The sequence below is a fragment of the Giraffa tippelskirchi genome, chromosome 2, assembly GCF_054371585.1.
Source record: "Giraffa tippelskirchi isolate mGirTip1 chromosome 2, T2T-mGirTip1v1.2.pri, whole genome shotgun sequence".
Lineage (NCBI taxonomy): Eukaryota > Metazoa > Chordata > Mammalia > Artiodactyla > Giraffidae > Giraffa > Giraffa tippelskirchi.
This window is the reverse complement of record NC_137276.1, coordinates 72,294,453-73,447,885: the sequence shown is the minus strand read 5'-3', so window position 1 is coordinate 73,447,885 and position 1,153,433 is coordinate 72,294,453. Positions and strand designations below refer to the sequence as shown.

The 1,153,433-nt window shown below is 39.3% G+C and overlaps 8 protein-coding genes, 7 long non-coding RNA genes and 3 pseudogenes across 50 annotated transcripts in view; 9 read left to right on the top strand and 9 right to left on the bottom strand.

The window, feature by feature from the left end:
* Positions 1 to 395,234, bottom strand: part of LOC145537959 (uncharacterized) — a 475,282-nt gene extending 80,048 nt beyond the window's left edge. The window contains exons 1-7 of one of the 8 annotated variants that reach the window (XM_081569007.1): positions 395,091 to 395,234; positions 379,445 to 379,568; positions 342,871 to 342,977; positions 242,448 to 242,565; positions 234,287 to 234,408; positions 227,870 to 227,927; positions 168,606 to 168,679 (exon numbers count right to left, since the gene is read on the bottom strand). In XM_081569007.1, coding sequence (XP_081425133.1) covers positions 168,665 to 168,679; positions 227,870 to 227,927; positions 234,287 to 234,408; positions 242,448 to 242,555 — 303 coding nt within the window. In that variant the 5' untranslated portion in view covers positions 242,556 to 242,565; positions 342,871 to 342,977; positions 379,445 to 379,568; positions 395,091 to 395,234 and the 3' untranslated portion in view covers positions 168,606 to 168,664. Of the gene's footprint in view, positions 1 to 168,605; positions 168,680 to 227,869; positions 227,928 to 234,286; positions 234,409 to 242,447; positions 242,566 to 276,061; positions 276,161 to 342,870; positions 342,978 to 352,311; positions 352,355 to 379,444; positions 379,569 to 395,090 lie in introns of all 8 variants that reach the window. The other 7 variants (XM_081569005.1, XM_081569009.1, XM_081569006.1 and 4 more) reach the window with 7 other exon arrangements.
* LOC145537962 (uncharacterized) lies at positions 91,383 to 92,350 on the bottom strand. Its single transcript, XR_014076536.1, has 2 exons — positions 92,158 to 92,350; positions 91,383 to 91,852 (listed from the first exon to the last, which is right to left on the bottom strand). It is a non-coding gene; the product is annotated as an uncharacterized LOC145537962 (long non-coding RNA).
* Positions 395,051 to 399,616, top strand: ADO (2-aminoethanethiol dioxygenase). Its single transcript, XM_081569003.1, has one exon. It carries the CDS (start codon positions 395,599 to 395,601, stop codon positions 396,409 to 396,411), a length of 813 nt encoding a protein of 270 aa, XP_081425129.1. The 5' UTR covers positions 395,051 to 395,598; the 3' UTR covers positions 396,412 to 399,616.
* A 2,747-nt stretch (positions 399,617 to 402,363) lies between these two features.
* Positions 402,364 to 409,027, bottom strand: EGR2 (early growth response 2). 2 transcript variants are annotated; one of them, XM_081569000.1, is made up of 3 exons: positions 408,769 to 409,027; positions 406,168 to 406,276; positions 402,364 to 404,854 (listed from the first exon to the last, which is right to left on the bottom strand). In XM_081569000.1, the coding sequence occupies exons 1-3, from the start codon at positions 408,865 to 408,867 to the stop codon at positions 403,605 to 403,607; spliced, it is 1,458 nt and encodes a 485-aa protein (XP_081425126.1). In that variant the 5' UTR covers positions 408,868 to 409,027; the 3' UTR covers positions 402,364 to 403,604. The 2 variants fall into 2 exon arrangements, with proteins under 2 accessions (XP_081425126.1, XP_081425127.1); XM_081569001.1 differs by having other exon boundaries at positions 406,168 to 406,376; positions 408,769 to 408,980.
* A 76,281-nt stretch (positions 409,028 to 485,308) lies between these two features.
* Positions 485,309 to 495,522, bottom strand: LOC145537949 (uncharacterized). 2 transcript variants are annotated; one of them, XR_014076525.1, is made up of 6 exons: positions 494,545 to 495,522; positions 490,355 to 490,463; positions 489,140 to 489,208; positions 488,178 to 488,221; positions 486,905 to 486,954; positions 485,309 to 485,567 (listed from the first exon to the last, which is right to left on the bottom strand). It is a non-coding gene; the product is annotated as an uncharacterized LOC145537949 (long non-coding RNA). The 2 variants fall into 2 exon arrangements; XR_014076526.1 differs by lacking the exon at positions 489,140 to 489,208 and having other exon boundaries at positions 490,361 to 490,463.
* Positions 495,523 to 495,574: 52 nt separating this feature from the next.
* NRBF2 (nuclear receptor binding factor 2) lies at positions 495,575 to 744,227 on the top strand. 13 transcript variants are annotated; one of them, XM_081568978.1, is made up of 14 exons: positions 495,575 to 495,669; positions 597,870 to 597,929; positions 636,437 to 636,522; positions 637,381 to 637,433; positions 637,774 to 637,815; positions 673,748 to 673,775; positions 676,099 to 676,176; positions 679,644 to 679,720; positions 698,977 to 699,060; positions 699,836 to 700,082; positions 701,391 to 701,563; positions 726,434 to 726,518; positions 731,922 to 731,962; positions 733,306 to 737,047. In XM_081568978.1, exons 13-14 carry the CDS (start codon positions 731,939 to 731,941, stop codon positions 734,014 to 734,016), a joined length of 735 nt encoding a protein of 244 aa, XP_081425104.1. In that variant the 5' UTR covers positions 495,575 to 495,669; positions 597,870 to 597,929; positions 636,437 to 636,522; positions 637,381 to 637,433; positions 637,774 to 637,815; positions 673,748 to 673,775; positions 676,099 to 676,176; positions 679,644 to 679,720; positions 698,977 to 699,060; positions 699,836 to 700,082; positions 701,391 to 701,563; positions 726,434 to 726,518; positions 731,922 to 731,938; the 3' UTR covers positions 734,017 to 737,047. The 13 variants fall into 13 exon arrangements, 11 of the variants coding, with proteins under 11 accessions (XP_081425104.1, XP_081425107.1, XP_081425105.1 ...); XM_081568981.1 differs by having other exon boundaries at positions 699,836 to 700,093; positions 701,395 to 701,563; XM_081568979.1 differs by lacking the exons at positions 673,748 to 673,775; positions 676,099 to 676,176; positions 679,644 to 679,720.
* Positions 541,325 to 610,468, bottom strand: LOC145539546 (nicotinamide/nicotinic acid mononucleotide adenylyltransferase 1-like; annotated as a pseudogene).
* On the top strand, positions 609,658 to 613,922 carry LOC145537941 (serine/arginine repetitive matrix protein 1-like). The gene is given in 2 exon segments (XM_081568972.1): positions 609,658 to 612,466; positions 612,602 to 613,922. Coding segments are annotated over 2 exon segments (2,571 nt in total). The 5' UTR covers positions 609,658 to 610,505; the 3' UTR covers positions 613,212 to 613,922.
* LOC145537946 (tubulin alpha-1A chain-like) lies at positions 652,275 to 653,646 on the top strand. The gene has a single exon (XM_081568989.1). The coding sequence runs from the start codon at positions 652,372 to 652,374 to the stop codon at positions 653,620 to 653,622; it is 1,251 nt and encodes a 416-aa protein (XP_081425115.1). The 5' UTR covers positions 652,275 to 652,371; the 3' UTR covers positions 653,623 to 653,646.
* Positions 744,031 to 1,040,077, bottom strand: JMJD1C (jumonji domain containing 1C). Of its 12 annotated transcripts, XM_081568966.1 has the most exons (27): positions 1,039,904 to 1,040,077; positions 926,158 to 926,322; positions 863,719 to 863,775; positions 825,228 to 825,341; positions 791,678 to 791,783; positions 789,315 to 789,439; positions 787,861 to 788,004; positions 787,581 to 787,767; positions 785,782 to 787,463; positions 782,762 to 782,934; positions 780,307 to 782,504; positions 775,167 to 775,368; positions 772,706 to 772,920; positions 771,717 to 771,869; positions 769,380 to 769,469; positions 768,632 to 768,759; positions 768,227 to 768,440; positions 767,254 to 767,468; positions 766,290 to 766,568; positions 763,388 to 763,556; positions 762,553 to 762,643; positions 761,937 to 762,067; positions 761,436 to 761,558; positions 757,251 to 757,390; positions 753,971 to 754,147; positions 745,181 to 745,312; positions 744,031 to 744,932 (listed from the first exon to the last, which is right to left on the bottom strand). In XM_081568966.1, the coding sequence occupies exons 5-27, from the start codon at positions 791,682 to 791,684 to the stop codon at positions 744,843 to 744,845; spliced, it is 7,065 nt and encodes a 2,354-aa protein (XP_081425092.1). In that variant the 5' UTR covers positions 791,685 to 791,783; positions 825,228 to 825,341; positions 863,719 to 863,775; positions 926,158 to 926,322; positions 1,039,904 to 1,040,077; the 3' UTR covers positions 744,031 to 744,842. The 12 variants fall into 12 exon arrangements, with proteins under 12 accessions (XP_081425092.1, XP_081425089.1, XP_081425095.1 ...); XM_081568963.1 differs by lacking the exon at positions 863,719 to 863,775; XM_081568969.1 differs by lacking the exon at positions 863,719 to 863,775 and having other exon boundaries at positions 787,861 to 787,925.
* LOC145537951 (uncharacterized) lies at positions 759,245 to 760,933 on the bottom strand. The gene is made up of 2 exons (XR_014076528.1): positions 759,890 to 760,933; positions 759,245 to 759,742 (listed from the first exon to the last, which is right to left on the bottom strand). It is a non-coding gene; the product is annotated as an uncharacterized LOC145537951 (long non-coding RNA).
* LOC145537952 (uncharacterized) lies at positions 791,966 to 795,806 on the top strand. The gene is made up of 2 exons (XR_014076529.1): positions 791,966 to 793,002; positions 793,483 to 795,806. It is a non-coding gene; the product is annotated as an uncharacterized LOC145537952 (long non-coding RNA).
* On the bottom strand, positions 805,155 to 809,469 carry LOC145537953 (uncharacterized). Its single transcript, XR_014076530.1, has 2 exons — positions 807,867 to 809,469; positions 805,155 to 806,661 (listed from the first exon to the last, which is right to left on the bottom strand). It is a non-coding gene; the product is annotated as an uncharacterized LOC145537953 (long non-coding RNA).
* Positions 997,253 to 1,000,745, top strand: LOC145537948 (uncharacterized). The gene is made up of 2 exons (XR_014076524.1): positions 997,253 to 997,474; positions 1,000,436 to 1,000,745. It is a non-coding gene; the product is annotated as an uncharacterized LOC145537948 (long non-coding RNA).
* LOC145537947 (large ribosomal subunit protein uL11 pseudogene) lies at positions 1,005,922 to 1,017,082 on the top strand (annotated as a pseudogene). Its single transcript, XR_014076523.1, has 2 exons — positions 1,005,922 to 1,013,804; positions 1,015,848 to 1,017,082. The product of XR_014076523.1 is annotated as a large ribosomal subunit protein uL11 pseudogene (transcript).
* Positions 1,039,568 to 1,141,434, top strand: REEP3 (receptor accessory protein 3). Of its 3 annotated transcripts, none has more exons than XM_081568986.1 (8): positions 1,039,568 to 1,039,745; positions 1,088,243 to 1,088,315; positions 1,115,274 to 1,115,350; positions 1,119,098 to 1,119,218; positions 1,119,398 to 1,119,505; positions 1,126,873 to 1,127,020; positions 1,137,147 to 1,137,292; positions 1,137,995 to 1,141,434. In XM_081568986.1, the coding sequence occupies exons 1-8, from the start codon at positions 1,039,714 to 1,039,716 to the stop codon at positions 1,138,049 to 1,138,051; spliced, it is 762 nt and encodes a 253-aa protein (XP_081425112.1). In that variant the 5' UTR covers positions 1,039,568 to 1,039,713; the 3' UTR covers positions 1,138,052 to 1,141,434. The 3 variants fall into 3 exon arrangements, with proteins under 3 accessions (XP_081425112.1, XP_081425111.1, XP_081425114.1); XM_081568985.1 differs by having other exon boundaries at positions 1,119,398 to 1,119,511; XM_081568988.1 differs by lacking the exon at positions 1,039,568 to 1,039,745 and adding an exon at positions 1,068,396 to 1,068,503 and having other exon boundaries at positions 1,119,398 to 1,119,511.
* LOC145537950 (uncharacterized) lies at positions 1,041,060 to 1,044,939 on the bottom strand. The gene is made up of 2 exons (XR_014076527.1): positions 1,043,552 to 1,044,939; positions 1,041,060 to 1,043,223 (listed from the first exon to the last, which is right to left on the bottom strand). It is a non-coding gene; the product is annotated as an uncharacterized LOC145537950 (long non-coding RNA).
* A 7,532-nt stretch (positions 1,141,435 to 1,148,966) lies between the features above and the next one.
* The window catches only part of LOC145539545 (small ubiquitin-related modifier 2 pseudogene), an 8,428-nt pseudogene continuing 3,961 nt past the window's right edge, over positions 1,148,967 to 1,153,433 (top strand).

Sequence of the window (1,153,433 nt, the reverse complement as noted above, 5' to 3'; positions counted from 1 at the left end):
CTGTGCAAGCTGTTCTGCTGTGAGTCTTACAACCCAGCAAAGCCAGAAGCTAGAGAGGCTGTAGTGAGCTCTGAGATATGCTATAGAAGAATCAGAGCACGGATCCTCAAGATTTGAGAGCCAAGCCATGCCCTCTTCTGAATATAGTCATTCTCCATTTATGAAATAATGCTTAGCTTTCTACTAGGAAGAAGAGACTAAGGCTTCCCAGGTGGTGCTAGTAGTAAAGAACCTGCCTGCCAAAGCAGGAGATATAAGAGACGCAGGTTTGATCCCTGGGTCAGGAAGATCCCTCAGAGAAGGGAATGGCAACCCACTCCAGTATTCTTGCCTGGAGAATCCCATGGACAGAAGTTCATGGGCTAGAGTTCATAGGGTCACAAAGAGTCAGACATTACTGAAGCGACTTAGCACACACAGAAGAGACTGAAGGCTGAAACAAACCACAATGTAAGCATGCAACCTAAGTAGTCCCTTATGACTTTGTTAATACCTCATCCACCAAACCATAAAACTGGATGTTCACAGAACACTCCGTGATCCCAGGAAAGAGAAAGCGCTATCTCTGAGACTGAAGGTCAGCAGATGTTGAGGACTATACTGAGTTATGGGAGCAGCTGGCTCAAGTGCCCAGGGCACCTGTTCCTGCTGTTGTCATCTCTGGCTCAGCTTACACCTTTGGTCTTTTAAAGAGTTCCCCATGACTAGCTGTCTGAAGAAGGAGTTCCCTGTGACTAGTTATCTAGGCCTGGCTCTTGGGTGGTCTCATATAATATATTAGCTAGGAAGAGACTTATTATAATGTTAAATGCCCTTACTGTGAGAACTAACATATATAGTAGAGCTTCCCTCATAGCTCAGTGGGTAAAGAATTTGCCTGCAATGCATGAGTACGGGGTTGAATTCCTGGGTTGGGAAGATCCTCTGGAGAAAGAAATGGCAATGCACTCCAGTATTCTCACCTGGAGAATCCCATGGACAGAGGAGCCTGGCAGGCTACAGTCCATGGGATCACAAGAGTCAGACATGACTTAGCAACTAAATCACCACCAACATATATAGTAGATGTTACATAAAATGTTAGTCCAGCTCAGCAATTTCCAAACTATGTTCTGTAGGACGTCACTAAATAAGATACTCTAAAAGAATTTCTGGTCTACCAAGTTGGAAGATTTTTGAATAGAAACTTTAAAAAAATGCAGGCATGCTCAAGGAGATAAGATACCAAGATATACTTTGCATTTCAGCATTTCCTAAACTTACTTGACCCTAAAACCCCCTCTTTGCAAAGTGTTTCACAGGAATAGTGCTTTCCAAAATCTACCTTGAGTTTTAATAATTTAGACTTTGACAGAATATTAGTTTTGATAGCCAGGAATGGCAGTGTTAAATTTTAATACTAGCTCACTAGAATGTAACATATGCTTATCCTGGTTATTCTAAAGGACTAGAATTCATAGTTCAGAAAGAAATTTTAATTGAAAATCCTTGCCATGAGGGTAATATAGGTGACATTACCCAAAAGGAGCATGTAAATCAAATTTAGTGATGATTTTTCCATTTTGTAATAGGGACTAGGGTTATAAGGAGATCACAGCTCTGTGAATTCAATTAGGATATAACGAAACGCACTCTTTGGGCTTTTTCATACCAATTGATTTAGAAAGAGAAAAATATGATAATAAGCATGATATTTGGCATTATGATTACACATCAGGTTATTTGGATTATTAAAATAATTCTTAATGTCAAAACTAAATGTACCTAACTTTGCATTGAAGTTCATTGAGTCAGCAGTTTATTATACTTTCTTTTGAGACACTGGTGGGAGGAAAGAATTGTAAACAAGATAAGGACATGTTATGATAAAAAAATGAGATCTATTTACAAATGACTTTTCTTTATTAATGAGATTTTATAACAGGCCATATCAACATTATTATGTGTAGATTAAAAAGCAGAGACAACAGTTTGCTGACAAAAGTCCATTGAGTCAAAGCTATGGTTTTTCTACTAGTCATGTATAGATGTGAGAATTGGACCATAAAGAAGGATGAGCACTAAAGAATTGATGCTTTCAAAATGTGCTGGAGAAGATTCTTGAGAGTCCTTTGGACAGCAAGGAGATCAAGCCAGTCAATCCTAAAGGAAATCAACCTTGAATATTCATTGGAAGGACTGATGCCTAAGCTGAAACTCCAATACTTTGGCCACCTGATGCGAAGAGCCAACTCACTGGAAAAGACCCAGATGCTGGGAAAAATTGAGGGCATGAGGAGAAGGGGGCAACAGAGGATAAGATGGTTTGATGGCATCACTGACTCAATGGACATGAGTTTGGGCAAGGACGGGGAAGCCTGGCGTGCTGCAGTCCATGGGGCTGCAAAGAGTTGGACATGACTGAGCAACTGAATAAGAACAAAAAAAACAATTATCAGACCAATTTCTGAGAACTCTATTAATCTGAGAAGCCCAGGAATGAGTGTGCCTATCCAATCGAATTTAGTTTAATTTTGATCCCATCCTTATTATCAAATTCAACATTGAATGTTCTGTTTGTAAGGAATATGAGATGCAAAGGTAGTAAAGTGTAAGGCGATAGGGTTTGTTTATTTGTTTGTTTTGGAAGCACTGTATTTAGCTCTGTTGCAGCTATTACCCAACATTGTAGACCAGCTCTCCTCAACCTGGATTTTGGTAGAAAATTAAACTATAATGCCCTCAGGAATCCATTGTGCACAATGAATTAACTTCCCTCCTATGCATCAAGAGCATCAAGAACACAGGTAGCTATGTCCCATCCTTGGAAACACAGAAAATTGTCATTCAAATAATATTCTTTAGTGCTAATTCTATAGTGGAACGGAGAAGGCAATGGCACCCCACTCCAGTACTCTTGCCTGGAAAATCCCATGGATGGAGGAGCCTGGTAGGCTACAGTCCATGAGGTTGCTAAGAGTCGGACACGACTGAGTGACTTCACTTTCACTTTTCCCTTTCATGCACTGGAGAAGGAAATGGCAACCCACTCCAGTATTCTTGCCTGGAGAATCCCAGGGACGGCGGAGCCTGGTGGGCTGCCATCTTTGGGGTCGCACAGAGTCAGACACGACTGAAGTGACTTAGCAGCAGCAGCAGCTATAGTGGAAACTTGTTTGATTAGGGCTGCTCTGGACAGCTGATTCTAGAAATTAAAAAAAGAAACTTTAATTAATTAATTTTATTTTCGGCTGTGCTGGGCCTTCATTGCTGCATGGGCTTTTTCTAGTTTCATTGAGTGGGGTCTACTCTCTAGTTGCAGTGCATGGGCTTCTCATTGCAGTGGCTTCTCTTGTTGCAGAGCATGAGCTCAAAGTCACAGGGGCTTCAGTAGTTGTGGTATATGGGATCTTCCCAAACCAGGGATCGAACCTGTGTCTCCTGCATTGGCAGGCAGATTCTTTACCACAGAGCCACCAGGGGAGCCCTGGACTACTGATTCTAAAACACCAGTAAATGAAAGCTTAAAAAATTCCTACATATTCTGATTCAGTCGGGCAGGAATGAGATTCAATAGTACGTGTTATAAATATTTCTCTAGGTATTTCTAATGTAACCAAGTCTGGGAACCACTGCTGCAGATACAAATATTGGTTACCCAGATTCTTTATGAAACAAGGGTTCCATACCCAAAGTGATCCTGTTCACAGTTAAAAAAAATTATTCCTAGTTTATCACACTTATTTTAACATGGGAAGCTTTTTTGCTGGATACCTATGGTCATCTTGTGGAACTAAAGTGCCACTAAAACACTTTGGGAAGTGAGATACTAGAGAATGACTGGAGATATCTGTGAAGGCTGACTTTAGTAGAATCTTTTCCAATTAATTTCAACCCAAACTGCTTGCTGTAGTACATTTCAAAATTCATCTTTGGTTCTTGGAAGTTTTCCAATTTCAAGTCCTTTGTTTTTTAAACAGTAAGCCCCACCTTACTTATTATAGGTTTCAGACATATCAAAGTTCTAAATGTTTTTTAATTCATAAAATTAAATGAAGAAAAAAAGAATAATTTAAAAAATTTGGGGGCTGGAGATAGCCTTCCTAACTAAGACACAAAACATAAGCAATAAAGGGTTGATAAATTTATTACATAAAATTTAATACTTCTGTGCAGCAGTTGTGTCTAAATATGACACACTCATATATGTATATATATGGCTATATACTCATAACACAAATGAAGAAGATATTTGTAATATATATGCTGTATGTGCTCAGTCGTGTTCTACTCTTTGAGGCCCCATGCACTGTAGCTGACCAGATTTCTTTGCCAATGGAATTTTCCAGGCAAGAATACTGGAGTGGGGTGCCATTTCCCACTCCAGGGGATCTTCTTGACCCAGGGATCAAACACTCATCTTTTGAGTCTCCTGCATTGGCAGGTGAATTGTTGACCACTAGCGCCACCTGAGAAGTTAATATATATGCTGGGCAAGGGTTAACTTCTTTAACATGCAAAAAGCCTCTTACAATTCAGTAAGAAAAAGACAGGCAACCCAAAAGAAAATATGCATATGAACAGACAGTGCAGAGTACTAACTACAAATTCTTTATATTTGAAAAGGGGTGAGCTAAATACAGTCCAGCCAAAGGTCTTTATGCTTATTGTTCCATCTGCCTAAATTGTTCTTTCCCCAGGTATCCTTTACACTCACACCCTTACCTATGAAGCTTTTGCTCAAATATCACTTTCTTATGAGGCAACCCCTATTCAAAATTGCATCCCTGACCCCAGCACTTCCTATTCCTCTTCCCCACCTTGGAAGAGGCTTGAAAGAAGCTTCCCTGGTAGCTCAGAAGATAAAGAATCTGCCTGCCATGCGGGAAACCATTTGGTTATTATTCCTTTCTAATGTAGGTCAAAACAGCCAGATATTCACTTTGACTCTAATAATAGTGAGCTGTCAACAGTCAAAATATACGAATCCCTCCCTTGATGCTAAAGCCTATTCAGGGGTTTTATTCTTATAATTCAAGAAGCAAACTCTTCATATTGTCTCCAATCCTGCTTATGTAGTTCACTCTCTTTACTAATGATGTCACTGATGTCTAGTTCCTGACCTCTCCTTCTCTCTCTCTCAGTGTCTTGATGCATGCTCATCTGGGTGATTCCGACTATTTTCGGTTTCCCATCTCCAGCCTCATCCAGTGTCGCACTAACCACACAGCTCTGCACTTGCTGTTTCCTTGTTCAGATGCCTCTGTGGTCTGTTACTCATTACAGAAGTCCAGGTCTTCCATGAGCTAGTCAGTTGCCCTTCAGCCTCCCCTCCTAAACATGCACAGCCCAAGTCCCAGTCTCCTGAACATACCTAGAACTTTCTTCCCTTGCTGTTGTTCAGGGCTCTTTTATGAGATGGTAAGTCAGGTGTGGCCACAGAGGGGCACAGGAGAAGCTCAGGAAAAGAAAGTGTGTTATAATGACTGAGCCTAGAGACAGAAGGCATGCCATGCCAGGTAGAGCCATATGAGGAACACCAGGTTTTGGTCAACTGGCAGAAGACAGGAGCCAGAAGAAAGTCAGAACTAGAGGCTTTGAGGGGTTTCCGTGGGAAAGGCCAGGCAGGGCAGGAGAAATAGTTTAGGACTGGCTGCTTTGAATAATTTTGGCAGGCTCTAGGTCTTCATGGCCCCTAGTTGCCTGGCATCTGGCCCTGGGATGACTAAGGCAGAAGAATGCTATCTTCTGGGGTGTAGGGGCCAGAAAAGGGAGGCAGTGCTCTGGACTGGTAAATCTGCATGTCAAAGGCCTGCTCCCAGTTGGGTCTTTTGCTGTCTTCACAGGTTTGCCCCAAGAGGGGCAGTCTCTACACAGCCAGAAAGATATTTGTAAGATGTCAAATCATAATATATAGAAAATGAATAACAGGAACAATATAATACTTCTGCCTATGTTGTTTTTACAATCTACAATACCTTTTGCCAAACCTTCCCTTTTCTCTGTTATCTGTTACTGAATATCTATTTAGCCTTTAAGCCCTAGTTCAAATATTAGTTTCCCTGGGAAGTCTTCTGATTTCTCCCAGCAGGAAACACTATTCCCCCCCTCCCCCGCCCCGTGCTCCCACAACACTTTGTAATTTTTCTTTTACATCCTGCCTTGGTAATGTGTGTACTTGAGTTATTTCACTTGACAGTGTTACCCCAATGGGAATGCTGACTTCTGTTAATCACCCTGCATTTACTTGTGTTCGGTCTATCAAATGAGGAGGAAATAGCCCTTGTACCACACTGTTAATGAACATTCTATAGATGCTAGAAGGCAGCTTCTCAGCTCTGTTGCTGTGGTAGGTGCCAGGGCTATAGATCAGAGCCTCCTCGTTGCAGAACAGTCTTCACAGTTGCTGAAAAATCAATCATGGATGACTTAATCTTATGAAAAATTTCTGCATTTACTTTACTTGAATATCACAGAGGTCAGTATGATGAAAGAGCAAGGGTGGTACAGGAACTCTATAGCTTCAACCACAGCTTAAGGCAGGAACCAGTTTTTATACTGTCAGGTAAGGACTTACAGGTAAGGACTTACACTTACAGGTGAGGACCTGGATTGCTCTGTGATTGATCCTATGTGATTAATTCCCTTGGTCCTTCTGGAGACAGGATCTAGCAGGAGACATGTCAGGACCTGGATACAATAATATTCACCTTATGTGGCCTCTTCTGCCCCACCTCTTTAGTGAGAACACTGATAGTACTATTGTGAGACTGGAAATACGAGATTTTAAAAAGATCCGTGGGATGAAGGCATAGACTCAAGATACATGCTAGGTGTTGTGCCCTTCCCTTCCAGCCCAACATTAGAAGGTAGGGGTGAGGAAGGCCCTCATTTATAGCAATTGCCATTTTCCGTGGTGTAAATGCTCACACCATGGCCAATTCCATGACTAAGACTCTGTCTGCAATGTGGGAGACCCAGATTCGATATCTGAGCTGGGAAGATCCCCTGGAGAAGAGAATGACAACCCACTCCAGTATTCCTGCCTGGGGAATTCCATCAGAAGGGCCTGGCAGGCTACTGTCCATAGCGTTGCAAAGAGTTAGATAGGACTGAGCGACTAACACTTTCATTTTCACTTTTCAAAATGTGCAGTCCCTGAATGAGGAGTTGGGAAGAGAGACCCACACTGGGCTCTCTTTAACTGACAGGAACTGGCTGCAGCACATTTCTGCATTCTCTGTCTCTCTGTGCAACTGGTTCTGTCTCCAACCAGAAATGCCTCTGTGTGTTGGCACTGGTTATGGACACTGAGCTCTCTCAGGATGCTCCCCAGTGGGTGCACAGAGTGAGAAGCGGGAGTACTTGTCTTCATTGCTGCCTGTCGTGCACGTCCAGCAGTGTATGCCCCAATCTCAGCCTCGACCCACTGGAGAAATACTGTCTCACACATTGCTAGTGTTGATCAAATACTGATGGCTATTAAATATTGATCTTCAAACATCTAACCTTGAGAATCTCAAAGTGGCTTTTGTTAGAAACCAAGTTACTATAGGCATATTTTCCATTTAAAGAAATTGTTTAAAATAAACTTCCTTATGGATTTCTGAGTCCTTCTGACGTCCTTTTACAAAATGCTTAAAGGAGGATATACTCTAAACAAGGAGAAGTAGCTTTGACATTTTTAATAAACTAGAAGATGAAAAAAGTTATCTGTTAATAACAAGTTAGGAATCAATTTTTCATTCAAACTGTCTGTGTGTGACTCCCTGAATATCCATATCTTAGTTTTCCACAGCTCAATTTACTTGGGACATTGTAACATCAAACATGCCATTCTTCTAAGCACTCTGGAAGTTTCAATATCTGGCTTATAACATCAGGGGGAGAAATAAGCTTCCTCTCTATTGATAGGTTTGGGGTTATTGTCTCTCTTGCCTATCAGAAACTAAGACTGTTTGAAGCTGGATGTTTTGCCTACCACCAAGAGTCATAATTGGAGGCTTATTCATATACTAGTTTAGAATGAGGTGATGCTAAGGTTATGGTGAGTGTGGGCCAACTCCTAGGTGAGGGCTGACTGGAGTTGATCACCAATTCTCAAAGGGCAGGTAGTAATTACTGAGCAAACTCTCATGAATAGCAGTGACATATTTACTTTTTTTTTTCTGATAATGAAAGCAATAGTCACTGTAGGAAACTTACAATTATAAGAAAGCATGAAATCATCCCAAATCTCAGAAAGAGCAATAGTCAACATTATAAATAATAAAATTAGATTGATATGGTATGTGCATAGTTTATACGAATCTTGTTAATATTCTTAATGATACTATATCATTCTATCATATGAATTAGTATCAGTTCAGTTGCTTAGTCGTGTCGGACTCTCTGTGACCTCATGGACTGCAGCACACCAGGCTTCCCTGTCCATCACCAACTCCTGGAGTTTACCCAAACTCATGTCCATTGAGTCAATGATGCCATCCAACCATCTCATCCTCTGTTGTCCCCTTCTCCTCCTGCCTTCAATCTTTCCCAGCATCAGGGACTTTTCCATTGAGTTAGTTCTTCGCATCAGGTGCCCAAAGTATTGGAGTTTCAGCTTCAACATCAGTCCTTGCAATGAAAACTCAGGACTCATCTCCTTTAGGATGGACTGGTTGGATCTCCTTGCAGTCCAAGGGACTCTCAAGAGTCTTCTCCAACACCACAGTTCAAACGCAACAATTCTTCAGGGCTCAGCTTTCTTTATAGTCCAACTCTCACATCCATACATGACTACTGGAAAAACCATAGCCTTGACGAGACTGACATTTGTTGACAAAGTAATGTCTCTGCTTTTTAATATGCTGTCTAGTAGGTTGAACATAACTTCCCTTCCAAGGAGTAAGCGTCTTTTAATTTCATGGCTGCAGTCATCATCTGCAGTGATTTTGGAGCCCCCAAAAACAGAGTCAGCCACCTTTTCCACTGTTTCTCCATCTATTTGCCATGAAGTGATGGGACTGGATGCCATGATCTTACTTTTCTGAATGTTGAGTTTTAAGAGTTTTTCACTCTCCTCTTTCATGAAGAGGCTCTTTAGTTCTTCTTCACTTTCTACCATAAGGATGGTGTCATCTGCATATCTGAGGTTATTGATATTTCTCCTGGCAATCTTGATTCCAGCTTGTGCTTCATCCAGCCCAGCGTTTCTCATGATGTACTCTGCATATAAGTTAAATAAGCACGGTGACAATATACAGCCTTGACGTACTCCTTCTCCTATTTGGAACCAGTCTGTTGTTCCATGTCCATTTCTAACTGTTGCCGCATGACCTGCATACAGATTTCTCAAGAGGCAGCTCAGGTGGTCTGTATTCCCATTTCTCTCAGAATTTTCCAGTTTATTGTGATCCACACAGCCAAAGACTTTGGCATAGTCAATAAAGCAGAAACAGATGTTTTTCTGTAGCTCTCTTGCTTTTTCGATGATCCAGCGGATGTTGGCAATTTGATCTCTGGTTCCTCTGCCTTTTCTAAAACCAGCTTGAACATCTGGACGTTCATGGTTCACGTATTGCTGAAGCCTGGCTTGGAGAATTTTGAGCATTACTTTACTAGCATGTGAGATGAGTGCGATGTGCTGTAGTTTGACAATTAGTATAGCTGATTTAAATCTTACTGTTCAACATAAAAATGATTTCACTGTGACAATAATAAGTTGAAGAACATCCTTGTATCTAAATCTTGTCTGTCTCTTGGATGATTTGAATAAGATGGAATTACAGATGTAAAATTGTTAGATAAAAGAGTAAAGACACTGTTAATGTTCTTGTTCTACAGACCTGAAATTGCTCTCGAAAAAGGTTTTAAAAGACTGTATTTTCATATTCCTAATAAAAGAAGGGTGAAAGTTCTCCTCAATTTAAGATATATAATAACATAATATAAATAGAATGGAATGGACACATGTGAATTTTGTCCCTTAAGCTTTATGTGTCAAAAGCTAAAGCTCTGGAGAGAACAGGAAGTGTTAATTTGGTGATATAAACACTCACTCATCACCAACGTGCAAACAGCCAAAATAGGAAGGAAAAAGTGAACTTGACAAAGTTTCTCAGTTCAGTTCAGTCACTCAGTCATGTCCAACACTTTGTCACCCCATGGACTGCAGCACGCCAGGCCTCCCTGTCCATCACCAACTCCCAGAGTTCACTCAAACTCATGTCCATTGAGTTGGTCATGCCATCCAACCATCTCATCCTCTGTCATCCCCTTCTCCTCTTGCCTTCAATCTTTCCCAGCATCAGGGTCTTTACAAATGAGTCAGTTCTTAACATCAGGTGGCCAAAGTATTGGAGTTTCAGCTTCAGCATCAGTTCTTTCCATGAATATTCAGGACTGATTTCCTTTAGGATGGACTGGTTGGATGTCCTTGCTGTCCAAGGGACTCTCAAGGGTCTTCTCCAAACCACAGTTGAAAAGCATCAATTCTTCGGCACTCATCTTTCTTTATAGTCCAACTCTCACATCCATACATGACTACTGGAAAAACCATAACTTTGACTAGACAGATCTTTTTTTGGTAAAGTAATGTCTCTGCTTTTTAATGTGCTGTCTAGGTTGGCCATAACTTTTCTTCCAAGGAGCAAGCATCTTTTAATTTCATGGTTGCAGTCATCATCTGCAGTGATTTTGATTTTGGACCCAAAAAGGTAAAGTCTCTCACTGTTTCCACTGTGTCCCCACCTATCTGCCATGAAGTGATGGGACTGGATGCCATGATCTTAAAATTTTCTGAATGTTGAGTTTTAAGCCAACTTTTTCACTCTACTCTTTCATCAAGAAGCTCTTTAGTTCTTCTTCACTTTCTGCCATAAGGGTGGTATCATCTGCATATCTGAGGTTATTGACATTTCTCCTGTAAAACTTGATTCCAGCTTGTGCTTCATCCAGTCTGGCATTTCTCATGATGTACTCCGCATATAAATTAAATAAGCAGGGTAACAACATACAGCCTTGATGTACTCCTTTCCCAATTAGGAACCTGACTGTTGTTCTATGTCCGGTTCTAACTGTTGCTTCTTGACCTCCATACAGATTTCTCAGGAGGCATTTCAGGTGGTCTGTTATGCCCATCTCTTTAAGAATTTTCCACATAGTCAAAGACTTTGGCATAGTTAGTAAAGCAGAAGTAGCTGTTTTTTTGGAACTCTCTTGTTTTTTCGATGATCAGGCAGACATCGGCAATTTGATCTCTGGTTCCTCTGCCTTTTCTAAATCCACTGGAACATCTGGAAGTTCACAGTTCACATAGTATTGAAGCCTGGCATGAAGAATTTTGAGCGTTACTTTGCTAGCATGTGAGATGAGTGCAATTGTGTGGTAGTTTGAGCATTCTTTGGCATTGCCTTTCTTTGGGATTGGAATGAAAACTGACCTTTTCCAGTCCTATGGCCACTGCTGAGTTTTCCAGATTTGCTGGCATATTGAGTGCAGCACTTTCACAGCATCATCTTTTAGGATTTGAAATAGCTCAACTGGAATCCCATCATCTCCACTAGCTTTGTTCATAGTGATGCCTCCTAAGGCCCACTTGAGTTTGCATTCCAGGATATCTGGCTCTAGGTGAGTGATCACACCACTGTGATTATCTGGGTCGTGAAGATCTTTTTTGTGTAGTTCTTCTGTGTATTCTTGCCACTTCTTCTTAATATCTTCTGCTTCTGTTAGGCCCATACCATTTCTGTCCTTTATTGTGCCCATCTTTGCATGAAATGTTCCCTTGGTATCTCTAATTTTCTTGAAGACGTCTCTAGTCTTTCCCATTCTATTATTTTCTTCTATTTCTTTGCACTCATCACTGAGGAAGGCTTTCTTATCTCTCCTTGCTATTCTTTGGAACTCTGCATTCAAATGGGTGTAACTTTCCTTTTCTCCTTTGCCTTTCGCTTCTCTCCTTTTCATACCTGTTTGTAAGGCCTCCTCAGACAGCCATTTTGCCTTTTTGCACTTCTTTTTCTTGGGGATGGTCTTGATCCGTGTCTCCTGTACAATGTCACAAACCTCCGTCCATAGTTTATCAGGCACTCTGTCTATCGGATCTAATCCCTTGAACCTATTTGTCACTTCCACTGTATAATCATAAGGGATTTGATTTTGGTCATACCTGAATGGTCTAGTGGTTTTCTCCACTTTCTTCAATTTAACTCTGAATTTGGCAATAAGCACTTCATGATCTGAGCCACAGTCAGGTCCCAGTCTTGTTTTTGCTGTCTGTATATAGCTTCTCCATCTTTGGCTGCAAAGACTATAATCAATCTGATTTCAGTATTGACCATCTGGTGTGTCCATGTGTAGAGTCTTGTCTTGTGTTGTTGGAAGAGGGTGTTTGCTATTACCAGGGCATTCTCTTGGCAAAACTCTGTTAGCCTTTGACCTGCTTCATTCTGTAGGTCAAGGCCAAATTTGCCTGTTAGTCCAGGTATTTCTTGACTTCCTACTTTTGATTCCAGTCCCCTATAATGAAAAGGATATCTTTTTTGAGTGTTAGTTCTAGAAGGTCTTGAAGGTCTTCATAGAACCATTCAACTTCAGCTTCTTCAGCATCACTGGTTGGGGTATAGACTTGGATTACTGTGATATTGAATGGCTTGCCCTGGAAACGAACAGAGATTATTCTATTGTTTTTGAGATTGCATCCAAGTATTGCATTTCGGACTCTTTTGTTGACTATGATGGCTAGTCCATTTCCTCTAAGGGATTCTTGCTCACAGTAGTAGATATAATGGTCATCTGAGTTAAATTACCCCATTCCAGTCCATTTTAATTCGCTGATTCCTAAAATGTCGATGTTCACCCTTGCCATCTGCTGTTTGATCACTTCCAATTTGCCTTGATTCATGGATGTAACATTTCAGGTTCCTATGCAATATTGCTCTTTATAACATTGGACTTTACTTCCATCACCAGTCCCATCCACAACTGGGTGTTGTTTTTGCTTTGGCTCTGTCTCTTCATTCTTTCTGCAGTTATTTCTCCACTGATCTCCAATAGCATATTGGGCACCTACCAACCTGGGGAGTTCATCTTTCAGTGTCCTATCTTTTTGCCTTTTCATACTGTTCATAAGATTCTCAAAGCAAGAATACTGAAGTGGTTTGCCATTCCCTTCTCCAGTGGACAAAGTTTCTGGGGCTATGCAAATGCTCAGCTAACCTGGATAGCTTGTTGGGTGGAATTTCTTTGGATATTTTCCTGTCTGTTGTAACACCAGGCATAAGGTATCTGACAAACAAGATGTAATATGACAAATAAGGTGTGGCCTCAGGTGTATTCCTGAATGAGTGGCTGTCACACCCATTTTCTAAGAAGGTGATAATAAGGATTAAGAGTCTAATCATATCATTCTGCCATTGTTTATTTATCATATAGGCTGTAATTATAGTGTTTCCTTTTTTAATGGCTCTTAACGTGTTTGGCCAAAAGGAAAATCCAAGCAGTTGGTAAAAGTCAAATGTTTCACCATCTGTCTCTATCAAGTTCCCTGGTTACAGTTTCAGCCTGGGAGGACTAACTGTTTACAAATAGGTCAACAAATCTATTGATTTAAGCCAGCATCTCCAGATTTTGAAAAACACAATGGCCTTCCCCCACCTGCTCTTTTCTACTACTTATGACATTATTATCAAGTAATAATGCTAGTGGTATTATTAATAGAAAATACTACTGCTCTTAGGCATCCTCCCAGAATATTTATGCAAAAACAAAGATATACGTATTTATATGAACACTTAAAAACAAACCCACATGGAGCCAGACCTACATAACTGCATATTGTTTTTAGTTCACTTTATAATATGTCCTGAACCTCTTTTTTTTCTTTACTTTTCTTTTTAATAGCAACATAGTCTATGTATAACTCTAATGTGATTTTCTAAACCAGTCCCCTATTGATGGATATATCCTGTTTTTGATGGTTTGAATCAATGCTACATTGTAGATCCCGGGATAGTCTTTGGAGTATACATTTATGATGAAGAGTATGTGTCACAAAATAATCTGTCAATGATAAAGACAAGGTATAAAAGAGCTTCTAGATATAAGAGTAAAGTAATAATGAGTAATATTTTAAGGAGGGTTTTACAAAAAGAACCATCTGATAAACTTTCCATTCTGCCATTAGAGTTGGAGAGGCTTAAGTACATTTGTTCTTTTTTTGTTGTTGCTTTTTTTCCTTAGTATCCTGTGCAAACAGAGACTCCAGAAGTGGCATTGAGATCTAAAAATTACACTTAAAAAAGATTTGATGTAGAGGAAAGAAGAGGAGACCCAAGGTCTTGCTATAGTTGGTCAAAAACTATTATATATCATGATCTTGGATGAATTATCTTTCGATAGCTCAACTTTTCTGTCTGTAAAAACAAAGTGTTGGAATACCTTTAAACTGTCTTTTAGAATGTTTATATGTCATTTGGTGCCATTTAGGCTTCCAGTAGTATTGTTCATGAGCAGATGCTGGTCAAATCTGGAAGTCAGGCCCTTTGAACATGGGCTCTGTTGGCAAGGAGGTGAGCCTTTGCCCAAATTAGCATTGCTGGATGCTGAGGCAAATGTAAGATATTTTAGGAGAACATTTTTCATATTTTCCATATTGCCTTTGTGATTTGGCCCCAGACATATGTTTATCAGCTCTGGGAGTAATTTGAGCCAATAATCTACTTGACCTAACTCTCAGAATCTTCCATAGTTAGAAGCAATCTTAAGAATGATAGAATATCAGTGTTGTTCCTGTATCTTGAATAGCTTTGGTCTTTCCCATCTTGGAATCTGATATTCATAAAGTATTTCACAGAATGGGTGCCTTGGTGTTTACAAATCTAGCATCGAAAGACTGACCATTGACATTTTCTGGATTCTCTTTCTAAATCCCTCACTTAAACATATAATTAATAGTTTAAAATTTCTTAAAAGACCACTGACTTTTTAGACCAATGAGAGTAAATTAGTACTTCCGTATTTTCAATTTACTGCAATGCTGGGTAAAAAGTAATGCTCAAAAAACAATATTAACTATTACTATTATAATGACAGAAGCTGAGCAACTTTGCAATAGCAAATCAGGATAAGGTTCAAGTCTGAAAGATTTTTCAAATGTATAAGTAAGACCAAAGAGAATCTAAATAGAAAACATAACTCATTTGTCTCAAAAGGTATTTTAAAAAAATCAGTTCCCAGAATATTTTACAAGTTCTAAAATGCACATCAAGCCCTCTCTCAGTACACTTAAACTAGGCATTTATTTCTACTAACTCTTCATTCACCATGTAGTTTAGAAAATCTAAGGATCTGTCCCCAGCAAAACCACTCCACACTTCGGGTTTCCCCTGACCCCAAATCACCAGGGGAATCAAACCAAAGGGAAGTACAAGTTCACCCTAGATGTGGGATGTTCCTTACAGGACCTAGTGTTTGGCATCATAAATTCAGCTTGGATTTCTCTGAGGAGGGATAAAAACTGAGGGTGAAAGAAAAGGCTAGGATTATTCACACAGAACCAATGAGTTACTAATGAATTTAATTACCATTTAGAGTTCCCTGGAATTAGGGTTCCTGAAATGAATTCCCTCAGATAGTAGACAGATGACTCACCAACTTTGGCCATGGAAGCAGGCTGAGTCATCTAAAGTCGGCTGAGTCACCTGCTTTCAACTTTCTTTTATAAGAACTGGGACTGGTTGGTTATTTCTCTCTTTGATTGTGAATATTAGGCATTTAAATATATGGAGAATATGATGTCCTTCTTAAGAAAAAGCACATAAGCTTCTCATGCACAGATGGACTGAATTAGTAAAAGCAGATTAGTAGTTGTTTTTAGTTCCTACTCAGAACACCTACCTTGCTGGATTCTTTACTCACAAGATAAACCAAGTGATAGTTGATTCGAAACCAGATAAGGATCTAAGAAACTGATGACTGACTTCACAGAGCCATAAAACCTGTTCAGAGAACATCTTAAGATGTCACTTGCAGGATTTGCTTTTAAAGTATGAATGTTAATCTGGACCCCACGTACAGTATGAGTGGAGCATCTTTGGGAAAAAAAAAAGATGCTTCACAATGGGGGAATGTTGAAGGAAGTCAGCTAGTATTCTCTCTCAAAACACTAAGGTGAGGGTGGGACGTTCTGGGAGAATAGCATTGAAACATGTATATTATCATATGTGAAACAGAACACCATTCCATGTTCGATGCATGAGACAAAGGCTCAGGGCCGGGGCCATGGGATGACCCAGAGGGATGGGATGGGGAGGGAGGTGGGTGGGGGGTCCAGGAGGGGGAACACATGTAAACCCATGGCTGATTCATGTCAATGTATGGCAAAAACTATTACAATATTGTAAAGTAATTAGCCCCCAACTAAAATAAATAAATTTATTAAAAAATTAAAAAATAAAGAAAAAACACTAAGGAAGCATTTTCAAGTGCTCAGTTCTCCTGTTGCACGAGTTTTAAGAGTTGTTTACCCCACCCCCCTCCCCCCACCCCTGGCCAAGGAGCATGTGATTTAGTGGAGGCAGGTTTGGCATAAAAGAAAGAATCTAGGTCAAAGAACATGAAGATTCTTGAGCCATGTAACCCAGGTGAACATCCAGGCCTTTCTAAGCCTCACTGTCTTTCTGACAAATGAAAGGGTATTTTAGGTTGGTATTTCCCAAACTTGCTTGAACATAAGAATCCCCTGGGGCATTTTTTAAAACTACAGATATTCCCTCACCCCACCCAAGACTATTGAATCCAAATCAGCTGGGCGAGGCCTGAGAACTAGCATTTTAACTTGCCTCTTGGGTGATTCTTACATTTAGACAAGTCTGGGAAACACTGTATTAGATGATTGGTAAGATATCTTTCAGCTCTGAGATTGCTCAAAGGATCTTTTGAGATGCCAAATTTTTTTTTCTCCTTCCTCAAATTGGGGAGGTAAGAATCAAATGTAAAACAAATCAAGGTAGGTCATAGGTAGAGAGGTATTGGTGAGGCTGGTCTGCCACTAAACTATGAGGCAAAGGAAGATGCTTTGGGTACTCAACATTAGGTGCTCGTGGACTGTGTGTTGTTCCTGCTCTAAATTAATGTCTTCTCAGGAAGAGCCTGATCAATTCATTCACCCTGGAGTTTTAAAGAGCTCAAGAGTTTCCTTGAGTTTTATGATATATTAATAAGACCTGAAGCCAGTGGAATGAAGGCATTAAGAATATTAGGAGACAGGGCAAGCACTAAGATCATGCACTGACCCCACCTGCTCAGGAAACTATACTGAACTGTTTCCACATGAAGCAGGAGAGTCTGCATCAGTTCAAGTATGGTGGAATGGGACATTAGTGACCCAAGCTAGGAAATATACTAGAAATCAGAACAAAATTAGCATCTCCGTCGCAGAGCACAAACTCTGGAGAGCCTCTTTGAGCAGTTTTAACCTTTTCATAAACCTATCTGCTAATAAGAGACATTGGAACAAACTTGTTTAGAAGAGCAAAAGGTCATAAATCATACATTCATCCCTTCATGTACTCAGCATTATTTATTGAGGAAATTCACTTATTCATGTATTCCACATTACTTATTGAGTCTTCTCATGCACCAGGCACTGTTCTAGGTCTCCCAGTATAGCAGAGAACAAGATGGGTGGGTTCCTGAGTAATCTAGATGTTCCAAGACTTGTATTCTAGAAGGTGAAGGGGATCAGAATATGCTACCCCAAAATATGTCACTTTGACATAAAGATGATTTTGTGCTGAATTAAGAAAGCAGATGTAGGTAAAAGCTCTTTATCCTTCCCCATCTGTCTAAAGGCAAAGTATAAATTCCCTTTGTGAAGATGTTCCCTTCCCCTTTTCTTGTACCAGGAGAAGTAAAATAGCCTTAATCACCTGAGATGGAGACAGTGCCAAGATGAACCTGCACAAACTAACCTCACTGAAATAGTTCTTATCTTCCATTAGCTTCTCCCATATATCTCACAATTTGCTGCTCCTAAACACCTAAACCCCCTTTCCTTTGTTTTATCACTGTTCTACAAATTCACTGTTCTGTTAAAATGGTATTTAAAGCCCCTGGATCTAACTGCTTCTTTGGGATTTTTACTTCATTTCTTGAGGTCCTCCCATATGCATATGAAATAAACCTTTTTCTCTTGTTAATCATTTCATCAGTTTAATTTCTAGGACCCAAGCATGAACCTAAGAGGGTAGAGGAAGAATTTCTTTCCCCCTCCTGAAAAGAGGACAGAGACAATAAGTAAGTGAACAAACAAATAAGACCATTTCAGAGGATGAGATGGTTGGATGGCATCACTGATTCAGTGGACATGAACTTGGGCAAACCCCGGGAGACGGTGGGGGACAGGAAGGCTTAGTGCGCTGCAGTCCATGGACTCGCAGAGTCAGACACGACTTAGTGACTGAACAACAACAGCAAGAGGATGATAAGCGTTATGATGGAAACACAGACAAATGGTCTTCAAGAGAGATTGTAGGGGTAAAGTATGGAGTCCACCCTATAGGCCTTGCTAAGGAGATTTGGGAAGGACTATCAGACATGACTTTAACCCACTCCCAGATGAGTTTATGTCTCTGTGTCTGGCAGGTGAAATAACTAAGGTCCAGGGAGGACAGAGGAGTTACTCATGGAATGGTGAGACTAGAGCCCAGGTTTCCTAGTATTTGGAGGCAACTTTATTCTAACAAACTTAATTTTCTGACTAATACCCCAATGAAGAGGTTTTACTTTTGCCTCACAAGTGTCTTAGATATATTTCTCTGAGTCCCTTTATTTTTATTGTTTGCTGTGGCTTAAGTACTGAAATAGGTTTAGAGATCTGGAGCAGTGTAAGGCTCTCCATCCTAAGCACTGAGGAGTCTCAGCCCATTTTTAAAAGATGAAGGGACAACAGCAAGCCACTAATACTGAGCCATTGTAGACTTTTAACCTCACCTGACAAAGACTATCAGAAAATGGTTTGTTTCCAATCAAAGAAGATCTGGAATAGTTTAATCATCAAAAATGAAAGCAGTCCCAATTCTCATCCAGTCAGTTAACTAATATGAATGTTATTATTATTATTATTATTTTTTTACCATATATCTTTACAGTCACATTTCTATCCAGACTCCTGACAATGCTTGAATCCTTCCACAACAAAACAAAGAAACTCATTTCTTTTCAAACATATTGACTCAGTCTACTCTATCCTGTTTCCCATAAGCCAAGTGGATGAATGATATGCTCAAATATGATGCTGTTTCCGAAATATTTACCAGAATCATTGAAAGTGAAACAGAAAGTCGCTCAGTCGTGTCTGACTCTTTGCGACCCCATGGTCTATACAGTCTATGGAATTCTCCAGGCCAGAATACTGGAGTGGGTAGCCTTTCCCTTCTCCAAGGAATCATTCCAACTGGAATGATTAGTTGTATTGAAAATGATTTTGGGTGGGGTGGGGGGTGCTTCCCTAGTGATTCAGAGGTAAAGAATTTGCCTTGCAATGCAAGGGGCCGGTTGGATCCCTGATCCAGCAAGATCCTACATGCTGCAGAGCAACTAAGCCCGTGCACCACAACTACTGAGCCTGTGCCCAAGCGCCCAGAGCCGCAGCTATGCAAGCCTGTGAGCACAAGAGCCCCTGCTCCATGACAAGAGAAGCCACCGCGGTGAGAAGCCCACGCACTGCAGCTAGAGAGTAGCCCCTGCTGTCTGCAACTAGACAAAAGCCCTCATAGCAACAAAGACCCAGCACAGCCAAAAATAAAGATAAATTTTTTTTTAAAGTGATTTTTCAGACTTAGTACAAGACAAGCTACCCAATTTTAACAATCCAATGGCATCTTGTGCTCCTTTTTCCTTGATGCTTAGAAGGTGAGATTTTACATCTGAGGCTCGTGGAAACTATTATTTCTTTGTTGTTTGGTTTTGTATAGTGTAATAATTTAAGACTAACTTTCCTTTTCTTGCCAGCCTAACTAGTGCACTAGTCTGAACATCTTTGAGGCTCACTTACACACATATAAAGGAACCATCGCCATCTTGTGCATCAGAGATGATACTACAATTAGCATGTTCCTGTCAATTCTACCAGGCAAGCAGCCAATTTTTCAGACCTTGGGAATTTTCTTCTAGATAGATGGGAAAGTTCCAATGGCCACATGAATTCAGTAGAATAAAATCCTGTTAATTGATACTAAAGTAAAATACTTAATTAAATTATCATTCTTCTGGTGATTGAAAAGAAGCCACAGGGTGCAATACTTTGTATTGGGTTGGGGGGAGGAGGAAGCAAATGGCAACAAAGTAACTAATAATTGAGATTTGGTTAAATGAGAAAATTCTAGAAGGTATCAGGTTATCAATGATAGCCCATAAAATGTAACATTAAGAATAATTTTTATGCCCTACAAGATTTTAGACATTAATTAGTTTCACTGCTTCTTAGAACAGAATGATTTTCATCAGTCAGCTTTTAGTCATTAGGAAATAAATATTTCCTGAAGCCTTTTGAATTCTGCTAGCACCCTTGACGACCAACACCACTGTACTTACTCAGCTCCCACCTGCTGAGTAGTACCAATTAACTGAAAAAAGTCATTGATCCCACAGTTGGTCACCTTGTGCCAGGAATTTAACATATCTGAATAGGTAAGCTGACTTGTAAAATGGTGGTAACAGTAGTGTCTATTATATAGGTTGGTTTGTAAGGTTATGTGCCAAATTCAATGAATGGTATGTAATTGATGCTAAAAAAAACGTTGATAGTACACATGCACACACACACATCCCCCAAGCATTTCAAACAAGTCCTATGAGCAGATGATTTTCTCATTTCAAATTCACTTTTAAACTCTCTAGCTAAGAGGGAAAGTCAAATGTCAAACTGAAATGTATGGATGAAAAATGTGTTCTCTGCTCTCTTAGTGCTTTCAGAATTAGAGAGCATTTTGGATGCTTTATTTTGTAAAAGCCTTCCTCAGTCTATACCCATACATACAAATATAGGTGTTTGTGGTTGTTTGGAGGACTAGGATTGGATGGAGGCAGGGAAATGTTGAATTCAGTTAAGCAACTTGCTGTTTTGAAACTAATGATTTTTAAGTAGTGGTTTGGCTTGAATTTAACTGTTTTTTTTTTTTTTAAATATAGTTTTCTAAAATTTATCTTAAAAAGTTGATCTATATCAAGCTTTAGAGTAACTTGGTCATGGTTTCTTGCTTTCTAGAAGACCTATTCATGTCATAGAGTAAATGTCAAATTTTAAATGGGAAATCAATATTTCAATTTAAGAGGCTTTGCAAATAAACAGTTATTTTAAATCTTTCTTAGGAAAGTGTTTCGAAAGAAAGTGAAATTATAGAAGCAGACACAGTTCAAAGGGAATTTTAAGCAAGTTATTTCCATCTTTAGCTATGTTTTCCAGTAAGTTAGTTCAATTCAGTTCAGTTGCTCAGTCGTGCCCGACTCTTTGCGACCCCATGAATCGCAGCACTCCAGGCCTCCCTGTCCATCACCAACTCCCAGAGTTTACCCAAACCCATGTCCATCCAGTTGGTGATGCCATCCAACTATCTCATCCTCTGTTGTCCCCTTCTCCTCCTGCCCCCAATCCTTCCCAGCATTAGGGTCTTTCCCAATGAGTCAACTCTTTGCATGAGGTGGCCAAAGTATTGGAGTTTCAGCTTCAACATCAGTCCTTCCAATGAACAACCCCAGGACTGATCTCCTTTAGGATGGACTGGTTGGATCTCCTTGCAGTCCAAGGGACTCTCAAGAGTCTTCTCCAACACCACAGTTCAAAAGTATCAATTCTTCGGCGTTCAGCTTTCTTCACCGTCCGACTCTCACGTCCATACATGACCACTGGGAAAACCATAGCCTTGACTAGACAGACCTTTGTTGGCAAAGTAATGTCTCTGCTTTTAAATATGCTGTCTAGGTTGGTCATAACCTTCCTTCCAAGGAGTAAGCGTCTTTTAATTTCATGGCTGCAATCACCATCAGCAGTGATTTTGGAGCCCAAAAAATAAAGTCTGACACTGTTTCTACTGTTTCCCCGTCTACTTCCCATGAAGTGATGGGACCAGATGCCATGATCTTAGTTTTCTGAACGTTGAGCTTTAAGCCAACTTTTTCACTCTCCTCTTTCACTTTCATCAAGAGGCTCTTTAGTTCTTCTTCACTTTCTGCCATAAGGGTGGTGTCATCTGCGTATCTGAGGTTATTGATATTTCTCCCGTAAGTTAACAAACAGCCAAATTAAGGCAAGGTGCAATTCACAAATCTTTTTCATTCTAAATTTATATGTATATATGTGTGTGTGTGTGATACGTAATTCAAAGGTTGTGAGATGGATAGCAAAAGCCTTCTTCCACAAAAGGCCTCTGGCTTCTTTCTTCTGACATTAACCAGTAACGTGGAGCCCTGACAAGCCTATTCTTTACCACTAGGGGGTGATAGCTGACAATGAATCAGCTTTTCTTCATGCGTGACAAACGATTGGCTTGGTTCTGTAGGTGGTCAAGTTGATGTTTCTTCTTTGACTGCCTGGTGATGTTTGATGTATTTTTTTTTTTTTTCTGCTGAACATGCTCCACAGCCAGTATCAAACCTTTTATCGTACACAACATGGGTCTGATGGAAGGACAACTGGTGCTGCTCTGTAGATTTCAAGTAAATGTCTGGAAAATTAGTTAACAAATAGGAACACTTATTCATTCATGCATTCATTTGCTAAATATTGAGAGTTCACAGGCCCTGTGACAGGCACTGCGTGAACGAGAATACAATTTCTGTCCTCATGGAGGTTTATTATAGGGGGAAAGATGACAAAAACCAGGTAAACAAACACATCCATAAGATAACTGTGAGCTGTAACAACACAGATAAAGGAAAGAAATGTGAGGCTGAGATGCAGACTAACCAGAATTAGAGGAGAGATGTGACATTAGGTCAAGTATTACTTTAGCTGCGGCTTTGCTATTCTCCACATAACCAGCAGATTTCAGACATGCATCCATGCCCTACTTTAGTTTTCTCCACTTGCATAGATTCTGGCAAAATTCTCATAACTCATCATTTTGGTGCCTTGGAAGCTTGGACTATCACTGATGGTTGATCTCTGACACTTATCAGTACATCTTTCCCAGATACTTGGAAAGCCTCACTAGGAAAGTCCCTCAATGGAAAGAATATGCTTGTCTCTCTCTATTATGCATTACAGAATGGAAACTTGTGTAACTGACTAGCTTGCATGCATTCTGTCTAAACAGTTGGAATACTTCTTGAGAAATTTCACACACACACACACACACACACACACACACACACACACATTTCAAACAAAATATACTGTTAGTGTAAAGTTGTTCATTTAGCATGGAAAATGAGAAAATTCTAATGTTGATATAAACATTGGTAAGACTGTCATCTTAATGCAATTAATACTGTACATATTCTAGTCATTACAGACCATTTAATGTCATCTCCTATTTTAAAATTTCTCTCCTTACTCGAAAGGCCTTCCCCCTTTATCAATTTAAGTCTGTCTCATCTTTCACCTTCTAATGAGTCTGTCTCTGTCTCTCTTTAAATATCTTGACATACCATATGTATTCCTTCCTTTTCTTTATTCCAGAAGCACTAATTGTATTTGAGCAATTGGTTAAGTAACATATACTTAGGATTATTATAATCATTTCATCTATGTTGGAAAAAAATGTTGATTCTTTCCTTTCCCAGCCTTCTTTGCAGCTGAGAATGAGACATGTGACTAGTTCTAGCCAATGTGATAAAAGGGGAAATATACTGGTATCATATATATATTCACATATGTATAAACATATATTCTCCATGTCAAAAGAGAAAAGGTACATGTGGAGGTTCTCTTATGGCCTTGGCTCTTCTGTTGTGCTTCCTTTGGTTGAGGTTATGAAGGATATAATGTTTGGATTTTTTGAACAAAATAGGAAACCCAAGAGACTCTTGGAGTTACCAACCCAGAGCTTTTAACATGTGGAGCTGCTGAACTGGTTCTGGAATGACCATCCCCCAGCTTCTTACCCGATAATTTAATGCCTTTATTATTCACCATTAGTTTGGTATACTGTTCCTGAGAGCCAAAGGGACTCTAACCAACACAGTATAAATATTAAAATCCCTCAGAAATATCATCTCACTTTCAATTTTTATACTCCTGAGAACTTGGTCCGGTGCTTTACCCAAAGAAGTAGCCAAATACATATGTGCAATCTAGATGTTTTTTCTTTGTCCTCTTTTCACTTTTTTCCCTCACTAAAGAACTTTTGAGGATCAATCCCAGATTCTTATTTAAAAGACTGAAGGAACTTTTCCTATAACTTGGAAAAACTTTTCCTATAACTTCTATAACATGGGTCTGTTAATAGAAGATGTATATATGCCATGGTGTAGCTTATTTTCACTTTGCCACGGCCAAATTCTTTTAGAGGACTGAGGTCTTCCTTTTTCATCTCTCTATATACTGATGCCAGCCCTGCACCTTGCAGAGAGTACACAGACAACAGGTGAGTAGGTGTGGGAAGAGGGGAGGGAAGGAAACTAGAGGCAGGAAAATTCATTTGGCTATTTGAAGAGTATGAGGTACATAAACTGTAGATTTACTGAAGCAGAAATTTTGCCTTATTCATCTACGCTAGTATTTCTAAAAGTATAGTCTGATCATTCAGAACCAACTGGAGCTTTGCTAGAGTTGACATTCCTGGGCCCCACTCCAGAACTCCGGAGAGAAAAACCTCTGAAAGTAGATCCAGGAATCCATGATTTTACTCACTTGCAAATCATTGCTCTAGTGCCTAGCAAGGCATTTTGTATACGTTAGATATTCAGTAAATAACAGAATGAATAAATGAATGATGTAAAGATAGAACAATCTCTCAATCTCAGATACAGTCTCTAAAGTCATCCTTTTAAGATTATTTGATGAGGCAGAATATTTCATTTGAAAAGTAGAAAAGTCCCCCCTTCAAGCAGGCAAAATATTTTTTGACAACCAACAAGACAAATTATTAAATGATTCACTTGGTCTCAAATATAAATAAATTGAAAGCAAGAATCAGGTTTCTTTTCAAATACTTGGACAAGTAAGAATGAAGACAAAACACTCTGGGCCCCCAACTTCTTAAATATTCCTGTCTACTTCTCTATGAAATGCTCCCCCATGTACTCCTCCTCAGAATCTGGGTGTAACTTGATTTGGCACAAGTTCATCGAAGAGTGAGCTCACTCTCTAGACAGGGACAGAGCACATCTACAGAGAAACATGGTAAGCACAGATTCCTCTTCAAAGTGGTAATCTGGCTGTTCCCAGCTCTTCAACACAAGTGGAAGGCTGAATCATTTCCATGACAGATACAGCCCTGATTCTTTCAAAGCTATGGTTTGTGCTTTCCTGCTTTGCTGAAATAGGGTTATGCTACATATGATCTATCCTGGCATAAGCAGATCAGCTGTATAAAGAGCCACCATCTGGATTCTCTCTGTGCAGGAAGTGGAGTAAGCTCTTGCTTGAAAAGCTGATGTTGGGGAGTCTGTTTTAATAGTGTATGGTTTCAAAAGAGTGAGAAAGCATCTGTTTGACTGGAGGGAGTGCAGAGGTCTTCTTTAGCCAAGTAGTTTGCACAACAAATTGGATGATCTAACTCCGCCCTAGCTATCCAGACTTATCTCTCTTCTCTTAACAGAGCCAAGCCAGTTTTCTTCTCTTGGCCTAATATCCCATGTTCCTTACAGCCCCTGTGGTCTTGCCCAAGATCTTTTGCCCCAGCTGGAATGCCTTACTTTCTTACCCTCTTATCTCCAGCAATAATAAGGAGGATAAAGCTCCTATTAATCACTGAGTGGTAATTACATTGAGTGCTTTACATACATTGTCTCCTTTAATCCTCACATCTCCAAGAAGCAGGTATATAATTTGTTGTTAGTTGATCATTCACTAAGTCGTGTCCAACTCTTTGCGACTCCATGAACTGCAGCACACCAGTCCTCGCCTGTCTTCCACTCTCTCCTGGAGTTTGCTCAAATTCATGTCCATTAAGTCGGTGATGCTATCTACCCATCTCATTCACTGCTGCCCCCTTCTCCTCTTGCCCTCAGTCTTTCCCAGCATCAGGGTCTTTTGCAATGAGTCAGCTCTTCACATCAGGTGGCCCAAGTATTGGAGCTTCAGCTTTAGCATCAGTCCTTCCAATGAATATTCAAAACTGATTTCCTTTAGGACTGACTGGTTTGATCTCCTTGTAAGGTATATAATTGTCTTTATTTTATAGGTAAGTAATAGATAAAACAAAGAGGTTAACTCACTTGGCTAAGGTCATCCAGTCAGTATGTTATAGAATTGAGACTCATATGCAAGGATGTCTGATTCTAAAGTCCATGCTTGGAACCATAATGCACTCATTGAAATTGTTTTTGTGCCTCTGAGTCCGTTTTCCTCCCATGGAGCCCTCTTTTTTAAATTGATTATTTTTAAACCCTATATGTTGGTATTTTAAATAACAAAATCATAGATTGTCAGAGAAAGAAGGACTTCAAAGGCTATCTCTATCATTTCTCTTCTTATACAGACGAGAAAACAGACTCACAAAGAGGCGGTTCCTGTCAGAGGTCTTAGAGAACTCAGTCAGCACACAGAGCAGAACCTTGCTGGTTCTGGGGCCCCTTTCTAGAGTTTCTGATTCAATAGGTCAAGTGCAAGGGCCTAGGAATATGTGTTTTAAAAACAGTTCTATGATTGAATCCAATCATTAGGCAAAGCTGGGGATCACTAATATTCTCTGTCACTTGGTGTTTTACGTGTGTGTAATGCTTCATCTATTTCATCTGTTCATCTTATTTCTCAAACATAACACTTTGGAGACCTTGTTATATACTTCAGTATCCCTTACAGTGTCTAGCCAGGAAGGAGCTAGATATAGTTTAAGTTCCTGGCAAATGCTTGTGAATCAAAATGAAGAAAGTTTTAGACACTGAGTATTTGACTAGGAAGTGGCAGGGAAATGGATTATGGCAATTAGGTACAAGGCCACGTAGAGCAAATGTTCCATGTGGGAGGCAAAATAGGTGATAATTATAAGATTTGAGTTTTTTCATTTGCTTCAGCTCATAATGACTTGGGAGTCAGGTTGGACAAAGATTTCAGGTGGCAGAATACTGATTTCTGATTTTGTTCTGTCTTCCTGAGCTGGGTAGACGTGCTGAATAAAGGTGATCTCCAGATGCTCAGGACATGTCTTGTTCTGCTGTGAGGACATGGAACAAAGCCCCAGTGACACTTTTGCCTTGGAGTGGCAGAGCCTTATATGGAAGCAGAGTGTACTTTTCACTTTACTGGGGGATCTTTAAATAGCAGAGAACAGCAACTCAAAGCTTTTCAAAGAGCTACTTAAAGTTATTTTTCTCCATGACAACAGTCTGCCAATAAGGATACAATTTAAAGAGCTAGGACCTCAAGAAGAAAGAGAAAAGGAAAATTTCCCTGCCAAAATGAATGCTCAGAGATGAACCACAGCCGGAGTGTAAATTCTATACATTGACTCACAACTAGAGAATAGAGGAGATGAGCAATCAGATTGCATTCTTTAATTATCTGTGTGAAAAATCAGGAGGATATTTAAAGGTGTTCACTTAGTGGTAGATGGGGTGGAGGGAGATACTCAGATATGCCATGATTGCTCGTGCTGAAATGATGGATTCATTTTTTGCTTGTTACTCTTAAAGATTCAGAGGATTGATTTTGTCTTGGTTCTTAAAGACCAAGTTCTAAATAATCCTTTTGGTCTTCCTGTGCCTTAACCTTGCAAAAATAGCATTTTCTCTGCCTAGTGAAATTTTATTGAAAGGAGAGGCTATAGTGGACTCAACTCCTAATTCCCTCTTTTCCATCAAATGAAAATGTTCAGATGTTTTCTCAGGGAGCCCCCACACTGTTGTTGTTGTTTAAAATTAACACTTTCTTTTTTGAAAAAGCAGATTTAAGTTCACAAAATAAGGGAAAGATACAGAGATTTCCCATATTTCTCCGGTCCCTACACATGCCTCCTCATTATCAAAATTTTCCAGCAGAGTGGTATATTTATTACAGTTGGTGAGCCTACACTGACACATCATAATCACCCAAGGTCCATAGTTTACACTATGTATGGTTCACTCTTGGTGTTGTACACACTATAAGGTTGGACCAATGTATAATGGCATGCACACATCATTATTGTATCATACAAAGTATTTTCACTGCCCCCCAAATCCTCTGTGTTCCATCTATTCATCCCTTCCCCAATCTCTCAACTCCTGGAAACCAGTGATCTTTTTACTATCTTCACAGTTTTGCCTTTTCCAGAAAGTCACATAGTTGAAATCACACAGTATGTGATTGGTTTCTATCAGTAATATGTATTTAAGAGTCCTCCATGTCTTTTCATGGCTTGACAGCTTATTTATCTTTTAGTGTTGAATAATATTCCATTGTCTAGGTGTACCACAGTTTATTTATCCATTCACCTACTGAAGGACATCTTGATTGCTTTCAGCTTTTGCAACTATGAATAAAGCTGCTATAAACATCCATGTGCATCCATACGTGGACATAGGTTTTCAACTCCTTTGGGTAAATACCAAAGAGACGACTGCTGGATCAGTTGGATCATATAGAAGAGTATGTTTAGTTTTGTAAGAAATTTCAAACTGTCTTTCAAAGTGGCTGCACTATTCTGCACTGCCATTAGCAATGAATGAGGGTTCCTATTGCTCCACATCATCACAAGCATTTGGTGTTGTCAGTGTTTTGGATTTTGGCCACTGTAATCGGTGTGTAGGGGTATCTCATTGTTGTTTTAATCTTCATTTTCCTGATGACACATGAGGTGGAGCATCTTTTCATATGCTTGCTTGCATCTGTATACCTTTTGTTGGTGAGGTGTCTGTTAAGGTCTTCGGTCCATTTTTTAATCGGGTTATTTGTTTTCTTATGGTTGAGTCACATTGAGATTTTATTTCTCTGTTCTCAGAGGACACTTAATCCTCCAGGTTGGAGGGATTTATAAGATTTATCTTCTATTCCTAATTGTCCCCAAGAATAGGATACACTTGCCCTCAGAACCTCTTACTCTTCATCCCCAAACAAGTCCTAGATGAACTCAGCAGCATTAGCTTTAGAACTGATCAGTCCCAGAAAAGAACAGGTTCATTTTCTATCTGATACAGGGATACCCTCTCCAGTGTTTCCTTCAAAATGTTTATCTGGATTTTACTCAGTTGCAGGACTCCCTTTAGCTTGACAGTGGCAAGTTTCACCACTGGTTTGTGCCAGGGATTGCCATTCATTAAAAAATATTATTGGGTGTATTTTATGTGTCAAGCTCTGAGCTAGTGAACAGTTAAATAGTGAACAGTTAAATAATCAGACAGCTATCAACTTCTTCCTTAAGGGGTAAAAGTGGTTTTCCTATAACAACCAGCTTTAATTCTGCCCATTGAAACTAAATAATTAGCCATTCTATTCCTTTGGAAATTTAAAGACAACCAAATTCCTCAAAGCCCATTTACATTTCTAGTCCCTGCCCTGTAACCCCCTGCCCCCTGCTTTCTTTGTAATGTGCTCCCATTGGTCAATGACCCTTTCAAAGGCTACTGCTCACATTTCACCTTACTTCTTGGGCTCTTATGCCTGTGTTAGATGCTCAAGGCTTCTTACAGTTGCCTAAATCTGTGGAGTTACATTGCATGTTTCTAGACTCTAGAGGTGCAGGCTTGCATATGTATGTGTCCCTTGGGGAGAAGGAGTTAAAAACATTAACTTCAATCTGGGGAGTTGTTTTTCTTCTCCTGCTCTTTAACCAGAAAAATAGATGTGATTGTAGCTTTGAAAACCGAAATGCTAGCTTTTAAACAACTTACAAATAATAGAGTTCAAGATTTCAAGGGGAAAACAGGCTCCATGAAAATTCTGTGATAGGAACCCCTACATTGTCCTTTTAGTTGGTAAATTAAGAATAAATGGTAACCAGGATGTAATTGCCTCTAACTGCAGTTCACTGAGAACTAATGTCCTTCTGACCAGGAAATGTTAACAAAAAAATTAAGCCAGGTTTCTCCACGAAGACAATTTAAATAGGCAACGATTATAGTCCTTGAACTTTTGCTCCCCCTGCCCCCAGGTCCAGCTTGACTCTGAGGGAATGTGGGACAGGAATCTGGGGCCAGGCTGTCACACCAAAGCACACTGCTGCCACCCCTGACAAGGGCTTGCAGCTGGTATAACCAAGGATCAGGTAATCCCTCTGCTCTTAGTCTTGGCTTCTTTAGGGCCGAAAGCATCAGACTAACTCTAGGAAGAGTTGACCATTTCTCTCTCTCTCTTTTTTAAATTTGTAATTGGAGGATAATTGCTTCACAATTTTGTGTTAGTTTCTGCTGTACAACAACGTGAATCAGCTCTAAGTATACAAATACCTCCCTCTGGAGCCTTGCTCCCTTCCCCCACCCCCACCCAAGACCATTTCTCTAATTTCAGAGTCTGGACGGAATGATTTGTTCTCCTGGCTGATTGTTCTCTGTTCCCATTTCCCACCTTGTTCTGCTCACGGGATATATTCTCTGACTTCATCTGCCCTGCTCTTGACCCAGGAGGCTGGCCTCTGCAGGTTCATCTCCTGGCTTGCCAGCTGGCTTCTAGCTCCACTTGCCCAATGAGAGGGCCCAGGTGAGAGAGTAGGAAGGGAAGAAGGTCAGTGTATATCCTCCAAGCCCTGTGCTTCTGCAGTATGTCTTGGAACCCAATTACTTCAAACTATGGCTACTATGGCTTCTGCCAAGCAGCCCTTCATCTGGGGTCCAGCTCTAGTTAGGCTCTAGGACTCTGGGCCTTGTTGGTAATGGCCTCCTCTCATTAAACCACTGGGTGCCTCAGCCACTCTAGATTTTCCTGAACCCTGCCTTTATCTCTGTCATATCATTACATCCTTTTCATTAAGATCATCTGAAATAAATTCTTTCCCACCAGGGCCCGGATAGATAAACCTCTGGATGTTCAAGTCTCTTGTGTAGTCATGGAGCGTTGTGCCGTGAGCACCAGGGAAGCCTTCTTATCTCTTCAGGCAGGTACAGTCCCCAGTCACATGACCACAGGTTAGGCAGTCTCAACCTGGCAGCTCCTCAGAATCACCAGGAGATTTCTGAACCCAAATTATTACATGAAACTCTTCTGGGGTGGGGTCCTACAATTTCCACTTTTAAAAAAGATCCATGGGACGAGAATGGCAAGATAGTGGTAATTGTTCAGCTTGGGTGATCAGTACCTGGGGTTCATTATGCCATTTTCTCTACTTCTGTGTATGTTTGAAAATTTTCACTATAAAAAAGATTTAGGTATGTAAGCTTCTTCACTGAGAATCTCTGATTCAAAGCAGGGATTGGAAATTTGTTTTGCTAGTCTCATCATTCCCTATACCCCCATTACCCCATGATAGGGTCTCCATCTCTGTAAATAACTGAGATGAGACAAAGAGATCCAGCATCTTTCATTTACTGTAGTCCTAGGTACCAGAGACACCGGACCCCAGTCCCTACCCCTACAGGATTCCTTTATAGATTGGAGTTGAGCAGATTTGGCCAAACATCTTGGTCCTTCTCAAACATTTCCCACTCAAATAGACATAATTGATGACTTTAAGTCAAATTCTATAAGTGCAGTTAGACAACCCAAGTCACTACACTCTGGTGTGGCTCTCTCCTCTGTCCCTTCTTCTGATAAATTCCTCAGAAGCCCCACAGTTCTATTTGACTCCTACCAGAAAAGGACCCAGAATTTTGAGGAAAAACATTCAGGTTTTTCAGTCTCTGCTCCTGTGTGATCTTGGGCAAGACACTTATCTTTTCCATTTCTTTGACTTCACAGCATAGTATTTAAAAGCTCGTCTCTGGGCTTGAATCACAGTTCTGCCACTTCCTGGCCATGCAACTTGGGGCAAGTTTTTTTACTTCAGTATGCCTCAAATTCTTTTCATCTTTAGGATGAAAATATTGATAGAAACCACATCATTGGGTTGTTGGGGAGATAAAATGAGCTATCACATGTAAAAGGAGTAAGCAGCATGGTGCCTGGTATGTAACGAGTTCTAAGTAGGTGTTAGCTGATGCTGTATCATTATTGCTAATTACATTTTTTATATTTATAACTTTGGAGGACTAGGCAGAAGGAAACATAGCAACAGTTTCAGATACAGAGTACCCAGAAGTGTTAAAAATCGCAATAAAATTTGAGAGTTACTGCAGTAGATCTTTTAAACATTAATGGCTACTAAATCTAGAGTTAAAAACGATCCATTCAAACAAGCCAGTGTGGCTGACTCCCTAGCTCCTAGTCATTTTGTATAGTTCTGGGCATCAGCTTCAGCCTGGATTGAAGGTCTGGAATTGTTCTTACCCTGCTCTGGCCTGGACTGACACAGCAGCCTAAGTTATGGGGTTTGATGTGTGGGAGGTGGTAGTGAAGGGAAGAGCAGAGGATCATGGAGAATGCTTCTAAATCAAATAGAAAAGCCAAAACGCCTAGTTGGCCTTGGTTCCTGTATGTCCATTCTCAGCCAACTTGAGGACACACGGCTTCATTTAGTAAATCTGACCTCATGTTCATGTCAATTAAAAACTATGCAAATGTGTTTTGAATTTTCTAGGCAAGGGTGTACTACCTCCTATGCTGACTTTTAAAATTCCTGATAAAATCCAATCTCCAAAAGTTGGACAACAAGAGAAAGAGAGAGAGTCAGAGAGAAAACAAAAACTAGCCCTTTTAATAATTTAGCACAAAAAAATATAGTACTGCATAATTATACCGTAAAAGAACAACTCCTTAAAGTCCTCCCTTGACTAGGAGGAGAAGGCTAGCTGGCCCCTCTTTTCCTCCCCTCCCCTCATGCCACGTGCTGTCATGTCCAACTCTTTGTGACCCCATGGACTGTAACCTGCCAGGCTCCTCAGTCCATGGAGTTCTCCAGGCAAGAGTACTGGGGTGGGTAGCCAACACCTCTAGTCTCCAGTTTAAGACCCCTTGTTTCAAACCCTCTTTTTTTTTTTAATAAGAGCCAGGTACTGAATGACATAAACTGATTCATTCTAACATCAGTGTCTGGCAAGTGGTTGAAAGCTAGCCTTTCCTTAGACAAGTATGTCTTTACTCTGAAACACTGGTCGCTTAAGCTCTTTGGCATATTCTGTTAATTGTCCCCACTTCTTGTGGCATGTGTTTAAAAGTCATTAGCTAAGAAAAGTCAGATATTCTATGGCTAGTTTTGATTTGTGAATGGCAAGGAGAGATACAGTAATAGTGCAAGAACTCAATTATAACCCACCACCAGCTCCATTGTCCTGAAGACTGCTGGCGAGTCAAATTGGGGTGACTGCCTACATTGTGATGAATTCCAATAGCCAGGTCTGTGACATCCCCTTTCTTTGGGGGGAATGCCTTTTCCTGCCAAATTCTCATCTCTCCACTCCCTGCTCTAGCATATGTTCGGGACAGAAGCTGTGTGATAAATCCTTGCTGGCTACTATGGATGGTTTAATGGTAGGCAACTGAGCTAAACTAATCAGTTAGTGCCTCATACCTCACTTTGGGTCAGAGCTGGGAGGGGACCCAAGCTGGTCTCACCAGAGTCCTTCCTCAGGACTTACTCTCCCTGCTCCCAACATTTTATTATGAAAATTGTCAAACATAAACAAGGCTAAAAGAATTTTATAATGAATACTCACCACCTAAAGTCTACCATTAGCCATTAACACTTTAGTATATCTGATTTATCATCTATCTATCTATCTATCCATCCATCCATCCATCCATCCGTCTACCCCTGTATCCAGCTATTAACTCAAATTATTTTTGGTGTGTTTCAAAGTAGGTTGTAGATATCAGTACACTTCTCTATAAGTATTTCAGAATGTATTTATTAAGTAGGGCTCAAAGTTTGTTTATAGTTTTTTGGGTATAAAAATCATGTACATATCTTGTACATTTGCAGAGTTTTGACAAATGTATACACTCGAGATTTATTTCCATCACAAGTAGAGAGAAAGCTTCTTTCCTCTTTGGAGAATGAGGCTCAAAGATGTGAGCCTAGAGTGAGGTCAGTTATGACTCTGGCTTTGGATTCTGAAAGCCAGCTGGGGAAAGCTGACATACCAATATGGAGGCAGAGCTAAGAGATAAAAATAACTGTGAAAGTATTGTAATCATTTCTGCCTTTTTTTGCAGCTTGGTTATGTGAGCCCATAAATTCTTACATTTGCCCAAACTATTTTGAGTTGTTTTTGTTTTACTTGCATCTAGTTCTGATAAATATATGTAAACTGTCTCCTTCAATTTTAAATAAGACTTCATGGATCTACTGTAAGTATCAGGATTAAGTTGGGGAGAGATTAAGAAAGTATAAGGTTTATTAAAAATTCTAAGAAGCTGTGGATCTAATAAACTGAATATTGGCCTTAGCTAGGTTCTAGTTGTGGATCCACTGTATGTGGGAACAAAAGACAATTTTGCTCAGGCACTAGGGTCTTTATTCAAAGCAGAATCATTAACAAATAAAAATAAAAGCAAAAGCATGACATATGATAACCTTGATATTAAAAGTATAGTTAGTGATATTAGGAGCGGGCCCCTAGTGGACTTGCTAAATATTCTTTCTAACTTTGAACATTACCCACTATTTGTGGCTTTAGCTAAATAATTACAGAAACAGAAACAGTGTGTTTTCACTGTTAGAGGTGGAATAGATTGCAAAATGCCAAAATGGGTCCAATCTGGAAAATGTTGAGTCCATGTGTGAGAGAAAGGAAAAAAGAGGAAGACTCTCAATCATCCAAGGGGGAGTAAAGGAAGTATTTTATTGCCCAAGAGAAATTTCTTTTCTGTTTTTTTTTTTTTTTGGTCCTTACATGTGATACTATTTATCAGTTGTTATTTTAGTATTTTACGGTCAGAAATGATTTCTTTTTCTCTATTTGTCTCAAATCACAGTACAAAGTTTTTCCTTGGTGATTTCTATAAATGTCAGAATAGTGGTTACTTTGGAGAAAGGGAAACACTTGTGAAAAGAAAGAGACCCGTGGGGTGTTCCCAGAAGAGGTGTTCAAGTTCTGTTCAAGTAGCTTTGCCTTTTCCAGAACATCACATAGTTGGACTCACACAGTAGATAGCCTTTTCAGATTGGTTTCTACCACTTAGTAATATGCAATTAAGGTTCCTCCACGTCTTTTCACAGCTTTATAGCTTATTTCTTTCTTAGTGTTCAATAATATTCTATTGCCGCCTGCTGCTGCTGCTAAGTCGCTTAAGTCATGTCCGACCCTGTGCGACCCCACAGACAGCAGCCCACCAGGCTCCTCTGTTCCTGGGATTCTCCAGGCAAGAATACTGGAGTGGATTGCCATTTCCATCTCCAATACACGAGAGTGAATACTGAAAGTGAAGTTGCTCAGTCGTGTCCGACTCTTTGCGACCCCATGGACTGTAGCCTACCAGGCTCCTTCATCCTTGGGATTTTCCAGGCAAGAGTACCGGAGTGGGTTGTCATTTCCTTCTCCATCTATTGCCTGGGTGTACCACAGTTTATTCATCCATTCACCTACTGAAAAATACCCTGGTTGTTTCCAAGTTTTGGCAACTATGAATAAAGCTGATAGAAATACCTGTGTGCAAATTTTTGTGTGTTAGCTTTCAAGGTGAAGGTAAGATGATGATGATGATGATGATCTTGCAACTCCTTTGGTTAAGGAGTTTCAGTTGCTGAGTCTGCTAAATGATATGGTAAGAGTATGCTCAGTTTTGTAAGAAATAGCCAAACTGTCTTCCACAGTGGTTGTACTATTCTGCTTTGCCATCAGCAATGAAGGATTTCCCATTGCTCCACATCCTTATATTTAGTGTTGTGGTTCTGGATTCTGGCCATTGTAATAGGTATGTAGTGGTATCTTATTTTTTTTTTTTTTTCTTTTCCATTATGATCTGTTACAGGATATTGAATATAGTTCCCTGTGCTAAACAATAGGACTTTGTTGTTTATCCTTATTGTCATTTAAACTCAATGAAGTTCTTAAGAGCATTCTGATATAAGCAGGTAATTGGTGATAGCAACAGTTAATAATGTTTAAACATTGACCTGTAGGCAGGTCAGGAAGCAACAGTTAGCACTGGACATGGAACAACAGACTGGTTCCAAACAGGAAAAGGAGTACGTCAAGGCTGTATATTATCACCCTGCTTATTTAACTTATATGCAAAGTACATCATGAGAAATGCTGGGCTGGAGGAAGCACAAGCTGGAATCAAGATGGCCGGGAGAAATATCAATAACCTCAGATATGCAGATGACACCACCCTTATGGCAGAAAGTGAAGAAGAACTAAAAAGCCTCTTAATGAAAGTTAGAGAGGAGAGTGAAAAAGTTGGCTTAAAGCTCAACATTCAGAAAACTAAGATAATGGCATCTGGTCCCAGCACTTCATGGGAAATAGATGGGGAAACAGTGGAAACAGTGCCAGACTTTATTTTTTTGGGCTCCAAAATCACTGCAGATGGTGATTGCAGCCATGAAATTAAAAGACACTTACTCCTTGGAAGGAAGGTTATGACCAACCTAGATAGCATATTAAAAAGCAGAGACATTACTTTGCCAACAAAGATCCATCTAGTCAAGGCTATGGTTTTTCCAGTAGTCATGTATGGATGTGAGAGTTGGATTGTGAAGAAAGCTGAGCACCAAAGAATTGATGCTTTTGAACTGTGGTGTTGGAGAATACTCTTGAGAGTCCCTTGGACTGCAAGAAGATCCAACCAGTCCATCCTAAAGGAGATCAGTCCTGGGTGTTCACTGGAAGGAATGATGTTGAAGCTGAAACTTCAATACTTTGGCCACCTCATGCGAAGAGTTGACTCATTGGAAAACACCCTGATGCTGGGAAGGACTGAGGGCAGGAGGAGAAGGGGACGGCAGAGGATGAGATGGCTGGATGGCATCACTGACTCGATGGACATGAGTTTGGGTGGGCTCCAGGAGTTGGTGATGGACAGGGAGGCCTGGAGTGCTGTGATTCATGGGGTCACAAAGAGTCAGACGTGACTGAGCAACTGAACTGAACTGAACTGAAACATTTGATTTGTGGCAAGCATGTGCAAAGCACTTTACAATATCATCTGATTTAATCATTCCACAACTCTGTGAAATAAGCACTATTATTGTTTCTAATTTAAAACATAGAAGAAGACTGGGGCTTGTGAGGGCTCAGTATGGAACAGCAGGGCTGACTTCATGGACATATGATCTGGACAGTCAGTCACACAGGGCCCTGTGATCAACTTTATATTTGGTTTAATGCTCTGAAGGTGCTGTCTTAAAATTCTTAGTAATTTCACACAAGGGGACCTACATTTTCACTTTGTACTGGGCCTGGAAAATTACACCCTGTGGGGTAGAGTTGGGTGTTTGACCCCAGAATCTTGGCGATTAAGCACTATTCTATTCTGCTGCTTATCCCTCTTTAAATGAAGGTAGGAGAAGGAAAACCAAAGAAATAAAACAAGCAAAACACCCCAAGTGAAGAAACAAACAAACAAATTAAAAAAGGAAGTAACAGATGACACGCTGACATGGCATATGCATATAACTAAAGACAGTAAGAAACCAATCTGGGGAGAGTAATTTTAAAAATGTGTGGCTTGTACGTAAATGAACATTTCCTGGATATTGCTCTTGGTGAATGACATTAATATTTGAGACTTGTTCTACCTTAGGAAATGCACACACTCCCGTGACATTTACATTTTTTTATGTTCTTCATGTGTCTCAAGGCAAACGGTATTTTTATGAAACAAACTGTTATGTGGGGGAACAAGATGGGTGAGGTTGGAGAAAAATCTGTGAATTTGCTCATTGTTTTTCCCAACTGGAGGACAGCTTCTCATTGTCCAACTTTTAGGCTTATACTCATTGACCCTTGCACCAGATGAAGCTTAGGTACAGAAAGCACCTAAAAAATGGTGGGTACAGATTGGGGAAAGCTACACGGTGTCTTCATCCATGTAAGATATTGGGAGGGGTTTAGGTCACTTCTTTTTCCTGTGCCCCTTTATTTCCTGTTTTGGGCTTAGAAGCTCCCTTTTCCTCTGATTGCTGTGGCAGCTATGTTTTCCACCTTACTGCGATTTTTGCCCTTGTTTTGCTTGTGATCTTCGTCTGTGCTTGTCTCTTGGCTGGAGTATTGCTCAATTTGAGTTGCTAGTTAATAGCTTGTCTAATTTAGCCTTAAGGGTCCTCATCCCTTGGCAGTGAGATGAAGCTTGGCTCCTACTTCTCCCTGGTATGACTTGTTCAGTGGAGGACAAGGGTGAGGTCTAGTGGCAGCAAAAAGGTGGAAGCTGGTCCAGAGGCTCCAGCCTTTCTTCCCCATGACCTGCCAAGACATTTACTGACTGCCTCTGGACAGCTCTGAGGGTTAGATGCCTCAGGAATTTTAAATTTTACAGCTTAGTGTTACTTCTTAATCAGAAAATGGAATCACAGGAGAAAGAGCTTTTCTTACCGCATGGGGGCTTGGCTAGGGTTCATTTATCCTTACTGACATTCCCCTTCTTGCCCCACCCAGTTCAACAATGCCCATCATTGTTTCCAAAAGGGTTTCACCTGTGTCTGGCGAGCACTTGTACAGACAGGTCTGAAACAGTATCCAGCTACAGGTTCAGTCTTCCCAACGACCAACATTCCAAACTGAAGGACTGTCATGATTTAACTAATTTTTTCTTCATTCTGGATTACGGATAGATTTTTAAATAATAAAAATAATACCTACTCCCGGCCCCAAGGTTTGTTTATATATTCCTCACCACACACCTGTTAGGTAACAGGATAACAACCACTATTATTCCTATTTTGTCAGTGCAGAAACCGAGTTTCAGGGAAGTTGGGATTTGCCCAAGATCTAAGATGTCAGCATAGATATCTCTATGCCAAGATCAGCATTTCTCCATTACTGCATCACATCACTTCTATCATGAAACAAATTCAGAGCAGAAAGAAGGAAGTTACTTGAGAAAGCTGGGTGTAGCTTCCAGGGTGAAGGTAGGATGATGATTTGCGATTTCAGCATGTGGACCTAAATTGTCATCCTATTCAGGGGTGGTCAGGTATGGTCTGGGCTGACTGGAGGGTCATCTATGTACTAGGGACCAAGGAACTTGACAGAAAGGAAAATGCTGACCCCCCTCAGGAAAAGTAATCACTCTCAGAATAATGACCTGAAATTCTATGGTTAACTAAAGAGTAAATCCTGTTCTCTAGACTCTTACACTGATCAAGATTGAAAGAATCTTGAAAAGAATTTCTTGCTTCTCAAAGTTGAGTACATGGCAGTATGTCAGGGTCCTTGAAGCTACATATTAAATTATGGTACATCTTGCAAGAGCACCACCAGCTGTCTTTGAGAAGAAACAGTGAACAGAAAGAGCAAACAAACAAAATATATTTATCAATTAAAAATACCAACATCTTAAGGAGAAGAAGGAATTTTTGGCTTAAGCATTAAAGAACAGAAAAAACTGTACAACTGCATTCAGTCTCTTTGGGTTTATTCACCCCAGGTACTAACCTTAGGGAGAAATTTTCATTCTCTTGTAGCTTTGGGCAATTTCTGTGAAAAGTCTGAAAAGCACTGCCCATTTTCATAGACACATTGAAACTAAGAAAAGTTAAATGATTCTCCTATGGTCACAGCAGGCCTGCATTCAAAGTCTTCTGAATCTCTGTCTACCATTTTCTCCATTATTCCACAAGTCCATTCTTTATTGAGGAAGTGTTTATAAAACAAGAGTATATTTCCTGCTTTAGGGAGGCTAGTAAGTGGAAATAATGGCATATTGGAGAATGGAGACTATGTTATAATGAGAATCATTCTCATTGTCAAAGCAATGTGGGACATAGGTTGAGGAGTCGCTTGGGTTGAATGTGAATGTAACCTAGTAAAGGTCCAGCAAGGGGATATTCCAGTCATGTTTCAGTTGTCATCTTGCTGCTAAGGTTTTTGTCTCTTTCTTCCAGAGTAAAAAATAAATTCTGGTTATTAAGATATCTATGCTCAACCTTGGTCACTTACCTAGAGCCAGACATCCTGGAGTATGAAATCAAGTGGCCTTAGGAAGCATTACTATGAACAAAGCTAATGGAGGTGATGGAATTCCAGATGAGCTATTTCAAATCCTAAAAGATGATACTGTTAAAGTGCTGTACTCAACATGCCAGCAAATTTGGAAAACGCAGCAGTGGCCACAGGACTGGAAAAGGTTAGTTTTCATTCTAATCCCAAAGAAAAGCAGTGCCAAAGAATGTTCAAACTACTGTACAATTGTGCTCATTTCACATGCTAGCGAGGTAACACTCAAAATCCTTCAAGTTGGCCCCAGCAGTACATGAACCAAGAATTTCCAGACATACCAGCTGAATTTAAAAAGGCAGAGGAACTAGAAATCAAATTGCCAACATCCGTTGATTCCTAGAAAAAGCAAGGAATTCCCCCCAAACATCAACTTCTACTTCATTGACTATGCTAAAGCCTTTGACTGTATGAATCACAAGAAGCTGGAAAATTCTTAGAGATGGGACTACCAGGCCACCTTACCTGGCTCCTGAGAAACCTTTTTGCAGGACAAGAAGCAACAGTTGGAACTGGACATGGAACAGTGGACTGGTTCCAAATTGGGAAAGGAGTATGTCAAGGCTGCATATTGTCTCTGGGCTTATTAACTTATGGGCTTCCCTGGTGGCTCAGATGGTAAAGAATCCACCTGCAGTTCAGGCGACTTGGGTTCGATCCCTGTGTTGGGAAAATCCTCTGGAGAAGGGAACAGCTACCCACTCCAATATTCTGGCCTGAAGAATTCCATGGACAGAGGAGCCTGGTGAGCTACAGTCCACACGGCCGCAAAGAGTCAGATATGACTGAGAGATTTTCACTTCACTTTATTAACTTATACGCAGAGCACATCATGTGAAATGCTGGGCTGGATGAAACACAAGCTGGAATCAAGATTGCCAGGAGAAATAACAACAACCTCAGATATGCAAAAAATACCACTCTAATGGCAGAAAACAAAGAGGAACTAAAGAGCCTCTTGATGAAGGTGAAAGAGGAGAGTGGAAAAGCTGGTTGAAAACTCAACACTCCAAAAACAAAGACCATGGCATCTGTCCCATCACTTCATGGTAAATAGATGGGGAAAAAGTGGAAACAGTGACAGATTTTATTTTCTTGGGCTCCAAAATCACTGTGGATGCTGACTGCAGCCATGAAATCAAAAGACGCTTGCTCCTTGGAAGAAAAACAATGACAAATCTAGACAGCACATTAAAAAGCAGAGACATAACTTTGTTGACAAAGATCTGTATAGTCAAAGCTATGGTTTTTCCAGTAGTCATGTATGGATGTGAGAGTTGGGCCATAAACAAAGCTGAGCACTGAAGTATTGATGCTTTTGGACTGTGGTGTTGAAGAAGACTCTTGAGAGTCCCTTGGACAGCAAGGAAATCAAACCAGTCAATCCTAAAGGAAATCAACCCTGAATATCCATTGGAAGAACTGATGCTGAAGCTGAAACTCCAATACTTTGGCCACCTAATGCAAAGAACTGACTCACTGGAAAAGACCCTGATGCTGAGAAAGATTGAGGTCAGGAAGAGAAGGAGATGACAGAAGATGAGATGGTTGAATGGCATCACCTACTCGATGGACATGAGTTTGAATAAGCTCCAGGAGTCGTGATGGACAGGGAAGCCTGGTGTGCTGCAGTCCATGGGATTGCAAAGAGTAGACACGATTGAGCACTTGAACTGAACTGAACTAAGATAAGCAGCTGTCAAGAATGGAAGTTGATTTTTACTAATTACTAACTAGAAATTATAGGTTAACAAAATGGTTTGTAAGTATAATGATATAATTTCTTTTAAAAGGTTCTTTTAGAAAGTTTAGACCAGTGGCTCCCAAACTGTGCGAAGGCATCCTGCAGTGAACTCACAAGAGCCCCCCAGTATATTTTAAAATTTCAAGAGAAACACAGCAACACCTCCTGGACACTGTGTGAACTACTACTACTAGGTGGTTTGGACCTAATTACAAAAAAAACATAATTTATATTGGTTAAAAGTACCAGAAAGAAATGACTGAAACACTGAGGGTGCCATGAATGAAGAAAGTTTGAAACTTTTAAAGTAGCCTGTGGAATTTACTAAGATGTTAAGTGTTACTGACAAATGGGATTTGTGTGCTTTACGTTTTCTGCTTTTAATTTATCTGAACTTTCTAATTCCACTGTGAACCCTTACAGTTTTAGTAAAACAAAAAGTTATTGTAAAAATAAGTTCTTCCTGATTTTGTGCAAGAACAATTTATTGACCATTATCGGGGTCAATTTCTGGGCTTGACAGAGGAAGGCAAAGATGCCGCACCCTCTAAAAGAGCACATAGTTGAGGGTGAGTGGAGAATGTAAACAAATTATTGCTTTGCGGTAGGACAGGCTCTGAGTCAGAGGTTGGATTGGGAGCTCTGAACTCTGCTTTGGAGATTAGAAAACCTTCTAATTTAGAAGGCAGGTGTTAGGTAAGTCTTGCAGAATAAATGAGACTTCCCTAGATGGAAAAGTTGTAGAAGAGAGTTCCCCCTTTCAGCCTGTGGGTAGCAATTTGGTTGGCTATGGTGGTGATCGTGGAGGGGGCTGGTGGTAGTAGGAAACTGGAAAGGTAGGCCAGAATGGAATGGGAAGGTTTTGATGGGTCATGCTCTTGACTGGATACTCAACTTGTAAAGGATAGGAAAACGCTGACAGGTTTTAAGAACAGGAGTGTTATATGTTTTGTGCTATGGAAGGATAACTCTGGCAGCACTATGGACTAGACGGGGAGGCTGGACCAGAGCTGGACAGGGGAGGGGACCAGCCAGGAGGATTTTGTAATAGTCTAGGAAGAGGTCACAAAGCCCCGGTTGACTAATGATGAAGATTATATAATGGACCTCTGTGGACCAACTCAGCAAAAGCAGACTATCCAGATGTAGCACATCATTCATCTCACATATTTTGGTGTCTTTAAGAATAAAAACTTGTTTTTTTCTGATGATAAAGACAATACATGATTGATGTAGAAATTTGGAAGATGTAGAAATGTATAAAGAAGAAAATGAAAGCATTTATACCCTATGAACTGGAGCTGGGATATATATGCATTTATATATCACATATGAAATATTAAACATGACATTATATATAAATACTGATATAAGTCTCAAATATATATACTTACAGTTAATCTAAAACATGCACACTTGGTGTAAAATCTAACTTACTGAAGGATAGAAAGTAAAAAATATTAATTACTGCATGGTTACCAAATGCTGGGCATACTAGGAAACACAAAATAGATAAGAATTTATCCTATATATTAGCTTATTTAATCCTTATAACAACCTTGTGAGATAGGTCTGTGGTGGTTTTTTTTTTTCATTTCTAGGTAAGAGTTGAAGTATAGAAAGTTCAGTAACTTGCTCTATGTTCTAAAATGTGTACGTGTCAGAATTGGGATTTGAACCCAAGCACTTTATGTCCATGGTCTGTATCCTTAAACCCCTATGGTACAATTTTGAGTGATATATTTAACTTCTGTTTTTAATTAATTGACTTCACACAGTGACTCTCCCCTTCATGGATCACAGCCTTGTCATGGTGAAGGGGCTTGCGTAACTCAATGAACTTATGAGCCATGCTGTGCAGGGATACCATGGCAAATAGAAAGGGAAAAAGTGAAAGCAGTGACACATTTTATTTTGGGACTCCAAAATCACTGCAGACGTGACTGCCACCATGAAATTAAAAGATGCTTGCTCCTTGGAAGGAAAGTTATGACAAACCTAGACAGTGTATTAAAAAGCAGAGACATCACTTTGCCAACAAAGGTCCATATAGTCAAAGCTATGGTTTTTCCAGTAGTCAGGTATGGATGTGAGAGCTCGACCATAAAGAAGGCTGAGTGCTGAAGAATTGATGCTTTTGAATTGTGGTGCTGGAGAAGACTCTTGAGTCCCTTGGACTGCAAGGAGATCAAACCAGTCAATCCTAAAGGAAATCAAGCCTGAATGTTCATTGGAAGGACGGATGCTGATGCTGAAGCTGAAGCTTCAATATTTTGGCTACCTGACATGAAGAGCCAACTCAATGGAAAAGACCTTGATGCAAGGAAAGATACAAGGCAAAAGAAGGGGGCGGAGAGGATGAGATGGTTAGATAGCAACACTGACTCAGTGGACACGAATTTGAGCAAACTCCAGGAGACAATGGAGCACAGAGGAGCTTGGCATGCTGCAGTCCATGGGGTCACAAAGAGTCGGACATGACTTAGTGACTGAACAACAACAACACAGTGACTCTGACATTCTACCACTGCAATGTTGTACAACTGAACTTTCTGCAATGATGGAAATATTTTGCATCTGCACTGTCCAGCATGGTAGTTACTAGCTACATGTAGCTACTGAGCACTAGAAATGCTGCATGAGGAACTGCATTTGAAATTTTATGTATTAATAATTTTAATTAATTTAAATTTGATTAGCCACTTGTGGCTAACAACTGTGCTTTGGACAGCACAGATGTACAGACGATTTAAAAAATGAGAACTTAATCCTTTTGTCATACTCTCGGTCCACTAATCACAGTAACTTCAGTCCTTTCCCATATTCATCTCTATTAAGTCCAGAAAATATGCCTATATTTCTTGATTTAGCAACTTTAAACATTGTATTGACTATGCCATGACAATGTCAAGGTGAGGAATTAATTTTTGTTATTAATTAAGATTCTTCAGATTGCAAGTGGAAGAAAAGTCAAAATCAATCAGATTTAAGCAATAAAAAGGGAATTTATGGACCCTTATTGGCAAGAACATCAAAGGCATCAAGAAGGCTGAATTCAGAGCTCAAACAATGTGAGCAGGATTCGATTTCAACTCAGCTCTGTGCAGTCTGTAAGCTTCGTCCTTAAATTCTGGTGCTACAGCTGCAGGAGCTATAGCTTCATATTGTCTCAGATTGCAGACTAGCAAGAAGGAAAGCATGTGTCTCTATTGTGTGGTATTTAACTGTGGCCACAATAATGTTGCATTAAAACACACACACAATCTCAGTGGTGTAAAACAATAAGTATTTATTTAACTTTTACATCTGTGGATTGGCGGAAGTTAGCTGATCTAGGTTGGGCTTGGCTGGGTGGCTCTGCTGATCTTGGTTGGGACTACTTGTAACCATGGGCTGGGACAGTTCAATAGGGTTCCATGTGTCTCGCACCTTCCTCTGGGGATAGTGACCTACCCCAAACACATTCTCATGGTGATGATGCACTGTGAGGTGCAAGAGCATAAGACAAGCTGTACAAGCATAGCCCATTAGTCAAAGAATATCACTTGACTGCACTCCAAATCAATAAGATGTAGAATTATACTTTTCCCATGCAAGTGAGAGAGTGGGAAGGAGTATTTCCAAGCAGATGAGCTTGGCTTGCTCATTTCAAAACCAGTGATTGTGGCCCAGAGCATGGATCTCATACTCTGGCTTTGGCCTAGGTCTTATATTCCATCCTGGAGACAGAGGTTTCACTCAGATTCATCCAAAGCACATAGACTAAGAGTAGAAGAGGAATGGTTACCCCACGCTAAGATAAGAGTTCTGTTTTCCACATGAAGAAGAAATGGATATGAGATGGCAAACCACTATGACTTTAAACAATGCACAAGTTTCCCCCACTATTTGAAAGGACAGTATTCTTAAGAAAACTTTTGTATGTTGAAATGGTATAAAATTAGAGAAACCTTAGGATGTATCTTGCTAATGGATATACAGAATAAATTGAGTTAAAGCACTGATGCTTCCAGACACAGTTCAAAGCTCTGGGGCTCGATGCTGAGATGCAGAGTATAGTTCCCAGTGAGGGGCGGGAGGTTGGTGGGGCCACTCTCACTGCTCAGGGTGCACTGCCTCTACCGTGGCTCACTGCAAAGCTAATGCTGAATGCCACTCTATTTTTGCTGTTCATCTTTTTTTGCAAAAGCAAAATTCTCTTCAGATTTCTGTTGGTTAATGAAAACAGGTATTAATGTAGGTTTTTCACAACAGTGAAGGGATGTAAAGCAAACTTCTGAAAAGCAAAGTTTACCTGTACGTAAATTTCTGTTTCTTGAGACTTTGGTTTTAGACAGTATCCTTTAACATCATATTCATGAATTCTCTTTCACCCCCACATTTCCCACTTCTATTGGCTTGATCATTCAAACTGTTTATTTATATTTATAAAGGAAGGACTGGGTAATTAATAAAGGTGGCTGGGTATGGGTGGTGCAGTCTGTTCTCTGCTACTGGATAGGTATGCTTCCTTAGAAGGCATTTCTCTCTGAAGACAAATACTGGGTGTACATATATAGGTAGGACATGTTCACTGACAAACTTCCTTAGGGTGCAAGCATACGCAGTCATGCAAATGCTATTCTTTTCACCACAAAACACGCAGATCAGAGGGCTTCACTGTAGAATCCCATACAAAGAGCCTTAGGCAGCAATCTTATCTTCTTATGGAGCAGATCTTGGGGAGGAGGTGAAGGTTTCTGAATCTTCACTTGCTGGCCCATCTGCATGTATGAGAAGGGTACAAAAGGATGAGAAAGACCAAATGGTAGAGTCCTTTCTGGATAACGTTGATTTGGGCTCCTCTTCCAGTCCTGAGCTCTGAATATGTGGATGCCCAATGTGGAGATTCTCCAAGCCTCCTTCAGAAAGAACATTTCCACCCTTTCCACAGCCTTCTCCTGAGAAAATCTTGGATCTTTGCTCTGCTTCACCCATCAGTCCTGTTCACTTCCTTTCCACTTTTCAGAAAATTATCAGAATCCCTGTTGATAGTTCTCTTTTTTGTCTTCAGCATGTTTATCAATTTATTCTCTTTACTGACTCTTCAGCAGAATTTTGAAAGGGAATGCAGATAAATGCATGCATTCTGTCCTGAACATATATGTTTATATTTAAATAAGTTTAGATGCTGTGAATTACATGTTTTAACCACAGGATTAATTGAATACTATCCTTTTAAAAAACTTTATTTATTTATTTACTTATGGCTGCACTGGGTCTTCATTACTGTGCGCTGGCTTTCTCTAGTTGTCAGCGACTCACTTGTTGCACAGCATGGGCTGTGAGTGGGGGCCACTCACTTGTTGCACAGCATGGGCTCTAGGGCAAGAGGGCTGAGTTGCTCTGTGGCATGTGGGATCTTTCTGGACCAGGGATCAAACTTGTGGTCCCTGTATTGGTAGGTAAATTCTTAACCACTGGACCACTAGGGAAGCCCATGAATACCACTCTCGAAGAATTGGAAAAGTTATTTCTCAAAGTCACTCTGGGAACAACCCATAAAGGAAATGACTATCTTATGTTGGATCCAAAACCTAACAAATTTTTATTTGTTATTGCTAGTACTATGTATATATTTACTGTATGCCAATAGTATTCAGAGCATATCAGTTCACTGAGGATGGCTAAAACACACAAAGCTTGAGGGAGGGCTTCTCTCTCCTGGCCTTCAATATAAAGAGATCACAGCACTGAGATAGACACTTTTCAGGAGAAAATGATGACTCACACAGGGATGACTTAAAGGCATCTGGTTTCCATCTTCTTTGTTTCTTCTCTTGGACTCCATTCACAGGCACTTCCTCCCAGCTGGAGCTTTTAATGGCATAATGTGAAGGCAAGATCCACAGAAGTGGGTTTAGAGGAGGGACTTGAAGGAGAAAATGCAGATCATCAGGGGAGACCATGGAAAATTACACCCAGATGGGAGGTAACAGTAAAAGTACATACATCCAGACTAAAATGTACCAATTGAAATATTTAGGGAAAGGCAGAGAAGGGCATGATTTTTAATATGGGGAAACAAAAATTTGAACTGAATAAAAAGTCAAAGTGATACAGTCATGATTGTAATTAACAGCACATTAATGCAATTTCTGTTTCTAGTCTGGGAAAATTATGTCGTCGTCTCTCCTTATTTAAATGAATGTAGCATAGCAGTACTTGTGGTTTTGTTGTGTCATTCTCCTAGCTCCATTCATGAGAGTGATATACTTCTTCGCATTTCATAGCTGAAAACACACTAACTTCCCTGATGTTCCAAAGTGATCTGGGATGGTGGTAGATTGGTGGATTCAGCTTTACTGTTAAAATACCATCAGAACCCATAAGAGACTTGAAGGAATGAAACAAGCAGTTGGTTTCTGTAAGTAAACACTCATTGCTCATGTTCCCCTCTTCCCAATCCATCAGTATCATGAAGGAAGCTCATTTCCTTTTTAAAAATGAGAGTCTGTTATATTCTGTTCCTTTCTTTTCACACATTGTATTTCACTTAACCAAACATCACCTGATCTGAGTGATCTGCCCTTGGTCTTATTCTACTCACTACACCCAAACAGCTCTTGTGGGCAGGAGTAGGGGTGGGTGGGGTGGCGTGGGATATTAATGGACATAGGCAGTAGTGGCGTTGGAGGCTGTGACAACGGTTATGTTCTTCTGGATATCAAAGTGGGCAGAGTCAACCCAAGATGAGAACAAGTCAAAGAATAATTATTTGGCATTTCATGAAGATAATGGCATTGTCCAAGTCTCTGCAGAGATATGGTATAAGGAGTAATAGGTATATATATACAAAATGGTAATATGAGGCAGATAGTATTACACTGCAAGAGAGGAACAAATACAGCTGAGATTAATTCTGAAGGTGGGAGTGACAGAAAGAGAGGTACAAATATAGCTGAGATTAATTCTGAAGGTGGGAGTGACAGAAAGGAGTACAAATCAGAGAAGATCAAATGATCAAAGGAGAATATGGAATGTGTGGGGAGGATTCTTTGCCTCATTGATTTGGATAAACCGAAAGACAGGGCTGGCTTAACATGTAGGCCAAGGTTCCATGAACTCAAATGCAGTTATAAATGTGTGAATCCAGCTAAGTATAAAGCTGTTGGGAGTGGTAGAATTTGTGACAAACTGAGGGCCATGTCTTTTCCAGTAGTCATGTATGGATGTGAGAGTTGGACTATAAAGAAAGGTGAGCACAGAAGAATTGATGCTTTTGAACTGTGGTGTTGGAGAAGACTCTTGAGAGTCCCTTGGACTGCAAGGAGATCAAACCAGTCCATCCTAAAGGAAATCAGTCCTGAATATTCATTGGAAGGACTGATGCTGAAGCTGAAACTCCAATACTTTGGCCACGTGATTTGAAGAGCTGACTCATTTGAAAAGACCCTGATGCTGGGAAAGATTGAAGGCAGGAGGAGAAGGGGACAACAGAGGATGAGATGGTTGGATGGCATCATCGACTCAATGGACATGGGTTTGGGTGGACACTGGGAGTTGGTGATGGACAGGGAGACCTGGCGTGCTGCAGTCCATGGGGTCGCAAAGAGTCGGACACGATTGAGCGACTGAATTGAATTGAGGGCCATGTCCCACTGAAATCAGCTTTCAGTTTCATAGTAAAAGTTCAAAGTCAGATAATTCAAGTCATTGTCTGCACACTGTCTCTGTCATCAAAAGATCCCCCTACGTCTCTAACTTCATACTCTACTATCTCCTTCACCCCAGAGAGAAACCCACACTTTTCTCCACGGACACAGTCCTGACTGCATAACTATTGGTGACAGAATCTTCTAGAGCTGACTCTCCCAGAACTGTGATACAGAGTAGGCTTCAAAACAAATAAACTCTTCTACTTGGAAGATGGAATTCTTTAGAAGTCAGTTTAATTAGCCTCTGCAGGGCATTCTAGCACATGTGGGCCACAAACCCAGCAGTGGAAGAGCTGGCTGAGCCTCTCAGCATCCCTGGGTGCTACTGGAATTCCAGGGCCACGCCCAGGCAGGGAGGCAGGAGGAGCGCTACATCAGCCGGGCGGCTGCTTCATGTGCTGGGCTCCTGAGTAAGATCTTTTCTGAAGAGAGAGTGACTTCTGAACATTGTTTTGATGCAGGTGAGCAAAGGCCATCCTACTTTTTTAGAGAAGGACTTGGGTGTGACGCCCAGCCTCTGCTCTCCTTAAAATCATCCTGCTAGGAAAAACTCCTCTGTTTCTCCTTTATTCACTATGCTCAGACTCTAAACACCTCAATTCTAGTCACCAAATATGTGGATGTTTTCCCCACACTAAATGATTCTCTAATTCTTAGCCGAGACTGACTAGGCTGTCCTACAAATTTAACTGAGCTCTGACACCGCCATCTTGGAGATAGCATCAGATCCCACAGGTGAACAGCTCAGATCCACAAGAACGCCTCCAACTTTACATGCCAACTGCAAGTCCAGGTTGTCACCTGTATTTCTGACTGAATGATTATAAGTCAGGGTCCACATGACCCCCTCCTCTGTTTTGATCACTTGCTAGAATAGCGCAAGAACTCAGGGAAGCATTTCCTGATTTATTATAAAATAACACAGCTCAGGAATAACCAGATGGAACCCATGAATAGGACAAGGTATGGAGGGATGGGCATGGAGCATCCATGCCCTCTCTCTATGTGCAACCCTTCTAGTACCTCCACATATTCACCAGCCTGGGAGCTCTTCAAATCTCCTTGTTCAGGAGTTTTTATAGAGTTGAACCTCCAGCCCTCCAATCCCTTGGTCTTTCTGTGACCAATTCCATCCTGAGGCTGTCTAGGGGCCTATCCTGAGGCTGTGTAGGGGCTCTACCTTAAGTCACCTCATTTGCATAAACTCAGGTGTGCTGAAAAGGGCTTGTGTGATATTATCCAGACACTCCCATCACTTAGGAAATGCACCAGGAACCAGAGACAAAGACCAAATATATTTCTTATCATTATGCCATAGTCCTACTCGGAGCTTCCCTGTTTGGTACACAAGGGTTTAGTCACCCCGACCCCATTCCATTCCAGTAAATACAGGGCCTCAGATGTAACTGCTCAATAAGAATAACTCACTGAAACATAGTAAAATCACATTAGCTCTGATTAAATTAGCAGCCAAATTTTCTAGAATTGAAGACGATCCTAAGTACCAAATAGGATTAAAAGGAAAATAATAAATTCATATATAGCAAAACTATAGGGCAGAAAAGGAGAAAAAACTTAACAAAAAAAAAAACTGAATTAGAATCTAGCCCTTGTGCAAAATATCTAAATTGCCTCTAATCCTTTCAATAATAAGCAAAGCTGTCAATGTATTTTAAGGTACATTAAATCAAAAGAGTATGATTCTGTAAGCAAACAGGAATATTTTAGTATTCTCCACCCATCTTCTTTTTAGGATTTTAGACATTTGTAAATAGACCTCTTATTCTTTCCTTTGGTTTCACTCAGTGAAATTCTCAAACTCCAATGTGCAGAGAAATATTTTATACAGGGTTGGACCCCCACCAACAACCAATATACAAAGGGAACTGTGTAAATGAGATCCTCAATTGATACCCAGTTAGATATAGCCCCTACTCCTCTTCCTGTGTGCATGCGTGTGTGCGCGTACACACACACACACACACACACACACACACACACACTCACGAGACGCTGACTCTGGGGAATTCAACTGTATTTGCTTTCCATATGTTTCACACTTTCTCTTCATCTCACACAGGTATCCAGGCTTGTTATTTCTTGCTTAAGGCAAGGAAGGAGACAACCTGTTTTTGAAAGGATGAGGAGAAAAAAGTTGCTTTCCCGGGCTTCTGTGAGCAGGAAGGCTCTGTGTATCTCTCTATAACTGCGACCAGTGGAGGAGAAAGCTGTGTGTGTACCACAGTAGGCTGGACCCCAGGTGCAGGTCAGTTCACTCTGCCAGAGATTCCCAACTCACACACGGCCTGGAAGCAGCAGAGGTGAAACCTGAGTGGCCCATGGAGACAGGGACAGCCGAAATCTCAGTGCTAACCAGTATAAGAGATGACAAAATACTGAAGGAGTCTTCCCAATACCTCTACACCACACAAAACCTTGTACTCCGTTAGATCCACACTTCTTAGAGTCCTGGTGTGTGAGGCATGCAAGCATCCCAAGCACGACTGGGTTAAATATCCTGCTAACCTGGTGGGCTGGTTACTTGAAATGTAAGGGAATCTAAAAAGTTCATGTTTCTTGAACACATAACTTCTAGATGGAGATTTACACCGATTTTGGATATTTGTTGAGTGCCTGGCTTTTTTTTTTTTCAGTTCACTCTAAGATTATTTTTATCATTCTTCTTTACATTTTTTTAAAAATTTTAATTGGAGGCTAATTACTTTACAATATTGTGGTGGTTTTTGCAACACATGTACACCCATGGCTGATTCATGTGAGTGCCTTGCTTTTGAGAAGGATTCATTCCCTGACAGCCACTAGGGATCTATCCTTGTCAGCCCGGGGCGGGGTCAAAGGGGCAGTGAGGTGCCCGAAAGGCAGCAGGAGGAGATGAATGGTACCAGTTTCTTAGTCTTTCTGAGGCCTTGCTGTGGATAGTTTAGCCAGTGCCCTAATCAAGCGCTGCCAATGTTTTGGGAGGAAAAAATTAAAAAGTACATATTCAAAAGCAAACCAGCAAACAACTTCACTCTAGCAAATCATTTTATTAGGCTCAAGATGAGTTCCTGCCTGCAAAGCTCTCAAATGCCAGCAAGTGTGGGCTGGGCTGCCACCTACTTCCCATCCCAATCCTGCTGCTTAGGGCTCACTTCAATGGCTAATTGACGGTCACCTCACTTTCTTGTCAAAGCCAAAAGATTATACTTAATGCACAATTTAAGCTGTCCCCTGGACTTCACTTGTTTGGACTGGCAATCATGTTTTCTGTTCCCTTCCACACTTACCTTAAGTTTTAGCAATTGCCCTCTGGGTTCAAAAGAGCGTCCCACTAGGCCATTGAAATGTTGAAAAGCCCCCTGACAAGGGGAAATGTTTATCTGCTCTCAGAGAGAGAAAGAACTGGGAAAAATATATGCAGCTTTGGTATATGACAGGATGCTGGTTTCTTGTGAGCAATTTCTTAACTTTCAGTTTAATAATAACTATAATCAACTTGGTACATTAAGAGTTGGTTAGAAGTGTTGTTAGTCAGTAACCAGAAACTTTAAAGGTGGTACACAAGTCATAATGGTGATCTTTTACACAATGTAGACACAATGTCCTGTGTTCCTTTGGGCTTTGTAAGGTGCAGGAAGGCTTTCTCAGTCTATCTTTGGGGACCAAGGAAGATAAAGGCCTTTCACTAGCTCTTCACCAATCCTTCCTCCTGTGGATTCCCAGCAGATGAACTTGCTCAGCGTGGACAAACCTTTCAAGGATGCGTCTGGATGATCTACTACCAACAGGTCTCTTTCCGGCAGATGGGGGACTCAACTGTGTGATTTAGGGGTCACTTCAAAATCCTGATTCCAGTAAGATGTAGATGGAGTCATCAAGTCATCAAAGAGGAACCAGGCAGGCATGCTTTATCAGGAAAAATAAAAGTCTCTGAACTCAAATAGTCCAAAATATTAAACCTCACCCTCCAGTTGCTACCAATGAGATAATCAGGTAACTTAAAACACAAATATACATCCAAGCCCAGCCTGTAGGGTAAAAACTACGATTGGACTCACCAAGTTCTTTTCTGCTTTGGGTCCAATGAGCCTGTGTAACCAACTTTTATTCATGTTTGTCATGTATGGATGTGAGAGTTGGACCATAAGAAAGCTGAGTGCCAAAGAACTGATGCTTTTGAACTGTGGTATTGGTGAAGACTCTTGAGAGTCCCTTGGACTGCAAGGAGATCAAACCAGTCCATCCTAAAGGAAATCAGCCCTGAATATTCATTGGAAGGACTGATGCTGAAGCTGAAACTCAATACTTTGGCCACCCGATGCGAAGAACTGACTTACTGGAAAAGACCCTGATGCTGGGAAAGACTGAAAGTAGGAGGAAAAGCGGACTACAGAGGACGAGATGGTTGGATGGCATTACCAACTCGATGGACATGAGTTTGAGCAAGCTCTGGGAGTTGGTGATAGACAGAGAAGCCTGGCGTGCTGCAGTCCGTGGGGTCACAAAGAGTCGGACACAACTGATCAACTGAACTGAACTGAATTATCTCACTGTAAATATAACTTTCTTTAAAAAAAAAAAAGCTTTCCTGACATGATCCCCATATTTTGTAAGGCCCCAATTACATGGTCACCAACTTAAAGCACCCTGTCCTACTTCTTCACAACACATAAGAGGAACATAATGAAGTCACTTTCTTTGTAATCTGTCTCCATTGCTGGAATATAAGCTCCATGGGGGTAAGGGATGTTTTTCTTATTTATTGTGGCATCCCAAACTCTTTGTACACAGCCTAACTCATAGCAGATGTTCACTGAATAGTTGTTGAGTGAATGGCTGATTGATCTGTCTCCTGATGTTGATGGGAGGACTGAGGTAATGCTTCTAACCAAGTCTGCACATAGAACCAGTCAAATCTATTCATTTTATCTTTATTCCTCCCTTTTCTATTTTACTGGTGTTTGACAGATGTATTCATTTTCCTGCTTTATTCTACAAACTCTAGATTGTTCATATCCTAGTGAAAAATCATGATTTTAGAGCTGGGTGTAGGAAGCCGTTATGTCAGAGATAACACAGCTGCAATCAGAAGACCAGTCATTAATTGCCAGGGTCACATAATCAATTTGGTGGCAATTTGGTGACATGTTTAGCACATGGTCTGATCTTCTGCTTCTTCATTGTAGCTCTAGCCTCCTCATTGCACTTGGTATATCCTGCAGGGTTTTTTTGTTTTGTTTTTTTTACTTTCTTTCTTAATCTTCAACTTTTTCTCAAAAGTTACCTGACTGGCTAACCTGACAGTGACAATGGCCTGGCCTGGCTGAGACTTCTCACAAGAAAAAGGATTTTCTTACCAAACTGAGCATACTTTAGCAGTTTACTCCAAGTATATGTGTGTGTTTGTGTGTGCTCTTAGTCGCTCAGTCATGTCTGACTCTTTGAGACCCTATGGACTGTAGCCTGCCAGGCTCCTCTGTCCATGGGGATTCTTCAGGCAAGAATACTGAAGTAGGCTGCCATGCCCTCCTCCAGGGGATCTTCCCAACCCAGGGATTAAACCCAGGTCTCCTGCATTGCAGGTGGATTCTTTACAGTCTGAGCCACCAGGGAAGCCCTTTAAATAAGCTAAAAACTTTGCTCCACACTTGGTTAAAAAAAGTGGAATTCATTTGCCATATATAGGGCCCATATAATGAAAAAAGAAATATGTTTTTATAGTTTTTTTTTAATCCATAGGTGTTTTCTTCTTTCATTGTATTGTTCATCAGAATTCAGACCTTAACAGTTTTAAAAAAATTCATTGTGTGATTCAATGCTGTCAGTGATCAAAACTGTGGATTTTCTTTGCTCTAATGTCCTTAACATTTGTCATTTTTGGGATTTTCTGGAAGATGTAGAAGTCGACTGAGAAGACTACATTATTTTAACCATTTAGATGACTGAGTAGCAGAAAGTTGCTGAAAGTATTTACCAAATTTAGATCACGGACTTCTAGGAATTAATGAGTATTTTGGGGAAACCAATCTTTAGTCCCCAAAGAGAAGTTGGACTTATTTTCTGCTGTGACCTGGCCTGAATTTAATGGAATCAGAATTCTGAAAAAGTGCAGAACTATCTGAAAAAATGAAATCACACTTTCAGAAGCAATTCCCTCATTCTGGTGCTATGAATCATGCTGTAAGCTTCTCTGTATGCTTTTGATGCTTAAACATGGAAGGTTCCTAAATGACCAAGTATCTGTCATATCAGTTCTCTTAGTTTCTAAAGCTACTTGTGCTCAACTTTTGGGTAATGTTTGTGTTTGCATGGCTCTGTGACAATGCATTCTATTTCACTGACACTGAGACCCATCACTAACAATATAAATCTAGTGTCAGAATTGCAATGGTCAATGATTGAATGTACCCAATAGCTCTCAAGAAGATCAAACTGGCTGAATAAAAGTATTCTCTCTGATTTCATCAACAAGGATTGACTACCCTTAGGCCAAAAACTTTATGTTTTTATGTGAAGACATTTGGCTAACGTATATTTTTTCAGTCACTTTAAAAATTATTCATTAAATAACTAATAGTAACTTTTATCATATGAGTATAAAAGTAATAATCATAAAAATTAGGAAAAATAGAAAAGCACACAGAAAAATATATAACATCTTAGTACACAGACATGTACAGTTAACTTTTTTGGCAAATATTTCCCATTTTTCCTATGCTTCTATAAACGTATATGTGAGAATTTTTTATATTCTTACAAACTTGTTTTTTAAACTTTATATTTAACACTAATAATGATAATGATGATTGTTACTACTATGTGCCAGAAACCAGGCTAAGCACTTTACAGAAACTGTCTCATTTAATCTTCACTGTAACCTTCTCATTTACATGTGAGGAAACAGACAGTTAAGGAGATTTAGTAACTGCTGAAAGCCTCATAATTGGTAGAGTTGGAACTTGAAATGACATTTCCTTCCAGAACCTGTTATCTTATATTATACTACACTGCTTTCCTTCTCAAGACATTAAATATTCTTCTATCATATTTTTATTAGGACTACTTTTTAGAGCCGTTTAAAGGTTCAGAGAAACATTCGGGAAAAGGTACAGAGATTTCCCATATACTTCCTGTGGCCGTACATGCATAGCCTCCCCAGTTACGATCATCCACCACCAAGCCTGTTACACCTGATGAACCTACACTGACACCTCACCATCACCCAAAGCCCACAGTTTCCCTTAGAATTCACTCTTGCACATTCTATAGGTTTGGACAAGTGTTTAATGACATACCATCATTACAGTATCATGCAGAGAATTTTCATGGCCTTAAAAATCCTCTATGTTCTGTCTATTTATCCCACCCAGTCTCCTTCCTATTATAGTTTAATGGCAAGTACTGTAGCATATTGCTGATGATCCTGTATTATCTTTAACTTATGGTATTTCCAGTTTTCCAGTGGTATAAATGACACTGCGATGAGCATTGAGAAATGTTTGATAAATCTTTGGTTTGGGACTTCCAGATGCTGATCTGGAAATAAGGAATTGAGCATCACTGGCTTATTTGGGAGTGATCCAGGAAACATCAGAAAGGGAAGTGAGAAAGGGAAAGGAAGACAGTCAATACAGGGTGTAGTAATGAGAAACTATTCATGGGCAACTGTGGGCTCAATTCCATTGTGACCTTTGGAAGTCTGTATTGAACTCAACAATAGTTGTCCCCATTGAGAGTCCATCATTGGTTGAGGACTACTCCCAGAGGTGTTAACTCCTTGGAACTTGTAGCCAGCCTCATGTGTGACCTGGCATCCTTCCTTACCCAGAAAAGATCCCAGGCAGAGTTGCCAGTACTGGCAGTGAGAAACCAGGCTGTATGCACAGAGGGATATGGATGGGCACTGGTAACATTTGCCACAGCACATATCCATGATGATTTCCTTCTGGATAAACATAGGATAAATAAAATTCTATGATATAATAAATTCTGACTGCCAGATTCACCCACAGAAATGTTGTGCCAATTTATACACACCTTCTGTGCTGTAACCAACATTAAGTTTACCACTCTTAGTAAGTCATTACGTATAAAAGATACCCTATTTTCATTTTCTTGATCACTGTTGCAGTTTTTTAAATTTATTTTTCATTATAACTAGTATTTCCTTTTTGTCTGTGCATTGCTCTTTATTTACTTTGACCATCTTTTTACTGCAGTGTTCGGATTTTAAAATTCACTATTTTCTTGTGTGTTGCTGAAATTTTATCTGGTTTGTTCTTTGCCTTTTAAGTTTTATAATTCATTTATATGGAAAAGTTTTAAATTTTTATATATTTTTATCTGTAGATCAGTTTCCTTAAAGGATTCAGATTTTTCATGCATATATATATATATATGCATATATATTTTACTTAAACCTTTCCATTAATATATCTGTTATTGATTTTGATGTATAGTTTGAGGTAGGGATCAAATGTGCTTGTGCTTATTCGCTTAGTCATGTCTGACTCTTTGCAACCCCATGGACTGTAGCCTGCCAGGCTCCTCTGTCCATGGGGATTCTCCAGGCAAGAATACTGGAGTGGGTGGCCATGTCCTCCCCCAGGGAATCTTCCCAACCCAGGGACTGAATCCAGGTCTCCCACACCACAGGCAGATTCTTTACCGTCTGAGCCACCAGGGAAGATAATGTATTTTTCCCATGCTGATTTGATATGCTAAATTTAGTAAATTCATCCTTGGTGGCTCAGATGATAAAGAATCCACTTGCAATGTGGCAGACCTGGGTTCGATCCCTCGATTGGGAATACCCCCTGAAGAAGGGAAGGGCAACCCACTTCAGTATTCTGGCCTGGAGAATTCCATGGACAGAGGAGCCTGGCAGGGTACAGTCCATGGGATCTCAAAGAGTCAGACACAGCTGAGCGACTAACACTTCCACTTGCATGTAACATCAATTTATTAAAAACAAAGACTAATGGATTTCTAGATTGATTGATTTGTATTTTCTAATTTCAACTAGTATCCATGTTCACAAAACTTACTAATTTTAATTAACATAATCTATTGATTTTAATTTATATACTTAATTTTAGTTTACTTATTAATTTTAATGATAATTCACAATACTTACTAATTTTAAGAATTCAGACTGCCTATGTTCATATTAATTTCTGATCATAAGCTTACTATTGCAATATCTTGCCTACCCATTTTATATCTCCATTGCCTGTGGACATACAACAATCCTCCTGCTCCTTCTCTAGCTTCTTGCAGTCTTTGGCATTCCGACCTACAAGTTGAACTCTTGATGTCAACCAGAAAGAAAACATTACTTTATCTTGAATTTTTATTGTAAACATAACTTGAACATGATTTTTAAATTACCTTGTCTCTGCACGAGGCAACACTCTCTTCAGCGGGATACATTATTTGGTTATAAAGTAAAATTCTAAAAATTGGTACATGTTGAATCAGCCTCCAGGGACTCCTTATGTTTCCACAAATGCAATATCAGTAGCATAAGAATGGAAATTGCCTCTAAGTGTTCAAGCTTCAACAATATGTCTTTTCTGATTTCACAGTTGCATGGGGGATGTGAGCCAGAGCTTTGGTATACAACATTACAAGCAGCCAGTTGCTTAGATACTACGCTCCCTGATTCAACTTGTGCCTGTTGTGCATTACATTTACCATTTTCAGGTTGTGCCCTTCCAAACTGAGTCCATGTGGCCTCATCCCACTGTATTAAAATATCAAGGGATTGTTTTATTATTTTATTACAACAACATGAAAAAATTTTAAGAGAAGAAACATCAAAATGTCTCCAGTCAGTTCTACATGAAAAGAAAGGACCTATTCCAGAAAGCATTCCTATACCTTTCTGTTATGGGTTGAATTGTGCCCTCCAATCTCCAAATTCATAAGCTGAAATCATTACACTCAGTATCACAAAAGTGAAGTGAAAGTTGCTTAGTCATGTCTGACTTTTTGCGACCCCATGGACTGTAGCCTGCCCGGCTCCTCTGTCCATAGAATTTTCCAGGCAAGAATACTGGAGTGGGTAGCTGTTCCCTTCTCCAGGGGATATTCCCAACCCAGGGATTAAACCCCAGTCTCCCGCACGGCAGTGACCTTATGTGGAGATAGGGACTTTACAGAGGTAATCAAGTTAAAATGAGCTCATAAGAATGGGTCCTAATCCAATATGATGGGTGTCCTTGTAAGAAGGGGAAATTCAGACACAGAGACAAACACACCTAGATTAGGAAGATGATATGAAGAGACACACAGAGATGATGGCTATCTGTAAGACAAAGAATGCCAAGGACACCGCAATCTAGGAGAGATGTCTGGAACGGATCCTTGCCTAGTTTTCAGAGGGAACATGCCCTTGCTGACTTCTTGATCTTAGACTTTGACCTCTAGAACAGTGCGACAGTAAATTTCTGCTATTTAAGCCACTAATTTTGTGATACTTTGTTACAGCAGCCCTAGAAAATGAATACATTTTCCCTCCCTTTCTGCTTCCTTGCTCTCTCCCCAAGTAGACTTCCTATACCTATAGAAGAGATATATCACATTTTGTGGGGTTTTAAACTTTTCTCATTGGTCTTGAAGAGGTAGTACATAGATATGGGAAAAGAATTCTTGGTGTATTGTTGTTGTCGTTCAGCTGATAAGTTGTGTCTGACTCTATAATCCCATGGACCACAGCATGTCAGGCTTCCCTGTGCTTCACTATCTCTCAGAGATTGCTCAAACTCATGTTCATTGTGTCGATGATGCCATCCAACCATCTCACCCTCTGTCATCCCCTTTTCCTATCCTTAATATTTCCCAGCATCGGGGTCTTTTCCAATGAATCAGCTCTTCACCTCAGGTGGTCAAAGAAATGGAGCTTCAGCTTCAGCATCAGTCCTTCCAATGAATATTCAGGGTTGATTTCCTTTAGGATTGACTGGTTTGATCTCCTTGCAGTCCAAGGGACTCTCACGAGTCATCTCCAGCATCACAATTCAAAAGCATCAATTCTTTGACACTCAGCCTTTGTATGGTCTCACATCCAAACATGACTATTGGAAAAACCATAGCTTTGACAATACACTCCTTTGTCAGCACAGTTATAACTCTGCTTTTTAACATGTGATCTAGGTTTGCCATAGTTTTTCTTCCAAGGAGCAGTTCAGTTCAGTTCAGTCGATCAGTTGTGTCTGACTCTTTGCGACCACATGGATTACAGCACGCCAGGCTTCCCTGTCCATCACCAGCTCCCAGAGTTTACTCAAACTCATGTCCATCAAGTCGGTGATGCCATCCAACCATCTCATCCTCTGTCGTCCCCTTTTCCTCCCATCTTCAATCGTTCCTAGCATCAGGGTCTTTTCCAGTGAGTCAGTTCTTCACATCAGGTGGCCAAAGTACTGGAGTTTCGGCTTCAGCATCAGTCCTTCCAGTGAATATTCAGGACTGATTTCCTTTAGGATTGACTGATTTGATCTCCTTGCAGTCCAAGGGACTCTCGAGTCTTCTCCAATACCACTGTTCAAAAGCAACAATTCTTTGGCGCTCAGCTTTGTTTATAGTCCAACTCTCACATCCATACATGACTACTGGAGAAACCATAGCTATGACTAGATGGACACTTGTTGGCAAAGTAATGTCTCTGCTTTTTAATATACTGTCTAGGTTGGTCATAGCTTTTCTTCCAAGGAGCAAATGTCTTTTAATTTCATGGCTGCAGTCACCATCTGCAGTGATTTTGGAGCCCAAATAAATAAAGTCTCTCACTGTTTCCACTGTTTACCCATCTATTTACCATGAAATGATGGGGCTGGATGCCATGATTTTGGTTTTTTGAATGTTGAGTTTTAAGCCAAGTTTTTGACTCTCTTCTTTCACTTTCATCAAGAGGCTCTTTAGTTCTTCTTTGATTTCTGCCGTAAGGGTGGTGTCATCCACATATCTGAGATTATTGATATTTCTCCCAGCAAACTTGATTCCAGCTTGTGCTTCATCCAGCCCAGCATTTCGCATGATGTATTCTGCATGTAAGTTAAATAAACAGGGTGACAGTATACAGCCTTGATGTACTCCTTTCCCTATTTGGAACCAGTCTATTGTTCCATGTCCAGTTCTAACTGTTGCTTTCTGACCTACATACAGATTTCTCAGGAGGCAGGTCAGGTGGTCTGATATTCCCATCTCTTTCAGAATTTTCCACAGTTTGTTGTGATCCACACAGTCAAAGGCTCTGGCATAAGTCAATAAGGCAGAAATAGATGTTTTTCTGGAACTCTCTTGCTTTTTCAATGATCCAACGGATGTTGGCAATTTGATCTCTGGTTCCTCTGCCTTTTCTAAATCCAGCTTGAATATCTGGAAGTTCACAGTTCACACACAGTTGAAGCCTAGCTTGGAGAATTTTGAGCATTATTTTGCTAGTGTGTGAGATGAGTGCAACTGTGCAGCAATTTGAACATTCTTTGGCATTGACTTTCTTTGGGATTGGAATGAAAGCTGACCTTTTCCAGTCCCGTGGCCACTGCTGATTTTTCCAAATATGCTGGCATATTGAGTTCAGCACTTTCACAGCATCGTCTTCTAGGATTTGAAATTGCTCATCTGGAATTCCATCACCTCCACTAGCTTTGTTCGAAGTAATGCTTCCTAAGGTCCACTTGACTACACATTCCAGGATGTCAGGCTCTAGGTGACATCCTGGATGTCAGGATGTCATCCTGGATGTCAATTTGGCCTTGGAGTACAGAATGAAGCAGGGCAAAGGCTAACAGAATTTTGCCAAGAGAACATGCTGTCATAGCAAACACCCTCTTCCGACAATATAAGAGAAGATTCTACACATGGACATCACCAGATGGTCAATAGAAAATCAGATTGATTATATTCTTTGCAGCCAAAGATGGAGAAACTCTATACAGTCAGCAAAAACAAGATGTGGAGCTGACTGTGGCTCAGATCATGAACTCCTTATTGCATAATTCAGACTTAAAATTGAAGAAAGTAGGGAAAAACACTAGACCATTCAGGCATGATCTAAATCAAATTCCTTAACGATTATACAGTGAAAGTGACAAATACATTCAAAAGATTAGATCTGATAGACAGAGTGCTCGAAGAACTATGGATGGAGGTTCATGACATTGTACAGGTGGCAATGATCAAGACTATCCCCATGAAAAAGAAATGCAAAAGGGCAAAATGGTTGTCTGAGAAGGCCTTACAAATAGCTGAGAAAAGAAGAGAAGCGAAAGGCAAAGGAGAAAAGGAAAGATATATCTATTTGAATGCAGAGTTCCAAAGAATAGCAAGGAGAGATAAGAAAGCCTTCCTCAGCGATCAATGCAAAGAAATAGAGGAAAACAATAGAATGGGAAAGACTAGAGGTCTCTTCAAGAAAATTAGAGATACCAAGGGAACATTTCATGCAAAGATAGGCTCAATAAAGGACAGAAATGGTAGGGACCTAACAGAAGCAGAAGATATTAAGAAGAGATGGCAAGCATTCACAGAAGAACCATACAAAAAAAAAAGATCCAAGGAGCAAGCCTCTTTTAATTTCATGGCTACAGTCACCATCCACAGTGATTTTGGAAAGTAAATCTGCCACTATTTCCACTTTTCTCCCATCTATTTTCCATGAAGTGATGGGCAGGTGCCATGATTTTCATTTTCTGAATGTTGAGCTTCAAGCTAGCTTTTCACTCTCTTCTTTCACCTTCATCATGAGGCTGTTTAGTTCCTCTTCACTTTCTGCCATTAGAGTGGTATCATCTTCATATCTGAGGTTGTTGATATTTCTCCTGGCAATCTTGATTTCAGGTTGTGATTCATCCAGCCAGGTATTTCACAGGATGTACTCTGCAAAGAAGTTAAATAAGCAGGGTGATAATGTACAGCCTTGGTGTACTCCTTTCCCAATTTTGATCCAATCTGCTGTTCCACATCTTGTTCTGACTGTTTCTTCTTGACCTGCATACAGGTTTTTCAGGACACTGTTAAGGTGATTTGGTATTCCCATCTTTTTAAGAATTTTCCACAGTTTGTTGTGATTATACAGTCAAAGGCTTTCCCATAGTCAATGAAGCAGAAGTTGATGTTTTCCTGGAACTCCCTTGTTTTTTCTATGATCCAGTGGATGTTGGCAATTTGATCTCTGGCTTCTCTGCTTTTTCTAAATCCAGCTTATACATCTGGAAGTTTTCCGTTCACATACTGTTGAAGTCTAACTTTAAGGATTTTCAGCATTATCTTGCTAACCTGTGACATGAGTGCAAGTTTATGGTAGTTTGAACATTCTTTGGCATTGCCCTTCTTTGGGATTGGAATGGCAACTGACCTTTTCCAGTCCCGTGGCCACTGCTGAGTTTTCCAAATTTGTTGGCATATTGAGTGCACCACTTTAACAGTGTAATCTTTTAGGATTTTAAATAAATCAGCTGGAATTCCATCATCCCTAATAGCTTTGTTAGTATTAGTGCTTTCTAAGGCCCACTTGACTTCACACTCCAGGATGTCTGGCTCTAGGTGAGTGACCACACCTTCATGGTTATCCAGGTCGTTTCAACCACTTTTGTATAGTTTTTCTGTGTATTCTTGCCACCTCTTCTTAATCTTTTCTGCCTCTGTTAGGTCCCTGCCTTTTCTGTCTTTTACTGTGCCCATCTTTTCATGAAATGTTCGCTTGGTATCTCCAATTTTTCTTGAAGAGATCTCTAGTCTCTCCCATTCTATTGTTTTCCTCTATTTATTTGCATTACTTACTTAAGAAGCCTTTCTTATGGACTGCATAAAGCAGACTTTTGAGTGGACGCCAAGTCCTCCTCAGCTGGCTCCCTACTGTACCCTATCTCTCATTCCCTCCAAGTCACAACTACCATTATCTGTAGCTTAAATTCTAAGTTTTATGATCAACCCTTCTTCAGTTCCCTGTTTCCTCTCATTGACCATAGGCCCTTGGGGGAAGAAATATTGCTTTCTTCTACGTAATTTCAGCTCTAAATAAATCTGAGTTTAATGAATTGTTCACAGGCTAAGTTCAGGCAGACTAAATTCAAGTTGGTTTAAGGCTCTGATTGCCGTTAATATCCAAACAGTCCTGTTAGTTAGCCATTTACACTTCTAGGGTGAAACACGATCTCAGTGAAGATTTTGCCTGGGAGGTGGAGTTGGGAGATAGTGAGGAACCTGGGTGATGTTGGAGAGAGTTAGTAGAAAGAATCTCTCTAAAGAGAAAGTGATTGTTGGGTCTGACTTTTTGCTCTTCTTAATGGTTCCCAGTAATTGATTTTGAATAGGAGTAACCCAGCTCCTATTTGTTAATCTGACAGGCAGTCTTACATTCTGGTTAAAAGCTTGGGGGCCAAACTGCCTATCTCTGTAGTACTAGTTCTACCACTTGTTAATTGTGTGACACTGAATAAGTGATTCAATTTCTCTGTAACCAAGTTCCTCATCCAGAAAATGAAGAAAACTATAGTATCTCCTTTTTATAGTTGCTGTTAAGGATTAAATGAGCTAAAGCTCTTAGAACCATGCCAGGCAAATAGTAAGAGCTGTATTGTTTATTAAGTCACCCATAAGTGGCTTGGTTAATGTATCAGCTAGGATGCTTTCAAAATGCAAGTAGCAGAATACCAAACAAAAAGGAGCTTAAACAATGAAGACATTTATCAACTCCTGTAACAGCAAGTTTTGAAGGAGGTTTTTAAGGTTGGTAATTCAGTAGTTTGTTGATAGCACCAAGAGTCACGTTTCTTCCTATCTTTGGAATTCCAATGTTTGATGGATAGGCATCCTCAGCATGTTAGCTTTTGCCCTCAGCCCAGTATTCTCAGGCTCACAAAATGTCTATCACTATCCCAAGAGTCACACACAAACATGACAATATTGAGAGGCAGTCAAAAAAGGGAGCCTCCCCCCACCCCCCACAACATGTCTCTTGTCAAGAACAAGCAAAAAGCTTTCCCAGAAGTTCCCAGAAGCCTTCTCATGTATCATTGGCCAGAATTATGTCACATGTCCATGCTTAATCAGTCATTAGGGTGAAGGATATGACTACTCAGACACGTAATCCAAGTACTGCCTGGAAAAAAGGTAGTCAACTGATAATAAATGTCTTCATTGCAGTTAGCTTGCCTCAATTTTTGGATGGAATTGCTGAAATTTCAGTTTGTTCATTTATTTATTCCCCTATTTTTTTCTACAACCTTAGTTAATGTGTCATGAAAAGTCTTACTATTTGCCATTTTCTCTGTGTGTATGTGTGTTTGTGTGGTGTAACAGGAATTTTTGAGAGGGAGGGAGAGAGGGAGAGAGGGGAAGAGAGGGAATTCAACTTCTTTTTTTTGTTTTGTTTTGTTTTCTTAAGTGTATTTTTGATTGAAGGATAATTGCTTTACAATATTGTGTTGATTTCTGCCATATATCAACACGAATCAGCCATAGCTATATGTATGGCCCCTCCCTCTTGAACCTTCCTCCCACCTCCCATGAAATTCAACTTCTTGATGGCAGTCTTTATTTGGCTATCCTACAGGAATCTTAGACAATTTAAAGAAGTGAACATATTTCCCCTAAACTGACATAACCATCAAGGAATAAGAGGAATCAGCCCTGCCCCATAGAGATTACAGTGCAATAGCTCCAGTTTACTCATTGACTTTTCTATTTCAACCCTCCTTTATCTGCTTTCTCAACCTCAAGGAATCAGTGTCACTTTGGACAATGCCTGTCAGTCTACACCCTGATGAGAACACACTTCAGCACAGTCAGAGCTCCATGGCTGGCTCTCTGCCCATCATAGAGCCCTTATGGCCTCTCTGGCAAGATGTGGCTATGCTCTGGACCATGGCCAGCTCCTTTCTTCTATTTCAGTCATGAAAGGCAAAAAGTTTGTCAACTTGAAACTCTTCAAAATGGACAAATGGTCAATCAAATGGAATAGGGGGCTACAGGCTTTGGTATTGGGATGACTCGAATCCAATAAAAAGACATTTTAAAATGTCTGTAATTGTCATTTTTCACTAATTCAGTTTGCCCTACTATGAACTGATATTAAAGAAAGCCATCCTTACCTCATGCAACCTTAAAAAGCTAATTATATGCGAGACAGAATAAGAGACACAGATGCATGGAACAATTTTATGGACTCTGAGGGAGAAGGTGAGGGTGGGACATTCTGGGAGAATAGCATTGAATCATGTATATTATCATATGTGAAACAGAACACCATTCCATGTTCGATGCATGAGACAAAGGCTCAGGGCCGGGGCAATGGGATGACCCAGAGGGATGGGATGGGGAGGGAGGTGGGTGGGGGGTCCAGGAAGGGGAACACATGTAAACCCATGGCTGATTCATGTCAGTGTATGGCAAAAACTATTACAATACTGTAAAGTAATTAGCCCCCAACTAAAATAAATAAATTTATAAAATTAAAAAAAAAAAAAGCTAATTATATAAAACTAATTATATAAAAGAGAGAGATGAGAAGACTCAGAGTAGAAGGGAGGGAATGTTGCACTCTCCTCGCAAGCCCACCAAGCTTAGGCCAGATCCCTGGCATGGAGCCCATCTAGGAAATGCCCCAAGTTCTTCAATTGCACAAGTGGGAGTCACATTTCCTTCCAGTAAGTTCACTGGCCCTGAGGGCACCATGGCAGGATGGAATCTTGCATCTAGAAGGAGCTGGCCTTCCTGTGACAGGCCCAATTAAGCCACCAGCTGTGAACAATTATCCAGAAGGCCAATCAGGTGCAGGCAGCTGGGTAGTGTGGGAGCTGGACTGGAATCTTCCAGAAAGCTAGAGACTCTTGGCTGCCTAAAACTTCAATTCAATTTGTATTTATGGAGCCCCTCTTAAAACTCAGATGGATCTTATTGAAGCTCCTGCATCTGAGGGGTATTAGGATAATATATGGAGGTGGCCAAGATCAGGGATTGTCTTCTGAGAAGTTGTGCAGAGGCACATTGAAGAACCTTCAGTCTACCTGTCTCACACCTGTTTTTTGTAGGTGGTGGGTGTAAAGAATCATAGAGACTCTATGTCCTACAGACCAGTTGTCTGTTGTGCTTTCTCTGCACTCAGGAGAAATTTTTTTTTCTTAGGAAAGGACTTCAAATTCCTCTGCCTTGATGAGTCACTGACTGGTGACATACTTTATTTTTATGAAAATATCTCTAGGGAGATAGAGCCTTGATTTTTGCAGTGGTTTTCAAACTATGTTCCTCAGAACCATCTAAGTTCCACAGAGTTTCCACAAAGCCTGATTTAAGAGGAAAAGTATGCCACAAATTGGCTTCTATATAGTTATTATATTCCATGTATTACAAAAATGCTTGCTTTTTAAAATTCTAAGCTAAAGAACTGAAGGCTTAATTTGGGATATCAGCCAAAATTGGATAGATATTTTGCAGTGATGAGAAACATTCTCAAAGACCTGAAATTCATTTTTTTGTTACTCACTCAATAAGGCCCCAACTAAGATCACAGTTCAGGTTAGATCAAGAAAAAGGCATTGTTCTGACAACTAATGTCAAAGAAGCCATTAAAATCAACTAAGATTTTGTGCTAGGAAGTCTGAATACAGATTCTTCTAGTTCCTCCTCTACCAAAGCTCTGGAGAAAAGCAAGGATGCAAAAGTATAATAGTTAAGGACATAAAATCAGAGGGAGGTGGGAGGGGGGTTCAGGATGGGGAACACATGTAAACCCAGGGCTGATTCATGTCAATGTATGGCAAAAACCACTACAATATTGTAAAGTAATTAGCCCCCAACTAAAATAAATAAATTTATTTTAAAAAAAAAAGGACATAAAATCAGATGTCAAATTGTGCTAAGAGCTGGATCTGAACCATTTCTATAATTGAATCCCCATTGTTCTAGGTTATGAATGCTGTCTCTTAGCTTGATCTGGATTTCAGGAAGCAGAGAAATACCCTACACTGATTTCTGCTGTTAGGGCATTTGTTCACTGGAACCCATTCATCTTTCCTGTTCTATCTTTAAGATATTGGTTGACAATGCCCATCATTCATTACTGAAAAGTGAAGACAGTTGTCTATTAAAAATCCAATTTTCCATTTGTAATTACTTTTGTCACCAGGAAGAATATGGGAAGTGAAAACCTGACCATCTTGCTATTTAGTTTATTCTCTGCTCATTTATCATGCTGGGTGAGAGAGTGAGAGTGGAGCAAGACTCAGTCCTTGTACCCAAGCAGCTTACAGTCTAACAGAAGAAAAAGAACCTAATGTCATTCTAAAAAAACTGCAAGGGGGTACCCAAGGTGGTAAGAGCTAAATAATGAATGAATGCCTGGCACAGTTTTTTTAAGAGGAGGCAGTCAAGAAAAAGGGACCATATTCAGAAAAAGAACATTAAGCAAAACAAATGAAAAGAGACTCACAGCTTATAAATATTCTGGTGAAATTTCAGAGTACAAGGATAAAACAAAGATCTCCAAATTTTCCAGAGCAAAAATATAAAAGCAACTAGAAAGTCCAGGAAAAAATAAATGCTACTAATATATAAAAAAGTAAGAGTAGCAAAATTTTGTGCCACTGAATGATGAAAGCTTTCTCCTTCAGGTATGTGAAATTTTATCTTTTTGTTTATAGGTCCAGTCCCAAGGTTGGAACCATAGTAAATGATTTTTATATAATCATAGTATTGTTAGGATATTTTATTGCTGTGGCAGTCAGAATGAGTGAGGTGATACTGCAAGTGGCCTCAAGTTGCAGATGCTTCCAACAATAAAGAGACAAAATTATTTCTTGCTTACATTAAACATTCATCATAGTTCAGGTGAGGTTCAGATATATGTCATCTTCATTTTGGAACCCAGACTCTCTCTGGAACATTATCAATATCATGGCAGAGAGAAAAGAGACATGTGATCCACATCTCATGACACTATGCTTAGGAATGACACTCATCACTTTCACCCACATTTAATTGCCCAGAGTCACTCTTGAGTTCAATATAAGGGGTCTGTATCACCTTCCCACATGGAAAAGCACCACAGGAATGGAAACAAAAATATTTGGAGAACCCAAACTCTCACAGGCCACCTTTCTGGTATTCCACTATATAGTACAGAATTTTCCTTTTCCCATATGTTGAACACACTCACCCCTTCTCTAAAAGAGGCAACTAGAAGTCCCAAACAGTAACTTGGTCTTCACCTTTACTTCCAAGGTAAAGGCTGGTATCTGCAGGTGATATGAGATAGTCTCTGCCTTGGGTCTGGATATAGCTCCTTTTGACCCAAAGCTGCAGGAATAAAAGGAGAACCTATCATAACCAGTATGCAATGGTGGAGCAGGGACAGGGAATCCATAATAAACACTCCTATTTGGAAAGGTGAAGAATGGGAGACACAAAGATGTCACCAGGTTCTACATATTCTAAAGTTCCCTTGGACAGGTGTTATCTGGGAGAAAGACGTATTTCTTGATTAGGCCTTGAATCCACCCCATAGGAATAGTTCCTAGACATTTTCTTCCTTAGCCCCTGGACTTTATTTTGGGGGCAGACTGTCTTTTCCACTATTCTCTTTGGCTACATCTCAAGAAAGAATTGTAGAACATGACATCCTGAAGGCTGAAAACTTTCTCCCCCTTCTTTCAGCTCAAGCAGGAAGGATGAGGGAACAGCAAGGGTTGTTGAAAGTTTTGAACAGAATCTTTCAATCTAGGCTAGTCATTCTCTTGGTGGTATAGCACTTTTAACTTCTTATCTATTTAATTCCTGTCAAAGAATTCCTATCCTGTTTTGAAATAGGTCTCTATAGACCTTACATCTACCATATTTCCCTAGGAGACCCAGGTCCCTAATCTCTTACTCTTGAGTCTTTTTGTCTGATTCAAAGGATTTACTGGATGCCATCTCAATAGATTAAAAAGTTTCAACAAATGACATGCACCAACCCCTTGATTTGGTCCTTGACATGAAACTAAGTTTTAGTCGTTTTGTGGTTCAAAGATATTCTTTTCTATGTTTTACTGAAATGTAAATGAGAATTGGTTGTATCTTCCAAACCATGAAAATTCCCTAAGTTTCTGATGCTATCTTTTTTCCTTGCTTCTAAACTGATCAGTTCTTTTTGAGCTCATCCCTTTCTTATTGGATGCATACAACAAGAGCCAACTGAAGCTGCTAACATACTGTTTGCTCACATCTTCTCCTAAAACTTGTACAAGTTTATTAAGGAGATGGATCATTATCCTTCCACCTCCAATAACAATATCCTTATTTCCACTAATGAGCTCTGGAGTCAGCAAAACTTACTTTTGCTGCAGTTGTTGTTGTTATAACAGGACCTAGTGTCCATTAATTGTGTGTAATCTACCTCTTAACCAGAAGTCCTGCCTCAGATTTCTGGTTCAGCAGGCTTTATCCTGTACTCAAGGTGATTATATAATTTATCATGTGAACTGGCACATCCTTGAGAGTGAAAGTTGGTGCTGTTAATAATTACATCAAGAAACCAGGATGTTTTCCCTACCTGAGCTATCTGCTCAGCTCAAGGTCCCAACTACAGACTTTGCTGGAACAGTATGAATTCTCAGCTGGAGAAAAACAAGCTCTACGTGTCAGTTGTAGGTTGGCAGCACATAAGTGAGGAGTTGCTAGTACAAGGGTTTGCCAAGATACTAGGTTGAATCTGCTTTTTTGACTATTGTTGTTGGCACCTAGATACCATTGTCAACTGTTCTACCTTTCTTTTGGTTCTCATGACTAGGAAGTAGCAATTGTGGAAGAATACACTTCACATGGTGTGCATTTGTATGAGGACTTGGATAAAGAGAATCACATGTCTATTGTGTTAGAGAAGCTTTCATTTGCTCATCAGTATTTATTAAGCATGTTTTACATAACGCTTGGGCTATGACGGGGTCCTTACTCATTCAGAGTGTGTTCAGACTCTGTGCATAAGCTCCAGGTAATTTTTGCATGTCAGTGTCTTTTCTCTCTGATGACACTATAAACTTAAGGGCATAGCCCATCCCTCATTGTTTGTATTGTATTTCTCACAGAATCTGTTACAGTGGAAAAAACTTCAGCATATTTGTTCCTATGAGATAGGATCATATTCTATTAATATTTCATTTGGGACATTGTAGGTACTTGATTTTTGTTAAATTAATGGATATTTATTGTGTAACTTATTTCTTCGGTTCAGTTTTCTTGGTAAAACAACATCTAGTTCCCCAACCAAAGAGAAATACTCAAATGCTAAAGGAAGTCCAGCTTAGTTTGTTTCAGAAGTATTTTTTATCAGAAAAGTTGGGGGTTAAATTGAATTCCTCTCATGGAGCAACATTATTTTGCTCTTCATCTCAAAATCAGTAACCTTATAACAGAGGCTAAGGGGAAAGTGTTTTCTCTATGACATATTTAACACAGCCTTATTGGAAATGAAGTGTATTATGGAATTTTCTTTCATTCCTCTGAGATGTTAGTCAGGAATCCATCATGACTGAGTTGTGCAGTATTTATAAAATTGTCAGCTCAAGGATCACAATTGCTCATTTTTTTCCACTCTGAAATTACTTCACTTAACAGAGGGGCTGAATTTGGCTGTTCTGTTATGATTTAAATGGGCTGCACCTCATTAGTGTTGCCAGCATTTATTTAATAAAATCAAATCAGAATAGCATTTAATTTAGTTTTAATAGGATAGTTAATGTATGTTAACTAAATATCAATTGATTATTAAAGTGAAGAGTGCTGAGGTGTAACAAATATGTGAGATATAAATCTTGTTGCTATGCCATTAACTCAGAATTACATAAGCAATAAATGTCTAATTAGACTTGTAGTAGTGATGAGTTGTAAGCATTTATAGAGATTCAATAAGATCGATGTTACAGACTTGTGCTAAGGACCACAGCTTAATTAACTCCTTCATTCCTATTTTCATCAGTCTCTGCCATCTTTTATTTTTTTATTTTATTTTATTTTTTTTTTTAGCGGAACTACTTTATTTTTCTCTCTTTTTTTTTTACTTTACAATATTGTAGTAGTTTTTGCCTTATAGGGTGCTGAACTGGAGGAGTGGTGGTGGAGGGAGGGAGGTGACCCAAGTACAGTACCTTAGGTAATCTCGGACTCATCAATAACAAGAATATGCGTGTGTGCACGTGAAGTCACTTCAGTTGTGTCTGACTCTTTGTGACCCTATGGACTGTAGCCCTCCAGGCTCCTCTGTCCATGGGATTCTCCAGGCAAGAATACTGGACTGGGTTGCCATGCCCTACTCGAGGGAATCTTCCCAACCCAGGGATTGAACCCACATCTCATATGTCTCCTGCATTGGCAAGTAGGTTCTTTTCCACTAGTGCCACCTGGGAAGCCCAACAAGAATATAGGGATGACTGTTTTCTGATGGGGTTGGATTTTAGGACTTTGGGTAACAGAATCATTGATTTCTAAGGTCCTTTTCTTGAAGATAAGTTTGGAGACTCAGCATGATTGGCAATATAGTCAGACCACTGGAGTGGCATAAGGTGAAAAATGAGCCCAGAATCAATCCTATGTTAGTTAGGGAAAGAAGAAAGGATCACTTACATACTGTGATTCTAGTCATCATTACTATAAAAAAAAAAAATCTATCCTACTTCTCCCTCACAACAAAAATCAGTATGTAGTTATTCCTTTGGGTTTAAAGTAGTATTACTCTTTGAATCCTGGATCATATGCTGCTGCTGTTGCTGCTGCTAAGTTGCTTCAGTCGTGTCCAACTCTGTGCGACCCCATAGACTGCAGACCACCAGGCTCCCCAATCCCTGGGATTCTCCAGGCAAGAACACTGGAGTGGGTTGCCATTTCCATCTCCAATGCACGAAAGTGAAAAGTGAAAGTGAAGTCGCTCAGTCGTGTCCAACTCTTAGCGACCCCATGGACTGCAGCCTACCCGGCTCCTCCATCCGTGGGATTCTCCAGGCAAGAGTACTGGAGTGGGGTGCCATTGCCTTCTCCGGGATTATATGAGATGGCCAAAAAGCTGGAAACATAGGTAATCACACAAGATAAATGGATAATTATTACAAAAAGACAGAATATGTTCAATGACACTACATAATGTGCTCACTGTGTTGTCCCTTGTTAAAGAGCCAGATCTCAATGCATAGTGCAAAACTGCAAGAAACAATTTATTAATGCAGCATGTCCATTTCTGTACATTCATATATATATGATACACTGCCTTCTTTATGTCTCTAATTTGCACTGAATTAATCTGTTTCTCTATTGTGCCCTGGAAGAAGTAGCCAAGTGGGTTCAATCTGTAAAAAAAGTAATTTATCTGTATCAAAGATTTTATGGTCACTCTGTATTTTAAGCCAGTAATATATATAACTCTTCAACACTGTGTGGAAAATTAATCAAATTATTTATGTGGCCATAATGCCATGGAGAGACACTAACTTTAGAATGAGACACACCTGAATTAGAGGTCTGTTTTACATTCCTAGTTATATAAGCTTCTTCAAGTTATTTAACCTTTCTGGGTATAATAATATTGACCTCATAGTGTTACTGGGGTGGGGGGTGAAGGCAATGTATAAAAAGTGCCCAGCACAAAGTTTCCTACATTGTTGAAGATAGATGTTACTCTCCTTTTTTCTTCCCTTTTCTCTCCTACCCCTTTTCCTACCTCCCATGCTATTTCACTGCTTTTAAGGCACTAACATTATCTCCACTTCTTTCTTTTTGAGGGGGAGGCACAGAGTTCTAATTTTCACATGGGTGTAGGGTTTAGTTCTGTAGAAGCCAGAGGTGGGAAATGGAGGAAAGGCACAAAATCATAGAATAAGAAGGGGACAGAATACTGGGAACATAATTACTGTTCACATTTTTACCCTGGGCAAATCATGGCCTAACACAGCCTCCCAAGGGACTCCAGCTGTGAAGGTTGCAGGCAACAGGTTGCTCTGTTGACAGAGGTTAAGTATAGGTCAGAACAGCTGCTTTCTCTACTGTACTCCTCTGGGGCAAAACCACTGCCTACAATTGTGCATTCTTGCATTAGGCAGCACCGAGGAGACAGCAGAACCCTCATGGGGTAAGCATTGGTCTCTGGGTTTTATTGCTTGTGCATCATTAATTTATGCATTCATTCAGTCATCCATCTGCAACGTCCCCTTGAAGCTTCCCTCATTTCAGTATCTTTGCTAATCTCTATGGGTAGAGAGGTGATACAGAGAGGCTCACAGCTCCATATGTCTGCACTGCCTTCTCTTTGTAATCAAGAAAGCCGTGCCTGTTACAATATTTTCCAAAAATAGCAAAGTTCAATATACAATTGGTTTGATTTTTGAAATAAATCATTCAAATTCTCACCTGCAAAGTCAAACTTAATGAATAAAAAATTTGACTTTTTCCTAGAAAATTTAGTATCAGAAGCTATGGCCTGTATTTGATCTCCTTTTATTTCTTTCCTTGTTAGTGACACTTGGGTACAGGAACCCAACTATGGAAAAAGGTCTAATTATCCAGGCTCTTTTCTTTTCTCTAGTTTAATTGTTTCCTCCACCAGCTATAATCTCCACCAAAAGTTGATCAAGAGAAGAATTAGGTAAATTTCATTTTATTCCTTCCATCAACAAGCAACTATTTTCTAAGTCTCTCCAACTATGGACTCAATGTTCTTCAAGCTCTATAGGGGATATAAAGAGACACAGGAAATATTCCCTGCCTTCATGAGATTTTTCTCAGTCCAGAATGAGTTCCTCAGAGAGAAATAAAATTCACTTGGATGTAAAGATAGAGACTGATAGTGTACTAAGCTTTGTGGTTCTAACTAATTTGAGATCAGAGGGCTTTTTTTTTTTTTTTCCAGAGTTAAAGACAAATGTTTAATGAACCATGTTCAAACATAAGCAAGTAAAGAAGCGCAGGGCACTGGGTTCTTCAGGTAAAACACTGAAGAAATGAAAAGGAAGAAATAACTAAGTTCAAGGAATATCACACTTTTTAAAAATCAATCATTGAAACAAATCTCTGAGACTGGCATTATCCTCATTTAATCTATGTAAAAACAAAGACACAGAGAAGAGGTAGACGTATTTCTTAATCTCTCTGTAATCACACAGGAATTGAGTACTGAAGTGTGGTTTTAGAGCTTTTGCCCATACAAAATACGTGTGTGAGATTTAGTCGTGTCTGACTCTTTGTGACCCGATGGACTCTACCCCGCCAGGCTCCTCTGTCCATGGGATTCTCCAGGCAAGAATACTGTAGTGAGGTGTCACGCCCTACTCCAGGGGATCTTCCTCACCCAGGGATCGAGCCCGTGTCTCCCATATTTCCTGCATTGCAGGTGGATTCTTTACTACTGAGCCATGGGGAAAGCCCAAAGAGACACTAAATGGGACCTGCACGAGGTCTTGACAGATGGGGACCACTTGCCGTGGTGTACAGGAGGAGGGCAAACATTTCAAGAAGCACTAGCCATTTGGAGGACAGTGAGGAGTCTGGTGAGACCAATATAGACTGGGGATAATAGAAGAGAATATTTTATTTAAAGTTAGCTGTATTCCCTGGCATTTTTTTCAGGAGAATTACTTATCTTCTTTATATAGTATACTTTTTTATGGGATACTTAAATACATTTCTATTTCTACTCCACTTGGAGCATGCTACACAGAATGACCCAAGTGAGAAGTAGGTCAATGGTACTGACACGTGCAGTTTGGAGTATTTTGTGATTTATGTACCTCAAGAACAAACGAATACTTTCTGGGAACTGTGGATCTTTGAAAGTGAAGGGGAAATTTAACAATCAACCAAGAAGATATATAAATCATAAGCTTACTATTCCTAATGACCTAGTCTCAAAACACATAAAACAAACTTTAAGAGAATTACAAAGAGAAAGATTAATCCGAAGTCATAGTGGGAGATTCTAATATATTTCTCTCAGAAACTGATAGATCAAAAAGACAAAAGAAAGTTAGTAAAAATGTAGAAGATTTGCAAGGCATAAATTAAATTTTCGATCTCATAGTAAATATGGAATCTTGTTCCCAACAGACCAAGAATGCATTATTTTAAAGATCCTATTGAATATTTATAAAAATTGATAACATGCTAGGTCATGAGAAGAGTCTCAACAAATTCCAGAGAATCTATTCATATGGTCCATATTATCTTATCACATATAAATAATTAAATTAGAAAAAACAATAAAAAGACAGTTGAAAGCAACAACAGCTGTCCTACTTTTAGAGGAGAAATATATTTATGAAAAACTTAAGTGTGAAGGAGGACAAATATAAAAACTAAAAGTTAATATTGAATAAAAAATAGTACTACATTTCAAAATGTGACTAAAAGCAGTACATTGTAGAAAACTTGTCGTCTATAAATACATTTCTGTGTCAACAAAATGTGAATTAGATTTTTCATGAAACTTTAAAAGTTCTATTTTCATGAGATAAAAAACAATCAAGAATAGTCAATAGCTAAAACTGTTCTCAAATAAAAACAAAGGGTACACACTTATGCTACCTAACATCCAAATTAGTTATAAATCTACAGTAACTAAGGTAAGGTACGACAAATAGATCATCAGAACAGAATTGAGAGCTGAGGAGTGAAACAAGCATGTATGGGCCCCAGGTATATAATGGAGGAGAAAAAAATCAGATAAATCAGAGAGATGGGATAACCTTAATAAATAACCATTGCATTGGAAAAACTCATTTCATGTTAAAAAAAGTAAAATTAGATCACTACCTCACATTATATGTGAATATAATCTCCCATAGGATTAAAACTATAATCTGAAAAAACATTACAAAATTAGAAGAAAATATCAGAGAATGTGTTATGATCTCAGAATAGGGAATAATTCCTCAAACAAGACAGCAAAGACCTAAGTTGAAACAAAAAAAGTATTAAGTTTGACTATTCAAGTTTTAGAAAGTCACAGTAAAATTAAAATATAAGTGAGAAAGTAGAAGGAACAAAGGTACTGTATTTTAACACATGTGACAGATAAAAGAGTATTATCTAGAATAATCTATATTACATATAAAAAGGAAAAAAGACAAAATATTACAAGAAAATCATCAAAGAATATTAGTAGTAAATTTTCTCTAAAGAGGAAAATTGGTAAAAATTAAGAATCGTGATCATAACCAGCATTGGCAAGGAAGTGATTATTTAGAGAAAAGGGAATTCTAGTATTTTGTTTGTGGGAGTGTAATTTGGAGAGCAATTTTGCAATAGTTCTTAAAATTGAAAGTGTGCATACTCAACAAATTCACTTGTAGGTGTATATCCTGGATATATTATTTTACATATGCCCAAGGGAACATGTGGAAGGATGTTATTGCAGTTGGTAATAATAAAAGGTTGAAAACAACTCAAATGTTTATGACTAGAAGGACAGAAAAGTAAACTGCGGAATACTAGACAACTATTAAAATGAATGGACTAGATCTTTATGTATCAATGTGGATAGCTCTTCAAAGCATAATTTTGATTGAGAAATCAAACTTCAGAGTGTTACATACACTGTGAAACCATTCACTGTAAGTTTAAAACACACAGAACAATATTCTATATTTTTATAAAATCATATGTAACAAGATATTAAAATAAAAGTCTTCTGTTTCCCAGTTTAGAAAAGGCAAAAGGCAGACATGCTCTCACATTTTAAAAAGAGGCACTGATGCCAGTGGCACAGGATTTGCAAAGAAGCCATCTGAAGCCCAGATATGTGCTCCTTAATTGCTCGCAAGTCTAGTCCTTAAAAAAGGATGGAAATGTCAGGAGAGAAAATGGAGATTAGAGAAAAGTTTGCTTCCTAATGAGTGCCAGTGAGAGTCTCCCCTGCCTCTATCATTTTGAGGAGGGTGAGGTACACACACTTCCATCTTAAGTCAGGTGAGAGGGACTTCATTGGGACCACTTGGAGGTTGATGGTCTCCGTAGCTGTTTGTTGAACACAGTGGGTTGATATGAGGTGGAGTCTCAGCAATCAAAAGTTAAGTGGATGTGGTCCACCAAGGAAAGAGGCTGTCCTGGGAATGACCTGGACCACTGGCATCAAGAACGCATCACTGCTTCCCTTGGACAAAATAAGGGCCAAGAAGAAGAGTCTACCATTAATCGATCGATTCACACAACAAATACTTGTGCTCGTGTCCTCAGTCATTCAGTTGTGTTTGACTATTTGCAACCCCATGGACTGTAGCCCGACAGGCTCCTCTGTCCATGGGATTTTCCAGGCAAGAATACCAGTGTGGGTTGCCACTTCCTCCTCCAGGGGATCTTCCCAACCCAGGGAACAAAGCCACATTTCCTGCATCTTCTGCATTGGCAGATGGATCCTTTACCACTGAGCCACATGGCAAGCCCCAACAAATACTTAACTTCAGTTCAGTTCAGTCGCTCAGTCATGTCCGACTCTTTGCGACACCATGAACCTCAGCACGACAGGCCTCTCTATCCATTACCAACTCCCGGACTCCACCCAAACCCATGTCTATTGAGTCGATGATGCCATCCAGCCATCTCATCCTCTGTCGTCCCCTTCTCCTCCTGCCTTCAATCTTTCCCAGCATCAGGGTCTTTTCCAATGAGTCAGTTCTTCGCATCAGTGGCCAAAGTATTGGAGTTTCAGTTTCAACATCAGTCCTTCCAATGAACACCCAGGATTGATCTCCTTTAGGATGGACTGGGTGGATCTCCTTGCAGTCCAAGGAACTTTCAAGAGTCTACTCCAACACCACAGTTCAAAAGCATCAATTCTTCAGTGCTCAGCTTTCTTCATCGTCCAACTCTCACATCCATACATGACCACTGGTAAAACCATAGCCTTGACTAGATGGACCTTTGTTGGCAAAGTAATGTCTCTGCTTTTTAGTATGCCATCTAGGTTGGTCATAACTTTCCTTCCAAGGAGTAAGTGTCTTTTAATTTCACAGCTGCAATCACCATCTTCAGTGATTTTCGAGCCCAGAAACATAAAGTCAGCCACTGTTTCCACTGTTTCCCCATCTATCTGCCATTACTAGGTGCCTGTTAAATGCCAAGAACTATTCCAAATATTTGATGATCCTTGTGATATAGTGTAATGATGTTGTAGTATTTAACGATATAGTGTAATAGAATGTTGTATATGCTACATGAGCAGAGTAAGGGCAATAAAACTTCTAATGTAAGGTGGGTAAATAGGGTGAACTTTTAAACCCGGGTGTCAGAATAGGCTTTACTGAGAATATAAGATCTGTGCAGACTAGGAGGAGGTAAGAGAATCTGCCATCTATATTTTGAGTAAAACCTATCCTAGGCAGAACAGTCAGTAAGAATACCCTAGAAGGGACCATGCATGGCATGTTCAAAGTGCAGCAAGGGGCCACAGTGGCTAGAGTAGAGTGAGCATGAGGTGAGAAATAGGAAATAAAGCCTGAGGTCGGAGAGGTAATGGGCCAAAGAGGTGGAAGAATGGGTGGCCAGTTTATAAAGGGTACACAGGCCCTTATGAGTTCTTTGGTTTTTACTCTGAGTGAAAACTGGACCTCTCTGGGGCTTTGAGCAGAGATGCTGATATGATCTATTTGTGTTCTGATGGGTCTCTTTAGCTGCTGTATTGAGAATGGACTGTTGAGTGGCTATGAGTGGAAGAAGGGAGATCAGCTGATAAGATTAAATGAAGTAATCCAGGGGAGAGATGACGGTGGTTCAGATGAGGGCAGTAGGAGTGGATATGGTGAGAAGAGGTCAGATTCTGGGGACAAATTCACTCACAAAAATGTGTAAACTTGGACTTTCCTGGTGTTACAGTGGATAAGAATCTGCCTGCCAATGCAGGGGACACACGTTTGATTGCTGATTTGGGAAGATTACTCATGCCATGGAGCAACTAAACCCATGTGCCACTGCTACTGAGCCTGTGCTCAAGAGCTTGTGAGCTGCAACTACTGAAGCCTGTATACCTAGAGCCTGTGCTCCTCAACAAATGAAGCCATTGCAATGAGAAGCCCACGTACCACAATGAAGAGTAGCCCCCACTGGCCCCAGCTAGAGAAAGCTTGTGCACAGCAACAAAGACCCAGTGCAGCCAAAAATAAATTAATTAATTTAAAAAAGTGTAAACTTACATGAAGTCAACTTTAAAGCACTATTGAAGAACACAAAAGAATCATTTAGCAAATGGAAAACACAACATATCCCAGGATAGGAAGACTCAACATTATACAGATAATTCTCCATTAATTAATTTAGAAATATAACATAATCCTAAAGATATTTGAATTAGAGAGATTGATTCTAATCTCCAGTGGAAAGACTGATGTATTTGACAATAAAGTAAAAAGAAATGTCTTCTTGGAAAAGCATATCATAAATGAAGAGGAAAGACAGATGACAAATTTGGAAAAAAATTCCAACTGATAGCACTACAGTAATTTTGTTAATATATAAAGAGCTCCAACAAATAAATAAGCAAGGCAACAATTCAATAGAAAAATAGATAAAATGGATGAACAGTTAAAAGAAAATACAGATGGATTTTAAACATATGAAGTGACTCTCAACCTGCTCTAAAACTTTTTTAAAAAATTGTAAAACTATAACGTGACACCATTTTTCACCTCTTATGTCCTTTGATCTAGAAATCCAACTTTCAGGACTTATTCTATAGATAGACATACCTTTATCAGACTGAAGTAATAGAAGTACAAGAGAACTCATTGTGGTATTGTTTTGAATTATCAAGAAATTAAAAGCTGGTTATATACTGTACATTACACCATGCAACATTACATCATAGAACATTATATATCTGTCTAAAACAATGAGGTAGGGATATATACTTAGATGGAAAACTCTCCAATATGTTAAGGAACAGAAAAAAAAGTTAAAAGCAAATCAGTGTATAAAACACACTAAAGTTTCTTAAAGGTATACATGTGTGTGTACATTTCTGGAATAAGGTAAATGGCAGTTACCTCTCACAATAGGAATGGGACAACTGGAGAAGAGAGACTTACTTTCATCTTTTAAATTTTTGTGATGTGCCTGATTACTGATCCAAAAATATAAGTGATTTTTAAAAAGTCAAAGTAGATGTGAGAAAAGCACAGGCAAATTGTTTAGAAAAGATCAAGAAAATTAAGGTTTTAGAGGTGTGATTAATGATTCTCTGAGGCGAGCTTGAAAATGAAACAAGTCAACACTTAAATGGAATTACTTTGAATTCTGCAAATTCACTTGAAATCCACCAGATGGCACAAGAAAATACAGTGTGAACAAAATTGGAGACGTTGGTGGAGGTAATAAACCAGGGTTGGTGAGAAACCAGACTAACCAGAACGGAGGTTCACTTCAGATTGAGTCTTGATGCATTCAAATTCCAGACTAGCCATAGTCCTCAGGATCATGATATTGTCAAATGCCAGTTAGGTGATGCTAGGGAATCACCAAGCAGTGTTGTTGATTAGAAACAAGAATTATCTATTTATCACAGCCTCTGCATGAATGGCTTATTAAGCCTTCACTTCTCCAGTGTAGAATTCTTTTCTTTCTCTTTTCTCCCCCCTCCTTAATCCATACTTAATGCCTTATGAAAAGAGGTATTTGTTTCTTGGTAAGCCATGTTTCTTTAATTAAAGGAGGAGGGTTGGGAGAGGTCTGCTGGAAAAGGAGAAACCTCTGGTTTCACAATATGCACTATTTATGAGGGTGCTTTGCTGTTGAAACCTATTAGAGGCCAGCCTCTTGCCCTCCCAGGAGACAATTACTGTCCTGCATAACAATTTGAAGCAAATATCGGATGTGGTCGAAAGAACAGTTGTGGCCCTCTCTCCGGCAACCGTTTCTGCTTAGATTTCTTAATTGTTTCCACCACTTCCTTTCCTCGGCTTGTGGCCTTCTGGGTTCTGCAGGATCCTAAGCTTTAATAAAAGCCTCCCTTCCCTCTGGAATTCACATGTGCTAGCAGACACTTCCAGGACCCCAGAGATGCTCACAGCACCTTAGAGCAGTCCTTTCAGCCAACATGTTCATCCATTGTATGTGCACCTGGAAATCTTCGTGATGCCATGCCTTATTCTCAGCCAGTGGGAAGAAAGTGCAGTGGGTACTTTCCTTTCTTCCATGCCCAGAGTGCTGGTTTGTTCTTAGTCCCTGGTGGGAGGGTCTTTGCCAATTGCTTTCTCCTCTCACCTTCTTTCAATTTTTGTCTCCAGTGCCGCCTTCACAATAATTCACTGGGTAAAACTGGACATCAAAGAAAGGGACAGGACAGGATGAATTTGAAGGGTGCAGTTGTTAGCCCTGAAATACCCAGGTACAGAGATATTTGCGGGACACCTAGAGTTACCACACTATCCAGGATTTTAGTCCACTATTTTTTTCCACTAAAATCAGAGACCAGCCCTGCTATCCATACTGCCTTTGACCTGCTGACAAGATGCTGGAATTGAAGGTGTTGGGGCAGCCTGGACCAGGCGTTAGAGTGCGGGACCAGGAATCAAAGCATCTAATGTCAGCCTTGTGACCTCAGTTTAGGAATATACTTACTAACCTGGGATGATAAGGTCCTCACCTCTGCAATGATAGTATCAGTCAAGCCCACCTCAAAGAACTTGTGAAGAAGAATAAATTTAATTTATTTAAAAGAATCTCAAGGTTTTAAATGTTATGCATATATGGGATATCAAAACAGCAATTACAGCCACAGTGGAACTCTCTCATGTTTGAGAGGTATGTTGATAAGTTCTGGCTCTGATGGGAGCTATGAAATACTGATATGGTGAATTTGGCAAGACGTGAGGCCAACAGAGGCTGAATATCTGGACACAGTTAAGGTCATCTGCTGGGCAAAAGGAAATCACTGTTGCTCCCTCTGACCTGGGCTCAGTGCAGGGGAAGCTCCTTCTGCCAGAGGTAGAGAGCTGGCTGCCTTTTAGGTCACTGAAATTTTTCAGTTAAAATATCAGGCAAAGTGTTGACAGAGGTATTGCCTCAGTATTTCTTGCCAAAGAATGACAAACCAGAATCAAATACTTCTATTTCCCTAATTGTGTTTTAAACAGTTCTGAGCATCTGGCAGTTGTGTATCCTGATTCTTCGTTTTCCGATGGATTTGCAAGGTAGTTGTTAACAAGTCTGGAATTGCACACGTATTTCTCTCCAAACTGCTTCTTTCTGCCAGTTTGTGTGTTCAGCCATTCAGTTGTGTCCAATTCTTTGCAACCCTTTGAAGTATAGCCCACCAGGCTCCTTTGTCCATGGAATTCTCCAGGCAAGAATACTGGAGTGGGTTGCCATTTCCTTCTCCAGGGGATCTTCCCGACCCAGGGACTGAAACTGAATCTCCCATGTCTCTTGCAATTGCAGGTGGATTCTTCAGAATCACCACCTCTGCAAACTACCTCCCTATACTCTTCCACAGTCCATGGCAGGATTTTGTTTCTTTCAAAAAGTACCCTCACCGTTAGTGCTACAGTCATATGTTACCTTACATATTTACATATTTACCTACCTACTGTCTGTAGAGTACAAAGAACTTTCATAGATAGTTTCCACTAACCCACACAAAGCACTCTGAAATATAGATATTACCTCTCTTTTTTTCCAATGAAGAAACAGACTCAAAGGGAATTGTTGAACTGAAAAAAGTTGTAGTTTGTAAACTCAAGCCAAAATTAGGACTCAGCCCTATATTCCATTCTTCCTTTAGCAACCCCATATAATACATGCCAACAATCCTAGAAACATAGTCATTTCATCCTGCTGAATGGGAGAGATGACACATGATATCTGTCATGTGGCATTTAGTCACGATGCATTTACTGCTCTATACTAGCTTTTCCAAAATGTGTTGGAACGGGTAGCTTCTAAGACTGCAGAAAAAAAATCTTCCCTGTTCAAATATGGAATTGGAATTGGAAAATGCTGCATATTATATACCCTGTTATCCTGCTATGGGCACATGAGTGTTTTAAAGGCTTTTGGGAAGTCTGTTTCACCTTGTTTGAACCTGGTATTTCTTAAGGCTATTATTTGGGCATAGACTTCCTTATATAACATGTATTAAAATCCTGAAGAATTAGTGTGCTATGCATGGAATACACTTTTAGAGACATGTGTGTGTAAGATAAGACATAAAAAATGATTTGAGGGAATTTGAGACAGTCAGAGAAGGTAATAAGATGGGATATAAATTAGTCAAGAAAAAGTAAGAGAAAAAAAGGGGTAGCTTGGTTGAAGGATTCAGGTAGGAGTCTGTGGGCTTGGAGCCGCACGTCTGTGTGACCTGCCTCTTCTAGCTGCTCATACAGGTAGTTACCCTGTACCTCAATTTCCCCACCTTTGAGTTGAAGGGGTTTGCCTGGGAGATCTCTAAAGTCGTTTCTCAACATAATGATTAGTCACTTTCCCCCAGAGATATTGAGACTAACTCAATGAACATTTTTATTTCTAACTTTTTACTTAAGGTACCTTGAAACCTACAGAAAAGTTGTAAAAATAGTACAGAAGGAATTTCCATATAATCTTTCCCCAGATTCATCCATTGTTTTCATTCTCCCCCATTTGTTTTATTGTTCTCTCTCTCTCACTCTTTCTCTCATATTCTTCTTTCTGAACCATTTGAGAGTAAGTTGGAGATAACATGCCCCTCTACCCTTAAAAACTCCAGAGTACATTCTCTTATACATGTACAGTACAGTTATCAAAGTCAGGTACTTAACATTGATACAATACAGTTATGTACTTCATAGTCAATAATCAAATTTCATCAGCTCTCCCAACATGAGCTTTACACCTGTTCTTTTGTCCCTGGGCTCAGCTACCTTATTATAGTGGGCAAGGTTAAGTTTACACTGAAATCATTTATCCACATAAGAAGAAATAAATGGATTATCTCACTTCCCTTTTTCTCTTGTTACAAAACTAGATAAAGGGTGGAAGAGACAGAAGAGTGAAAACTGAAAAGTGTTAAGAAATAAACTTTGCAAGGCAAAAATAGACAAATGGTACCTAATTAAATTTAAAAACTTTTGCACAGCAAAGGAAATCATCAACAAAATGAAAAGACAACCTATAGAAATGGGAGAAAATATTTGCAAATGATGCAACCAATAAGGGGTTAATATCCAAAATATACTAACAGCTCATATAGCTCAATATTGAAAAAACAAACAACCCAATTAAAAAATGCGCAGAAAACCTAATAAGCATTTTTCCAAAGAATACATACAGATGGCCAACAGGCAAACAAAAAGCTGCTCAACATTACTAATTATTAGAGAAATGCAAATCAAAACCACAATAAGGTATCGCCTCACACTGTCAGAATGGCCATCATCAAGAAGTCTACAAATAATAAATGCTGGAGAAGGTGTGGAAAAAAGGGAACTCTTATGCACTGTTGGTGGGAATGTAAATTGGTGCAGCCACTACGTAAAGCAGTATGGAGGTTTCTTAAAAAACTAAAAATAGAGCTATCATTTGATCTAGCAATCCCACTCCAGGGTATATTCAGAAAAAATGAAAACTCTAATTCAAAAAGGCACATGCACTTCAATGTTCATAGCACCACTATGTACAACAGCCAAGACATGGAAACAACCCAAGTGCCCATCAACAGACAATTGGCTTAAGAAGACATGGTATACACACACACAGTCACACTCGCACATGTGCATACACACATACACACACACAGGACTATTATTCAGCCATAGAAAAGAATGAAATATTGCCATTTGCAGCAACATAAATGGACCTAGACAATATTTACTAAGTGAAATCAAACAGAGAAAGACAAATACTATACAATATCATTCACATGTATAATCTAGAAAATAATACAAGTGAATCTATGCACAAAACAGAAAAAGACTCCTAGACATAGAAAACAAACTTATGGGTTACCAAAGGTGAGAGGGAGGGGGAAGGAACAAATTAGGAGCATGGGATAAACAGATACAAACTATTATACATAAAATAGGAAATAAGAATTTACTGCGTAGCACAGGGAATTATTAATATGTTTTAATAACTTATAATGGAATATTATCAGAAAAAAATGACTGAATCACTATGCTGTACATCTGAAACTTACACAATATTCTAAATCAACTATTGCTTTTTGTTGTTGTTTAGTCACTCAGTCGTGGTGAGATGGGAACTCCGACTCTTCTGTGACCCCATGGACTGTAGATCACCAGGTCCTCTGTCCATAGAATTTTCCAGGCAAGAACACTGGAGTGGGTTGCCATTTGCTGCACCAGGGGATCTTCCCAACCCAGGGATCAAACCCGCGTCTCCTGTGTCTCCTGTACTGGCAGGTGGATTCTTTACCACTGAGCTACCTGGGAAGCCCCATTAAGAAATATAGGCTTGATATATGCTTTAAATATTTAAACATTTTACTTAGGATTTTATTTTTCCCTAGAGAGAAAGATTACATCATAATCTTCCAGCACTGTAGGGTAGTTGAAAGAGCAGAGACTTTGAAGTCCTAGGAATCAAATTTCAGTTCAACTACTTATTAGCTGAGTATGTCCTTTAACCCTTCTGGACCTGATTTATAAAATGCAGATGTTAATAACACAGACTCAGATATGGGATTCAGTAAGCTGACATATACAGTGATGGTCCTGTCTCTACCCACCTCTGCATCTTCTGTATCCTCAATTCCTCTCCTATATTGAATGCTAAAAGTCTCGTATCAATTCACAATGATTTGCTGGTCACCTGAGACCTGCAACTTAGGGAAAAGTAGTTACAGGAATAGGAATATCAGAATCCTATAGAACACCTCAATAATGGCAGTTTTGACATGTCAGCTTGGAATTTTATTGGGATTTATTTCTCTCTTTGGATCCCAGTAAAAAGTGAGGAGGGCAGTTGTTATTGTTGTTCTCAACTGCATGGACTGTAGCCTGCCAGGCTCCTCTGTCCATGGGATTTCATAGGACTGGAAAAGGTCAGTTTTCATTCCAATCCCAAAGAAGAGCAATGTCATAGAATGTTCAAACTACCACACAACTGCACTTATTTCACATGCTAGCAAGCTAATGCTCAATACCCTTCAAGCTAGGCTTCAACAGTACATGAACTGAGAACTTTCAGATATTCAAGCTGGATTTAGAAAAGGCAGAGGAAGCTTAAATGCAACAATCTGAGTTTCACAATAAAGGGTTTGACTACAGGCGCTAAGGCAGTGGATCCAAGAGTCTCTGGAGAGAAAGTCTGGGTCTGCTGCTAAGACGAAGTTGGTTGAAAAAAACTGTGTATATGTGTATGTGTGCACACAATTTAGAAACCTCCCTTTTCCTGGGGAAAAATTTACTCTCTTCAGAGGTCAATTGAGGAATTTTGGCTAAGTCAAGTGTCTGTGGGAAACCATTCTTATCTGGAGCCTGAACTGAGACTGGAGGCCAAAGGGAAGCACCGTTTCAGGAATCATCAAATGTTCTGTGCCTTTGACTTTGGAAAATTAATATGAAAAGGCCTGAATGGCCACCATTCTCATCCTTCTTTTATTTTATTAAAAAAATATATATTTTTTAGCCATGCTGGGGGCTTGTGGGATCTTAGTTCCCTGACCAGGGTTTGAACCTATGCCCCCTGCAATGGAAGCAAGGAGTCCTCACACATTGGACTGCCAGGAATTCCCCTCATTCTTCTTTTAAAAAGCAGACTGTGGATACATAGCCAGCAATAGCAACAAATGCCAAATACATCTTAGTCCATCATCTCTAGGCACAATTTGTTGATGTAGAGAGAAGCCAGCAGCCCTTGAACCATTCTTTTGGCTACAGTGGGTGGCAAAATAATAAGGGGACGAGGGTAGGAACAAGATGAAACAAAAATGATGAATGGGGACTATTTTCTTCTAAGGGGAGTTGGAGGGAAGCAGTGGTTCCCCCGCACCACACTCCTTCCCCAACCAGTACAGACTTGCTTGACACAGTGACTGGCATTTCCGTTCTCAGGTAGGAATATTCCAAGTAAGAAACTTGCTCATGCAACTGTGTTTTTATGGACTTGTGTGATATGTCCAATGAATTGAGTTAATTCATTCTTTAACTTAACTGGCAAGATTTAATGGTTCACATTGAAAGCATGAATAACCATTTTGTTCCTTGAATGACTCTAATTTAATGCTCCTGATGTCAGTGTATTTTGCCCAGGGTAAAACATGCTATATGAATTATTCACTGCTTGATGGGATGAATGGGGCCATGTTTGCCCTCAGAATGTTAGCTGTGGTTATCTGACACGATGGGGCACAGTGGATGCCTACAAAGAACAATGGATAATTTAGAATGTGGTTCCAGGGCTCAGCCATTGCAGTTAAGATCTTTATAGACAGCATAGCACCTTTTTTGTCTTGTGCCACACATCACGATGGCCCCCATGAGCCAAGAAAGTCTTGGCCTTAAAAAAAAAAAAGAGCTAAGTATGGTTCTGCATCAAGCACTTTTGTCTTTGGTTAAATCTTGTTTAGTGGAATGCAAAAGGCAGTAAGGGATAGAAATGCATTTAAGAAGACTTTAAAATAAATAAGGAAACTGGTAATTTTCATTATGGTGATTTCACCAGTGTGAAATCAAACATTTTTGATGAAGGAGGAACAATGTATGACTGATAATAAGAAATCTTAACTTTGATTTCAGAGTGAAGGTGATACATACCTCTCTGCCTTAAGAGCATTTAGGGTGAGTTATCTCCCTGGCTAAGTGGAAAGTGCCCGACTTTGTATTGAATTGCATTCTGTTTAATGAAAATGATTTATAATCTGGAAAGACAGTTAATGCAATTTAGTGGGAGCTGATAAATGAACCACTGAGTTTACTTATACATGTAAGTGGGGCATTAATCTTGACTTTGAATTTCCCCATTGGGCTCTCATTATAAACATTTGTGACAATGTGAGCGACAGAAAGAAATGATTGACAAGTTTTAATGACTGGCAAAACTTTTCTAAATGTCTTTATACTTAACAAACACGATAAATAAGGTTTGAGATTGAAACACAGATTAAGCTGGCTTTTATCCTTTCACTGTTTACAGCTTAATAGTAGGCAACTTGTTAAATTAGCACACATATTCAAAAGCCACAGTGAGACAACGTTAAAATCCCAGCTGGGCTTTGGGTCTCTCTGCAGCTGAGTCAGGTAACTCCAGAAGAATCTTCTTGGCCTCTGTTTCCTAATTATAAATCCACTGGAGACAGTGTCCATTCATGGTTCAGATAGCTCTGGCCAAGAGGTACAGTACATGGGGCTGCAGGGTTCTATCCCTGTTGTGAATGAAGAGGTAATTCACAGAGAAAGAAAAACAAGAGCTGGAAAGACACCTATGGTAGGATGAATAATGGCTCCCCAAAGACATCTGTAGGCTTCCCAGGTGGCTCAGTGGCAAAGAACCTGCCTGCCAATGCAGGAGACACAGGAGACGAGGGTTGGATCCCTTGGTCCGAAAGATCCCCTGGAGAAGGAAATGGCAACCCATTCCAGCATGCTTGCCTGGGAAATTCCATGGACAGAGGAGCCTGGGGGGCTACACTCCATGGGGTCGCAAAAGAGTCAGACATGACTGAGAGACTAAACCATTGCTACGAAAGACATCTGCAGCTAGTTCTCAGAAGTTGTGACTACTGTATGGCCAAAAGGCCTTACAGATACGATGGGGTTAAGGATCTTGAGATGAAGAGATTATTTTGCATTATCTGGATGGGTCCTAAATGTAATCACAGGGGTCCTTGTGTGTGGGAGCCAAGAGGTCAAAGGAGGAAGTAGGAGAGATGGTAACAAAAGCAAAAGGTTGTCGTGATGAGAGGAAGCAGTCATGAGTCAAGGAATGCAGGCATCCTCCAGAAGCTGGAAAAGGCACAGAAACAGATTTCCCCCCTGAGCCTCCAGAAGGAACCATTCCTGTCCACACTCTGACTGTAGCTCAGCAAAATGATTCTGGACTCATAGTCTCCACGACTGTAAGAGAAGAAATTCGTGTCTTTTTATGACATGGAGTTTTTGATAATTTTGTAGTAGTAGTAATGGGAAATGAGTCCAATACCCAACGGGTTCTGACGTCCTTAATCTCATTGTTATCTTCCTGCTCCTCAGCCCCCACATCAGCTTTAAAGCCCAATTTCATGGTGTCATCCTACACAGTCTTTGTTAGTTCACTGTTAAGGAACTGTTGAAATACAGACCATCATGTCACTTCCTCTGAATCAGAAGACTCTGTGTTTTTGGAAACACTATACTCTGTATGGAGGTCTGCTTCCAAAAGGAAGTGGAGCTTTTCACTTTATATATTGTAATGCTCAAGTAATTGTTGATGCAAGGATAAATAAATGAACACAGAAAAAAAAAAGCCACTGAAAATTGACAAGTAACTCAACTGTTTCTGTGTGTATGTGCTAAGTCACTTCAGCAACTGTTTCTTCTCAGTTTTAAATGACTTTCTGTGCTAAACCCCATTGTAAGAAATAACAAATGGGAAAATCAATCATTGGGTTCTAAATTAGTCTTGTTTTCATTTGTGTCTAATAAAAAAATTCTCAAGGTGAACCTAATTTTTTCTCCAAAATAACTCTTTGAGCTTTTGGGGCTATGTCTGTAAAAGATAGGTTTTCTTTTTACTTATTTCCCCCTGCATTAGTATCAGTTAGAACACACACCACTACAAAAACTCACTTTATAGAAGGAAGCATGTCAGGTTCATTATGATTTGATCCTCTTGGTCCTGTAGTGAGGTGCAATGTTGGGTTTTTGATTCTCAGCTATTCTGCCCATTTCTTAATGTGGGGAGGGAGAGTGAGAGAGTTATTTAAAAAGGTAAAGTCTCTTGAACTTCAGTTGACAAATTCCAGGCCTTTTCTAGTCTTCATTCTCCTTCAATAGTATCTCTAGCATCTGACACAGCTGATCACCCTTCCCATCGGGAAACTTTCTCTTCTTTTTCATTCCTGCACCTTTGCTCTTCCCTGATTTCAGTCCTACCTGTCCAGCTGTTCATGCAGTAGCTCTTCTTCCCAGCTTTCTCTTTAATTGTAGGCATTTCCCTAGTCTCTGTTCTTACTTCATGCCCTCTTTCTTCTCAGTGGTTACTTCTGCTTTGATGACAACTCAAGGTTCTTCTTTTATCCTGATCTCTAATCCAGTATCTAAAACCAACCACCAGACAATGTTATTTGGGTAGTTTCTTACCTCGAATAAATCTACAACTTTCAACATGTACCAGGATCTCTTCTGTTCCAGGACCCACGCACATGCTTTGCCCTCTGACTAACATTTTTTCCTTCTTTTTTCCCTGTCTATCAAACTCCTATAGATCACAATTTAAATGTCCCTTCTTTATGGAAGCATGCCCTGACCACCCAGACTAGATCAAATCCCCATTTAGGCTCTCTTAGACTCAGCCGGAAAAAAAGAAATATCTCTTTGAGAAATAAAAATATGGAAAAAAAACCTGGTTCTTTGAGAAGGAAATCAGCTTCAGTTAAAGGAAAATTATGAAGCACATCAACTGGAAACAAATTTTTTGTTTCTCAGAAACCATGTTGTAAAATGTTCATAGGGAAGGTGAATTTACAACATAGCTAAATCAAGAGGTTTGCTTAGGTATCTTAGTGACTAAGCAAAGGTCCTTGTTGCTATTGTTCAATCGCCCAGTTGTGTCCCACTCTTTGTGACCTCATGGACTGCAGCACACCAGGCCTCCCTGTCCCTCACTATCTCCCAAAGTTTGCCCAAATTCATGTCCATTGCATCGGTGATGCCATCCAGCCATCTCACTCTCTGACACCCTCTTCTCCTTCTGCCCTCAATCTTTCCCAGCATCAGGGACTTTTCCAATGAGTCAGCTCTTTGCATCAGCTGACCAAAATACTGGAGCTTCAGTTTCAGCATTAGTCCTTCCAATGAGGATTCAGTGTTGATTTCCTGTAAGATTGACTGGTTTGATCTCCTCACTATTCAAGGGACTCTCAGGAATCTTCTCCAGCACCACAGTTTGAAGGCATCAATTCTTTGGTGGTCTGCCTTCTTACACTCCAGCTCTCACAAATGTATGTGACCACTGGGAAGACCATAGCTTTGCCTATACGGACTTTTGTCGGCAGAGTGATGTCTCTGCTTTTCAACACACTGTCTAGGTTTGTCATAGTTTCCTGCCAAGAAGCAATCGTCTTCTAATTTCATGGCTGCAGTCATCATCCACAGTGATTTTAGAGCGCAAGAAGAGGAAATCTGTCACTCTTTGCACCTTTTCCTCTTCTATTTGCTGTGAAGTAATGAGGCCAGATGCCATGATCTTAGTTTTTTTAACATTTAGTTTCAAGCCGGCTTTTTCAGTCTCCTCCTTCACCCTCATCAAGAGGTTCTTTAGTTCCTTTTTGCTTTCTGCCATGAAAGTGGTATTGTCTGCATATCTGAGGATGTTGATGTTTCTCCTGCCTATCTTGATTCCAGCTTGTAACTCATCCAGCCCAGCATTTTTCATGATGTGCTCAGTGTATAAGTTAAACAAACAGGGTGCAACAGATAGCCCTGTCGTACTCCTTTCTCAATCCTGAACCAGTTATTCCATACAGGGTTTGCTTCTTGACCCACATACAGATTTGGGTATTGACCACTTGGTGATGTGCATATGTAAAGTCATCTCTTGTGTTAAGTCATCTCTTGTGTTGTTGAAAAAGGGTGTTTGCTACAACCAGAGCGTTCTCTTGAAAGAATTCAGTTAGCCTTTGCCCTGCTTCATTTTTTACTCCAAGGCAAAACTTCCCTGCTACTCCAGGTATCTCTTGACTTCCTACTTTTGCATTCCAATCCTCAATGATGAATGGAATATCTTTTTTAGGTGTTAGTTCTAGGAGGTCTTCTAGGTCTTCAAAGAACCGATCAACTTCAGCTTCTTCAGCATCGTTGGTAGGGGCATAGACTTGAATTACTGTGATGTTGATTGGCTTGCCTTGGAAATGAACCAAGATCATTCTGTCATTTTTGAGGCTGCACCCAAGTGCTACATTTTGGACTCCTAAGTATGGCTGGATGTGATGTGCTCTGCTCTCCAGCATCCAAAGTTGTTACATAGTTTTAAGTCAGAGCTTGTCTTTACCCATCTGACATTTGAAACTCAATGTTTAGATAATTGTGGAAAATCATAAATCATGGCTAGTATAAAAGATAATGGCTGTTTATGAATTGTACCTATTTTTAACCACTTTCAATATGACTGAACTGAAAAGAACTCCTGGGTTTTTAATGAAAAGTTTTCTCTCCTATCACTGACCTCTCTATTCTGCCACACAATGTAATTAAAAAACTCAATTGTATTGTGATATAATCCACATACTATACAATTCATCCATTTGAAGTATAAAAGTCAATGGCTTTGAGTATATTCAGAGTTGTGCATCCATCTCCATAATCAATTTTAGTACATTTTCATCACCCTGACAAGAAATCCTACGTCTTTTAGCTGTCACTCCTCAATCCTCCCAACCCCCAGCCCCAGGCAACCACTAATTGGGTTTCCGTCTTGATGGATTTGCCTATTCTGAACATTTCATGTAAGTGGAATCATACAATATATGATGCTTTGTGAATTGACTTCTTTCACTTAGCATAATGTTTTCAAAGTTCATCCATGCTGTAACATCATTACTAAGTACTTCATGTGTGCTGTGCTGTGCTTAGCTGTTCTTGTGTCCAACTTTTTGTGACCCCATGGATTGTAGCCCACCAGGCTCCTCTGTCCATGGGGCTTCTCCAGGGAAGAGTACTGGAGTGAGTTGCTACGCCCTCCTTCAGGTGATCTTCCCAACCCAGGGATCAAACCCAGGTCTCCTGCATTGTAGGAAGATTCTTTACAATCCGAACCACCTGGGAAGCCGTAAGCACCTCACACCTTTTTATAAGTGAATAATATTCCACTGTATGGATACTCCATATTTTATTTACCCACTCATTAGCTGATGGACACCTGTGTGTTGCTTCCACTTTTTGGCTGTTGCGAGTAAAGCTGCGAGTACAGGCTGATTTCTGAGCCCTAAGAGCTGTTGGAGAAGGCAATGGCACCCCAATCCAGTGTCCTTGCCTGGAAAATCTCATGGACAGAGGAGCCTGGTGGGCTGCAGCCCATGGGGTCACAAAGAGTTGGGCACGACTGAGCAACTAACACACACAAGAGCTGTTTGCTCCTTTTCCTCCTCTCCGTAGTCATTGAAAAATAAAAAGTGGCTTGGATGTTTCTAAATCTGAAACTACCACACAGAATGTAGGTTATTCCTCCTACAGAATTTATTACCCCTATTATATTACATATAAACTATAAATCATTTATGTAATTCTGGTCTTTTCCCCCATCTGTGAGCTTGGTGAGAACAAGAGGCAGGTTGATGTTGCTTGCCCCTGTATCCCTGGCACCTTGCCCAGTAACTGGCATGTATTAAGTATTTCTTGACTAATTTTGCCTAACCCCAACCTCATATTGGCCTCTCATCTCAAGTTCCCCATTTCTATAAATGGCATTGCTGTTACCTCAGTAACTTAAGATCCAAATCAGAGTTGTATTTGACTCTTCCTCTTTTTACTTCTTCCTCTACTTCTGATCAGTCAGCAATTTGGGGGAAACTTTTTCAAAGCAATTCTCAGCATATTTGTGTGTCCATTCCTTTCTCTTACACTGCCCAATCTAGACCCTGTTACTTGGCCTTCCTACCTTCTTTCTCTGCTACTTCTAAGCTATTTTGTAGAGAGTTTTCAAAGTAGTCTTCACAAAAACCAATTGTATCACCTCACTTCCCTCCTCAGGAACTAACAGTGCTTTCCCATTGGCCACAGATTAGAGGCCCTCAACCCTAAGTTGGAAGATTTCCATAACATGATTCTTTACATCATAGGCAAGTAGCTGCTTCAGTTTTTTTTTTGTTTGTTTTTTTTTTAAGCACTCCCTGCACCTATTTATTAGAACACAGACTCTTTTGGATCTGCTTAACATTGTCTAGGAAAGCAAATACTAGAAATTCGGAACATTTTTATGACCAGGTCTGATCGACCAACACAAAAATCTATTTGATTCACTAATGTCAAATCAGTATATTCCAAACCAAAGATATTTACCTTGATTTTTCCATATTCTTTCCTAAAGCTGAGTTGCTTACAACATTCTATAAGAAATTCCCTATATACAGGAACTCCCTGCTTTTCCTGTCATATGATCCATAAATGGATCACAGTAAATCTCCAACATACTGCATTTTATAGAAGCTCATATCTTCCATGACACTTGCTATGGTGCCAGGCATATTGTAAAAGCAAAGACATGGACATAATTCAATCTTATTTTCATCAGTAGAGAATTTCTCTCCCCATCGCCTAAACCAGAAATGTTGGTTTTTGTCAGGTGAATAATCAGATAAGCCATTTGGGTTGGGGATGATGTCCTCACCCCAACAGGCATGTTGGCTTGACCATAGAAAGTTGCTTAATGGATTTCCAGAGAGCTTTGGTCTGATTAATTATACCAGCTTTTGCTTTGTCTTGGAGTGCACATCCCTTTAGAATTAGAGCTGGATTGTTTGGGACAATAACAGAGATTTGGAGAATGGGTTCTGAAGGGAAATGGAGACCCAGTAACTGGTAGTTAAACAAAGCTATGGAAGAAAATTTTAAAAGTTTGAAAAGAAGTTCTTTGAGGTTGTTTTCCACATGGTATACAGTTATAACCCTCTTCCTTGTGTGTCCACAAAAGTTTCAGTAAAATCTACATTGCTTGCTAATGCTTAGTGAGGTGGATTTTCTATATGGGGCTAAACTTACATTGAGTTAGACCTCAAAGGTTTGTACAAGACAGTAACAGAGTTTTCCCCTGGGAGAAGAGCCATGTAGAGTTTGCATATGTAAATTAAATAAATATGCTTTAAATTAATGTGTTTATCTTGTCTTTCCATGTAGATAATATTCCCTATTACCTCTAGATGATTCATAGAGAAGGTTTTCAACGATAACTTGCTGACTAAAGAGGAATGTGCTATAATTTTAACTTGTTTTTAAAGGAGGAAGGAGAGAAAATTTCTTAAGCACCTGCTAGAATCTGTAGCAGATTTTCACATTTAATCTCATTTAATCCTTGCAATCTTGTGATATAAATACCTTTAGTATTATTTGAATGAATTGCCTTCATTTTCTAAATGAAAAAAAACAAAGGCTCAATGAACTTAAGTAACCTGCCCAGGTGCATGTCACTAGGAAGTGACAAATACAGGATTCTAACCCAGATCTGTACGATCCCAAAGGTTTCTTTGAACTAGTTCATGAATTACCATGAGAGAGGGAGAGAGAGATCATATTATACAAGGACAAGCTCCTTAATGTTTTTATTCCTCTACTATTCATTTTTCTATTGTGTATTAATCATGTACCAATGACTGGAGAATCCTGGGATTGCTGGATTTTTTTTTTTGCAGAATATTATGAATTATAGTTATTAAATATATCTTTTAATTCAAAGAACCATGCCCTAAACCCTCTGTAGTTTATATGCCATAGGTAGGTTAATAGTCCAAACTTTTCTTTGTTGTCACAAAAATAGAACTCTTTACCAATTCCTGACTATTTCATTTCCATAAGTAGAGAGTTAGGGATGAAACTCTTGCCCATTTACTTTAACAATCAACTATCTTCAGATTTACAGATCTACCTAAAAAGTTAGAGCTTGCAATAACTGTGCATATTGAATATGTTATGTCATTGGGTACTAAATTGTTGAGGTATCTTTTAATATGCCCTCTTGAAACAGAAACATGAAAAACTGAGTTTTTATTTCAACTCTCAATGATAACAATAGCTTTCTTTTTCCAAGATGGTTTACTGATTAACAAGTTACAAGCATGTGAATTGTGCACTTCTGGTTACAAGAGCAAGTCATTGTCTAGTGCTGACCATTCAAGAATGCAACCACAAGTCAAGGTTATTAAAAGACCAAGCTGCCATTATTGTTCCTCAGTAACATCTAGTCCAGTAAAAATGCTGTTTTCAGAAGCCAGTTACCACCAAAGCAGTGGTGGATTTTGTGGTTGGTTTATTCAGAAATTGTTCTTAGGATCTTGAGAAAAGAATCTAACTTCTTCAGTAGTTAGTGTGTTACTACTGATTTAAGCCAGATTTAGTTTTCTTCTGAATGTACAATGTACTGGAATTATGTATGAATATCCACGTTGGCTGAAAGAGAAAGTTATCTCTCAACAAAAATCGGTTAAAAAAAAGCAAGTCACTGTGTATAGATATGACTTGTCTAAGTGAAGATCCTTGTTTTACTGATTTTGAGTGGCCCATTCTTGCTTAGTTACTGTTTAACAGTTCTTGTGTAGGCCTACACGTGAGCACAGACTCATCTCTAGAATTGTGCCAAACTCCCTTAGCTTTGCTCAACTGGTTTTTCAATTTTATTTAATAGGTACCTATGATATGGTAAGCACTGCTTGGGTAAAAATTGAATGCACTATTGTTTTAGGAATGTAAGGTTCAGAGAGACTTGTCTTGTAGCTAAGAATGAGAGGCCTTTTCTTTTCAGCCACACCCACATGCAGATTTGTGAATCAATCACCTTCAAGTGGTCTGGGTTCTCTTGAGATCTCTGCATTCCAGAAGTCAGCTAGAGCCCCTCCAACCACAGGCCTCTCAAGATTTGTGCACCTTCCCCAGGGCTTCAATTTCATCTTCATTTCTGGCTTCGTTTCTCTTTCAGTGCATCCCTGAACTCCACTCTAGTCTCTTCCATATTTCCCTTCTCTCAGCTAAGCCAGGCTCTAAACTATCCAGAGGTAAAATGTAGCCTCCTTTCCTTGATTGTCTCAAAAAAACCCCACTCACTCAGGGCATAAGGGTATTAGCGACCAGATAAGTAAAAAATTGATTGCTTGACATGGAAGTAAAAGTAGCACATTCTAAATAATTTCAAGCTATGTAAAGATATTTGAACATTGTCTTATAAGCAATTTGTGACAAGCAGCTTCCATAATTCTGTAGTGACTCCATTAGCCAGACTGTAAGTTTCATGAAGAGTTTAACTACATGGTATCTCATAGAGGCACTCACATTTTTCCCAGTTGACAAATAAAATCTTAGTGGAGTAATTACAGGGCCAAATAAAAAATTTCTCAGTATGAATTACTTCTAGACCATGTATGATCAAGGCTAATAACATGCTATTCTATTAAATAGTATGCAATGGAAAATACAACTAATGAAGTTGTGGGTAGCATTTTATCCACATTTTAAAAGAATTTGCTTTTATACCTTTCTGTTTTTCATATATTCCAAAAAGAGCCATTTTGATTTAATTGAAAGCAACTGTGAAAATCAAGTCACTTTATTATCAGTTATAAACTTGATCTTTTGGAATAGAACAGGTGATTTAAGGAATATGCAGTTTATTTCCTTTTTTTAGATCACTAAAACAAACTCATTTTAATTTGCATGTATTAAATTATAACTGAAGATTAAGCAGTGAATTGAGATTACTAGGGAGTGAAAAGAAAACTCTTCTGTGGTCAAAGGACTTTCTTCCAGAGCTGTTTGGCTGAAATGTTGTGTACATAAAGGCCTAATGCATTTTGGCAACTCTAGCACTGAGATTTACATTTTTTGCTATTTTACTTTAAAATTAAAATATTAAAAAATTCCTCTTATCTGCCTTTTCAATCAGTTAGTTTCATTCTCTACAATATGCCCTAGACATGGTGAACTTGATTGCCTACAGAATGAATAAATGAATCTTTTATGTCAATGGAAGTTTATTAACAACACTTGTGACATTCTCAAATCAATCCTTCTATGTTCTCCAATTACAGCCTCATTGTGGTTAGGCACCATCCCAGGGGGAAAACAAAGGGAGAGAGGGGAATCAACATACTCACAACTGACTTCAGAAAAGCAAATTAATAAGGGGAAGTGTGTCTAAATTATGTTTTCTGCTGTTGTTTGTTACATTAAATGCAGAATGCAAATGCATGTCCTTTAAGTGTTTTGGCTGTTGTTCAAAAATGTGAATTATTCTACCAGAAGGCAAAAGCATTTCCCTTCAACCTCAAAGTCCATAGTTAATTCAGTTGTTCAACATAGGGGCATTTCTAAACTCTAAAGTAAATATTATTTACACAGCAAACATACTAACAATGAACTATCTGAAAACATCATGGTGATGAAAATATAAAACGGTTTTGGATGAAGTTTATTTGGATCACCCTGTACCCTGTTTTCATACTTTTAAAATAAGCCTAAAATGTGTATAATCATATACACATCATATATATTATACAAATATATAATTTCCTGATCCTTTAACTCTGCTGATCAAAACTAAACCCTCAATGTTAATTAGACATTAAATCCTGGCAGTAGCTTCTGGGTGACCTTGAACCAGACACTAACTTCTGCGTCTCTATCTGTATTAAAAGAAGGAGGTTGAACTAGATGCTCCAACGTGCTTTGAGTTGACAATTTATTATTGAAGCCATCAAAGAGACATTCTGATAATTTGGGGTTGAATCTTTTTTTAGAAACATTTTGTTTCCTCCTCAACCCCTCGTTCCCTCACTATACCTGTGGTTCCTAATAAATATGTCAGGACACATTGACATACCATGACTCTTTAATAGGAGTGCCACCAAATTTTCATTGTTCTATAAAATTTATTTTTGCTTCAACTGAAGATATGTATTATGTTCTGTGATAGGTTAGATGAAACACTGTCAGAAGTTCTTGCAATGAGGTTAAGGTACAGTTTGCAAAAATAAGAAGTTAAAGGAATATCATTATGTCAAACTGGTGACAGTTTAGATATGTACTAGACAGTTTAGATATGGCAATCATTAGTCACATGTGGTTACTGAGCTCTTGACATGTGGCTAGTCCAAACTGAGATGTGCTGTAAGTGAACGATACTCATCAAATTTTAAAGGCTTAGTGGAAAAAAAAAGAAAATATCTCATTTAATATTTTTTATGTTGATTACATGTTGAAATGTTAATATTTTGGATAGATCATGTTAAACACAATATGTTGCCTTAAAATGTGGTACTAGAAAAATTTTAATTCCTTATGTGACTCCCATTATATCTCTCTTGGACAGTGCTGGTCTGGAGTCAAATGTTTATTGGAACATGAAAGACCTGCCTTAGTAACTATATAAACAAACATGGTCAGGTCAATAAAGTTCTCCCACAGTTACATGGTTCTAAAGGATGCTTGAATAGAAATATTGTTATATTGTAGCCATGATTATCTTAAAAGCATTCATGAGTCATACTGTGTCCATGGGTTGGAATAATTAATACTGCCAAAATGACCACATGATTCAAGGCTATCTACAGATTCAGTGCAATCCCTATCAAAATACCAATGTCATTTTTCATAGAACTAGAACAAATAATTTTAATATTTGTATGGAAAAACAAAAGACCTTGAATAATTAAAACAATCTTGGGGAAGAAGAACAAAACTGAAAGTATCATGCTTCCTGATTTCAAACTATAGTACAAAGCTGCATTAATCAAAACAGTGTGGTACTGGTACAAACACATATAGATCAATGGAACAAAATAGAGAGCTCAGAAATGAACCCAAACTTACATGGGCAATTAATCTATCATAAAGGAAGCAAGAATATACAATGAGGAAAAAACAGCCTCTTCAATAAATGGTGCTGGCAAAACCGGACATGGAGAAGAATCAAACTGGACTACTCTCTCATATCATGCACAAAAATGAATTCCAAATTGACTAAAGACTTAAATGAAGGCCTAAAACCATAAAATTTTTAGAAGAAAACACAGGCAGTAAGCTCTTTGACATTGGCCTTAGATTTTTTTTTTTTGGATATGTCTCCTCAGGCAAGGGAAACAAAACCAAAAATAAACAAAAGAGACTGCCTCAAACTAAAACCATTTTGCACAGTGAAAGATGCTATCAACAAAGTTAAAAGGCCACCTACTGGCTGGGAAAAGATATTTGAAAATGATATATCTGATAAGGGGTTAATATTCAAAATATACAAAGAACTCATATAACTCAACATAAAAAAAAAACACACCATCCAATTTTTTAAAAATAGGCAGAGGAACTGAATGGATATTTTTCTCAAGAAGACATATAGATGGTTGACAGGCACATGAAAAGATGCCCAACATCACTAATTATCAGGGAAATGCAAATCATAACCACAATGAGATATCACCTCATATCTGTCAGAATGGCTATTATTAAAAAGGTAGCAAGTAATTGTTGGCAAGGAGTGAGGAAAAGCAAACCCTAATATACTTTTGATAGGAATATAAATTTAGTGCAGCCACTATGAAGAACAGTATGGAGATCCTTCAAAATATTTAAAATAGAACTATTATATGATCCCACTATTATATGATCCCACTCCTGGGTATTTATCCAAAGAAAACAAAGACCCTAATTCAAAAATATATATACACCCCTATGTTCATTGTAGCATCATTTACAATAGCCAAGATATGGAAGCAACCTAAGTGTCCACCAACAGATGAGTGGATAAAGGAGATGTGGTGTATATATGTGTGCGTGTATGTGTTCTTTTTCTAATTAAACTTTAAAAAAAAATTTTGACAGATTTTTGGTCAAGTTGTTTCCATTAAAAATTATTGACTTTGAAAACTAGTGATTTAAAACTGCCACACATAAAAACAAATTTTATATATATATATCTCATATATATGTTATGTACATATATATGATATATATACATGTATATACACATATACATTCATACATCTGTATGTATACATATATATACATTCAGTGGGATATTACTGTCATAAAAAATGATGAAATATTGCCATTTGCAACAACAAAGATGGATCCATTTATGACTTGTTTAGTCCAGTTCTGAGCTTTCAAAACCCTTCACTCTGTGCCCTCCTACACCGCATACAGGGGGTCAAGCATAGGCAGTGCCTCCTTTGGCTGCAGGTTAACATTGCAGCTTTGTGTGTTGTTCCTTTTCTTTTCTTCAGTGACACCTTGGTAGGTGACTTTCACAACTTTACTCCAACACACATGCTTAACTCCCAGATTAGGTAATAGAAAGGAGCATGGAACTTCAGCTACTTTTCCTATGAATAAATTTGGTTCTCCACCCTGGCTCATGAGTTGTGTTTGTTATTTCAGGGGGCAATACTGGTTCTGCTTAGCTCTTCCCTCCTTCCCCCACCCAGAATTATTTTCTTATTAAAGGAGACTTGCCTTTGGCTTGGTGTTTTCCACAGGTGTGCCTTTTTTTGGAGAATCCCATGGACAGGGAGCCTGGCAGGCTACAGTCCATAGGGTTGCAGAGTTGGACACAACTGAGAGACTGAACATGCATGCATACCTTTTTCATCTGGAGTTGGCTACTAAGCACAACTCTCCCTGCACTTGGGCATGGATAAATAAGGGAGTTTGAAGGGACAGAATTTGGAAGTGGAAGATGAAGAACCTATGCATGTCAAAATGCACATTAACTCTTTGAGGGTTAGTGTTGGTGACATTCTCACTGTGCTCCAGTTCTTGGTCTTGCTTCTCCTCTCTCATTTGTTCCATTCTGGAAAATTTCAAGCAAAACATCTGTTTTGAAGTGCTATGCTCCTTTCTGGACAACAATTGGTCTTTTCTTTTTTTTAATTCCAGAGTTTGCTTATGTTCTCCTTATCATCTCCAGATGTTTTGTCCCCTGCCTTTTTTCTTTTTCTTATTTTAATAATTGTGCAAGCCCCGGAAGAACTGCTGGCAGATTTTTTTCCCCCTTTAGATCACCCTGCACAACTCCCACCAAGAATTCCACCTTTACTCTTTGCCCACTTTTCAGTGGACTCAGGTCAAAGTCCATGAAGGATATGGGGAGTGGGGAGTGGGAAGAAGGTAAGTAGTACTTTTTATTTTTAAATGGATATGAGTCTCCTTGGAACCACAGCATCTACACACAGGTGGAGCTATGAAAGGAGGAAACAGGCTTCAAAACCCAAGAGGAAAGTTTTTGGCGTCATTGTGTCTGCTGCTGCTAAGTCGCTTCAGTCGTGTCCAACTCTGTGCGACCCCATAGACGGCAGCCCACCAGGCTCCCCCGTCCCTGGGATTCTCCAGGCAAGAATACTGGAGTGGGTTGCCATTTCCTCCTCCAGTGCGTGAAAGGGAAAAGTGAAAGTGAAGTTGCTCAGTCGTGTCCGACTCTTAGCGACCCCATGGACTGTACCATTGTGTCTAATACCAAAAAATAAAGCGGGAAGCATAAAAATTTGGCTTTTTAATAATTAAATTTTGTCGTTTCTACTTTTAAGGACATAAGATAGCACATAAACTATCCATAACATTGAAAGAAAGTGAAAGTCACTCAGTCGTGTCCGACTCTTTGCGACCCCATGGACTATAAGTCCGTGGAATTCTCTAGGTCAGAATACTGGAGTGGGTAGCCTTTCCCATCTCCAGGGGATCTTTCCAACCCAGGGATAGAACCCAGATCTCCCACATTGCAGGTGAATTGTCTACCAGCTGAGCCATTACAGGACAAGAACTCACAACAATCTTTATATGATTATAAACATAATAATAAAAATAATAAAAAAAAATAATAACATATCAAACCCAGCACATTATCATCTTCCCAGTGTTTTCACCTACATCCTGGAGCAGTGAAAGGAGATAAGAGTCTAGGACCTTCAGAACAGTTGAAGCTGGGAGTTTAGGTTGAAAGAGACTCTGAAAAAAACTGTAGAAATCTGGACAAATAATTTTCTTTTTATAACCTCCTTTGCTTCATTTAAGCCTGACTTTGTGTCATTTTGATTTTCACAGAAATCCTATGTCTTAGTGGGAAAATTATATTTGTGCCCATTTCACAGAATAAACAGACCCAGAGTCTGTTTGTCCAAGGTCATACTGCTGGTTGGTGAGAGATTGGGGGTTGGAATTTGAGTCCCCTCCTGAGGTCTAGCAGGAGCTTTGACCAGAGGTCAGACACAGGGGCTACTGATCCCCAAGGATGACCCCCAGGCAGTGTCTGTTCTTTGCTCTTCAACTTCATGGGAAACTCTGCCTAGAATTGTTAACTATTTCTCTTGCCTATTTCTTGTGATCCGCCCCCATGCTCCAGGCTGTGCTATATTGAGAAAAACAGTCCATGTATCTATGAATAAGGAGACAGAACCAGGCTTCTGGAGTTGAGAATCCAGACTATAAAACTGACTTGACCTCCTCTTAGAAAGGAGCTGTGCCCAGAGGTGGGGCACAGTTCTGTTTTCTGGAAGAGAGAGTCTAGGAAAGGGCCTGTCATCTTCCAGTGTATGTTTCCTGAATGCTGAATTTGGGTGGGGGTGGGGGTGGGGAGTACATAAAAGAAAGCAGAAAATATATATTATAGAGATTTAATAGATAAATTTCTAGATTTAGAATCCAAGCCCTCTGTGTGAAAAGTTGGCCAACAATGAGGGAATGATTTGACTCTTGCTGAGAAAGTAAGTAGCAAGAGTGTAGATATAACTGATGATATGATTAGGGTAGTCACTCTTTTTCATTCAAGAAAATTTTGTTAAATGCTCACTACAGGCAGGCCATTTGTACAGTGGGCAGTCTTGCTCAGGGGGTGATCTATTGGAAGTGGGAAGTGTTAACTAAAAGAAAAACAGAGTTAAATGCATAGAAAGAGAAAGAGGGAGGAAAAGGTGAGATAACAGGCAAATCTATGAAATGATTTATACTTTTAATCACGGAAATGAGGGGAGCCAAGAACTTGGTTAGGATACTGACCAAATGAGATAATGATTTCAGTTGAGGTGCTGTGCAAACTCCATTACTGGTTTCCCTGGCTAAGACTCCAACTTATGGCAAAAGCAGTATAATCAGAAAAACCACATGCAAATTAGGTAAAAGCAGTAATGAGAGGCAGGGCTCCACGTGGTCTGGTTTTCTCCACTGTGGAGGAAGGCCTGGGGACAGGTTTCTGAGGGTTTGTGCCATAAAGAGTGATGCCATGAAGGAAAATACTAAAAGGTTAATTAGAGTCTGCCCACTTGAGAGAGTCTTCATTTGCTAACAGGGGTCCCCATCCAGTTGCTTTCTAACCTCTTCACTGTTCCCGTCAGCCCGGTGGCCTTCAAGGTATCAACTGATAATCTGATTTATTCCTGAGCTCCTTCCTTTGGCCCTTCCTGCCATGCTCCTTGTGTCCTGCTCTTGCTTCCTTACTCACAGGGCTAACCGACTCACTAGGTGCCAAGACATGATTCATCATGCCCTCAGGATGGTTTCTTCCCTGGACTATGTTGCAGGGGTCAGAGCTTCTTCAGAACATGACCAAAAAACATCATCATTCTTTTTTTAATCAGGGAGAGGACAAGAGGGCCAGTTTGGCACAATGGTTCTGAAATAGATCCTTTGGACATGAAACCAAAACACATTTAAATCTCTCTGCAGGCAATTTATGCCTCTTAGTTCTGAGAGGTCTGTAATAGTTGTTTAATTGTGGGAATGAGTTACTAGGGAAGGACATGTGTCCATTCTTGGACATCTTAACAAAGAGGTTAATCTACTGTCTGTTTTGGATGAGTTTTGTTTGCCTAAGTATCTCCTTCCAGTTGTACTCCATGGCTTTCTTTTGTGCCAAAAGAGATGATTCTTAAGTTTCCAGTTTTTTGTAGTTTGCTGCTAAACTGTGATGTTGCTAAAACTTCTGACCCATTATACATGATCTTAATCAAAGATGAAAAAACAGTCTCAAATGTGTTGTTTGAAAGGGAGGAGCCCCTAAACTTTCATCTGCTGAGATTCTGGGGACAATTTAAGAAGCTGAGGAATTTATAGAAGAGGGGAAAACGTGGTGACTCTTTTGAAACCATGGACAGAGAAAGGAATGAATATATCAGCAGTACACGAAAGTGTGCCCTGGTTAGTTATGCTACAGCTGACATAAAATATTAACTGTTCTTTCTTTGTCCATCTGATTCATATTTTTTTTATACTTCATGTTCCCTATTAATTTTATTTTACGTTCACTGAAATATGAGCAATGAGTCACCATTTTAACTGATAGTTCTTGCAGGCAGAATTAAAATTGTATTGATCCTGCTGTTAAGTCGCTTCAGTCGTGTCCGACTCTGTGACCCCATAGACAGCAGTCCACCAGGCTCCCCCGTCCCTGGGATTCTCCAGGCAAGAACACTGGAGTGGGTTGCCATTTCCTTCTCCAATGCATGAAAGTGAAAAGTGAAAGTGAAGTCGCTCAGTCGTCCGACTCTTAGCGACCCCATGGACTGCAGCCTACCAAGCACCCCCGTCCATGGGATTTTCCAGGCAAGAGTACTGGAGTGGGTTGCCATTGCCTTCTCCGTGTATTGATCCTAGAGGTATTTCATCAACAGTTAGTGAGGCCCTCCCAGGTGAAGTGAGAGTTCAGGGATACACATGGGTTTATTTTGCAACATGTTGAACCTTCAGATGGAGTTGGAAATGCAGATCTAGATGTCTAGGGAGCTGGAACTAGAAATAGAGATGTAAAAGGGAGGTAATCATTTAAGTTGTGGGTGTGGATGAGATCAAGGGAAGCAGGCACAGCAAACAGGAGCGGAGAACAGAGCAAGGCTCTTGGAGAACACCCATTTGAGTGCCAGGTTAGCACAGGAGGTGGGAGAGGATAGGAGGAAAGAGCATCAGCAAGAGGTCACTGTGCTGTAACCCACAAGGTAGCAGGGATTTTCAACAAGGTAATCGACCACAGAGTCAAATGAGCAGAGATGTTTGGCAAAAGAACTACAAAGAAGCCACCAGATGGTAGGTGATTATGAAGACTTAGCTGGGTTCTGAGAAAATATTTGCTGTAGTGTCTTGAAAGAGAAACCTGACTGCAAGGTGTTCAGGTGTCTATAAGAGACGCGTGTACCCCAATGTTCATCGCAGCACTGTTTACAATAGCCAGGACATGGAAGCAACCTAGATGTCCATCAGCAGACGAATGGATAAGGAAGCTGTGGTACATATACACAATGGAATATTACTCAGCCATTAAAAAAAATACATTTGAATCGGTTCTACTGAGATGGATGAAACTGGAGCCCATTATACAGAGTGAAGTAAGCCAGAAAGAAAAACAACAATACAGTATACTAATGCATATATATGGAATTTGAAAGATGGTAACGATAACCCTATATGCGAGACAGAATAAGAGACACAGATGCATGGAACAATTTTATGGACTCTGAGGGAGAAGGTGAGGGTGGGACGTTCTGGGAGAATAGCATTGAAACATGTATATTATGATATGTGAAACAGAACACCATTCCATGTTCGATGCATGTGACAAGGGCTCAGGGCCGGGGCAATGGGATGATCCAGAAGGATGGGATGGGGAGGGAGGTGGGTGGGGGGTCCAGGAAGGGGAACACATGTAAACCCATGGCTGATTCATGTCAATGCATGGCAAAAACTATTACAATATTGTAAAGTAATTAGCCCCCAACTAAAATAAATAAATTTATAAAAAAAAAAAAAAACATATGGAGGAAGAATTCTCAAAAAAAAAAAAAAAAAAGAAATAGTGCAGATGAATGTTCCAAGAAGTTTGGTGGTGAAGAGAGGGGAGAGAGCACCTTAGTAATTTTGCTTTTTAAGAATGGAACTCATCTGAGCATATATGCATGGGGAAGGAACCTCTGAAAGAGGGGCTGAGGAAGCAGATGAGGGGATTATTGAACGAGCTGGAAAGAACTGGCTTAATATCAAATGAGGAGAATCTAGCCTTGAAAGAAAATAGCTATCAGTAAAGATAAGGAGAACCCTAAATACATACACATTCTCATTTATAAAATTCAATCAGTACGACAGCATGGTGGCCAAGGCCATGTTCTTGGAATTGGACAGCCAGTGTTTGAATGGTGACTTTGACCCTAACTAGTCTGTGTGACCTTAGATATGTTACTTGACCCTCCGTGTATCAGTTTCTCTATTTTAAAATGAGGAACAAAATAGTACCTACACTGTATGAAAATACATAGATATAAATAAAATACTTAGAACAATGTCTGGCACAGAGTGTTAGTTGCTCAGTCACGTCTGATTTTTTGTGACCCTCATGGACTGTAGCTCACCAGGCTCCTCTGTCCATGGAATTCTCCAGGCAAGAATACTAGAATGGGTTGCTATTCCCTTTTCCAGGGGACCTTCACAACCCAGGGATTGAACCTGGGTCTCCTGCACTGTAGGCAGATTCTTTACTGTCTGAGCCACCAGGGAAGTCCCCTGGCCTGGAGTGAGGACTATAATAATTAACATAAAATGAAGAGAGAGAATGGGAAGAAATCTGGAGTCGTAGAAGTCCCTGAAGTTTGAGGGAAGTATCAAGTACTTAGCTGAGTCAGTCTCATTTAAGTAATCTTCTTGGGGCTAGTACACGTGGTACTTTTGGTGTTTTGGTTTTTGCCCTATGAACCTGTTGTCCAGTGTAGGAAACCAAACCACAGTATCTGGTGCCCTTGCAGTGGCACTAAATGTTTCTCCTCCCTTTCAGTGGTGAACCCCAGCTGATGTCCTGTCAGACACCATCTAGTTATGCACGTGTTCTGGCCAGGAAGAAAATGTGCTTGACGAGGTTGGGTATAAAAAACTCTCCAACTCCTAAGAAAACTGTTTTAATACTGAAAACTCAGAGATTTCAAATATGAGTAATAGGAACTCTTTGAGACAGTAAGAGTGCAATTTTATTTATAGAAGTAATAAAAGGAACATACCACACAAATATTTTACACACAAAACACCTTGGACACAAAGAGATGGAAGTGAAGTTTTAGTTTATTCACATTGAGTCTAGGATACTAGGTGACCTACTGTCATCTTTAAAAAACAGACTCTTGTCACATCCCTTGGATACAATTAAACAGCTCAGACTGAGGAGGTTGAGGTCACACAGAACCTAGAACTCACTCTAGTCTGTGTCTTTACCCTAACTCTTGAAGCTGCTACACTCATGACAAAAGAATTCAGTGGGCGGTGAGTCAGACAAAACAAACACCAAACAGACCCTCCTTCACAGCATGGCAGGTGTGAGGGAAAGATAAAACTTGCAACAAAGTTGTATTTATATCACAACATTCCCCTGCCTGCCTGCCCCGAGAGAAGCACTCCCCCCGCCCCCCGCTCCCCATACACAGATACTTCCTAACACACAGTTTTTCTACTGCTCAAGAACCTTCAATGGCTCCCCAGTGCCTATGAACTCATGATGGCAAGGTATTAAGGCTGGACTTTTCTTGCTTGTGACTAGCCTGAGGCTTAGCTGAAACTAAGATTTTATTGGAATTCAGTGTTAAGTATGCAGTGGGAGAGAGAGACTGACAGCTTCCTAACAATTTGGGCACTGAAAATCCAAATATTTTAACATTCAACTTCCCTCTATTGTTCAGTCATCAAATCGTGTCTGACTCTTGACTCTTCAGACCCCATGGACTGCAGCATGCCAGGCTTCCCTGTCCCCCACCATCTCCTGGATTTTGCCCAATTTCACATCCATTGAATCGGTGGTGCCATCCAACCATCTTATCCTGGCATCACCGATTTCCTGGCATCAATTTAGTACCCAAGCTTCACTTCTCTGCCTTTACTCAAATGGTCTGTCTTCATTGTCTTCTAAACTCATCTGGGCAGTCCCAGCACTTGGTCATTGTTTCTGCTGTGATCCCAGCTAATAATGTATTTGGCACTGGCTAAAGGGAACTCTCTTTTCTTTATGTTGCTACATTTATTACTAGTTATTGGTTTTTCTCCTGGTACTCTCATTATATTTAGTTTTTAATCCATTCTCATTCTGTAAAATTCAAAGAGCATAATAAACTCTCCTAATCCCCAAATACACTCCTAAATAATTCCTATTACTAGTTTGATGTGTCTTTCCATGCACTGTTTTATGCATTCACACACTTGTGAATATGTAAATGCTGTTTTCTTTATTAATTATTTTTTAAAGTTCTGTACCTGACCTCTTAATAGACTGTAAATTCCTTGAGGGCAGGAATGACGATTCATGCATCTTTTATCCCTCACAGCTCATAGTACAGTCACTGAAAAACAAGCAGCTTCCTAAGAGTTGCATCAGGGGAGGAAGAGACCTGATACATGCAGAAGTGGTGGCAAGAAGCTAGGCTCCTTGGATTTAACTGTTGGCACTAAAGATAGTTTTATTTGAGTTCAAATATTAATGGTAATAATCTGCAATCACTGAGCACTCGTTTCGTACAACAACCATGAGAGGTAGGTTTTCTTATTTTACAGATGGGGATTTTGAGACTTAAAGTGATTAAATCATTTTCCCAAGGTCACACAGGTAATATATATATAGCCCAGCCAAAATTTGAACCAGATCTTGATGGCTCTAAAGTCCTTATTCTTCCCATTAGATGATGCCATCTGGGAGACTGAAAAGCATGACCATAATCAAGGTGAGAAGGACCTTGAAGATGCTGAATTTATTTATTCACCCAACTCTCTCATGGCTAGAAAAAAGACAGGTAGATGCAGATCCTTTTCAATCTCCCAGTTCCTGAACAGGACCCAGATTAAAAGACTTTTAGTTCAGTTCAGTCACTCAGTTGTGTCCGATTCTTTGTGATCCCATGGACTGCAGTATGCCAGGCTTCCCTGTCCATCCTATTGTAAATAGTGCTGCAGTGAACATTGTGGGTACTTGTGTCTTTTTCAATTTTGGTTTCCTCAAGGTATATGCCTAGTAGTGGAATTGCTGGGTCGTATGGTGGTTTTATTCCTAGTTTTTTAAGGAAGTTCCAGACCATCTTCGATAGTGGTTGTATCAAATTACATTCCCACTAACAGTGCAAGAGCATTCCCTTTTCTCCATACCCCCTCCAGCATTTATTGTTTGTAGACTTATGATGATGGCCATTCTGACCAGTGTGAGGTGATATCTCATTGTAGTTTGATTTGCATTTCTCTAATAATGAGCAATGTTGAGCATCTTTTCATGTGTTTGTTAGCTATCTGTATGTCTTCTTTGGAAAAATATCTATTTAGGTCTTTTTCCCATTTTTTGATTGGGTTGTTTGTTTTTTGGTATTGAGTTGTATGAGCTGTTTGTATATTTTGGAAATTAATCCTTTGTCAGTTGTTCATTTGCTATTATTTTCTCCCATTCTGAGGGTTGTCTTTTCACCTTGTTTTACAGTTTCCTTTGCAGCACTATTGACAATAGCTAAAATATGGAAGAAACCTAGATGTCCATAGACAGATGAATGGATAAAGAAGTTGTGGTCCGTATATACAATGGAATATTACATAGTCATAAAAATGAATGCATTTGAGTCAGTTCTAATGAGGTGGATGAACCTAGGGCCTATTATACACAGTGAAGTAAGTCAGAAAGAGAAAGAGAAATATTGTATACTAACACATATATATGGAATCTAAAAAGATGGTACCGATAAATTTATTTGCAGGGAAGCAATGGACAAACAGACATAGAGAACAGACATTATGGACTTGGGGAGAGGGGAGGAGAGGATGAGATGCATGGAGAGAGTAAATAGAAACTTACATTACCAAATGTAAAATAGATAGCCAATGGGAATTTGCTGTATGTCTCAGGGAACTCAAACAGGGGCTCTGTATCAACCTAGAGGGGTGGGATGGGGAGGCAGATGGAAGGGAGCTTCAAGAGGGAGAGGATATATGTATACCCATGGCTGATTCATGTTAATGTTTGACAGAAAACAACAAAATTCTGTAAAGCAATCATCCTTCAATCAAAAAACAAATTAATTAAAGAAAAAGACTTTAGCCTTACAAAGTTCATAAATCTTGCCACCTGTCTTGTGTTTACCGGCATCTTCATTTTGCCTGTTCTTGAGTTCTGAATTTCACTGCCCACTGGAATTAAGAGTTCCTTTTTTTTGTTTGTTCTCCTGTTTTTCACCCCATCCTACTCCTAAAGCTGTAGTACACAACCACTAATTTATGAACTAGAAGACTGAAAGCAAAATCCAACTGATAAAAAGTAAACAGGGAGATGTCTAGGGTCATTTCCCAGAAATGGTATTGTTTGTAGATTCTTCTGCTTATGCAAAATAAAGCATAGGGAGGAGAATGGGTAAACTACCTTCTATCTACTTCTATAGTGTTGGATTTCACCCTTCCTTTTTCATTTATCAGCTGTTTCTTCTTTCGTTCAATGAATTCAATATTCTCTTCCTGGACAAGCTCAACCATGCCCATAGATGCTGCTAAAATTCTTATAGTGTATCAGTGACCCTCAAAGCTCTAGCATCTATAATGATTTTCTTCTAACTTGACACCTATATTTCTAACAGCAACATGTATCTCCATCTGCGTGTTTTACCTAGGCGTCATAACCCCAACATGCTTCCTCTTCCTCCTCTTGGACACAATCCTCATTTTCTATGGCCTGTCTTGATGACTAATATCTCTGTCCTTCAAGTTCTCCAGATCAGAAATCCAGGAGTCACCCTAAATACCTTACTCCCATGCTTGCCATTCAGTATGCCACAGATCATTATTGATTTGACATTCCTAATAGCTTTTAAATCCATCTTCTCTTTTTATTGCCATTGCTGCACCTTCAGATCAGGCCACTTAATTCTTTACAGGACAGTTTATGTCATTGGCTTTTTAATTGTCCTTCTGCCTCAGAAGTAATCTAGTGTAGAAATATGCTTAAAAACCTTCAAAGGAACTCCAGTTCTCAGACAACAAAGAGCAAAGCTGTTCTAGAGATGAGCCCTGATACGTTTTTGATCTTCTCCTCTTTACCATGCCTCTGTGTGCTCAACCTAAAAATGAACAACCTTATTTCACCAAATCTAATGTACCATTGGTTGTAAGCTACACTGTTATTTTATGTTTCACTAAGTGCTTCCCTGGTGGCTGAGTGGTAAAGAACCTGCCTGCCAATGCAGGAGATGCAAGTTCAATCCCTGGGTGGGGAAGATCCCCTGGAGAAGGAAATGGCAACCCACTCCAGTATTCTTCCTTGGAAGATCCCATGGACAGAGGAGCCTGGCAAGCTAGAGTCCATGGGGGTCACAAAAGATTCGGAGACAACTTAGTGACTAAGCAACAAGAAAGGGGGAGGGGAATGCTGTCAACTAAACTATGACTTGTCATCAACTGTAAGATATATCCCATCTTAAGATATTAAAATGTGAAAAACTATGTGGCCTAGAAGTGATGAAATCCAGTACTTGCCATTTCCCTCCAGCCCCGTTGGTCTCTTGCACAGGTTATTCTCTTTAGCTGAATGCTTTTACTTCACTCGAACCCCTTGAGCACCAGGCAGACTCCTCCTCATCCTGCAGGTTCCCACTTAATTGTCTCTTTTTTTCAGGAAGGACTCCCCGCTCTATCCTGGCATTCCGAACTCCCCGCACTGCATTATCTCTGTTACGGTAGTTAGCACATGGACATCATTATTTGTTCCCAGCCTTGGAAAGCAGAGACTGTGTTCACTCATCTTTGTTCCCCTGGTGTTCAGCATGATGTTGGGAGATAGTAGGTACTTAATTAGTGTCTTAGTCAGCTGGGGCTGCCATAATAGAATGTCATAGACTAAATGGTTTAAACAACAGAAATGTGTTTCTCACAGTTCTTCAAGGTGGGAAGTTCAAGATCAAGGTGGGTTTCACTCTGACGCCTCTTTTCTTGGCTTGTCAGTGGTTAGCATCTCACTATGTGCTCATATGACTTTTTCTTTTGTGGTCACAGAGAGAAGGAGCAAGCTCTTTGATCTCTTCTTAAACCTCATCGTAAAGGTCCCGTTCTCATGAGCTCATTTAAATCTAACTACCTCTCAAAGGATCCATCCCCAAATACCATCACATTAGAGTTTGGGCCTTCAACATATGAATCTGGGGTAGGACACAATGCAGTACAGAAACTGTGCATGCTCAGTTGCTCAGTTGTATCTGATTCTTTGCAACCCCCATGGACTGTAATCTGCCAGGCTCCTCTGTCCATGGGATCTTCCAGGCAAGAATACTGCAGTGGGTTGCCATTTCCTTCTCCAAGGGATCTTCCCAATCCAGGGACTGAATCTGCATTCTCTGCATCTCCTGCATTAGCAGGCAAATTCTTCACCCCTGAGCCACCTAAGAAGCCTGAAATTAGTGTTTGGTAAATAAAGTAACAGGACCTTCCCTGGTGGCTCAGTGGTAAAGAATCCACCTATCAATGAAGGAGATGTGGGTTCAATCCCTGGGTCAGGAAGATGGCTCGGAGAAAGAAATGGCAACCTACTCCAGTACTCTTGCCTGGGAAATTCCATGGATAGAAGGAGCCTGGTGGGCTACAGTCCATGAGGTCACAAAAGATTCAGACATGACTTAGTGACTAAACAACAACAACAAATAAAGTAATGAATGCTACTCTGTCTCACACCCTCAGTTTACTCTGACCTTGCTTCCTGGATGTACCATGGCTTAGATTGACCTGTCTGGTGACCCTTGACCTATGCTTGGCCAATCTGCAAGAAGATCCAACCAGTCCATCCTAAAGGAGGTCAGTCCTGATTGTTCATTGGAAGGACTGATATTGAAGCTGAAACTCCAATACTTTGGCCACCTCATGCGAAGAGTTGACTCATTGGAAAAGACCCTAATGCTGGGAAGGATTGGGGGCAGGAGGAAAAGGGGACGACAGAGGATGAGATGGTTGGATGGCATCACCGACTTGATGGACATAGGTTTGGGTAAGCTCCGGGAGTTGGTGACGGACAGGGAGGCCTGGCGTGCTGCGATTCATGAGGTCGCAAGGAGTAGGACACGACTGAGCAACTGAACTGAACTGAACTGAACCGTACTCAACTAACACAGATGAGATATTAAGGTTCATCACTGATCCAGCCAACTAAATCTTCCTAACCTCCTTGAATTATAAATGTCTTGCGTTCCCTACAGCATATAGCACAGGATTCCGCATGTACAGGAGGCTCAATCATTCCTTTTTTGATTGTTCCCCCAGCCCTTAGGAATTGGGGCAGAAAGTGCAAGATGCTGAGAAACAGCCTGAGTCTTAGATTTAGGATTTTAGTTGCCATAGGATCTATTTTTCACAGAAATGCTTTTGTTATCACTGGAACATTATTTGTTCAAATTACAGAACTGATTACTCTTTAAGCCTCTATCTCCAGTGATTAATTTGTATTCTTTGTCCTAGTATAAAATCAGTGATTAGAACATCTAGTTTAGTTAGCAAGAGCATTGTATGGAGCACACTATCAGGTTCATTTTAATAACTGTTAATATTTTTAGCCAATGGCTTGAAAAATCTTTCACTCTCAGGCCTCATATGCCTTTTTCCTACCACAAGTAAACCCTATTTAATCCTATTTTAGTCAAAGTTAGTCTGTTATTTTATTTCATTGTGAATGTTCTTATAGAGGTAATTTATGATATGTTTAGATTAGTGGATTGTTGTAAGCATAATAGGTATTTTTTGTATTTTCATCATAGATGTTGATTTAGCTAATCATAAAGTATTACTACAGTCTGTAAAAAGGATCAGGAATCAAAATGAACAAAATGATGGTTAGCTATTTTTCTCTTCAACTGATTTGTAGGAAGGGAAAGTCTGATCAAGAAGTGTCTATAGGTGCAAGTCATTTTATGAGTACCTATTAACGTCTTGATGTAAGCTCATTAGAATCTGAGGTTCTTACAATGGATATGATTGCACAGTATTCATAATCAAAAGTAAATCCAATTTATGACTTTATCTAAGATTCGATTCGCTGGACATTGTCAAGTGGTCATATTAAATGTGGTAGAAACCCATTTTTCATGGTTAATAACATCTAATAGGAAGATTAGAGTATATTTGAGATGGGCAGGTACTGTCTCAAGTATGATTGGAGTATGATTGGAGTCAATGACTATGTTCAAGTGCATATTGAGTTCTAATGGTAAAATGGAAGAATTTTTGGTTATCAAAAGAAGTGGCCAGACCAAACAGAACAGTATATTACAGGTGGTTCAGGTTGTGAGCCAAGTTCTTTTAAATTGGTTTTAGGCAAGTGAAAATCTATGAAAACAGATGTTCCCACTGCAAGGCTCAACCTCTTATCTTTGTTGCCAGCAAATTTTGCAACAGTTTTGTTGCTTTGATACCTCCAGTTGAAATGCTCGTATTGGTTAAAGTCATAAGCCATGGACAAAACTGTGAAGCAAGTGAAATTTGTCTTTGAATCTCCACCATGTAACTCCTTCTGAACCTTGACTATTTGGATTCTTTATTATTCCTTCTTGATCCAAATCAAGATTTGGATTCCTTCCTCTTGCCTTAAAGTCCCAAGTACCCCAAGTTCCCTCTACTATGCCTGAACAGTTCTATTCTGTTATTCAATATCCTCTAATCTACTCATTTTATTGTAACTAGTCTTATTCTAAATGGGTATTAGGAAAGCAAATAAGCCAATGAAGTATTTTCACACTGAGGTCTAGACTCAGTTTTCTGTATCACAACTTGAGGGATACTGTCAAACTGGAGCAGAACTGAAGGACAGGAGGGTGGAGTACACAGTTTCATGTCATGGTTATCTGAAGGCACTGGGACTGGGGAGGGGAATTTAACCTGGCAATTAAAAAATGAGAGAGCTGTCTTCATATTTGTGAAACTGTGTTATAGTTGTCATCATGTTCATAATTATCATCATAACCACCCATGAAGCTCCTTGGAATGCTGAATATTTTACAGACATTGTCTCCAGTCCTCACAGCAAGCCTACAAGAGTGGAATTAATGGGGAGAAGCCAGACTTGAATCTTAAGAGTTAAAGGGGACTTTAGAGATCATGAAATTTAACATTTCTCTCAGTTCAGAATCAACAAAAACTAATTCCATGTGCATTCAAATAATGGGGCTGTAACCATGGATGCCAGTTACAAGGAAGATAATTTTTGGTTAACCTAAAGTAAAAATTCCTAACAATTAGAGTTGTTTTAAAATAGCATGACTTTCGATAGGAGATGCGCAATTCCAGTCACTGGAGGTGTGCAAATAAGGCTGGATGACCACTTCACAAAAGTACTGTGGAGGAAATTCAAGCCTCAGAAACAGAGATGAGATGAAATACCTTTGGTAATCCCATTAAACTTCTAACTCTGAATCTAAGTCGTGAATGACATGTAACTATTAACAATACCTGCCTCCTGATGCTCATAGCCTCCATGATTTTTAAATTTCTAGAAAAAAAAATGCCATGTGTAGTATGTGGATAGTGGACTGGCTCATATCTGTTTGTATGTACAGAACACCAAACCCCAAATCAGTGTAAAAGCACAATGCCTCACAATGCATAAGCTCTGGAGCTCAGATCTTCAACTTAGTTCAAATCTTGGTTCTGCTCTTTCTAGTTATATTAGTTTCCTATTACTGTTGTTACAAATTACCACATTGCAGTGGTCTTAAACAACACAAATTAGTATCTTACATTATTGGAGGTTAGAAGTATAAAACGGGTCTTAGTGGGTTGAAATTAGGTGTCAGCAGGGGCTGCATTCCTCCTGGACATTCTAAGAAAGTATCTATTTTCTTGCCTTTGCCAATTCCTAGGGATCTGTTTAATATTTGGACCATGGCCTCTTCCTTCATCTTCAAAGCTAGCAACGCAGCATCTTTAAATCTCTCTCTGCTTCTGCTTCTGCAATTACATCTCCTTCTCTGACTCGGACCTTCCTACCTTCCTATTATAAGAGCTCATGTGATTACACTGGACCTATTGGATAATCCAGGGTAATATTTCCATCTCAAGATCTATGACTTAATTATATCTGCAAAGTTCCTTTGTAAGGTAATATATTCACGGCTTGCAGGATTAGAATGTGGATAACTTCAAGGGACCATTATTCTGCCTACTATACTAGTCATGCAGAGAAGGCAATGGCACCCCACTCCAGTACTCTTGCCTGGAAAATCCCATGGATGGAGGAGCCTGGTAGGCTGTAGATGATGGGGTCGCTAAGAGTTAGAAACCACTGAGCGACTTGACTTTCACTTTTCATTTTCATGCATTGGAGAAGAAAATGGCAACCCACTCTAGTACTCTTGCCTGGAGAATCCCAGGGACAGAGGAGCCTGGTGGGCTGCCGTCTATGGGGTTGCACAGAGTTGGACACGGCTGAAGCGACTTAGCAGCAGCAGCAGCATACTAGTCATGTAAACTCATGCAAATTATTGTAGCTTCAAGCTTTGTTTTTTCATTTGCAAAATGATAATGATGATAATGGGTTTCTCAAATATTGTGAAAATATGATGAGGTAATGCACCTAGAGTACTTGGCACAGGGCCTCATACTTAACTACTTTAAGAAACTTAGGGATGGAAGGACAGAATAAATCAATTCTCAGGCAAAAATGGCTGTCACTGACAGGCTGCTTCCACAAATCTATTTGAACAAACAAAGATGGAGGAGACAAACCTAGTATGGGGTGGGGGGGATACCAAAACTTGACTATTATCAAAAGCATCATCTTTCACAAGTTTCTTGTCATTGTTCTCCCTAACACTGCTGCTGCTGCTGCTGCTAAGTCGCTTCAGTCGTGTCCGACTCTGTGCGACCCCATAGACGGAAGCCCACCAGGCTCCGCCATCCCTGGGATTCTCTAGGCAAGAACACTGGAGTGGGTTGCCATTTCCTTCTCCAATGCGTGAAAGTGAAAAGTGAAAATGAAGTCACTCAGTCGTGTCCGACTCTTCGCGACCCCATGGACTGCAGCCTACCAGGCTCCTCCGTCCATGGGATTTTCCAGGCAAGAGTACTGGAGTGGGGTGTCATTGCCTTCTCCGCCCTAACACTGAACCCTGAGCATAATTAGTACCCATTAAATGGAGTGCTGTGCTATGCTGATGACAGTTCTTAAACCTGGAAGGAACACGCAGTCATCTCACTAGACATCTCCAGCAGCCAACACTCTCCCATGCTTGAAACTACCGTTCCATTTTTAGACAGATGTAATAATTATAAAATTCCATCCTGGTATTAAGACACACTGACCGCTTCTAATGGCTTTCCTTTAGTTCTTTTTGTGCTGCTGCTTCTTTATCATGCATTTAGTGTTTCTTCTGAGACAGTATTTCTTCAGTTACTTAAAGACAATGCTACTGTCCTTAGTCCCCTTCTGCCCCACCCTTAAGCTTTCTCTTTTCTGAAGTAAACAAACCCAGTTCCTCATACTAAAATTTAACATAGATCAAGGTTGGTTTTGAGGCAACAGGAGAAAAAGTACTGAAACAGTAGTTCTTTTTTTTTCCTTTGTTCTGACCACATCCTCTTGTTCATCTTGAATATCAGAGTGGATAGATTATAAACTGGGATGGAAGAAAGCCAAGAGGCTCTTCATATTGACACTACTACGACTCTGGGCTGAGCTACCATTGTTTCTTTCCAGGACTGCTGCAATAGCTTTCTAACTAATTACTACTTGCTACCTCTGACCTAGAAATTAAATAGAAATGAAAGTTGCTCAGTCGTGTCTGACTCTGCAACCACATGGGCTGTAGCCTGCCAGGCTCATCTGTCCATGGAATTCTCCAGGCCAGAATACTAGAGTGGGTAGCCGTTCCCTTCCCAAGCCAGGGACCAAACCCAGGTCTCCTGCATTTCAGGCCGATTCTTTATCATCTGAACCATCAGGGAAGCCCACCAGGGAATACTGAAGTGGGAAGCCTATCCCTTCTCCAGGGATCTTCCCGATCCAGGAATCGAACCAGGGTCTCTTGCATTACAGGCAGATTCTTTACCAGCTGAACTACCAGGGAAGCCTCTGATTTAACTTAAAAATAAGAGCACTGATACAGAGAGTCTAAATAAGTAACTTATCTAAGGTCATACCATAAGTGGAAGAATTAACACCAAGACTATTTTTCATTCACAGCCTATGAGAAAATGAAGGGCGGCTATTGAATTGGTCACGAATTCACTCTCGATGAAGTAAAGATAAAAGCATATCTGAAAACTAATTTAAAGACTTAGGGTTCTAAAAAAGTGGAATAAGCACACCCTACTCCATCTCTTTGAATGAATGCAACTGTAAAATCTGCACTGATTGCATGAAATAGCTATGTGAAGTCTCTAAAAAATAAATGGCAGCATGCAGATTGGAGTATAAGACCTTGAATTTGAAGTTTTACCAAAATGGTGGTGAATTTGACAAACTGGTAGTTTTTTCCTCCAGTATCACCCAGCCTGGACTCAAAAGGCAGCCCAAAATCTGAAACGTGTACTGGCTGCTGCCTTAAAAGTATCCAAAAGAAGCTCTAGATATCTGCTTCAACAGGCAGGGAAAGGGAGACACTATGGGTTACAGATGTTAGGGAATGCTCTAGTTTCTGCCACCATTTTCTCAGACCTAAAACCTCAGGCAATAAAGGAACAGCAGTGCTTTTTCCCTGTCCCTCTATTGCTTGGCCCTAGTCATGAGATGTGTCTAGCAGAGTGGAAAAAATAAAGATTCAATTATCTGGCTGGAAGCCCCAGGGAGTTTGAAACATATGGGTGAAATTGTGGAAAAGTGGGAAATCAAATGAGTAATCCCGTTAACATTGTACGTGAATGCTGGGCCTACCTTTGATGTGCATATATATGGATCTGAGCACATATAGGATTAGAGAATCCAGTGACAGGATAGAACACCTCCCATGCACAAGATTGGCCAGAGTAGTACATCTGTGGGACTAATCTGAATAACACTGAAAACATCTTGAAACTGAACTGTTATTGGAGAAACTGATATTGGATTGGCCCATAGAAGATAAGTCAGAGTCTGTGGCTTGAATGTAACCTGGAAAATTGCCCGCTAGAACAAAAAAGAAAGTAATTTTCTTTAGGGTTTAAACAAGAGTGAGAATCTCATAACACAATATTCTAAATGTCTAGCTAGCATTCAATACAGAGTTGTTTAGTATACAGACAACCAAAACTAAAAGAAAGGGACAATCACAAAACCCAGGGAAATCTTGACTATGAAGGAAAACACAATGGCAACTCTAAGATGATACAGATGTTGGACTAATTTACAGGAAGGAAGAGAAAATGCTCTTGAAACAAATGGAAAGGTAGAATATCTCAGCAAAGAAATGGAAGATATGAAAGGAGAACCAAGTTGTTATTTTTTTTTAATTCAAGTATAACTGACATATTAGTTTCAGGTATATAGCATACTGTGATGACAAATTTACCCTCTTGACAACTTTCAAATATGCACTACAGTATTACTGAGTATAGTCAGCATGTTGTACACTGCACCCCCATGACATTTTATAACTAGAAGTTTGTACCTTTCGGCCTTCTTCACCCATTTTGCTCATCTGTCTACCCCTCTGGCAACCACCATTCTGTTCTCTATATCTATGAATTTTGTTTTGCTTGTCTTTCATTTTGTTTTTTAGATTCCACATATAAATGAAATCATATTGCATTTCTCTTTCTCTGTCTTATTTATTTCACTTGGCGTAAAAGCCTCTAAATTCATTCATGTTGTCACCAATGGCAGGATTTCATTCTTTTCTATGACTGAGTAGTAGATGTCTTCAAGAAAACTGGAGATATCAAGGAAATATTTCATGTAAGGATGGGCACAATAAAGGACAGAAATGGTAAGGACCTAAAAGAAGCAGAAGAGATTAAGAAGAGGTGGCAAGAATACACAGAAGGTCTTAGTGACCTGGATAATCACGATGGTGTGGTCACTCACCCAAAGCCAGACACCTTGGAGTATGAAGTCAAGTAGGCCTTAGGAAGCATTAGTACAAACAAAGCTAGCGGAAGTGATGAAATTCCAGCTGAGCTATTTCAAATCCTAAAAGATGATGCTGTGAAAATGATGCACTCAATTATTCAGCAAATTTGGAAAACTCAGCAGTGGCCACAGGACTGAAAAAGGTTAGTTTTTATTCCAATCCCAAAGAAGGGAAATGCCACAGAATGTTCAAACTACTGAAAAGATGTGCTCATTTCACATGATAGTAAGGTCATGCCCCAAATCCTTCGGAGATGGTAAAGAATCTGCCTGCAATGCAGGAGAACTGCGTTTGATCCTTGGGTTGGGAAGATACCCTGGAGGAAGGCATGGAAACCCACTCCAGTATTCTTGCCTGGAAAATCTCCATGGACAGAGGAGCCTTGTGGGCTACAGTACACCAGGTCACACAAAGTCTAACATGATTCAAGCAACTAAGCAGCAGAAGCAGTCTTTAGCAGCATGTGAACTGAGAACTTCTAGAGGTACAAGCTGGGTTTAGAAAAGGCAGAGGAACAAGAGAGCAAATTGCCAACATTCAAGAAAAAGCAAGAAATAGGGAGAAAGCAAGGGAATTCCAGAAAAACATCTACTTCTGCTTCATTGACTATGCTAAAGCCTTTGACTTTGTGGATCACAACAAACTGTGGAAAATTCTTTAACATATGGGAATACCAGACCACCTTACCTATCTCCAGAGAAACCTTATGTGGGTCAAGAAGCAAAAATTAGAACCAGACATGGAACAATGGGCTGGTTCAAAGTTGGGAAAGGAGTACGACAAGGCTGTATATTGTCACCCTGCTTATTTAACTTCTTGGTGGCTCAGCTGGTAAAGAATTCGCCTGCAATGTGGGAGACCTGGGTTTGCTCCCTGGGTTGGGAAGATGCCCTGGAGAAGGGAACAGCTACCCACTCCAGTATTCTTGCCTGGAGAATTTCATGGACTGTATAGTAGATGGAGGTCACAAAGAGTTGGACATGACTGAACAACTTTCACTCACCTCACTCACATGCAGAGTACATCATCCAAAACACTGGGCTGGATGAATCACAAGCTGGAATCAAGATTGCTGGGAGAAATAGCAACAACCTCAGACATGCAGAAGATACAAACTAAAGAGCCTCTGATGAAGATGAAAAAGGAGAGTGAAAAAGTTGACTTAAACTCAACATTCAAAAAACTAAGATTATGGCATGTCGTTTCATCACTGCATGGCAAATAGAAGGGGAAGAAGTGAAAGCAGTAACAGATTTTATTTTCTTAGCCTGCAAAATCACTGCAGATGGTGACTGCAGCCATGAAATTAAAAGGCACTTGCTCTTTGGAAGGAAAGTTATGACAAACCTCTACAGCGTATTAAAAGCAGAGATATCACTTTGCTGACAAATGTCCATATTGTCAAAGCTATGGTTTTTCCAGTATTCATGTATGGATGTGAGAGTTGGACCATAAAGAAGGCTGAGCACCAAAGAATTGATGCTTTCAAATTGTGGTGCTGGAGAAGACTCTTGAGAGTCCCCTGGACGGCAAGGAGATCAAACCAGTTAATCCTAAAGGAAATCAGCCCTGAATATTCATTGGAAGGACAGATGCTGAGCTGAAGCTCCAATACTTTGACCACCTGATGCAAAGAGCAGACTCATTGGAAAAGACCCTGATGCTGGGGAAGATTGAGAGCAAGAGGGGAAGTGGGGAGCAGAGGATGAGATGGTTAGATAGCATCACTGAATCAATGAATGTGAGCAAACTCCAGGAGATAGTTTAGGACAGGAAAGCTTGGTGTGCTACAATCCATGGGGTCACAAAGAAACAGACATGACTTAGTGACTGAACAACAACCACCACCACACTATTGCATTGTGTCAGTATGTGTGTGTGTATCAGTTCAGTTCAGGCACTCAGTTGTGTCCTGCTCTTTGCGACCCCATGGACTGCAGCATGCCAGGATTCCCTCTCCATCACCAACTCCTGGAGCATGCTCAAACTCAAGTCCATCAAGTCAGTGATGCCATCCAGCCATCTCATTCTCTGTCCTCCCCTTCTCCTCCTGCATTCAATCTTTCTCAGCATCAGGGTCTTTTCCAATGAGTCAGTTCTTTGCATCAGGCAGCCAAAGTATTAGAACTTCAGCTTTAGCATCAGTCGTTCCAATGAATATTCAGGACTTATTTCCTTTAGGTTTGACTGGTTTGATCTCCTTGCAGTCCAAGGGACTCTCAAGAGTCTTCTCCAACACCATAGTTCAAAAGCATCAATTCTTTTGTGCTCAGCTTTCTTTATAGTCCAACTCTTACCTCCACACACGACTATTGGAAAAACAATAGCTTTGACTAGATGGATCTTTGTTGGCAAAGTAATGTCTCTGCTTTTTAATATGCTGTCTAGGTTGGTCACAGCTTTTCTTCCAAGGAGCAAGCATCTTTTAATTTCATGGCTGCAGTCACCATTGGCGTGATTTTGGAGCACAAGAAAATAAAGTTGTCACTGTTTCCATTGTTTCCCCATCTATTTGCCATGAAGTGATGCGACCAGATGCCATGCTCTTCATTTTTTGAATGTTGAGTTTTAAGCCAGCTTTTTCATTCTCCTCTTTCACTTTCATCAAGAGGCTCTTTAGTTCCTCTTCACTTTCTTCCATGAGGGTGTTGTCATCTGCTTATCTGATGTTATTGATATTTTTCCTGGCAATTTTGATTCCAGCTTTTGCTTCATCCAGCCCAGCATTTCGCATGATGTACTCTACATCTACGTTAAATAAGCAGGGTGACAATATACGGCCTTGACATAATCCTTTCCCAATTTGGAACCAGTTGGATGTTTCATGTCCCATTCTATCTGTTGCTTCTTGACCTGCATACAGATTTCTCAGGAGGCAGGTAAAGTGCTCTGGTATTCCCACGTCTTTAAGAATTTTCCACAGTTTGGTGTGATCCACACAGTCAAAGGCTGTAGTATAGTCAATGAAGCAGATGTTTTTCTGGAATTCTCTTACTTTTTTTTATGATTCAACAGATGTTGGCAATTTGATCTCTGGTTCCTCTGCCCATTCTAAATCCAGCTTGAGCATCTGGAAGTTCACGGTTCACATACTATTGCAGCCTGGCTTGGAGAATTTTGAGCATTACTTTGCTAGTGTGTGAGATGAGTGCAACTGCAGGGTAGTTTGAACATTCTTTGGTATTGCCTTTCTTTGGGATTGGAATGAAAACTGACCTTTTCCAGTCCTGTGGCCACTGCTGAATTTTCCAAATTTGCTGCCATATTGAGTTCAGCACTTTCACAGCATCATCTTTTAGGATTTAGAATAGCTCAGCTGGAATTCCATCACCTCCACTAGCTTTGCTCATAGTGATGCTTCCCAAGGCCCATCTGACCTTGCACTCCAGAATGCCTGATTCCAGATAAGTGATCACACTATCATAGCTATCTTGGTCATGAAGATCTTTTTTGTATAGTTCTGCTGTGTATTCTTGCCACCTCTTCTTAATATCTTCTGCTTCTGTTAGGTCCATACCATTTCTGTCCTTTACTATGCCCATCTTTGCATGAAATGTTCCCTTGGTATCTCTAATTTTCTTGAAGAGATCTCTAGTCTTCCCCATTCTATTGTTTTCCTCTATTTTTTTCACTAATCACTGAGGAAGGCTTTCTTATCTCTCCTTGCTATTCTGTGGAACTCTGCATTCAGATGGATATATCTTTCGTTTTCTCCTTTGCCTTTCACTTCTCATCTTTTCTCAGCTATTTGTAAGGCCTCCTCAGACAACCATTGTGTCTTTTTGCATTTCTTTTTCTTGGGGATGGTTTTGATTATCGCCTCCTGTACAATATTACGAACCTCCATCCATAGTCTTTCAGGCACTCTGTATCAGATTTAATCTCTTGAATCTATTTGTCACTTCCACTGTATAATTGTAAGTGTATGTATACATCCATACATATATTCTTCTTTTTCATTCATCCATCAATGGACACTGAGGTTATTTGTAAAATAAAATATACAAACAAAAAGTGACTGAAAGTGAAAGCGTTATTTGTGTGCAACTCTTTGCCACCCCATGGAGTGTAGCCTACTAGTCTCCTCTGTCCATGGTATTCTCAAGGCAAGAATACTGGAGTGGGTTGCCATTTCCTTTTCCAGGGACTGAACCTGCAAGAATCTGCTGCAGGGGATTCTTTACCACTCAGTCACAAGGGAAGCCCAGATACCCATAAGCAAAAACAAAAACAAAAACAAAGTAACCGTGACATAAGTGTTATGGCACAGTACAAATAAAAATATCCAAAATGTATTATAGATAAGCTTCAGTGTGAAATATAAAACTATAAAATTTTAAAAGAACACACAAAAGATGTTCATGATCTGAAGTTAGGAAAAACATTCTTAGATATGACACAAAAAGTATGACTCATAAAAGAAAAAAAAAGGAGAAGCCAGACTTCATTAGGTGAAAAAATTTTGCTCTGTAAAACACACTGTTAAGAGAATGAAAAGCCAAGCTATATGCTGGGGGAAACATTTGCAAGTCACATATTTGACAAAGGACTTGTGCCCAGACTATATAAACAACTCTCAAAGTTCAACAGTTATAAACTTCCCAATTAAAGAATATGTGAAGGACCTGAACTATAGCTCACCTAAGAAGATATACAGATGGCATATAAGGACAGGAAAAAGATACTCTATACCATAAACTGTTATGGAAATGGAAGTGAATACCACGATGAGGTAACACCACACCTATTAGTGTAACTAAACTAAGAAATGCTGACAATACCAAGTGCTGATAAGAATGCAGAACAACTGGAACTGTCATATATTGCTGGTAGTAATGATAAAAATGGTACACTAGCTATGAAAGATAGCTTAGTAGTTTCTTTTAATGTTAAACATACACTTAACTTATAGTCCAGCAGTTGCATTCCTAAAGAAACAAAAATTATGTTCACATAAAAATTTATACATGAATATTAATAAAAGTTTTTGTTGCCAAAAACTGGAAACAAGCCAAATATCCTTCAACATGTCAATGGAAAAACAAATTGTGTTACAATGAAATACCACCCAGTAATAAAAAGGAATGAATTAGTGATACATTCAACAACATGGACGAACATTAAAGACATTACACTGAGTGAAAGAAAATACTCTCAAACTAGTCATACTTACTGTATGATTCCTATTATATGATATTCTAGAAAAGAAACAACAAAGATGACAGAAAAATGATTGATGTTGGCCAGAGGATAGGTTCAGGAGGAGGCTGTGATTTAAAAGGAGGCAGCACAGGGAATTTTGACGGTGATGGACCTACTTCATAACCGTTTGTGGTGAAGGTTTTAGGAATCCATATGTGTGTTAAAATGCATAGAATACATACATCAAAAAAGTCAATTTCACTGGATGTGAATATAAAAAATAGAGAAAATTGAACAAAAATTTATTCTTGGCATTTTAGATACAAATGAAATAATACCCATAAAAAGAAAAATATGAAACTCAAAGGCACACAGAACAATATCACATGAGTATAAAACAATTTTTTGGAAGAGAGTAAGTAACTTGACAAAAGGTGACATGTTTAATAAAAGAAACAACAATGGGATTTGAAGACAGATGGGTCAACTTGAACTACAGAAGGACTTTACAACTGCACTACAAAGTATTTAATACCTGGGTTTAGCGGTTAAGAGCATTTGGATGTGGACTCAACATGCCTGCATTTAAATTTTGGCTCCACCCTTCAAAATCTGTTTGCTTACCTCTAGCATGAGATTAATAGCAAGATTTACTGATAAATCACCTGGCACATAGTAGGTGCTAGAGAAATGATAGCTATTAACCACTAGAAAACTTGTTTTCTCCACTGGTAATAGAAATTACATTTGCAGTGTGAAGAGTTTGAAACAGTATATGACAAGAATGTCCTTTGGGCAGTCAGTTAGTACTTCCAAAAAGAACACAAGTCCGTCGGGTTCATATTTGGTTAAAGAAATAAATAAAGAAAGTAGAATTTAGTTCTGTTTTATACAAAATCCAGTGTTCCTTCTACTACAAACCCCACCCCCATCTTCTTTCTCACTTTTGTTGCATAAAGATCAATTCCTGAGTACATGTCCATGAATATTTTAAATCTCTATCAAGATTTTTAAATCAATATTTTATATATACAATTAAAGATAAGAAATAATAGTCAAGATCAGAAGCAACAAGTAGAGACAGACAGGAGCAGAGAAAAACTCTCCTGTAATAATCTTTCTGAGCACAGCAACTCTGGTTAGCTCACTGCATTCACGCATTTGTGAAGCAGGAGCAGAAAGTACAAGCACTTCGGCTATTATTACACATATAGATCACCTCGATTATTTTAAGTGATGTTGCTTAATACAATGGACAGCAGCTTTTTAAAACAGGCAGAGCTCTTTTCCAAGTATTGACGTCAGCGGGGCTTGCAATTGTTCCTCTCAATGGCTCAACTGCCACTCCAGTCACAGATGTCCCCTGCACGATGGGGACTGCTGCTCTGCACGCTGCAGCACAGACACACGGAAGCCACCCTCTACCCGGGGTTGGCGGAGGTTTGGTAGTGACCTCTGCCTCTAGCTTATTACTTGTGTGCATCATTTCCCGTCGGAGGTGTAGGATGGCTGGGGGACGTGGTTCAGGGTGTGCTTAGGTAGGGAATCTTTTATCTCTTTTGTCATTTTGGTGTAAGAAATTCAGTGCTAGAAAGGGAGAGATTGGAAGCCCTCAATCCACCTCAATTCAGCACTGGTACTGCCCCTATTCATAGTCAGAGGGCTGCCTTCCTAAATAGTTTGGTTTTTATTAACAGGTAAGAATCAAAAAGCCCTTTCCCACCTCCTCCAATTCATTTTCCCACAAGGCCTCACATGCTGCTAGAAATATTAAGGTTATTAAATCTGGATCAATATTTCGACTAGATTTAATCTTTTGGTTCTTTAGCAAAGAGCAAGATCTAAAGGGGAGGGACTCGGGGAAGATAAATTTTGATGAGAACTCTAAAGGAGAGATAGAAAAAGGGATTAGAAGCAGCAAAGAATCTGTGAGCCAAGGATAGAGGCGGGATTGGGCTGGGAGTTCAGGGCAGAGATGGGGGAACACAGAGAAAGAAGTAGACCACAAATAAAGATGAAGTTACTAAAAACAATTTTTCCTACTCTGTCAGAAGAGGTTTACCTGGTCCTTCTAAAGTTCAGTAATAAGCAAATGACTCAATAATTAGTTATTCTCTGTGAACAACCTCATTATCACACTTTGAGTAATCTCTGTTGAACAGCAGGAAATCCTAAAGATGTTGGGTCCTAAAGATGTCGGGTTTCACTGATAAAGCGAAATGTATCAACACTTTCAAGTTGGTTGTCTTAATTTTGCCTTTATTTGCTACAGCAAGACTTGGAAAACTACAAAACTTTCTGTTCCCCCCGCCCCCGGTCATGTTCCCATGTCCATAATAATGCTTCCGGAAAGACCAGACTTGAGTCGTGTCCCGGATGTGACCAAGACCGGAGTATTATCTAGTATCTGTATAAAACTCTCATTTTCTAAGAGATTGCTTATTAAAATAGCTCTTGAAACTCCAGAAAGTCTGATTGGTTTTTTCGCTGCATTTGAAGACCTTTGTGCCCTGACTGAGATCTGTACATGCTCCGCCTTTGTGATAAATGGCCATGCCCTAGGGTCGGGATAAGGGGGAGGATGACTGTACACACAGGACAGAAAAACCAGAAATGACATCTTCATTTCCTGAAAAAAGCTTTTTGTATAAACTGTGTGAACTTTGCTGAGTTTAAATAAGTACTTTGAAGTCTGAGATGACTGGATTTCTCTCTGCACTATCTAGAGTAATTTCCAGAAATGTCAATTTCTCAGGTGGTGGACAAGAGCCACAAGCTACCTTAAGAAAAAAGGAGAAGGAGAATTCCTTTTCTACTTCACATAAGGGTCTAATATGGATGCAGATAATGAACCATGTAATAAAGTCCCTTGTTTTGCCTCAAGTTCTGTTTATAACCTGGTTAACAGTGTGGGCCCTGGAGTCAAAGAGAACTGGGTTTAAATCCCCTGAGTCTTGACAAGTTATTCACTTACTCTGTCTTGGTTTCTCTCATCTGTAGGATGGAGCTAATAATACTACATAAAGCACTGCAACAAGTTCCCGGGACATAGTAAGGGCTACCTAAATGGTAGATATTATTATTATCATTATTGTTGCTCTTGATGTTTGTTATCACTGACACAAGTATTATTCCTTCAATGGGTATCTCTTTTTGATGTGTTCCACAGAATTGGAGCCACTCCACTAACAGACTGGGCAGAGAACTAAAACAGCACTCTAAACCACCTAGGGCCAAGACAGCAATTGGGTTTTCAGCTCAATGTACTGATTAGTTCATTTTTGCTTCTTGGAAGGCTGTGTGGACAAGATTTCTAAGGTTGCTGATGAGATCGGCAGAGTGCCATGATGGGTTACCAGTGTCTTCCATAAGCAGGAGAGGGAGAAAGGCAATACTTTGCTTATTTGCCAACCCTGTCCTAGGTGCTGTGGGTCATGGCTCAGATTCTTTCAGCTCCTCTGAAATACTGCAGAAAAATACAAACATTCTCCTTCATGGTTACTACAGTTCTAACACTCTTTATGTTAAAAAGAGATTCTCATTGGTAACAAACTATAACCCAATTCAAGACCAAACACTGAATCTTTTTTTTTTTTTTTAATTTTGTTTTGAGTTTCATTGCTTCTTTCTGGGAAAACTATTTGGCTATTACACATCATAACCCAAGTAACATGGTGGTCTCCTCTTCCCCAATAATGATGCTAATAGCTTATATTTTCAGAGCATTTAATTTGTAAAATGCTCTTACATCCATTAGGAAATTTTATATTCAACTATTTGGCATGTGGCAAGCACAAAAGGAAGTGAAGGCAAACTGGTGTGGTTATTTCTTAAGTCTCATTTCGAGTTCATTGATGATTGCAGCACATATGTTTTGTTTCCAAAGTGCTGGCGTTTCACTTCCAGGGTAATGGTATCTGCCTCTTGCTGTGAAGCCTCCCTCTGGTTTCTTGACTCCTTAATTTATTTTCCTTTCATTTATGATTCTTCCCCATGTAATACATGTTTGTCTGTTGTTAAAATATTACCCTCATGTTGTGCAGCATGCCCAAGTATTTCCTCAGTGAGTCACTTATGGATCACAGGGCCAATTCTGTTCTCCAGACAAAATGCCAAGGCTAAGATTAGTTCCAGTTTTGTATTAATGACTGTAGATTCTTAAGGCTCGGAAACCTCCAGTTGCTGCAGATACCAAAATGGTCAAATGGCGGCCTGTGTGGAAAGCAGGCTGTCAATCCTTTTCTGCACTAAAGGGTTGTTTTCCTGTCCTCCTAGATAGCTTCTACTTCAGAAGCATAATACATTCTCTCCCACTCATCCAGTCTCAAGAGATTTGAAACTATTCTGCAATAAAAGATGTGTAAGGTTGACCCTCCCTGCCCACGCTGCTCTCTGCTCAAATGGGTTGAGTCAGTATTTCCTTTCTAATTCAGCAATTGACCAGCTGGTTTTGTCTGATAGACTAAAAACCAACTAAATGACCTTCTCCAAACTTCATATAACCAAGAAAAAGGCAGAGTGAAGTAATGATTTAATTAATGGAATCAAAGAAGACTAGTAAAGTAGATAAATTCAGACCCTAAACCCTCTTTCTTCCCTGGCAATATTCTGGGAAGTTTCCATAGTACAGTGATTTGTTTCTATTATGAAACTTAAAATTATATATAGGGGAACTATGTTTTGTCCTCCATTCATTGTATGGCAACCTAGATGGGTCAAAATTCCTTATAAGAAGAAATAAAAAATATTATGTATTGTTTATATGACTTCAAAGCTCAACAACAACAAAGTATAAATACCCATGGCCCTATATCTGTTATACAATTGTTTTCACTGAATTATGATTTGGCATTTCAGCCTCAGTAGACATTAAAGGGGGATTCCCTGGTGGCTCTAGTGGTAAAGAATCTGCCTGCCAATGTAGGAAGTGCAAGAGATGCAGGTTCAATCCCAAGGTTGGTAAGATCCCCTGAAGTAGGAAATAGCACTCCACTCCAATATTCTTAGGGCTTCCCTGGTGGCTCAGACAGTAAAGAATCTGCCTGCAATACAGGAAACCTGGGTTCGATCCCTCGGTCGGAAAGATTCCCTGGAGAAGGGAATGGCAACCCACTCCAGTATTCTTGCCTGGAGAATCCCATGGACAGAGGAGACTGCCAGATTGCAATCCATGTGGTCGCAGAGTCGAACATGACTGAGTGACTAACACTTTCAACCATCTCAACCATATTGAAATCTAATTTTCTGTTCAATGTGGGGATACAATTTGAATATATTTTTCACCATAATTCAGTGTGTGTCTTAGGAAGTTCAAAGAAAGATGTGTGCTTCAACTTCATATTAAACAGTAATATATAGCCTAAGTTAAAAATAGTGTAAACAATACAGACATGTAATATCTCATTAATAAGAAGACTAGAGGGAGATGGCTACTGGTATTGAAGCAGCTATTCATTGATGTCATCAAAGACAGAATTTTTCTATTTTTTTGCCCTACCATATTTGGCTGTTCCTTCCAATCTATTGTTTTGTGCCTCTTGTCACATGATGGCAGCTAAAGGACCAGGCCATATGTCCATATTCAGGTCAGGAAGAAAGAGAAGGAATGAGTAAGTAAGTTCTTTTCCCCCTACCCATCCAAAAATGAAACAAAAGCTTTGTCAGACCTAATCTACTTACATCTCATTGTCATTTCTGGATCACATGACCACCCAACAAAATCAGAGTAATGTTAGCCAATTATCATAGCTATAACAATATATTATCCCTGGCTCATTTTAAAATAAGTACACTTATAGGCAACCATGGGCTTCCTGAGTAGCTCAGCTGATAAAGAATCTGCCTACAATGCAGGAGACCTGGGTTTGATCCCTGGGTTGGGAAGATCCCATTCTTCCCAAACCATTCCAGTATTCCTGCCTAGAGAATCCCTATGGACAGAGGAGCCTTGTGGGCTACAGTCCATGGTGCCGCAAAGAGTTGGACACGACTAAGTGACTAAGCACAGCACATAGGTAACCTTAAATCTAAGGAACTGGAGAAAAATTTAAGATATAGCCTCTGCTTTCTTTCTATAAGCTTAGCCTCTAGTTGAGAGACAATTCATATATGAAAAAATGAATAATAATGAGACAATAATAGGTACAATAACAGGTACATATCTGACTCGATGGACATGGGTTTGGGTGGACTCTGGGACTTGGTGATGGACAGGGAGGCCTGGCATGCTGCGGTTCATGGGGTCGCAAAGAGTCAGACACAACTGAGCGACTGAACTGAACTGAACTGAATAGGTACATAAGGCATTCATCATGAAATACAAGTAAAAGGCATAGATAGTAAACGTTGAAGGATCTCACTATGGTTTGGGATGAAAAGGATAGGCTTTAAACAGTAGGAAGGGTTTAATGTAAATCTTACAAAGGAATTTAAGATAAAATTAAATGTCTTCTTTTGCTACTAAGTTCCAGAACTATATGTGTCCTGACATAATTTGTATTATCTACAAATCTTCTTCCCATCTTCTTAATAGGGAGTCAATTTTGGACTTTAGAAATCTTTTGAAGACTCATGGCCCATCAGCTACCTGAAAATCAGAGTCTTGTGATAAGGTAAAATAGCATGAACAGGAAAAGTTGGTAGCTGATGTAATGAACAGATGAATACGAATATGTTTATCTACAGGACACGGGAACTGAAAGATCTTAGTGGAGGGAAAAGAATAGGGAATTTGAATACCGAGGGCGGGAATTTGAATACCGAGGGCAGGGATTCCAGTTCCAGCTGACATTTCCTAGCTGTAACCTCTTAAGCTTTGTACTTTCTCATTTGTAAAATAGTGATGGTAATTCCCTTCACATTGACTTGCAGAGATTATATAAGCTAATATCCTAGAAAATGCTGTGTAAGCTTAATTCTGGGGGTAGTAAGCATACAGGGCCACTGAATTAGAAGGCAAAAATCAGGCACTCTGGTTTCCCTAGAAGTGACTGATTCCTTTCCAAGGCCTGTCAGACTAGAGCAAATTCTCAGATGTCAGAATCAGTGGGATTCATTCCAAGCATATACATAATATTAATATGAGCTCAGGTAGAGTTCATGCTCATGCTAAAAGTGGGTTTATAATGGGGCAAGAACTTCCCTTCACATTTTGAGAAATCCTGACATCACACACGTGAAAATGGTATGAATCTCTGGAGAAAGGTTTTAGGATACAGATAGCATGATGATGTTCAACAGTGGTTCAACCTTGATTTGCTAGATTTTTTCATGGAAAACTTGAAATAATTTTGGAAAAAGTAATGTGCACCCTGTAGCTCTCACACCACTAGCCTCCTGAAATAACTATCTGAAATTAGAAAATAGCCCAGTCATATATAATGAAGAAACCATCACGTGGAACACTAAATACTAGATAGAATACAGTGATTTTCTTCTAATTCTAAAGCTACAAATGTGCAATAAAAGGAAGAATAACATACAGTGAGTTTAGAATAGAACTGAGAATGTCCCATTCATTCTATTTTAGGGAAATTCAAGGAAGCACACAATGAGTTTCCAAAATTGTTGTAATGAATGTTACATGGAAACTCATGGGTGCCCAGGTTATTGGACCCATCCCATTGGACCAAGGGGAAATGTTAATATTGCTGACCATCAGAGGCTGTATCCAAGTATATGCCTAGCACATATAACAACTTGCCTGGTTGTCATAGTCTTAGGGTTCAGTGTCAAATTCCAGACATGATACTCCTCATTATTGTCTGTTGATCTGATATTTAGCTGGAATAAAAGACTTCAAATAAGTAGTCTAGATGGGAGACTGACACTTACAATGTAGTAGAATAATAAGTTCAATAAATCTTAAGTGCATTTAAACCACTGGTTTCTTGGACATCTTAAAATATACAATTCTGTTTCTGAAAAATAAAATTCTATGTTTATTGCATTGTTCTGTGACACTCTTCATGGATTAGTAATTCTCCAGTGACCTTGGGGAAGTAAGATTAACATATTCTTAGGTACTTCCTAGGTGCCCAGATCTTACAATAGTATTTGATTTAACCCTCATAGCCAGTCCAAAGGTAGTCATTATTGTTATTTTTCCATAGATAAAGTGAAACCTGGGTAGGTTAACCAATTGACTTTAAACCACTAAGAGATAGAGTTCGAATTCTAAGTTTAACTCACCAATTACACGGTCCCCTCTCTTCAGTGATTTTAAAAATTGTTCTTTTCCCACTGCTTAGTATATGTCTCTGGAGAGATTATTAATAATCCTTAAATGTATATACTGTTGCCATCCTATGACTGCAATGCCCAGGAAATTGGATTAGAAGGAATTTGGCCAACTGGATTTTCTAATTAACTGAAGGTTAATGTTTTATTTAAAAATCTTGTTGGTATACTGTATTGGTGTTTTTCTTCAATGTATGGCAAAAACCACTACAATATTGTAAAGTAATTAGCCTCCAACTAAAATAAATAAATTAAAAAAAATATATTGTTGGTATTACTCCTGAAATGGCCCATCCTCTTCCTTGGCTTAGCAGAATATGGTGACTAAGCAACCTTCTCTCTGATCATGTCATAGTCTAGACCAAATCTCTGCTCAAATGTCACCTAATCAGAGAGCCCACCTATGACCATCCTTGATAAAAATAATTTCACATTATCCCCTTACTCTATCACCTTTGCATTTACTTTTTTCATCATAGCACTTATCACTAATTGATATGCTACATATTTGTTTATTTCTAGAATGTATTTGTTTACTTTTTAAATGTAGAACGTTTATCTTAGAATATAAATTTCATTAAAGAAAGATCTTTATTAAATCCAGAATTTTTTCTCCAGTGCCTGAAGTGTAGTAGGTACTCAAATAATGCTTATTGAATGAATAAGTGAATGTATGAATTAATTGCATATCAGTTTTAACCATTTAACCTTGTTGCCACAAGCTTTGATTGGACTGAATCTGTGTGTGTGTGTGTGTGTGTGTGTGTGTGTGTGTGTGTGTGTGTATGTGAGAGAGAGAGAGAAATACCCTGTTACCCATTATTTAGCACCAAGGAATGAGGTTATTTACAATAAGGTTGTTGCCACATTATCTGACTCTTCCTCATACAAATAGAAACAGGGCAGCAATTTAAGTAAATTAAAGCTCTGGTTAGTTGTAATTGATCCATCAAAGTTGTCCTATAATTTGAAGAAAAGGATTGGTATCTTATGTGCTCTGTGTTTTATACTATGCAGTCTTTTTTGCTGAACATGCACCATGTAAACACATTCACTCCTTAACAAAAGACATAAATGTTGAAGATTATTTTAAAGAAATCAAGTTCAAATTTTCTTACTGTTCTCTATAGAGAAGATCCCTGAAAGCAGAGTATCCTTGTGTGCCTAGTCGCTCAGTTGTGTCTGACTCTTTGCAACCAAATGGACTGTAGCTCTCTAGGCTCCTCTGTCCATGAAGTTCTCCAGGAAAGGATACTGGAGAGGGTTGCCATTCCCTTCTTCAGGGGATCTTCCTGACCCAGGGATCAAACCCATATCTCTTGCATATCCTGCATTGGCAAGTGGATTCTTTACCACTGGCACCACCTGAGTATCCTGAGAAAAGGCAACCATTTGCATATTATTTTCTCGCATCCTTTCTGAAATGCTGTTGCCAGCACAATCACTACCTTTCTATATATGACCCTGGTTAAATGTTTTTTTCTCCCTCTTGCTTAAAAGGTCTACAACTGTGGAAAACAAAAAGGTAATCTTAAAAAAGGTAATCTGTATGTTGCTTGTGGATGATAGAGAGAAGATGACTGAATATTAGGGGATGGAGAAAGACCTATTTTGTGTAGTACTACAGATATTTGATGGGCTTCCCTGGTGGCTCAGACAGTAGAGAATCTGCCTGAAATGCAGGAGACACAGGTTTAACCCCTGGGTCCGGAAGGAACCATTTCCCCGGTGGAGGAAATGGCAACCCACTCTGGTATTCTTGCCTGAAGAATTCTATGGACAAAGGAGCCTGGTGGGCTATAGTCCATGGGGTTGCAAAGAGTCAGACACGACTAAGTGACTAACACTACTACACTACAGATATTTTGCAGCTGAAACAAAGATGTTCTTTTCAGTGATGAATTAAATGAATGGAGTTGTCACCGCAAAGATGTATATGTCTTTTTGGTATGAAAAAGGCTTCAACTGCTATGTTTTTTTTTTATCATTGTCTTCAGGGTGCAAGTCCAGTGTATTTGGAAGCACTGATGAACCTTTAGACTGTCTGGAAACTTTCATGAAACCTTACCATGAGAACAAGCATCATGACAGGGAGTCAAGTGGTGGTTAAGAGCTTGAGTTCTGGCACCAGACTGCCTTGTGCTCCAATCCTGGGTCTGCCACTAATTGGCTCAGTGATGTTGGCCAACCTTCATCGTACAACAAAAGTTGGGTCATGGCACTCTCCCACTAACCCCCTCTAAAGGCTCCCCAAGTCTGTATGGCTATGTCCTGCTTCCCTCTTGAATCTCCTTGTGGGCCACTGCTTCTTTTGTTTGTTGTGCTTCAGCCTCAGGAATCTCCTTACTGAGCCCATCTCAGGGCTTCCGTACTTGCTAGCCCTTAACTTAGCAGGCTCCTCCCCATATACGCTAAAGGCTGCTCTCTTACTTCCATAGAGCTTTTGCTCAACTCTTACCTCCTCAGAGATGCTTTGTTAGAACAGCTTTCAAAATACCACTTCCCTTTCATTCTCTGCTTCCTACCTATATTTATTCTTATTCATAAGACTTATCATCCTTGAACTTATTTTATAAAATTAACTCTTTATTGTCTGTGCTCCAACCCTAAATGTAAGTATATGAGGTTATGAATGTTGTCTTATTCACTGTGAAACTCCAAGGTCTTGAATAGTGCCTAGCATAGAGTAAGCACTCAGTAAATGTTTGCTGAATGCAGGAATCTATAAGTGATGTAAATTTTATCCATGAGAGTCTCTTTCTCTTTGATTTGGAATTGGACCCAAAGAGACTATGTCAGCAGCAGGTGCTACAACTATAAACTCTTACAGTATGAACAGCGGAGACTCAAATATCAGGAAAGCAATTACAGGTCACTCTGTAAAGAAAAGAATAGGCTCAGGAGGAGAGAGAGGGATTTTGGATCCTCCCATTCCCAAGATTCTAACCTTACTAATTCTCTTTGCTTAGGAGACTTGAGTGCCTTTCTGTTTCCTGCAACCAAATGATCCCTGATGAACACAAGGGTGAAATAAGTTGACTCTTCTTAAGAGTTTTTGGGGCCCCAGAGGGCAGAGGAAGTCTTGGTGTGCCTTTTTATACTTGAATCTCCAGAGCCTACTACGATTATTTCTAGTATACATATGATGAATTATTAACAAATAAAAAATTTTTCGATTTGGAACTTAATTCCAATAAGGCAGATGCAAGGATCCCTAGTTTACTCTCCTAAGACTGCATTTCTCTTTTCTACTTCCATTGGATGCCTTCCTATTATCCAGGTCCTCTCAGGCTCTCACTGAATATTCTCCTCAGCATCCTTGTATGGGATACCTAAAAAGTTATTCAAAAACAAAATCCTCTCCACTCCAGGCACATGCTAATCTGGTGAAGCTTCTGGATATTCTATGTCAAAACATTGAGTGTCTGTTGCCTCCAAAGGGCCAGTTTCATCATCTTAATAGTCTGGTAGGTTCTGTGAATTTATACATGCAAAAAGTTGACTTTATTTTGTGGTTGCTGACATCTTTATGCTAAAACCAGAAACATAGTTTTAGCAAAAATCATGAACTGAAAATTCTGCTCTGAAGTAGTAAAAAAAAAAAAAAAAACACAACACAGTTTTTAGGAGATAGCAAGCACTTGCAGTGAAGCATTTAATTGTAACCATCACAAATATTGTCCTACTCAGTAGACTAATCCATATTTGAACCTACAATTCCACCCCATCATCTCGTCTTCCTTTATCAGAGTCCATTCCAAGATAGAATTTTATTTTGATGAGTTTTTGGCTTCATCAGGTATCCTATGATGCATCCTGTCCTGCTTCCCACTAAAGACCCCTTCTGCTGATAATCCTCTTGGTTTTCCTTTAGTTATTTTCCATCATCCTGTTGGCTTAATGGTATTATCTTTTCGACCCAAAATGGAATCTCTTTAATCTTTGCATTAGTATTTTTTCAATTATTGTGTAAGCTGCCATTTAAATATCATAGTTTATTATTTTTAGATAAAGTAACTATTCACAATGATTGTGAAATTAGTTACCTATACTTTGGGTTTTTTATGCATCATTCCTTAATTGACATTCTTTCTTCTCACCATCACCCCTTCTTCTGGGTTCACTGCAATTACTGACTGAGAAATTTTTTTCTGAATAGGATGAAAAGGAGAAAATTGATATTATCTTAGAGTCTTTTATACCCTGACAAATCATAGTCACAATTTGGAGTGCTATCTTAGATTGATTTTCAGGGCCAGTTACCTACACTAGAATAAAACTAGGACAAGAACACACTAATTCAACCATTTGGAGACTGAATCCATTGTTTCCACTTGTCACTTTCAAGAGCTATTTGACCCAAGTTGGACTTAATTTGGTTGCAAAAGTGATCAGACTTACAGTGTGAGGGAAAGGGATTTCAACTTCTCAGGCAAAGGAAAAAAAGCTCAAATTAGAGTTGTGCTACGTGCAGTCTATAATTTTGAAACCCTGAAACATGACTAAGGTATGGACATAACAGCCACAAGAAGGCCTAGATTTTCTGGTCTCAACTGCAACCCTTGTAACCTCTGAACAGAGATGTCCCCTTCTCACCACCCTAGGAACCTGAGAACCACTTTCTTCGGTGCTCCTCTGGTGGAAAAAGTCCAGGTTGAAACACTTCTACCTTCTTAGCCCAATGAACATGCCGTATTATGATCCTGCACAACTCTGGATCAACATCCTTATGTTTAGAACTATCTTGCTATCCCATATGAATAAGGGTGTGAACCTTCAGCAGCTGATCTGTAGGCATATAGACAATTTTGGTTTCCCCTGGTAAAGCGACCCATCCTTGTTGATTCTAGGAGGTTGGGGATCTAGAGGAGGTTTAGGAGAGAACTCCAAAGTGAAGTAGGAATCCTGGTTTGAGAAATTGGCTGGTGTGAGGTCTCACTGGCAGTTAAAGTGCTGATTCAAAAATGTCAAATTTTAGGGACACCTGAAGCATTAATAGCACAACATCTATGGGCATCTGGCTTTGGTAAAGCCAATCAGTCTGTCTGTGGAATTCTAAAAAATCAGAGCTGAGGGAAGGAGGCCAGCCTCTCTCAGGTGGCAGAGCTATAAGAAAAGGGATTTGGATGATTATCCCAAGTCAAGCTTCTGACTGCAAAGGAAAAGCTGGTTCACTGTGAGAAAAAGTGAAACTGATCCAGAGAGAGACCAGAGACAAGGATGATGCATTCTAACCCTTGGTTCCACTGTCCCTCATGCCCAGGGGCACCTCTCCCACTTCCACAGCTTGTTGTTCAACTATTTCTTTGATTATATAAAATATCCCCAGAAACCTTCCAATAAATGCCCTCCTGGATTAAGTTAGTTCCAAGCTGGGATTTTGCTTATTTGTACTCCAGAGTACAAAATATACCTCTACATCTCAATGTCCTAGAATTCAACAGGAATGGTTCACTTTACCAGGGAAAACCAAAATTGTCTGTATATGCCTACAGATCAGCTGTATTCATACGGGATAGCAAGACAGTTCTAAACACAAGGATGTTGATCCAGAGTTGAGCAGGATCATAATACTACATGTTCATACACTTGAGAGTTTAAAATCAGACATCAGTCCATTCCAATAGCATCTGCGACTAGGGGTGGTTTGCAATTAATCCAGTTGTAAATTTTTTCCAATTTGTTAACCATAATTACGAGTGGTTTAGGCAGGAATCACAGTTTTTCTGGTTCTTTGTTAAGGGATAGGGTGCAATTTTCAATAGAAAGTTTCCACATTACCTCCTGTACACTCTGATCACCTTTCCATCAAGAGATTCTCATGGACTGTCTTCTACTGACTGAAAACAAACAGCCACTGGAGAGAGGGGAGTGAGTAAACCCAAACCTTGAGTGTTCCTCTAAATATTTCAACCTTTTCTCCTTTCTTGCCCATGAGACTATATTTTAAATATGGCTTTAGCTTTCAAATGTAAGAAATACACTCCTTAGACTCTTTAGAATATAAGCCTCCTAATTTTATAAATTTAAATCCCATTGATGGCTGGTGATGTTAAACCATTTCAGTTTCTACTCACATATTTCTGGTGAATTCCATAGACCAGAATATTTTCATCTCTTTACATACCCATTTCTATTCCTTCTAATTTTCCAACTTGCCTGGCACAATACTTGATGCAGTCAGCTCTTACAGGTTGATTGTTGAATGAATAAGCAAACCTCCAAGTGTGCGGAAGAAAGGTCTTGAGTTGACTAACCCTTCTCTTCCACTAGGTGGTGCTGGTTGATATGTCGTCTGCCTTGAAATGTTCTAAAGGCCTCAATCTGTCACTCTTTGGTTGGAGGTAGGGCTTGAAGGGAGGCAGTGAGTTTATTTGTCCAAGCCAGGAATTTCAGAGTCTTCACTGGGCCTTTTCTTCTAACTAGATGTGTGGGCTACTTAATTTCCTTATTCTTAAGTAGGGCGAATGGCCCTTTATCTAGCTATGTCAGAGGTTGTGGGAGATGTCCCGCTCTACCTTGACACTTCTCAGAGGCCCATTTTCCTGGAGTTTGGGGACACTACTTAAGATGATCTAAATAGGAAAGGGGTTGTTTGGCTGAGAGAGTAAAGACACAGGCTTGAGTGACCAGTACTGGACACCTCACTATTATCTTGACCACTAGCCATTAGCATTTGGTCCCAGGACTACTGTTGACCCCAAGGATCTCTGTTCTTGCCCATGACACTGCATTTTAGATGTGACTGTCACTTTCAAAATGTAAGAAATACTCTCCTAGGATTGTTTAGAATATTCTTACAAAGGAACCTTTTAAAGAACTCATATTTGGGCAGGACAATGTCTAATGTGGTAGTGTTCTGCTTATCAGGTGTCATCATAAAAAGAGGTGTTGCATATAAACAAATTTTCCGGATATTCAAATCTTATTCCTTTCCAGCTAGATCTTGTGACAGTTTTGCAGGGCTGGAGTAGATACAAATAGTTCTAAAATATATTGTGCATGCTGTGCTTTCTTAAGCAAAATATGCTAAATTTAATTTACTCAATAACTCACTTATCTCATATATGTATGTATGTACATATGTTTTAGGAGCTGTTTTGGTAGTCTAGTATTTCTACCCTGAAAAATTAGCTTAATGCTTCTATCATTTTTCCTTCCTTCCTAAGCAGATTCTATTCTTTTATTTTTCAGATGTGCAATCAATGACATATCCTAAGCTGGATACCAGATTGGCAGGCTGCTCAGTGTGGGTTAACACAGGTGCTAAACTCCTCAACTGAAGTTTTGCAAAATATCCCTAATCCCTTCCTGCCTTCCAAAGGGTCCTCTGGAAGGACACCTCAAACTCTAGGAACATTTTCCCAGACAATTCTCCAACAAGGAGACTTCATTCTGGGCACAGTCACTCTCCTGAATACCTCCTTCCTATCCAAAATCCAAAAGGGAAAACGGATCTGTTAAAGACACCAAGGAAATAACTTTAACATAATAAAATAGAGAAGGGAGTATGGAAATCTACGGAAGTCAAAGACATAGTGGTAGGTTCTTACCAAAAAATTAAACGCAAGAAAAGAGAAATAGCACACAGGACTTTTTTATTCATAAGAAGAGAAATCCAATTCAAACTGGCTTAAGCTCAAATGTTCACCAACAGAAAAGGGTCTGGAGAACAAAGTAGCTACAGGGGTTCAACCAGCTTCTAAGACCTGATTGCTCCTACATCTCTGCCATCCTTGCCTCTGTTTTGGCTCCATGCTCATACCTGTCTTCTCCATTCATGGCCCCTAAGCAGATCTTTGACTTCCAGGCAAATGGAAAGAGATTATCTTTCCAATAATTCCTACAAGCATCCCAGAATTGAATCTCATTGTCTAGGCTTAGGTATCATGGCTCCTGAAAGTCAATGATTGTGACTGAAAGCCTGCAATATACAGACTGGCCAGGTCTATCTCTAGAGATTACAGGGATAGATCTGATGACCATAACCACATGGACCCAGAATTTAGAGTTTGAGTGCAGTTAATTCCCAAAGGAAAAACCATGGTATTGTTACCAGGATAGGTATGAGTGGATGCTGGGAAGATAAAACCAAAAGATTTGTGCTAAAGAGGCTAATGGAGATGAACAAGTAAAGCCTGGAGGCCAATTACCAACTCCTATTTTGATTCAGAGAAATTCTACCACATACCAGTCATATCCTCCCATTGGAGTGCCTACCTACTATACAGTCTTCATCTTTAAGGTTCTCATCTCACTTTCATCTGCTTCCAGGCAAAATTAGGAAAAGAAGAAGGTTGCTGTTGAAATCTCCATTAGCCAAACATCTCTGATTTCTCCAGGATCTTTTATCCTATCGGTCAGATCTTCAATTACTTCAACTGATTTTTCTTTCTTTTGACGGGTCTTAAATAGGCCCAATATCCTATAACTATTTTTCCTTCAGTTGTGTCTGACTCTTTGCAACCCTATGGACTATAGCCCTCCAGGCTCCTGTGTACATGGGATTCTCCAGGCAATAATATTGGAGAGGGTTGCCATGCCCTCCTCCAGGGGATCTTCTTCACCCAGGAATCGAACCTGTGTCTCTACATCTCCTGCATTGGCAGGCAGGTTCTTTACCGCTAGCTCCACCTGGGAAGCCCCATTTTTCCAAAGGACATGGATATTGTAGAAAACAATCAAATATAGATCAATGGCTAGCCCCATGTTACTCTAATGGTTGACCATTCTATCATACTAGAGGACCTCCTGTGATGTAAATCTAGATTATCCTTCTTACCTAGTTCCCCACTACTGAATTAAAAATGTTGAAATGTTCTAAGAGATCCCATGGATATCTCCTTTCTTTTTCTCCTTTCTTTCTTCATTACACAAAAATGAACTGAGATCCTACTATGTACCAATCACTGAGGATACAACCATGAAGACAGAGTCAAAGTCTGCCCCTGCAGGGTGCACTAACAGTGGCACAGACAAGGAAAGAGACAATCATAATATAGAGTGATCAGCATGATATACAGTGGCATGAGCGTAAAGATAAGGGCCCTTAAGTCCTACTAGAAGAGCCCGATAATTGACTGGATGTACTCCCATTATCGGAGAAGGCAATGGCAACCCACTCCAGTACTCTTGCCTGGAAAATCCCATGGACAGAGGAGCCTGGCAGGCTACAGTCCATGGGGTCGCTAAGAGTCGGACACGACTGAGCAACGTCGCTTTCACTTTTCTCTTTCATGCACTGGGGAAGGAAATGGCAACCCACTTCAGTATTCTTGCCTGGAGAATCCCAGGGATGGCGGAGCCTGGTGGGCTACCGTCTATGGGGTCGCACAGAGTCGGACACGACTGAAGCAACTTAGCAGCAGCAGCAGCAGCACTCCCATTATTGCAATGCCCTCAGGACATACTTGGAGAAGGCAATGGCACCCCACTCCAGTACTCTTGCCTGGAAAATCCCACGGATGGAGGAGCCTGGTAGGCTGTAGACCACGGGGTCGCTAAGATCGGAAACGACTGAGCAACTTCACTTTCCCTTTTCACTTTCATACATTGGAGAAGGAAATGGCAATCCACTCCAGTGTTCTTGCCTGGAGAATCCCAGGGACAGGGGAGCCTGGTGGGCTGCCATCTATGGGGTCGCACAGAGTCGGACACGACTGAAGCGATTTAGCAGCAGCAGCAGCATTCCCATTATTGCAATGCCCTCAAGACATACTTGCCTTCTTCTGATCCCCACAGAGTACCCCAAATGTTAAATGGGACACGAAGAAAAAAACTCCAACACATGCTTTAGACATTAAAGAGCTGAGATTCCTAACTTGGGTCCATGAGCACTAGTTTTAGGGGGTAAGGCTGTATGCAAAATTCCCCATGTTTTTGCACTTTTCCTCAGAGAGGATTCATAACTTTCACAAGAGCCTCAAAGAGACCATGATCAAAAGGGTTTGAAAGTCACTGTCCCAGAGAGAGACCAAGAGGGAGAAAGAGAGAGAAATGGAAAGACAGAGACAGAGATGCAATAACTGATGAAAGATTTCTATTGTTTGATGGGGAGCCAAGGAATGAGGGTGATTTCAGCTGAGCTGGACTTGCATCATCTCACTTCCCCTGAAACAATTTCCAGCTAAGATTGAGATTCTAGAAAGTATACTAATGGATGCTTTTTTTTCCCTTGTCTTTCTTTTTCTGTTAATGGTGAAGGAGCCTATTGCATGTTAATTATGCTAAGTTAGCCACTGCCTGTCCCCCACCCCCATGCCTTCCCCAGGGGACATTGAGCAATATCCTGATCAGGCTGTCTGTGGAGCTGGGCTGTGTCTAGTCTTTTTGTGAAGTAGGCAAGGATTGGCTTCAGGGCTCCCCTCTTCAGTTGTCACTCCTGAACCCCCATCCTCTAAACATGTGCTTTTCCCCTCAGGACCTATGTTGTGGCCCATTCTTCTGGTTCAGCTTCATCCTTACCAAAGGTAAAGTGTTGGCTGATAAAGGAAGGAATTCATGACTGCATTTCAAGTGAAGATTACCCAATAGATTTGGAAAGTTCTTCAGGATTCAAAGGGATGAAGCTTTGGTGGTTGAATGACTATCAGTGGAACTGATATTTCAACCACTACAGATTCCCAAATCAAATTGCAAAGGTGCCTGCTGATTCAGAAGGCAAGTGTGTACTCAGAGGTAGAGAGCACAACAATGGGCAATGCCTTTCTGAAAGTCATTGGACCTCCCTCCTTATTAACTTTTTTCTCTGTCAAATAAGAGGACTGGACTAGATTTTCTCCAGTGTGCCTCTAGCTTCAAAATATCAGAAAACTGAATGAGAATTAAAAAGCTACTGAGCAATAGACTTGGGTTTAATGTACAAACAAACTCCCAATAAGCAGAAATGTCCAAACACAGAATGATCGGTAGTATGCTTCTGTTGATGCAGAAGCTGGGCAACTTCTTACGAAGGATATTATAGAAAGGAGTTGCTGTTTTTGTTGTGTGTGTGTGCGCGCGTGCTCATTCGTTCATTCAGCAAATACTGAAAAAGCCCAATATGTCAACCTGGCGTGTGCAGCCCATGGGATTGTGGAGTCGGACATAACTGGGTGACTGAACAACAACTGGCTAGGCACTGACGAGTCAGCATTCAAACATAACATTGACAATCTCTGCCTTAGTAAGTCTATATTGTAGACACAGGACCAGGCAGGTAACACATGTCCACAGTGGTTAGTTCAGTTCAGTTTAGTCACTCAGTCGTGTCTGACTATTTGCAACCCCATGAACCGCAGCACGCCAGACCTCCCTGTCCATCACCAACTCCCGGAGTCCACCCAAACCCATGTCTATTGAGTCGGTGAGGCCATCCAACCATCTCATCCTCTATTGTCCCCTTCTCCTCCTGCCCTCAATCTTTCCCAGCATCAGGGTCTTTTCCAATGAGTCAACTCTTCGCATCAGGTGGCCAAAGTATTGGAGTTTCAGCTTCAGCATCAGTCCTTCCAATGAATATTCAGGACTGATTTCTTTTAGGATGGACTGGTTGGATGTCCTTGCTGTCCAAGGGACTCTCAAGAGTCTTTTCCAACACCACAGTTCAAAAGCATCAATTCTTCAGTGCTCAGCTTTATAGTCCAACTCTCACATCTGTACATGACCACTGGAAAAACTATAGCCTTGACTAGACGGACCTTTGTTGACAAAGTAATGTCTCCGCTTTTCAATTGGCTGTCTAGATTGGTCATAACTTTCCTCCAAGGAGTAAGTGTCTTTTAATTTCATGGCTGCAATCACCATCTGCAGTGATTTCGGAGCCCAGAAAAATGAAGTCAGCCACTGTTTCCACTGTTTCCCTTCTATTTCCCATGAAGTGATGGGACTGGATGCCATGATCATAGTTTTCTGAATGTTGAGCTTTAAGCCAACTTTTTCACTCTCCTCTTTCACTTTCATCAAGAGGCTCTTTAGTTCTTCTTCACTTTCTGTCATAAGGGTGGTGTCATCCGCATATCTGAGGTTATTGATATTTCTCCCGGCAATCTTGATTCCAGCTTGGGCTTCCTCCAGCCCAGCGTTTCTCATGATGTACTCTGCATATAAGTTAAATAAGCAGGGTGACAATATACAGCCTTAACATACTCCTTTTCCTATTTGGAACCAGTCTGTTATTCCATGTCCAGTTCTAACTGTTGCTTCCTGACCTGCATACAGGTTTCTCAAGAGGCAGCTCAGGTGGTCTGGTATTCCCATCTATTTCAGAATTTTCCACAGTTTATTGTGATCCACACAGTCAATGGCTTTGGCATAGTCAAAAAAGCAGAAATAGATGTTTTTCTGGAACTCTCTTTCTTTTTTGATGATCCAGCGGATGTTGGCAATTTGATCTCTGGTTCCTCTGCCTTTTCTAAAACCAGCTTGAACATCTGGAAGTTCACAGTTCATGTATTGCTGAAGTCTGGCTTGGAGAATTTTGAGCATTACTTTACTAGCGTGTGAGATGAGTGCAATTGTGCAGTAGTTCAAGCATTCTTTGGCATTGCCTTTCTTTGGGATTGGAATGAAAACTGACCTTTTCCAGTCTTGTGGCCACTGCTGATTTTTCCAAATTTGCTGGCATATTGAGTTCAGCACTTTCACAGCATCATCTTTTAGGATTTGCAAGAGCTCAACTGGAATTCCATCACCTCCACTAGCTTTGTTCGTAGTGATGCTTCCTAAGGCCCATTTTACTTCACATTCCATGATGTCTGGCTCTAGGTGAGTGATCACACCATCGTGATTATTTGGGTCGCGAAGATCTCCTAGTGTAACAGTTAGTCCTACAGATGTTAATAAGATTACAAGAAAACAGTAGCTTCATGAACTAGGAATTTCTGAATTTAGAGAGTTAATCTAGGTTTGTCATCTCAAGACTGGTCAAATCCTTTACTGTACTGTGCCCTGGGAATCCTTTTTGCATGGAGCATCTCTTAGGCTAGGAAAGTTCTGCAAAACAGATTTGGAAACCCTGGCCTAACCTTCCTAATTTTCACACATGTGGAACTGAGGCACTTAGAAAAGATATGAGAAAAAGAAATGAGCTATCTAAAGTCTCACAGTTGATAAATAAAAGCTTGATGTAATAATAGTACTAAAAAATGCCATTGGATTTTTATAATCATGATATCCTAGAACTGAAGGAAATGTTAAAGTGTATCTAATTTAAGTGATTCGTTTTGTTTGAAGAGGAAATACAGTTCCAAAGAGAGTAAGTTACTTGCCCAAAGTTGTACAGGCAGAGTCTGGACCACAATCCAGGCTTTCTGCCTTCTCTTTAGAAAGGAACAAAGTGAAATGAATTCAATTATATTAACCAGAAATGATTGTTAACCAAGATTTTCCATGTACTGTGTAAGAGCTTTCTGCTAAATGTTATAGGACCTTTACAAGACAGACACTGTGAGGCTGCTGTAGCCTCAGGAAGGAAGCAATTGAGAGGTGGCTGGTGACTTCACTTTAGAATCACATGAGGAGCTTTAAAAATAATTCTGATTATCCTTGTCTGGCTACACTCTAAAAGCTCTAGATGATCTAAATCTAGAATTTGGAGGTGGGATGGGGCCCTGGTACCTATACTTTATAAAGTACCCCAGATGATTTTACTGCAGCCAGGGTGGAGAACCACTGCCCTAGAGATCTGGAATTGGGGAGAAGAAAAAGGGGGGAGATGGTAAGAGAGGCCTCAGGCCAGAGGGTGCCCAAGTCATCAGCAGAAAGGAGGTTGTAGTGTTTTTTGCTTATATACACACACACGCACACACACACAATACTATTAATTGCCCAGAAGAGGAGAACCAACTTAATAGGAATAAGACAATGATAAGAAAAGACAAATAAAAGGATCACTGCCCAGCCTTTGGCCTACCTGGGTCTTGATGGCATGGATCTGTAGGAAATCCTATCAGCACGGCCCTGTGTCTTTCTTCTGAAACACTCCATTCTCTGTGCATAGACACAGAAAGGGCAGGCCAAGTTGCTACTTAGACGTTTAGGTAGACAGGATGGGCACAGGGGCTTCTCACGAGTCACAGAATTAAAAGGCGACAGTAGGCTGTTGATAGATTCCATGAAGCTTGTCCTTGTGTCTCAAATACAATGAACTAGTGATGACTCCAATAACTAGACCCCACTGCAAATGGGTACATGGTATCCTACTGCCCCCAAAATACCCCTGGGAGTGAATTACTCGCCCAGAATAGTGGTAGCCCACTATGCTCCTATCTGTGTTCTACAGATTCCTTTCAAAACTTTCTTGCCATCTTTTGGAGATTATTTTTTCATTTCAGATAAACTTTAGACCTATAGCCATCACTCCAATTATTTCTGGATAATGACTTTCTTGTACCTTGTGGGACTGTCAAATCCAGCCACTTCATAGCTGATTATGAATCTGTGACTCAGTGGCCAACATTTTAAGACAACATTTAGCCAGTTCCAATAAGGAGGCAGCAGCCAGCATCTTCTATCAATTACTGCAATTTATATATTAAGAAACAAAATAGCAATGCTCAGATTTCTTTAATAGATTCTTGACTAACCACAGGAGGATGGAGCCTGATTTGTAGGGGAACTGGCTTCTTTTCCTTCACCTCTCATTAGAGTGAGTCTCAGAATGAAGTGCTATCTGAGATTACATTGTGGCTTTCTTCTCTTATCCTTCCTTCCTTCCTTTTTATTTAACTGTTCTCTGCTCCAGCCAGAACTCAAAAGGAGCATGTACAGTGTGTCTTCCAAATGAACTGCCTGATCGTTTATGACTCAGCTGTCCGGAGAGCCATAGCTGCCTTGGTGTTGATTTTAAAAGACTTTCTCTCTCTCTCTGTCTCTCTGTCTCTCTCTCTCTTTAGTTATGCACTGTGAATCAATAGTCAGTTCCTTCCACTTGGCTGTGAGCCCTGAGGAACACAGAGGGAAACTCCTAGTTCTTTGGCTACAGGCTTGGGCTTGGGAAGCAGCTTATAAGGTCAGTGTCCCAAACCAAAGCAGACAGCAGTACAAATAAACAGCCATGGGGAGACAGACACGGAGTCAGGAAAATCCCCTACATGACTAGACTATCAGTTTCAGCAGTGCTGCGGCTGGGAATGTAAGGTTCAAGCCCATGACACTGAGGCCAAAGAGTCTGCCTTGGAATAAGTGGTGTTCTTAAGTCCATTTCTCCTTAGTCAGTGACCATATTTTGTTAAAGAAAAAAAGAATCATGTGTGGGATGGGTGGGAGTCAGTTCCAGATAATTATAAAAATGATGCATTTCCAGGATTTGAATGAATTGAGGTGGAAGGAACATCTATATAAGTAAAGAACCTGAATTGTAGTTTTCAAAAGATAAGTGCCAGTGGGAAGGGGTCCTACTGGGTGGTGTTCTAGAAAAAGAATGAGTGTTTGAGACACGAGATGTCCATGTAAATCCTGGTTACAACTGCAGTTTGCTGTGATAAATGTTATCAAAGGTAGTCTTGTCATGAAGCTAATGAAGCTTTTATTTCAGAATTCCTCTCTTAGAGGGAAAGCGAGGAGGCACTAACAATGTGTTTACATGCTCATATGCTGTAAAATTTGCAAAAGTAAGCTGTTTTGGTATCCTTTTTCTTAAACAGGGATTCCCAACTTGTATAAGCTTCAGACCCCTTAACCTGAATTTACCCTTGTTGGGAAAGAGGCTTGGGACAGGGGTGGTGATGAAGGTGATGGCTTTTGGAGTTCACTCTTGTTTCTGTTGATTCAGGATGAGAGGAGGAAGTACTCTGCTGGGGGCAGGGGTTGAGTTTTTCATTTTCACTGGTGACACAGGGCTCCCATTTCTTCTTCCAAGCCAAGCTCCCATTGCCCCTCAGAACAATTCAGTGTGTCCCTGCAGACATGTCTTGTAACCGTGATCCTTATCGTAAAGGTAAATGAGAAAATGCATGTTCCTGGCACAACGAAAGCAATCAATAAATGCTAGCAGTGATGGACTAGCTCAGAAATGTACCTCCTTTCTTAGGAACCTCATATCTTTGGTAGGCATAGAGCTCAAGTCAGACCTTTCAGAGTCCTTTCCTGGGTTATTTCAGTGGAAGCAGAATGAAGATGACCTCTTTTCTCTCTTCCCAAGGCTGCAAAAGACAGGAATCCATGGCTGGTGGCGGATGGGACACCTGCCTGGAGTTTGGTCTGACAACGAATGGAGAGAGAAAGCCAAGAGTCCTCCAGACCCTGTTTTCAGAGTCCCATCCCATGTTCCTATGGGTTTATGAGCCAATACATTTCCCCTTTCTTCTCTAGAGGTTACTGTCTCTTGCAACCCAAGTCACTTTGACTTTCTAGAGGTTACTGTCTCTTGCAACCCAAGTCACCTTGACTAACACGTATTTTATCTGAAATCACACCACCATGGAAAAAATTCATTCATCTCTCTGTTTGCCTTTTATTAGACCAAGGCTTCCTCTTGGTATACTCTCTGTGGAATCATCCCCTAAAATGAAAGTTTAATCACTTTTATCAACACACCTGACATGAGTGAATTACTACACATCTTTGACATTTTCAATTAAACTACCGTATACTGAACACTTATTAGGTCTATGGCAACTGGTTCCCATCTGGACTAGGTGAACTACCTGGAACTAGCTGTGATCATCTGTGTGTGTGTGTGTGTGTGTGTGTGTGTGTGTGTGTGTGTAACTACCTGGAACTAGCTGTGATCATCTGTGTGTGTGTGTGTGTGTGTGTGTGTGTGTGTGTGTGTGTGTGTGTGTGTGTGTGTGTGTGTGTGTGTGTGTGTGTGTGTGCCACTCAGTCATGTCAGTCAAACTCCTTGCGACCTCATGAACTATAGCCTACCAGGCTCCACTGTCCATGGGATTCTCCAGGCAAGAATACTGGAGTGGGTTGCCATTTCCTACTCCAGGGTATCTTCCTGACCCAGGAATTGAACCCGAGTCTCTTGTGTTTCCTGCACTGGCAGGTGAATTCTTTACCACTGTGCTAAAATGCAAAACAAACAAGACATAACTCCCCAGTGCTCTCCTGCTGCAAAGGAGGAGAAATCATTGATGGCTACCCAAGGAACCATCAAATGATATCTGTTACTTCTGGAATATCTTGAGTACCATGTTCACACAGGATTTAAGACTGTCTGAAAACTTGAAGGATATTTTGACCATCACAATAGTTAAAACACAGAACTAGATACATTTGGTGTAACTGATTTTGGTCTCACTGAAATTATTCAGCAGGAGGCAACTGTTTCTATTAAGGACATCTTTGGAGTGGTGATCCCCTGTATTGTAGGACTGTAGATGGCCTCAGTTTTTACTAAATATACCTAAGTGTATTGTTGTTGTTGTTTATATTCTAAGTCATGTCAGACTCTTGCAACTGGACTGTAGCCCATCAGGCTTGCAAATGTCAGACTCTTGCAAATGGACTGTAGCCCATCAGGCTTCTCTGTCCGTGGGATTTCCCAGGCAAGAATACTGGAGTAGTTTACCATTTCCTTCTCCAGAGGAATCTCCCCAACTCAAGGATCAAACCCACATCTCCTGCTTTGGCAAGTGGATTTTTTATTGCTGAGCCACCAGGGAAGCCCACCTAAGTGTATACCTCAATTTGAACTGATTTAGTCAATATTTAAATTACTGTTGCTAAGAATGGAACTTTGCAAGTAAGCAGTTAAGAATGCCTTATATGGATTACATTTGTGGCTGACATATTAAATGAGACTATTGAAGAGCTTGAAAAAAGTTTTTTTCATAAGTTGGTTGCATATATTTAATTTGAAACCGATTGTCACAGAAAGTGGGAAAAAATACATTTCAGCCCTGTCCACTACACAAGTTTTCACAAATTATATACTAGACACACCCAAATTATAGAATGAATGATATATACCAAATTACCCTGAATAGAGTGTTGGGTGGGAATTCAGAAATTCTAAGTTCTTGTCTTAGCTCTTGTCCCTAAATAACTGCAATTACTCTGAGCCTCAGTTTCTTCATCTATAAAATGATAGGGTTTAACTACATAACAACTGCCATTTATTGAGTTATTACTATCTGCTAGATATTATACTAGGAGCTTCATGTACATTATTATATCATCATTTATTTCTCCTACTAATTCTTTTAATAGGTAATAATTTTTAATCTCTTATCTATACAGATAAGGAAAATAAGGTTCAAAGAGATGAAGAAAGTTTCCCAAGACCACTCAGGCAGTAGGTGGTAAAGATTCAAAGTGGATTAGACTAGGTCCAGAGCCTATGCACATAACTACCATTTGATACTGTTATTTTTGAAAGATCTCAAAGATTCTTTCATCTTTAAAGAGCTTTTTTTCTATTGCTATGTAATAATCTATTTCAGGATTAACAAGGTTTTCTTAAAACATTTGGACAAGATTGCGGCAGTTAATTTCCAGTTAATTCAATTGTAATCAAAATGTGATGGCAGACCTATTTATTCAGTTATAACTAGCTCAGAACTAATTTTCAGCAAAATCAAGACATGCTAATCAAGAAAGCACTGATGGCCATTGGATTCTATAAAAGTCACCAGCTCATTCTGACCACATTGTGTTTTTTAAGCATGAACCCTGTTTAGAAGATTAATTTTGTCCCAAAAGGGGAGATTAAGCACTCTTGGCTCTTTCTCAGTTAATAAAATCCTAAAACAAACACTAATTTTTTTCCTAGTCTCCAATCCCTTTACTCCACCCCAGTTGCCACAAACACTGTCTGACCATGTGGTCTGACCTGTTGGTGGTGGTGGTGGCAATTTTAATTCTACTCCACCTTCCCTAAAAGGGAGTTTGGGCTTCCAAGTGAGTCTATTAACAAGTTTATGTTTAGTTCACAGAGTCTAACTCTATGTGAGGAACTGAGGGATGGAGATGTAAAGAAATGTATCACCCAGCCCAAAGCCTTGCAGGTGCTTCAAACAGTAAGGGCACAAATGAGGCAGATAGAAATAGAGAACAGTGTAAAATAAAGGGTAAATGATATTAGGAACTGTCATGGTAGAAATAAAGGGGGAAAATGATGCTCAAGGGGTTGGGTGGGAAAGAGAAAGACATTGAGCCAAGGCATAGGCAAGACTTGGATCTGTTGGAGAGAAGGGCTTTTCACATATTACAACTTTGACAAAGGTGACAGATGTTAATGAAACTTATTGTGGTAATCATTTCTCAGTATATATGTATGCCAAGGCATTATGCTGTATACCTTTAAGTCACACAGTGTTATATCTCAATTATATCTCATTAAAACTAGAAGGAAAAAGTAAATTAAGAAGAAAACCATAGTGAGGCACAAAGTGGGGAATGGACATGATAGGCTATAGACTGTGAAGAGACTTTCTGTGGTGAGCAGACTTCTAATCAAAACCTCTAGTTAAAAACTGGAAAAGTCCATCAGAAAGGCTCCCTCCACTCTAGAAGTAAGTCAGAGTCATTCACAATATTTCACAGAATTTGAAAATGGAAGAGAAATTAGAAAGTGCAATTCTATGGCTATTATCAAAAAGACAACAGATTACAAGTGTTGGTGAAGATGTGGAGAAAAGGGAACACTTGTGCACTGCTGGTGGGATATAAATTGGTACAGCCACTATGGAAAACAGTGTGGAGGTTCCTCCAAAAATTAAAAATAGAATGACCATACAATCTAGCAATTCCACTTCTAGATATTTTTCCAAAGAAAACAAAAACACTAATTCAAAAACATCTATGCACCATTATGTTCATCTCAGCATTATTTATAATAGCCAAGATTTGGAAGCAACCTAAGTATCCATCAATAGATGAATGGATAAAGAAGATACACATACACTCATGCAATGGAATATTACTCAGCCATAAAAAAAGAATGAAAACTTGCCACTTGTGACAACATGGATGGACCTAGAGAGAGTTATGCTAAGTGAAGAAAGAAAGACAAATGCCATATAACTTCACTTATATATGGAATTGAAAAAATGAAACAGAAACAGACTCACAGATACAGAGAACAAACAGGTGGTTGGCAGAAGGGAGAGGACAGGAAAGTGGGCAAAAGAGGTGAAGGGGATTGATAGGTACAAACTTCCAGTTACACAATAAATGAGTCATGGGGATGAAACGTACAGCATGGGGAATATAGTCAATAACACTGTAATAAATTTGTATAGTAACAGAAGGTAACTAGACTCACTGTGGTAAGTATAGATCATTCGGAAATGTATAGAAATATTAAGCCACCATGCTGTGCACCAAAAACAAACGCTGTGAAAGTGAAAGTTGCTCAGTCCTGTCCGACTCTTTGCAACCCAGGCCAGAATATTGGAGTGGGTAGCCTTTCCCTTCTCCAGGGAATCTTTGCAACCCAGGAATCAAACCCAGGTCTCCCGCACTGCAGGCAGATTTTTTACCAGCTGAGCCACAAGGGAAGCCAAAAACACTGGAGTGGGTAGCCTACCCCTTCTCCAATGGATCTTTCAGATCCAGGAATTGAACCAGGGCCTCCTGCATTACAGGCAGATTATTTACTAACTAAGCTATCAGGGAAGCTTTAGTTCAATCATATATCGAACAAATAAAAATAAACATATAAATAAAAGGCAAATGCAATTCTAAACTCTGCATTGAAACTGAGGTGTAAGGAAGTTAAGAGATCGCCCCCAGCCACACACGAGTAACTAGCAGACCTATGATAATAAACCACATCTATTTCCCACTATGCTTTCCACCATATCTCATTGCCTAGGTCAGATAATCAGGAGTGTCAAGGCATTTCATGACTAAATCCACATCACCTTTCTAGTCACAGGCATCTCCCTAGCAAGTTCCCAGGTGATTGCTAATGCAAATACTTCTAAGTGTGTTAGTCACTCACTGTGTCCAACTCTTTGCAACCCCATGGACTGTAGCCCGCCAGGCTCTTCAGCCCATGGAATTCTCCAAGTGAGAATACTGGAGTGGGTTGCCATGCCCTCCACCAGGGAATCTTCCCAACCCAGGGATCGAACCTGGGTATCCCACAATGAGGGCTGATTCTTTACCATCTGAGCCACCAGTAAAACCACAATTCTACTCTAATAAATTATCTTTAGTTTTTAAACACTTTAAGAAGAGGACACACAGTATCAATATAATAAAAAGCTGATCTGTGACCTGAAACAAAAACTAGTTACTGAAATGTTATACCTTAAATTTAAATACCATTGTTATTTGCATTTCTTCCCAGGTTTGCCTTCCTAACATATCAGTGATTCTAGTATTTTTATATTTCATCTGACCAAAGAATAAGGACCAGCCTCAGAACCAGTTCTGCTTATGGTATTAGGTACTCAAAGAATTGACATATATGATCTGTTGCAGTATTTAAAAGGTAGCTCTTGCTCTCTGGTATTCAGTCAAGTTCCTTTAAAAAAAAAACTATTTATTTTGTATTGGGGTATAGCTGATTAACAGTGTTGTGATAGTTTCAGGTGAATAGTGCAGGGACTCAGCCATATATATACATAGATCCATCTTCCCCAAACTCCCTTCTCCCATCCAGGCTGCCACGTAACATTGGGCAGAATTCCCCGTGCTATACAGTAGGTCCTTGTTGGTTATCCATTTTCAGTATAGCAGTGTATGTATACATGTCCATCCCAAACTACCACTTCCCCTTACCTGTTCCCCTCAACAACCATAAGTTCTTTCTCCAAGTCTGTGAGTCTGTTTGGTTTTGTGAGTTCATTTCTATCATTTCTTTTTAGATCCAAGTACCTTTTAATAGCTGTATTTTATTTGTTACGTCATTGGAGTTTTAATTTTATGTTTTTCATCCAGATTTAAGATTTTTCAAACCTAGTGTTTTTCTGAAAATGATTTATTTTTTAATTGGGCATGGATGGTAGTACCTAATACATTGTCTTGCCATTTTGTATACTGATTCGGTCTATTAGCATTACTGAAAGCTAATATAAACCCTACTTGTATTTTATTTAACACATGCCTTATTGGTATTTTATTATACTTCTGAGGGTCATCTAGAGCAGAACTTTGTAACCAGTACACTGTGCCAATCCCTATTGCTACACATGAATCACAGAGGTGCTGGGACAGTGATCCCCTGTCACCTGAGCCCCTGGGAGCCTCAGTGTTCAGGAGGGAGGGGAGGGGAGGGCAGAGAGGGAACACCAAACACAGCCTTTGTGTGCCATGAGTTAGCGTGTCATTAGATAAATGCTATCACTCTCGACATGTATCACAAAATGAAAAATTTGGGAAGCACTGGTCTGGACAATCATCTCCACAGAGGGAAGGGACTGAGCCTGTGTAGTCGACACTCTTTTCTAGCACAGGCGGCTAATTCATCTTTTTGTGACACACTGTGACACACCCCTTCCACTTGGTTATTGTGTGTGTCCACTGGTGCTGATGAACTGTGGGACTCTGCATTGCTAGTTTTGATTGGCCTTATTTTGCTTAAAAGCACCTACTTTCCTTGGAATTACCCTCAATTTTCATTGTTTATTCTTTCCTGCTAACATAGAAAATAGAGGGGACTTAGCTATAAAGTATAGATTTTTTTCAGAGAAGAAAACAAAATGTTCACTTATAATTACATTCCCTTAATTTACAAAATCAATAAGAAATGAAATATGACCTAGTATATTAATCTTCCTTGCATTACAATTATGTTTTCATACACTTTATATTAACTTTCCCTTTTTTGAATCATTAAGAACAGTACTTTTTCCTAGACAGTTGCAACATTATTATTTATTTTATCTATTTTATGGTGTTCAGCTTGGCTAAGGGAAGCCCATTTAAGTGGTTCTTTTGTCCTTTGAACATTGCCTCTGGTATTTTGTGAAAGTATGCACACTGTCTGCTGTCTGGCAGCACAGGCTGTCCCAGACCCATCCTGACTTTTCCCTGACCCCGCAGACATAGAATCAGCTACCTCCCAGAGGATCTAGGGGTCCTTTAGCGGAGAAAAGTAGGGGAGCCCCAAGTCTGAGCATTAACAACGCACAGTGAGAACTAGTGGTGGGAGACTGACTAGCAGAACTGGAAAACACAAGTGCATTTTTAAAGAAGGCTATGAGTTTACACAGAACTTTGTACTTTGGTGTAGTGTTTCCATATGCTTTTTTTCCTATGGTATGTGGTTTTATCAGCCACTAATACTTCCTATAACACTGGCAACAACATTCTATGATGCCATTATCACCCCACCATCACCACCAAAACTTAATATCATATTGTAGGCTGCGTGGGGCTTTTATTTTTTTTCCTTTAACAAGTCATTTAGTATTTTCATCATTAAAAAAAGATTCTCCTATCCTCCTAGTAGTTGAAAGGGTTAAACACAATGTTGTCAAAGGTCATGAAAATGAAAACTATTTGTGTTACCTACTCTTACCAAATTATACTCATTCACGATCTTCCCTGGGCTCCTAGAACCCATCTATATTTTCTCAATTCTTTATCTTTGCTCACATTTTGCCCTCTTGCTAAAATGCCCTTTCTCCATTTCTCTGGACTCAGTTTAAATGGTGCCTTATCTGGGACCATTCCAAAGCTACTAGGCAGGATGAATTCTTTCTCTTCCGTGCTTCAGGAGCACCTCAATAGTTCTGTTTTTTTTTAAAAAAAAATCATTGGATTTTGTGATTTGTGAAAACGTTCAGCTCCTCTAAAAAGATGAGTCTATGGAGGTCAGAGATTGTATTTTATATACCCAGAGCCTTGGGTAAAGTAAAGAGGTGTTTGGTGAACTGAATTGAATGTAGGTTGGGTTAAATAGTTAAATCATTCACTGATTTTCTATTCCTGTGCAATTACACAAACCCAAAGAGTTACTGATGAGCAGAATTAATAATTATCTAAAACACTACTTATTCTGATAATATTACAGTCTCCTAAATTGAAGAGGTGTGGGCCTCTTAAGCTGTGGAACAGAATCACCTAGGAGACTTGCTAAACATGCAAATATTCAGGCTCTACCCAAGACCTAGTGATGGAATCTGATGATGGAGCCAGGTAATCTGCATTTCTGGCATATGCTCAGTTGGTTGTTATGCACATCAGTGTTTGAAAATCACTGTCTTGAAGAAATTCAGGCCCTCATCTCATCCAAGGCAAGAATCCTACTCAGGAGCTCTTGCTAACTCTCTTGGCCTCATTCATGTACTTCTAGTAGCAGTTTTTAAGGGTCTTAAAACATAGTGCTTCTGATGCTACAGTAGTTTCATCTCCCAGGAAGGGAATCAAGGTAAGTGTGACGAAGTGAGGAAGAGGATCCTTTTGCATTTGTAATATTATCTCATACTGACTACTGAGATTTTAGAATAAGCCCCCAGGGGAGCAGCAGTTCTCTCCATGTGACTGAGGTGTAAATGGATGGGGGATTTTGCACCAGAATAGATAGATTTAAAAAAAAATCATTGGAGGATACTTGATTTACAATATTGTGTTAGTTACTGCTGTACAGCAAAGTGAATCAGTTATACATATACATATACTCAATCTTTTTTAGATTCTTTTCCCATATAGATCATTTACAGAGTATTGAGTAGAGTTCCCTGTGCTAATAGTCCTTATCAGTCATCTATTTTATACAGAATAAGTAGATTTGACTCTCAGCATTACTGCTATGTGAACAACAGCAGGTTAATATGGCTGTCTGAGTTTTTGTTTTGTTTTCTATAAAATGGAGATGTGATAGCCTCTTTCACTCTAAAGAAAGTGATGAGGACTCTGTGAGGGGCAATCTCATGACATATGTAAAAATGTTTTATTAAAGCTCAAACTGGTCTTTGTTTATTGTTATGTTCAATTCATGGGTCGATTTAAAAGGTTTACTTCCAGAGCATTTATTTGACTTCTCCCAACCATCTTGGCTGGCAAGGTGGATCCTGAGGATAGCCTCACTATAGACACAAATGACTTCCATGGTGCACATGTTGATCTAATCCAATACTCGGTTCAGTTCAGTTCAGTTGCTCAGTCGTGTCCGACTCTTTGTGACCCCATGGACTGCAGCACGCCAGGCTTCCCTGTTCATCACCAACTCCCAGAGGTTATTCAAACTCACGTCCATTGAGTTGGTGATGCCATCCAAGCGTCTCATCCTCTGTCGTCCCCTTCTCCTCCTGCCTTCAATCTTTCCCAGCATCAAGGTCTTTTCAAATGAGTCAGTTCATCACATCAGGTGGCCAAAGGATTGGAGTTTCAACTTCAGCATCAGTCCTTCCAAAGAATATTCAAGACTGATCTCCTTTAGGATGGACTGGTTGGATCTCCTTGCAGTCCAGGGGACTCTCAAGAGTCTTCTCCAACACCACAGTTCAAAAGCATCAATTCTTCGGTGCTCAGCTTTCTTTATAGTCCAACTCTCATATCCATAATGACTATGGAAAAACAATAGCTTTGTTTTGACTAGATGGACCTTTGTTGGCAAAGTAATGTCTCTGCTTTTTAATATGCTGTCCAGGTTGGTCATAACTGTTCCTCCAAGGGGTAAGCATCTTTTAATTTCATGGCTGCAATCACCATCTGCAGTGATTTCGGAGGCCCAAAAATAGTCTGTCACTGTTTCCACTGTTTCCCCATCTATTTCCCATGAAGTGGTGGAACCAGATGCCATGATCTTAGTTTTCTGAATGTTGAGCTTTAAGCCAGCTTTTTTACTCTCCTCTTTCACTTTCATCAAGAGGCTCTTTAGTTGTTTGCTTTCTGCCATAAGGGTGGCATCATCTGCATATCTGAGGTTATTGATATTTCTCCTGGCAATCTTGATTCCAGCTTGTGCTTCCTCCAGCCCAGCATTTCTCATGATGTACTCTGCATAGAAGTTAAATAAGCAGAGTGACAATATACAGCCTTGACGTACTCCTTTCCCAATTTGGAACCAGTCTGCTGTTCCATGTCCAGTTCTAACTGTTGCTTCCTGACCTGCATACAGATTTCTCAAGAGGCAGGTCAGGTGGTCAGGTATTCCCATCTCTTGAAGAATTTTCCACAGTTTGTGGTGATCCACACAGTCAAAGACTTTGGCATAGTCAATAAAGCAGAAGTAGATGTTTTTCTGGAACTCTCCTGCTTTTTCAATGATCCAATAGATGTTGGCAATTTGATCTCTGGTTCCTCTGCCTTTTCTAAAACCCAGCTTGAACATCTGGAAGTTCACAGTCCACATACTGTTGAAGCCTGGCTTGGAGAATTTTGAGCAAGATGAGTGCAATTGTGCAGTTGTTTGGGCATTCTTTGGCATTGCCTTTCTTTGGGATTGAAATGAAAACTGACCTTTCCCAGTCCTGTGGCCATTGCTGATTTTTCCAAGTTTGCTGGCATATTGAGTTCAGCACTTTCACAGCATCATCTTTTAGGATTTGCAAGAGCTCAACTGGAATTCCATCACCTCCACTAGCTTTGTTCATAGTGATGCTTCCTAAGGCCCACTTGACTTCGCATTCCAGGATGTCTGGCTCTAAGTGAGTGATCACACCATCATGATTATCTGGATCGTGAAGATCTTTTTTTGTATAGTTCTTCTGTGTATTCTTGCCAGCTCTTCTTAATATCTTCTGCTTCTATTAGGTCCATACCATTTCTGTCCTTTATTGTACACATCTTTGCATGAAACATTCCCTGGGTATCTCTAAGTTTCTTGAAGAGATCTCTAGTCTTTCCCATTCTATTGTTTTCCTCTATCCTTTGCACTGATCACTGAGGATATTAGTGATGTCAATGTATATTAGGAGTAACTACTTGGTCCCTCTGGTTTTCAGCCATATAATGGAAATTAAGTTACCCATTTACACAGATGAAAATGCTTTTCACAACCCTTGCCACGGATTATGTTCCTACTGTTTGCTAACATTGCTTTGAAGGGTGTTAAGCTCTGCTTTTTTTTTCAAATATCTTGCCTAATGCTCAGTTAGATTTAGAAGTTGATTCGGGGCTGGACCATACAGTTCACAACAAGCACTTTAGAAATTAGAGTAAAGGAGGTCATGTCATCTGTGGTATTAGAATAGCCCTTTGTGATGGCTTAGCTCCTCTCTCTGCTGCAGGAAGCGGTTTTTTTCCCACATACCTGTCAGTCACCTTAGTTACTGCCTTCTGTAAGCCCAGAGCCCCCAAATGCCTTGCACAGTTACTCAGTATTTCTTGAATTAAATAGATACCTTTTATTCAGAGATAGATCTTAGTATAAGACATGTTGCATGGATGAATGTGATGGTTATCCACTTAATACTTTGTAGAATTCAAACTTCTATATACAGCTTAGGTAGAATCTCTTGTTTGGAAGGGTCCTTGACAATCCAACATTTTCCAAAATATGTTCCATGTAGCACTAATCCTGTGAGATACTCTTTGAAGAGGGTGGAGCAGGATTCCATTGTTAACTAACTTGAAGACTCACTGCCCACCCCTTCTTGGGAGGTCTGAATGCATGAGGGCATACTGAACGCTGAGAAGTCCTGTAGTGGTCCCATCTTTTGTTTTGTTGTTTGATCATATGCAACAGGATTTGGTAAATTTTGCTCTCTTATTACCTCAGCTTCCTATGCCCTTAGTGGTGTGACATGGGCTGTATGTTCACTAAAGGGAAACATCTTTTTTTAGTCTTTTAACTGCCACTCACTGCCCGTGAAAATTTGTCTCTAGACTACTCCAACTCTTAACTCGTTAATCTTGTGATGATACTGCAGCCTCTGATTACCTTCAAGGTAAAAGTTAAGAGCATTTGCCTTCTTCAATGTTATTTTTGAGTAGTCAATAAGCTCTCACACTACAAACATCAAAAAGTAAGAAAAGGTGCTCAGTGAGAATTCTCCTTCGTACCCTATCGCCATTAGCTCAGCTGCCATTTTCCATCACCAGCACCACCAGAGGTAACTGCTGCTTTTAATTTCTTATTTACCCTTCCAGACAATTAATGTTTAAGCATATCAATGCCAATTCAAATATATGTCTGAACCTCTTTTTTAGAAATAGTAACTTATTTAACACATTTTTCAAAGAGCAAAAATTGTTTATCATCATCCTAAAGAGCATAAAAATCACAAAACTGGATTCTGCTTGATTTGAAGCCTCCATTTGCTCATGTGAAAAAGAGGCAAGAAATTTTTATGCTTACGGAGAAATCTTGGGGCTGGTAAACCAGAGATTTCTACATGGCAGGAGGCCTCATTCAGTGTGTGTCAAGTTCACAAGCAAACCAGAGTGCAAAGGGTCCTTCCAACTTTGCCATGCCGAGATCCCTCCTTGGATGTTTCATTGCTGACATGAAACATGCATCATGAAAATACGAACAAAAAGGTAAAATAGAAAAGGAGATTTGCCAAATGAAAAATTTAAGTATCATTTGGAGACTAGCAATTAGGCCAGGGGGAGGAAAAAAGTAGCCATAGATGACACACTGAAATATTCAGTAGTAATGGCAAGTTCTTTTTCAGTTTTGAAACACTGAGATGGGGTTTGTCCAATTATCCAGGCAGTATAACAGAATGGCTAAGGGGATTTAAAGTTAATCAGGACTGTTTTCACGTCCAGCTCTGCTACTTTTTTTCTGTGTGATGGTGGACAAGTTACCTAACTTCTCTGTGTCTTCATCTCATTATCTGTAAAATGGGCCAGGAAGAGTATCTACCTCTCAGGACTACTGTGAAGGTCGTGGGAGATGGTACCTATAAAGAACTTAACCAAGAGCTTGACTCAGATGTATTAGTATTTGCTGAACAGAGGTGATTTGTAAGGGTCTTTATTAGTCAATGAACTATTTAGGCTGCATCTTTCCCCATCCAAGTAACGATCTATTCACTAAAAAGTTCAGACCAAGAGCAAGTTGTTGCTAGGTTCAATCTGAAAACTCTGATTTGTTGTCATCAGTGATGCTTGTGCTTTCTCTCTGCTACTGCCTTAGAAAGTTCTAATGGATACAACAGATTTGGAGTTAATTGGGTGTATTAACCAGTGAAAGATAATTTCAGTTCCAATGAAAAACAAAGCCAGATTCTTACACTTTATCTTAGTCCCTGGAAATGAGTTAGTGGACCAGAGATATTTCACTAATTTGCAGGAATGACCGAGAGAAAGATTCATTCCAAATCCTCTCCATTAATTCAACTGTACTGAATCCATGTTCTTTACATAAAGTAGAAATGATACTCGGAAAGGATCACAGTCTGAAACCCAGCTGTAAAATAAGAACCATGTTGCTGATGTCAGCAACAAGGAAGCTGCAGCTTGTTGAAAGCCTTTGGGACTCTAGCATCCACTCATATTTGTAATATTTTTGCTTTTTTTACCCTTGAAATGACACATCATCTTACAATTTCAAAGAGAGTTTCAAATCAGAGAGGGCTGAGCCTGTTTTCGAGCTGATGGGAGAATCATGGCAGGAAAGTAGCTGTCACTCAACAAATGAGGAATAGAGTCACTTCAGAAACTACAAATCCACAAATTTCTTTAGAACTAAGATCTCCAGACAGTTCTCAGACACTGGAGGAAGTCTTAGTCTTGGAATCCACCACAATATAAGTGAAGGAGCATAATTAACGTATAGCAGGTGAAATAATGGCTAGCCGCCCTTGACAAAATATCTAAACATTTCCAGGAAATATGTAAGCTATGGATCACCAGCTTATTAAATGTAGGTGTACATGTCTCACTGGGGCCCTCAAGATAAATAGTATGAAAAATAGTACTTAATATTGCTCAGTGATTTTGCTCTAGAATCAGCTAAAAAATTGACAGGAAAATTGTTATCTGTTATGGATGAGAATAATAAACTCACAAAGTAATTTTTTTCCTGAATTCAGATACCGGCTGCTTCTCCCTCCCCCCACTTTCCACATGCTGTAATGGGATAAATGATGTTTTCAACCAGGGAGGGATGGGAGAAATTAAGAGGCTTTAGGAAAAGTGTATCCTGAATTTCCAAAAAGCTGTCTAGGTCAGTCCAGAGTCTAGTCAGAAAGTGTATTCATCCTGCCTGGATATTTCCATTGACAGCGGAAGCAAGGCAGGGACAGCTGAAAAGGATTACACTTGTGACCCTTTCCCAGGGAGATCCCAAAGTTGAAGCTACTTGGAGCCTCACAGCTTGTTGCCATTTTGCCTTAATTTCTCTGGGTAAGCAGTCATGCTGAATGAATTTGTGATTCACTTAATAAACACTTGGGAGAATGATTTTTTGCTTCCTTGAGCCATGTTTTTTAATCTGGTCTACACCACCCTCCAAAATATGAAAGCAAAAAGAAAAAGAAAAAGAAAGCCTTAGAAAACCAAATGACTGGCTTTTCTCAACATGGGTGAAGAATGTTTCCATCCTGTTTGTGTTATTACGGAAAAGAGTGTGCAGCAGTGGGATGGGCACTAAATTAGGTGTCAGTCCTACCTGGGGTGACAGAGAATTACTACATTTCAAGTGGCTCAGAAAGTGTAATAATGTCTAGAACTATAAAGTCATATTATTATTTTCTGTTTGGTGAGCCTATCAGACTTCAAAATGCTACCTGACTAGTATCCCCAGAACATCACTGTATAGTTAAGAAAATATTTGACAAGGCTATCTAAAGTGTTCACCTTAGATATGTATTTTTTTTTCCCTCATTCAAAAATTGTTACACACATCCATGTGGTCTAACCACTGCATAGTCTCTTTTAAAAAAAACAAAACAAACAGAAAATATCTATTCTATTTATAATGAACTGAAGGATTTGCTTGGCCCAGTCAGCTGACTTGTTATACTTAGATGGACCTCAGCCAACTTGATCTGGCTCCTTTTCAGGTGAAATATCCAGATGGCCCAAATAACCAGCTTCTGCAATTGTTCAGTTGTTCTGCATGGAGAGGCTTAGTTTTAGGCAAATCATATAGCATGTTAATTTTAACACTTTATTAATGTTCAACAGGAAAATAGACTTCTCTAACAGGAGCTCCAAAACAGCTCTTCCATTTCTCGCTGGAGACCTGACTTCTCTTACAAGAACATGTTTTAGTTTATAAAGAAGGGCCATGTGCAAAGTCTTTTCAATGCTCTGTGCAGCGCAACTTTATAATAGAGATCATTCTGTTGACAGAGCATATTGTATACAAAATGGAGATAGGTTCAAGTTCAGGGCTGCTGCCTTCACGATATCATTCTCTGTATGTTTATGTATTGGTACATATCACTAATCCTGTAGTAAACCGGTTGTTCAAGGATACTATAGCATTGCCAAATAGCCAAACAATGTTTCACTCTAAGTTATAGCCCCTGAACTTGATTACAGAAATTCATTATACATTTCTCATACCTATTTCACTTAAAACAGTAGGAAAGAAAAATTAGAATGTTTCTCATGTCATGAGATTCCTATGTGAAAAATTTATCTCTATATATGCAATAAGGTGTTGTGGACATGGCCTTTCTGTACAAGGAATGTTGTTGGCCTGCTTCATATATATTTGCATTGGTTCTGAAACCACAGACGTATGGTGCTGAGAGCACATAACGTGCGTGCTTTGTATGGCTGCTGAAGCATTATTTAAACAACCACAGTGAGGTGGTTTCAGTTTGACAGCTACAAAATGTATTACACATTATTATTAGATCACTTTTGTTTTTGAAAGATGCTTAAACAATCCCCGAGAATTCACCAATTCAGACTCTGCTTTAACTTTGCCTTTCATCTACTGCTAAGAGCTCTTTCATTTTATTTCCTCCTGTGTAAGATCCTTTTTCTCCCATCGTAGCCTTTTTATGATTTTCACTTTTCTCTGCCTGTCAACCCAGTTGTTCACTGAACATTCTTCCAAATTTTTTGCACTAATTGTACAGTGTAGTTGTAGTGGGGAAAGGGAAGTACTAGTAGTAAATAATATATGTTAAATTGTAATAATAGAACAATAGCAGCTATAGTGGAAATACTTTATTTTTTGCCTTCTTAGTATCCATTCTTCCTTCTGAAAACAGCTCCTCCATTTCTTGCTGGAGACCTGACTTCTCTTATGCTCAGCCTACATGGACAGAGGAGCTAGGCCTGGCCAGCTGGAGCAGTACACCCTGTGGCCCCAGTGACTAACTCACTGCTGGACATGTGATCCAACCAGGCCAAAGAAACACCATTCCAGGGATTTCAGGAGACTCTTGGAATCTCTTCTTCCTGTGGTTGCTGAGCCAGGAGGATGTCTCAGCATCCACCCTGCCATCTCATGGGGGACAGTCTGAGGCTGAGATCAATCAGAGGAATAGAGAGCCCAGTGACTCAGAGAAAACCAAGAGTGAGGACCTCGGATAAACTCTGAGATCCAGATTGGGCTTCTGTCACTTAAACTAGAAGAATCCTGACTGGTACAGGATATAGTACTTATTGAGCACTGCTTGTGTGTCAGGCACAAAGATAAATGCTTTACCAGCTGTCCTCTCATTTAAGCCACAACAATAGGTCTGTGTTTGTTCTTATTGTACAGACAAGAAAACAGAGATTTAAAGAGGTTAAGAAACTTGTCTGAGGTCATACAGATGTTTAGGAACACCAAAACCTCTGAACTGATAATATTCATAAGGCTGATTTTAGCAAGATAGCCCTGTGACATCGACTCAGAGAAATACCCAGATTGGAGGGCTGCTGTTCCCTAGACAATGGAAGCACTAAATTGAAAGCATCAATCTACACATATTGGGGCTTAGTCTGTACTGAGCTGGTCTTGTCAGAACTGACCATAGATGAAATGAAAGCCAGACAAAATTCTACTCACTTGACCGTGGGGCTTGTTAGAATTCTCCACAGCGATCAGGAGTAAGGAAGTGAGGACAGTCAGTTCCAAGGCCTCTGTGAAGAGACAGTATGAACGTCAGGCTATGTGTGTTAGTTACTTAACGCCCAGAAGAACTAAGTTGCTTCCAGAAAAGGGTCTTAGGATAGCCCCAAATGGGGTTAAGTGGCTGGTGAGAGGATGAGGTAGTGGTTGACCCCAGAGTCCATTCCAGCCAGCATCTGTGGCTGCAACTGATTTGTCATGGTCTGGCCCAGGACAAGGTGAAGTCATTGTGGTTGAAGGTAAAAAATGATCCAAGCATGTTCCAGGCTGTGGCCTGTTTGCCCCCTGATCCTTCCCTTGCCCTTCCCTGCTTCTCAAGGGGACTGGCCCCTGCAGGTTACCTTTCCCAGGTCTGTGTGTTAGTTGGCATTGCCTGGGTATAGGCAGTAGTAGGCACTGATGGGGTATTGGTGGGGGGGAGGGGGAACAAGGGTTAATGAGGGCATTTCTTTCCCTCATTCTCTGTCTCAGACTCATTCTCTGGCAACAGCTGGGTCTCCTTCATGGCTCCAGCCCCAAGACAGACCCATCATGTTCCACTTGTGTTTATCAACCTCTGGAAAGGCTGCATTAGTCCCTTCAGCCTGGGGGCTGGTAGAGGCTTCTGCTAGCACTGTCCTCTGCTGCTGTCTTAGCTCCTCCATCACCTGTAACCAGTTCCCTGCTGTAAATGCCTGTAGTGCTTCCTGTTTCTCTGGTGAGCCAAATGTCTAAAATACAACTGTTCCTGAGGGCAGTGACCTTGCATTTGTGTACCCTCATGTTCAGTTCAGTTCAGTTCAGTCGCTCAGTCGTGTCTGACTCTTTGCGACCCCGTGGACTGCAACATGCCAGGCTTCCCTGTCCATCACCAACTCCTGAAGCTTGTTCAAACTCATGTCCATTGAGTTGGTGATGCCATCCAACCATCTCATCCTCTGTCTACACCCTCATGTAGTATGTGCTTAAAAATAAGTTGGTTACTTAATTAGTTTGTTTGGACTCCCTTGCCAGCCCAACCCATCATTTGTACCTTCTGCTTTCACAGGACTGCTTTGCAGAATCAGAGATCTCACTTCGAGGCCTCATTGTAATGGGCTGGCTGGTCCCGTTGAGTTCCTACTTACTCCTTTGCAGGCTGCTGGGAGCTAAGTAACAGGCGGCTTTCCTGAAAACCTTTTCCATCTTCTCAGTAATCATATTAAATATCTGATTTTGCGTGGGCTAGTCAGAGAAAACATACTTCCCTTTTCACTAAAGACAAGCGTCTCAGTGTGACTCGCTGCAAATTTTTTTTCCCCTAATTTAAGAGACAAGTTTGATTTCCCTTGAAAACAGTGGTTAATGGACTTAGAATACTAATTCCCATTTAATGCAGCAAACTTCAAGAGTAGGCTTTCATCTGAGCACAGGTAAATCACAGAATTCTTACATCATGGTACTGAAAAACTCCCATAATTAAATAAAAAAAACATTTTTTTAAGCCATTTCTTCAAAGTAAAGTCAGCTTGAATTCCTTGCTTGTACCTGAGTCTGGAAATTTATCTTCAGCTGCAACTTATAAAAGTCTACCCTCACCTCAGAATGCCTTGTTTCTGATACAAACCTTTCTTGACCAACAACCCCTGCCTCAGAAGAAACCTAGGAGGTCCTGCCTGGGCAAGTGTGGTCAGCGGCACAGCTGACTGGAGCTGACTGAGCCAATGATGCTGCTTTGGTACAGTGCTTTGTTGGCTGTATCATCTGCATTGGGGTTGGCCAGAGTGGGAGGACTTTGGGAGTATCCACAGGAAGTAGATATTTCCTGACCAGCTCATCCCTTTCTTACTCTCCAGCATTTTCTTGTCTACAACTAAAATGTTTTGCCTTGTATTTTCCTGCCTAAGGCCTCTTGAGACAGTGGGTGTTTTTTTTTTTTTCTTTCATTTCTCAACTTGCACCAAATGTGTCAGGAGTGAAGTCCATAATGCATAGATCTTGGCCCCAGATCTTTTAAGGATGTGGCCTCTTTGTTTCTGGCTTCACAGTAACCGAATGTATCTGCAAGTATAACCCTTTAAGAAATTCTGGCTCAGAGCTTCTGTAGAAATGAGAACCCTATTAAGAGGAGACTGAGAAGACAAACCTGACAAACGGCCCCCTTTCGATGAACCAAGTAAGAATAGAAGAGAGTGAAAGCCATCGAGAGTGGCTGTCCAAGGAGAGGACTAAGATGAAGCATCCTCAGTCTCTTCCTTAGTAACCAGACCTAGCTCTCATTTCACCTCAGAACTAGGTCTTCTGGGCAGGGCCACCACATCTAGTCAAGAGATCAACTCCACGAAGCACCATCCTCATAAATTCTAAAATTACACAGCATGCAGTCTGCCCCCAACTGTACATGATGCCCTACTGGGGAGTAAGGCTTCCTAGGTTTCTCTTGCTACACCTAGACCGAAACCTACAAGGTCTGCTCTCTTTTAGGCCCAGCTGTCTCTCTCTGTATAAACTATTCCTGTTAGGCCTCAGTTTCTTTGCCTTAAAAAAGAAGGGGTGATTCCTACCTCAGAAAGCTTTTATGAGACCAAATGAGCTGGCAAAAACAGGGACTTACATTACTTCAGGAAAGTATTTCCTAAAGACAATGTAGTATTATTTTCAAGTTGGCACTAACAAAATTAATCTTTGGGAACGAAAATTTTACTCATATGAGCTAAACTAACTTATTCCATGTGCTGGGACAACCACGGAAATTAGCAAGGGCTAATGTGTTCAGGGTCCCCAAGAAATGAGGTAGACTTCAAATCATCCCTGCTTTAGAAAATTATGGATATTATGGGTCATAAATGGCCTTGAATTATTATTACCCCTCTGTACTAATACAATCCTTGAGTTGACTGAAACTTTCATTATTGTTAGAGTCAGCTTCATTAGGAAATGCTGTCAGCTACAAGAGAAGGTTGTTTTCAAGTACCAGATGGGTTCAGAGAGAAGAGATGGGGAAATAACGCAAAGGAAAAGATGCTCATGGAACCAATGTGTTTCTTGGGAAGGAGCAACTGGGTTGGCTCTGAAGGAAGATTCTGGGAACTTAGAAGCAGACAAGACAGACGTGAGAAGATGCATGGCAGAGAAAAAAGTTTGGTATGTTAGTGGAATATTGGAATGGGGATCATGCATTTGGGGAGTGAAAGATACTGGTTAGTGGGGTGGAGTCATCACAGACCACAGATGGCTAGGAAAGCACCATGGGGCCTGCTTGGCATTCAGACACCACTAAATGTGTACTTTCCATGGTCATCAAACCAAGCATGTGGGGAAGAGCCTGTTCCTTCGCCTAGGTCAGAACCTTAGAGAATCTTAATTTTTTTTTTTTTTTTTCTGCACGGTCTGGTGCTTCTCTCTTTATATAATTTCTCATGTGGGGACACAAACTGCTTTGTCAAATAAACAGTCCCTTCCTCAAGGGGTGTTCAGACTGGAACTTATTTTCAAAAATGTGTTTGTCTCCCAGCAAAAAAACACAAATTGACCATCCTCAAACTGGCTTAGAAAACAACTTAGAAAACAAAGCAAGTTGCTGCAAAGTATCTGTCACTGATAATTCACACTGACACCAAAGTTCGGTTTCTTTAAAAACTTAAGCCCTTAAACCCTCTTTTCAAGTGGCACTGAACATTTAGTCAGAACAGAGACCTCCCTGAAATGAGAGCACTAATTTTCTGATGCAGCATCTGTCTCAGGAACATACCACTGCAAGCTCCACAGCATGGACTTCCTAGTGACCTTGGTCCAGTCCTCAAGGGTGAGACCACTGAGTCTTTCCAAAGTTCTCTTCTCAGGGTAGGTAATGTATGGGGTATGAGTTTCAGCCAAAACTTTGCTGGTTGCAAGAAGAGGAGACTCAACCAAGTATACATAAATGTTATAAAGATATTGAGATGCCATTAAACAAATTTCAGCCAGTCCTCAATGGAACTCAGCTTGAAACTGGGAGCCATCAGGGAGAAGGCCGCTTCTCTGTCTCTCTGGAGCTGCACAATCCTTCACCTGTTTTCCTCTGTGTTTGCTCCATTCTTTACCCCTCGACATACTTTGATTCTCATTGCTCACAGTGGTTAGGTTCTCTAAAATTGACACAAACATCAAATTAGCAAACAGGGAGCCATGATTCCCAAGGGAAATACAGGACTAGGTTCCTGTGAGCCTCTGGTAACAACACTTCTGCCAACCAATCAGTCTATAACCGTGCTTTATGTGTATTTCTGGTTTAAGGCACCTTATCACTGATTTATTAACATTGAATTCACAACCAACAGCACTATAACCTGAACAGAAGCTTATCTAATACATGTATTTTTTCTGGAAGGAGCATCACAGCCTTCTTGAGCTTAGGAACACAAGACAGTGCTTCAGGACTACACTACACTTGGGATTCATTTTAAATAGTGACATCACCAATAAAAAGCACAAAAATGGGAAAAACGTGGCACTAAAGAAACTGTGGAAAGGACACTTTCTTATAGCAGGAGAGCTGAAACAAGAAGGTAGAGCATCTCCTCGTTCAAACTCAGCTGGGAATGCTGCGTTGGGTGATTCAGATTTTTCACCACTTTGCTTATGTCTGCAAATAACTGCAAAAGCACTGCAGGCACTGATTTGGGGGGTTACAAATAAATTTTAGCAAGTAAGCAAACGCACAAATAGGGAACACGTGGATAATAACGATCGCCGGACTGCAGCTTCTTCTCTTGGCTCAAAGCTTCCTCTTCCCCATACCTTCTGCTTTCTCTGTGGCTTTCACGTCCCCAGCTCCAGCTTCAACCTGGACCCACAAGGTCTTTCCACTATTACTATGGCTAAATGTCTCAGTTGCTTCAGGTCTCTTTGTCAACATCCACCCGCCCCCCCGCCCCCCCCGCCCCCCCCGCCCCCCCCCAAAAGAATCTGTGTGGCCTAGCCTGGCCTTTGAATTAGTTTAATTTGGATTCATTGGTGTCATCTGTGGTCCAATCAACTACAGGCAGGTACAGTAGGTGTGTGCTGTTTAAACTCTGTGACTCTTTGCAATCCCATGGCCTGCATCCCCCCGCCAGGCTCCTCTGTCCATAGGATTCCCAGACAAGAATATTGGAGTGGATTACCATTTTCTCCTTCAGGGGATCTTCCCGACCTAGGGATTGAACCTGCATATCCTGCATTAGTAGGCAGATTCTTTACCCCTGAGCCACTAGGGAAGCCCAGTGGGCATGTGTTAGGGAAGTCATACAGTACATAGACTCCTTCAGGCCCCAGTGTGGGGCTTATTGAACTGTCACTGGCAAAGTCCACTGAGGTTCCTGGAGTGGGGGATGAGGGAGTAAGGCGGTGGGAGGGTATGATGTGGGGGTGGTAAAGGGAATAAGATGGAATCTATGTGATAAGAGAAAGTCTAACCTCTTCTTTCGTGCTTCGTCTAGTTTCACTTGCCTATATGGTGTCTTGTGCAGAAGCCTTGCTCCTGATGTTTCAGACCAGAGTATGTCCAGAGTTCCCAGTGTTGCGAAAGGGCCACGCTGACACCTCACCTCCGCAGGCAGGTGCACGGAGAAGTGCTGCCATGCCTGGCACTCAGTTCAAGGTGGCAGCAGCAGTGGGCGGTGCACAGACTCACTGCGACCCGCACGTAGGTCTGTAGTGCTGTGGGCAGCGCATGCGCTGCGAGAACTCCGAGAACTCCGAGAACTCCGTCCCCTCCCTGCTGAGGAGATCCCTATAAAGCAGCTCCGCCCCCGGCCTGTGGGGAGGGCGTGGATTCTAGAGCTCCAGCTTGCAGCTCTCCACCCTTGACCAAAGAATGAAACTTTGTTTCTGCATAGAACTTGGTCTCTTTCTGTTGGCATGAGTGACACGGGGCAGGAGGACCCTTCTTGGGGCCTGATTGACTCAAAAGGTGAAGTCGCTCAGTCATGTCTGACTCTTTGCGACCCCATGGACTGTAGCCTAGCAGGCTCCTCCATCCATGGGATTTTCCAGGCAAGAGTACTGGAGTGGGTTGCCATTTCCTTCTCCAAAAGGGTCAGTAACAAAATCAAAAGCAGAAGATGGAGATAAAGTGGCTACTTTTCTGATATATTCTAATCTCAGGAGTACCAGGAAATAACCTCTTCTCACTTTCACTCCGAATTTTCCCCAGATGCTTAAAATTTCCTTCACAGGGACAAGGACTCTTCGTGGTTGCAGATGGGTCTTAAAATGCAAAAATATATTGAAAGTGTTAAGAAAAATAAGGTTGATTCTCACAAAGGTATAAACGGCTAATGATAAGTCATTTTTTCTGAAATCAGGAATTGCAGAAGATATGAAAGGAAGATGCACTTCGGAACAGAAAGCAGCACATAAAGAGTAACTAGAGAGCTCTCAGGGGAAATGGCATCTGAATCCTAATTTTACCTGGGCTGGAGTTTGCTTGTGTGTTTCGTTTTTGTCTTCTTGCCCAAACACCCCCCCCCCACCCCCGTCCCCCAGATTGTCTCAGTGAAGGGGAAAAGCTGGTGCAGGATTTAGTGGTCCATTACTGTGCCTGTGGGACACTTTGAATGAAACCTCAGAGCAATCAGGTCTGAACTTTTCTAAACAGCACCAACTATCTCAGCAAAAACTCCAAACTCACATATCCAGCGATCATGGAGCTGGACAGAAATTCAGTTAACAGGACTCTGCCTCTTTAAATGCCATTTAACAATTGTCATTCTCCTTTCATTTGAGCTTTCTCTTATAATCTTATTCCAACTCCAGTGTATCACAGTATTTCTTCTAAACAAACACAAACACAGATAAACCTAATAACAGCTCTCGTCCAAAGATGCCAAAATTTTCTGCATCTCATGACCCCAGAAAGGGTGGATGAGAGAACAGCAAGACAGAAAAATCACCCTCATGGAGGCAAGGAGATAGGAATTTAAAGATACACAGATGTAAATGGCACATGGATGGTCTGGGGTGGAAGAGAGGGCTGCCCACCAGGAAGGGAGGCGACTGGAATTCAGGGGAGGTGGTTTTGAGGCAAAAGAATGGAAGCCGTAGAAGCAGGTGAATGATTTCTATTCTATTGGGTAGATAAAACTACTGCAGCTTTTGAAATGAAGAATGATACAGGAGAACCAGTGTCTAAGAAAATTTGTTCCTAGAGAAGTGGGGTGGTTAAGGCTATGATCTCAAGAACTGGAGAAATTTGGAAGCCACTACAACTGGGAATTAACCAAGGGCTTAAATCCAGTGTCTGACAACAGGCCTGGCTCATAACATTATCCAAAGGTCTCATAGATTTTAAAGCTAGAACAACATAGTGAAAAAAAACTGTTTCCTGGTATGTCACTGTTTGGTATTGCTTTACCCAATGTAAGTGATGGGATATTAATGTCACAAAAGCATATGCCTTCTTCCTATAACACATCATGCCTCCCCACCAAAAGCTTTTCTCCCCTCTTTTCCCCTATTTTCCTGATGTCATATTCTGGCACCCTAAAAGGGTGGCAGGAGATTATATAACAGTCTGAAGTATTACAGAACATAAGACAATAAATAAGCTATGTAAATTGTGAAACATGAGTCATAACTCTCTTTGTTCTACATCTTTATAATTACATTTAAAAAATTACATGTTTTCCCTTCATGATAGAAATCTAAAACAAAACAGAATTGACAAAAACCTCTAAGTGTCCTCACAGAAAAACCTGTTTTATCACATCATATTATGCCTTGACGACTGCTTTGGAAATAATAGGCAACATTTTTGAGAGTCTATTGTGTGTCAGGCACTCAAAACCATCTACTTCTACACCTGTTTAGAGATGCACGCGTGGGTGCTTAGTCTTGTCCAACTCTGCTGTCCCATGGACTGTAGCCCGCCAGGCTCCTCTGTCCATGGGATTTCCAGGCAAGAATATTGGACTGGGTTATCATTTCCTTCTCCAGGGGATCTTCCCAACCCAGGGATTGAACCTGTGTGTCCAGCATCTCCTGCACGGCAGGCAGATACTTTACTGCTGAGCCACGGGGGAAACCCATTTTAGAGATGCGAAAGAAAGTGAAGTCGCTCAGTTGTGTCCAACTCTTTTGACCCCATGGAATGTAGCCTACCAGGCTCCTCGAACCATGGAATTTTCCAGGCAAGAATACTGGAGTGGGTTGCCATTTCCTCCTCCAGGGGATCTTCCCAACCCAAGGGTCGAACCCAGGTCTCCTGCATTGCAGGCAGATGCTTTACCGTCTGAGCTACCAGGGAAGCTTTTAGACATAAGGAAACTGAAAATAGAAGGTTAAGTGACTTATCCATGGTCACCCAATTACCAAGTGTCAGAGCCAAGACTTGAATTTAAGGGCTACTTCTGTCCAAAGTCCATGCTCTTACCCATTATACCATACATCTCCTGTCTCCTGTGAGAGCAGGATCCTCAAGAGACCAACAAAAACCAGCCTAGGGTTGGCCATCTGCCTTGCAACAGGCTGCTATCCTGGATGCCCCTTTTATGTTGCAAATGGAAACTTCCTGCTACAAATCTCCAGGCGTTACCAGTATCTTTCTTCTGCTCACATCCTGATCTTTGAAGAATAGACTTTGAAGCTCCTAGGCGAAAGCCACAATCTACTCTTGATAAGGAAAGAGAGATATTAAAATATAAAATAGTAGCAGGTCTTGTGGGAGAGTATTTGTCCTCAAATTAACTCTATAAAAAAACATCTAAGAACAGGTTTGGAGCAAAAAGAATGAAACCAAAACTTGATAGAGATATAGATGACTAAAGGGGCTGAAGCTAATCTTGAAACTAAGGATTTAAAAGTCTTACAGGAGAAAAGATCTTATGAGGCTCCAGATAAGAGTTAAGTTTTAGGGACAAATATTCTGTTTAAATCAGACTGGGCTAGGTGATGAGATATAGTGACAAAAAGACAAAGTCTCTGCCTTTTAGGAGTTTACAGATTGATTATAGAAGGAACACAAGAATATAAAAGGTCAGTTCTGAAGCTTGATTGAAAATAAATATTCCTGGTTAAAAGATATAATATAATGATTTCAATAGATTCAGAAAAAAATTCAAAAAATATATTATTCATTATTAGAAACAAAAGAAATAACTCTCGGGAAACAGGAATAAAAAGAAACTTCATTTGAAAAAGGATATCTATTAAACCCATCCAAAATCGTATTTAATTCTGAAGTTTTATAAACATCTTTATTTAGTTTAGTAATAAAACAAGTAGTCATGTATGGATATGAGAGTTGGACTATAAAGCAAGCTGAGCACTGAAGAATTGATGCTTTTGAACTGTGGTGTTGGAGAAGACTCTTGAGAGTCCCTTGGACAGCAAAGAGATCAAACCAGTCAATCCTAAAGGAAATCAGTCCTGAATATTCATTGGAAGGACTGATGCTGAACCTCAAACTCCAATACTTTGGCCACCTGATGCGAAGAGTTGACTCATTGGAAAAGACCCTGATGCTGGGAAAGATTGAAGGCGGGAGGAGAAGGGGATGACAGAGGACGAGATGGTTGGATGGCATCACCAACTCAGTGGACATGAGTTTGAGTAAACCCCGGGAATTGGTGATGGACAGGGAGGCCTGGTGTGCTGCAGTCCATGGCGTCGTAAAGAGTTGGACACAACTGAGCAACTGAACTGAACTGAATAAAACAAGAATGTCTTCTACCACAACTACTGTTCTACATTGACTTATCAGTCTTAACCAATTGACTGTAGCATACCAGGCTCCTTGGTCCATGGCATTTTCCAGGCAAGAGTATTGGAGTGGGTTGCCATTTCCTTCTCCAGGGGATCTTCCTGACCCAGGGATTGAACCCAGGTCTCCCACATTACAGACAGATTCTTTACCAGCTGAATCACCAAGGAAGCCCAAGAATACTGGAGTGGGTAGCCTATATCTTTTCTCCAGGGGATCTTCCTGTCCCAGGACTTGAAGCAGGGGTCTCCTGCATTGCAGGCGCATTCTTTACCGCTGAACCACCAGGGAAGCCCCACAAGTATTATGGGAATAAGTGGCCAAATTGAAAGTTCAATGAATTATCCTAGAAGTATTCCAAGAATCACGGTCATAACTTGGATTGGAACTGAAAATTCCTCGTTCTGAGCCTAATGACAAATCACCAGAGCTGGGAACATCAGCTCTGGGGCTGACAAATCCTTCCATGATGCAATCACTGAGGAAATGAGCTCCAACATTACACTCTTTTGATGCCTTTGGATTGCTATCTTACTCAGAAAAGAAAAGGTAGGTTAATATTATCTTCATTTTCAGCTAGAGAATGATAGCAAAAGGCAAATAGAGCAATAGTGGTATGTGCGGCTAGGGAGAGGCAGTGGGTAGAATGAAGGCCCACATTCCTCTAGAGAAACATAATGTATCACAAAAATCAGGTAGATAGAACAGAAAAGAGCAAACTCTTCCATTAAAAAATTAAACCCTGGGTGAGGGCAGAATTGGGAAGCTTATTAAAAATGGCTGTTCCAATTTCAAATGACCTTATATTTCATCAATGAGAAAGCATGAGTTCAAAAATGTTTGGAAGAGCAGGGTTTACTGAGAAAGGATTTCTGAATAGACATACACTTGGAAGAGTACAGACTTTCTAAAGTTATATACACCTTGTAAGGTACTTCATAGTTAACATTCTATTATTACTAAAAGTGGTATGGTTTGCCATGTGAAAAAAAATTTTCAAATGAAGAGGAATTAGAACCATCATGTTGACACATCCAGGAAAGGAAATGAGAACTATACAGTCAACTTTATGGGTGTTACTATTGGGATGATTCATATGGAAATTCTTTTGTAGTTTAAAAATGACTAAAAATCAGTAATTTTTATATCAGTTCAGTTTAGTTCAGCCGCTCAGTCATGTCCGACTCTTTTTGACTCCATGGACTGCAGCACGCCAGTCCTTCCTGTCCATCACCAACTCCCGGAGCTTGCTCAAACTCATGTCCATCGAGTCAGTGATGACATCCTACCATCTCATCATCTGTTGTCCCCTTCTCCTCCTGCATTAAATCTTTTCCAGCATCAGGGTCCTTTCCAATGAGTCAGTTCTTCACATTAGGTGGCCAAAGTATGAAATTTCAGCTTCAGCATCAGTCCTTCCAATGAATATTCAGGATTGATTTCCTTTAAGATAGACTAGTTGGATCTCCTTACAGTCTAAGGTCCATCTTTTTCCCATGAAGTGATGGGACTGGATGCCATGATCTTAGTTTTCTGAATGTTGAGTTTTAAGCCAACTTTTTCACTTTCCTCTTTTACTTTCATCAAGAGATTCTTTAGTTCTTTGCTTTCTGCCATTAAGGTGGTGTCATCTGCATATCTGAGGTTATTGATATTTCTCCTGGCAATCTTGATTCCAGCTTGTGCTTCATCCAGCCCAGCATTTCTCATGATGTACTCTGCATAGAAGTTAAATAAGCAGGGTGACAATATACTACCTTGACGTACTCCTTTCCCTATTTGGAACCAGTCTGTTGTTCCACGTCTAGTTCTAACTGTTGCTTCTTGACCTACATACAGATTTCTCAGGAGGCAGGTAAGGTGATCTGGTATTCCCATCTCTTTCAGAATTTTCCACAGTTTATTGTGATCCACACAAAGGCTTTGGTATAGTCAATAAAGCAGAAATAGATGTTTTTCTGAAACTCTCCTGCTTTTTCGATGATCCAAAGGATGTTGGCAATTTGATCTCTGGTTCCTCTGCCTTTTCTAAACCCAGCTTGAACATCTGGAAGTTCACAGTTCACGTACTATTGAAGCCTGGCTTGGAGAATTTTGAGCATTACTTTACTAGCATGTGAGATGAGTGCAATTGTGTGGTAGTCTGAACATTCTTTGGCATTGCCTTTCTTTGGGATTGGAATGAAAACTGACCTTTCCCAGTCCTGTGGCCACTGCTGAGTTTTCCAAATTTGTTGGCATAGTGAGTGCAGCACTTTCACAGCATCATTTTTTAGGATTTGAAATAGCTCAACTGGAATTCCATCACCTCCACTAGCTTTGTTTGTAGTGATGCTTCCTAAGGCCCACTTGACTTCGCATTCCAGGATGTCTGGCTCTAGGTGAATAATCACACCATCACGGTTATCTGGGTCATGGAGATCTTTTTGTATAGTTCTTTTGTATAGTTCTTCTGTGAACTGACCCATAGTCAGTTTCTCCATCCAGGAAGCTTCCATAAGCCTCTTATTCTTATCTATCAGAGGGCAGACAGGATGAAAACCACAGTCACAGAAAACTAAACAAACCAATTGCATGGACCACAGCCTTGTCTAACTCAATGAAACTATAAGCCATGCTGTGTAGGATCACCCAAGATGGACAGATCGTGGTGGAGAGTTGTGACAAAACGTGGTCCACTGAAGAAGGCAATGGCAAACCACCTCAGTATTCTTTCCTTGAGAACCCCATGAGCAGTATGAAAAGTCAAAAGGTTGTGACTCTGAAAGATGAACTCCCCAGGTTGATAGGTGTCCAATACGCTACTGGAGAAGAATGGAGAAATAACACAAGAAAGAATGAAGAGATGGAGCCAAAGCAAAAACAACGCCCAGTTGTGGATGTGACTGGTGATGGAAGTAAAGTCGATGCTGTAAAGAACAATATTGCATACAAACCTGGAATGTTAGTTCCATGAATCAAGGCAAATTGGAAGTGGACAAACAGGAGATGGCAAGAGTGAACATTGACATTTTAGGAAGCGGTGAACTAAAATGGACTGGAATGGGTGAATTTAACTCAGATGACCATCATATCTACTACTGTGGGCAAGAATCCCTTAGAAGAAATAGCCATCATAGTCAATAAAAGAGTCCGAAATGAAGTACTTGGGTGCAATTCAGTTCAGTTCAGTTCAGTTCAGTCACTCAGTCGTGTCCGACTCTTTGCGACCCCATGAATTGCAGCACGCCAGGCCTCCCTGTCCATCACCAACTCCCGGAGTCTACCCAAACCCATGTCCATCGAGTCAGTGATGCCATCCAACCATCTCATCCTCTGTCGTCCTCTTCTCCTCCCGCCCCCAATTCTACCCAGCATTAGGGTCTTTTCCAATGAGTCAACTCTTCGCACGAGGTGGCCAAAGTATTGGAGTTTCAGCTTCAACATCAGACCTTCCAATGAACACCCAGGACTGGTCTCCTTTAGGATGGACTGGTTGGATCTCCTTGCAGTCCGAGGGACTCTCAAGAGTCTTCTCCAACACCACAGTTCAAAAGCATCAATTCTTCAGCTCTCAGCTTTCTTCACTGTCCAACTCTCACATCCATACATGACCACTGGAAAAACCATAGCCTTGACTAGACGGACTTTTGTTGGCAAAGTAATGTCTCTGCTTTTAAATATGCTATCTAGGTTGGCCATAACCCTCCTTCCAAGGAGTAAGCGTCTTTTAATTTCATTGCTTTGCTTAAAAATAATTAATTCAAATTAATTTCATTGCTTAGCAAAAAATAAAGTCTGACACTGTTTCCACTGTTTCCCCATCTATTTCCCATGAAGTGATGGGACCAGATGCCATGAACTTAGTTTTCTCAAAACTGACCAAATGATCTCGATTCGTTTCCAAGGCAATCCATTCAATATCATAGTAATCCAAGCCTATGCACCAAAGTAATGTTGAAGAAGCTGAAGTTGAACGGTTCTGTGAAGACCTACAAGACTTTCTAGAACTAACACTCAAAAAAGATATCCTTTTCATTATCAGGGACTGGAATGCAAAAGTAGGAAGAGATACATGTAGTAATAGGCAAATATGGCCTTGGAGTACAAAAGGAAGCAGGGCAAAGGCTAACAGAGTTTTGCCAAGAGAATGCACTGGTCATAGCAATTTTATATGGCTCAACTTAATTCTGAACCACAGTTCAATTCCAATGATCCATATTCTAGCTATAGTATATTTTTAGCTGCTATTCATTTTCCTGACTGAAGCACTTCCTGGGCCCAATCACAGGGCCCAGGGTCCACCACATGATCCACGGACAACTTGAGGCTTCCTTCCTGCCAGCCCAGTTGAGAGACTACACAGCACCTTCCCCTCTCAACCACCATCACCATCTACATCAAATCGTGACTGCAAAAATATAACCATGATGGCATGTGGAATTAGCACCTCGTTTAAGCTGAGATTTTTGGAAATATTCAATTGTATTGCTTCTTTTGCTCTAAAAAGACCGAGATGTCATGATGGAGCTGCCAAACGTTTTCAGTTTATTAAATAAGACATTTCCTATGGGGCCTCCAAAGAATAGAGACCTCAAAATGCATATGTGTCCTTTTATATAAGCAGAGCCCTATCTGTTGCCTTTGACTCATGTAACAGAGAATTGAGCAACTGTCACATGCTCAGCACTGTCAGGTACACTGTGCAGATTCCAAAGCTGCTGAATTCCCATGTGGGTAAACAGACAAGATATATATCTAATGGGCTAAATCACATGAGTTGAAACTTGTTGTTGTGGGTTGTTTTTTTTTTTTTTTGGCAGTGCTATGCAGCTTGCAGGATCTCACCTGGGCTGACCAGGGATCAAACCTGGGCCCTTGACAGTGAAAGCGCAGAATCCTAATCACTAGACGGTCAGGTAATTCCCCTTTTTATCCCTCATGGGTTGAAATTTCAGTAGCAAAGCAATGCATTTGGGAATTCGTGGTGTAATAAAGGCACACATGCCAAGAGAATCCTAAGTTCAAAACAAGCAGATAGTGTTTTGAACTTAGGAGAAGAAGGATGCCTCTGTAGTTAGGGAAGTCTAGAGGTAAAATTTTAGCAGCATTTGAAGAAACAATAACATTTAGATAGGAGGAGACAATAGAGAAAAGACAATCTAGATAGAGGCTACAAGATTTTTAAAAAGCGTGGTACCAGGATAGCTTATGGGGATGATGAATGACGGTATCCATTATTTATTATGTGGGCAGCCAGGTGTCATCTACTACAGAGCAGTCACGTACAAATGATGGGTACCCTTATCATTTATTAGTCGGAAATCCACAATTTCAGAAAAAGGGCAAAGTTTCCTTTGTTCTTTTTCCACCACCCCTGATCTCATCTGACTCTCCCTTGGAGCTGAATCTGGGTGATTAGTATTGAATGGAGTTGGGAACTCCTCAATATTTTTGGCAGTGATTCCAGAAGAAAAAGCAGAAGTCACAACTAATTTTCCTGCTTTTATTATCTTTTTAAAGTACTAGATTTTAAGCATTAAAAATGTTGCATTCATGACTGATAACTTCTCTGGTGAATTAAACTGTCAAAATAAGTGCAAACTACTAAACAGTTTCAGAGAAGATTACAGAAGCCTAAGTTGGTCATTGCTTTCCTGTTCAACTCAGAAGCCATACCCATAGGTGGTTAGTGACTTCATGGGGAATGCTCCCTAGGGTATTTTTTTTAATATTTATTTATTGGCTGTGCTGTGTCCTAGCTCTGGCATGCAGGATATTTTAGCTGCTTCGTGTGGGATCCAATTCCCTAACCAGGGAAGGAACCCGGCCCCCCTGCATTGGGAGTAGCCACTTGGCTACTGGGGAAATCCCTCCCCTAGGGTATTTTTACTTTAAGAGAAGTCAAAGAGAAGAGGACAATGCTTATCAAAAAGAATGAACTTCTCATGACAGAATTTTAGGTCCTGGAGCACCTAAGTGGAAAGATAGTTTAGGACAGGAAATCTTTCAAATACCACTATATTCCAAAAACGACTTGAAGGGAGGTTAGCCCTCTTATGCCTTCTCACATGTAAAGGACTAGTCCTAGAACCTCCATTTGACCCATTTGACTTTCAAATACCACTATATTCCAAAAACGACTTGAAGGGAGGTTAGCCCTCTTATGCCTTCTCACATGTAAAGGACTAGTCCTAGAACCTCCATTTGACCCTGGACAAGTCTGGGGGGCCTATTGAGAGAGAATTCTGAGCCCCAGATTCCTCCAAGAGAAAATAATAATTTTGGCAGGTGAGCAAGTTATAGTCACAATGTAAGCATTGCTTGACAACAGCTAGCATCCGTGAGAAGAGGCTGGGTCGACTTGGAGAGGCAAGGTGGCCCAAGCCTAATTTTAGTGAGCTGCTGTCCCAGCCTCCCTCACACTGACATGGATTCACCTGGACATGGAGCATGCTTGCTTGTGCCAGGCCAAGAGTGGCTGGACTGCCATAATCAGACAATAGGATATTGAGCAGGACTTTTCGTGTTGTCCCAGAATTATCCCAAATAGCAGGCGCTCAGTACCCTTCCTTCTAGTGGACAAAATTGGAGTTACACATCCCCCACCAACTTACTAAACGTCTGTAGAAACAGCCCTGTCATCATCAGTGATAGATATTCCCCCCATAACACCCATCCTGCAGTCCACTCCTTATAGGCAGACTCCCCCCGGACAACACCCCACCCTGCAGTCTGCTACTCACAGGCAGATGCCTTGCAGAGGAGAAGGTATCAACAAGGGCCTCTGTCGGCCCTGGGAGAATCCAAGGGGCTTGCCTCATAGCCTTGTAGGAATGGTGTGTGTGTGAAGCTATTCCAGTGACCCCTTGGGATTCACCTAAGATGTCATTAAAGGTCAGAAAGTGTAACTGAAGGAAGTGCAGTTAATTGCAGCGACTGGGGGAAATACTGTTGTTCCATGTTAATACGTTATAGGATTTAGATGGTTCAATAAACTGGTTATAGTCATAAATCTACCACTGCACACTTTATTACATCCATATCACATACCACCTAAATAACATGTCTGAAACAACTCAAATGCAATTTCTCCTCAGGGCAGAATGCAGTAACCTCTTTAACAATAATCATTTAGGGCTCTCCTGATCTCTTTCCCCTTAACAAAACTACCTTGGGTTCCTTCATTTATACTACAGTATAAAAGACTTTAAAAGTTAATATTAATGCTTTGAGCAATCATGAGGGTGGGGAGGTAATTACTAGAGCCTTCTAGTTGTCTTTGAATTCCTAATTACAGTCTCTCACTGACATCCTGGTGGTCATTCTCAACCTTGAGGGCAGTCAGCAAGTCTAAGTAATGCCTGTCAGAGCCACTGGGTGGCACTGGCAGGCCTGATATGTGGGCAAGAGAAAGGAAGAAAGAAAGGAAGAGGCAAGGAGAGAGTCAAGATGGAAGGGTGGGGGTAGAGTGGGGAATGAGAGAGGCACAGAGATGAGAGAGAGAAAAGAGAAAGATAGAAAGAAAAGAAAAACTAGGCCACAGGGCAGCAACTGCCTTGTGTGTTTCTGTAAGCATACCTGACACAGAGCAATGAGTTGAGCCCGTTTTAGTCATCTTTACCTTCCCGGGACCTAGCTTGGTCCTTGGGACTCAGCTGATGTTCTGGGTGTGTCGACTGGTGGAATGAATACTGCTGCACCGAGGACAAGGTCCTCAAATGGAGAGGTTGAGGCAGTGTGTGTCTGAAGGCTCCGCTTATTGTTCCAGGATACCTCAGTTGAAAATTTGAGGAGTGGTGCCTCAGTTGGGTTCTCAATCAATGGTAAATCTTTGCTTGCAAAGAGACAAAACAAGGATATGGACACACAAGCACAGAGGTAAGATGATCAGGGGTTGACATTCTGTAAAGGGCTGGAAATAAGTATTTCAGCCTTTACAAGCTGTGCAGTGTCTGTCATAGCTACTCAGCTATGCCACTGTAGCAGGAAAAAAAAAAACACACAGCCATTGACCAAACATAAATGAATGGGTGTGGCTGTATGCCAATAAAACTTTATTCATAAAAACAGGCAGTGGGTCAGATTTGGCCCCTGTTTTGCCAACACTTCAGTGCTCTGGGTTCTAAGATAATCTTTCTGATTTCTCCAACCTTGCTCTCACATCCTATTTGATCCAAGACCACTTTCGGTACACAACTGTTCACTGGTTTCTCTTTGAATCTGTGTTGGCTTGTATGATTTTAGATGGTATACACTTTGGGGAAACCTAAGACCCCATAAATATGGCTTTGATGCACCATTAAGTATTCCTGTCTTCTTGTGTAATCACACTCAAGGGCTGTCTCAGGAAATATTCATACAAAAGACTCTTAGCTTTGAAATTCTCATGACATGCAGCTTTTGAATATTCTACAGAGGCATAGATGAAGCAATGTGATTAAAAGTTGCAGAATAGAAGTCTTGGGGAATTATATTGCTTCGGCTACAGTGAATCAGATTCAAACCAGCTTGAGAAAGGTCATTCTCAGCTCAAACTGTGAAGTAAGTAGAGTTTGTCTTTGGAAATTTATAGCCACATATTCTCTACCCCCTCCTTTTCCAGTATTCAGTGCCCTAATTCATTTCCTTCCTCACTCTCACTTCCATTGAGAAATTGATCCTTCACTTTACTAAACAGATTAATGACAGATTAACTTCCTTCCCATTGAGGGATGTTCATGTTTTCAAATGGTTAAGAGTACTACAACTGAGGGACACAGTACTAATGTGCGTGCTGGTTAAGTTCAGATATCCTTAGAATAACTGCTCCCCAATAGCCCCTCTTCTTTTTTAAGTTGGTCTAAGCCTGTCTTAGCTTTCTTACAAGCAGAAAAACCTAGAGGACCCGGTGCCCCAAACCCTTACCTTCTCCCCTCAAGATCCTGTTTCTTCCCAAGCCAGTAATAACCAATGATCTCTAATAGGTATCATCGCTCCACAGACAGGGACTCTCTGCGGTAGGGCCTTATCTCAGAGGGCTGACACTAAGGCGTTAGGGACAGGCAGGCCAGCAAGGGAAAGATTTGGGGGGTGCGAGGACAGTTGCAATGCCCCTTGGATGACCTTGCAGAAGCAGCTGCTCAGAGATTGCCTATGTGTCGCTCCAGGTCTGTGGTAAGAATTCAGTCCTGGAGAAAATGACAGGGATCTCATCACATCTGGCAGTTCCTCCACTCTGGAATGTACATTCCACAAAAGGCTGAGCTTGTGGCTGCTCAGCAGTCCCGCCAGTGACTAACACCCATGGTATAGGGAGTCTACATCCTGAACTTTCTGGGATTGTTCAGATTCAAGTATGCTGTCCTAGGGTTGCTGTAAATCATTGATCTATCCCAGAAGCTCCAATGTTTCGTAAATAGTTTCAAAATAATTCAAACCAGTGGGCATTCCAATAAGCACGCATATGGACTCAAAAGATGGGATTCATATCATCTGAAGAAATGTTAATTATTCATGGAGACACAGACATACTATGTGTCTAAAGCTATCTAATACAAAGTCTCACTTTAATATCATTTGAGATATATTCAAAGTCACTGAAAACATTATAGAATTTTATTTTACTGTCAAACTGTATACAAAGAAAAAGAGGAAAAATACACTTTTAAAGAGATCCTGCTATAGGAATATCCCTTTTGGAAGAAATGTGACAATTCAAAAGTAACATTTTGTCCCAATACACTATATTTCATCGATTTTAAGATGCATATTTATTTAGAATTTTACATCTCTACAATGATTATACATTTTTAAATTGGTGTTACTGTATATTTTAAATGAAAGCATTTTTTTCTTAGTATATGTAAAACAATGGTGCATTTTCTAATTAATGGCATCTCAGATTCAATAATATACAGTGTTGGTGATGTAAATGTCATTCAAAGTGGAAAATTTGATAATACTTCTTATATTATATTAGATAAACACAAGCTGTCAGTCCTATAGCTTCCAGTGTTATATTGAATAAATTTATTACAAACATATCTTTGAAAATGCAGTTTACTGCAAATCACATGTCATTCTGTAAGACACATTCATGGCTCCAGATATTTAGATTGCACCTCTAATTTCTGCCTTGCTAAAACCAAATTTTTTATCAATATGAACGATAAAAATGACACTATGTTTCCACGAGTTCAGGGTATTGAGCAAAACACTGTGTCTCACAATTATGATACATATAGCATACCATTGGTATTAAAAAGTTGTCCCTATCATAGTAAGTTATGTCTTGAAAGTTAATACTAGAATACTGGCAGAAGGATAGGCATATAGATCAATGGAAAAGAACTGAGAATTCAGAAACACTTCCTTACATTTTTGTTGAAATGATTTTAAACAAAACTACCAAGGCAATTAAATGAGGAAAGAACGATCTTTTCAATAAATGGTGCTGGGATGACCAGATATCCACATCAACAAAGATGAATTTGAACTCTAATTTAATGCCATACAAAAATTAACTCAAAATGGAAAATATACCTAAATGATAAAAATTTTATGAGAAAATATAGGAGAAAATCTTTGTGATCTTGAGTTAGGCAGAGGGTTTTAAAATACGAACCAAAAGCATAATCTATAAAAGAAAAAGCTAGTAAACTGGGGCTTCATCAAAATTAAAATTCTTTGTGCTTCAAAAGGCACCATTAAGAAAATGGAAAAGACTCTGCAAATTATATGTCTGATAAGGAACTTGTACCCAGAATATATAAATATTTCTTACAACTCAATAATAAGACAAACAACCCAGATAAAAAATAGACAAAAGATTTGAATAGACATTTCTCCAAAGAAAAGACACATATAATAAAGAAGCAAATGAAAAGATGCTCACATATTCAGTCATTTGGGAAATGAAATTTAAAACCACAATGAGATAGTACTACATACCTATTAAACTAGTTTTTTAAAAGTCCCTGAAAATATGAAGTGCTTCTAAGGATGTCAAACAACTGGAACTCTTATACATTTCTAGTACAGCCTATTTGGAAAACAATTTGGCCATTTTTTGTATAAAGTTAAACATATGCTTACCATTCAGCACAACAAACCTACTTTAATGTGTTTACCCCAAAGAAATGAACACTTATGTTCACACAAAAACCCGTACACAAAGATTTACAGTGGCTCTGTTCATAATAAACAAAACCAGAAAAAAACCCAAATGCTCTTCAACTGATGAATGAAGAAGCAAATTCTGATGCATCATATAATGAAATACTACTCAGCAACAAAAAGGAAATACTATTACATACTACAGCATGGATGAATCACCAAAACTTTATGCTAACAAATTTATAAATACAGAAAGTAGATTGGTGGTTGCCTAAGGCTGGGGGTAAGAATGGAGGCTGATGGCAAACAAAAATGAAGAATAATTTGGGGGTGATAGAAATGTTCTAAAATTGGATAATGGAGATGGTTGAACAACTCTGCAAATTTACTAAAAATCATTTACACTTTAGTGGTGTACACTTATGATGGATGAATTTGTGGATATTTCATATAAATGGAATTATACAATTATACTTTAATGAAGCTTTTTTAAAAAGCTACCACTGGAGTTAATATGGAAGCTTTTGACCTTGACATTCTGCCAAATTAGACTAATGCTTTGCTTTTGTCTTCTATTATTAGTCATACAACACTTCAAGATAAGATTATTGGTATAGTCATGTACCAGTGTAATACCAATTTTGGAGGCGCAAAACATGTAAATCTTATCTAAGGATTTTTTTTGAAAATTATCAAACAACTGTAGCATAACATTGGTGAGAATAGATGCCAATAGCATAAGCTTGAAAGAACTACATGAATAACACATCTGAAGTTCTTCTAGTTGATGTGGAAGTTGATATGATAAAATATTAAAATGTTTTATTTATACACTATAACTAGATACACTGAACCATTTTGTGATTTTATCCAACTGCCTTGCAAATAAACTCAATTATTTTTGAATATAAGATTTTCAAGACTAATGCCTATCCTTGAAGGATTTGTTGTTCAGTCACTCAGTCGTGTCCGGCTCTTTGCAACCACATGGACTATAGCATGCCAGGCTTCCCTGTCCTTCACCATCTCCCAGAGTTTGCTCAAACTCATGTCCATTGAGTCAGTGATGCCATCCAACCCTCTCGTCCTCTGTCATCCCCTTCTCCTCCTGCCTTCACTCTTTCCCAGCACCAGGGTCTTTTCTAATGAGTCAGCTCTTTGCATCAGGTGGCCGAAGTATTGGAGTTTCAGCTTCAGCATCAGACCCTCTAGTGAATATTCAGGATTGATTTCCTTTAGGATTGACTGGTTTGATCTCCTTGCAGTCCAAAGGACTGTCAAGACTCTTCTCCAACACCACAGCTCAAAAGCATCAATTCTTTGGCATTCAGCCTTCTTTATGGTCCAGCTCTCACACCCATACATGACTACTGGAAAAACCATAGCTTTGACTATATGGACCTTTGTCCTTGAAAGATAGCAATATTTCAACTTCTTTAAGGTTAACTTTATCAGTTAAAAATAATGAATGGGTCTTAAGAAAATTTTCAGAAATCCTGAGTCATAATTTTTGGATTTGTTGCATTGATTAGATCAAACTAAGTGTTGTAACAATCTCCAAATCTCAATGGCTAAAGACAACAAAGGGGCTTCCTAGGTGGTACAGTGGTAAAGAATCCGCTGGTCATTGCAGGAGATGAAAGAGACACGGGTTTGATCCATGGGTGGGGAAGATCCCTGGAGTAGGAAATGGCAACCCACTCTAGTATTCTTGCCTGGAAAATCCCATGGGTGGAAGAGCAGGCTACAGTCCAGGGGGTTGCTAAGAGATGGACATGACTGAGCACACACACACAAAGATAATAAAAGTTTCTCACTCATGTCATGGTTCAGGGGAGGTCACTTCTTTGAGATAAAATTAACATTTCATGAAATTTATCCTTTTAGAGTGTACAATTCAGTGTTTTTTGTTTTTAGTGTATCCACAAAGTTATACAATCATCATCACTATCTAATTTCAAAGCCCCCAAGAAACCCCATATCCATTGCCCCTCAGCCCCTGGCAACCACTAATGTATTCTCTGTTTCTACAGATTTGACTATTTTGGATGTTTCATATAAATTATACAATATATAGCTTTTTATAACTGACTTCTTTCACTTATTATCATGTTTTTTAAGTTCATCCATGTTGTAGCTGTAATATGTGTACTTGTAATATATCATTTCTTTATTATTTTGTTGCAAAATAATATTCTACTATATGGATATACCACATTTTGTTTATCCAGTCCTCAGTTTACGGACATTTGGATTGTTTTTACTTTTCAACCATTATTAATTACATTGCTATGGATGTTCTTGTACTTTTCAACTATTATTAATTACATTGTTATGGATGTTCTTGTACAAGCTTTTGAGTGAACATTTGTTTTCAAGTCTCTTGCATATATATCAAAAAATGGAATTGCTGGGTCATATGGTAACTCTCTTTTCACAGTTTGAGAAGAAACTGCAAATTGTTTTCCAAAGTGGTTGCACCATTTTACAATCACACCTGCAATGTATGAGGATTCTAAAACTTCCATATCCATACCAACATTTATTATGTTTTTTTAATTTCAGCCACTCTAGTGGGTGTGAGTGGTATCTTGTTGTGGTATTGATTTACATTTCACTGATGCTAATGATGTCGAGAGTCATTTCATGCACTAATTCTTCACTTGTTCATCTTCTTTGGAAAAAATGGCTATTCAAATCTTTTGGCTACTTTTGAATTGGGTTATTTTTCTTTGTATTGTTGACTTGTAAGATTTTGCATATTCTGGAAATAAGTTACTTACCAACTTCTTTGACTGGTAGATATTTTCTTCCATTCTGTAATGGTCTTTTCACTTTCTTGATGGTGTCTTTTTTAAAAGTTTATTTTATTTATTTATTTTAATTGGAGTATAATTGCTTTACAATGTTATGTTAGTTTCTGCTATACAACAATGTGAATCAGCTATATGTACTCATATATCACCTCCCTCTTGAGCCTCTCTCCCATCTCCCCTCATCCCACTCCTCTAGGTCATCATAGAGCACTGAGCTGAGCTCCCTGTGCTGTACAGCTAGCCTGTACGGCTGAGCTTCCCACTAGCTATTTTATACATGGTAGTGTATATATATATCAATGCTACTCTCTCAATTTGTCCCACCCTCTGCTTCCCCCTACCTTGTCCACAAGTCCATTCTCTACATCTGTATCTCTATTCCTGTCCTAATTGGTTTCTCAGTACCAATTTTCTGGATTCCATACATATGTGTTAACATACGATATTTGTTTTTCTCTTTTTGACATACTTCATTCTATATGACAGACTCTAGGTTCATCCACATCACTACAAATGACCCAATTTTATTCCCTTTTATGGCTGAGTAATATCCCATTATTTACATATATATATATATATGTATGTCTCCGTTGTATATCTTCATTATCTATTCATCTGTTGATGGACATTTAGGTTGCTTCCATGTCCTGGCTATTGTACATAGTGCTGCAATGAACATTGGGGTACATGTGTCTTTTTGAATTATGGTTTTCTCAGAGTATATGTCCAGTAGTGGGATGGCTGGGTCATACGGTAGTTTTACTTTTAATGTTTTAAGGAACCTCCATACTATTCTCCATTGTGATTGTATCAATTTACATTCCCTCAACAGTGCAGATGACACCAGCTTTATGGCAGAAAGTGAAGAACTAAAGAGCCTCTTGATGAAAGTGAAAGAGGAGAGTGAAAAAGTTGGCTTAAAACTCAACATTCGGAAAATTAAGATCATGGCATCCGGTCCCATCACTTCATGGCAAATAGATGGAGAAACAGTGGAAACAGTGGCTGACTTTATTTTTCTGTGCTCCAAAATCACTGCAGATGGTGATTGCAGCAATGAAATTAAAAGACGCTTACTCCTTGGAAGGAAAGTTATGACCAACCTAGACAGCATATTAAAAAGCAGAGACATTACTTTGTCAACAAAGGTCTGTCTAGTCAAGGCTATGGTTTTTCTAGTAGTCATGTATAGATGTGAGAGTTGGACTATAGAGAAAGCTGAGCGCCGAAAAATTGATGCTTTTGAACTGTGGTGTTGGAGAAGACTCTTGAGAGTCCCTTGGACTGCAAGGAGATCCAACCAGTCCATCCTAAAGGAGACCAGTCCTAAGTGTTCATTGGAAGGTCTGATGTTGAAGCTGAAACTCCAATACTTTGGCCACCTCATGCAAAGAGCTGACTCATTGGAAAAGACCCTGATGCTGGGAAGGATTGGGGGCAGGAGGAGAAGGGGACGACAGAGGATGAGATGGCTGGATGGCATCACCGACTTGATGGACATGGGTTTCGGTAAACTCTAGGAGTTGGTGATGGACAGGGAGGCCTGGCGTGCTGCGGTTCATGGGGTCGCAAAGAGTCAGACACGACTGAGCGACTGAACTGAACTGAACTGAACAGTACAAGAAGTTTCCTTTTTCTCCACATTCTCTCCAGCATTTATGGTTTGTAGATGGTGTCTTCTGAAGGACAAAAATTCTAATTTTATTGAAGTGCAATTTATTTATTTTTGCCCTTTGTGCTTTTAAAAACCATTGCCTAAATCCAAAGTCACAAATATTAACTATTGTGTTTTTTGCTAGGAATTTTATAGTTTTAGCTCTTATGTTTAGGCGTATGATCCACTTTGAGTTAATTTTCATATAAGCATGAGGTAGAAGTCCAACTTAATTATTTTGCATGTGGTTATTCCAGCATTATTTACTGAAAAGGCTATTCTTTTTCCGTTAAATTTTCATGGTGTTCTTGTCAAAAATCATGTGGTCATAAATGTAAGTGTTTATTTGTAGACCCTCAGTTCCATTCTATTGGTCTCTGTGTCTGTATCTATATCAGTACCACACTATCTTAATTATTAAAGTTTTATTGTAGGTTTTGAAACTGGGAAATGTGAGTCCTCCAAGTTTGTACTTTTTTAACATTGTTTTGATGAGTCTACACCTTTACCATTTATTTTTACAGTTCAATTTAAAAGTTAAAGAGGGAAAAGAGCAGTAAGGCAATGTTCAGATGGAAAATAGAAAATGTTGACACTGGAAGCCAAATATGAGCATGTATGCTGGTATAAGAATTTTGAAGAGAGAAGCTTATTTTTGTTTTACAAAGTAAAAATTCTCTAAGAAAATTGGTTTTTTTTAATTTTCAAAAACATTTTAATTAGTACATAGTATGAGCTGTAATGTATATGAGGTGATAGAAATACAAAGATGAATTGTGAAAAGGTAATTAATACACAGCTCCTTAAATATGTCACTCTGTTTCTTTGATGTCTTTACTTGGAATGTTCTCCCCCATAATAATCCATCCTCATTTCAAGTGCTTCCTCCTCTGAGAAGCTTTCTTTAACAGCAGGACCTAGTCAGATGGAGTTTATTTTTTAATTATATAAATATATATATATATGTGTGTGTGTGTGTATGTATTTAATTGGAGGATAATTACTTTACAATGTTGTATTAGTTTCTGTAAATATCCTTGAAAAGAGCTGTAAAATTCCAGATTTCATGGTGATTACTCTCAATAACAACCTCCTCAAGAGAGAGGGGATATATGTATACTTAAGAAAATTGTTATTGATAATAACCACCATGATCTGGAATTTTACAGCTCTTTTCAAAGATATTTTATATTAATAGTTTTAATTATGAAGACCTTGAGGCCATAAAACTTACTAGTCTTGATCAATTATCCTTGGTTTATTTGGATGCAAAAAGCCCTGAATGGAACAATCTAAAGGAAAAAAAATTTTTTTTCTTGCAAATCTTAAACTGCTTTATTGTAAAAATCCTACTGTTAAAAGACTTTGTGTCCTTAACGTAAGACAATATGGTAGCCAATTCGTACAAGATAACATTATCAACAGAACAGAAGGTATTAGCACCTAAAATACTGGCATTCCAGTATTCCTGAATGCTAAATCAGGTACTGTACACACTTGTTGCTTCAGTTCTGAATAGAGAGTTAGATAACTCCCTGGTGACCTTTGAAGTGATAAGATACCACTTTGCTTTTCCTAATGATTACTCAGAGATGTGACCAAAGGTGATTGCAAAGAACTATGAGCAAATAATATTGGGCAAGTGGAGAGGTTGCACCTAGGGAAAATACAGATGGGCTTTAGGATTAGACAGCTGTGGATTTCAAGTGTGAACTTCTTACTGGCTCTATGAACTTTAGAAAGATATTAAGCTTTGATTTTGCTCTCTTTAAAAACTGATAAATAGCTCTTGCAGGATTGCTCTGAAGATTAAACGATTAAGTGAAGCAAGAGATGAAAATGAATGTGCCCAGAAAAATACCTGTCACAGGACAGGCCCTCAATCTTAGTTTCTTTTTTTCAAATACAAACAAGTGGATGAAAGATGAAAAAGATCATACAAATAATATGCTAACTGAATGATTACAATAAATTTTTAATTTCTCCCTGTGAAATATTATTCTTTTAAATTAAAAAAAAAATCTGTCAAGTAAGATTCACAAAACATGATACTATTTTTATATATTTCAGAAGAATTTTCCTATAAATAAACAAGTTATTTTTAAAAAGCTTCTTTTGTCAGCTTAATTGCCCTAATTCCTGACTAGGAAAATTACATTCCTTTAACACTTTGGGAGTCTTTGGACACCATATATTTAACAATTAGGCTTCAAGTTCTTACAAGGAAATGAGACTACCAAGAACGGGAAGTTAAATGTGTATAAAAGTATACATCTCAGTTGCCCGTCTGAAGATGAAGATATGGTCTCTGTGTCCAAGGCCAAGTCTATGGTGGAAGGTCAAATGCCCCTGATATTAAATTATAGCTTATACAGCAAGGAAATCTGTTTTATTTGTTATTTGTTAATTTTTGGCCATGACACATGGCTTATGGGATCTTAGTTCCTCAATCAAGGATGGAACTCGGGGCCCAGCAGTGAGAACACCAGATCCTAACCATTGGACCTCCAAAGAATTCCCAGGAAATGTTTTCCCTTTTCTGCACCACTGTTTCCTTGACAACAGTACCTGGCACATAGCAAATGGTCAACAAATATTGTTGATGATATAGCCAGTATCATCTGGTCCAGTAGTTTTTAAACATGTTTTTAGCTGTGGGCTCTTTGTTCAAACAAAATATTCAGTGGACACTCAATATGATACACATATGTAAGAGAAGCCTCACTGGTCCATGAGACAGACCGAGGGGACCTCATCCCAAGATCCTCTCGATTCTGCAAGGCATTCCTGAGAACCCCTAATCTTGTCAAACTTCTCATTTCAGAAATGGAAAGAGTGAGACTATAGAGGAGCAGGATTTTCCCAGTGCTACACAGCGGAGCCCCAAAGTTCACCCTCAACTTCAGGAATCCCTGTGCTGTGGGGAAAAAGGCACATTCCACTGAGATTCAGACTTACAGGAAGGGCATGTGGACATCCTTAGGCCATCCAGGTAGCCTCAAGATAGAAGCTAGTACTGGTTGCATATTCAATTTTTGGAAGTATGACTCATTATATGGTGCAATCAAGGGCTTCAAGCTGTATCACTTGAGGGCCCTTTGACAGTAAAACTCGGCTTTTTGGCTATAACTGTATAACCTCCCAGCTCTCCACATAGGAAGGAAAGTAGTCCCCAATACATACATACTAAAGTTATTGCTACAACAAAGAGAATATGAATTATTTGGAGACTGCTTGGTCTCAGATGAGTGGATGAGAATTTGGGAGCTGAACTAGGAACTGGATTTGGTAACTCCAGACTCCTTCCTCATAAGAGATTTCATGCACATTCAGCCAGTGATATTAATTAAAGTGTGAATGAGATATCTCACCCTGTGCTTTTCCCCTTGGGTCTCATATTTGCTCAGGTCATGCCATATTTGCTCCTCCACCCTCTCACCCCTCCCCTTCCAGTCCTGTTCCTTATGTGCAGCAGAGGGTCTGCCCTACAGAGATCCCACACCCAACCACTTCTCTTCTTTCTCTGTTTGGTCAGCAACGGGCCAACCTGCCCCAGTCTGCTCCTTCCCTTTAGCCTGACACTGACTGCCTTCCTCTACAATCATCTCCCGCTCCTGCTTCTGATTTTCCATTACCATGGAGAAAGAGAAAAAGAGAGGCAATCTTATTCCCTCACATGTGGGCATTACAATGTCACTGAGCTGATATTAACGTGTGACTCAATCCTAGCCAGCAAAGTCATTTTTCGATTGCACAGTCCTGAATAATATGTGACCTTTTAATGGACACACAACACCACCTTAAGTCAAGCTGTTGGAAGATGTCCACAAGGTACCTGGGAGAGTTTTATCACACCGGCTGTAGTTGGAGCTTGGGGGTTATGCTCCCTGCTGTTCCTCCTGTTGGCCTAAAGGGGGAGCTGTTTCCTTAGAATGCCTGAGGCAGAGGCTTGGCCAGCCCGCCTGGGGGTTTACAGGACCAAAGCAGCGGGGGCCATTCCTAAACTTCCTATGTCACCAAACAAACTCCATCTGAGGTTTTCCCACCTTTTTCTTAAAAAAAAAAAAAAAAATGTGTCCACTAAACTGACAGGAGTTCTAGTAAATCTAGCAGATTGCTAAGAGTCAGGAGACACGGATCAGAAGATCTGGAGTCTTGTCCCAGTGGTACTAAGCAGCTGTCTTTGGGCAGGTTCTGATACACTCGGGCTCAGTGTCCTCCTTTGTGAAGCAGGAACGTGGGAACAAGCCCAGCCTATTTTACTGAGTAATTAAGAGGACTGATTGTGCTTAGAAAGGGTGTCATGTTTTAATGAAGAGGGCAAGCACTGGAGGCTGAAAGATCAATCTTGAAGCAACTACTAGCCGCTTGGCTTTGGCTTGTTTTCTAGCATTTTCACCTCAGGTTTTGCATTTGTAAATCTAACTTGCACTAAACTCTCAGGATTGTTTCATAAGGAATAGAGGAAAAAATGCATGTGACAGGTTAATAGAGCTGGTACTTAGTAACCACTTGATAAATGGTAACTTTTTTTTTTTCAAAAGGAAAAAATTCTTCATACATCAGTGATAAAAACAGGTGAATTATACCTCTGCTTGCTTTAGCTCTTATGTTTTTTTAAAAACTTTATTTATTTTTAATTGGAGGATAATTGCTTTACAATATTGTGTTGGTTTCTGCCATATATACACCTGAATCAGCCATAGGTGGAAGGGAGTTTCAAGAGGGAGGGGACATATATGTACCAATAAATGGTAACTTTAAAAATACACAACATTGGAGCAAAAATGTTTTCTAATCCTGTTAACTAATGCACAGATGAGGTACAGTTTCTACTCCCTGATTTGGTTCTCCCACAAAATCTCAGAAGGAAAGAGCTATTTGCTATCCAAATGGAAACATACTACTTGGACATATCTCTTCAGGGTCTTTCACTGAAGGAACGTCACCTGGGCCACTTGTGTGTGAAAGGGGGAAACTGATATTCTAGTCTCTACATCTTGAAGAGAGTCACTATCAATGTGTTTTCTCTACCAGCACTGATCTTTTCTCTAATTTATAACAAAGTATTAATTTATTCATTCAATAAACATCCATGGAGCAATGACCAAACGTACACTATTAGAGTCTGTAGAAATAGAAAGTTGAATAAAGCTCACTATTTGCCCTCAAAAATTTAGTCTACCTGAGGAAGATGAAAAAGCAAATAAAAATAGTCATAATACAGAGAGATAATAAACATGGGGTGCTGTGAGGACACACAGAAGGGGCCCCTGGGCTTTATAGAAGGGGTGTCCCAATCCTTACTGGAAGAGATGATGAGCTGAATTTTAATAGGGAAAACCTAAATTTGCTATTTGAAGTGGGAAGGGAAGGTGTTTAAGATTCGAGTCCTCCAATTTCCTCATCTATAAAATGGAGTTCAACTAGATGGTTTCTAAGATGGTTCCCTGGAGAAGGGGTAGTGGGAAATGGTGAACAAGGAGTCTCCCTGCAATAAATCCTGCTTATGGAATCCTCATGATTCACGAGGACATGAAGGAACATTAACACTTCAGCGAGCTGCTGGGTTATAAGAACAGGTTTAAAAACAAAGATGAAACTGGACTGTGATGTGGTCATAAGTATTTCTGGGCTTCCCAGGTGGCTCAGTGGTAAAGAATCCACCTGCCAAGCAGGAGACACAGAAGATACAGTTTTGATCCCTGGGTTGAGAAGATCCCCTAAAGAAGGGAATGGCAACCCACTCCAGTATTCTTCCCTGGGAATTCCCATGGACAGAGGAGCCTGGCAGGCTGCAGTCCCTGGAGTCACAAAGACTCGGACCTGACTTAGCAACTAAACAATGACAACAACATAGGCATTTAGAAAAATCAATCTGGGGTGGCATGGAGCATGGGTTGAGGGATAGAAGAAAAGAAATGGGTGGCAAAGCAGTCGATTGAGGGGAATGATGAGGACATGACAAAGACAGGATCAGAGGCAGATGAAAAGGTGATTTAGAAGAGGAGGCTGACTGCAAAGGTATTTAGAAGGTCAAACACATTTGCAGTCAAACCCCTTGACAGGATTTGGTAACCTGATGGAGAACAATAGAGAGATGTCAAGAATAACCCCCAGGATCATAGCTAGGTCCACAGAACCATCTCAGAGTTCCCTCATCAAGCATTTAATGAATGCTTCCTTTATGCACACAGAATCTGTGTTTCCTGTCCTTTCCAGAGTGAAACTTAAAATTAAGTAGGGGAACCAAGACACATTCGTATTAGATGGCCTCTATCTTTGTTTCCAGTTGGGAGTTGTTCTGCTGTTGTTCTGGAAGGAAGGACAGGCTAGGCCCTTGGAATGACTGGTTCACAACTGAAACCTTCAGAAGGAGAGAGCATGTACCACTGGAAAGATGGTAGGTTTTTCTGTTTGTGACTGATGGAAGCATAGAGCAACATGCCTTTCTGACAGACAACACTTACTGGAAACCTTAAGAATGAGCATAGCCTTTCACCCAGCATTTCTACTTTTTGGAATTTAGACTAAGGAAATAATAATTAAGATGCAAAGTATGAACCCAAAGATTTATTTCAACGAGGTTCATTGCAAAGTTATTCATAATTACGGAAAGCTTGATAGCACAAGCATGACATACCGGAATAGCGTGTGTGTGCTATGTCACTTCAGTAGTGTCTGACTCTTTGCCAGGCTCCTCTGTCCATTGGATTCTCCAGGCAAGAATACTGGAGTGGGTTGCCAATTTCCTCCTCCAGGGGGTCTTCCCAACCCAGGGATCGAACCCACATGTCTTACCTCTACCTGCATTGGTAGGCAGTTCTTTACCACTAGCGCCACCTGGGAAGCCCACAGAAATAGTGCCTGGCCTTAAAGGAAGCAAGACTGGGTCTAGCCTTGTGGCTGAGGATTCTCAACTGGAAAAGGTGATAGAGATGTCCCAGGAACCTGGTGATACTTTTGAAGCATAGCGACTAACGTGCTTTTTTTGAGTTGGGAATAGGGGTCCCAAGGACAACGTACATGCCAAGAAGGACCTTTGTATCCCTTCCTCCTAGCTCTGAGGCATTGCTAAGCTGAGAGTTGCCAGCTGAGCAGTAAGTATCTGTCTGAGACCCCTCCAGTCACTTCTCCCTCTGTCATTCCTTTGCACACCCAGGAAGCTTTGCTTCATGTCTGAAAGGTCAAAGATGTGCTAAGTCATACTGGGAAAACAGCATTGGTTTGAGGGGTCAGAAAACTTCCTTTCTTTCTTAGACTTTTATTTACTGAGTATCTACTGTGAGCCATGCCCTATGCTAAGCCCCAGAGAGAATGCTAAGTGAAACATAATCTCTGCATATGGTTAAACAATGATACTTGTCTACTCAATATTAATTCTCCCCCTTCTGCCTTACTAACCAAAACCCAATTATATTGTAAGTTTCAATATGTCCAATTAAACAAATATGTCTCCCATTCTTTTTTGCCACTATGAGTTATCCTTAAAATATCATTCTGACCAAGGAGATAAAAGAGTCACTAAGTGGGGCTTCTAGAAATGCTCTGTAAAACGAGCAGACTTGATTAGTGAATACATCATTATCCATTACCTCTACTTTTTGTCCAGCCTGGAATATAGACACAGTGAAATAGCAGCCATTTTGTGACCACTGAGTGACAAGCATGAGGGAAAAAAGCCACAGTAAAGATAGGAAAACTGGGTCCCTAGTGGTATCATGGAGTTCTCATGGCAAAAATATTATAATAATAATTCTCTAATTTGTCTAAGCTATGAATTAACTGGGCTTTTTGTTACTTGCAGCTGAACATAGCCCTTACTGATGCTTGACTCCATGGCCTAGGAAAGCAAATAACAGACTTGTAACAAATGACGTAATCCCAGGCACTGGCAGTGATGGGAGTACAGCGCAAGTAGCACAGAGAACAAAGTGAACAGCTCTGCTCTGATGAGGAAGGGGGCGTGCTGAGGTGTGACAACTGGTCAGGAACCCTTTGTGAAAGGACAGGACGCTTGAGCTGGACCTTGTAGAGTAAGTTGTCCACTACCCTGGAGGAGCAGAAACAGCATTTCATGGCAAGAGGACACACGTGCAAAGGCAAGAGAAGTGAAGTAACATCGTGCACTCAAGGAGCTATTGTGACTTAATTTGACTGGGAAAGAGGATACATGTGGGACGAGGTGGGGGATAAGTTAGGAGAGGGTAGGAGCCCAGGTCATGAAAAAGTTTGTGAGACCATGTGCAAGTCACTGAACCAGCTCACCCTCGATTTCCTCAGCTATAAAGAGAGGGATTTACCTAAGAGATGGGGTAACTGTGAACACGGAGCCGTCTGTCAACCATTCTTTGTCAAACCCTGGCTGAGGCTCTGGCTCCCTTGTAGGACATGGAAGTTTCCACGGGAAGTGCCATCCCACCCAGTCCCACCTCCTCTGGTTTCACACTGCATGGTGTATTCCAAGGACTGCACTGGCATTTCAGTTTGAACACTAATGGTGACTCAGAACGAACAGAAGTGTGGACAACTGTTTACTAAGAAGGCAGCCTTTGGTGTGACAAATCAGAGTGGGCTGCTGGATTGTGCAGTACTCATGAGCTAGGCAGCTTAGAAATAGCACATACCATTTCACTGGGCAATTGATTCATTTCTTGTCCTGTCTTGCCAGGCAGGGTGTCACATGCCAAGCCAGTCAGAGCCATAGTCCATCCAGGCCAGGGAAAATGTTTGTCCTTCTGGACAGTACCCCCAAATACCCTGGAATGTTCCCCCAGCATCCCTTGAAGCTTATAACTCTATCATGCAGGAATATAACACTTCCTTGAGATTATTCATCCTTTGAGTTTACTTAATCTCTCGGAGCCAAGAGACTGCAGTCTGTAGAGAATACCATAACGTTTTACAGTCAGAAAATGAGCTGATCAAAAAATGAGCAGATCAAAAGCCGCAATACTGTTCTTTAAATAGAATGTTAAAAAAAACCAACAAATGTATTGCTGTCTGTTGGGGACAAAGAAGCAAAAGGTTAGATTCTGTTAAAGACACAGATAAGTAAGACATCCTTCCTGTCTAAAATATTAGAATTCATAGAAACAGAGAGTGGAATGGTGGTTGCCAGGAGCTGAGGGCAGGAGGAAATGTGGAAATTTTGGTCAAGGGTACACAATTTCAGTTATGCAAGATGAATAAGTTCTGGAGATCTAATGGCATGGTGACTACAGATAACAGTACTGTATTGTATACTTGAAATTTGCTTAGAGGGTAGATCTTAAGTGTTCTTACCACAAAAAAGGAGAAAAAAAAAGAAAATTGTAACTATGTGAAGTGATGGATCTGTTAACTAGCTTGATTGTGCTGATCATTGCCCCATGCATACATATATAAAACCATCAAGTTGCATACTATATATATATATATATATATATATATATATATATATATGATTGCTAGTTGTCAATATACCCCAAGAAAGCCAAAAATAAAACAAGAGAAATAAAAGATAGCAAAACCTTAAAAAAGTGTGATTCCTGGCCTTGGGTTGAGTGTAACCTTAAGAGCATAGCCTAAGCTTTGCTGGAGGCTAGGAGGCCAGCAAAGCCACATGGCAGACACATCAGGATTCAATTTGTGTTTTTGACAAAAGAAGTATCCCAAACGGCAGTGCAAGATAATTGCTGAATTCATGGTTTAAAGTGTCAGGGACTTCCATGCCTACATACTTTTCCTGTGGTCCTCAGAACAAACCTGGGAGGAATATTTCCATTTGCAGACAAGAAAACTGAGAGTGGAAAGAGACTGAGTGACTTGGAAACGTGATAAAAGGCAGAGCCAAGATTTCATTCTGTGTGCTTTCCATAGTGCAAAAGCCTCCTGCCAGGTCACTAAGGGCTTCAGTCCAGAGGAGAAATCATGAAGCTGAGCTGGGCTGGAAGGCTTCAGAGGGCAAGCCCATCATTGGGTCCACCCATAATTATTAAGCACCCACTCTTTGCAAAGTACTATTCTGAGCAAGACAGAGAAGATCCCTGTCCAGGTGGGGCTTGTGGAGGAAGATTTAAAGAAACAGGGGGAGAGGAGGAAGGGAAAGGATACTGCAGGGGTAGAACTTGTTCTCTTAACTGATCCTGGCTCATCCTCATGTACCTGCCTGAAACGCCATCACCTCTCTGTCTCCTGTCTCGTCTGGGACAGCTTTCCATTTGCTATTCCACCACTCCTTGCTGGGCTATCCTAGTTTCCGGACTCCCACTTTCCACCCTACCCTAGGGCACTTTCTTCTCAGCCTCTCAGACAGTCATCTCACTTGGCTCTGCTGTGCGCCTCCTGATCACATTCTGTCACCACACCTGCAAGTAAGAGTCCCTGGGACAGTGCACTCCCTAAGAGCCTCGTGGGAATCACACCTCACCCCCACCCTGCTGCCAGCTAAGCTGGCTCCACTCACTCGCCATCTCACAGGGGAAGCGCAGTTAGATGAAGAAAATGCCAGAAGGATTTGTTGAGAATGACTGAACTTACATGCTGGAGTGAGAATGACAGAGTGACCTGTTAATTTACACACACACGCACCCAAATCATCAATCACCAAATATGTGTGTGCACGTGTGTGTATCACATAAAACTTTATTTTCCCCTATTAGAATGGAAGCCCTAAGAGCAGAGATTTTTATCTGTTTTGTTTTCCAGAAGAGGGTCCTAGCACACGGAAGGCCCCCAACAAGCATGCTCTGAATGATGGAATCTGTGCAGCCTGAGGAAGCCTTTCACAGGGAGAGCTGCCTGCACTGAGACCTGCTTTGATGAACTTACTATGGAGCAGAAGAGAGCCTTCTGGGCTGGGCACCAGGCTGATGCCCCAACTCCATGAAGTAGTGGGGGGCCGCTCTTCAAAATAAGGGGAGGGGAGGATTTGGATGTTACAGGAAAAAAAAAAATTATCCAGGAGAGAAGGGAGGAGGTACGAGTTGGGCCGAGAACTGCTTTGGGGAAGAACCACAGGAAAAGAAGGGCTCATCGAGGGCCCTGAAGGAAAGGGGTTAGGAGGAGAAGACATTTGTCTAACACATTTTATGAAGCAGATTTCTAGTATTGTGTGGTGTAAACCTCTTCTTGTGACTCCCTTGGACCACCAGGTACGCCTTACTCTGCTTCCTGCTCTTGTGCAGGTGGAGTTGTCATCAGTGGAGAGTGGAGAAGAGCTCAGAGCAGAAGGCGTGACAGCTGACAGTGGGGTCCCATCATCGCTGTGGGTTCTGCTGTAAACTCACAGGTGCTCCCCCCAGGGCCTGGCAGGGACCACAAGTCAGCGTTTACAGAGCAGCCTCTGTCAGGGCCCAGCTTGATCCTCTTCTTCCACAGTCTTCTCTGTGTTCCATACTGTTCTTGTTCAGTGCTGTGAGACTGGAGTGGATATTGTTCTTGTGTTAGGACCCTTATTAATATTTAAATTCATTAATTCAGTCCCTGTTAATGTGGTTGGGGCTTCCCTGGTGGCTCAGTGGTAAAGAATCTGCCTGCTAATGCAGGAGACAAGGGTTCGATCCCTGGGTTGGCAAGATCCCCTGGAGAAGGAAATGGCAACGCTCTCCAATATTCTTGCCTGGGGAATCCCACGGACAGAGAAACCTGGCAGGATACAATCCACAGGGTCGCAAAAGAGTCAGACATGACTTAGCAACTAAAGGACAACAACAATGTGGTTACTCTCAGGAACCAAGTGTTTATCAATTGGATTTGAAGCTTAGATGGTTCTTCAAATATATTCTGAAAGACACTGGCTAGTGGTCTGTTATATAACCCAGGAATGGTTTCTTTCTCTAAGAGGACTTCCCTGTGTCTTTTCATTGCCTGCCATCTTGCAATGGTTAGAGAGAAGATACTGTCTTCTTTTGGCAGAAAGAGTCCTTTCCGGATCAGAGTCCAGTGGAACCTGGACCTCCATGATACAGCACTATAACTCTTCCTGCTTAAGCTCAGAAATGTATTGGGTTGGCCAAAAGATTCATTGAAAGGTTTGGAAAAATCCGAACGAACCTTTTGACTAACCCAGGATGTCCCCAGAGCAGAAGCGGAGGGGAGTTATCCTAACCATTGCAGGCTCAATAAGGAGTGGGGCCTTCAGAAGCTGCTTCAAAGAATACCTGAAGATTTACCACTTTACTGTGGTACACTTCTGGGACTGAACACCAAATGATAACTGAGTAGGCCAACTCAAGTTATAAACTTAAGTTTTAAAAAGGAGTAAATGTTGAATTAATAGGTAACTTGGATTAGAAGTTCTACTGTTCTTGCACTGGCCTTTGTTTTTCCCGTGAGCATGGGGTGTCATGGTCTGAGATGTTACTGAATAGGTGTCCCACATCACTAGTCTCTGGATCTAGACCCGAGCCAGCATGCCTAACTGCCAAGCAAAGTCTTCTCAGAATTCATACTCCAGTCTCTTCAACATGATTAAAACCCTGCAGTAAGAAAAATGAAACCCCAGAGGAAGTCCGTTGACTTTCCAAGTGTGGCTAAGGCAAGTTCCAGGCCAGAAAAAATGGGGTGTCTTCCACAGAAAGATAATGGATGAGGTGTCTGCATTTATCCTTCTGTGTTCTAACTTGTAGAAATTCCTCTTTTTTTCTTCCTTCTGGGAGTTACTTAAATGAACTTCATTTTCCAAGTAGGCAGAGTCTGGCTGCCTCTTTTATTAGGCCAGATTATTTCATTGCCAGAACTCTGAATAGCCAGGGCAAAAGGTTAGCTTTCGCCTTCAGAGGCTTAGTAATGTACTGGCAGCTGGTAGAGATGCTTCAAATACATGGGGATCTCAAAGCGTCATCTTGCGATGAATTCAGACCGTGGGTTAGTCTTCATTCCGGAGTGGCTGGAGCCTCCTTGCCTTACAAAGCTTCAGATACATTGTCCATTATAGCTAGTGGCATTCAGCTGAAGTCTACCTAATCCCCAGGGAGTCTGTGTGTGTGAGGAGCATTTAAAAAGCTCCCAGTAAGCTCCCTTAACTGCTATGGAAACCTGGACTCTCATTAGACTGGCTTCTGACTATTCTGTCTGAAGAAACCAATCAGACCAACTCTTCTCTGCTGTTGAGAAACAGCTCTTGGTTTTGGGTCCTTTAGGTCCATCCTTTCTCCTCCCTTGTCTTAGGTTAGGTAACATTTTCATTTATGAGGACTTGAGGACCACAGTTTATGATGGCAATACTGAATCATTACAAGACGACCACTGTCATGGGTAGACAGCCCTTCCAAAGAACCCAGGAACACTTTCACAATAATAATAACTAACATGCATTGAGCACTTACTATATGTCAGGTATAAATGCTCTATTGGAGTTATTTCATTTAATTCTCACAAGTCATACAAGTTGAGCTGTTGCCTGAGACCAAGAAAGATTGAGTAGCATTCCCACAATCACAATGCTAGTCACTGGAACTCCAACACCCAATTTCTTTTATTCTAGATTCTGCATTCTTTTTTTAAAAAAACTTTTTATTTTGTATTGGGGTAAAGCCAATTAACAAACAAGTTAATTGTGATACAACTAAGAGTTGTGATAGTTTCAGGTGAACAATGAAGAGATTTAGGCATACATATGCATGTATCCCGGAGAAGGCAATGGCACCCCACTCCAGTACTCTTGCCTGGAAAATCCCATGGAGGGAGGAGCCTGGTAGGCTACAGTCCATGGGGTCGCTAAGAGTCGGACACGACTGAGCGACTTCACTTTCACTTTTCCCTTTCATGCACTGGAGAAGGAAATGGCAACCCACTCCAGTATTCTTGCCTGGAAAATCCTAGGGATGGCGGAGTCTGGTGGGCTGCCGTCTATGGGGTTGCACAGAGTCGGACACGACTGAAGCGACTTAGCAGCAGCAGCAGCATGCATGTATCCATTCTTCCCCCAAACTCCCCTCTCATCCAGGCTTCCACATAACATTGAGCAGAGTCCCAGGTGCTATACGGTAGGTTCTTGTTGGTTATCCATTTTAAATATAGCAGTGTGTACATGTCAATCCCAAGCTCCCTAACTATCCCTTCCCCCATCCTTCCTGCCCTGGGCAACCATAAGTTGGTTCTCTAAGTTTGTGAGGCTCTTTTTGTTTTGTAAGTAAGTTTATTTGTATCATTTCTTTTCATATTCCACATATAAGGGATGTCATATGATATTTCTCCTTCTCTGTCTGACTTACTTCACTCAGGGTGACAATCTCTAGGTCCATCCATGTTGCTGCAAATGGCATTATTTAATGGCTGAGCAATATTCCATTGTCTATATGTACCACATCTTCTTTATCTATTCCTCTGTTGATGGTTATTTAGGTTGCTTCTATGTCTTGGCTATTGTAAACAGTGCTTCAGTGAACATTGAGGGTGTATGTATCCCTTTGGATTATGTTTTTCTTTAGCTGTATGCCCAGGAGTGAGATTGTACAGTCATATGGTAGCTCTAATTTTAGTTTTGGTTTTTTTTTGTTTTTTTTTAAGGAACTTCTACACTGTTCTCTGCTTCTCTGACTGCTCAGTTGTTAAAGAATCCGCCTGCAATGCAGGAGACCCTGGTTCGATTCCTGGGTCAGGAAGATCCACTGGAGAAGGGATAGGCTACCTATTCCATATTCTTGGGCTTCCCTTGTGGCTCAGCTGGTAACAAATCTGCCTGCAATGTGGGAGACCTGTATTTGATCCCTGGGATGAGAAGATCCCCTGGAGAAGGGAAAGGCTACCCACTCCAGTGTTCTGGCCTGGATAATTCCATGGACCGTATAGTCCATGGGGTCACAAAGAGTCAGACACAAGTGAGCAACTTTCACTTTCATACTGTTCTCCATAGTGGCTGTACCAATTTACACTCCCACCAACAGTGGAGGAGGGTTCCCTTCTTTCCACATCTCACCAGCATTTACTTTTTGTGGATTTTCTTATTATGGCCATTCTGGGTTATGTGAGGTGATAGCTCACTGTGGTTTGCATTTATCTAATAATTAGCGATGTTAAACATCTTTTCATGTGCCTCTTGGCCATCTGTATGTCTTTTTTCTGAGAAACAAATTGGACCTACTTAAACTCAAAAGTTTTTTGTACACCAAAGTAAACAATAAACAAAATGAAAAGACAACCCACACGTTAGGAGAAAATATTTGCAAATGATATGATTGACAAGGGATTAGTATCCAAAATTTACAAAGAATTCATGATGCTTAACAGCATCAAAACAAACAACACAGTTAAAAAAATGGGCAGAAGACCTATATAGATCCTGTATTCTTGCTCTCATTTCTGGGAGATGGGCTGCTGCCACCACCAAATCTCTTTTACAGATAAGGGAACTCGGGGTAAATGACCAGGCTGATAGATAAGGTCAACCAGGTTCCCAATCTTGGTTGCTCATTAGAATCAACTGGAGAGTTAAAAACACAGCAACAACAAAATGTCCAGGCTGCATTCTTAATAAATCAGATTTTCATCTGGGAAGGGGCTTCAATATTAGTATTTTTAGAAAGTTTCCCATGGCAGTATAAATAATGCAGTCAGGTTTGAGAATCTCTGACAGATCTACCAACTCTCAGTGCAGAGTTAACCAACCAAAAAGCTTCACTGATTTCACACCCCCACCAGTCCAGCTGGAATATGCTTAGGGGGTGCAGTTAGGTCACCCTGACATACCTCTGAGAGAGCTCAGAGCATTTACTGCTCAGTGAACAACAGTGGGGTGGAGACAGTTGTAGCTGTCTTAGGGTCAGTAGTTTCTGAGCCTAGTCCAGATCTCACAGCCCAGGGACAGAAAGAACCCCATCAGCCACAGGCACTTGGAACAAGTGTCATCACTTCTGTCAAACACTAACTGCTTCAAGTCAGTCCTGGAGACACACACACATACTCTCACATCCCAGCATCTTCACACCTACGTATGTGTCCAGGAAGTGGCCCCCTCAGCAACGTTCTGTGTGGATAAGCCATGATGACAGATAAGTGAGGCATCCTGGGGTTATCAGTGCAATTATCGCAATTTGCACTGTAGGTCTGAGTGTGCAGAGGTCCATGGCAGAACCTCCCAATACAGAGGAAACACAGAGAGGAATCTCTTACTACCCGCTTGCCTAATCATTTCCACTTAACACACAGTGAAAGCAGAACTTTGTGACACACTTGCTCTGTCTGGGTGAAGGTTCTGCTTTTTCTGGAAGATCTTGGAAAAATAAAAAGCCCCAAAAACTTGGCCATGAGGGAGGGAGAGATCCTCAACCTTTCATCCACTCAACTAGTACCCATGGTCAGTTTCCTCTCCTGTATGCCATTTGTCTGTGTGCCTGGCACTGTCCTTGGGACCAAGACCCAGGCACAAGTTAGAGATGTCACTGCCCTGGAGTTACCAATGGTTCTGGTGAGAAAACAGGTGAAGAGGCAACACCAAGGCTAGCAATTAGGGTCCCTTTTTCTGGATACCAAAAAACTTTCCATTTTGTCAATGAGCACCCTGTTTCAGGAACCTTGTGGCAATGTTGATATTCAGCCAGTATGCTTACTGAACTATATTTGAAATACTTCTGAGTCAGTTAACTATTGTCCTGACCACTTCCACAGCCCACCCGCTGCCATCCCCTTGAGAGTGCAACGCTGAAAGGGTTAACTCCTGACACAAGAGGTCTCCAGGACATTGCTCCAGCTCCGCCCCCACCAAGCCTCTTTATTGGTTACTGTCTGTGGTGCTCCTCCCCCACCAAGCCTCTTTATTGGTTACTGTCTATGGTGCAGGTGTTGTTCTATATTCAGAGCTTGACTCCTGCCTCTTGGTACATGGCAGCTCTAGAGTTCGTATACAGTTCTTAAGGGCTGTAATTTACTTGCAAGTTAGAGATTAGGGACCTGTTTTGAAGCTGCACATGCACAGCAAGTTCAAGGATTTGATTGTATGTTTATTTGGGATATCTTAGGGTTGCTGATGGCTATTTTAAGGGACTAAAGTCCTTATCTCTACAAACCACTTCTGGGGAATGCTTTCATTCTAAATTAAAATTTTTAGGATGCCGATATAGTTCAGGAAGAGCCCCCCCCCGCCCCCCACCTCCAAAGACAGAGAAAACTAACTCAATGTATGGATATCCAAACAAATATATTAAGAAAATGTTTGCCATTTAGAAAGATTGGTAATGGGTTTCTATTAAATATGAACCATTCTCTGACTGGAAAACTGATCAGGAATTAGCAAACTATGACACAGCCACCCTAGTTTGCACATGAGAGGCAGCTCTGATGGCTGCTTCCAAAGGTTACTATGTCCTACCCGGACAGTACCATTGCCCAGGGGAGTGCCCAAGAAATGACTGTTTAATGATGGATGGTGTGGTCCCCAGGTGTGAACTCTCAGGCCCACTCCTTACTCTCTGCTCTGTGTCACATCCCCTCTCCCTACAGTGTCTCCTGGCTCCCTACTGGGCCTAACCCATGGGAAGTCAACTGAAGGTACTTAAGAGAGCAGAGTTAGAGATAAGCCAAAGTATTTCTCTCCTTCCCTCTGCCTCAGGCAATACCACAGGCTACAATCTATAACAGGGGAGGTACCAGCTCCCACAGGACAAAGCTGCCACTTTCTACCAGGAGAACGGTCCCAAGGTTCTTGCAGTTCTACGTCCCCTGCCTTGTCCTCTCTGGCTTTCTGCTGTTGGTAATCTTGGGGTGCCTCACTGGTTGGCTCCTGCTGACTTTTCTGCATACCCATCATATGTCTAGTCAATCCCCTGAATAAAATTCCCTCTATTTCCTGCTGTGTGGTTTCTCTTCCCAGCTGGACTCTGACTGATACATTGACTAGCTGGGCTCTTCAGTGTTCCTTCCTCCCCCCTTGTCCTCAGTTTCTTTGTTTGTAAATGAGACTGGAGGAAATACTTAGCAAGCTTTATTTCAGCGCCCTGGTTTCTAGCAATGTGGGGCCCTGAAACACTGGGGGACCTCCAAGACTGAAATAAATGTCCTTTGCAGTTTAGAATGGTCTAGAAACAGGTACCTCATTTTGTTTTTCCTTAAATAGTTTTCATTTTGAACTGCAGCTTTAAATCTTTTCTCTGGAAACAGGGTGAAAATACTAAAGAACATATTTGGAATTACACCATTTTAAAAGCAATAGATTCATTGTCTCTTTCTTATGCATTTGTCATTTGGTATTTCTTATCTTTTCTTTAAGTCCTGAAGGTTTAAATGGTTTTCCTCTAGTCTTAATACTCTGTCATTTGGTGATGTGATATGTTGTGGTTATGCTTCCAAATTTTCTTTTTGCTTAAAAATGTTTTTGTAGAATTTTAGATTTTGGCCATATAAGTTATCATCTTTCTGGATTAAGAGATTCTCATCATTTAGTTTTGCCTCAAGTCCTCTTTTGTGTCCTGGATCATTTTAACTGTCTTTCTCTACATCTTTGAAAATTCTTAGATGTCTTCTAAGGCTGCTGTACAGGTGAACACTCAGAAGATACGCATGGCCATGTGGTTTAGGTGGAGAGTGCTTCTTCTGGTTTCCCATCTTCCTTCTCTAAACACTATGTTCTATGCAGCCCCTCACCTCTACATGGACCCCATTCCTCATGCAAGGTCCCAATAAGCCTGGAATGGAACAGCCCCTGTGGTCCTTGTTGGACCCTCTTGAGCAATCTTGGTGGCAAGGCCTGTGGACTTCCTCAGCTGCCTTCCAAGTTTCTGGAGAGGCAAGACTGAAGCAACCAGAGAGTAAGAAGCACATGTTGTTCATAGCAGATCCCTATTGGGAGTGATTCAGCAGGCCGTGACGCATCAGCTTCTTAGAACTGTATTCTGAGAGGAAGGTTGGAGGGCTGTGCATGGGGCCTCATAGAAGCATCCCAAGGGTTTTGGAATCAAATATGGTTCCACTGAATACTCTATGTGAAAACTTCTGCAGTGATAATGGTTTATAGTATTCATTAAGCTCTGACTATGTGATAAGCACTGTGTAGAGTTTTCCTGCATCCGTTATCTTATTTAATTTGAATGGTCATTGGCATTGATTTTATAGATGAGGAAATAGGCTGAGAACAATTAAGCAACTTGACCAATATCATACAACTAGAAAGTGATGAGGCAGGAAATCCCCAAAGTCTATCTGCTTTGGCTGTCTCTCTGCCACACTGCAAGTGAATTACATTTTCCAAGCATCACCTTGTTATCTTATCTTTCATATTAGGATATTAATATGACTATCTTACAGTATTATTTTACATTCCCCCCCACTTCCTCTCCCCTTTCACATTTATTGAGTTTCTATTTTACCTATGTACCAAGTTACATCTGGGTGACAAGAAGACTCACTAGCCAAAAAATTGAAAAACAAAGAAAATCAGTATAGCTTCAAATAATTCAATAAGAGTGCAAAATTTCCCAGCTGAGTGGAAACTGTTTTGGAAGTCTGTCTTAGGTGGTATATGGGCCTGGACTCAAATAGGTCCTCAAAATACACATAAAGAATTCAAAACAGGTTCACATGGTAGGTCTATTGTTAGTTTTTTAAGGAACCTCCATACTGTTCTCCATAGTGGCTGTACTAATTTACATTCCCACCAACAGTGTAGGAGGGTTCCCTTTTCTCCTCATCTTCTCCAGCATGTATTTTTTGCAGTATTCTTGATGATGGCCATTCTGATCAGTGTGAGATGATACCTCAGTATAGTTTTAATTTGCATTTCTCTAATAATTAATGATGTTGAGCATCTTTTCATGTGCTTTTTGGCCATCTGTATTTCTTCTTTGGAGAAACGTCTATTTAGATCTTCCACCCATTTTTTGATTGGGTTGTTTTTCTTTCATTTTGAGTTGTATGAGCTATTTGTATATTTTTGAGATTAATTTCTTGTCAGTCACTTCATTTGCAAATATTTTCACCCATTCTGAAGGCTGTCTTTTTGTTTAGGTGATGGTTTCCTGTGCTGTGCAAAAGCTTTTAAGTTTACATAGGTCCCATTTGCTTACATTTGTTTTTATTTTCATTACTCTAGGAGGAAGATCAAAAAAGATCTTGCTTCAATTTATGTCAGAGAGTTATGCCTATGTTTTCTTCTTCACTTGTGCCTCTTGTATATATCTACCTCTAAGTGGTACATATATACAATGGAATATTACTTAGCCATAAAAAAACAAAATAATGTCATTTGCAGCAACATGGATGGCCCTAGAGATTGTCATATTGAATGAAGTAAGTCAGACAGAGAAAGACAAATATCATATGATAGCACTTATACGTGGAATCTAAAAAAACGGTACTAATGAACTTATTTACAAAACAGAAATAGAGTCATAGATGTAGAAAACCAACTTATGATTACCAGCAGGGGAAGCTGGGGTGAGTGGAAGGGATAAACTGGGAGACTGGAATTGATATATACATACTACTATATATAAAATAAACTAGTAAAATCTACTATATAGCACAGGGAACACTTCTTAATACTCTGTAATGATCTGTATGGGAAAAGAATCTAAAAGAGTTGATATATGGATACGTATGACTGATATACTTTGCTGTACAGGAGAAACTAATGTAACATTGTACATCAACTGTAATTAAAAAAATTAAAGAATTCAAAACACTGTAAAACAATAGAGGTGGACTGTCCCCTTCTCAGACACACATTGTTTGCACCCGTGGAATAAAAGAGCAGCTTCAGGAAGGGGTCCTGGTCAGCAACTCACAGCAACTCACAAGTGAAGGCATCTTGTCTGTGTCTTATTCAATCCAAAGCTTGATGGAGAAATAGTTAGGACCAGGTCCTGAGGCAGCAGGCTGGCACCAGTAAGTTATTGGAGGTGGTTGGGACCAGGCCGACTGTAGCAAGACAATCCTCCCTTTCCAGTTGAGGATTTATCACTCAAGATCTTGAGAGTTCAGGGGCATGCTGAGGGGTCTTGAGGGAGAGAGGGATGGGAGGCTGGGCCGAGTTTGTTAGCAGTATTTTCAAGGCCATCATTTGACTCACTGTCACTTGAACATAAGTGCATCTCCTGGTTGTCTATGCAGAGGAAACATTTAGATATGTAAAACCAAACTTGCTTATTAGTGAGGGAAAAGCCACTGAAGAAAGAGATATCCTTAATGAGGGAACTTGAAACAGAAGTTGACAAAGGGGATTAATGGATCCAGTGGGAGATGAGCCTGGCAGTGACTAGGGCTACAGCAGAGCCCAATGAAACATTTCTGTACTCAACTCTCTAGGCTTTGCTGCCTTATCTGATTATCTGGGTGATGTTCCACTATTCTGCAGGAGAATGAGGGACATCTAGTTGCTTTCAGGATAGATGCATCCCAGTGGGAGATCACAGCTCTAGAACACAGACTGTAAATCCCTCTAGAGCCCAAACCAGAGAAAAAGTATATTCAGTCTTTCTCTTCTCTGATCTTTGGAGATGGAAGTCTTCAAAGGGAAAGGGTAATCAATTCACAACTTTGGGAGCACAGTCAATGATATACTAACGTGATGGTTTGACATTCATCTTATGGTGAACAGCATCACCATTTGGATTTCTTAAGCATTTTGTCTTATTTGCTTTGCATACAGCTCATTGAATACAGAAACTGGAAGGAGCCGGCCTTCAAAAACAACCAGGACCACCACCACAGCAAAAACTGAATAGGCTCTAGAAAGAATAGAAGCTAGGGAAAACAACATTTTAGGCAGGCTTTAACAATGTTTAGGCTATTGTCCACCAGTCTTCAAAGTAAACCCACCTTTCCTCAACAGATAATGGGAGTCTTTGGGAGAGGAGGGGGGCTGAGAAAAGTGGGGATTCATAGAAGCAGAAAATGAGAAGCATTATTTAGGGAAATATTCCTAGATTAGCAAACACATTCATATTCAAACTAGCTCCTCTAAATGCCTCCTTCTCTGAGGAAACTTCCTGGAGTCTCTGGGGTCACTATTGCTTTCTTTAAAGGCCCTTAGCCCTCTCTCCAGTCCTCTATTCTCTACTGAATTGAAACAACTAATTCCAACTTCTGTCCTCATCTTTAGAGTCTGAACTTACCAAGAACAGAGAAACACATCTTCCACGTGCCTGTGCCCATCACTGTGCCTGACACTAAGAAGGGCTCCCAGGTTGACTGCTGGGTGTGCTCTTGCCGTGTGCGAATGACAAGACTGTAATGTGTCAGTATGGAACAGGAAGGGCCACTGTTCTAGCAAACTGAATACTCTCACCCGGTGAGATCTTTTATTTTCCCTGGAGTTCTTATCTTTGTGGCTTTAACACAAGCTACAGGTGTCCAACATCATTTTTACATTTTAAGGATCAATACAAAGGTATTAGAAAGTGTGCTCAAAGCCTGAGGGCTGTTTTCATCCTAACACTATGCAAAACATAAAGGCAGACCCCCACTTTGTATCCACAGAAGCATCATGTGTACATACTCACACCTGCTGAAAACTCCCAAAATTAAACCAGTTTATGCGTTAGGAGAGATCAGTTGCAGTTTTTCTCTTTAGGAAAAATTGCCTTTATGATGTTTAATTTGTTTGTACCAAGTTAAATGAATAAGTATACATAGAAATATAAAATAGATCAGGAGAGAGGGGAAAACAAAAATCTCACTTAAATGTCCAAACTTCTGTTGCTGAAAGAGCAAGCAATGTTCTCCTAGTTGCACAGAAAAAAATGGATTGTTTAGAACAACACGGTGCTTGGGTGTGAGAGGTTTTAAGAGAAAGCATCTGAAATTCATGCTACCCCACCCATTGGGGTTGTGAACTAGGGCTTGTTCTTGCCCTTCTAGTGCTTTGACTACACTGGTCAACTCGGTATCAAGGAAAGGGCAAGAATTTTTTGTCCATATCTTGTTGATGATGTACCCATTAGTCATCTCCTCTCTCTACATCTACTCAGAAACAGCAAATGTGCTGTGTCGCACAAGGTCCCTGGGAACCTTGGCAGGACAACCGTTCACTGTTAGCTGGCCTGGGTCAGGGTGTGAATCCTGGATGAACTCCATGAAACTCCGTGGTTGCTAAGAGACATAGTATCTTTAAATGTCGATTACAGTTTCTCTCAACAGAGCTCAAATATCATCTGTTGTTTGAGCTTTAAAAGTTGCATTATATGCTAGATTTAACACGATGTGGATGAAAATCTTGACTTCATCATTTACCAGCTGGGTAATGATGCTAAGTTACTTCTCTCAGTTTCATTTTTCTTTCTCTGCTAACAAGAAGTGGTGATAGAAAACAATTTCATAAACTACAAAACACTCTACCTGTATTAATTTGAACTACTTAATTCACATCAGATGTGAGAACATATGTGAAAGAGACTGAACACAAAAAAGACATCAGAATATAAATGATTATCACAGGAGTTCCTGTGCCTCTTTGATTGTATATTATTTTTACTATGTTTGAAGTAGATACTAAAATCTATGTGAAGTGAATGTGAGGTGATCTAACAATCAAAATTCATATTTAACTCTTAAAAATTAATTTGGGGATGGTTTCTCAGTAATTATTTACTTTGTAAAATTATTAACAATGGTTTATTATTATAATATCATGTAATATTATAATAAATATTATTAAAGACCCAGATATCCTACTTCATTTTAAGTGTGATTTAATCTACAAAATGTTCTGAGTCCAATTTGTTAAGGTAAAGTATTGCACATCATGTGTATGCTAAACTTTCTGGTGAGGACTGGCAATTGAGACTTAAAACTTCAAATAAGAAGGAATTGGCCAATACTTTGGCCACCTGATGCGAAGAACTGACTCATTGGAAAAGATCTTGATGCTGAGAAAGATTGAAGGCAGGAGAAGGGGATGACAGAGGATGAGATGGTCGGATGGCATCATCGATTCAATGGACATGAGTTCGAGCAAACTCTGGGAGTTGATGAGGGACAGGGAAGCCTGGCGTGCTGCAGTCCATGGTGTTGCAAAGAGTCAGACACGACTGAGCAACTGAACAAAAACAACAAAGAAGGAATTGCAATTGACCCCTCCATGGTCTGTAAATGGATGCTTCCAGTATGTATATGTTGACAGTAACAGTGGAGCCTGGCCATGGCTGTGTGTAACTATATGCTGTGGGTAAGTAGAAAAACCCCTTCCTTTAGGGTTCCTTCCTCACTGAGCCCTCACTGGATTCATCCTCCGGGCTCTGCCCCTCACACCTAGTGGTCCTTGGCTCTGCCCCTGGGTACTTTTGTTTTGGTTCCTGCTGGGCATGGTAATGACACACTCTTTGAATCCATGCTTTAGTGAATTCTTGCAGTATTCCTGTTTTTCTTGTCTGAGCCTTCCTGACTTTAAATAACCAAACAGCAGCTGCTTGGAATCCAAGTGCTTGGATTTTGGGATTAGACAAGCATGGCTGAGATCCTGACACTGACAATGGCCAATTATTCACCCTGGGACACTGGGCAAGATTACTTCAACATTCAATGACCTGATTTTGCTCATCTGTAAATGAGGATAATAACATCAAACATGTAATTCTTTACATTAAAAAGATAAGAGCTTTTAGCATGGTGCATAAGAGAAATCTCTCAGAAAGTTATAGTGTCATTGGTGCTTCTGAAGTTTGATGGGCCATCATAAAGAGGAAAGAGTTTGTTCTTTTTTGTTCCCAAGGGATAAACTGAACCAATAAATGAGAGTAAGAGAGAGAGCTAGTTGGGTTCAACAGAAGGAAGAAATTCGGAACCATTTCCGTGGCCCCCAGAACAGGATAGATTGCTTCTGGGTCCCGGAGTCTTGAAGGGCTCAAGTAGGAGACAAGTGCCAACATCTCAGGGATGCTGGAGACAATATTTTGTTGGTGAGGTGGCAATGGTGGGGGGGAGTTGGGGGAGACTGGTAGCAGTGAGCTCTCTGATACTCTGTAAGATTTAATGAAATTTTACCAAGATATAGAATTCCTATGTTTTGTTTTCCTGAACATTAAAACATATATAATGTCATTTGCTAATCTCATCAAATGGACTGCTCCTTATTAAAGTGTGCAAAAAGATGGAATTTTCAACTATGCTATACAAATAAATATTATCTTTGAATATTGCAAATATATGAATATAGAGCAAATATTATTTTCAACTTTCTGAAATAGCTTTGTAGGAGCTATGTAGAAGAAGAATCTCTAAAAATATTCTACAATTCTTTAAAGTTTTTTTTTTTTAATAATATGGCCATCTCAGAAACATGAGAGAATTACCAATTGTGAGTTATATGGGACAAATCCTTCAGAAATCCTGATTTATAATAGTACATTAGGAACAATGAAAAAAACTCCCATTTGAGGGATCTATATGCCATATGTGATTCTAACATCTCCCTATGAGGTAGATACTTTTAGTACTCCCATTTTACAGAGGAGAAAACTGAGGTTTGGAGAGATCTAGAAATTTGTTCAAGGACACCCAGCTAAACGTGGAACAGTCTGACTCCCAGCCCCTGCTTTTTCCACTGTGTCATACTTCTTCTCGACCACTTCCTGTCTTGCCTGAACAAACACAGTTTGAACAAACACAGTTTAGGTCAAACGTCCAAACAACGATGACGTGCCCCAGTCACGCCTTCCAATTAAACCCTATAATTTCCAAGTCTGAGTTGGAAATCCTTTGGCTCTGTGTTCTTGTCTGGCCTGCCCAGGAAAATGTTTATTTTGAGATATGCCTCTCTCAGAATGGCTGGATGTTTTTGATGGTCATTCATACATGGACAGTGTTGAACTGGAGGTACAAGAGTTGCTACTTTCTCTCACAACTGAGACCGCCCATTTGTCCCCTGCTCCTAATTTGGGTTATGTTTCAAAGAGGGTGTTAAGGTTATTAGTGGGTCCATAGAGACTATAAATAGAACCCTGGGCTTTAGCCAACTCATCGTGTTTATGGGTTGCGTTGCAACCGTTGTTGGTAATTATAGACGCGTGGGTGAGGATGGGTACTGATGAATAGTTCCTCCTCTTAGTTTCCTCTTTGCACAAGCCCAACACTGAGGGTGTCCAAACTCACAATCTCATCATAAGGTCCCTCGTGTCTAGCCACTGCTGTATTTCCTGGCTAACTGAAGTAACCAGGGAGGATGAAAGATTTTAAGGTATTCCATATTACCAGCCAAGCTACAATCTGTGTAATCGATGCCTTCTTTAAAACAAATAATGTGACTTCAAGCTCAGGTAATAAAGAATCTGCCTGCAATGCAGGAGACCTGGGTTCGATCCCTGGGTTGGGAAGATCCCCTGAAGAAGGGAATGCCAACCCACTCCAGTATTCTTGCCTAGAGAATTCCATGGACAGATCATGGGGTTGCAGAGTCAGACATGACTGAGCGAATAACACTTTAACTTTCAAAGGAAAGTTGCTTCTCATCCTACCTGTAGACATCCTACCTGCAAGAAAGATTTCCTCCTCTTTGTGATGACAGAGCATTTCCCACAGTCTTTGCAGATAAATGTGTAAAGAGGATTCATGGATCTAATTGAAATGAAGATACCCAGGAGAACTCAGTGAAACAAGACATACGCTGCATCCAGTAAATTGTTGTAGTCTGTAATATAAGCTCTTTCAATACTCCACATATAAAAGAGGGCAGTAAAGGGAGGTGGGGAGCAGTCACCTTTTCCAGCTTTTCTCTTTATTCTCTCATGTGTCAAGGGGAAGTGTTGGTCACAGACCAAGGATGCTCCCTGAGCTGACCATGCAGCTACCAGAACAGTCAGGCACATCAGATTATAACCAGTCGACTGAACTTAGACTGTGTGAAAGAATAGCTGAGAGAAATAAAAGAAAAACTGCTGTCATCTTCAAGGTAGAAGACATTCTTTCCCACTTACCAATCTCAGTCCATGCCTTTGGGTACCAGCAGCAGAAAATCAACTAGTGGGAAAGAGAAAATGAGGCCATCTAGGGGGACCCATCCAATTCCCTGTTATACGCCCTCACCATGTCCTACCTTTGCCTCAGCTTGTCTAATTCATGTACTCTGATGAAGGCTAAGTAGGTAGTTTTCAAGCTGCCTAGAGGATCTGGCCAGGGTTGGTATAACATGGTGCATGAAGGCAAGAGGAATACCCACTTAGTATCCAGGGACAAGATCCTGAGCTCATATAAGTATGTGACAGTTCATTTAAGCAAAAGGTAAGGAATAAAAGAAGCCATTCACAAAGGATGACATATTGTGTAATTCCATTTATACAAAATGTCTAGAATAGGCAAATCTATAGAGACAGAAACAGCAACCCACTCCAGTACTCTTGCCTGGAAAATTCCGTGGACGGAGGAGCCTGGTAGGCTACAGTCCATGGGATCGCAAAGAGTCGGACACGACTAAGCAACTTTACTCACTTGATAGAGACAGAAGGGGCTTCTCTGGTGAGTCAGACAGTAAAGAATCTGCCTGCAATGCAGGAGACCCAAGTTCAGTCCCTAGGTCAGGAAGATCCCCCGGAGAAGGAAATGGCAAATCACTCCAGTATTCTTGCCTGGAGAATCCCAAGGACAGAGAAGCCTGGTGGGCTACAGTCCATGGGTCACAAAGAGTCAGACATGACTGAGCAATTAACACTGTCCTTCTATAGAGACAGAAAGTAGTGGTGCCTAGGGCTGAGGGACATGGGAGGTTGGAGGGTGATGGCTAAGGAGTAAGGCATTTCTTTTTTCAAGTGGTTAAAATGTTCTAAAATTGATTGTGGTGATGAATGTACAACTCTGTAAATAAGCTAAAAGTCACTGAAGAGCATTCATTAATTGGGTAAATTGTTTGATATGAGAATTATATCTCAACGAAGGTGTTAAGGGGAGCTAAGCTGTGGAATACCACACTGAGTAAGGAATAGTGGGGTGGAGAATGCTAACCAGAGATGGTCTGCTGGGTGGTCCTAGGAGGGAGGTCAGAGGTATTACACAGTTCCAGCTACAGCTCAAGCATTAATATTTTGAAAAGGGCGGTGATGGCTTCTCTCCTCATGTAAAAGACCACTGGAGATCATGACATGATTATTATAATCTACTTCTCCCATTCCAGTGGGATGAATCCGTCTAAAGTTGACCCTGGTGAATCTTGGTCCTTGGTTTATAGCTACGGAGAAATCGACTTTTCATTTCTCAAAGCCTAGTTAGAAAGTTAGTTTGTGCACTATGATCCTTGGAGATTAACTGCTCTTCCAGGTGTCAGTATTTTTCTATGGTTGCATTTTTTTTTTTCAGGGCTCACTCAAAGAGTTCCAGAATTGGCCAGTCATTGGAGTAGGAAGGGGGTTTTAGTTATCTTTTACTCCAGTGTGTCTATAACAAATAATGAATGAGGAGCCACTTGTACAAGGTCCAGTCCTCGATACAGTGATATGAGACAGTTAGTCTAGTATTTAGATGCCCTGATCCTTCTACAGCTCTCCAACCTCATTTCCCACTGTCTGTCTTAGAGAGATTCAGAACTGTGCCTGCATTTTTGCTCATGCTAATCCTACTATCCAAAATATCCTTTTTCCTTTTCCGTATTTGGCTGCTTCTGACCTGGTCTTCAGGACTCTTCCAGGAAGACGTCCATAAATTCTCAGAATGATCTGGGAGTCCTTTCTACAGTCCCATAGCACCCTGTTTATACTTCATCAACACATTTGCTACATTTTAATGGGATTATCTATTCATCTGTGTCCCTACTGGTCTGGAGTCTACTTAAGCTCATCAGTATATCTCTTTGTCCTCAGCTTGGCTAGTTTCCAGCACCTAATACATTCTTAATAAATGTGTGCTGAACCCCTTTGTTTCAAAGAGGCTAGGCAGCAGTCACGTAGGAAGTTTGACCAAAGAGATTTGGCACCATTCCTCTTAACCCCAAATATCATTCTAATAATCAGGTCCATTCAAAAGATCACAGAGTGGCAGGTCATTCTTAGAGTTCGCTAAACCTAGCACATGGCCAAGCGTACATACTAGGCACTCCTTAAATGTCTGCTAAACTGATGAATATTTACAGTCATATTGACATCATATGCTAACCATCTTACTGACCACACTTTCCATACCTTAGACAATCCTAAATTATTTACTCACATGCTAAGTTCATATGTTCATTCATTATTTGACAAAAGAACACTATGAGTTTCCCACAATGGAGCTGAACAACTCTTCACTTTTGACAATAGCACCATCTTGGTAATGGAAGATTCATGTAATTGTCTGAATATTCAAATATTAATTTATAAAAGTGAATGGGAAACAGAAAAAGAAAAGTGCTGATATTAGTAAAAATATGCAGAGAGTTCTCATTAACTAAATAAAATTAAGACAAAAATAGAAATAATTAGATGTGCTAAAAGTGGCCAGTCTTCAGCCGTGATTGGATGCTCAATGGAAAAGATGTTGATTGTATGTTCAATTACGAATAAAAAGAACAAATTAAAGAGCATGGGTAAAATTCTGGGACTGTAGTATCAAACATAGTGTCCAAAAGACAAAGAGTAGTTAGCATATTTATAAATTATTTTTTAAATCTCTGGAAGTCCTCTTATCTCTTAACCAAACCAAATAGTGTCTATGTCTTTTGCTTGATATCTATACCTTTGATTTTCGTGTTTTTCATGAATACATTACATATCAAGGCAGGAAGTGACATGTCATATTGGAGATTCTTGAAGCCTTTTCCAGTCCCAAAAATCTTTGGGAGGAGTAATACTTTAAAAGGAAATAATAGCCAACTGAGGACAAAATTCAAAGATTATATCCTAGCTGTAGCTTTATTGCTAAGTTATTAAAAGCACAGACATAAGAGTCAGATACAACTAAATCACCTAGCAGTGTGTCTCTATCAAATTACTTAATCCTTCAAACTTCAGTTTCTTTATCCAAAATGAGGATGATAATAGTACTCAGGCTGTAGGGTAGCTGCAATATTCAAATGAAAATATTCAGTGTGCTTAGTCCAGTGGTGGGTACCTACTCTGAGCTTCTAACATAAAAGTCGCTGCCTAGGAGGGAAGAAGGATGCTGGAAGAAGTGATAGGATGGGCTAAGCTTGGCCTACTTCACAAATTGTCTAAGACCCCATTGGATCTTCCTATTGAAAACTCAACACAGAAACATTACAACTTCTATGTCTACTCCTGATCTACCCACTGGGCCATTCTGGTTTCTGCTGGAGTGAGTGGGAGAGTGCTATTTCTTTACCTAATGACTCCTTCCAAATTAGAGAAGCTGGAAACCCTGACAGTTTGTTCCACCCATTACTTTTTTTGTTTCACTACCTCTGCACTCAGGAAGGTGTGTCTCTGATACTGTTGTCACATCTGCATTTTGATTTTTCAGTTGTCTGAGGCTCCCAGCTCTTTGAAACAGGTAAAGATTACAACTCTACAACTATGCAATCAAAAGTGGCTCAGTTTAGGACATGCTGTTAAAAACAACACAGCGGCAGGCTAACCCTGTGTGATGGATACTGGGTACCACAACCTCCTGAGACTCATGATCACCACCCAGGGCCTCTGTGCTTGCTCCTCTGACAGGGCTGGGACTGTAACCTCACTTCCATTTGGACAGCATTCTTGCCTACATTCTTCTTTAACAGTTTACAAGGGGTTAATGACATTATTTATTGCTGTTTAACATTTATTATTTATTATTTTTAGCCTTGCATATTAAAATATTTTGAGAAAGTCTCGTACTTCTAATATTGTACCAAGAACTCAAACACCTTTAAGGAGCAAGCCTAGGTACAGTAGAGAGAGAATCAGAAGTTGGGGGTGGGTGGTAGCAAAAAACACAGAGGAAAGGGAAGAATGAGATAAAAGAAAAACCAAGACTATCATGTCAAAGTACCCAACCCAAGGCCTAGAACGTAGTGGGAAGTGTTCCGTAGTTGAAGAGTCTGCAACCTTTCCTGTATAACTACACTGCCCTAGCATTTTGCTTGTGAAATGACTTCCAGACAAAATCAGTAGTCATATCAAAATTACTAGTCCTAAATACTGACATTTTGCTGAAGCTCTCATCTTTCACAGGTAATCCTTCTGAATGCACTGTCAACATGCACAGCATCCATTTCCTTACACCCGTGTTCTCCTCGCCTCCTCTAACCTGACTTCACACCCTCACTCCTCTGTAGCCCCACAGTCACTGCTCCCCTTCAGGGTCAATGGGTGCCTTTATTCTGTGGGTGAGTCTGGGCCTCACTGGCCTTCCTGAAGTATGTGACACAGTCAACTAGGATGATCTAGGAGTCCTTCCTATGGTCCACAGCAGCCTGTTTGTGTGTGCGTACTAAGTTACCTCAGTCCTGTATAACTCTTTGTGACACTGTGGACTGTAGCCCGCCAGGCTCCTCTGTCCATGGGATTCTCCAGGCAAGAATACCAGAGTGGGTTGCCATGCCCTCCTCCAGGGGAATCTTCCCGACCTAGGGACCAATCTTGCACCTCTTATTGTTTCCTGCATTAGCAGGCTGCTTCTTTACCACTAGCACCACCTGAGAAGCCCCATAGCTCGTGGTCTCATAGCACCCTGTTTATACTCTTTCAACACATTTACTAGGTTGTAATGGGATTATCTATTTATCTGGGTCCATACTGGTCTGGAGGCTCCCTAGGGCCCATAGCTATAGCTCTTTGTCCTCAGCTGGGGTAGTTCCTAGCACCAAATCTAGTCTTAATAAATGTGTGCTGAACCCCTTTGTTCAAAGAGGCTAGACAGCAGTCACCTAGGAAGTTCAGCCAAAGAGATTTTGGCACCGTTTCATCTTGAAACCCTCTTCCCTGCCCTTCTTGCCACAGTTTCCCTTTCTTCTCCTTCAGTTTTCCTTTCTGGCTCCTCCTTCTTTGCTCGCTTCTTTTGGTTGACAAGTTGAAGGAACTATCCTTGGTTTTCTGTCCTCACAGGACATAGCTATCCCTTGCCATGATTTTAACTACCACCAACATGCAAACAACTTTTACATTTTTCTGGTCATCTCTGACCTGTCTTTTGAGCCTCAAGCCCACATAACCAACTGCACAATGGGCATCTCCACTTGGATATCCCACAGGCATCTCAAATTCAACACGCATACAACTGAATTCATTCTCTCTCACACCCCCTGCTCTCCACATCATCTATAGTCACTCAAACTAGAACTCTGGGTGTCATCTCAGATTTCTCATTTTCCTTTAACTGCCACTTCCTTCCCTGCTACATGTCCACCGAGTCTTGGAAATTATATCTTTCAAAACCTCTAATCCACATACCCACTACCTTAAGTTGTAATTCTCACATCTTTCTTGAATTCTTTTTACAGCCTCTCAATGAGTTTTCCTGCCTCCTGTCTTGCCATCTTCAGACCCATTCTCCCCACAAATACCCAAGTGATCTTTCCAAAATGAAACTCTGGTAAGTCCCTACCTTCCTTAAAGCCTAGCCATCAACTTCCCATTGCTTATACGGTGGAATAAAAACCCATTTTCAGAGCCTACCAGGGGTTCTTTGATTTGACTACTGTATTTTATTACTACTATTCTCCCTCCCTCTCTCCAACTTACATCTTCGGCATCGAACTTCTAGAAATTCTCCCAAAGCACCATGCTGTTCCATACGTTTCCATATATTTTTGTAAATGCAAAAGAATTTTTTTCACTTGTCTTTGCATCTCATTCTCACCTAGACAAGTGTCTATTTATTAACAAAGGGCTGGTCCAAGCGTTATCTCTTTAGCCTTCTCTAACTTCCCCTCTCCCTCTCCTTAGGGAGCTGACTACTTTCTCTGATCTGCCACAGGATATCTGTCTGGTATCTACCATGCTTATTTACATGTCTGTCTCTCTGCTAGAAAAAGTTCAGGGTGAGGAATGACATCTTATTAGTCTTTACTCTCACTCCTGCGCGCAGGGCGTAAAACAGGCACTGATCCCGTGTTTGATTAGTAAGAGAAGACAGCACCTCATCATGCTTCATATCAACCGGAATTGAAAATCCAAGAAGCCACCTTTGAGAGCGTCAGTCAGTTTCAGTCTCAGTTGCTCAGTCTGAGCAGCTTCGAGCAGCTTCCTGAGCCCTCCACCAGTACAGAAAGCATCCAACCTGCCAAGAGGTGTGCGCTGCATTCACTGATCCTGCTGACTGGATGGCCCTTTCTTCCCTTTGCCCCAGTCTCACACCCCACAAACTGTGCATCTTAAAGGTCATGGTCATAAACAGTCCTTATCAATCAAAGCATCAGTAGAGAAAAAAATCCCACTCTAGGATATGGTGAGACACTTGGTTTCAAAACATTGCTGATCGTTAAATGAGTAATGTTAATGTGATCTCAGAATAGTAAACACACCCCCACATGGATAATGATATTACTTGCATTATCTGGAAAGGAAAAAAAAAAGCAACATTTGGCTGCAAGGACCATGGAAGAGAAGTCTGTATGGGTAATTCAAGTTTTATCAGGGCAGGTAAACTGCAGTTTTCTAACTGCCTCCCCACAAAGGGTGGGCACACACATTCCCAAATCAAATCTTCCTTCTAGGGTAGGGTGTGTGACGTGGGGGAAGTTCAGGGAAGCGGGGAGACACACATAGAGGAAGAAAACAAAGGCCTTCATTTTCTAAAACTGTCACTCACTCTGGTTGAGAAAGAGTTTCTCAAGAATTGTGAATGTCCTGTTCAGGAAGTAACACTTCATCACACGGCTAATAATCAGCCATGTGCTTGTCAGGGATTGGTTTTTCCCTTCTACGGTGAGAGAATGGCCTAAGGCAAGCTTGGACACCTTCCCCAGTGACCTGATAGTCATTTGAACACATTCAACATCCATCTTCCAACATGTTTGAGTGTATTACTTTAACTCACCTGGGAGATGCACAATGGTGGGGCGGAGTGGGAGAAGGTTTCTTCTGAAGTTTCAAAAGATTTGTATGGAACCAGGCCAACACCCCGTGCCAAATAGCCTTTTCTATGGGAAAGCAGATTATGGGGGGCCTGTGCATGTGTCAAGTCAAACCGAAAGTACTTTCTTTTCCCCCTCCAGCTCACTTGCCTTTGCTTCTTCTCTCTGAGTTCTTCCCCAGAATTCAGTATCTTGAGGGCCTCTTATCCTTAAAGAAAACAACCTAATCAGCTTATTCTCTCTGAGGTGTTGGCAATTCAATACAACCAGTGTTTACATTTAGCAGAGATGAGTACTTTACCCAAAGGAATGACTCTCTAATGGTGAAGTTTCTGGTCCTATCACGGGAGCTGATGGGACTTTCCAGTGCACCTCAAGCCCTACAATACTGGTGACTCCTGATGATGAGGGCACGGAAGCATGATCCTCATGCTTCCTTCCCTCACAAGAGGCTGATAGCTTTCTTCACGGTTATCAACTTTGCTTTTATGCAATAGTTCTGTTTCAGCTTTTTTTTCAGAAACACTAAGCAGAAGTAGTTAAATCCCAAAGGTCTTTGCCTCTTCTCCAGTGATCCTTAGCACACTGGCACTCTATCCAGGACTTCTTCAGCAGAAAAGATAGCCCGAAGAGGGACAGGGAAGCTGGCATCTCGTGACCCCTTAGGTTGTATCCCTTTTTAAGACCCAAGTCATTTGGTGATCTTACAGCAGATACATGAAGGTACTCATCCATTCATTTATTCAAAAATTACTTATTAAGCTCCCCCTGCATGCACTAAAGAACAAAACTGACCAAGCCCCTGCGCTGGCCAAGCTTTAAGTTGGAAATTGGTTTAAACTATTTCTATCTGTCTCCAGAAAGCAGAACTGGGACAAATGGCTCAGGGAAGCAGGTTTCTGTTTCACATAACAGACAACCAAATATGGAATAGTAATGAGCTCCTGGTTACTAGAGGGGTCTAAGAAGATGCATGACTGCTTGCTGCAGAGATTCATGCATGCAGCTGGACTAGATCCTCTGTCTTCAGCTGTTTCTTTTAGCAGCAGGTGTCTTTTCTCAAACAAAATTTTAACCTGCATCTCCAATATATTAAAAAGCAGAGTTGCTGTGGTTGAAGTGGTAAATATGGATCTAGAGGATCCCCTAAAGGCCACTCTGTCCAGTAAACCCTAGATATCCACAAGCCACTGGATGAGATGGTCATGAAGCTCTCAGCCTACTCTGGAGTCATGGGGGTCTGTGAATCTAAGTAGGATGGCATATGTTTCTCACCAGTCTTCCTCTCCCTCTTCCCCATTTCCACCTCTTCCTAGGAGAGAATCTGGTGAAGCCACAGAAAAGAGGCAGAGGCTCCAGGATCTGAGAGTCCATGTGTATTCTTTGTCTTTTAACACAAGATTTACTTCCTAGCAATGGACTCCCTCGTCACACCAGCTCAGATGTAACAGGTGTGACTAAGGGATTGCACACTATTCTGCAATCTGGAGCAGGAAGCTGGACATTCAGTCTCCCTTCAGATCACTGCCAGGAAAGTCCCATTCCCATTGGGCACACTGTGCTTAGAAAGGAAAACCTTCAGCAGGTCAAAGACTCTGGGCACTCACTGGCTTGGGGCTGATGATGGGATATAGGACAGGAATCTGGCAACTTGAAAGAGAGTTTGAAGTCTTTCAAAGGATACAGCTACCACACAGAGCCTCATACTTACCCAATCATAACCTTATCATCCACCCAGCTAGAATTGTCCTGATAGTCCCTAAAAAGTTCATCCAAACTGGACTCACATCATCTTAGCTTCAGAGTCTACAAAGTCCAATGCTGGTCCAATGGTTGAGAATCTGTCATCCAATGTAGGGGACAGGGTTTGATCAGAGAACTAAGATCCCACATGCTGCAAGGCAAATAAGCCAGTGCCACAACTACTGAGCTCTAGAGCCTGTGAGCCACAACCAGAGAAGCCCATTTGTCGCAATAAAGACCCAGTGTAGTCACACACACAAAAAACAATAATAACAAAATTAAAAATAAAAAGTGTTAATTTGATAAGTTAAAACTGCCATACTGTTTTCATTTTTTATTACCAGTGAATTTGAATGTTTATATATACTAATTTACCACCAATATTTTATTCTCCTATGACCTGTCTACACATAACACACCCATTTTTCTCTGTGGCCTTAATATTTTTCTCATTGATTTGTATGAACTCTGTTAAGGTTATTGAATGTCATATTTGTGACAAATAATTTTCACAGCTTGTTATTTATCTCTTAATTTGACATTGTTTTAAATATGTAAACATTAGTATCTATTTATATTAAAATATGACTCCCTTTCTGTTTCATTTCTTTCTTTGTTTTCATGCTTAGAAAATGCTTCTCATTCAGAAATCAGATGAATACTCATTAGATTTCTGCTGGGTATCTTATAGCTTCATTTTGTAAAATCCTCTTTTAAAAAATGTGGTGTGCTGCTTGTTTTTAAAACTGAATAAAACATTTTCTTAATGACTCAGGCAGAGTTATATTTATGAACAGTGTTTAAAGTTTTGTGTCATAAGACAAAATACTCCCAGGCACCACTGAAATGGTAGAGAGAATTTTCCCCATTCTCTGAAACCTCAGACTCTGTGATTTTCTAGTTCTGTGGCTGATTTTCAATTTTGATCTGTTCTCTGACATTAGGCTTTTAGCTTTCCTCCCCTATGGTAGATGCAACTGTGTCTACTGTCCGCCACTCACAGTGTTCCCTACTTTAAAAGCTCATACATAAAATAACTGTAATTGTATTACCATGAACTAAAGATATGTATAGTTGAGCCTGGGTGTGGAAGGCAGAATAATGGCCTCACAAAGGTGTCCATGGGCTTCCCAGCTGGCGCTAGTGGTAAAGAACCTGCCTGCCAATGTAGGACACTTAACAGAATTGGGTTCAATCCCTGGGTCAGGGAATATCCCCTGGAAGAGGGCACTGCAACCCACCCCAGTATTTTTGCCTGGAGAATTCCCTGGGCAGAAGAGCCTGGTGGGCTACAGTCCATAGGGTCGCAAAGAGTCAGACACGACTGAAGTGACAACACAAAGGTGTTCATGTCCTAATTCCTAGAGACAGTATATTCAATATACTGTGCTAAACAGCAAGGGAAAATTAAGATTTCTGATCAGCTGACCCGGCGAAGTGGAGATTATTCTGAATTACTGGTTGGGCTCAGTGTAATCACAGGGATACTCGGAAGTGAAACATGGAGGTAGAAGAGTCAGTGTCAGAATGATTTGATAAGAGAAAGACTCGACCAGTCATTGCTGGCTTTGATGATGGAAGGGAGCCACAAACCAAGGAATTCAGGCAGCTAGAAGTGAGATGGTGGAAAAGGCAAGCAAGTGGCTTCTCCCTGAGAACCTCCAGAAAAGAATGCAGTGCTCCTGACAGCTTGATTCTAGCCTAATGAGACCCATTTCAAACTTCTGACCCCCAAAATTACAAGACAATAAATTTGTGTTGTTTTAAGCCATAAAATTTTGTGTGATTTGTTACAACAGCAATAAGAAAATAACATGGGGCCTAGAAGTCTATTAAACAGAAAAAAATCTCATGGGCTTCAGTGCATGACCTTGACGTCTGCTATTTTGGCTGCTCTGAGGTTTTATTTCCACCACTCTCCCTCCCAATTATTTCCATGGTTGCTGGAAATCCAACCTACATCTAGATCAGAGGCTAAGTAGGGCATTTTTATTTTACAAGAATTAGCCTCTACAAATTAAGTTGCAAACATTGGGTCAAAGAGTGAAGTAGAAGGAAGCTGCAGAGACACAGTATTTTTGAAGTTTTTCAGAGAAATCACAAGGCTGGACTGTCTGCCCAGTTTGGAAGAAAGACCATCCAAGCGAAGGTCATGACCTCTGGACTGGGTGAGAGCATCATGGTTTAATTAGCATCTGCACTGAGTCAGATAACCATCTCTGTCTTTAGGTAAAATCCCCTCTGTCTCTAAAATGCTGGGTACTTCAAAAGCATGCAATGCAAGGAATCCACATAGCAGAGTCTTCTGGCAGTAGGGCTGGGAGATTAAATGGATTCTGTGCCACCAAGAGCGCTGGATCCAGACTGAATGACAGATCACAAACTAAGTCAATAAAAACTCAGGTGCTCCTCAAGAATAGTTCACAAATAAGAATAAGGGAGGATCAGGGAAGAAGGACCTGCATTGGGCAGAGGGAACTTGCCTCTAAAATGCATCAAGATATTTCCCCAGTGGTGTAAGTAAAGACTGCACTTAGGTAATTTGTTGTAATAAATGTTGAATGAAAATCTGGAGTGTGTTATTTATCTCTGTATTCCTAATGTCTACCACAGTGTCCTACATGTAGTAAATATTCAATAAATTCTTGTTATAAGAATGAACAAACGTATGAATTTAGTAATCCTCTGCCATCTTTAAATCCCACTCCAGGGATAGTAACAAAGACCTAATAAAAGTTTTCAATCTTAACATAAAAGACTAATGTTTACATGCAGCCCTACTCAAGTTAACTTAGGATGTAAAAAAAGTACTTTATTAATATATTGGAATTCTTTTTATTCCAAGGGAGGGAAAAAACTGACTTTCTCTGAGCTATAAGCTTTGGGGTGACAGTTGAGAAAGAAAAGCAAAATGGTTAAAGGTAGAGAATAATAATTATAGAATAGTGTCATAATTTAAAATGTAGTTTTAATAACTTAATGCATGTATGACATTTAGAGATTAGTGTCTGATGTAAATGCCTTCAATAGATTATGACTATGATTTTACTCTTTAACATTTTTACATGCTCTCCAATGATTAAAAGGCAATGTTCAGAAAAAATAACCCAAAACCATTATTAAATAAGGTCAAAGAATATATGGGTTTGTTAATTTATTAGAAAGAAAAGTAACTAATGGATGATGATAAGACTATCTTTATATGTATACAATGACATATACAATATGGACAGTTACAAAAATGAGAGTATTGATTTAAATATATTTTCTTGGCTGTGTTCATTACTTAAGGGGTCACACAGTGAATCTACTACTAAAGTAAAGAATACTTCTTCAAGGTGGTATTAATACTGTAAGTTTTGAACATGTTGGGTTTTTTTTATATAAATAGGACACTTTAGGATAAATAAACCAAAGAAGAGGCTTAACTCAGGTCAAGAAACATGAGCACCAAGATGAAAGGTAACATACAGATCAGATATATAAGGCAATGCTGATTAAGCCATATCCTTAAGGCAATACAATTCACTTTCAAAGTACTTATTGGGGCATTTGAAGACTCATAAGGAACTGACAGCCACCCTAGACCCAAAAGTCAGAAAAGATCAATCTTTCAAAAAAATAAAATAAAACAAAAAACATAAACCAATTAAAAAAAGAAACCTCCCTCCCAATTAGGAGCTTTGATTCCATGTTTGTTGTGATGGAGGAGGAGAGCTGTCAGATTCATTTGCTCTCATCAAGGAAGTAACAGGATGGGTATGGACCCAAAGGTGTCAGTGTAGACTAACTAAATGATCTACATTGAATATGAATGACTGTGTAGCTGTCTCTTCTCTTGATTATCAAAGAAAGGTGGTAAATGAACAACTTTGAGACCACTGGGTTAGAGTTATTCCAGTACTTTCTTCTCTCCAAAGTCCCTGGACATGCCAATAACCTGAGCCCTTATTCTTGACAGAAATGTTAATACCGAGACCTAAATGATGCCATTTGGGGCCCAAATTGACTTTACAATTAACTGATGTGAACACCATTTTCCAGCTCACATTTGTGGAAACTTACAAAGAAAAGAGTAGGTTTTTTTGTTTCTCAAAAAAAAAAAAAACTTTTGAGCCCTTGGAAAAGAAGTTGCTGATATGGCAGCTAGTATGGGTTCACTGATAAAGAGTTATGCCAACCAACTCTACTTTGCTTGGTTGGGGCTTCTAGAGTGTTTAGTGAAAGGAGCAGCACAGACACTGTGTACCTTGATTTCAGCAATGTTTGACAAGGTCTCTCATAATGTGCTTATATTAACAGAAGATGTGACCTGGAGAGTAGAACAACTGATGGACTGTTCTTTCAATGGCCAAGGAATGTTGAGTAGTGAGCTCACCAAGAGGGAGTCTCTCCTCTTAATGCTTCAAGGGAATATCATCTTAATATTTTTATAAAATATTCAGATGAAGCCTGGATTAGATTCCCTACCATGCTTACTACCATTGGGAAGAGTTATCCATTCATGATCGTGGTGGCAACCAGGCAAAGAGAAAAGAGGAGTCCCAAGGCGCATTATTATTAATAATTTGGGCCCTTGGGAGGTGTTTTCCAAATCTGCCTGCATATCAGAAACACCTGGGACCGTATTGAAAAATATGAACACTCAAAGCCTTGCTTCAGACCTATTTAACTAGAATTTCAAGTGATAAAGTCCTGGCATTTGTATTAAAAAAAAAGACTACTGAGGAGATTCAGAGGCAATCAGTCCAGCTTCCAACTTTCAGAACCACTGCATCAATGGTATTTAGTAAAAGTTTTCCCAGGGTCATAAATGGTCCCTACCTGGTAGTCCAGAGATCTTCATGGGCTTTTGAATTATGAGAAAATCCCTCCCTACACTCCAGCTCCATCCATCCTTGACTCTTCCTCATGGGACAGGGCAGGGGAAAGGAGGAGCACAGCACCTGGTAAAGAAAGCACAGGCTGATGTCAGCCAGATTTGGAGTCAAGCTTTGCTTCTGTGACCTACTGCCTGTGCAAGGGGTTCTGTGCCTCCATCACCTCATCTTAAATTGCAAGGATTTAGTGAGACACACTGGAGAAGGCGATGGCACCCCACTCCAATACACTTGCCTAGAAAATCCCATGGACGGAGGAGCCTGGTAGGCAGCAGTCCATGGGGTCGCGAAGAGTCGGACACAACTGAGCGACTTCACTTTCACTTTTCACTTTCATGCATTAGAGAAGGAAATGGAAACCCACTCCAGTGTTCTTGCCTGGAGAATCCCAGGGATGGCAGAGCCTGGTCTATGGGGTCGCACAGAGTCGGACACGACTGAAGCAACTTAGCAGCAGCAGCAGCAGCAGTGAGACACACAAGTAAATTTCTGCCTGGTACATAGGTTGTCAGTTAACACCAGCTATTATTATTAATAGATTGTTTGGCAAAGTCCTCAGTTCTGTGGATCTGAAGTCTGCACTTTTAGAAAAACTTGTCTTTTTTAATATTTATTTTTATTTGTTTATTTGGCTGTGCCAGGTCTTGGTTGCGTCATGTGAGATCTTTGATTTTCATTGCAGCATGTCGGGTCTTTAGTTGCAGCATGTGAATGCTTAGTTGCAGCATGTGAACTCTTAGTTGCAGCATGTGAGATCTAGTTTCCCCAAACAGGGATCAAACCTGGGTTCCCTGCATTGGGAGCTTGGTCCAGCCACTGGACCACAAGGGAAGTCCCAGAATATGCCTTTTCTGCAGCCTTGTCCAGAGAAGGAAAGCAGCCACCATATATTGACCATCAACTGTGTGCTGGGCACAAGGTCTATCTCAGATCTAATCTGATTTCCTTCTTTGTCACCAAAACCCTCATTTTCACACATGAGGAACTTGAGGCTCAGAGAGGTTAAATGACTTCCCCCAAGTCACCCAGCTAGAAAGGGTCAGACACCAATAATTTGGCTAATAAACTTGCACTGACGATCTCAATGGCACTTTTTAAATGGTTAATGTAAGGAATGGAGAAAGCGTTGCCCTTTAAAAAATCTAAAGAGAGACATTTTGAAACTGCGAGGGAGGGGGGAAGTCACACCACCTACATTCTCCATTATCTGAACACTCAGCAATTAGCCAGAGGAAAAGCCCTACAAACAGGTGGTTATTGCTCACTGGCTTTCCCTCTTTTTCACACACACTCACACCACAAAGATCCCTGGCCACTTTATTTAAAATTACAATATCTCCCCCATACCACTCTTATTCCTTCCTTTGCTTTATTTTTCTTCTTATCCCTTAACCACTATCTCACATATTGTCATTTTGGTTATTTATGTTCTTTATTGGGACATTTCCCTCCTAGAGGGTTAGCTCCTTGAGGGAAGGAATTTTTGTCTATTTTGTTTATTCCAACATACACATGCCTAGAACAGGGAGGCACACATGACACTCAATAAATGTCTGTGGCATGAATGAATGAATGGATGGATGAATGAATGAATAAAAAGTCTTAAATGAAGTATCAATCATAAGAGTTGAAAGTAATTATAATCTTTTTAAGTAGCTGCATTGTTCTGATTTTTCTGTTATAAACATGTATTATTTGTATAATAATAGTTTTAAAAAATGTCACCTCAATTGTCCAGGTTATTAATGATTTAAGCTGAAGTGAGAACAAAGATAGGACTGGGGTTATTTTCTAGAGGCCAGATGTGATGGATATTTTCCACAGGCCCCTCAAAGCCACCCTGCATCCTTCCTCACTGCTCTATGTCCTGGGATGTTGACCTCTTTGAACTGAATCAACAGGCTCTCTGGACCTCTGGTTTCCAGCTGGGGAAAGAATGAGGCTGGGCTATTTGTCACCAGGCTCTCTGGTTGCTGCAGATGGACTGTGTCCCTCTACTGAGGCCCCAGTACATCAGACACCTTCTTTTTACCCCTAATCTCTCTGGGTTCTATCACTGCTTCCACTCTTGTCTCCCTCAGGCCAAGGAATGTAAGAGCTCTCCATTTTGCATGACCTGGAGTGCTTCGCTTCCTTTGCTGGGTCATCTCAACTCTGCCCACACCTTTTATATAGTGCCTTTATTAAATTTTCCTCAATCACCCAGTTAGGTATGCCACCAGTTCCTTATTGGATTTCTGACTGATAGAAAGAAATGGGGATTGTGCTTACAGTTAGAAGAGCTGAATCCTAATACCAGTTTCACTACTGGTTTGCTCAAGGCTAACCAACCACTGTTCTATACTCAGTTCCTTCATCTGAAAACTAAAAAAATTTGGCAAGACAACAATCACATGCTGTGATCCTTAAGCCCTTTGCATAGAGAACCAAGTAGTTACTTACCCACTGATTAGAAAGTGTTAACTTGATCCAGATTCTGAAAAGGACCAGTCTTCCAGGAACTTATTCACAAGGGTTGTAGCTATACTGCTCATGATAAAGCTGAGCGTGGCAATTACAAAGCCAGAAAAATCCAGGCCCATCTTTGCCCTCACTGCAGCTTAAAATCAGTAATTTCCTGGAAAATTGAGGCTACAATTTTTAAACTATTATTATACAAATAACACATATTTATAGTAGAAAAACAAGAATTTGCAGCTATATAAGAGGATATCAAGCCAGTCAATCCTAAAGAAAATCAATCCTGAATATTCATTGGAAGGACTAATGCTGAAGCTGAAGGTCCAATACTTTGGCCGCCTGATGCGAAGAGTTAACTCATTGGAAAAGACCCTGATGCTGGGAAAGACTGATGGCAAAAGGAGAAGTGGATGGCAAAGGCTGAGATGGTTAGGTAGCATCACTGACTCAATGGACATGAGTTTGATCAAACTCTGGGAGATAGTGGAGGACAAAGGAGCTTGGTGTGCTGCAGTCCATGGGGTCACAAAGAGATACAATTTAGCAGCTGAACAACAACAAAGAGATGATAATTACTTTCAACATTTACAATTGACACCTTTCGAGATTTTTTCCTATTCAATTGGTTATTCCACTAATATTTACTGAATGGCAGTATATGCCTGGAGGAAGCACAAGCTGGAATCAAGATTGCCAGGAGAAATATCAATAACCTCAGATATGCAAATGACACCACCCTTATGGCAGAAAGTGAAGAATTAAAGAGCCTCTTGATGAAAGTGAAAGAGGAGAGTGAAAAATTTGGCTTAAAGTGCAACATTCAGAAAACTAAGATCATGGCATCCGGTCCCATTACCTCATGGCAAATAGATGGGGGAACAGTGGAAACAGTGTCAGACTTTATTTTTCTGTGCTCCAAAATCACTGCAGATGGTGATTGCAGCCATGAAATGAAAAGACGCTTACTCCTTGGAAGGAAACTTATGACCAACCTAGATAGCATATTAAAAAGCAGAGACATTACTTTGTCAACAAAGGTCTGTCTAATCAAGGCTATGGTTTTTCCAGTGGTCATGTATGGATGTGACAATTGGACTATAAAGAAAGCTGAGCGCTGAAGAATTGATACTTTTGAACTGTGTGTTGGAGAAGACCCAGGAGAGTCCCTTGGACTGCAAGGAGATCCAACCAGTCCATCCTAAAGGAGATCAGTCCTGGGTGTTCATTGGAAGGACTGATGTTGAAGCTGAAACTCCAATACTTTGGCCACCTCATGCAAAGAGCTGACTCATTGAAAAAGACCCTGATGCTGGGGAAGATTGAGGGCAGGAGGAGAAGGGGACGACAGAGGATGAGATGGTTGGATGGCATCACAGACTCAATGGACATGGGTTTGGGTGGACTCCGGGAGTTGGTGATGGACAGGGAGGCCTGGCGTGCTGTGGTTCATGGGGTCGCAAAGAGTCAGACACAACTGAGCGACTTAACTGAGTATATGCCTGGCTTCTAGGCATGTGCATAGTGTTGCATTATTGTGAAGTAGTGGTATAGCCAAACCAGAGTTCTGGATGCTACTTCAGTTCTCCACTTTGCCTAAGTATAATATCTGAAGAATTATGTAATTCCTGCTCTTTGGGCAGTGGGTACACATGACACTTAAGTTCCCAGAAGGGTGAATTTCCTTTTGCTTTTGGTCTGGTAGGACCAAGTTGAACCTTTCTGCCATTTGACTTAGCTTCCTTGCCTTAGACACAGCTTTTGCCAGAAAGCTTTCTCTATCATCAAACCAAAATTGTCAACAATAAAAACAAATGAGGAATAAAAAGACCCTCCCAGGAAGTGGGAATTATTTATCCAAATAATACTGGAGGTTTTGGAGTAGTATCTTTGAAAGTCAGAGTAGGTTCAAGGCAGTGAACGCCTTCATCTGGTGTGACTGGAAAAGTAGACCTGCCCAAGCTGGAGTAGCTGCACATGATACTAGCTATGGACAGCAGTAAGATAGGGCTCTCAGACTCTTATCTTCACTTCATCTCATCTTCACCAGTGAAGGACAGTTTTGTTTTATTTTGAAAAACACTACACCAACATTATACTCTGAGAAGCAATAAGATTAGCAAAAAGTGCATTTGTCTATCTTACTGACATTCTATTAATATTTTGAAGACTATCAAAGACCTAGGCTTACTTCAATGAGAGCAGAAAAGAGCTAGCATGGTCCCACAAGGATGAAATCGGGAATGATCATCACCTCGTTTGGGACCATTCAAGGCTTCTCAGAAGGCATATATACTCACTGCTGGAAAGGTGTCTGTCACATAATAATGGTTCATGAAATTTTGTTAATAAATTAATGAGTGAATAAATTACTCTTAGTTCAGTTCAGTTCAGTCGCTCAGTCATGCCTGAACTTTGCAATCCCATGAACCACAGCATGCCAGGCCTCCCTGTCCATCACCAACTCCCGGAGTTTACACAAACTCATGTCCATTGAGTCGGTGATGCCATCCAACCATCTCATCCTCTGTCATCCCCTTCTCCTCCTGCCCTCAATCTTTCCCAGGCATCAGGGTCTTTTCAAATGAATCAGCTCTTTGCATCAGGTGGCCAAAGTATTGGAGTTTCAGCTTCAACATCAGTCCTTCCAATGAACACCCAGGACTGATCTCCTTTAGGATGGACTGGTTGGATCTCCTTGCAGTCCAAGGGACTCTCAAGAGTCTTCTCCAACACCACAGTTCAAAAGCATCAATTCTTCGGCACTCAGCTTTCTTTATACTCCAACTCTCACATCCATACATGACCACTGGAAAAATCATTGCCTTGACTAGACAGACCTTTGTTGACAAAGTAATGTCTTTGCTTTTTAACATGCTGTCTAGGTTGGTCATAACTTTCCTCCCAAGGAGTAAGCGTCTTTTAATTCCATGGCTGCAATCACTATCTGCAGTGATTTTGGAGCCCCCAAAAATAAAGTCTGTCACTGTTTCCCCATCTATTTCCCATGAAGTGATGGGACCAGATGCCATGATCGTAGTTTTCTGAATGTTGAGCTTTAAGCCAACTTTTTCACTCTCCTCTCTCACTTTCACCAAGAAGCTCTTTAGTTCTTCTTCACTTTCTGCCATAAAGGTGATGTCATCTGCATATCTGAGGTTATTGATAGTTCCCCTGGCAATCTTGATTCCAGCTTGTGCTTCTTCCAGCCCAGCGTTTCTCATGATGTACTCTGCATAGAAGTTAAATAAGCAGGGGGACAATACACAGCCTTGACGTACGCCTTTTTCTATTTGGAATCAGTCTGTTGCTCCATGTTCAGTTCTAACTGTTGCTTCCTGACCTGCATACAGATTTCTCAAGAGGCAGGTCAGGTGGTCTGGTATTCCCATCTCTTTAAGAATTTTCCATAGTTTGTTGTGATCTACACAGTCAAAGGCTTTGGCATAGTCAATAAAGCAGAAATAGATGTTTTTCTGGAACTCTCTTGCATTTTGGATGATCCAGTGGATGTTGGAAATTCATTTCTTGTTCCTCTGCCTTTTCTAAAACCAGCTTGAACATCTGGAAGTTCACAGTTTACGTACTGTTGAAGCCTGGCTTGGAGAAATTTGAGCATTACTTTACTAGCATGTGAGATGAGTGCAATTGCGAGGTAGTTTGAGCATTCTTTGGCAGTGCCTTTTTTTGGGACTGGAATGAAAACTGACCTTTTCCAGTCCTGTGGCCACTGCTGAGTTTTCCAAATTTGCTGACATAGTGAGTGCAGCATGTACAGCATCATCTTTTAGGATTTGAAATAGCTCAACTGGAATTCCATCACCTCCACTAGCTTTGTTCATAGTGATGCTTCCTAAGGCCCACTGGACTTCACATTCCAGGATGTCTGGCTCCGGGTGAGTGATCACACCATCATGATTATCTGGGTCATGAAGATCTTTTTTGTGTATTTCTTCTGTGTATTCTTGCCACCTCTTCTTAATATCTTCTCCTTCTGTTAAGTCCATACCATTTCTGTCCTTTATTGAGCCCATCTTTGCATGAAATGTTCCCTTGGTATCTCTAATTTTCTTGAAGAGATCTCTAGTCTTTCCCATTCTATTGTTTTCCTCTATTTCTTTACATTGATCGCTGATAAGGCTTTCTTATCTCTCCTTGCTATTGTTTGGAATTCGGAATTCAAATGGGTATATCTTTCCTTTTCTCCTTTGCTTTTCGCTTCTCTTCTTTTCCCAGCTATTTGTAAGGGCTCCTCAGACAGCCATTTTGCTCTTTTGCATTTCTTTTTCTTGGGGATAGTCTTGCTCCTTTCTCCTATACAATGTCACGAAGCTCCGTCCATAGTTCATCAGGCACTCTGTCTATCAGATCTAGTCCCTTAAATCTATTTGTCACTTCCACTGTATAATCATAAGGGATATGATTTAGGTCACACCTGAATGGGCTACTGGTCTTCCCCACTTTCTTCAATTTAAGTCCAAATTTTGCAATAAGGAGTTCATGATCAGAGCCACAGTTAGCTCCCGGTCTTGTTTTTGCTGCCTGTATAGAGCTTCTCCATCTTTGGCTGCAAAGAGCATAATCAGTCTGATTTTGGTGTTGACCATCTGGTGATGTCCACGTGTAGAGTCTTGTCTTGTGTTGTTGGAAGAGGGTGTTTGCTATGACCAGTGCGTTCTCTTGGCAAAACATTATTAGCCTTTGCCCTGCTTCATTCATTTGCTTTAACACAAATTTGCCTGTTACTCCAGGTGTTTCTTGACTTCCTGCTTTTGCATTCCAGTTCCCTGTAATGAAAAGGACATCTTTTTGGGGTGTTAGTTCTAAAAGGTCTTGTATGTCTTCACTGAACCATTCAACTTCAGCTTCTTCAGCATTCCTGGTCAGGGCATGGACTTGGATTACTGTGATATTGAATGGTTTCCCTTGGAAACGAACAGAGATCATTCTGTTGTTTTTGAGATTGCACCCAAGTACTGCATTTCGGACTCTTTTGTTGACCATGATGGCTACTCCATTTCTTCTAAGGGATTCCTGCCCACAGTAGTAGATATAATGGTCATCTGAGTTAAATTCGTCCATTCCAGTCCATCTTAGTTCGCTGATTCCTAGAATGTCAACGTTCATTCTTGCCATCTCCTGTTTGACCACTTCCAATTTGCCTTAATTCATGGACTAACATTCCAGGTTCCTATGCAATATTGCTCTTTACAGCATTGGACCTTGCTTCTATCACCAGTCACATCCACACCTGGGTGTTGTTTTTGCTTTGGCTCCATCCCTTCATTCTTTCTGGAGTTATTTCTCCACTGATCTCCAGTATTATATTGGGCACCTACCGACCTGGAAAGTTCATCTTTCAGAGTCCTATCTTTTATCCTTTTCACACTGTTCATGGGGTTCTCAAGGCAAGAATACTGAAGTAGTTTGCCATTCCCTTCTCCAGTGGATCACACTGTGTCAGACCTCTCCAGCATGACCAGTCCGTCTTGGGTGGCCCCACATGGCATGGCTTAGTTTCACTGAGTTAGACAAGGCTGTGGTCCGTGTGATCAGATTGGCTGTTCATTGTCTGTGACTGTGGTTTCATTCTGTCTTCCCTCTGATGCCCTCTCTCAGCGCCTACCTCTTACTTGAGTTTCTCTTACCTTGGCCGTGGGGTATCTCCTCACGGCTGCTCCAGCAAAGCGCAGCCACTGCTCCTGACCTTGGACGTGGGGTAGCTCCTCTTGGCAGATCCTGTGCCACGTAGCCATATTTTAACATCTAGTATTTAACAATATTTGACATTTATCAACAATGTTTTGAATTTATGAGGTACAAACAGAATGGGAAGGAAAAAGAGGAAGGTGAAGGAGAAGGGGAGTCCTGGACTATAAGTCAGACTTCACAGACCACATAAAAACTTGCTCTATCTTGTGCCAGACTCACCTATAAAATGGGATAACGGTAACTTTCCCGCACGTCTGTTGTGAGTTTTATTTATTTACTTATTTTGGCTGTGCTGGGCCTTTATTGCAACATGCAAGACATTTAGTTGCAGCCTGTGAGATCTAGTTTGCTGAAAAGGGATCGAACCAGGGCCCCCTGTATTGGGAGCATGAAGTCTTAGCCACTGGACTACAAGGTAAGTCTCTGTTGTGAGTTTTAAATGAGTTAATTATGTAAAATGCTTATAACAGGACCTGGCACATGGTAAATTATCAATAAACATTAGCTATTACCTGCCACTCCTCCCCCTTCTCCACCTCCTTCTCTCCATACACTCAAGGAAATTTACTGATCTGTCCCCTTGAAATTTTGTCCTCCTGCTGGTAATCTACTGTGTCTGTGGACTCTTCTACATATTACCGGATATACTGATGGTGTTCCACAGTATCTACATTACAGACGTTTGAAAATTTTAAATAAACTTGATACTGAAATTAGCTTCACTTGACAATGATACCATCTCAGACATTCCTCTTAAGCCAAATATTGTCACTGAGCAAAGAGAACAGTGAAGCACCATGGCCACAGTCAGTCTGGTGACTGAAAAGGTTTGGGTCCATACTCTCGTTCATTCAACAAATATTTATTAAATGGCAGGAACACCAGAAAGGAACTAGACATTGATCTTGTCTTAATATAAGCTTCCATCAGAGGGTGGTAAAAAATCAGACAGAGATTTTCAACATGGGTAGAAAAAGATTTAGGCTACAGAGAAGCACAGCTAGAGTGCTATGGACCTCTAGTGTCAGGAGAGACTGGTTTCTGTTGGGGACTCAAGAAAAGAGAGTGCCATTCACATAGATGCATGTCACCAATGCCTGCATGGGTAGTGACTCAACTCATCTTAAAATAGTTACCTTAAGCATAAGGATCTGATCTTTGCCTAGGGGGTTTTGCTCTCTAGAATTGTAATGCAGGCCAAGTATGTCATACCATATAACTTTATACCAGCCATCCCTACCACCACCACCACAACTCTCCCAGACACTGCAGCAATGCATCCAGACCTGGATCTTGAATGTTCCCATTTATGCCCCTTGTTCTTCAGGGTCCATGGGTGGCAGTAGGCCAATCCTCAAAGGAGAGCTCACCAACACCATGGGCATCACAAATTTGACACAAGGGACCTCTGAAGTCATGAATGTGTTCTGCCTGTGTTTAAAACTGTCTCCCTTGGCATTGTGTATACTCAGTCAATGGCAATAACCAGTCAGTGGGTTTAACCAGCTCAATTAAAACAAAACCTCAATAATTGACTAGGCAACTGCAGAGGTTAATGAAGCCTCAGTTTGGTCAACACACTGAAACTTCTATGAATGGAATCAGCTAGAATTGTGCTGAGTGTAATCTGTTCACCAAAACTTGGAGGGCCTGACTAAGAAAGCCACAGGGCTTTAACAGCTTGACTTATCAGGCAAAAGAACAAACATTTTTAGATAAAACATATTGCAAAAAAATAATGAAATTTGTTTCAGGTTTTAAGCATGCCAATTGCAAAGATGTATATATGTGGTTTTGTAGATGTCTTTCCAAGTTGCATCTTTGTCAATATAATATCATCTTACATTGGTAAATAATTGTGTGATTTGGGTAACACTTTAGTCTCTTACAAGATGATATTCTGGAAAGGTCAGCACTGTGCCAACCCACTCACAACCTCTTCTGAGGTGATCCACCCTGCCCACACTTCCTGCCAAAGGGGCAGGCCCAGGAAGCCATGTTTAATACTCAGAGCCCTACCTCCTCTGTTCACAAATGATTGGCTGTAGCCCAGGCACCAATACACAGTCCATAGACTGGTCAGGGAGTTCTAGTTTGCCCTTGAAGATGAACTGGACCAATCAGTTTCTCTCTTAGGGCCCTGAGCATGAAGAAAAATAGCCATCATTTAGTGCTAGGACCAGATGAAGTGGACATATAGCATGTCACTTAATCATAGAAATCAAAGATCCATGAACTCCTGCGGCTGAAGGCCTGGGAGCCTTCTTTAATCTAGAGTCACCTTTGAGCTCCAGGCTCTTTGAGGCCAACATTTAATACGGTTCCTGGTTCTTGGATTTCCACATTCCTTCATCATTTAAAAATACAGTGACGTAATACAATATGCTAAAGCCCTTCATCTTGAGCTGGCTTAAATGGCTATTTGTCCTTGCAAGTAAAACAGCCAAATCAAAACCAATGGGAAATTAAAACTGGGTCCCAAATGAATGCTCAGGCCACAAGGCCTTCTAGAGAAATCTCAAGAAGAAAGGCAAACTGACAATGTCTTAGCCATTACTGGGAAGGCAATATAAACCAAAAAAAGAAAAAAGGGAACTGAAAGCCTTTAAAGACGATTTGGAAAGTTTGTGTGTGTATGCGCCCTAATGGGTATGCAGTGACTTGTAGAACCAGCACCATGAATGGAGAAGACATAGTCTTACTGAGTTCTCTCTCATGAGCGAAACCAACCAAACTTAAAATAGACTATGAATGACTGCTGGTTATGAGATATGCTAAATGCACAGGAATCACAAATGATTGAAGCCAATTCACAAGAAAAACAGGATAATAATATTTGACGCAACCTCAAAAGCAGGTGCTTGGTTTAGGGTGTGTCTATATGGCCCTGGTTTTTGTTTCCACTCAACTTTGGAAACTAAATGACACTGCTTTCTATTTTAAAATGGAAATGTATTGGTTCATATAGACTGTGTCTAAATAAAATGCAGTTTCCACATAGCTCCTCAGTGGTACCATTTCTTGTCCAAAGATATTTCATGGTTTGGGGTTTAATATAATTTAGCCACTGACTAAATATTCCAATTGATTTAGAAAGTGAATTATTATCATTTTTTATCTACAAAGACATTCTACTAGTTAAAAAAAATAAACTATTTGTGAACTGAAATTTTCACTACTTGAATGTGCTTTTCTATACCTGTATTAAATAAATTGTGTCTTCTTTCCTGGGGGAAGCAATGTGGGGAAGTAGCTAACTGATGGACTTTGGAAACAGATCAGCCTGAGTTCAAATCCAGGTTCAGTGATTTTTTTTTCTAGTCTTGCGACCTTGGGCAAGTTAGTCCTGCAGTTTCTTTATTTGTCAGAAGCATGATGATGATAATAATAGTACATACCTTACAGGATGTACAAATTAAATGAATTAAGGTAGATAAAGTGCTTAAAACCATGCCTGGTAGTTTATTTTCTATAAATAATCTAAAAATGTTTACTACTATTATGTGTACTACTTTCATCAAACTCACAAAATAAATCATTGAGTGAATGCAAATATTGTCCTAGGAATGTACTTCTGTAATCTTGTTTAAAATTCACAATTTGAGGGTAGAAATTACCATCCCAATTTTATAGAAGTAAAATAAACCTCACTAACTGATTTGCTAAAGGTTGCCTGGTAATATATGGTAGAGCCAGTATCTGTGAATCTACTCGTTAATCCATTTCACATGTTTCTTTATTGAGTACTGATTACACACTGGGGACTTCCTAGGTGGCGCTAGTGGTAAAGAACCTGCTTGCCAATGCAGGAGACAGAAGAGACCTGGGTTCAATTCCTAGGTTGGGAAGATCTCCTGGAGGAGGAAATGGCAACCCACTCCAGTATTCTTGCCTGGAGAATCCCACGGACAGAGGAGCCTGGCTGGGCTATAGTCCATAGGGTCACAAAGAATTGGGACATGACTGAAGCAACTTAGCACAATCGCACAGCTAACCCCTTGCCTGGGTGCTGAAATATAGACAGGCATCAAGCAGACATAAATCCTTGCCTTCATGGAGCTAACCTTCAGTTAGAGGAGACAATCAAAAATGGGAAGAGGAGAGGAAGCAGGACTGTGTGTTGCAGGATGGATGCAGTTCAGAATGCAGCTGTGGCTATAACAGATAACTAGGGAAGGTCTCACTGAAGAGAGGATGTTTGAGGAAAGGCCTGAGAGAAGAAAGGAAGCCATGGAGTAGCTAAAGGGGAAGCTCCTGGGCAGGATAAAGAGCATGTGCAAAGGCTCTGAGGCAGGAGCATGCCTGATATGTTCCAGGAACAGCAAAAGGTGACTGAAAGAGGGAAAAGAGGGGAAACAATAGGCAATATGACTCAGTGGTAAAGAATCAGCTTGCTAGCGCAGGAGATGCAGGGGACATGGGTTTTATCCCTACGTTAGGAAGATCCCCTGGAGAAGGGAATAGTAACCCACTCCAGTATTATTGCCTGGAAAACCCCATGGACAGAGGAGCCTGGCAGGCCATAGTCCAGGGGCCCACAAAGAGTTGGACATGACTGAGAGCAAAAGCAACGATAGGGGATGAGGTAGAAGAGGGGAGGGCTTGGCTGATATTGACATTTGCTTAAGAGACCCCCTCATCTCAACCATGTTTATGTTAACTAGGGCTTTGCCTCCACAAAGGCAGCATATCTTAAGAGGCCACTGATGGAAGAGTCTCTCCTTTGGAAAGGACATCTCCATCCTGTAGAGAGGAAAACCCAGGCCTTGTGCTGGTAGTCATGTAGTTCGTCAGAACTGAAACTACATAACCAGCATGCCCCCGCCCCATCCCTCCACTGGCTGGAAGCAACCATGACGATGGTGCTCAGAGCCCTTGCAGAGGTGTGCTGTGGTCTCTCTGAGCTCATCACAGCACCTTCCTATGCAAGAGTTTCAATTCAAGGTCATTTTTGGTTCCTTTTCAGTAGCAGACTCAGAACCAGATCTATTCATGTATAGGAACAGTGCAAACACATTAATAGCCAGACCCCAGTGGGAGTTTTATTTTCCATTTCCTCCTCCCCCATATTTATTTGTCTCTTCATGTCCTCTGTGCAGTAAAGGTGACTTTGAATGACATTTTCAGATGAAACTTAAAAAGGTAAGGGGAGAATGGGAGGATATTACCCTGTGTTGGAACTACCTCTTCCCCAAACCCTTTCAGGCTTGGGAGTTGAGCTGCCTGGGTTCATATCTCTATATCACCACTCTGCAAGCTTAGCCAAAATATTCAACCTCAAAGAACCTTAGTTTCCCTATATTTAAATTGGGGATGATGATGATAGCTGCTTAGTTAGGCTAATAGTGGGAATTAAATAAAATCATTTAATGCTATTTTAGAATTTAGTTAAAATAGGAGGCTTGCCTCCCATTCCTGAAATGTTTTTCATTGCAATGAGAAGGATGTTTCAGGACACTAAGAGGCAGGTGTCCAAATGGATGTGGTTGTCTCTGCATTTTCTCTCAAAGCGTGATTCACATATTTGCCACATGCTTCCATCTCTCTGATGAAAGTACTATTCTTCCCCAACTGGGTGGTTCCAGCCCCTCTAAGCTGATAAGCCTCTTAAGTTCTTAGAAGCAGACAGAGGTAGGCATAGCCCTTTCTGTGGTCTAGGTGAGTAACTGGTCCACTGCCTCCAATGGGCAAGGTGGTCTAACTGTACTTATTACCTCCCCTGGGGCCAACTCTGAGTTTTCCTTACCTCATACAGGGTACTAAGGGAAATTTTTGCAAATTCTCCCATAGAAAATCAAACAACACACAAGAGTCCTTCAAGGGGAACAAGAAGGTTTTGGCAGGAAAATCTTCAGGGATAAAGTTCTTCCTCCTACAGTATAACTTATCTTTTGGGAAAAAGGAACACAGAATTTGATGGATATTATTTAATGGTCACAGCTTATTAGCCCTATGTGTTCCTACAGAAAGGAAAAAATAACTACCTAGTTATGTCAGAAAATCTTCCACACCTATGTTATAGCAAACAGTCAGTATTACTACTGGAATTTAGTATAAATCAGAGGCTAAATGACCTGTTAGCTACAGTGCTTTATAGGGATGGCCAAAGCAATCATCTTAGGATCACTATAATTGAAAAAAAAAATGTGTCCTGGAATGATTCTGTAGCTCAATGATTTAAACAAAGAGAATAACATCTTCTTATTGGCTTAGATGACCATTTTTGAATAAACTTAATATGGTTCCTGACTAAGCTTCAAAAGACAGAGTCCCTTTAGAGAACAATTTTAAGTTGCTTGGTACTATCATCCCACCGGCTTAGTACTAAATTGTTAAATGATATTGACACAAATTCCTGAATGCAATTAATAAAAAGCCATAGAAAGGATTTCACACAAGTAAGAAGCTTGGAGCTACATGGATAATCACCCCTAATTTATCTCAGTTTTAAATTCAGAGTGAGATGTGCCAGAATTTTTTGAAGAATACACCACAGGCCAAAAGAGCCAGTTTAAAGATAGAAACCCACCAGTTCTACTCTTCATTCTATCCCCAAAAACGTGTCCACCAAAAGATGAACCTGGAGGAATCAGTCTCCCTGACTTAAGACTATACTACAAAGCTACAGTCATCAAAACAGTATGATACTGGCACAAATATAGAAATTAGATCAATGGAACAGGATAGAAAACCCAGAAATAAGCCCATACACCTATGGTCAATTAATCTATGACAAAGGAGGAAACACTACTCAATATTGGAAAGACACTCTCTTCAACAAATGATGCTGGGAAAACTGAACAGTCTAATATCATCATTAGATCATTCTTTAACTCCACACGTAAAAATACACTCAAAATGGATTAAAGACCTAAATGTGAGACCAGACACTGTAAAACTCCTAGAGGAAAACATAGGCAAAACACTCTCTGGCATAAATCACAGCAATACATTTCTTGATCCATCTCCCAAAATAAAGGGCATAAAAACACAAACAAACAAATTGGACCAACTTAAACTCAAAAGCTTTTGCACAGCAAAGGAAACAATAAACAAAATGAAAAGACAATTCACAGATTAGGAGAAAATATTTGTAAATAATGTGACCAATAAGAGATTAGTCTCCAAAATTTACAAAGAGCTTATGATGTTTAACAGCTCAAAACAAATAGCCCACTCAAAAAATGGGCAGAAGACCTAAATAGACATTTCTCCAAAGAGACAAACAGATAGCCAATAAGCATATGAAACAATGTTCAACATTGCTAATTACTAGAGAAATGCAAACCAAAACTACAATGTGATATCCCCTCACACCAGCCAGAATGGCTATCACCGAAAAATTCACGAACAATAAATGCTGGCAAGGTGTGGAGAGATTGTAATTGTAAACTGTAAATTTACACTGTAAATTGGTACAGCCATTATGTAAAACAGTATGGAGTTTCCTTAAAAACTAAAAATAGAGCTACTGTATGACCCTGCAATCCCACTCCTGGGCATATATCCAGAGAAAAACATTATCTGAAAGGATACATGGATCCCAATGTTCATTGCAGCACAGTTTATAATAGCCAAGACATGGAAGCAACCAAATGTCCATCAGCAGAGGAATGGATAAAGAAGATGTGATACAGATATACAATGGAATATTACCCAATCATTAAAAAGAATGAAATAATGCCACTTGCAACAATATGGATAGACCTAGAGAGTGTTGAGTACTCTTGCCTGGAGAATCCCAGAGACGGGGGAGCCTGGTGGGCGGCCGTCTCTGGGGTCTCACAGAGTCAGGCACGACTGAAGCGACTTAGCAGCAGCAGCAGCAGAGAGTGTCGAACTGAGTGAAGTAAGTCAGAGAAGAAGAAATATCATATGACATCCCTTATATGTGGAACCTAAGAAGAAATGATACAATTGAACTTACTTACAAAACAGACAGACTCACAGGCTTAGAGAACAAACTTATGGTTGCCAGGGGAAAGGACAGTTAGGGAGTTTGGGATAGACGTGTACATACTGATATACTTAAAATGGATAACCAACAAGGACCTACTATGTAGCACATGGAACTCTGCTCAATGTTATGTGGCAGCCTGGAGGACAGAGGGGTTTGAGGGGAGAATGGATCTACGTGTATGTATGGCTGAGTCCCTTCACTGTTCACCAGAAATTATCAAAATGTTGTTAATAGGCTATACTCCAGTAAAAATAAAAAGTTCAATAAAATAAAATATTGAAAAAAAGAATGCACCACAGATCAAAGGAGCCTGGTTTAAAGACAGAAACCCACCAGTTCCACTCCTTGTTCCATCCCCAAAGACATGTCCACCAAAAGACATGTGCATGAATGTTCATAGCAGCTTTATTGATAAAAGTCTAAAGTTGAAAACAACTGAATATCAGACAATAGTAGAATGGATCAATTGTAACATATATACATACACATATATATACAATATGTGTGTATTTATATACACACACACATATATGTATTCAATGAAATACTACTCAACAGTTAAACATATAATATATTTTTAAATATTTTATTTATTTATTTGACTGTACCAGGTCTTAGTTGTGGCATGTAGGATCTAACTCAAAGACCAGGGATCAAACCCAGGCCCCATGCAATGGACCACAGTCTTAGCCACTGGACCACCAAGGAAGTCACAACAGATAAATTTAAAAAAAAATAGAATTATGTGTATAGTTTATTTCTGAGTGTTGTCTCCTCTTACAGAGTGGGAGCACAGTAACATGACTGAATACCAAAACATGTTGAGAAAAAGAAGCCAGACAAAAACATACCAACTGTATGATTTCCCTGACATAAAATTTTGAAGCAGACAAAACTAATCTTTGGTGATATAAACTAGAAGAGTGATTAACCAGACCAAGTTGGGGAAGGGGAAGAAGGGGGATTATAGAATCAGAAGGGTACAAAGGAGCCTACTGGATGCTGGGATATTCTGGATCTTCATCTGAGTGGTGGTTCCATGAGTGTATACTTATAGAAATCTCACCATCTGCACATGTAGTATTTGTGCAGTTTACTCTGTGTAAGTTATGTCTCAGTTTAAAAAAGAAAAAGGAAACAAAATTAAAAAGAGCTAAACAGGATCTGTATTATCTTGGTGGCTTTTGTAAGATTCTGAGATCACAAGCTCAAGACCGTGACCTTGTGGAAGAGAACATGTGAATCACATGCAGATAGATTTATCCCAGTATACTACTTTATATTCATTCATCATTAACCAGCACTGAGACCTCTGCACTAGGGGCAGTGTGCTAGTTGCTGGTAATGAAGCAGGGAACAAGACTGCCGTGCTCCCACTGTGTAAGAGGAGACAACACTCAGAAAGAAACTATACACATAATTCTATAATTTTGAAATGTGACACAGACTATAAGAAGAAAACCATAGAAGAGCTCTTCTATGAGAAAGATAAGAAGTGAGCCTGATTTTGTTGCATTGGGAAAGTTTCCTAGAGGAAATTACATATGAACAAACATGTGAAAGTTGAGTAGAAGTCAGACAGAAGAATAGGAGTGAGGGGAGGAGAGATGAGGGAAAGATGAACAAAGGCCTTAAATTGAGGGATCCAAAATTCTGGGAGAGTTCTAGTGTGGCTAAAGTGTAATGAGTTGGGGGGAGAAGAGGGAAATTAAGTTGATGGGGGAGGGGTAGACTGGGGCCAGGATGTGGAGTGCTTTCCAGGCTAAGATTAGGATTTAGATCAAATGACAAGTATAATTTGAAGAATCAATGAGTTTTAAGGATTTAAAATAAATTTCGATTTGTACTTTAATCACTGGTTTATTTTTTTTTTCTTTTTTTTTCCTCTTCCAGAGCCCCCCTCTCACCTCCCTCCCCATCCCATCCCTCTAGGTCATCCCGGTACACCAGCCCCGAGCACCCTGTATTATGCATCAAACCTGGACTGGTGATTCGTTTCACATATGATAATTTACATGCTTCAATGCCATTCTCCCATAGAGTCCATAATACTGTTCTATTTATCTGTGTCTCTTTGGATGTCTCACATACAGGGTTATCTTTACCAATTAACTAAATACCATATATATGTGTTAGTATACTGTATTGGTGTTTTTCTTTCTGGCTTACTTCGCTCTGTATAATAGGCTCCAGTTTCATCCACCTCATTAGAACTGATTCGAATGTATTCTTTTTAATGGCTGAGTAATATTCCATTGTGTATATGTACCACAGCTTCCTTATCCATTCGTCTGCTGATGGGCATCTAGGCTGCTTCCATGTCCTGGCTATTATAAACATGATCACTGGTTTCTAAGAAGAGTATAAACTAAAAAGAAATAAGAATAGAGTCAAAATAACCAGGTAAAACTATTGAAATAATCTAGGAAATTAAGGACAACTTGAATTGGAACAGTGGCAATGGAAGTAGAAAGAGGTATTAATAGATGAGAATGAACCAGTTTTTCCAAACTTACTTATCTCATCTTCTGGTCTTCTGGTGACCTTTCTCTTTGCTAAAACACATACACACACACATATATGCACTCATAGTAGACTCTTAACACTCACCCACTAGATCCGGACTGTGATGGTACTGCAATAATGATGATGAAGACCCAGTACCCAGAACTTGAGAATTCCAATGTACAACTCACCTCAAGAAAAGGAAATCAGGAGTAAATGCTAACGTTTCCTCAGTATCACCTATGTGCCAGGCATTGTGCTATGTACTTTCATATATGTTGGCTTATATACTGCCATGGATGGAATATTTGTGTTCCCTCAAAATTCATAATCTCCAATGTGATGGTATTATGTGATGGGGCCTCTGGGAGGTGATCAGGTCATGAAAGTGGAGTTATGAATGGGATTAGTTCCCTTATAAAAGAGGCCCTCCACCATGTGAGAACACAGCAAAAAGATGGCTGTCTATGAACCAGGAAGCAGATTCTCAACCAGCCTACAGGACTGTGCACATAAATTTATGTTGTTTATAAGCCACTCACTCAGTCTAAGATACTTTTGTTACAGCAGCCTGAACAGACTAAGGTATAGCCTGAACTGGGTATTATTATTATTCCTATTTTAATAGGCAAGAAAACTGCAGTGTGAAGAAGTTAAATGACTATCTTATTGCAGTCTCACAGCTGTTTTAAACGGCAGAGATGATAGGATTTGAGTTCAGAGCTACATTATTCCAGAAACCATGTTATTTCCACTACACTCTGCAGATGATCCTTTTATCAAAAGTGTATGTCATTTTAATGACATCAGGAAAACTAATCCAAAGAAATGACTCCCTAATGGTGAAATTTTGGACTTTAAAACACCCGGATGAAGACATCAGTCTTCAGAGTCTCTGGGAACATAGCACTTACTATAGGCAACCCCTTCTAGTCTGACTGTGACGAGCCACAAGCCCAGCTCTCTGCACAAGATCATATGCACCAGTGACATCTGAGAGCAACCACAAAGGGGTGGAGGTGGCCCACAGCCTCCAAAAGCAGTGACAGCAAAGCTCAGTTCAGCTCAACTTTGCATGGGCAGATACAGCCTTGAATAACTCCAAGATATCTTGCACTGAGTTTCACTACAAGTCAGCTCTGATTTAGCTCCTGCCTCCAGAAACAACACTGATTGTGGCAAGGGAAAGAGAAAGGGTGTGAGAGGCTCACCAATCCTGCTTTGACAGTGACTTTGCCCAATCACCAAGAACAAATTTCTTTGGGGCAGTCATGTGATCAAAGATACTGTATCCAGAGAGCCTGGGGGAAAGGGCTGTAGGAGCTTGGGTTTGATCAGAGGAGCACAGCCGCTGTGAGTGACGCAGAAATAAAGATTTGTTATAAAGACTACACCTTGCACAGCTGTGGGAGCTGGTGGACTCAGTGGCAGGCTGTAGCCTCTGCATCCGGTGGGGACCTGAAGTCGCTGTGAGTCAGCAGCTCTGATAATCAGGAAGGAATGCAGCACCTAAAGTGGGGCAAGCAACATAAACTGGAAGCGTGGGAAACACTAGAACCAGTGAGCATGGGCCAGAAACCATGGTTGTCTCTCATTACCTCCAAATTAGACAACGCAGGGGAACTGCAAAAGCTGGCACCTTCTCCATGGAACTGCAAATACAGCAAGCTTGCTGCTCAGAGAATCTGAAGGAGGAAACTGTGTGGGAGCTGAAGGAACTGCAGGCCCAGGTGCTGCTCCATGCCAACAGGATGAGCCATTAGATCAACATGAGCTAAGGTGGCCTGCCTGGCACCCTACACCAGAGGGGCGGCTACTTCACTTCTGGCTTTCCCATCTCAAGAAAATTCCTCTATGCCCAGCCCTGACCTGGTTCCATACAGGGAAGAGGATTCTGGGAAATACTACCATTTTAGCTAAGTCAACACAGTTCAAAGCCCCATCAAGAGGAGAGCACTAGAGACAAGTAATTAGATAAACTAAAGGTTTTATGATATGTGTGGAATGGAAAAATAATTCCTGTGCAAACCCATGGTGCAATCCTGGCCAGGTCCTTCCACAAGACACACTTGAAATTCAGACTTGGGATGGGTTAGAATCAATTTAAAAACTATTAATGAGTGCTGCTGATGTGCAAGGCAGTGTCCTTAGTATCACCATTTACTCTTGTTTTATACATTCATATATGTTTGCCACTTTAAGAAGTATTTCAAATATACCTGAATGTATAAAGTAAGAGTGAATGCCCTACATGGTTTGATGCTGCAATATATATAAAACTGTGTGCATATATTAAAAAAAATAATACCTCGTGTTGATTATAAGCATAAAAAGAGATCATGTATGTGAGGCACTAGCACAGAACAAGTACTCAATGAATGGAAATGGTAGTCATTTTTATTTTATCACCTTCATCATAATCCTCATCATCAACATCACTGTTTGTTTTTAGACCCAGAGCCTATCTGAGTAAGCATGTGATGTTAGCACCACAGACCCATTAATAGTCAAAATACATGTGAGTGCCCAACCCTTTAATGAATCAGCATGAAAGATGGTAACGATAACCCTATATGCGAGACAGAATAAGAGACACAGATGCATAGAACAATTTTATGGACTCTGAGGGAGAAGGTGAGGGTGGGACGTTCTGGGAGAATAGCATTGAAACATGTATATTATCATATGTGAAACAGAACACCATTTCATGTTCGATGCATGAGACAAGGGCTCAGGGCCGGGGCAATGGGATGACCCAGAGGGATGGGATGGGGAGGGAGGTGGGTGGGGGGTCCAGGAAGGGAAACACATGTAAACCCATGGCTGATTCATGTCAATGTATGGCAAAAACTATTACAATATTGTAAAGTAATTAGCCCCCAACTAAAATAAATAAATTTATAAAAAAAAAAAAAAGAAAAAGCTAACTTACTCCAGGTACTTATTTGTTCATTCAATAAATAGTGAATCTTAACCCTACCATGCAAGACACATGTAACCCAAACATGATATATCATTCTTAAATGATAAGTGTGAACAGTGCCCTCAGGAGTTGAAATTCAGATTAGCAAATATGTCCTGGGACTTCACAGAGGGTTTGACAGGAGAGAAATACCACTGTGGTTCACGGTGGTCAAGGTGTCATAGAGCAAGCAGCATCAGGGTTCATCGTGACAAATAGGTGGTGTTCACACAATTAGGCAGGAGAGCTCGCTCCTGGAGCTGGGTCCGAGGTGAGCATTGGATTGGAGGCTGCAAAACCCCTGGTATGGTTAGAAGACAGTGAAGAGATAAAAGAGGGTTTATCAGGGAATAAATAGGTCAAGAGGCAGATTGTGCATTGCTTTGAGTGCGGTGATCAGGAGTTCAGATTCTGTCTGGAAGGCAGCAGAGAGTTAGCGAAGCTCATACAGAGAAGGGGGACAACCAAAGCCAAGTTTCAGGAAAACTAGCACAGTGAGTCTGTGGACTGTACTAAATTGAGAGAGACTGTAGAAAGGAAGGCCAATTGGAAATCTTGGGACAGAAATTCAGGAAGTACAGAGAGGTCTGAACTGAGACAATGAGAGTACAAAAAGGAATGAAAGAAGTATTCAGAAGAAAGAAGGTGCCTGCTTGCACATAAGGAGCAAACAGAGATGCTAAGGATGAGTCAAGGTTCCAAGCCTGGGCAGCATGAAGAAAAACAGGAAAGTTGGGGGCAAGGAGCAAAAAAGAGAAGAGGCTGTGATCCACGTGGCGATTCACCAAACGAGACACAGGTCTAGGAGGTGAGGCTAGAGGTAAAGGTCTTGGATAAGCTCCCTGTGGGCTGGTTGAGAACAGAGTGGATGAACATGAGAGAAGGACTGACTGAACTCAAGGAACACCTAAACTCAGGGAGGGACAAGGAGCACCAGAGAAAGATTAGTCAGGAACCTAGCCTCCTAAATCTAAAGAAAGCATCCATTTCCCATTTGCTGATGGGAAATAGCAAAGACCTCCAAATCTCAATAATCCTTCAAGATACAAAGATGCTCATTTCTATAAGAGAAGAATCATTTTGCAGACCTGCCCAATGGCTGAAGACAAGAGACAACGTAGTCCATCTGAGAGAACAGAAACAGTCATTCACTCAGAAAAAGGAGATAGTGTCCACATTTGGTCAGGATAGCTACAGTCAAGCGCCCTCAGGAAGATGGCACATTCAAAAGGCCAAAAAGTAGTAATGAAGAGACCGTTTATAGAGACAAGGCATTAGGATCAGTTACAGTGGTGACTGTTATCCTCCTCAACCTAGAGAGGAAGAGAGGTGTTACCTGGAGTCCAGTGAGGGCTAAAGGAGTGGAAGAGGTATCCAGTCAGAGCTGTGGCTGTAGGGGAACAGAGCTACTACCGAACATCTGATGGCCAAGGAGAGAGCAAGAGGCGTAAATAACCCCAATCCTTCTCCCCTCCTACCTTCTCATTTCTGACTCCTCATTGGTCAAACTCAACCTGAAGCCACAAGATAAGGAAGGTCTAGTTAATGCAACCTGTAGCATTCAATCTCCCAGAACACAGAGCAGAGCAGAAAAGGGTGGAAGACAGCTCTTGGGGAGAAAAGGGAGAATCATTAGAACATTTTTGCCCATTATAGTTGCTTAATTAAATATCATCCTCTGAGTAGAAGTAGAAATAATTACTTTTATCATTAATAATACACATTTGTACATTTTCTGCTTCATAAAATGTCTTCACATAGGTTATCCCTTTTGAGTTACACAGTATCCCTGTGAAGTAGATAAGACCATGTTCTTCAGGTCTATTTAACTCTGAAGCCCAGAGAAATTAGATGATTTATTCAAAGTTACAGTCACAGAGCGAGTGAACTGTGAAGTTCCTATCAGAAATAAAGCCCTCTGAATCCTAATCCAGTGGTCCTCCCAAGGTGTGAAATTAATTTACCTGGGAAGATGCTCCTGCCATGGAAGGCATCAGGACATAGCTGTCCCCAGTGTGGCATGCCTTGCGGCCCTGGCCTGGTTGCATATCAGGGCCTTCTGGAGTTGTTTTCAATAAGCAAATATTCCTGACACTTCAATTATCCCAATCCAAACAATGAACACACTGTGCAAAAAGCTTCATAAATTTCATTCAGTTGGATGCAATGAGAATAATATAAGTCAAAGCTTTGTGTGTATTCCCTCAAAAAAAAATGACCTAACAAAACAGAGATTGTTGTAATGGAAACATCTAGGCCAGAAAAAAAAATAAAGGCAACACAGACTCTGTGTTTCAGGAACCTGGCTCTGATTCTTTCAACTCATCACCATGTCTCAGCCAAGAAACATGTCTTCTGTCAAGAACCCTGTGCTTTCCACTTTCCTACAAGTTAAAGTAAGGCCTTCTTACATATGAATGACTCCAAAATTGTGTTTGATAAATTGTTTTTGTTAATTTTCCTATGTTTGATGTCTTGTCATTTTCATGTATACCCTCTCCCACAACTCCCTCTGCCCACACTGTTATAGAATAACTTGGGTCCCCTAATAAAGATATGTTGAAGTCCTAATGCCCAGTGCTTCAGAATGTGACCTCATTTAGAAATCAGGTCCATACAGAGTCAATCAAGTTTATAATGAGGTCATTGGAATGGGCCTTAATCCAATATGGCCAGTGTCCTTTTAAAGTGGGAAATTTGGACACAACGACAAATACCCAGAGAGAGAAAATGATATGAAAAGACAGGGAGAAAATGGCTATCCACAAGTCAAGGAATTTCTGAGGCCACCAGAAACTAGGAGAGAGGCTGGGGGCAAAGCCTTCCTTAGTACTATCAGAATGTGTACACAGTTTTACACCCAAGATGGAGCCAGGAAAATGGTAGCTATTTTCTTGGAAAAACTCAAGGTTTTATAGAAATATATCCAAAGAAAATGTTAGGAAATTTTGTATAGATTAAATATTGCTTCTCTCTTCCACCTCTGGAGAAGAGTTCTAGTGACATTAGTCACTAGACTAATAGATTAGTTCTAGTTACAAAGTCTGATATGTTGATACCTAAATTAATTAGGACAGTTTTGGTTATAAGTAAGAGAAAAATCCATGGCCTCCCTGGTGGCTCAGTGGTAAAGAATCTGCCTGAAATGCAGGAGACCACCTGCAATGCAGGAAACTCAGGTTCAATACTTGGGTCAGGAAGATACCCTGAAGAAAGAAATGGCAACCCACTCCAGTATTCTTGCTTGGGAAATACCATGGACAGAGGAATCTGGCAGGGTATATTCCGTAGGGTCACAATTGTCAGACACTAGTGACTAAAGCAGCATCAAGAGAAAATCCATACCAAAGTGGTTTAAACAATAAAGACAACTTCTTGGCTCCCATACCTGAAAACGCAGCTGTAGTCTGGGCTTTAGGCATGGTTTGACCAAGGCTCTAGACTATGTGATTCTTTCAGTCTTGCCTCTTTTGTGTACTTATTCCATCCTCAGGATGGTTTTCTTCATGCTAGCAAAATGATTGCAATGGTTTGCAATATAAACCCAATACTCTCCAGAAGAAGAATGCTTCTATGTCCAAGAATCCCCAGCAAAAGTACTGCACGTACTGTTGATGATACCATCCCTAACCAATTCTAGGGGAAAGCCAAGTGTTGACTATCTTATGCTTGACTTATGTGGTCCAATCATTGGCAAGAGGCCTGGGATTTCCTGAAGGCTTAGATCATTATAGCTTACTTCTCAAGTCGGAGGTGAATGATCAAACAACCAAGCTGCTCCTAGATGGTATATAAGAAAAGTGGGTACTGAGGAATCACCACAATGTCCAGCCCAGGACTAAACCTAACCTTTGCACATATCGACTTTAACATAAAACCTTACCATATCAACATTGTGAAAATCTGACTTTTGGAAAAACATGAACTTGTGCTAAAACCATCTGTTACAATCTGATATCCAGAATATGAAGGTTTCCTTTCATATCTTAGGAGGAATTGTGAGTAGAAGAGGTGAGGTTGTATTTGTTTATCAATCACTGTTCTAGTTACTATGGCTACATAAAATTTATCTCAAATTTTAGTGTCTTAAAATAACAATGACTGTTTATTTCCTCTCATGGTTTCTGTGGATTAGAAATTCAGGTCCAGTCTAATTGGGCACATCTGGCTCAGAGTCTCTCCTGTGACTGTGGCTGTAAGACAACTGTGGCTGAGATCATCTCAAAGCCTTCTTTGCTCACCCAAAAGGCACCTGATCTGGAACAACTCCAATAGCTGAGGTTCCTTGGCTATTTCTCTCTGTTCCTATGTTGTCTCTTAATGTGATCTCTCCAGAGTGGTAGCTTCAGAGTGAGGCTCCCAAGGTCTGTGTGTGTGTACATATTCATATACAAAGAGAGACAGACAGAGACAGTGTAACAGGCAGACCCATATGACCTAGTCTTGGAAACCAGAAGCTTCACTTCTGCAGCACTGCATTCATCAAGACAGTCATAAAATCCTCCCTTCATTTCTGCAGCATTGCATTCATCAAGGCAGTCATAAAGTCCAAGGGAAGGGGAAGTAGACTCCAGCCCTTAACAGGGAATGGCAGGGTTCTTGAAGAGCATATGGGACCAGAAAATTTCTGTGTCTGTGTATGGAAAATACAATCTGCTACATCCAGAGCATTTGTATACCATCCAGTGTTCCAAGTACATCACAAATATCAACTCATCTAATGAACTGGGTATTCGGGTATTTGTCTTTCTTTTCCAGATGGCAGACACTGTCTGTGTCCCACCCATGTCTCCTTGGTCCTCACTATTCCAGCATCTACCAATTCAACTACCAAATGCCAAAATTTGGCCTGAGAGCTTCCGCTGGCCTCTAGAGTTTGCTGTGTTCTGGCATGCCAGATGAGTTGGGGAATAAATATCCACGAGGAGCAGCCATCAGCTAGTACCTGGCAGGAGCTGGTGTATAAATTCTCTGAGGCTCCCTCAGTAGCAGGGTGGCGATTTAATTCTGAGGCATGTGTTCTACCCTGATCCCCAGAGTTCTGCAAGAGGATTAACTCCAGTGGCCCACAGAGGCAACCTGCTTGATAACACAAACCGAACAACTGTCTTCCTTTCTCTGTTGTCCTCCCACCACCACATAGGTGTTTCCTGCGCCTCCCAAATAAACTACTTAGATCTGAAGCTTTCTTTGGGGACCCAAACTTATACTTTAACTGGCCCAAAATCACTCAGCTAGGATTTTGAACTCAAATTACAACTTCAGGTAGCTTTGGGAAGCCATTTCTTAGTACCTTATACTATGTGACATTGGGGAAAATGCAGTGTTGAAGAGAATAATGAGCCCTGGGACAAGAGTTAGCTACTTGATCTTACACATGGGATGCTTCAAGGTTACATCCATCAAATATTTGTTGAGCTTCTACTGTGACTAAGCATTGGGCTAAATCCTAGGGAACCTCACTTCTCTGATTCTGGGATGCACATAAAAATTCCTGGCCAGATTCCCCTGCATGGCTGTGATGGAAATCGTAGTGAGAATTTCAGATGAGACTCTTTTTGGTAGCACTTTTTTGGGACTTCAGTATGAACCGTTAGGAAAGGGACTAGAGTGGTTATATTAGTCAGTTGGGCTACCACAACAAAATGCCACAATCTGGGTCACTTAAACATCAGAAACTGTTTTTCTCTTAGAGTTCTGAAAGGTGGAAGATACAGTATCAATGTGCCAGCCAATTCAGTTTCTGGTAAAGGATATCTTCCTGGCTTGTTGGTAGTTGGCTTATTGCTGTGTCCCTACTGTTGAGGATGAAGGAAGCAGAAGGGGAAGAGAGACAGAGATAGAGAGGGAGAAAGAAAGAGGCAGAGACACAAAGAGAAAGAGAGAGGCAGACAGAGACAGAGAGCACCAGCAGTTGTCTGTTCTTTTAAGGACACTAATCTATCAGATCAGGGCCCCTCTCTTATGGCCTCATTTAACCTTAGTTACTTCCTTATAGAGGGCTTCCCAAGGGGCTCAGTGGTAAAGAATCTGCCTGCCAATGCAGGAGACACAGGCTTGATCCCTGAGTTGGGAAGACCCCTGGAGAAGGACATGGCAACCCACTCCAGTATTATTCCATGGACAGAGGAGCCTGGTGGGCTATAGTCCTTGGGTTGCAAAGAGTTGGATATGACTAAGCAACTGATCATGCACGCATGCACGCGCACGCGCGCACACACACACACACACACATTTCGTTTAGGACTTATCTCCAAACACAGTCACATTAGAGTTCAGCATATAAATTTTGTAGGGACATAATTCAGTTCATAGCAATGAGATTCTGGTACAGGTTACTACAGGGGTGCACACCTTTAAAGCATTTTTATTTTGTTTAGTTGGCACTTATTATCCAAGCAAGTTGAAAGAGGAGGTGCTTTTTACTTCAAAGGATAGTTTTAAAATATAAAAGGTATACATATTTTGTGATCAGATGACCCAGGTCTCCATCTCAAAGATGCCCTTTCAGAGGCCTCGCAGGACCATTCATCCTGCTCCATTTGCAGGACAGTGCAGTCTCTAAGTGCCTTCATTAAACCATCCCCCATCTTTTCTTTGAGCCCAGAGTTGTTTTCATGGGAGCGTGCTGTCTGGTTTTCTGGACTTCTGAGTGGTATCTGTGTGATGAAAATGATCTAGATTAGCATGCTGCTCTGGCCAAATAGCTGGATTTCACAGGAGGTAATTCAATCAGCACAATCTTGGGCTTTAAACAAGAAACTGCAAATGATGAATCTAATTGTCCTCCCTTTTCTCTCTTCACAGGCTAATCAACAATAATTGACTTTATACTGACTGAATATTTTTTAGGTCTTAGGCATTGTGCATAAGCTTTTCCTGGGACTCTGCCTTCAAGCAGCTTACAGAAATTAGAAGAAAAGCACTAAGAAAGCAGCATGACCAGGCCATTGGAGCAGACCTGTGGATGCTCAGTCTATCTTCACCTGGCTTCACCTGGGAGAGACCCTTTATCACATTCTGTCAACTTCTCATTCAGGTGTTTGTATTGCACTTATTTTCTGCCTGAGGTTTTGCTCTGGCACCCTTGGGGGCAGCCATCAGTCAACAGGGGTGAGAGTGGGTGGATCAATGCCCAGGCTCCCACACTCCAGGGGAGGGTGCTGAAGCAGACAACACAATTTTCTGGAGAGTCCTCAGAAGTAGCATACTCCAGTGGTAACCCACATTTTCCTTCTCTCCCTCTTTGTCTCATCTTCTGCATTGTGTCATCTGTGGTTTTAGGATTCATTTCCCAAACAAACTCCCTGCACCCAAACCTTTGTCTCAGCATCTTCTTCTGGGGAACTCAAATTAAGATAGTCATTTATTATGGCCAGCAAATATCCAGCACATGGGCCACTATTTCCACTCCAGAGTTCTTGACAGACATGCATATCAATCACGGCTTCTTCCCACTGGATCTGGAAAATGTCTTAGATTTCTTCTCTGAGAAGCCACTGGGAATTGACCAGTAGTGGAATGTGGGATAAAATCCACTTCCCATCCCGGGCATAAAAAATAAATGATTTTTTTTAAAAAAAGCAGTAGGCAATAAATGCTTTAGGAATTTAGATGCAGGAGAGGTAGATTTTGGTGGGCTGGAGATGGGAGAAAATAGTCACAGAAGTAAGACTTGTACTGGGCCTGGAAGGACTGTCACCATCTTGGTAGAGCTTCCTGGATAGTGAGTAACAGCGCAGAGAGGGGAATGTGCCAGGGATGTTCAGAGAGGGCAGCATTTACATTGGCTCTGGCAGGTAGATTATGTTGAAGGATCTCAAGGATTTTTTTCCTTGTGACAAAACAAGTGTAGGTTTTAGTTTCTTGACCTAACTCTGGTGACTCTGACCTTCACTCAACTTCATCCATTCATCACCCTGTATCAACTTTGAAGCTGCTCTCTCCACAATTTTTAACTCTGAATGTTGTTTTTCATTTTTTCCTCTATCTGCTCTCCTTCACAGCTCTCATCTCCTATCTACACCTACAACGATGGACACAAACCATGAAGATGGTTCAGTAATTTCTGCTATCCCTCATTTTCAACTGACTGTCTTAACAGCATCTCAAAGTCAACACGCCCAAAGTCAAAATCATCTTTACCAACAAAATAAGCTGGTGTTCTGCTTCCCTGGTTTTCTGAAGGACACCACCATTCCTACATCAACCCCACTCTCAAAATCCTGGAGAGGAGGAAAGAAAACTAATCCAAATAGGATGGCAGGCACCACACTGGGTATTTTCTTTCACACCTCGCCTCATTTAATCCTCACAATAGGCAAGGAGGTTCAGTTTAGTTCAGTTCAGTCGCTAAGTCGTGTCTGACACTTGTGACCCCGTGGACTGTAGCACACCAGGCCTCCCTGTCCATCACCAGCTCCCAGAGTTTACTCAAACTCATGTCCATTGAGTTGGTGAGGCCATCCAACCATCTCATCCTCTGCCGTCCCCTTTTCCTCCCGCCTTCAATCTTTCCCAGCATCAGGATCTTTTCAAATGAGTCAGTTCTTTGCATCAGGTGGTCAGATTATTGGAGTTTCAGCTTCAACATCAATCCTTCCAATGAATATTCACTAATGATTTCCTTTAGTATGGACTGGTTGGATCTCCTTGCAGTCAAGAGTCTTCTCCAACACCACAGTTCAAAAGCATCAGTTCTCCGGTGCTCAGCTTTCTTTATAGTCCAACTCTCACATCCGTACATGGCTACTGGAAAAACCATAGCTTTGACTAGACAGACCTTTGTTGACAAAGTAATGTCTCTGCTTTTTAATATGCTGTCTAGATTGGTCATAACTTTTCTTCCAAGGAGCAAGCGTCTTTTAATTTCATGGCTGCAGTCATCATCTGCAGTGATTTTGATTTTGAAGCCCCCCCCCCAAAATTAAGTCTGTCACTGTTTCCACTGTTTCCCCATCTATTTGCCACGAAGTGATGGGATCAGATGCCATGATCTTAGTTTTCTGAATGTTGAGTTTTAAGCCAACTTTTTCACTTGCCTCTTTCACCTTCATCAAGAGGCTTTTTAGTTCTTCTTCGCTTTCTGCCATAAGGGTAGTGTCATCTGCATATCTGAGGTTATTGATATTTCTCCCGGCAATCTTGATTCCAGCTTGTGCTTCATCCAGCCTGGCATTTCACATGACGTACTGTGCATATAAGTTAAATAAGCAAGGTGACAATATACAGCCTTGATGTATTCCTTTCCCGATTTGGAACCAGTCTGTTGTTCTATGTCCAGTTCTAACTGTTGCTTCCTGACCTGCATACAGGTATCTCAAGAGGCAGGTCAGGTGGTCTGGTGTTCCCATCTCTTTCAGAATTTTCCACAGTTTGTTGTGATCCACACAGTCAAAGGCTTTGGAATAGTCAATAAAGCAGAAGTAGATGTTTTTCTGGAACTCTCTTGCTTTTTTGATGATCCAATGGATGTTAGTAATTTGATCTCTGGTTCCTCTGCCTTTTCTAAAACCAGCTTGAACATCTCTGGAAGTTCACGATTCACGTACTGTTGAAGCCTGGCTTGGAAAATTTTGAGCATTACTTTGCTAGCGTGTGAGATGAGTGCAATTGTGAGGTAGTTTGAGCATTCTTTGGCAGTGCCTTTCTTTGGGACTGGAATGAAAACTGACCTTTTCCAGTCCTGTGGCCACTGCTGAATTTTCCAAATTTGCTGGCATATTGAGTGCTGCACTTCCACAGCGTCATCTTTTAGGATTTGCAAGAGCTCAGCTGGAATTCGATCACCTCCGCTAGTTTTGTTCGTAGCGATACTTCCTAAGGCCCACTTGAATTCACACTCCAGGATGTCTGGCTCTAGGTGAGTGATCATACCATCATGATTATCTGTGTCATGAATATCTTTTTTGTATAGTTCTTCTGTGTACTCTTGCCACCTCTTCTTAAGTAAGATCTTCCACTTCTGTTAGGTCCATATCATTTCTGTCCTTCATTGTGCCAGGCTTTGCATGAAATGTTCCATTGGTAAATAACAGGGAGGAAACACAACTCCATCCATCAACAGAAAATTGGATTAAAGATTTACTGAGCATGGCCCTGCCCATCAAGACAAGACCCAGTTTCTCCCTCAGTCAGTCTATCCCATCAGGAAGCTTCCATAAACCTCTTATCCTTCTCCATCAGAGGGCAGACAGACTGAAAACCACAATCACAGAAAACTAACCAATCTGATCACATGGACCACAGCCTTGTCTAACTCAGTGAAACTATGAGCCATCCCGTGTAGGGCCACCCAAGATGGGCAAGTCATGGTGGAGAGATATGACAAAATGTGGTCCACTGGAGAAAGGAATGGCAAACCACTTCAGTACTCTTGCCTTGAGAACCCCATGAACAGCATGAAAAGGCAAAAAGATAGGACACTGAAAGATGAACTCCCCAGGTTGGTAGGTGCCCGATATGCTACTGGAGAAGAGTGGAGAAATAACCCAAGGAAGAATGAAGAGACAGAGCCAAAGCAAAAACAACGCCTAGCTGTGCATGGGACTGTTAATGGAAGTAAAGCCCAGTGCTGTAAAGAGAAATACTGCATAGGAACCTGGAATGTTAGATCCATGAATCAAAGCAAATTGGAAGTGGTCAAACAGGAGATGGTGAGAGTGAATGTCAACATTTTAGGAATCAGCGAACTAAACTGTACTGGAATGGATGAATTTAACTCAGATGACCATTATATCTACTACTGTGGGCAAGAACCCCTTAGAAGAAATGGAGCAGCCATCATAGTCAACAAAAGAGTCCGAAATGCAGTACTTGGATGCAATCTCAAAAACGACAGAATGATCTCTGTTCGTTTCCAAGGCAAACCATTCAATATCACAGTAATCCAAGTCTATACCCCGACCAGTAATTCTGAAGAAGCTGAAGTTAAATGGCTCTATGAAGACCTACAAGACCTTTTAGAATTAACACCCAAAAAAGATGTCCTTTTTGTTATAGGGGACTGGAATGCAAAAGTAGGAAGTCAAGAAATACCTGAAGTAACAGGCAAATTTGGCCTTGAAGTACAGAATGAAGCAAGGCAAAGGCTAATAGAGTTTTGCCAAGAGAACTCACTGGTAATAGCAAACACCCTCTTCCAACAACACAAGACAAGACTCTACACGTGGACATCACCAGATGGTCAACACCAAAATCAGATTGATTATACTCTTTGCAGCCAAAGATGGAGAAGCTCTATACAGTCAGCAAAAACAAGACCGGGAGCTGACTGTGGCTCTGATCATGAACTCCTTATTGCCAAATTCCGACTTAAATTGAAGAAAGCAAGGAAAGCCGCTAGACCATTCAGGTATGACCTAAATCAAATCCCTTATGATTATACAGTGGAAATGACAAATAGATTCAAGGGATTAGATCTGATAGAGTGCCTGAAGAACTATGGACGGAGGTTCGTGACATTGTACAGGAGACAGGGATCAAGCCCATCCCCAAGAAACAGAAATGCAAAAAGGCAAAATGGTTGTCTGAGGAGGCCTTACAAATAGCTGTGAAATTAAGAGAAGCGAAAGGCAAAGGAGAAAAGGAAATATATACCCATTTGAATGCAGAGTTCCAAAGAATAGCAAGGAGAGATACGAAAGCCTTCCTTAGTGATCAATGCAAAGAAATAGAGGAAAACAATAGAATGGGAAAGACTAGAGATCTCTTCAAGAAAATTAGAGACACCAAGGAACCATTTCATGCAAAGATGGGCACAATAAAGGATAGGCAAGGAGGTAGGCAATACTACCTCCATTTTTAAATGAGGAAAGAAAGAAAGGCTTAGAGGGGTTAAAGAATTTGCCTGAAATTAGAGCTAAAAGTAAACAAAAATTTTTTAAACAAAAGTAATGTAGAACTGGGATTCACTCAGGTCTGTTTGACTCCAAAGTTTGTGCTCTCTCCGTCCTTTGCTGATCTTTTATTTTCCCTGATATATCTCTTGCATCTGTCTATTCCCCACCACCACTACCACTTCTATTTAATATCACACTCAGTGGAGGGCCTCTCTAACAAGTCACCCAGCTTATAACAGACAAGGGGGAAGTAGCTGTTTACAACACAGCAGTAGGTACTGGTTGTGAGGAGCTGACATTCAACCTGTACAAGGGCCCCAAAGAATTTACAGTTCAGCAGAGATAATAGGAAAGAGGTGGTGGGAGAAAAGTGAGAGGAAAGGGTAGGAGGTAGAGAGAGGGGAGGAGAGCAATTGGGGGTGGGCTGTGGAGGGAATCTGCCAGTCTCATGGTTTTCCATGGAAACCTTCTGTTGGCTCCACCCACTCTGTTTCTGGGTGCTCTCCCTCACCTCTCCCTGCTTTATCCAAGCAGGTACAACGTGAGCAATCACGATTATAGATTGTGACCCTCTTCTCCTCACACTGTCCTAAATGTAAAACCAAGCGTCCTTAAGAAGCTCTTCTGGGAGTGAATGTTTGTAGATGTTGGTTGTATATCTTTTCAATACTACCAGCTAACATTGTTGAGCTTTTACTAATGGACTAGACTCTGTATTAAGCACTTTCTCAGCCTTACGATATTTAATGCTCATAAGAATCACAGTGTACTCTGCAGAGAAGCAAGTTTGGCTCACAGAAATATACCAGAGGTCCAAGTATTGAGGTGGGTGGAGCCACAACCGAGTGACATTTCTGGAGGTCCCTACACTTCACTACTATATTAAACTGCCAACCTAGTATAACCTTTAAAAAACAATGTTTCTTGTTAAAAAGTAACAGTCATACTGTGTGTTTGTGTGGTCACTGTAAAGTATGAACAAAAGAGAAGAAAATGAAAAATCCTATTATACCACCATCCAGAGACAACTACTGTTAACAGGTTGGCAAACGGTCTCCCACATTTCTCTATGCCCATGCATACTATCTTTCTTCAGTAAAAACAGGATTGTACAGTGCTTTTGTTGTTTAGTTGCTAAGTCATGTCTGACTCTTTTGCACAGGGACAGTAGCTCACCAGGCTCCTCTGTCCATGAGATTTCCCAGGCAAGAATACTGGAATGAGTTGCCATTTCCTCCTCCAGGGGATATTCCCAACCCAGGGATGGAACCCAAGTCTCCTGCGTTGGCAGGCAGATTCTTTACCACTGAGCTACCAGGGAAGCCCGTTACAGTTGTGTAAATTTTATTCATGATACAATATATCACACATTTCTTCTATGCCACAGGGGGCTATGTACAGCTATTTTATTGCTTTGAATAGTTGCACCATGACTTATTTAATTAGTTCTTTATTGTTAGACATTTAGTGTTTTGTTTTTGTTTTTCAGTTATTTATTCTTATAAATAATTGCATGATGGACATATGTGTGGTTGAAGCTTTCCAACCAGGCTCCTCTCACTCTCCTCCAAATCCTTTGCCACATGGCAGTTGGAGGGATCACAGCCTTGTCATATGATTCTTCATCTGCCTGAAGTGCTCCTTCAAGCATGCTGTCTCTCAGATATCAGCCAAAATGTACCTTCATCCAGGAAGCTTTCCTAGACTACCCAGGCTGGATCAGGCCTCTTGGTTGTTTGTTGGTACAGTCCCTACACAGTTCTGCCATTACATTTAACATAGTTATGGTTAATTAATTTGTTATGTAATTTTTTGTCTCACAGTGATCTTCCCTTCTAGATTATTAATTTCATGAAAGTTGTGCTGTGACTCCATTTTCCTCTATGCTACCTCCAGAGCCTAGTATGGACATATAGTAGGCAGTTAATAAATATTTTTGGGGTAAATAAAATAAATGAATCTTTGTGGACATCCTTGACTGTTTACTTAAGTAAAGCTAAAGCATGGATCAAATAGCATACACATTCTTAAGATTTTTCATATATTGCTCAATTTTTCTCTAGAAAAGTAGTAAAAATTCTCTAGTGTGTAGAAGGCAGTTCTCCCTTTTGTTTGTCTTCAGTCAAATGATGGCTTACTTTTAAAAAGCCTGTTTGTTAAATGATTGGCCAAATTGTATCAATTGGTATTATAGCTTCCCCCCAAAATCAAGTTGTATATAGACAGGACAGTAAATTTCTATTTTAGAAAGATACCCTGAATCCACAGAGCAGATCTTTCAGCTTTTGTATTTATTATTACTGTATAATATACATTCCACTCTCAGATTCTAGGTTTCCTAATTATTAAAATGATGACTATCATTTGGTGGGAATCTACTGTGTCAATACACCATGCTCATACTTTTCCTGCATTGTCTCATGTAATCCATGCACAGCACTAATGAGATGAATATAATTATTCTCAATTATAGGCGGGTGATTGAGCCACAGAAAGAATAGGTCACTTGCCCGAGGTCACAAAGCTATCCAGTGATGGAGCTGATATTTGAATGCATAGTCTTGATTCTAGAGCCTGAGCTCTTAACTAAACATTACATAACTTCCAGTTTCAACAAACAGTCCTGCCTTTCCAAATCTCACTTTCAAGCTAACCTGAGTTAGAAAAAGAAGTCTTGGATCCAACACTATTTCAAAATCACTCTTCTAGGGACAGATAATTTAACTACCTACTACATGCCATATGGCTTATATTAACTCATTTGCAGTATTTTTATGTCAGTGTTACTTTATTGCCATTTTACAGATGACAAACTGAGGCTTGTATAACTTGCCCACACAGCTAGGAAGTGGTAGAACCAAAGTGTCTGAATCCACAACCTATAATCACTCTCTACTTCTCCAGCTGACTCTTGATTTATTCATATGTTGCTTATTCATCTAGTAGTTTTTTTAGCTAAGACTTTTATGGAACAAACTCATCTGCTAGAAGACGTACTTGACTAGGAGATAGAAGATATTAGTTCCAATGTTGCCAGTAACTAATTTTGTGATATTGGGCACAGAGAAATTATAAACTCTAATGTCCCTTCCAACTCTATGCATTGGGAGGTGGAAAAAGAATAAACTTTGATAATATCAGAAAGATCTGTTTTCAAAATGTGACTTTGCCATATTCTGTCTTACGAATCTTGCTCAGGACAGTTCAACTTTCTGAACTCTAATTTTCTCATCATTGAAATTGGGATAATATCTTCCTTGCTCTATGATTATGAGAAGGAGAGCGGACACGTCAGGCAATTCCTGGCATGTAAGTGGCATCAATAAAGAGAGTGATGCAGGTGCTGGAACTCACGGGTATACTGGTGGTATGACGGTGACTTCCTGCATTGCCCGTGTAAGCCTCAGTCTCCCTGTAGAACTCTACACACACATTCATCTCCGAGTAACACCTAAAACCTGCTTATACCCTTGAATTTTCCTGTGACTATGATAGAAGAATCTCAATTTATTTGAAGGTGACCTTCACTTGCATGGAAATTCAGAAAACGTACAGTCAAAGTTGCATAACTGTGAGGCTGGCCTACAAAGGAAGCAGCTCTTCTCTTTCTCCTTCAAATATATATATATATATATTTTCAGCAACTTGAGGCATTCCCCTTGTGGGCGTGTGATCTCCCCAACAGTAGCAATAGCTCAGGCAGCCACAACCACAGCCCGCAGCCACCGCTGCGAGTGAGTACACAGAGCACCCGGCCTAGCACAGGCCCAGAGCCGAGCAGTCCCACCTGGCGGCTGCCTGAAAAAAGGCTGGCCCAGCTCAAAAGGCCTAGTGGCTTGCCCAGAGCAGTGAACACACAGGAGTTGGCTGCCCCTCCCCAGGGAAACATAGACCATGGGAGAACCTCGGGTCAAATTCTGACAGCTCAGGACCCCAAAGACACGGGGAGAACCAAGACACTCATATTCCCTGCTCAAAACGCGCCCCTGTCTGTGATCCAGGTAGGAAATAATGTTACCATGTCAGTGCAGGGTCGTGTTATCGGGACAGCAGACCATCTCAGAAACAGAACAGGAGCTGCAGAAATGGGCCCCCTTCTGCCCGATGGCCCTCAGCCCTAATCACTTGTCAATAACAATGGGAGAGAAAAATGGACAAATGATGTAGGCAAATATGACAGTTAATTCTTACATCAAACTCAGTATACTCATTATACATTAGGTGTGTCTAAGCACTTGAGTGCGTGTGGGCTAAGTCACTTCAGTAGCATCTGACTCTTTGAGATCCTTTGGACATGTAGCTGCCAGGCTCCTCTGTCCATGGGGTTCTCCAGGGAAGAATACTGGAGTGGGTTGCCATGCCCTTCTCCAGAGGTTTAAGCACTTACCAATCTCCAAAACCCCAAAGGGTAGATAGCCTCATTTCCCCAATTCACAAATGAGGAATGGGGGGAAATAACTTATCTAGGGTCACACAGCAGAAAAACAGCAAAGACAGGGTCTGAATTCACAAAGCAGTCTTGGCTTCCAACACCAGCTCTAAACCACTATGTTTCACAGCAGAAAAATTACAAAGGACTGATCAACATATGGAAACATGCTTAACCTCACCAGAGACCGAGGAGAAAGACGGTATGGTGAAATGGACAAACTCAAATACTTGAGAGCCTTTTTGGAGTGTATATTGGCCTTTTTAGAAAGCAGATTTGTCTATCAGAATGTGAACTGTGAATTCCCCTTGGCACAGGATTCCACTTCCATTAATCTATGCTACTGGAATACACAGAGAGCTTTCTGTACAAAAATGCTCACATATGGCTCTATCTGTGAGGAATCTCTAACTATCTTTATCCATGACTCGCAGTTAAGCACCTAGCACTTGTTAGGAGTGTCAGACCTACTAGCAGGAACATATAAACAGTAAATATCTATTTAGCTAAATAATGATATGCCTATACAAGCACTTCAATATTGCCACTAGTAATTCAATAGTACAAGTGTGATGAGATCCAAATTCTGCAAAACTAAAATAAATCAAAAAGAGGCTCCTCTCTTCCCAGCTCTGTGTACTTGAAAGGATGGCCACTACCCACTGTGAGTCCTGGCTACCCTGCTCTGAGGCTCCTGATGAGGGTAAGTCAATGGAAACACCAGCAGGTCAGAAGGAAGGAGTTAGGGGCTGGTGTCTGTACTCTCCCATTTGCCCCTTCTGCCCTCCTCCCTCCACACTAGGCTGTGTGGCTGAAATTCCTTATAGCCCCAGCCCAGCCCTGCTCTTTTGTGATTCTGACTCACTGGGCTTAGTAACACCTTTCCCCTCCCTCAGGTTGAGAAGAGAAGAGGAGATGTTTCCACTGTTGCTAGTATCTCGTTGCGTCACCATTCCCAGCGCTTCCACTCACTGGCCCTCACCTCTGTAACAGACCCTCCACCAAACAGATTGTGAAGCCCTTGAGGCTTCATCTATTTTTGCCAGGACCCTAAGTGATTCTATCTCAGATTTTCATCCAATGAACACTTGTTGAGCACCTACTATATTCCAGGAAGCCAATTCTTACTGAGTGTACCAGCATGGTGAAGTCAGTCCCTTCTACCCACTAGCTTGGGGAAGTAGCTGTAGCATTGGTTTCCCATGAACCTTTGGGGGATCTTTTCCTCCAGATTTATGTAGGGTCTGGCTCTTTTCTGGATGAAAATGAATTAGGATGGTGTACACTCTATTAAATTCGTTCTTGTCCAGGTATCAGTATCAGATAAAGCTGAATCCAGTCAAAACATCTATGTCTTTAGAAGGCTCCTAACAGTGTTATCTAACAGGGCAAATGCAGTTAGTTCAAGGAGGCCAGGGAGGAGCTAAGTGGAAGCAAACCTACTTCTCCTGGAGTGTTCCCATTTCAGAGAAGGGTACCATCAACACCTGCCCCAAATCTAGAGCCCTGAATCTCCAACTCCATCTCTGTAAACCTCTCCTATCCATTCTCACTTCTACGGCCGTGGTCCAGATCCTTTTCTTTCCTTGTCTGATTTATGGGGGTTGTGAGGAGTGGATTGTGTATTCATCGCTGAGTTCCCAGCCTGCTGGAGTGTTGACCATTGAGTGAGCCCTCAATAAAGGTTAACTGCATGACTAAAAGTCTATCGATATAGGTTCCTACCTTTCTTCTCCAACAACTCTCTCCTCCATCCTACTCCATAAGATCTTTCTCCAGCAGAGATTATGTTTATACTATTACTTAAAGCCCTTCAGTGTTTCTACCATGACTTTTAGCCAGGGGTCACCCACCAAACTTTCTCTGCAAAGAAAGAATAAGCATTTGAGGTTTTATAGGCCATATGTAGTTTGTATTGTAACTACTCAACTCTGCTGTTGTAGTGTAAAAAGCAGCCATATATGATACATCATGAATGAGTTTGGCTGTATTCCATTAAAATTTCATTTTTCAAAAACAAGCAGTAGACTGGATTGAGCCCATGGGCTGCAGTTTGCCAGTCCTGCAGATATGTCCAAGCTGACTGGCGTGGCCTATGGGGCCATTTCTGATCTGGCTTCCATTTCGCTTCATCTCCCGACACTCCTGCTTCACACTTAACTCTCCATCAATGCCACACTTCTTAACAATCCCTCCAATGTGCTGTGTATTTCAAGTATCTGTGACTTCACAGTTACTGTTCTCTCCTTGTAGAATCCCTGCCCCCATCTATATGTCTATGAAATATTGGTCTTTCAAAACTCCTTGATTGAAACCCTTCCTATCCACTCCCCTAGTCACTGCCCCAGATGGTAACCTCACCCTCCTTTTGTGGTCTCTGCTCTTGTTCATCATCACACTTAACACCCTATCATGTTATTTACTTGTGGACATGTCTGTGCCCAATTACAGAAGGGAACAATGACTGGTGCAAAGGTGCTTACGAAATGTTGTTAAATTTAATTGAGACCAAGGTAGCTTTCGGTATAGTGATTCCAGCTTTCAGTATAGTGACAATTTAAGTTTTTGCCTGTGGCCCCAACATATTTATAATTTACTGCCCCTTTTTACTCTCAGAAATGACCCCATGTCACTTAATAACAAATAAGTGACACCATGTCACTTAATAACTGTTTAATAATAAAGAGTTGCCCTGCCATTCTGCATTCTTCAAACCTGCTCAGCCTATCTGTGGGGCCAACAATGGAAGGATCTCCCTACCCGGTGTTGGCCAGCAGATCAGCATCCCTGGCTTCCCTGGACCTGGGCCTGAACAACTGTTCAGTGGCCAGGGCAGTGAGACTGCCAATGCAGGTTGAGCTGTCTGTGTCCATGCAGCCCAGTGAGCTATGGGGCAGTCAAGGAGCACAGTAATGCTGGTGAAGAGGGTACAATCCCATGGTGACCAGTTATCTCTGCCATATCTATGACCCAGAACAACTCTGACCAAAGCCAGGGCAGTGGGGAGAGAGCAATAGGACTTCATTCCCAGAGTAGGAAATCCTTCAAACTCAGGTCCCCACCTAGGGACAGGCCATTTGTGGTGTCTTTAAGCACAAAGGGGAGGATTTCATTATAGTGACCATCCCTCATCAAGGATCACAGAAATGGCTCCTGGACAAGGTACTCAGGGGAAAAAAAAAAGATAAATGGTGAATAGCTGACCCTCAAACACCCTCCCCCTGCTCCCCACCTCCTCCACTTGTTTGACAAGCAGTCTGATTACCCTGGACTCTTTCCTGAACTTCCTCCCTCCTCCCCCGCATCTCAGACACTTCCATCTCTGTTCCCTGGGCCCCTCACAAGAATACGAAATGGCCACCCGGAAGTGGGGCTGCATAAGGAGCCCTTGGTTCTTTGAAAGCCATCTCAAATTCGGGAGCAGCGTTTTCCCACAGCTCTCGCAGCTCTGAAATCGGAGCAAAAGGCAACTGAATGCATTTACCAAAAATGTGTCCCTCTGCACTGAATCCTGAGGTGTTATCTATACAGCCATCTCCACAAAGCTGCCCTCTTAAAAGGTCAGCCTTATTATTTCCAATGGAACCAAGCTCCTTCTGACCTCAAGGCTCTAGCTCATGACCTTGAATCTATGCTCCTGACTTTTTGTTTAATAAGTCATTTGAGTAGTTTTTGAATAATTCCCACCCAAACTCTGGCTGCATTAAAATTTCCAAAGAGACAGGCCTCCCTCATTGTGTATTGGGCAATGCCCTGTTCTTAAAAAAGAATATGCCAATATACAAAACTTCAAACTTAGAAAACAAAGTGATCATTAGCAGACCTTCAGGAGTCTTTGCATGATGAATACTCACTGCAGTTTCTTTATGAATTGAAAGTGCTCTTGAATTCAAGTGTAACTCCTTAAAGCAAAAACTTCAGGAACCACCGTCAAACTCAGATCATCTCTCAAACTATAACAGAAGGAATCCAGGAACCAATTTATGCCAGTCTTTTTAGAAATACTTCTTCCTCCTTGTCAACCTTCCCCTCATTTACATTACATAGAACACAGGCATATGCTTGATATGTTGTTGTTGTGCTAAGTCGCTTCAGTTGTGTTTGACTCTGTGACCTTATGGACTGAAGCCCTCCAGGCTCCTCTGTCCGAGGGATTCCCCAGGCAAGAATACTGGAGTGGGTTGCCATGCCCTCCTCTGGGGATCGTCCAAACCCAGGGATCAAACCTGCGTCTCTTATGCCTCCTGCGTTGGTAGGCGGGTTCTCCACCACTAGCACCCACTTGGGAAGCCCATATACTTGTTATATAACCAATCAAATAAAATCCACCAAAGAATAAAGCAAAACAATCTGGTGAAAAACGTGTGAATTCTGAGAGTTTTCAGCAAATTGGTGATTTATTACCCACCACAAGCCTGGAACAGATGATCATAGCTGAACAAGGAATGCTCCTTGCTCTCAGTGAGCTACCCATTCAGAGGAGAGAAAAGAGGATATACAAGTAATTTATATAAGACGGAAAATGAGCTCCATGATATTGAACAATTTATGTCACCTTACGAAGTCAGCTTTCTCATCTGTAAAACAGAAAATTCATATCTCAAATGAATTTATGAGGATTAAATGAGATGATGTGAATAAAGAGCATAGTATACATTGTCACAGGACAGAATAGGCCATCATAAGCGCCAGCTGTCCTACTCTTGCAGCTCTCATCCTTATCCATCTGTGCCTTACACAGGCATTTCAGAAAGCAGAAGAAGAGATCATTCAATTCAGATAAACAATAAAGGGTGGACAGAAGAGGTGGAAGTTGAGTTGAATCTTAGGCACTGGGTTGGATTTCAGGGAGAGGAGATGGGGCTGGGAAAGACGAGTTCATGATAAGAAGGTATGCCAGCTTTAGCTGGAGGAAAGACAGATTCATCAGCAGTACAGGCGTGGCTGGCATGAAGGATACCTAACAGGGAGAAACAGGAGGTAAGGCTGGGAAACTATCTGAGATCAAATTTTGAAGGAAGCTGTATCTTCCCAGCTGAGATATTTGAATGTTACCCTATAGGCAACTGGGAGCCACCAATAGTTCTTGAGGAGAGGAGTAATATTCTCTGAGTTATATTTGAGACACATTTTTCCAAGAGCAGTGTACCAAATGGACAACAACAGAGAGCCCAATCAGAAGGCTATTTTAATAGCCTGAGCAAGAAATAGTGAGGGCCTAAACAAAACTCACCCACTGTAGGAAACAAATGTAGGGGACAGATGGGAGAAACACTTTGGAGGAAGATCAGCAGACCTAATTTAAGGGAGGAGATGGTGGAGTCATCTTTCAGTGACTCAAAGATTTTGAACTTGGGTAGAGAGGCCACTTAAAAAGTTAGGAAACAAGGAAAGAGAAATTAGTTCAGGGCCTAGGTGATACGATATCTATAACTAAGAGTGCCTGATTCTAAGGCTTCTACCAGCAAGAGGCCTTGGATGAAAGTCAACCTTTCAGTTTCCACATCTGTGAAATGGGGATATTTGGGTATAGTCTATAACTTCACACAAATAGCTTTGCTGATTTCTAAGTTTGGGCTTCTCAGGGGCTGGAGTCTCTCTAGTCATGATTCATTGTAATTTGGGGAGTAAATGAATGAATCACCCCCTCAGAGCTTATTTATATCTATTACTATTTAGCCAGGAAGCCTTAAATAGACTGGCAAAGTCAACTATGGACCCAGCATTCTAAAAGCATCAACTTGGAAACCAGAAGACGAATTTCATCTGTTTGCTAAATGTCAGTTACTTTGGTGTATAAAATTTCAATAGCAGTTATTAAGACCCTACAATTTCTTGGCAACTTCATTGAAAATTAAAGTGCTGTATCAGTCAGGGTCAGTGAGGAATATAAATCATATTGAGTATTTTAACAAAGAAAATATAATGCAGGGCTTTGGTTAAATAGGTGTTAGAGGAAAGCAAAATGAAAATATTAAGCTAATGCCAAGGAATAACTGCAGGCACTGACACTACCACTAAGGAGAACAAAGGGAAGTAAACATGGTTATTAAAACTGCAAGCTTGGAAGAAGGTCTCACAGAGCTGGAGCTGAGACCTCCATGGAGAGAGTACTGCCCACCTAGTGCTGCTCTCTGATGGGTACATTGAGGCTGGCTCTGGAAGTTCTGGGAGAAGCTGGACCAGAATCAACTGCCAATGCTGGGTTGATGCTAACACGAACAGATAGGAAGCAGCAAGAGAATAAACTGCTGCTCTTTAATAAACATCAGCTCTCCCCTCCTCCCGCCCCTGATATAACAAGAAGCCAGGGTGGACTGGAGCTAAGAACTAATAGCTGAATAATTAACATGAGGACTTTTACACAACACATGACTTGAGAAATATCAGATTGCTATGCTTATAACCACAAAATATAAAAACTGATTTAGATAATGAAGCACAGGCTAGAAATAAGCTACTTTCCTGCAAGCCTCAAAAAAGGCTTTTGTGGAGTAAAAGTGCTCATGATAGTGGAATGGATTATGTAGAGACTGAGGCAAACCCTCCTAACCAAAAGTTGCCTCCATTGGCATATGCCCTTGTATAATCCCATCCCTCTGAGTGTGGCGAGACCTAGGAATTGCTTTAAACAAATAGAAATATAACAAAGGTGATGAGGTGTCACTCACTTGATTACATTATGTTATGTGAAATCTGTCTCAGCCAACTAGAGTGACAGAGATTCTCCTAAAAGCCTTGAAAAAGCAAACATCCATTGTATGAGTTGCTGGTGGCCTCTAGCCTCGAGGGTAGCTTCCAGCCAATAGCCAGCAAGAAGCAAGGACGACCTCCCCTCTGCTCCCATAGCTGCCAATACAACCATAAGAAAATGAATTCTTTCAACAGCCCCCAGGTGAGACCATAGCCCACTGTCAACACCCGACTGCAGCCTGCTGAGACCCTGAGTATAGGACTCCACTAGGGTATGCCCAGACTCCTGATCCACGGAAACATGGTAAATGCAAGTTGTTTTAAGCCACTAAGTTTGAGGTAATTTATTACATAGCTTGTGGTAATTTATTTACACAGCAATATAAAACCTATACAGGGATGATCCTTATTTCTCTATTTTCCACCTACATTCAACACTGATGCAATATTTATGAAGCATCTAACACAGGCCAGGTATCTTCAGTCTTCAAGAAGCCAGTTTAGTAGAAAGACAAGTAACCAGGCCATTCCGGCTTAGTGTGATATGTTCCAGATGTAAGTGTGCCTGAGGGGCCGCAGAGCCGGGAGAAGGGGAGCCTGGCCAGAAGAGGGGCACAGGAAGCCTTCAGAGGAGGAAGTTCTAGTTAAATGAAGATTAACTAGTTAACTAGGAGGGGAGCTTTAGGCAGAAGTCCAAAAAATTACATTGTTCTAGATTGTTAATCAAATGAATTTCTTCAACTTCATACATATAGCAGACATCAGAAACAGTTCTTCCTTAAACTGTTTTTCTTCCATCAAATTTATACTCATATTACAGCATTCAATTGAAAATCAAAAATCCAGAAGAGTCAAAAAGCAAAAAAAAAAAAAAAAATGTGTGCTTGAACTTAAATATGTCTCCTGATAGAGATTAGATTAGCAATTGTTTGTCTTAATAACCGGCACTTCCTCTTGAAACTGTGCCCAAACCAACCTTGAAAAGCTCCGATTTCATGAAACGTGTCACTTCCTCTCCACTCACAGCCCCCTTTTTCCTTCCTTCCCTTGGTCTCACTTTTTTTTTTAATGCAAGGCTTTAGCATTTGAAATAATACTCCTCTTTGGCAGCCTGATATGATATAACTCCCATTTTTTCTGGGGAGAGTTTAGAGCTCAGCCGAGGTCACAGAGAGGGTTAGAAATAAGAGCCGGGATTCAATTCCTCACCTCAGGAACCTCTAGATGAGCCCCATAGCAGTTTTCTTGTCATCGTCTGAACTTGGAACAGCCTCCCACCCACACCAATCTTCTCAGGCGCTTTCTTCCCTTCCCATAACTTCAGAGACAGTTCTTCAGGACCCACATACATGACTAGCTCAGACACGTTATTCATTTTCAAGCTACTCAGAGGAACTTTGGGGCAGAACCTCGATGGTGGGACAAGCCCTCTCAGCTCAGTTAGGACCTGATTGCTTTGAACAGAGGAGCAGAGGAGAGAGCAAATGAAAGAACAAAAGAAAATGGACAAGGTGAACACAGCTGGCTTTCAGCAGCACGAGTGACTGTCATTTGATGGATTTCTTGAGTGTTCTGGCAAGGACACACGTCCCCAAGCCTACTCCAGTCTATGTCACATCAGGCCCCCAATCATCTGCGGATCAAGTCATCACCTTATCTGTCTCAAGTCATTGTGGAAGCTGTTTTGGGAGGAACTCTGTCTTTCATGGGTTCCCTGAAGCGCCATGTACTCCTCCCACAAGTGCAGTATAATTAGTAACACAGAAACACTGCAGGACTACCATCTCCTTTAAGGTGGGCTATTAACTTTTCAGAGGGCGTAGAAGAGCTACCACTGTATTTTAAATAAAACTAATGCCAAGTAACCCACATTTAAAGTTCTAAAACAGCAGCTACTCACCCACCACCACCCACAGATCTAACGATTGAGATTTTTTTTTCAGCTTGGCCTATTATTTATTTAGAATCAGAACTGATTCCTATCTGGATGATGCAGTCATTCAAGCTGACATCTCAAAATCTCTAATTGTCTCTCTCCCTTAAAAATGTAACAGTGACCTCCATACATGTGGGCATATCTGTCCCAAATACAAAGGCTCATGGGCCGACCTGAATCACCTGCTTCTCCCTACCTTGCTGAGACCCTGCTCATACCAAAGACATCTCAACTGAAAGTCTCAAACTAGAAGCAGAAGCAGCAATACCATCCCAGACAGTGAGAGATTATTTCTGTTGAAGCCCTGACCTTGGACATGTTAGTCACCATTGGCAGTGCCTTTGAAGTCAAAATGATGACTTAACACTTGGTTCAGTTTTCCTCTTAATTTCTTACATGGAAATATTGGGGAAGGAGGTTAAGGGGAGTAAGATGAATGAGTAGAGGGAAAAAATAGTCTCCCTTAAAAAAAAATACAATTAACTTAAAAATTAAAATATTAAATTTAAAAAAGCAGGCACTGAAAGAAAAGTTTCCTTAAAGAACATCTTTGCTGTGTGTCAATTAGTGAGCCTGTTCTTTGCTGTACATTTTCTCTGCCGCCTCAGAGCCAAATCTTCAGCCTCCCACACAGATCTGTGAAATCAATTGTCTTCCCCAAACATGCGGTAACCACAGAGAAGTGAAATTAATAAAACTGCTCCAAAAGATGATTTCTAAAGATGACATTCCTACTCTAGTTTTAGGCTTTCTTTCCTTCAGTTAGGGACCAGGAGGGGGAGTAGGAGTGATTAGGAAAAGATACGGGGCCTTGTGTTTTTTTTTTTTTTTCCTAACTTCAGCGTTCTTAGTTTAACTTAGTTGTTTTTTATTGGAGGTAGGGGCATGGAGAAGAGTTAAGGGTGGAGACCAAAAATCCCAAAAGCTTGCACTTATGAACAGATCAAATGAGGCCTGTCATTCCTGACAAACAGACATGTCAGAGCTAAGGGGAAGTGTTGAGGCCTGCACTCAATGCCACACAAATCCCCTCTGTTTGTTTCTCCCACCACCCCCACCTTGGTTGAAGGCTACCACTGTGGGCAGCATGGATGCCATACCCAACATGCCACAAAGTGAAGAAGGCCCGGCTCAGCCCCAACCCTAACAAAGCCGGGAAGACAAGCAGAGGCCATCAGTCTCCATTACGAAGACAGTATTTTCCTCCCATATTATTCTGTCTGTCATGTCTTCCTTGGACTCCAAAAGCATTGCTGTCTCATACATCATCATCCTTTTCTCCCCACAAAGGTGGAGAGCCCCAGGGAGGGGTCCTTTTTACTAAACATCTTGCCCTGGATGGCCAAGACCCTTCCCCTGGTGACAGAAGCAAAGCTTGGCTACCAGGGGAGACATTTGCATCCCAATTAGGCCCCAGCTTTGAAGAGTCTAGGAGGAGGGCACTGACAGCCAGTTTGTAAATCAGAAGTTTAAATAAACTTCCAGGATCTCTGGAGGCCTGGACTGAGAGAGGAGGGAGAGGAAAAAACCCCAAATCTTGAGCTGAAGAATGTGGATATACTTATTCTTGACAGAGCAAAGGCATGCTGTCACTGAAAACTGGAATGTTATTAATAGTAGTTCAGTTTAATTAAGCATTGGGTGTACTATTTTACTGAATCCTCACAACAGTTTCATTTTACATTTATAGGACATTTTTCTGGGGACAAAATTGAGGATTTTGTCAGCCAAAATTAGAAGAAACCTATTTGTCTGATTCTAGATCTTGATACTGACTACTACAGAGTATTAATTGGTCATCTATGGGTCACTCTAGAACTTTGTATATTTCCTAAAATGAAAAGTCAAAGTGTTAGTTCTTCAGTTGCATCTGATTCTTTGTAATCCCATGGACTGTAGCCCGCCAGGCTTCTCTGTTCATGGAATTCTCCAGGCAAGAATACTGGAGGGGGTTGCCATTCCCTTCTCCAGGAGATCTTTTCAACCGAGGAATCAAACCTGGGTCTCCTGCCAGGCAGACAGATTCTTTATTGTCTGAACCACAAGGGAAGCCCATATTTCCTAAATAATAATATTAATAGTTACTATTCCTTGAGGTATACTACATGTCAAACTCTGTTCTAAATATTTTATGTATACATTTTCATTTAAATACACATAGGTAATACCACTCAGAGAGACAAATACTACTATTATCTACATTTTATGGCTGGGGAGACTAGGATATAGAGAAATTAAGTAACTCTCAAGCCTCCCACTAGTGGCTGTGGGTGTTAGGATTCAGACTCAGACTGCAGTGTGTATTATAGCCTATATAAATACTGACTTTCTGTCCAGAAGTCTAGACAATTGTAGTATATAGAAGGAACAGCCATGGAGCATAGGAATGAGGCATTCATCATTGGGTTCCTTACCAATGATAACCTGGATGAAAGTTGGAACTGAACCTCATGGCCAAATCTCAAAGAAGAAAACATGTCACCAAAGCGGGGTGAGGAAGACCCATCTCCTTTCTTGGTTTTGAGAGGGAAAGCTTATCAGCTCTTGGAGGGTGTGAGTTCAGTTCTTTCTCAACATCAGTTTGTGGGGCCACTGCTTGCTCTCCAGCAGGCACTGCTACTGGGCAGAGCAAGAAGCACCAGGAAACTGCTGGTCAACAACCAGCATGAAGGGCTCCAGCTCCTGGGCCTACCAGTTCAGTGGGATAACCCACCCTGCCTGCCCTGTCTCAGCTTGAAGGAGGCACTAGCTCATCCTGACCCCCTAGAAATCCAACTGGGTAATCCTGCAGCATGGAATTTGACTCATTTGCTTAGGGAAGGGCTTCTATCATGGTCAGTGGTAAGGCAACAACAACAGAAACTCGGCCCATCTCAAAATGGTTTTAAGAGATCCTGCTGGTTTCCTAATGACCTATCAGTCATTCCCCCTTCTTTCTGTTAATGGAACCCTGATTTTGTTCAGCTAAAATCCTCCTCACAGTTCAGTGTTTCACTATGCCCCTAATGCCCCATTTCCCTTGCCAGTGAGTGGCTAAGGAATAGACAAGTTACATTATTCTGGCCAATCGGTTGTGAGGGATGTATGCAGAGGGTCTTTGGAAAGGTTTCTACACTGGATTCGGAGTAGGCAATGGCACCCCACTCCAGTACTCTTGCCTGGAAAATCCCGTGGACAGAGGAGCCTGGTAGGCTGAGTCAGACACGACTGAGCGATTTCACTTTCACTTTTCCCTTTCTTGCACTGGAGAAGGAAATGGCAACCCACTCCACTATTCTTGCCTGGAGAATCCCAGGGACGGGGGAGCCTGGTGGGCTGCCGTCTATGGGGTCGCACAGAGTCAGGCACGACTGAAGCGACTTAGCAGCAGCAGCAGTAGCAGCTACACTGGATTTAAAAAAAAAGACACACAGAGAGAAAGTAATGATCTTCTCCCTTTCACTAGAAATTGTCGTGACAGGATGCGATGGCAGGAACTTCAGCAGCCATGATGATAGCTACATCAGGCTATCTCCCCTGAGGACCAATCTAACCACCTGAGAAGGGCAGCCTGGAATGATATGATGGAAAGAACTTGAGTCACTCAGGACACTGTTTTTACACCAAATTAACCAGCCCTAGAGCTGTCCTACCTTGGAGCTTTGATTATGTTATGATATATATTTTCCTTGTGTAGCAACAGAGTTCAGTGCAGAAAATACTGGTTACATGAAAATAAAGATAATCCACACTAAAGCTTTCAGCAGTGCCTGCCATATAGAAAACTTTAACTATTATGATAGCCATCATATGTGTATAAAGCTCCAAGTTCTGTGTCTTCTTCCCTGTACCTAGAATAAAAAGGCTAATCATGAAGGCAGTTGGTCTAAGCAATTCATTTCAGGTCCTGGAGAGGTCTCAGAAATGTTCAACCTCAAAACATATTAGCTGAACTCTGGCAACAGTCTGAATGGAATCTACATAAAGCAAAGAAGTTCGGAGATTTGAGCTAAGACTAACTACCTGATCTCACATGACTACAGAATCACAAAAACCCACAATAAAGGACATAGTTTAGAGGCTTGTGAATTTCCTGGCCTTGCTCATTAACTGAATCAAAACTGAAAGTAATATCTCTCCTCTTCCTTATAAACTGTACACTTTAGGAAGAAAAAGCAATAGTATTTCTGGCCATCATGTGCATGTTATATAATAAATACATGTTATAGATTCCTTGAAAAGGGTGTGATTTATGGTTGGATTCTGGCAGCTGCTTTGAAGCATACGATTTTTCGCTCAAGCCTAATTAAGAGGATTCCCAATTAGCAAATCTTCCCAGCCAACAGATTAGACAATGAAGATTTTTCACAACCACTGTAATATTTAGTTCTCTTTTTCTCATTTTAACAAAACAATGTAGAAAGACATCATTTCTAAAAACCTCTATTCAAAGCTCACAAACCTTACAACCAGGAAAGGGTTGACTGTGGATAGGATGAATGTGGAAAGGGAGAACTGAGCTATGTGCCCTGTCCTTCAACCCTTGACTCCGACTTGCTTTGTGATCTGGAGCAAGTCAAGTCCTTTCTGATTTCAATTTTTTCATTTATGAAATGGGGAGGTTAAATGAGATCGGATTTTCTCAACCTCACCACTATTGACATTTTGGATCAAGCAATTCTTTAGATGTTAAGCAGCATCCTTGGCATTTATTCTGGGGGAGGGAGTAAGGTGCAAAATCACCTCAGCTGAGAATCACTGAAGTAGCTCTGGAATTATAAATGCCAACAGGGATCAGCTGTTATGCAAACGAGAGACATCAGATGAAAGAAAGGCAAATTTAAAAGCCTGTGTCTTATCGAAAAATGATGCTCCTCATCTCCAGTGGATCCTCATCATATGTTACAATTGTTCAAGAAAGGGCATGAATACCATGATTATGTAAAAATTTCTTGACTTCTTCCTTTTTTAAAATGTTGGTAACTCATTCTTTGTAGCAGATAGGAAAGTGGACTCTGGAACTAGATTGCCTGAATTCAAATCCCAGGTTTACCTCTCAAACTAACTTAAATATTGGGCAAGTTCTTTAACATATCTAGGTCTTGGTTTTCTCATCTAAAATAAAAACAATAATAATACTCACCTCATAAGGTCAAGATCATCAGAATTAAATGACACAACATAGCAACTATTATCCCTAGGTATAAAAATACATACATTAAGCCAACCTAAACATATCTATAGGGCAGATTCAGCCTAGAGGCTAGATTTACAACTCTGAACTACAGGATTTTAAATGCATCTTCAGATTTTCTAAGGTTTTATAATTCCATTCTGTGGAAGCAAGAATACTAATTAGCCTCTAATTAACTTTATAGAATCTAGCAGAGAAGACAGAGCCCTGACACTGGCAAAAATCAGGTTATCAGAATAGAATTCTAATCAAATACCAGTGTATGTGTTCTCAGAGGTCAACAGAGAGGGTGAAGAGCATTCTATGCTTGACATTTAAGAAAAGATGGGTTTTTGTTTCTCTTTTTAAAAAAACATACATGAAAGAGAATAACATCAAATCTGGACCCTGCCATCCTCAAGAGTATCCTCATAACAGACACCATGACAATACGATGAGTTATTGTTTACTTTCTAGCTAAAATAAATCGACAATTATAAGTTGTATCATTAGCCCAACTGCTTTCCAGGGAGCTACCTGATAGAGGCATAATAAATTGGCTACTCCATCTTTATCCTCCCACTGGAAAGCAACATATCCACTCATGATCAATACCTTGATCTGCGTTACTTTGACACTGTCAGAAATGAGTGTCTGCTTTCCTCCAGGGTGGAGAAATGAGATAGTTTCAGAAAATTCAGGTCACACATTAAATTATCTTAGGTGAGCTGTTATTCTAGTCTAAATTCACATAACCAAATCAGCACTACAGAGGATTGCCAGAAACTAAGGGACTTATGTGAATAAGACCCACTGCCTTTATTAAAACCATGTCATGGAGGCATGGAGAAGAATGCGGTCATGGTAGCTCACACGTGTGAATACCTTTCAGGGAATTGTCTTGGGAACATGTTTTAAAAGCTTTAAAATAAAACTTTACACCATTTGACCCATAATTCTTTCCCAGGAATCTACCATAATGAAATGTTCAAAAGTTGGAGTCAAAATGTATGCATAGAGATATTCTATGCAATGCTATTTAATTAAATAGAAAAAGTGGAAACCAACTCAAATGACCCATATTAGAAGACTGTAAATAAACTAAGAAATAGTCCTATGATAGACTATTATGTGGTCAATTATAAATGAGTTATCAAAGAGTATTTCACTACCTAGGAACATATCTAATATATCAGTTCAGTTCAGTCACTCAGTCACATCCGACTCTTTGTGACCCCATGAACTGCAGCACGCCAGACCTCCCTGCCCATTACCAACTCCCGGAGTCCACCCAAACCCATGTCCATTGAGTCAATGATGCCATCCAACCATTTCATCCTCTGTTGTCCCCTTCTCCTCCTGCCCTCAATCTTTCCCAGCATCAGGGTCTTTTCCAATGAGTCAGCTCTTCGCATGAGGTGGCCAAAGTATTGGAGTTTCAGCTTCAACATCAGTCCTTCCAATGAACACCCAGGACTGATCTCCTTTAGGATGGACTGGTTGGATCTTCTTGCAGTCCAAGGGACTCTCAAAAGTCTTCTCCAACACCACAGTTCAAAAGCATCAATTCTTTGGCGCTCAGCTTTCTTCACTGTCCAACTCTCATATCCATACATGACCACTGGAAAAACCATAGCTTTGACTAGACGGACTTTTGTTGACAAAGTAATGTCTCTGCTTTTTAATATGCTATCTAGATTGGTCATAACTTTCCTTCCAAAGAGTAAGCGTCTTTTAATTTCATGGCTGCAATCACCATCTGCAGTGATTTTGGAGGCCCCCAAAATAAAGTCAGCCACTGTTTCCACTGTTTCCCCATCTATTTCCCATGAAGTGATGGGACCAGATGCCATGATCTTAGTTTTCTGAATGTTGAGCTTTAAGCCAACTTTTTCACTCTCCTCTTTCACTTTCATCAAGAGACTCTTTAGTTCTTCTCCACTCTCTGCCATAAGGGTGGTGTCATCTGCATATCTGAGGTTATTGATATTTCTCCTGGCAATCTTGATTTCAGCTTGTGCTTCCTCCAGCCTAGCGTTTCTCATGATGTACTCTGCATATAGGTTAAATAAGCAGGGTGACAATATACAGCCTTGACGTATTCCTTTTCCTATTTGGAACCAGTCTGTTGTTCCATGTCCAGTTCTAACTATAATGCTATGCAAAAAAGTTGATATGTAATGTGATACCAATTGCATGTGTGTGTATGTGTATGAAAATATTGTAAATCAAAATGTGAACTCTGGTTATTTTGGGGTGGGATTATGAGTAATCTTCATTTCCATTTATAAACCTCTCTGCATTTTCTAAATCCTTACATGGACCTCAGGATTGCCACATGCAGTTTATGGGATGCATCCTGTGGAAGAGGGCCAAGCACATGGGGCACTCCAAGTTATGTACTCATGCAGTACATCTATTCAGAGAAGGTGTCATTTTAAATGCATACAATGACACCATGCGAGATACTGGTGCCCTGTTGTATTTTTATAGCCAGAAAATAAACCATAATATAAATATTATTTTTGATATTATAATATTAAAAAATAATTGTCTGTATCAGGGGTGGATAAGAATCTATGAGGCTTATACAGTTTAGGGAGCCCTCTTTGTGAAAAGAATACAAACTTTTCATTATTAAGTTAGTGACACCTATGAATTTCAATGTAGAATGAGAAAATAAATCACATAGACACACAAACACTGGAGATTTAGAGATTAGATCCTTTCTCCTGAGGTATTTTACCAGAAATGCTTAAATGAAAAGCATTCTGATTATTACCTGGCTCTTCTTCCCATCAGAACACTCTAAAACTCCCAGCAACTCTTAGCTGTCTTGAGGATGCAGGTAAGGGACACTAGGGCTTCAATTTCATTAGTGCTATAGTAAATCTGGCCCTGATCTTTGCATAAAGGAAGAACTGGATAATTTGGAGCCAGGTTCTATTTTCATAGGTAAATTTATCTAAATAACATGGTTCCAAATCAAATAGTCCAGAAAGCAACTAAGGTACCTAGCACTCTAAAGGAATCATTTTATTTCAGTTTAGCAAGAGCAGTCAATAAATGCTCATTAATATCCCTGGCAGTTCAGATGGTAAAGAATCTGCCTGTAATGTGGGAGACCTGGTTCAATCCCTAGATTGGGAAGATCCTCTGGAGAAGGGAATGGCTACCCACTCCAGTATTCTTGCCTGAAGAATCCCATGAACAGAAGGGCTACACTCCGTGGTGTCACAAAGAGTCAGACACCACTAAGCGACTAACTTAACTTAAATATGTTTATTAAAATTGGGGATGTTTTCTGCTTTAAAAAAAAAAATTAGTTGTTTGGCTGCAATGTGTCTTAGTTGCGTTATGTGGGATCTTTCGTTGCGGTGAGCAGACTCTCTAACAGTGGTATTTCAGCTCAGTAGTTATGACACATGGGCTTTCTAGTTGTGGCTTGGGTTCAGTTTCTCCTTGGCACATGAGATCTTCGTTCACTGACCAGGGATTGAACCCACATCCCCTGCACTGCAAGGTAGATTCTTAACCACCAGACTACCAAGGAAGTCCTACGTTTTCTGCTTTATCCAGGGATACAGCCACCTTCTGCTAAATATTAACTCGATTTTTTAAAGTTCTATAATCTAAAAAATGTTAATCTCAAGAGACCTTTGCCATACCTAGAGTTCTTCACTCAGTTCAGTTCAGTTCAGTCGCTCAGTCATGTCTGACTCTTTGCGAGCCCATGAATTGCAGCACGCCAGGCCTCCCTGTCCATCACCAACTCCCGGAGTTTACCCAAACCCATGTCCATCAAGTCGGTGATGCCATCCAACCATCTCAGCCTCTGTCGTCCCCTTCTCCTCCTGCCCCCAGTACCTCCCAGCATTAGGGTCTTTTCCAATGAGTCAACTCTTCGCATGAGGTGCCCAAAGTATTGGAGCTTCAGCTTCAACATCAGTCCTTCCAATGAACACCCAGGACTGATCTCCTTTAGGATGGACTGGTTGGATCTCCTTGCAGTCCAAGGGACTCTCAAGAGTCTTCTCCAACACCACAGTTCAAAAGCATCAATTCTTTGGCGCTCAGCTTTCTTCACCATCCAACTCTCACATCCATACGTGACTACCAGAAAAACCATAGCCTTGACTAGACAGACCTTTGTTGGCAAAGTAATGTCTCTGCTTTTAAATATGCTATCTAGGTTGGCCATAACGTTCCTTCCAAGGAGTAAGCGTCTTTTAATTTCATGGCTGCAATCACCATCTGCAGTGATTTTGGAGGCCCCCAAAATAAAGTCAGCCACTGTTTCCACTGTTTCTCCATCTATTTCTCATGAAGTGATGGGACCAGATGCCATGATCATAGTTTTCTGAACGTTGAGCTTTAAGCCAACTTTTTCACTTTCCTCTTTCACTTTCATCAAGAGGCTCTTTAGTTCTTCTTCACTCTCTGCCATAAGGGTGGTATCATCTGCATATCTGAGGTTATTGATATTTCTCCCGGCAATCTTGATTCCAGCTTGTGCTTCCTCCAGCCCAGCATTTCTCATGATGTACTCTGCATAGAAGTTAAATAAGCAGGGTGACAATATACAGCCTTGATGTATTCCTTTTCCTATTTGGAACCAGTCTGTTGTTCCATGTCCAGTTCTAACTGTTGCTTCCTGACCTGCATACAGGTTTCTCAAGAGACAGGTCAGATGATCTGGTAGTCCCATGTCTTTCAGAATTTTCCACAGTTTATTGTGATCCACACAGTCAAAGGCTTTGGCATAGTCAATAAAGCAGAAATAGATGTCTTTCTGGAACTCTCTTGCTTTTTCGATGATCCAGGGGATATTGGCAATTTGACCTCTGGTTCCTCTGCCTTTTCTAAAACCAGCTTGAACATCTGGAAGTGCACAGTTCACGTATTGTTGAAGCCTGGCTTGGAGAATTTTGAGCATTACTTTACTAGCATGTGAGATGAGTGCAAATGTGCGGTAGTTTGAGCATTCTTTGGCACTGCCTTTCTTTGGGATTGGAATGAAAATTGACCTTTTCCAGCCCTGTGGCCACTGCTGAGTTTTCCAGTTCTTCACTAGGTCAGGGAATTTTAAGAAAACCTTCCTCAAGAGTCCACGACAGCTTCTTGGAGCAGAGAAATAGCCTAGGATTGAGAGCAGATGGGTCTGTAGTAAGCCACTGGGATACAGAACTAGGTTCCTATCACAGAGAAGAAGCAGCAAAAGTGTGCTCCTTCAATTAAAACAAAAGTCTAAATAATGATCAAAACAGATTTTCATATAAATACTGATACTATCAGTCAGAACCCAACCCCAAAAGCATCATCTCAGCTCAGTTCAGTTCAGTTGCTCAGTCATGTCCGACTCTTTGTGGACCCAAGGACTGCAGCACGCCAGGCTTCCCTGTCCATCACCAACTCCTGGAGCTTGCTCAAACTCATGTCCATCAAGTCAGTGATGCCATCCAACCATCTCATCCTCTGTCATCCTCTTCTCCTCCTGTCTTCAGTCTTTCCCAGCATCAGGATCTTTCCAATGAGTCAGTTCTTTGCATCATGTGGGCCAAAGTACTGGAGATTCAGCTTCAGCATCAGTCCTTCCAGTGAATATTCAGGACTGATTTCCTTTAGGATTGACTGGCTTAATCTCCTTGCAGTCCAAAGAACTCTCAAGAGTCTTCTCCAACACCACAGTTCAAAAGCATCAGTTCTTCAGCACTCAGCTTTCTTTATGGTCCAACTCTCACATCCATACATGACCACTGGAAAAACCATAGCTTTGACTAGATGGACCTTTGTTGGCAAAGTAATGTCTCTTCTTTTTAATAGGCTGTCTAGGTTGGTCATAGCTTTTCTTCCAAGGAGCAAGTGTCTTTTAATTTCATGGCTGCAGTCACCATCTGCAGTGATTTTGGAGCACAAGAAAATAAAGTCTGTTACTGTTTCCATTGTTTCCCCATCTATTTGCCATGAAGAGATGGGACTGGTTGCCATGATTTAGTTTTTTGAATGTTGAATTTCAACATTTTCAGTCTCCAACTTTTTCACTCTCCTTGTTCACTTTCATCAAGAGGTTCTTCAGTTCCTCTTCATTTTCTGCCATAAGGGTGGTGTCATCTGCATAGCTGAGGTTATTGACATTTCTCCCAGCAATCTTGATTCTAGCTTGTATCATCTAGCCCAATGACTTTTCAACAATTTTAGAAAGATATTTTTGTTTTGTTTGGAAGAAAGTCTTACACTTAGCTCCAATAAATAAATGAATAAGCATTTTCAATATTACCAAAAATGTTAAAGATACCCAGAATTAAAACTGCCTTCAATATGTCACTACAACATGGCAGGTTATGTGTTCATGCCTCAACTGACTATATTAAACTATTTAAAAGTTGACAGTGGCATATATATGCTACCCAATTTTATCTGTTGGACATTCATAACCCTGAAGTTTTTTAAAAGTCCAGTAAAGATTTATAGTATTCTTATTCAGTGATATCTATATTCAAATCTGTGCACAGAATGAAAAATGACACCATGAATAAGATCAAAAGACAAGTGATATAATCTGGAGGGAAATATTCAGAACACAAACAAGACACATGCACACACAATTGGGATTTCGGAAGAGAAGGGACAAAGCAATAGAAGAAATTTTTAAAAAGATAATGGCTGAAACTTTTCCCAAAGTGTTGAAAGGCATCAACTCACAGATACAAGATCAGCAAACTCCAAACGAGCTGAAAACAGAGAAATCTACACTTAGACATGTTATAGTAAAATTGCTGAAAACAAATAAAAGCAGAAAATCTTGAAAGCAAATGAGGCTTCAAAAGGGTGGGTGAGAGGATGTATTTCAAATAAGGAAATAATAATAAAAACTAGCCTCTCATCAGAAATAGTGGCCAAAAGATATTGGCATGACATCGTTAAGTGCTGAAAGAAAAAAAATTCCCTGCCAACTCCAAATTCTATATCCAGTGTATAAATCTTTCAAAAGTAAAATACATTGTTGGACTGACAAAAGCTGAAAGAATTTGTTTCCAGCAGATCTGCACTATGTGAAAAGGAAAGAGAAGTTCTGTAGGCTGAATAAAAGTTGCTTCAGAAGAAAATCTGGTTCTGTAGGAAGGAGTGAAGAACCCCAGAAAGAGAAAACATGTCAGTATATCAAACATTATTTAAAAACTTTTTCATATATGTGCAAATATGTATAGATTTCTTTAAAATACTTTTAATCATTTAAAGAAAGTAATGACAATGCATTGTGGAGTGTATAGAATAGGTAGTGAAAGTCGCTCAGTCGTGTCCAACTCTTTGCGACTCCATGGACTTCACAGTCCATGGAATTCTCCAGGCCAGAATACTGGAGTGGGTAGCCTTTCCCTTCTCCAGGGGATCTTCCCACCCCAGGGATCAAATCCAGGAGGTAAAAGTACTATAAATGACAACAAGAGCATACAGGGTTAAGGGATAGTAACTGGAAGCTTACTATTCTAAGAAGAGAACAGAGAGAATAGAAGGAAGGCAATGTTTGTAGAAATTATCTCCCGGAACCAAAGAAACATAAACAACCTCAGACTGAATAAGTGCCACCACCACAACCACAAAATACCCAAGTATCCAATAGGATATTTTAAAAACTCGATCTATAGACATCATAGTGAAATTTTAGAACCTCAAGAGCACAAAGAAAACACACACAAAAAAACCCCCAAAACTCTACTTTTTAAGAGCAAAAAAAAGTTGTTTCAATCTTCAGACATTCACGCCTCAGAAAATTTAGCACTCACAGATGATCTTCTAAAGAAATACTACAGAATGTACTCCAAACAAGGGACAAGTGAACACAGACGAAAGGACTGGGATGTAAGAAAACTTTATAAGAATACAGTAAGCAAATTAATTCTAAATAAGTATTCATTTTTTAGAAAAGCTGTCAGAGCAATTAAGAAGTAACCTTCTGGATTAGATGAACACTGCAAGTGGAGTTAGTTCAAGGAGAAATAAAGATTATTATCTTCATCAGAAGAGGAATATAGACTGATTAACTCTTGTCTTTATTAGAAAAATATATGTTCATGTGTATGTTATAAAAACTGAACTGTAAAGAATAAAAGAATAGAATTGGAGTCTATAACTTTAAACCAATAGAAGAAACAATAAAACATAGAGCACTGACTAATTTTATTTGTTTTTAAAGCACAGAAAATTATATATTAAATAGAAGTCTAATACTAGACTTACCCCTGTGTCTATGTGTATGTGTCTGTGTAAACAGTATGTGTGTCTGTGCATATGTGTTTGGTATGCATATGTGTGTATACATTTGTTATATGTCTGGGTACAAATATTGCTATGTAGCTTTTTTTTTTCTTCACATAAATAGAATCATACTGTACTATTTTGCTTTTTCTGTGCCATAAATGTTATAGTCAACCTAAGCGTCAAACAATCTTGAGGAGCACAAAGTCAGGAAGCTTGATCATCCTGGGACCCCCAGCTCACCACCAATGGTCCTGGGAGAAACAATGCAAGTGGGAAAGCTGTCTCATTTACCCTGAGGAGCAACACTGTAGACAAGCTGCCAACACTGGGCTTGAATCTTGAGCTGAAACATCACTAGCTCCAGTCCTTTCACAGGAAGCTGAGGTCTTAAAGGAAAAGAGGGTGGTTCGGGTTCTCAGAGCTTGATCAGCTAGGCAGTACAGTCCAATGATTCACGAGCATTCTCCCCAGAGACAGACGGCACCATCTGTTGGGGTCAAGTACCAACTCTATCACCTCCTAGCCTGTGACTTTTGGGCACATCATTTAATCTTTCTGTGGCTCTGTTCCTCATCTGTAAGATGATGATAATATTGGGTTGTCCCTAATAGGGGTGTAATGTGGATTAAATACATAAATCACTCAAATAGTGCCTAGCTCTTAAACAGTCTTCAGTAATAAACTTGATGCCTAGGACTCAGGTGAAGCACACAGACAGAGGTGTGAATGAAACAGGACTAGATATGTATTGATGTTTGTTGGAGCTGAGTGATGGGCAAACAGGGCTCTACTTTTAGGGTTTGCTCAAATTCTGTATAATAAAAGTTCTCTGTAAAAAACAGTCTATAAATATTAACTGTTTTGGTAGGGAATGCTAAGGAAAAAGCACGGCTTCACTGCAGTCACAATTTTGTTAGAATGACAAAGATAAGGCATCAGTCCACAAAGCAGCTGTTAGACAATGATACAAATGTCATCTATTCTTGCTATGGTGTGATCTTAGAGGCTTCGTCTAACTGTTGACCCTCCTGCCCCTCCCTTACATTCTAAAACTCTGTCTCTCAAACAGCCTCATGGATGCCTGAAATATTTTCACTGAAACCTTAGCTTAAATTTTTATAACCCAGTCAAAAAGCAGGAGTGGGCAGGTGCGGGAGGGGAATAGGAGGGAGAACTAAATAGTTAAAGCAAAGCTGCTATCATTGTCCTTACAAAGCACACTTAGATGTTGATTCTTTTCAAAGGCTAAAATTTGATGGGAAGGAAAGGGACACAAGAAGAAGAGGCAAAAAAGAGAGGGAGACCCAAAGTGGGTAGCAGACGTCTTTGTCTAAATGGGCTTTATATCAGCACTGAAAGAAGCATAAGAAATTGCTACAGGAAAGAGGAAAAGAGCCTTCTTAGTCTTGGTATTCAAAGTATGGTGCATGAACCAGCAGTTCCAGAATCCCCTGGGAACTTGTAGGACACACAGAAACTCAGCCCCACCCCAGACCTACTGAGCCAGACCACGTGTCCCAACAAGGTCCCAGGTAATTCTCAAGCACGTTAAAGTGTGAGAACTTCACTGCCTAACCTAGGACCCAGACATGACTGGCCCTTAGTAAATGTCTTAATTAGATAGCTACTGAACAGATGGAGGGGAAAAAATGATTTAATTCAGCAATACTACATTCATTCTGCATATGTAGGGTGTATAGCATTGTGTAAGATTGTGGTTCTTTGGTTCCCAGCCTTGGATGTAAGTTAGAATCACCCAAGGTGCTATTAACAACAGCTGCTAATTAATATGCTATTAACAACAGATTCTTTTGCAGAATCTCCAGAGATTCTGATTCAATTGGTCTAGAAGGGACTTAATCTAAGATAACTTTTGTTTTTGCAAGACACTGTACCAAGTAATAGGACTCTCCGGTGAAAAATCAGGGATGAGCCACTGAGTCCGCTCTCACTGAAGACAAAGGCAACCAAGATGTCAGGAGGCAATACCTAGAGGAGAACATTTATTCCCAATGTGTATTGTCTTTTTTTCCTGCAGATGCCCCAGAATATATGAAAATACAGCTGGTTAGTGTGGGTGGTTGGAGGGGAAGGAAGTTGAGGTGTCTGTGATTGGTATTATACTGTTTGACCATTCTCCAAATGTATTAACCTGTTGCCTGAGTCATGACCCCCTTAGGGATATGTTTCCTCTAGACTCTTTGTCTCCCCCTACACTGTGACGCCAACAGACACACATAGATGGGGGTCAAAAACCTGGATAGCCTCAACTCTAAGTGAGTCTCCTTACTTTGGCTTTCTTGAGCTCTTGCCTGGAAAATCCCACGGACGGAGGAGCCTGGTAGGCTGCAGTCCATGGGGGTGCAAAGAGTCAGACACGACTGAGCGACTTCACTTTCACTTTTCACTTTCATGTATTGGAGAAGGAAATGGCAACCCACTCCAGTGTTCTTGCCTGGAGAATCCCAGGGACAGCAGAGCCTGGTGGGCTGCCATCTATGGGGAAGCACAGAGTCGGACACGACTGAAGCGACTTAGCAGCAGTAGCAGCAGAGCTCAGGGAGGTTAAGCAGAGCAAAACTGCCGACCGGCCTTGAAGCTGTTCCTTATGTGGCTGTCCCTGAACCAATCTTCAATGTGTGGATTTTAGTCAATCCCTTTCTGGTTGAGAATTACTTCTGAACCAACTCCACCAGTAAAAAGGTGACCTTTCGCATAATTGGTCCAATCACACCTCTTAGCATTTACCACCAGAAAATTTAATAATTACGTACCCCCCCCCAACCTGACTTAATTAAAATTATGCCCATTTCAGGATAAACACAATGGGTAGGTGACACTTGGGCCATGGCCTGACAGTGAATTGTTTTCTCATTAAAAACCTTTAGTGAAAAGCTCAAATGTCTTCACAGTAATTCAGAATTGAGGCAATTCAGACAACTCAATCCTTTGTCTTTATGGGTCTCATTCCAGGAGAAGAAAAAGGGGGAAATGAATGATGAGTGAATAATCAAATCTAAAGCCAAATTTAAAAGAAGTAAATTAATACACAAAACGTACAACTCATGTTGAAGGTACATGTGTAGGTGAAATTACCTCTGACTTGCAAACACTGTGATCAGTTTGGACATTTGAAAACTTCTAAGGGCATGAAATGCCTGCACTGAGGTGGCATCACCGAAGGAAAAGATGTGATTAAGCTCCAGGCTGCCTGTCAAAGATGTTCCAGCTTCTCCTCACTTGTGATACTTGTATGAAGTTTTCACAGGAGCAGCCTGTCACGTTCAGGAAGAGACAGCACCCTTGTGCTAGCTCCTCCTCCCTTTGATGCCTGTAGAACTTGGCCATTAAAATCTGCCGTGGGCTAAAACTCAGCAGGCAAGTTTCCAGTCCAGGAACAGCTTTGACAAAATTTTCACAAAATTAGAACCAGATTGGCATTGAGGGATTTGAGTTAGAGAAAAGTTTATCTTATATGTAGATAGACAGATGAGGACAGCCAAACTCTCACTGTGGAATCAATGTTATACAGCAATAACTCTTGGCCTGCTGGCATTTTGTACACAACTACTAGTGTCCTTGATCTGTGAATAAGGTAAGAGATTGTGAGTTTTCTTAGGCATTGTTAAAGCATTTAACAAGTCCTATGTTTGGGTGAATAGTGTTAACTTCAGTATTGTTTTGTACCAGCTTCCTAAAGAGGGTTCAAAGCATTATAAAGAGCAAAAGATATTTCAAGTCTTTTTTTTTTAAAGTGAGGCATTTGATTGCTTTCTTTTAAATTAACAGAATAATTGCACTGTTTGAAAATGCAAAGGTATTTTCTTTTGAAAACTAAATTGTGTAATATTTAACCTTTCTACATGATTCTTGCCACCTTAAACAAGGACTGGCTTACTTCTGAATATGGGAGGTACACATACCTCTATGCCTACTATTAGAAATGTGATGGTGCTTGTTGCACTTCATTCAAAAGCACAGGAAAAAAGATCAGAAAACCTCAAAATGTTTAACCTAATCATTCAATTCCTTTTGCCACTCTCCTTCCACATGCCTATACCAGGTAGGGAACTGAAGGTTGTAGTCCTGCCCCTTATAATTTAACAGGGATATTTTCATCACTTTGAGCTCTGTCCTACATACTCAATACATTACCAACACCTTATAGAGAAGCACTGGAAGCTTTCTCTCTAACTTAACCTTACCTAAAAGGTTAATAAACAGTGAAGCAACAACTTGACACCTACAATAAGAACCCTCCAAGTGACTATTTCAAGTATGTCTTATAGATGTATTATGCCAAAAAAGACTGAAAGATCCCCACAAAAATGCTTCATTTATGTTCTGTTCGCCTTGGCTCAGTTGTTCATTTCATGAAAGTCAAAGAAAGAACATGTTCTAAGAATGCTATGCAAATTGTCTAAAATTAGTATAAGCCTATTTTTACTCTGCCAACCCCTATTCTACTAATACTAAAAAAAAAAAATACAAATCAGAGACTATAAGCAGACTGGCTCCCATGGATACCTGCAGCCTAGTACCAATTAAGAAATATATATGTTAAATACTCTTCTTTTCATAACTAGAACCACACAATTACTAGTTGATCCTTTGGGGATTCAAACTGGCATAATAATGTTAAAGTGGGTTTTGTTTTAAATGCACAAAGGAGCCAACTCTATTGTCTTGGTTTAATCTATGTTTTCTTCTTGCACTAACTAACAGATTGATTTTGTGTATTTATGTATTTTCATCCCATTTTTCCTGATGTCATAGATTCAGGGAGTGTGCTTCATCTCTGACATGCTTTACAATGCCAGAGCTAAACAGCAGTGAAACCCTTCCAAGACAAGCTCTGCTAAAAGCACATCCTCACGTTTTAGGTCAGCTGTTCTTCTTAAAAGTGTGTATTGACTTCTAACAGAAAATGTTTGTTTAATGTCTCCTGGTTTTTGACTCCAGGAGATCATTTTGCATGAATGCTGTAACTACTTTGGTCAAGGTCAGGAAAATCCTTGCTATGAGTCTTTTGTGTATGTTCAGGTTCTTGGATAAATTTTGAGAGCAGACTGTTTGGCTTGACAAAAGTCTATCAGTTAGTGGCTTTTTTTCCACTGCATTTAGGACCAGAACCCTCAAGATCTCATGTGCCCACTAGTACCTGCCCAGGGCCAAAGGTCAGATGACTTCCCATGGAACCAAACTGGGAGAAAACAAAACAAAACAAAACACAACTCACTGAGCCCTACAGCAGAGGAAGAAAAGGGATGTTCCACTTTCAGAGCAACTTAAACTAGATTGTGTTCCCACAACACAGTAAGAACCCTTTCCACAACACAGTAAGAATCTTTCCTACATCATGCACATGTTCAAAAATCTATGGCAGGTGGTCTTCTGGAATCAGTATGCTTAGCTTATGGCCTATAGTAGATGAGACGTGATCCCTGATCTTACACTGCCGTCAATCTAGTTAAGGAAATAAGCTACAGACATATTAAATAACTAGCAAACTGCTGGCAAACAGGAGCTAAGATGTATGATGTCTGAGGTCTAGCTAATAAACACACGAAATATATTTTTTTAAAAACCCCTCAGTTTCTAATGATTCATCATGCAGTTATCTACCATAAACACAGCATCCCTGGTAATAGCCCTTGTCTTCAATTTTAATTCAACAAGCCTAATCATTGCTAATTTCTCATAAACCTTGTGAAAAGTGAAAGAAAGTGAAAGTGAAGTCACTCAGTCGTGTCCGACTCTTTGTGACACTATGGACTATAGCCCATCAGGCTCCTCCGTCCATGGGATTTTCCAGGCAAGAATACTGGAGTGGGTTGCCATTTTCTTCTCCAGGGGATCTTCCCAACCCAGGGATTGAACTCAGGTCTTTCACATTGCAGGCAGACTCTTTACCCTCTGAGCCAGGAGGGAATCCCCATTATCCTTGTAGTCAATAAGATTCTGTTATAGACTGACTGAATGATTTTTTAAAGATAGAATGGTGGGATGCCAGAAAGATACTATGCATTGTCATTATACTGTCTTCTGGCTATTTTGGCCTAGAGATGACTATTATGACTCAATAAATCTATTATTGGAATCAAAACGTTTTTTAAAAACAAATGATTTACTGTTGTAACCGAGCAACACCCACAAATCCAGAAAGTCATGTGGCCATGGTATCACATGAGATGGTGAAATGTCAGTCATAGATATTCACTAAAAAACACTTGCACAATCAAAACAAACTTTTATGAAGCACTTTTACTATTGAAAGACTAAAGTGTACAAAGATAAATGAAAATAAATGATTAAGAAATATACAAAGGAACAAATCATTAAATACAGTGTGATAATTACTATCAGGAAAAAAGTCTGGAAAGTATTATGGGAACACTGATAGAAAAGAAAAACTCTTTTAGAAGGCATCAGGAAAGGCACCACAGAGAAGGTAATTTTTGATGGGTCTTGAGTTATGAGTCTAAGTAGCAGGCATAGCACATATACCTAAACAACTATATTCACCATTTTGAACAAAATGAAGTTTAGAGGTATGAATATACATTTCCAAGTGAGTGGTGTGGCATAGCTGGAAAGGAGAGCATAGGGGAGGCCCAGGGGCCAAGGTTGGGAAAACATGATTAGAAGGAAGATTGTGAAGGTTTTATATAAAGATCAAGATCAAGGAAGAGAACTACTAAATGCTTTTAAGGATAAAAACATGATTAGTAAGTATAGGATATATAGGAGGAATGATATGAGGTAGATTAGGATGGCCAATATTACAGCCAGGGACATAGATCGGACGTGAACTATTTTAATGTTTGTTTCCTACCTTGTTCCAGAGAAAATTGAAACTAGCATTCAAGGATATACAAAACATAAAGTGGCATAAAATAAATGTGGAGCCAAAGAAGAATGGAATGGAAAAAAAAAAGGCCAAAAGCTCCATTTGAGGTGGAGTCACAAACCAAGAGTTAAAAATAACTGCTCTATATATTTGTCACAGATTTCCCAAGAGAAGTACAACTCACTCTTCTTGGTATTAACACGAGACAGGAACGTCTCTTGAGGGAAGGAAGACTCTGTGAAGTCATGAACAGCACCCTTGATAATCTAGCTCTCTGCAGATCTGGTTTGATAGAGGGTTAGATTTGATCTGGAGGAGCCCTCAAGTCATTCTTCCTTCTTATTACTTTTCTGGGTCAAGCTCTTGATACAAACTGGGTGGTTCAAAGCTAGAAAGGGCCTCCACTAACAAGAGTCTCAAGCTACTCTGTGCTGCTTTTGATCACAGGCCTTTTTGTCTTAGCAGATTACCAAGGTGGAGAAAGGACTAGTCTGTCTTATAAAAGTTAAGGATGGCTCTTCAGATAAAGGAACCTAAAGAGAAAAACTTTCTCCATGGGAAGTGAGCCAAAGAAGCACACACAAATAGGGAAGGTCCTGAAAAAGAAACATGACTGGGCTTCCCTGGTGGCTCAGACAGAAAAGAATCTGCCTGCAGTGTGGGAGACCTGTGTTCAATCCCTGGGTTGGGAAGATTCCCTGGGGGAGGGCTTGGCAACCTGATTCAGTATTCTTGCCTGAAAAATCCCATGGACAGAAACGCCTGGCGGTCTACAATCCATGGGGTCGCAGAGTCAGACACAGCGTGAGCATGCACACGCTGAACAGAGGCAGAGGTGATGAGGATGAAGAAGAGGAGAAGTTTGAGAAATATTTCCAAGGCACAATTAATATGGCTGTTCACCAATCAGATGTGAAAAAATGAGAGAAAGAGAAAGGAGAGTTGAAGCTGCTTTCAAAGTTTCTTGCTTGGGTACTTGGATGAACAGTGGTGATAAAAAGAAACAAGATAGGAAAGAAAGGGTAGGATTTCTGGAAAAGGTGATTAAATCCAGTTTTGGTAATATCTGAAGTTAGGTGTTCTGAAAGCAGTTAGAAATAGCAATCTAAAGCTCTAGGGAGGGGTAAGGAATAAAATTATAAATTTATAAATTATTAAACTCTTGAGAGCAGATAGACATAGTTTGTATATGAAATCATCCTGGGAAAACCTAGAGTGAAAGAAGAAGAAAGAAAGAAACAGAGAGAGGCAGATGACAAAGAGCTATGAAGGGATCAAAAAAATAATTCAGAAGCTGAGAATTTCTACTAGGAAAAAAAAATGGTACTACAGAAGCCCATGAATAGCCAACTGATACATCCCTATAAAGGTTTCAAGAGGGATAAGGACCAAAAAGGATGCCATGAGGTCATCAATAATCTTAGTTATGACAGTACTTGTGAAAGTTATCTAGATATCAACTCTGGTAGCCTGGTACATGGTGGAAGGTGAAGGAGCAGAGAAAGCATGAGTGGGATACTCGTAAAAGAAATCTGACAGCGAAGTAAGGCAGTAACTTGAAGAGGAAGAGTCAAGCAAACATTTTTCGTTGGCAGTTATATCAAAATAGTTATTTACAAATAAGTCTGTGACAATTCCCTCTTAAATCCAACTGACCAGCATTTTTATCTTCACAAGAAAGTAGCTTTACGAGTTATGGGAGCAGCAAGTTACAAATAAGAGAAATCAAAATTGATATGCTGACTTCAAGGAAGAGGGATTTATTGATCTCACATGACAAGAACATGTGACAAGGACAATTTCCAGATGTAGAAGTTGAGAGCTGGGGCAGTGGCTCAACAATGGCATTGGGGGCCCAGACTCTGCCTATTTTCTGTTCTCCCACCTTCTGTGTGGGGGCACACTTGGTGCTTCATACTATCACTTAAGATTGCAAGATGGTTGCTGCACCTTGAGGCTGACCATCTGCTTTGCAAAAAAGGAAAAGAACCAGGAAGGGCAAGGGGTAAAAGGGAAATGATTGCTGAGTCTGTCTCTTTTTCTCAGGAAAGGAAAAACTTTCTCAGAAACCTCACTCAATTACTTCTGCTTAGATTTCATTGGCTAGAATAGTGTCACATAGTAGCACCATTAGAAGGTGATTATGCAAAAGGCTGTTAGGGATGAAAGTTAGGTCAAACCTCACTATCACTCGAAAAGTGTCTTTCACCCTAATGAACAATGAAAAAGTAGACAAACCATAAAAATTAAGGCAAAAAATGCAAAATCTGCCTGAAAGAAAAAGACAAAATTCATTATATACTTGCTCTATCTACCCACTTGATGAAGAAATCTCCCAGAGACATAGCTGAGCAGAGTTAGTGCTAAAAAAGACCATTGTCACTGCCTTGGCAGGCAAAAGATCCTATCCCAGCCCCAGCTGTAAATATTATACCCTTAGACTATACTTAATAATCTTTTACTTGCTGCAGGTATCTAAAGATCGATGGTTACTGCCACTCCTACTCTGCGAAGATTTGATTTCCAGGATCAATTACTACCATTGTCAACTTTACTCGGGTCTATACCCAAAGACTTGACTATAACAAGACAAAAATATAACATTATGAATACATCCATTTTAAATGTTTGAAATGAATCCCAAGAGGGCCCTGAATGCTACCTGACAATTCCATTGCATTCTGTATTCCACTCAGTTTTCCACAGGTCTAGACAACCATCCAACTCCTTTTCCTCTCTTCTCAAACCTCCATCCTCTTCTCCCCATCCATTATTACTCTTAGTTGACTCTCATGCCTCTTATTTCTCTTGAGAAAATAGTGGCAATCAGAAAAGAAATTCCACAAGTTTCTTTATCAACTCTACCCCCAATACTCTGCCCATATACTCTGACTTCCCACTTATTACCATGGGTTCTTCAGGTGCTATTTAAGGTCAGCCTCTCTGCTCTTCCACTAGCTGCTATCCGTCTCTTATCACCTAAGACACTGCTTCAAAAACGATGCTTGAATCATTTGTGTGGTCTTTTTTTTAAATTATTTCTGTCATCATTCAAATAGGCTGAAATGTCTCCCATCTTAAAATAACGATTTGATGCTCATATTCCTGTCCAGCTATCATCTGCATTTTCTGTTTCCTTTTGAGGGAAATTTCTGAAATGGGTTTCCTGTTCCCATTGTCTCCAATTCCTCTGTCCTTATTTTTTCCTGAACCTGTATTAACAGGACTTTGGTCCCAGCCCTTGGCCAAACTATCTTTCAAGTTGCTACATCCACAACCAATTGTCTCCTCATCTGACTTGACCTATCAGAAGCTTGTAGCAGTTAACCACTCCTCCTTGAAACCTTTTCTTCTCTAGGGTTCAGGGGACATCAGACTCTCCTAATTTCCTCCTAAACCACTGGCCACTCTGCCTGGCTGATTCCTTCTCCTCCTCACAAATCCTACATATTTATGTTGCCCCAGGTCACAGCCATCAAAATTCATCTCTTTTTCACGTGTCCCATTTCCCACAATGACAATCTCCTCCAGTTACACAGGAATAAACTGATGGTTCTCAACTTTGCATTTCCAGGCTGGACTGCTCCCAGTAATTCCAGCTTTATATCTCCAGCTTGCCTAGTGACATTTTCACAAGGATATATAATAATCATGTCAAACATAAGATGTCCAAAAGCTAAACCTGATTTTTCTCTATCCCACTTCCCTGACTCCCCTGCATAGTTCCCTACCTCAAAGGAAAGCAAACTCATCCTTCCAGTTGTTCAGGCCAAAAATCCCATGGTCACCCTTGATTTCTTTTCTTTCTCAGCTCCAATCCAATCCATCAGGAAATCCCATTTAAAATCTCTCTAAGATTTGACCTCCTCCCACTACCTACTACTACTACTTTGGTTCAAGCCACCATCACATCTTTCCTGAGTTATTGTCATAACTTCCTAAATGGTCTCCATGTTCCTACCCTTGTCTCTCTTTAGTCTATGCTCAACATAGCAGCCAGAATGTCTATTTATTATCTCACTCAGAGCAAAAGCTGAAGTTCTGCAATCACTTCAAGGCCTTATATCAAGAATTTGTAAACTTCTGTGTGATGTGAATCTTTTTGGCAGATGGTTGAAGTCTACATATTCCTTCTTAAAATAACATTTTAAAATGCATAAAATACATAGGATTAAAAAAGAAACCAGCCATGAAATACAGTGAACAAAAATTAATAAGTCCAAACTTATGATTAGTAAGAATTCCTGTATTACATTAAATAACAATATTTAGCAGACCCCAAATAAGAGACAGTCCAATCTGGTCCCCACTACCTCACTGACCTCTGACTACTCTCTCTCTAATCATTTGGTGTGCACCAACCTGGCTTCTAGGAAGGTCCACCATGCTTGCTTTTACACTAAGAGCTTGGCATTTTGCTATCCCCACAAATACCTGCGTGGGTTATCCTGCACTTCCTTTAGGGCTCTGATCAAATGTCAACTTGACAGTGATGCCTTCTCTGGCTGCTCTGTTTAAAAAGGCAACTTTCTTCCCCTTCACATACCCTGGCACAACCTTTCCTGCTTTATTGTCCTCCATAATATTTATTACTATTTAAAAAATAGAGGAATAACAGATAGTGTCCTTGTTGACATTTTCATTGTTTGTCTACACACACACAAATACAATTTCCCTGAGGGAAAACATTTTTATCAAATGCTGTGTTGATCGTATCTGGCCTATTCACTTCAGTTCAGTCGCTCAGTTGTGTCCAACTCTTTGCAACCCAATGAATAGCAGCACACCAGGCCTCCCTGTCCAACACCAACTCCTGGAGTTTACCCAAACCCATGTCCATCGAGTCGGTGACGCCATCCAACCATCTCAGCCTCTGTCGTCCCCTTCTCCTCCTGCCCCCAATCCTTCCCAGCATTAGGGTCTTTTCCAATGAGTCAACTCTTCGCATGAGGTGGCCAAAGTATTGGAGTTTCAGCTTCAACATCAGTCCTTCCAATGAACACCCAGGACTGATCTCCTTTAGGATGGACTGGTTGGATCTCCTTGCAGTCCAATGGGCTCTCAAGAGTCTTCTCCAACACCACAGTTCAAAAGCATCAATTCTTTGGCGCTCAGCTTTCTTCACCGTCCAACTCTCACATCCATACATGACCACTGGAAAAACCATAGCCTTGACTAGACAGACCTTTGTTGGCAAAGTAATGTCTCTGCTTTTAAATATGCTATCTAGGTTGGCCATAACCTTCCTTCCAAGGAGTAAGCGTCTTTTAATTTCATGGCTGCAATCACCATCAGCAGTGATTTTGGAGCCCCAAAAAATAAAGTCTGACACTGTTTCCACTGTTTCCCCATCTACTTCCCTTGAAGTGATGGGACCAGATGCCATGATCGTAGTTTTCTGAACGTTGAGCCTTAAGCCAACTTTTTCACTCTCCTCTTTTACTTTCATCAAGAGGCTCTTTAGTTCTTCTTCACTTTCTGCCACAAGGGTGGTGTCATCTGCATATCTGAGGTTATTGATATTTCTCCTGGCAATCTTGATTCCAGCTTGTGCTTCTTCCAGCCCAGCGTTTTTCATGATGTGCTCTGCATATAAGTTAAATAAGCATGGTGACAATATACAGCCTTGAGGTACTCCTTTTCCTATTTGGAACCAGTCTGTTGTTCCATGTCCAGTTCTAACTGTTGCTTCCTGACCTGCATACAGGTTTCTCAAGAAACAGATCAGATGGTCTGGTATTTCCATCTCTTTCAGAATTTTCCACAGTTTATTGTGATCCACACAGTCAAAGGCTTTGGCATAGTCAATAAAGCAGAAATAGATGTCTTTCTGGAACTCTCTTGCTTTTTCGATGATCAAGCGGATGTTGGCAATTTGATCTCTGGTTCCTCTGCCTTTTCTAAAACCAGCTTGAACATCCGGAAGTTCATGGTTCACGTATTGCTGAAGCCTGGCTTGGAGAATTTTGAGCATTACTTTACTAGCGTGTGAGATGAGTGCAGTTGTGCGGTAGTTTGAGCATTCTTTGGCATTGCCTTTCTTTGGGATTGGAATGAAAACTGACCTCTTCCAGCCCTGTGGCCACTGCTGAGTTTTCCAGATTTGCTGGCATATCGAGTGCAGCACTTTCACAGCATCATCTTTCAGGATTTGAAATAGCTCAATTGGAATTCCATCACCTCCACTAGCTTTGTTCATAGTGATGCTTTCTAAGGCCCACTTGACTTCACATTCCAGAATGTCTGGCTCTAGGTGAGTGATCACACCATCCTGATTATCTGGGTCATGAAGATCTTTTTTGTACAGTTCTGTGTATTCTTGCCACCTCTTCTTAATATCTTCTGCTTCTGTTAGGTCCATACCATTTCTGTCCTTTATCAAGCCCATCTTTGCATGAAATGTTCCCTTGGTATCTCTGATTTTCTTGAAGAGGTCTCTAGTCTTTCCCATTCTGTTGTTTTCCTCTATTTCTTTGCATTGATCGCTGAGGAAGGCTTTCTTATCTCTCCTTGCTATTCTTTGGAACTTTGCATTCAGATGGGAATATCTTTCCTTTTCTCCTTTGCTTTTCACATCTCTTCTTTTCCCAGCTATTTGTAAGGCCTCCTCAGACAGACATTTTGCTTTTTTGCATTTCTTTTCCATAGGGATGGTCTTGATCCCTGTCTCCTGTACAATGTCACGAACCTCTGTCCATAGAACCTCTGGCCTATTACTGGCACTTAAAAATATTTATTGAAAGATAAATGAATAAAATGAATTCTTCCCTCCCAGAAGAGTGACTCCAAGGACTTTCTTCTTCTGAATCAGGCATCAGGCAGTGATCATGCTCAGGGACATGACTGCCAACTTTGTCCAAGATTTTGTAAGATCAAAATCCTTACTATCACATAGGCTCCCAATTGAGACTGATTACTTTGGAAGCCATACCGTGCAGGGGCAGGCACTAGACTAAGTCCTTGACTTGGGTGTTTGGCTACTTGGTCACTTTCCTTCATGCCCAAGGAGAATGGCTTAGCCATGGCCATTCTTTCTCATGTCAGGGCCTTTTAAATAAAGTTCCACTCCAGAGATCAAACATTAAAGGAGAGGAAAGAAAACCTGGTGATAGATAAGATACTACAAGAGACTGTCAGAATCTTCAGAACAGAATAAAATAATGCTCGGGGTACTGTCAATGAACACAATCATGAAAGAGCATACTATTTTCTTAACTGGGGAGCCATCCAATCTATAAACAGAGGCACAACATATTTCTCCTCCAAAGATGCCAATTTCTAACTATGACTATTGATCTCTATCTAACCATGAAAATTAATAATCCCAAAGAGAAAAAGTGACATTGAATCATTGGAGAATTTCAGACAATAAAAATAAAACTAAAGGGGTTGTGGTAAGGCCTGGACATGATAAGTTTGAGTGTCACAGTTTTAATCCACTGTGTCTAGCATAACATATAGAGTTAAAACTAATGGGATTTGTTTCTTTTAGTTTAGTGGGGATTTGTTTTTGTTTTACCCAAATGACTTCATTTTAAGGTTCCACGGAGCCACTCTGGTTTTCAATGAACCTGTTAGTGATTAAGCCATGGGGAGATATCGGGGTTGGGCAAGAAATGAAAAAACAGTGAATGACTCTCTATTGTTGTTGTTGTTCAGTCACTCAGTCATGCCCGACTCTTGGCAACCCCATGGACTGCAGCACACCAGGCTTTCCTGTCCTTCACCATTTCCCAGAGCTTGCTCAAACTCATGTCCATTGAGTCAGTGATTCCATCCAACCATATCATCCTCTGTCCTCCCCTTCTCCTCCTGCCTTCAATCTTTCCCAGCATTAGAGTCTTTCCTAATGAGTTGGCTCTTGACATCAGGTGGCCAAAGTATTGGAGCTTCAGCTTCAGCATCAGTCCTTCCAATGAATGCTCATGATTTAGGACTGACTAGTTTGCTCTCCTTGCAGTCCAAGGGACTCTCAATAGTCTTCTCCAACATTACAGTTCAAAAGCACCAATACTTCAGCGCTCAGCCTTCATTATGGCCCAACTCTCACATCTATACATGACTACTGGAAAAACCATAGCTTTGACTAGATGGACATTTGTTGGCAAAATAATGTCTCTACTTTTTAATACTCTGCCTAGATTTGCCATAGCTTTTCTTCCAAGGGGCAGGAATCTTTTAATTTCATGGCTGCAGTCACCATCTGCAGTGATTTTTGAGCCCAAGAAAATAAAGTCTGTTACTGTTTCCATTGTTTCCCCATCTATTTGCCATGAAGTATGGATCACAATAAACTGTGGAAAATTCTGAAAGAGATGGGAATACCAGACCATCTGACCTGTCTCTTGAGAAACCTGTATGCAGGTCAGGAAGCAACAGTTAGAACTGGACATGGAACAACAGACTGGTTCCAAATAGGAAAAGGAGTACCTCAAGGCTGTATATTGTCACCATGCTTATTTAACTTATATGCAGAGTACATCATGAGAAACTCTGGGCTGGAAGAAACACAAGCTGGAATTAAGATTGCCGGGGGAAATATCAATAACCTCAGATATGCAGATGACACCACCCTTGTGGCAGAAAGTGAAGAAGAACTAAAGAGCCTCTTGATGAAAGTAAAAGAGGAGAGTGAAAAAGTTGGCTTAAGGCTCAACGTTCAGAAAACTACGATCATGGCATCTGGTCCCATCACTTCAAGGGAAGTAGATGGGGAAACAGTGGAAACAGTGTCAGACTTTATTTTTTGGGGCTCCAAAATCACTGCTGATGGTGATTGCAGCCATGAAATTAAAAGACGCTTACTCCTTGGAAGGAAGGTTATGGCCAACCTAGATAGCATATTTAAAAGCAGAGACATTACTTTGCCAACAAAGGTCTGTCTAGTCAAGGCTATGGTTTTTCCAGTGGTCATGTATGGATGTGAGAGTTGGACAGTGAAGAAAGCTGAGCGCCGAAGAATTGATGCTTTTGAACTGTGGTGTTGGAGAAGACTCTTGAGAGTCCCTTGGACTGCAAGGAGATCCAACCAGTCCATCCTAAAGGAGATCAGTCCTGGGTGTTCATTGGAAGGACTGATGTTGAAGCTGAAACTCCAATACTTTGGCCACCTCAAGTGAAGAGTTGACTCATTGGAAAAGACCCTAATGCTGGGAAGGATTGGAGGCAGGAGGAGAAGGGGACGACAGAGGCTGAGATGGTTGGATGGCATCACCGACTCAATGGATATGGGTTTGGGTAAACTCTGGGAGTTGGTGATGGACAGGGAGGCCTGGCGTGCTGCGATTCATGGGGTCACAGGGAGTCAGACACGACTGAGCGACTCAACTGAACTGAATGGGACCGAATGCCATGATCTTAGTTTTTTGAATATTGAGTTTTAAGCCAGTTTTTTCACTCTCCTCTTTCACCTTCATCAAGCGGCTGTTTAGTTCCTCTTCGCCTTCTGCCATAAGGGTGGTGTAATCTGTGTATCTGAGGTTATTGATATTTCTCCTGGCACTCTTGATTCCAGCTTGTGCTTCATCCAGCCTGGCATTTCGCATGATGTATTCTGCATATAAGTTAAATAAGCAGGGTGACAACATACAGCCTTGACATACTCCTTTCCCAATTTTCAACCAGTCTCTCGTTCCATGTCTGATTCTAACTGTTGCTTCTTGACCTGCATACAACTCTCGCAAGTTTCATAACGTGGTCTGGTGTTCCCATCTCTTTAAAAATTTTCCAGTTTTTTGTGATCCACACAGTCAAAGGTTTTAGTGCATTCAATGAAACAGAAGTAGACGTTTTTCTGGAACTCTCTTGCTTTTTCTATGATCTAACGGATGTTGGCAATTTGATTTCTGGTTCCTCTGCCTTTTCTAAATACAGCTTGTACATGTGGAAGTTCTCAGTTCATGTACTGTTGAAGCCTGGCGTGGAGAATGTTGAGCATTACTTTGCTAGGATATGAAATGAATGCAATTGTACAGTAGTTTGAACATTCTTTGGCATTGCCTTTCTTTGGGATTGAACTTTTCCAATCCTGTGGCCACTGTTGAGTTTTCCAAATTTGCTGGCATATAGAATGCAGCACTTTAACAGCATTATCTTTTAGGATCTGAAATAGCTCAGCTGGAATTCCTTCATCTCCACTAGCTTTTTTCATAAGGCCCACTTGACTTCACACTCCAGGATGTCTGGCTCTAGATGAGTGATCACACCATCATGGTTATCTGGGTCATTAAGATCTTTTTTGTATAGTTCCTCTGTGTATTCTTGCTACCTCTTCTTAATATCTTCTGGTCCTAATGTCTTAGGTCCATTTTTGAGTACAGTTTAGTCTCAGGGAAGCATATGTTAGCATGATGGGGGTGCAGGTCACTGGGAAAGGAGGTTAACTTCTACCAGATGGTATTAGAAATATCTAGGAATACAGTATCAATGAGAAAAGATCTTTCTTCTCTTTTCTCTGAAATTCATATTCCTGTAAGGCTGAAAGTTTTCCTGCCCCTATAAGATTTCATTTAGCATTCATTAACTTAATCCAACACACTAGTAAGATAGCTTTCTAGGAATACTTTAATACTTTAGGTTCTGGGCAGGTCTTACATAGGTACATGTATAGCATAAGGCATAAAATATTCTTTGAGGCTCCTTCTTGCTCCCTCGGGTTATATGACCAGTCTGTTAGCCCCTCATTCACTGGTCAAGCAGAAGTTATAGGAGTTACTGAAGACAGAGGTCTCAGAGTCATATCCACCTAATCCCCATCAAGGTGTGACCAAGGTAGAACTGAGTTGGTGGCTGTTCCACCTGGAAACTAAAAGTACCCAGGAAAGGAGAGTGACTTAAAGGAGGACACAGAGGAGCTTCCTGCATCTTGACCTTCCCCCCAGCAAACCTTGTGGTGGCATGGGAAACTGCAGTTCCTGGACATTTCTCCCCTAATTTAGGTGATTTTCAAAGTATTAGAGCTGGAACCAGTTACTCATCTGAGGTTTCCTGGGTGACAGGATCTGCCAACCTGCCCGGGCACAGCAGCATAGTGAGAATTGGCAAAGATCACCCGTGCATTTTCTATAGAGCCAAGTTGTGTGTGGAGGGGTTCCTAACATTCCCATTGATCCAAGCCAGCCTAGGCCTATATATAAAGAAAAACAAGGCACTTGAGTATTTATTACAAAAGAAATTAAGAAGGGAATTGGTTATACAGGTGATGAAGGAGTCAAAAGTCAAACAGACAAATTAGAAATTAGCAAAATAGACACGAAAACTAGCTCTAGGATGGAGAGACAAAGGATCGAGGTCGTTTTCTTGGCGTGCAGGGTCTGGGGACCACGGAGCACCCTTCCAATGGTTTTGGAGTCACAGAGGACAATCCAGGGTTGCCAGTGATGCCACAAGCAACCTTCAATCTCCTGTCAACACTCCCATTTGCTGACCTAGGAGCCTGGGCAATAGGTTGCCCAGAGGTTCAGCCCCTTGTGATAACAGAGGGCAGCAGGAGAAGGATGAGAAATGAACCCAAAATAAAATGCCTGAGACTGGCACAGGGTGACAAAGCAGCAGAAGCCAGCTAGCTATGTCCCAGAGACTTCCACTGTTGGAAGAAGAAGAGTGGTGGGATCCCTGGAGACTACTCTCCAAGACTGAGGAAAGAGAAGTGGCACTATCCAATGATGCCCTGACACTTTCCAGCTAGAGTGTACCTTCATGTATGTGTACACATCATGTACACTTCAGTCAAGCAACTGATGGCCATCCAACATGCTCAATGAGAAAGCACCAGCAGGTATCATCCGGGTTAAGAGAGCCACCTGTCAGAACAGCAGGCATCACCAGCATCTGAGATCAGACCAGCAAGAAACCAACGGCTGAGCCCTGCTGAGAAATTTGACTCCACCCCAGCTGATCAGTTTCCTTTCCACTCATGTACCCTCACCTGCAGGAGCACTTCCTGCAATGGAAGTGCACAGGCAAGCCCAAGATCCCAGAAGGGAGAAAGGAAAAACTTTGAGAAAAGGACAGAAACCAGGAAACTGATGTTTTAAATGGGACAGTGGCTAATTATAACAACACTTGATTTGAATTTAATATTTATCTGAAAGAGGCTATTCTAAACCATAAATGACTCAAAATGTTTAGGATCAGACCTAATTTCATTGTTTGGATGAAATTTAGTGAAACATTAGTGCTTTCATAAAGATAATTAAGCAGCTTGCACATAGCTGAGAGGTGACTATAGGCACACTTCAGAGATATTTTGGATTCTATTCCACCACAATAGAGTGAATATCAAAATATCACAATAAATAAAATGAGTCACACAATTTTTTTGGTTTCCTACAACATATGAAGTTATATTTACACTATCCTTGTAGTCCATTAAGTTTGCAATAGCATTATGTCTAAAAACCAATGTACATGCCTTTATTGAAGAGTAATTTATTGCCAAAAAACTCTAGCCATCATCTGACCCTTCAGTGAGTTGTAATCTTTTTTGCTGGTAGAGGGTCTTGCCTCAATATTAATGGCTGCTGACTGATCAAGGGTGGCTTGCTGAAGTTTGGGATGGCTGTGGCAGTGTCTTAAAATAAGACAAGAATGAAGGCTGCATTGATGAACTCTTCCTTTCACGACGATTTCTCTGCAGCATGCAGTGCTGTTTGATAGTATTTTACCCACAGCAGGACTTCTTTCAAAATTGGAGTCAGTCTTTTCAAATGCTGCCACTGTTTTATCAACTAAGTTTATGTAATATGCTGAATCTTTTGTTGTCATTTTGACAGTCTTCACAACATCTTCACCAGGAATAGCTTGCATCTCAAGAAATCATTTTCATTGATCATCCATAAGAAGCAACATTTCATCCCTTAAGTTTTATCACGAGATTGCAGAAATCCAATCACATTATCAGGCTCCACTTCTAATTCTAGTTTTCTTGCTATTTTCATTACATCTGCACCAGTCTTGAACCCTTCAATGTCATCCATAAGGCCTGGAATCAACGTCTTACAAACTCCTGTTAATGTTGATATTTAATATCTGTTATTAATAACAATAACCTCCTCCTTCTCCCATGAATCACAAGAATTCTTAATGGCATCTATAATGGTGACTCCCTTCCAGAGGATTTTTTATTTACTTTGCCCAGATCCATCAGAGGAATCACTATCTATGGCAGCTATTTATGAAATGTATTTCTTCAATAATAAAACTTGAAAGTTGAAATTACTCCTTGATCTATGGGCTATAAAGTGGATGCTGTGTTATTGGGTATAAAAACAACACTAATTTCATTGTATCTCTTCATCAGAGTTCTTAGGTGACCAGATGTATTGTCAATGAGCAGTAATATTTTGAAAGAAATCTTTTTTCTGATCAATAGGTCTTAATAAAAGGCTTAAAATACTCAGTAAAACATGTTGTAAACAGATGTGCTGTCATCCAGGCTTTGCTGTTCCATTTATAGAGCACAGGTAGAGTCAATTTAGCATATTTTTAAGGGCCCTAGGATTTTCAGAATAGTAAATGAACACTGGACTCAACTTAAAGTCACCATCTGCATTAGTGCCTAGCAGAGAGTCAGCCTGTCCTTTGAAGCTTTGAAGCTAGGCATTGACATCTCCTCTCTAGGTTGAAAGTCCTGGCATTTTCTTCCAATATAAGACTCTTTCATCTACATTGAAAATCTGTTGTTTAGTGTAGCCACTTTCATTAATTATCTTAGCTAGATCTTCTATGTAACTTGCTGCCACTTCTGTATCAGCACTTGCTACTTAGCTTTGCATTTTTATGATGTGCAGATGATTCTTTCCTTAAACATCATGAACCAACCTCTGCTGGCTTCAAACTTTTCTTCTCAGCCTTCACAGAATTGAAGAAAGTTAGGTCTTTAAAAAAAAAAAAAAAAAAAAGCTTATTTATTTATTTACATATTTGGCTGTGTCAGGTCTTAGTTGTGGTCATGCAGGATCTTTCACTGCAGCACACACTCTCTAGTTGTGGCACATAGGCTCTCTGCTAGAGTTGCTCAGGCTCTGGAGCTTGTGGGCTCAGTAGTTGTGGCATGGGGGGCTCAGTTGCCCCATGGCATGTGGGATTCTAGTTCCCTGACCAGGAACTGAACCCACGTCTTTCGCATTGCAAGGCAGACTCTTAACCACTGAACCACCAGAGAAGTCCCAAAAGTTAGGTCTTGCTCTGGGTTAGGCTTTGGCTAAAGGCAATGTTGTGACTGGTTTGATCTTCTATCTTGACCGTTAAAATTTCCTCCATATCAACAGTAAGGCCCGTTATCATTCATGTTTTCACTGGAATAACACTTTTAATTTCCTCCAAGAATTTTTCCTTCACATTCACAACTTGGGTAACTGGTACAGAGGCCTAAGCTTTCAACCTATCTCAGGTTTTGACATGCCTTCCTCACTAAGTTTAATAATCATTTATATCTTTTGATTTAAAGAGTAATTCTTCCTTTCCTAAAGAGAGACACGTGACTCTTCCTTTCACTTAGAGGCCATTACAGGATTATTAATTGGCCTAATAGCAATATTGTTGTGTCTCAGGAAATAGGGAGGCCTGAGAAGAGGGAGAGAGACAGGGAACAGCCACTCAGCGGAGTAGTCAGAACACACACATTTATTAATTAAGTTTGCCATGTTGTATGGGTGAAGTTTGTGGTGCCCTAAAACAATTATAGTAGTGACATCAGAAACCACTGATCACAGAAAAGTTAAAGTGAAGTCACTCAGTCGTGTCTGACTCTTTGCAATCCCATGGACTATAGCCCCCAGGCTCCTCTGTCCATGGAATTTTCCAGGCAAGAATACTGGAGTGGGGTGCCATTTCCTTCTCCAGAGGATCTTCCCAACCCAGGGGTTGCACTCGGGTCTCCCACATTGCAGGCAGACTCTACTGTTCGAGCCACCAGGGATCATAACAAATACAATGACAATGAAAAAGTTTGAAATATTGTGAGAATTACCAAAATGTGACACAGAGACACAAAGTGAGCAAATGCTGTGGGAAAATGGCACCAATAAACTTAATAAACTTGCTTGATGCAAGGTTGTCAAAAACTTTCAATTTGGTAAAAACAATACAAAGCAAAACAAACAAAACAACAACAAAAACTGCAGTAGCTGTGAAGCACAATGAAGTGCAGTAAATCAAGGCAAGCCGGTATTCAATCATTCTGACAATAATAAATATACATATACCCTTCACCACAAAGGAAACACAACTGTAAAGTAAGAATTTCATCACTGTAAACAGTGGTAGGTAACGCTAAAGAGCAATGCATGCAAGACAATGCTCAAGGTCAAGCTTCCTTTTTCCTCCTGTCAAGAAAGATGTCATGAAAAAAATGTATATTTAGGATTTTTTTATGGGTTAGGAATAATGACTTGACAGGTTTAGAGAATGAAAATTCTGAACAAATGATGCTTCTTGGAGAAAAGTTCAGAGATTGCAGCGAAAGGGAATGGGTAATGGGCTGTCAGAGGCATGTATTTATTAAATTCTTATTTGTTGGTGCAATCTATTCTTCTGTGCTTTGCTTTGCTCAGATCTGGAAAACCATATTTCACCTTTGCCAGCTGAAGTCTTTAAGGTGTGGCTTATGAGGGCAGAAGAAGGAGACTAGAGGGAAAGGGAGAAGCAATTTTTCTTTCCTGTTTTGTTTTTAATTTCTGTGTCTAGTCTATGGCATTTATCCTAGCAATAGCTCCTAGTTCCATCCCCAGAGTTTCTTCTACCCTCTCAGAACTCCCTCAGAGGTACCTGCCTCAACTGGCCACTGCCCTTCCTCAGTGGCCTTGGTCTTCACTCCTCTTCACTAAGCTTCTAAGTTCCCAATCATTCCAACCTCTCCTCTTTGTTCTCTTAGCTACTTCCTGTGAGCAAGACTTCTGTGATACTTCGGTATTCCCCTTTGTATATTTTCAGTCTTCTAATACATGTTTAATTCTTTATCAAGGTCTATTTAAAGAATTGGTATAATTTTTGTTTTCCTGACTGGATGCTGATACTGTCATATGGAAGACAGGAGAAGGGGGCAAACCAAGATTTAACTAAGATTTAAATCAAAGCAAAAGAAGTGAGTATTAAAGTACCAAGGTGATTCAATGTATAACCGAGATAAACACAGTCATTTCATCACAATCAAACAACTGGGACACTGGTAGATTCTTAGAGCAAAAGTAAGGGAAGATATACTGTGCCTGCCTTAAATTGATGGCAAAACTCTGTACGACGTGTGCCCTTACTAAGTTGTGTCTGATTTTGCAACGCTATGGACTGTAGCCCACCAGGCTCCTCTGTCCATGGAATTCTCCAGGCAAGAATACTGGAGTGGGTGTCATTTCCTTCTCTAGGGGATCTTCTCAACCCAAGGATCAAACCCACATCTCCTGCATTGGCAGGCAGTTTCTTTACCACTGAGCCACAGGGTAGCCCAAAAATCTATATAGCAAAGTTCAAAATATAAGCATAGTTCTATAGCACATCTACAGTTGGGCAAAGGGTTATAAATAGATATGTGTGTCAAGCACACTTTTTGAACAACCTTTATGCAGAATCAAGTCATTCACAAAATTCTTAAGATTTCCCATTGAACCTATCTCAAGGAATTCCTGCATACTGAACACACTGGGACAAGTGGGATCGCTCAGGGTCCTGCTTTGTCATTAACACAGTCATCAACCTCAGTTAGAACCCTTAGGAGCTTCTACCAATTATGAGAATTATCTTAGAAATGTCCTAAAAGAGAAGACAGTCCAGCAGTGATGCTATGGCTTGCTGAAAAGGATGCTGCATACATGCTAAGTTGCTTCAGTAGTGTCCAACTCTTTGCGACTCTGTGGACTGTGACCCAACAGTCTCCTCTGCCCATGGGACTCTCCAGGCAAGAATACTGGAGTGGGTTGCCATGCCCTCTTCCAGGGGATCTCCCCACACTGAGCTTCAAGAAGTGGTCAGATCAGGCACCTTAGAGATCAGAAAGAGGCACCAAGAACTTCTGAGTAGCTTTAGGAGTTGGAGGATCTTTGATGATCTTAGTAAATGTGATCTCTGTGGGGCGGGGGTGGCAGAGGCTGGTGTGGACAGACTTCAGGAGTGACTCAGGGCAGCTTTTTGATGCATCATTTCATTAGAACTTGGGAGTTGCTGCAAGGCAGGTGGGGAGCCAGGTGGTGCTTGTCAATGCTGATCTCTAACTCTCATTGGCACTGACTGCTGTTATGTACAACTTGGTGCACAAACTGGCTCTAATAAGAGGGCTTGAAAATCACTCAAAACTCATTTTCAAATAGACTACCCTGCATTTTTCCCTTTACTCCTGGTGGTTCTAATCCAGCTGATGTTCCAGAAATGTTGGTGCTATTCTCTCTTTCCTACTGCAAAAGGTGTAAAAATGCATCCTAACACTACAGAGAGACAATTCCTCATCCAGGTTGTTTTCTGATGAAAGGCAGATGGATTTTCTCAGCATATATAATCTTAAAGAGAATGTAGCTTGGTGGTTAATGCCTGAAGCTCTGAGGCTGAACAGAGTGGGGTTTAAATCCTTGCCGGGCCCAGAAAATTACTTACGGTCCCTGACCTGCAATTTCTTCATCTTGATTGTAAAGGAGATGACACTATCTTCCCCAGTGGGCTGATCTGTTGTGAGAAATAATTAACCAAGCATCTAGCACCAAGCCTGGCACAGATTAGGCTTTTGGTCAATGAGAGTTCTTGTTATTTATTTTCAGGAGCCAGTGTAAAAATTATTAGATTGCATAATTCTACACTCCAAAATTCCTTCAGAAAAAAATAACTATTGAACTCATTTTCATATACTCTGGGAAGATTTGCAAGCAATCGGGAGATTTCTTTCATAACAAACCTGCTGATTACGTGCTAGTTTATCCCTCTCACACCCTCACAACAGGGTTATGGCTCTCCATGCACGTCTGTGTTTAAAAGAATCTAAGTTTTTGGGGTTAGCTGGAACAGATTAAGGCAATACCTCAGGGCAAAAGACTCATGGCCTCTATTATCCTTGGGATCTTCAGATTATACTTCGAGGTGCCTCAGACTGGTCTATGGGGTCGCACAGTGTCGGACACGACTGAAGCGACTTAGCAGCAGCAGCAGCAGACTGTAAAGAGGTACAATGGGCATTTGAAAATTTCCTCTCCAGCAACTATTTCCCTTTCTTTCTACAATAACACTGATTTCTTAGGACCGTTTGTTTGCTGATCTGTTTTTGGTGACCATCCTCCCTGACTTTCACCCCCACAAGGTGCAAGATTCCACCCTTACCTTGTACGTAAGCCAGTGAGATCATAGCCCTTCCTGGTCATAGTGATTCTTATAAGGGTTGGTGGGCATGTGACCTAAGTTGATCCAATATGGTGAATTTTACAGAGGACAGGAATTTTGAGGTCAGAATGTTTGCTCTCCTCTAATGGGTTTGGCCTTGTGATGGGATAAACCTGGAGTTTCTAGGGGTATGAGATGGAAATGAATCTAACACAGGAGAGGGCAGAGTCACCAAGAGAGAAACTTGAACTCTGAATCAAGTCAAAGCAAAATTAGCATCTTGAGTTTTCAATAACCAGTACGTTCTCCATTAGGCTTAAATCAGTTCAAACCTGTAAACTGTCACTGGCAAGAGTTGTGACTGATACTGGAAACAACTTGGGAGTATTTGAGCCAGTATTCACCATGAGAGAGAAAATTCTGATTCTCCCAAAGCTACCACAGAATTTGTGATTGATTGCTTTCTTTCAGATACTACATTCTATAAATCTGTGGGGGGAAATCCTCCATTGGCTGCCTCTAACAGGCAAATGCAAAAGAAAGCAAAAATTTAAGTGAAAAGAATTCACATAAATTCATAAGGCACTTCCCTGCAAACTAAACTGCCATGATGTTTCTGCAGGGAAACTCTGAGAACAGCAATAAACACAATAATAAAAATAATAATAAAGTTTTATAACCACCAATAGCATCTCAAGAGAACTCAAGTAGTTTCAGTTAGATGCCACAACTATGAAGAGGGGAATCCTCTCCACATTCCTACATTGAGCAAAGCCTTTTTCTTCATGAACTGGAGGCTCCGGCTTTCTCAGAGCACCAAGTGATACTGCTCTGCAGCCTAGAAAGGGTTTCCTTGGTGGTGGTCCAGATGCTAATTGCCTTGAAGAGTAAATGAGTCATAATTTGTATCAGAAATGTTGCTGTAATTACAATACAATGAAAAAGCCAGAGTTTTTCATTGTTACCACTTCAACGATAGACCTTGGATTTACAGGCTAGAGACTAAGAAGCTAAGTCAGCTACAGACTCAAAATCTGACATCCTCACCATCTGTGTTTCTGCCCTGAGGGCCAGTCAGGTAAATGTTAATGCAGAGTGGTCCCTGGTGGATTCCTATTGGGTTCTGTGTGAAGGCACATCAAACAGCTTCTTTCCCCTGAATGCTATTTGTAACAGCTATTCTATGGAAGACAGAGGCCAGTCAGTGGCAGAGGTTTAAATGATACCAATGGGATTCTGCCTGCAAACCCAGTCATTCCCAGGAATGTACCTTCCTATCACATGTCTATCTGGGAAGATGCCTGATCACATCATAATTGATAGAGCAATCAATCTTTCTTTTTCTCTCTCTCTTCTCTTTTCTTTCTCCCCTCCCTCCCTCCCTTCCTTCTTTTCTTTTTTTCCTTCCTTCTCTTCTCTCTTTCTTACCTCTTACCTCTGAAGAGTTTAGAAGTTTCTTAGAAGCAGTTGTGGAATATAAAGAGTAAACTTTCTAAATTTCTATTTATAGCTTCCACCATTGATTTTTTTCTTGTATAAGTTAGCGTTTTGTAGTTTCAAGCTACAGCTACTGATTCTGGATAACAAGCAAAAAAGATTTTATTGGAAGAATGTGAGATAATTCATAGATCTGAAGGGAAAAACTATAGAACCAGACAGAAAAGTTGAGAACCAGACCAGGTCTGAGGCCCATTCAGTAGCTATGAACAATATTTTCAGGGACCTGCAACAACCATTTTCCTTCTTTGCAATAATTGGGCTAAAGAATCAAATTTCTGGGCAAGAGAGTTCCACAGCCCTAGGTTGGCTCAGCTGCCTCAAACTTAGATTTCAGGACACTAGTAGTTCCACCAAGACTGTTTCACAAACAGGTGAAGGAATTCCCCACAGAGTTTTATCCAGGAAAAGAAAAAGGGCATCTGGGTGGACAAAAAAGCCAAAAGATTCCATTCATAGCACCTTTGATTAGGCTGCTTCCTCTACTGAAATGCCTTTCCTTCCTGCAGGCCCTACTCAGCCTTTTGAATCCAGCTCAGAAATCATCTCCTCCAAGAAGTCTTCCCTGACTCATGCACATACCCTCACCAGCTGCTGAGTTAAGAATCTCAGTCTCCTGCCTTCCTTTCTCTTGTTGCCTTTAAAACATTGGAGTATAATTTATCTGACTGTCTGACTTCCTTGAGAGAAGAAAAAAAATTATTATTCAGTCTTCTAAAGTACCTAATACACAGTAGGGATTCAATGAATGCTTCTTGGATGACTGGTTGGAAGGAAAATTAGACCAGTGAATGAATCTGACTCTTTATTAAATCTGGACTGTACCAAATTTAAGTTACAGCTTTTATGTTCCATAAAATGTTATGGAAAGAACTGAATCTTTTGGCCAACCCAATAAATATGTTTGCACTCAACAGCTCATTGTTCATCTCGTCTCTTGCTGTTCCTACATATGAAGAGTGAAGATTATCATCGTCATTCTTCCAAGCCAGGGAATGAAAATGGAGGTGTGCTATGTCTGTAAGTGCTGTTAATTAATTAGCTTTGTGAAGATTATTTTACAATCTGTCTTATGTAATATCTAATCCAAAGCAGATGCTAAATAAACATACTGGATAAAATTGTCAGAACAATTCACCTCAAATAGCTGTTATCCAGCACCTACATCTGCTTTCCCAGCCAAGAACTAATTCATCATTCATCAACTATGCTTTCCCATTCAAGGTCATCAGAAAATGCTCACGAATTTTTTTTAAAAATTTGCTAGGTGGTCTTCACTTGAGTTCTTCTGGGTTAGAAGGGGGAAGGTGAGTAGGACCTGGTTTGCTCCCATGGGCTGCAGATTTAAGGAATGTTGAGGAATGTTAACTGAAGTACAGACTAGTAAACAAGTTGGATCCTCCTCCATCCTTTCTGGCTGTCTCAGGCAGAGTAAGCATGCTTTTGATGCCACTATCTTAGTTAATACCTACCCCAGCAGGGGTAGGAAACCCTAGGAGTGGCCTTAATATCCTAAGTCAAGTCTGCTTTTACTCTAGGATGCTTTTGTACAAATAGAAAAAGGTACTACCTACTACACAATCAAATTAAAAAATTGGCTCCTCCACAGGCATCAAGCACTCTGGTTGGATGTGGCCAGACAAGGGATGCAGCCCTGTGCCAGGGGGTGTAGCCTGGGAGTACAACACAGACTGTATTTCAGACCCTTTTACCTCTCAGCCAGCACCTCTGTGAAGGGATGCGACACCCATACATGACATCCCTTACGTAGATAAACCCAGTCTTCAGCAAAGAAGAGAATATGACAAAGAGTCAAACTTCATATTGCAGATCCACAAGGTACTGTTGGAAACAAATTGACCCCCACACTTATTACCAATACGGAAAGCTAATTGGAAAAGCTGTAGGGAAGGTCAGTCTCAGCATCAAGAAAGGAAGACAGTTCTTTTCCATTTGTTCTTAAATTTTAAAACATCAAACATAAGGAAATGTATACACATTTGTGTATATACTATCAACCACCTAGATTTAACAATAACATTTTATCATATTGGTGAAATCTTTAAGCCTTCCAACACCAAACCAGTGCCTACTCTTTTCTTTCCTCCAACTCCAAATTGCCCCTAGTCGATATTTGCCCTGTCTGGGCCTGTTTTTGGTACTTTCACTAGGTGTTTTTACAAAGAAATAGAGGAAAACAATAGAATGGGAAAGACTAGAGCTCTCTTCAAGAAAATTAGAGATACCAAGGGAACATTTCATGCAAAGATGGGCACCATAAAGGACAGAAGTGGTAAGGACCTCACAGAAGTAGAAGAAATTAAGAATAGGTGGCAAGAATACACAGAGGAACTGTACAAAAAAGGCCTTAATGACCCAGATAACCATGATGGTGTGGTCATTCAGCTAGAGCCAGACATCCTGGAGCGTGAATTCAAGTGAGCCTTAGGAAGCATTACTATGAATAAAGCTAGTGGTGGTGATGTAATTCCAGCTGAGCTATTTCAAATCCTAAAAGATGCTGCTTTTAAAGTGCTGCACTCAATATACCAGCAAATTTGGAAAACTCAGCAGTGACCACAGGACAGGAAAAGGTCAGTTTTCATTTCAATCCCAAAGGAAGGCAATGCTAAAGAATGATCAAATTACTGTACAATTGTACTTATTTCACACGCTAGCAAGGTAATGCTCAAAATCCTTCGAGTTAGCTTCAATAGTACATGAATTGAGAATTTCCAGATGTTCAAGCTGGATTTCGTAAAGGCAGAGGAACCAGAGATTAAATTGCCAACACATGTTGGCTCATAGAAAAAGCAAGAGAACTCCAAAAAAATATCTACTTCTGCTTCATTGACTATGCTAAAGCCTTTGACCCTGTGGATCACAACAAACTATGGAAAATTCTTAAAGAGATGGGAATACCAGACCATCTTACCTGTCTCCTGAAAATTATCACCGGGCTTCCCTGGTGGCTCAGAGGATAAAGCATCTACCTGCAATGTAGGAGACCAGGGTTCCATCCCTGGGTTGGGAAGATGCCCTGGAGAAGGAAATGGCAACCCACTCCAGTATTCTTGCCTGGAGAATCCCCATGGGAAGAGGAGCCTGGTAGGCTACAGTCCATGGGTCACAAAGAGTCAGACACGACTGACTGACTTCACTTCACTTGCCCTGTCTCCTGAGAAACCTGTAGGCAGGTCTAGAAGCAACAGTTAGAATCTGATGTGGAACAACAGACTGGTTCAAAATTGGGAAAAGAGTATTTCAAGGTTGTACATTGTCACTCTGCTTATTTAACTTATATGCAGAGTATATCATGCGAAATGCCAGGGAATCAAGATTGCCAGGAGAAATATCAATAATCTCAGATATGCAGATGACACCACCTTAATGGCAGAAAGTGAAGAAGAACTAAAGAGCCTCTTGATGAAAGTGAAAGAGGAGAGTGAAAAAGCTGGCTTAAAACTCAACATTCAAAAAATTAAGGTCATGGCATCTGGTCCCATCACTTCATGGCAAATAGATGGGGAAACAATGGAAACAGTGATGGACTTTATTTTCTTGGGCTCCAAAATCACAGCAGATGGTGGCTGCAGCCATGAAATTAAAAGATGCTTGCTTCTTGGGAAAAAAAGCTATGACAAACCTAAACTGTATTAAAAAGCAGAGACATCACTTTGTTGACAAATGTCCATATAGTCAAAGCTATGGCTTTTCCAGTTGTCATATTCAAATATGAGAGTTAAGCCATATAAAAGGCTGAGTGCTGAAGAAGTTATGCCTTCAAATTGTGATGCTGGAGAAAACTCTTGAGAGTCCCTTGGACAGCAGGGAGATCAAACCAGTCAATCCTAAAGGAAATAATCCTGAATATTCATTGGAAGGACTGATGCTGAAGCTCAAGCTCAAGCTCCAATACTTTGGCCACCTACTGGGAAAAGTTGACTCATTGGAAACGACCCTGATGCTGGGAAAGACTGAGCGGATGAGGAGAAGGGGGCAACAGAGGATGAGAAGGTTGGATGGCATCACCAACTCAATGGACATGAGTTTGAGCAAACTCCGGGAAATGGTGAAGAAGGACAGGGAAGTCTGGCGTGCTGCAGTCCATGGGGTTGCAAAGAGTTAGACATTACTTAGCGACTGAACAACAACAAGAGGAGTGTAAAATGGTGTCACACTATTTTACTTTGAATTTCCCTTATCATTAATGAGATTGAGCTCTTTCTTTTTCTGCAACTGTCCAATTCATATTATTTGTCCATTTTTCTTGGATTATCTTTTTTATTGACTTGTAGGAATCAAAAATACAAATTTTTATAAAGAATTATTTGTTACATACAGGAATTATAAATATCTTCTTTCAGTTTGCAGCTCATATTTTAACTTTGTTTATTGTTTCTTTGTTGGTACAGAAGTGTAATATTTCAACATAGTCATATTTTAAAACCTCTTCTTTTTGGTATATACCCTTTGAGACATAGTTCTCTATGCTTAAATGGTCTCTGTTTTCTCCTCAAAATTTTAAACTTTCCTTTTAATATGGAGGCCTTAATTCTATCTGAAATTTTCTTGTGTATGTAGTATGAGGTAGGGATAATTTTTTTTTTCACAGCCAATTATCCCAGCACTTAAATAGTTCTTTCTATCTCTGCAGATTTGTATTGTCATCTCTGTTATGATCCAAGTTTCCATGTATTCATGAGTCAATTTCTCGGACCAGCCTGTCAATCTGTCCCTACTTACATAAATATCGAACTCTTTCATTACTTCCATAAAAAGCAATTTTTTCTGATACCTGAAATAACATCATTCTTTGGGAGAGATGTGAACATCTCCAAGAAGGATAATGCTCTAAATCAATGGCAATATTACATGTATATCTTGCTTGGATTCCTTCCAATCTGTTAATCTGTTAAGAGAAGCTCAGTAGATTGAGCTTCTCTATTACTCTAATTTTTTCCAGGAGTGGGCCTGAACATTTGCCCTGTATTTCAGTGGGCCTGAAATACACTTGCCTAGAAATATGGCATTTCAATATAAAAATGTGCCACAACATTCTCTACTCTTATCATAAAATAATAACTCAAATCATAACTTATACTTATTGACACATAAGCTAACCACTTAATGTTAATTACTTTATTAAATCCCACAATATGAGTAATTTCCTTGAAATACAGATGAGAAATACAGATGAGAAAACTGAAATTCACAGAAGGGAAGGGACTTGTCCAAGGTCATACAGACAGTAACAAAACTCAGCTTGTTAAGTTCTTAGCTACTAGATTATACTGCCTTCCATGTTGTAGAATGTACCACACTACAGTGGGATTAAGTACTTTTGAGGGGAGAGAGTGAATCTTATTTTACCATTACGTCCTCAACCCAAGCACTGTGTTAGTCACACACAATAGACTCTCAATCAATATTTGTAGACCAGAATGAATAGATGCATGTTGGCTGTGGGGTCTGTGGTTTCTGAGTCATGAAAGGCCTAAGCAGTTTACTTACTAGGTTGGTGGAGAAGAATCTTCACCTTACTTCCTCTGAAAGCCACGCCAAGTCTCTTTTCTGCTTACCCTCAGATGTTGAGCTAGGTTATGAACACACAACAGTGTACTTTCTGTATAGAATATTAGGAATCAACAAATAGAATTGGGGATGGGGACACACAAAAGCCAGTGCCTGCTACACTTCCAGCTTGGGCATTTTCCAGAGGGCATTTCCAACCTCTAGAAATAATCTTCCCATTTCCCAGATATTTCAGCATCATTTGCTTTGGGTCACATCAGAGACAATACAACTTTGCCTTCTCATGAGGTTGTGTGCTAAATCTGAAAAGCAGTTTGCAACTCACCCCACAGAGACGGCTGCAATGGGGATTCCCGGCCAGCACAGAGGCCCCTGCTGCTGAGTGGAGTTCCCCAACATGAGAAGTGAGTGGGCCACAGAACTCACTGGTCTCTGGGGGACTATCAGCACCATGACATCTCCCCTAAAAATTGTGGGGTTTTTTTTTTGGAGGGGGGTGTCTGCAAGGTGGGGGGTTATAGTATGTCAGGAGATGGTTTTGGAAGGCTTGAGTCTCTCCCTAGACTCCGCAGAATTAAATGGATTGATCACTGATGGTTTCATAGCAGGTAGGCTTCTATCTCTTCTCTCCTTGGATGAATCAGTTTACCATCTCTAAATTGAGCTCAAGCTCAACTTCAGAATCTACTCAGGCCCTACGCTATGGCCCTGTTTCAACTATAAGCATTTAGGAAGCTTTCCATCTGAAATAGAAAGTGCCTCAGTGTTAACCTCTTTGTGTGAGGAACTCATAGCTGCTGTTGTGTTCATTCACTTAGATTCTGGCATCAATTCACAATCCCCTGGAAGCTCTGTGCTTTCTCATGGCCTGGCTGCCTTAGAGCTCCTGCATCAGCCCATCAGTCTGGACCTGGCCAACCAGGTGCCACACTCCTTTGCCAAGGATTGCTGCCTCATCTCCCCAAGCGCCACTGTCTTGAGCATCCACATGACTTGATATGTAATCCCACAGCCTAAAGAAGATCCCTTACTTTTAAAAATCCATTCATCCTTTTGACAAATATTTCCTGTATACTTACTATGTTCTAGACATTCTTCTAGGCATTGGGATATAACATTAAACAAATAAAAATCCCTGTCCTCAAAGATTTACATTCCAGAAAAAAAAGAGAGAAAATATTCACATAAACAAAAAACAACTTAATATAATAGCCAGTAGTAGTGAACAACAACAAAAATATAGAGTTAGAAAATGAGGAGTAACATAGGGAGGGGGGTGTTACTTCAGATAAAGGGGCCAAGTAAGAAAGCAACATTTGAAGGAGACCTAGATGAATGAGAGAGAAAGCCACATGAAGATCTATGGGGAGAACATACCTGGCAAAGGGGCCACTGTGGAAATGAGCTTGATAAGACAGAAGAACAGAAAGTAAGCCAGGGTGACTTGAAGAGCAGGAGAGGGGAAGAGAGAAGCAGGAAATAAGGCCAAAGAGACAGGCAGGAGCCAGAGCATAGACTGTGGATAGCTGAGGCCATGGTAAAGCATTCTGATCTTACTCCAAGTGTGTTGCAAAACCACTGAGGGTTTTAAGCAGGTGAGTGATATTTTTTATGTTTTTAAAATCTGCATAGAGAACAGACTGAAGGGAGAAAGAGAGAGCAAGAAGCCGGATGGGACTCTATGACAGCAGACAAGATAAGAGACCGCAGAGGGTAGACTGGAGTGGTGACAGTGCGAGTGATAAAAAGTGGTCATATCAACACATACTCTGTCAGATCTTACTGACAGGTTGCACGGGGAGAGGAGTCAAGGATGGCTCCAAGGGCTTCACTCAGACTTGACCTAGTTTGGAATTATGAAATGAGAAAACAAGCATATGAAGATATGCCCCTTATCAGCCACTCTTTTTGAAGACAAAGTCCCTTGGGCCATTAGACCTCAGCTGAAATCCTCAAACTATCCACTGGCATCTAACCCAAATTACAGACATAAATATAGGAATAAATGAAAAGCTTCATGCAAATATACCTTCCATGCATAAACTAATCCAGTGACAGTAAACTCCCAGGAGGCAAATACTAGGGATTCTGAAGCCAGTCTAAGGCCCCTGAACATCCAGAAATTAGACTTTTATTATGGATTAAAGAGGGGAAAGACCCTTGCTAGGCCCAGAAAATGAGCAGCACAGACATTACCTCCCCCTACCAAGCCCACAAGCCCATTGCTAAAACAGTACCATCCTTATTCATTAAGACTGGATGCCACCTCACACTCCTTATCAACACGACATTTCACGCAGCCACTATCAATTAATTCATTAGCCTGACAGATGATTGCCATTCTGGCTTCTGATTTATCATACCAGTTTAGCTCTTTAAGATCAGACACATCTTTACGTATCCTTTGACAATCTGGGACATCTGGGACAGTTTTCAGCCACATTATGAATGAAGGAGGAAAGGAAATATATTTATTAAGCTTTGACCTAAACATTTTACATAGACTGTGTTGTCATGTTTCAGTAGAGTTCATCCTTTGATAACAGTGTTAACTACACCCAGCACACTCAGGCATCCAGAACTCCCTAGTCATCTAACTTACCTCTGTGCTGTCCATAGCAGGTCTGCCATTCCTGAGTGATCCTGTATGCCTCACACCTTAGCTTACCTCCTTCCCAACCAGGACTTCCATTACCCCATTCTCCCTGCACATGATACTAGATGGAAACAGATTAAACTATATACATTTAACCATGACAAGATGTCATCCCATTTCCCACAAAATGATGCCTTAACCCAGCAAAATGGAGCACTCCGTAATACCTTTAAGGTTTCTGGAATTGTGACAGAACTTCTGGGTAGAAAGGTATTTCAGGATGTGAGGGACATGAGGGGGGAAAGCGGTTTTAGCACTTTTACCAGCATGATACTGGAAAGGCAGAAGTCCACGTGAGTCCCCAGTCTATCATCCCATGCCATAAAAACTCAGTCTAAAATAAAGGAAGGGAATTCTGCTGAGAACCATTTTTAACAATCTTTGGGGCAGAAGAAAAATTAATATGCTATCCTGATTCTACCAAAACTCTTCTACTAATTCTGCACTCAAATTCTAGGTATTATTTGGAATTGATTTCGTCCACACCAAACTACAGGATAAAGAAGCACAGAAGGGAAATTTCTTAACCGTATACAGTACTGTGACCACATCCTGCCCAGAAAGGAGGGGCTGAGTTGTGGGTCACTGTCCAAGGCATCTAAATGCACAGGCCTTCTTGGTTGTTTATTTTATTTGGGGCCTCTGCACTTGGACTTTTGAGAAAATTCTGTCACCATTATCAAGATAATCTTTCTTACACTTTAGAGAGTTTAACTAACCCCACCCACACAAATAGAATGACTCATCCCAGAGGGGTCTGAGTTGGTGTCTGGTATGGAAGTGAGATTAAACAACTGCTTTAAAGAGCAATGTCCTAAATTATCCCTGTAGCAATTGTCTCTAAGAAGAAAGGCCCAGAGAGAGGGCATCCAGATACTATTTCACAGATACATGAGACAAAGTCCCAGCAAAAAATAATGGCACACTTAAATTGTGTAATATGAGGAGAGTTTATGATAAAGAGACTCTTTTCAGAGGAGCAGTCAAAGTATGGGGAAACAAGGAATAGAGTAACCTCTGGGGCTAGCAATGGCTGGACTCCCCTGACTCTCCCTAGGCCTGAAGAGGCAATGGGAAGGAGCTGTTTCCAAGAAGAGAGATAATTGTGAAGAGAGGGTCCTTAACAGGAGGCAAAGGCTATGATTCATAGTATGGGGACCCAGATATCCACACTGTCCCAACAGGAAGGCAGTTAGGGGAATAAATACTCCAATATCACTCTTATCTGATTGCCAGATCTCCTACTGGTGCCTCCAACTGGCCCATTACAACAGGAAGCCCAGAACAGGAAGCCCAGGGCAAGAAAGCAGTCCACAGATCAGCTTCCCAGGGAACAGAGCTAGGAGGAGAAGGCTGAATCCTGAACCTAAAAGGGAGTAATCAGAAGATATGCAGCAGATATGCTACATGTATAACTCAAATTCAAGTAACTCAAATCCAAGAAAAATATATTTCTTTAAGCCTTCTCTAGCTCTAAAAGTCTGTAGCTCTAAATATATTTCTCATTTTATTACATAACTTTTTTTTTTTCTTTCCAGATTACCCAAGTATTTCCTTAAAAGAATGTGTCTAAATCCAGGGTGAGAAATGGTTTTTATTTCATATGTCATTTCCAATCAATGGGTCATACCTTCCTTCACTGTCTAGTTGAGGATTGGAAGGTCCCACTGGGTTCAGCAGGACTAAATGTTGTGTTGGTGAGTAATGTCTACCAGGGACACTGGAAGGGCAAGGCGCAGAGAAGTCTTCATATTAATATGAGCCAAACTAAAAGAGGACTTCCCTGGTGGCTCAGATGGTAAAGAATCTGCCTGCAATGCAGGAGACCTGGGTTCAATCCCTGGTTGGGGAAGATCCCCTGGAGAAGGAAATGGCTACCCACTCCAGTATTCTTGCCTGGAGAATTCCATGGACAGAGGAGCCTGGAGGGCTATAGTCCATGGAGTTTCAAAGAGTCAGACATGACTCACACACACACACACACACATACACAAAGTAAAATGAGAAATTGAGATAATTATCCAGATAATCTGGTTTAAAATAAATTTATCCAAAATATTCCCTGTAAGTGTATGTTTATGTATTTATGTATATAAATTCAATCTATCTGCTTTCTCCAGTCAAAAAATATTTTTATGAGTATTGCATACACTATATCATGTCAGCTTCTAAAACCATGAACAGTTGATAATTCTGATTTTATTCTGTTTTCATGGCTTTTATGTTGACATGTTCAAATGGCATCAGTGATCTTACAAAATGACTTGCTCCTTTTAAGTTTACTCTCTAGATGTACACAGTAAAATATGGTAGCCATAAGCCATGTATAGCCACTTAAATTTAATTAAAATTTTTAAAACAGTTTTAAAACAAATTTTAAAACAAAAATTCAGCTCCTTAGTCATATTTGCTACATTTAATCTACTTAATAAGCACATACTGGACAGCACAAATACAAACTTGTTCTATCACTACAGAAAGTTTTATTGGAAGGTACTGATTCAAATCGCAAGGCTAATTTTTGGACACAATGAAAATGATGGATCTATGAGTAGTACTTAGGCATTTCAATAATCCCATTATATTGGGCAACAAGCTAAATGCTTTAAAAACATTACCTCATTTAATTGCTTTTGTTTGTTCATCTTTTGCTGTGAGACCACTTAAGATTTGCTCTCAGGAAATTTCAAGTATACAATATGATGTTATTATCTATAGTCACCATTCTGTACATTAGATGTATTTAGATCCTTAGAACTTCATCTTATAACTGAAAGTTCACACCTTTGAACTACAACTCTCTAGTTTCCCCTCTAATAGCCCCTGGCAGCACCATTCTATTCTCTGTTTCTATGAGATTGGTTTTTTCTTCTTCTTTTTTCTAGATTCCACATATAAGTGATACCATACAGTACTTGTCGTTATCTGGTTTGTTTCACTTAACAGAATGCTCTCCAGATTTATCCATATTGTTGTAAATGGCGGGATTTCCTTCTTTTATGGCCAAGTAATATTCCATTATATATATTAGAATATCAGTTCAGTTCAGTCGCTCAGTTGTGTCCAACTCCTTGTGACCCCATGAATTGCAGCACGCCAGGCCTTCCTGTCCATCATCAACTCCCAGATTCTACCCAAACCCATGTCCACTGAGTCGGTGATGCCATCCAACCATCTCATCCTCTGTCGTCCCCTTCTCCTCCTGCCCCCAATCCTACCCAGCATTAGGGTCTTTTCCAATGAGTCAACCCTTCGCATGAGGTGGCCAAAGTATTGGAGTTTCAGCTTCAACATCAGACCTTCCAATGAACACCCAGGACTGATGTCCTTTAGGATGGACTGGTTGGATCTCCTTGCCGTCCAAGGGACTCTCAAGAGTCTTCTCCAACACCACAGTTCAAAAGCATCAATTCTTCGGCGCTCAGCTTTCTTCACTGTCCAACTCTCACATCCATACATGACCACTGGAAGAATATATATATCCAATAATATCCATTATATATATGTGTGTATATATATGACATCTTCTCTATCCATTCATCTGTTGAATTCATAGATTGTTTCCATATCTTGGCTACTGTGAATAATAGTGCAATGAATGTGGAAGTCCCTGATCCCTTCAGATAAAATACAGGATGTCCAGTTAAATTTGAATTTCAGATAAGCAACAGACAACTTTAATATAACTTTCAAAATGTACCTCATGCAAATAGATTCAAATATTATATGGGACATCATATACTAAAAAAGCATTTCTTAATCTAAAATTCAAATTTAACTGGATATTATGTATTTAACTTGTTAAAGCTGAAAACCCTTTGTCCAAAGGACTCATCCTCTAGTTGATAATATAAGATGTGACCACATGGGCCATTAGTGCTACCAGGAAGAGCATACTAAGAATACAAGAGTGGTACAGTTTAGGGAGTTCTAGGGGAGACGCTGGTGACACAGGCCTGGAAAAACTCTCCCCCTTGGCTTCTCTCTGGCTACCCCAATTTACACAAGCATGGTGTAACTGAAAGCACCCTGGATTTGAAAGAGAAGATCTGGACTTACACCACTGACCAGCTATGTGACTTCCAGGAAGTCACTAAGCTTCTCTGAGTACCATTTTCCTTTCCCATAACTGAAAAACTCAGAATCAACTTAAAAAAATAAAAATAAAAAAAAGGAGGAGGAGTCCTTATGTACTTGGGGATGCATATGAAACACACTCTGAGAAAAACTGGAATCTTCCCGTAGAAGATTCATCTACTGTCCCACCCTTCTCTGCTTCCCATTGCTGACAGACACTGGCCTCTAGGCATGAGTCAAAAATTAATATGCCTCATCCCTCAGAATCTTCTATATCCAGGGTCAGCAAGCTTCTTCTGTAAAGGGCCCTACAATAAATATTTTAGGCTTAGCAGGCCATCTACTTTACAAATTATAAACTATTTTAGGCTTTTCAAGTTTCTGTTGTAACCACTCAACTCTTCCATTATAGCCTAAAAGCAGCCAAGGATGAGAGATAAACAAACAAGTGTGACTGTGTTCCAAGGCAACTGTACCATGGACACAAAAGTAGAATTTCATATAACTTTCATGTGCTATGAAATACTATTTTACTTCTGATTTTAAAAAATCTTATAAAATGCAAATAACCACTTTTAGCTCTCCGGTCAGGCCACAAGAAAACAGAGAGTGGGCCAGATCTGACTCTTGTCTGGGGTTTGCCCAGCCCAGTTCTATGTAACTGAATTATTAATCCTGATAAACATTTCACCCTGGAGGCGTGGTCCATCTTCTACTATTTGTGCCCTAGAGCTGAGCTGGGAAAGAGTGGGTCTGAGATCTTATCCAGCTCCAGTCTCTGCTGTTAACTTGCAGTGTGAATCCAGAGAAATTATGTCACTACTTCCTATCTTATCCTTCATATTTTTTTCAAAAAAAAAAAAACAACAACAACCAAAAGTAGGGTGAGGGAGCATTATATTTAGCAAGCTTCTAAATAAAGTCGTTGGGAAATACAACTGAGGTAAAAAGGACAGACACTTAACAGGCTTGGTCCAACGGTTGAGTGATATTGAAAATATATGGCAAGGGAAATAGAGAAATCAAATTGCTTTCCTTTTAAATTTTCCACCACGATGTTTTTACTTCATGGAAAGCAGAGTAAGGTGTGAGATCATTTTTCCCTTGCACACAATTCACTTTCATGGAGTTTATAAAAAAAAGGAGAAGTTTCTCTCAATAGAGAAGCCTCCATGTCTGACTGAGCCAGAAGAAAGCATTTTCTCATGAAAGCCATTTCTCTCCCTCCCTTGCTATTCCCCTCTCTCCCCACACTTCTGCCCACCCCATCCCAGCTACTCTGAGCATATCCCACTTTTCTGAGTTACAGCGAGTCCCCACCCTGAGTCTTTTCTCCTGCAGGACTGTGGCTAACAAATAACAAGTATATGGCAAAGCCAGGAATCCAACACAAACACATTATTTAGAAATCAATGTTGTTGGATAAAATGAGATCAGAAAGAGAAAAAAAAATTTTTAATTCTTTAAGTACAAAGTGCCAGGTAAGCAGTGATACAGGAAGCCCAAGTATAGAGAAGAAAGTGCTTGTTTCAATAACCTGGGAATTTTTTGCTGGTAAGACAAGGCAATCAACTTTAAGTGACAATCCTAGGAAGTTTAGAAAAAAGGGCCCTCCAGGTGACATGAGGGGAAAAGATTAGGATTTTATAGAAGTAGAAAGCATCCACCAGAATGGAATGATAATTAGAGATAATTATAGTCAAGTATAAGGGTGCCAGAATCCGAGTATCTACACAGCAAATATAGTCAAACCTCACTTTTAATCACTTCAAACATGCCATTTTTATTTCTTGGCTGGTGAATCTTTCACAGACAAAAGACAATCGCAGTGTATCTACAGAGCATTGCAGTTCAACAAAGGTCAAGGAAAGTAAGAGGTGCATCTGCTTTAGAGCCTCCCATTCCTTCTCAGATCCTTAAGTTAGTGGCTTAAGAAGAGCAATGCAGAGCACAAAAGGGATCACCAGGCCTCAGGACCTGTTCTTGCCCCTTTTAAGCCAAGTAAATGTCAGGACATGAACTTGTTTGACCCTCAGTTCCTTTATGTGTAGAAAGGGGACCATGCTCTGTTCTACCTAACACACAGCTCAAACAGCATGACACATAAAAAGGGCTTTGAAAATTATAAAAATTAAAGTGCTTTCTATGATTATTATCATTATTAAAGATGGAATAGTTTGGGTCAATTGCTAAGCTATTGAACAGCTGCTTCAGTTAATTGAACAGATGATTTTAAGGGTTAATAAGCACATGTTTTGGTCATCACTTAGGCCTAATGAGTCAGCACTCAAGAGCACGAGGTCCAGATCATGGGCTGCATGGGACCAGCTCATCTGACTTGAACAGAAAGAGCTTCCAAGTTAAAGAAATCTGGAATTGAATCCCTTTTCTACCCCTGAATTCACTAGGCAAGTCCCTTATCTTATCCAAGTTCACGTTCTCCAACCCTAAAATTGGGAATTTAATACTATCTTGAAGTGTTGTTGTGAAACTCAGACATAACATAAATAATCTCTGGTACATAATAGGTTTTTCATAAATAGTTATAATTACTTTTTCATAAATAGTTATAAGTACTATAGGGACTTCTCTGGTGGTCCAGTGGTTAAGACTTCCCACTCCCAACGCAGGGGGCTCAGGTTTGATCCCTCGTCAGGGAACTAGATCCTACATGCTGCAACATAAATAGGGATAAGTACTATAAAGGGAAGAGACAATAGCTTTAACTCTTTCCAGCTATTTGACAAATGCATGTGGAGTTTGCATATGTGAAGAGTATGCTCAAATCTATCCTATTTCTTGAAGAAAAAAAAAAGTCAAAAAGGAATGGCCCATTGATGATGGTGAAGTGAAGTGAAGTGAAAGTCACTCAGTCGTGTCTGACTCTTTGTGACCCCATAGACTGCATAGTCCATAGAATTCTCCAGGCCTGAATACTGGAGTGGGTAGCCTTGCTCTTCTCCAGGGGATATTCCCAACCCAGGAATCGAACTGGGGTCTCCTGCATTGCAGGCAGATTCTTTACCAACTGAGCTATGAGAGATGGTATTTGTACCTAAAGTGAGCACATTATAAACTGACTTCTTTCAGTTACATTTCTTATTATAATATAGTCCCTGAGATACACCAAAAAAAAATTTGATAATTTGACCTAAACTGGCAATAAGGCTGCCCCATGCTCAGAAATGCCAATCCTTCCCAGGCCCCAATCCTGCCCCTTGTCAACCATAGTGAATCCTCTCCAAACTGCTGCCTCACTTTGCCCAATATGCAACCCAACACACTAGCCAAACTGGACATCTCATTACTTCCCAAAGTCACCCTCTGCCTGGAAAGCCTAACACTGTACTAAATCAGATATCCCAGAAACAATGAGACACTGAGCTTTGTGTGCAGGTGACATTTGGGGAGCTCTCAGGAAGACTGAGAAGGTGAGGGGTGCAGGACTGAGCAAAGGGAGAAGTTAAATCATGATGAAGTTCCACAGCTGAGGTCTCAAATGATCTCACGTGACACTCTAGAGTGCCGATGGCCCTTCAGGGATGTCGTAATTGTGTCCAGGAGCTGTGCGCTCTATCCCACATTGACCAGTCACTGCAGGTGTGATTCCTTCCGGGAGGGGGCATAACCCTTAGCAAAGGGCAGTTCTCAGAGAGGGACACTGAGATATGTCAGCAGTCAACCTCTCCTGGAGCTGGACAATGCGGGTATTCTGCTGGAAGGGCTTCTGGGCAGCCCTCCCTACATCCACTACCCCAATTTCCAAACTATTGCCCAGTCTTCAAGGCCCATACTCACCACTGGCCCACCATGAAGTCCATGGTGGACTGACCCTATATTCTCTCTTTTCATACTTGAGATACAGCCACCACAGCTACAAGATACTTCCAGGTGTCTCCTCCATTACTACTGAGTTCAAAGGTCACAAAGATCAAAATATACTTGGTATTACTCAAAATTTCAGTGGATGTAGAGAATAAGAAAGTTATACCCCTTAAACATATGCAGTGATGTGTGTTCTTCTTATAGTTAAATTTCCAAGATCTCAGCACATTTAAGCATACTTAATTCTTCCTAGTCTGGTTCCTCATTTTGTTTATAGGAAAAAATATTTCATTGGTAATGATACAATTCTATTCTTACACAATATCCATTGGGGTTTTCATTTCCTTTATTTGCTGAATAATTTTTCTTTATAAAGTATTCTCTTGAAAATATAACAAGAAGTACTATATACTGAAAGGAGACAGACTAGACGAGCTTGGTGAAATTAATAAGAAATCTTCCAAATTACACAAAATTACACAAAAGCATCAGCCATAAAGAAAATATGACTGCAAAGAAAACTCAGTATTCACTGTAAGTATACCTATCCGGCTCCCTTTAGAAGTGAAGAAATGAAGATTGGTGCCATATTAATACCATCAGTTCACATATTGAAATGATTTATTATATTAAAAACATGAAAATGGTTGTTTTGCAATAAATAGGTTACATGAATGAATAAAAATGAATAAGTGAGGCCAAATTCTTCTACCAAATGAAAGAGATATATGTGTGAAAGACATAAGTATGTTTATGTTTATTGTCATTGTTGCTTAGTTGCTAAGTCGCTAAGTCGTGTCCAACTCTTTTGCCACCCCATGAACTGTAGCCCGCCAGGCTCTTCTGTCCATGGGAATTCTTAAGCAAGAATATTAGACTGGGTTACCATTTCCTTCTGCATAGGATCTTCTTGACCCAGGGACTGAACCCGTGTCTCCTGCATTGGCAAGCAGATTCTTTACTGCTGAGTCACCAGGGAAGCCCAATTATGTACATACACATTTATATATATAATAAACATTATATATACATATGTAATAAAATATGCATTTATATTCAGTTCAGTTCAGTTGCTCAGTAGTGTCTGACTTTTTATGACCCCATGGACTGCAGCATGTCAGGCTTTCCTGTCCATTACCAACTCCTGGAGCTTACTCAAACTCATTTCCATTGAGTTGGTAATGCCATCCAACCATCTCATCCTCTATCATCTCCTCCTCCCGCCCTCAATCTTTTCCAGCATCAGGGTCTTTTCAAATGAGTCAGTTCTTCACATCAGGTAGCTAAAGTATAGGAGCTTCAGCTTCAGCATCAGTCCTTCCAATGAATATTCAGGACTGATTTCCTTTACGATTGACTGGTGTGATCTCCTTTCAGTCCAAGGGTTCAAAAGCATCAATTCTTTGGCACTCAGCTTTCTTTACAGTCCAACTCTCACATCCATACATGACTACTAGAAAAACCGTAGCTTTGACTAGATGGACCTTTGTTGGCAAAGTAATGTTTCTTCTTTTTAATAGGCTGTCTAGGTTGGTCATAGCTTTTCTTCCAAGGAACAAGTGTCTTTTAATTTCATGGCTGCAGTCACCATCCGCAGTGATTTTGGAGCCCCCAAAAATAAAGTCTGTCACTGTTTCCATTGCTTCCCCATCTATTTGCTGTGAAGTGATGGTACCAGATGCCATGATCTTAGTTTTTGGAATGTTGAGCTTTAAGCCAACTTTTTCACTCTCCTCTTTCACTTTCATCAAGAGGCTCTCCAGTTCTTCTTCACTTTCTGCCATAACGGTGGTGTCATCTGCATATCTGAGGTTACTGATATTTCTCCCGGCAATCTTGATTCCAGCTTGTGCTTCTTCCAGCCCAGCGTTTCTCATGATGTACTCTGCATAGAAGTTAAATAAGCAGGGTGACAATATACAGCCTTGACGTACTCCTTTCCTGATTTGGAACCAGTCCGTTGTTCCATGTCCAGTTCTCACTATTGCTTCTTGATCTGCGTACAGATTTCTCAGGAGGCAGGTCAGGTAGTCTGGTATTCCCATCTCTATCAGAATTTTACACAGTTTGTTGTGATCCACACAGTCAGAGGCTTTGGTGTAGTCAATAAAGCAGAAGTAGATGTTTTTCTGGAACTCTCTTGTTTTTTTGATGATCCAACAGATGTTAGCAATTTGATCTCTGGTTCCTCTGCCTTTTCTAAATCCAGCTTGAACATCTGGAAGTTCATGGTTTATGTACTATTGAAGCCTAACTTGAAGAATTTTGAGCATTACTTTGCTAGCATGTGAGATGAGTGCAACCATGCAGTAGTTTTAATATTCTTTGGCATTGCCTTTCTTTGGGATTGGAATGAAAACTGACCTTTTCCATTCCTGTGGCCACTGCTGAGTTTTCCAAATATGCTGGCATATTGAGTGCATTTATATTACTTTACATGTATTTATATATGGCTTCTCTGGTGGCTCAGCAGTAAAGAATTTGCCTGCAGTGCAGGAGACACAGGTTTGATTCTTGGGTTGAGAAGATCCCCTGGAGGAGGGCATGGTAACCTACACCAGTATTCTTGCCTGGAGAATCCCATGGACAGAGGAGCCTGGTAGGCTCAGTCCACAGGGTTGCAAAGAGTCAGACACGACTGAAGTGACTAAGCACTGATAGACATACATATGTATCCACATATACAAATGTGTATGTGTACACATGTGCATTAAGGGAATTCACACATACACATGCTTCCCTAAAAAATTATATATTGCTGTTGTCTTTTGGGTAATTATACCACTTCACTCTGACAGTCCAATGCAAAGGGAAGGGCTGAAATATCTCCAGCTCTAAGTCAACAGTATGATGGTCTATACATGATCTCTCCAGTGTTCCCCAATTTACAACACTCTACATAGCATCACTGTTAGACCCAGGCAAGCGGCCCAGCCCCATAAGACCTGGCTCCTAGACTGGTGTTGGCTTACTGATTTTCAATGATTTGCTCACCTTGGACATAGGATCATTCAGGGCTGAGAATAACTATCTACTTTGGGGCTTGACTCTGGCATTTGTGGGTCTGTCAGTGATACCACTACAGTGCTGCCTCCAGTTTACAGAACCCCAGTTTGGGGGAGCAGGGTAGTATGCATCCTTTACCCTGTGTCCACCCTCGTTGCTGGCCCAAGAGTGATTACCCTACTCCCACATGTTCCTTGCCACAGGTCAGCAAGTCTTCAGGAGTGGCCTCACTCACTTCTCCAAGGTTTTTGGAGACTCACTCTACAAATAGAGTAAAATGACCACACACCCTTGCAACAGATCATAGCACATCATATTTTCCAAGGTTGGCCTTTTTGTGGGAATGTGACCACTGTTATCACTGAGCCCACAGAATCAACATTGAAAGAGATGGCTAGGAATACAGCCTAAAGCAATCAAGAGAAGACATGGTTGAAAAATCTGTTATTCTACATTTATACTATAAAATTGCAAACAGTAAATTTTACATGACCAAAAAATGAATTATTGTTCCCATTTTTCTGTATATTCTGGGTAAAACTGACATTTGTGGTCATCAGCAAAAGAGGATAGTAACAATCCTTAAGGATCCTCGGAGGCCAATATTTATAGGCAGCATGATGGAGGATGAAGTGCCATGAATAATGATACGACCAGCACTAAATAAATGATTATTAGAAACCGATCCATATTGCTTCAATATTAACAGGCTCCAAAGAGCAATGGTATTGTGAATAATAACGTATTTCTTAACTTTTCCCCATCATGGGAGATATGAAGTTAGATAGGAATTGTGTATTTTACAAAAGAGGAAACAGAGAGGTAGTTTCTAAACCTCAATGGGAAGATGTGGTGCCTAGACACCATTAAGAATTTCACATGCACTGAATGGACAGCAAACAAATATGTAAGTACCACTTCTTTACACATTATTCTAAATCTTCATTGATAAATGCCTATGCCTCAAATGGCTCCATTAATTTTATGTTTTTAAATCAAATTATTTAAATAGACAGGGCCCCTGCAAAAAAATATTTTCTCAAGTATCACCTCAATATGACTCTGATCCCATATAAATTTAAAAAAATCACCCCGAAACCTAGAGATACTGAATAACCAATAACTTATACAAGCCCTTTTTTAACTGCAGCAAATTCTCTGAACACCCCAGATTGTGATGAATAGCATTATCAGAGTCAAATAAAGATATTTTGTATCAATCTAATAAAATACCTTCCAATGGAATTTTCAAAAACTATGACCCTTAAAATCAAATGTTGAAACCAACGAGACCATTTCCCTTGCTCCATATGTTAGTCATATTCTCCCATGCTCTCCATTTTTACCCATTTTTGTCATCCAATACTTAAAGTAAAAATTCTGCAATTGTTTTAAATTTCAAATATAGGTAGTTCTTATTTAAAGACAACCTAGTATAGCACCGACCCAGAATGCTCATTACATCTGACTTAGTTGCTTCATTTCTTCTTTTGTCCCTACCACCTTCAAGTAATCTAAATAAACAAATGAAAATGTTTCCCGATTTTTATAACTTCCTGAAGAAAGATCCTATCACTCTGTCCAATCACTCATTCCAATGTCTAACAATGTTCACTCTGCTTTCATAGGAGGCACTCATCCTTGATCTGATGAATGTATCTCTGAATTGGTTGTTCATGTCTCAAAAGCCCTAACCAGTGACATCCCATGACCCCAACCTAGTCTATCTAGGCAAATAAAACATTTTTTAAGGAATGAGCATCTTTTTTCACAAAGATCATGCCTTAAATTTCCCTGAATTTATCTGCTATTTTCAAGCATAGTTTCAAAATACATATAGTACTTCTTAATATTCTTAAAAATTCATTCCCAAACATGCTGATAAATCCCTTCCCCAGAAGACTATTTAAGCCCTTTTGGTTAACTCTGTGGTAAGCTATGAACATAAGTCCATTTCCTTTCTATTATTTTTGTTTTGGTTTTTATTCTTCTTCCACTTGCTGTTTTTCCTATTTGAAATTGAGGTTTCCTGATTTTAACCCATGTGAAAGAAACATATTATTCAGCCTCTTATCTGTTATGGGGCTTGGTTGACAGAAATTCTCAATCTCTACAATGTAGGAAGGTAAGCTGACTTACACCAGCTTGTAAGTCAAACTCCACTGTTTGACTCACCACTGAGTCCTCCCTAAGGCCCACTCCCTAAAATTACAGAAGGACAGTGTCCCCTCCTTGACTCTCCCCAAGCTAATGCCTGATGGCTTTAGAGACTCTGGGGCACATTCAACATCTAGATATGAGAAGTGAAAGCCAGAACACAGTGATTCACATTTGCAGCAGTTATGAATTTCACATGGTAAAAAAAAAAAAACAAGTTCCCTTTATTCACTGTAAATGTACTTAAATCAGTTCACTGACAAAGGAAAACTTAAGCCTAACAATCAAGGTATATTTAGTCACTAGTTTATTCCAGAGTCCTTGAAAGGGGATCACCAGTCATTTCAGGATGCTCCCTTCCCTTTCTTTTTTCCTTATCCCTATGGGGTGATCCAAACTCCTGGAGACAGTGAAGGACAGGGAAGTCTGGTGTGCTGCAGTCCAAACGGTCGCAGAGTAAGACACTACTTAGCGACTGAACAACAACAACAATGGGGTGATCCAAGCTGGGAGAGGGGATTTTTGAAACTTCCCACCACATGGCCAAGGTTATTAATAGATGTGATACTCAAAATGTTTAAAAAGCAATAGGGTACAAGCATCAAGACACAAAATGTCACAACTGATAGGGCCTTGGTAGTGTGTACCAGGTGATGTCAACCCTGCTCATGAGCATTGATCCACAGTGACTTCTAGGGAGCTTGTTCTATGACCCTTGGGACCTACCGCTATGGCATCCATGGTTGAAACACCAGCATCCTGCTCTGTTTCCAGGCTGATGAGTCCTCCAAGGTCACTCAGAGGACTAGAGAGACTTCTGGGTCATCTGACATCTAAACACAAGAAAGAAAAATGAGACTGCAAAGATTCACATTTGTAGCAATTATGAATTTTACATATTAAAAAATAGTAAATACAAAAGACCATTCCTACAAACTATCTCAAAGGGATGAAAAAATGTTGACTATCTAGTATTTCCTGGGGTTGTAAGGCATTTCAGGGTGCTGCTTTAGGCTTTCTCTGCTTAGACTTTTCTGCTGCCTTTTATTGTACTTTGCTGCTATAGAACCATGATAGAATGGGAGATTTACCTACAAGAATTGCTTTATTTCTCTTGAGCTTCATTAGGAAGCAAGTTCAGTTCAGTTCAGTCACTCAGTCATGTCTGACTCTTTGTGACACCATGGACTGCAGCACACAAAGCCTCCCTGTCCATCACCAACTCCAGGAAACTTGTTCAAACTCACGTCCATCGAGTCGGTGATGCCATCCAACCATCTCATCCTCTGCCATCCCCTTCTCCTCCTGCCTTCAATCTTTCCCAGCATGAGGATCTTTTCCAATGAGTCAGTTCTTTGCATCAGGTATTAGAGCTTCAGCATTCGACTTTCCAATGAATATTCAGGACTGATTTCCTTTAGGATTGACTCGTTTGATTTTTCTGCAGACCGAGGGACTCTCAAGAGTCTTCTCCAACACCACAGTTCAAAGGCATCAATTCCTCAGTGCTCAGTTTTCTTTATAGTCCAACTCTCACCTCCATACATGACTACTGGAAAACCCATAGCTTTGACTAGATGGACCTTTGTTGGCAAAGTAATGTCTCTGCTTTTTAATATGCTAAGTTGGTCATAGCTTTTCTTCCAAGCAGCAAGCGTCTTTTAATTTCATGGCTGCAGTCACCATCTGCAGGGATTTTGGAGCCCCAAAAAATAAAGTCTGTCACTGTTTCCATTGTTTCCCCATCTATTTGCCATGAAGTAATGGGAACAAATGCCATGATCTTAGCTTTCTGAATGTTGAGTTTTAAGCCAACTTTTTCACTCCCTTCTTTCACTTGCATCAAGTGGCTCTTCAGTTCCTCTTCACTTTCTGCCATAAAGGTGGTGTCATCTGCATATCTGAGGTTATTGATATTTCTCCGGGCAATCTTGATTCCAGCCTGTGCTTCTTCCAGCCCAGCGTTTCTCATGATGTACTCAGCATAGAAGTTAAATAAGCAGGGTGACAATATACAGCCTTGACATACTCCTATCCCAATTTGGAACCAGTCTGTTGTTCCACGTACAGTTCTAACTGTTGCTTCCTGACCTGCATATAGATTTCTCAGGAGGCAGGTCATGTAGTCTGGTATTCCCATCTCTTGAAGAATTTTACACAGTTTGTTGTAATCTACACAGTCAAAGGCTTTGGTAAAGTCAGTAAAGCAGAAATAGATGTTTTTCTGGAACTCTCTTGTTTTTCAATGATCCAGTGGATGTTGGCAATTTGATCTCTGGTTCCTCTGCCTTTTCTAAAACCAGCTTGAGCATCTGGAAATTCATGGTTCATGTATTTTGAAGCCTCGCTTGGAGAATTTTGAGCATTACTTTGCTAGCATGTGAGATGAGTACAGTTGTGCAGTAGTTTGAACGTTCTTTGGCATTGCCTTTCTTTGGGAATGGATTGAAAACTGACCTTTTCCAGTCTTGTGGCTACAGCTGAGTTTTCCAAATTTGCTGGCATATTGAATACAGCACTTTCACAGCATCATCTTGTAGGATTTGAAATAGCTCAACTGGAATTCCATCACCTCCACTAGCTTTATTCGTAGTGATGCTTTCTAAGGCCCACTTGACTTTGGACTCCAGAATGTCTGGCTCTAGGTGACTGCTCACACCATTGTGGGTATCTGGGTCATTAAGATCTTTTCTGTATAGTTCTTCTGTGTATTCTTGCCATCTTTTCTTAATATCTTCTGCTTATTTTAGGTCCATACTATTTCCGTCCTTTATTGTGCCCATCTTTGAATGAAATGTTCCCTTAGTATCTCTAATTTTCTTGAAGAGATTTCTAGTCTTTCCCATTCTGTTGTTTTCTTCTATTTCTTTGCATTGATCACTGAGGAAGGCTTTCTTATCTCTCCTTGCTATTCTTTGGAACTCTGCCTTCAGATGGGTGTATCTTTCCTTTTCTCCTTTGCCTTTCTCTTCCCTGCTCTTCTCAGCTATTTGTAAGGCTTCCTCAGACAGTCATTTTGCCTTTTTGCATTTCTTTTTCTTGGGGATAGTCTTGATCACTGCCTCCTGTACAATGTTATGAACCTCCATCCATAGTTCTTCAGGCACTCTATCAGATCTAATCACTCGAATCTATTTCTCACTTCCTCTGTATAATCGTAAGGGATTTGATTTAGATCATACCTGAATGGACTAGTGGTTTTCCCTACTTGCTTCTATTTAAGTCTGAATTTTGCAATAAGGAGTTCATGATCTGAGCCACAGTCAGCTCCCAGTCTTGTTTTTGCTGACTGTATAGAGCTTCTCCATCTTCAGCTGCAAAGAATATCATCAATCTGATTTCGGTGTTGACCAGCTGGTTAAGCAAGTTACTTGTTCCCAAATTCATCCCCTCCTAACCTATCCAACGTATCCTTAGGTTCTCCAATGTCTCAGGAGGAGGAAAACAGGGCACTAAGCACTTGGTCCAGCTCCTCACCAGCCTCTAACCTCTATTATCCTCCTGAATGACTCCTGCTCAAACCTGCTATTTCTTGGGTGGGAAAACACTCATGAGCCATTCCTTCCCACTCTGTGCTTTGGAATAAACTGTATGCATTGAAACCTCCAGACTGAAGCTTTTGAAGCTTAGGCTCTTGGAGTAAAAGTCTCAGCTTTCAAGAGTACTGTAACTGTGAAGACTTTAAAAAATAAATCCATAAACTCAACTCACTTTTGGGGATCAGCTAATTTAGCCTTCTCCTCAAGTAATAAATTCCACTGATACAACAGGTAGGGGGATGCAAAGAAGGAAATTGTGAAAAAGAAAACACACACACACAAACTCCTCATTATCTCTACAAATTGTATATTTTGTACACATTTTGGAAGTTCTTTAAATAAACAAGATAGAGGCCCAAAGGCCTATAAAATAATTTACACTGGTAAAAACCAATTAATCCCTTATGACTTGTTGAAATTAATATATACGTATTGACAGTTAATCATTTGTGACAAAGATATTTAAAATATAAATATCTTCATTAAGAAAATTCTACTCCATTTAAGTATACTACTTGTTCAGTAACATCAACTCAAGGAAAATTCTAGATAGTACATCTATCCTCTACTGTTTTTCTCCCCAAGAAAATATTTCAAGAGACCATACTCCATACATGTATCACCTGGTTCTAAAAGTCTTCCTTCTGTAGAAGGAAGGAGGTGAGTTTAACGACATTTAAGATTTTTCACATTGAATTTTAGGAGCTGAGGCATAAGTCAACACTTGGGGATGCTAACAATTTCCTTCTTTGTTTTTAACACTGGTTTAAAAGGAATACATTTCATCTTGGGCCCCTCCCCAGCAAATCCAGGAACTAAAATACATTTTTATATATAAAATAAATGTTCAGTGTCTGAAGGAAGACTGAAAATAATGCTTAGTCTTCCAGTAATGTAGGCATGAGCATCTTTCTTGGTCCTCCTTATAGTCAGGAGATGTAACATGGTAAAAGTGGAATATGGACCAAAGAGGAGGGGGAGGAGAAAGGGGGTCACTTATTTTTGAACAGCACTTCATAGAATACAATAAACTCTTCCTTTGACCTCAGGTGACCTTGAAAACAACCTATGCAGTAGGTAAACCAGTATTAGTATCATCACCATTTTATAGTTAATGAAATTGATTTATATGAAAAGTATGTTCATGCAAAGTTACAGAGTTAATAAGTGATGAGCTATGAAAAACACAAAACCAGGTATTCTGATTTCAAATCCCATACTCTTTTCACCAAAGTACAATGGCATTCCCAATGAAATACACATAGATGTGGGAGCTGTGACAATTCCCCTGAGAAACCATTCTGCTCTGTTAAAAAATTCTTTTTTTATGTATCTATTGAAGCTTATTCTTTGCAGCCAAAGATGGAGAAGCTCTATACAGTCAGCAAAAACAAGACCGGGAGCAGCCTGTGGCTCAGATCATGAACTCCTTATCGCCAAATTCAGACTTAAATTGAAGAAAGTAGGGAAAACGACTAGTCCATTCAGGTATGACCTAGATCAAATCCCTTATGAGTATACAGTGGAAGTGACAAATAGATTTAAGGGACTAGACCTGATAGACAGAGTGCCTGATGAACTATGGACAGAGGTTCATGACATTGTACAGGAGACAGGGATCAAGACCATCCCCATGGAAAAGAAATGCAAAAAAGCAAAATGGCTATCTGAGGAGGCCTTACAGACAGCTGGGAAGAGAAGAGAAGTGAAAGGCAAAGGAGAAAAGGAAAGATGTTCCCATCTGAATGCAGAGTTCTAAAGAATAGCAAGGAGAGATAAGAAAGCCTTCCTCAGCGATCAACGCAAAGAAATAGAGGAAAACAGCAGATTGGGAAAGACTAGAGATCTCTTCAAGAAAATTAGAGATACCAAAGGAACATTTCATGCAAAGATAGGCTCGATAAAGGACAGAAATGGTATGGACCTAACAGAAGCAGAAGCTATTAAGAAGAGGTGGCAAGAATACACAGAAGAACTGTACAAAAAAGATCTTCATGACCCAGATAATCATGATGGTGTGATCACTCACCTAGAGCCAGACATCCTGGAATGTGAAGTCAAGTGGGCCTTAGAAAGCATCACTATGAACAAAGCTAGTGGAGGTGATGGAATTCCAGTTGAGCTATTTCAAATGCTCAAAGATGATGCTGTGAAAGGGCTGCACTCGATATGCCAGCAAATCTGGAAAACTCAGCAGTGGCCACAGGACTGGAAAAGGTCAGTTTTCGTTCCAATCCCAAAGAAAGGCAATGCCAACGAATGCTCAAACTACCGCACAATTGCACTCATCTCACATGTTAGTAAAGTAATGCTCAAAATTCTCCAAGCCAGCCTTCAGCAATACGTGAACCGTGAACTTCCAGATGTTCAAGCTGGTTTTAGAAAAGGCAGAGGAACCAGAGATCAAATTGCCAATATCCGCTTGATCATCGAAAAAGCAAGAGAGTTCCAGAAAAACATCTATTTCTGCTTTATTGACTATGCCAAAGACTTTGACTGTGTGGATCACAATAAACTGTGGAAAATTCTGAAAGAGATGGGAATACAAGACCATTTGACCTATCTCTTGAGAAACCTGTATGCAGATCAGGAAGCAACAGTTAAACTGGACATGGAACAACAGACTGGTTCCAAATAGGAAAAGGAGTATGTCAAGGCTGTATATTGTCACCATGCTTATTTAACTTATATGCAGAGTACATCATGAGAAACGCTGGGCTGGAAGAAACACAAGCTGGAATCAAGATTGCCGGGAGAAATATCAATAACCTCAGATATGCAGATGACACCACCCTTATGGCAGAAAGTGAAGAAGAACTAAAGAGCCTCTTGACGAAAGTAAAAGAGGAGAGTGAAAATGTTGGCTTAAAGCTCAACGTTCAGAAAACTAAGATCATGGCATCTGGTCCCCTCACTTCATGGGAAATAGATGGGGAAACAGTGGAAACAGTGTCAGACTTTATTTTGGGGGGCTCCAAAATCACTGCTGATGGTGATTGCAGCCATAAAATTAAAAGACGCTTACTCCTTGGAAGGAAGGTTATGGCCAACCTAGATAGCATATTTAAAAGCAGAGACATTACTTTGCCTGTCTGTTTAGTCAAGGCTATGGTTTTTCCAGTGGTCATGTATGGATGTGAGAGTTGGACAGTGAAGAAAGCTGAGCACCAAAAAATTGATGCTTTTGAACTGTGGTGTTGGAGAAGACTCTTGAGAGTCCCTTGGACTGCAAGGAGATCCAATCAATCCATCCTAAAGGATATCAATCCTGAGTGTTCATTGGAAGGACTGATGTTGAAGCTGAAACTCCAATACTTTGGCCACCTCATGCGAAGAGTTGACTCATTGGAAAAGACCCTAATGCTGGGTAGGATTGGGGGCAGGAGGAGAAGGGGACGACAGAGGATGAGATGGTTGGATGACATCACTGACTCTATGGACATGGGTTTGGGTAGACTCCGGGAGTTAGTGATGGACAGAGAGGCCTGGCGTGCTGCAATTCACGGCATCGCAAAAAGTCGGACACGACTGAGCAACTGAACTGAACTGAACTGATTGAAGCTTATTGTTGAGAACACTTATACTCACCTAAATGCATGCTTCTCCTTTTCCTTTAGAAAAGGAGACATATTAGAAATTTCTCACCCTCTTTAGGTGAAGCTATATTACTGAGTTATGGCAAACGTACTGTGGACAAAAATGACACTGCCACTTTTAGGCCTAGTCTCTTGTGATCACTCTCACAATTAGTCATGTTCTTTTTCTTACCGCAATGGTTACCCAGATGCAACAAAATCAGTGGAGAAAACTAGATGGAAGAAGTGAGAGTCACTGAATGGCTACATGGAGCAGCAATGGCCTGTGACATTAATGAAAAATAAGCCTTTAATGTGAAGACCACTGACATGTAAGGGCTCTTTGTTAAAGCACCAGTGATTTATCCTGACTAATACAAAGAACAAAGCAAATATCATATTTTAGTGCTTAGGATATAGTGACACTGAATATTTTAAATGATAAAGAGAAGATGGGGGTAACTGTCTTCAATTTTTAGTGTTCTCCTATTTGACAATGAAAAATCTTAACAACTACTCCAGGATTGGTGAGTTTTATACACACACACACACACACACACACACACACATCTTGCTTTGTATTTTATCAAATCATTCTTGGATAGAGTAAATTCAGGCTTTGAAAGGACAGAAACTAATATAAGTGGGGGAAGGGTCTTCTTAAAGAACATAAACTACAAATAAAATTAGGTACAAAAGTAAATATCTATTGAGAATTAGAAAATAAATTACAATCAACTGAAAAAATTTTAAGCTGACAAATATCATAAGCATCACAAAATCCAAAAAACATAATATTTTTATTAACTGCCTGATATGCCTATATGATATTCACAGTTAGGTTGCATACTCTTTGATTACCCCCTTCCTATGACAATGATTTTCTATGTTTTTAATAGAGCGAACAGAAAGATAAGTGTCTTTCTCCTAAAATAGTTAGTCAAAATTTGTTTTTATTATTGATGGTAATATAATGTACACATTTAGGATGATTGTAAACTTTGGGAAAATCTCTATCAGATTTCTGCTATGTACAAGTGTAAGGTTTAAAAGAATTATCCACTGACGGGCTTCTAACTCTGTATATTTCAACTCTTGTTTCTCTTCATCAGTCCACATGCTTCCAGTGCTCGGACCATCAGACACATTAATATCAAGACAGAATGTCTACCCTGCATATCTGTGTTATGATGTCAGGTGAGTTGGCACGATGAGCAACAAAAATTTTCCTGGAAGATGTACATATACCAGGATAACAAGCTATAATACGGAAGTGACTGAAAACCATGTAAATATATCCCACTAAATCCACAGTAAATGTATCCCTAATCGTACTTTTCTAGGCCAGATTTTAAAAGTATATAAAAACCATGACTTAACCCATATCACTTTGACGTGAGGAAAAGTGTAACATGAGAAGCAAGGAAATTGGAGAGTAAAGAGTGAACTCAATTGTTTCTAATTAAAATATCTAGAAATTTTCTAGATAGGGGCTAATATTTTAATAAATTTCAGGCTGATGTCCAAAGTTAGCATGAACCATGGCTTTGGGAGTTAAATGCTCCAAAACCCCAAACTGCAGATGTGATTCAGGAAATCCTAAGTCAGCTTCCTGACCATATTCATTGAAAACTAAACTTGTTTTAAATGCATCAGGTAAGATAAAATATTCTTTTCAAAGTTATCCCAATCGTGTCCCAGGTATCTCTCCCTCTCTCATTGTAACAAAGATAGTCCAGCAGTTACACTGAATTTTGTGACAACTCAAAGAAAGCAAGACCATGCACCAAGCTGCCTAAGATATATTACAGACTCTACTTAGGGGCACATAAATGTTCTGAGGCAGTCATAATAGCTAAGATATAGACCTTTGAATTTTTAAATTCCTTAAATGAACTGAAATGGAAGATGGGTTGAGATTATCCATGTGGGTTAGAAGTTGAGTGGAATTAACCTAGGGAAGCTCCTGGGGTGGGGGGTGTGACTTGGGGCAGTATTAGGACAGTGTCTAAGCTCCATGAGGGCATGGACATAGCTGTGTCACTGCCATCTCCAGTACCCACAGTACTATATAGCACATACTAAGTGCTCAAATAATATTTTTTACTTGGATGGAAGGATGGAAAGAAGGAAGGAAGGGAGAAGGCCTACTATCAGTGTGTCTCAGGTTCCTCACTTTTAAAATTAAGATAAAAATAGTCCTTCCCTCGTAAAGTCATTGTGAGGATTAAATGAGCTAATAAGCATAAAACACTTATAAGAGGACCTTCATTACTACCGTGAATATTTGAACTTCACTTAGTTCCTTGGAGCTATCATATCATTCAAGGTCTTCAATAGAAGAAAGTGTGACTGATTGGAGCAGAGAGAAGGGAGCTTGAATTAGAAGAATAATTAATGTCAAGGGGTCTGAAATCTCTATTCTGAAAATTCAAAATTTCACGGGAGAGTCCAAAAAACCTGGGATTTCATTCTCAGGCAAGAATGAAAAAAAGACCATGTCCTGTGATGTGACAAAAAAACACATCTTAAGCCCCAGTTGGGTAAATGTAATCAATAACATCCTGTCAGGAACATTTTGTGGTCTCATGTAAATATAAGCTACCTGAATAAAAGATAAAAACTGTCATTTCCTCTCTCGTGTTGTAGCATGATGATTTATCTATTCCTTTGAAATAACCAAACCAAATCTAACAATTGTTTTAACTTTTCTGGTGTATTTGTATCCATTATTTTTTTTTTTAATAAATTTATTTATTTTAGTTGGGGGCTAATTACTTTACAATATTGTAGTGGTTTTTGTCATACATTGACATGAATCAGCCATGGGTTTACATGTGTTCCCCATCCTGAACCCCCCTCCCACCTCCCTCCCCATCCCATCCCTCTGGGTCATCCCATTGCCCCAGCAATATATAATGTATCCATTATTAAATATAAGTAAAAATAGTGCAAGATGCTAGGATATTTTTAGGACATTTGCAGAGAGGGATGTATGCTAGGATATTTTTAGGACATTTGCAGAGAGGGATGTTAGAGTGAGGAATAATTACCTCAATCCAATGTGCAAGTCATCATAATTACTCCTAAGACAACCTATGTGGGAAAAAAGAGTCATGGGCTGTTTAATCAATCCTAAACTGTGGGGGTGGCTAGTTATAACTTAGGTATTTTCCAATAGCTAATACAAAACAGTAATAAATAGCCAGCTGCATTCTTAACCCAATGCTTCCATATACTTGATGAGAATTATTGCAGAGCTCTTTTAAAACTCTGAATTTGACATGGGATGTTCACTAAAATTTTCATTTCTCAAAATTATGATTGACTATTTGTTTATCAAACCCATGATCTTAAATGAAATTTAGGCTCACAAAAGCAATACAAAATATCACTGAGGCAGGAAGCAGGAGCTATTTTAACATATAGGCCAGCCACTGCAAAAAAGGAATCCTCCAAAATGGGGACAAAGTTGAGGTCCAGGCATAAAAGAGCAATTCACAACAGGTCTCTCACCATGTAAAATCTCCTCTTGCTCTGAAGGGCAGGAAGCGTCAGATTCAACACTATCCACAGGGAAAGTTGCATAAGATGTATGGCAGGGAACTTGGTGTTTCAGATGACCCCATGCAGAGGACATTCTGGTCAGGCAGTTCATGGAGTAGCAATTGTTCCCCAGTTTGGGCTTAGAGTGCAGGTTCATCTCACCCTACTCAGCAAGGTGAAAACAAAGGTCAACACTGTCTAGCTCAGACCTTCAGATCTAAGTCCTCCAGAACACACACATAATCTTATTGTGATCAAGTTTAAGGGTGGGATGAACACTGTTTCCCCTAGGCTTCAACCTAATTTCTGAAAAATACACACTTCAGCTCATTTGTATAATCACTGCAGATTATTTTCAAAGACATCTTTCTGAAGTATTAACTGGATACTATTTTAGAAGAATCTTTACTTGTTTTTCCCATGGCCCACTATTCATTAAAGTAAAATCATATTCACTTCAAATCCCAATAAGTAATGAGCAAAAGGCGTGGAGAAAAGAGCTTGACAAACCTAGAGTAAGATCTCAACTCATTAGAAAGAGGACCTGGAATAAGTTACTTGACCAGAATGAGCCTGAGTTTCTTCAACTATAAATGGAATTGAGAAGCTTCACCTTATAAGGTAGCTTTAAGAAATAGTAGGGGCTCAACAAATACTCTCTCATTATTATCAGCAACATGAAGATTTCATGGAAATTCAACAAAGAGAAAGTAGATCTAAGTTCCACTCCTTAAGGTCTCAAATATTATTGAGGCAAATCGATGAAGCTGTTTCCTCATTCTTAAATGAAAATAACAGTTTCAATCCTTGTAGAGTATATAATTTTAATGGTGAGAACCTAAAATGCAAAAATCTTTAAAAATTAAAATTACTATGTAAAGTAATGTTAATATAATCGCTAGTACTGTTAGAAAGGCCAAATACTCTTCGTGTTTTTGTTTTTGCTGCCTTCCCTGTCCTGCTTCCAGTCAGACGCAAAAGAATTCTATGCTCATCTAGTTTGATTCTGCCAGTGTGGCAAGGGCAGCACCTTTGCTCTCTATCTGGTTAAAATATGACATTTTTCCAAACTAAAATTTGGCAATTCTAGGTAGGATGTGATGGGTGCTGCTGAGTAAAAAGTCTGAAGCAACTTCTCTTCCTGGGGATGTGCAGAAGGAATCCTCCTCTACTGAGTAGAGTTTTTGTTTATTTGTTTGTTTTATTTGGCTACACCAGGTCTTAATAGTGGCAGAGTCTTAGTTGCAGCACGCGGGATTTTCAATCTTCTTGCAGTGTGTAAACTCATAGTTGCAGCATGTGGGATCTAGTTCCCCAACCACGGATCTAACTCAGGCCCCCTGCATTGGGAGGGCAGGGTCTTAGTCAGAGGACCAACAGAGAAGTCCCTGAGTAGGGTTTTAATTGTCTGAGACACCTTCCCTTCCCAGCTGCCCCCGAGTTCCCCCACTACCCTTTTGACTGTTTCTGACCCTTTCTGAATATGTCTTGTCTCCCTAACAATGAAATGCTCTTTATGAGGGCAGGACCTGTATTGTAATTATCTTTGAACCTTCCATGTCACTTCTCATGCTTCTTTTCACATGTGCTAAATCGCTTCAGTCTTGTTAGATCCTTTGCGACACTATGGACCAAAGGCTGCCAGGCTCCTCTGTCCATGGGATTCTCCAGGCATGAACACTGAAATAGGTAACCATTCCCTTCTTCAGGGGATCTTCCCGACCCAGGGATCAAACCTGGGTTTCCTGTATTGTAGGTAGATTCTTTACTGTCTGAGCCACCAGGAAAGCCCTCTTTTCACATGCTATTGATTAATTCTAATCTCGGATAAATCCTTCTTTTTAACTACTTATTATAATACCTCTCTGAGTTGAGCAAAATAATTGTCCAGCAAAATTATAAAGAAGTCTGAGTTCTTCCATCTGATGAACATGATAACAACACTTTATGATATAATAATAATAGTAATTATGATAACTAACATATCAGTAATTTATAATATTCCAGGCATTATACTAAGTGCTTTATGAACATGACTTCATTCCATCCTCCCAGTAGCCTGATGAGGTAGCCATCATTATGTCTCACTTATAGAGATGGAATTAAGACATAGAAAAATAAAGTAACTTGCTCAAGGAGTATAGTAGCTTACCTAAGTGTGTGGGTAGCAAAATCAAGATCCTACCATCTAAATATATATAACATTTTGGCTTTTTCCCCCAAACCAAAGTTTCAAAATTTACTCAAAATGTTAATCAGCCTATTGCTAATAGTGAGACCTCGACTTCTAGATTTGTATACACATTTAGTTCACCTGTCCCATTTTATGAACCAAACCCATTTAGAACCGGCATTGTGATCTAAAGTAATGAAACTGCACTAATTCATAAATATTCAGTTTTCTCAAATTGTACCAAGGAAGAGTCTGCTTCCTCTTGACAGGGTGGCTTTGTCCATTAGGTACAGCAGGCACAGTGCCTATAACCCACAAAACATTTAGGGACCCACGAAAATCTTTTAATATCCTTTCATACAAGAAGAAAAAAATAAACTTTCAGGTAGAAAGAAATGTTGTGATCTATAACATTCATATATTCATCTTCATGTCAACATGGTTATGAAATACAGTTATTCACTTATACATATCAGTTTTATGGAGGAAAGGGCCCACTATAGCAAAAATGTCTAAGGCCCCTTGGAAGACCCCCTAAGGCCCTGTCTGTTGATTGAGCAAGGTTTTGGGGGCACTTTCTGTGTCACCGTTTCTCATGGTACCCTCCCTCATCACCCCCAAGGGCAGCTGCTGCTGCTTTGTGACTTCTGGCTCTTCCCTGTGCTTATCAAGTATGACAGAGAGGTCTGGCTTATAAAAAGAATGATAGCTGCTCTATAGCATAAACAGCACTTACTAAGGAGCCCAATGCGAAGTGTTAGAAAGTTGGTTTCCTTTTCCCTTTCAGCATGATGAGCGGCTATATTTGATGTCTATATCACTCAACAGATGAGAGTTTCCTGGCCACAAATTGTCTAGCCACAAGAAAACAGTTCATAGCCAAAGGATATAACAAATAGGAAATTTTAAATGTCAGGAAAAACCATCCTAACTGCTTACTGGGGAGCATTCTTAAATCTGGGGTTCTAAGAAATGTTCCTATAAAACTGATAATAACAATGACAACTCTGGGTCATCTGGGGGCCAAGGCCCTAGAAGGGAAGACTTAACCCAACTTAAGCCTGCTTTGGGTCAGTTCTCCACCCTACCCACTCCATGCACATATTCTTGAACTTTTTTTGGAAGCTCAGATTCCAAACATCTGTCTGAAATACAAAGCTTAAGCAAACCTCAGGTTAAGACAAGGACCCTAGTGAAAGCACGAATGTCATTTTGATCCTAGCTGAGCTAGAGACCCACTGAGATCTGTGATTCTTAACTTTTGTTCCATTTGACTGTTCATAATGACCTTTATCCTCAAGTCTGGCTTGTGAGTAATGAATATGAAGTCCTTCTCTCAGCCTCTTAGTTTAAAGAAAGAGGAAGGAAACAGTCCATTGTTTTTCTAAACTTGCAGTTTCCTAGAATAAGATGGAAAATTGAGGATGGCAAGTGAAAGCAGCAGGCATCTCTATAGAAGGATATCCGGTGAGGCTGGCCTGCTCTTGAGGGGGTACACGTTGACTGTGGGGCAGTGGGGGACAGACATAAAAACCAATTGAAACACTCTGACTACACTGTATGTGTGTATATATATATACATATTATATACAAATATATATCTGAATATTTGTTGCAACCAATTCTACTTTGAAACTGAGTATATAGTCTGTCCATTCTGTATCTGAAACCCAGAGAAAGAAAACCTCTTCACGTATACACAAAGTGGGAAAATGCATCAGAATAGCAATTTTCTTCAGTTTTGAGAGAGATTTTTGTTGTACTCAGAACTGAAAGGGGTGACCAAAAAAAAAAAAAAAAGTTGTGTGTATGTGTGTATGTCTGCGTTTAATATTCTGTTCTGTTCATCCACTAACCTGGTCGAAAATAGCTCTCAAGTTTGTTCAGCACAATTTGACCTTCATAATTATGCAGGTGATTATGGGGCCCCATTAGAGTTTTCAAAGCACTTTGTACATAAGGGGCCTTTAGACATTCTACTATAACAAAAACAAGCTCATAAAAATCCCACACACTTCATCAGGCCTTTGATAACCCATCACACAATAATGACCTTGAGTAACTAACAGCCTGTACTACATTCAAACCAGTAGCTTAGAGGAAAGTTTTTGTATCTTATTATGTCTGACTAGAGTTACCTAGGGACTCAAAAGAAAAAAAAATTCACACACACTTGCTTTTGCCCTTAGATGAGCATATCCATCAGTCATCAGAAATAACCCCTGACTCCCCCTCACACCCCGCTTTCATCTCTGGTCACCTTCTTCTCCCAGGTAGGTTTTGTCAAAATAGACAGTCTAGATCAGCCTTCATGTGAGGGGGGCTTCAAGTCCAGTCCTGCCCATCTATGGGATCCTCGGTTCCCCCTTCTCTCTGGGCCTCAGCCTCTCTTCTGTAAGATGAGAAGGTTACTCTAGAATCAGTGGAATTCTTTGCATGGACTCTAGGGCTCTTGGGTTGGGGAAAGCTGAACTTGGAGGTGTAGCTACCTCTTCTAAGTCTGAATACCATAAGTCTAGATGATCTCTAAGGTGGTTAGGAAGAAAATACATTTCACTTGCCAGACATGTGGGGAAAAGGTCAGAGGAGATTGAGAGGATGGTAAGGCCTTGCCTGAGGACAGGCTTCAGTGGGACAGCTCAGCAGACAGTGATGGACACCCAAGAACCCCAGAGTGGGGTCCCACTGGGAAACACCCAGAGCCACAGATGACCAGTGTCTTTTACACATGCCATCTGATTCAGTCTTTACAAGGGAGTAATAATATCCCCTTGATGCTGTGAAATGATGCTGTGAAAGTGCTGAACTCAATATGCCAGCAAATTTGGAAAAATCAGCAATGGCCACAGGGCTGGAAGAGGTCAGTTTTCATTCCAATCCCAAAAAAAGAAAATGCCAAAGAATGCTCAAACTACCGCACAATTGCACTGATCTCACACGCTAGTAAAGTAATGCTCAAAATTATCCAAGCCAGGCTTCAGCAATACGTGAACCGTGAACTTCCAGATTTTCAAACTGGTTTTAGAAAAGGCAGAGGAACCAGAAATCAAATTGCCAACATCCACTGGATCATAGAAAAAGCAAGAGAACTCCATAGAAACATCTATTTCTGCTTTATTGACTATGCCAAAGCCTTTGACTGTGTGGATCACAATAAACTGTGGAAAATTCTGAAAGAGATGGGAATACCAGACCACCTGACCAGCCTCTTGAGAAATCTGTATGCAGGTCAGGAAGCAACAGTTAGAACTGGACATGGAACAACAGACTGGTTCCAAATAGGAAAAGGAGTACATCAAGGCTGTATACTGTCACCCTGTTTATTTAACTTCTATGCAGAGTACATCATGAGAAACGCTGGGCTGGAAGAAGCACAAGATGGAATCAAGATTGCCAGGAGAAATGTCAATAACCTCAGATATGCAGACGACACCACCCTTATGGCAGAAAGTGAAGAGGAACTAAAGGGTCTCTTGATGAAAGTGAAAGAGGAGAGTGGAAAAGTTGGCTTAAAGCTCAACATTCAGAAAACTAAGATCATGGCATCAGATCCCATCACTTCATGGCAAATAGATGGAGAAACATTGGAAACAGTGGCTGACCTTATTTTGGGGGGCTCCAAAATCCCTGCAGACTGCAGCCATGAAATTAAAAGACGCTTACTCCTTGGAAGGAAGTTATGATCAACCTAGACAGCATATTAAAAAGCAGAGACATTACTTTGTCAACAAAGATCTGTCTAGTGAAGGCTATGGTTTTTCCAGTGGTCATGTATGGATGTGAGAGTAGGACTATAAAGAAAGCTGAGCGCCGAAGAATGGATGCTTTTGAACTATGGTGTTGGAGAAGACTCTTGAGAGTCCCTTGGACTGCAAGGAGATCCAACCAGTCCATCCTCAAGGAGATCAGTCCTGAATATTCATTGGAAGGACTGATGTTGAAGCTGAAACTCCAATACTTTGGCCACCTGATGCGAAGAGCTGACTCATTTGAGAAAACCCTGATGCTGGGAAAGATTGAAGGCAGGAGGAGAAGGGGATGACAGAGGATGAGATAGTTGGATGGCATCACCGACTCAATGGACATGAGTTTGGGTAAGCTCTAGGAGTTGGTGATGGACAGGGAGGCCTGGCGTGCTGCGGTCCATGGGATCACAAAGAGTTGGACACGACTGAGCGACTGAACTTAATAATATCCCCATTTTCCAGCTGTAGGAACTGAGGTTTAGAGTCACTAAATGATTGTTCAGGATCATCCAAATAATCAATTTCAGAGACAGGATCCCAGCTCAAGGGGAGGAGAGATGCACTAGATGGGGTGGGAAGAGGAGATCAAGTTTTCTGGCCCTCTCTCCCAATCTGTCCCTATCACAAGCTAAGCTCTAATGTCTACCTAACCTGTATCACCTTTCTATTGGAGGCTGGGGTCAGGAGAAAGGTAAAGAGGAACATCACTGTTTTTACATTCAAGAAGTTTATGCCTAGTAAGACACGTGCCGGAGACAGCGATGGCACCCCACTCCAGTACTCTTGCCTGGAAAATCCTATGGACGGAGGTGCCTGGTAGGCTGCAGTCCATGGGGTCGCTAAGAGTCGGACACGACTGAGCGACTTCACTTTCACTTTTCACTTTCATGCATTAGAGAAGGAAATGGCAACCCACTCCAGTGTTCTTGCCTGGAGAATCCCAGGGATGGGGGAGCCTGGTGGGCTGCCGTCTATGGGGTCACACAGAGTCGGACATGACTGAAGCGACTTAGCAGCAGCAGTAGCAGCAGCAGCAAGACACGTGTAAATGTAGTGTTGTTAGAGTAGTTCTAGCCAAAAACAGAGTAGGACTGTACTTTTACAGTTTCTGCTTCCTAACAGTGGAGTGTGTCCATGCTTCTGCCAGTGACACTGGAGCTGAAGGGGTGGATGCCACTTCCAATTGGACACTTCAAAAGCCTGGGCTGTTTCCATGGGCCATAACTGGCAACATGTCCCATGGTGGCTGCTCCATCAGCCAAGGTCCCCAGGGAGGCTAATTTGGAGCAGGGCCCCAGACAAACTGATAAGGGCATGTCTCATAAGGAAGACAGAAATCTTGCTGTTTAAATCACTTAGTTTGGCAGTTGTTTGTTACCTCAGCATTATCTGTCCTATGCTGACTAATGCAGTAAATATCCAACATGGCAGAAGTTTTATGAAGCCAGAGGTTTTGTCAGTCATTATCCACATTAGTTAACCTATAGCAACAATTCTTTTAAAGAGAGTTAGTAGTTAGTAATTCATTTCACTTGCCTACTATACTGTGGCCAGCAGGTTTCTATATAATTGAAGAGTATCAATGTTAATAATTTCCACTGATGTAATCTATTATTAATTAAAATTTCTCTAAAGTTCCTACACTGTAGATTTATAAACATAGAGAGAAACTTTTGGCATATTTAAATACCCATAATAAACGCTGAGGGAGATGTGGACATGTAAGGGGAGGGCATTGGAAAGCAGGAATATGTAGAAGGCACTTCCAGTTTTTCCTTTGCAGAGCTACTGCTTGTTTCTTTGATCTCATCAATGGCCATACAATATTTTAAACCAGTTCTCAATTTCAGTTTTACCTTTCAGTGATATTCAAAATACTATTATATTACTCATTACAAATTACATTTCTCTGTTCTGATGTTTATCCCTTCCATCACGACATTCTATATATCCTAATTCCCCTCTAGACTCATGAAGCATTATTAAGAGTTAGCAGTACGCCACCATTTATAGCCAATGGGCCAGGCTCTTTGCTTTGTGTGAATTTAGTCACCGACCCTCACAACAGTCCTGTGATGTAGGCATTCTTGTTACAGATCTTACAAATGAGAAGACTGAGGATCTTTTTATGGGCGAGGAACTTAGCAAAGTCCCACAGCCAGGTAGAACCAGACAGTCTGTCCTCAGAACCCACACACTTTGCCCCCACACTTTCCGGGCCTCCTGGTTATCTCACTTCTGAGGAACACTCCCTACAAAATGGCTCAGGCATCTTCCGCCTCAGTCGCCCATTCATACCACCACACAGCTCAGGAGCAGTGAGGGGGCCAGCAGTACAGGGCCAGACAGAAGACCAGCCAGAGCACAGAAGCCATATGCCCCTGAGAACAGACTGTGCAGATTAAGGCAGCCAGCGAGAGCTCATTGTCCCGGGGCCCTTCTGAAAGAAGGTCTTAAAATAGCACTTGATGATGTGGAGACACACAGGTATCTCATGTGACTGATTTCAGGAACTCCACAGATATTACAGAAAATGAAGGTAGATGGAAGGTCCAGGTCCAGGTCTGGCTCTGGCATTAACTAGCTCTGTGACTTTAGCTAACAATAGTAAACAATACTTTGGGAAGGAATGCTAACCCCGGTGCCAAATGCTATGCTCAGCACTTCATGTTCATGCCCTCATTTCATTTATTTTTCCCAAAGACTACAAAAAGTAGACACTGTTATTATCCTGCATTTCAGAGGTGACAAGTAAGTGCCCAAGAATACACAGTAAGTGTCATGTCCAGAGTCAGGATTTATTCCAGCCATTATGCATCTATACAATAAAAACATTGGGTGTGATGAACGCAAAAATCTGTTTTAGCTCTAATATCTGGTCTCTTTCACAAATATCCAGGGAAAGTTACTATTCAATCTATTCCACATTGAACTTGCAGGAAACCATTTGTACTGCTCTCCCCTCTACCCAACTTTGTGAGAATTGGGAAAAATGGGCCAAACTCCAATCAATACAGCCCGTCTTTTCTGCAGTTCCTAAATATTATTAGAGAACACTTAGCAAATCCACTACAAAGTTAATTCCAATGACAGAAGTTATAATGAGAAAAAGACCAATGTTTAAACATAATCCTTTTTCTTGTAATAAAATGATGCAGTCCTTTCTTTATCTTCACAGGGCTCATAACATGGGGAAGCAGTTTGAAATCAAGGCTAACTTTTTTAAACAGTGCTGACAGAGGCTAACACTGCCCTGGGGTTAGTCTGCTCGTCCAAGTTCTAAATGTATTTGTCATTTAAAATAACAAACCAACTAATAATAAACTCCAAATAATGAACTTTCTCTAGGGTCTTAGTGTTTTGTTGATTCTAAGCATCATCCCAGATGTCCTCAAACTAGGGTGCAGAATTACCTGGGAAATTATAAATAGGCCAAGTTCTGGGCCTATCCACTGAGAATGATTTTGAGGTATGGAAATGAAGGCCCAGACTGTGCATTCTTACTTCCCCTACTACCTCCAGGCGAGTTTGATGCCCATAGATTGTGGACCACACTTTGAGAAACAGGGCCTAGTCCTTGTACTGGATTCATATACTTCATTTACCCCAAGAGAGATACGGACTGTCCTTGCCATTCTGGCCAGACACAAACCAATGAGGTCAGTTCAGATGACCAATTCAATTGTGGCTTGTTTGGTTTGTTGGGGAGGTTTTGTTGTTTATTATTGTCAATTTGGATTTTTAATTGTGGCATATAATTGCTGTCCAATAAACGTTTGTCTATGTTGAACAAAATCACTATTTTTTTTTTTTTTTTTTTGCTGTACAATAAATGGACAAGTTTTTCACTGAATAACCTCACTCTACTATTTGTTTTGGGCCATTAGTCACTGCCTTAGCACCATTTCACAAGGTTATTCAATAGTGTTTCACCCCATTCCCTTGAAAAAGTCCAATTTGAAAAAGTACCACCTTAAGGTGACCATGTAATTTATTGTCCAAAATAAGGCTTTGTTGATAATTGCCCTGGGACAACAGGCATAAACCAAGACTACCTGAGAGAAGTGGGACACATGATGCCTCCCACTTTCACCACTTAGAAAAGAGATAACTGGGAGGCTACCTATTTGCCCAAAACACCAAAGTGACCGTACCCCTCTATGAAGGGCTATAGTACTGGATCAGACACTGCCTTGGGTTGCTTTTATCTCTCCATGGGACTTATAGCTGCCTAGCCACCAAAATGCTTTATCACTGCCGAAAATCAGGGGGCATGTCTCTCTTCACCTCCTTCACAGCTCCTGGCCCAGGTGCTTAGCAAGTGTGCCATCTGATGGAGAGGTGAGCGAGGTAGCAGAATTCATTGTTTATATGATACCATGGGAAATTTCATCCAGCCTAGGGAGGCTTCACCTGACTGAAGAAATCTTTTGAAGAACAGAGCTAGAAAAACTGGGTTTGCTTTCTATTTGTGTGACCTTATACAAATCACTTAACCTCTCTTAGCCTCTGTCTCCATAAATATGGTTGATAATATTAACCTCATAACATTATTAGGAAGATTGAGACAATATATGTGAATCACCTAATAGGGCCTTCTAACCAATGATAATTCCCTCTCTATAAAACTGAACCTGCTGAACAGAGAAAGATGAACTAGAAAAGGCCATCACTGCTTACTGTTCTAGTTACTACCACAGCACAACAAATTATCTCAAACCTAGGGCAACGGCACCCCACTCCAGTACTCTTGCCTGGAAAATCCCATGGACGGAGGAGCCTAGTAGGCTACAGTCCATGGGGTCGCTAAGAGTCGGACACGACTGAGCGACTTCACTTTCACTTTTCCCTTTCATGCACTGGAGAAGGAAATGGCAAACCACTCCAGTGTTCTTGCCTGGAGAATCCCAGGGACGGCGGAGCCTGGTGGGCTGCCGTCTATGGGGTCACACAGAGTCGGACATGACTGAAGCGATTTAGTAGCAGCAGCTGCTGCATAAAATAACCACTTTATTATGCTGAGTCTGTGTGCCAGGAATTTGGAAAGGACACATGGAGGTGATCTGGTCTACTCGGTAACATCTGGGACCTCAGCAGGAAGGACCTGAAGATTCAACCTCTGTGGCCAAGAATTATCTGGGACATTGTTCTTTCATATTTCTGAGAATTGATACCAGCTCTCATCCAGAAGGCCTACAGATGTGGCCTAGGCTTCCTCACAGAATGGAGACCCCTGAATCCCTACACAGGGGTTCAACATTCCAAGGAAACTAGAAGGAAGCTGCATGGCCTTTTATGACCTAGCCTCAGAAGTCATATGGTGTCAGTTTCACTATCATCTCAAGCAGTCTAAGGAGGAGAACACAAATCCCACCCCTCAACAGGAGGAAAGTCAAGGTCACTGTATAATAAGATTCTATGGAAAGGGAAAACTTGATTTGGTCATTTATGGAAAATATAATCTGGCACAATTACCCTGTAAATGATCACGTGATAAAGACATAAATTTAAAAAAAGAAAAAATAAACCACCACATACAACATCTTAAAATCTCAAAGTGTTTAAGGATCTCCTAAACCTCACAGATAGTTTAAGCTTTGGTTAAGCTGGCCAAGCCCCTGCCTTTAAGACATTAAGAGATGTGTGTGTGCCTTAAAGATGCCCCTACTTTTAGAAAAAGTTTGCTTATAAAAGAAATCAATCTCTCAAGCAGAAATTTTAGGAGACAGACGTTCATATTTGGTGAGTTGTGTGAGGAGTTTATTTGTATGTTAAATAAAACCTTATCTAGAATTCATGGTCTCTTATAACCTGGCCTGTACCTACTGTACCCATTTTATCTCCAGCTACACTGAATCACACATCATTTCTGGAATAATAGGTTTTTATAGTATTTGCTGTTTTGGGGTTGTTGTTTTCTTGCCATGATACCTTTGGGCTGTGTACTTCCCCTTGGAAGGCTCTTCTATTCGTACCTATCAAAATTCAATTCATCCTTCCACGCCCAGTTTCAATGTCACCTCCTCTCTGAAGACTTTCCTGGTTGCCCATAAAGGTAATCTCTCCTCTAGAACTTCTGTAGGACTTTATTTATAGCCTTCCTTTTATAGCACATTTCACCTCACATAAATTTTTCCATTTTCCAAGGCCCACATCAAAATTTCACCTCATTCTTTCCCTCTGTCCTGACCCCTACCCTTAAGTGATGCTAAAAAGAAAACAAGATTAAAAAATTTCTCATACCCCAATGTTCATCGCAGCACTGTTTACAATAGCCAGGACATGGAAGCAACCTAGATGTCCATTGGCAGATGAATGGATAAGAAAACTGTGGTACCTATACACAATGGAATATTACTCAGCCATTAAAAAGAATGCATTTGAATCAGTTCTAATGAGGTGGATGAAACTGGAGCCTATTATACAGAGTGAAGTAAGTCAGAAAGAAAAACACCAGTTTACTAACACCAGTAAAAAACCAGAAAACCAGTAAAAAAAAAACACCATTTAAAAACACCAGTTTACACTGGTTTACAGTGTACTAACACATATATATATGGAATTTAGAAAGATGGTAATGACGACCCTATATGCAAGACAGCAAAAGAGACACAGATGTATAGAACAGTCTTTTGGACTCTGTGGGAGAAGGTGAGGGTGGGATGATTTGAGAGAATAGCATTGAAACATGTATATTATCATATGTGAAACAGATCGCCAGTCCAGGTTCAATGCATGAGACAGGGCGCTCAGGGCTGGTGCACTGGGATGACCCTGAGGGATGGGATGGGGAATGGAGTGGGAGGGGGGGTTCAGGATGGGGAACACATGTACACCCATGGCAGATCCATGTCAATGTATGGCAAAAACCACTACAATATTGTAAAGTAATTAGCCTTCAATTAAAATAAATAAATTAAAAAAAAATACATAAAAAATAAATCTAAAAAAAAAAAACTTGTCCTATTTTGGAAGTAACTGGGTTCTCACCTGGGTAGAAAGCATAGGCACTGAGAGGTGGTAAGGAGTCGAGGTGCTAATGGGGAAGAAGAGATAAGGCAAGTATGATTACCTCTACCCAACGGATCTCCATCCTCTGTCTCTCAAGATTTCTTCTTATCTGATTACTCTGTGTTATGTGACACATATACACACACACGCATGCATGTGCACAAACATACTCACATACATATCAGCCACTTAAAAGCATTATGAGGGATTTTCCTGGTACTTCAGTGGTTGAGAATCTGCCTGCCAATGCAGGAGACATGAGTTTGATCCCTGGTCTGGGAAGATCCCACATGCCGCAGGGGAACTAAGCCCATGTGCCACAACTACTGAAGCCCACGTGCTCTAAAGTTTGGCTCCGCAACAAGAGAAGCCACGTCAATGACAGGCCATGCACCACAACAAAGAGTAGCCTCCACCTCGCTGCAACTACAGTAAGCCTGAGAACAGAAACAAAGACTCAGCGAAGCAAAAAGTAAAAAAAATAATTTTTTTTAAAAGATATTATGAATCTCCATGGGGAATGCCATATTTTTTTTTCAGTCACTTAAATTATCATTTATTTCAGAAATGTGGTGATCATCTCTTAATGAGGAAATTTGTCTACTTATTGATTCTTTCCTATTTAACAAGAATCTCTCAATCCCTGGATTCTTATTCTTTCTTTAGAACACATTCATCTAACTTGCCATGGACACTCTCATACACACATAATTATATTTTAAATTACATTGATTCAGACTTTGAGTTACATTGTGCTTTTTTCTACTGGGCCAAATAATAAATTTGAGCAACTATTCTCCTGTTAAATATAGCCATCAAGGAGAGAAAAACTCCTTCTTATAACTTTAATCTGAGGAAGAAAACTCATGAATTCAAGCACAAAAGCTCTATTGCACTATTTATCCTGACCTTCCGAGCAGAATAATGACTCTCCTTCATATCCCATTTCTTTTTTCCCCTAACCTTCATTGTACTCATGACTTCAAATTTTACATCTTATATCTCAGCTAGTACTTACTTAAGTTCCTAAAGCAGATTAATTAATTGCTGTTAAACATTCATGATTCATGATTTCCCAGGTGGCCTAGTGGTAAAGAATCAGCTTGCCAATGCAGGAAACATAAAAGATGTGGGTTCACTCCATGGGTCAGGAAGAGCCCCTGGAGGAGGGCATGGCACTCCAGTATCCTTGCCTGGAAAATCCATTGGATGAGACGTCTGGTGGGGTCACAGAGAGTCAGACATGGCTGAAGCAACTTAGCACGCATGCATTTGTGATTCAGGCTACAGATTCACTCTATGGGAAGAGTACCCTCCAGAGTGAAGAAGAACTGGGAGTCTCTCCTGTCCCAATTTACCTTATCAGCTAAATGGTCTCATCCTTTATGCAAGTTCTCTTTTAAAATTCCAGCAACTAATAATAGCTGAAAACAAGCACCACTTTACCAAACACAACAGCACTATTTTAATATACTAAATGCCATCAAAGAAAGTACCACCACTTAGACAGTCTACTCTGTTGAATAATCAAGCATGGTACAATCCACTAATTTACCACATTTATATGAACTTCAACTTATCTTAGCATTATCCTTCGAGAAGATATCGAAGTGAGGTAAACAAGTAGTGGACAACTCAACCCTTAGCTTTATGTGATACGATTCATATCTCATTTAATCATTCATTCAATATAACTATAAATATTCCTGAGTACCTATTTTATCCAATCAAGTATACTATAATCCAATAGTTCCCAGTATTTAGATTTTACAGACTAGTAAAATTCCCAATATATTTGATAGACTAACAAATGCTTCCAACATTTTATTCTGCTGAGGAACATCAAGTTGTGAAAATCAGTGGGTCTCCCAGTGAAAGACTAGAACACAACTTGCTGACGGTACAGGAGTGGCAGGTAAAGGTAACTGAATATAAATGGACAAAACCTCAAGATGAGAAAAGTATAAAAGGTAAAGAACATCCTCTGATCTCAAAGTCAATGTGTTGAGAAGATTTTAAAATGGTAATTAATGCACATCCTTGGCCAAAAAAACTAAAGCTTTGAGGAGGGATAACACCAGAGTTGCAATAACTAGGCAGATTCTTTGCCCAGCTCCCTCCTCCCTACCAGATTCCCACAGACAGGTCCACACTGCCCTGCCTAAGGTCTTAGCCCCTACTAGGGCCAGAAGCCAACTACCTCACAGACAGGAAAATCTTGCTGGGTAATCCTGAGCCCACCCAAGTCAGCTCTAGCCCTAGTTCTGGTTACTGAACTTTCTTGGCGACCAGCCTTTACTTTCTAGCCCAGTTTCAATTGCTCTTCTCTCCTATGATTCTTGATGCTCTCTCTTGGCTTTTCATAGTTCAAGAGTCTCCAGCTGGGCATTATACCACTAAATCTCAGTACCCATGCCAAGGGTCCAACACCTACAGCTAGTTATTCCCAGCACCAGCTCCCACCTCAATTAAACATGTTTCTTCACTTGATCCTCATCCTACAGCTGAGAAACTCCTGCTAGGCTCTCTCTGAACTTGCTGCCAGCCACCCTCTCTGCCTGAACCTAAAGGTATCACCTATTACCAGACTTTACTGATGCCAAATTCTGCCTACATAAGAAGACTGGCTCCAGGAAAGCTGGTAACCCCAGAAATCATGTGTAACATTTTGCTTGCATATATACATGTGTGTGCTTCTCAAGCAAGAACACTTAGAACTTAGATTCCAAGAGTTATATGATTCTGAGAAGATAAAAAACAAAACTACTGCTCTAGGGCCATCTTCTTGACTGATCAACCTGAGTCACAGATTCCAGGCTGGCACTTACTCTTATTTTATAACAAAATCAAGCTTTATGAGAGGAAAGTATACCAAGAACTCTCAGTGTCTGGAGAAACCTGAATTTAAATCTAGTTTTCCTATTTCTTTTCCAGTTCACTTCTGGCCTATGCACTATCTTCCATCAGACTACTTTTACATTTCACTCTGCTGGTCATGCTACCAGCTGTCATCTCTGTTTTTAAATAATACAATGCTTGGCACATCATAAGTACTCAATAAAAATGTCAGCTCTTGATCTTATTTCTCAATCAAGTATGGCCACTTAGTATAGGAAAGTGAAAATTCAATGTTTTCAAGGCTGTTCTCCCTGGAAAATACTGATTTAATTCCTAGGCAAGTCACTTTTCCCAAGAAAAGTAAACTCTTCCAGATGTCTCCTTAGATTCCACAAGCCTATGAGAGGCATAGGAAAACAGCAAGTTGCAGACTGGCCTCGAAGATGATGCTTGTGAACCTATGCCATCAGTATGAAGAAGTGAGAGGATGATGGCCAATGCCTATCTGGGTAAAGCTGTGCGGTGGTGTGGAAAGTTTGTGGGGGGCACTCCAACCACTCTAGGAGTTTTCCTTCATGCTTTCCTGTTGTCTCCCTTTGTCTTTATCACCCTGATGGCTAACTGCTGAAGCATTAGCTAGTAAATGAGGAGCTGACAAAGTGAGATATGAGAATTCATTAGCACTTCCAAAGGGAGCCTCTCAAGGTCTATGTTGAGGTTTTCTCAGATCATCAAGCTGACTCAACAGTCTACATGGCCTATGAAGAAGCAGCCTATTGTCACTTGTCCAGAATGCTGGGTGTCCTGGGTCTAGGACTTGATCTCAGGATCAAATCTCAACTTCACCTCTGGAAACTGATTTCCACTAGGTGGGCTTTCCCTGTGTAGTGCCACCTGTGTACTCTGGCTTCTCATTGCCAAGGTAAGCCTTGGCATACTTCATCAGAAAGATCTAAGACCTTAGATCTTAATCCTTCAGCAAAGACCTTTGATCCATGGTCATTCAAAATGTGTATAATTTGATGTTATAGCTCTGCAGAAGGAGCTCCTCTCACAATTTGATTTTTTTCTGATTTTCACTCTATTTTTTCCTTTATTTATACAGATTCTCCAAGATATCTCACCCACTCCAACCTTGAATTAAGTCTGTCTGTTAATTCTTTAAAGAAACAGTAAAACTGACAAGGTACAGAGAGAGATGATGCAGGTAGTCCTTCTTGAATGCAAAAATTCAATGTCAACTTGGAAATCTTAAAAAATTTACTAAGTTACTGTCATGAGAATTCTAATCATAGAGCAATTCCTACTATTTCTGGCAATTTTTTTAACCCCATGATGCAGTAATACATCTAACTTATTAAGCTTTTTGTATTTGATAACAGCTGTGGTATTTAATCTTTGCCATCATTTAAAATGGAAGCTGTCCTTATTTCAATACAATCAAGTGAACCTAATTTAAATAACAGAGCCTTTTAGAAAACAGAGACTCACCTCTCAATGCAAAGAACAAATATTTGCATTACCTATTTATATTAAAATATGCAGAAATTTCCCAAGCATTCAGCCAAGTTATAAATTTTTATAACTTCTTTGAATTGTTAACATTTTTTTAACACACTGCATTATTTCAGCTTTGTGAAGGGCTCAATAACAATCTTTCTGGTCAGGAAAAAGGAAAGGACATTAGAATAAAGAATGCAGAATAAATAAAAACAAAACAGTACAGCCCGTACATCCACTCATACAAAGACAACCTTCATGGTGAGCTATAAGCAATTATAATAACACAATGTCCTTCATGTTGATTTCAGCAGTGAAAAGAATTTCTCTAGTTATTGAAGACTTTCCTGGCCAAGTTTCAGAAGAAAAAAAATCTGATTCTATCCCAATCTGACTTCTGTGCAATGCAAGTCATGCACATTTTAATCGCTGATATATAATGCTGCCATTCTTCTACGAACTGTTAACAGCTGTAGAAACTATTATAGCCGGCTTCAAAACATGTCTGTGTAGTCAGTGCTCTCCAGACACTTAGCAATCCCAAAGCTATTCCTGGACTCACTCAGATTGCAGTGTGAACACAAAGTTTTGATTTATGTTCCTAATGAAACAACAAACTTCTGATCTTTCCTCTAAATGGCCATTCAGATTACATGAACAGCATGTGCTTCAGGGGAAAGTAGAGGGCAGAATTTACAGAAACAAAAAGGAAGCAAGAAGATAAATGGAGGGGCCACCCACAGTTACCTTAAGGAAAACCCACAGTCATCAGCATAAAGCACTGTATTGGAGTTACATCTTGTGGCCACAAAAGGCACTTGTGCTCATAGAGAAAGAAATAGCAGCAGAGGCTTTGGATGAGGAGAACAACCCAGTGAAAGCATGTGCCCTAAGCAGCGACATGGGCAAAACTTGGTGATGGACATTAACACACCCAAGGTGCTACCCTGACTATGAGCAAAGATGCAAAAAGGCCATGAGATTCTCATTTTAACTGAAAGTTCCACTTCACTGAATCATGACCAAAATCCCCTGAAACTGACAAACTCATGCAAGGGAATTTTTTAGCTGTAGCAATCCAACCGCCCTCAAAAACACAATGTCCACTGGAGATCCTCCTTAAGCTACAAAGTTCCCTTACTCCACATTTGCCAGATACAACTCAAATACATGGGGGTGCTTCCCTAAAACTGCTTTGTTTCAAGCTAGTCATTAAAGGATATCAACATATCATATATCTAAATTGTTCATAAAGAAGGGAAATATTGATATGCAACCAAAATTCAAATAACATCCAATTGTGATGATTAGTGAAAGAAATCTCCCTAGGATGTTCCCTATCTTCTGTTTTCCAATTTAGAGAAGGTATTAAGTTTGTATCTTCTTAAAATAAGTCATTTACTTACTTCCCTCCCTGCTGGCTGAGATAAAGAAGAGAAGCCATAGTAGTCATTAACTTCCCCATCATTGAGAACCCTGTCTATGCTGGGTACAGGAATGCACACTAAAATAGCAAGAGAGTCAGCCTCTGTCCAGGAGATGATTCAAATATAGTTGGGAAAGAAAACATAAATAGGTATAAAAATAAGTAGAGAATAAAAAGTGTTAAGGGTGTATAAGAATGGAGTAATTCTGAGTGAGATGGTGTTGAAGGGCTATATAGCTATGGGCAAGTTATTCAGGTTCTCTGAACTCAGAGTCAAAGCATAAATGCTGGAGGAAGACAGGTGACAGGAAAGCTGTAGTATCTACATGAGATATTGTTCATTGCTCATGTACCAGTTAGAATATATTAAGTAGGTACATATTAAGTAATGGAATACACAACTAGAGTCATTTAAATAACGAAGCCATTAAGTCATCTCACATAACCAGAAATTTGAAAATAGGTAGTTCAAGTCTTGGTCTTGTGACTCAGGATCTTTTTATCTTTCTCTTCTACCATTTGCAAATGCGAATGTTTTTTCCCCATGACTGCTATCCACGTTGCAAAGAGAGTTGCTGTAGCACCGGCTGACATCACACTTACATTCACGGGAGGAAGAAGAGGGAAGGGAAGGTCCCAGTAAACTCTCTTCTAACACTTGTCCCTTTAAACAAGAAAATGAAAACTTTCCCAGAAGCCTCATCCCCAGAGGATTTCTACTTATTGACCAGAATTGTATCATTTGGCTACCACTAACAGCAAGGAAAGCTGGAAATGTGTGTATCTAGTAATGAAACTACTATAATAAGCTTGGATAATCATGATTCAGCCCCACCCTTCAGTACAGTACTGCCAAAAGAAATCAAGTTACATCAGCAAGGAAGAAAGAGTAAAGAGGGTGAAAATGACAGCTAGGTACTCAGTGAATAGTGTCTTCGTGTTCCCTTGTTTTTGTTTTCTATCTTAATGAAATATGACTTCTACTTTTACGTAGAAGACTTTTACTTTATGTCCATTTTGTTTCTAATGATAATTTGGTATAAAACAAATTACCTTTTCTATTTCAGTGCCAGAAAACTATCTTATGAAATGAGATAGGAGGTGTGCTGCTCAAGCATAAAGTACTTGTAACAGATAGTGTTGGTTGTCCACCCTACAAATATTTGCTCCAGTTCTTCTTTGCTAATTGAACCCTGATCTTTATCACCCTCCACGGGGCCACATGTTCAGTGAAAATATTTCTGTTTCATTTCATATTTATCTACCTATCTAAACTATTCCAATTATAATAATTTCATTTCTCAAATCAGTAATTTATTTAGGAATGAGCATGAAACATGACTCATTCTGTCTAATGATTTGTGAGGGGACATCCACTAATGATCTAGGAAAAGTTTTCCTCTTTTGAAAGAGACTAAGTGAGAAATCATCCTTTTCTTCATCTCAGTGAATTGAGGATATGATACCTAGAGCATCAGCAGCCATTCTGCAACAATAAGAGGATAAACCTAGGAAAAGACCAACATGTTGATAACAGTAAAACAGAAACTGGGGTCCCGGTGTCATTGTTGAGCCACTGAATTAACCAATCCCAAAACTGTCCTACCTCTAGGGTTTTTATTATGTGAGATAATAAATTCTTCTTTATTTAAAAGACTTACTGTTTATTTCCTTTGAAGCCAAGGAATCCTCTATGACATGATGCTATTTCTATTAGCATATATACTAGGTTCTAAATTTTCATTAATAAGCTTATTTCACCAGCAGAAGCATCAAGCTTTTATCAGTTCCCAGTTATCAGTAGGATACTGTGTGACTCTTTGATAAGGTCAAGCTGATTTATCATCATACTCCATGCTGCTACATCAGCCTTAGTGTAGAACTAGACATATGAAGTCCACGTGGTCAGAAAATCCAACCTCAGTCACAGTGAAAAAAGGCTTTGAGGCTCTTCAGGTTCACCACTTAAAGATTCTCTATTTCCCCTCAGCCACCCACAACCCGTCTACAGTGAGGTGCCTCATTAATTATAAAAGGAGCCCCATACACTGCTACTAAAGTCACAGGAAAAGGGGCACCAGAAGCTTAAAGAAGAGTTACAGAAATCATGAAATAGTTTGACTGAAAAGTAAAAGAGCTTTGTCTATTTAAAAAAAAAACTGACTATAATTTTGGGCTTCTATTCTTATAAACTAAGATACGTCACCTACTTAAATTATATGGAGGGATTTTAAAAAGATACAAATGTATATAAATTGGAAAAACAGTATTTAGTCCTGGTTTATTTACTATGGTTCATCATAAATGCTCATAAAAATCTTTCTATAGAAAAGATTTTAAATGGTTAAATGTCTAAAATGTCAACTGACACACATGTATTTTTTCTAGAAGTTGTCAGGCACAGCTGAAAGTGAAAGTGAAGTCGCTCAGTCGTGTCCGACTCTTCGCGACCCCATGGACTGCAGCCTACCAGGCTCCTCCGTCCATGGGATTTTCCAGGCAAGAGTACTGGAGTGGGTTGCCATTGTCTTCTCCCAACTGTATAATGCTGCTGCTGCTGCTAAGTCGCTTCAGTTGTGTCCGACTCTGTGCGACCCCATAGACGGCAGCCCACCAGGCTCCACCATCCCTGGGATTCTCCAGGCAAGAATACTGGAGTGGGTTTCCATTTCCATCTCCAATGTATGAAAGGGAAAAGTGAAAGTGAAGTAGCTCGGTGGTGTCCGACTCTTAGCGACCCCATGGACTGTAGCCTACCAGGCTCCTCCATCCATGAGAGTGTTAGTTATATAAAATCTTGCCAAAGAAAATCATATATTATTCCTTTTTTTAAGTTTTAAAAGAAGCTTTATTTATATACTATTCATAAGTGTATAGTTGACCCATTTAATGCATTTAAAGTATGTAATTCAATGATTTTTAGTATATTCACAGGTACATCCAACAATCGCCAAAGTCAATCTTAGAATATTTTGACCATCTCAAAAAGAAATTACATATTCTTTAACTATCACTCCCATCTCCCCTTTCTTTCTTCCATGTATCATTCTTATTACCCAGGACTCCAAGAACTAATGTTTCTCTCCTGATGGTCAGTGAGATTTGCTTCTCTGAACCCCATTTCAGGGTTCCCTTTAAAATGCCCTTTCACTTACTCCTTCTTGTATGAGGGCAGTACCTTAAAAGGGCCTAAATAAACTTCTACCTTGGCAAGGGAAAAAGCACATGGCAAATTTTTGTCCCAAGCTTCATATGCCTACAGAGCCTTAGCAGGACTTAGCATAAGAAGGTCTTAGGCCAGACTCCCAACTAGCTGGGGCAAATCACTTTGCTTATATCTTTATAACATAATTTTCCATACACTTCTAAAATCTGAGCTTGAGGATATCTTAATAGAAATTTCTCAAAAGCAAAAAGAACAAATACTGAAAACAAACAGTATATCCAAGGGCTTCCCAATTGGTGCCAGTTGTAAAGAACCCTCCTGACAATGCAGGAGATATAAGAGACATGAGCTCGATCCCTGGGCCAGGAAGATCCCCTGGAGTAGGAAATGGCAACACACTCCAGTATTCTTGCCTGGAGAATCCCATGGACAGAGGAGCCTGGCAGGCTACAGTCCATGGGGTTACACAGAGTCAGACATGACTAAAGCAACTTAGCACACATGCAAGGGCTATGGAACAACTGGGAAGGTATAACATACATGTGATGAGAATACCAGAAGTAAAAGAAAGAAAGAGAAAACAGCATTTGAAACAATGACAAAATCTCAAATTAGTGTCATACAGCAAACCACAGACTCAGGAAGCTCAGGGGACACCAAGAAGGCTAAATATCAAAAAACAAACAAAAACTGCACACATAAGTATATCATTTTCAAACTACAGAATATCAAAGATAAAGAAAAAATCCTGAAAGAAGCCAGAGGGAAAAGATACCTTACCTACAGAGGAACAATCAACTTCTTATCAGAAACCATGCAAAGAGTGAAGTGAAATATTTAAAGTGTTGAGAGAATAATACAGCCAACCTAGAATCCAGTATCCTAAGAAATTATTCCTCAAAAATGAAAGAAAAAACAAAGACTTTCTCAGACAAACAGAAATTGGGGGGAATTTGTTGCCATACACCTGCCTTGCAAGAAATGTTAAATGATATTCTTCAGAAAGAATGAAAGTATATAGGTCAGAAAGTGACTTAGCATGTACACACACACATGCTTATATACAAGTGAAATGAATGACAGCAATAATACGAGGGATGAGAGGGAGAAAATAGGATTATTTTATTATAAGGTAGTCATACTACCCATGAATGTTATAGTGTTATTTGAAAGTGGACTTGGATTAGCTGTAAATGTATACTGCAAACTCTAAGGTAATCACTAAAAAAAAAGAAGTATCACTGATAGGCTAAGAAAGGAGATAAAATGGAATCACATAAAAATACTCAATTAAAACCACACAAGGCAGAAAAAGAGTGAAAAATAAAAATAGGAACAAAGAACACGGGCAATAAATAAACAGTAACAAATATGTAGATATTAATCCTATTATATCGATAATCACATTGAATGTCAATGGTCTAAATCACCAATTAGAAGACAGAGATTGTTAGAATAGTTCAAAAACAAGACCAACTAAATGTTGTTAAAAAGAAACCCTAAAAAGAAACCCACCTTAAACATAAAGATGCATACAAATTAAAAGTAAATGGATGAAAAAAAATACACCAGGTTAACACTAATGAAAAGAAAGCACTAAAAAGATTGCACTAATGAAAAAGAGCTTCCCTTCTGGCTCAGCTGGTAAAGAATCCAGCTGCAATGTGGGAGACCTGGGTTCGATGCCTGGGTTGGCAAGATCCCCTAGAGAAGGGAAAGGCTATCCACTCCAGTATTCTGGCTTGGAGAATTCCATGGACTGTATAGTTCACAGGGTCACAAAGAGTCAGACACGACTGAGTGACTTACACTTTCTCAGCTACATTAACTTCAGGCAGAGAAGACTTCAAAGCAAGGAAAGTAAGCAGAGATAAACAAGAGCATTGCATGTGATAAAGGGATCAATTCTCCAAGAAGACATAACAATCTTTATCATGTATGTACCTAACAATGCAGTGTCAAAGTATAAGAACCAAGAATTGAACAAGAAGAACAGAAAAACCCACATCACTATTGGAAACTTCAACCATTCCCTATCAGAAATGGACAGGTCCAACAGGCAGAAAACCATAGTTGAATTCAAGAACACCATCAATCACCTGGATGTGACAGATATATACAAACTACTTCATCCAATAACAGCAAGATATACATTCTTCTCGAGCTCATATGGAACATTCACCAAGACAGGTCACATTATGCACCATGAAAAGGCAAACAGTCTTAACCTAGAGTGAGTGACCCTATCCAGAGGATTAAGTTTTATTTCCAGCCCGGAGTTTCATAAAGGACCCCCACATAGTCCAGAAAAAGACTGACAGTGACTAGAACAGTGAGACAAACGTTAAGAAGACATGAATTATCTGATATGCTTAGCATGAAGAAGAGAAAACACAGAAGTCATACTCTTCAAATATTTTTAGAATGGATCATGAAAAAAGGAGAGAAAACATGTTCTATGTCAAAGGAAGAATCCTGGCTGCAGATGAGAGGAATACAGTTTCATCTTGACATGAAGAATTTTCTTACCAACTTCATCTTCTAGCCAATGGATGATGATCTCATGCACATACCACCAACAATGGGCACTCCAGCACCACAAGGGCTAGATGGAAGTCAAGTGGCCATCAGGGAAACCAACAGCTCCTCAGGGAGCCCCTGAGAAACATTTCTACAGCTGGAGCCAGAGAAAACCCAGCTGATTTCCAAGAGCCCCTTTCACAATTAGAGTTGGGTTTTGTTCCCAAGTGGTACAGCCATAAATTTTGAGACTGATTTTCTCTCACAGATCATATACCATCGCCTTGGGTTACTTAAGGTAAATGACTTTATAGTCTCCCCAAAATTGTTACTCATACAAGTTCCTTCCACATATGTGAACTAACATCTTTCCCCAACTTTCACACTGCCTCATTCACTGATCCCCCTGCCTCTAAGATGTCTTGTTTGTTTTTCTTTTTTTTCAGTTATACATGTAATTATTCTTTTTCAAATTCTTTTCCCACTTAGGTTGTCACATAATGTTGAGCAGAGTTCCCTGTGCTATATATCAGGTCCTTGTTGGTTATCTATTTTAAATATAGCAGTGTATAATATCAATCCCAAACTCCCTAACTATCCCTCTCCCCCAACCTTCCCCCTGGTAAATATAAGTTTGCTCTCTTAATCTGTAAGTCTATTTTCTTTCTAAGATATTAAGATAATTGTTAACTTGGTCAGAGTGCCAGCTTTAGGCATTATTTCCCTATATGTCTCCTTTCTATAATTGTCTCTCTGTGGTTCCTTAGATTCTGAATCTTTTAATAAGCTGGTCTAAATTGGCTCTTTGCCCAGTGTGGGGTTTCCCCAGCCTAGATGTGTGAAAAGACACATCACAACCTGTGGCACTGGGGAAGTCCCAAGGCCCCCAAAGGTCTGAACTATTTTATGTTGAATATTAAATGTAGGAGAAGCTTTAATAGTGGGTATGAAAGAGAGGGGGATTTTTCAGTTGTGAAATAGTGACTAGATACTATTTTCATAATAAAAGATCATTTATCTTCATTGACTCACTCATACACACCTCCTTGACTGATTTGTTCTTTTATCAACTGTCCAATATTCTAGCAGCACCATCAAGAGAGTCAGGTCCAAGGGTACAAGCAGTACAACTGGATATTAGCATCTGAACCAAGTGGAAAACCTGGGGTTGCTTTTCTAAAATATTGAAGAAATCTTAGTAGTGGCCAATGCCTAAATGTTTACCACAAAACAAAGACCTTGGACAAAGTTCTGAATAACTTTCATCCACTAACAGTCAATGGAAAATGCCAGTGAATTTTGGGGAAAAAGTTTGCTTACTTTCTATGGATTAAAATGTGATACTCAAGTCATCCAGGTTCTATTAAAATGTTTTCATAGTAACAGCCCCCTTTAATAGACCAGAGGAGAAGAAAAATCTAGGAGAGAGTCTCTTTCTAGTCATGTTACATCTACCCAAGTGTATGATATAATGAAACAAGCAGTTTGCATGGGTCTACTCATCTTAACTGTTAACAGCTTAGAACAAAGAACCAGAACGAGTTCACCTTGGCATGTGGAGATGGAGGAGACAGGAGGTGGAAGATGTTAATCCTAAGCATCTGGATCCACATCTGGGTGCTAAACTTTAAAATCCAGGCAAGGAGAAAGAAGTAGGGTCCATAGAAGTCAACACTCTTTGAGCCCACAACCTCCTCTTTGCTGCCCAATCCCTATTTGCAAAGTGTATGTAAGCTGATAAATTTGCCTGTCTGCTTTGGTCCTTCCTAGGATATACCATCACAAAAGGGACAGAGAGTTCTCTGGGGATGATCTACTGAGACAGTTAACAGAAAAGAGAATAACACCAGGAAAAGAGAGGATGCAAAGGATAGGAGGTATGAATTATTAATAAAAATTATCTTTAATATACACTAAAGGTTAGCATGCACCAAAACTAGTTTACTCAAGCTGCCAAGTTTATTCCTGTCTTAGAACCTCTGCCTGGAATGTTTACCCAGATCTTATCTGGATGTGGATCCCTCTTGTCTTTTAGGTCCAGCTCAAATGCTACATTCACCAAGCAGACTTCTGTTTCCAGACTAAAGTAATCACCCAGTTACATTCACTATGTTATTTTTATGCTAGTACTTCGGCCATTTTGAATTATCTTGTTCCTTTGTTTCCTTTCTATTGTTTATTCCCCCGTTTTAGAGTAAGTTCCACGCAAATAGCAATCTTGCCTGTCTTGTCACTATTATATCATTATTATATAACTCACCCACAGACATGTACCTAATGCATGGAGAGGGTGTTTCAGTCAGTCGGTTCAGTCACTCAGTTGTGTCTGACTCTGCATCCCCATGGACAGCAGCATGCCAGGCTTCCTTGTCCATCACCAACTCCTGGAGTCATGGAGAGGGTATTTAATACACATTTAGTGAATGAATAAATGACCAAGTCAGTGGTGGAAAGTTCTGAGTTTCCAGTAACTCAGAACAGATAATTTTGCTTTTAATGGATTTTCTAACAAATTTTCTTATAGAACTCCATTCCCCAGTAACATTGATACCAGGTAAATGAAGCATGTAAATGAGAAATCCTGTTGTCACTGAGACTATCTAAGCAATTTAAAGAATAAAATTTCTCTAAGTACAAGCTATTATTAGAGAGTATGAACTATCAGACTATGAATCACAATCATAAAATAGAATTCTCTATTACTTACTGTTTCTGACAAATACACCATTACTTCATCTTTCTTCTGACCCCCAGGGAACTGCTATACACAAGGACTGCCTCTTTATTTCAAAAGCAACTTGGTAAGAGTAAAATCAGTAACTTTAAAAGTCTACCAGGCACTTTTCTCCACACCCTCAGCATTTCTTTCACTACTTTCATTGCGTGAAATGATTCCTCTTTAACCTCTCCCCTCACGCTCGCTAAAATCTAAGCACAGTCCCAAATCCTATATCCAGAAGTATGAAGAAGACCAGTGCTATATAAATCTATTATCTCCACCAACAGCATTTCTTGCTATATGAAAGCAATTTTAACACGCTAAAAACAGTCACCTGCTAAAATGTGAAAATTCTCCAACCAGTATGAGATACAAAAAATATTTTTCTTCTCAGACAAAAATAAACACTGTAATATGAAGTGTACTTTGTAAATCAAATAACTAGAAGCCAGATGCCAAAGGGCCAAGATAAAAATAGTTGCATCTACCAGGTTTCCTACATTCTTCATGATAGACTGTCTTATGGGACAATGGCTACATGGAAAATTTATTTTCATTAATGCTGTTCATTTAGGAATTAAATTCTCTTTGTTTTAGCTTTAGAACAACAACAACAAAAAAAAAAACACAAAACATTGTACTATTATCTAAAGTCCGGTTTGCACATTTAAAAATAAAATGTGTCAACTAGGGATTTGCAGACTGTCCTTGGCTTTCAGCTGCAGTACGTAGCTGTGGGCTTTCCCAAGCAGAACAAATGTGTGCGTGGGAGAGAACACACACTGTTGACTGTATCAGGGGAGAGGCCATAAAAGAGGAGATGCTCTGGTGGGAAAGTTCAGGCAGGATTACCAGGAGGTTGGAGAGAATTCCATTAAGTAAGCCAGACGCTCTGCCTCTTTGGGCTACAGAATGCACACAAGGCCAAAACAGAAAAAAAATGTGTAACTGTTCTGTAGAAGCACAAGTGCGAGAACAGGAGCGGAGTCTTTGCATCACATTTTTCCACTGGAGTCCTCTGCTCTCTCCTTTCTATCAAGTTTTCCCAGTTCTTTAGTGGGGGTCAAGTTGCATAGCATCAGAAAAGCTTTTGCTAACACATCTTGCCTAGGGTTGGCCTCCATGTATTTTGTGAGCCTCTATTTGTCTTTACTAATATGTAATAATGCTATACAAACCCCCATAAACTGTTTCTGTTCTCTTTCTAGCCTCTGTGTGTTCTGTTTCTAGGTAGATTATAATCTCCCCATCAGAGATTATACACCCCCTACTTTCTCTCCACAGAGTTTAGTATAATTCTTTCAAAAAACAGTTACTTAATAAAAGCTGGAAGAATGACTGAGCAAATTATATTCTAATAAAGATTCACTTCAAAAATCAGGGGGTTCCATGGAGTTTAGGGAACTGAAATGTGATCAGAGAACAGATTAAGCACATAAGGTTAAACAGAAAGAAGTAAAGAACAACTGACATTGTCCTAGGAGAGGGCAAGAAAAGGACCTCTGATCCAAATAGCACCATTTAAGGGCTAAGCAAAGGAGAGGAGGTATGAAGGGGATCCAGAAAGAGCAGAGACTCAAGGTCAGGAGCGAATTGCGGTACCAAAACCAAAACAAGAGGGTTTCCAGAAGAAATGTGCCAAAATCTGAGCCGAGAGTGAGATACAGTGAGCATCTCTGGGTGTGTGTAAGGAGGGTACTGCGCAGATGGAAGGTGAAAAGAGGTGGGAGGGTACAGACCACAGTGGCAGCACAACCAAGTTCATCTGCAGGATACTGAAGAATTGTTAGGCAGTTTTCCCCCAAACTGCTTTCTTGCAACAAATGCAGTCCCAGGGTGCTATCTTCCCAAACCACACCTATCTCTGAAGATGTGTGATAACTGAAACCTGAGAGTTTCTGAGGTCTCCACAGTGATTAATGTGCTCGTTTCCATGGTGATCCTTTTTGGCACTTCACCTAACTCTCTTTTAAAGGTAGAATAAGGACTAAGTAGATAATTCCCTCTAGTTAAAATCTCTCGGGAAATCAAAGTTGTCATGCCTGGGCTCTATTCCCCCAGCATCCACTGCTGGCCATTGCAGAGCAGCCTTCCCAGATCACCTGATTAATCAGAAGAGGGGCCCAGGAAAGCTCCTAGCTTCTCTGCGTAATCCAAAGGACCAGCAGAAGATATGAGGCAGTGCTGCTGCTGCTAAGTCGCTTCAGTCGTGTCCGACTCTGTGCGACCCCATAGATGGCAGCCTACCAGGCTCCGCCATCCCTGGGATTATCCAGGCAAGAATACTGGAGTGGGTTGCCATTTCCTTCTCCAGTGCATGAAAGGGAAAAGTGAAAGTGAAGTTGCTCAGTCGTGTCCGACTCTTAGCGACCCCATGGATGGTAGCCTACCAGGCTCCTCCATCCATGGGATTTTCCAGGCAAGAGTACTGGAGTGGGGTGCCATTGCCTTCTCCGTGAGGCAGTGCAGTCTCCTCCTAAGGCCCTTTCCAGGCCTCAGGTAAAGCTCAGCCCCCAGGCAGTAACTCACGTGGGGCAAGAGTGCTCTCTTCTTACTCATGTCTACAGCCAAGGTCAGATTGCTTCTCCACGCAAACCCCTTACCAGAGAAAGGAGAGGAGGGCAGTGACAGTGCCATCAGACTGTTTATCTTACCCCCACGTCAGTCAACAGTGTCTGACGCTTTGCAACCCCCCGGACTGTAGCCTACCAGGCTCCTCTGTCCAAGGGATTTTTCAGGCAAGAATACTAGAGTGGGTTGCCATTTTCCATCTCCAGGGGATCTTCCCGGCCCAGGAACCTAACCCATGTCACCTACATCTCCTGCGTTGCAGGCAGATTTTCTACCTGCTGAGCCATCAGGAAAACCCCTTATCTTCCCTTGACCCCTTTTTTTAATAGAGAAAAAGGGAAAGCCATTCAGAATCCATTCTTCCATCACCTGGGCAAATTATACATTAAATCAGTGTCTCTGCACCAGATTTTCTCTCTCCCTGCAGTGCTGTCCTCACTTTCCCAGAACATTCCCCAATTACCATCTATCTCTTCCATGATTATTGTCTAGAATGTGCTTGCTTGAAAGGATGCAAAAGGAATAAGCCCCTCAGACACTAACACATGTTAAGATTTCATGGCATTATTCTGGGTTCTGCTAAAAACATGTTAATTAGATATAGTTTTTGTCCTCAAGAAATGTATAATTCAGTAAATGAATTCCCTCTCCCATTCCTGCCCACAATGGTGGGTACCATCTTGTATCCCCACAGTCTGCCTGAGCTCAGAGGATGTCTGTCACTTTACCTCTTCTAAGTTTGGTGAGCATATTCTTTGATCCCAGTAAGATCCATAGCCCAAAGCAGGAGTTTTTCAAGGAACTAAATTGTGCGGGTTCCTTTTTGGAAAATTTTAAAATTTTATATTCTCTAGTGTTGCCTTCTAATATGTTCATAGGAAATTTTTTGGTCAATAATTTATTAAGTAAAATACTTTCTATCAGTAATATACTTAGAGAATTGCTGCAAAATTTATGGAGTTTCAAGATAGTTAAGAGACCACTTGTTCTGGTTTATGGCATTTCATGATTGTTCTGTTGATACCATCAGATAATTTCTACAATACATACTGTGTATGTTTAGACAAATATAACCTAAAAACCATATAGCATGATTCTGACTGTCCTGGACATGGCCAAGATGGGTTTACTTAGTTTAGATCAGCAGCTTTCATATTCAGTCTCTGATTTCTATTCCCCTTTTTTTAAAAAAATTGGTAGTTACTTACCAATGTCTGTAATAAATAGGGCTGAATAAATAAGGGCTGGGTAGCTAACAAAAAGGAATAAAAGGTAAGTAAAGGTAATGTGAATTCAAAATCATTAAAGTTTTTTCCTGCTTACTATTTCTTTGAAACAATCTAAACTTCTATTCAATGTTTTTACCTTATCTGTGATTATCACTCTGTGAAATCATGACTATCTATTGGAATTGTAAATGCATATATTTGTCTGATACTGTTAAAACAATAACAACCTTAAGGGGAACAAGGAAACTCAATATTTGAAAGCAGGACTGGGATCATTTTCATAGGTTCCTATATTTTTAAGAAGAAAAAAAGGCTAAAGAAAATTATTAAAAGGTGAATACATATGGCCATCAGTATTAGTGTACTATTATTACTATTATCAACAATAAAACACTCTTTATGTGAAAGTTTGTGGGAAAATCTGAGTTGAGAGAATAAAGGTAAAAACATAATACTAAATTGGAAAAATTATGCTGAAAGGGTTAAGAATGAAATTTGTCAATCACGTATAATATTAAGACAACTGCTTACATAATATGCATAAGTCAAAACTAAAAAAGAGGAACCATTTGGTCCAGCTTGAGGCAAAGAACCTAAAAAGAAAAAAAAAAAAAGTGAGGTCAATGTAAAATAGTAAACTATAGTCAAGTACCGGTGAAACAAACAAGAAAAAATATTTGATTTTACTTTCAAGTTCAACTGGACTTTTGAAAACAGGTTGGGTTAACCACTAGAAGGTAAAAGATCATTAACTAGTCAAGGCATCCGTAACTTTACATAGTGAGCAGAGAAATGGTCATAAATGAATCAGGGTTTGAAAGTCCCTGCAAAGGAGATGCCTGTTGTCTAAATTAAGCTGTGACCTGTGATGTATTTTGGCTCCCTCACTTTAGGAAGAAATCAGGCAGATGACACTGGATGAAAAAAAGAAAAATAAACAGAACCTATACTTAAAGGTTTGGTCTTTGGCTGAGTGCCAAGATATAGTAACTTCGTCTAAAAAAAAAAAAAACAGATAAAAATCCATCCTGAATAATTGAAATCCTCTAGCTACATTGAAGCTCAGTGTGGAAGTTACTAAGGCACTTAACGAAAATATCCTGGAACAGGCCTCAGCATGTTAGCCATCAGATTTCCATCTCTCTTACGTTTTAGAAAGTTCCTTTTAATGAAGCATTATTTTAATCTTTAGAAAGTTTTTTTTTTTAATATTTATTTATTTGGCTGTGCCAGGTCTTAGTTGCAACACTCAGGAGCTTTGATCTTCGTTGCAGCATGTGGGATCTTTAGTTGTGGCATTCAAACTCTTAGTTACAATATACAAGTCTTAGCCATTGGACCACCAGGGAAGTTCCTAGAAAGTTTATGTTTTTAAATTTAATATCAGCCTGAACAACTACTTATGAGATGTTGAGTTCCACAAACAGGGCCATCCCTTATGGTACCCGCTAAGTGATGCTAGATGATCCAGCCCTCTTATAGGCCTGAAATTGTCAGTCACTGATTGGCAACAATGCCAGAGAACAATGCGGGAAAATCAACCTTGACATCATTCATATCTCTTCCATCACTGTGGATGATAGGTTTAAATGTCAGGTAATCTAATCAGTGCTTCTTTAGACTTTTAGGTTTACTCATGACTTTTTAAAAATTAAAAATCAACTTAGGATACCCAACACAGAGTGGCAAAGAATGCACACTAAAATTAAAAACAAAACCAAACAAAGTAACCAACTACTAGTCGTCTTCTAAAAAAAAAAGAAAAAGAATGGAATCTAAACATACAGGGAATAGTAGGAAAAAAACAAACACTGAAACATGGCAAGAGCAACTCAGCCTGACCCACTAAAAATGTGGTCTAGAGGCTCTTTTTTTAGTGTTCTCCGTCTCCCTTTAATCACTCCTTTTCCCACATATGGTGTTTGCTTCCCATTCACCCACCAACTCTCAGTTCCCAAGGTAGTTTTCTTCTGGGTCCTCTTCCTGAAAGATCTTGCCATAAGTTAAAAAAGTAGGTATACATTTAATAACATGCTGGTATTTAGCTGAAAACTAAACTTTTGGTTTTAGTGTAAAGGGATTCTCCTCTTAGGAATGTTTGCATCTTGATGGAAAGAATAAATTTCTAAAAATTCAAACTTCCAATCCTACAGCAAGCCATTAGGGAAACTCAATTGGCATTTGGGAACAGGAGTATTCTTCCAGTGCCCCCTCAAACCACTCCAAACTGGAGGTCAGCAGAGGTCTGATTCATTTGTTCTATCTCTATTAAGACTTCACTGACTAAAGATTATCTAGACATCCAAATTCAACACACTTAATTTTTTCAACATTGGAATACTTCTAAAGAAAGAAACTTTCACAGTCTTATTCTATATTATTATCAACCGAGGGCAATTCTGCCCCTCAACAAAATATTTATGGTTATCACAGTGAGATGAGGTAGGAGGCAATTGGAAATACTTATGGCTATTACACTGGTGTGAGGTAGAGGGCAACTGGTGCTACTGTTATCTAGAAGGTAGAGGCCAGGGATATTGCTAACCATTTTACAATGCACAGAATGGCCCCCACAAAGAATTATCAATCCAAAACATCAATGATGCAGAAGTTGAGAAACTCTGCTTTCACATGAGCTAACTGTTAAAGTTGATATTTGAATGATAAAAACATTAATACCAGTGAAATTACTGTGCCCATGGTAAGAGTAAAAATGACCATAATTGGAAGGATTTGCACTATTTTTCTAAGCATTTCTGGAACATCTTAATTCTGGCTCTGAATTATTTAAATTACTTTTTCAAAACAGTCAATTTTATAAAACGAAGAGGCTTTATATAGTTCACAAAAAATTTTCTATTCTGGAAATGAGTTTTGATTAAAATTGGCATTTCTGAAACTTTAATTGCTAGTTATTGCTAGGTAAAAAAATATTTCTAAGACCAGCCAGATGGGATGCCTCAAGATAAGAAATTATAAGCCAATGTTCATACTCCAATCAGAAGAAAAATTCTGTTTATACATTCCTAATTCTGCTTAAATAGTAAGCAATATATTCCTTCAATTAATTCCCAAACTAACTAATTTCCTGGCTAGCTAATTTCCTAACATTGGTTTATTTCCCCCAAATATTACTAGATTATTAACAAGCAGAACACCAACTTTGTAAGAACACTTTGTATATCAGACTCTGTAAATTCTAATGGGATTAGACTAATTACTGATAAGGCTAATTAAATCTCTTTGTAGATATACAGTCTTCCCATAGAAACTTAAAATGTTCATTTTTCAAAACCCATTTCTGATTGAAATATAATGTAGTATTTCAGTTCACATATCCAGAACCAGAACAACACAAATGCCTTCTTGACATTAACACTTAGCAACATTAAGTCTTAGGAACATGACCTCCACCTCTTTGGTAACTTAACTCTCCCACAAAGAATTAGTCAATCCAAAATGTCACTGATGAAAGCTTCCTCTCCTCTTTTTGTCACTCCCCTCTCTTCTTCCTTTTCCTTTCTGCCATTTTGGATTGGAAAGACTTACAGTGGAGGAATGTGAGGAAAACCATAATGATTCCTTCTGTCATCCATGAGACTAAAAACTGTCCCCAAACAGGAAAAGATAGCCAAGTGAGGGCTTTCATTTTCTGAATTCTATCTCAAGCCCTTCCAAACATAAGACTCTTCAAGCCACAAAAGAAAAAAAAAAAAGTTTTTTGAGGGTCTTGCTTTTGGTAGATTTATGGAACTGTTTCCTTTTATTACAGTTTGCTGAAAGTCATTGAGAAAGAACTCCAAATTGAGGTACATCTCTTACTAGTTGCTTGGGTTTGACAAATAAAGCAATCATCAAAATCAAGGAGTGTGCACTTCTTTTAAAAGTTCTATTTGTGTAACATAATATAACAGCAGGATGGGTAGGCAAATAAATGGCATTACTTAACATAATCATTTAATGTTGTATAACCAACCTCAGGTCTCACTGCTTTATGGCTTGCAAAGAGTTTGATGATAACGTTGATTGTTAGTGTGAAGATATAAATTGTTCAGTAGCTAGAGTTGTTAATGAAAGCAAAAGAACACAAAAAAGAAAAATAGGTTTTAGCAGCCCAAATTCATTGCTGATTGCTTGTGCATTCATTATAGGCTGACCAGGGCTAATTACCTAATTAAACTAAAGCTCTGCTGCCTTACAGGAATTTCTAGAGCTATGATGTTAGTTGTCAATTACCTCAGCAGGTCCTGTTGAAATGAGTAGTTAACTCAAGGCCTGTTTTGCTTTTCCCAATAGCAATACATGGCACTCTTGTTGCATAATTTATGCTTAGAATGAAAAAAAAAGTTTTCCTTAAAAAATTCTATGGAAGCTTAACAGTAACAATAACATTAAACAAGAGCTCATGCTCATTTTATTCAATAATTTATACTAAGGAAATTTCAAGATAATCTCCTTTAGAAAGACAACAGAGACACAAAGGAGAAATCAGATACCACTGTATACAAGTTACTAAAGGTTCTCTTCACATGTGGTTTTTAAAAATACATTTTAAATGTGTCTTTTGCAATGTTCTGCAGTATATTATTTAATTTCATATAATATTTTAAATTTATAGGTTTTTTTAAGCTGGAAGAAAGGTAGTAAATCATCTAAATTATTCATTTTACAAATTAGGGAACTAAGGTTCCAAGAAGTGAAATGACCTACCCACAGTCACCCACTGGGTTGCTAGAACCAGAAGTAGAACTGGTATCCTGTGAGTCTATTTTCTTTCTTCCTTGATTCCTGCTTTCCACTTTCAAATAATACTGTCATTTCTCAGGCTTTTTCTAAATGCTGTCCATCTAATTGGATAAGATTTTTTGTTTGTTTGCTTATTTTCAAAAGGCTTTGATTAGTAGCATTTTACTCCTCCAAAGCAACACATATAGACAGTGTCCCTATATAAAGTCAGTCAAATGTCCCAGGAGGTATTCTCAGGTGAACACTCGAGGGAGTACATTTTTTTAAAAAAACTTATTGTTTACCTTGCCCAACTGAAAATATGATAAACTTATGGTAGATTTTATTAATCAGAGCTAATCCAAGCAGCTGAATTGCATCCTGATATTTTTTCCCTATGGTACATGATCCTAAATCAATGGATCATAAGTCATTAAGCAATAATGACTAATTGAGAAAGTCATTTCCCAGGAAAGCACAACTTCATTCAGAAGGGTTTTTCCATACTCACTCCCCTTGATTCTGGGCTATAGCATCTGTTCCCTGCAAGAACACACAACTCTGGAGCACTCCTCTGACCCTTTCACAGTCATTTTTCAGGTAGGCACCAGCAATGAACATCCAGTTTAACTTCTTTTCTGCCAAGTTAAAGAGGATGATTTTCCCTTTCACTGCCTCTTGGAGATGAACATCAACTGTTTCACTACTTGCGATTCAAATCCATTAATTAAAATAAATATAAAGTTTAAAAAAATATTTCTTTCAGCCAAGAGGAAAAGGACAGATGGGGAAGCGGAGGAGGTGGAGATAGCTGATGTCTTCTTAAAGGGAAAGAAAAACAAGAAGCATGAAATTGGGGGAAAAATTAATTAAGAGAGGTAAAGGGTGCTTAGGTTTAATTTACAGTTCAGAACTATTTTGGGTCTTACAATAATTGAACTACTTAAAGGAAGAGGAAAACCTTCCTAATATTAAATTGGTAGAGTGGCTGTCATAATTTTAAGTCACCTCCAAAAACAGGTGATACCTGGCCTTTACCAAGGGCCTCCCTGATAGCTCAGTTGGTAAAGAATCCGCCTGCAATGCAGGAGACCCTGGTTTGATTTCTAGGTTGGGAAGATCTCCTGGAGAAGGGATAGGCTACCCATTCCATTATTCTTTGGCCTTTGGCAGTGCTTCAGACTGAGCGTAGCAAAAATGTTCCATTATTGACTTCCAAAAGACACATCTGTTTTTTCCTTCCTCCTCAACCTCCCTCTCCATGCTCTCAATTTTGAATTTCTTTCTCCCTAGCCTCCCATTGACTGTATGGCAAAGAAGAGAAAAAGGAATCAGTTTAAATCCTTTTCCATCCCAACCCTACATACATCAGTGTGTACAATCATATGGTTAGAAAACAAAGTTACATCACACAACACAACCTCTATAATTTTTTAGTGCAACACCTAAAGTGTGACCTGAATACTACAAATTCCTGGGCTTAGCATATTTAAATAAAGAGCCCATGCAACAAAGTGATCTGATTTCAGATAACCACACAACGTTAAATCAGAGTAGAATGAAGCGGAGTTACTTTATAAGACTTCAGCGGAGATGGATGGAGGAGCCTGGTAGGCTGTAGTTCATGGGGTCGCTAGGAGTTTGAGACGACTGAGCAACTTGACTTTCACTTTTCACTTTTCTGCATTGGAGAAGGAAATGGCAACCCACTCCAGTATTCTTGCCTGGAGAATCCCAGGGACGGGGGAGCCTGGTGGGCTGCCGTCTATGGGGTCTCACAGAGTCAGACACAACTGAATCGACTTAGCAGCAGCAGCAGCAGCAGACATGGACAGAATTAAGAGAGTTATGTTGTTATAATTTTAGATAAATGAAATGAAAAAGAGTATATATGTTTGCCATGCCGAGAACCAGTTCTTCTGCCTTCACAATTTATTTTTTCTTACAACTTGACATTCATTCATGATAATGGATGAAAAATATATGCTAAATTTCTTAAAAATTGAAAGCTACACTAGAAACCCCAAATATTTCAAATATAATTGAGTTCAAAAGTAGAAATTTTTTGTCAATTTATGTATCATGTTCTGTACTAAATTAAAAGACAGATATAGGAGTAAGCTGGCAAGAACTACGGGGAATAAAAGGAAATCTTCTTGCCCACTTAAAAAAAAACAAACAAATGAACTAATATAAGCTAGGAACTCAAGAGCATTTGAGAATGTAAGTATTTTAGTATTCTTTTGACTGGGTCTGAGTGCGATAAAGAGAGATGAACAAAATTTCTGAAAAATGATTTGAGAAAAAGTCAGAAGGTGATCTATCTGTGAATTAAGTAAAATTAGTCCTCATAAAGAAGCGGACCAGAGAAAGAACGATGAAAGATAAAAATACTAACCAAGTTCCTAAAAAATGAAGAGATCTTATAACTAAGCAAGTAGAATTAAGATGCTGTGCGTGTTTGTGTGTGTGTGTCTGTGTGTGTGTGTCTGTATGCTGGGGGTTCTTCCAATTCTTCTTGCTTCATGATTAATTAAGCAACTGTTAAAAAAAATCAGCTTTCCTCATGCTTCTGTGTGCTTCCTTCATTCCTAAATTTAATAGTTAGATGTGGGCTGAAGGTGAGATTTAAGCTTTATCAACCTTACCTACTACCACGAAACTGCCAACTCATGAAAAAGAATATATGGAGAGAATATACTTTAAGAAAGAGATTGCCAAAGCAACAGCTCATCAGCAAGCCCTGTCAGCTCTACCTCCAAAGTAGATTCCTAATCTTTACATTAGTTTTCTTTTCTCTAGATTACTGCCTTCAATTGGGGTTTCCATACTGTTACATTCCACCCACCATCAATCTCTTTTCCAGAGAGAATAGAACAGATCAAGTAATTCTCCTACCCAATGCTCTCTGAAAGCTTCTCACTACACTTTTAATAAAATCTAACTTACTACCATGGCCCTCAACTCCCTATAACCCCGTAACCAGGGCCTACGAGGCTTGTGTAATATGGTCCTTGCTTGCCTCCCCAACTTCATCTCTCCCCAGTAACTCTGAATGTCACCATATAATCTAACCCCACCAGCCTTCATTTGTTTCCAATTCACAAAGCTTGTTTCCACCTGGTCAAAGTCACGGTCTCCAATACTCTGTTTAATATCCTTTAGAGCTATGTTTTCTTAGTCTTGAATGCTCTGACAACCAGATTTTTCCACGGCTGACTCCTTAATACTCAGGAGCAGCGCAAATGTTATCTTCTGGTCACTTCTGACAACTCAGTAACACACAACACACACACATACACACACAAATGTATCATACTGCCACCTTATTTGTCTTCATAAACTCATCTCTGTCTGAAATTATGTTGCTCATTTATTTGTATTATGTAACAACCTCCATACCCAAGATACACACACACACACACACACACACACACACACACACACACTTGTAGGTAAATTCCTTTTAGGGAATTCAGATATTCCTTGTCAAATCCCCAAAGCCTAGAACAATGCTGGTACCCAATAAATACTATTTATCAAATGATAGATTCCATCAATCCCAAATTTTTCCCAAATCTTGTTTCTGTCTTGTATTTCTAGCACTTGTTCACTATCACTTCTCTTTTATCTGCTCTCTTTTCTGAATGTCTCTCGGTCTTCATTTTTTTCGTCATTCATCTATACTGCCACACAAAGGAAAACAGAACAAGGACCATAAAAAGAAGGACGTTAATGGTAATAGAAACTCAGTCAGCCTACGCTACTGACAGTGGGGCAGAAGGCCAAATAAAATGCTTCTTAAGGGCAGAAGCACTTAGGATGAAGTCCATCCATTAGAGAGGTCCTTAAAGACAGTTTCAAAAAGGCATTATGAAAGTAGCCTGTTTGTGGTCTTTAAAAAAGTACCATATGCCTTAAGGACACTTAGCAGTTCTTAAAAACTTTAACGTGCAAAAGGTTCAGATGCAGATTTTGAGATGATCTGAGAATCTGTACGATCAACAAATAACCTCCAGGTGATCCTGGTAAAGGCAGTCTTAGGAAACTTTGAATTCTTTGGCCAGACAAAAAACTGCAAGGACCTGAGGGATGGTATTACCAGGTGAATGGTTAACCAGTAAACATCATCTTTTTCTAAAGATAAATTTTTAAAAATTAGTTTATTTGGCTGCACTGGGTATTAGTTGCGGCATACAAACTCTCAGTTGCAGCACGTGAAATCTAGTGCCCTGAGCACTAGATCAAACTCAGGGGATCAAACTCGGATCCCCTGCATTGGGAGTGTGGAGTCTTAGCCACTGGGCCATCAGGAAAGTCTCAATAATCTTTTTTTCAAATCTCTACACCTTGAAGCTAATTCTAAAGACAAGCAAATTCCATTTTAATATTCGCTGAATATTACTTAAATTCATTGGCCTTTACCATTTTTAGTAACTTTCAAATTATAATAGCTACTACTATGAGAGAGTTACTATGCTCTAAATGCTATCATTGATGTTTTACATATGTATCTTAATATTCCATTTTATAGATGAGCTTCAGCTAAATAAGTACAGACAACTACTAATAAGTAACAGATTTGGAAATCAAATACACCTGTATGTTACTAAAGTCTGTGATCTGTGGAGTCATGTGTTGTGTTGTACAAGTCACTTCAGGTGTGTTTGCCTCTTGGCAACCCTATGGACCATAGCCCATGAGGCTCCTCTGTCCATGAGATTCTCCAAGCAAGAATACTGGAGTGGGTTGCCATGCCCTCCTCCAGCCCCACCCAGGGATCGAACCCAGGGATAGTGCCACCTGGGAAGCCCATGGAGTCTATACCTCCCACTAATTATACCTTAATAGAAATAAAATCAATAAATAAAATCTTTATTTTAGATTTTTAAATGGATAGAGGGCATCTTTCTCTTAAATATTCCTTGCTTTGGAAAAAGACTGCATGGAATTTCATTACATGGTGAATTTTGACAGTATATTTAAGTACCTTAACAATGACAGGGATTCTCTGATGGCTCAAGCAGTAAAGAGTCTGCCTGCAACTCAGGAGACACAGAAGACACAGGTTCAATCCCTGGGTCAGGAAGATTCCCCTGGAGGAGGAAATGGCAACCCATTCCAGTATTCTTGCCTAGAAAATCCCATGGACAGAGGAGCCTGGTGGGCTACAGTCCATGAGGTCTCCAAGAGTCGGAAACAACTGAGCAGCCCCAGTGCATAGTGATTTGTGTTCTTCCAAAGGACCACTGTGCATCACCAGATATAATTAACAATGACGTGGCAACCCTGAAAACAAGTAAACCTTAAAATTGCTTTTCTGAAACAATCACTGTCTTCAATCAAAATCACTAAATATTAAGAACTGATTCACTATTTACAGATCAGTGCTTCTCAAATTGGGTTGATAACTAAGAATCACTTAAGGAGCATCTTAAAAATAAAAATTCTGGGCTTCACAGCAGTTCTTCTGAATCGGGGTTTGACCTCCAAATCTTTATTTTTATAAAGCTTCGCAGGGTTTTCTGATGAGTAAGGAGAATTCAGAATGTCTGTTACTCTGATTCCAGATTCTACAAGTGACTACATTGAGGACATAAAAGAGTAAAGTCTGCTAAAGACAGGCAACTTGTAAGTAGCACAGTAGGCTGGAAAAACAATATCCTAATTCTGCGTTTAACGCTTTCAACACCAACTCAAAATGCTGGTTTCGATAAAACTGTACTTATCTCTGCGCTGCTGCTTAGGCCCTGGCAATAATTCACTATCCTCTTGCAACTTATTCTCTCATCTGCAAACTGGGATTAATAATAATACCTATCTCTTAAGAGTTGCTGTGAGGATTAGTTTAATATTCATTAGGTGATGCTCCTAACACAACGCCTGGCATATACTGAGTGCTCATCAGACAGGTTACATAGCCCACTAAAAGAGCATGCCTTTTTTTAATTAGGGAGAATTTACTAAACCACTCCAATTTCAAAATGAGTAAGAAACCCATGTTTAGGTTCGGAAATCCAAAAGGACTTCAGACTCGGGGTAAGTTAAGATCAAGAGCTTGCCTGATTCTCTCACAACAGTTTCTCATAGGAGCCTCAGAATCATCTAGTGAACCAATCTCTGGACGAAGACCAGGACTCCGTATTTTTAGAATAACTCCCCTCCTCCCCTAACCAGGTGTTTCTTATGCAAACTCAGGTTTGATAGCCGTTAGTATACAGAATCAGTGACCAAATGTCCTCTCAAGCTCCTGCAAAAAAACTACTGCGCTCTGTAACCAGAAGAGCAGTGTCATCAGACCCTGATGCAAACAACAGCTGGGGACGGCTGTGGGGAGTAACTGTGGTGACCCTCTCATCTCCTCAGAAACAGAAAATTACGAAAGCGCGGTCCAGCAAACAGTGCTGCCTGTGCGGCCACAAGGAGCTAAAGTTAACTCAACAGCCTCCTTCCCAGGGCTAAGGCCACAGGAAAACGACCTTGGAGGGCGTACTAAGCCGGAGTGGCGCCACAAGGTTAACGACCCTCTTGCCCGGTTCCGGTGACGGCCAGGAGCCTACACTATACCACAAGCCAGACGATGGAAGTGCGTCACCCCACCATGCAGAGGAATGCCGGGAGTAGTAGTTAATTGGCTGTTTCCCTTGTGTGCCCCAATTCACCTTTTTTCTAAGAAGCAAACACCTTGGAACTGTAATGCAGGTCGATTTATGACCCACAAATCTCATCCTTCCCTTTTCCAGAAGACAAAGGGAACTCTCTCAGAGCGCATGCGGAATACCGGACCACAAGTCCCATCATGCTCTGCAGGGCGCCGGGAACGCCTGATCACCGTCGTAGGTGCGGGCCGCGTGAATGGAGCTTCTGGCGTAAAGCAAAGCCCGCCACCGTCCGCGCGGCCGGTACCTGCTCCCCGAGCGTGAGTGCGGGTTGTGGGCTGTGCGCGTGCGCGCTCAAAGGGGGCGCAAGGTGGGCACGCCCGGCCGTTGCCGGCGCGTGGCTGCTGAGGTTGGCAGCTGTAGTGCCGCGCGCCCGACTGACCGGTAGTTGCGGGGCCTCCAGCCTCGCTGGGGGCTGCTGGCAGCCGTGGCGGCCACCGGTGACCGCAAAGGGCGGAGGAAAACTGGGGGCGGGGGGGGGCGGCCTCGGCACGCGGAGGAACTGCAGGGCATGCCCCGAGACAACATGGCCTCCCTGATCCAACGGATCGCCCGCCAGGCGTGCCTCACCTTCCGGGGCAGCGGGGGCGGCCGCAGTTCTTCCGACCGCGGCGAGGCGCCAGGCCTGGAGGCGCCGGTGCCGCAGGGCTTCCCGGAGAACCTCAGCAAGCTGAAGAGCCTGCTGACCCAGGTCCGCGCGGAGGACCTGAACATCTCCCCGCGTAAGGCCACGCTGCAGCCGCTGCGGCCCAACCTGCCGCCCGTCACCTATATGCACATCTGCGAGACCGACGGCTTCAGCCTCGGCGTGTTCCTGCTCAAGAGCGGCACCTCCATCCCGCTGCACGACCACCCGGGCATGCACGGCATCCTCAAGGTGCTCTACGGGACTGTGCGCATCAGCTGCATGGACAAGCTGGAGGTGGGCAGCGGGCAGCGGCCGCGGGCCCCGCCACCAGAGCAGCAGTTCGAGCCGCCTCTGCAGCCCCGGGAGCGGGACGCGGTACAGCCGGGCGTGCTGCGCTCTCGAGCAGAGTACACGGAGGCCAGCGGCCCGTGCTTCCTCACGCCCCACCGGGACAACCTGCACCAGATCGACGCTGTGGACGGGCCCGCCGCCTTCCTGGACATCCTGGCCCCGCCCTACGACCCCGACGACGGCCGGGACTGCCACTATTACCGAGTGCTGGAGCCTGTCAGGGCCAAGGAGGCCTCCGGCTCGGCCTGTGACCTGCCCCGAGAAGTGTGGCTCCTGGAGACCCCGCAGGCCGATGACTTCTGGTGCGAGGGGGAGCCTTATCCAGGTCCCAAGGTCTTCCCTTGAAGCCGCCGGCGCCCGAAAGCGGTGGGCCGAACACTTGCCCTACTCAGATCTAGGCTTGGCTGGCCGCTACCCCATCACAAGGGCTTTCTTCCTTCCCCCAGTCTGGGCGTTGGATCTACTGGAATGGCAGTAGCCGCTTCCTCGGGAGTCTTGGGAAGCGCGGGCGACTGGATTGCAACCATCGGGCACGGTTTTGGGGGCGGAGTAGGCGGGGAAGCTAGGTTGTTTCCTGGCTCTGTCACTGCCACTGGGGTTTGGATTGGGGGGAGGGGGCAGGGGACTTATCTGAAGTGCTTCCATCTTAAAGCCATAATGAAAATTTTCTTTCCTCTGTTCCCATCCTATTCAAAATACACAAAGTGGTTTTCTCCGCTCTCCTCTGGGTAAATAGGGTTTGTTTTCCACTTGTGTCCTTATGTCCTTTTACTGCTTATTATTATAGTTCTAACTTATTGACTTTGCATGATGTAGTGGTTTGAATAGTTTTTAGTTCAAGTCATTGGTAAAAACTAGGTTTAAAGAGCTGAGCTATTTAAAGTGAGCTGTCCGGCCTAATTAAGTTTTGTGAAAATGAAATCCATTTTTTCAGAGTTGAGGGATTACACTCAAACTAACTATGCATGTAGAGGACAAGATTTCTTTTCTTTCCTCCCCTTGCCCAGTAACCATATCTCGGTTATGCTGGCAGCAAACACTAAGCAACTCAAGCACCTGTATATCTCAGTGATCTCAAATGATCAGTTAGGGCTTCCCCACTGAGTCTCCAGATCTAGAGTTGAGCAGATGTTTTTATTGTAGGTTCGTCTTCAATGCAAAAACTGTATTATCCTGAAGTGACTTTTATGTCTTAGTGTACTTTAGAAAGTAATAAAGTAATTCTGTATTTTCTAACCAGAGCTGAATCAGTATGCTTCCAAACAACTGAATGTAAAACACTGGTAGCCAGCTGTTGAATTGTGTGTGCCCCTATTTACTTTCAGTATTTTCCTGCAAAAGTAGAGGAAAACATTGATGACTGTTTCAAATTCTCTCAGGAGCTCTAATATTCCAGGGGTTGGTGGTTCCAGCTGTGTTGTTGCTGGCAATGTTCTTAGAACTGTCACCCTCAAATAGGAGAGAGTCAGTGCTTCCTTCGTCTGGGGTGGGTTTTCTGCAGGAAGAGAGGCACAGATAACCAGCGCTAGAGGATTGAGAATTGACTATGCTGCTAGCCACTTTAGGGCACCCAAACTTGGGACAAAACACTTCCCACTTTGAACCTCTTGAACAGTTGTGCTATCTGTGACTAGTTTTATCTTTGTCCTTTTAATAGTCTGAGCAGCTTTACCTTGTTTACAAATGTATTGACACCATTTGCTTCAGGCCAAGGAACACTCCGGTTTCCCCCTTTTTACTATTTATAGGATTCCTTTTTTCACAAAACTTTTAATAAAAACAAACTGTAGAAATAAACACATTAAAATTTGCCCAGCTGTTGTCTAAGCCCTCTTGATTGACTTACCCAGGTGGTAATTGAGTTCTAATATCTAATAAAGAGGGATTTGCTATTGGTGGAAAGTGATGACCCGGTAGGGAAGCAGTATGTGCCTTTGCCTCTTTGCACACTGAGTTACAGAGGCCCAGAGTGAAGGAAGGTTTGTTGCCAAACTTAGAATGGAAAAGCAAATTCTTAATGATTTTTCTTAAAAAACAAAAAAGATGGTACTCAACATGATATACCACTGTGCTGTAAAACCTCACAGAGGCATAACGCATTTCTTACAGGTTGCTAAGTTGTTTTATGACAGTGTCCCATTCTGGTGTGATTTATTATACCTTAGGGGGAGTTTGAAGCACTTCTTCATGCTGTTTTGTTTGAAATTAAGTTCTAGATATGCAAATGATGACTTCCTTTAAAATTGTTCACAGGGGTTTTTTTTCATAACAGTGATGAATGTGTGTGATTATCAATTACATACCTACCTGTTTTGAATTACATTGTAGCAAAAAGTTGACCAACTTAGAACAGTTGTTGATGATGATGTTTTAAGGTATAATACAACCTGGAGTACATTAAACTAATCTACAAAAACTCATTCTGGCAATAGGACAGTAATAAAGGAGGAATTGTTTTTCCAAACTTCATTATGAAAATTTTTAAAGTTTTCAAGTACAAACAAGTTGAATGAAAAGACTAAGGTGCTTTTCAAAAGAGTAACTGAAATTATCGCAAGCCAAACAGCAATATATATCTAATTTAGTTCAGTAAGAACAGTGGCACTTTTGGTTCACTAATAAATTCTGAGTAAATTAATGGTGAAAACAAAATTAACTTGTTTTAGTGAGCCACTGAGGAAAGAATACCCTTAACACAAAGACAAAATATGCAGAAAAGCCTTGCACCTTTCTGCATAAACTCTTAGATATGATCATGTGCTGCTGTTGTGTTTCCTTATACTCCTGTAATATGGGTAACAACTGTGGAAAAAAGTTGTCTTCTCCTACAAAGACTAATGAGCACAATGATACTAATCATTTAACTTTTCTGTTGAATAACAAATGCAATAACTGCCTCTCATCGATGAAAGTTTGTCTAATACTTCTAAAGCTTTTTAATTCTCTGGTTATATCAATTTAGAGTATTATATATCTACCTACTACTTTATGGGAATTGTTTTTTTTTTAATAAGTCTGAATTGCATGGATGGAATTTACACTAACTGCTGTTTACCAGTGAAACTGATGAACCATTTTTTAAACTAATGTATGTTGGTCAACAGGAGTGGGTTATCTGACCTTTCAACACTAACAGCCTTTAACTTTTCCCCAAAACAACACCTTTTATTCCTTCTGCATTATCCCCTTCTAGGTGCATTAGTCTAGGCATCTCAGGAGGATTCTTGTCACTGATATATTCCAGATGGTAGAATCTTGTGCTCTAGTTCTGCTCACTGAAGAAGCAATAGTGTGTCTTTAATTCAGGACTCTGCCAATTACTATTCAACTCTAACCTGAAGGCAGGGCCACTCTTGTAACTCTCCTGTTCGGAATTCAGAACTTCACATCACACACAGAAGCTGACCATTGATTCTTACAGTGCAATGAGTGTCAAAGGAGGAAATCATTTGTTAAGCCCCATATAGATAACGAATCTTCTGATCTGGGGTGTTTACATTTCTGGATTAAAATCTGTACTTATGGAAAATAAAGGCATTTTGAAATTGTTTAGAGGTAATCTCATTTGATTATTGCAAAATGGAGAAGGAATATATTACTTGCTATGATGTCTATATTTGAATTACTGTAAAAGGTTCACAGTCTGTATGGTAAGAGTATGTTGTACTAAAAAACTGAGGGTCTTCTGGAGATTCTAAAGTCCAAGTAATAATATAAACTTAATAGTTTATTTCCCTGTGTGTGATCTTTGAAACAGCCTGATTGAAAACACATCTGAAATTATCTAACATGAAACCACACTATTTTGCTGCAACAAAAATACTGCTTTTATATTTAACCTAAGGAAAATAAGCTAGTGGAGAAAAAAGAAAAACAACTTTCATTCTTGGAGGAAGGAATCTTTGGACTTAAATATTTTCTTGTCTTTGCTTTTTCTGTAAAACTTGTTTAACTACTTTGGATTGGCAGCATTGTAGGCACTTGTGGTGAGGTGATTATGACCTTTCCTTCCCACCACCGCCCCCAAAGTTGTATTGAACTGTTAAAATGTCACTACAACCATTTTTAATATATACCAAACAATTTGCCTTAGTTTCATTAGCAGTTAGGATATTGAAATTAAATAGCCTGGTTTACAAATAGTTGGAAACCTAACCTAAAATTAGTAGACCTATTTTTAATGTGTGCTGAACCATCTCAACTGCATTATGATCTTTAAGGAATTAGTCTCTGGATATTTATTTTTAATAAGAATTCCCAGTAACAGCTGAAACATCTATATTATTTAATAAAGCATATTGACAAAAAGAGAGCAGACATATTAGCTTTATATGCTTTATTTCTTGGGCAGAGTGAAAAAAATGAGACGCCTGTGAAAAGTATCCTGAATGTTTCAAGCTGAGTAAAATACAATAAAGATTGACCTAACATGTTGGAATCAAGGAGTAAAACCCAGAAAGTTGGCTCTGAAAAAACACCAAGGTGTATTTCTTATGGTATGGTAATGCCAGGTCACTGAACCCACATCAAGGCAAAAGTGACTGTGTAATCAATTTGACTATCAAAATGTCTTTCATCTTATTAAAAAAAAGACTTGAGTCTGTTGCTTTGTAAATGATTGTTTACCTTGTCTTGATTGAAGGTGCTCTAAAATTAAAACTTGGCAAGACAATTATAAATCACAGAAAACTTAAGTGTATTTATGGCTTCCCTGGTGGCTCAGGTTGTAAAGAATCTGCCTGCAACGTGGGAGACCTGGGTTCGATCCCTGGATCAGAAAAGTCCCCTGGAATGGCACCCCACTCCGGTATTGTTGCTTTGAGAATCTCATGGACAGGAGCCTGGCGGGCTACGGTCTATGTGATGGCAAAGAGTCCGACCTGTCTGAGCAACTAACATTTCATTTTCATTTAGGTTTATTTTAATTTAATGATGTTTTAGCAGAGTATTATTAAAAACAATTATCAAAATGTGGCATTGTTGTATACGTAACTTCTTTAACAAAATTGGCCAAGCAAGGATGATACTCTGCCAACAAGCTAGGAAATAATGAATCTAATGGGATGACACCAGTCACTAGAACGATCTGACACCGGAGTTTAGAAAGTTCCATTTAGTAGTTATGAGAGGTATTGTGCATCTTTGAAATAAGGACAGGGAAGAGATAAGGGTTAATTATCCCCGCAAATCAGATTTCAAATTCTAGTGCTGTTAAGGGCCAAAAAAGAGTTTCTCTGAGTAGCAGCCACTGTCTGCTACTCTAAAATACAAGTGATCTATTATCAGCCATGTCTTAGTGACAAAGGAGAGACGACACAGTTTTCAGATGATGTATCTAGACAGTGGGCATTCCAATGTGTTACACTTGTGTAAGGATCCAGAGGCAGAGAGTGAAGATAAATATTATTCAGGTCCAGTTTTAGAGTAAAAAAGATAACTTCACAAAGACAATGTATTGTATTATAGATAGATATTGGGGGGGGGCAGTTAATTTATATTTTAAAATCACTACAAAAGGCTTGTACTAAAATGACCCCTAGAGTATTGTTTTGCAAAGCATTATCCAACGAAGGGCCATATTTGCCTATTTGATTCATATTGTCTTGAGATTTTAAGGCTGGTGTACACCTTTATCATCTAAAAAGCTGAGTATTTGTCTCTGGACCCACTAGACCTATGGTAGAGAATGATCCTTCCAAATGGGTGTAATCGGGGAGATAGCTGGAGAGAAATGAGTCCTGGGGTAATTCCTTTGGTAGCCCATTAATGCTGTCATCAGCAGTGTCTGAGTGCATTTTTGATCAGAAGAGGCGATAGCGCTTTTCAAAAAGTTTTCTGTGGTCATGAGACTAATCCTGGAATCTGAAAGTCATTTCCAGCTTGACCACGCCACCACACTTTCCACAAAGCCACATCTCGTCTGAGTTCCAGGCTCTGGTCAGGGTTCTGAAAGCAGTTGCAAATATGTAGTCTCCGAGTGGGCACTTGTTTGTAAGTATTTATTTTCCGGAGCCCACTCAGGAGCAGTGAGAAGCTATAGGCTGATACAGAGGACGGAACAATGAGTCAAAACAACGCCTCCCCACTTTTACACTAATGCATGGGGGAAATCCCCGAAGGCTAGCGAATGCTCTGAGTTTGATTATGAATGGAGATTGCTTTGCCGCAAGAGGGCTAGTGTGGAAAGACGAGCAAAGAAAACTTGGAGATCATGGCTTGGTCAAAGTACTAAAACCCACTGGGTACTGTTGAAGTCACACCCAATAAATTTTGCATAAATAATTTCTGCAGCAAAAATATTGTTGAAAAGTATTTATTTACACTATAGTCATAAACCATTCATTATCTGAACTTTAGTTAGTGGTTTTGTGTTAGAATAAATCATTTGTATTTCCACAACTATTAAGAGCTAATAACCAAACAAGTCAGCTCCAGTAACATTATTTACATTCCTATCTGCAATTTGACTACAAAGGTAACACTTTTAAGTCACAAAACAGAGCATACAAAAATATACTTTCTAAAAAAAATTCCAAATATTAATAGGCAGAAATATACAGCCATACTAAACCCAGGGAGTGATTTTTTTTTCTCCATAGTAAGGCAACCCATTTACATGCAGACCCTGTAACATTGTCTACATCACACAAGGCACCAAGGACACGTCCAACACAATTGCATGCATCCTAGTTTCAGAGAATATATGTACACCCCCCTTTAAATAAGTTAACCTCTGACTCATTGCGAGAGATCATAAATGTTTTTCTTTTCCCAAAGGTTCAGAACTTGGAGAACAGTGCACATCAAAAATACACAAAATCTGAATGGATATACACTGAAAAAATAGTCTTTACGTTTCTCAAACCACTCAAAAAGGAGCAGGTATTGCTATGTCCCTCCCATCACATTGCACTTCTGTTCTCTAAGTTTATAATACATATTGCTTAAAGGGTTGAGATGACTAGATAAGCTTTGATTCACTTCTAGGGCAACAGAATGCAGCGTAAAGGCCATGCTTCACCCACTGTACAGCATTCCTCAAATCAGTCCCAGGCCATTAAAGTGCACATCAGCTTTGCTTCTGCCTTTTTGCTGTCCCCATCTGAAGGGATCAGCATCTCCCAAACTACTGTAGAAAAAGTCTCAAATCAGTTCTGACATCCAGAGTCAAAAAACTGTAACCAGTCAAAATAAGAGAGGGGCAACAAAACCTAGTCAAACAACCCTTTAAAGTAGGGCCAGGCATCAGCCCTCTAGGCCAGAGGCCCCCCACCCAACTCCTTTCGGAGCCTCCCCATTACTTTGGGGTGACAGTCAACTCACCTAGGCCAGACTAAGGTGGGCTAAGTTTTAGGAAGGACCTGCTTCTAAGTGGAAAGGAGGGGGCGGGGTGGGGGGCAGTGCTAGGCTCCTTCAAGGCCCTTTGCCCAACGAAATGAGGGAAGGGCAGGAATGGGTGGTAGTGTTTGTCGTGCAGATCCAATGGACGAAGGGCCTCTGGGGCCTCAAAGAGCTGGTGTGTCAACCTGAGTCCCATCTCAGGGCGTCCGGGTCCGAGACGAGCAAGGGCCGAGGGACCCTCCACCAATAGTGCTGCTGTTGCTGCTGCACAGGGTCCCCCCGGCCTGCGCGCCCCCGCTGCACGAGGCGCTGGAGGCGGCCGGCACCGCCGAGGACGGGGCGCTGCTCTTGCGCTCCTTCTGTCTCAGGTGGATCTTGGTGTGGCGCTTCCTCTCATCACTGCGGGCAAACTTGCGGCCGCAGTAATCACAGGCAAAGGGCTTCTCGCCAGTGTGGGTGCGGATGTGGGTAGTGAGGTGGTCGCTGCGGCTGAAGTTGCGCATGCAGATCCGACACTGGAAGGGCTTGTGCCCCGTGTGGATTCGGATGTGCCTGGTTAGCTCGTCCGAGCGGGAGAAGCGCCGGTCACAGCCTTCCGCTGGGCACGGGTAGGGCCTCTCGTGCACTGGGGTCTTGCTTGGCCTGTTGGGGTACTTTCGAGGCCTCAGAATGGGCCGCAGTGGCAGATGGTGTGGGTTGTAGGCGGCCGCGGCAGCCGCTGCCGAGCCGGTGCCAGGTAGCCGGGGTCCCTCGCTGCCTGCGCCGGCCCCTGGCCCTGTGGCCCCAGCACTGGGCCCTCCCAGGGTAAAGTTGCGGATGGTGGAGAGCGGAGTGAGTGGAGGGGGGACTCTCAGGGAGTCCAGGGGGCAGGGAAAGGGCTTGCGGTCTGGGCCAGCTGTACCGTGTAGGTCTCTCTGGCATTGTGAGGGGAAAAATCCAGGGTAGTCTGGAATCATGGGGAAGAGACTTGGGTCCGTGGCTGGCTTGGGGGACGGATAGGAAGGAGGTGGTGGGTAGGCCAGAGAGGAGGAAGTGGAGGTGGTGGCTGCTGATAGGAACACAGAGGGGTCCTGGTAGAGGTCTCCTCCACAGCCTGCATAAGGAGGCGGTGGCGGCGGAGTGTAGAGGTGGTCCAGGTCAGGCTGGGTCTGGGACATGGTGCACACACCCAAGGGTCCAGTGGCCAGTGGGTTGGGGGAGGCAGAGGTGACGCTGGAAGAGGCTGTGGTAGAAGCTGGAGAGGTGACCCCCTGCAGAATGCCTGCACTCACAATGTTGATGATACCTTCTGGGTAGCAGCCGGCACCAGGGTACTGGGGGTCAATGGAGAACTTGCCCATGTAAGTGAAGGTCTGGTTTCTGGGTGCAGAGACCGGAGCAAAGCTGCTGGGATACGGAAGATCCAAGGACCTCTTCTCTCCAGTCATGTCAATGTTGATCATGCCATCTGGGGAGGGGAAAAGAAGAATGGAGGTGAAGCATCGAGAATGCAGCCAAGAATCCCTTCTCACCCTTCTGTCTCACATGAGTCCCACCCCAAGGACCCCAGCACTGTAAAGCCGGGGCAGAATTCAACAGGTGGGGAAATTGTGGCCCAAAGACAGTAAGAAGAGGCTAGCCCAGGATCCTACTGTGGCAGCCAGCCACAGTCTAGGATTCAAACTACTTCCAGGAAAGCAGGATGAGCTACTCCCAATCCCCCACATAGAGCCATCTGTGGCTCCAGTCCCCAATGAAAACACCCAATAATAGCAGCAGCAGTATTAAAAATTCCCCATCTGCCTGGAACTTCTCTCTCTCCTTTGCCTGAGGTCCCACGGCTAGGGCAGACACTACCCAGGAGACTGACCCCAGCCAGTGCAGCGAAGGTGTCAGCCTGAGAGGTGAGCCAAAGAAGGGGGTCATTGATTTCCCGGCTGCTCCCCACCCCAGGTTCCTTCCTTCCCTCCTTCTCCCGCTGCTGGAGGGAATCGGGCTCTGCCATGGAAGGAGCCTACAGGTTTCCTTTCCCATTCTTTTTAGCCTTGTCCCACACCTGCGCGGCCTCACCTCGGCCCAAAGATAGTGGCAGGGCTTCGGGGAAGGTGCGCAGGCTTCGGGAGACCAGTTGCCACCACCAAGGAAACTCGCGGCGCCGGTGCCCTACGGGCCTCCCTCGGCAGCCACGGGGCTGCTTCCCGCCGTTACCCGCCCTCCATCTCCTCCTCCTCGCCGGGCCAACCCCCTCAACTTCGTGGGCAGCGCGCAGGTGGGGGCGCTCCTTCAGACCTCAGAGGGAGCGCGCTCCGAGATTTTCTCCCGGTCTCCTCTATCGAGGAGGAAGCGGCGGACGCTTTCCTCGGGCATCCCCGCCGCTCCGCTCTCCAGAAGCTCAGCTTTCCCCCTGAGCCCCTAACTTCCCCATCACTTTGCCCCTACCCCAGGATCGGGGAGGTTGGGGTGCCGCCGGCAGAAAGGCTCACATAAGCCCCGCAGCCTGGTGGGGCACCACCTCCTACTCTTATCCCTGAGCCCGCCCGGGGCTGGGCGCGCCGCGGCGCACGCACGCCGGTTCGCTGGCAACCTGGTGCATCTGACCGCGCGCCCAGCTCCAACGCCCGGGTCCCCGCTCCCGCTTTCCTCCTGTATCCCCTTCTATTCTTCAAATCCAGTTCAATCAACACCTTCCACCTCTCCTCCAAGTCCCGCACACGCACGAAAACCCACCCACCACCTCCGAGCTGCGTGGGTCCCGGTTCGCGAAGGGGGCACGCGGCTTACCTCCGGCCACTCCGTTCATCTGGTCAAAGGGGCCTCCCAGTTCGGCATTGGGGAAAATGGTCACCGACGTGGGGGCGAGGTCCTCCACCGGGTAGATGTTGTCAGACAGCTGGTGCACAAAACCACTGAGAGTTACTGGGATTTTGTCTACGGCCTTGGCGGTCATCATTTGCTCCTCGCACAACCTGGAGACCCAACTCCCTCGCTACCTGGAGTGTCAGAGAAGCCGTTTTGGAGAGGGATTGGACTGAGCCTAGGTTGGTATCTCCTTGTGCCCTCCACACTTAAAAGCAACTACCCCCCTCAAAAAAAAAAATCTAACAGATCTAAAACTAGCAAACAAGTTGCTGGTTTTTTAAGAAGAAAGATGGCTATTTGCCACTGACTCTCTCCTGGGTTCCGGCTGGGAAGCCAGGAGTCGCTGGTGTAGTGTTATTATAACAGTCAGTGTGTCCCCTCGCCGAGCTATTAATCAATTGCTGCTCTCTCGGTTAGACGGAAAGTGTTGCTCTAAGTATTTATGGACAGGTCCTCAATGCCCGTGACGTCACTGCCCATATATGGACTGAGGAACAGGGCTGGGCCTGGCGGCTTTTGCCGTCACATGGCCTATTTGCATAGGGGCTCGGCTGCGCGGGCTCCTCCGGGCTAGCGACTCCCAGCTTGCAGCCCGCGGGGGTCTGGGGCAGGCGGCCCGAGCCGCAGCCCGGGTCCAGGGCTCAGAGCCCGGCAGGGATGGGGTGCGCCACCGGTCCGGCTTAGGCCACTGTGGGAGAGCGATCGGGTCCCAGCGGCAGCGCGGCCTCCCGGGCGGGGAGGAATTCCGGTTCTCCCGGACTTTCCAAAAAAGGCGAAGATCCGGTGCCGGCAGCTCCGCCTCCCCAGCCCTTGTTTGGGAGCCATTCCGGAAAATTAAACTTCGGAAAGAAACCGAACGGAGCCGACACACTACAGTCAAACCCCTACTCACTTTCTTGGCAGCTCAACCGCAAGCAAAAGAAGGCAGAAAAAAAAGAAAAAGCGGCATGCATTCACGGAAGCTGACTGCTTTTTTCTGAATTACTTGGTGGAAAGAAGTGGCTGGTGATAAGAGTGAATGCGGTATTGCTTTTTTGGAAAGTCTGTTCTATTTATACAGGAGCGAAAACGGAACAGGTTTGGGGTTGTTTGTTTGTTTAAGTATTTTGGGCACCTTGAGGGGAGGGTAGACCCTCGGAGGAGCAGATAACTGCGGGGAGCTTCGAGAGAAATCCTCAGCTGGAGACACCCCCCTTCCTCTGCCCGCGCGCTCCCCGCCCCCCTTCAGCTGCTGCGCTTAGCGGGCGCCCTTCCCGGCGCGTCTGGGCGGTCGGCTGTGTGGGGGCGTCCAGATGGAGGTTTGGACACTAACCCGGCCCCGCCACACACGCACACACACTCTTACACTCACACGCGCTCCACTTCCGCTACACACACTCCAGCCCCCGCCGCCTTCTTCACACACCCACTCGCACACCTTACGCTACACACCTCCCTGTTGACAGCGCGCCCGTGCGTCCGCCTCGCCAACAGAGTGACTGGTCGACAAGAGCGGGTGCTGGGTTTGCTCGACAGGGTGCTCTGCGAAAACACCCATCCTCATCTTCACACTGCCTGGACCGGCCGCCACCGCAGTCCCCCACCCCCAAAACCCTCCGGAGAGGCGCTCTGCCCGCACCCGAGCCCTACTCCAAAACACACATTAAGAGGAATATTCTTTCCTTCCCTGGCCAAGAGCCACCTCGGAGAGCCCAGCGAGGTCCAGAGTGATAGCAAACGGTGACGCTAACGCCAGTTTCGAGTCGCCATCACCGTACACACTTTTACCTTTGAGAGTTAAAAAAACAAAACAAAAAACTGGCCCCGATAAGAACCTTTATGCTTAGTTCTCAAAACAATTTTTAAACTTTTCAGAGGTCCAGACTCTGGTCGGCTATTGTGACCTCTTCTATCTCCTGGCGCGCCCTGGCCCGCCTTGGGAGCGCTCCGAGCCTGGCCGGGGCCTCGTAGGAGGCTGGTCTCAGTTGCTCAAGCCTGGAGAGCGGCCGCCTGCCACCCCTCTCCCTCCCCCAAAGCAGCCGAGGCCTGGGGCCGTGCGCGAGACTGACTCTAGGGCCCGGCCGTGCCCTAGCCCGCGGCTAGCCAGGACAGTCTCAGCCTCGCGGGGGCGCGGGCGACCGAGAGCCACGGCGCCACGCCGTGGAGGCAGCGCGGCGCTGCAGGCGGCTCTCCCGCCGCTCACCTGCCGCGGCGAGCCCGCTCCCTCCCGGCCCCGCGCGCGCGGCGGTCAGGGCCGCGGGGCGGCGGTGAGCGGCCTCCGCTCCTCTTCCCGCGCTCCGCTTCTCCCTCTGCCCGCCTCGAAATTGGCCGGCCATCTTCCTGACTTCAAACACCCAGAGAAATTTTAGGAAAGTTTCTTGCTGGCGCTGCGCGCTCTTTTCCAATTGGAGATAAAAATAAAAGGGGAAAGGCAGGAAGTCGCGGCAAGATTAGCACCCTTGTAGGTTACCCCCATCCTCGGCTAAAACGTGAAAAGTTCCCGTTTCTTTAAAAAGGAAGAATAAAAGAAAGCTGCACTCTTACCACGTGCGCCAGCCCGCTCCGCCTGCACTCCGGCCAGTCCTGCGGCCCCCGCGCTGACCACCGGCAAGACGACGCCTCGGAGGGGAGCCCGACTCGCATCTCCAGCCCTGAGTCCGAAAGAGTTGGGGGGGGACCGAATTATGCAAATATGGGTCGTGGCAGCGGGGCTCGGGTTACGTCCCCCGCCGGCCTCCGAGGTGAGGCACCCACCGGCCGCAAGAGCGGGCGCCGCGACTGGTTGCGCTTCGCTCCTCTCCACGCACGTGGGCGGGCGGGCGAGTCACCGGGGCCGCCCCGCGGTGGGCGCAGCTGCCAACCTCGCGGGCGGCCACCGCGCGCCGCCCCGAGGGGGAGCTCCTGGACGTCCGAGTGCGAGTGCCGGGCGAGCTGGGCGCAGAGGGCAGGACACAGGCCAGGGGCTGCCCGGGAAGGGGTGAGCCGCGCAGTCTGCAGCGGCTACCCTTACCGAAGGAGGAGGCTGAGTGGGGGTCAGATGGGGGATGGGACCCCAACGAGGAGAGGCAGGCTTACCCGGCCCGTCAGAGAAGCTCATTAGAGTAAATGGGAGTGACCGACACTGGAATTATTCGCAGTTTTCCAACAACTCACACCTCCTTATGAGCTGCGCCACGTCAAGCCAGCCTTGCGCCAGGGGTGGGTTGGGGGCAGGGGCAAACAACAGCGGCAAGTAGGCTTTGCACGCTCCGGGGAAAGGTGCCTGGGGCCAGTCCTGGGAGGCCTTCCCTGAACCTCCGCTGGAAACGGGTCAGTAGATTCTCTCTCCCCTTTCCTCTCTCCCTCTGTCCTCTTCCTCTCTCTCCCTCTGCCTCCCTCAGCCCCTTATAAGAGTAATAATAAAGTCCATGCATACTCATCTCAAGGCAGCCATCCTGAGGATGGGTAATAAATTCGGAAAGCTGAAGTAACTTGCCTAGGTCGCGCAGCTGATAAGTGGCGGTGTCCAAACTTGCAACCGGCTCTTCCGACTCCAAGTACAATGCTCTGGATACTACATTATTCGTATGCTGCTGCTGCTGCTAAGTCGCTTCAGTCGTGTCCGACTCTGTGCGACCCCATGGACTGTAGCCTACCAGGCTCCTCCGTCCGTGGGATTTTCCAGGCAAGAGTACTGGAGTGGGGTGATTATTCGTATGGGAAAACCCAATTCCAGAAAGAGAACGGCTCTTCGAGGGCTGGGAGCCTGGTTCAGCCCGTTAGGAAAGGAAACAGGTCACCTTCGACAGCTTCATCTTTTTCCTTTGGCATTTCTGAGGAAAAGAGGAAAGCTGAAGTCAGGGATTTCAAGAAGATGGGACAAGGTACTGTCATGGACATACCCCTCTCCCCAGATTGAAGGAAGAATTTGAGTTCTTTGTCTTTCCTAGGCCGTGTTATGGATGGAGTGACCAGGTTCCCACAAAGCTAGCATACTAATAGGCCCAGTAATAAGAGAAGCCAATCCCACAGTATCCTTCCTGGAGTGAAGAAGTGAGAGAGAGGGGAAAAAAAAAACAAAGGTAGAGACAAATAAAAATCCTAAAGGTGTTTACAGAGTAAGATACTGTGCCTGGGAGGCGAAGAAGGGGGAAGGTGGCAGTTGAACACAGAGATGTACCGTGGTTTCTACTTTTAGGCAGTTGAGTCTATTCTGATCAAAAGCTGAACAAATACTTTTCTTTATAATTGTTAAAATGCTCAAGCAAATGGAATGCTCCAAGATGGATCAGTGTTATTAAAAAAGAGTAGCAGATTGATGCCAGATTCTGATTTGCTTTGTCCTGATTCCAGACCCAGAGAGTACAAGAGGAAGGAAGCAGAGGAGCCCCTTAGGCCTGCCCTGTGATGGGGGTGAGGAGGAAAGGAGGCAGCCTGAGGGTCTTGGCTGGCCCTCGAGGTCTACGCACTGAGTGGTTTTCAGCTTTTTTCCACAGTGTGGACTTGAGAATCACTCAGTCAGCCAGGAGGCATGTCACAAGTAACTTGTTAACATTTGTATTTTGATTTATTAAGAAATATTTTTAAACATTTTTATAGACTATCCCTATTGTCATTTTCACTCACTTCCATTCTAACACTGACACTAGAGTGAAAAAGAAGTGTCAGAATTGCCTTTAACTATGGACACACACAAGGGTGTGAATCCTGAACTCAAAAAGCATAGCTCTGTGAACCTCAGTGATGAACAGACTAATTGCCGACTCTGCCATTCAGCCAAACCTTTCTTAAAGGTGCCCCTCTGTGCTGAGAAAACTGGTAAGTGCCTTCCTGCATTCAGCATCTCACTATGAATCTGGTAATCTCAGGGACTGGAAACCAAACCGAGATTATGCCAAAGTTGTTGTGAAGCCTGAGAGAATCATTGCTTCACACCAGTCCAACGTGTAGCCAAATTCATGTGTCATTGCTACAAACAATCTGGATGGGGAAGTAAGACCCCTGTGATCTTATTTTGTAATAGCAGCAGCACTGGCCTAAGCAGAGGTTCCTTTAAGGTGAACTTTAGACTGAAGCAACTTAGTACACACGCACGCACACGTCGTAAGTCAACAGATATTTCTCTAGACTCTACTATGTATCAGGTGCTATGCCAAAGGCTACAGATCCCTAAAACTAAGCCTAGTTCCCAGGCCCTTGGAGCTTGCAGTCAATCACACAAATATACAATTGTAAACAATGACAACGTTTGACCCCAGTGAAGAAAAAAGGATCCGATTGAATCTAGATCGGCTTTTCTAAGCAGAGATCTGAAGAATATGTGAGGCTTAGGGGAAGGTCTGTGGATAGAGTATTTCAGGGAGAAAGAGTCAGTATGAAAAAGACCCAGAAGTGCAGGGAAGCAAAGTGCATTTGTGGAATAAAGAAAGCTCAACGTGGGTGGAAACCTCCAGGCTGCCTTCCTTGCCTAGCACACTGGAGTGGAGGGTGGCCAATCCAGCCAGGCTCCTTGAAAGCCCCTACCCTTCTCCCACCCTGCAAAACACTTGAACTTCTATGACTCTCCTTTTTCTCTGCCATTATCTTTTCCGGATGATGACAATAGCATTATAATTTTTACATTTGAGATTTTTTTTTTTTTTTTTACCACTCAGCTTCTGCAGCATGCCAACAAGATTTCATCAAGAAGAGAGAACATATACAGAAATACTTATTGGCATCAGCATTCTATTTCAGTGACAGTCTTAATGAAATAACGTTCCTTAGTTGTCTATTTCTCCATACTGAAATGACAGACAATGTGAATTTTGTCCCATTTAAAATGAATAGAGTGGAGAAGTGCAGTCTTTCTAGTAGAAACACATCATGTCAAATCTACAGATCACTTTACCATTGCTGGCAAAAAATAAAAAGTAAATCAGTGCATTATTTATCACCATTATGACAAGCTGCATATCAATCTAGGGTCCAGGTTAATAAGTGATAGTCTGTCAATCTGGTCATTAAGGCTCAAAGCAAAATCTCCATTCCAAGTCACACTTTTTTATGCCTTTAAGTTTAAAATCTTTCAGCTTATATATCTAATTGTACAAAAAATGAAGTTCACTATAGGAAATTCCTGGAATTTTTAAAGAGAAATTTATATTTAATCTTCACCTATAATTTCTGACTCACAGCTTCTAAAACCCTTGGAAGGGAAATTCCTGGATTTTTTTAAGCACATATAACTAGACTGCTTACATTACCAGGTTACAGGAAGCAATTTTTGTTTTTCCAAATGATGCCAGATGTACTATGGAAGCTTTCTTTCTGCATTGAGAGAGGAAAGGACAGAGCAAATCAGTGCATCTAGTTGTCAGAGCAGTTTTCTCAGTATGTAAATAAAAAAGAAGGACTTCCCTGGTGGTCCAGTGGCTAAGACTCTGTGCTCCCAAAGCAGGGAGCCAAGATTCGATCTGGCCAGGGAACTAGGTCTTACATGCTGCAGCTAAGAGTTCACAGGCTGCAATTAAAGATTCTACATGCTGCACTAAAGACCTGGAGCAATCAAATAAATTTATTTTTAATTCCTAAAGGGAAAAAAAGAGAGAAGCCCCAAACTTTTCATATTTCAACTGAATAATCTTGATAAGAATGGTCACCATTTCTTGTGGTTGATATTACGAGCTCTGGAGACCCATCTGGTCTGGGTTCAAATCATAGATCCTGGGCTCAAAGTCTAACTCTGACAGTACCCGGCTGTTTGTTCTTAACTAAGTTATATAATTTCTCTGTGCCTCAGTTTCCTCAACTATAAAGTGGACAAAATGATTACGTATATATACATATATAAAACATCTATATATATCATGGGTATGTGTGCGTGCTGTGTGCTAAGTCACTTCAGTCGTGTCTGACTCTGTGAGACCCTATGGACTATAGCCCCCCCAGATTCCTCTGTCCATGGGGATTCTCTAGGCAAGAATCCTGGAGTGGGTTGCCTTGCCCTCCTCCAGGGGATCTTCCCAACCCCAGGATCAAACCCATGTCTCTATGTCTCCTGCACTGGCAGGTGGGTTCTTTGCTACTGGTGCCACCTCATGAGTGTACTAAGGATTAAATACAGTGATATACACAAAGCACAGAGCATACTGTTAGCTATTAAATTATTACTATTATGGAACACCCATTTGGCAGACAGACACTATACTATGTTTTTCTCAGTTCACTGCTTTATTCCTCACAACCACCTTGAAAATTAAGGCTATTTATTCCTGTTTTACAGAAGAGGGAACTAAGGCTCAGAGGATATACCCAAATTCACCAAGTAAGGAAGTGGCAGAGCCAGAATATGAACTCTGTTCTCTACATTGCCAGAGCCCACATCTTTCAAGTATTGATACATCATGTGGTGGAGAGCAGCCTACAGATGACTAAGATAAAGCTGATAAAGCATACGAATAGCTATACTACAAATATTGATATGTGAGGTATTGGTAATATTTATTCTTAAATTCTGAGTTTCCACTTCCAAGAATAATGATGCTGGTGTTACTGAGGAGATCCAGGTGTGGGTTGTCAAGAGAAAAGCTAACCCAGAAAGCAGCACGGATTTGCATGGAACTCGTAACAACCTCTGCTACTGCTACTGCTAAGTCGCTTCAGTCGTGTCCGACTCTGTGTGACCCCATAGACGGCAGCCCACCAGGCTCCTCCGTCCCCAGGATTCTCCAGGCAAGAATACTGGAGTGGGTTGCCATTTCCTTCTCCAATGCATGAAAGCGAAAAGTGAAAGTGAAGTCGCTCAGTCGTGTCCGACTCTTAGCGACCCCATGGACTGTAGCCTACCAGGCTCCTCCATCCATGGGATTTTCTAGGCAAGAGTACTGCAGTGGGGTGCCATTGCCTTCTCTGTAACAACCTCTACCCTTCTGGAAAATGCCATCTAAACTTGGAAAGCCAAGTTCCACATTCCAATAATTGAATTGACACAACACCCCCTTTTTCCCCAGAAAGATCAAAACACATGACAGTAACAGTGTTGCTTTTTCAAGGAAGGTTGGAAATGTGAAATAGAAATTTTAGTTTTTGGAAGAGTGGGTTAGTGAATGACCTCCAAAATCCGGAGATAGGGCTCAAAAAGAGACATTCTTAACCTTGGTGTCACCCGTGTAGGGGACCTGCCTCATTCTGTTGTCTCACTTATTTTCTATGCTGTTACTTTTTCAAATCCTTTATAACCTGAAGGCAGAGACCTTGAATGGTGTTCTCCCTGTCTGTGCTCCAGTAAGCAGAGTTCTGGAGAGAAACCCAAAATACACCTTCCCAGCAGGGAAAGGGAATGAAACCTGGCCTTCTGAGATTTTCATATGCTGTCTTGTCCGAGAACTCCTAAGTAACTATTTCTACCCAGTCCACAGATGTTTTCCCCAGAAGATGTTGGATTGCAGAATAAAGATATGGACCCCAGAAAACACCCTCTGAAGGGTTTGTCATCAGGTATGCTCTTTGTTGGAGATTTAAATCATACAGTTCTGAGCACCACGCTGTAATGTAAGCTTAGGGGGAGCTACTGATGTGGTGGCAGCTGGCCAGCAGTGAGAACAACTTCAGAGACATCTACCCTGAGCCCTATTCAAGGCCTCCGGCCCTCCTTCCTGACTCTTCCCTTCCTCATACAACTGGTCACAGATGCAAGGTGACACAAGTGACAGATGCTGGTGAATGGAAAGGACTCAGGGCAAGGAACCCCAAGACTCCCATACCAGTTCTGCCCTTGCCACTTGACTGATGGTTGGTGGTTAATGCTGGGAGAAACCAGCTGTGTGTGCGCCACTCTACCGCTCAAGCCTCTGGTGGCAGCCTTTCCCCATATCTGATGATATGTCTTAACTATGTGCCACAAAGATGTTGAACCATCAGGTCCCCTCATTCCTGCCCAGAATCTTAAACAACAGTCAAAAAAGTCCACAATGTTTAAAAAGAGTTTACGTTTTCACTGTTTTGAGTGAGAAAAGCGGTAGGGGTGGAGGGAAAGCATTGGTTAAAGGGGAATGCCAGCAGCTGTGCTGAATACAGCACTGTTAGTGGGAAAAGCACCAGACTAGGGTGGGCTCAATGATGTCTCTCCAAAATAATAATGTTCTCAATAGTAAATATTTATTGAGCATTTGGTCACTCAGATGGTAAAGAATCTGTCTGCAATGAAGGAGACACGAGTTTGATCCCTGAATTGGGAAGATTCCCTGGAGAAGGGAATGGCTACCCACTCCAGTATTCTTGCCTGGGAAATCCCTTGGACAGAGGATCCTCTGGGCTACAGTCCATGGGGTGATAAAGAGTCAGACATGACTGGGTGACTAACACTCTCACTTTTCACTTTTAAGGGTACTCAGCACTCTGCTGACTATGTTCCCTTATCTATTAGTCTACCAACCACCCCATGAAGCAGATATCATTACTCTCTTCACTTTGCAAATGAGGAAACTCAGTCACCAAAGCCCACACCACAGAGCTAATTAAGTAAAAGTGCTAAGACGTGACGGAGAAGGCAATGGCACCCCACTCCAGTACTCTTGCCTGGAAAATCCCATGGACAGAGGAGCCTGGTAGGCTGCAGTCCATGAGGCCGTGAAGAGTTGGACACGACTGAGCGACTTCACTTTCGTGCATTGGAGAAGGAAATGGCAACCCACTCCAGTATTCTTGCCTGGAGAATCCCAGGGACGGGGGAGCCTGGTGGGCTGCCGTCTATGGGGTCGCACAGAGTCGGACACAACTGAAGCAACTTAGCAGCAGCAGCTAAGACGTGACCCCAAGCAATCTAACACTTGGACTCCTAGTACCTACCTTAGCCCATGAACTAGGCAAGCCATTTAACTTCTCTCCACCTCTTTACATGGGACTGGACATGTCTACCTCAACTGCCCTCAGCCAGAGAATTGTGGTGAATCAAAGGAAAAGGACTAAAGATGTGTTCTCAAAAGCGGGACATCCACTTCACATCTAATTGTTGTCTCCCAGGGTGATAGTTGGGATGCTCGAGCTTCAGTTGTCAGAGGTGAATGTAGATCAGGATGTGATAGAAGGTGATGTTTGTGATTCCAGGTATTGAACTGAATTTCTAACCTGTTTGCTTGCTGACCAGTCCTAAAGCCCTTCAAAGAGGTCTCTTTATCCCTCCTCACATTGAAGGGTGGTCCAGACATGTGTTCCCCTTTTCATCTGGAGATGGAGTTGGAGAAGGTGTCTACTGGCGCATTGAGGCCTTTGGAAAAAGTCCTTGCTTGGGAGTTCTGCTTCTGCTTCTCCTGATGCTAATAACAGGCCTAGACCCAGGGTGGCACTCCTTCCTGGATCCTAATAATTAACTAGAAAGCATGTTTCTGCTCAAGAGCTGTTGTGCCTGAGAGAATATTGTGGTCACAATGCATTCTCCACTGGGTAGCAGAACAATTGCAATCAATGGCCTTGTAAGCACACAATCAAAGCCTCCCCAGAGACCCGGCAACTCCCAGCCTTTTCAAATTTGAAAGATTGCTTTTTTAAAATATGATTATTTAATCAACAGCCCATGGAAACTTCAAAAAGAGGAAAATGAAAACAATTGAGATCCTTTCTTCGCTCTGTTTGGCTTTTATGACACAAACGACACCAAAGACATGACCAGGGTGACCACTTTAGTCCCTTCATCTGTTACTCAGATATCTCGGGAATGGAACCTGCTTTAAAAGGAGGCCTATTTCCTTGCTTTTCCTGCATTTCAGGCTTGCCATCAAAAACTCTCTCCTCTAATGGCAACTTGGATGGAATGTTACCCTTGAAATGAAAAACAGTATCTGGAATCCCAATATGTAGATATCCTACGTAAAAGCTGGGTGGTTCCAGTTGAGCCAGAGTGGGATTGACTTCATCCATTCTGTGCAAAATCCCTGGGGTTGGAAGCCACTGCTATGATGTATACAGCCAGCCCACAATGTTCTGGGGCTGGGGCTGATTTAGACAGGTGAAGCAGAGAGCAAATGAATGTATAGGGATGGGCCTGTCTTGCTTTCAAATATCGGGACTAGTTCATGGTGTTTTGTTAATCCATTCAGTGAATATTTATTAAGTACTTAGTATATACCAGATACTATGCTAGGTGCTTGGGATGTATCAGTGAACAGAATTCCCTGTCTTTATGTAGCTTACAGCCTGAAAATTCCTGTGAATTTAATTCCATGAACTAAAAAAAAAAAAAAAGGAAAGGAAACCTCTGTAGTTTCTTCCCTGTCTTTAGCCAGAAACATGTTTAGGGGCCACCCATACTCAGGTACAAATCTCTCCTAAGGTCACTAACGAAAATACCAAACATGCTTTAGTAACACATTCTGGTGTTTAATATCCTTGAAAGACATTTTTCAGAGATAGAAAAACACCCTCTTTTAATTATGTATTTTATTTTATTTTCTCCTCTGGAGGCATGAAAGAAATTAGTCATGATAGTCTGAGCAAAAACCAGTCACAGGCTGAACTATAGCTCTCAACCTTTCCTGTTTCACATGGAAAAAATCTCCATTTCTATAGCCTATCCTTAGAATTTTTGCCTTTTGATCCTTTCACCATCCACCTCAACTCTGATAAATTTCCTAATTCCTCAAACTTTCCAGTGATCATAAAGCCTAAAAAGACATTTTATTTGATACTCTACCCTTTCCAGGTCCTTTTCATAAATGTTACTTCCTTTGGGCCTTGAAATACAACCCCATGATGTTGGGAAGGCTACGTTCTCTTTTCTATTATCCACAGAAGCCAAGTGAGACCCAGACAGGCTAAGTGACTTACCTAAGGTCACACAGGTAATAAGGAAGCAGAGCCAGCATTCCTAGCCAAGTCTCCTGGTGCTGATGTTGGGAGCTCTGTCTGTCTATTGCAAGCCTCAACTCCTGGTTGGAAAGGCCCAGGCATGTGAACACTTGTGAAATCCCCGAGACACTTTTATGGCTGGTGGCCAGGTAACATTTAGGTCATATCTCTGTTCCCCGGGTGTGTACTGACCCTGTTCTGTTCCTCCATGCCATTTTATCCCCAGTGGGTGAAGCCTGGTAGCATGAAGTTCAACATCAACAACCAGATCCTAGGCTTCCAGGTCACAGAAGGCAATTTTGGGTCCAGCCCCTGTAGTCCTCACCTGTCTCATTTCTGTGACATTGGCAACTGACTCACTGATTACCACCCTCTGGATTATCAGCCTGTGGTGCAATCAGAAGAGATTCTCATCTCTATGGGATGGCTAAGTGTGGTTGGGTATGTCTTACTGGGGTGACCAGCCTGACCAGGGGAGGAGACAAATTTACCAGCTTCATCAACAGAAGGCTTTGATGGTTTTGTTTTTTTTCCAAACTTAGCTAACCTGTGTCACAGTCTGCTCAGAGATGATTGCAATAGTATTTTTAGGTAAAATCTTTTGTGTTTGTGGCTAAAATTCGGCCCATTTTAACTTGTTTGTCCAATGGATGACACTGCTTTCCCCTCTCATTTCTTGCCCTAAAGAGTTGCAAGGGAGTCATTAATACATTGGAAGGAGCTGAGTTGAAGATCCAGAAACTGGCCAGTAACTGTGCTAGTCCATCTTTGGATCTGACTCATCAGAATCCTAGTTCCAAGAATCTGCACTAAAACAATAACAACAAAGAAAATGCCCTTTCAAAAAGCTAAATTTGATAAGAATATGATTGCCTGTTACAATTTTTAAAAATCCATACTCCTTCAGTTCAGTCGCTCAGTCGTGTCTGACTCTTTGCAACCCCATGAATCGCAGCACACAAGGCATCCCTGTCCATCACCTACTCCCGGAGTTTACCCAAACCCATGTCCATCAAGTCAGTGATGCCATCCAACCATCTGATCCTCTGTCGTCCCCTTCTCTTCCTGCCCCCAATCCTTTCCAGCATTAGGGTCTTTTCCAATGAGTCAACTCTTCGCAGTTCAGTTCAGTTCAGTTCAGTTCAGTCGCTCAGTCATGTCCAACTCTTTGCGACCCCATGAATCGCAGCACACCAGGCCTCTCTGTCCATCACCAACTCCCGGAGTCTACCCAAACTCATGTCCATCAAGTCAGTGATGCCATCCAACCATCTCATCCCCTGTCGTCCCCTTCTCCTCCTGCCCCCAATCCTACCCAGCATTAGAGTCTTTTCCAATGAGTCAACTCTTTGCATGAGGTGGCCAAAGTATTGGAGTTTCAGCTTCAACATCAGTCCTTCCAATGAACACCCAGGACTGATCTCCTTTAGAATGGACTGGTTGGATCTCCTTGCAGTCCAAGGGACTCTCAAGAGTCTTCTCCAATGCCACACTTCAAAAGCACCAATTCTTCGGCGCTCACCTTTCTTCACCGTCCAACTCTCACATCCATACATGACCACTGGAAAAACCATAGCCTTGACTAGACGGACCTTTGTTGGCAAAGTAATGTCTCTGTTTTTAAATATACTATCTAGGTTGGTCATAACCTTCCTTCCAAGGAGTAAGTGTCTTTTAATTTCATGGCTGCAATCATGCTGTGAAAGTGCTGCACTCGATATGCCAGCAAATCTGGAAAACTCAGCAGTGGCCACAGGACTGGAAAAGGTCAGTTTTCATTCCAATCCCAAAGAAAGACAATGCCAAAGAATGCTCAAACTACCGCACAATTGCACTCATCTCACACACTAGTAAAGTAATGCTCAAAATTCTCCAAGCCAGCCTTCAGCAATACGTGAACCGTGAACTTCCAGATGTTCAAGCTGGTTTTAGAAAAGGCAGAGGAACCAGAGATCAAATTGCCAACATCCAATGAATCATCAAAAAAGCAAGAGAGTTCCAGAAAAGCATCGATTTCTGCTTTATTGACTATGCCAAAGCCTTTGACTGTGTGGATCACAATAAACCATGGAAAATTCTGAAAGAGATGGGAATACCAGACCACCTGACCAGCCTCTTGAGAAATCTGTATGCAGGTCAGGAAGCAACAGTTAGCACTGGACATGGAACAACAGACTGGTTCCAAATAGGAAAAGGAGTACGTCAAGGCTGTATATTGTCACTCTGCTTATTTAACTTATATGCAGAGTACATCATGAGAAACGCTGGGCTGGAAGAAGCACAAATTGGAATCAAGATTGCCAGGAGAAATATCAATAACCTCAGATATGCAGATGACACCACCCTTATGGCAGAAAGTGAAGAAGAACTAAAGAGCCTCTTGATGAAAGTGAAAGGGAAGAGTGAAAAAGTTGGCTTAAAGCTCAACATTCAGAAAACTAAGATCATGGCATCTGGTCCCATCACTTCATGGGAAGTAGATGGGGAAACAGTGGAAACAGTGTCAGACTTTATTTTTTTGGGCTCCAAAATCACTGCTGATGGTGATTGCAGCCATACTCCTTACCACCCGCTATATGCCCTTACATGACTTTGCCTTGTCCTCCCCTTTAATCACAGCTCCTTCCTCTTTCCCCAGGCTCACTAAATTCAGTCCCCTCTTCAGCAGCTTAGGCTCCTTCCCATCTCAAGAACCTGTGTGCTCCTCTCTTCATCTAGAATGGTTCCTGCCCTGACCTTTTGATTACCCCACGTCTAGTTCTTCTGCTATAAACTAAATTTTTGTGTCCCCCCCATCCAAATTCAGATGTTGAAACTAAATACTCAAAGTGATGGTATTAAGAGGCGGGGGCTTTGAGTGGGGCTTAGGTCATGAAGGCAGAGTCCTCATGAATGGAATTAGTGTTCTTGTAAAAGAAACCTCAGAGAGCGCTCTTGCCCCACTTCCACCTTGCAGGGACACAGTGAAAAGATAAACCGTCTGTAAGCCAGAAAGTGGGCTCTTGGGGTGGGACTAATTGGGAAATTGGAATTGACATATACACAGTACTATGTATAAAAGATAAATAATAAGGGCCTACAGTTTAGCACAGGGAACCCTGTTCGATGATCTGTGGGGACCTAAATGGGCAGGAAATCTAAAAAACAGTGGATATGTGTTTACATGTAACTGACTCATTTCGCTGTACAGCAGAAACTAACACAACATTTCAAAGCAACTATATTCCAATAAAAATTAATAGTAATAATCACAGAAAGTGGGCTTTTACCAGAGACTGAATGTGTTGGCACCTTGATCATGCATTTCCTAGCCTCTAGTACTGTGAGAAAAAAATTTCTGTTGTTTATCAACTACACAGTTTATGGTATTCTGTTAAGGTGCCCAAAAGGCATCTTATTCAGATCTCAGCACAAGCCTTCCCTTCCTGGCCTTCCCCACCCTTCCCCAGTCATCCTGTCCATTACTGTGCACTGTTCTCGATGCTGAACACACATGAGGGTAAGGACCATTTTTTGACCATCGCTGTGTGCCCAGAACCAAGAACAGTGCTAGCATAGAGGAATGCGAAATAAGCACTTACTGAATGAATGGCATGAATAAGCAGCGATCGGTAAGGTTTGGGATCCACTGCCTAGAATGGTCGCTTTCCCTCCCTGAGAGCCAATTGCCTCATTTGTAAAAAAGAGGGTATTAGCTTATGTGACGTCTAAGGCCCCATGCAGCTTTGGCTATATGGGGAGCCCGAGGGCTGCAGCCTCAACATCACTCCATACTGGACTGTGGTTTTCTAGATAAGGCAGCATCTCAAGTCATGATAGAGCAAAGCAGATTAGGCCCATAGAAGAGGTCTCCCTCTTTCTACAGAGAAAAATATCAGGCTTTGCTCTTCCTAGGTAAAGGTCAGATAATTCTGATAGGAATTGTTTTCCATGAAACCTGTTTTCTTGTTTGTTTTTCTGGTCATGCTACTTGGCTTGTGGGCTCTTAGTTCCCCAACCAGGGATGGAACCCTGCATGCCCCCAGCACTGAAAGCTCAGAGTCCTAACAGTCCTAACCACTGGACTGCCAGGGATTTTCCTCTATAAAATCTTCTTGATTGAATCATATTGCCTTGCTCATGCCAAGCCATTTGCAAATGGATGGAACAAATCATTTTTCAGATACATACATGAGATATGCTTAGAAGTAGGCTTAACTGAGTTGCAACTACTGGGATCTTTTTTTACTTTTGTAAATAACAGTGATTTATCTTTTTGCAGTCTTCAGGTAAAACCTTAGGATTCCATGAACTCTTTCAAATGGCTGTCCTGCTTAAAATGATATAGAATAAAATGGAAAGGAGACAGTTAATAAGAGGAAAAGAAATTATTTTCTACCCAATTAGAGTCCAGAAACTTAAAGCTACTTGTGTTCTTTGGTCTAAGGTATTTAGGGCTGCGTGTTGTTTTTGAATGAATACTGCTAAATTTCAGTAAGTAAATACCATTATTATCAACATTTGGCTTTGAATTCACTAATGGCACTCTTGTTGGATTACTTTCATTTCAATGACGTATTTTAATTTGGGCTATAGAAATGAAACTACAGTTTACATACTTTTCTTTAAAATCAAGAATAAGTCAATCAAGAATAGGTTGGCCTAATTGGGGCCTGGTTATTTAAACACACCACAAATTTTTTAAAATGAATGTACAAAGAAGTCAATTTTTTTTTTATCGTCATGTTCCAAAAGATTTAGAAATGTTAGAAATGAACAATACCAGACAGTTTTACAAATGTCATCTGTTAGAATTGGGGAGCCAGGGACTTCCATGAAAGTCCAATGGTTAAGACTTTGCTTCCTGGTGCAGGGGGTGCTGGTTTTATCCCTGAGCAGGGAGCTAAAAATCCCGCATGCCCCTGGGGCCAAAACATACAGCAGAAGAAACATTGTAACGAATTCAACAAAGACTTAAAAAAAAAAAAATCCATATCAAAAAGTCTTACAGAAAAAAAAAAGAATTGGGGGAGAAAGAAAAGTGAAAAAAAAGAACTGGGGGGGCAACGCTGGCAAAATAATCCACTAAATATTTTTGAGACCTAATGGGTGCTCAACCCTGTACCAGAGGTTACAGAGAATGGAATATGATTTAGATGGTATCCTATCTCTTGAAACCGCTAGTCCAAGAAAAGAGGTAAGGCAAGTGCACAAAGAAAAAGGATGCAAGGTGGTCAGGGTAGGTATTATCAAACAAATGTTCTAAATGTTGAAAAATGTTGCTCTGGGGTCCCAAGAAGAGGAAGGACAGTCATGGGTGTGGTACTGGGGATCAGACTTGAAGATCACTCATTTTCCAGACTTAATCCTGTCTTTCATAGCTTGGTACACCTTTCTACCCTACACCTAGCACTATGTCATGGCTGTGAGGAATGACTAATAAACACTGACAGATCGATCAATTGATTGATACTCAGTGAAAAACAAAGGAAACATTCCAAACATTTGCTTTAACAGTCAATTGGTAGAGTTAGTGGGTCCTGGAGACTTACTCAAGATGAATAAAATATTTGGCTACTGTAGTTGTAGACTTATAAACAGAAGTTCTGTACATATTTATCATCTTCAATTTTGTGAGCAAAGATGATTGAACCAAATCAAGGAAGGAAAAAAATGTGCATTTGTGCAGTCTACTAAAGATGAAGGAGGTTGCATTTAGGAGCAGCTAAATTTTCTTTTCCATCAGAATACACAGAATTACTTCACATATACTTCATCAAAAAGTGGTTATGTGGCTCTGTGAGGGGAGAAGGTGGGTCCTGAATTGTGCTGGCTTGGTTTTATGAAGTGGATGTGAAAGTGAAAGTTGCTCAGTTGTATCCGACTCTTTGCGACCCCATGGACTATACAGTTCATGGAATTCTCCAAGCCACAATACTGGAGTGGGTAGCCTTTCCCTTCTTCACGGGATCTTCCCAACCCAGGGATCAAACCCAGGTCTCCCGCATTGCAGGCAGATTCTTTATCAGCTGAGCCACAAGGGAAGCCCTTATAAAGTGGATAGATAGAAGTAAAAGTTGAGCTTCATGAACAGGGCTGGCAGTCTAGAAGATCCTTCCCCCAAAGGATATGCCAGGCCCCTAAAGACAGGGTTTCCCCACCCACCCCAAGCCCTGGTCCCTGGACTCTCCACAGTTTCTCCACCATCAGCTGGTCAGTTTTGATCTGCACACACTGTGCAGACAGCTCCCCTGGGATCCAGATGCCCTGTTAGAAAGGAACCATGAGAAATCTTCAACATGTGCATTCTAGTTTGTCACCTCTGCTTGCATCTCCACAGGGCTCCTGGTTGGGATAGGAAACTAGAAATCACTTGAGCTACAGTTGCTGAGTTTGGAGAGCCAGAAGAAACCCCATTTTGTGACAGGTGGTCCTTGGCATGAGGCTGAGGGACCAGAAATCAGAAACTTAGGGGACACAGTGACTTGGCCTCTACCATACCCTGCCTTTTACTCTGCCTCAGTGAGAACTAGGGGATGTTTAGCAATGAGAGTCTCATGGTAAGGCAGTTGACAGGAAAGAAAAAAAACAGAGGTCGTGGATCTCAAAGTTTCCATTTGGAGTAAATTTTCAGAATGGAAAATTGATTATTTATATATCAATTAATTTTTTTAAAAAGCAGGGACTTTTGTTGGTTCTCTCAGTGATTTCAATTAACTTTCAGAAGTCTATAGCAATAAAAGTTACCCATGATGCTATTATAGATAAAAATGTTATGGGCATAGATAAATTTAAATGTTAATTGGCGTAATTACCCAGTTAATATTTTAAGATTTGTTATCTACATTTCTTTGCTTTTGCTTTATTTTACATTGTAGTTCAATATGAAGATTAAGAAAAAGAACTTTCTCTTCATCTGCACTGAGTTATTTTTCACTTTGAGTTTGCTAGTTATTAGTCAGAGATGATAATAATAATTTTTCTTAAAGTGCAGGCTGCAGCCGAGAATTTCCAAATTGCTATGAGTCACCTCTGGAGCAGACAAGTCATTTATCCCCAAACCTCAGACTCAGACGTTGTGCCAGGAAGGGGATCCAGGATTCCCCACCTTTAAAACCATGACCCCTCACCGTGTGGGATGGCTCTCCTTGGCTAGTCAGCGTGAGTGGCTGGGTCCCTTCAAGCAAGCCTCTGAGAAGTTTCTAATTTTCATGTTCCTTAAACCAATAACTTTCGTGTTCACTACCTCAGCATCACTAGACACATGATGCCCCAAACCTATGTCCTACTGCCAAACAGTGACAGACATTCATCAGCTGCACAGGAAAATCTGTATAGGTTACTGTGCCAAAAATACCCAGTCTAAGTGCTTGGAGCATTAGGAGATCCTACTTGCAGGAGTCTGGGCCAGTAGCATTTAAGTCATGGAATCTCAGTGTAGCTCAGTGCTAGGTCACTCAAACTTCAGTCATTTTTATTTTATTCTGCAGTATTATTTACTTTTACTTTTTGTTAAATGATTTACTTTAATAAATAAATATATTGTTAAAGGAAAACCTTATATTACTATTGCAAAACAGAAACTTGTATTATTTAGTATAAATTTTTTTAGAAATCATAAGAATAAATATATTGGGGTTTCCAGCCAACACAGTGAAGTGGCTTTTGAAGTTCGGCTTCTGGGAGTATAAAGGATTAAATATGGGAAACAGGAACTGGCTCTCTGCTTAAAACCCAGGGCTGAGAACGGCTCTTCACTACCATTTTATATAATGTGTATCTTAAAAAAATTGCTGACCCGCTGTCTGACCCACATACTTAAGTATGTAAAGATAGATACAGCCTAAGAAATAGGACTTTAATGAAGCCACCAGCCAATTAGTGAATGAAATACAATAGGAAGCTGCTACTGCTAAGTCGCTTCAGTCGTGTCCGACTCTGTGCGACCCCATAGACGGCAGCCCACCAGGCTCCCCCGTCCCTGGGATTCTCCAGGCAAGAATACTGGAGTGGGTTGCCATTTCCTTCTCCAATGCACAAAAGTGAAAAGTGAAAGTGAAGTTGCTCAGTCGTGTTCGACTCTTCGCGACCCCATGGACTGCAGCCTACCAGGCTCCTCCATCCATGGGATTTTCCAGGCAAGAGTACTGGAGTGGGGTGCCATTGCCTTCTTTGACAATAGGAAGAGAGAAAAAAAATAACTGATCAGAAGTCTTAGAAATGAAAAATATGCTAGTGAAAGTTATAAAACAACTTAATAAAATAAAAATCAGGGCTAGAGATCATCACAGAGAGTATTATTAAAAGGGAACATATTGGGTTGGCCACAAAGTTCATTTGGGTTTTTCATAACACCTTACGGAAAATCCTGAACTAACTTTCTGGCTAACCCAATGCTACTGAAGAATTCAGCAGAACACAGTACAGATAAAAAAGATGAAGAAGATACAGAAAAAGAGAGGACAAAACAAAAGAAAAAAGGAAGCTCACATGAAGGATAGATTGAGACTCTGAAACAAACTGTTCATAAGTCCCATTAGAAAAGAATGAAAAGAATAATGGAGAAGCATTATATGAAGAGATAATATTAACAAATTTTAGCAAGACAACATAAGATTAAAAGTGTATTGCAGAGTACCCATAACACCCAGATCTTGGTTTCTGTTACCATTCTCCAATAAAAGGAACCAGGGCTCCTTAATGAAATTGCTGATTCCAAGACTGCAGGAGGAAAGATACAAGATAAGCATGGAGTATCTTGTAGTTTGAGAAAGTAAGAAAATAATAAAAACAACAGCAACAAAAATATATTGATGGAGGTATATCAAAGGGATACACAGGGAGCCAACTGAAAGAGCCACTTCCAAGGCCAAAGCTGGAACAGTTCAAAGAACAAAATAAATAATTGATTTATAATGCAAAGGTTAAAAATACATGTGAGTTGAATAAATTATTCAATAAATAAACAGATGAGGGAGAATAGACAAATCTCACATGCAGAAGAATTCCAAATACTTTAGGTGGATACTTCACCCCAGGAGGTGGAACGTAACTCATTACTTAAAGTGTGGGCTGCACATAGTGGCTTCCTTCCACAGAGAACAGTGTGGAAAGGAAGGAGAAAGAAAGAGTAACCTTACAATGGAGAAACTTGCAAACACTTCCTCAAGTCAGGTGATCAAGGTTACTATATCAACAGTGATAAGTCATGTTGATGGTATGTACCTTTGATATGGTATGATGAGAATAGCACTTTATCTGTGTGACCTTCTTCCAAAAAAATACATTACTCCAGGTAATTATGAAGAAAACATCAGATTAATCCCTTTTGAGGTCCACTCTACAAAAGACTTGACAAGTAATCTTCAGAACTGTCAAAGTTATCAAAAATGAGACAAATCTGAGATTGTCACCACCAAAAGAAATCTAAGGAGACAGTTGACTAAATGTAATGTGGTATCCTGGAACAGAGAAAAAAGGATATTAGGGGAAATTTGAGAAAATCTGAATAAAGTATGGATTTTAGATAATACTGATAATATGCCAATACTGGTTTATTGCTGGGGACAAATGAACCCTAACAATGTAAAATATTCATAATAGGTTATACTGGATATGGGGTATATGGAAACTATATTATCTTCTCAATAACTCTGTAAATAAAAAACTGTTTTAAAATTAAAAAAAAAAATTTTAAGTAATAGTGGCCAAGTACAAGGATAAGTTCCCATGAAATAAAACTTGTAGACCATCAAGGATAATGAGACCATCCCAACAGCAACCAAAGTAAAAAGATTACCTATACCTGTAAGTGAGTTACAATGAAACTTACTTTAATCAACAGTAACAGAAGCAACACAACCATGGAGATAAATCTTTAAAGTGCTGATGGAAAACAAAATAACAGTCAACTTAAAATTTTATACCCATATAAGTCATTATCAGAGAATGGGAAAAATTAAGCCATTTTCAACACAGTATTTACTATTTACATACTTTAATTAAAATAACAATAAAAGATGCATTCCATAAAATAAAATTTTGAAGAAAAATTTACTTTGAGAACCTGAACTTCCAGATGGCAAGATTTATTATATTAATAAAACTGCACTATGTTAAAAAAAAAAAAAAGGAAAAACAGTGGTATTGGTAGAAAGATAGTCAAACAGACCAATGGAACAGAATAGGATCTAAAAACAGATTCACATATGACTAAGGCATCACTGCAATATGAGAAAATGATAGTCTTCAATCAGTGGTGCTAGATCAATTAGTTATCATATGTCAAAAAGGAACTGTGGCTCTATTTCACACCATATATAAAGGTCAATTCAAAATGGATATTTAGAACTAAATGTGAAGGGTAAAACAACAAAGGTAACAAGCAATTTTCTAATGAACTTGGGATGGGCACAGAATTCTTATAAAATCCATAAAAACACTAAGCTCAAAGGAAAAATACTGATTATTTTGACTCTGTTAAAATGATGGTATTCCCATCTCTTTGAGAATTTTCCATCGTTTATTGTGATACACACAGTCAAAGGCTTTGGCATAGTCAAAAAAACTTGTGTTTATCAAGGACACTTAAAAGAATGAAAAGATGGGGCCACAAAGTTGGAGAAGATATCTGTCATACATATATCTAACAAAAGACTTGCATTTATCTTGTAAAAAACCACGTTATTTTCTAGTGGAAAATAGACATCAAACCACTCATCACAATAAAGTTTAATGAGTACTAAGACACAGGAAGTTCCAGGGTACTTTGGGAATCAGTAACCTAATAAATTCCTGGCATGGCAAATCCCTTCTAAATCCTCTTGTGTTTATATGTTAAGAGTAGGGCAGAGTTTGGATGATCAATGAGCATTCCACATATCCACCTCATGAGAGAAACTATCTCTAGTTGATTTTTATTCAATGATTGTCTTAACCAGATAGCCTGGCAACAAACTGGACGAGGACCTTCCAAAAGTATCTGTCTTATGCAGTGATTGTCATGTCCTTGGTACCCTGAGAGAGAAAAAGAGAGGGAAATGGAGCTGAGGATTCAAATTGAAATACTCTAGAAAAAAAGACTTAAAGGAAATCCACCAAAACGCCACCTCCAGGTAACTTGATTTCTTAAATTCAGATAGAGATAGGTGATGTTATTTTATTTTTGAGTTTTTATATTTTCCACATTTTCCACAGTGGATAATGTGTTACATTTGCAATTTATAAATTTTCTGCACTTGCTACTGTTTTGCATATAATAGGTTTTGAAATTCCAGACCAATTGTATAATGACAGCAACTTGTAGAAAAGATAAACTAATCAGTTAAAGAGATTTAGAATCTTTCTGACTACAGAAACCAAGATACTACATCCAGTTATTTCTTAAAAATTGTGGTGTGTGTGTGTGAAGTCACATTAGTCATGTCTGACTCTTTGTGACCTTTTGGACCACAGCTCTCCAAGCTCCTCTGTCCATGGGATCCTCCAGGCAAGAACACTGGAGTGGGTTGCCATTTCCTTCTCCAATGCATGAAAGTGAAAAGTGAAAGTGAAGTCGCTCGTCATGTCCGACTCTTAGTGACCCCATGGACTGCAGTCTACCAGGCTCCTCCGTCCATGGGATTTTCCAGGCAAGAGTATTGTAGTGGGTTGCCATTGCCTTCTCCCCAAAATTGTGGTAAATACATGTAACATAAAATGTACCATCTTAATCATGTGTAAGTGTACAGTTCAGTGGCATTATGTATAAAAATTCACATTGTTGTGCAACTATCACCACTTCCATCTCTTCCAAAACACTTCTCATCTCCCCAAACCAAAACTCTGTACCAATATATTTCCCATTCCCCTTTATGAAGCCTCTGGCACCCATTATTCTATTTTCTGTCTCTGAATTTTACTAATCTATGTACCTCATGCAAGTGGTACTTCATACAGTATTCATTCTTTTGTGACTGGCTTATTTCAATTAGCATGCCTTTAATCTTTATCCACATTGTAGCATGTGTCTAAATTTCCTTCCTTTTTAAAGCTGAATAATATTCCCTTGGATGCATACACTACATTCTGTTTATCCATTCACGATCCAGTGAACAGTTAGGTTGCTTCCATCTCTTGCCTATTGTGAATAACGCTGTTATGAACATAGGTGTACAAATACCTCTCTGAGTTTCTGCTTTCAGGTCTTTTGGATATATACCCAGGAGTGGAACTGCTGGTGGTGATGGTGGTGGTTTAGTTGCTAAGTTGTGTCTGACTCTTGCGACCCCACAGACTCTGGCCTGCCAGGCTCTTCTGTCCATGGGATTCTCCAGGCAAGAACACCGGGGTGGGTTGCAATTTCCTTCTCCAGGGGATCTTCCCAACCCAGGGATCAAACCTGGGTCTCCCGCATTGCAGGCAGATTCTTTACCAACTGAGTTACAGACCTGCTGGGCCATATCATAATTCTATATTTAATTTTTTCAGAAACTGCCATACCATTTTCCACATCCTCACCAACACTTGTTATTTTTTGTTTTTTGATAATAGCCACCATGATGGGTGTGAGACAATATCTCCTTGTGGTTTTGATTTGCATTTCTCTGATGATTAGTGATGTTGAACATCCTTTCATGTGCTTATGGGCCATTTGTACACCTTCTTTGGAGAAATGTTTGTTCAAGTTCTTTGCCAATTATTTTTTATGTGTCTGTTTAGTTATATAGTTTTTTTATATATTCTGGATATGAATCTATTATCAGATATATTATTTGCAAATATTTTCTCCCATTTGATGGATTGCCTTTTCATTCTGTTGATTGTGTTATATCCCATTTTTAATTACATAATTTCATGAGGGCTAGGGGTATGAAGGGAACTGGAATTTTTTTTCCAGGCCAGCAATTTTCACTGTCCCACTGGAGCTATGCTTCCCTCATAGCTCAGTTGGTAAAGAATCCTCCTACAATGCGGAAGACTCCGATTCAGTTCCTGGGTTGGGAAGATCTGCTGGAAAAGGGATAGGCTGCCCACTCCAGTATTCTTGGGCTTCCCTTGTGGTTCAGCTGGTCAAGAATCCACCTGCAACGCAGGAGATCTGGGTTCGATCCTGGGGTTGGGAAGATCCCCTGGAGTAGGGAAAGGCTACCCACTCCAGTATTCTGGCCTAGAGAATTCCGTGGACTGTATAGTCCATGGGGTTGCAAATAGTTGGACGTGACTGAGTGACTTTCACTTTCGCTGAAACAAGGATGGCCTCAGTGTGTGTGACCAAGCATTCAGAGGGCTAAATCTGGTGTTTAAGGTTTTTGCTATGAATGAAGATAACAGAAGTAAGAAACTCACAGACTAGTCTTCGGCACATCTCTGTCTTGACCCCACAACCAAATGGCATGCCAAGCCCTCTCTATTCTTCTTTCTCCAGTATGATTGAATTCACCCTTTCTTTCCATTGTTCCACTGCCACCCTCATTTAGACATCTACAATTCTACTGTAGATTTCCAAAGGGCTTGCTGTTGTTCAGAATGCCCCTGTGAAAAATACAGGCTGCAAATTAAATATTTCATGTTCCAACAAATTTGAGAAATGCTGGATTAACAAACACAGGACTTCCCAGGTGTTCCTGTGGTTAAGACTCTGTGCTTCCAATGCAGGGGGGGCAAGTTCGATCCCTGGTTGGGGAACTAAGATCCCACATTCAGTGCAGCCAAAAAAACAAAACAAAAACTCTATGCCTGTGGTGATAGTCACACAACTCTGTAAATATACAAAATATTGCATTTTGTAAGGAAAGCTAGTGAATTGTATAATATGTAAATTATAACTAGAATAAAAAATTTTTTAAAATACTGAAACATAGTTTTTTCTTGCAGGACTTCTCAAAGCATATACTATGCAACTTCAGTTCAATAAAGTTCAGTTGCTCAGTTGTGTCCAACTCTTTGCAACCCCATGGACTACAGCACACCAGGCCTCCTTGTTCATCATCAACTCCCAGAGTTTACTCAAACTAATGCCTATTGAGTCAGCGATGCCATCCAACCATCTCATCCTCTGTCATCCCTTTCTCCAACCGCCTTCAATCTTTCCCAGCATCAGGGGCTTTTCAAATGAGTCAGCTCTTCGCACGAGGTGGCCAAAGTATTGGAGTTTCAGCTTCAACATCAGTCCTTCCGATGAATATTCAGGACTGATCTCCTTTAGGATGGACTGGTTGGATCTCCTTGCAGTCCAAGGGACTCTCAAGAGTCTTCTCCAACACCACAGTTCAAAAGCATCAATTCTTTGGCACTCAGCTTTCTTTACAGTCCTCAATCCATACATGACTACTGGAAAAACTATAGCCTTGACTAGACGGACCTTTATTGGCAAAGTAATGTCTCTGCTTTTTAATGTGTTGTCTAGATTGGACATAACCTTCCTTCCAAAGAGTAAGCGTCTTTTAATTTCATGGCTGCAATCACCATCAGCAGTGATTTTGAAGCCCCCCAAAATAAAGTCTGTCACTGTTCCCACTGTTTCTCCATCTATTTGCCATGAAGTGATGGGACTGGATGCCATGATCTTAGTTTTCTGAATGTTGAGCTTTAAGCCAACTTTTTCACTCTTCCCTTTCACTTTCATCAAGAGGCTCTTTAGTTCTTCTTCACTTTCTGCCATAAGGGTGGTGTCATCTGCATATCTGAGGTTATTGATATTTCTCCTGGCAATCTTGATTCCAGCTTGTGCTTCTTCCAGCCCAGCGTTTCTCATGATGTACTCTGCATATAAGTTAAATAAGCAGGGTGACAATATACAGCCTTGATGTACTCCTTTTCCCATTTGGAACCAGTCTGTTGTTCCATGTTCAGTTCTAACTGTTGCTTCCTGACCTGCATACAGGTTTCTCAGGAGGCACGTCAGGTAGCCCGGTATTCCCATCTCTTTCAGAATTTTCCACAGTTTATTGTGATCCACACAAAGTCTTTGGCATAGTCAATAAAGCAGAAATAGATGTTTTTCTGGAACTCTCTTGCTTTTTCGATGATTCAGCGGATATTGGCAATTTGATCTCTGGTTCCTCTGCCTTTTCTAAAACCAGCTTGAACATCTGGAAGTTCACGGTTCACGTATTGCTGAAGGCTGGCTTGGAGAATTTTGAGCATTACTTTACTAGCGTGAGAGATGAGTGCAATTGTTCAGTAGTTCGAGCATTCTTTGGCATTGTCTTTCTTTGGGATTGGAATGAAAACTGACCTTTTCCAGTCCTGTGGCCACTGCTGAGTTTTCCAAATTTGCTGGCATATTGAGTGCAGCACTTTCACAGCATCATCTTTTAGAATTTGAAATAGCTCAACTGGAATTCCATCACCTCCACTAGCTTTGTTCATAATGATGCTTTCTAAAGGTCCGTTTGACTTCACATTCCAGGATGTCTGGCTCTAGGTGAGTGATCACACCATCATGATTATCTGGGTCATGAGATCTTTTTTGTACAGTTCTTCTGTGTATTCTTGCCACCTCTTCTTAATAACTTCTGCTTCTGTTAGGTCCATACCATTTCTGTCCTTTATCGAGCCTATCTTTGCATGAAATGTTCCCTTGGTATCTCTAATTTTCTTGAAAAGATCTCTAGTCTTTCCCATTCTATTGTTTTCCTCTATTTCTTGGCAATCATCACTGAGGAAGGCTTTCTTATCTCTCCTTGCTATTCTTTGGAACTCTGCATTCAAATGGGTATATCTTTCCTTTTCTCCTTTGCTTTTTGCTTCTCTTCTTTTCACAGCTATTTTTAAGGCCTCCTCAGATAGCCATTTTGCTTTTTTGCATTTATTTTTCTTGGGGATAGTCTTGCTCCCTGTCTCCTGTACAATGTCACAAACCTCCATCCATAGTTCATCAGGCACTCTATCTATTAGATCTAGTCCCTTAAATCTATTGCTCATTTCCACTGTATAATCATTAGGGCTTTGATTTAGGTCATACCTGAATGGTCTAGTGGTTTTCCCTACTTTCTTCAATTTAAGTCTGAATTTGGCAATAAGGAGTTGCAAATAGTACTGCAAATCTTCAAAAAGAGATTTAGCATGCAGGTATTCCAAGATTATTTAGCTGCTGAACACATTTACAAATTTTCAGGGGAAGTGCAGACGAAGCACTATGAACCTTGAACAGGACCTAGAAAAATGCTAATATATGACAATCACTCAACCTTCTGATCCCATCACAGTTGAATTAATCGACCTGAAGTGTCACTCGGAGGTATTTCCTCTAAGCTACCAAAAGAAAGGCATTAGAGTTTTAGGCTCAACTTATCTTTCTAGACTTTTTACTTCCTGTGCCTCACACAGACCTTACACTTTCAACAAACTGGACTGAATGTTCCACCCAAAGTTGGTGCAGCCTCTCCCACCTTTTCATAAAACCCCCTCATGCCATACCCTGTCAAAACCCTGTCATCCACTGTGGTCTACCTTTTGACCTTCTCTCCTCTCTCCAGGCAAAAGGAATCTCTCCTTCACTTTCCATGGCATCAGACTATCATTTTCTATATGCTGCATTATCCCTCCTATTGAATTTTATTTTGTGAGAAGGAAACAGTGCCTTCTCCATCTTTGAATTCTTTGTCTTTTCTAATATTTGCTTAGGGTTTGTTTCCTCTGTCTTCTAGAAAACTTTTCAAAATCACAGAAATAAAAAAATGAATACATGCTTGTAAAAATTCAGATACTACCTATATATGTGGGTGGAGAAGGAAATGGCAACACACTCCAGTGTTCTTGCCTGGGAAATCCCCTGGACAGAGAAGCCTGGTGGGCTACAGGGCATGGGGCCAAGAAAGAGTTAGACATGATTGAGCCACACACACTTTCACTTTCAATATATGTGTGGGGGGGAAACATAATCCATTCTCTGTTCTTTTCCTTCCTTTCTAACTCTTCTAACAGGAAGCTTCCATTAACAGTTGACAGTGTGTGTTTCAAACCCATATTTACCTTTTAATGTATATTTGAATACAAATACTTTTTGAATGTAATTTACTCTATTAGAACACAAATGAGATTATAGTATACCCACTCTGCTATGACTTGCACTTTTTACTTTACAATAGATCTTGGAGATCTTCCTGTGTCATTATGGATGGATCTAACTCATAATATTAATAACTTCACAACATTTCATTTAAGGAGGTACTGTACTATACTAATGATTCCTTTTGGAAATTCAGTTTGCTTATTTTTCAAAATTAAAATTAATGCTGTAATCAATGTCCTTATGCATATATCTGTGTTAATTACATGAGTGATCTGATCTGTGAAATAAGAGTAAAATATTGGACAAAGGCTAAGAACGTATAAAATTTTGATGCTGACAAATTGTCCCCTAAAAATCCAGTAGTAACAATAAGCATGTGTTGAATAAATAAGTTTTAAATTATAATTCTCTAAAGGAATTATCTCTCTGGTCCAGTGCCCAGCACAAGATCATACCAAACAGGTAGTCAACACACATTCCTGTTTAGCAACTATGGTAGCCAGTTTTATAAATTCCTATCAGCTGAATACAGGATGGGTAGTAGCTTATGTGAAAACAATCCAAGGGTCTTAGCTGATTACAAGCTTATTACAAGGCAAGATGAAGCAGCATCTTAGAGACAACAACTCTGGTTACATAAACAGAAAGGTAATTAATTTCATTCAACAAACATCCTTTCCATAGACTTGTACAAGTCAGACTACACATATTTCTGTTTAGAGCAGTGGTTATAAGACAGTCATTGACAACCTGGGGGTCACTCAGGATCATAAAAGCTGTAGTGCTAGTCACTTGAGGCAGAGTCAAAAAACTGAGATATTTTAGCCTAGAAAAGAGAACACTCAGGAGGCCCATGATAGCCATCTTAAACAACTTGAAAGGCTAACATGGGGGAAGAGGAAGCAGACATGCTCTGTGAACCAGCACTAATGGGTGGACTTGTCAAGCAGAGAGATTTCAACTTAGTGTGAGCTGATCACTTTCTAACCACTTAGGTCATTCAACAATGAAATGAGCTGTCTCATGAGGTAATGAGGTTCCCATCACCGAATAGGTTACAGAAGAGGGGTGTGGACTTCCAAGGATCTTGCAAAGACTATCTTGAAAAGTGAGGCATCTCCAGATATCCTATAAGCATGGACAGAAACCAGCTTCGTCAGGGCAAAGGAAAGAGCTCTTGGTCTGCTTTCCAGTTATTCCAGCACCTCAGTCTATAGTATCCTGAACAGTTCTCTCCTAAAATTCTTTTCTGTGGGAAAAGACCCAGAATGACAGCATTCAAGGATAATGGAAGCTATGAGAAACTGAAGGGGAAGTTTCAAAACAGATAAAACAAATAATACTAATAACAAACATTGCCTTCACCCAGTTCTCTTATCTCCCTCTTTTCTTCCTCTTCCCAGTTTTTATGATCCCCCATAACTCCCTCTTCCATCCTCTCCCAGGACTTTCCTATCCAAAAGGAAAACATCTGATAATTCACGCTAAACTAGGGGTGATAAACAGGATCAATTAATAATTCCAATCAATTGGTAGTGCCTGCCTAAAGCCCTGAATTGAGAGAGATTCTGGGTTCAACAGAAAGGAGCACAGCAATCAATTGGTAGTGTCTGCTCTGAACTCAGTGGAGTGAGTAATGGAGCACATGCCATAGAGATGATAAGCTTGCAGTAAGATGCACTAAGAAGTTAGTAGTTGCAAATCTCTGGGAAGGAATGAGATATTATTTTTACAAAAGATCTGTGGGAAGAGGGCAATACTTAATACAAAAAAGAGGGGCCCACAGAAGAGGAGATTACAAGCACTGTGGCATTTTAGTGGAGGCTACATCTGAGGGCAAAGAAGTAACTCTTAGTACTTCCATAATCCTATCACAAAGGTGACTCCAGCTTTGCTCCTCTTGCACAGACTCTAAAAACCAGAGTGGGGAGGCAGACATCAACATCTGTTGCATCAAGTGTTTAAAACATAAGGTTGAAGCATAAGCATGAGAGGATTTTTTCCCAGAGATGACCACACTCGTCTTTCCCTTCCCTCTTCTACTCCAAGGTCGAAACCAAGGAACCAAGTGGAGAAATTATTTCCCAAATTCTACACGTTTTCCTCCTGCCTTCAGGTCCACAGCCGCCTATCCTCGATCTTGTGAGTGTCCTTTCAAGTGTCGCTGTTGTCCCTGGGCCACACTCATACCCTCCATCCCTTCACCAGGTAACTCTGCCCACTACCTGTGGTTCCCACCCACATCTCAGAGGCCTGTTCCAAGTATTACGGTGATGTCAGTAGTTTCTGGCTACCTGCCTGCAGCCCCCGCTTTCCTCTACAACAAAAATGCTTTAATTCTTCTGCCCTCTTGGCCTTTCAAGTTGTTGGTCCCCAGAGGGCCACAGATGGCCACAAAGGGCTCTGTTCTCCTACTGGTGTCTCCTCAACATGGACTCAGGACTACCCCAGGGCCAGGGTTGAGGCTGGTGGGGGTCAGGTGACGAGACACTCAGAGCCTCTACATACACTTTTCATTGCATGTTGAGGAAACTGAGGCCCAGAGAGGACAGGAGATTCACTCAAGGTGACAGAGTCGGTGGAGGAGGTGCAAAGTGGAAGCCAAGTTTCCTTACATGACATCTGGTCTTTTCACCTCATGAGCCTCTATGTGACAGCTCAGACTAGGATACTTGAGGTGGTTTACACTTTACACCTTTGAATACAAAGCTCCCTCTCATCCTCTTCCTGTCTCTCCTTCTTGTCCCTATTTCTGGTTGTCCCCACTTTTCTCTGTGTCTCATCCCTCTCTCTCTTTCTGTTCTGTCTGCCTTAGTCTCCTCTTCTCTTCTCATCCTTTCCCTCCTTCCCTCCCTCCTTTCTCTCTCTCTTCCTCTTCTTCCCTCCTCCCACCCCCTCCCCCCACAAAGGACAGAGAACTATTTTCTCATACAAGCTGTGTGTCCTCCATAGATTGGGGAGGGGTCAGTGAACAGCACCAGAGGAAGAGGCCTGAGGTATCTGCCCCTTGCCCACCTTGGTTAACTGTGTCACATTCCTTCAGACTCCATTCTCTGACCCTCTTCCTGAATCCGGAAAGTCTGCCCATCTTCTTTTAAGGGGTGCGATTTTATTTTCCTTCATCTTTCCTTGACTGGATATAGGAGCAGTCATATCAAGTAAAGGAGGAGTGATCTAATTAAAGTGTCTCCCCCTGTTGAACGTTTTGGGGGTTGAGGAGAGGGGTCACGGAGAGAGAGGGTGGAAGTCACCTGGAAAGAGAGTACTGGCTGAAATGCCGATGTTATCTGATGAAGCAGGTCGGTGTGTTCTGTCTCAAACGTAGTTAACAATGAGAGAAGAGTAGGAGTGCATGTTTTGCAACCAGATACCTGGATAATGTGTAATAAATAAGGAACACAGATGAGATGGCCTTTTATTATTTTTCTAATCTATGCTGTCAAGTTTCACTTATGAAACGGAGGAGAGACAAAGCAGACCTCTTTCTCCATAGGGTCCCCAGCTTGTCTTTTCGGGGGCCTGGGGTTGCTCCCTCTAAGACTCACCATGGAAAATAGGCTGGGCCACTGTGGGGCTGACAAAGAATCTTTCCCAAACCTACAAGTGTTGGTATCCTGGAGAAAACACCAGACAAAGGGTTAGGAGTTGGGGGTTCCTCTCCCCAGCCCAGCTCACTTGTTCTGTGATCCCAAGTAAATCACTTTACTTTCCAATGCCTGGATTTTCTCGGGTCTGAACTGAAGGAATTGGACTAGATAAGTGGTTTTCAATGATATGCAGAGCATCCCCAAGACTCACTACAAATGTGTTTCGGAGCTTCTCTATACAGAAAAATAGTGCCCAGCAAAAAAGATTGAGATTTTCAGACAAATCTGTCCATTGCTTTTATTTTTTTAATGTATTGGGGTTTCAGCTAAGATTTACTTTGAGAAAAGTGTTCTCCTAAACTATGAAAATCACCAAAATAGAAAATTTCTTGGTTGTCCAGTTGTTAGGACTGAGCACTGTCACTGCTGTAGGCCAGGTTCAATCCCTGGTCAAGGAACTAAGATCCCACAAATTGCATGACATGGCCAAAAAAGAAAGAAAGAAAGAAATCACTAAAATAGATTGTTCTTTTCCTTATATAGGGGCTATAGAGAGGTGTATACATCTGGGTGTATAAGACTGTCCTCTGGGAGTGAAAGTATAAGCCAGCCTAAGATGGTTCAGGGCAGATTTACCCAGTCATGTCAAATACACTGGATTGTTCTAAGACCTGCAGAACTTAACTCTGACTTGACTGGACATATCCACAGAAAGGATGTGCTACTCAGAAGAAAGTTCTATCACATATGGAACCCCTGAAAAAGGATGCTGTTGGTTGCCAACTAAGCACTGCCCAGGTTACCTTAGCCCCCAGTCCTAATGATATGTATGTGTGTGTGCATATGCACGCATGTCTGTGTGTCTAAGAATATATGAGATATCTTTGTCTGATGTTTTCACAGTAAGGATGGCTCAAATAGAGCACACATGTCACTTCTAATCCTGTGCCCATGGCAGACATTGCTAATCAACTGTTGCTTTTTGAAGTCTAAATGTGTACTTATACTCCTTCCCAACACTCCAAACAGTCGTTAACAATCAATGAGTTCTGTGAAATGAAATTCATTTTTCACCGCAACATTTAAACATTTGAATCATATAAGTAACACCTTTTGTCTAGATCTCTGACTCACCAAACAACCTTCTGAGTATAACATAGTTTCCCATGGAAGTTACAGAAACCCAAATGGGCTTTTTGGAAGACAGGAGTGTCTAGCCCTCTTGAAAGTTCTGTTTTTCATTAGATTTATAATAAGCTTCATTAATTCAGTTATTGAAAATACTGTCTCTAAAACAAATTCTCTTTCTTCGAGCAAAGTATCTTTCTAATCAGTATACAGTACAGGAGGGTCTTCCCTAGTGGTTCAACAGTAAAGAATCTGCCTGCAATGCAGAAGACAGGGGTTTGATCCCTGGGTCAGGAAGATCCCCTGGAGAAGAGGATGGCTACCCACTCGTATTCTTGCCTGGGAAATCCTATGGACAGAGGAACTTGGTGGGCTACTGTCCATGGGATCACAAAGAGTCAAACATGACTAAATGACTAACACTTTCACTTTCACACACATCTTGATATCTTAAGGTCTGAAGACCAGACTCTGGAAGATCCACCAAGATTATGTCCCACTAGTCTTCTCCAGATAACTTCCTCATCATCTCTGTACAATATAATAACATACATCTTTGTTCCTTTCAAATTTCCATGATGAGCCCTAAAGCAACTTCAGACTGAGGGTTCTATGACTTGAGATATTTGCCATTGCAGAATAAATTGAGCTTAGAGAACAGCAGAGTGTTTGCTTAGTCTTCATTAGAACATGTCTGGCCAGCTTAACGGAAAAGAGGTGATGCTGTGGAATGCTAGAAACAAACCCATTTCCCTTTTGCAACCCTTGTCTATCAGACCATGCTCAAACTCTAAATCAAAATTTCTACCTACTAGCAACCACAGGGCATCTGGCCATGAGTGCCTTCTTTCCTTGCCTGGTTTCTGAGATCATCTCAGAGTCATCATTAGAAAATAGGAACTAAATGCTTACCCAGTAGGGCTCTTTCTGAACGTACCATACATTGGCCAGACAACCACTTGCCCTTCAATCACAGTTTTCCCACTTGGCTTTGTTTGTTTTGAGTCAGCTAGTTAGAAAAACCACACTAAGGCCAAGGTTGGCTCAGTCTTCAGTGTAAACGAATTCTATAGTCTGCACCCAAGGGACTTAAATGAAAGGAGACACAAAGCTATTCCTTTTCTTGGAAAACTCAGACCTGGGTCCTGCCTACAGCAGAAAATTTGCACAGATTTTGCATAGCTACAATCAGCTACAGAGCATATAACCTTCCCTTGTGGAAATGCCTAGAGATTCCAGTTTTACTACCTGGACAATGAAACTCTTCCATCTGTTATGGGCTGAATTTCCTCCCCCATCCCCAAGCATACATTGAAGTCCTCACCCACAGCACCTCAGAATGTGACTGTACTTAGAGAAAAGGGTGATTAAGCTTAAAAGAGGCCATGGGAGTGGGCTGTACTACAAACTGACTTGTGTCTTTATGAGAAGGGAGAATTTGGACACACAGACAGACATCAGGATACATGTCCTTAGAGGAAAGGCCATGTGAAGGTTCAGGGAGAAAATGCCATGGAGAGAAACCCAGGAGAAATCAAGCCTGCCAACACCTTCATTTTGGAATTCTAGCCTCCAGAACTGTGAGAAAACTAATTTTTTTTGTTAAAACTACCTTCTCTGCAGTTATGGAAGCCCTAGAAAGCTAATATACTATCTGCTTCTCCTTCTTGTTAAAGTGGGTTATAGAATCCCTACAAAAATGCTTACCTCTCCAGGTCCCCAACTATGCCCATCAATGCTCTGAGCATCACATATCCTGCTTGAGTTTGACTTTGCTCTTTGGGACTAGAAATAATGGATTGAGAATCTTAAATTTTTTATTCATATGCCACCATCCTCTATCCTCTCTCCTTCCTATATCCCTCTTGGAGGATGATAAGTTGAGAACACAGCACTTTATAGAAATGACAATTTAGAGTTCATCTACTCATCACAGAGTGACTGGGATAAACTGAACTCAACTCTAAGCAAGGGTCATGCTACCTCCAATTCAGCTTCATTCGAGCTTTTACAAAGATTTCAACTCCAAAATAATTGGATATCTTGAGAAAAGAAGTGAGCACCTGACACACATCAAAGAGATCTATCATCTTGAGATCAAGGATCTAAATTTTGGAGGGGAGAACTAGAGGAGAGGATAGAAACTGCATCTCATCCACCTTTGTCTTGACTGCATCTTGTCCACTCTCTTGCTCTGTAACTAGAGAAGAACATTTTATTTTAATGTAGTGGATGAAAGGGACAACTACAAGAAAGTCTAGAGGAATGGCGGCGGCTGTAACAAATGTGGATAGGATGGCTATTTCAATCAAGCTGCATGGCAGCACACCCATAGTGACATTCTAGGAAGTAGAATCCAAATGCCTGTTTTGAATGTGGTATCTTGTGATTCTCCTTGGAGGAATGTCCTTTATTGGGTTTCAGATCAAATTTACTCATGCAGCTCAGGTTTGTCTGTAGCATTGTCCATTTGCAACACTGAGATCAAAGTAACCCTTTAAAAACATATGCAAAATGGTGCCATATCATTGTGTAAAACCCAATGATGGTTCCCCATATCATTCAGAGCAAAACCTTTCTAAAATCCCTTGATCTTCTTCTTCCTGCCTCTTATTCTCTCCCCAGCTCATTCTGCTCCAGCTACACTGGCCACCTTGTTATTCCTCGGACAAGACTAGCACATTCCCACCTGAGGATTTTTGCGCTGGCTGTTCCCTCTTCCCAGAATGCTCTTCTCCTAGACATCTGCTTGGCTAAACTCCCCAACCTCTTTTAAGTCTTTGCTTAAATATCACTATTTCAATGAGATCTTATCATAAGCACTCACTGTCACCTGTCTACTTCCTGTCCTTTCAATACCCAATCCCCTTTACCCTGATTTATTTTTCTTTTTCTCCTCTACAGTACCTGTCATCTTGTAATATATTAGATCATCTACTTATTTACTGTGTGCATTGTTTACTGCCTATTCTCTCCCACATGGAATGTAAGCTCCATGAAGACAGAGATCTCTATCTGCATCAGTGAGGTACCCGCCGGCACCTAGGACAGGGCATGGCATATAGTTGATACTTAACATATTTTTGTTCAAATGAGTTTTGTTTTGCACAAACTAGATGTTGATATTTTCCAAGGCTAGGTTAGAATGACTAAACTCAAGTTTTCCCATCAGTGATCAAAAGCACAGTCACATTTGTCATGGTTTTATTCTTATGCTGTATGGAAATCTAGATGAAGTGACTGACTTCTAGGTCTAGATCCTTTGCTGAGATTCTATCAGAACCGTTCATGGTAAACAGTCCTCTAGTGCAGGGATGGGGCAAATGCACTCACGTTGTCAGCAGTGACCCCAGTGTTAATCAAAACCATCAACCAGTTCAATCACACTAGGGAAAAGTTTAGAAAATAGGTTGTTTATTGTCATAAAGTCAAAACAAATATGGAGCTGACAACATTTCCCACTTTCTGACAGTAGATGGTCTATGGAAACTCTACCTTATCCACCAAGAATCACCGGAACTTCTAAAAGTTTTTGAGATCCTTATAGATTACATGGACCAATAACTATTTAACACTTAAGTTGGGACACCTGTTGACCACAAGACTAGTTGGAGATAGACTTTCAGCAGAGATAATATCCTAATTTTCCTGGCTATACCACTTGCTGGTTAATCCCATGGCATCTAATATTCAGACTGAATTGTTCTTTTCAAAACAAAGGTGATTGATTATGCCTAGGCTGAGGTTTCAGACAAATCTCTTGTCCCAGAGAAGAAGCAATTCTAAATGCAGGGAATTGTTTATGCCTTTATTCTCTAGGGAACTGTTGACACTGTTTCTTTCAGAACAGAAGACCATCTCTCTTAGGTATCTGATGAAGTTAAGGTCATTGCTTCTTTTTCCCCAGAATCTCTACCTCTCTTAATAAATAACTTTGGACACCCAGAGATGAGCCATGGAGGAGTCAGATCTCAAAGAACAAGGAAAAACAAACCATTCAGTAGTACCTGACTGCAGTTGATTTCTTCTTACTTCACTGTCAGAGATGCTCACACATTTTCTATGCACTATGTCATTGACTCAGAATAGGCGTAAGGAGAGAGCATTACACGCCCTTGACAAACAGAAGATGTTTCTCTCCTTCCCTCCCTTGGCCCCTTCCTCCCTACTTTCTATCTATCTACCTTTCTTAAGAAATTCTCACTAAGCAGTTACTATTCTAGGTAGGGATACACAAGAACCAGAACTCTGAGCTCCAGGATCTCCTTCAGCAGATGCAAACAATTCCTCTACAAGACAATGGATGCCAGGAGAAGAGATGGATGTGCAGGACCTGAGAAGCACAGAGGAGGAAGAGGACATGAATTAATTCTGCCCAAGGAAGGACTGTCATCAACACATGCTTCCCGGTGGAGGTGTTATTCAAGTGATGCTTTCAAGCTATGAGGCAAAGTTTACCAAGGAGTAAAGAAATTAAAGGCACTGGATTTAAGTGGCCTTTGTAGAAGGCAACTGTTGAAATAGAGTTTTCCATAAACTGAATTCACGTGGCATCTTAACAACTGGGTAATGACCCAGGACAGATCAAAAAGGAAAAGTGTTGCACTGATTTCTTTTCACACATATTGACAGTTGGAGTCAAGTAGAATGGAAGCATGATCTGGATAATCCAGCCAAACTCAGAATGACTCTCTCGGCCCTCCCGACAGTACAACCAAACAGTGGAACATTCCACCTCTTGCCTTTCATTTCCTATATGACACATCTCCAGAGAGACAGTGGCAGAAGGAAGATGAGCTCCAAGAAAGTGTGGTCTCAAGCTGACATCAGTTGTAGAAATCCAGGAAGGTTGGAGGTACTGGGATTTTACTTCTTTCTCCATGAGACAGATTCCAAGATTCAGGATGAAGGGGCCTTGCGTGCATGAACTGTTTTGTTAAACAGAGAGAAAGCTCAAGATAGAAGATGCTATCATTTAGTCTAGTTCTTAAAAGAATCATAGAATCTGAAAAGTGGAAGTGACCCTCCAGCTTCACTCTAACCAGTGTTTTCATTTTACTCTGAGGAACCTGAGTCTCAGAGATGTGAATGAAGTCACACAAAATCAGTGACAGAGTCAAGACTAGAACAAAGTTATTTTTACATCTAAGGAACAGCTCCATTCCCTCTATGTTCTACTTTATAGCTTTACTCATACCCCATTTCCACGGGGGAAAAGAAGGAAGTGGGAGTGAATGAAGATGAAATACTAATATGTAAAGAAGATATTTCAGTGGAGTCAGAATGCAAGGTAAAAATTGCCTTGGTTAACTTTATCCTTGAAAATGTCTTAGAGAGAACCCCCCCCAATCCGGGGGGGGAGGGGAGCCAGCAGACTCCCTCTCAATAAGTCCAACCCAGCTAGTTTTTCTACCTAATGTTAGAAAGATGTGCTGCTTTCTCAATTGAGCACAGAAAAATTATTGAGCTGGTGTCTAAGGGTTGTGCTAGATGAAAAATACCTATCTTGTCAAATTGCACCCAGGCAGGGGTGACTTCAGCTGTTGCAGGACTAAAAGCTGCAACCCCAGTTCTCCTAACCACACAGGAACCACATTGCCCTCCTCCTTCTCAAGGCAGTTCCACTGTTTGCCTCAGTCAATTTCACCTTTGCAAGATTTCCTGCAGAACCTCTGTAGACTCAGCCTTTCCCCTTTCTGTGGTCCTCATTACTCATACTTTTAGATTCTGATTCTAGTACTTCTTCATTGAAGTATTTAAAAATATTTCCATATAATCTGAGCACATAGAGTCATATGTATTTCCAAAGTAGTGTATGCATTTGAGACTATAAAGGAAAGAGCACTGGACTGGAGTTAGAAGACCTGGATTCCAGTGTGTGTGGCCAGAGTCTGGGGTAAGAAACCCATAATGTATATTCATTGACTATTAAAGAAAAAAGAACTATGTGGCAAAGACATAGGCAAGGTTAAGGAGAGACATAGAAGTTTGCTGAAGCATTCTGAGGCTAGCAACACCTAGAAGCCTAATCTGAAGGGGTAAGCTCCGGGTCTGAAGGCACAAGCAGAGGAAATAGTTACTAGAATTGGAGAGAAGGCAGCCAGCAAAAGGCTTCTGTTAAAGAATGTAAGGCCAGCCACACAGTCCAATAGGGAGGTTTTGAAGAAATAATGCCACCACCTTGCCTCCTCTCATCCTCTAATCTTTTTTTTTTTTTTTTGCCTCAAAGATATTTATTTATCCCTTTCTAGTTCAATAGATCTTAGTTTTGTTTTTTGTTTTCTAATGAAAGGGAAAGTAAACAGCTTCAATCCCATCCTGGGGCACCTGACGAGTTTTCATTCTTTATTTCTTTTTAATATTTGTGGCTACATTGGGTCTTAGTTGTAGCATGTGGGCTTTTCATTGTGGTGCACAGGCTTCTCTATAGTTGTAGCACAGACTTAGTTGCCTCAGAGCATGTGGGATCTTAGTTCCCCAACAAGGGATCAAACCCGCATCCCCTGCATTGAAAGGCTGATTCTTAACCACTGGACCACCAGGGAAGTTTCTCATCCTCTACTCTCTTGCCTCTGCCTCTTACCCTGTGAACCAGAAGGCAGGAAAGCGTTAACAGAGCAGGGTAGAAAATGTGGGACAATGAAATTTGAGGGGCAAATGGAGATATCCAGCATAGGACTCAAGTTCAGTCCCTTTAGATGAATCTCCATACTCTCAGATCCTTATCATCTTTACTAGTAAAAATGAATGGGTTAATTATGAGACAGTCTCTGTGTTCCCTCTCTGTATAACACCCAATGATGCTATGACTCTAGATAAAATAATACTCACTTATTTATAGAATTCCAAAGTCTTAATAGACCAGGATACAGCAGTTGCTATCAAATACTCCTTGAAGCAGTTTGTGGAGTTAGAAATCCATGCCTTTGTAACATAATTCAATGCTTAATAAATTTCTAAGAAAAACAAGCTATTACTATTCATCATTTCTTAGTTTTAAAAAATCTTACCTTAGGTAGCCCTGTTTATGTAACATACTGACGTACGCCCTGGGAAATTATTCAGTTCTCTTTAATGGTGAGGCCTCTGTTTGGCTCTTGGTCTCTAAAAGACTTCAGTTACCTTATCTGACCTCTGTGGGGCTTCTTTTAATCATGTATAAAAAGATATCATTTACCTGAAGCATTGTGTTTTGCTATGGGAGTCACGAGGCAACGCTTCCCAAAAAATGTTAGTACCCAGAGGTGGTAGAACTTTGAGAGAGATCCTAAGAAACCTTGGCATCTTCCAAATAAGGGTTTTTCATAGGTGGCTTAGTTCTGAAGATGGGAAATGACCATGAAGCTTGTCAGGTTCATTTCTCTCTTTCAATCAGTCTGTACTGAGTTTCTGCCAGCACTGTACTAGGCATCCAGGAACAGCCGTGAACAAAACAAAGCCCCTGCTTCTAAAGGGAGAAAAATCATGTTCCAAAAACACATACATCTTAATACAAAACATATAGATATGTAAGACACATTTATATAATGATAAGTGCAAGGAAGAACATACTTTAGGATAATGGGATAGAACGATGAGGGTGAAGGTGGGGGGGGAGGCACTTGAGCCAGGATACTGAGGCTTGGGAGGAGGTAGACTTTTGATAAAAACTTTTTTTAAATTAATTTTTATTGGAGTATAGTTGGTTCACCCGGGCTTCCTGAGTGGCTCAGACAGTAAAGAATCTGCCTGCAATGCAGGAGACACGAGTTTAATCCCTGGGTCGGCAAGATCCCCTGGAGGAGGGTATGGCAACCCACTCCAGTATTCTTGCCAGGAGAATTCCATGGGTAGAGGAGCCTGGTGGGCTACAGTCCATGGGGTCAAAGAGTCGGACATGACTGAGCAACTAACACACGCATAGTTGCTTTACAGTATTGTGTTAGTTCCTGCTGTACAGCAAAGTGAATTAGCTATATGTATACATATATTCCCTATTTTTTGGGTTTCCTTCCCATTTAGGTCACCACAGAGTACTGAGTAGAGTTCCCTGCACTATACAATAGGTTCTCATTAGTTATCTATTTTATACATAGTGACTTTTGATAAAAACTTTTAACTATTTCATTCCTTTTTTTTTTGCATAAATATGAAAGTGTCTCTGGGACTTCCCTGGTAGGAAGTCCAGTGGCCAAGAATTTGCACTCCCAGTGCTGGGCGACTGGGTTCAAGCCCTGGTTGGGGAACTAGATCCCATAAGAAGCGACTAAGAGTTCAAGGGCCGCAACTGAAGAGTCCACACGTCGCAAATAAAGATCTCAGATACAACAACTAAAGATCTTGCATGCCACAACTAAGACCTGGCAGCCAAATAAATAAATTAAATAAATATTTTAAAGTGTTTCAAAATTTCCAAGATCTTAGAAGATGGTGACTGAAAGACTCAATGAGCGATGTACATTTTAAAGGATTAAGAAAAAGTCCAAGAACTACAAAAGATGAAGCAGCCTAAGCTGAATGATTTACTACAATTGTTTGTAAAGATTTGTATAAAGTCTCATAAGCGTTTGTTGTTGGGTCTAAGGGACCCAGGGGTGAAAGGTGGGGGAAGGAAAGCAAGGGCCTGGACACCTCCAAGGAAAAGAAAAACAACATTAGGAAGTTGAGGGGGAAAGAGGAGCAAAGAGTGAGAAACTGGCTCCCTTGAGACTGAGGCAGGTATTGGTCTGACTGTGCTTAGTTGCTCAGTTGTGTCTGACTCTTTGCTACCCTGTGGACTACAGCCTGCCAGGCTCCTCTGTCCACGGGGATTCTCCAGGCAAGAATACAGAAGTGGCTTGCAATGCCCTCCTCCAAGGGATCTTCCCAACCCAGGGATTGAACCCACGTCTCCTGCATTTCAGGCTGATTCTTTACTGTCTGAGTCACCAGGCAAGCAAGCTAGGCACATATTTTAAATGCAGAGTAGTTACAGAGTCGGGCACGACTGAAGCGACTTAGCAGCAGCAGCAGTTACCAGGAAAAGTAGATTCTTGTGATATGGGATGATAATTACAGTGGCTATTTCTGCTGTTGCCTATAATTCAGAGATATTTGAGATGTGCTTAAAATTATTTTATCAGTTTAATTTTAGTATCAGAAAGTGAAAGAAAGTGAAGTCGCTGAGTCATGTCCAACTCTTTGTGACCCCATGGACTGTAGCCTACCAGGCTCCTCCATCCATGGGATTTTCCAGGCAAGAATACTGGAGTGGGTTGCCATTTTCTTCTCGAGGAGATCTTCCCAACCCAGGGATTGAACCCGGGTCTCCCACATTGTAGGCAGATGCTTTACCATCTGAGCCACCAGGGAAGTCTATTTTAGTATCAAAATGATTGTAAAGGTGGAGGTCAAGAAGGAAGAAAAAAACATTTAATGAGGCTTGCAAAAGGAAAGCTCTTGTATAAAAAAAGGTGTCAATCCACACATAGAATTTTGTTTCTTATGTGGTAGTGAGATAAATGTTGAGGCCAAATCTGCTATCTTCTTCCACTTTCAATTTAAGGAAACAGCCCTTATCTGTGAGATCTGGAGCTCCCATGATTCAGTGACAAATAGCTCAGAAAAGAAGCAGTAATTCCATAGAACGCCACAGAACACAATCATGGCTACTGATCTTTAAACTGCTCCTCTGAGCTCAGTTCCATGGTATTTGACTTAAATTTCCATTAGCACAAACCAAAAGTATAATGTAAAAGAAAAACAATTTGCTCCAGTATCTCAAAAGATTCAGCAATAAGAACTGGGTAAAACCTCTATGTCTCAGCAATATGACAGCTTCAGCTAACCACAAAAATCAAAAAGTTGTCCCTATATTAGTAAGTTATTTTAATGAAATTCCTGGAGATAATGTAAAAGTTCTTGAACTTGATGTCCTGCCAGGTGCAGGACAAGTGACCAATTAAATAGTCATACTTTCTCTGCTAGGAGTGTGGTACACTGGTTGATAACATGATTAGCATGTGAACTGATAACATTAACTTCAGAGATGGAAAATCCTACCAGTTCAAAGACTTTTCTTGTAGAAACTGATGACTAACTTCATCAAAACATTGATGAGGATTGATTCTGACAGTACACTCATATCAAGTCTGTGAATAATAACACATCTGATGATTTTCCAGTTTTTGAGGAAAGTTGTTCTTGTAAAAATATTTTATATTCATATGATATGAATAGTCACTATAATAACTTGATGATTAAGTCAAAGTGCAGTGCTAATAGCATTGTATTAAACCCAAGATAACTGAGATGTATGCCTTCTCTTGAAAGAAGACTAAAAGTGTTCCAAGTAGTTCATGGATCCAAGAAAAGCAAAAATGTTAAAGATTCTAATTCAGAACTTTGGTTCTAGTTTTAAGTAAACTGTTTCCACTATTTTATGTGATGCTCTTTCTAAAAAAAAGAGGGGCAAAATATATCATCACTGAAGACTATGTGTTTTTCTAGCAGTATGCAAAAGCCATAAATAATTCTAACTTTTTACTTGCATTTAGAAACTAAGAAAATTGTAAAAGAACATCACCGGCCATGGCTTTCACTCTGGTTTAGATTTCATCTGCTGGTAACAGATGAGTTATATACAAACTGCTTAATCATAAAACTTGGGTGTAGGATTGATCATTAATACTAGATTCAGCTGGGGGGAATTAGAAATAAAATCACCCAGAGGAGCCGTAAGTCCCTTTCAAAGTGCAGTTCCTTCTTTATCAAACAATGATCTTTTTAATGAACACCATGTCCTTAAATCATAGTATAATGAGAACTTACTAGCCTAATGGGCAACGAGAAAGTATCTACAGATGAGAAACAACTGAATACAGTGGACGGGTTTTTTTTTTTCCTGTGTACATTAGTATTTCAATCTTATTTTAAAAGTGCACATTCATCCTCTCTACTGCATACACCATGATGGAAGATGCAAACTTCAGCAAAAAAAAAATTTTGGAGATCGTGAAACATCATCAGTGATGTTGATGCAGATTCTCTCTTAGTAATTCTAATTAGAACTCAGACACTTAGAGATATTTGAGAAAATTAAACAAAATACACAATTAGTGAACAAGCTGAGGTCTTCAAAAATGCAAGGAAAATAATTTGTTATTAGCATTATTATTAGTTAGATGATTAAACTGAGAAAGCAATTATTATATTAAATTATAAAGTATAAGTTTTAACTTTCCAAACAAATTATGATTTATTGAAAAAATGTTCTCTGTGCTTTTTCTTTTAACACAGCAGTCAAGTTTTTTTTTTATTCTTTTTTAAATGATAGCTTTTACGTTTTTAGAGTGGCTTTAGATTTATAGAAAATTGGACAGTACACAGGGCCCCAGTATAGGCCCCTTCCTCCCAATTCATAGTTTCCTCTGTTACTAACACCTTGCACTAGGGCAGTACATTTGTTATAAATGATTAGTCAATATTGATGGGTTATTATTAACTAAAATTTATGCTTTAGGGTTTATTTCTTGTGTTGTATAGTTCTATGGGTTTTGTCATAGATACTTTTTACCAAATTTTGTATTTATCTAATTTTATTCTTTCAAAAAAGAACAAAGACTGATAAATATAAATAGTGAAATACAATATAATGTCTATACATTGTAACACTTTTCATATAAATAAATTCCAGAGGAAAAAAGTCCTGGATTCCTAGTTTTGGTTTGGAATAGGAAGACACTACAGATAGAGGCCATAAAAAGAACCTGAGTCATTTTGGGAAAAGAGACTCCAGGATGTGAAGACAGAAACTACTCTGGCCTCAGCCTTGAGCACCATAGTGTAAAGCATCCTTAAGTCTTTGCAGTTAGGTACATATCTGATCCTTTAAGTGCACCTCTGATACCAGACAGCCCAGCCAGAGGAACCTCTGATTGCCAGCCTCAGCCACCCACAGCCAGTCAACCTTGCCAGCTCCCCATCCAAAGCAAGAGGCCTCTCCCACTTTGCTCCAGGCACCACCCTCAGCTTTGCCTTGTTCCTCTCTCTGCCTGTTGCAAGCAGGTGCCCACCTTTACCCTGTGGAACCTAGACCTTATTATCCAGGGTGAAGGGAAGGGCTACCTAGGGGGACAGGAGGTGCATCAGAAGCACCTTTAAGGCAGGGCACCAAGTGAAGCATGCCTCAGGAGCAGTTGTTAATAGACATGCCTTTGTCCGCCTGTGTATCCCTAACACCTGAATGATGCCTGGCCTATTACATACATTTGGTAAGGATTTGTGGAGTAAATGAGCAACCCTTGACTTCTATAGCCTTACATGGCTTGTGGTCTCTGCCTCACACTCGGCCTTTGGCATCTTTCACTTAAAGACTGATTCAAGGCTGACTTCCCAACATTTGGGATCTGACATTTGGTTTTTCCTTTGCCACAGTGGTTCACGAATGGGCTTCCCAGGCGGTGCAGTGGTAAAGAATCTGCCTGCTATTACAGGAAATGCAAAAGTTGTGGGTTCGATCCCTGAGTTGGGAAGATCCCCAAAAGTAAGAAATGGCAACTCTTTCCAGTATTCTTGCCTGGAAAATTCCATGGACAGAGGAGTGTGGTGGGTTACAGTCCATGAAGTCACAAAGAGTCAGACACGATTGAGTGACTGAGCACATAATACACAGTGGTTCACGAATACCTGTTTTCAGGGTTTTTGTTTTTTTTTTTTAATGCTCTGTATTTTTCTAGGCAAATAAAAAGAGCTAGAGAGAACAAGTCATTTGGCTTCTGGTTCTGGTTCTGACAGTGGGTTAATCTTGTAATCTTATAATTCATGAGTTAATCAAGAACATGAGTTGGGTGATTCAAGCTTGGGAAATGGGTATAATGTCTCCTATTTGGTCTAGAGGAATGTTACACGGTCTGGGGAGTCTTGCGGTAAATAAAACTTGCTCAATATTGTTTAAATGTAGTATTTTTCAACATTATTTTGATTAAAGACCCTCTCCATGGACGGAGGAGCCTGTTGGACTGTAGTTCATGGGGTCACAAAGAGTGAACGTGACTGAGCGCAGAACCAAGCTGCCAAGTGTCTTTATTCCCCACATGATGTGCTGCTCTGTGCTTAGTTGCTCAGTCATGTCTGACTATTGTGTCCCCACACGATATCTATTGACATATATGGATTAGGATTCCAGGGGATAGACACACTTGGGGAATTGCTAGAGTAGAGACTCTAGAATCTTTTTGAGGACTGATGTTATCTGATTAAATTCATTTGCATTAAGGGAAAGGGAAAGGGCATCTCATTGCCAAGCAAATGGTATAAAATTAAGAGAATGACAGGTCCAAGAGCATTCTCCAAAAGGTCCCTCTTTGTCAACTTCCTTTTGTCTGTCCTGTTTTATGTGCCTGCCATTTATTACCAGTTAATGAGACCGACCGGAGTCAAAGTTTCCACCTTCCTTATAGTGGGGATCTGAGTTGATTTGGGGTGGGGGTGGGGGAACCAGCTGCAGCTTTTTATCTTTGGTGACAACAAGCAGTTGTGTTCCTTCTTGGGTAGTCACCGGGTTCATGAATAGTGCCACAGTCTTTTAAAGCCAGGACTACTCTTTTGATGTACAAGTTCATATGACTCCACCATGGGCAAGACCTTCTGTCCCATTCCACCCCTCCCCCTTCCTGTGTTTGTCTTTGCCCTTGCAAGGGTTTTGGCTCCCAGCCAAAATGAAACCAGTGAGTTGCTCAATTCAGAGAAATAAAGGAAAACAACTCCCCTCCCCAATTTGATGGTCAATAGAAGTGGGGGAGACATAATAAACCTCTTCATTAAAAGTAAATGCAGCTTTTAAGATAAGCAAAGAATTATACCTCCAAAGCTATTCTTCAGAACTTGTGACGGTTGCACATCATCAGAGTCTGCCTGCCGCCAGGGAGATGGAATTCAATCACAGAATTTGAAGGACTTTAGCTTGCATAGTTTTCTTCTTCCCAGCCTCACCTTGCAGTTTCATACATTTTGAAAAATTTCAACTATAAACACAACTTCTAATGTAAAGAGTTAAACCAAGAGAATGGATCCCTTTGGGGAATAATTTATGCTTTTTTTTTTTTTTTTTTAAAGAATCTACCCATTTCGAGTAATACTGATAAGTATCAACTTTTCCAAGACTGCTAAGAAGAGCCGGGCCTCCTGCTAGCCACAACAGTACAAGGAAGGAGGGCAGAGGGAACTCCACCACTGGTGTTGCCTTTACCAAATGGAACAAAAGCTTTGGTGTTTTCTGACCAAAAACCTTTCTTCCTTCCTGTGCCCAGACACTGACTTAATTCTTTGCAGAGCAAGCCTCACCCATAAATAAAAGACAGCCAAGTATATCTCCTTCCCAATGACTAAAATTCCCATGTTTAGGGTCACCCTACATGATTAAGGCATCATCTCCAGAAGATTCCAACTAAGATATAGTGACCGACAGAGCACGGGCTGCCGTTTCAAACTCGGCTATTCATTACTTCCCACATCCCCCTCATTCTGCTCCATCCCCCTAGCCTCCTTGCCACTGTTTCAATACTTCAGCGTTGTATCTAACTCAGGGGTTTTGCATTTGCTGTCTCTCCTCCCCACCCCTGAACTAGAATATTCTCTCCTGGATACACACATGGCTCACCTCTCTTCTCCTATTCAAATGTCATTTTGTCAGTAAGGCTGTCCTAACCACCCTATTTGAGACAGCAGCTTCCCCACTCAATTTCTAGCCTCCCTTGTTGCTTTCTCTCTCTCCATAGGACTTACCGTTGTCTAACAAACCTTTCGCTTATTTATTTTATTCATGATTGCTTCCCCTACTAAAACACTGGTCCATAAGAGCAAGGATGTTGTCTGTTTTATTGTTGCTACAATCTTAACAGTAAAATGTCTAGAACAAATCCTGGCCGTGGAAGATATTCAGTGACTATTCCTTGAATGCATGAATGAATTCCAAGCTAACTGTCACCTAACAGAGATCAAGGCCCTGAGACAAGGGGCAATAGGACTGGTCAGTTTTGACCACAGCCTTGATAAACACCTCCAGGAGTAGAATCTGTAATTAGAGGGCTCTGGACACTGAGCTGGCAAGCATGGGGGTAAAAGTCTTGAAGATACTCATTTCTCAAGTCACAAGAATGATGCCATGTGGTGTTTTAAGTACTTTCAAGTTGTCCTGCCCACTGTCTATGAGTTTCTTTTTTCTTTTTTTTTATACTTATTTATTTGGTTGCCCTGAGAGTTGCAGCATGCGAGATCTTTAGTTGTAGTATGTGGGATCTAGTTCCCTGACCAAGAATCGAACCCAGGTCCCTTGCATTGGGAGCTTGGAGTTTTAGCCACTGGACCACCAGGAAAGTCCCTTCCACAAGTGTCCTCTCATCACCAGAAAATTACAATCATGTCTTCTGTTAACTGTTAGCACTCTTGTTCCTCCAGGCACAGCCAGAGATGAATGGTTCCATCAGTAACAGGACCTGTTTTGCTTAAACTCATGCATAGATGACTGTGTGGATCACAACAAACTGTGGAAAATTCTTAAAGAGATGGGAACACCGGAACACCTTATATGCCTCCTGAGAAACCTGTATGCAGGTCAGGAAGCATATGGTTAGAATCAGACATGGAACAATGGACTGGTTCAAAATCGGGAAAGGAGTATGTCAAGACTGTATATTGTCACCCTGCTTATTTAACTTTTTTGCAGAGTACATCATGTGAAATGCTGAGCTGGATGAAGCACAAGCTAGAATCAAGGTTGCTGGGAGAAATATCAATAACCTCAGATATGCAGATGATACCACTCTAATGGCAGAAGCAAAGAGGAACTAAGAGCCTCTTGATGAGGGTGAAAGAGAAGAGTGAAAAAGTTGTCAGCATTCAAAAAACTAAGATCATGGTATCTGGTCCCATCATTCATGGCAAATAAACAGGCAAAAAGTAGAAAAACAGTGACAGATTTTCTTTTCTTGGGCTCCAAAATCACTGTGGATGGTGACTGCAGCACAAAATTAAAAGATGTTTGCTCCTTGGAAGGAAAGCTATGACAAACCTAGACAGCATATTAAAAAAGTAGAGACATGTACTTTGTCAACAAAGGTCCATATAGTCAAAGCTATGGTTTTTCCAGTAGTCATGTATGGATGTGAGAGGAAGACCATAAAGAAGGCTGAGTGCTGAAGAATTGATGCCTTCAAACTGCGGGGCTGGAGAAGACTCTTGAGAGTCCCTTGGACAACAAGGATATCCAACCAGTCAATCCTAAAGGAAATCAGTCCTGAATATTCATTGGAAGAACTGAGGCTGAAGCTGAAGCTCCAATACTTGGGCTACCTGATGAGAAGAGCTGACTCATTGGAAAAGACCCTGATGCTGGGAAAGATTGAGGGCAGGAGGAGAAGGGGGCAACAGAGGATGAGATGGTTGGATGGCATCACCAACTCAAGGGACATGAGTTTGAGCAAACTCAGGGAAATAGTGAAGGGTAGGGAAACCTGGCATGCTACAGTCCATGGCGTCACAAAAAGTCAGACATGACTTAGTGACTGAACAATAACAACAATGCCTAGACAAAGGAGACTCCCAAACATTCCCCAGAAGCCAGAAATTCCACTTCAGTTAGTGGCATCTCTACTCTCCTCTAGTCTCTGCATTAAGCCCATCTTCAATTCTCTCTTTGACCCTGTAGATCAATCAGTTCCCAGAATGTGGCAATTTTATTTCCTAAACACCTCTTGCAACCTTTGCCTCTCTCTCAGTCTCATCACCACAACCCTCATCTGGCCCTCATTAGCTCTCAACTGGCTATAACAATAGCTGCTGAACTGGTTTCCTATCTCTAGTTTCCTCCTCTCCCAACCCTGCTCAGAACAGCTGCCACAATAATATTCCCAAAAAACAAATGTAATGTCGCTCTCACTATCCCTACAAAATGTCAGTGGCTCCCCATCACCCTTGAAATAGGTCCTTTAATCTACCTTCCAGGGTTTCCAGCCACAAGTCCCTTAACTTCCACCATAGCCTGGTCTACTCATGTGCCTAAGCACTTCTTGTCTCCCAAATAAGTCATGTGCTTTCCATTCTTTACATCTTGGTTTATTCCCTGTCCCCCCACCCCATCTACTCCCTTCTAATCATATGTCCTCATTTTCTGTCTGTGGCTATTCAAATCCTACCCAAAGATTCCCCAAGGACCATCTGTTGATTCATTCAGTCAGTCAGAACAGAGATTGGAAAAACTCAAACCTCTATTCTCCCCAAGATCTCCTATATCAGAAGTGATCTTTCTTCTGTGTACGTCCTATGCATTTATCACATGATCCCTTGATTGGTGCTATGATATAAATTTATGTGTGTGTGTGTGTGTGTATATAATTATTCTCCAGCTAGCCTCTTTTTCTGGTCCTTGAGGGCAGAGAATTTTGTGCCACTATTTCATTCCCAGAACACCACATGACAGCTTGCTCATAGCAGGTGCCCACACCTTTTCAGGGATGCTGCTAGCAACCCATCACACTGGTTCTCTAAAGGTCACTATAATCCTTCCAAGGTTGTGCTATAAATTACAACTAGTGAACCATCACCCAGAAATATTTCCCCTTCCCCCATCCCCACAGCCAACAGGGCTCACAGTCCTCAAGGTGGCCAGTTGTTATTCAAAGCTGAGTGAAAAATAAATGTTACACAATTCCTTCAAGATGAATATTAAACAGGAAATTATCAGGGTGAGAAGAACAGAGACTTGACTGAGCAGTTGAGGCTGTTGTACCAGGTGCATAAGCATACTTTATTTCTCAAATGCCCTGTGGCACACACCTGGATACCCCAGGTGCCTTGCTTATTGGGCAGGCAATCTGGTGACATGTGAAACAAATCTGGACTTGGAGGGGCAGTCTGAGAGGATGAGGGTAAGAGGGAAAAAATTGGAAGGAGAGAAAGAAGGAAGGAAGAATTTAGTTTCATCTTGCTGGGCAAGAACATTGTGAAAGGAAACAAGCAGAAAGATATCTGTAATATGCCAACATGTAGCCTCTGCTGTTGGTCTCATTCTGCGTGTGTGTGTTTGTTCACTAAGTTATGTCCAACTCTTTGTGACCCCATGGGCTGCAGCCCACCAGGCTGCTTTGTCCATGGGATATTCCAGGCTAGAATACTGGGGTGGGTTGCCACTTCCTTCTCCATGGTCTCATTCTAACTCATCATCAAAGTCTATCATTTTCTGCTTGTTCTGTGCATACCCTGTCTTCCCACCAGTAAAGACTTCCCACGTTTACCTGTTTACATGTCTTCTTTTGCCTTGACTGTGAACTCTTAGAAGATGAAGCTCATTCCTTTATCTTTGTATCCTTGATCCCAAGCACAACATCTAGTATTTAATGGACACTCTGTATCTGTTCCAATGGTGGTGATAGAAAGCTGTGTTTCCACAACTTTAATTACTAGCATGCCAACCTTGTGCTTTTTGTGCTAACCAAGTACCATCATCTGTACAATTATTCACTTCCTTCAATTTCTTCTTGCTTTTTAAAAAAAAAAAAACTCTGTGCCTTTCTTTAAAATCATATCTGTGAAATCACACAGATTGATGAGTGGTTTATATATTTCCTAATACATTTTAAAATAAGTAGACAACGATTAAACAGTATTCATTCAGGTATCACCTAAATCAGTACATCTGTGGTAGGCAGATCACTTCTGGGAAACACTGATTAGTCTTTGTTCTCTAAAATTGTGACATAATTAAGTATATCAATTCTATATTTTAGGCCTTTCAGTAGTAATCCTGCACACAATGTTGTCTTTCTTTAGAAGAAAGTTAATACTCTGAGTTTGAATTTTTCAATGTACCAGTTGTTTAATGGCTGCAGCACAATTTGTATCTAAGGAAAGAGTGGTTATTTTTTCATCTTCCAAGTTATTGTGCTTAGGTTGATGTCTAATATTTAAAAGGTATTTGGCCATTTCAGCAGTCAGTGGAGATTTTCTCAAATCCTGGTTTTCTTCTCTGCTTCAACCGCTCACCCCAATGTCTTCCCCAAATCTGGAAAGTCTGCCTTGGAAACGGCTCTTAAAAACTCTCCAGAAGATAAATATGCGGAGTGCACAACAATTCACAAAAGAGGAAATGTAACTCATCAACAAGGACATGGGAAAATATGCAACCCTACTAGTAATCAAATGAATGCAGATTAAAATTACATGTAATATATCATTTAAACACTTTAAATAAGAGGGATTTAAAAAAATAATGCTTAATGCAAAGAGGGTGGGCTGAAATTGATAATCTCATAGTCTGCATGGGCTATATGAGGCATAGAGGGTATGCGAACTGAAAAGCATTTCCAACTTGATATTTGGCAAAATATGAATCAAGGGCTCACAATTGCAATAAGGCTTTTGATCTGGTGGCAATTCTGTTTCTAGAAATCTACTCTATGGGAATAACTCTATGTATGGAAAAGATTATATGTGTGAAAATACTTGTTGGTATATATACTAGTGAAAACTGAGGAAAGACAGAAATACCAACAATGAAGATAGTAAAACTGGTGATCTATATCCATTCAGTGGATGATCACACACCCATTAAAAAATCAGGTTTATGAAACATTTTATGACATGGCAGAATACTTTGGGTATAATAAGATAGAAAAAGTTACACATAATGATGATAAATATGTAAAAGTATATGGGCCTAAGAAGAGACTGAGAAAATGGCCTTGTTCCTGGCAGGGCAGTGTGTCTAATTGTTACGTGCATGAACTCTGGCATCAGATTGGCTGTGTTTGCAGCTTGGCTTTGCTGCTTATTAGCTTTGTGACATTGGGTGAGTTGCTTAAGTTCTTTAAGACTAAATTTTTCTCCTCTGTAAAATATAATAGCTATCTCACTGTGCTGTCCTGAGGATTAAGTAAGATAATTTATTAATATGTAAAACATCGAGCAGAAAGCTGACTCACAATGGAACTGACTAAACTGTTATTCATCCTGCAAATATTTGTCATCATTGACTATGTGCAAGACACCTAATATGCTGGCAAATCATGGGATAATATCATCTTTCTTCTGTTTTCTGCAACACACTTGTATTATCTTTAAAAGGAAATGTTCCACTGGGCTTGCTTTGGTTGGTCACTTTATTAGCAGGCTACCATAAGAGTATGCTATCACGCTTCCCGGCCTTTCTGCTCTTCATATTTTACAGAGGGGAAACTTTACATTACTAGTAAATGGCAAAACTGAATTCACACCCAGCTCTAGAGTTTTAAGTTTTACCACATCGCTTCCCTGTTGCTCCTAATTATGTCTCTTGTAAACTTTTGAGTGGTATTTCGTAGCCTAGAGATTAATAGCAAATAATTATCCAAGGCCAGTTTCCAGTTCTAGTTTTGCAGCCTCCAAAGCCTGTGAGGAAGAAATGCCTCAGATGACCCCCTGTTGAAGTTCTAACCCCCAGTACCTCGGAATGTGACCTTATTGGAAATAGGATCATTGCAGATGCAGTTAGTCAAGACAAAATCATACTGGAGGAAGGTGGTCCCCTAGTTCAATATGACTGTTGTCCTTAGAAGAAGAGGAGAAGAAATACTGAACGTGTGAGGCACTAAAGCGCTGAAGAGCAAGCCAAGGAACTAGAAAACACAAGGATTGACAGCCACCCCCAGAAGCCGGGAGGGAAGGAAGGATTCTCCCTGACCGGTTTCAGAGGGTGCATGGATCTGATGACACTTTGATTTTGGACTTCTAGCCTCCAGAAAGCTGTGAGACAACAAGTTTCTGTTGTTTGAAGCCACCCAGTTTGTGGCACTTTGTTATAGCAGCCCTAAGAATCGCATACAGTCAAGAGTTGGTGGGGTGGTGGGCAGCATTCTCTCCCACCCATGGAAATAAACAGATAACGTCCTTCTGTGGGTTTCTACACTTCAGCCCCGCAAGAGCTGGGCTGTCTGCTGTCACTGTGATGATATAATGGCAACCATGACAATGATATAATGGCGACATTGTGGGTTTCTCCCCAATAGCCATCCTTTCCCACTTTTGCTAACAGATTCCTATTTTACTCAGCTATTGGCCCCACATCCTTTGTGGGGCCTTTTAGTTCTATAACCACATAGACTTTATGCATTTGAAAGCATGCTCTGATTGGGCCCATATCAAACTGAATTAACTTCCTTTTAAAAAAATTTTTATTGGAGTATAGTTGATTTACAATGTTGTCTTAGTTTCAGATATATGGTTGAATGGATCAGTTACATACACACATATCTACTCTTTTTTGGATTCTTTTCCCATATAGGTCATTACAGAATATTGAGTAGAGTTGTGTGTGCTATAAATTGTATAAATAGGTCCTTATCAGTTACCTATTTTACGTAAAGCAGTGTGTGGATGTGTGTATGTCAATCTCAGTCTCCTGATTTATTCCCGCCCCTTCGCACCCTGCCTAATCAGCTTCTTGCAGCCTGTTGTCTGAATGACACTAGCTCAGAGCTCAGGAATCTGCCAGGTTTTACCACCCACATGCTAAGACCAAATGGGCTTCTGCAGGCTGCATTTTCAGACTGAAAGGATGAAGTGAATGATTCACCCACCAACCTGAAAAATCAATATGTTTGGTGGCTTGTGTGGCATAATTACCAGCACTTACAGACCTCAACAAGAGTATCACCGGCAAACTTAAGGGCATATAAGTAGTCATGTCTTGTGCTTCTTCTCCCTCCCCTGCCTCAAAACAAACTGATGGATCAGCTTCTAATTCATATTAAATCTTCTAATTCATATTGAATCTTCTAATTCATATTAAATCTGATAATTTTAATTTTTAACATCTTTTCTTTTACATACTGCATGATGTGCCCACATGCTAAGTCACTTTAGTCATGCCCAACTCCTTGTGACCCCATGAACTCTGTCCATGGGATTCTCTAGGCAAGAACAGTGGAGTGGGTTGCCATGTCCTCCTCCAGGGGATCTTCCCAACCCAGGGATCGAACTCATGTCTCTTATATCTCCTGCATTGGCAGGCAGGTTCTTTACCACTAGCACCATCTGGGAAGTGCATATTGTATGATATCATTGATATAAAGTTCAGAAAAGGCAAACAAACATATTCTGTTAGAAGTGAGGAAAGAGAGGTTAGGGTCACACCAGTATTTTTCAGGAGCCCTGGTACTGTTGTCTTTCTTCAGATGTGTGCTCATCATACATGTGTGTTCACTTTGTAACATTTGTGATTTGTGCATTTTTCTGCATTTATGTTGTGTTTTGCTTCAATAATTTTTATCAAAGATATTATTTGGGGGGAATTTCCTGGTGGTCCAGTGATTAGGACTCAGTGCTTTCACTGCCATGAGCCTGGGTTCAATCTTTGGTCAGGGAACTAATATCCTGCAAGCCATACAGCATGACCAAAAAGATATCTTATTTTGGCTCCCACTAATTCTGAGTGTAAGTCGCTCAGTCACATCTGACTCTTTGTGATCCAAGGGACTATACAGTCCTTGGAATTCTCCAGGCCAGAATACTGGAGTGGGTAGCCTTTCCCTTCTCCAGAGGATCTTCCCAACCGAGGGATTGAACCCAGGTCTCCCGCATTGCAGGCAGATTCTTTACCAGATGAGCCACAAATCCTTTTTTCCATAGTATTGTCTCCACTCATATGCATCCTAAAACAACACCTCCTGAGAGGCTGACTTAATAAAAGATCCCAGATTAAGTCATATCAGAGTGGTAACCTGGACCCCAACTCCTAGATGTTGTTGCTAATCAGGTCTGCCTCCTCTGCTCCCACTAAGTCACCACTTTGTGGTGGTTAGCTAAGTAGCATTAACCACTACTTCCTGATTCACTTTTTTTTTTAATTTTTCTTTCTAGAGAACACTCTTCCTACAGAGGTCTTCCTGGTTCACAGGAGATGATTTAAGTTCTATTCTACCTCATTCTTTGAATATGCAGTTTGTATATTACATAATATTCCCCCTAGGCCTCCCCCCACCCTGCCAAATTACATCTTTATTGCCTGTAGTTGAATTTATTAAACTGATCATTTACGTGAGCAAGGGCATCTCTTTCAAAACCAAGCAGTAAGCAAGTGACTAATGCTCACCCATCTGCTCACATGCTGCACTGGCTTTCAGGGGTGTTTACCTAATACATCTAAAGCAGTTGTGAATAAACAAAATGCAGTTTTCAGAGGAACTGCTCATCATGTATTTCATCACATGACACTTCATCTTTGTTCAAGAAAGAAACTGAAACAAAATCCCATGTCTTCAGACAAATTCTGCTTATTCTGAATGTCATTTTGCTCACCATGGTGGTCAACATATATAAAATACTGACAGAATAAATTTTCAAAATTTCATCTAATGCATTCATTTTTTTATTCATTAAACTACAGTTGATTTACAATACTGTGTTAGGTTCAGGTGCATAGGTCCAGATTCTTTTCCATTATAGGTCACTATAAGACACTGAATATAGTTCCATGTGCTATACAGTAAATACTTGTTATTTTATATATAATGATGTGTATATGTCAATCCCACATTCCTAATTTATCCTTTCCCCTCCTCTTTCCCACTGGGTATTCATAAGTTTGTTTTCTGTCAGTGAGTCTGTTTCTGTTTGGTAAATAAATTGATTGACTTTTTTTAGATTCTACATGTAAGTGATATTATAAAATATTTGTCTGTCTCTGCCTGATTTATTTCACTTAGTATGATAATTTCTAGGTCCATCCATGTTGCTGCAAATGGCATTGTTTTGTTCTTTTTTATGGTTGAGTAATGTCTGTGTGTGTGTGTGTGTGTGTGTGTGTGTGTGTGTGTGTGTGTACACGCACCATATCTTCTTTATCTGTTCTTCTGTTGGTGGATATTAAGTGCTTGCAATTTCTTCTGAGATTTTTGGGAAGAGCAAAATAAACCAAATGTTTCTCAGTTTTACCACTGAGGACCTCTGTTGTGAAGAATGCTTCATTCATTTGACAAACATTTACTTATTATGTACTATAGGCTAAACTCTGTGGCTGGTTTTAAATAGATATAGATACATAGATCATTCAGTGGGTTTAAAATTTTTCTTGAAAAGACAATAATGTGAAAGAATTCCTACAAAGTAGATAGTAAAGAGTACTGGAAAAGAGGAACTGAGATCAGAGCCCTGAGGAAGGTAACACAGACTCTTGAAGAACATATGGGATTTTAAGGGTAGAGTTAGGGAGAAAGGAAGGCCATTCCAGGCAAAGGGAGCAACTTTAGGAAATGCCAAAAAGTGAAGGAAGATAGAGCAGGGAAATATTGGAACACAACAACTATGTGGCCAGAGTTCCCGGTGGGAAAGGGTATTAGGAGTTAATACAGTCCTGAGAAGAAGGGTGGAAGCCAAATTTTGAAGAGTTTGAATTGAATTGCAGGCTTAAAAATATCTCTCAGACAAATGGGAGTGAAGGAGTATTGTTGCCAGGCTATGTATGTGTGTGCGTGTGTGTGTTAAAATATGCATAGCATGAAATTTACCATGTTAACTATTTTTAAGTGTGCATTCAGTTCAGTGATATTAAGTAACATTCACACTGTTGTAAACCCACCACCAGCCGCCTTCAGAACTTTCTCACCTTCCCCAACTGAAACTCTGTACTCTTTAAACACTAACTCTCTTCTCCACCCTCTCCCCAGCTCCTGGCAATCAACAATCTCCTTTCTGTCTCTTTGATTTTCGCTACTCTAGGTACTGTATATAAGTGGAATGACATGGTAGTTGTCCTTTTGTGATTTGTTTAGTATTATGTTTTCAGGGTTTATTCCTGTTGTGGATTGTGTCAGAATTTCCTTCTTTTGTAATGCTGAATGATATTTTGTTTATCCATTTACACTTAGGTTTCTTCCATTTCTTGGCTATTGTGAATAACACTGCTATGAACATGGGTGTCTGTATATCTCTTCAAGACCTTGCTTTCAACTCTCTCTTGTTTATACCCAGAAGCAGAATTGCTGGATCATATGGTAATTCAGTTTAATTTTTTGAGGAATATCCACACTCTTTTCTATAGAAGTTGTACAACTTTACATTCTCATGAGCAATCTACAGGGTTCCACTGTCTCTACAGCTTTACCAACACTTGTTATTTTGTGGGACTTTTTGAATAAGAGCATCCTAAAAAATGTGAAGCAATATATTATTGATTTGATTTGTATTTTCCTAATTATTAGTGATATTGAACATCCTTTTGTGTACTTATTGTATATCTTTTTGGAGAAATGTCTACTTCAGTCTTTTGTTGTTTAATTGGGTTATCTGTTTTAATGTTGTTGAGGTGTAATAGTTGTTTATATAATCTGGATATTAATCCCCTATCCTATGTGGGAATTGTAAATATTTTCTCTCATTTTCTGGGTTGCCTTTTACCTGGCTTTTAGTGTTCTTTCTTCTTTGCTGTAGCCATCTAAAGCTTCCACTCAGAGATCTGCCCTCTTAGACAAGAAGGTTATGATTTTGAAGTCTAGCCTAATTTTGTTGCTGTTCAGTCACTAAGTCATGTCCCACTCTTTGCAACCCCATGAACTGTAGCATGCCAGCCTCCCCTGTCCTTCACTATCTCCCAGAGTTTGTTCAAATTCATGACCTTTGAGTCGGTGATGCTATCTAACCATCTCATTCTCTGCTGCCCCCTTCTCCTTAGAGTGAAATTCATCATTTTAAAGTGCACACTTTGATGAGTTTTGAGAGTGTTTACAGCTATTTAATCTACAGGGCCAGGCTTTGAAGAGTAGACTTGATGGCAGCTTTGTCCATCTCACATGGAGAATGTGGGTTTGTTGTTCAGGAGTTTCTCAAAAGTCAAACATAAAATTCCCATATGACCCAGCAATTCCACTTCTAAGTATAGATCCAAAAATTAGAAATGGGAACTCAAACAGATACTTGTACACCAATGTCACAGTAGCATTAGTCAGAATAGCCAAAATGAGGAAATAACTCAAATGTCTATAAATAGATGAATGAATAAACAAAATGTGGTATATACATACAATAGAATATTTTTTACCATAAAATGAAATAAAACTCTGACAAATGCTACAATCTGGATGAGCCTTCATAACATTATGCTAAGTGAAATGTCAGATACAAAAGGACAAATATTGCATGGTTTTATTTACATGAGGTACCTAGAATAATCAAATTCATAGAGACAGAAAGTAGAATGTAAGGTTAAGAAAAAGACAAACTATATGATCTGTATGATCTCAACTATATGTATAATCTAAAAAAATTGAACCCATAGAAATAGCCGATTGGCAGTTGCCAGGGTTTGTGGGTGGGTTGAGGGGAAAAAGGGTGTGGGGGGAAATTAATAAAGGTGGTCAAAAGGTACAAATTTTCAGTTATAAGACAAATAAGTCCTGGGGATACAGTGTACAGTGGTGACTACAGTTAACAAAACTGCATAGTATATTTGATATTCACTATCTGCTGAGAGAGTAATCTTAAAAGTTCTCACCACAAAAAAATTAAAAGGTAACTATGTGAGGTGATGAATTTGTTAACTAAAATTACTCTGGTAAACCTTTCACAATATATACATAAATCATTACATTGTATACTTTAAATTTATACAGTGTTACATGTCAATTATATTTCAAATAAAGCTGGCAGGGGTTGCGGGGGAAGGAAGTTACCATGGGCTGGGAGGAGTGGGTAATGGGGAGTTATTGCTTCATAGCCAGAGTTTCTCTTTCCAATGATGAATCTTTTTGGAAATAGATAGTGTTGAGGATTCCACGACATTGTGAATGTACTTAATGCCACTGAATTGTACACTTAAAAACGGTAAACTTCATGCTATGTATATCTTACCCATTTTAATATTTTATTTTTTAAAAAGTGGGTTTGCTTCACCTCCAAGGGACACGGGTGACTCCAAGTCCTCTGGCTAAACACATGACACACATAAAACCATAGGAATAAGTAAAAATATGAAACAAATAAAAACTGATCAAAGAACACTGCAAGTTGGGAGAAGTTGGGAAAAGAGAGAGAAAACTGAAGGCAGGGCCACCAGACAGGAGGCTGCCGCAATGGCACTGGCCTGGCCTGAGTGAGAATGTGAGCATAGGGGAAGGACACACGAGAGGCAGACAGAACTCCAGGGCTGAGTGGACACACGCAGCACGAGGCAGGAGGAAAGGTGGGAACTACCAGGCCAGGGCCACATTGTGACTTTTGTGAGCCGTAGGCGCTTTTCTCAGAGGGAAGCTTCCTCCACAAAAATATAAAAAATAAGTAACACTTTACTGTTGCATTGATAAAAGGGGGTGTGTATATATATATATATCAGTTCAGTTCAGTCGCTCAGTCATGTCCTACTCTTTGCAACCCCATGAACCACAGCACGCCAGGCCTCCCTGTTCATCAGCAACTCCTGGAGTTCACTTAAACTTATGTCCATTGAGTTGGTGATGCCATCCAACCATCTCATCCTCTGTTGTTTCCTCCTCCCACCCTCAATCTTTCCCAGCATCAGGATCTTTTCAAAAGAGTGAGTTCTTCGCATCAGGTGGCCAAAGTATTGGAGTTCCAGCTTCAGCATCAGTCCTTCCAACGAACACTCAGGACTGATTTCCTTTAGGATGGACTGGCTGGCTGTCCTTGCAGTCCAAGGGACTCTCAAGAGTCTTCTTCAACACCACAATTCAAAAGCATCAGTTCTTTGGCACTCAACATTCTTAATAGTCCAACTCTTACATTTATACATGACTACTGGAAAAACCATAGCTTTGACTAGATGGACCTTTGTTGACAAAGTAATGTCTCTGCTTCTTAATATGCTGTCTAGGTTGGTCATAAGTTTTCTTGCAAGGAGTAAATGTCTTTTAATTTCATGCTGCAGTCACCATCTGCAGTGATTTTGGAGCCCAAGAAAATAAAGTTTGTCACTGTTTCCATTGCTTCCCCATCCATTTGCCATGAAGTGATGGGACCAGGTGCCATGATCTTAGTTTTCTGAATGGTTGAGCTTTAAGCCAACTTTTTCACTCTCCTCTTTCACTTTCATCAAGAGGCTCTTTAGTTCTTCTTCACTTTCTGCCATAAGGGTGGTGTCATCTGCATATCTGAGGTTATTGACATTTCTCCCGGCAATCTTGGTTCCAGCTTGTGCTTCATCCAGCTCAGCGTTTCCCATGATGTACTCTGCATATAAATTAAATAAGCAGAGTGACAATATACAGCCTTGACGTACTCCTTTTCCTATTTGGAACCAGTCTGTTGTTCCATGTTCAGTTCTAACTGTTGCTTCCTGACCTGCATACAGGTTTCTCAGGAGGCAGGTCAGGTGGTCTGGTATTCCCGTCTCTTTCAGAATTTTCCACAGTTTATTGTGATCCACACAGTCAAAGGCTTTAGCACAGTCAATAAAGCAGAAGTAGATGTTTTTCTGGAACTCTCTTGCTTTTTTTGATGATGGAGCAGATGTTGGCAATTTGATCTCTGGTTCCTCTGCCTTTTCTAAATGCAGCTTGAACATCTGGAAGTTCATGGTTCATGTATTGTTGAAGCCTGGTTTGGAGAATTTGGAGCATTAATTTGCTAGCATGTGAGATGAGTGCAATTGTGCAGTAGTTTGAGCATTCTTTGGCATTGCCTTTCTTTGGGATTGGAATGAAAACTGACCTTTTCCAGTCCTGTGGCCACTGATGAGTTTTCCAAATTTGCTGATATATTGAGTGCAGCACTTTCACAGCATCATCTTGTAGGATTTGAAATACCTCAACTGGAATTCCATCACTTCCACTAGCTTTGTTCATAGTGATGCTTCCTAAGGCTCACTTGACTTTGCATTCCAGGATATCTGGCTCTAGGTGAGTAATCACACCATTGTGATTATCTGGGTCATGTAGATCTTTTTTGTATAGTTCTTCTGTATATTCTTGCCACCTCTTCTTAGTCTCTTCTGCTTCTGTTGGCCCATACCATTTCTGTCCTTTATTGTGCCCATCTTTGCATGAAATCTTCCCTTGGTATCTCTGATTTTCTTGAAGAGATCTCTAGTCTTTCCCATTCTATTATTTTCCTCTATTTCTTTGCATTGATCACTGAGGAAGGCTTTCTTATCTCTCCTAGCTATTCTTTGGAACTCTGCATTTTAATGGGTATATCTTTCCTTTTCTCCTTTGCCTTTTGCTTTAACCCCTCCCTTTCCTGAACTCCCACAGCACCTGCATCTCCATGCTTAACATATTACCTTGTTTGATAATCGTTTGTTTACATATCTTTCCCCAGCTGGAAGATGTGTTCCAAAAAGGGAGGGGCTGCTGGATTCTAATTCACAGGCTCCCTCCACCACCAGGTTCCCACTCCAATCACTGCCCCACCTCCTGCACACCTTGGCAGTCTGTGAAAGAGGGAAGGAAAGTTTCTTCATTGTTTATTAGGTTTAGGAATCTCTTCTCACACCTGTTCCAACACTGGTTGGTTCCAACACTGATGGTTTATGCAGCAAATTAAAGATTCAACCCTTAGCAAAGCCACAATAAGGCGTCCAGTAGCAAGAAACTATGCGCTTCCCAGGTGGCTCAGTGGTAAAGAATCTGACGCAGTTTTGATCCCTAAGATGGGAAGATCCCCTGAAGAAGGAAATGTCAATTTGCCCCTAGTATTATTCTTACCTGGAAAACTCCATGGACAGAGGAGCCTGGTGGGCTATGGCCCATGGGGCCACAAGAAACTAGTAGAACTGTTTCCAAGTTGGGACAATATCAGGAGTATTATGTGTACGATTACACCTGGGTCTCCAGGTGGCCATTGCTAAGGGAACAGGAGTAGAGGGAGTTGATGGTACCTCCAAAGACTTGGGATTCATCTTTCTAATCAGTACCCAGTGGGTAAGAGGGTGAAAAGAGCACAGCTGCTTCTCACATAAGTCTCCTGCTTCTTGTACATTTCTCAGCAAATCCCCCTTTCTCCCTAGGTGGCACCTGGCCTCTTCTCCTCCAAGGCCATACCCCTAACTCCTCCAATTTCTCCTTGACCCTCAGTTCATCCAGATGAAAACCCTCAGATTGGGGAACATTTGTCTCTAGTTCCTAGGAACAGCTCTAGAACTCTTTCCTGTAGGGGAAGCAGGCTACACTTTGGCATCAAGCACTGGGCTACACACACAGGGCAGACACCAACGCTCCTAATTCATTCTGGAATCCTATTTTATCCCCATCTGACTCCATCACCTGGGGCCTGGAGCAGTGGCATTTTGCCAGAAACCCCTGGCCAAGAGCCACAGGAGGGTTGGGGGGTCCTTATTCTCAACACAGCTATGGCGACTGATGAGTGAAGAGTGGCTTCCAAAGTGTGATTCTAAGAAAAGAGGCTGCTGTGGGCCCGCAGCCCCAAACCCTGCTTCTTCCAGGGCACCTGCAGAGCCTTTTCTGAATCCAGTCAGCTTGGAGGCATCCTGCTCGGATGCAGCCCTGGGGCAAGATGGAGCTCTGGAAGGTGTGCACCCACCACAGACAGCCAGCTTCACCCCCTTAGTTCCTGAGGAACTAGCCATTCCTCCTGTCTTCAGCATCTGTTGCCTCCTTTTCATTCTCAAGGCCACCGCCCTGGCTCAAAGCCCTCATTTCACATCTCACCTGGGATCTTGTAATAATCTAGCTTCTCCTCACTTAAACTTTTCTCTGCAGTGCTGATGAAGAAACTCCCTAAAGCATGGACTCTCTATGAGTCCATTTCCATAAAGTGTAAGAACAGACAAAACTAACCTAGGTGTTGAAAGTCCAAAACAGTGGTTACTTGTGTGTGTGGATAGGGAATTCAGAATCGTCTAGGAGGAAGCATGAGGGGACCTCTGGGATGTTCGGAATGCTCTGTGTTTTGATCTATGTGCTCACTGCATATGCAAAAATTCACAGAAGGGACTTCCTTGGTGGTCCAGTGGTTAAGACTCTATATTCCCAATGCAGGAGTTACAGATTCAATCCCTGGTCAGAGAACTAAGATTCCACAGGCTGCTCAGCCAAGAAAGAAAAAAAGCATCGAGTGTTACACTTAAGATCCTTGCCTTTGTATATGTTAAGGCTTAACCAGGAAGTAAAAAAATAAAGTGGACTAAATCTGCCTTCATTTAATAAGTATTTTTCAAGTGCCCACAGTTAGGTAGAGATTCAGGGGTGAAACACACAACCCCCGCAACCCACTCCTTCCCACACTTGCCTTTCAGACTTCTATTCTTCTGAATAAACACAACTAGACTATTAGCTGATGTGCCAAACACATCCCTTTACCATCGCAGCTCCCTCCAAAACCTTACACGGGCCTCGCTCCCATCACTACGTCTTTCTACTCCCAGCCCCACTTGGGAAATTCTTTTGTGAGGCTCAAAAATAAGATTAGCTTCTGAATGGAGCCTTCTCGGGGCTTCCCAGGTGGCTCAGTGGGTAAAGAATCTGCCTACAATGCAGGAGAGGTGGGTACAATCCCTGGGTTGGGAAGATCTCCTGGAGGAGAGCATGACAACCCACCTAGTATTTTTGCCTGGAGAATGCCTTGGACAGAGAAGCCTGGCAAGCTATAGTGTGGCAAGCTATAGCCTGGCAAGTCCATAGTGTGGCAAAGAGTTGGACATGACTCAGCATGCATGCACTGAGCCATCTCATCTGGAGAGACGGTGCTCCACACTGCAACCCTGTGTGCACCTTTTGGGGCCTCCTGTTTTGGGAGTTCTGTGCCTCCTGCCTGACCTTTCCTCATAAACACAAGACTCATCTCTGATTCACCTCTGCTCCATGAACACCTGCTGAATTGAAAGACCAAGGAAAGAAAAGGGGGAAACACCTTAAAAGCTTCCTGGGCTGCCCAGCTTGGTCTCTGCCTGCTTCATTGTTTAGGAGCCCACAGAAGAAGCAAAAACCCCATAACCATTACACTACCAACCCCCCTCCTCTGAGATCGCGCCTCTGGTTTGTGTGAGGGATCAGGAAGATCCCCTGGAGAAAGGAATGGCAACCTACTCCAGCATTCTTGCCTGGGAAATCCCATGGATTTCCCTCCTCCCAGGAGGAGCGTGGAAGGGTCCAGTCCATGGGGTCACAAAGAGCTGGACATGACCGAGTGACTAACACTTCTCACTTTCACTTTGAATGCAAAGGTTTGTTAAGGCCTTTAGTGCTCCAAGCATATCTCCGGAGATCTCAAAAGAAAAATAAAGGGGACGTGGGGGAGGAAGAGGACAGGGAAGTGAGCAAATACTCCTGCTCAGGCAGGTGGTCCCTCTTGGGGTCTAATCTTTTTCCTTTTCCCTAAGGTCTCTGTGGGGGTCACTTCTACATCCAGGAGACAGGCCCTTACCATGTATGTTTCAAATGTGAGAGCAGACCCAATTTCAAGGCATCAACCCTGATACCCAAAAAGCTGTCAACTCTGGGTTTGCACTTCCATTTCAGAGCACCACTTCAAAACACGACTTTTTTTGTTTGCTTACAAATTCATATGTGGCATGAAGTATGTATGAATAAATATATTTAAATATATTGATTGTTTACCATAGGTAGGGGATTCCCTGGTAGCTCAGATGGTAAAGAATCTGCCTACAATGCAGGAGACCCTGGTCCAATTTCTGGGTTGGGAAGATCCCCTGGAGGAGGGCGTGGTGGCCCACTCCAGTATTCTTGCCTGAAGAAGCCCCATGGAGAGAGGAGCCTGGAGGGCTACAGTCCATGTGGTCACAAAGAGCCAGACACAATTGAGTGACTAAGCACAGCACAGTATAGCACCATAGGTAGGACCACGTGCTGAGGGGCACAGAAGATTCAAAAGCTAGAGCTCACCATTTCTGCCTCCCAAAAGGTTTAAAAGCAGTTTGTCAGCATGTATGGGAAGTTCACTGAAGCGTTGTTCAAAACAAGAAAAAAAAATAGGAACAATCTGAATATCCATCATGAGAAGGACCAATAAAATGTAGTGTGCTGGTTTCCTAGAATACAATAGAGTACTTTAATGGAACTAACTAGGGATTGTATGTCAACACGAATAGATCTTGAAAATACAGAGAGCGAAAAAGACAGATTGTAGAATGATGCATATCATAGAATATCATTCATGCAAGAACAAACATAATGAAAATAATACTCTACATATTCTATGAATGCATTAGAATCTGCATGGAAAAGTGTGTTTTTTTTTAATGGTACAGAGGGACATATACTTTCTCTCAGGGAGAGGGGAAGAAACAGAGACAGACCTAGATGAAAGGGGGCTTTTGTTTTTTCTATAATTACTCTCATTTTTTTAAGTAATTAGGAAAGTACTGCCTAAATACATGAGAAGCTAAGTAATGAGTTCATCGATAACCGCAACAACAATCAAAGTGACATCACAGAGCAGAATGGATTTACTGTCCGGGGGTTAGCATCTGCACTAATGGCTGGGAGCTTAGAAATGGAAGAACTCGGGGCTGGGGAGCTCTGAGGAGGAGCTAAGGTATTAGTACTTCCTGGGAAGTCTTTTGGAAAGGGAATGCTGTGACAGAGGTGGAGTTGCATGAAGATTCCTCTGGCCACAAGTGTGCAATATAAAAATTTGCATTATGAGTGTATGTGGGATATTTTTTTCCTCATTCTTGTCAGGCTCTGGAATTGAAGAACACAGTATTGCACAAACTAAGCTCTGAGAGGAAATCAGGTTAGGAAAATGAGGGAGGCTTTGCTGTAACCTTTGAGCCAAATGAGCTAGGGATCAAGGACTCTTGGGGCACCTGGGGGTCAGCAATGTTGACTTGGTTTCCTTCACTGGACTGTCAGCTCCTTGGGCTGGGGCTGTGATGTCTTCCTTCCCGGAGCCCCAATGTACAGAACAGTGCATGATGTCAGATCGCAGACATTCAGTGAACATTTGTTGAATGAATGAGTGGGTGAACGAATGAATGGATGGATGGATGGACATCACAGAAAGGTCAGAGAATAAAGACTACAAAGAGGCATGTGGCTTGAATGGCTAACTCTCTAGTTCTGAGGCACTTCTGCCCCTTCTCCTTTCTCCTGGATGGTGCTGTCCCTCGGAGGATGGAGGGTGGCCTCCCCCATAATTTCCCCTCCACGACTCCACCCCTAAACCCTGGGGTCCTTCTTAGGATGGGGATAGGAGTGACTATCAACTCACAGAGAGGTCGGAAGAAGATAAAATAAAAAACCATTTGGAGAACTGAGCTGGGAAGATCCTCACAGAAGTTGTATTGAGGTGGAGCAATGTACATGAGGGGTGGGGTGGGCGTGGAACTCTAAACTAAGGCAGAGGGAAAATGAGCCTATAGGAAGAGAGGAGCAGGCAGGTGGAAAGACTGGGGCCAGATATCATAAAACTGGCAGAGGAACCAGTTTATACAGATGGTTTCAAACCTGGAGCTCAGATCCCAGGATTTCACAGACAACCTCCAGGGGTTTCCCAAACAATGAGATGTTTTCTGCCAAGGAGAGCTTAAAATTTCCAGAGGGATCTGTTCATCTATTATCTGTCCTACATCCTAGGGTTCTGAGTAAGACCTCATTTGAAGGCAAGAGACAAGGGTGTGTGTGTATGTGTGTGTGTGTGTAGAGGTGGGGAGTGGATGGCAGGGAAGAGAGGAGGGGAGGGGAGGGGAGAAGAGGGAAGATCATTCAGCTAAAACATTTGAAAGAACACAGAGTACATAGTCTCTCTCTCTCTTGAAATGAGGTCATATATAAAAAGTATTCTGAGTGGAAAAGCCTCTCAATGAGTGTTTGTATTGGACCAGACACAGGAAAATTATTCAATCAAAAGACAGATTCACTTGAAATTACCAAAAATTGCCTAGCCCACCCCATTCACAGGATTGGCATTATCCCCAAAAGATCAAAACTGGGAGACACAAAGCCCAGAGTAAGGGAAACAGGGAGGTATAGATGATTGGTGTTGAGTTCTCATTAATAATCATTAACACTCTACTGAGCACTTTTCAGGAGCTCTGCTTAACTCTCACATGCATAATCTCATGAATTCTCACAATAGGCTAGGAAGTAGGCTCTATGACCATCCCTACACCAAGGCTTAGAGAGGTGTAGCAACTTTCCCAGTATCACACCAAATTACAGGCAGCAAAGCTGGGCTTTGAATCCAGGCAGCCTGACTGCAGAGTCTCTGAGCACAAGATGCAATCATGTCTCCCAAAGACTATGGCCAGAGCAGGTGTGGTTGAAGTAAGGTGAAGGCTGCTGCTGCTGCTGCTGCTAAGTCGCTTCAGTCGTGTCCGACTCTGTGCGACCCCATCGACGGCAGCCCACCAGGCTCCCCCGTCCCTGGGATTATCAAGGCAAGAATACTGGAGTGGGTTGCCATTACCTTCTCCAATGCATGAAAGTGAAAAGTGAAAACGAAGTCTCTCAGTCGTGTCCGACTCCTAGCGACCCCACAGACTGCAGCCTACCAGGCTCCTCCGTCCGTGGGATTTTCCAGGCAAGAGTACTGGAGTGGGGTGCCATTGCCTTCTCCAAGGTGAAGGCACCTGTAGCCAAAGGTCCTGAGGAAGAAAGGACAACCCCTTCATTTCTGGGAGGGTCCAAGTGACACAGTCCTTCATAGAAAATCCCAGAAACTCTGTCTCTGTTGGAACAGTTGCCTCCCGGGGCCCTGGGGTGGACTGAACACACCTGGAAGGTTCATTCCCTTCTCGATGCCACATCTTCTGAGAGCTTAAAGGTACCTCACCTTGAGCCCGTGAATAGGAGGATGAAGGACCTGGATAACTAGAAAGGAAGATGAGGACATTTAAGGTAAAGAAGAGAAAATTAGAAGGGGAAAGCTATCCCAAACATTCATCTCTCTCAAAGAAGAGTGATCAAGTTTGTTCTGTGCAGCTCTGGGTGGCAGATCTAGGATCAGTGAGTGGGAAAGTAAGAGGGAGACAAAGGTAATCAACATCATGTATGATTTTCCTTAGATCTCTCTGAAAATGAAGTTGGCCTCACTGAAGATAGTGAAGATAGTGAGCACACTGTCAGAGGAAGCAATCAAGCAAAACCACTCAGGAATCGTGTGTCCTGAGAGGGAACTCATGTGTTGGGTAGAAGATTAAATGACTACTAAAGGCTCTTCTGACTTGAAGATTCTGCAAATTTATAATTATGAGGTTTCTTCTCCTTTTCAAAATTTCTCACTGAGCCAAATTTCAGTCAAAGAATGAACCCAGGGCTTCCCTGATGGCTCAGTGGTAAAGAATCCATCTGACAACCCAGGAGACAAGGGTTCAATTCCTGTTCCAAGAAGATCCCATATGGTGTGGAGCAACTAAGCCCGTGTGCCACAACTACCAGGCCTGTGCTCTAGAGCCCAGGAGCCACAGCTACTGAAGCCTGTGTGCCCTAGAGCCTGTGCTCCACACGAGAAGCCACTGTAATGAAAAGCCTGTGCACCACACCTAGAGAGTAGCCCCTGCTTGCCACAACTAGAGAAAAACCTGCACAGCAACGAAGACCCAGCACAGCCAAAATATATATATAAAGAATGAATCCAATGGTCATTCCAGCCACTGAAATCATAAGGCCTTATAAATTCTTATATTCTGCATGTCTGCAAAGGGACCCCCACCTGTGACACAGGCCTATCTGTCTGTCAGCAGGGGCAGCATTTTTCACACTAATAGTACAAGTCAGAATAAATACCATTTCCATTTGGAAGACAGTCTTTGACAGAAGAGAATTGGCCTGCTTGATTAGGAGTATATGTCAGGCGCTGATAATAGGGAAATCCTTTTCAGCTGAGCCCTAGAATCTGAACAGTCATAATGAGACCGATTTAATGAGCCTCCTGTTCTACAACAATATTAATTACAACCCTGTCACAGAAGGCAGCCAACTCAAGATAAAATAGGTAAAATGCACAGGAATTGGATTGCATTCAGCATCTTTCTCCCAGATACAAATAGGCTCATATAGTCATGTACATATGTCTCTAGTGAGCGACTGGATTTAACGCCTTCTTTAAGCTGTTTGGAAGAAATACTCATGGAGTGGGTCTAAACAGCAGAAATGCTTCTCAACTTTGGGCTTCTCCTCAGAATGCATCTACCCCAAGTCTGTCTGATTGAACCTGATCAATCCCAGGTTGTGGCTCCCTTGGAAAGAGAAGAAAAAGATGCAGCAGAGGCCCTTCTTGTTGAGCAGGTAGGCACACCTCCAATGCTTTATTTTGGCCAGGTCTCACAAACCTCTCCCCTTAAAGAAATGGAATTTCTTTCAGGTAAAATTTAAACTTGGAATTGTCATCAATCCAGCTGAATAAATCATCACAAGGGGCCTAGTTATGCTAATACATACTGAGTTCTACCAGGCACTCTGGTAACACAAAACACCTTGCAATCAGTACTGACAGTGTGCTCTTTACAGGAAGCCCAGAGATGTTAGGCGCTTCATTCAAGGGCATACGTGCAGGTCGGTGGAGCCAGAGTTCAAAATTAGGCTGACCAATTTCAGAGCCAGGGTGCTTAACCACAGGGCCATGCTGTGCATGGTGTTCGCAGGCAGCTTATTCACTCAGCAAGTGTTAACTGAGCACCTCCTATGTGCCAGGCACTGTGCTGGGTGCTGAGCAGAAATGAAAGACACAAACCTGTCCAGAGCCATTCCAGCAGACTGTAACAAACTGTCCCATTCCCTGGGCATCAGCAAGGGCTCCAGGAAATGATGAAGTGTAATCAGAGACCTTAAAGATAAGAATTAGGCAGTGAGTGGAGAGGGACCCGGAGAAGGAGGTTACTGAAGGATGGCAGAAACGCAGCATTGTGAGATCTGGAGGAATCACACGACACAGAGGAGAGCGCTTTCGGACAGGAAGGACTTGGGTGGAGGCAAAACTTGAGCTAGATCCTTAAAAATAGACATGCTAAAAAAGATGGGCAGTGTATATGTTGTATTCTTTAAAATCTGCTGAAATTCTCTCATGTTTACATAACCTTTTCACTCCAACTCAGAACCAGGGAAGTTTGTCATGTGGACAAGACTCCAAGGGGTTAATCACCTGCCAATCAAAAGAGGCCACAGTGGTTCCACTCTCACTTCTTACTAAATCCACGTTGGTGAGATTTTGAGGATTCAAAGATTGTGGGCAGCTAATGAAGGAAATGGCAACCCACTCCAATATTCTTGCCTGGAGAATCCCAGAGACGAAGGAGCCTGGTGGGCTGCCATCTATGGGGTCGCACAGAGTCGGACACGACTGAAGCGACTTGGCAGCAGTAGCAGCAATGAAGGCAGCATGGGAGAGGACAGACAAGGAATCCTGAGCCTCAACTCAGGCAGACTGCAGTAACCCCGAATCTGACACAGAGCAGCAGAAATTGCTGGAAGCAAAGCAAGAGTTCCATAGGCCTAAAAACTCACACCAAGCTCTGGCTCTGACCCCAGAACCCACTGACTTATGAACCCATGAAATGGTCCACATCCACCCCTGCTCCCCATCATTAAAGTGCAGGTGGCCTTGCCTGAATCATTTGGCTCTTCTCCTCTCGATGCTGCCTGCATCTGCAGCGGTTCTCCTATTTTAGTGCATATCGGTACCACCTGCAAGTCTGATGGAACAACAGAATTTATAGACCTCACCTTCAGAGTTCCCTATTCCAGTAGGTCTGCAGTAGTGCCAAGAGTTTGCATTTCTAACAAGTTACCAGGAGATGCTGATGGTGGTCCCACACTTTGGGAACCACTGCTTTATGACACAAGACAAGTGTGGGACAACTCCAGTTCCACTGGCTTCTTTTCCCAGTCTTACTACACATTTAAGGTAAAGCCACTGCCTCAAGGAGGAGCCAGACAGGCAATGGAAAATGAAGGAATTGGATGAGCTCAGATGTATACGCATTGTGTGGGAGATGGGAACAGTGGTGAACCTGGAAAATTCAGGCCCTGATAAAAGGGGGAAACTCACTCAGCTCTAGCCAGTTTTTGATGGACATCATTGCAAATCCAGAATTGCCAGGTGTTCTTGTTTTCAAGAGAAGGCAAACATAATGATTTCTCTGTAAGATGTCCCAGTTTCTCAAAGTTGGTTCAAGATTTTTAAAGACAATATCAGGGTCAGTCAGGGGATCTCCTAGGCCTCCTGCAGCTTTAGTACTTGGTGGTTTGGGCTTATAGTAAAGGATTCTGATGATGTGTTCTGGCCTACCACAGGCAGGAAAATTAGAAACACTTCTATGAGGGCCACTCACCCCAGTCATATTCTTTCCAAAAATCCTTAACCCAAGTCTGTTCATGAGGAAAACAGCAGAAACCCAGATGGAGGGGCATTTCACAGGAGACCTGACTAGCACTCCTCAAGACTGTCAAGGTCATGAAAAGCAAGGAAAGACTGAGAGACTGTCATAGACCAAAGGAGACTGGGGTGAGCTGACAACTAAATGCAACATGGTAGCCTGACTGGGTCCTGAAATAAAGGGAGGACATTAATGTTAAAAAACTGATAAAATCCAAGCAAAGTCTGGAGTTTACTTAACAGCACTCTTAACGTCTACTTTGGCAGGCTGGTTCTTTACCACTAGCACCACCTGGGAAGTCCAGTAGGAATGTACCAGTATTCATTTCCTAGTTTTAACAGATGTTCTAATGTAATGTAAAATGGGGAAAACTGGGTGAGGGTTATGTAAGAACTGTCTGTTCTAGCTTTGTAACTTTTCATAAATCTAAAATTATTCTTTTGGGGACTTCCCTGGTGGTTCAGTGGTTAAGACACTGAGCTTCCACTGCAGGAAGTGCAGGTTTGATCCCTGGTTGGGGAAGTAAGATCCCATATGCCACATGGCAGGGCCAAATATAAAAATTTAAAAATAAAGAAAAAAATGAAAATGTCAGTCTAAAAAATAAATAAAAGTCTTTTGTATATTGGTGTCTATTTAACATTCCCTTCCTTTGTTACGCTTTCTGAGGAATTATTTTTTTTTCTTTATAATGAAAACAAACACCACCTTCATCACTTTAAAAGTTATTCTAACATTTAAATTTTATTTAAAAATAATGAAATCAGTAAACTATAGCTTTTTTCTTAAAAACTAAAAAAAAAATATTCATGGGCAAATCTGGTCCATGGGTCACCAGTTTCCAGCTTTTGATTTAAAAACAAATTAAAAAAAACACCTCTTACAGTTCTTAGAATCCTAACTCTAGACGTGTTCTTTGGTATCCCTGTCTTTGAAATTTTTTCAGAAAAAGCTGGAGTTCCAAAAAGTTCAAATCACTTCTCCAGAAAATCAGCTCCACTTCTCCTGCCCTGTCCTTTTTTCACCACACCCTACTTCCTCCTGTCCTTTGTTTACTTCAGATACGAAGCACCTTATTTCCTGCATCAGACTAGAAGCAATTTGAGGGCATGCTTCATGCATTACTAATATTGGTAACTCAGCATCTCTCACATAACAGGTATCTAATAAAAACTCCTATTTTTATTGTTACATTGAAGAGGAATGCTCTTTGGTATCTCCCTCACTGTATTCAGGAAACAGCTGTCAAATGATTAACTGGGTAAGTCTCTCTCTTATTTTTTTTTAATTAATTTTTATTTGGAGTATAGTTGTTCTATAATGTTGCATTAGTTTCTACTGTACAGCAAAGTAAATCAGCTATAACTATACATATATTCACTCTGTTTTGGATTTCTTTCCCATTTAGGTCACCTCGGGTGGCACTGGTGGTAAAGAACCCGCCTGCCAGTGCAGGAGACACAAGAGACTTGGGTTCAATCCCTGCGTCAGGAAGATCCCCTGGAGGACGAAATGGCAACCCATTCCAGTATTCTTGCCTGGAAAATTCCAAGGGCAGAGGAGCTTGGTGGGCTACAGTCCATGGGGTCACAAAGAGTTGGCTGCGACGGAGAGTGACAGCAACATAGGTCGCCACAGAGCACTGAGTAGAGTTCCCTGAGCTGTACAGTAGGTTCTCATTTAATACGTAGTATCAATAGTGCATATGTGTCCATTGCAACCTCCCAGGTCATCCCTCACCCTCCCCAGCTGAAGTCTCTTAGCCCAAGGAAGACTTTCTTAGGTTCCTCATCTGTATAACAAGAGAGTTGGACCTGCTTCTTCTGCCAAGTATGATCCCTGGACCAGTAGCACTGATACCACTTGGAAGGCTGTTTGGACTGTGAAATTCCAGGCCCCGGCCACACCTACTGAATCAGAGCCCGCTTTTTAACAAGATTTCCTGAGGTGATTTGTATGCCTGTTAAAGTCTGAGAAGCACTGGACTACTTCTCAAAGTTTAGTGTGCATAAACATCTCCTGGAGTGCTTAAAAATGCTGATATCCTCTTATACGTGGAATTTAGAAAAAAAATAGATACAAATGAACTTATATACAAAACAGAAACAGACTCACAGACTTTGAGAATGAACATACGGTTACCAAGAGGCAAGGGGGAGGGGGAGGGATAGGTTGGGAGTTTGGGACTGACCTGTATATACTGCTATATTTTAAAAAGATGACCAACAAAGAACTACTGTTAAAAAAAATTTTTTTAATTTTTTAAAATGCAGGTAGTTAGGCCCCAGCACAGATCAATTGACAGAAATCTCTGGGCAGGGAGGCTGGGACTCAGCATCTTTTAACATTAATTTTTATTAGAGTTTTATTACTTTACAATGCTGTGTTAGTTTCTAATGTACAGCAAAATGAATCAGCCATACATATGCATATATCCCTTCCCTTTTGGATTGTCTTCCCATTGAGGTCACCACAGTGCATTAAGTAGAGTTGCCTGTGCTATACAGTATGCTCTCACTGGGACTCAGCATTTTTTAATGTGCTCCCCAGGGCCTCACTTTGAGAAACACCGCGTGGCCTGTGCCATCTCACCCCATACCCCACTGAACATTCTGTTTCACCTCACCTTACAGCCTCTCCCTGGCCCCAGAGCCCCAAGCAGCGTGTATCTTTCAGGTCAGGAGTCCCAGGCTTGTGTTCCCGCAAATCCACTCTCAGGGAGAGGAAGGGAGACCTATGATTTATAGCAGTTGCCTTGTGAAAATACTTCCATCACAGTGGATTTCAAGCACCCCCTGAGATGTATCTGAACACAGAACTGGGGACAGATGGGCACACTCAGTTCTTTACTAGGCGTGGGCTGCAGCACACCTGATTTCGTGGCCCTTGTTGTACCTGCAGATTCTCAGTGAGCCAAGCCTGCCTTTGATCCTGATTGATATGCCAGTCATGCCCTGAACACTCTACTAAAGGTTAGCGAGGACAGCAAAGGGGCACAAAAGATTAGGCAACAGGGTAGAGTGATTAAGCATTCAAGCCTTAAGACAGGCCTGGTTTCAACTCTAGATCTGCCTCTTATAACTGAGTAACCTTGGTCAAATTGCTTAACCTCTTTAAGCAATTTATTATATACTAAAGTATATGTATGTACATATACTATGTATATATATATATTACATAAATATAACATATGTATATAGAGAGAGACACACACATGATAGTGCCAAATACTAAATATACATATATATATATATGATTATATACATGTGTAAAGACATATTATATACTATATACACACGACCTCATGGAGTTTTTGGTCTAGCCCTTATAAGGAAATATTAACATGTTCTAATTTAAAACCTGAATGGTAGATACATGGGTATTCATTTTTTGTCTTTAATTATAAATATATGGCATATACTCTTTTGAATGTATTATTTATTTCCCAATAAAAATGGCAATACAAGCCCAAATGAAGTTAATCACTAAAATGTGTCATCTGATTATGACAGCTCATCCATGTCATTATCTTGCTCATCCATGTCATTGTCTTGAAAAGTGGGGTCCTGACCCACTGGGAACCTGGCTGAGAACTTGGCTCTATTGGGATGTCAGCTGGATGCTTGATGAAAGTGTTAGTCACTCAGTCATGCCTAACCCTTTGTGACCCCATGGACTGTAGCCTGCCAGGCTCCTCTGTCCATGGAATTCTTCAGGCAAGAATACAGGAGTGGGGTGCCATGCCCTCCTCCAGGGGATCTTCCCGACCCAGGGATCAAACCCAAGTCTCCTGCATTGCAGGCAGATTCTTTACCATCTGAGACACCAGGGAAGCCCCAGATGCTTGATGCTGCTGCTGCTGCTAAGTCGCTTCAGTCGTGTCCGACTCTGTGCGACCCCATAGATGGCAGCCCACCAGGCTCCTCTGTCCCTGGGATTCTCCAGGCAAGAACACTGGAGTGGGTTGCCATTTCCTTCTCCAGTGCATGAAAGGGAAAAGTGAAAGTGAAGTCGCTCAGTCGTGTCCGACTCTTTACGACCCCATGGACTGCAGCCTATCAGGCTCCTCCTTCCATGGGATTTTCCAGGCAAGAGTAGTGGAGTGGGGTGCCATCGCCTTCTCTGCAGATGCTTGACGAAGGACATCTAATTCTCTTTAAAGCTTGTGGGTACAAACTTGAGGAGACACGAGGGAACGCCATTCAACTAAGAGGAACTTTATTTATGCTTTGTGGGGACCTGAGTCAGAAATTCTACCACTGCCACCACCAGATGCAACTGAACTATAAACCAATAGGCAGGCTCAGAAACGGGGCAGGAGAGGAACAGTGTGACTCAGGAAGGCATAGTCCTTTTCCTCTTTTCACTGAACCACTCCTCGGTGGGAAGTCTTTCTAACAACTGGAATAAGTCCTTCCTATTCCTTTCTAGGATCCATTAAATGTCTCGGTCACCTCCCCCTTTGTCAGGTGATGTCTTGTTTTAAGGTGTTGAGTGATGAGAGTGGCCACGGCCAGGGTACTGACAGACAGCAGGCACTTGAACCTGACCATTAAGATTGTGGGTCCTTCTCTAGGCCTCAGGCTCTTTCTTAAGCCAGCAAGATGGGTCAGGTGACCTCTCAAGCCTCTGATAATTCTAATACCCCATGGTTTGGGCCATAGTAGATTATTTTAGTGATGTGTCAGGCCGATTAAGGGGATGATGAATTGACACTTTCAAATCACATCACTCCCTTGATTTCTTAAGCTTTTCCTGCTTTGTTTCTTATATTTTTATGTAGGAAATAAATAGGGGATATAATACATTGCATTTAGCCAAGTAAATAAAGAAAAAAGTGGGAGTGGGGCGGTGCTTCCTGGGTGGCACTGATGGTAAAGAATCCGCCTGCAATGCAGGAGACCCAAATTTGACCCCTGGGTCAGGAAGATCCCCTGGAGGAGGACATGACAACCCATTCTAATATTCTTGCCTGGAGAATCCCATGGACAGAGGAGCCTGATGGGCTATGGTCCATGGGGTCACAATGAGTTGGATATGACTGAAGCGACTTAGCATACATGCATAATAAAAATAGCTAACACTTAAATAATGTGCCAGGGCACCACTCTAAATGCTTTACAATATACTGATTCGACTGAGGAATATACTACTGTTATCATTATCCCCAGTTTACACAGGGGTAAACTGAGGCTCAGGGCAATTAAGTGGTTTATTCCAGGTCATACAACCTGTACACGTCAGAGCCAGGATTATGAACCCAGCTTGGCTCTGGAATCCATGCTTTCATCACTGTGCTGTATTGCTTTTAAGTTGTGTTATCCAAACTGTTCCTGATAGAGCAGCCTTTCTTCGAGGAGGTAAAGCTGCTGCTGCTGCTGCTAAGTCATGTCAGTCATTTCTGACTCTGTGCGACCCCATAGACGGCAGCCCACCAGGCTGCCCCGTCCCTGGGATTCTCCAGGCAAGAACACTGGGGTGGGTTGCCATTTCCTCCTCCAATGCATGAAAGTGAAAAGTGAAAGTGAAGTCGCTCAGTCGTGTCTGACTCTTCGCAACCCCATGGACTGCAGCCTACCAGGCTCCTCTGTCCATGGGATTTTCCAGGCAAGAGTACTGGAGTGGGGTGCCATCACCTTCTCCAGGAGGTAAAGCTAGGAGAGCCCATTTTATCAAACTGGGAAACTACTCAGAATCCAGAAGCTTGAAGTCTCTATTTAGAAATGTTGCTGTCTCAGATTCTAGAAACAATTCTCTGCTTTAGCCTGAAAAGATATCCAAAAGATGTGCCTTCACATTTCCTTAACCATCACTTTGTCGCACATCAAAAGTGGGATGGTTTTAAACACAGGGGAAGTCAAGCTGGTGGAGAACCTAGTTAAGAGAGGCGTGGGCTTCCCTGGGGGTCCAGTGGTTAGGACTCCGTGCTCCCAGTGCAGGGGGCCTGGGTTCAATCCCCGGTCAGGGAACTAGATCCCATATGCTGCAACTAAGACCTGGCACAGCCAAATTTAAAAGAGAGAGAGAGGAAAGCAGAATGTCAATCATCCAGCTTCTAGCCCAAGAAGCTGTGCGCCTGGAGGGAGGTGCTTCACCTCTCTGGACCTCAGAAGTCTCACTTGGAAGGTAAAGAAGTGAAAACAGATGACTTCTAAGGTCCCTCACCTCTCTGAAAGAGATTTTCCCCTCAGCTACACCAGTTGTTGGCGAGGAAGTGATAAGGCAAATGACAAGCAAGTTTTGACGGTGCTCTGAAAGCAGACACCAGACATGTAAATTCAGATCCCAGGAATGTGAGAGAAAGCTCTGGCATGGGCTTCCTATTTCAACAAACAACTAATCAATGCAGAAACAGCCAAGTAGTTAAAAACCATTTTTTATTTTCATTTTCAGACTTTGTTCATAATAGACCCATCCTTCAAATAACCTATTTTTTCTCACAGTTCATCCCAGACCCAGGAAACAGAGATAAGGAGGGACTGTTCCCCCTCCACAATCTTTCTTCACATTCCACTTTTCACATTTGGTGATAAAAATAAAACCTTTAAAATACTCAACACAAAACGTTTGAGACTTCCAAAGTTTGTGAATCGTAACGTATCATCGATCTGTTCAAAACCTGACAAATAGACGATAAGTTCCTTCATTATACCTCAACATCTGATGAAGATGCACTCAATAAATATTTGTTGATTAGTAACAAATGTGTTGATGGAAAGTTCTAATCATTACCAGCAAAGAATCAGGCTCATGTATGTGCTGATTAAACCTCTGATCGCTTCTCCTGGGTTCATCACAAACTCCATTCATCCTCCAACCAGGCAGTGAGACTCCCTTAACTTTTAGCTCAGACATATTTTACCAGAACATCTGATGCTTAGACTGCCTTACCACACATTTCACTGAGGAACAGGTGAGAAGGATCCAGCACACAGACACCAATACCTAAATCCTTAAGACTTGATGAGGGTTTGGTGGATTATTCCCCAGCCCTCTTACCCATTTAGTTTTGTAACCACTAAGAGGTCAGAGCCAAAAGGATTGAAAAGTAAATGAAAGTGCCTGAGGGGAGGAGAGGAAGGCCAGGATCATTAGCAAATTTAGGAAGTCACAGTACAGAGGCCAAAGCTGACCTCTCTGAAGAACCCAATGTTCTTGCTTTGAGGGACACTGGATCTCAATGAGATTGCCACCTGGCTTGGGAAAAGCCTGCCTTGTGCAAGCCAGGAGACTAGAATCCATTATCTTAGTCTGTGTGTTTGTAATCATGACACTGGGGCAGAGTAGCCCAAGGGTCTTTTCTGCATGACTGACAAACATCCAAATCAGGCTTGAACCATGAGTTAACTTGAGAGTGAGGTCTGATGGGATCTATGTTCAATTCAAGAGGAAGATTATTGGTTAGGCTAAAGAAAACCTTTGCTTTAAAATCATCATTTTCACTACCTGAAGGTAGTAAGTGACCCTGGACCCCATTAGGATCTAGGGAAGATGATCTGTGGGAACGAAACTCCCTTTGGGAATTTAAGCACATCTCAATTACTCAAAGCAACTGTTAGCCTTACAAAGAAGGTGGGGTTCCTCACTTGAGACCTAGCCTAGGCTAGGAGGGTCGAACCCTGAATTGTAGTTCTGATGAGTAGAGAAAGCACACGGCCACTGGCTAAGCTTTCACCCTCAGTTGAGCATTCTTCTCTTAGAAATAATCACAATAGCTGTCATAATTCCATCTGTAATTGTATCAGTGTATCTATGTATATATAAGTATATATACAGGTGTATCTTCTCAACTTCTAAAACAACTTCCCAAACAGTATCTCATTTTTATCAACCCATTCCACCTCTCCTTATGTTAACATGGCATTCTGTTCTCTTTTTCTTTCTTTGTGTTCAGCCAGTTCTGAAATCCTACTCAGCTTTCAATTGTGGCGCACTCCATGGCCTCCTCTAACCTACCTGGCTTAAGAGAACAAAGGATCAGGAACAGTTCTGTCCTGAGGAACTTTCTGCAAAGATGGAAATATTCTGTTATCTTCACAGTCCGATAGAGTAACTGATACCACCATATAGCTACTGAATACTTAAAATGAGACTAATGTGACTAAGGAACAAAATATTAAATTTTACTTCATTTTAACAAATTTGAATGAAAATAGCTACACAGGACTAGTGATGCCTGGATGGGACAGTGCAATTCTAAGGACTTTTCACAGCACAGGAAAGCAAAGATTAAACTGTCAGTCATCATTCCTGTCAACCCTCATGCTACTGATTTCCACACATGGAAATTAAAAGTTTTTTTTTCAAACTTTAAATCCAACTTGTATAGTCCACATGGCTTAATAGCTGGGGTTGTATGCTTTTTCCTCAAATGCAAATATGGCTCAACACAATGTGCGGCAGTAGCAACTTTATTCTTTGGCAGGGTCTAGGGACCTTCACATCCCTGCTGGGAGGGCCCCATGCTCTCAGGCTTATGAATTCTACACCCTGCACCCACACAGCTCAAGACTTCTAAAGAGTGCCCTTTGTCTCCTTGGCTTGTGTGTCAAGGAGGCAAAGGGTTCTGCTGCACGGCAATTAATCAAATGGTCCACTTCTACCTTTGATCTGGGAGAAAATAGTCAAGATAACATTCAGGAGGAGAAAGTGAGAGACACTGACAGAGACACGGAGAGGGGAGGGAGAGGAGAAACTGTGATAGAAAGAGAAGAGGAAAAGGTAAGGTGGAAAGAGAGATAGATGACAGGAAGGAAGGGCATGAGTATTTCAAAGAGTCCAGCTGTCATTCTCTGATCCGTCTTCTTTTAAAAACCAGGATGTCTCATGCTACCATGGCAAGTCCGTTTCCTACTGCTGGCTAAATTCAAGCCCCCAGCTATCTTAACTCAGAAGAAAGGCCTCATAAAGGCTTACTGGAAATAATAGGTTTGGACATACCTATTAACTTCCTACTCCAACACCCATATGTCTAGTTCTCACTCAGGTCAACAACGGGTATACTTAAAGGTGGCACTCAGAAACGTCCTGACCAGGAGAGAGCACTCCGAGGAAAATATGGTAACCCTGCTGGTCTCCGAGAGCTCCTGGAGACATTTAAACTTTCTTTATCCTGATTTAAAAACCAGAAATCCATGTTTAACTGCAGAGAAGGCAGGAACTAGTAATCATTTATGATTAACTACAATAGTATAGTAGCAAAATTTTCTCAAGGCTTTGCGGGGTTTACCTTTAAATGAACTTCTTTACACAATGGTTGGGTGGAGGGTAGCCCTAAAAGAGAGAATTGAAAAAGAAATGGAGTTATTTTGTTCAACTGAAGAGAAATGAAGTATTCAAAAACAAGGATTATATTGGCATTTGTTTTGCTTTCCTCAAAAAAAAAAAAAAGAAGAGCTATAATATGTGTTCCTTTTGTATATCTTAAAAACATGTTAGGGACACACTGAGCTGATAGATATGAAAAATTATGAATATTCCACTCAATAATTAAGCATGTCTTCTTTTCTTGGCCTTTTTTGTGACAGCATTTCCTGCACAATCCATTTTAATCCAATTCTTTGATATTTAAAAAAAATGGAGATTCCTCTAATTGGTTCACAGAGAAACTTTATTTATCCAGAGGAACTGAGAAAAGTTAGGCTTGGAGATATGAGCTGTTTTTTTTTTTAATGAGGCTGAGAGTTGGCCTTATAGGGGAAATGACTTAGAGATGCAGCAAATTGATCTGCAGTTTTTCTAGAGAACAAACTTGATGATTTCACTAGATGGCATAAACACACAGACCCAAACGCACTTACCCTCTTGACAGTTGTGAGGTCGGCTCAATCTGGGGCCAGACTAATGTTATAAACTTTCTAAATGAGGATCCCAAGCATTGTGGGTTCTGTAAAACATGTCCAGTTTTCCCAGACCAGACATTGGAGTCTGGTTATATCTGTCACAGATGAATGAGTTTGTTCTTGGCCTGGCCTATCCAACTCAAACCCCATAGGAACCTCTTTGAAAACCACAGAACATAATTCCATGCTTGATTTTGCACTAAGATCTTTCAATGGATTGAAACATACAGCACGTAAGAGCAGGTGTTCCCAGCTTGTGGCCCAGCTCCACGCCTGAGGAGGCCGCGGAGGGCATGCTATTCTCATTAACAATGCGTCATCTCCACATCTCTTCCTGAAACAGGCTCACCTTGTTTCAGACAGGAGGATAGGGACTGAGGTGGGCAATGTCTTGACCACTCCATCTCCCAGAAGAATGCTTACATAAGAGGAAAGACACAAATAAACATTAATGCATGGCTGCTTACTAGAAACCTTCAGAAAGCCCCCAAAATGTCTTGAGGGCAAATCTTAGCCTTAGCCCTGATCTATTCATACCTGCACTGATCCAAACGTGCGGGAAAATCTAGTGGGTATCTCCAGTGACCCTGGATTACCAAACGGAATTTTATATATCATGGTGTATGATGGATGGCTGGGACAGTAGGGAAGATTTCCAAATTCAAAGGGCTCAGGGACTCATTCTACTTTTCCAATTTACAAATGAAGTGCAAATTTTGGTCCACTGGTAACTTACACAAGCTGACAAAATAACATCCCTTTCGGAACATCAGCTGCTGCATCAGCTTTGGACAGTTGCTAATCTAAAGCGCTAAGTAACAATGAAACGTTGCAAAATCACAAAGACTCACGCTGTCCATTTGCCCGGGATGTCACGTACAGCACTGAGAAAGAATGCCTCCTGTCACCGGTCCACCCACAGCCTTCACTGCAGACTTGGGGGTGGGGTGACTTCGCAGGCATGGAGCCCTGTACCCAGCTCGCTCACACCGCAAGTCTTTCTTCACATCACCCTGGCTAGCTGACTCCAGGCCTCCAAAAATGGGAGGAAAAAAAGTATCACTTTAATCAAAAGAATTCATAGTGCTGCTTCCAGATACTTTATTCCCTTTGCACTTCACAGTTGCTGTAACAGGAAAAAGGTTGGGGGTGGGGGGCTGCTCCACAAAGTATGAGAGAAAATGACAAGACCACATGCGGGCAAGAAATTAGAAGGCACGAGAGTCTTTGTGATGAAAACAATTTGTTCTAGAAAAATAATAACACTTATCAAATGCATACTATGCACCAGCCACTGGGCATACATTATTTCATTTACTTCAAATACATATTGCTCTGAGATGTAGGCATTTGATCTCCCTTTTATAGCTGAGGAAAGCCAACCTTTTGCTCAAAGTCATGAAGATAGTAACTGAGAAAGGCAGGGTTTGCATCTAGGTAATCTGACTCCCAGGCCACTCTGCTGTAACAGCCAGACAGTGCCCCATGAGGGCTCCTTTTAACCCAGCTGACATCTTCTGAGCAAGAGAAAATCTTTTCTATGTCATATTTCACAATTACCCACCATTACATTTTACGAGGTCAGTCTTCTAAGAGGCGTTCTCCTGGCTCTCTCCCTAGGGACCAACTCAGGGGGAGTCGTGTGGATGAGAAATCAGACATCACTTGCATGGCTGCAAAATCAAAATTCCCGCATTTGGCAATGAAGATCGAAGATCCTGTATGCTGCAACTAACACTTGATGCAGCCAAATAAATAAATAAATATTTTTTAAAAAATCAGACATCAGTCACAGGCGACTGGCACAGGTTCACAGGGGCCAAGTTAGGCCAGATGAAGGTCAACACATTTTCATTTTAATTAAGGTTATTAGTCTGCTCAATCAGGGAACGTGGTGTGTCTGACTTTCAGCTAAATATTTGGCCAAATCTCTCAGGATATTTTGGTAGACAGGATGGAAAATGAGGTGATTAGAGTTGTGGGAAACTATCTTCCCTAAAGAAGATCAATTAATGGATTGGTGTCAGACACCAGTAGTGTCAGACACTACTGACCAACATTTTTATCAACCACCTAGACACTCGCAAATCCCACAGCTGCTTCCACCACCCGTCTCCTGGTACCTGTCTCTGCCAGTCCCATCTACGTGTACCCCCCACCGCACCCCAAGCTTTACTTTCTTTCATCTTTGGTCTTCGACTCATGTGATTTCCCAGGCTGGAACACCTTTTTTTTTTTTTTTTTTTAAATATTTTTAAAAATTGTATTGGAGTATAGTTGATTTACAGTATATGTTTGTTAGTTTTATTGACAGGCGGGTTCTTTACCACTAGCACCACATGGGAAGCCCCATAAAGTAAAACACGTGGGTATAAAAAAACAAACTATGTGAGGACACATGATTTTAACAGCACATGTAAAAAAACATGGGATTTTTTAAAATAACTATGAGTTGGATGTGACTGGGCCACTCAAAAAGATATGTATTTTCAGTCCTTATGCTTGTGTGGTTGCTACCTTGCTTCAGTCATGTCCGACGCTTTGTGACCCTACAGACTGTAGCCCACCAGACTCTTCTGTCCATGGGATTCTCCAGGTAAGAACACTGGAGTGGGTTGCCACGTCCTCCTCCAGGGGATCTTCCCAACCCAGGGACCAAACTCACATCTCTTGCGTCTCCTGAATTGACAGGCAGGTTCCTTACTAATAGTGCCACCTAGGAAGCCCACAGTCCTTGTAGTTAAGAGAAAAGTATCTAGAAGTAATGAGTTCTGAGTTGGTCAAACCACACTGAGTACTATGACTATTTCAGGTGTCATTTTTTAATACAAAAAATTGACCAAACAGACTTCACTTAGAAGAAAAGAATTAGAATGAAGAAAATTGAAAGTCAAATTACACAAAGAATGGCAAAGTACCTTGGGTTGTTCAGGCTAAACAAGAACAGTTTAGATAGAGAGCATGATTGCTGTCATGTGGAAGGCAAACTGGACTTGTTCTGAATCTCTCTTGAAAACAGAATCAGGGACTTCCTTGGCGGTCCAGTGGCTAATACTCCGTGGTCCCAATGAGGGGGGGCTAGAGTTCGATCCCTGATCAGGGAACTAGACCCACATGCCACAACAAAGAGTTTGCAGGTCTCAACGAAAAGATCCCTTGTGCCACAACTAAGACCCAGTACAGCCAAATAAATAAATAAAAATAAGTAGGTTCAAGAAGGAGGGGGCACATGTATACCTATGGCTGATTCATGTTGATGTATGGCAGAAACCAACATAATATTGTAAAGCAATTATCCTTCGATTAAAAATTAAAAAAATAACAAATATTGAAAAGAAAGAAAGTAGGACTAGCCTCGGCAATAGAAGCTTAAGGCGAGGAGGAGAGATTTCCAGCTCAATACAAAAGTAATCATAATGGGAAATAAGCTGTTAGAAAGTGGACAGGGAGAGGGGCTCAGGGTGGTGGGGGCATATTTATCCCTAGAAATCTTCAAACAAATCTTCAACCAAATGGATGCCCACTTGGCACTGGGGATTTTAAGAACTGAATGCAAGTTTAGACTTGATAACCTACACAAAGAACTTTCCAGATAATTAAGGAAAGAATCAATAGTTCTCATATTTCTGCATTTTAGTAACATCCTCAATTACATGTTTGAGGCAGCCACATGGCTCAATCCCATAAACCCTAAGTTATTTTATTTCTATGTTGTTGTGTCTCACCTTATGCCTCATAGCCTCATAAACTAAAAGGTAGGAGAACCCAGTTTCTAGTCCCAGATTTGTTGCCAGTTAGCTGTGGGTTTATCATCTCATTTAATCTCAATTTCTTCATTTGAAAAATAAGGAAGTTTGGACTCATTAAACTATTTAGTTCTTTTTGCATTAAAATTCTAAAGCATTAATGAGTCTCAGAGTTTGTCGTCAGACCATAAACATTAAAATCAGCAAAGAAGGATGTTTAACATGGAGGTACTTGGGCCCCATCATATTAATAGAATCCGAGGGAAACTCAAGAGCATGAATTCTTAGTAAAGCGCCATAAATTGTTAACATGCACGTTGAAGATCCAGAAACAGTCCCAAAGAGGCTGTGTGCCCTTGAGATTGGAACCACAGACAAGCAAAATTCAGGCACAGGAAGGTTCATTCAGTTGCCCACCATCTCAAAGTAAAACCAGAGTTGTTCCCAGAAGAAAATAAACGGATCATTTCCTATGGTCTTAAAGGACCTGAAGACTTAAAGTGAGGAGGTAGGCGGAGAACTAGAATAGTCTCCAAGGTGTGTGTCTAGTAGGGCTGGAAAAGCCCCAAACCCTGTGGTGAGGAAGGAGTCCGAGCTTTGTAACAAGAAGCAGCCTTACGTCCTGCAAGCCTCCGAAGTAGACATGGCCTCCAAACTGCAGGAAAAAGCAAAATGCGCAGGGTTGGTCTGCAGGGTTGGACTGATACACGTCAGGGTTTGAAAAGCTGGGAAAATAGAAAAGCAAGTAGTGCTCTTAACTAAAAATGATCCTCAGCCAGGCCCAGATCAGCAAGCCTCTGACTCTATCATAGGAATGTTCATTATTCAGAAGTAGCCCTGCAAAGTATTTTTATTTTCCTCCCCAGTTCCAAGGCCCCAGAGGGCTGTTTTCCAAAATTGCCACAATAGGGACTTTCCCTGGTGGACCAGTGGCTAAGACTCTGAACTCCCAGTGCAGGGCTCCTGGGTTAGATTCCTTGTCAGGTAACTAGGTCCCCTACACTGCAACTAAAGATCCAACGTGCCACATCTAAGACCCAGTACAGCCAAATAAATCAATGCTTTTTTAAAACATAAAATAAAAAAAAAATTCCCATGACACATTCTTGACTTGAAGACCTACTGAAATTAGTAGAGTTCTTTATTTGAATTGGGAAAGAGGAGTTGGTTCTTGAAAGCCCGTTTGGCTGCAGACCCCATATAGATGTAAGGCTGTTATCACTAACAAGTCCACTTTCTTATATATATTGTCACTGAGATTTTCTTATAAACATATTTTCACTGAGAATCATCAGTATAACTTTTTCTTAATCTCCATTTAAAATGCAAATGACATTACTGATTTTGAAAATTCTGTTTCTGTCCTATAGCTTATTATCCAGGCAAGCACTCTAAAATAACAAATAGTTTCACTAAGTCAGTGGCTTGCATAAGGCTCTCTGTCTGATATTTAAGCTGAAAAAGCCCAGATATTGGCACATCCATTATTTATACATTTAGCAACCACCTCAAAGCCTTCCCCCACCCACTCCTCAAAAGCAAATTTATGAATGCTTATCATAAACGTAACTATTGTCTAGTACAGGGTTTCCAACTGTTCAGATGAGGCACCCTGAAACAGTCGAGACCCTAGATATGCTCACAAACACGTCACATATGTGGGTCTTGTGCAAACCCAAAAAAACTTCTGGTGCTCTTCTCCCCATAAAATTACAGAAAGGCTTTACTTATAAGTTGTGGGGACCAGTCAGTCACTAAGTCATTATCACATTGAAATCTCTGGCAGCAATTCCTTAAATGACACCATCTACCTCTCAGCTCTAAAAGTAGCTTAAGTGTCTCTATCAAATTATCTATAAGGCAAATAAACTCTAGGAAGATATCTAACACAAATACTCCCAAGGCTGAGAAAAATAACAAGAAAAGCTTGCTTATAAAGAAAGCTAATTTCATATTCCTATCAGAGAGCCATCAGTAATACTGCTGGAAAAAACAAAAAGTACCTTACCCAGAAACAGTTGAATTAAGCAGATGGATTTTGACAGGACCTGAATAATTAAATTTTCTACTGCAGCTTTAGAAACTCCTGTTCTGAAGCCCATTTTGTCAGCCAATGCTAAAGAATGTTTTTTTGGCTCAGGAACATACAATCCAAATAGTCCCAGAGGAGAAGATGCTTCTTGGTCTCGACACCTTCAGACACTGCCCTTCAAAGAACAACTCTTTCCCCCCGGAAAAGAATCTGCCATCGACATTGTCATGTTAATTGGCCAAATTCAAACACAAGTCATCTCTAGAAACTGTGATAGGAAAACCTTTGGGTAGACCGTTTCAAAACTTTTTCGTAAAGGATAAGAGACATGCTAATAAAAAGTCAACCTTGGCATATCAGACTCTTAACAATTAAGAACCCAAAACCAAAACGCTTTCTGTTGGCTGCTGCTGGCCAAGATTTCTTCTCTCTGCTCTTTATTGCGCAGCACGAAAAGTCACCCAGTCCTCAAAACTCTGTATGATAATAAATATTTGGAGGTGGTATGGATAAGTTTCCAACCACATATAATCCAAACCTTTGTACCAACCAGCAGTTTTGCTTTTCTTGTGAAGCAAATTTCGTTCCAGATCTGTTCACAAGGAGCAGAAATCTATATTTAAAGGTGAGCCACCGAAGGTCCCATGGACCCTGGCTCCTGTGTCCTGGCTCCTATAGAAGGCAACCAGTGGAGGGGATGGAGGGACAAAAACAGAGGACAAAGCCCTCCTTGAGGGGTAAGGGTAGTCCACTCAAGGTGCCAGTTCTCTTGCTCTCTGTACATCCCCTGCTTGACCAGCGCCTGCTTCACCTACACCTCCTCACGTAACTGACATGCTTTCCCCCAGCTCCAACTATTGATTGTTCTAATCTCTAGAGCAGAGCATCTCCACCTGTTACTGTCAAAGCAGTGATGAGGGGCATGCCCCTCCGCTAGTTTCCCTGGTAACCACTGAGTCAACCTGAGGTTGGTTCCCCGTATAACTTGTATCCGCCCCCTCCCACTGGGAGCAAAGATGGCTGCCGTGCCCCACCCATCATGACATGCCCGCAGGCTACAGCATACTGTGGGATGTCCCTTTAGGACCTTGCTTCAGACAGGTAAGCTACCCCCACCCATTAAGCCACTGATGTCTCTGTCGCTAACACCGACATCTTTTTAGTCCAGAGGCTGAGCAAGTCCGGAGCTTGCAGACCTGCAGGGAGCAGCCAGGAGGCTGAGGAAACTCCCATGAGTGCCGAGAAGCTGGGAAGTAAGGACGGGAGTGGGAAGTTGTGGAGCCTTCACTAGCATGTGGGACTCAAAAGTTTCAGGGGATAATCCCCCAAGTCACAGGGGAAATCCGAGGGTGGCTGCCATTAATCTGTGGGGCCCCACGATGGCTGTCCTTGAAGAATGGGGGCTGGCGAGAGTACGGAGAACTCATCGATGGCCCTGAGGCTGTGGTGGAGATTCTGGCCACCATTACCGTGGGAAAAAGAGGTTAGACCATAAGGCAGTGGCCACAGCACTGGGCTGGCCCCTGCTTTTATATTAAGAGAGGCCACAGACACGAAGCTAACAGTGGAGATGGAGGTTAGGTGCCCAGGCATGGGGAAGACGTTATGTTAACTGGCCAAGAAGTATCAAAGACAGCCTCTGTGACCAGCCACCCAGCCCTCTAGCAGCACTTATGTGGGGCCATCTATGAGGGCAGGCTTCTTTCCCTGCTCTCTTGGTTAGTAGCCACCTGCGTGCCAAGGAAGGGGATGCGATCAGTCCTCATTAGCAAACCATGGAAGATGTATAAGAGAGCAAGGCCCCCTAATGCTTCTGATACTGTATCAAAGTGAGCCTTTTGGAAAATGGTTGGGATTTTATCTTGGGTGTGCCTCTGAGTGTCTCAGTACCTGAGACCAAATCCTGTGTTCTCTTCCTGGTTTTAACCCTCTTTAGGGTGTCCTAGTAACTTGAATGGTGATTCATGTTCCTCAGAAGGTGAGGCATGTGAATGATACATATTATTATCTATTACTGTTATTCATTTAAACAGAATTGGCTGTTTATAAACTGAAGAAATTCCTGAAAGTGTCCAGGATTGGACTCGATGTTTTAAAACTGGTGTTTGCGCATGCGGTTAGAGGAAGCTAGCTTTCTATTAATAGAAGGAATTGGTATTTCTCTTCTAATGCCTTTGAGATACAAATGATCTACCTGGGCTTTCTGGAACTTTAATCACCTGTGATCCCTGAGAGTGAAGGGAAAAAAGCCTTTTTAAATTTTAGTAGGAAAACTGTGAGATCTGGGTCTATGTATGTACATATGTTCATGTGTACTTTATAAATGTGAGGTGTCTCTCCTTCCAAATGACTTTGCCAAAATTGGTTTGTGGATGAGTTCTGTTTAATTGGCTTAAAAAATTAAGCACTCAAATAAATTCTCAGAAATATAAAAGAAACTCCAGAATGAAATTCAGGTTCATGTGATCTGGGAAATATTAGAATTAAATCCATATCTGGTATTGAAACTAGCTTAAGCTTGTTAGTTTGATTAATATAAACATGTCTTTAGTCATCAGTGTTAAATATATCTATTGTACCTAGGCTTATTTGGGACCAAATATGACCTTATTATATCTGTTGCAAATTTGTCAGCAACGAAAATAACTTGATAAGATGAAACTTTAAGTAAATGTAAATAAGAGCCTTTAAGTAAACTCTATAGGAATAATGACATTTTGGGAATGTCTATCAAAAGTGGTCCATGACCTGCCCACTGTCTGTCGCACACAGTAGGATGTTACTCCAGTACCTTGTTTCAGACGTGTAAGATCCCCCTTGCCATTAAACCACTGACGTCTCTGTTGCTGTCTGGGTTCTTTGGTCTCAAAGTTGGGCAAGTACAGGGCTTGCACGCCTGCGGGGTACAGCCCAACAGATGGATAAAAGGTGCCATTCCCCCCCATAGCTACTCTCCCTGCCTACAAAAACAAAGCAAAGTGAACAACATTCTTGAGATGAGATTTAGATTTCTGGGCCTGAAGGTAAGACATGTGCTACCGAAACCAGCACATTTCTGAGTCATTCCTTTCCTGGCTCTGGAAATGACCCTGGCAGAGCCTGGAGAAGGATGAATTAGTTTCTGGGGCTCCATAGTTGGGAACCTCTGTAGCTTAAACCCTATCTCATCATCTACCGGACGATAAGTTATTTTTGACAGACTTTATCTGCCTGGTTCAGATCTACTGAGGACATAGCTTTTTAAATCGTTAAAAGAAATAAATGATAGCTGGAAAGAAAAACGTGAAAGATCTCCTCCATTTGGAAAGAGTAGGTTTTAAATACCTGAAAACATATCAACTTTGGCTACAATACAGTTTGTGTAAAACTCCTCCCATTATTTGAAACCCCCAAGCATTTGCTCGGAGGAGTCACTCAGAGAGACTCTTACTCAACTAGCTGTGAGGACCTGGTCTTGGCAAGTGCACAACATGTCTCTTTTGTTTAGAAATCATGCTGTGTTAGGTCACTAGTATTGTGAAATAGTCTTGTGTCTTAGGAACAGTACTGAAGACTCAATCTGTGTGTGCCTGAAAACTGGAAAAGTTCAGGAAATTGATTCTCTAGCCCAGAAATGAGCAAAGAGGAAGAGTAAGGTCTGATTCAGTGACCTCCAAGCCAGCGCTGTCTTATGTTGGAGAAGCTCCCTGTACCAGTTCCAGGAGGCCAGGCTCTTTGAACATTCCTGGAGGACACTTAGGCCTCTTAGGGATGGACACATTGTGACATTGCCTCCCAGGTAGAATTGGGGGTCAAGAAAGAAGGAGCAGAAAAGGGTCCTTAGGGTTTAGGAAGACTATAAAAGTTGCTTGATCCAAAAGCGTATACAGTGGAGGAATATACACTTTATTTTGGGTTGAGTTCCATATAACTGATGAAAAAACAAAAATATGAATATAGAACTGTACCTTAGCACTGTTTTTTTTTTTTAGGAAAATACTTCTTTATTAGCATTTTTCCCAAAGCAGAGACAGTGATAACATCCTAACAAAAAAAATAAAAGGTGATCTGATATGGATTGACTATTTAGGAATACAAAACATTTTCACCAACAGTTTGGTCATACATTCAAACTTAACAACCAAGCCCTAACAGATACTGCCATCATCCTGATCATCCAAGTCTAGGAACTATTTTGTGAAATTGTGTGGGATACTGAGAAAGAGATTTTCAGTCAAGCAAATCTAGCAATAAGATCCAGCAGACTAAACTGTCAGTATTGGTTTAAGCAGAGCTGGAAGAAACCAGTAGTTCCCAAAGGCTGATCCAGTTTTCAAAACTACTGTCCCCTATCTTATCACGCAGTGCTCATACACACATACACAGGCACACACACACACATATACATTTTGTACACGTGAAATCAGGTTGAAGAATGATAGGTACAGTCAGAGAACACCGAATCTTACCTGCTGAAGTAACCAAAGAGAAAATTGAGGTTAGAGACTTCTGTGACTTACCTAAGATGGAGGCAAGACTACAGCCCAGCCACCCAATCTCCTAACCTAGTACTCTTCCTGCTGCACAAGCTGAAATGTCAGACAAAGGCTTTACCCACAGTAATAATAGCCATTCTCCCACTCTCTCCACTTATAGCACCTGTGATCATAGCCCGACGTTTCAATGGCCTGAACTCTCCCTCAACATGACTCCCACCCCTCATCCCTGACACTTCACCCTTTCCACACCCTTACCTCCAGTCTGCAGTCTGTCAGCTGAGAAACCAAGGGTCTCTCAGCTCATTTCAGCAAAGCCACAAAAACACAAATGTGAGCAGGCCAGGAATGGTGATCACAGAGTTGAGTGGGGCTGGAGTACAGTGTGTTTATGGAAGGAGGTAATGGGACTGTTGGAGAGGAAAAATATTTTGAGGATATATTGCAATGGGTCTTTTTTTTTTAACCTTTTGGCCATGTTGCACGTGGTATATGGGATCTTAATTCCCCTAGAAGGGATCCAACCCAAGTTCCACAGAGTCTTAACCACTGGACTGCCAGGGAAGTCCCTGTGGTGAGTCTTGAATGTCCTGCTGAGAGGTAGAGAATAAAAAAAGGCCAGGAACTTTTCTAATACATGGGTCTGTCTACTTAAAAGAAGACATCTGATCCACCATGACAATTGTTATTAGTTTCTTTCTCTGTTTAATATGTTCGATCTCACTAGAGTAGATGCCCCATGAAGGCAGGGAAAATGCCTATCACTCAACACCATAGCCTAGGTGAGTAACAGAGTGCCTGGTTTACACAGGTCCTGCAAATGTAAGTTACTGATGGATGTGAACACAACAAATACAGACATGCAGCTCCCCTTACACTTGTCAAATGCAAGCTCTCAGAGTCACTGGCCAACATTTATATTTTGGGAAGTAAGAATAGCTTACCTGGCATTCTCCCCTCCACCATCCACACCCGTATAGTTTTCCCCTACCAGTTACAAGAATAGTGAGTAGAGTTCTACATTCATATTTCTGTTTCTGCATCAGTTACATGGAACTTAACCCAGAATACAATGTATTCTCTCCATTTTAAACCTTTCTGGATCAAGCAATTTCTATAGCCTTCTGAAACCCTAAAGACAATCTCAAGAGGGTAGAACAATGGCCTAGGAATATTTTCCTGGTGGTTCAGTCTCTGACTCACACCTGACCAAGAGCAAATCATTTAACCTCAGCTTGGCTTGTTTTTACTGTATGCAAAATAGAGCCTATAACAATATAAGCCTCCTCCCTCCCTCCAAGGGCTATTCTGAGAATTGAGGAGATGCTATCTTGGAATGATTAGAGCTCCTAAGAACTGGGCTCTCAATACAGAAGTGGTGTTGTTCTCAGGTTGTGCTACAGCTGCTGTTTTCCAGCATGAAAGGTTGAGTTGTGAGGCCTTATTGGCAAGGAAAGCAAGTTGTTGCTGTGTTGTCACAGTGATACAACAAGCAGGAGGGCAGGTACCTCAAAGGTTTAATGGATCTGATTTCATTCATTGATTTCCTTCTTTACCTCAAACCTCCATTTCCATTATTCTTCATGGATAGATGTTATTTTTTATTTTCCAAGTTTCCCCAGCTGCCAGAGCATCTAGAGAAAAACAAAGCTCATGTAAGACATATAGTTTTCCTGACTGAATCATAGAACCCCAGAGGGTGGTGGAGGTGGGGGACATTACTTCTTAAGGCATCATTTAGTTAATTCAGTTTAACAATAGAGAATTTCTGAATGTTTTCTATAACAGGTATATAAAGAGGAATAAAAGTTGAGACTATGTTTTCTGAACAGATGTATGGTCAGATAGCCATGAAAATACTTAGGAGTGCATGTGTGTGTGCTCAGTTACTCACTCATGTCCAACTTTTTGTGACTATAGCCCTCCAGGCTCCTCTGTCTATGGAATTTTCCAGGCAAGGATACTGGAGTGGGTTGCCATTTCCTCCTCCAGGTGATCTTCCTGACCCAGGGATTGAACCAACGTCTCTTGCATTGGCAGGCAAATTCTTTACCATTGAGACACTTAGGGGAACCCCAATACTTAGAGGAACAAGTGCAAAGACCTCTGTAAACATCATCACAATCTTTCTAACCTGAACATAATAGTGATGTGAGTCTTTACACCAAATTTTAAATGTCTCAGTAATAAACTTGTTCATTTACATCTTCATTTATTCATTCTGCACATGGTTTGACTACTTGTCATGATTATATGTTCCTCAAATGAATGAATTCATTTCAACATTCAGCTAAGTTTGTTGTGCACCTACTGTATACTAAGCCCTGGGCTAGGCTTTAGAGAAACTGAGGTAAACACTGATTTCATGAATCATACAGCCTAATAGGGGAAATATATATTAAAGAAACACTTTAACATTTTAACACTTTAATTGCCGTTCTGCTATGAAGGAGTAGAATAGGCACCATAAAAGCAATCAGACTTAGTCTCATCGACCCCCATCGATCCCTATAGACTTGAAGGATGGGAGGAGTTTGCCTAGCAAAAACTGGGGGTAAGAGTCTTTCAGGCAGAACCAATAGCTAGCTACATGAAGACCTGAGATTGGTCTTCTGGCATGAAAGAGATCAGAAAGAACAGTGTGGCCAGAACCTAGTGAGCAAGGAAGAGACTAGCAGGAGGTGAGTATGGAGACTCAGAGGTGAGCCTTCTCCGTTTCCTATAATTATTGCCCTAGCATCTAGCAGAGCAAAGTTCTGGAACAAATGAACCAATACAACTTGGAGCACTAGAGGTGTCCTGGCCTGTTGGCAAAAGGATGTCCCCCCAGGGTGGGATCCATCTTTACCTAATGGTATGAGGTTGGACAAAAGGCTTTCTTAGCTTTGCTTATGCCAAGAACAGCCCTGTAAAATAGAAAACTGCAGGAATGAAAGTATGATCTGTCTTACCCACTTTATTATTTATCTGTCTTATGACAGTAAAACTAGTGTTGGGGTTGCTATCGTGGTGAAGACACGCAAAACCTCTGTAACTCCAAGTGTGGCTTAAAAATTTGGTTTCAAGGTATTGAGTTGCAATGATACAGTATCTCTTAAACAACTTTATTCTACTGAAGAGTAGAAGAAAGTAGGATCAAACTCTGAATGACAACTCAACTTTTCTCAAAGCGTGATTGCCCAGTAAGTATATACATAGAAAAAGAGAAGGGTGGACATGCCGGACTTCCCCAGTCCTTTTTGCAATAAATTTTTTAAACAAAAAACAGAGTTCACCCCATGATAATTCACAAGAAGAGACTTGCATGACAGAAGTATATACAGAGTTGAGGGCAGGGTTAAGGGAAAGGATAAACAAGAAATGTTGAAACTGCCAGGGAGTAGAAAGAATGGAGGCAGTTCTGCTGGCACTAGGCTTTAGGGGATGAGAAGGAGCAACGCTTCTGGTACCCAGGACAGAAGCAGCAGTTGTGGAGGAAAGAAGTTACAAAGGAGCAGGAAAGATATATCCTGAGACCTCTCTCTCCAGCTCTCCAGGGTCCCTGTAGTGCCTCCTATTGCTGAACCCAATGCAAGCTGCTCAGCAAAGGGGCTTAGATAACATGGTCCAGAGTCAGGTCAGCCTCCAGGGTACTGAGCATGGCAGGAAAAGAAAATGGATCCAAAAATGGAAATAGAGCACATAAAGAATCACCAGCACTAATAATAATAAGGCTCTAAGTATGAAGAGGAAAATATGATATAGCTATAATAGGAAAGGGACAGAAAATTGCTGGTTATATAATATATACATATATATATATATATGGGCTTCATATATATACATGGGTTTCATTATATATATATACATGTATACATATATATATAGACTTCCCTGGTGGCTGGTGGCTCAGTGATAAAGAACCCACCTACCAGTGCAGGAGATGTGGGTTTGATCCCTGGGTCAGGAAGATCCCCTGGAGAAGGAAATGACATCCCACTCCAGTATTCTTACCTGGATTATCCGTGGACAGAAGAGCCTGGTGGGCTGTAGTCCATGGAGTCGCAAAAGAGTCAGACATGACTTAGAGACTAAACAACAAGAAACAACATATGTGTGGGTATATATACACAAACATACACACTGTAAATAGTAACATATAGTATATAATGTGATATACAATGTAAATATAATATGTGATAAATTCACAAGTATATTATGTACTTTTATGTCTATGTCAGCTGTTATAGGGCTTCCCTGGTGGCTCAGACGGTAAAGAATCTGCCTACAATGCAGTAGACCTGGGTTCAATCCCTGCGTTGGGAAGATCCCCTGGAGGAGCGCATGGCAACCCACTCCAGTATTCTTGCCTGGAAAATCCCCATGGACAGAGGAGCCTGGCAGGCTACAATCCATGGGGGTGGCAAAGAGTCAGACACAACTGAGCAACTAAGCACAGCACACAGCTGTTATATACATATATCTTGTGTGTACATTGTGCAAATGTATAGTGTATACATGTTTTCATCTGTAGTTAGGCTGAAGATAGGCTTGCATGGGCAGGATGTTCTGGCTACATGAATGGCTGATGCTGAAAATGAGAGGGGAACTACCTGCTATGTCCGTGTGTCTGGCATAATCACACATTGGTTTCCAAAGGAAAGAGTTGTAAGTGAGTGAAGTCGCTCAGTCGTGTCTGACTCTTTGCGACCCCATGGCCTGTAGCCTACCAGGCTCCTCCGTCCATGGGATTCTCCAGGCAAGAATACTGGAGTGCGCTGCCATTTCCTTCTCCATGGGATCTTCCCGACCCAGGGATCGAACCCGGGTCTCCCACATTGCAGGCAGACGCTTTAACCTCTGAGCCACCAGGGAAGCCCTCATAGAGTTATAACCTGACTCTAAAGTCAGTTCTGTATAAGGTAAATGCAATAAATACTTTCTGAGGTTCACTGAGTCCCCTCTCTCTGGAGGAGGGGAGGGGAAAGGAAACTCCCCTTTCCCCTTTGAGAAGTGATTCTCAAAAGCCATGTTGGCAAACACATTTCTCTTAGGGCAAATGCCCTTCTCCATTCCTATGCATTCCACCTTTCCTTTTGCTTCAGATCTCACTTCAAATGTCATCTTTCCAGCTCTCCAGAGTCGTGTTCTTTATATCTTTCTCATATTCTTTATGTGACATCTTATAATGATCTGTCTGCTCAGGGAGCAAAGACATGTCTTGGATTCATTTGTTTCCTCCTAATATTTGGCATAAATGAAAACGAATGAGGGGAACTTGTTTAAAATATACATGAGTGGATGAATCGCTTTGTGAATACCACAATGCTTGACTCACAGAGGGGCGGGGAGGTATTCTTAATCATTTGGAGCCTTTCTCTGATGATTTTGGGTCAGAATCTATACCACATTTATAGTCTTTTTTTCCCTTTCTAGAGAGAGAATGGTAGAAGAGGATAAGGTGGGAAAGAGACTTCTAAGCTCTTAAAGCATGCAACTCTGGTATCTAGATCAAATGAAACTAGGACTTTGGTGAAAGACACAGATGAATCCAAACAAGCACAGAAGTATCAAAGGATATTATGCCACTCTTTCCACCAACCAGTGACACAGCAGCTAGCTCAGGACTGAACTCAGGGCAGAGAACTTCTCAGCCATGGATACACTTCCTTACCTGGTAGCTAGAGAAGGAGATGCCAGCTGCTCTAATGTCATTTAGGCCAGCAATCCATAGGGAGGTCTCTAATCTATAGAGGGGCCATAACAAAATGCAATCCTAGCAAGCTGATGTCAAAAAGGACTCTTAATCTGTCTTTTCCCATGCATAAGTAACTGTACACTGCACGTCAATGAGTTTTCCCTAAGCAGCCAAGTCACTGAAAACCATTTATGTGATGCTGGGTATGTATTCTAATGGTTTTAGTCTAAAGGTCAAGCAATGCACAGAAAAGCAGCCAGGAAGCAGGCCAACAGCTCGGGCAGGTAATTGAGCGTGCAAAAGCACTTGGCCACGGTAGTGACTAGTCATCTTTTTGTTTATTTCTCTACTGCGTGGTGTGGAAGTTGGTGTTCTTTTATTTTCTCTTCTCTATTTATGTTAGAAATCAGCCATCGAGATAAGGGTTTCTAGAAATAATATTGCTATTGGTGATAATATATCAGCAGAAGTTGGGCTTTCACTTGAGAAAAGAGAGTCAGGGAGACTCGGGTATCAGTTCTTAAACTAAACTTCAGAATCCCAGTGAATATTGGAACAAAACAAAACTGAATATTGGAACAAAAACATTAAAAATATGGAAATCCCCAACTTCCAGTTTGGAGACCTGGTTGGGGAAATACTTTTATAATTCATTGCAGTGAATTCTCCTGGCCAGAATACTGGAGAGGGTAGCTGTTCACTTCTCCAGGGGATCTTCCCAACCCAGGGACTGAACCCAGGTCTCCTGCAATGCAGGTGGATTCTTTACCAGCTGAGCAACCAGGGAAGCCCAGAAGGGCTCTCTACATGTGAACAAAACAGAAAAGCTGGGCAATAAACAGCCAAGACAAGGAAAACATGTCATTGAAGAACTGTTGTATGTGAACAATTCTCCTCAGACTCAGAGGTCAGACGAGCTTGTCTTCATTAAATTGTATCAGAGCACGCACACTGAAGAAGTATCAGCCCAGCCTGAAAAGGCCTACTAACTGTTGAATGGTCCAGGGAGAGAAACAGAGAGGTACTCATTGTCCTGTGGATCCATATTTTGGAAGAATCTCTGCTGGGGAGATTCCCTGTCCCTCTTTCTCATTCCCTCCCTTCATGGCACGTTGGTGGCCAGGACCCAGGCTGCATTTCACTCCAGTCCCTAAAGCTTTGTCCCAAGGCCTCCTCCACTGGCTTGCACAGTGACTGGATATGCAACACCCAGAAACTGATAAGGATATTCCTGGAGGTGCCCACTGTTTTGCTCTGGTCCCACTGCTCTGTTCAGGTGCTGCCAGAACCAGCCTCAAAAAAGATGAGAAAGATAGAAGAGTCTGCCTAACTAGCCAGGACATCTCGCCTCTTCTGCTACCCCCAACCCCTATACATTCACTCCCTCTTGCAGGATACAGGCCTCTGGCAGGCTGACTGTTCTGCTGGGACCCTTTGCCCTACTTCCTTCATTTACTCTGCTACAGAGCCACAAAACAAGCAAGAAATGCTTGTCAAACTGGGACAGATGAGAACACTAAGTCCTAATTCCCTCAAATTTCCATGTGCAGGTAAGGAAAACACAGGATGACACACCAGAGCCAGAGGAATGCCCCTAGGTAAGGCCTGAGCCCCAACAGTAGTTTGGTGCCTAAACTCTTGGTACTTCTCTGAGATAAAAGTGAATGCCATTAAGAAATGGTGGCAAAGACAGAGGAAGAAGTGTGGACTTTTATTAGTTACTGCTGAACATTTGCATTCTATGTATCACTGATTGTTGGCTACGAAAAAACCAGGTAAAGACATTTGGCCACCTGAGTGTCTGGGGCTTTCGATCAATAACAAGCAAGCCTATCAGAGGGCCCCATTTCTGACTGCTCATTCTGAGACAAAGGTCCTTTGTAAACGTAATGCCCCAGAGCGCAGGCTTAGAGCTGTGTTGGTGCAAGCCAAAGGAACAGGGAGAGAGAAAAGGAAAAGAAAATCTTTTGCTTTTCTCAGTAGAAACTTAATACTGAGAGCAGAGACTCTGTGAAGGAAAAGGCTGTTGGAGAATGATGAGGATCAAGATATGCTAACATCTTTTACAGATTTCCTCCCTGGATTGATAATACAGTTTTTTAATAAAGCTCTATAAGGTACAGAGCTGGATATGAATTACCAAGTATGCCAGTTTGATATACCTTTGCTGCTGTCTTCTCTCAGATCTGGAGAGGTTACCGACCTTTCTTTTTCCTTTTAATGTTCTGGAGGGGAACCGAGTAGAGGGGAAGAAAGAAGCCAGATGGGGGCATGTTCAAAATAAACCCAGGACTCCAAAGATCGTTTTTAGTCTGAAGAGAGAAGAATAATTCTTTTGTATAATAATTAATTTTCACTTACATAGATTTCCCTGATTTGGGGATTCCCCAAAGTGTAAATCACTTGCTGGTGACACTTAATTGTGCCGTTCAGGGTCTACTTTTATCTCTGACTGAATGGGTTGTCCGGAATAAAAATGGAGCAGTCAAGTTCAGGCCAAACAATTAGGAGCAAATGCGAGAATTTAGGAACTATAGTCTCTAACCATGAGTGTAAGAGCTAAGTTGGATTCAGCTTCATTCTCTCATCACTTTTATTCAGTTCAGTTGCTCAGTCGTGTCTGACTTTTTGCAACCCCATGGACTGCAGCATGCCAGGTTTCCCTGTCCATCGCCAACTCCTGGAGCTTGCTCAAACCATCAAGTCGGTGATGCCATCCAATCATCTCATCCTCTGTTGCCCCCTTCTCCTCCTGCCTTCAATCTTTCCCAGCATCAGGGTCTTTTCCAATGACTCAGTTCTTCGCATCAGGTGGCCAAAGTATTGGAGTTTCAGCTTCAGCATTAGTCCTTCTGGTGAATATACAGGACTGATTTCCTTTAGGATTCACTGGGTTGATCTCCTTGCAGTCCAAGGGACTCTCAAGAGTCTTCTCCAATACCACAGTTCAAAAGCGTCAACTCTTTGGTGCTCAGCTTTCTTTATGGTCCAACTCTCACATCCCTACATGACTACTGGAAAAACTGTATTTTTGGCTAGATAGACCTTTGTTGGAAAAGTAATGTCTCTGCTTTTTAATATGCTGTCTAGGTTGGTCATAGCTTTTCTTCCAAGAAGGAAGTGTCTCTTAATTTCATGGCTGCAGTCACCATCTGCAGTGATTTTGGAGTCCCCCAAAATAAAGTCTGTCACTGTTTCCATTGTTTCCCCATCTATTTGCCATTAAGTGATGGGGCCAGATGTCATGATCTTCGTTTTTTGAATGTTGAGTGTTAAGCCAGTTTTTTCACTCTCCTCTTTCACTTTCATCAAGAGGCTCTTCAGTTCCTTTTCGCTTTCTGCCATAAGGGTGGTGTCATCTGCATATCTGAGGTTATTGATATTTCTCCCAGCAATCTTGATTCCAGCTTGTGCTTCATGCAGCCCAGCATGTCACATGATGTACTCTGCATAGAAGTTAAATAAGCGAGGTGACAATATACAGCCTTGACGTACTCCTTTCCCAATTTTGAACCAGTCCATTGTTCCATGTCTGATTCTAACTGTTTGTTTCTTGACCTGCATAGAGATTTCTCAGGAGGCAGGCAAGGTGGTCTGGTATTCCCATCTCTTTAAGAATTTTCCACAGTATTTTGTGATCCACACAAAGGCTTTGGTGTAGTCAATACAGCAGAATTAGATGTTTTTCTGGAATTCTTTTGCTTTCTCTATGATCCAATGGATGTTGGCAATTTGATCTCTGGTTCTTCTGCCTTTTCCAAATCCAGCTTGAACATCTGGAAGTTCTCGGTTCATGTACTGTTGAAGCCTCGCTTGGAGAATTTTCAGCATTACTTTGCTAGCATGTGCTGCTGCTGCTGCTAAGTCGCATCAGTCGTGTCTGACTCTGTGCGACCCCCTAGACGGCAGCCCACCAGGCTGCCCCGTCCCTGGGATTCTCCAGGCAAGAACACTGGAGTGGGTTGCCATTTCCTTCTCCAATGCAGGAAAGTGAAAAGTGAAAGTGAAATCGCTCAGTCGTGTCCAACTCTTCTCGATGAGTGCAATTGTGCAGTAGTTTGAACTTACTTTGGCATTGCCTTTCTTTGGGGTTGGAATGAAAGCTGACCTTTTCCAGTCCTGTAGCCACTGCTAAGTTTTCCAAATTTGCTGGCAAGTTGAGTGCAGCACTTTCACAGCATGATCTTTTAGGATCGTTTTTATTAACCCTATGCTATAGTGAAGGAGGAAGCCTGGTGTACTGCAGTCCATGGGGTTGCAAAGAGTCGGACACAACTGAGTGACTGAACAACAACATTTCCTGGGAATAATCTGCAATGAGAAGAAATGGGAGGTTTCAGAGCTTCTATTCTCAGGGTCATCAGTGGAGCTGGAAACACTGCTTCCATGTGACACTGGACCGAGTGGAGGGAAGAATCCCAAAGGAAAGGCTCAAGTAGTGTTAACCAGGAAAGGATCACAAGTAGGTGGATTTGGGGGCCACAGGAAGGTGGAAAAGAAGCCCACCTGCGAAGCTACCCTGGAGTCTCCAACAATGGCAGCAACATGGATTCAAGTCTCCTTGTATTAATTAGTCACTCAAATCATCACCCACTGGACTGTTGCCCAGAATGAGTACCAGGCATTTCTTTTACTCAAAAACTCTAACCCTAGTATAGCTTTTAAATTCACATAGTATAATTAAAATTAGCCATCCTCTGCCCCACTTCAACTCCTGGAGGCTTCTTTCTCCCCAGAGGTGACCACCCTTACTCATTCAGCTCCTGCCTCTCCTAGACACCCCTGTATTTGAGTAATATAGAGTAATTACACAAAGTAACATGCTTATCTTGCTATTTCTTATTTATTCATTTTAAGCATTATTTATTGGATTCCTGAAAAGAAGATGGGAACATTGCTATTTTACATACACACACATATCCACTTTCTTTCTCCCCTCACCCCCAAATAGCAATATTATAATATTGTTTCATTAACAGTCAGTAGTCAGTGTTCCCTTTTGACAGTGCAAACATGGCTCATCATTGATCCAAACAGTACCTTGAGCTAATGCCAGTGTGCACCCTTCATATCTCCCAAATGACTGCCTTTGGGAACTCTGCTAAATTCCTGGAGAGGAGGTGTCCAGTTTAGTCTCTCCATTAACTCATAAACATGACTGTCTACTCCCAGCATGCTGCCTTAATTTGCACTGGTCTGCTGCCTCTCTCCATCCTTTCAACTCCCAACCATAATGACACCTCATGGACCATTTTCTCTAAGAAGCTTGAATCCCACTCCCCACCATTAATTTCTGTTGCTTCTAAACAGCCTGGACTAAACACAATTCTAAACACAATCTGGACTACACAAAGGGGAACACAGATGCCCCAGGTAAGAGGGAGCCCATGTCCGTCTGTGGCTGTGGGGGCTGGAGCCGAGCCGCAGAATGAGGCCCCCAGGTCTTCCTTGGTATCTGGACTACACGATTAAGCTGTTAATTACATTTGTTCTTATAGTATCTGATGCCATTTTTTGTGCTATTCTTGCCTCCCCAACTGTAAGTCCTCTGAAAGTAGGCCTTCTTTTGGCTTGTACCGCCTCTGTATCCATCCCCCTCGGGAAAGTCCTTTCACAGCATAGTCCTCAGTACTTTCTCTAAGGCTACTTCTCAGACATCACTGAGTTCTTTCTTTGGGGATCATTATTTTTGCAAGCATGAGCTCTTGACAAAGGCTTCATGGCAATCAGTTTTCTTTTAAGCACTCCTCCCTAAATAGAAATGGTTTGATCACAACCCAGGGGGAATTACGACCAAGGTAAAAATCCTCAGATGTGACCTGACAGTGTCTTCTGCCTTACCTACTCCACATCTAATCAGTTATGGTTTTAGTGCTGTAGTGCCTTTTCATTTTGTTCCTACTGCCTCTCTTCTTGTCCCACCCCCATCTCCCACCCCTCAATTCTGGCTTTCATTTCCTGTTGTCTGCACTGTTGTATTAGCTTCCTGAATCACCTCCTCCTTCCTGTCTTTCACCTCTAAACCCATCTGCCAGATAAATTCTTCTACAACGTGGTTCATCTCTGCAGTGGTTCCTCATTGCTGTCCTGTCCTACAGTCTAGCCTCCCTGCCTGGCATATAAAACCTTTCATTCAGCCTAAGCTCTTGTTCCTCTCATCTCATTCTCTACACTGCTTCTAACTAGAGGATTTACCGTTTTGTAAACATAATTCCATGCTTTTTGGCCTTTGTATATGCTGTTCACCATCGGAATTACTTATCTTCACCATTCCTGCTGTCACCTCCACCATGAAGCCTTCTCTTTTCTCTTCAACTCAGCAAGATCCTGCTCAACTCTAGATTCCTATAACTTTTTATTCCTATCTTTCTAGAGGAGGCTGTTACATTCCACTTTTTAAAAATTGAAGTACAGTTGATTAACAATGTTGTGTTAATTACTGTTCTACAGCAAAGTGATTCAGTATATATATATATACACACACACACACACACATTCTTTTTTAAAATATTCTTTTCCATTATGGCTTAGCATGGAATATTGAATATAGTTCTCTGTGCTGTACAGTAAGATTTTGTTGTGTCTCTATTCTGTTTACATCTTCTAACCCCAAACTCCAACTCCATCCTTCCCCTAACCCCCTCCTACTTGGCAACCACTAATCTGTTCTCTATGTCCATGATTCTGTTTCTGTTGCATAGATGGGTTCATTTGTGTCATATTTTAGATTCCACATACAGGTGACATCATATATTTGTCTTTCTCTTTCTGACCTATTTCACTTAGTATGATGATACCTAGTTGCAACATTCCATTTTTTTATTGTCGTTATTTGTGGATCTGCTGATTTCCATGACAAGTATGAAAGATCATGGAGGGCCTCGAGTTGATCACTTAATGTTCTGTTTCTCCACAAACATGGCAAATTGCACAGATTAGGAGACACTGGGGTTGAATAAATGTTTCTTAAGTAAGTGAATAAATGAAGTAAAACCACATTCTTCTCTCTTGAACCTATAGATGCTTCAAAAGATCATTCTAGTACTCTTTACTCTCCCTCTGGTGAGTGGCAGAGATATTTCAGTACCCCACTTCCAGTGAGTGGAAGGGTCTAGCTAAATACAGTGCTTGCCAAAAAATAATGTCCTAGTGTTAAGTCAAGTGCCTTCTACTCTATGCGTGGCCCAGGAGGTCATGCTATTTCCCAACCCAGAGACCCTCTTGGGTATGGGGTTTAAATTCAGGGAGACTATAACTCAGAGCTGTCAACACTCACCCCACTTGCCTCAACCTCACAACTCAGCCCTAACTACAAAGCAGCGCTCTCCCCATCTGTAAGTGGAAAAGGAAGTTTCTGTCTATTTTTATAGGATTGAGGGGGAGGCAAGAGGAAGCATTTCATTTAATTTCTATTTCTTCTCTTGGCCTCTAACTCTCTGGCCAGGGTTTTCTATTTCCAAAGCTTTGTATTATGTAAACATAGGAGGGCCCTTCTCAAAAACAGAAGCAAGCTCTGCTAGTTTCCAGTCTCCTTTCTGGCATTCTCAGGAGTTCTTCTGAGCATCTTGATCCCCAGCAAATATGTCTTTGGCTTCAAGTCACTTGTAATGGCCAATTGTGGGTCAAGAGATTCAATTGACTCTATGTACCCATGATATTTGCAGTACTCTCTTGGTTGAAAACTTTCCTAGAGAAAAAATGATACTGTCCATGACTCTTCTCTTAGGCTACTTCACACAAAGCCAAACATGCTTCCATTTGTTCCTTTGAACAAAACCTGCCAAAGCCAAGAATAATTCTTAAGGAAGCTGCTTGTAACCCATTCCAAAATTACATCAATAATTCAAGCAAAATGTGACTTGAGAACTACATTATCCATGTCTTGATGCTGTATAGAGTATGTAGCCTGAACCCGTTCAATCCCTACCCACCTCCCATATGAAGGAGAAATGGCTGAGGGTAGAAAAACACACAGGTGCAAACTCCAATGAGGACTATGTCATTTTTAAAATGTTCCAACACAAACATGCCTTTGAGGTTGCTACCAAAGCTGGACAATCTTCATAGCTCTGTGTCGAGCACAGAGTACTGGGCCAATGCCCAAAAGAGGTGAGATATAAGATTAGGGAGCTCACCTTGATGCAGCAATGAACTAGATGAAATTATAAGAAAACAAGAATGATTTTTATTTTCCCTACCTTTATCCCACATCACTCTTTTACCCTCAGGGAAAGAATTTCTGGAACCAGGATACTAATAATGCTGATGAGGTACATTAGATGGCTTGGAACTATTCTAGACTCTTCATCTTCCAGTCTGCAAAGGGTGGTAGCAGATGGCACAGGACGCAGCCTGTTTTCAGACGTTGCATTTGTAAGTGGAAACAGGCACTTTGGACAGATTCCAGCTGGTAGAGTCAATGAAAAATAACATAAGCCTCAGATTCCCCGCTGGTAAAACAAAGGAGGTTGGGTGAGGTATTCTCTCCAGGCCCTTCCAGCTCTAATATCTTATGATTCTCAGTGGTAAAAATGCAAGGATTTGGAATGACCAGTCTCATTTCTCCCATTAAGCTCTGGGTGAACTGAGGGCCAGTATTACATTGCATCATCTCGTGTACAGTAATATGTGAATGACATTACACAATGCCTGCTTTTATTAATGGGAACACTCTTCCAGCAATAATGCAATACCCTTGAGCTCATTCTGGCCTTCTTTGTTAGTACCCAACCCAGCTGCATTGTCAGGAGCTACAAGAACATGACATAGACGCTGGAAGTAGGAACACTTGAAGAAGGCAGGCATATCAGGGAATGACACAAACTAACAGCCCATAGCTCACAGTGGATTCTCAGTGAATGCCTGGTGACTAAGAGTGAGTAATGTAGAAACACTAGTAGATTTGTTAACTGCCCAGAGTCAACACCTAAGCACCTTGCTAGTTTCCTGGGGCTGAGTCTTGCTGGGGGTGAAAGGAAGGGAATTCACATTTGGGAGTACTTTTAGAGTTCCCCTATGTAGGGCACTCTCATTCATGGATGTTCCATCTCCTAATTATATAGGATGGGATCTCATTAGACAGACATGCCGTTCCTAAAAGGCTTGGCACAGGCACATGTTGAGTGAAATCTACACACTTCATTCCTGACTTGGGCACTGTCCTAAGCCTCTGACACAGGGTACACTGGAATGAAAATCAGAGATAAAGTATCTCATTGTGTCCCTTTCTGGAATGAGTCTAAATAGCTCTCCTTGCTTTCTTCCCTTGAAAGCCCTCTGGTCCCATAAATCTCTCAACACCCCTAGCAAAGGGCAAAAACCTGTAGCCTCTGAAATTAAAGAAGGAACAGTCAACATGCTAAGACAGTATAATCCTCCTTCTTCTCTTTACAAATGTCTTACCTGCCTGACCCTGACCTTGATAAGGTGTTCAGCTCAGCATTGTCCTTAAATAGTCCTGTTATCCTGTTATGCCATTTGGCTTTGGGAAACATGGGTAGTCAACACCTGTCCTATGAATGATACTTTTCTCAAAGAAAGATGAATCCTCTATAGACCCATTTTCACAAGATCTTTCTTTGAGCTCTTTACTGAATTTAATCCATTATTATTTCCTGGAACCATCCATTTTCTCTCTTTTGGTCCCTGAGTGCCAGAGAACAGGATAACGTTAAGAACAAGGTCAGGGGCTGTAGGGCCAAATAAAACAATTGGCCACATAGAAATTATGTAAGTTTATTTGCTATATGGAATAAGAAGAATGTTAGGCTAGACTAAGTTTTCAGTCCATTTTGCCCTACTGTCTCTCCAAATCTTATCACATTCATAATGTCAGAGGAAGAGCTAGTTAACATTTATAAAGTGTGACTACTCAGCACAGCTCCTTCTTCTGAGGTTCTGACTGATTTCTCTCTGTGCTCAATCCTTCTTTGTGGGTGTTCTTCTCCTCTTGTCAACTTATATTTTACTGTTTTCCCTTTAAATATGTTGAACAGGTTGATATTCCTCATGCTGTAAAGGTGTGGGGTGCATTTGGCCTTGGACAAGCTTGGAGGACTTTTCCTTTATAGGGAACTTAAAGTTGACACCTTCCATCGAGCCAGCCATTCTTTCAGGAAACCTTTCACATCTCTTGCAATTGTAAAGATGTTAACACTGAAGTCTGCTTAGAAGTCCTTACAGATTGCCTCATTAAGAGAGATTTGAATTCCTACATGGCTAGAAATTTAAATAATTTCCAAGAAGTAGAAATATAAAACCTAGAATGGCCACTTGGGTGATGGGGCCGATATGAAAGCACCCAGATGAGAATTTTTATAATTTTAAAGGTTATACAAATTCTTAGAAATTCCACAGAAGTATTGAGGACATGGACCTTGATAGATCCTGTAGTTAATATCTAAGGCATATGTTATGATTATCTTTCAGACTTCTGGGCCATGTGGAGAGAGCTGGGTTGGGGTTACTGGTATTCTCCAGGAGATCTGGAGGTCTTGTTACCATCTTTGGACATTTGGTCTGTTTTACCCACAAACAGTTTTTAGAATCATCTTCAGGAAATGTCAAGTGTGCGTGAACATCCAGGCCCCTAGATGTGACTATGAGGTGAGGTACCAGGACCTAACCATGTTATGAGGAAGGTGGTTCAGCCAGCTTGTGCTTAAAGTCATGTAACATGTCTGATAGAGCTGTTTTTTATTTTTGGACTAAAGAGTTCTTCATTTTTATATGACTCAAAAACAAACTATTGAACTTTTTGGTGTTTCTTTTTACCAAGGAAGATGTGCTACACACCTCCTCATCCCATTCCTCAGGCTCGCCACTTCCCTGAACCTTACCCCATCATTGTCCCTCACGTCCTTCCTGTATCCCTAGATAAGGCTTGAGTGTGGTGAGACTCTGACAAAATAGGACCAGTGACAGTGTGTAACATAAGGCTATGGAGGGAATGCTATTTTTATTTGGTAACAAAATATAGAGATGTCTGTTGCAAAAATAACTTGCTAATAGAAAGCAACACTTTTTCATTTTTGCTACAGCCAAAAGAGCACCATTAAGATGCTCTGCTTCATGCGACACAACTTGAACACAACACTGCTTAGATAAAAGCAGTGTTCAGAATCAGCACTTTGTGAGACAACAAAAGACAATGTCCAGGCAACAGTCCCTTCCCCACATCACCTGCCTGCAGGAAAGTTAGCAAGACAATCAAAAACCCTTCTTCTCTTCCCGGATTGTGAATGGATGCAAGTATATTGACACTGAAGTCTATTTTGTAATGGATGAAAGCTAGTCTGGGGGTTGTGAATTAACTGTACAGCCACAGTGGTTTTTAAATTTATACCTGAGTGAATCAGACTTACCCACCCAGGCACTGGTGGAGCTGGACAGCCTCAAGCTTATAGCCCCAGACAGACTCAGGTGCAGAGTAGAAAACAAGCTTGACCTGAGGACAGGCTTCTCTGAGAATTTGAGGGAAAAGATACACCATCCTCACAGTACACAAAAGAAAGCTGAAGTGGCTATATTTGTATAAAACAAAACTGGTATCGAGTTAAGGAATATTTCCAGGGATAAAGAAGGTCTTTCATAACTATAAAATGGTCGATTCATCAGAGGATATAGCAATCCTAAATTTATATACCTAATCAGTTCAGTTCATTTCAATGCTCGGTCGTGTCCGACTCTTTTTGACACCATGGACTGCAGCACACCAGGCCTCCCTGTCCATCACCAACCCCTGGAGCTTACCCAGACTCATGTCCATTGAGTCAGTGATGCCATCCAACCATCTCATCCTCCGTTGTCCCTTTCTCCTCCCACCCTCAATCGTTCCCAGCATCAGGGTCTTTTCAAATGAGTCAGTTCTTCGCATTAGGTGGCCAAAGTATTGGAGTTTCAGCTTCAACATCAGTCCTTCCAATGAATACCCAGGACTGATCTCCTTTAGGATGGACTGGTTGGATCTCCTTGCAGTCCAAGGGACGCTCAAGAGTCTTCTCCAACACCACAGTTCAAAAGCATCAATTCTTCGGTGCTCAGCTTTCTTTATAGTCCAACTCTCACATCCATACATGACTACTGGAAAAATCATAGCCTTGACTAGACGGACCTCTAGAGTTTCAAATTTACATGAAGTGAAAACTGACAGAATTGAAAGGAGATAGACAAATCTACAATTATAGTTGGGTATTACAACATTGATCTCTCAATAATTGATAGAACATGTAGACTGAAAATCAGTAAGGATATAAAGCAGGGGTCAGTACACTCTAAACTTTGCTCCAAATTAAGCTCATGGTGCACCAAATACAGTCATATCTGTTGAAGCTCTGACTCAATGGAACTTCAAATTTGAGTAATTGTGACAAGGAATGTATGGTCCACAAAACTGGAAATATTTACTATCTGGCTCTTTACAGAAAAAGTTTATAAACCTCTAGATCTTTGCTGTACAAGATAATATTATCAACCAACTTGTCATAATTGAATTTTTGTAGAACACTCCATGGTACAGAAGAACATACATTCTTTTCAAGTACACATGGGACCCAAACAAGATACACCATATTTGAGCCGTAAAACAAATCTCAGTAAGTTTTAAAGGATTCAAGTATGCAAAGTATATTGGAAGTAAATTACAAATCAATGACAGAAAGATCTCTGGGAAATTCCCAAATATTTGAAAACTAAAGAACTCACTTCAAATATTTCATGAGTCAAGGAATCAAAAGGAAGTTTAGAACATATTTTGAGTTAAATATGCAAATTAAATACATGCAAAAAACACAAACAATGGTAGGCTACTGCTAACACAATACTTAGGAGAATATATATTGCACAAAAAAGAATATTAAATTGATTCTAAATCAAATGGAAAGAAAGATTGGGGCAGAAAGAAATAAAATGCAAAATCAAAAAATAATTTTTATAAAATGAAAACGTTCTTTGAGGAAATCAATAAAGTTTATATATTTCTAGCCCAACTTATAAGAAAAAAAAAAGAAGACACCAATTACTAGTTTTAGGAATGAGAGGAGTGACATCACTACGGATTTTACATGTATTAAGAAGATAGTAAGGGAGTATTCTAAACAACTTTATACTTATCATTTTAATAACTTAAAGTGCAAAAATCCCTTGTAAGGCACAAAATCCACAACTGACTCAAGAAGTTGAATAATAATCTATAATCTAAATAATCAATAATCTAAATATCCCTAAATCTATTAGAAAATTTAATTTTAGTTTAAAACTTTACCACAAAGAAAACCAGGCTCAATTGACTTCACTAGTGGATTCTATCAAATATTTAAGGAAGAAATAATACCAATTCTATATAAGCTCTTCCAGAAAACTGAACTAACTTCCTAATTCATTCTACAAGACTAGTCTTACCGTGACACCAAAGCAGGCAAAAATGTTACAAGGAAAACAACAACATCTACAGACCAATATCCTTCATGAATGTAATTACAAAAATTCTAAACAGAAGTTTAACAAATTCAATACAGTGATATATAAAAAGAACAATATATTTGAACTAGTGAAGTTTATCCCAGAAAGGCAAGATTGATTTAACATTCAAAAATCAATCCATAGTTCACCTTATTAATGAACTAAAAAAGTAAAATGATATTATCATCTCAATAGATGTAGAAAAAGCATTTGACAGGATTCAATATAAATTTCTATTGTAAAATTCTTAACAAACTAGAAGTAGAAGGGAAATTCTCCAGTCTTATAAAGGGAATTTATGACAATCTACAGCTAACATCATACTGAACATCATGCTGAAATCAGGAATAAGTTAAAGATATCCACTTTACTTCTTTATGACATTGTATTGGAGATGCTAACCAGATCAATAAGGCAAGAGAAAGAAAGAAAGCATCTAGATAGCAAAAGAAGTAAAACTGTGTTAATTCATAGATGTCATAATCATGTATAGAAAATTGTATGGAATCTGTAAAAGAACTCCTGAAACCAGTAAGTTTTGCAAGGTGATGGAAGGCAAGATGAATACACAAAATCAGTTGTAGTTCTATGAACTGGAAACAATCAATCAGAAATTGTATTTAATAAAATAATATTATTTACAACAGCATTAAAAATATGAAAGTCTCATAAAAGATGTATAAGCTCTGAACATCAAAAACTATAGGGAGGTGGGAAGGAGGTTCAAGAGGGAGGGGACATACCTATACCTATGGCTGAGTCATGTTGATATATGGCAGAAACCAACACAATGTAGTAAAGCAATTATCCTCCAATTAAAAATAAATAAAAATATATCACTGAGGGAAATTAAAGAAGACAAATAAATGGAGGAATATACTTTGTTCATAGGCACAAGTCCTAATATTGTTGAAATAAATTTTTCTATAATTGATCTATAAATTAAATGCAAACACAGTAAGAAAAAAAAACACGCACAAAAGAAACCCAGCAGGCTTCTTTTATCTTTCTTTTTAGAAATTGACCAGGTGATTCTTATTTTTCTAAATTAATTTTTTGTTGGAGTATAGTTGATTTACAATGTTGTGTTATCTATACACACACACATATCTACTCTTTTGAAAATTCTATTCCCATATAGGTCATTTCAGAGTATTGAAAAGAGTTCCCTGTGCTATTTAATAGATTCTTGTCAGTTGTCTATTCTGTGTATGGTGGTGTGTATACGTCAATCCCAATTTATCCCCGCCCCCCTTTCCATTCTAGTAACCACAAATTTGTTTCCTATATCTGTGACTCAACTTCTATTTTGTAAACAGGTTCATTTGTACCATTTCTTTAGGTTTCACATATAAGTGATATATATTTGTCTTTCTCTGACTTACTTCACTCAATATGGCAATCTCTAAATCCATCCATGTCACTCTAAATGGCATTATTTCATTCTTTTTTATGGCTTAGTAATATTTCACTGGGCTTCCCAGGTGGTGCTAGTGGTAAAGAATCTGCTTGCCAATGCAGGATACATAAGAGATGCGAGTTTGATCCCTGGGCTGGGAATATCCCCTGAAGGAGGGCATGGAAATCCATTCTGGTATTCTTGCCTGAAAATTCTCATGGACAGAGAAGCCTGGTAGGCTATAGTCCTAGGGTCATGAAGAGCCAGATATGACTGAAATGACTTAGCACGCTTGCACGCACAGTATTTCATTGTGTATATACCACATCTTCTTTATCCATTCCTCTGTTGATTGATATGTAGGTTGCATCCATGTTTTGGCTATTGTAAATAGGGCTGCAGTGAACATTAGGGTGCATATATCCTTTCAAATTATGGTTTCCTCTGGATATATGCCCAGAGGTAGGATTGCTGGACAATAAGGTAGTTCTATTTTCAGTTTTTTTCAGCAATCTCCATACTACCCTCCATAGTGACTATACCAATTCACATTCTCACCAACAGTGTAGGAGTGTTCCCTTTTTTCCACACTCTCTCCAGCATTGGTTTTTTGTAGTTTTTTTTTTTTTTATGATGACCATTCTAAGTGCTGTGAGGTGATATCTCATAGTTTTGATTTGCATTTCTCTAATAATTAGTGATGCTGAGCATATTTTCATGTGCTTTTTTGGCCATCTGTATGTCTTCTTTGCAGAAATGTCTATTTAGATCTTCTGCCTATTTTTTGATTGGGTTGTTTGGTTTTTTATTTTTTGACAGCTGTGTGTGCTGTTTGCATATTTTGGAGTTTAATCCCCTGTTGGTTTGGTTGATTTGTTTGCAAGTATTTCCTGTTGGTTTTCTATTTTGTTGACTGTTTCCTTTGCTGTGCAAAATCACTAGCTGACTCTAAAGTCCATATGGAATTCAAAAAATCTAGAATAGCCAAAATGATTTTTGAAAAAAGACGAAGTTGAACAACTGACACTACCTGATTTCAAGACTTGCTATAGATGTATACTAATCAAAACAGAGTGGTATCGACATAATGATAGGCATCTAGGGTCAGTGGATTTGGACTAAAAGTGTAGAAGCACATCCATACATCATTTTCAGCAAAGATGAAAAGACAGTTCAATGGAGAAAGGATAGTGCTTTCAACAAATAGTATTTCTTCAACAAATAGTATTGTCTATCACATTTAATCTTCCTAAGAAGTCTGTGAGGTCAGAGATATTATTATTCCCATTTTCAGATGAGGAAACTGAGGTCAAGCTAACTTGCCCAATATTTCAAGCAAGTAAGTGGTGGAACTGGGGTATGAACTCTATTTGACTCCATAGTCCATGCTCTTAATCACTCCACCATATGTCATAATGTGCTCTCTAGCAAAACAAAACACCAGATGCCCACAAAGCCATTTTTAAGACATCTGATTATTTACTAAGTAATTTAATATTTTTAAATTATAGAGATGAAGATTTTAAAGTAACTTTCAACATGCTAGAAGCACCTACATATTTCAGTCATTTATTCATGAAATATTTATTGAGTGTAAAGGACAAGATGATGCTTTTTTATGCACTAGTAACTGCTTACATACCAACAATTGATATGTGACCATCAGATCACTGAGATCCTCACTTAGAAACAAAACTTCTAAATTTGGCATAAGCTATTTCATGCACTTTGAATTAATAAAATGGCATTTCTTTGTTTTTAAAAAATCCATTTCTTTTATAACCTCAAATTGGCTTTCTCCCATTCTTGCAATTACTTTCCAGCTTTGATGTACAAGATTGCATAAGATGCAGTCTTAATATAATAAAACATAATTCTGGCTAAGTCACAGGGAAGAACTCTTTCTGCCCAACTCATTGGCCATTATCACAGCTTTGTGCTTGTTTAAAAATATATAGAATTTAGTATGTCAGAAACAGAGCTTGAGGCATTGAAGGGTAATATATTTCACAGAGTAATAGTAACTTTAAATTTCTAAAACCCTACTATATATATAGAGTAATATGCAATAGAAGGTATTTTAACCAACCTCTGCTTAACCACCTCACCAAACTAACTCATGATCTCTACAAAACACACTGATTGATGACCCACACTGACTGCATACTTAAACTATAGACAACTCTGGAGTAAGCACTTCTAATTAAGTTGTCTGCACTTAAACTCAATTATATTTTTCCCCAAATCTATTTACACTGGTTCTATTTGTACCTTGTTATGTAATTTAATTAAGTAGTTTAGAAATCCTTATGAGTACAAGAAGAGAATTGTTTTTATAAAAACTTAGTTCAATGAATTACTTTTAAGTCAAGTGGGTAAGCTACATGGAAAATTTTAGTTTTTCATAAAATTATAGATTCTAAAAGAATTCTGTACTTATCAGACAGTTTTGGAAATATCTAAATTCCTTAAATTCCAGTTGAGCTATTTCAAATCCTGAAAGATGATGCTGTGAAAGTGTTGCAGTCAATATGCCAGCAAATCTGGAAAACTCAGCAGTGGCCACAGGACTGGAAAAGGTCAGTTTTCATTCCAATCCCAAAGAAAGGCAATGCCAAAGAATGCTCAAACTACCGCACAATTGCACTCATCTCACATGCTAGTAAAGTAATGCTGAAAATTCTCCAAGCCAGGCTTCAGCAATGCGTGAACCATGAACTTCCAGATGTTCAAGCTGGTTTTAGAAAAGGCAGAGGAACCAGAGATCAAATTGCCAATATCCACTGAATCATCGAAAAAGCAAGAGAGTTCCAGAAAAACATCTATTTCTGCTTTATTGACTATGCCAAAGCCTTTGACTGCATGGATCACAATAAACTGTGGAAAATTCTGAAAGAGATGAGAATACCAGACCACCTGACCTGTCTCTTGAGAAACCTGTATGCAGGTCAGGAAGCAACAGTTAGAACTGGACATGGAACAACAGACTGGTTCCAGATAGGAAAAGAAGTATGTCAAGGCTGTATATTGTCATCCTGCTTATTTAACTTATATGCAGAGTACATCATGAGAAACGCTGGGCTGGAAGAAACACAAGCTGGAATCAAGATTGCTGGGAGAAATATCAATAACCTCAGATATGCAGATGACACCACCCTTATGGCAGAAAGTGAAGAAGAACTAAAGAGCCTCTTGATGAAAGTCAAAGAGGAGAGTGAAAAAGTTGGCTTAAAGCTCAACGTTCAGAAAACTAAGATCATGACATCTGGTCCCATCACTTCATGGGAAATAGTTGGGGAAACAGTGTCAGACTTTATTTTTTGGGGCTCCAAAATCACTGCTGATGGTGATTGCAGCCATGAAATTAAAAGACGCTTACTCCTTGGAAGGAAGGTTATGGCCAACCTAGATAGCATATTTAAAAGCCAGAGACATTACTTTGCCAACAAAAGTCCGTCTAGTCAAGACTATGGTTTTTCCAGTGGTCACGTATGTATGTGAGAGTTGGATGGTGAAGAAAGCTGAGCACTGAAGAATTGATACTTTTGAACTGTGGTGTTGGAGAAGACTCTTGAGAGTCCCTTGGACTGCAAGGAAATCCAACCAGTCCATCCTAAAGGAGATCAATTCTGGGTATTCATTGGAAGGACTGATGTTGAAGCTGAAACTCCAATACTTTGGCCACCTCACACGAAGAGTTGACTCATTGGAAAAGACCCTGATGCTGGGTAGGATTGGAGGCAGGAGGAGAAGGGGACGACAGAGGATGAGATGGTTGGATGGCATCACCAACTCGATGGACATGGGTTCGGGTAGACTCCGGGAGTTGGTGATGGACAGAGAGGCCTGGCGTGCTGCAGTTCATGGGGTCGCAAAGAGTCGTACACAACTGAGCGACTGAACTGAACTGAACTGAAATTCCTTAAAGAACCCACTTTAAAGTTAATGAAACTTGAAAAGTAGACAAAGTATTATAAGTGTGGTTTTTGCAAGAAAGATGACAGGAAACTCACATAAGCAAAGGTGGAGAGTCCAAGAGGAGGCCATGACTGCATAAAAGATTGACTAAACAGTGCATGTTTATACATCTGAAGTTTAAATAAAATAGTGAAACTTTCTACACGTATTGTTATTATTCCTTACTCACTTTTAAATTTCACCCACAAATCACTAGTTTTAAGAGCATAGAAAAAGAACACTTCTACTTAACAGATTCTCCCTGGGCCAGTTCTAAATCAAATTGTAAATTAGAATTTTTCCGTTCCTCTTAGAATCATACTTCATCTAACCTGCCTGCTTCTCTCCCCAGCCCTGCACCCATTGGCAATCAGTACAATGGCGTCTAACTTAGTGGTGTTAAAACTAGATTGAGAATCAGAATTATCTGGGGAGCTTTAGAAATAAAGATTTCTCCAGAAGCCAGTCTGCAAAGGTATGCTTTTAGATGGAAGATAAGGTCCAGAGATCTGCTATTTATAAAGCTTTCTAGATGATTCTCAATACCAGCCAGGTATGGGGGAAGCTGCCCAATTGCACTGAAGAATAAATGACAACAAATTGAGTCAAGTAAATCAGACAGAGAAAGAGAGTATCATATGATATTCCACTTATATACAAAATCTAAAAAGAATTGATACAAATGAACTTATTTACAAAGAACTTATTTACAGAAACACATTTACAGACTTAGAGAATGAATTTACGGTTACCAGGGAGGGAAGTAGGGGGGATAGGATAGTTGGGGAGTGTGGGACTGATATACACACACTGCTTTATTTAAAATGAATAGCCAACAAGGACCTATTGAATAGCACAGGGAACTCTGCTCAATATTATGTAACAACCTAAATGGGGAAAGAATTTGAAAAAAGAATAGGTACATGTATTTGTATAACTCAGTCTCTCTGCTGCATCTCTGAAACTATCACAACATTCTTAATCAACTACATTCCAATATAAAATAAAAAATTAAAAAAAAAGAATAAATGACAAAGAGTAGCTTTAAAAGTTACCTGGTGGGAAAAAATGGCAGAAGAACTGCAGATGTATGTGATTGACATTTCATCATAAAATATTAGTGCTTTAAAAAAAAAAAAAACTGCATAGAGAGGGGGAAAAAGAGCCTGGAAGGAAAAAATAAGCCTCTTAACCTCACATTTTAAGATGGTGCTCAACAAAAGTTAAAGTGCATTTTCTTTAATGCAAATAGGTTCTTTAAAGAATTTAGACATTTGCAAAGCCGTCTAATGAGTACAGAATTTTTAGAACCTATAATTTTATGAAAAACTAAAATTTTCCACTTCGCTTATCCATTTGACTTTAAGGCAATTCAAACATTCAAACAAATTTTAATAAAAACAATTCCCTTTTTATACTCAGTGGTGGTTGTTGTGTTTTTAATTCTAAATTATTTAAAAAAATTTTCATTTTATATTGGACTATAGTTGATCTCTATACCACTTCTCCTGTATCTCTGGGTGTCTGTCACATTCATATGCCCAGAGAATCTTATTGTGTTGCTCAGTCAGCATTCAGTATGGTGTGTCTTTTGGGGCAAGCTCTTGTGTCAAGTTATCTTATGGATTACAGGTCAAGTGTAAATTATAGATAAATGAGTATCTTTGAGTCATTTGCCACTCCCTAGAATATTTTGTTAATGGTGCCAGGGTAATGAGGTCATGTGATATAAAGTGCAGTGACATATTCATAGGGAATCACTTTAAATTGCTTTTTTCAGATCTGGATTATGCATGGCGGATCCTCAGGTTATTGTGATAGTACATTGGAATATCAAAATCATCAATAAATACAAATTTAAGCTGAGATATATAAAAATAATTATAATACAGTTGCGTGTATAAACTTATCTGAGTTTATACTAATAACATGACCAAATTTGAGTGAAAGGATAAAATGGGAGGAAAAGCATAGATGTATAATTGTAAGTTTTTGAATGGATAGAGATTCCTCCCTTTAAGTCATCATCGCAACATGAATAGCTTTTAAAATATGTACTCACTTAAAAGGAGTCTCTCTCCATTTATTTCTACTCTTTCTTACATTAGTAAATCCAACTATTTTTGAAATGAAGCAAAAAATTTGCAAGCACACATTATGAAATATAAACAATCCTGGGACTAACTGACCGCTTCAGTGATTATGAAGACTGTAAACTATTTTAAAAAGCAGATTTTTCACTGTTCTTCATTAAGGTCTGATTACCTCGCCCATTAGCATTTGGCTCTTTTATTATTATGATTGTGAAATACTGTAGATGTTACCACTAATGGGTAAAGAAAGTTGACATGGTGATCTTGATTAACTCATCAATAATCATTTGGAATAATTTTTCTTCATTCAGTGAATGGATCATTCGCGTGCCCTGTAATAATTGTGTACATTGAGGTGCAGGAAATTAGCATAAAATTATCTACCCTGGAGAGCTAGTTTCCACTTCTAATACCACTAAAATTTGGTTCAGACTAACATTTGAAAGCTTTATCAAATGAGTGAAATAAAGAAATGATTCCTTGGCCATTTTTCTCATAAGGCTGTTATTAGTACAGGCCTTTCATTTTTAGGGTTCCACACTAATTAAGAGCAAGATTAGAAATGTAACAGAACTCCTAAATCTTCTTTCTTGCTACTTTGTTTTTGATAAGGGGAAAGTATCTAGAGGTCTTATGAAACAATATAATAGGGACTCTCTATAAATAAAAAAATCAAATAAAATCATTCCACTATTCTTCCACTGATTAAGAAAGAAAATGGTGGCTTTTCAATTCCAATTTTTAGAATGGAATTGAGATTCTTAAGTGAGTTTAACGTAGTTTAGCCTTCATGTCTCAGCTACTACCAGAATAACTTAGAAATGCAAACTTGGTTCTACAAGTGTCTTAACAATCACCTGATCTAATCCAGAACAGAAAACTGAGAGACTGATTTACCCAAAGTCATTTATTCAGTATACAGCAAGATGGAACCCCTTACCCAGATCTTCTAAGACGTCATTGCCATGAACACCTTGAATCTGGCATGAACCCAGACATGAAGATAATATGGAAAGTTGGCTAGGCGACACAGGGAGAGATGTCCACATTGTTTTCCCCTCCATAGCAATCTCTCCTTAATCAGCTCAGGAATGTATTGATTCTGGCTTGTCTGTTCTTTTTCAGGAACTTAAACAATGACTTCAGCTGTTATCTTATCTCATTAAGATCTTGGCACTATAAATCCATTTGTTTTCAGGTACAGGTGAGCGTATAGATACTGACTGACATAATCTACAGGATTGGATTTCTGGTTATCCTTCCAGTTCAAGCAAATTATAACCAGTCTGGGGTCACTGGTGCCATTCCTCTACAACAGGCTATATTTTGTTTCATGGCCACAGACTGGACTTCGAACTCTCACCAGTCATCTCACAAACAGATGGCCTACTTTACAATGTGGGGAGGGTGTGAGGGGATCAGTGACTTACAAACAACTTGATGTTCATTACATGACAATTGGCATTGATTCAAGAGCTGCCATATATAACTAGATACTGATACCCTTTGGCATTTTGGCAAAATGCATATTGCCAGGACTTTGGGACAAGTGATGGGCAACAGAAATACAGTGCAGGCAACACATAATTTAAAATGTGTTAGTTGCCACATTAAAAAAAATAGTTTTTACTATTTTTACAGGAAATAGATGTATTGATATTAATAATAAATTTTATTTAACCCATTATGTCCAAAATGTTATAATTTCAACATGTAATCACCATAAAAATTACTGAGATATTCTTATATTCATACTGTCTTCAAAATCTAGTATAGATTTTATATTTACAGAACATCATCTCAATGTATACATAATATTTACAGTTAAAGATTCCTGTACCCAAGCTGTTCCAAATGTACTTAAAAGCTTTCCAACAACTTAATCAATTATCTAAAAATCATTTCCTTTAATATTTTGCATCTACATTGACAAAACTGTTTTTTAAGAAGATTTAATTTGACTTTGAAGCAAAAGCATATCAGTTTCAAAGCTACATCTGTCCAAGATAAATAAATTGACTCCCTCCTGTATCCTTTCAGGATTATTAACATCCTATTCAAAAAAGTATTTAATAAATTGAAATACAACTTTAAATTTATCATGTGTTTAAATTTTTTTTTTACTTTTGGCAGCCAATTTTCATGAAAATACTCTATATATTGATTCATGTTATTAAAAATCATTAATTTGTATTATGAAAAGTTTTCATGTCAATGTAAATTGTTCTGTCTAGCTAGAATTTTCCTTTTTCTTGGAGTTTCAGATTTAGCTCATTCATATGCACTGTAATAACAGAGAGAAAATGTAAATCCCACTGGCCATTTTTTTCTTTGATTATTGAATACTTGGAAAGCATTCCTTTTTTCCAAGACAGTCAGAGTTAATACAGTAAATGTGTAAAGCTCATCCACAGCTCAACCAGTGAGGATTGGCAAAGAACATAAGATCATTAAACTCATTGTCTTCTATTTCTTTCAACAGTTCCATAAACCTCTGATGATTCATAGCATTTGCACGTATATTAAAAGATTTTAACAACTGTATCCGTAACAGTCATAGAGTCTGCCTCAGTAAACCGAGTGCATGAATTTTCAATAGATATCTTACATGTTGTGTAAGGAAAATTTTAGTCACTTGTTTTAAAATTCCAATAATTTTGAATTTTTTACCTAATGCAATTGGAGCACCATCCACTATGATTAAAATGTAATTTTTTTTCCTAAATCTAGCTGAAACTCCTCTTTGACAGATATAGAATACTCAAAGATGTACATTATGAGTTTGATTTTAGGTCACAAACTGACAACATTTCCTTAAGAAAAACATAACTGCAGAATTAACTGGGCACTATCTCTCATGTAGCATGGTATTTTAAGTTAAAGAAAAACATTTGCAGTTTTTCAAAGTTTGAATCAAATGATCTTATTGTTAGAATGGTCACATTTGGGCATCTGTTTGGCATCATAATTACAGATCTCTCACCTTTTGTAAAATATCTTTTTTAGTCTTTTCCTTATAGTTTTCTGTCAAAAGCCCCATAACTGAAATAATAATTTCTTTTACTATTGATCTATTGTATGTGTGTGTGCGCACGTGCGTTTGAATGTGTTCAAGAATCTAAGCAGTTTTACAGCTGGCCAAAGTTAAAACTCTGCTGCTAAGTCGCTTCAATCGTGTCCGACTCTGTGTGACCCCATAGACGGCAGCCCACCAGGCTCGCCCGTCCCTGGGATTCTCCAGGCAAGAACACTGGAGTGGGTTGCCATTTCCTTCTCCAATGCATGAAAGTGCAAAGTGAAAGTGAAGTCGCTCAGTCGTGTCCGACCCTTAGCGACCCCGTGGACTGCAGCCTACCAGGCTCCTCCGTCCATGGGATTTTCCAGGCAAGAGTACTGGAGTGGGGTGCCATTGCCTTCTCCGAGCTCAGGTCCTCTTAAAAATCATTTTAAAAACTTTATCAGGCATAAAGTTGTATCAGGCAACTCATTTCATCAAGCTATTTGACTGTTAAGAGGAAACTTTTTATCAATTTCACTACAATTTGCTAAAAATATCTGTGAATACTGTCCATTTTATTATCTTAAAAAGTAATTTTTTACACAAACAACAGCTTTTTCACTTTGCTTTGCCACAGCAAATAGCAAATGCCTTTCACTGTGAAAATATGTAACATCCCTTCTTCCAGTCTTTTTTTTTCCTTCACTGTTGTACTGCTCCTGCATCTCCACTCAGTTCCCCAGTACTATGCCTTAATTTTAAAGTTCATCCACATTTATTAATTGTTGTTGTTCAGTTGCTCAGTTGTATAGGACTCTTTGCAACCCTGTGGACTGCAGCACACCAGGTTTACCTGTCCTTCACCATCTCCCGGAGTTTGCTTAAACTCATGTCCATTGAGTCAGTGATCCTATCCAACCTTCTCATCCTCAGTTTCCCCCTTCTCCTCCAGCCCTCAATATTTCCCAGCATCAGGGTCTTTTCCAGTCAGTCAAGTGTTCTCATCAGATGGCCAAAGTATTGGAGCTTCAGCTTCAGCATCAGTCCTTCCAATGAATACTTGGGGGTGATTTCCTTTAGGATTGACTGGTTTGATCTCCTTGCTGTCCAAGGGACTCTGAAGAGTCTTCTCCAGCACCACAGTTCAAAAGCATCAATTCTTTGGCATTCAGCCTTCTTTATGGTCCAACTCTCACATCCATACATGACTACTGGAAAAACCATAGCTGTGACTAGATGGCTGTTTGTCGGCAAAGTAATGTCTCTGGTTTTTAACATGCTGTCTAGGTTTATTACAGCTTTTCTTCCAAGGAGCAAACATCTTTTGATTTCATGGCTGTGGTCACCATCCACAGTGATTTTGGAGCCCAGGAAAAGGAAGTCTGTCACTGTTATCATTGTTTACCCATCTATTTGATCTATTTGCCATGAAGTGATGGGACCAGATGCCATGATTTTCTTTTTTTCAATGTTGAGTTGTAAGCCAGCTTTTTTACTCTCCTCTTTCACCTTCATCAAGAGGCTCTTTAATTCCTCTTCACTTTCTGCCATAAGCATGGTGTCATCTGCATATCTGAAGTTGTTGATACTTTCACCTAGAAAGTTTAGTTATATTACAGTTAAAATAGTAAGCATTTCAGTTTGTATCCCTGTAATGTGCAATCTGAATACAATAATCAAAGAAATGTGTTATTGTGTTACATTGATGCATAGAAAAAATAATTTTAATCAATCCTTTGGTTATGCATTTATGTATAACACTAGGAAGGACACATGTGCTCAACACACCCACTATAACACAGTGTAATACATGATACAGAAAGTAGAATATAGTCCTACAAAAACAAAATGTATTTTACACTGCTTCATTTTTAAAATTAAAGCTAATTAAAACTAAACAATCACTTAAACATTCACTTCCTAAGTCATCCTAGCCACATGTGACTAGTGGTTACCATAATGGACAGCATAATTGTGGAACTTTGTGGACTGTATCCAGTTTGTGAATTTACCCATGTTTGTTGTTTTTGTTTGTCTTTATTATTTCAAACTTCAGGTTACATTTTAGAGGTCCTAAACTCTTTCCTACTGACCTTGCTTGCTTCTCTAGAAACGGTTGCTTGTTGAGGGTTAGGAAGTAATGAGATAATAGACATGGCATTCAGGCTTTCACAGGAGAAATGGAAAGGAATGAGAAAACATTTACATCCTTACCTGTACTTTCAATTTTTAAGAACATTCAGAATTGGTTATATTTTCTTTAAATCCTGTGGGGATAAAAATCGAAAAACATTTTTTTAATGTAAGGATACTTTTTTTGTTAAATTAGTAAAAACCTTTTTATTTTTCTATAATTTCCATTCTTGCCTATTTCTAATTCATTCATAGTCCTTCATTGCAAGTAAATAATTTAACCATTTTTATACCTGGGTCCATTTAAGGAGTCATGCCTTCACCATTTCTGGCATTTTGAAATCATCAGATAGACACAGGTCAAAAAATATTTAGGTGGGTTTTTCCATAGTATTTTAACATCTCTGTTCTGTGTACATAGTGAGATACTGAGAACTACAAGTATAACATGTCATTTCCCAATACTTGATGCTTCTTATGAGCCTAGATTGGACAGTCAGAGCAAAGAAGAATCTTTTAAAATGACCAAGTCCCCAGAGTTGCATGTGGGTTCCTAACTTCCCAGAAGCCCAATGTGATATCCGCATTGAAGAAAATCCTCTCTGCTGTGGATCAACTCTTATCAAGCACCTCAGTTCTTAGCCTCTGTTGTCTGCCTCCTTCTCTCTACTCCAGGAGAGGTTCTCTACTTTTCTCTCAGCTCTCTCCATACAGAATAGACTGGTATCTTCTTCTCCTTTATGAGATTCATCTCATGACTGAAAGAAGTTTCTCAGCCAAAGGACCCTGCTATGCCACTTTAATCAAGGCCTCAGAAATTAGCGACTTCACTTTCACTTTTCCCTTTCATGCACTGGAGAAGGAAATGGCAACCCACTCCAGTGTTCTTGCCTGGAGAACCCCAGGGACAGCGGAGCCTGATGGGCTGCCGTCTATGGGGTTGCACAGAGTCGGACACGACTGAAGCGACTTAGCAGCAGCAGCAGCAGAAATTAGTTAATGAGGACATGAGTAGATAATAAAGATATCACGTCATTTGACAACAGGATGCCAGCCCTCAAGGAGGTCACAGGCCAATTAAGAAAGACAAAGGACACACTTGTGACATATCAACAAATGCAAAGTAGGGTGTAGAATGGACTAAATTTTCAAAACGGGGAGGGAGACAAGATAAAGGTGGTACAGGCTCAATACCAAAAAACTTTAACTGGGGACATTGAAACTGGCCTTATGCACAGATGTTTTTTCCATAGAACAGTTTCAGGGAAACATGTTTACTCCATGTCCCTCTCCTCTGGATACTTTTTTTTTAAATACAATTTTTAAAGATTATGCTCCATTTATAGTTATTACAAAATATTGTCAATGTTTCCTATGTTGTACAATCCATCCTTGTAGCCTATCTTACACCCAATAGTTTATATTCCCTTACTTCCCCACTCCTCTACTGCCATTTCCCCGCACTAGTAACCACTACTTTGCTCTCTATTTCTGTGAGTCTGCTTCCTTGTTTGTTATATTCACTAATTTATTGTATTTTTAACTTTATTTTTAAATATCTATTTATTTATTTACTGCACTGGGTCTTAGCTGCAGTACACAGGATCTTTGATCTTCATTGGGGCATGCAGATCCTTTTTTTTTTTTTGCAGCATGTGGAATCTTTTAGTTGGGGCATTCGAACTCTTTAGTTGCTGCATGTTAACTCTTAGTTACTGCATATAGGATCTAGTTACCTGAGCAATGATCAAACCCAGGCCACCTGCGTTGGGAGCACAGTCTTAGCCACTGGACCACCAGGAAGTCCTTGCTGTATTTTTTAGATTCTACATATAGAATACAGTGTTTGTCTACTTCTGACTTATTTCACTTAGTGAGCATACTGCCTGCCCAACTTTCCCAGATAAATAATTCCTCTAAGTTGAAGTACTGAAGGGTGCTATTTAATTAGAAATGTTAATAGACAAGATTAACATGTTAAGTTGTTTTGTTACCACCAATGATATAATTGGATTATGAGATTAGTTGACCAGTCAGCTGGTTCTGAGGGAATGGGACCCAAAGGGAAGCATTTTGAATGGTGACAGGAGAGTGAGGTGAGACTATGGAACACTAGTCTGCAGAGTGCTCAGGATGAAAGAGTAGAGAGGCAGAAAGACAGCTCAGGACTCAGAGCTGAGGGAGAAGCCAAAAGACCTATAGTGCTACAAAGCAAGGCCATCAACTGGTGGGCAAGGAAGGGAGGAACGGAAAAGCATGTCCCAGCCTGCTAGAGGCCTTTGGAGTTCACAGGGCCACTCATTCGCCACCCCAATTAAAGATGCTCTGCTCCCTGCCTGGCCTTGCTGTGGTTTTCCCAAACAAAAGCGGCTTTGTTATTGGGTGAGCACCGGGGCCTGGAAGCAGCTGTGAGTGTGTGGACTTCCTGGTTGCAGCCTTTCTCCTCTGAATGCCTAGCTGGGACCTCTTGGTCCCAAGCCTTTTATCTCCCGTGTTTCATCTGATTCTCATTGGGTATATTCTGTAATTTGCTTTGTCAACTGCCTCTCCCAAGGAATTATTCCCTCTTGATCTTTCACTCTACAATCCCTTTTTTTGTTTGGTTCAAAATGTAGTTTTTAATTAATCTTTTAGCTTAAACACTTACCAAAAGTCAAAGAATCTAAAATGTTTGTCGCTAGAAAGAGCAGTTCCTTGCCTTTCCCACTTCACCCACATGCAATTATATCTTGTAGCAATTTTTTCCCTCTAATTTACCCCCAAATTGTTACATAACATAAATATACTGTTACTTAATTATTCAATTATGGACATTGTCTATTGTCTTCTTCTTATAGTACAGGAAGTCTTAGCTCTCTTTTATATCCTTCTTCCTCCCTCATCCTCCCCATTAGTTACATGATGTTTGGGTATTAATACATTTGAGTATTTTAGCTATTATGATTAAGCAAATACTGCTTACTGATAAGCCACACAATATATGCTGATTAATTACATTCCTGATGTAATTTTTTTATCTCTCCTGGAGTTAATAATTACTTCATTTTTTTAAATTTGCTTAGTTTAAAAATATGACCTGTTTCATGAATTTGCACGTCCCTTTGGGCAAGGACTACGTTGAGCTGCTTTTTCTCTTTTCAGTTGTGTGATACACATGCTTCCAAAGTAAATGCTTTCATGCTGCTTTGAGTCTTGATGGCTGTTTCTCTTTTATGAGGGAATGGGACCCAAAGGGAAGCATTTTGAATGGTGACATAAAACCATATGTCCTTCTTGATGACAAAAGTTACCCCAGCTCACAGGCCAAAACCAAGCTGTACACACAACTGATGCTACATAAATACATAAATATTCCCATTTTGTTTGTTGTCCATGATTTTGTCTATATTCAGCTCCTGCCAACACCTTTGCATATTGTAGCAAACCAAGTTTTACTTATCAGTGTTGCACACAATGAGGCAAAAGTCACACACATCCTGCAAAGTGAGACCAGCCCTTTACACTGACTCTCATAGTCCTCAAGATGCACTATAACTCTAGCAACTAGAGATAAGACTTGTGGAAACCTCATCCTTTTGGAAGATAATCTTAAATTTAGGAACAAACAGGTAGCATCTTGGAACCTGCAGAGGAGAACAGTTTATCCCAAAGAGTGGGCCCTCACTCAGAGCTTATTGGATCTCATTTGGCACACAATTCTAGGAGACATGGTTATTTCATAGTCTTAAGTAAGTTGGAAGTAGCAACAAACTAAAAAGAGGTGTTAATGGAGGTAGATACAAGAGCAGCAGGAGAAAGAAAGTTGCTTGACCTTAAAGAAAGAATAACAAAGAAAACAAAACAAAGAAGAACAAAAAAGTGGAAATCAGAATTGCGTTTAGTTAGTATCAAAGCAGATGTTTGTAATTATGACTTCTGTATCATTCAAAAGGCATTCTACAAATATTTCTCAAATATGAAGTCCTGGTACTTGCTACAGTGCACATATATTATCTAGAAATACGTGTAATATTTCACCCTTTGTGATGTCAGACAAACAAGTTCCATTTGACCTTAATTCAGTGGCAATACCAATGGCAAACTTCTATGGCCTGGAAAAGACCTTATTTCTTATAGAATATAGTTCTCAGAAACTTTACCTAGAGGGTTATAAGAAATTTGAGTAAAACCAAAGGGATTTGTTTTACTCTTTGTCAACAGAACTTGCAATAAAAATTTTGTTTGATAGTGGCATCCTCTCCTGAGCTTTCATATAATGAATAAAAATGTCTAATATCTTAGCAGTTTGTGAAGTAATCAGAACAGACCTTCAGTTACAGAAGGCTGATGGCTATATATTATATCCCTCTTTCCAACCAAAAAATCAGAACCTGTCAGTAGAGGAGGAAGTGGCTACAGGTTAGAAATGGAGAGTCACAGTCTTATGGTCACACTTGGCCACCAATACTGGGTTGGAAATACTCCACATTAAAAAATCTATCTAGAGTGAAGTTCAGAGAAAAACTTTGCTTTCCCTAAGGAATATACATTTTCTTTCTTGTCCAAACTGAAAAACACATGTGTGATTATTTATGTTTTTCCTCCCTCTTGACTATCAGTTTCATGGTACAGAGAATGTATCTGCTCATTATATCCTTGGAACTTAGTACAGTGCTTGATACCTGCTAACTGCTAAGTCACTTCAGTCGTGTCCGACTCTGTGCGACCCCATAGATGGCAGCCCACCAGGCTCCGCCATCCCTGGGATTCTCCAGGCAAGAATACTGGAGTGGGTTGCCATTGCCTTCTCCAGTGCATCAACAGGAAAAGTGAAAGTGAAGTCGCTCAGTTGTGTCCGACTCTTAGTGACCCCATGGACTGCAGCATACCAGGCTCCTCCGTCCATGGGATTTTCCAGGCAAGAGTACTGGAGTGAGGTGCCATTGCCTTCTCCGGCTTGATACCTAATAGACACTTAATAAGCTGCTACTGAATTAATGCTATTGAATGATATTTCTTTTTCATGTGGTCACCAGGAAACTCTGGGCTAAATGTATAACTTACCACTACTGTGTTACTAGGTTGAATGGTGTTCAGTTCTCTATTTGTCTCACTGTCCTTACTTGCTATTTTAATATTAATTTCTCCTGACATATGTTTTTATCTTTGATTATTTTATTGCATGTTTTCAGCTACAGGCCACCTTAAATCAAGTGTTGAAAATAATTTTTATCATTAAAAATGAGTTATTTGCTACTACCAACAGAAACATTCTAGTAAGTCTGATAAGAATTGCCTAATTCTAAAAAGACTAATTACTAATTACTGTCACCTAATTTTTCCTAGATTAAAATACTGAGAAGGACTTGAGATTTTCCTTGGAACTTATACCCACTTATCCTAATGGTAGCCAACAGTTACTAAATACTAGTCTCTATGCCAGACATCTCACTTGTACTAACTCATTTAATATTCACAACTCCTCTCAGGCACTAAGAATGTGTCTCAAACAAGGGAAGACAGTGTTACTAAAATTGGATGATTATCTGATTTATCAATAAGGAATTTATCAGTCCATAACACAGTACAACAAAAGTCCATTACAATAGCAGACTGAATAAGTAAAGGCTTATTTTTCTTTGGCAAAAAAAAAAAAATTCAACTGGAAGGTATTGCAAAGTTGGCAAAGAAAATCTACAATGCTATCAGACTCTTATCTTTCCATTCAGCATCTTTTGTACATCATCATGCCCTTTGCTTCATGGTCCAAGATGGCAGCACTATCTCTATTCTTACATCTGCAGTCTGGTAGGAAGAAAGGGAAAGGCAAGAAGCAAAAAATGTTTGCTAGCTGAGCGTGTTTCCTTTAACACAAGAACAATAGCTTTTCCTAGATGCCTCACCAGATGACTTGCACTTATCTCATTGGCCAGAATGAGGTCACATCACTATTCCTTTTGCTTATAAGAGAAGTTGGGAAATCTGGTTTGCAACAGAGGTAAAGAATTCACTGCCAGTGTTGGAGACATGGGTTTGATCCCTGGATCGGGAAGATCACCTGGAATAGGAAATGGCAACCCACTCAGTATTCTTGCCTTGAGAATCCTCTGGACAGAGGAGCCTGGTGGGCTACAGTCCATGGGGTCATAAAGAGTCAGACAAGACTGAGTGACTGAGCACGCACGGGAAATGTGTTTCTAGGCAAGGCATATTGCTATCCCAAGTAGAATCAAAGTCCTAAGTCTCCCCTCTCCCTCTCCCCTTTCTCTCCCCTCTCCTCCCTCCTCTCTCCCTTCCCTTTCCTGCCCTTGCTATTTTCAACCTCCTAACATGAATCTCTGGAGAACTCCTCTCTCCCCTTTTCTCTCTCCCCTCTCCCCCTCTATCAATGGTATCTCTAATGTTCTCAAATATGAGTAAGAAATAGTAATATATAATGGAAATTAAAAGAAGATCAGACTGTATAGAAATAATAGAGTTGGGTCTATTTTTATTCTAGTGTTACTTAAGCATAAGAAAAAATTTTGGTTTTCACTGTGCTAAAGGTCTATAACCAATGTCTTACATATGATGATATATGTTATAATGTCTCTTTGTGCATTGAGATATCAGCAGATATTCTGTACTAAGAAAATTTCTGATATGCCTTGAAGATATCCTCGTCCAAAAAGGTTTAAAATTCACCAATGTATTTAAATCTTCATGTACACACAAAGACCAAAAAAAAAAAAAAGTAATGTTAAGCAGTCAGGACTCAAGTAAGTAAAGAACATTTAGTGATAATCAGAATTAATTTTGAGGAAGATTGGGGTTTTATAAAGAATAAAAAACAGATATAATGAAATATCTGCAGCATTTTTTTTTCCATTTATGTGGAGGGAGTATTTCCCAACAGGATGTGATATCTTGTTATGTAAATATTAAATATAATTCTTATAATGACAATGGGGAAGAAAACTTCAGACACTTGATGATTTAAGTTAATTTTATCTCCTTCATCCAAATCCCTCTTTAGCTAGATAGGAGAATTATAATTCCTACAAATTCTAAAAGATTGGAATCTAAGAATGGGTTGAAGAAGTTTTTTTGAATGACATCGTGATGCAATAGAAATGCTCAGTAGTATTCTCTACAGAAAAAAAACTTAATAAAAATATACAAATATTAACATAACTTTTAAATGGTCAGAACTAGATAGCTGAAATGAAGGCAATGGGTCTCTTAGAAGATGTTAATTGCATTCTACTTTTCATTTTATCTTCTTTGGGTTTGATTGGTTTTTACAGGAGCATGGTTTGAGGGAGAATTCAAGGTATTTGGTTGCTGTGAGGCCAGCAGTTCTGTGCTTTTATCATGTCCCAATCAGGATGCCTTCTCTCCCTTCTCTCCCCTGTTGAAAACCTGTCTTCTTCAAGCCTGCACCTTCAGAATCTTCCCTGATACCCTCTGTCTACCCCTCTTTCCTTCCCTATAATCTAGTTGAGTTCATCATGGTGTTGTCTGTATCATGATCTTATAATTTATCATACAAACTAAGACTATTAAATATTATGCTAGCTCAACAGAAGTCAATCAGGAGTAACCCAGACAACCCAGGTGTGTGGTCACCCTACTTATTTGGTCCAGACACCTCTGACATCCATAAGGGAAACATTCCCGTAACTGTCAAGAGGTCAAAATCATGAAAGTAGGTTCAGATTCCTTCTGGAAAGTTCCTTCTCAGTCGTGTCTGACTTTTTGTGACCCATGGACTGTAGCCCACCAGTCCCCTCTATCCATGGGATTTCCAAGGCAAGAATACTGGAATGGATTGCCATTTCCTTCTCCAGGGGATCTTCCCAATCCGGAGACTGAACCCAGGTCTCCTGCATTGTAGGTGGTTTCTTTACCCACTGAGCCGCAAGAGTTGTGTCCTAAATCCTGTTTGCATTTAGACACATACCTGTCTGGACATCACCTGTACACTAAGAAAACTTGCTTTTTGAGTTTTGTCTCTCGTTTGATGGCCATATCTTCACCAAAAAACAAAACAAAACAAAACACCTTTAAAGACTTCACGTGACAGGGGATGGGAGAGGTTTCTGATGTGTCTGCTGGGTTCACAAACCAGCTAAGAGATGGACCCCCACTTAGCAGCCTCACCAGGCACACAGTTAAAATTCCCACCTCAGCAAAGTGCCAAATTGATGTCATGATCCTCCTTGTCATTTCTCACAAGGTAAATCATGAATCTTGAATGTATAGTAATTATATAGTGCCTGGATTCTTTGAGATTCAAAATGTCATGGTTTCAGTGAAGTCCTTGTTCAAGCATTTGGGCTGCTGTCATGCTAGTTCTTAGAGAAAAGCTGTAGACTAGTCCACAGGAATCCCAGTGGCCAATTTCCTCAAAGAGGTAGAGTGTCTTTTTTCTATCTATGTGTTAATATTTAAGACTATTTATAGCCAGAACTCCAACTTTCTCCTCACCACCAAATTTCTGGGAGACTTGTCTACACTCTTGCTGTACATTTCTCACTCAACAATCTTCTGGCTCCCTCACCCTCTGTACCATGAAAACTGTTCTGACAAGGGCCAGCAGTGCTTGGGAAAGTCACTGGAAACTTTTTCAGGTTTTATTTTATATGAACTCTTCCCACTGACCAATTCCTCTGATGTTTTCTTCCTTTGGCTTCTGGCATGTCCCTCTCTTCTGGTTTTTGGTCGTATCTACTGACCTTCTACCTTCAGCCACCTCTTGAGTATCAGTGTTCTTCAGGTTCTGTTTTGGGCTATCTTTTCTCCCCACCCTCACATTCTTCCTTGGCAAATACAGTGATTCCTACAGCTTCAACCACTACTACAAAACTAGTGATCATGAGTTGTAGATTTTCTAAACAGCACAAAATTAATCCAATTAACTTCTATTGTAAAAATTTCTCTCATTATACAATTAAATGGGATTTGATTTTTAGAATTTCATGGAATTTCTCCCGTAAATATTCAGATCCTGCTGTCTGCGTAACCTGTCACATTATCCTTTGTGTATGAATTTTTGGTTAGGTAATTTATCTGAGTTGAAATCTCAACTCTACCACTTACTAGTATGACCTTGGACAGTAAATTATGTAACCTCTCTGTGCCTCAAAATGAATTTTGTAACCTCTCTGTGCCTCTCTGGTTTCCTTGTCCTGTAAAATGAGGTTAATAATAGGAAATCCTACCTCATGTAGTTATAGGGAAGATTACAAGAGCTAAACTATATGCAAAGTATTTGGAACATGCCTAGCACTTGAAGTCCTGTTAGTTGTTGTTATTTTATGTGGTCACCTTACCTATACAGTCAAGACTCCTATGATTTTCTGTGAGATCTATCATCTTTCATGAGTATTAAATGACCTGTTCACATGGAGATCCCATAGATACCTCAATTGCAACATGTCCAACACTGAATTTGTCCTTTTATCCCAATTGGCCCCCTCTTCTTTTCCTTGTTTGCATGAATGGTATCAGTTATCACTCTCCACCCAGCCATGAAATATCAGTTTTACTCTTAACTACTTGCTTTCATTCATCTAATTGGTCATGTTGCTTCTGCCTTCCAAATGCCATAGACTGGACCCATTTCTCCATTGTCGCTCATCTTCTCCCTTCCTTTTCTAATTCAACCTACTTCAGGTCAGTAGTCTGGTCACATTGTTGTTGTTGTTCAGTCACTAAGTCATGGCTAACTCTTTGCAACTCCATGAACTGCAGCACTCCAAGCTTCCCTATCCTTCACTGTCTCCTGGAGTTTGCTCAAACTCCTGTCCATTGAGTTGGTGATGCCATCCAACCATCTCATTCTCTGTCACCCCCTTTTCCTCCTGCCCTCAGGCTTTCTCAGTGTCAGGGTCTTTTCCAATGAGTCAGGTCTTTGCATCAGGTGGCCAAAGTATTGGAGCATCAGCTTTAGCATCAATCCTTCCAATGAATATTCAGGGTTGATTTCCTTTAAGATTGACTGGTTTGATCTCCTTGCAGTCCAAGGTCACATTACTCCACTGTTCAACAGTCTTTCAAGGCACTCCACTGTCTGTAACAGTGTTATGCAATATAATTTTCTGCAGTGATGTTAATATGTGCTCTCCAGTATGGTTGCCACTAGACGCATGTGGCTACTGAGTACTTGAAATGTGGTTCACAGAATGGAGGAAATGAATTTTTAATTATGTTTAATTTTAATTAGTTTAAACACAAGTAACCTCCAAAACTGTGGCTAATAAATCGGACAGCAGAGCTCTAGAGGATAGAGTTTGCCCAACCTGGCTTGGAAAACCTATATTCCCCATCCCCATCCCCTATACCCTACCCCAACAGTCTGCTTATTTTGTACTTTTATACATCTGTGTTTTTGTGTATGTTGTGCCCTTTGCCTACTAGGTCTTTCTTACCTTCTAAATCTGATGAACTTTTTTTTGACAGACAAATCTGATGTTAATTTGCTAATGATTTTTACCAAACTTTTAGTTTATGAGACAGGATCATAATTACTTTCCTCCATTACTAATACCATGATTATTTCAAATTCCAAAAACGGAAGTCCAAATTATCATGCTGTAGAGTTTCTTAGCAGTTAGCTTCTGAAGTGTTTTTCTGCAAAGGAGCCAGAATAATCACTAAATGCCTCTCTTCATTCATCAGTTCAGTTCAGTCGTTCAGTCATGTCCAACTCTTTGCGACCCCATGAATTCCAGCACACCAGGCCTCTCTGTCCATCACCAACTCCCGGAGTCTACCCAAACCCATGTCCATCGAGTCAGTGATGCCATCCAACCATCTCATCCTCTGTCATCCCCTTCTCCTCCTGCCCGCAATCCTTCCCAGCATTAGGGTCTTTTCCAATGAGTCAACTCTTCGCATGAGATGGCCAAAGTATTGGAGTTTCAGCTTCAACATCAGTCCTTCCAATGAACACCCAGGACTGATCTCCTTTAGGATGGACTGGTTGGATCTCCTTGCAGTCCAAGGGACTCTCAAGAGTCTTCTCCAACACCGCACTTCAAAAGCATCAATTCTTCGGTGCTCAGCTTTCTTCACCATCCAACTCTCACATCCATACATGACCACTGGAAAAACCATAGCCTTGACTAGACGGACTTTTGTTGGCAAAGTAATGTCTCTGCTTTTAAATATGCTATCTAGGTTGGCCATAACCTTCCTTCCAAGGAATAAGCATCTTTTAATTTCATGGTTGCAATCACCATCAGCAGTGATTTTGGAGCCCCCAAAAATAAAGTCTGACACTGTTTCCCCATCTATTTCCCATGAAGTGATGGGACCAGATGCCATGATCTTAGTTTTCTGAACATTGAGCTTTAAGCCAACTTTTTCACTCTCCTCTTTCACTTTCATCAAGAGGCTCTTTAGTTCTTCTTCACTTTCTGCCATCAGGGTGGTGTCATCTGCATATCTGAGGTTATTGATATTTCTCCCGGCAATCTTGATTCCATCTTGTGTTTCTTCCAGCCCAGCGTTTCTCATGATGTACTCTGCATATAAGTGAAATAAGCAGGGTGACAATATACAGCCTTGAGGTACTCCTTTTCCTATTTGGAACCAGTCTGTTGTTCCATGTCCAGTTCTAACTGTCTTCATTCATAGAGCCATACAAATTATATATTTCACTATATTTTTGGACAAGATCTGGTACCAACTGGTGAATGCTCTGACCCCTTCTGAGGGCTGCTGTGTCTTTGTGGATGAGATGTTACTGGTGATCTGCTCATTCACCAGCTGAATGTTTTTCTGGTGTTTCCACAGCACATCAGATTGATAGTTGAATTTCTGAGCATCATTTCTAGCCCTAGTACTACATATGAGCTCATAGCTTCCCACAGTTTGTGTGAAATCCTCATTCTTCCACAGATTGAGAACACCAAAGGACTCTGATATATCTGCCCCACACAGCAACATTACCATTGGAACACCTTTTGTTTTTGGCCCCAGGGATTTCTTTTGACTAAAATCTTGACTTTGTTAAGCTCACTTCCTCTTCCATTCAGGTCTTTCTAGCATAGATGAACTTTACTGGTGATCATAGCTACTAGCCTCCAGTTTTTCTTGATGGAGTCTGAGCACCTTAGCCGTCTCTAGTCACTCCTTCTGAAGACTTTTCTGTGTATCTACTTCCACTCACTTTAAATTCTTAGTAGCAAGTGATCTGATGAACTCTTATTCAGCTTTGCAACCTAGATAAAATGTCACTTTCTCTCAGAAGCCTTTTCTGACATCAAATACAGAGGCACACAGATTTACTTTTTCTTCTGTGTTCCCTTGCACTTTACATTTATCACTATTATAATAGTTTTACCAATAGTTTTACCACATTATGTTTTAGCTATTTGTCTTCTCCTGAAAAATTGTTGACCCTTGTAAAACAGTCCCTAACTCAGAATCTCAGACTTATTAAACATGCAAATGTGCTGCTGTTTAATCACTAAGTTGTGTCTGATTCTTTGCCAATGCATGGACTGCAGCCTGCCAGGCTCTTCTGTCCATGGGATTTCCCAGGCAAGAATACTGGAGTGGGTTGCCATTTCCTTCTCCAGGGGATCATCCCAACACAGAGATTGAACCCATGTCTCCTGCTTGGCAGGTGGATTCTTTACCACTGAGGCACCTGGGAAGCCCTATTACACATGTGTTGAATGCATAGATAAATGAAACATTGAAAACTAGTTTTGATCAATAACTGGATACCTAAACTTTGGGTTCCTGGTCATTAGCAATCTCGTATTTTTCTCATCTTTAATCTCCTTCAGTCATTGGTACAGTGCCTGTCAAAATACCAATCAAAACAACTGATTTTGAAATGGGTTGGCCAGCACCCCAGTGTTCACAACAGCACTATTTACAAAAGCCAAGACATGGAAGAAACCTAAGTGTCTATCAACAGATGATGAATAAGGAAGATGTGGTATATATACACAATAGAATATTTACTCAGCCAAAAACAATAATGAAATAATGCCATTTACAGCAACATGGATGGACTTAGAGATTATAATACTAAGTGAAGTAAGTTAGACAGAGAAAGACAAATATCATATGATACCACTTATGTGTGGAATCTAAAAATATGATACAAATGAGCTTATCTACAAAGCAGAAATAGACTTAGAGATATAGAAAATAAGTTTATGGTTGCCACAGGGCTGGGGGGGGAAGTAAGGAGAGAATGATAAACTGGAAGATTGGGATTAAAATGTACACACTACTATGTATAAAATAGATAACAAAGACCTACCGCATAGCACAGGAAACTATTCTCAATATCTTGTGTATATGTATGATGTGTGTGTGTGTGTTTAACTGAATCATTTTGCTGTACAACTGAAACTAACACAACATTGAAAATCAATTATATTTCAATAAAAAAATTTTTAAATGAATTGGTGAAAGATTTAGGAGTAATTCTGACTCTAGATTCTGAAGGCTCTACTACTTTACTAAATCAGATCATCAGAAAGGCATGTATCTAACTTCTTCAGAAATATTAATACTAAGGACTACAATGTAATACTATGCCTTCATCTTTGTTGTTGTTACAGTAAGAAATGATCATGCTGATATAAACTGTTGTTGTTGTTCAGTCACTAAGTTGTGTCCAACTCTTTGTGACCTCATGAACTGCAGCATGCCAGGCTTCCCTGTCCCTCACTATCTCCCAGAGTTTGCTCAAACTTATATCCATTGAGTCGGTGATGCCACCCAACCATCATCCTCTATCGCCCCTTTCTCCTCTTGACCTCAATCTTCCCCGGCATCAGGGTCTTTTCTAATAAGTCAGTTCTTTGCATCACATGGCCAAAATCTTGGAGCTTCAGCATCAATCCTTCCAACGAATATTCAGGGTTGATTTCCTTTAGGATTGACTGGTTTCACCTCCTTGCTGTCCAAGGAACTCTCAAGAGTCTTCTCCAACACCACAGTTCAAAAGCATCAATTATTCAGCACTCAGCCTTCTTTATAGTCCAACTCTCACATCCATACATGACTACTGGAAAAACCATAGCTTTGACTATATGGACGTTTGTTGGCAAAGTGATGCCTCTGCTTTTTAATATGCTATCTGGTTTTGTCATAGCTTTTCTTCCAAGGAGCAAGCATCTTTTAATTTCATGGTTTCAACCACCGTCTGCAGTGATTTTGGAGACCAAAAAAATAAAGTCTGTCACTGTTTCCATTTTTTTCCCCATCTATTTGCCATGAAGTGACGGGACCGAATGCCATAATCTTTGTTTTTTTGATGTTGAGTTTTAAGCTAACTTTTTCACTCTCCTTTTTCACCTTCATCAAGAGGCTCTTTAGTTCCTCTTCACTTTCTTCCATTAAAGTGGTATCATCTGCTTATCTGAGGTTGTTATTTCTCCTGGCAATCTTGATTCCAGCTTGTGCTTCATCCAGCCCAGCGTTTCTCATGATGTACTCTGCATATAAGTTAAATAAGCAGGATGACAATATACAGCCTTGACATACTCCTTTCCCAATTTTGAACCAGTTGGTTGTTCCATGTCCAGTTCTAACTGTGCTTCTTGTCCTGTATACAGGTTTCTCAGGTGGCAAGTAAGGTGATCTGGTATACCCATCTCCTTAAGAACCTTCCAGTTTGTTGTGATCCACACAGTCAAAGGCTTTAGTGTAGTCAATGAAGCAGAAGTAGATGTTTTTCTGGAATTTCCTTGCTTTCTCCATGATCCGGTGGATGTTGATGATTTGATCTCTCACTCCCTTGCCTTTTCTAAATCCAGCTTGAACATCTGAAAGTTCTTGGTGCACATACTGCTGAAGCCTAGCTTGAAGCATTTTAAGCATAATCTTGCTAGCATGTGAAATGAGTGCATTTGTATGGCAGCTTGAGCATTCTTTGACATTACCTTTCTTTGGGATTGGAATAAAAACTGACATTTTCTAGTCCTGTGGCCACTGTTGAGTTTTCCAAATTTGCTGACATATTGAGTTCAGCACTTTTAACAGCATCATCTTTTAGGATTTGAAATAGCTCAGCTGGAATTCCATCACTTCCACTAGTTTCATTCGTAGTAATGTTTCCACTTGAGTTTGGACTCCAGGATGTCTGGCTCTAAGTGAGTGATCACAGCATCATGATTATCTGGGTCATTAAGACCTTTTTTGTACAGGTAAAAACTACTATATATAAAATAAACAGCAAATTCCTACTGAATAGCACAGGGAACTATATTTAATATCCTATAATAAACCATAATTGAAAATAATATGGAAAAGAATATGTATAACTGAATCAGTTTGCTGTATACCGGAAACTAATGCAACACTGTGTATCAACTGTGCTTCAATTAAAAAAAAAAAGAAAAATCATAATGCAAAGACAGGATTTCCAAGAAAATTCTGTTGAAGACTTTGTTTTATGGTTCAAGACTTCTTAGAGAAACATACGTGTGAGAATTCTTCTGCTAGGATAATACTGGAAAGATTTGATCCTTTGTAACATACTTGTACACATTTCATTAGTTAATAACAGCTACATGGCACTTCACATTTCATTCTGGATGCCAAAAAGCTCAGAATTAAGTCATATGTATCATAAATAGTAATCTTGATTTTTTTAGTTTAAGCTCAAAGTAAATTCCATTCTTCAGTCTCTATCTTAGTGGGTTTTGGACCTGTGCTATTTGTTGTTAGTAGTCTCAGATCCTTTTGTATTATTAATATTCTTTTACGTATTCTAAATATTAAACAAAACATACAAGGTTTCCAACTTTAAATGATCTGTTTGTATGTATCTGAATTTTCTCTCCAGCTGGTCATTTTCTTAGAGATAGGAACTCACATTTTCTCCTCTGCTGTATCCTCTCTGTAGCTGTCACAGTACTGCAGGCAGTCAGGGCTCAATAAATAATTCTTGATTAATGGTATCAAAGCTAATTAATTCAGCCAAAACAGGAGTGTTGTGATCTAATTCTAATACTAAAAAAACTACTTGTAAAGCTGAGTTACTATATTAATAAATCTTAAGACTGAAAACAAACACATGAAATTACGTTCAACCTCATTAACAATCAAAGAAATACAAATCAAAATACTGAACTACTGTTCTTGGACAATCTTACTAGCAAAAAAAATTTAATGATAAGTTACTGGCAAGCATCCTGAGAAATAAATGGAATTCTAATCACTAGAGGTGACAATGAATAACCTTTCTAGAAGGAAATATGGCAAAATGGGTGAAATCTTCAAACATGCTTATATTTTTGATACTGCAATTGTATTTACCCTATAAAAACAATAGGTATGAAAAAATCATGTTTGAGAATCTTTTTATAGTATAAGTTACAATAGTAACAAAACTGAAATAACTGTCAGACAATAGAAAAGTGAAAATTGGTACAAATGTTATAATATGGTAAAGTTTATAGATACTGTCTATCTAGAAATCATTTTTCTATGAATTTACCCAAAAAGAATATGTGAAATGACGTCTATGAAAGGATATTTATTTCAGCATTATTAAAAATTTCCAGCTCTATGGAATTGGATAAGTAAAGCATGGAACCTCTGTGACGGAAGACTAGGCATCTTTCAACTTGATGTTGTCAAAGGAAAGTTATTGACATAGGAAAATGAACACAGTAAATTGAGATACAAATGTATCTCAAAACAGCATTTATAGGGTGTAATCATTTTTTAAAATAAAGCTATGTTAACATTTAGGTATGCCATTGTGCTTTTATATATTTTTCAAATTGTCTACAATGAACAAATAGTACTTATTTAAAATTGAAAAACCTAGTGAAGGCAAGTGTGCGTTTATGATTTTAAAAAATTCAGTTGGAAGCAGCTCACAATAACATGGCACACCCTTCTGAAGAAAGCTGTTCTCCAGCTGTAGGTCAGACACTCGACATTGTCTGGACTTAGGCACATTAATAGCAGCTTGATTAGGGCTTTCTGAAGTGCACTGCCTAATCATTTGAACCATGTTAGGAAGCTGGGGTTACTGAGGCAGAAGGCTTCCATCACCTCAAAGCCTGGACACCAACCAGATGCTGCTCTCCTAATCACTGTGGGATCCAGCATACTATATATGGTTTCTCCACTGTAGAAGCTCATAGCTAGAAGTCTCTCTCCAAAAAAGAGCCTGGCCTCTAGGACTAAGGCAGGAGGATGCAAGAGAAAATGGCCTAATCACACTTCCTGTTTGGTTGCTGCATCCCAGTAAGTGGGCCTCCACCCTACCAAAAAAAAAACCTGTAAAACATAGTGTTTTGCTTTCTAGCCAATTTTGTAAATTAATGTTTTGATGTACAAGGTAGTACTAAGAGATCTGAAAAGAGTTAATATTGCCAGTAAATTCCCAAATCTAATCCCTTTTTAAAAATTTATTTTTATTTATTTATTTGACTGTGCTGGGTCTTAGTTGCAGCATGCAAACTCTCAGTTGTGGCATGTGGGATCTAGTTCCCCACCCAGCGACTGAACCAGAGCCCCTGCATTGGGTCCAGTCTTAGCCACTGGACCACCAGGGAAGTCCCCCAGATCTAATCTCTTGTTCATTTTAATTCAGTTTGGAAAATGTTATTGAGCACCTTAACAGTTCATGGACCCATACTAAATGATGTAGAGAATACAAAAGGCAAACTCCCATTCAGTGAGCACCTACCTTGAAGTTAGGGGCCAAACTTGGCCTTCATATTCTTGACCTCTTGCATAGTCCCAATCACACTGAAAGGGAAAGTCAAGTGAACGTCAGGTTGCTCAGTCATGTCCAATTCTTTGCAACCCCATGGACTATACAGTCCTTGGAATTCTCTAGGCCAGAATACTGGAGCAGGTAGCCTTTCCCGTCTCCAGGGGATCTTCCTGACACAGGGATAGAACCCAGGTCTCCAGCATTGCAGGCAGATTCTTTATCGACTGAGCCACCAGGGAAGCCCAAGAATACTGAAGTGGGTAACCTATCCCTTCTCCAGCAGATCTTCCCAACCCAGGAATCGAACCAAGGTCTGCTGCATTGCAGGTGCATTCTTTACCAGCTGAGCTATCAGGGAAACCCCCCTGATAATCACCCCTCTGGGGGTCATTAATTTGATCCTCATTTAACAGGTGACATAAAGGAACAGAGCAGATACAGAATTTGCCCAAGCCAGATACTAGCTGGTGAAGCTAAAATCTGAGCTCAGATCAGGCTGATCCCAAAGCCCACATTTCCCCCACTATTTATCAATATATCAGCATCTACTTTAGAGATTTACAAGTCATGCACACAAATATCTTTTAAAAAGTGGTTAGGCAGGAGGCAGCAATGTCCTATAAACTCATTTCAAACATCTAAAGTAAGACAAAGGAAAGAGAGCACCTCTTCAGGGATACTGAAGGAATGAACATCTTCACAAAAGGGAACAGCAGCATATAAACCAGGCAGTGGAGTTTCCTTAAGATTCTGGCAGGATGGTATCGAAATGTCTCAGCAGCTCACAACAGCAAGAGCACAGGCATGGAGATGGGGCCTAGGAGCTCTGCCTGAGAAATGGTGTCTGTGGGGTACGTGGAGGCCACAGGTGGAGACATAGCTGGCAAGGCAGTTCTGAGCCAAGCCTTAGAGAGGCCTGAATTTATCCTATGGACAGATTTTGAGCAGAGGAACAGCATACTCAGAACTGTACTTCAGAATGTTTACTTAGAAGTATTTGGTCCAGTTGATGTTTTTCCCCTTTTTAATTTCATAAGGCAATTCTGATTGTTGGAGAGCAAATAATGGCCATCTTGAAAGATTGAGCTTTTTTTGTTTGGTCCTTTTCTACTTTTTAGTATGTAGATTTCCTTAGGTAAGTTCTTAACAACAGTGTAAATTTGACCATTTAAGAACTCACTGTCTGAACCTCACATATTAATCTTTCATTATAGACCAATGTTATTTTCCCATTCACCAAATTACTTCAATACAGCAAGTGTGGATTGGTTGCCGGGATATTTCAATCAGCTCCTCTTGGTTAATAAAGACTATGAATGCTGATAGATAAGTGAGTCCATCAGTGTCCCCTCTAGAGGCTGTGTCATTATAACCTTACCTCTCATTGAAATCAGCTCAAGTAGATCCACGTTTTAGGATGGGAAGCCAAGTTAACTGGCCAAAACCAATAGAGACTTAATTTGGTAGCAGGAAAAAAAGAATTCTACATGGACATAAAAAGCTAGAGATGAATGTGGTCCTCTTTCTTGTTGTAACTCTTCAGTGAGTGCTACCTGACAATCTATTCAATTTAATATAACCCTCTGGGAAGCCCACTTTCTTCCTAAGCAGGAAACCGTAAAATGTCAGAAATACATAAAAGGCAGCTTATATCTGGAAGAGGAAAGGCAGGTACACTTCTAGAAGAAACACCTATGAGATGAACCCTGAAAATTAGGCAGTTAGCACTGTTCATCTATTAACTTTTCTTTATTCCCAGCACAAGGACTGCAGCTTAGGGATCTGTTGAAAACTCCTCACTCAATATTCCAAAGGATATTATGAGCACCACTGGTAGAAATGAAAATCAAGGAGCAGAAGAAGGTATAATGATCAGTTCTGATAAACACATGGGAAGTAGGACAAGTAACTGTTTCCTCTCTGTTCCCTCTGCTTCTCCCTCCATCCCAGGCTGAGATGCACCACCTCACACCTGAATTCTTTCACAATCGCTGCTTTCTCACCATCCCTGACTGTGACAGCCCTCTACTTTGCAATGCTCTGGATTTTCAAGCAGCTTCCTAAAGGAAAACCTAAGTACTGTGGACAAGCCTCAAGGGTAGGGAAAGGGGCATGGCATTTAACAGGTGGGTCCCAGACCCACTCCTCCACTTCAGCCAGAACTAATAATTTTCATCTATTTTGTTCACTGAGCTTCCACTTAAGATTTCTTAATAAGAAAATGGTTTCACTCTGTGCTTTCACTGTCAGGGGCACTGGTTTGATCCCTGGTCAGGAAACTAAGATCCTGCAAGCCATGTGGTGCAGCCAAAAGTAAATAAGTAAAAAAATAAAATAAAATTTGGAACTTCCCTGGTGGTCCAGCAGTTAAGACTCTGTGGTCCCAATGCAGGGGGCCCTGGTTCAATCCCTGGTTAGGGAACTAGATCCCATAAGCCGCAACTAAGACCTGGTGCAGCCTACTAATTAATTAATTAAAATAAATTTTAAAATGCTTTAAAAAAACAAAACAAAACCTAATGTTCTAATGGGCTCCCAAATAACTGCAGATAGTGACTGCAGCCATGAAATTAAAAGATGCTTACTCCTTGGAAGGAAAGTTATGACCAACCTAGACAGCATATTAAAAAGCAGAGACATTACTTTGTCAACAAAGGTCCATCTAGTCGAGGCTATGGTTTTTCCAGTAGTCATGTATCGATGTGAGAGTTGGACTGTGAAGAAAGCTGAGCGCCGAAGAATTGATGCTTTTGAACTGTGGTGTTGGAGAAGACTTTTGAGAGTCCCTTGGACTGCAAGGAGATCCAACCAGTCCATCCTAAAGGAGATCAGTCCTGAGTGTTCATTGGAAAGATTGATGTTAAAGCTGAAACTCCAATACTTTGGCCACCTGATGCAAAGAACTGACTTATTTGAAAAGGCCCTGATGCTGGGAAAGATTGAAGGTGGGAGGAGAAGGGGACAACAGAGGATGAGATGGTTGGATGGCATCACCAACTCAATGGACATGACTTTGGGTAAACTCTGGGAGTTGGTGATGGACAGGGAGGCCTGGCGTGCTGCAGTCCATGGGGTTGCAAAGAGTCAGACACAACTGAGCGACTGAACTGAACTGAATGTTCTAATGCTTAAAAGAAAGAAGGAAGGAAAATGCTTTCATTACCAAAAGAACTTTAAGAACAATGGTTGTATATCACTGCAAGCCTGGGTTCACACTTTTCATCATCTGACCCACTGGCTGTACCAGTCTTGTTTTGAAACCATTCTCCTGCCCGTCATTTCTCAGTACATTCATTCTCTTCCAAACTCCCTCCAAGTCATAAATAACTCTCAAGACATTTCTTTGACTTCTGGCCGTGTCTTGCCTTGCATCCATCTCAGAAGCATTTTCATCTCTATGTGTCTCATCTACCCAATGGACCAGAGGCTTGGGGTCAGGTGGGGCCCCATCTACAGAGACATTGAGCACTCACACATGGATCCTCACTCTTGGCTCCTTCCTACCTCCCTGCTCTTGCTGAAACCCTCCTTCACCTCAGTTCAGCTACCCATTCCAGAGACTGAGCCCTCCTTTCTTGAAGCTCACCTCTTGTCTCTTTCATTTCTAGGTTCCAGTCTGTTCTGACCTCTTCTTCTCAGATCAAATGCCCATCTAGTCAGCACCCCATGATTTAGCTAGCAATCATTACCTGCCTTGAATTATTCTCTGGTTGTTTCAGGTATTATATTTGTGTCCCTCGACCTAGCTACAGGCTCAATGAGGCAATGGATTGGCCCTTAACACTTCTTGATATGGGCAAATATCATGTTTTGCTTTTAGCAAATGACACTCAAAGGTCAGTGGATGAGTCGACTTTTCCTTAATTCCAATAGAAAGAAATTTTCTCTGTCTGTTTTAAAAGGCCAATCCCGCTTTCATATTTAATGCTGCAATCACTGCTATAAAAGTCATGACCGTGTATAAAATTTTCTAAAAGGAGAACCATAGCACTTTTAACCTGATTTCCATCCTGATCAGGCTTTTGTAGTTACAAATAACAGAAGTGTAGTCACACCAGGCAAACATGTAGCAGAGTGTTTGTAAGGATTCAGGGAAGCACACAGAATCCACAAACAACAGGTGAAGTGACATCTGGACCTCCCCTCCCCCGCAGAACCAGAACTGTGAAGTAGAAATTGACTCCCCTACCCACTCCTTGCATCCTCGCAGAGATAGAAGAGTTGGCTTTTCAAGCCAGGGCAGCTTCTTTGTTTCCTCAAGGCTTCTCAGCTCCCTTATGACTCCACAACATTATATAGACACATACCTCTTCCCACAGCCCCGAATGCTGAGAAACCTTTCAGTTAAGCATCTGCAACTCTCTTTCCCAGGTCCCTCTGTTCTCATCTTAAGAGAGAAAATCTGATTGACTCAGCCCAGGTGTGGGCTGGGATTCCTCATCTGTTAGGTGTCCAATAGGGAAGAAGGAGGCATGTTGTACAAAAATAAACAATGTAAATGAACAATCTAGGGAATCTGGGGTAAAGAAATATTATTGAAGAGGAATGACTGAGAGACAAGAACTGACCTTTAGGGACGTTTATCATTACTTGTAACACATTAAAATGTGCCACTGGCTCCCTCTGATTTTACCTCTTATGTTTTTCAAATATGCTTGTCTCTTGAAAAGTGTCCTTAATTTCAAAGTACACGAACAGAAGGAAATCAGCAACCTGGAACCTACCTGGGTTAGCCTGAGTGTGCCTGATCAGTCAAAATGAAAACTAGCAGGGTCTGTCTCAAAGAAGCCTCTTGTGTCAACCCTCTTTAAAAATCCTCTAAATTTAAACAGACTCAATTTTGTATCCAAATTGGAACACTCTCTTGTGCTAAAAGATTGCATTCTATTATTTGTATTTGAGTCCATTAAAAATGGTCTTCCCTGATGGCTCAGATGGTAAAGAAGCCACCTGCAGTTCAGGATACCTGGGTTCTATCCTTGTGTCAGGAAGATCCCCTGGAGAAGGGAATGGTTATCCACTCCAGTATTCTTGCCTGGAGAATTCCATGGACAGAGGAGCCTGGTGAGCTACAGCCCATGGGATTGCAAAGCGTGAGACAAAACTGAGTGAGTAACACATACTTTCATTAAAAATGAAATTTCCTCTGGTTCTCTCAAAAAATATTTTTATGTATATGTGTTCCATGAGCTTTCCCCAGTGAATGTCATTATATTGTGGGATTTTTGACTGCTGAACAGCATAGTGTTTGTTGTTCAACAAAGAATACTTTAACATAAGCTTAGTGTCTGAAAATCAGCACTTTTTTTTTTTTTTTCAGATGAAGACTTTCAGGAAGCATTTTTTAAAAAATTTTGTCAGGTTTTGAGGTTACCAATATTGTTTTCACTTTAAAAATAAGATCAAAAACTTGTTGCCGTATAATAGTATTATCAGTCTATGGTTCTCCACTCTGCAATTTTTAACATAGAAAATTTTCCCATAAGACCAAAAATAAATGAGAATTCCCACCAGACCTCCAACAAAAACAAAGTCAAGTAGTAAACTTCAGAAACAAGAAACTTAATTAATTCTCCAGGAGAGAATTATGGAGACACAGCTAGCATTTTACGGACTAAAGGTATATAACACCAAAACAAAACTAAACATTTTTGAGACTACTTTTACCTTCAGTGATAACAAATTATTGAATTTTCTGCCAAAGGAAAGACTTATAGAACCTGCAAGACTCAGATTTAACAGAAAACAAATCAGTATTATTGGACATTAATGATTTTTGAGTCTTTGAGATGGATTTTATAGTCAACAACAATGGTTCTGTCTTACTCACATTGAATCATGTAGGAAGAAGGAATTTTGAAATTGGCATTTCCCACACGATTTATTGCCTACAACTAAAGGCAAACACTGGTTTCTGCTGGTATCTCTCAACTTCACCATCACTATTTCTGCATAAGAGCAGAACTCCTTTAACAAGGTTTGTGGGTGAAATCAGAACTCTGCTGTAGGGAAGAAGCGCTTCAGATCCTTCCCACTACCACTTTCTTCCTGAGCCTGTAGACATGCTCTGATGGATACAATATTGTCTTTGTTGATATTCTCCCTAATAATCTACTTGATGCAATATACGCGTGACAGTATTGTTATTTTTAGCATACGGGAGGATCCTTTTTTCTGATTCTGAATTAGAAATAACACATTATCTAAGAATTAATTGCTCCCTCCTCTGTGCTGCCATAGCCAAGGATATTTCTGTTCTAACATAAGTAATGTAACCTGTGTGTGTTAGTCACCCAATCGTGTCTGACTCTTTGCGACCCCATGGACTGTAGCCCACCAGGCTCCTCTGTTCATGGCATTTTCCAGGCAAGTGTACTGGAGTGGGTTGCCACGCCCTCCTTCAGGTTGGGATCTTCCCAACCCAGGGATGAAACCCAGGGCTCCTGCATTGTAGGCAAATTCTTCACTGTCTGAGCCACCAGGGAAGCCCGAGTAATGTAAGTTGCACTATATATGAGTAGCTCAGTCAAACCACAAATGTCCCCTTAATTGTATTCCTTGAGGGAAAAAAGTGTCTCCATCATCATCGTATCTCCCAAGGTCCTTGGTATAGTACTTGGTGGAACCAAGGGACAGCTTGTGGATGTGCATTGTCCCATTCTCAGCCATCTCAAATAAACACATTATTCAAGGGAAGTTGCACTGAACAAATGTATTAAGACAATTTCTCTAGCCCACTCCTCTTCCTCCTCCAACCTGATTGTATAACATAAGCATCCTTCCTAAATAGAACTTGAGCTGCCTGTCACTTAGGAGAAAGGAGTAGGAAAGAGGGGAGGAAGATCAGGAGATAGAGAGAGGAGAAAGAAGAAGAGAGACGTTAACACTTTTTGAACCCCATCTGCCTGGAATCACGTTGAATACTTCACCTTATCTCATTTAATCCTAACAGCCCTGGAAGGGGAATATTATTATTACGCTATTTTTCAACCTGGAAAATTAAAAAGGTTAAACAACTGCCCAGAGTCACCAGTAAAGAAGCAAAGCCAAGTACTCAAAAATTGTTAGAGGATTGAGTAAATGATCTTATCACTGAGCATCACCTTCCCCCTGACGCTTCAATGGGAGCAGTTGAAAACTGGAGTAAGATAAAAGCAGCCCATCGTTTCACTCCATAGCATTTCAGGAACACACGTGTCCACCTGCCTATCAGATTGGATAAAGTATGTGGTGTACTTAGGCAAGGATGCAAACAATTGTTGGAAGAATGGAGGCCACAGAGACAGGCGCAGGTCAAGCTTAGCTCCAGTGTATCTTCTTATGGTTCTTAGAACGTCCAACAGGATCCAGCCAGGTGTTGGTGAAAGAGCATCTACAGAAAGTAAGATCTAATATAACCTGGAAAGCCCAGTTTTTGCTACGCTATAGACTTCTGTACTCAGAATTCCAGACAAACTGTGTGCCTGCAAGCTGTGTGCGTGCGTTCAGGGAATGTTTACAAATACTGAGTTCCTCTGGCTCTTTTTTTTTTAGTTGGAGTATAGTTGCTTTACAATGTTGTGTTAGTTTCTGGTGTATAATGCAGTGAATCAGCTACATGTGTACATAAATCCCCTCCCTCTTGTACCTCCCTCTGACTTCCCCCAACCCCACCACACTAGGTCATCACAGAGCACCAAGCTGAGCTCCCTGTGCTATACAGCAAGTTCCCACTAGTTATCAATTTTACACATGGTGGTTATATATGTCAATCTTAATCTCCCAATTCATCCCACCCTCCCTTTCAAATTTAGCTTTAGCGAGGCCACACATTTCTCCAGAAAGAGAAAACAGTTAAAGAAACCAGAAACAAACACCATGCTTAAGTGCCCTGAACAATCTCTTGGCTTCCAGCTTCCCCAGCTGGGGCAGCCAGGTCCCTGCACCCTCAATAAACCTCAAAAAAAAAAAAAAAAAAAAAAAGAATTGTAGTTCTTCTATTTTGAGAAGTGTGCCCCAGTGTAAACCATCACAATATTGTAAAGTAATTATCCTCCAATTAAAATAAATTAATTAATTTTTAAAAATTTCTTGGTACATTTGTTGGAAAAGCTCATGCCTCACCCACCATGGACCTACTGAATCAGAATATTTAGGACTGGAAAAGAAATCAGCGTTGTTAACAAGCTCTCAAGGAAAGTCTCATTTATGTGAGAATAACCTTCCATTTAAAACATTCAAAACCCATTAGTGTGGCAAACTTTTCATTCCAGTGCCTGGCTTTGTAGAAGAAGCAGGGGGCCTCAAGTTTCAAGCTTTCTTGAAATTATACTCATTAAACTGCGTGTTAATCATGGATCAGGGATTGCACATAATAAAACCCATTAAGCTTTTGTGTGTTCCTGGAAGACTGCATTTTGTGTAAAAATACAAATGATCCAGTGGTTAAAGTCACTGGCTATAAGCAAAAGCAAAATTAATTATGAATGACCACATTGCTTACCCAGTTGACCTAAATCATTAGCAAATGTAATGGATAGCATAAAAGTAAGACATATTTGGCTTTTATAAGCACTTTAAAGTGCTCCACAAGTATCTACTATAGTCCCCAGATCTTGTTGCCAGCTTGGAGGATATTTATAGGAGACTGTGTATGTGAGGTCAGTGATGGTCCTCTAGAGAAAATTCACTATGAATTCATGATAAGACATAATCTATTATGATAACCTGGATTTATCATAGAGCAGGAAGGAAACTGTTCCCTTTTTTCAGTGAAATTAACTCTTTTGTACCAAGACCACCAAGATGTCTTCTCATTTAGCTAAATGAGCATTTCCACCAGTGTGTTCCATGGAACACCAACCCTAAGAGATGTTGGCAGGGAGATGGGAAGGGGTGTGGAGATGGATCTTCTGGAGCAAACACTTTTGGAAAATGCCACACTCTTGAATGCCTTTTGGAGAATCACAATGCAAACTAGAATTTTAAGGTTCTGAGAGTCCAGCAGTAAAGAAACTCACATAAGTTCTGCATTACTCAATGACCTGGGCTCCAGGAAGTAGGATGGACTCTGCTTATCATAAGTAGAAAAGGGAGTCAGAGAGAAGATATGAAGTAGCCTCTAGAATATATATAAGGCTGGAAAACTAAGGATGTTAAGTACAGAAAAACACTTGAAAAATCCGTCTCAGGCACTGCCATGGCCACCATGAATCATCTCATTTATTCCTTTGACTTTGTGTCATTCCCCAGATGAACCATCTTAAGAGGAAGCATCTATACAGACAAGCCAGAGGCAGAGAAAATTATTATCTATCCTGTCAGATTCCTTGCAGAGGATAATAAAGGCCCTCACTTCAGGATTTATGTATAGACAGTTCCCTCTTCCAGACTGACATATCTAGTAATACTTGTCTAGCTTAACTTTGCTTAACCCAGCATTTTCCCAAATTATTCTATACCATTTCTTCACATAGCACCTATTAATATTAGAACACACTCCTTGGAAATGGAGGTAAATAGTAGTAAATAGAATGTTATTTGGGGTATGTGATTAATATGTATCATACATATTATCTCATCATTTATCTCACCTAAGGGCTTCCCAGGTGGCACTAATGGTAAAAAACATGCCTGCCAATGCAGGGAGCACAAGAGATGTGGGTTCAATCCCTGGGTCAGAGAGATCCCCTTTAGTAGGAAATGGTACCCACAACAGTATTCTTGCCTGGAAAATCCCATGGACAGAGGAGTCAGGTGGGCTACAGTCTTTGGGGTCACAAAGAGTAGGACACAACTGAGCACACATCAAGAGCAACTGAGCACACATCATTAGCATAGTTAATTTTGAAGATACACTGATCTGTCATTTATGTTTGCAATAGGACTCTGAACAGGTCACCCCTGGAAAGGAGTAGGTTCTGATGCAAGTCATTCTAAATGTTTCATTCCCCCCATTTTTGTTAATCTACATGAACTTTGGTTAAAGTAAACCCCAAGAGCAGCCTAGATGGAAAGAAATTAACAAAAGGGCAACTTGCTGTCTCTGGGCGGGTTGAAGGGGGTCAGTACCTCATCATCTCAGTAACAGTGGTGAATAGAGTGATTTTGTTGTTTTTCTCTCCATTAATAACAATAATCTGCGGGGCACTTTGTATTTCACAGCATGCTTCCACCCACCTTACCCCTTTGATAATAAAAGCTCAAAGCTGATAGTTCTCCTATGAGCCCAGGATCCTCTGAACTCCAGCAAACAGAGCTTCCTTCTCCTTACTCAGCAGCAGGCTCCCTCCCAGAGTCACTGTCTAGAAGTGTCTCTGACTATGAAGTCACTGCAACAAGACCACATTCCAGGTCTTATATGATACTAAGCAAGGGCAAGACACTACTCTCTGCCTCTGGGCACTGAGGCTTCACTTGTTTGTGTCTCCAGTTTTCCCACACTTTGGAGTCCAGAATATTCAGTCAGATTGATCCCCTGGGAGTAAATGAGCTCAATACAGGGAAAATGAGGACCAGTAAGGATGCAGCTGGCCCACATATGACAGAGGAGCAAAGCTGGGTCTCACAAGTGTGGATCTTAGAGAGTCATCCAGCTGCTTTCAACCCTAGAGAAGAGAGACGTCCTGCATATTGTTCTGCCTTAATGGTGTCTTAAAGAGGCATGGGTTAGGTCGACTCTGCCTGCTTCTGCCTGTGCCCAGCCTATGTCAGACACTAAAGGCCTGACCCTTGCAGACTCAGCTGTGCCAAAGCCATGAGTACCTGCTCTGGAAGCATACTAGCTGCTCCTCCCCACCAGTGATCAGGGTTCATACATTGACCTGGAACTAACTCCATTAGTGACCCTGACTGGTCAGCCAGGTGTTGGCCAGGAAGCTGACACTTCCACTCTAGTTTCCCAGCCAGATGAGACACAAGCCCCATGTCCCAGGCCTCTGGGTTTGACCCATTTTCCCTGTACCTTCTCAGTAACTCTAATGCACTGCTTTATCAGATAGGATTAGATTTGACTGCACCTAATAGAAGACCCAGAATGCGTGCATGCTAAGTCTCTCAGTTGCATCCAACTCTTTACAACCCTATGCACTACAGGCCACCAGGCTCCTCTGTCCATGGGGTTTCCCAGGCAAGAATACTGGAGTGGGTTACCATTTCCTTCTCCAGGGAATCATACTGCCCAGAGATCAGACTTGAGTCTCTTATGTATCCTACGTTGACAGGCAGGTTCTTTACTATTAGTGCCAAATGGGAACCAAAATAAAGTGACTTAAACGCAGAAAATTTGTTTCTCTGGGTAAAAGAAGTCCAAACATAAGTGGTCCAGTACTGGTAAATTGGCTTCACAAAGTCATCATGGAACCTTGGAAAAGACAGAGGAACACTCATCTTTCTGTTCCTCAGAGACTCTCATGCTCTGGAAGAGCCCCGGCAGCTCCATCCATCACTTCCATATTTCAAACAGCAGGAAGTGAAAAGGAAGGGATACTCAAGGGCCTTTCTCCAGCTGTCTATGTTTCTTTCAGTGAAACTTCAGAATTCATTCATAATCTTGACTGTATTTCAGTGGCTAGAACTTAGACATATTGCCATATACAGCTTCAAGGGAGGCTAGAAAACATAGCTTTATTACTGAATGCATTGCCACACACAGTAATATAGGGGGGTTGTTAATATATTAGTGTATTAAGTTTACATTAATGTAAGCAGTTCAAGATTGGTTTCGTGGCTGCACAATTACCAGGATCTCAGGTTCCTTTTACCTTTTGGTTTTACCATCTTCAACATGGGATTTCTATGTTGTCTTAATCAGTTTGGGCTGCTATAACAGAATACCATGGATTTGGTGCTTAACCAACTGACATTTATTTCTCAAAATTCTGGAGGCTGGGAAGCAAGATCAGTGTGCTAGCAGATTTGGTTCTTGGTGACTGCCCTCTTCCTGACTTGCAGGTGGTCACCATCTTGCAGTGCACTCACATGATCTTCTGTGTGTATACAGAAAGAGCGAGCTCTGATCTCTTTTCCTTTTATTATAAGGACACTAATCCCAGGATGGGGGCTCCACCCTCAAGACCTTATCTAAAACTTACCAAAGTCATCTCTTCTAATCCCATCACAGTGGAGTTAGGGCTTCAACATATGAATTTTAGGGGATGCAAACATCCAGTCCATAGCACACTATGGATGCCCCTGTTTCAGCATTCATATCTTTAGTGCAACTAGCTAGAAGAAAGAGAAGCTGGAGACCTTAAGGACACATTGTAACAGTTCCATGTATCACTCTACTTACATACCATTAACTAGATCTTAGTCAATGGGACTGGTGATAGAAGCAAGGTTCAATGCTGTAAAGAGAAATATTGCATAGGAACATGGAATGTTAGGTCCATGAATCAAGGCAAATTGGAAGTGGTAAAACAGGAGACGACAAGAATGAACATCGACATTCTAGGAATCAGTGAACTAAGATGGACTGGAATGGGTGAATTTAACTCAGATGACCATTATATCTACTACTGTGGGCAGGAATCCCTTAGAAGAAATGAAGTAGCCATCATAGTCAACAAAGAGTCCGAAATGCAGTACCCGGATGCAATCTCAAAAACGACAGAATGATCTCTGTTCGTTTCCAAGGCAAACCATTCAGTGTCACGGTAATCCAAGTCTATGCTACAACCAGTAATGCTGAAGAAGCTGAACTTGAGCAGTTCTATGAAGACCTACAAGACCTTTTAGAACTAATACCCAAAAAGATGGCCTTTTCATTATAGGGGACTGGAATGCAAAAGTAGGAAGGCAAGAAACACCTGGAGTGACAGGCAAATGTGGCCTTGGAGTACAGAATGAAGCAGGACAAAGGCTAATAGAGTTCTGCCAAGAGAACACACTGGTCATAGCAAACACCCTCTTCCAACAACACAAGAGAAGACTCTACACATGGACATCACCAGATGGTCAACACTGAAATCAGACTGATTATATTCTTTGCAGCCAAAGATGGAGATGCTCTATACAGTCAGCAAAAACAAGACTGGGAGCAGACTGTGGCTCAGATCATGAACTCCTTATTGCCAAATTCAGACTGAAATTGAAGAAAGTGTAGAAAACCACTAGACCATTCAGGTCTGACCTAAATCAAATACCTTATGATTATACAGTGGAAGTGAGAAATAGATTTAAGGGACTAGATCTGATAGACAGAGTGCCTGAGGAACTATGGATGGAGGTTTGTGACATTGTACAGGAGACAGGAATCAAGACCATCCCCATGGAAAATAAATGCAAAAAAGCAAAATGGCTGTCTGAGGAGGACTTACAAACAGCTGGGAAAAGGAGAGAAGCATAAAGCAAAGGAGAAAAGGAAAGATATTCCCATCTGAATGCAGAGTTCCAAAGAATAGCAAGGAGAGATGAGAAAGCCTTCCTCGGTGATCAATGCAAAGAAATAGAGGAAAACAACAGAATGAGAAAGACTAGAGATCTCTTCAAGAAAATTAGAGATACCAAGGGAACATTTCATGCAAAGATGGGCTCGATAAAGGAAAGAAATGCTATGGACCTAACAGAAGCAGAAGCTATTAAGAAGAGGTGGCAAGAATACACAGAAAAAGTGTACAAAAAAGATCTTCATGACCCAGATTCACCTAGAGCCAGACACCTGGAATGTGAAGTCAAATGGGCCTTAGAAAGCATCACTACGAATAAAGCTAGTGGAGGTGATGGAATTCCAGTTGAGCTATTTCAAATCCTCAAAGATGATGCTGTGAAAGTGCTGCACTCGATATGCCAGCAAATCTGGAAAACTCAGCAGTGGCCGCAGGACTGGAAAAGGTCAGTTTTCATTCCAATACCAAAGAAAGGCAATGCCAAAGAATGCTCAAACTACTGCACAATTGCACTCATCTCACACGCTAGAAAAGTAACGCTGAAAATTCTCCAAGCCAGGCTTCAGCAATACATGAACCGTGAATTTCCAGATGTTCAAGCTGGTTTTAGAAAAGGCAGAGGAATCAGAGATCAAATTGCAACATCTGCTGGATCATCGAAAAAGCAAGAGAGTTCCAGAAAAACATCTATTTCTGCTTTATTGACTATGCCAAACTTTTGACTGTGTGGATCACCATAAACTGTGGAAAATTCTGAAAGAGATGGGAATACCAGACCACCTGACCTGCCTCTTGAGAAACCTATATGCAGATCAGGAAGCAACAGTTAGAACTGGACATGGAACAACAGACTGGTTCCAAATAGGAAAAGGAGTACGTCAAGGCTGTATATTGTCACCCTGCTTATTTAACTTATATGCAGAGTACACCATGAGAAATGCTGGACTGGAGGAAGCACAAGCTGGAATCAAGATTGCCGGGAGAAATATCAATAACCTCAGATATGCAGATGACACCACTCTTATGGCATAAGGTGAAGAAGAACTAAAGAGCCTCTTGATGAAAGTGAAAGAGAAGAGTGAAAATGTTGGCTTAAAGCTCAACGTTCAGAAAACTAAGATCATGGCATCTGGTCCCATCACTTCATAGGAAGTAGATGGGGAAACAGTGGAAACAGTATCAGACTTTGGGGGCTCCAAAATCACTGTTGATGGTGATTGCAGCCATGAAATTAAAAGATGCTTACTCCTTGGAAGGAAGGTTATGACCAACCTAGATAGCATATTTAAAAGCAGAGACATTACTTTGCCAACTAATGTCCATCTAGTCAGGGCTATGGTTTTTCCAGTGGTCATGTATGGATGTGAAAGTTGGACGGTGAAGAAAGCTGAGCGCCTGGCTATTATAAACTGTGCTGCAATGAACATTGGGGTACACGTGTCCCTTTGAAGTCTGGTTTCCTCAGTGTGTATGACCAGCAGTGGGATTGCTGGGTCATATGGCTGTTCTATTTCCAGTTTTTTTGAGGAATCTCCACACTGTTCTCCATAGTGGCTGTACTAGTTTTCATTCCCACCAACAGTGTGAGAGGGTTCCCTTTTCTCCACACCCTCTCCAGCATTTATGGCTTGTAGTCTTTTTTATAGCAGCAGCCTAGATTCCCATCAGCAGACGAATGGATAAGGAAGCTGTGGTACATATACACAATGGAATATTACTCAGCCATTAAAAAGAATACATTCGAATCAGTTCTAATGAGGTGGATGAAACTGGAGCCTATTATACAGAGTGAAGTAAGCCAGAAAGAAAAACACCAATACAGTATCCTAACAAGTATATATGGTATTTAGTCAATCGGTAAAGATAACCCTGTATGCAAGACATCAAAAGAGACACAGATAAATAGAACAGTATTATGGACTCTATGGGAGAGGGCGAGAGCGGGATGATATGGGAGAATGGCATGGAAGCATGTAAATTATCATATGTGAACGAATAGCCACTCCAGGTTCAATGCATGATACAGGGTGCTTGGGGCTGGTGTACCGGGATGACCTGGAGGGATGGGATGGGGAGGGAGGTTGAAGGGGGGTTCTGGAAGAGGAAAACATGTACACCCATGGTAGATTCATGTCAATGTATGGCAAAACAAATATAATATTGTTAAGTTAAAAAATAGAAAATAAACTAATTAGAAAAAAAAAAAAGAAAGCTGAGCGCCGAAGAATTGATGCTTTTGAACTGTGGTGTTGGAGAAGACTCTTGAGAGTCCCTTGGACAGCAAAGAGATCCAACCAGTCCATCCTAAAGGAGATCAGTCCTGGGTGTTCATTGGAAGGACTGATGTTGAAGCTGAAACTCCAATACTTTGGCCACCTCATGCGAAGAGTTGACTCATTGGAAAAGACCCTGATGCTGGGAAGTATTGGGGGCAGGAGGAGAAGGGGACGACAGAGGATGAGATGGTTGGATGGCATCACTGACTCGATGGACATGGGTTTGGGTAAACTCTGGGAGTTGGTGATGGACAGAGAGGCCTGGCGTGCTGCAATTCATGGGGCTGCAAAGAGTCGGACACGACTGAGCGACTGAACTGAACTGAACTGAACTGAAGAAGCTAACACAGAAGATGGTCAGTAAATGTACTCTGAATCTGAATTTATGTAGAGAAAAATTTCAGTGCTGTTAATTAAATATTGTGCACATCACTTTTTTTAAGTGGACTTAAATCTCATTCTAAATTTCTCATTTTTGAAAAACAAACTGAATAGTTTCAAAGCTCTGTTTTAGTATAGTATTTAGTACAATGAGCTAGTCAATTATTTTTCATTAAAAAATATAAAAGCTTGTATTGTAAATTATACCCATAAAGTCCATTTAGTTTTACAACTTAATTATATGTAGTAAAAATTTACTGCCACATTTAACAGGTATTAACCTAATTCTTTTCAAGCAAAAGCAATATTTGACTGGAAGTGAACCCTAAGGTGAGGGAGGAAAGGGACTCCTTTAAATATTTCCTTAATATTTATTTTTCAGGAAAGGTCAACTCACCTAATGCATGAGTTTGCTTAATGTCTTATTTGTGTTATCTCAATATTTTTAGTAAAACAAATTTGTTACCATGGCTTTGAATTTTAGCATTACTGTGAAATAGGCCAATATCAGGAGGGCAAAACCAACTGTCAGTTTTGCAATAACAAATTTTAGTCAGCTGAGTTTATACCTTGGTTAAAACAATTTTTAAAACTCGGGGAATATCTGGGAAAGACGAGTCTTTCAGATTAATCTCTTTCTGTATTCTGGAGAATTTGTCTCTTTCTTTTATAATAAAAACAAAAAAGAAAATGAATCTGCCCAAGTGCACATTATTTTTTATCTTAATATACTTCAGAGTGAAATCTTACCAGAATTTCCATCTTATTTAATGCATTCCTGTATAAAATAAAATATTCTTTAATGTTGTCAATAAAAATCCATGACACCATAAGTGTTCTATATGAAACACCAATATGTTTCATATAGAATATTTACATCTCATAGCTTCAGAAGGTGTCAGCATTCATATGCATAAGTAATAATACAGACTTCTTGGGTGATTATCTGAAATTCAATTTGATTCTACAACTATTCATTGACTAGTATATAATCAGAGTTAAGTTTATATAGTGAATGAGATTCATACTTCATATCAGCATCATCAACTATCGCTTGTGAAGCTCCTTACAGATATTTAGCCATGTGGTAGTTTCTACAGATACAAAGATATGTAAAAATACAGCCCCAAGAAGTATATATTTATTATATATTATTGTATTACTCTTAATGTTGATAGTGCCAGCATATTACATCTGTATAGTGCTTTTAAAATTATCAAATATAGTTATATCCATTATTTCACTTAACACCCTCAATATCCTTGCAAGGTAGTTGTGGAGCAGGTAAAATCATTTCCATTTCATAGATTAAGTGAGCCTCAGCAATTAGGCAACCTGCCGAAGGCCACAAAGCTAGACTGAATGCAGAAGTAACATTAGAACCACATTTACATCTAAGGACTTTTCCACTTAATTAACTTCTTCAAAACATTTATTTAGGAAGCCCAGACATATTTATAAGATTTATAAAACACCTAGGTGGTATGATTCATGGCAAATAGATGGGGAAAAATTGAATTCAGTGACAGATTTTATTTTCCTGTGCTCCAAAATCACTGCAGATGGTGACTGTAGCCATGAAATTAAAAGATGCACACTTCTTGGAAGAAAATCTATGACCAACCTAGACAGCATATTTAAAAGCAGAGACATCACTTTGCTGACAAAGGTCCATACAGTCAAATCTATGGTTTTTCCAGTAGTCATGTATGGATGTGAGAGTTGGACCATAAAAGAAGGCTGAGAGCCAAAGAATTTATACTTTTGAACTGTGGTGTTGGAGAAGACTCTTGAGAGTCCCTTGAACTGCACAGAGATCAAACCAGTCAATCTTAAAGGAAATCAACCCTAAATATTTATTGGAAGGACTGATGTTGAAGCTGAAGCTCTAATACTTTGGCTACCTGATGCAAAGAACTGACTTGATGGAAAGACCCTGATGCTGGGAAAGATTGAAGTTGGGAGAGAAGGGGATGACAGAGGATGAGATGGTTGGATGGCATCATTGACTCAATGGACATGAGTTTGAGCAAACTCCAGGAGATAGTGAAGGACAGGGAAGCCTGGCATGCTGCAGTCCATGGGGTTGCAAAGAGTCAGACACAACTGAGCAACTGAACAACAATAGCTAGGATCTAGTGAGATGAGACCAGGGGTACTGCTAAACATACTGAAATGCACAGGAATGCATTTGAAGAAGAAACCCCAATAAGAAAGAATTATCCCTTCTAAAATTTCAGTAGTACTGCGGTTGAGAAATTTTGTTTTATAAATGCTAGTAAAGATTTTGGTTTAGTGATGGAGATGTTTCAATTTCTAAACAGATTATTATGGATAATAAATAATAATTATAAATGGGTATATACTGTGGAAAAAATTGCAAAATATCATGAAAAAATTATTGGGAAATTCTAGATACCTATTGTTTCTGAGCAGGAAGAGATAATGGTCATTTTCAGAGGACAGCATTCTGGAAAATCTCAGGCAAACTAATTAGAAACCCAAACACATCAGAAACCCGAAGATAAATTGGGTACCTTTCTGAGAAAACAATTTCAATGCCTAAGGCAATTGTGCTATTTTCCCTCTGAAATGTGGTATCATCATGTCCAACAACACTGTCACCATAAAGAAATTAAAAATAAATAGGATAGTGTTTAAGACTCAGATTCTCATGTTCTTTAAAATACGAATTTTTAAAAATAGAGAATTATTTGGGTTTAAAAAGAGGTATCTTTCTGGGCTACCTTTCTTGGAGTCAGCCCTTCTCCATTTCTTCAGATTCTGGGAGACTGATAATTAAGGAGTCTCTTGTCTCCTCCACTGGAGTGGTCACAGGACACAAGCTGAACCATTCAGATTCTTTTGGGAACTCAGAGCGAGGACAATGAAGCAAGTTCATTTGGTGTCTCACCCTGAAGAACTTGTCTATGCATTCCTGCAAATGTCATTCACAGGGCTACCGTGACACTTGTTTTCCATAGCCCTTGTTATTAATCTGTCTTTGGCTCCTTGGAGGAACTCCAGCATTTTCCACATAACTCGCTTTCTTTTTCTTTAGACCTTTTGAGTCAAAACCCTGGCTTCACCACTTACATCATGAATAACCTTACAAAATCACTTAACATCTCTGTGCCTTAGTTTTCTCACTTGAGAAACATGGATAAAAAAAGAACCCATCTCTCAAAGTTGTGGGGAGTAAATGAAACAGTATAGGTAGAACTCTTAAAACAGTCCCTGAAAGAGAGTAAATGTCATCTTTGCTTGAACCAACAAACCCCAGGTGATATAATTTGGTGTTTTGTTTTAGGAATGGTTAGTGGCTCAGAGAGGGAAGTAGGAAGAACAAGAGCCTTCTTTTTTCTAATCACTCATCCATCCTTCCAACTTCAGCAGCATCACACTTGCCCTTCACTGACCATTTGCATGTAGGCTCAGTCTCAGTGGATACTGTTGCCTGAAAATATTTAACATGCATTGTCTTTGATGGCTAGTGTCTTTTCCTAGTCTCTATGGCCCTATGAAGGCAGAACCACACTTGGTATTTCTTCCTATCTGTCACACTGACAGTATTCAATTAGGAATTGTTAAATGAATATCTGTAGAAATCAGTCTCCAAGATGCCACCAATTCTCACCTCTTGGTGTTCATGTCCTTGTATAGTCCTCTCCCACACTGAACAGGGCTAACTTGTATGTAAAATAGGATATTGAGTAAATGAAGCATTATGACTTGTTTTAATTGAAATGCAGTTTATTTACAGTGTTGTGCCAATCTTTGCTGTACAGCAAAGTGACACAGCTACACACATAGATATTCTTTTTTTATATTCTTTCCCTTATGGTTTATTCCAGGAGTTGAGATATACTTCTCTGTACCTTGTTTATTCATTCTAAATGTAATAGTTTGCATCTACCAACCCTAAATGTCTAGTCCATCTCTCTCCCTCCACCCCTCCCCCTTGGCTAACACTAGTCTGATCTCTGTGTCTGTGAGCCTGTCTCTATTTTGTAAATAGGTTCTTTTGTGCCTATTCTACATATAAGTGATATCATATGGTATTTGTCTTCCTCATTCTGACTTACTTCACTTAATATGATTATCTCAAAAAAAATATATGATTATCTCTAGTTGCATTCATTCTGCTGCAAATAGCATTATTTTATCCTTTTTAATGGCCAAGTAGTATTCCTAACGGCCGAGTAGTATTCTATTGTGTATATATACCACATCTTCTTTATCTGTTCATCAGTCAGTGGACATTTAGGTTGTTTCCATGTCTTGGCTATTGTGAATACTGCTGCTACGAACATAAGGGTGCATGTATCCTTTTGAATTATAGTTTTGTCTGAGTATATGCCCAGGAGTGGGATTGCTGAATCATATGGTAGTTCTATTTTTAGTTTTCTGGGTAACTGAAGGTTTATGACTTCTGAGGCTAGATCCATAAAAGATGTTTGAGTTCCTGTCTTATTCTCTCTTAGATCACTGTATCTGGGAGAAGCCAGTGACAGTGTCATATGAACACTTTAGTAGCCTTGTAGAGAGGTCCCTATGTTAAGAAGTTAAGTCTCTTGCCTACAGCTAGCACTTACTTGCCATTCTGAACCATCTTGGAATTGAATCCTCCAACCCCAGTCAAGGCTTCACATGACTGGTACCCTAGACAACATCTAACTCTAACCTCATGAGAAATCCTGAGCCGGAACCATCTCAATAAGCCACTTCCAAAATTTCTGACCCACAGAAACAGTGAGATAATAAATGTTTGTTGTTGTTTTAAGCCACTAAGTTTTGGGATAATTTAATACAGAGCAAAATATAACTAAAACAATAATTGATTCTATCCTGGGAGAAATGCAAACTCCACATTTATTTGAACTATAAAAATTAAAGAAGGGGTGACAAATTTATTTGTTTCCTTGATGAAACAGTTCCTACAAACAAAATCACTTTAATGTATGGTGACTCAGTTCCACTTGGAGCCTGAAGGCAAAACCGAAAACAACTTTCATGTTGTACCAACTGTAATTCTTTTTTTTTTTGTGAATGATAATAAACAGTTATTGTTTTATTTTATTTATTTATTTTTTAATAAATTTATTTATTTTAGTTGGGGGCTAATTACTTTACAATATTGTAGTGGTTTTTGCCATACATTGACATGAATCAGCCATGGGTTTACATGTGTTCCCCATCCTGAACCCCCCTCCCACCTCCCTCCCCATCCCATCCCTCTGGGTCATCCCATTGCCCCAGCCCTGAGCATTTGTCTCATGCATCGAACATGGAATGGTGTTCTGTTTCACATATGATAATATACATGTTTCAAAGCTATTGTCCCAGAACGTCCCACCCTCACCTTCTCCCTCAGAGTCCATAAGACTGTTCTATGCATCTGTGTCTCTTATTCTGTCTCGCATATAGGGTTATCGTTACTATCTTTCAAATTCCATATATATGCATTAGTATACTGTATTGTTGTTTTTCTTTCTGGCTTACTTCACTCTGTATAATGGGCTCCAGTTTCATCCATCTCAATAGAACTGATTCAAATGTATTTTTTTTTAATGGCTGAGTAATATTCCATTGTGTATATGTACCACAGCTTCCTTATCCATTCGTCTGCTGATGGACATCTAGGTTGCTTCCATGTCCTGGCTGTTGTAAACAGTGCTGCGATGAACATTGGGGTACACATGTCTCTTTCAATTCTGGTTTCCTTGGTGTGTCTGCCCAGCAGTGGGATTGCTGGGTCATATGGCAGTTCTCTTCCCAGTTTTTTAAGGAATCTCCACACTGTTCTCCATAGTGGCTGTACTAGTTTGCATTCCCACCAACAGTGTAAGAGGGTTCTCTTTTCTCCACACCCTCTCCAGCATTTATTGCTTGTAGACTTTTGGATAGCAGCCATTCTGACTGGTGTGAAATGGTACCTCATTGTGGTTTTGATTTGCATTTCTCTAATAATGAGTGATGTTGAGCATCTTTTCATGTGTTTGTTCCAACTGTAATTCTTAACATGTCAAATACTTAATAATACTACCTTTTTAGGTACTTAGCTACTAAGAGATGAACAGAGTGGATTACTCAGACAGAAAACTCTTCTTCAAAAGATGCTGGAGGAAAAAAGATTAAAAGTATAGTCACCAGGTTTTCTGAACCCCAAAGTAGAAAATATAGTTGGTTTTTATGAAAACAAGGAACTAGTGAAACCAAGATAGTCTTAGAAAATTCGAGAGATATGATCTCACCACTGAACCTGCACTGGATGCTTAAATTGTGCTAAAGACTGAACTTAAACCATGGAATTAGACAGCTACTATTTAAAGATTTATTCACAATATTTTGATTTGCCTGTGAGAAGAATAGCAGCTTTGAAAAGACCTTGTACCATCCTGAGAAGGCTAATTGTGATTTTAAAAAGTAATACTGACTAGGGAAAAGCTAGTTAGGTAATGAAGAAAATAAGTGAGTCATAAGCACTTAGAAAATCAAGGTATAGTATTTCTTCTCAGAGTCAAGATTTTAATAAACCAGAGACCTGAATGTTAAGTCTCAATAACTATATTTTCTTGTTTCTTTTTGACAAATTATAGAATATAAATTTGAATCTATCTAGCAAGTTGCCCACAATTTAATCTTTATGTAGAGATATTACAGGTTTTTAGCTTATATGTATGTGTATATATGTACATACGAGCATGTGTGCTCAGTCACTTGGTCGTGTTCTAGTCTTTGTGACCACATGGACTGTAGCCCGCCAGGCTCCTCTCTCCATGGAACTTTCCAGGCAAGAATACTGGAGTGGGTTGCCATTTCCTAATCCAGGGGATCTTCCCAACCCAGGGATCAAACTTGTGTCTCTTTCATCTCCTTCGTTGGCAGGTGGATTCTTTACCACTGTGGCACCTGGGAAACCCCGTATATATACATACATACACATATATGTGGTGTGTATTTCCATAACTGGAATACTTCTATACACAGTGCATCTAGAATAAGATTCCAAGCTTTGGACATGCCACAGTGCCTACCACTCACAACTGTTTAATGCAAGCCTGCCTCTCTCATTTACTTTATTGACCTCAACTCTGTAGACATTCAAGTTTAAGACTCCTAGTTAAACCCATCACTAAGATACCTTTTTCCTCTAAATTAGATGAATCTGTATGCCTTCAGTGATAAAATCCCATGAGTTAAGTTTCCAAAGATAATATTAAGGAGCCAGAATAACAATTGTTTCTCCTAAGTTTCACTAAAACTTTTGGAACAGTGAATGTATATGATGTACACAACACTTGGAAAGAGGTGGATCAGGGCTTCCAAAGCAGCGTGACAGCCTTTACCCCAGATCTTTGTTCCTTATCACTACAAGGTCCAAAGCTAGCACACGTGTTCTCGGGATTTAAAACAAAACGATGGAGTGGCACATCATTAGACCACAATGTTCAAGGCTAATTCTGTGAGCTTCTGCATTAACAGGGTGATATTCTGTTTGGCTTTATTCTATTAATATTTATAGAGTATTCATTGCCATAGCAACTAAGTGCTTTCCACAGAGGACTGATCAAATTATTAAGAAGAGGTGAACAGGAGAGGCAAGGACCACTGCAGGAGTTGAAAAGAAGCTTCTCATCTCCCTCTAAATCTTCTGAGCTCCCTTTTTCTGTGACCTACCTGACAAAGTGAGTTCTCATAGAGAATGTGTTTCATGCATTCCCTCTCAGAATCCCAGAAATGTCCAATCTTGATTCCCTGCAAAACTGCTACATGATGTGTTGGGCTCATCTCTGGCAAAAATGACAAAATAGAAGTAGTTCATTTTCAACCCTATCCTGTCTCTCTGTGCCCCTTTTCCACTTACAGGGATGCAGTAAAGTACAGTGTTTCAGAGCCAGGCTTTGAAATTGAATTGTCTGTGTGTTTTTGATTTTTTTAACCTATTCATTTATTTTTGTCTGTGCTGAGTCTTCATTGGTGTACAGGCTTTTCGTTGCTGCACTCAGCCTTTCCCTAGTTGTGGTGAGCAGGGCCTACTCTCTAGCTGTGGTGTGTGGGCTTCTCATTGCAGTGGCTTCTTTTGTTACAGAGCACATGCTCTAGGGCGTGTGGGCTTCAGTAGTTGCAGCACGTGTGTTCACTCAGTAGTTGCAGCACGTGTGTTCACTCAGTAGTTGCAGTGCACAGGCTTAGTTGCCCTTTGGCATGCAGGATCTTCCTGGACCAGGGATCAAACCAAACCCATGTCCCCTGCATTGGCAGACAGATTCCTGACAACAGGGGAAGCCCCAAATTGTCTAAGTTTGAATTCTCGCCTTTCCACTCACTAACTAGGTTTCCTTTGGCAAGTTATTTAATGGTTCTGCACTTTGAATTTCTCATCTACAAAATGGGAATAGAAAGAATAACTTCATAAGGTTACAATGAGAATCAAAGAAACTAGTAAATATTAAGCACACTAAAGAGTTCCTGGTACATAGTAAATGCTCAATAAATGTTAGCTTCATTTCAACATAACGTCATCTTTTATTCCCAGTCACCAGAGCACCCATGCTGTCCTGCTCTTCCTGGTTTTCAGTAACTGAACAAAAGTTTATTCTAAGATGAGGTTCCTCCCAGACATTACATAGAGGAATGGAGGAGGAAAGTCTCCCCTGTTTGGCCAGATCAATTGGGCAGATCAGAAATGCTTAGACTTCTACCACTGAAGACTGATGTCTCTGGGTCAAGCAATTCCTTTACAAGTTTGTTCTCCTGCTAGATTTAACTTTCATGAAAGAAAGGAGCATGCTTCAGTCATTTGCCTCCAAATATAGAGCCACATCCCTCCTCACATCCCATTCATACTCAGGTACAAATGAATAATTTGCTATCCTTCTCTGAAAACATGTACACAAGTATGCATAAAGAGTCATAGCAAATCTACTAGTTCAGGCTCTACAACAGGGAGTAGGGGCTAACAAAAAATGATGGATGCATGCTCCTTGGTTTCAGGAAAGTTAGATCCAGCAGGAGAAAATGCTTGCACAGGACACGTTTTAGCCAAAAAATAATGAGTGTCCACAGTGGAATTTGAGGCACTGATTCAGGAGGAATGTAGTAGGGTCTTTGTGACCACATGATGGAGAAGTCCACCAAGTCTAGTAGACGTAAGCCCAGCGCCAGTGTGAAGTCAGATGGCATTCCTCTCCTTGGCGGTTTTCCTGCCTGGTGAGGCGTGGCAGCGCTGATCAATGCTACTGACTCATCTTTACACAATCACAGAGAAACTATCTCAGACAAAGTCGGAAGCATCAACACCCAAACCCAAGAGTTAAGATTTCAGATAAGCACCCTTGAAACTTGGAAGAGGTCATTGTAGGACAAATAAAGGGATACATTCCTTTACACTGTGGGTAGTAAATGTATTGCCTCATCTGCAACTTGTTACTGCAAGAGCCTATATAAACCATAAAATTAGGTTCAGGAAGGTTGAGATAAATGCATAAATGAAGAGTTACAAAGAGACTCTTGAGATGGAATGAAGGAGGTTTCAGTTCCATAGGAATCTACTAAGGATCTACTGCTATGTACTAACACTACTTTGGACACATACCTGATTTTCTGAAGGTTCCACTCTCTGTCATCAAATAATCCTTGGTGTCGGTCCTGAAGCAGGGGTCTGAAGTGGAAACAGCTTGGGAACCATGGGGAATTTCCTATATCCTAATACTCTTTATTAGCACCATTTGCTTACCAGGTCTTAACCAATACAAGTCCCCTTTCTCCCTAATTCACACCTTGGATAATTGCTCACAAAGGACAATGGTTCAACTCCAGAAGAACGATTAGAAATTCTAGTCTGAGCGCTAGAAAAAACAAAGGGAAACCACATCTGCTCAAGTTTTCAACAGTTTGCTTGTCTGAAGTTGAAATACTCTGACTAATTAAAGTTCTGGGCTCCTTAGTACCCTTTTGCCTCAACTCATTGACAAATGCACCCCAATACTAGTGGATCATAGCTTGGTCTCTTTAGGTCAGTGATTCTTGAACTGTATCATACATCAGAAATACCTGGAGGGCTTGTTATAATAGATTGCCAGGTCCCATCTCTCAGAGTTTCTGCTTCAGTAGGTTCGTGTTAGGGCCCTAAAACTGCATTTCTAATGATTCCCAAGTGATGCCAAGGGACCACACTTTGGGAATCATCGCTCCGGTTCATGATGTCCAGTCAAAAGCAATCTCTACCTGAGACAGATCACACTCAAGCTGTCATCAGCCTCATACATACAAGGGTGGAGAATGTCTCCAAGAGGGGGTAGATCAGGGAAGAGGGATTAGAAGGTCAGGAGGGAATACAGAGGCTTGTGTTCAGTACTTTGCTGTTTTCCCAGAAGAGGAATCTGGGCTGCTCCTTGAACTTACCCCTGCCCCATACACACGTGGCTACTCTTGACCCATTTTCTTCAAGAACCCATCCTCCACCACAGGACTCTCAGCCACCACCTCCCAGACTGGCAGCTCAGCATGGCTGTCACTCTTGTCTATTTCCCTGTCAGGCAACATCTGCTCCCAGTCCTCAGAACCAGCCTGTCAAGAATTGAGTAGCTGAGGCTGTGAATTGCAAATTGCCCCAGTACTGGCCCAAGTTCCATGCCCAAGAAGCAGCTGTATCCTGGAGGAGGGACCCCGTCCCCATTTTATAGACACATGAGCATACAACACACACAACAAAGAAACTCCTTCCCCACTTCACACACACAAACACACACACACACCATGCGCACCAGCAGGCCACTGTTTACTCCACCTACACAGAAATCCTTCAGATATTGCTCCTGGGCTCCAAATACCAAGCTCAGCCTCAGACCAAGAGAGCATAGATCGAAGGGAAAATTTCAGTCACCATCAAAATGTGGCAAAGGGGAGGGAGGGTGCGAAAAAGATCCTTTATTACTCAAAGTAAGTAATTATTTGGTTCTAGAATCTCAACATGTTTAGTCTCCTCTATCCAGACATATCAGTTGAGAGAAACTCCACTTTAGGAGAGGATGAAAACGAGGAATAAATCCACAGAGCAGAATCCGGGATCTCTGAATAATTTGCCCACAGGAGTAAGAGTGAAATGAGTAATTCTCTGTGAGTCCACTTATCCTTCTTCTCATACTGATCAGCTGAGAAGTGAAAAAAAAAAAGGTTCACACACACTCAGACTCTTTTTCACTCTCCACTGAAGGACTTATTCCCCTGGTTCTGGAAACCCTGCCTGCTCGCTGAGAAATCACATGTATAATAATTGGCGGGGAGGTTAGTGGGGCTGGAAGCAGGCTGAAGGACACTTCACCCTCCTCCCCACCCTCCCTGGGTCTCTTACTTCCCTCCACCAGTCAAAAGTGTGCTGACTTCCTCACTGCTTGCATTCCGCCACCACAAAAAAGACACCCTTGCTTTCTACAGAGTCCAAGCCTCTTTGGAAAATTTTCTAGCATGTCCATCCTTTTCAACACGTTTTTTTTAATGGAAGCAGTCATCTTTAAACCATACAGCTGAAATCTTTGTTGTCAGAGATATTTTTTCCTAAATAAATAACATAAAGGTGTAATACTGCACCAAGTTAAATACCAACATTATCCATCTTGTGGCTGTCAAAAATATTAAATATATTACTTCAGTGAGAAGTGATTGCTGATACACCATTAGATAGCTCATCTTCCACAGAGTTATTTTTAGGCATTTAAGTTGGCATGAATGTGCATCTTAATACCTTAAATTTAATAATAATGGTAAGACTGTAAGCAAGTTGTGATTCTAAAGGTGCTTTAGCTGAAAACAGTGTCTCAAGGGGACAGTTTTAAAAGACTCATCCAAATGTTCTTTGTGCAATTAATTTTATTTCCCAGGTTTATAAAATTCAATTACATTTCTGCAAAGGAAAAAGAATTCACTGTCTTCCCTTCCTTATGACAAAACCCCAGCAGCAAGTCATTATCATTTCTGACTAATCAGAGAGAAACCACCTGCAGGAATACTCCCCTTTCTGTTGACTCCCAGCAGAACCTTCCAAATGATGATTAATCACTGAATAAACGGCGGAATTGACAACAGCATAATGACAAAGAGAAAGCAGAGACGGGGCCTGAACGGTGGGTGCATGTGGTCCAGCCCCAGTGGGTGGAAGGGCCGAAGAAGATGGATGACCCTGTAAGCGCTTGACACTTGAGTATCTTGTCTTTTACAAGGGGATCACTTCTGCCAAATTCAACAAATAAGGCAACAGCCATCAAGTGGACATGCTTCCTATGACTGTCAGAAAGCAAGGAGGAACACCTTAAAAATTAAACTAATGATCTTAAATTGACATCCTAAGCTCAGATGATAACAGAAATAAGAGATACTACAAATGACAGCCTAATCCATTATTGTGGAAGGCATTTGGAAGGTTTTACTGATTACAGACTCAGATTACCCTAACCATGTCCCTACTAATTTGAAAAATGATGAATCACTAAGTTCAAACAGGGCTCAGAAGAGTCAATTATACTAAGTTATACTAAGCAGTGATATCAAAAGCTCATATTTTCTACACTAAGGAATAAAACATATTATGCCTAATAATAAACAGAAATGAAGTCTATTACCCACTCTCAGTTGACCAAGTCATTAGCAATAAGAATGTTTCTCTAATTTTTCAATATTCTTTTCAGGATATATACTCCCTGCCCCAAGGAATCCTACTAGCCAAAGTTTATTAACATGAAAAATATTTGTAGTAAATGAAATATTGGTTTGCAACCAGCTTAATGTCCTTCAGATACTGTCAGTTTTCAGGCTCTCCGTGCTCAAAAGAAAAGAACAGTTACTGGCCAGACTCATTATTTCCCAGGCATCCTCAATATCATCATCCATTTCATCAGAATTATCTTCATCTTTATCAGTTTTTCTTTCTGTAAAATACAGAGAATTTAAGTTCACAAAAGAGTGTCATTTACATCTTTCCATTGGTTCTTACTTAAACAGCTACCCCTGGTCAGTGCCCTATTCCACCTACATGACACTATTTGACACTTATCAATTCTGTCCTATCTCATGGACCACCTTCCATATTAATTCATAGCAACAGAAAATATCTTGTTGTATGGCTGTGATATCATGTGTCAAGATTTCCCTGTGTGTCTAGTTACACTTTTTTCTGCATATGTCTTGTTCTCAACCATGTCTAGAACAAAACTTCGCACATTGTAGATGCTCAGCAAATATCTGTTAAGTGACTATCTTCTGATTCTTTTTTCCATTCTCAACCAATATGATACCCTTTATGTGAGATCTTTGAAATCCTTTCCAAGGGGAGTTCTCAAGCATGTAAGTTTCATTCAGACCTGAGTAAACCAGTCTCATTGAAACAGCAGAGGAATCTAGGAATAGATGATTATAGATGGACTTTGAAATAGTCAGTGAACAACCCCATTTCTCACTACTTATAATATGGCTGCATTGAGAATTTATTTTTCCCATCAAAATCCAATCCTACCATCCTCCAATGGCTGGAGAGTTTAATCTCATATTCAAAATTTGACTTCAGATTCAAACTCTTTGGTCTGGTTTTCAAGCCTTTATCGAAGTTCACCACAGTGCCTGCTTAGCTAAGTTCCCCCACCACCTCCATACTTACCTGTCACAGCACACACACACACGTTCACACTCACACATGACTCACCAAGTTCAGTCCTGCCTTTGCCTAGCCCCTTCAACAGACACGCTCTCCCTTTCCTCTACTATTCACACTTTCCACTTTCTCATTCTTCTTGCACTTCACTACCCTTCTCTGGACCACTTCTAAAATATTACAGTCTTGCCTTAGATTCTTTGGGAGGCTATAGCCAGTACTGCCAGCATGGAATTTGGGGTCATCAAGCCATTCCAAGTTCTCTATTTACTCACTACCTGACCTCAGGCAAGTTGCTTAAATTTTCAAAGACCATTCTTACATCTCCGAAATAGGGATAAAGATATACACCTTAGCGCATTATTGAAAAAAATTAAATGAAATAGTATTTGACAATGCCTGGCCCAAATACTGCAAGACTGTGTCATTCATTTCTGAATCCTCAGTATAAAGCTTTGAGCCTGACATAGTAAATTTTATTCAATATTGAATGAAAGATGAGTGAGCAGACACAAAGAGGGATAAAATACATACACACAAGATTCAAAGTTTTTAATTTAATAAAATGTGACATGTTTGTTTTTCTCATTTTATCTTTCATATTTAAATCATTTTATCTTTGTTCTTTTAATCCTCTATTTCTCATATCTACTCAATAGACAAGTTAAATATTAGATACCATTCATTAATGAGCACCAGAAACCAAGTGTTTAAATTTTTATTCTAGTGTGGAGTTCCAGTTTCTCTTCTCTACTCCTCCCACAGCTCCAAAGGGACACCAGGGAGCAGGGAGCCAGGGAGCTCTTATATACATGACAAGTGTGAATTTGCTGAAGGCCAGGAAGCACTGAGACTCTCCCCACTATCTCCTCTCTGCTGGGGGGATGAGAGGCTTAAAATCAAAAAGGACACAGAGGTCCCCCTGAAGGCAACTAAAGGGAATAGGTACTTAAGGTCAAATATTAGGGAAAAATGCCACAGAAATTACTAAGTCATTAGACAAGTAATAAGTAGAAGAAAACTAAATATGGAATAAAGGAAAATAAAAGAATAAGATGAGGTAGGTTTAGTTTGATAGATTTAAGAAATTCTCAGGGATTTTTTGGTTTGTTTTTTGTGTATATGTACGTTTTTGTTATTTTTTCCCCCAACAATCATATTTTTTATCCACAGCAATCTGTTACAGTTAGTGAATAACTACAAAAAAGAATTAAGTATAAGTTCTTAGAGTAAAATAACAAAATAAATCAGAAAAAGATACTTGTTTCTAAAGACTTTCCTGGGAAAACTTCTTTGTCCTACATCTTTCTAGATTTTTCACTTTGGATTTAATCTCCAGGAACACACAAAAAATGACCATTTTATCAGTTCAGTTCAGTTCAGTAACTCAGTCGTGTCTGACTCTTTGCGACCCCATGAATTGCAGCACACCGTGCCTCCCTGTCCATCACCAACTCCCGGAGTCCACCCAAACCCATGTCCATCGAGTCAGTGATGCCATCCAACCATCTCATCCTCTGTCGTCCCCTTCTCCTCCTGCCCCCAATCCTACCCAGCATCAGGGTCTTTTCCAATGAGTCAACCCTTTGCACGAGGTGGCCAAAGTATTGGAGTTTCAGCTTCAACATCAGACCTTCCAATGAACACCCAGGATCTCTTTTAGGATGGATTGATTGGATCTCCTTGCAGTCCAAGGGACTCTCAAGAGTCTTCTCCAACACCACAGTTCAAAAGCATCAATTCTTCGGCACTCAGCTTTCTTCACCGTCCAACTCTCACATCCATACATGACCACTGGAAAAACCATAGCCTTGACTAGACGGACTTTTGTTGGCAAAGTAATGTCTCTGCTTTTAAATATGCTATCTAGGTTGGCCATAACCTTCCTTCCAAGGAGTAAGCGTCTTTTAATTTCATGGCTGCAGTCACCATCAGCAGTGATTCTGGAGCCCAAAAAAATAAAGTCTGACACTGTTTCCACTGTTTCCCCATCTATTTCCCATGAAGTGATGGGACCAGATGCCATGATCTTAGTTTTCTGAACATTGAGCTTTAAGCCAACTTTTTCACTCTCCACTTTCACCTTCATCAAGAGGCTCTTTAGTTCTTCTTCACTTTCTGCCATAAGGATGGTGTCATCCGCATATCTGAGGTTATTGATATTTCTCCCAGCAATCTTGATTCCAGCTTGTGTTTCTTCCAGCCCAGCGTTTCTCATGATGTACTCTGCATAGAAGTTAAATAAGCAGGGTGACAATATACAGCCTTGACGTACTCCATTTCCTATCTGGAACCAGTCTGTTGTTCCATGTCCAGTTCTAACTGTTGCTTCCTGACCTGCATACAGGTTTCTCAAGAGACAGGTCAGATGGTCTGGTATTCCCATCTCTTTCAGAATTTCCCACACTTTATAAACAAAACCAAATTGCGCAAAATGCATCTTTTGTTCCTAAACCAAGTAAGTTCAGATTTATAAATGGTGCTTTTAGCGACTGTAACATCAGTAACTATATTCTACAATTCTCAACTCTTTCTCTTCTCTGCTTGTCTTCAAGAAAATAGATTTTTCCCCCACTTTTATTTATTATTTTATTGAAAGTTCACATCTTAGGAGAAGAAGGGTTGTCATGTAAAGTTTTGCACCACCTGTTAGATATTTGAATTTGGTCCTGCACATAGTATGTCAATAAAATTTATTTCATTATTCTCAAGTGTCCAATGGAAGAGAGAAGAATATTTCTCTTGACTTCTTACTATTGCATTTTACTGTCCAACGCTCCAGACAAAGCAGAGCCCTAACTGCAGGCTGCCTGCATGCAATCTAGGAACAGTCTGGGAGTGGACTAGGCCTTCTCCCTAAGGGCCCACGCCTCCAGAATGTTCTTCCCTTCCTGATCGGACACAGGCTGAAATCTATGAAGTTATCTGCTTGGTCAGGCACTTTCCTGAAGCCTGTGGGTGGACTGGGATCAGAGATTAAAGTGGTTCAAGTCTTTATTTATTATTACTACAGAGCAGTCTGCCCAAGCCGTCCATTTATAGGGACGGGAGATGCTCTTATAACTGCAAAGAACATCATTAGTGTTTTATTTCCTCTCCCAACTACCTGGCTATGGTTGTTATGCTCACTTTGACCCAATCAGGGCCCAGAAACAGTTTCCTGGCCTCGGGGATAAAGTGTGAGGTCGCTCATCTCCCAGGCGAGGCTGGACACACTGAGACAGCATGGTCCGGTGACCCGAGCAATGGGCTGGAAATTCCAGACTAATTATGCCCCGTCCTGCATCAGACTTGCTGTGTGGTGCCAGGTGAAACACCTGCCTTCTCTGGACCTCTACCTGAGTTTGTTTGATACATGATGGGAATGGCTGCTATGAGATAACATGCAGCTAACAGTCTCTGAGCCTGGGCTGCTTCATCTATAAGACAGGAATGACTAGCTAGTGACTTCCTTACCTCACAGGGTCAGTGTAAGGTGAAAACGCATATTAAAACTTCCAGTAATTTGTACAGTGCTGAACAAATTGGTTCTTCCTAGTGCCATTATTTAGCAACAGGGCAAGTCTCAGACTTAAACCCAGGTTGCTCATTCTTATTCCAGAATCCAGCATAATCTACATGGACTAAACCCCCTTTTCTCTCAGTGAACATCAAACAAATATTAGACCCAATGGACTATGATTTCATGACACAAATGTCCACTATTGGAGCAGGTTCCAATAGTGGCTAAATTGAGAAATGTTTTGATGCCGGCAACCTCTTGGAAGTGTTATGGCAGCTGTTAGGTTGAAACCAAGAAAAATGTGGTGCAACAATTTTATTTAAAGCAGATGTCAAAGTGAGCCACACTTCTAAGTTCTCAAATGTATAGAAAGTTTTCACTTGAGGATAGAAACAGGATGGCAAGGCTGCTTCCCTCTGGGCTGAATCACACTTGGCCCTCCTTCATTATATCCCTAGTAATTCTTCAGTAATTGGGGAGCTATGGTCTTTGCAAATGTCACAGTTTTACCACAGTGTATTTACTTCTGGGTGGATTAGCATGAATGTGTCGATTGTCTTGGATTGCCAATTTTGTGGGAGTGATTTGAAAGCCTGCAGAATAAACTGTTATTTAACTTGGGGAAATGGGAGGGAGAAAAATGGAAGTGCTTTATGTTTTGCTCCCTTCGGTTCATATTTGCGAGAAATCCTCGTAACCCAAGGCAGCTGGACTCCCAGGGATAATGATAACATTGGTAGTGAGAGACTTGGACCTGGCTGGAAGGTGGGGCTTGTGTAGGAGGCAAATTTTCCACGCAGATGTAAAGCATAAGAAATATTTATTTATAAAGATTACATATGAGGATCAGAAAAATGGACTTGTTTCTGAGGAACCTTGTTCACAGTATAAGCTGAAAGTATTCAGCTAGCTTGGTCTCCTTGTAAAGATGGTCCCTATCAGATCCACCTGCAAACATTTGTCATTCTGTAGGGCATTTGCTTGTCACTCTTTATCGAGAAGAAACTCTTGTTTGGAGTACCAAGGCAATTAGATTATTTATAAAAATCAGTTAACTCCAAGTTGACAGAAATAAGTCTCTCTTTTTTCTGAAATCACCCGAATTAAGGGTGGGATAATTAGTGAAACCAATATAAAGAGACTGTTGAGTTTTCACACACAGACCCTGCTAACTATGGATGAGCATCCTGTGTACTTCTGTCTCTGGATAAACAAGACGAGGGCGTTACTCTTCTTCTCCTTGGCTCACATGTATCCTTTCTGCCTTGCTCCTCTGTCCTGTTTAGTTTCTTGAACAAGTTAATAATGATCTCTATTATGACATAATGTTCACTGGCAAGCAGAGACACACAAACACCAAAACGGTGGCCACCCCACCTTACTGCTGCAGATGAAATTTGGCCACAGCCTATTGGTGAAGCCTGGATTCTAATAGATTGCCCCCCACCCCTGCCCCCCGGAGAAGAGGACATCACTGCTGGATTGGCCAGGGGGTTTATGTGAGCTTGGTTAAGCAGAATCTAAATTACAAGAATGACCAATGATTATTGTTGTTTGTCTCCTTTTTTGTTTTTCAAGGAGAAAAGAGAAAAACATGATGAAAGTGTACTATAGTAAAAGAAGTACTTTTGGGCTAAGAGACTAGAAACTTGGTCAATAGTCCCAAGGCTGCTTCTGTAAGTTCAGAATTTGAGCATGTCACTTATCTCTGTGGGCCTTAGTTTTCCAATCTTAAAGTGAGTGGATTGAACTAGACATATAAACTTTTTCCGCTTTTAACCTCAATGATTCTGTTTTACCAATGTTCATTTATTAGTAAGTATATGTCCACTGTGTAGTTATAACAAATAAGTATGCTAAGTTGCTTTAGTCATGCCCGAATCTTTGCAACCCTGTGAACTGTAGCCTACCAGGCTCCTTTGTCCACGGGATTCTCCTTGCAAGAATACTGGAGTGGGTTGCCATGCCCTCCTCTAGGAGATCTTCCTGACCCAGGGATTGAGCCTGCATATCTTAAGTCTCCTGCATTGGCCGGTAGGTTCTTTGCCACTGTCGCCACCTGGGGAGCCAATTAAAATCATCTGCTATCTTACTACTCTGAGATAACTGGATTTGCAAATATATTGTAATGAACCTATACCAAATATAGGGAAATATATTAAACATTGAAAATATATTAAAACAAGCAGATACCAAAGATTTTTCCCCCAAAAGTTAACACTAAGTTTCTTTCTTATTCCTGGAGCATACTTGGACCCATTCTCTTTCACTTCTTCAGTCTGATGCTGCAGTCCTGAATATGAGCTCATATTGGGATGATGATGTCCCTGGCCATCAGAAAGAAAGCATAGACCTACAAAAGAGCACTCAAAGGAATCATAAAAATTATTTGGAACTACCCCTTCATTTTACAGGGGCAATAGTTGAGACAGAAAGAGCCTAAGTTATTTGTCAAACATCATAGCATTCACTGGATGCAGAGGCAGGGCTAGAACAAAGATCTCCTATCCCCAGTTTTAAAACTGTTTGCAAAGGGAGGGAATATACATATAATTATGGCAGATTTGAAGTGTTATATGGTAGAAACCAACACAATATTGTAAAGCAATTTTCTTCTAATTAAAAAATAAATAAAATGCTTGTACTGCTTTATTATTCTTGTTTTGGGCTTCTCACGTGGTGCAGTGGTAAAGAATTTACCTGCCAATCCAGGAGACACAAGAGATCCAGGTTCCATCCCTGGGTGGGAAGATTCCCTGGAGAAGAAATGGCAACTCACTCCAGTATTCTTGCCTGGAAAATTCCATGGACAGAGGAGCTTGGTGGGCTACAGTTCATGGGGTCACAAAGAGTCAGACACAACTGAGCACACATACTACATTATTCTTATTTCAGGTTTTGTGTTTTTTTTAAATTTAAACAGCACAGTCAAAACCTTTTTTTCCTGATTGGACTTTGTTTAATAACAAAACTTAATCTAACCAATTTTCCTGGTTAATTGAGGTCTCCCATTACCACAACCTGTCCTCATAGCTGGTCACAGACAGGCTGCAAGAACTGCCTGGAAGGGCAGGAATGTGTCATGATGAGAATTGTGCTTAGTAGAAAAAAAAAATACTGAGCCCATATCCCTACTACCCCTCCCAGTGATATGAGACAAGCAGCAGAACCTTAATTTTCCTTTAACTTGTTGAGTTTTCCTTGGACTAAATAAAAGGACCATCCCTACACATACCTTTAAAAAAAACAATGTCAGATACTTAATAAATATTTGTTTACTGATGGAGCTTGCTCCAATCAAAGGCACTGGCTTTCCTGGTGTTCTTGTTCTACGATGAGATGGGGAAATAGCACCCACCCACGCCTATCTCACGGAGAAGCCAAGAGAGTGAAAGAGACAATGGAGATCGGATCCTTGAAAGAAAAGTACTGTGTTTATTCAGATCTTGTTTCTCTTAACCATCCAGCCAAAGCATTTGGTCCCTGGGAGGCTACTTCTCCAGCAATGAGTCTATAGGGCTTATTTTCAGTCTACAAATGGCCTTATTCCCCAGATCATTCCACCTAACCTTTAAAACTCTTCATTCACAATTCTCCACCCAATTTGCTTTCCTAGACCATAACTGGTCCTGGCCAAAGTCAGTTGACAGACTTCAAGTCCAGCTGTCTTTTCTTTTCTTTCTCTCTTCCCCCCTTTCCCTCTCTCCCTTGTTGTTCTCTCAACCCCAGCTCATGGAAAGGATGTAATACTTCTCTAAAGACAAAGTGGGGGAGACATTTCCTTGTTTTGAATAAAACTTTCTAGATGATTTTGATATGCCCACCACCTCCTAATTCCTGGATGAATCTCTGATTCTGGTTCAGCTAAAGAAACCATGACCCAGAGACTGAAGATGGTATTTTCAGGGTTTCATCACTGGTTGGAGGAAGCAGAGGGGTGATCTCTTTCTGATTTTAACTTTTGATGATCCTTTTTTTCACTAGGCTCCTGTGTTATCAATCATGACATTTCATTTTATTTCAGAGTATATATCTTGTTGCCTCCCTACACAATCAAGCAAAGTGATTTTTATATTCATTTTTATTAATTAGTTCATTTTTGACTGGGTCTTCATTCCCGCATGAGGTCTTTCTCTAGTTTGGCGAGCAGGGGCTACTCTCGAGTTGGGATGCTTGGGGTTCTCATTGCAGTGGCTTCTTTTGCTGCAGAGCACTGGCTCAGGGCGCATGGGCTTCTGTAGTAGCAGCACATAGGCTCACTAGCTGCAGTTCCTGGCTCTAGAGCACAGGCTCAGGAGTTGTGCACACAGACTTAGTTGCTCTGCAGCTTATGGGATCATCCCAGACCAGGAATCAAACCCATGTCCCCTGCATTGGCAGGCTGATTCTTAACCTCTGGACTACCAGGCAAGTCCTGTAGTAGATTTTGAATAAATACATGAAGGAATTAATTAATCCCAAACTCATTTTTCTCTTGCTAGTCTTTATTCAGTTTTTAGTACTTATCTGGACAAGAGTCTCTTTAGTGGGTATCAAATGTAAGCATGCATCAGAATCGCTTGGTGAGTTTGCTAAACAGATTGCTGGGCCCCATGCTCAGTTGTTTTCTGGGTTTTTTTTTTTTTTTTTTAACAGGACAGGTATAGCCTGATAACTTACATTTCTAACAAGTTCCCAGGTGATGCTAACGCTGCTGGCCCAAGAACTGCCCTTTGAGGACCACTGATCTATCTTATTCAAGGACTGCCTTCTCTAAAAAGATTGGTTTTCAGCTACTTAAGTGTTCCATTCATATTTCCCGCTATGCTTGAGCATATTCCTAATCAGTGGTCTGATTTGCTTATCAAGGATTTCCCTGGTGGTCCAGTGGTTAAGATTCCATGCTTCCAATGCAGGGTTCGATTCCTGGTCAGGGAACTATGTTCTCACATGCTTAAGTTGATTTGCTTATCAGTTTTCTTAAGTAACACCATCAGTGGTAATCTGAAATACTATTAAATACATGTATACACACACTTATATTAATCTTTCTGTCAGAAATTTAGTCTGCAATATTTTTTTTCTTTTCTGTTATTATCTTGTCCTATACATATAAATGATGTTCATTATCAGTGGCGCATGTCTTCATCCTCACCTACAAGAAATTAGTTCTAGCACAGTATTTTGACTACTACTTGTAATAATATTTTGGGGCTTCCAAAGTAGCTCAGGGAGTAAAGAATCTGCCTGCAATGCATGAGACTTGGGTTCAATCTCTGGGTCAGGAAGATACCCTGTAGAAGGGAATGGCTACCCATTCCAGTTTTCTTGCCTGGAGAATTCCATGGACAGAGAAGCATGGGGGGCTACAGTCCATGGGGTCACAAAGAGTTGGACATGACCGAGTGACTAGCACTTTAATAATATTTGTTATAGGTGATCATCAAATTTAGAACTGGAATAGGATACAAATTCAAGTACCAATCAATTTAATAGCTGAAAAAACTGAAACCCATAAAGTGAGTTTTCCCAGATTTCACAGTTACATTGTAACACAGCCAAGACTAGACTCTAGCTCTCCTTTCTTCTATTTCTTTTTTTTTTTTAAGCCTACTAGGATGCCTCTTTGACATTGTATGTCAAGCTATAATTGTGTGCAAGGCTAAACTGCCTAATTCTGTATTTTTTTTCAAACCTCTATCAATGGAAGTCTTCCAATAGTTAATAATAATTCCTCCAGTGATCTAGATTTTTTACAAATAAGCTTGCAAAAAAAGATATTCTCTATTTCCAGAAATATCTCATTGTTCTCAGATATCGTGCTAAGTACTTTATATGAAATACTCCATTTAATCCTAGAATGAATTCTAGGGTTATGTACAATCCCAGTTTTCTGACGTAAAAATTCATATTCAGATGTAAAAAAGACACAAGAGGTTCCTTGCCCATACTACTGGGATTAGAGTTTATTACTGCCATTTTCTCTATCCTCACTAGGCAATGAGCTTCATACAGACAAAGACTATATGTGTTTAATTACTATTTCCAACCCAGTGCAGAGATCATAGAAAGAGTTCAATAAATGTTGAGTGAATGAATAAATGAAAATCTCTTTTACTATTTTTGGTCTTACCTGCTGCTTCTGCACTCCTTGTTCTACCATGGGGTGCATTTAATAATAAAAGCTTACAGGGACTTCACTGGCAGTCCAGTGGTTAGGACCCTGTGCTTCTACTGCAGGGGGCCCAGGTTCAGTCCCTGGTCAGGGAACTAAGATCCCACATTCTGAGTGGAATGGCAAAGTAAATAAATAAAAGCTCACAGTTATCCTGGAATGATAGAAGAATGTATTTCCTTGTATAGTAAAATCTACAGTTTATTATTACTGCCTTGAAATGTGTACAGTACCGATTTTTTTCCAACTGTTTTAGCAAAATTGGGCTCGCCTGAAAGCTCTTGTTTGCAAAGGGCTTTTTAGTTATTCACAATTAATAGTCTCAATGGTAAATGTGACTCACCATCTCATCATTCCCATTGAACAGAGGGAAACACATAATCAAGTCACAGCCAAGGTCAAAATCAAATGAATGGAGGAGTCATGATGAAACCAGTGACCCTGGCCCTGAATCTAGTTAGTTATGCCTCTGGCTCCTGGTTTCTTCCAAGATTTCTACACAGTTCCAACCTCTCCTCACTTGCCAGATGTTTACTGCATCTTTCAAGTGGAAGCAAGTCCTTTCAATTAGGCTCACCAGGGGAAACCCACTGTATTTCTCTGAAAGAGGAACGGCAGAACCAGTTCGTCTAAAATAAGAACTGACGTGATTCTTTGTCTGAATTCTGAAGCTGTTCGGACAGCATTTTCTTGTTGGCTAAGTTCCCACCAGTAATGAACTGGAATAAAAAAACAAAGACTGTTCTCATGTCATTTCCCAACCAAAGAGGGCTAAGCACTGGGTGAATATTGTAGTGTCGGCATGTTTATCTGAGTCTTGAGCTTGACTTTTTCCTACCTAAATATTCCATCAAATTCCCACCAGGATGTGCTCACACAAAAATTGTGTTTCCGTGTCTTTAAAAGAGTCCCAGAAAACAAGCCAATTTCTACAGTCATTTAACAGTTTCATCCCTGATATCTCCAGGTTTTGTTTTCTCTTGAGGGAATAAGGGAGCAACTGAAAATAAAATCAATAAAAATTTCACTTTAAGTTAAATTTAAATGCTATGACTTGTCTTTAGTCCCAATTTCATAATCTAACTTCATGCCTATACTAGCATTTTAAGGATGCCACATGTGTGTAGTTCCTTTGAAATTTTCACAATCTCATTAATTAAAGAACTGCAGAACATAAAAGGTGAGAGAAATAAGGTCACACAAGAACAAGAGCATAGCTCAAGACTTGGATATTTAATTAGATTCACTATTAAGCTGTTCTTTCTGGAGTGATCAGCTACTGTGGATCTAGTCTAAGAAGTAACTAATAAAAGTTCCTTGCAGCAGTCTTTCTAAGTTTTCCCAAGGCCTTCAGAATTTGAGACAGCAAACCTCAAACCCCAAAGTATTTCTCTGGAGAGATTTCCAGGTTAAAGTGGGAACCACAAATAATTAGAGCAGGCTGAATTGTGGACAGTAGCTGCTCTGGCAGATTTACCACAAGGGCATTCCTTGGCATCCTTAGTGAGCTGGCTCCCAGGCAAGAGAGGCCAGAGGAAGAGTCTCCACTCCCATATCAGTGCCTTGCTTGCCTCCTCCCTGTACTTTCTTCCCCAGCTCCCACCTACAAAATACGGAAGATCTTCAAAAATCTAGCCCTGACTGCTTCAAACTGGTTAAGGAATCACAATCCAATCAAACATATATTTCAATGGGGAAGAGGATTTCAACTAATATTCCACACTCTGTGCTTCTCTAGTTCAGCCGGATTTTTTTTTTCCTTCTTTGCTGCTTATTTCAAAGACAGAGCTTAAGTTAGAACAAGGCTTGAAAACTCAGTTATTTGCAGGAGAGAGGCATATAACATAAGGTGTAAAGCAGAGAGGGTATAAGAAGCACACGTCCCACCTAACCTAGATTTATTATTATTTTTTACTGTGCTGGGTCTTTGTTGCTGCACACGGGCTTTCTCTGCACAGGGGCTGCTTTCAAGTTGTGGTGCGCAGGCTTCTCATTGTGGTGACTTCTCTTGTTGTGGAACACAGGCTCTAGAGCATGTGGGCTTCAGAGTTGCAGCTCTTGGGCTCTAGAACACAGGTTCAATAGTTGTGGTGCACAGGTTTAGTTGGCCCAGGGCGTGTGGGATCTTCCTGGTCCATGTCCCCTGAATTGGCAGGCAGATTCTTAACCACTGGACCACCAGGGAAGTCCTGTATTCTTTAAATGAAAACATGGATATAAGGAATAGATGTTTTTTTTAACTTTACTATCTGAAAATAACATTCCAAGAAATGTGGTAAATGGGGACTGTGGAAAATAGGAACACAACAAGCCCATAGGAAAGTGGTAGACATCGCACACCTCCAGCAACTTGCTGACGTGCGTCACTTCAGGGTTGCCAAACTGATGTTTCAGGAGAAACCAGATATCTGTACTTTTCCCAAGTTGGCAACTTAGTCTGGATTTTTTTGTTGCTGTTGTTGTTGTTGTTGTTTGTTTTACTTTTCTTAAGAAACACTGTTCCAAGTAATACCGTGTGGTCCAAAAAATCCCAAGCAAACAACAAAACAAAAAAACCTGTGTGCACCCTGTGTGTTCAGGTCCTGAGATCACAGTGAGGTTGGCTCCATAGTTTTTACTACCTGTGTCTCTCCATGTCACCCACTCAGCCCTCATCCGTCGTGCACAGCCCTCACTTTTGACTAAATCTAAATTTGGTACACAACTTTGGGATCAGCAAAGATAGCATTTGCTTACTTCTGCTTTCTAAATGAGGTTAACGGTGAATAAGACAAACATTTTGAGATTTTTCTTTCAATCGTAGCAACTGGTGTGCCTTTATCTATGTGCAATCTCTGCCTTGAGTAGCACTTTGTATTTAAAGAAAATCTGTTTTTGTGAGGAGTCACATCCATGGACATGAAATGTAACAGTGCCAATTGGCCCTCATTGAGTTGAACCCCAAATACCCAGGAACAAGTCAATTAAACAAGGACAGCAAAAAATATGTCATAGCAGTAATACTGAAACTGTTAAAATCAGAGGATCATTCAGATGTGGAAATAGCCTTAACCATAAGCTCACTTCAATCCATTCATTTTACACCAGAAAGAACAGAGACCCAGAGAGATTCAATATTTAACGGTGGCCAGAAACCTAGCTACCTGGTCAAGAAACTGGATCTAGGACCCAGGTCTCCAGTTTCCACATTCAGTGTGATTTTTGTTACTATCTATTAGCAATTCTAACAATACTATGTATGATTGGAAATTTTATTGACCAAGTTGAAAATGAGCAAAAATGTAGCGTACCTTTTGTCAGTCACACTCATAGATTTAGGGATCCACTTTTGGATGCATGTCATATAGCTCTTTAGCTCCAGAGGGGGGGGAAATGATCATATTATTTTATTTTTAATTTCTTTTCAGTTAGCAGTAAATCAAGGTTTCCTATTCAACCACTTTGCTCCTCTTTCTGTGATTAGCAGGGTCCACTGTGCTACACAGAAGAGCAGTTTACAAATGAACTCAGCACATTATGATTCAGCTCTGAATATGTTTTTTTCCCTGAAATTACTCAATCAGAAGATGACAGTACCTCACTCTCATAAATACACAATTAAATAGTTTCTACAGGCAGACTGTAAGTGGAAGGTTGGAGTGGTCCCTTGAAGTCGTTGTTTCTAGCCCTCGAGATTCCAGGGTAGATGTGGACCCAAGTATCTCAGCTTGTGAAAAGAGGTTGTACCCCAAGATTCCTATAGCATGAAAGCATAGTATTGTAGAAAAAGCAGGAGGCCCCAGGAGTAAAGAGTATTGGCAGTAAGTATGTCCACTCTGGAATTCAGTTTTCTCATTCCTTAAAGTGACAGGATTGAACAAGATGATTCCACAGGTCTCCCAAGTTTCAACATATGCTGCTTTTACCACAGCAAGTAGAGACTCATTTGAGGTTTTCTGATGGAAACACATACACACAACACACACATATTTGGCACCTTTGGGGCTGATATATTGTATAGTGGTATTTGCTTCAGTGGTCAAGCATATAGCCCAACCTGATACAAAATATTTTGACTTTTTGTTGGGTTTCTGCTTCTACTGCTGCATATTTGAGTATTTTTTATATTATCTTTATATTTCAGATACGTGTTTATAAACTTTCTAGAGTTTCTGTCTTCATAATTTGGCAATTTGTTAAACACACACACAAAATTAAGATTTTTGTTTAAACCTTAATGTTTTAGGAGACACAGAAGCAAGAGGGAAGGAAACACTTGCAATTTGTTGACTTTTGTCTCAAGAGGGAAACCTTTTTCATTTTTAAAAAGCCTTTGATTTTTTTTCAGAACTAACATCACAGGAAAGAGAGGAAATCGTAGCAGAGACACTAAAAAGTCCATACACTGCATTTCCATCCATCCTTTCAACATTTCTACATCTTGTGGTGCTTCTTTAACAATTAGTTGAAGATTGATGCTTTTCAAGATAATGAAGCATGGAACTACCTTAAAGACATACAGTTCCTTTTCAGCTTCTTCTCTGCATGGGCCAGGATATTGGAGAAAATCAGCAGATTTCCGACTGTTAATGTTCAACCAGGTACAGTAATGGGTATAAAGCACAGAAGGCAAGACAGATTCATTTGACAGATCCACCACTCCAGTCTATTGAAGTTGGCATGTACTAGCCTTGTACCTTGCCTTGTCTAATTAGCTGCTGAGCTGGGCCCTGGCTCCTCACTCCTGATGGAAACTTAGTGGGAAAACTCCTGTCACCAGGCATGATGAAGTGGTGCTTGATTGTGCTACAAGATGTCCTGTGGCTGCAGTCCAGACGGTTTTGACTAATCATCAACTTTGCAGATTCCAACACCAGGGCTTGTCTACCAGGGCAGGAGCTTTGCAAAGTCAGCCTGAATGATCTGTAGCTACAGAAAGAACATAAGGAATTGCTTTGTTTTATATTTTTTTAAAGGACCGACTGCAATAGGCAGCACCATGAGTGTACCTGAGAAACTGGGGGTCCACTTTCATGTCAAGACTCCTCACAACTTAATAAGAAGGGAACAGCACCAGCACTTGCCATCTGCTAATGGCCACATCTATCACCGCCTTCAAGTCATTTTATAACTATGTAACTATTCAGTTAACTCCTCACTTTCTCCCCCTGAATAGGAGTTTACATTCCCTTTGCATAACATAGTTGCAGCTCTGTGCCTTTGAACAAATTACTTATCCTTTCTGGGTCTCAGTTTCCCAATCTTAAAGTGATTAGAACAGTGCCTGACACATGGTGGGAGGTCATTAATGTTAGCTGCTTATATTATTATTTTTGTGATATTTGAACCCATCATTCTAAAAGTAAATGTGATAAAACAACATCTGTTGATAAGCATCATCTCTACGTTGTAGATTCTAAAATTAACTATGGTTTTCAAATGATAGTTAAGAGTTTAACTAGAATCATCTTTAGAGGATTTCAATAACATGTTATAATAATAAGATTTCCAATGCAGCTTTCCTAGCTGGCTACAAAAAGAGCAGGCTGTCTGTTTCTCTCCCTGTTGGTTAGCATTATCACACCTTGGTGATGACAAAGGTCATCCCAAGCAGTATATTCAAGGACAGAAGCATATGCCCACTATGGGTAAAAATAGACCTGAATGTTCATACTTAACATTTTGAATGTCTGTCACTAGCACACAATTATAACTAATCCCAGAAGAATTACCCCCTGTCAAAATGTAGCTTTTAAAAGCTCTGGAAACAAAGATAGCGGATATAAAATTTGGACAGGGACAGGACCAAATCAGGCCCAATCCACCCAAACTCCCATTTTTCAAATGGGAAACCTGACACCCAGAGAAGTGACCTTCTCATTCATGTCAGAGCCAGATTCCTACATGATCTGGGCAGAATCAGGAGCTCAGGTTGTTTCTGAGCATGGGATGAGTTTCCTCTTCAGATATGGTCAGAAGGGTCAGCCCAAGTCAGACATTCAACTAGCTGAGCCTCAAATTGAGGTTTTCCTCCAGGGTATCTACTGTGTCTGAAGGAGACTTCCTGATATACAGCCTAGTATGAAAGAGCAAACCCTATTTCACAGAGAGATATAATAGTTAAAAATAGGCATGTCCAGTTTTTTAAAAGAAGATTCATATGTATATGCGTGGAAAGACACTCAAAACATATTTTTAAGTGAAAAAGTAAGTTGCAAAACATTCTATAGAATATCTGTAACAATCCATTGAGGGTGTGTGTGTGTGTGTGTGTACACATACTTGTAATAAATGCATTAAAAAAAAAAGCCTGGAAAGATATACACCAAATTGTTAGCAATCCTCTGAAGAAAGGAAAGGGATTGAGGAAACCAAAATAAGTAGAAGGTAGAAGGACTCTTTATTCTACCTACTTCCACATTGTTGAACTGTTATTACAGCAGTAATTTTTTTACAATAAGTACAGCTTGTATAAATGAGCTTCCCTGGTGGCTCAGATGGTAAAGAATCCACCTACAGTGCAGGAGACCTGGGTTCGATCCCTGGTTGGGAGGATCCCCTGGAGAAGGGAATGGCAACCCACTCCAGTATTCTTGCCTGGAGAATCCCAAGGACAGAGGAGCCTGGCAGGCTACAGTCCACAGAGTCGGACATGACTGGGGCGACTAAGCACAGCACAGCTTGTATAAATATAAACTTGTTTAATGTGTTCAGTGTATTAGCCATGGTCTATCAACAGCTAAAGCATCCCCAAAGCTTTTGCAAAACCTATTATAAGAAAAGGAAACATCTGGCAATTGAAGTTATTTAATTTGCTTCTGTTCTCAAACTAAGGCATGCTGTAGTGAAAGTGCATCTCTGCTGTGGTCTGGTAATAATATACCAATCTTAATTTGGTTATTAGTGGTGCCAGTAATATAAATACTATCTTAGAATATTGATTAAGTTTCTATAGCATTTTAGAGACTTCATAAAAATATAAATCCATCAGTACACTGATTTTTTAAGGTTTGCACATAAACACACGTAAAAATCTCCTCTCCTATTTGTGCAGATAAATTTTGTTATTTTAAGAATTAACCATAAACCATGCTTTCTTCACTTAGAAATTCCATCAGAGAAGAATTTTAATTGATGACAACTTTACTCCCCCAATTCCATGGTTAGTCCAATCATTAGCAGCAAACTAAAAATCAAGCTACACTAACCTTTCCCAGCAAAATTATCTCTAATCATACTTTTACTTTTCTCTAGGAAATACTAAATTATTTCACATTAAGGAATTTTCTTCACATTAAGAAAATTTTATATAATAGTGCTTATATATGACTGTCAATTGAAATTTTAAAGTTCTTAAATTTTAGGTCAAATTTTCCCATAAAACAGTAATAAAAGATCCAAACTGTTTAGTTGCTTATGTAGGGAAATCATCAGAGAACACGACTGAAACTTCTGCTTGCACTAATAATGACTAGGTAGCCGTCATTTTTAAAAACAGTGTCACAAAAGCTATTTCGATGCTGTCATGTTTAAGAATAATTAGTTTCCATCAAAGCAACAGATTATCTGTTCATGTTGTCCACTGGGTCATTACAATGAACAACCAATACAGATAAATGATATCTAATCTTTTCTGCTCTTCTATTGGGCTGATGGATGGTTATAACATCTCCAATATTATAAGGCAGAAAAATTATGCTGACATTTAGAAGCAAAAGCACGGAAAGATAAAACTAAGTACAAAGCACGCCCAACAGTGTTGGGGAAAAGAAGAAATATCTAAAGACAGATAGAACTGAAAGCAGAATGGCAATTAGGCCAAAGGAGAATTATGGGAGGGAATGACTATACCTTGTGGGTGGCAGGCAGCTCAATTAATTATATAACAAGAAGGGGGAACCCAGGCATTTCCGTTAAGACACATTATTAAAAGGAATATTGACTTAAGTGTCTTTTAAATTTTATGCCCTAAAAGAAGACAAAAGGGTTTCCCTAGTATTGATCTGCCCCTGAATCAGGTTGACTTTAAGGGATCATATAGTGAGAAATAGTTGGGCAGCAAATGAGACTAAGAAAGAACTGCAATTACTTACAACTCACATTTACTGAGTTCAATAGATTACAGCTTTTCCATGTCGCTTTGTGTCCATGTTGTATTTGTCAAGTAGATGGAAAAAAGCTATTAAGCGTGCCCTAAATATGAAACAGCAGTTTAGGACTGTACCTTTGGTCCACTCCATTAGCATTTATTAAAAAACTATGAAATGATGGCTTAGACTGAGAATCAAGACAAAAGCCGTCTTTGGACTATTTATTTTTCAGAGATTTAAAAACTACGTACCATTACAGCTATTTTTGCCTTGGAGAGTGTCAATTCCACTTTCTATTTTAAGCAGAAATAAGGGAACTTTTTAGCTCAGTGAGTGTTAATCCAGATAAACACCCTACTTAGAAAACGGAGGAGGAAATGGCTACTCGCTCCAGTATTCTTGTCTGAAGAATCCCATAGATAGAGGAGCCTGGTGGGTTACTGTCTGTAGGGTCACAAAGTCAGACACTACTGAGCAACTGAATACAAGCATGTAGAAAATTATGCTCACTGTCATCATCTGAGAATCAGCAGTTTCCAGGAATAAATTCTATTCTTTCCATGAAAATCAAACGAAAAAGCAAACTACACTCTGTTTAAATCAATGACTGATCTCGGATTGGACCCTGGAGCAGGAAACAAAGGTTTATGGGAAAACTACCATGATTATATAAGATGTCAATATAAGACAAAATTGGGAGGAATGTGTACAGGAACATTCTGTACCATCTTTGTGACTCCTCTTTCAATCTAAAATTATTTCAAAGGAAAAAGTGCTTCCCAGAGACCAATCCCCTACCCCTATCACACTTCAGAATTAACAGTAAACAGGCAAGTGAGCGGATGCTTGTTAGACTTACATACAATGGCATCATTGTGATCCATTGGCAAGAATTCATAGCAAGATAGAAGAGTTATTTTAAAAAAAATCCTAAACTTTGTGAATGTTCTTTCTTAACAGGCACACACACACATGCATGCATACATACTAAAATAAAATAATAAAATACCAGGTATGATGTTTTCTTTAAACAATCAGTTCTCAACTGTGGGTGATTTTGCTCCCTCAGGGGACATTTAACAACTGGGAAGCATCTGGCGGGTAGAGGCCAGGGATCATGCTAAATATCCCACAACAAAAATCATCTTGCCCTTTTGCCAGTAGTGCTCAGACTGAGAAACTCTGCTTTAAGCAATTAACATTCAAAAGCAAAATGGATGAGAAGAAATCAGACTTAAGCTGCACCAGACCCTCACTTTAAAGGAATACAATAAAGGTGGGAGAGGTCCCAGTAAGGAGTGAGTAATCAGAGTAGCCACACAGGTGACGGTACCACCATTTCTCCAAGCAAGACATCACACTGGCAGTGTCTCTCTTCCTGGAATCTCTACACTTCTTCTTGGGTCTCATCCAAATCCACTCTCCTTCTTTAGCAAGTTAGCTCAAGTCTGACCTTAGGAGTCCTTTATAACCTCACTGACTTGAGTCATTAATTTCTCCAGTGGTTTTTCCATTTTCCAAATTCATAGAATTGCTCCTAAGGATTATGTTTGATAATGCTTTATAAGCATCCATTCAATCCTTTACCTGGTCCATGGTAAATATTGTTTTAAATGTTGCATATCACCACTTACTACCATATTTCATTGAATCTGAGACACCATCAGTTATGAGATACACCATTATTTTATATGCCACTAAAAATGAAAAGATATTGTCAATGATTAAGTAAGTCACTACTGATTATTAGGAAATCCCAATAATATAGACATAGAATGTGAAAAGTTCTTAGGAGCAATGTCATATAGTTTTATCACCCCTTTAGTATTCTGTATAATTTATTACTGTGTATTTTCAATATTATTGCATGGAAACATATCTCCTTAAGCAGTTGTAAATTCCCATTTTTCTTATATTTCTATGTTCATCCTTAGCACCAAGATCAATACCTATAGCAGTGGAATCAGTACTAGAAAAACAGAAATAATAATACCACATTACATCCCACACACTCATGCTACACTGTACATTCTTTTTTTTTTTTAGAAATTTCACACATTGTATTTATCAGAAGACACACAAGCAGAGCACGTGGCAATCTTAAAGGTAAGACTAGCTCATCTCTTCCAGGAGTGGAAAGTGGAGTTTTCAGGCCTTCAGGTAAGTAAGGCTCTACACGGCCAAATAAGCCCACAGTTCCGGTTGTACATTAGTCCCCTGTCTTCTCATCCCCAACTCTCATGGGGATCCCTGTCTGCTGAGACCCATAAAAATATTAGTCCTGTTTCCACAGCAGTTATATTGCTGCAAGGAGTAGGGAGGGTAGCCAGTAAAGTCCTATAGACATGAAGTTGCAAGAAATGTCCATCCATAAATGTTTTCTCCTTTGTTTTTTTCCCTTTTTTTAGCTGGGCTATATGGGATCTTAGTGCTCTGATTAGGGATCGAACCTGGGCCCCCTGCAGTGGAAGCACAGAGTCTCAACCACTGGACCGCCAGAAAAGTTCCTTACCCTTCTTAATTACACAAAACATTCTAGAGCACTTACATGAATTCTTATAATGAATGATATAGATAAAATTAAGATCTTATAACATGGTCAACTAGTATTTGTTAAGGGAGCCAAGAACATATAATGGGGAAAGGATTGTCTCCTCAACAAATGGTGTTAGGAAAACTGAATACAGCAGAAAAATGAAATGAACACCTTATCTTATACCACACACAAAAAACAACTCAAAGTGGATCAGACTTAAACATGAGAGCTGAAACTGTCAAACTCCTAGAAGAAAATATAAGGAGGAAGTCTCTCAACACTGCTCTTGGCAATGATTTTAGGATAATGACACCTAAAGCACAAGCAAAATAAAAAAATCAACATGTGGGGCTACATCAAGTTTAAAAGTTTCTGCATGGCAAAAGGAACAATCAACAAAACAAAAAGGCAACCTACAGAATGAGAGAAATATCTGTACAACCATGGACAGATCTCCCCCACTTTTTGAAGATTTGCTTTATGTGGTTTTAAGCCACTTTGCTTTTACAAAAGGCCTACATTAGTACCTGATTTTCCTAACTGAAAGGAATCAAGGTTTCCACTTTTATGGAAAAAGATAAAAAGCAGAGACAGCTTTCAGTGTTTGTTTTGCAGCAAGACATCCTAGGGGCAGGGTCACCTCAAGAGCAAGACTGGAGTCACCAGGCCCCTCCCCCGGGAGCTACACCCTAGCACCCCGGCACCCCCACTGTATGGTTCACACTGTCTCTGAGCATCTGTGCTTTATCCCCATCAATCTGGATATTTATGAGCAACATCTGTCCTAAGGTAACTGCTTCTTCACTTTGCTCCATTTTGGCTTTCAGAAGGTTTCATAGGAAAGTTCTGCTTTCAGAGAGTGGGGGAAACCTGTATCAGATAAGGGGTTAACACCCCAAAACAGATAAAAGAACTGACATAATTCAATAAAGAAAAAACGAACAGTCCAATTTTAAAATAGGCAGAGAAACGAAATAGACATTTTTCCAATGAAGATTTTCAAATGGCCAACAGGTACATGAGAAGTGCTCGACATCACTAATCGTTGTTGTTTTTTGTTGTCTAGTCGCCAAGTTGTGTCGGACTCTTTTGCGACCCCATGGACTGTAGTCCGCCTCTGTTCTCCTTCCATGGGATTTCCTAGGCAAGGATACTGGGAGTGGGTTGCTATTTCCTTCTCCATACATTCTTTTTAAGTGTTTTATCATTCAAAGAATGCTCTGAAGTAGTACTGTTATTATCCACATGTAGTAGATGAAGAAAGCAAGGTGATGAGTGTGCCCAAGGTCACCTAGTTAGTATGCAGCAGAATCTCAGAATATCCAGCTTTTTGCATTGCAAAGCTAAGGTTCCCAACTCCAATTCCTCTCTGCCCTCATGAAACTTACAAATCACTATGAGCTACAAAGGGCAAGTTTAGGGTGAGCAGGACTGACCATAATGCTTTTAGGTCAACACTCCTCATGAACGGTAATTTTACAATAAATGTCATTGTCTTCAAAAACAGAAACATTAGCAACAGTTACCAAAAAATTAAACCAAAATTGTCTATTTCCAACTTTAAGCCACTAGAGGGCAAGTATTAATAGCCTTCAGTCATAAACAAAAGAACATCTAACAACATGGTGATAGTTTTGTTGGTCCCATGGGAAATTCTTTTCAAATTTGCCTTAGGATGAAATCTTGTGGCACTCTTTGGGTTAAAGACCTGTAAGGGTTTAATTTTAATGTCACTGACAAGATATCACATTAAGAAATATTTCAGTAAAAGAGTAGCACAATAAATTCTATCTCCCTAATCTCCTCCAAATTCTAATGTCATAGTTCCATTCCCATAAGCTTGTTTATTTTATATGCTTTTGTACATGGATCAATTCATACCCTACTCTTTCACATGATATATTGTAAGCATCTTTCTATACCAACCTTATCAGCTAGCACGTTAATTCAGGATAATATCTCTACAAATGTGTGTGTGCTTAGTCGCTTCAGTCATGTCTGACTCTTTGCAACTGCATGGCCTGTAGCCCACCAGGCTCCTCTGTCCATGGTATTATCCCAGCAAGAATACTGGAGTGGGTTGGCATTTCCTCCTCCAGGGGATTTTCCTGACCCAGGCATCAAACCTGCATCTCCTGCATTGACAGGTGGATTCTTTACCCCTGAACCACCTGGGGAGCCCATTTTTAAATATATTTGGTTAATAAAGGCATTTCCCTAATATTAAATATTTAGATTGTTTCCACTTTCTTATTTTAGTTGAGTTTCCTCCAACTAGCTAACTAAAATAATACCATAATAACTGAAACGGGGAGAGAGATTTCTTTTTACTTTTGCAGAATTATTGATTTAGGATTCATCTCTGAGTTTGGGATTATTGAATCAAAGGATTGAATATCATTATGATATGATTTATCGATGGTTCAATAGTATAAAATAGATATCTCCACATTGAACTGTTTCATTGCTCTGAAAAAAGAGAAAGTAAAAAATAGAATAATTATAGTCAGCGTTAACAAAATGCCATATACTTTTCAAGGTGCCTTCTTTTTTAATTTTTCTTTTATATTGGAGTATAGCTGATTAATGATTGTGTTAGTTTCAAACGAATAGCAAAGTGATTCAGTTATACATATAATACATGTATCTATACTTTTTCAAATTCTTTTATTTAGGTTATTACAGAGTATTGAGCAGAGTTCCCTGTGCTATACAGTAGATCTTTGTTGGATATCTATTTTAAATATAGCATTGTGTATATTTCAGTCCCAAACTCTCAATCTATCCCTCCCTCCCCAACACTCCCCCCCTGGATCAAAGTGTTTTCACAAATGAAACAAAATACTCTCCAAGCTATGAGGGCCTGACTGCCTCAGGAATGCCATCTCTGATGGAGTTCACCAATAAATGTAGTGTATTTGAGAGAGAATATTACAAGATAAACTAATGTTTGTTACATTAAGAGACAAAATAAAGTCTGCCAAGGAGGAAAACAGCTACCTTTAGATTCTTCAAGTGAAATATTGATCTTGTTGATCATAGACATGCTAAAGGCAAAATTACATCTATCATGTAAACCTCACTTAGTTCATAAAGTATTGAACAGGAATAATCATTGTTTTCCTGTTAATGAGGCTGTAGACTCTGCTTTCAGAGTTACTTGTTTATTATTTGGTTTATTTCTAAATAAAGGGTGGCTCATCAGCATTCAGCTAAATTGGACAGATTACCACCACCCCTGCCAATCTCCAAAGCTGGGCTCCTGTCCAAATGTGCAATGAAACAGTCACCAGAAACCAAAACCACATAATTATTTGAGTCATAAGAAGGCCAAACTGTACTCAAATGCACAAGTTACTGTTTCCCTTGACTTGATTTTTATAACATAATCCATAACTTAAAGTCATCCTAATAGAAGGGCTTTTAAGTAGGATTATAAAATTAACCAGATAACCCTGTATGTGAGACATCAAGAGAGACACAGATAAATAGAACAGTATTATGGTCTCTATGGGAGAGGGCGAGGGTGGGAGGATATGGGAAAATGGCATTGAAACATGTAAATTATCATATGTGAAATGAATCGCCATTCTAGGTTTGATGCATGATACAGGGTGCTCGGGGCTGGTGCACCAGGGTGACCCAGAGGGATGGGATGGGGAGGGAGGTGGGAGGGGGGTTCTGGAAGGGGAAAACATGTACACCCATGGTGGATTCATGTCAATGTATGGCAAAACCAATACAATATTGTAAAGTTAAAAATAGATAAACTAATTTAAAAAAATTAACCAGATAAATTAGTGAATCATAAGTCAGATATTACATATCTATTTCTAGGCAAGACATACAAGGTGACACATTATAATGATAGAAGTGTCACCAGAGTAATAGGATCCACACTGTGGTTTTGGAATGAGCCTCTAGAATGAAGGATGACTCGGCTCTGTCAGCATCCACACACCACTCTATGTGCCACTTATAGGTTTCCAAAGGACCTTGCTCTCATTGCTTTGTGCCTTTGCAAGTTCTAGTCTATCTTATTAAAATACCTATTGCTGCCAAACTTGGAAACAACCAAGATGTTCATTAGGTGAATGGATAAATAAGTTGTGGCATATTCAGATAATAAAATATTATTGAGTGCCAAAAAGAAATGAGTTATGAGGCTTTGAAACACCCAGAGGAACTTTAAATGCATATTACTAAGTGAAAGAAGTCATTCTGAGCACTACATATTGCATGATTCCAACTATATATGACATCCTGGAAAAGGCAAAACTGTGAAAGTGATGAAAGGATCACTGGCTTCCAGGTGCTGGATATAGGGGCAGAGGGAAGGGATGAACAGGCAAAGCACAGGGGATTTTTAGGGCAGTGAAAGATGTCCTTTTCATTATAGGGGACTGGAATGCAAGAGTAGGAAGTCAAGCAACACCTGGCGTAACAGGCAAATTTGGCCTTGCAGTACAGAATGAAGGAGGGCAAAGACTAGCAGAGTTTTGCCAAGAGAACACACTGATCATAGCAAACACCCTCTTCCAACAACATAAGAGAAGACTCTACACATGGACATCACCAGATGGTCAACACCAAAATCAGATTGATTATATTCTTTGCAGCCAAAGATGGAGAAGCTCTATACAGTCAGCAAAAACAAGACTGGGAGCTGACTGTGGCTCAGATCATGAACTCCTTATTGCCAAATTCAGACTGAAATTGAAGAAAGTAGGGAAAACCACTAGACCATTCAGGTATGACCTAAATTAAATCCCTTATGATTATACAGTGGAAGTGAGAAATAGATTTAAGGGACTAGATCTGATAGAGTGCCTGATGAACTATGGACAGCGGTTCATGACATTGTACAGGAGACTGGGATCAAGACCATCCCCATGGAAAAGAAATGCAAAAAAGCAAAATGGCTGCCTGAGGAGGCCTTACAATAGCTGTGAAAAGAAGAGAAGAGTAAAGCAAAGGAGAAAAGGAAAGATATTCCCATTTGAATGCAGAATTCCAAAGAATAGCAAGGAGAGATAAGAAAGCCTTCCTCAGTGATCAGTGCAAAGAAATACAGGAAAACAACAGATTGAGAAAGACTAGAGATCTCTTCAAGAAAATTAGAGATACCAAGGGAACATTTCATGCAAAGATGGGCACAATAAAGGACAGAAATGGTATGGACCTAACAGAAGCAGAAGCTATTAAGAAGAGGTGGCAAGAATACATAGAAGAACTATACAAAAAAGATCTTCACAACCCAGATAATCACGATGGTGATTATCCTTGAATGTGAAGTCCAGTGGGCCTTAGAAAGCATCACTACAAACAAAGCTAGTGGAGGTGATAGAATTCCAGTTGAGCCATTTCAAATCCTGAAAGATGATGCTGTGAAAGTGCTGCACTCAATATGCCAGCAAATTTTGAAAACTCAGCAGTAGCCACAGGACTGAAAAAGGTCAGTTTTCATCCCAATCCCAAAGAAAGGCAATGCCATAAAATGCTCAAACTACCACATAATTGCACTCATCTCACATGCTAGTAAAGTAATGCTCAAAATTCCCCAAGCCAGGCTTCAGCAATACATGAACTGTGAAATTCCGGATGTCCAAGCTGGTTTTAGAAAAGGCAGAGGAACCAGAGATCAAATTGCAAACATCCACTGGATCATTGAAAAAGCAAAAGAGTTCCAGAAAAACATCTATTTCTGCTTTATTGACTATGCCAAAGCCTTTGACTGTGTAAATCACATCAGACTTTGGAGAATTCTTCAAGAAATGGGAATACCAGACCACCTGACCTGCCTCTTGAGAAACCTGTATGCAGGTCAGGAAGCAACAGTTAGAACTGGACATGGAACAACAAGCTGGTTGCAAATATGAAAAGGAGTACGTCAAGGCTGTATATTGTCACCTTGCTTATTTGCAGAGTACATCATGAGAAATGCTGGGCTGGAAGAAGCACAAGCTGAAATCAAGATTGCTGGGAGAAAGACCAATAACCTCAGATATGCAGATGACACCACCCTTATGGCAGAAAGTGAAGAATAACTAAAGAGCCTCTTGATGAAAGTGAAAGAGGAGAGTGAAAAAGTTGGCTTAAAGCTCAACATTCGGAAAACTAATCATGGCATCTGGTCCCATCAATTCATGGGAAATAGATGGGGATATAGTGGAAACAGTGTCTGACTTTATTTTTGGTGTCTCCAAAATCACTGCAGATGATGACTACAGCCATGAAATTAAAAGATGCTTACTCCTTGGAAGGAAAGTTATGACCAACCTAGATAGCATATTAAAAAGCAGACACATTACTTTGCCAACAAAGGTCTGTCTAGTCAAGACTATGGTTTTTCCAGTAGTCATGTATGGATGTGAGAGTTAGAATATAAAGAAATCTGAGCGCTGAAGAATTGATGCTTTTGAACTGTGGTGTTGGAGAAGACTCTTGAGAGTCCCTTGGACTGCAAGGAGATCCACCCAGTCCACCCTAAAGGAGATCAGTCCTGGGTGTTCATTGGAAGGACTGATGTGGAAGCTGAAACTCCAATACTTTGGCCACCTCATGCAAAGAATTGACTCATTGGAAAAGACCCTGATGCTAGGAAGGATTGAGGGCAGGAGGAGAAGGGGACGACAGAGGATGAGATGGCTGGATGGCATCACCGACTCCATGGACATGAGTTTGGGTGGACTCCGGGAGTTGGTGATGGACAGGAAGCCTGGCGTGCTGCGATTCATGGGGTCGCAAAGAGTCGGACACGCCTGAGCGACTGAACTGAACTGAACACTATAATGATGAATGCATGTCATTATACATTCATCTAACCCCATAGATTATAAAACAGCAAGTGTGAACCCTAAAATAAACTATGGACATTGGTTGATAATGATGTGTCAGTGTAGGTTCATGTTGGCGTTGTTCAGTCGCTAAGTCACATCCAGCTCTTTGTGACCACATGGACTGCACACACCAGGTTTCCCTCCGTATCTCCTGGAGTTTGCCCAAGTTCATGTCCATTCAATAGGTGATGCTATCCAACCATCTCATTCTCTGTTGCCTGCTTCTCCTCCTACCCTCCTCAATCTTTGCCACGATCAGGGTGTTTTCCAAAGAGTTGAATCTTCACATCAGGTGGCCAAAGTATTGGAGCTTCACCTTCAGCATCAGTCCTTCCAATAAATATTCAGGGTTGATTTCCTTGAGGATTTACTGGTTTGATCTCTTTGCTGTCCAAGGGACTCTCAAGAGTCTTCTCCACCACCACAGTTTAAAAGCATTAATGTAGGTTCAAGGATTGTAACAGATGCACTAGTCTGGTGGGAAATATTGATAACAGGGAAGGTTTATGTATGTGGGGACAGGAGGCATGTTGGAAATCTCTGTATGTTATACTCATTTTGCTGTGAACTGAAAACTGCTCTAAACAATAAAGTCTAAGGACTTCCCTGATGGTCCAGTGGTTAAGACTTTGCATTCCAATGGAGGATGTGTAGGTTTGATTTCTGGTCAGGGACCTAAGATCCCACATGCCTTGCAGCCAAAAAAGTAAAAAACATAAAGTAGAAAATAGAAACAATATTGTAACAAATTCAATAAAAGACTTTAAAAATGGAAGTCTTTTTTTAAAAAAACAAAAAAACCCCACCCTACCCACTCTTTTTCACCTAGTACTACCTGTCCTTCAAGATGCAGCATGCCACCTGAGAGCCCTATTGCACATGTGCACTTCGGCATACCTCCCCTTGACTTCCAGCCACTGAAGAACAAGGACTTTGTCTTTGCACAGCACACAGCAGAAGTGCCGGAGAAGGCAATGGCAACCCACTCCAGTACTCTTGCCTGGAAAATCCCATGGATGGAGGAGCCTGGTAGGCTGCAGTCCATGGGGTCGTGAAGAGTCGGACACGACTGAGCGACTTTACTTTCACTTTTCACTTTCATGCATTGGAGAAGGAAATGGCAACCCACTCCAGTGTTCTTGCCTGGAGAATCCCAGGGACGGGGGAGCCTGGTGGGCTGCCGTCTATGGGGTCACACAGAGTCGGACACGACTGAAGTGACTTAGCAGCAGTAGAAGTGCAATAAGTGCTGGTTGAATGAATGTGTTAGAGGAGAAACTTTTTCCAACCAGCTCCAGTTTTTCAAAGAAAATATCTTGGTTCCCTTTTATAATTAGCCAACATGCAGAGGTGCATTAGAAAAGAACAGAAAATCTGCCTAAGCTAAAAGACCACCCAGAATTCTGCCATCTTCCAGAAGTGCTGTGGGGTCATTTCAGCCATAATTTTAAGTGTTAAAATCCAAGCATCTTATTACAGTTTTTTTTTTTTAATAAAACAACTCTTTGAATTCTGTTTTCACTTCAAGCCTCAAAAGGATTAAAAGAAAGGGGAAATCAAAGCTCTTGTTTAAACCAGGTGAAAAGTGTATTTAAGAGTTCCCTCTGCCCTGTTTTCTGCCCACACAGCACCGAAATGTGTCAAGTGCCGGATTGTGGAGAATGTCTCACTGTGGTTCCAGCCACAGAGAAAAAAGAAACTCTCTGGGCTCTGATTTACACAGTCGCAAAACAAAACACAACTTTACAAGCATAAGGGGCATATACATGGAGGAGAATAAGAGCCTGAGAAGGCAGTTGGCAAAGCAGCGTCTGCCTAATGCAGGGTTAGAAGTGAATAATTTACAGTGAAGAGGTGGCACTCTCATGGAGGCCCCCAGCTATAGCTTTCCTCCTGCTCCTCCAGATAATAATTTTTTAAATGCCTCTAGTTCAGAGCAGTCTAGCATACATAGAGGCAAACAATCGGTTCCTGAAAAAGAGCTTTCTAGTTTCTTCCGGATGCCGAGCTAGTGAGAATTGCTTGGTTGTATATAGACAACAGGGGATTAATTTCTCATCAGTGCTTTCCTCTATTATTTATTATCCTTTCTGTCCAAAACATCCATCACACCACCCCTCAAAGGACATTATTGCTGAGAGGAGTTTAGGGTAGACTTAGCAGTCATCCTTTCATTCTCTAACTATGGCACCCTTTTTGCAGGTTGTTGTAAGTATTCAAAGTAATGTTGTAAAGTGTAGGAGAGAGAGCCTGGCACATAGAAGGTGCACGTTGCAGGTGTGTAAGATGAAAGACAACCCCTGGGGGTGCAGTGGGTGATGGCAGTTAGACTATGGGCCCAGGTCTCGCATTCACTAAAGACCTCCAATTTAGACTTCTGAAGTTATCTCCAAATAGGAGTATACATACAAATTACAAAAGCAAATCAAGAGATGGAAATTCCTTTACTAACTTTCAAATTGTCCTCTATAACTGGACCACATTACCCTAATTCCTCTCCTTTTTATAGACCTTATAATTGTATTATAGCTGGTACAGTACATTACATTGCAATGTGTGTGTGTGGTTAGTCACTCAGTCGTGTCCAACTCTTTGTGACCCCATGGACTGCAGCCCACTAGGCTCCTCTGACCATGGGGATTCTCCAGGCAAGAATACTGGAGTGGGTTGCCATGCCCTCCTTGAGAGGATCTTCCCAACCCAGGGATCGAATCCAGGTCTACCGCATTGCAAGCAGATTCTTTACCATATGAACCACCAGGGAAGCCCACATTGCAATGTATTTTATGTTAAAAGCAAAAGAGTCCTCCTGCCAATGCAGGAGTCTTGGGTTTGATCTCTGAATTGGGAAGCTCCCCTGAAGAAAGGAATGGCAACCCACTCCAGTATTCTTGCCTGGGAAATCCCACTGACAGAGGAGCCTGGAGGGCTACAAAGTCACAAGGAAAATATAAAACCATTTGTGTAACCCTACTTTTGGCATTTCTCATTTTTTAAAATTTACTAAGAAGTTCAAAAAAAATGGAAGCTGCTTGGGTCACCTTTGATCTCTGAGATCCAGACTGGAGAAGTCCATATTTGGGATCTTTCTTGGGAAGAATTAGCAAAATGCACAGTCAGCAACCTGTCTGGTCAGCAGTGTCCCATAGACATATAACCCAAGCTGTAAATAGGAGCTACACATGTGATCTGATTTGCTTTTGCTTTTTAATATTTATTTATTTATTTGGTTGTACAGGGTCTTTGTTGCATCATACAGAATCCTTTAGTTGCAGCGTGTAAGATCTAGTTCCTTGACTAGGAATCAAACCTAAGCCCCCTGTATTGGAAGTGCTTTAGCCACTGGACCACCAGGGAAGTCCCTATACCTGTGATTTTAAATTGCCTCATAGTCATACCTTAAAGCCAGAAATTAATTTTAATAATATACTTTAATTCAATAGCATTAAGATAGCATTTCAATTGATATAAAAATTGGCTTGGGTTTTTTTTTTTTTCTTTTTTGGCTGTGCCACGTGGCATGCAGTATGCAGGATCTTAGTTCCTCAACCAGTGATGGAACCCATGCCCCCTGCATTCAAAGTGCAGAATCTTAACCATTGGGCCACCAGGGAAGTCCCAATTAATATAAAAATTGTTAAGGAGATATTTTTACATTCTTTTTTTTTTTACCGAGTCTACTAAATCAGTTGTGTACCTTATACTTTAAGCACATCCTTAATTAATTTGTTTTTAATTGGAGGATAATTGCTTTACAATATTGTGTTGGTTTCTGCCACACATCAACATGAATCAGCCATCAGTATACATATGCCCACTCCCTCTTGAGCTTCCCTCCCACCTCCCATCCCACCCCGCCCCTCTAGGCTGTCATAGAGTACCAGATTGAGCTCCCTGCGTCATACAGCAAATTCCCACTGGCTATCTGTTTTACACATGATAGTGCATATGTTTGCATGCTACTCTCTCAATTTGTCCCACCTTCCCTTTCCCCTATCTTAATTTAAACTTGCTGCTTTTCAAGTGCTCAGTGGTAGCCTCACTTGGCTGATGATCACTACTTTGGACAGCACAGCTCTAGAAGCCACATCTTCAAGAGGCTTCCCTTTAGGTTTGTTTGGATAGAGTGATATCTGGACAGTTGCCATTTTAATGGTTAACAGTGATATTTATAAGAAGCAGGTTTAAAAAGATGCAAGAGATGGCAACTGACACCTAGTGGACCTAAATTGAACATTTTTAGCAAGAAAATCAATTAATAAAGTAAGTAATCCCTAATTTAACAAAAATTTGAGGACTAGAAATCATTTAGCATTTCTGATAATTTTCCCGGGCAATGTCTTCCTCCTTTGGAAATGCCCCATGAACATGCCTGCAAAAAGAAACCTACTTTGAAAAATCACAGAGTTTCTAAAGGAATTGCAACTGAAATACAAAGGATAAATACAATTCTATGAGCAAATTAGAGTGTCCTTCATCAGAGGGAGCCATGGACTTGGGTTTCTCACCATGATTTCATGAAAGCAATCCACTTCTTTCTGTCTCAAATGTAAAGTTCCTGCATAAAAGTTTGAAGAAAAAATGTTCTTAGTGGAGGTGAAAAGAGATTGAAATTCATTGATAAAAATTATCTCTTGGTTAAATGAAAGAAGTCAGACTTGAAAACTATATACTATATATTTGCATTTATAGAACATTCTGACACAGGGAAAACTATAGTAGTCATGTACAGATGTGAGAGTTGGACCATAAAGAAAGATGACCAGCAAAGAACTGATGCTTTCGAACTGTGGTGCTGGAGAAGACTCTTGAGAGTCCCTTGGACAGCAAAGAGATCAAACCAGTCAATCGTAAAGGAAATCAACCCTGAATATTCATTGGAAGAACTGATGCTGATGCAAAGAGCTGACTCATTGGAAAAGACCCTGAGGCAGGGAAAGATTGAGGGCAGAAGGAGAAGGGGGTGACAGAGGATGAGATGGTTGGATGGCATCATCGACTCAATGGACATGAGTTTGAGCAAACTCTGGGAGAGAGTGAAGGACAGGGAAGCCTAGTATGCTGCAGTCCATGGGGTCTCAATGAGTCAGACACAACTGAGCGACTGAACAGCAACAACAATAGGGACAGAAATTAAACCAGTGGGCGCCCACCACACTGAGCAAGCGCAGCCTCGTGTCGGCTGGAGGGGCGGGTGGAGAGGCGCGCGCTGGGAGCGGGGCTCGGCTTTCCCTGCCGGTCCCGCCCTCCGTCGCGGCGGCGCGGTGCATCTTGGGATAGGGAGCGATCTCCGAGCGAGGCAGCAAGATGGACGCGGGATTCTTCCGCGGAACGAGTGCAGAACAGGATAATCGGTTCAGCAACAAACAGAAGAAGCTACTGAAGCAGCTGAAATTTGCAGAATGCCTTGAAAAAAAGGTGGACATGAGCAAAGTAAATTTGGAGGTTATAAAGCCTTGGATAACAAAACGAGTAACGGAAATCCTTGGGTTTGAAGATGATGTTGTGATTGAGTTTATATTCAACCAGCTGGAAGTGAAGAATCCAGATTCGAAAATGATGCAAATCAACCTGACCGGGTTTTTGAATGGAAAAAATGCTAGAGAATTTATGGGAGAACTGTGGCCCCTACTCTTAAGTGCACAAGAAAACATCGCTGGAATCCCTTCTGCTTTCCTAGAACTGAAGAAGGAAGAAATAAAACAGAGACAGATTGAACAAGAAAAGTTGGCATCTATGAAAAAGCAAGATGAAGACAAGGATAAGAGGGATAAAGAAGAAAAAGAAAGCAGCAGAGAAAAAAGGGAGCGGTCTCGAAGCCCAAGAAGACGCAAATCCAGATCTCCTTCCCCTAGAAGACGATCTTCCCCTGTCAGGAGAGAGAGAAAGCGCAGTCACTCCCGATCTCCCCGTCACAGAACCAAAAGCCGGAGTCCTTCCCCTGCGCCAGAGAAGAAGGAAAAAACTCCAGAGCTCCCAGAGCCATCAGTGAAAGTAAAAGAACCTTCAGTACAAGAGGCCACTTCTACTAGTGACATCCTGAAAGTTCCCAAGACTGAACCAGTACTAGAGCCTAAAGAACCTTCTCCAGAGAAAAACTCCAAAAAGGAGAAGGAAAAGGAGAAGACCCGACCAAGATCTCGGTCACGTTCCAAGTCAAGGTCCCGGACACGTTCTCGCTCTCCTTCTCATACTAGACCGAGAAGGCGCCATAGATCTTGATCAAGATCATACTCACCTAGAAGGCGGCCAAGCCCAAGAAGACGGCCATCTCCTCGAAGAAGATCCCCACCAAGACGAATGCCTCCTCCACCAAGGCATAGAAGGAGTAGATCTCCAGTGAGACGAAGAAGGCGTTCATCGGCATCCTTGTCTGGGAGTAGCTCATCATCTTCTTCATCTCGTTCCCGGTCACCGCCAAAGAAGCCTCCAAAGAGGACATCCAGCCCTCCTCGAAAAACTCGTAGGTTATCTCCTTCCGCAAGTCCTCCGAGGCGAAGGCATAGGGCATCACCTCCAGCTACTCCACCGCCAAAAACTCGTCATTCCCCAACACCCCAGCAGTCAAACCGTACCCGGAAAAGTCGTGTTTCTGTCTCTCCAGGGAGAACTTCAGTGACAAAACATAAAGGTACTGAGAAACGAGAATCCCCTTCACCAGCACCGAAGCCTCGGAAAGTAGAGTTATCTGAATCGGAAGAAGATAAAGGTGGCAAAATGGCGGCAGCAGATTCTGTGCAGCAGAGACGCCAATATAGACGACAGAACCAGCAGTCTTCATCTGATTCTGGCTCCTCCTCTTCCTCAGAAGATGAACGACCCAAAAGGTCCCATGTGAAGAATGGTGAGGTAGGCAGGCGACGGAGACATTCCCCTTCCCGGAGTGCCTCTCCATCACCTCGAAAGCGCCAGAAAGAGGCTTCCCCTCGTGGTAGACGGAGGAGAAGTCCCTCCCCACCGCCCGCCAGAAGGCGACGTTCTCCTTCTCCTGCTCCTCCGCCTCGTCGACGCAGGTCTCCCACACCACCACCACGACGAAGGACTCCGTCTCCTCCTCCACGTCGTCGCTCGCCTTCCCCAAGAAGATACTCTCCTCCGATACAGAGGAGATACTCTCCTTCTCCACCTCCAAAGAGAAGAACGGCTTCACCCCCTCCCCCTCCTAAACGAAGGGCATCACCATCTCCACCACCAAAGCGTCGGGTCTCCCATTCACCACCTCCCAAACAAAGAAGCTCCCCAGTCACCAAGAGACGTTCGCCTTCATTGTCATCAAAGCATAGGAAAGGGTCTTCCCCAAGCCGATCTGCCCGGGAGGCCAGGTCACCACAACCAAACAAACGGCATTCGCCCTCACCACGGCCTCGTGCTCCTCAGACCTCAAGTCCTCCACCTGTTCGAAGAGGAGCATCATCGTCACCCCAAAGAAGGCAGTCCCCATCTCCAAGTTCTAGGCCCATTAGGAGAGTCTCCAGGACTCCGGAACCCAAAAAGATAAAAAAAGCTGCCTCACCAAGCCCTCAGTCGATAAGGAGGGTCTCATCTTCCCGATCTGTCTCGGGATCTCCTGAGCCAGCAGCTAAAAAGCCCCCAGCACCTCCGTCACCTGTCCAGTCTCAGTCACCCTCCACTAACTGGTCACCAGTGGTACCGGTTAAAAAGGCTAAAAGCCCAACACCAAGCCCATCACCCGCAAGGAATTCAGACCCAGAGGGAGGTGGAAAGAAAAAGAAGAAAAAGAAGGACAAGAAACACAAAAAGGATAAGAAGCACAAGAAGCACAAAAAACACAAGAAGGAGAAGGCTGTAGCTGCCGCTGCTGCAGCTGCCCTAACCCCTGCAGCCGCAGCTGCTCCCACAACCACATCAGCACAGGAAGAACCGGAGGCAGAGCCAGAGCCTAAGAAGGAGACTGAAAGTGAGGCTGAAGATAACCTTGATGACTTAGAAAAGCACCTGCGTGAAAAGGCCCTGAGATCAATGCGGAAGGCTCTAGTATCCCCACAGTCCTAGGTGGAAATGTTTGTTATGATGTAAATTTTATTTGGTTTGTACGCAATTCAATTTCAAAATTGCTAAAATGTGTTTGAGCTTTAGACTATAACATTTGTTGTAATAATTGCTAGGTTGAAGTTCACCATGTAAAAAAAAAAGGGCATGGATTTACATTGCAAAAGGTGTCCACAGTGTATTAGTGACATTCTTTCATTGACAGCTGACATAAATTCGTTTAGAGTGAAATATTTTAAGCCAAAAAAGAAAAATCCCCTTTTTAAAAAAGGGGGTTTAAATATTGTTGGCATTCTTATGGTTCCTTTAAATACCCCTGGCTATTCCCAGAGGTTTTTCTTTCTACTTTTTCTTTCCTTTTTCTCATTTGAGTCTTAGCACCCATTTAAGTTATGATGCTTTCAACCTTGATGGTTTGCAAGCTTGCCCAGAAATAAGACCACTGTTGAACTACCACAAAAGTATAAACGAATATTTTAATGCCACAATCTTTGCTGTTGCCTGTGGAGTCTCTGCTGAAATGAATCAGGATTCGAGCTCTAAGATGAGACAGAAAATGAAAGCATGTTGTTTGCCAGGACACTGTGGGTTTATATAGATGTGTAACAAGTTGATTTGGAACACTGGAATTTCATTCTTTTCTCTTTTTTTGTAAAGGCAATTAACTAGCCCCAGGAAGGATCCTTCAGTTACATAAAATTTTGTTTTATGAAATGTCATGGCTCCATTCATAATTTTGTCTTGTTCCAGTCAGTATATACAACTTTCAGAGCTCTTGTATTTGGAAAGCTGGAAGGGCCCAGACTTTGAAATAGTGTCTTGTTTTCACTGTTTTTGTTTTGTTTTTGTTTCTGTTTTTTTTTTTTAAACTAAAGCTATATAAAGCTTGTGGATTAAACAGAATAAATTTCTAAATTTAAAAAAAAAAAAAAAAAAAAATTAAACCAGTGGTTGCCAAGGGTTGGGGTTGGAGCTAGGGATGAGGAAAGGGACATTATGGAAATTTTTGAAACAAAGGAAATATTTTGTATTTTTTTTCTTTTTTTGTATATTTTTAAAATTGGAGTTTTTAATTTCCTTTTTTTTTTTTGGTCTTGAGATCTTTTATATCTTGCTAACAGTGTTCTATACTTTAAAAAGGTGAGTTTACTGTATGTAAATTACACTACAGTATACCTTGTATCTTAAAATACCTCTCTTAAGTCTTTTTTGGGACTACTCTGGTGGTTCAGCAGTAGAGAATCTGCCTGCAATGCAGGAGACATGGGTTTGATCCCTGGATCAGGAAGATCCCCTGGGGAAGGAAATGACTACCCACTCCAATATTCTTACCTGGGAAATCCCATGGACAGAGGAGCCTGGCTACAGAGGGGTATAGTTCATGGGGTCACAAGAGTCAGACACAACTAAGAGACTAAACCACCACCACTAAGTTTCCTTTGTCTGACTGTTATAGTTCATGGTTCTCAGGAAGAATGTGTGAAAAGTAATTTGGATATTCAAACTATCATTCCTTACTTTTTAAACTCTGTAGACTTTCCCTTTGGCTCAGTGGTAAAGAATCCACCTGCCAAGCAGAAGATGCAGGAGACACAGATTCGATCCCTGGGTCAGGAAGATTCCCTGAAGAAGGAAATGGCAACCCACTCCAGTATTCTTGCCTGGGAAATCCCATGGACAGAGGAGCCTGGCAGGCTACAGTCCATGGGGTCTCAGAAGGGTCGAACATGACTTAGCAACTAAACAACGATGTGAAAGGGAAGAGCAATATCTTTATAAGAAATATGAGTTGGTTTCTGTCATCTAGGTCTCCAAAGTAGCCCTGGCTTGTCATTTTTATTATGTTTCCTAGCCTACTCTTTAATTTCTGTACAGAATCTGCAAAATGGCTCATCCAAGATTATCTTTAAGCCACCTGGCATATCTGCTTGTACTATAGATGCTGGAAATTAAGGCATCATTTCCCAGATGCATTTGCATACTAGAGTTCTATGTGCTATGACCCAGCATGCCCTCTTCTAGATATGTCCCCAAGAGAAATGAGAGCACTCACCTACCCAAAGACATGGACAGAAATGTTTGTGGCAACTTATCATAATAGCAAAAAATTAGATAAAGCCAGAATATCTACTAACAGTAGAACAGATAAACAAATGTCCTGTATTTGATATATTCATATAATGGAACATTATATAACAATAACAAAAATAAATTATTGCTATACTCAGCGGTGCTGGAGTGGCGACTGCATGGCACTGGAGCAGCTGTGAGGAGCTACCCCACGTTCAAGGGCAAAGGAGAAGCCCCAGCAAGACAGTAGGAGGGGCGAAATTGCATTTAGAATCAAACCCCGTACCCGCCAGAGATGCTCAGAGGGTTCAAACAAACCTTGTGTGCACCAGGATGAAGAGACCACACAGAGACTGAGACAGAACTGTGTTTGGGTGTCTCCTGAGGAGGTACGGGTCAGCAGTGGACTGCTGCGGGGGCAGGGGCTCTGGGTGCAGTAGACCTGGGTATGGCATAAGCCTTCTTGGAGGAGGTTACGATTAACCCACCATAGAGCCACCAGAACTTACAGAGGACTGGGGAAACAGACTCTTGGAGGGCACAAACAGAACCTGGTGTGTACCAGGACCCAGAAGAAAGGAGCAGTGACCCCAGAAGAAACTGACCCAGACTTGCCCATGAGTGTCCAGGAATCTCTAGTGGAGGTGTGCGTCGGCAGTGGCCTGCTGAAGGGTTAGGGGCACTGAGTGTAGCAGTGCATGCTTGGAACATTTTTAAGGAGGTCGCTATTATCTTCATTACTTCCACCATAGTTTGGCCTCAGGTCAAAAAACGGGGAAAGAACACAGCCCCACCCTTCAACAGAAAATTGGATTAAAGATTTATTGAGCATGGCCCCACCCATCAGATCAAGACCCAGTTTCCCCCTCAGTCAGTCTCTTCCATCAGGAAGCTTCCATAAGCCTCTTATTCTTCTCTCTCAGAGGGCAGACAGACTGAAAACCACAGTCACAGAAAACTAACCAATCTGATCATATTGACCACAGCCTTGTCTAACTCAATGAAACTATGAGCAATGCCATGTAGGGCCACCCAAGATGGACAGGTCATGGTGGAGAGTGCTGACAAAACGTGGTCCACTGGAGAAGGGAATGGCAAACCACTTAGTATTTTGCCTTGAGAACCCCATGAACAGTATGAAAAGACAAAAAGATAGGACACTGAAAGATGAACTCTCCAGGTCAATAGGTGCCCAATATGCTACTGGAGATCAGTGGAGAAACAATTCCAGAAAGAATGAAGGGACAGAGCCAAAGCAAAAATAACACCCAGTTGTGGATGTGACTGGTGACGGAAGTAAAGTCCGATGCTGTAAAGAATGATATTGCATAGGAACCTGGAATGTTAGGTCCATGAATCAATGCAAATTGGAAGTGGTCAAACAGGAGATGGCAAGAGTGAACATTGACATTTTAGGAATCAGTGAACTAAAATAGACTGGAATGGGTGAATTTAACTCAGATGACCATTATATCTACTACTGTGGGCAAGAATCCCTTAGAAGAAATGGAGAAGCCATCATAGTCAACAAAAGAGTCTGAAATGCAGTACTTGGATGCAATCTCAAAAATGACAGAATGATCTCTCTTCAATTCCCGAGGTAAATCATTCAATATCACAGTAATCCAAGCCTATGCCCCAACCACTAATGCTGAAGAAGCTGAAGTTGAATGATTCTATGAAGAACTACACGACCTTCTAGTACTAACACCCAAAAAAGATGTCCTTTTCATTATAGGGAACTGGAATGCAGAAGTGGGAATCAAGAAATACCTGGAGTAACAAGCAAGTTTGGCCTTGGAGTACAGAATGAAGCAGGGCAAAGGCTAACAGAGTTTTGCCAAGAGAACGCACTGGTCATAGCAAACATCCTCTTCCAACAACACAAGAGATGACTCTACACATGGACATCACCAAACGGTCAACACCAAAATCAGGTTGATTATATTATCTGCAGCCAAAGATGGAGAAGTTCTATAGAGTCAGCAAAGCAAGACTGGGAGCAGACTATGGCTGAGACCATGAACTCCTTATTGCCAAATTCAGACTTAAATTGAAGAAAGTAGGGAAAACCACTAGAACAGTCAGGTATGAACGAAATCAAATCCCTTATGATTATACAATGAAGGTGACAAATAGGTTCAAGGGATTAGATCTGATAGACAGAGTGCCTGAAGAACTATGGACAGAGGTTCATGACATTGTACAGGAGACAGGGATCAAGCCCATCCCCAAGAAAAAGAATTGCAAAAAGGCAAAATGGTTGTCTGAGGAGGCCTTACAAACAGCTATGAAAAGAAGAGAAGTGAAAGGCAAAGGAGAAAAAGAAAGATATACCCATTTGAATGCAGAGTTCTGAAGAATAGCAAGGAAAGATAAGAAAGCCTTCCTCAGTGATCAATGCAAAGAAATAGAGGAAAACAATAAAATGGGAAAGACTAGAGATCTCTTCAAGAAAATCAGAGATACCAAGGGAACATTTCATGCAAAGATGGGCACAATAAAGGACAGAAATGGTATGGACCTAACAGAAGCAGAAGATATTAAGAAGAGGTGGCAAGAATACACAGAAGAACTATACAAAAAAGATCTTCACAATCCAGATAATCACGATGGTGTGATCACTCACCTAGAGCCAGACATCCTGGAATATGAAGTCAAGTGGGCCTTAGGAAGCATCACTACGAACAAAGCTAGTGGAGGTGATAGAATTCCAGTTGAGCTATTTCAAATCCTGAAAGATGATGCTGTGAAAGTGCTGCACTCACTATGTCAGCAAATTTGGAAAACTCAGCAGTGGCCACAGGACTGGAAGAGGTCAGTTTTCATTCCAATCCCAAAGAAAGGCAATGCCAAAGAATGCTCAAACTACCACACAATTGCACTTATTTCACATGCTAGCAAAGTAATGCTCAAAATTCTCCAAGCCAGGCTTCAACAATACATGAACCATGAACTTCCAGATGTTCAAGCTAGATTTAGAAAAGTCAGAGGAACCAGAGATCAAATAGCCAACATCCGTTGGATCATTGAAAAAGCAAGAGAATTCCAGAAAAACATCTACTTTATTGCCAGTGCCAAAGCCTTTGACTGTGTAAATCACATCATACTTTGGAAAATTCTTCAAGAGATGCGAATATCAGACCACCTGACCTGCCTCCTGAGAAATCTGTATGCAAGTCAAGAAGCAACAGTTAGAACTGGACATGGAACAACAGACTGGTTCCAAATCGGGAAAGGAATATGTCAAGGCTGTATGTTGTCACCCTGCTTATTTTACTGGTATGCAGAGTACATCACGCAAAATGCCATGCTGGATGAAGCACAAGCTGAAATCAAGTCTGGGAGAAATATCAATAACCTCAGATATGCAGATGACACCACCCTTATGGCAGAAAGTGAAGAGCAACTAAAGAGCCTCTTGATGAAAGTGAAAGAAGAGAGTGAAAAGGTTGGCTTGAAACTCAGCATTCAGAAAACTAAGATCATGGCATCTGGTCCCATCAATTTGACATGAATTGATGGGGAAACAGTGGAAACAGTGACAGACTTTATTTTGGGGGTCTCCAAAATCACTGCAGATGGTGACTGCAGCCATGAAATTAAAAGACGCTTGCTCCTTGGAAGAAAAGTTATGACCAATCTAGACAGCTTATTAAAAAGCAGAGATGTAGAGAAATGCAAATCAAAACCACAGTGAGGTACCATTTCACACCAGTCAGAATGGCTGCTATCCAAAAATCAACAAGTAATAAATGCTGGAGAGGGTGTGGAGAAAGGGGAACCTTCTTACACTGTTGGTGGGAATGCAAACTAGTACAGCCACTATGGAGAACAGTGTGGAGATTCCTTAAAAAACTGGGAAGAGAACTGCCATATGACCCAGCAATCCCACTGCTGGGCATACACACCGAGGAAACCAGAATTGAAAGAGACGCGTGTACCCCAATGTTCATCGCAGCACTGTTTACAATAGCCAGGACATGGAAGCAACCTAGATGTCCATCAGCAGATGAATAGATAAGGAAGCTGTGGTACATATACACAATGGAATATTACTCAGCCATTAAAAAAATACATTTGAATCGGTTCTATTGAGATGGATGAAACTGGAGCCCATTATACAGAGTGAAGTAAGCCAGAAAGAAAAACACCAATACAGTATACTAATGCATATATATGGAATTTGAAAGATGGTAACGATAACCCTATATGCGAGACAGAATAAGAGACACAGATGCATAGAACAGTCTTATGGACTCTGAGGGAGAAGGTGAGGGTGGGACGTTCTGGGAGAATAGCATTGAAACATGTATATTATCATATGTGAAACAGAACACCATTCCATGTTCGATGCATGAGACAAATGCTCAGGGCTGGGGCAATGGGATGACCCAGAGGGATGGGATGGGGAGGGATGGGGAGGGAGGTGGGAGGGGGGTCCAGAAAGGGGAACACATGTAAACCCATGGCTGATTCATGTCAATGTATGGCAAAAACTACTACAATATTGTAAAGTAATTAGCTCCCAACTAAAATAAATTTAAAAAAATTAAAAAATAGAAAAATAAAAAGCAGAGATGTTACTTTGCCAACAAAGGTCCATCTAGTCAAAGCTATGGTTCTTCCAGTAGTCATGTATGGATATGAGAGTTGGACTGTAAAGAAAGCTGAGCGCCGAAGAATTGATGCTTTTGAACTGTGGTATTGGAGAAGACTCTTAAGAGTCGCTTGGACAGCAAGGAGACCCGACCAGTTCATCCTAAAGGAAATCAGTCCTGAATTTTCATTGGAAGAACTGATGTTGAAGCTGAAGCTGAAGCTCCAATTTGTTGGCCACCTGATGTGAAGAACTGACTCATTTGAAAAGACCCTGATGCTGGGAAATATTGAAGGTAGGTGAAGGGGATGACAGAGGATGAGATGGTTGGATGGCATCATCGACTCAATGGACATGAGTTTTAGTAAGCTCCGGGAGTTGGTGATGGACAGGGAGGCCTGACATACTGCAGTCAATGGGGTTGCAAAGAGTCAGACACGACTGAGCGACTGAACTGAACTGAACTCATAGTCAACCACTTGGATGAATTCAAAGATATAATGTTGGGAGGAAAAAGTCAGACACAAAAGAATATATACCACTTGATTCTATCTACTTGAAGTTCAAGAACAAGCCAAGTAAATCTATAGTGATAGAAATCAGAAGGTTCTGCTCTTCCTTGAACTGGCCTGCTGTTCTAACACCATCTCCCACTCTAATAAATTTTATTCTCCACTCAAAAAAAAAAAAAGAAATCAGAAGTGTGGTTACCTCTAGAGGGGTCGGATGTTTACTACAAAGAGGCCCAAGGGCACATTCTGGGGTGCTGGAAATGTTCTGTATCTTGATCTGGGAGGAAATGTGAAAAATCATCAGGCTGTGAAGTAACTGTTGGTGCATTTCAGATATGTAGTGGTTTAGTCGCTAAGTCATGTCCAACTCTTGCTACTCCATGGACAGTAGCCTACTAGGCTCCTCTGTTCATGGGATTCTCCAGGCAAGAATACTGGAGTGGGTTGCCACTTCCTTATCCAGGGGATATCCCAACCCAGGAATCGAATATCAGTCTCCTGTGTTGCAGACAGATTCTTTACCAACTGAGCTACATGTGACTAAAAAGGGGGGAAAGAGTTCTAAGAACCTTACAGTCTAGCTGGACAACCAAGGAGCAGGGATGGTAGTGACATTCAAGGAATGTCACTTTGGGCTAGTCTGTGAATGGCCTTGATTACTAAGACAATAAAAATGCTTTTTTTTTGACCATATCATGTGGGCCACAGGATATTAGTACCCCAAGTAGGTATGCAACCCACACCCTTTGCAGTGTAAGAGAGGAGTCTTAACCACTGGACCACCAGGGAAGTCCCCTATCCTTTTTTTTGAAACAGTTGATTTGTTTCTATGGAAGAGAAAATAATTTTATTGTCATATTAATTCTTTCCCAGGCTTTTATAGTATGCAATGCCCTTCTATGAATAACTTGAACTATTTTACATTCAAGTTGCCACTGGAAAAAAAAATAAAATTTTAATTAAAAAACAATTACATATGGAACCTTTGGAATCTCTCAAGTATATGATGCTTAAACTAGTTTTGTTATTGTTTTTTCATATTTAAGGTTTCCTTAAGGCAACCTGAAAGGATGAGAACCAAAAGAAAATACTTTATTTACTATTATTAGAAATCTCTCAGCTTGCTTACTCAATTCTTAAGTGAGTATTATGTAATCCTCAAACTCAGTTGAATGGTAGGTGGATATGGACATCGACCTTTTAAAAGATTACAGTATAATTGTAAATAAAATTAAGGTGTTCCTGATGAGTGGCAAGTAGCTTTTAGGCTTTTTCCATGTTTGTCCTATATTTTAAAGAAACTCCTTCCAAGTTCAGAGGATTCTTCCCTTTACTTCAGTAAAAGTATACACTATATTTTATTTATTTGGCTGCACTGGGTTGTTGCTATGCAGAGTCTTTCTCCAGTTGCAGACAGCGGGGACTACTCTTGACTGTGGTGTTTGGGCTTCTCATTGTGGTGGCTTCTCTTGTTGTGGAGCACAGGCTCTAGGCAAGGGGGCTTTAGTAGTTGCAGTTTGAGGGCCCTAGAGTGGGGGCTCAGTAGGTGTGGCACACAGGCTTAGTTATTGCACAGCAGGAGGGATCTTCCCAGACCAGGGATCGAATCTATGTCCCCTGAATTAGCAGGCAGATTCTTTTTTTAAATTTATTTATTTTAATTAGAGTATAATTACTTTACAGTATTGTGATGGTTTTTGCCATACGTCAGTATGAATTGGCCATGGGTATACATGTGTCCCCTCCATCCTGAACCCCCCTCGTACCTCCCTCCCCACCCTATCCCTCCAGTTTGTCACGGAGCACCAGCTTTGAGTGCCCCGCTTTATATTTGTACATCAAACATACTGGTTATCTATTTTACATATTGTATGTTTCAATGCTATTTTCTCAAATCATCCCATCCTCTCCTTCTCCCACTGAATCCAAAAGCGTGTGCTTTACATCTGTGTCTTCTTTGCTGCCCTGCACATAGGATCGTCGGTACCATCTTTCTAGATTCCATATATATATGCATTAATATCCTGTATTTGTCTTTCTCTTTCTGACTTACTTCACTCTGTATAATAGGCTCTAGGTTCATGCACCTCATTAGAACTGATTCAAATGTATTCCATTTTATAGCTGAGTAATATTCCATTGTGTATATGTACCACAACGTCCTTATCCATTCATCTGCCAAAGGACATCTAGATATGTCCTAGATATTGTAAATAGTAGCAGGTGAATTCTTACCCATTATACCACCAGGGAAGTCTGAGTACATACTATATTTTAAAACTATCAACTCTTGGGAATTCCCTGGTAGTCAACTGGTTAGGACTCAGCTGTCTCACTGCCAGGGCCTGATTTGATCCCTGGAGGGGGAACTAAGAGCCTATAAGCTATGTGGCAAATAAGTAAATAAAATTATCGACTATTTTCAACCCATTTAAAACAAGACCGAAGTGAAAGTGTTTGTCACTCAGTCGTGTCCTACTCATTGCGATCCCGTGGACTGTAGCCTGCCAGGCTCCTCTGTCCATAGGTTTCTCCAGGCAAGAATGAGTAGCCATTCCCTTCTCCAGGGGATCTTCCCAACACAGGGATCGAACCCAGGTCTCCTTCATTTCAGGCAGATTCTTTACTGTCTGAAGCACCAGGGAAGTTCCCAGAAAACAGGATGGGATATAAGTAAATAGGCAGATCTTCATGGTGCTTTCTTTCCATTCCAGAAAAACCTACAGCATTTTAATGGCATGGGTTTATCCAAATTGCTTCACATCCTGGTAGTTAATGGAAGGGATGCTTACCAACCTGATTCTGAAGAATTAAAAATTGTTGCAAAACCCAGTAAGATAGTTAACAAAACTGTATTGTATACTTGAAATTTGCTAAGAGAGTAGATCTTTAATGTCCTCCTCTCTCTCACACACTCACACACATAACTATGTGGGATGATAGATGTGTTAACTAACCTTATTGTGGTAATCATTTCATAATATATATATATGTATATCAAATCATCACATTGTACACCCTAAGTTTACACAATATTATTTGTCAATTATATCTCAATAAAGCTGATGGGGGGAAGCTAATATGGAAGGCTTCTCTACAACATAAACAAACATGTATAGGGTGTTTATAGAAGGAGTGGGGCTGGGAGGAAAAAGAAAGTATAATTTTACAACAAGGTCTTTAAAGATCATTAAAATTGTGAACAGCCTACATTTATACCACAACTATAGGTTTCTAAATTACATCTTATATTGGCATTTCTTTCTACTATGGAATTGTGACACACAGATCAAATGCCATTTCAACAAATATAATTATAATAAATAGCAAATTTCAGTTGTGCTTCACAGAGACAACAAATAAGACATCCTGCAAAAGGAAGTAATTTAAACAGCCTTTTGGAGTTTATTCAGTCATTCAGCTCTTCATACAGTGAATATCCATTATGTAATTATTATGCCAAACATTGCACTAGGAACTGAGGAAACAAATAGAATACAGTGTTTCCTTTTCAGGGTCATATTGACCAGTGAGGGAGAGAAATGATTGAATAATTACAGCAGTTAGTAAATAGTACCTTAGAGGCATGCACAGGATATAGAAGTGCAGTGGGGACTTGCTTGTGCCAGGGCATCATCAAAGGAAGTTATACTCAAGTTTACTCTTTAAAGATGGAGAAGAGGGATTTCCCTGGTGGTCTGGGGGTTAAGACTCAGCGCTTCCAATGCAGGGGACACAAGTTTGATCCCTAGCTGGGGAACTAAGGTCTCACATACCACATGGTGCATCCAAAAAGATGGAGAGGAGTTTGAGGTAAGAGGGGAGATACAGGGAAGAGTGGCAAAAGGTGAAGTTGGGTAACTCAGATGGAAGCAGATCCTGAAGGACTGCATATGCCTTGTTGAAGACTATGGAGTTAGTTGTGCAGGCAATAGGGAGCTAATGAAAACTAGTCAGATAAGGAGTTAAGTCAGAGTGGTTTTTTCATAAGGATGACCTGTGCACTGGCATGGATGGGGTGAGACTGGAGGCAGGGACACGAAGTAGGAAGCTGTAATGATTGTACAGACAAGAATCATGAGGACAGTAGCAGAAAAAAGAAGAAATGGAGACAGTTTTGAGAACTATTTAGAATTTATGGGAGTCAAGACATTGGGATAGTGTTTTGGAGGAGTGGGAGGTCTCTAAAATGTCTTGTACATTTTCAGTTTGACTAACTGAATGGATGGTGATATCATTAATAGAAATAACAATATAAGAGGAGGGGGCATTTTTGAGAAAAGAAGCTAAGTTTGGTTTTATAACCAAAGGTTGAGCATTGACTGTGGGATACTCAGAGCTCAAGTAGGCAGTTGAAAATGTAGAACTGGAGTCAGATTGGCCTTATTATTTTGGTGCCCATGATTTTTCTTTTTTTGACTGCACCTGTCTTAGTTGTGCCACACAAGATCTTTGATATTTGTTGCAGTATGAAGGGTCTTTTAGTTGTGCTGTGAATTCTTAGCTGCAGCATGTGGGATCTAGTTTCTTGAGCAAGGATGGAATGAAGGTCCCCTGCATTGGGGGATGCGGGGGTAGTCTTAGCCCCTGGACCACTAGGGAAGTCCCTTTTGGTTCCCATTCTTGCGAATACCATCCTCAGTGTCTTTTAGAATAACTTCTTGATAAACTAATGTTCCCTTCTTCTTGGGACTTTGTTATCAAACTATGTAATTTGTTTAAAAGGGTGGAGATATTCAGTGCCTCTCAGAGCTGTCAGCTCAAGGCCAAGTCTTCATAATTCCATACAAAATTATTCGTATTTTTCTGAAGGAAAGGCGATGAGAAATGAGATAATATATTAAAGGAAATCAAATAAATTTACAATAAAAGATCATTAGGAAATGAAATCTTGTCAGCCTAGATAAATGGGCTTGATTATTACATTTAAGTCAAACTAAATTACTGTCCATGTATCTATTAAAGCATTTATAAGTGTCGAAAATCGAGATGTTAGGATCCCGACCGTAGGTGTAAAATCAAAGTGATTTTGATAAGTTTAACCAATCTTTTATTGTGAAGGAAAGGAGAATTAAAAATCAGCAAATAATGTAAATATCACAGGAAGGTTTACAGAATTCCTTTTCTTAAACACTGCCAATGATTTGGGAGGGTTAAAAAAGAGACACTGTCTGCACAATTAAGTGTGACCATCAAATGACTCTAGCTCCACATAAGTGATTATGAGATTTTAAGTTGGCAAAATGTTTTTATTTCCTTCTTGAAGAACTAAGAGGAAACTGCTGAGATAAATTCAACATGTAGAGGTAAAAGCAATTTGCTCACTTGCTGAAGTTCTTTCTTTGTAGCAGAAAGCTTAAATCATTATTGCTCTGATTTAAATAAAATCTCCCTTAATTAGATTCTGTCTAACCAGATCCCTTAATTAAGCAATTAATCTCATATTGTTTACTCTCTCCTATGTAGGAGAAAAAGGAAAAGATAAGAAGAATGTGTGTGTGTGTGTGTTGTTCTTGAATTGAATTGAATCCATTATGGAGCTTTCCAAGGATGACTCTGACACTAGAGAAAGTGTCAATAAAGAAAGCTCTAGATCTGGAAGCTGAATGATATGTTCACTTGTACCTATTTACCCCACCTGGAAATATGGGAAAAACACTCCTGTCGCTTAAACCTCTCATGTTTTCGGTTTCCCTCATGTGCAAAAAAAAAAGATGACTAGACTAGATAACATCCAAAGAAGTAATTGCCAAATCTTGAGAAGTGTTTTTTAAAACAGATTCCTTGGCCTTACACCAGATCCATAAAGCAGGGTATTTGGGAGGAAGGGAGTTTGCTCAGTTTTGTATTTTTTTGGATTCTGTTGGGTTCACATAAGTGAACAACCATATCTGGGTACAACAGCACTAAGCTACCAGTTTTAAAAGCCTATGAAATTATGAATCAGACATGTTAAGATTCTTGAAAGCAAGAATTCAACAAAACAATATGTATGTCTATCCATTCAATTAAATACAGAGGCGGTGGCCATTGCAGTTGCCTCCCTAGCACTACTGCATTCATGATCATCCTGTTCCTCACACCCATGACCCAGTCCTGGACAGTGAGATATGGGGGCCTTTAATAAAGGTTTCCTTGTTAGAGCTGTTCAAACATTCTGTGCATCTTCTTATTGCCCTCCTAGCCCATAGTTTGATTACCAGCTGTGCTTAACCCAATCTGGGAACCTACTAGGCAGACTCTTCCTATCTGATCTCTGATGTCCCACACAGATCACCGGCACTGGTGTAAGGCCCTATATCATTCAGGATGACTGTTGCTGCCTACATCAGAAAATCCAAACTCGATTTGGTTTAAATAGTAAGAAGCACTGTTATCTTGTATACCAAGAAGTCTAGATTTGTTGCAGATCTGAGGCTAAATGGATCTGGGGCTCAATAATATCATAAATGACCCAGGTTCTTTTCCTTTTTCTACACCTCCATCTTTGGTGTATTGTCTTTATTCTTAACGCTGGATCATGGAAACTGAATACTAGGACTGAATGCTGTAGAATGACTGAAGGCTAATGAGAAGGGGCACCTCAATAAAATTAGCATATAAAGGTCAACATGTCAGTAGCATTTAGGACAAATATGGGCTGAAAGAAAATGAGGGGCCAACTAGGAAACTACAGTGCTGCTACTGCTGCTAAGTCGCTTCAGTCATGCCCGACTCTGTGTGACCCCATAGACGGTAGCCCATGAGGCTCCCCTGTCCCTGGGATTCTCCAGGCAAGAATACTGGAGTGGGTTGCCATTTCCTTCTCCAATGGAAACTACAGTAATAGCTTGCATAAAACAGGTGCTTGAATTGGATTAATGGCACCAGAAATGGAAATGGAAGAAAAAGAATATTCCAGAATGGTTCCATATGGAATGATTATATAAGATATGGAATTATATCTGGATATAGACATAAAATAGAAAGCGTAAAAAATTAATGAAAAACTACTGAAGTTATGAGAAAATATTATATAAACATAAAAGAAGAAAAATTTATTCATTGACTACCTGCTTTCTTTTTAAAAAATACAGTAATATTCATTACTATGGTAACTTTCTTTTTAGAAGCTCTGCTAAAAGATAATGGATGTTATATTCTCTGCTAACAAAATTTCAATCATAAATATACGAAAAGGCAGTATTTGTATTAAGAAATCTTTATTTGACAAATAATTTGACCATCAAAATGGAATTTATTCCAATTAGGAGCTATGTTGTGTTCCTGAATGGGAAAGGGAAGACTCGTTATTGTAAGGATGTTCATTTTCTCCAAATTATGTTATATATTGAATGTAAGTTCTGAGATATCTTCCTGAAGAGCACTTTAAACCCTAAATAAGTAATTCTAAATTTTAAAATTTCATTTGGAAAAAAATATAAGAATAGAATCTTTTTAAAACCTTTACAGAAAAATAATGAAGTGGTATCAAGATGACAGAATTTTTATTAATCATGATGAGGTGGAGCAGGTTACATGGCAGGAGGTGGACATGGAAGTTGAGATAGGAATTAGAACTTGTGTTTGGGACAGGTTAATTTGAGATGGCTGTTAAACATCCAAGCAGACATCCAAAGCAGCGATTGGATATATAAATCCAGAACTTAGGGGAGGGGTCCAACCCAAGATAGGAAGTGAACGAGAATAGAAAACCAAGTAAAGAAAATGTTTCAAGGAGGAGAGTTGGATCCTCTGTGCCAAATGAAAGCTATAGGTCTATAAGTTAGAATTAACTACTGAATTTAGCAATATGGTGGTATGGGTGACAATGAAAAGCCATTTGGATCATGCGGAGATGTCTATGAATCATTATCTTCACTAATAAAATGCAAGAAAGTAAAAATTCTTGCGCTCTCTTCCTGTGGATACTGCCATGTGAGGATGTGATGTCTGGATCTACAAGAGCCATCTTGTAAATATAAGGGGACAAGATAAGGGAAGTCAAAACACTGACCATGGCACAGTGAAACAATGGAAAGAGCCTGGGTCTTTGTTGATATTCAGAACCACTGAATTAGCCGTGGAACTACTCTGCCTCTGGACTTCTTGAAATGCAAAATAGGAAATGTGGTTTTTATTTCTTTAAACCACTTTTGGAATACTGAAAAACTCCTAACTAATAATGTACTCTATGCAGTCCCTTACCAAATGCATGCATACACTGATAAATACATCTGACAAAATGAACAAAGACACATCTTTCTCAAATAAATTGTTAGCACTGGGTGAGAATTATGGGAAATTGGCATTACTTCTTGGGAAAAAAAAAATCTTTAAAATATAATAGGTCTCCCATAGAAAAGGTATTGATATGTAAGGGAACTGACTCCACCACTACTCACAGAACCTTATGGTAGCCTCCCAGTCTCCCATTTTGCAACTGTAACCCAGATGAGCCTTTCCTGTCCCTCCCCCTGCCCCTGCCAAGTCCTTTACCCTTATGAATTCACTTTTTCCTTAAAAAACAAACCAAAAAAGCCGCAATTGTTTTTTTTTTGAAACTGGGTGACAAGTAACCAAGATTTTATTGCTGTTTTTAAGTGTTTTTCAAAACTTCTATAATGAAAAAAAATTTAAGTGCCCCAACCCTTGATCCCATATGATGGAAAGATCAGTGCCTTTCCCAAGACTCACCTCTCATGGTCAGTTCTCATTTTAATTTCCTGCTCCCACTTGGTCTACTTGTTTCCTGTGTTTAACATCATCCCGAACATTGCATAAGGCCTTTTTGCTTTAACTTCCTAGAGACACCTCTAACACAAGGTCAGTATGTATAGCCTACTTGTAATAAAGGCTTGGGGCTAAACACTTCAACAGTTAATATTAGGCATCCTTGTAAAATTTCCTTGACCATCCCTGTCATTAATCATCCTTTCTCCTTAGGCCATGACCTCCCAATAGGCTTCTGGGCCCTCTCTCCTAGCAAACCACTCAACTGAGTTCCCCACTGAGTTCCTTTTCCAGGCCCCTTTTGCTCCTCTTCCCCGGAAAATTCAAGAATCCCTCACACTTATTGAGCGCAACACATCAGCACTCTCTTTGTTTCACCTTCTTGCAGAACTGCCAGAATCACCTTTTCAAATGAAAGATATCCCTTAGCTTATTTTGTTAAGTAAAAAAAAAAAAGTTCATGTTCACATGGCACAATTTCTGCCTTGATTTTGGATAAGGCCCCATGGCCAATAAGTGCCAAAGTTCATGGCATTCCTAATTAAAGCTAGACCATCTAGGAAAGATTTGACAAAGCAGTAGCTAAAAATACTTTGTGGACCCCTAACCCATCACTTCACCTAAGGAGATAAAAAATTGAAGTTGTAAAGGAAGAAAGGATTTACTTGGAGAATTGTTAGTGTGCTATGCATTCTGTCCTCTCAATGAGGATGAAGGAGGATGAAGGATGAAGGAGCTTGTGCTTCAGTTAAATCAAGTGAGAAAGGGAGTTTCTCTACCACTGAGAAAGCTCAGCATGTTTCCTGGAGATGTAGAAGCAAAGGACTGTGTGGTCGCATTGAAAGAAAACTGAACCCCTGTTACCAACCTTCCTGAGTTGGTCCCCAGCAAAGGTCCTTCTGCCCAGTGTCATTATAGCCAACAGAACAAGACTTCAGTTTGTTTCAGAAGCAAATAAAAGCTTAATTCTTTAATCAAAGAATGGAGAGATGCAAGCTCCTGCTCTAGAGAACAGGCTCTCGACAGGCTGTCAACGCAACTGTTTTATTGGATTCTCAGCGGCAGCAGGGGGTGGAGCTCTTGCAGGTCAGGCGCAGCTGTGCTGCTCATGCTCCAGATCTCAGTGCCAGGAGGCGTCTGCACGTGAACTTGCCACCGCCATCTTGAACTGAGTGCTGGTGCAGCGTCTCTACGTGCCCGCAGAGCTGAGGTGTCAGCCTGGCCATTTCACGCTAGGAACTCTCGTCTGAAGCACTGGGGAGCAAGGTCTCTGCATGTGGCACCCTATGAGCAAGTGAACCTGGAGGAAGCACAAAGGAAAAGAAGAAAAGGTTAGACTTGATTACCCAAGTTCTGTTTTTATACCCCAGAAATTATTTGTAAGCTTCACCAGTGACAAATCCCTCCTCTGTCTCTTGTTCTGCTCCTCATCCTTGAGGGGCACTGAGGGGGTGCAGGTCTGTCTTCTGTAACTGTTTTCTGCAGATTTGGGTGGTTGTCATAGCCAAGTAGAGGAGCAGAGCTTCTCCCAGCTGCCTTTACATGTGTATATCATCAGGACTCACCTCTCAGTGTATTGCTGAGCGACCACTGTTTCTCTAACTTTCTGGAGACAAAGGACACTGGACAGTTTAAGATTCACAGTTCAAATATTAGCCAGAGAATAATGGTCATGTGTCAAATTTTTTCTAAAAATGCAGGTTTCTAGGTCTTTTGTCCATAGGGGAAAGTGTGGCCTGATGTGGAGGCTCACTGCTATGGCCTAAATCTCCCTGGTCAACACTTTAGTTGTTTTTCAGAAGAGAAGCTTCAGGGACGAGAGGGTAGTCAAGGGGGTTCCTTGCTCCAGGTTGTCTCTCAGGAGATTGGGATGCTCTTCACTTGAGTGTGAAGCACCCATGGGGCAACCCATTGGAGCTTCAGAGCAGAGTGGGTGGTTCAGATCGCCAAGTGGGATCTGCTCCACTTAGGAGTGAGCTGGTCTTGTAGGCTGGTCTTCCAGGTTCCTAGGTTCACCCAGTCTCCTGGCTGGAAGGGATATGGAGGGCAAGTTGATGCTGATTGCCCAAAGTTAGCATATTCCATCAGAGTTTTCATGATTTCTCCTACCTGGAGGCATACTGAGTTGTTCCATTTCAAGGGGGTTAAGTGTCTTCTCTGAGGCTTGGGGAATGGATCTACTATACAGGAGTCAGAAAGCACTTAGCTTTAACCCCTTGGGGCTAACTGCATGCGGAGCAGGGCAATCAAAAGCAACTTAATCCAGTTTTCCTGAGTTTCCTGATGCAGAGTTTCCTTAAACAAGAGGCTTATTTCAAGGTCTGACTGGATCTCTCTACTTTCCCTAATAATTGGGGTCTCCAGACTGAGTGCAAGGTCCAGAATATGCCCAGGGCACTCGTTATCCCCTTAGTGACTTGAGACACAAAGGCTGGACCATTATCTCTTTCTAGCGATGCTACAAGCCCAAACCTGGGGATTAGTTCTTTTAGTAATGCTTCAGCCACTTCAGCTGCCATTTCAGTTCTAGTGGGAAATGCTTCTCTCCACCTGAAAAATGTGTCCACTAGCACCAGGAGATACCTGAAGTTGCCCATATGCTCTCAGTATGACAGTGTAATCAATTTGCCAGTCCTCTCAGGGTATGTCCCTCTGGTATGAATGGGCCTTATGTGGGGGTTTCTCATGTTGGGGTTGTTACTTTTCATGCCAAGAGTTACCATGACCTCAACTAACCAGTTAAATAGGGCTTCCCTCCCACAGTGAGTTTCTTTCTTTTTTTTTTACACATACATTGGAAATTTATTCTGAATACTGTCCTTGAATTGTCATGGAACATAGGTAAGATGAGTCTCGTCAATAAAGCACTCAAATCACTTGATCTCTTAGTAAGTAAACACTCTGGGTCCAGGAGGATAAACATATTATAATAATAAATACAGCTCTTATGTAAATGCTGTCACAGAAATATTTTAAGATATCTCAAACAAGTCCTTTAGGTTCCTAAAAGTTATCAGTAGGTCGCAGCTCCCACAGTGAGTTTCTTGATGAGCCTTCCTCATGGCTTGACAAGCTGAAGCTGGGGGACAGTATTTCCCATGTTCATTAAATATCCACTCATGGCTACCCACTCCAGAATTCTGGCCTGGAGAAATCCATGGACTGTATAGTCCATGGGATCGCGAAGAGTCAGACTAAGCGACTTTCACTTTCACTTTCATGGCCTCCTAGATCTCTATTGAAGCCCCATTTTCAGGCCTTGTCTAAGTCTCCCTTTGTGTAGACTGGGGAATAATTGAATGGATTGGCCTTCAAGATGTAACGGATAGTTGCCTAATTACTGTTGGGTCACCCTTTTGGCGGCTGTGTCCACCTTCTTGTTTCCCTTTATTATCTCTGCATTCGCCTTTTAGTGTTCCCTATGATAAGTCACTTTATTGTAAATAACTTAGGCTTCCCTGGTGGCTTGAATGGTTAAGAATCTGCCTACAATGTGGGAGACCTGTATTCAATCCCTGGGTCAGGAAGATCTCCTGGAGAAGGGCATGGCAACCCACTCCAGTATTCTTGCCGGGAGAATTCTATGGACAGAGGAACCTGGCAGGCTACAGTCCATGGGGTCACAGAATCAGACACAACTAAGCAACTAACACTTTCACTTTTCATGATAAATCACCATCAGCTTTTCTAGAATCTGTACTGCTTTTAAGAACTTCAGTATGTTTCAACCATGTTTCATCTATTTATTCTCCACGGTCAGCATAACATGTAAGATCTTCCTTGTCCCGATCTCTTAGGCTCAGGTGAGAGCTACCAGCTCCATCTTTTGGGCAGAAGTCCCTGGGATAGGCTTCTTGTTTCTGTGACTTGGGTCTGGGAGGTTACTGCATATCCCAGCAGGATTTTTCCCTCTCCTAAAACTGCTCCCATTTGTGAACCATTCCCCTTTAGTGTTTGGGAGAGGCTTACTTCTTAGGTTGGGGGCAACTGGAATAGGTCATGTCTATGGTTTCTATACAGTCATGCTCCAGGGGTCCATCTCTAAGGGCAGCAGGGTGACAGGATTTAGCATGTGACAGGTTTTTATGGTAGCCACTGGGCTGTCTAAAAGCATAGCCTGAACTTGAATCGACCTTCTGAGGGATAGCCTTTCTGTTCCCTTGTTGTGTGTGTCTCTCAGTCACGTCCGACTCTTTGTGACCCCATGGACTGCAGACCGCCAGGCTCCTCTGTGCCTAGGATTATCCAGGCAAGAATACTGGAGTGGGTTGCCATTTCCTCTGTTTCCTTAGAGATTATTAAAAACTTAACCCTGGTGTGAAGTCCCTACAGTGATTGTTAACTTTCTGCCTCCTCTAACAGACTGCTGCTGTCCATAGGCTATCCCTTAGTAGTTTGATCAAACTGTTTAAAGAAATAAAAGTTATGGGATCTACTTAATGGTTCATCCAAGGCTGGAAGAAAAAAAATAGTCTACGGAAAGTGTTTGACGCACTTACGCATAGTAATCTATACTTACCTAGTATCAGGAATGGAGTTTGTAGGCTATGACAAACACACAAAGAAAAACAATGCTCAGCAAACTAGGAATAATGATAAGATCACTGAATCTGGCCTAAAGAAAAGTTCTGTTTTGCCAATATTCTTGGGTTTATTTTGTTCACTGGTTGTTGATGTTGGTTTTTGTTGTGGTTGTCATTGTTAAATATATTGTGGATATGATTTCATATCTGATAGTCTTTTAAGCCAATTTTTAAATCTAGCTTTTATTATAGAATGCATAAGTGTAGCTACTGAATGGGAGAAGGAAATGACAACCCACTCCAGTATTCTTGCCTGGAGTATCCTGTGGACAGAAGAGCCTGGTAGGCTGCCATCTGTGGGGTCGCACAGAGTCGGACACAACTGAAGCAGCTTAGCAGCAGCAGCAGCAGCAGCAGCTACTGAATAGGGTGACCAGAAATTTGTAAATAAAATTCTATCTAGTTATTTTAACTACTTCAAATGGGTAGATTTAGTCATTATAAAAACATCTATAAATGACTAGTGAAAATTTAGAAGTGAATAAGGACAATTAAGATGACCAAATAACAGCCTCAAGACAGACAGATAACCAAAACTGTCATCTAATGAATGGTCTTACAGTAACTTTATAACATAAAAGTGTTGTTCTGAATAGAGTAAATTTAAAAATTGAACATTAATAATGTTGCAGGATTTTAAATAGAAAAATTATATATCTGAAAAACACAAATATTAATTTTTCAACTTTTGGGTTCTAATGTAATTTGGACAACCCATTTTTCTGAGGACAACTGGAAAAGAACAAAATAATGAAAAAAGACTACTTGAAAGCATTGAAAAGCTAACAAGGAAGTAAAACTATAGGCTTTTGTTAAAGAAAATGTGTAAATCAATAAAAAGCATAAATATAGTAAAAGCAAAATTTGTCCTTAAATTCAATCTTGTTAAAATTTCATGATTTTTATGTATGAATATGCATTTGATTTGTTTTTGCCTAGTATACATACTTGTAAATACTTTATTTTCTATTTTCCTTTTGGTTGCACTAAACAGTATTATGAGCAGTTTTCCATGAATACATAATCTTTCATCAGGTGGTAATACCATAATTTACTTAACCATTCATTGATAAACTTTAGGTTTCTCTTAATTTGGGGATAATATATATTGTTTCACCATCCATAGTCCTGAGTGCTTCTTTAATTATTAAAAGAGATTAAGCTCCTAGAAGTGAAATAACTGGATCAAAGGGTATTAAAAATTATAAACCTGGTATATGTTATAAAACTTCTCTCCAGAAGAATAATACTAATTTTAAATTGCTAGCAGCATTTTTGAAGAATGCTTGTTTTATTGTAGATTTGTCAACACTGGGTGTTAACTTTGTTTCATCATTCTCAATTAATTATAAAGTAATAATGTTCATCAATTAATTAGGCAAATATTTATCAAGTGTCTATCTAGGTATAACTGGCAAGCAAAAACAGATCCAGTCTCTGGTTCTTGGAGTATGTAATTTGATATAAGAGATAGATATTGAATAAATAATTATACAAATTAAAATAAAATTACAAACAAACATACACGCACTGAAGAAAATGGAGTACTATGAGAGTGGTTAGAGATAAGGGCCGAGAGATAACTGGGGAGCTTGGCATGGGGTTGGCATGATTGAATTTGAATTTTGAAAAGTATCCTCTTATTGAAATATGGAGAGTTGAGTCAGGGAAGACCAGTTAATCTGTTATCACAGGAAAGAGACAATGATAGTTCCAACTAGAGTACTTCAATAGGAAGTTGAGAAATTGAGGAGCATATCATTGATATTTTAATCTGAATGTTTTTAGTATGATTGAATACTTTTGCATGTGTTTATTGACATTTTGTGTTTTGTGTCTGAGAAAGCAAATAAGAGAGTGAGAGAGCACTACAGAAAGAGAGCAAGAGGGAGATTAACCTATTTCTTGTTTCTCACTCATTTTCAATTGAGGTTTTGAGTATTTCCTTGATTGATTTGTAAAAGTCTTTATTGATGACTGTATTTCCATTGTAATGTTCTAAACAACCGAAAACCTAAGGGATTAAACTACAAGCACCCATTTCTCCTATGTGGGCCCACAGATTGGCTGGGGAGTCTCTGCTTCAGGCTTACATGGGTCCAGGTGTGTCCCATATCTCTTACTCAGACCAGTGTAGCTTCAGAACATGCTTATGCCCAAGACAGATGGCCGAAGCATGAGGTCAGACCAAACCATACAATTCTATGAAAAGCCTCTATTTTTCTCATGTCTGCTAACCTACCATTGGCCAGAGCAAGTCAGGTGGTGAATCCAGGTGGCCCTACTTACAGCAGTAAAGCCAGGAAATTACTCCACCTATTTTACTTGGAGGATCAGCCAAGTACAGGGCAAAATGAATAATGTGTGATCCTATTACATAAAGGGTGTAACTGAGAACAAAGCACAGAGAGGAACTGGGAACAACAACCTGATCTGCCAAAGGACATTTGTCATTTGTTCCTTTTTTTTTTTTCATTTTGAAGAAATACATTTATTTATTCATTTTTATTTAAATTTTACTGGAGTAAAGTTGATTTACCATGTTATGTTAGTTTCAGGTGCACAGTAAAGTGATTCAGTTATATACATATACAAATATTTGTTCTTCTTTAGATTCTTTTCTCATATAGGTTATCACAGAATACCGAGTACTATTTCCTATGCTGTACAAGTAGGTCCTTGTTGGTTATCTATCTTGTATAATGTGTCTGTATTCATCCTAAGTTCCTGATTTATCCCTCCCCCCACCAGGGTGCCAGTTGTAAAGAATCTGCCTGTCAATGCAGGAGACTTGGGTTCAATCCCTGAGTCGGGAAGATCCCCTGGAGAAGGAAATGGTAAGTCAATCCAATATTCTTGCCTGGGAAATCCCATGGACAGAGGAGCCTTGTGGCCTGCAACCCATAGGGTTACACAGAGTCAGACACAACTTAGAGACTAAGCAACAACAACCTCTCCCCAGGTTTCCACTTTGGTAATCAAAAGTTTGTTTTTGGTATCTGTAAGTCTGTTTGTATCTTATAAACAAGTCTATAAGACTTGTTCATATCTATTTTAAAATTAGATTCCACATATAAGTGATATCATATGGTGTTTGTCTTTCTCTGTCTGACTTCACTTAGTATGATAATCTTTGGGTTCATCTATGTTGCTGCAAATGGCATTATTTCATTCTTTTTATGGCTGAGTAATAGCCCATTGTATATATGTACCACATCTTTCTCCATTCCTCTGCTGATGGACATTTAGGTTTCTTTCATGTCTTGGCTATTGTAAACAGTGCTGCAGTGAACACTGGGATGCATGTATCCTTTTGGATTATAGTTTTCTCTAGATATTTACTCAGAAGTAGGATTGTTAGATAATAGGGTAGCTCTATTTTTAGTTTTTTTAAGGAACCTCCATACTGTTCTCCATAGTGGTTATAAAAGTTACATTCCCACCAAGAGTCTAGGAAGGTTCTCTTTTCTCCACACCCTCTCCAGCATTTATTGTTTGTAGGCTCTTTGATCATGACCATTCCAACCAGTGTGAGATGGTACCTCATTGTAGTATTGATTTGCATTTGTCTAATAATTAGTGATGTTGAGCATCTTTTTATAAGCTTTTTAGCCATCTATATGTTTTCTTTGGAGAAATGTCTAGTTAGATCTTCAGCTTAATTTTTTATTGGGTTCTTTTTTTTTTTTATTTAGAGCTGAATGAGCTGTTTGTATATTTTGGAGATTAATCCCCTGTTGGTCACTTAGTAAGTATTTTCTCCCACTCTATTGTTTGTCTTTATGCTTTGTTTATGGTTTCCTTTGCCGGGCAGAAGCTTTAAGTTTAATTAGGTCTCATTTGTCACTTGTTCTTTATATATGTATCAATATTTTTCCACAGGATTTCATTTGTCATCAATTTTTAATGATATTCAAAAGTTTTAAATTTGTATTAAATTGAAGTTATAGATGCTTCCTTTGCATGTTACTGCATTACTTATAGGTTTATAAAATCTTTGCCTATTCTAGGTTCAGATAAATATTTGCTTTAATATTTGCTTTAACTATTTTGCTAATAGTTTTTTATCATTTTATTTCTACACACAGCTATTTAATTTATTTGAAATTTATTGGGATATATAATGTCAGGTAAGGATCTAATTTATTTTTCCCAAATAGGAAATCAGTTGCTTAAAAATGTTTTAATGAAAGTTTCTGCGTACGGTATGAAGAAAAGTACCTTGTTGAAGGCTATTAATGAAACAAACTTTAAATTAATGAAAAAATGTGGCATATTCCTGGATGTATGTGTGTTAGTCTCTCAGTCGTGTTTAACTCTTTGTGACCCCGTCAACTGTAGCCTGCCAGGTTTTTCTGTCCATGGAAATTCTCTGAGAAAAAATACTGGAGTGGGTAGCCATTCCCTTCTCCAGGGGATCTTCCTGACCCAGGGATCAAACTGGTCTCCTGCATTGTAGGTGGATTCTTTACCATCTAAATCACCAGGGAAGCCCATATTCCTGGATAAGAAAGTTAAATATTATGAAGTTGTTAATTATAATTGCTGTGTAAATCCAATAAAAATCCCAACAGGATAGTTTTATGCCTGACAAGAAAAATAGAAAGTCTAGAAGAATAAACAGATGAGAACAAGTTTTGAAAAGAAGTAAACTAAATATTTTTAATTGTAATGGCTAAATATTATGTTTAGATGTCAGAAATAGAAAAGACTGGTAGCATAAAATAGGTCAAAGTAAATAAGCACTAAATATATCACACAGGAGAAACATTAAATCAATGGAAGGAAAGAACATTTATTTTTAATAAAATAAAATAAGAGATAAGTTTCTTTAGGGAAATGATTTGGTCAGTAAATTTGCTAGTTATCCATCTGGGGGAAATCAACAACAACAAAATTACAGCTATATATCTTTCATACACCAAAATAAATTCTAAGCAAGCTGAAGTTATAAAACACATACTCAAAAATTAAACAATGAAAACAGAAAAATATTAAAATATTTGTGTAAGTTCAGACCTTGGAGGCATTCGTAAGGAAAAGAGAAATGCATATAATAAACAACTGAGAAATGTAGTTACATAAAAATTTAAAGGATCTATATGGCAAACAGATGAAAAACCTCCAGAGACAAGGAATATCTTGGTGAAAACAATGGCAATATATGTGGCGAAGAGTTCATATCCTTTGTACACATAGAGCTTATAGAAATTGATCAGAAAAAAAGACCAAAAAAACCCTCAATAGGAATAAATGATAAAAGACTAAAATCAAAATGTAACATTATAAAATTTCAAACTTCATTAATAAAGAAAAGGTCTTCTAAGTTAACGAAATCAGGACTCAGATTAGTATCAGCAACAACATTAAAAGTCAGAATCTTAGTTCCCTGACCAGGGATCAAACCTGCAGCCTTGGCAGTGAAAGTGCAAAATCCTAGCAACTGGAGTGCCAGGAATTCCTATATCTCAATTTTAAAATGCCAAAAAAAAAAAAAAGATGGTACATCCATATCAGCAATTTGAAAGAATAAACACACCATTCTGAATGAATCCCCAGATAATTATCCTTTGTGAATAAAACAGTCAACCCTGAAAGGTTACATTAAGTGTGTTTTCATTTTATACAACATTCTTGAAATGATAAAATTATAGTGATGGAGAAAAAAATTGTTTTCAGAGGTTAAAAATGGGGAAGGGGCAGAAGGGAGGTGGATGTGACTATAAAAAGACAACATGAGAGATTCCTGTGGTTATAGCAATGTTTTGTATCTTGACTAGATCCATGTCATTATCTTTTTTGTGATATTTTAGTTTAACTATAAACTGGTATAGTATAAATAGTATAAACTGTTATACTATAGTTTTACAAGATGTTACATAAAAGGGAAAGGCTACCCACTTCAGTATTCTGGCCTAGAGAACTCCATGGACTCTATAGTCCATGGGGTCGCAAAGAGTCAGACATGACTGAGCAACTTTCACTTGCACTCTGCATATAAGTTAAATAAGCAGGGTGACAATATATAGCCTTGACGTACTCCTTTCCCTGTTTGGAACCAGTCTGTTGTTCCATGGTCCAGTTCTAACTGTTGCTTCTTGACCTGCATACAGATTTCCCAGGAGGCAGGTAAGGTGATCTGGTGTTCCCATCTCTTGAAGAATTTTCCACAGTTTGTTGTGATCCACACAGTCAAAGGCTTTGGTATAGTCAATAAAGCAGAAATAGATGGTTTTCTGGAACTCTGTTGCTTTTTCTATGATCCAACAGATGTTGGCAATTTGATCTCTGGTTCCTCTGCCTTTTCTAAATCCAGCTTGAACATCTGGAAGTTCTTGGTTCATGCATTGTTGAAACCTACCTTGGAGAATTTTGAGCATTAGCTTGGTAGTGCGTGGGATGAGTGCAATTGTGTGGTAGTTTGAACATTCTTTGGCATTGCCTTTCTTTGGGATTGGAATGAAAACTGACCTTATCCAGTCCTGTGGCCACTGCTGAGTTTTCCAAATTTGCTGACATAGTGAGTGCAGCACTTTCACAGCATCATCTTTCAGGATTTGAAATAGCTCAACTGGAATTCCATCACCTCCACTAGCTTTGTTCGTAGTGATGCTTCCTAAGGCCCACTTGACTTTGTATTCCAGGATGTCTGGCTCTAGGTGAGTGATCACATCATCGTGATTATCTGGGTCATTACAGTCTTTTATGTACAGTTCTTCTGTGTATTGTTGCCACCTCTTCTTAACATCTTCTGCTTCTGTTAGGTCCATACCATTTCTGTCCTTTATTGTTCCCATCTTTGCATGAAATATTCCCTTGGTATCTCTAATTTTATTAAAGAGATCTCTAGTCTTTCCTATTCTATTGTTTTCCTCTATTTGTTTGCATTGATCAGTGAGGAAGGCATTCTTATCTTTCCTTGCTATTTTTTAGAACTCTTCATTCAGATGGGTATATCTTTTGTTTCTCCTTTGCCTTTCACTTCTCTTCTTTTCTCAGCTATTTGTGAGGCCTCCTCAGAAAACTATTTTGCCTTTTTGCATTTCTTTTTCTTGGGGATGGTCTTGATCACTGCCTCCTGTACAATGTTATGAACCTCCATCCATAGTTGTTCAGACACTCTATCAGATCTAATCCCTTGTATCTATTTGTCACTTCCACTGTATAATCATAAGGGATTTGATTTAGGTCATACCTGAATGGTCTAGTGGTTTTCCCTACTTTCTTCAATTTAAACCTGAATTTTGTAATAAGGATTTCATGATCTGAGCCATAGTCAGCTCCTGGTCTTGTTTCTGCTCTCTGTTTAGAGATTCTCTATCTTTGGCTGCAAAGGATAAAATCAGTCTGATTTCGGTATTGACCATCTGGTGACGTCCATGTGTAGAGTCATCTCTTGTGTCTTTGGAAGAGGGTGTTTGCAATGACCAGTGCATTCTCTTGGCAAAACTCTGCTAGCCTTTGCCCTGCTTCATTTTGTACTCCAAGGCCAAACTTGCCTGTTACTCCTGGTATCTCTTGACTTCCTACTTTTGCATTCCAGTCTCCTATGATGAAAAGGACATCTTTTTTTGGTATTAGTTCTCAAAGGTCTTATAGGTCTTCATAGAACCATTCAACTTTAGCTTCTTTGGCATTAGTGGTTGGTGCATAGGCTTGCATTACTGTGATACTGAATGATTTACCTTGGGAATTGAACAGAGATCATTCTGTTGTTATTGACATTGCACCCAAGTACTGCATTTCGGACTCTTTTGTTGACTGTGAGGGCTACTTCATTTCTTCTAAGGGATTCTTGCCCACAGTAGTAGATATAATGGTCATCTCAATGAAATTCTCCCATTCAGGTCCATTTTAGTTCACTGATTCCTGAAATGTCGATGTTCACCCTTGCCATTTCCTGTTTGACCACTTCCAATTTACCTTGTTTTATGGACCTAACATTCCAGGTTCCTATGCAATATTGTTTTTTACAGCACCAGACTTTATTTCCATCACCGGTCACATCCGCAGCTGGGCGTTGTTTTCCCTTTGGCTCCTTCTCTTCATTCTTCTGGAGTTATTTCTCCACTTATCTCCAGTAGCATATTGGGCAACTACCAACCTGGAGGGCTCATCTTTCAGTGTCATATCTTTTTGCCTTTTCATATTGTTCATGGGGTTCTCAAGGCAAGAATACTGAGGTGGTTTTCCATTCCCTTCTCCAGTGGACCATGTTTTGTCAGAACAAGGTCAGTTTTATTATTTCATAGAACTGCTTGTGAATCTTAAAATAAAATGCTTAAGTTTTAAAATGTACCTGATATGATTCCAGTTATGTGAATTTTTAGAGGAGGCAAAATTAACTTCTGGTTTTATAAGTCAGAGCAGCAATTGCTTCTGGGTGGAAGGAGGAGAGGAATTGACTGGGAGGAGGCATGGGGGAACCTTCTGATTTTCAAGAAAAACAACTGAATCTTGGCAATCACATTGAGCTTTGTGGCATAATAATTTTTTAAGTTTTTTAAGAATTTTTTTTGTCTATGCCACGCAGGTTGGAGAATCTTAGTTCCCTGACCAGGGATTGAACCTGGGCCCATGGTAGTGAAATCACTGAACTTTAACCTCTGGACTGCCAAAGAATACCCTGTGGTATTTTAACTTACCCTAAATCCACACACCACTCCCTAACTCAGTAGTAGCCTTGAAAATAATAGCCCATGTTCCCTTTAACAGAAGCACAGACAGTCTTCACTTACAAAGAATTGTCCTTGGTCTGATCTGTCTGGTGGCTCCCTGGGAGACTCACTCAAAAGGCTTAGCTTCATTTTGCCTGATTGGAAACTCAATGCTAAAGCTGCTACTCAGGGGGCACTTGTCTAAAACATTTATAGACAAGTGTTTTAGTTATTGCTACCTGAGGCAATGAATAACAGCACAAACAGTAGATTACCCAAAAATCTTAGGAGTAAAGGCTGGGGAATGAGATTTTCATAAGAGCTTTGAAAAGCTCCAAAATACTTCTGGAAGTCTAGAAGGTTATGTGCATAGCAGGGTTATCCACATGCTCAGGAAAAGACCAGAGAAGGCCCTAAGCTCTTAACCTCTCACTGAGCTCAAGCCTCTAGACAAACAAGAAGTAAAGGCTAAGGCAGAGTTGTAAATTACCTGGCTGAATGCTGAAGGCATGCCATAACACACATACACTGAGCCCTTGTGAGGACTGAGAGAATTTTCAATTCTAAGCATTTAAGAAATACTCTATTGTTAACCGACCACTAATCTAATGGAGGTCTTCCCTGATGGCTCAGACAGTAAAGAATCTGCCTGCAATGCAAGAAACCTTGGTTCGATTCATGGGTCAGGAAGGATCCTGTGAGAAAGAAATGGCTATCCACCCCAGTATTCTTGCCTGAAAAATTCCATAGACAGAGGAGGCTGGTGGGCTACAGTCCATGGACGTCGCAAAGAGTTGGACACAACTGAGCAACTGACACTTTCACTTCACTTTTAATCTAATGGAACAAACATTACAGTGACTTCACATGGCAAAGAATATAGACTTCATAAAATTGGTTTGGTAAAGTCACTAAACAAACAACTATAAGCAGCAGCAAAAGATCTTAAGAGGGAAGCAGAAGATGATTTCCAGAGTTGTCACTCTGGAAATTACTCAGTTTCTAGTTTTCATTAACATGTGTATATATATATCAGTTCAGTTCAGTAGCTCAGTCATGTCCGACTCTTTGCAACCCCATGGACTGCAGCATGCCAGGCCTCCCGGTCCATCACCAACTCCCAGAGTTTACCCAAACTCACGTCCATTGAGTTGGTGCCATCCAACCATCTCATCCTCTGTCGTCCCCTTCTCCTCCCACCTTCAATCTTTCCCAAAATCAGGGTCTTTTCAAATGAGTCAACTCTTTACATCAGGTGGCCAAAGTATTGGAGTTTAAGCTTCAACATCAGTCCTTCCAATGAACACTCAGAACTGATCTCCTTTAGGACAGATATATATATATATATATATATATATGTATATATGTATATTTACAAGGCATTCAAAGAAACAAGAAATATGGCCCTAGGGGACTTCCCTGGTAATTCAGTGGCTAAGATTCTGCTCTGCCAATGCAGGGTTCCATCCCTGGTCAGGGAACTAGATCCCACATGCTGCAACAAAGACCTGGTGCAGCCAAAGTAAATACATAAATATTTTAAAAGAGAAAGAAATATAACTCTAAACAAACAAAGCAATCAGAAATTATCTCTGAGAAAACTCAAACATTGGATGTACTAAACAAAGACTTTAAATCAGCTATTTTAAGTATATGTGAAAGGCTAAAGGGACTCATGTTTAAAGAACTCTAGGAAAGATAGTTCTTTAGAATAAGAATGATACCTAACAGAATGGAAAATATTAATAAAGAGGTAGAAATTATATAAAAGGAAACAAATAGAAATTCTAAAATTGAAAATTACACTACCTGAAATGAAAAATTCATTAGATGGAATTCTCAAACATTGCAATGAGAATATAAAATGGTTCAGCTACTGTAAAAAATAGTTTGAAAGTTTCTCAAAAAATTAAACATAAAATTATCAAATAAGCCAGCAATTCCACCCCTTAAGTATATACTTGAGAGAATTGAAACATATGTTCACAGGTAAGCACATATATCAATGTTCATAGATGAATTATTTATAATAGCAAAAAAGGGGGATAAATACAAATCTCTGCTGCTGGATAGAGCACATTTATCTGTATAATGGAATACTACTCAGTCATAGAAAGAAACAAAGTAGTGATACATGCAACATGGATGAACCTTGAAAACACTATGCTATGAAAGAATCCAGGCACAAAAGGGCAAATATTGTATGGTTCCATTGGTGTGAAATGTGCAGAATCAGTCAATCCATAGAGACAGAAAGCAAATTAAGTGTTTGCCAGGGACTGGGGGAGAGAAGATTGGGAAGGCCTGCTAATAGGCATGGGGTTTCATTTGGGGATGATGGAAATGATCCAGAATTCATTAGTGAAGAGTCTTCATAACCTTGTAAATATACTAAAAACTACTAGATTTAACATTAAAATGTTGAATTTTATATGAATTCTATCTTAGTAAAGAATTGCAAAGAATAAAGTGAAGGAATTACACTAGATAGACATTTTCCTCACACTGGAAAATCTTGAAGTATTAAAAGCTACTCTATAATTATCCTCAATGGCCCTCCACTCTTGGTATCCCTTGGTAGGGGCTCATCCTCCTAGTTCAAATTGGCATTCTTGTTTTAGGTAACAGAATGGAGGAAGTTTCTAAAAACAGACAAAGGACACATACAAATTGTTTCTTAAGCATAAGTCCCCAGATGTTATATAGCATGTCCATTTACAGCCTACTGGTCAGAATGAAGCATATAGTCTCTCAACAAGGGAGGCTGGAAAATCCAGAGTTTATTTCTAATATCAGCAGCAATATCAACAGCTAAAAACTGTTAATTTTGCTATTGTGAAAGAGAGGAAGAATGGATAATTATTATTAAAGTAACTAATAAGAGAGTCTTAAAAAACTAAGCATGTATATTAAAGGCCGTTATTCATGCCAAAGCCTTTGACTGTGTGGATCACAATAAACTGTGGAAAATTCTGAAAGAGATGGGAATACCAGACCACCGGACCTGCCTCTTGAGAAATCTGTATGCAGGTCAGGAAGCAACAGTTAGAAATGGACATGGAACAACAGGCTGGTTCCAAATAGGAAAAGGAGTATGTCAAGGCTGTATATTGTCACCCTGCTTATTTAACTTATATGCAGAGTACATCATGAGAAACGCTGGGCTGGAAGAAGCACAAGCTGGAATCAAGATTGCAGGGAGAAATATCAATAACCTCAGATATGCAGATGACACCACCCTTATGGCACAAAGTGAAGAGGAACTAAAAAGCCTCTTGATGAAAGTGAAAGAGGAGAGTGAAAAAGTTGGCTTAAAGCTCAACATTCAGAAAACTAAGATCATGGCATCTGGTCCCATCACTTCATGGGAAATAGATGGGGAAACAGTGGAAATAGTGTCAGACTTTATTTTGGGGGGCTCCAAAATCACTGCAGATGGTGATTGTAGCCATGAAATTAAAAGATGCTTTCCTTGGAAGGAAAGTTATGACCAACCTAGACAGCACATTAAAAAGCAGAGACATTACTTTGCCAACAAAGGTCCGTCTAGTCAAGGCTATGGTTTTTCCAGTAGTCATGTATGGATGTGAAAGTTGGACTGTGAAGACAGCTGAGCACCAAAGAGTTGATGCTTTTGAATTGTGGTGTTGGAGAAGACTCTTGAGAGTCCCTTGGACTGCAAGGAGATCCAACCAGTCCATCCTAAAGGAGATCAGTCCTGGGTGTTCATTGGAAAGACTGATGTTGAAGCTGAAACTCCAATACTTTGGCCACCTCATGCGAAGAGTTGACTCATTGGAAAAGACTCTGTTGCTGGGAAGGATTGAAGGCAGGAGGAGAAGGGGACGACAGAGGATGAGATGGCTGGATGGCATCACTGACTCAATGGACATGAGTTTGGGTGAACTCCGGGAGTTGGTGATGGACAGGGAGGCCTGGTGTGCTGCGATTCATGGGGTCGCAAAGAGTCGGACATGACTGAGCAACTGAACTGAACTGCTTCATTCCAGGAACAGTAAAATTGTATTTAAAAAGAAAATGCAAAATTACTATACTACATGTATTATTTACATTGTTACAAAAATCAAACACCAAATACGGATTAAGAAAACTCTTTCACTTTACAATATTGTAGTGGTTTTTGCCATACATTGACATGAATCAGCCATTGGTGTACAGCCTCCAATTAAAATAAATTAATTAATAAAAAAAGAAAACTTTTATATATTAGGAAGAGAAGTGTAGAGAAGTGAGAAAGAGTGTAAATTCCTCATCTCGCATGATTTAAAGTCAGTAGCCCATTTCTAATTTTGAAAATGAAGAAACAGCACCGTAAGGTTAGTATTTAGAAATATGGAAGAAAATGGTGAAAGAAATAACCAAGTGAAAAATCATTATTTTGAATGGAGAGGAATAGGGAACAGGTGTTTCATGTTATAAGCTTTTGACTTTTAAATATATATGAATGCATGTTTAAGTATATAAATGTATGTAAAAATACAATATATGTAAGCAGTCTTTGATAATTTTAAAATTTTATAAAAGATTAATAGCAATTTTCATTAATAAATCTTTTTCTTCATTCATAAATCTTTTAATTCCCCAGTCAACACATTATAAACTTTAATGTAGATAATAATAGTAATAATGCTAAATCGCTTATTTACCAAACTGAATTTCCTTTAAAATTTTTTCCTCTTCTGACTGTTAAAGTCTTTCATAGTCTCAAATAATAACCTCAAGTACAGAAGAAACTTTATTTAAGGCTTGCATTTCTTTGACTGCCTTAAAGTTACTATTATTTTTTTTGGAATTTCTTTCTTGACTATTGTTTCAACTTCAAATTCTCCTTTGAATCAAACTCTACGAATAATTCATAGTGGCTAAATAAATGGGATTAGTGCTTTAGCTTTCAGAGTCTACAAATCTTATCATCAAGGAAGATGTAGTTTTCCAATGCTGGTCCCCCAGGAATAACAACCCAACTTGCAGCCAGCAGGTTCTCAGGTTCTTTGATCCAGTAGTTTTAATACCTGAAGGTCATGTCACCAAACAGGATGTCACTTCTCTCATCATGTTGCTAGCTTCTTTTTCCACATCCCAGTGCTCACCCTGTCATCTCCTAACCTGTAACTTTATTTTCAGCAGACACAGCCCTGGAGTCTCAGATGCTTTTAGAAACAGCTCATTATCAGTAGTGTTGTAACAGCAGTTAGAAACTGAATGACATTCAATTAAAATGATATTAGCAGCTCAGGAGTGATTTTGTTTAATTTACTCCTACTCAGATGTAAAAACATTAGCGACTTTTTAAATTGGACCTCATAATGTCTAACTCCTACTCGAATGAAATGAAATTAAAGACTTGGGTGCCTAAATACCGCTTAATTTACTCCTACCCATCTATAATGACATTAAAGATGCTTTAGGGTAGATATTGTTTCCAATCAGTTTTATTCAAAAGAAATCTGAGCTCACAGGTACTGTTATTAAGCATATAATAAAATCACACAAGAAATATATCTTTACAACTGGGGATAGGGTGCTTTCTAGTAATATTAAAAAGTCATCATGTTCATTTTAATGCAAGAATATTAAAAAGTAATATCTTAAATACAAGATTTTATAAAGTTTTCAATTGTTTAAGCAAATATATGAGTCACAGCCTGTTAAAGAAATGTACATTGTTACATATAAATTTGAAGTGAATTTTATTCAATTATGGCATGCAGTTGGCTTATGCCTGAAATTTTGATTTCTTATGAAAGAAAATTTAGCTTAAACATGGTGAGAGAAAAGCATTTTTTCAATTCAATGTTAATAATTTTAAAACTTCTTTCCCTATTGTCAGTTTTAAAAATGATTATTTTGAACCTTTATTTTCCTGAAAAGGGTATTTTTAAACACAGAAGGATTTTGAGCTCAGAATCCTGTGAGTAGATTCAAAAAATAGCTGTGGAGAGTGGGAATAAATACTATTGTCAATTATAATAACTAATATTTATAAAGTTCCTACTATGTGCCAGACACTGTTCTGAGCATACTAAATGTAGAAGCTCACTAAGAATTAAGTAACATTCTTATTTTACAGATAAAAACAATAAAATGATGAATGTTGCTGATAAAATTCTTTGGGTTGCCTTTAGTTTGAGGAGCTCCATAGGAACTTCTTAGCCTGTAATGTGAAGTCCTCTCCCACAAAATTAATTAAGAAAATTTGATGGTATAAATGAAAATTGAGCAAGAAGTATACACACACACACGGGATATTTCAGCCTGCAAATATAGCTTTATTTATTTATAGACTTAGGAATAATTTCTCAATATGTTTTCTTTGGAGAAAAGAGTTGATGATATGTTAAAAGACCTAAGACTAATGATACTGATGTGCCTGGATGTGTCCTGAGTGCACCTTCTAATTGTGCTCACAAATGCTCACAGTGTTAAAGGACAGAATTTTCGTCTTTCCAATAGTGATGCATTAGCTGAAATGCATGTCTCCTCCCAGGCAGGAAGGCAGGGCCTAAGGTTAAGAAATGTTTTAATAATGGATGTCAAGACAGTTGTGCAGCTGCCTGGGTCTGAATCCTAGCCCTATCACTTTTTGGTTGTTTGATCTTTAATTCTCTAATCCTCACTTATCTGTCAATGAGAATTGTAAGTTCCATTGTTTTTCCCCAAAATACTACTCACCTCATGTATTTTATTTAGATGATTACCATGCAATACATTAATAATTGTTTAATATACACACTTGGGAGTCATCCTAGATCAATCAATCTCTCTCTCTTTCTCTCCACATCAATGAATCACGAGATCTATTTTTTTTTATTGAGGTATTATTGATTTACAATGTAGTGTTACTTTCAGGTGTACAGCAAAGTGAATCTGTTATACAAATTCATATATCCTCTCATTTTTACATTCTTTTCCCATACAGGCCATTGTATTAATGGAGTACTGATTAGAGTTTCCTGTGCTATATAGTAGGTCCTTATTAGATATCTATTTTATATATGTATATGTCAACCCCAGTCTTCCAATTTATCCCTCCCCCACCTTTTTCTACATCTGTAACTCTATTTCTGTTTTGAGGATAAATTCATCTTTAGCTCTTTTTTATATTCCATATATAAGTGATATCATATGATATTTGTCTTTCTCTGTCTTACTTCACTCTGTATGGCAAGCTCTAGGTCCATTCATGTTGCTACAAATGGCATATTTTGTTCTTTTTGTGGGTGAGTAATATTCCATTGTATATATGTACCATATCTTCTTTATCCATTTTTCTGTAGATCAACATTTAGGTTGCTTAGGTTGCGTCCATGTCCTGGCTCCTGTAAACAGTGCTACAATGAACATGGGGTGCACATATCTTTTAAAATTATGGTTCTCTCTGGATAAATGGAGGAATGGGATTGCTGGATCATATGATAGCTCTATTTTTAGTTTTTTTAAGGAACTTCCATACTGTATCCATAGTAACTATACCAGTTTACATTTCTACCGACAGTGTAGAAGGATTCCATTTTCTCCACACCATCTCCAGCATTTGTTGTTCATAGACATTTTGATGATGGCCATTCCGACTGGCACGGAGTGGTACCTCACTGTAGTTTTTATTTGCATTTGTCTGATAATTAGTGATGTTGAGCATCTTTTCATGTGCTTTTTAGTCATCTGTATATCTTCCTTGGAGAAATGTCTGTTTAGATCTTCAGCCCATTTTTTCAATTGAACTTTTGTTGTTTGTTTTTTGACATTGAGGTGTATAAGCTGTTTGCATATTTTAGAGATTAATCCATTGTCAGTTCCTTAATTTGCAAATATTTTCTCTTATTGTGAGGACTGTTTCATTGATGGTTTCCTCTGCTGTGCAAAGTTTTTAAATTTAATTAGGTCCCATTTGTTTACATTTGTTTTTACTTTAATTATTCTAGGAAATGGATCAAATAAGATCTTGCTGCTATTTATGTCAGAGAGTACTCTGCCTATATTTTCCTCTAAGAATTTTAGAGGAAGGCCCAGTGTTTGGCCTTACATTTAGCTTTTTAATCCATTTTGAGTTTATTTTTGTGTATGGTGTTAGAGTGTGTTTATTCTTTTACATGTAGCTGTCCAGTTTTCCCAGCATTGCTTGTTGAAGAGACTGTCTTTTCTCCATTGTATATTCTTGCCTCCTTTGTCATAAATTAGGTGACTATGGGTACATGGGTTTATCTCTGTCCTATTCTGTTGATACGGAGAAGGCAATGGCACCCCACTCCAGTACTCTTGCCTGGAAAATCCCATGGACGGAGGAGCCTGGTAGGCTACAGTCCATGGGGTCGCTAGGAGTCGGACATGACTGAGCAACTTCCCTTTCACTTTTCCCTTTCATGCACTGGAGAAGGAAATGGCAACCCACTCCAGTATTCTTGCCTGGAGAATCCCAGGGACAGTGGAGCCTGGTGGGCTGCCGTCTATGGGGTCGCACAGAGTCGGACACGACTGAAGCGACTTAGCAGCAGCAGCAGCATTCTGTTCTATATTTCTGCTTTTGTGCCAGTACCATACTGTTTTGATGACTATAGCTTTGTAGTATAGTCTGTAGTCAAGGAGCCTGATTCCTCCAGCTCCACTGTTTTTCCTCAAGGTTGCTTTGACTATTCTGGGTCTCTCTGGGTTTTGTTTGTTCTTCTTTCTCTAGTTGCTTTAGGTATAAACAGAGATTGTTTATTTGAGATTTTTCTTGTTTCTTGAGGGAGGATTGTATTGCTATAAACTTCCATGTTAGAACTGCTTTTGCTGCATCCCATAGGTTTTGGATAATTGTGTTTTCATTGTCATTTGTCTCCAGGTATTTTTTAATTTCCTCTTTGATTTCTTCAGTGATCCATTGATTATTCAGTATTGTTTAGCCTCCATGTTTTTGTTTTTTTACAGTTTTTTCCTGAAATTGATTTCTAATCTTATAGCATTGTGGTCAGAAAAGATGCTTGATATGATTTCAACTTTCTGAAATTTGCTGAGGATTGATACCACATCTATTTTATCTCTTAAGTGCTACTCATTGAGAACACTTTAATTGCAGTGAGCTACAATAGAATATATGTGGTAATAGAACATGTAAATGAACATTCGTTCACCCAACGTTCTTATAACTCCAGCTTTTTGCCAGGAGGTGCTAGGTTGCCAGAGATGAAGTAGTGATAATCTTGGAATTCAAGGAGTTCCCTGTCCAATGGAAGAGATAAGCAGTAAATTCCCTCGTTCCAATATGGTATGATAAAAGCCTTAACAGCACTACAGGAATATGGTCGCTCCTTGGTGCAGACAATATCAATTAGAGGTACATCTGGCTGCATGTAACCCAACTACAGTGATTTTACAAAATATGGGTTTGTGGAAACTGTAATCACTTAAAATTTAAGAGGCAGGAGCTTCCCTGGTGGTCCAGTGGCTAAGACTGCACTTTGAATGCAAGGGACCTGGGTTCAACCCCTGGTCAGGGAACTACATCTCACATACTGCAACTAAGACCCAGCACAGCCAAGTAAATAAATTAAAAAAAAATTGAAGCTTTCATCTTTGCAGAACCGTAGGCAGTAAAAGGTTTTTCATTCACTGTCAAAACTTAGATTAATTTTTTTTTTTTTTGAGAAGCAAAGTCACAGTTCACATGACAAGCCCTTTAACGTCTGGTCTGGGGCTGCCCCGCCCTAGCTGTGTGTCTGTCTTGATCGCACGTTCAGCGAGAGAAAAAGCCAATTTTGTGAGCCAGGGTGCTCTAATGCGGAGGATCCAGGGAAACGCCCTTCCCCGCCACCCCCACCCCCATTTGTCAATGACTAGACAATGGACAGACAAAGGAAGTTGTAACCGTAAAGGCTACAGAGGGGACACTCTCTACTGAATGTAATGAGTATGAATATTCTGTGGTGGCGTGAGTGCATCTCCATCCTCATTGGCCAGGCTGGTGTCCAGATAGGCAATGCCTGCTGGGAGCTCTACTGCCTGGAACACGGCATCCAGCCTGATGGCCAGATGCCAAGTGACAAGACTATTGGGGGAGGAGATGACTCCTTCAACACCTTCTTCAGTGAGACAGGCGCTGGCAAGCATGTGCCCAGGGCAGTGTTTGTGGACCTGGAACCCATGGTCATTGATGAGGTTCACGCTGGCACCTACCGCCAGCTCTTCCACCCTGAGCAGCTCATCACAGGCAAAGAATATGCTGCCAGTAACTATGCCCAAGGTCACTACACCATTGGCAAGGAGATCACTGACCTTGTCTTGGACCGAATTCGGAAACTGGCTGACCAGTGCACAGGTCTTCAGGGCTTCTTGGTTTTCCACAGCTTTGGTGGGGGAACTGGTTCTGGGTTCACCTCCCTGCTGATGGAACATCTCTCTGTCGATTATGGCAAGAAGTCCAAGCTGGAGTTCTCCATTTACCCAGCCCCCCAGGTTTCCACAGCTGTCGTTGAGCCCTACAACTCCATCCTCACCACCCACACCACCCTGGAGCAGTCTGATTGTGCCTTCATGGTAGACAATGAGGCCATCTATGACATCTGTTGTAGAAACCTCGACATTGAGCGCCCAACATATACTAACCTGAATAGGTTGATAGGTCAAATTGTGTCCTCCATCACTGCTTCCCCGAGGTTTGATGGAGCCCTGAATGTGGATCTGACAGAGTTCCTGACCAACCTGGTGCTCTATCCCCGCATCCACTTCCCTCTGGCCACATATGCCCCTGTCATCTCTGCTGAGAAAGCCTACCATGAACAGCTTTCTGTAGCAGAGATCACCAATGCTTGCTTTGAGCCAGCCAACCAGATGGTGAAATGTGACCCTTGCCATGGTAAATACATGGCCTGCTGCCTGTTGTACCATGGCGATGTGGTTCCCAAAGATGTCAATGCTGCCATTGCCACCATCAACACCAAGCGTACCATCCAGTTTGTGGGCTGGTACCCCACTGGCTTCAAGGTTGGCATTAACTACCAGCCTCCCACTGTGGTACCTGGTAGAGACCTGGCCAAAGTACACCGAGCTGTGTGCATGCTGAGCAACACCACAGCCATCGCTGAGGCCTGGGCTTGCCTGGACCACAAGTTTGACCTGATGTATGCCAAGCATGCCTTTGTTCACTGGTACGTGGGTGAGGGCACGGAGGAAGGAGAGTTTTCTGAGGCCCGTGAGGACATGGCTGCCCTTGAGAAGGATTATGAGGAGGTTGGTGTGGATTCTGTGGAAGGAGAGGGAGAGGAAGAAGGAGAGGAATACTAAAGGTAAAATGTCACAAAGGTGCTGCTTTTACAGGGAAGCTTATTCTATTTCAAACATTGAAAAGTTGTGGTCTGATCAGTTAATTTGCATGTAGCAGTGTATATGCTCATATACAATTACTGACCTATGCTTTAAAACATGATGCTTTGTTACAGACCCAAGCTATCCATTTCTCTGATGGGTTTGAATAAAGTATTCCCTGTCTTAAAATAAATAAATAAATAAATAAATAAAAATTGAACAGGCAGTTTTGAGGGAATCACTGTGATTTGGTATCTGGATAATAAATACTGATTTTCCCTTCTTAAAATGTCTGAATTCCAAACACAGCTTGTTATCAAAAATTTCTGCACTTCTGGATGGTCATCATTGTGTCTCATACAACTTTACCTATAAACATCATATCTCTCCTTTCCTCTACAGAGGCATGAGTTTTAATTACTCCTCAAACCACACCCACCAAGAGAATTTCATGGCCAAATCATACCAGTGATACTCTCCAGATTTTATAGAGAGCCATTTACACTCAAACCAAAAAATAGACTGAAACAATGTTGTTTACATATATAAAAATGTATGTTGTGGTAAATATACCAAAAAAGGATAAATTGGAAAAATCAAAGATTAATTTTGTCTCTTTTAAGAGTAATGGTTTGTTATTTTTTTAAAAGATCACAATTAAGAATATCAATCATGAAAGTACTGCGTTTGATGTATCATTTCCAGTGGTATATCTGATAGAATTCTAGAATTCAATTTCTTATACATTAGTTTGATTTTTGGCTCTCTTATTTTTCACAGTGGTGGTTCTCTGCTATAGAGAATGAATTTCCCTGTGCCTAAAGAGAAAAAAATAACAGTAATAATTGTAGTAGCACTAGTAATAGTGGTAGCAGTAGTATCAGAAGTACTAACAGTAGTAATACTTGTTAGTCACTATAACAGCAGAAATAGTATTTCTCCAGTTTTGAGTTCATCCATTATTTTGGTACCACTAGCCCTTGCTGGAAAGTTCACCCACCATGATTTCTGGGAGTTCCCAAGAGGCCGTTTCCCTCCCACTATGGACTAAAGTCCTCCAAAAATCCATATGTTGAAGCTCTAATTACCAATGTGATGGTATTTGGAGATGAGGCCTTTAGGAGGTAATTAAGGTGATGCCTTAAATTTAGGCGATGCCTTGAGGTTCAGACCCCCATGATGGGAGTGGTACCCTTAGAAGAAGAGGAAGAGAGACCATTTCTCTCCCTCTGTCACCTCCACATGTGAGAACTCAGTGAGGAAGTGGTCTGCGAGCCAGGAAAAGGGTCAGTGTCAGGAACCAAATCTGCTTACACCTTGATCTTAGACTTTTAGTTTCCAGAACTGTGAGAGATATATGTCTGTTGTTTAAGTCACATAGTCTACAGTGTCTGTGGGAGCAACCCAAACTAAAATACCTCCTCTCTTGCTCCAGCTCCTATGTCCATAGGTGAGGATCCAGAAAGCCCCAAAGGCCCAGTTGAGAGCTGCTATCTCTGCCATGGGTGGAACACTAATGCCCCTAAACTTGGAAGTTGTACTCTGTCACATGAATCCTATAATAAGGTTCCCGCTGACCATTGGGATACTTTTCAGACAATCGTAGTTACTTTTGAATCATGGCCCCTTCCCCAAGGCATCAGGCACAGGTTCATACAGGCCAGGCCAAAGGACATTCTGCCTTGTCTCCACTTTGATCAGCTAGAGTCTAGGGTATCATCTCACTGTTATGTCCCCAGAACTGTCCAAGCACCTGCCATATAGAAGGCCCTCAATACAATAGGTGTTTGTGGAATGAGTGAACACACAAGCATTCATTTTGGAAGGGCCCTCCTTTCTTTCCTAGGAGATCTCTTGGTCCCTCAGGCAAATAGTATCCTATAAGAGAATTATTTGTGAGGTGGAAGGACATGTGTTATTATCTCCATTTCATGGTTGGAGAAACTGAGATGCAGAAAGGTTTAGTGACTTGTCTAGGAGCCCCACAACCTCACTACGTTTACTGAGGGCCTTACATAATTTTTTGGTTTGTTGTTGTTTTTCTTTATATGACTGAAGCACCTCTCCTTAAACAGCTTTTTAGCTCAGCATTTATTCTGAGGAAACAGGGGGAGTCATGTATTTACAGACTGGAAGAGGATTAACAGAAAAGTTCATGGTGAAAAAGCCCACTTTTTGAAAGTCTGTGATCACACTCCTCCCAAAGAATGCCCAAGGGCACTCAAGCCATTTACTTCTCCTTAGAATAAGAAGAGAGTGTGAGCCTTGTAAAATTTCCCACACTGCCTGACTGGGCAAGCTTTTCTACAAGGAGAAAGGAACTCTGTATTAGCTCCAGTTTGGTTTCTGTGCTTCCGCTCTGAATGTTCAATTGTCAGGCGAGATTCTGAAGTGTATAAATATGTAATTATACTGCACAGCCAAAAACAAATAGGTTGAGTTTTTGGTGAGGATCTGTTTTATTTTGAACCCCCAATTTCTAGTTACACAGTTTACACTTTGGATTTCTCATGCTTTGTGGAAATACACATTTTACATTCCCAAATCTGTTTTCATTTGAAGTGTTTAAAAATGGAGTGATTTAGGTATTTTACTTTACAGTTTTGTACATGTATTTTCTTGCATCATATAAACAACTGCATTTTAGAATTAGTCTCAACAAATATTTTAATGGGTCTATTTTTCTGTGACTAGTAAAAACAAGACGCTTGTATGAATACTAGTCATTCAAGAATTCCATGATAAATGAAGCAGCGTCACTGAGCCTCGCTGGTTAAGTGTTCTGCTTCCCTTCTATTACCTGAGTTTCATACTTCACTGTCAAGCATAGTGTATTGCATTGGGTTTGAAGAGCATACTTTGACAGGGGGTTAAAAAAGCCATCTAGGTATATCTTCAGGAGTCATCACTTGTATATAATAAAAGATAGAAACAAGAGGAATGGACAGGGAAGTTAATGTTGACCAGGCAATGGCACATATTAAGCCCGAAGTCAGGCTTCCTAACTCCTTGATTCATGCTAGAGGAACAAAGGTGAGTTACTATTCTGGTGAGTAAAGCTATTGTGTTGCTTTATATGATAATGTAACACATATCATAGGTCTTTAGCAACTGTGAAAGATTGTGAAAAATCTTATTTTCATAATTGCCCCATTTGAAGTTGTCATAGGTCGATGGCCTTTGGCCTCATCCTGTGGGTCTTCAGAGTCCTCCCACGCCTGCACTTCCTTTCTTTTCATCTTCTTCCCTTTTGAAAGTCAAAAGCCCCATCTTTGAAGACCAGCACTGGCACTATGCTTCAAGGAGCCTCTGCCTTCCAAATGCAGCAGAGGGGCCAGGAGGAAGTCCCCCGGTGGCAGAAGGCTGTGTCCTCATGGGTCCCAACTGCTCAAGCTAGTTGGGAAAGCCATTGGGCTGGTCAGCTCTTGGGATATTTGGTGGCATGAAAATAAAGGAACTACTTAACAGTTCTTTTCTCTCTCCTCTTGGAGCGTATAGGCACAAAATAGAAGATGAAAACAGAAAAAATAGCAAGTACATAGGCACTGGATTTGAGGAGAATGCTTTGGTCAGAGGGTTAAAAGAGGTTGTTGGATTTATTGTCTTTTCATTATAAAAAAAATAAGTGGAAAAACAAGTGTAAGGGAGTTCCCTGATGGTGTAGGGATTGGGATTCAGGGCTTTCACTACCATGGCCTGGGTTCAATCCCTGGTCAGGGAACTGAGATTCTGCAAACCACGTGGTGGAGGCAAATAATAAAAATGAAAAATAAGAGTAAGTGAAATAAGTCAGACAGTGAAAGATAAACACTATTATGATCTCTCTTATATTGTGGAAACCTAAAAAAAAAAGTAAGCTATGTGATAGAACAGATTGGTGGTTGCCGGGGACGAGACTAAGGCATGGGGAAGGTTAGGGATAGGGTAGGAGAAATGGGTGAACTTATTTTTTGGTTTAAATAAATTGAAAAAATTTTTAATAAGATAAAAATACCAACAATAAAACTTCCAATGATCTGTAAAAATAGGTAAATCACAGTGATAGGATTAATTGCAATAAGAGAATAAGTGAATCACTGAATTAGATTAACACTCCATAAAATTTCTTCTATACTACATCTTTTATTAAAGCTGCTATATTATAAGCAGCTAATCTTCTGGGCTTAAATTTCATCTCCCTCCACAATTCTAACTTTATTAGATGTACTGACATGAAGCAAAAAGCTAAAACTTTCCCTCAAAGAAGAGAGGAAATTTTAAAAAATATTTATCGTTTATTTGGCTGCACCAAGTCTTGGCTGAGGCACTCCCAATCTTTTGGTTGCAGCCTGTGGGATCTATTAATAGTTCCCCGACCAGGGGTCAAACCCAGGCCCTCTGCAGTGGGAGTGTGGAATCTTAGCCACTGGACCACCAGGCAAGTCCCCAGAGAGGAAATATTGAAGGGGAAAAAAAGTCATGGGAAAGTGAAATGACCAGATCAGGTGAACAATGCTAAATTGCTAGTCACACTCACCTTGGGCAGAGACACATGGGTGCAGCAAAGATGAGCACCATCTAAACTAGTCAGAGAGCAGGAGGTGTGTACAGGGAAACGGAAGTGAGGAGGACATGCAAACATATCCTATAACCAGACGGAAAACTGGATGTCTAAACATTCTTTGTCAATCACATTTCTTTACCCTTGTTTTTACAGTTATTTCAGAGAGTAAAATGACTATAAAATTTTTCTGTTCAGCATCTAATTGCATTTCTTTTTTTTAAAAGCAAGAGTTTGCGTGGTAAAAGTTCATATTTAGTAAAGGCTTTCTCTGTACACACCCCCATACTCCAACCTTCTCCAAAGTCTGCTGGTGGGCTGCTTATGCTTTTATGCAATTATTATATTCTCTTCAAAATACCATCATTTTAGTGCATGCTGCACACTCAGTTCCATGAGGGAAGGCACTGGAGCTTTTGTACCACTGTGCTTCCACGTCACCAACCCAAGATTGTATTCATGAATTAAAGTGAACAGTTGATGAATTGGGACTTGATGACCTGCTTACGAAATATGCCATCTAGGCAGCAACCTGTGATTTAGCAAAAGGGTCTGCAGTAAGTGCTGAGAAGAAAGTATATTTAGGGATTTAAAAACTAACGATTGTGAGAAAATATCTTATTATTACTTTAAATATTTATTTGACTGCACCAAGTCTTAGTTGAGGCACCCAGGATCTTTAGTTGTGGCATATGGGATCTAGTTTCATGACTAAGGATTGAACCTGAGCCCCCTCCCTGCATTGGGAGCATGGAACATTAGCCACTGGACCACCAGGGAAGTCCCTATATTGATTTTTTAAATTTTTATGTATTTATTTTTGGCTGTGCTGGGTCTTCATTTCTTCAAGGGCTTTTTTCTCTAGTTGCAGTGCTCAGACTTCTCATTGCAGTGGATTCTCTTGCTGCAGAGCTCAGGCTCTAATGTTGTATGGGCTTCAGTAGTTGCAGCTCCCAAGCTCTAGAGCAGTCTCAATAGTTGTGGTGCATGGGGTTAGTTGCTCTGGGGCATGTGGGATATTCCCAGATCAGGGATCATCAAACCAGTGTCTCCTGTGTTAGCAGGCAGATTCTTTACCATTGAACCACCAGGGAAGCCCTATATTGATTGTTTTTAAGGTAAGAGTTTTTAATTAATGTGCTTTGTAAATCAGGGAGAGTCAATTTTATAAAATAAATTATTATTTTAAAATAATTATTATAATTACTTCTAGGCAAACTATAAAAAGCAGAGGAAAGGGAGGGATGTATATATGCCTTCTTAAATCTTTTTTAAGAACAGGTAAAATGTTTTATATACATGAAAGTTTTGGGGACCTGATTATTAAAAGGCAAAAACTAGTTACTGATCTTCATCAAGTACTACAAGTGTGTGTAATGTCATGAGAAATAGAGTCCTGTTCAAAAATGAGCATGCTAGGCATGGTGGGGATGCGGGTCTAGTGCAGAGCTCCACAGATTTAATGTGAATGAACATAGCTTGGGATCTTATTGAAATACAGATTCCGGCTCAATAGGTCTGGGTTGGGGTCTGAGATTCTGCATTTCTCACAGACTCCAAGGAGAAGCTCACTGTGGCCAGGGATCACACTTTGATAAGCAAAGCCTTTAGACCACTAAGGACTACTTCAGTGACCAGACCTGCTGATTCGTGATGTTAGGGAACGAACTGCAGGGCCAGGCAGCTCCCCGTAAGGACCACTTATTAGTCCACTACATCAGGATTAGAAGCCCATGAGCCCTCTAATGGCACTGTCATTATGAAGCTGTCCATCCAGGCAGGCACAATCATGCTAGGCATGATTCTGTGACAGAAATAAACAGAATCCAGAGATTAACCAAAGTTAAGAAGGTTAAAGTACTGTCAATTATAACACACAGGCAGTAGAGAATACAGAAAGCTGAGAGTGTCTAATGAAAAGGCCAGAAGAACAAATAGGTACAAGTGGTGAATGTAGGGCGATTTGGAAGCTAATCATGGTCTTTAGATTTCTTCTTGGGCTATTAATTTATGTGCAGTTTGGCTTATTTCTCTTGCTAATAGGCAAGCTCGTAAAAGGACTCAGCTGGGTTAGAATAATGTGAAAAGTAAACTGGGTGGTGTAAAATATTTGTATAGGTTCAGTGAAATCATAAGGAACAGGTGTTTTTCAGAATTTAAACTTTTTCAGATTTTGTTTGTATATTATATGCTACATGGCAACCCATTCCAGTACTCTTGCCTGGAAAATGCCATGGACGGAGCAGCCTGGTAGGCTGCAGTCCATGGGGTTGCGAAGAGTGGAACACAACGGAGAGACTTCACTTTCACTTTTCACTTTCATGCACTGGAGAAGGAAATGGCAACCACTCCAGTGTTCTTGCCTGGAGAATCCCAGGGACGGCAGAGCCTGGTGGGCTGCTGTCTATGGGGTCGCACAGAGTCGGTCACGACTGAAGCGACTTAGCAGCAGCAGCAGCAACATCCCCAGTAGGGCCTGGGAAAACCAACCCAAAATCAAACCCATTAATATTCTTCAGCAAAGCATATGAACACTCAATTACACTGAGTGGGAAAAATAAGGAATCTAAACGGTTTCACAGTCATTCAGGGCAGGATTTTATTTTAATTTTACTTTTTTAATTTATTTGGCTGTGCTGGGTCTTAGCTCCAGCATGTGGGATCTAGTTCCCTGACCAGGAATTGAACCCAGGCCCCCTGCATTGGGAAAACAGAGTCTTAGTCACTGGACCACTAGGGAAGTCCTGGGGTAGGTTTTTTTTTTTAACTAAATGAATTATTTTTTTAAATCTTGGGGTTTCGAAGACTTCAGAATTACAGTTTAAGTGAATGTGGACAAGTTTTCCAACACCTCAGCCTCCTATTAGCAGTGTTCAACCTTCTTCAGACAGGCAGTGCTCACATACTTCATTTTCCCATTTTAAAATGAACTTCTTAATCTCTTCTCAGTTATACTAAGGGGTAAGTGACTAGTAGCCAGCTCAGATATACTTGCATTTTGGCATGGATAACCACTACATTTTGAGGTAGATTTTTAGACACTAACCAGTAATTAATTTGATCTAGGAATTTAGCATTCAGAAGATTCTATTTAAGGGAGATAGGATTAAGTTCTATTCAACAAAGTGAATTTTACCTAACCAAAATTTGTTCCCTGCCTTCGGCTTTGAGCTACCCTTTTTAAACTTAACTGTACTATACATTTTCATAGGGCTTTACAGTTTTAAAAGTACTTTTATAATTATTATCTCATTCCATGTATATTAGTCTATTTTTTTTAATTGAGGAAACTGAGGTTCAAAGATACTAGGTGTCCAAGGACAGAGTTGAGAAGTAGCTGGAAATCAGACCCAAAACTTTGACCACACTAGACCATTTCTATAAAACATTGGTTAGAAAATGAGGTGGCAGTGTTTGCTTCCTCCCTGTTGGTGAAATGCAAATGTGAAATTAGATGATAATGATTCACTGTGGAAACAGTAAAAGACATCAGAGAGAAAATATGTGTTCTTTTTTTAAATTTAAAATAATTTTTTTACTTGGTTTTGTTTGTTTGGCTGTGCGAGGTCTGTTCTTTCATAGCATGTGAACTCTAGTTGTACCATGTCAAATCTAGTTCCCTGGCCAGGGATTAAACACAGGCCCCATGCGTTGGGAGCTCGGAGTCTTAGCCACTGGACCACCAGGGAAGTCCCCGAATATGTATTCTTTATTAGAATGATCCCACTTTGTCTGATGGTAGCTAATAGGCCAACTTTTAGCAAATGTTCAGCCTGATAAAAAAATTTGTATTCCTTGTGGTGTTGTTACCATGTTCATGATTTCTAGTAGTCACAAGCTTTTGCACTCTGACTTTCCAGACCAAATTTTCTTAAGTCCTATATTATTTTAACCATCTGACAGGAAGTTTGAAGTGCTGTGGAAGTGGCAAGAGATCAATTCCACAAACATTTATTGCACACACTGCCTAGCTAACTATAGGTGTTCAACAAATGTTAAATGAATGAATATATTCCCTGTAATTACAAGATTCTCTTCTATCATTTTGACTGAGTCAGTAACTCCCTCCTTCTACTGCCTCAGTAGGTATAACATGCCCTAAAACAAATGTCTGAATCAAAGCGTAGGAGGAAGGTTAATTTGCTTCAAAGAATAAATCCGAGAGTTGCCTTAAAAATAATGCACCTATCTCTATGGGAAAAGCTTCAAGAGAAATATAGAGTGTGTACACAAGAAAATGGAAGCTACAGCATATTGTTTATTAATCTTCTCCAGGATGTTTCTTATCCCTCATATTTTACTCTTCCTAAGAGAAAGTTTCCCTTGATTCCACCGGTTGTTCTCTTTTAAGCCTGGAGTGGCACACCGTAGTAAAATTTTGCTGGGCTGCATACCTCACTCTGAGCAACGATACTCCTTTCTATGTTCCACTTAACAAAAGGTGTTCATGAATCAGCTCCAAATCTCAGTTTATATTTAGATGACGCATTTTCTTCAACTGAACAACAGTCCACAGTTACAAATGCCAAACAGGAAGGGCACATCTGCGAAAAACAAGCCTCTTAAGCTGGAAGAATGAATAATGATGATGTGTGGGTTGTGCTTTCTATACAGCAAACTCTGGGAAGACCTTTCTGTGAACAGCTATCTGATCACAATTGAAGAGGCTTTGTCCTACTCACCTCCCACACTCCGTATCAGCAGCTCCACAGGGGCAAGGGAGATTGGTAGTAAAGATTCCTCAGTCATTAGAAACTCAGGTATCGATTCAGAATCTTAAAATCCTAGGGTAGAGATGCTTTTTCTCATCACTTGTAGTTCTTAGTACCAAGCAAATCCTAGAGATGAGTGTTTTCTTCAGGGATATGAAAGTTGTTTCCACTTTGAGTTTCAAATCCCCAGTAGGACCTTCTAAGTAATGAACTATATACGTAAATAGAATACTGCTTCAATTTGGATTTAAGTAAATTTTTCTGCCTATGAAACAATTCCACTTTCACTATAGAAGCCTTATAATAAATATGAGGGTTTCTCATTTTTATTTGGCATAAACATCAATCATTTTGGAAAATGTTTAAGTTCGCTTCTGATTTGAAGTGTCCTAGTATGGGGGTCTGTGTCTGTGTATCTCTGTTTAACTAAATAATCTCACCATTCAGTAAAAGAGTAGAAACTGAGCTCGGCTAAGGAGTCAGCAAATGCACATATGCTTTGTTGCAGTTTTTGATTTATGGTAACCTTTATACTTAACTTTCTTTAGTTTACAGATTTTTCTCTGTTACTGTCATAACACTGCTATGATAATAAAACCCCTCCTTTCCATGTGGAATTCCAATAACAGTTTGGCTGTTTCATCCATCTTGAGAAGAGTTTGCTACTGAGGAAGAAGCTAACAGTATTAGCCCTAACCCTGGAACCTCCCACCTCCTCCCCCCATCCCCAAACTCAATTAAACCAGCATCACACCAAGACACACACACAAAAACTGCCGCCTATTTACATAACACAATGATCGAGTAATAAATCAACATTAATCATGAATGTTGCAACAAGTCACTGAAAATGATGTTGACCTCACCATGGACCAGACTCATTCATCCATGACCAGTATTCATTCCAACTGGGAGCAACTTCCCACTCCCAAAGACAGGGTCAGGCATTTCGGATACATAAGACAGGCAGATTTGATCTTTCCTTCCGGGTATCACGTTCCTTTTTTCTATCTCTATTACTCCTCATCCTGAATCAGTCTTATCCTAGAAATGACTCCATTTCCAACAACTAACATTCCAATTACTGTCTTCTTAAGCCCTCCTTAGCATCTATTTTCTTATAGTGCATTCCCTACTAAGGTTGAATTCAACTATAACATATATCATAGTCTTAGGCTCCCTGATTCCATCTACAATTACTCTTTTTTGAATATTTAAGGGAAAAATTTAAATAAAGGAAAAAATTTTGGTTAGTTTCTAATTTTTAGTTAAAGAATTGTATGAGTTACAATTCTTTAGAGAAAGGTCCTCACATCTGTTACAGTTTAAGTTGCATGAGTGTGACCTCTGCCTGTTGTCACATATTCCTGTCTTCCCCTTTATGTGTGTGTATTCATTTGTGTCTAACTGTTGGCAGCCCCCAGGGAACACTGTAGCCCACCAGACTCCTCTGTCTATGGAATTTTCTAGGCAAGAATACTGGAGTAGGTAGCCATTTCCTTCTCCAGTCTTCCTGTTTAGGCCCACAGTTACAAAACCATGCCTGGCCAAGGTAGGTCAAATAGCAGCAGCCTCACCATAAAGCTTGGGATGAAGTCATAGTTTGGCATGCAAGTGCCCTGAAGCAGTCTTGGCATCTCTGTCTTTTTAGTATATATTAACAAGGTAAAGGCAGGTTTGTGAATTTCTCTTCTTCCTGAAAATGCTTTTGCATGTCTTTGAGCCTTTGCAACTGCTGTCATGCTTTCTAGAATCACCTTTAATCCACATTCCCATCCCCATGTGTGTGTCTGGGAAATTGTTATTTACACCTCTGCCTCCATTCAAGGCAGCTACCCCAGAGAGTCCTTTCCAGACACCCCAGGCTGGCTCTAACACTGTTCTCAGTGTCCATGTATTTTGTTCAGACTCCACTTTGGAACCCCCTCGCTTGCATTTGTGTAAGCTTCTACTCATTACTCGGAGAAGGCAATGGCACCCCACTCCAGTACTCTTGCCTGGAAAATCCCATGGATGGAGGAACCTGGTAGGCTGCAGTCCATGGGGTCGCTAAGAGTTGGACACGACTGAACGACTTCACTTTCACTTTTCACTTCCATGCACTGGAGAAGGAAACGGCAACCCACTCCAGTGTTCTTGCCTGGAGAATCCCAGGGACGGCAGAGCCTGGTGGGCTGCCGTCTATGGGGTCGCACTGAGTTGGACACGACTGAAGCGACTTAGCAGCAGCAGCAGCTACTCATTACTAGATTCTGAGCTGCTAGGAACCAGGGACCATATCATTTTATTTTTGTATCCTGTAACCTGGTACAATGCTTGTCATGAGAACTGTTCAATCAAAAAATGTGATGAATGAATGAATGAATGGAGTACAACTTGACAGGATTTTTAAAAGGGAACAACTTAGAGGATTATTGTGTTTTATAGGCAACATTCCTCTGTTGAGTCAAAATTAAACCATCTTGCAGATAGGTGTTTATACACTAGTTGGTCCTTTATTTGTTGGTTGGTTTAAATGGCAGTATTAAAAGAAACAATCTATGATTAATTCAGTGTTTAATAGAAAAAGGAGAATTTTTTTCTATTAAACACATGAAGCACATGAAACACATCCTATGTTAGACATAAATTATGTATCATACTGATTACTGGCTATGGTCAATGACGTGGAAGTTTAAAATGACAGAAATATGATATTTAAATTAGTATTTTACACAGCCACATGTTAAATATGTGCCATTTCCCCCATGACAAACTGATTAAATAACTTAGATAATGTTTTAACACACATCATTATCCAAAAAAAATTAGAATAAACTATGAATCATTCTGTCAACTTGTGCTTCAATGGAACAATGTATATCTTTCATAGTTATTAATATTTAGTGTCTTTAAGTAAATTAAAAAATCAAGCTTAACAAAGGTTAAAAATATCTGATGATACATAGATGATTGTAAAAGCAATATATATTAATGAAGCTTTGTATGACTGACTTTTTTTCTTTTTTGGTTAATCACTCATGGAATTATGTCAAACATGTATCAAGACTTTGGCTCTTTTTTCATCCAACCTTCCGGCATTTCATTACTATAGTTACCTGATTAATGGATGCAATAATATATATGGCATGATATGATATGTTCACATTAAATTTTAATCAAATATTACTAAATTCAGAAAACATTAAGTAAATCATGACTGATGAGGCAATATTGCTGTACTGTCATATTGATGACTCTCAAACTTCACTACTGAGAGTAACAGATTAAGCATAAGAAGTAAATTTTATGAGGAAATATAAGGATCTCAACTTCCACAGTTGTGTTTTGTTAATTGCTTTATAGCCACCAGAGGAGACATTAGATCCATCAAGTCTACCAGTGTCACAGATTCTGTAATTCCTTTCCTCAGTTTCAAATATTGTGTTTGCACTGGAAGAGGGCTCCATTCATTATCCATGGGGATTTGTTATTTTCTAATCATGATTTTTAACTAAAATTTGTCATTCCACTTATACAAAGTATCTAATGCAGTCTGGTAATAGAAACTGGAATGTGGTTTCCATGGGCTGGGGCAATGGGAAATGAGGAGTAGTTGTTCAGTGGGTATACATTGTCAGTTTTGCAAGATGAAAAAGTTCTGGAGGTCTGTTACACAACAATGTGACTGTATTTAACATTGCTGAGTTCTTCCCAGGTGGCACTAGTGGTAAAGAACCTGCCTGCCAATGCAGGAGATGTAAGATATGTGAATTCAATCTCTGGGTCAGGAAAATCTCCTGGAGGATGGTATGGCAGCCCACTCTGGTATTCTCCATTGACGGAGGAGCCTGGCAGGCTACTGTCCATGGGGTCACCAAGAGTTGGACATGACTGAAGTGATTTAACATGCATGAACACTTGAATAAAATTAAGATGTTAAATTTAATATTATGTACTTTTACCATAATATTTTTAAATTATAAGCATTGTTGCCTTTATTATTTTTTTTAAATATGCGCTTATTAGTTTAGCTCCACCAGGTCTTAGTTGCATCATGCACACTCTTAGTTGTGACATATGGGATCTAATTTCCTGACCAGAGATTGAACCCAGGCCCCCTGCATTGGGAGCATGGAGTCTTAGCCACTGGACCACCAGGGAAGTCCCTATTGTTGCATTTTAAATAGAGCTTAGAGTCTAATACCAGCTCCTTCAGCCTTGCGGGAGAGAAGAAAATGAGAACTTTCATTCATTGGGTGACAAACATGAAACTTAGGGGTGATCGTCAGTTGGATCCATTAAACTGTAGCTTGCTTAGTAAATGATGAACTGTAACCTGCCTTTACTGATCAAACTTGTTTTAATTGTTTTTTCAAAGACTTGCATGTCCTCCAAGGGTTTCATAGCCTAGACAATAAGATGTTTGCCCAAGTTGTTTTTAGGAACTAGGGGTCACCTGTGTCTAGTTTGAGCTCAAGCAGGTTGGGACTGTTGGGACCACCAACCCTCCAACTGGGCGTGTGCAAATGTCCAAGATCCATGACCTTTTGACATCAGAAGGCCAAAAAACTCCATCCTAATGATGTTCACCTCACCTTTTTCTTACTTCCAGTCACCTTTCCTTATGCTCTGCACATCTCAGCTTTAACCCATAAATATCCGGAGCTCTTTGCCTTCAGGGAGGTGGATGTGAGACTTTTTTTTCTCCCATCTCCTTACTTGGATATCTTGAGAGTAAGACATTCTCTGTTCCAGATTGCAGAGCCAGGGACAGCATCTCTGCACATGATCTGCCAAGCTGAAGTGTCAGGCACCGCGGTTCTGTGCTGGGAACTCTAATCCAAAGTGTTAGGTGCAAGGCCTATGTACACAAAGGCAAGTGAAACTAGACTAAACACAAAAGAAGAGGCTAGTCCTTATCTTAATGCCTAGATTCCATCTTCTTTTTCCAAGGGACCCCAGTGGACTTTTCTAGTGATGAAATTCTTGGGGGCTTTATATGTAACATCTCGTCTAACCTCACAACAAAGCCACAAAGTGGACCTCCCTGTACAGGTGTTATGTATGAAGAAACGAGTAACTGGTGCCAAGACAGACTGTCAGTCCAAAGTTATATTGTTCTTACTTAGAAATTTCCAGACCCTGGAGAAGGGAATGGCAACCCACTCTAGTATTCTTGTGTGGAGAATCCCATGGACAGAGGAACCTTGCAGGCTACAATCCATGGGGTCACACAGAGTCAGACATGACTGAAGTGACTTAGCACAGAACAGCACCGAGATTTCCAGAACTCATGCTGTTCTCCTCATTTTCCTGGACTCCCAGAGGAAACATGTCCCAGCCCATCTTGCTGCTTTCTACAGGGCCATATGACCCACACAGGTCACTTTGAGGCTCAGGCAGTGATAGGTCCCATGAGACTCTCCATGTGCTCTTCCTCTGCTGTGGTCACTCTGGCAACCATGCGCTGAGGTCATGAAGCCACAAGATTGGATCTCTGAGTCTCCCTTGGAAGAAGGATGCCTCAGAGGACCCAATTCACCTACAATAGTCTTCCTGTGAGGGAAAAGTGAGCTAGTATGTATTAAGCTACTAGGACTTTGGAGATTTGTGTTAGTTCAGGATTATCTAACCTGGTTTGCCTATGACATTGCTGGATGTTTGAAATTTGGTTGGTCTGAGTTAGTGCTACAAGCCTGAAGTGTTGGTCTGTGTGTGTGTGTGCTTAGTCACTTCAGTCGTGTCTGACTCTGTGTGACACTATGGACTATAGCCTGCCAGGCTCCTCTGTTCATGGGATTCTCCAGGCAAGAACACTGGAGTCGGTTGCCATGCCCTTTTCCAGGGAATCTTCCCCACCCAGGGATTGAACCCACGTCTGTTATGTCTACCTGCATTGGCAGGTGGGTTCTTTACCACTAGCGCCACCTGGGAAGCCCATATTGGTCTCTGTGATAATCAAAATTTCTTCTTACCTTAGCCTTGTCAACTGAAATTCATTTTCTATCATACCTGTGCTGTGCTTAGTCACTCAATTGTGTCCGACTCTGTGATGCCATGGACTGTAGTCCGCCAGGCTCTTCTGTCCATGGGGATTCTTGAGACAAGAATACTGGAGTGGGTTGCCATGCCCTCCTCCGAGGATCTTCCCAACCAGGATGGAACCCAGGTCTTCTGCATTGCAGGCAGATTCTTTACCATCTGAGCCACCAGGGAAGCCCTCTACCACACCTAGTCTTCTATTTCCAAACTTCTACTTCTCCTCCTTTTCTTTCTCCTCCCCCTACTTCCTTCTCTCTTCCCCTTCCTCCTCCTCCTTCCCATGAAGAATGGAATCTTGAGCGTCATTTAGAACAATCTGGAATCGACTCAATGTCAGCCTCTTCACATTGACACAAGATAATCTGTCCTATCCTCCAAGGCCAACATACCTGACTCCAGTTTTCCTAAAATGTAGTACTCCCGATAATTTTAGGTGCTTCATGAATTAGCACATTTCATTTTTACTTTATTTTTTAAAATATTTATTTATCTGGGTTTCCCTGGTGGCTCAGACAGTAAAGAATCTGCCTGCAATGCTGGAGACCCAGGTTTGATACCTGGGTTGGGAAGATCCCCTAGAGAAGGAGATGGCAACCCACTCCAGTATTCTTGCCTGGAGAATTCCATGGACAGAGGAGCCTTATTTATCTGGCTGCATCAGGTCTTAGTTGTGGCACTCTGGATCTCTCCTTGTGACTCATGGGCGTAGTTGTCCCATAGCATGTGGGATCTTAGTTCCCCCACCAGGGATCAAATGCATATCCCCTGCATTGGAAGGCAGATTCTGAACCACTGGACCACCAGGGAAGTCTCTATTTGCATTATTTTTTGCTTTAGAAGTTACATATTCAAAAGCATGTTGTTGTTCAGTTGCTAAGTCATGTCCAACTCTTTGTGACCCCGTGGACTGAAGCATCCAGGCTTCCCTGACCTTCACCATCTCCCAGAGTTGTTCAAACTCATGTCCACTGAGTCGGTGATGCCATCCAACCATCTCATCCTCTGTCGCTCCCTTCTCCTCCTGCCCTTAATCTTTCCCAGCATCAGGATCTTTTCCAATGAGTTTGCTCTTCACATCAGATGGGCAAAGTATTGGAACTTCAGCTTTAGTATCAGTCCTTCTAATGAATATTCAGGGTTTGTTTCCTTTAGGATTGACTGGTTTGATCTCTTTGCTGTCCAAGAGACTCTCAAAAGTATGTTAGAAATCATCAAATGTGTGAGTTCATGATATTGTTGCTTAGGATAAGGCTAAAGGACATATTTATGTTTCAAAAGTAGACAAATATTTTTAGAAACTAAAATATCGTGATTGAAGCTGAGGACATGCTGCCAGATTGTGCCCCAAGCCATGGAGGGAATCCTCCAAAGCAAGGTATAGTGCCTGTCACGCAGGTGGCCAGCTATGCCTCCTTCCCAAGTCTTTGGGCAGTATGATAAAAGGAACACACCTCATCTATGTTTCTTCACATCCCTGGGCCAGGCAGGCATGCCCAAGGTTTTCTTTCCAGCATCAGTCAGTGATCAATAAAAGTGCAGAGGCCACCAGACAGGGCTATGAATAGTGTTTAAGAGCTAATCTCAGGCTCCTTTTCTTATTGGAGTCCATGATCTCATTATCAGAAGGTGACCTGATTGTTTAACTGATCCCACGAGGGGGCTAATTGCTTTTAGCTGATGGGGCAGGAGTAGAAGAACAGAACCTGGGCAGGGGTGGAGCATCTCTTACTCAAACATTGCTGTCATGTTTAGCATGGGCCCCTGCCAGGTTTTTGGGAGGGGGCAAGCCATCCAACTGGGTGCAGTCTGAGCACCTGGGTTCTCTGGTAAAAGGTGGTGTAAAAATGCAAAGACGGGCAGATTGATCCAGTCTCCCACGTGCTGAGATCTTCAGCACAAATTGAATTACTGGAATAGCTTGCCCTGCTCAGAACTCCAAAAACTGCCTTAATGTTAGTATAACTCACTGACTCTATGTTATACTATATTTAGATAAAGATGATGTCTTACTTTTCTCACAATTCTCCCCATCCTTTGCCTTTCGTTTGAACCAGGGGAATTCACAGTAACTTCTGGTCCTTATCTCCTGCAGGAGTTGTGGTTTCCTCACCACCCTTGGGCAGGTTATCTCCTCCCTGAGCTGGTGGATTGTCACGTAACACCAAGCTGTCTTGGCTCTGTCTCCTTTCCTATGGTCTACCAATAGCAGTCCCACAAATGATCATTTTTGTGATCCTAAATCAGCAATTGGGCCCAAAAAGGAGGAGGAGGAACAGAATAGTGAGAATTGTACAGTGATTTCCTCTTATCCGATACCAGCCTGGTCTAGGGTTTGGAAGACACCTCCAATTACCTGGGCCCTCAGGGTGGGAGATGGGAAGGGAAGTGAAGGTGTTCCATGCAACTTCATGAATTAGCACCTTTTATTTCATTTTTATAATTTTATTTATTTTTTTAATTTGTCAGTTACTTATTAAAAATTATATTAGATACCCCCAAAAAGAATTATGTTAGAAAACATAAAACCTGTGATTTCATGGATAGTATTGCTTAGGATTAGGCTAAAGGAGATCTTTATGTTTCAAAAGTAGGTAGATCTTTTTTAGCACGGACTTTTAAAAAATTTTTTTAATTTATTTATTGGCCACATCAGGTCTTAGTTGTGGCACACAGTATCTTCAATCTTTGTTGCAGCATGTAGGACCTAGATCCCTGACCAAGAATCAGACTTGGGCCCCTGCACTGGGCACACACAGAGTGCTAGCCACTGGGACACCAGGGAAATACCAGTACCTAGGTATTTTTTAAAACTAACGAATGAACAACAGGGTAGCCAGTGCACTGCCCCATTGGGTATCTACCATCACTTGTAAAAAAAAAAAAACAAACTATGGATCAAAAGAGTTCATAGTGGGGAAAAAAGAAGCAAGGGACACAGTAGGAAATAGAGAATTTTCTGAGAATGGAAAAAAGCACATCACTAATTTGTTAAACTGTATGGGAGCCTAAAGCTATTGTGACGGGGGCTATGTAAGCAAGGAAATTTTGAATTTGCAGGTGAGTTGGATGTCAAGGTGAAGAATATGTGGCCCAGAGGGGGGAAAGAAAAACAAATAGAGAAGATAAAGAGTTGGATAACTGAACCAGTTTAGACAACTGGCGGAAAGCCCCTGGGATGTGTACCTTCTCCTGAGCTCGTGTTTGGGCCTGCTGGGGCAGCCAGAACTTCCGCCCAGGCCCTGGGGACTCTCACCCAGCACCTTGCACGGTGGGTGGGAGTTGTTGTGGGACCAGGGTTGGGCGTCTTATTGTTTCAGTCTGCACAGCGGAGCCTCTGTCGGGAGAGGGGAGCCAAGAGAACATGGGCAGACACGCCGAGCAATGCCACAAGAAACACGACTTTTCCCTAGCATCAAACCCCCATGGGAGTTGATTTAGTTCTCAAGAGGACCTCATGGATTGTAGGATTGTTGTGGGACCAGAGGTCTGGCCTGGCCAGGGGCTATCCCCTTCCCAGGAAGCTGCACTGAGAGTGAGTTTATTTTGATACCGATCTAGTGGCTCAGATCCATCCCTAGCAGGAAGACATCAGCAATGCGGTTCTTCAGAGGTGGGGTTCTGCTGAGGGTTACAGAAGATACTCAGTAGGTAGAAAGCATCCTACGTGTAATTTCTTGCTTTGACTATGCCGTTCTGCCACGTTTCAGAGAATAAAATTTGACCTGTGGGATATCTGAATTAACTATTAATAATAATAATCTATGCACTAGTGGGGCTTTCCTGATGGCTCAACTGGTAAAGAATCTGCCTACAATACAGGAGGCTCAGGAGACATGGGTTAAATCCCTGGATCGGGAAGATCCCCTGGAGGAGGAAATGGCAACCCACTCCAGTATTCTTGCCTGAAAAATCCCGTGGACAGCGGAGACTGGCAGGCTGTAATCCAAAGGGTCACAAAGAGTCAGACACAACTGAGCAACTAAGTACAGACATAATCCATGCACTAGCCAGGGCTATTATTTTGGGTGCTGGTCCATTTTATTTAGAGAATACATTCAGTCTGTTGATAAATCTGCAGTTGGCATCTTTGCAACTTGAACTTTTAAATGAGTTGAAGCCAGACCCCAAACATCCAAAACCTACTTACTTACTTGCTTATTTATTTGGCAGCATATGGCCTAATAAGTACAAATAGACAGCCATCCATCTGTGAGTTCTGCCTGATATGGTGGGAAAGAAAGACTTGCCAGGCACACCAGCACATAGGGGAATCCCTTTTGTTTAAGAAACGCTTCTTCAAAGGATTCGGCATCCCTGCCTCCCTTTGAGCACATTGCTGTGTGGGAGGCTCTGCTGGTCTCCCTACAATGACAGAACCGAGGAGCCTGTCTTGGGTTGGTGCTTTCCTCAAAATGCACAGTCTGAGCAAAAAACACAGACACAAAGCATGCACAGAGAAGAAGTCAGCGCTGAGCAGAGTGTGGGCTGAAGAATCCTGCCTCCTAAGGAGGTGACAGTCAAACGACGCTGGCTCATCATGTGTGTCAAAGGCAGCATTCGGCAGGTAAATAGCAATTAAGCATTTCCCGCCCACTCACAAATTCCATGCTGGAGACACTGGTTTTGCAGGAGCCTCTTCCACTATTGGGTCCATTCATACTCAAGCTCTTTTTTAAGAAGGAATCAAACAAGCCTCTAATACATCAGGCACTGTCTCAGAATGCTTTCAATCGTAACCACAGAAAATCTGTAACATTTCACTCTTATTGCCCTGGCATTTAATCACTTATCCTTGCCTTGTTTTTTTGTTTTGTTTTGTTTTCTGTAGAATGAGATGAAACACCAGTTATCTGAAAGTAAGTACAGAATCAATATGCAGTGCCTTAATATTTACCGTAAGGAAATTTAACTGAGCAGGACCTCACTTGAGCAGGACACGTGTTCACCTAATTTTGTATCGTTACCTATCACAACTATGTTCAGAAACACAGAACCAAAATATTCTCATTTGGACAAGGAATGAAACTATATAAAACCCCAGAAATAAATGGATTCTATGAAAGTGAAGTGAAAGTGTTAGTCGCTCAGTCGTGTCTGACTCTTTGTGACCCTATGGACTGTAACCCACCTGGTTCCTTTCTCCATGGGATTTCTAAGGCCAGAATACTGGATTGGATAGCCATTCCCTTCTCCAAGGGGATATTTCGACCCAGGGATCGAACCCAGGTCTCCCACACTGTGGGCAGATTCCTTAGTGTCTGAGCCACCCGGATTCTATGAGGCAATACAGAATACATTAAGACTGTATATGTCAAATTTAAGATAATTTATATCAAACAAAATATGACAGTATATATAATTAAAACAGTGACAAATTGTGACAATTTGTCAAGTGCTAGAGAATTAAGGGGAAGAATAAGGAATTGAAGCCATCATGGAAGGCTTTGTCAGTGAATGAGTGAACAATTAGGAAAAGTTGATACAATGCAATTTTTATATAGGTATTGCTTTCTAACATACCCTTAAAATATAATGCAAATAATGCTTCCACTCAATAAAGAATGTACTCAGGTTTGACAAATGGTCATCAGTCCATGCCATTTAAAATGCTGTCTTTCAAATAGTTGATGTCTGCTTTAGTCAACAATATCTAACCCAATACTCTGTAAATGACCTATATGGAAATAGAATCTAATAAAGAGTGAGGTATGTGTATGTACAACTTAGTCACTTTGCTGTACAGAGGAAACTAACACAACATTTTAAATCAACCATACTTCAATAAAAAATTAATTTAAAAAATATATCTATGTTACCCAAATGTTATGATCTATGCAAATGTATTGCTTTGCTTGTATAGGCTCCTATTTCAGATAATGTTACTTCTTTTCACAGTAAAACAAAGTAGTAAGCAATTTTCCCCTTCTCTCTCAACTTCTCGGAAATAACTGCATTTTTGTATAAGCCATCTGTGCTGTAGAGATCTGAATTATCTCATAGAAGGAGGGGGAAAGGAGGAATAGTGAGGACTAGTGATACAATTAAATTTAAAAAATTGTGGTTTGCCTGGAGTTTTGGTCTACAACCTGCCAGGAAGTGAGTGAAGAAGTCATTGGCAGGTGCTGCATTTTAGAAGAAGGTTCTTTTCCCAGGCTGGGTAAGTCAGCCTCTTGCCAGCCTCATGTGTAGGAAGAAGGGCAGCTACCTATATCGCGTAATTTGAAATGTACAACAAGGCCCTGCTGGCCATAAAATAGCTCTTCTACAAACCTGCAACAGCCCAGTAGGCTCCTCAACCAATCAGTATTAACCAATATGCGTAAGTCTGAACACTCATTTGCTGCCCAACAGTTGCTGAGCATAAAAGCAAATATGAGATATTGTCCCTGACTTTAAGACCTAACAATAGGTCAGAGGGACAAACATAGAGTAGTTGAGATAATATTAAATACATGAAGATAATATAATAATATATTAATTATTATAATATATTGATATTAATTAATATAATTAATATATCGATTATTAATGATATATTAACATACTAATAATATAGAATTTAAATTATGTGATGAAGTTTCAAGGGCTATAGAATTAAGAGAAAGGAGAAAGAACTGGAGCAGTCATGGAGAACTTTGACAGTGAATAAGCATACAGATGGAGGAATGGAATCTAGAATGACAGCAGGGGTAAGAAGTAAGGACAGGAGATCAAGAAGTGTTGTAGCACAGAGACAGGGGTAAAGGGGGCTTTCTTAGGACAATGAGACATGTCTGATCAGAAGAGGGCACTGAAACAGTGGTAGGAAATAACTTTACAGCAGGGTCAGATGATGGAGGCCCTCCTTTCCAGTCTATAATCCCCACCTTTACCTTTTTTTTTCCTTCCATAAAGACTAAGAAATGAAATCTTTACCCCAGTTATACTTATCATCCTATTTATTTCCTTCGAAAGATTTATCTCAGAGTTCTATTATCTTCTTTTTAATTCATTTACTTGTGTACTTACTTACTAGTTATTGTTCAAATCTGCTTTGTACATAGTGTGTGCTCAATAAAGAATGGATGGATGGATGGATGAAAAGTCTTTCTATAAGACACTTGGTGGAGCTTGGTGGGGTGGTCTTTCATTCTCATTCATTGTCTCAAATTCACCAACTATTTTATGTTCCTCTTGAAGCAAAAGGAGCCCAGTCCTCAAGAATCCAAAAGGCGGCATCTTTCTGAGGAGTCTGGGGTGTGGATCTTCAGTATCAAGGTTAAGTCCTGTAAAATTTAAGAATCAATGAATTCCACACTGGGGAACTCTGTCAGTCTTGGTAGAAGCAAGTTGGTACCTGGGGAGTGAGTGGAAGAAAAGGCATTAGAAAAATAGGAAAGACTTCAGAAGAGAAAAAGAGATGGGTACATAGAAAGGGAGTGAGCATCAAAAGAAGACATTTCTAGGACCTACCTGGTACCAAGTTTAGAACTGTCAGAATCAGAATTTCAGTGACCCCTCCCTGGTGTCTGCCTGTGACACAGGAAGTAGCTAGGGAATCAAAAGATATATAAGAACAGAAACATCAGAGGACTTCAGTAGTTATAGATGAAAGTCTGGCAATAATTCTCTGTAAAGGAAATGTCTGCACTTTTGCAAAACTTTGTAATTTATATCATTATCTCTTCATTCATAGGATGACAGAATCTTTTTTAAAATATTTGTTTGGCTATGCTGGTTGCCGTGCACGGGATCTTCAATCTCCACGCGGCATGTGGGTGCTTTAGTTGGGGCATTCAAACTCAGTTGCTGTACATGGAATCTAGTTCCTTGATGAGGGACTGAATCCCAGGCCCTCTGTATTGGGAGCATGGAGTCTTAGCCCCCGGACTGCCAGAAAGGACATGGGGGGTACATTTGTCAACTATCAAGCTTCAGAGAGGTTTTTCCCAAACTATTCTAAACTAAAACCAATCTATTTTCATTTTAAAAGTTTAGGAAGGTAAAACTACTATAATTCACCTTCAATAATGAAATAGCCTTTTCTTTTTAAGAAATCTTCTTTTTAAGAAATCTTCTATGACCCAATACTAAAAAATCCAACTTAGACTGAGCTGCATGCTTATCTAGGAATAGGTCTAAAGCTGAACACAGGTGTGTTCGTTCTTGGAACCACCGTCAAGTACCAGTTCTCTCACCGCAGGCTCCTGGCTTCCTTCTTGTTTCGGTTTCCTCTGTCTTCTTTCAGTCCCACAAAGTAACAGAAAACATGTTGAAGGACTCTGAGTCACAGGGGACAGGGTGTTTAAAATCCCACCCTATACTCTGCAGTGCAAGGCAGCTGGCTACTTGTCTTTATATATAACTCAAAGTGCTTGTCCCACTCAACCCATTTCCAATTTTTATGAGATCACATAAGAACTAGTGCTACAGATTTACAAAATCCTTAATGTTGAAAGAAAAATTTAGGGTTTTCCATTTTTTTACAGTTTTATTCAAACTGTTTTCTGTATTTGGAGCCATATATGAAAGATTGAAAAAAAAGTGCTTTGAAAATGAGTAAGTGGGTTGATATTGTTGAAAGCCATGGTTCTTATTGTGGAAGAAGGAACTTACAAATATAAAATGAGAGAAGGACAGAAATAATCCTTTGGAACTGTAATTGAATTGGAGGTATTGGTGTGAGCTATGATTTATAAAATATGTATGTATATATACATATCTGTGTGCATATGTGTATCATAAATATATACATGGATTTGTGTGTATATGCATATGTACATGTTTGTATTTCTTCTTTTTTTAATATTTATTTATTTGGCTGATCCAGGTCTTAACTGTGGTATGCAAGTTCTTTTAGTTGAGACTTTCAAACTCTTAGTTGTGGGATCTAGTTCCCTGACCAAGGATCAAACCCAGTCTCCCTGCTTTGTGAGCGTGAAGTCTTAGTCACTGAACCACAGGGAAATCCCAGTATTTGTTAGTGTTATACATTAAAGGGCCAAGAGGCAAAGATTTCGCCCCCGCCCCCGGTAGCAATAAGCATACCTAGATCTTGGTCTCTAACACCATTCCTCATTAAGAGGAATCAGGGATTCTCAGAGAAGTGTCTGATTTCAGGGACAGGATAGGCTAGGTGCAAAAGGTCCTGGGATATTTTGCTGTGCCAGAAAGTAAGAAGATGCTCGAACCAATGATGAGGACATGTTACAAAGGCACAAGAACCAATTTGAATGGGCTTCTCCTGACCAAATCTGGGACAGTCTGAGCATTGGTGTCCCAGCATCAATCATGAACTTTAAGCCAGCGAATAAATAAGAATTAGTATATCAATTCCCAAAACACATAGACAGATAATAGTGGTGATTTATAATGATAGATAGATCGATAGCTAGGTGGATATGAAAAGTGAAGTCTTCTGCTTACAGTACAATGCAGAAGATCAAACAGTAGACACGAATGTTGTGCTGAAGTTTGACAATTATCATTTTGCAGCTGTCATGATTAAAATCAAACCAAGAAGGAATTGCCATTGAATGTTAAGTTTTGGGAGAAAATTTTGATGACATAGGGACATTTGCATAGCCCTATTAGTTGCAAGAGAGAGAAAAAAGTAATTATATAATGAGTTTTAAGGGGAGCAGGGGCAGTAAATACATTCTTTAAAAAATATCAGTCTTGTGAATTCCCTGGCAGTCCAGTGCTTAGTTAGGACTCTGAGCTTCCACTGCAGGGGGCTTGGATTCAAGCCTTGGTCAGGGACTGAGATCTCACATGCTGCACACAGTGCAGCAAAAAAAAAAAAAAAAAAGGTATCATAAAAGACAAAGAATATTTGTGTGATTTGCTCCAGATTAATGGAAGTTAGAGAGACTTGACAACTAAATATAATACCTAACCCTAGAATATATCCACAGGAAAGGAAAAAATACTACAAAATGACATTACTAAATTACAGATAAAATTTGAATATGGATATGTGAATTTAAGACATAAATGACCATCTTTCAGTCATCTTTATGAAATACACACTGAAGAATTTAGGTGTAAAGGGCCATAATATTTGCAGGATGACTTTAAACAGTTCAGGAAAACGAGAGAGACAGAAAACAGAAACAGTGACGGAGAGAGATATTAAGGAGCAGAGATGACAAAGCAAATAGCATAATGTTATGTAAATGAAAGGTCTGGAGTGTTCCTTATAATGCTCTTAACTTTTGCAGCTTTTTATAAATTTGAAACTGTTTCAAAATGAAAAGCTTAAAAAGAGAAAAATTGTGATAATCTGTAGCTCTAAAACGAATAAGAGGAAACGATTCCATGGGATACTGTATTGTTGTCTTCTAATTATCACTGCAAATTAATTTTCCTGCTTACTTATTTGAACGTAAAAATTTTTTGAAAAATATTTGAAGAACATTTACTTGGAAGTGACGTTTTTAGATGTTGCAAACCTCTGCTGGGCCCTCAGTGTCTTATACTAAGTGGCATAGAGTCTTAGAAACAGTCAATAGATGGTCTGGCTTGCAACAAAAACTTAGCCCAAGGAACGTTGACCCCACCCACATTTATCAGTGTCAAATCCCAGATCTCGGCCCCCTCTTCAAACTCTTTTCTTAGGTTTTAAGAACAACACCATCTTCCCCCTCAATATATTTTTAGAATTTTCCCTAAGTACAAACCTGTAATAACAAAGGAAAACAGAAAATAATTATACATTTTATCTCCTCACCTCCCCTTCCCAGGAAATGTGCTTCAACTTAATTTAAACCACTTACATCAGCAGAGTATTTCCTGAGTAGTCACGTTGTAGAAATGTGAGGTCAGTATTTACCTAAGATGAAAGCAAATACGTTTTTTAATAGCTAGTAAAGATGAACTTGAAAATTTTTTAAATGTCTGGAAGTATTTATTGCACAAAAGACAGATGTGGAATCCAAAATACAGTATTTTATTCTAGATAATCAAAATGTTCTAAAGAAGCCATGAGAACGTATCCTAGTAAGCTGAGCTCTTGCTATGCCAGCTGGCCCAGTGCATGAAAATCTCCTCGAAAGCTGGTCACTGAAGACACCTAGAGGACATATGCATAAACTGCATGGTAACAGGATAGTAAATACTCTGTTTACAGCGTTTATTCAGGATGCCTGGTGGGAGGAGGTAGCGGTTGGAAATTGGGACTTTGGTAATGAATGCTGGGAAATCAGATCCTCAGCACATACCAGCATAATTTTTCACTATGCTTAATGTGCTACCTTAGCTCCATAAGAGTATGTTAAGTGATATTTCTGATATAATAGATAAGAATGAGTGTCATTGGCTAAAAAAGAAAAATCATTGAAAATCTCTATTGCAGTTGATAATAGTCAAAGAAGGTAGAAAATCTTTGCTGCGTTTATTCTGATGCCTTATTGTGCTTTCCTATTGCTTAATGCTACCTGTACCTATGGATTATGTAACCTTTAAAAAGTTGTTTTAGGGAGATACAGTGGTTAGGACGCATGCTTCCACTGCAGGGCCACAGGTTTGATCCCCAGTCTGAGAAGTAAGGTGGCGCTAGTGGTAAAGAACCCACCTGCCAATTCAGGAGACACAAGAGACATGGGTTGGATCCCTGGTGGGGGGAAGATCCCCTGGTGTAGGAAATGGCAGCTCACTCCAGTATTCTTGCCTGGAGAATCCCAAGGACAGAGGAGCCTGGCAGGCTATAACCCATGGGGTCCCACAGAGTCAGACACGACTGAAGCAAAGCATTCTTGGAGGTAAAATCCCACAAGCCATGCTGCATAGCAGAAAAAAAAACAACCCTTTATTTTAATGCCATTGAAAATTCCGCTTTGCCTTAACCAAAAGCCCCAGATTTGTCTGCCCTTAGTTAGAAAGGAGAGGTGACCGATCTTACTCTCTTTGGCCCATTGACCTGCCAGTATTCTTTCCAGTTTGTAGCTGGCTAATGGAGACACTGCTTTACTGCTTTAGGATCCTGGACTTTCACAGTCTAGGTGTGCAACAACGTGCACTTATAGCAAATGTACTGGTCTGTTAAACGTATAGCTACAACTATAACAAGAACAACTATTTTTAACACAAAATCCCATGGCCCAGAGAGAAATATAAATATTTCAAGCAATATTTATTACAAGAATGCAGGCTGTGTCTAGCACTCCTTTGAAAAAGATTGTAAAGTAACCAAGGCCCTTCCATGGAGGTATTTTAAGAGAAATTTTCCTTTTTCCTTTGTTGCAAAGGGTATTACTTCAGGAACATCTGCTTTATTGTCCCAATTATTGATTTAAAATACTTGAGCTTTCTGCCTAAATTTCTTCTCTGTTTTTAGGATAGGGATCAGGGGACAGGAAGAAGTTGCTTACCAGTGTCTGGAAGCACTTAACAATAAGAAACTTGAGTATGAGGCTGCATTTTTATGTCCAGACAGGGTGTGGTTGGACATAGACTGGGAACTGAGGGAAATGTGTATTTGGCATTCAATTCTTTTTCAAAGAGGTAAACAATGGATAGATTTGCTCATTCCACAAAAGTCAGGAGGAATATTTGCTAATACACATGGGGATAGTATTGTTTGATCTTTATTGAGCACCTACATAAAATAGACAGAACTGAATGATGTGAATAATTTTGAAGTCTTTACATAATGTGTTTCAGTCTCGGGCTTGAATGATACAATTCATTAAAATACATGTGAAAAATAAGCACAATCAAATGTTTTTGGATGGTTGATTAAGTGCATATGCTGTTAAGAGATTCTGAACTAGTGAATTAAGTGACCATTGCTGGAATAGTTAATATAAAAAATAGGAATCCAGAAGACTCGTAAAGGTAGAAGAAACAAAGGCCTAATTTTAAAAGAAATAAAACTAATAAAAACTTTTGTCTCTTAGTATCTTTCATGCCTAGACTATCTAGGATCACAGATACTATTTTTTTCTTTTAAGTAGTCTAATGGATTTTCTCAACTTGAATTTTATTCCTAAATACATAATACACATGAGTTCAAATTTGGGGTAGAAGAATAAGACATACTATAAAAAGTTTTCCTCCCACTCCGTTTCTTAGCAACCAGCTTCCTGACTCAGAAGCAACCAACGTTATGTTTTTTAATGTACTCTTTATTTTATACGTATAAATACATACACACACACATCTTCTTTTCCTTGATTTTTATACTTGCATCAGCATTCTAAACATTGCATTCTGTACCTTGCTTTTTCCATTAAATATATATTTGAAAGCATGAAGTACATAGAGCTCTCTTTTTTATAGCTTTATAGTATTCCATTGTATGGATGTACTGTAATTTATTCAGTGAGCCCTTAATCATGAATATTCAGGTTGTTACCAAATCTTATTTTCATCATTTGCTATTAAAAAAATGGTACAGTGAGTAACCTTGTGTATACCCATATGCAAAGTATAGACTGGGACTTCCCTGGTAGTCCAGTGGTTAAGACTCCACGCTTCCACTGCAGGAGGCACAAGTTTGATCCCTGGTTGGAGAACTGAGATCTCACATGCCACACGGTGCAGCCAAACAGAAAACAAAAAGGTACAGACCTACATCTACAGAATACATTCCTTGAAGTGAGATTCTGGATCAAGACCTTGGGAGCTCACAGTTTTGGTAGAAGCTGCTAAAGTTCCCCCAAAGAGGTTATACCATTTATATTGAACCAGCACTATAGGAAGTGTCTGCTTCCTCACCTTTTCCAACATGGACTTTTAAAAAATATACCTCCTTCCTTGCTGATCCTTAACATGGTAGTTTCTGTAATTTCCTTATTCTGGGTCTAGTCTGCAAAAATCCCACTACATTTAAACGTAGCTCCTCTGCAGCCATCTTTCACTGTCTCCACCACTCCCCACAGCTCACAGACCTTACCTTTACCCCCACTTCTCGGCCCTGGTTTGTATCATTTCCTCTGCTGGAAGGTCTTTCCCCATCAATATGTCCTTCCAAACAATCACCTTTCAAAATCAAGTTCTACCTTCACCTCCTGCATGAAATCCTTCTCAGTTATATGATTCTCACTGACCTCTTCTCCTTTAAGGGCTTTTCCACAGGTATGCCAAAAAGGGTTGCAGGCAAATAGAACTATTGAGCCCCCCACCTTGGGTCTTAGGACCTGCAGGCTCTGGATTGGTCCTTTGGCCAGGTCTACATTGTTAGTTTACCCAGGAGTTCACAAAGAATTGTCATTTGCTATGCAAACCATGACATGAAAAATGAAGGTTTGTAGGTTTTCTATATTCTTACAGGTTTTTAAATCTTTTGTTCTGTGGCAGTACTAGATTTTGGACCCATGTCCTCTGGCTCTGAAGTTCATTCAAGCATTTCTACAATAAACTAGCTCTTTTTTAGCATGTGCTGGTGGTATAGTTGCCACTTTGACCTTGGCTGAGCCTAGAGACATCATTTCAGAGATCCCAAGGCAAGAAGGAGGAAACCAACAGAAGAATTATGGCAGGGATTCCACTAGTTCATACACACGTACTTCATTCAAATAAAAAAATGTCCTTTTAGGTGAACCACAGTCCTGAGTCTCAGTGAGCAGAGTGTATTTGTGTGTTGATTAAGAGAAAGTACTTCCCCAAGCGGAAGAAGCCCATGCGAGGGCATGTTTGGCAAGTGAAGCAAAGACTGGATTTCAACTGCCACAGAATTCCTCAGCTGAGGGCCCTTCACACTTATAGCTATGTATGGTGGCTCTAAATTAAGGACAAGAGAAAGAGACAACACAGTTGTTATGTAGCTCAATACTGATTCTTACAGAACTATATTGACAGATTAGATCAAAGATCTAGATGATTTAAAATGAGGTAATGTATATATAATCTGAAACTTGCTTGCCCTATCAGCCTACAAACTCAAAAAGTGGTCAAAATTGATTTTGGTGTCCAAATGGCCATGCCTCTAAATACAACCATCCCATCCCTATCTATTCAAACAGCACTTACCTGCTAACAACACAAGTAATTTTTGGAAATCCCCAAAGGGGAGCCTTACAAGTGCCTACAACCCAACTGGTAGTTCTAGGTACCACCTCCTTCTCCAGCTCCAACTTGCCAGCATCACTGGCTGCTTCTAAAACTACAGAAGCCTTGCCAAGGCTCTTTGGAAGCCACCAAAGCCACTATCTCTCAGAATGCCGGAGGAACACTGAGAGTGATGCAGAGTGAAGGAGAATGTCTCCTCTTCCGTTCCACGCCACATCTTCTCACCTGAGCCCCCACACATCCAGAATCTGCCAAACCTCTCATTAAAGCTGTTCAGCCCATGATCAGAATTTCATTTAGCCTTTCTGTCAGGATCTGATCATCACTTCTGAAACAAGAGAGACTCAAATTCAATATAAGGGGCAAACAGGAAACAGGCACTATCACCATCCTCTTTATTCATTCATTCAGCCATTCATTCACCCGTCCATGCATCCATCCATCCACCCATCGTCCATCCACCCATCTGTCCATCTGACTGCCAGTGATTGAGGCCAGTTCTGTGCCTGACACTATTCTAGACACTGAGTAAAACATATATAAGGCAAATAAAGTTACCACTCCTACAAGGATTGCATTTTAGAGCAGGTAAACAGAGAACAATTAAACCAATCAATCAATTAACATGAAGCTAATAGCTAGTGATAATTGCTATGAAGAAAATAAAACAACATGATGTGATAGGAAGAAACTGGGAAGCTACTTTGGACAAACTTAGTATTTTTTAATCTTATAAAACCCAATAGCCTCTATTCACAGCAAATATAAGTGTTTATGATTCTAAAATGAAATTAATAGATGAGACAATCTACCTCACACATAATTTATATAACATTGACTGGTTGATGTCATTAATTTTTAAAAGTTTCAGCTTTACAGGTAGTAATTCATAATGTCATGTACATTTTTAGGACTGCTGCCAACTTAGGAAAACCTCTATCAAGTTTTTTTCACAAGCTGTAAGATATTAGGGCATTTTAAGTTTTCTTCTGCGATAGACACCTTAAATGTTTTTTGAGTTGACAAGACTCATTAACCAGTTGTCATCAATGTCATTGTAGTGTCATATGAGAAGTTTTATGTTAGTTTCATCAGTATCAGTTTTTCCATGTAAATTAGCAAGAAATTGAAATCTTTTCCCACCAAACAGTCCACAAGTTTATTCATTGCTTCCAGTCAAAGTATATCTCTTTCTTCTAATGTGTAACTGCTTTTAGTATGATCATCTGGCTTTTTGTTACAAAAGCTTTTTGCTTCTCAGTATTAGAATAATTAATTTATCACTTTTGTTTCCTTTTGTCTCACATTGCATTATCTTTCCTCCATTATTTAATATGTAAATAAATTTTAAATGACATAAGAAATACCCTTCATATAAGTCCAGATCAGAAGTCTATAAATTCTCACTTACTTTTTTGAAGTATTTCAAATTACTTTTCCAACTTGCAATTAAAACAACATAGTCTAATTTCACTAACTTTTGAATTTACTTCTTGCATCTGGTTTTGTTAGGCTTTCTGAGTCCTTGAAAATATGTTTTGGAATCATCAAAACATTGTCGTATCCATATTGCAAGGCTTAGAACATCTTTAAAACAGGCAGATCATCTCATTATATTTAGATTTCTTAAAGAAAAGTCCAAGTTGGCATGTTTGTTTCAAATGCTCCATATGTGAGAGAAACCCAAAAGGGAAATATAACTGTTACAAAATGCTGAAATAGTCACTAACTTCAGGTACTACTACGGAAGATTTTTCTCTATCAAAATTAAGAAAACTCAATGTAATTAACATTTTAAAAGAACGCTGGTATCCTTTGCTCTCATCTTTCCTAACAGTTACATGATAGCATAACTGACCATGAACACTGTTCAATGGAAAATCGCATTTATTGAATAAAGGCACAAGTAGGTGATTTTCAGTTAGAGAAAAGTTAAAAATTGTTCACAGATATTTCTATTGTTAATGTAGAATACAATAATCACCATCTGGTCAGCGTTCATCACTCCAGTATAAACTCTAACTAATGGATATTAGATATCTGTCTTATTTCACTATTTAATTTTGAATATTTTTCATTATTTTGATTAATTTTAATGTGATTTCAGATAAGTCACATTTGTTCTTTTATTTTGACATTTTTTCCAAGTCCTTATGCAAAAAAAGAGTAGAATTTAGCAATTAGATCAATGATTTCCATGAAACTGCCTTTCTTTAAAGACCACAATTTTTTCCTGTGATCTCTGAAGCCAGTTTTATTTAAAAATTTAATAGCTGCTGCTAAACTTCATGGCATTTCAAGATAATTCAGAATGTTTTTCCTGTTTACTTTTAAAAAAATTGGCCTAGTGCATTCTTATTGGACTTCCTTGTATTTCAAGTAAACATGGCCTACTAGTGCTCTGTGGAATGTACTTGACTTTTGAAACTTCTTAATATATTCATCCAGTCCAAAAACCCATCTGATGTAGTATCTGTTTTGTTGAAGACAATTTACAAACAAAATGATAAATACAACCTTTAGTTTTAGAAGAGGCTATTCAGATTCTCATAGCAGTTTGATCATTTAAAAATAGTTTGTAAATGTATTTGTTTGAGAAGTGTATGTTTTTCCATGATCTCTTTAATTCTCTATTAATATGATTAGTAGGTCAAAATTGGGGGCAGGATGAACTCTTTGATTATTCAATATTGAATGAAATTATTCCTCCTAAAATAGGCCACAGTGAAAGATTATGGCAATTATCAAAATCAATTAATTCATCAAAGTGAGGTACCTTCTGACCTTCTTTGGTTCTATTGAATATACATAGATTTTCCTTTCATTTTTCTTCTTCTGTTTTGTATTTCTTGTTTAGCAGTGTCTTGATTCCTATTATCACTTTAGACTCTTCTGTTGGCTATCATGAACCTTTTCCTGATCTTCATGATTTTGATTACAAGAGCCTTTAGTTTCTGTTGTGATGTAATAAGAAATATTTTTGGCATTTTCAAGCTTCTACGTATCTTGTTTATGTTTTTGGCTTCCACAAAGATACCTCATCATTATAGCTAAACTGTGAAATGATCATTAATACAAAAACAATCTAAAATTAGGAAATTAAGCACACACAAGAGCAATTCCAATGTTTTTTAAATTGCTGCTACATTGTGTAGAACAGTGTAGTTGTGAAGTCAAACTCCTTTTAGTCTGATACATTGATTTGCTGATGAAAAAGTGTAGGAGTTTTGGGTCTGGAACACTGGTTTCTTCAGATCATTTGACTCTCTTGGCATCAATTTTGGTGCCATCTCATCTGGAACTACCAGATTTTGAAGGACAAGATGTGGCAATTGTACTAAAATGCAATCCAATAAAGTCAGGATGCATAAAACATGCAACTTCACACATGTGTGTTTTCACTGTAGTACTGATCAGGCTCCTGCCCTACAAACACAGGAATTCTGATAAACTCTTTTGTTTTTTTGCTTCACCACATGGCATGTGGGATCTTAGTCCACAGGCCAGGGATTGAACCCATGTCTCCTGCTTTGGAAGCACAGAGTCTTAACCATTGGACTGTCAGGGAAGTTCCAAAAGCACAGTGCTTTTTTAAAAACACTATATTTATTCTTATTTGGCTGCACAGGGTCTCTGTTGCTACATGTGGGCTTTTTCCAGTTGTGGTGAGCAGCAGCTACTCTTCATTGTGGTGCTTGGGTCTCTCATTGTGGTGGCTTCTATTGTTGTGGAGCACAAGCTCTAGGCATGAGGGCTTCAGCAGTTGTAGCTCACCGGCTTAGTTGCCCCACAGCATGTGGGATCTTCTTGGACCAGGGATCGAACCCGTGTCCCCTGCATTTGGCAGACAGATTCTTAACCACAGGACCACCAGGGAAGTCCCAGTACAGTGCTTTTTTAATGTATATGAAACTGAGGAGAACACTGTAGGGCCACTCAAGAACAAAATCAAGCATTAAATGATTAGGACAATAGAGTCACAGACTTCCTGTCTGATGCACATTCTTGAGTTGTTTTACACCAGAGGAAAAAAGTTAACTGTGTGTTGACTAGACTGCAGTCATGACATAAACTGCTTCATCTTGAGCAATACTAAATCTGTGGCTGGCACAGTTCTAAGAACTGGCCTCAAGAGTTTGGGATTAACTTATTGCTCATAATAATTGATGGGCATCAAAACAATTGTAGCTTGCTCTGAGCTATATGTAAGGGGGCAACTAAAATTGTCAGCAAAGAGATGCTACTCAGTGGATTCAATGGACGCGAATTTGAAGGACAGAGGAGGACAGTGAAGGACAGAGGAACCTGGCAGGCTGCAGTCCATGGAGCCACAAAGAGTCGGACGTGACTTAGCGACTGAACAACAGCATGTTGACATTTCCACTCTAAGAATATGGTGCCCTATGTCAGCATGAAAAAGTTATAGAAGATGAACCTTCACCTCTAATCCCATAGAAATAAAATGATGTTGAACAGTAGGGAATTGAAAGCAACTCTTTTGCCCTTTCCTGTTTGCCCATTTCTGTTCTTTTCTAAACTTGAAAAAACCTAATTGTAGGAATGAGATCACCAAACAATTTAAATTAAATCTTGACATGCTCTCCTGAATGCACCAATGCCTTGCCTATCCTGTTGATTCTTCTCCTAGATAAAAAAAAGTTAAGAGTGAAGAATTAGGTAGTTAAAGAATGACTCTCTCTTTACCACCTATACTCCCATAGCAATCCTATAGGCAGATCTCACAGGCAAGAAAACATCTGGAGAGTTAGTCAAACCTGCATGCAATGGAGAATGATGCAGAATCCAACCTCTTGTATCGATTATTCACTAAGATCCCCCTGCACACACATTCACTCTGCCAGCCACCTTTTCCTTTTAAAAACTGTCATAACTGAGCAAAAACTTTGAGTTGATCTTGGGACATGGTCCACCATCTCTCCAGATTGTTGGCTTTTCTGCCTGTGGTCCATCTCAGGAGGCAAGAGGAGTGAAGTAAGCCAGAAAGAAAAACACAAATACAATATACTAACACATATATGTGGAATTTAGAAAGGTGGTAATGATAACCCTATATGCGAGACAGCAAAAGAGACACAGATGTATAGAACAGTCTTTTGGACTTTGTGGGAGAGGGCGAGGGTGGGATAAAAAAAAAAAAGAAGGCAAGAGAAGCCCCAAAATACAGCACAGTTAGTTTTTTTTTCCTTTTATTTATTTATTTTTTTAAATAAATTTATTTATTTTAGTTGGGGGCTAATTACTTTACAATATTGTAGCGGTTTTTGCCATACATTGACATGAATCAGCCATGGGTTTACATGTGTTCCCCATCCTGAACCCCCCTCCCACCTCCCTCCCCATCCCATCCCTCTGGGTCATCCCATTGCCCCAGCCCTGAGCATTTGTCTCATGCATCGAACATGGAATGGTGTTCTGTTTCACATATGATAATATACATGTTTCAATGCTATTCTCCCAGAACGTCCCACCCTCACCTTCTCCCTCAGAGTCCATAAGACTGTTCTATGCATCTGTGTCTCTTATTCTGTCTTGCATATAGGGTTGTCGTTACCATCTTTCAAATTCCATATATATGCATTAGTATACTGTATTGGTGTTTTTCTTTCTGGCTTACTTCACTCTGTATAATGGGCTCCAGTTTCATCCATCTCAATAGAACCGATTCAAATGTATTTTTTTAATGGCTGAGTAATATTCCATTGTGTATATGTACCACAGCTTCCTTATCTATTCATCTGCTGATGGACATCTAGGTTGCTTCCATGTCCTGGCTATTGTAAACAGTGCTGCGATGAACATTGGGGTACACGCGTCTCTTTCAATTCTGGTTTCCTCGGTGTGTATGCCCAGCAGTGGGATTGCTGGGTCATATGGCAGTTCTCTTCCCAGTTTTTTAAGGAATCTCCACACTGTTCTCCATAGTGGCTGTACTAGTTTGCATTCCCACCAACAGTGTAAGAGGGTTCCCTTTTCTCCACACCCTCTCCAGCATTTATTGCTTGTAGATTTTTGGATAGCAGCCATTCTGACTGGTGTGAAATGGTACCGCATTGTGGTTTTGATTTGCATTTCTCTAATAATGAGTGATGTTGAGCATCTTTTCATGTGTTTGTTAGCCATCTGTATGTCTTCTTTGGAGAAATGTCTGTTCAGTTCTTTGGCCCATTTTTTGATTGGGTCGTTTATTTTTCTGGAATTCAGCTGCAGGAGTTGCTTGTATATTTTTGAGATTAATTGTTTGTTGCTTTGTTTGCTATTATTTTCTCCCATTCTGAAGGCTGTCTTTTCACCTTCCTTATAGTTTCCTTTGTTGTGCAAAAGCTTTTAATTTTAATTAGGTCCCATTTGTTTATTTTTGCTTTTACTTCCAATATTCTGGGAGGTGGGTCATGGAGGATCCTGCTGTGATTTATGTCGGAGAGTGTTTTGCCTATGTTTTCCTCTAGGAGTTTTATAGTTTCTGGTCTTACGTTTAGATCTTTAATCCATTTTGAGTTTATTTTTGTGTATGGTGTTAGAAAATGTTCTAGATTCATTCTTTTACAAGTGGTTGACCAGTTTTCCCAGCACCACTTGTTAAAGAGATTGTCTTTTCTCCATTGTATATTCTTGCCTCCTTTGTCGAAGATAAGGTGTCCGTAGGTGCGTGGGTTTATCTCTGGGCTTTCTATTTTGTTCCATTGATCTATATTTCTATCTTTGTGCCAGTACCATACTGTCTTGATGACTGTGGCTTTGTAGTAGAGCCTTTTGGAAGTTTTGGCCACAGCAATCAGAGCTGAAAAAGAAATAAAAGGAATACAGATAGGAAAAGAAGAAGTAAAACGCTCACTGTTTGCAGATGACATGATCCTCTACATAGAAAACCCTAAAGATTCTACCAGAAAATTACTAGAGCTAATCAATGAATATAGTAAAGTTGCAGGATATAAAATTAACACACAGAAATCCCTTGCATTCCTATACTCCAATAATGAGAAAACAGAAAGAGAAATTAAGGAAACAATACCATTCACCATTGCAACAAAAAGAATAAAATACTTAGGAATATATCTACCTAAAGAAACAAAAGACTTATATATAGAAAACTATAAAACACTGATGAAAGAAATCAAAGAGGACACAAACAGAAGGAGAAATATACCATGTTCATGGACTAGAAGAATTAATATAGTGAAAATGAGTATACTACCCAAAGCAATCTATAGATTCAATGCAACCCCTATCAAGCTACCAATGGTATTTTTCACAGAACTAGAACACATCATTTCACAATTTGTATGGAAATATAAGAAACCTCGAATAGCCAAGGCAATCTTGAGAAAGAAGAATGGAACTGGAAGAATCAACCTGCCTGACTTCAGGCTCTACTACAAAGCCACAGTTAGTTTTTATGTTCTTGGTAGTTTCATAGGCTAATGAGTGAGAGGATTATTCCAACTCTTTTAGGGAAAGGGCAGAGATTTCCAGGAATTGAGCTATTGCCCACCTTTTGGTCTTTATGGCTGGCCTTGGAATTGTCATGGTGCCTGTGGGTGTATCATTTAACTTACTGATGTATTATAGTGAGTGTACACTGAGGCTCAAGGTCTAGTGGCAGTCAACGTCTGCTATCTTGGACCTGTTTGGTTCTAATCAGTTTATGTTGTGTCCTTGGACTATGGCATTCTTCTAAAGTTTCTGCCCTGACCCCTTCCTTCTTGTTCCAATTTTGCTAAAAGTAACAGAAGCCACCTTGTTGTTGTTCAGTCCTTAAGTCACCTCAAACTCTTTGTGACCTCACGGATCACAGCACACCAGGCTCCTCTGCCCTCTACCATCTTCCAGAATTTGTTCAAATCAATGTCCATTGAATCGTTGATGCTAACCATCTTATCCTCTTTTGCCCCCTTCTCCTTTTGCTTTCAATATTTCCCAGCATCAGGATCTTTTCCAGTGAGTCAGCTCTTCATATCAGGTGACCAAAGTATCTGAGCTTCACTTTCAGCATCTGTCTTTTCAGTGAATATTCAGGGTTGGTTTCATTTAGGATTGACTAGTTTGATCTCCTTGCAGTCCAGGGGACTTTCAAGAATCCAGCACCACAATTCAAAAGCATTAATTCTTCCATGTTCAGGCTTCTTTATGGTCTAACTCTCATATCTGTACATGACTGCTGGAAAAATGATAGCTTTGACTATACAGATCTTTTTCAGCAAAGTGATGTCTCTGCTTTTTAATACACTCTTTAGTTTTGTCATAGCTTTCCTTCCAAAAAGCAAATATCTTTTAATATCATGGCTTCAGTCACTGTTTTCAGTGATTTTGGAGTCCAAGAAAATAAAATCTGTTACTCTTTCTACTTTTTCCCATTCTGTTTGCCATGAAGTGATAGGACGGGATGCCAAGATCTTAGTTTTTTGAATGTTGAGTTTCAAGCCAGTTTTTTACTCTCATCTTCCACCCTCATCAAGAGGGTCTTTAGTTCCTCTTCACTTTTTGTCATGAGAGTGGTATCATCTGCATATCTGAGGTTGTTGATATTTCTCCCAGCAATCTTGATTCCAGCCTGTAATTCATCCAGCTCAGTGTTTCTCATGATATACTCTGCATATAAGTTAAATAAGCAGGGTGACAATACACAACCTTTACATACTCCTTTCCCAATTTTGAACCAGTCCACTGTTCCAAGTCCAGTTCTAACTGTTGTTTCTTGACCCACATACAGGTTTCTTAGAAGACAGGTAAGGTGGTCTGGTATTCTCATCTCTAGAAGAATTTTCCACAGTTTGTTGTGATCCAGACAGTCAAAGGCTTTAGTGTAGTCAATGAAGCAGAAGTAGATGTTTTTGTGGAACTCCCTTGATTTCTTGATGATCCAAAGAATGTTGGCAATTTGATCTCTGGTTCCGCTGCCTCTTCAAAATCCATCTTGTACATCTGGAAGTTCTTGGTTCATGTACTGCTGATGCCAAGCTTGAAGGATTTTGAGCATAACCTTGCTAGCATGTGACATGAGTGCAATTGTAGGGTAGTTTGAACATCCTTTATCATTGCCGTTCTTTGGTATTGAAATGAAAACTGACCTTTTCCAGTCCTGTGGCCACTGCTGAGTATTCCAAATTTGCTGGCATATTGAGTGCAGCACTTTCATCTTTCAGGATTTGAAATAGCTCAGCTGGAATTCCATCACTTTCACTAGCTTTGTTTGTAGTAATGCTTCCTAAGGCCCACTTGACTTCATACTTCTGGATGTCTGGCTCTAGGTGAGTGACCACATCATCGTGGTTATCTGTCAGGAGCCGTGTTAGGCATTACTGACAAAATGGAGGCACGGCCCCAACCCCCTCTCCTCATCCTGCAAGCACAGTCCCGGGATGAAGGAGTTAGGTCTTGTGATTCTGACTTGTCCTTTCCTTCCTCTGGTTGAGTTGGCTGGAAAGAATGTTATAATCCATAAAATTCACTATTGACATTTGTTCAAGGATCTTTGCAAAGAATGTTCCAGGATGAGCACATAGGCCTCAGCCTGAGGCCATGGGAAACATTGTTATCTGAAACCTGCTTGTAAGGGAAATGTTTATGGCAAAAGAAGTTTGCTGAGTTTAAGGGTTAGAAATAATTAAGAATAGTTATAAGCTAAAAGTTTAAGGTATGTTGTAGTGTTGGCATATTTTACTATAGCTTATAGAAACTGGGAATTTTAGAGATACTAATAGCTAAAAGCCTTTTTAGGAGATGATGAGCTTAAGTTACTAGGGGATAACAGGATTTAAAGAGATAAGAAATAAACTGAGGAATGTGGTATACAGCCCAGAGACAAACTTGAGTTACAATGTTATCACAAGGACACTTAAGAGGGAACTCTGAAGGACAACAATGATTTATGGAGACAGTAAATATGGGTGAGGGGAAACTGAAGATGACATAGCTCTGACCTAATGCTTTTGTAAAAGTATAAAAGAAAACCTGATGCTTAAAATAAACATGCAGCCCAGTGCTTTGAGCGAGAGACTGCATCATTTTCTCATGAAAGTCCAAATGAGTGAGAGGCTGCATGATTCGCCGACCCCGTTCATCCCTTCTGGGCATTTCCCTGGCTGCCGGACTCCGGCAGATATAATGGTCATCTAAGTTAAATTTACCCATTCCTGTCCATTTTAGTTCACTGATTCCTAAGATGTCAATGTTCACTCTTGCCATTTCCTTCCTGACAATGTCCAATTTACCTTGAACTGTGGACCTACCATTCCAGCTTTCTATGCAATATTGTTCTTTATGGCATCAGACTTTACTTTCTCCACCAGACACATCCACAACCAAGCATCGTTTCCACTTTGGCCCAGCCTCCTCATTCTTTCTGGAACTATTTCTCCACTCTTCTCCAGTAGCATATGGATATCTACCAACCTAGGGGGCTCATGTTCCAGTGTCATCTTTTTGCCTTTTCATACTATTCATAGGGTTCTCCAAGCAAGGATGCAGAAGTGGATTGCCGTTCCTTTCACCAGTGGATCACGTTTAGTCACAACTCTCCACCATGACCTATCCATCATGGGTGTCCCTGCACTTCATGGCTCAGAGCTTCATTGAGTTACACAAGGCTGTGATTAATGTGATCATTTTGGGTAGCTGTCTGTGATTGTGATTGTGATACGGTTTCATTCTAGCAACTGTGGGATTGTAGTTCTTGCTTCTCCTGTCTGCCCTCTGATGGATGAGGACAGGAGGTAAGCTTAGTTGACAAAAGAGTTCAAAATGCAGTACTTCAGTGCATTCTCAAAAATGACAGAAGAATCTCGGTTTGTTTCCAAGGCAAACCATTCAACATCACAGTAATGCAAGTCTATGCCCCAACCACTGCTGCTGAAGAAGCTTAAGTTGACTGGTTCTATGAAGACCTACAACATCTTCTAGAACTAACACCAAAAAACAGATGTCTTTTCATCATAGGGGACTGGAATGCAAAAGCAGGAAGTCACGAGATAAATGGAGTAACAGGCATGTTTGGGCTTAGAGTACAAAAAAACAGGGTAAAGGCTAACGGAGTTTTGCCAAGAGAACATACTGGCCATAGCAAACACCCTCTTCCAACAACACAATAGATGACTACTCATGGACATCACCAGATCAATATCATCAATACCAAAATCAGATTGATTTTATTCTTTGCAGTCGAAGAAGGAGAAGCTTTATACAGCCAGCAAAAACAAGACCTAGAGCTGACTGTGGCTCAGATCATGAACTCCTTATTGCAAAATTCAGACTTAAATTGAAGAAAGTAGGGAAAACCACTGCTGCTGCTGCTAAGTCGCTTCAGTCGTGTCCGACTCTGTGCGACCCCATAGACGGCAGCTCACCAGGCTCCGCCGTCCCTAGGATTCTCCAGGCAAGAATACTGGAGTGGGTTGCCATTTCCTTCTCCAGTGCATGAAAGGGAAAAGTGAAAGTGAAGTCGCTCAGTCGTGTCGGAATCTTAGCGACCGCATGGACTGTAGCCTACCAGGCTCCTCTGTCCATGGGATTTTCCAGGCAAGAGTACTGGAGTGGGGTGCCATTGCCTTCTCCGAGGGAAAACCACTAGGCCATTCAAATATGACCTAAATAAAATCCCTTACAATTATACAGTGGAAGTGACGAATATTCAAGGCATTAGATCTGATAGACAGAGTGACTGAAGAACTATGGATGGAGGTTCATAACACTGTATAGGAGGTGGTGATCAAAACCATCCTGAAGGAAAAAAGAATGCACAAAGGCAAAATGGTTGTCTCAGAAACCCTTACAAATAGCTGAAGAAAAGTGAAAGGCAAAGGAATAAGGCAAAAATATACTCAACTGAAAGCAGAGTTCCAGAGAATTGCAAGGAGAGACAAGAAAGCCTTCTTAAGTGAACAATGCAAAGAAACAGGAAAACAGTAGAATGGGAAACACTAGGTAGAGATTTGTTCAAGAAAATTGGAGATATCAAGGGAAATTTTCATGCAAAGATGGGCACAGTAAAGAACAGAAATGGCAAGGACCTAACAGAAACAGAAGATATTAAGAAGGGGTGGTAAGAATACACAGAAGAACTATGCAAAAAAGGTCTTAATGACCCAGAAAACCACAATGGTCATACGATAACCTAGATGGTCACTCATCTAGAGCCAGATATCCCGGAGTGTGAAGTCAAGTGGGCCTTGGGAAGCACCACTACAAATAAATGAGTGGAGGTGATGAAATTCCAGCTGAGCTATTTCAGATCCTAAAAGAAGATGCTGTTAAAGTGCTGCACTCAATATGCCAGCAAATTTGGAAAATTCAGCAATAGCCACACACTGGAAAAGGTCAGTTTTCTTTCTAATCTCAAAGAAAGACAGCTCCAAAAAATGTTCAAACTACTGTACAGTTGTACTCATATCACATGTAGCAAGGTAATCTTCAAAATCCTTCAAGCTTCAACAGTACATGAACCAAGAACTTCCAGATGTACAAGCTGGATTTCAAAGAGGCAGAGGAACCAGAGATCAGATTGCCAATATCCGTTGGATTATAGAAAAATCAAGTGAATTCCAGAAAAACATCTGCTTCATTGAGTACACTAAAGCCTTTGATTGTGTGGATCATAACAAACTGTGGAAAATTCTTCAGGAGATGGGAATACCAGACCACCTTACCTGCCTCCTGAGAAACCCGTACACAGGTCAAGAAGCAACAGTTAGAACCGGACATGGAACAACAGACTGGTTCCAAATCGGGAAAGGAGTACGTCAAGGCTGTATATTGTCACCTTGCTTATTTAACTTATATGCAGAGTACATCATGTGAAATGCTGGGCTGGATGAAACACAAGCTGGAATCAAGACTGCTGAGAGAAATATCAACAACCTTCAAATACGCAGATGTTGTTGTTGTTGTTCAGTGGCCCTGTCGTGTCCAACTGTTTGTGAACCCACAGACTGTAGCACACCAGGTCTCTCTGTCCCTCACCATCTCCCAAAGTTTGCCCAAGTTTATGTTCATTGCATCACTGATGCCATCCAGCCATCTCATCCTCTGACACCCTCTTCTCCTTCTGCCCTCAGTCTTTCCAAGCCTCAGGGACTTTTCCAATCAGTCAGCTGTTCACATCAGATGACCAAAATACTGAAGCTTCAGCTTCAGCATCAGTCCTTCCAACATGTGTTCAGGGTTAATTTCCCTTAAGATTGACTGGTTTGATCTCCCTATCAAATATGCAGATGATACCACTCTAAAGGCAGAAAACGAGGAGGAACTAAAGGGCCTCTTGATGAGGGTGAAAGAGGAGAGTAAAAGAGCTGGCCTAAAACTCAACATTCAAAGAACGAAGATCATGACGTCTGCTCCCATCACTTCATGGCAAATTGATGGGGAAAAAGTGGAAAGAGTGACAGATTTTATTTTCTTGTGCTCCAAAATCACTGCAGACTGTGGCTACAGCAACGAAATTAAAAGACACTTGCTCCTTGGAAGAAAAGTTATGACAAGTATAGACAGCATATTAAAAAGAAGAGACATCACTTTGCTGACAAAGATCTTTATTGTCAAAGCTATGGTTTTTCCTGTAATCATGTACGAATGTGAAAGCAGGACTTCAAAGAAAGCTGAGCACAGAAGAATTGATGCTTTTAAATTGTGGTGCTGAAAAAGACTCTTGAGAGTGCCTTGGACTGCAAAGAGATAAACTAGTCAATCCTAAAGGAAATCAAACCTGAACGTTCATTGGAAGGTCTGATGCTGAAACTGAAGCTCCAATACTTTGGTCACATGATGCTAAGAGCCAACTTATTGGAAAAGACACTGATGCTGGGAAAAGATTGAGGGCAAGAGGAGAAGGGTCTGACAGAGGATAAGATGGTTGGATCACATCACCGACTCAATGGACATAAGTTTGAGCAAACTCCAGAAGATAGTGAATGACAGGGAAGCCTGGAATGGTCTAGTCCATGGGGTTACAAAGAGTTGTACACAACTTAGCAACAACAGCCTTCTTTCTGGTCAAGCTCTCACACCTGTATATGACTACTGGAAAATCCAGTAGTCACAGCTGCTGGTTTGAAAAACCATAGCTTAGACTAGATGGTCCTTTGTTGGCAAAATGATGTCTCTGCTTTTTAATATGCTGTGTAGATTTGTCATAGTTTTCCTTCCAAGGAGCAATTTCTTTGAATTTTATGGCTGCAGTCACCATCTGCAGTGTTTTTGGAGCTCAAGAAAATAAAAGCTGTCACTCTTTCCACTTTTTCCCCTTTTATTTGCCATGAAATGATGGGATTGGATGCCAAGATGGGAGTGTAACTTGATTGCAACCTTGAGATGAAAACCGCATAACTGCACTACAGTGGAGAGGTAGTGTGGGCCCCTGCTGTAAATCTGCCATGCCAGACCTGGACCGACCTCCTCTAGACTTCTTTTACAGACTTCTACTTCAGCTATTTTTATTCTGAGATTTTATGTGCAGGAAAATATAATTCATAAGTAACAAATTTCAATTAAATTGCCCATTTAATCTAGTCAAGACTGATTTCTGCTATTTGCAACAGAAAGTGCTGTGCTTAGTCATGTCTGACTCTTTTCGACCCTGTAGACTGTAGCCCACCAGGCTCCTCTGTCCATGGGGGTTTACCAAGCAAGAATACTGGAGTGGGCTGCCATGCCCTCCTCCAGGGGATCTTCCCAACCCAGTGATTGAACCCAGATCTCCCACATTGCAGGCAGATTCTTTATCATTTACCGTCTGAGCTACCAGGGAAGCCCAAGAATACTGGAGTGGGTAGCCCATCTCTTCTCCAGGGAATCTTCTTGACCTAGGAACTGAACCAAGGTTTCTCCTGCATTGCAGGCAGATTCTTTATCAGCTGAGCTATCAGGGAATGGCACAGGATTCATGGTTTTAATTCAAAATTTGATATTCCTTATTTTACTTACTCTAAGCCTTGTTGTAAATAAATATTGAAGAGAGTACACATAATATTTTATCTTATCAATGATTTTAAAATACAGAATAATCAGTGATCAGATATCAACTATAAGTGTGGATAACTGACCAAGTTTCTTCCATAGGTAAATGTCATGAAATAAAATGGAGAATCAGGAGTTATCTTGATTAAAAGCAAATTAAGAGACTAATAGACATCGCAGTTACATGTAAGTTGTGGACTTTAATTGGGTCTTGACTTGCTACAATTTTGCTTTTTGAAAATAATTGGGAAAGTTTGACAACTCTATAGGAATAAATGTTAATTGTGTAATGTACAATTAAGGTATTATAGCAGAGAAAAATGTTCTAATTTTTTTAGAGAAGAATACTAAAGTAATTGGGCTTTCCAGGTGGTGCAGTGGTAGAGTCCACCTGCCAATGCAGGAGACATGGGTTCAATTCCTGGGTCGAGAAGATCCCCTGGAGTAGGAAATTGCAACCTGCTCCAGTATTCCTACCTGGAAAACTTCATGGACAGAGGAGCCTGGCAGGCCACAGTCTATGGGGTCACAAAGAGTTGGATACGACTGAGCACAAACACAACTAAAGTAATTAGAGGAAAGCAAAAATATTATTTATGATTTACTTAAAAATTTCTAGCTGACAAATAGATGGAGAAAATATGGCAAAATATCAACACTAAATACCTGGTTTAGCTACATTGGTATTTATTATACTGTTATACCTTTTTGATATACTTGAAAATGTTCATAATAGGAGGTACAGAAATGCAGTTAAGCAAAAGAAGGCTTTAATTGTTTATACAGTTAAAAAATAAACTTGTAAATTGCAGTCAATAATTACAACTTAAATAGGATATTTTCTCTGTGATAATTGAAGAACTCAAGAAAATTCCTTATTTCAATGTTGTGGCCTCAAATTATCTAATTGGTCTATTTCTCTAATTACTTTTCTCCCTTCCCTCAAAATGTAAACTGGAAGAGTGTGATGAACATGATAGTCAAACTGTGGAAGAGTCAGTCAGAGTCCTGTGGATTCTAGTACTGGCAAGAGAGAATTCAGCGTGGAATAATCTCTAAGTGTCTGGCCAAAGCTGAAGTCTGGCTAGCCTCCACGTATGCTGTGAAAATTCTCTGGCTGCAGTCCTGACGTCCTAAACATCTGAGGTTGCATCATTTTTCCCACAGTTGCTTCTGGACTGAATGTCAACAGCATATGATGTAAACAGGTCAGGATAAAGTGTAGAAAGTGTCTCCAAGTTTTTTCTCCTTTCTTTCTCTCTCTTTTCTCCCTTTCTTCCTCCCTCCCTCCCTTTCTTTTTCTCTTTCCTCCTTTCCTTCTCACTCTCACCCTCCCTCCTCCTTCTCTCCCTCCCTCTCTCCTTCTCCTTCTCTCCTCCCCAGCTTCTTCCCACCCTTCTTTCTTTTGTTTGTTTTGGAAATTCAAGCTTACACAGTTTCAAGACAGATTTCGCCCAAGGGTTTTTCGGTTTCCTGAAGGGTAGAAAGAGTATAAAGACTTGTGAAAAAGACCATTTCAGAAGTAAAGAATACAGCCCAAGTAAGAGGTAAAAAATTCAATTAGTGGTAAATGTTTACTTTTTTCTGTGTTGCTTTGCTATGAACGCTTTCTTCCCTGAAGCCCTCACAGGTCTTCCCTGGATGGTCAGTCAGAGGTCTCCTGTGCTTGTGTTGCTTAGGTGGAATGGCAGCAGGGAGCGTGGAACACAGAGCGAATGGATAGATCAGCAATGGCCTTGAGACTCTTGGCAACTGTAGAAAATGTTTTGCTGTTGTTTTTTTTTTAATTATTTTTATTTATTTATTTATTTTTGGCTATGCTGGGTCTTCATTGCTCTGCACGGGCTTTCTCTAACTGTGGTGAGTGGGGGTTACTCTCCAGTTGAGGTGTGCAGGCTTCTTGGTGCGGTGCTTTTCTTGTTGCAGAGCAGGGGCTCTAGGGTACAGGTTCAGTAGGTGTGGCACATGGGCTTAGTTGCCCCGGGGCATGTGGAATCTTCCTGAACCAAGGATCAAACCTGTGTTCCTCGCATTGGCAAGCAGATTCCTAACCACTGAACCCACTGAACCAGGGAAGTCCTAGAAAATGTTTTTAAAGGAAGCTAAAGGCAAATTTCTCCTAGAAAACTTAAGGAAAAACAATCTTTGAACTTCTGCCTCTGACTTCATTCATTTCTTTCCTACCACTCAGTTTCTAAGTCTTCTCTTATCAACATTTATTTAAAAAGTAATTAAACTCCATCTTCTAATAGCTCAGGATTCCTTTGACTCTTACTCAGAATGTGGCTATTCTGTTTGAAACAAAATCCAGATAGACCAGGATTTTGCATCTGAGCATTAAAACAAGGGTAGAGCTGGAAATTTGAGGTCTGTGTAACTGGAGATGGTGAATATAATGTCTCAAGAGCTTTGATTATAGAGGCCTCGGTGTTCTGACAAGTCTGAAAATAAAAATATAGGTGAAAACTGTTTGTGTCTGACCCAGCACAGATCAACAGGTGAATTCTTTTTTACAGATAGAATTAAAGCAGTCCTACTGGTGTACCAGCAGATGCATGGTTGAAGGACATTGGGGATTCTGGAGAATTCTCTTCTGCTCCCTTATTTGAGAAACGTCTAATGCAGAACTGGTTAAATCATTGCCTTTCTGCGTTTATTCAACGGACTTTTGCCTAGTATCAGCTTACTGGTAAGAAACCTGCACTGAAATTCTACTTTCCTTGGCCTCCCCTCTGTTGAACTTTGTTGAATAGAATGCCTGACTCCTGCCTAACTTGGCTCTCTTCATCTTGGCTCAGGCTGAAGCAACTGGACAGCTTGGCTCAGAGTCCAAGGAGTTAGAGACTACAACCTCGTGGCTACCCTGCCTCTCTCTCACATGGGCTGTTCCTGCCCAGTCTGGTTTGTGAATAGTTCTTGGCAACTACCCCAGAGAATAGAGCCACTAACAATAGCAACTCTCTTTTTAGCTTGAATCTCTTGGTACTCAGGACTGTGAACTTAGGAAAACCTAAAATAACCTATGTAATTACAGTGGGTTACCCTAAGAGTCTATTTCTGCCAGTACCAACTCAGGATGTCACTCCAGTAGATATTTAGCTGCTCGTAGTGGAAAGAGTACTGGGCTTATGGCCAGACAGACCTAGATTCAAAAACTAACTCGGCTATTTACTAATTTTACGACATTGGGTAAGCCACTAATTTGAATCTGTTGGAACTGAATGAGTGCCCACCTATACATATAAATGCCTGGAAACCTGCAGAGTGGTATACAAGATTAAACCATTGCTATTAGGAAATGGGGATAAAGTTTTAAGAAAAATTTATATCTTCAAGAAGCAGATGAATCAACTTACCCTCTGTTCCATACCACAGTGTAGTGTTAGTCACTTAATCGTGTCCTACTCTTTGTGACCCCATGGACTGTAGCCCGCCAGGCTCCTCTGTCCATGGAATTCTCCAGGCAAGAATACTGGAGTAGGTTGCCATTTCCTTCTCCCATTCCATCCCATGCTCAGTTTTAAAACTACAGGTCCTTTCCACTTAAACTTAAAGGCAGTCTTCCCCCTTTGTTTATGACACAGTTGGAAATGGGGGAATGATTTGGCAGTTCCTTTCACATCAAGGAATGACAAAGCAAGAAGATGAGCCCTTATACCTCATTAGTACAGCAAAGAGTGTTACATCCACTTATGTGCTGTGCCAGCAAACTGGCTTTCTCTGAAGTTTAGCCATTGTTTTTATTACTTAAATTTTTATCTTATGTGTGGAAAAGAGGTTGGTTCTTCAGAGTTAAGACATATTTTTACACTTTCTCACTACTCTTGTATAAACAGAGCAGGACCCTGTTTATACAGGACCCTATTTGTACCTACTGGGTACAAATCCTTTCCGTGTTTCTTGTTTGCAGGAAATAAGCCTCATTTAGCCTCCTCAGCCTTCCCTGGGCTCCAAAGGGCACATCCCAACAGGCCAAATAACAGGAAAGGGAGGGAATGTAGAAAAAAAAGAAGTCAAGAAACAATATAGCAGTCCTGGGGCAGGCTCCTGGTTCCAGCCAGAAATGGCTTCTCTTGTGTCAAGAAAGTGAAGCCTGGTTCACTTTCTCCAGGGACCACCCCCTGCCCCTGAAAGCCACATAGCATGGCCAGAAAAACAAAAATAAAAACAAGAAAGCTCTGCCTGTGGATTTTACCACCTTGTAGGGGTCTTAGTGGGCTTCCCAGGTGGTGCTAGTGGTAAAGAAACCACCTGCCAATGCAGCAGACACAAGAGACGCAGGTTCAATCTGTGGGTCTGGAAGATCTCCTGGAGGAGGGCACTGGCAACCTACTCCAGTGTTCTTGCCTAGAGAATCCCATGTATAGAGGAGCCTGGCAGGCTATGGTCCACAGGGTTGCAAAGAGTTGGACATGACTGAAGCAACTTAGCAAGCATTCAGGTGCCGGAGTCCTGCTCCAGCTGGTCCAGGGGTTCCCTCAGGATGGACGGCGTCGGTGATGCGAATGAGAAGACACAGCGAGTCTTGATGTTTCCAAGTGTCTCCAGACTTTATTATTTTTTAAGACAGCTTTTATATTTTTAGTGGTACATAGAAACAAATGTAAAGTATAGAGTCATACCAAATCAGCTTAATGGGTCAGCAGTGTTGACCCGACATCGTTTGCATATCTTAGTTCATTTTGTTTACATCATCTTCTGGCCTGGGGGCCTGTTAACATCTTGTGACTCTCCTATTGATAAGGGTTGATCAGTCAGAACACTTTTGTATCAGGCACAGCAGGAAAGAATTCATCAATAGAAAGTTTCAAGGTAAAACCTGTTTTCGGTAATCTATCCTACGCCTTGAGCCTAACAGAAAAGAATGTGGTTCCATAAAGTCATAGAACAGCAAGCTGAAGGTCAGCTCTAAGTAAGAATCATCAGTTAAATCAACAATTGTCTTATTATTTGTATTACAGCTAAACTTTTATTTATATAAATTTTTAACTATTATGCTTTCATTATACAGGCTAAATACGTTAAGAGTAAAAACATAATGAGTAAATATAGACTAAGTAACAGTTTCATAAAGCAATATTTCTTATATTTCCTAACAAGCCTTTTTTCCTGCGAAGGGTTTTGTGCCCATAGAGGCTTTCTGTGTGGAGGCTCTCGATGCTGTTTTATTATTAAGGAACAGTCATGCACATTGGCTCCAAAGGCACAGGTACATTTATTAAACAAAGCAATATGTTAGCAAAAGAAATTTAGATCAGCATACTCTATATCCCAGATAATTTTATTTAGGGTGCTACCGTTCAGGGGCCTTATCGATTGGGGTTTCAGACTGATCTATTTTAGAAGAGAATCAGGAAAAGCCTTTTGTTTAAGTCACAGAAAATAAGAAGAGGTTTATTATAGCAAGTGTCAGAAAGAGAGATCTCATTTTTAAGGTGAGCGCTGAGGCAGCCTCTCGAGAATCCCTGAGGCCTGAGAAGCCGTGCTCAAATCAGTCCTCTTTCTCATGACTCTGTCATGGGTGGGATCTCGTGAGCTGGCTCCCGGCATTCAAGGGTCTTAATAGTTTTCCTGGCCTTATAATAAATTACCACAAACTTAATGGCTTAAAGCAACACACATATATTACCTCACAAATTCCATGGATCAGGAATTCAGATACGGCTTTGATGGGTCCTCTGCTCAAGATCTCACAAGGCTTCGATCAACCTATAGGCCAAGCTGATGTCCTCTCCCAAGCTCACAAGGCTTTTTTTTTTTTTTTGCCATGGGGTTGTAGGATCTTAGCTATCAGATCAGGGACAGCACCTGTGCCCTCCACAGTGAAAACCCGGAGTCCTAACTACTGGGCCACCAGGTTAATTCCCAAGCTCACAAGGCTTTTGAAAGGATTTAAGTGGCAGAATTCATGGTGCCTCTATCACAACGGTTTCCTTTACAGCATAAATCACATTTTTTTACCAGTGAATTCCTGAACAGAAAGAACTCACTGTAGTGGTCTGACACATAATTGTTGAATGAATGGTATATGGTTATGGTATATATGGTATATGGTTACTTGAGACCCATATTATTTTATTGTTGATTTGTTAGCAACTTGAGGGCACAACCTGAATCGTTTGTCTTCCTCCAACAGCGTCTAAGCCAGTGCGTGCTCTGGTGATTAAGTCGCTAAGTTGTGTCCGACTCTTTGCGACCCCATGGACTGTAGCCCACGAGGCTCCTGTCTATGGAACTTTCCAGGCAAGAATACTGGAGTGGGCTGCCATGCCTTTCTCCGGGAGATCTTCACGACCCAGGGATCAAACCCGTGTTCTGTCCCTGGTCTGGTTCCTACTGCATTGCAGGCAAATACTTAACCGCTGAGCCACCATTGCTCAAATCTCATTTCTGCGGGGGAAAAAAAATCAGGTGCAAAAACAAAGCCCGGAGCCTGAGAGTAACGGAGGATCTGGCAATACTGAGTGAATTTGTGAGAAGTTACGCTGGAACGACGTAGGAGAGACAGATAGCAGAAGTGGGCCGCTTAAAATCCTCCACGGCCGTACCTCTGCACACGACGTATGAGTCTTCAAGAAGCTGAAGCTTTGCTTCTCGCGAGAGGAAAGGCGAGAGGAAAGACCGCGAGACAGTCTGTCCTTGCCCCGCCTTCCTTGAGCCCCACCCACTCCCTGTCCTCACTCCCACCTTGAACCAGCTGCGTGTGACGTCGTGACGCGTGCGTGGCCGTGGCGTAGAAGGCGGGCCCGCGACGCGGCGCCGGAGGAGGAAGTGGTGGGGTTGTTGCTGCTTCTGCGCCCGCTGCTGGCTCTGGGGGTGCGGAGTGGGGCCACAGTCGGCGCCGCTGCGTTCGCGCTGTCCAGCTGTTCCCCTCCATGTGCCCGAGCTCCGTTGCTCCCCTTCCTCAGGCCGCCGCTTACCCCGGGGTCTATGGAAGTAATGGAAGGACCCCTCAACCTGGTGAGTGGCCACAGAGGGTTGCGTCGGGTCTCGGGCACCTTTGCCTCAGGACCCCGTGTCGGCGTGCAGCTGACTGGAGGCTGGGAAGCTGGTTTGGCACGGGTGATTCTAAAATCTGGGGGGCGCAGAAAGGCTCGGCCCTACAGCGGCTCCAGCCAAGCCACCGCATACGGCCCCTCGGGGATCCCTGGGAAGCTCCTGCCTCATGTTCCGCTGCCTTCAGGCGCCCCTTGCCCTAGGGCCCTGGGCGAGGGACTCCCACCAACGAGGGCTGCCACCTCTCCAGACCGGAGGAAATGCCTCCAAGCGCCACGTAACCACCTCTTTGCAGCCTGGAGAGAAACTGAAGCCGGCTGGGGCAGAAATGGTGTGTAATACTGGTTCTAACTTCTAACACAGGGTCTGAAGTCTGAAGTCCCCACTGTGGAGAAATCATAACCTCTCACCCCCGTTTCCCTTCACCCATTTCTCACCTGTGTTCACATGCATAAACTGAGACTTTACTTTCTCAAATAAATTAGAGACAGCTGGGGGGAAAAGACAGTGCTGTGTCTGTTTTTAGCTCAATTTCATCACTTTAGGTATGAAAATATGGTTGATGTTTACCTTTCTCAGAAAAAGCATTGATAGCTCATTATTATGTTTTTAGGCACCTCAGGTGTAGCGATTTTAAAACAAGAAACACGAGTTCTTTTTCGCCTGGCCACTGTATCTTTTGGTTTTCCAGAGAGGGTGTCTATTTTGGATACAAAAGTTGGATTACTTAAAGTTGTAGACAGACAAGGTAACTTTTTTCAGTTCAACTATGATAGTGGGTTTGGAAAAAAGAACGTATGGAAAATTATTAGTTTCTCACGTTGGAACCCTGAGAACACGTGTGGTGGGAGACCTCTGGGCTGGAATCAAACCATTCTGTAGAGAAAGCAGTACAGCCTGGTGGATTAAGAGTATAGATTCTGGACCTAAACTGCTTGGATTTGAATTCTGGTTTTGTCGCTTCATAACTCTATGACCTTGGGCAAATTAGTTGATCTCACTCTTTGTGGTTTGTTGTGAGGATTAAGAGAGTAAATAGAAGTAAGGAGCCTAGAACAGTACCTGGTATGTAATGAAGTGTAAGAGTTAGTTATTACAATAATCAGACCAAAACTCTTAATTTAAAAATCTCACTTGGACTTGGTGAGCTTAAAAAGTTTAAGATTCTATGACCTAAAGCTGTGGTTCCCAGATGGCTGGTGCCAGGTTAGCTGCTATGAGAAGTGCTTTCCAGTTTTGTTGTTGAGCCCTGCCCCCACTGGTAAGAGTTGTTTACACTTAAAAAGAACCACACTAGATTTGTGACTTTTTTTTTTTTTTAAACCAGTGAAATGTCTTGTACTTTTCTTGGTTTTAAGGTGACATATTGTTGGCAGTGAAATATAATGGATGGCTCGGTACTGAAACTTCACAGGAACATTATTAGAAATAACCAGCAGTTCACAAAGTGCTTCAAAGTTCAAGTGTCCTTGCAAAATGACCATTGGTTCAGTTCCAGTTAACTTCACTTTATTTGGCTGCTTGCTTCAGCCTAACCCCAGCCAACTGCCCCACTGGTAGTTGTAGCTTATGGAAAGACTGGAACTGGGTTACAGTTTAGATGGAGCAGCAAAATCACCAGTTTAGGAAAAATTAGTTGACTTGGCAATGGTATTACCTTTTTATAGAAGAAAATTTTGAATAGTCTTACTAAGGAGTCTAGCATAAATCCATAATCCAGCCATACAATTTATGTGGACAAGTATCAGAAACTTGTCATCTTGAATTCTTAAGCCATTTGAGATTTGAAAGATTTAAGTTTTAGGTCTAGCTGTTTAATGGAAGAGAACGATAGAACAGAAATTAACATTTACTTGAATCATTTTAACTCTGCTAAGTATCAGTGTGTGGCCTCTGAATTTGTTCTCACTCAGTTTTAAAAGACAGAATTTTTTCATTTTCTGTTGTACTATTACCTTGTAGCTTATATATTTTATGTGTAGTTTGTACCCCTTAGTTCCCTATCCTGTCTTGCCGTCTCCTCCTTCCTTCTCCCTACAGATAACCACTAGTTTGTTTTCTGTATCCAAGTCTGTTTTTTTGTTATTTAATATATTCATACATTCATTTTTTTCCTTTAGATTTCACATGTAAGTGATGTCATACAGTATTTGTCTTTCTCTACCTGACTTATTTCACTTACACCCTCCAAGCCCATCCATGTTGTTGCAAATGGCAACATTTCATTCTTTTTTTTATGGCTAAGTAGTATTCCATTATTTGTGTGTGTGTGTGTGGTGTGTATGTGTTGATATATGTATCTATTATACATACACACATACATCACACCCTTTTCTATTCATCTGTTGATGGATATGTTGGTGGCTCTTGGCAGTTGTAAATAATGCTGCTGTGAACATTGGATTGCATGTATCTTTTCAAATTAGTGTTTTCATTAGAAGACAATTTTTTTTTTAAGACAGTCACATTCTTTTATGCCAGCCAATATTCATTCTAGTATCCAGCAGACTCAACATGAGAAATACTTCTCAATGCTATAATTTTGAGTGCCTTTGAGCATCCCATTAGTCTATACAAGCTTTTTCTAATGACATCATAGTGTATTCCAAATTGATTGCATAAGGACTTATTACAGTACCTAGATTTATAATCATGTGTCCTCAGAGCATCCTTGAAATTTAGTAAGAATTGCTTCCTAGCTTTACAGATAAATAAGCCTAGACAAATTAAGTAGATTAGTGACTCAAATACATTATGGAGCTACCTTATGTTGATATCATGACTTCTTTCCAGTAATTCTTCTGTCTTAATGTACTTAAAATAGTCATTTCAATATGGTCCTTATCTATATTGAGTTACAGATTCTTTGTCAGTATTGAGTGCCTTTGTTCTAGTGCATGGTGCTAAGTCGCTTTAGTTGTGTCTGACGCTATGGACCATCGAGCTCCTCTGCCCCTGGGATTCTCTAGGCAGGAAGAATACTGGAGTAGGTTGCCATGCCCTTCTCTATGGGAACTTCCCGACCTAGGGATCAATCCTATGTCTTTATGTCTCCTGCATTGGCAAGCGGGTTCTGTACCACTGGCGCCACTTGGGAAGCCCTCCTCTGCTCTAGTATTTCTTCTTTTATGTTAGATTTGCAGTATGAATTTGTAGGCCTATTTCCTCGCAGTGATTTTTAAGATATGGAAGAGACCAGCTTGAAATAGTCATTTTAATATATAGTACAAATACCGTGTTTTAATTTTCTGGTTTTTGAAGTTGGTCAAAAGGAAAATAGGATGAATTGTATTTACCTCGGTAGGGAGGAATAACTAGTCTTTGGGCTCTGAATAAGTTTTTTTTTTTTTCCTTTCGTCAATTTTCAATATGGAAAATTGTAACTTATAAAATTACTTAGTGTGTATTTAGGCATTTCTCTCTTTACATTTAATTTTGGTGATGCAAGTGCTAGTAGCACATGTCAAAACTTATGTGAGATAATTTCTAGTTCTTTGATTTGTTTGCGGTCTGTTTGTGAATGATGTCAGATTTTAATTTACATATTGCTGTGTTGCTCACGCTTTGCTTACCTACTCTGCAAACTCTAAGGACAGAGTCCATGTGACTGTGTGACAATTGTGTTCTTTGTGTTTGGCCCTTTTACGAGTGCTGAGAATATGGTTGAGAAGCTAAACTGCTCTTTAGAGTGCTCAACTCTTCTCATCTAAATAAAGGTGTCAGGTATGGTCCAGAGGATGGCCGTGTACTCTGAGGTCTTTGTAACTCTTCTGTGTTAATTATATTGACAATAAAAATAAAATCTTGCCCTGAAAAATATCAAGGAAAATTTTATCTTGTCACAGGCTAGGCTAAGCTTAGTGGAAGCACTCTGAGGGACGGCAGTAGAGCACTAAGACTCGCCCAGTAATTACAGAGGCCTGGGGTTGGCAGCTGGCACTTACAAATAGTATTATTTTGTTTTCTCAGTAGCTGTATGAGATATTTCACATTTTACAGATGAAATCTTGGAACTGCAGAGTAAGTGGTGATAGTTGGATTTGAAAGCAAGATTTTAAATAAAGTATCTCATCTTTCTATTAGATCATGTTTGCCCATTTGTTTTAACTGTGATCCACAATAAGAAATTTTTACTTAATGACAATACACACATACCTAGGTGTATATTACTTCGGAGCTTGGTTCCTTATGGATGTGTCTCTTGTAATTGTGCAAAATGCAGGGACATTCATAAATTTAACCCAAAATAAGACAAAAGTGTAAAAAACTGAAGCATGATGCTGTGTGTGTGTGTATATAGTATTGTGTATGATACACTCTGTTGTGCTAGTCTCAGTTGTGTCCGACTCTTTGCAACCCCATGGACTGTAGCCCTCCAGGCTCCTCTGTCAGTGGGGATTCTCCAGGCAAGAGTACTGGAGTGGGTTGCCATGCCCTCCTTCAGGGGATCTTCCCAGCCCGGGTATTGAACCCAGGTCTTCTGCATTGCAGACAGATTCTTTTATTATTTGAGCTACCAGGGAAGTCCAAGAATACTGGGTAGCCTATCCCCTTTTCCAGGGGATCTTCCCGACCCAGGAATCGAACTGAGGTCTCCTGCATTGCAGGCGGATTCTTTACCAGCTGAGTGTGTATAGTGTTATATATGATGCACTCTAATATTTACTATTAGGGTTTTTTAAATGCTGGTTGTGACCCACAGATTGATTTCAGGACTCACTGTTGGTTTTCATCCTATAATTTGTCTTCACAGCAGATGATGGCAGTTCTTAAAAAAGGGGTGGGCGTGGGGGGCAAGGTGAACTGAAATCTTGAGGAAGGAAAGAGATGCAGCAGAGTGCCTGTGGGAGAAATTGACTTAAAATCAAAAAGATTTTCCTGGAACTCTCTAACAATTGAGCAGTTATCCTAAGTACAGTTCATTATATTAGTTACACAGTTGGTGTAGTACTTATAGTTAGGGGATGCTGCTTGCCTTTAGAAGGCTCATAGTAAACTGATTTGGAAATGGAGAGTGAATGACTTGTCTCCTTTGCTCTCCATTGAGGACACTAATGCAAGGTTCCAGAGTACATTAGATTTTCCTCTGCCAGTTTATTCTGTTTGGTAATGGTGTTCCTTTTCTTTTCATCTTTACATACAGCTTTCCCCAAGGACACAAATAAATAAATGGAAGTTTAATAGAAAGTGATACTTTTTTTTCCTTTGGGAAAGAACACAGTATGAACCTGTAGTTTTAAGGCAGTTAGCATGTAGTTCTTGGTGAGGGCAGTCAGTTGGTAATCTAGCAATCTAGCTGTAGTTAGGATTTTTGTTGGTCACAGGTGATAGAAATCCATTTCAAATTAGCTTAAATCACAAGGGATAATTTATTGAAATCAAAAGGTAGGTGTAAGGCACTTTCCTGGAGGCCCAGGTGTTAAGACTCTGAGCTTCCACTGTACGGTGCATGGATTCAATACCTGGTTGGGGAACTACAATCCTGCACACCATACAGCATGCCTCCTCTCTCCCCTTCCAAAAAATAAGAAACCTGCAAAAGGAAGGTGCAGGAAGGGCAAGACTACAATGTAGGTGAGTCTAAGAACTTACGGGACCAGAGACTCTTAAGATAATCAGGTTTTCCTACTCTGCCTCGTCAGACTTTTTTGCTTTACTTTTCTCTCCAGATTCCAATCTACATTTTCCACCTGGCTAGTTATAACCAATTAAAACTTTCTTGACTTACCCTTTGGTCCTAAGTTTGAAAATATGCTGGAACGGTTTCTTTAGATGTCTAGGGGACAAGGTAATTTATAAATACAGCAAGTTCCATGGGGATCATATTGATTGTACAGGAAGAACAGTTCACGGGGTGGGGGAGCGGGCGAGTGGAAAGTGTCGGCTGTTTCTGAGGAGAATTCAGCAAGGGAGGAATTTGTACAGGGCACATGGAATAAGGGGGCTTCCCAGGTGGCTCAGTGGTAAAGAGCCTGCCTACCAGTGCAGGAGCCGTCGGAGATGTGAGTTCGATCCCTGATTGGGAAGGTCTCCTGGAGCAGGAAATAGCAGCTCACTCTAGCATTCTTGTCGGGATAATCCCATGGACAGAGGAACCTAGTGGGCTAGAATCCATGGGGTCACAAAAGCACTGGACACGACCAAGCACACGTGTGTAGTGAGGTGTTACTACATCTAAAGCTGTTTTACTTCTTAAGGCTTTACAACAGTTTGTGGTATTGTGGTTTCATTTTTACTCAGGAGGGAGTAGGAAAGTGCTGGTTAAAATGTCCTCAAGATTGTATGGATGAAATAGTGAATGAAATAAATGTACCACTGACTGGTTTTCTTGTGCTCAATATAGGTGTATGTACATATGTATAGTTGTTTATTTTAGATTTTGATGCAAATTGTTATTTTGGTATTTTATATGAAATACATTAATGCTCTCTTGGCATTTCAGAATCTGGTTTTGTCACCAACCCTCAACATAACCTCTCTCATCCTTCCATCTAACTGTTCATTGACCCATCAAACACATGAACAGTCACTGTCTTATCAGGTGATCTGGACATCAGGGATTTGACAAAGTCCCTGTTCGTACACAACTTTTATCCCATTCTGTAGTTTTCCTCTGTTGTGTTCTCTTTCTCTCTTTTCTTTAGCATCTTAAGCATAGAGTTCCTTGCTATTCCAATACCTGGGTAATCTCTGGTTCTGGATCTGTTGTCTTCTGGTTTTTGTTAGTGCCATTTTCCTGCTTGATATGCTGGTAACTTTATTGTATATTACACATTATGGATGATGTGTTATAGAGATTCTGAATTTGTTATTTTCCTCCAAAGAATGTTGTTAATAGTTTGTTCTTCTGGCTGACAATTAAAATACTAGTGGATCATCTTGATTCAGTCCAGGCTTGATTTTAGGCTTTACCACGGTGGGTCTGTTTCAGTTTTACTCATGATGCCGAGAGTGTAGTCCTTACTCACAGGGCTGGACTTTTGAGGTCTCAACTCAGAGTCCCAAGTGTTCACCAAAGGTAATGCTTTCTCTAGACCCAAACTGCAACCTGTCTCCCCAACACCTTGTGGCTTCTGAATTTGTTGCTAAGAATTTCTACTCAGCTTCCTGGAATTGGGTCCTATTCATGTACAGCTTAGATGTTAGCCAAGAATCTGAGAGAATCTTTGATGCATACTTTTAGGGTGTCTTCATTGCACTTCCCTCTAGCCCTGGACTCCTCAGAATCTAGCTTTTCCTTCCAGTTTCCATCTCCTTAATCCTTCAAGCTTGGCTTCAACAGTAGGTGAACCGAGAACTTACAGATGTACAAGCTAGATTTAGAAAAGGCAGAAGAACCAGAAATCAAATTGCCAACATTGGTTGGATCATAGAAAAAGTGAGGGAATTCCAGAAAACATCTGCTTCATTGGTTATGCTAAAGCCTTTGACTATGTGGGTCACAACAAACTGTGGAAAAGATGAGAATACCAGACCACCTTACCTGCCTCCTGAGAAACCTGTATGCAGGTCAAGAAGCAACAGTTAGAACTAGACATGGAACAACCAACTGGTTCCAAATTGGGAAAGGAGTACGTCAAGGCTGTATATTGTCACCTGCTTATTTGAATTATACGCAGAGTACATCATGCAAAATGCTGGGCTGGTTGAAGCACAAGCTGGAGTCAAGATTGCTGGGAGAAATATCAATAACCTCAGATTTGCAGATGACACCACCCTTATGGCAGAAAGCAAAGAGGAACTAAAGAGCCTCTTGATGAAGGTGAAAGAGGAGAGTGAAAAAGCTGGCTTAAAACTCATCATTCAAAAAACGAAGATCATGGCATCCGGTCCCATCACTTCATGGCAAATAGATGGGGAAAAGTGGAAACACTATCGGATTTCATTTTCTTGGGCTCCAAAATCCCTGCAGATGGTGACTGCAGCCACGAAATTAAAAGATGCATGCTCCTTGGAAGAAAAGCTATGACAAATCTAGACAGCATATTAAAAAGCAGAGATATCACTTTGCCAACAAAGGTCCGGATAGTCAAAGCTATGGTTTTTCCAATAGTCACGTATGGATATGAGAGTTGGACCATATTATAGAAGGCTGAGTGCGGAGGAATTGATGGCTTCAAATTGTGGTGCTTGAGAAGACTCTTGAGAGTCCCTTGGACAGCAAGGAGATCAAACCGGTCAATCCTAAAGGAAATCAACCCTGAATATTCACTGGAAGGACTGATGCTGAGGCTGAAGCTCTAGTACTTTGGCCACCCGATGTGAAGAGCCCACTCATTGGAAAAGACTCTGATGCTGGGAGAGATCAAGGCGGGATCAAGGGCAACAGAGGATGAGATGGTTGGATGGCATCACCAACTCAATGGACATGAGTTTGAGCAAACTCGTGGAGATAGTGAAGGACAGGGAAGCCTGGCATGCTGCTGTTCAAGGAGTCACACAGAGTTGGACACAACTGAGCGACTGAACTTTGGCCAATGAGATACTGCCTTCTTGGGCTTTATTTTCCTGTACTCTGTTTTGGAAAATGCACTCAGAATGCCAAGGGAAATGCAGGTTTCACCTTTTACATTTCCCATTTCTTGAAAATGTATCCTTCTGTTAATTTTTTTCTCCGTCTTCTGTAAACTGTTGTTTCTTTATACTTCACCCAGTTTTGTAGTTGTTTACAATTGGAGAGTAAACCAATGCCAGCTATACCATCCTGTCTGGATCAGAGGTACAAATTTCCATGAGAATTTCCACAGAATTCTCAAAATTAAATCAGTGTATTGTAAATCCTAAGTGCCAGAAAGTACTTTAATATGAGAATGTGGTATCACAAAAGCTAATACTCCCAATATTCAGTGATAGGATATCCCAGCCATGTGAGGATTGGCCAGTCACTGCTTTCCATATTTAAACATCTATTTCCAAATAAAGTTTGAGGCAGCTTACAAAAGACAGATACCATACTATTAAAATATTAGTTACCTTAAGTGAATACTTAAGTGAAAGTCACTGTCGTTTCTAACTCTTGTGACCCTATGGACTATAGAGTCCATGGAATTCTCCAGGATTCTGGAGTGGATAGCCTTCCCCTTCTCCAGGAGATCTTCCCAACCCAGAGATTGAGCCCAGGTCTCCTGCATTGCAGGCGGATTCTTTACCAGTTGAGCCACAGTTACCTACTGAGATAAGTTATCCCCAAATTTAGCAGCTTAATACAACACACAGTTATTTCCCCACAGTTTCTGTGTGTCGGGGATAAAGGCATGACTTAGCTGGATTCTTTCCTTCAGGGTCTTTTACAAGGCTACCCTTTTACTCAGGGTGAGGGTCAGCTAGGGGTGCGGTACCATTTGAAGGCTCTCCTGAGGCAGAGGAGCTGCTTCCAAGTTCACTTACAGGGTTGATGGCAAGATTTCATTCCTTGAGGGGTTTTGGATTGAGGACTTCCGTTTTTGCTGGCTGTTGGCAGGCCACCTCATACCCTTCGTTCCTTGGGGCAACAAACAATATGACTGTTGGCTGCATTAAAGTAAGCAAGGGAGAGAGAGTGCTACCAAGATGCAAGTGGACAATCTTTTGTTACCTAACCATGGAAGTGACCCTCCATCACCTTGGTTGTTGTCTATTTCTTAGATGTAAATCACTAGGTCCAACCCACATTTGAGGAGGGAAGATTATATAAGGTTGTGAATCCCAGGAGGGAGGAGTCATTGGGAGCCATGTAAGCAGCTTACCACAATTGCTGATAGAAAAGCAAAGAAAATAAGAACTGAAGCAACAAAGTGTATCAAGGAAGTATAATCCTTTGGGGCTACATCAAATTAAAAACCTTATGCACAGCAGCAAAATGAAAAGGCAGCCTACCAAATGGGAGAAAATATTTGCAAATTATATATGATAAGGAGTTAGTATTCAGAATAGCAAAAAAAAAAAAAAAATCTGATTAAACAACAGGCAGAGGATTTGAATAGACATTTTTCAAAAGAAGACATACAGATGGCCAACAGGTACACGAAAAGATGCTCAACATCACTGATAAGGGAAATGCAAATAAATCAAAACCACGAGATATCGTCTCTCACCTGTTAGAACGGTCGTGGTTTAGTTGCCAAGTCGTGTCTTGACTTTTGCGACCCCAGGAGCCAACCAGGCTCCTCTGTCCATGGAATTTTCTAGGCAAGAATACTGGAAGTGAAAGTCGCTCAGTCGTGTCCGACTCTTTGCGACCCCATGGACTGTAGCCTACCAGGCTCCTCTGTCCATGGAATTCTCTAGGCCAGAATACTGGAGTGGGTAGCCGTTTCCTTCTCCAATGGATCTTCCCAAACCAGAGATTGAACCCAGGTCTTGCGCATTGCAAGATTTTTTACTGTCTGAGCCATAGGGGAAATACTCCCTGTTAGAATGGTGACTCTTTAAAAAGATATGAAGTAACAAGTGTTGGCCAGAATTGGAGAAAAGGGAACCAGTGTGCACTGTTAGTGGGAATGTATTCATACATTGGTGCAGCCACTGTGGAAAAAGGTCCCTTGAAAAATTAAAAGTAGAATTACCATACTATCTTGCAGTTCCACTTTTGGGTATTTTTCTGAAAAAAAAAATGAAAACACAAAAAATGTCTCCTGAGATTCTCTGCCTGTGGTTTCAGTTTAGTCGCTCAGTTGTGTCCGATTTCTGCAACCCCATGGACTGCAGCATGCCAGGCTTCCCTGTCCATCACCAACTCCCGGAGCTTACTCAAACTCATGTCCATCAAGTCAGTGATGCCATCCAGCTGTATCATCCTTTGTCATCCCCTTCTCCCACCTTCGATCTTTCCCAGCATCAGGGTTTTACCAAAGAGTCAATTCTTCGCGTTAGTGGCCGAAGTATTGGAGTTTCAGCTTCAACATCAGTCCTTCCAGTGAATATTCAGGACTGATTTCCTTTAGGATGGACTGGTTGTATCTTGCAGTCCAAGGGACTCTCAAGAGTCTTCTCCAACGCCATAGTTCAAAAGCATCAATTCTTCAGCTCTCAGCTTTCTTTATAGTCCAACTCTCACATCCATCCATGACTACCCGAAAAACGATAGCTTTGACTAGACGGACCTTTGGTGGCAAAGTAATGTGTCTACTTTTTAATATGCTGTCTAGGTTGGTCATAGCTTTTCTTCCAGAGAGCAAGGGTCTTTTAATTTCATGTCTGCAGTCACCATCTGCAGTGATTTTGGAGCCCCCCAAAATAAAGTCTGTCATTGTTTCCCCATCTATTTGCCATGAAGTGATGGGACCAGATGCCATGATCTTAGTTTTCCGAATGTGGAGTTTGAAGCCAGCTTTTTCTCTCTCCTCTTTCACTTTCTTCAAGAGGCTCTAGTTCTTCTTCGCTTTCTGCCATAAGGGTGGTGTCATTTGCATATCAAAGGTATGGACTTGATATTTGATATTTCTCCCAGCAATCTTGATTCCAGGTTGTACTTCCTCCAGCCCAGCGTTTCTCATGATGTACTCTGCATATAAGTTAAATAAGCAGGGTGACAATATACAGCCTTGATGTACTCCTTTCCTGATTTGGAACCAGTCTGTTGTTCCATGTCCAGTTCTAACTGTTGCTTCTTGACGTGCATACAGATTTCTCAGGAGGCAGGTAAGGTGGTCTGGCATTCCCTACTCTTGAAGAATTTTCCACAGGTTCTGATCCACACAGTCAAAGGCTTTGGCATAGTCAGTAAAGCAGAAGTAGATGTTTTTCTAGAATTCTCTTGCTTTTCCGATGATCCAGTGGATGTTGGCAATTTGATCTCTGGTTACTATGCCTTTTCTAAATCCACCTTGAACATCTGAAGGTTCACGGTTCACGAACTGTTGAAGCCTGGCTTGGAGAATTTTGAGTATTACTTTGAGCATTACTTTGCTAGCGTGTGAGATGAGTGCAATTGTGTGGTATTTTGAGCATCCTTTGGCATTGCCTTTCTTTGGAATTGAAATGAAACCTGACTTTTTCCAGTCCTGTGGCCACTGCTGAGTTTTCCAAATTTGCTGGCATTTGAGTGCAGCACTCTAACAGCCATCATCTTTTAGGATTTGAAATAGCTCAACTGGAATTCCATTGCCTCCACTAGCTTTGTTCATACTGATGCTTCCTAAGGCCCACTTGACTTCACATTGCAGGATGCCTGGCTCTAGGTGAGTGATCACACCATTGTGGTTGTCTGGGTCATTATGATATTTTTTGTATATTTCTTCTGTGTATTCTTGCCACCTCTTTCTATTAGGTCCATAACATTTCTGTCCTTTATTGTGCCCATCTTTGAATGAAATGTTCCCTTGGTATCTCTAATTTTCTGGAAGAAAAAATTGCTGTGGTTTAATCAGATTTTTTGCTTTTTATTTTTATATTGTATGAATTCTTTGTTATTTTGGATACTAACCCCTCATCAGATATATGGTTTGTAAATATTTTCTCCCATTTGGTAGGTTGCCTTTTCATTTTGATTTCCTCTGCCGTGCATAAGCTTTTTAGTTTGATGTAGTCCCACTGTTGCCTTTTGTTGCTTTTGCTGTCAGTTAATAAATTATCACAACCAAAAATTATGTCAGAGAGCTTTCTGCCTATGTTTTCTTTGAGGAGTTTTATGGTTTCAGGTCTTATGTTCTTTAATTCATTTTGACTTAACTTTTTTTTGTTGTGTAAAGTAGTGGTCCAATTGCATTCTTTAGCACATGGCTATCCTGTTTTCCCAACCTCATTTATTGAAGAAACTGTCCTTTCCCTGTTGTATATTCTTAGCTCGTTTGACATTTGTTAATTGAACATTTATTCATGGATTTATTTCTAGGCTATCCTGTTCCATTGATCTTTGTGTCTTTTTATGCTGTCATACTGTTTTGACTACTATAGCTTTGTAGGGCTTCCTTGCTGGCTCAGACGGTAAAGAATCTACCCTTAAATGTGGGAGACCTGGGTTCAGTCCCTGGATTGGGAAGATCCCCTGGAGGAGGGCATGGCAACCCACTCCAGTGTTCTTGCCTGGAGAATCCCCATGGAGAGGAGTCTGGCGGGCTACAGTCCACGAGGTTGCAACAGTCGGACACGACTGAGCGACTAAGCACACACAGCTTTGTAAGATAGTTTGAAATCAAAGAGCCTGATTCCTGCAACTTTGTTCTTTGTATTGCTTTGGGTATTTGGGAGTTTTTGTATTTCTGTGCAGTTGTTAGGATTGTTCGATTTCTGTGAAAAGTACCTTTGGAATTTTGACAGGTTGCACCGAATCTGTGTATTGTAGTATGGACACTTTAACTATTCTTTAAATCCATTTCATCAGTGGCTTAATAGTTTTTGTGTATAGGTCTTTAACCTCTTTGGTTAAATTTACTCCTAAGTACTTACTGCTTTTGATGCAGTTGTAAATGCGATTGTTTTCTTAATTTCTCTTATTATTTTTTAATGTATAGAAATGTAACAGAATTATGTGTATTGATTTTGTAAAATGTTTGACCGTGCCGGGTCTTAGCTGGGTTACTTGGGGTTTTCGATCTTCAGTTACGGCATGCAGGATCTTTTAGTTGTGGCATGAGGAATCTTAGTTGTAGCATGAGAACTCTTAGTCACGGTGTGTGGGATCTGGTTCCCTTACCAGGGCTCCATCCTGGGCCCCCTGCATCGAGAGTGTGGAGTCTTAGCCACTAGACCACTAGGAAAGTTCCTGCATATTGATTTTTTATCTTACAACTTTGTACTACATTCATTGATTCTAAATTTTTGGGTGGAATCTTTAGAGTTTTCAGTATATAATATCTTGTCATCCATAAATAGTGAACAGTTTTACTTCTTTCTTCCTGATTTGGATGTCTTACTCTCATCTAATTGCTGTGGCTAGGAGGGACTTCCAATACTATACTGACTAAAAGCAGCTAGAGTGGACATCTTTGTCTTGTTCGTGATCTTAGAGGAAAAGCTTTGAGCTTTTTAGTGTCAAGTATTATATTAGCTGTGGGGCTGTCATATGGTTTTTATAATGTTGAGATATATTTCCTCTATATTCATTTTGTTAAGAGTTTATCATGAGTGGGTGTTGATTTTTGTCAGATAATTTTTATCCTGTTGAAATGCTCATATCATATTTAGTCTTCCTTTTGTTAAGGTGTCATCACATTGATTTTGGGGTAAATTTGATTTGTTGAACTGTCCTTTTATCCCTGGAATAAATCCCACTTGATTTGCTAGTATTTTGCCAAGGATTTTTGTATCTGTTCATCAGGGATATTGGCCTCTAGCTTTTTTTTTATCTTGTGGTGTCCATGTCTGTTTTGCTATCAGGGTAATGCTGGCCTTGTAAGATAAGTATGGAAGTATTACCTACTCTTCTATTTTTTTGGAAGAGTTTGAGAAGGATTGGTATTAATTCTTGTTTGAATTTTTTGGTAGAATTTACCAGTGAAGGAATCTGGTCCTGGAGTTTTTTTGTGTGAGGTTTGTGGTTACCTCATTTTACTGTGCTTCACTTTATTGCACTTGCAGATGTTGCTGATTTTTTTTTTTTTTAAACAAGTTGAAGGTTTGTGGCTACCCTGTGTCTTATTGGCATTGTTATTCCAAATGCATTATATTTAAATTAAGGAAATCTACATATTTTTTTTAAAGACATAATGCTATCGCACATGTAGTGTAAACATAACTTTTACATGCATTGGGAAACCAAAAAATTTGTGTGACTTGTTTTACTCCAGCATTCACTTTATTGCAGTGGCCTGGAACTGAACTTGAAATATCTTAGAGGTATGCCTGTTATTGGTCTGTTCAGGTTTTCTGTTTTTTTCAAAGTTTTGGTTTCTAGGAATTCAGCCATCTTTTCTAGGTTGCCCAGTTTGTTGGCATATATTGATAATTGTTCATAATAGTCTCATGATCCTTTGTATTTCTGTGTTATCTGTTGTAACATCTTTCATTTTTGTTTGTTTTAGGGAGTGGGGGTGGGGGAGTTGGCCATGTTATATGGCTTGTGGGATCTTAGTACCTCAACTAGGAATTGAATCCAGGCCGCAGCAGTGAAAGCAGTGAGTCCTAACCACTGGACCACCAGGAAATTCCCTCATTTTAAAATTTTATTTGAATCTTCTCTTTTTTTCTTCGTTGAGTATTGTTGTTCAGTCATGTCCAACTCTTTGTGACCCCATGGACAGCAGCATGCCAGGTTTTCCTGTCCTCCACCATCTCTCAAAGTTTGCTCAAACTCATGTCCATTGAGTCGGTGATGCCATCCAACCATTTCATTCTCTGTTGTCCCCTTCTCCTCCTGCCTTCAGTCTTTCCCAGCATCAGGCCTTTTCCAATGAGTCGGCTCTTCACATCAGTATACTTGTTGAGTGTAGCTATAGGTTTGTCAATTTTGTTAATCTTTTCAAAGAGCTGGCTCATGGTTTTACTGATCTATTCTTTTTTTTTTTTAAACCTCTATTTCATCTATTTCTGCTCTGATCCTTGTTATTTCCTTTCTTCTTCTAACTTTGGGCATCATTTTTTTTTCTAGTTCCTTGAGGTGTAAAGTTAGATTATTGGAGATTTTTCTGGTTCTGCAAGGTAGGCTTTTATCCATATGAACTTCCCTCTTAGAATTGCTTTTGCTGCATCTCATAAGTTTTGGTATGTTTTATTTCCATTTTCGTTTGTCTTAAAGTATTTTTTACTTCTGTTTTGATTTCCTCTTTGACCTATTCATTGTTCAGTGGCATGCTGTTTAATCTCCACATAGTTACAATTTTTCCAGTTTTCTTCTTGTAATGTATTTCTTCTTGTAATTAGTTTCCATGGTGGCTGGAAAAGATGCCTTGATATGATTTCAGTCTTTTTAGGTTTATTAAGACTTGTTTTGTGGTCTAACACTATTATCTATCCTGGAGGATGTTCTTTGAGCACTTGAAGAATATGTATTTTGTTGCTTTCGGATAGAATGTTCTGTATATAACAAAACAGATATAAATAAATGACCATATAATCTTTGCTTTAAGAAAGATTGTTTTAAAAATAAGAATTACATGAAAGTAAGTTTTGTACAGTATCTTCAGTTGGAAGAGAATGCAGTTTAGTCTCTTCCACTACATTATACATTTTATCCTGGTAGATAGCGCTGATGCTTTTAAATTCTTCTTTTTAAAAATAATACTTATTTGACTGTGTTGGGTCTTAGTTGTGGCACACAGGCTCTTCACCGGGGCGAATGGACTCTTTGTGGCAGCATGCCGGCTTCTCTAGTTGTGGCACGTGGGCTTGGCACCTGCGGCATGTGGGCTCTCTAGTTGTGATATACGGGCTCTAGAGTGTGGGCTAAGTAGTTGCAGTGGGTGGGCTTAGTTGCCCAACGGCATATGGAATCTTAGTTCCCTGACCAGGGATGGAACCCACGTCCCCTGCATTGGAAGGCAGATTTTAAACCACTGAATCACCAGGCAAGTCCCTTTTATTGTCTTTTAACTCGTTTAATTTTCACAACATTCTCATTTTAAAGATGAGAAAACTTGGGCAGGAAGTTAAGAAGGCCAAGTTCCTGTGTCCAATAAGTGCTCAAGCTGAGATTTGAAAACCTCAACAGTCAGCATTTGTTGGGTGTCTAACAAGAACTTGGTGTAGGACCTGTATTTTAATAGAGAATTTGATTGCTCATGTGCCAGATAACTAGAGTAGGTGTGCGTTTTAAAATGAGATGTAACTCCTGAATTGGCAGAGTGATCAGAGATTGGATTTTACATGGAGAAGTTTTAGGGCAGTTGGAAGAGCCCTGAGGTCCTGGTCTTACCACTTGAGAACTTTTGGTTTCTTTGGTTTTCAAATGAAGAAAAAAATTTATTTCATACCATAGACAGAAATAAACTCAAAATGTCTTAAAGACTTGACATGACACCATTTGACTCCTAGAAAAGAACATAGGCAAAACATTCTCTGACATGAATCATGGCAGTGTTTTCCTAGGGTAGTCTCCCAAGGCAATAAAAATAAAAGCAGAAATAAACAAATGGGACCTAATCAAACTTACAAGCTTTTGCATTGCAAAGGAAGCCATAAACAAAAAGCCTACAGAATGGGAGAAAAGATTTGCAAGCTATGTGACTGACAAAGGCTTAATTTCCAAAATATTCTAACAGCTCATAACAAAAAAAATAAACAATTAAAAATGGGCAGAAGACCCAAATAGACATTTCTTCAAAGAAGATATACAGATGGCCAGTAGGCACAAGAAAAGATGTTCAACATCACTAATTATTAGAGAAATTCAAATAAAACTACAATGAGATACCACCTCACATCAGTCAGAATGACCATCATTTGAAAAAAAAATCTACAAATTAAAAATGCTGGAGAGAGTGTGGAAAAAAGGGAATCCTACACTTTTGGTGGGAATGTAAGTTGGTACAGCTGCTATAAAAAACGGTGTTGGAGTTGGTTAAACTAAAAGTAGCTACATATGATCCAGCAGTCTCACTCCTGGGCATGTATCCAGACACAACTCCAATTTAAAAAGATACATGCAGCCCTATTTTCATAGCAGCACTACTCAATACCCCACACGTGGAAACAGGTTCATGGACAGGTGAATGGATAAAAGTATTGTGTCGTATACACACACAGAGTATTACTCAGCCACAAAAAAATGAGATAATGCCATTTGTAGCAACATGGATGGGTCTGGAGGTTATCATAACAAGTGAAGTAAGTAATAAACCATAATGAAAAAGGATATGAGAAAGAAAAAATATTCTCTTATTGTGAAACTTGAAGTTTAACTAGGGAGCTTCATAAATGTGGTCCAAGGTAGAAAGGGATTGATGTCATTGGACAGAAACTAAAAACACAGCGTTAGAATGAGGTAACCCCAGAGAGCATCTCATCCCTGCTTCTCAAGTGTGTCTGGGAACTTGTGGGTCTGACTTCACTGGTGGAATCTGAGGTCCTACTGAAGAAGAGTCTACATGTATTCCACAGGGGATTCAGATTCAGTTAAAACTTGAGAAGCACAGTTGTGGTCTAACTCCATCATTTTACAAGTGAGGAAACAGACCCTGAAGGCCCAGATGATTTGGCTGGTTTTAGTGGGAGAGTGAGGACTTGTGCCCAGTGCCCCAGGTTCTTGGTAGGGCTTTGCCTACACTGTGCCATCCTAGTTAGAAAGTACTTTTGGATTTCAGAGAACACTGTCTCTTCTAGAAGGCTTCTTTCAAGCTTAGAAAGGTAAAGGCATGTGCTGATTCTTTCATTTTTTTCCCCCTACCTAGAACCTGAGTGTTATTTGCTTTAGCGATATTCAGAATACATTTCTTGGAGAAATCATGTTGGTCGTAACTTAGTTTTCGTCATCATGTACGTTCTCTTCCCAAAGATATCTATCATTTCTGGATACTATCTAATATTCTTGTGTTTAGAACATGTTTTTTTCCTTCAGTCCAAGACTCCATGGTTGAAATTATTTTCAGCCCATAGTCATTTCTTGTTATCCCCACCCCCCCTTTTTAGGAATGAATTGAAACTTAGAGAAAAAGTTTACTGTTTAAAGAATAAGAAGCCTCTGAAATAATTGGAAGAATAATCTTGTTTCTAAGAGTGTTACTTCTTCCTTACTAAAATGGAAACAGGAGAAACATAAACAGCAGGCATTGCTAGAGGTGTACTGTTCCCTGCTTTTGTCTTCACCTGTTTTCCACTGAGCATGATTTGTAAGCATGCTCAGAATATTTCCAATCTCAGTTACAAAAGTGATCCTCTGAAATGTTTTTTTTTTTTTTTTTTTTAAAGATTTGTTTATTTATTTGGCTGCACTGGGTCTTAGCTGCGGCATGCGGGATCTTCAGTGTGAAGTCTTAGCTGTGGTACATGGGATCTGGTTCCCTGAGCAGGGATCGAACCCAGAGCCCCTGCACTGGGAGCTCGGAGTCTTAGCCACTGGGCCACCAGGGAAGTCCCCTCTGAAATGTTTTTATGAAGCATCAGTGGCACATTTTTTGAAAAGCATTCAAGATGAATCATTTTACATCTGACACAGATTTGATTTTTGCTGTTAAGAACAAAAACACTGAGGTAAAGTACAGAAAACATACAATTTTCCATCTCTGATTTTTTTTTTTTTAATTAAAAAATTTTTGACCACACCATGTGGCTTATGGAATCTCAGTTCCGACCAGGGATTGAACCTGGGCCATGGCAGTGAAAGCACTGATTCCTAACCACTAGACCATCAGAGATCTCCCAAATTTGCCATCTATAATTTTTAAATGTACAGTTCAGTAGTATTAAGAATATTCACGTTTTTGTGCAGATGTCCAGAACTTTTTCATTTTGTAAAAGTGAAACTCTACACCCATTGAATGGGAACATCGCACTTTTCTCCCCCCCAGTCTCTGGCAACCACCATTCTGCTTTCAGGTTTTATGAATTTGACTACTTTAGACATGTCTTTGGGCTTCCCAGATATCTCAGTGGTAAAGAATCAGCCTGCCGACACAGGAGATGAGGGTTCGATCCCTGGGTTGGAGGATCCCTGGAGCAGGGAATGGCAACCCACTCCTGTATTCTTGCCTGGAAAATCCCACGGACAGAAGAGCCTGGTGGGCTGCAGTCCATGGGGTCACAAAGAGTCAGGACACGACTGAAAAACTGAACCCAGATACCTCGTAAATGGGATCATTCGGTATTTGGTTTTTTTAAGTGGCTCATTTTATATTTCATTATTAGCTTAAAGTCCTTAAGGTTCTTCCACGTTACAGCATGTGTCACTTTCCTCCCTCTCCTGGCTAATTTTACACTGTACGTATATACCACATTGTGTTCATTTTTCTGTTGATGCTTAGGTTACTTCCTCTTTTTGACCACTGTGAGTAATGCTGCTATGAACATAGGTGTATAGTGCTTTTTTCACTTTGATTAGCTTTGTTAAATTATCTGTGAGTTTGTTAGTGAGGAAAACATGAGCCTAGTTGGAAGACTTCCATTTCTTTCTCCTTGCCTGCTCACTGTATAACTTAATGTAAGATATGTGACCACTATGAGTCTAGGGAGCTCCTTTTGTAAGAGATGAAACACATTTCACAGGAATGTAATAATTCTTAAATGTAACACAGATGTAAGGAGACCAGTGACTACTTAGTTAATCCATATGCCTTCAGTATTTCTGAGTCTGTTGTTTAGGTGAATTGTACCTGAAAAAATATCTACCATAACATTAAATATTGGTATCATTAATTCCTCAACTGTATAATGTATAAATTTTTTATCTTTAAAATGTAAATAGTAACTTCAGTGTTGAAAAGGAAGAATGAGTTAAACAACAAGAAAATATACATTTTGAGTAACAACCTGATTTTAACTCTTGGTTAATCTCTGACAAGTGTGAGCACCTTGAAGGAATTAGTGCCTGGTATTAACCTTGATAGTTTATTAGTAGAGTTGAAAGAAGTTACCAGCCATTTGAGATACTACACATTAGATTTCCCCAGTTTCAGATAGAGTTGTAATGGTTTGGCACATGTGGCAACAAACAGCATTACTGTCTTAAAAGTTTTTTTTTTTTTCAGTAAAGAATTGAGGAATGTTTGTCTTCTAGGCCCATCAACAGAGCAGACGAGCAGATCGTTTGTTAGCTGCAGGGAAATACGAAGAGGCTATTTCTTGTCACAAAAAGGCTGCAGGTGAGTAGTCTTTTTAAGTAGTACTGAGTCTGAAACTGCTGGGCAGCTTCTTTTTTCCAGTGTCTCTCAACACAGTATTTAGAATGAAAGTCACAAGAGTAATGATGTGTTACTGCCCTGCATATATACCACACTGGCACTACTGACCCACTGGAACACAGCTTGGAATATTTTTCGGGTGAATGTGTTAGATTTTCCAGCTCCTCTTAGCCTAGTCTTTCTAAATCATGGAAATTGGATATGCCTTATTGGTAAATGATTCCTGGACACAGCTTTCTGAGCTGAAAGATCCCCAGAGACAGAAGTGATTGCAATAAGTGTCTGTCAGTTCATCTTAATTGTTACAGAGGAGTTTGGATTTCAAATATTTAGCCATTTTGGGTTCTGGAATTAATAACTAATTTAATACCAGCCAATTAATTTTCACTGAGTTTCTGTTTCCTAAGGTGCTGATAATGGAAAACCCATCAAAACCCTTCCCTGTGGTCTTTCTTTAGCTTCCCTTCTGAGTGTTTCATCTATACATTCATGCCTATAGTATCACGCCGTTGATGACCTTCTTTTAGGTATGACATTTAGAATTACTGGATACCTTTCAAACACCTTATTTTATCCTAGTCATAAAAGTTAGTTTATGTTGAACTCAGAAATAGATCTGCAGGGTCAGTTTTGTACAGACTGGTTTCTGTTGGCCGAGTAACAAACCTTAAAGCTTAGGAGTGGGAGTGGTGCATCCAAAATCTGTGCGGCCACGATTCTTTGAGCAGGCCCTGCAGTCTTCCTGCTAGAGAAGGGCACTTCCTTTCCCTGAGGCCAGTACCACAGTCAGCATCTTGTTTTTTCCTGGCAGAATCTTCTCCTATGTTGCCTTACTGCTGAAACAGATAAAGCACAGTGGAGACTGGTTTAGAAAAGTCCTTCTATGTCAGTGATTCTTGCCTACAAGTCAGTAATTTTGAGAGAAAATTTCAAGTCTTACTCTTGAAGAGTTTTGCCACTGAGGTGTACCCTTCAGCTGTAGGGCTGAGCACATTGTATATATCCCATAAATCTTTGTGGTTTTTAATTTATTATTATCACTACTTGGCCATGCCTCACAGCATGGATTGGTAGAATATTCTTTTTTTCCCCAGAGAAGGAAGGATTTATTACTTGCAGCAAGAAAGGAGAACACTTGCTTTCCCAAAGCAGTGTCTCTGATTGGTAGGATATTCTGAGTATATAAAAGGTATAAAAGTTTTTTTTTTTTTTTTTTTAAGATTTATTTATTAATTTTGTTTTTGGCTATGCTGGGTCTTTGTTGCGGTGCCCCAGCTTCTCATGGTGGCGGTTCCTCTTGTTGCAGAGCACAGGGTCTAGGGCACTCGGGCTTCAGTAGTTGCAGCACAACCTGGGCTCAGTTGTTGTGGCTTGCAGGCTTAGGTGCTCAGCAGCATGTGGGATCTTCCCTTCCTGCTGGGAGGGAAGTTTCTTTCATTCCTAGTCTATATTCCTGTCTTCATTGGAAGACTTAATGTTGGGCTTTGAACACCTCTCCCCCTTTCTCTTGATCTAAATTCTGTGACTTTCTCAGGGGTACAAAAGATAAAGGCAGTCCGTTGGATTCCATTAGCCCGAATTTCAGAGGTGCGACTTTAAGTGTGATTACTTAATCCCACCCAGCCGATTTGATTTGGAGTTTAGACTTGGTTGAAAATAGCCTTGTGTTGTGTTTCAGAGTAGAATTGTCAGTGTAATGCTAGTTTGAGAATTAATGTGGGTGGAATGAACTCAGTGTTTTCTAAATTGACTTAACATCTAGGCTTGAACAGAGCTGTTTTGGGAGGTGTGTAAATATATCCTGAGAGTAAGCAACTTAGTGTTTGGAAATCATGTTAGAGACACAACAAGGGAAGGTTGTCATTTGAGGAATGTTGGGACAAAAGCCTGAACACTAGCAGACAAAGGGGCCTCAGTTGAAGAGCAGAGGAGACCCTGAAACTACAGCACTAAGGACTCGTATCCTCTCTGCTTGGTAGTGTTCTGATAGTGCTTTGTGACTATGTAGAAATACAGAGGTTACTTGATAAGCTGAGACACCAAACTCAGAAAGAAATAGCCATCTAAATCTGACAGGGGGTAGGAGAGAAGGAGGAGGTATACTTATTTTTACTACCGTATATTGAAAAAAAAGTTAAAGAAGCTATAAACTACTGAGAATTCACCACTGTTAGAGGACTCTGTTGCTTTAAATCCTTGATTAGCAGCTGTAACTCTCCCTTGTCAGTCTTAAGCAGTCCAGTCTCTAAGTGGATTTCTTTATTTTCAGACAGCAAAAAGGGCAAAAGCTTAAATGGGAAGTTAGTAACAGCCATTAACAATGCTTAGAACTCAAAGTGAACTTTTTGGAAGATGAACAGATGTGAGAATGTGTTAACATGTACTTGAAAATAGATCTTGACCTGAACCTTCTCATGAGACTGTGGTGTCACAAAAATGATTCGGAGCACATCAGCCTTTGTCATTCGGTCTGTGCTGTGCCGTGTGTGCTGAGTCAGTGTTGTGTGTGTGCAGTCAGTGTTGTGTGTGTGCAGTCAGTGCTGTGTGTGTGTGTGGTCAGTGTTGTGTGTGTGTGCAGTCAGTGTTATGTGTGTGTGCAGTCAGTGTTGTGTGTGTAGAGTCAATGCTGTGTGTTTGCAGAGTCAGTGCTGTGTGTGCGGAGTCAGTGTTGTGTGTGTGTGCAGTCAGTGTTAATGTGTGTTTGCAGAGTCAGTGCTATGTGTGCGGAGTCAGTGTTGTGTGTGTGTGCAGTCAGTGTTAATGTGTGTGTGCAGTACTGTTGTGTATGTGTCGAGTCATTGCTGTGTGTTTGCAGAGTCAGTGTTGTGTGTGTGTGTGCAGTCAGTGCTGTGTGTGTTCAGTCAGTGCTGTGCCGTGTGTGCAGAGTCAGTGCTGTGCCGTGTGTGCAGAGTCAGTGCTGTGTGTGTGTGCAGTCAGTGTTGGGTGTGTGTGCAATCAGTGTTGTGTGTGTGTGCAGAATCAGTGCTGTGCCATGTGTGCAGTCAGTGCTGTGTGTGTGTGCAGAGTCAGTGCTGTGCTGTGTGTGCAGAGTCAGTGTTGTGTGTGTGTGCAGTCAGTGTTGCGTGTGTGCAATCATTGTTGTGTGTGTGCAGAGTCAGTGCTGTGCTGTGTGTGCAGTCAGTGCTGTGTGTGTGTGTACAGAGTCAGTGCTGTGCCATGTGTACAGAGTCAGTGCTGTGCCGTGTGTGCAGTCAGTGCTGTGTGTGTGCAGAGTCAGTGTTGTGTGTGTGTGCAGTCAGTGTTGCGTGTGTGTGCAATCAGTGTTGTGTGTGTGCAGAGTCAGTGCTGTGCTGTGTGTGCAGTCAGTGCTGTGTGTGTGTGTACAGAGTCAGTGCTGTGCCATGTGTGCAGTCAGTGCTGTGTGTGTGCAGAGTCAGTGTTGTGTGTGTGTGTAGTCAGTGTTGTGTGTGTGCAGAGTCAGTGCTGTGCTGTGTGCAGATAGGCTGTACAATTTATACTTGGGTAGCAGCTCAACAGATTCATAGTAGAATAGTAGTAGGTGTTTGGAGAATCCCAGGGACGGGGGAGCCTAGTGGGCTGCCGTCTATGGGGTCGCACAGAGTCGGACGCGACTGAAGCGACTTAGCAGCAGCAGGTGTTATTAAAAAGTAATAGATTCTTCAGATATTCTTAATTCCTTTTCCTCACCATTTACTTATTATTTACTTTAAATATTAGCCATATATCATGATTGAAGGAAGGAGCCTTAACCACATGGTTAGATTTTCTGAGATGAGTATTCTCTCCTGACATTTCTGTCATGGTTGGCACTTGTTCCTGTTGTGCCTGTGGAGCGAATTCATTACCATGCAAACAGATTAAAAACCACCACCACAATATTGTCATTATCCTCCAATTAAATTAATTTTTTTTAAAAAAGTTTTTTTCTTTTAAAGACTCAGATTTTAAAATGACATTGGGTAAATCTTTTAAATGGCAGTGTGACTCTTGTTGAGTTCTCTGCTTTTTGGGAACTCAGTGTCCTTGGGTGTCTTCTGTCATGTTATAGTTTCAGGATTCTACAAAGGGAAGGTATTCCATTTGGGTTAAGCATAGTTTTGTGAAACTTTCATTTGTTAAGAAACTGAATGTAAAGCAGATGGTAGTTCATACAGGGAGACATATGTATGCAGAGGGAATGGGAGAGATGTCTAGGGAAGTTTATCCACACTATCACAGTAAGAAATAGAATGTCTCAACAGACTTAAACATGAAGAAAAGGAAAAGAAATGGTCTGTATGCAGTTATACAGACTTAATATAGGAGTAAAAGAAAGTTGAGGGAAAAAAATTTAATATGGGTGGAGCAAAGGCTGTATAACCAACTCTGTTTTCTGATGGAGAGGGGAACACCCAGTTAGTCTGTCTTAAAGACTGTGATAGAACCTGGCAGACAACAATTCCAAGTCATGAACTTAGAAAATCATTAAAACATTTGGATTAAGAGTAGACAGAAAGCAGTGCCTGTAGTGTCAGCAAAAAGGCAAGAAGGAGCTTAACGTGTGAGAGATGCCAAAAAGTTTATAGTGAGGAAGAGATAAAAAGTGAGGATTAATTGGACACAACCTGTTACTAATACTACTTGTTATTTTTACTGTTGCTAATAATACTTGTTATTTATACTCCATCTTGTTCCAGACAAACTATAAAAGGGCTTACAGAAGAATACAACAAAATATAAAATCCATAGAAAGATAAAATGGGGAAGGGCTGGGAGTATAGTTCACAAATGCATCATGAATTCTTGAAGGGAAACATGGCTCTGTGCTTTCCAGCAGTTAGCTCACTTTCATAAATTTCATAATACTGCCTGCAACTGCTTTATTATAAATGTCAGTGAGTTTTTGGACTTTTAACTACCAAATTCATAGTAGGCTGATGATATAACTTAGAATTAATTCAATTAAATGGTTTTGTAGAAGGCCAGAATGATAGTCTAGGTATTCATGTAGGTAAAAAGTAATTGATTGTCAATAACTTGATATTTCTGTGAGCATAATAGGATTTTGATAGGTTTTTATATAATTTTAATCTTCCCTAATTCTGTTTTTCTGATTATGTTATCTTTACTTCCTTAACTGTGAAAGCTACAGTGATTTAAAAGAACCAGCTCCTCCAGGTGAAGTATGGGATATCTCCATTTGATTAACACTGATCCCCTTTTTGGGGAAGTTAAGAATCCTTTTTTTAAAAATCCTTTTTAGGAATAGGATAACTGTGTAGCAGAATTGCTTCTAAGACCAGTTCTCTTTGTCATAGGAAGAGTACTAAAACTCTTACTTGGATCTTTTAATAACAAAATGATGACATATATTAATGTGCCTTTTTTTTTTTTTTAAACCAGCATATCTTTCTGAAGCCATGAAGCTAACACAGTCTGAGCAGGTAAGACACTTTTCATATTTCCAACAAGGGTTAGAAAGGTTTTCTTGTGGAGATTTGAATTGTGTATAAAATAAAGTTCTTGAAGGGAGATGAGTTCTTGAAGGGAAACGTGGCTCCTCCCAAAACACTGCAGTCAAAAATACATAAAATGGGGAAGAGATTAGTTTTTCAGAAAGGAAATTAAAACTAAATGAATTGACATATGCATACTATTATATATAAAATAGATAATCAACAAAGACCTACTTCACAGCACAGGGACCTCTACTCAATACTCTATAATGACCTGTATGGGAAAAGAATCTAGAAGAGTAGATATATGTATATTTGTAACTGATTCACTTTACTGTACACCTGAGACTAATGCAACTTTGTAAATCGGCTATACTCCAATATAAAATAAAAATTTAAACTACTGCTGATGGCATGCAGAAACTGCTTGTCTTTTTTTTCCTAGGGTTTTCTCATAGACCTTAGGTTGCCATGTGTGTCCTTTAGAGACCCCTCTTAATCCTTTTCTGATATTTAGCTCACAGTAAGCAAGCCGGCCCAGCCAAGGGGAAACCAATTGGCCTTTCCTTTGCTTGTCAAAGATAATTTAAATCCAAACCTGTCTTTTCCTGAATTCCTAAGCGGTTCTGGAACTTTTTAAGTTTTATTTCACCAGTGGCTTTACATTGTCTTCTGTGTTTGGGGAGAGCCTGCCTAGGGTTTTAAAATGCCTTTATACAAAGCTAAATCTTCAACCAAAGGTGATTTCTTGATAATAAAAGTGGCAGATACCTAGGAGTTACTTGGTAAATCTTTAATTGACTTAAGGAGATCTGAAGGGATCTCAGTGACAGGGGAAAAAATACCAATTCTGTAGAAGTTGTTTTCCATTCTGTGTACTTCCTTTTGACGGTCCAGAACTGCTTGTGTTAACCATGTAATATAGATATACATTGAACCCTTGTTGATAGAAAGACTTTAAGTAGTTGTAGAATAGAATTCCAAACAGGAAATTTTCTGATTTTAAGCTGAGTACAAATAGCATTGCAGAGGGCTGAGGCACATTCAAAAAAGGTATGATTCAGTGTGTTGATTTGGAATTGGAATAGGACTTACTCTGACTTCTTGAACAGTGTTTTGTTTATGAATAAAGATGGTGGCTTACCTAGAAATACTATTTATTATTTTGGAAAATGTTTGGCGTTCTATGGAATTGCAAACATAGTATAAATTTAAAAAATTGAAGTGATACTGGCTTATTCAGAAAGGAAGATACTAGAATAGCATTTACTGGATATTACTAAAGAGACTTTAAAAAAATGTTAAATTATACCTTTCTTTCTGTGTAATAGGCTCACTTATCACTAGAACTGCAAAGGGATAGCCACATGAAACAGCTCCTCCTCATCCAGGAGAGATGGAAGAGGGCAAAGCGGGAGGAGAGACTGAAAGCCCAGCAGAGCGCAGACAAGGATGCAGCTGCCCAACTTCAGGCATCTCACAGACCCTCCGCTGAGGATGCAGACGGCCAGAGCCCCCTGCTCTCTCAGAAGTATAGCCCTTCCACAGAGAAACACTTGCCTGAAATTCAGGGGGTCTTTGACAGGGATCCAGACACACTACTGTTTTTACTTCAGCAGAAGAGGGAGCCAGCAGAGCCATGCATTGGAAGCAAAGCCCCAAAAGATGATAAAACAATTATAGAGGAGCAGGCCACCAAAATCGCAGATTTGAAGAGGCATGTGGAATTCCTCGTGGCTGAGAATGAAAGATTACGGAGAGAGAATAAACAGCTAAAGGCTGAAAAGGCCAGACTTCTAAAAGGCCCGATAGAAAAGGAGCTTGATGTAGATGCTGATTTTGTAGAAAAGTCAGAGTTATGGAGCTTGCCACCACATTCAGAAACTGCAACAGCCTCTTCAACCTGGCAGAAGTTTGCCTCAAACACTGGGAAAGCCAAGGATATTCCAATACCCAATCTTCCTCCCTTGGATTTCCCATCTCCAGAACTTCCCCTCATGGAGCTCTCTGAGGATATTCTGAAAGGATTTATGAATAATTAAAATGGAAGGCCATAGAAGAGGTAAAGAGAGGAAATAATACGGTAATACAGATAATCCAGCAAAAATAAAAAAGGGAAAACCACATGTAAGGGTAGTCCCAGAGATGCTGCACCAGGTATACTGCAGAGAAGAGGCATTGACAGGACTTGGAAACAGTCACTGTGAAACATGTCGCGTGTCTGATTTACTGACTCAAGTTAATGATTCCAGACTTGGCAGATACTAAACTGTTGGAGGTTCACTTTCTCCTGATACAAACCAAATGGCTACCTGGAATAATTTTTTTCAAGCAACAATTATTTTTCTTATCTTCAGGGTTAAAATGTACAAAAGTATGTTATGTGTAATTAATCTATAATGCCATAAATGATAATGCAAAACCTAAATAATATGGTTGCCTGAGGGGCTACCTTGTATTTGAAACATGCTTTCTATCATGCATTGACGGTATGCATCTTGTTATGCACATTTCCTTTGTCTAATAAGGTGTGTAAGACACCTTTCTAGAAGAAACTGTGTGCCACACTTTGCACTACTCGTAACATAATGATAACCTCAAGACTATCAGGAGAAATATTTAAATTTCCATTTTATGAAGAAAGGAACCAAATTATTAGTTATGCTTTTTTTTTTAATTACCAGTTTACATAATTAATCAGGGTGCATTTTAAGTTCTAACTTTTTTTGTTTATTGTGTAATGCATCATTTGAAAATATCAAGGAAATATCCTTTTGTTTTTAATGATGCATGAGTGGAAGTAATGCTAGTCGGCAGTATTTGATTGTAATAAATCAATAAAGTAATTGTATTTTACACGTTTGTTAAAAGCAAGTTTTGTTCAGCTTCTGTGTTGGAAATTTTGAACATGAATTTGAAGACATTCTGTCAAACAATTACTTTGATACGTTAGAGATTTTCTGTATGTTTTGTAGTCAGCTACCTCTACAACTATGGTGGAAGCGAACAAGGAAGTTGCTGAGGCCTCTATGTACCCAGCCTTTGTGGGCTGGCAGACAGGGACAGTGTTCAGGCTGGAGGCAGCCATGCCCCAGTTCAGAGCAGAGGTAGCGAAGCACTACTTGGATCCTCTCCTCTCTACAGAGTCCAGTGATGTTCAGGAGTGGGAAGAAGAGGAAGGTGTAAGTGAAAACATGAGGGTATAAGCCACTGGGTGTGTTTAAAGCATACACTTGGTTTATCTTGGGAGAGAGGCAAAAATATGGATGAACAGTGTCTCCTGAGGGAATGGGGACAACTGGGCTGAGGGGATGGGGTTGGGCTCACATGTCTAGTGACGAAACCAGCAGAAGGACAATAAGATGAAGTGACCGTGCAGAAGTCCCTTTTTTCCTGTGTCTCATCTTGGTGCAGATGAAACCAAAAATAAACTTAGCTTCTTAAAATAAGATAAGAGTTCTATTCTCTGTTGATTGTCCATCTCAGTGTTGTAGTATCCTAGACTAAGAATACTTTCCTTGTCTAACCTTCCTTATAAAACTTGAGATTTAAAAGATTGTGCCAATAATAATACTGTTAGTAGCCTATTTTACTTTTAAAAACGAGATGTTATGTTTTGACATGAACACTTCGTAAGACACCTTCCCTTTCTTCCTCTACCATCTCCCTTCCCCCTGCTCCATTACTTTCAGCAGTTTGACATGTATTCTGCAGGACCCTGTTCTAGGCATTTCCACTAACATACATGTTAAATAGACTAACTTTACTTTTGCATTGTCTTTGAAGCATTTATTCACACTTTTTAGTACTCCTGTTTAATCTTGTTTTTAGGTTTTATATTTGAGTCTGTCAGTAGGATGTATTGGGTTGGCCAAAAGGTTTATTCGGTTTTTTCCATAAGCTGGTTCTGGTAGCACTTAGTTGTCTTTAACATCACTCAAAACAGTTTTGTTAGATTGTATTGTGACAACTGTACATCAATGTGCATTTAAAAAAAGTTATCAAAATTGGTGAATTTTTGTGTAGCAATTTTAATATTGAGAATGGAAGAAAATATTTTCGACATATTATGCTTTATTATTTCAAGAGAGGTAAAAATGCAACTGAAATGCAAGAAAAGATTTGTGCAGTGTATGGAGAAGGTGTTCTGACTGATGGAATGTGTCAAAAGAGGTTTGTCAAGTTGGCGATTCTCGCTGAACGATGCTCCACAGTCGGGTAGACCAGTTGAAGTTGATAGTGATCAAATCGAGACATTGAGAACAATCACCGTTATACCATGCAGGAGATAACCAACATATTTCAAAATATCCAACTCAACTTTGAAAATCAGTTGCACCAGTTTGATTTTGTTATTCCCTTTGATGTTTGAGTTCTACATAAGCAAAAAAAAACCTTGATCGTACTTCTGCACATGATTCTCTACTTAAATGTAATGAAAACATTCATTTTTAGAACGGAAATGGGCAATGTGACAGGTGATGAAAAGTGGATACTGTACCATGAGGTAGAACAGAAGAGATCTTGGGGCAAGCGAAATGAACCACCACCAACCAGACAATTCAGGCCAGTCTTCATCTGAAGAAGGTGGTGATGTAGATATGGTGGGATTGGAAGAGAGTCCTCTATTATGAGCTCCTCTGGAAAACCAAACAATTCCCAACAAGCATACTGCTCCCAGTTAGACCAAGGGAAAGTAACAGTAGACAAATAGTGTCTGGAATTAGTCAACAGACAGTGCATCATCTGCCATCGGGATAGTGCAAGATCACATTTCTTTGATGATCAGGCAAAACTGGGACAGCTTGACTGGGAAGTTCTGATTCATCCGCTGTACTCACCAGACATTGCACCTTCGGATTTTCACGTATTTGGGTCTTTACAAAATTCTCTTAATGGAAAAAAATGTCAATTCCCTGGAAGACTGTTAAGGTACCTGGAACGGTTTGCTTTGCTTAAAAGGATAAAATTTTGGGAAGATGGGATTATGAAGTTGCCTGCAAATTGGCAGAAGGTAGTGGAGCAAAATGGTGATTAACATTGTTCAATAAAGTTCTTGGTGAAAACGAAAAATGTGTCTTTTATTTTTACTTAAAAATTGAAGGAATTTTTTGGCCAACCCAGTATGTACCTTTTGACCAGATGACTTAGTATGTTTGCAGCAACCTAACAGTGTCTCCATGGAGTGAGTGAAAGTCGCTCAGTGGTGTCTCTCTGCTACCCCATGGACTTTACAGTCCATGGAATTCTCCAGGCCAGAATACTGGAATGGGTAGCCTTTCCCTTCGCCAGGGGATCTTCCCAACCCAGGAATCGAAGCAGGGTCTCCTGCATTGCAGGCAGATTCTTTACCGAGTTATCAGAGTGGGTGCTTAAAACACTTCCACAAGGCTCGTGCCTCATCTCCTAGCTGGGGTTTGTAGGTGCTCTCTCCTCTCTGTGTAGCTTAAGGCCCTGAAAGGGATTTAAGGAAAGCTTTCTTCCACTAAATGAAACTGAATTATGCATGTACTGGAAGTGGAGTAGACTCTTGTCCTTCCTTACTCAGTGGTGGCCTCTTGCTTTTGAACCCAGATAACTACCTGGACATTAGAAAGCAGTCCTAAGTTCTTACTCTCAGCTTTTCACAGAATGTCAACAAAAACATTTCTTTCAGAAAATTAGTATGTAGTAATAGTATAACGTCATGGTAACCACAGGTAAGTCCATACTGAATTCAGAAACCATGCTTACGAGGAAATAAGATACTTTCAAAATCATTCTTGAAGACATTGTCTATCCCTAGTGTTTTAACACAAGGTTATTGAAATAATGAAAATATTTTCTCTCTAGATAAGTTAATTCAAAACATTAAACACTATCTTTCTGCTTTTAACACTATAGATACTTTTTAAAAAATTGTAGTTGGTTTCTACAGTATTAGTTTTAGGTGTGTACATAGTGATTTGTTATTTTTAATAAATTTTACTCCATTTAAAATATCAGCTGTATTCCCTGTTCATTATATTCTTGCAGCTTATTTTATTCATAGTACTTTGTGCCTCTTAACCCCTTATCCCAGTCTTGGCCCTCCCCACTTCCGTGTCCCCAGTGGTAACCAGTAAGTAGTTTCTTTTCTATTACCTATGAGTCTGTTTTTGTTGTATTTAATCATCTTTTAAGGTGATAACATACAGGATTTGTCTTTCTGATGTATTTCACTAAGCATAATACCCTACTGGTCCATCCGTGTTAATGCAAATGGAAGAATTTTTATTCTTATGGCCAAGTAATACTACATTTTACAGCCATACTGACAGGTGTGGGGTCATATCTCATTGTGGTTTTGATTTGCATTTCTCTGACTAACAATGTTGAGCATCTTTTCATGTGTCTGTTGGCCATCTGTCTTCTTTGGAAAAATGTCTTTTTAAATTTACTGTCTGCATTTAATTAATGAACTGTTTATATAGTTCAGGCAATAACCTGTATTAGTCGTAACACAAGTATTTTCTCCTGTTTAGTAGGTTGTCTTTTTGTGTCCGTGGTTTCCTTTGTTGGACAAGAACTTTTAAGTTTAGTTTGGTCTTACTTATTTATTTTTGCCTTTGTTTCCTTTTCCTGAGGAGACAGATTTAAAAAAAAAAAAAGTTGTGATTTATATTGAAGAGTGTTCTGGCTGCTTTCTTCTAAAAGTTTTATGGTTTCTGGTCTTAACATAAGGTCTTTTATCCCTTTTGAGTTTACTTTTATGTTAGGGGATGTTCTAATTTCATTCGTTTACATGTAATTGTCCAGTTTTCCCAGCAGCACTTATTGAAGAGCTTGTCTTTTCTCCATTGTGTATTCTCACTCCTTCGTTGTAGATTAGTTGGCCGTATGTGTATGAGGTGGTTTTGGGGCTATTTTTTGGCACTGATCTGTTTTTGTGCAGAACTCTGCTATTTCAATTACTGTAGTTTTGTAGTATAGTTCAGAAGTCAGGGAGCATACCTTTGGCTTTGTTCTTTTTTCTTGAGATTGCTTTGGCTGGAACACTTTTTTATGTGATGTTAAAATTTTTAGGATCTTCAAGACCTATTGTCTAAAAGAAATTGAGGCCCTGAAGGTAGGTAGGAGTTATGTAAACTTGTATACCAGATTGGCAGCAGAGCCAAGAGAAGAGAGGTATAGACTAGCAGTCCTGCGCTAGTTTTCCTGGGCCACACACGGGTTGTCTTAATTTTCTTACCGTGGCCCAGGGGCCTGGTCATTCAGGTTTCTCACAGGCGCATACTCTCCCACTGCACCCCAGCCACTGTTTCCCCAGCTACTTTTCCCCAAGAAGTTGGAGACCACCTGTTGAAAGCTGAGCTCATCCCTAAAATCACTTGTAGAAATTGTAATGTCCGTTTTCTGTGGTTTCCTTTTTCATCTTTGAGGAGCTGTGATTGAAGTTTTGTTGTTTTAAAGGTGAACAAATACCAGAGTAAGGCAGTCCGCTACAGGGCGTATTTACAACCTATTTGAAAAGACGTGACCTGTGATAATAATAGTAACAGCTATTATTTACTGAATCATTCTAGACAGTGATCTTTATCATGTTTTGTCGTAATTCTATTGTAGCCTAATTGAAGATCTCTGTCAGAATGAGTGGCAAGACTGTCTCAGGATTTGCCTATCTTGTCCCAGCTGGAAGCCTGTTCTAAGTCACCGCTGACCAACGGTGCCATCTAGTGAATAGTGAGAAACTTTGATTCTTGTTCCTTTGGAGTTTGTGGTGGGTTGCAGATGAACACGAAATCATTATTTGGTGTCTAGTAAATCATTCTGTCAGAGTGGTTTTGTATTTATGAATAAGCAAAAGAAGTTAAAGGGGTGCAATATGAATACCACTGTCTACTAGTACTATAAAATTATAAGTATTGCTTTCATGAAAGTAGTGATGTGGTCAGAAGATGGGGAAATGGCTTCCTCGGTGAAGAACAAAGGCATACCGTAAGAAATGGGGAGGAGGAACTGAGTAATCTTGGTCAGAATGAGGTCATGGCAAGACACATGAGGAAATATTGGGCAGCTCATACGGATTGTCCTTGCACATTTCCTAGGAGTGAGGGGGCCAGGGTCAGTTCCTGGTCTTGAGGAATGGAAAATACTTGGGTTATGTTTTCAAGGCTAGGATTTGCTCAGTAGTCAAAAGGGTCCTGGTAAGCTGGGGCCCGTTTTTATGGTCCTTTGTGTGGTAGACATTAAATTGGGGGGAAAAAGGGGGTAGTGTTTTCTCAGTGTGGCAGCAGGATGAGATGTGGAGGACTCAAGATACAAATGAGATTGTCTTGAAGGCTAACAAGTCCAGGGAGAAGGATACAGTACAGTTTAGATACTTAATGACCTCATCAGGGGTTTCCAGAGGTAAATGACAGTTTTGAGAAAGAGGTTAGGAAAGGGAGGCTGTAGAGGTCTGAGGAGCCAAATGACTTTCAGGCCTCTCTTCCTGGAAGTTGATTCTCCAAATAAGTTTTGGTACTGAGGATATTACAAAGTCCCAGGGCCTCCGTTGCTACCAACAAGGTTTTATTGGCTTCAGATCATATTATTTCCCTGTTCTTGTGAGAAAATGCCTGTGTTTGGGGAAGGGCCCAGGCATTTGAAACATGCTAATCACTGCTGCATTCTTTAGTTTCTTTAGTTTCAGGGTGAATAAAAACTAAAAGTTGTGTGGAGGCAGTAACAGGATCACAGACCAACTTTATTTAAATTACCAATACTTTTTGAGTCTTCTGGTAAATTCTAGAAGGACATTTGCTTTGGTCTTTCAGGTTGAATACAGTACTTGAATTTTTAAAAATTTTAAGACATAGACTCATTTGGCGCAAAACTGGCAAAAGAATGAATAGGATTACAGTTCAAGACAGGGACTTGGACTTTGGTGTAATTTTTCAGCCCAGGTTAACAATAGCATTGCCTATCCATGGTTGTATTCAGTTGCTCAGTTGTGTCTCTTTGTTACCCTTTGGACTATAGCCCACCAGGCTCCTCTGTTCATGGGGATTCTCCAGGCAAGAAAACTAGAGTGGGTTGCCATGCCCTCCAGGGGATTAGGAATTGAACCAGTCTTCTGCATCGCAGGAAGAATCTTTGCCCGCTGAGCCATCAGGGAACATAGCTCAGTAATAGTAAAATATAGTAAACAGTAAATCTATTTGTGGGATTATAAAGGTACTAGAAATATTTAGGATTACATACTGTTTGTTTTTTCCCAACTAACATAATACCAGCTTTTATGTAACACTTGATCAATGGCTCTGTAAAGCAGAATAATACAAACAAAAGACTTGTGGGAAGTAAACCAATAGTGGTCATCCCTTTTTACCCTCAGTCCTTTATACTGGTTGGCACTCGAGTATCTTGATAAATCTGGAAAACGCAGATAATGCAAATTTTTAATTTCTGTGGTTTTAAAAAGCGAGTAATTTCTGGATGACTTAGTGTTCATCCCTGTCTTACCTTTTAATAAACCCTTTTCCCCAGAGTTTAGACAGTAATGGAACTGCTAATTGGTTGAAAAGATGTGAATGGAATGCCAAGACCAAAATGCGGACTCCTTAACTCAAGTGCCATACGTGAAAGTGGAGTACGGTAGGTCCTATGTAGTGCCTCAGAGATCCACTAACCAGGATGGATCCCTGACTCTACATTGTAATTTCTGGAGCTTGTACATTTGTTTTTAGAACTCATAACCATATGTCACCAGGCTCAATTTAAGTGGGCTTACCATTCCAACTTTAATTTCTCCTTAGTGAGGGTGTGTGACAGGGTGACCACGTCACATGATAACCAATTAACAGATGTTTCAACTTTTTAAATGTTAGTCCTAGAATTTGTTTCTGAAATTCTATAGCTTCACTGGATTTTGAAAGCTTTGATTCAAATAATCTTTTGTTGTACAGACACTTCAGCTGTTTCAAAAATGCACATTTATCCAAGCATGATTAATATATAGGGAACAATCTGAACACAATGTTTGCTTAAGTGGGAATTCTGACTGCAGGAAAAACTATACTGAAGCGTGTGGCACCTGAACTATCACCGTGGTATTGAGCCACACCCGTCTACATCTGACACTAAAACGTTTCCTCTCGTTTCAGATAACCTCCTTCTACCACGTGACAGTATCTCCATCACAAGCTGCAACCCTTGTGATGCCCACTTCCAAAGCAAGCCTCTGGTCAAGGTAAGGTGCCACACTTGCAGTGTTAATCTATTTCTCAAACATTTAGCACATGTAAAACCAGTACTGCCTTTTAAAAATGTATAGTTCTGATAAAGGTTGTGAATGTTATGCCCACATTCTATTCCCCCCTCCTTTAAGCCTCATGGTTTTTATGCGACTTTTTGCACGGTGCTATGATTTTTAGGAATTGGCTATAATGGGATTCTGTCTCCTTTAGTAAAAGGTTATAAGGTGGAAAGGTTGTAGGCTGGCTTTTTCCCTTTCTATCTGGAAAAAGTTTGCTAACTAAAGTTTTGTTCAACATTTGTTTCTGAAATAATGTTATATTAGAAAATTTTGGTGAAAAGTTCCCATATATGCCACATATGGTTTCTTAGGCTGGCTAAAGTCTTAGCTGATTAAGAAAAGCACCTCAAGCGATCAGTGTCTCCAGGTGTTTGACAGGAAAATAATTTGTACTCTAACCACAGAACAGGGGAGAAGAGACTACACTGCCTTGCCTGTGACACACCCTGGAAGTGTCTATTGAGCTCTGTCCTCCATGGGGATTTGTGATACTCACCTTTTAAAACAGCAGTCCTAGAAGCAGCTCCAACCTCTCTGCTCCTTTAGAAGATGAGTTTACTGATTTTGTAAGTCATTGCTGAAAGTATGTTTGATGTCTCAGACAGCTAATGTGTCTAGGGAAAGGGGCTAGAAGGCAAATTAGTATGTCCCCGACTTTCATTGCCAGGCTTGATCAGGTTCAGCTTTTGTGTAGGGGTTGTAGTATGGTTTGCAAGTGGCTCAAGCAACGGCAAGAGAAGCAAAAACCTTTTGGAAGAAACTCACCAAAGACTGGGCTCCCGGCTGACTTTAGGGGGCCAGCAGAATAGTCTACTCCAGAATTAGTATCTTGGGCTTAAAATTAATTTCACATCTAAATTAAATCTGATGGAATATATGAAAACATTAAGCAAAAGATACCATTTAAGGAGTTGAGGCACTTTTTGAAAAATGGTATTATTAAAATATAATAAACTTAACAAAAGCTGTAGTCATCAGCCCCTTGATCCCCATCTTTAAACCACTGGCCCTGTAGTTATCCATACCATTAACCCCTGTGCCAGGTAGAGTATTAATGTGAAATATAACTGCTCACATCCTGGCTGAAACTTGCCTGGAGCAGAGGGTGACACAGCCTAAAATGGTGGACATGAGTAACAGAATAAAAACTAGCAACTTATCTACAAGGTCATAACTTAGGCTATTGTTTTTTTCATTTTAAATGATGTGCTTTCGGCTAAGAAAAGGTCATTCCTTCAACATCCTGCAGGTGTCAGTGGAGGGCTGCATTTTTCCAATAAAACTCAAAAGGTTAGGATTATGAGCTTCAAGCAACCCAACTAACTGATAATAGTAGTCAGCTATTAAAGCCAAGACTCCAAATTAATGCAGCTACCAAAGTCGCATAATAAGTAACAGAACTCATATTTAATCCAGGTTGAGTAACTTCAGGCTCTTCCCTGCCTGCCTCCTCGTCTCCTCATACCTCAACCGTATATTAGCAAGTATCTCTGCAGTGAAAAAAACTTACTTGAAATTGTATGAAAATATAATCTCATAATTATGACTTCTAAAACTTATGAGTTCCTCTGTGAAATAAATTTGTTCACAAATAACACGTTGGAGTTTTCTGTATTCATCAGCTAGGCCACAGGACAAGAAACTCGAGGCACTTACCTGTGATGGCCTAAAAAAAGCTTACAAGAGGGCAGTGTTCCGGGGGAGGACACTGTACAAGAAAATGCTGGTAAGTCGCCTTGATGATGATGAAGCACCCAGAATCCACACAGCAAAAGGGAGAACGCTTACACTAGCCCAGTTTTGATAAAGTCCTTTTAATGGAAAATGTAAAACCCCTCTCAACTTTACAAAGCCATATGTAACACTTGCACTTTAACAAATAAAAGCAAGCCAATGTTTTAAAAAAATACATCATTAAATGTATATATGTATATATTTACATAGCATATTAAGTTTAATATTTAGCTTTAAAAGTTCACATAAATTTTACCAAAATGAGACAATTTTAAATAAATTACACCTTTTGAAAATGTTTAATTGTACAGTCAATAGCTTCAACAAAATATTGAAGTGTCTGTAGTATCTACTTTATATACTTTATATTTTACAAATTTTACAATTATTTGGCAGTAATTTTCTGATTATGACATGTATGCTGTGCGATTCAGCAATTTCCCAGATGCAGGCAATAGCTGGTGTTTGTGTCCTATTCTCACAGTAACTGTCTCAATGTAGTGAAAAATATCAGTTATTTTAGTAAACTGTACAAGGTCACATTTACACTTGATCAACAATATAGCATAGAATTTTGTATTTTTTTTCCAAAAATAAATACATCATTTTAAATCTGGCATTTTCACAAACATCATATACACTATAATACAAAAACAGCTACGATTGCTGCTTTTAAAATTTAGCTTGTTTTAATATTGAATCACAGGAGCTGTGACTTACGCTATACTGCTGTGGTGTCAGTAACAAGTAATTACTACACAGAGAATTTCTTGGCACTGATGGTTTTATGAAACTTAAGTCAGTGTACATACATATCATTGTCTAAGAGTAAGTAATTCCAGTTCAATGGTCTAAAAACATTAAACTGGACCACATCTAATTTTCTTCCATAGCCTCTACTTCATCTTCATGTATCTTCAAAGCTCTCACCATTTCCTTGACTGCATGATACAAGATATTTTTAACCTGAAAGAGATGTTGTATTTCTAATCACTTCAGCAGGAGATAAATTAACAAATGAAAACTGCGTCAAGAGTTTTAAAACAAACAAACTTAAGCTAAAGTTAAAATGAGTCACACAATTAAATACTGGTCTGGTTGGTACTGTACTGTGACAAACCAGGCAATGACAGCCTAAGCTGTTATGCATGTATCATAATTCTGAATATAAAAAACCTGCAGAACAGGAAGTAGTTAGAAAACTCATCTCTTACCTGTAGTTTATCATCATAATTGATTTCTTCCTTCAAAAGTCTCAGTTCTTGTGTTAAATGAAATGACTGTACGAGATGTTCTGGAGACACAAAGTCTTCAGTTACCTGAATACAGCTGTGAAAATTCTGTACCTATTCCCCAAACAGAGTAAAACAGAAGTTTTAGGAGGTGGGAATAAAGAGATGCAAAGTGGTCTCTTAACAAGAGACAATTCACCAAAGAACTTATTTTCTCCAAAACATCAAATGCATTTCAAAGTGGAACAGCACACTTTATGAAGAAGTTTATCACTGAAAAGTTTCATGTAACATGACTTCATGTAAATGGAATATTTTTAAATGATGCAAGAAAAAAAGCTTTTCCAGGAATCCTTCAGAGAGGCTGATAATTGGATCCTAATTGTCAATTTTGTCAAGGTAGATTTTCGGATGTTAATTAAGAACAAACCGCTGTATGGAAGGTATGTTTCCCCAAGCAGTGCAGTCAGTTTGGATGTCTGACGTTGCTTCTCCGACTTGCAGCATTGGGTCATTTCACTGTCAAGTTTCGTTTCCTTTAATCTGCTCTCGGGTGTAAAACTTAAGTTTGATTATTTGTGAGGAACTGTGATGAAAACTAGTTCCAGAAAGATCTACTGACCACACAGTTTTAGAACTCCCTAAGATTTTTTTTGTGCCTTTCTTTCAAATCAACCAATTAAAGATATCCTTCAGTCTCTTGTGTTATCAATACAACCGCTTTTTCTACTAGTTCTTTTTCTCTTGACTAAATGGTTTCACAAGAAGCCAGTCAATATCATCTGTTATTTGTTCAGCATGTACTTTACAGTTTCTTTAGAACCACTTTCTAGCAATGCTCAGGATAATGACAGAGAAAGGATCAAGCTTATCCAATCTGGATTATTTCCATGCTATAACTCCAGTGATGTTAAAAGATACCATAAAATTCCTGGGAAAGGAAGAAATAACTGAAAAATTAAACATTTACATTTATTCTCATTTTTAAAAATATGAAAATAAATTTAATTGGGAGAACTGTGAACGGGGAGATAGTAAGTGGGGAATAGAGACTGGAAAAAATCTGATGATAAGAATGATGAAATTCCAAAGGGGCTGTAATTCCTCCTCTGGGCATAATGACCACCTGAACAGTTGCAAATGTCTTTATTCTTTAACTCAAGCATTGTGCTTCTACTGATAGCTTGGTAGCACATATATATATTAAACATTTTCTTCACGTAATCATTAGGTTGTTGGTCCCTCTGGAGGATGCCCATAGTGGATGCCTCACATTGTCAGCATCGCTGTACAGTCCGGGTGGGTCTTCATTATGTGTCTGTAGAACAGATGCTCTATTTCACAGAGCAGGAAACTATGGACAAGAGATTCAGCACCTGTTCCAAGATAAACCAGCCAATAAATGGCAAGTCAACAGGAACCCAGCTCCCGTGATCTCTTGTGTAGCAGAGACGCTTTACAATCCTGCATTAACTCAGTCATGCCAACATACACGATCTCCAAATGCCCTGTCCCATCTTACATTCAGCTAAACAAGCTGTGGGGAGTTAAGTCAGTCTTTCTGAAGTTTGTGCCTTTAACTTTTAGCATGTGAATCTTTTTTAAAAAAATAACTTCTCCTCATCAACATTCTAATTTTGTTCATACATCATTTGTTGTTTCCCCCACCCCCCCTTTTTCATAGTCCTTTAGCCCTTTGAGCATATTTAAGATAACTGACTTGAAGTCTATGACAAATAAGTCTGATGTCTGGCCTCCCTCAGAACAGTTTCTGTTGAGGTATTTTTCCCCTGTGAAGGGGCCATCCTTTACAGTTCCTGTGTATGCTCTGTGACTTCTGGTTGAAAACTGGGGATCTAAACATTATAATGCGGTAGATAAAATCAGATTCTACCCCCGCCGGAGAGTGCTGCTGTTGACTGACATGGGTTGTAGTCATCCATTTGTTTTGTGATCCTTCCAAACTACTTTTGCAAAGACTGTTGTTTTTGGGTCTCGTCACTGATGTCTGTGTTAGGTTATCTGAAGTGTTCGAGATTTCCTTAAAGACCAAAAACCAGATACCCTTTTCTTCATTAGGCAGGCTCCTGGCCAATGTTAAGTTTTGAATTATATTCTAGAGCTCTGAAAAAGTTGATTCTGTCAGTCTTAGCCAGTTTATAGTTGTTTTAAAAGCACTCTTAGATGATGACTGTTTCCTGATGACCTCAAATTGATATATATAGATAGCTTAAAGACTTGAGGGTTAGTTTGAAGAGGCAAGGTTTAGTTTTAAAGCAGAACATATTTGAACTTCCCATTCCACTTACCCCTTTTTGGGCCATCTTGTGAGTCATTTTACATTTCACTTCCTTGGTAGACTGTCTTAATTCATACTTGCCTTCAAGGATCAGTTGTAATCATCAGTAGGTAATGTTTAGAAAATGTAACTTTTGTTTTCATGGTAGGAAGGTTATTATCTTAACACTGTGATTTTTGTCTAAGTCGTTTTAGTCATAAGAATGCAGATAATTTACAACTTAGGAATATTATTAACTTACTGTGAATGACCAAACACAAATCAATTAAGCAATTAAGGAAAACATTACCAGTAAAGATTCTGTGTTAATTTAGAAAGAAAGAAAGGAAGTGAAGTTGCTCAGTCGTGTCCGATTCTTTGTGGCTCCATGGACTGTAGCCCATCAGGCTCCTCCATCCATGAAATTTTCCAGGCAAGAGTACTGGAGTAGGTTGCCATTTCCTTCTCCAGGGGATCTTCCTGATCCAGGGATTGAACCTGGGTCACCTGCAATGCAGGCAGATGCTCAGATGCTTTACCATCTGAGCCACCAGGGAAGCCCTAAAGACTCTGTGTTAATTTAGAAAACAAAACAAAAAAACTGCTGCTTTTTAGAACTAAAAGCTACTCTAAACCTCAGGATACTAGAGCTGAGACAAAGTAAATCCTGGAGGTCATGATCCTTCTGCTTTGTCCAAGGATATACAAACACAGGGGTTTCAAAGACTCAGCCATGTTTGCCAACAGAAGATTTTTAAGCCTGCAATTCTAGAGTAGTTCTTAGAATATAAAGGAGGGCTGCTGCTATGACCCTTTCCCTCAGCTTGCCAAGATACACATCTGAATGCCCCTGCTCAGAGTCACCTGCGTCCCTCCTTCCCCTAACCCCAGGTCTCTCAAAGTGTTCACTGCTGACAACGAAAAGTATATTGATTCTTCCCTAGCACTGCTGGACTGTCAGTTCATGTGCTATCATTTGGTAGAAAGTTTTCTGATAGATGCCTTGGGTTTGCCAGGGCTTTCTATTTGTGCGGTTCTTAAAGCGTGGTTCCCAGACAGTAACATCAGAGTCACCTGGGAACTTATTAGAAATGTAGAATTTCAGGTCCTTCCTCAGACCCACTGAATCAGAAACTCGGGGCTTAAGGTCTAGCATTATGTGTTATATTGAGCGCTCCAGGAATTCTGGTGTATGCTATAGTATGAGAAGCACTGACTTAAGCTCAGGGATTATTTTTAAGGGCTATCTGTGGTTTGGTGGAAGTGAATGAAAAGTTTTCAGGACTTAGATCTAAGGACTAAATAAGTTGTAAATAATTGTGCATCTTAAGTCCAAGTTACACTGTGAATGGAGTTTGTACTTCCTTTTAATTCTCTGTAAAAACCACATTACCACCTCTTGTGAGTCATGGCCAACACCCTTTCAACAGAGTGCAAATAACTGCACTGTCATTATCACACCATGTGAAGGAAGGAAGGAAGGTAGAAATGCTTGCAATTTTATGCCAAAATATGCAGTAGATAAGTTTTTATTTTGGAACACTCAACAATTTAGTGGCAGAGCTCAAAATAGAATTTGCCAGTTTAGGTCACAGATGTTGCTTCAGTCTATTTAAGCAATAGCATCTTAAGTAGGAGTGTGTGTGTGTATATACAGATCAAATACAAGTACGCAGAGATGCTAAAGCACAGTGACTTCTGAACTTTAAACAGGATTACTTTGCCCACTATTTTGAGAACAAAAAAAAAGACTATTATCTTCCCTCTCTCCCCCTCAAGAAAGTACAAGCAGTAGAGAGACATTTACACTCATGGACTGTCTATGGTTCTCTGCTAATAGTGAATGCCTCTAGGGTAGAGAAACTGAGGGCACAGATGAGAAAAAGACTTAATTTTCACCATGAACCCTTGTGTACTGTTTGAATTTTTTTAAATCGGATGGATGTATTACATTTTCAAAAGAAAAATGATTTAAAAATAGCTGGGCTTCCCTAGCTCAGTTGGTAAAGAAACCACCTGTGATGCAGGAGACCCTGGTTTGGGAAGATCCGCTGGAGAAGGGATAGGCTACCCACTCCAGTATTCTTGGGCTTCCCTTGTGGCTCAGCTGGTAAAGAATCCACCTACAATGTGGGAGAGACCTGGGTTCTGGGTTCGATCCCTGGGTTGAAGGGAAAGGCTACCCACTCCAGTATTCTGGCCTGGAGAATTCCATGGACTTAAGTCCATGGGGTTGCAAAGAGTTGGACATGACTGAGCAACTTTCACTTTTTCCTAAACAGTATTGAACTGAATGTCCACATGAAAAAACTGAACCTAAGTTCATAAGCACTATGTACAAATATTAACTAAAAAGTAGATAACAGACCTAAATGTAAGACTAATAACTATAAAACTTCTAGAAGAAAATTTAAGAGAAAGTTTTTTTTCATCTTGACCTAGCCAAAAATTCTGCAGATACAATAAAAGTATAATAAAAAAAGTTGATCAATTGAACTTCATCAAAACTTTTGCTCTTTGGAAGACACTATTAAGAAAATGGAAGGATAAGTAAGCCACAGATTGGGAGAAGATATGTAAAAAAAAAAGCACATATCAGATATAGGACTCTTAAGTAGAGCAGGTAGACACCCCTAACACAGTAAGGAAAAAGAACCCAGTTACAAAAATGTATAAATAAATGCATTGCAAACACTTCTCCTACGCTTTGGATTACATTTTCACTCTCTTAATAGTGCTTTTTAATGAACAGAAACTCTTAATATATTCCAGTTTATCCATTTTGAAAAAAATGGACAAATATTTAAACACACATTTACCAAAACAGATTTACAGATGGCAAATAAGCACATAAAAAGATGTTCAACTTATTTAGATATTAAGAAAATGTAAATTAAAGCCATAATGAGATAACAATACATACATTCAGATGCTTAAAAACAAAACTGCCAGTAAATAGAGGAAATGGAACTCATGTACTGCTTTGGGGAATGGAAAATAGTATAACCACCAGACTTGCAGCATCTTATCAAGTAAATCATACACTTATCCTGTGACCAGGTTGGTATTTACCCAACTGAAATGAAAATCTGTGTTCATACAAAAACCCTTATGTGAATGTGGCTTATAGGGCCTTTGTTACTAATCCAAACTGAAAATAACACAAATGTTCAATTGGTGAACGGATTACAAAACCAAGTGACAAATTCAAGCAATGAAAAACTATCCAGTAATAGAAGCAACTATTGATACAACAACATGGATGAAACTCCAATCCATTATACTAAGAAAAGTCACACTCAAAGGCTACATGTTATATGATTCCAATCATATGACATTCTTATAAAGGCAGGGCTACAGGGAAAGAAAATAGATAAATGGTTATAGGAATGTCAGGTAGGAGAGATTGACTAAAAAGTGGGGGAGAGAGAAGTGGAACACAGTAGAAAATCCAGAGATAAACCCACACACCTATGGTCACCTAATCTATGACAAAGGCAAGAATATACAACAGAGAAAAAACAGTGTCTTCAATGAGTGGTACTGGTAAAACCGGACAGTTATATGTAAACGAATGAAACTAGAACCATCCCTAACACCATACAGAAAAATAAACACAAAATGGATTAAAGATCTAAATGTAACGCTGGATACTGTAAAACTCTTAGAGGAAATCATAGGCAGACCACTCTCTGACATAAATCACAGCAAGATCTTCTATTTACCTCCTACAGTAATGAAAATAAAAATAAATGGGACCTCATTAAACTTAAAAGCTTTTGCACAGCAAAGGAACTCATCAACAAAATAAAACCAGAACCCTGAGGACTGGCGAAAATATTTGCAAACAAAGCAACTTATAAGGGACTAATCTCCAAAGTACACAAACAGCTCATGCAGCTCAATAATGAAAAAAAAAATGGCCAATCACAAAATGGGGATATTACCTAAACAGACATTTCTCCAAAGACATACAGGTGGCCAAAAGGCACATGAAAAAATTCTCAACATCACTAATTACTAGAGAAATGCAATCAAAACTACAATGAGGTACCACCTCACACTGGTCAGGATGACCACCATCAAAAAATCTACAAGCAAAGGCTGGAGAGGATGTGGAGAAAAGGAACACTCCTATACTGCTGATGGGAATGTAAACTGGGATGTTGGACAGTCCTTAAAAAACTGAAAACAGAACTATCATGTGACCCAGCATCCCACTCCTGTGCGTGTATCCAAAGAAAACCACAATGTTTACTGCAGCACAGTTTACAACAGCCAGGACATGGAGACAACCCAAATGTCCACTGATAGAGGAATGGATAGAGGTGGTACATATGTAAAATGGAATATTACTCGGCCATAAAAAAAAAGAACAAAATAATCTGCAGTAACATGGGTGGACCTAGAGATTATCATACTGAGTAACGTTAAGAGAAACACAAATATTGTTATCACTTACATGTAGAATCTAAGAAAATGGTACAAATAAACTTATATACAAAACAGAAATAGAGTCACAGAGGTAGAAAACTTATGGTTACCGGGGGGAAAGAGAGGGAGTAAATTGGGAAACTGAGGTCGATATATACACGCTGCTACATACGAAACAGACAGTAAGGATCTACTGTATAGCATAGGAAACTCTACTCAATACTCTATAATGACCCACATGAGAAAAGAATGTAAAACAGAGTGGATATATGTATAACTGATTCACTTTGCCGTATACCCAAAACATTATAAATCAACTACACTCCAATAAAAAACTTTTTAAAAGTTGGGGAGGACGTAGGAGGAGGGAATTTTTTGAAGTGATGGCAATGTTCTTTATTACCTCATTACACATTTGTGAAACTTTACAGAACTGTATAGTAAAGAGTATGTATACTATATACAAATTATACCTTTAAAAAATGCACTGTCCAGTTTGACTTTAAAGAAAATGAATACTGAATAAACTGAGTATGTAATAAGGATTTTCAATGAAACCTGTTTTGTGTTATCAAATAATTACTTATAGTTGCAAAAATATTTACTATTCTCTTAAACAGACTGCTCCTTTCAGGGCATTTTACATTTGGATAAAGATTAGCTATTTTCTGGGCTTCCCTGATGGCTCAGGCAGTCAACAATCCACCTGCAATGCAAGAGATGTGGGTTCAATCCTTGGGTTGGGAAGATCTCCTAGAGAAGGGAAATGGCTGCCCACTCCAGTATTCTGGCCTGAAGGATTCTACTGACAGAGGAGCCTGGCAGGCTACAGTCCATGGGGTCACAAAGGGTTAGACATGACTGAGCAACTTTCACTTTCACTTCACTATCTATTTTTTGGTAAGAGGTTAGAAGGCCAAGAATGATATGTGGGGTGCATCCCAATTAAACATGAATCATAAATGACACATCTTTGAAATTATTGTATTAAGTCCATAGGAAAATAAAACAATTTAACATCCTAGAGAAAAAAACGTGTAATTTTTTCTCTAGGATGTCACTGTAGAGAAGAAGATATAATGATGATTCTATTTTACTACCATAAATGCTATTCGAAATTTAAGAATGATAAATCTAACGCTAAACTTGACATCTTAAAAACTGTTATCACTTAAGGAGTATTTGTGGCTATTATAACAGTGTCACAAATATTATGCAGGCGCTAATTGTGTATTGGTATATAAAATGTAGGAAGCTTTCCTTGGTCAAAAGACACATATCACATACATCTCAATACATCTTTGCCACCTTTGGTGGCAAAGGTAGGGAACCAACTCTGAGACAAGCCAGCTTTCTGGATTCCCAGGTTGCCTCTGCACTTTTGTTACTATGAGGGCTAAACTGCTCTCTGGTGTAGCTTCAGTCTATTTATAGAAACCCAACATATGCTTTTAATCCAAACCTTCCACATCACCGTCTATTCTATGCCATTCTTCCGGGTGCCGCACGGTAAAGCCCCAGAAACAAAAATTAGGTGTTTAGTTTTAAGTTTTGTGAATCGATAGCTAATAAAAATTACTTACCATCTTTCTTTGGACATGCTACTGTTATGTTAGCAAACTAAAGGAAGGAAGTCATGTTAGCAAAAAATAGGAAGGAAGCATAGTCAAAATCTATTAATTCATTCTATTCATATTTGGTACCTTAGAAAATGTATCCTAAGACCTGATACTCTCCCCTTCTGCTGTTAAGTCTCAACTATTGAGAATTGAATATATATAGTAACTCTTTTTTTCCCCTAAAAAGTCTTTAAAACTAGACTTCAGTCCACTAAATCAGAAACAACACAACACTGGAAATCTGGTTCATATTAATACAATTTACAGTCTCAAAGCATTTAATTAGATCTCATCAAGCACTGAAAAGCTGTTTTAGGAATTTCTTAATGAAGGCATACTAGTGTAGGTCATTCTCTTTCTTATGTCTTCTTTGATTTATATTTAACTCAGAACAATTTCTTTCTGGTTCAGTAACAATGTGTTACAAGTAACTTTATGTACCTGATGAAGTGCTCCCGCTGGTAAGACAATGGCATCCCCAAGGAACTGAATAAGAGTGCAGGTTTTGACTCCATATTCCTCAAGCAGTCTTTGACGAAGCTTTTTGTTCACATACCAACTCTGGTCACGTATAGGATCATGTTCTGGTAGAACTTCAAGGCCTTGTTCTTTTGAAATCTGAAATATGGATTAAAATTAAAATATGTACCCCAATTTAAGTAAAGGAAATGGTAAATCCTGTTCAGCTAAATTTCAATTTTCTTTACAGTAAGTCTTTTGTTCTTGGAATCTTCTGGAATGACGATTAAGCTTAAGTTAAAGAAAATCATGTTCTACAGTTGAAAAAGCAAAAGGATATGAAACTGTTGCAGACTGATGTAATGTTAAAAAAGTAAATTATACTTTCTCATCTTCTCCTTTCACTATGAAGTTTTCTCTTTTTTTAAAATAGTAATAATGATAACTTTTCCCCAGTTTTTTTGGCTACACCATGAAGATTGCAGGGATCTTAGTTCTCTGACCAGGGGAATTGGAATCATGCCCCTGCAGTGGAAGCACAGAGCCCTCATCACTGAACCGGTGGGAAACTCGTTGACAATGAGGTTTTCATCCGCTTGGTTCCTTCCAGTAATTTTAAGAGTATAGCACAAAGAAGGGGGAAAGCTTAGTTTAGTAGCCTTCTTCCAAAAGCCAAGCCATTTGTATATATGAACTTCACAGATATTTTTTGATGCTATTCTTTTTTTAAGGTAGGTACAAAGAGGTGATGGAATTCCAGTTGAGCTATTTCAAATCCTCAAAGGTGATGCTGTGAAAGAGCTGCACTCGATATGCCAGCAAATTTGGAAAACTCAGCAGTGGCCACAGGACTGGAAGAGGTCAGTCTTCGTTCCAATCCCAAAGAAAGGCAATGCCAAAGAATGCTCAAACTACTGCACAATTGCACTCATCTCACATGCTAGTAAAGTAATGCTCAAAATTCTCCAAGCCAGGCTTCAGCAATACGTGAACCGTGAACTTCCAGATGTTCAAGCTGGTTTTAGAAAAGGCAGAGGAACCAGAGATCAAATTGCCAATATCCGCTGGATCATCGAAAAAGCAAGAGAGTTCCAGAAAAACATCTATTTCTGCTTTATTGACTATGCCAAAGCCTTTGACTGTGTGGATCACAATAAACTGTGGAAAATTCTGAAAGAGATGGGAATACCAGACCATCTGACCTGTCTCTTGAGAAACCTGTATGCAGGTCAGGAAGCAACAGTTAGAACTGGACATGGAACAACAGACTGGTTCCAAATAGGAAAAGGAGTACGGCAAGGCTGTATATTGTCACCCTGCTTATTCAACTTATATGCAGAGTACATCATGAGAAACGCTGGGCTGGAAGAAACACAAGCTGGAATCAAGATTGCCAGGAGAAATATCAATAACCTCAGATATGCAGATGACACTACCCTTATGGCAGAAAGTGAAGAAGAACTAAAGAGCCTCTTGATGAAGGTGAAGGAGGAGAGTGAAAAAGTTGGCTTAAAGCTCAACGTTCAGAAAACTAAGATCATGGCATCTGGTCCCATCACTCCATGGGAAATAGATGGGGAAACAGTGGAAACAGTGTCAGACTTTACTTTTTAGGGCTCCAGAATCACTGCTGATGGTGACTGCAGCCATGAAATTAAAAGATGCTTACTCCTTGGAAGGAAGGTTATGGCCAACCTAGATAGCATGTTTAAAAGCAGAGACATTACTTTGCCAACAAAAGTCCGTCTAGTCAAGACTATGGTTTTTCCAGTGGTCATGTATGGATGTGAGAGTTGGACGGTGAAGAAAGCTGAGCGCCGCAGAATTGATGCTTTTGAACTGTGGTGTTGGAGAAGACTCTTGAGAGTTTCTTGGACTGCAAGGAGATCCAATCAATCCATCCTAAAAGAGATCAATCCTGGGTGTTCATTGGAAGGTCTGATGTTGAAGCTGAAGCTCCAATACTTTGGCCACCTCATGTGAAGGGTTGACTCATTGGAAAAGACCCTAATGCTGGGTAGGATTGGGGGCGGGAGGAGAAGGGGACGACAGAGGATGAGATGGTTGGATGGCATCACCGACTCGATGAACATGGGTTTGGGTAGACTCCGGGAGTTGGTGATGGACAGAGAGGCCTGGCATGCTGCAATTCATGGGGTCGCAGAGAGTTGGACATGACTGAGCGACTGAACTGAACTGAACTGAACAAAGATAAATACCTTATATCGCTAACCTTCTAACGCTTGACAAATCAATTTCAAGGAACCTTTTGACTAACAAGTGAAATCTTCTGCTTTAAAAAGCATAATTTATAATAAATTAAAAGATTGGTAGGTGGTTTTAGGAGAAGGCGATGACACCCCACTTCAGTACTCTTGCCTGGAAAATCCCATGGATGGAAGAGCCTGGTAGGCTGCAGTCCATGGGGTCTCGAAGGAGTTGGACACGACTGAGTGACTTCACTTTCACTTTTCACTTTTGTGCACTGGAGAAGGAAATGGCAACCCACTCCAGTATTCTTGCCTGGAGAATCCCAGGGATAGGGGAGCCTGGTGGGCTGCCATCTGTGGGGTTGCACAGAGTCAGACACGACTGAAGTGACTTAGCAGCAGCAGCAGGTTTTAGGATAAGATAGTAATTACAGGGCCATAGCTCCTTCACTTTTACACGGACCAAAGACAAACCTTAAGTTCATTCAGAAAGAATACGAAAACCAGCAATTATGGTCCCTTAAAAGAAATCCTTATCATTACAAAATTCAGAAAATATTGAGAAAATGGTTTGAACTAATTTCAGATCAACGTGTCACTTTTTAACAAGCAAATTAAATGTACAATTACTCAAAATGTCAACCTATTCAAGTATCACAGAGCAACCAGATATGACAGGGTATAGAATTACTCCTTAGGTCAATAGCCAAAAATATGAGTAACATTAAAAATAAAATCTGCTTTCTTCACGTTTCTATGACATATTAAATTTTATATTCTATAATTCCAATCACTACTTTTCACCAAGGGTAACATGTGACTCATTAACAGGATCTTTACGGGGATAAAGAATACTAGTAACTGAGAAGAAACTGCCATTCAAATTCCTCAAGAGAAAGGAGTTTTTGATTTTCAATAACGAAAACTTCCGTCTTCCTTAGTAAAAATTATTTAATCATCTTATACTGCTGAATGCCAATGAGGTTACATTAAAAATTAAGTCTTCTTTCAAGGTGAAGAGATAAAACTATGTATGGAACCTAAAATTATACCTTATGAAGAAATTCCCGTATCTTGTCAACATCTTTCCCAGCATAAATATGCCACAGAGCACCAGGTATTTCACTTGAGTCCTTCAATCGTTTTCTTAAAATGTCATCCAAATCTTCTTCCTCAAATTTCTTGAGTATTCCTAAAACGCAGGATATTTTCATACTGGTCAATAAAGACTACCAGAAAGTCAAGTCACCTCAAATTGACCTCTCAGAGAAGCACACTGTCTGACTAGACTGGACTCTTAAAGAGGAGATAAACCCAGTTATACATGAAAACTATGGTAACTACAAGAGCAGAGAACACTGACCTGGGTACCTGGGGACAGTAACTTTCCCCAGTTCCTTTGTTTTCTGTAAACCAAGGAATGGGAGATAAAAACTCAAGGACCTTTACTCAAACTTAACCACCTTTTTTTTCTTGTCCCAAAACAATGGTCATAACAATGTTTTATACTCATAGCATTTCATAACTTCCAAAGGACTTTAGTGACCAGTATTAGGCAAGGATCATAATCTCTATTTTACAGCTGAGCAAAAAGGTTCAGTGAGGAGAAAGGATTTGTTCATAACCATGACTAACGAATGGCAGAGCAAAATGTCTCATTTACCATTACTGATTAATCTATAATCAAATACTAATACTTCAGGTGCTATGATTGAGGAGGTATCAGACCATTCTGCTAATATGTTGACAAATTAAAAACTGTACATACATATGTATAAACAAGTGAAGTATAGCAATGTCATCATTTTCAAACTGTTGATTTCACTACAATGAACATTCTGAAGAAATGTTTTAACAGAAAAGTAAATCTATTGCTTAACACAAAGAATATATCAAATGTTTACTAATTTATGATAGTGAAATCTTTTTTAAAGTTAGCTGCAAAGATTTTTTGAAGTCAAACATTAGATGTTTACAATATACCAAACACTGTCCTAGAACGTTGGGGAATAGTTAAGACTTCCTGGAATAAAAGAGGCTATTAATAAGTGTAGGTAAACAAGAATATCACAAGTGCAATCATACAAGTTAAAAGGATGCACAAAGACTAGTTCAGTCCTTAAATTTTTTTTCTTAGTTTTTATTTTTGGCTTCACTGTATAGCAGACATGTAGGACCTTAGTTCCCCGACTAGAAAGTGAACCAACATCCCCTGCATTTGAAGCATGATGTCTTAACCACTAGACCACCAGAAGTCCCCTGTCAAATGTTATTTTTAAACGAAAAAGATAAAGAAAATTGTTACTGCTCTGTGAATTTTTAAAGGCTACTACAAAGAATACATCACGTTTCCTACTTTATGACAGTGAAATCACAAGGACAAAGATGACTGTTGGAGCAGAGAAGGTTTATACTTTAATGAAGACCTTGATCTGATCTACGTTTTGAGGAATTTGAAAGAATACAGGAATTTGCTAGGGAGACAAGGAAGTTGGGGAGCCACTGTAGGTAAAGGAGAAAGCATGTACTTTAAGTAGGTACCAAAACATTCCTTTTTATGGTGACCAACTATAAAAACTGGAAAATTTTTTAGAAAGTCCAAAAATTAAAGTGCTAATGAACTTTTCTCAAAAGATCAAATATTAGGGTATGAAAAAGAGGGATGGGAGATGAATTAGGAAGAAAGATGAAAAACTTCTAGCATTTAAGGACATGAAAGAAAAGCAGGGGAGAAAAGCAGATTGTATAACCTACAATAACCTCTGTATTGTAGACTAAGTGCTACAGGGTATAATTTGAACAAAGTACAATGAGGTGCAAATGACTTACCTTAGTATCTGCAAGGGACTGGTCCCAGGACCCTCCACCCCCAACCATGGCAGATACCAAATTCCACAGATGTTCAAATTGGTTAAGTGTTTTTACCCTCCCTCACCCTGTATACTTTTAGACCATGTATAATACCTAATATAGTATAAACGCTATGTAAATAATTATAAATACAATATGAAAAACATGCAAACAGTTGCTGGACACAGCAAATTCCTTTTTCATTTTTTGGGTGGCAGAATTAGCAACTTTTGGAGTATAGCATATTTTTATTTTTTTTAATTGGGGTACAATGTTGTTAGTCAAATTAAAGTTTTGCTTTTTGAAACTTACTAGAATTTTCTTTCCTCAATTATTTTCTATCCTTTGTTGGTTCCACAAATGTGGAACCCGCAGATTCAAAGGGGTATGACACCACAGCCTTTGAAAAGGTAAGTAATCTGGTACCAGAGGACACACATTTCTGTGCTAGAGCTCAGACTATAACTCAAGCGTGCTTGACTTTCAAATCCTTGGGAGTGGGGGAGGTAAGAGTTTTTACTGATTGTAACAGTTAAATTAGCTGAGAAACTATGAGTTTCTACAGTTTTGGAGGAATTTAGCTTGTGTATTATGTGTGTATGTACTCAGTTGCTAAGTTGTGTCCCACTCTTTCTGACCCATGGACTTTAGCTCATCAGGCTCTTCTCTTCATGGGATTCTCCAGGCAAGAATACTGGAGTGGGTTGCCATTTCCTTCTCCAGGGGATCTTCCTGACTCAGGGACTGAACCCGAGTCTTCTGCACTGGCAGGCAGATTCTGTCCACTGAGCCACCCTGTGTATTACAGAAGCTGTTAAATGTGCATGATCAGAGTGAATACTGTAATAAACCTCCAGGTCCTGAGCACCTAGCCACTAAGTTGCAGATACATTCTGGGTTCCAGAAAAAATTGTTGAACTAAGTAGTGGCTGGAAATCATGTATAGGAAGTGCACATAAACCAGAATGAGAATAAAGTCTATAACTCTAGAAAAGTCTGTGATTCCATTATACGAAGAATGAAAGGTATAGTGTTACTGAAGCCACAGTCAGTATTTGAAGAAGAGGCACTGATTAACAGTATCATTTATTACAGATGGTTTAAATAATAGAAGGACCAGAAAGAAACCACTGTACTGAACTATGACTGTCGGTGAGAGCCATAGCAACAGTAATCTCAGCGGGGCAGCAGGTAGGGGCCAACCTGCACTGAGCTGAAATATGAAAGGGAGGTGACAGACACAGCGAAGAACGCATCATGAGGGCATAAGTAATAGGATAGTGGCCAGGAAGACAAGCTTTGAAGAAGGTTTTGTGAGAAAGGTAGAATAGTCTAAAGTTTGCCCCTACTCTCAGAAAAGAAGCCAGTGTAAAAAGAAAAGTCTAAGGACCAATGTCTATAATGAAGGGAATAATAGAGGGATAGATGGAACAAGGTTTCAAAAAGACACCCAGAGGGCAGGACTAAAATCTATACACTGGATAGAAAATTTATTTCTACTTAGGAAAAAGGCCCCTTCTTTTTTGGTACTACAAGGGAAAAAAGCATGCTTGAGATACAAACGTGTCTTCATCATCTTCAGAACAAAGACCTAGTTTCTCTTCTTTACTAAATGTTTTTAAGTGAGCTCACCATTTTACTTTCATACACTCAAATAATAATATGAAAGGAGTAAATAAAAAATATTCACTTTTAAGACCTCCCTGGTGGCCCAGTAATTGAGAGTCCACCTGTCAATGTAGGGGGCCACAGGTTTGGCCCCTACTCCAGGAAGATTCCACATGCTTCAAGGGCAACTAAGCCCATGCACCACACTCCTGAGCCTGAGCCCTAGTGTGCTCCACAAGAGAGGCCATCATAATGAGAAGCCTGTGCACCACAACCACAGAGCAGCCTGGCAGTAATGAAGGCCCAGCACAGCCCAAAATAAATCAAATTCTTTTGCTGCTGGTGGTGGTGGTACAGTCGCTGAGTTGTGTCCGACTCCATGGACTATAGCCCGACAGTCTCCTCTGCCCAAGGGATTTCCCAGGCAAGAGCACTGGAGCAGGTTGCCATTTCCTTCTCCAGGGGATCTTCCTGACCTAGGGATCAAACCCACATCTCCTGCACTGCAGGTAGATTCTTTACCAACCGAGCCACCAGGGAAGTCCTAAAAGTGAATTTAACTCACTTTTAAAATTGAAAATCCTTTGTGTAAAAAAAAAAAAAAAAAAAAAGCCAGGTAAATTAATCATATCTCAAAGTAAGTATTACATATCCCTAAATACACTGCAATATAGGGGGAATCTTTGATGTAACTCAGAGGCTGACACTCTGGATAGTACTACTGGGTGTGGTTAGTCAACTGTTTTTCCAAAACATCACTATTCTTAAAGTTTCTTTACCTGCTTTTGAGAGAATGCCATTTCCTTTTGCTATGCCAACATAGACTAGAATATTTACAACATCAGAAACTTCAACATGTAGATTTGTTGTTCCTATATCATGATCTTTAGCAGCAGCTACACCTGTGTATAAAATAAAATTTTATTTAACATAATAATACTTTATATACCCTAGATATTCCTTCCAAAATCAACTCTATGAGGAAGGTCTGTTAGTTATAATCGGAGTTTTAGTCTCTTTATTCTAACACCTGCCCACAAAATATCAACTATCCATGAAATACACTATAAAAGTCAAGTTAATAGAAAATGTAACTCTATTTTACACTGTTGGCTATTAATACCTAATATAGTACTGGTCTGCTTCAAAAAATATTTCAAAGGATTATTAATGGAACAGATTTAGTAGAATCTAAAAATGATTAGACAATTTATCTTTGGTCAGAAGTTATTTAAAATTCCACATACTCCAAGCTGATAGAAATGCAAATATATACTTACCATAAGCACTGCACAACCTGGGTCCTAGATCAGGGCGTACAAAAAATCCCGGTAAATGAGAGGCCAGGTTGAATTTTCCTTCTGGATTACAATATTCTGGCAATGGCAGGCTTTTTAAAAGATCTTCATATCTGAATAACAACATTGACTTCTTTTAAATAAAGATTTACATTCTTTAAGTATTTTCAAATATATAATGTTCAAGTTGTTAAACTTCCCATAAGGCCTCTAACAGTTAAAACTTTTCTTGGCTTCATTCAAAGTTTAAATGAATGCATAATATGCAGATAAGCAAAGAATAGAAGTGATACTGACTAAAACTGCAATTCTTCTTCCCCAAACACAGCGAACTGAGAGCACCAAGAGAAGGGAGGTCCTGAAAGGGGCCTCCTGTTCTTTGACAGAGCATTCTCTTCTTTACTGCCCTAGCAAAGACACTCACATTCCCCTGCTGAGACCAGAGATTCAGTTCTGTAATTTTTTTTTCTTACTTCCTTTTAATTGAGGAAGATACTACTTAAAGCTCACATTTGTAGTTTATTATCCCCCTCCTTGGATAATCTCTGCTCAACCTCAAAAGTCAAGAGTCAAAATAGCCAAATATAAAAAAATATACCTTGCTGGCATCATAGTTTTGAAGTCTTCTCCTGAAGGGCAATCTTTCAATTTTAAAACAACTGTTTCTCCACTTTTTGTTTTTTGCCGTTCTATAAGAATGCAATTGATTATTAAAAAGATAATTTTTGTCTTTTTATTCTTATTAATGTTTGAAGAGGAAAGAAAAAATGTAAAATTAATGAATACCTCTATTATCATACAGCAGGTACTTAAAAGAATGCTTGCTTATGGACTTTTATTTATGTATTCATGTACTATTAAGATGTTTATTCCTTATGTAGATATTTGCAACATCACTAAAAAATTCTTTAAAAAAAAATCTCTTTACAACTATTACTAAGATTAAAATTATAATCTTACATTTTTATCTTTAATTTTTCAAAATGTTTTACACAAAGTATTTAATCCAAGTTTCAAAAGTTTTTGGGGTTGCCAAAAATATTCCCCAGGAATATTAATATACTGAATATGACATAAAGAAACAGAATGACTTTTTTTGGTGGGGGTAGTCACTCAACCCCCTGATTTGTGTAATCTTAGTTCACCCACCAGGGATTGAACCTGGGCCACAGCAGTGAAAGCCTGAGTCCTAACCACTGGCTCACCAGGCTATTTCTAAATGACTTCTCTATCATCAAAGGAGATGAGGGACAGAGACAGGAATAGGACCCAGTCTCTTGATTCCAAGTACTTGTTTTTTTTTTACTAGAAAACAAAGTAATACAAATGTTTCAAAGATTTAAACAATGTTAAGTCATATTTCCAATTTATCATTTTTGGAAGATAGGTTTAAGAAAACAGTAAAACAAACAACAACAACAAAAACAACATACTTGAAACTTCCTCAAAACCATCCCAGAATTCCTTAACATTGGCATTTGAAATAATGCTGTCTTTGCAGTTGAGGAGATCAGCTTGGTGGTCTCCAAAATCAAGACTAATTGAGTCCGCCTTCCACAAGCTAATGTTCATTTTCTTATGCACGCCAGAAACCACTGCAGGCTTATAAACAATAGATAAATAAAAGTTAAAAGATATACATGGACATTTCCAAAATTTGATTTTACACACAACATACAGAAAACAGTTAACGTGTTGAATTTATGGACTAATTAATGACAAACTGTGAGAATGAAAGCAGCTTTTAAAAATAGTTCCTGACCTGGAAAGATGTTCACAATATATTTTCAAAGAGAAAAAGTAATAAGATAATGCTATGTACTGGCAGAGTACACTGTCATCTTTGAAAACAATAATTATAATATGTAGTATTTTTCAGGAAAGAGTCTGAAAGGCTACATTAAAATTTTCATTTTTAAGCAATTTAACGTTTTAATGTTTTATTTACAGATTCATTTCTATAGACAAAACATAACCTTGTACATATGTAATATATGTAATAAGATTTCTAAATAAAATATATAGTCTTTGGGATTAAAACAAATTATATCCATTCTGATTTTATATCACTTAGAACACATACACATTCTTTACCTCTACAAAGATCATGACAAATAAAATATTAACAACCAAGCACAACAATAATAAATTTAAAATCTATGACTGATTCCCTGAAAGTCAATTGGTTCTTTGAAATCCATGAATTCCAATTTCCTCCAGACTCTCTAACCCAGAAACCAATAATTGAAGATTTGAGGTTTTAAAACTCCAATGCCGATGTCAAAAAAAGACCTCTAAGGCAATCTGATACTTTATTCTTAGGTTTCTTTTTTTTTTTTAATCCTTTATTATAAATGAAGTAAAAAGAAAACTTGTAAAATATATTGTTTTACATAATCTTAAAACACATAAAATAAGTCTGAGGAGCCATAAGTGCAGAATAACCTCAAGCTAGGGTTGTCATCACGAAAGATATCTCAAAAACATAAAACAAACACTACACTAAGAATAAGAAGTAAACAACTTGGGTAACTGCAACATTAAAATTCCTTTCAGTGGGCTAATAATATATCCAACTATTGAAACAGGTCAGCTATTAGATAATTAACTATGGCTGATAATTCACATATTAATTTCCAGACCTTATGTCTATTCAGTAACACTTCTATCCAGCCCTGTAACATTGCTTATTATAGTAACCAGCAGCTTGGGAAAAGTAAAATTTTAAAAATATCTTAGAATATTCTCAAGAAGAATTCTTAGGCTACTATCATCATAATCTTCCTGAAGTACTGAAAGCTTTTGTAATTTGACCCCTTGCCTCTAGTCTCATTCCCTTCCAGTTCAACTTCCAATTTGCTTTGCTGTCTGTTATTTTATGTTGATCTGTACTACACATGAAGTACAGCCAACATTTTATAACAATCACAAATGGAGTATAACCTTTAAAAAAAAAATGTGAATCACTGTATGTGAATCACACCTATGACATATAACATTGTACATCAACTATACTCCCATTTTTAAGTTAACCTGATCGCTTTGATTCTTCAATTAAAACTGTCACCTATAGGATAAAGTTCAACTCTTTAGCATGATATAAAGGTCCCTCATAACTAAACACCTCATTTCCCCATCATTACCCCACAAAACTCTTATGTCAGGTAATCAAAGCTACTGAACAGTTCCTCTAACACCTGATCCTTTTTATTTCCAACCTCCCATCTATCTAGAAAGTCCCTGAGACAACATCAATTTAGACTACCAGCCCTTTTGAATTAGCACTCTAGCTTAGCCATTCACTCTTTTAGGTTTCCATAGTACCTGAAACAAAATTCTTAGCACATTTAACATATTTATAAAAGTTATTTATTTATAAGGCTGTTTAAGCCTACACAAACTTCAGTTGTCTAAATTGTGACCTAGCAATGGGATCAGGGATTCAAGGCAGAGCCAACCAAAAAAATACGTATTAAATACTGTGTATATGTAATGCATGGGTGTGTATTTTTTCTGGGGTGAGGGACCAAGCTATCATCAGATTTTGCAAAGGACTAGTGACCTAAAAAGATTAAGAATCACTGTACTAAAATGGTTCTTACTCAGTTTTACATAACTTACTCATTTTTATATTCTTATTGGCCAGCGCAAAGACTAGATTTTATTAGGTGCTCAATAACGATATACTGAATGAAAAAATTGAACTAAAATAGCAATGATGTTTTCCAGAATGCAAGGAAAAAACTGAACACAACACTAAGTCATACAAATTCCTAATTTGTGCACTAATGTAGTAAATTACCACCTGAAATGTGTATCAAACATTTTTATGTCAAAACTAGTCAAACAGAAAATCATTTTTATTTGAGCAGAATTAAATAATGGAGTTTCTCATTTAAGATTTGATGAACTAACTTATAAATAAATGTCCTATGGTCAAAGGCAAAAACATCTACACTTACCAGTTCAAGAAAAATGCTTTCAGTATTAACATTATAATAGCAGATATGAGTCTGTTAACTGGACTAAAATACAAATGTAAAGAAAGGAAGGCGATACCAAACTTTGTAAATATGACTTTATTAGAAGTCTGCTCACTAGCAGACTGAAACTGTAACATCAAATAATCAGTGCTTCCCTATTAACTTGTAAAAATCTGGCCAAAAATTAAAAATTCAGAAATAATCATTCTGATAACTTTTTTGATATCTTCCAACCCAAATGTGTCAAGATTATCTTTCCCTTTTCCCTCTAATCTTAAGGAGAAAACCATTTTTCCTATTCAACCAGCTTCAGTTCCACTCAGAGCATACTAAATCAGCTTAAAATACTCACTTGTCCGTATTTCCAACACTCTTTGAAAAGCTTCCAATTATTAGTATTTTTATAATCCTTAAGCCACAGAATATGCTTCTCACAGATCCAAGAATGTGGTACATCACTGTACAATTTATTGTTTTCATCCATGGCAGATTTTCTGCTTTCTTTGGGTTCTTCTTTGAACTCTGATTTTACATTTATCTTAGAGGCTTTATTTGGTGGAATTTTGTTTTCAACAACTGAAGCAATTATGTCATCAAGAATGTTTGGCATAGTCCTTCCACTTTTACCACTCTAATAAGAAAAAAATAAATATTTCAAGCAGAAACGATTACATTTGGAAACCTCTGCTTTAATTTTCCATTAACATAGCAAACACCACCACAAACAATATATCTGGCTTCAAGAATCTAGTCAGTAGATTTGGATCTCTAGCGCCTACATTGCTCCTGACAATGTAGAAGTTGGGTGGTCTCCATGTGAAAAACTGTGGGATCGGCAGAAACTTGAAGTGTGGTCTTTCTTGCTTTTATAACGTTTTAGGATCAGGGTAGAGGGGACAGAGATTAGGAAGACTCTGCCAACTTTTAAAAGCTGCTAAAAATTTGTGTCTACAATTCTGTTTTTATTTTCTTTCTGGTGAAAAAGCAAAAATTGATGTCTATATATTTTAAGTAAGAAAACTTGCATTCACATCCATCCCTCCCCCTCACCCCCAACTAGATACATGGTTTTCAAATTTTGAAGGAGTATCTTAGGGCGGTTTTGGAATCAAAATGTCCCTCCCTCAACTCTTTTCATCTGGGAAAAGAAAATCTCTGGATTTTAAGTTATCAGAATTATAACGCAAATAGGAAAATGCACAGTAATTTGGTATATTTGATTGCATCTGCATCTACTTATTGTGTAGTTCATAGCAAAGACCCCAAATCTAAATTTAAGGCCCATATGAAACACAAAAATCTAGCTTCTCACTCACGGGGGTTCCCATTGAATAAACTGGTGCAAAGGCAATGCCAGCATCTGTAGAACCCACGCGTAGCTTGCCAGCGGTTGTGGTCAGCAAATCTCGTAATGTTGAGCCTTGCTCATTATTCTGGGATACAGGAGGTGATGTTCTGCTATTTGGAGAATCAGGGTCATCTTGTTCTCTCTCTTCTTTAATTTGCTTTTCAAGGGCAAATTCTTTGTTTTCTAAAATAAAACATTTTAAAAAATGTAAATAAAATTAAACATGCTGCTCAAGTACAGACAAAAGGATTCTACATTTTACAGTAAGATGTGAATGAACTAGTGATTTAAGCACCTGGGCACACACCAGAGGATGGGTTAAATCCTTTAGGAGTCAAATAGTTTGAATAAGAGAAGGCCTTCCTCAATATTTTAGACATGAAAGTGAGTTTGCACCTGTCACAAATGAAAAATGCTATATCTGGACTTCCCTGGTGGTCCAGTGGTAAAGTATTCACCTTGCAATGCAGAGGATGTGGGTTCAATCCCTGGTTGGGGAACTAAGATCCCACGTGCCCAGCTAGTACCTAAGCCCACAGGCCACAACTAGAGAGTCCATGTACCATATTGAAAGCTCTCCCCGCTCCCAATAAGGCAATGAAGATTCTGCGTGCTTCAGAGAAGACCCAACACAGCCAGATAAATAAATAATTTAAAAAAAAAGAAAAATGCTATATCTAAGACAAGGACAAAGTGTAGATAAGTTACAAATCTATTGCCCTGGTGGCTTTATTGACGTGCTCATCTACAGATGACTCTTTCCCTAGCTTTGATATGATCATAGGAAGTTGAGTTCCTAGTAAGAAAAATGTGTTACTGACTCTAAGCCACAATGCAAGCAAAAGACAAAACTCAAGTGTTCTAAGTGGACAGTAGTACACTAATGTATAATAGTACACTGTTGATTACAAATCTGCTATCAGACAATAAATTACATTTACCTTTTTTTTCCTCTCTGGCCTTTTGCTCTGCAAGATCCGCTAACCAGTGCAGGGGTGACTGGGATTCTGGAGGAGTTAACTTGCTGTCTGTGCTCACATCACTCCCTGGACTGCTGCTGCCGTTACTTTCAGGCTTCTGAGGGGTACTTTGCTGCTGAGACTCAGGCATGCACAGAGAAATTTTATTACTGTGATTAAGAACATTCTGTAAAACCTACAAAGGTAGAACAGTTGGATTTTAAAAATACTATCTCTTCAATTATTCAGAGTTAAAAGTAGAGGTTACATTTATACAGTGACACAGGAAACATAATTTACAAAACATTAAGTCCTAAAGTGGATTTGAAATATCAAAGTTGATTCCTTTAACCATGCAGTTTACTTGAATAGAGAATTTTCACTCACTTGAGACACACCATTCATAGGAGAAAAATTTCCAACTTGTATATTCTGTTTGTTAGTACAATGACAATGGGATTTAATACCATATTTTTCTCTAAGAGTGTGCATCGCATCCAAAAGATCTGTCAAAACTACAAAATATAATGGTTAATTAAAAGGTTATCATTAGTTGTTAAGATTATAAAAATTTTTTGTTTTTCTTGTGTAGGATTTCTTGTGTCTTTTCACTTTTCTTCCATTTTTCCTTCATCCCTTCTATCTATTTCAGGTTAGATCATTCAACCAAATTCATGTTCTCTATTCTTTCCTCTTTTACCTCTATAATCCAAAATCAGTATGCTCAAAAAAAAAAAAAAAAAGAATAACCTGTAATAAATAAATCTAACATATTCTTCTTCATTACATTCTAGTTCCCCTCAACCCCACTTTTTCAGCTGCACAGCTTGCAGGATCTTAGTTCCCCAACCAGGGATCAAACTCAAGCTCCCGTGCAGTGGAAGCATGGCGCCCTAACCACTGAACAACCAGAGAACTCCTAGTTTTCCCTCTAAAACAGTTCCTCTGTGGCTTTCTTGATCACTGGGTTTGGGCTTATCCTGCTAACTATTACACAGAGGATTCTAAGAACAGAAAAAGAACAATTCAAGATTAGATAAACCTTATTTCTTCATTCTGCTACTACTACCTACTTCTAAGTAATCTGGAACAATGAAGAGCTGTTACGCTGTCACTAATGTATATTTATACTTACCAGAACCAGGTATAATTTGAGTTGGCATCAAATGTTTGTGATCATGAGGCTGTCCCTTCACACACTTCATCCAAGCATACAATTCTTTATCTGTAAGATTATAACACGTGTACTTTTATATCAATCATGGTTTTACAATTATAAAATTGATGGTATATGTAAAGAGTGTAACAATTATATAAAATGTCAATGGTAGGCTTCATATATTTGCTTCTTAAAAGAAAAAAAAAGCAAACAAACATTCCCACTATTCTGAGAATTTTATAGAAACAAGATACAAAACATATGAAATATTACTAGCCTTTTCTAAAATGACTGTTCTTTAGTCTCATTCATGTATTAGTCACCTCATTATTTCCTGTAGCTAATTTTTCACTCTTAGCTATTTGTGCCAAACAGGCTTTAGGCCTGATCTTGGTACCTCAGACTTGTAAGTTTGAGGCTACTGCCAACTCATTTTTTTTTTTAATGCATCAAAGACATAAACTGTCAGAAGACATGTAAAAAGCTTCAACTTGATAGACAGTATTTAATTGCTATTACTGCAACAAGGCTCCATACCTGGAGTAGTCAGTGTATTCACACATAGCATGAGGCATATGATACACAGGAAAAAGTTTAGTACCTTGATCTCAAGATATTCTTCTATAAAACTAATGATATAGATAACTACTTATGATATGGCTGTAAGAGCTTCAATAAATGTTAAAAAGCTCATTAAATACAACATAAAAAAAAATCTAGAACTATTTCACAAAAAGTTTCAGTGGAAATAAAATTCAGACAAAAACTGATTTTAAAAGTGTTGACTTTCCCTAGAAAACCTACATAGTAACTTGTAAATGTTCTCTATTTATATTTTAGATACTTAGGTTAGTTACCACTATATAGCTATAACCTAGTCAGTGTGAGCTTACTGCAATATTTATCAGTGAAATAAGGAGATATATAAATATATATAAAATAAATATATATTCATATATTTATAAGACAATACAACTGAAGGCATATAGATTATACTTAAAAAAATCTATGGTTGACTGACAGACTATACTTTCAAAATAGTACTATGATATCTGACAGCAACACACTTAGGATTATTATACGTGCACACCTTATCTTGTTTAAGGAGTCATGCTTACATATGCGTACAATATAAAAAATATATTGATTTCTTTTTAATTTGGCAAAGGGAAAATGAAAGTAACATGGGACCAGTAAAAAGGAATGGAGTTTTATAACAGTGCAGCTAGTTCTTCTCTCAACCGAAAATATCCAAATAGATTCTTAAGGTTCTGAAGATACTTAACTGCCTAAAATGCATTCCTTTACATAAGCAAAAAAGATAGATATCACAGAAACAACTAGCTGTGGAGCTCTCCCACTTGCTCAGGTTTCTTTGGTAAGTGCTGGGTATATAAGAAAAAGAGTGAGGCTTTAGTAGTCCTATCACTGGAAAAGCCACTGATGGCTAAATCACAGTTCATCTATCTGACACACCACTCTGGAAAAGAGCTGCCTGCAATGTAAATGACATTCACTGCTTTTAGATACGGAATAGTCTACCACTAAATGTGATTTTACTTCTGATGCTTGCACAATTTGAATCCTCTCATTAAGACTAGACCCCCAAAACCTTCAGGTTACTAGTATTTAAGTAGCTACTTCCTTAATTGCCTCAGATAAACTTTTTCTAAAACACTTGTACAGCCGGAGAAAAAGGTAAAATTAGTTACTTTCTTTTAAAACTTTCTAATATCTTCCAGCTGTATGAACAGGCAGAACACTGTTTTTGTGCCATTTTATTTCTCTAGAATTAAAAAAATATCGTTTAACATATAATAAAGACTTTTTCACTTTCTAACTAGGGATAAACAGTGCTAGTGGCAGCCTATTCTTAAACATTTTGGTTTAAGCCTTATGGACCAATTTTTAGAAAATCAATTCACTCTAGCAATTATTCATTTATGACTTCGGTGCTTGACTGTAATTAATAGGTCCTCTAAGGGAGTTCAGGCTCTGACACAGTGGACTCCGAATGCAACAAATCCTAACCTAAATTTGGGCTACTTTAAGAAAATATCTACCTGAAATGAGAAAGTGGATCTACTAATCAGACTAAGAAGGTGTAGATAGTTTTATTTTAGAAAATCTGGCTGTTTCAACCATCTGTGATTAACTTTTTAAAAAAAATAAACTTCACAAAATTTCCTATTATATTCGTAATTAAGGAAGGCAGGTAAAAAAGCCTTTAATTCATCTAATTTTCCAGATCAGTGGTCCTAAAGAAAGCTACCTTAATAAAAAAATTTCAATTTAGATGAAGCTGTAACTAACCTCTAGAACTCTTCCTTTCCTTTGCCTTGTAACAATCTAAGCAGACCACAAATCCACATTTTTGGCAGACCCAGTGAATGTTAAACAATGTTGCTTCACATGCATCACACATCTCCCGGACTCCTCTCACTGCTCTTTTCCAGGCAATTTTGGCTGAAATACAGAGAAATAAAAATTTAAAGGCAAACATGCTCTTTTCCACACAATTTTCACTGAAATGCACAAAAAACGTTAAACCAAGGATTTCAAAGGATTTATTAATGATCAAGAGCAGATTTCCTGATGTAATTAGTAATTCCCTTCAGAAGACTTGCATCTAATGGAGGGTTTCTCAATCTTGGCACCCTTGACATTTGCATGAATAATTCTCTTGTGGGGGACTAACCTGTGCAGAGTAGGATGTTGAGTAGCATCTATGGCTTCCACCTATTAGATGCTAATTCTCTAAACCCCCAACAGCTTTCAGTTAGCAAGGAAAGGCACCTTTTATTTCATTCAGTTAGGCACCTTTCATATGCCGAATGTCTCCTGGGGCACGAACTACTGACTTAAGGGATGTGAAGGAAAAGAAGCTAATGTTTAGAGCACCTAGTATGTTAGGTGCTTTCCTTAGTAAATATAATTACTTTATAAACAAATCTATGAGGTAGTTATCATTCCCATTTCACATTCATACAGATAAACAAGGAGTAAAGTTGAGATTCAAATATAAATCTATCTAACTGCAAAGACTGTGATGAATAAAAAGCTTAATAACTGGGATAGAGTATGTCTTTAGATGGCAAATGCTGAAATTTCCCAATTTCACATTCAAGGAGTCTTTATTGTGCTCAATTATATGTAATAACGGCAGAAATACCAAAATGTTATTGTAGTAAACAAGCATAGGCAAGATTAAGGACTTCTCCCATAGATAAAACATACCCCGAAGAGAAATTCTTAAAACAAAATGTGCATAGTTGCATGTTCTAAGTATTTAACTTTCTTACCATCCTTTTTCACCCAGGACAAAGCTGTTTTTTCAGATGTTACCAACTGACAGAACTTATCACCTATTATATCCAAGATGTATTTTGATGTTTCTATGTCTAGTTCATCATCTTCATAATTTTCATGTGTCCATAAACTCATAGCTTCATCATCATACTGGTCAGGAGAAGAGAAACCATCTATTCTAACCACTCCGTTTTTACTAAATGACAATCTGAAACATTAAAACATAAAAGCATTATCTAACAAGACACAAGTCCAGGCTTAAAAAGTTATACAGTGACTTTCACAATTAAATTATAATTAAAAAACATGAAAATAGGGTGGTTCTTTATATACACAAACTTTATTAACAAAATTTAACCCACTTCTGACTCCCATAGTGCTATACAAATGGCAATAAGTGGTATCAATTTCAGGTTGTTTCAAAAAAATAAGATCTTCCCTATCAGTTAACTACTTAAGTCTAATCAAATGAAAACTATCCAAGTGGTTCATGATGACAGGAGTCAAAATGCTGGCCAAAAGCGGCCTTGAAGAATGCAGTTACTTTATACATAATCTAAAGCAGCAACCTCTACCATTGAAAATGCTGTAAATTACCTTAAGACTGAGATTTTTTTAAATGCTAAATCAAAAAGTACATTTTCTTCATTAATTAAAATGACACTTTATTAAAGTGATTTGGAGGAACAAGACTGAAACAGTGTATTGGGAAATCCATTAGTGTGCTTACTTCCTTCTCTTAGCTTCTGCCATCCAATTTATGTAACCCACTCAATTCAGGTTCCATTTAGGGTCAACGGAAGGCAAAACTGCCATTTTCCTACAGGCTGATGGTTATTTTTCAGTTATTTTTGTTCTCACTCAACTCTCAAAGAGAGAATATCAGTAGTACATTACAAATAATTCTGTATTTTTCTAATGGACAATACCAACAACATTCTTTTACCACTTTTTCCTATCCTTTTATTACCTTTCCCTCTTTTTCTTAAAAAAGTAACTTTCTCCTTTCATTACAATTCATATTATTTCAGCGTGTGTTATGTTTATCTTTCCTTAAAACTTTCCCAAAGTTTTTTTTTTGGGCAATTTATTTATTTTTGGCTGTGCTGGGTGTTCCATGCTGCGTGGACTTTTCTCTTGTTGTGACAAGTGAGGGCTCCTCTTTAGTTGTGGTGCGTGCGCTTCTTACTGTGGTGGCTTCTCTCATTGTGGAGCGTGGGCTCTAGGACTCCTGGGCTCTACAGCACAGGCAGCTCTGGGAAACCAGCTTAGTTGCTCTGCAGCATGTGGGATCTTCTCAAATCGTGTCTCCTGCATTGGCAGGTAGTTTCTTTACCACTGAGCCACCAGGGGAGCCCTTCACAAAGGTTTTCTTATCTCTTCGAACCTACTCTCCCGATTTCTTTTCCATTTTCTCTGCACTTCCATGTTCTTTGGGGACTGCTGTCTAGAAAAACCATGAAGAAATATTCTGTTCCTACCAACACATATTTTTGGGATCGCCACTGGGCCACAGTACCTTTATTTGCCAGAGCAAAGTGCTTCTTAGCTTCTTAGGAAGGTGATGATGATGATTTGGAAAAATAATTGCAGATAACATCAGAGGAGCACTTCATACAAGCTTGGGACTGTGCTAAGGACTTTGTGTACTTTATCTCATTCCACTTGCATGAAATCTCTGAGGCAGGTACCACTATCATTCTTATTATGCAGATGAGACAGGCTTAGCTATAATCCTACTACAGTTAATAAAGTCATACAGGAACTAAAGGATGGAGCTGGAACTGAAATCCAGGAATGACTGATTCTGGAATCTGAGACATCAACTAGTCTCTACCAGCAGGATTACCCAGCTGTTCATTAAACTCTTACAAATTTATAAACTTTTAGTTTTATTATTTAGTAATACCAATATTACAGTAGAATATAAGCTAGTAACTATTGTTTTTATATTTACTGCAACCTGTGAAATGTGACATGCTACTAACAAATCTTTCTAGTCATTTTATAATGCTTATAGTATATATGTTTAACAAAAACATGGTTATCTATAATTAATACACTTTAAGGCCCAGATTATTAACCTAGATTTATAGACTGTTATTGTGGCTAATGCAGATATAAATGTGACATTATTTTGTTTTATACAAATAAACTGCTGTTTCCTATCATTTAGAAAAAAATACTAACATTTTCTCCTTAAGGAAGAATAAATCTCTCAGAAGAGGAAGGCCCTATGAACACTAGCAGTGAGGATATGAGTTTAGCCTAACATTTAACTATTGTTAAATTGGCACACAAGACTAAATTTAGTATCTTTTTACAATGCTTTTATAATGCTTCAGAAACATAGGCTCAAAGCCTCATTCCCATCTCCAAAAGACCCTCAGAATGATAGTATAACTTCCAATATCTATTAACATATTTCCCCCCCATCACGAATTTTCAACTTACCGTCTAAAGTAGTAAAATCTACAAAATACTGGTGAATGAGTTGGTTCTTCTCCCTTCTTACTCCGAATAAGTCTACATTCTCGGCACTTTTGCAAATTAGGCCCTATCTCACAGCAGGAGTCATCCTGTAAAAAGGATTCCCCAGTTTGCTTCAGCTTCTTGACTTTACGCCAATCTTTCAATACTGAACGAGGGATGCCAGCTGTAAAACCAGTAGGAAAGTATTAGCAAGACTGTACCTTTTTACAAAGGTAAACTCCTTAAGATAATATTCAAGTCAATTAAAAAGATCACTTGGAATGAAGGCAAAAAAAAAATTCACATCAATTATACAATTATGACCATATATTAAGATTGCAGAAAAGAGATTACAGTTCTAGGTACTCATTATAACTAAAAAGTCCATAGCAGCATTTTTATCATTCTACTAATCGAATGAACTCTTAAGGTCAGTATGACTGAAATGCAGAGATAAGTGAAATTTCCAGCTGATTGAAATCTTCCCAGGTTCAATATGTGTATCTATTTAGTAGCAAATATGAGAATCGTTTATTTGCAGTGGTAACCTAGAGCTAAAAATATAGTTCTTCTACACATAAATTTGGTATATGTAGGAAGAGTCTCTTTCAAGATGCACATGAAGAACCTAGAGACCAAAAGTTGATACTTCTAGAAACTATAGGCTAGTTTCAATATATTTATATAGTTTTGAAATACTTAATCTGATTCTGCAAGGTAAGTGTGAACCAAGACAAATGTTGATTTTATCCCAATATATTTGTGGGAAGAGGGCTAAGATTCTTCTCCTAATATCTCTCTCTTATTATATATAATGCCCTTCATTTGATATCAATATATTGATAGAAGCAGTATCTTTCAGAAAAATAAAAAGGTTTGAAGGATGTGAAAGAAACAAACTGGTATTAAACTGGCTGTTTTTAATTGATGGTATAAAGAAAAGAAGGCATCAGAGAAGTCTACAGAAAAACAAAACTCAAATGCACTATACCGTTTAATATTTACAGGGAAAAAATTAATTTATTTACTGTATTCTGCATCATTGCTCGATCACATTTATTAACTTGAACTTAACTGTTGTTATAACACTGGCTCAAGTGTATTAGTCATCTACAGAGCAGCAAGAACTCATAACATCATATCTAAATTAAATGCAGCCTATTCAATTTTTTTTAAATATATTCACTTAAAAGCTTTACATTTTGGGACAAGCAAATATTTGTTGACTCCTATAAGCATATACTACCCATACTAATCCAGTTATATGCTAGACTTGAGATTTACAGTTTGTTATTTCGGTCATGGTGAAAGAATAAATTGTATTTCCTACCATCGTGTTTACTACTCATGCCCATTTTGTGGATCAGAGGCAGTTCAAGTATTCTCATGAGATTATCTACTTTTTGCAGAAGCATACAGCAGAACTGTTGTCCTGAGTGCTCACTATCACCTGTTGATAGTGTGCACAGTACAATTACAGCAAGATCGCATACATCTTAACATAGAAAGTACTGGGTTTAAACTCCAGGGTGGCCCATTTCAAACAGGCTCCAGTATCAAGCCCTTTTATGACTGCTCCTGGTTCTTTACAATAACATGTTCTGTCACTAACAAAAGGCAAGCAGAAATTTGGCTTAATCCACTAGAGAAACACATATGTGGGCACACACATACCACTTATGGAATAAAAAATGTTTCCAGAAGGCTTGTTATTTCTTCTTATCGTGTGTAAGACAGATTTCTCTGATGAACTACATAAAAAATTTTAGAGCTTCTAGAATTCAGAATGAACAATAGAATAGTACACTGCTAATACTTTTTGTTACACTACTTCTGATCATTTATTTGCTGCTGCTGCTAAGTCGCTTCACTTGTGTCCGACTCTGTGCGACCCCATAGACGGCAGCCCACCCACCAGGCTCCTCCATCCCTGGGATTCTCCAGGCAAGCACACTGGAGTGGGCTGCTATTTCCTTCTCCAATGCATGCATGCATGCTAAGTCACTTCAGTCGTGTCTGACTCTGTGCGACCCTATGGACAGCAGCCCACCAGGCTCCTCTGTCCACGGGATTCTCTAGGCAACAATACTGGAGAGGGTTGCCATTTCCTTCTCCACATTTATTTACTACTTTATTATATCAGAATAAACTAACTGAAATCTTTCTAGTTAAACTGAAAAAGGACTATTAACCAATATACTTTAATATTCCAGACAATGGAACAGTTCGAACTATGGATAACCATACTACTGTGAACAATTTAAATACGGTATTGTAAGAAAGAATGAGACATTCATTTCAAAGCAACTCTCAATTCTGTGACAGAAATGAATACTTAGACCATTTTTAAAGTAAATGAATAAATTATAAAGATATGAAGGCCCAGGTCATATAGAGGCTGTTTTCGATAGTATATTTTTTGCTTCTAGCCAAGGCCGAATGTGACTATGCTGAAATCCTTTTATATATTTTGCTGTAATATTATTTGAATAGTAAATAAAACTCCATTTTCAATTCTATGTATATAATTTATTGGTGCCATTTAAAATCTACAAGTTTGAGACTGAGACACTTGGTCAACAAAAATATATCTAACTCAATGGATATTTATTCTTCCTTTATACCAGATTCAACTTTAGTTTTCTAATTTTCAGCAAATCCTCAAAGCAACTGCTCTAGCAACAGAAAACTAAGGGGGAAGAAAATAAGAAAAATACATGCTAACCTTTAATCTGTGACACATGCCACCACCCACAAAATATTTTTCTGAGGTATAGAAATGAACTCGGGTAACAGTTAAACCATGGTTTCTGTGTATTGCAGGACTTAACTTACATTTAAATTTGATGCGTAATTTCAGTACACCAAATAAAATTAAAGTAAAATTTTAGTCAAGTAAAAAATTTAGTAAAAGTAAAAAATTAGTCAAGGAAAAGCAGACAACTTTTATCAGTAACAAAAGGTAGCAGACATGACACCCCCAATGAACACCAAAAGGACAAAGATATTTAATCCATGAGGGAGATAACTCACTCAGGTTTAGAATTTATGAACTCCCAATTTAAAGAACTTTTCTAGAAAGCCCAGAACAAAATCAAAACAAGTCTGCCCATAATTAACAGATGGCATTTAATAGTCACTTAATATTATTCTGGACTTGGGAATACATGGGACTTAAAGTAGTCTGTGTTATGATAAATGTTATTTACTATGTAGGGGAGATTTAACTAAGCCTTACAACTTGGAGGGGGAAGCGCTGATTCCAGTCTGTCTTAAAACTTACTTGGAAACATGTATAGTCACTGTCTCCAAATGAAAAAAAAATAAATACTTCATTAAAAGTTAATTTTATAAATTTAAGTTTATAACAATATTGCAAGCATTAAAAGCTGGAAGATTCCCATCTCTGTTTTCTGTAAGTTTAACTACAGTATTTGAATACTCAACACCAAAAGAAATGTCTTGTGAAACAAAAGAGAAATCACACTTATTGACCACACTAAGCTTCTTGAATTCATTAGGGAAGTAAGCAGAACACAGTAGAGAGAACAAGTAACAGGGTATACATGCCAATTCTCAAATAAGTGGCACGTATCCTGTATCCTTTTTTGTCAACCTTCCTCTTTCTTTCTTCTTACATTGGCATTTCTTCTTACACTGTCAGCCTCTCTGTCTCTAGATGAGCTTGTTTTCCTTCATTCTTTCACTTCTGGCTGTCCTTTTCTATGATTCCATCCTCCTGCTTTTCTCTCCTTCACTTTGCCTCTGGTTTCCACACAGGGATGTGGGAAAGACCTCATTCAGAGAAAAGGCCCAAATAAGAGCCTTTAAGCATCCAAATGTTTATGAAAGTACTTCTGGAATGTCCACATTGTCACAGATATTTCATATATTGCATGTGGATGAATACACAGATAGTGAAACTATGAACCTCTTTCTGCATTGTGCACCATACCTAAAAAAATAAGCAAACTGAGAAAAACTTCAAGAGTTAAAAACATATATTTTATAGTGGCAAGTATCATTTATTCTTCTTTGTAGCCACAAACAAGTTTTGAAACTTTTACTAATTATGGAAATTCTTCTTGAATACAGAAATGAACACACAAAACCACAAAACCCCTGCTTTTCTTTAACTTTTACCCATTGTTACGGACTACTTGAATGAGTAGCATTATTAGTTAAATAGAAGGTAATTTCATTAGGTTTTCAATTTTGTCTCCAGATGACAGAAGGGTGAGTTATGGGCCATATCCACACTATTCTGTAGTTCTCTTCTAAAAGTGAGACTTAAAGGAAGTTTCTGTGAAAAGGAATTCTTTCTTCAACTATTATCTTGTTATAGGCAAATATCTAATATAGTCATATCATGGAGATAGTGTGGGTTCAATTTCAGGCCACCACCAAAAAGTAAAGTACACAAATCTTCCTCTTTCCCAGTGCATATAAAAGTTACACTTTACACTATAATGCAGTCTAGAGTGTGCAACAGCATTATGTCTAAAAAACAATACACAAACCTTAATTTAAAAATAGTTTACTGCTAAAAAAAAAAAACAAAGGCTAACCATCATCTCAGCCTTCACTGGTTTATTACCTTTCTACAATAGTAACTTCAAAGACCACTTTTTTAGATCACCAAAACAAGTATAATAACAATGGAAAAGTGTGAATTACCAAAATATGACAGACATGAAGTGAGCAAATGTTGGAAAAATGGTGCCAACACAATCCTGACACAGAGTTACCACAAACCTTCAATTTGTTTTTTTTCTTTTTTAAAAAGGGCAGTATCTGCAAAGCACAAGGTATGCGTGTGTTAGAAATCCAGTTTTAGTGTATAGAAATGGTCAAAATTCTGAACAACTACTAAATTACACAATGGGTTTTTGCCAACATGAGTGCTATATAAAAACATATTTCCACAAGCCTCTTGAAAAAGAAATAGACCTTCTCTCGTTTCCTCTTACAGGGTACTTGTGAAATGTAGAAACAAAGTCAGCGAGCACATTAGGGCAAATGAATGAAATTGAAGATGCCTTTAAGCTCTCTAATTCTTAGAGAACACTACAAGAACATACAGCCCATTTTACTTGAGATAAAAAGTAATTAATTTACTTACCACTATTATTGTTGCTCTGCAACTTCAATTTACTTTTTTCTTTGGCACTCCTGCTGAGAATCCCATTGGGTTTTAAATCTTCTTCCATTTCACCTTTTCTCTTTTGAAGATCATTTTGTTTCTTTTTGTAAGTTGGCTTAGGTTGCCTTTTAGTCCTTTGCTCTGATTTGCTTTCACTTTCGTCTGAATCTCCACTTTCGGAGCCAGATTCATAAGTTCGTTTGGCTTTTCTTCTATTTACTTTATCATCTTTTACATATTTATCAACTATGATTTTACTATCTACACTATTTTGCAGATCATTAGATGTAGAAGCTATTAAATTGACAGAACATGGCTTAATAATTTCTGATACAGAACTCCCTGAATTTTCCATTTTATTAGTATTTTTATCTTCTTCTGAATGTCTCGTAAGCCAGGCTTTTTTCAGTTTAGTATGGTAGTTTGGTTGACTTGTCTGGGATGCTTGCCCATTTCCTACAGAGTCTGCTTTGTTTATTGTATTACAGACTACAGTGCTATCTAAGAGATGGGAGGCTGAAGATGTCTGATTTTTCGCAGCATTAGGCTCAGTCTCACTGACATTACTACTTTTATATTGAGCTGCAGCCAATGCTGCCTTGTGCTTCTTTAAATGAATAAAATCAGTTGTGCCTGAAAACCCAGAGTTGGGCTGAACAGCACTTCCTGTCTTACTACTGGCTGGTGTAACTGGAGCTGTGATGCTGACCGTGCATTCTTGTGTTTGAGCCACTGAATGACTGATGCTTTTTGAAGAGGTACATTCTAAGGATTTAGAGGCCAAAATGGTATTTGATAATGAGTAAATTATTTCTGAACCACCCCAGCTGGAAACACTGGGGCTAGTGGCAGCAGATGTGAATGTATCCGTTTTGGTATTACACATTGTATTTACAGCAGACATGACTGAACTGGGAACACTGCCCTGTGAGACAGCCTGAAAGTTTTTTTCGGATTTTATGTGAGCACTGTCTGAATTCACACTTGGCAGAATGATTCTTCCACTCTCTCCAGCTTCTGCTGGTTTAAGGCAATCTGTTTGATTTGCCCCAAGTGAAGATCTTTCACTAACTCGATCTTTGGAAGCTAACTGCATTGCTGGCATGCTATCAAGTTTCGTACTAGAAGGTGGACGTACAATGACAGATGCCATAGCAGCCTGTGACTTTCCGCTGCTTTTCTCCACATGCCATTCAGCTTTCTCCTTACTGAGGTTATTATTAGATTTCCACATTTCTGTCAAACTCTGTTCAGAAGAACTCTTAAAACTTGCCTGAGTATCTTTTGGCTCAGGAATCAGTGTTGGAGGCTTTTGTGATTCTTGAACTTTCCCACCAGCATTTACAGGCATCACTGGAGTTAACGTTGGAGGGGAAAGGCTACTATAGCTGCTTTCCTTTCTTTCCAGGCTATGATGGATCGGTGGGTGAAATACCGGTGCTCTATGTAAAGCGGGCATACTTCGGAGTGTATTTGTAGAAGAAACTGTCAAATGAGTAGGACTCCTACAATCATTTCTGAAAGTTGTTACCGAGTGAGAAGCAATTTGATGGGAAAGATGTTCTGGTACCTTGCCTACTAAACCTTCACTTTCTGGCTGATGCTTTATCAAAGGTGGAGGCTTTGAAAGAGATGATATAAATGAAGTCAGAGTTTGAGGATTAGCTGCTGTTGCAAGGGTATTACTCTGTTTTTCAGTGTAAATATTTGAAATCTCTTTGGATGGGTGTGACCTTGGTGGTTCATTGACTACACTATTAGACAATGTAGTGAAATAGTTACTTTGAGGCAAACTCTGAGGCACTGAGTGCTTCATTTTATAAAGATCTGATTCTATATCCTTGTCTTGTTTGATGACATGGCTCTTAGGGCTAGAAGATGACGATGCTACCCTGGAATAGTTATCTCTATCACACTCCAGACCCTTGATTTTAGTCGTAAAGGGAGCAACATCAATACTTTCTTGAAGAATTCGACGGTGTTCCTCCTTATATTTGTTTAATCTCTCTCCAGTTTCCTGGGGTGGTCTCTGTAATTGATTCAATACAGGATCCACAAAATGCCTATGCAAGTGACCATCTTTTCCAGTCTGTGACCTATTTAGATCCAGGTCATTTTTGGCTGATGTGGATGCAACAGAACGCAATGGTTCAATGAAAGCTTTCCTCTCCAATTCTCTGTAAAGAAAATACATGAAGGTTTCTGTAAACACTTTTTCTTGTATGATACAAATATAGCTTCTATGCATTACTATCATATCATAAGAGTGAAACATGACTTTGCAAGTGCTGTAATATTTAGAAAATTAGAAGGGATATAAAACCAGAAGAAGAGTAATTATTAAGCCTAGTTTTAAGACATTTGTTAAAAATACCTGTTTATAAACAATTAAGAAAAACTATAAAAGATATGTTTTAAGCATTGGCGAACTTACTCTTTATGATGATCTACTAAACATTTTGTCAATGGTGGACTGGAATGTGCTGCGATTTTAAGAGGCCGATGAGGTTCTGCACTGGAAGGTCTGACAGGAATGTGACTAAGTAATCCAATACCATCTGCTGAGGTCACAGGGGCAGGCTGATGTAACCAAGGACTGGGAGAATTCTATTAAAAAAAAAAAATCCTTCAGTTACTAGAAAAAGCTAAACACAATTTCACAGTAGGACTTTATAGTATATTTATGAAGTGTGTGACTTTCAGTAAATATATTTTATGAGAAATATTCAGACAACTACCATAGTTATATGGATTTTTCCATATGATGAACAAAGTTAATCAGCATTAAAACAGTTTTGTCCAGGGGATTCCCTGGTGGTCCAGTGGTTATCTGTGCTTCCACTGCAGGGGGGATGGGTTTGATCCTTGGTTGGGGAACTAATATCTAATGGACAACCACTGGGACACTTGGAATTTGCTCTTCCAATATCTCACATGCCAGGAGGTGCCAGCAAAAATTATTTCCAGAAATTTGTTGTTATTTACTGATTGCAGACCTTGAAGCCACTGCTTTTACCATACAAATGACATACAGAGAGCCTAGTTTTTATGATTTCCTAACGTTGTAACACCAAAAGACTATATTGCTATTAGTAGAAATAGAAAACATGTTGCTAAAATACATTTCACCAGATTTCATCAGGTTTACTTGCCAATTTTTGTTGTCAAAAATATTTTTCCAATGTCATAATTCATTTAGATTGAGTACAAAATTATAATTTCAAGGCACATTTGTACTCCATTTCACTGTAAGCATTAAACTTGTAGGTGTGGAGGTACAACAAAATTCATTTTTAATATTAACACGCTGCCTTTCTCGTAGTGAGTGTCTGGTATCACTGATGTCTGTGTTGAGACTTACAACTATCTAATTACATGCTTCAAGACTGTTTCTATACTATGACTCACTGAAACTCTTCCAGAACATGCTTTGTTGAGTTATACTGTATTGAGTCTGATACTGGGAAAATATAATCCTTTGGTTTTAACAAAGTGAATTAATTTGACATCTCAAAATAAGAATGTGAAAACAATATATCACACCAAAGATATGCTGCTATAAAATTTCTTAGACTAAAAATATATACCATAAACCTTACATAAGAAAAAAAAAAGTATCATTGAAATATATATTTAAAAGGTTTCAATTCTATAAGATCCAGAAATCTGAAGTTATACAGATAACAAGAGTTATTGGTATATACCTATATATACATAAAACAGAATACTGCACAGCTTAAAAAAGGAAATCCTATTACATGCTACAACAAGGATGAACGTTGACAACATTATGCTACATGAAATACTGTATGAGTTCACTTTATATGAAGTATATAAAACAGACAGTCATAGAAACAGAAAGTAGAGGTGGGTGTTAAGAACTAGGGGGAAAGGGAATTAATGTTTCATGGGCAGAGTTTCAGTTTTGCAAGATGAAAAAGTTCCAGAGATCTGTCGTATAGCAATGTGAATATACTTAACACTACTCAACTGTACACTTTAAAATGGTTAAATAAATTTAATGCGTGGCTTTTATCACAATAAAAATAAATAAAATGTGTTTAAGAAGGTTCTAGAGGATTCTTAAAGTGCATCCTGGTCCACACAAAGGATTAAGTTGTCTCTTGGGAGTTAGCAGTGATCCCCAATCTCCCATTTTTTAGAATGGGGTTGGTAATGCCCTCAACAACCATTTCTTTTAATGAAAATTAATTTGGTTACAAAAACCACACAGCTCATGAAGGAATAAGAGCACCAACATCTTCAGCAATACTCTGTCAGGCAGAGAGAATATCAGCCCCATCTTCACTCCCAAATATCAGGAATCTCCAACATTAGCAGTCTTAAAAGAACAAGGGGCTTAGACAGGCATGGCTTGTAGTATACATTAGTGACATATCAGGTGGGAAATATAACAATTTTTAAGAATTACTTAGTTATACATAACAAAAGCCTTATAATTTTATATAAATTTTATATCCAGAAGTTTCACTTCTAGGAATTTACCTGAGCAAAATAACTATGGGTATATACTATAATTAGTTATAAAGACACTCATTTTTCATAATAGGAATTTTAGAAACAACTTAAGTTTACTTCTTTCAATTGGCTTAAAAAAAAATAAACAGGATTTTCTGAGATTTCAGCTTTACAGCTCCAAAGTTACTAAGCATCAAAACTTCCATAACCATTAGAAAAATAACTGTTTAAAAAATTCCAGCATGTATTTCTCTGATGACTCATTGATAAAGAATTCACCTGCCAATGCAGGAGACAGGGGTTTGATCCCTGGTCCAGGAAGATCCCACATGCTGAGGAGCAATTAAGCCCATGCACAACTACTGGGCTTCCCTGGTGGCTCAGCTGGTAAAGAATCAGCCTGCAATGCAGGAGACCTGGGTTCAATCTCTAGGTTGGGAAGATCCCCTGGAGAAGGGAAAGGCTACCCACTCCAGTATTCTGGCCTGGAGAATTCCATGGACTGTATAGTCCATGGGGTTGCAAAGAGTTGGACACGACTGAGTGATTTTTATTTTCACCACAACTATTGAGCCAGAGCCTGATGGGCTGCCGCCTATGGGGTCGCACAGAGTCGGACACGACTGAAGCGACTTAGCAGCAGCATTGAGCCTGTGCTGCAGAGTCTGAGAGCCACAACTACTGAAGCCTGAGCACCCTTAGAGCCTGTGCTTCACAACGAGAGAAGCCACTGGAATGAGAAGCCTGCACGCCACAACTACAAAGTAGCCCTTGGTCTCCACAAAAGTCCATGCAGCAACGAAGACCCAGTACAGCCATAAATAAAAAAGTAAAATTATATATATATATAAAATTCTAGCACATTTTTGTAATAAGAAATCGAAAAAAATTAATGGGATACTGAAAAAAGCACCTGTATATATGTTGATTAATAAATATGAGACATATGGTAAACCACAGCTTAACTTAACTTACCCTCCTTAACGAAGGTTCAGCATTAACCGCATTTTCTGGGTGAACCCACTTAGAAGGCAGACCAAGTCCTGAGTATGCATGTGTTCCATTTGGATATTGCCAAATAATTGGATAAAGTCCAAGCTGATTATATGAAGCAGATGGATGGGCTTGTCCAAGAAGATGAGGTGACTGGTGCTGTAACAACTGTTGCTGTTGCTGGTGTGCTAATGCTAAGTGGCTCAAGCTGCTGGCATGAGCAGTCTCTAGTCGTGGGTGGCCACCAAGTAAGGAGGCAGTAGGCACTCCGGGTAACACAGTGGGAAGTAAATGAGGGTGATGAACAGAATGGTGTGGACCACTAGTCAGAGGATGAGTGTTAATGGTAGGTAATGGAGTTTGACTGGATGATCCAGCCAGTAAGTGGGGTGCAGGAGTTAAGGCAGGATGATGGGTGCCTGGATTTAAACATGTTCTATGGGATGAAGAATGAAGAGGAAAAGGATGCTGGCTTAAGAAAGGTGAAATGTGGTTAGCTCCTGTATCTGACCCAATAAGTGCAGGATCTCTGTAAACTGTAAAATGTTCATTTTTATCAATGATGAGAGGGCTTTTTGTAGTTTCTAATGTACTGCCTCTAGTAGGAACCGGATGAAAACTGCATCTTGATAACTCATGTTCTATCTTATTTGCTGGTCTTCTTTCACCAGCAGCTTGGCTGTTTGCATAAGTGGCTTTAGACTTTACAGAATCAGGGGAATGGTTGACTTTAGGCTTAACAACTTCAGGTGAGGGATTGGATTTTGTCTTGTGAGCATCTACTGAAGTATTAAGTTTAGATTTTATAGTTTCTGGGGGTGGAGTTCGCTTATGCAGCTTATCTTCCGTGACAGAAACGGCACTTAGAGAAGATAAGCAAGAGACATACTGATTTTTCTCTTTTTCCATACTCAAGTTTTCATTTCCTGAAGAAGCATTCCTTACATTTGATTGTGTTAAATCTACTTTAACTACATCACTGACCCAGTTCTGGTCAGAATCTTGGTTTCCTGTTTCCAAGTATTTTGTATTTGCAATTGAATGTTTTGAATCACTAACATTAGGATCCATTTTCTGAAGTGTTTGAAGGCCAAAGGTACTACTTGAGGTTTCCTGAGCCACCTTTTCTGTATTAGTGTCATTTGTAATATCAATGACACATTTTGGAGTGGGTGGTCTGGATACAAACTTCTCCTTTGGTAATAATTCCACTGTGTGTGTCTTCTCTGTATTACGTTCCTGAAGAAGTAAATCACTAGAATTATGATCAGAAAGTGTGGCCTGTTCTGATGAATGGATAATCATTTTTTCTTGACGCTGAAAGTCAACAGACTTCTGTTTCTCTGTTTCTTCATGTTTTTTATCTTCCTGTATTTGATCCCAGGGATGCTGGCTATCTATTAGTGTCTCTTCTCCTGCCTTCTCATTATTCTGAGATTTTCCTTCTTCTCCGTTTATCTTTGAAGTGTTTTTATTTTTCAACTCATTCTCTGGCTTCTGCTCTGAGGAATTATTTATTATTCTCTTATTTGAATTTTCTGAGTCACTACTCTCAGAAAAGTCTGAAACATTGTCGGTTCGCAGTCTTTTCATATTTAGTTTCTTTTCATCCTCCTCAGCTTTCCTTCTTTTGTTCATCACCTGTTTTTTACCTTTAGGATTTTCTAGGAGATTTAAAAAAAAAAAAAAGAACAGTTTTACCTTTCATATCAATATTAAATAAGCATATTTTAAATGAATTTTTATTTGTTCCCATGCCCTTAAAAGTTGGTGGGTCCTACCTCCTCGTGGTATATAATCATATTTTTCCTCCTTCATCTTCTCTTCATCTGGTATACTGCTATCTGAGCCCTTCCTCTTATTTGGACGAGTATTTCTTTGTTGCTGGTGTGAATTCTGTTTTGGTACAGCAGTTTGGGAGTTCATTGCTGGTCTGGGACTATTTGCTTGGGCACGTGTATAATGACCCTAAAAATAATTGATAATGACTGTTTACTACCTGATCCTAAGTAATTTAAGGGAAAATATTTTACAATAATCCATCACTAACAACATACATACGTGAACAGTGTTGCTATTTTGACTGGCACGAGACCTTCGCCGTGATGTAATGCCAATATTTTCACCTTTTAACAAAGAGTGAACAACATCATCTAGAAAGGTCATTTGAACCATAGAAGGATCGACATTCTGTGGTTCTAGTACCTAATCCATGACACAAAACAAGAACAAAATTAAATCCAATCAGCTAGCCAATATAATAATAGGTACAATTTCTTTACTGAGTAAAGATGTTTAGAAATCAGTTTGAGATACCTAATTTGCAAGACATTGTTGTCAGACTACAATAAATCACCTTTAATCATTAAAGATAAAATTATCTCCCAAATGTTAAGAAGGTAACTGTTTCATGTTCTAACCAAAACTTAAAAAGCAAACACATCTATTGCAGGCATACCTTGAAAAACAAGGATTAGAGTTATTCAAGAATATATTGCCAAGTCATAATATGTATTTCAAAAATAAAAAGTAATTTTCAGAAAAGAAGTGTAAAATAAAACAGGAAGGTAAAGCATGATGGGAATTCCCTGGCACTCCAATGGTCAGGACTCCATGCTTTTACTGCCAGCCTGGATTCAACCCCTGGTCGGAGAACTAGATCCTGCAAGCTGCACAGCGTGGCCAAAAGCGAAAATAGAGCATGCGAAGCAGAAAAGGACAAAAACTGTATAAATGAATAGTAATCTTGAAAAATCAGGTTAAAGAAACAACTATTTTAAAAACTAAAGGCAATTTTGTGCTTCACTGAGGTCAAAGTTTGTTAGCTTTTAAGGAAATAAATTATACAATTTATTTAGCATTTTGATTAAAATTTTAACCAAAGCATCTGCATTGTTCATAGAGGGAGTTCTTATTTATTCAGATACCCTCCACAATCCATTAAGGCAGGAAGATGCAAATATCTATTTTCTGGGGGGTAAATACAGTACAGCTTTAAAAGATTTGAAATTAAGAATTTAATTTCAGACTTGCTTAAAACTCCCTATGAAATTCATATCCTTAACATTCTCCATATTCACTATAAAACTTAAAGAAGTAAAACAACTCTGAAATTGAATGTAAAAAGAACTTTAGAGTACATTTAAGTTTTCATTTGTGAAAAGAAATCATTTGCGAAATATTTTTTATTACTGGAGAGACAGAAAAGCTAAGACTTTAAGAAAGTTTTACCTGACTTAAGGATAAACAAAAAAAAGACTAAACAATTAAGAGAGTCTGATGCCTCCATGTCAGGGACTGATTTTCTCAGTGCTGAAATAAATCTGGCATCAATATCTTGCTGTAACTTCAAGTGAACTCTATGTAACATCATATAAATGTGAACTTTTTAGGATTACATGACTGCAAAAAACCTAGAGATGGAAAATAGTATCAATCTGTTGATCCACTGGGGGTGGGGGAGAATGGAGTATGTGAATGGTAAACAGTTTCTTTTCCAAAACTGGACTATTTACCTGATCATTCATAACGATCATGGTGCGAGTGAAGAGATCATGATGAGTAATTATGCCAGTAAACCACTGGGTGGCAGAGTCTTGTCTATATACTCTCACTCTGTATCCATTCAAGGAATAAGGACCTTAAAAAAAAAAAACCACACACACATCATACACAACTTCATGGATGAAATGAAAAGGTAATTTGGAACTTGATGTATGAGCCTTTTAGTTGCTAAAACTTTTACCATAAGCAATTACAAACTTTGATTCCTGCAACAGTTTGGAAAAGCTGCCAAAGTCTTAAAATATACATAAACTGTTAACTGCATAAGTGAGACAGTAAAATGCCATACTGGTGTACTTCTGGATTAAACTCACTTTGTAAGACAATATCTGTATGTATATATAGGTATCTTTCAGAAAATAGGCAATGATTAAATAATAAAAGATATATGCATATATCTGTATATATTTAAATATGTCAGCAGAGAATGGAGATAAAAATGTCTTCAATTCACAGGTACTAAAATATCAAATATTTGAAAGTTTAAAAAGAATTGTGAGGGAGGGAAACTGGTACACTTTATTAATGATAGTATTATACATTAACAATTTACAAAATGCTTTGACAATTTACAAACGTTCATATAATCTCCAACTGAGATATTTTCCTGTTTATAAACATTAAGAAAGTGAGGTTGATAGGTTAAATAAATTTTTAAGTGAAAGAGCTAGGGCTGAATTTATTTTTCTGATTCCTAGGTTGATGCCTTTTCTTCTAGAGTTAAGACATTTAGCACATCAATGAATGGTTTAATGTTTGCCAGTTTTTAAAAAAACTATGCCAGCAACAGTCTATATGAAATTAATAGATCTGTAGAAAGTATTCCATATTACTTGTAAATTAAACATATTCATACCTATAACCAGTTATACAAACTATAGCCTTAGAATTTCTAACTATGGAAAAAATACACTCCAAATTAGTTTTTCTGAAAGGAATATTGAAAAAGCTTACAGAAAAACTCCAAATACGCCAATTTTCAACTCCCATCAGGACACTACCTTAACGGTCTTGTTCTACCACCAAACACAATATAGAGTCAGCCTCAAATAATTCTGCTTAGGATGGAATGGACTACTGCCTTAATCATTTCATCTTTAAGAATATGACAAGGAAAAAAGGTTACTTAAAAAAAACAGTAGCCTGGCGTCTTCAATACAGTGCAAAGAAAGGAAGAAAAAGAGACAGGTCATATCAACCAGTCAATGTGTGGACATTTTTTGGGTCTTGGATTAAAAATAAATAAAATTAAAATCAAGCCTGTGAAAAATCAATGAAGACATTTATTAGACAAATGAAAACTTGAACCTGAGTAATCATTATTTGAGGAACTATTAATTTTCAGGATAATAATAGTATGGCGTCTGTTTAAAAATAGAACACAGCAATGTCTTAAAATTGATGGAAATAAATAACAGTATAGATGGGGCAGAATCTATCTAGATTTCATTTTATAGTCGTTGGAGTTGAGAGAGAATATTTCAGTGAACTTTTATGTGCCTATTTCTGTATATGTTTCAAATTCTCCATATTAAAAGTTTAAAAAATATTTAGCCTAAGAAGAATGTAGTAAGTAGATGATTTGCTATTAAAAAAAAACATTCAAAGAAAGGAAGTCACAACTTTGAGATTATCTCTATTAATGCTTAAATTAAATGGCATGGAAGCTGAAGCTGAGATAAACATGGGAATTTAACAAGATTACCTTTTAAAAACATTCAACCAAATATTGATACTTCATGTCATATTGTTCCAGTTTCAGTTCAATTTCACAAAAAGCTTATGTTTTCAATAACATGGTTTTACTGACAGGAAAAGAAATCATTTAGAATCATAAAATCTCAACTGAAGACAAGCTTGTATATTACTAAAAAAAGGAAACAAAACTAAGACTAGTATTGTGGTCACTGCTGAGGAAGGCAAACTGAAATAAGCCACTTTTATCAGATACCAACAGCATTCTTCAAAGGAAATCAACTGTGGCTTTGGGCAACCCTCCACAGAAAACAATGCTTCCTTCTCCAGGAAGGACACGCCTAAAGCATTCTGTAATATGGAGATTTCCTATCAACAAAACACCTGTGTGGTCGTAATTTTATTCCAGGCATTTAGCTCAAATTAGTAAACTAGCGAAGTTATCAACTTCCTACTGAAATTATTCTGATTTTGCTATTATTTTCTGTGGCCTGTATATAATTGAAAATATTAGACTGGGTCTTCTATTTATACTGCATATAACTAAACAACCAAAAGCAAACGAGAAATTGCCCAGTTCAAAAAACAAAAAAATTAATGCATAACTCAAAACAGTTACCTTGCATAAAAATCTCCTGAACCTTTTGTTCCTTTACCCAGACTTTCACTTCTTCCTGAAGTTGCGGGTTGTCCCTGAGAACTGGGTTTAGGCTGTCTATGTCGTCCTAGAATTATAGATTAAGAGAAAGGTCCATGTTACGCTGTCCTAACATTAATGTTACCAACCTTCCCTCCTATATGTTCTAAGGACTGAAGAAAATTCCTTTATCTAAATGTATGTAAAAATGCAAATTCGTAAGTTACAGTTCATTAGCAATAACGTAACAACGGAGCCTAAGAAATTAATCCATGGTAAGATTTGATCTTTGACAAGAATGTCTTAAGGAAAAATCTGAAATCTATTAATGTGTTCTCTAACTCCAAGCCTTATGTAAGTCACCTTTTTAAGGGTTTCGCTGTTAGAAGCAATACACAAACCAAATAGCTTCAGGTCATCTAAGGTTGGTAGCAAACGAATCAACTTGAATATTTTGGGAGGCAATACATATATGCATAGATGAGTTGTCCTCTCCCCACTATACCTAAAACATTAGTTTTAAACAAGTCATTATCCACTGTCTTGATTTAAACACCATCAAATTCAGTTCTACTCAAACTCATCTGACCAGTAACTTCACTGATAAAAGCTTTATTTTTTCAAGCCAGTGTCAAAGCATCCAGGCAATTTAAATTACGTTATTGATGATATTATCCTCATAACAGGGTGGATCTAGACAGAGAAACAACCGGTTCTCTCTCCTTGGAGATGTGAATCACACAGTCACATGGTTTCCCACAATCTGCTGGTCCCCCGATGGACTCTCTGACATTCTGTTCTCTCTCAAAGCACCTCTGCTGCTCCTGCATTTGAGATCAGCGGCAGGAGCCCTAGAGTAGAGCTGGGAAGAACAACAAAGCAGCACTGTCAATTTGGTGGCCCTTTTAAAAGTGGACTAGCAGATCATGGAAACCAGTGAACAGAAAGGTGCTACAAGAAGAAAATTTTATCTGGTGAATAAAAATAATCTGGCAATTTGGAAAAGCCAAAAAGGGGCTGAAGAGTACAAAGAATCCCTAATCAAGCAGATTATGCGTCCTTCATTCTTTAAAGTTTATCCAAGTAAAGCACTTTTCTTCTCACTTCATCACTGCTTGAAGGGACCACTCTGCATTTCTGGAATAATATTGTGGTAAACACTGATATTTTGTTTATACCTAGTGAACACCAACAAACAAAACTATAAGACTTTTAAACTTATCACCTACGCTCTCCTTGGAAAACATACAAAAATGCTGCTTCACAGCAGAAGCAAATACTGGAGTGGAAAGATGTTACACAAAAAAGTAGGTAAAATCTGTCATGGGGGCAATGGGGGAAGCTCAGCCCATGACCTGTCTTCCTTTTTGTAAAGAAACTTCCTAACACCCCCTTTTCTTCATTCCACTTTAATAATACACTGCACATTTAGTGAATCTCATTACTTGCGTAACAGAAAATATCATGAGGAGTTTAGACTCTAACCCTCTTGATGCACATGAGGTGACAGTGAAGTCCATGACAGACAAAACACAGGAAACTTTCCGTTTCCCAAGGAAAACAATTAGCATTTCCAGACAGTTCCGACAGATACCAAGTTATTTCTCACTTTATCTTCCATACACAGATCCAAACTTAACTCCTTGGAGTCAAACACAAGCCTAATCATTTTCCTACATGATGGTCCTTCAAACGTTTGAGTTATGGTTTTATGTTTCCACAGCTTGAGTCTTCTCTAGTTTCAATGCCCATCTTTATCATAATTGTTCTTCTTACTCTTATTCTAGACATTTAACTGGCATGAAGACGATGAGCACACAGAAAATTCACACAATTACATGGGTATATGAAATTTACTTACACGGTACTGCTGCCAAGCCTTTATATTTTGGGGAGGAGAATAGTATAAACTGCTATTAAAGCAGCACTGCCAATACTTTGTAGACAAGTACAGGTAGGATTTATAAAATCAGTTTTCTATACAGAAATTTTTACAACTAAAACTATTGACATGTAAATTTTGCTCAATATTTATTTATGTTTTATTTATTCAACAGGTTAGGCTTCCCTGGTGGCTCAGCTGTAAAGAATCCACCTGACAATGCAGAAGACTCAGGTTGGATTGGCTGGAGAAGGAAATGGCAAACCACTGCAGTATTCTTGCCTGGAGAATCCCTCGGACAGAGGAGCCTGGTGGGCTACAGTCCATGGGGTTGCAAAAGTGTCGGACACAATTTAGTGACTAAACCTTTTTTTTTTTTAATTCAACAGACTGAGAAAAAGAGCTACGTTTCCAAAATCATTAGACAGCGGCTATCTTCTCAATAATGACCAATTCATTTCTAGGGAAAAAAAAGTATACCATTAAGAGCTGATAGTATCAGTCTACTTACTCAAATAACCTTATATAAGTTCAAATTTCTATGTATAAATTTCCTCATCATTTTAAGCGGGGTTACTAATATCTCTTTTCATATTAATGAGTATGTTTTTATAATAATTTTAAAAACTTTTCAAAACTAGTCTTAACACATTCAATTCTAATATAACCATGGTACTGACATGCCATTTACATATTTATGAGTTAATTCTGAAATTAATTAAAACCCATGAAAATTATCCCAATACAACACCCGACTATGATAGTCATATTGTTGCTGAAATCTTTCTCTACATATAGTGCTTTGTAAGTTAGAGGCACTTTCATTGTTCTTAAAATTTTTATAGCCTGGTTTCAGTTTTGATCCTCCTTTCTATTTGTCAGATGCACATGATTACCTTTTTTTTAGCCTTCTGTCTTGTCACCAACCATTCCTACTTGATGGGAATGTATTTGGGGAAAAGGCCACACGACCTTTCTGGCTCCATTCAATGCCTACGGACACCCTGCTTCTTTTACTTGCATCCCACAGACTATTTCCCTTCTCCTATTCACTACAGCAACTTCCTCTGGAGTTGATGAGATTGTGTTTATCTCCCTATGCACCCTACCTATCCTGAATGGTCTGTCATCGTCTTTGCCTTTAAAATCCTTTCCTTTCCTCTCTTTAAATAATGATGGGGCTAAATTATACCCAAAGCTGGCCACCTGATGCGAAGAACTGACTCACTGGAAAACACCCTGATGCTGGGAAAGATTGAAGGTAGGAGGAGAAGGGGACGACAGAGGATGAGATGGTTGGATGGCATTACTGACTCTATGGACATGAGTTTGAGCAAGCTCCAGGAGTTGGTGATGGACAGGGAAGCCTGGCGTGCTGCAGTCCATGGGGCAAAGAGTTGGACACGACTGAGTGACTGAACTGAACCGAATGTAAGCTCCTTGAGAGCAGGGACAGTGTTTTCTGTATGTTCTCTATTGTGCTTAGTACACTGTAAATGCTCAATAGATACTGATGATGGGAGGCAGTCAGTCTTGATGCTAAGAGTGAGAAACTGAAATCTTCCCCCACCCCAAAAAGAGGTATTTCTGTAGAACTATAGTCATATTACCATTTTAAAGAGGCTCATAAAAGAATAAAAGATCAAATCTTGTAAGAGTTTTAGCAGGTTGCCAAATGAAGTTTCTCCCCCCATTTATTGACCTAATGTTGTGAAATTGTAAAAAGAAAAAATGAGATACAAGGCTATAGTGCAGACTCACAGAGAAGGGCATCATAGTCATAAATTACTAATAAATATTCACGATCTTTGACAGAATGCAACTAACAAATTCAGCTGTGCCTTGAGCTTTTCATTAACTGCAATCCCCCCCAACAATTTCATATTACATAACTAAAATAACATGTATTCATTAATGTCCTCTCCCCATATAGTGAAGGAGTAGCACTCTCTGTGAGTCTTCTCCATAAACTCCATCCAATGTATTAATTACGCAAGTTACAACCTCCAGCAAATGACTAACGGGAACAAAGAAAACCAGTGCAACAAGATCTGTTGTTCTAGAAATTTATATAGAAAATATGGGAAGGTTCTAAACAATGCCTTAACTGAAGTTCTGGACTATATTATTGCTCACTTGTATGCTGTTACTTTCCTCCTTTTGAAAAGACAGAGGTTAGCTTTAATTGAGTATTAGTGACACCTTAATGTAAATAATAAAAAAGAAAAATAGCTAACAAGATTGTGCATTTACTATGGCAGATACTATGGATGCTTTCCAAACCTATGAATTTTTGTAGAGCTGAGATTATTATACCCCTTTACATGTTATACACAGGGAGGTCCATGATTATAGTCAGGATGTGATGGAGAGAGCTAGTACTTGAATCTAGTTCTGTGCCTCTAAACCCCAGCCTCTTCACTTACTCTGTTTTCTCATAAACTAGTATAACAAAAAGGCATAAATAGACTATTTTCTGTCACTGCCATTCAAAATCTGACACATTTCTTTCATTATATGGAAGAGGTGAAATATCTACCTTAAGTCAAAATGGGTTAAAAGCAAAGACTCTAACATTAGGTGGAAGTTATCTTTCTATACAACCTTATATTGGCCATGTGAATTTCTGCATATAGAAACAGTCTAACACTCATCAAACAGAAAAGACTTAGGATGTTAAATTCATGCCGTCTTACAACAAGAAAGGATAAAAGAAAGTGAAGACGATCACTCTGGCAATGTAACGTAATCATGATCTACAAATTCTCAAATGCTGTATTTTTAGGTAAACATTACCATGAATTACTATGAGATGATCGAAACACAGATTTATTCCTCATGAATACAGAAGAATATGATGAAATTAAAAAGCATCATTCCTCAAAATATAAAAGCTAAAGTCAGGTTGGAATCTGTACTCTGACAGTTAAGACTAACGCACTAACCTAATTTTTGTGCAATTCTCTATTTCATCCCAGTTCAAAGGGAAACAATAAAAATTTAACTAATGTAAAAACTAAGATCATAGCACTAAAATATTCATCTATGCCTGACTAGGTTTAAAAAACAGCAATAATATGACAGTGCTCAAGGTATATATAACACATTTTCTAAGATAATAAAGAAACAGTTTGTCATACCAGAACAGTGCTCCTTACTATTTCAACAAATATTTTCTTTATGTTCCACATCCTCTAGACTTAAACACTGACCAAAGAGCCAGCAGAGGCATGAAATAGGTAACAGTATACCAGTTGTTAGTTTCTATCAATATGACTGAGTTGACTGGCTTAACAATTTTAAGAGATTTGCTCTGAAGTCTTAACTGATGAGTTTCATTTTAGGATACAAGAAATATAGGGACAAATTCTTAGAAAGGTATAGTCTCCCAAGACTGAACCCGGAAGAAACAGAAAATATGAACACACCAATCACAAGCACTGAAATTGAAACTGTGATTAAAAATCTCCCAACAAACAAAAGTCCAGGACCTGATAGCTTCACTGGCAAATTTTATCAAACATTTAGAGAAGAGTTAACACCTATCCTTCTGAAATTGTTCCAAAAAATTGCAGAGGATGGAAAACTTCCCCATTTTATGAGGCTCCCATTGCCCTGATACCAAAACCAGAGAAAGATACCACACAAAAAAGAAAATTACAGGCCAATATCACTGATGAACATAGATGCAAAAATCCTCAACAAAATATTGGCAAATTCTATCTAACAATACATTAAAAAGCTCATACACCATTGATCTAGTGGGATTCATCCCAGGGATGCAAGGATTTTTCAATATCTGTAAATCAATCACTGTGATACACCATATCTACAAATTGAAGAATAAGAAATACAAAACTGGAGCAACTTCTCTCCCTTTGGACAATTTCCGATGGAGAATGACCTAAGGCCTGCTTTCAAACTTATACTGAGTGTGCCTTAGTAACAGAATTTTTTTTCCTCCTGCAATCAAGTCCTTGACCTTTGGGATGACAAATTAAATCCAATTATATTACATAAATTCCCCTATAAAAATCATACTCGACTGTATTTTATAAGAGTAATCATAAAAGAAACTGTATCTTGAATGTCAGATTGGGTGATTGAACATGCTTTGCAACATCACTTTGCTGTAGTCATAATTTAAATTCATGCTTCAGCACAACTACAAATGCTTGTCCTTAGATCCCTGCCTGAGGTTGCTAGCCAACAGTGAATAACATGAATGATAGGTTCATATAGGTCAAGAGTGACATCAACTGCTATTATGCCAGTTCCTGTATAACTTATAAAAGAACCCAATTTGTTAATAAGGCTCTACTGAAATTGGAAACCTATGAAGTCTGAGACTTACTATGGAGGTCTTCAAAAAGCACAACTGTCTAACCATCTGCAATTTAATTAAATGCGCTACCACTGAGGGCTTCCATATATTTTCCTGATCTAAAGCAAGAGTTGGCAAACTTTTCCTCTAAAGGGCCAAGAGTAAATACATTAGGCTTTGCAGATTGTATCATCCCTGTCTCAACGACTCAACTCTGCTACCATAGGGCCCAAAGCAGACAAACAACACCATAAACAATATATAACTGAATGGGCATGGCTGCATTTCAATAAGGTTTATTTACTGGCATTATATGCAATTAGAATTTCAGATTGGTCAGTGTCATGCGATTCTTTTGAGTCTTTTTCCAACTATTTAAAAATGTGAAAGGCCTTATAAAAAACAGGAGGGAGGTTTGATCTGACCTGCAGTCACTTTGCCTACACATGATTTAAAAGAACACATAAACTACTAGTATAAAGCAAAATTAAAAACTTCTCATCAAGGCAATGCAGTTCAGTGGCAAACAGACCGCAAACTGTTTCCATAAATGTCTGCATATTCATAAGCATGGAAAAACAAACTAATTACCAATATCTTTTCATTATTAAAGAAAGAATATTTTAAGATAAGTCATTTTTTTTAAGGCTTTCACAAGTAAAACAATTTCCTGGGTACATTTCTGCACCATGTTTATCTCTCTGAATATAATAATGTACTTGATTTCAGTGTAGAAAAGTTACCCATTTTGAAAGATAAGATTCAATCCTTTGCGTCAATGAGAATTATACTTATATACAGAGGTCAGTACTATGCACTTCTCTGGACTCTGGAGTAGGGTAAAAATAGGAACATGTATTGAAAAAAGAAGAAATTTTCTAAAGACAGTGTTCCAAAATTTATCCTATGGTTCATATATCTTAAGACTGCAAAATGAGTGTTTTCTCCATAAGATAATTTAACATAATCTCATTTCCACTATCTCCTAAGAACACAGATATTCATTCAAAACAAACAAACAAACAAAAAAACACAGGGGAGGGGAAGATCCAAACAAGGAGACAAAGAAATCTTAATTTCTTTGCTTCTCTACTTGATCCAAGGGCTGACCATGTGACAACTCCGAAAAGAAACCTATCAGGGTTAAGAGGAAGAAAACACATAACCACATGCTGTCACAAAACTGTCTCAAAATACTACTGGGAGAAATGACCAACATATTTCAAATATTTTACCTGATATTTTCTATTACATAAGGTGAATGCTATGTTGTTTCTAAAATGTCTGACTCTGGGACCCCACGGACTATACAGTCCATGGAATTCTCCAAGCCACAATCCTGGAGTGGGTAGCCTTTCCCTCTCCAGGGGATCTTCCCAACCCAGGAACTGAACCCAGGTCTCCCACATTACAGGTGGATTCTTTACCAGCTGAACCACAAGGGAAGCCCAAAATCTTTCTAACATAATTCTAAATCTTGTGTTGCTAATTTTGGTGACTTCTTCACAATGTATTATATGATCCAGAGTCTTAATCACTGTTAAAAGTTTAAGTTTTAGGCAAAATTTAAATTGTTATGGTTTATTTAGGATCTGATTCCCTGCATATAAACCAAACATCAATATTTTTACAGTCAAGAGTACTGGACACGTTTCTTATACACACTATACAAAACTTCTGGAAGAAAAAAAGTTTTCTCTGACCATTATTCAAGAATTACCAAATTTAAATGTATTCCAGTTTTTCTGTCAATCAGATTGGAAAAGGTAAAAAATTTATGACACCATTCAAGGGAGAGAAAACAACTTTTTCTGAAAGGCAGTTGGACTACACATCCTATCTGAAATAATGAATGTTTCTGCAATTCATTTCAGCTCACAAGAAATTGCAGGAAAATAGGTTAATGATGTCAGTATAACAAAGAAGTAATGTTCATTCCTTGAGTTGAGCTATTTCAAATCGTGAAAGATGGTGCTGTGAAACAGCTGCACTCAATATGCCAGCAAATCTGGAAAACTCAGCTGTGGCCACAGGACTGGAAAAGGTCAATTTTCAACCCAATCCCAAAGAAGGACAATGCCAAAGAATGCTCAAACTACCGCACTATTGCACTCATCTCACACGCTAGTAAAGTAATGCTCAAAATTCTCCAAGCCAGGCTTCAGCAATATGTGAACCGTGAACTTCCAGATGTTCAAGCTGGATTTAAAAAAGGCAGAGGAACCAGAGATCAAATTGCCAACATCCGATGGATCATCAAAAAAGCAAGAGAGTACCAGAAAAACATCTATTTCTGCTTTATTGACTATGCCAAAGCCTTTGACTGCGTGGATCACAATAAACTGTGGAAAATTCTGAAAGAGATGGGAATACCAGACCATCTGACCTGTCTCTTGAGAAGCCTGTATGCAGGTCAGGAAGCAACAGTTAGAACTGGACATGGAACAACAGACTGGTTCCAAATAGGGAAAGGAGTATATCAAGGCTGTATATTGTCACCCTGCTTATTTAACTTATATGTAGAGTACATCATGTGAAATGTCAGGCTGGATGAAGCACAAGCTTGAATCAAGATTGCCAGGAGAAACATCAATAACCTCAGATGGCGCAGATGACACTACCCTTATGGCAGAAAGCGAAGAACTAAAGAGACTCTTAATGAAAGTGAAAGAGGAGAGGGAAAAAAATGGCTTAAAATGCAACATTCAGAAAACTAAGATTATAGCATCTGGTCCCATCACTTCATGGCAAATAGATGGGGAAACAATGGAAGCAGTGACAGATTTTATCTTTTTGGGCTCCAAAATCACTTCAGATTCACTTCAGATTGTTACTCTGGCCATGAAATTAAAAGATGCTTACTCCTTGGAAGAAAAGCTATACCAACCTAGACAGCATATTAAAAAGCAGAGACATTACTTTGCCAACAAAGGTCCGTCTAGTCAAAGCTATGGTTTTTCCAGTAGTCATGTATGGATGTGAGAGTTGGAATGTAAAGAAAGCTGAGCGCTGAAGAATTGATGCTTTTGAACTGTGGTGTTGGAGAAGACTCTTGAGAGTCTCTTGGACTGCAAGGAGATCCAATCAGTCTATCCAAAAGGAAATCAGTCCTGAATTTTCATTTCGGGGACTCATGCTGAAACTCCAATACTCTGGCCACCTGATGTGAAGAACTGACTCATTGAAAAAGACCCTGATGCTGGGAAAGATTGAAGGCAGGAGAAGGGGATGACAGAGGATGAGATGGTTGGATGGCATCACCGACTCGATGGACAGGAGTTTGAGCAATCTCCAGGTGATGTTGGTGATGGGACACGGAAGCCTAGAGTGCTGCAGTCCATGGGGTCATGAAGAGTCAGACACGACTGAGTAACTGAACTTTTTCTTCTTTTATTCTGCTTTTGACTCCATAATCCAGGAATCTCAAGTCTTCCTTACACATTCTTAATATGAAGGCAAACTTCCTCTTTCCCTTAAAGTACTGTATTTGCCTAACTTTATTAGAAATTTGTCATTGTAAAGTCTACTATTTTTACATGATTATTATTGTATGCACTGGTACTCTCAAAAAATTTGCACAAGCTTTGAACAATCTACCGCCATGCTATTTCTCAAAATCTTAATCACTGTACAATATAAGGTTTGCCATAGTGTTAGTATCTTCAAATACATACTCTTCTACCCAACATTTAACTTTTGAGTAATTTAAGGAAATAAATGAATAACAAATCAAATTAGTGCATGTATATGGAGGGTCTACGTGTTTTAAAATAGAAAAAAGGTTTTATTTTTCAGTTGATCATATACTCACATAAGAGAATAAAAACAGTCAGTAAAATGATTATAAACTCAAACTGAGTGACATAGTAGGAAGCTAATGATAGAAAAAAAGGTAAATTTAAAAACTTCTCCACATAAATAATTTTTAAAGACAATCATATTATAATTTTGTACATAATTAAAACAACAGATAATTAAGTCCTGTCTATGTACAATTTCATAATCCCTGGTTGATTTTGGTTAATTTAGATGAGTGGTATCCTACAGTTTTAATAGAGCTTAAATATATCCTAAATTAGGAGAAAGAAATGGCAACCCACTCCAGTATTCCTGCCTGGAGAATCCCATGGACAGAGGAGCCTGGTGGGCTTCTGTCTATGGGGATGCACAGAGTCGGACACTACTGAAACGACTTGGCAACAGCAGCAGCATATCCTAAATTGACTGTATATGATTAATGGGATGAATTTTTTCTCAGCCTTTAAAAAGTATCTATTTAATAAGCATATTTACTTAACAGTATAAGCAATTTTTAAAAATCTTAAATTTTGATTGACAGATGAGATTAATACTTCACCAATATTAACATCATTTCATCCTAACTAATTCCTTGCTGCTACTGCTGCTGCTAAGTCACTTCATTCGTGTCCGACTCTGTGCGACCCCATAGACGGCAGCCCACCAGGCTCCGCCATCCCTGGGATTCTCCAGGCAAGAACACTGGAGTGGGTTGCCATTTCCTTCTCCAGGGCATGAAAGGGGAAAGTGGAGGTGAAGTCGCTCAGTCGTGTCTGACTCTTAGCGACCCCATGGACTGTAGCCTAGCAGGCTCCTCCATCCATGGGATTTTCCAGGCAAGAGTACTGGAGTGGGGTGCCATTGCCTTCTTTGAATTCCTTGCTAGTCTGATATTATTCTCTCCATTTTACAGATGAAACAAATTCAAGTAATAAGTAATTTACCCCAAATCACATGGATGGAAGGCACATTAGCAAGAATCTGCATAATGTCAAAGCCCTTTCCACAAATCCATTGTCCAAACCATGACCTGGCAGAATAAAGAATCTGAATACTCTCTGCTGGGTTTTCAGTATCTTCCTTATAATATCAATGTCACGATAACAGAAGTAAAAAGAAATCCAATTAATCAAATTATTTTGTTATATACAGAAAATGATGTTTGCTAAAGTCAGTTCACAGGAATATAGTATTCCAAAATTTGGAATCAAAAACAATAAACTCTCATTTATCAGGTATTATCAGATCTCAGATGGGATTTTGGAATGGGATATACTATATTAATATACATGTGCTATTACATCAATTCTTGGGTTTTTTTTGTTTTTGTTTAAAATGTATTTATTTGGCTGTGGCGGGTCTTAGCTGCAGCATTTGATATCTAGTTCCCTGTCTAGGGATCAAACCTGGGTCCCCTCACTGGGAGTCTGGAGTCTTAGCCACTGGACTATCAGGGAAGTCCCCTATTGCATCAATTCTTAAGAAAGCACCTACTTGCTTTATTTTTATTTGTTCAGTTATATCAAAGTTAAAGAAAAAGCTAACTAGATTACTGTATTATTAGTTATATTATATTAATTTATTGTAATTATATATTTTATTATTATAATTAATTTAAAACAACTACCATTTGGGTTTCTCTGCTAATCTCCAAACCCAGTGAAGCTGACCTTTTAAAAAGTATTCTCTTGAGTAAACTTTATTAATACTTATAATATTTCTGTATTTTCAACTACAATTTGCTAAGTGTCCTCTCCTCTCAGAATTACCACAGAGCAAAAATCAGAACAATTAAGTAAAACTTTTAAAACCACTTGAAGGAAAATGTGTTTCCTTCTAAACCACATGTTAATATTCTTTGTGGTACCTTTTATAATAGTTTTGAACTTTTTATGGCAGTTCAAAAGTCTGGAAGGCAATTTTTCTTTCAAGTTATTTATCAGCATGGTTTTTACACAGTTGAGTCATCCTGAGTTCAACCTATTGAGTCACCTGCTTACAGAATCTGCCAACCACAATTTACTAACTGCAGTTTCCTCAAACTTATAACTGAACAAACTCAGGAAGGCCTGGGAACTGTTTAATGTTTTCCAAAATAGTAACTGAAAATATTCTTTCAGAACAGCTTAAGTTTAAGAAAATAAAACAAAAAGCAACTCTCTTCCTCTCGATGAGCCCTCCACTGATGGCGTTCTCACTCTATCTTGTGAAGAGGGAGAGAAGGAGCTCAACCTAAGAAGGAAATAAACTTATATGCTTGTATAATTTTTTGGAAAGTAATCCACTAAAAGTAATTCCTAGTCAATGACTATTCTGATCATACAGAGTGAACATTTATTTTTAAAATATAAAACGCGGGGCTTCTCTGGTGGCTCAGTGGTAAAAGAATTCACCTGCCAGTGGAGGAGACGTGGATTGGATCCTCGGTCTGGGAACATCCCACATGCCTTGTAGCAACTAAGCCTGTGCCCCATAACTACTGAGACTGTGCTCTACAGAGCCTGGGAACCGCACTAATGAGCCCATGTGCAGCAACTACTCAAGCCTGTGCTCTTCAACAGGAGAAGCCACCGCACCACAGCTAGAGAGGAGCTCCCGCTTCTGCACTAGAGAAAAGCTCGAAAAGATTTAATTTCAAAATTAACACCATACCACACACATTCCAGGGCTGATTTTCACTATTTCCAATATACTGTTATGGAAATGATAAACCTATAAATTAAAGATTATGTAATAATTCCCTTAGACAAGATGAATATAACAATATATCTAGTCCAAACTGAAATAATCAACAAGTCTTGTAACTTAACAGTCTTGTTGGATCTGCCAAGTGACTTAATTAGATTATCATATGACCCCAAGTTAAGTATCTGTTTCCTCATTAAATCTATGCAAATACGATGCAAATACAAATACATGACAAATGTGTCAAGTTATTCAGAAAAAAGGAGGGAATTAAAATTACAACTCCAAAGTCTCTTAATAAAAGAACATCTTAATTACCTAGGACTGCTAAGCAAGGTAGTATGCATAACTGTACCTTATCACAATTACCAGGTCATTGTTTTGCTATTCTGAAAGGGTAAGTTTAATGTACTTAGAAAATCTTATCAGGAAAAAAGAGAACATCAAATGAGTGAGGCATGTTGAATGATTATAAAAAGAAGGGCAGTTTTTAAACATTACAGAAATAAGAAAATTTATCAAAATTCCACTAATTCTGAAAATATTTCTAGAGTTCCTTCATTTAATAACATACCAAATAAAATTTCAGCTTTTTGATAATGCAGCTATCATCATTATTGATTACTGTTATGATATAGTCTAATTATTGATTGATATAAAGTATTGTTGCCTCTACACCAAACTGTTCTAGAAAGACAAAATTTGAGTTGTAACTACATTTTAGTTTCTCCTGTAACCTTTTGTGCTATCAAGCTCCCAATCTACCATCATCATACTTTTTAAAACTTTGTTTTTGATATTTCATATGCTATGGTAGAGGAAATCAGATTAGATAATTTGTCGGAATTATGTTTGAAACACTAAGTGCTGGAGAGTGAGTAAAACATATTAGAAATACATTTCATTCAACAAGGTTTCTGAATACCAAATTTCTGCCACTGTGAATCTTACAGCCCTTAGAATGATATTACAGCCTGCAGGAACAGAGACTAATAGACACATCACTGCAAAACAGATTAAACGGTTTTACATATAACACAGAGGTGAGACAAAGACGGTGGGGAAAGATAGTCCTGTTAGGTATATCAGGAAAGATATCACAGAAAAGGAGGCATTTGAGTTGGGACTTGAGAAAAGCATGAATACCTAGATTCTTGAGTTGAAACTTCAAAAACACAATGCCCCTATCAGGATATGGTAGAGCAGAAAAGAAGGGCTCTTAGGACATGTGAAAGGCATGTGCAGACACAAACATAGATGCAACAGTATGGCCCATGTGGAGAACTCAAAGTACAATGAGATGGACTGAATGATAACAACGGAGTAAGCGAGCAGCAAGACTGAAGGACCCTACTTAGAGAGCTCCGTAATAGTCCAGCCAAATGAGGATGGATGCTTTACAATAGAGATGAGGAGGATGCTGTAGACAAATACAATGTTAAAGCAGAATCAGCGATTTTTGGAACCAATAAGTTAAGGGCGAGAGAGGAACCTAAAACATTCTCAGATGTTGATTTGAGTGACAAAATGCAGTAGATATTGTTACGCCATTAGCCAGGATACAATATGATTAGGAAAGCCAAGGTTTGAGTGCTGAAACTTTAACACTGTAGTAGGCAGCAGCAAATACAGGTTTCACCTTCTCAATGACATCCATCGTGACCACAATACTCTAGCCTGCCTCCCCCTTCTCCATTCTCGATAGCTCTTACTTTGCTTTACTTCTTTTATCGCGGCAATAATTAAGCTATCACACTGTACTACTTACTTATTATTATTATTATTTTCTACTGTGCCCTTTCTAGAATTTAAGCTCCAAAGGGACAGGAATTTATGTTTAAACAATGCTGGACACTTCAGTCAGTCAGTTCAGTCGCTCAGTCGTGTCCGACTCTTTGCGACCCCATGAACCGCAGCATGCCAGGCCTCCCTGTCCATCACCAAATCCCGGAGTCCACCCAAACCCATGTCCATTGTGTCAGTGATGCCATCCAACCATCTCATCCTCTGTTGTCCCCTTCTCCTCCTGCCCTCAATCTTTCCCAGCATCACGGTCTTTTCAAACGAGTTAGCTCTTCACATCAGGTGGCCAAAGTATTGGAGTTTCAGCTTCAACATCAGTCCTTCCAATGAACACCCAGGACTGATCTCCTTTAGGATGGACTGGTTGGATCTCCTTGCAGTCCAAGGGACTCTCAAGAGTCTTCTCTAACACCACAGTTCAAAAGCATCAATTCTTCTGCGCCCAGCTTTCTTTATAGTCCAACTCTCAAGAAGCTAAATAAATAAATGTTAAATGAATGAAAGTATAGCAAGGAAGTCTGGGCTAGAGGTACAGACTCAGAAGATAGTTTTTAAACGATAGTGAAAGCAACTGGAAATATGACACTGTTTAGATTGAGTAGTGAAAGGAGAAGACACCAAAAAGCAAGACCGTGGAAAATGACCCAACATTAAAACTACAGAAATCTCTGAAGCAGTTAATAAAAGTATATACAAGACAGTGATTCACAGTGCTAAATGCAAAGGTCCAGTAGGAGAGGAATGAGGACTGAAATAATCTATTTTTTATTAAGAGATGATTAGTGATCTTAACAGTAACATTAGTTTTGTGGAAGTGGAACTAGAAGTCAGGCTGCAATAACTGGAGATGCTATTGGGAGGTTAGAAAATATAAAAAGATTTTAAGTCCAGCTATGTAGCTAAAGGAGTTAAGAATGGGTGTGATCAGAGAACCTTTATATTTTATATTAGGATGCAGATAACTGAATTTATTTATATAATGAGAAGAAAAAGAGGAATAGGTTTAAGATAAGGTAAATGAACACAATGTATATGTGAAGATGGATTTCAGAGCACAAGGACAGGGATATATGCCTTTTAAAACACAAGGCATAGAGAAGAAAAATTTAAAGACAATAATACACATGAAAAATTAAATGAGTACATCCCTAGTGGGATATATCCTAAAGATAAAAAGAACTGCAACAAAAAATTTACACTGCTTTCAGTAATTATACTGTTGGTGGTAATGTTAGTGCTTTGAGGGTGGTAAACTGCACAATGTACAACAAAGCAAATGAATAAACATGTGCCATTCTAATTCTATCATTTCTAAAGTTGTCGAGAACTTGTAACTTTTTAGAATGTAACTAATGTAAATACTTCGAATTAATCACACAGACACTTTTAAATTTATTTATGTATACACACACATAAACACAAAGAGAAACATTTGGTGATGAATACTAATACATGGGATTATACATGAGGAGCAGTAACACAAACAATACTGGCCATGAATTAGTAATTGTTACACCTGGAAGACAGGTACATGGGAATCCATCTTACTATTCTACTTCTGTGTTCTAAACAAAAATCCTCTCAAGGTTTCTACTCCAATTTTAATCAGAACAAAAAATAAAGTCTTTATAATAGCCCCCAAAAGCCCCACTTAAATCTACTTTTATTATCTTTCTTACCTCATCCTCTGGTAGTGGTAGTTTAGTCTCTAAGTCGTGTCTGACTCTTGCAACCCCGTGGACTGTAGCCCACCAGGCTCCTCTGTCCATGGGATTCTCCAGGCAAGAATACTGGAGTGGGTTGCCATTTTCTTCTCCCGGGGATCTTCCCACCCAGGAATAGAACCTTGGTCTCCTGCATTGCAGGCAGATTTTTTACTGACTGAGCAAGAGGGAAGACCGCATTCTCTACTAACCTCTAGATAGCTGTTTCTTGATGTTCTTGGAGTGCTTTCATTTTAGAGCCTTTCTATTTTTGTTATTCGCGCTAACACTTCTTACCAGGTTTTATATTTCTCCATAGCATTTATGTCTTCTAATATACTCAAATAGTTAACTTTGTTTGCTGTCTGTCTCTGCTGACTAGGTTAAGCTCACTGAAGGCAGGGAATTTATTTTCAGTTTTTGTTCACAGCTATACCTTAGAAAAGAAAGTAGAAAATGAAGTTGCTCAGTTGTGTCCAACTTTTTGCGGCCCCATGGACTGTAGCCCACCAGGCTCCTCCATCCATGAATGTTCCAGGCAAAAGTACTGGAGTGGGTAGCCATTTCCTTCTCTGGCTATACCTTAAGTACCTAGAAATGTGCCTAGGACATAGCAGATGCCCCCGAAGTATTTGTAAACTTGAATTAGTCATGGAATAAAGGGACACATCTCTTGACATAAGAAAAAAGGAGGGTAAGCAAAGGTATATAAATAGGTAGGTATAAGGGCAGGAAGTTAAGGGGGTTCCTGCTTATAACCTCAAATTCCTCTGTGCTGCAGGAGCAAGGTCATCTACTAAGGGAAAAAGGAAGAAGTTGAGTAGAGTAGTGACACCTTGGAATAACTGCTTTAGGAAATGAAGCTCAAAGGGGGCATAGAAAAGGCTGCCAACTGGTACCAGAAGCTCAGCTGAGACTGAAGACAACACAATGACACCAAAATACATTGGTATAATTTTCTCCTTCCGTGTTAAACATTCAGGGCAAGGCTTTCGAGAAGAAATTTCTGCATTGACATAAATGTTATATACCTGCACTGTCCTCCATGTGGCTATCTGAACACTTGAAATGTGGCTAGCATGACTGAGGAAATGGATAGTAAACTTACTTTTGCTTGACATTTCCCTAGCAGTCCAGTGGCTAAGACTTCATGCTCCCAATGCAGGGGCCATGAGTGCAATCCCCGGTCAGGGAACTAAGAGTCCACACAGAGCATCCAATAAATAAATAAATTAAAATTATAAAAATAAATCAATTTACTTTTGCTTCATTTAAATTTAAATAGCCACATGTGACTGCTGCTGCTGCTGCTGCTAAGTCGCTTCAGTCGTGTCCGACTCTGTGCGACCCCATAGACAGCAGCCCACCAGGCTCCCCCGTCGCTGGGATTCTCCAGGCAAGAATACTGGAGTGGGTTGCCATTTCCTTCTCCATTGCATGAAAGGGAAAAGTGAAAGTGAAGTCGCTCAGTCGTGTCCGACTCTTAGCGACCCCATGGACTGTAGCGTAGCAGGCTCCTCCATCCATGGGATTTTCCAGGCAAGAGTACTGGAGTGGGGTGCCATTGCCTTCTCCACCACATGTGACTAGTGGCTACCAATAATGGACAGCACATTTTCATTGGGATAAAAGTGGAGAAAATAAAAATACTACTCCAAGATAAGAAATTAAAAGGTAGATGTGACAGAAAGACAAAGGCACAAGGCAGTTAAGGTGGTTAAGTATGACTGAAATAATGTATCACATTACAAAGATTTTGGCTGGAAATAAAGAGAAAACTTGGGAGAATGTAGGAAATTCACCAATTAGGTTGACCACTGCCAATTATGTGACCACTGGAAAGGTTGCAAGGTGTGTGAATGACATCCATTTTGTGCTCAGTGCTTAAAAAATAATTACTTTAAACAGGCTTCTTGAAAGTAAACATTATGTATCATGAACCAAGATTTACCCAACCAGACCTATTTATTTCCTGAACTACCATATTTACTTTATCACAAAAATTTTTATAGGGTACAAACTTTTTTCTTATACATATCTTACAGAAAATAACAAAACTATGATGAAACAGGTACTACACAGAAAAATGAAAAACTGTTAAGTGGTTATACACTTTGCCTAATATTTCAGACACTAAACAGCAGAGTTGAGATCTGAGTCCAACTTGGCCTTGTTCTACCACCACATTCTGATATTTTAATAGATGGAAACTTTTGTTTCCATAGGAAGAGCCAAAATTCCCTAGAAGTATAAATTTTATATATGTGTACTTAGATGTATTACTCAGTTAAGTTCAGTCGCTCTTTGTGACTCTTTGCGATCCCATGGATTGTAGCACGCCAAGCTTCCCTGTCCATCACCAACTCCCAGAGTTTACTCAAACTTATGTCCACTGAGTCAGTGATGCCATCCAACCATCTCACCTCGGCTCCCCTGGACTGGTTGGATCTCCTTGCAGTCCAAGGGACTCTCAAAGTCTTCTCCAACACCACAGTTCAAAAGCATCAATTCTTCAGCGCTCAGCTTTCTTTCCAGTCCAACTCTCACCTCCATACATGACCACTGGAAAAACCATAGCCTTGACTAGACGGACCTTTGTTGGCAAAGAAGATTCTACATGCTGCTGCTGCTGCTAAGTCGCTACAGTCATGTCTGACTCTGTGCGACCCCATAGACAACAGCCCACCAGGCCCCTCCGTCCCTGGGATTCTCCAAGCAAGAATACTGGAGTGGGTTGCCATTTCCTTCTCCAATGCATGCATGTATGCTAAGTTGCTTCAGTCGTGTCCGACTCTATGTGACCCTACGGAAGCAGCCCACCAGGCTCCTCTGTCCGCAGGTTTCTCTAGGCAAGAATACCGGAGTGGGTTGCCATTTCCTTCTCCAAGATTCTACATGAGGAGGTCTTATATATCCAGGCCTTACTCACACACGGAATTTTCTATTTCCAAAAATGTCTACTCTGTAAATGGCAGAGGGGAGAAGGGTTATAATTGGGAAACGATAACATGTCATTTCTATGTAGAATACCTGACTTCCAGGCAAAGAACATCTAGAGAAGCACTGGACATATACATTATTTTTTAAATGCCTTATTATTTTACATACCGACAAATTTGTGATACATAGGTATCCCTATTAAAGTACAAATGTGATGGAAAGATAGTAACCATTTATAATTAATAAAATTTATGAAATTATTAGGTCTAGAGATCTCAAGAGAATGTGTGAGTGATGCAAGAATTTGGTCTGGCATGAGACTGAATTGGTATGGGATTATGACTATCCAGGGCAAAAATGGCACAGTATCGACACTCAAGAGGAGGCAAACATTGATAAAGAAATGATATTTTCCCATTATTAGGGTGCTTAGAGAATATGGCAGGCCAATGTTTGCTAAGCATTTCTAAGTGCCTTGGCAAGATTACTTTGAAGGCCTCCACTTTTCTAGTTGTCTTAATTTACTGTCCAATAGCTCTAAATAAAGTGGTGAAGGGCACTGGAAATGTGTGGGGATAACTTTTTTTCTATTAACATAATAACTAGAAAGAGATGGTAAAGACATTTAACTGTTGAAAAGCCAGGGATACCTACCATCCTAAAATTCACTATAAAACAAAGAACCAAATATCAATAGTACCAGTGACTGTTAATTATATGTATTAACTTGGGTAGACTATGGCGCCCAGTTGTTTGGTCAAACACCAGTCTAGATGTTGCTATGAAGGTATTTTTCAATCAGAAGACTGAGTAAAGCAGACTAACCTCCATAATGTACAAGGGGTTCATTCTATTAGTCAAAGGCCTTAAGAATAAAGAATGAGGTCCTCCAAAGAGGAAAAAGCCTGTGCCTTCAGACTGCTTTTAGAATCAGCATCAACTCCTGCTAGAATTTCCACTGTTGGCATGTAGTGTGTATTTCACAGTTCCCAGCCCCAACAAGAGGGTGAGTCAATCTCCTTAAAACTTCTTCTACTAGAGGAAAACATAGGCAAAACACTCTCCGACATAAATCACAGCAGGATCCTCCATGACCCACCTCCCAGAATATTGGAAATAAAAGCAAAAATAAACAAATGGGACCTAATTAAAATTAAAAGCTTTTCCACAACAAAGGAAACTATAAGCAAGGTGAAAAGACAGCCTTCAGAATGGGAGAAAATAATAGCAAATGAAGCAACAGACAAACAATCTCAAAAATATACAAGCAACTTCTGCAGCTGAATTCCAGAAAAATAAACGACCCAATCAAAAAATGGGCCAAAGAACTAAACAGACATTTCTCCAAAGAAGACATACAGATGGCTAACAAACACATGAAAAGATGCTCAACATCGCTCATTATTAGAGAAATGCAAATCAAAACCACAATGAGGTATCATTTCACACCAGTCAGAATGGCTGCTATCCAAAAGTCTACAAGCAATAAATGCTGGAGAGGGTGTGGAGAAAAGGGAACCCTCTTACACTGTTGGTGGGAATGCAAACTAGTACAGCCACTATGGAGAACAGTGTGGAGATTCCTTAAAAAACTGGGAATAGAACTGCCATATGACCCAGCAATCCCACTGCTGGGCATATACACCGAGGAAACCAGAATTGAAAGAGACGCGTGTACCCCAATGTTCATCGCAGCACTGTTTACAATAGCCAGGACATGGAAGCAACCTAGATGTCCATCAGCAGACGAATGGATAAGGAAGCTGTGGTACATATACGCAATGGAATATTACTCAGCCATTAAAAAAATACATTTGAATCGGTTCTACTGAGATGGATGAAACTGGAGCCCATTATACAGAGTGAAGTAAGCCAGAAAGAAAAACAACAACACAGTATACTAATGCATATATATGGAATTTGAAAGATGGTAACGATAACCCTATATGCGAGACAGAATAAGAGACACAGATGCATAGAACAATTTTATGGACTCTAAGGGAGAAGGTGAGGGTGGGACGTTCTGGGAGAATAGCATTGAAACATGTATATTATCATATGTGAAAGAGAACACCATTCCACGTTCGATGCATGAGACAAGGGCTCAGGGCCGGGGCAATGGGATGACCCAGAGGGATGGGATGGGGAGGGAGGTGGGTGGGGGGTCCAGGAAGGGGAACACATGTAAACCCATGGCTGATTCATGTCAATGTATGGCAAAAACTATTACAATATTGTAAAGTAATTAGCCCCCAACTAAAATAAATAAATTTATAAAAAAAAAAAACACAAAACTTCTTCTACTCCTTTTCTCTCTATACACACTTTAGTATACACACCCACACCCTATGGTTTTGTTTCCCTGGAGAATCCTAATAACGTACCCTGGTACAGTCAAAGCTATGGTTTTTCCAGTAGCCATGTATTGATGTGAGAGTTGGACCATAAGAAGGCTGAGCACCAAAGAGTTGATGCTTTCCAACTGTGGTGTTGGAGAAGACTCTTGAGAGTCCCTGGACTGCAAGGAGATCCAACCAGTCCATCTGAAAGGAAATCAACCCTGAATATTCATTGGAAGGACTGATGCTGAAGCTGAAGCTACAATACCTTGACCATCTGATGCAAAGAGCTGACTCATTGGAAAAGACCCTGATGCTGGGAAAGATTGAGGGCAGGAAGATAAGGTGGTGCCAGAAGATGAGATGGCTGATGGTATCATCAACTCACTAGACATGAGTTTGAGCAAACTCGGGGAGATAGTGAAGGACAGGAAAACCTGGCATGCTGCAGTCCATGGGGTCACAAAGAGTCAGACGTGATTTACTGACTGAACAACAATAACAACAACAACTGTGAAACACTATTAGCTTTCCTTATCTTTTTCCCATCTTCTAAATCCCTGCTTTCTGAGAAAAAGTAAAACCAAAAAAAGAGAAACAGGCAAATAACTGGTATTACTACATCAGGTGATTCTACAGTACAGAAAACATAAACATACCTCTACTTTAGAACTTATAGACTTATAGCACATTTCTGTAATTATATTTAAGTCTCTCCTCTTGGCCTGAAAGAGAAGCAAGTATTTTATCTGTCTTTAAATCTCAGTAGCTAGCAAAGAAACTGGCACAAAGCAATAAATGAATGACTGATTGTTACAATTCAATAATCACTGGATCTTCTTCCCTTGCATCTTAAAAACACAGCTTCTCTAAAAGGCATGTCTATGCCTAATAATTTAATGACAGGAATCATACTCCTAACACTGACAGATGCTTCAGAAAATGTCAATAGTTACAACACGAAACAGTATACTTTAAAATAATTTATCTTTAGGGTTAACAATCATTTGGACAAATTACACAGTTGTAGAAAAGTGGGGGGAGAAAAAGATTATCTCAAGTAATCAATACGGACATATAAAACAAAGCGATAGAATAGAGCCCAGAAATAAATTTTAGAATAAATGGTCAACAGATTTCCAATAAGGCTGACAAGACTAGTCAATGGGAAAAGGACAAATGAGCCTTGGAAATTTGGATATCCACAAGAACTAAATTGGATTTTTTCCCTTATACTACCTAAAAATTTATTTAAAAATGAATCAATGACTTATATGCAAGAGCTAAAACTGCAAAACTCTAAGGGCCATTTTTCATGATGTTGGCGTTGGTAACAATTTCTCAAATACGATACTGAAAGCATAGGCAATGAATAGCTATTATTTAGAAAATGAAAAATAACAAGTGTTCTCACAGAGAAACTGGATCCCAGTTGGTGAGAATGTACAATAGTGCAGAGCCTGTGGAAAACTTTTGAACTGTGGTGTCGGAGAAGAGTCCTGAGAGTCCCTTGGACTGCAAGGAGATCCAACCAGTCCATCCTAAAGGAGATCAGTCCTGGGTGTTCATTGGAAGGACTGATGTTGAAGCTGAAACTTCAATACTTTGGCCACTTAATGCGAAGAGCTGACTCATTTGAAAAGACCGTGATGCTGGGAAAGATTGAGGGCAGGAGGAGAAGGGGACAACAGAGGATGAGATGGTTGGATGGCATCACCGACTCAATGAACATGAGTTGGGGTAGACTCCGGGATTTGGTGATGGACAGGGAGGCCAGGAGTGCTGTGGTCCATGGGGTTGCAAACATGACTGAGCAACTGAACTGAACTGTGGAAAACAGTTTGGCTGTTCCTCAAAAAGTAAAACAAACTTTCATATGCTCTAGCAATCCCATTCTTAGGTATATACCCACAAGAAGTGAAAGGTGGAACTCAAACAAATATTTGTACACCAATGTTCACAGCAGCATTATTCATAATAGTGAAGAGGTAGAACAACCCAAAAGTCCATCAACATATGAATGGATAGCCAAAATGTGGTAAATACATACTATGGAATATTATTCATCTATAAAAAGCAATGAAATGCTGACACATGATACATAGGGGAATTCTGAAGACATTAAATTGAGTGAAATAAGCCAGTCACAAAAAGGACAAACTGTATGAATACACTTATATGAAATATCTAGAAGAGGCAATAATAATAATAATAATAATAATAATAATAATAATAATAATAATAATAATAGACCAAGAAAAGAGACCCAAGAGGTAACCAGAGGCTGGGAAGAGCAGGCTACTGGGAAATAGGGAGTTATTGTTTAATGAATCAAGAGTTTCTATTTGGGATGATGATAAAGTTCAGAATGTGCACAGTGGTGATGGTTGTATAATACTGTGAATATATTTGATTCCACTGAATTGCACACTTAAATGTTTAAAATGCTAAGTTTTACTGTTACCTTTTTTTAAACGAATGCCTGTTATCCCTCTACTCCAAAAGGACAATGAGGTTGCAGCCGATCAGGTGGCTGACCCAAGTGAAAAATGGTTAAAAAATTTCTGACTAGTCAACCATTCCACCTTCAAGGGAAAGGTATGATTAGAGGCAAGTGGACCATCCAACACACATTATGCTTATTCACTATTATTTCAAGCATTTCATCAGACCTGCTGTCTTAGTGGCTTAGCTAATTTAAATTCATCCTGAGACAACTTAGGGGGTCACCTAATCTAAGAATAGGGGTATCCTCTCCTTTTTTCTCCCACAACCAGGGCAGATTCCTTATACCTCTCTGGTGTCTGCTACTTTTTCAGTATTTTGCCTATATTTACATTTGTATTTTTCTATGCACTTCCACCATTATAAGATGTATGAAGGCAGTGTATTTGTATTCTTGAATGCAACACAGAAGGTCCTCAAACATACGAATAAAAAGCCCTCAATCATTATTTATTGACTAAGGGCTAGCGTTGTTTTGCCTTGAGTCTGAAGCCTAGAAAGACTTGGATTTTTAGAGATAATCCTTTTAACAAGAGGCTAAAAGGGGCTTTGTTTTAAAGTATTGCTTTTTAATTTTAACTCTGAACAAATCTTTGAGCAAAACAGAGAAAACCAGGCAGCTGAGAAAACTGGGAGAGGGCAAAACATCTTAATCTGTTTGGATTCTTGCTTAGGGAACAAGGGAATCTGAAAACGATGCACTGATTTGGGGTAAAGCTTGATGCCAGTATTTGAAACGTCTAAGGAGATTGTGCAGGCAATACAATCAAGGAAAATTTTAATCTTTATATATAGGAAAGATGGCAATCCTAAGAAAAATAGCAAAGTGCCAAACAAAAGAATGATGTGCAAATAAGAGTTGTTTCCCATTTGATGGCTCACAAAGGCAGGGTGGCACAGTAGAAATAACGTCTTGGAGTCTGAAGTTTTTGGTTCAAGTTCTGTTTAGGCTACCACTAGCTATGTGAACCTAGACGCCAAATCACAACTTCCCGAAACCTCAGTTTCTTTGCCTATAAAAACTGTTATCCTATATTCTCTCCCTTCCTCATCTTTCTTCCTTTTTCTCTCTTCAGCCATTTATTCTCCTACACTCCTACCCTCAATTTTACCAAGAAACACAAATATTAGATTTAAAAAGTCCTGCAAAGGAGGGGGAGTGGGTGGGAGAATCGACACTAACACACAAAAGTCACATGTAAATTAGTATTATGAGAAGCAAAACCTGTGATTAAGCAGAAGAAACCTGTCTGCAGAAAGAAGACTGAGGCATGGGGGAAGAAGGAATATGTGACTTGAGTTTCTGACCTTCTAGTTCCTAATAAGGTTCAGCTGTACTTTTCTGCAATGGATATCCATGACATTTCCTGTTGCATCTTTTTAATAGCCCCATCCCTTTAAAAATAAAACTAGTTTATATGGTTTTCCATTTCTGCTGCCTATTCACTGTAAGTTAATAGGTACTTCTCAAAGAGTTATTTGGATTAAATTAATATATGTACCCTGAAAGCATTATATATAATAATACAATCTGTTTTCCTCATAAGGTAAACATAAGAATTAAATAAAACAATGCACATGTAAATATTTTGGAAAATGTTGAACCTTATAAATATATTAACAGCACACTGAGAAATTAAATTTTAATTGATATTTTAAATAAAATGGCTGTGCTTTAGTAAGAATCTGGGGTTGGGCAAAAGGAATAAACAAACAGTATCTACCTATTTTGACTGGCAGAAATCCTTCTCAATGATAACTAACTGATTGATGGCTTAGAATCTTTGGAATCTGATGTCTACAAGCATAATTTCACATACTTTAAATTCATAACAGCAGTCACAAAAAATTAAAAAGAGACTGGCAGATTTTTCAGCATATGATCATAGCAGATTTGGGACCAGGAGAGAACTTTTGCAGACCGTGACTTATAAATGTTTTTAATCTGAATATTGCAGAACAGCTCATACGCGGGCCAAATTTCAGTCAAAATAACATGTTCCTGAACTTCATGAATACATTTGCAACACACCAAGTTTTGCAACTAATTTTTAAAAATGAAGAACTCCCTTTTTAATAGCAGCAGACAATACATATTGGCATACCTGATTCATGGGACCTAATGTTTCACAATTATGGCAATATAAAATCAGGCAAGTGGGAGATAAAAGCAGCACTTATACAGAATGAAGAGCAAAATTACTGAATATTACAACATGATGTACCAATTTAAAATTTTTAAAAAGCTTGCTTAAAAAGGAAGTACAATGATTCTGTTTTAGCTTCTGGTTCTGCTTTTCTTATTGTCCATTCTACTTTCTAGGCTTCAGCTTGGCTCTGCTATTGCAAGCTGTCACTTTTGACTAGAAATGGAATAAAGCCAAGTACTACACAATAGCAGCTTCCTGCTCTGGCCTCATCTCCTAGACCACCCCCAGGCCAACGCCTGCCCACAGATGCTGATTCTACCAAGCCATTATTACACCCGCAATCAGTTCACAGCTATGGCTATGACCCTGTATTTTTTATAGTCTTGGCACACTGTATATCCTACAATCTCACAGTTCTCATTTTTACTGACATTATAGCAAGAAGGCACCTCTAAAAATTTCAACCAAATGATAATATGAAGGCAAAGTGAAATGGAAAAGGGAAATGCATACACAAACTTATGGACTAATTGAGAATGTGCTCAACTCTGTCAAAATATAATTCAGAAACAGATAGAGAAAAATAAAGAATAGAAAGCTCTCAGAATAAGTGCAACTAATCCAAGCACTTCTGTTATTCCAATTTTGTATAATTGTGATTTGCATCTCGTATTGCCTGGTTTATTAGTTTTCTCTCTTTTGAGATAAACCTAGATTTAGATTGAATGCTTCTTATCCCTGAGACTAAAACCCATTAGCCAGAGATTAGTTTGATTAGGTCAGTGTTGGTCACAAATGTTTGTTCACAGTCAAGCAAAGAAAAAGAATTCTTTAACTTTCTGAATATCATTTCATATTTTTTGAGATAGAAATATCTATCAGCAGCAAGTAGAGCTTATGACCTTCCCTAGGGAAAAAACGTAAGGATGTGTTGTGGAGAGTAATACCACAATTTTGCATCTTTTCTAATATCATTTTCTTAAAATAGGAGTTAAAACAGTCACTGGGGAATCTTACCTAAATACACTTTTAAAATAGAGAGAGGGGAAAAGAAACATTACTACAAAGACATGTTCTGTTGTGCAGTGACCATGGCTTGTACCAACAGCAAAAGAGTTTATATAACACCAGCTGCAGAAAGAATGGTGGAGAGTTCCAGAGAAGACAAAGAAAACAGACTGTTAAAAGAAAGGGGCGCAGATGGTGGCAGAGAAATGTCCAATGGTTGCATATGGTAAGAAGAGAAAGGAGTTTCAAATATCTCCCACAAAGTTTTAAGACACCATCTACAAAAAGGGAAATTTAGGGCATGTCTAAATAGTAGCAACCTTCTATTGAGCGGTTTTTATATAGTAATAAGCTCTTAACTCTGTGTCATTCATTTAATCTGAGGTGGATAGTATATTTATCTTATAGATGAGGAAACCAAGTATATAGTCTGCTTTAGGCTTTTCCAATGTCACATGCTAGCAAATGGCAAAGCTAGGATTTGACACAATATCTGCATGAATTGACTTCAAAATTCATAGCTAGGCTGACTCTCTAAAACAAAAGATCCAATCAATTAGCTCCTTCTGATATAGTACAATAACCAGATGTCATTGTTAATACTTGATTCAACAAAATATAACATTTGGCTGTAGAAAATTTTGGTTTTGTTATTCTCTTGCTTCAAAGCTTCCAATGATTCATAGGGCCTACAAGATAAAAGTCACTTAGTAACTGTACTTAGCAATTCTTTTCCTCTTTTATCTGACCCCACAATACTTATTTCTCTGGTATGATGTCTATATTTAAAACCAAACTCTCTTCTCTAGCTAGACTCATATTCTACTGACCCCTAAACCTACCTCATCATTGATCATGCAATCCTTTCTGCCAAATGTCTGCCTCACTCTCCTGAGCTTTAACTTCCCTCTCCATTCAAATGAATCCTCAAGTTTCACCCTCTTCACGAGATTTCTTTATACCATTTCAATCTCCGCTGACTTCTCCTTTCTTCTATATTCCTTAAGTCTTCACCATGTTTTGTTTTTTTTTTGTTAGCCACCCTATCTTCCCCCCTCCCGTCAAGCAACCTCCGGGACATGCGCCCTAAAGACCTTCACCATGTATTTTTTGGCTCCTTTGATTTGAATAAATCAAATCCATTTCAAGGAGATTTTTTAAAATCTAAGTTCTCACCATGGCTTATAAACTTCTTGAAAAAAATAAGGACTATAACTTACACTTTTATCAACTTTTTTTTTTTCTGGCCACACTGTGTGGCCTGCAGCATCTTGGTTCCCTAACCAGGGACTGAACCTGTGCCTCCTGCAGCGGAAGCACTAAAAGCTTTCATCACTGGATTGCCAAAGAAGTCCCTTTAGCAACTTCTAAAAACCATTAAGCACCAAAGCAGAATGCTATGACTAGGGAAACCACATAATTTAAATAACTACTGAATGAATGAAGTCAGTTGGGATATTTCTAAGGCTAGATATTAAAATTTTTTAAGGGTAAGTCAAAGGGAAGTAGAGTTTGAGCATAAAACTGCCATTTAAAGACTCCTTTCTGGGAAAAACAACACAAAAAAACATCAAGTTAGCTAAAGGTAAGTAGGACACAAAGAGCTCCAGGCCCTCTCTCCTGCTCTGGGCCTGTTTCTCCCCCGTCTCAACTCAAGGGCAGAGGCCCTCATTCTTGAAGGTGGGGATGTGAGTGCACGCCACTCCCTTATCCCAATGGGTGTTTCTTACGAATATCTATTTCTCAATAAGAAGTTCAGTTATTATCGTAAAAACAATAACAAAACTCCCACTAATTTCTATCATAAAAATAAAACAATAGTTTGCTAGGCAGTTTCTGAAAGTCTGTTTTTTTTTCTTTTAGCAAAATTATGAGGAAGCAGTTATTTGACACCAGAAAGAACAAATCTGAGAGGAATTCTGGGACTAGGAATAAATCCCTGTACTAGGTCAAATTCTCATTTCCTCTACAGGAATGTTACTTTAAAAATGCTCTGAAGTAATATATTTATACTACAAATTGAAGTGAGAGTAAAGAAAAGTGTGATAAAGTTAAGTCTTTTCTCCACCCACCAAAGCTGTATTAACAATAAAGTTCTATTTACTTCCTTCTCTAAACTATTAACAATATCATCACAGTACCCTGGAGAATAAATCTGCATATAAGTCAAATTACCACCACCAAGACGTTCAAACTTGTCAGTGGCTCACTTATGTCAAATACTTAACAAAATATAACATTTGGTTGGTGACAACCAAACAACTAGTTAATTGTTCACCTAGGCTGTCTGGAGGCTAAATTTCACCTCCCTCAAATTCATCTCAATTCCAAATAACAAAAATATAAGAAGGAAAAATACATGTGTCTGGTACACTCCACTCTTTAAACTACTGGTAACTTATCCTGGGCAATCATTCAAGCTATTTTTAGTAAACCAGATGTGTTGAGCAACAACTAACTTAGAGATATTCTGAAACTTCGGACAATGAATTTACATAAGCAGTAATGGAAAAATTGTGGTTCAAAACAGACTGTGACAAAAAACAACTTTCTCACTGAAGGACTACAGCAATGATAAACAGAGCTGACACAGTTCAGACACTTTCATTAACAAAATATTTTAAGACTTTGCTCAAGTCTTTAATCAATCTTTAGTCTAAGAACGAAGAAAACACTTAGGTTTGCTCCACGCATTCCCTTCAACCAGCAATTCACAGCCCAATAGTACCATATCAAATACTTAATAAAGTGTTCAATGCCTGTGTTTTGTGATGATAGAAAATAAAGTATTAGTAGTCTTATCTATGAACTTTTAGCAGATTAGAATGACCAAGAATTTCAAATAGGATTATTCCTTCAGGTCTAGGATGATTCTACTTTATTCTAGGGAAAATACCTCATTACTACAATGAATTTTAATATATAAAGATAGACATAGGGAGTAATTAAAAGCAAGCACATTCTGCTTCAAATCTTGAATGGTTTTCACTAGTGCCCTTTGTATTATTATTCCTTTATTGCAGGTGTGTGCATGGCCAGAAGCCAAAATCCAGGACAAGATGATTTCAAAATCATGCTAAAAGTTCAATGTTCATATTACATTATCAAACTGTTTTTTACATTTGTTTGATCAAAACCTCAAATTTTAGTGGAAAGTTTTAAAAACTTCTCTACTCATCCTCCAAAGGCAATCATACATAGAAATCATACTAATTAAAAAAAAAAACAAAACCCAAAACTATAAAAAGCATCTTTAAAAACAATTTTTCCCTCCTCTTTCCCTGCCAGCTGAAAGACATAGTAGAATCTGAAGAGTTTCCTCCTACTTCCTCTCTTTTTCCCTTCCCCCTTTACTTCAAAGAAAGTTAACTGCAGCAAGCCTGATCAGGAAGTCTGAAAGGAGGAAGCAGAAACTCATCTGTGTGCAAAAGGAAGGAAAAAACAGAATTAACAATACTATGGTACACTGCTTCAACAATGTATTAACATGCCTTCATTATACTGTCTATAATACTGTCTATAAGACGTTGATTTGATTTCTCTCCTCATTCAGTGTTCTTTCCAAAATATTGAAAACTATGATGAATGATGGTTGCACCCTGATTAACCAACCACAAGTCACTTTAAAAAATGACCAAATCAACCAAGTTAATACATGCTAACTGATACTCAATACACTGAAATTATTCAGAGAGATAAATGTAGGCTTCAAACCAATAACTTAAAAGTGAGTCATCTGAAAAGATCTGTATTAATTTTGTCATCAGTTTTCTAATCATTATCTTACAATATATATTATTGTGATATATTAAGTAGGGCTGTACAACTAAAAGTTAACTTACGGGAGCATTCTACTACAGAAGTTGAGATGAGAACTCAAGGAAAAAGATGGTGAATGGGAATTCCCACTATAAAACTATTTAAATAGATTCACAGTGAAGCATCATTTGGAATTTTTCAAACAAAACTTAAGGGTACTCATCACTCTAATACAGAAAAGCCATTTCCAAAGATTTTTTTACCTGCCATACTTAAGAACTCTACAATGGATAATACATACCCAGATTCAGGACGAACTGCCTCTTGAAATTTAAATAAGTGAGAAAAAACAGGGAGATCATTTTAAAAACTTAATTTTTCCCTAACTCCCTTTGACTTACATAAGGTTACTCTAAGGTTAAGATATGTCAAGGCACTATTTACAAAATCTATGCCAGGAACAGCTGCCATGTTTAACATGCCAAGGAATTTAATGTACTGTTTGGACAACTGGTTAGAGAAAAGCATTCTGGGATAAAGCCACTCTAATTACATGAACTGTAAAAGTCTTTCCTTATGTGGACTATATCTATATTTTATAGATTCATTTAAATAAATAACTTTGAAAACCTAGACTGAGCCATCTTCAGTCTCTGGAGCAAATTTTCATTCAAAATATTACAGTAGGTGCCTATAATTTACATATTGGAGTACATATTTTTATATTTTAAACCTGTTTTAAAAACATGAAATACAGAAATTAAAATGCTACAATAAGCTTTATTGTATATCATTTATTCCTTCAAAAACACTTAAGAAACACTAAAATTAAGGTATGCTGGATCCTAAATCAAGTGCTCTTAGTGTAATTCCTTAAAACTAAAATTCACATTATTTATGAAACACAAACGGTTAAAATGTCAAGTGAATAATATCAACTTTGGAAGATATTATATCCTTCTAGGCCAGAGGGCAACTTACCTATACTAGCAAGGGGAATATACATAGCTAACAAAGGAAATCATACAAATCATCAAATCAAATAAGACTTTAGCTCTTATGCTTTTATTTCTAATAAAAATAATAAAATTGTCAGAATCTAAAACAGTTTTAAAATATGTACGAAAAACCCTGTGTAATATGTTAGTACATCCTTTTAATCATTACAATTTTAATAAACATGTTGTAGAGTTTTAGGCCACCTGGCAAGAGTTTATTTTTAAAAGTAATTTCTACATAATGATTTCAGTTCTCTAAATCAAACCCAAGCTGTAACTTCTATAGTGCTAATCAGAAACCACAGAATTAAAATGCTAAGTTGGAAGGTTCCTTTGATTTCACCTAGTCTAATTCCCACTAAAAGACTGTTAGAAATGAGAAAAATTATAGTAAGGCTATGAGCAAGCAAAATGGCAATCACAACTATAACCAAAATAAAATAAAACCCGAGGAAAAAGCTCTAATACCTCCAACATTAAACTATAACTTGTTATAAATTTTTAGCTGTAAATACTATAATCAAAGTGCAAAAGCTAACAGTACAAAAATAAGGTCATTTAATGAACTATGAAAAATAATGTGTAAAGACAAAAGCACATCCACATAGACTTCAAAGAAAGAAATAACATTTAACTAAGGGAACTATCATCTACTTTTGGTAGGTTTAATAAAAAGAAGAGCCTAACTACTAATTCCCTAAGTATTATAACCTCATATACAACAAACCACTGCTCATTAACTCAAGCTCTTGTTCTTTCCATGGAAACAATGCCTCTATGTTTTACTTCTGAAATCAGTAACTATTCTGAAATGAAACAGGAATATGGACTTTCAGCTTCATTTAAAAAAAAAAAGTCAAACTAGTCCAGTTATACTTTCTTTCAATGCACTTACTATGTTATCTTGAACATTTAAGGGAAAAAAAAAACCTATAAAATACTGATATAATTCAATCTAAAATTCAAAAATACAAAGAAAACAAACTGCTGTGCATTGTAACTTTTACCTTTAAAAAATTAACTGATAAAACCTAACTAGAGATATTAAAAAACATTTAGCTTACTACTTTTGATGAGTTTCTTCACATGATTTAAATCCAAAAACCAGCTAGAAAACGTTTTTCCAGTTAAGTTTTGTATTTAAATTGCAACAACTGGGAATTAAAATCTATAAACTGAACAATTCGACTTATGACAATCTAAAGGAAAATTACCACTTAAAAAGAAAATGAACTACTATTATGCTAAACTGATACGCATGTATATAGTAAATACTAATCTTGTTTAATTACATGAATTGACCCAAATCTTAATCTTTAGAGCTGTAGACAAAGATAATTTATACTAATATCTAACCAGTTATTATCTAACAATGAACATCACTTGAATGGCAGGGACTTGTATTTTGCTCACTTGTGCTCACAGCCACAAGATGCTGCCTGGCTCACAGTAAGTTCTCCTTGTATACTGACTGGATACATCAATCATTTATCCTCTAATCAAACTTTATCAAATGCATTGTTTCTTATATACCTTGATGTTAGCTAGAAAGCTCGACTTAAATATTCAAAAGAATATCTGAATATCAGTGAAGCTTAATGAATAGGTAATTTTTTAAAGCAACCTGAAATTTCTTACCTGGTAGGGCTGAAAGGCACTATCTTCAGTTAAAAAATCCAGTTGTTTATCTACAAGGAATTCTACTGCAGTGACTGAACTGGGTACACTTTTTTCAACCAGGGGTTTGAAAGTCTGGTAAAAGAAAAAAAAATTCTAATGGTTATTTTCTGGGTTTTATCCTCAAAATGTGAAGGGGTATATATAAACACAATGTATTAAAGTCATTATCATAATGATTTTAGGCTACCAATTAATATCAGTTTTCATAAAGTGATGCTTTTATCTGGAGTATTTTCTATTATTAAAAAGAAATTAAGTAAATTTTAAGAAATGATGTGAAAAAAATCCCAGTATATTAATAAATCCCAGTTGTTTAAAAGGATATAATCAAATATACATATGTATAAAAATTCCTAATATAAAAAGAGAAATTGTTTCCAAAAAAGCAAACTGGGTAGGAGAGGTTATTATCCCAACTCTTTTAAAATATTGTTAAGTATTATTCTTTATAAAACAGAGTAGTTATGATTTACACGTGTAGTTTATTTCCTAGCTCATTCACATCAAGGATTTTAAATGATCAGGATGCATCTGGTCTTTTAACTCCACCCAGTGTACTACTTACCCCCGCCCCTGCCCCAAGCACAAATAAAAATCCAGCTGCTTCAGTAAGAGCAGCATTGGGGGAAGGGCGCAGGAGAAAAGGGAGGTAAAAGTGTTACACAAAACTCACATTCACCTTCCAGTAAACTCACTCCAGATTTCCACTATTATAAAACAAAACAAGGGGGCACGCGGTGGTGGTGGTGGGGAATTGAGCAAATCCACAGTCATTTGAAGACAACTTTTACATAAGTGAATTTGCTCGTATCTTGGGTAGAAGGTGGGAGTGAGAGGGCAAGAGAGGAAAAGGAAGGAAGAAAAAAAGGTACCAGGTATGCACTTTTTATGACTATCCTAATTATTTTCAAAGTAGAAGCCATCTGAATAAAAGCCAAGGATATTATATCCATGATAGTGTTTTAAAACTTATAAATGAAAACAATATTCCACTGTTTTAAAAACATAGTCACTTTACTATTGAAGAATCTAAGTTTGGAAAATGAAATAAAAAGCAACTCAGTTTCTAAAGTACTTTTATCACAAGAGGAAATCTTTCTTGCTAGAAGCAACTTGTGTGCCCATTTGGATGTAAACCCAAGGTTTCTGCAGACAGTAAAAATCTCCAGGAGATAAAAAGCCGTTGTAATTCCCTCTTCTCTTATTAATGTCTTCAAGAAATCTAACATCTTGCTAATCACAACTAAACACTCTGGTGAAAAACCTTTCAAGATTTTTAATTCAGAATGGCTCTTAAGCAGTTAATTTCTCTATTTAAGACATTATCTTTAAAGCTTTCATCTGGAGTCTATGTTTTGAAAAAGCTGAAAACACAAGAGAATAAGCATTTTAAACATGCCTTATTCCTATACTATTCACTTCATGAACTAATAAGTGATATCTTCTTTCATAAATGAACATAAAAAAATTATGTTACATTTCCAATTTATTTCCACTATTTATGATTAGAAAACCTAATCATAGTAATATCCTCCCTCCCATGTTCTAGGGCTAACCTTTTATGTATCAAAAGTATTTTTTTTGTGTGAGAAGTTACATTTTCAAAACAGGTATTTCCCCATTATTTAGCTATCTCCTGCTTCTGTGGCCATCTGACACTTTCCATTTACCATAAGTAAATTCTTTACTTGAAATATGTACCATTCTCAAATTAAATCTGTTTAATTTTTAGCAAAAAAAATTAGAAACACTGGCAGCTTCTCAAGAGAACTTTAAATCCCTGAGCTTTATCAAATGCTCTTATTTCTTTCTAAACAGTACCAAATCAGGTCAACTTGGGAAGGTTAAAAAAAGGCCCACAAAAGGTACTATCTAAGGTACTATCTAAATGCCTAAAGATATTGTACCGATTCAATTAAGGAGGACAGGAAAAAAAAGTAAACTTCTCCACTCCGAGTGCCTCTTTCTTACGCAAATAATACAGGTGGTTTGCATTTCCTATGAGACCTAGTCATTTTATAATATGAAAAACATTCTTGTGAGGAAAACCTCTCAGAACTCTGCTTTTTAAGGTAAGTCAGAGATCTAAGGGTAAATTTCAATAGGCCAATTTATCATAATTTAAGTTACTGAGAAAAAAAATTTAGTTTCCAGGCTAAAATAAAAAAGAATTTCTCATTTTAGTGTATCTAACTGAAAGCCACCGGTAGAATCTAGCTATCAGAAATGTTAAAAGACTAGTTTATAATGGCCTATTTCTGATGCATGAGTATTTATAATAACCATGTACAAATGGAAGTCAAAAGTACACCATGCTTCTTAAATAGCAAATAGGACAAAGACTTGCAAATTTTAAAACGTGCAATTACTCTTAAACTACAAATATGTTCCCAAGTGCTGATAAATACTTTTATAGAACTTGTTAAAGAAATGTTTCAATATGTATTAAACAAGCAACCCTAAAAATGTGCAACTGTTCCTGCTTTACTGAAAAATTAAAGACAAACAACATATAAAACTAAGAGTTAAAATACATCCTAATTCCCTCAAGTGGCAAATCAATGATGTAACCATTAATAATTTTTGTATTCAAGTCAAAAACATCCACTTCAAAGACATTAGCTTAAAAATAAAAACAAATATTTAAATAAAAGTGAATGAATCCTTGCAGATTTTGGATGAATCTGTAGTTAAGTATTTCATGGGTCTAGGTGCACTGGAATGCAAAGAAACTAGAACTCATGCATAGCTAAGTAATTCAAGACTCTAAAGATACACCATTCTAAGAGGAACTTCCACAGCCTAAGGGGAAGCTACAAGCTACCATCAGATGAAAGTCACAGTAGAATGTGACCCTAATCACAAAATGACTTCATTCTAACGCTGAAAACAGTCTTCGAAAATCCAAATTAAAATAGCTAATTAAACAAAACACTTTTTCAATTTCATTAATGGACTAAGAGTTCGTTTAAGGTCCTTTGTCTTTGTTAACTGCACTTTAAAAATAGTATAAAGCCAAATAAATACTTGGTAGAGAGCCTGCATTTCTACTAGGGCCTACCACGCTATAGGAAGAATGCTTAGAACAACTGTATCCTGTTTGGGGCTCCATGCTGCACCACATTCCATTCACATGAGGAAGAGGCGAACAGATGAGCCCTCCTCGAAAAACATTTTTAAAATAAATCAGCTACAGTTCTCAAACATAACTCAGCTGCTCAAACAAACCATGTTAAAGCTCACCATTTAACATTTGACTGGAAATTCAGAAGGTTTATGTCTACAGTCCAAGTTTCTGACAATCTCCAGTTAACATTTAACAATTCCTTTTCCAAGTGAAAAAAATTAGGCTCATAAACTAAAAAAATCTGATATAAATCTCACTAAAGAAATACTAAAGCAGAAAACAATCTAAGATACATTTTAGAAGTCAAGGTTTAGTCTTAAAAAAAAAGATTGGAGTGACTCGAAAGAACAAAGTCCAAATTCCCACCCAAGCAGGTCTATTGAAAAACACGATACTGTTAGAAAACAAGCTGGGGGTGGGGACAAGAATACACCAGACAGAAAAAACCCTCACAAAACAAATGCCCCTACTTCCCTTAAAACGTTATACTCTAAAACCCTAATCCAAAACATTTCTGCTATAATACTTTAAATAACTGAGCTTGTTTTTTTTTATCGTACAGTGTTATGAAATTACTACCAACACAATAAATCTCTCTAAACAAATGAAATCATTAAAAATTCTAAAAAACTAAGACCACGAAAGCTGGATCTGAAAAAGACAGTGACCTTAATTCCTAAAATCGAGAAGCAAAACCAAATGTAAATTAAGACAAAAGAAAAAGGAAGCAGAAAAATACAAACCGTACTTTGTTCTTGAGAATTTTAAAGTATCTTTAAATCTCCGATATCCACGACAAGGCTTTAAAGGTCAAGAAGTATAGCTGACATTTCCATTTTGTTCCTGAGCAGTATTTTTTTTTTAAAAATCTAGCCTCAATAATTCTTAAGTCTTCAAAAATCACAGGCAAATGGCTCTCAAACCAAGCATTTCTGAGCTCACTTGCAGCGTCGTCATTGTATAGTAAGAAAAGCCAAGACCACAGAACGAAGCAGAGGCTGTAAACCGAACAAGTCTCCGACGAGCAAATGACGATTTTCTGTCTGCTCTGGCTCAGTCCTGGCAGTAATGAGGGTTACAACTCGCTCTTTGTCATCAGCGCTGTGGTGTTAACGACCAAGAAATCCTGCAGCTGAAGCACTGCTGCATCCTCCGATCTGGGTCAGGATAATTTCTCCCGAGGCCGCTTACATAACCAGTAAGATACTCCAAATAGAGAGAACAGCCATCCATCGGCTAGAGAAAGCCTTTTCCCACTGTACTCTGTCTGTGTGGAAACACACTGCAGTAGCTTCCAACAGCGCAGACACCCAAATGAGAACGACTACTTGGCTGAGGGCACACTGAGAGAAGGGAAGAGGCGGTGCTCTGTAAACTGTAACTAATCCTCCGTCACAGGTGCTGATGGAGTCACTTCCAGCACGAGTCACATTACTGGTGATTACTCATTTGGCTGCGCCATAGAGACTGGCTCATAATTTTAACAACAGACAAAGACAGACTAGTGGCGAGACCGAGAGCTCAAGTTTACTGTCTCCTTCACAAGGCAAATGCAAATACAAAGTTTTTGCCTTACAGATTTACCAAGGTGAGAAAGTGCAGAAAACAAGTAATATGTAAATATCTCTCAAGTGGGCAAAAATAAAACGTAACTTTAAACCTATTAAGAATACTTTCAGGTGTGTTTTCAAGTAACGAATTTACTTTTAGTTTACTCATTTCTCACTGGAAATATACTGATATTTTTAAAAACACAAGGGGGAAAACAGTTTAAAACATTTCTGGGGTAATAATCTAAGTGAAATCAAATGACATAACCAACAACCGCACCAACACTTTACTCAAAGGAAAAACTAACTGATAATATTTATTTTGGCAGATTAAAAAATATTCCTGAATCATTTTTATTATTTGTAAGAATAATTTAAATAGTTCATAATTATAAAAACCTTTAAAAGCTACAGATGGCTATTCAGCACCTGACAATGTGATTAGTCTGAACTGAGATCTGTGCTGTATGTATAATGAACACACCGAATATGAAGAAAGAATGTCAGATATCTGCAAGTACAAGAAAACATTCACCTATTTTTAGTGATGTGTGTGAATGGCCTTTTATTTTAAATTTGTCCCAATGTTAGGGATTGCAATTTCAATAAATCTAAAAATTTACACTGATTTTAATACCATACAACCAATTTATCAAATCGTGTTAAGAGAAAAACTTCCAATTCCCAGCCAATGCCTTGTCCCTTTAAATCTATTCCAGATGTATCAGCTTCATTTCATTAAAAAACATTACGTTAACTACTAGAAAAAAAGACATTTTAAATTTAGTCTGTTATGCATTGCATTTATGAAAATCTCAATCCTTTTTTGTTTTAAAGATGAAAGAGAGGAATACTGATTATTCTAGGAATATTAGTAAAATTCAGTTTTAGAACAGTGATAGAATGAAATGTAACTTTAGAACAAAGTACTTTTTAATAATGAGTCAAGTGACTATTAAATCACATACAGAATACCAATATTTCATTTCATAATTATTTAAGATGTGATCATAAAACATGTATGGAATTAAAAGAATTCAGTGTAATATAAGTTACCGAAAAAAAAACAACTGGAGTAATACAGCAGCCTTATTTTGAGCCTGAAACAAACAGCAAATGTTTGATTCAGGTTATTACATTATATTATAAACTATCAAATTTTAAATACATGTCATACTACTTTTCTACAGTTTACTGTATATTAGAGAATGAGTTAAAATATTTCACAAGATGCATCTTACAATCTCACATAAATTCAGATTTGACTATGTTGTTATTAACTTAAAAACATGTTTGTTCCTCAAGTACTCTGTCCCCTACAAAATCAAGTAGCCTTAAGAACTATACTTAACTAACAACTGCCACAGTATTTATATATTGCTAGTGATACACAATTTTATAATTTTATAAAATTAAAATAATTAATGTCAGTACTGAAAAACCACTCATGTTTATTTCATACTGCATCACAGTTACATTAAAGTTAGATATGTTTCCATTACTATAAATACTACATTTTTGTTCTTTAGTTGCTAAGTCCTGTCTCTTTGTGACACAGTCGACTCTTAATGGAAATAAAGGTTACAAGCGCAACTAGCTGAAAACCTTAAGTATCTCTTTAATGTTTAAACTGGGCTTAATAAATATTTTTATAGGGCTTCGTTGGTGGCTCAGATGGTAAAGAATCCGCCTGCAATGCAAGAGACCAGGGTTCAATCCCTGGGTCAGGAAGATCCCCTGGAGAAGGGAACTGCAACCAACTACAGTATTCTTGCTTCGGAAATCTCATGGGCAGAGGAGTCTAGTAGGCTACAGTCCATAGGAGCGCAAAGAGTCGGACACGGCTGAGCAACTAATACAAATATTTTTATAAATATATAAATGTATGTTTGGTCTGGTACACTGACAAATTTCTAACAAATAAAAATACTGAAGTAATAACACTGAGAAAGCACTTGGTAGCAAGAGTAAGTTGCTTAGCTTTGACAACATGTCTCCTTAAATTCTCTTCTTGTTCTTACAACTTGAAAGGGATGTTATTAAGTATCACCTTTCAGACAGCAAAAAGCACAAATTTGAGGAGAGCAGCATTTTAATCCTTTAAACTGGTTCTTCTTACAGCTTACACCTTCCTTAATGAATTAAGGAAGGAAGTTGAAGAGTTAAATTTTTTTTTTCTTTTTTTTTCGGTTGGGTAAAAGGTCTTTTCTGGCAGCTAAACCAGGCTAGAGGAAGAGGAAACTACTCCAGTTACTGCCCAGAAATACACATCTCTGACTTCCTTCCTTTTTAGCTGGTTTCTAGGTTACAAGCTGAATAAATCAACAGAGGTGAGAAAGTAAACAGAGGCTAAAAGGAAGGCAATACTGTATGGCTATCTGAAGAAAATCTGTTCCTTCCAATAACTGTAGAACCTTTATACATATAATTAAGAGTTAAACTAACATTTTGGTCCCATTTATTTTGGACCATGAAACAAACCCCTCATCTTTACAGATAGGGAAATCTAAACAAACAAGTGGATTTCTCCAAGTATACAGACTGTACAAAACACCAAAAACCTCTAAGTTTCAGTGCTTTAGCATTTTAAGTACTTTTTCAGACACAAGGATAGGAAAATAAGAGAAACAAGAGTAATTTAAAAATGATTTGAACTTGATATGGCCTTATCTGAAGCTGACTAGATTGAGGAAAATACTTTTCAATATGTCCCATTGTCCTATTAATCTATGAAAATATATAATCAAATGTGTAACTTTTGCGTCATGGTATTACCCTAATGATTAACATCTTCACATTAATATATCTATGTAGATCTTCCAGGCACTGCAAAGGTGGTGTAGCATGGTACACTTCAACAGACCATGAAGTTCCAGGATTTCCAGATGATACAGACCTAATACTGATTTTTAAACTCTCCTTTCTCCACTAAGCATGCAGGACATTCTATCAACCAACCAATATGTGTGGGATGTCTTGAATTAGTACACCTTTCCCTCCTTTCTTCACTATATCTTGGGTAACTGCCCCAGTCATAAGAGGAAAGTTACACAACAACAGAATGTGTTTATTTTTTAACTTTGTAAATATTTATAATTTTTTATGACATATAGTTGACTAAGACAAGTCACTGCTGAGAACACAAAAGCACTATGCAAACAGTTTCTGTGTTTCAATAAGCATTATGGCTGAATTCAGTGTCCTTTTATCTTTTTCTTCTAGTCCTTCTGAGTACTAATAAAGCACATACTCTAACTGGATTAGTAGTTTTATCAATTTGTCATATCTATGTCTTCTCTTTAAGAATCTCCCTGATCAATCTTTTTTCTTCCCAGTATTATGCAGTTTCACTTACAATCATTCCTCTGTAATGGCAAGGAATTGGTTTCAGGGTCTAGGAGGATATCAAAATCTTTCAAGGCTCAAGTTCCTTACATGAAATAGAATAGTATTTGCATATAACCCTCCCATATACTTCAAGTCATCTCTAGATTACTTATAATACCTAATATAACGTAAATACTATGTAAATAGATGACAGCTTTAGTGGCCCAGTCATGTTCAACTCTTTGCGACCAGATGGACTACAAGCCTGCCAGCCTCCTCTGTCCAAGTAATTCTCCAGGCAACAATACTGGAGTGGGCTGCCATTCCTTTCTCCAGGGGATCTTCCCAACCCAGGGATTGAACCTGGGGTCTCCTATACTGCAGGCAGATTCTTTACTGTCTGAACCACCGGAAAGTCCCCAAAATTGTTGACAGGCACAAGGAAAATTCAAGTTTTGCTTTTGAGAATCTTTTGGTATTTTTTCTTCTGAAATGTTTCATCCATGGTGGATTGACTCCTCATATGCAGAACACGCAAGTAGGGAGGTTTGACTGACCTTTTCCTCCTCTACAACTTCATGGGTGTATGCCATTAAGATAACTAACTTTTCTTTCCATTAATAAATAATTCCAGGACTTCCCTGAGGGTCAAATGGTCAAGAATCCATCTGTCAAATGAAGGTGACATGGACTCAATCCCTGGTCTGGGAAGATTCCACATGCCATGGGACAACTAAGCCCATGGACCACAACTACTGAGCACTCCAACTACTGAAGCCAACCACCTTAGACCAAGAGAAGCCGCCCGCAATGAGAAGCATTCACCGTTAGAGAAGCTGGCACTTGCCACAACTAAAGAAAGCCTGTGTGAAGCAATGAAGATCCAGTGCAGCCAAAAATGAATTTAAAAATTATAGTAACAGAATTTTAGACCTCAATTTGCATATTACTCTAACTTGTATTTTATAGCTTTACTATTGGAGGACACAGACATACCCTGTAACCACATAAAACCAAAAATAACTAGAATTAAATGCTAAGTTTTCACGCTTCTTTCAAAACCACTAGAAATACTCTCACTACAATTTCAGAAATAGTTACCACAGAATTCATTAATACAGTGATGTTTGAAGATTTACTTTGGTTCCCTTGCTCATATTATAATATTCTGAATACCTGATATTTTTCCTTTAAACCTCTGTCAATAATTTTTAAAAAATTATTCCATAATTTTAATATGACTGATAAAAATATCAAGAACATTTTGGAAGCAAACATATCACATTTACGGAAAATATAATCAGACAAGTTCTAGAAAGAAAAAAAAAATAAATACAAATCAATGATATGGAACTAGCCATAAAAGATACAACATATTTTTAATGCTTTAATTAATACAACAAGGTGAAACTGGAATACAACACACATAAATAATAATCAATGGATTGTTTAAAAAGTCCCAAAATAGTTTCAGGTAAGTATGGGAATTTAGTGTAAAATAAAGGTAGATTTTCAAATCAGAGGGGGTAAAATGAAAATGAGGAAATTTAATACAAGAAAAACAGCTGTTAAAACAGAAATGGAACTTTAGAGATTAAGGTTCTCATTTTTACAAGTGAAGAAATGGACAATCAAGGAGATTAAGTGACTTTGGTCAAAATACTTGGAGAAACCTGCAACTAGAAACAAGATTTCTTAATTCATATCTGAATGAATGACTTTTACTACGTAATATGGTGTGAAAGAACCATGTTTTCTTCATGCTTGTTGACATGAGGTAGCAGAGAGCAAAGTGTTTTGCTATCTACTGAAAAAAGCTTTAAACTTTGAATGTAAAATGGAGGAAACCGAAGACACTTATTTCACCTATCAGAAGAAACACTCATTTCACCTATCAAAAAGAACAAGCACCTATCAAAAAGAACAAGGTAAACAACTCAACATAAAGGAGCTTTTAAAGATAACTTCTGAAAAGCAGCATTTCAGATAATGAGAAAACATTGATATTAATAGTTTTTCAGTTTAATTCTTGTCACTAGTATTTCTGTCAAAAAAAAAATATTTAAATGTAGAAAGTGTAAACTAGGGATTAAAAATAAACTAAACCATAAAAAACACATATCGGATCCTGTTTCTAGAAAAAATTAGTTTTCCTTATTAATAACATAATTATTTTCAGTTCAGTCGCTCAGCTGTGTCCGACTCTTTGTGACCCCATTGACTGCAGCATACCAGTCCACCCTGTCCATCACCAACTCCTGGAGCTTGCTAAAACTCATGTCCATTGAGACAGTGATGCCAACCAACTATTTCATCCTCTGTCGTCCCCTTCTCCTTCTGGCTTCAATCTTTCCCAGCATCAGGGTCTTTTCCAATGAGTCAGCTGTTTGCGTCAGGTGGCCAAAATACTGGAGCTTCAGCATCAGTCCTTCCAATGAACACCCAGGACTCATCTCCTTTAGGATGGACTGGTTGGATCTCCTTGCAGTCCAAGGGACTCTCAAGAGTCTTCTACAACATCACAGTTCAAAAGCACCAATTCTTCAGCGCTCAGCTTTCTTTATAGTCCAATTCTCATATCCACACATGACTACTGAAAAAATCATAGCATAGACTAGACGGACCTTTGTCGGCAAAGTAGTATCTCGGCTTTTTAATGTGCCATTTAGACTGGTCATAGCTTTTCTTCCAGGGAGCAAGCATCTTTTAATTTCATGGCTGCAGTCACCATCTGCAGTGATTTTGGAGCCCAAGAAAATAAAGTCTATTACTGTTTCCATTGTTTCCCCATCTATTTGCCATGAAGTGATGGGACCGGATGCCATGATCTTAGTTTTCTGAACGCTGAGTTTTAACCCAGCTTTTTCATTGTTCTTTTTCACTTCCTCTTTCACTTTCATCAAGAGGTTCTTTAGTTCCTCCTCACTTTCTGCCCTAAGGATGGTGTCATCTGTATATCTGAGGTTATTGATGTTTCTGCGAGCAATCTTGATTTCAGCTTGTGCTTCATCCAGCCTGGCATTTCACATGATGTACTATGCATGTAAGTTAAATAAGCAGAGTGACAACATACAGCCTTGATATACTGCTTTCCGGATTTGGAACCAGTCTGTTGTTGCATATCCAGTTCTAATTGTTGCTTCTTGAGCTGCAGTTTTCTCAGGAAGCAGGTCAGCTGATCTGATATTCCAATCTCTTTCAGAATTTTCCCCAGTTTGTTGCAATTAGAGAATAATTTGGAAAACAAAAAATTGAGTGTAGAAAAGGATCCCATAGTTCTAAGCATGAACTCAGTCAAGCATGTGCCCTTTTGGCCTTTGTTTCACAAGTATGTATATTTGTTCAAGTTTTAAGGAACATGTGCTTTATAAGTTGCTCATTTCACTTAGTACTCTTTTTCTTTTTCTTTTTTGGTCCCCCCCACAGCTTTTGGGATGACAGTTCCCCAAACAGGGACTGAATCCAGGCCCTTGCAGTGAAAGCACAGGGAGTCCTAACCACTGGAATGCCAGGCAATTTTCCACTTAGCACTCTTTTCATGTTATTACATTGCCATCATTTAAAATATCTAACTAATAAATACTTAAGCAAATGAACATTAAGTTTTTATTACACTTTTTCTCAGTGTTGGAGATTCAGGCCTTCTTCACTTTTCCACTATTACAAAAATCAGAGGAAAATCATCCTGCTTTTGTTAAACAACCAAAATTCCAGGTTTATATGGGTTCAAATAAATTACATGTTAGAATATTAAATTGACAGATACACAGAGCCATTACTGGCAATCTTTGGAGAAAAAAATAACATTATCAAGATACTAGAGATAAGTTATCTATTTATATTTATTAATATTTGTAAATAAGGGAGCTATTCAGAAAAAAAATACATGCTAGCAAATGACTTCAGCAAAACTCCAAGATGGACAATTTGAACCATAGAAGAGAGAAAAAAAAAAAAACAACCCCACACAGTGATTATTAAGAGCCAAATATATTCAACGAGAGTAACTTGTCTTTTAGTAAAAACAAAGCTTACTTTTATGAAGAAACTCTGTAATAGGTAAATCAATCAAATATGAGCTACATGACAGTTCTTGGTACATTTACATCTAGTTAGAGAGTACTGAATAATAGTATTACTTTTAACATATAACATACAATCCCTTCATCTTTCGTCTTACACACTATCACTTGAAGGCTACCTTTATTTACAAATTAATATATGAGAGAATTATTCCAAAATAAATCTTACAAAAAATGCAATTAAGACCTAGATTTTAAAATGATCAAGAAAAGTGGAATAAAGATTACTCCCAAATTTAAAAATCAAAAAGTTACGTTCTATTTTTAAGTTAAAAAAAAAAAACAACTACACAGATAGAATGTAAGAAAGATCCAGATTCCTAGAAATTCATATGAAAGAGTCCTGGAGGATTTCAAGACACTAAGCCAATAGAAGTTATGTATTTTTTAAAAAGAAAGGACAGAGTGGGGGTAAATCAAATTTTGACACAAAGTACCTGGACCAAGGGAGGTACCCATGCCTTTAGACTTGACATTGGTCATACTATATCAGAATATCTTGTTCAATTTGGGACATAAAAGAGGAACAATTACAAACTAAGATGTTCGACACTTTAAAATCATGGATAATTAGAATCATTTGAAAGAATGAACAAACAATATTTAATTATCTATAATTATTTAAAGGGTTGGGTAATTTGAAAAGAAAGAAGCTTATAAGCAAAATTTCCAGGAAGCCAATTCTAGCTCAAAACAAAGAATGTGCAAATTTTTAACAATTAAACACTATCAAACTAACACAGACTTACTTATGAAGTAGTGAATAACTAGAAGCAATCAAGAATCTGGATGAAAACTAACTTGACAAGCTTGTCACTGAAGGATCCCATTTCTGGCTTTGGCAAAGGGTTGTTCATGAAATATCAAAGATATTTTCCAATTCTAAGATTCTAATACTGTATCTGTTAAGCAGCTTAATGTTTAAGAGCAAACTGAAGATAAACAAAACTAAACCAAACTTTTCATAAACACTGCTACTGCTACTTTTGCATATAAAAAAGCATAAAAAGAGTACTGCTGAATGTTCATGTTCACCTTATTGACATAAGGTGGCAGAATGAAGAGTAAAAAGTAACATCTCCCATTTCAGACTAAATTAATGAAGACTTGCTCTGCTTGGTAAGAAATAAAACTATGTGGGAGACTTTCATGACACAGAAATTTCTGTAGCCAACAGATCCTTTTATCTCTTATGATGAAAAAGTAAATGTAATTTTGTGAGAATAAAAAATATTACAAAATTAAGTCAACTCTACCATAAATGCAAAACATGTGTTAAAATGTTAATAACCAGAAAATCACAGAAGAAATTCAAAGTTAAGCTAAAGAAAACATTTAAAAATATTTTTTCTGATTCTTCTTAATCATTTCACTGCTTGTACTCTTGGAAACTTTAATGTGATAGCCACTTGGTTTTGCTAACTTCTGTATGACAAACATCTGCTACTTGTGCAGCACAAGTCCTCTACAATTATTTCTCCATTATATCCTTGTTTGTTAAAAACCCTGATGGTATTAGCAACAATCTGGAAGCTGAATTTTTCAACTAACAAGGGGAATTCACAATCTCCATTAAGTATAATATGTTAACTATTTTGGTTATTTTAAAAATTAATACATTGTAGGTGAAAATTATCACCTTTGAGAAACAGTATTAGATTCAAAATACAGTAATATCAAAGTTATCAAAATCTCAAGCATATTTCATTAAGTATTGATAACTTATGCCAACATTTTGACAGCTCTGAAATAACAAAATACTAACTACAATGCCAAGTAAAAAGACTACAACAGAACAGAGAACTTACAGATTTTGGCATTTAAGTATTTTCTTTGAATTACTATCAAATTATGAGTCATTCAAAATGAACTTTCCTTACCTTCTAATATATTACAGGACAACTGAAAGTTATATTGCAAAAAACCCCACAAAAACAAAACAAAAATCCCCCCAGAGAAAAGGAATACCCATGATCTAATTTCAGGTTAACATATAATATAATTTTGCTATACCTCCTTTAAACAAAGTCCCTCCCCTCTAAAGCTCTGTTTTCCTAATTTAGGTCAGTTCCTATTTCACAGAGGACATCTCCCTCTAAGAGGATGAGGCAACCAAAGTCCCAAGGCTAAGTGGGAAGGGAAAAAGGTAAGACCCATTAGTGATGCCCAGAAGCTTTTTGCTCAAGTTTATCTCTATACAGAGAGGAAAATTTTACAATTAGATTCTTCATAGATAATAAAGATTCCTTACAGGATCTTCATTTCCTTCAAAGTTTCAGCAGCCTGTAAGCAGTCTGGACAAATAAACTTCTTTGGAATCCCATGAATTTAGTGGTGTTTTACCACTTTCAAAACTCCCTGAGGAGTTGCTTTCTCCTCAGGGATAGCTTCTCTGCCTTGACTACTTATCACCTGCTTTTAGGAGTTTTTTAGAGTGGAACAAGTTTTCCTAATTTCAGGAATCCTTAGGATCATCTTTCCTATTTCCCAGCACATTTATGTCAAACTATATTTTATATTTTAACTTTGAGTGAGTTCTATCTTGGCCTTCGATAACATGAGCACACTTATAAAGTTACATTATTCACTTAAAAAAAAAATCAAACCATTTAAATGGTCATGGAACTATAATTTTTCTACTCTAATGGGAAGAAACACTACATAAGGAATCAAGTGCTAAAATAACAACAAATTAGTGAATATAATGGAGAAGGAAACGGCAAGCCACTCCAGTAGTCTTGCCTGGAGAATCCCATAGACAGAGGAGCCTGGCAGGCTGTAGTCCATGGGGTCGCACAGAGTCAGACACAACTGAAGCGACTTAGCACAGTGAATGGAATTAAAAAAAAAAAAACCAGACCCACGTATAAAGAGAAAAAACTAGTGGTTACTGGTTGGGAGATGAAAGGGGGGAGGGGATTAAGCAGCTTATTTTGTACTATAATATATAAAGTAATATATATGTCAATTCTAAAGGAAATCAGTCCTGAATATTCACTGGAAGGACTGATGCTGAAGCTGAAACTCCCAATACTTTGGCTACCTGATGCGAAGAACTGACTCATTGGAAAAGACCCTGATGCTGGGAAAAACTGAAGGCAGGAGGAGAGGGGATGACAGAGGATGAGATGGTTGGATGGCATCACTGACCCGGTGGATGTGAGTTTGAGTAAGCTCTGGGAGTTGGCGATGGACAAGGGAGGCCTGGCGTGCCGCAGTCCATGAGGTCACAAAGACCACTGAGCAACTGAACTGAACTGACTGATATAAAGCAAATCTCTTAAAAGAGATGGGACTAGCAGACCATCTTATCTGTCTCCTGAGAAACCTGTATGGGGATCAAGAAGCAACAGTCAGAACCCTGTATGGAAGAACTGTCAGGGTTTTTTCAACAGGCTGCGCTTTGTTAGAGCAGCCATGAAGAGAGACCCAGTGTCCAAGGTAAGAGAAACCCAGGTAAGACGGCGGGCACTGAGAAAGGGAATCAGGGGGCAGACAGGCTGAACCTACAGTCACAGACAACTAGCCAATCTGATCACATGGACCACAGCCTTGTCTAACTCAATAAAACTAAGCCATACATGTGGGCCCACCCAAGACGGACAAGGCATGGTGGAGAGGTCTGATAGAATGCAGTCCATGGAGAAGGGAATGGCAAACCACTTCAGTATTCTTGCCTTGAGAACCCCATGAATAGTGTGAAAAGACAAAAAGATAGGACACTGAGAGATGAACTCCCCAGGTCAGTAGGTGCCCAATATGCTACTGGAGATCAGAGGAGAAATAACTACAGAAAGAATGAAGGGATGGAGCCAAAGCAAAAACAACACCCAGTTGTGAATGGGACTGGTGATAGAAGCAAGATTCGATGCTGTAAAGAGCAATACTGCATAGGAACCTGGAATGTTAGGTCCATCAATCAAGGCAAATTGGAAGTGGTCAAACAGGAGATGACAAGAGTGAACACTGACATTCTAGGAATCAGTGAACTAAGATGGACTGGAATGGGTGAATTTAACTCAGATGATGATTATATCTACTACTGTGGGCAGGAATCCCTTAGAAGAAATGGAGTAGCCATCATAGTCAACAAAAGAGTCCGAAATGCAGTACTTGGATGCAATCTCAAAAACGACAGAATGATCTCTGTCCGTTTCCAAGGCAAACCATTCAATATTACGGTAATCCAAGTCTATGCCCCGACCAGTAATGCCGAAGAAGCTAAAGTTGAATGGTTCTATGAAGACCTACAAGACCTTCTAGAACTAACACCCAAAAAAGATGTCCTTCTCATTATGGGGGACTGGAATGCAAAAGTAGGAAGTAAAGAAACACCTGGAGTAACAGGCAAATTTGGCCTTGGAGTACAGAATGAAGCAGGACAAAGGCTAATAGAGTTGTGCCAAGAGAATGCACTGGTTACAGCAAACACTCTCTTCCAACAACACAAGAGAAGACTCTACACATGGACATCACCAGATGGTCGACACCGAAATCTGATTGATTCTATTCTTTGCAGCCAAAGCTGGAGAAGCTCTATACAGTCAGCAAAAACAAGACCGGGAGCTGACTGCGGCTCAGATCATGAGCTGTTTATTGCCAAATTCAGACTGAAATTGAAGAAAAGTGGAGAAAACCACTAGATCATTCAGGTATGACCTCAATCAAATACCTTATGACTATACAGTAGAAGTGAGAAATAGATTTAAAGGACTAGATCTGATAGACAGAATGCCTGATGAACTATGGATGGAGGTTCGTGACATTGTACAGGAGACAGGAATCAAGACCATCTCCAAGAAAAAGAAATGCAAAAAATCAAAATGGTTGTCTGAGGAGGCCTTACAAATAGCTGTGAAAAGACAGGAGGCGAAAAGCAAATGAGAAAAGGAAAGATATACCCATTTGAATGCAGAGTTCCAAAGAATAGCAAGGAGAGATAAGAAAGCCTTCCTCAGCGATCAATGCAAAGAAATAGAGGAAAACAACAGAATGGGAAAGACTACAGATCTTTTCAAGAAAATTAGAGATACCAAGGGAACATTTCATGCAAAGATGGGCACAATAAAGGACAGAAATGGTATGGACCTAAGAGAAGCAGACGATGTTAAGAAGAGGTGGCAACAATACACAGAAGAACTGTACAAAAAAGACTGTAATGACCCAGATAATCATGATGGGGTGATCACTAACCTAGAGCCAGACATCCTGGAATGTGAAGTCAAGTAGGCCTTAGGAAGCATCACTACGAACAAAGCTAGTGGAGGTGATGAAATTCCAGTTGAGCTATTTCAAATCCTGAAAGATGACGCTGTGAAAATGCTGCACTCAATATGCCAGCAAATCTGGAAAACTCAGAAAAGGTCAGTTTTCATTCCAATCCCAAAGAAAGGCAATGCCAAAGAATACTCAAACTACAGCAAAATTGCCCTCATCTCATACGCTAGTAAAGTAATGCTCAAAATTCTCCAAGCCAGGCTTCAGCAATACATGAACCATGAACCTCCATATGTTCAAGCTAGTTTTAGAAAACGCAAAGGAATCAGAGATCAAACTGCCAACATCTGATGGATCATTGAAAAAGCAAGAGGGTACCAGAAAAACATCTATTTCTTCTTTATTGACTATGCCAAAGCCTTTAACTGTGTGGATCACAATAAACTGTGGAAAATTCTGAAATAGATGGGCATACCAGACCATCTGACCTGCCTCTTGAGAAACCCGTATGCAGGTCAGGAAGCAACAGTTAGAACTGGACATGGAACAACAGACTAGTTCCAAATAGGAAAAGGAGTACGGCAAGGCTGTATATTGTCACCCTGCTTATTTAACTTTTATGCAGAGTACATCATGAGAAACACTGGGCTGGAGGAAGCACAAGCTGGAATCAAGACTGCCGCAAGAAATATCAATAACCTCAGATATGCAGATGACACCACCCTTATGGCAGAAAGTAAAGAAGAACTAAAGAGCCTCTTGATGAAAGTGAAAGAGGAGAGTGAAAAAGTTGGCTTAAAGCTCAACATTCAGAAAACTAAGATCATGGCATTTGGTCCCATCACTTCATGGCAGATAGATGGGGAAACAGTGGCTGACTTTATTTTTCTGGCCTCCAAAATCACTGCAGATGGTGATTGCAGCCATGAAATTAAAAGATGCTTACTCCTTGGAAGGAAAGTTATGACCAACCTAGACAGCATATTAAAAAGCAGAGACATTACTTTGCCAAAAAAGATCCATCTAGTCAAGGCTATGGTTTTTCCAGTGGTCATGTATAGAAGTGAGAGTTGAACTGTGAAGAAAGCTGAGCGCCGAAGAATTGATGCTTTTGAACTGTGGTGTTGGAGAAGACCCTTGAGAGTCCCTTGGACTGCAAGGAGATCCAACCAGTCCATCTTAAAGGAGATCAGTCCTGGGTGTTCATCGGAAGGACTGATGTTGAAGCTGAAACTCCAGTACTTTGGCCACCTCATGCGAAGAGTTGATTCATTGGAAAAGACCCTGATGCTGGGAAAGATTGACGGCAGGAGGAGAAGGTGACGACAGAGGATGAGATGGCTGGATGGCATCGCCAACTCGATGGACATTGGTTTGAGTGGACTCAGGGAGCTGGTGATGGACAGGGAGACCTGGTGTGCTGTGATTCATGGGGTCGCAAAGAGTTGGACATGACTGAGCGACTGAACTGAACTGAAGTGATGGAAGAACTGATTGGTTCAAGATAGAGAAAGAGTATGATAGGGCTCTCTGCTGTCACCCTGTTTGTTTAACCTACAGGCTGAGCACAGCATGAGAAATGCCGGGGCTGGGTTAGTTACAAGCCAGAATCAAGATAGGAGGGAGAAACAACAACCACTTCAGATATGCGTATGATACCAGTTTAATGACACAAAGAGAAGAAGCACTAATGAGCTTCTTGATGAGGATGAGGGAGGAGAGTGAAAGAGCTGGCTTAAAGACTAAATATTAAGGCTCCAAAATCACTGCAGATGGTGACTACAGCCATGAAATCAGAAGACGATTGCTTCTTGGCAGGAAAGCAATGAAAAATTAGACAGTTGTTGAAAAGCCGATACATTACTCTGCAGACAAAGGTCCTTATAGTAAAGGCTATGGTCTTCCAAGTGGTCTTGTACGGTTGTAAGAGCTAGACCGTAAAGAAGGCAGAAGGCCAAAGAATTGATTCCTTTGAACTGTGGTGCTGGAGAAGACTTCTGAAAGTCCCTTGGACAGCAACGATATCGAAGAAGGCAATCTTAAGGGAGATCAACTCTGAATATTCACTGGGAGGACTGATGCTGAAGCGGAAGCTCTGGTATTTTGGTCATCTGATGCAAGCAGACGACTCATTGGAATGGTCTGATGCTGGGAAAGATCGAGGGCAGAAGGAAAAGAGGGCGTCAGAGATTGAGATGGCTGGACGGCCCCACCTATGCAATGAAGATGAACTTGGGCAAACTCCAGGAGATGGTGAGGGACAGGGAGGTCTGGTATGCTGCAGTCTATGGGGTTGCAAAGTGTCAGACATGACTGGGTGACTGAACAACTAAACACACCTATGTACTTTCCACTGCCACTTGCTTTGTCAGAAAGGAGGGAGTTTTACCATCCTCTTATATTAGTGAGCTAGACTGAGCTAGCTTTAGTGTGCTTCATTAAGTTTATTACTATATTAATTGGTGAAGAATCCTGAAGAATATACTTTACTTCCAGAGCTTAATGCTAACGGCACAGAGTGGTGTTAGCCAAGTCCTAAAACAGTGGTTCTCAAAGGATAGCCCTCCACCATCTAGCTACATGAACAATATCAAGGAGCTAGTTTAAAATGAAAATTCTCAGGCTCCGCCTCTACCAGGATCAGAATTCCTGGCAGGAGAACCTAGCAACCTGCTTTTAACAAGTGCTTGGGTAATTCTGGAGCACCTTAAAGTCTGAGGACCACTGGATCAAGGAAGTGCCCTTAATTTAACTTCTTTGGGGTCAGTGTACTCTCTGAGTCTGATGAAAGCTGTAGGTCCAAAGAAACATGAGAACACAGAATTTTGCATCATAATTTCACGGACTTCCAAGATCTGAGACTCTTCTAAGAAAATACATTTGAAAGCTTTAACCCTGATCATATACCCAATTAAAAACTCTGAGGATGTGGCACTTTATTGTAAATATTTTAAAGACTTCATTTTTAAAACCTTTTCCCCACTGCCTCAACATATCCACAAACAGGCTGTAAGCAACCCTGCCTAGGTGAGCAGGTGTACCTGGATGATAAGGTTGGCTTCTGCCACAATTTCCCTTTCCTGCCTTCCTCTGACCATGACCAAGTAATATTCAAAGGCACCAATGAAATCTTGGCTCTTCTACTTGGGTAATCCAACCTGACCTTCCCCCACACCCCCAAGAAGGACACTAGCCTACAGGTCCTTGTGTTCTCTTTTGGCACCCCCATCTACTGCTTGAGCTTTCTCCCTTGTGGCACACAGTGACTTTATCTCTCCAGGACCTCCAAGAAAAACAAACTTTGTTTTCATGTCCCTCACCTGTATCTCCTCTTGTGGCTATACCTCAAATAAAAGAACACAGAACAGGACTAGGAATCCTCAGTTTTAAAATGGTATTTGAGTTAAATCTGAGGTTAAGTCAGCTTTGAGAACCACTGCTTCATGGATCCATGAATGTTGGTTGAGAACACCTAGCCTAGAGTGATCATATCTCAGGATAAAGTGCCCCAGTTGAGGGCTTAGAAAGTCTCTTGACAGACCAGTCTCATCACTTCAATAACTCAACCTTCTACTCTCTTAGAAAGCACAGGGTCTTTAAATAGCTTTTTAATAGCTATACATTGGGAAGCTGTTCATTATCAGTGTGGTGATATGAGAATCATTTAGAGATCAATTTCACACACCAGGTTCTCAAATTCAAATCAACTAGAAGGAAATGGCAGTCCACTCCAGTATTCTTGCTTGGAGAATCCCATGCACAGAGGAGCCTGGGAGGCCACATATAGTCCTTGGGGTCCCAAGAATCAAACACAACTTAGCAACTAAAGAGAGAGAGGGAGGGCTAGTGGAGGGTAAGCTCTTCTGTATTATGCAGAGATACGTGTTTAAAGATGCCTTGGATTCCTAAAGATGCCACAGCAGTCAAAGAAGCAGGCCCAGAAAGTGGCAATGCCTACATCCCTAGGTTAAAGGAAAAGAAAGAACAGAGCCCACATAGTAAACAATGTAACCACAATAGTGGCTTTTTCTTGATGCTTAAAAAATACAAGTAATCCAATCATTGCTGTTCCTTACTTTCTGCTCAATAAGCGAAACAGAGGAAGTTCAAGGGTAGATACAAAGAGCCAAAAGTATAGTTAATCATTCAACAAAAAAGATTTCCAAGCTGATTAAAACTGCCTGTGAAGGAGCAAAATGATTTCCCAGGTCACATGAACTATGAACCAGGAATCAGTTGGCTTAAGATTGTGACCCAAGGAGGTGTGAAATGAAATGTATTTTTTTCAGTCCACAGAGGTGATGCCCCCAAATTACATCACAATCTTCTATCATGTTTGATCCATTACAGCGATTTGGGGGATGGGGAGAGATGGTGCATATTAAGGTTAAGTGTTTTATCCTGATATCTAGAAAATACACATGAAGTTACAATTTAAGGTATTCATCTTTACAATGATAACACTTATATGTGGAACCTAAATATGACACAAATGAACCTACCTACAAAACAGATTCATAGACACAGAGAAAAGACCTGTGGCTTATACAAGATTAATGGACAACAAGGTCCTACTGTATTCAGTGTCTTGTGATGAACCATACTGGAAAAGAATATAGAACAGAATGTATATGTATGGCTAAATCACTTTGTCGTGCAGCAGAAATTAATACAACATTGTAAATCAATTATACGTCCATTAGAAAAACATAAAGCATTTATTAATAGTGAATCAAGCTTTCAAATTACATGCTTTAGGTATTAATATAAATGTATGACCATTAATTATTCATTCAGTTACCAAACATGTGTGTACAGCCCCTATAATGTGCTACATATCTACTGTGCACATTATATACAGAAAGTAAGAATTATCATTTTTTGTTTGTTTTCTTCGGCCTCTTATCTAGATAATAAAGGAACTAACTGCTCTTGTACAATGAAATTTGACAAGAGTAAACCTTAAATCCACAGCTGAGGTTCCAAAAAGCTACTACTTAAGTATGATGCAACACACACTCCCATCCCATCCCTCACAGGCATACATTACTATACTATGCAGTAAAACTTGTTTGGCTGCTTTTGATGCAAAAAAGGATTAGAAGTTTTATTCATTCCACAAATAGTCTCTGGAATATCAACAATGTGTTAAGCACTGTCTCAGAGATTTGTGGATGATGCAAAGGTGAAGCTAAACAGAAACTCTGTATAAGGCAAGAATGTACTGTGATGTGAATGCTAAAACTGCTATTACAGTGTTCTAAATACATGAATTACAGTTACAGTGATTGAGATCATTTCAAATGAAGATGAAAGTCATCCCATTCAGAAAGATATAGACATTAAAATCAAGGTAAAAGCAGGTGACATGGATAGCAAAGGTCTGTCTAAAATCAAGGTATGTTAGGACTGGTTAAAGGAACTGGAAATGTTTAACCTAAGGTCTTTATTATGCTTTAACATACAAGAAAAAAGTGACATTATCTAGTTCTATAGCTGAGGATCTAAACCTGTGTTTTGTTTTTTTGTTTTTTTTTTTTTAAACCCTTCAAGGGTCCCCAAAATGCTTGAAATTGTTAAAAATTTATGAACGTGAGAAAAATTTTCCCACTGGAAAAAGAGTTCTTGATAAAATCTATCAGATTTTCAAAGGAGTCCCTGACCCGAAACACTTTAAGAAACAGCTCCCAGAAGATAAAATAGGTTACATAAATGGAAGTTATGTCTATCTGGTTCAATGTCAGGAAAAGTTTTATAACAATTTTGGCTAAGCAGAATGATGAGCTATCTTATGAGGTAGTAGTATCTCAGAAACAAAGCATTCCTCCATGCAGAGGGTATTCATTTATATAGGACACTACAACATGAAAGGTTGTGGACACACTTCAAAATATGAAAGAGCTCTGATTCTGAAAGATATTTTAAAATTTCAAATATTAAAGAAGAGGAAGAGTTTTCAGTGTTTATATTACCTGCTAAAATCATTGTTATTTAAGAATTTAATTAATGGGTAGGATGTATATGGAATTCAGCTCACTTCAGTCGCTCAGTTGTGTCCGATGCTGCGACCCCATGAATCGCAGCACGCCAGGCCTCCCTGTCCATAACCAACTCCCGGAGTTCACCCAAACCCATGTCCATGAGTCGGTGATGCCATCCAACCATCTCATCCTCTGTCATCCCCTTCTCCTCCTGCCCTCAATCCTTCCCAGCATTAGGGTCTTTTCCAATGAATCAACTCTTTGCATGACGTGGCCAAAGTATTGGAATTTCAGCTTCAACATCAGTCCTTCCACTGAACACCCAGGACTGATCACCTTTAGGATGGACTGGTTGGATCTCCTTGCAGTCCAAGGGACTCTCAAGAGTCTTCTCCAACACCACTCTTCAAAAGCATCAATTCTGCGGTGCTCAGATTTCTTCACCGTCCAACTCTCACATCCATACATGACCAATGGAAAAACCATAGCCTTGACTAGACGGATCTTTGTTGGCAAAGTAATGTCTCTACTTTTAAATATGCTATCTAGGTTGGTCATAACCTTCCTTCCAAGGAGTAAGCGTCTTTTAATTTCATGGCTGCAATCACCATCAGCAGTAATTTTGGAACCCAAAAAAATAAAGTCTGACACTGTTTCCCCATCTATTTCCCATGAAGTGATGGGTCCAGACGCCATGATCTTAGTTTTCTGAACATTGAGCTTTCAGCAAACTTTTTTACTCTCATCTTTCACTTTCATCAAGAGGCTCTATAGTTCTTCTTCGCTTTTTGCCATAAGGGTGGTGTCATCTGCATATCTGAGGTTAATGATATTTCTCCCAGCAATCTTGATTCCAGCTTGTGTTTCTTCCAGCCCAGCGTTTCTCATGATGTACTCTGCATATAAGTTAAATAAGCAGGGTGACAATATACAGCCTTGCCGTACTCCTTTTCCTATTTGGAACCAGTCTGTTGTTCCATGTCCAGTTCTAACTGTTGCTTCCTGACCTGCATAGAGGCTTCTCAGGAGACAGGTCAGATGGTCTGGTATTCTCATCTCTTTCAGAATTTTCCACAGTTTATTGTGATCCACACAGTCAAAGGCTTTGGCATAGTCAATAAAGCAGAAATAGATGTTTTTCTGGTACTCTTGCTTTTTCGATGATCCATTGGATGTTGGCAATTTGATCTCTCATTCCTCTGCCTTTTCTAAATCCAGCTAGAACATCTGGAAGTTCACGGTTCATGTATTGCTGAAGCCTGGCTTGGAGAATTTTGAGCATTACTTTACTAGCGTGTGAGATGAGTGCAAGAGTGCGGTAGTTTGAGCATTCTTTGGCATTGTCTTTCTTTGGGATTGGAATGAAAACTGACCTTTTTCAGTCCTGTGGCCACTGCTGAGTTTTCCACATTTGCTGGCATATTGAGTGCAGCCCTTTCACAGCATCATCTTTCAGGATTTGAAACAGCTCAACTGGAATTCCATCACCTCCACTAGCTTTGTTCGTAGTGATGCTTTCTCAGGCCCACTTGATTTCCCATTCCAGGATGTCTGGCTCTAGGTGAGTGATCACACCATCATATATGGAATAATAAATCGCTATAAATGTGTGTATGCTGTATTTTTCTGTATAATATCTAATTCTCTTCTAGACAACAGGAAAAAATGGGATGTGTGAGTTTCTGAGATGCAATTACTACAGGGAGCAAGAATTGTGCGTGGCATATTGGACACTGGGAGAACATAAAGGGGATACAGAAAAACTGAAGACAAGGAAACACCAAGGAATCTAATTATTCATTAAGCTCAGATTATCTCACCTACATATTGATAGCTCTGTCACCTGTAAAACAGGCATTCATTGGTCATACCTATCATGATCTTATGTGTCTTCTGCCAAAAATGTAAAAGATAAAAAAAAAAACCCACCACAAGAGAAGATTCTACACATGGACATCACCAGATGTTCAATACTGAAATCTGATTGATTATATTCTTTGCAGCCAAAGATGGAGAAGCTCTAAACAGTCGGCACAAAACAAGGCCAGGAGCTGACTATGGCTCAGATCATGAAATCCTTATTGCCAAAATCAGACTTAAATTGAAGAAAGTAGGGAAAACCACTAGTCCATTCAGGTATGACCTAAATCAAATCGCTTAAGATTATGCAGTGGAAGTGACAAATAGATTCAAGGGATTAGATCTGATAGAGTGCCTGAAGAACTATGTACAGGAGGCAGGGATCAAGACCATACCCAAAAAAAGAAATGCAAAAAGGTAAAATGGATGTCTAAGGAGACCACACATTAAATAGCTGAGAAAAGAAAAGATACAAAAGGCAAAGGAGAAAAGGAAAGATATACTCATTTGAATGCAGAGTTCCAAAGAATAGCAAGGAGAGATAAGAAAGCCTTCCTCAGTGATCAATGCAAATAAATAGAGGAAAACAATAGACTGGGAAAGACTAGAGACCTCTGCAAGAAAATCAAAGATACCAAGGGAACATTTCATACAAAGATGGGCACAATAAAGCAAAGAAATGATATGGACCTAACAGAAGCAGAATATATTAAGAAGAGGTGGCAAGAATACACTGAAGAACTATACAAAAAAAAATCTTCATGACCCAGATAACCATGACAGTGTGGTCATTTATCTAGAGCCAGATATCCTGGAATGCCAAGTCAAGTGGGCCTTAGGAGGCATCATTACGAACAGAGCTGGTGGAGGTAATAGAATTCCAGTTGAGCTATTTCAAATCCTAAAAGATGATGCTGTGAAAGTCTGCACTCAAAATGCCAGCAAATGTGGAAAACTCAGCAGTGGCCACAGGACTGAAAAAGGTCAGTTTTCATTCCAATCCCAAAGAAAGGTAATGTCAAAGAATGCTCAAGCTACTGCACAATTGCACTCATCTCACACGCTAGTAAAGTAATGCTCAATATTCTCCAAGTGAGTCTTCAACAGTACGTAAACCGTGAACTTCCACATGTTCAAGCTGGATTTAGAAAAGGCAGAGGAACCAGAGATCGAATTGCCAACATCTGGTGGATCATTGAAAAAGCAAGAGAGTTCCAGAAACACATCTACTTCTGCCTTACTGACTACGCCAAAGCCTTGACTGTGTGGATAACAACAAACCATGGAAAATTCTTAAAGATATGGGAATACCAGACCACCTGACATGGCTCCTGAGAAATCTGTATGCAGGTCAAGAAGCAACAGTTAGAACTGGACATGGAACAACTGACTGATTTCTTGGGAAAGGAGTACATCAAGGCTGTATATCATCACCCTGCTTATTTAACTTATATGCGGAGTACATCATGAGAAATCCATCATGAGATTTCTTGGATGAAGCACAAGCTGGAATCAAGATTGCCAGGAGAAATATTAATAACCTCAGATATGCAGATGATACCACCCTTATGGCAGAAAGGGAAGAGGAACTAAAGAGCCTCTTGATGAAAGTGAAAGAGCAAAGTGAAAGAGTTGGCTTAAAACTCAACATTTCGAAAACTAAGATCATGGCATCCGGTCCCATCACTTTATGGCAAACAGATGGGAAAACAATGACAGACTTTATTTTGCAGGGCTCCAAAATCACTACAGATGGTGACTGCAGCCATGAAATTAAAAGACGCTTACTCCTTGGAGGAAAAGCTACGACCAACCTAGACAGCATATTAAAAAGCAGACTTTCCTTTGCCAACAAAGGTTCGTCTAGTCAAAGCTATGGTTTTTCCAGTAGTCGTGCATAGATTTGAGAGATGGACTATAAAGAAAGCTGAGCGCCGAAGAATTGATGCTTTTGAGCTGTGGTGTTGGAGAAGACTTTTGAGAGTCCCTTGCACTGCAAGGTGATCCAACCAGTCCATCCTAAACGAAATCAGTCCTGAATATTCTTTGGAAGGACTGATGCTGAAGATGAAACTCCAATACTTTGGCCACCTGTAGTGAAGCACTGACTGACTGGAAAAGACCCTGATGCTGGGAAAGATTGAAGGTAGGAGGAAAAGTGCATGACAGAGGATGAGATGGTTGGATGGCATCAGAGTCTATGGACCCCCATGAGTTTGAGTAAGCTCCGGGAGTTGGTGATGGACAGGGAAGCCTGGCGTGCTGCAGTCCATGGGGTCGCAAATAGTCAAACAACGGAGCAACTGAACGGAACTGAAAAAGAACAACTTCTCGGTAAGTCTGTGGTGAATTATACTTGTGCCCAGGCTTAGGCACTTCTACACAAGTAGGCAAGTATTGATTCTACCTGGTCCCTTCTCTCCACTAAGTTCCCAGGCTCTTCTCCATTTCTGGTTCTTACAATTATGTTATCAGCAGAGAAAGCTGTGTGACATAAATAGACAAAGAAACTTTAAAGGACTCAGAAGTGAGTGCCATGGTCTTTTTACTTCAACTGCACCCTATCCTGAGTATATTAGCCAACCTCATATCTTTCCCCTTCTTTATTTTTAAATAGACTTAGTTTCCTAAAGTAGTTGTAGCTCACTGCAAAACTAAGTTAAAGATTCATAGTTTCCATACAGCTCCTACTCCCATTCATGCACAACTTCCCTATTATGAATATATTTATGAAATATTATATATAAGAATATTATATACTTGTAGTTTACATATATTTATTAGAAGGATACATCTGTCATTAATATAATCAATGAACCCGTAAGTGACATCATCATCACTGAAGTCTAAGGTTTACATTAGGGTTCACCCTTAGTGTTGTATGTTCTATGGGTTTGGACAAATGTATGCCTTGTAACCATCATTACAGATTCACACAGAAGTTTTGCTGCCCGAATAATTCTTTGCGCTCTGCATATTCATCCCTCTCCTACATCCCTGACTCTACCGATCTTATTGCTGTTTCTATAGTTTTGCCAACTCTGGAATGTCACATGGGCTTCCCTGGTAGCTCAGCTGGTAAAGAATACACCTGCAATGCAGGATATCCCAGTTGGATTCCTGAGTCGGGAAGATCCACTGGAGAAGGGATAGGCTACCCGCTCCAGTATTCTCGGGCTTCCCTGGTGGCTCAGCTGGAAAATAATCTGCCTGCAATGTGCAAGACCTGGGTTCGATCCCTGGGTTGGGAAGATCCCCTGGAGAAGGGAAGGGCTACCCATTCTAGTATTCTGGCCTGGAGAATTCCATGGAATGTCATATGTTTGGAATCATATAGTATATGGCTTTTTCAGATTGCCTTCTTTCACTCAGTAATATGCGTTGAAAATTCCCTCCATGTTTTTTCGTCTCTTCAAAGCTTTTTCGTTTCTTTTTCTTAGTGATAAATAATATTCCATTGTCTGGATGTGCCAGTTTATTCATTCTCCTTTGAAGGACATCTTGGTTGTTTCCAAGTTTTTTTATAAACATCTATATATAGGTTTTTGTATGAACGAAAGTTTTCAACTCACTTATAAAATATCAAGGATTATGACTGCTGGATCATATTATAACAGTATGTTCAGTTTTTAAGAAACTGCTAAACAGTATTCCAAAGTGGCTATATCATTGTGCATTCTCACCAGCAATAAAGAAAAGCTCCTGCCGCTCCATATCCTTGCCAGCTTTTGGTGTTCTTAGTATTTTGGATTTTTTTCCATTTTAGTAGACATGTAGTGGTATCTCTTGTTTAAATTTGCTATTCTCTAATGACATCTGACGTTAACATATTTTCACATGCATTATTTGCCATGTGTAAATTTTCTTTGATGAGCTTCTTTTATTCATTTCTTAACCAGTTTTCTTATTGTTGAGTTTCAGGAGTTCTTTTTATATTTTGGACAGAAGTTGAAACCGAGTACGCCTAAAACCGAATTCCCCTGCAGAGCTTATGATTAACCTCTCTCTCTATACAAAACTTCACTGTCTTTCTTGCCCCACACTTGTTCCCCTCAGGATTGAATAGTATCAAATAAAAGGGTGGTATTGAAACCTAGCAGGACCCTGTGAGGCCCTTCTGGGTATAAAAGCCTTTCTGTGTTCTCCCTTTTTGTTTGCAGAGTAAGTCTTTAGTCTCCTAGACTTTTCTGAGTTCTGAAGAACAGATTAAAGCAGTTAATAATTAGGAAAGTGAGAGAATGCAGAAACAAACCAAAAAAGCATTCAAGAAACAATGGTTCAGCAATAAAACAGAGTCCTAGTTTCTCCTCAAGGGATATACCTAACAATCTGATGCTTATCTTTAAGTAGTTCTGTAGGATCTAAGATCCCTGCCCAGGTGGAGGATGTGACTACAAGTTGACAGCAATCATGTAGACCCCAGACTGGTTACAACAAGAAGGCTGATGACTAAGATCCCTGAAACACCACCCTGTTACCTTACCAGCAATCAATCAAAAATAGTCATGCACCCTGGAGCCCTCAGCCCAAATGCTGTCTTTAAAAACTCTTCCCTGAAAGCCACAGGAGAATTCATCTGGTCCTTCTGAGCATGAACAGCCAGTTCTCCTTGTTTTGCCCTGCAATAAATCTTCCTCTGCTCCCAACTCTGACATTTTGGTTTGTTTGGCCTCATTGTGCGTAGGACATATGAACTTGGGTTCAACAGCACAGTCTTTTGTCAGACATGTCTTTTGCAAATACCTTTCTCCTAGTCTATGGTCTGTCTTCTCATTCTTTTAATCTCCTTATTTTTGCTATGTATATTTAAATTGATTTAATACCTTTATTATCTCTATATTTTAATATAATCTGTGAGTCTTTCTGTTGCACAGACTCTGGGAAACTTTGGTCTTCCAATTAGCACAAAAGAAGGTACAACTTTATCAGGGTAATTTCTCATACAGCACCAGTAAACTTCAGCTCACCTATCAAAAACTCAGAACTAGTGAAGTTTAAATCACTGTACTTCTGCTCAGTAAACTGAAGCCCAAATTTTTTGGTAGTTATATAAAAAGTTTTTCCTATAATTTATTCCTGTAAGGATTTTCTAAGAGAAACTGAAATTTTTCTGTCTTGGAAAACTGGTAATTTAATTTACAATTATTCATTTTGCTAGGCACATGATAAAAATGATTTAAGATCTGAAATAAAGAAAAAAGCATGAATGTAAATACATGACTGGAAATATTAAATAAAATAGAAAAATTGTGTGTGTGTATTCATGTATGCATGCTCAATTGCTTAGTCCTGTCTGACTCGGTGATCACATGGAGTAAAACCCACCAGGTTCCTCTGTAAATGGGATTTTCCAGGCAAGAATACTGGAGTGGTTTGCGATTCCCCTCTACAGGGATAAAACCAGAGTCTTCTGCATTGGAAGGCGGATTCTTTACCTCTGAGCCACCTGGGAAGCCCCCCACAAAGGACTGATTGACAGTAAAAAGCATTGGGAATATTTCTTTTCTCTTTTTTGCAATTGCAGCAGTAATCTGCAGTCTTATAAATTAAGACAATGAGCAGTGACTTGTTTTCATGAAGTGACTAGTACTATTTGATGGATGGTATTTACATATTTATAGTTTATTTGTATATATTTTAAGTTAAATCCCATTATTGCGATTAAGCTCCAAGGGACTGCATAAATTCCTTTCTAACTATTATGGCAGTCAATATTAAAGTCAGTGGGTTACTGGTGGACTCTTTTAAAAAAAAATACATTTTTAAAAACAAAGCTTTCACTACAATTGTATTTATTATAGTAAGGTACTGTATGTATGTATATAAATGCAGATATCACAGATATTTTTAAATTATGACATTTTTAGAAAATTAATTCATTATTCAAAAACCTGATTACAGAACAAAAATTCTAAGATGAGTTTTACCTACAAAATTTAAAGAATTTAATAAATTATTAAAATGCAACTTCTAGCCAAAAATAGGAAAATATCCTTAAAGAAAGGTCTAAAGGCACAAATTTGACTGCTGGGGAACTTGGAAATACAAAAAAGTTTCTGAAATTGCTAAAAACACCGGAAAATATGTAAAATGGGTTGAGAAAAAGCTCCTGGGGTAATATTATAGGGCAAGACCAATAGGATTTGTCCATCTCTAATGTTTATGATTCCTCAGAGATACTTATGGAAAAAGATCAACATATGCAATGTTACAAAATGCTGGCAATTTTGCTCTTAATAGAAAATTATTTATATTGAAATTCATTTTGCAATAAAAAGACAAAAATGAATAAATGAGGTCGGTTAAGGGAATTTAATTAATGAACTCATGAAAATAGTTCTGACAAAGTAAGAGAATCAACACGAAGTTTTCTTTGTGGGGGGAGATAACTAATCTTGAGAAAGAATACTACATATGTTAGTTATTAATCTGTGGGACCATTTCCAAATGCTATTAGTTACTCAGTAAGAAAAACCTGATCAGTACAGTACTTTTGCTACCCTTTTCTCTATTTTAAAAAAAAAGCCCACTTAAAAGATTAATCTTTTAACCTAACATTTCTGTTTCTTTTCTCTATTTTTGTCGGAGAGGGAGAGTGGGATAGAAGAGAGATATATACAGGCATAAAATATTTATATTTCCATTCTATATTTTAATTCTGTTCCCACAAGCTTGTTTTTAAGAAATCGTTTTAAAGTCATTCCAGTGGTCATTCCCACAGACTAAATGACCTCTAGGATTTATTTAAGTCTATGGGAGTAATTAAGACAGGACAAATGTCATTAGATCATACTAATGTTCTATAAACATTCTAATGCCAAATCCACTTCATAGTCCATCATTATTAACATGATATAAGACCACCTACTATTCTTAATCTCTTCTGCAGGGCCATAACCCACCTCCAACCTAGCCACCTATTTTTTCTAGTAAGATTACACACTCCAATCCTCCTAACCAAGAATAATCAATTCAGCTATTGTTATTTCAGAACCAACCCCAAAAAAGAAAAGGACATCCTTGACCTTTCACTGAAATGCTCTCCTTGCCATCATACCTTAACTAAAATAAAACTTGGCCACTCTATTACATTCATCCACCTAGCCATCAAGTCAACCAACAAGTACCTGGAGAATAAGCACTGTGTAGAATCAAACATCTGCTCTCACAGAATTTTCCGTTTAGTGGGGTGGATAAACAATAATCATTACTTTTCTAGCCATATTCTGAAGTGAAGACCTCTCCTGTTTTGTTTAGTTATCACTGATGGCCACTGTTACCACTCTCTTGGCTGCTATAACACAGATGACAATAGTTAACATATTTTTGTCCTGCTTTTGGAAAACACTTTGCAATATTAATGCACTTCCTGTCATTAAAATAGCACCTCAGTATAAAATTTTCAAGTCATCCCAGTCTTACAAGCTAACATAATCTCTTGCAAATGATCCTAAAACAAATTTGACTGAATCATTCCCTTATTCAAATCACTTGGTATTACTTACAGAAAGGTGTCCAATCTTCTTCATCGTGCAGATGAACTTCCCTTTTTGCCTCATTTTCCACTAGTGCCTTTCCCTAATTATGCATATCTTATATCCTGAAACATTCTCTGTTCTTTCTCATTTCTTTGCCTCTATTGGCTTAAGATATTTCTCCATATCCACATTAAAATTCACTCAATCCTTTCCAGGCATAGTTCAAACATAGATTTTTCTATGACCTTTCAGATATTGCCAGTCAAAATTAATGTCTTCCTACCTCATAATCATTGATGTTTATTTAGATTTCTACTGTAACACAACAAAATAGCTTTAATTGCTTATTTACTTACTGGCTGCACTGCCTGGTATGTGGGATCTTTGTTCTCTGATCAGGGATCGAACCCATGTCCCTTACAGCAGAAGCACAGAATCTTAACCAAGGGACTGCCAGGAAAGTCCGTAATAGATAATGTGTTTATGCATGTATTTATCTCCACAAAACTTTGAGCTCTAGGTCAAAGATCTCTTCATATTCATCTCTATATTTTCCATAGTATCTAACAAAGAATTTGTGCAACAAATACCATCATGAAATATTTGTAAAGAACATTTAAAAATCGATAGTCCTTAGGGAAAATACTTTCCAACAGATCTTAGAAAATTTTTAAAAGGTGCTATTGAAAATGCAGAACCAAATTGTTAAAGCCAGGATGCAGTTTTTTTATGAAGGTACTATATAAGACAGTGTAACAAACCATCTTGAGGTCACCAAGTTGAAAAGGGAAATTCACTTTAGGGATTCTCCCTTGAAGAGCAAGAAATGTTTCAAAAGTGTAGTATTTAGAAAAATTCTGAGAGAAGCTATAAATATTATAAACTGAAGACATGAATAAGAATTTAAGTGCTTCAAGCTCATGAGTTCTTTCCTCATGGGTTCCTTTCTTGCTTGGATTCCATATAGGTTCACTAGTTAGCCTTTTGATGAAGAAAGAGGTAGCTTTCATAAATTATAAACTTAATTTTGAAAATTTCACAAGCAAGAGCTTCTTTACATGCAAAAATACCTACAATTTACTCCCAATGTGTCAGAGGACAAGTTTTTAAATATTTCAGTCAATAAATACAGTTGTAAATAGAGCTGTTATTTTCAGTAGTTATGTTCTATACAGTCTCTGCAAATGACCAAATACTGAGTCAGAGTCCCTAATGGAAATACAGAGGTAGATTCCTGGAGCCTCTGGTAACAACATTTTCATCATCCTATCAATATATAACCTTCTTTTTTATGTGTGCTTCTGTTTAAAGACACTTTATCTAACTACGTTGATTCATTAACATTGAAATGAAAGCCAATAGCACTGTAAATCATGCCTGAATGAAGCTTATCCAACGGTCTCATTTCTGAAAGATCGCCTCTGATATAAAAATTTAAGTATCACTGTGTTTTTAAGTCATTCCTGAACGTAGTGGGAAAATCAGTTTGGTGATTAGAACTAGAACTTTAGCTATGAATATGGCACAAAGTTATCCTCTCAGAAAACTTAAAGCCATATTAGCCATTTTTTTGAAAAAACAAAAACAAAAACAAAAAAACCCCTCATATATTATGTGAATAAAGTACACTTTAACATACAAAAATAATGTCAACTTTTAAGACACCTGTTTCTTCATTCACATTTTGATTTTCCAAAGCCCACTGGAAAGATGGATATGAACACTCAACCAGATTGTTTCAGAGAATGAGAGCACTCTAAAAGGAAGAGATTAGGGACTTCCCTAGTGGTTCAGTGGTAAGACTCTGCACTCCCAATGCAGGGGGTATGGGTTCAACCCCTGGTTGGGGAACTAAGATCCCATGTGCTGTACAGTTCGGCTAAAAAATTTAAAAACAAACAAAAATGCTTCAAAATTTAAAAAAAGAAAAAAAAAAGTTTGGGCTTCCCTGGTGACTCAGTGGTAAAGAATCAGCCTGGCAATGCAGGAGACACAGGTTCGAGATTCTTGATTTGGGAAAATTCCACATGTCTCAGAGCAACTAAGCTCCTACACCAAAGAAAAAAAAGTTGACCTTTGGATGTCCCTGGTGGTACAGTGGTTAAGAATCTGCCTGCCAATGCAGGGGACATGGGTTCTATCCTTGGCCTAGAAAGATTCCATATACCATGGAGCAACTAACTTGTGTGCCACAACTACCGAGCACAAGCCCTCTAGAGCCTGTGAGTCACAACTACTAGGCCAGAAGCCCGCACACCGCAATGAAGAGCAGCCCTCACTCACTGTAACTAGAGAAACCCTGTGCAGACCCAGTGCAAAGCAAAAAAGGACCCAGTGCAGCCAAAAAAATCAATGACCAAATATTAAATAAAAAATAAAATCATTTAAAAAAAGGGAAGAGATGAGACCGTTAAAATTTTCTATCTGCAAAACAGAAAGGTTGGACAAGATGATGTTTAATTTATTTTTAATTGAAGGATAACTGCTTTAAAATGTCGTGTTGGTTTCTGGAGTACAGCAATGTGAATCATATGTATACATATACTCCCTCTTTCTTTAACCTCCCTCATGGACACCCCCTGCAATGGACAAGATGACTTTTTAAAGTCCATTATATTTCTCTAAAACTACAGCTGTTTCCCACAGGCCCCAAGGACCATTACGGATCATGATGACAAGTTCAGCTATATCTTTGGTGCATAATTCAGTGTTTCATCATGCCCACATATTACAGACGTGACATTCTGAAGAATAAAGGGTTCATTTTATACACTTGATAGGTAAGCCTAGATGAAAGGACTTCTACAGCCTCAGCTAGAGAAAAGAATGAGACTGCAGGAAGAAACAGACAAAGGAAATAGGAAATGGTGAGAAAAGAAAAGGTTAAAAGTAAGACTAATCAGAAATGTGATATAAATTACAAAAACATAAATTAAACTAAAAAAAAAAAATTAACTTGTGTTTTATACATTTCCCTAAAGCTGCTGTAATGAAGTGGCTTTAAGCAACAGAAATGTGCTGTCTCATAGTTCTGGAAATGAGAAGTCTGAAAGAAGTTGTTCAGAGGTCCTATTATCTCTGAAAACTCTACTGGAGTTTTTCCTTGCCTCCTTCTAGCTTCTGGTGGTTTTCTGGCAATCTTTGTGTTCTGAGGCTTACAGCTGCATCACTCCAGTCGGTCTCCACAAGCTCTCAATCTGTGTCCATTTTCTCTATTCTTATAACAACACTAGTCTTACTGGATTATAGCCTGCTATCTAAAAACCTCATCTTAGTTTGACTGTATCTACAAAGATGCTGTGTTCAACTAGGTCACATTCACAGGTGTCAAGAGGTCAGGGCTTCAAAATATCTTTTCAGAGAACACACTTTAACCCAAAGCATATTATTTCCAAACATTATATATTTGAAGTGTACTTACCACAGCACTTAAAAGACAGAGTTATCATAATGTCTTAAAATTATTAATAATTTATATACTGAATGAACATTATAAAGTTTATAGTGCTAAGAACAATTTGAGAAACTATGTACTATGAAAACATTTAGAAATCAAGATGATATTTGAATTATTACATATTTAAATATTAAAACTGGATTTCCTACTATGGCATATTGGAAAGTCCAGTTTACAATGGATATTTTTCAAGAGAAAAAAGTTCACCTGTTTTAAATGCCCTATAAACAAAAAACTGTGAAAAGAAGAGAAGCAAAAAGCAAAGGAGAAAAGGAAAGATATACCCATTTGAATGAAGAGTTCCAAAGAATAGCAGGGAGAGACAAGAAAGCCTTCCTCAGTGAGCAATGCAAGGAAATAGAGGAAAACAACAGAATGGGAAAGACTAGAGATCTCTTCAAGAAAATTTTAGAGATACCAAGGGAACATTTCATGCAAAGATGGGTTCGATAAAGGACAGAAATGGTATAGACCTAACAGAAGCAGAAGATATTAAGAAGAGGTGGCAAGAATACACAGAAGAACTGTACAAAAAAGATCTTCATGACCCAGACAATCACGAAGGTGTGATCACTCACCTAGAGCCAGACATCTTGGAATGTGAAGTCAAGTGGGCCTTAGAAAGCATCACTACGAACAAAGCTAGTGGAGGTGATGGAATTCCAGGTGAGCTATTTCAAATCCTAAATGATGATGCTGTGAAAGTGCTGCATTCAATATGTCAGAAAATTTGGAAAACTCAGCAGTGGTCACAGGACTGGAAAAGGTCAATTTTCATCCCAATCCCAAAGAAAAGCAATGCCAAAGAATGCTCAAACTACCGCACAATTGCACTCATTTCACATGCTAGTAAAGTAATGCTCAAAATTCTCCAAGCCAGGCTTCAGCAATATGTGAACCGTGAACTTCCAGATGTTCAAGCTGGATTTAGAAAAGGCAGAGGAACCAGAGATCAAATTGCCAACATCCGCTGGATCATCGAAAAAGCAAGAGAGTTCCAGAAAAACATCTATTTCTGATTTATTGACTATGCCAAAGCCTTTGACGGTGTGGATCACAATAAACTGTGGAAAATTCTGAAAGAGATGGGATACCAGACCAGCTGACCTGTCTCTTGAGAAACCTGTATGCAGGTCTGGAAGCAACAGTTAGAACTGGACATGGAACAACAGACTGGTTCCAAATAGGAAAAGGAGTACGGCAAGGCTGTATATTGTCACCCTGCTTATTTAACTTATATGCAGAGTACATCATGAGAAACGCTGGGCTGGAAGAAGCACAAGCTGGAATCAAGATGGCTGGGAGAAATATCAATAACCTCAGATATGCAGATGACACCACCCTTATGGCACAAAGCGAAGAGGAACTAAAAGGCGTCTTGATGAAAGTGAGAGAGGAGAGTGAAAAAGTTTGCTGAAAGCTCAACATTCAGAAAACTAAGATCATGGCATTTGGTCCCATCACTTCATGGCAGATAGATGGGGAAACAGTGGAAACAGTGACGGACTTTATTTTTGGGGCTCCAAAATCACTGCAGATGGTGACTGCAGCCATGAAATTAAAAGACGCTTACTCCTTGGAAGGAAAGTTATGACCAACCTAGACAGCATGTTAGAAAGCAGAGACATTACTTTGCCAACAAAGGTCCGTATAGTCAAGGCTATGGTTTTTCCATTGGTCATGTATGGATGTGAGAGTTGGATGGTGAAGAAAGCTGAGCGCCAAAGAATTGATGCGTTTGAACTGTGGTGTTGGAGAAGACTCTTGAGAGTCCCTTGGACTGCAAGGAGATCCAACCAGTCCATCCTAAAGGAGATCAGTCCTGGATGTTCATTGGAAGGACTGATGTTGAAGCTGAAACTCCAATACTTTGGCCACCTCATGCAACGAGTTGATTCATTGGAAAAGACCCTGATGCTGGGAAGGATTGGGGGCAGGAGGAGAAGGGGACGACAGGATGAGATGTCTGGATGGCATCACCGACCCAATGGACATGAGTTTGGGTAATCTCTGGGAGTTGGTGATGGACAGGGAGGCCTGGTGTGCTGTGATTTATGGGGTTGCGAAGAGTCGGACACGACTGAGTGACTGTACTGAACTGATAAACAAATATCTGTTGTATTATTGCTGCCCATAGTTTTTTATACAATAATTTTAATGTATAATCTTCCCTTCAGCAAAATCATATTCATAAAACAATTGCAGATAACCAAATTTTATCAACTCATATGAATTCCAAGAAGCTCTACTTGAATGCCCTTATCCTATTTTCTTTTTTTGGCCACACTGTGCACCTTGCAGGATCTTAAGAGTTCCCCAACCAGGAACTGAACATCCTGGTCCTCGGCAGTGAAGGCGCAGAGTTCTCACCAGGGAATTCCTCCTTGTCCTATTTTCAAATTTCAAGACTGTCAGCAAAAGTCATCCCTACAAGAAACGAAGAGACAGTTTCTCACAGAACCCAGTCTTTTTGAATTTTTTGTTTTCAGTAGATGATTAAGTCTTCAAATTATCTCATTTATAGTAACAATGATGATCCTTTAAGTTATTCCTAACAAATACATGTGGACTGTTAAATACTTAGAAGTGGAATGCCTGAGTTAATGGGTATATTTAATTAGAATTGCTGATAATCTGCATTTTCTGGAGAAACACAGAAGTATAGTACATTTAAAACAAATGTATTACTTAAATGGCTATTCTACTAGGCAATTATCACATTTTAGTTAATTTAACATACAACCAAGTATCTAAGGTAGCATGTTAATTCATAGTTCAGTCTGGTCAGAGAGCTCCTTTAATTATAGCTCTCATGAAGCCAAGGGACTCTATCTCACATATAGCATCACACGTTTGTTTTCAGGGCCACAAACTACCCTCTAAAATAATAAGTCAGCATAGTTATCAGAAGAACAGTAAAACTACCAATGATGTATTTGTACCAAAGGGAAAGGAAGGCTGTCTGTGTCTAGACATAAAAAAATTTTTGCCCATCTTTCAAATTTGCTACTTCAGGAAATATTACCATTTACAGAAGCTAAAAAAAATAAGTGATCTGTCAAAGAAAGGATAGTTTTATAAAATCATCTTTTTTTACATGAATAAATATCTTTGGTAACTATTTCCTCCTCTGAATCTTAAAGGCAGATCATCTAAAAGAAATTATCATTGCTTTCAGGGTGAAAGTTGAGACCCAAGAGAAAAATCATTAAGAAAACTATAATAAACACTTTATATTTAATTTAAAGGCCTCTGCAGATTTCCTCAATACCTACTAAAGTATATACTACAGGAAAGGCAGTAAGGGAAAATGCTTGAGAATCACTGTCTCTCAGAAACGCAAGTCCAAAATTAAAATATATTCAGGGAAACACCAGTTACCATTTTATCCCAGTAAGCACATCTGATTTCTTAGCCCAGAGGCAATAAGTTTTAAGAAATTCTTATTTTTTTCCAGAGATAATGTATGTATATTTAAGCATGCATTTATGTACACATAATATATAGGCCATGGACAAAACAAATTTTTTTTCCAAAATTCTATACATTGTTCTTCATTAAAAAAAAAATTTCGCTACATTCTGAAATGAATCCATTCCCTGTCCCTATATACAGAGCTATATCATTCTTTTTAATGGCTGGCTACATCCTACTCTACTGGATGGATGTATCATACTTGACTTAATAGCTATTTTTGCTGTTTCCATGCTATTACACACAAGAATAAATCTTGTAGTTAAAGTCATTTCCCAAAAATGCATGTAGACTGTAGGATAAATTTCTAAAAGAAAAATATCTGAGTTGGTATATAATTAGAACTCTACGCCATCAAGTTTATACCAAAATATACTATCAGTGAAAGACTGGTAGCTTCCCCACAATCTTTAAAAAAAAAATGTTATCAACAATATTGATCTTTGTTAACCCTGTATTTGAAAAATGATGTCCCATTATAGCATTCTCTTGCAGGAGAATGTTTTTAAAGAGCCAGCAAGATATATGTTATCTTCACAGACAGCTAAGACTGGAGAAAAAGTGAAAAGCAATCTACACAACATATTACAACTACATGTTTACTATTTCTTCATGATTTAGCATAGTAGAAAACAGTGCTGTGTCCAAATAAGGCAGTCAACAAGAACCTGTTGTCTGACTTTATTGAGCCAAAAATTACAAAAATTCTATTTATTATTAGATTATATTATAAAATACTCTAATTTTTTACTGAGACTTTTTCTGCTATCAACTGAACACTCAGAGGGAAGAGTTAGGATATCCCTGAGAAGCCACTTTCTCTTATAACTGATATAAGAAATAATACATTCTTACGGCATCAGTCTTACTCTACCTTGAATTACAGTAATTACAGTGCTTGTCGGGTTTCCCTTGTGGCTCAGCTGGTAAAGAATTCGCCTGCAATGTGGGAGACCTGGGTTCGATCCCAGGGTTATGAAGATCCCCTGGGGAAGGGAAAGGCTACCCACTCCGGTATTCTGGCCTGGATAATTCCATGGACTCTATAGCCCATGGGGTCGCAAAGAGTCGGACACAACTGAGCTACTTTCACTTTCTTTCAGTGGGCTTGTCAGAGCAAGAAACTTGCCTTACTCATCTTTGTATTCCTAGCAGTATCTGTTAGAATATCCTTCATATGAAAGTGAAAGTGAAAGTCGCTCAGTCATGTCTGATTCTTTGTGACCCCATGGACTATACAGTCCATGGAATTCTCCAGGCCAGAATATCGGAGTGGGTAGCCATTCCCTTCTCCAGGGGATCTTCCCAACACAGGAACCAAAAAGGGGTTTCCTGCACTGCAAGCATATTCTTTACCAGCTGAGCTACCAGGGTGGTATAAATAAAATCTCTTTAATTGTTATGAACTCAAAAAGGACAAAAAGGCCAAATTGATGAAAATTTTAAATCATCAAATATGAATGATAGTTAGCTACTTCCTTTGTCATTATCAGGAATGCAATCAAAATAACTCATATTGGATATCAGAAGGAGTTCATAACAGAAGTTTGGGCATAAGGCTGTCTCTTTTCAGACACAGGCGTGCCCAGATTGCTGGGCTACCTCTGAGGGAATGAGGACTTAGGATTCAGAGCCAGGAATTTAAAACACAAAAACAACCACCCAGCTGCCTGTTAAACTTCAAAATGGAAAAGTACTCAAGTATAAATAAAAGTATCATGCTTTATGCGAACATCCGTGTTAACAAGTAAACTCTTATTTTTTAGGTTGGCAGGAATAATTCTTAGATTCTTTTGTCTACACTGCAAAAGCAACATTTATTATTGGTAGCATTTGCCATAAGAATACCAACTATGATAAAGTCTATATAGTAAAAACAATGAGCACTAGACTGGGTTAAATTAGAAAAACTCAGATCACAGACATCAGTTGCCTTTATTCACTTTTCATGTGTATAAAAGGTGTATTGGCAGAGGCTCTTCAAACAGACTTGACAGTGTACTCCATTGTGAAATATATATAATATATATAATTGGTAAATAGAAATAACATATTTTATTTTCAAATTGATGTCTTTTAAGACTTAAAAAAAATTTACCTTTTGGTTGCACCACAGGGCACATGGCATCTTAATTCCCAGACCAGGGATGGAACCCTAATCCCTACATTGGAGGCGCAGCATCTTAACCACTGGACCACCAGGAAGTCCCCTTTTAAGACATTTTTATATTGACCTAGCTATTCACTTAAAACAGGCAAAAACAAAAAAACATTTTAAAAAGTTAAACTACAGCCAAAGTTAAGATTCAAACACATTAATAAAACTCTATCCAAATTCTGAAATAATAGCTTTTGCTTTACTCCAATTAATAAATTAACATTAGCTGCTCAGCAAAACTAACTAAAGAATGACCAGGGTAACCTACAGACAAAAGGATACAGGTAAAGTTAAGTGGAGGTGATGCAGTGGTAAAAGAATCTGCCCATCAACGCAGGAGACACAAGAGATGCAGGTTTAATGCCTGGGTCAAGAAGATCCCCTGGAGTAGGAAATGGCAACCCGGTCCAGTATTCCTGCCTGGGGAATTCCATGGACCAAGGAGCCCGACAGGCTACAATCCATGGGGTTGCAAAGAGTCAAATATGACTGAGCACACTAAGCATAAACATCATCTATTTAAGCATTTGTAAAGTGAAATCTATTTTACAGTTAGGGTTTGTATAACAAAAATGTGACCCTCAATCTGCCTCTAACTGGATGATTAGTTAGCTCTTCTTGAACTAGTGCTGAGATTACATTACTGCTTCCCTTTCAAAGTTATGTTTCTGGTAATAGGGAAACAAAGTTCTCATTGTTTATAAGTACACATTTAAATAAATGATTTCATATCTTGGGCAGATAAATCCTCTACTTTAAAAAAGACAAATTTTTGTAATAGCATGTGTTGTGGGCTGAACTGTATCCCATCTAAACTGTTCTTATGTTGAAGTCCTAATTCCCAGTAGTTCTGAATGTGACCATATTTGGAGAAAGGATTTTTACAGAGGTAATCAAGTTAAAAAAAATGAAGTCATTAGGGTGGGACATGATCTAGTATGACTGGTGATCATTAAGGGTACATGGATGAAGAAGAGAGATAATATAAAGACACAGGAAGAAGGTAGCTATCTATAAAGCAAGGAGACTGCAGACAGGTCCTTCTCTCATAGGCCTCAGAAGAAACCAACTTTGCTGACATCTTATCTTTGATTTCTAGCCTCCAGAACCATGAGAAAATTAATTTCTATTGCTTAAGTCACTCAGTCTCTGGTACTTTGTTATGGCAGCTGTAGCAAACAAATACAGCAGGTGTTTCATCATTTAACACACTTCACAAAAAAAGTTCTAGAGAAACTGCAGGGAACCTATATTGAAAAAAAAGTGAGCAAAGCATATGTTATCACCACAGAATTTTGTCTTCTGAGCAAAATCTGATTGAGTCATCATATCCTGAGTAAAATTCACACGAAACACTTCTTGCCTCCACTCAAATAGGACTTTAGCGGTAAAAAGTTATGTGGTTCAAAGAAAAAAAGACTTGGTCAGACAATAATTTGTTTCTTATTGGCCTTTATTTTTTTGAAAGTAGACTGAGGCTATCTAAGTGGTTGAATTTTGATATGCAAAGCAACATATTTTCAGGTGATGGATACTACATATGCTATAAGTAATCAAGAGATAATAACAATAAAGAGTCGTAAATAAAAACTGTTAGATGTCTCTTAACAGTAAATAGTAAAATACATATTAAAAAAAAAATACATTGATGCATTAATGATGAATTTCTGCCTCGACGTTCAGAATAGTTTTTGGATCTTTTTCTGCATTTTAAATCCCCAAACATTGAAAGGACTAGCAGTATGTGAGAGGAAACTAGAAAACTCTTTTAAAGTACAGCCTGACTTACTTACTCTATGATTTTTTTAAATCTTCAGAGTCCAAAATATTTAGAAAGTACGTATTCAAATGCAGTGATTTCAAGTACCACCACCATTAAGCTGTAGAAGAATTTTAACCATCTATAGCCTAATAGTAACACCAGATTTATCATCAAGATCAAAGAAAGACTTTCACTTACTTTTTCTTCTTTTCGGCTTACATATCCCTGAGTTAACTAAACTTATACTTTAAAGTCTTTCTCAAAGGCATACTGCTATACTTTTATGCAAACTTCACACCACTGTAAGCAATTTGATTAAAATAGATTTTCCTGATGCTTCTTCTTAGTGCTTATATCTGAAAAGAAGGTATTAAATACAAAATTTATTAACTTCAATATTTTATAGTGGTTGCCACCACAGTAAATAATTTGGCAAATTCATTTGAATTTTCCTTATATCTCCTTTCTTTTCACCTAGTTCCTTTACTTCCAAAAAGACACATGAATGTTAACATTCACAAAAATAGTTAATACTTTCTACTCAAGGATTTATTTAAAATATCATGCATGGAACACCTAGATATCACATATTTCAGGATATTTCAATGCTGCATCATAAATAACATACATGTAAAAATAAGTAGGACCATTAAAAAACACATTAAGGTTTCTTGGGTTAAGTTGGCAAATTATATACAGCATTTAATTTTAGTCCATCTTGAAATCCTACTAAAAAATAAATCAGAGAAATTCTTTTGAATGAAATACTTCAGAAGTCTAGGAGTAAAAAGCGAAGAAGGTTTCATCACCATATACAAATGAAAATAGAAAAATTAAGTGACTGCATATATATATATATATGTATGTATATACATATATACACACACTAATAATCTAAAGGCAGAGACTTCAGCCTCTTCCCTGTTTGGTACCCAGGATCCTTATAGACAGATACCTGACAGGTAGGAGACTCATGTCTTTCCTGGGGAAAGTAACCAATTCGAGAAATGACAAGTCAAATCCTACTACTGCATCTGACCCACAATTACTTTTCCAGATTATCATTCAGCAAAGTTCAAAATAGACAAATTCCATCCATGTACTTGGAACTCCCAGTCAACACCTGACAATAATTTACTCCTCTACCATGAGCAGTCAGCCAGCAATTACTTGGTATCTGTAGAAACCCTCTAACTTAAAAGATAGACTCTATAAATAAATAGACAAATAGAAAAAACTTATCTGTAGGAAACTGGCACTATGAAGAGCTAACAAAACATTAACGACCAAAATTTACATTTCCAGAAGAAGATATTTCATCCATGGAACCCAAACAAGATGCTATTAAAAAAAAAATCAGTAAAAACCTTATAAGCAAAGTGGAGGTAGTTTACTTTCTAGAAAATTAGAAACTGATAATAGAACAAAATACACAGAGAAATAGAAAATAGGACAGAAAATTAGAGAACCAGAAGAAAAATGAAGAACCAGCCTCCATTTTAGGAGAGAACAGAAAAAATGGAGGAAAAGTTTTAATCAAAGGGGGAAAAACAAAAATAAATAAAACTAAGAAAATCTTTGGGCTGAGGAAGTAAACTGTCAGATTAAAAGGGCCTTAAACTCAAAGGATGAAAACAGACTCATATACAGAAACATCACAATAAAATTTCAGAAACTTTGGGGATATGGTGAAGATTCCACAAGGCTCCAGGAAAAAAAATGGTGACATACAGTGGATCCAGGAAACAGTTGGTCCTCAAGGCTTCTCAACAACTACCTTGAAAGCTTTTAAATGTAACGCTGCATCTTCAAAATAGTGGAAAAAAATATTTCTAAGCTAGAATTAAATGTCTAAACTATTACCAAGGAACCAAAAAAAACGTATCTTTCAAGCACTCTATCTCAAGGAGGTATTCAGGATGTACTCCACCAAAATGACAGAGTGAAGAAAGACAAGAATATAAGAAACAAATGAACCAACACATAACAGGGAAGAAAGTACCCTCTATAAATACAGTAAAGGTATAGAGTTCAAGGTTACAGCTATGTAACAGACCTGGCTTCCTAGGTTGTGCTAGTGGTAAAGAATCAGTCTGCCAATGCAAGAGACACAAGAGAGCTGGGTTTGATCCTTGGGTTGGGAAGTGTCCCTGGAGTGGGAAATGCAACCCACTCCAGTATTTTTGCCTGGAAAATTCCATGGACAGAGGAGCATGGCAGGCTATAGTCCAGTTTAGTTCAGTCGCTCAGTCGTGTCTGACTCTTTGCAACCCTATGGACTGCAGCACGCCAGGCATCCCTGTCCATCACCAACTCCCGGAGTTTACTTAAACTCATGTCCATTGAGTCGGTGATGCCATCCTACCATCTCATTCTCTGTCGTCCCCCTCTCCTCCCGCTTTAATCTTCCCCAGCATCAGGGTCTTTTCAAATGAGTCAGTTCTTCGTATCAGGTGGCCAAAGTATCAGTGCTTCCAATGAATATTCAGGACTGATTTCCTTTAAGATGGACTGGTTGGATCTCCTTGCAGTCCAAGGCACTCTCAAGAGTCCTCTCCAAAACTACAGTTCTAAAGCATCAATTCTTCAGCGCTCAGCTTTCTTTATAGTCCAACTCTCACATCCATTGAAGACTACTGGAAAAACCATAGCTTTGACTAGACAGATCTTTGTTGGCAAAGTAATGTCTCTGCTTTTTAATATGCTGTCTAGGTTGATCCCAACTTTTCTTCCAAGGCTATAGTCCATGTGGTCACAAAGAGTCAGATGCGACTGAGCACACACACACAATAGACCTAAATGGTAACCAATCTACAATGTGACATTGTGATTAAAAAAACAGGTATACTGAGGTCTCCTATCAATAAGCTCTTTGCTTCTGTAACTTCTTTTGTAGCTTGAGGACTGAACCCGAGTTGAAGTCTATATATATAACTGGCTGGCTTTGACCATGTGATAATGAAGCTCATGCTTTCTGCTGTGCTTCATATACATTAACTGAGAACACGCATTTCATGTTTCGACTTACTCCTGAGAATTAGAGGTAAACCACAGTGAATTCAGAATTACAAAGGAAGACAGTAGCCCATTCTCTCTGACTATACTCTAGTGAGGCATCTTGTAACTAGTGTATAATAAAGGTCTGCCACATGCCTTAATGGCAGTAAAGAGGATTCATCATGACTCATCATTATTCACTTTATGAGTGAGTCTTTATGACCTTTCCCTGAAGAAACTCTGAAGCCTCACAGTGACCCAGAAACTGTTCTAATATTTTCTACTGGAAGCCTTCATCAAACAGTGGCAATAACACATTCTCCATACAGAGTTAAGTCTGTTTTTGTTACTCAGTTTTTGAAAGTAAACAGTAACTGTTTATGGATACATACTTTGGTTATAAAACTATAAATAAAAGCAAAGGAATGATAAAATTCATCACACTAGTTAAATGTTTTGGGATAGGGGAGGAGGAAAGATAACTGGGAAGGGGAACCCTGATGAACACTGATAATGGTCCACTTTTTAACTTGAATGGCAGCTAAAGAGTAAGTCATTTTATTATGTAAATTCATACAAAATAAAATTTTATGTAAACACATTTTATATATGATTTTTATAGTATATTTCATAATTCAAAAAATAGGATATTTCCTGAACTAGCAACAATATAAGTCAGATTAAAAAAAAACTTTTCTGTTAAATTCAACTAGAAATGTTCAAACTAGGCTTCTTCCAAGACTTCAAAGACTGTTTTATGAATGTAATTCACCATATTAACATATTATAGGGTAAAAAAGGACATATTACAAAAGAAAAAATGTAAGTATCTCATGAGATGCAGAAATAGCATTTGATGAAATTCAATAATCATTTATGAACAAGAAAAAACATTCTTTAAGCAATATAAAAAACAAGAGATTCCTTAATAAATGGTTTCTATACAAAATTCAGAGCTAGTATAACTTATTAGTAAAACACTAGAGCAGAGATTTTCAATTACACTGCCTCTAACAAGTAAAAGGGTAGTAAACTTGTTCATGATTTAAATGGCTTCTGGGACAGGTGAGCAAGACATAAAGTGATAGGAACCCTAAATATAAATTGCATTATTTAACTTCAAAATGCTTGACCGCTCTAAACTATAAAATTTTTACTCATTATGAAATGAAAAATGTGAAAAAATGAGCTGCTGAAGATGACACATGTAATATTTAAAAAATGAGTTGCTGAAGATGACATATGTAATATAAAACCATTAAAGGATTAGTATCTAGAAATACAAAGAAATCCTACAAAGCAATCTTTTAAAGAAACAAGCTTCTACTGAAAAACAGACTTTGAAGTCATGTCCAACTCTTTGCGACCCCATGGACTGTAGCCTGCCAGGCTCCTCCATCCATGGAATTCGCCAGGAAACAATACTGGAGTGGGTAGCCATTCCCTTCTCCAGGAGATCTTCCCAACCCAGGGATTAAACTTGGGTTTCCCGCACTGCAGGTGGGTTCTTTACCATCTGAGCCATGAGTGGGAAACAGTGCACATACTGAACAAGTGACTGAAAAAAGAAAAAGTCTAAAGGGTCAACAAATATATGAAAAGATGTGGGTTATCAAAGAACAAATCAAAACAACAGTGAGATACTACTTTATACCATTAGCTGCAATTACAAAGACACATACTAAATGTTGATGAAGATGTGAAAAAAACAAAAAGCTGATGGGAAAATACATGGAGACAATGGTCCTGGAGAGCAATTGGGCAATACCTAATAAGTTAAGTAAGTGTGCCCTAAATGCAGAATCTCTAGTTCCAAAAACACACCTTCAAAAAGGGGTTATCTCTAGTTCTAAAAATGTCACTCTACACCATGGACATATATACAAAAATATTACTGTAGCACTGTTTCTGACTTCCCTGACAGCTGAGTGGTTAAGACCTTGTGCTTCAAATGCAGGGTGAGTGGGTTCGATCCCTGGCTGGGGGAACTAGGATTCCCACATTTTACATGGTTAAAAACAACAAAAACTATTCTTTCTAACAACAATAAAAAAAGAAACAACCTAAAAGTTATTAATAGAAGTATGGATAAATATATTTGACAAAATAATATAACTGAATACTATACATAAGTTAAAATAAATGAACTAAAACTACTAAACCACAAAAAAATTGAAATGAAAAAAGCATACTGCACTCATTTAGGAGAAGGCAATGGCACCCCACTCCAGTACTCTTGCCTGGAAAATCCCATGGACGGAGGAGCCTGGTAGGCTACAGTCCATGGGGTCGCTAAGAGTCGGACACGACTGAGCGACTTCACTTTCACTTTTCCCTTTCATGCACTAGAGAAGGAAATGGCAACCCACTCCAGTATTCTTGCCTGGAGAATCCCAGGGACAGCGGAGCCTGGTGGGCTGCCGTCTATGGGGTCGCACAGAGTTGGACACGACTGAAGCGACTTAGCAGCACTCATTTAACAAAAACAAATCACATTCATTTAATAAAGTTTAAAAAAAGCAGATTATATATACAGTATATCAAGTTTAAAACATGCAGAACAAAACCACATATTGTTTATGGATGCCTATATGTAAAATAACAATATAGTAGCACATGCGAGAATAAGAAATGACAAATTTAGGGAGCGATTGCCTATGGAGAGTGAGAAGAGCTATATAAGGAGAGGTATATGAGGGCTTCCCTGGTGGCTCAGTTGGTCAAGAATTCGCCTGCACAGCAGGAAACCTGGGTTCGATCCCTGGGTTGGGAAGATCCCCTAGAGAAGGGAACAGCTACCCACTCCAGTATTCTGACCTGGAGAATTCCATGGACAGAGGAGCCTGGCAAGCTACAGTCCATGGGGTCAAAAAGAGTTAGACACAGCTGAGCCACTTTCACTTTCAACTTTTTATATGAGGAGTACTTTACTTTCAAACAGAAAAGGCCTGCAAAGTGTTAAGATAATGCTGTACAGTATGAACATAGGGGAACGTTAGGTTATTCTCATTTATTTTGCTTTTAATACATCATTTTTCTTTCTGTTTTAAAAAATGCAACTATTAAGCCATACATCTATTAAAAACCATGTTAAGTTTAATTCTTAGCAAGATAAAAAGCAAGCAAAATTGCTCATAATAATGAATATTTCCAATCTCTCATTGATTTACTCCAGGTAATCTAAACATTAAACTATTTATTTCTGTGTCTGGTAATATCAAAACTGTAAGAAATGTGAATAGAGTTAATCTATTCTGAGCCAAAGGATTCCTTAAAGAATAAAATTTTTAAAAAACCTAAAAATATCTTATATTAACTGAAATAGGTACATAAGAAGTATAAGGTTTTAAAAAGAAGAAAAAAACACCTCAAAGTTTATGAGATATACATTTTAAAAGTTGAAAGAAGTGGAAATGTAAAGTAGAAAATTTACCATTCAGAGTTTTATAGATGCCTTGTATGATATGTCATAATACTCTCAATTCCTGGATTTTTCTCTCTTCTCTCACCCTCCTTAAATTTAATTCTTCTGCTATAAATAGTCACTTCCTTTAAAAAAATCCTCCCCCCAAACTAAAATCCAGGACCAGAGGGGTTCTCTGGTGAATTCTACCAAACATTTAAAGGAAATTAATACTAATCCTTCTCAAACTCTTCCATAAAACAGAAGAGAGGAGAACTCTTTCAAACCCATTATAGAAGGCCAGCATCACCTTGATACTGAAAACAGACATGGATCTCCTTCACATACACACACACAGTTACACACCAATAACCCCAATGACCACAGATGTAAAAATCCTCAACAAAATATTAACAAACTAAATCCAATAATACATTAAAAGGATCATACCCCACTATCAAGTGGAATTTATTCAAGGGATGCAAGGATGATTAAATATCTACAAATCTGCCAATGTGATACACCATGTTAAAAATTAAGGACAGAAACTATATGATTATCTCAAGATACAGTAAAAGCATTGGATGAAATTTAACATACATTTATGATTAAAAACTCTCAACTAAGCAGGTATAAAGGGAATATATGTCAACACAATAAATGCCATATGTGACAAGTTGATAGCCAACATAATACTCAAGGGATAAAATCTGTGAAAGCTTTCCTTCAAAGATTAGGAATAAGACAAAGATGCCAATGCATGCCATTTTCACTCAACATAGTATTAGAGGTCCTAGCTAGAGCAATTAGGCAAGAAAAAGAAAAGGCATCCAAATTGGAAAAGAGGAACTAAAACTATGACAACTTGCACATGACATGGTATTATATAATTCTTACCTAAGGCCTCCATCAGAAAATTGTTAGGACTAATAAATGAATTCAGTAAAGTTGGAAGATACAAGATCAAGACACAAAAATCTGTTGTGTTCCTTTACACTAATAATGAATTGTGAAAAAAAAAATTAAACAACCTTATTTACAACTGAATCAAAAGCAACACAATACCTAAGAATAAATTTAAGGAAGTGTAAAATCTACACTGTCAACTACAAAACATAAACAAAAGAAACTGGAAAACACACAAATGTAATAGATATTCTGTGCTCCTGGGTTGTAAGAATTAATATTGTTAAAAAAATGTACATATTACATAAAGCAATATACACATTCAATTCCTATCAGAATTCTATTCCTATTTTTCACAAAATAGAACAAATAATCCTAAAATTTCTATGGAATCGGAAAAGACCCCAAATACCCAAAGCAACCTGGAAGAACAAAGCTGCAACAATGAAAACAGTATGGTACTACTACTGGTATTAAAAAAGCAGACAAATCGATCAGTGGGATGTAATAAAAAGCCAAGAAATAAAACTCCTATGTACATGGTCTATTAATTTATAACAAAGTAGCCAAAATACAAAGAGAAAAGGGAAGTCTCCTCAATAAACAGAGTTGGGAAAAGTGGACAGGCACATGCAAAAAGATGAAAGAAACTGGAACACTAACTTTCACCATTAAAAAACAAAACATCTTGTAATGGATTAAAAAGACCTGAATGTAAGATGTGAAACCATAAAACTCCTAGAAAAAAACATAGGTGGCAGTAACCTCCTTAATGCAGGTCTTGGTGATGATTTTATAAATTTGATACAAAAAATAACAAAAGCAAAATTAAACAAGTGGGACTACATCAAACTAAAAAGCTTCTTCACATGGGGTGGGAGGTTCAAGAGGGAGGAGACATAGGTATACCTATGGTTTATTCATGTTGATATATGGCAGAAAATAACATTGTAAAGCAATTATCCTCCAATTTAAAATAAATATATTTCTTATAAAAGCTTTTTCACAGCAAAGGAAACTGACAATAAAATGAAAAGAGCAAACTAGTGAATGGATGAAAGTAACTGCAAGTTATATATGTGATAAAGGGCAGGTATCCAAACTATATAAAGAACTCATACAACTTGGTAGCAAAAAACCAAAAAAACCCAAAGATAAACAAGCAGAGGATCTAAGTAAACATTCTCCCAAAGAAGACATGCTGATGGCCAACAGGTACATGAAATAACAAGTAATGGTGAGAATGTCTGTACTGTTGGGGAATGTAATTAGTGCAGTTACTATGGAAAAAACTATGGACAGTCCTCAAAAAATTAAATATAGAACTATCATATAATCTAGCAATTCCACTTCTGGGGATTTAACTGAAGAAAATGAAAACACTAATTTGAAAAGATATGTACTACCCTACGTTCACTGCATAGATACAGAAAACAGAAAGGTGAATTATTTTTGCTTTTATCTTTTAGTTTAAATAAATTGAGTAATTTTCGTAAAAACCACAAAAATAAAAATAGAGCACCAAACCAAATTTAGGATTCTTAGGGTATCTGCCAATTGTTAATTCCTTCCCTGAAGCAATCTAATGAACAAATAAAAACAAACAACAAAAATTCCACTTGACACATTAGTTTCCTTTCTTTTCCTTTTCTCCATAGCACTTTAGACAATTTGACAAGTTATATATCTACCAGTATGGTGGTTACCTGCCTCTCCGTTAGGATGAGAGCTTTTGTTTTTCTTTCACACTGAATCCTCAAAATATAGAACAGTGCCTTACACCTAAGTAGTAGTATTGAATGAGTATCTAATGAATGAATGAAAACACTTAGAACAATACTTGGAATACCTGATGTTACCTGTCATTGTCATCAATATCACTGTCATCGTCATCTTTTTTATTAATCTCACATGAATTGCAATCTTCTCTGAATTGGCTGTGGAATGTTAATAGCCCCAAAATTTCTTGATTCAATTGCAACTGACAATAGCTCTTTATAGTGTCTCTGGGGACTATAGTCATTCCTTAACTATTGTTATCAAGGCAACTAACTAAACTTTACATGGCTTTTGTCCTAAGTGTACTTTGTCATGTCAATGATGTTTTAAAAAAAACTTAAGGCAACACTTTTTGCACACCAACTTTTCTAACTCATAACATTTCAGAATGACTTAAAAAATCAAAACCGAAGAAACTCAAGACTTCAGAAAAGGAAAGCCAAGAATACTTTCTACTAAATTGAGTATAACAAAGATGATGTTTTCTAACTGCTTTTAAATCCATCTCTTTCTCTCATCCTGTTAGCATAAGTATACTCTTAGTTTGGAAGCTGCAATGAGTACAAATAAACTTCTGGTATTAAAACTGACATGGTGTTTGAATCGCCAATTTTACTACTTGCTGAGTATATGGCAAAGAAAATAGGTATTTAAGGCCTCTGAGCACAATGCATTTACAAAAGAAACATAACAATATTAAAGAGGTTAAAGAAAAAATGAATATAAAATTCATCAGAAAGACTGTCCTGATGGTCAAGTGGTTAAGAACCCGTCTTCCAATGCAGGGAATGTGGATTTGATCCCTTACCAGGGATTTAAGATTCAATATGCCACAGGGCAACTAAGCCTGAGCACTGCAACTACTGAGCCCTCACATTCTAGAGACCACTCAATACAAGTAAAGAACCTGTGTGCCACAAGTACTGAGCCCACATTCTGGAGCCTGCCTGCCACAACTAGTGGGAAATTCGTGCACCATGAGGAAGAGCTTGCATTCTGCACAAAAGATCCGGCATGCTGCAATAAAGATCCTGCATGTCTCACTAAGGCCCTAAGCAGCCAAATAAATGAATGAATCAATGAATGAAATATATCTTTAAAAATTCTCTAGGGCCATAAGGTTGGGGAGTGTGTGTTGGATTAGGTTTGCTTCTGGAAATGAGCTTTTTTGACAACTATTGTTGTACAGTCACTCGGTTGTGTCCGATTCTTTGTGACTCCATGGACTGCAGCACACCAGGCTTCCCTGTCTTTCACCATCTCTCGGAGCTTGCTCAAACCCTTGTCCAATGAGTCAGTGATGCCATCCAACCACTACGTCCTCTGTCATCTCCTTCTTCTGCCTTCTATTTTTCCCAGCATCAGGGTCTTTTCCAATGAGCTGGCTCTTCACATCAGGTGGCCAAAGTACTAAAGCTTCGGCTTCAGCATCAGTCCTTCCAATGAATATTCACGGTTGATTTCCTTTAGGATTGACTCATTTGACCTTCATGCAGTCCAAGGGACTCTCAAGACTCTTCTCCAACACCACAACTGAAAGCATCAATTCTTCAGCGCTTAAGCCTTCTTTATGGTCCAACTCTTACATCCATATATGACTACTGGAAAGACCATGGCTTTGACTAAATGGACCTCCATCAGCAAAGCAATGTCTCTGCTTTTTAATAAAACTGTCTAGGTTTCTCATAGCCTTTCTTCTAGAGAGTAAGAGTCTTTTCATTTCATGGCTGCAGTCTAAACACAAAAATCAGATTCTGATAATGTGCCTTATCTCTGGCACATAAAGCTAAACTATAAACATTTGATGTTATTTTATTTATTTTTCGGCTATGGTGGGTCTTCGTTGCTGTGTGCAGGCTTTCTACAGTTGTGGCTCATGGGCCTCTCATTGCAGTAGCTTATCTTGTTGCTAACCACAGGTTCTAGGCACAAAGGCTTCAGCAGTTGCAGTTCCTGCACTCTAGAGCACCGGCTCAGTAATTGTGGTGCATGGGCTTAGTTGTTCCGCAGTGAACAGGATATTTTGGACCAGAGATTGAACAGGTGTCCCTTGCATTACAAGGTGGATTCTTAACCACTGGACCACCAGCAAAGCCCATGTTATTTTATTTTTAATGTAATAAACACAAGGAATGATTCACAAAAGCTATATGAGTAATTTTAGAATACCAAGCAATTTTATCAAATTATTCCATCATTCTATATACCCAGCAGGAAAGTGAGATATCCCAAGTATGTGGACTCTTCCAAACACGTTATTGTCACATTTAAAATATTTCTGGTGGTCCAGTGGTTAACAACACGTCCTGCAATGCAGGGGACATGGGTTCAAGTCCTGGTCAGAGAACTAAAACACCACATGCTGTTGGGCAACTAAGCCCACACTGAACAAGTAAGAGAGAAGCACACACACTGCAATGAAGATCTGTATGCCAAAACAGAGACTCGATGCAGCCAAATAATAAACAAAAAATAAAACTACATCTTCCTTATCACTGAAGATGACATGATTATTGCTGTTGTTTTTCAGTTACTCAGGCATGTCTGACTCTTTGCAAACCCACGGAACTTCAGCGCACCAGGCTTTCCTATCCTTCAGCATTGACCGGAGCTTGCTCACACTCATGTCCATTAAGTCAGTGATGACATCCAACCATTTCTTCCACTGTCATCCCTTTTTCCTCTTCGCTTCTATCTTTAGCAGCATCAGAGTCTTTTCTAATGAGTCTGCTCTTTCTGCATCAGGTGGCCAAAGTTTTGGAGCTTCGGCTTATGCATCAGTCCTTCCAATAAATATTCAGGACTGATTCCCTTTAGGACTGATTTGATCTCCTTGCAGTCCAAGGGACTCAAGAGTCTTCTCCAACTCAGTTCAAAAGCATCAATTCTTTGGCACTCAGCCTTCTTTATGGTCCAACTCTCACATCAATACATGACTACTGGAAAAACCATAGCTTTTACTACATGGACCTTTGTCAGCAAAGTAATGTTTCAGCTTTTTAATATGCTGTCTAGGTTTGTCACAGCTTTTCGACCAAGGAGCAAGCGTCTTTTAATTTCATCGCTGCAGTCGTGATCGACAGTCATTATGGAGCCCAAGAAAATAAAGTCTGTCAATGTTTCCCCATCTATTTGCCATGAAGTGATGGGACCGGATGCCATGATCTTAGTTTTTTGAATGCTGAGTTTTAAAGCAAGCTTTTTCACACTCCTCTTTCACTTTCATCAAGAGGTTCTTTAGTTCCTCTTCACTTTCTGCCATCAAGGTGGTGTCATCTGCATATCTGAGGTTATTGATATTTCTCCTGGCAATCTTGATTCCAGCTTGTGCTTCATCCAGCCTGACATTTCACACAATGTACTCTGCATATAAGTTAAATAAGCAGGGTAGCAATATACAGCCTTGATATACTCCTTTCCCAATTTGGAACCAGTCTGTTGTTTCACACCTAGTCCTAACTGTTGCTTCTTGACCTGCATACAGGTTTCTCAGGAGTCAGATTAGGTGGTCTGGTGTTCCCATCTCTTGAAGAATTTTCTAGAGTTTGTTGTGATCCACATAGTCAAAGGCTTTAGCATAGTCAATGAAGCAGATGTTTTTCTGGAATTCTCGTTTTTTTCTATGATCCAATGGATGGTAGCAATTTGATCTCTGGTTCCTCTGCCTTTTCTAAATCCAGCTTGAACATCTGGAAGTTCTCAGTTCATCTACTGTTGAAGCCTGGCTTGGAGAATTTTGAGCTTTTCTTTGCTAGCGTGCAATTGTGCGGTAGTCTGAGTATTTCTTTGGCATTGCCCTTCTTTGGGACTGGAATGAATACTGGTATTTTCCAGTCCTGTGGTTATTAATTATGCAGTATTTCCATTTCCAAGTCAGTTCAGTTCAGTTGCTCAGTTGTTCTGACTCTTTATGACCCCATGGACTGCAGCAAGCCAGGCTTCTCTGTCCATCACCAACTCCTAGAGCTTGCTCAAACTCATGTCCATCGAGTTGGTGATGCCATCCAACCATCTCATCCTCTGTTGTCCCCATCTCCTCCTGCCTTCAATGTTACCCAGCATCAGGGTCTTTTCCAGTGAGTCAGTTCTTTGCATCAGGTGGCCAAAGTATTGGAGCTTCAGCATCAGTCGTTTCAATGAATATTTAGGAGTGCTTTCCTTTAAGAAATCATTTCTATGTAATGACTTAATTTATCTGCCCTGTTTCCTCATCCCCCATTCAGGTTCTTGTGTGCTATTAATTTATAGAAATTACTTACTATACTCAATTACCTGATTTTTTGAAACTGAAAAGTGTACTCATCAGGTCCTTGTGAACCCATTCAATGACTGTGTGTGTTTGTATACATATATACATATTTGGGAAAGATTCAATTTCATCTTTTTCCATAGGCTATCATTTTCCCCCAGCTGTATATATAGTAAAGTCCCTCCTTTTCTGATGCTTTATCTCTGTCACAAATCAAAATTTCAAAGCATGCTCAGTTTTGTTTTGCAGGCAGATATTTTACTGCACTGGTCAATTTGTCTATTCTGATGTCAAATGTCACAATGTTTTAAATGCTGAAGCTTCACAGACATACTCTTAATTCATAGAAAAAAATGACCACCTACACCTGGATCTTCTTTCATAAAGTACATTATTTTTAGTCTTCATTTTTTCAAATAAAATTTACTTCATCAACTTTCAAAAAAAACGCCACTATGTTTATGACCAAATTTGAATTATATCTATAAATGAATATAATGCAGAACTGACATCATTTTATTAAGTTTATGTGTATGTCTGGTATTATTTCTTCTTTGAATATGTGTGAGAGAATTCACCAGTGAGATCGATTAGTGAAAATAGTTTACTTTTTGCAAAAGCACCTCATTATAAATTAAATTTTTTCAATACACGGAGAGCTAATTCAAGTAATCACTTTCTTTCTGAGTAAGGTTTGGAGTTTGTGTCTCAAGGAATTTGCTCATTTCAAGAAAATAATCACATTTTTAAATATAAAGTTTTCCATTATACTCTCTCTATCCTTCTAATGATGTAGATCTGCAGTGATAATCTCTTTGCATTTCTTATACATAGTAATGTCTATATTCTACCTTCTTGATCAGGCTTGAGGCTTATCAATTTTATTAATCTTTTCAAAGAACCAGCTCATGATTTCATTGATACTGTTTTATTTCACTAATTTCTGTCTTTATTTCCTTTCCTATCATGAATTTAATTTTCTCTTCTTTTTTCAGATTCTCAAGTTCTAGTTTCTTCAATCACTGATTTTGATCCTTTCTTCCTTTCTCATATAAGGATTTCAAGGTATAAATTTTCTGTTAAGTACAACATTTTAGCTGCATCTCACGAATGTTATTGTTTTCATTTTTACTCAGCTGAAAATATTTTCTTAAATTCCTTGTGACTGCGTTTTGACTCACTTACTAGTGCATGAAATCTCCACATGTTGCCACATTTTCCAGGTAACTGTTACTGACCCCTAATTTCTAGCTAGAAAAATTTTAAGTTTATAACCTACCTATTCCTTGTTCTCAAGTGCAATTTATCTGATATTAACATAGCCAGTTAACTTCTGTTTTAACTGGTGCTGAGGAGCCTTTTCATCTCCATACTTTTACTTCTTAATATTTTATTTTATCTTTAGTGTGTTTTACTCCTAGATGGCATATAGCTGGGATTTGCTTTAGCTCCCATTTAACAGTCTTTGCCATTTAATTGGGGTGCTTGGGTAATTTACAGTTCTTTTCAATCCTGATTTGTCTAGTTTTAAATTTACCATCTGGCAATTTGATTTGTATTTGTCCATTTATTGTTTTTTTCCCCTCTTGGGATTATTTAGTTTATGCTTTTATTTTTACTAATGATTTATTTACTATATCTCTTCACTGTTTCCAATGACTGCTCTAGGGTTTACAATAAGCATCATTAACTTATTATAGTCTACCTTCAAATAACGTATCATTTCATTTATAAAGAAGAATTCTTTCAACAGTACTTTTATTCCTCCCTCCTGTTCTTTATACTAATCTCATGATACACCTTAATTTTACCTGTTAGCAAACTGACAGATTTTTGCTTTAATCAGTCAGTGGCTGGACCTATTACATATATAGCACAGGGAACTCTGTTCAATATACTCTAATAACCTAGTTGTTGTTGTTCAGTCACCCAGTCGTGTCCGACTCTTTGCAACCCCATGGAGTGCAACACGCTGTCCCTGTCCCTCATTATCTCCCGAAGTTTGCCCAAGTTCATGTCTGTTTCATCAGTGAGGCCATCCAGCCACCTCATCCTCTGACTCCCTCTTCTCTTTCTGCCCTTAATCTTTCCCAGCATAAGGGACTTTTCCAAAGGGTCGGCTGGTCACAACAGGTGGCCAAAGTACTGGAGCTTCAACATCAGACCTTCCAATGAATATTCAGGGTTGATTTTCCTTAAGATTGACTGGCTTGATCTCCTTGCTGTCCAAGGGACTCTCCAGAGTCTTTTCCAGTACCAGAGATCGATGGTATCAATTCTTTGGCCTTCTGCCCTCTTTATGGTCCAGCTCTCAAAACCGTATGACCTTTGTCGGCAGAGTAATGTCTCTGCTTTTCAAGACTGTCTAGGTTTGTCATTGATTTCCTGCCAAGAAGCAATCGTCTTCTGATTTCATGGCTGCAGTCACCATCCATAGTGATTTTAGAGCCCAAGAAGAGGCAATCTGTCCTACATCCATCTTTTTTTCCCTTCTATCTGCCATGATGTAATGAGGCTGGATGCCACGATCTTAGTTGTTTTTTTTTTTAATATTGAGTTTTAAGCTGACTTTTTCACTCTCCTCCTTCACCCTCATCAAGAGGCTCTTTAGTTCCTCTTCATTTTCTGCCATTAGAGTGGATCATCTCTGTACCTGAGGCTGTTGACGTTACTGCCACCTATCTTGAGTCCAACTTGTAACTCATCTAGTCTGGTCTTTCTCATGATGTGCTCAGCCTATAGATTAAAAAAACAGGGTGACAGCAGACAGTCCTGTCGTATTCCTTTCTCAATACTGAACCAATCAGTTGTTCCATACAGGGTTCTGTTGCTTCCTGACACACATATAGGTTTCTTAGGAGACAGGTAAGATGGTCTGGTATTTCCATCTCTTTAAGAACTTTCCACAGTTTGCTACAATCCACAGAGTCAAAGGCTTTAGCATAGTCGATGAAACATAAGAAGATGTTTTTCTGGAATTCTTTTATTTTCTCTATGATACAGAGAATGTTGGCAATTTAATCTTTGGTTCCTCTTCCTTTTCTAAATCCAGCTTAGACATCTGATAACCTAAATGGGAATAATCCATATATTCCTGGCATCTATTCAGAGAATTGTGCAGAATACATTGCACTCTTTTGTAAGAAATGTTTTATGATTTTTAAACTAAATTTAGTGAACAAACAAATTAGTCAATGGCATTTAAAGAAACTAAAAAACTCTCCAAAATACCCAAAACCCACACACACGAAAGCTTTAAAAAAAAAATCTGTGTTTTTGAACAAATTAATAATTTATTTCAGGCTTCAGTCCTCTTGTGTATATTCAAGTTTTCATGCGGTATCATTGTTCTTCTGTAGATTCAAGTTTTCATGTGATATCACTGTTCTTCTGCCAAAAGGCCCTTAATACTTCTTGAACTTCATGTCTGCTAGTAACAAATTCACTTAGCATCTGTTTGATTTGATACGTCTTTTCATTTCTCTTTATTCAGAAGTTTTTGCTTCCTGCACAAATAATTGTAGCTGTAGTGTTTTCTTTCAGCACTTTAAAGATGCCATTCCACTACTCTGTGGACTGAAAACTGTCTGGCAAGAAGTCCATTTGTTCACCTGACAGTAACTTGTCTTTATTGACTTGCGGTGCTGTGTTCAGTTGCTCAGTCATGTCCAACTCTTTGCAATCCCATGGACTGTAGCCTGCCAGTCTCCTCTGTTCATGGGGATTCTCCAGGCAAAGTTACCATGTCCTCCTCCAGAGGATCTTCCCTACCCAGGGATCGAACCCAAGTCTCCTGCACTGCAGGTGAACTCTTTACCATCTCAGCCACTAGGAAAGCCCAAGAATACTGGATTGAGTAGCCTATCCCTTCTCCTGGGGAACTTCCCGACCCAGGAATTAAACTGGGGTCTCATGCATTGCAGGCAGATTCTTTACTAGCTGTGCTACCAAGGAAGCCCTATATTAACTTGCTACTTTAAGCATTTTCTCTTTCTCAGGGATTTGATTATGACATACCTTGATATGTAACTGTTTCCTTTTTGTTGTGTTTGTTTTGTTTATGTTACTCTGAGCTTCTTTATAATTTATTGAGTCTGCCAATTTATAATGCTCTTCCCAATATCAAAAGTTTTTGGACATCACTTCATCAAATATTTTTGTTAGCTGCCTCTTTGCTGGAACGATAATCATGGATATGTTAGAATGTCTGATGTAATCCAATAGGCCACCAGGACTTCATTGGGTCCTTCCCTGCCAGTTTTCTTTGTGCCTCATTTGCAATAGTTTACCTTAAGATCACTGATCTTTTTTCTTTTGCTGCATCTAATATCCTGTTAAGCCCATCCAGGCATTTTTTCATTTCAGTAACTGGACTTTTCATCACTAAATATTCACTTGGGTTTTTATATCTTATATTTCTGCGATGTTCATGTTTTGCATAAATCTTTGTAAACACTGAGTGTATTTATAGTAGATTTTCAAGTCTTTTCTGCAATTTTCCTTCCTATCAAGAGTTTGCCTTTTGAAAGTATCTATTTCTTGTCTACAAAGTACAGGAGATGAGAATACATGTGTACAAATTTTTATACCAGTATGACTTTGCTAGGACATCAATGTTTATGATTTTTTTTAATGTATGAAAGTTAGGTCTGAAATACTAAAAATTAAAACAATAAAAGTTCCTTCAACACAGTTTGAAAAGTACTGATAAAGACATTAAATTCTGATTTAGTATTTTCTCTATTCTTTGGTCTTAGCTACATTTGTTTAGGGGGAAAAAAAGTAACTGAAGTATTTTATTATCTTTACTTCATGTATCTCTATCAGTTTTAAAATTTTTGTCTGTTCATTTCAATGCTTCTTCTAAATCTATTTTCATTTTTTAAAAATTATTCATTTATTTATCTTTGGCTGTGCTGGGTTTTCATTGCTGCAAGGGTTTTTCTCTAGTTAAAGAGAGCAAGGTCTATCTTTGTTGCAGTGAGCAGGCTTCTCATTGACGCGACTTCTCTTGTCGCAGAGCATTGGCTCTATGGTGTGCAGATATCAGCAGCTGTGGCTTGTGGACTCAACAGTTGCAGTTCCTGGAGTCTAGAGCACAGACTCAGTGGTTGAGGTCCCTCGGCTCTGTTGCCCCACGAAATGTGAGATTTTCCCGGATCAGGGATTGAACCTGTGTCTCCTACAATGCCAGGCAGACTCTACCACTGAGCCATCAGGGAAGCCCTAAAGCTATTTTTTAAAGTGAAAATTTATATAGCAGACCTTTAGAAACTAACATGCATGCTAACATTTTTCATTTTGCCTTTATATTTGAATGACAGTTTGACTAGATGAAAGATTTCAAGTTCTTTTCAAACTTTTGTAAATATGAAGGCATTTCCTATTCATATTTCAGTTCAGTTCAGTCGCTCAGTCGTGTCTGACTCTTTGCGACCCCATGAATTGCAGCACGCCAGGCCTCTCTGTCCATCACCAACTCCCGGAGTCTACCCAAACCCATGTCCATCGAGTCAGTGATGCCATCCAACCATCTCATCCTCTGTTGTCCCCTTCTCCTCCTGCCCCCAATCCTACCCAGCATTAGGGTCTTTTCCAATGAGTCAACTCTTCGCATGAGGTGGCCAAAGTATTCGGAGTTTCAGCTTCAACATCAGTCCTTCCAATGAACACCTAGGATTGATCTCCTTTAGGATGGATTGATTGGATCTCCTTGCAATCCAAGGGACTCTCAACAGTCTTCTCCAACACCACAGTTCAAAAGCATCAATTCTGCGGCACTCAGCTTTCTTCACCGTCCAACTCTCACATCCATACATGACCAATGGAAAAACCATAGCCTTGACTAGATGGACTTTTGTTGGCAAAGTAATGTCTCTGCTTTTAAATATGCTGTCTAGGTTGGCCATAACCTTCCTTCCAAGGAGTAAGCATCTTTTAATTTCATGGCTGCAATCACCATCAGCAGTGATTTTGGAGCCCCCAAAAATAAAGTCTGACACTGTTTCCACTGTTTCCCCATCTATTTCCCATGGAGTGATGGGACCAGATGCCATGATTTTAGTTTTCTGAATGTTGAGCTTTAAGCCAACTTTTTCACTCTCCTCTTTCACTTTCATCAAGAGGCTCTTTAGTTCTTCTTCACTTTCTGCCATAAGGGTGGTGTCATCTGCATATCTGAGGCTATTGATATTTCTCCCAGCCATCTTGATTCCAGCTTGTGCTTCTTCCAGCCCAGCGTTTCTCATGATGTACTCTGCATATAAGTTAAATAAGCAGGGTGACAATATAAAACCTTGACATACTCCTTTTCCTATTTGGAACCAGTCTGTTGTTCCATGTCCAGTTCGAACTGTTGCTTCCTGACCTGCATACAGGTTTCTCAAGAGACAGGTCAGATGGTCTGGTATTCCCATCTCTTTCAGAATTTTCCAGTTTATTGTGATCCACACAGTCAAAGGCTTTGGCATAGTCAAGAAAGCAGAGGTAGATGTTTTTCTGGAACTCTCTTGCTTTTTTGATGATCCAGCGGATATTGGCAATTTGATCTCTGGTTCCTCTGCCTTTTCTAAAACCAGCTTGAACATCTGGAAGTTCACAGTTCACCTATTGCTGAAGCCTGGCTTGGCGAATTTTGAGCATTACTTTACTAGCATGTGAGATGAGTGCAATTGTGTGGCAGTTTGAGCATTCTTTGGCATTGCCTTTCTTTGGGATTGGGATGAAAACTGACCTTTTCAAGTCCTGTGGCCACTGCTGAGTTTTCCAAATTTGCTGGCATATCGAGTGCAGCACTTTCACAGCATCATCTTTCAGGATTTGAAATATTCATATTTAAATTCATATTTAGAATTGCTGTTAAAATGTGATGTTATCTAATTCTTCATTTAATGGGACTTCTCTCCCATCTTTTGAGAAGTTTTAGATATTTATTTCTGTTTGACAATTTTACATTTAATCTTGTGTTGTGGGTTTTTACTAATCTCTCCTTTGATTCTTCTATGAAACTTTTTAATCTAAAAAAAATCATCCCACTTTTCCTCCCTCTCTCTAATTCTGGAAAGCCCATCCTCTTTATTCCTTCAATATATTCTCCTCTACTTTTTTCTCCTTTCCTTAGATTCCTTTCATCTGAAAATCAGTACCCTTATTTTTGTTTTCAATATCTCTCAGTCTTTCCTTACATATTCTATATTCATAACCTTTCCTGCTTTTTTCTCTATGAGATCATCTCACTGTAATCTTCCAATTAACTATTTCATTCTTCTAACAGATTCATTCTATTATTTATCTTATTTCTGCATTCAATTTTAGCTATTTATACTGAATGATTTTCTTCTGAATTATTTGTTTTGCACGGTTAATATCTTTCTTGAAATTTTTAAGCATGTGTACATATGTTTCATAATAATTCCATAGTCTCCATTTGTCTGTTTTTGTATTTCTATTACAAATGAAATCTGCAATCAGTACATTACTTTTCTTTTCTGTGGAATGTCTTACTGTTTTGGCCTGTGACCTCATTTTCTTCTAGGAAAACTCACTCAAGGATTAAGTATATGGAAGAATGCCAGACCATAGTCTCTGTCGGCCCTACTGGGCTTAGAATACTGAAGCAGAAAATATCTAAGGCAGAAAGTTTCAGGCACTAGAAGAAAACTACACTCAATGTATGTTCTTTATAGTAATACAATTCTACCTCAAAAAACAAACAAACTAAAAATCTCAAAACAATAAACTAACGTTATTCCTAGAGCAATTAAAAAGAGAACAAAAAACTCCCAATGTTACCAGAAGGAAAGGAATCATAAAGATCAGAGCAGAACTAAATAAAAGAACTAAACAATGGCAAACATCAATAAAACTAAAACCTGGTTCTTTGAAAAGATAAACAAACAAAACAGATAAACCAATTACCAGACTCATCAACAAAAAAAGAAGACTCATATCAATAAAACTAGAAATTAAAAAGGAGAAGTTGCAACTGACACCAAAGAAATATAAATCATCATGAGAGAGTACTACAAGCAACCATATGACAATAAAATGAACAACCTGGAAGAAATGGACAAATTCTCAGAATGGTACAACTTTCCATGACTGACCCATGAAGAAACAGAAGATATGTACAGACCAATCACAAGCACTTAAATTGAAACTATGATTAAAAATTTTCCAACAAACAAGAGCCCAGGGACTAATTGCTTCACAAGCAAATTCATGAAAGTGAAAGAGGAGAGTGAAAAAGCTGGCTTAAAACTCAACATTCAAAAAACAAAAATCATGGCATCGGGTCTCATCAGTTCAGTTCAGTCGCTCAGTCGTGTCCGACTCTCTGCGACCCCATGAATTGCAGCACGCCAGGCCTCTCTGTCCATCACCAACTCCCGGAGTCTACCCAAACCCATGTTCATCGAGTCGGTGATGCCATCCAACCATCTCATCCTCTGTCGTCCCCTTCTCCTCCCGCCCCCAATCCTACCCAGCATTAGGGTCTTTTCCAATGAGTCAACCCTTCGCATGAGGTGGCCAAAGTATTGGAGCTTCAGCTTCAACATCAGACCTTCCAATGAACACCCAGGATTGATCTCTTTTAGGATGGATTGATTGGATCTCCTTGCAGTCCAAGAAACTCTCAAGAGTCTTCTCCAACACCACAGTTCAAAAGCATCAATTCTGCAGCGCTCAGCTTTCTTCACCGTCCAACTCTCACATCCATACATGACCACTGGAAAAACCATAGTCTTGACTAGACGGACTTTTGTTGGCAAAGTAATGTCTCTGCTTTTAAACATGCTATCTAGGTTGGCCATAACCTTCCTTCCAAGGAGTAAGCATCTTTTAATTTCATGGCTGCAGTCACCATCAGCAGTGATTCTGGAGCCCAAAAAAGTAAAGTCTGACACTGTTTCCACTGTTTCCCCATCTATTTCCCATGGAGTGATGGGACCAGATGCCATGATCTTAGTTTTCTGAACGTTGAGCTTTAAGCCAACTTTTTCACTCTCCTCCTTCACCTTCATCAAGAGGCTCTTTAGTTCTTCTTCACTTTCTGCCATAAGGGTGGTGTCATCCGCATATCTGAGGTAATTGATATTTCTCACGGCAATCTTGATTCCAGCTTGTGCTTCTTCCAGCCCAGCGTTTCTCATGATGTACTATGCATATAAGTTAAATAAGCAGGGTGACAATATACAGCCTTGACGTACTCCTTTTCCTATTTGGAACCAGTCTGTTGTTCCATGTCCAGTTCTAATTGTTGCTTCCTGACCTGCATACAGGTTTCTCAAGAGACAGGTCGGGTCTCATCACTTCATGGCAAATAGATGGGGAAACAATGGAAACAGTGACAGACTTTCTTTTCTTGGATTCCCATATCACTGTGGATGGTGACTGCAACCATGAAATTAAAAGACACTTGTTTCTTGGACAAAATGCTACAACCAACCTAAGCAGACACATTACTTTGCTGACAAAGGTTCATCTAGTCAAAGCTATGGTTTTTCCAGTAGTCACGTATGGATGTTAGAGTTGGACTATAAAGTAAGCTGAGTGCCGAAGAATTGATGCTTTTGAACTGTGGTGTTGGAGAAGCCTCTTGAGAGTCCCTTGGAAAGCAAGGAGATCAAACCAGTCAATCCTAAAGGAAATCAGTCCTGAATACTCATTGGAAGGACTGATTCTGAAGCTGAAGCTCCAGTACTCTGGCCACTTTGATACGAAGAACTAACTCATTGGAAAAGACCCTAATGCTGGGCAAGACTGAAGGCAGGAAGAAAACGGGACGACAGAGGATGAAATGGTTGGATGGCATCACCAACTCGACGGACATGAGTTTTAGCAAGTTCTCGGAGTTGGTGATGGACAGGGAAACCTGGCATGCTGCAGTCCACAGGGTCACAAAGAGTCAGACACGACTGAGCAACTGAACTAAACTGAACACCTATCCTTATTAAACTCTTCCAAAAAACTGTAGAGGGAGGAACACTCCCAAACTCAAGGGCAGCATCACCCTGATACTGAAACCAAACAAGATAGCATAAGAAAATAAAATTAACGCCAGTATCACTGATGAACACAGATGTAAAAATCCTCAAAATATTATTAGCAAGCAATCAAACAACACATTAAAAGGATCACACGCTATAATCAAGTGGGATTGATCCCAGGGATGAAAGCATTCCTCAGTATACACCAATCAATCAGTATGATATACCATATTAATAAACTGAAGGATAAAAACCATATGACAATAATCTCAATAGATGCAGAAAAATCATTCAACAAAATTCAATATCCCTTTATGATAAAAACTTTTCAGAAAGTGGGCATAGAGGAAACGTACCTCAACATAGGGGTTTCCTTGGTAGCTCAGACAGTCAAGAGTCTGCCTGCAATGTGGGAGACCTGAGTTTGATCCCTGGGTCAGGAAGATCCCCTGGAGAAAGGAATGGCTACTCCCTCCAGTCTCCTTGCCTGCAGAATTCCATGGACACAGGAACCTGGCAGGCTACAGCCCATGGGCTCACAAAGAGTCAGACATGACTGAGTGACTAACATGCACACCTCAACGGAACAAAGCCACATATGACAAACCAAGAGCAGACATTATTCTCAACGGTGAAAAAAATGAAAGCATTTTCTTTAAGATCAGGAAGAAGACACGGGTGCCCACTCTTGTCACTATTAATTCAATACAGTTTTGGAAGTCCTAGCCATGGCAATCAAGAACAAAAAGAAATAAAAAAAAATCCAAATTGGAAAAGAAACAGTAAAACTGTCAGTGTTTGCAGATGACATGATACTACACACAGAAAATCATAAATATACCACCAAAAAACTAGCTAATCAATTAATTTAGTAAAGTTTCAGGGTACAAAATTAACACACAGAAATCTCTTGTATTCCTATCCACTAACAACAAAAAAATGGCAACCCAGTCCAGTATTCTTGCCTGGAGAATCCCAAGGACAGAGGAGCCTGGTGGGCTGCCATCTATGGGGTCGCACAGAGTTGGACACGACTGACGCAACTCAGCAGCAGCAGCAACAAAAAAAATGGGAAAGAAAAATTAAGGAAACAACTCCACTTACCACTACAACAAAAAGAATAAAATACATAGGAATTAACAACCTACCTAAGGAGAAAAAGACCTATATGCAGAAAACTATAAGATATTGATGAAAGAGGACACAAACAGATGGAGAGAGATATCATGTTCTTAGATTGGGAGAATCAATAATGTGAAAATGACTGTACTGCAGAAAGGAATCCACAGATTCAATGCAATGTCTATCAAATTACCAAGGCCATTTTTCACATAACTAGAGCAAAACATTTTACAATTTGTATGGAAACACAATGTACCTTGAATAGCCAAAGCAATCTTGAGAAAGAAAAACGGAGCTAGAGGAATCAGGCTCCCTGACTGTAGACTATACTACAAAGCTACACTAATGAAGACAGTAGCGTTCCAGCACAAAAAAGAAACAAGATCAATGGAACGGAAAGCCCAGAGAGAAATCCATAGACCTATGGTCACTCTGTCTTTGACAAAGGAGCCAAGAATATGCAATGAAGAAAAGACAGCCTCTTCAGTAAGTGGTGATGGGAAAGCTGGACAGCTGCATGTAAAAGAGTGAAATTAGAACACTTCCTAACACCATACACAAAAGTAAACTCAAAATGGATTAAAGATCTAAATGTAAGGCTAGACAGACAAGTCTCAGAATGGGAGAAAATATCTGCAAACGAAGCAAATGACACAGGATAACTTTCCAAAATATACAAACAGCTCATGCAGCTCAGTATCAAATAACAAACAACGCAATCAAAAAATGGGCGAACCGACATTTATCCACAGAAGACATACAGATGGCCAACAACATGATGACAAGTGAAAAGATGCTCAAACTCACTTATTATTAGAGAACTGCAAATAAAAACTACAATGAGGTATCACCTAACACAGGTCAGAATGACCATCATCAAAAAAGGCCTACGAACAATAAATGTTACAGAGGGTATGGAGAAAAGGAAATCCGCTTGCACTATTGTTAGATATGTAAATTGATACAACCACTATGCACAACAGTATGGAGGATCCTTAAAAAACTAAAAATAAAACTACCCACATGACCCAGCAATCTCACTCCTGGGCATATACCCTGGAAAACCATAGTTCAAAAAGACACATGTACCCCAATGTTTATTGCAACACTACTTACAATAGCCAGGACATGGAAGCAACCTAAATGTCCATCAACAGATAAAGAAGATGTAGTACATATATACAATGGAATGTTACTCAGTCATAAAAAGGAATGAAAGTGGGTCATTTGTAGTGATGAGGATAAACCTAAGAGTCTGACACACTGAGTGAAGTTAAGTCAGAAAGAGAAAAACAAATATTGTATATTAATACATATATATGGAATCTAGGAAAATGGTACTGATGAATCTATTCGCAGGGCAGGAATAGAGACATAAACATAGAGAATGGACTTGTGGAAATGGTAGGAAGGAGAGGGTGTGTTGAATTTAGAGAGCAGCACTAACATATATACATCACCATGTTTAAAACAGATAGCTAGTTGGAAGATGCTATTTAGCACAGGGAGCTCAGCTTGGTGCTCTGTAATGACCCAGATTGGCCATCTCATGCAAAGAGTTGACTCACTGGAAAAGACTCTGATGCTGGGAAGGATTGGGGGCAGGAGGAGAAAGGGATGACAGAGGATGAGATGGCTGGATGGCATCAAGGACTCGATGGACATGAGTTTGGGTAAACTCCGGGAGTTGGTGATGGACAGGGAGGCCTGGTGTGCTGCGATTCATGGGGTCACAAAGAGTCGGACACGACTGAGCAACTGAACTGAACTGAACTGAATGACCAAGAGGGTTGGGAAGGGGGGTTGGGTAAGACAATCTCAAGAGGGAGGGGATATATGTATACATATAACTGATTCACATGGGGCTTCCCTGATAGCTCAGTTGGTAAAGAATCCGCCTGCAATGCAGGGGACCCTGGTTCAATTCCTGGGTAGAAAAGATCTGCTCGAGAAGGGATAGGCTACCCACTCTAGTACTCTTGGGTTTCTCACTGTGGCTCAGCTGGTAAAGAATCCGCCTGCAATGCGGGAGACCTGGGTTCGATCCCTAGGTTGGGAAGATCCCCTGGAGAAGGGAAAGGCTACCACTCCAGTATTCTGGCCTGGAAAATTCCACAGACTGTATAGCCCATGGGGTCGCCAAGAGTCACACATGACTGAGCAACTTTCACTTTCTTTTTCACTTTCATAACTGATTCACATACTCAACACTGTAAAACAATTATATTCCCATTTTTTTTAAAACCGATATATAAAAAATTCACATATAAATGCAAATTAGTCACTACTTGACAAAGAATAGAGAGGAGAGCATAGGACAGAAATGGTTACCTAGCCAAAAGCCAAGCAGGGCTGGGCTGAGACATTAAGTAAGAGAGAAAGTCAAGAAATGTTTCATTCAGAGTCATGAAAGGTAAATGCCTAGTCAAAAGTACAGGGAAAGCTTAACAGCTACAACAAACTAATTGAGCCTAGAGATAATACTAGTGTGTCTGGAAGTGCAAGCTGGTAAATAATGGCTATTCATTCAGAAAACAGGAATTACACTGAGTGCAAGAAAGGTAACAGAAAATTAAGAACCAACTCTCATATGTTCTTAGTATATTTAAATGTGATATAAAATGAGATGACAGGTACGAGAGACCTGGCTTTTTTTCTTCTTGAAAATGATTGTAAATAACAATAAAACAAATAAAAATTAATCAATACTTTCATCATCTAAACAATGACAATGGCTAAATTTTATTAAGCTTATTACATACCATGGACCATGTTATGCATTCTCTCAATTTTTAAATAATTTATCTTGGATGTGCTCAACACTATCTAGTTTATCTTTATAACAAATACCATTTTAATATGTAATAGCTTGAGAAATCAAGGTTCAGAAAAATAATCAAATTTCACAAAACTAAGTAAATGGCTGAGCCCATAACTCAAACTCATGTCCTGTCTCAACAAAGAGCATGCTAAGACTCTTTAAGGGAGGTAGTAGCACAAAATATGGCCCACAATCCAAGGAGCTTCCAGTAGTGATGGAGACCAAATTAATTTACATAAAACATCATAAAATTATTTTATATTGACTACAAGATATAAACAGAGAAGCCCAATGGAAAAGAAGGTTCTTACTTAGATACACTCATTCATTCAACTAATGTTTCTGGAGACCCTATTATGTGCCAGGCACCGGTATTAGCAAAGGAGATACATCAGTATATCAACAAAATTCCTGCCTGTGGAGATCACAGTCCTAATATGTATGTGCATGAGTGGAAAGGAAATGGCAAGAAACAAACAAGTCAGATGGGGGTTAAGTGCATTTTAGAAAGAAGAGAGATTTTCAGGGTTTTAAACTTTCTTTAATCAAATTTATATGCAGTGATTACTCAATAATCAGAGAAAGTTTAAAATGCTGAAACACTAACCAACAGAATGATATGAGAGTATTGAGGAAAAATTGGCAGTACACTGATAACTCTTGAATTTGGGTATATTTGAAATTTTTCACGATAAAAGAACAAAATATTCCAAGAATTCCCTGGTGGTCCAGTGGTTAGGACTCTGTGCTTTCATTGCCGAGGGCCCAGGCTCAATCCCTGGTAGGGAAACTAAGATCCCACAAGCTGCTCAGGATGTCCCAACTCCCAAAAAAAAAGACAAAATATTTTCAGAAAAGAAAGATTTTAGCTCCCCTAATTATTGTAAATAGATATACAGATATTTTCATAAATAACTTAAAATAATATTATATTTGTGGGCATGTGTGAAGTGCTGGGCTTATTTCCAAAGTTGTACCAGTGAGGGCTTAATGTCATAGTTGATTTATATTAGATATGATTTTGTTAACAAAATTGAAAGTCAACATACATATATATAAATGCACAAATATGGGAATAATTATTTAAAACTAAGTGTTTTCCTTCCCAGACAGTGTATTTCTTGAGAACACTGATAAATAACTTTGCATCTTTCTATTCCAAGTACATAACATGTGCTAGCATCTAACATAATCTTAATGTCTAATAGATACCAAAAAGTTTAATATAGTTTATGTATTTTAACTCTGCTAAAAGGAAGACTCTTTACTCAATCTGAGGCACTGGTTTCGGTTTTATTTAAGAAATTTAAATAGGCAATTATGTAGAAACCATTATATTTTAATTCTATTTCACAAGATTTAGGATGCTTAGCATATTCTATGTATAGATGATGAAAACTATTAACTTTAAAAGATATTAATTTCTTTTAAATGAGACAGATTATTTAAATGTAAGACACAACATGCATACTCCCTTCCTTTCATATGAGGAAGGTAAAATACTGCTACTAGAAATTTCTCTCAAAGAAAAAATTTGAGTAAAAATTCTACTACCATCATGACTGCCCTGCAAAATTTTCCCACCTATTTAAATAGTTACAATCCACTGGGAATTATGAGGCAGAAACCTAAAAGCAATAACCACACAGTTATCCTGCTACAAAAATTAGGAAATGCCTTTTAACAATCTCTTCATATGAACACTTGCTATTTTGTCTTAAGATTTTTTCAGTGCTTGCAAATGAAGTACAAGGCTCACTTCACCTTAATCTCATTTCTCAGTTAAATTTTGGATATTTAAACACTTAAGCCTTTTTTCAACAAAATTTACTTCTAAGTATAAACATATTTCCTTAAGTCAAATGCCAAAATGAAATCACTAGGTTGTTTCTCAAGACAACTAAAGAAATAGAATGTACTAAAATCCGTGATTATTCTGAGTGCTGCTAAAAACAAAGCAGGAACTTGAATGATACATGGCACCCTTAAATAACCTTAAAAGACTGTACTGACTAAACTCTGGGAGGGGTGAGGGGAGGAAGACTACTGTCACAGAATACAGTAAACACTAACTCAAAGGAGGTAACAGACATATTCTATTATCCTTTGGCATGTAACACTTTTTCTGCACTATTAAATCTGATTTATTGGCATAAAAAGTTTTGATTAATAAAGGAGAAACACGACAACATGGTCTTTGCTATTCTTTCCTAATATAAATTTGTGTTGGAACAAGTTTGTGGGTTTTTTTTTTAATTGAGACTTAATTCTTTTTAGATTCAGGAAAATACACCTAACTTGGCCTTCACTTTAATACATCAATAATCAAATTTTATCGATTCCATGTTCTTTGAATTAAAACAGTAATGAACACAAGTTAATATAATCTATAATTACATGTCCTATGAGTACATTCAGGCAATTTTGTTTTAAATTGTGATTTCTTTTGTTTTTTAATTTGTTTCCTAGCTAGGAAGTTCTGGTCCTTCACAGATAGAGCTGACCTAGAAAAACGGAGACACTACCTCACAGAGGATAAGGTCAGACAGAGCCGTCTGACAAAGTGCCTCTGAATATTGCTATCAGAAACTGTTGTTCTAAGCAGCTTCGACCTTGATAATAAAATCTGTAAAACAACCAACCTGGATACAGATTCCAAAACTGGTGTTGATCTAGGAGTGAGAACAATGCAAGAAAAATCTTTGTACTATATGAAACATCTTTGTACTATATAAAAAACTTTGTTTTTCAATATAGTGCAAAAGTAGAGAAAAATATGATCATCAGATGCAGTATTCCATAAAATTCGGTATCTATTCATGATAAAAAGAATCAGACAAAATACAAAAACTTCCTTAACCAGCAGAGACAAACATAATATGGATAAATTTTAAGTCTGAAATCACATCTATTTACCACTTCAGTGACAGTCCAATGAATAAAGACAAAACATTTTTTTCTAAATTTGAAAATCACTGAAACATATTAGAAATACATAAATACATGCAGAAAACAGTACAGAATGAAATGTCAATAAAGATGTTAGTACTTCCTAAATTGATGTAATTGCAATAAAAAATATCCACAGTGATTACTGTACAATTTGACCAGTTAATTTGCTACTAACTGTGGTCTTTGAGTTCTACAATGTCCTCTTGATTCACTTTCATTTTTAATTTTCTTGAATATGTCTTCATTTTACAGTTTGAGTCTTCCCTATACCCTTATGTGGATATTCTGTTCATCTGTTTCTACTGTACATTGGTTTTATTTGGTTTTTCATCCCTGTATTCTTTTAGGCTGGACAGAGATCTTCTAACTGGTTTTGTCAGATACTATATATGAGAAAGTAAAAAGATAATTTGAGGCTTTTGGTAATATTATCTTTCCAGGGATAGAATAACATTTGTTTTTAACAGGCAGCTTAAAGCAAAGGATACTAGTAAAGCTCGGATCATTGTAAACCAGTGATGGAGGTGACTGAACACTGGGCTTTAATTCCTATAAAGCCTGGTCTATTTCAGTATACTATTCAGTGTTTCTTAAAAGGAGGTGACTTTGTTCACCAGAGAACATTTGGCAATATATGGAAACATTTTCTATCATCACAATGAAAATACAAGTAGGGGTTGGTACAGGCATCTGCTGAATAGAGAGAGTTCAGTTCAGTTCAGTTCAGTCGCTCAGTCGTGTCCGACTCTCTGCGACCCCATGAATTACATGAATTGAATAGAGAGAGGGATGTAGCTAAAAATCTTTCAGTGTACAAGACAGTTCCCCACAACAAAGAATTATCTCATCCACAGTGTCAACAGTGCTGAAATTGAGAAACATTGATTTAGAGTATAGTTTCTTCAGGTTTTAACTTAAAATCTAAGAGATTTAGGCAAAAAGTTTTCTTCTTAGAGGTCATGAACTCAAACTTTTATCTTCCTAGTCCAGTAAGTGTAACTTACTGATAACTACTGATAAGTTACAAGATAACTACTTAGCTTCTCAGCCTCTTGGTGGTCTTTTCTAGAATCTGCACACCATAGGGGATAAAGAAAGCCCAAATGTCAGTCTCAATATACTAGCTTTCTTTTCCCCCCAGAGCTTTAACCCTGTAATTTTTTCACAGCTTTGTATTCTATATGATGTCCTAAAGATTATTTAATTTTTATTCAGCTTTTCCAGTGGCTCTCAACAGTAGAACTGATTCAAATTACCTTCTCTATCTGACAAGATTCTAAATATATATGGGAGAACAAAAGGACAAGAAGCAGCACTATACTCCTGAAGAGCAATAACATGGTTGGCTTGGCTTGCCCCACCAGATTTCAAGCCATTCTAACATACACGTGAGAAAAAAACATTTTTTTAATTTAAAAAAGGAAACCAAAAACCTGAAGAACAACAACAACAAAAATCCTCAAATAAATAAAGAAATACTAATTACACTATGTACTACTAGAATAGGAATATGGAGCAGGGGAGGACAGAAAAGATAAATCCTCCAAACAAGCTAAACATACATGGAAACAAATGACAAAAGCAGGCATTAAAGACTGACAGAAAAAAGACGGAGTCTTTCCTGAGGCAACTGATTACACAAATAAAATAAGAAAGTGAACATTTAACAACTACCTCACAGCATATACAGTCAATTCTAGGTGGAATAAAGAAAAAAAAAGAGTGTATGGCAGGTAAGAACAAAACGAATGAAAAAACTACCAAACGTAATCAAACTGTAAAATGGACAACAGTCATGGTCACATATATAACCAAAGAGGAAATACAGATGGCAAATAAGCACATCAAATATTCAACATCATTAGCCATTAGAGAATTACAGACTAAAACTGCAGCAAGGTATTATTTCACAAATAACAGAATGACTAATATAAAATAATAGTGATGACACCAAATGCTGGCAAGGACACAAAGAAACTGGATCATTCATATATTACTGTAAAATGGTATGCTCACTATGGAAAAGAAAATGGCAGTTTCTTATAAGCTAAACATGTACTTGCCACATGACTCAGTAAAATAAACTTTCAGGTGGCATTTATCCCAGAAAAAAAAAAAAAACTAATGTCAAAACAGAAAACTGTTGATGGATGTTCATAGCACCTTTATTCACAGTAGAAAAAAACTAGAAATAATGCTAGTGTCCTTCAACAGGTGAAGATGAAACAAACAGGTACATCTATACCTTGGAAATGTTACTCAGCAACAAAAAGAAACTTACTGATGCACACAAAAACTTAAGGAAACTGTGCTTAGCGAAAAATTCCATCCCTTTTCAGATGGATTCAGTATGATCCCACTGAGACAATACTTTTGAAATAACAAAATTATAGAGATAGAAAAAGATTAGTGGTTTTCAGGGACTGGGAATTACAAAAGGGTATCTCCTGAGGGATCCATGTGATGGAATTATTCTGTATCTTGACTGTGGTGGTGGTCACATAAATCTAAACAGTGATCGAACTGTATAAACACATACATACACAAAGTACATTAAAAAAAACTGGTCAAATCTGAATACACAACTGTATTTCCTCACTGTTCAGCAATAATTCAGCACTATTCAGCAATAATAATGAATTATACTATTGCTGAATAAGATGTCATACTGTTAGGAGAAACTAGGTTTCTTTCTGTGTTTCCTGGGTAAGTCTCTTTCCCTCTCTGAGCCTCAGGTCCCGCCTGTAGGTGGATTCTAATTTCACTAGTTTCTTCTAGCCTAGAAAGTATAAAGAAACTCATCCTTAGACTGCAGATGTACTACAGGGACTCCATTGAAAAGAAAGGCAGAAATGCAACAAATTCAGGACACCCAGTCTCTGTGCCCAAATGAATGCCAGACAACTCAGAGAAAGAGGAGCAATCATGTGGCTCCAGAGACCATTTATTCACGAGCAGTGTGACAATATACAGCCTTAAAGTACTCCTTTCCAAATTTTGAACCAGTCAGTTAGTTGCTTCATGTCTGGTTCTAATTGTTGCTTCTTGACCTCCATACAGGTTTCTCAGGAGGCAGGCAAAGTAGTCTGGTATAATCATTTCTTGAACAATTTTACACAGTTTGTTGTGACCCAAACAGTCAAAGGCTTTAGCATAGTCAATGAAGCAGAGTAGATGTTTTCTTAAATCCCCTTGCTTTTTCTATGATCCAACGGATGTTGGCAATTTAATCTTTGGTTTATCTGCCTTTTCTAAATCTAGCTTGTACATCTGGAAGTTCTCGGTTCAGGTACTGCTGAAGCCTAAGTTGAAGGATTTTGAGCACTACCTTGCTAGCATGTGAAATGAGTGCAACTGTGTGGTAGTCTGAACATTCTTTGGCATTGCCGTTCTTTGGGATTGGAATGAAAACTGACCTTTTCCAGTCCTATGGCCACTGCTGAATTTTCCAAATTTGCTGACATACTGGGTGCAGCACACTATCAGCATTATCTTTCAGGATTTGAAATAGCTCAGCTGGAATTTCAACACCTCCACTAGCTTTGTTTGTAGTAATGCTTCCTACAGCCCACTTAACTTCACACTCCAGGATGTCTGGCTCTAGGTGAATGATCACACCATCATGGTTATTTGGGTCATTAAGACTTTTTCTGTACAGTTCTTCTGTGTATTCTTGCCACCTCTTCTTAATCTCTTCTGCTTCTGTTAGCTCCCTGATGTTTCTGTCCTTTATTGAGCCCATCTTTGCATGAAATGTTCCCTTGGTATCTCCAATTTTCTAGTAGAAATCTCTAGTCTTCTCCATTTTATTGTTTTCCTCTATTTCTTTGCTTTGTTAACTTAAGGAGGCTTTTTTATCTCGCCTTTCTATTCTCTGGAATTCTGCATTGAGTTGGGTATAACTTTCCCTTTCTCCCTTGCCTTTCACTTCTCTTCTTTATTTCAGCTATTTGTAAAGCCTTCTCAGACAACCATTTTGCCTTTCTGCATTTCTATTTCTTTGGGATGGTTATCATAAGTTTGTTTTCTAAGTCTGTGAGTCTGTTTCTCCTTTTTAAGTAAATTCATTTGTATCATTTTCTTAGATTTCAATTATAAGTGATATCATGATATTGTCTTTCTCTGTCTGATTTACTGCATAATGATTAGTATGATAATCTCTAGGTCCACCCATGTTGTTGAATATAGCATTACTTTATTTTTAAATTTAACTTGTTTTATATTGAAGTATAGTTTATTTGCATATTTCTTTTTTATGGCTGAATAATATTCCATTATGTGTGTGTACACACACACACACACACACACACACACACAGACATATACATCACATCTTCTTCATCCATTCCTCTGTCAATGGACATTTTGGTTGCTTCCATTTTTAGCTATTTTAAGTAGTGCTGCAATGAACATTGACATGCATGTTATCTTTTCAAATTATGGTCTTCTCTGGATATATCCAGAGAAAATGCCCAGGAGTGGGATGCTGGATCATATGGGTAGTTCTTTTTTTACGTTTTTATGGAATCTCCACACATAGTAGCTGTATCAGTTTACATTCCCACCAGCAGTACAGGCTGGGTCGGGAAGATTGCCTGGAGTAGCAAATGGCAACCCACCCAAATATTCTTGCCTGGAAAATTCCATGGAGAGAGGAGCCTGGCAGGTTATAATCCATGGGGTTGCAAACAGTCATACATGACTGAACACTCATTTTCAGCAATGCAGGAGGGATCCTTTCTCTCCATACCCTCTCCAGCGTGTATTGTTTGTAGACTTTTTGATGGCCATTCTGACTAGGCAGGATGTAGTTAATATGGAGAGTAAAAGGTGATTAGACAGAAATGAGTTAGGCCTGTGAGGCAATAATGGAACAAAAAAGGAAATGTGGTAAGCCAGTGTATGTAAGATTATTGAATAGAACAAAGAGTTCATACTATTGCTTCAAATCAAGACATTTACTATTAATGAAATAGAACTAGAAGTCAAAAATAAAACAACACATATATCAAGTGATTTGTAAGAGATGCCAAAGCAATTCAACGGAAAAGTAAGTCTCTTCAACAAAAGGTGTTGGTACAATTGGATATTCATTTCCCAAGAACAAAAGAATTTCTACCTTTCCCTTGTACCATGAAAACCACCTTCTATTGTGGACCTAAATATAAAATTAAAAAGCATAAATCTTTTAAAAGAAAACCTCTATGACCTAGATCTGGGCAGAAGTGCCTTAGTTTATTCAGTATGATATAACAGACATACCATAACTTGGGAGCTTAAAAAAAAAAATTACTTCTCATAGTTTAGGAGGTCGGGGAATCCACGATCAAGGTTTGAGCAGATCAATGTCTGGTGAGGGCCGCTTTCCAGCTCATAGATGGTGTCTTTTCACTATGTCCTTAAGTAGTAAAAGGGAAAAGGAGCTTTCTAGGGCTGCTTTTATAAGGGCACTAATACCATTCATGAGGGCAGAGTTTAGCCTCATCACCTCCCAAAGGCTTCATCTCCTCTCATTACTCTGCAGGTATTACAAAAATATGAACTTGGGGAGACGCTAGTGTTCAGTCCATATTACTGAGAAATGGTCACAAACTAAAGGAAACTAGAGAAACTTGACAACCAAATGCAATGTGGTAGCTTGGACTGATCCTAAAACACAAAGAGGACATTGATGTAAACACTGATGAACTCTAAATAAGGTCTCAACTTAATGTAATGTCATTTCTTGGTTTTGACAATCATATATATCATGGTCATGCAAACTTTTAACAATGAGGAAAACTGGGTGACAAGCATAAGGTAAAACTCTACTTTGTACTAACGTGCAACTTTTTTCACTCTAAATTATTAAAAAATAAGTTTTTAATATTTTAAAATATTTTTTAAAAAATGGGCAAAGAGTTGATCAAAAAAGATAAAAAAAAATACATACACTGTGCCAGACTCACAGGACAATAAAGATGATGCCTAATTTGCATACAACACTGAAATGAGGGGGAAAAAAAGTTAATGCACGATGGTTCCCCAGTAACTAACCTCTACACCTTTCCCACCTCCTTCCTAACAATTTGGGACTCATCAACTTCTCAGTCTTTCTTTGACCACCTACATAAAGGATAGGATGATTTTTAGTGAAAAAGGCAGAGTAAATATAAAGGAAAAGAAGAGAATACATGAGGACTGGAGGCTGAAAGATGTGAAGACTGTACTAGGGATTAGGTTGGGACTGTTTTCAAAAGATAAAATTTTTACAAGTAGGGTCTAGGCACAGAAAGCAAATCTACAAATATAAGAGGTGGGAAAAAAAGGTTTTGTTTCAGAAAAAAGCTTGCTGTGCATTACACATACAAACTAGTTATGGTTATTTTTTGAAGAAGCTACAGAAAAAATAAAAATAATTTCCATACCCTTAGATAACTGCAATATTAAAGACATTAATACTGAGTGACACTGAGGTACTAAGTAAGGAGACCTGACTTAACCTGGATAGGAGATAACTTTTGAGTCTTTAAAAAACGGGCTATTTTAAAATTCGTTCAATTCTCTGTTGGTCTTATAAACTTAAAAGACTGTAATCAGTCACCTTCATTTTGAAGTATTGTGACTTTCTGTGTATTTGATTCAGATGTCCTAAGAATCAGTTTGTTTCTTCAGGCTAATCACTTGGGATATGGGAATGTGTCTATATAGTAGAAATGCTTATGAAATCACAAATTTTGAAATGTAAATAACAAAGAGTACTTCTCATCACAAATAGCAGGAAAATAACTTGAGGATAAAATCATAAGATTACACAGATATCTCAGAATCCAAAAAGGAACAAAAGATGAGGGTCTCACAGACTGTATCTATACCTAGGAAGTTGTTAAGAACCATAACGGTCCTCTTCATTTCTCACTGTTGCTTCTTTTTTGAAGTTTGAAGCTTCATACTAGAGAAAAACTAAAATGTGTATGTGTACCTATTCAAAGAGGGCCACTCACATTATTCCAAGTTTAGCACTATACAGACTAGGTGTCCATCCTTGATCTGATCATCAAAGACTAGGAGAAAGAAGGATGCTGCAATACAAAAGAAAGCCATTCAGGTTTTCTGATACTGAAGGGGAAAAGTCAGTTTTCAGAAAAACTGTTATCTTCAACAAAGAAGGTAATTTTCAGCACAGTTAAAAAATAATATAAATGTATGTGACATTTTGGGGCCTCCCATATATCTTACAGGCAGATTATCAAATGTAATTAGAGTTTTCATATCTTAAATCTTTAAAAGAAAAACTACATTTTTTGTTTGTATTACATGAGATATCAACTAAACAGTTCAACAATACAGTATTTTCTGAGCTCCCAGATATTTTTCTATGACCTTATATTTAAGGTCACTACCATGTCTGAAATCAATTTTTGCACTGGTCTGATAAGTAACCCAGAATAGGGATGGTCTGATACAGCTGCTGCTGCTAAGTCACTTCAGCTGTGTGTGACTCTTTGTGACCCCATGGACTGTAGCCCACCAGGCTTCTCTGTTCATGAGGATTTCTCCAGGCAGGAATACTGGAGTGAGCTGCCATGCCCTCCTCCACGGGAACTTACCAACCCAGGGATAGAACCCAGGTCTCCCACGCTGCCGGCGGACTCTACCATCTGAGACACCATGGAAACCCATATTTCCCCCTGTTTTGCTACTATTTTAAATTACCTTAGAAAATCAGTGTCACAGTAAACTACCCCTTCTCCTTCACACCATAATTTAGCTCTATTAAAATATTATTTTAAAAACTAGTTCAAAATTCATTGGCTAATGAGAACTTCAGTTTTGGGGAAAAGAAAGTTTAAAAATGTCTGGATTTAGGTGCTTCTACATGATATAGCATTCCAACTAGTTTACCTTGGTATTTTCATACCAAAAGTAAAGTTGGCCACTGAAGGGTGACATTTTTGATAAACTTTTATGATTCCACAGTATGGAAAAAGGTAAAAAATGAAAAACAAATTTTTATACAATGTGTGTGTATATATATATATAATCTAATCTCTGATTCAAGGGTTTTTTTCCCCCCATATACAAACATTCAATCAGAAACAAAGGAAATGAGTTTGCTTAACTTCAGTTACAAAAAGGCATAGAGGTCAATGAGTAAACAGATGATTGAAAAAAAGTTTAACAGGCTAAATATTCCAATGGGTCTCAAAATACATAAAACAATATGCAGAGGAAATTCCATCCCTTTGCCCCTCCTTCCCTATATCTATATATCTATTCTTCAAACAAACAGACCCATTTGAAACATACCGTATCATGAAGGTAATCAGTATTACTGATTTCTTATGCACCCCTGTGGAGTTCCTCTAAGAGTATATAAGTAGACACAAACATATATATTGACTTCTCTCCCGTATCCTATACTTACTTTGAAAAAAATAATATAAAGATGTATGTAGAACAGTACAACTTGCTTTCACTTAATGAGATAATATGAAGTTATTTTTAATTATCATTACATTTAAACTACTAATGATAAAGACAATTATAAGGCTAAATAAAACGCCTATATTTAAATGTTATACACACACAGATTTAGGTTTCAAGGTTGTCAGCAGTACTGATGTAAAACCATATTAAGAAAATGTTAATGATTCATATGACTGTAAATGAGAAATGAGATTTACTGGGAGTTAGCTGAGGTTGCTTACCTATCTTCAGTAAAACATTAACCTCAGTGAGATCTCAAATGGCCTCTGTAAAAAGTATGGCAACTCCAAGGCTTAAGCTTAAACCTGACCACAACTAATATGTGCATAAATAAGTTACCTAATTAAAGTCAAGAACCTCTATTTTCAGCCCAGTAGCTATTTAGGTGAAGTGGCTAAAAACATAGAACTGAATAAAGAAAATATATTCCATAAATGGACAATACTATAACAATTTCTCACTTCCTCCTGGTATAGAGCAGCATGAAAGTTGCACAAACATTTAAAACCCAGAAACAGTGCCATGCAATTTTTTTCTGCTTCCAAATTCAAAGAAGGGATAGAAACAGAAAACTTTTATTCTCTAAGCTAAAATTTAGCCTGGATTCTTGTTACTTTCAAATGTATTTTTTGTGCAGAAAAAAATCTTTCATAAGAAAACTATATGATAATACGAGCCCAAAGCATTTATCAGGAAATCACCATAGTAAAAACAAACATTTAAAAGTCTATCAAAAAGAAAATTAAGACCTAATACTAAGTATTACCCATTTTTAAAGCAAAGCAACCCAAAAGATTGCTAACCAATGATAATGTTAAGAAAACATTCAAGTCTCATCAAAGTACCAAAAAAAGGATTGGTATTTCCCCCAAGAGACAAACTATAGCAGGTGTCAATGGGTCAGCAATGAGAATTTATGTCATCATCTCACACCATGAAGACTATGGAGATGTACTAGTTATTTAAACTAAGACTAGTCCAGAGTTCACAACATGACTAATAAGACGCTTTATATAATCCATAAGTATGATTCATTTCTACAAATAGTTTACTAGGTAAAATATAAGGGCCTTGAGTGTGGATAGGCTATGCTTTAGTCCCAGGTCTGTCAATCACAAGCAGCAGATCCACAGACAAGTTGCTTACATCTATAGCTTCAGTTATCTCATCTGCAAAAGGTAGATGATAAAAAGCTGTAAAGATTTAATTAGATGATACTTTAAAAAGTACCTGGTATGAACTAAAAGGGCTTCCTTGGTGGTTCAGATGGTAAACAATCTGCCTGCAATGCAGGAGACCTGGGTTGGATCCCTGGGTAAAGAAGAACCCCTGGAGAAGGGAATGGCAACCCACTCCAGTATTGCTGCCTGGAGAATTCCATGGACAAAGGAGCCTGGCAGGCTACAGTCCATGGGGTCGCAAAGAGTCAAACACTACTGAGCAACTAACACACACACACACACAAAGTAACAACTTATCAATAATGCCATGTTGTCACATACTATATGTCAATGGATGTTCAAGATACTATCCTCTAGTATCTTGGGGATAGAGATATCTCTAAGGGAATCTCTTGGGGAAAGAGAAATTAAAAATACAAACAAAACATCTTTAACTATCATCCTCAAAATGCTGATAGAAAAATATGGAAAGTAAGCATATACAGAAATAATTAGACTGCAAGGACTTACAGAAATGTTGAATATTCTTATAAAAGACTTCTATGTATTTACAAAGAGGATTCTCTAATTACATTCAATGGAATTCTTGAAATGAGGGATGAATATGAATTACTCTGGATTTGTAGGGATTTAATGAGCAGAAATAGGTAAAAAGTGCTTACAGGTAAGGAAAAAGCATGAACAAAAGAACAGAGATGTTGAACTGTATAGTATTTTTCGGAAGTGCTAAGTATAAACAGGTATAGATAGAAAACAGTATTGTGGGAGGTAGGAGAGAAAGGTAATAAATTTAGTAACACCCTAAATTCCCTAGAATAATAACAGATTTCAAGCAATAAAAACTGATGGTAGGCAACGAGTTTCTAAACATACTAGTTAAAGCTTCAGAGTTTTAAAAATCCTTAACATTATAAGCAATCTAGCTTGTAACTAAAAAGGAAAGTACTTATTACTTCAGTATCATAAGCACCCAGTAATGTCATAAAAATCTGTACGTATAAAATTATGCAAAAGGAATAAAAATATTTTTAACTATTTATGTGAAAAGAACTCTGCACTTGTTTGAAAGTTATTTCACAAGTGCACACTTCAATCTTTCCTGTTACTTTGAAAAGTACATACTAAGTGCTTCCTTAGGTTTCTTTTTCATGTATTTTAAAACCTTACTATTAACTTGAAAATCATTCTACCATGTTACTTGCGATTAATAGGTCAACAATTGTTTAAAACAACTGTTTTTAATTTTCAATGTCATATTAAATTCAGTATAGTAGCAGCACCATCATATGACAAGAATTGAAGAGATCTATATGAGGAAAAGACTGTAAAACTCACAATCAATTACAATCTACATATGAATAATTTGAAAGTATGGATTAAATCAGTAAAAAACTAATTTTAGGTTTGCATTTCCTAAAAAATATCAATTTCAGCTGTTTCCAAATCTTCGTATTAAAAAAAGGACATGCATATAGACTTACTCTGAGGGCACTTGCTGAATGGGGGCAACTTGAGCTGAAGTTTACAGAGATTATGGAGAAGCAATAACAATGCAAAAGCCAGTCTGCTCAAAGATAGAAGGCTAGCAAGAGACTTACTGGCACAAACCTGGAACCACAAAGTAGGCTAACAAACCAAACCATGAGATAAGAGTAAAACTACCCTACTCTTTCTACCTTCATGGGTCTACAAAGAAAGCGGAGTTGGTGGTGAGCAAATACAACTTAAAAAAAATTGCTTTTAAGTTGTAACCATGAATCAGCCCTCACACGGACTCATTCACATTAACTCAGTAATACAAAAAAAATCCTTAGGCTTGGAATTTAAAGTGATCTAAGACCATCAGATCAGTTAGTTCAGTTGCTCAGTCATGTCCAACTCTTTGCAACCCCATGGACTGTACCACTCCAGGCTTCCCTGTCCATCACTAACTCCTGGAGCTTCCTCAAACTCATGTCCATTAAGTCAGTGATGCCATCCAACCATCTGACCCTCTGTCATCCCCTTCTCCTACCGCCTTCAATCTTTCCCAGCATCAGGGTCTTTCCAAATGAGTCAGTTCTTCGCATCAGGTGGCCAAAGTATTGCAATTTCAGCTTCAGCATCAGTCCTTCCAATGAATATTCATGACTGCATTTCCTTTAGGATGGACTGGTTAGATATCCTTGCAGTCCAAGGGACGCTCAACAGTTTTCTCCAATACCACAGTTCAAAAGCATCAATTCTTCAGCCCTCAGCTTTCTTTACAGTCCAGCTCTCATATCCATACATGACTACTGGAAAAACCATAGCCTTGACTAGATGGACCTTTGTTGGCAAAGCAATGTGTCTGCCTTTTAATATGCTGTCTAGGTTCGTCCTAACTTTTCTTTCAAGGAGTAAGTATCTTTTAATTTCATGGCTGAAGTCACCACCTGCAGCGATTTTGGAGCCCCCCAAAATAAAAGTCTGGCACTGTTTCCACTGTTTCCCCATCTATTTGCCATGAAGTGATGGGACTGGATATCATGATCTTAGTTTTCTGAATGTTGAGTTTTAAGCCAACTTTTTCACTCTCATCAAGAGGCTCTTTAGTTCTTCACTTTCTGCAATAAGTGTGGTGTCATCTGCATACCTGAGGTTATTGATATTTCTCACAGCAATCTTGATTCCAGCTTGTGCTTCATCCAATCGAGCATTTCTCTTGATGTACTCTGCATATACGTTAAATAACCAGGGTGACAATATTCAGCCTTGATGTACTCCTTTCCAATTTGGAACCAGTCTGTTGTTCCATGTCAAGTTCTAACTGTTACTTCTTAACCTGCATACAGGTTTCTCAGGAGGCAGGTCAGTATTCCCATCTCTTGAAGAATTTTACACAGTTTGTTGTGATCCACACGGTCAAAGGCTTTGGCATAGTCAATAAAGTAGAAGTAGATGTTTTTCTGGAACTCTCTTACTTTTTCGATGATACACGAGATGTTCGCAATTTGATCTCTGGTTCCTCTGCCTTTTCTAAATCCAGCTTGAACATCTGGAAGTTCACAGGTCACATACTGTTGAAGCCTGGCTTGGAGAATTTTGAGCATTACTTTGCTAGCGTGTGAGATGAGTGCAATTGTGAGGTCGTTTGAGCATTCTTTGGCATTACATTTCTTTGGGATTGGAATGGAAACTGACCTTTTCCAATCTTGTGGCCACTGTTGAGTTTTCCACATTTGCTGGTATAATGAGTGAAGCACTTTCACAGCATCATCTTTTAGGATTTGAAATAGCTCAACTGGAATTCTATCACCTCCACTAGCTTTGTTCGTAGGGATGCTTCCTAAGGCCCACCAGACTTCACATTCCAGGATGTCTGGCTCTAGGTGAGTAATCACATCATCATTATTATCTGGGTCATGAAGATCTTTTTTGTATAGTTCTTCTGTGTATTCCTGCCACATCTTCTTAATATCTTCTGCTTCTGTCACGTCCATACCATTTCTGTCCTTTATTGTGCCCATCTCTGCATGAAATCACTGGAGAAGGAAATGGCAACCCACTCCAGTGTTCTTGCCTGGAGAATCCCAGGGATAGCAGAGCCTGATGGGCTGCCATCTATGGGGTCGTACAGAGTCGGACACGACTGAAGCGACTTAGCAGCAACTTAGCAGCTGCATGAAATGTTGCTTTGGTATCTCTAACTTTCTTGAAGAGATCTCTAGTCTTTCCCACTCTATTGTTTTCCTCTATTTCTTTGCATTGATCACTGAGGAAAGGAAGGCTTTCTTATCTCTCTCCCTGCTATTCTTTGGAACTCTGCATTCAAATGGGTATATCTTTCCTTTTCTCCTTTGCCTTTCCCTTCTCTTCTTTTCACAGCTATTTGTAAGGCCTCCTCAGACAACCATTTTGCCTTTTTGCATTTTTTTTTCTTGGGGATGGTCTTGATCACTGCCTCCTGTAGAATGTCACGAACCTTCGTCCATCATTCTTCAGGCACTCTATCAGATCTAATCCCTTGAATCTATTTGTCACTTCCACTGTATTATCTGCATTTCCACTGTATTTTCTCTGCAACAAACTAAGGGCTGGTGCATAACAGTTTTCAGTAAGTTCTGAAAATTTTCAGCAAATTACTGAACCTGAGGATAGTTTTCAAAAACCCTTGAATTTGCAGTGGTGTCAGAAGTAAGAGCAGTCTTGTGAATACTGTTTGTTCAAAAATGTACAGTTAACTGTGCTTAGTGCAGTTGATGTCAGAAGTGGGATTTGCGTGACAAATGCTAACTATCTCAACTATGTATTCTGGGAAGAAAAAGAATGAGAGGGTAGGGGATGAAAACCTTTTGATTCATGCATGCCAAAGGACCATTCATGGTATACAACTGTAGCCAGACAATGATCAGTTAGTAGAGCTAAAAGTTATCAGTGGAATTTAGGAAGGATCAATCTAACTAGTAGAGATCTGGCACACTGAATACATAAACAAATGTACAATTTTTAAATGAGCTAACTATACAATTCCTTTACTATTATTAACTGTAACAGCTAAAAAGAAAGAAAAAGACACATTAGGCCCGACACCTGGTCAAGCTTGGGAAGAAAAAATTTACTAACTAGAATAACCAGATTAGAGGGTCTCTCTTCCACGAGGAAGGCAAGGGATGGCAACCAGCCTATAAAAATGAGCTTTTAATGAAATGGGTCAGGCAGACTCAACAAATAATGCCAGTTAGGCACCAGGAGTGGGAAAGGACTTGTACTCTGACTCAAAAGAGTTGTCTGACAGACTGAAGTCAAAATAGCCTTCGGAAAATGGCCCTCCGTCTTAAATGCTAAGGTTCCAACAGCACACTCATGGGCTTCCTACAGACCTCTAAACCTACTGAAGTTCTTCTGGGGCACTTGCAATTTATACCAATGAACTATGACTGCCCTTGCCCTATGACTGATCACCATAAGACATATCTTAAAATATAGTCCTAATATTAATGTAATTAATATAATTTTCATTACTCTTGTGTACTGCCTGTAAGAGAAAAGTGAGCCTTACTATCGATAATATCCAATCCCACACATAATGATAAACAGTCTTAGTACAAGCTTGTAAACTAAGTGACACAGAGCGACTGCTTCAAACTAACCTAAGAATTCCAATAAAATGAGTAAGGGCCAATTGTAACTAAGCCTGTACATAATAGTATCTGATATATCACACAAGAGTCAATTCTGTTAGTGGCATAGCAAATTCCTCTGCAATACAGACTGATTAAAGAGTTGGACACTACTGATCAACTAACACTTTCATATAGAAATATGTGTGTGTGAATATATATGTGTGTTTCTGTATAAAATTCTTCTCTATTACACTTTACCACAGTGTAAAGTGTAAGGTAAACATAATTCCATGTGCTATAAAGTAGGACCGTGTTGCTCTGAGGTTTTTATCTATAAATTTTGTTGCATAACCTTTACAACTCTACATAGTAAGTACTATTATTATGAAGGCAGTGAGAAATAGGGAGAATAAATTATTTAAGTTCATCCAGATACTAAGAGTAAAGGGCAAAACAGAGGTTTGAAACAGGAAGTCCAACACCAAGGCTTATGTTCTTTAATACATGGCCTTCCTAGATGGCTGCTAGGCTTCTGTTGTCTTTTTCAGCCAACCGCATTCTTGAAATCTATTTTAGAAGATCTCCAAGGTCATATTATGCCATGTAAATTTCTAGGCAAACAGTAATTCAGACAGAATTAAAAACAAATCTTAAATAATACTTATTATATTTTACTTGGTCATTGTTTCAATTGTCAATTTTATCAGAAAGTCTTAATTCTTCGAACTGTTAAAAACAGATATTAAAAATGCTGCATTAATATAAAAAGCCGATATCAAAATATATCAACAAAAACCTAAAACAAACTAATAAACTAACTCATTTGAAGAAAACTATTTCCAAAATACAACTGCCAGATAAACTGATTACATTAGAATTTCTACTTTCTTGGGAAACAACAGTTATTTTTATTAAAAAGAAATTATCATTAGGCATTAACCTTCCATTTTGAAGGGTGATTTTAATTACTTTATACTACTTTCTAATACATATTCATAATTTTAACACCACTATAATCAAGATGTTTCTACTTAAATTTTATTTGTTCATGTTTCTCTAAAGTATTCATAATTATAATCTTAAAACTGCATAATCTCTCAGATTATCTTCTAATCCCAAAGAAGGGCAATGCCAAAGAATGTTCAAACTACTACACAACGGCACTAATCTCACACACTAGCAAATTCTCAAAATTCTCTAAGCCAGGCTTCAACAGTATGTGAATCATGAACTTCCAGATGTTCAAGCTGTATTTAGAAAAGGCAGAGGAACCAGAGATCAAATTGCCAACGGATCATCGAAAAAGCAAGAGTTCCAGAAAAACATCTACTTCTGCTTTATGGATTACACCAAAGCCTTTGACTGTGTATATCACAACAAACTGTGGAAAGTTCTTCACGAGATGGGAATACCAGACTATCTGACCTGCCTCCTGAGAAACCTGTATGCAGGTCAAGAAGCAACAGTTAGAACTGGACATGGAACAACAGACTGGTTCCAAATCGGGAAAACAGTACGTCAAGGCTGTATATTGTCACCCTGCTTATTTAATTTATATGCAGACTACATCATGAGACACGTTGGGCTGGATTAACCACAAGCTGGAACCAAGACTGCCGGGAGAAATAACCTCAGATACGCAGATGACACCACACTTATGGAAGAAAGTGAAGAAGAATTAAAGAACCTCTTGATGAAAGTGAAAAAGGAGAGTGAAAAAGTTGGGTTAAAGTTCAACATTCAGAAAACTAAGATCACGGCATCTGGTCCCATCACTTCATGGCAAAAAGATGGGTAAACAATAGAAACAGTGACAGACTTTATTCTTCTGGGCTCCCAAATCACTGCCGATGGTGACTGCAGCCATGAAGTTAAAAGACACTTGCTCCTGGAAGAAAAGCTATGACCAACCTAGACATCCTATTAAAAAGTAGAGACATTACTTCGCAGACAAAGGTCCGTCTAATCAAACCTATGGTTTTTCCAGTGGTCATGTATAGATGTGAGAGCTTGCCTATAAAGAAAGCTGAGTGCTGAAGAATTGATGCTTTTGAACCGTAGTGTTGGAGAAGACTCCTGAGAGTCCCTTGGACTGCAAGGAGATCTAACCAGTTCATCCTAAAGGAAATCAGTCCTAAATATTCATTGGAAGGATTGATGCTGAAGCTGAAACACCAATACTTTGGCCACCTGATGCGAAGAACTGACTCACTGGACAAGACCCTGTAGTTGGGAATGACTGAAGGCCAGAGGAGAAGGTGACGACAGAGAATGAGATGGCTGGATGGCATCACCGACTTGATGGACATGAGTTTGAGCAAGCTCTGGGAGTCGGTGATAGACAGGGAAGCCTGGTGTGCTGCAAGCCATGGGGTCACAAAGAGTTGGACACAACCAAGTGACTGAACTAACTAATCTCTCAGAATATTAATTCAACACCACTCACAAATTTTCAGACATTTGTTTCCTTTTTTCTTCTTTAATAGGACTTAATGAACAATTTTCTGCACATAACATTATGTCTTTAATTTTTCTACCTGCATGACTGTTTGACTCATCCTAGGTATCTGATAAACAGTGGATGAACTAAAATAATTTGTACTTATTAAAAAATTTTTACTGTATAATAATTATTTTATAAGGATAATTTCTTAAGAGAAGAATTAATTAATCAAAGAGTAGAAACTTCTTTATGGTTCTTGCAACTTAATACTTTCCCCCCAAATAATGTCATTTGATGACACACAAGAAATGAAAGACATGCTTATTCATTGGAATCCTTCTTAGTATTATACTTTTTCATTTGAAAAGTTTAATTCTTTACTATATATAATTTGATCTCATAAAATGCTTTATCTTCCTGAGAAATAATAATCCTAAAGGTATATTATGTCATTATTTACTAAGTACAAAGAACTGTAAAACTAAGAATTCTAATTCTGAAAACTCAACAATCAATATGTAAACACTCTCTAAACAAATTTATGTCAAAGCTCAATTCACAGAATATGGCATATCTTCACATTTCAATAAAATTTAGTTAAAGTCATAATCTAACCAAGTCTGGCAACATAAGAGCTAGACATAAATGCCAAGTGTGTCCCAAAGACAGGTGAATTCTATTCTACCTTGAGAGGGTTTCTTTCAAAATAGAGGGCAAGTAAAAAGCATTTTCATTAGGCAAAATAACCACAAGGAAATATACCGATGAAGGTTTACATGCTTATGATCCGATCACAATTCCTGGTCAAACCAATCCAGGATAACTTATTTAGTGAAGGAAGAGTTGCACTGGAAAAAAAGAGAAGTCAGAGCTTCTTAAAAGTCATTCCAAAAATTCAGATAATCATTGTAAATTGGAAAATTTAGTTGACAATGAAGATATTTCATTTCCCCCTATGAAAACTTAAGGAATCACATTCGCATTTGATTAGAACAAGGGTATTTATTCTAAACATTTTTGCTGTTTACTTTTAACTACTTGCCATGTTTAACCCTTGTAATTGACATTACCATAACTAGGTAATGATGCTCTCTTATACTTTGATCTTAGCACAAAGTAACAGGCAGGAAATTTGCTGTAACTCCTAGTGGGGTTCTTTTTCACTAGTTGGGATAGAGTAAATTCATCATTTTAAGCATTTACTCACTGTCTTAACATGGGTAAGGCACTCTGCTAGAGTCCTAGGATGATACAAAGATGACCATGACATGATCCTGTCCTCAAAGAACTTACAATCTATTAGAGAAAGACAAACATGTAAACAAAATAGGTATAATACAAAGTAGAATGTGCCAGTTGTTAAAACAGAGTTACAAAAACCATGTTCTACAAGAGCACAAGATAGTGAAATTAATTCTGGATGGGGTGGTCTGGAAGGCTGGGCCAGCAGAAAAGTAGCAGAAAACTCAGCCCCTTAGAAAATGCAGCAGTGTTACAGCCCAGCTAGGTTAGGGTCAAAGCCCCACTCCCCACAGAAAGTTTTCCTAAAGGAGATGGAGCCAGGGCCCTAACCCAGTTAGGTAGGCAACTCGTTGATTTCAATTATGAATGCAACACTTTCTTTCCCTGGTGCAGATAAATTGGGATTTTGTGAGTATTTTATTTCATTAAAAAATAAAATAAATTTAACAACATATTAAGTAACTTACATAAAAATGTAAGTTACCTTGGTCTCCATCATCACAATGGCCTCAGGTGGTACCCTGATTGTACAGGACCAAGCAGAAAGAAAGACACCACTTCAGTATGTTATATATGCGGTACTCCAATATATGTTATGCTATTGAGATCTTGGGAAGAAAGATGAAAGAGACAAGAGACACCTCCAGAGAAGTAACCTGGGTATTATTATACTATCCCACATTTTTTTTGAAGTTTTACTTTAAAAATTTTAATGTAAATTTTAGAATGGGTAAATGAGGTAACAGGATTTTAAGTCATGATTCCAAAAACCAGCAGGTATATTTGCTGGTTTCTATTGATTTCTTAGAATAAGGAGTAAACTAGATAATATAACCAATATGTAATATTTAACAGGTACCACACGAGGTGTGAAAACAACTGGAAAGAAGATAACACAAACATGTTTAGGTACAGAAGAACAAGAAAGCAATGATCTTGTGCAACAATTATAAACATTAAATCTGTAGAGAATAAGAAACAAGACTAACTCTCCACTATGTTTCATCCTATTGCCACCTCATATGGTTCCCTAAAGTAACCCCAATTTATATGTATACTATTTTATTATGCTATATGAATTTTAAAATTCTGAAATTCGTAACTACTCGCTGTAGATCTCCTTAAATAAGTTTCATTTTAGTGAATAAACAACAGAATCTTAGTCACCTATATTACACATAAATGAATGTTTGCAAAGTCTTAAGAAAGTTAAAATGATTATTTTCTAGGCTATACCATCCTTCTGATTTTTATTATTTGTTCTATTAATTTTTACAGCTCCCTGAAACAAATATAGGAAACAGAAAGGAAGACACTTCCTATCTGAATTAAGAACAACATTACATTAGACAGACTTTCTTTAAATATAATAAACATACAACCAAAAAGACTTTCTCTCCTAAAACAAGCTGAGCAAACCACAAAACAAATATATCTCTAATATTTTAAGTGTTGTATTAAAAAAACACAAAACATATTAGAAAAACACAAAACTCTAATATGTTATTGAAAATACAGTTCACAAAAGTACAAGTTGCTGATAAATAGAAAAAATACTCATCCCATTAAAGAAATGCAAATTAAAACAATAAAATCGTATTTTAAAATATCAAATTAGAAGATACAAAAAAACCCCACAATTTCTTCTTGAATTGTAAAAATCCCCCTTTTTTAAATGTTTGTTTGGGTTTTAAAACAAGATGTTCTGAAAATAAGTAATCAATGCTCATAGGGAAGGAGTTGGAGGCTTAAGAGTCAGGGACGGATGAGAACACTCATTACTGGGGGAAATGGAAGTTAAGTGCAACTTTCAGATAATATGTGTAGAGTATCAGGATATTTTAGATTTTGTTGTTTTCAGGTTCATACCCTTTAGATTCTATTACTGTGAACCTAAGTTTTAAAAATAATCAGATTCAGACAAAGATTTATATATTTATAACAATGATACTGATTACACTCTTTTCTAGTAATAAAAATTTATAAAAATCTAAATTACCAAACTAATTACCAAATAGCTGTGAAAAGGAGAGAAGCGAAAAGCAAAGGAGAAAAGGAAAGATACAAGCATCTGAATGCAGAGTTACCAAGAATAGCAAGGAGAGATAAGAAAGCCTTCCTCAGTGATCAGTGCAAAGAAATAAAGGAAAACAACAGAATGGGAAGGACTAGAGATCTCTTCAAGAAAGGTACAGACCAAGGCAACATTTTACACAAAGATGGGCTCAATCAAGGACAGAAATGGTATGGACCTAACAGAAACAGAAGATATTAAGAAGAGGTGGCAAGAATACACAGAAGTATACAAAAAAGATCTTCACGACCCAGATAATCACGATGGGGTGATAACTCACTTAGAGCCAGATATTCTGGAATGTGAAGTCAAGTGGCCGTTAGGAGCATCCCTACAAACAAAGCTAGTGGAGGTGATAGAATTCCAGTTGAGCTATTTCAAATCATAAACGATGATGCTGTGAAAATGCTGCACTCAATATGTCAGCAAATTTGGAAAACTCAGCAGTGGCCATGGGACAAGAAAAGTTCAGTTTTCATTCCAATCCCAAAGAAAGGCAATGTCAAAGAATGCTCAAACTACCACACAATTGCACTCATCTCATACGCTAGGAAAGTAATGCTCAAAATTCTCCAAGCCAGGTTTCACCAACACGTGAACCGTGAACTTCCAGATGTTCAAGCTGGTTTTAAAAAAAGCAGAGGAATCAGAGATCAAATTGCCAACATCTGCTGGATCATCAAAAAAGCAAGAGAGTTCCAGAAAAACACCTATTTCTGCTTTATTGACTATGCCAAAGCCTTTGACTGTGTGGATCACAATAAACTGTGGGAAATTCTGAAAGAGATGGGAATACCAGACCACCTGACCTGCCTCTTGAGAAACCTGTATGGAGGTCAGGAAGCAACAGTTAGAACTGGACATGGAACAACAGAATGGTTCCAAATACGAAAAGGACGTCAAGGCTGTATATTGTCACCCTGCTTACTTAACTTATATGCAGAGTACATCATGAGAAACGCTGGGCTGGAAGAAACACAAGCTGGAATCAAGATTGCTGGGAAAAATATCAATAACCTCAGATATGCAGATGACACCACCCTTATGGCAGAAAGGGAAGAAGAACTAAAGAGTCTTTTGATGAAAGTGAAAGAGGAGAGTGAAAAAGTTGGCTTAAAGCTCACCATTTAGAAAACCAAGATCATGGCATCTGGTCCCGTCACTTCATGGCAAATATATCGGGAAAACAGTGGCTGACTTTATTTTTTGGGGGCTCCAAAATCACTGCAGATTGTGACTGCAGCCATGAAATTAAAAGATGCTTACTCCTTGGAAGGAAAGTTATGACCAACCTAGACAGCATATTAAAAAGCAGAGACATTACTTTTCTGACAAAGGTCCATCTAATCAAACCTATGGTTTTTCCAGTAGTCATGTATAGATGTGAGAGTTGGACTATAAAGAAGCTGAGCGCTGACGTATTGATGCTTTTGAACTGTGGTGTTGGAGAAGACTCTTGAGCGTCCCTTGGACTACAAAGAGATCCAACCAGTCCATCCTAAAGGAGATCAGTCCTGGGTGTTCATTGGAAGGACTGATGTTGAAGTTGAGACTCCAGTACTTTGGCCACCTGATGTGAAGAGCTGACTCATTTGAAAAGACCCTGATGCTCGGAAAGACTGAGGGCAGGAGGAGAAGGAGATGACAGAGGATAAGATGGTTGGATGGCATCACTGACTCAATGGACATGAGTGGGTGAACTCTGGGAGTTGGTGATGGACAGGGAGGCCTGGCGTGCTGAGGTTCATGGGGTCAAAGAATCAGACAGGACTGAGCGACTGAACTGAACTGAAATTACCAAACACTAGGGAAATGGATCATGATAGCATACAATATTATGCAGCCATTAAAAACTGAGGAGAAATAAACAGAATGAAACATTAACAGAAAACCCAGGACCTACATTTTTTTTTTCAGGATCTACAATTTTAATGAAGCCTCAGCTAAAACTAATGATTAAACAAAAGTCTTGATTTTGTATCCTGCTGCTCTGCTGAATTCATTAGTTTTTTCTAAGTTTTGATGTGGACCATTTTTCAAGTCTCTATTGAATTTATTACAATATTGCTTTTGCATTTTGGTTTTATTTATTTATTTATTTTTGGCCTTAGGCATGCAGGATCTTAGCTTCCTGACCAGGAATTTAATCCACACTGTTTGTACTGGAAGGCAAAGAGTTAACCACTGGACAGTGCGGGAAGTCCCTCATTTATTAGCTTTAACATTTGTGCATGGTTAGACCACAAAAAGTCATACCATTGGCAAACAAAACTTTTACTACTTATTTTCCAAACTTAGATGCCTTTTTCCCCCGTTGTCTAAGTATCATCCTTGTCTTGATCTGGAAAAGCTTCCAGGTTTTCACAATTAATATGTTAGCTAAGCAGAAAGATATAAAATCAGCACATGAAAGTCAACTACATTTCTATACTCTAGTAATGAAAAATATGAAAATAAAATTAACAAAACAATTCCATTTACAATAGCACTGAAAAAGCTGAATTACGTAGGAATTAACCACAGAGGGAAAACACTGGTACACTGAAAACTACAAAACTCTGCAGTGTCTTAGTTGCTCCGTCATGTCCGACTCTTTGCGACCCCAAAGGAGCCCACCAGGCTCCTTTGTCCATGGAATTCTCCAGGCAAGAATACTGGAGTGGGCGGTCATTTCCTTCTCCAGGGGATCTTTTGGACCCAGGGACAGAACCCACATCTCCTAGGTCTCCTCATTCCAGGCAGATTCTTGACCATCTGAACTACCAGTGAAGCCCATAAAACATGTTAACAGAATTAAAAAGACACACAAAATAAATGGCAAGATATGTGTTTATGGACTGGAAGGCTTATTAAGAGATCAATACTGTCCAAAGTGATTCAGACATTCAATGCAATTCCCATGAAAATCCCCACATTTCTTGTAGAGATAGACCCATCCTGAATCTGAAATGGAATCTCCAGGGACACCAAACAGCCAAAAAAATCTTCAAAATAAACAAAGTTGAGGGACTTACACTTCCTGATTTCAAAACTTTCTATAAACTAACAGAAATCAAAGCAGTGTGGTACTGGCATAAAGACAGATATACATAACAAAGAAACTGAATAAAGAGACCAGAAATAAAATCTTATGTATATGGCAAAAAAAAGTTTTGATAATAGCATCAAGAATATTCAATGGAGAACGGACAATGTTTTTAACAAATGATTGCGGGAAACGGAATATTCACTAATGGAGGAATGGTGCTGAGCCTTATCTAATGCACATACAAAAATTAACTCAAGATGGAAAACAAACTATACATAAGACTTAAAACATTCAAATTCTTAGAAAACATATGACAAAAACTTCATGACAATGAAATTGGCAGTGATTTCTTAGATATAACACCAAAGGCAAAGATAAGAAAACAAACAGTGGACAAATTTAACTTATTGAAAATTTTAAAATTTTGTGCATGGAAAGACACTATCACCCATGTAAAAAGACAACCCACAGAATGGTAGAAAATGTGTTGCAGATCAAATTTAATCAGAAATCAAAATCCAGAATACTACAGAGAACCCCTAAGATTCAGTAACACAGAAACAAACAATCCAATTCAAAAATGGGCAAAAAATTTGAAGAATCATTTTTCAGAAGATACAGAAATGGCCAATAAGCACATGAAAAGATGTTCAACATCACTAATCATTAGGGAAATGCAAATCAAAACAACAAGGAGATTATCACCTCAAACTCATTAGGATGACTATTATCAAAAACTGGGGGGGACCAAGAGTTGGCTAGAATGTGAAGTAATATGGCTGCTCAGCAAGTAGCTGCAAAATAAATTAAAAGACAGAATTACTATATAATCCAGCAATTACACTTCTGAATATTTATCCCAAAGAAGTGAAAGCAGGGTTTCAAAGAGATATACATACCCCTAAGAGCACAGCAACATTCTTCACAATGGCCAAGTGGTGGAAGCAATGCAAGTATACACCAACAGACAAATCACTAAACATGGTACAGTAGATACATACCATAGAATACCATTCAGCCTTATAATACAAAGGAAGGAAAGTCTAACACAGGTTACAACACAGATGAATGTTGCAGACATTATGCTAAATGAAGTAAGTCAATCACAAAAAGACAATTGCTGTAAGATTCCACTTATGTAAGGTAAAGCATAGGCAAAATCATTAAGACACAAAGTAAAATGATGGTTCCTAGGAACTGAGAAAAGGAGGGAATGGGGATTAATGTTTAATGGATATAGAGTTTCAGTTTTGTAAGATGGAATAATTTCTGTACACTGAAATACAATGAGAATGTACTTAATACCACTGAACTTTACACTTAAAAATAAGTAAAATGGAAAATTCTACGTTAAGCACATTATACCACAATTCCAAAAAACTATTTAATTCTATTCTTGAAAAAAAAAGCAGAGAAATACACTTTAAAAGAAAATATGTCAAAGAATTAAGTTAGAAATATTTCTTGGAGGCAGAAATAGAATGATTATGATTTTCTAGTTTACACTATTTAGCACTTTCCAAGTTTTTTACAATGTGTGAAAGTGAAAGTGTTAGTGGCTCTGCTGTGTCCGACTCTGTGACCATGGACTGTAGCCCATAGGCTCCTCTGTCCATGGGATTCTCCAGGCAAGAATAGTAGAGTGAGTTGCCATTTCCTTCTCCAGTACTTTTTTTTGTTTAAAAAATAAGTTGAATTTTTAAAAGTTTGGTGTTTATTTAAGTAGTTTTGTGAGCTTAAAAGATTTAACAGAAACAAATTTGTAGAATATGATAAAAATTATTATTAAATAGTATTTCCTAATAGAAACTTTCTCCAAAATGAGTAATTTATAAGTATACATTAGGAATTCACCTTAATTTTAACTGTCTCTAAGAAAAGGCAAAGATTTTTCTAAAGTTCTGTCTATTCTTTAACTACGTTACCAGGGAATACTTTTTGGTATCATTAATATTACTGCTTTTGAAAGTTTTCATTCAAAATTCACATATATGTGATAATTACAGATTTCACCCAATTTGTGAGTTGTTTATAAAATTAGAAAGCATACTAGTGATGGTTTAAGAAACTTCATATTAACAATCCAAAAGACAGAGGATGAGACAGATGGATGACATCATCAACTCAATGGACATGAGTCTGAGCAAACTCTAAGTGATAGTGAAGGACAGGGAAGCCTGGGGCACTGCAGTCCATGGGGTTGCAAAGAGTCAGTCACGACTTAGTGACTAAAAAACAAAATACTCATTCAACAAATATTTTTTAAAAATCTGTCTTGAATAATATTATCTTATTTGCCTAGAATATCCAAACTATGCTATCAAAACTATAGCTTATAAATATTACCTTTCATCTTTCCATATTATAATCTCTTTTTAAAATGCCTTTAATTCATTTTATCCTCTCTCTCCTTCCCTCCCTATCTTTGCTTTTTATCCACTTACCGCCTTAGACTTTTAAAGGGTTAACTAAAACAGAAAATTTAAAGCACTACAATTACCAGCAAATTACACTATCCTTCTATGTAGTTAGTTTATGTTGAAAAATTTCTAAAAGTACCTACCTTGATAATATATATACACCAAACACCTAAAGTAATGTTTCAATGCCTTTAACGTATTTCTTTGATATTAATATAAGAAAATTATTTCATTCCAACTGAATAATTATTAAATGCTGAATACTCTGCCAGAAAACACGGATAATAATGGTTAAAGAGATGTGACTTTTTCCCCACAGAATTAATGATGAGAATTCACTGCAATCTATTTTTTTCTTAAATGGAATATCTTCTGATATGAAGTGATTTTTACTTATTACCTTAACATCCACAACTGACCCTTAAACAACATTGGGGCTACAACTCAACCCACAAAGCAGTTTAAAGAATGTGTGTATAACTTTTCAATTCGTTCTCCATGCCTGTGGTCCCCCATTTGTAGAGTCAACCAACTGCAAATAGTGTAGCATAGGAGCACATATTTATTAGAAAAAATCCACATACAAGTTGACTCACACAGTTTAAATCCATGTTGTTCAAGGGTCAAATGTAATTCTTCCATAAATATCAGATATTATCCACAATGATTCACTCAATTTTGACAAAATTTAACAAACTAAGAAAACCATATGCTACTTAATGATTTATAAAAAGTACCCCACAAAGTGTCATTCAGCAAAATTCTTTCACATTGCATGCAAATCAGTCAACTATCCCTCAGCAGTCATCAATTCAATTTGTTTCCCCTAATTGAACAGAATGAACTCTTTGTGGACGAAATATGCTGAAAGAGTACTAACAAAAAGACATAAAATTGTTTGAGAAAATGGAAGTAGTATTCTGAAGTATCTGCCAGCTACTTCAGAGCTTTGTTGTTTTTGTCTAGTGGCTAAGCTGTGTCCAACTTTTTGTGATGCCATGGACTGCAGCCTGCCAGGCTCTTCTGTCCATGGGATTTTCCAGGCAAGAATATTGGAGTGGGTTGGCATTTCCTTCTCCAGGACATCTTCTCAACCTAGGGATCGAACCCATGTCTCCGGCATCGGTGGGGAGAAGCCACTACTCAGAAATATTCATCTATAATCACTAAGAAAACTCTAAACTTATATTTAGCTCTTAATTCTTTTAAAACTAACAATTGAAAATGATTAATGAAATAAGGAATACAGATCTTACCAATGCAGGCCACTGAATCTGTTTGCTCTTGGATCCCTGAGTCTGGATAGGGTTGTTCCTTCTGGCCCAGATTAAGTGGTATTCCACCAAGAAGGTTGAAAAATCTTCATAAACTTTAACCCACTCTCGTTTATCCCACTCAAGATCATCAAATTCCACATACACCTAGGAAAAGAAAACAAAACTCATAAGCAATGGAGAGTGATATTTTAAAATTTAAGCCATGAAGTTAAATTACAAAAGCCATTAACAAATTCATTATTCAAATTAACAGTTCTCTTAAAAATCATTATTTAACACTCTCTTTAAACAAATTATAACACTTACCTATTGTATACAGGAAGATAAACAGTAAGTTTACTAAGAAAAGCAATTTACATAATATTGGTCAGTACAGATTGGCAAGTATCTAATAATGAATTATGTTGATACTGATGATTCTAGAAGCAGAAGTCAGGAAATGCTTTCTAAGGACCAAACAGTAATTATTTTAGGCTTTGCAAACCATATGACATCTGTCTTAACTACGTATCTCTGACTTTCTAGTATCAACATAGCCATAGACAGAACGTAAACAAATGAGTTTGGCTTTTTTCCAATAAAACTTTTCAGTACAGACAGGAGGCAGTATAAGGATGGTCAACATATGAAAAATCGATTAATGTAATATACCAGATTAACAGAATGAAGAGAACGACATGATCATTTTAACTGACAAAGGAAAAGCACTTGACAAACTGATCACTCTGTCATTACAAAAAATAGTCAAACAGGACTAGAGGGAAACTATCTTAACTTAATGAAAATAATAATGAAAATGAAAACTCCACAGCTGAATCATACTCATTGCTGAAAAACGGGGAAGTTTTTCCACCACAACAGGAACAAGACAAGGATGTTATATTTGGAAAACCGAAGCTATTTTATTCTAAGTCATGCAATCATTCAACTCTTCTTTTCCTACCCTCATTCTTTTTCATTCATACATCTGTTTCATAGAGCTGTCTTCCCTACAAGATTATTAGTTACGCTGGAGGCAGTCTTGTTCTTATGTTTTCCTTCTAGCCATCTTTTGCTCCCTTATACCTGAACTGTTTGTTTCCACTTACTTAAATTCTGTTTGTTCTTCTGGCCTTGCTCAACTTCTTGGAGGATGTTTATAACCCCCACCTCTATTCAAACTTAACTGTGAACATCTACAAGCAGTTATTTTTCATAGTTTTATCAGTATATAATCCAATAATGGGTACAAACTCACTGAGGGCAGAACAGTTTCAGGGTCCACATCAGTGCTGCATACATACAATGTGCTTAACAAACATTATATATCTCATGCTCTTGCAATCATGGAATTTTAAACATGGAGGTAAACTGGTAAAACATATGTTTGACTTGAGATATCTCTGCCCCTGCCCATTACTAAGCTGCTGCTGCTGCTGCTAAGTCGCTTCAGTCGTGTCCGACTCTGTGCGACCCCACAGATGGAAGCCCATCAGGCTCCGCCGTCCCTGGGATTCTCCAGACAAGAATACTGGAGTGGGTTGCCATTTCCTTCTCCAATGCATGAAAGTGAAAAGTGAAAGTGAAGTCGCTCACTCGTGTCCGACTCCTAGCGACCCCATGGACTGCAGCCTACCAGGCTCCTCCATCCGTGGGATTTTCCAGGCAAGAGTACTGGAGTGGGGTGCCATTGCCTTCTCCGATTACTAAGCTAGTTAGCTATGTTTATGTATTAGAACTGGGAAAGAGAGAAATACATTGTTCAAGGATATAATCTCTGTTCATGGTTACCTGCACGAACTCAGCAGAAGCTCTGTTGTCTTCTAAAAATGTATCCTTAGAGGTTACGCTGAGGACATCTGATGTTATGCAAATATTTCAAATGATATTATTTTCTCCACTACTTTAAATCTTTCAAGATTCTCAGTTACTCAATCGTGCATAAAAGGGTTTTGGGAAACACCAGGAAATTGAAATTGAGACAAGGTTCAGGAAAACCTTAGCACTATTTTTGCTTTCCCCTCATCAACAATACATACACACACAGATAAAAATATGGTCTTGATAACAAAATATTTCAGTCAAGAATCTAAAGAACAACGGTGTATAACTGTTTTTTTTTAATCCGAAAGGACATATATTCAACGTAAAATCCTTCCAAATGCAAAGTCCTTGATATAAAATTAAAAGTTTCATCTAGAAGTGAACTTTCTAAACTCATACTTATCTTGCATAGACAGTGTTATGGGCTCTTTTAGGAATTTGATAGCACCTGGGGACAAAAGGAAACTGAAACCAGACATTCTGTTTCTTTGCTGTAAAGCCAATTTACCTCCATATTATCAACAACAATGAAGGATTTGAGAGTTTACTGTAGAGAGATAGGTAGGTAAATAGGTAGACAGTTCTGTGTGTGTGCGTGCATGCGAGTGCACATGCTAACAAGCTAGTCTACTACTGTTTCATGGATTCTGGCAAAAGACACAAGACCCCTAAGACTTCATTACTTAGAGCAAAAGCTACTTATTACTTAAAACAGAGTATCAGCATGCTACTTATGTTGGTTCCTCTTGCCTCCCAACTCCCATGGAAGGAAGTGAATGGCCCAGGATGAACACCCGTATACAAAGAGAGAAGAACAATCACCATGGAATGGACGTGCACTTTTATTTTAAGTGGAAGCAAGCATGCTCTTTGTTTGGGAAAGTCTTTGCCTCATCCCTCCTTGCCACTCACTGCAAATACAACCCTGAGAAATGGCCCAGATAAAGAGCAGTCAGGGTTTTGCTTTCTTGGTATACGTAGCAAGTGATACACAATACCAATGTTAGATTACCTATACCAACACAGATAAGATCTTGTACTTTGCTAACTTAATCAGAAACAGACTTATTAGCCTTACAAAATATGGGTATGTAAATGGGAAGAGGCTTAGAGAGGCATAATTTCTTTCAATCTGTAAACCTATCTAAAACACTGTAAATATAACACTTACTTTAATTAACACATTGTGCTGTGCTTAGTAAATACTTTTAATTATCACATTACTTTGTATTAACTCCCTCCTCACTCATCTCTACTAGATTCTTCTATCCACTTAGTTCCCTCTCTTACTAGTTAAAATACAAGATCTTTGAGGGCAAGGATTAATATACCTTCATCTTTTTTTGGCATCTCTAGTACCTAGCAAAGTAAGGTCCTTGTTAATTTTTTGAATATCCACCACTGTGCAAAACATATTATAAACACAAATAAATGACAAATTTGGGGGAAAAAAACACTGCAACACTAAAGAAAAAAGGTACTAAAGGCAACATGAATACAGTTGCTCTATTTACTGATTAGTCACTGGTTTCATAATTATGTAGATAAAAGAAAAGGATGAAGATTTGACACAGTTAATACCAGCTTTCATATTAGAGCCAATCAAGATGAATACTGGAACTTCAGAAATTAGAGATACACATCAAGAGTTAACAGTCATGCATACACCAACAATTTACCATGTAGTGAATATGATGAGAGAAAAAAGCTAAACAAATAATTATCAAAAATGATCACTATGTGATAGTAAATATATGGAAAATACTTTATTCCCCCTCATGTATGATAAGGAGCTTGTATAACTCAATGAAGCTATGAGCCATGTCATGCAAGGCCACCCAAGACGCAATGGTCATAGTGAAGAGGTCTGACAAAATGTGATCCCCTGGAGTTGGAAACGGGAATCCACTCCAGTATTCCTGCCACAAAAAACCCTGTGAAGAGTATAAAAAGGCAAAAAGATGTGACACTAGAAGATGAGCCCCCTCCACTCGACCCAGGTTGGAAGATGTCCAACATGCTACTTGGGGAAGAGTGGGGGGCAATTACTAATAGCTCCAGAAAGAATGAAGCAGCTGGGCCAAAAGGGAAATAACACTCGGTTGTGTACGTGTCTGTTAGTGAAAGTAAAGTTCAGTGTCATAAAGAACAGTATTGCATAGGAACCTGAAACATTAGGTCCATGAATCAAAGTAAACTGGATGTGGTCAAGCAGGAGATGGCAAGAGTAAACATGGACATCTTAGAAATCAATGAACTAATAAGGATGGGAACAGGCAAATTAAACTCAGAAGACAATTGTACCTACTACATTGGCAAGAATCTCTTAGAAGAAATGGAGTAGCCCTCATAGTCAACAAAAAATTTCAAAATGCAGTACTTGGGTGCAACTTCAAAAAAGAAAGAAAGATCTCAGTTCGTTTATGAGGCAAACCATTTATCATCACAGTAATCCAAGTCTATGCCCCAACCACTGATGCCAGTTGGATGTGGTAGTGAATGAACAACAACCACAAATACTTTATTAGCTCAAGATACTTTAACAGTGAATTCTAAGAATTGCTCACTGGATAGTTAAAAAACTGTCACGTTTTTCTTTTAATATGTGCTTTCTACAACAGATATCAATATGCAAAGATTCTCAGTTTTACATATGTTTAATAGGAAATCCCTGAAAGAAAAGCTGTCAAACTGTTAAAGCAATCATTGGCAAGAAAAAAAACATAAATAGCAATCATGTGATTCAGTTTCTGCTATTTTGCCCATTAAAATTAACCTAACCTTTGAACTCTTCAAACAGTTACTGTTTATATACAGAATGTCTCTTTTCTACTACATGGCTTGATTGCTTCAAAGTAGCAAGTGGATTCTGCTCACTTGATTTCAAGCCATGTATTCAGCTTACACAAATCTCTAATTTTTCTACAACCACAAAATAAAACAATGACCATAAACTGAGAAAAGCCCCATTCTTTAACAATATACTCTATTTAATGACACTTATAAAGAAAGCCACAACTGTTTCTTCTGCAAAACCAAATGATACAAGACAAATTTAGTTATTTTTACCATGGTTGCACTAACAGTAAGTTGCTATCACATGAATTTAGTGCAATTATCAGTTCAGTTTAGTTGCTCAGTCATGTCTGACTCTTTGTGAACCCGTGGAATGCAGCACACCAGGCTTCCCTGTCCATCACCAATTCCTAGAGCTTGCTCCAACTCATGTCCATCGAGTCGGTGATATCATCCAACCATCTCATCCTCTGTCATCCTCCTCTCCTCCTGCCTACAATCTTTCCAGGCATTAGGGTCTTTTCTAATGAGTCAATTCTTCGCATCAGGTGGCCAAAGTATTGGAGTTTCAGCTTCAGTCCTTCCAATAAATATTCAGGGTCAATTCCATTTAGGATTGACTGATTTGATCTCCTTGCAATCCAAGGGACTCACAAGAGTCTTCTCCAACACCACAGTTCAAAAGCATCAATTCTTCTGTGCTCAGCCTTCTTTATAGTCCAACTCTCACATCCATGTATGTTTGTGTATGGATAGTCAAACCATAGCTTTGACTATCTGGACCTTTGCTGGCAAAGTAATGTCTCTGCTTTTTAATAGTCTGTCTAGGTTGGTCATAGGTTCTCATACAAGGAGCAAGCATTTTTTAATTTCATGGCTGAAGTCATGATATGCAGTGATTTTGGAGCCCAGGAAAATAAAGTCTGTCACTGTGTCCACTGTTTCTCCATCTATTTGTCATGAAGTGATGGGACCGGATGCCATGATCTTAAGTTTTTCTGAATGTTGAGTTTTAAGCCAGCATTTTCACTCTCGTCTTTCACTTTCAGCAAGAGGCTCTTTAGTTCCTCTTTGCTTTCTGCCATGAGGGTGGTGTCATCTACATATCTGAGGTTACTGATATTTCTCCTGGCAATTCTGATTCCAGCTTCTCCTTCATTGAGCTCAGCATTTCACAAATTAGTGCAATATAGCCTCATCTTTTTATTTACTCCAAATGAAGGGTGAGGATTTACATGATGTCATGTAAGAACTAAGAGTTCCCAGACTTGATTCTGCCAAAACTAACTAGCAACACAGGCTAAAACTACTTACACTCTAAGAAACTTTAACATTAAAAATAAAAGCACAGACTACACCAAGAATCATTATGTCTTTGTATATATTAATAAATAAGTGTTAGAGAAGCCAAAAAGTTCATTAACTAATAAGGTAAAGTAACAAATGTCTAATTTTACCACAGGTCTTTAAGGCTTTTAATATGCTAGTATTCACTATACATTATCAATGGGAGAGTTTATATTGAGAGATTTTCCCAATTTCTTTGTCCATAAAATCTTCTCTCATGGGATACCTAGTAGATATTTTTCTATAAACTAGCAGTAGGGGGTAAACAGACTAGTTTTTTCCACAAGATTTACCTATTTACAAATCTATTTAAATACTTTGGTAATAAGAAATCAACGTGTACGAAAGGAGGGAGATCAGCAGATGCAAACTATTATATATAGAACGGATAAACAAGGCCCTGCCGTATAGCACAGGGAACTACACTAAATATCCTGTGACAAACCATAAATGGTTTTATATACAAATTTTACATATGGCTTCATATATACATTTTATATATAAGTAAGAAATCAAATAGAAGAATTTGATAAATCAGAGTTAAACAATGTTTATATTACTGCTGGTATAGAGTTGTATTTAAAATAAGTTTTCTAGATTATTGGAATAAATTTGTGAAAACAAAAGTACAATCATTTGGGAAATTCATCTATTAGTTAAGACAAAAAAGATATTAAAGAAAATAATTACATATAAATTATATAAAATAAGGAAACTAGATCTCTTTTAAATTTCACTTCATAAAAAAGTAAACAATATAACCATAATTTTAGGTTCCTTCCAAAGTTATTAACACTAAGGGTCGAAATTAATAGGCATTCACATGAACTAGTCCAAGCCTAAACAAACAGAATATGTTGAGGAATAATCAACACATATAAGAATTATTTTAAAGAAATAGGTTGATCTTAAAAAATTATTAACTGAATTTGGAATTAGACCTGAATAATAGTCTGGCATAATCCAAGGAATAACTAGTTTGAAATAACGTAAGTGGTTTCTGCTGTTCTCTCTTTTATTACAGTCCTCATTGTGAAGTGAAGACGCTCAGTCGTGTCCGACTCTTTGCGACCCCACGGACTGTAGCCTGCCAGGCTTCTCCATCCATGGGATTTTCCAGGCAAGAGTACTGGAGTGGGTTGCCATTTCCTTCTCCAGGGGATCTTCCCAACCCAGGGATTGAACCCAGGTCTACCGCATTACAGGCAGATGCTTTACAATCTGAGCTACCCAACTTTTTAACAAATAGGTATTATATTCTGTGTAGTTACATTAAAGTTGCTAAGGTGAACTAAAATTAAAATCATAAGGACAATTCCATAGAGGAGTAGAATACAAATTAACACCAAAATAGTATCTTACTAGAATGCCAATCATAATAAGTAAAATTAAAATATGCATAGTGATATATGAATCTAGGTTCTGAAAATTCTGAAATAGTCTGGGGCTCACAGATAACCATTCATCTCCACAGGGGTATTCAAATCTCCATCACAGTTAACAAGTATTATTGATAATGGAAATAAAGGCAATATCAGTAACAACAACAAAAACAGCTAGCACTTGAATAGGGCCTGCTATGTGCCTATATTAGGGGGCTCCACAGGTGGCTCAGTGGTAAAGAATCCACCTGCCAAGCAGGAGACAGGGGTTCAATCCCTGGATCAGAAGGATGCCCTGGAGAAGGAAATGGCAACCCACCCCAGTATTTTTGCCTGGGAAATCCCATGGAAAGAGGGGCCTGGCAGGCACAGTCCATGGGGTCCCAAAGAGTCAGACAAGACTCACCAACTAAACAGCAGCAGCATGTGCATATATTAAGTCATTTGATCATTATATAAACCCTGTAAGTAGGCACTATTGTGACCAACTTTTTCAAAAGTGGGAACAGATCCAGAGAAATTAGTTGCCTAACATCAAACAGTTAGTTAATGGAGTTAATGAAAACAGTAAAATATCTTATAAGAGGTTTAAGTCATATAGCAGCACAGGCATAGTCCCTACAAGCTGATACACACAGCATGTGATAAAATCATTGACTAGAGAGGGCTGCCTGGGTAACTGACTCCTTTGTGGCTTAAAGTAGAAGAACCAAACACTTCAAATGGCCTTAACATTTTCCACATTAAGTCTACAAGTTAGAGCCCTACAGAGCAAAATAAGAAAAAGGGTCAAAAAAAGATAGCAAACAGTAAAATAAGAGAGACCAAGCTTGCTTTCAGTATCTATACTATTTAATAAAGTGAGACTAAGCTTGCTTTCAATATTTATATTGCTTATTCCTCTATGAATTAAGTTAGCTAAATAATCTTACTACTTGGTGAACAAAATGCATCAAGAATTGCAAACTATTCAAAGATGCTTAAGTTTCAATTACTTTTCTCTAGAGCCAATAAAAAAGAAGTATATTCCTATCATGTCATCTAAGTTTCTTATTATAAAACTTGGTATGTATACTACTTGGCTTCTCAGGTGGCTCTAGTGGTAAAGAACCTGCCTGCCAATGCAGCAAAGATAAATACTACTATCTTTTGGAAAGACTGAAGTGAAGTGAAGTGAAGTGAAGTGAAAGTCGCTCTGTCATGTCCGACCCTTTGAGATCCCATGGACTATAACAGTCCTTGGAATTCTCCAGGGAAGAATACTGGTGTGGGTCGCCTTTCACTTCTCCAGGGGATCTTCCCAACCTAGGGATCGAACCCAGGTCTCCCACATTGTGGGCCGATTCTTTACCAGCTGAGCCACCAAGGAAGGCCAAGAATACTGGGAATGGGTAGCCTATCCCTTCTCCAGGGGATCTTCCTGACCCAGGAATCAAACCGGGGTCTCCTGCATTGCAGATGGATTCTTTACCAACTGAACTATCAGGGAAAGGGGGGTGGGTTGGAAACATTAGGTACAGTATTTAATACAGTATCATTAATGATGATGGTCTTTAATCTGCATGTGCTGCCTTAACAAAATGCCAAAAACAACAGAAACTTATTTTCTCACAGTTCCAGAGGCTGGAAGACTGAAGACAGCAAGGTTTACAAAAGAGAAGGACCCTCCCCTTGATTGCAGACAGGCTGCTTTCTCAGTGTGCACTCATATGACCTCTTCTTTGTGGGAGCACAGACGGTCTCTTCTTAGGAGGTAACTAATCCAATCATGAGGGTCCCAGCCTCATGACTTCACCTAGCCCCAATTATCTCCCAAAGAACATCATCTCCAAATACCTTCACACTGAGGGTTAGGACATATGAATTTGGGGAGGACAGAAACACTGAATCCATAACATTAGTAATGATAGCAGCAGCTAAAATCTGAGTGCTTACCATGCACTGAGTAAGGTTTTACAAAAAAGAAAACAGAGAAGTTAAGCAACTTATAGCTTTTGGACAATTATTCAAATGATACACAATTGAAAATGGCTAAGCTCAGAGCTCTCTTTTAAAGTACTGAATGGCTAAAAAGGAAAACCATCAGAGCAGTTCTTTTTAGCATACGGAGGCATTCTAGAGACCACAGTAATTTGTAGACAATACAAAGATGAGTGAGAACCAGGAGCTTTACTAAACAAGAGGGGGAAGCTTTCCAGGAACACAAATTCTGAGACTGCTTTTAAAGCACGGGAATGAATTAATGTAGACAGCTCTAATATGGGTTAAGAGAAAAGGAATTTCTGGGAGTAGTTTACAAAACTGAATGCATGAGTACGTAACCCAAGAGTTTAAAGAAGGATAGCAACTAAAAATATCACAAAGAAAAATCCAAGTTAAATGCAAAGTCCTTAATACTACACAAAGGCGTATTAATAAATTCCCAACATAATTTGTTTAGAAAAAGACTCAAATTCTAGTTTTAGTCTTTTGAGATATGATTAGAAATTATATTAAATATAATGTTTTATAGAAAAGAAGTCAAATATATGCAGAAGCTCCCATACCACTCCAATTCTAGGAGTAACTTTTAAAGTAGGTTGGAAATCTTATGAGATAACATAATCAATCATTTCTAAGTATGATAACTTTTGATTTTTTTTCCTTGGTATTTGATTATTAGCCTCTTAAACTCAATCCTAGAGCTCCACAAAACTCCTAGAGATTTATCTTTTGAAAATTTATGCTGGCAGTTTTCTACTTTCTGTCACCTAGCTGGCAAGCCATTCTCAAAAATTTTCTGTCACTACTGAGCACCGAAGAATAGATGCTTTTGAACTGTGGTGTTGGAGAAGACTCTTGACAGTCCCTTGGACTGCAAGGAGATCCAACCAGTCCATCCTAAAGGAGATCACTCCTGAGTGTTCATTGGAAGGATTGATGTTGAAGCTGAAACTCCAATACTTTGGCCACCTGATGCGAAGAGCTGATTCACTGGAAAAGACCGTGATACTGGGAAAGAGTGAAGGCAGGAGGAGAAGGGGATGACAGAGGATGAGATGGTTGGATGGCATCACTGACTCAATGGACACAAGTTTGGGTAAACTCCGAGAGTTGGACAGGGAGGCCTGGCATGTTGTGGTCCATGGGGTCGCAAAAAGTCGGACACAACTGAGCAACTGAACTGATTATTGCTACCAACTCCAAATCCAGTGACTCCTTTCATAGCTTTCTGTTCCACCTGAAAGATGGTTTGTTGTTCTTGTAATTTAACAAAAAACTGGGTCTTTCCTCCTAGTCTATAACAGACACTATACTATGTTTCTCTCTATAACCATGTGGTCTTTCACTAAGTGGGCCCCAGAAGACAATGTAATAGGCAATTAATCCATCAGATTGCTGAGGTAACTCAAAATCCTCACTAATATTCTTTCTTACAGATTTGTCTTTCCAGGTAAGTAGCTTCTCAAAGAGTTGGCCAGACGTAAAATACATTTCTTTGATACTTTGAATTAAAAAACCCAAGTCCTTCTATTCCTTCTTTTCACAGTACTGAAAGACACCTCTGCTTTCACTTTTTTGGTATCATTAGTTTCCTCCATTTAACTTCTGAAACAGATTTTTAAGAAAGTTATTATAGAAATATAGACTTGTTAATAACAATGTAAGGTAGTGATGAATGTCCTTTTCTACACTATTTACAAAGAACTCAGCACTAGGGCACTGGTAACAGTTTGTAAAATTAAAATATGCTTTTGTTTCTCTATCTGTTTACGTTTGTTAATAAAATATTTAACTAATTATGATAAAGAAACATGCCACTTATTTTATCAATGAAGAAAACTAAGTAATAGAAAAAAGTGTATCTTGAAAGGCAGAAACAAATATATTTGAGTGAAAATGTACAGTGTCCTAAATATATTCTTTTCCTGTAGGGCAGTAGTATTGCTATCCATCTGAAATACAAAAGAACTAAAAAATGAGCTAAAAGGCTTGTACTGAGCCAAGAAAGATGTTACAAATTCCATTCCCTAAAAGTAAATGCACTTTACCCAAAGGTAAACTCTCTCATCTTAGGTCAAAGCTTACTGACAATAGTATACAGATAAACTAGTATACAGTACACTACATTATCTAGTTTCCAAGTCCAAAGCAGACTATAAAGGCAAAACAAGCACAGAGCCCTTGAAGACATGCTTTCACAGCATTCTAAAAACCGTAAAAAGTTTCATCAAGACTTTAGACTATCTTCTACAACTGGACTCAAAATTGGTCAAAAAATAGTATTACTGTATTACAATTCAATATTAAATAGGCATTTAATTGAAAAATACATGCAAAGCACTTAAAAATCTTTATCATTTACTGTATACTTTGTGTACCATGTGACACAAGTCAAATGTGTATATTTAATGCTTGTCCCTTCTACTACTAGCTTGTAATATCTATTTAATGAGTGACACAGGAAATGTCTAAATTTATATTTAGAATAGTCTAAGATCATGCAAAAATACATTTTAGAAAACTCTCATGGAAATGGCTAATGCATTTAACACTTAAATTCTATAAAATTTGTATGCCACTTTATTCATAATTGTCAATATTTCGAAGTAACCAACCAAACTGTCTTTCAATAGGTGAACGGATAAATAAGTTGTGGTGTATCCATACAAAAAAAAAAAAAATTACTCAATAATAAAAAAAAGAAAGACCATCAGAATGAAAAGCTCCTTTTAATCAGTGTTAAAATTCACTACTAGTGTATTACTAAACATTATTCAGTCCTTCTTTAATACTTCTATACTTCCAGTCAACTAACACAGTATTCAGTATCAGAATTTTTATATGAACAATTATACAAGGCTTTTCCTATCAACCTAAGGTCTGAACACAGTGCCAATGTAGAGTGCTCTGAAGAGCACTGGCAAAAGAAATTTCAGCCACCTAGCTTTTGAGACATCAATGGCACGTAAGCAGTTAAGTCATCAAAAATTATAATTAAAACTAACAGGATTTTTAAATAATGGTACCAGAATATTCACTATCAGAATAAGTACACTCATACTAAAACTGTGCCCTCATTTTGAGGTAGATATTTATTTTATTTTTTCTGCTGAATAAAGCAAACTATAAGATTCCAAGCCCTTTTATTTTTTTAATTAAAAGCTAGGGCCTACTATCCTTGTAAAACGTTTTATATAAAAGAATTACTCTAGCATAGGACAATGACCTAGTTATGTTTCATCCCTATCATTGGTTGATACCTGTATTAAAGCACAGCAGGTGTCATTCCAAAGGGTCATTGCAAAATCATTATGAGGTTGTCTCCCCTATAAATGCCGTATTCCAACACAATTATCACCACAGATTCTTGACACTTAGGTTATGGAGATCATTTGGACTTCCTTAGGCCTCAGTTCCTTTGATATTAAATTGATTCTGAAACCATTTACATTTCCTGGGCTGCCAAATGTGTTTTCGAGAATAGAACTATGTGTGGTATTTTCTGTAAAAATAAACAAGATAACCTACCAAGCAAAGATCAAAATATGGATTATACCTTTGCTTATTTCCAGGGATCTAGAACATCTATTAGGACATCCACCTAATAGGGCTAGAAAATCTACTAGTGGATCTTCTGCAAGGAGTCGGACATCACTGAGCAACTGAGTGTGTGCATGTGCGCACACACACACACATAAATATATAAAGCCAATTTGTTGTACTTTTGGAACTCCCCACAATTAATTTTTTTGCAATAAATTTACTTTTTTTCCCCCTCAAGGGTACTGTGGCTATCAATATGTTTTACTATGAATTTACTGAGTCACATCTAAAAAACACAATTACCATTAAGACTTTATCTTAATTCAGTTATAAAGGACAGTTATATAATTCAGTTATAAAGGACAATGGCAGATAAAAGTATGAATTATAAAATTTATGAGAAAAAATACCTGAGGAATCCCTCATCTCACAAAACAACCAATCTGCACCTTTGAGACTGGATGAACATTCTGACTAAAAATACCTATATCCCTGACGGAAAAGTGTTAGTCATTCAGTTGTGTCCAACTCTTTGCAACCCCATGAACATAGCCCGCCAGGCTTCTCTGTCCATAGAATTCTCCAGACAAGAGTACTGGAGTGGATTGCCATTTCCTTCTCCACGGGATCATCTTGACTCACAGATAAGATCCAGGTCTCCTGCATTGTGCACAGATTCTTCACTATCTGAGCCACTAGGAAGAGCCCTATTCACAATATTATTCACTGATATATATATATTAATTCAATCTTCGTAATAACCCAAAGAGCTACGGTTCCCATTTCAGTTCAGCTCAGTCATGTCCTACTGTTTGCGACCCCATGGACTGCAGTACGCCAGGCTTCCTTGTTCATCACCAACTCCTGGAGCTTACTCAAACTCATCTCCATCAAGTCAGTGATGCCATCCAACCATCTCATCCTCTGTCGTCCCCTTCTTCTCCCACCTTCAATCTTTCCCAGCATCAGGGTCTTTTCAAATGAGTCAGTTCTTCGCATCAAATGGCCAAAGTATTGCAGTTTCAGCTTCAGCATCAGATCTTCCAACAAATATTCAGGACTGATTTCCTTTAGGATCAACTGGTTGGATTTCCTTGCAGACCAAGGGACTCTCAAGAGTCTTCTCCAACACCACAGTTCAAAAGCATCAATTCTTCGGCACTCAGCCTTCTTCAATAGTCCAACTCTCACATCCATATGTAACTACTGGAAAAACCATAGATTTGACTAGATGGACCTTTGTTGGCAAAATAATGTCTCTGCTTTTTAATATGCTGTCTAGGTTGCTCATAACTTTCCTTCCAAGGAGTAAGTGTCTTTTAATTTCATGGCTGCAGTCACCATCTCCAGTGATTTTGGAGACCAAAAAATTAAATCTGTCACTGTTTCTACATCTATTTGCCATGGAGTGATGGGACAGATGTCATGATCTTAGTTGTCTGAATGTTGAGCTTTAAGCCAACTTTTTCAGTCTCCTCTTTCACTTTCATCAAGAGGCTCTTTAGTTATTCTTCATGTTCTGCCATAAGTGTGGTGTCATCTGCATATCTGAGGTTATTGATATTTCTCCCGGCAATCTTGATTCCAGCTTGTGCTTCATCCAGTCCAGCATTTCTCATGATGTAGTCTGCATATAAGTTAAATAAGCAGGGTGATAATATACAGACTTGATATACTCCTTTCCCAATTTGCAATCATCTGTTGTTCCATGTCCAGTTCTAACTGTTGCTTCTTGACCTACATACAGGTTTCTCAGGAGGCAGGTCAGGTGGTCTGGTATTCTTATCTCTTGAAGAATTTTCCACAGTTCACTGTGATCCACACAGTCAAAGGCTTTGGTATAGTCAATAAAGCAGAAGTAGATATTTTTCTGGAACTCTCTTGCTTTTTCGATGATCCATCGGATGTTGGCAATTTGATCTCTGGTTCTTCTGCCTTTTCTAAATCCAGCTTGAACATCTGGAAGTTCACGGTTCATGTACTGTTGAAGCCTGGCTTGGAGAATTTTGAGCATTACTTTGCTAGCACGTGAGATGAGTGCAATTGTGCGGTAGTTTGAGCATTCTTTGGCATTGCCTTTCTTTGGGATTGAAATGAAAACTGACCTTTTCCAGTCCTGTGGCCACTGTTGAGTTTTCCAAATTCGTTGGCAAATTGAGTGCAGCACTTTAACAGCATCATCTTTTAGGATTTGAAATAGCTCAGCTGGAATTCCATCACCTCCACTAGCTCTCTTCATAGTGATGCTTCTTAAGGCCCATCTGACTTCACATTCCAGGATGTCTGGCTCTAGGTGAGTGATCACACCATCGTGATTATCTGGGGGGGGGGGGTTATTATGATTTTTGCAGACTCTTATGTTTATATGAGAGGCAACACATGTAGAACAGGTGAAACAATTTCTAAAAAGAAAAAAGCTGGATGACTCACACTGCTTTGTTTTAAGACTCACTATAAAGCTATAGTAAACAAGACGGTGCGGTATTGCCAAAAGACATATACACAAGTCAATTAAGAAAATAAAGTCCAGAAACAGATCCATGCAGAACTGACAACTGATTTTTTAATAAATGTACAAACACAATCAAGGGAGATAGTCTTTTTAACAAACTATGCTGGGATAACTGGTCACTCACATGCAAACAAAACCAAACCAACCCCTCCTCAAAAACCCTTCAATCCATATCCCAGAGTACATATAAAACTTAAGCCAAAAAAGGCTACAAATATAAACCGAAAACTTCCTGGAAAAAAAACAAAAAACAAAGTCTTTGTGGCAAAGACTTGACCCAACACTTCACAAAAGACAATATACAAATGGCAAATAAGCTAAATGAAAAGATACTCAAAATCATCAATCACTGGAGAAACCAAATAAAAAATGCAATGAGATACCATTACATACCTAACAGTAAAACTAAAATTTCAGTCTTGTGGAATAAAACTTGTACTTCCACAAAAACCTGTATATAAATGTTTAGAGCAGTTTTATTTTTAATAGACAAAAGCAAAACAACACAAACAGGGAATGAAAAACCAAACATGCAAAACTATGGATAAATCTCAAATGCATTAGGATAACTGAAAGTAGCCTGACTCAAAAGGCTACATATTGTACAGAACACTGGGGCAGCGGCGGGAGACACAAAACAAGGATTGAGAATTGATTATTAGTTGTCCAGGGTTAAAGAAGGTGTAGGATTTGAAGATTTAACTACAAAGGAGTGGTAACAAAAGGAAATTCTGTGGGAGAGTAATTACACTGTTCAACAGTTACCCTATTACATCTTGTCCTAATTCAACGCACTGATTTACCAAAAAACGTAAACTTAAAAAAAAAAAAAATGTAAGAAGAAAATTTCACTAAAACGGTAAAGAAGGAAAGACCAAGATGGGTAACTATGGCACTCTCTTCTCCCAAAGTGAAAGTAAAAGTGTTAGTCGCTCAGCTGTGTCCCACTCTTTTGGATCTCATGGACTGCAGCCCACCAGGCTCCTCTGTCCATGGAATTCTCTAGGCAAGAATACTGGAGTGGGTTGCCATTTCCTTCTTCAGGGGAATCTTCCCAACCCAGGGATCAAACCTGGGTCTCCTGCATGCAGGCAGATTCCTTACCATTTGAGTCACTAGGGAAGGCCACCTTCTCCCAAGGGAATGATGTTATAGAAATATTCTGACTGGTATACTACAAAGCTTCATATGCTTTTGGGGTAAAGAACAGAAGAATGAGATGGCAATCAAATATCCCAATGGGCCAGAAATGTCTGCAATTATACATTATCATGGTACAAGTTGATCCCAGGATGCTTTTTCCTTGAGAAAGAGAAAGAAAGAATGTAAGTCCTCTGAGATACCCACCTCCACCATTCCCATTTTTTTGCTTTGAAAAGGCAAATGTGGAAATGGGGGTGGGGGGAGGGAGAGGGAAATGAAAGAGCTATGGAAACATTAACAAACTGAAATTAAACACATGTAACTAGTAATATAATGCCATAAAACTGGTAAAGTAACAACTTGCACAGAAAGACAAGAGCATGCCCTAAAATAAAAAGGATATAAATTTCGGGTCCCAGAAAGTTTAAGATAGGCAAACGTATTTATAAACTTGCAAATGTTTCGTTTCCAGGAGCTCTTAGAAAGGGTTACCCCAAATTTTTTGGAAAACAAATGATAGCTTTTTATCACAGGCACAAGGGGGCACTGGAGCACAGAGTTATCGGTACGCCTTGTGATATACCTAAGGAATTTCCCTACGTTCAGCCAAAAAGAGGAACCCAACAGTTAGTATACTTACTGCATTTCCATTTTTTTCAGTTGAAAATTTCACGAAACTGGATTTCAATGTCTGCAATTTTCAACAAATTCATGGAATGAATCTTTCTTCCTATCAAATCCTATTAACAAAAATTGTTTTCCTCTCTTATTTGATTATTTATTTTTGGCTGTGCTGGGTCTTCATTACTGCACACAGGCTTTCTCTAATTAAGAGGAGGCTACTCTAGTTGCAGTGCTCGAACTTCTCACTGTGGTGGCTTCTTGCTGCAGAGCACGGACTCTAGGGCACTAGGGCTTTAGTAATTGTGACACACAGGCTTAGCTGCCCTGTGGCATGTAGAATATTCTAGGACCAGGGATAGAACTTGTGTCCCCTGGTCAGAGTACTAGATCCCACATGCTGCAACCAAGGGTTCGCATTCTTGTTTGTTTCTGTCGTTTAGTCGGTAAGTCGTGTCCAACTCTGTGAACCCATGGACTGCAGCCCACCAGGCTCCTCTATCCATGGGATTTCCCATGCAAGACTACTGGAGTGGGTTGTCAACTCCTTCTGCAGGGAATCTTCCTGACCCAAGGATCAAATCCCAGTCTCCTGCACAGCAGGCGGACTCTTCACCGCTAAGCCACTAGGGAAGAGTTCTCCTGTCACAACTAAAAGATCCCAGGTGCCGCCAAGTTAAAACCTGGAGCAGCAAAACAATTAACAAAAAATATAAAATGGCACAGTATTTGCATATAAGCTATGCACCCCCCAATATCTTTAAATCATCTCTAAATTATGTATAAAATCTAATACATTATAAATGTTATGCAAATAGTTGTAAACACAATGTAAGCGCTATGTGAAGTTATCAGTGATAGGCAATTTAAGATTCATTTTTTGGAGCTTTCTAAAATTCCCCTCATTCCCCACCCCAAGTATTTTCAATTCTTTGTTGAATGAATCCAAGGACACAAAACGCTCAGACATGGAAGGTCATGGAAAACAGACTGTAATGAGTCAGTAGCCTAATCCCTCATAATGGTAAATAAGAGTTTGTTTTTTAGGGAAGGAATCATCATTTAAAACTCTTGGATTTAAATAAATGTAGTAATGCTTCCAATCACTGCAGCTATTACTTCTATTGCTTTCAAGTTACTCATCTTTGGCTAGTGAGAGCCTCTTCTATTAGTTTCTGAATCTTCTAGATATAACCTTAGTAGTCTTGGATAGGTTCCTTGCTTCTACACCAGGGCATTAACTTGTCCAACTCCTACCTCAGACCTGAAAGCAACCATATACCCAAAGAACCCTAAAACTTCAGCAGGAAATGGCATTCAGAGACAACAGTCTGGGTTCTAGGGGTTCTCATTACTCCTGAACTGGTCAAGTAGACTAGTCAGAGTTAGGATATGTTTATATTGATATTTCCATATAAGATTCTACATGTTTTTGTAAATGGCATGACTCTTATTCCTAACTCATTTCTCCCATATTGAACATCTTGTTATACAAAGACATCAACATAAATTCATTTGCTTGGCTGCATGATACATATGTAACAATATACTTAATGAAAACATGTTTCATTTTGCTTTCATTTTTTAGGATCTTTCTTTTTTTAATGATTCAAACTTGTTTTAAATAATGTAAAACATTTACACAGTTTCAAAGTCATATCTAAAAAACAAACATGTTCACAGAACTCTATAGATATTCTTTCTGTCCTTGTTCCCTATGATTGGATAGTTTCTGGTTAATTCCTAAGTTAAAAAACTAAAAGTAGAAACACACATAAAATATTAATATGGGTAGATACATAACAACACTTTATAAATTTTTCTATATCTTATTTTTATTTCATAATATGTATACTGGCACTATAATGAAAAGGACATCTTTTCTGGGTGTTACTTCTAGAAGGTCTTGCAGATCTTCATAGAACCATTCTAATTCAGCTTCTTCAGCATTTTTGGTCAGGGCACAGACTTGGGTTACTGTGATATTGAATGGTTTGCCTTGGAAACAAACAGAAATCATTCTGTCATTTTTGAGATTATATCCAAGTACTGCATTTTGGACTCTTTTGTTGACTATGATGGCTATTCCATTTCTTCTAAGGGATTCTTGCCCACATTGGTAAATATAATGGTCATCTGAGTTAAATTCACCCATTCCAGTCCATTTTAGTTTGCTGATTCGTAAAATGTTGGTGTTCACTCTTGCTATCTCCTGTTTGACCACTTCCAATTTGCCTTGATTCATGGACTATGCCAAAGCCTGTGACTGTGTGGATCACAACAACCTGTGGAAAATTCTTCAAGAGAGGGGACTACCAGACCACCTGACCTGCCTCTTGAGAAATCTGTATGCAGGTCAGGAAACAGTTAGAACTGGACATGGAACAACAGACTGGTTCCAAATTAGGAAAGGAATACATCAAGGCTGTATATTGTCACCCTGCTTATTTAACTTATATGCAGACTACATTATCAGACACACTGGGCTGGACGAAGCACAAACTGGAATCAAGATTGCCGGGAGAAACATCAATAACCTCAGATATGCAGATGACATCACCCTTATGGCAGAAAGTGAAGAGGAACTAAAAAGCCTTTTGATAAAAGTGAAAGAGGAGAGTGAAAAAGTTGGCTTAAAGCTCAACATTCAGAAAACTAACATTATGGCATCCGCTCCCATCACTTCATGGCAAATAGATGGGGAAACAGTGGAAACAGTGACAGACTTTATTTTGGGGGGCTCCAAAATCACAGCAGATGGTGAAATTAAAAGATGCTTGCTCCTTGGAAGAAAATTTATGACCAACTTAGACAGCATATTAAAAAGCAGAGACATTACTTTGCCAACAAAGGTCCATCTAGTGAAATCTATGGTTTTTCCACTTGTCATGTATGGATGTGAGAGTTGTACTATAAAGAAAGCTGAACACTGAAGAATTGATGCTTTTGAACTGCGGTGTTGGAGAAGACTCTTGAGAGTCCCTTGGTCTGCAAGGAAATTCAACCAGTCCATCCTAAAGAAAATCAGTCCTGAATATTCATTGAAAGGACTGATGTTGAAGCTGAAACGCCAATGCTTTGGTCACCTGATGCGAAGAATCGACTCACTGGAAAAGGCCCTGATGCTGGGAAAGATTGAAGGCAGGAGAAGGGGATGACAGAGGATAAGATGGTTGGATGGCATCACCAACTCAATGAACATGAGCTTGAGTAAACTCTGGAGTTGGTAATAGACAGGGAGGCCTGGCATGCTGCAGTCCATGGGGTCGCAAAGAGTCAGACACAACTTGAGCGACTGAACTGAACTGATACTAGCCAGCATAACATAGAAGATACTGTTTATTTGCTTGTATAAGTGGACGCAAAAGTGAAAGTTGCTCAGTCCTCTCCAACCCTTTGAAACCCCATGAACTATACGGTCCATGGAATTCTTCAGGCCAGAATACTGGAGTGGGTAGCCTTTCCCTTCTCCAGGGGATCTTCCCAACTCAGAGATCGAACCTAGGTCTCCCGCATTGCAGGCGGATTTTTTACCAGCTGAGCCACCTGGGAAGACCAGAATTCTGGAGTGGGTAGCCTATCACTTCTCCAGCACATCTTCCCAACCCAGGAATCTAACCAGGGTCTCCTGCATTACAGGTGGATTCTTTACCAGCTGAGCTATTAGGGAAGATTTAAAGCAAAAAAGGTCAATGTCAAAGAGGGGGACATAAAAGTGTCACTAGGAAACCCAACAGACTGGCCCAGGGTAAAACAAGTTTTACCTATTATTACTCCCAAATCCCTATTTCCTATCCAAGTTGCATGAACTTTTTAAAACTTTAGAAATACACATCCAAAATACATTCTAGTAAGTATAATTTAGCAAGATCAACAATGGAAAAAGGGAGATCTTAAATTCAGATGATGAAGTTACAGAGTGATTTCATGGAAGATATGGAGTGATGTTCAATGTTCTGCATCATTAGTTTCCAGGTCACGTATTACAGTGTACACAGAATATTCTCTGGAATCAAGAACACTGAGACTTTGGCAAAAATTTATTGAGCCTCAGTTTTCAAATTAGCAAGAAAGAAGTAATAACAGATACTTTAGAGTGTTGTAGTAAAGATTAAACATGATATTGCAAGAAAAGAATTCAAAGTAATTGCCACATGTTGGATTGTCTTTTTGTCCTTGAAGCATGATGTACTTCAGAAAGACTAAAAAGAAAATGTTTGGCTAGAGATTTATCACCATGATCAAGACTGCACTGCACTGAAATGTTAGATATGATCCATTAAATAGTTATTCAGGAAAATTAAAATGAATTTAATGTTAAAAAGAACCAGAGAAATAGGCCAATTTCACTTAAAAATAAGAGTGGGAAAGGGGAGGGGAGAAGACACAGATACACTAATATTTTTAATATATTTTTTTAATAATCCAATGGTTAAATCACATTTTTAACATGTATTTAGTATTTTAACATAAAAAGTGAAATCCTCTTCATATATAAGAGGGAATTTGTTATCAGGATACAGCAACATGTCTTTCTTTCAAAAACAGGCAAAGAAAGAGGATTACTGAGTAGCAGAGATGCAAGACATCCAGAAATCCACAAACCTACGGGTGACATCTTTCCTTTCCCAGCATCAGGGTCTTTTCCAATGAGTCAGTTCTTCGCATCAGATGGTCAAAGTATTGGAGGTGGGAAAGACTGAAGGAAGGGGAAGAGGACGACAGAGGATGAGATGGTTGGATGGCATCACCAACTCGATGGACATGAATTTGAGTAAGCTCTGGGAGTTAGTGATGGATAGGGAAGCCTGACGTGCTGTGGTCCATGGGATCACAAAGTTGGACACAACTGAGTGACTGAACTGAACTGAAGGGTAACATTATGGAAATTTGGGAAGAAGTACAAGCAGAGGCAATGATATTTACAAGTATATAATGGAAATTGGCCATATGGAGAATGTTTTTTTTAAATAATATTTTGTTAATGTTAAAACATATGGGCATTGATTATTATCAATAAAACTGGTGAAAAGAAATAATCAACAAATTTAGGCAATTCAATTTGAAACTGTAAGTCATTGCTATTTACCATCTACAACAGGTAAAAAGTCTATGCAACATAATTCTTGCTCTCAAGGAGATTTACAATCGTATTTCAAAAGGACTGCAATAAATACTTAGACAGCAACCCTTATTAGATAATAAACACCATTATAAAGCATTTTAAATTTAAGTTCACATAATACATGTATGTACATTTCTCAGTTCATTTTTAACATCTTAATTCTCTCAATTCAACTCTATACAGTAGATATTAAGTACATTTTATAAATGAGAACTTTTAAGACAGAAAGGTTATATGAGTTATCCAACATTACACAGTCAACATTTGGTAGAGCCAGAACTCAAACATGAATCTACTATTATAATAGTACGCACAGTTCCAAAACGAAATACTATTCACAATGTGAATGAGAGACCAAAGAGCAAAAGTTAGTTTTTAATTATACAGATGCGGAGAATTCTAATGACAAATGGGAGACGATATTCCCTATGAAAATATGAACTCTACTAAAAAAAGCACTATCTTACCAATATTTTATTTCCCAGGGCCTGATACACTTTAGGAACTTAAATAATTTTAGTGGATTGAATTAATGAAGGTGATGAGTGAGTGAAATAGTATGACTACATATAATTTTCAGATACCAGATTTTAAAAGGACATATATAAATAATGGAAGGAGGGAAATGTAACTAAAAATGTTTATAAAATTAACACAACCTTCCGAAGTATACTAAATCAGAATAAGCTAAATTTTATAAACGATACAAAGGAAAACCAAACAGGTCCACTGGCTGCATAAGAGATGAACTAGGAAGAAACAAGAATATTGTATGGAAAAGATGATGTAATGTTAACAGATGCAGAGAGAATAAAGAACTACTCACACCATCTCTTTTGCATCCATCTTCTCCACCAAGGAGAATTGAGTAGAAAACTGGAAAAGGTAGAAGAAACATAGTTAAAAAGTAAATGAAGTTGAAATGAGTAAAGACGACAGTGAGAGAATACCTATCCACTTTTTAAATTATGTTTTCTCTACAGAGCCTGAATTAGGCTGCACCTCTAACGTGTATAACCTGTAAAATAATGTAAAAAAAACAATTTCTAAAACACTAATTTTGAAAAGAAAAAAATTTAAAGAAAATTATGCTTAAAAAAAATATACCCTTTGAGTTTAAAAGATTTTTGACAATGCATTAATGATCTGTATCCGAAGTACAAAAATTTTTGTTTGAAGATGGCTTATAAGCACTAAAAAAAATTAAAAGGCTACCCCTGGAGCATATTTCTTTTCCACCACAAGTGATCTTAAACTTATTTATCAGTATATTTTTTTCTTTTCAGGTAGATTAGTGTAACACTAGATGTTTGTAACTAAAATATTGTAGGGAAAGAGTCTGAAAATCTTTAGGAATAAAATTTTAAAATATAAGATCATTAATACTAAGTACAACCAGGTACTCATAACTGTATAAACAATCATAATTTACAGTATTAACCAAGAACTAAAGTAAAACTGAATGTCTGCAAAAGTAATCCACGGGGCTCTATCTCCATACTTTAATCAAGATACTCAGATGACTCCACAGGATTCAAATTTAAGAAAAATAACATGTTGGATGATAACTTTCAAAAAAAACTCGATTGGAAAATAGAATCAACTAATACTAAAATAACAGCAATAGCAGTGGTAGCAGATTTCATGAAATGAAAGATCAAGCTAAAGTAAGAATTTGGGAAAGCGGATAAACACTCCAACTTACAGCAGAGTAGCCCCTCAAAGGGTCAAAAACTGGTTGAAGGTAAAGTAAGCCTAATCGAAAGAATTGGTCTATTTAAGCAACAGTCAGACCACTGATCTCTCCCTGGCACTAGCCTAGCAACTGCCTCCTCTTCCACTGTGGCAGAAAAAGAGTTTTTCCCCCTAGAAATAGATTATCAGAGGGTCTCTCAATCGGAGCTGAAATCATTACTGAAATAGGATGACAAAGTGAAAGTATACATAATGAGATGTTGAGAACCAATCCCTTCCCTCCCACACTCAGTCTTTTTACCTCAAAGGGTTCAACTTTTGAGAGCCAGGGAAAAGACTAATTTGTTTCTCTGGGAAACCTGACCAGTTTAAGATAAAAGACATTCAAATATACAGACATCAGGTGTTCCCCAAGGACATGATCTGATCTCCAAGCAGGTAAGACTACAGTCAACAAATCCTGCCCACATACTAAAAGCTCTCAAAGTGCTTTTTAAGATTTATGTTATTAAGTATGAGTAGTCAAAAGAAACATCAAATATTTTATGTGGAGAAAACATGAAATATAAAACCCAGAGACTGGATTACACAGAGAAAAAGCAAAAAAAAAGACTCTGAAGGGAGAAGAAAACAATCAAAAAACACACAAAAGCTAATATTAATAGTCTCAATAATATAATAGAAACAACATAAAAAACACAGAAAGAGGATTATAAAAAAAATTAAAAATAACCATTCAGGGAACAAAAAACTTTAAGGAAATAAAGAGCAGAAATGAAAAACACAACAGAAAGTTAGAATATATAGTTGAAAACTTTTCTTACTAACTCAAACAAAAAGAGAATAGTAAAGAAAAGATATGGTAAGAAGAGGACCAGTATGGTCCCATATCCCAGTACAAAATTTCCAGGAAAGAGAAAAAGAATTCAGAAAAGACAGAATTAAAGCAACAATTTCAGAAAATTTCCTGGAATTGAAACTCCAAGATCTCATATTGAAAAGCAACTCCTGGAGAGCCAAGCACACAGATGAAAAGAGATATACATCTAGAAATGTTATGGTGAAATTTCTAAGCACAAATAAAAGACAAGATCCCACATGCTTCTATCTTATAAAAGAATCAAGAAGCAGAATCATATGACTTTTCAAAAGCAACATGAGAAGCTGAAAGATATATCAGCGCCTTCAAAACTCTAAGGAAAAATGTCCCACCTTTAATTCAGAATTTTATATCTAGTCAGACACGAGTCAAGTTTGAGGGCAGAATACGGATACTTTCAGACGAACTAGCCATTAAAAAATGTCCAAACAGGCAGCCCTTTATAGAGAAATTACTGGAGGATACAGCCCACCAATACCAAAGAATAAGCCAAGACACAGAATTCAGGAACATAATCTGAGAAAGAGAGAGAGGCAAAAGAAGTGCAGTGCCTCACATATAGTAAGCTTTATATAAAGTCTCTTTCGTAACTGTTTTTACTGAGCAAGAGCCTGTAGGGCCTCCTAGATACAAATCCCTTTCATGTCTTTGTTTTCAGTTTGTAGGAAATAGCTTCATTCAGACTCCTTGACTTTCCCTGAGTTCCAAAGGGCAGATTCAAACAACTGCTCATCAGGGAAGAGGTTGTGAAAAGCTGCTCAGTTATGTCCAGCTCTTTGTGACCGCATAGATGCCCTATATAGTCCATGGAATTCTCCAGGCCAGAATACTGGAGTGGGTAGCCTTTCCCTTCTCCAGGGGATCTTCCCAACCCAGGGATTGAACCCAGGTTTCCCGCATTGCAGGTGGATTTTTTACCAGCTGAGCCACAAAGGAAGTCCAAGAATACTGGAGTGGGTAGCCCATCCCTTCTCCAGCAGATCTTCCCAACCCAGGAATCAAATTGGGATCTCCTGCATTGCAGGTGTATTTTTTTTTTTTTTGGCTTTTTATTTTTCTTTTTTTTAAAATTAGTTTATTTATCTATTTTTTAACTTGCAGGTGGATTCTTTACCAACTGAGCTATGAGGGAAGCCCAAAAACCAAGGAGGAGCAATCAAGAAACAAGTGCAGCAGTAAAGCAGGGCCCTGATTCCTCAAGGAATATACATCATAAAGCCTTAGAGATCTACAGGAACAAGGTCCCAACCCAGGTGGAGGATGGTAACTTCAAACTGAGCACAAGATGCCAGGAACACCGCCCTGTCACCACACTACCAATCAAGCAGTGGAAGAAAACTGAGACTCTGATTCCACCTCCCGTCCTCCCATCCCAGTAACTCCTACTTTAAAAACTTTCATTGTTGAGCAGAATCTTCGAAGCAGATTTTTGGACTAGAGTCTGCCATCTCCCTAGGTTGCTGGCCTCCTGGATAAAGTGACCTTTCATTTGCAACCAAGGCCTGTCTCTCCAGTACTGGCTTCTGAGCAGTTAGCAGCTGAACCTGAGGTCAGTAATACCTCCAGCGACAATTTCTCTCCAGCTAACCTAATACCACCAGATTATCTTTCTTCAAACAGTTCCTTTCATCATCTCACTTTAATAATGTAAAATATACATGACTACATTCTGAATCAAGGTCAAGCTTCTACATCTCATAGTTATAGCTCTCCATTATATCTTCCAAGGGTCAGCAAACAGGTCCTAAAAACCAATTACCTACTTTTGTACATAAATTTTTATTGAAACACAGCTACCCTCACTAATGTATGCATTGTCCACAGATGCTTTCTCACTTTGGTATCAGAGTTGGCTGGGACATAGTCCATAAGGCCCACAAAGTATAAAATGTTTAGCATTTGGTCCTTTACAAGAAGTATTTGCCAATCCCTGACTAGTTCAATCTCTTATCTGTATCAATCACATATATTTAGCATGTCTAAAATGGAACTCACTTTTCTTTTCAGAGACTGGCTTTTCTCAACTTCATTATTTTATGAATATTTAATAAATACCTATTGCAACTCCGTTATATGCCAAACACTGTTCCCGTAAGTTGGTATGCAGGACACAAAAAGAAAGTCCCAACTCTTACAGAGCATAATTTATTTCAGAGGGCAATAAACCAAAAATAACCTATACACGTAAGTATATGTCAGTTGGTGATAAGCGCTATGAAGAAAAACAGGTATTTAGGGTAATACAATGACAGAAGACTGGGGTGATATTTTAGATATGATCTTGCTAATGAAAAGAATCTTGAATTTAAACAATCTTGAATTAGAAAGTGAAGCACAGGAATACTTTGGGGGAAAAGCAATCCAGCAGCAGAGGGGAACTCAACCCCAAGAGAGGTGTTTCTTTAAATTTGGAATTGAGTACCTCCCTTGCCTCACTCTAGTCCCAAATCCTGTTGTTAACCACATATATACAGAATACATAAAGGAACCTCCTACCAATCAAAAAGAATAAGCAAGCAATCCAATTACATAAGACTTGGTCAGGGACCTCAAAAAAGATATATATCCAAACAGCCAATAAGCATATGAAAAGGTACTCAACAAATTATTCAATGAAATGTAAATTAAAATTAAAGAAAAATACTATTACACATATCTGAAAATAGGCAAAATTTCCAAGTGAACACGACTTTCTTCAAAAGCCAAAAAATCTGGAAACAACCCAGCTACCTGAAATTCGGAGAAGAGCTCAATTGTGATATATTCATACATAGAAATATTTCATGCCAATAAAAAGAATAAATTTCTGGTAGATCCAATAACATTAATGAATTTATTAGTTCCCTAGGGCTACATTAATATATCATCAAAACACTATCTATTATAACAGAAATCACATTAATGAAATACAGAAAGCAATAAAACTGAGTAAAACCACACAGGGTTCTGTTTCTCCCATGTCACGATTGTAGAGACTAGCTTTCAATCTCTATGATCCTTCCTGAGTTCCAAAGAGCAGCTTCAAATAGTTGCAAAAGATGCAGAGACAAGGGACAAACAGTCATGAAACAATAGTGCAGTCTGGGGGCAGGGTCCTGGTTCCACCTCAAGGTATACACATAACAGGACCTTTGAGCTCTTCTGTAGACTGTACACGCGTGCTAAGTCGCTCCAATCATGTCCGACTCTTTGCAACGCTATGGACTGTAGCCCGCCAGGCTCCTCTGTCCATGGGATTCTCCAGGCAAGAATACTACAGTGGGTTGCCATGCACTCCTCCAGGGGATCTTCCTAATTCAGGGATAGAACTTGAGTCTCTTAACTGTAACCTGCATTGGAGATGGGTTCTTTACCACTAGTTTCACTTGCAGAAGTTGTTGTTGTTCAGTCACAAAGTGGTGTCCAGTTCTTCACCACTCCATGGACTGCAGCATGCCAGGCTTCCCTGTCCCTCACCACCTCCTGGAGTTTGCCCAATTTCATGCCCATTGCATCAGAGATGCCACCCAACCATCTCATCCTCTGTCACCCTTTTCTCCTGCCTTCAATCTTTCCCAGCATCAAGGTCTTTTCCAACGACTTGGCTATTCGCATCAGGTGGCCAAAGCATTGGCCTGTAGAACTAGAACTTGCCAGAACTGGAGGAGAATGAAGCATTTTTCATTCCAGAGAGAAGGTGACAATGTGATAACCTTGAGAAGCATAGAAATTCATCAGGAGAGATCACCTGAGGCTAGATGAAAGAAATGAAGGCCCTTCACATACCTTTATCTTTATCAGCCCTTGAACCACTGGTACAAAACTCCTCACCAAACCCCCCCAGGTTGGAACACACACTTTTGAGGGCATTAGCCCACTATGACACTCCCTTAGCCTGGCAAAGCAATAAAGCTCTTCTTTTCTATTTCACCTAAAAGCCTTTCTCTGAGATTCAATTCAGCATTAGAATCAGCAAGGGGTACATTGTATTTTGATCTTGATAGTACTTACATGAATAGTTAAAAAACCTATTTTTCTTTAAAGATCAAAGAATAACACTGAGTCTCCAAAAAACTGAGTTACCCTGCTGAGTTTGTGATTAACCTCTCTATCCAACACTTTATTTTCTTTTTCCTCCTGCCTCTGCTCCCTCACAATTCAGTTCAGTTCTGTTGCTCAGTCCTGTCCGACTCTTTGTGACCCCACGGACTGCAGCATGCCAGGGTTCCCTATCCATCACCAACTCCTGGAGCTTGCTCAAACTCATGTCCATCGAGTTGGTGCTGCTATCCATCTCATCCTCTGTCGCCCCCCCTTCTCCTCCTGCCATCCATCTTTCCCAGCATCAGGGTCTTTTCTAAAGAGTCCGTTCTTTGCCATTAGGTGGCCAAAGTATTAGAGCTTCAGCATCAGTCCTTCCAATGAATATTTAGGGCTGATTTCCTTTAGGATGGACTGATTGGATCTCCCTACAGTCCAAGGGACTCTCAAGAGTCTTCTCCAACACCACAGTTCAAAAGCATCAATTCTTTGGCACTCAGCTTTCTTTATAGACCAACTCTCACATTCATAGACGACTACTGGAAAAACCATAGCCTTTACTAGATGGACTTTTGTTGGCAAAGTAATGCCTCTGCTTTTTAATGTGCTGTCTAGGTTGGTCATAACTTTCCTTCCAAGGAGCAGGCATCTTTTAATTTCATGGCTGCAGTCACCATCAGCAGTGATTTTGTAGACCAAAAAAATAAAATTTGTCACTGTTTTCATTGTTTCCCCATCTATTTGCCACAAAGTGATGGGACGGGATGCCATGATCTTAGTTTTTTAAATGCTGAGTTCTAAGCCAGCTTTTCACTCTCCTCTTTCACTTTCATCAAGAGGCTCTTTAATTCCTCTTCACTTTCTGCCATAAGGGTGGTGTCATCTGCATATCTGAGGTGACTGATATTTCTCCCAGCAATCTTGATTTCAGCTTGTGATTCACCGGGTCTGGCATTTCTCACTATGTACTCTGTATATAAGTTAAATAAGCAGGGTGACAATATACAGCCTTGACATACTCCTTTCCCAATTTGGAATCAGTCTGTTGTTCCATGTCCTGTTCTAACTGTTGCTTCTTGACTTGCATACAGATTCCTCAGGAGGCAAGTAAGGTAGTCTGGTATTCCCATCTCTTTTAAGAATTTTCCACAGTTTGTTGTGATCTACACAGTCAAAGGTTTTAGCATAGTCAATGAAGGACAAGTAGATATTTTTCTGGAATTCTCTTGCTTTTTCTATGACCCAAGGGATGTTGGCAATTTGATCTCTGATTCCTCTGCCTTTTCTAAATCCAGCTTGAACATCTGGAAGTTCACGGTTCATGTACTGTTGAAGCCTGGCTTGGAGAATTTCGAGCATTACTTTGCTAGCATGTGAGATGAGTCCAATTGTGTGGTAGTTTGAACACTATTTGGCACTGCCTTTCTTTGGGATTGGAATGAAAACGGACCTTTTCCAGTCCCGTGGCCATTGCTGAGTTTTCCAAATTAGCCAGAGGTATAACTGAGCACACACAAATGTTGGTTACCTAATGGCATTCATAGTTGTCAGAGAGACTAAAGCTTTCTAGGAGCCAAAGCAAAAGATAATGAGTTAAATAAGCCAGTATTCACCACGTAAGATAAAAATATGTCGACAATTGCACTGATACAAGAAAGATAGCCATTTAATTTGAAGTCCTACAAGTGGCAGGACTTACTTTAGTAAGTAAGTCTGATATATACTTCAGTATCACTTTCTGTAACAGGCTAAGACAATGACGTACAAATACTTAATCTGTGATTTCATCTGAAGGTAAGTTTAGAGCTGTGTTAACTACTAAATTTGCTATATTAACTACTAAATTTGCTGTGCTGTGGGCTCAGCCACAACTACTGAGCCAGCAGATTCCAGAGAACACGTGACAGAACTAAAGAGCCCATGCACTGCAACTTCTGAAAGGCCACACACACTGGAGCCTGTGTGGCACAATTAGAGAACCCATGTGTCACAACTACTGAGCCTGTGCATGCCAGGCTCCACAGGCCACAACTAGAAAGCCTGCATGCTGCAACTACTGAAGCCAGCGTGCTCTGGGGCCTATGTGCCACAATTACTGAGCCTGCACACCACACCGAGAGAGTCCATGTGCTGCAAATGATCCTGCATAACGCAACAATGACCTCACATGTGGCAACTAAGACCCACTACAGCCAAAAAAAATAATTAAAAAAAAAAACCTTACTTGAAAACCATTGGCAAGTTCAGGTCTTTTGCGCATAAGCTGCTTGTTTCTCCTTGCTTGGTGCCCTGAAATAAACACTAAATTTTCCTTTACCATGACCCGGTGTCAGTACACTGGCATACTAAGCAGTGGTGAAAAGACCCAAAGTGGGTTCAGTAAGAAGAAAAGAATATATTCTTTGACTATGATATGGTTTAAATAAAAGAAATAACGATAAGACCACAACACAGCGTATACATCAAAACAATCATAAAATAGTTGCTAAATAAAGTATTAATGAAAAATGACTAGTTCAGAGCTATCTTAAAACCTAAGTCATTTAATCAGACAGACTAAAAGAAATATCATTTTCAAATACTTAATATCATTTTTCAATATATGGCTTTATCTTCAAAAGATAATGAGAAAATAGGTGAAAAACAAGCACTCTTCAATAGCTGATTCATAGATAGCTCAATTGGTAAAGAATCTACCTGCAATCCAGGAGACCCCAGTTCGATTCCTGGGTCAGGAAGATCCCCTGGAGAAGGGACAGGCTGCCCACTCCAGTATTCTTGGGCTTCCCTTGTGACCCTATGTGCTGTATTTTCTGATTTATAAATTCCAATTTAAAGATCAAGTTTAACCAGATCACAAAAGGGAAGGTGCTCAAACCATTCTCACAGTTTCTTCATGGCTCTTATAAGCACCCTCACCAAAAGAAGATTGTGATGCTAGTATTCTGAGATGAAAGAAAGATAGAAATGCAGAAAAACACTTTATCGAATAAAAAAGAATTATTCTGACCCAGCAAGCAAGCTATGCTGGATAAATTGAAAAACAACAGCTTAGTTTTCCCCAAAAGGCTTTAGGAGTGAATTTGATTAGATGCCTTTTCTCCTACTGCTGCCCACACTACAATCTAATTCCCTCTTTTTAAGATCCAACTCCATTTTACTGGTTTTGAAAATGAGTAGGGCTTCCCTGGTGGCTCAGTGGTAAAAAATCCGCCTGCCAATGCAGGAGACTTGGGTTCAATCCCTGATCCAGGAAGAACCCACATGCGGCAGAGCAACTAAGCCCATGTGCTTCAACTAACTGAGCCTGTGCTCTTGAGCATGTGCTCTGCAACAAGAAAAACCACCACAATGAGAAGCTCGTGCACCACAGCTAGAGAGCAGCCCCTGTTCACCCCAACTAGAGAAAGCTCACACAGCGACAAAGACCCAGCAGTCAAAAATAAAGAAAGAAATTAAATTTAAAAAAAAAAAAAAAAGAAAATGAGTAAATGTAGCAGTGTGGGCTGAGTAATAAAAATAAGGTTATTTACTTAAGAAGATAATTTTTCTAAAGTTACCTCACTAAAACTTTAGTATATGTAATATCACAGGCACAGTGAAGATAAACTTCATTAGAATTTTATTTATAATTGTTTTACTTTTGCAGCAGCAACACAGAAAGGTTTACTGCAAGGAGATGGGTGGCTCATGGCCTGAAAAGCTGAGAGCTTCGAATTTTATCTATAAATTTTAGTGTCCTATCCACATACATATTTTTAAAAAGCCCCAGTTTATTAATAACTTTTTCAACCTAAAAAATTTCATGTGACTTGTATCAGGAGACACTAATAAAAAAAGTTACTGTAATTTGATAACATTAGTGAAGAAATAATTACCCATATTGTTTTCTTTAAAGTTTTTATGTACAAATGTATAAAATTGGCTTTTCCTGCAGCATAATTGATACTGGCCGTTAAGTTTGGTTCATATGGATTCAACAAAACTGTAGCATAGACATTAGATTTTTTAAAGTTTTGGTTTAATGTAGTTATTCTTAGACCACCTGATAGCTCTAAAAAACCTTTTATTTTTTTCTAAGATGAAATATAAGCTATACCAACTCATTATCAACTGTAATCCTTTAAAGAACTAGCTCAATATATAATCTTAAGGCATATATAGTTTTTACAAAACCAAAAGTAGAACTAAATATAACATTATATTTCTTAAATTTTCCTTAAAATAAAATCTTTCACCCACATCTGACACAATGAAAAGCAAATACAATAGTCTATCGAATAGCAACACCTGCAAGGAAAAGATTTAGTCTGGCAACTGGTAGTACTGTAAAATTAACACTTGATTCTCAAACATTATGATACTCCTTTTCCTCCTTCCTACACATTCAAAGGATGTGACTAAAGGAAGCAGAGCTTAGAGTGTTCATGCTGAACACCCTCAACCACACAGTTGAATCTTTTACATCCTCTAAAAAGAGACTGTCCTTGAGAAAACAAGCTTTAACATACATATATGCAGCATCCTGCTCCTAGTTATGAGTTCCAGATATGTTAAGTGTTCAATGATACATTTAATCTCTATGTAAAAATTCTATACTTTTGAATGGTATTTACAATCAAATAAGAACACTAAAATAAGAGAAATGTGCAATGCTTACACTGCACAAGAAAAAAAAAAAGACCAAGGCAATAAAAAACAGGCTTTAATCCTGAATGACAATTTCATAAGCAAATTTTTCTTTTCTTTTTTTTTTTAAATAAATACTTATTTATTTATTTTGGCTATACCAGGTCTTAGTTGCAGCATGGAAACTCTTAGTTTCAGCATATGGGGTCTAGTTCCCTGACCAGGGAACAAACCTGGGTCCCCTGCGTTGGGAGCACAGAGTCTTAGCCGCTGGACCACCAGGGAAGTCCCCATAAGCAAATTTTTCAATAAAGTAAAATACTATCAACTCAACATACAGGATTTTCTTGTTTTGTTGTTGTTTTCTAAAATAAACAATCAAATTTTAAAACTACCTTAACTGTAATCCTTGACTTGGGAAAAATGACATATCTCATTTATCAATATTTTCCAAAGTGCTTTTAATATTTTAGAAAGATTTTGGTATTATGAAAAAAAAAGTTTACATTTCTTTGGTATGTTACTAAACCACTAAAGGCCTGTCAAGTAACAAGGGGAAACTGTCTAGTTGGCTGCTGCTGTCTGTGCTGGCAATTTCTCAAACATCTGTTAAAGGTCAGATTTCCAATGCATGGAACCAATCAATAGAACTACACAATTCTCCTAGCACTATAAGAAGCTAAACAAAGAACACTATTTTACATAAGAAGAGAAACAGAACCTTAGCTTTGTAATTAATAATCTGTAGCAAAGTCTATCGCTTTCTCATCACAGAATTCATACATTTAAAATCATAAATTTTGTACATAAAACTCTACAATTTAGTTAAAAATTTGTAACTGACTTTTTAAATTTCACACACCACAGAAGAGCTAAATGTCCAAATGAAATTTTAGGAATAATTTTAACATAAAAATATTTATAGCAATCATTTTTTATGAGTATGAAATTTTAATAGTAGCAATTTAATTGAGTGATTCATTTTGCAACTAATTCACATTAGGGGATGACTGAGTTTACAAGAATATATACCATTAAAACCAAATTTGTCACAGAAACATTCAGATTTTTATATGATCACAGAGACTGATGTCAACTACTTTGAAAAAGTTTTTGACCCAATTCATCTTGAACACATTCTTTACTCTATGACTTGATTGATTTAAACAAGTGACAAAGCATAATAGGTCACCAAAAAATAATAGCATCACAAGAAGCATTCTCAGTGTACATATATAGATGAGGCTACTTCTCCAAGGTCCAAAAAAATAATCTACCAGATACATTTAAAATTTTAAAAGAATTTTGTAGGCAAAGGGTAAAGAAAAGCCCCAGAAGAATTAAGTTCAAGATACTGACCATAAAAATGAACAAAGAATTCAAGTGAAGATTGACTGCACAGAGCAAGAAGCTAGAAAATTCTAACAAAGAGATAGAAAATGTACAAGACAACCAAAGATGAACAATACAATAACTGAAATGAGAAATACACTCGACTCTAGGGATCATCAACCTTGACACCAGGGACTGGTTTTGTGGAAGACAATTTTTCCAAGGATTTGGGTGGGGGGTGATGGTTTTGGGATAATTCAAGTACATTTCATTTACTGTGTACTTTATTTCTACTATTATTACATCAGCCCCACCTCAGATCATCAGAGATCATTAGATCCTAGATGGTGGGGACCTCTGCAAATAACAGAGAGGAACAGATCAGCAAGCTAAAAGGCAGAGTTGTGGAAATCACTGATTTTGAACAAGAAAGAACAAAGAATGAAAAGAAAAGAGGACAGGTTAAGAGACCTCTAGGACAATATCTAGTTCACTAATATTCCTGTTATAAGGGTTCCAAAAGGGAAAGAGAGAAAGGGGTTGAAACATGTTTGAAAAAATAAAAGCCGAAAACTTCCTTAACCTGGTAAAGGAAAGCAAATCCAACAATACACTAAAAGGATCATACACCATCATCAAGTGGGATTTATCCCAGGGATGCAAGGATTTTTTAATATCCACAAATCATTGCAATTTATCACATTAATAAAGAAAAATTATCATCTGATCATCTCGATAGATGCAGAAAAAACTTTGGTCAAAATTCAACACTCATTTATGAGAAAAACTCTCCAGAAAGTAGGCACAGACGGAACAAATCTCAACATATTAAATGTCACATATGACAAGCCTGGAACTAACATACTCAACAGGGAAAAGCTGAAAGCATCTCCTCTAAGTTCCAAAATGAGATAAGGATACCTACTCTCAAAACTTTTATTTAACATAGTATTAAAGTCAAAGAAACAGCAATCAAAAAGAAATAAAAGGAGCACAAACTATTAAGAACTGTTCACAAATAACAAGATACTACACACAGAAAATCCTAAAGACATTTCCAGAAAGCTATTAGGTACATCAAAGAATTCGTTAAGTTGCAGGAAACAAGGTTAATATGCAGAAATATGTTGCGTTTCTATGAAAAACAATGAACAATTATAATAACAATAAACAATTAGAGATAAATAATATAAATAATCCCATTTACCAATGCATCAAAAAGGATATGTAGGAATAAACCTATCAAAGGACGCAAAAGACCTATACTAGAAAAACTATAACACAGACAAAAGAAATTAAAGATGACACAAAAAGATGTGAAGATATAATGTGTTCTTGGAATCAAATTGTTAAAATGACCACATTAGGCAAGCAAACCTACAAATTCAATGCAGTCCCAATCAAAGTAACAATAGCATTTTTTTCACAGAGCTAGATCAAATATTAAAATCTGTATGGAAATACAAAGACTCTGAACAGCCAAAACAATCTTGAGAAAGAAGACCGTGAGTGGGGAAATCATGCTGCCAGACTTGAGACTATACTACAAAGACGCAGTCATCAAAACAGTGCAATACCAGCACAAAAGTAGACACATGGATCAATGTAAGAGAACAGAGAGCCCAGAAATAAACACACACTTACAGTCAATTACAGTCAACAAAGGAGGCAAGAATATACCATGGAGAATACAGTCTCTTCAAGAAGTGGTGCTGGGAAAACTGGACAGCTACCTTTAGAACATTTTCTCACCATAGTACACAAAAATTAACTCAAAATGAATTAAAAGATCTAAATACAAGACCAGAAACCACAAAACTACTAGAAGAAAATAAGTAAAACACTCTGACATGAACTGTAGCAATATTTTTTTCAGTCTCAAGCAAAGAAAATAAAAGCAAAAATAAACAAATGAGATCTAATCAGACTTAAAAACTTTCACACAGCAAAGGATACTATGGACAAAACTAAAAGATAATCTACTGGATGGGAGAAAATATTTGTTAGTTGTATGACTGGTAAGTGTTTATACTGAAAATATATATTAAAAGCTCATAAACTCAAAATCAAAAAATAAACAACCTGATTAAACATTGTGTAGAAGACCTGAATAAATATTTGTACAAAGAAGACAAACACGGGAACAACAGGCACATGTAAAGATGTTCAACTTTGCTAATTATCATCAGTTCAGTTCAGTTCAGTCGCTCAGTCGTGTCCGACTCTTTGCGACCCCATGAATTGCAGCACACCAGGCCTCTCTGTCCATCACCAACTCCCGGAGTCTACCCAAACCCATGTCCATCGAGTCGGTGATGCCATCCAACCATCTCATTCTCTGTCGTCCCCTTCTCCTCCCGCCCCCAATCCTACCCAGCATTAGGGTCTTTTCCAATGAGTCAACCCTTTGCATAAGGTGGCCAAAGTATTGGAGTTTCAGCTTCAACATCAGACCTTCCAATGAACACCCAGGATTGATCTCCTTGCAGTCCAAGAAACTCTCAAGAGTCTTCTCCAACACCACAGTTCAAAAGCATCAATTCTTCGGCACTCAGCTTTCTTCATAGAAGTGCAAATTTAAACCACAATGAGATATTACCTCACATCTTCCAGATTGGCTATAATCAAAAGACCGCAAGTAACAAATCCGGTGAGGATGTGGAGAAAAAGGAACCCTGTACAGTGCTGGTGGGAATGCAAACTGGTATAGCCACTGTGGAAATCAGAATGGAGGTTTCTCAAAAAAACTAAATGGAACTACCAAAGGACCCAGCAATTCCCCTCTTGGATATATATAATATTTGAAAAAAAAACCAATGTTCACAGCAGAATTACTTACAATTGCCAAGATTAAGAAGTAATCAAAGGGTCCATCAACAGATAAATGCAGGGTTTATAGATATCTACACACACACACTGGAAAACTACTCAGTCAATAAAAAGAATGAAAATTTTGCTGTTTGTAACATGTACAGACTTGGAGGGTATTACGCTAAGTGAAATAAGACAGAAATACAAATACTAGGGAGAAGGCAATGGCACCCCACTCCAGTACTCTTGCCTGGAGAATCCCAGGGACCGGGGAGCCTGATGGGCTGCCGTCTATGGGGACGCACAGAGTCAGACACGGCTGAAGCGACTTAGCAGCAGCAGCACAAATACTAGATGTTATCACTTCTATGTGAAATTTAAAAAATGAAACAAACTGGTGAATATAAAAAAACAAAACAGACTCATAGATAAAGAGAAGAAATTAGTGGTTACCAGCAGAGAGAGGGAAAGAAGTAGTGAGAAAATGTTTTACATGTAGCTGTAACTATGATTTCAATGATTACAAAACTCTAGTAGGAAAATGGAAGCTTTATTCCCTAGGTTAATGTACATCAAAACTAATTAAAAAAATAAAATGGATAAATCTTATAAATGATTTCAAACAGACTGAAGATTATTTCATTACAAAGTATTCACCACGCACTGAAAAGTAGGAACAGTGTGTCATAAAACAAACAAAAAAAAAACCAATTGAATATTTTTAAAGCTCTAGTGTTTAGAATTTACTCCATAATGAGGAACCAAATTTTTCCTATACAAAGGCAAGGTTTGGGAATAGACAAGAAATTCTGCCTTGACTGTAAGCAAAGATATGTGTTGGAATAAAATTATTCTCTAAAGTTACAACTGATCATAGTTGTAGCTGTCGTTTTTTTAAACATACTCACCTCACCAGATAGTCTGGAAAGAAAACATGAAAGGAAATTGAGAACAATGCAAAAAAAGAAAGGGAAACAATAAGGTTAAGAAACTAAAACTCAAAAAAACCAACTGGTGACTAAAATATATTTTAACTTTTTCTTATCCTTGGCTTTTATTTTAGTACTTAAAGTACTAAAGTACTTTAGTACTTAAAATTATTATAACATAACTGTTCAGGTAAACCTCAAAGTCTAAAAAGGAAAAAAATAGTCTTTGTCAGAACAGGCTAGGTGATAGAACTGTAACAAAGACCCACAAAACCTCTGCAGCTTAAAATAAAATTTCTTTTTCATGCTCTTTGTCCATTACTGTTGACAGGAGGCTGTTGTTCATCTTTCTTACTCAGAGACAAAAACTTATGGAAAAAACAGCATCTCAAAATGCTACCAGTCATGATCCAAAGGATGACGAAAAACAAAAAAGACAGCTTTAAAGAATTTCAAACTTAAATACTGTAGCATTATACTTGAAAGGATGTGGAGAAAAGGGAACCAAGTACACTGCTGATGGTATTGGAAATTGGTGCAGTCACTGTATAAAACACTATGGAGGTTTCTTACAAACTAAAAATAGAGCTGCTATGTGATCTAACAACTCCACTCCTAGGTATATACCCAGAAAAAAGTGAAAAGGCTAATTCAAAAAGATACATGCACCCCAATGTTTATAAGCAGCACAATTTATAGCAGCCAAAACACGGAAACTTGTCATGTGTCAATCAAGACATGATTAGCTTAAAAACATGTGGGATACATATGTGTGTGTGTATGTGCATATACCACATATACACATATGCACAATGAACTACTATTCAGCAATAAAAGGAATGAAATATTGCCATATGCAGCAACAAGCATGAACATGGAGACTATTATGCCTTTTTAAATCAAGAAAGAAAAACAAATATTAATACTATGTGATACCACCTACATGTAGAATCTAAAAAATAATGCAAAGAAATCCATATACAAAACAGAATCACAGAAGAGAAAACTATCAAAGGGGAGAGATAATGGGGAGGAACACATTAGCAGTAAGGGATTAACAGATATAAAATCACTACACATAAAAGAGATAAGCAACAAGGATTTACTATATAGCACAGAACATAATACCCAATATCTTAATAACCTATAATGCAATATAATCTGCAAAAAGAAAAGAAACCCAATATGCTGTACACCTAAAACTACCATAACAAATGAACTATATTTCAGTAAAAAATAAGCATCATAGAATTAGAAAAGAATATACTTGTTTTCTTTCATACATCATTTTTTATAACAACTCATTTATTGGTCAGAATTAGTCACACAGCCCCAAGTAACACAAGGGGACAAGGAAAAGCAACTTTGTTCTGTGCCTTGTAGTACAAAAAATATTTGGTGAGTAGTATTAACAAGCAAAGACAAAGGCATTTCATTTGAAGACAAAACTCAAAAGTTGTCTGCCAGGAACTCATTATGAGCTAGAGTCTATCTTGTTCTAGAATGTCCACCAGTTGAGAAAACAGGACCTTGGTATTTCAAATTAATATGATGACTCAATACAATCACAAACAAAAACACACACACAAAAACTGTGTGTGTTTCATCACTGGGCCACTGAATTTGTAAAATTAAGAGCAATATCTATGACTCCAATACCACCAGCTGTGACTCCCTCAACAGTATATAAATTCACCCATTCTCAATTTCTTCTCAGTTAGGTCATATACACATTCAACAAACATACTCAGATTTCTATTAGGAGGTACTTACTAGTCTTTGAAAACAGATAAATATTACCTCATCTTAGGATTAAAAACTCAATCCCACTTCTAAACATCTAGAGTCAACACTAAGAATAAAAATGTTTCTTCATGAATAACTACTTACAAAATAGTTTTGGAAAAAGTTGGGGTACCAGAACAATTTAACTGGCAAGTGAATAGTTGGTTCAACAGAGGGGGAAAATGGATTTCCAAATAGAAAAAGAATAAAGTTAGATTCTTACCTCACACTACATACAAAAGTTCACTGAAAATAATTCAGAGATTTAAATGTAAGACATAAAACTATAAAATTTTTAAGAGAAAAATCTTTGTGACCCTGGATTAGGCAATGGTTTCTGAGATAAAACACCAAAAGCACAGTAACAATAATAAAAATAGGGGAGTCACCAAAACTAAAAGAACTTTCTACTTCAGAGGACATTGTCAACAAAATGAAAAGCCCCAGAATAGGAGAATGCATTTATAATCATTCTTTGGTAAGGAATTTGTACTATTAAAATGCTAAAAGATGTCAAACTCTTGAAAATATTCTGCTAAATGAAAGATAACATATGCAAAAGGCCACATATCATTTGCTTTTGCTTATATGAAATGTCTAGAACAGATATCCATACAGACAGAAAGTACATGACTGGTTATAACAGGTTGGGGGTTTAGGGGGAGATAGGAGGTAATGAGAAGTGGTTGCTAAATGGGTCTAGGGTTTCCTTTGTGGGTGATAAAAATAGCTTGAGTTCATTGATGCTCAAACTTGAGACACTACAATACCCATGAATTATATACTTTAAAGGAGTGAATTTTATGGTATGTGTTGTTTGCAACTCCACGGACTACAGTGCAAAAGGACTCACAGTCCTTCATTATCTCCTGGAGACTGCTCAAACTGATGTCCACTGAGTCAGTGATGCTATCCAACCATCTCATCCTCTGTCCCTCCCTTCTCCTGCCCTCAATCTTGCCCACCTTCAGGGTCTTTTCCAGTGGGTCTGCTCTTCCCTTCAGGGGGACAAAGTACTAGAGTCTCAGCATCAGTCATTCTAATGAATATTCAGGCTTGATTTCCTTTAGGATTGACTGGTTTGATCTCTGGGTAATCCAAGGGACTCGCAAGTTTTCTCCTGCACCACAGTTCAAAAGCCTGGAGTGACTGTGGCTCATATCATGAACATCTTATTGCCACATTCAGACTTAAACTGAAGAAAGTAGGGAAAACCACTAGACCATTCAGGTATCACCTAAATCAAATCTCTTACAATTATACAGTGGAAGTGAGAACAGATACAAGGGATTAGATCTGATAGACAAGAGTGCCTGAAGAACTATGGACAGAGGTTCATGACATTGTACAGGAGGCAGTGATCAAGACCATCTCCAAGAAAAATAAATGTAAAAAAGCAAAATGGTTGTCCGAGGAGGCCTTACAAATAGTTGAGACTGGAAAGACAAAGGAGAAGGAAAGATACACCCATTTGAAGGCAGAGTTCCAAACAACAGCAAGGAGAGATAAAACCTTCCTCATTGATCAATGCAAAGAAATACAGGGAAACAACAGAATGGGAAAGACTAGAGATCTCTTCAAAAAATAAGAGAGACACAACACCGAGGGAACATTCCATGCAAAGATGGGCACAATAAAGGGCAGAAATGGTATGGATGTAACAGAAGCAGAAGATATTAAGAACAGGTGGCAAAAATACACGGAAGAACTAAACAAGAAAGATCTTCATGACCCAGATAATGCTGATGGTGTGATCACTCACCTAGAGCCAGACATCCTGGAATGCAAAATCAAGTGGGCCTTGGGAAGCCTCACTACAAACAAAGCTAGTGGAGGTGAGGGAAGTCCAGTTGATATTTCCAATCCTAAAAGATGATGCTGTGAAAGTGCTACACTCAATATGTCAGCAAATTTAGAAAACTCAGCAGTGGCCACAGGACTGGAAAAGGTCAGTTTTCATTCCCATCCCAAAGAAAGGCAATGCCAAAGAATGTTCAAACCACCACACAATTGCATTCATCTCACACGCTAGGAAAGTAATGCACAAAATTCTTCAAGCCAGGCTTCAACAGTACGTGAATCACGAACTTCCAGATGTTCAAGCTGGTTTTAGAAAAGGCAGAAGAATTGGAGATAAAATTGCCAACATCCGTTGGATCATCAAAAAAGCAAGAGAGTTCCAGAAAAACATCTACTTCTGCTTTATTGACTATGCCAAAGCCTCTGACTGTGTTGATCACAGCAAATGGTGGAAAATTTTTCAAGAGAGAATACCAGACCACCTGACCTGCCTCCTGAGAAACCTGCATGCAGGTCGAGAAGCAACAGTTAGAACTGGACATGGAACAACAGACTAGTTCCAAATAGGAAAAGGAGTACGTCAAGGCTGTATATTGTCACCCTGCTTATTTAACTTATATGCAGAGTACATCATGAGAAATGCTGGGCTGGATGAAGCATAGGCTGGAATCAAGACTGGCAAGAAAAATATCAATAACCTCAGACATGCAGATGACACCACCCTTATGGCAGAAAGCAAAGAACAACTAAGGAGCCTCTTGATGAAAGTGAAAGAGGAGAGTGAAAAAGTTGGCTTAAAATTCAACATTCAGAAAACTAAGATCATGGCATTCAGTCCCATCACTTCATGGCAAATAGATGGGGAAACAATGGAAACAGTGACAGACTTTATTTTTTTGGTCTCCAAAATCACTGCAGATGGTGACTGCAGCCATGAAATTAAAAGACACTTGCTCTTTGGAAAAAAAGTTATTGCCAAACCTAGACAGCATATTAAAAAGCAGAGATATTACTTTGCCAACAAAGTCTAGTCAAAGCTATGGTTTTTCCAGAAGTCATGTATGGATGTGAGAGTTGGACTATAAAGAAAGCTGAGCACCGAAGAATTGATGCTTTTGAACTGTGGTGTTGGTAAAGGCTCTTGAGAGTCCCTTGGGACTGCAAGGAGATCCAACCAGTCCATCCTAAAGGAAATCAGTCCTGAATATCCATTGGAAGGACTGATGCTGAAGCTGAAACTGCAATACTTTGGCCACTTGATGTGAAGAACTGATTCACTGGGAAAGACCCTGATGCTGGGAAAAGATTGAAAGCCGGAAGAGAAGGGGACAACTGAGGATGAAATGGTTGGATGGCATCACCGACTCGATGGACGTGAGTTTAAGTAAGCTCCAGGAGTTTGTGATGGACAGGGAAGCCTGGGGTACAGCAGTCCACGAGGCTGCAAACAGCTGGACACGACTGAGCGACTGAACTGGAATGAACAATTCAAAAGCATCAGTTCATCAGCAATCAGTCTCCTTTATGGTCCAATTCTCACACAGATACAAGATTATTGGAAAAATCATAGCTTTGAGCCTTCATTGGCAGAGTGATGTCTCTGCTTTTCAATATGCTGTCTAGGTTTGTCATAGTTTTCTTTTCAAGTAGCAAGTGCCTTTTAAATTCATAGCTGCAGTCACCATCCCCCGTCATTTTGGAGCTCAAGAAAATACAATCTGTCGCTGTGTCCATTTTTCCCCCTTGTATTTGCCATGAAGGGATGGGTCTGGTTGCTATGATCTTACTTTTTTTGAATGATGAGTTTTAAGCCAGCTTTTTTATTCTCCTCTTTCATTTTCATCAAGAGTCTCTTTAGTTCCTCTTCGTTTTCTGCCATAAGGGTGGTGTCATCTGCATATCTGAGGTTGCTGATGTTTCTCCTGGCAATCTTAATTTCAGCTTGTGATTCATCCAGTCCAAATTTCACATGATGTACTCTGCATATAAGCTAAATAATCAGGTGCTAATATACAGCCTTGTCGTACTCCTTTCCCAATTTGTAACTAATTAGTTCTATGCTAATTCTGTTGCTTCTTGACCAGCATACAGGTTTCTCAGCAGACAGGTAAGGGGGTCTGGTATTCCCATCTCTTTAAGGATTTTCCAGAGTTTGTCATGATCCACACAATCAAAGGCTTTAGTGTAGTCAATGAAGCAGAAGTAGATGTTTTTCTGAAACTCTCTTGCTTTCTCTATGATCCAACAGATGTTGGCAATTTGATCTCTGGTTCTTCTGCTTTTTCTAAATCTAGTTTATATCTGTAAGTTCTCAGTTCATGTTTTGCTGAAGCTTAGCTTGAAGGATTTTGAGCATCACCTTGCTAGCATGTGAAATGAGTGCAATTGTAGGGTAGTTTGAACATTCACTGGCATTGCCTTTCTTTGGGACTGGGATGAAAACACCTTTTCCTGTCTTGTTGCCACTGCTCAGTTTCCCAAATCTGTTGACATACCGAGTGCAGCACATTAACAGCATCATCTTTCAGGATTTGAAATAGCTCAGCTGGAGTTCCATCACCTCCACTAGTTCTGTGAAAGCGTGTCAAAAAATAATGATGATAAAAAATCAGATTACATTTAAAAAGCTAGGAATAAACTTAACCAAGGAGGTGAAAGACATATACTCTAAAAACAATAAAACAGTGACAAAGGAAACTAAAGATGATTCAAAGAAATGGAAAGATATCCCAAGCTCTTGACTGGAAGAATTAATATTGTTTAAATGGTCATAGTACCCAAAGCAATCTACAGATTTAATGCTATCGCAATCAAACTACTCAAAACATTTCTCACAGAACTACAAGTAGTGTTCATAAGTTTTATATGGAACCACAAAAAGACCCAAAATTGTGAGAGCAACTTTGAGAAAAAAGAACAAAGCTAGAGGGGAAACCCTTCCAGACTCTAGACTACACTGAAAAGTTATAGTAATCAAAATAGCATGGTATCAGTACAAAAAGCAGACGCATATCATTGGAACAGGATAGAGCGCCCAGAAACAAACCTGCACACCTACAGACAGTTAATTTTTGCCAAAGGAGGCAAGAATATACAATGGTGAAAAGACAGTCTCTTCAACAAGATATTGAAAAAGCTGGACAGCTACATGTTAAGACAGTGAAATTAAGAGTATTCCCTCACACCATACACAAAAATAAAATGGTTTAAAAATCTAAATCTAAGACATGACACCAAAAACTGCTATGAAAGAACACACATGAAACATTCTGTGACATAAATCAGAGCATTATTTTCTTACATCAGTCTTCAAAGGAAAAAAATAAAAGCAAAAATAAACAAATGGGACCTATCAAACTTAAAAGCTTTTGCACAGCAAAGGAGGCCATCCACAAAATGGGAAAAAAAAAAAAAAAACCCACAGAATAGGAGAAAATATTTGCTAACAGTGTGACGGACAAGGTGTTAACATCCAAAATACAGAAAAAGGCTCATACAACTCAGTATCAAAAGAAAACAGACAATAAAAAAACAACTGGGCAGAAGACCCAAACAGACATTTTTTCAAAGACACACAAATGGCTAACAAGCACATGAAAAGATGTTACACTCTTGGTGAGAATGTAAACTGGTGAAGTCACTATAGCAAGCAGTATGGAGGTCCCTCAAAAAACTAGAAATACAATTAACACGTGACCCAGCAATTCCACTCCTGGGCGTGTGTGCGCATGTGTGCGTGCACATGCGTGTGTGTGTGTATGGGGAAAATGAAAACTGTAATTTGCAAAGATACACGCACTCCAATTTTCACAGCAGCACTGTATACAACAACAACTACGACACGGAAACAACCCACCTGCCCATCCACAAATGATTGGCCTAAGAAGATTTGGTGTGTGTGTGTGAGTGTGTGTAACACACTCACATACCACACAGAACAGAACATTACTCAGCATAAAAAAAAAAAAAATGCAATATTGGCACTTTAGCAACGTGGATGGACCTAGAGAATATTAAGCTTAGTGCAGTATCACACAAAGATAAATACTGTATGATATCACTTACATATAGAATCTAAAAATAATAAAAATGGGCCTATATACAAAACAGAAACAGATTCACAGACAGGGAAAATAAAATTATGGTTACCAAAGGGGAGAGGGAGGGAGTGAGGGGAGTAAGGACTAAATTAGGATTATGAGATAAACAGATACAAACTGCTACACATAAAGTAGATAGGCAAGACGGACTTACTGAATAGCACAGAGAATTATACCCAACAGATTGTAATAATCTATAATGGAATATAATCTCAAAACTAACAAAACTGTAAATCAACAATACTTAAATATGAAAAAAGATAAAAGGAAGCAACCTCAATATACAACTGAAATTTCAGGCTTTCAGAGATAAAATGGGGGAGAAGTGTTAAAAAGCATTAAAAATACTTGATACTTAAGAAGTAGCCAAATTAAAAATAAGTAAGTTTATTTTTTACAAACCACATAGATGATGGTACTAGTTCCATCTACACATAAGCAAAGGAAGGGAATAAAATGCAGTGATTTCACAGTGAAACATGAAAGCAATATTAATCAACACAGTACAGATAAAGAGAAACGTGGACAGATTAGAAAGAATCAGAATTTATTGATGAGATCTTAAAGGTATCTACAGCTAATTAAGGCAGTGTTATTTAAAGCAATAACAAAGTATAAGCAGACAACTATAAATAATCATCCAAGAATTCACATCTGCCTTTGTAATACCTCATACAATTCGACTTAACATTTTTTTGTGGAAGTTTCTACTTCATTATTAAAATTAAAATGCATTTTCTAAGTACCCACCAAGTAATAGTAGATGCAGCTTTCACACAGTTTGTACAGACTACCATTTAGAAACCCAGTGAATGACTAACTCTCAGAAAGAAAAGTACCACCAGATTTTTACCACTCTATTCCTGGATCTTTTGATTTGAGGTATCTTGCTTAAATTATCATCCTTTATTACACTGTTTACAGAAGTCTCCTGAACAGTTACTTGAATAATCAGATTTAGTAACGGGAAGATAAAAGGCACTAAGATAAGTGTTTTATATAACTTAATTCCTGTTAACATTTAGGTACAATATTTCTTATATATCTCAGAAAGCCAAGAAAAAAGTCAGATCATTTTTCACAGACACACACACACAAGTAGCAATTATGAGTAAGATCTTCCCCAAGTCACCTAACTCATCCAGAGAGGAGGAAAAGTGGCCGTGGTCAAGAAGTATCTCCTTGGAGGAATCATGACTAAGAAGCAGAATAACACAAAAAAAGTGAACTCTGCAGTCACAGGACCTGGGTTCAAACACAAGTCATCACTTACAATACATAAGACTTTAAGCAATTTCCTAAGACTATGTATTTCTGAGTTGCCACATTTGTTAAATGGTAGTAACAGCAGTGACTAATTTGAAAAGTTTTTATGAGGATGAAATACTTCAACACTTGTCAACTGTTCAGCATTAAGATAATGCCTGCTGAAATTTTCCCAGTGGTTAGGACTCTGCACTTCCACTGCAGGGGGTGCAGATTCAATCCCTGGTCAGGAACTAAAATCCCACATGCCATGCACAAAGATAATGCCTGGTACAGAGCAACAACTGTGTAAGCAGAACTATTCCCACTATGAGCCAATCATTTTTCCCTTCCTATTGCCTTAGATAATTTTAAGTCCTCTCAATCTTCTTGTTTTGCATTCTCTTCTATCTCTATTCTTGTATTTCACTTAAAAGCTCTCTTTTCAGCTTTCCTTTTCCAAGCATCACCTAATTTTTCAATAAAATCACATAGCAGCCAGCTGGTGACTCAAAAAGTTAATTCCAATATATGGTGATAATGGAGAAAAATCAAACTTTTGCCCCTTTTGTATTACTACACTCAACTTTATTCTCAGTATCGAATCTCTTCGAGTTCTTTGGCCTCAGTTATTTTATGGATTTATTCACCTTCAATAAACATCTCCGTTGTTTTGTTTCTCTCATTTCTCTTCTGATACACTATTGGTGTTCCTGAAGCATGGAGAGGTAAGGAAATAAATATCACCAATATTTTATACGTTTAAGAATATGTATGTAGCACCTATTATTTGTTAATAAGCACTATTCTGAGGCCATATATAACTAAGAGGATACACATACACAATAATAACTGATGAGATCAACAAGAAATAGTCATACTCAAGTAAAATGATGTGGACAAGCAACAAAAAATATTACCCAAAGATTCAGGGAGGCTAATCTAGTACCAAGCTAAGCTTTCCCATTATTTGTTAAAAATCTTAATAAATGAGTTCAGAAACAGAGTCCTGGGAGAAAAAAAGTAAATAACGTTTGGACCTACCATGGAGTTCTTCCTAATTCTATCCTCATATTGGGCATATAACAATTGGATATGCCACTCTTAACAAACCTAGGATACCAATTAACTTATAACATAGTTAATTACATTAATGCACATGCAAAATACAGACAGCTGTGCCTGTGTGTGTGGGTGGGTGTATTCTCCATACATATTTGCTCTTTTGAACCATTAAATTTAAAATTTCTTTAAAAAGAGAGGCTCAGTTCATTATACTCCCTGAAACGTCTAGCGACTCACAATGTTAGGTGTATGTTAGTGTGCATAAAACAGATGCACCATAGCTTAAAATATAACTAAAAAACGAAAGGAAGACTTTAAAGAAAAAATGGAATAAAATTGAGTGAAGTATTTCCATGCCAAACTTACTCTTATTTCCAAGGTAATATTCATATTATTTCCCTCTCTGGAATGTAGTCTCTTCATTCAATGACTAGCCTTTACAATCCAGCTCCTCCATGAAGCGTTCCTATCATAAAAAGTATAATAATAGCACACTCTCATAATGCCCCATCTCTTAATTTCTGTAACACTTAACATCACCACATAATTAATTCTTAATTGTCGAATGGCTTTTTACTTCCTGACATCAATTACGTGGTATATTTCTAAAATGACTTCTCCAACAATCCAATACCAAGTGGGTATCCTATAATTTGGGCTTCCCTAGTGGCTCAGTGGTAAAGAATCCACCTGCCAATGCAAGAGATGCAGATTCGATTCCTGAGTTGAGAAGATCCCCTGGAGAAGTAAATGGCAATCCACTCCAGTATTCTTGCTTGGAAAACCCCAACAGAGGAGCCTAGCAGGTTACCGTCCACAGGGTTCCAAAATAGTTGGACATGGCTACTAAACAACAACAAATCCTACAATTCAATTCGATTCTGATACTAACTACAGGGAGTTAGCATCAAACTCCACAGGTTGAAGGGCTCAGTTCCAAAACACACTCACTACTTCAGTCATCAGTCAAATATATGAGATACCAGTACTTCTGACTGACCAACTAAATATTGGGGATTCCCATGGCCCCCTTTCTCAGGTTCACTAATTTCCTAGAACTACTCACAAAACTCAGGAAAGCACTTGACTCAGCATTATAACTGGTTTATTAAAAAAGGATATAACTGACCAAAAGCCAGATGCAAGAGAAGAATACGGCAAGATGAATGGGAGATCGAGCTTTCACACTTTCCCTGGGGGTATCACTCTCCCAACATCTTGATGTATTTGCCAACTCAGAAGCTCTCCAAACTTCAGCTTAGGAGTTTTTAATGATGATTTCAATATAAAAGCATGATTGTGACCACTGGTGATTAACTCAAACTTCAACCCCTCTCATCTCCCCAAAAGTTGGGGGTTGAAAGTTCCAATCTTCTAATCAAGGCTTACACTGAAAAGAGTAATCTTTTCAGTGACCAGCTTCCAACCTAAACCTACCTGGGGACTCCAGAGGAGTCACCTCATTAGAACAACAGATGCTCTCATCATTTTTTGTTGCTGTTTAGTCACTAAGTCGTGTCCAACTCTTTTGTGACCCCACGAACTGTAGCCCACCAAGCTCCTTTGTCCATGGGATTTCCCAGGCAAGAATACTGGAGTGGGTTTGCTATTTCTTTCTCCAGGGAATCTTCCTGACCCAGGGGTCAAACCAGCATCTCCTGCATTGGCAGGCAGACTTTTTTTTTTTTTTCCCCAATGAGCCACCAGGGAAGTCCCCTCATCACCTTTATCACTCAGGATATTCCAAAGACTTTAGAAGCTCTGTGCCAGGAAGCAATGACATAAACCAGGTATTTATTTTTATACCACAACTGTACACTATAGTATAAATTAACAGTTGAATGTTAGTCATCCCCCTCCATTAGAAATATGGATTCTTGAGAGTGAGTTTATTTCTTAAATTTTGAATTAGCCTACAATGCTAACCACATATTAGATATTTGGTGTGTTTCTTAACTCAATAAATTTACTGAGAGATAGTACCTAACAAAAATTGACCAAAGAATGTTCTGATTTCATATTTGCATATTGGAAAGTTCTCTTTTACTGACTTTATTAGGTTTTTCATTATGAAGTATTGTATCTCCAAGAATTAAAGCTACATTTCAGAAACTTGTAGGACATTTCATTGTATTTTAACTAAAAAAAAAAAAAAAATTATTAAGCACCCATTAGCTGCTAAGTGATGTTCTAGGCGATAAGAAAACAGCCGTTACCAAGATAGCAAAAAGCCATTTCATGAAGCTTAATTCTAGTGCAGAAAAAGAAAGAAAAAGTTTAGTCCAAATAGAATTACAGATAAGGCAAGTACAGCACGACAGGAAATAGAAAATGTTGAGGAAGGCAGGCACTTTTAGATAAGGTGGCCAGAGGAGACCAAAATCATCAAGCATACTGACATTTCAACAGACCTACCTGGGGAAAACGAGTCATATGGATACCTTCAGGAGGAGCATTCTAGGCAGAGAAACAAGTGCAAAGGCCACAAGGAAGGAAAATACCTACAATGTTCAAGTAACAGCAAAGAGGCCAATGATGTGGCTGGAAAAGAACACATAAATCAGAGAGTAATGGATGATGAGCTCAAACTGAGCTGATGGGGAGTAACATATAATGTAGAGCTTTCAGGCAACTTAGGGCCTTCAGTTCTTAACTCTAAACCAGTGTGAATGACTCCGGAAGCATTTGATTTTGGGAGTGACGTAACATGATTATCTTCTGTAGGTACTTACATGGGTAAGAAGATACAGAAGGCTAGTTAGGTATCTACTTATTTCTAGTAACTAGTTAGCTGGCTACTGTTAACTAGTTACAAACTACTGGAAAATCTAGGAAAAAGATGATGATGGCCTGGACCTAGAGTGACAATAATGGAAGAGGTGAGATGTATTGGAATTCTGGATGTATTCTAAAGGCAGCACCAAAAATATTCTGCTGATACTTTGGTTATGGGATGTGAGAGGTTATCAAGGATGACTTCCAAGGAACTGAATTATAAAGATGGAGTTGCCATGCACTGGATGGTGAACACTCACAGCAATGCAGGTTTAAGGGGCAAGAAACAGGAGCTCAACTGTGGACATGTTACTTTTGAGACACCCATTAGATACTGAAGGGAAACAATGAAGGGAGTGTTTCAATGTGAGTCTAGGGTTTGGAGGAAAAGTCCAAACTAGGATATGAATGTGGGAATCATCAGCATGCAGATGATCTATCTCCCAAGGACAAAAGTTTAGGTAGAAAAGAGGTCCAAGAACTGACTGCAGTAGAAACAAGGAAAATTAGCACAAGAGACCTCAAAGGAAAGGCAAGTGAAGCAAGAGAAAAATCAGATGAGTATAATATCCTAAAAACAAAGTGAACAAAATGTAATGGAAAAGAGGATGATTAGTCATGTTAAATACTACAAATAGGTCAAGTAAGATGAGGCATGAAAAATTACATTTGATTTAGAAAAGAGCAAGTCAATGGTGACTTTGATCATAGCAGTTTCCCTGGAATAATGAGGTTAAAAACCTGCTAACAGTGGATTCAAGAGATAGTACCACTGAGGATATTATCCTGAAACTGAGGATAGCATCAAAAGCCTTATAAGTCATGGGGTAAAAGATACAAAACAGACTATTTCACAAAGCAAGGATTCCAATTTCCTTCTAATCACCAATAAATTCCTTCATTTGTGACACAGTTTCTCTGTTGTTAATATTTTAGTTATTTGTATGGAATTGGTATAACTTCTCTGGTAGCTCAGATGGTAAAGAAATTTGCGCAATGCAGGAGACCTTGCATATTTAATCCCTGGTCAGAAAGGTCCCTTGGAGAAGGAATAGCTACCCACTCCAGGATTCTTGCCTGGAGAATTCCCTGGACAGAGGAGCCTGGCAGGCTACAGTCCATGGGGTTGCAAAGAGTCAGACACACTGAGCAAGTAGTTTCTTTTACTTTTAGGTACAAAATGTAACCATTTTATAAAGGAGAAACACAAGATACAATCAACTTTCAAATAAAAATCTTCACTAGACTCAACAAAAACAGGGTATATGAAGTGTTAACAGACACATTCTTCAGAAGCAAGTTTCTCAAGCTTGACCTTTTACAGAGCCTCCCACAGAGCATAGCACATCACAAAAGCACTCAAAGGTTTATAGCTTCCCTGACCTCAACTCAGTTCTTCCTCGAGTTTCCTTATTATTTCTGCAAAGCTTCTCAGAAATCCCTTTTCCAACAGAAAACAGCCTAGGGTATATATAGAAGACAGTAGAACAAAGTAAGAAAAAATAAGTTTTAAAGGGTAGAAAATAGTACTGGATTTAGATTACATCGCCCCTTTTTGTCCTGTAATCAAAATCAACATATTTCCAAACTCTTTCATTTCCTTTGCACTAAGTGAGCAGTCAAACTTCATTGAGCCTGTACATTTTCCTTCTAACGTAAAAGGGCACTCAAACATGAATCATAACATTCCACATTATTTAAAAAGACAGACATAACAAAGGTAATTGCTTTTGAACTGTGGTGTTGGAGAAGACTCTTGAGAGTCCTTTGGACTGCAAGGAGATCCAACCAGTCCATCCTAAAGGAGATCAGTCCTGGGTGTTCACTGGAAGGACTGATGTTGAAGCTGAAACTCCAATGCTTTAGCCACCTCATGCGAAGAGCTGACTCACTGGAAAAGACCTTGATGCTGGGAAAGATTGAAGGAGAAGGGGATGACAGAGGATAAGATGGTTGGATGGCATCACCGAGTCAATGGACATGGGTTTGGGTGGACTCCGGGAGTTGGTGATGGACAGGGAGGCCTGGCGTGCTGCGGTTCATGGGGTCGCAAAGAGATGGACACAACTGAGCGATTGAACTGAACTGAACAAAGGTAATAGCTTATGCTCTGAAGAGATTAAATCTTTCTTTCTATAACTCTGTGACATTAACATTATAACTAAAAAGAATCAGCAGTGTAAGTACACTGTCCATAATTCTGAAGTATGGGAGAAGGTGGAAAGGAAAAATACTAATCTAAAGAAACTTGGGATTAATGTTTTATTACAATAGAAAAAAAGATCATTTTCATTTAGAGGATACTAAGATAAAAGATCTCAGGCTCCAAAATCACTGCACACAGTGACTGCAGCCATGAAATTAAAAGACACTTGACTCCTTGGAAGGAAAGCTATGACAAACCTAGATAGCATATTAAAAAGCAGAGACATTACTTTGCCAAAAAAGGTCCATCTCTAGTCAAAGCTATGGTTTTTCCAGTAGTGATGTATGGATGTGAGAGTTGGACCATAAAGAAGGCTGAACATCGAAGAATTGATGCTTTCAAACTGTGGTGTTGGAGAAGACTCTTGAGAGTCTCTTGGAAAGCAAGGAGATCAAACCAGTCAATCTTAAAGGAAATCAAACCTGAATATTCACTGGAAGGACTGATGCTGAAGCTCCAATACTTTGGCTACCTGATGTAAATGACCGACTCACTGGAAAAGACTGATGCTAGAATGACTGAAGGCAAAAGAAGGGAGCAGTAGAGGATGCAATGGTTAGATAGCATCACCGACACAATAGACATGAATTTGAGCAAATTTCAGGAGATAGTGGAGGACAGAAGAGTCTGGCGTGCTACAGTCCATGGGGTTACAAAGAATCAGACACAACTTAGTTACTGAACAACAACGAGTTCAGAATTTTTAAATTGATTGTCCATTGATTGTTCATTTTGCCAGTCAAAACTGCTTTAAAAAAACAAAAACTTTCTCAGAACAAAGTTTAAGAAAAAGTTTTGCCAAAATCTGGATTATTTTCTCTCTCCTATGTAAAAAACAGCAACAAAAAAAGACTAAGCAAAAAATTAGTACTTAATGCACCTACCATCACTTGAACTCTTTGCATTTTTGGAATTAATAATGCTGGACATTTTTCTCATACATTTTTTAATTTCACAGGTAATTGCCTAAGTCAAGAACGTAGAAAAGTACAGCCATTTGTTGTTTAAAATGGAAATTTTGATCTACTATTCCCTAAACCTTACCAAGGTTCTAAACATAAAAAAAGTTGAAAAAAAACACTTTAAAAAATTATAGTGTACATAAAGTCAGTTTCCTATTACCCAAGTTTCAACCGTCACTATAGTAGTATTCTTAAGTAAAAATAGAACACTTCTCTAAAATGTAACATAGGTGAGAAATCAATTGAGAATGGAGTCTACTGCAAAAGACTTTTATTTTATTAAAGATTTTTATTTTATTAAAAATAAAACCCCTATAAAGAATGTGTGTATGTGTGGGTATATATATGTATGTATATACATATACATACACATTAGTAGACTGTAATTTTATGTCATAAATATAGCATTTGAAAAAGAATAGTATTAAAAAGGATTGATAATTTAGGAAATAACTTAAATACACCTTAATATTAAGAACTCTGATATGTACCTCTTTGAATAGTAAATAATTACCACCAAATTTTTTACCTGTGTCTGTGAACATAGAAATTTGTTACAATTTTACTTGAAAATAAACTGCTACATATATAACCTAAAAGCAAAGCTCTATAAAATAAAATTTAGATTTCCATTGATTATAATTATAAAATGAAAAACATGTTAAGAAAACAAAACAGTCAACAGACTATTGAAAATTTAAGCAAAAGATTTAACATGCTTAGTAACATTATAATTTCACTTTTTCTTTATGAGAGTTTTCTTATAGATAAGCTTTACTATAACTTTGTTAAGCCCATTAATAAAAAGAACTAAAAAGTAATTATATGAACTAAAAATATACACAGGGGAAAAGAAAGGGAACATTATTTTTAATACAAAAATCATTTTGGGGGAGACAAATCATTGACTTATAAAGATATGTATTAACAATTCAGGTATACCCACATGCATTTAAAATCAAAATACAAAGTGTCTAAAAAATGAACCTAAAAAAACCACAAGATCTACATAGAAGAAAATTATTGCAGAACTTAAAAAAAAAAAAAACTTAATAGCTGTATATTGCATGCTATTCAGACACAATAATGGAAAGATGCTCTTTCCTCCTGAATTTGTTTATAAACTTGTATACAATCTCAAGCAAAATTATACCAGAATATTTGTGAGAGGAGAGAAAATTGAAAGGAGTTACAAAATTAATTTTTAATTAAATACACAAAGTATTATACACATAACCAAGTGGGATTTACTCCTGGAATGCAAAGATGGTTTGATATAAAAAAAAAATCAATGCAATATATCACATTATAAAAATGAAAGGAGTAAAAATGATCATCTCTGTTGATAGAGAAAATGTATTTGATAAAATATAATACCCTTTCATGATAAAAAGTGCACAACAAACTAGGAATAAAAAGGCCATACATGAAAATTCCAGTCAAAATCGTACTCAACAGTAAAAAAAACTACTAAAGTTTAAGACAAATATGCTTGCTCTTACCACATCTATTAAATATGGTGTTGGAAGTTCTAAATAGAAAATTAGACAAGAAATTAAAAAGACATTCAAACTTGAAAGAAGAAATATTATGTTTGCAGATGACATGACATTATATGGAGAAAACTATAAAAATTTCAGAAACAGGAGAAAATAATTGTTAGGAAAAAAAAAAAGTCAGCAGTGGCAGAATACAAAATCAATATGTAAAAATCAGTTATACTTCCATACACTAACAATAAGCAACCTGAAAAGGAAATTAAGAAAATTTCATTTACTATATATGTGTATATTTACTAAATACAAAAATAATACAATATGTAAGCAACTAACGTAACCAAGAAGGCAAAAACTTGTACACTAAAATACAAAATGCTGCTGGAAAAAACTAAAGACACAAATCAAAGAAATACTGTGTTCACAGACTGGAAAACTTAATATTGTTAGGGTAGCAATTCTACTCAAACAGACTTACAGATTCAATATAATCTTCCATGGTATGTACATGTGAGAGAATGTTACTTGGTCAGAAAAATGAAGTTCTGATTCTTGCCACAAGATGGATGAATCTTAAAAAACACTATGGTAACTTAAATAAGACAGAATAAAATTCACACATTGTATGACTCTACTTATATGAAATCGAGCAAATTCAGAGACAAACAATAGATTAGAGGTAATGAAGAGCTAGTGTAGGAGGGAACTGAGTTATTAATGAATACAGAGTTCCTTTTTGGGAAGACCTATTAGTTATGACAGTGGACAGTGGTGACTGCACAAGATTAAACTGTATACTCAAAAATGGTTTAAATGGTAAGTTTTCTGCCGGGCATATTTTATCACAACAAAAAAAAAAGAAAAAAATTTACATGCAAGAATTCCCAATATATTTTTGAAAGTTAAAGAAGTGTGCCTTCCCTATTGTTAAGATTCTATAACACAGCAATTATTAAAATACTCTAATCCTGCATAAAAAAAAAAACATAAATGGAATATAGAAAAAAGTCCATAAAGATTCCTAAATATCAAAATACAGCAAAAAGAAAGGAGACATTTCATATCAGTGTGGAGTTGGGGGAGTTAATGTTTTAAAATATAATCTGGGGTTAGAGTACTTTTTAAGAAAAGAGTATTATGAAGTCAATAAAAAAACTTATTCATCCTATAAATGATAAGCAAAGCCATAGGAGAAGTGTATTAAAAATGTTTAAAAATAACAAGCAATTGGGAAAAAAATCACATGTAAAAAAGGAACATATACCTTAAATATAAAAAAAGTATCTATAAATCAGAAAAACAAATCACAAAAGGGGCCAAAATATGACCGAGCTATTTATATTTTTAAAAAATAAGGCCAATAAATACATGAAACTCAAAAACACATAAATGGGAATCAAAGTAAGGTACCATTCTTTGGGCAAATTAGGCAAAAATTATGACTGACAGTAGTCAACAGTGATGAGCGTGGGAAACCCAGTGTTCCCATAAACTGCAGCTGTTAACAGGTACAATCTGTATGGAAATTAGTATGCTTTTTCAGCTATCAAAATTAAAGGCTCTTCAATCTACCTTCAAAACATAGTTATGGTCCTACATGTTCAGATATGAAGGGCCAAATGAATTATGCTATTTTAAGAAAAGGTCTTGAGCACCCTTGGGTTTTTTTATCTGAGGGGGCCCTAGAAACAAGGCCCCAAGATACCTAGGGAAATGGCACAAGTACTAGAATATGCATTTCAGCCAACCACCAACCAATCTCTAGGCACAGCACAAATTTCTTAGTCTGCTATTACAATTTGGCCCTAATTTTTAAATTATTTTTATTATTGTTATTTCGATATGAACCCACTCTGAAGCCAAGTCCTTTGCTTTTCCTCATATCATTTGTTCTTTGGGGGCAAAGGGGTCATGCCATGGGGCATGCAGGATCTTGGCGTACCTACCAGGAATCCACCCCATGACCCCTGTAGGGAAAGAGCAAAGTCTTAACCACTAGACTGCCAGGAAAGTTCCTCCTCATGCAATTCTTTCTACCAAAATCATTTTATACCTATTCTAGTATATTATGCCAGTCACTCTTCGGGGACAAGAATGTTTCCTCAATAATTGCGTCCTTCAAATCTGTATCATTTCTATGGATCCACCCAGATAAAAACTGCCTATAATTCATTAAGCACTTAAAATTGGCAACCGTGCCCAACAATATTTACATGTGATTAAGGCTCTATACCTTACAAAACACATGTCTTAAAAACACTACTTTTCATTAGAAGGTGCTCAAATATTTTTTGAATAAGAGTATTTCAGTACATATTCATATTAAATATTTGCTCCTATTGAATGACAGTGTATTTATTGAATATGCTCTCATTCACACAACAACCTTGTGAAATGGTCAAAGCAAGTAATTATTATTCTAAATCTTCTATTTATTACTGACATTTACTGCTAGTTCTATCAGCTATTTAATTTCCGACTGTTATTTTCTAACAGTTCTATTTCAGCTTTATGTACTTGAAGTCATGTCACAGGTACTTAGAAAACTAATATTGTATCTTTTTGCTGAATAAAACTCTTGTCATGGTAAAGAAAGCCTCTTCATCCCAAATAATGCTTCTTTTCTTAAACACTGTCATTAAATCATGCATGCACGCTAAGTCACTTCAGTTGAGCCTGACTCTTTGCAACCCTATGGGACTATAGCTCACCAGGCTCCTCTGTCCACAGGATTCTCCAGGCAAGAATCCTGGAGTGGGTTGCCATTTCCTTCTCCAGGGGATCTTCCAGTACCAGGGATGAACCTGTGTCTCTAACATCTCCTGCACTGGCAGGAGAGTTCTTCACTACTATCTCCACCTGGGAAGCCACATCAACTATCTTTAATTAGTATCTGACATGGAAGTTTTTTTTCACCCATCTTTTTACAACCACCTTTAGGTATTCTTCAGCTTCTCTGATAGCTCAGTTGGTAAAGAATCCACATGCAATGCAGGAAACCCTGATTCGACTCCTGGGTCGGTCAGGAAGATCCTCTGGAGAAGTGATATGCTATCCACTTTCAGTATTCTTGGGCTTCCCTTGTGGCTCAGCTAGTCAAGAATCCGTCTGCAATGCGGGAGACGTGGGTTGGATCCCTGGGTTGGGAAGATTTCTGGAGAAGGGAAAGGCTACCCACTCCAGTATTATAGCCTGCAGAATTCCATGGACCGTATAGTCCATAGGGTCGTAAAGAGTCGGAGACAACTGAAAGATTTTCACTTAAGTATTCTTATGCTTTAGATGGATTTTTTTATAAACAGCAAATAAGTGTGTTTTGTGGGTTCTCACCTCCAGGTTTGATAACCTGCTTTTTAATAGAAACATTCAATTATACTTAACATAATTACTGATATATCTGGGTTTACATTAAACCTCGCATTTTGTGCTTTGTCTTGCCTTTCTTCTGTTTGTCTCTCTTATTGCCTTTTTTTATTTTTATCATTCCAACTTTTTCCCTTCTACTAGTCTGAAAAGTAAACTATCTATTCTTTTAATGCTTACTCTAGAATAGTGTATCCAATAGATCTTTCTGCAATGATGGAAATTTTCTTAGTTGCGCTAAAATCATAGCCACCAGTTAGATGTGACAACTGAGAACATGAAATTGGCTACAGTGAATGAGGAACTGATTTTCTATTTTATTCAACTTTAATCAACTTAACTCATCACACAAAGTAAGTGGCCACAATATTCAACAGCATAGCTCTACTCTTAGAATTTCCCACATCCTGGATCTGGCTAACTGCATCCTCGTGGTGTTGTATAACATGCTCCTCTACTCTCATATGTCCTGTAAATTAGCTATTGGATGGAGAGGTTTGAATATATTCAAATTCAGCAATTTTTAGTATAAATATTTCATTGGTTGGGCTGTATGCTTCCAACTGTATCTTATCAGTAGACTTAGGTGTGTTTTCCTTTTAGTGATGCTCAAGTTGATCATATATGAATGGGAGGAATGAAATGATCTACACTTACTCCTATCTTTGTAAGTTAACTCTGGAAAGACACTTCAATTAATTTTAAAAAAGGTTATATAAAAGAGTGGGAGGGTAACTGAGATGATGGATACAGGGGTGGGAGTATAATTATTCTAGATATGTATTTTTATGTTGCTTTGGTACCTAATAAAATTTTAATAAAATGGAGATTTTAGTAAAATGCAGATCAAAATATTTACATATGATGTATAAAAAACAGCATTTAAAATATGAAGCTCTCTCCATGATTTTCACATACATTAAAGCTTAACTGTATCTACTGTAAGGCTGCAATGAATACAATATAAAAATGGTTGAGAATCACTGGCTTTAGCAACGTATCTCAGATTTTTCTCCAACATGATCAATAAAAATTACATACCTGGACCAAATTAGTTTAATCTTTTATAGGAATATCCTTATCAGGAGTCACTTTATAATTACATCTTTACTCTTTAATTACTAAGAAAGTTCTTATTTATTATAATAATCATTTTCTTTAACAACAATTGTACACTACTTAATTTTCAATGTACAAACCATCAATTACAGAATTTTTTGTCAGGAAGTTTCTCCCTGAAAAAAAGAATTACATAACCTAATTTTTTGACCTGAGAAATCATTATCAAACAAAACTGGTAAGATCAAAGCTGTTACAAATGAACGGTTTGAAGACTCAGTACCCTAGGATTTCCTTCTTTTCTCCTATACCTTCTGTGCTGTGCTTGGTCGCTCAGACCTTCCAGATGTATAAGCTGAATTTAGAAAAGGCAGAGGAACCCAGAGATCAAATTGCCAACATCCCTTGGGTCACAGAAAAAGCAAGGGAATTCCAAAAGAAATCTACTTCTGCATCATTGACTAAGCTAAAGCCTTTGACTGTGTGGATCACAATAAACCGTGGAAAATTCTCCAAGAAATGGGAATACCAGACGACCTTACTTTTCTCCTGAGAAATGTGTAGTCAAGTCAAGAAGCAACAGTTAGAACTGTTGGACGGAACAATGGATGGGTTCAAAATTGGGAAGGGAGTATGTCAAAGCAGTATACTGTCACCCTGCTTATTTAACTTATATGCAGAATATATCATGTGAAATGCTGGGCTGGATGAATCACAAGTTGGAATCAAGATTGCCATAAGAAATACAGACAACCTCAGATGATAACACTTTAATGGCAGAAAGTGAAGAGCCTCTTGATGAAAGTGAAAAAGGAGAGGGAAAAAGCTGGTTTAAAACTCAACATTCAAAAAAGTGATAGTCATTTTCATACCTCTCCTAGCCTTGAAAAATTCTAAACTCTATTCTACAAATGCTGGCTTAGTTTCTACTTCACGTTCTACTGTTTCTACCTTCTCTGGCATGAGACAGGAAACCTTCTAAATTTACAATAAACTTTTTAAATATAGCAATATAGCAAATACTGCTGCTGCTGCTGCTGCTAAGTCGCTTCAGTCGTGTCCGACTCTGTGCGACCCCCATAGACGGCAGCCCACCAGGCTCTGCCATCCCTGGGATTCTCCAGGCAAGAATACTGGAGTGGGTTGCCATTTCCTTCTCCAGTGCATGAAAGGGAAAAGTGAAAGTGAAGTCGCTCAGTCGTGTCCGACTCTTAGCGACCCCATGGACTGTAGCCTACCAGGCTCCTCCATCCATGGGATTTTCCAGGCAAGAGTACTGGAGTGGGGTGCCATTGCCTTCTCCGATAGCAAATACTAGAAGACATCTAAAATGAAGATGCTAAATTAAACTTAAAATTCAAATATCTGCCATGCGAAAGTAGCTCAGTCATGTCCGATTCTTTGCGACCCCATGGACTATACAGTCCATGGAATTCTCTAGGCCAAAATACTGGAGTGAATAGCTGTTCCCTTCTCCAGGGGATCTTCCCAACCCAGGGATCAAACCCAGGTCTCCCGCATTGCAGGCAGATTCTTTACCAGCTGAGCCACAAGGGAAGCCCAAGAATACTGGAGTGGGTAGCCTATCCCTTCTCCAGGGGATCTTCCTGACCCAGGAATCGAACCGGGGTCTCCTGCATTGCAGGAGACCCAGGAATCGAACCGGGGTCTCCTGCATTGCAGGCAGATTCTTTACCAACTGAAGATACCAATATGAATAATTCCATATAAATAATAAAGGGATTAAGATTTGAAACACAAAAATAAACAGGAAGTAAAGGACTGATTCTCGAATGCTAAATTAAGAAGATGAGAAGAACTAAAATAACTTAAAGTCACTAAGTGACTAAAAAAAAGAAGCTCCCAAAAGGATTTGAAGGACGGGACTGCAAAAATCAAGACAGCAAAGGTTCAGGGAGGCTATTTATCATAGCACTGGAAGGGCGCTTTTTCCTTTTTAAGTTTTGAAAGTGTGAAGTACTATGTTCATTGAAAGAAGTAATTTTTTTTACTTCTTTTAATCAATTTGAACTACAGGATATCTTCACCAAGAATTAAATGTAGCTGATCAAAACGTCCAAGTACATGAAGAAATATACTAAATTATTTTAAGTTCCAATACTGTAGCCTTTAGATATTTCTTTATTCTATTTCAATTTATTTGATCATAAAAATCCAAATCCTATAACTTCATTTTTGATTATCCAGAAGAAACAATGCACAGAAATTACATTATTTACATAGAACTGTGGTCTCTGTAATAAGGTAACACAATAGATATGTTATTATCAAATGTTGCACTAACTCGTAAATAAAGCTACTGGGACAGATGTGAAATTTATTTTTGCTTAATAGACACTTTATGCCAAGACAGTACAGGTTTTAAAAAGAAACTATCAACATCACAATTCTAGAACTACAGAATAGGAAAAACTCTGAACTCTAGACCAATTTCATTCACTAAATGGAATCAATGAGAAAACTGAGGCCCGAACTATAAATCAAGTGCTTAAACATTTTAAGCAATCTTTCTTTGTTATCAGTTATGTATTATTATGTATACTTATATATTTAGTTCCTATTTATTCAAATGAATTTCAAAATATGTTCTACTAAGATCTGTTTTGTTTGGCTGACTTGAACAAATACTGATGAAATACTACACGTGAAATCTGTAATTTATTAAGAAATATGTAATCCAAACTTTTTATTAATTTCAAAGAAGCCTACTAACCAATAAACCCCAGAAGGCAGAAATAACTGTACTCACACTTTTTATTCAAAAATCTAAGCACTTATCTACCCTCCTCAAATTCTATATGACTCACAATTTCAACTGGTTGCATCCAGGGAACAGGTCTAGACCATGTTGCAACTTTAGAATTTTAGCACCAAGTCCAACCAAACAGTAAATGAATAATAAACTGTTTTCTCTTAATTAACCAAGTATCCTATAATCAAACCAATAGGTTCTATATAACAAGAGAAAAAAAAATTTTGAGTTTACTAACGTAATTTCATAAAATAGCTAAAATACAAAATGACTACAAATTCTACATGAAAAGATTCTACCCAATTAGATAATTTCTGAGAATGTTTCAGTATCTTAAACATTTCAATATTTAGTAAGCAATAATCTTAAAGGATAAAGTATACTATCCATACCAATATGTCAGATTAATAATTTTACATCAAACAAAACACATGTATTAAAAATCCACACTGAAAAAACTGTTTATCAGAGTATTAGGCAGAAATTAATTACTGTCAAATCTTGAAACATGAAATCAGCAGTGTTTGGTACCGCCAAACTGCCACCATTAAAAACCTGGCTAACAATGACAGAGTAGAAAAATACATTTATGGTATATAGCCTAAAAAGTAAAGGTTGCTATTTCTTTTTAATTTCTAAAATATTGCTAACTCTTTGCTGATATTTCTCTTTTATAATGGCACACTTCCTAACATAAAATTTCAGGTATTTCTTATTTTAAATTACTAAGAAAACTAGGTATTTATCTTTTATATACATTAATTTTTTAAAGCTCTGGGATACATCTGGACACAACAGAGTAGAACATATCACCCTTCTTGAAAATAACAGATGAAATCATTCAAAGTCATATAACAAAAATCTAATGTCTCAACCTTAAATAACACATGAGTGTGAAGAAAAGGCTATATTTCAAATGCTTTCAAAACAAAATAAAAGAGACAAAGAAATATTACCATGTGTATCAGTTATGGTGCTTTTGGTACCAAAGAAGAGAAACACCAACAAAAACAGAAATAAAGTCATTCTTCGTAATGAAAGTTTTCTAAGTGAAATACTCAACAATGATATTTAGGTTTCAGAAAAACAATGTGATCAGTCATATTTTTTTGGTGCCTTTCAATAGTGTTAGCCTCTATATTCGGGGAAGGCAATGGCACCCCACTCCAGTACTCTTGCCTGGAAAATCCCATGGACGGAGGAGCCTGGTAGGCTACAGTCCATGGGGTCGCACTGAGTTGGACACGAACTTACCAGCAGCAGCCTCTATATTTCAACTTTGTCCTCAAACTGGTTTATCTTAAAATAGGAAAACAGCTGTGGCAATTCCAGACTAACACCTACACAGTACTCCTTGGCTTCATTCTGATTGGACTTATTTAAGGCTTATACCCATCAATGTAACCAGAGGAGTTAATTCTCTGATTGGCTTAGGAATACCATCGCCCACTCTTTAGTCAAACCACAGGATAATGAATAGGGGAAGTAACCACTTAGGTACACAGTTTCACACAATAAAAAAGGAGATTCAAAATTAAGAGGAAATAGTAATTGACAATTGAGATTGTTGGTAAGAACAAGAAATTTATGATAATTAATTTATTTGCCATTTGGTAGAACATTTACTAAAGACTTCTACTGAACTGTAAAGTAGAAAGAAAATGTGAGTTTCTAAGATGAAGATATTCTTTGCACATAACTTACAATCATCAAAAAGTAATACATTAACCTACAAACATTGGAAAATGGCCTATATACTTTCAATTGTGTTGAAAAATCTAGACATTTTTACTTTCAAATGCAGTATCATCCCTATTTGAAGCTAAGAGAAAGACTGGAGATCTCTTCAAGAAAATTAGAGATACCAAGGGAACATTTCATGCAAAGATGGACACAATAAAGGACAGAAATGGTATAGACCTAACAGAAGCAGAAGATACTAAGAAGAGGTGGCAAGAATACACAGAAGAACTAAACAAAAAAGATCTTCATGATCACTCACTTAGAGCCAGACATCCTGGAGTCCAAAGTCAAGTGGGCCTTAGGAAGCATCACTCCAAACAAAGCTAGTGGAGGTGATGGAATTCCAGCTAAGCTACAAGTCCTAAAAGATGATGCTGTGAAAGTGCTTCACTCAATAAGCCAGCAAATTTGGAAAACTCAGCAGTGGCCACAGGACTGGAAAAGGTCAGTTTTCATTCCAATCCCAAAGAAAGGCAATGCCAAAGAATGCTCAAACTACCGCACAATTGCACTCATCTCACATGCTAATAAAGTAATGCTCAAAATTCTCCAAGCCAGGCTTCAACAGTACGTGAATCGTGAACTTCCAGATGTTCAAGCTGGATTTAGAAAAGGCACAGGAACCAGAGATCCAACTGCCAACATCCCTTGGGTCATAGAAAAAGCAAGAGAGTTCCAGAAAAACATCTGCTTTATTGACTACACCAAAGCCTTTGACTGTGTGGATCACAAAAAACTGTGGAAAATTCTTAAAGAGATGGGAATACCAGACCACCTTACCTGCCTCCTGAGAAACGTGGATGCAGATCAAGAAGCAAGAGTTAGAACAGGATACGAACAACAGGCTGGTTCCAAATTGGCAAAGGAGTACGTCAAAGCTGTATATTGTCACCCTACTTATTTAACTTATATGCAGAGTACGTCATGAGAAATGCTGGGGTGGATGAAGCACAAGCTGGAATCAAGATTGCCGGGTGAAATATCAATAAACTCAGATATGCAGATGACTCCATTCTTACGGCAAAAAGTGAAGAAGAACTAAAGAGCCTCTTGATGAAAGTGAGAGAGTGAAAAGCTGGCTTAAAACTCAACATTACAAGAACTAAGACCATGGCATCCGGTCCCATCACTTCATGGCAAATAGATGGGGAAACAATGGAAACAGTGACAAGACTTTATTTTCTTGGGCTCCAAAATCACTGCATATCAAGACTGCAACCATGAAATTAAAAGACACTTGCTCCTTGGAAGAAAAGCTATGACCAACCTAGACAGCATACTGAAAAGCTGACACATTACTTTGCCAACAAAGGTCCATCTAGACAAAGCTTTAGTTTTTCAAGTAGTCATGTATGGATGTGAGAGCTGGACTATAAAGAAAGCTGAGCACTAAAGAATTGATGCTTTTGAACTGTGGTATTGGAGAAGACTCTTGAAAGTCCCTTGGACAGCAAGGAAATCCAACCAGTCCATCCTAAAGGAAATCAGTCCTGAATATTCACTGGAAGGACTGATGTTGAAGCTGAAACTCCAATACTTTGACCATGTGAAGCGAAGAATTGAGTCATCAGAAAAGACCCTGATGCTGGGAAAGATTGAAGGCAGGAGAAGGGGACAACAGAGGATGAGATGGTTGGATGGTATGACAGACTCAATGGACATGAGTTTTAGCAAGCTCCGGGAGTTGGTGAAGGACAGGGAAACCTGGTATGCTACATCCCAATGGGTTGCAAAGAGTCAGAAACAACTGAGTGAGTGAACTGAATGACAACATTCTGTTTTAAATTAATATGCCAGACTGTATCTATCACAGGTGAAAAGGGGGAAACAAAAGTTTCTTTAATTTTACACAGAAACATACAATTCACACCATTTGTTGTTTTTTAGTCACTGTTGTGTCCCACTCTTTTATGATCCCATGGACTGTAGCCCACTAGGCTCCTCTCTCCATGGAATTTCCGAGGCAAGAATACTGGATGGGTTGCCATTTCCTTCTACAACGGATCTTCTCCACTCATGAATTGAACCCATGTCTCATGCATTGACAGGCAGATTCTTCACCACTGGGCCATGTGGGAAGCCCAGAACACAGTTCAGAATAGTTTAAAATCAATGTTTCAAGGTTACCTACTCCTCACTAAGTGACCATGAGACAATTCCCCTATGTACAAACTTAAATGTTTCGTCTGCAAAACACAATGCTATGATTTTTGATTCCTTTTGGGTACTGGAAAAAACCTGATACATTTGGCGGTCATAAATGTTCAACATGTATAACAAAGCAAGAAACTTTCTAAACAATGGAGCTAAAAAAACATGCTGAGGGCTCAAAATCTATTTTACTTCATCAATAACTTGGCCCTCCTGAATAAGAAGAGTTCATAAAAAGAGTTCATTAAAAAGAATAAAGTCTTTTGTTGGTTAATATAATTCCAAAATATCCCAGACTTTTCAAGCCATTTCTTAAAAGTAACAAAATATGTGAAATTATCCAAGCACAGCTGTGCAAAACTTCTATAAATTTATTCATTTACTTAAGAGATCAGATAGTGATATCATTAAAACTTGCAGCATAAACATTTTTGCCTCAATTTATTTGTATCAAATCATATGTTCATAATGTAAGTTTTTTTTGCTACCATGGTGTGCTGGGCAGAATACCACCCCAAAAATATTCATGTCCAAATACATGAAACCTGTAACTATGTTAAACTTCCATGGCAAAAGAGAATAGAAATGGAATTAAGGTTGTTAATTAGCAGATGTGGAGATTATCCTGGATTATCTGGGTAGGCGCAATATGATCTCAAGGGCACTTAAAAGTATTTAAAGGGAAACAGGAGAGTCCAGAGGGTGATGTAACTGGAGAAAAACAGAAAGAGAAATTGCTGGCTTTTAAAGAGGAAGAGGCCCATGAGCCAAGGAATGTGGGCTGCTTCTAAAAACTAGAAAAGAAAAGAGATCATCTCCCCTAGAGCCTCCAGAAAAGAGCAAGTTCTAATCACACTTTGATTTCTGCCTACGGAAACCCGCAAGTTAGACTTGTCATCTCCAGAACCATTAAAATATAATTCATTTGTATTGCTTAAATCAGGCAGGGGTCCCAACCCTGTTAGGAGCTAGGAGGCATAGCAGGCTGGCCAGCATGAAGCTTCATCTGCATTTACAGCTGCTCCCCATCACTAGCAATAATGTCTGAGTTCCACCTCTTGTCAGATCAGCAGCAGCATTAGATTCTCATAGGAGCACAGACCTTAACCCTCAAGTCAACACAGAATATCCTGAGATTGCCACAAAATAGAAATAAAGTGCACAATAAATGTAATGTGCTTGAATCAACTCAAAACCACCCCCACCGCACTCCCATGTAAAAATTTCTACAAAACCAATCTCTGGTGCCAAAAAAGGCTGAAGACTAGTGGTTTAAATCATCCAAGTTGTGGTAACTAGTTAACAGTAGTACACGAAATTAAAGTGAAAGTCGCTCAGTGGTGTCTGACTCTTTTTGATCCCATGGACTATACAGTCCATGGAATTCTCCAGGCCAAAATACTGGAGTGGGTAGCGGTTCCCTTCTCCAGGGGTTCTTCCCAAACCCAGGGATTGAACTCAGGTCTCTCGCACTGCAGGCAGATTCTTTACCATCTAAGCCACAGGGGAAGCTCCACAGAAAACTAATGCACATGGAAATTCTTCATATGTAAGACCAAAAATAAGAGAAACTAACTAACTTTTGAGACACAGTATCCCCTAAACTTTCCTGGTGGTCCAGTGGCTAAAACTATGTGCTCCCAAGGCAGGGGGCCTGGATTTGACCCCTGGTCAGGGAACCAGATCCTACATGCTGAAACTAAAGAACCTACATGCCCTAGCAAAGATCAAAGATCCTGAGTGCCACATCTAAGACCCAATGCAGCCAAATGGAATAAATATTGGGCTTCTCTTATGGTTCAGTTGGTAAAGAACCTGCCTGCGATGCAGGAGACCTGGGTTCGATTCCTGAGTCGGGAAGATCTCCTGGAGAAGGAAATGGCAACCCATTCCAGTATTCTTGCCTGGTTAATCCCACAGACAGAGGAGCCTGGTGGGCTACAGTCCATGGAGTCAGAAGAGCTAGGCACAACTTAGTGACTAAATCATCATCATCCCCTAAACTAATTATCCTCCCAAATCATGTGCCATCAACACATGCACAGCTGAGATTACTAACGAACCTGTTAAGTTTTAAATTACATATACATGCAATAACAAAAAACCAAAATGGCCTATTTAATAGTATTTTTCATATAACTGATCAAGCTCCTTTGACCTTGATTCATTCTGCAGCCACAAAAATATACCATCCGAATTACATTTTGGTGATGCTAAACTGCCTTGTTTCATTTAACTTAAGTAACATGAATGTAAAGAGATATGAATATAATAAAGCTTGAAAACAACTCTAAATCTGTAGTACCAGGCTAAAAACTCAGATTATACTGTAAATTTTGGAAAACTGTCAAAGGTTCACACAGTTACAGTATAGTTCAAAACACATTTCTGAGGTAAAATTTGCACAAATGAAATGCATAGTTATTAAGTGCACAATTCAATGAGTTTTAATATATGTATGCACACATGTAATCAACAATCAAGATGCAAAACATTTCCATCATCTGAGAAAACTCCTTCCTGCTCTTTCCAGCCAATTTCCTCCATCCACATATACTTTTCATTTTTAAATACCTAATCTATTACCTTGCCTTTTCAAACACAGTCTTTGAAAACTCCCCTCTCTTTATATCATTTAAATTCTCATATAAGTTTTTAATATATTTAGCTTTGATAAATTGACTGTCATCAGTGATACTCACAATTTAAAACTATATCTCCCAATTCTCATGTATCTACTAAAAATTTGTGGAAAATAAAGTATCATCCCATGTTTGTTTTGAAACCATTTAAAAATGCTAACCCATAATCTATCTTCCACATAAAGTCAAGACAATTACATATCAGAGTAGAAGGAAGAAAAATAAAATCAACACACGCTTTTTACACAAATTCACTGAACAGCCAGTCTGCAGCACCGTTAAGAAATGTTTGGGTTGTTTTTTTTTAAAAGCTGCTTCTGTTTTTTTCAATGAGAATAACCAACCAGAATCTCCAAAATTACCTCTATTCTGCAAACATGCTTTGTAATATCAAGCCGACATTAATACAGGCAGCAAGAAACCATATCACTGACTACATTCATGAAACTGGGCTTAAGAAAAACAGACTCAAAACCTCCAACAACAATATTAGGTATGTACACATATAGATACTAAAGAAATTGTTGTAAACCTGCACATAAACAAAAAGATAAAAGTTCACAAATTTTAAATTCAGTGAAAAATACCGCAGGGTATTACCAATAAACTTCATGGATTATGTATTCATAAATCAATCTTTCAAAACCTATCAATGTCCTGCCTCTACTTGGCTCCTTAACTCCAACGTGTCTGTCCCCTAGTGAAAATGTTACTGGAACACTAACAGCGTATCCCGTCTCAGAATCTTGCACATTCCTACACTACTGAAAGCAACTATTGGCAGTGTCACATGTAAGGAAAAGCAAGGAAAGAAAAAGCCACTTTACGGTTTCGCGGGGTATTAAACGTTTTAATTTACAATATCTCGTTTCACTTAAAGTCATATAAAACCCAGGAACGGATGACTTTAAAGAACTATTCCCTTCTAACAACAACAAAAACTATGGCAAAAAACAATCCCAAGGAAAGATGGGAGGGAGGGAGGGAGAGAGATATTAATTTCCACGACCCTCCAAACCGAAATTTTCCACTCTCTTCGTTTCCGGTTAGAAAACCAAGCATCTACTGTATAAAAAAGGTTTAATCAGGACACCTGCCACTGCCAGGGCCTTTGCCTCGAAAATACATACGAATCTCAAGACAGGCTGGAAAACCAAAGACCTCTTTTCTTTCCTCCCTCCTCTTCAACAACCTTAAGGATAAGTTTTAAATCTCCAAATCCTCTGCACTATTAAGAGTTTTGGAAACAGACGCTGGTGAAGGTGGGCCCTCACCGCCACGAGCGGCCCGCCCCCGCCCCCACCCCCACCTGCACGCGCGGCGCCGGGCTCGCAGCCCCGCCTTTCCGTAAGGTCTCCGCGGCCGCCAGGGCAGCGCAGGGGAAGCCGCGGCCGAACCCCACCCGGACAGTGGCCGAACGGCCCCGGCGGGCGCCGGGGTGTCCTGCCGGATCCGCGCCTCCACAGGAGAAGCTATTCGTGGGGAGGTGGCGACCCCGGCAGGGTATGTGGGCAAACCCGCCCAAGAGCGCAGGAGAGGGGCGTGACCGCCAGTTGGCCCGGCTGAGCCAGGTGCCAGAGGTAACCCCACACTGTGCGGCGGCGGGGCCACGAGTGGGGGTGCCGCCGCGGGCTGGAGACTGAGGGGTGTTCGCGCTCTTACCGCCAGGTCGGGATTGCGGCTGTCCCTGTGTGACACCGCTCGGATAACCCCCGCTCGCCAGCCCCGCCAGCAGCGTCCGCTCTCCCCGCGCTCCAGCCGCGCCTCTTCGCCGAGCGCCAGGCACAGGAACCGCTTCCCCACCAGCTCCGGCCGCGTCTCCAGCGCCATAGCCGTCACTGCCAAAGCAGCCGCCGCCTCCTCGGCTGCCAGGGAATCAACGAAACCCTGCTCCTACCGGCTGTCCATGCTGAAGACAGCGGACCTGGGGAAGGCGGCGGCCCCGCGAGCGAGCGCAGACTCGGAGGCGCACCGGACGCTCTGCCCAGAAGGGCACAGCGACCTCAGTCACTCAGTCTTCAACACTGCCCCGGACTCCCCGACCTGCAGCCTCTAGCTCCAGTTCCACAAATGAAAGAAATTGACGAATTTCCACACGCCTCCGGAGACCTCGATGCAGCTCCGGCCGCAGCCGCCACCGCGCCGCGGCCAGTACTACTCCGCCTCCCCATCCACTAGCGCGGCTGCGAGCGCGCCGCGCGTCTCCTTCCGCCGGCGCGGGCTGGGGGAGGGAGCCGCGGGAGAGGGTCGGAGGAACCACCACAGACGGAAAGTAGTGCCCGAGCGGCGGCTGCGGGACCAGACTGGATTGAAAAAAAAAATGTAGGGGCGGAGAAGGGAATGTAGTCCTTCAAAAACGTAGTGTTTTGGGGTCCACCTCTCTACTCGTCGCTCCCTGAGAAGTGGGGTTAGGGTGGGGGGTTGAGTGAGGTGAAAGTGAAGTGTGCTGGTTCCACTCTGGGTCGCAAAACAAACTCCAGATTAACAAGCCGCATCTCCAGAGTGATTTCACCCCCCGCCCCAGAACAAATGGCGCCCTGCAGTCTGAGTTAGCCCGAATTTTGCCTGAATTAACAGTCCCGCAGTCCCAGCAGCAACGCAGAGCAACACTTTCAACGGAAAACTAAGCCCACAGAACTCAGTCAGTGCAGAAACACAGTACATGTCTTTACATGAAAATGAAGAAAAACTGTCATCCTTTCATATTTCCTGTTTGGGGGGACACACATTACACGCTCAATGGTGTTTGACTCTTTGCGACCCTATGGGCTATACGATGGAATTCTCCAGGCCAGAATCCTGGGGGTAGCCTTTCCCTTCTCCAGGGGATCTTCCCAACCCAAGGATCGAACCCAGGTTTCCCACATTGCAGGCGGATTCTTTACCAGCTGAGCCACAAGGGAAGCCCCAACACTCACTACGGGTTTGAGCTATTCAGAGATTTACACCTCGCTACTGCTTTAAGAAAGCCAAACACCCGGTTGAGGGCTTTAGTCAACATTCTAAAAATTCACCAACAGTTTCTCCATGCGTTTGGCTACTTTTGATACTGGTACATACCCCAAACTCGTTGGTCTGACAATAAAAAACGGTTTGCAAAGGCTCCGGATTCAGTTGTTAGAAAAATATCGTGGAGAGAAAAGGGTTTCAGCCAATCATAGTTCAGGAAAATAAATTATGTTTACTTCCCGTCCAATCACATCAGGACGTTGTAACCCATCCAGCACACATCTCCAACTTGGAACAATTACTCCTTTGATCTCACCTTTGAATTCTAAATCAAGCATCCATACTGATGTCAGTAAGAAATCTTATGACATACTTTTATTAAAGACAGTTTTTAAAATCCCAGTTGTGGGTTTTATTTCCAGGGCCACTAACGATTACATCAGCTCCCAAAATTCTTCTAGCACAATAAAAATCTATTCTAAATTTCAGTTTCTTAAAGATTTTTCTAAACCTCCACGAAAAGTTACCTTTTTAAAGGAATTTAGAAATGTGAATATTTTAAATAGACATAAGGCTTTTATCCACTTTCTTACAACACCTAAGCTGTTTTTGAAATGGAAAATACATGGCCACTGCTTATAGGTTAAAAACCTAAATTACAAGGAAGAGTTCTTTCCAGATTTTAATCATCATGGTCTAATTCTGCTAATCTAAAGGTCAAATGTAGAACTGTAATAAATAAACAAAGGAAAACCATGTCTAGAAATGCATACCAGCAAGTTGAGAGAAAAATTTAATTTTATTGTGCAATCTTTAACTTCCACCAAGTCCACTCTTTTGGTACATACTGTATAATACTTAGCAAATCACCTTACAGGCTAAGATTTCTAAAATCTCAACTTGGATTAAGGAACCAGTAAAATAATCTGGTGAAAATAATCTAACATGTGGAAAGAGGGGAAAAAATAAGAAGATTGATATTCAGATACCAAATTATCAATGACTTGCTTTGTCATCTTTGGCATGACACAGATGCTTAACTGAAACCACCTGCTTCCTAATCTCAGTGATATTCTAGGAGCAAGTGAAAAAATATAAATAAAGTCGTTTGAGAAAAGCTGCAAATAACACTATTATCACATAAATATCATTCACTTTGAGAAGGAGAGATTGTCAGGTTGTCTTACATAAAGGTGCCAGCTGACTAATTTTGTAGGCAAACTCCTGTAAATGGACCCCTAGGAACCACCTAGACATGTAGAGTGCTGTCCTTTTAAGTGTTCTGAAAGCATACAAATCAAAGTCAAAACGTTTGAAATGCAGAAACAAAGTTTTTCAGGTGGTCATATAATATATCTTCATTAACATTTTAAATCCAAACATCTTATGTACTTACAACTATATTCCAGATAGTAGTCTATGAATCCTTTGACTACAATTAGTACCTAGGGTTTAACAACAACAAAAACAATAAATCACTAATTTGTGGATATTTTGCTTATGGAAAAACTTGAAATTCATTTTTTTTAATGTAAAATAAAAAGGCTTTAATTGATTTTTGTTGTTTGCTGGCATCTTTTGCTTTGTTTCAGGCAGTACAGCTGACCCTTCAACAAAATGAAACTGAACTGTGGAGTCAGTTACACACAGGTCTTTTCAATAAGTACTACAGTACTACACCATCCAGTTGAATCCACGAATGCAGAACCTTTGACACCAAGGGCCAAATGCAAAGTACTATGGATCTTCTACTGTACTGAGGATCAGCATCCCTAACCCCAAATTGTTAAAAAAACTTCAACTGTATTTACATTATTTTTGCCAGCAAATCATAAGTGTAAACATAATCAAATCAAAAGTGTAAAGTGTAACACGGAATAAAAATAAATGTAAAGTCAAATCTGAAACCTTAAAATATTTATTTGTTCAATTAAATTCCCTTACATCATTTACTTTCATAAAGACAGTCAGAAAATGTCAATATTGGTAAATGTAAAGAGTTATATTAATAGTACTAAAATTATAAGTTATAGTACTTCATTATATCAGTCCTGGGTGTTCACTGGAAGGACTGATGTTGAAGTTGAAACTCCAATACTTTGGCTACCTCATGCGAAGAGCTGACTCATTTGAAAAGATCCTGATGCTGCGAAAGATTGAGGGCAGGAGGAGAAGGGGACAACAGAGGATGAAATGGTTGCATGGCATCACTGACTCAATGGACATGGGTTTGGGTGGACTCTGGGAGTTGGTGATGGAGAGGGAGGCCTGGCGTGCTGTGGTTCATGGGGTCCCAAAGAGTCGGACACGACTGAGCAACTGAACTGAACTGAACTTCATTATATAGGCAAAGACAGTAACAGAGAAGTATTTAAAATAAGTTTACAGAAGCTGAAAATTTAGATATATAAACTATACAGCTTCTACTCTTTCCATTCCCAAATCCAAATATGTTTATAAATATATCCATACACACATATGTATCAATTCAGGCAAATTTCTTACATCCAAATGCATTGTAGGACTATTTGGTTTTTCTAAAAAGCCACAAAATTTTATTGGTTTATTACAAAAAAAAAACTGACTTATAAAGGAAGACAATGGATTCATTACAATATGGGCCACAGTTACCCACTTATCAATAATTAATAGTTTATCAAGTTTCATTTCAAAACAGCCAACTAGTTATTAACTTCTTACTTTTTGACTCAGTTTAACTATAGAAAGGGCCAATTAGCTGCTCTAACATATACCAGTATCCTGAGTCACTACATGTGTCTGTTTTAAACATCATAGATAAAACAGATAAAAAAGTTCAGTGCATACACAGATGGTCCCCAACTCAAGAATGGTTCAACCTAGGGATTTTTTGACTTTAGGACAGTGTGAAAACAACATGTATTCAGTAGAAACCTTATTTTGAATTCTGAATTTTAATCTTTTCCCAGGCTAAGAGCTATACAATACTCCCTCCTGATGCTGGGCCTTGGCAGGAAGCTGCAGCTTCTAGTCAAGCCAGGCAACAAACACAAAGGTTAACAAGTGATGTACACTTAAAACCTTTCTGTACTCATACAACCATTCTGCTTTCCACTCTCAGTACAGGATTCAATAAATTACATGAGATATGCAACACCTTATTATAAAATATGCTATGTGTTAGATGACTTTGCCCAGGCTTATGAAAGTATTCTAAGCATGTTGAATGTAGGTAAACTTAAGCTAGGATGTTCAGTAGATCAAGTGTTTTAAATGCATCTTCAACTTAGGATATTTTCAACTTCTGATGGGTTCATCTAGAAGTTACCCCATTGTAAGAGGGAGAAGATCTGTATCTTGTAATAAGAACAGTTGGAACTTTTTGAAACAGTTACGATATGTTAGACACTGTGCTAAGCACTTTATACAAGTAATCTCATTTTATTTTATTCAGCTCATTTTTTTTTAGCCTCACCTCAAGGCATATGGGATATTAGTTCCCCAGCCACCAGCAGTGAAAGTGCGGAATCTTAACCACTGGACCACTAGGGAAGTCCCATGATTTTAAGATGAAGAAGACGTGGTTTACAGAAGTTTATTTGCCTAAGATTACACATTAAGGAACTGGTATTCAAAACCAGACTTTGTTAAGTCCAAGCCCCTGTATTAGGCTAAAAAGTAAGTTAAAAGAAACAAGAAAGTCAGCTACCAAGCTGTTTCATCCTTATCTAACACAGATTATCCATAATAGATTTGCTTATTTTACACTTATTATGTGTCTCACATCCTGCAAGGTTCTGGAGATAGGGCCTCTATCCTTTAAGAAGTTCAGTCTAAGAAAGATGTACAAGGAAATGCCTTGGTTGGTTTAATATTTAAGGAAGTATTACTGGAATGGCATACAAGGTAAGTTTAGTGCATTGTAACAAAAAATTTCAAATCCATTATAACTTAAAAGTTTTTATTTATTGTCAAATGTAAAGACTAGATTGGGTTATGAAGTCTTAGACTCACACAAGTATATCCAAGAACTGTGGAAGCCAATATTAAAATGAAGAAAGTCAACAATTTCAAGTGAATTCTGCAAATGGAATACCAAGAACAGAATGGAACATAAACTTAGGTAAAAAAAAAAATTTATGTTACCATGTTTATTATTAAATCTTAAATAATTTTTTTTTTTTTTTTTTTGGCCACATCATGCAACATGCTGGAGCTTAGTTCCCTGACCACGGATGGAAACCTGTGCGTTTTGCACGGGAAGCAGAGTCTACTGGACCACCAAAAAAGTCCCAAACCGCTTATTTCAGTATTTTCTTAAGCACTTATTTAAACTGAATTCTTCAATCACATTTACAATAATAATAAAGTAAATCAAATGTCACTTCCTCAAGGAAGCCACCTGATCCCAAGATTATCAAACCACCAAATATGGACTTTCAAAACTTTTCCCATTTGTCTTAGCACTCATCGCAACTATATATATAACATTTATTGTGTAAATGATTGTTTTATATTTGTCTCCCCTGGCAAACCGTAAGTTCTATAAAAGCAAGAACAGTTTATCTTGTTCATAAAAATACTCCCAGCATCCAAGACTTGTGCATATTAAATACTCAGTACATGTTACTGAATTAATGAACAGCAAAATATATATATACTATAAACTTTTTTTTAATAAATCCAACCCATCTAAGAGAACTTACAGTCTCTAAATTGAGACCCATAATCATAAATAAGAGTTCATGTTCTTTCTATAGGGTTATTCATCACCTTTATAACAATGTCTTACATACACTATCTCATTTCATCATGGAGGTACAATGCAAAGCCTTCATAAAACTTGAGCTTCACCAGAAAAGCAAGGTGGTTCCTGGGGATAATTTCTAAAGAGACACAAAGAAAGGTACAGTCCACCAGAAGAGCTCACATTGTTACTAAAGTACCAATTTAATGCAAACCCCAAAATGATCCTATAAGTAATATATATGCAAAACACCAGCCTATTCTTAGTATTCCAAAGAGAACAGTCTCAAATAATGTCTTTGACAGAGCCAACATATCAATATAACTTTGTCTTCTTGATGCTAAGTACATACCAATATAACTTTGTCTTCTTGATGCTGTGTGGAAGAAGCAAGAGGGAGAGAGCAGAAATGAAGGTAAGAAGATAGGAAAGAAGGAGAAAATGAGAAATCTCTACTGGGCCTCCACATTTGTTACCTAGTTTCTAATTTATATTCTGGATGCACAGGACCTACCTACCACTTCTTTTCAATATTTTTCTATTAAAAATAAGACTAAATCTGATTTTTAATGATAATTTTTTTAATTTAGAAAGAATGAACATAATAGCAGTGAAAATATCCTAATCCACTGAACGAGGAACTATAAGATAAAAAATAAATGAAAAGCGGCCACTGAGCATACAGCAAGTCTGCCCAGGGTGTCCTACAGCACTTTTTTGTGTGTTCATCACCACTCTCATAAACGCGTCCACTATTAACTACCATTAAAATATGTAGACGGCAGTTTGTACTCTGCATCTTCAACTTGACACTAGCTTCTTCACTTAACAGGTTACATTCCTAAAGGGTTATATGTCTGTCCTCACAAGCCTTCACTATGCCACAAGTTAAGTAGTGGCAAAACCGAAAGTCCCAAACAATGGCTGTTTACATCCATGAAACTTAGTTAAGTAAAACAGTATCTACACTTGTATTTGAAGCTATAAATGAGGAAAACTCAGAGTAAAACCTAAGCTAAAAAGTAATAATGACTCAAAATCTCAGCATGCTAACTATATTCCACTGATGTTCCTTTCCAGATGAAGGTTCATGATCAAGAACACACAGTTTTGAGGCACATTTCTTAAATGAATGGCATTTGGCTTCAAAGAAACAAAACCAAAACAAACAAGGCCTAGCAGTGAAATATGAGAAATTTGTAGTCATTTCTTTCTTTGGCATATTCTAGAAAAAGCCACATGATTACATATAGTGGGATTTATATGTAATACTACATAACATGCAATAAAAATAAATTACTCTATAAAGGAAAGCATTGTCTTCTCCCTCCATGTGTGCTTCACTATTACAGATAATTTATTTATTCAGTTAAAGAGTGTATAAAACAGTGCTCCAATTCTAAGGCCGATGTTCACAGAAGCTCAGTATTGGGGGCCCCTAGATTATTTTCTTTATAAATCACAATTGACACACATAAAAAAGAGAACTCAAAAAAACTTTAACTACAGACTTAAGGTTCAAATCAACATCCCCAAAACATTCTGCTACTCCAGGGCACATTTTGATACTACCTACGATTAAATGGCCAAAAGAAATATTCAGAAAGCTAACCAACTTCTCTTTTCACAAAGTCTGCAAACACTAAGGTTAAATCTGGTCAATCCTCATGCCACAGAGCCATTTACAAATGGGTATTTTGTACATCATATGTACAAATACGAAATTAGTAGTCACACATGTATGCGTCGGAGAAGGCAATGGTACCCTACTCCAGTACTCTTGCCTGGAAAATTCCATTGTACGGAGGAGCCTGGTAGGCTGCAGTCCATGGGGTCGCTAAGAGTTGGACACGACTGAGCGTCTTCACTTTCACTTTCCTGCATTGGAGAAGGAAATGGCAACCCACTCCAGTGTTCTTGCCTGGAGAATCCCAGGGACAGGGGAGCCTGGTAGGCTGCCGTCTATGGGGTCGCACAGAGTTGGACACGACTGAAGTGACTTAGCGGCAGCAGCAGCATGTGTGTGTGCTCAGTTGTGTCAGACTCTTTGTGACACCATGGACTGTAACCCGCCAGGCTCCTCTGTCCATGGGATTTTCCAGGCAAGAATACTGGAGTGGGTTCCCATGTCCTACTCCAAGGGATTTTCTCAACCCAGGGATTGAACCCATGTCTCCTGCATCACCTGCATTAGCAGGTGGATTCGTTGCCACTGAGCCACCAGGGAAGCAGTCACATATGTAGTGTAATGAAGGAGCAAATGCCCAGGAAGTCTATGTTACTACTATTGCTAACTACTGTACACTTGGGGAAACCCCTCTGCTTTTCTAGGAACTGTACAGAAAAAGTAGAGGCTAACATCATCAACTAAGTTTCTAAGAATTTACTTCTAAGGCTTCTGAATAATCCAGCAAGCAGCCAAGTACACTCTCCTGATACGTGGTAGGTTCAAACCTGAAAAATATTAAAGGACCAATGTGCTAAGTTGCTTCAGTTATGTCTGACTCTTTTCAACCCTATGGACTGTAGCCTGCCAGGCTCCTCTGTCCATGGGATTCTCCAGGCAAGAATATTGGAGTGGGTTGCCATTTTCTTCTCCAAGCGATCTTCCCAGCCCAGGGATTGAACCTGCAACTCTTTTGTTTTCTGCATTGGGAAATGGGTTCTTTACCACCAGTGCAATCTGGGAAGCCCTTAAGGGATTGATAGAATGTAATAATCTTGCTTAGGAAAACAAATGTTTTTAGCCTGCAAGTTTCTCTCTCAAAGATCTCACAGAAGACACACATATAATCAATACATGCAAACTAATAATACAGACCAAAGAATTTCCCAATTAAACAGTTTTAAACCCTTGTAGAAATGCTTCCTCCCTCTTCTCTCCAAATCTGCCCCTAAAACTATCATGTTAAAATAATCTAGCAGAACTAACTTCAAATGGAGAAATTTTTAAGAGACATTCTTCATTACAAATAACCTTTATATTAGAAACCTTTACTTTTTTGCATGCCTTTATATTCTTCTTTGTTTATAATAGCTAAAAATCCATTTTTAAATTATTCTAATTACAAAAATTATCTGCAAATTATTTACTTTTGTTTCTTTCCCCACTTGCACTTTTTGATATTCACTAGTTTAAAATTTTTACACAAATAAGCCAAAATCTTTGTTTCAACCTTAAGCCATCCTTAGAAAATATGTAAGTATTCTTCCGTACTTTCTTCTGGTGGTTTTAAGATTCAAACTTTTATAATTCCCTCAAATTAGAAGGTCGTATCTACCCCTGAGGGAAGGAAAGGAAGTCATCCTGGCCCCAAACAACAGAGGTCAACCATTATCAGGCGAAAAGCAGGATTACTGAGAAGAGAAAAACACAGAGCCTGTCTAAAACTAACATTGGTCTAGGATGAAAAATAAGGTCTGTTGCCCACCACCACAAGGCTAAATAGTTCCCAGGGCCTCGAGCCTACCACAAGGCAAACAAGCTCCCAGCAACATGTAATACCACTCTACTAAAAGAGAAGGAACAAAAGAGTCCAGAGAGAACGTCTCTGACTCTCAGATGTACAAGTAAGGCTTAAGGATAAAGGTGGAGTAAAAACATTGAGTTAAACTTTTCAGCAAATCAGCTCGCACGTTAAGGATGAAGTGATGACAGAAGTATTAACAGTTGACAATACACTGAAGGTAACCAAAGCAACAACAAAAAAACCCATAAATCATCAACTTCAGACAAGACTGATTCAACTCCCCATACTAACAATTTAACAGAACAAGAGTCATGCCTACTTCTTGGCATAAATATTATAAACTTCAGTCTCTATCATCACGCAAACGATAGCTGGCATTTGATCGAAAAGTGTAGGCCTAGCCATGGGGGTGGTTTCCTTGGTCACCAAGGTAATGTATGCATGCTGGGTTATCATTACCTTTTTAATAATTTATACAAATACATCCATCTAAGTTCTTTCATTTGTACTATTCCTTCAAATAAAGTAACTTCCTATCTTCCTTCCAAAAATTTCTACATTACACAAAATCTGAAGAGCAAGCAAATCATGTAAGTCATATGTTGGAACTATCAGCCAAGGAATTAAAAATAATTATGAATAATGATGAAGGCTCAAATGGAGCAGGTAAACAATATGCATAATAGATGGCAAGTCAGAGATAGAAAGTACAAGAGTTGAATAGAAATGCTAAAAGAGTCAAACTGAAACGCTCAAAACAATTACTGCACTAAAAATAATTTTTAAAGTCTTTGGTAGATTCAGACTTAACAGAGCTGAGAAAAGAATCAATAACCTTGAAGACAGGTCACAAGAAATTACCAATGCTAAAACTAACCAGGAATTAAAAAAAAAAAAAGAGTGGGAGAAAAAAATCTACACAAATAGTAGGGAAAGTTTCAAATTCATTTTATGAACATGAGGTCCTGCAAACCAAAATCTGACAAAGAAATTACAAGAAAAGAAAATTCATTATCCCTCATATATGCAAAAATACTCAACAAAATATTAGCTAATCAAATTCAGTAACTAATAAAAAGGATAACACATCACAACCAGAAATAAATACAGGTGACTCAGCATTAGAAGATCAATCAGCATAATTCACCAGTCAACAGACTAAAGAAGAAAAATATGAGAGCATCAAAAAATGCAAAAAATATGCATTTGTGAAAACCCAACTCTCATTCCTGAAAAAATTCTCAGCCAATCAGAGGTAGAAGGGTACTTACACAACCTGATAAATGCATCTACTATAAAATTATTGCTAACATCATATTTAAGACTGAAAAAAGGAAAGAGTCAGAAAAAGGAAAGGAAATCTGCTGTCACCCCTCCTATTCAATATAACATACTTAAAGACCTAGAAAGTGCAATAAGACAAGAAAAAAGAAATAAAAGGCATACAGATTGAAAGGGAAGAAATAAGCCTGCCTCTATTTGCAAATGGCATGACTGTCTACCAGTACCATTTAGAATAACACCTAAAAAGATTAAAATATGTATAAAATAATAAAATAGGTACAACCTCTTCATGCTGAAAACTACAAAGTATTGATGAATGAAAGAAGACCTCAATAAATGAAATGACATACCATGCACATTTATTAGAAGACTCAATTCTCCCCAAGTTGATCTATAAATTCAAAGTAATCACAATGAAAATATCAGCAAGTATTTTGATTTTGCGAATCAATGAGTTGATACTAAAATCAATAAGGTAAAGGAACTAGAACAACGAAAGCAAAAGTTTTTGCAAAACAGTTTTGAAAGGAAAAAATAAGATTCACAGTATCTTACCTCAGTATTATAAAACTCCATCAATAAACTCAGCATGACATGAGCAAAAGAGTAAACAAATGAATTGAACAAAATGGAGAGTCCAAAACCAGACTCATATGTACATAGTTAATTGGCTGTCAAAGGTAAAAAAGTAGTTCAATGGAGAAAGGACAATCCCCTTAACAAACAGGGTTAGAACAATTAGCCGTTAATATATTAAAAAAAAAAAACACCCTTCATCCATCGCACCATATACTAAAATTAATTCAAAATGAACTATAAACCTAAAATATCTGAAAAGCTAAAAATCTTTAAGAATAAAACAGACAATTTTCACACTGATTTAGGCTAAGATTTCTTAAAATACATAAGATTCAGAATTAAACACTAGTGAAATTAAAAATTCCTAAGGTCATAGACTAGGAGAAATTATCTACAAGCTACACATCTTGATTGTATCCAGAAAATTTAGAGAACTCTCAAAACTTAATTAAAAAACAAAAGAAAATTTACTGAGCAAAAAATTTGAAGAGATACTTTATCAAGTAAGATTTACAAATGGCAAATAAGTACATGAAGACACTCAATATCACTAGTTATTCAGGAAATGTAAAGAAAAACTATAATGACATACTATTACACATCAATTAAGATGGTTAAAATTAAAAGAAAATGAAAACTGGCAATACCAAATATTGAGGAAGATGAGGAGCAATTAGAACTTTCATCCAGTAGTAGGTGGGAGGAATACAAAATGGTACAACCACTTTCCAAACTTGTTTGGTAGTTTCTTATAAAGTTAAACTTTTCATATAATTCAGCTATCCCTTGGGTATTTGTGAAATAAAAATCTATGTTCACACAAAAATCTGTTCTCAGATGTTTATAGCAGTTTTATTTGTAACTGTCAAAAGCTAGAAACAACCAGCTCAGCTGAAAAACGAAGAAACTTTGCAAAGCCACTTAGCAGTATATATGAAATAATATGAATGAATCTCTGGAGTTCAGGGGTCCCCAAGGCATCTACAGGTTCAATGATTCACTAGACTTATGGGAACCTGGAATGTTAGGTCCATGAATCAAGGCAAATTGGAAGAGGTCAAACAGGAGATGGCAAGAGTGAATGTCGACATTTTAGGAATCAGCGAACTAAAAGGGACTGGAATGAGTGAATTTAACTCAGATGACCATTGTATCTACTACTGTGGGCAAGAATCCCTTATAAGAAAAGGAGTAGCCATCATAGTCAACAAAAGAGTCCAAAATGCAGTCCTTAGATGCAATCTCAGAAACAACAGAATCTCTGTTCGTTTCCAAGGCAAACAATTCAATATCACAGTAATTCAAGTCTATGACCCGACCAGTAATGCTGAAGAAACTGAAGCTGAACGGTTCTATGAAGACCTACAGGACTTTCAGAACTAACACCCAAAAAGATGTTCTTTTCATTACAGGGGACTGGAATGCAAAAGCAGGAAGTCAAGAAATACCTGGAGTAACATGAAAATTTGGCCTTGGAGTACAGAATGAAGCAGGGCAAAGGTTAACAGAGTTTTGCCAAGAGAACACACTGGTCATAGCAAACACCCTCCTCCAACAACACAAGAGAAGACTCTGCTTCCAGCTCGGAGGAGGCCAAGGTGCAACTTTCTTCAGTTGTCCTGAATCCGGGTTCATCCGACACCAGCTGACTCCACCATGCTGCCTAAGTTCAACCCCAGTGAGATCAAAGTCGTGTACCTGAGGTGCACCGGTGGGGAAGTCGGTACCACATCTGCCCTGGCCCCCAAGATCAGCCCCCTGGGTCTGTCTCTGAAAAAAGTCAGTGATGACATCACCAAGGCAACTGGTGATTGGAAGGGTCTGAGGATTACAGTGAAACTGACCATTCAGAACAGACAGGCCCAGACTGAGGTGGTACCTTCTGCCTCTGCCCTTATCATCAAAGCTCTCAAAGAACCACCAAGAGACAGAAAGAAGCAGAAAAATATTAAGCACAGTAGAAACATCACTTTTGATGAGATTATCAACACTGCCCGGCAGATGCGGCATCGGTCTCTAGCTAGAGAACTTTCTGGAACCATTAAAGAGATCCTGGGGACCTCCCAGTCTGTAGGCTGCAATGTTGATGGCTGGAACCCTCATGACATCATAGACATCATCAACAGTGATGCGGTGGAGTGCCCAGCTAGTTAAGAACGGCAAAGGAAAAAGAAAAATAAAGTACTATTTAATAAACAAAAGAAAAAATGAAGAAGACTCTGCACATGGACATCACCAGATGGTCAATACTGAAATCAGACTGATTATATTCTTTGCAGCCAAAGATGGAGAAGTTCTATACAGTCAGCAAAAACAAGACTAGAAGCTGACTGTGGCTCAGATCATGAACTCCTTATAGCCAAATTCAGATGTAAATTGAAGAAAGTAGGGAAAACCACTAGACCATTCAGTCAAAGTGAAGTCGCTCAGTCATGTCCGACTGTTTGCGACCCCATGGACTGTAACCTGCCAGGCTCCTCGATCCATGGGATTTTCCAGGCAAGAACACTGGAGTGGGTTGCCATTTCCTTCTCCAGGAGATCTTCCCCACCCAGGGATCGAACCCGGGTCTCCCGCATTGTAGACAGATGCTTTACCGTCTGAGCCACCAGGGAAGTCCTAGACCATGCAGGTATGACCTAAATCAAATCCCTTACGACTATACAGTGGAAGTGACAAAGAGATTCAAGGGATTAGATCTGATAGAGTGCCTGAAAAACTATGGACAGAGGTTCGTGACATTGTACAGAAGGAAGTGATCAAGACCATCCCCAAGAAAAACAAACGCAAAAAAGCAAAATGGTTGTCTGAGGAGGCCTTACAAACAGCTATGAAAAGAAGAGAAGGGAAAGTCAAAGGAGAAAAGGAAAGATATATCCATTTGAATGCAGAGTTCCAAAGAATAGCAAGGAGAGATAAGAAAGCTTTCCTCAGTGATCAGTGCAAAGAAATAGAGGAAAACAATAGAATGGAAAAGACTAGAGATCTCTTCAAGAAAAATAGATACCAAGGGAACTTTTCATGCAAAGCTAGGCACAATAAAGGACAGAAATAGTATGGACCTAACAGAAGCAGAAGATATTAAGAAGACAAGGCAAGAATACACACAAGAACTATACAAAAAAGATCTTCATGACCCAGATAATAATGATGGTGTGACCACTCACAAAGAGCCAGACATCCTGGAATGCGAAATCTAGTGCGCCTTAGGAAGCATCAGTACAAACAAAGCTATTGGAGGTGATGGAATTCCAGCTGAGCTATTTCAAATCCTAAAAGATGATGCTGTGAAGGTGCTGCACTCAATATGCCAGCAAATTTGGAAAACTCAACAGTGGCCACAGGATAGAAAAAGGTCAGTTTTCATTCCAATCCCAAAGAAAGGCAATGCCAAAGAATGCTCAAACTACCTCACAATTGCACTCATCTCACATGCTAATAAAGTAATGCTCAAAATTCTCCAAGCCAGGCTTCAACAGTACGTGAACCGTGAACTTCCAGATGTTCAAGCTGGATTTAGAAAAGGCAGAGTAACCAAAGATCAAATTGCCAACATCCTTTGGATCATCAAAAAAGCAGGAGAGTTCCAGAAAAACATCAACTTCTGCTTTATTGACTACGCCAAACCCTTTGACTCTGTGGATCAAAACAAACCATGTAAAATTCTTAAAGAGATGGGAATGCCAGACCACCTGACCTGCCTGCTGAGAAATCTGTATGCAGGTCAAGAAGCAACAGTTAGAACTGGACATGGAACAACAGACTGGTTCGAAATCAGGAAAGGAGTACATCAAGGCTGTAAATTGTCACCCTGCTTGTTTAACTTATATGCTGAGTACATCATGAGAAATGTGGGACTGGATGAAGCACAAGCTGGAATCAAGATTGCCGGGAGAGATATGAATAATCTCAGATATGCAGATGACACCACCCTTATGGCAAAAAGTGAAGAAGAACTAGAGAGCCTCTTGATGAAAGTGAAAAAGGAGAGTGAAAAAGTTGGCTTAAAACTCAATATTCAGAAAACTAAGACCATGGCATCTGGTCCCATCACTTCATGGCAAATAGATGGGGAAACAGTGGAAACAGTGACAGACTTAATTCTCGGGGGCTCCAAAATCACTGCAGATGGTGACTGCAGCCATGAAATTAAAAGACGCTTACTCCTTGGAAGGAAAGTTATGATCAACTTAGACAGCATATTAAAAAGCAGAGACTACTTTGCCAACAAAGGTCCTTCTGGTCAAAGGTATGGTTTTTCCAGTAGTCATGTATGGATGTGAGAGTTGAACTATGAAGAAAGCTGACAGCAGAAGAATTGATGCTTTTGAACTGTGGTGTTGGAAAAGACTCTTGAGAGTTCCTTGGACTGCAAGGAGATCCAACCCCTCCATCCTAAAGGAAATCAGTCCTGAACATTCATTGGAAGGACTGATGCTAAAGCTGAAACTCCAATACTTTGGCCACTTGATGCGAAGAACTGACTCATTTGAAAAGACTCTGATGCTGGGCAAGATTGAAGCGGGAGGAGAAGGGGATGACAGAGGATGAGATGGCTGGATGGCATCACCGACTCAATGGACAGGAGTTTGAGTAAACTCTGGGTGTTGGTGATGGACAGGGAGGCCTGGCGTGCAGGCCATGGTGTCACAAAGAGTTGGACGTGACTGAGCGACTGATGTGAACTGAACTGAGAGTTGTAAAACTCAAAGAAGACATTTTACTCAGGGTCATAGTTTAATACAGCAAAAGGATACAAAGTAAAATCATTAAAGCAAGAGGGGCATAAGGCAGGGTCTAGGAGACACCAAGCTTTCAGCTGTCCCCACTCAGTGGAGTTGGGTTCACAGCACTTATTTCTCCCAAGAGCTTATGATAATATGTATGAATACGAGCAATCAGGTAAGTTCACCTGAGGTTCAATGTCCAGTATTTTTATCTGAGGTCTGAAACATAGGTGGGGCTAACTATCTGCATGGCTGACTTTAGTCTCCAGCTCCTCTACAGTTCAAGCTGATACCACACACAGCTCCACTCTCAGGATAAGCAACCTAAGGTGGTCAAAGGCCCCCAAGTAAACAAAGACACCCTTATTAAGCAGGACATTCCAGGGCTTAAAGGTTACCTCCCAGGAGCTGGACAAGGTCATCCTCTAGGCAGCTTTGGGTACAACTGAGCTATTTTTACTCCAAATACTTCTGACATCGATTCTGTGAGTTTTTTTCCTCACACCAACTAATTCTCCAACTCTCCAGACACCAATTAGGTGTCCTAGAATTCATTTCAATTCTAACATTAACTACTCAAGTCAGCATTAGACTCCCCCAGGCTTTGAGGCTCAGTCTCACAAGACAGCCCTCACTTTAAATGCCAGTTCCAAGTATTGGGTCCCCAGGTTACCCATATTTCTGTTCAGCTTGGCTACAACGTCAAGGGGGCTCCCATAAACTCCACCCCACTTCAGGTGCATTAAATTGTTAGAATGGTTCACAAAACTGCAGAGAAAACAATACTTACTTACCAGTTTACTATAAAAGATACAAGCAGTTAGTCAGATAAAAAGGCATAGAGGGCTAGGTCTAGTGGGTCCTGAGCACAGGAGCTTCTCTGTCTCCACAGAGTCTGAGTGCGCCACCCTCTTAGCAAGTGAACATGTTTCTCAAATCTGATGCCCTCTGAACCCCACAGTTTAAAGGTCTTTATGTAGGCTCTACTATTAATTAGTAGAAGTGATTAATTAAATCATGGGCCACCGATAACTGAACTCAATCTCTAAACCCTCTCCCTCCTTGGAGGTCCAGGAACGGAACTGAAAGTTCTAACCTCTAATCACATTGTTGGTTCCTCTGACAACCAGCCCCCAACCTTAAGCTATCAAGGGCCCAAGAGTGCATAAATCCAGGCATGGTTAAAAAAAGCTTATTATGAGTATGTTCCTTTCAAGAGTTTTTAGGAATTCTAGACCAGGAACCAGGGACAAAGACAAAACATGTATTTTTATTATGCCTCAGGAATGCTATTCCTTTACTATACAACCTCAGATGCATTATACTAAGTGAAAACAACCAAACCCAAAAGGCTCTGAAGTGTAGGATTCCATTTATACAACATTCTCGAAAATGAAAAATTACAAGAACAGAAAACAGACCAGTAATTGTCAAGGTCTAGGATGTGGGGGAAAGGCTAGTCTTATCAATGGCACAAGATAATAGTTTGCATCTTTATTGTGATGGTGGTTACACATATACATGTGCTTACCAAAATTCACAGAACTATACACAGAGAACAATGATTTTTACTGTTTGTGAATTGTACCTTGATTAACCTAAGACAATTAGTACTATAGTCACCCAAAACAATTTCATTCTTTAAAAGCGGCAGATAATAAATATGTAAATAATAAAACAAATGTTTTTCCTAAATGGAAAGCAATAGAAAATTATTTCCTTATAAAATTAATGTCTGCACACAGCCAAAGGGAAACATTTTGATTCATTGGCTGGCAGGATTATGGGTGACTATACTGTTGTGCTTCAAGCTCTATTAATACTGTCTGCGTAATAGTAAATAAGCTTTTTAAATTTTTTATAGTAGGTGACAGTGTAATATTGGTAGGCAAAATTCTACCATGACCCTCAATGACTCATGTTCTTGTACAATCATCTCTCCCCTGAGTGTGGGTAAGACTCGCAACTTATTTTTAACCAATGAAATATAGCAAATGTGATGGAATATCACTCCCACAATTATGTTGTTGTAAATGGCAAAGGTAAAAATACCTTACAGATGTAATTAAGGTCCCCAATTGGTGGCTTTAAATTAATCAAAAGGGGGATTTTTCCCAGGTTGGCCTATCTGGTAAGGTAAGCCCTTTAAAAGAGGGTCCAGACATCAAAGACTTTCTTGCCGGCCGTGAAAATGCAAGTTGACCTGTGTTTTCTATAGGTGGAAGGAAATGAATTCAGCCAACGAACATGCGGACTTGGAAGAACATCCAGAGCCTCAATGATATCTTAGCCCTAGTCAACCCTTCTGATTTGCAGCCTCGTCAGTCCCTGAGCCGAGGACTCGGCTTAAACTTTACCCAGACTCCTGATCATAGAAACTGGTGATAATGTATCTGTTATTTTAAGCTGCTAACTGTGGCAATTTATTATACAGCAATAGAAAAGTGGGCTTCTCTGGAGGCCAAGGTTCAATCCCTGAGTCTGGAAGATCCCCTGGAGAACGGAATAGCTACCCACTCCAGTGTTCTTGCCTGGAGAATTCCATGGACAGAGTCCAAAAGGCTACAGTCCATGGAGTTAAGAGAGTTAGACACGACTGAGCAAGCAACACACACTAACAGAAAAGCAATCCAGTAATTAAAATTCTTTTCTGAAGAGTCTTGGCTTTAACCATGGCTCATCTTGAATTAGAGGAAATGTCCTATTCTTGTTAGGCATCAATTTTCACCAAAGAATGTGAACCTTAACACAAGCTTCACTGAACAACGGTTCAGACTTAATCCATAACACAGAGGATCTGTATTTCAATGAGTTGCCAGCAAATAAAATCTCAATTCCTGCTGCTCAATCCTTGGGAGAAGCTTCACACAAAACAGTGTTTTTATGGAGAACTATCTGCAGATGCTTCATACAATCCATTAGTTACTCTAAAACTTGGGGGAGGGGGGTTATTATGAAAATCTCTAAGGAAATAGATGACTATGGTATTTTAAACATTTAAGACATTTTGACATTTTAAGAAATACTTGTTTTGGAAACAAACCATAGAAAACAAAATTCAATCAAATTCTTTTGGCCAACAGTAACAGTTACAAGGAAATTTCTCTTTTATCTGTTTTACTAACTAATCTGCAACAGAAGGTTAGAGGAAGAAGTCATTACAGAAATGGAGGGGAGGAAGGATCAAGATGGGAAGATCTCTAATGAATTCTACTGGGGAGTGAGGTTCTTAGAATTTATCATATTGGCTCCCCATAAAGCTGATTTCACTGGAATTAATCATGGATGGGATTCCACTAGCCATTCTGTGGAATACTACAAAAAACTGATTTCTTGAAGCGATATGGTTTAAAATGCTTTTCACACTACATTACATAGTGTCCTCAAGAACACTGTCAAGGAAAACTTCGTGTTCTTAATAAATATTAGGAAGAGCTGTGCTTTTCCCCAGCAGTTGCTTTGTTTTTACTGTATGGTGGCGGTGTTTCCTGTATGGTGATGGTCACTAGGTCGTGTCTGACTCTTTACGACCTCATGGACAGTAGCCTGCCAGGCTGCCTTGTCCATGGGATTTCCCAGGCAAGAATACTGGAGTGAGTTGCCATCTCCTTTTACAGGAGATCTTCCTGACCGAGGGATTGAACCTGAGTCTCCTACACTGCAGGCAGATTCTTTACCAACTAAGGCACCAGGGAAGCCCATTTTACTGTATGGCGGTGGTGGTTTAGTCGCTAAGTTGTGTCAGATTCTTGCGATCCCATGGACTGTAGCCTGCCAGGCTCCTCTGTCCATGGGATTCTCCAGGCAAGAATACTGGAGTGGGTTGCAATTTCCTTCTCTAATAGATGCTATTAATTATGTTACTGACCTAGTTTTCTATGTTGGCTGCTAGAAATTTTTATGCTACACAAATTTTAGGTTAATTCTTTTCAATCTTTGGTTCTGAAAATTTCCAAACATGTAAGTAAGGAGATAACTGTAGAATGAATGGTCATGCAAGTTAACCATATTGCATTTCTCTTTCCTCCCATTTCTTTTTCTTTGGGGGCAGAGGGGCTTGGAGGACTTTAGAGCAAATCGCAGATACCATATCTTTTCACCTATACATAGTAAAGAATATATCACCATCAGTTAAAGACTTTTCTTTAAAGTCTGACACTATAATTCCACTAACTCATCTGACAAAATTAGTAATAATTTCTCAGTATTATCTAATACATAGTTCAGGTTCAAATTTCAATCCTCCTTCAAGTGGAACTTTTACTACTTGTTTGTCTAAACCAGGAATGAAACGAGAACCACACACTGTATCTGACTCATACATCTCTTCAAATCTCATTTAATCTGTAACAAGTCTTTTGTCCCGTAGAATTTCTCATATCCTAAACTTAGGTGACTATTTCCTTATGGCATTAAAGTATTCCTCCATTTCCCCATATTTCCTGTAAACTGTGGTGAGATCTAGAGACATGATTCATTTTCAAATATTTGGCAAGAACACTATAGGTGATACATGCACTTGCCTAATATATCACATTAGAACACGCATAAAATCTGGTTGTCCCACTTATAAAGTGATGTTCAAATTGATTATTATAGTCAAGTGTTGCCAGCCTGATTTACCTAGTGACCATTCTCCATTATTTACTTAGGGGTTGCCCAAAGGTGATATGCTAATACTATCATTATATTCCATCTGCATTTATTATCTGGAATTCTTCTAATAAGGAGTTTCCTTAAATAACTATGTGGTTACCATGAAATGCAGTTTACACAGGAAAAACAATATAAATTCTTGATTCTTTCCATTAACAATTTTTCAGAAAATGAACTGGTGATCTAGCACCTTCCAAAGCTATGATATCTATTTTTAATATCAATTTCTTTTTGTCTTTCTCACTAACTTCTAAGTTGTGTTATCTTGCTCAGTTCTATAGAAATAAACATAGCGCTAATACATTCAGAATTCTTTGGACCCATTCCTGAGTGGTAACAGTTTACTGAAGTACCGTGAACTATTAACACTGAGAAAATGTACTGAGTAATTTTAACAAAAACGAGGCCACTTTCACAAACTGTCGATTTGAACAATGACAGCAGTGCAGGGAGCAACAAGAAAACCGAAGTAAAATTTTGCAGGAAAAGGGTGCCTTAGACTTTTTTTAAAATTCAGAACAACATTCCTCCTCACTCCCCTAAAGACTTCTTCAGAACCTTCTGCATATCTTTGGTATAGAGCACGGATATACAGCCACCCCTTTTTCCATAGAGGACTGATTCCAGAACCCCACAGATACCAAACTCCAAAAATACTCAAGTCAAACCCCTCATGGAAAATGTCATATTTGAATATAACCTATATGCATCCTACCATATACTTTAAGTCATGTCTAGATTACTTATAATGCCTAATACAATGCAAATACTATAAAAAATAGTTGCCACTGCAGCATATTCAAATTTTGCTTTGGGGAACTTTCTGGAATTTTTTTTTCTGAGTAGTTTTGATCCGAGGTTGGTTGAATCTATGGATGTGGAATCTGTGGTTACAAAAGGCAGACAGTACATACAGAATCCACATGAATACTCTAGGTATACTGTAGACTGAAGAATTATAAAGGCAACATAATAAAAAAATTCAGTTCAGTTCAGTCGCTTAGTCATGTCCGACTCTTCGCAACCCCATGGACTGCAGCATGCCAGGCTTCCCTATCCATCGCTATCTCCCAGAGCTTGCTCAAACTCATGTTCATTGAGTCGGTGATGCCATCCAACCATCTCATCCTCTGTCATCTCCTCCTCCTCCAGCCCTCAATCTTTCCCAGCATCAGGGTCTTTTCTAATCAGTCAGTTCTTCACACCAGGTGGCCAAAGTATTGGAGTCTCAGCTTCTGCACCAGTCCTACCAATGAATATTTAGGACTGATTTCCTTTGGGACTGACGGGTTTGATCTCCTTGCAGTCCAAGGGACTGTCAAGAGTCTTCTTCAACATCACAGTTCAAAAGCATCAATTCTTTGGTGCTCAGCTTTCTTTACGGTCCAACTTTCACATCCATACATGACAACTGGAAAAACCATAGCTTTGACTATACAGACCTTTGTCAGCAAAGAAATGTCTCTGCTTTTTAAAATGCACTCAAGCAACAGAGAAAGTCATAGGTGAGAAAATCTGCTTCCCTACAATTACCTTCTGACAGTTAAAAATCATCCTGTGATTCCAAATCACAGGGTATCTATACCTCACTTAACTAGAAAGAAAAGCAGAAATGCACATGATATATGTAACTAAGCATAACAGAGCAAGTGTTATAAAGCAGTATAATTAATTCCCTCTAGAATGCCAGAGTAAGTGATTGTTTCTGGAATAGTTTAAAATGCTTCCCAGAGGAATTCTACAATATATACAAAGAATTTATACTGATACTTCCCAAACTCTTTCAAACAATTGAAGAGAGGGGAACATATTCTATTAAGCCACCAAAGGCATTCTAGGAAGCCTCCATCACCCTCAAATGAAAACCAAAGACACTATCAAATAAGAAAATTACAGGCCAATATCTTTAATGAATATAGATACAAAAATCCTCAACAAAATATTAGCAAACCAAATCCAACAACACACAAAAAGATCAGATACCATGACCAAGCTGGATTCATTCCAGGGTCACAAAAATGATTCAACATACACAAATTAATCAATGTGATACACCACATCAACGAAAGAAAAGACAAAAACCACTTGATCATTACAATAGATGTAGAAAAAGCATTTGATAAATTCAATACCCATTCATGAGAAAAACTCTTCCCAAAGTGGGTGTAGAGGGAACATATCTCAACATAATAAAAGCTATTCATGACAAACCCACAGTCAACATAATACTCATCAGTAAGAAGCTGAAAGCTTTCCCACTAAAATCTGCAATGAGACAAAGATACCCACTCTCACCACTTCTATTCAACAGAGTATTAAAGTCCTGGGGCGGGGGGCGGGGCGTGCGCGCGCTCCGTCATGTCTGACTCTCCGTGGCCCTATGGACTGTAGCTTGCCAGGCTCCTCTGTCCGTGGAATTTTCCAGGCAAGAATACTGGAGCGGGTTGCCATTTCCTTCTCCAGAGGATCTTCCCAACCCAGGAATGGAACTTGTGTCTCCTGCATTGGCAGAATTCTTTACCACTGACTCACTTGTGAAGCCAAATAGTATCAGTGGCTTCAAGTACATATAAAAAATGGAAAGCTTGGGAGAACATGTCATATTTGAAGAAATGAGAGAAATTCAGTGCAGTATGACTGAAGCTCAGAACACTTAATGGCACTGGGGGGTTTGGGGACAGAGGGGACATGAAGTAGTGAGAGCTGAGGGTGGATGTGTTAGCAGGGAACTGAGTCACTAGGTAGAGGAAATTGGAATTACTCTTTTCCTTAACTCCTCCATGTCCATCTTTTCTATTACCTTTCTCATCTGTTTTACTATTACTGCTCTTCTTTTTCCCCAATTTTTCTTTTAATAGTTCAGTCACTTCTTTGAGAGGGGGTAGGTCAGACCAAACAGCACGTGGGATCTTAGTTCCACCATCAGGGATCAAACCCGTGTCCCTGTCCCCTGTATTTGAAGTGGGAAGTCTTAACCACTGGACCAGCAGAAGTCCTACAATTATTTTTAATTAATGACTCTTTCCTCCATTCCACTTAATCTGATTCAAAATAATTTCATACTACACTTCAATATTTATATGTAATCTTTTAATATGAGATAATTAGTATTCACTTAACACATTATACAAAGACCTGAAACATCATTTTTTAATAAGGAGTCTGTACCAATACTCTTGACCCTCCTTTTTCTTGTATAGTGACTCTCACGTTATACTCAACTTGGTTGTGGACTGTCTAGTAAAAAAAGGAGAGGCTCCCCTTTTTTCCTCTTCTTTCTCTAGGTCTCCGAGGAAGGTGGATATCAATATGTGTGTGTGCTAAGTCACTTCAGTCGTGTCTGACTCTTTGCGGCCCCATGGATTGTAGCCTGCCAGGCTCCCCTGTCCATGGGATTCTCCAGGCAAGAATACTGGAGTGGGTTGCCCTGTCCTCCTCCAGGGGGTCTTCCCAACCCAAGGGATCAAATCTGCATCTCTTATATCTCCTACGCTGGCAGGAGGGTTCTTTACCACGAGCGCCACCTGGATATCAATATAAAACTGCCAAAGCCTATCCACACTGGAAAGGCTTCCCTCCCTCCCCTCCCCCCGCTTTTTTTTTCAACTGGGTCTGAAAATTTGGAGTACACAATTTAAATTTATGCCTTGGTATTGCTGTATTTCACACTATCATCACAGAATCTTTCATGGTTGTTTTTGACAGCAGCTTAGAGCTACAATCCTCCTCAGTGGAAAAAACAGGTTTGGGCTCCAGACTCTTTCCAGACAAATAAGGCAACTTTGAGAGAGCTTTCTAAGCAGCTGAATCAGAGAGCTGCCACAACACTCCCTTTGAGAGTCCCCAGAGGAAGTTTTCTTGCCAACTTCAGAAACAGCTATGTGTCACCACAAAAGAGAATTCATTCTAAATGAAAAAAAAAAAAAAATCCAACTTAGCAGAAATTCCTTGCCCTAATAGAGATTTTATTTTTAAATAGTATGTAAAGTAATCATTACTTTTTCTTTGAAAGGCAAGCTTAATTTCCAAATAAAAAGGTTGCTTCTAATACCAAGTCTGATGATGTTAATCAAGAAGGGAGGTTTTCATCTACAATAACAATTTAAAAGATCATTTTTAATGCTAATTAGTAAATAAAAATAAGCATTTAAAATGTAAGAAAAAGCAAAACAAATTACACTTTTATACACCAAGCTCAAAGTGGTTAAGTCCAAAATCCGGGGGTGGAAGGATCTAACCAATTAAAAATAACTCACTCAAGTAACTCACCATAGCACTGCCTGAATAACCCCAATATTAAAGTCTTCATTTTGTTTTAAAACTGTGTGATTCTAACTAAAATATAAGTCTAGAAAACAGCTGCATCTTCAAGAGCAGTGTCAGATGAAAGTATTAGCTTTCTTATTTAAAGGAGAAAAGAGGACCATGACTTAAAATTATATGGATTTCTCTTTGAATTTCTCTCCCTTCTTTTCTTTACTTACTCTTTTCCTTATCTTCTTTTTTCAACACCATTAATAATTTAAGAAAGTTCTCTGGGTATGGTAACCTGATAAAATTATACATTTATAACAGGAAAATTTAAATAATATTAAAATCTAGACTGACATCTATGTACGACTCACAGACTATTTTTAAGTAGAAGGGAACAAAACATAATTTCAGAAAGTACATATTATTTAAATTAAAACAATACATTCAACAGTACCTAAAAGGAAAAAACATAAATGTTCTGCTTTCACACATAAATTGATTTGTGGTTTATCCATCAATACTTTGGCCACCTGATGCGAAGAGGTGACCCATTGGAAAAGACCATGATGCTGAGAAAGACTGAAGGCAAAAGGAGAAGAGGGTGGCAGAGGATGAGATGGTTAGATAGCATGACTCAATGGACATGAATTTGAGCAAACTCTGTAACCAGTCCACCTAAAGGAGATAAGTCCTGGGTGTTCACTGGAAGGACTGATGTTGTAGCTGCAACTCCAATACTTTGGCCACCTGATGCAAAGAGCTGACTCATTTGAAAAGACCCTGATGCTGGGAAAGATTGAGGGCAGGAGGAGAACGGGATGACAGAGGATGAGATGATTGGATGGCATCACCGACTCAATGGACATAAGTTTGAGTAAACTCCGGGAGTTGGTGATGGACAGGGAGGCCTGGCATCCGGCAGTCCATGGGGTCGCAAAGAGTCGGACACAACTGAGCAACTGAACTGAACACCATGCTTTAATTATTTACAAAGCAGGGACTATGTTTTATGTCTGTTTACCTAAATGCCAAGCATGGTGCCTAGGTATTAAAGAACAAAAACAGAAACTCATTTCTTGGAACCGTTCACTAAAAAACCAAGTAGCAGTGAGTACCAAGCAAGCACTCAGACTGTAGTCTCCAAATACCAAGTTTCTTTGAACAAATGCCTGATTCCAGGTCTGGATCAGGACATTTACATGATTCTGGAGTGTCTTATCATTCCAAAGAGCAAAGAAGCATTCAAGGGCAACTAAGGTCATGTAAGGAAAACGTTAAGAGCCAACTTGAAGAGTCTTTCACCAGCCAATCTGAGTATCTGTTAGGGAACAATGGGCTAAATTAAAACATTAAATATTTGTAAATCCACAAATTCATCAAAGGATACTAAAATTAACTTACTCATCATCATTGGAGGATCCTAAGGAACCAACTCATTAGCTTGAAAACTGATAAACAAGGGGAAAAAAATTGAACATTTATCCTTCCTTTTTTATTAAACTTCATTTTGGGGTAACAAATAGTTGACAAGGAAAATTTCTCTACTCAAAAATATTTTAATCATTATATATGAGAAAGCTTTAATTTAAAAAAAAGAGTATCACCATTTTGCAATTTCTAATGAATTAACAGATCTATACAATAATCATCAATGGCCACCAACAGACATTATGCACCCCTTAATGGAAGTATGCAACACAATTTATGAAGTAGTCCAGCCAAAACACTCAAACCTCTAAATCTAACTACCAATCTAGGAAATGCAGGAGCACAGGAACAAGTTAAATGGTATCACAGGTATGCATTTAGTTAAATCAAGACTGAGGGAAACTCTACAGGATAAACAACCTAATTTCTTCAACAAACTTGGACCTTTATAAGGTGCTGTCATGAGGGGATGGGACTGGCCAAAAGACTACACAGAAGAGGGAGTCTTCTGTTACCTTCTAGTAATTTATTCTGTAACACTCACGATTGGATCTCTGCTTCAACCCGACTCTCATCCGCTTTTGCAAAGGTCTCTGGCTCACTTTTATGTACTATTGCTTGAAGCTGGCTATCCCATGACCATAGTGCTAAAACTTCCCTTTATTTGTGAAGTCCTGAGATAGTCCCTCGAATTCAAAAGACATGGAGCTACACTAGCTTCACCTCCATTTTTCTCATCTCTCCTCCGTAAGTTTCATTATTTTCTTCTGAGTTTTGACGACCTGAATTTCTGTTTCAAGTTATCTGTGCCTCCTTCCATGCAAGATGGCTTTTTATCCCCACCTAATGCCATATGACTTGCATTGCCTACAACAGTTGGGTTATACTTCCCTGATTGATTTTCACATTTGCCATATGATTCGCCTAACTAAGCCAATATAACATGAGTGGAAATGAAATGTATGCCAGGTCTGAGCAAGTGCTTTCACTGCATGTTTCTACCAGTTGTTTCTTTTTCCTTTAGTCAGAAGAAAACCATGTCCCAAATAAGAATTTATTCCTTCAGCCTGAATCCTGGAAATGAGAAGATGAGTGAAGAAGATCCCCAGACAGCTGCAACTAACATAACCTGAGCAAGAAACAAACCTGTATTGCTGTAAACTACTGAGATTTTAAAGTTAGTTGTTAGTGCAGCAAACCTAGAAAAACCTAAATACGTGGGAATAAAAGAGACAGACAGCATTTTTAAATATCTACTAAAGATTTTTCTAAAAGTAGTCCACAACTTCTTTTCCTTTAGAACTTAGTTCATTAAAAAGACAAAAAACTCTCAAGAGAAATGAAAACATATTTCCACACAAAAACTTGTACATGTATGTTTATAGCAGCATTATTTATAATGTCCCCAAAGTAGAAACAATCCAAATGTGCATTAATTGATGAATGGATTAAATAAAATGCTATCTATCCAAACAATAGAATTTTATTCAGCAATAAAAATGAATTAAGTACGGATGCATGCTACAAATGGTTGAACTTGGAAAACATTTTGCTAAGTCAAAAAAGTCAGTCAAAAAGACCACATACTGCACGATTCCATTTATGTAGATGTATGGAGTTTCTTTCGGGAATGATTAGGATGATTTAAAACTAATTGCAAAAGGTGGATAGCTCTGTACATATGCTAAAAATGACAGAACTGTACACTTTAATATAAGGGTAAATTACACGCAATGTGAATTTTAAGGCTGTTATTTTTAAAAGTCTACAAGTGGATGTTTTTAAAAAGTTTTATCACTATAAATAAGTCAATTTTCTGCTCTAAAGCTGTACAAGTTTACTTTGCAAACTAGGAGAACATACTGGAGTTAACAGCCTGAGTAAAAAGCCCTAAGTACCTAGAAAAGAGTACATAAATAGCATACTTTAGAAAACATTCAGGATACAAGCTTGGAGTAAAAAAGATTTTTAATTGATTCTAAGTGTAACTTTCGGATGATATGGATTCAAAAAACAAGCCTGCAGAAAACAAAGTAACCCAGAAATCTTTGTTCAATGTCAAAGCAACCAATGACTATGAGCTGTTCTCTACACAGGTACAGTCAAGTTGTTCTTCACTTTGGAAAAATATAAATCAGTCAATAAATATTCACTAAGCACAGTAGGCCGTTAAGATACATAAAGGTTATCTCTCAGTCATTTGCAAAGCCTCAAATTTGGAAATAAAATGGTGGCACCTAATTTTGCCTATACAATGAAGTAAAGTAATCATAACTAACTTTGTTATGTTGGCAATTGTTGGGAAGAAAAGCAGAAAGTCATCACATAGTCTGAGTAAAGTGGTCATATCCAAGAGGTGAGTGACTCACTCCTACACATAAGGCTCCTAATTTTGTGCCTAAACATAATTATAAAAATTACTAGCTCCTGGGCCTGCAAGGTCTCAAACAACTGAAACAAGTAATACAAGAATGACATCTCTGCATACAAAGTATGAGGATAGGAAGAGTGACTGATACACACACAGAACAACCACACCTTCTTCCTTTTCTCAACACCTTTACAAACTAGTCCAGGAAACCAGACATTCAAGTAATGGTATTGTCACGGAGTCTGACAATAATTTAAAACAAAAACGTAACCATTTTGTGCCAGGCCCATACTAAGCATATTACATAAACACTAGCTAATTTAATTTCTGACAAGCCCATAGGAGAGGGCTTGTCTAGACCGCAAAGTATCTGAGCAAAGATCACACAGAGTCAAGCTGATGAGGTCAGAATCCAAGCCGCATCATTCAGCATGAAATCCTCACTTTTAATCATTAAGCTACATTGCTTAATGACCTTTAAAAATACATTATCAACACTGGGATTAGAAGGCACACTGTGGGGACTTATCTGGTGGTCCAGTGTGGCTAAGACTCTGGGCTCCCTCTCCAGGGGGCCTGGGTTCAGTCCCGGGTCAAGGAACTAGATCCCAAATGCCGTAACTGACAGCCAGACTAGCCAAGTAGATAAATGTTTTTTTAAAACATAAAATACATCTTTAAAAAAAGAAAGCACATTGTGAGGAGAGAGGGAGAGAAATGAAAGAGAGAGACAGTCTTCATGATGAAAGCATCACAAGCACATACTACAGAAGCAGTGGAATTCAGAAGAGTCCGATACTGGCAGTTATACTTCAAATAAGTAAATGAAATGACTCTGAAAGTGTATCAAGTCACTAACCTAATAAAAATAGAAAGAAAGGAGACTGAGAGCAGTAGTTTGCAAATGGGGCCAACCATGTCTGTATAAGAGATGGCTTATCAGCATCACAGTCATGACCATACCTCTGCCTTTAATCTCTCATCCACAAGAAGCAGGAGGCTTCAGAGAGCTTCAAGTATTTGAAACAATTCCCTTATCTGATAAGCATTAAAATTAGTTTTGTTTTAACCAATACTAAAATAAATCTTTTACTTCCAAGACTTCTGCTTACAAAATATTTAACGTTTTTCAGCCCTCCTAAACAATGTAAATTTTAATTTTGCCTTTCCTTAATTAGTGAAGGTCATCACCAGAAACACAGGGCAATGTCCTGGGGTGTTACTGAAGTTAAAAGTGTGGGACTGCCTGACTCAACAAACAGACTGCTACGCTTATTTGAATACTTTGTCTGCGCCTCACAATTTTCACATCCTCCCTGGCTAAAAATTTTTAATTATTATAAACAAGGACGCTTCAATTCTTTGATTAATTAATAATGCCTTACAACAAAATAGACATTTTATATAAAAAAGGTGAGACACTAATTCATTAAAATAAAGATTAAGCATATCAAAGAAAATCCCTAGTTAACAGTGCAGAACTAGATAACTTCAAGTCATTCATTACAGATCCTAAGAAACAAGAAATGTATCATATATTGACAATTATTCAAAACCTGTAATTGTTTTAGTTCAAAATGAAGCATTAGCACAATATTATCTCTTAATAGGACTCACATTATTTTAAAGTATTAAGTGCATATAACTATGAGCAATAAAGTGATAAACACACAAAAAAACCCACACAACAACACACTTCTGGAAAAAGGAGTTACCAACCTATTACCCAATACCTGAATAAAACAGATAAAGAGACACAGTATTACTGAAATTCTTTAAAAGTCTTAACTTATTAATTTTTAAGCTTTAATCCACGAAAATCAGATAACAGAACTTAACTTTTCTAAAATTTATAGGCAAAACTGGCTGAAGACTGATGTTAACTGTGCTTTGATTTTTAAGTTAAAAAACCATATATCACATTCAGCTCTTTCTCCTTCCTTATACTTACTCTTAAAAGGTATTAAATCTAAGATTCTTTTCACGGTTAAGAAAAATAATATCACAATTTTAGTATTTAATATATAGCCAAATTGGCCGTTTAATAATTTTTTTAATATGAGTAAGTAAAACTAAAATACAACTTCTAAGGAAACATTTTTCTTCCCATGTTAAAACATGCCAATGGCTACCAAGGAAATATACTTTATGAACATTCACTTGTACAGATTACAATTATGAAATGTGTTGCAATAAAACAAAATGCATGGAAAACACTTCAGGTGAGAATCATTTTTACAAATTTTGCCAATTTGGGAGTATTATCCCTTCTATCTCCTTACTTTGACATAAAATGACCTCTAAAACTGGAGAAGGCAATGGCAACCCACTCCAGTACTCTTGCCTGGAAAATCCCATGGACGGAGGAGCCTGGTAGGCTACAGTCTATGGGGTCAGGAAGAGTTGGATGTGACTGAGCGACTTCACTTTCACGCATTGGAGAAGGAAATGGCAACCCACTCAAGTATTCTTGCCTGGAGAATCCCAGGGACAGAGGAGCCTGGTGGGCTGCTGTCTATGGGGTCGCACAGAGTCAGACACGACTGAAGCGACTTAGCAGCAGCAGCAGCAGCCTCTAAAACATCACCAGCAGCTCATTATCCACTTACTATTGAAGCTGAAGCTTGTTTCCCCTCACTCTGTACTCAGTGAATATTCAACAGCTGTTTTTATGAATAGGCTAGACATTAAAAAAAAAAAAAGCTAGGTCTTTAATCTCCCTCCACCTACAACTGCCAATATAATAAATTGTTTTCTCAATTCATCTTTCTTGTGGTTAAAGGAGAGAGAATCAATACCTGGGGATAAGAAGATCAAACTCCGAATCCAAAATCTACAATATTCCAGGAATATGAGCTGCATAGCTCTAAGCAGCAGTAACAATTATAAAAGTAGAATAATAGCTAATAATTACTGAAGATTTTTGTACAACATATCAAGTAAAGCGAGTGTGTGTTAGTTGCTCAGTCGTATTCGACTCTCTGCGATCCCATGGACTATACAGCTCACCAGGCTCCTTTGTCTAAGGAATTCTCCAGGCAAGAATACTGGAATGGGTTGCCATTCCCTTATCTACGGCATCTTGCCAACCCAGGGATCGAACTCAAGTCTCCTGCTTTGAGGGCAAATTCTTTACCTTCTGAGCCACCAGGAAAGGTCATCTGTCTAAATACTTCAACATAATCAACTCATTCCAGCCTTACTTGCCTTTTTCTAAAGTCATATAATTAACATTATCCTCCTTAATTTTTTTAAAGCACTTCCACATTTTTCTTTAACTCCTATCTGCAGGGTCTTGAAATATTGAAACAAAAACAAACTATCCTAACTGCCTAAATTTCAACTGGCTCCTTTGTTGTTGTTCAGTCACTAAGTCATGTCCCACTCCCTGCAACTCCATGGACTGCAGCATGTTAGGCTTCACTGTCCTTCACCATCTCTCGGAGTTTGTTCAAAGTCATGTCCATTAAGCGGTGATGGCCATCCAACCATCTCATCCTCTGTCACCCCCTTCTCCTCTTGCCCTCAATCACACCTTTGGAAAGAAAATGGGAAGAGAGACTATTTCAGCAGAGTTGCATCCTGCAATTTAGCAAATGGTAACAGTCTAAGATGATGGTGCCAAACGTGGAACAGGTGAAAGGTTTTCCAATCTCCACCTTGGCCTCCCTACCCTCTTCCAACTCTCCTCTTCCAACTCCCAGGGTCTCCGGAGACCAGAGCCCACCACCTTCCTGCTGCAACCCAAGCCCACCAGGCTCAACTTTTCCACTTGACCGTAAGGCTCAAGACCGAGTTTGGGGACAAAAGAAAAACGTGCTGAAAGGCATCAGTCACTCTTGAAATTTCCAACTTGCTGGGGAGGTTAAAAACAAAAACAAAGTAACAGGAGGTTCTAAGAAGTGGCAGAGATGAGGCCGGCAGGGTTGGGATAAAGTAGAAGACAACAAATCTACAAGAGGCAAAACAAGGGGTAAAGAGTGACAGAGCCAAGGTCCCGAGGAAGTCCCAAGAGTCACGGCAAGAAGCTGCCCACCTGGTTAAAAAGGAGGGGAGGGGGCAGCAAATCATTAATAATCAAAGATTTTTGAGGCAAAATATTTTTATAATATGGGATTCATAATGGAAAAACAATTCAAGAGATCTCTTGTGTGAAAATTTGGGCAGACAATGGACTAAATGACCTCAACGATCTGTGGTGGATCTAACAACATCTGATTCTTTGCCTAACCAATGCTTCTATCCCAGAAATATGTCTACTCCACCCTCACTCCATGTCTTCCTCCTTTCAAACCTCACACTCACAACCTACCAGCTGCTTTTCATTACCACTGGGATTAAAGGAAACCAACTGTATTAAAATATAGTTATCAAAACAGTATAAGATAATGTGATTTGATAACACTCTATGTGCTTTTTTAATCAACTCAGTAAATAATAAGTGGAAACAGTGGATACAGTGACAGACTTTATTTTGGGGGGCTCCAAAATCACTGCAGATGGTGACTGCAGCCATGAAATTAAAAGATGCTTGCTCCTTGGAAGAAGGTGATGACCAACCTAGACAGCATATTAAAAAGCAGAGACATTACTTTGTCAACAAAGGTCTGTCTAGTCAAGGCTATGGTTTTTCCAGTAGTCATGTATGATGTGAGACTTGGACTATAAAGAAAGCTGAGAGCTGAAGAATTGATACTTTCGAACTGTGGTGTTGGAGAAGACTCTTGAGAGTCCCTTGGACAGCAAGGAGATCCAACCAGTCCATCCTAAAGGAGATCAGTCCTGAATATTCATTGGAAGGACTGATGTTGAAGCTGAAACTCCAATACTTGGGCCACCTGATGTGAAGAGCTGACTCATTTGAAAAGCCCCTGATACTTGGAAAGATTGAAGACAGGAGGAGAAGAGGATGAGATAGTTGGATGGCATCACCGACTCAATGGACATGAGTTTGAGTAAACTCTGGAAGCTGGTGATGGACAGGGAGGCCTGGCGTGCTGCAGTTCACGGGGTCGCAGAGTTGGACACGACTAACAGACTGAACTGAACACAGCAGACCTCCCATAGTTTCAAAGTAATTATGTGTGGTATAAGTAACACTTCAAGACACCTGCAAAAAATTCAATGTGATATGAAAATACCTGTGATTTCTATCCACGAGAAGTTAAAAGTGGTACAAATAATAATGTAGTTTGTTTCGTATCAGTACATTCATAGCTGAAGTTTATGCTAACTTTCATGAAAACATTAGAAGAGAAAAAGTTATTTTTCATCTTCTAAGTTCATTGCCTCCTAAACTCTATTCAGAAACCCAATTTGTGAACCCCAAATTAACTGGCTTTGGTTAAATCCTTGATCATTTTCTCTCCAGGTTAATAAAATAGCCTTGGGACGGATCACCCTGTCTCCAATATTTTGTCAAATCTATCCTTCATCCTGATGAAGGATCACAAAGGTTCATCTTAAAACAATAGTCCCCCGCTTAAAATCCCTGGAAGGGTTCCTCATGGCCTATAGGATTGTGTGGCACTGAAAGATGCACCCTCCAGGCTCTGTGTCTCTAATACAGTACTTTGACTAGTTTCCCAGCGTTACAATGAACTTGCAAGACTTTCTGCCGTGTTCTCTTTTCTACTCGTACACGACTCTACTGAAGTGTGTGTGTGTGTGTGTGTGCAAGTCGCTCAGTCGTGTCCAACCCTTTGCAACCCCATGGACTATACAGTCCATGGAATTCTCCAGGCCAGAATACTACCGTGGGTAGCCTTTCCTTCTCCAGGGGATCTTCCCAACTCAGGGATCAAACCCAGGTCTCCCACATTGCAGGCGGATTCTTTAACCAGCTGAGCCGCCAGGGAAGCCTATCATCCTCCAAAGCATCAGTGTCCTTTCCCCCAAACAGACCAATCTCTTCCTTGCCTATGAACTTCAAAATCAGGACAGATTTCTGCCTGGCACATTATCCTGGGCTGTGGTTATCTGCACATATTCTTTTCCCCATATGAAAGTTTATTTTTCCCCAAATTCAGTGTTCCCCCTGCTGCAAAAATGTGGTCTTGAGTATTTGTGAATTTTTCTAAACTAAAAATAATATCTCATATCCCGATTATAGAGTTCAGTTTACAAAGGGATTTCTTATGTGTCCTTGTTTAAGTCTCTTAATAACCTTATGAAGACAAGCAGTCTAAAGGATTATCTTAATAACCCTATAAAAATAAGCACTCTAAAGCTTTACCTTTGTTTTGTAGATGAGGAAACAGAAGTCCAGTGAGAAATGATTAGACCTGAGCAAGTCAGTTTAACAAGCTAGAGCTGGGATTATAAAATCCAGGCTCCTTGGTGCAACACTTATTGTGAACTAAAACCAATGTACCAGGCCCAGGATAGGTACATAGAAAGCATGAGAGTGCTTCTTTTTCAAGAAACTATTCAACATGGTACCAATATGACCCTATGAGCAACAGCTTTTTTTTTTTAATACAGTAGTACAAGTCCTTTGCTGTACACCTGAAACTATCACAATATTGTTAACCAACTATGCTCCAACATAAAATAAAAATTAAGTTTAAGTCTTATAATAAAATTATAACATAAAGCTAAACATTCCCTAATGTTTAAAAATATAACCAGTTTTCTCTTTTAGAGTTTTTAACTACATTATTTCTATTATTCTAGACCTCTGAAATAAAAGTTTCTTGTAAACACTAGTTAAATATTACACAACTAACTAGGGGTAATTACTTCCATCCCTAGAAAGAGAAACTAAAGTAATAGCTTAATATTTTAAGAATATTCCAATTTAAAACTGTCAGATAAGAATTCTTGACATTTGTTACCCTACTAATTCGTATTTATTTTGATCAAGTTGTTGAAATTTTTCAATGCAATTTTCACATGTTATAATATGGCCAAGTATTTTGATTCCCAATAGTTCTCTCTTTTGAAATTTGAGGCTTACAGAACATTGAGTTTTCAAGAGGGTGCTGCATGAACAGTAAAAAGCAAAATTCAATTCAATGAAGCAAACATTTATTCTTATATGTAAGGCTGGTAATGCAGGATGAGATGTGGAAGACACAATTCCTGCTTTTGAGAAGCTTACTAGGAAGGATGACAACCATAAAAATATCTACCATTTTTAAAATATGATGTTTATTATGCTTTAAATGTGATGCTTTACATATTACACACCTTAGGTAAACCTTCACATAAGCAGAATAAAAAAAATATTTAAACATCCAAAATATCCTTATTTGGAATGAAAAATATACTGTATATACTACACAGGATGGGTATTACATAGTAGTGGAAATCTATGAACTATAGTCACAGGTAACAATAAGTAAGTCTCAAAAATAGGATACAGTAAGGGAGGAAAGTGTTAGGGAAGGAGAGAAGAAGGAAGAGCGCAGAGTACCTTGAAGGAAAGGAAAGATGAAGAGCTTCTTCAAGTGATTTTTAGCAAGGAGTACATGCTTTCTTAGAACCAGGAATATTTTTTTTTTTTTCGTAAAGGACGGTGGTAATTACATATAGGAATTTCAAGGGAAGGTAAGAAGAGGGAAGGAGGCAAGCCCTGGTGGAAGGCTGGAGCTAGCTTGGTGTTGGGTATTTCCCTTCCCCAGTTAGGTTAGGTTCCGGTGAAATAGTTTCTCCTGAGAGCATAACTTGTTAAGAAGAGTATTTCAAAGAGTATTTGGTGTATTTCAAAATGGCTTCTTTTTCCTTCCCCTGCCGCCTTCCAGCAGGGAGGAACTTTTCTCCCACATTAACTGTGAAGATCAGATCCTCCTGCAGCTTTTAACTCTCAGAGCTGTCCACACTGGATCTCCAGATTCAATTATGGTTTAGGCTTTCCTACCCCAGCACTGATCCTTGCAGAGGTTTCCACTCCGGTGAGCTGTAATTCTCTGTACTGTCTATCTCTCCAATTTGGGAGAACATTTATGACCTCATTTCTCTGAAACATCTAAAAAGAGCTGTTAATTTTTTTAGTTTGTCCAGCTTTTTACTTGTTACAACAGAGTGGCAACTCCTAAGCGCTCCTTCTTACATGCCAGACTGGAAACCAGATATTCTGAGTTTTGCGATATGTTTTTAATTAATGATTTTTTTAACAAGTGCTTTGTATATTAAGAATGTTAACTAACTGGTTTTATGAATGTTTTTCCCCAATTTGTCACTTCTCTTGAAATTTTGTTTATGTTGTTTCTGACGATATAGGAGTTTTAAATTCTTATGCAATCAAATCTTATGAAATTTGCCATTTTGGTTTCTGATTTTACAGCATGCATTGACAGGCCTTTTCATTATCAAGATTACACTGCCTTCACACGTGTTCTCTTTTTATACTTTCATGGTACTTTTAGTTTTTACATTTACAGTTCTTACCTATCAAGAATTACTTTTTCTTCAGATTTTATTAAATGGCTAGCTGGCTGTCACAAAATCATTTACTAAATTTTACATCATGTCCCAACTGATGTAAAATTCTACTTTTATCTTAAATACCTGTATACAACTGAGCCTCATTCAAGACTTGACTCTCAGCAAACAAAAACAAAAACCCAGCAATAGAGATAGGCCTCGTAAGGAAGTAGATAGCTGGAGACAAGTGATAAAAGAAGACTAACTTTACATCGTTCACCCTTTTGAGTTTTATTCCATGTGCTTTGAACTACCACTCAAAACTATCAACAAAAATTGTTTAAAGTTCTGCTTACTGGACATAATAGAATTACCAGTTATTTCAGTTCTCTGTAAATTACATCGTAACAACCCAATATGTACCTGAGCAATACCTGAAATCATAGATCTACCTTGATTTCAAACCTGGGAACTATGATTTAAATGAACAGCTCAAGTACCTGAAATATGTTTAAATCCTTCATCATTGCAACCAAAGCTACTACCTCAAATATGTAACAGCCTCAGATACATGCATTCCCTAGACCCAGACATTCCCTAGACCCAGCCACTGGCAGATGCATTTTGCTTTCTTCATCAAACATTGGTTAGTAACTATCAAATACTTAATTCAGAATCTACTCTTTCTATTCTAATGCAATCCAATTATGGTATTTTCAATATACTATTTCTTTATAATTTGATTCAGATGCCCAAACTGGCCTGTTGTAACCATAATACCATAAAGCAAACTGGCTAACACGTAAAAAACATTCATCTAGCCGCAGATGGAAAAACAACAGATTTTGTCTTTTAAGTTATTCTCTTTAAGATCTTCATGTCATTTTCTAAACAACTATTAAAGGTAAACTATACTTTTAGTAAACTATAAAAGTTAGTCATTTTAGCCTTTCTACACATAAAAATATTTTCAAGCACTTGAAAATACTCCTCCAACAGAAATGGGAAGGTGACCTAGTATTCAGTTTAATTAGTATACTCATTAATTATATAGATTAGATATTATCTCTGTACTCTGTAATTCTCTTACTACCTGCTCTCCGAGGTACCTTCCCACTCTTTTTTTCCTAATAAATCAGGTCCTTTAGCATGTAGGAGACACATATGCCACATATCTCCCAGGAACTCTAAAAGTGAAAACACAGAAGAAAAATCAATTCTTTTTAATAGTCTAATTACCCTTACTCTTTAAAACCCCTTGTATTTAATTATCATAATATTATCATCCTCACTTAACAGGAAACAAAGATACAATTGCCAAACATCACATGAATGGCAATTAGAAATAGGTCTCCTGACAGAATGTCCTTTGCCCTAAATATGCTGCATCCCACCATGATTAAACACAACACCCAAAGAAAAGGGTCTGTGCAGAACACAGTGAAGGAAGCATTCAAATGAATATTAGCAATATGCTTTTTAAAAAGCAATTAAGTTTAGTATTTAAAGAAACAATTTTCCATCTTCTAAACAAGAAATGGTCTCAAGCATGCCAAAAGAGACCACCCTTTAAAAGGCAGCAGGTCATGTATTTCTTTTTCTCTCACGTCTCCGAGCCTTACTTTACACCATGAAGCACTAATCTAATGGCCATCTACTACCAGATCTCAACTATCAAGGCACAGCCCAGTACATGCACTACTAACATCTGGGTTCTTCTCACGTAAGGCAACTCCTCAGGTGAAATTATAGTCTGTTTAGACTAAGAATTCTCAGCCAAATCAGGCCTGATGTTTCCCTTTCATAAAATATTTTCCAGCTTCTGCTTTATCACCCAGAAATGAAATTAAAAACAATCTCCCTGCAGACTTCAAACAAACTCATGTATCTATCCTAAATAAAATATAGATGGAAAAGTGAAATGAAAATCATTTAAAATAAGGTAGGTATGTATTTCAGCATGTTAATCTTGAAACAAAACTGAACTAGAAATCATACAAGAGTAATTACCAGCTAACCATGACAGCTATGAATGCAAAGTACTTTGTGACACAATTTTCCAAAACTGTAAACAACTCCTGATCAAATTGTGAACAAAACAAATCTTTCTTTCACAAGTTGCATATAGAAATAGACACTGGAAAACTCAGTATCGGTTAAAACCATGCTTTATACATAAAACAGAGGTTCTGGGTTCAGATAAGTACAAATATTATACGAATGTTAGGCAGTGTGTTCTTAAACCTTGCAAAACATGGGAACATTCTTTGTTCAGGACAGCCCATGCATCTACAAAGAGTATATAGCATCCCTGGCTCTTACCCATCAAACGCTAGTGGTTAGCCTCAATCATTTCAACACCCCTCAAAAAATACCTCCCAACCTCCCCCTAGAGAGAACCTCCATCTGGATCCACTGCCTTAAACACAATTCGACTATCACAGTATAATGTAAAGAACACTTGAGAAACATGCATTAGAGTACCAGTTCTATCATCTATAAGTTATGCGGTCATTGGCAGTGAGTTCTCTAAACCTCAGTTTCCAGTGTACTAAACAGGAATAACTCAGAGAAGGCAATGGCAACCCACTCCAGTACTCTTGCCTGGAAAATCTCATGGACGGAGGAGCCTGGTAGGCTGCAGTCCATGGGGTCGCTAAGAGTTGGACACGACTGAGCGTCCTTGCTTTCACTTTTCACTTTCATGCATTGGACATGGAAATGGCAACCCACTCCAGTGTTCTTGCCTGGAGAATCCCAGGGACGGGGGAGCCTGGAGGGCTGCTATCTATGGGGTTGCACAGAGTTGGACACGACTGAAGCGACTTAGCAGCAGTAGCAGCAGCAAACAGGAATAACCACTACCTAGGCTCTGAGTTGTAAAAGTTCTAAAAAACATTATTTGAACTTTTACTGGGCAATTACTCTATCCTAGACTATAGGCAAACACAAATAACTAATATACCACACCTGTGCTTAAACATTTTATCATTCAGTAGGTCAGACCTAGGTAAAACATAACCACAATATAAAGCAAAATGACAGGCATTAAATAGAAATTCAAGTAATTAATTATGGGGGCCTGGAGAAAATTATGAATAACTATGAAAATCAGGACATCTTTATGGCATAGGACACTGAAAGACTCTTGACAGGTAGAGAACAGGACTCAAATCATTAAAGAAAAAGTGAAGTCCAGGCATAGGCACAGAGCATGAAAATATAGGTTGGTTCAGAGAAGAAAGGTAAGGAAAAAATACATCAGAGACTGGAAGGGCAGGAAAAATTAATGCTGTAAAAACATTTCAGGATCAGTTCATGGAGGAATCTGAATGCCATTCAAATACTGAGTTTTATTGGGCAAGAGAACTTTTTAGAAAACTGGTGTTTATGTGGCACACCTGATTTCCAAATAATGCTGAATAATGGCCAAAAATGATTCCAGACAAATGCAAATTTCATTCATGAGATTCCTGAAATTAATATATACGTTCTTAAAATGCATAAGTAAGCAAAAAGAGCCTCAGTTCAGTCTCTCAGCCCTGTCCAACTCTTTGCGACCCAAGAATAAAAAGCCTACCCAAGAGTAAAAAGGAGTTTCCAATTTCATTCCTTGCATAACAAAAACATTACCAATGTACTGAACCTGGGACCTTAAAAGAACTCAAGATAATCTCCTATTCGTTTTTGATTTTCTCTCAAACAAGTGGTAGAATTTTATAAAATGTATTTAGCATACTTCATGTCACCCCTGGAAGGCAAGAGGTAAACTGCAGTATTACTGACCTCTTTTTACTACAGGGAAACCGAGGAACAAAAAGAATAAATTACAGTATGGTCACAAAATAAACTATTATATTTCCTAGAACTTTTAATTAAAGGCTTGAAGCCCACGTTTCATCCTTTATTCTTCGTACCATCCGAATACTAGAATTATCTTTTATTACCGTCTTTACAGGGGAAAAAAAAAAAAAAGATGAGAATGAAATTTCAAGATCACTTCCTCGATTCGGTATTGCCACCAAAAATATCAGTTTAAATTCTGCCCCCTGAAATTAAGATACTTGCAAGACCTGCAAGGTGCGAGCAGTAACCCAACTTCCCAAAAAATAGACAGCTATAAATAGCAAGACAGGTCAGGAATCCTAAGCCCAACTTTTACTCTGAATATCTGGCAGGTCAGAGGTGTGTTTGTAATACAGGCTTTGCGGATGTTGTGATGGGAAGATGTCGTAAGAGGCCCAGAACAGTGGTATCTACACACTCACTACTGCGAACTTGAAATCCAAGGCTTTCCTCCTCTGCCCCTCCCTGCATTGCATCACCAACCAGGAGACTCCTGACAGGCCTGTGCAACGATTCTCCCGACCTCTGCCTGCAAATGCGGTACTTTGATGTCCAGGGCCTCAGTGAACAGCGACAACACCGGATGTAGCTAAATACACCTCAAAATTTCTCCTCTCCAGAATCTAGGGCCTGGTCCGAAAGGATTCTGCCAGACACAGAGTTTCCACTACTACTATTTTGTTTTTCACACAGATACTAACAACCCTCACCCCCAAGCCCCCTTCCTGAGCCTCTCACCACCCTCTCCCCTCTACGCCTGGTGGACGTTCTGGACGAAAAGAGCCAGAACAAGGAGGCTAGAGCCAAGGATCCAGGCCGCAAGGCCGTCCGGCGCGGGCAGGGGTCCCGGCAGCCCAGCCCCCGGAGCCGGGCAGCCCAGACTTGGCCTCGGCCAACGCGCCGCCGCCGCCTATCAGCGGAGCGTAGGGGCGGGGCCGGCTGGCTCCGCGGCGGCTCCGCCGGCGGGCGGGGAAGGGTGGGGGGGCCCGACCGCCGCGCAGCTCCGGCCGCCGCGCGCAGACACCGGGCCCGGCTCCCGAGGGCGTCAGCGCGGCCCCGGGGAGGGCGAGGAGCCGGAGGGCGCGCGGCCTGCCGTTGGCCGCCTGGCCCGCCACCCGCGGCAGCCACCCGCCCCCGAGGTGGGGCCCAAGCCCCCGGGAAGATGGTGTCCTGGATCATCTCCAGAGCCGTGGTGTAAGTGTCGTTCACGGCGCCCCTCCGCCCCCACGCGAGGCCCGGGAGGCGGGGGTGGCGGCAGGGGCCGGGAGGAGAAGGCAAGGCCCGGGCCTGGGCGGCGTGGGCCGGCCCGGCCTCGGGCCTGCTCGGGGTCTGGGAGCCCTCGGCCTCCTCACCCTGGTCCACGTCGCTGCGGGGCTCCCTGCGTCGGCCGAGGGCCCGGCTGCTGCGGTGCGGCCGGACTGCGTGCGGCTCGTCGGCCCTGCTCCCGCGGCGCTGGGTGGGCAGGCGCGCAGGGCAGGCGGCGCGCGCTCCCTGCTCCCTCTACCCGCGCTGCGCGGCACCGCCCTGCGGGCCCGGGAGCGGCGCGCCTCGCGGCGGCGCCCTGCGCAGGCTCCGCAGAAGCTCAGCGCCGGAGGCTCGGCAATCCTCCTGAGGATGCCGTGGCGGCGCCGAGCCTTTGTATCGTGCGTTGCGGGTCTCCCAGGGCGGCTGATTGCCTCTCGGTCACGTGTGGTAGGAGGAGAGATTTGTCTAAAAATCCGAGACCGCTCCCAGCTCAGATCCCTAGGAAGGGACTCAGTTGCCCCGAGATTTACAGCTTATCGAGAAAGGAGCTCATTACTGAATGGTGACACTCGCCTCGTCGAACGGATCCCAGAATTTGGCCCTGTCGTAATGGAAATATTTGCAAAGGGATTGAGAGGTTGCAGGTGCCTGTTGCCTTTGTTCAGATTATCCATTCATTTCATTGTGCTTTTACCACTAAGTGTTACAGGCCCACAAGAAAAAAATTAGTTGAGTTGTGGGGTTTACTCTGTAAAGGTTGGACTACAATTTAAACTGATTTCCTCCAATCCTTCTTGACTTAACCCCTACCTGGAACACGAAAGTCACGAAGTAAACAACAGTGACGTAGTTATAGCCAGGGGCCCATGGATTCATTAATCATGATCTCTGTAGGAGTATTATCTCTGTCCCTTTCTGAAATGTTTTCAGGTGGCAGGCTTCTCCGATTAGCTTTATAATGTGGAAAAAGAACATTGCCAGATTGCTCATTTATTTCTCAATCAGAATTAGCTAATTTTTCTGTTGTTTGGTGTTTTGGTTTGTTTTGTTTTGGGTTTGTTTTATTTTTTCTTTGAGAGTGAATCAATCGCTCAGTAGCCCTGTTTAACTTGGTTTACAGTAGCATTCAAGATGTGTCATTTGATTGTCTGAAAGCAGTTTTTTCCTTCCTCGGTATAGTTTTTAGTTTTAAAGCTTCAGAGGGTCCCATGTTCGTCTGTACAAAACTAAAAATCAAGAAATAATACCACAGATGTCTTAAGGTTTTGTTTTTTAGTTTTGGTTTTGGTTTTTTTTGCCTTTTGAGGCCTTCTTTTGAGTTTATGTTTTCATAACACAGACATAACTTTCCTGAACTAGTAGATGTCTATCAATTGTTGTGTCAGTGCCTGGAATATCAAGTATCCAGTTAAGACATTGTCACGTTGTTTTGTTTGTATTTTTTTGATTCTCGGGGTTCCTTTAACCACTTCTTTAACTGACAGAAAATTGTGAAGCACTCATTTAATTTGCATTCATCACAGTCAGATTTTTGTTTTTGATCATTAACTATGAGTATGAATGTCTTCTATGTGCTATCTAGAACACAAGGGTTAATAATGTATGACCAATCTTAATGGAACTGCCAGTTGCAATACCAGATACCTGCAGTACAGGGTGAAGTCTTCTAAGAGTTATACCCAGAGCTATAGGGTCTAGACAAGGAAAGAATTGTATCTGGTTGGAGAATCAGAAAAGGCAAGGGGGATGACATTTGAGATGGGCCTTCAAAGACGAACTGACTTTAGACTGCTGAAGATGAAAAAGAAGAGGATTCCAGATAAACAGGTCACTGTGAGCCAAAGAACAGAGAAGGGAAAGCCCAGATTAGTTACTGAGGATTTAGAGACTGGGGAGAGAGAAAGCTGGAAAGGTAGGCTGGGGCCAGTTTTCAAGGAATATTCACAGAGAAGTAATAGCTATTATTAGGCAGCCGTGGATTTGCTTTAGAAGATTCTGTGCCTTAGGTGAGATGGTTGTGAATGGTGAGACTCTGAAGATGGGAGTCCCCTTAAGGAGTTGCCTAACTGGAGAGAAGATTAAAGCTTGCAGTGCTAGAATTTACAGAATTTAAAATGCAAGGCAAAAGAAAGGGAGATAATAGTGAGGGAGAAAAGGTCAGGAGAATGTATTTATCAAGTGTCAGGAAGTTTATCTCTTGAGCCCTTGAACTGTTAGCATATTAAAAAGCACACTTGCCAGGGAATATGAGCATCATTATGTTTTGTCCCTCTGCTCCTCAGTTTCTCTTTCTCTAAGCACTGAACGTTTTCTACTCCCTTGATCACACGTAAGAGTAAGAACATGAAGGATCAACCCCAGGGTTTATACAAACTTGGAAACCTTTTCACACTCGCAGATAGAATTTACTACATTCTTTCTAATCCTGTGAAACAGCCAGCTACTCCTGAGCCTAAAGAAAGATCAGACACTTCTCTCCATGTGAACCTTGGGCAAAATGAACAAGGAACACAAGGACCCTTTTTAACCTCAGCTCCCTGAGTGCAGGAACACTTTCTCCCTAGCCCAGTGGCAGACTCTTACTAGGAAGAGCACTGACTTGGTAATCAGCCCTGGATGCCAGTTAATGGACCTGGGCAACATACTAAATCTGTGTTTCATCATCTTAAAAATGATTATAATATTTAGTGCTTAAAACTGTTGTCAATATTTAGTTTAACTAAAACACACCAAATGTGCCTGACATTTGCTGTGCACTTAAAACTTAGTATATAGATAGGTTTTTTGTTTTTATGAGGGAGAGAAGTTAAATGGTGTAGCAAGAAATATCATTGGACTGTCATCGTCATTAATGTTATCATTGGAAACCTGGAGTTGAGAACTAGCTTTGGTTGTATTAACCCGATGCATGACCTTTAGTCAGTTCTCACTGATTATAGACCTCTCTTTCTTACTCTGTAGAGGTAGAAGGATCTGGTAATCTCCAAACTGTTTTGTATAGCTGTAGCATTCTGTGATGCTGTAAGGATTTTCATTTGTTTCCAGTCTGTTTAAAATTAGCTTGCTTTATTTTTACAGGCAAAATTGAAAGGTTAGTTAGCAATTATTAAGGGATAGTAATCTGAGACTACCAAATGATATTATATGTAATATAATATGTGATATCCATAACCTTATAAAACATGATTCTTAGAGGTTGAGGGAAATCCCATTTTTCTGTTTTGTGTCTACAGCATAACTGGTCTTTATGATCAGGACTGAACACAGACTGATTCAAATATCAGCTGTGCCATTTAGTATTGGCTGCTGCCTACCCCATTGGATTAAATGTGTTCACATACATAATGTTCATTCTCCTCCATTAGGTAGATAGTAAGTATTCAGTAATGTTAGTAGTTATTATCAGAACAAGGAAGAACATATTCACCTACAGTCTCAGCGTACTGAACATTTAAACCATTTTCAGTTTACATTTTTCTTTATCTTTCTATATCCATAACCTTATAAAACATGATTCTTAGAGGTTGAGGGAAATCCCATTTTTCTGTTTTGTGTCTACAGCATAACTGGTCTTTATGATCAGGACTGAACACAGACTGATTCAAATATCAGCTGTGCCATTTAGTATTGGCTGCTGCCTACCCCATTGGATTAAATGTGTTCACATACATAATGTTCATTCTCCTCCATTAGGTAGATAGTAAGTATTCAGTAATGTTAGTAGTTATTATCAGAACAAGGAAGAACATATTCACCTACAGTCTCAGCGTACTGAACATTTAAACCATTTTCAGTTTACATTTTTCTTTATCTTTCTATGTAGGTTACATAGTGGTAATTAACAGTATAGTATAAGTAATTTTTACACTGCCATTTATTGTTATATGATAAGCATCACCTACATTGCTCTGAAATCTTATTTTATATCTTCCATTTGCTCAGGCCACTATTCGTAATTTTCATAGCCATTCTTTGATCTTTTAATTTTCCTTTTAGATCATTTCTAGTATTTCATTATCATAGGTAATGCTATAATGTAATTATAATCCTGAATTGGACATCATTTATATATACTTTTTAAGTGTTTTCCTTAGGATAAATATCCAAGAGGAGTATTTCTGAGTCAAAGGTTATGAATATTTTTGTGACCTTTGATGTCAATTTCCAAATTGCTGTCCAGAAAAATATTAATACTTTACCACCAACAAGGTATGAGTACTGTCTCTATTTCAGTGTAGCCAGATTGGGAAGGTTTAATTTGTTTTATGTTTTCCTAATGAATATAACATTGTTTTCTTTTGCATTTTCTTATTAGCATTAATATTTGTCCTAATATTTATTAATTATGTCATATACAAATAATCTATGCAGTTTACCCATTAATCTCTTGGCTACTTAATATTAATAATTTACTTGTTTGTCTGAACTCCTTACGTAATAAATTAACTTTAAGTCCTATTTGATGCAAGTGTGTTTCTAAATCTAACTATACTTCTCTTTAGATATTTTAAGTTATCCAGAGTTTATAGTTTTAATGCAGTTTATAGTTCAACTTGTTCATTTTTTATTTTGTGATTTTTTTCACTTCTAAATATAAAATATTTACTCCAAATATTTAATTAGCAATATTTTCTCATATAGAACTTTTAGATAAATTTAGAGACTTCCCTTTAAATTCCATAAATCTGCATTTCCCTTTTTACATCTTAACACATTTTAATTTTCCTTTTACTGTAATTTCATTATCTGGCAGTAGTAGTAAAACCTCAGTTCTCTTTCTTTAATTGGTCCTCTTCCATTGTATTTAGTGAGTATCTTTAGAGTCTAAATTACATACCTTAAAAACCATACTCCAGCAGTTGCTTCCAACATCATCCATTTTCCCTCTCCACTTTATCTTTCTTGTCAGCATGCAAACATGCTATTATTGCTCCCATCTTAAAAAAAAAAAAACCCCTCTCTCAGTCTGCTCTACTTTACATCTCATTTACCTATTTCTCTTCCTCTCATTAAAGCAAAAAACTCCTCAAAAGAACAGTCTACATACACCTTCACCACTCATCCTCTGGGTCACTCTTGAACCCGTACCAATTAGGCTCTGCCATCACTCCTCCACTAAAATTACCTTTCCATAGGTTGGCAGTAGCCTCCACATGGCCAAAAGTGTCAGTCCTCTTCTGACTTATCAGCAGCTTTTGATACAATTGCTCTTTCTCTCCTTGAAATACTTCCTTCACTTGGATTCCCAGAAACCTTGCTTGCATTGTTTTCTTCTTAAACTCACTGGCCACTCCCTACTTAGTCTCCCTTGCCACATTCCTCCACATGCCCTGAATTATTAAAATTGATGTGTCCAGAGGCTCAGCCTTTTTCTTTTCTATCTACACTCCTATTAGGGCTCTCGTTAATTTACACCTTCAACCTAGATGTCTGCTAAACTCATGATCATATGTATTTTTAACTGCTTGAGTCTGCATGGACACATCTGTCGGGTTGGCCAAAAAGTTTGTTCTGTAAGACATTACAGAAAAACCCAAACAAACTTTTTGGCCAACCTGATAGAAGTCATCTTGAACTTAGGCTGTCCACAACTGAATCCCTGAATTGCCTTTTTGATCTGACTTTGGCAGCCTGCCCCAGCTCAATTATTGACAACTCAGCGCTTCATTAGTTCAGGCCAAAAAACTTGGCATCATCCTTGATTCTTCTTTTTCTATTGTTCTTTACATTAAATACTGCAATAAATCTCGGTAACTCCGTCTTCAGATCTATCCAGCATTCACCCAGTTCTAATCACCTTTACTTAACATTACTCTAGTCCAAGCCCGTTTCATTCCTGAAGTATATTATTATAAAAGCAACCTGCTTCTACCCTTTGTATGTATATTTGTTAAGATTATGACAGGGTTAATGAAAAACATCTTGAGTAATTTTTAAATCATTGGGAACTTGGAGGGCAGTCACAATTTACTAGTGATTTTTCTTCCTTTTGGTAAAATCTCAATAATAGCTAAAATGACTGTTGTTGTTTAGTTGCTAAGTTATGTCCAACTCTTTTGCAATCCTATGGACCGTAGCCCTCCAGGCTCCTCTGTCCATGGGATTTCCCAGGCAAGAATACTGGCGTAGGTTGCCATTTCCTTCTCTAGGGTATCTTCCTGACCCACATGTCCTGCATTACAGGCAGCTTCTTTACCACTGAGCTACCAAGGAATTCCAATGGCTAAAATAATTTCTTTCAATTAAGTTAAGGTAGATTTTAATAACAACTTTATTTACCAGTTTTGATGAGCTCATCATGTAAATAGCGTAAATGTTCCTGAATGATGTCTAAGAATAGAATACTTACTGCTTTTAGGTAATGAGAAATAAGGAAAATAGGAGCAGTGATATTTTCAAAGAAATTGGAAAAGTTAAAAATCGTAAACGTGTAATCTTCTGTGAATGTCCTGCATGCAATGGGTCATTTTTGCCGTCTTCTTTAATTAAGACAGAAAACACATCCTAAATGTTTGGGTCTTGTTTTCATCGCGCAGGCCAAAACTTCCAACAAGATTCCTTTGTTAGCCTTCATTTCAGAAACAATTTGCTTTTGTCCACTTTTTGTCACTGCTGCTATGTTAGCTATTTCTTTTTCCACTGGATTTTTTTTTTTTTTTTTTTAATTTGTCCCTGCCACGTGGCATTTGGGATCTTAGTTCTCCAACCAGGGATCGAATCTGCACCCCCTGCATTGGAAACACGGTGTCTTAACCACTGGACCTACACTGGATTTTTAAAAATAATTTTAGCACAGAGATTTTTATATTCTCTTTTTTCAGTATAGATTTAAATGTTTAAATAAACAGTATGTGTGCTTAGTCGTTCAGTCGTGTCCGACTCTTTGTGACCTCATGAACTATATTCCACCAGGCTCCTCCGTCCATGGGGATTCTCCAGGCAAGACTATTGGAATGGGTTGCCAGGCCCTCTTCCGAAGGATCTTCCCAACCCGGGGCTCGAACCCAGGTCTCCCACATTGCAGACAGATTCTTTACCATTTGAGCCACCAGGGAAGCCCAAATAAACAGTATATTACAATAATAATAGTATAAATGGGTAACTTAAATATCTTAAATATGATATTACTGTTTTGGTCATCACATGGAGAAGATTACTGCTGAGTCTCTGTTAGAGGAACATGAGCTTATTTCTGTCATTGGTCATGCATTTGCCTTAAACTGCCACTTTCGTTGAAGTTAAATGACAAGTTAAAGATAAAAATTGTTATAAGTGTCTTTATGTTTACAAAACTGTCTGTTAATAGTTTAAGTACAATTATCCCTATTACTGAAGCTTTGGGCATGTTGGAATTAACAAAAGCCACTATAACTAAAATTCAGGTGAATTGTCCTACTAAGATACTGTGGTCAGAGACAACGGTTGCAATTGGAGTGGAATTATTAAACAATGGCTAGAGATTATTATAAGTAAAGATCAGACTAGCTAATGTTAAAATATTATATAGCTCTTCATATTGATATTCAAAGTATTTTTTATTTTATTGGAAAGTGAAAGTGAAGTCGCTCAGTCATGTCCCACTCTGCGACCCCGTGGACTGTAGCCTACCAGGCTTCTCCATCCATGGGATTCTCCAGGCAAGAAAACTGGAGTGGGTTGCCATTTCCTTCTCCTTATTTCATTGGAAGATCCTTTAAATATGTCGGAGTTTCTTAAGCTAGCACTATTGAAATTTTGGACTGGATAGTTCTTTCTTGTAGGAGGCTGTCCCGTGCATTGTAGGTTTAGCAGCATCCCTGGCCTCTATTCACAAGATGCCAGTAGCACCTCCCACAGATACAACAGCCAAAAATATCTCCAGATGTTGCCTGCTTCTATTGGAGTGATGCTCTACAAGATACAATGCCCTCAGCATCTCCATCTGAAAATGGCTTTGTTGTTTACTATTTCCTGCTTCTGTGGGAGAAATTATAAGCGATAATGATATGGAATTCATAAAGCATCTTGGGATATCTTTTAAGAATTTTCTAGATAAAATACTGTTGCTGATCATTCTCATATTTTTAATACTATTTCAAAATTAATTTCTATTCAGAATGTACAGAGGATTTCCCCAAATTGATGACAATTGTTGGCGCAGCACACTTTGAAAATAATTTTTGTAATCTCTTATTCTGCATATCAACTCTCATAGTCCTTATTTTCTAAATTTACAAATGAAATGTGGTTTACAAATTCCAGTTTTCCTGGCCTTGAAGTTGTTAGCATATTAGGATTTGAATGCAGAGTCAAGGGTTACCAGCATGTTGCTTTCTTTACTATTAACAGTCTCATCAACTCTGCAAAAGCGGAGCTACATAAAAAAAGAAAAATCATGAAAACAAAAGTCATAAGAAAAATCTAAACCCAATAGACTTGTGCTGGCCAGTAATTCAGAATTTAATTTCAGAATGTATTCAAATATTTCATTGCAGAGAGCATTAATATTTTCAAATAATGTGCCCATTTTACCATTTTTTGAAAGAATTATTCTCACCCATATATAAACCCAGGCATTCGGCTGTGGAAAATTTCCTTAACCTTTTATGTCAGATTTCTGAGTAATGTATTATATATAGTTTGCTAGGGCTTTTACAGCCAAGTACCACCAAACTGGGTAGCTTAAACAACAGAAAATCATTGTGTCAACAGGGTTCTTCCTTCTGCAGGCTGAGGAAGAATTTGTTGCATGTCTCTCTTCTAGCTTCCACCCTGATCTCTGCTTTCATCTTCACCTGGCATTCTCCTTTTGTGCCTGTTTCTGTGTCCAAATTTCCCATTTTTATAAGGATACAAGTCATATAGGATTAGAGCCCACCCTAATTACCTCATTTTAACTAGATTACTCTGCAAACACCCTGTCTCCAGATAAAGTCACCATATCTTTTAAGGGAGACACAATTCAACCCATAACAATCTCTTTTATAAAAACAGGAAAACTAGTATATGGCAAGGAATAATTTGAGGGATTGGATTAGAAAAGTAGGGGGAAGAAATCTAACAAAATAGCTGTCTACACATAATTGGAGTTGTCACATGAGAGAAGGAATACTGATTTTTCTATTTTAACTGTGAAATGCAAGGCTAGAGCAATAGGTCAATGTTATAGGGAAGATAATTTTATTCAATGTAAGGGAAAACTTTGACACCTGGTGGTGTTCAACATTAAGACGGACAGTCTCAAGAGAACAGTATGTTGTTCTCCGTCACTGGAAGCATGAAAGGAAGAGTAGAAAGCTAGTTACAGATCTTGATTATATTACTTGTATGCTTCCTACAGAGAATCATAGATTAATCACTGTGAAGCATTTTGTATTTAATAAAACTACTTAGATATTTAAATGAACACATTAACTTATTGGGCTTCCCTGGTGGCTCAGCTGGTAAAGAATCCGGCTGCAATGCAGGAGACCTGGGTTGGGAAGATCCCCTGGTGGAGGGAAAGGCTACCCACTCCAGCATTCTGGCCTAGAGAATTCCAAGGACTGTAGTCCATGGAGTCACAAAGAGTTGGACATGACTGAGCGACTAAGCATACACACACATTAACCTTGTATTACAACAATACAAAGACTAATTAATAAGCAGCATTATTTGGCATTTACAAAACAGCGTGATTATATACAGGACTGAATAAGTTACATGCTAAAGCTTCTGCTAACATGACACTTTTTCATTATCAAACTGTAATCACCAATCTTAAGGGCTCCTAGCCAAAACTATAAAGTGGACAAACTGACTTTAGTCTATGGAGACACCATTGTGCTGGTACCAAAACCAAAGAACACCAAAAAGAAAAAAGAAAATTACAAACCAATACGCTTGATAAATATAGATTCAAAAGTTCTCAACAGAATATTGGCAAACTGAATCCAACAATACATAAAAAAGATCATACACTATGACCAAGTGGGATTAATCCCAAATTCATAAGGATGGTTCAGTATATGCAAATCAGTGTAATATACCACATTAACAGCAGTCAAAAACCACAGGATCATCTCAATAGTTGCAGAAAAAGTATCTGACAAAATTCAACATCCATTCATGGTAAAAAAAAAAAAAAACGACAAAAAACTCTTACCAAAGTGGGTAAAGAGGGAACATATCTCAACATAATAAAAGCCATTTATGACAAACCCAAAGTCAGTGTAACACTCAATGGTGAAAAGAAGAAACCCTTCCCACTAAAAGCCCACAAGGATGCCCACTCTCATCACTTATATTCAACAAATTATTGGTAGTCCTAGCCACAGCAATTAGACAAAGAAAAGACATTGAAAGATTTCCAAATTGGAAGGGATGAAGTAAAATTGTCCCTATATGCAGATGACATGATACTATATATTGAAGAATTCCACACAAAACCTACTAGGTAAATGAATTCAGCAAAACAGCAGGATACAAGATTAACATTCAGAAGTTGGTTTGCTTTTCTTTACACTAACAATGAAATATCCGAAAGGGAATGTTAAAAAAAAAAAAACCTTTAAAATTGCACCAAATACTAAAATACCTAGGAATAAACCTGACCAAGGAGATGAAAGACTTATACACTGAGAACTATAAAACATTGATAAGTGGATAAACTGATTTTATTTCTTTAACATTTGGGAGGCCCACAAAAAAAATGGACAGTAGGTTTCCTTAAGTGTTGACTTAAAGAATATGGGAATAGAAGAGAACAAACTTAGGAATATTTGACTACTGGTTCTCATTACACCTGAGATCAGTTCTTCCACTGCTTTATGCCTTGGTCTTTGCTTTCTGTGGGAACACTGACCCACCTCACTATTGCTGAACAAACTTTCCAGTTGTTCATTTGATGTTTGTTTATTTACATTGTATTTTTTAATCATTAATTTTCATCAACCTTCGTTTCTATTTCTGATTTTCTGAAATATGGGCCTTTCAGTTTTTACTTTGTATACCTAAGCTAATTTTGCCAGTATAAGTGATAATGGTTTTAAGGTGTTTAATAGATCATAAATGTATAGGACAAACTTTTCTTTAAGGATATACCTCTTGGTCCATATAGAAGAGCTTTGCTAGTGTATAAATCTTAAACAATCTAAAAATAGTAAAGTGTTAAATAAAACTATGAGAAAAGCAGTCTGAAAGCTCTGTATAAAGATATTCTGACAGGATATCTGGCCTTTTCCTTGCCAAGTAAAAGTTTCAGATGTACAAATTAGAAATAAACTTTTTCTCCCCCATAAAGTTTATGCATTGTCATTATGATTAAATATTTTTAGGAACTTATAAATTCCACCTCTTGTATTGTTTTATATGGTAAATAAATATGATACAAATTCTACTTTATTTCAGTTGATCTTCTGAGTTTAAGAAGTGTACTGCCTAGGCGTAGGGGATTAAGAGATACAAACTATTATGTATAAACTACAAGAATATATTGTACCACACAGAGTATATAATCAACATTTTATAATAACTATAAATGTAGTATAACCTTTAAAAACTGTGAACCATTATGTTGTACACCTGAAACCTGCTTAATATATTCCATCAAGTATATCTCAAAATTAAATAATTTTTTTTAAAGAAATGAAATATGCTGACTTCTAGTAACTCTATACCCAAGTTACCTTAAATGCTTGCTGGTGACAAATCTGACTGTGCTTTAACTGAAATAACTCATCTGAAACAAAGATCACTTAAACATAGGTGGTAAGCCATACTAAGAGTAATAGTTCTAATAAAAAGAGACCTAGCTTACCTTGAATGACCGAGAAGTACAAAGAAAATGCTGAACATGATATAACCTATAAGCTAAAAGTGACACTGCCTATTGAAATATGTGAAGGAGAAGAGGGCAGCAGAGGATGAGATGGTTAAATAGCTTCACTGACTCAATGGACATGAATTTGAGCAAGCTCTGGGAGATAGTGAAGGACAGAGGACCTGTTATGCTGCAGTCCATGGGGTCACAAAGAGTTGGACATGACTTAGTGACTGAACAACAACAAATCTAAACTGTGGTGAGAGGAGGAACTGTATGAGGAAGGACAGCAGTCAGCTTCTTCCTTTGAAAAATTCAGTTTGGCTCCCCAACTTCAAAGTATGTCGTCACTGTTTCTTGTCCTCACTTTTATATTTTTCTCACCTTTTTGTCTGGTTTTAATCCTTTTCCTTTCTCTCTCAATAGTGGTAAGGAGAAAATGGAACGGTCTCTGTCATGTGCAGAGATACAGTAATTTAAAAGGCTATAAATATCTATAGTCTCCAAACCAACAGAGAAAAAGGAAGCTAGAGGATTATAAAAGACCAAAATAAAGAGGACAGGGAGTGAGAGACACATGGGCAAAAAAAGATAGTAGAAATGGGTTCAAATATATAGATAAAGATAATAAATGTAAAAAGATTCTATTTTTATGTTAAAACAGACTAACAATGGAAAAAACCTATGAAGTTATAAAATGTGGTTGAAAGATAAAGGATCTAAATAAATGGATAGCTCTTATTAATGAATCAATATTAGTTGATGGTTATTAATTCTTCCAAAATAGAATTCCCTGAAATTCCAGAAAGAATTTGTTGTTTTTGCTTTCATGGAACTTGATAAACTAATCCGTAGTTCATGGGGAAGAACAGAATCTCAGGAATCTGTAAGACAGCAACAAAAAACAAGGAAGGAAAACTTGTTTTATTACATTTCAAGATTTATTATAATGTTGTAGTAATTGGGACACTGTAGTATTGGTGCATTGCTTGACGGTACATTTGAGGAAACACAAGCAAGACCCCAGAAACTAACCTAGGCATATAAGGAAATCTGATATGACAGAAGTAGTATTCAAAATCAGGGGACAAGGAAGGATAATTAATGTTGTAACAACTTGGTTATCTCAGGAAAAAGGAGAATGTCACTACAGCCTTCAGTTCAGTTGCTCAGTTGTGTCCATCTCTTTGCTAACCCACGGACTGCAGCATGCCAGGCTTCCCTGTCCATCATCAACTCCCAGAGTTTACTCAAACTCATGTCCACTGAGTCAGTGATGCCATCCAACCATCTCATCCTCTGTCGTCCCCTTCTCCTGCCTTCAATCTTTCCTAGCATCAGGGTCTTTTCACATGAATCAGCTCTTCACATCAGGTGACCAAAGTATTGGAGTTTCAGCTTCAGCATCAGTCCTTCCAATGAATATTCAGATTTCCTTTAGGATGGACTGGTTGGATCTCCTTGCTGTCCAAGGGACTCTCGAGAGTCTTCTCTAGCACCACAGTTCAAAAGCATCAATTCTTCGACGCTCGGCTTTCTTTCTAGTCCAAGTCTCACATCATACATGACTACTGGAAAAACCATAGCTTTGACTATCCAGACCGTTGTTGGAAAGTAATATGTCTGCTTTTTAATATGTTGTCCAGGTGCATCATAACTTTTCTTCCAAGGAGCAAGCGTCTTTTAATTTCATGGCTGCAGTGATTTTGGAGCCCAAGAAAATAAAGTCTGTTACAGTTTCCATTGTGTCCCCATCTGTTTGCCATGAAGTGATGGAACCGGATGCCATGATCTTAGTTTTCTGAAAGTTGAGTTTTAAGCCAGCTTTTTCACTCTCCTCTTTCAGTTTCGTCAAGAGGCCCTTTAGTTCCTCTTCACTTTCTGCCCTAACGATGGTGTCATCTGCATATCTGAGGTTATTGATGTTTCTCCCAGAAATCTTGATTCCAGCTTGTGCTTCTTCCAGCCCGACATTTCACATGATGTACCCTGCATATAAGTTAAATAAGCAGGGTGACAATATACAGCCTTGATGTACTCCTTTCCCGATTTGGAACCAGTCTATTGTTCCATGTCCGGTTCTATCTGTTGCTCTTGACCTGCATACAGATTTATCAGGAGGCAGGTCAGGTGGTCTGGTATTCCCATCTCTTTTAGAATATTCCATGGTTTGTTGTGATCCACAGAGTCAAAGGCTTTGGTATAGTCAATAAAGCAGAAATAGATGTTTTTCTGGAACTCTCCTGCTTTTTTGATGATCCAACGAATGTTGGCAATTTGATCTCTGGTTCCTCTGCCTTTTCTAAATCCAACTTGAACATCTGGAAGTTCACGGTTCACGTACTGTTGAAGCCTGGCTTGGAGAATTTTGAGCATTACTTTGCTAGCGTATGAGATGAGTGCAGTTGTGCGGTAGTTTGAGCATTCTTTGACATTGCCTTTCTTTGGGATTGGAATGAAAACTGACCTTTTCCAGTCCTGTGGCCACTGTTGAGTTTTCCTAATTTGCTGGCATATTGAGTCCAGCACTTTCACAGCATCATCTTTTAGGATTTGAAATAGCTCAACTGGAATTTCATCACCTCCGCTAGCTTTGTTCTTAGTGGTGCTTCCTAAGGCCCAGTTGACTTTGCATTCCAGGATGTATGGCTCTAAGTGAGTGATGACACCATCGTGGTTATCTGGGTCATGAAGATCTTTTTTGTATAGATCTTGTGTGTATTCTTGCCTTGTCTTCTTAATATCTTCTGCTTCTGTTAGGTCCATACCGTTTATGTCCTTTATTGTGCCCATCTTTGCATGAAATGTTCCCTTGGTGTCTCTAGTTTCCTTGAAGAGATTTCTAGTCTCTCCCATTCTACTGTTTTCCTCTATCTCTTTGCATTGATCACTGAGGAAGGCTTTCTTATCTCTCCTTGCTATTCTTTGCAACTCTGCATTCAGATGGGTATATCTTTCCTTTTCTCCTTTGTGTTTAGCTTCTCTTCTTTTCTCAGCTATTTGTAAGGCCTCCTCAGACAATCATTTTGCCTTTTTGTATTTCTTTTTCTTAGGGATGATCTTGATCACTGCCTCCTGTACAAGTAAGACTACAGCCTTACTTCACAGCAAACTCAAAAATAAATTATCAGCGGATTACTTGCTGAGATGTGAAAAGTAAAACATTTATGACGTAACAATATAGGTGCTGCTGTTATCCTCATTTTGCCTTTGAGAAATGTGAGGGTTAAGGACGTGAAATAACTTGCCCGAGGTGATAACATACTAAGAGGCAGAGCTAAGTGGCAATCTGGCTCTAGAACCAGACCTTTACCAACATGCTATCCCACCTCCCTGAAATATAATTTCCATCTGTTATTTTTACAATTTCACATCAGCATTATTGGGATAGGATTTACATATAATAATTTCAGTGACTTTTGTCAAATAATTTACTCTTGCATCACCACCCTTACACTCTTGCATCACCTCCCTCACCACCAATGTAAAGACTGATTTTACATTCTCAGCAATGGTAGCTGAATTTTCACTGCATTGGCAATAAATTTGTCTTTGCTAATCTGTGTGGGGAAAAAAACACCTAATTATATTAAATATACTTCTCAGGATATAGAATTTTAAAAACTCAGTTTAGAAACTAATATTTCTATTTTTTTAATATCTCAGTAGCATGAGGCCAGGGAAGGAGGGTGTGATGGAAGAAGCCAGGACTAGATTATGGCCCAACATGGGCTAAAATTGCAGACGGTTTCGTAAAATATATAACACAAAGTATGATATTGCGATGGTATAGGAATTCTTTAAAATCAATAAGAAAATAGTCTAAAAGAAAGATGTACAATTGAACCAATAGCAACAAGACTGGGAAAACAACATACAAAACTCATTAGTTTTCAAAGAAATGTAAATTAAGACCACATTGAAATTCCATTTCATGCTTTCTAGCTTGCAAAAATTAAGAAGTCTGAAAATACCAGGTGTTGGCAAGGATGGATAGAGCAACGGGATCTTTTATTTGTGATGCCAGTAAGAAAGTAAGATGCCTCAACAGTTTTGGAAAGGGGTTTGGCCCTAACTCATAGTATTAATCATACCGTATAACCAGAAATTCCACAACTAGGTAGTGTTTCACTTTCACTTTTCACTTTCATGCATTGGAGAAGGAAATGGCAATCCACTCGTGTTCTTGCCTAGAGAATCCCAGGGATGGCGGACCCTGGTGGGCTGCCGTCTATGGGGTCGCACAGAGTCGGACACGACTGAAGCAACTTAGCAGCAGCAGCAGCAGCAGGTAGTATTTGGCATGGAAACCAGGAGACATTTGCAAGGATATTTATAGGAAAGTTCTTAAAGCAACAATATACCAAAGGGACTTCCCTGGTGGTCCAGTGGCCAAGACTTCACACTCCCAATGCAGGGGACCCAGGTTTAATTCCTGGTCTGGAAACTTGTTTCCAAATGCCACAACTAAAAAATTTTGTGTTAATCATGTCACAGCTAAGACCCGGCGAACCAAATAAATACAGTTTTTAAAAAACCTACCAAGAATACTAATTTACATGGACCTGAGAATGGGTAAATAAATCTTGGTCTGTTTACATAATGGAATATTACTCAACAATAAAACTGAATGAGATACTACTTACAGGCATCAATATGGATGAATATTTGGAAAACTAAAGTGTGTTTTGGGGTGGGGGAGCCAGATATGTTTGCTTTTAGTGTGATACCATTTTAAAGTGTCTAGCATGTGCTGTGCTGAGTAGCTTCAATCATGTCTGACTCTTTGTGGCTGTATGGACTGTTGCCTGCCAGGCTCCTTCTCGCCAGTTCATGGGGATTCTCCAGGCAAGAATACTGGAGTGGGTTGCCATGCCTGTCTCCAGGGAATCTTCCCAACCCAGGGATCTAACCAGAGTTTCTGCATTGGCAGGCTGTTTCTTTACCACTAGCACCACCTGGGAAGCCCAAAACAAAACAATATATAGAGATATATACATATATGGCAAATCTATTTTTCAAAAAAGAGAATAATAAACACAAATTTTAGGATAGCGGTTAACTCAGTAACCTGAGAGAAAGGGACTCTGGGACAGTTGTGTTGGTGGTATTCTACTTTGAAGCTGGATGACTGATTGACTTCATTATGCTCCTAACTTAGAGCTATACATCATATATTTTCTTTATAACAACTATTATGTTTTTTAAAATGCTTAAGGGAATTCCCTGGTGGTCCAGTGTTTAGGACTCCACCCTTTCACTGCCGAGGACTCAAGTTCAGTTCCTGGTCCAGGAACTAAGATCCCGCAAGCTGCATGGCACAGCCCCAAAAAATAAATAAATAAAAATAATAGTATAATACTTACAGCGAGTCAGGATCAAGGTATCTATAGTAACTAAAGAGACAAGCTAAAGACAACGCAGAGCAGATACCAACAGAAAGGAGATACTGCCCCTGTCCCAGCCCATATGCTTCTGGCTGGTGTTCAGGCCAGTTTTAGTGCTAAGCCAGGCCCCAGATGGAGGGAGGGAGGGAGCTGCACCTGTCATGAAGAATATGTGAACAAAAGGACAGAACCTCTATGAAATTTCCAGGCAGGCTGTCTCTAGTCCTCCCCCCCCCCCTCAAAACTGGTATGAGTCCAATGAAGATGTCAAGTTCCTTATATATTCAAAGGATTTTTGAGCTTCTAATAGTAGGTGCATAGATGGTCACTTAAGAGGTTCCCCCCCACCACTGTTTTCAGATAACAGTATTTTTCTTGTCTGTCCACTTGGTATTTGATATATGGTATATGGCTATAAAAAGTAATTTGGTGTCTAAAAAAAAAAAGTGCCAATCAATATGGCTTCACATAACTACTTCCAGATTAAGATAGACCTAAGAGTATTAATGTCAAAATGTAGAATAATTTTCTTAACAGCTACTGCTTTGTGTTCTTAATGATGTTACTTCTCTGTTTTGATAGTTTATCTGGTCAAAAAATGTTGCATTGCTTGAAGTTCCCTAATCCCTACACGAGAATAATACAGCTTTTGGTTACATGTTTTAGAGTCATTCTCCACTATTACAAAGCAGAGACAATAGTCCTAGAATATGGAGTTGGTTTGAACTTATCTATGGGAGCTAACATGTAATATTAACATTTTTTATCATTGTATAGCTCTGATTCCTTATGCATCCTGAGCATCATTTATAGAAGAGGGGAGAAATGGAAAATATTAAATAGAGTTGTATGTTTTCCATGCGGTCAGCATTGCTGTGGTTATGATCTGGCTGAGACATCTGTCACCCACTGATGGCCAGGATTTATCTGGCTTGTTAGGCTGTCCCCTTGCTCCTTTGTCATTCCGTGTGCTGTGCGCACGTGGTCAATAGAGGAGGACATTCAGAGCCTCACAGCACCTCAGAAACACAATTATGAGACATTAGCTTGTAGATATGCAGATTATGTGGAGATTTCTAGTTTGAAAATGCAAAGTAAATAAATCTACTAGATTTAACTGTAGAAATTATCCATATTCATGCACTACCCCAGTAGTCACCCAGAAACATCAATAGGATTGCCAACTAGTTTTACACTTTTTTTAAATGTGAAGAATGTTAGCCTCTTTGAGGAATCTTGGAGGATTTCGTAAGAATGGTTTAAGAAGAGGAGATTAGAAAATGAATCACCAATCAGCTTGTACAAGAAAAAGAGTACTGCCCAAAGCCCAAGTGCATACTGGTGGAATAAAGGAAGTGAATAATTTTGGAATGTTTCTTATTAAAGATGACTGGAAAGCAACAAGGTTCTGCTGTATAGCACAGGGAACTGTATTCACTATCCTGTGATAAACCCTCATGGAAGAGAATATGAAAAAGAATTACATGTTTAAGTGAATCACTTTGCTGTACAGTAGAAATTAACAAATTACAAATCAATTATACTTCAATAAAATAATTCATTTTTAAAAGACTGGAAATTCATGAGACAAAATGGAACTTCTAATATAAACAAGAAAAGGTTTGGAAACTGAGATTAAAAAAAAAAAAGCATGTTAGTCTGCAAATGAGCTCTTAAATAAGTGACTATTTATTCCTTTTGCTCCTAACCAGACTCTTGTTCTATTATTGTTTTGTCAGTCGGAGTCTTATGTTTTGCTAGCATGGAATACCATTGCCATTTTAGAGCAAGGAAACAAAAATTGTAAAATATCCTTAGTTTAGTTTTCAGTGATTTGATGATTTTGACACAAGAAATCTGAGTACCTAGAAAATATCTGCAGCTAAGCAATAAGCAACATTAGTGGCCTATAAAGAAGTAATCTTTCCAAAGCTGGTCTTTTCAGATTGAGTTACAGAAGTATTAGAGGAAAGGAATGCAGTGGCAGGAATATCTGGGTTTTATTACAGCATTGTCTGTCGTGCTTCAAGAAATTCAACTTGGAAATGCATTTCATATTTCCAGTTAGTATGTGAATGAAGTCTAGCAAACAGCAAAATATCACATTTGTCAGCTTGACTAAATTGCACATTTGCCTCAGCATGCACATCAATGCTGCCTTAAAAAGATCATTTGTAAGATTTGTCAGTATGGAGCTTTGTTTATTTTTAGTGAAACTCATATCAAAATCATTCCATGCCTTTAAAAGTTTCCACAGCATTAATGTCATATATTAGAATATGGTATACATCTTGGTTTTTAAAAAAAGGTATTCATGCTCAGTCACTCAGTCGTGTCTTACTCTTTGTGACCCGATGGACTTTAAGAAAAATAGATAATGAAAATCTGGAGAGGGTGAGAAGGAAGCATCCAGGCAGATTTAATCTTTCATAGCAACCTTTCATAGGGTTGAAATGCTAGCCTTTCCTAATCCTGTTCCTAAAGGATTAGTGTAGGCCCCAACATTTCTGAGTTAAAATTTTATTTGTCCCTTCAGTGTTATTGTCTGTTAAATTTAAGCAAAATGTAATTTAGGGTTTTTACATTAAATTTCATGTATTTTAAGATTTCATTTTTGTATACTTTTTCTGTCACTCTCTCTACTAATAGTACAGAAAGATGTTTGGATTATCAGACAAAATATAAATCATTTCTACTAAAAACAGTTTTTAATTGAAGTAGCGTTGATTAACGACCTTTCATGTTTCATGTTTCCATCATTATATTTCTTTTTCTGTCTATGCTACAACATGCTCACCACCAGAAATTTAATTTCCATCATATGGTTGACCTGTTTTAGCCATTTCTCCCTCCCCTTTCTTCGCCTCTGGTAACCTCTACACTGTGCTCAGTATCTACATTTTTTTTTAATTTCATATATTTGTTTATTTTGGTTTTTTGTTTTTTATATTTGACAGGAGTGAAATCATATGGTGTTTGTCTTTGTCATTACTTAGCATAATGCCTTCAAGGTCCATCTATGCTGTCACATATGGCAAGATTTGATCTTTTGTTATGGCTCATAAACATTTATCCTGTATTTTGGCTGTTGTAAATAATGCTGTCCACCAACTCGTGGACCTAAAGTAAGGTCACTTTAACAGTTTGATCCCCGAGTCTAACAGATTACTAACCCTAACCCATCTCGTTTAGGTAAGACCTCAGCTCCTCACTTCCATCTCTGGGCACATTTAAGGGCACAGGATGCTACACATATAGTCAGAGCCACTAACTGCACCCTGCAATCCTCTGGCTCCAACTGATGCTGCCTTCCTCTGTGTCGTCTTATGCCCACCAGTGCCCCCCAGCCATGCACCAGGCAGAAATGATTCTCCCTTGACTTCCAGTCTGTGCTCACTGCCACCAAGGCCACCTGGAGTTGCTTTCTGCTTCCAGTTATCTATTGCTGCATAACAAACCACCCCCAAAACTTAGTGGCTTTAAAAAACAAAAGACGTTTTATCTCTCAATTCTGTTCTACACAAAAAAGAACATAGGCTTTCCTTAATCTTTCTAAAGTTAAGATGACATGGCAGGCTTCTTTTATTTGCAACAATGTTTTAAGCTGTTTCATGCATTAGAAGCTTTTTGGTGCATTGCAATTTTTTTTTCCAGTACTGTAGACCTCAAGTCTTAAATGTAGTGGTGGAATAAAAAAGTTTGCAGGTGTCATCTTTAAGTATTTAACGGACAGCTTTTTTTCCTTGTATGCAAATCATACTTTATTTTTCTCCTTTTCTCTTAAACTGACTCAAGTTCTAGGATGATTTGATTAAGTTGACTCAATTTGGTCAGTAAGAAAGTAAAATTGATTCTAAGTTAAGGGGAGAATAGGCTATTTGTCAGTTTTTAGGTGATCGTGACTCATACTAGTAAAAGTAGCTAACTTTCAGTTTACTGAAAAGGTTGTCTTGATTGTTAAGGATTAAATCTCTCAGGAAACAATTTTACTTAATTAAGTTTAAACATTTGGGTGGAGAAGAGAATGTATTTTCTAGAAGTGATTTTCTCTGAGTGACAAATATGGGCACACAATTTGTTGTGATGCTATCTATATCTAGCAAACAATATTTGGAAGTGTTTCACTTTGTGAATCTTGTTTCTCTGTGGCTGATATGTATATGTGTTTTTAAAAAAATACTGGAATTTGTCCAACTCCTCTTTTGTGCCTCTTCCCTGAGGAAAGCTCAGTGTGTATTTAAAGTACAGTTTAGTATGTTGCTCTGGAATCTTAAAAAAAAAAAAAAAAAGAACAGGAAAAACATAAAAGGTAAATCTTTGGCGATCAACCAATAAGAAAAACATTCCATGAAGAGAAAAATTTAATGAAGCAAATACATTTTAAATATGTTGAGAGAAGATCCTCTCCACAAAACTGAGATGAAGCAAACATTAGGAAAACAACCACTAATCCAAATGAATATGACTTTGGGAAATACGGCCATTTTTGCATGTATTTTGACATTAAGACTTCCGCTACTGAAGGAAGACTTGTTACTGCTTTTTTGACTTTATGATTTAATAAACTATGATTAAAAGATACCTTTGTGTGTCAAATGGAGAATTTAAATTGCTGATGAATATGTTTAACTGAACTGAACTGAACTGATGTTTAACTCAGTGATGATGACGTTCAACCTACCAAAAGAAAATGCTACTGCTGTTATAATTTTCTAATCCTAAATGGCCACTGCAGTTTTTTAAGGCCATGAAAGTAAATCGTAGAACCATCAGACTATTTTTTAGTGCTTTGTAAATTTCAATTTCTTTAGTATTTAGCCACTGTCTCATTTCCTGGCCTCAACCCAGGCCATATTCATATATTAGAATATGCATATAAACGATTCAGTCCTGCTTTGCTGTGTATACTAAAGGAAAGAGTTTATTAATTTCTGTAAATATATACTGAACACCTATTATGTTTCACAGGATATTCTAGACTTTGGAGAACAGAGCAAAAGTTTGCACAGTTTTGTCCTAACTGAACGACCAACATACAGATAGCAAGTGGAAAGTCGGTGAACATATTATTGGGCAGTAATAGTAGCTTATATTTATGGACTATGTACCATGTGCCTAGCATTGTTACATGGCTTAGCTCATTGAATGCTCACAAGGTAGTCCCTATTACTATTGCATTATAGAAAAGCAAAAAGGCACATGAAGGTGAATGACTTGCCCAAAGTCACACTGTTGATAGTGTCACATCAGGTATATGTACAAGATGCCCTGAGAACAGAGGGGAAGGGTTCCTCACCCAGAGAAGGCAAGGAAATCTTATGAGAAAAATGGCCTTTCAACTCCCTCTTTGAAGTTATCCTCCTTGAGACGAGGCCCCAATCAGAGGGAAAAAATATGCCAACACGTAGAAACAAAATAATGTGACTCTCAGGAAAAAGCAAGTAGTTCAATATCATTGGAGCCATCAAGATGGAAAAGATGAGATTAGAGAGGTCAGAAGAGTTAGATCAGTTAGTTTTGCACAGCCTGATGAATTGTTTCCTTATTGAGAAAGTAAGGAAAACGTCTGAAAGCTTTTAAGTACAGTTTACCCTTGAACAACACGAGTTTGAATTGCATGGGTCCACTTACAAATGGAGTTTTTTTAGCAGTGAATGGTACAGCACATGTGATCCAGGGTTGGTTGTATCCAGGGATATGGAAATTGCAGGTGTGGAGGAACCGGGTAGTAAGTATATGGTGGGCAACTAAGTTATATGAGGAATTTTTGATTGCCCAGAGAGTGAATGCACCTAACCTCATTATTCAAGGATCAAGTGTGCGATATTATTAATAATAGGGGGCCTGAGGAAAGTGATGAGGGCAGATAGTTCCCATGAAAAATAAGAGGGTGAGAATTAAGGCTGAGTAAGTGGTGAGGATGTGGGGACAGACATGACTGTCTGTCTCTCAATGAGAGAGATCCAAGGGTCATTTTGACAGAACTTGGTGACCAGGTGTGAGGAGGAGAAAGGAGTTTCATAGTATTATAGTAAATTTCAAAAGTAACATTTGGTGAAACTAAGGGGAAAAGTACGTTTTTTGTTTGTTTGGTTTTGGGTGGCGCTGCAAAACTTGCAGGATTAGCTCTTGGGTCTGGGGCCTTCACAGTGAAAGCTTGGGGTCCGAACCACTGGACCACCAGGGGTTTCCCCTTTAAGATTTTGAGGAAACTTCCCGATTCTTCTCGTATGTATATGCATCAGGGTTCAGTTCAATGCCACTAAAGCAAAGGCTATCTGAATTTCCCTCATCCTTTCTCCACACGTTAATTAAAAATAAGAAACAATAACTGAGATTGACGGCCAGCAGAAGAGGCTGTCTCCTGCCACGCTGTGGTCGTTATCATGTTAGATTAATCTCAAGGGCTGTCTTATTAACAGATATAATGAAGACAGAATTGGCCATGTGAATAAAAATGAAACTTTGCTTTTTAAATTGAACAGTATTTATGGGTCATATTTTATCTTATTGTGTTTGTATTAAAAGATAAAGCGTTTCGTTTGCAATAGAATTTTTATCTAATCTTACGGGTGACTTACAGTTTTAAATGTGGGTAGTTAGGGAATGCCTCTGTGAGAAGTTGGCATTTGAGCAAGGACTTGAAGGAGGTGAAGGTATTAGCCCCGCAGAAACTAAGGAAGAGCTTCCCAGGAAGGGAGTTGACCCTGTGCAAGCTCCAGATGGGGGCTCTGCCCAGCGCCGGGAGGTCAGTGTGCCTGGGCCAGAGCAACAGTGTGGCCAGTTATGTAGACCATTGTCAACAAAACCGGAATTTACTCTTGAATGAGATGAGTTTTGACCAGAGGAACAAGATTTTATTTTAAAAGATCTCTCTATCATGGAGCATCTACTAGAGGGGCAAAAATGGAAGCTTGGAGACCAGTTAGGAGGCTCTTAATAAACCTGTGATGGGTGGTGCCTGGGACCAGGTTGGTAATAATCATCAGATTCTGGGTTTGTTTTGAAGATTGTTAAACGCAGAGGTTTATTTGACAGATTGTGGATATTCAAACTGATGAAACTAGATGAGTTTACCTAGGGATTGAGTATATCTAGAGAAGAGAAGAAAGTTGACAGGTTATTCCTAAAATGTATGTGAAAATGCAAAGGGCTAGACAGTCCTGAAATAGAAGAGCAAAGAATAGAAGAACCAAGTGGAATGACACATTTAATCAGATATTAATAGTAGGATGAGTTGAACAGATAAACTTTATAAAGGTATAGCAATTAAGACAAGGTGGTATTAGAGCAAGGATGGACACATAGGCCAGTGAAAGAGCTTAGGGTCTAAAAAAAAATCCTATACATCTATTATGGATATTTGTTTTGTGACAAAACGTAGTACTTACAGAGCAGTGAGGAAAGGTTGTTATCTACAATACTGTGGTGTTTCCATGCCAACTGGATATCCATATATCCATACAAACATAGCCCCTAACTTAGACCATCACAAAAATATTAATTCCAATCTGATTATAAAAAAAGCAAAATGGTAAGATTTATAGAACATAATATAGAAAAGTATCTTTGTGACTTTGTAATAAGGAAACTTGATCTTAAACAGAGCACAAAAAGTGTTAGTCATAGAGATGTCTAATAATGATAAACTGAAACAGACTAAAATTAAATACTTTTTTTCATCAAAAGACATCATTAAGAGTAAAACAGAAGGCAAAGTGGGAGAAAAACATTCATAACATATGAAAGTGAACATTGTCTCATATTCAGAATGTACAAAGAAAAATGGACAAGAGACTTTACACCAAAGACAGGGAGGTAGACACATGCAAACAGCCAAGAAACCTAGGAAAAGGTGCTCTGACTTCTCTTTCTGGAGTGGTGGCAATGTGATGTGATGCAGAACCACTATTTCTGTCCCCTTTGTGCATCTGTGTGAAAAGAACTAGAGCTTCCTGGATCTTTATTTGTACTACTTTTATACCAGTAGATCTTTAGGATTGAATAGGAATTGAGATTGTTCAAACTTTAATCTAAAATTTGATTGGCTATATGTCTAAGAAAAATATGGACAAATTCCTGAACGTGAGATTACTATTACTATTTTGAGGAAAGCTCGCCTAAGTATCCATAAGCATGAGTAACATCAAGCAGACTCATGCATAACCTCTTTTTTAAGAATTACATGCTTTAGCCTCATCAGTCAGAAAAATGCAGACAAGGACACTAACCTATCGTGAAAGAAACACGATTACTGGGGAAGAAAATGCACACAAAAAGCATATTTTAATGTTTCAAGTTTTGGGTTTTTTTTAAGATATAACCTAAAGGTAGAGGCTACCCTGTGTGGCAGTTATTGGTTGTCATAAGAGGAAGGTTCTCATCAGATGGCACTGGGATCCAAGGTAACCAGCATGTGTTTAGCAGGGACTGGAAGTGATAAGGATAGAAAAGCATCTGTGTTTAGAATGCTCCAATGAGCAATCAGCACTCTCCTGAGATGACCCTTTCCTGTTGCTAGGCACTCATTTCTGTTTCTGGAGTGGGTGGCAACATTATGTAATGCTGAACCACATTTCCATCCTCTTTATATATATATCTTTGGGGAGAAGAATTAAAGCTTCCTAGTGTTTTATTTTATACTATTAAATTTTTAAGATTGAATAGAAATTGACGTCATTCAAATTTGGCCTAAAATTTGAATGGCTGTACATTTCAAGGGGAAAAATCTATTTCTGAATATAAGACTAATTTTAAGAAAAGGTCTTTTACCATAAGCATTAAATAATGTTAGGAACTCTCATGTATAATCAGTAGTTTAGGTGGCTGATTTACATAATTCACATCACATATAGGCAACTCCCATATCTTAACTTATGTCCTCTGGCCCCAGAAATGCCTCCTAAGAGACTGATTTCCTTTCTTCTTATAGACTGTTCTGACTGTCCATTTTAGAACAAAGACTTTGAAAATTTAAAGAGCAATTTAGAGTTTCATTTTTGGTGGTCTGGTGGACAAAAATGTAATGGTGATGGGCACTCCAACTGAGAACATGAAAAAATGCTAGATAAAATATTTAATAACATTTCAAAATATACTATTGATGAAAGCTATTAGGACCCTGAATATTCTTATAAATATAATGAAAATAAAACACTGGTTGGCAACATAATCTAAAACTTTATAACCAATCAGTATTATGTAAAGAAAATACTATTGTTACATGTAATGGCTGGGAAATGCAATGTTTGATAGTGATCTCCTCTACAAATCAAAATAAATGCCTTCTGTTTTTTAAAAAATACACCACCAAACTGACTAGGAAGTACGTTATTCAGAGGCCAAAAGCCCAGCAAGGTAAAGGGAACACTAAAGCTACCTTTCACTCACAGGCATTTCCTGAAACCAGATAACCTTGTTTTGGTTTTCCTGTTCTCATGGGGCATGTTGAGACAGCAAACACTACCAAGGATTCATCCAACATGAGTAGTATAATAGCATAACTAGAAACCAAAGAACTAAAAAGAACTGGGCCACATTCATTCCAAAGAAGAAAAAAAAAAATGGCACAGGTAGGACAAATATAAAGTACAGAATAAGATTTAAACCTAAATGCATCAGAATTATAATAAACATAAATGGACTAGCAGTTCTAATTAAAGACAGATTATAGGTAGCATAACAGAACAAATCTAGTTACATATTTTCAAAGGGATGTATTTAAGCAAAAACATACTTACCTAAATCATTTGAGGAAAAAAATACGTAATGAAAAGACTGTTAATATGGCTTTCATTCTTTCTTGCCTTCTTTTGTAAATGTATTTCACTGGTTTTCACTGAATAATGTTAATGCTACAGAAAATTTAAGAATATAATAAACATGCATCTATAATACCCTTGACCTAGAATCACCTGTTGTTAACAGTTTGTAATGGTTGATTTATATATGTATATATATATATATATACACACACACACATACATACATGCGTGTACACACACACATATACATATATTATGCAATAGTAATCGCTTTCTGTTACCCTTGGTTTTACTGAACGTTTTAAAAGTAAGTTGCTTCAACAAATGGTACTAAACAATTAGATGCCCTTGTGCAAAAAAATAAATACATAAAATGGGGGGGGGAAGCTAAACAAAGACTGTATCTTTCAACCAGAATGACCTCAAAATGGATCACAGACCTAAATGTAAAATGCAAAACTCCTAAAAAAGTGTATATATATACATGTATATACATGTATGTGCATATATGTGTATATATACACATACATGTGTATACACACACATATATATACATGAGAAAATCAGATGACCTTGGATTTGGTGATGAATTTTTAAACACAATGCCAAAAGCATGGTCCATGAAAGAAAAAAAAATGATAAATCGGACTAAAAATCTACTCTACGAAGGATGTTGTTAAAAGAATGAAAGGATACCACACAGACTCAGAGAAGATATATACAAGAAACTCTTAAAACTCAAAAAAACAATCCAAATTAAAAAATGAGCAGACTGAAGACATACCTCGCCAAGAGATGATATATAGATGGTAAATTCACATATGAAAAGATGCACTACACTTAATACATCATTACTAGGAACAGCAAATTAAAACAATGAGATACCACCACATACCTATTTATACCTTTAAATATCTAAAATCAAAACCTGCAATGTCATTTGCTGGTGAGGATGCAAAACAGCAGGAACTGCTGGTGGGAATGCAAAATGGTACAGCCACTTTGGAAGGCAGCTTAGCTATTACAAAGCTGAACACAGTCTTACCATCAGATGTAGCAATCGTGCTTCTACATACTTATCCAACTGAACTGAAAACTGAAATCCACACAAAAACCTACCTGCATGTGTTCACAGAATGTTCATATAAGACCAAGTGCTGGAAGCAACTAAGATGTCCTCTCCTCGGTGAATGGATAAACAAACTGGTACATCCATACAAATACTCTACAGTGATGAAAAGGAATAAGCTATCAGGCCACACAAAGAAATGGATGAATCTTAAGTGTATATTACTAAATTGAAAGAGGCAGGTCTGAAACACTAAATACTGTGTGATTCCATTTGTATGACATATGGAAAAGGCAGAACTATAGAGATTTTTTTTTTTTCGGTTGTGCCACATGGCATGCCAGATCATAGTTCCCTGACCAGAGATTGAACCCATGCCCCTTGCAGTGGAAGCACAGAGTCTTAACCACTGGACCACCAGGAAGGTCCCAAAGTTACAGAGATTTTAAACGGCAGTGGTTGCCAGGGTTTGGGGGTGTTAAATAGGTAAATCACAAGGGTTTTATAGGGTAATAGAACTATTCCTTATGACTCTATAATGGTAGATTTATGACATTAGGCTTCCCTGGTGGCTTACACGGTAAATAATCTGCCTGCAATGCAGAAGACTCAGGTTCAATCCTTGGGGTAGGGAAGATCCCCTGGAGAAGGGAATGGCTACCCACTCCAGTATTCTTGCCTGGAGAATTCCATGGACAGAGGAGCCTGGTGAGTTGCACTGTCAAAACCCATACAACTTTACAGCACCAAGAGTGAATCTTAATATATGCAAAATTTTAAAACGCATTTTGGAGGTTAAGGGATATAGGATGGAATGCAGAATATGACAGAACTATGTTACAAATACATTAAACAACTTTGTTGAAGGGAGTGAAGGAAAAGGGTGAGGATTTAAGTAACTTTGGAAATTTCTAGAAGCTATAAGGCTAAAGTAAAAAAGAACTGCATTTACCACTCTACTTGATTAAGTTGTATCCCATGAAGGTGTGGGTTAACAGTTCTGAAATCACTATACATGTATACTGGAATCGAACACTAAAGTAAATTTTTCTCACCGTTGGAATGGCAGCTACAGATAAACAAGGTGAGAAAACTACGTGATCCACCTAGCAAAGAAGGAAGATGAGGGAGGGAGGCATTGCAGACAAGAAGCACACACTCCAGGACAAGTAGAAATACAAGAGGCATGTTGAGGACACCATGTTGAAACAGATGGTGTATATAAGGCAGTTGTTTTCAAATTATGCTCTCTTGAGCTCCCACATGGGCTGGTTCACAAGAGGGCAAAGAGGCCAGCTATTGAAGTCTTTAAGCAAGTCAGTACAGTAAGTGTAGGAAGTACAATTAGGAAATACAATTAGGAAGATTGATCTGACAGTGGAGACAGAGGCTGTGTTGGGAAACCATTCAGTAGGTAGGTTGAGATGACATGAACGTAAATGTATCTTCAGCCACTGGTTTGAAAATAAAAGGAGAGAATGAATGTGTGGATGCTCAAAAGGAAAAACCAACATGACTGGGTTACAAATTAGATAGATGTTGTAGGAGGGGAAGGAGGAGTCAAAGATGGTAAGGAGGGACATGACTGGGTTACAAATTGGATAGATGTTGTAGGAGGGGAAGGAGGAGTCAAAGATGGTAAGGAGGGTCGGAAGGTACAGAACTTACAGTTATAAGTAAATCATAGGATGTAATGCATAGCATGGTGATATAGTTTATAATACTGTATTGCATATTTGAAAATTGTTAAGAGTAGGTTTTAAATGTTCTCACAGAAAATTCTTGTAACTATGTATGGTGACGGATGTTAACCAGACTTATTGTGGTGACCATTTTTCAGTATATGCAAATATCAAGTCATGTTGTACATTTGAAATTACTATATGTCATTTATGTTGTTATTGTTCAGTCACCAAGTCGTGTCTGACTCTTCATGACCCCATGGACTGAATATCATTTATTTATCAGTTAAAAATAGAAATATAGGGAAAGAATTAAGTTTTTTAAAAAAAAGAAAGAAAAGAAATTCTGTCTTGCTGCCACATATGGACAGATGAAGAGAGGTGAGCCAGTCCACACTGGCAACGTAACAGGACTTCTTCATGGCAACTCAGTATGAAAGGTCTTGTAGAGTCTTCAGTTTTACAAAAGATCTTCATCATAATTATAATTTATGAATAAAATGGGTATTTTTTTAAGTATTTTATTTATTCATTTATTTGGCATGCACGATCTTAGTTCCCTGACCGGGGATTGAACCCATACCCCTTGCAGTGGAAGCACAGTCTTAACTGCTGGACCTCCAGGAAAGTCCCAAAATGGGTACTTTTAAAGCATTAAAAAAACCCTTCATACTGAATTTAAATCTACTGGTAATAGATTATATGGGAATATGGAAAATATGTTGAGTCCACATTCTAGAGGGAAAAACAAAGTGGATTGAAGCGATTAACTTGAATATGTAAATTTTAACTGCAGTGACTGACAAGGGGATTATACCTTAGGTTGCCAGTGAGGATGAACACATAGCAGACCTGAGAGTTGTGTTCTTGTTTACACCTCAGGTCCTAAGGTCAGCTGATTTCTTAGAAACCACTAAGCTGGAAAGCTTCTGTGCCTTGTAGGATGCCTGTGTTAGATTGAAAAACCCTAGGCTCTGTGGCACAGCTAAAAATCCCATAGCCAGAGTCTGGGGATTGGCTTCTAGTGAAGTAGCATTCTCAGGATATAGTATTGTTAGGTAAGGCAGCGACTGTTAACAATGTGGCTTCCCGGTGGTGAAGATAAAATTCCCAGCAGACTTGTTATTCCTCTGACCTGGTGACATGAGTCCCAAACCAATGGTTCAGCTTTGTGAAGAGTAAGAAAGTCACCAGGGATTTACAGCCCATTCCCCCCACCCACCACCACCACCAATAAAATAAACTCCATATGAACTAAACATATAGAGAGATACAAATATTTACTTGCTGTCAGCATAAGAAAGGCTTATCTAATATAAATGCAGACATTTAATACAAAGGTTCACAAAGATATAACATATTCATATTAGCAAAATTGATCAATAGAATCAGTGTTAGTTAAGATATAAAATAGACCCAAAAAAGGCTTAGAACCAACAATACTCCAGTTGTAATGAGCACACCCAACACCTATACCTTGGTTTCAGATACATTTCTCTAGTAAAAGAAATGTATTCTTGGAGAAACAGCTAATTCTAGGAATGGAACAAGAAATATACAAGATGAACCTCGACCATCTTTTAGTATCATGCAATAACAAAGTACTCAAAAAAGATAAAAATAAAAACGATGGGGCATATCAAAGGGACACAAAAGTCAACTAAGAGAGATCCCAGTGACCAAATCTAGAACAATTTGAGCAACAAAATAAAGTCTATTGTGTTAGAGCCCAAAATGTATAATAAATATCCATGAGTTCATACTGATATAAATGATGGTTTAATCAATGAATAGAAAATTTTCCCATGCAAAAGAATCACAAATAATTTATGTAAATACTCTGCCCTCATAGTGGTGGAGCATTATTCTCCACTCCTTAAGTATAGGCTGTATATAGTGATTTCCTTCCAAAAGGTACTGTATGGGAAGCCGGGCAGTGTTTTGGCGGGGAGTATTTAGTAACTTTACCTGATAATTTCTTCTACAGCCACATGATCCAGGTTGTCATCAGTGATAAGGGTAGATTATGTACCCTTGATATGTCATGAAATGACACATTATCTTTGTGGTGTTCCTCCCCAAAACCCCTACCCTGGTCCAACCTTGACAAAAACAAGACAAATACCAATTGAGGGATATTATAAAAATTACTTGACCAGCAATCTTCAGAACTATCAAATCATAAAAAATAAGGTTTGGGAAACTTTTTGGGTTGCTTGGGGTGACATGGTGATTAAATGTAATGTCACAAATGGAGTGGGATTCCAGGTGGAATCCTAAAATTTGTTGTTTAGTTGCTAAGTCATGTCTGACTCTTTGCGATCCCATGGACTATTGCCCATCAGACTCCTCTGTCCATAGGATTTCAAAAACTAAGCAAATCTGAGTAAAATATGAACTCTAATTAAATATAATGTACTGTTAGTAGTTCATTAACTGTGCAAATGTACCATACTACTCTAAGATTTTAATAAGAGGGGAAACTGGGTGTATGGTACATGATAACCGTCTGTTCTATCATTATAATTTTTTGTAAATCTATACCAAAATTAAATTTTTATTTTAGAAAAAGTAAACTGAAGACATTTGACATTTTAGTCCTGATTATTGTGTCTCCTAAACAAGCTCATTCTTTTGTATAGCCACAAGATTAATATCACCTAAAAAATAAGAGTGATAAGATATTAACACCTAAAATACAGCTGATATTCAAATTGCCCAAGTTGTTCTAATAATACCTTACGTAGCTGCATTGTTGTTTTACAAAGAACAACAACCAGAACAAAAATAACAACAGATTTCAATCAGGGATTACACATTGCATTTAACTGGCATTTTTTTCTGTCTCCTTAACACAAAATAGTTCTCTCATGACAAGGAATTTTAACAACCCTTTCTTTTCAATAGACATATCAACTGTCCTTTGTTTAATCACTTTTGTGTTTTTTTTAGGGAGCAAAAAGCCATAAAGTCAGAATTGGTGGATTCTGTACCATTTCTCAAGAGTGGGAGTAGGATCATCCAAAACTGCTGTTCTGAAACAGTGATATTTCCTAAGAGCCAGAGAGCTTGTTAGTGCCAGTCAGCAGGCTGGTTTCCTGCTGTAATGAATGATGTCAGAATTAAATGAGGTGGTAGTATAGTTCTTCTGGCACATGTTTGCTTTCTTTGTTCTGTTGATGAGTTGCCCAGGATAGTATAAAGTTCCCTCCTCTGATTTGCTTGTACAAAGAAAGTACTTAGACATCCTCTTATCAGCTGACCACCTCCAAGAGAACATAGAGATTATCTTTAGATGCTTTCACAATGTTTAATTTTTATATTCTGGTGGTTCAATTTTTATAATTTCTCTTATTGATTATTTGTTAAACAAAATAAGGAGACCAAACCTTCTTTAAACCTCATTAATCAAAGAGTAACATACAGGGTGCCTATGAAAAGAGGGAGAGTTCTCAACATAAATAGAAAGATTGTTCTAGCTCTAAGGAGTGGCATGAGAAAAAAATTATTGAACTTGAAATAATAGACCTATTAGAAAGATGTGAACAAGTGAAATGAAGGAAGTGGTTTAAGAAATTTGAAAATAGACTGCTTTGATTCCCAAATCATCACAAGTTTAGTTTCAATTAAAAAGCAATGGGGACTTCACAGTGGTATCCTTACTTCTGGAATATACAGTGCCTGTCACAAAGTATGCCATCAGTGCTATCTGTTTTTGTGTAATGGAGAGAAATGAACATTATTTGAAAGCAAAATATTCAGTTCACTTTAGACTGGTTGGAGCCCAGTAAAGAGTTGTTATGCTTGTTTGTGAGGGGACTATAGAAGACTACAGTATGGATTGCACAGTAGATATGAATGCACAGTGGGAGGACTTGGCAGCAATTTTAAATCTGAGTTCAATTCAGGGAAGTTCACTTGGAGGTCAGGATAGAACCCATGTTTATGGCTTTTCTTGCTCATCTCCTTTTTATTTGTGTAGAGGCATGTACTTCAAGAGAGGAAGTTTTCTCAACATATTCAGAAGTGGTTTATGTGTGATTTTTCTTCACCAGAAGCTTTTTTTAAACTTTAGATTACAGCCGAACTCTCCTTATCTTTAATGTTGATGGGGCTAATGCTGAGTTCGGGTTTTAACAGATCCTATGTTTAAGGGGCTAAATAAAGAAATAGTTTCTCTGAGTTGAGAGTTATTCAAGAGTCAGGGGTTGGTCAGATGATGTGAGTAATTCTTAACTCCATCAAGTATAGCCACTTAACCAGTTTGATAGGAATGTAGAGCATGTGAATGTTGAATAAACATGTCAATATTCCTTATGTAGACTTTGTACACAGTCAAAAAATGGGTCTCATTTCTCCAAAGAAGACATACAGATGCCCAACAGGAACATGAAAAGATGCTCAACATCACTAATTATTAGAGAAATGCAAATCAAAACTATGCTGAGGTATCACCTCACACTGGTCAGAATGGCCATCATTAAAATATCTACAAATAACAAATGCTGGCGAGAAGGTGTGGAGAAAAGGGAACCCTCCTACACGGTTGGTTGGAATGTAAATTCATACAGTTACTATTTGTGGAGAACAGTGTGAAGGTTCCTTAGAAAACTAGAAATAGAATTACCATATGATCTGGCAATCTCACTCCTGGGCATGTATCCAGAAAAAACTATAATCCAAAAGGATACATGCACCCCTTTGTTCATGACAGCAGTATTTACACTAGCCAAGACACGGAAGTAACCTAAATGGCCACTGACAGATGAATGGATAAAGAGGATATGGTACATACATACAGTGGAATGCTACTCAGCCATAAAAAAGTAATACCATTTGCAGCAACATGGATGAACCAACAGATTATCATACTGAGTGAAGTAAGTCAGACAGTTAAAGACAAATATTATATCACATGTGAAATCTAAAATATGACACAGATGAACTTATTTACAAAACAAAAACAGGCACACAGACCTATGGTTACCAAAGGGAAAAGGAAGGAGGGATAAATTAGGAATTTGGGATTAGCAAATACAAACTACTGTTTATAAAATATAATATATAAACAAGGTCCTACTATACAGAACAGGGAACTAACTATATTCACTATCTTACAATAAACCATAATGGAAAGTAATATGAAAAGGAATTATATACATGTATGTTTGGATATAAAAAACTGAATCACTTTGCTGTACAGCAGAAAGTAGCACACTATAAATCAACTATACTTTAATAAAAATGTTAGAAAATGGGTCTCAGATATCTTTTTATATGTGACAGTAATACATTAGTGGGTCATAATTACTTAGATAACTTGTGAATATTGATTTCATTCAACTACTAATGTTGAAGATATTTGCTATAAGTTACACATTGTATGAATTACAAAGTTTTTTGGTATAGAACAAAGAACACAGGTTTTAAAATTGGAAGCTCTATATTTTGTTTTGGCTTTGATACTTGGTGGGTACTTTATTCATAATATCATTAGTTTCTGAGCCTTATCATCTATAGAGATAGAACAATAATACCTATCCTATGTATGAGTTTCTTATTTGTAGAGACAATTAGAATGGAAAAATTAGACCCGGTAAACTGGGGAATGCTGTCGATTTTAGGAAACTTTGCCTTCTTTTACTTATGTATGGCATTCTATACACACTATCCACAGGAAGCCTAGTTCCTTGAGGGCCTCAAAAGCTGGTGATTCTATAGGGTATTCTGTATTGAGTTCAGCATTATTTTTAAATATTTTTCTTTAGTCTCGGTCTACCACACAGTAGGCCTGGTAGTTAGAGGGTAAGGTGATGGCCAGGGGATGATGAAATACTGGTCTGATTTGCTGTGGATTGATTTCTTCCCTTTAATGTTATCTTTAGGTTTCCTTTTAGAGTAGAAATTAGAGCTCTGAAGTAAAGTTAGAAGTTTAGCTCTGACGACATGAAAATTCCAAGCTTCATAGCTCTTGATGACTATAATTAAAACATGTATAAAGTTTTACAAAGGAATTTTTTTTTTTTTACTGTGTTTTTTTTTCTCCTTGGCACTTTTAAACTTGTATCACTGGTTAAAGAATGCAGGGTTTGGGCTTTTCTCATGGGCTTTTTATTCCTGATTGTAATTTTCATACTTTCTTTAAGACCACATGTTTTACTAAATGGGAATTCTCTACTAGAGAATTCTTAGCAACAAATCTTTTCTTGAAATTTGTATAAGACAAAGATTACATATTATTTTGCAGTAATCATGCATGAACTTCTGCTACCTGAAGGCTGCTTAAACAGTAGCATGACGACTCATTTACCAAGGACATACACAGATGCATGGATTATCACTGGACCCTGTACCAGCTGTAATCATTGGGCCACAAACAGTCACAAATTTATTATTTTCAAGGATTTACTAATTTTTACCATTTTATATAACTCTTTTTCCTTATAATCTCTTAACATTTATTTTAGTGTTTAAGTAAGGACGGAGTTTGGCAAAAGTCAAGATAGCCTATAGTCATTTTCACATTACTTTTAAAAATACACTTTGACCTTAGCATATGGACTGCATATTGCTTAACCATAATCAGCTTTAATCCAAACCTAAAGTAACCTAATGTCGTCATACCTTAGTTTCTTGAAGACGCAGAATTCAGAAATTCAGATTCTTCAGCCCCACTTCCAAAGATTCTCATTCCCAGTTGATCCTTGTATCTGGCAGATTTGGGAGCTTCTAAAACATTTATAGAGAGCTTTTCAAATAGTTCAAGGGTTTAGGATTCCTCAGAGGATTCTACAATCAGTGAAACTAAATTCTCTAGGACAGCTTAACGCATTTGTCTCATTTATTTGCATTCATCTCTTATTTTTTGATGATTCCAAGAAAGATTTCCTCTGAGGGGAAAAATACTACTTTGAAAAAATTCAGAAAACTACTGTTATAAAATAGATTGTTTCTAAAATTCCCTCGTGTTTAAGATTCTGATTTTATTTTAAAAACTCAGAGTCTGTGTTAATGTTAGAGACCTAATCTTCAAACAGAATTGAACTATGATAAAGGGCAAACTACATTTGCCCTCTTTATCTTACATGAAGCCTTTTATAAATATAAACTTGGTTGCCAGAATAGCCTGCCTTTTTGTTTTCACTAAATTCTGTGAATTCTTTCTATGTATAGTATTTCATTGTCCTCCTGATAGAAGCACACTATAGTTTCACTTGGCTAAAAGACATATAGGCAGTGGAGTGCTGGGAATGCTTAACAACTGGAGCAAAGGGACTGATTCATATCATTTACCAATTTCCATGATGTAAATACTCCCAACAATAATAGCCTGTTTCACGCTACCAGTGTGATGTCACCGAATGTGGAGCCGGGAAGAGACACCCACAGTACTTAGTATTTCCACTATGCACATAGAACAAGCATAAATAACTTCAAGAGCATAGCAAAATAGAATAAGATAATTAGGAAATGAGGAGTTTGAGTATTTACCGTTTGACTATTCATGTGCTTTCTATATTCAGATTAGTTGACCATAAGCTATTCTAGAAATTGTTTGCATGCTTCTTTGGTGAAATAGAGTGTTTCAAAATGGGAGAAGATTTTTACTACTTTGTTTTTTAGATTACCTATACATTTTTAAACAACAACAAAAACAGTATTTAAAAAGAAGCCCTCCAAAATATTTTAACATGTGGCTAAGTTGGGGAACCACCCATGGTTCCCAAACTCAGCTACCCAAACTAAAAAATGCCTTTCTTGGTTCTCTGGTACCACAGAGCTGAATTCTGTGCTTAGCCGTCATGACCGGTACATTTCGACTATTTATTTATGCTCTGTTGTGTCTCTTCAAATTATCTGAGAAATCATTCGCCAAATATATATGTTAGAAAATAAAGAAAAATTAGAGAATTTTAGACTAGGAAAAAATAACAATCAAAATAGAAAATAAAACCCTGTGAATACAAGTACTGTATAAATATGCCAATCTTAAGGCCCATCATGGTTGAACAACAAATTTTGCCTATCAGCTTCCTGGCAACTAGTCGGTATGGAAAAAAGGAGCAATATAATTCTTATCAGATAGAAGGTAGGGCATCATTTTCTCAAAGAAAGCTAAGTACTGAATTCCAAGGGAAATCTCACATATGAGATTTAATATACAGGAATACCCATATAATACACAATGCTCTTAATACTATTCCCCTGTTATTTATAGTCATGGGTTTCATATGGCAAGAAGAAACAAGAATGTATTATTAAGAAATAATAATAATTCCGTTAAAGTGACTTTCCCTCAAAGAAGATACGTGTGATGTTTAAGAACATAACCTGGTAATCGAGCTTGATCCAAATTTAGGATGACATCACCTAGAGAAATAAAGGTTTAGAACAAGGATGGCCAAAAAAAAAAAAGGCAAGTTAAATCCACTTAGCGTCTATCCTTTGTTGTGAACTCATGTTGGTGCTGTGTTGACAAGTTTCCGAGACCAGGGTCGGCAGAAAAGAGTGCAGTGAATGAGTAGCAGTTTCTCTCTTGGTCCCAGGAATGAACAGCTGGGAGACCTCTGCATGTTTACTATCCTTAGGCCAGGCTATTTTATGTGCATTTCACTGGTCTCAATCTTTAGTGTAAAGTGAATTACAGACAGATGGGGTTTGTTTATACTCTGTGATGAGGGCCCGGAATGTTTTATTTTGCATTGCTCTTTAAGACTGTACATGGTATCTTGTTAATTATGACTGACTCGCCATAACGAGCCTGGTACATCTGTCTTTCATCATTCTGATTTTTGATCCTATGTTTTGTTTCTTTAATATTAGCTATTCCATTTTAGTTAATCTCTCTTCTCATTGAGTTTGTCCTTTAATGTAATAGAACACTATAATTAACATTTTTTGTTTGTTTGGGAGCATGATTCTGAAAGCAGTGGAATAAGGAGAATTTGCCAACTGAGCATCCCCAGGTGCCAATGAGTATGGTCATATTACATATTAGTGTTATATGGTTTATTATCAGCAATAAGCTATTTGTTATGCTTACTTTTAACAAACTACAGTTACAGTTCTATTATTAGAGCAGTAACTTGTAATACAAAGACAATTCGAGGAAATTGAGATAGTTCTGAAATTAAATGTTAGCATCATTAACTATAATATTTGGGGATGTTTTCCTCTTTTAGTGTCAATTTATGCACCACGTGATTGTTCTAATCCATATATTATCTAAAAAACACAGTTCATCCACTGGAAAAGATGCCTACTGGCTCTCCTACTGTATTTTACTTTTTTGACTTTTGTGTTATTACATAGTCCTTAATGTATTTTATACATTCCTTATAAGAATATAAATTATGTTACTGTTCCAAAGAACAATTTGGCAATATATATCAAAGATCTTCAAAATCTCAGCCCCTTTGACTTAGCTATTCCACTTCTACGATATGTCATTAGGAAATAAACAGTGATTTTTAAGTGTGGATTTTGCAGTGAGAGTGCCTGACTTTGAATGTAGCCAATAAAGTTACAAGATATTTGACACTGGATTCTTTTTAAACTTCTGTAAGGCTCAGTTTTTGATTTGTAAAATAGATATGAAAATATCACCTATCTCTAGGTGTTAGTATGAGAACTAAGTTGAAATGATATATCAAAAGTGGTTAACATCCTGCCTAATATAAAATGTTGATAAATAATTGCTGTTATTAGTAATTATAGAAAGACTTTTAAGAATAAAAATCTATGTGTCCTAAGATTTCACTTGATTATGTTTAAATTATGATATTTTATAACATAATTAGAACTTTTTTTTTAATATTGGTCTTTAAAATGTTAAGATAATGTTGTAAAAGATTGTAGAAAAACTTGAAAAGATAATGCCAAAATGTTAAGACTGGATCACTGTTAATAATTTTTAAAAGTATGTGATACATTCTCTTACATAAATCATACCAATGTTTTCTTAGTCTCCCAAGGCGCTAGAAATAAAAACAAAAATAAACAAATGGGACCTAATCAAGTTTACAAACTTTTGCACAGCAAAGGAAACCATAAACAAAATGAAAAGACAACCTACAGACAGAGAAAATATTTGCAAACAGTGCAACAGACAAGGGCTTAATCTCCAAAATATGAAAAAAGCTCATGTAACTCAACAAAAAAAACAAACAACCCAATCAAAACAATGGGCAGAAGACCTAAATAAACATTCCTCCAAAGAGGACATACAGATGGCCAGTAGGCACATGAAAAGATGCTCAACATCACTAATTACTAGAGAAATGAAAATCAAAACTACACACCTGTCAGAATGGCCATTATTAAAAAGTCTACAAATAAGTGCTGGGAAGGGTGTGGAGAAAAGGAACCATCCTCCTACAATGCTGGTGGCAATGTAAGTTGGTGCAGCCATGATGGAAAACAGTATGGAGGTTCCTCAGAAAACTAAAAATAGAAATATCATATGATCCAGCAATCCCACTCCTGGGCATATACCCAGACAAAACTATAAAATTCAAAAAGATATGTGCACCCCTATGTTCATAGCAGCAGTATTCACAATAGCCAAGACATGCAAACAACCTGCATGTCCACCAACAGATTAATGGATAAAGATGTAGTGCGTATATACAATGGAATACTGCTCAACCATAACAAAGAACAAAATAGCATCATTTGCAACAACATGGATGCAACTGGAGATTATCATACTAAGTGAAGTAAGTCAGAAAGAGAAAGACAAATACTATATGATACCACTTATATGTGGAATTTAAAACATGACACAAAGGAACCAATCCAGAAAACAGAAACAGACTCATAGAGAACAAACTTGTGGCTGCCAGGAGGTAGGGGTGGAGGAAGGATGGACTGGGAGTTATAGGTTAGTAGATGCAAACTATTATATATAGAATAGATAAACAAGATCCTGCTATATAGCACAGTAAACTGTATTCAGTATCCTAGGATAAACCATAATGAAAAAGCATATGAAAAAGAATACATGCATCTGTATAACTGAATCATTTTGCTATACTACAGTGATTACAACATTGTAAATCAACTATACTTCAATTAAAAAAAAACAGCTGATAGAGGGATTTGTTTTATTAACACTATTCTATTTGTGACTTTATTTTTCATTTTTTAAATTATTTATTTATTTTTGGCTGTGCTGGTTCTTTGTTGCTAGAAGGTCTTTTCTCCAGTTGCGGCATGCAGGGGCTACTCTTCATTGCAGTGCCCGGGCTTCTCATTGTGGTGGCTTCTCTTGGTGCGGAGCCTGGACTCTAGGGCATGCAGGCTTCAGCAGTTCTGACACGTGGTTCCTGGGCTCTAGAGCACAGGCTTAGTAGTTGTGGCACATGGACTTAGTTGCTCTGCGGCATGTGGAATCTTCCTGGATTCAGGGATCAAACCCGTGTCTGCTGCATTGGCAGGCGGATTCTTTACACTGAGCCACCAGGGAAGCCCTTTCAGTGTTTTTAAAAGAATGACAAGAGTAATAAAAAAGGAAGTTTAAATCCTTGGAATTAATGCTTTGTAATTTTTTTAGATGTTAATTAAATTGATCAGTTTGTTATTAAAATATTATTGGTGCATTTTTAAAAGTTTGAAAGACTGAGTGATATATCAGGCTTGTGAAAAGCTTAGTAAAAATCATAACAAATACATTTATAAAAGAAAGATGGTTTATTCAGTCATGGAATTTCTTGGTGATTTTTATTGTCTTTTTTATGCTTTTGTATATCTTCCAAAAATTCTGCAGTAAGTTTTTAGAATCTTAATCAGAAAAGTATTTAACCAATTTTTTATGAATTGATGCTTAACTTTTATGCTTTGATGATATTAATTCTAGTATTGAGTGTACCTTTATTCATTGCTGCTTAGATTGGCCTTTGAACATGTAATTTTCAAACAATTTTAGTGGAAGATGGATTGTGTCTTAACATCTGTCCAGAAGATAGCTATTTCAAGTATTTTTCATACATGAAAAATGATACAAGAACCATCTTCACTACTGCATCCTGATAAATTTTATTTTCTTTTTTAAGTAGTGTTTTTCAGCATAGCCAGTGTTCATATAGGCAACTTTACCTTAATGGGAGGGAAGGGTATTATGAGTATTTTGGCAAAGTTCTCGCCTCGTTAGGCAAAAATAAGATTAAGAGGAAATGAGCAACTATTTCTTCCTGCCTCTGTAACTGAAATGATATTCATATTTATAGGTCAACTTTATTTGTAGTAAATACTCCCTTTATAAACTAAGTTTATCTTGTAGGTGGCCTTCTAAAATAAACTTTATTTGATTTTGTACACTGTGTGCTCATGCTTTGGCTTTATGCCTGACCTCCCAGGTTGCAAACACCTACAGTAGAGCCCAATATTAAAGAGAATGAACCCAAAAAATAACTGAGAAAAGATTACAATGTTAGTAATAAATTATCCAGTAATATTCTCATTGGAGCAATAATAAATTATAATATGAACAGTGGTGGTCTTTAAAAATTGTCCCACTATTCACTAAGACATTTATTCTTTCCCATGTTCCAAATGAAATACATTATTGTTTTCTACTCTTTACAACATTTAGGTGTTAGGGACATAATATTTGTTCATTTGTTCATATTCAATACAGAGGTTAAAAAATAAAAGCAAAACACCTGTATGCATAGCATCAACTAGCACCAAATCTTACATATGTAAGAAAATTATTTTTGAAGTCAGTTATATATACATTAAGAATTCAAACAATCTAAAACAGAGTATGCTAAAGGAAAAATGACTAATGCTAACAAATTCTAAAATTCACAATAAAAGTAATTTAGAAGTCTATGGAAGAGGGTGGGATCTTGATGGGAAAAAGTTAATTAAGCCAGAAAAAAAAAAATAGAAGAAAGGAGAGAAGGGAGGGGAGGATAAGGAGGGAAGGAGACATTGCAGGCAGGAAGCACACACTCCAGGACTGAAGTAGAAATACAAGAGGCATATTGAGGAAACCATGTTGGAACAGATGGTTTGTATAATGCAGTGGTTTTCCAAATTAACATTCTGATGAGCCCCCACATGGGCCGGTTGGCAAGCAAGTGAAGAGGCCAGCTACTAAAGCCTTTAAGCAAGGCAGTACAGCAGGTGTGTTAGGAAGACTGATCTGACAGTGGAGCCAGAAGCTGTGTTGGGGAAACCATCGAATAAGTCAGATGAAATGGCAGAAGCCCAAATGTATCACTGGCCACTGGTATATAAATAAAAGAGGATGGATGCATGGGTGCTCCCTGAGGAGAGACCTGAGTTACAGATTGAATGAGTGATACAGCAGGGGAAGGAGAAGTAAAAGATTCATACCCTGATAGTGATGGAGAAGTTCATGTTGAATTTAAATCCAGCTACTAGTACTAGGTTGTATGAGCATATGGGAAGATAATATGTTGATTGTGTCCCAGTTGTAAAAGGAAATACAAAGTAGACTGAAATGATTAACTTGAATATGTAAACTTTTATCTATGGTGGCTGACAGTGGGATTATACCTTAGATTGGCAGTGAGGATGAACACATAGAAGACCTGAGAGTTGTGTTCGTGTTAACACCTCAGGTGCTAACTCAACTGATTTCTTAGAAACCACTAAGCTGGAAAGCCTCTGTGCCTTGTAAGGTGCCCGTGTTAAACTGAAAAGCCCTAGGCTCTGTGGCACAGCTAAAAATCTCATAGGCAGAGTCTGGGAATTGGCTTCTGGTGAGGTAGCACTCACAGGGTAGTATTATTAGATAACGGAGAGTGTTAATGATGTGGCTTTCAGTTGATGAGGATAAAATCCCGAGCAGGAGGCGACTTGTTATTCCTCAGACCTGGTGACATGAGCCCGGAACACATGGTTCGGCTTTCTGAAGAATAAGTCACCAGGGATTTATAGCTCATCCCCCCTCCCTCAGATAAACTATAAATGAACTAAAAATCTCTGTCTTTCTCTATATCTCTCATATAAAGATATAAATATTTACTTGCTCTCAGTCTAAGAATGCATATTTAAATGGAAACACTTATTTGAAAGTCCTTAAATTAGTATGTGTTACAGGCTGAATTGTGTCCCTCTCCCAAAACTTGTATGTTGAAGTCTTAACCTGAAGTATCTCAGAATGTGACTGTATTTGGAGATAAGATCTTTAAACAGGCAAGTAAGCTAAAATGAGGTATTCAGAGTGGGCCGTAATCCAATATGACTGGTATTCTTACAAGAAGAGATTAGGACACAAACACAGACCAAGGTATGACCATATGAGGACACAGTGAGAATGTGACCATCTGCAATCCAAAGAGAAAGACCTCAGGAAAAAACTAAACTAGCCCACACCTTGACCTTGGACTTCCAGCCATCAGAACTATGAGACAATAAACATCTATTGTTTTAACTATCCAGTCTGTGGTATTTTGTTATGGCAGCCCTGGCAAACATAATACATTATGTACTTCAGCAAACTTCATAAACAAAATCAAAAGATAATAACCTAGAAAGATATTGGCTAACATACAAAACACACAAAGAAGGGCCTCGAATCACCTACACTCCAGTAACAATGAGCACACTTAGCACTCAGATCTTAAATACCAGACAGTCTTAAATACCACTGTCCGATAAAGGAAACCAAGGCTCCATGGAGAAGTGGCTGATTCTAGGAATGCAATAGGAATGATTACATGGTATGAGCCAGGTCCATTTTATAGTGCCAGAAAGTAATTAGTAATTGCTTTAAAAAAAAAGTCCCTCCCAATTATAGAGGTATATCAAAGGGACACAGGAACTAACTGAAAGATCTCTCAATGTTCAAAGCTTTTGAGTAACAAATAGATTAAAACCTAAAAAATGTAAAATAAACATACAAGTCCATATTGATGTAAATAAATTATTGAATAAATGACTGGGGAATAATAGACAAATCTCCCATGCAGAAGAATTCCAAATAATTTATATAGCTACTCCACCCTCAAGGAGGTAGAGGTCAACTCCTCACTCAAGCATGGCCTGTGCATAGTGACTTCCTTCTCAAGACTACAGCATGGAAAGCAGGGTGGGGCGGGGGAGTAACCTTACAATGGCAAATCGAACAGACACTACTTCAGCCTGGTGTTCAGGCTTGACATCAACAGTGATAAGTCATGCTAATTGTATGTGCCCTTGATATAATATGATGTGATGGAACTGTGCTTCTGTGATTTTCCTCACCAAAACCCATACCGTATCTAATCATGAGAAAAACATCAGGCAAATGCCAGTAGAGCAGTTTCCTCCAGTGTTCAGTTCAGTCCAGTCACTCAGTTATGTCCGGCTCTTTGCGACCCCATGGACCGCAGCACGCCAGGCCTCCCTGTCCATCACCAATTCCCGGAGTTTACTCAAACTCATGTCCATCAAGTCGGTGATGCCATCCAGCCATCTCATCCTCTGTCGGCCCCTTCTCCTCCCGCCTTCAATCTTGCCCAGCATCAGGGTCTTTTCAAATGAATCAGCTCTTCCCATCAGGTGGCCAAAGTATTGGAGTTTCAGCTTCAACATCGGTCCTTCCAATGAATATTCAGGACTGATTTCCTTTAGGATGGACTGGTTGGATCTCCTTGCAGTCCAAGGGACTCTTAAGAGTCTTCTCCAACACCACAGTTCAAAAGCATCAATTCTTTGGCACTTAGCTTTCTTTATAGTCCAAATCTCACATCCATACATGACTACTGGAAAAACCATAGCCTTGACTAGATGGATGTTTGTTGGCAAAGTAATGTCTCTGCTTTTTAATATGCTGTCTAGGTTGGTCATAACTTTCCTTCCAAGGAGCAAGCATCTTTTAATTTCATGGCTGCAGTCACCATCTGTAGTGGTTTTGGAGCCCAAAAAAAAATAAAGTCTGCCACTGTTTCCCCAATCTATTTGCCATGAAGTGATGGGACCGGATGTCATGATCTTAAGTTTTCTGATTGTTGAGCTTTAAGCCAACTTTTTCACTCTCCTCTTTCACTTTCATCAAGAGGCTCTTTAGTTCTTCACTTTCTGCCATAAGGGTGGTGTCATCTGCATTCTGAGGTTATTGCTATTTCTCCTGGCAATCTTGATTCCAGCTTGTGCTTCATCTAGCTCAGTGTTTCTCATGATGTACTCTGCATAAAAGTTAAATAAGCAGGGTGACAATTTAACAATATACAGCCTTGACATACTCCTTTTCCTATTTGGAACCAGTCTGTTGTTCTGTGTCTATTTCTAACTGTTATTTCCTGACCTGCATACAGATTTCTCAAGAGGCAGGTCAGGTGGTCTGGTATTCCTACAGTGTAGTTGATCTATATTCCTCAAAACTGTGCAGATCATTTTCAAAGGAGTCTGAGAAACTGTTATAGCCAAGAGTCCTAAGGAGGGAAAACAACAAACTATAAATATGCTATCTTTAATAGGATCCTGGGACAGAAAAAGGATGCTAGGTAAAAACTGTAAGAAATCTGAATAAAGTATGGACTTTGTGAAAGTCACTCAGTCATGTCTGACTGTTCGCAACACAATAGACTGTAGCCCATGGACAGGCTCCTCTGTCCATGAAATTCTCCAGGCAAAAGTACTGGAGTGGTTGCCATGCCCTTCTCCAGGGGATCTTCCCAACCCAGGAATCAAACCCAGGTCTCCCACATTGCAGACAGATTCTTTACCATCTGAGCCACCAGGGAAGCCTGGACTTTAGTTAATAATATAGTTTAAGTGATTTATTAATTATGACAGATATACCATACTCTGATACAAGGTAGTATTAATAGGACTAACTCAGTGTAGGCTATTGGGAACTAGCTATACTATCTTCTCAACTTTTATGTAAAAATAAAACTATTCTAAAACTCTTTTTAAAAATAAACCAAGAAAGGAAAGTAGACAACAGAATATCATATACTTCATGTACAGAAAACCAGTAAACACTTAAAAAAAAAACTCGTACTTTAACTATTAAAACATATGAGATGATTATTTTTCTCTTATTTGTCTGGCAAACTTTTTTAAAAAATCATGATACACACGATTGGCAATGTATAGGAATGTAAAGTAGAACTCCTTCTCTGCAGGGCATATTTGGTAACAGGCAAAAATGTCTATACTCTTTGAAGCAGCAACGTCACAACCAAGAAGTGAATATCAGTGTGCACGGAAATTTTTTTTGTATTATGTGCAATAGTGTGAAGACATCTGGTACAAACTGCTCAAGCTAACATGGGAAGCATTTCCTCTAAGTTTCCACACCCCACCTGGGAACTTTTGGAAAAAAATTTTTTTAATGACTGCTCAACCTGTAGCTGTGATCCAAGGATAAGAAAAATAGCCTAAAAATGTTAGCTCTTTATTGACATAGGATAGGAAAGTGGACTGAAGTTCCCTTATATCCAAGACTTTCTCCTGTAATCAACATCCTGGGGCTGATCAAACTAAGACCCCCATTTCCCCAGAGGGACAATCCCTGCTGGGACCAATCTGCCCTTGTTATCAGGGCCAATTTGAGCACTATCTAGTCTAAATTTTGGCTATGAAACTATGACCACGGACAAATACGATTTTTGACAGTGTGGGCACAATGTTCTTTAGACTCTAGAGAAAGTTTGAAGAAAATTCCTTTTTAGAATTCTTGCCCTGAGGAAATGACTCCTCTTGTGCCTTAAAAGAGGCTTCCCAGATGGCGCTAGTGGTAATGAACTTGCCTGCCAATGCAAGAGACATAGAAGATGCTGGTTCGATCCCTAGGTTGGGAAGATTCCCTGGAGGAGGGCATGGCAACCCACTCCAGTAGTCTTGCCTGGAGAATCCCCATGGACAGAGGAGCCTGGCAGGCTACAGTCCATGGGGTCGCAAAGAGTCGGACACGACTGAGTGACTAAGTACAGCACAATAGCAGAAATCTGGAAATTAACCAAAAGCCTATAAATACGGGACTGTTTAAATAAACCATGCAAATATCAATGTGGAATGTAGTGAAGATATCAGTACTGTAGACTAATATTTGAAGAGAAAAATTCCATGATGTATTATGTGAAAATGCCAATGTGTACTGTGTCATGTCATTTCTGTGTCTATATATACGTATACACACACACACACACACACACACATGTTCTTTGGATCTGGAATTTGGTGAAATAATTTAATACTATCTGTTAGAACTAAATCCTGTTAGTAATTGTCATTTTATAAATGCTTTGAGTTATTTTAATATATATTATGATAAATATATCAAGTATTGTTTCACAGCACTGTCATAATTAGAAATCAGAGTGAAGGACCACTTTTTCCATTATCACAAATTGTGTTTGTATATGGAAACATTATGTCTGTTTTAGGTTTGCAGCCCATGGATAAAAAATGGGATTTGCATACAGTAAAGTGTTGCCTGTGGTAATTTCTGACTCATAGGCTAAGGACAATTTTTATTTTACTTTCTGCAGTTTTGTACATTTTCCAAAATGTTCAGGGATCCACAGACTATTTTTTGTGGAATAAAAGATTTTAAATGGCCATTTTCAAAATATTTTGTTCCTATAAACCTGTGTAAAATGTTGAAACTATCCTTTTGTTTTCAAATTTTTTTTTTCCTTTGCTTTTCTGAGTGGATTTAGTTTATACACCAAGTGTTCGAATACATTTACACTGTCATGTGCTTTCCATGTACTACGTACTTTTCTGTTACGTGAAATTTTCATGAGCTGTTAAAACCATTGTTATGTTTGATTCGTCTCTTGCACTTTTTGCTTTTAGGTTGGTGTTTGGAATGCTTTATCCTGCATATTATTCATACAAAGCTGTGAAAACGAAAAACGTGAAGGAATATGTAAGTATAGTTTTGTGATTGATCAATTCTAGTTGAATGTTTCCACTGTATACAATACTAGAAAAACATTATTTTAGAAACAGCTGGAATAATGTTTTGGGTTAAAAATGTTATATAAATGTAATGAAGTTCGTCTTTTTTGAAAACTAATTTTGAATATAATTCCAAAGTGGAGTTTCAAAAATAATTTGCTGTCAGTTGGCATTTAAACAAGTATGATTCCCAAATGAGTCATTGGATCTCTATTCAACCTCCAGTAAAATAAGAGGTTGGGAAATTGTCTGTTTTTTTAGTCTTATAAATGTATAGGTTTACCTGGAATATCTCTATGGTCCCTTCCTTCATAGGCGTTTTATCACCTTCTAATTGACTAAATATATAGATACCTTATGACTACTGACAATTACAGTCTTTTTTTCTTCTTGAATCAGTGATTGTAATGATTTCCCCTTCAGTCATCAATCTTTCTTTTCTCTTTCACTTTCCTCTTCCCCATCTCTTAGCTGTTGTGTTTTTTTTTTTTTACTTTCACTAATTTTTAAATGTTTACTATAATAAATTCTTCAAATATTGTTTTATGGTACTGGCATACTTTAGTTTTTAGATACAAGCACTTTTCTTCAGTTAACAGTGCTTCTCAAGCTACTTGTGATACAGGACCACTTTGGGTTGTTTTTTTTTTCTTAATAATTTCCATTATGTCATAGACCAATACTTTTTAAAATAAATTTTAAAAGTAATCACTATAAAAATGAAGTCAAACTCCAAAAACATACAAAATACTACCCAAACTTTTATTATTAGATATAGTAGATCTGAAATTATTGTCAATTTTATATTTAAAGCAAAACAGTAACACTCCACAACCTTGCACTAGTCCACAGACAACACTTTGCCTTATGGTGTAATATTTTAATTGGAATTCTATTTTGAAAGATAAAAATAAGACTTGCTCTTCATTTCTAAACACCACAAAAATATAAGCTGGTAGTATATAACTTGCTACTAATTAATTGTACTGGCCAATACAAGCCTCATTTGAAAAGTTTATGATAGTGCTATTAAATGAGATTTTTTTTTTCTGAATCTACTTAATTGTATTATTTGAAGTACAGGGTGATATGTTCCTCAACTCTGGGCCCATCTTACCTGTGAAGTATTATAAACCTAGGATAAATAATAACTGGTATATCTGAGTGTCTCTGTGTACATATCTGTGCTTGAAATATTCTCACTCCCCTCCCAAATGTACAACGTTTTTGTTGGAAAAACATTACAAATTGAAAATGAAGTTCTAATAATATAAGGATCTTGTCAGCAGGCTCACAAATGCCATCCCCTAAGTAAAAGCTAAGAATATAGCAAAAAGAAATATAAAAGTATGTATGTGTTAGTCACTCAATTGTCTAACTCTTTGTGACCCCATGGACTGTAGCCTGCCAGGCTCCTCTGTCCATGGAATTCTCCAGGCAAGAATACTGGAGTGAGTTGCCACTTCCTTCTCCAGGGGATATTCCGAACCCAGAGACTGAACCCAGGTCACCTGCATTGCAGGCAGATTCTTTACCATCTGAGCTACTAGGAAAACCCATAAAAATATAACAAATTACAATGAAAAGAGGCCCTTCATGTGTAAATTAATGATAGAAGGGCAGAAAAAACAGTATTATTCAGGGATTGACCTAAGAACCATTATGACAGTATTATTACATTTCTTACTATGCATCAATTTAATTTTGTTAATGTTTTTAAGGACTTAAAAACATAGATTTGTGTTTTATTCCCTTAATACAACACTCAAAATTTTACTACTGCATTATTCTATAAATTTGCTGTTAGTAAGAATGGTCTAATCCTCAAATTTTAGTTCTGCTTCATAAGTTAAAGTAATTTAACCGATGGAAGAGAATCTATTAACATTCTTATTCAAACCATTGGAAAAACTTTAAGACTTGACATGTGCTTGTATATTTATATATACACACATACCTACATACATGCATATTTGGATATGTACTTCGCATATTGCCTTGCACATCTTTTTAGAGACTAACTCATAAAACAAAGAAAGAGTTATCTGTACATAATTTCGCTACAGTATTATGACTCTGAAACAAGTTTCTTTAAGCATCCCTTTGGGAATATCAGAATCATGAGTGATTGAAGGGAACCTGGGGCAGCAAAAAGGCAGGTGGCTGGAGTTGGTTTGATAATTACATGGTAATCAAATCTGCTTCACAAATTAAACAAGAACTGGAGTGAAACGGAAAAACAGTCAGGCACTGAAACGAGAAAGGCAGGAATCTGCTTTTGACAGAGAAGTATGATACTACTCTAAGACCTCCTGGGGACCAAACTGTCTGCCATCAAGTCTGCTGAAGAGACTAAGCAGAGATATCATACCAGAAAAAAAACATCTTAACGTTTATGTAATTTCTACCAATTTCAAAATACTTTTGTGTATTATTATTTCCAGTTGCTACTGTAACAGTTGCCACACATTTACTGGCTTAAACCAAAGCAAAATGTGTTCTCTTCCAGTCTCAGAAGTCAGAAATCTGAAATGTATCCACAAGCCTCACTCCTTTGGGAAACTCTAGGGGAAAATCAGTTTCCTTACCTTTGCTAGCTTCTACAGGCGGCCCACACTCCTTGGCTTATGGCTGTATTCCTCCAGCTTCAAAGCCAGGAACATTGGACTGAGACCTCCTCAAGCTGCTATCTCTGGTTCTCCTGAGATAAAAGCAGGTTCCGAAGTCCTCTTCCCCTAATAAAGACTCTCGTGACTACATTGGACTCACCTGAGTAATCCAGGCTCCTCACCCCATCTGAAGGTCAGCTGATTAGCCACCTGAATTCCATGTGCAGCCTGATTTCTCCTCTAACACCCAACCTGACATATTCACAGGTTCCAGGGATTAAGACAGGGCCATCTTTGGAGGAGCGAGACGTTATTCTTCTGCCTAATACAATATCTCAGTGGCCCTCACTCCAATTCCATAAAGTAGTAAGGAATATTGGACTATTACAGGCTCAGTGAAGTGAATTAACTTGCGCAGGACACATGAATCATTAAGGTAGGAAAGGTATCAGATTAGAAAATAAATGAGAATTTTTCTCGATTGAAAAGCAAAAAAGTTGAAACAGCTTTCACCACCAACCAGCGAATATGCTTGTGACTAATTCCAAGGTGGATCTTCCAAGACTCCAGTTATGTGGATATTTTCCAAGAAGAGCAGTGAAACAGCTTAACCAGTACGAGAGCAGGACCCACAAGCATATAAACCAACTCTAATCAAAATGGTTAGATAAAATGAGAAGTTTTTGAAAGTTCTGTATGGTCTTGACAGTTCTTTAAGTATTTCCAGCCTAAATTTACTTGTGACAAAAATTTAGAGTATCATTTTCTTAGTGAGCCTCACCTAAACTTAAGTCATCCGATTTTACCCCTGATTTATAGCAATTTTATCAAAACTCTGTTCTCACAAAGTTTTCTTGTAATCCCATCCAAATTTGTTTTCTATCTGGTAGTTTCTTAATAAAAGTAACTTTCTTAAAATTTCCCTGTTATATTTTTAATAGCCTTTTATACATCTGTATTGTATTTTTTGTATATATTTGTCTTCACCACCAGATAAGCTCCAAAGAGAGTTTTGTTGTTTTGTTAATTGCTATATTCCTATACCTAGAACAGTACAGTTACATAGTAGGTACTCAATATTTTTTTAATGAGTAAGAAGAAGAGTTGACTTCTAAGTATATAACAAATATTAAATAGTATTTACAAGAACCTGTCTCTTTCTTCAGTGGATGGGTCTAGTTTCTCAACTTTGATTCTGCTGGGTTAAGGAGTACACAGACCAGTCTGACTTATCCCTAAATCCAGTTATTCTGTGATGTTTGGTTAATACCTAAATTCTACTGATATCTACTTCAAAATTATTCTCAGAAAGCAGACATTTTTGGTTAATTTATGTCTTCCCACCTGTTGAATATTCACTGAGTACAGAGTGAGGGGAAACAAGCTTCGATAGTAAGTGGATAATGAGCTGCTGGTGATGTTTTAGTCATTTTATGTCAAAGTAAGGAGATATAAGGGATAATACTCCCAAATTGGCAAAATTTGTAAAAACAATTCTCACCTTAAGTGTTTTCCATGCATTCCATTTTATTGCAACACATTTCATAATTGGAATCTGTGCAAATGAATGTGCATAAAGTATATATCCTTGGTAGCCATTGGCATGTTATTTTAACATGGGAAGAAAAATGTTTCCGTAGAAGTCATATTTTAGTTTTACTTACTCATATTAAAAAAATTATTAAATGGCCAATTTAGCTAGATTTTAAATACTAAAATTGTGATACTTTTTTTGAAAACCGTGAAAAGAATCTTAGATTTAGTACCTTTTAAGAGTAAGGAGCATAAGAAGAGTAAGTATAAGGCTTCCCTGGTGGCTTAGAGGGTAAAGCATATGCCTACAATGCGGGAGGCCTGGGTTCGATCTCTGGGTCGGAAAGATCCCCTGGAGAAGGAAAAGGCAACCCACTCCTGTACTCTTGCCTGGAAAATCACATGGACAGAGAAGCCTGGTAGGCTACAGTCCATGAGGTCGCAAAGAATCGGACATGACTGAGCGACTTCACTTTCACCCTAACTGCTACCATTCCCTTTAAGCCTGCAGATATTGTAGACTGCACCTGATAAAACAGATGCTGTATTCAAATCAAAACAAATGGAAAGTGCTGTGTATTTTGGCAACCTTCCTTTCTTCCTTTGCCTATTTTTAAAACGGAGCTTTCCTAGGATATAATTTCCTGTATAGTGTGGCAGCTATGGCCTACTTTAAGTCTTTCAGTCTTGCAGTAATTGAAATGTAAACTTACTGAAGAATTAGTATGGTTTTGCAATTTTTTTCAAGCCTAGACCGTCTCACGACTTGAAAATAGAGTGTTTACTTCCAAGTTGTGTATAATTGCTGTAGCTTTTCTAGGAAACCAGTGTTCTTATTCTAAGAATGTTGGGGAAAGTGGCAATGAAAAGACTGGGTAACAGTACTTAGAAGTCACAGACATTTGGTCCTGAGATTTACTGTGAGCAAGAACAAAGAACAGGGAAGACTCTGGGAGAGTTCTTTCTGAAAGGCCCTCTAAAACCCCGTTGACTTAGTTTTTGAAAGTGACCTAATTTTTGACTGAATATTTGGATGATATGAAGGTGAATAAATATGCCACATGCTTGTCATTTGGTAAAATATTAAGTTGTCTACTAGTTCTGTCTGTTAGAAATTTGTCTACCAGTTATAAAGGGGAAAAACGTAGTAAAGAGACTTGTCAAACCTGTTCCCCAGGCATCTTTTCGTATTTTTGGATTAAAAACACTCATTTGATTCAAGGGTTTTAATAATTTGAGAAGTATGAAAATTTAGCTAATAGAAGGGATTTTTTTTAAATTTTATCTTTTTTTAATTGAAGGATAATTGCTTTAAAATATTGTGTTGGTTTCTGCAATACATCAAAAAGGGGGATTTTTTTTTTTTAATTTTTTGACAATTAGTTTTGTCAGGCTGCATTCCTGTTTATTTTTTATTCTGATCTACTTTTAATTTACTTTTTGTTTTTATCAAAGCTTTACTTATTTATAGTTTTAAAATCAAACAGTTGTCCGAGGCTTATTATGTAAAACAACAGTTTCCCACCTTCCTCATCCCTATTTCTAGCTTTTGGGGAAACTACTTTCAATTCTTTTATCCGAATCCATTAGTATTTATTTATACATCTAAATACATGCTTGTATTGCTGTTGCTTAATTTTTCAGATGTAACTCATCAGTTGACTTCCGTTAAAGATGATTTATTAGTTACCCAATGTCACTATATACTTGCATAATTTCCCTATAGCCTTCCACTATCATTAGGATGTAATTGGAGTTGGATCAGTATTCAGTATTTACATTATTGAGGCTAAATTAGAAAAAAAGCAATAGAGTCTAGAGATAAAGAACTAGGTTGCTTGGCTTATCATCTTGGCCCTGTGCCTTACTAGCTGTATCTTTGAACAAGTTATTTTTTTGCCTCACTTTCCTTATCTGGAAAAAAAGTACAGTAGTGGTACTTGCCTCCTCAGGTGGTTGTGAGGATTATATGAGTCAATGCAACAAAGCATTTAAATCAGTACCTATTATATAAGGTTTTTCACCATAGAAACACCATTTGCATCTGATGTCTACAGTATCCTGCCATGACCATTCTTTTTCTTCACAGGAATTTGTTATTCGTTATCTTGTTTTTCTGTTTTATTTTGTTCACTTACTTGGCATTCTCTGTTCTCTTTGCTTATTTAGACCCAAACTCTGTGACAGATGTGTGAATTTCCTCTCAGTGCATTCTCATCCATTACATATTCCAGACTGACTCTTAGATCCTCAGATTTCTTAATCTCCTGTTTTCCTCTTTCTTCTTTTACTTCCTCATTTTGATGCATGCCTTTCTTCCTGAGAAGGCTTTTTGAGAGGTAGGGTGTTTTTTTTTGAGATGGTAAGCTGAAAGTATTTTCCTTCAGAATTTTGTCTTTTAACTTTTTGTGTTGCTGTGCAGACATCTGACACATTTGGCATTTGGCATCTTACCTGCTCGTGGGAATCTTCGGTGTCCCCATTGTTGCAAAATTTCAAGATGACGTGCCTTGGTGTAAGCCAGTTACAATCAGTTTTGCTGAACCTTCAGTCATCCCTTTTAATCCAAGAATGCTCTGTCCTTCAGCTCTGGAAATTTGTTTAAAATTATTTCTTTAAGGATTTTCTCCACTTCATCTTCACTAATTGTTTTATCTGAGATTCCTTTTATTCAGTTAAGAAAGCCACTTGGACTGATTCTCTAATTTTCTGATCTTTTTTCCTCTCTTTCCCAAGCCTTTTTTTTTTTTGCTGTATTTTATGATAGAGTTCCTCAATTTTATCTGTGTTTCATTTCCAAGGGCTTCTTTTATTCTCTGAATGTTCCTTTTTCGATAGCGTCCTATTCCTACTTTGTTTAAGATAGCTTCCCTTTTATCTTGAGGATATGAATGATAGCTCTTTAGACATGTTCTTTCTATATTTCAGTCTCTGTTTTTCATGTATGATTTTTCTCAAAAGTTAGGTGATCCTCAGTTCTCTACTCATATTTGAATATTATAATGAAAAGCTGATTCAAAGTCCTGAACCCACGAAGAGGCTTGCTGAATGTGATCTTCACTGCAAGGTGATTTAACTAGGCAATTTTATTTGTTCCTAGGACTGCCATAAGGAAGTGCCACAAACTGAGTGTCTTAAAACAAGAGAATTTTATTACCTCGCTCTTCTGGGGCTGAGATGTGGGCAGGGCCACTTTCCCTCTGAAACCTGTTGACGAGAATCCTTTCTTGCCTGTTTCTAGCTTCCAGTGGTTGGCAGGAAGCAGTCCTTAGTGATTCTTACCTTTCAGGGGCAGCACTTCAGTCTCTGCCTCTGTTATCCCATGATGTTCTCCCTCATGTGTCTTTGTCTCTGAGTCTTTTTTTTTCTCCTTTTAAAGACACCAGTCACACTGGATTAAGGGCTCGCCATATCCCAAGATGACCTCATCCTAACTAATTATATCTTCAGTGACCCTGTTGCCAAGTGGGCTCACATTCTGAGGGTTAGAACTTTGTAGTAGTCTTGCCAGGCTACTGGGACAAAATGCCACACAATGAATAGCTTAGGCCACATAAAGTTTTTTCTCACAGTTCTGTAGGCTGCAAGTTCAAGATGAAGGTGCCACCAGGGTTGGTTTTGGGGGAGGCCTCTTTGTAGCTTACAGACATTCTATCTGTGTCCTTATATGACTTTTTCTCTCTGCATGCAGGGAGAGAGATTTCTCTAGGGGCTCTTACTCTTCTTATGAAGTGGGGACCCATCTATTGAAATGGAGCCCCATCCTTTGAGGTGGGGCCTCATCCTTATGACCTTTTTAATCTTCATCACCTCCTTAAAGTTTCTATCTCCAAATACCATTACTCTGGGGGTTAGTTAGCGCTTGTCAGCATGCAAATTTTAGGGGAACACGGTCTATAACAGACTTCAGCATATCTTTCTGGGGGACACATCTCAACCCATCACCGTCATTTCCTCAGAAAATTATCAGTGTCTATATCTTCAGGTGTTTTCTTTTGTGCCAGACAGATTCTTCACAGAGAAGACTCTTCCATTCTGAAAGGCACTTGGTTGCTGGCATTCTGGTGGGAAAATAAGGATTGGGGCCCTCAAATACTCAATTTATAATCTGTTACTTAATCCCTGTTGGCCCTACTCAACTTCGCCAGAGATTTGCAAATCCAGCAATCACTCTTTCCAGAGAATAAGCCTCAGGGGGAGGGAGGGGTGTCACCAGACCGCTAGAGTGGGAGGTCATCCAAGGATCTACCTGCTCCTCACAGTATCCCTACAGCCATCCTCCGTTTGTCCTTTTTTGGCCAAGAATTGTGTTACCAATTTTTGAACCTTTTGGAAGCTCTTCAGTGTAAACTTAGGTTGCTTTTCAACTTTTCCCACCGTCTACTTACTCTTCAGTTTTCTTAGCTCTTCTGTGTCAGTTACTACTCATCCATTTCTTTCCTGGGTCCAAAAATGTTGATGCTCTCTTCTATATTCTTCCTGACTTAAGTCTTTCTGAAAAATCACTTTACTGTTATTTTAATGAGATTTGTAGTGGGGATACAATTAAATGTGTGTATTCTGGGATCGCAAAGAGTCAGACACAACTGAGCAACTAAGCACACACACACACATTCATTCTACTATATTTACCCATATTTCCAAATTGACTTTATGAGTGGGATACTTGTGATTGATTTATATTGTCATATCAAATAATACTTGTTTTACCATTAATATTGGTTTTTAAAATGTGTTCACATAGGAGATAGGTTTGAAGTAGTAATACGTATTATTTTTTCAATCTTTAACAAGTTTAAAATTTAATTTTAGCTGACATACGATGAATACACATGTATCTTGTCTTGAGTTATAGTTGTTCACAAATCAAGTTGTGATAAAATCAGTTTCTATTTGGGACAGTTAAAAAGAATCACTTGGGATAGTTCATTATTTTATTAATATTTATTTATATTTTTTATTTCAGCTGTTTGAATATGCATTTTAATATTCTACCATTTACTTTTTTAATGCAAATTAATTTTTTAAATTGGAGGATAATTGCTTTACAATATTGTGTTGGTCATTATTCTTTAACGAAGTAAATCCACTTACATTTATTTAAAGTATGTGATTTGTATGCTTTGTAAACTTAATTTTTTGTGTTGGAATTACTTATTTTATATATAATGCATGTTAGTATGTAATTTCACTGCCTGAAGTAACTGATCCTGTTGTAATCATCAAGTGACATACTCTTCCTTATATATTCTGAAAATAATTTCTTCAGGATCATCACAGTGTATCCTCTTTAGGAAACAAGTGTTAAATTTAAATTAAGATTTATATTATCAGAGTTAAATAAAAGCCTAACACGATTCCTTCTAAACTTTAAAAATGTAGATAATCCCCTGGAGGTCCAGTGGTTAGAACTCTGGGCTTCCATTGCAGGGGGTCTGGGCATGATCCTTGATAGGCCAAAAAAAAAAAGGCAGCTAAAATTTAACAATGTGAATTAGAGTACTCCTTGACCTTTACAAAGTAAAATGAAAGCATTCCCATAATTTTCACGCTAAGATGGAGCTAGCAACCACAGCTGTCCAATACAAATGTTTCATAAAACATACACACACAAAAAAATTCTCCCAGTAACATTTAAACCTAGGAGGCTAAGTCAGGCTTTTGCTAATATCTAGGAAGAATTTTACCCGCTGTAGTGCCAGTGGAAATAGATTTTAAAAATCGGGGACAGAAACAGTTGTTTCCATTAAAGGAAATGTTGTTAAATAGTAAATTGGAGGGAGGCCTAGCCACCTCCACCCTAATCCCTAGTGATGGAACAGCTTAAAATCATAAAAGCTACAGCAACCAAAAACACCGACAACCTCAGCTGCCACCAGCCTCCCTGCTGCAGGAAAACCATGTTCAGAAGCAGCCAATTCTGTCTCCCCCATATCTGTTCACAAACCATAGCCTCACTACTTTGAAGAAAACCCACCAATAAGTTCCAAAAGGGAGAAATAATAATTGAGTACACGAGAAATTCAAAAGTGCAGTACTAGGCAAATTCAAAAATAAAAATGACAATAATATATTTATTACAATTTATATTCCTGAATATTAACAATTTTGAATGCAATTGTGTAAACACCTTTATTTTGAACAAGCAGGAAGAAAAATGAAGCATTCAGTTCACAAAGTAACAAAAATATCAGAATTAAAGGAATCTGTAAAGAAAGTAGGATAAATAAAGCAATAAAAATGCAGAAGTAAAATAAAAACAAAATCAAGAGAATTACAATATTTCTAAGAGTCGTTTCCTTGAGTAAATCTAACAAAAGGTAGAGAGGAGAGTAGAAAAAGAATTGATAAAATAAATAGGACAGGGTTTAAGTGACAGAAAATTAAATAATGGGGGGCTTTAAATGAATGCCTACCATAGTTCTTTCTAAAATTTTAGAGTAAATTTTTTTTATTTAAAGATGGAATGTTTTCTAATAATGTAAGATATGAAAAAGTGAAAAAAAGTGTTAATAGCTCAGTCGTGTCCAACTCTTTGCAACCCCATGGAGTGTAGCCTGCCAGGCTCCTCTGTCCATGGAATTCTTCAGGCAAGAATAGTGGAGTGGGTTGCCATTCCCTCCTCCAAGGGGATCTTCCCAACCCAGGGATCAAACCCAGATCTCCTGCATTACAAACAGATGATTTACCATTGAGCCACCAGGGAAGCCCTAATCTTTCCTTTTCCTTTTTAGCTAAAGTTTACATTATTTAAGCAGAGAAGTTTCTTCTTTTACACAATACCAGGATCTACCTTTAGAGTGTTCACATATGTACATCATCTTTCCATTATGTGATTTTAGTAATATAGTGCTTCACCAGCTACAGCTATAATCATCATATTGTCAGCCAGATTGCCATCACGCTGTGAAAGGTCCTCCTAAAAATATAAAAGCTAGAGCTGTTCCTGAAGACTTTCGCTAAGTAAGAAAAATAAAATCTGTCAGAAAACCTCATGTAATTTTAAAAGCTCACGAGTGGTATGTTACTTCAGAAATATAATGGATTGTAAGAAGATTGAAGGTATTTTGAATAACTATAAAAATTTAAAATATATAGAATTATATAGACTGATCAGTTTTCTTAAACCACAGATTCAGACTGCAGGTAAAACTGAAAAATTCATCAAAAGGTCTTCAAAAGTCACAGAAATAGATGAAGTTAAGTAATTTTATTTGAAAATATTGTATTAACTTTCAAAGGTTTCCAACAGCATCTTTTAAATAAAGGTTTAACACTTCAATGTTATTGCATTATATTCTTCTTTAAAAGATTGTCAGAATAAATTATTAGAGCCAACTGGGGATGTTTTTGCCAATGACGTGATGTTTGAGTATAATTTCAACCTTGCTTTTTCTGCAGGAAGCAGATTTAGACACACTCTTAGGGAGAAAACTCTGAGGGCACTTTTCACCCTGGGCAGGGAGGGGGTTTCCGTCCAGCGGTCCGTGTCCAGACGGCTCTGGACGCTAGGATGAGCCATCCTGCCTGGGGCTTCTGGGCAGAAAAGCCTATAGGCTGCCCTACCCTGGGTATTTCACTCAGAACTTTTGTCTTTTCAACTGATAGCCATAAACAATGCCTCTGAGAAGTGGGCTAAAGGCTCAGTTCCTTCTATTTTTTGAGGTTCTTTTTTTAAAAAATGATGATGTGCCTAAGCAGTGTTATGAAAACAAGGGTGTATTTTAATTGTTTATAGCGAACAAATTATCAAACTGAGTTCATCTTGCTTCCAAACCCAAGGCTCTTTTTACATTTTCTTCATGAATGATACCACCTCCTTCTAACTGGTATTTTCAGAAAAAACATAGGGCACCTCCCACTGCAGTGCTTGTCACACTTTGAGGAACACTGGAATATCCCTGGGATTGTGTTTAAAATGCAGATTCTAATTAAGTAGTTCTGGCCTGGGCTTGAGATTCTGCATTTCCAGCAGGTGCCCAGATGCTGCCAGTGCTGCTGGTCTGCACACCACAATTCAGGTAGCAAGAATTTTGTACAGGTTCTCAACTCTGCTTACACATTACAAATTCATAGAGCTTGCCTTCTAAACACCTTGCTGCCCTCTCTCCTCCCTGAGATGATGGGGCCTAGGAATCTACATAATTGCTTTTAATTCCCAAGTAATTCTTATCCACAGCCAAAGTGAAAAGCATTGATTAAGAGAGGTATCTTACTATATTCTGAAAAGTGAATAATTACCACATTGTGCTTTTTTTAGTATAAGTTTATGTAGGCAGATGGGCACAAAATAACAAACAGATTGTTTTAGAAACATCTGTATGTAAATGGACTAACAACTTGGAATATATTACTAAAAAAATTAAAACAAAATTTCTGGTCACACCGTGTGGCGTGTGGGATCTTAGTTCGACCAGGGAGCGAATCTGCGTCCCCTGCAGTGGAGGCTCAGAGTCTTAACCACTGGACCACTTAACCACTGGAAAGTCCCAAAGAATAATGTTTTAATGAAGTTAAGCATATTATACTATAGGAGGGTAAGGGTATTGAGTTGGGTGTTTCTCCTAGTTTCCATACATGACATTTCTACATCAATGAAGTTTCTCTTTGGAATCATCCACCTTTCTTCCTGTACCTTTCCTCCCACCTTTTTGTTCCCCTCACTGTGTTTACGCACAGTGATCATACTGTCCTGCCCACTGTACACATCCATCGGCTGCATACCCCAAGTATCCCATGCCCTGTAACTTGCCTCTCTCTCTTCACTCAAATGTGAACCTCAGTTCTCTATGTGAGGCTGACTGCACATGCTTTTGAAGGAAAATAATTTGATATAGATTAAATTAAACATAGATTCACTGTCAAGTCATGACAGATGTATTCTTCCTAGAGGTTTTTTTTTTTCTTCCAGTCTTTGCTTCTCGAAAAGATGCTGTTTTCCCATGTAGTATTTATTTAGGCTGCTTCTTACTCTTTGAATGATTATTGTATGTTTGACATATGGTATTGAGCCTATAAAGCTACAACTTGTATAAAGAAAGTGGTATATTACTTGAAGAAGGAAAGTTTTCATCTACTGTTAGTCATAATCTTGCCAGTCATTTGGAAAAAAGAGTATACCTTTCCGTGGCTATATTAGTTCACGGTGGAAATAGCAAGGTGGAATTGACCGTGTAAAGATTCATGAGAAACTAGGGGACCTAGGTGCCTAAGAAGTGGTGCCAGCTGTTGGGAATGCCTCAAGTTGGAAATGCAGTGGCCCAGGACTTTGGGAACACTAAGCAAATAAAGAAGGTAGGATGACAATTTAGTGTGGAAGCATGACAATTACGAAGACCATTTAACCCAGTTTACTCCTTTCTGTCTGCATAGGCTCTGTCCCATGCTAAAATCCATGAGAAATTCTGTGCAGTTCTATTAAAAGTGAACTGTGTCTCTAACAAATATTTATTATTCCAAATGAATCAATAGGACTTCAAATAATAGAAAAAGTGAAGTGCGAATTATCAGCCAGTGTGGATGCAAAGAGTCATTTTGTAGTAAGAGGTCATTCCTTCCTAAATTCTGTTCCTGGGAACAATTCCCATAAGCAGTTCCTACTTTTTTATCTTCTTTTCAACACTCCTTTTAAATTAATTATCATCTAGCTTTTAAACATTTTTGTGTTTTTTCCTTCTCTCAAGTTCCTCAAACTTTTACTTGGGATCAGGGATGAGATACACGGGGCTTCTGTGACTCAAGAGCATTGAGGAAAAACCAAGGTAATCTTGTGAAAGACTATCCATTTCTAGTCACAGTCTGCCCCATTTTAATTCATTTTAACACCAAATACATCTGTATAATATGAGACTTTCCTCCTCAAAACAACAGGATATTCTGTGAGGTCTTTGGCAGTGATGTCTGGAAACTTCAGGTAAACCATGATGCAAGTTCAGCATCTGAAAGTATTAATATAACTGACTCCCAAACATCCTAGTTCCTGGCAAGCTATAGAAAGTTAAGACAGTGGGGCCGTGAGGGAGGAAGTACCCAAAAGCCAGGGAAACGCAAATCAATCCTAGTCTAACATACTTACCCCAACGCATGTCCCCTCTTTTTTAAGAAAAAAGTATTTTCAACCAATGTCTCTATTCACTGTGGATTGAACTTCAACTAGCTTATTTTCAAGCATGCTTCTAACTTGGCACAGCTCTGGGAAAAATCCCATAATTGAGCCATCTGGGTTGGATAAAAAAGGGCGTTTTTCTATTTGATTTCTCACATTTTGTTCCTCTTTGTTTTTAATGGGGAAAAATCATTATGAAATAACCAAATTATTGCATAATGTTACTGAAACAAGAGAAACCTTTTCAACTCGATCCTGTTTCTAAAGAAATCTCTATTAGAAGTTCTCTCTGTTGTCTCTGAAATGCGGTGTAGAATGAATCTTTTGGGTGAGCTGACTTGAGGGAATAACTAATGGTCAGAAAATAAAGTTCTCTTTGGGTGGTCTGAAATTCAGCAGTGTTTATTTCTTTTCAGACTCAGTGAGGATTTTTTTTTTTTCCAGTGAAGCATATTTTAGCATTTTATGCTCTGGATTTACTTAGTGTGGTTATAATTGAAATCATTAGGCATATGTAATTTTTCATTTTTTCTGAAAAACCATCATTAATTGCCTATGATTGAAATAATCTGCAATTAGGAAACACTGGAAAATAGTTTAATATCTGATACCTTTGAATACAACTTTGATAAAATAGACTATGTTATATGTTATGAATTCCTCTGTGCAGTCTAGAGTTATTTGTTTGAATTGTTCATCAATTCAGACCTTAACATTAAGAAACTGTTCAGTAAAAGCCTTCCTGTGTGTTTGGTTTATTAGGTACAGGGATGGCTAGGTCCTAGGACATGACGATGAACAAGACAGTTTCAGTCCCTATTGGTTGTTAAGAAGACTCTTGAGAGTCCCTTGGACTGCAAGGAGATCAAAGCAGTCAGCCTTAAAGGAAATCAGTCCTGAATATTCATTGGAAGGACTGATGCTAAAGCTGAAGCTCCAATACTTTGGCTGCTTGATGTGACAAGACAACTCATTGGAAAAGACCCTGATGCTGGGAAAGACTGAAGGCAGGAGGAGAAGGTGGGCAACAGAGGATGAGATAGTTGGATAGCATCATCGACTCAATCAACACAAATTTGAGCCAACTCTGGGAGATAAAGGAGGACAGGGGAGCCTGGCGTGCTGCAGTCCATGGGTTGGCAAAGAGTCAGACACGACTTAGCAACTGAACAACAACAACTTTGGTTGTAATAGTCAAAAGGCAGAGGCAGATATTATACGAACCTTTACACAGATACACTGAAAGGGAAAGTAGAGTGCACAAAGATTATATATGACCTTTGGAGGGGGTGGAGGCGGTTAGGAAGGCTTTCCTTTGGAAATGAAAAAATGTCATTCCTACAAGGCAAATGAATAATATATAGTATATTAAAATATTACTAGTGGTATGCTGGATCAAACATTGGGCTGGTAATCACTTATTATCCATTTATATGTCTTCTTTTACTCATCCCTCCCATGAAAGCTTCTTCTGCATAGGAATGCCTTGACATCCAGGTTTGTGACTATATCATGTCAAAGCATTTTGTTTATAATAGGCCCTGAGTAATATGTGTCAAGTTAACATACCTTTTTTGTTGTTGTTGTGCATGTACAATTTAGTTGTACTTGCACAAGTACAACTAAACCACAAGGCTGCTTATTGTCACCCTGTTTATTTAACTAATATGCTGAGCACATCGTGAGAAATGCCAGTCTGGATGAATCACAAGCTGGAATCAAGATTGGTGGGAGAAACATCAACAACTTCAGATATGCGGATGATACCACTCTAATGGCACAAAGCGAAGAGGAACTAAAGAACCTCTTGATGAGGGTGAAGAAGGAGAGTGAAAAGGCTGGCTTAAAACTCAGTATTAAAAAAACTAAGATCATAGCATCCGGCCCCATCAGTTCATGGCAAATAGAAGGGAAAAGGTGGAAGCAGTGACAGATTTCTTCTTCTTGGGCTGTAAAATCACTGCAGATGGTGACTGCAGTCATGAAATTAGAAGATGACTGCTTCTTGGCAGGAAAGCTATGACAAACCTAGACAGTGTGTTAAAAAGCAAAGGCATCACTTTGCTGGCAAAGGTCCTGTGTAGTCAATGCTTTGGTCTTCCCAGTGGTCACATACGGTTGTGAGAGCTGGACCTTAAAGAGGGCAGAGCATCAAAGAATTGATGCTTTTGAACTGTGATGCAAGGAGATCAAACCAGTCAATCATAAAGGAAATCAACCCTCAATACTCATTGGAAGGACTGATGCTGAAACTGGGGCTCCAATAATTTGGTCACCTGATGGGAACAGCTGACTCATTGGAAAAGACCTGATGCTGAGAAAGATTGAAGGCAGAAGGAGAAGGGGACGACAGAGGAGGAGATGGCTGGATTGTATCACTGAAGCAATGGACATGAACTTGGGCAAACTCCAGAAGATGGTGAGGATCAAGGAGGCCTGACCTGCTGCAGTCCATGGGGTCTCAGAGTCGGACACGACCAGGCAACTGAACAACAAATATCATTTAACATACATTATTGTTAATGTCATTGTTATCATAATACCACAATGCTCATAGCATAGCAAGAATAAGTTATGTAAAGATACAATTTGAGAAAGATGCCTTTGAATTAATATGCCTTTACCACAATTATCCATAACTCTTGTGAATGTACAGCAATATGCCTAACATCAGAACATGATATTCCCCAATATAAATATACTAGTGCATTGCTCTCAACTTCTGTGATGGAAATCAGGAGGATTATCTTACAGTTATAGTTCACTTTTTATTTGCTTTATTTGTTTGTCCAGGGATCTAAATCAATTGCATTGCAAACTCTGTCTCAGAATATTGAATCATAAAAACTTGTTTTGTTGAAAACTGTTTAAAAACCATGAAATGAGGCCTACTTTTCTTTTGGCATCAGGAATAGGTAAATGCATACCTATTAAATGGAGCATGGTCTTTTGATAGTAAATTTAGCCTATGAGTACATTCATTTTACAGTATTCACTCAGGCTTAAAATATCCTAATTCCTTTGGGAGAGTAAAGCAAGAACACTATCACATGACTGTCTGGGTTTGTGAAATGCTAAGTCTTACAAAAGCCTTCTGGATTTTGAGTAATAAAGCAAGTACTGGCTTGTTAAATTAGATAATCTAATCCATGCACTGTATAAACCAGAATGTAATTTTAGATACTGTGGTTTTATATCACAGATGATTCCATTTTCTAAAGAACTTGCCTAACTATAAGAGTATATTTTCTCAGAAAATAAATTTATTTTGATATTTAAATGATTTTAACATTTCATTTGGGTAATTTTTATTTGCACATATTTTATTTTTAATTAAAACATTCATCATATTTCTCTAGTTATGAAAAATATGGTGGGGAAAGTGTGTCCCAAGATTGATAAATGATTGCCATTTTATTGTGACCACTTCAAAAGAACTTTATTACAAAATAATTAGGAAAAAGAAGGAAGTTATATTATTGTTCATAAGTTAGCCCAGGTCACTAATAATTTAATAAATATTTCTTAACATTTATTTTGTGCCAGGTACTGTAATAGTCATTAGGTATACTCTTGGGAAAACAAAACCAAAGTCAGCAAAACAGGCCATCGAACAACTGTTTTTCATGTAGTCTTCCCACTGACTTTTATGCGTTTTACTCTCTGAATATTTTGGCTTACCACTCAGAATATAATTATTTTAAACTTTATGCATATTTCTAATGAGCATCTGTATCTGATTTCTTGGCCTACTGAAAGTACCAAGGGATTTCTGTAAGTCACATCTACTGGCAATACAGACAATAACAAATTTATACAGGTAGAGGCCACACTAGCCAAAGGATAATGAAAGTAATTTAAAATAATATTTCTCTGGCTTTGCCCTAGTCTGCTGCATGAGAACATCAATCTTGCCTATCTTCCAGTTTCTTCTCAAATACTTTTTTTTTTTTGGCTGCCCCAGGTCTTAGTTGCAGTATGTGGGATCTAGTTCTCTGTGCAGGGATCCAACCCAAGCCCCCTGCATTAGGAGCTCAGAGTCTTAGCCACTGGACCACCAGGAGAATCCCCCCAATATTTCTGAGAGTCCCCTGGGGATATCTCAGGCAGGGTTTCTTAAAATAATACTCCTCTTCTCCATTTCCAGGTCATTGTGGTAGTAGCATCCATCAGTGCCAACCAGGGCATTAATGGTGTCACAGGTAGCAGCCAACAGCACTATGACTGATGTCCACCTAATTCTGGAACCATGGCTCTTTCAGTCCCCACAGAGGTTTTTTATATTAGGGTAGGCTAAGCTGCTGTAGGGAGAAGGCAATGGCACCCCACTCCAGTACTCTTGCTTGGAAAATCCCCATGGACGGAAGAGCCTGGTAGGCTGCAGTCCATGGGGTCGCTAAGAGTCAGACACGACTGAGCGACTTCACTTTCACTTTTCCCTTTCATACACTGGAGAAGGAAATGGCAACCCACTCCAGTGTTCTTGCCTGGAGAGTCCCAGGGACGGTGGAGCCTGGTGGGCTGCCGTCTATGGGGTCGCACAGAGTCGGACACAACTGAAGCAACTTAGCAGCAGCAGCAAGCTGCTGTAATTATAAGTAAGCAGGTAAGTTGCTCACTCAGTCATGTCTGACTCTTTACCACCCTTGGACTGTAGCCCACCAGTCTCCTCTGTCCATGGAATTTCCCGGGCAAGAATACTGGAGTGGGTTGCCATTTCCTACTCCAGGGGATCTTCCTGACCCAAGGATCAAACCTACATCTCTTGCGTCTCCTGCACTGGAGGCACATTCTTAAGCTAAAACAAAAATGTAATGGCGGAGGGAATATAAAATCATATTTGTCTTTAGCATAACAGTCCAGGATAGTGCTGACTTCATCAAGAAATGTTTCTCAAGCAACCGTGTAAGAAGAAATGGGGCTCTGCCCATCTGTAATATGTAGATTCCAAGGTTGCTCTGCTCCCTGCCCTCCCAGCCACAGGACAAGAGAAGAGCCTGTGGGGAGGCACTCTCACTTCTCAAAAGCCTCAGCAAATATTCTGTTGGCGGGAACTGAACACATGGCCCTACCTCTTTCAGAAATGGACTGAGAAGCACTAGCTCTGGCTGGGCGACTCCCCGGCCAGCCCCTGTCATTTGCCTTTTTATAAACAGCAAGCTGTCATCTCCACCCCTGTCCTGTTTCACCATCCTAGACCTTTCATTGCAGCCACCTCTCTCTGACACCCAGAGAAGCCGAGGGCATCGTTGGTCACATAATCTATTCCATCTCTACCCTAGGCAGATCCCTATTCCATCCATAGAAACAAATTTCATAAACCTTTACTACTCTTTTGAAATCCACTCTCCTTCCCACCCATCCCCAACGTTAAAGATGACCTGCCCTCCTACTGCAGAGTAAAGACAGAGGTCCTCACCTGTGAACCACTTCGGCCTCTTCCCGACATGGCCACTCTTCATTCTATCTCAGAGGAAGATGCATCCCAGCTTCTTGATCTCACTCTTCTTTCTCCTCTTATTCTTGTCTATCTCATACAAGATCTTGTTCCCATTAAGTATTCCTGCTTCCTCATAATTTGAATCTCATTATCTCTCCAGTAAAACGTTCAATCCTCGAGGCTATAAACATGCTTTCATTTAGCCTATGCTATTTTTTATTCCCCCCATTTTTCTTTTTAAACCAGCCCTCGAAGACTCCTTTATATTCAATTGTCATGTCTCTACTTCTTGTCGAAGCTTTTCGCAGTCTTTACAAAAAGGAGCACACGAAGCTCTGTGTAGTTCCATATGCATTCAACAATTCATATATTTCCTGAGCTCCTTCTCTGCAGACACAGAGGGTTGAGCAGAACAAAATAAAAGCTTTGTCCTCTTGGCATTTACATTTTAGTAAGGAAAGGCAAGGAAAGCATTTTAGTATTTGTTAGATGTGTCTGTGATATGTGCTAAAGAGAAAAATAAGTCATGATAAGGGAGTTAGAAGGACATTGTTATTTTAAACAGGGTAGTGAAGAAAGGGCTCTCAGGTAAATATTTGAGCAGAGACCTGAGGGAAGTGAGAAAGCTATCCACATGGATAACTGAGGGAAGAGCATTCCAGACAATGAAACAGCAATTACTAAGGCCCTGAGGCAGGAACATATCTGCACCCAGGAAGGATAGTAAAAGGGCCTGATGTGACTGGAGCAGATCAGGGGAAGGAGGGACGGAGCAGATGAGATCAGAGAGGCAGCTGGAGCCAGAACCACAGGGCCTGGTAGGCCAAGGTAAGAATTCTGATGGGGGCCAACAGAGGAGTTTCAGCAGAGGAATGACCGTGTAGTCCAGTAGCCATGTCTGGATGTGAGAGTTGGGCCATGAAGAAGGCTGAGCGCCTAAGAACTGATGCTTTCCACTTGTGGTGTTGGAGAAGACTCTTGAGAGTCCCTTGGACAATGAGGAGATCAAATCAGTCAATCCTAAAGGAAATCAGTCCTAAATATTCATGGGAAGGATGGATGTTGAAACTGAAGTTCCAATACTTTGGCTACCTGATGTGACAAGCCAGCTCATTAGAAAACACCCTGAAGCTGGAAAGATTGAGGAGGAGAAGGGGGCGACAGAGGATGAAATGGTTGGATGGCATCATCAACTCAATGGACATGAATTTGAGCAAATTCCAGGAGGTGTAAAGGACAGGGAAAGCTGCAGGTCATGGGTTCACAAAGAGTTGAACACAACTTAGTGACTGAACATTAACAATGACCTGCTCTTTAAGGAGACACTCTGAGTGATGTACACAAAAAGACCCAGAAAAGCTGAATGATCACTTAGGACACTGTGAGAATAATCCGGACAGGAAATGATTGTCATCTGGACTGGTGAGGTGTCTGTGGAAGTGGCGAGGAATGATTTTGATTGCTGATATATTTCCAAGAGTTGACAGGCTATATAGTGCTGAGACCTACCACCTGCCCCTCCAGTAGAGTTTCTCCTCCACGTCCCACCTTTCTTTGCCTTGCTTAGGGCCCAGGAGGCTGATCCATACAGGTTGCATCATTTCTGACTTCCCTTTGGGTTTGGCTCATGAGAGATTCCTGCGGAAAATCAGAAGGCTGGGTGAGCATGAGGTCAGAGTACAGTTCTCCCAGCTTCCTCCCTGCCACCAGGGGTTGCTGTGAGTGTCCACTTGAGACCACACCTCGATGGTTACCCTGTCTGGATTCCAGTAAACCTGTCCTTGTCCACCCTTCTTCACACTAGGTGAGTAATGCCGGTTCCTGCTGTCGCTAGCTCAAGGGTGAACCACTATTCTTTATTGGTTTTCTTGAACTTTGCTCACAACTATATAAATAGTCCCTTTTATAAGCTTTCCTCAAACTCTTGTGCTCTTGACTCATACTGGGAACTAGGGTGTCTAATGCAGTAAAAACAGCAGAACATTTTATTTATCGCTGTTATTTACTTGTTTTTCTCTTCAGTAAAATGTTAAATCCTTGAGGACAGAAGCTGTTGTATTCCTGTTTCTAGTCGCATGATGTGAAGTAGGTAGAGCTTATTACAGCTATATCAATGAGTATTCTATGTAATGATCCCATCTGAGTCCTTAGTAATTGTCTAAATTATATTTTATTTGAAAGATGAATCAAAAGTAGGATATGTGTGTGTGTGTGTTTCCATCTTAGTGCTCATAAGCTCCACCTTGTTGGATAATTCAATTCCCTGGGGTCAAAAAGACTTTTAAGAAAAAGTTGAGTAAAGCTTTTTGAGTTGAGTAAAGAAAAAGCTTTCTTCTTTTTTTTTTCTATACAATATGTCCTTGTTGGTTATCCATTTTAAATATAGCAATGTGTACATGACCTTCCCAAACCCCCTAATTATCCCTTCCCCAACCCCGGCAACCATAAGTTCATTTTCTAAGTCCGTGAGTCTTTTTCTGTATTATAAATAAGTTCATTTGTATCATTTCTTTCTAGAGTCCACATATAAGGGATGTCATATAATATTTCTCCTTCTCAGTCTGACTTGCTTCACTCAGTATGACAATCTCTAGGTCCCTCCATGTTGCTGCAAATGGCATTATTTCATTCTTTATAATGGCTGAGTATGTTTGTACCACATCTTCTTTATCCATTCCTCTGTCGGTGGACATTTCAGTTGCTTCCATGTCTTCACTATTGTAAACAGTGCGGCAATGAACATTGGGGTGCTTGTATCCTTTCGAATCATATTTTTCTCTGGGTATATGCCAGGAGTGGGATTGCAGGGTCATATGGTAGCTCTATTTTTAGTTTTCTAAGGAACCTCCATACTGTTCTCTATAGTGGCTGTACCAGTTTACATTCCCTCCAACCGTGTAAGAGGGTTCCCTTCTCGCCACACCCTCTCCACCATTTGTTTGTGGATATTTTGAGTAGCTTTCTTATTCATTGTTCTCATGAAGATATCTAAACATCAGTTTGTTGATTTTACCAATTGTTTCTGAACTGGAAAGAAATAGAATTTGTTCCCACTTTCTTAAGAACATAAATTTTTTTCCCTGTAACTTTAAAGGTGGATTATGATATATCACAGCTCCCTGTTAAGTTACTGACTTTTATTTGCATAACATTTTAATAGCATTTATTTCTATTAGATTTGGTTATATACAATCATGAGATTATCAATTTGCATTGTTTTCCTACCAGTTTTTTGGTTTTAATACTACATTTTGTTATAGATGTTTTCTGTCCATCTAAAGAATATTTTACCTTAACATATTTTTAATTATCATTTTGTGTCTTGCTCTTTTCTTTCTTCCCTTCTTTTTGACCTTGACTTAATTCTGTTATTTTCTTTCGGCTAGACCTTAAAAAGTAGGCTGAGCAGCCTTGAGGTATAGTTTTAATAAAAGGTTTGCTGAGTAATCATTTGGTGTAAAATCCCAACCAAATCCATTAATAGGAAAAAGAAAGCAATATCTTTTCAAGGTTAACTTTCTTCATACTTGCTCACATGAATAACACACACTCACTGCATTCATTTAATTACCTCAATTCAACTATAGTTAAGGTCCATATTTCTAATAAGGAAAACAAAAAATATATAAATTTATGAGAGCAGATTGTCAAAGAATATATTCATTAAAGATTAATTAGAACCATGGAGTTTTGCTTATATAAAATTGAGCCAATACCTCAGGAAAATGACCAGGAATACACTATTAATTGTATGGTTTGTTATTGTTTTTTAACTAAGAAGACAGAGCCTTCTTTCTCTTCTTTTCTCCTTTTTAAATTTTTGGCATTATTTAATATTCTCACAACCTAAATAAATATAGTCTTTTTTTTTAGAGATAAATATTATATATTTATATAATATTTATATATGTGAAAGCACTCCTATATTTGGTGGGTTTTAAAATGAATTTCAGGAACTTCTCTGATGATCCAGTGGCTAAGACTCTGTGCTGTCAATGCAGGGGCCCAGGTTCTATCCCTGGTCAAGGAACTAGATCCCACATGCTGCAACTAAGAGATCACATGGCGTAGCTAATACCCGGCACAGCCACAATTAACAAATAAAAATAAATAAATAAAATGAATTTGAAAACTGAGTAAGTACTTGACTTTACTGAAGTCAGGGTGCTTTTGGAATGTATGGGACTCTAGCAGCTCAAGTCTATTTGAGAACTAGTACTTCAGGGAGTATCACCAAACATTAACTACCCGTACAGTTCCTTTCAGTTCTATTCAACTCTATTAGGTAAATTATGACTATTTGTGGAGTGTTGTTTTTCGTTCTTATCCATTTGGAAGATCACAGCCATAATGAGGGTTGTGAAATAGTTAAATGATGAAAATACGAAATAATGGAAAAATAACAAGCATTGACTTAAATCACTTATTTTTCTGAAAGTTTCCTAAACTTCCTGTGAGAGAGACCAGTTAACTTAAGCTGCCACTTTCCCAGGAAAGAAGGTGGTAAGGTTTACACTGAAATCCTTGTGCTGAATGCAAGAGGGAGAGAGAAAGAAATGAAAAGATTGATCTGACAGCAACCTCTTGTTTGAAAATCGGCCTTTTTCAGGCTTCATTGTAGACTATGGCCTTGTGCCCATTTCCTAGCTCAGCCTCTTGCACAACTTACTTATTTTGGCCCTCAGTAAAAGGAGAGGAGTTTGCCATGTTATTTATTTTTGAACTCTGCCCCATGGAGCACTGAGATTTCTTAGAGTCTCCTCAAGAGCCCTACAGTGAGTAGAACGGAAGGACCAACAAGAGCAGGGTGTGTGTTTTTTTGTAATTGTTTTACAGTTTTCAATAACGGCTTGTTTAGTTCAAAAAAACTTGATCACCTCCAGGGTCCCTTCTAGCCCTATGAAAGTGCACTGTTTTGTTTCCAGGTTTTTCTCTTTCATTTCCTTTTGAGAGGATAACCTTGTGAATACAGTTGAAAGGTAAAAGTACTAAATTAATGTTTGATTTGGAAAGGCTAAATGAATGAACTTGTGTGAGAGCCTCTCTTGGCTTTTAAAAGAAGGGGGCAGCAAGAGAAAACATATACGATTTTAACCCTGGAAAAATTCTCCACACTGGGACAAAAAGCTTGGAATTGGCAGCAGTGAGGGAGTAAAGTAACTCATGAAAAGTGAAAAACTGAAGAGAATATTTAGTCTTTTTTTTTTTAATTTGAGGTGATAATCATAAATCGGTTTCATTATATTTTAAATGTAGATAATGTGCTATTTGCTTTGGGTAGTTTTTTAAGCTCTTAAGTGAAGTAAATTGGGCTTCCCAGGTGGCTCAATGGTAAAGTATCTGCCTGCAGTGCGGGAGACACAGGAGACACGGGTTCAATCCCTGGGTTGGGAAGATCCCCTAAAGAACGAAATGGCAATCCACTCCAGTATTCTTGCTTGGGAAATCCTGTGAACAGAGGAGCCTGGTGGGCTATAGTCTGTGGGATCACAATGAGTCAGACAAGACTGAGCAACAGTACACACACACACACACACACACACACACACACACACACACACACACACACACACACACACACACACACACACACACACACACACACACACACACACACACACACACACACACACACACACACACACACACACACACACACACAGTAAATTACTCTTCGTATGTCACAAGACATTGTTTCAAAAGTTATTCATGGCTGTTATTAATTGATTTGTCCATGTAAACAGAAAACTGTTAAAGCCACCTGAGTTATAGTTGCATATTTATAAAATACCCAAAGAAGCATCTGTATTAAAACTAAATAGGTCAATTTCTTAACTAATTATAGAGACCTAATTTTTTTTTTGTCATCATATTGTGATGAGAATAGGGAAGTAGTGGTTATTCTTGGACCTCACATTTAGCAATTCCTCACATTCCTTTCTGTATGTGGTAAAATTGGATAATAGCACCAATTCGAGAGTCGAGCACTCTGGATTCAAATTCTGGCTAAATGAACTTGAATAAGTCATTTTACCTCTCTGTGCCACCACTTCCTTATAATTATATACTTATGTAGTCTACTTCATAATGTTGTGGGGGATAAGTGGATTAATATATGTGATGCTCTTAGCACAGTCTCTGGCCTATAGTCAGCATGATTTTTTGTGTTACCTATAATTATATTATTGAGAAAGCAGAGATTTTAACCCTTAATAAAAATCCAACCTATGTGAGTGATAAGAGAGTCTCTGTGCTTAGGGAGGTGGAAAGGTATAAATTTGTGAGAATGAGTTCAAAAAAAATTAATATGGCACCATTCTGTGAGAAGTATTGCTACAGAGACACAGAGTCTCAGGGACCTTATAGGATGCTCTAGTCCAGACAAGAGGTAAAAATATCCTGGATTACTATCTTAGTCCATTCAGACTGCTATAACATAGACAGACGAGTTTATAAGCAACAGAAATTTATTCTCACAGCTCAGGAGGCTAAGACGTCTAAGATCAAAGAGCTGGTAGATTCTGCGTCTGATGAGGGCTCTGTTCCCGGTTGATAGATGGCCATCTTTTTGCTGTGTCACCAATCATATTTGTGAGGACTCATGATCTAATAACTTCCCACATTTGGGGTTAGGATTTCAAAATACAAATTTTGAGGAAACACAAATATTTGGTCTATTGCATGAACTCTTACAGTATTAGAGTAGAAGAAGGAAAAGGATATGTAAAAGATTATAGGCTTACATTTAGGGAAGGAGGAAGAAGATACTAACCCTAGACTTTAAAAGTGGGTGACTAGCATTATGGATGTAACAAATCCAGGATCAGTCTTTGGTTTCCAAAGACTAAGATGTTGAGAAATAAGGAATGCAAGATTTAAAAGATTAATAAAGATTAAATGTGGTCATATCATACTATATGGTTTCTATAATAATTAAACAGTTAATAGTCTTCATAAAGAAGCATGTAATAAAATCTTGTAAAGAATGTTCCTCCAGTTAAGAATTTTTTCATTTAGGTTCCTACATTATACTGTATTAAGCCTAGAGGTTTGTTATCCTTCAATTCTTGTATCCCAGGACAACCGATGGGGTGACGTGAGGAAGTCAGGCATAAAACCTGTTGAGAATTAAACGATCGCCTTCTTCATTTAATCCAACATACTATGTATGATATATACGACTATTCAGTCGCCAATAATTTTGGTCTATTATTTCATAAGTATTTTTATTATTTGCAGGTTCGATGGATGATGTACTGGATTGTCTTTGCCCTGTATACTGTAATTGAAACAGTAGCAGATCAAACAGTCGCTTGGTAAGTTCTAGCACTGAGAAATACCCATAATGTAGACTCTTATCTGGTGTCCTGAGTTCTTATCCTGCTCTTGCTGTTAACTAAGAGAATTTCTTTTAATAATTTTTTTTTAATTTTATTTATTTGGCTGTGTCATGTCTTACTTGCAGCATGTGAGATCTTTGTTGCATCGTGGGGCATCTTTCCTTGTGACACGTGGGCTTAGTTGTTCTGTGGCATGTGGGATCTTAGTTCCCCAAAAAAGGATCAAACTCGTGTCCCCTGCAGCGCAAGGAGGATTCTTAACCACTGGACCACCAAGGAAGTCCATCCGTAACTAAATGAATTTCATCAGTCTACCTAATTATCCCTGGTATCATTTCCTTTACCTGGTTTCCCCACAAGGACATTACCTTCCTTATGGAGTCTCCCACGTAAAGGCAGTTCATCCTCCTGCCCACATGCCACTTCCTCCCGCCCTTCTCCCACACACCTCCCGGGATCTCAGAACAGAGAAAACTTGGTTGTCATTATCTTTTTTTCCCACACAGATGACTTCAGACTATTTTTTCTTTATTAATATTTCCTAAGCAAACTCCCCTTTTGAAGCCCATGGCTTCTGGTTTTAGCACTTCCCTCCTATCCTTAAAATTCTCATCCACAATGAGGTGGATGAAACTGGAGCCTATTATACAGAGTGAAGTAAGCCAGAAAGAAAAACACCAATACAGTATACTAACACATATATATGGTATTTAGTTAATCGGTAAAGATAACCCTGTATGCAAGACATCAAAAGAGACACATATAAATAGAACAGTATTATGGACGCTATGGGAGAGGGCGAGAGCGAGATGATATGGGAGAATGGCACTGAAGCATGTAAATTATCATATATGAAATGAATCGCCAGTCCAGGTTCGATGCATGATACAGGGCGCTCGGGGCTGGTGCACCAGGATGACCCAGAGGGATGGGATGGGGAGGGAGGTGGGAGGGGGGTTCTGGAAGGGGAACACATGTACACCCATGGTGGATTCATGTCAATGTATGGCAAAACAAATACAATATTGTAAAGTTAAAAAATAGATAAATAAACTAATTAAAAAAAAAATCTCATCCACAAACATTCAAACTGGATGACATCAAGTCCACACGGCCACCACCCACTCCCAAAACCAGCTCCTTGACTGCCCTATTCCAAACAGCACGAGGCAGAATTGAAACATGTTTCTTTCCTCAAGGATCAAACATTTTACTGAGAAGTCATACTTAGTGGAACAACCTGAATCTCCTTGTGCTATATTTTAGTCATGTATTTCCAACTATACCTTGCCATCACTTGGAGAAGTCGTTTTTTCAACCTCTAAAGTTTTACTACCTTGCCACTGTCTTCAACCACCCTTACTGCACAAACCCCTAACTTAAATCAGCCCAACAACACTCCTGTTTTCTTCTTTACCCAGGCTACCAACTGAGCTGAAAAGAAATCAATCAGTTGCTCATATAGGTATCAATTTGAAAGTCACCATTCCTTTTACTTGCTTTTGGTCAGTGGCTACTTCCATCCCCTCCTGTTGCTGTTTCACATCTTTACTGTTCTCTGCTTTAACTGTCTTTCTGACTTTGTAAGTCTCATCGTATTCTCATAGCACACTAGGTCACATTGGATGGCTCAGAAAAAATAGAAGTCATGAGACTTAAATGTTCTTCACAACCAACCCTTAGGTATCAACTTCTCTGTATCTGCATCCATCTTTCTCTTCCTCCTTCTGTCCCACAGTTCATTTATCTGTTATGTTTTGGTAAAGGGGTTTGGGAAGGGTTTTTCATTTGTTTGTTTATAAGTGGCAGAACAGATTCTAAACCATGCTAGGTCTCTTAAGTTTCTATGTTCTCTCTTTAAATGCATCTCTTTTTTTCTGGTTGCAGATGTACATATATACACTATTAAAAAGTAAACAAGGTAGAAAAAACTTGTCATGAGCAACGAAAGTCCAGAGACTCCTCTGTAACTGCATGTGCAGAAACCCTTCATCATCTGTACAGTAGTCGGTCCTCACTGCTCCCTGCCCACCTGTCTCATCAGAAGAGCCCAGATTTTTTATCATGTATCTTAGTAATACATAGACCACAGGGTGCTTGTTCCCTTGTGCTGTATTACTTAACTTTTCCTATGGCAACAAACATCCCTAAAAGCACAATGGGTTAAAAAACAAGCATTCATTTCTTGCTCAGCGTACACGAAGACAAATGGTCAGCTGCCAGCCTTGCTGGGCTCAGCTCAGTTTTAAGTGTCTTCTTGTTCATGGACCAAGGCAAAGAAGCAGATATTCTCATGACAGGAAGCAGAATTTGAAAGCAAGAGGTTGGGGGGTATTGAAGTGAGGGAGTCAAAGGGCATTTAAAGCTTTTCTTTGCATTTAGCATATGTTGCACTCACATTCTGTTGCCCAGAGCAGGTCACATGACTAAACCCACGGTCCTTGCTTGAGGAAGTGTAGTCAGCCTATGGGAGAAGATGCTGAAAAACCCAAGTGGGAAGGGGCACGGGTGTGTAATCCTAATTTCCAGGTTACCACAATGGCACTTGCATTCTCCTTCCAAGTGAACAATTTAGGTCTGTCAAGTACTGCAATTCTGGCCAAATGAGATTGGAGGGGACGTTTTCTGGGAGCTCTAAGAGAAGGAGGTATGCATATGGGGTAACATTGCGCACTTGGAGCTTATAAATGCTTAAAAACACACCTAACGCTTGGGAGGTATGTCCTGCTAATGCCCTGGCAGCTAGGCTCTGCAGACAGGGTGGGTGCACCTTACTGTCCTGGTTAAATGCTTTTAATGACCTCTGCCAACAAAGGTCCGTCTAGTCAAGACTATGGTTTTTCCAGTAGTCGTGTATGGATGTGAGAGCTGGACTATAAAGAAAGCTGAGCACAGAAGAATTGATGCTTTTGAACTGTGGTGTTGGAGAAGACTCTTGAGAGTCCCTTGGACTGCAAGGAGATCCAACCAGTCCATCCTAAAGGAGATCATTCCTAAATATTCATTGGAAGGACTGATGCTGAAGCTGAAATTCCAATACTTGGGCCACCTGATGCAAAGAACTGACTCATTTGAAAAGACCCTGATGCTGGGAAAGATTAAAGGTTGGAGGAGAAGGGGATGACAGAGGATGAGATGGCTGGATGGCATCACCGACTCACTGGGCATGAGTTTGAGTAAACTTCGGGAGTTAGTGATGGACAGGGAGGCCTGGCATGCTGCAGTCCATGGGGTCGCAAAGAGTCGGACATGACTGAGCAACTGAACTGAACTGAACCTGAACTGAATGACCTCTCTGAACTGCTCCAGTTAGTTTGGCAGCTTGTCTGTCTTTGCCTATAGAGAGCAATCTTGAAACTTCCTTGGCTGTCCAGTAGTTAAGACTCTCCCTTCCAGTGCAAGGGTTTGCAGATTTGATCCCTGGTCTAAGATCCAACATCCATGGAGATGCAGCCAAAAAGTAAACAGTTTTTAAAAAAAATGCACATGAACGGAAAAACTTTGAACTAGAAGTTGTGAATCGCTGCGAGGGGACAGGCTGCTCTGATCTATATAATTAGTGAGATTAATTCGTCAGTTCAAACATAGTTGTTTTCCTGATCACAACTTTTTACCTGTGAAAGCGTAACACAGTGACTGAACTTGGAAAAAAATTTTTTCTGTGTGATTTCCTCATTGTCTGTAGTTTATTTTCACCAGCATTCTTTTCAAATTTTTTGTCAGGTTCCCCCTCTACTATGAGCTTAAGATTGCTTTTGTCATATGGCTGCTCTCTCCTTATACCAGAGGAGCAAGTTTAATATATAGAAAATTCCTTCATCCACTACTGTCTTCAAAGGAAAGGGTAAGATGTATAAGTTATTTCCACAAATCATTTGTTAGAAATGTGTTTCATCATCACATGTTGCATGCTATAAAATGAGTGAAACTATTTATTATATTAGGGGGGAAAGTCCTAGTTTTCAGCCTCTTGACATTCTTTTTAAATAAAATTAATACCTACGGGCTTGATTTTTTTTCCAGGAAATTGATGATTATATTGTCCAAGCAAAAGAACGAGGCTATGAAACTATGGTAAACTTTGGGCGGCAAGGTTTAAATTTAGCGGCTACAGCTGCCGTCACTGCAGCAGTGAAGGTAATTTTTTATTTAACTTTTTTTTTAACCCAGTGTCACATTGCCAGTGAACCAAGTAGGATGGCTTTTTATTTCAGATCATTATAAATTTTGGCACAAATTTACCTTCTGTTTACTTTTGTAATATTAGAAAACAACAAGTAGACTATTTTAAAGATATTTTAACACGTCTTCTGTAATTGTTGGATAGGATATTTTGAACTCTTAATTGATGACAGAATGAGAGATAGTAAATAAAACATACTGGAAAAATGTCATTTTGTCATAATCTTCCTACTTTATAACCTTAAAATAGTTTTGAGTAAATAACCTTTAGTAAAGATGACCATTCTTTCTTTCTCTGTCTTTGGTGTTTTTTTTTCCCTCTCTCTCTCCATGGCAATATCTTGGTAGGATTTCTGGCTTACTTCTGCACCCATACTTCAACCAATTTGAGGTAACTGATTATTCAAAATAAGGCATGAAAAATTTCTGTTCTTAAAACTTAAGATTTTACTTAGCCAATTACTAATGTCATGTGTTGTGTTTTGCAAGCCAAATTATCAAAGGAATGCCTTATGTGAAAATTCGCATTATGGCTTTTGGATTTCTTTGCATGTAGTAATTAGTGTGGTTGATTTTAAATCCCATGGCATTATTGGTTTTGGTGTGTAGTATGTGGAAAGAAAATAGGTTTCAGCTTCAGAAAGTTCTGAGTGTGACTTTCCAAATAACCATCAGCCTTTTACTTAACTTCTGCTTTGGGAGGATGTCAGGGAGGAGAAAATGAGGCAGAGGAGAACTAAAGTCCTTGTCTGCTATATAAGAAAGTAGAGGTTTTAAAGTGGTTGCCTGCAGGGGGATGGACAGAGGGGACCAAAGGTTTCTTGCTTTCTTTGTTATAAAATTGAGCATTATTTAACATCACAACGGAGAAGGCAATGGCACCCCACTCCAGTCCTCTTGCCTGGAAAATCCCATGGACGGAGGAGCCTGGTAGGCTGCAGTCCATGGGCTCGCTAAGAGTCGGACACGAATGAGCAACTTCACTTCCACTTTTCCCTTTCATGACTGGAGAAGGAAATGACAACCCACTCCAGTGTTCTTGCCTAGAGAATCCCAGGGACGGCGGAGCCTGGTGGGCTGCCGTCTATAGGGTGGCACAGAGTCGGACACGACTGAAGTGACTTAGCAGCAGTAGCAACATCACAAATCAAGTACATGTTATTTATTTACACCCCCAAGAAGATGCTTTCTGAATTTTCCATACTTAAAAGCAACATTCAACTTGACTCTGTGGCGAAAAACTAAAAACTAAATTTCAACATCAAAAATTGTTTAGGAATATAAACATTTTAGAGTACTATTTTAGGAAACAGACACACACAAATCTCATTTGCCCCCTTCACTTCAACACTTAAATATAGTTTATAATCCTGCCTCCTCTGTGAGATTCGTATTGTAACTGTTTTGTGGGATATTTATTTTATTTTGACTTACTACTTCCAGCCTCTACATAAGGAACCAGAAACCCCAACCAGATTATCTTTCCTCATTCCTTCGTTTATTTTTATTTTATACATACTTTGCTGCCATCAGTATTTAACAACCTATATGTTTATTTAACAGATATTTAATGTATTGACCATCTAGGTATGTATTTAATGCCTACTATATGGTAGGTGCTTGGGATGCAGCAATGAACAAAACAGATACAGTCCCTACCCTTTCAGGCCACTACTGTCAAGCTGAATGTCTGTATCCACTAACTGAAAATTTTACCTCCTCTTTGGTTGCTTAGAGCCTACCCCTTGCCCTCCACTATTAAAAAAAGTATTATCTAGTAACTCCCTGGTGGTCCAGTGGTGAGGATTCCATACTTTCACTGCAAGGGCCTTGGTTCAGTCCCTGGTCAGGGAACAAAGATCCCACAAGCCTCAGGGTGCAGACAAAAAAAATAAATAAAAAGTAAAATAAGCATTATCTTACTGAAACACCTTTTTGTAGAAAGACTATAAAAGTGATCCCATACCTTCTTTGTGATCTATTGCTTGTCTTTATTTATACATTTAACAAATTAAAACCACCTCCCTACTTCAAAGGCAGGAAACAGCATAAAAATTATCTAAGTTACCACTGCAAAACAAACCCACTGTAACTTGAATTCACTTTGGAACTCTCTCTTTTCACTTGTGATCTCGTGATCCTTTTGTTACCAAGTTCACTGTGTATAGTGAACTTGATATGATGAGGCAACCCTCATCATTCTTCCGATGAGTAGAGGAATGTTGGCATCAACGATACTGGATTTTATTCATTAGAAATGGTCATTAAATATGCTGAACACAGCATAATGTTAACACTATTTGCCTCAAGTTTTACTGTGCCTGTTTTAAAGTAGGGGAAATTAGTTTCATCTCTGGAGATGTCAAGGAAGGGCACTGTGATGGAAGAATCACTGAACCAGACATTTCCTACTGAAGAATAAATTGAAACCGAAATAGGAAATAGGTCAAGTTTAAGGAGAAACTTCGAAAAGCTAATAGTAAGACTTGAGAATTATTAAACTTTTTTTTTTTCAATATATGGTTTGTTAAAAATATCTTTCAGACTAAAAATACTGAACTCTCAGTGTGACCTTTAAAGACTGGCAATACCCCTGGCTAGGTTTCCCAAGTTGAACCGCCTGAGCATGTTAAAGATGAAACTAGGAATCTAATCAGAACATTTATTACACCGTAAAACAATTTTCTGAAAATGTTACTCAGTTCTGTGACCTCATTACCAGGCATCTGTTCACAAGGTCAGTGTACAAGTTTATTTTGGCTGAGCAAAGCACAAACATATGAAGGAGCTTCAAGGATTTTGCTGAGGATGTTCAATGTCCCATAGCTTTCACATGAGAAATGCCGGCGGCTTTTGTACAGACAAGCAACACTCCTGCCAAATGAAGGACAGATGAAGAGAACTGTTAGTCGTATTAAGCACCTCTTAGGATTTTCTCTAGCAGCCTTTTCTTGGTGAATTCTTTAGCAGATATTATTTTTTTTTTAAATCAATTATCACAGAAATGAGAGCCTTACAGTTAAAATTTCTGAAATCTTATTGACTGTAAATAATGACAGTTAAGTCAGAAATCCTGACATCTTGCTGTCTGTTTCAATGGCTTTCTGTTTGTGAAAGAATTTGAGGAGATTCAGCTGCTTAGTATCATCTATTTAAAAAAGAGAGCACTTCTTCATACAATGGAGAAGAAAGATCATATTTTTTTTTCTCTGCAATCTAGGGAAGCAAAATGTTATAATGAAAGCTGAGTTATCAGCATTTTTTAGCCCTGATTCTGTTACTAATTAGCCATGAGATTTAGGGCAGTCACCTGCACTGATCTCTCCAAGTATCCATGTTCTTACATGTAAAATGAAGGGGTAAAAACTGACTTCTAAAACTCCTTATACTCGAAAATGATGGTTCTCAACTAGGGGCAATTTTGGTAATGTCTGGAGGCATTTTGGGTTGTCACAACTGAGGCAGAGGTGCTGCTACTGGCATCTTAGGGAGAGGACAAGTATGCTGCTTACAGAATGGCTTCCCAACACACAAAAAATTATCTAGGCCAAAATAGCACTAATGCTGAGGTCAAGAAACCCTGCTCTGAAAGTATGGTAAATCAGAAAAGGCTTAAAGGATATGTAAATATGTACAGGTAATTTGGGTGATGGGTTACAGATCATCTTTCTCTTTTACATTTTTCTCTGTTACAAACATTCTTCAATAAATATATATTGCTTTAATCTTAAAACCATGAAAACCACTGACTGCAAATGCAGTCAGTTCCATTCTTGGCTTAATCAGATTGTGTTAAATATCTATAAGGACAAGGCAGTTCCCTAAAAACTGCAGACACAGTGTATACACAATTCTGTAGAGAATAGGATCTAAATGCCGGGATATAGAATTACCTTGTGGGTAGTAACTCCCTTCCGACTTACTAAGACTGCTGTTTCCACACATATTTTCCTCCTCAGACTAGAACCTGTCTTCATTTTTCTTATACTTTTTAGCTTAATAGTGTATAAACCAAATGCAAGAAAATAAATCAAGCATTATTAATTTAAACAAAATATAAATACCTTTTAGTATTGTTTTTGATAAGTGGCTATAATTTCCTGCTTGTGCCCTCAAAATGTAGAAACAGTTTTTCTTTTAATGATGGGAGTAAGGGATTTAGATACTGGAAAGATGATGAAGAAATAGGTCAGAAATTCTTTTGGTGTATTATGTTAACAGTTAAAACTTCATTATACCCTCTGTGATGACTTCTGGGATGGGGGGGGTGGGAGGGAGGTTCAAGAGGGAGGGGATATATGTATACTTATAACTGATTCACATTGTTGTACAGCAGAAATCAACATACTGTAAAGCAATTATCCTCCAGTTAAAAAAAAAAAACTTCACTATACCATCTATGACTAATTTTGTAATATAAAGAAATTTTTGAAAAAAATGGAAATCACTCATCTGCCTAACCATTATACTGTTTTAATTTTTTTAATATTTATCCCTGTCTAACTGTAACCATACTGCACACTTGCACCCATATTTTGCATGATTTAGAATTCTGAGGTGGAGGGGAGGCATTTCCTCCTAACATTTTATTGCAAACATAATTCCCTTATTAATGGACTTTTTGTGCAGAATATATAAAAATTAGAGGGAATAGCTCTGCCTTTAAATTCAGTTATTTTATATTGACACCTCTCCTTTAAAGTGGTCACATTGGATACTTATAATTTATGTAGTGTTTTTGAAGTTCACAGTTGTGTAGTAGTTTCCCCCCATGTTATTTCTATTCTGGGGTCATTAGAAAACATACAGTGAAAAGAAATGATTTTTCAAAGTGATAATGGCTGTTGAAGTGCTGTGAGTCCTCAAGGAGGGTGCTTTTCCCTATATGATGCCTGGCCTTTCTTTTGAGGATTGATAATACCAGGGCTAGGGGTTGATTACTCAAGAGCTGCATTAAAATCCTGACTGTATATAGATCAGACACATCTCAGTGTTGGTCCTTGCTCACCTTTCATGTAAACCTGAAGCAACCTCCTGGTGAATGGGGTGATCTACCCCTGTAGATACCCATGACCATACTTGTGGTTTGGTACTGAACCTCTCCAGTACTGAACACTGTAAACTCCAATGTTTATATTCAAACATGCTGCTATATATAGAGAACTCTGTAGCAGTCATGAGTAAAAAAAAGAAAAAAAAAGGCTTAAAAAGAATAGTTTGCTTATTACATACTCAATATTAGTCCCATACCAGGTACGCCCAGAGAACAGAAGAAGACTAAGATTTGTCCCTCTCTTCTAGTTTCTTAAAATCTTGCCCCGAATGCAAAATATATAAAGCACAGCCACAGAACTAACATTAATGTGTGAGTTCTTTTGTGAGATACACCCTAAGTAATTAGTTGATGATAATCATTAAAGATACTGAAGTCTGTGGATGATGTAAACCTAGACCGATTCAACAGCACTTTGACTTATTTGCATGCTGAGATGTAATTTCTTTCTTGAGTGGGAGAGTTTGGGGGTTAAGAATATAGGATATTATGGATGTGTATTACCATCTGTTTGGCGATGGCAAAAAAAGTCAAGGATTGCTGAGAGGACACAGAACTGCAAAAATCGGAACAGAGAAAATGACATTTCTGCAAAAACAAGGCACCTGTTTCAGACGAGCACTGGTCACTTCCTTTTAGTGTGTGTCTGAAGTCTTTTGTCATCCTCTATTTAATAAATAAATGATGTCTGATAAAAAATATAATAAGTTAAACCTTGTCAAGAATGTCTAAAGATATGTGGAATCCAACTACTTTTATTGAGAATATAGACCCTTTTGGTGGCTCAGACAGTAAAGAATCCATCTACAATCAGGAGACCCTGGTTCGATCCCTGGGTCAGGAAGATCCCCTGGAGAAAGGAATGGCAACCCACTCCAGTATTCTTGCCTGATGAATTCTATGGACAGAGGAGCCTGGCAGGGTACAGTCTATGGTTGCAAAGAGTTAGACACGACTGAGCAACAACACTTTCACTTTTCACTAGACCCTTTAATTATGCTTTTTCATAATTCAAAGACTATGGTAGAAATTACAAAGCTTAAGTGGGGTATGGAAATGGTGTTCAGGTTTAACATAATAGGATATCACTAAGAGTAGCTAATCCAAGACTCATGAATCAAGACATTTTTCTTCAATGTAAAATACACATTAGCAGTAACATTGGGATGTTTGTAATGCCTTAGGCTTTGAAATTTAAAGCTGAACCATTATGGATAAGTTTCTACAGTACCCTTATAAGTAGAGGCAATCATAAATTCACATGTGTGGGAAGAAGAAATAATAAGTGTAAAAAAACCTTTAGAAGAATATTTTTAATCCATCTATAAATAAGAAATGAGTCATCTGTATGCTATGCAAATTTTCAAAATGGGTAAATTTAGAAATTATTTTTTTCTCTTTACAAAGCTTTATACTTTGAGAGGAAATGTAGTTATGTCTGAAAAGTTCAGAAATGTTCCTTTCAAAGCTGTGCAATAATGAAAAGCATTGAACATTCTGCAGTGATGGAGATACTCTCTACCTGCACTATCACTAGCCACATGTGGCTATTCAGTGTTTGAAATGTAGCTTGTGCAATTAAGGAGCTGAATTTCTTCTTTCTCTCAATTTTAGTTAACTTTAAATACCCACTTGTGCCTAGTGTCTACCATATTGTTAAGGCTTTAAGTCAAATTGTGTAGTAGTAGATACGCTTTGCCAGATGGTGAATTCATTAACTGAATATCGTTTCATACTCTGATTCTTTGGCTCTTAAATTTTTTTTTGTGGTGTTCTAGGTAGAGCCATTAATTACCATTCCTAACTTGACTTAGCTTTGAAACAGCATCTCTTTCACTTTAAAAAAAATTCTTCTGAATCATAAATATAAGCCTCAAAGTGCTAGTTCTAGGAGAGAGCAATATTATGGATGATGTTTATAGTCAGGATAAGCTCATGATACTTTTTTTTTTTTTTTTACATTTTCAAGTTAAATTTAAAGCAGAAATGTTTGGGAGTGAAATGTACAGATGTCTACAACTTGCTTTGAAATGCATTAAAAATTGATATGGTTGGATAGATGGTAAATTAGTGATAAACCAGATACAGCAAAATATAAATGGTATATGGGTATCCACTGTAGAAGTCTTTCAACTTCTCTGAAAGTTTCATTATGAAATGAATCAGCTTCATGATAAAATGTTGGGGGAAAGTTAAATGCAAACATATTAAGTATTTTAAAATGCACCTTTTTTCTTGGATCTATCGCTTCTCTGTTAAACAGAGCCAAGGAGCAATAACTGAACGTTTGCGAAGTTTCAGTATGCATGACCTAACAGCTATTCAAGGTGATGAGCCAGTGGGACAAAGACCGTACCAACCTCTCCCAGAAACAAAAAAGAAAAGTAAACCAGGCTCCAGTGAAGCAGCAGGTGTGCTTGTTTTGTTTTCACGTATTGTTCTGTCATAATTGGGATCTTGAGTCAAGATGGGTACCAGCTGTCTGAATTTGGGTAAACTAAATTTATCTTTAGTTTGGCATCACTGACTCAATGGACATGAGTTTGAATAAGCTCTGGGAGTTGGTGATGGACAGGGAAGCCTGGCGTGCTGCAGTCCATGGGGTCACAGTCAGACACGACTAAGCGACTGAACTGAACTAAAATTTATCTTTAAGCTTTTGTTTTTGTTCTCTAAATAAGGCTAGTGCTTGCCTTTTGTTGACTCTGGAGAGAATCCCACTAAGAAAGTAGCAATAGCCCCATGTGCTGCCATGAATTTCTAGACGCAGTGGATGTGGTCATCTACCACGACCAGCACTAGTCCTGACCTGTGCTCTCCACTCTTGTTACTCAAACTGTGTAGCGACATCTAAAGAGTTTAAACCCTCTTTACTGTAAGTGCTGTGAACAAATAAGGATATTGAACCATAAGATGAAAAGTTTTAAGCAGTGACAAAAGAGCAGTTTGAAAATAAGATTACTCCAATGGAAAAATGTCTTGAAATTATGAATTGTAGACCAAAAACCCACTTGTTCTAATATAAATTATAAGCATGTCATAGTTGATATGTTCTAAAACTTTAATAAACTGTGATCTTAGAAACATGTACACAAACAAAAAGACATGGTTCTGTAGTCATTTTTTTTTTCCCATGTAAGAAAATTATAGTTCAAGGCTCAACTGAGAACTAAGATCTTCAGGACATTTCTTATTAGTGTCTTATTAGGTCCGTAAAGTACAGGGCTACTGGATCTTTTTTTTTTTTTCCAAGTAGAAGTTTCCTTTTGAAGTACACTGAAAATCATTCTTTGTAATTAAAACCAACTTGAAAAGAACAGTTCCTTCTTATAAAGAAAAAATAATGAAATTTCTTCTAAGTTCTCCCTAGAATAACTTAAAAAAATTGGTGGCTGTTATCTAAGAAGTAATAATTAAGTACTGGCCATTGAGTAAGGTACTAATGCCTTTAAGAATGAGTAAACTTTGAACCTTGAACCATCATCCTTAATACTTTAATAATGTAAAAGTAGCTCTGAATATAAGGCATTTTCTTAATAGGCATTTAACAAATTAGGTGTACTGACTTTGAATATGGGATCTGCTATATATATTTTGCTGATTTAGACCAGTAATCTGTGTCCTTTATCAGTAGTTGATTCATAACTATACCTTAAAATTGGTTAAGAACTATATTCCAATTATTTAAATGAAAACAGGATTATAAATTTGAAAATCCATGACACCATTTTTATGGGATCCATCTATTAAATTTAAAATGCTGTGACTAAAATATTTTAAGATAACAAGGTGCTAATTAGTTCTTCTGTTAAATTTTAAACTGTGAATTAAAATAACAAGAAAGTTAGGAAACAAACACTCTCATACACTTTTTATGAGTGTTTAATGTATAACTCAATGAAACTAAGCCATGCCGTATGGGGCCACCCAAGATGGATGGGTCATGGTGGAGAGGTCTGACAGAATGTGGTCCACTGGAGAAGAGAATGGCAAACCACTTCAGTACTCTTGCCTTGAGAACCTCATGGACAGTATGAAAAGGCAAAAAGATAGGACACTGAAAGATGAACTCCCCAGGTCAGTAGGTGCCCAATATGCTACTGGAGATCAGTGGAGAAATAACTCCAGAAAGAATAATAGGATGGAGTCAAAGCAAAAACAATACCCAGCTGTGGATGTGACTGATGGTAGAAGCAAAGTCCGATGCTGTAAAGAGCAATATTGCATAGGAACCTGGAATGTTAGGTCCATGAATCAAGGCAAATTGGAAGTGGTCAAACAGGAGATGGCAAGAGTGAACGTCGACATTCTAGGAATCAGCGAACTAAGATGGACTGGAATGGATGAATTTAACTCAGATGACCCTTATATCTACTACTGTGGGCAGGAATCCCTTAGAAGAAATGGAGTAGCCATCATGGTCAACAAAAGAATCCGAAAGGCAGTACTTGGATGCAATCTCAAAAACGACAGAATGATCTCTGTTCGTTTCCAAGGCAAACCATTCAATATCACGGTAATCCAAGTCTATGCCCCGACCAGTAATGCCAAAGAAGCTAAAGTTGAATGGTTCTATGAAGACCGACAAGACCTTCTAGAACTAACACCCAAAAAAGATGTCCTTTTCATTATAGGGGACTGGAATGCAAAAGTAGGAAGTCAGGAAACACCTGGCGTAACAGGCAAATTTGGCCTTGGAGTACAGAATGAAGCAGGGCAAAGGCTAATAGAGTTTTGCCAAGAGAACGCACTGATCATAGCAAACACCCTCTTCCAACAACACAAGAGAAGACTCTACACATGGACATCACCAGATGGTCAACACCGAAATCAGACTGATTATATTCTTTGCAGCCAAAGATGGAGAAGCTCTATACAGTCAGCAAAAACAAGACCGGGAACAGACTATAGCTCAGACCATGAACTTCTTATTGCCAAATTCAGACTTAAATTGAAGAAAGTAGGGAAAACCACTAGACCATTCAGGTATGACCTAAATCAAATCCCTTATGATTATACAGTGGGAGTGACAAATAGATTTAAGGGACTTGATCTGATAGACAGAGTGCCTGATGAACTATGGACAGAAGTTTGTGACATTGTACAGGAGACAGGGATCGAGACCATCCCCATGGAAAAGAAATGCAAAGAAGCAAAATGGCCTCTGAGGAGGGCTTACAAATAGCTGGGAAAAGAAGAGAAGCTAAAAGCAAAGGAGAAAAGGAAAGATATTCCCATCTGAATACAGAGTTCCAAAGAATAGCAAGGAGAGATAAGAAAGCCTTCCTCAGCGATCAATGCAAAGAAATAGAGGAAAACAACAGAATGGGAAAGACTTGAGATCTCTTCAAGAAAATTAGAGATACCAAGGGAACATTTCATGCAAAGATGGGCTCGATAAAGGACAGAAATGGTAGGGACCTAACAGAAGCAGAAGATATTAAGAAGAGGTGGCAAGAATACACAGAAGAACTGTACAAAAAATATCTTCATGACCCAGATAATCACGATAGTGTGATCACTCACCTAGAGCCAGACATCCTGGAATGTGAAGTCAAGTGGGCCTTAGGAAGCATCACTACAAACAAAGCTAGTGGAGGTGATGGAATTCCAGTTGAGCTATTTCAAATCCTGAAAGATGATGCTGTGAAAGTGCTGCACTCAATATGCCAGCAAATCTGGAAAACTCAGCAGTGGCCACAGGACTGGAAAACGTCAGTTTTCATTCCAGTCCCAAAGAAAGGCAATGCCAAAGAATGCTCAAACTACCACACAATTGCACTCATCTCACACGCTAGTAAAGTAATGCTCAAATTTCTCCAAGCCAGGCTTCAGCAATACGTGAACCGTGAACTTCCAGATGTTCAAGCTGGTTTTAGGAAAGGCAGAGGAACCAGAGATCAAATTGCCAACATCCGCTGGATCATCGAAAAAGCAAGAAAGTTCCTGAAAAATATCTATTTCTGCTTTATTGACTATGCCAAAGCCTTTGACTGTGTGGATCACCATAAACTGTGGAAAATTCTGAAAGAGATGGGAATACCAGACCATCTGACCTGTCTCTTGAGAAACCTGTATGCAGATCAGGAAGCAACAGTTAGAACTGGACATGGAAAAACAGACTGGTTCCAAATAGGAAAAGGAGTACATCAAGGCTGAATATTGTCACCCTGCTTATTTAACTTATATGCAGAGTACACCATGAGAAATGCTGGGCTGGAAGAAACACAAGCTGGAATCAAGACTGCTGAGAGAAATATCAATAACCTCAGATAATGCAGATGACACCACCCTTATGGCAGAGAGTGGAGAAGAACTAAAGAGCCTCTTGATGAAAGTGAAAGAGGAGAGTGAAAAAGTTGGCTTAAAGCTCAACGTTCAGAAAACTAAGATCATGGCATCTGGACCCATCACTTCATGGGAAATAGATGGGGAAACAGTGTCAGACTTTATTTTTGGGGGCTCCAAAATCACTGCAGATGGTGGTTGCAGCCATGAAATTAAAAGATGCTTACTCTTTGGAAGGATAGCATATTTACAAGCAGAGACATTACTTTTCCAACAAAGGCCCGTCTAGTCAAGGCTATGGTTTTTCCAGTGGTCATGTAAGGATGTGAGAGTTGGACGGTGAAGAAAGCTGCGTGCTGAAGAATTGATGCTTTTAAACTGTGGTGTTGGAGAAGACTCTTGAGAGTCCCTTGGACTGCAAGGAAATCCAACCAGTCCATCCTAAAGGCAATCAGTCCTGGGTGTTCGATGGAAGGACTGATGTTGAAGCTGAACTCCAGTACTTTGGCCACCTCATGTGAAGAGTTGACTCATTGGAAAAGACCCTAATGCTGGGAGGGATTGGGGGCAGGAGGAGAAGGGGACAACAGAGGATGAGATGGTTGGATGGCATCACCGACTCGATGGACATGGGTTTGAGTAAACTCCGGGAGTTGGTGATGGACAGGGAGGCCTGGTGTGCTGCGATTCATGGGGTTGCAAAGAGTCGGACACGACTGAGTGACTGAACTGAACTGAATGTATAACAATCTTTTTGGATGACAGTCTAGTAACAGTTATCAAAATGTATTCTCTAAGTCAGCAAGAAACTTCTAGGAATAGTCATAAAGAAATAATCAGGCAAGTGTTCAAAAACATAGGTTCCAAGATACATGAATGTTCATTTTATTCATGTTTATAGTAACCAAATATTGGAACACACCAAACCCCTAAGAGAATGGTTAAGCAAAAGGGCGGCTATTAGCAGTGAAAAATAATAATGTCAGTTTATATTGATACTTACTGACATGAAAACATATCCAGATTGAGAGAGAAAAACAATAACAATGAAACAGTGTGTTTGTTATGATCCTGTACCATAGAGACACAATAGACAGATGGATGAAGTGGATTAATATATATAAATGTATTTTTAAGATTTATGTATGTAGAAGACAGTCTGAAAAGGTATTATGAAAATGTTAACAGCATTTAGCTCTGAGTTGTGGGCTTCTAGTGATATTTTAAAAAATTAACTCATTACTCTTAAAATCAGAAATAAAATAACTCTTCTTCTCCTTTAGAAAATAATTAAGGTATTCATTTTCTTATATCATGAATTTTTTTCTATTTTATTTACTTCTAAAATTCCTCAAGAAAGAAAGCAAGTTGGTAAGTTTTTCAGTGTGGGAATTATATTTACATTGCAAAGTCTGTTTACTAGTTCACGCAGTCAATACATTAATCTCAGAACACAAGCAGATTCAACTATTTGAAAAAGTAGTTCCCTCTTAAAAGCTAAATGGCTTGCTCTGAGCAGTTTGAGGATGGCTGATCAAGAGAAGTCTTGCTTTGATGAAGTTATTCTAGTTCACATGTTGTCACTATGGGAAAAAGAGCTACCTCCAAATGCTTTTTTGTAAGAAAATAGACACCTTGAACATGATGTTCACTTCCTTAGAAAGAACACCACATTCTCATAAGTGGAAATATTTTTTCTGCAAGGAAGCTGCTGCTCTCATATTAGTTAAAAGTGCTTCATTTTCAACATATCAGCACATAAAGGGAGTTGTTTTGTCTTGTTTTCGATGCTTTATATATTTATTTAATCCTGAAGATGACTATGCAGGTTAAATATTTTTATCCTTATTTTGTAGATGAATAAACTGATACCTAAGGAGATTAAATTACTTGTCAAAGACCACATACTCAATGACAGAAATGAAGTATCCTAGGTTCTTCATCTAATCCTCTCTCTTTTTACCTTATAAAGAGACTACACTTAGTGAGACACTTGGGCTGGAACAAGGACTTTAAACAACTTAGCAGGAGGAGGCCTTAGAAATGCTTTAGTCAAAGATGACATCCCTTCGTGCCCATGGCAGACGTTGCTAATGGATTGCAGCACTTCCCGTGCTAGCTCAGAATCGCACTCAACACAGCACCCCAGACAGCTCTACTGGCTCAGGGTTGGCATTCATGTATTAATAGTAACCTATTCATCTCCGCCTGCCTCAACACCTTACCAGATAAGAAAACTGAGGCCCACAGAGGCGAGACTCACTCAAGTTCTTACAGTAATAGGTAGCAAGGTGCTCACTCGTTTCTCCTCTCATGGATCTGGGGCTTCTTCCAGCACGAGAGCTAAGGCTTCCTCCTCCCAAGTCAGACCTTCCATGATTCTGCACTTATATTAATACATGGAAACTGCTTCAAACATGCCTGGTCTTTGCTAAGTGCTGGAACAGTATTGGCTATTATATATTATAAAGGGGTGGGAGGGAAGAGAGACTTAAAATATACCAATTCTAAGATGTGCAAGCTATGAATAAAACCTGGTCAGTCTGCATAAGCATTTGCTCGTTTCCTAAAATGGTAACAGAGCACTGGGTTGAAGCTGGCCAAACAGCTGCAGCCTCAGGCCTCAGGGCCCCTGGCAACACACACTTCTCGTTCTTTGGTTCTCAGTCACTGCCCCTCAGGAATGTGCGTGGACAGCACCATTCCGAGGACCTTGTCCATTGTAGATCGACAATGGAAAACAGCTGACCTTAGCATCACCTTTGTTTGCCAGCAGCACCCCACCAGCTTCACCTTGCCTGGGCTTGGCAGACCTGCTCAGCCAGCTCGCTGTGTTCCTGTTCAGATAGGGCATCTAGATTTGGGCTTTTCTCATAATCTCCGGTCTTCTTCTCTTCCAATGACTTAAAAATTCTTGGACAACTCTGATTAATACTATTTCCACCATGCACATCAGAATTTTCATAATGCGTATTTTCAGGCTTTTAAGTGGAATAGAAAACACATGTTTTAGTGAAGATATTTGATTTGACTCCTTTCTTTTTGATGCAGTTTAGTCTTAATAACTTGCTAAGTTAAGCTGGTCAACTTCACCTCCTAACAAATCCCAAGCTTGGCTACTTTCTGCTCAATCCTTGGACTCCATCATTTCTGACTTGTACTGCAGTAACCTCCCTGCTTCCAGCCTTATCCACTTATGATTCATTCTCTAAAATACAAGAAGACTCTTACAAAGAACCAAAACCTAACCATGTCACCCTCCTGCTTAAAATGCTTCAATGCCCCCTCCCCTTTGTTCTCTGATAAAGTCCAAACTCAGCAGCATGTGGTGTATTAGCTCCCCAGCCTTGGCATCCTACTGCTTCCTGTGCTGGGTGTATAGAATCACGAGCCTTTCAGAATTCAGCTTGGCAACCACCTCCTACAAGAAGTCTTCTCTCACAACCCACTTTCCTCTGCTGTGTGCTCCCGTGGCACCTTGTCCCTATCTTCTATTTATAGCATTCATTACAGTAGACCCTGTCGCCTCTACTGGACTGTGTATTTCTCAGGGTAGAAAAGGACAGTTATGTCTTTTTAACATTGTATCCCCCATAACTTAGTATACTGCCTCACACATAGTAGTATTTTAAAAATACTTGTGGGGACTTCCCTGGTGGTCCATTAGCTAAGAATCTGCCTGCCAGTGCAGGGGACATGGGTTTGATCCTTGCTGTGGGAAGATTCCACAAGCCGTGGGTCAAGTAAACCCGTGTGCCACAACAAGAGAAGCCACTGCAGTGAGAAGCCCGTGCACCACAACTAGAGATTAGCGCCCTCTCTGCTGCAATTAGAGAAAGCAATGAAGACCCAGCACAGCCAAAAATAAATAAATTTAAATTTAAAAATTATTTTAAAAACTTGTGCAATAATGAATCAATCTATCACTTTTCCTGAAAAAATAATTAGAAAACTATTTTTAGTTGAAATTAGGAAATAATAATATATATATAATATAATTATCATTTTGAGTGGAATTCCAATTCCTAATCATATAAAATGAGAGGTAATTAAAATCTCAAGGGCCATGTTTGCCTCATCTTTTACCTTAGAGAACTTTTTGATCACAGTCGTTTCCTTTCTGATTCTTTCCTTGATTCCTTATTCTGTGTTTTACCTTAGTTTTATTATATTGGGATTGGAAATATTATATAAGCAACAGCCATAGAGAAAAATCTAGAAATGGCAATCTAAAACAATTTTTTTCTGGTTTATAAAGAAGTAATAAAATTTTTTAAATAAAAATTTGGCAATTTTTTTAAGAAAGAAAAAGTGAAGACATTTAAAATCGCTTAAAAGCCCACTTTCAACAGATACTATGGTTTCGTTTTTCTTTTTCCTTCCTTTGTTTCTGTATTTACATTTTTTCTACTTAATACTGCACCAGGGGTTTTTTCCCAAGACTACTGACTCTACTTCCTCTCCTGGCCACACTGGCCTTCTTACAGCTCTTCCACAGAGTTATGCTTCCCCATGACCCAGGGCCTTTGCATGTGCTATCACTTCTGCCTAGCACACACTTCCTCCAACTGCTGCAGGAAAGCAAAGGATCTTGGCCTATGTAATGACTGATTCTGCTTCCAAATCCTTCCTGATTTCTAGACTAGAGGTCTGGCAGCGTAAAATTGGACTACCTTAATATGTAATTATAGAGAAGGAAATGGCAACCCACTCCAGTATTCTTGCCTGGAGAATCCCAGGGACAGAGGAGCCTGGGGGGCTGCTCTTAATATATAATTAAAGATGTTTATCTTATTAGGAGACCTGGAAGCTTAATCACAACTCTTCATGGTTTGCTTGGTGATGCTCAAGTTATTCATGTCCTGTGAGAGCAGATGAATAAACAATTTATTCAATGTACTTTTCTTCACATGCAAGAAGTCCATCTTTGCCCCCTCCTGAGCCTGATACCATCCAAAGAAGGTAGCTGTGCTCCTTAGCTTTATTAAAGTAGAATTTGAAACATAATGGAGCCTTGTACCTCACCCCTGTCCTTTTTTTTCTTTTCTTTTGACCTCATCCTGTGGCTTATGGGGTCTTAGTTCTCTGACCAGGGATGGAACCTGGGCCCTTGGCAGTGAAAGCCCAGAATCCTAACCATTGGACCACTAAGGAATTTCCTCACCCCTGCCTTTATAATCTACTTACTACTCCCCAGTTGCCTTAGATTTAGGTCCCTCTCTTGCTCCATCCAAGCAGTGGTTCTCAAAGTGTAGGCCCCGAACTAGTACCGTAAGCATCACCCAGGAACTTGTTAGGAATGTAATTTCTCAGCCCAACCCCAGGCCCAGCAATGTGTGTATCAGTGGGTTCTCCAGGTGACTCTAATATGTGCTGGTAAGTTTGTGCATGAGCACAAGTTTATTGAAATTCTAATAAGCTTTGAGAACCACTGCTTCAGGAATGGGAGGGAGTATTCTTGTCCCTGAATCCCATTCTCAGGGTGCTCTCAGAGTTCCTGACAATAACCAGCCTGGCTGCCTGGTTATTTGCCTGCTGGTCAATGTTAAGACCTCGGCACTACACATAGCATCCTGTTAGCACACCCACACAATCTCTTACTGACCTTCCTGGTGCTGGCTGTTTTCTTTGAACTAACATCACTCATCATAGCCTGTGGTGTTTCTAATTACTGTAGCCTGTCTGGCTGGATTTTATCTTAGCAGCTGCAACAGTGTTGGTTTAACTTCTGTATCACCTGCCCCCAGTGAGTTTATCTTGCCCAAAGTTCTATTCCCTTTGGGTCTTATATGACTCCTTAAGTGCACTCTACTGTGTCTGGTCTTGACAAAAGGACCCTAAGTTCCTAATTAAAGTCAAAGGTACAAATGACAGACCAAAACACATTATTGCGTAGGTAGTTTAGAATTCACAAAAAGGAGAAAGGGCAGGAAGAGACTTTTCGCTATGTATCTATTTATATTCTTTGATTTTTGAGCAAGATAACTGTTAACCTACTCAAAAAATATTTTTAAGTATTCTGAAAAATGCATAGTAAGAATAGGAATTGCCAGAGGAAACTTCCTGGAAGAAATGAGCCTCATCTAGACTAGTGCAAGGGGTGAAGGGCAGGAAACTCATTCCAAATGAAAAAAAGGAAAGGAGTAAGCAAACGCAGACAGTGCAGAGAACTGTGGACAGACGGGGTGAAGAGGCGGTGCTGACTGGTATCCTTTTACCAAAACATGCTGCTTTTCACAACTCATCTAGGTTACGGAATTTCACTGAGAGACGGAGATGAGAAAACAGACGAAGAAGCCGAGGGGCCATACTCAGATGACGAGATGGTAACACACAAAGGGCTGCGAAGGTCACAAAGCATGAAATCTGTGAAAACTGTGAAAGGCCGAAAAGAGGTGAGTCAAGTGTAGAGCTGTTTTCCTAATGATTAGTATTAAGAGATTTCCCTGCTACATGCTCATTTAGGATATTAATGATCCCTAAATGAAGGATTGGAATGATACAGCACGGGTTATATTTGAAATTATTTATTCCAGCTAGATGGATTAAGATCTCTGCCAATTTAGAAAATGATAATAAATTCCTAGTCTTCCACTATAAATGGAAAATAGTATTCTCATGTAGCAAAATCAGACAATTGATGGGAGTACCCAGTACCAGCCCTCACATATATATAAAGAAGGCAACTAACAGTATCAAGTACATAGTTTTGTTTTAAACCGACTCTATATAGGGTTTAAATAGTAAAAGTTTATTAGCAATAATATATTGTCTTTGTGCCCAGAAAGCAGTGGAGGATTTCAGTAAAGGCCTCAGATCATTGTGGGCAGTGTTCATGGACATGTACCAAACAAAAGTGTAAATAATAACAGTTTATGTTTTTATTTATCACTAGTGATAATAATCTGTGCATATATGTAACACAATACCAACTACATTTTGAAATATATAGATAGTGCTGTCTTTTGAGTACACATTTAGAGGACAGTTGATTCTTTACGTCAGAAAAGTTTAAAAATTATTACTATGATGATGATTATGAAGTCCTATCTAATTTCAAAATCTGATTCATAATGATAACACATTTCTCTCTTCAGGTGCGGTATGGGTCACTAAAATACAAAGTAAAGAAGAGACCACAAGTGTATTTTTAGCCATGTACACATCAAGTATCACAAGACAAATTATGCTAATACATCAACTTGTTTTTCTAACATCATATATTCAGGATTTATCCATTAAAACCGTTCTTTAAATTGTGGTGGTAATAGGGTTTACTTTTGTCAATTTAAATAGTTTTTCTTTAACAACTACTTCCAAATCTTGACTACTAAAGGTAGTTATGCAAAAATAGATAGATATATCAGAAATAAAAGAAAATTGTGTTATCTGTTGTCAGATTCTTCAAAACATTAAGTGCCTGGGATATAAGGTGAAACAGAGATTCACAGTATACTTGAAAGATGGTTCAAGCGACATCAGCCTTTGTGATCTTGTATTGTGTTAACCTCCATTTCTGTTGTAACTGTCACATGAGGATAGTATTTAATAGGCCTCTGATCGAACAGTGATAGAACAAGGGTATAATATAAGATAAAATATGTTTTCTATACTCTTCAAATTTTTACTTTGTTAATACTTTCTAGTTTTTCCACCATCAACTGAAAGTTTTCAAGAAACTATTTGAAAACCAGGTATCTACATAGCACTTTCATTCCTGACTAGTTTTGCACACTTGAAAATTGTTTACTTATTTTACAACTATACATTTAAGTTTTATTAACACTGTCTTGACTGTTATTTGTCATATTCTGACTTGTCAAATTTATGCCTTGAATTATATCATCTCTTTTCCTGTGGGTTTCATTAGTTATATTCATTTAATTTTAATGATAAAAAATAGAGCTCATTGTTCATTTTCAACTATTTCCTCATATCTTTCATACAGATAAGTTCTTTAAAATTTACCAGCTTCCCATATTTAGTTCTACATTGTAGCTGAACTTAGCATTTTTTTGTTAACAGTGGTTTCATTTTCAGCTTTTAAAAATGGTAACTTTTGTGAAATGGAATCAGAGACCAGTATAGCAGGTAGAATCTTCTAATTCATGAAATTAACCAACAGCCAATCTATTCACAAGCTTGGCACTGACACGGGCTGCTGATTTATAAATCTGGCATTGACTCTACCCATTTGAATCATTTCATTTCTGGCTGAGATAATTTCCTGAAGATCCATGCCAATGCAAAATACAAATGTTGTTGATCTTACATATTACAAGTTATTAGAATAGATTTTAGAAAAATACCATGTTTTTAATCCAAGAGATTTTGAGTTACCAAATTTTGAAGCTTTTTAGGTGGCATAGATAACTATGCATTATGAACCCCAAGGCAGTATATTTCTGATGATGGTTTTAGTAACCAGTAATCAAAATTGTATCATTATAAAAATCTGTATGATTATAGTCTTTCATATAATTTACTTTATTATTCTGTTTACCCAAAAGAGAAAAAACAATGAGAGAGATTTGTGAAATCTTTGACCTTTCTGCCTTTCAAGAAATGAAGCCAGCTGGGAGAGTATATTCAGGACCTACTCTTGAGTGTTGGTAAAGAACAGAATGTTTACTCAGGAGTACCTTACTATAATTCATACATTTCTCTTCACGCAAGTCTTAAAATGTCTTCCAGATTATCTCATGTCTTCCAGATTATCTCACATTCTCAGTAAGTAATACCATGTAAAACTTCATTAAATTTATTTTCCCCCAAAGTTTAATTCTATGAGTACCTTGACTAACTCAAAATTCCTATGACTTCTGGTTATAAACTCTGGAAGAGAGTTTAACGTAGATTGCCTAAGAACACTTGACTTCCCAATGTAAATGCTACATGTGCCATGCTTACCTTTCCTACACAAGGGCAGTGTCATCTCAAATTGCCTAACAAGGTTATGTAAGTGACTTTGTATCAAAAACATTACTTTTGGGGGCTGATTTGCACCACTTTATTTAAGTCTAATTTCAGTATTAAGCCTATGCTTTAATCACAGTAAATTTACAAATACTGTCCTAAATTGGAGGAATTATTTATCCCTCTGTACTTCTAGAGTCAAAACGTTTAACCAAGAGCAACACTAGTTTCAAAGAGACAATGCAAATCCTTCTATTTAGTCATATCTCAAGGCTTCCTGTGATATATTTGTTATAACCTTATATATAGTCAATGTCATTTTACTGTTCTATCATTTCCTGTCTGTCCTTTCATTTCTTACATTTTGCTTCTTTTCTCTCCCGTGTGTTTTAGCATGCTTTCATTTGAATTTTGTATAATAAACTTGTACGTTTTTGTTTCTTTGAAGGTGGAACAGGTCATTTTTTTTGTTTCTCTGCTTTTAAGTCTAATGCTTATAAAAGAGGTGTGTTTATCCCTAGACCACAGTGCCTTGCATCCCACCACCACCATTTGGTGAATGGGCATTAGATGCTGCACAAGCCTTTAGGGCACTATTTTGGTAGCTATTAAAGTTTATCCAGAAACCGTACCTGATGTCTCAGTTTATTGTCATTCAACTTGTTCATAAATATTAACTATTTCCAGGGTTTGTTTAGAAGGAAGAATTGATCTGTTCTTTAGTTTACTGTATTTTTTTTCTGGTGTAAAAATAAGCCAGAAATAAGCCTTATTGCTAAGTAATTATTTAAACCCATATAATCCCTGCATAAGATTCCCTCCACACACTTCACTATATGTATGTGGATTTGGATAGAGAATGATGTTGCCAGCATTACCAGTTTTAAATACTTGACTATACAGATTGATGGAATAAAATTGTTAAAGTATTTTCAGGGAACTTAATCCATATGTCACCACCAAAGATTTCTACAGTGTTATAAGGTATGTAAATATTCCAAATTTCTGTAAACATTGGTTAGATAAGAGTTTTTCTTTCTTTTTTTTTCTTTTGGAATAACACAGTTTGTACTCTGGAATGTTTGAACTTTTGTGTTATTAAAAATAATACAACACTATCTTAAATATTAGTAATTTGTATTTTTAATTGGAATGGGCTAAATTTTTATTTTTATTTTCTTTTATCAGTAAAAATAAGAAGTTAATATGTACTGAAAAGCAATTTCCTATGTTTTCTTCTGTGTAAGTTGATTCATTTACAAAGCAATTTGGTAAATTTTGAAAAGGTTATTGTGGTATGTAGTGTATGTTTCTTAGTAAACATCACTTAATAAAGCTTTCTGAAAGGAAAGTACAACTTTTACTCTCTTAATGTTTTTAAGATTTAATCTTCTAGTAGTTTCCTACAAATTTAATGTATATTAACCCTTAAAACATTGACCATGAATTAACATTTTCTCTTATAACACCTTTTAAATCTATGTACTTTAGTAGTTAAGAGAAAGCAGTTTTGCAAGTTTTAATCTCTTTGTAAAAGCTATCTTTAGGCCCAGTATGAGGATAATTTTACACATGTGTTTTTTGAAAACTTTAATATAAAATAAACTCATTTTACTAGTGATAACTTGTATTTTTTTTCTGTGTCAGAGTGTATATGTTAGGTTCCATGAAATAATATTATTTATTACTGTGTCTTGATTAAATAATAGACAATATATGCACACACTTAAGATTACAAATCATAGAGCAAATGATACAAATCATATACATTCTTTGAAATATTGCCATTTGCAACAATATGGATGGATCTAGAGAATATCACACTAGGTCAGGGAAAGCTGAATATTGTATGATATCGCTCACAGGCGGAATACAAAAAATAATACAAATAAGTCTATATTCAAAACAGAAACAGACTCACAGACATAGAAAACAAATTTATGGTTCCCAAAGGGGAAGGGGGGGACATAAATTAGGAATATGGGATTAACAGATACAAACTACTATGCATAAAATAGATAAGCAAAAGAACTTACTGTATGGTACAGGGAGCTATATTCAATATCTTGTAATAACTTACAGTAGAAAATAATCTAAAACTATATATGTGTGTCTAACTGAAAAAAAATCATACATTCTGGAATGTTCATCCATAGAATTACAAAAGAAATAGCTAAAATTTGGATGTTAGAAAAAGAAGATGGGAAAAAACAACTAGTACAGAAACCCTAGTCATCGATTTATATTGTTAGCTGTCTCAGACACAAAATATAGCACAAAATTCAATTTTATGTATCCTGGAAGTGTTCTAGGGTTCCATCTGTTTTAAAATCAGATGTCTGTCTGCCTCACATTTAAGCTTTAGAGAGAAAGCCTGTGTTTAAAAAAGTTTCTTTGTGTTACTTCATTATGATATATGATGTGTTAAAGTATTCCCAAATGGCGTTATATTTTCATTTTTATTAGAATATATCTCCTTGTGATGATCCAAAGAAGTCAGAAATTTAAATAAAAATTTAAAGAACACAATGACTGTATAAATTGCAGCATTTTTGTCAGTGTTTTATTCTCCTTTTTAGTAGTTCAGAGTTCTTGAGAAAGAGATTCATGGAACAAAAATCATGTCAGACTGATTCATTGTTCTCTGAAAAACATCCTGACCTTTTACCTACCCATCAATATTTTATCCTTGAAACACTCTCCTTATGGTCTGTTTTTGGTAGCGTTTTTTAAATTGCTTTTTAAAAGATGATGCTTTGAATTGAAATTTTAAAGCACAAGATTGATAACTGTCCATAAGTGTAGGATAGATACTGTGTTCAAAAAAGCAGGAAAATTATCCTATTTACTCTTACTTTACCTGGCAATCCCAGTTAAGGACAAGGGGAAAGAATAAAAATATATATATATATGGTATTTTGGCACTATGTGCAAATCAAATTAGCATAATTTTTTTCATTCATAAATATTCCTTGAATGTCTGTTGTGAATGGTAGCTCCGTTATGTTTCTGCACAATGCCTATATCCAAGTAATGGATAGCATAACAGTTAATTTAAGGACAATTATTCTTGCTTTAAAAATAACAAATTCACTCTTACCAAATGTTTGGATTGAGTATTATTTATGCTTTAATTTATCTTAGGCTATTGAGTACTTTGGTTTCTCTCAAAGCGGGTTTTGGTGTTTGGTGTTTGTTTTTTAAATTCTTGGTTCTCTTCTTTCCCTTTACTCTTACATCTGATACATTAGTAAGTTATTTTGACTCTCTCCAAAATATATATTGAATGTGACCGTTAAACTCACCTCCCCTTCATTTTCCCTGGTTTAAGTCATCATCATCTCTCACCTGGAGTACTCAGGGCATAATTTTATTTAAGGCAGCATTTCTTGAAACTTTACTACATTTTTTGTAGCCTTGCAAATTTTTCAGGGTGACTTTTAACCTTGAGTTCATAGAACAGTCACAGTTTCTTATCTTTTCAACTGTATCTTTGAGAATTATAGAGAAGTTTGTGAAGAGAGAAGGAGGGTAAAGAGCAGGAACAGATAGTTTTGCACATCAGCCTTGGAAAAGAAGCTTTTCCCTTCTAAGCATTGTTTAATGCTGAAATTTAGAAAAGATGAGTGAGAAGAGTCGATGAAGTCAGGTTCGAGTATCTGACTGATTTATAATGCGTTTGACCGTGCTATCTCAATGTATTGTGAAAGAGTTTGGAATAAATGTGGAGATTTTTTCTTCCTCAGAATGTTCGACTTAACTTGTTACTTTAAATTTGAGTGCTGTAATAGATCCTGGTGGTGCCAGGAGTCAACAGTTGGTATCTGTTGATCAGAGTTCTCCAGAGAAATGAAACCGGTAGTGAACTGGAGCAGGAGCCTATGGTCCTTGCACCCCCACCACATCCTCTGCTGGCCTTTTGTCTGTGGAAAACTTGAGTCAAAGAATAAGTTTAATCACAGAAGTGAGAAATGTGGAAACAAAGGGAAACAGTCAAAGGAGACTAAATAGTAAGAATGTAGTCACTAAGCATGGCCAAGGACCTTTAGTTCTTTCTCGAGGGCTATAGATAATATTCTGAGCCACATCCTGTGAGCTAGCTTAGAGACACTGAAACCCCAGGTGGAGAAGTTAACTACATGATGACTAGATTGTACCCAGGACACGAGCTGCCACAATTCCAAGAACTGGCCACAATGAAATGGGAACAAACAGACCCTGGAACTGAAGATTAACTACCTAAAACAACTAAGATGATGCTGGTCAGACCAATGATGACCAATCTGAAGATGACTGTTAGAGAAGACTGTGCTGTTTCTGCATGTAGCTCTCCCCATCCACCCACCACCATCACCCCACTACCACCCCCCTCTATAAAAGCTGTCATCCCCTGCTTGTCAGGGAGGGGTTGGGGGCAAAAGTGGGCTTCTGGACAGATGTCCACCACCCACCCAGTTGCCCACATCTGAAATAAAGCGAACTTTCCTTTCCACCAGCCTGGCCTGTTTCCTGGCTTTCAGGCAGCAAGCAACCAGACCCCACAAACTCTTTCAGTAACAGTAATATATGTGTGCATATCTATATGTATTGGGCTGGCCAAAAAGTTCCTTTGGGTTTTCCTGTAAGATCTTGGGGAAAAACCCAAATTAATTTTTTGGCCAACCAAAAAAAAAAAAAAACATATATATATATATAGAGAGAGATTTTAAGGGATTGGCTGATGTAATTGTGGAGGCTAGCAAGTTCAAAATCTGCAGGGCAGGATGGCTGACTAGAAACCAAGGAAAGAGTTGATGTTGCAGCTCCAGTCCAAAGGCATTCTGCAGGTAGAATTCTCTCTGAAGGCCTTCCACTAGCTGGATGAGGGCCACCCATACTATGAAGGATAATATGCTTTACTTGAGGTCTACTGATTTAAGTGTTAATCTCATCTAAAAAATATCTTCACAGTAACATCTGGACCAATGCTTGAGCAAATGTCAGAGTACAGTGATGTATCCATTGACACATAAAATTAACCATCATAGTATCCTTAAAATTAAGTTCCAAAGGAAACTCTGCTTACCCTAAAATATAAAGTTGTTTGTCCGATTCAACATGTAAAACTCCCGAATCTTGCATTTTGTTAGTTTATCTTACAAAGAAAGGGAATGTTGCAGCACATGCTTTATTTGAAAGAGGGGAATTATGCCTCATGAGGCTTGTGACGCGCTGTGTGTCAGACTGTGATAAATAAGATTATAATCATTTGTTTCCACACTTTGGGAAGTATGTCTGTTTTACCGATAGGGAAACCAAGACTCAACTGTGATCAAACCCAAGCACAATAATTGTAGCTTCAGATTCTTGTGTTGTTAATTCCATTACACTTGGTTATCCTGGCTATCACAGAATACTTAAACAGCTAAGGTAGAAATAGTTCTTACCATTTCTGCATTATATAAAAATTTCAGATTATCAGAAGATTAAAATGAATTGTCGAGATTCTTGTGTTGTTAATTCCATTACACTTGGTTATCTTAAACAGCTAAGGTAGAAATAGTTCTTACCATTTCTGCATTATATAAAAATTTCAGATTATCAGAAGATTAAAATGAATTGTCAGATTCTTGTGTTGTTAATTCCATTACACTTGGTTATCCTGGCTATCACAGAATACTTAAACAGCTAAGGTAGAAATAGTTCTTACCATTTCTGCATTATATAAAAATTTCAGATTATCAGAAGATTAAAATGAATTGTCGAGACAGAATAAGAGACACAGATGCATAGAACAATTTTATGGACTCTGAGGGAGAAGGTGAGGGTGGGACGTTCTGGGAGAATAGCATTGAAACATGTATATTATCATATGTGAAACAGAACACCATTCCATGTTCGATGCATGAGACAAGGGCTCAGGGCCGGGGCAATGGGATGACCCAGAGGGATGGGATGGGGAGGGAGGTGGGTGGGGGGTCCAGGAAGGGGAACACATGTAAACCCATGGCTGATTCATGTCAATGTATGGCAAAAACTATTACAATATTGTAAAGTAATTAGCCCCCAACTAAAATAAATAAATTTATAAAAAAAATAAATAAAGGAGTCAATGACATCTCATGTGTAAAAAAAAAAATGAATTGAAGTTTTTGAGTAACATGTAGTTAATAGTAGATTTGGCTCTTAGGGTAACTTCGGCAAGGAGAGAAAGGATGCTTTTTGAATTGAATAGGAAAAAGACCACATTTACTATCAATTATTGGCTGAGACAAACAGGAAGAGATCTGAAGAGAGGATGTCACTCAGCTGGGAGGAGTATCCACTCAGGAAGTGCTTTCCTTCCTCACCTTCCCACCAGCATTTGCTCCACCACTTTCTCTCTTCAAACCACACCTTGTAAAGCCTTTTTTTGTGCTCTTGTTCACCACAAGAATTTTCGTGTTGTTCCATACTAGGTTTCAACTAATAAAACAGAAGAGGGCCAAATGACTTTTTACACAAGAGATGAACTTCAGTCTTTTCAGTAGAAAGCAAGTACAGTGGGATTTATTACAGGCAACAGTTTCCCCATATTCTAGGAAAGTTCTAGGAACTGTATTATTTTTAGCTTACAACACGCTGTATAAAATTAAAGCTTGCAGGGGGCTCCCAGGGAGGGAAATTAGACAAAGAAAGGAAGATTCGGGGAACTCTTATTTTGCTATATTCTGAGAAGGGGGTCTAGAAGAGTCGGACACGACTGAGCGACTGAACTGCACTGAGAAGATAACCCATTTAAAAAGCCAAAGTTTTTAAAGTGTAATTTAACATTAAGCAACGTACAGAAGAGGCTGTGGTTGTTTACCTTAGAATAACAAATCCTAAAATTACAAAAGACTGTTGAAGAGGGGGGAACCTTAATTTTGTAAACTTCTTAGAAAAAAAGGGGGGTTCCGAAAAGCAAGGATACATAATTGTCTTTAAAAGGATATATATCTTCCCAAATGCAAAGTAAAGTTATATGAGATCTGGTTGATATTTGACCTGACAGTCTCAAAGCACATTAGTCTGTAGCAAGTAATAATTGCTTCCTCATTTAGATTAGACAATGAGTTCTCTCTGCAAGCTGCTCTCCTCTAAATAGATTGTCGAGAGTAATTGAAACAAGTTATACTGGGAAGTGGAGTGACCGATTCCTCCAAGTGTGAGAGCAGAGCTATGGTAACCTCTTAAGCCTGGCCTTCATCCTGTTCCTATTTAGGGAATCCGCAGGGCAGCCCGCGAGAGAGTGCAGTCTGCAGTTCGCCAGCTTTATTGTTTCGACTTGAAGGGAAGGTCATATGCCCTCTTTGACAGAGAGGTTTATGGTCTCTCTCTAATTAGCAGCACCCTCCACCAGACAGACTGTTGGCCACATTCCAAGAGCGGGTTTTGGTAGCAGCCACTGATGAAGGAGAAAACAAGGTTATTTACCCTGTGACTATAATTCTTGGCACAAGTCCTCTCTTTAAACTCAGACACGTTTTCCTTTTGTTCCAACTTGCCTTTGGAATTCTGAGTAGGACGTGAAGGGAGGAAAATGCGACTCTATATCAATATTTAGTAGTGTAAGCAACCCGTATGTTGGCCTCGAATACTGTTTTCTTTTTACTATTCTAGGGCTGCACGGTTCAGCAACATCAATTACCCCCCCCCCCCAGAAAGGCGACATATTCGGAGCGTTGCTAGTAAACGTAAATGCTTGAGCATATGCCCACACACAACCTCAGAAAAGGAAGTTTAATTTGCAACATCTATAAAATAACGACAGTTTTACATTAGGACACTTAGAAATCCCAGAGGTAAAATGTGATTAGGTTTAGCTCTCACTGCAGTGTTAAAAAAAAAAAGAGTCCCGGGATTATATCTGGCTTGTTCTGTTCTGCCGGTTCCGACGGGACGGTGGGTTAAACTGATAGAAATGCTTTTTGGTTGATTTAAACCAGATGCTCCGACTATTTTTGTCCGGTTTGCAGGCGTTGCAGCACTGCAGAAAGCAACACTGCCCCCCTCGGCCGTCCGCCAACTGAGGGCGCAGGAACCTAGTCTCCACCAGCTTTACCCGCGGCCATAAAAACTTTGCAAGTCCCCCTTATTATTCCAGGCACATTCCAAGGGAGTTGAGTCACAGGGTTCACTTGGCTTTTCTCCTGCTCTGAACTGCTTGTACCAGGTGGAATACGACATCCAACTTCGGAAATGGAATCCATAACCGGTCAAAGAGTGCTTTAGGGCAAACCCCAAATGCAAGCCTACTGTAACTTCTTCCGCACCTGGGGTTCGCTGGCTGTGCACCTGGCGTCCCATAGTCAGACCAGGATCGCATGGTTAATACATCAGGGTTTTTCTCTGGGGAATCCCATGCTGCTGCTGCTGCTAAGTCGCTTCAGTCGTGTCCGACTCTGTGCGACCCCATAGACGGCAGCCCACCAGGCTCCTCTGTCCCTGGGATTCTCCAGGCAAGAATACTGGAGTGGATTGCCATTTCCTTCTCCAATGCATGCATGCATGCTAAGTCGCTTCAGTCGTATCCGACTCTGTGCGACCCTATAGACGGCAGCCCACCAGGCTCCTCTGTCCACGGGAGGCATCCCATAGAGCTGCTCTGTTTTCCCTGCCGGTTTGAGAAGCTCCGAAGGCTGCACGGCCGAGGTGCAGGGGCTGGGTTGGAAACTTCCTTTTGGCAGTGCTTTCGGGAGAGTTTGGAGGCCTAGGCGGGGAGCCCCGGGGGCTGAGGTTCCGCTGGCTTTTAAGTCAGCTCCGAGGGAAAACTCCCAGCTCCTCCCACGCGTCCGCCCAGACTCGCCGGCCGCCAGGCCCGAGCGGCCCGCGGTGGGCGAGTGCGCACGTCTGGCCGCCCAGAAGCCACATCTGGAACGTTAACTCCCGCACCCAGATGTTCAAGGAGCTGGGGTAGTCCAAAAGCCCAAAAGGCGGGGCTACCGCGGCTGCAGCTCCTCCCTGTAGCCCAGACAACTGGGGTCCAGACTCGGGAGACGCCCCCGGCGAGGGGAGAGCGGGGCGGGCCGCGCGGGGTGGAGTTCGGTGGGGTGGCTAAGGCCGCGGGCTGGGCTCACAGTACTGGAGCCACGCTGAGGGGTTAGGGGAGGGGTGTTGGTATGATGGAGGCAGGTTGGAGTTGGGACGCGGAGAATGGCCAGTGCGCGGGGAGCTGGGGGGAGGAATTGCTGGGGCCGCGCCAGTGCCTCGCCCCGCCCCGTCACCAAGTCCGCCCCACTGCGTGGGATTTTACAACCCAAGTCCCCAGGAGGTGGTGGAGGAGGGAGGGACCGGCGGGCAGGCTTCCTGGGGGGAGGGGCGCGCTGACTGTGCTGGGGACTGAGGGCGGGGTTCCCCCTCCTTCTTGCCTCAGGTCCAACACTAAGACACAGGCATTTTCTCCTGCGGAGCGACTAGCCTCTACCTCCCCTGCACTCTCCCGGGACGGAGAGAGGCGTCATCGCCGGTGAGGCTAGCCGGGGACATTGCTCCTCTTCCTCTCTCCCCTCACCCATCCCTAACTGGGAGAGGGAGGAGCTACACGTCCCTCTGTAGAGTTTTTCCAAAACCAGACTGGTTCGCTGCGTGCCGGCAGCTGAGCCCCTCTTGCGTTTGTTTGCGCTGGGGAGTTTTGACGTCTCGCTAAGCAACGGTGTTTGCCAAGGAGTCCAGGCTGTTTCACAGAGCTTGCGTCTGTTGGATGCTCAACTTTGAACAAATCGTTTCCATTCGATTTATTTAACCAAGGCGAGGGCAGGCCGTGTTCTTTTTTAAAAACTGACCTTCATCCAGGTTGTCCTTACGTTTTGATCTAAGGGTGTCATAACACCCCAGGTCGTTGCGTAAATGTTTTGTGACAATTTTTAAAACCAGAGGAAGAAATATCCTAAAGGGGGAAAAAAAATCACGACCTACAGGAAAATGATGTTAAATGATGTTGGTCCTTTTCCATGTGTCATTCTCAGTCATCATATAGTCTCTATCAAAATAATATGTCCATTCGCAACCTGAGGCGAATCTCCCCCTATTTGGAGCAAAGTACGAAAACAGGTCTTCTGGTCCTACCTTAGTTACCAGCTGAAACTGAGTCAGCTCTAGCGTTTCCTTTCGCAAGAATTGCTGACTGAGAATAAACAAAAGCATACAGAATATTAAGTGCTCAGGGTACAGTGCTCTTCCATTGCTTTGTGGCAAGTTACTCTACCTCATGGGCTTCCCTGATGGCTCAGCCGGTAAAGAATCCTGTAATACAGGAGAGAGGGGTTCAATCCCTGTGTGGGGAAGATAGCCGAGAGGAGGAAATGGCAACCCACTGCAATATTCCTACTTAAACAATCCGGGCTACAGTCCATAGGGTCGCAAAGGGTCGGACACAACTAAAGTGACTTAATACCCATGCACACTACCTCTTGGTGCCTGGTGCCTCAGTTTCTCCATTCCTAAAATGTCACCTGTACCTATAGTATAGAGGTGGTGTAAAGATTTAGGGTTAATGAGATAGTGCAAATCAAATGCTTAAAGCACAACGCATAGGAAAAACTCCATCGTAACTATTATTAGTGTTAATGAAAATAGGCTCTGTTTATCAATAAAATAAGAGTTAGGCAATGGCAGTTGGATCGCTCCTTTAGTTAGTTTTTCCACAACCTGCAAAAAAAAGCAGATTTTTCTTTCTCTGGCCGTGACTGACTTGACTTTTCAGCAGAGGACGGAACTGGAACAGAAGGTGACCATGATTCTGACTGGATGAGAGAAGTGTGCCCTCTTGTGGGCCTCCTGTTATGTTACCAAGGACGTCCCCCAAGAGAGGAGGAGGATGGTGGCCCTTGTGGTCAGGGCTCTAATCCCACTTTCCCTAAAAATGTCTCCCGTGCAGTTTTGTGTCATCAAATTCCTTGAGAAATATTTTCCGAATAATAGTGCAGCTCTCCTCCCTTCTCGTCGCCCTAGATTCCTCTCCTTCACACTCCACATCCATCTATCAGCCACTCCTGTTAGCCCTAATTTATAGATGTGGATACATCACAAACCCCATTCCTTCTTACTGCCTCCTACACTAGCAACAGTCCAGATACTATTTCTTGGCTAACCTACTGCAATAAACTCCTAATTACTCTCCCCATTTCCACTGCTTCACCCTACATTTCATTTTTCACACAGGAGCCAAGCCTTTTAAAGTAAAAATGAGATAAGCTCACTCTCTTCCTGCTGAAAATCTTCTAATTGTCTCCCATCACACTTGGAATAAAACCACACACCTAGCAACGACCCATGTGATCTGGCTCTTGTCTGATTCTCTTACCTGATCCTCTGTCACTTTCTTTTTGTTCATTCCCTCTCCAATCACATCAGTCTTATCACTGTTCCTCAAAAAATGTCAAACCTGCTTCTGCTTCAAGATCTTTGCATTTGCTGTTTCCACTATCTTCAACCCCAAATTTTAGCATGGCTTGTCTCCTTACCTCATTCAGGTGTCTGCTCAAATGTCACCTAAGAAAAGACCTTCTGATTATCCCGTCTAGTATAGATGCAACATAGTCATAATTCTTCTCTAACCAATTACCCTAGTTTATTTTCCTTCGTATCTCTTACCAAATCTCGTAAATGTTTGCCTGTTTACTTGATTATTGTTTGTGTTACCTCTAGAGTGTATGATGCATGCAGATAGGGACTTGGTTGATGCTGTTCATAATACAGTCAGATAATCTCCAATCTAAAACAGTATGTCTTATAAAATGCACCTAATAAAACACTTGTTAAATGGATGAATAAAAAGAGTCTCATACCTGGAACAGCAGGGAGACAATCAAGTGTCCTTCCATTAGTATAAGCCTAAAAAAGTTTCATGCTTCCCTAACTTCATGACTTGATTCCTCAGTGGCTCCTGCTCCAGGATGAAACCTAACTAAGTGGACTTTAAACCTATATGCATATAAATATGTGAATCAAACTATACTCACCTGGTGGAGGAGGGATGGAGAGAGAGAATAAAATGTAAATAATGTGGTTAATTCTGTTTACCATTTAATTCAGCAAGTGCATGTACTGAAATAAACATGAGATGAAAGACATGAATCTGTACTCTCAGTTCCTCTGTGTTCTTCATCATACGATCAATGTGCTGTGCTAGATATTTAAGGGCTTCCCTGATAGCTCAGTTGGTAAAGAATCCACCTGCAATGCAGGAGACCCCTATTCAATTCCTGGATCCGGAAGATCCTCTGGAGAAGGCATAGGCTACCCACTCCAGTATTCTTGGACTACCCTGTGGCTCAGCTGGTAAAGAATCCACCCATAATGTGGGAGACCTGGGTTCAGTCCCTGGGTTGGGAAGATCCCCTGGAGAAGGGAAAGGCTACTCAGTCCAATATTCTGGCCTAAAAAATTCCATGGACTGTACAGTCCGTGTCCCAAAGAGCTGGACACTACTGAGCCATTTTCACTTTTTAGATATTTAAAGATAAGCTGATTGTCTGAACTGCATGGCCCTCAAATGCAAAGCAGTTGGGAAAAGAGTTTGAATCCACCACAGTAGTGTGTGGTCTTGGCAAATCACTCACCCTTTTGGTGCCTCAGTTTCCTCATCAGTGAAAAGGGCCAGTGATACTGCCTCCTGAATAGGATTGTTATAGGAATTAAATAAATAATATTTGTAAATTCTTAGAGCAGTGCTTGGAATATAGTTAGCTGTATATGAATATGTTTTAAGAAAACATGTCAAATGTTTGTACTTGATTTTCTCATTGCTCAATAACTTTATAATATAAGATATCACTCTACTCTAATTAGTACTGGAATTTCCATTATGATTTTAGGCCAGTAATTTTTTAGCACCAAGCACAGTAATTATTTTACAGCCATTTCTACTCTAGCATTTATGCTTAGCTATAAATTCCAATTAGGCCTAAATATCCCAAACTTTGCAAAAAAGAAATTGTACCTTCAAGGGGGTCACTCATTCTATTATAATTGAGTAAAAGATGTTCCTTACTTTATAGTTTTTTAAGCTTTTCTTAGCCAGCTTTTCTATAACATAATATTGTTATTTGGGAATTAAGTGTCAGTCAACTCTACAGAAAAACAAATACCAGTGCTTTTCCTAAATGTGTGTGCCAAGTCATCCCTGAACCAGGGAAACTAGGACAGATAATCTCTAGAAAGCTTTTTAGCTCTGTTTTTCTGTGGTTTTCATGAAAAATAGCTCAGAAATGAGAGGTTTAGAACTTAGCACTATGTTGACTGTGCCTGGTTGCTTTGTGAATCATGGACAACAGAGATGGTTTAAACTCTACTGTATTATTTGGAACAGACTAGATTCAGACTCAGATTCAACAAGAACAAAATCTGTTTGAATTGAAGACAGTATGTCAATACCTTTTCAGGCTCAACATTTTACCACTCTTTCCAAGGCCTCATTCACACATATCTGCATTAAAGCCTCTTAAGAAAGAACTGGGGACTTCCCTGGTAGTCCAGTGGCTAAGACTCAACACTCCCAATGCAGGGGGCCCAGATTTCATCCCTCATCAGGAAACTTTATCCCACATGCTGCAACTAAAGTTCACATGCTACAACTAAAAAAAAAAAAATTACATATATATGTAATATACACATAATTAT

Excerpts from the sequence above, each read along its gene's own strand:
- ADO (XM_081569003.1), top strand. The coding sequence starts at position 395,599 with ATGCCCCGAGACAACATGGCCTCCCTGATCCAACGGATCGCCCGCCAG.
- EGR2 (XM_081569000.1), bottom strand. The coding sequence starts at position 408,867 with ATGCGAGTCGGGCTCCCCTCCGAGGCGTCGTCTTGCCGGTGGTCAGCG. Across the intron at positions 406,277-408,768 it reads GGAGCGGGCTGGCGCACGTG|CTGTCTGACAACATCTACCC; the intron begins GTAAGAGTGCAG and ends TTTGTGCACCAG. Across the intron at positions 404,855-406,167 it reads GATGAACGGAGTGGCCGGAG|ATGGCATGATCAACATTGAC; the intron begins GTAAGCCGCGTG and ends TCCCCTCCCCAG.
- LOC145537946 (XM_081568989.1), top strand. The coding sequence starts at position 652,372 with ATGCCAAGTGACAAGACTATTGGGGGAGGAGATGACTCCTTCAACACC.
- NRBF2 (XM_081568974.1), top strand. The coding sequence starts at position 706,040 with ATGTTCCGCTGCCTTCAGGCGCCCCTTGCCCTAGGGCCCTGGGCGAGG. Across the intron at positions 706,202-726,433 it reads AGCCGGCTGGGGCAGAAATG|GCCCATCAACAGAGCAGACG; the intron begins GTGTGTAATACT and ends TTTGTCTTCTAG. Across the intron at positions 731,963-733,305 it reads AGCTAACACAGTCTGAGCAG|GCTCACTTATCACTAGAACT; the intron begins GTAAGACACTTT and ends TCTGTGTAATAG.
- JMJD1C (XM_081568959.1), bottom strand. The coding sequence starts at position 997,724 with ATGGCGCTGGAGACGCGGCCGGAGCTGGTGGGGAAGCGGTTCCTGTGC. Across the intron at positions 775,369-780,306 it reads GCAGAGCAACAATAATAGTG|CTGGCATCCCTCGTTCAGTA; the intron begins GTAAGTAAATTA and ends CTGGTTTTACAG. Across the intron at positions 761,559-761,936 it reads CAGGTTGTGCAGTGCTTATG|GTGTAGCTGCTGCTAAAGAT; the intron begins GTAAGTATATAT and ends TTTTATACACAG.
- REEP3 (XM_081568985.1), top strand. The coding sequence starts at position 1,039,714 with ATGGTGTCCTGGATCATCTCCAGAGCCGTGGT. Across the intron at positions 1,088,316-1,115,273 it reads CGAAAAACGTGAAGGAATAT|GTTCGATGGATGATGTACTG; the intron begins GTAAGTATAGTT and ends TATTATTTGCAG. Across the intron at positions 1,119,219-1,119,397 it reads TACTGTCTTCAAAGGAAAGG|GAAATTGATGATTATATTGT; the intron begins GTAAGATGTATA and ends TTTTTTTTCCAG.